The sequence below is a fragment of the Bombus affinis genome, chromosome 1, assembly GCF_024516045.1.
Source record: "Bombus affinis isolate iyBomAffi1 chromosome 1, iyBomAffi1.2, whole genome shotgun sequence".
Taxonomy (NCBI): Eukaryota; Metazoa; Arthropoda; class Insecta; order Hymenoptera; family Apidae; genus Bombus; species Bombus affinis.
In genome coordinates, this window is record NC_066344.1 from 2,863,982 (window position 1) to 4,017,414 (window position 1,153,433).

The 1,153,433-nt window shown below is 37.5% G+C and overlaps 25 protein-coding genes, 8 long non-coding RNA genes and 1 other non-coding gene across 95 annotated transcripts; 18 read left to right on the forward strand and 16 right to left on the reverse strand.

Annotated features, from left to right (window-relative positions):
• The first annotated feature begins 11,078 nt into the window (after positions 1-11,078).
• On the forward strand, positions 11,079-23,412 carry LOC126914226 (tyrosine 3-monooxygenase). 2 transcript variants are annotated; one of them, XM_050717905.1, is made up of 7 exons: positions 11,079-11,608; positions 17,831-17,942; positions 18,197-18,289; positions 18,428-18,487; positions 19,583-20,402; positions 21,258-21,621; positions 21,882-23,412. In XM_050717905.1, exons 1-7 carry the CDS (start codon positions 11,540-11,542, stop codon positions 22,044-22,046), a joined length of 1,683 nt encoding a protein of 560 aa, XP_050573862.1. In that variant the 5' UTR covers positions 11,079-11,539; the 3' UTR covers positions 22,047-23,412. The 2 variants fall into 2 exon arrangements, with proteins under 2 accessions (XP_050573862.1, XP_050573960.1); XM_050718003.1 differs by lacking the exons at positions 18,197-18,289; positions 18,428-18,487.
• Positions 23,413-23,485: 73 nt separating this feature from the next.
• LOC126915470 (uncharacterized) lies at positions 23,486-27,441 on the forward strand. 2 transcript variants are annotated; one of them, XM_050720216.1, is made up of 6 exons: positions 23,491-24,547; positions 25,075-25,327; positions 25,603-26,093; positions 26,183-26,397; positions 26,468-26,645; positions 26,763-27,441. In XM_050720216.1, the coding sequence occupies exons 3-6, from the start codon at positions 25,932-25,934 to the stop codon at positions 27,171-27,173; spliced, it is 966 nt and encodes a 321-aa protein (XP_050576173.1). In that variant the 5' UTR covers positions 23,491-24,547; positions 25,075-25,327; positions 25,603-25,931; the 3' UTR covers positions 27,174-27,441. The 2 variants fall into 2 exon arrangements, with proteins under 2 accessions (XP_050576257.1, XP_050576173.1); XM_050720300.1 differs by lacking the exons at positions 26,183-26,397; positions 26,468-26,645; positions 26,763-27,441 and having other exon boundaries at positions 23,486-24,375; positions 24,431-24,547; positions 25,603-26,084.
• Positions 27,442-27,765: 324 nt separating this feature from the next.
• On the forward strand, positions 27,766-34,915 carry LOC126915786 (ras-related and estrogen-regulated growth inhibitor). Of its 6 annotated transcripts, none has more exons than XM_050721001.1 (6): positions 28,053-28,251; positions 30,001-30,114; positions 32,977-33,033; positions 33,603-33,676; positions 33,796-34,062; positions 34,144-34,915. In XM_050721001.1, the coding sequence occupies exons 2-6, from the start codon at positions 30,018-30,020 to the stop codon at positions 34,297-34,299; spliced, it is 651 nt and encodes a 216-aa protein (XP_050576958.1). In that variant the 5' UTR covers positions 28,053-28,251; positions 30,001-30,017; the 3' UTR covers positions 34,300-34,915. The 6 variants fall into 6 exon arrangements, with proteins under 6 accessions (XP_050577233.1, XP_050577034.1, XP_050577137.1 ...); XM_050720832.1 differs by having other exon boundaries at positions 28,056-28,592; XM_050720926.1 differs by having other exon boundaries at positions 28,066-28,588.
• On the reverse strand, positions 34,522-37,274 carry LOC126915643 (general transcription factor IIE subunit 2). 2 transcript variants are annotated; one of them, XR_007710294.1, is made up of 5 exons: positions 37,082-37,274; positions 36,527-36,791; positions 35,483-35,692; positions 34,880-35,396; positions 34,522-34,805 (listed from the first exon to the last, which is right to left on the reverse strand). XR_007710294.1 is itself a non-coding variant. In XM_050720539.1 (4 exons), the coding sequence occupies exons 1-4, from the start codon at positions 37,141-37,143 to the stop codon at positions 35,076-35,078; spliced, it is 858 nt and encodes a 285-aa protein (XP_050576496.1). In that variant the 5' UTR covers positions 37,144-37,274; the 3' UTR covers positions 34,849-35,075. The 2 variants fall into 2 exon arrangements, 1 of the variants encoding a protein (XP_050576496.1); XM_050720539.1 differs by lacking the exon at positions 34,522-34,805 and having other exon boundaries at positions 34,849-35,396.
• Positions 37,275-39,224: 1,950 nt separating this feature from the next.
• On the forward strand, positions 39,225-375,023 carry LOC126925934 (glutamate receptor 1). 2 transcript variants are annotated; one of them, XM_050742915.1, is made up of 20 exons: positions 39,228-39,508; positions 206,213-206,365; positions 268,060-268,187; positions 272,161-272,290; positions 342,558-342,690; positions 344,358-344,478; positions 344,888-345,052; positions 351,327-351,542; positions 353,762-353,869; positions 354,213-354,326; positions 354,934-355,054; positions 355,504-355,598; positions 356,159-356,382; positions 357,925-358,137; positions 362,655-362,853; positions 363,243-363,487; positions 365,757-366,003; positions 366,498-366,572; positions 367,429-367,483; positions 370,276-375,023. In XM_050742915.1, exons 1-19 carry the CDS (start codon positions 39,286-39,288, stop codon positions 367,447-367,449), a joined length of 2,931 nt encoding a protein of 976 aa, XP_050598872.1. In that variant the 5' UTR covers positions 39,228-39,285; the 3' UTR covers positions 367,450-367,483; positions 370,276-375,023. The 2 variants fall into 2 exon arrangements, with proteins under 2 accessions (XP_050598242.1, XP_050598872.1); XM_050742285.1 differs by lacking the exon at positions 367,429-367,483 and having other exon boundaries at positions 39,225-39,508.
• On the forward strand, positions 279,452-298,055 carry LOC126915058 (facilitated trehalose transporter Tret1-like). 2 transcript variants are annotated; one of them, XM_050719428.1, is made up of 6 exons: positions 281,977-282,172; positions 282,245-282,408; positions 293,711-293,887; positions 294,002-294,370; positions 295,635-296,437; positions 297,838-298,055. In XM_050719428.1, exons 3-6 carry the CDS (start codon positions 293,836-293,838, stop codon positions 297,985-297,987), a joined length of 1,374 nt encoding a protein of 457 aa, XP_050575385.1. In that variant the 5' UTR covers positions 281,977-282,172; positions 282,245-282,408; positions 293,711-293,835; the 3' UTR covers positions 297,988-298,055. The 2 variants fall into 2 exon arrangements, with proteins under 2 accessions (XP_050575473.1, XP_050575385.1); XM_050719516.1 differs by lacking the exons at positions 281,977-282,172; positions 282,245-282,408 and adding an exon at positions 279,452-279,602.
• LOC126916161 (uncharacterized) lies at positions 297,970-516,047 on the reverse strand. Of its 5 annotated transcripts, XR_007710502.1 has the most exons (7): positions 515,916-516,047; positions 491,891-491,956; positions 455,034-455,105; positions 389,686-389,821; positions 387,491-387,714; positions 303,154-303,261; positions 302,564-302,695 (listed from the first exon to the last, which is right to left on the reverse strand). It is a non-coding gene; the product is annotated as an uncharacterized LOC126916161 (long non-coding RNA). The 5 variants fall into 5 exon arrangements; XR_007710484.1 differs by lacking the exon at positions 389,686-389,821; XR_007710500.1 differs by lacking the exons at positions 302,564-302,695; positions 303,154-303,261; positions 389,686-389,821 and adding an exon at positions 297,970-298,159.
• Positions 418,628-508,406, forward strand: LOC126914319 (gamma-aminobutyric acid receptor subunit beta). Of its 12 annotated transcripts, none has more exons than XM_050718223.1 (11): positions 418,628-420,050; positions 468,926-469,023; positions 478,941-479,008; positions 487,255-487,481; positions 489,032-489,114; positions 496,867-497,004; positions 498,213-498,350; positions 499,872-500,156; positions 500,368-500,516; positions 502,399-502,561; positions 503,014-508,406. In XM_050718223.1, the coding sequence occupies exons 1-11, from the start codon at positions 419,956-419,958 to the stop codon at positions 503,157-503,159; spliced, it is 1,590 nt and encodes a 529-aa protein (XP_050574180.1). In that variant the 5' UTR covers positions 418,628-419,955; the 3' UTR covers positions 503,160-508,406. The 12 variants fall into 12 exon arrangements, with proteins under 12 accessions (XP_050574180.1, XP_050574621.1, XP_050574764.1 ...); XM_050718134.1 differs by lacking the exon at positions 478,941-479,008 and adding an exon at positions 475,019-475,086 and having other exon boundaries at positions 418,629-420,050; XM_050718318.1 differs by lacking the exon at positions 478,941-479,008 and adding an exon at positions 475,019-475,086 and having other exon boundaries at positions 418,629-420,050; positions 502,417-502,561.
• Positions 516,048-518,451: 2,404 nt separating the features above from the next.
• LOC126914132 (heat shock protein 83-like) lies at positions 518,452-521,674 on the forward strand. The gene is made up of 3 exons (XM_050717657.1): positions 518,452-518,803; positions 518,979-519,097; positions 519,319-521,674. Exons 1-3 carry the CDS (start codon positions 518,654-518,656, stop codon positions 521,225-521,227), a joined length of 2,178 nt encoding a protein of 725 aa, XP_050573614.1. The 5' UTR covers positions 518,452-518,653; the 3' UTR covers positions 521,228-521,674.
• Positions 521,675-522,231: 557 nt separating this feature from the next.
• On the forward strand, positions 522,232-526,465 carry LOC126927054 (staphylococcal nuclease domain-containing protein 1). Its single transcript, XM_050743551.1, has 9 exons — positions 522,232-522,553; positions 523,032-523,153; positions 523,291-523,433; positions 523,520-524,014; positions 524,103-524,580; positions 524,657-525,287; positions 525,375-525,824; positions 525,925-526,128; positions 526,224-526,465. The coding sequence occupies exons 1-9, from the start codon at positions 522,491-522,493 to the stop codon at positions 526,326-526,328; spliced, it is 2,691 nt and encodes an 896-aa protein (XP_050599508.1). The 5' UTR covers positions 522,232-522,490; the 3' UTR covers positions 526,329-526,465.
• A 1,555-nt stretch (positions 526,466-528,020) lies between these two features.
• On the reverse strand, positions 528,021-529,999 carry LOC126915320 (methylosome protein 50-like). 3 transcript variants are annotated; one of them, XM_050720098.1, is made up of 6 exons: positions 529,851-529,999; positions 529,370-529,536; positions 528,916-529,249; positions 528,668-528,840; positions 528,382-528,574; positions 528,021-528,314 (listed from the first exon to the last, which is right to left on the reverse strand). In XM_050720098.1, the coding sequence occupies exons 2-6, from the start codon at positions 529,479-529,481 to the stop codon at positions 528,110-528,112; spliced, it is 1,017 nt and encodes a 338-aa protein (XP_050576055.1). In that variant the 5' UTR covers positions 529,482-529,536; positions 529,851-529,999; the 3' UTR covers positions 528,021-528,109. The 3 variants fall into 3 exon arrangements, with proteins under 3 accessions (XP_050576055.1, XP_050575970.1, XP_050575891.1); XM_050720013.1 differs by lacking the exon at positions 529,851-529,999 and adding an exon at positions 529,657-529,800; XM_050719934.1 differs by lacking the exon at positions 529,851-529,999 and adding an exon at positions 529,644-529,791.
• On the forward strand, positions 529,929-531,526 carry LOC126914849 (uncharacterized). Its single transcript, XM_050719245.1, has 2 exons — positions 529,929-530,159; positions 530,237-531,526. The coding sequence occupies exons 1-2, from the start codon at positions 529,929-529,931 to the stop codon at positions 531,497-531,499; spliced, it is 1,494 nt and encodes a 497-aa protein (XP_050575202.1). The 3' UTR covers positions 531,500-531,526.
• Positions 531,527-532,645: 1,119 nt separating this feature from the next.
• On the forward strand, positions 532,646-535,868 carry LOC126915724 (vesicle-associated membrane protein/synaptobrevin-binding protein). The gene is made up of 6 exons (XM_050720712.1): positions 532,646-532,912; positions 533,811-533,966; positions 534,112-534,218; positions 534,351-534,512; positions 534,595-534,696; positions 534,796-535,868. Exons 1-6 carry the CDS (start codon positions 532,855-532,857, stop codon positions 534,958-534,960), a joined length of 750 nt encoding a protein of 249 aa, XP_050576669.1. The 5' UTR covers positions 532,646-532,854; the 3' UTR covers positions 534,961-535,868.
• Positions 535,869-539,051: 3,183 nt separating this feature from the next.
• Positions 539,052-571,063, forward strand: LOC126927935 (glucose transporter type 1). 18 transcript variants are annotated; one of them, XM_050744301.1, is made up of 15 exons: positions 539,055-539,758; positions 547,897-548,239; positions 549,992-550,843; positions 555,386-555,578; positions 555,885-555,995; positions 556,507-556,602; positions 556,947-557,107; positions 557,293-557,652; positions 557,844-558,075; positions 558,234-558,446; positions 559,967-560,191; positions 560,559-560,698; positions 562,648-562,677; positions 566,199-566,296; positions 568,986-571,063. In XM_050744301.1, exons 3-15 carry the CDS (start codon positions 550,122-550,124, stop codon positions 569,087-569,089), a joined length of 2,685 nt encoding a protein of 894 aa, XP_050600258.1. In that variant the 5' UTR covers positions 539,055-539,758; positions 547,897-548,239; positions 549,992-550,121; the 3' UTR covers positions 569,090-571,063. The 18 variants fall into 18 exon arrangements, with proteins under 18 accessions (XP_050573165.1, XP_050600258.1, XP_050600511.1 ...); XM_050744063.1 differs by having other exon boundaries at positions 539,056-539,758; positions 550,114-550,843; XM_050744792.1 differs by lacking the exon at positions 568,986-571,063 and adding an exon at positions 566,662-567,113 and having other exon boundaries at positions 539,056-539,758; positions 550,114-550,843.
• Positions 542,745-545,177, reverse strand: LOC126916514 (uncharacterized). Its single transcript, XR_007710635.1, has 2 exons — positions 544,783-545,177; positions 542,745-544,649 (listed from the first exon to the last, which is right to left on the reverse strand). It is a non-coding gene; the product is annotated as an uncharacterized LOC126916514 (long non-coding RNA).
• Positions 571,064-573,243: 2,180 nt separating the features above from the next.
• Positions 573,244-574,919, reverse strand: LOC126915584 (mediator of RNA polymerase II transcription subunit 27). The gene is made up of 4 exons (XM_050720421.1): positions 574,572-574,919; positions 574,233-574,502; positions 573,825-574,125; positions 573,244-573,738 (listed from the first exon to the last, which is right to left on the reverse strand). Exons 1-4 carry the CDS (start codon positions 574,742-574,744, stop codon positions 573,604-573,606), a joined length of 879 nt encoding a protein of 292 aa, XP_050576378.1. The 5' UTR covers positions 574,745-574,919; the 3' UTR covers positions 573,244-573,603.
• A 734-nt stretch (positions 574,920-575,653) lies between these two features.
• On the forward strand, positions 575,654-579,612 carry LOC126915561 (protein VAC14 homolog). The gene is made up of 7 exons (XM_050720328.1): positions 575,654-576,286; positions 576,362-576,743; positions 576,811-577,384; positions 577,469-578,040; positions 578,120-578,238; positions 578,319-578,398; positions 578,460-579,612. The coding sequence occupies exons 1-7, from the start codon at positions 576,183-576,185 to the stop codon at positions 578,762-578,764; spliced, it is 2,136 nt and encodes a 711-aa protein (XP_050576285.1). The 5' UTR covers positions 575,654-576,182; the 3' UTR covers positions 578,765-579,612.
• LOC126915547 (inhibitor of nuclear factor kappa-B kinase subunit epsilon) lies at positions 578,995-582,420 on the reverse strand. 2 transcript variants are annotated; one of them, XM_050720309.1, is made up of 4 exons: positions 581,233-582,420; positions 579,960-581,133; positions 579,665-579,866; positions 578,995-579,560 (listed from the first exon to the last, which is right to left on the reverse strand). In XM_050720309.1, exons 1-4 carry the CDS (start codon positions 581,654-581,656, stop codon positions 579,123-579,125), a joined length of 2,238 nt encoding a protein of 745 aa, XP_050576266.1. In that variant the 5' UTR covers positions 581,657-582,420; the 3' UTR covers positions 578,995-579,122. The 2 variants fall into 2 exon arrangements, with proteins under 2 accessions (XP_050576266.1, XP_050576275.1); XM_050720318.1 differs by having other exon boundaries at positions 579,960-581,158; positions 581,233-581,368.
• Positions 582,421-583,337: 917 nt separating this feature from the next.
• On the forward strand, positions 583,338-594,585 carry LOC126915507 (alpha-1-macroglobulin-like). The gene is made up of 25 exons (XM_050720229.1): positions 583,338-583,632; positions 584,134-584,294; positions 585,708-585,949; positions 586,057-586,173; positions 586,413-586,579; positions 586,691-586,799; positions 587,093-587,326; positions 587,422-587,664; positions 587,805-588,130; positions 588,225-588,583; positions 588,658-588,794; positions 588,869-588,992; positions 589,427-589,547; positions 589,736-589,964; positions 590,454-590,659; positions 590,844-591,193; positions 591,351-591,583; positions 591,643-591,894; positions 592,033-592,422; positions 592,537-592,768; positions 592,851-593,023; positions 593,099-593,413; positions 593,557-593,614; positions 593,690-593,911; positions 594,040-594,585. Exons 1-25 carry the CDS (start codon positions 583,550-583,552, stop codon positions 594,240-594,242), a joined length of 5,286 nt encoding a protein of 1,761 aa, XP_050576186.1. The 5' UTR covers positions 583,338-583,549; the 3' UTR covers positions 594,243-594,585.
• On the reverse strand, positions 591,694-602,644 carry LOC126915535 (protein MTSS 2-like). Of its 3 annotated transcripts, XM_050720285.1 has the most exons (15): positions 602,034-602,643; positions 601,151-601,212; positions 600,870-600,943; positions 600,647-600,731; positions 600,475-600,566; positions 600,105-600,385; positions 599,720-600,019; positions 599,375-599,503; positions 599,087-599,240; positions 598,716-599,009; positions 598,507-598,646; positions 598,080-598,447; positions 595,560-597,989; positions 592,110-592,246; positions 591,694-591,887 (listed from the first exon to the last, which is right to left on the reverse strand). In XM_050720285.1, exons 1-13 carry the CDS (start codon positions 602,103-602,105, stop codon positions 597,335-597,337), a joined length of 2,706 nt encoding a protein of 901 aa, XP_050576242.1. In that variant the 5' UTR covers positions 602,106-602,643; the 3' UTR covers positions 591,694-591,887; positions 592,110-592,246; positions 595,560-597,334. The 3 variants fall into 3 exon arrangements, with proteins under 3 accessions (XP_050576242.1, XP_050576251.1, XP_050576261.1); XM_050720294.1 differs by lacking the exon at positions 591,694-591,887 and having other exon boundaries at positions 592,144-592,246; positions 599,087-599,156; positions 602,034-602,644; XM_050720304.1 differs by lacking the exons at positions 591,694-591,887; positions 599,375-599,503 and having other exon boundaries at positions 592,144-592,246; positions 602,034-602,642.
• Positions 602,645-602,679: 35 nt separating this feature from the next.
• LOC126915594 (uncharacterized) lies at positions 602,680-604,251 on the forward strand. Its single transcript, XM_050720416.1, has 5 exons — positions 602,680-603,036; positions 603,198-603,343; positions 603,520-603,676; positions 603,811-603,930; positions 604,007-604,251. The coding sequence occupies exons 1-5, from the start codon at positions 602,751-602,753 to the stop codon at positions 604,156-604,158; spliced, it is 861 nt and encodes a 286-aa protein (XP_050576373.1). The 5' UTR covers positions 602,680-602,750; the 3' UTR covers positions 604,159-604,251.
• A 118-nt stretch (positions 604,252-604,369) lies between these two features.
• On the forward strand, positions 604,370-607,176 carry LOC126915577 (bifunctional coenzyme A synthase). The gene is made up of 5 exons (XM_050720361.1): positions 604,370-605,360; positions 605,518-605,861; positions 605,918-606,172; positions 606,259-606,441; positions 606,543-607,176. The coding sequence occupies exons 1-5, from the start codon at positions 604,766-604,768 to the stop codon at positions 606,744-606,746; spliced, it is 1,581 nt and encodes a 526-aa protein (XP_050576318.1). The 5' UTR covers positions 604,370-604,765; the 3' UTR covers positions 606,747-607,176.
• On the reverse strand, positions 607,163-608,292 carry LOC126915602 (intraflagellar transport protein 22 homolog). 2 transcript variants are annotated; one of them, XM_050720439.1, is made up of 4 exons: positions 608,143-608,292; positions 607,778-607,947; positions 607,506-607,696; positions 607,163-607,411 (listed from the first exon to the last, which is right to left on the reverse strand). In XM_050720439.1, exons 1-4 carry the CDS (start codon positions 608,248-608,250, stop codon positions 607,242-607,244), a joined length of 639 nt encoding a protein of 212 aa, XP_050576396.1. In that variant the 5' UTR covers positions 608,251-608,292; the 3' UTR covers positions 607,163-607,241. The 2 variants fall into 2 exon arrangements, with proteins under 2 accessions (XP_050576396.1, XP_050576387.1); XM_050720430.1 differs by having other exon boundaries at positions 607,506-607,705.
• Positions 608,293-608,399: 107 nt separating this feature from the next.
• Positions 608,400-617,063, reverse strand: LOC126915582 (uncharacterized). 4 transcript variants are annotated; one of them, XM_050720384.1, is made up of 6 exons: positions 616,360-617,063; positions 615,264-615,310; positions 612,712-613,246; positions 612,207-612,376; positions 611,543-612,101; positions 608,400-611,391 (listed from the first exon to the last, which is right to left on the reverse strand). In XM_050720384.1, the coding sequence occupies exons 1-6, from the start codon at positions 616,397-616,399 to the stop codon at positions 611,279-611,281; spliced, it is 1,464 nt and encodes a 487-aa protein (XP_050576341.1). In that variant the 5' UTR covers positions 616,400-617,063; the 3' UTR covers positions 608,400-611,278. The 4 variants fall into 4 exon arrangements, with proteins under 4 accessions (XP_050576341.1, XP_050576330.1, XP_050576350.1 ...); XM_050720373.1 differs by having other exon boundaries at positions 612,712-613,348; positions 616,360-617,062; XM_050720393.1 differs by having other exon boundaries at positions 612,712-614,018; positions 616,360-617,060.
• Positions 617,064-617,803: 740 nt separating this feature from the next.
• On the reverse strand, positions 617,804-620,982 carry LOC126915566 (WW domain-binding protein 11). 2 transcript variants are annotated; one of them, XM_050720341.1, is made up of 8 exons: positions 620,655-620,982; positions 620,443-620,568; positions 620,254-620,347; positions 619,587-619,716; positions 619,358-619,529; positions 619,021-619,274; positions 618,395-618,935; positions 617,804-618,309 (listed from the first exon to the last, which is right to left on the reverse strand). In XM_050720341.1, exons 1-8 carry the CDS (start codon positions 620,716-620,718, stop codon positions 617,867-617,869), a joined length of 1,824 nt encoding a protein of 607 aa, XP_050576298.1. In that variant the 5' UTR covers positions 620,719-620,982; the 3' UTR covers positions 617,804-617,866. The 2 variants fall into 2 exon arrangements, with proteins under 2 accessions (XP_050576298.1, XP_050576308.1); XM_050720351.1 differs by lacking the exon at positions 619,587-619,716 and having other exon boundaries at positions 620,250-620,347; positions 620,655-620,978.
• Positions 620,983-621,081: 99 nt separating this feature from the next.
• On the forward strand, positions 621,082-626,817 carry LOC126915509 (probable ATP-dependent RNA helicase ddx42). Of its 5 annotated transcripts, none has more exons than XM_050720244.1 (7): positions 621,082-621,893; positions 622,070-622,271; positions 622,343-622,516; positions 622,601-622,802; positions 622,877-623,072; positions 623,345-623,430; positions 623,523-626,817. In XM_050720244.1, the coding sequence occupies exons 1-7, from the start codon at positions 621,864-621,866 to the stop codon at positions 626,356-626,358; spliced, it is 3,726 nt and encodes a 1,241-aa protein (XP_050576201.1). In that variant the 5' UTR covers positions 621,082-621,863; the 3' UTR covers positions 626,359-626,817. The 5 variants fall into 5 exon arrangements, with proteins under 5 accessions (XP_050576201.1, XP_050576211.1, XP_050576225.1 ...); XM_050720254.1 differs by having other exon boundaries at positions 621,083-621,751; positions 622,059-622,271; XM_050720268.1 differs by having other exon boundaries at positions 621,084-621,893; positions 622,059-622,271.
• Positions 623,803-632,101, reverse strand: LOC126915633 (uncharacterized). The gene is made up of 3 exons (XR_007710270.1): positions 631,996-632,101; positions 631,196-631,914; positions 623,803-623,941 (listed from the first exon to the last, which is right to left on the reverse strand). It is a non-coding gene; the product is annotated as an uncharacterized LOC126915633 (long non-coding RNA).
• On the forward strand, positions 627,163-949,858 carry LOC126915615 (UPF0489 protein C5orf22 homolog). 3 transcript variants are annotated; one of them, XM_050720449.1, is made up of 5 exons: positions 627,163-627,482; positions 627,704-627,849; positions 628,857-629,006; positions 865,226-865,329; positions 945,721-949,858. In XM_050720449.1, the coding sequence occupies exons 1-4, from the start codon at positions 627,420-627,422 to the stop codon at positions 865,227-865,229; spliced, it is 363 nt and encodes a 120-aa protein (XP_050576406.1). In that variant the 5' UTR covers positions 627,163-627,419; the 3' UTR covers positions 865,230-865,329; positions 945,721-949,858. The 3 variants fall into 3 exon arrangements, with proteins under 3 accessions (XP_050576406.1, XP_050576425.1, XP_050576415.1); XM_050720468.1 differs by lacking the exon at positions 865,226-865,329; XM_050720458.1 differs by lacking the exons at positions 865,226-865,329; positions 945,721-949,858 and adding an exon at positions 762,665-767,900.
• Positions 636,937-638,367, reverse strand: LOC126915629 (uncharacterized). Its single transcript, XR_007710269.1, has 2 exons — positions 638,144-638,367; positions 636,937-638,059 (listed from the first exon to the last, which is right to left on the reverse strand). It is a non-coding gene; the product is annotated as an uncharacterized LOC126915629 (long non-coding RNA).
• On the reverse strand, positions 831,407-842,826 carry LOC126915651 (uncharacterized). Of its 2 annotated transcripts, none has more exons than XR_007710284.1 (3): positions 842,733-842,826; positions 832,982-833,144; positions 831,407-832,373 (listed from the first exon to the last, which is right to left on the reverse strand). It is a non-coding gene; the product is annotated as an uncharacterized LOC126915651 (long non-coding RNA). The 2 variants fall into 2 exon arrangements; XR_007710283.1 differs by lacking the exon at positions 842,733-842,826 and adding an exon at positions 834,201-834,786.
• On the reverse strand, positions 871,329-873,930 carry LOC126915663 (uncharacterized). The gene is made up of 3 exons (XR_007710288.1): positions 873,627-873,930; positions 872,246-872,288; positions 871,329-872,125 (listed from the first exon to the last, which is right to left on the reverse strand). It is a non-coding gene; the product is annotated as an uncharacterized LOC126915663 (long non-coding RNA).
• Positions 949,859-961,101: 11,243 nt separating the features above from the next.
• LOC126922926 (5S ribosomal RNA) lies at positions 961,102-961,220 on the forward strand. The gene has a single exon (XR_007712999.1). It is a non-coding gene; the product is annotated as a 5S ribosomal RNA (ribosomal RNA).
• A 16,547-nt stretch (positions 961,221-977,767) lies between these two features.
• LOC126915655 (uncharacterized) lies at positions 977,768-985,183 on the reverse strand. Of its 2 annotated transcripts, XR_007710286.1 has the most exons (4): positions 984,542-985,183; positions 980,294-984,109; positions 979,870-979,967; positions 977,768-979,794 (listed from the first exon to the last, which is right to left on the reverse strand). It is a non-coding gene; the product is annotated as an uncharacterized LOC126915655 (long non-coding RNA). The 2 variants fall into 2 exon arrangements; XR_007710285.1 differs by having other exon boundaries at positions 979,870-984,109.
• A 92,183-nt stretch (positions 985,184-1,077,366) lies between these two features.
• On the reverse strand, positions 1,077,367-1,087,281 carry LOC126915638 (uncharacterized). 2 transcript variants are annotated; one of them, XR_007710273.1, is made up of 3 exons: positions 1,087,189-1,087,281; positions 1,082,017-1,082,174; positions 1,077,367-1,077,490 (listed from the first exon to the last, which is right to left on the reverse strand). It is a non-coding gene; the product is annotated as an uncharacterized LOC126915638 (long non-coding RNA). The 2 variants fall into 2 exon arrangements; XR_007710272.1 differs by having other exon boundaries at positions 1,077,408-1,077,493.
• Positions 1,087,282-1,153,433: the final 66,152 nt, after the last annotated feature.

A 1,153,433-nucleotide genomic window follows, 5' to 3' on the forward strand; every position in this document is an offset into this window, starting at 1 on the left:
GAAAACGAAAATTTCCATCTCAATTTGCTAGTTTCATCGTTCTCCTCGTTTTAGAAATTTCCTTTATTCCAAAATCTAAATGTATAAAATTCGAATAAAAAATTAAATAGAAAATTGTGTCGTCGTTTTCGAAAGAAGCAGATGAATAGATTCTCGAGCGAATTGAAACGGTGAAACAACAATTGTACAAGGTGCAAAGTGCTAGAACGACATCGGCGTGAAAAACACCCGGAATGAATCAACTGAGATTCGTGAGATCACAGATATCTAAATATAGCGCGATGAAAAAAGCGATGCAAATGTCGTCCGCGTACAGCAGCGAGATTTACTTTACTACATTTACTCGGTTGTTGACTCGCGACAACATTTTCCTTTACGCAAGAATTACAAAGAAACCAATACGACGACCTTCCGCAAAGCGAAATCACCGTGTTACACAAACACATTCTCCCGTCTTGGATGTGGTTTTCCCGGTGAAACGAATTAATTAGAATCTTACCATTCCGCTATCAAAATTCTGAGGATCGCGTTTATGTAAAACGCGTGATACGTAATTTTGAAACGCGATTCGTTGATCGTTTCTGAGAAACAAAGCGGCGGTAAAACATAAGAGAAAATGTAATTTCTTTAAAAATATTATAAAACTAAACAAAATTATTTTCATAAAACAAAAATTAGGAATGTAGCGCAACATCGTGTTGTCACGCAGCTGCTCGAGATCGCGTTTAAATTCGATCGTAATCGATTCGTAATCGAACCTTTCGACGGTACAAATATTTAACAAAATACACGATAAATTGTTTGTTTCTAACTTTTTTCGATAACTAAGCATAGTTTTCGACCAAATTCTCTCTTCTATTTGATCCTATCGCCCAGGTGTCCTCGCTTCCAGATTCGTACGCTTTTTCCTAAATTCATGAAATTAAAAGAAGAATCCAACCGCATAGTTAATCGTACGACGGTCGGTATTTTAAATTTCAGAATGCACGAATATGAGATTAATTAACAGCGCGTTGAATATAAAAATTGAAAAATAAAAAAGCAGACGCGTTTCTCTCGTTTTACCTGCAAACGTAAAAGAAAAACAGTCATTAACCTACGTAATTTTCCGCTACGATTTCGCATTGAAAGTTAATTTTTCTCGGAGAAGCACGGAATTTAGCGATAAAAAATCAGATGAAAAAACATTCGAGGCCGTGGTAGGCTTAACAAGACACAACGAAACGTAAAAATTCTTCATCTTCTTCGAACGATTTTCTTATTTACTCGTATTCTTCCGTCTCGGCGGATTCGAGGTACACCAAACAGGATACAGATAGATCTGTTGTTAAGTTACATCGATCTATAGTCGATCGCGTACAAAGAACAGCAAAAAGGAACAAATCGAACGGATTAGAAGAGAATCGATGAAAACGAAACCTAAGCGGAACCCTGTCGTAGCAGCGAAACGAATTCTTCGTTATAGACACCCCTCCTGCGGTGACGCAGGATCGCAAAACGATCTACCAGTCGCTGGATAATTGGTCCTTGAGTTTGGTTCCGGCCGAGGTCGAATTGCTTTCTGTTTCGCGGCGTTAATCGCCCCGCCCGGACGTGAGTAATCGTTCAGCAATCGGTGCATGTGTTACACGGTAGTCGACTGGCCACCATACAACCATCGATGTCTATTCCACGGATGAAAAGAGAGAGGTAGAGGCATTGAACTCACCCAGACCTCATTCGCTGAAAAAGTTTCGTTTCTTTTGTGGAAAAGCCCACGGGTAACCCGTTGCGGTGCTTCGTTTCACGCGATCGTTTCGTCCCGTAGTTTTCAGTCTTTTCCTCCCTTCCTTTCCTTCTTCCTTCTCTTCCGCGTGTTACCTTTTTGCTCGATCGATTCTTTCGCTTAATTTCTAGCGATTAGTTAAAAAGAAGAAAATAGAATCTAAGCGTAAAGGATTGTGTTTTAGACTAAACGTTATAGTGATAACTATGCTTTGAATATAATTATACAATTTCGCGTATTATATGCATCCTATGCGTCTTTGCACCACCTTACCTTTTTGTTCCATCGGTTCTTTGGCTTAATTTCTAGCGATTACTTAAAAAGAAGAAAATAGAAGCTAAGCGTAAAGAATTGTGTTTTAGACTAAACGTTATAGTGATAACTATGCTTTGAATATAATTATACAATTTCGCGTATTATATGCATCCTATGCGTCTTTGCACCACCTTACCTTTTTGTTCCATCGGTTCTTTGGCTTAATTTCTAGCGATTACTTAAAAAGAAGAAAATAGAAGCTAAGCGTAAAGGATTGTGTTTTAGACTAAACGTTATAGTAGTAACTATGCTTTGAATGTAATTATACAATTTCGCGTATTATATGCATTCTATGCGTCTTTGCGCCACCAAATTTTCCGCCAAAGTATAAAACGTCGCAATCTACCGACGGTAGTCGCTCTTCTTGTCAATTAAAGAAATTGTTTCACGAAGTAAATATCGTCGTAGATATAGTTTGGATGTTTTTCATATATTGCACATTTTTGCATATTACGTGTATTTTATAGATTCTTGCAGTTTCAGTATTTCCCGTAAATGGACAAAAATTCACAGTCTACCGATGACATCGCGCTACTAGTTAAGTAACCTGTTTCTTAAATATCATCGACGATTTGTTCCACGACCGAGTTTGATCTTTTATTTTCATCCTCCCTTCTAAGATCCGAACGAAATGGAACAACGTGCGTGACCGATGGGGCACGCGCGCGATGTCACGTATTCCCGACCTTGCGACTGAAACCTAGTAGAATTCCACGCGGAATGCAGTAGCAGTGATAACATTTCTGGTTCGCGTACGCGGGGGGCGGGACACTCGTTGCGATTTTTCTGCGGTTCCGCTTCGATTCGATTGCCGTCGACGCCGGGTTTCTTTGTGCGATCGTAAAAACAAGTCCTCTCTCTTTTCATTGGCATAGTTATCGATCGATCATCTGGTCGTTATTACGCATAAATATGTTATATATTATATTATGAACATAAATTGCAATTGAAACAGTTTATCCGCCACTGTGTCGACGCGCCGATATTAGCATCGATGTGTCGTACTTTGCTCGATAATCGCGAACCGCTGATAACGATTTATAAAACGTCCAATATCGATCGTTTAAATATCAAACGACGTTATCGTTATGCAGCGGTTAGCTTTACTCGTACGCGGCCGAGATTCGCGAATGCATGTTTAATACCAGCCACTTATGAATCCCGCCGGCTTACACACCCTCGATAATGAATATTAATATGCCAGGCATTAACAGGCAACGTTAAGTATGCCTAACGGATATTACTTGCGGACGAATACCAACAGATGCGTAATAAAAGATTTTATCCGATTAAAAGCGGTCGATTAAGAAACAAGCCGTTACCTATCACGAGTCTTGAAATCGTTTGGTGGCTGCAAACGCAGGCGTTCGTCGATATGTTTCACATTGTTTCGTACTTTGTGACGTATAGGTTCGTGCAAATGTCCCGATGAATTTTTTTATGAACGAACATAAGTTGTTTCGAATACGCTGTTACTTCTTAAGAAACACGATTACGTTACTTGTTATTATCTTTCTTACGTTCTATCGTTATTCGTATTATTCTTCCTAACTCTGTTATATGCAATTTCATTAAAAACTTGGCGATAGGATTTTTTTGTCTTTCGGTATGCACATTTACCTCTTCCTCGCCTCTTCTATTTTCTTCGAAGCTTCCATTCCTTTCTCGTCTTCTCCTACAGTTTTCGCAATTGCTTCTGTACCCTTATTTTTGTTCGCATTCCGCTATGACATATTTTAGATTCCCCCTTTCCATCTTCACATATCCTACGTACATGTCTTTTCCTCCATTCCTTTGCTGTGTTCATTACCTTTCATACTTTCCCATATCTGTACCTTGTTAATAAATTTCTGTGCTTGTTCTTCGTGTCGCCTTTCAACTACCTCGGTAACTGCTTCGTTCGAGACACTGGGCTCGAAAAACGTAGCGGCAAAGATTATTTGTCAGTGGAATGATAAGTTGACAAAGAACATTTGCCACCAAATAAAAGGGCCGATAAAGATAATTTTCCCGTAAGATAAAGCGTGGCAAGAATCACTTGCTGATATATGTGACATTTATTATGAAGTGGACTATATACAAACTGGGTGTGGGTGGTGTGAACGTTTCTGAATTGAAAACGGGCTAAGTATCAAGCAACTAGCGAAGAACTATCGATGCACGCTAACTCTAAACTATGCGAGATGAGAGTCGTTGATAGGAGAGTAACACGTGGATTGATTTTTTTATATATTTTGACCTTGCAATGATGGTGCTCGGTTTAATTGGTAAAACTTTCATCGTAAGTGATCACCTTCGCGTCACCGGTTCCCGAGGGTACGAAGCGAGCCGTGGAGGCCTGCACGGGAATTCCCCGTGTAGAAGTTAAAGAGAAGGAAAGCCCCAGATAGCTGTCACTGACGGAATAAGTTTTTTATGGTTTCATAAGCGTATTGGTATTAGGAAAGTTAAAATTTCTTATAAATATACTAATTATAATATACTATATATATACTAATAAATATAACCCTATATTATAATTACCCTTACCAGTATATAAATTTATACAGATATAAAGGTTTAAAGTTGTAAATGAATAAACGGATAAAAACAAATCGCGAACATGGGATCAACATAAGAAGAAATTCTGACTTGGTGTATAAAATTTTGTATATAATAAAACGTGCAGGATATCTGTGCGTAACACGAAAATTAATAAAAATACTCGATGCAAACTAAAATTAGAAGAATTACAAAGAAGTAGGCAGACATAAAAATTTCTATGTAGTACCATAGTGACGATATCTACGAAATTTATGATTCCTAATATATGATGAATTACTATTTCTTTAGCCTTATAAATGTACACCCCTACTAGTATATAAATTTATACAGATATAAACTTTTAAGGCTGTAAATGAATAAAAAGGTAAAAACATAAATCGCGAACATGGGGTCAACATAAGAAGAAATTCTGGCTTGGTGTATAAAATTTTGTATCCAATAAAACGTGCAGGATATTTGTGCGTAACACGAGAATTAATTAGAAGAATTAAAATTAGAAGAATTACAAAGAAGTAGGATATAAAGATTTCTATGTAGCACCATAGTGACGATATTTACGAAATATATGATTCTTAATATATAATGAATTGCTATTATATTATAAGATCGCTATTAAAGACCTGAAACTTTCTGCACAGAACTGTATGCGCGCGAGCCTCTTATCGAAAGTAATTTACAGGGTATAGGATAGCGCACGTATACCCTTCGAAGTAAAGTGGCGAACGTGTCGACTTATCGCATTAGCACGCTTTTCGCACGTGCGATTTAAATCAGACATCGTGCGTATATCACGGCTCGATGCGAGTGAATAATTACGCGTCTACGTCAAAGTCGTAGGTTGTTGTTCGTCGTAAGAATAATCGGCCATTTACCAAACGGGAATCACCGGTCCGTGTTGTCCCGAGCATTTTAATCTTTGATTCGATTGCGTCACGCGTTTACGTATTATACCTACTAGAAAAGTTTTCCCTGAAACTCGATTTTTCTATGTCTCCTAGAATCGAGCGAAAGAATTCTGCCACTTACACGTGAAAAGAAAGCGTCGTTAAAATGTCACTGAACGTGCAAATAGTTGGGTTCTACTATTTGCCTATCTGGTGTGGTCGAACACTTAAACTTAAAGATCGCAACGACGGATTTCGTCGTTCCTGAGTAAATTATCGATGGATCTTATAAACGAGACAGGCTCAACGAACGGTACTTCGATTGATTACATAACGAGGCGTGGAAATTAAGAGTTGGATACCAAATGGACGAGTTTATTACCGGCTTAATTACCATAACCGTGCCCCCGAGTTGCGTTTACAGTTCCAACGCGTTCAAGGCTCGCCTCTAGACGATCGATTTGCATTAGTAAACTAATTATCCGGATATTGTATAAGTTATTGCTTGCGTTGGATGATTATCCTACTAATAATACGATTGTAATCTCGTATCGCGTAAAGTGTATACAGTTTAAGTGTATTAGTCAACTACAATTAGCGGTTGAAAAATATCAGAAGGAACGCAGAGCGGAACTAGTTGCCGGCAAGCAAATAAATTGTATCTTGTGTTAAATCTTACGTATCCTTGAGCTTTTCTTGTATCGACGAAAAAAAAGGTTGTTTACGGAGTATCTTAGAAACTCCGCGGGATACGCGTACATTCGTATAAATTTTTATTTCGCTTCGATTGCTCGGTACAACTGCGCTACTTGGTGTTTTGTATTTAAATATCTTTTTCATCTTATTAGTTTTGAGCAAAAATACTGTCAAACGTTCTATTTTACGATACCATTGAAGTGATAAAAAGACTAAGTTAACACATTCGCTTCCACATGTGCGATGGTCTGAGATTAGTTTAGATTTAATTTTAGGTTGCATAATAAGCGAATACGTCTAACAGAGGTGGTTCATTAAAATAGAGATAACGCATCTTAGATAGATAAAAATATATTACGTGACAGAAGTAGAAGAAATGAAACACGATATGTGGCCTGCTTTTGAGAAATCAATTTACTTAAAAGGAAAGAGAAATTGAGATATTCGTTAAAGATCTCCGAATTATAAGACTAGATAATATTGCTGAAATGTACAGAGACTCGTTTGGAATTTGAAAGAAATCGATCGAATCTGGAGGAATGAAATATTTCGAGAATCTGGAGATCCTCTATCGTTAATTATCCTGTAATTGATTACATCTTGATAACATTTCTAACACACGTGCATACCAAAGATTTCGTGAGAGAAAGTTACTAGGAAAGAAGGATCGTATTGGATCGATAGATAGAAACGCAAACCCCTAAATTATCGACTTTGCCTCGTCTATTTCTTGCTAATTTCTTTCTAAAATCGGAAATACGCGACACGCGTTGCAATCTATCCGACGATTTCCCTTTCGTTTTTCCTACCTATGCGACAAGTAGGGCGACCTTAAACGCATTTCCGCGATCCTGCGTGGCACTTAACGTTTGCCGCGAGTTTCGTAGCGCAATGGCGAATTTCAAACATCGCTCAACCACCGCACGTTCGAGCCATACTTTTCGGGAAAAGCGCAACGAAACGTATCAAACTCTTTACATACCTGTGACGCTATATATCGATCAAAGTCTCTCGATTGTTTAAACGCGAAAAAAAGACAGAGGAAACTTTTGTACTTTCATTGGAAGCAATCAGTGTCTCGTTGCATTTACATTTTATATACACATCAACCGGTGGTAATCCCGAACGTCGTAATGAATCACATTGTAACAAAAAAAGAAAAAAAAATGTTAGTCATGTATCACGGGGAAGAATTTTATCTTCGCGAAACTATGCCATTTAATTGCAGCGTGATTCCTCTCAGGATGCCCTCCTGTTAGAGTCCCCTTATTTTTTGTTTACCCGCCTATAAGGAAAGTCTGTGATAAAAAGATTCGAGCAATGATGCACGTCACCGACACGACGATACATATCGAAGATAAGGAAAATAACGGAGAACCGGGCCTTGTTACTTCGCTTTAATAGGAAACAGGATCATTGCGACAGTGATACGATGACTGTTACTGCGCAAACGAGGCAGATTATATATTTGAATACACGTGTATATGTGTATATGAGAATATGTTTGAGGTGGGAAATTGCAGTCGCCAGATACGCCTGAACTTTTCGACGTGTTATTTATTTAACCGTGTTCACAAATGCCCGAGACTAATTGAAAATTGTCGGGATTACCTGGAAATGTTTAGAACACGGGAGGAATAGTCGTTAAGAACTATAACCAGAATTATTAGCTTCGGGACGTTTCCATACAAGTTGGCGACTGGCCACATGGAAATTTTTACAACCGTCCGTATGGAAACGGAGTAGTAGAAGGTCTTACATGCACCGTATTCACTAATGGTACTTTTCAAGCTTCATTTACTTTGTAAATCATTAATATGCACGTTAAGTAAGACATTACGAGTTGAATTTTATTTGAAAAGATATTTTAAAAATTACCATCGCGCGTATTTCACTCGTTACGTGTGGACAGCTCGAGGATACTGACATATAATAAAATACGTATATGTATTATCTTATGTTAATAATCATCGTACGACTGTGAATGGCACAATTCTTGCGTTGAAACGTCACATAAACGCACATGTGACATATTGGTGTTAGGCGCGCCGTAAATATTTTTATCTAAGAATTTTCTACCATCTATCCCAGATTCCTAATATTGAAACGTCTCGAATAATAAATATCTCGATAGTATGAGCGTTGTATTTCGTAAAGTCACAAGGTGCGCGTAATAAGTGAAAACACCTAAGTAATTAACATTTCTCGTTGAGAATCGTTTGCCACGATTCTCTCGTTGTTTCGTTATTATTCGTTTAAACATATCGATACTCTGTACATTTTGACATACGTGACACGTTCTTGTTAACGAATCTCTTCATTCACGGGGAACGTCGATTGTCTTAGGAAGTCGTATTTTTACGCAGATTGTTATATTCCAATGATGCAGGCAAGATTCGTGTAACGAAAAAAAAAAAAAAAAAAAAAATGAATATTAAGATTTCAAAGAGTAACGTTACCAAGTTCAATGTTAATTCTTACCATAATTTCTTAACAGTGTTTTATCAGAATTGAAATACGCGTGAAACAATGGGAGGACCGCTGCTGTAAACGTTCTATTGTATTGGCCCACAAATAGGAACCGAAAAGATCGTAACAACGTATGCTTCATAACTCGACACGTTGTATTTATAAACTTAACAAATTGACGTTCGTATGACACTGCGATAAGACATAAGAACACGAGAAGTGGCTATCAAAATCAGAATATAACGTAAACGATTCTGCAATTGCTTTGAGCGGTATACCTAAGCCAGAACTTTCCTAACAGGATCTTTCAGATTTTAGACCCCATACTTTAACGAACTCGAGAAATTGCAGGAAAGCGATAAGATGTCGCAAGCAGCAGGTTGCTTTGTTACGTTAGGTACTTAGCAAAATTTTCAAAGGGAAAATAATTTACGATCCGTCGTGTCATCTCGCTGCTATAGATAAATTTATAAATAGAAGGAAGTTGTTTCCTTCTTAAACCGAAAAAACGTAAAATGAAGTCGATCGATTCGTTGTCCGAGAGATTGAATTGTGCGAGACTTTCAAATCTCGTACGTAGAGGAGCATTGTTCCTTGAATATCGTTCCGTCTACCAGGATCGTGGAATACCTCGTTTACGCGTTCTCCTCCCATTGACGCAAGATTTATCTAATGGAAAAGAAAAAAGAGAGAAAAAAAGACAGCGATAGAAAAATGAAAAAATAGGTATGCGCGTACGTACGAATCGAACGTGCAGACCGGTTTATGGGACTCGGTAATTCGAGAACCGCTGGATTACGCGTCTTGTTGCCCTGACGCAGAGCAAGTGCCACTCCGTTTCCGTGCTCTTAGAGCGGCCTTGATGCATGAAAGTAAGATCTCGTCTCATTTAGAACACCACGACGATAGAATCAAGGCGCGTATGATCGCCGTATATGTATGCACGGTATCGTTGAGATCTATGCAATTTTATATTCTTAATGATCCTATTGCTATATAATGTATGGATCTTTAACGTTAGATAAGAAGAAGGTCACTCCGAAACTTCCGGCTTGTCGTTCTTCTAAAATCTAAAATCGATTCAAAACGAGAACAGAGGGAACAATATCCTAGTAACTTCGTTGTCGCACGATTTACATTAATACTCTCAAGCTTGTAATTCAGATAAGCAACTTAAATATTATAATGTTTTGGTTTGTGGTTAGCGATATGGAAGAGAATGTGCGACAACTGTCAAGTTTCGATCACGGCATTTCCTTGCTGGTTTCACCGGGAATCGGAATTCCCAGAATCACGTCACCGTGGAACAGGTGTTTAACGTAATGCAACGATACGATACTGTTCGATCGACGATCCGGATCGAGCGTGATTAACGTGTCGGCATAGTAAATCGATCGTGTGTTTTGATCGAACGACGCGACCGTGTGACTCGCGCACGACCGTCCACCACACAGGAAATCCAGGCAACTGGTCCTCCTTATCTTTCTCTTTCTATTCCACTCTTTCTACCAGCTGACAAGATCTCTTCGTTTACGAGGGGAATTCATGACGTGAATGGAACGAACCACCGTAGAGAATTCGCGACTGGGAGTTCCCAAATGCTTGAATCTCTTATGACTCGTGACGTGACAATGACGTACGTTGATCGTGCTGGCCACGCGGAAACGACCGTGGAAAATTTCCTGCTTGTTTCGAAGAAATGACATTTCGCAGAGAATATCCCAGCGCGCGCTATTTATAAAGTCGCTTTGCAGAGATTACTTTCCTGTTAATAGCCACGTTAATAGCACCGTTAATAGCACCTGTACAAACTAATTATCTATCAGCAATTATTCAGCAATTACACATCGTTTACAACAAAATCTTTATCCTATATCAGGTGTTTGAAAAATCCGCGAGAAACATCGCAATCTTGTTTCTCGTGACTCACACGACTCAAGACTCGACAAGAAACTTGTCTCGAGTTCTTTCTACGCGACGTACGAGGTAATTTAGCGACCAAAAAATCATAGGTCGTTCTGTCGAACACGAGCAGAGAGAATTGTATAAAAAAACCTCCGATGATTTGGCGATCGATGATTAACGATAGGAGAGAAAACGTTGTGTAGAAAAAATTACACAATTGTCGCGGGACTAAATCCGATGGATTGACAACAGAACTTGTCTTAGGGGTTAGCTTTGATAGGAAAGAACGAAGAGGAAGGGGAATGACGGTCGAACCACTTCGTGGTGTTCGAAAAGCTGGTCTGCGCGATCGGTGGAAGCGGCGATGCTGGCAATGCGAGGTCGCGGTGGTGGTGGTGGCGGCGGTGCTAGACCACCCGAAACGAGGGGTGGGGTGGGGGCACCCCTGACCCCGGCATTAGCCGGCGGTGAAGGGAGGCAACGTTTATATGCGGCAGCAATCCGCCCCGTAGGCGCATTCGCTCGTACGCTTCATCGAAAGCGGACTAAGACGAGAGAAACCCGTTGTTTTAACGTCACAGCGTCGTCGCCGTTGTTGTTGTCGTCGTTGCCGTCGAGTCAAATCAGACGAATCGAATCGAACCAAAGCCAAAAGGGAGAAGAAGTCGCAAGAGGCAAAAAAGAAAATAGAAAAGTTAGAGAGAAGTCTCTTGCGTCCAGAGAAGTTGCAGTGCGAAACGGTAGCCGGTTAGCCGAGTTATTCAGCTCTTTTTGGAAAAGAATAAGCCGTCGAGAAGAAGATTTCTTCGGTGGTCCGTGACTGCCTGTACGAAAAATAAATCATTGTTATCCCGGTGATCCATCGACTTCGTTCGATCAGACGGCAGTGAAAAGCTCCAGGTGTCGAGTAGCCGATCTTTGGGCTTGAAGAGTTTTCATTACGAAGAACAACACGGCGAATATGATGGCTGTCGCAGCAGCGCAGAAGAACCGCGAAATGTTTGCTATCAAGAAGTCTTACAGTATCGAGGTGAGTAGTTTGGTATTTAGAGTTTGAGATTGTGTTAGACAATGGAAACCGATCGCGGTGATTCTCATTGTAGAGGCAAAATTGGCACACGAATTTTAAACCAGCCCTGATCACGCGTAAATGTTTTTCACGATACGGTTAAAAAGTTGATTAGACGAATGATTATGTCAGGGTAAACGCGGAGTCGAGTGTTAAACGGAGTCGAATAGGATCGCGGGAAAGCGCGGGAACTTTGCCGCACGTTTAAACTGCCACGATTCTCGCGCGTTGTACCGTAATTGCGAGTACTCCGTTCTGCGTTCAATCGTTTCGCTTCTCCTGTTTCTTACAGTTAATGCAACGCACGACGAGTTTCCATCGACGATTCCTCGTTATTTTCGCGACTTTTTGTAAATTTCGTCGTTCTTTCGTTTTATTTCGACGAAACTCGTAAAAATTGAAACGAAACGTCTTCTGACGCGCAAGAAACGCGTTTAGTGATTGAACGTTCGAGATGTTCGTAACTTTCTTACAGAAGAATCCTCTTTCATCTTTGCCTACGTGACTTTCATGATAAACGTCCGGTATATTTCGTAACAGATAAAAAAAATAAACGAAAACCTATGTTCGTGTGAGTCGTGCATACACACGTATACGAACGCGACGCTCTTCGTCCGACCAAACAGCGCGAGTGAAATTCTCAAACTGGAAACGAAAAGGAGGCCCAAAAGTCTAGAGAAAGTACACGTGATCGATTATTGCGATGATCGAGCGGTAATCGATGATCTGGTTATTCAAAATTTGTTGCATTCTATTCTATTCGGAGAGCCGGAAGATCGTTACCGTTGCTATCGTCTTTTCCTACTAGCCGAACGTTCCGACGCGAGACGAAACTGTTACGATACACTGACTCATCGTCGTTGCAGATCAATCGCGGAAGTTTCAAATTAAGAATCACGCTGAGAGAGGAAAGAGGGGAAGACGTTGAAACAGGTGAAAACGACGTAAGATCAGAAATCGACGAGAGTCACGAGCAGCCAGTGTGCTTCGATCTTTCACTTTTCCATAGACCCGCCGATGAAACAAATACATACACGCGTGCATACGCTTTTCCCCTCGATCATTCAATTTCCATGGAAGAATTTTATACGTGTGGCATCATTTACATTTATCGGTAGAAGTTACAGTGGCGACAGAAATTATTCTATTTGTTACACCATTTACACGTTGATCGACTAAGTTGAAGCGTGTGAAGCTTCGTGCATCATTCGACGGTACTTCGATATGACTATAAAAATTTCATAGCGTAAAAATTTATTTGCAAGATAACGCATCGTTGGAAAAGAAGGATATGTACAAACACTTTTTGTAACCGCCGTATATCGTATAAGCAATCGTTGCTCGATTGTGTTGCATGTTAAATCGTTTGAACGAGACTATAAATCGTGTCGCACCGGTTCTATTAATTACGACTTCGTCTCTGGCGGTTCTTTAGCGAACGCGTAATTCCGTCGATTCCGCTTCGGAACGTCGTCAGGAAATCGCGTGTTCGCAAAGTTCGATCCTACGTATCCTGGCGTTCGGTAATGGCGCGTTACATTAGAACAGTCGCGCAATAACGACTTTCGATCGGAGCCTCTTCTCGAGGCCGTGCTTCTTTTTTCCATTCATAACAGTTACAGGAGCTCCGCCTCGGAACAGGTCATCCGAGAATTAGAATCACAAGGACGCGTCCCTGTGCGTTTTCTTCGCGCGCTTTTTTCTTTTTTCGAATCGCACGGTAACAAGGCTTAATTGGCATCCCGGCAAGGTCTGCGGCAAACTTTTTCATTCATACGTGTGCTTCATCATCAAGACGTCTGCCGTCAATTGTGATTTATTAGTTGCACGCACTGTCTTGTTCTAACGTAGCGTTCCGTTTGCGCAATCCTTCGGCTTTCGCATATTTTTCTTCCTTTTTGAAGGCTCCAATTCTCCAAGTCCATCGTTTCATCGTTTAATTCGACGCTTCATCGATCAGCGATTCTTTGTTCATCGTAAATAGAAAAATTCGAGTCGCGTTCGAGCTATATCGATCAACCATGAATCGAACATTCTTTTTCCCTTTACTTTGCTATTCGGGATATTTCATCTCTTTAAGCAATTTAAAATTAAAATAGCAAATTAAAAGTAGCAATCTCGTACTAAAGTAACGTTATCGTTACGTGTTCCGAGTTTTCCTTTTTCCAAGGAGCTTAACAATCGCTAACGAGTAACGCGTCAAGTAAACTAATAAGTTGATGGATCTGAAAATGTCAAACGTGGAGGAAGACAAGGAAAGCGAGGAAAAAGGTGAGACGCTGGCGCGAATAAATTACGAAAAAATGCAGTCGATCGGTTTAACTTCCGAGAAGCTGGTTTAGCGATCGTCCAACTATCGGGAATGAAAAACTGAACTTTTTAATCGATGACGTGAAATTCCTCGGTTCCGAATTTCACCAGCAAACACATACAGTTGACTCCCGTGTTTGACTCGTGAGCATTAATCCCTTACTTTCTCCGTGTAACTTTACGAGCTTGAACGCTTCTGCGCGAACCCGTGTCGATATACGAACAAGCAGTTAGGCAAACAGTTGGGCCCACTATCTGACGAAATTTTGGAAATCATGGTATCATGGATTTTCGTTATACAAGAATTTCATAAAGGTTTCGAAATCCTAACGGCATAAGAAACTTACGTTTTACTGGCGAATTGCATCTGTTGGTATACAATGAAACGTTGCATACGTAAGCGTATTTACGTATGCACCGTTGACGACAATGGGAAACAGCCACGACGACTCTGACTCACTCAAACGGAACTCTCGCACACGCCGGATCTAGTTACCAGATTGGATCCAGAATCCGCTATTCGCGCGCTCGTTCGATCGTTATCGATCGTGTTCGCGTCATTCTAACGGAGGGGTGAAAAATGACACGGCCTTCGTTGCGTTTCCTATTAAAACATTTCCAATGGCTATTTCATCGCCTATTACGTGGTCTCTCCGAGCTATAGCTTATTCATTTTTCGCTATTATTCATCTTCTTAGAGACCGTAACGAACATTCAGAAATTAATCGATCGGCTACTAAGTGCTAATCGCGTATTCTAATAAAAAAAGAAGAAAAGAAAGAAGAAGAAAATGGAAATGTTCAAAAAATAGAGTGGATCAGTTTGGCATTATCCTTCGAATTATTTAAATTGAACTCCTGTTCCTTACGTCCATTTGATACGTTGCGACGTATGTAACATAAAAAATCATTTCTTCATCTTCCAACAGAGAGAATAATATTCTGCTGGTACGTACAGACTCGTACATAAAAATTTCATTATTTTTGTAGATGAATTTAACGCGTCCCTCGTTCGCATGGATTTCTCGACGATGGTCGAATTTCTCGCATCCTTTCTCGATCCTTCGATCCGATTAATCTCGGTGGATTAATTAAATCGGTCAATTACGTGCATTAGCTAACAAGCTAGCTGTTGATCGACGCGCATACCGATCGATTTATTACAAAATCTCGTAATTAGTCATGTACACCCTCGATGAGTGACAGAAAAGTTAGCCGACCGCGCGGCAACATCGTATAATTGTATCGCGTTGCAAAATCGATCGACCTCGGCTCCCGCATGATAATTACGAATATGTCATATAAATATGAGAACGAAGTGATTGTAAGTCCAATGGTTACCGAGAGCCGCGGAGAGGCCCTGAACGCTGTTTTAAACTCCGTTATTCGCCTTTGGAGGCTCGTCACGCGTGCGACAACGCCTCTAATCGCTCATCGACGACATCGACGATCAATCGAGATACGTTTACGTGCATATGCATACATACACGTGCACACACGCGTAACAGACAGCGTGTATTAATGCCCGCTCGTTCATCTATTATGCTAATCGTTCTATTTAAATGTCTTGTTTTGCCCATTTCAATCATCGAGTCCGATTCCTGTTTGAAAAAATCATGCTAATGCGTCAAATGAATTATGCATATTGATCGCGTAACAATCCGCGGTGGTTGTCGTCCTGCAACGTTTTTCCACGTTCTTTTTTTCTTTTTTCCCCTTTTCGATTTATTTTTTACGCAATCGAAAATCTGTTTGTCCGAACGCCAATGATATTTACACGAATCTCTGCCTCTTGTTTATGCGATCGATTCGATGCGAAAACGAGTGCCTCCCTTTCTAAAAGGTTGCAATTATCCGTTCAGGGAGTTTCTTTGCTAAACCCTCGATCATTCATCCTCTTGATTATCACTGGAAATAACCATGACTTTATCGAAATGAATATAATTTCGAATTTGCACGGTCGGCCAACGTCGAAGAACTCGTTTCGTTGTTTAGCCGGTAACTACATTTCTATAATGCATAATAGGTGTTACGTGGACGAGTCCGTGTAAAGTAACTAATAGCGCTAAGCTGGTATGAAATGGTGAAATAATGATCGACCTTGGATGCATTTGTTATGCATCATTACGCGGCTGTATCGAGAAAAAACGCCAGTACTATGCGAATATCTCAATCAACCGCGAAACTCGTCGTTGGTTTCGCTTGAAACGCCGACTGAGTTTCTTGATTCGATCGACGTGCCATAAACTTCCTGCGAGATTTACAATTGATTTAAATTAGAGAATATCAGGCGAGCGAATAATAATACAAATAACGATACGAATAAATTAAGATATCGCTGCTTGGCTGAATCGTACGATTTTACCTCGTTCGTTTACTTCGTTCTTTTCTTCTCTTGTCAAATCCATTTACGAGATGTACTGTACGCGTGAAACAAAAAATAATCTATATTATAAAATGGCTCGAATAGAACTGTACGAACGAATATGAGTCACGATCGGGATAATTAACCACGTGGCACTGACTGAACGCAAGTGCAGACTTTACCTGACCGGTAAACGATCGTATTGGTCAAAGTCGGTCGCATTTTTTTCATTAGACCAAACGAGACAATATTTTTAAATCGGTTAATCATCGCGTGACGCATTCGTCCGATAGAGTCATCGGTCATTTATCCGATCCATCGTCCAAGTACTTGGCCCAGTTCGCGCGATGTGTTAGTAAGGGATTACTACATGTTTTCTGTAAACCGTGCCAACCGCTTTGTACGCTTGAAAAATAAAACTGGGTGCCACCTTGCGTGTGCCATTCGTGAAAAACGGTCGTTCTGAATTTGAATGACGCTGTTGCATCTGGCTTTGCAACGTCTAGGAATTTCTAACGAGCTTCTCGATCGGTCAATTCTCAATATTCCATTAAATCTCGTTAAATTGTCTTTTTATCCTTCTTTTTCTCTAGCAAAGTTTTTCCAACTCTTTGTAGTACTGTCAAAGAATTCCCTTTTTCAACTTCCTTTCGCCCGTAACAATGAGAAAATCGAATCGCAAGGATTAGTCGACGCGCGATCCTCTTTGAGGGCGCGAAACGCTTTGCGTCCTCTGTGCCAGGATTCGATCCTAATTTCCGATCCTTCACCGGCAGCCGGACGACCGCTGTGGGCGCTAATTTCCGCGTCCTCGAATCTTTATCAGAATTACCAACCGTGCTATCCGCTCTTTGAACGTCAGGAAAACTTTGATTCGTCGCGAACAGGCACTTGGAGCATCGAGATTTCACTTACCGATAGGATATCCGCCGTTTAAAAATGTAATTTAATCGCGATGCGTAGGCTGCGGATATCCACGTAAATTCATACTCTTTTGAATAGAATCGAAGAACTGGAATCTAAAGAGAGATTTCACTAATGAAATATTACGACGAATATCGTACTTCGGATACTTGCTACATTTATCCACTTTGTGCATTTTTCTATCTTTAAAATATTGTACGTTAAATTAATTTAGCACTCGTTGGTTTAGAATTATTTAAGAAGCTTATTTAAGAAGCAAGAGATTGTTATGGTAGATATCATAAAATAATTATTATTTATTATTTTTATTTCAAATTTTTAGATCTCATCGTCGACGGTCTTTACTTATATTACTTAATGATAATTATTCATCCTTTGTGAGCTCTTAAATTATTAAAATATACAGTAGTTAACTATCGAATTATCGATTCTCTACGATGTGACACACGACTCGCTCTCGTATATATGTACAGTATGCAACTAGTTAAATTTTCTATAAATGCACATAAGTAATATACGTTCTATGCTATGACACGTTGTAAAATACTCTTGATTAAATATTGAAATACCCTTTTGTTTATTTAGAACGGTTATCCAGCGAGACGACGATCTCTCGTGGACGATGCTCGTTTTGAAACTTTGGTTGTCAAGCAAACGAAGCAGAGCGTTCTCGAAGAAGCGCGTCAGCGAGCAAATGGTAAGTAACAGTCTGTTACTTTTAACATAATTTTTGTGCAGCTTAGGCAAACGAGCATGATCTTTTTCTAAATTTTTCTATTCAACGTTTCGTGTTGTTCGATGTTGCATTGCGTAATCGATGTTAAGACTATTTTCCGAATAGCTTCCTTTACTTCGTATTATGGCGAATATTTTTGATGTTACTTGGTTTCAACTTGTTTCGTAATAGCATCGGTGTTGCACGATAATTTTATTTGCTGTTGAAATCGATAGGCGAAGAGACTATCTGCCCAGATACGGAACGTTACGCTTCGTCCAGCGACGATGAACAGGTGGAAACATTGGCTTGTGCTGCTAAGGACGGAGGTTTGTATTTACGAGCCTTTTTACGAGTAAAAATTTCGATGCTTCGAGTTTCCTTTTTATCATCGAAGGGAAACACAAATACGAAGCGTCGATAGATGTAGCATGTTGCATGAGCACGCAATTATTTCTGACTTGCAGAGGCCAAAGCTGAGGTTTCGTCGGACAGCGATATTGGCAAACCAGAGGATTACGACAATGGTAAGTTTATGCGACATGTTTTTCGTCAGATCGCAGATAAAGGACTTTTAACGCGTTAAGGATACTTCTTACGAAATTAACTCTGAGCTTGGAAAAATTTCATTCCAGATAAAGATAAAAGATAAGAATCTAAAATAACGATTCGTTTCAATTACTTCGTAAATTTCTCTCGTAGAGTACGAGTAATCGGATGAATCGTTCGATCCATACTACGAGTAATTGAAATATAATAATTCCAAATAATCTGGTATTTAATATAAATAAATGTAATAAGAAAAAATACGTCATTCAAAGATCGAAGCATATCGTCCGCTTCATAAAGAATCGGAACGACCGGTAAAATTCTAGAAGATGCGATCGTTATTAGGGTGCACGAAGCGAATAGGCTAAATGGGGAGTGAAGCAGCTTCTATTGTAAATGGCATGTTCCTGACCAAAGAGAGTTGAACCAAGCGCTTTCCGACACTTGGCTGAATTACGGAGGCGACCTTTTTCCGCCTTTTCCCGACCATTTCTCCGGCGTCTCTACTTTTCTTCACTCTCTCATCACTTTTTCGAATCCGCTTTGTGCATTTAGAATCGTATTAGCCGGGGACCCCTTTCTCCCGTTTCTGAAACGCCTCCGTGCGTCCACGATAAATGTATAACAGAGTTATTTCTTTTTTACCGTCTCCATCTTTGCTCGGCCGAGTCCCGGCACGTTCGTGGGCGACAATAAGAGCTACTTTATTCTGTCCCTATTCCCCACCTCGCCAGCTGCAGCGTAACCCATATAAAAGTGGGAGACATTTCGCGGAAATGGACTTTGAATTGCCCGATTATTACTCAGTCCGGAGGAAATCACTTAGCGCCTCGAAATATCGCGTAAGAACCTCGGAGGAAGCACATTCAGTCTGAAATTTGATAACGCGAAATCTCTCTTACTTCGACGTATGCCTGTAGTTTCAAGAATTTTATTTCCAAGAAAGAAACGTCTGCCTTTCTTACGGTTTTTGCTCTCGAATTTGATAAAAAGGTTCAGCTCTCCTACTCGGTTAAGTGCTTCTACGATCTTAGGAATTCTGTTTGATACGAGCGATTTGTGGTTTTCCTTAGACGTTGGATTAACAGAAGAGGAAGTGGTACTCGCGAAGACGATAGCGGAATGTCCCGAAAGCGAGCACACCGTGCAAAAGGCAGCGCTTGTTTTGCGTTTGAGAGAAGGCATAGGCTCCTTGGCTAGAATCCTCAAGACGATCGAGAATTTCAAGGGAACCGTCACCCACGTTGAGACACGGCCATCGAAGAAGGAAGGACTCCAATTCGATGTTCTCGTGAAGATCGACATGACCAGGCAGTGTTTGTTGCAACTAATCAGGAACCTTCGTCAGAGTTCCGCGTTAGACGGCGTTACTCTGCTCGGGGATAATTCCGTCAGCATCAAAGATCCCTGGTTCCCAAGACACGCGTCCGAGCTCGACAACTGCAATCACTTGATGACCAAATACGAACCTGATCTTGACATGAACCATCCTGGATTCGCTGACAAGGAGTATCGTGCTCGCAGGAAGGTCATTGCGGAGATCGCTTTCGCGTACAAGTATGGTGACCCTATACCTAACATTCCTTACACCGAAACGGAGAACGAGACCTGGTCGCGTGTGTTCAACACGATCGTCGACCTGGTACCGAAACACGCTTGCGCGGAATATCGAAGAACCTTCAGGAAGCTGCAAGAAGAAAAGATCTTCGAATCGCATCGTATACCTCAGCTGCAGGAAGTCAGCGAATTCTTGAAGAAGAACACTGGATTTACTTTGAGACCTGCGGCTGGATTGCTCACGGCCAGGGACTTTTTGTCCAGCCTTGCATTCAGGGTCTTCCAGAGCACTCAATACATTCGTCATATCAAGACTCCTTACCACACCCCGGAACCGTAAGTATCTTTCTTCAGGATTTTTACACGTATTATATCTCCCCTAATTTGTATCGTCAATTTTTTGAAGCATTTTAAGGGACCAGTTTGTTTGTCTCGTTGTACTTTTTCTCCTTGTCTTATTCTCAATTTTGCTGTTCGCATTTTTAAGTTCATATTAGGAAGATTTTTTCATACGAAAGGACGCGAGAGCAATCGATACTGCGTTATGACGAGAGCGACATCCTGTTACACAGGGAACGATGATAATAGAATTACCGTACCTCTCTAAGCTCGTAATGGAGCTCTAATTGGCTTTTAACGACACGATGGCGTTGATAACTTAGTTTCACAGTTGCGAACTTGTTTCTCCACTGAAACGGTTCCCGCGTTCGTTATAATTTTCGATTTCCGTGCAAGTATATCGCGTGCATTGTCGTAAGAGAAATTTCAATCGACCACATTTCATACCGTCCGTTCGACCGTTCTTCTTTAAATCTTTGCACAAATTTCAAAAATATTCTCTTCTCTCGCCCGTGTCCTCATTTCATCCTCGTAGCGCATTTTCCATAATTGTAATATCGTAGAGTTCGTGTTACGTTCATAGACACCTCTCATAGATACATCGACTCTACTTGAACGTGAAATTTTAATTAATGAGATTATGCATCGTAATTAGTCGAGAGATGAAAGCCTATCCTCCATTTAGTTGCGCGAGAACTTTCACCGCCGCACTTTGTCCTCGTTCTCTTACTCGCTCATCGGTACTCGGTTAATTACCTTCGACATGAATAAGCGAAATGAAAGCAATAACGTCGCCGATATCGTCAAGACGTCTAATTGGAACAATTTTGTTAAATCTCTTTTAATTTGCAGAGATTGCATCCACGAGCTTTTGGGTCATATGCCACTGCTAGCCGATCCAAGCTTCGCTCAATTCTCTCAGGAAATCGGACTTGCCTCGCTTGGAGCCTCTGACGAAGAAATCGAAAAATTATCCACGATTTACTGGTTCACCGTTGAATTCGGTCTTTGCAAGGAAGGTTCCGAGGTGAAAGCTTACGGCGCTGGTCTTCTGTCTGCTTACGGAGAACTTCTTCACGCATTGAGCGACAAATGCGAGCACAGATCCTTCGATCCAAAGACCACCGCCGTTCAGAAGTATCAAGATCAAGAATATCAACCGATCTATTACGTGGCGGAAAGCTTCGAGGACGCCAAAGAGAAATTCCGTCGTTGGGTAAGTGTCGATCGATGCTAGAGACTTGAACGCGTGGTAGTAGCGCGTGTCCCAGCTATATATTGTACATATATATGTATTAGAGTGTTGGTTTCATGCGCAATGTCGTAAATGGTGTTACTATCTTTACTAAATTAAATTCTTTCGCAGGCGACTTTCGTTGAGCCTCGATTGAAACTTGGATTTCACGTTATGAATTAAAGAAACAATTTTTTATCACGGTGATTCACGAACTATAAGCTTTGATATTTTCGTTTTAGGTGTCCACCATGAGCCGACCCTTCGAAGTGAGGTACGATCCGCACACGCAACGCGTCGAAGTGTTGGACAGCGTGGATAGGTTGGAAAATATGATATCTCAGCTGAACACGGAAATGACCCATCTTACGAACGCTATCAACAAGCTGAAGAAATCCTTCGCGTAAAGACGAAGGGGTCTATGCCCGTGTAACAGGATACGATTATTTCGCGAATCATCGAGCTTCTCTCAATATTTCACTGTCTGTTTTCCTCTTTTCTTCTATTTTTTTTTTTCTTTTTTAGAAAAAGTCGCAGTCTTTCAGCCAGTTCGAAATTTGCTCGTTTAAGTTGCGAATCCTATTCTCGTTGTTGAGAATCGTTTCAAACGGGATGTACATAAAAGTGTCGTAATTTCTCTTTGTCTTTTTTCTTTTCGTTTCTATTGGAAGGACGTCGAGATCTCATTGACCTGGTGGTCTACGTCACGTCATTCGCATCATTGTTCGTCGTTTGCATTAAATCGTTCTCACTCTATGTATAAAGTCGTCCATCCGCGTAGTTGAATACACGTGCGCGTATCCAGGTCGTTCGAAGCGTGGACTCGGTATTTATGCACTCGTCGATCAAACGGATCACTCGTGTCTTACGTAACGCGAGTAGTTCGATAATCTTGTCGCGCTTCTCGTTTTATTTATCGAATTCGCGTTCTACGTCGTTCACGGGCCTGACGTTCTTACGAAAAAGTATTATTAGCGGATCTCTGTGTTTGTCAAAAACGGACCGAATTTGATACGCTTTGAACGTTCCACGCGTACATATTTCGTTATACGATATTCCTTATTTCGTTCCGATACACCTATTGTATTGTATTGTATTTTACTCTACTGTATTACAAATTATTATTATTATTAATTATTATATTAGTCGTAGAGTATTGCGTTGTCGCGTTTGAATTTGCTTCCTGCACCGCGACAGTACGCGATCAACGTGTCGTCGTCACTTGGATCAACTTTATTTCGAGACGACCAGTATTATAAAACAACGTAGATTCTTTATTTTAGATAGAGTTATTAACGAACATGTACCACATCTTGGGAAACATGCTTGTTCTCTACCGGTAAACGGTTAACGACCGTTCGTATCAGATCGTATAGATTTAACGCGAAACCTTAGTTGATACAATACGTTCAAGGATTTCTTTTATTTTTCCAGTCGGATTATAGGTTTCGAGAACAGAAAAATGAGAGAATAGCATCGTTTCTCGAGAAACTAGTTACTATTCACGAACACAACTTCAATAACGAAGTCACGGATCAGTGTTGCATTAGAGACGCACTATGTAGCGTGTAGTGCGAGCACTTGCTTGCGCACCTTGCACAGTTTCCCGTCGCTAACTCGTACCAAATACTTTTCCGCGTTCGTATCGATGCGCACGTCACTCTCGCGCTTGCTAAGCTGTAGAAAACTATTGGCGTGTCCGCTAGATTTCCTTTGTATTATATTGTAAAGTATTCAGAGCATAATAAAAGTATAAAATACGAATCTAAGAAATTATTTTCGTTCACGAATTCCGGATGATCGTTACATATTATCGATTTACTATTATTTTCTTCTTCGACAATCTCATTCCTTTTATTCTGATCCTTTTTTACTTATCATTTTTAACATATAACGGAAAAGATAAAACGCGAGAAACTTTGGGAATTCCATGTGCATTTCCATTTATTTAAGACAAAATTAGTACTCGTTCGACGAACGTTATCTCGTGAAGAGTTAAATCATCGCTTGTCTTATTACGTGCTGGCATGTCGCTTTTGGTTTGCCTCACTACGTCGCACGACGCATCGATCTGTTGTACCATACCGTAGCATATCTCAGCCCTTAATATAATTTTCAGATCAACAACATAGTACGAGTTCGTTTTACCGATAATACAACGCATCAAGTGTATTTGCTTCTCGCTAATGTAACGTTACTTCAGTTTTCTTTTCGTTCGATCCAAGTCATTGGAAGATAAGTCTCTCATATAAGTTTCTTAGATCATAAGTTTTACATGGCGTTACACGAGCAAAGGAAGGAGAAAATTGCGCTGAATAACCAACGTGTTAATATTATACGCTTTAATTCGATGCAAAAGCTACTTACGTTTCGTACGTGTCTGTTATAGCCGTGCCGATTCTACTTACAACGCTCTTCGTCTCGAAGATATCGCTTCGTATTTAAATACAGTATTTTTTCCCTTTCTTTTTTTTTTTTTTGTCGTTATTCACATGATCGAAGTGAAATTCGCTTCCTGATAATTCGCCTGGAGGCGAACGTCGCGTCAAAGAGGCTCGTTGCTATCTTCCGTCGTGACTTTGTTCTTTCTGAAAAATCATGGCGATTCCCACGTAAAGATCGGGTATCGGCCAACGAACGGCGAACCGGCAGTCCGGTTTTTAGAGATGAAGCTGTTGGCAGTGCTTGGCGCGCTCGTGATACAGTGCGCCGCGACAAAATCATGGAACAGCGACAGTAAGTGAAAGCGTTTGGTTCGATGATCGAAGTCACTTTCTTCTTTGCCCGTCAGATTATTCAGAGGAGACGTTCTTCGTGTTTGCCTGGATCGGTTACCTGAAACGTTTCTCTCTGATTGTGCTGATGCTGTCTGGTGTAGTTCTCTACTATATCCCGGAATCGCGACCACGTAAGTAAGAAAACAAGTTTAAAGTGAAAAGGAAGCTAGATGAAAGATTTATTTCCAGAAGCTCGACGATAATTTTATCTATTCCGATAAATCACTGTCACGCAGAATTCTAACGTGAAATCAGATGTTTATTTATAATGAGCGGTGGTTTTCGTTTAACGAATTACACTCGAGATAGATCAGAATCGTATTTAGCGAATACGGCAAGAAAAAAAAAAAAAAAAAAAAAAAAAACGCTACGCATGAAATTATACAAAATATCACAGTTAACGAATTGCTCGCGTCAAGACTACATTCTTTAGCAATAGAAATATCACTCACATCTTTCGATTGATACGATCGTGTACATATTTTTAGTCGTATGCGTTATACCGGATTTAATAGCAAATCCAACGATACGTATGTGTGTAGATATAGTAATGCCAGAAGTGTTTTAGTATTTAAAGCCTACATATACGTAAACATTTACTCTGAAGTTTTACGACTTCTTAGTAGATTTAAAAATTGTCAAAATATTTATATTTCAGACGCGCGCCGAATCTGCTACGCGTTGATCGATCTGACAGCGAATGGTTTGAAATCCGCTCTGAGTGCCCGGGAGAGTGAGTTCTTGTACGAGAAAATGAAATCCAAGTGCTCTCGCGGCCGATACGAGCCATCGTCGGTCATAGAAAAGTATCTTTCGCAAGAAATTCAAGATGACGACGAGACTTTCGAACGACTCCAAAGAAATTACGCTAAGAAGTCGAAAATCTTCATCGACGGGGACGATGTATCAGGGTTAGTATATATATAGAATTATTTTCCATCGTTTTACAAAACGGAGGAAAGTAATTGCAAAGATATCTTTCAGCAGAAAATAAATTCCTAACGATATGTTTATTCTAAATATGTTACTAAATACGTTATAGAAGCAAAGATAAGAAAGATAAAGTAATTGCTAAGATAAAGTAAGTAAAGAAAAAGATAAGAAAGTAATTGCAAAGATATCTTTCAGCAGAAAATAAATTCCTAACGATATGTTTATTCTAAATATGTTACTAAATACGTTATAGAAGCAAAGATAAGAAAAAAGGCAGCAAACTGTATAAGGACAGTCGACCATCGCGCCAACGTCTTCGTAACGTGATTAAACACGAGCCATCTATGGAAATCGCAAAACCTGTTTATTTTTACTCCGACAAAGTGAACGATGGCCAAAAATACCTGAAAACAAACGTGTCTGGTTCGAAACACTCTAACGGATCAGCAGTGGAGAACTACGCGCTTTTAATCAGGCAAGAGATACGATAAACCAGCACTAGCTTAACAATATAACGTTTCTCAAATTCTTTTATTTAATAATAAATTTATTGGTTGCAGCGGTAGTCCACAGCAACTGGCAATGTTCGATGAAAAATACGAAAAGGATGACATGGTGATCGTTGAAGATCCCTACGTGAGAGTGGATTACAGGGAATGTGGTACATCCACCGATAAACTGTCGTCGAAAGCGGAAGCTTCGAGTTCAGAACAAGAGGGTCCTACCAGAGATCATAACGAGCAGGTAATAGACTTGGCAATATAAAACACTTAGAAATTTCGCGTTTCTACGGAAGACGCGACAGATCGATTGATAAATTTTCATAAATATAGGAAGTAGAAACGTACGTGAAGGAAGTTGAATTTAATTCGACGTCGGAAGGCAATGGTTCACGGTACTCCGTTGATAAATCGTTGTATCGAACAAGCCAATATCAGTGCGGCGGTGAGTGTTGCGGGAGCAATGGGTGCTCCATATCATCGGCAAACTTGAGTAACAGAGCAAACGTTACATCCAACTCGTCGGTTGATGCAAAGAATGCTTTAAAGTAAATGACACACCGTACAACGTGACAAATGTTAATGAGAATATCGTGATTCCATAAAGTATCGTTTAAGATCGTCTCGAAGCATGGTGACTCCGAAACCGCAGAAAAAGGTTAAAGACAGCACGGAACATTTGTATACGATCGATTATACGAACTATAATTACGTAGATGATCGTCCTATGAAGCAAATCAATTCGAATAATAATCGCAAAGTAGATTTTCGCAAAGAGCACATAAATGGCTACGAAGTAGGTACACGAGTAATCGATCAATTCGGATCCTATCTATAATTATATATTTGCAGTATTTTGAGAACATTTTCTATTTTACTATTAGTAACTTCGTATTTTGGTTGTGTTTGTCAGAAACACGAAGAAAATGGACGCTCGCATGAAAATATACCAAACACTCGAAGAAAGAAGCCTAGAAACGAATCAACGCATTTCTGTTCTAACGACGGCTTTTACCTCACCGATCGAGAAGGGGAAGCGGACGACGAAAATTCTCAACACGGAGAACAAGTGACTAGGAAACACGATCTCGATGAGAAACCTCAAAGAGAAAATCCTTTGTGCGAGAAATGTTCGGACGACTCCGAAGTCTTCGATTACTACAATGACATTTACATGGAACCAAACTTAAATAGTAGGTTCAAGTACTCTTCTCTCGAGTTATTACCACTCAGAAATATAAGTTACTTGACCTTTACGCTGCGAAATTGCCGTATAAATTTCTATTTCTACTTTCGAGATACATATATCAATTTCGGAACATAAAAGAATTTTCCAATTTCTTTTTATCGTATTGCTCTTTCGCATTTTTTATATGACTAGGGTATATCGTCAATTTTCCTAGTAAAAGAGAATAAATTCTGTGAGAACGTGAATTAAAATCGAATTCTACGATAAATCACATTTATATCGGCGTCTGAATATGATCGAACATCGCGACATAAAAGCTACAAATGGAAAAAGAAATAGTAAGAATAGACGATATAAAGGTATTCCCCGATGAATATATTCGATGAACCAAATTATTTTAATGATACAGATCAATTTAAGCCAGCTCTGCTACGAGCAGTAAACTGGATCTTCGGCGGTTGTCCGGAAGCTAAGAGAAGAGCGGCTTTGGAGCGTGACAAGGTCGGAAAGGAAGAGAGCCAAGGGTTAACCGACGAGTGGCTCCTCTAGCCAAGGACGTTAAACCTGTCGTCGTGTGAAACGCAGACCGTCGGCAAAACCGATACTCTGCCGCATCAAATATTCGCAATCTCGTTAATAAGCAGATCGCGATCGCTCGATTTACGAACGATCGTAGAAATATCGTTTCTTCGTCGTGAAACTGTAATAAATTCGAAATATCGTTTCTTCGTTTATTTGTCTTATCTCGAACAGACGCGAAGTGCATAGCGTATGCTCGAAATAATAACCGAACGATCGTTCTGTTCCACGAACTCGTCGATTTACAAACAGATTTTCGTTCGATTCCCACGACGCATCCGGAAGTAGTCGGTCGTGAAAATATCTCGTCGACTCGTTTTACGAGACTGACCGTGGCACGTTCGTTAAGTCAATATTTATCACGATGCAGCGCCAATTGGTAAGCGAATCGTCGAACGTACAGAAAGCGGGCGAGTTTTTGAAACGCAAAACTTGCCGTTGGTGCGCGCTCTGGCTGCTGCCGGAAGTGGATATCGGCGCGTATATACGTGGCTTAAGAGCAATAAAGGAGGCCCGGACTCACGAGTCGCTAAAAGAGAATGGGGAGAGACAGTCGCGCGGAGACCAAGAGGCGCGTCGGATCACGCAACGGAACCGCGAAATTGTCAGGAAGCACGTGACTCGCTCGATATATGTACGTACAACGATACATTCGATCGAACGTTCCATTTTTCTTGTCGTTTCGAGAACGCGTGGATTTTCCAATATCGATCCCTTCCGCCCTGTTTCGCGCGATTAACCGTACCTCTGCTCCCTTCGCAACATCGTCTACGAAAAGGAAACTTCCAACGACTCGGATAGTAGGGACGAAAGTATCGTCGTGAGTTCACGTGCACGCTCGGCTCCTTTTTCCCTTCCGTTTAATACAAGAGCTCCAAGAGGGTCCGCGATGTCTGCCTGTCGTACGAGTTGATAGAAAGTGCGGCGAGGAATGCTGAAGGAACGGTACATCGGTGTGTTCTAGGCGACTGGTAAGTAAGTATGCGATGAAATAAAAATAACGCGGAGTTTTTAATAGTACGAGTTATTGGAAGACGCGTGCAATACGATCGGCCGATATCTTCATTCTTCATATGAAAATTATTTCCCTCTGTGTAATTCAAAAAAGAAAAAGAAAGAAGAAAAGAACGATCGAGTAGCTCGGAGATAAAATTGGTAAAATTTGATGAAATTTCTAACTCGAAGAAACCGTGTACAATATCAAACTTTAATAGGAGAAGCTCCGTATATTTCCAAATATTGAAAAATCTCACTGCTATCATGGAAGAACGTTATTACCACTTTTCTCTCCAACGAGTACGCATCTTATTTATATCGTAGTTTCTCGTATCCGTTTCATCTTTGGAAAGACGTATCACGATTACTTTTCCACCGAGCTCGTCAATTATAAAAGGATACATACGATAATTTATAAATATATACACGAGTAAGAAATTTAAATATAAATTGTCTTAATCTTAACGTATGATAAATCGTTTATCAGGCGTTCAGGCGCATGATACGTGACCAAAACACGGTCATGTCTAAGCCAGCGAACTGGTTGATCCGTAACGAGACTTACGTGCCGCGGTGGTACATTGTTAGACGCCGGAGTAAATTCCTTGAATTCCACGGGACATGTGCGAACTGTTCTATTAATGTACCCATCGTCTCTTCCCTTCTCTTTCCAGACGACGACGGCCGTACACGCACCTCGATTCCCGCTCTTTCCATCGCGTTCGTTTCTCCTTTCTTCCATCGCACCCCTCTTCCTCTTCTTTCACCCGTAGCCGACGGAACAGGAGAGCACGGCGTATTTAAACTTTCGTTCGAAGGGGAACACGAGGCGAATGCCTCGGCCGATCGTCGCAGATGGTGCCGTTTTGATTTCGATGAAAGAGACACGGGACACCCGGTAAATGGAACCGCGTGTACTATATCCGAGAACGTCCACCGGAGTCTTAAGATCGGAATGTACAAATTAGTGATGGGTAAACGAGAGTAAACAGTAATTTCGTCCCAGAAACATCAAAACTATCCTCGAATTTCTTCTCCTTATCTATCTTCGCGATTAGATTTGTTTATTCGTTGATACCGAACTGGTATTATTAACCGTTCGTACGCGAATTTACAAACTTGGACTGCGTGTTTTCCTTGGCAGACGGAATCCTCGTATACGGACTCACCTGTGCCGGTATTCCAATGTCTTATACGAAATTCAAAGGTGTCATCGACATGGAAACCAGCCAAGGAAAGATGTAATCGTGACAAATTTTTGCTTGGTCGCTGGCCACGCACACGCGATCTCGCGTCACGGAAACGCGCCCCGTCTGTTCTGCTCGTCCGCGACGCTTCTTCTGTCTTGCAATTTACGCGCTACATGGTTTTGTTACACTTTGTGCAGTGACAAATGCGCGGAGTATGACGTCAAATGCGATTAGAGGTATTCGGAGGAAGAAGAGTTCGCTATGCGAGGTAAAGGTGGCCGTGATTGGAGCGCCTGGAGTTGGAAAAAGCGGTGGGTACAACGCCTTATCACTAAACTGCGGATATTCCTACAGATTCATACTTTACAAACGCGATCAAAGGAACGAAATTTAAGCAGACATTTGTTTCGACTACTGGAAATTATAATAAAAGCGATACTTTGAATATCTCACATATTTTTGCGTATTACGCGCATTCTAGCAATCTCAAATTTCTCACGAATGCATAAAAATGCATAGTTTACTTATTCTTTTACATTCGTACTACATTCAGAAATATTCGCGCCGAGATCCGGCATTGTCTTCTGCTTGAGATCGAGAAATGGGCTACAACAATCGACGTTATTTATACTAATAGATGTTTTGATACATTCGAATACGTTTTGCTATACCAGATGCCAAGTTTCGCTGGGATAGTTATGTAAAATCCGCTTTTACTTTTAGCACTGTTACTTCGTTTTCATCGGCTGGCGTGTTAGAATTCGACCGCTTTCCTCGCATTTTCACTCGACTCGCTTTCAACGCGGGCACGCTAACACACGCGGTAGCGCTTAATTTTGCTATAATGGTAACGGGCGTGACATTAACCGTAATCCTTTGCATACAGCACCATGCAGGCGCGCTATTAGAAAGTGTTATATTAAATAGATCGTAAGGATATCCCAAGGAAAGAGCTGTTTCTCCACGTTTTCCTGCGATGCTATTTTCTGTGATTTATACTATTGTCACGTTGATTGTCTTCCTTTGACCTTTTGCCTTACAATCCCGAATCACACTTATGGCATGAATTATCGATTAAATTCAATGAAAGCGAGATTTACTATCGTATCGAAGATCAATCTTAACTCTGATCCTACTTCGAATTACAAGACTGTAAATTACTAGATTTCAGTTCACATTTCGTTCAGGACTGAATGTCTTTTAGACTTTGAGAAAAATTTATTTTTATCAATTATTAATGTAGATTAACGTAGAGAATAATATAACAATAGAGACATATATTTTCTGATATTTTTGTAAATGTTACGCAACGCACTAAAACACGAAGCCAATTTATTTTTTAATTAATTAATAATTTGTAACGTTAAGTACGAGTGGGTTAAAACAGAAAATAATCAACTAATGTGGAAACGTATTAGTTTGACTGTTTTATACTTGTTAATAGAAATAGATCTTTCTTCGCGAGATAAAGTAATTATCCGCTAGGAATTAAATTATTTCGATTAATATTCGTATAAAAACGATCGCTGAAAAGTATCTCAAGTACGATTGATTCAAGTACAAGTGCATGCGTCGCATATATCCACGCGATAGGTGTGTTTGTGTGCGTATGATAAACGTGGTTGGGACCCTGAAAGGAGCCAACCGCGTGTATTTTTGGTAATGGCACGTGTAAAGCATAGGTGAGTACATAATTGGTTGGGCCCCAGCAACTGTACATTTCAAACTGACCGCAAACCACGCTCGCGTCCTATTTATAAAGTTTTATTTCAAAATTTCCTTGAATCGCGTTTTATAAACGATTAAACCGCCCTGTCAATTCCTCGCGAATAAACGAGAGACCAATGGTTTGTATATCTCGGAACAACGATGATACTGTTTTCCCATACGATGTATACTTTCCATCGTATATACGTATTTTTAACTCGGCAAATAATTGCTCGGTTCGTTGAAAGACAGGGAACAAAGGCGATTCGTATAACGGAGTTGATCCGTGCAGAAAATTGGCACGAATAACCGGCGAACTTTTAATGATCCACACGAGGGAAAGCGCCGAAACGATGTTGGTCTAAGGACTCGAACATAAATACGCGGATTAGCAATAAATTTGTTTTCCACGAAATGTTCAGGTGGTCCTATCAATCATGAAATAAAGCACACCGTAGAGTCTTGGGTGAACGTTCAGGAACGTCAGTCTGTGGTCAGTTTTGCTATTTTAGCTACCTTTAAAACTCGAGTATTCTGTATGAAAAAATCAACCTTTCGGTTTTCACACTTTTCACGAATCAATGTTTCATCCCTGTGAATAAAAATTCGTCGCAACGCTTTCAAAAATTGATAGATCCATTCGATTGCTGGCTAGCCGACTCCAATTCGACCGCATTGTCTCAAATTTGCTCGAAGGAAACTTGTTCGCGGCGCTTATAAAGCAGGTCACTTTTCATTGAACTTAAGACGAAACACACCATGGTGACGTTTAACGCGTGTACAAGGTTTTGTGGCGCCGTGGCAGGTTCGAGTTCGAGGTAAAAATAGTGTGGTGTGCCTCGAAGCGGGTCACTAGGCTGTAGCTCTCGTTTCTCTCGATTGAATCACGATATGTCGGAACGCGTGCATCGTATCGAGCAAGATCGCGTACGTTCTTACAATATCAGGTGGAAAATAATTTCGATTGATCCAAAATGGAGGAAAGGTCGAGGGAACTGGAGGTCCGAATTTTCGGTTGTCTACATTTCCTATAAATCAAATATAAAATCAATAACCGAATATGGCTTACTACATTCTTCTTTTGTAAACGAATTAATTGTTTCTTACAATTACTTTACATTTAGAACAATTTTTATACATCAGATAGCAAAGGAATCGATGTAAATAGGACGTACGATTAAAGAAAGCATAGGTTGACAACTTTCTAACAAGCGTGTGCATGGAATTTGTATTGATGACATTTGTATTGATTTGTATTGATGGCGATCTAATAAGTGTCACGCTCGTGGATAAGCACGATAATAAAGAAAAGTTATACAAATACTAATAGAAACAGAACCGAACGCGGCTACTACTGTGTGTTCTAACAAATAATTACACAGAGTGATCCACGATCATTTCTAGATTACATAGAACAATAACGTTTCAACAACGTTTCAACAACGTGTATTGTTCTTAAATTCCAGCATTGACAGTGCGGTTTCTAACAAGGAGATACATCGGGGAATATGATCACCAGTCGGGTAAGGAACATCTCGCTTTACGAACTCGTGGCCAATAAGATGCGGTTACTCGATGCGGTATAAATTACGATGAAATGTGAATAGAGTGGACAATAGACCGATGAATTTTTTTGAAAAATTGCCAACAACCGGCGTGGCACCTCAGGGACCGCCTGTACTCTCCCTGCGCGTATCTCGGTCCTCGTCTGATCTAAATTTATCGAAAACGAATTTGACACTAGACAGGACTGGTACTAATGCGAGGTTGATACTCGAACAAAACTTGTTTTTTTGTACAAATACAGAGACGCGGACAGGATGAGCAAGCAGCTTCTCTGCGAGCACGTGTTCCCTCCGAGATCTAAAACTAGACTGGGCTGGAAAGATCTACTTAACGGTCGCGATAGCTACCTGATCTCTCTGTTGCAACGCGTTCTCGTGATGAAAATTTATTACACAATTTTTCTGTTGCCGCATCGAGGATGCTAATCGTTTCAAATCGTCTAACATTAATCGACACAAGTTATGGTTCGCGTTAAAAGAATCTTCCGATCGTTCTTTTCATTCTTGTCTTTTCTTCTTTTTTTCAGAAAACAGATATAAACACGAAGTGTTGGTCGACGGTGAACCGATCCTTTTCGAAATTTTGGACACCTGCCCGAAGGTAACGTATTTATCGATGATCGTAATGATCTATGTACATTTGCCGAGACGATTTCATTCATGATCGAAAGCAAATCAAATTCTTTCATGCTTTCCCTGCGTTCTATCTCGGCGTTACAGAGCGAAGATGAATTACCTTCCACGGAAACTGTTCAGTGGGCGGATGGATTACTTTTAGTCTATTCGATAACCGACAGGGGTTCTTTCAATTTCGTGAGAAAGGCGAAGGAAACGCTGGCGGTGGTTGATCCCGAAGCCACGATGCCCCTCGCTCTGGTCGGAAACAAAGCCGACATGGTTCATTTGCGGCAAGTTAGCACCGAAGAGGGAGAAATACTTGCGAAAGATTTTGAATGTTGGTTCAGTGAAGTGTCTGCCGCGGAACAGGTATGCTTCTAATCTTATTATTAGTTAGAAACAAAGTTCCGTACGTAAATTTTATTACGGAAGTGTAATATGGTTTCTTAGGTCACACAAGTTGCTGAATCTTTCCATGAACTGTGTCGAGAAGTTCTGGCAGCTAGGAGAAGGAATAAGCAATCTTTACTGGACAGAATGCTTGGTAGCAAAGCGACGCGTGCTTATTCACGAGGTAAAAGTGACTCGGCGCTTCCAAAAGATTAATACACGTGTAAAACCAGTTCATATCTACTTATATATATATATATAATATATTTATATATATATTGTTTTATAAAATTTATATATATGTAAATTTTATAAAAGAAATGTTTTAAAAAATTTATAATACAATCTTACGAATCAAAACTGAATGATACATAGCTTATCTATATATGTGTACTTGTTATTGAAAGTTTAATTACCAAAGATTTATGTAACATCGTGTAATGTTTTTTGACTTATATATATATATTATGTAAATCATATACAATACGTAAAGTTTAGAAGTTTCATATTATAATTTTGTCAACATGTAATGTAAGCACAGTTTTTTAATATACTCTCGTGTTTTTTTAATGGAAGAATTTATAGTTTTAATATCAATTAATGTATGTAAAAATTTGACGCAAGATATAAATATTTGAATCAAAATTTCACGTCCTATCTTGCTATAACATACATATGAAAATTGTATCTGTTCACTTTGCGAGGCTGATTACAAATGTAACCTACATGAGAATAGATTAGATAGATACGGAAACATGTAATATATATAATTGATCTATATTTATTTTGTACTTACAATGAAATTATGACAATAAATATTTCTTATTTATTATATCACTGTGATATGTAACACTAACATGTTAACTCCAAAATAGACAATTTCTCTTACATAATGATCGTAAAAAGTTATGATAATAAAACATTCTTATCTCTCTTTTAACACTTAGGTCATAGATTTAGTTTCTTTACAAAGTTTGAGGATCATTTTGTATTTATTTCGTATCATCGTACGTTTCTAAAACATCTGCTAAATGTTCGTTATCTCTTGGTTTTTTGAATTGTTTTCTCTTACTAACAGGTTTCTTTCGTTTAATCGGGGCTGGTTTTTTGGGACCATGATCTTGCATAGATCGTATTCCTTGTTTTTCTAAGTATTCATCGATTTTCTGATCATCCATTGCATCGACTGCAACGGCCCTCCACAACTTTTGAAATTCATCGTCTATTGGGAACTGTGCTGTTTTATCATTATAAAATACAATTTTTTTCTTGTCCAAGGGTCTTGTTATAAATAATATCTCATTTTGTAAACTCTAAAATTATTAAGTTCCTATTAAAATTGCTGACAAAACTGGTATACTGTAATCAATTATATCGGTATCATCACGGTTTTACATACCTTTAAATGTTTATCACAGTGTGGTAGACTTTCTTGTATATCTTCTAATAGTATTCCGCCAAGACCTTTTAAATCTTGTTGTTTTAATAACCTCAGTAAAGATTTTTTATCTTTAATTTTATACATAGCTTTGAATACAAATCTACCATCCGAAGTTACTTCTATCTTTGGGTTTTTAATGAGAGCTTCTGTTTGAAGCCATTGTTTTACCTAATGCGAGAATAGCATTGTATCTTTAAATTTTCACAAATTGTTTAACACGTTGACTGCCACGACACCCGTATTCAGGTCTCAGCGAAGTTTCCGGTAGGGCCGCGTAACCCATATTCGGGTGTCGTTTATTTGACTACTTGCGAAGGATTGTCGTAGGTATTTGAAAAGATATTCCAGAGGAAATAATAAAACTATTGAATTGTTATAGAAGTAATACAAAAATGGCTTATTAAAAAAATTATTTATAATGTAAAATTTTAAAGCATTCTATACATAGCTGAGGTTGATCGGGACAATTTGGACAATAAGTTGTTGTTTTCTTAAAATTCTTTTGTGTCTTTGTTCGGTCCATTCAACATCTTTTATTATGCTAACTCTGTCAAAGAGAAGGATTTTTTGTATTTTTAGACAACCCTAATAATTTTGTAGCTAGTAACTCTCTAAATATTCTAATATTTATATCCTTCCTTGTTGCAATTTTGTAAACCGTCAAAGTGTTTACAACAGAAATTCCCAGAAGGAGGAAATTCCCCAAATTTTCTGTACCATTTGATTCCTTTTCTAATTGTGGTGGCATAAGAAACCATTTGGTTGGAATAATCTATACCACATTTTTCTTCATTATATTCAACAACATCTAGTGGTTTTAACATTGCAAACAAATGAAACAAGAGATCATTCTTGAAACCACCATTTAAGCGACTCACATTACTAAAATATTGATGGGAGTACCTAACAGAGAACGCTTGGTACTATGGTACACATGGCCTGATGGAAATTTCATTAAAAACACAAGTAGCAGTCAACATGTTAATGCATTATTAAACTTACCTTGGATCCAACATCTAATTGATTTGTTTCATCCAAGATTTCTTCTAACGTTAAAGGGTGATCATCTCCTTCTTGATGCCTAGCTTTCATATGCTTTACTATTTTGGCTAACACACCAAATTTATATTGCGTACTGCCAGACATGGTTTTGTAGTTAACCATGTCTAGTTTGGGTCCACTAGACACGGAGGATAGTTTTGGCTTTTTTTTGAATGGCTCATCTCGTGTGGTATCTTTCTCCTGTTCCTTCTTCCTTTTCTCCACCCTATAAGAACAAAATTTATTGCCTACAATATTGAACCAAACAAACTACAATATTCTATCAAATTGTATATAAGTTATGTTTGAAATTTGTATCTATCTTTTTAATATCTTTTATCGTAATTTGTAATATTTTGCGATCTGGTTCGAATAATTCGTACATTTAAATTATTGCGTGAGCTTTACGACAAAATTTACGTACAGAACATTTTAAATTCAATATTTGCTTTAAACATAACATATACTTTCTACAAAAGTTGAGGTTAGAAAAGAAAATTCACAGATAATACTCACGATGGTGTTGTAAGAGCTTTTTTCTTAAAGAGCTCTCGCTCTCTAAGCAATGCTGGATCCATTGTATTACAAAATTTCAATTGCACAAATGTTAAAATCTGAAATCTCCGCTTACTTTACGAACTGTCACTTTTGTCACATTCTAGACGCATAATGAGTCATCTAACCATCTCATCCGTTTCATGTCCATAGCATGAAGTGAAACTATACTGCACATGCGCGTATTTGTTTTCGATAAATCGCTCCATAATTTCGATTATTCGATAATTTCGTTTCAATAGTTCAAATATCGAAATATGGCCGCACGAATAAAATTAAATGTCGCGGTGAAATGTGCGTGTGATCTGAAAAGTGAACAAAATAAACGAATATATTGGGGGGTCATCCGGAAAGTTTGTTCCAATTTACATTTCGATTCGATATACATTTACTGAACTGTATATTAGGTGCTATATTGTCCCACAACTTTTCTCCATCTTTCACGCAACTCGAATATTCAATCCTTCCAGAACCTTTCAGGTTTTTCGGTAAAAATCTTTTCAGTATGATCTTTCGTGTCGACGAAATTCCTTAAAAATCGGAACGAATTTTCCAGGCAACCCAATATATATATATATAAATTATGTGAACACAGTGAATTTAACTAAACCTATCAGCTCGCGGAGTTCCGAATTATTCAGTTTCGATAGTAATTTCGATGAATATGATACGTATTCTCGTTCTTCTACTATTTTCGTCTTTATCGAGACCTAACTGAACCGTCTACAATTCGTATATCAAATTCGACATCGATCGTCACAGTGAATTATGATTTTACGATTTTTTGCAAGTATGAACGTTTTACGTGCTATAAAGTGGACATAATTCGCCAAAGTATTTCCACGCTCTTTGACGCCTGCGACGTTTTGCGAGCGACACAGCCGGCTTCCTTCATTTCGCACTTTACGAACGTTGCGTCAAAAGGGCAAAGTAACCGCCGCTTTAAGAGCAGTTCCTTCCACGAGCTTAAAAAGATCCGACAGAAAGAACATATTGTTCTCATTGCGAAAGGTACTAACTTTTATATGAAGCAAAAATCGACATTTTCCTTTGTCACGTAACAGCGTGTTATTTTTACGTTTGATATTTGAATCTTATAAAATATATCCTGTATAAAATCTTTCACAATATGTTCTATATAAAATACTCGATTCTTGTAGAGTAGCTATAATATATATATATTTATTCAGATTTCATTCCGTTAGATGCGTAAAAAATTTCCCGCCAATTTTATAACCGCCATGTTTATATAAACGGGCGTAGAATTATCGGCAACATCGAATAGCCAACCCTTATTTTTCTTTGTTGTAAATGCGTAATTTGCATTCGTACAAAGACAGTAACTATTCCAAAGGCTATCGCAATCTAGTGCAGCGTAAACATTTCGCGGGCGTGGTGCAAGAAATCACAGTTAGTCTGTGGCGTGGCTGGATCGTAGCAATTGCGCGCAAACATCGTGATCGTGAACAGCGGTCGAGTGGAGGGGGTGGCTGGTAGTAGTGGTAGCAAAACAATTCGTTCGGTAACATAAACATCATTCCGAGCAGATTCGTAGCGTGTCACGATGTTTACATTCGATAACCCGCTCCATAACTTGTTATCACTTTCGCAGGAACGTTTGCCGTATTCCGTGTGTGTCCGCACGTTCCATCTTTTTTATTCGGTTCGTATGTACCGACAGAGCAACGTTGGTTCCTGCGCATCGGTATTCGCGATAGAAAGTAACAGGAAATGCCGTACGTAGGGAACGCGCGCGGTGCGCTAGGGTCGTAACATGCGCGTTAAGCGTGCGCTCCCGGTTCTCGCAGACGAATGATAGAGAAGGAGGGAAAAAGTAGTTACGGGAGTGAGAGGGTGAAAAGAGGGCGCGAGGTAGAGAGGGTGTATAACGGGGTTGGTTGGTGGAGATGGCACTGAGACCGGGATCTGTAGCAGGAGGAGAGCAGCAGAGGCCAGAGGAGGGAAGAAAGAGAGAGAAGACGTGGAGCGAAGGGTAGGGAAGAGAAGGGCGGTAGGGCTGGTTAAATGACGACTGGTCGTTGGCGCGGGGTGTCGCGGGGGGGGCACGAGAGCGTGGAAGAGAGGGATGCTGGGGCGGTTCAAGCGAGATCGAGTTCACGCCAACTGGAGTACGGCAGTTTGTGTCAGACCACGGAGCACGGAAGATGCTCCCGGTTGTTTACGGAACGGGTGGACCACCCTCGTCGCGGCGACGACGTCGCGCCACGATTTTTCTCGGTGTCGTGTCTTCCGCGCTTGGAAACACCAGGAACGTCGCGAGTTCTTCTTCGATCATCAGGCCGGCTTCCACTGCCACCATCATGACCACAGCTTTGGGCCTTTTAATGATCCTGCTGCCAGCAGCGTATCCGGACAAGATCTCCATCGGTGAGTGTAGCTATCGAGTGTTCTCTATCGAATTGTCCGAGTATTCCGTGGGCATGAAACACGCGTACGGGCGTCGTACGGCCAACGACAGAGGCACGTTGCGCGACATCGCTGGTCGAACGTTGTGCAACTGCTCCAACGGTTATGGAGGGTTGTTGCACTCGAGTCGACCCGTACGTGTCTATTCAACGCTGGCTGGAAGTAAATACTCCGCGTTCTTGATGTGCAGTTGCTACGGTCCGCGTGAAAGCTTTTGCACATGATTCTCTTTGACAACGTGAGAGGAGGTGAAAGGGGGAAGCAAGCGATGGCCGTGTAAATAACGTGTTTTTCATGCGATGAAAACGAACGAACGATCGTCGTCGTTCCCAGAATCCCCAGTGCTTCGAGTTTGATACGTTCGTTCGTTTGATCAACTGGTATGTTTGCTTTTCTGTTTTTATGAAAATACGCGTAATCGCAGCGAAGTAAACAATGCAGGTAGAGTTCGAGACGGAAGCTCGTAGTTCTGTTATTGTCCCCCGGTTTACATGCTATTTCTAGAAATAGTAAATAAAAATCAGTAGCGTTATGGCGGTTTGTCGTGATTATGGAAACATTCACCGTCGAGTCTTTTCGGTTGAATTCGTAACGAAGGGAAATACGTTCCATTTGAAATGTTTATAAATCGCATGTACGAACGTTCTAGTCGTGACGACGTGCTTGTTATGCTTCATCACGTAGAATTATATTGTTATATCTACACGTACGATTGTTCAGAAAACAATAATGAAAAGAACGTATAATAAATTATGAAACGTATTAAATTCGCATTACGTGCCCCTTTGTTAAGTAGCTTCATACATACGAAGTATTATTTCATCGCATGCTTTCGATTAAACATCGATTTCAGTAATACAAAGCAAAATTATTACTAATATAAATGTTACGATTTACGTTATTACTATTTGTTTTTTCCATTACGCTAAATTGGTATTTGCCTCTGTGTTTACGAGGGAATAGATTCGAGTAAACCATCTGATAGCGAAATCATGAAATGCAAACCCGTGATAGAATTGTACCGACTGATCAATCCATCATTGGTTACGTTTCTGGTTGAAATAACCACGATTAAAAAAATATACGCTATTTATCTCAAAATTATTGGTTGAACAAAATACTGAAAAGTTTCGAAATACTGAGCACGTTTCTCGAAACCTGCGGCGTTTATCCGATGTCATAACAGACATACAATTTGTTTCTTTAATTTCCTACGAACGAAAATCATCATGAATCGGTATATATCGATAATAATTCAATTATCAAATAGTATACATACACAAGTATCTACATAAATCGTTTCGGTACCATCAATTAAAATAATTTTCTCGAAATCGAAATCTTTACGTCAAAGTTTCAACTTAATTAAGCTGAGTTTAAAGTTATTTCATATAACGCTACAGCAACCCTAATATTAACTCTGCCACCGAATGACGCCATCGTACATATAGACGCTTGGGAGCGTAAGTTTGAACGACACGTTTGTGAGCACACAAAGTGCGCGTAATTAAACAAGGAAACGGGGAATACGTTAAAAAATATTCGCAATTGGAAATAGGGGGAAACATGATAAATCACATTTTTCGTTTTTGCAGTAGAACCGTAGAGCAGTAGTATGATACTTAACGCGTTAATTAATTCGATATTATCAATACTGTGTTTTTATTTGGTTTCCAGATTAAATATATTTATTTGTCATTTACTTGAACGCTTGAAGAATATTTATTATTTATTATTATTACAAAATTATATTGTTCATTTCGTAATAATATAAATGAAGACTTTGTAGATTTAATATTTAGTTTTAAGAGACGTGCGTTTGTGGATTTATCAGGTTACGCCTGTTTTTAATTTTTATATTGCCACACAGTGACAGTTTCAAGTATCCACCGTATTAACGCTTTATCGATCAAACATTTATCGCGAACAATGAAAATTTAATAAAACATTAACGTCTATCACACGTCATATTTTGTTTCCGTTACATTTATGCATCCTTAATAATACAATATGTATTTTTTCTGTTGACCAAGCACATCGGTCACACGTTCATTTATTTTGCAGTTAAAAATTAAATCGAGATTAATCTTAAAGCGTATATGTGCTGGTCAAGCGTACGCGTTAAAGAGACTTTTGTTATTATTCCTACATTATTGATTTAACATTATTCAAATTACATATTACGCGAAATCCTTCAGTCTTCGCAATATTCCATTATTAAAGCGTTAAAATTAGTCAGGTACCAATATCGAAATCAGGATATCAAAAAGATCAAAATACACGTCAACCAGACTCAAACTATACGAACTATTTCTCACCTATGGTCTTCAACTCTTATCTAGAGAGTATCCTTTCAAAAAGTTTCATTCCCCACAGAATTTCCCGGAAACATTCCTTCGTCTGTCCCTTACTCTACCTACTCTACTTACTCTACGTATTCTCTTCCTTCTTAATGCCAATAATTTCCCGGTGGGATTCAAAAATCGGTCATCAATGTCTCGCTCGAGGGAGAAGCGTGATATTCGGTTAAAAGCCTGCTAGATTACCGTCAATGCGCATCTCAGCTGCGTAACGCTAGAAGTTGTGGGAAATGACTATGGAGAGAAGGAAAGCGTCGCGGCCGCGGGTGAAAACTCCGTGGACAAGGGTAAGAAGGAGAAGAAGCGAGCGAGATGTCTCGCGCGAGGGTGGAAAGGGAACGGAGAAAGTGGACGCGAGAGTGAGACGAACAAATACAGAAACAGTGGTTGATGTAAGAGGGCGCCGAGCAAGGGGAGGAAAGAATGCGCGAGAGACAGAGAACTAGGAGGAGGAAGAGAGGAACGTTGAGCGAAGAGTGAATGATGAATGCCTATAGAAATGGCGGTGTCTTTCTTCCACTCGTGTAGGTATGTAGGTAGAGAACTACCGGCTAAGTCGACGAAAAGACGAGGAGGAGGTCGTGGCACGAGAGGTGGTGGTGACGTTGGAGGAGGATGAGGATAGTTGGAAGGTTCGTTGCCTTGCCAAGTTATACAGCGCACGGCGGCTTTCTTTGCTACTCGAAGGGCGCTCTCTACCACTTCACCACCACTCGCTCTGTATATTTTTACGGAATTATGCGAAAGACCGCGGCGAAAATATATCAACGGAACGCGTCATCGGTACTTGACCTCGCTTATGATACCCATCCTCGTCCCTCGTCCACCCCGATTCACCCGAGTCGCTCGTTGCAGGGAGTTTTAAGAGAGTTTTCAGCCGATTCCTGGTCGACGTCACGTCGCACGTACATTACGTATTCCGATATAAATCGCCGGATTAAAATACACTTGCGGTGGATTGTTGTCCACGCGGTCGCGCCACGCGTACTTCCACGGAACGCTGTTTCTTCCAGTCTATCGAAATACTTGGTATATTTGCTGAAAGAGACATGTAAGAGTCGTAAGTTCTGAAGAAATTCAATCGAGTATGTTATGAATCTTAAGATGCAAAAGTTGGTGATTGAAATGTACAATGTAAGATAAGTCGTCAATGGAAATAATTAGATTTCTTTATGATAAACATGATTTTCAAGTTTTATGCTGTAGAACATTTGTGTAAATGTAAATAGTTATATTTACGATCTGTATGATCTAACGATAATATGAAAATTATGTAATAGGTGCTGGTTTCGTGTTCTTTACGTATCTCCCGTTATATGTTCCAACTTGTTATTTTAATTCTCGAAACACGTACGTTCAAACTTCTCTAAATTTGACTCGTTGTATTTGTTCCATCAACATTACCTCCTTCTTTCGTGTAATAATTATAATTTCATTAATAGCACGGCGTTCTAATTATTAAGTAGCGCACGTTGCGTACACGTTGTCATCGCGTTATACACAGTGTCTTTATAAACAAAATTGTTTGCTGGGGATCATTAGCGTTCTCTGATATACTTTAAAATTCAGGGGAACGAGTTCGGTCGTCAAGGGAAAGCTTGACGCGTCGGGGGTTCGTTTTCACCTCGTGTAGAGTGCACTGTGGCGGAATCGCGGTCAAGGTTCAACGTATAGAAGAGTGGACTTTTTAAGCAGTAGAACTTAATTGCGAATTTTACTTACATCGTGTACGATGCTTTTACGCTGATGAACAAAGAAGACGCGAAAAAATTCCATTACACTCACTTTTCGTGGCAACCACCTCAGCGTTTTATCTTCCATACAACTTAAAAATTTTCAGTTACAAACCTATTTCGTTATCTTAACGTTCCGAGCTCGTTCGATTAGCGCCAGCTTTTTTCGACAGAGCTTTCCAATGAAATTAGTCGAAATTTTAACATTAAATCCTTCGTAAAACGCACGCTTTGTGAGATTTGTATTTTATTTGAAAATATAATGCACCTTCTTCGTACTTGTCTTGTCTATCCACTAAAGACGCTTATACGGCGGACAAAGGAATCATATAGCCGTATTTCCCCATTGTACGCAAAGATCCATACTACATCAATTTGTTCGCACAAAGTACGTACTATGAATACAAACACGACAATAATCCTGGCAAACATCATCCATAAAGCATTAAAAATCAACGAATTCTTTTTGACATTTCATTTACTTTGATCTTTAACATTTAATTTTCATATTATACATGCATATGGCACAAAGGTTACGGATGTAACACATAAATTACATTTTCTCTCCTGTATGCTACTATATACTTTAAAACTCTGTACGTTGTTAACCAATTCCACGTCAGAACTATCTTCGCATTTAACTTTAGCATTAAATATATGTCTTCGTCACCTTTCTGGATGCTTTAACGATATTAATAACTAATATCGGTTAAATTATGTTCACGTGGTAACTAAACTAATATTATTCGTTTCTTTTAAAAACATCGTACACTAATCACCCATTTTCAACAAGTTTATATCTTCAAATCTATCAGGTTGTTCCTTTCTTCCGCTGATTAATATTCAAATAGTTCTTCTTAGCCATCGAGCGACATAAAAGTGTCGTAATAATATACGCAGAATGAACAAAGATGAATCTTCATACAGTACGATAGTTTTGTGCACGGTACAAGTGCACGTTGTCTTCTATTCGAATCGATCTGCCTGATGAATGCAAGGAACTCGCGCTGTACTTCACAATAAATGCGAATTTCAGCCGGCATTAAACGAAAATTCCAAAAATTCAGCACCGAAGTAGTTGCGAGACACTGGCGTGAATTATATAGCGGTTCCTTCTCGAATCTCCGTGTCGACAAAATGGAATTAGAATGGCTATGGGGTGGTCGGGCGAAGTCTTTTGATTCGATGAGAACAGAAAATTTCTGTCTTCCAGCTGTGTTCATGCTGGCAACATCTGGCAAGTAGCATCTCGAACGACGCGAGCAAAGGTACGATGCCTTTGTAGAGGAAGGTAGCGGTACCTACCACTCAAGCGACCTACCGTCCGACTAATGCGATTAATAGCACGCCCGCTATCAGACAAGAGAGACAGGGCGATGTGCTTGTAGCTTCTGTATCGTCGTGTTCATCATTGAAGAATTTCCCACTCGCTGCTAGAACGCGCACGTTGCGACGAAATCGAATTTTACCGCGTTTCCCGGGCATTGGCTGGCGAAATGAGTGCTCGATCGAGGTGTCTGTGGAAAAAAGTATTTTCCTGCTACTTCGTCACGGTAACTCTATGCATATGTATATACCGTTATGGATTATTTTCGAGTTGCGAGATTTACCTATGAAATGGAAGATATTTTAACGTAATCCTTAATGAATCCTTGATACACGCGTCTCTTCCGAGATAACTACGTATCGAAAAAAAAATGATCGATTTTAGAATTGGTTTTCGACTATATCGTCTGTGTTTATAATGCTTTGATTTACGTTTCAGCGAAAGGAGATGCTACTTTTTATAAAGGTGAAAAGTATCATTTTTAATCGATGTAAAAGTATTACAACATAGGCGTGTGTATGATGAATTTTAAACCATTGAACAAAATATTTCAACATTGCTACTTAGAAACACTAACTTACTCTAGAAAATTACTCTTCCAAATTATTATTCCTTACGTATTAATTTCTATAACGAAAAAGTAGGAATTGTGTAAGGTATATGTATATTTATATGTACGTATCTACTATTTCAATATACCTTGCTAACTCTCCAACTCATCAAATAAATAAATCACTGGTAGAAATATATCCATGATGTGTCACGAATTCTTTAAGCTAAAGTTAAGATCTTTTTGTATATTACTATCGAAGCTTTTCTCAAAAAGTTGCGAAAGAAACTTATATTCGCGGGACGATTTCTGTTGTTTCGATTCATCAGACGAGTTCTAGCGGTACAAATACCATGAACGCGATTCGATTCCATACTGTTTATGAATCGGCACGGCGTTGTGCCTGACCTTTCCTCGCGAATTATACTAATTCGCGCACAGAGTAATCCGTACAAAAGGTTGGCATTCTGAACGGCGAATGTCTCGGGTACCGATAGCGTCCGAATGCCAATTTATTATTCACATAATCGGGCGCAATCGGACCGCGTTATTCGGCGGCCGTGTAATGCGAGACTGGCTCGGCTGTGTTTCTATAATTGATGCATTGGCTCCTCTATTAGAATGACAAAACCGCCGGCTCGTGTATGGCCATCGGCGCATATTCTGCCATGCTTGAACACGACGGCCAACCACGCGAGATATCTCCCTAAAGCGTGCTTTGCAATATCGTCTGTATTCCTGCGAAGTTACTCGCCATTAAAGCCACCGATCTGGAGAAATCCGCCATCCAAGTTCACGGAATTACCTACAATTCACGAGACACGTCTTTTTAATAAGATTCATTAATTGCCTCGTTGGGATTAAGTTCATCGCGGTCATTGAAATTGTTTACAATTTCGTTCAGTCAGTTACACTGCTACGACATTTGGAGATATAAAATTAATTGGATGTGTGTGACTAGACTGGATCGAGCGCAAGTCTGTATTTTACGAAATTGAAAGAAGCTCGGGCAATTATCATTTTTTCGAAGATAAAACAAAATTAGATGGCGGATTAGATTGCTTCGGAATACGTGGGTGTAGGTTCAAAGGTGAACTCGGTACACAGAAATAAAAAGAGACATAATTTTATTCTTGTAATTTTACACTTAAATTTGCAACATATCAACAGACAAGGACGAAGTGCTACGACAATTCAAATCACATATAATATCGAAAGGACTGAAACAACAACGAATTCAAATAATATTTGTCAACTTTGAATAACAAGCTATTAATTAAAAACATTTATCAATACAAAGCTTAATATTTCAATCGTACGTTTCTTTGAATCTTCCTCTTATATTTATATTTTATTTGAAATTCACGTTACGCGTTCGAATTACGCGTAATATCTTTTACGAAAACAGGGGGAAATGTTAATGAGAGCATTCAGCATATGTACTATCTCTTGTAACACCTCAACGACCATTTACAACGTATCAACAGGAATTCCGAGCGTCGCTACGTTACAAAGCTTATTCCAGATACGACCAACTTATTCCCGCCATCTATGAAACCTGCTCTTGCCCCCGTGCAAGAGTATAGCAGCTTTTTCGCCTGTGCCATATAATCTTCTATCTCGTATCTTTGATCAAACACACTCTACGATATACGTACATCAAGTAGACATCATTGATAAATTTCGTGTTATAAAATGTAACTTCTCCCCCGTTTCGTTGAGTAACAACTCGAAGAAGAGCGAACGTTAACGTATCTGTATGCAGAAGAGCGAAATATTTATGTGAGAGCATTTTAAACGTGTTTCGACGTTCCGCAGTGTCGTTTCTGCTGTGTGATCGTCAGTGTCAATGGAACGTATATCTGTATCGGAAAATAATGTTACCCTACCATTGCACACGAGCTTTGCCGTATCGCGGAGGCGGAATACACCTGCCATTACGAGCAACGTAGCAATAGTACGTAGAAGCATCAGACACGACCAAGAGTAATCCGATATTACCGAGCCGCTTTTCCACATAGAGATGGGTATGTCTTCGGTGGAAAGCATCCTGAGGGTTTTCAGCCGATGTCGTCTTGCTGTTACGAAAGATACGTTCAGTGATGTAGTTGTACGATAGGTCATACATACGTCTTGTCTCACGGTCACTGTTGTCTCGCAAAGTGGTATTACATTTTTTCTATCCATTTCCCGGCATAGCATACCTTTCGAGAGAGACGAAAAATTCTTCTTCTTCAATTTGATCGAGTGACGTAGTTGCGACGAATTTTTTGGAAAACGTCCATTGTACCACTTGGTAATTCAAGTTACCGTTCGTATTCGTTCTTCGTTGTTATGTCACGCGAGTGTTCTTTAATGGCCTTGAGCGATTAACGACGCGAGATCGTTTTGTTAATTGAGACGGCGAACAATTCGACGATCGACTATTTTATATTTCTACGTGCCCTGTTAAAACTCAAGACGAACGTCTGCGAAGGTGGAAGCGGTTTAAAAAATTTAAGGAAAGGGGCAAGAGGCAGAAAGATGATGGAAACAAATGGAGGGTAATTTCTTGATTTATTGAGGTAACTAGGTAGTAAATCTTTAGACGAAGCTCGAGCTGCTTCGTAGTTTTTATGTAAACGTATAGTCTTACGATATGTTCAATATACACTGCGTATAAATAGATTGCAAGAAAGAAGAACAATTAGAATTAAAAATACGAATGAGAACGATGATATTGAAATAGAATTCTAACGAAAGGGGTGAAATCGAAGGATAACTGGAATGTCCAAATGAAAGCATGTTTATCCTTCGACGTTTGGTTTACGAGATGACTTTTACATTATGCAGTGCGAACATCAAAGCAATCCTAATGTTACACGGCCGATGATTACACCTGGTACTAATCAAATAGGATTCTCAGTAGGCAAAGTGGCATGTACGTCGCCACTGTTTCCACATTAATTCGACCAGGGAATAACGTTATCTTCGACACTGACTCGCATACCATCCGCCGATATGTGTTTGTTTAACGCGTCGTTGCTCCAGTTGTATTTCTGACGCGTTGCATTGAAACCGTGTGACTCGCAATTCTGCATAAAATGCCCGTGTAACGTCGAATTAACGTTGCCCCGTTTCCTTACAACGTAAGAGCAACGTGAAGAAAGATGAAAAGAATCTAGAATTTTTCTATCTTGGATATTTATCTCGCGAAAGAGATACTTCGCTTTGATGTTTTCACCGAGAACAGCGCGGGTCGTTACGAAACTCAAGCACGCAGTTACGCGACTTTCCCAAAAAGAAACTGTTTTTAGTCGCCTTTGCGGCTGCGGCGTGTACGCCCGCGAAAAATTTTTACTCGAGATAAGCGTGACATCGTACGAGAAAAAGACAAACTGGACGAAACAGCTAAAAAAGAAGAATAAGGCGACACAAGATAGATAGATAGAGAGAGAGAGAGAGACAGACTTGCAGAGTGTTAAAAAAAGAAATGTCTGCGACCTTAAGGTCTTATAATATCCATCGAAAAAAATAAAAAGCTTGTAGTCAATGTAAATCACAAGAATGATACCTTGTATATAAAATCATTCTTATTTAAGAGTATTCGACGTTGTAAATGAGTTTTATTTTTATTCTTCTAGCTAAGTACTATAAGCTCGTTAGACATCTTTTTTTAAAATTCTTAATTATTAATGAATCAATGAAATAATATCCATATGATTCTTTCGTATACGGTACAAGCGTCATCTCGCGCTCAAGTCGATCTACTTGATGAGCGCAAGCAATTCGCGCTGTATTTAACGATACAGACGAATCTGAGGGAGCGTTGAACGAAAATCCGCAGGGTTCACGAAGTTGAATAATTCAGCGCTACTCGCGAGACACTAGTTGAATTATATAGCGATTCCTTCTCCAATCTTCACGTAGTCTCCCTTCTTTTTAACACTTTACATGTATGTATATGAAATTCACGAGTCGAAGTAAGAGGGTGTTCTTAGAAAATGATGCTTTAAGATCGTGCGATAACATCGTGTATCGACTGTCTGCGGAGCAGAGACAGGCTGGCTGCTACGAGGCAATGAAAAAAACGTGACGAAGGGGTGAATACTGAAGTAGAGAAACGGCGAATAGACGGACATAACGAGACATGGGGAGATAGATAAGTAGATAGACGTGTCGCAGCGAGGAAAGACGGAGAAGATAGCGAAATGGAGGAGGATGGTATAGGTGTAACTATATGAAGAAGAGATGGAAAGGGATAGAGATAGATATAAGACACGTTCGAGTCTTCCGAGGCAGAAACGGTGATTCTAAGAACGAAAGAGTAACGAAAAGAAATTGGAGAAGGGCTGAACAGGGATAGATATAGGGAGATAGAAGAGACGAAGTTAGAGTAGGATACAAGCAGAGAGATCGATGCTTGACTTCGTCGAGCTCGGATACTCTTCTCTCTATTCGACTTCCACAGCCAGCAGCTACGCCGTACAGCCATTTGCCAGCTTCTTCTTGGCCTGGAGATCCGGGACGGTTATTAAAACCTGCGTGGCTGAGCCGTTCGGTAACTGCCGCTGAGAACTTTTCCTTACTTTCGATTCTTTGGAATTTAATTAAAGTCGGGATAAGAAACGCAACCGGTCGGCTTCCGTCCGAAAGATTCTCCGATTTTTATACCAACATCCATTAAAAGATGTATCCGCGTTGGGCGCGCGATGAATCCTAAATAATATATAATAAGGTTTTGTTTGACGCGGATTAAAAGTTTCATTATTATAGACCAGGTTAATCTTAAGTTATTTTAGGTTCTTCTGACTTTTTAATGATATATGATGTTCCGCCTCTACTCTTTTTTGTGAAAATGAGGGATCTTTATATCTCGAAGGAATTAAAAAGAAGACGAGAAGAATGGAAAGAGGGTAAAAAGAGAAGGAAGGAAATGATCCACTTTTGCTCCTATTGATTCCAGAGTTCTGGAAATAAGACTTAATATCTTCTTTAACATAAGATTATTTCTACCATCTCACTGTAAATCTATTTCGTCAGAAATTTTACAGTAATAAGATACGTAAGCTATCCAACGCAATTATAAATAGCAATATTATACGATAAACATAATACGTTACAACGTTGGATATATTTTACATGTACAAAATTAATACAATAATTACGTTCTCCTAGAGCGACGCTAGCAAATTTATTATTCATCCCAATGGCATTTGACGTACGTATGATAACAGTGACCACAGGCAGATAAGAATATCGTCGGTATTCACCGCGTCTCGCATCGAACCACTTCTCGAAACTTAAGAAAATCCAACGTCCCAGTTGTAATTCTTCGCTTTGGTGACTCTGTTACGAGTTACCTCGTGGATTCACAGAACGACCAGAATCCCACTTGGCAGACCGCTGCGGTTTAAGAACTTGACAGGGGTGTGCCGTCTAGCCTATTTCTATATAGTAGCCTTGCGTGGTTCACCCTCTTCTTCGGCTCGCGATATTCCTATTTATATGTTGGGACACGCAAGGAACCTTCTTATACGCGTTCCCTTCCCTCGAGGGGAAGTCGAAGTATTGGAGTCGTCAAAGAATACAAGTTGACTTTGCAGCTTTTTCCACTCTTTCTTTATCCATAGCCGACCGTTCGATCCGACTTTTTGTCGCGAAACCCTCAAAAGGTGTAGCTTTTTAATATTAAACGCAGAGATTATGCAAAACTTGAAACATCTCTGTTCTTATATTCACCAGTCTTAGATTCAACGAGCAACGGTTTAGGTTAGGTTTAGGGAATTCAGTTGGCATCGTAACTTTTGTTGGGAAATCGTGAACGAGGTGAAACTGGAATAGTGTCCATTCGGCGACCTTTACTCTAGCGAAGATTATCTAAGATAATGGATGTCGTGGAGAGTAAATTCCATGGATGGCTCGAACTCGCCACCAAGAGATATTTCCTACGGTATTTTATCGCCTACTGTGCGTGATACGATGGCCCATTAATCCTGTTCTTGTTCGTCATTTTATCTCCGACGGCCCCTGTACGAATGTCCTCAGAGCCGGAAAGATGATAACAGGATCGTAGAAATAGTTTGTTACGTCGCGCTGTTACAAAGCGACGTGTAGGTGGCTGTACTAAGAGAAAATGGAATAGAATAGAGAAACATAGAGGCTCGTAGATCGCAGAACGTTTAACATTCCGTAGTCTTAATGCACCTCTTACGACGATAAAATTCATTGTGTATGATTTTGAACAATTTCGTTCGCGATTGATGCAAAATTGTAGAATTATTTACGTGTTTTTACGATTGCTTTATAGGCGTCTTTCTGCCTCTGAAATGTTTCCATTTCTTATTTATTCGCCACCTTTACCTCCGACCTTTCGTACAACTTCTATTCCAAGTTTACGAAGTAAATTTGGCATTTCGATTAAATCGAATAGCTATTTCGTTATATGATCGTGGGAATACAAATTTGATGTGACCAACTTTCAAATGGTAAGGATAAATTTGTAGAAAAACAGAGTCAGAGGTTAGGAAGAAGGAAGAGTGCATCACCACTGAAGATTTTAATTATGTCGCTTACATTACGCTCGAGTTAATGGATTGGTTGTCTTGAACGACAATGTGTCTGCAAATGTTTACGTAGTTTATTTGGAGCAAATGAAAGAGAATATGCAACAAGGGAAAGAATAAGTATACGAATATTAGAATCTATTAAATCCTTCGATATTGCGCATCGAATGGTATGAGATCTAGAATTTTGTATCTCTTTCATAAATAGTTTCATTTTACACTGCTTTTGAAGTTTATATCTTTAATACGGTAACGTACAGGTTTACTTAACATGAAAATGAAAATTCCTCTAATATAGATGCATTTAATGGCGGAGACATTTAGCGCAAATTTTCTAGCAAGACAACATTTCAGTATTTCCATTAAATTGTAATTCTAGTCACTTTTCTGATAATGTAGATGATTCAATGTAAGGTACATAGGTTAAAAGGAACGCTAGGATGAGGATGAGGCACAAGGATGGCAAGAAAGGTTCGGGTAGGAGATGTAGAGAAAATAAAGCGATAATTATAGGGAGACGCGGGTCCGGGAGAACGATTTTGCGTATGCGCTTACACGAATGCATGCGGGCTGTTTCGTGTTTCATGTTGTACGCTTCATGTTTTACGTATGTAATGGGAGGGTAACTCGCAAGTTACAGCCCCAAAGTTGACTCTGGTTTTGCCTTTAACGCCGGATTAGTGCGGCATCGCTGAGACTCATGGTGGCGTTTAATCATTTTCACTGCACACGGAATGTTGCGAATCGTGGAAATGTTGGGGATGTAGGGTAGCTGGTGACGAGAAAGCGATTCAGTATGAGAATGCAAAAGGGCGCCGAAGCTTTATCCGGCTTTTCTTTTGTACCACATGAAAATTTCATGCATTCGTTGTGTCTGCAGCCGAATTTTAACATCGTACAATCTACCTCTTTTCTCTTTCTTCGTTCTTTCACTTTTTTTGCTTTCGTCACGTCGTACTGTCCCCATTTCGAAAACGTTAACGTGCACTGTCGTTCTTAAACGTCTGAACACTTTGGTCGATTCGTAGAAACAATATAAGAATGTTACTAAAATGTAGGAATTGATGAATTAACAAATATCTGCTATTGTCTGTACTTATGCAATACGATATTGATATGTAATATGTATTCATACAATGCCATATAACATATTTCATGGAATCAACAAATATTATTAATGTACATCGCCTGAAATTTAAATTGTTTAATTACAATCGCGTCACTAGTATATTGAAATAAAATAATAAATTCGTTAAAGTATGTTAACGAATTTTAAATATCATTAGAACTAGACACGATAGTCTTTCCATCAATTCGGAAGATCTTTCCTATCTTATCAATGGTTTAATAACTAAACGAGAAGTATAATAGACGAACAACAATTTCTGTTTTATATTATTTTATTGAATGAGGTATGATCAATATCGTTCTATTTCTATTATTATGTTCGTGCATAATTCAATAAACTAATATAAAACAGAAAACATTGTGCTTCTATTATTTCCTTTCCTATAAAACGAAAGAAACATTTCGGACAACTTAATAAATTCCTTGAGTAATAAGACTCATTTTTTGTAAATTTAAGAGAAAAACAAGTATACCCGCAATTAAAAATATTACGAAAAATATTACGAAAAGAAAATAATTGTCAGCAGTCCATTTAAGTTGAACATAAAAGAAGTTATATATGTCAATGTCAATGTGAATGGCGTATACAAAGTTTATATGTGTATTATACATTGAAGTTTTCTTAAAAGTAGGTGTTCCAAGGCTTTTGAGTGGAAATGTACTTCTGAACGATAGCATAGATTTGCGTTACTTTGAAAAAAAGATACAGAAAAAAGTGTAAGGCAAATAGAAAAGATTAATGAATCTCGAGCTGGGATAGCCATTTCTATTTATACACATGCAAGATTTGGCGTTTAACTCGTACAAAGGCAAGAACCCGCTAACCGAACTCCGATTTCACGTTTGACGCTGGATTAGGGTGGCTTTGCGACTTGGCGTTTAATCATTTTCATTGCTGCCGCTGCTATTCAAAGAACGAAACGGAGCCACGATAAGAGGCAAAAGAGGTCGAGGCAGAATTTACTTTTAGGCTTGACGCTGGTAAGTTGCATGCGAGAGAAACGAGAAAGCGCTAAACCGAATTTTAACGATCCACTAAAAAGTATTTTCTACGTGCGTGCATTTAGTTAGCTTCACAGGTGAAATAGTTTCTTCGTAGATTCTTGAGAATTTTAATTAGAAAACCCTGCTCGTTTCGTTTGTCACTGAGATTCGAGGAATACAGAAGAGAAGCATCTGTTTCATTTTCTATTTTACATCACAGAGAGGAAATTTTTAAATTCAGTACGGTGCCAATCGATTCTATGTTATTAAAATCGACATTTTTTCTTACTTTTAGAATTAAATTTGTGTTTTTCCAGTCTTCAAAATTTTCGAAATATTTGTCGTCGTAATATCAAAGTACTATTCGTCTTAATAATCGAAGGTTACGGATGAAAAACGCGAGAAATCGTATTTGCTCGTATTTTGGAGCAAAGAAGAATTTTCAAATTCGATACGTTTTTAATCATTTTGAATGTTTAACAAATATCACGAAGATTAGAATTATTACAATATTCGCTTCTTACAAAACATCACGGATCTGATGCTTACTCACAAACGATTTATATCTTCGAACATATTACGTTATTCCTTTCTTCAACTATTTCGTATCAAAACACTTATATACAAAAATCAAAGAATTGGCAAGGGTCAACTGTTCATATTCTGTGCCACGTGGTCCTCGTAAAATTATACCTTTGATCGTCAATTAATCGGTTACTTTTAAGAATCACATCTGTGGACCACGTTTACATTTCACCGTATTAAAATCTGTCTCTTCAGGTATAAAACGCAAAGTGACATTAAAAAACAACAGAGATACACCTCTCATAGCTTTCTCTTGCGATCTCCGGTTATTTTACTTTTCTTCTTCCAACTCATTTACGTTCTCTTTTGGGAGGCGTCGTCTATTCCACAATTCGAAACCAGAGACAATTATTCTTGGAAAGTGGATCACCGGTATACGGTCGAGTGCACAATCGTGAGCGTTTATCAGATACGGTAATGCGAAGAAATTTCGACGATTATCCAAGTCGCTGTTCGAGTAATGCGAATTCATACGCGTAGTTTGCCTTATGAATCGCGAAGTAGGCCGTGTTATATTCAAAACGGGATGGGAATAACGGCGCTGCAGCCGAGCCAAGAACTGTTTTGGAATCTGTATCGAAGCAGGGCGCGTGGAAAATCGAGGCGAAGTGGAAAGAGTCGAAGTAACGTGGAAGTAGGTTCGAACGCGAGAAGGTGGCCAACTGATCGTGCCATGGAAAGGGGTACCGTGGATCCGGGAATTGTTTTGTATCGTACTAAAACCTGGGAAAGTTTCCCGTTGGCATGCATGTATGCTCCCGTTGAAAAGGGTGGAAGGCGGAAAAATCGTAAAAAGAAAAAGGACGAAACGATGGAAGGATGTGGAAAGTATTGAGAACGGGAAGGAACGTGGGCGCCAGTTCTCGACAAATTATATTGCCAAGCTTGTTTTTGCTTTTCAAATGTTCGAAGGAACGTGTTCGACAACGTTTTACCGTAAAAATGTGTCGCGGTATAAAACTTCTCGAATCGGCCGAATAATAGTGGCAAGCAGACGAGAAAAAGGATTCAACGATGTTAATCTTTGGAAGCTAGCGAGGAGAATTAGAGCTATGATAAGTATGTAGCGGCATATGAGTTAGAGGACAATTCGAGCCACGCTGTTGTTTTGCCTCAGAGTATCAAGTTTTTCAACGACCAGTATCGAGCAATCTACGGTTGACTCTGTATTTATAATTATTTTAAAATATATTTGGCGGTTTCAACATCGAGTAATCTCGTCTTTTAAACTACCACACGACCAAACATCCTCCACAAGTGAAATTCATGTTGCTACATACACAGTCTTCTTCTTCTTTCTTTCATTTTAAAAATCGAAGTTAGACAAGTGCAATTAAATGTTTTTACATTTTTCTGTTGGGAAGATTAGGCAATCACTCGTGTGGTTTTAAATTCGAATCGTTTTCTGAGAAACACCGTAGGACCTTCAAATCCTTAGACTTAGTTTCAGGGTCGCTAACTACTAGGCGAGGGCCAGGGTTGAGGCGTTAGGTTACGAATAGGCAAACAAGTTACCTTGGGATATGATTACCGTTGACAACTTGCAACAAGTCCTATCAACGCTAGTCATGCATATTTCTTAAAAAGTCTAACTAGCAATTACATGTTAGATTCGCTAAATATTCTTATTATACAACAGCCATTGTTACTATACATTTCAATAGATTATTTCAACAGAAGATTATTTACTAATTACTTGTTTTACCCGAAGAAACTCCGCTATAATTAATTTAAATGAAACGAATCAGTTTTCAAACGTCGAAACAGTGGGATTACGGAATATGATAAACGGTGTTTACGAATTGAAGAACATTGCCGACGCAAAAGGCAGGTTAGAGCGATTTCGTGGGTAAAACGAGGGAAAGAGAAAGAGGAAAACGGAGCGACGACAAATCCGAATGTTTATTTGGTCCAGAAATTTTCAGTCACGAGTCACAATGAATATTTTAATGACTTCCTGTGGATGCTCGCGCCTTGCAGCTAGTTGCAAAGTCGGCATCCGTGGAGTGGCATTGCGACTGTATGGAGGATGAGCCAGAGAGGGTTGGAAAGGAGCTGAGAAGAACAGACTGCAGCAGAAGGGAAGTCCTCGGTCTCTCCTTTCCTTGGAAATTATAATCGCGCCACTTACCGTGGCACGGCTCGTCCGTTGCTACGTTTCTCTTTTCCTCCCGTCTCATCTACCCTTAGCCTTCTCTTACTCTCACCCCTTTGCTTTACAGAACGTTGATTTCATTTTACGGTAATTGTGTTTACGGAACGACACGCGAGTTACAAGCCTTTGTAACTCCGTGGAATCGTCAAACTTTAGTTGCCTTCTTCGATGGAAGTTGCGGATGGTTCTCTTTTTCAAAGGGATCTCCGAATCGTTTTCATCTCTTCACATTTTGTTCCATCCTTTGATTTGTTTCGATTGAAAGGGATGATGATTCGCGCGATACGTCGTGTTGGTATTTGTTCGATAGTTGAAGATTGGTAAAACGGGCTACGAGAACAGGATGATCAAGCGTACGTACAAGATGTATAAAAATTGTATATTGCAACTATCGTATTCAAATTTTACGTTGTATCGTTAAAACGAATTTCAGAGTTGAGGGTAATTTTACGTCTACTTTTTAAAATAAATCAGCAGCGGGAAAATTAACGTTCTATGCGTTTCTTTTCTTTCGCGAAAGTAATTAACGGCTTTTGATATTCTTTTAAAGAAACGTGAACATTGCGCAACTATATGAATATAGAATATAGTTATATCGGTAGATCAATGTCTTCCCACTTTTTATCCCAGTTATCTTGCGCCTGGATGGATATCTATGCCAATGAACGAGCTACTTACTACTTCGTTATTGAACGAAGGATAAATGTCGTTTCTTATTCGACGTTTCGCTTTGACTTTTTATTAACGAAGGAGACATGCATCTCTCATTTTCTAAAGGAAACGATTTCGAGAGACGAGTAGAAATTTATTTCTGTGAAATGAAAGACGCACGTTCCGAACGGTTGTCGTACTCTCCCCCCTCCCTCTCAGTGTATTAAAAATGCTTTTAAAGCGAAAAACAGTAAAGTGCGTTATAAATTACTTTTCAAGCGTGAAAGAGTAGCTTTTACGTGAGAACATAGAAGTTCGTACTCGCTCTCGCATATTTCTATCCGACGATGTATAAATGCGTGACTCCCGCAATTTCAAACTCTTTCGATCAATAGCTCATATTATATAGCGTAGATCAACGATGCCGGAAGCTATGAGTAAAGATAAGTAAATGCAACGATTCGTATTTTGCCGAGAATCTTTAATAAATCATACATACCATTGGCTTCAGATTTGAAATCAGTGTTATTATAAAATTATAAAATCAATCTCCACGGTATTTTTGTTTCTCTCTTTTCTTTCAATTTTTTAATACGTTGAACGTAGATTCCCCTTCATATCCTATTTTCACGTAGGGAATTTAAATCTGATTTCCTCTGACAGAACGAAGCTTTATCGAAATTAGCATGAAAATCCACGTTACGTTTTAATTAACCTGAAAATGAAATATTTTTCAGCTTCTTTTGAAACACCCTCCCTTTGTATACCTCTGGTAGTATGCTCCGCACGGTATCGTTTAAGGATCGTAGCAGAATTCTCCAGATAGATGATCTGTTACCCTAGCGTCGCGACGCCTCGTTCAGGGCTTTCCAGTTATATTGAAAACGTCTGTCGTCTGAAGTAAAGTAAATCTAATCTCGATTCAGCTACCATAAAAGCTAGTGCGACATCTCATTTTACGATACGCTGGCTACATACGTTATATTCCACGTATGAAGTATGCATTTACACGGCCAGGCCCAGTTCCACTGTAAGATATATATTAAGCGGTCGGCTTATGGGTGTAGTAATATTCCATCCCCCGTGCTACCCACACGGCAAATCCTTAATCGAGTACTTCGACGATGCTGCATCGTCGCGATGTTAAGCCGGGACCGGAAATTTCGATCTATTTCGTTTTATGAATGACGCTCGTGAAATGGAAATTTCATCGTCTACCTTTCTTATCCGTGGCAAACGGATATATATAGAATGATTAATTAAAACGGGAGATTAAAAGAATTCCGTGTCGTCGATAAATGCTTGTCAGAATGCAGGTTTATCGTTGAACGGTAGAGCGAGGATGTGCGTCATTAAATTTATACAGCAGCATATTTAATTATCCATAGAGGAATGGAAAGCAAAAGTACATAAAATATCCGAATGAAAGTATTCGTTGCGGATTTCTTTGGATGTAACAAATCTCTAGTTACATTTTATTTCTCTAGTAATATCCGTAAAGGAATAATCTGCTAATCAGTTAAAGAGAAAAATCAAGGTATAAATTAAGGAAGACTAAGAATTTTAATAAAATTGCAAAGTTAATATTGGAAATAAGACGAACCGATAAAAAAATTAAATATATCAGCGGCAAAGAAAAAGGAAAGAAATAATTTTTCGTGCCTCCAGTTTATTCCGAAAAATTCAATTACACAAGACCGTCTATGCTCTAGGTTTAGGACATATTTTCCGTACCGTGTTGGTTAATTATCGTAGAAAACCCGATAGCACAACTCGATATCGTGGCTTTGCAGATATTAAATTCCTTTCGTGCATATTTCATCAGTTACGCAACGAGCTTGTTATACGTACACCATTACCTTGCTTCTGTTCACTTCGATTCCTTGTAATCAACTTTCTAATAAGACTCGCGGCGGTGTGTGATCGATCGCGACCCACGGCAAATTTAAGACAGATCTTTTTGTTTACAACAAGTTGCTTGTTACGAGAACTTTGTGATTAGATATATCGTGCCGTGCAGACCTTCATCAAGATGCGACAAGGTAGCTAGTCTGCGACATTATTGAATGATAATTTCTGATCATTCCCTTGGGAGAAATGTCTCTTGGCATCCTTGGTAACCATACAGCCCGACCTCGAAACAACGTCAGCATCCATTATGCCATGTATTCTCTCGGTTTCGTACGCGTTCTACTGTGCACGCTGAACACACTTAAATCTTTGGCGCATAGTTATGGTTTTGCACGCGAAATCGAATATATACGTTCTCTATTCCGTATCCCTTCCAACGATAATTGTAATTTCATTTTTGCTACGGTATATCACGAACAATCGATTTGCATTTCTCTCTCTTTCTATCCATTCTATTAATGTTAATATCGATATGCTACAATGGGATATTGTACGCTCCATTACCTTCTTCTTTCACCTATTTTTTTATAGTACTTCTCTTAGTATCTTTTCGTTATTTATGTATATTTTCTGGTGATTTTTTCCTACGGGAACATCGAGATTATTTAATAACAGGTTCGAGTAATTATTATTTCAAACTTGTATTCATTTGCATGGCAGGGATAGATTCAGTTTTCTTACGATTGATATAACGCTAACGATATTCTGACGATAAAGAGTAGACGTGATATTGTAGAGTTAAGTCGTGGTTCGTCTAACGTTGCTACATTTCTCGAATTTTTACGTTCTAATTTAAAAATAGATTCGATTTAGTATTAAAACCGTATGCTTAATCTTGCTACCTTCAAATTGTTATATCCCGAAAGAATTTTTAATGTTTCGAGGAAGACATTAGCATAAAATTGGAACGAAAAATCACGCGTATCAATAAGGATCGTTTCGTAATTTCTTTGAATTTAGGAAATCTTTTAGCGATTAGGAAACGCTACTCGACTAGAAGAAAAGACATAGCTCGGCTAAAAACAGTTAAACAGCATCGATTTGCATTTTCCGTATTCTCTATCGTTCTTTATGCTTGCTCTTCGAAAATGTATTTTCCGGTACAATTGCTGAAAGAGCTCGGCTCTTATTAGCATATAAACGAAAAGTATAGAGCCGTGCAGGGGGTTAAACATTGAACGGGTATACGTAGATGGTGCATGTACGTCGTTACTCCGAAATCTATCTGTAATGGCACCCCTGGCACGGAAATGACTCGAACGTGATATTATCGGTGATAATAGCCGGTGTTAGCGCGTTCAAAAATTAATATCCTGGTGAATTCACTAGCGTGCGCTCGTTACTGGAAAGTGAATGTAATCAACCGACCGACATAACGCAATTATCGTTCTGAGTCTTTATCATCTGATTAAAACTAGCTGCGCTGTTCTATGCTACGTTTATCTAATATCAAATTAATCGCGGGACATCGATTCCCTTAAAATAACCAATAAAGCGTGCCGATCGGTCACGAAACGAAGGGTGCATCGTATTTATTAATTACTTTTCGATAAATTTCAGCTACTCCTTGTTTCGTGTTAATTCTTTGATGTTAAAACCGGCAGAATTACCAGTAAGGTAGATGTATGTATTTCATGACAGAAAGATTTCAGGTACGCGATGAAAAGGGATTTTTACGTTTTTCTGTTAAATTCAGCCATTGTACGAGTATAACGTCGGTATTAGCTTTTTCTAGCGTTCACATAGTAATTACATTAAAATTACACATTTGAATTTGTATAAATCTCAAAATTAGATATAACGAATACACGAGGTTACGCACAATTTGCACAACGGTGATCTTTCTTCGTTTCTATGTGCGCGATATTAGAATAAACATTCGGAACGAATATATAAACCGTATCGTTATGTGGTAACTAAAAATTGGTAGATAGCAAACTTTTAACGCGTCTACCGAAATATCCAATTTTCTTTTTTGTTCCACTGACGAAAGTCGGTGCTTCGGAGGATGATGCTTTTGACGAAGAACAGGGTGTCGATAAAATTTTCCAGTCCTATAGAATACTTTACCTTCGACAAGCTGTGTATCAACCAGCTCTCGATCGAATATATCGAACTTGCGCTTTATCGAGCTTCCACGTTCCCTTCTGAGAATACAGATTTTGGAATGTGTGTTCGAGGAAAGTTCTTAAGAAAATACATTCCGAGCAATCGGTATCGGAGTACGAAGTCTGGTTCGAACTTTCACGACCACTCCACCTTAGTCGACCGACTAAGCAATCTTCTTGAAACTCTTCCTGATACCTCGAGAGAAACTCCTCCGCTTACAAAAGCTAAGAACACGTATGCATCTCTTGATCATATCATTCGATCAACGAACGCTAATGAAGTAACACGAAACTACGTATCAATAATCTCGTTTCGATATTTTAAGACCTAAAGACGAATGTTTAACAAATTGTAAGCTACTGTATATACATATATTATTTTAGGCTTTTGTTTAAAATGTATGATTTAAAATTTGCAACTTTTATCTATCTTGAATCTGTGTCATAATATTAGTGTTTCGAATAAATTCTGAATTTTCGAAGATCAAGAGAATCTTTCGAGATTTAGAAGGAATATGTAGATTTTAAACGATAACCTAATGACTATGCAGGTACTTTAGGAACATTTTTGAGATAGAAACGAGATTGTTAGAAAAGAATTACATACAAAACCATAATGAAGGCAAGAGTTAAATAACGAAGTTAATTGCATATTTCAAGTTTCGTACATTACGTAATAATGAAATAATTTAATTCGAAGAATAATTTCTCGAAGTTTATTTTACGGTCATCTTTTCGTACGTTACAATTTTTTATATTTTCTTGATTTTAGTTCAAATCTATATTTAAATTTTCATATTTAAGAAACTTACTATTTTCATAAATAGTGAAAAATTCTGATTTCGACCGCACAGTAAGAATATTTTCATTATCTCGTTAATATTTACAATATTTTCATTATTTTCTATCGTGTTATACCTCTTTATACAGAGTCGCAGTATTTTGCAACCTTTGCTACAATAAATCGGATTAAATGTTAATAACCCGTCGCTTTTATTTACCGATGGAATTTGTTTGTAAGAGAAAAAGAAGCAAGGAAACGGTACAATACGTTCGAACGTCAAATAGAATTCTCTTTGTCTTTGTCATTATTTTCCTTCTTTCTGAAGTTATTGTTTGAGTGTTGATTCAATACCACTCGATAAGAGAATCACGGCCGTAGATTGAAATAATAAATAAAAATCGGCCGAGTAAAGCTTCGATTGTTTCATACATGTTGTTTTACGATCAAACTTAATGCGCCAAGTAGTCAAAGATAAACATCCTACGAATGGAAGTTGAATCTGCTACTGACCTACTTAATTAATTGCTCAACTGGATCGAATCTCGGAAAATATTTATCCTGGTGTTGATCAGGAGCAAAAGACTCCGGGCATTCAAAACAAGAAAGTAGAATTAAAGTTCGCCAAGTTGTTTATGCTTTCACGGCTCTTCCAAGAGACACGGTTCTACACTTTGAAGTACGTTTTCATTTCCATGAAGATTTTTAACTCTCTTTAGTTTCTTTGTTTAAAATCCACGGTCGCTACGAGTATATTTTCAGAAATCCTTTAAATATCTGAAGAAGAAAGATACTTGTTTGCATTACGATTTCTAAAATATTGCTATCGCTATTACTGTGCGCCTGATCTTTCTTCTTTCCTTAACTTTTAAAGGCTGATGGTTTTACTCCATGCGAATTTCGTTTTAATATTAATGTTTCGTAACGATATCATCGCTATGTTATTATTCCTGATCACTTTCTGTAACTTTTAATTTAACATTATTCTTTAACTTTCCTATTCTACATACGATACTGAATAATATCGAATAGCAAAACATTTAATTTCGCTTCTTTGACTTTATTGATTTTTTAATTAAAACAAAACTGTTCTCTGCATCGAACTTCCACTCATGTAGTCTTAATTGATTAACGTTAGAACTGCCGTAGGCTAAAATGTAAAACTTGTATCAAATTAAAAACTAAAATGAGAGGTATGTAACAAAATACATAATATAAGAAAGAAATAGCACAAGTCTTTAATTTCACCAAGAATCCAAATTCGTAAAAAAAACGCTTCATTGTAAATCTATGAAATTTTAATGAAAAATTATTTTGGCTACTTTAGTAGCTCCAGTTTGAAATTTAGAAGGATTTATTCTGTTTCTCGTAGAACGCTTAGATTGGTTTCCATGCAACGTCGAGTTGACAAATAGGAAAAAATTTCGTGAATACCAAAAGATCGTTAAGAGAGAATATGGAGATGAGAAGAATGGAATGAGGGCGAAGGGAGGGCGGAAGGATGCAGATGACGTGAGGCCGTAGCTCTGCGAATTATAATTAAACTTAATTACGTAGCTCCGGTAGTTACCTAGAAATGCACGTGAGATTTTAAAGCAGAAATTACTCGATGTTCCTGTGAAAACTCTCGTCGCTCCGTCTTATCTCCAGCGATTCTAACGTCGACTGCCTACAAATTAAAGATAAACCGGTCCTACTTTTTAATTTTTCTGTTTTATTGCTTCGCCCGACAAAAGTTTCATGTCGTTTGATTCGTTCGCGTCTTCGTAACCGTGTCGCGTTGTTTGAAAGAGGAGCGAGGTATGGCGTATCTCTTTTACGGCATAATACAATACAAAGAGAAGCAAAAGCTACAAGGCTTGGTCGTAATAATTAGCGGCCATAGAAAATTAATGTAGCGTGGAATGCGAGAGAATGGTAAACTTTCGAGTACTTTGGAACAACGGCATCCCGCGTTATGGTAACATACAGCCACCAACTCGTTGTCGTTACTGATCATTAATAAGGACGACGAGTCTTGCTTCTTATGTTCCCTCCTATAAACATGTGACAGGTATGCCTGGCATCGACTTTCGAATTAATCCTTTAATGTCTTGTCGTTACGTCCTGTGATCGTTTATCACGCGAGACAAAAGGTAAATTCGAAACAACCAAATTCTTGGATAGCCACGTATCGACCAATATTAGTTTTATAACTGAATTCTACTACTTTCTTTCAGATATTTTTCTACCCAAATCATAGTACATAGCTACCAGTATTTCTATTGTTAAACAACTTTTTAAATTTAAAGATTTCTTTCTAGTGTAAATTTCATGTTAAAGATTCTCTTAAGATATTAATTTACGAAGAGAAACATCTCTTAATCATAGATTTCCATAATTACGGATTTATTTCGTTTCTTGCAAATGTAAATACGATGTAATTCACTTGAGATAAAAATAGAAGGATACAATGAAAGACGAAAGATCCATAAACAGAGAAATTAAGATATCCAGCACATGGAAGATCCAAGTAACGAATTAACAGGCTATGAATCTCTTTATCATAGTCTCTATGTCCTTATATCGTTTTAAATGTTCGAAGATTATAACAAGATTAAGTTTATATAGAGCAAGTGGATACAGTGCAAAGATACGAAGGTACCTGTGTATTTGACAATTTTATAATAAAATTATAGTTAATATTTAGTTAGTGGGTCAGAGAACCGGACATCCTTTTAAACGAGCGTATGTACCACGACGTCTAATTACGAGGATGGCTGTCATTCGAATCTCAGGTTATTTCAGTCCCTGACTAGAGAGGATGAAAGTAATTACCTGCCGTGCGAACGATTAATTAAGTAGCTGCCGGTGGATGCGCGAATTGTAGATGGCCAGGGTAAATTGGAGGACCGTTGACGTGTCCCGTTATGTACAGACCAGTATGTACAGCGGATATTCAGACCGTGCAGCATCGTCACGGTACGATAAAACACTTCATGACGTTCCGACCGGAAAATTTCACGATGAAAATTAATTTTGAATTCTGGCCAGGTCCGATCGCGAACACACAGTATCGATCGACGCCTCGCCTGATTTTTTTATCGTCCGACTCTAAAACGCCAAATGTGATATTACTTCTCGCTAAAAGAAACATAAGAAAAAAAAAAAGAAAGTAAAACTACGAATAAAAAATATATCTCTATGGTCCAGAATGGAAATACAATGGTCTAATAAGCGTAAGAGGCAACCGGAGGGAATACCAGGGGTACGAGTATTAAAAAATTCGTGTTAATTACGACTGTGTAAATGAAGAAGCCGGTGGTAATTACATGTTTGAAGAACGGGTCGCTTTGATACAGTCGCGTCCCGCTGTTGAATTTCTCAAAGAACATTCGCGTCGCCACCGCGACGCTTTATTACAGACCACCTTGGAAATTGTGCGTTCACGTGTGCGTGTATTTGACATAGATATGCAGGTACACGCACACTCTTCATATGCATTCGTCCGAACTGGAAGCTCGTCCACGTTGATGACACTACCGACAACGGGTTAATATAATCATTCCTGAGTGTGCCGACGGTATACGTGTCACGGCATGCAGCTGCACCTGGTCTTTCCTCTCTCTCTCTCTCTCTCTCTCCGCTTTCTCTGTGATCAACGTCATCTTCTCCTTGTACACACGATCGCAAGAGGAAAAGAGGAAAAGCGGAAGGAGGCGTGCGCTCGAAGGTGTAGCATCGTTGAAGTGGATACGTACGTACTTATGTGGGCATACGATCGTAGCTACGTGACTGACCTCATAACTACCATTGCTACTGGATACGCGTAGAGGACGAGTATCGCAGGATCAATAATAAAGCGTGTTGCTAAAGGATGTAACAACAAGCCGCCTCCGTTCTTGAACGAGGCAACTTCGCGTACTCATTCAACGCGTTACGCGATCTTACGCCGTGCAATTCTCCTTCGCTTCCTTCGAGTCGTTCGAATTTATCTTGGAATCGTTCGTTTAGTGCACTCTGCTATTCTTACGTGGTGAATAGTTGATCAGGCAGGAAGGAAAAGGATAATCAGGGAAGGAAGAACGTTTTATCGAAAGATTCTTAATCCTTAGTCTTTGGCTGATCTTTTTCCGGAGTAGAAACGTCAGCGTCGACTACCTGTTATTTTAGAATAGTACGTTTAAACCACAGCGTGGAAATATCGTGATTTATGTCGAGTAATTTGGTCTGGAATTTAAACGCGTTCAATTGTTTGGAGTTTAATTTGCAATTAAAGACTTGCTTGAAGCTTGAACATTGAATCTCGTTAAAAATACAAAATTCTCCTCGTTGTATCTTATCTTCAATTTGTACGCGATACAATAAAACGAAAGAACGAGGAACGTATGAATTATTTTCTGATCGCCAAGATTCCTTAAATGTCCGCTGCCAGATACAAGAAATACGTATTTTCAGTTTATCGTAAGCAATAAATTTCAATAACCACGTTGTGTATAACAATTGTTACGGTTTGACGTTTGTATTAGGTTGTCCGAAAAGTGTCTTTCTTTTACAGACACGTTTTTTACAACGACGCATCTTTATACAAACATGAAGCTCAATTTGTCGGACGTTGTGGTCTTTATTTTGATAGAACAAAATGGATCAGACGTAATTCGACAAAATAATATAAAACGGAAAATATTGTGCATCCATTATTTCCTCATAAAACGAAAGAAACTTTTCGGACGACTTAATAGTATGTAGTTTGTACGATATATACGCGTATATACTACTATATTCGTCACACTATGAAAAGGATGATCTGCGACTAAATATAATAAAACAAACAGTCGGTAGAATTAACTGAAACTGCTTTACTAACCAGAATATTAAAAAAAAAGAAACACTTTAGCTAAGTGTTCTGTTAAAATCTATGTTTTCCAAGCTTGAGCAGTATTGTCTGCCAGGGAAACGGTGAATTCTGTAGCGAAAGGGGGCGGTTATTCAATGCATGGCAGTCCTCGCGATAAACGACACAGCTAGGAAAAACGTTCGCATTGTTGATGTGGATAATTATTGCGGACATGATTAAACGCGAGAATAACTTAGCGCGCAAGTGTGCACGACGGCGGAAATGCCGCAGTTTGCACAGTAAATTGCACGATTTCGATATCTCGCGTTGGCGAGAGCAACCGGAGAATTAGTTGCGGAGATTCCAACGAAACCGTTTGTATATGCTTTGACCAAACTTGCCCGGTGGAATTTCACAATCTCTGGGATTGATCGATGTTTCGCCGCCAGTAAATTTCCGCTATATTTCTCGCTTTTTACAATCTTTATAAAATGAGCTACAACATGATCTGATCTACGTAGTTAGAATAATTTAAACGGAGATGGATCCTTAACTCGATATTTCGTAAACTAAACGTGCAGTATGTCGGTATTATTTTATAGAATGTTCTGATCGGACGTGTGTACGAGCTTCGCATTGTATCCATATATAATTTTAACAAAACTCAGGATTTTCACTGCTGATTCTTTTTTCGCGTGATCGAGTTAACGTTATTGATGAGATTTTACGAGCCACAAATTGCAAGTTATCGGTATTAATTGGTTTTCTTGTATAACAATAACGAGTTCGATTGTAAACAAAAATTTACAAGCGTATTTGTACAAATTTGTAAAATCGTAAAACTATAAACTTTTTGTAACTCACGTTAGTCACGTATAGATCGTACACTGACAAATATTTAACAAATTAGTTAGGTAATTGGTAAATTGTCGTGCAAAATTTTGTATACTTAAATTCGCAGGTTAATTCTAGAAATATAATGAACGTATGGTTAAACAGTTACACATTTTGGAAATAATATTTCGCTGCAATCATCAAGAATCATATCCAGTTCCCTCAAAATATTCAGGTTTGAAACGTTTTTAAAAATGAGAACCATCGTGCTTGGAATCACCCTACGTTATCTCAATTGTCAAATGATAAAATGATCCTTGCCTCTTGCACGAATTTAATTATATATATGGCACGAAACTCTGAAAACTACCAACGCGTTAGAGGATGAAACTCATCGGAGAGAAGGGCTTGGTCATCGCAATGCGCAACGAGAATAGTCGAGGTCAAACTTAATTGTAGTTAACGATCACAGATTAGTGTTTGGTCCCAAGGTAGCTACTAGATTATTATTAACGTGATGCTAGATACACATAATTGCCAGTGTAGTTCCAACTGCAATTGCAACTACTAATTTTGCTTGGAGGTGGATGATCTTGACGGAACATGTGTCTTAAGTCATCGCTAATGCAACGTTATGCTGTTACTGATAAGGTTAACAACACTACCTAATATATCTATATACAGCAAATTCTTCATCAGTCGAAGTCTCCGTATCGTGTTAAACTTCGCGACGTATCTATATAATACAATCTTGAGGTCTATCTTCAACTATATCGACTGTAACCTCGCTATTTCTTCATCGACTATAATACTCTCGTAGTATACCATTTGTCAATTCTTTATCGGATAAAACGGTATGAAACGAATCAGATATAGTTAACAATTTCGATTACCAAAATCTATCTTTCTTCTATCAGAGATATTTTCTTCAGCTTACCGTCAAATCAAGGAGGATTATTTATTTATTTTTCTGAACATTAATCACAATCAGATATGAAAATATCAATTTCACGTTTACTCATGGATGGCTATACGATTAATATTCAACGTTTCGAAAATAAACGACCTATTTTAATGAATTCATTTATTACACGGAGCGATGGTATGAATAACTGAGAATTTTAAGATAAACTTTATCATATAACGTTTATAGTCCTCGTGCTTCTCTGTATTTTAATTTAAAGTTGATTAGTAGCTTTCAAGACAATCTTGATGCCAGTTCGATGCCAGTTCTTCTACAGAATTGAATTTTATCATTGAAAGCTCGACCTCTCAACAACGTGTTATCGTAATAAAAGCTTAATACCTAGACGAATCATTCGTTGTGCAAACACACGGAAAATGATACATAAGTATTCCGTATTTGCCGAAAACGCATGAAGCATTCTAAGAGAGAGAAAATTGCATCCTTGGCGCATAAATATCCTTCACATAAATTATCTACATATGTACGTATATTCGGTTGCAACAGTATATGCTCTAGCTAGCAAGTATTAGGCTGTTCGAAAAGTGTCTTTCTTTTACAGACACGTCTTTTACAACGACGCATCTTTATACCTAATCTGTCGAACGTTGTAATCTTTATGTTGATAGAACAAAATGGATCCTACGTAATTCGATAAAATAATATAAAACGGAAAATGTTGTGCATCCACTATTTCCTTATAAAACGAAAGAAACTTTTCGGACGACCTAATATTAAAGGGAAGTACGAAGAACCTTGGAACGTTGTTCCTTATCCCTTAGAGTGCTATGGGCGCATATACGCGTCTGGCGAAAGCTATCGGTGTGGATTAAGGACACATATATGCGTTTTCTGTGAGTGCCCGGCATGGACTAAGGACGCATGTATGCGTTTGTCAATTTTTCCGAACACCCACGCAGAAGTAATACTATTACGTTTGTGTGAGATAAATATGAATGCATTCCTTAGTAACGGCAGTGAACAAATGCCAATAATGTCTCGTTATAACAGTTGTCTACCTGTTTCGCGCACAGTCGCATCTAATTATCAAGAAGAAAATGTGTTGTTTGTGTGAAAAATAAAAGAATGCAGAAAATGCGATGTCGGATTATATATCGATAATTGTTTTGAAATTTTGCACACACAACTGAATTATTAACTTGTGTTATATTTACTAAATTTAGTTTCCCAGTTTATTACCCAAATCCTAGTTTATTGCAAATTTCAATATTTATAATAAATAATTAATACCAAAAAATAACGCTCTTTAATCATTTAATCTCGTGCAAAAGAATTACTATAACTTATTACGTGTTGCGCTTTGAATATTCAATCAACAGAGTTCAGTCTAACGAAAAAGTATTCCGTCCACAGCGCTAGCCGCGCGCCGTTCGTACGGACCGCATAGGCCGCGAGTATTCAGCACTCTAAGGGTTATAGATTTCTCGATTTTTCCCATACGTGACAGATAATCGGCTGCTCGACACCAGTTGCATTCGGCAGAGCTAATACACAGGCGGATAGCGTTAAACTTCCCGTTGACAGAAACGCGTCTGAAATCTTGTCGCGTGAAACGTATCGCGGCTTGTAGAACGAGCGTGTCACGGGTAAACGTGTCTCGAGTCACTGGCAGCCAAGTATCGTGTATCACGGCATGCCGCATAGGGTGAAACCTCTACGCGCAGGATGATAACGCTGACTATTATTAATCTACGTAGGACCGCGCGGCAATCAATTACCCTATCTTATGCCGCCTCTACGTGTAACCAGGGCTCCCGGGCTTTCTCTTCCCCCGCAAAATGGTAACGCCGGCAAGTCTGTGGAACAATCTACCTATATACTAACGAGTTTCCAGGCGGACGTCGTGTATATCGGGAGTTAAGTTATCGGAGCGTGGTTGTGCACGGGCCTGCCGTGTCCGTGTGTGACCACCCCTTAAGTACATACAGGTGCCGTTTACCGTTGCGCCACGTAGCTTCTGTAGTTCCATCTATGAATTCACGTACTCGCAATTCCTACACGGATATATATCTATATATATGTATATACGTGCGTATCTGAAACACGAATGCACAGCCGAAGAACATCATTAAACCGTTCATACCGGAGCAATAATACCTTCTGAACGTGATATAAGATTGCTTCTACGTGGTTGGTCCAACGCTCTACTTGTGCATTTTAAATCGATGTATTAGGTTGCCGGAAAAATGTCTTTCTTTCGCAAACGTGTTTTTTTACAACAATGCACCTCATACAAACCAAGTCTGTGAAATATCGCGGTGTTTATCTCAACAGAACAAAATGGATCGTACGTAATTCGACAAAATAATATAAAAGAAAAAACGTCGTGCGTTTATTATTTCCTCATAAAACGAAAGAAACTTTTCGGACAACCTAATAATAAGATGCTATGGACAGAAGTTGTATTTATGCGGGTAATGACGTAAGTATATTTGCATACAGAAGGTTTAATGGCCATTTACTACGCTGATGATGTTCTGGTATCTCGAAACCTTATTAGACATTTGTGATATTATATCACGAATGATATAAGTATAACGATATGCCAGGGATGCGATCTTCTTATATAACTCCGTAACACTTAGTTACTTATTTCTATGTTTCTTTTAACAATTTTTGCACTTCCTAGTGAAGATGTTAGAAAATCATTCTGAATTCCTATTCTTTGGATATTTTTATTCTATGAAAACTTTTATAAAAGTTTTAAGTTTAAAGTCCCAAAGCTTACATTTACGGTAGTTAGGTAAACGCAGAATTTTGCTCGTTTGCATAAGGATTAATCCTTTGCTTGTTTCAGTTGCAGCTATACGTGAATACTGTCGTTGCAAATGAATTGAAAAATTTGCCACATTGTGGGCGAAGAATTCTTATTATCGCGAGTAGCTTATTTACGAGGTCCGATATCGTGATATCACGTGTAACACGTATGTACGAATGTATGTAAGAAGCGTTGTTTAGGTATATCGAGGCAGCAGAGCTTAGGTTGGCATTCTCGGGTTGACGCGTCAGGAGGATTGTCGATGGCAGTGTGGTTTACTTTATTTGATTCTTAAATGAAATACACTAATATCGTCGTTTCGCCATTTTCATGATTAATCGAGTCACTCGATCATGCGACCACGTAGTAATACTTGTAAACAAAGATGATCAATTTAAATATATTCGATGTTAGGAAATGTGGTTAGAGGTTTAAGATAATGGCATGATAATCTGTCTTTCGTTATTTAAATGTTCGAGAGCTATTGATTACCGGATTGTTTAAATGTAAATTTCAAAAGATTCGTCGATCCTACACAATATTCAAAATTGACAAGAACTGAACTGAACAAATTGTGCAAGAACTGTTAGTTAATATATCACTCAAACGAGATTCTAAAATTGTTAAATTTATGTAGATGCCAGAAAATTTATGTAGAAATCTTAAGCAACATGATAACGATACGTATGTGTTCTTCTTTATCCGAAAATTTCAAAGTCGATGACTAAATTTGTTTAAATGGTACACTGCAACACAATGGTGCAATGTAGATGAAGAAGCACGACGTTCATAAATTTTGCAAATTGTTCAACTTGTCGAAGATGGATCGAAACATCTCGTCGTAGAAAATTTCTATAGAAATTTAAGGTAACTTTAAGGTAATTTAATTTAAAATGATAACGTGTTCCATTTTCTTCGAACGTCCAAGGGTTGTTACCCGATAGATCGCTTAAACAGGGATTTCACGAATCGTCTATAGATTCTGCAAATTGTCAAGCTTGTTGAAAATCTACTTAAGTGCCTCGTGATAAAGACAAAGGATAGGTCGAAACCAAGGGACCGGTTCCTCGAATCGCGGATATAGGTAAACGATCGGGCTTTCGACGAAAGCAGAGGCGATCCGGCTAATCGGTGCGGACGTAAACGACTCCCGTTATCTCTCTCAATGCTTATCGATTTAGCGAATCGCACAAGCGGAATCCGTTTTGGATGACGCTATTTGTCAACAGCAAATGAGCCGATTACATGTGGCTGTGGAGGTATATATATATCCCTGTAACTGATATTTAATTAGAAACCGATCGTCGTTACTAAAATCGCCAGCCTGCAACCCTATGCAATCGAACGAAGAAATATTTTTAGAAAATCGAACGTTACATAATACGCAACGTTTGAACCATCGTCGAATGTCTGTCGAACTACTCTACGAAACGAGAAAATTTCAGCTGGTTTCCTATCGTTTCTCGCATCACAAGATGAAAAAACACGTATATATATCTGTCTCTCTCTCTTTTCTTTTTTTGCCGCGAATTTATTTTTCGACCCGAAGAATGCCGCTGTCGGGAATAATAGATTATACCGTACAAAATTCTCGTGGCCACGAAGGCATGCGCGTTCGCGGCCAACAGATGCAGACGAGCATGCCAGAAAAAAAGCTGTAACAATGAGTGCCATTTTGGCGTGCTTCGTGGCGTTTAGCGCCGTGTAAAAATGTTTGTTGATGCGTTTTGAACCTGTCGTTTACAGCGACACATTCCGTGGGTGAAAATTTTTAGACAGTTGGGGATTATAAATGGAAACGTTCTTGCGTTATTTTTATCGTCCTATCTTCGTACTAGATGCTCGTTTTGTTCGCTATGATTAATTAGTAGCTGTAATGGGCCAACGTTTGTTTCGTCGAAATGAACTGGTTCGCGTTTACTGAAAAAAGAGAAAAATACCCACTGCGATATTTCCTTTTTTCTTTATATTTTGTCGAGGATGATTCGTATTAAATTTACGTTTGATCCTACGGAAAGTCGAGGATAAGCCGCCTGTGGAATCGAGATGGCGATGCGCGAAGGGCGAAAACGGGGCAAGATGAATATTCCATGCTAAATCCGCGGTAGAATCACTGCAAAGAAATCCAAAGTCGAGTCGGGCAAAGGAGACGAAAATCGTAGTAACCCTTACTCGACCAGGATTTACCGCTTCTCTGGAAGTTCTGGCGATGGTTAACGTTCGTTCGAAAACGTCAATCTCTCCTTTCTATAACTTGCAATCGTCACACGTGGAAAATAATTCCACGTTACTATATTTTATCCCATCGATGATAGATTTTTATTGAACGTAAACAGCTTACGAATTTTTAAACCTGTACATTTATGATATATAAGATTATTTAATACAGAAAGTTGCTGCGTACTGAGTCATTTAACGCTCTATGCTTAAAGTCCGTTAGTTTCTATAATATAATTAAAATACTAATTTCACCATAAATGATCGTAGTATGTTCGTGTTTCATCAACGAAGAAAGAATATGCATCTCGAACAATCCCTCAAAGCACGAGCCTCAGATGTAACTTTGAAATTGGATATCGATGAAACAAGGTTTCTTAAAGAACTTCCTCATTTTGTTGTTTATTCCTTGTTAAGCTTGGAGCGCAGGGCTGCAAATAAAACGGGGAAGAGGGAAAAATATATAATTAAAAGTAAAAAGAAAACGAGGAATGGGGATGGCTTCATATTTTTTTCAACCGAGAAATTTCGCGGTTTCGTTTCTTTTGTAGATAATTTTAGGTCATGGAACAAGTCGGTATGCAAAGTCAGGCCAGCGACGATGCATCAGCCTACTTCCGCTCGAGTAAATACAACGTTAATTAACGCCGCGTCTGCTCGCATCTTCCTTTGCAAACCTTGCTGCATGGACTTACGACATAGTAAACGGACGTAATTCAAATGATTGTCTTACGAATGACTCGGCGAACGAGTCGGAGCCACCAACTATGAAGACAGTGCATTCCTCCTCTAGGTCTCCGCTTGGAAATTAAATTTTGATTTCTCGCTCGACAAGCTTTCAACCGTTATATTATACAGCATGTTAAAAACATTGACGATATTCACATGGTGTGATTCTAGACATCAAGGCAAAGAAGAAAGTTCATGTACAAAAATGTCGTTTCAGTCTTATTTATTAAGTTCTAAACAATTTATGGCTTGGAATATTAGAGATACGAATTGCTTGTCATAGGTCAATGAATCAGCAGACGAATCTTCCTCTCTGTTTCTCTTACGCTTCGTGTTTCTCACTCTGACCAAACAAACGACGATAGAATTTCCACAGTTACGTTTAATCTCGTTTATTTGTCTCAAAGTGAGAAACATCAGTTGTAAGCGTAATAAAACGTGTAATTGCAATAAGAAGAAAAATTTGTCAGCTGATTCACCGAGTTATCAGTGTACTTCTAACATAAAACTAGCTGGTTAAAAATAATATTTCCGATTATATATATATATATATAATTACATCATATAAGTATTATTCAGTTTTCAACGTTCTCTCTATGTATACTCGTGCTCTCCCTTCTCAAAGATGCTTTCTCAATCTTCCACGATGGAAATTTCGTCACGATCAAGATATAAGAGGAACATTCTTCGTGGAACGTAGAAATATTTAAAAAATTCAATGATCGCATCTGACCACCTAGAAGCAGTTTCTGTTTTTATGGCAAAAGGTGGACGTGTATACGTGATCCACATCTTCTTCGATCATAAAATGTGATTTCCAGAATCCGATGGTAAATAACATTTTTAAAGCCGATGCTGGAGTGTGTGCCTTCTCCTCTCTTTCTCTACTTATTCATGAGTTTTTCACTTATTCAGGAAGCGAGGGTCCGAGAAGAACGAAATTCTGGCGGCAGCGTCGGTCATACATCCACGATCGATGCGAGCGTAATATAAATCAAAAAACTAAACGGAGCTTGTATTTCAGATTTTTCTCGCGACCTACTCTCGAATACACCCTAATAGGAAAAATCGTTCACGTCGTCGTACGAGACGAGCGACGAAATATCAAAAAATGATGAAATCTTTGGACGGTTCGAGCGAAAGTAGAGAAAAATCTTACATTGTATACTTTCTTTGGACGTTTCGAAACCGCGAAACCTTTCCGAATAGTTTTCAGAACTTTTCTTTTCTTTCGCTATACGTATGTATAAGAGTCACGCGTCGTTTCGTTTACTTTCGTGTCGGAGTCGAAAAGTTGTGTAACGTTGTCTGGTTTAATGCTCTTTAGCTTTCGAAAGGAAAGGTTGTTTCTGATCGGCCGTCAACGCTTTCCGTCCTGTGTTTTTATCCTGGCTCGCTGTCAAGTTAATACGGATCGAAAAGTACGAAGAATGTTTTAGCAAATTTCATGTTGCAGTTAGTCGTCCAAACTTCTTGAACTTTAATCTGTTTTTACGTGTCTCGCCAACTATGCACTACGCTGCTCTGCTTCAACTTTTCCCTTTCCAAGCGACGACACTCACTATGGTTTTTTTGCTATTAAATAGTTGCTAAGTTAAAAATGTTCTTATTTAGTTTCTCTCTTATCGTATAATTGTATAAGAAGTTTCATATCGGTTTTAAGCCAATGACTCTTTGCCGATTAAAAGTAACGTAACTCGTGGTATGAAACGAAAATGGGAATTTCTCTAGGTATAAAATAACTAAGATTTTGCCTTTATTCTTGAATATACTGAAAAGAACACCCGATGTATATTTATTAATCGCAAACATACTAATAAATCGTGAAGGTGGATAAATAACAAATACCTGTAGAAGTTGTAAATTTCATAGTATTATAATCATTCGTTCTTCTTTCTGAAGCAAGTTTTATCCGATGCAAAGTTAAACATAAATTGTTTCTGTAACCTTCAAACGGTGATCGTTTGCTAAAATATTTTTTGTACAGTGTAGAAAGAAGACATTGAAAATTAGAAATATCACGTTCGATACGAAAGCTATGCTAATTTTAAAAATACTTCGCCTGATTCAACAACGTGCTACCGAAACATTTTCTGAAATTATAATTGAAGCTAGAAAAGATTTGAATTTATGAAACAGAAAACATAATTACTGTTTAGAATATTCAAACTCATCGTGAACAATGATAATGTTGCCGCGGTGTCAGCTGCTGGCAGATGTGCACGAGGACGTTGCACGTTCGACACGGGGCATTAAATATACGGTTTGCATAGAGAACCGCGTAAAATCAACAGATAGTGGCAATCGCTTTAAAGTACCTTAAAGTTCAGCATGGTTTAACTCGATTTCTCAAACGCAACGGTTACTTTTTCATCTAAACAGTTGTTAATTAACTAATTTGTTCCCATTAAACTTTTTTTAACATCCGCTTCCCCCCTTTAGCTATATTCTCTTTATATTTAATTTCATCATTTTCTGAATAGATTTTCGTACTTGTCAACACGAACATGTTATAGTATGTGGTATTCGAAATTTATACGGTAATTATGTTGAACGCAGTGTCGTTAATTATCAATTTTAAACGATACTCCGGTTATCGTTACCTCGTTGTTAAAGAACAGCAAATATGTTATTTATTTCTGTCGATGGAGATCGCTTTAGGTAAATTTCATTTGAACCTGGTGAGTGTTAATACAATTTTAGTTTGTTCAAATATTCATTTCCTAACAGATTTATCAACTAATTCTTTTTTCGAAATAAAACATTTCGATATAATCTCTTAACATACTTGCGGAACGATACGACCAGGAAAGTAGAAGTAAATTTTGTCAGAAAATTGATTTGAAGTAGGAAATACGTTGAGCTAGAGAATATTAATTATTCAACCATTTAACGATACGTACAATTTTTTTTCTACAGCTTAGCTAATAGACTTCTGCTTTTGAGAGACTTTCACAAACTATTATGCATGTGTATTATTTACTATCGTGCATCTTCTTGCCTGTTGATTTTTCTAGTAGGCCACTTTAAGTAGTCGTTACTTGCTCATTCTACTATGCAAAATTTCGAAACGTTACATGTGATTTGTACCTAGAAATGTACAAAATTAAAGTTGAAACTGAACATTGATACAAATATTATTGTATCGAACTGTAACCGATTTGCAACAGGCTCGTGATACGACGTCAGAGGATAGGGTTGACACACTTTCTTCGAATTATGACATTGAACCGTATTGAATAAAATCGTCTTCATATTCAAAATTCATTTTCGTAGATAGCCGACAACTGGAAATATTTTCCATATAACTGTTCTAGTAAACCAACGATATTAGTCGCGAACGTCTTTAACTCGAATATGGATCAGCCATAAGAGGTCTATGCGAATAGAAAGATCGTTAAAATATTTTCATTAGAGTAACCGAGTCGTCGTTAATACTGGCATAGTTGATACAGTGGCGAAGTTTGGGATAAAAGAATGACGACAACGACAACGACGACGACCTCTTTCCGCTGTGCAGGCCATTGCCTCTGTTTGCCATCACCTTATCACTGACTTTCCTGGAAGAAGAGTGCTCACCGCTCTCCCCTCTCCTATGTATACTCTCATCGGATATGTCGTGCTCCTGGATAACGGGACACCGATATAACTTAAAGCCAGACACCCCCTTCGAAAAGACGAATGCCAAGCCGTCGACTGGTCTTTTGCCCGGATTAAGGGGCTCCTTTTCTTTTCTTCCTTTCTCTTTTTCTCCCTGTTAGACTTTCACAGTCGACGACTGCCCGCACGGTGTCTCGGGGCATCGCTCGTAAACAAAGCCAGGATAAATTGACATCTCTCCATCCCGTCTTATTTACCACCCTATTCGTCGGTTTTCTCTTACCACTTTATTTCGAGTTGGTTCGACAGTCTAGAAAGCCCTCTTGCCGTTGTGGTAGCTTTCGCGGAGGGGATACGTCGAATAATCCGGCCAAGTCTAATGTTCGAACATCAAACTCGACTCTGGACTTTGGCCACGTTATCGACTGGCCAGTTAAACTCGGTTATCCATTATGCGATTCGACCTGTCACCAGAGACAATGGGAATCAGTTTATTGTGCGAGGATCGAGTATTCCGTTAATTGTAATAACTAGGAATGTAGAACGTTCGTTTTACGTTCGAATTATCTGTCATCTGTTTCTACCTTGAAGATCACAGCGAAGTGATAAGAGTCGTACTTTTTGTTTTTCACACAAAGGCCACGCGGCAGAAGATAGGATAATTTAATTGTTCTATTCACTTTCTGATTTTTACATAATTCTATAGGGTAGAAGAAATATTTTAATACGTTCTTCGAACGTTGCTTGTTTGTTGAATGGTTAGTTCTTGTTAAATCGTCGGATTGTTAGAGTTTTGTCGTGTTATTTTAATTTGATTGATATTAGTCTGCAAATGGAGAGACACGTTTGATGAACGAATTGAATTCTTGTTTTATAAAAGACAGGAAACGTAACTCATCGTTATCAAAAATTATCTCAAAAACTCAAAATTTGTTGAAAAATATTGACTCTCTGTTTTCTCGAAAACTATCTCGAAAGTTTATCGTATTCTAGGTATTAACTATGCCGTTAGTTTTTTTTTGAAATTCATGGATCCATCGCTGAAATACTTATTTTTGTACCGTGTAGGTTGTTTCTCTTCTTAGGTATGTTATATCGACCCACGTCGGTTCAACCATTAGATGATATTAAAATAAAAAAGTCGACAAAATTGTAAAAAGACTTCTCGTGTCTTTCCCCTGTAATCGTTATCTGTGGACATTTCCATGTGATTGTTATTGCTTAGAGAATAAAAAAAGGGAACGTTTACGACTGAAAGTTTTTGACGAGAGTCGGTTGGCGATAATATTATTCAGAGCCCTTCAAACGTGTATCTTAGATACGGACGGCGAAATGTTTAACAGTTTTCTTGGTGGAAAGTTAAAAGAAAAGAAACGAGCAGTGGAAATGCGTTGCCTTTGTTCTCTTTTGCATTCTTGGTACTTCCTTCTAGCGTACAGCCACTTGCGAAGAGCTTATTTAAAAGAGAAAGATAGCGAAACACAATGAAGGATAACGCATTGTCCACCGACGGGGTAGTTAAAACTTGTCTCATAATTACTCTCATTTAGCACCATCTACCTCCGGCTCCAGCCACTCTTAGCTTTCTTTCGCCGCTGTCGAGCACCAACTTACTAACGCTTCTGTTTATTATTTATTTGCACGTCATATTGCGTTATAATTGAATTATGTAATTAATTATTCTTTCGTGTGATACGTTCATCCATCTGCTCGCTAGTCACTCACTCGCGAGACTTCATTCTCTCTCTTCGTATATATATACTTTTATGTATTATATATTATAATTTCATAATTCTTGACTTCAATCCACGCTATAATACTTTACACGTGGTTCCTGTGACTCTGGATGATCCAAGCAAAGATCTGGGCCTTGGGATAAAAGAATTCTTGGATTCTGAGAGACTTTCCTGAGATTTTAGATTCTTTAAATACAAATATTGCATCGAGTAATACATTCGTTCGTCATCTACCAGTGTGTACGTTCCGAAAAAATGTAAAAATGTGGCTGTCTGAATTTTTGATACAAGATAGATAAGTATGTATTTATGGAGAAATGAAACAAGTTACTCTCCGATTAGATAGATTTTATTACACTCATCTAACAACGTGCGAACGAACCTCTAAACGAACATGAAAGAACTAGTTATGCCTTATTAAAAGAAAAAAGAATGTACACCCAAGGTAAAATGTAAAATTTGAAACAACAGCAATAGGGCGACGTCGCTCTAATACTTGGCTGTAATAAAATCTTGAATTAATAGTGTCCTGAGAGGCAAACAAGAAGTTGCGATCATAGAACATGTGTTCAGATCATACAGTCACGGCGTCAAAGCTCGTTCGGCATTGTGGATCTTAGTACGGTACATAGAGGTAGTAACAGCTGATATTGTGTCAACCGAGGATGGCAATACACAAGTCAGGATCGTTCGTAGGATCCAAGTTATACAGCCGAGGGATCTGGTCACAGTTAACATAAATACGGCAAAGTAAGTCGTCAGATCTCTCCCAGGTACGAGAGACCAACGCTCAAACTTGGATTTAGATAGATCGAAGTTTGTTTCTGAAGTAAAACGTCTTCACATAGTTAATATTTGCATTCGAAGGATCTAAAATGTTAGAAAACTCCGAGGTATCTAGAGTTCAGAAATTTTGTTATCCCAACTTCCAGACTCTTGTATTTAGAGTTAGAGAAATCATGTATAAAGTATTATAGCGTGGAATCAGGTCTGAGGCACCATTTTTGGGCTCAGTCCCAAGAATCATCTATGGTATGATCTTCCATGGTTCAAATGGTTCACAATCTTTAAATTTTCATTGTATAATTTCATATTTTATTTCGTATTGATCCGTGTTGCACGATTCCAGAGTGGCCACAGTCAGGATCGATCGCTCTCCTCGTCATAGAATTCCATATGATTCGATTTGCAAACATTCCTAAGTAATAACAAAGATTTGTGTAATGTATCCTCGCGATTATGTAAGAAAGATCCTATCAATGCATTCTTTGGAAATGAAAATCAATCTATCGTGCTACTATATCCCATCCATATGTACATCCGATCAGAATTCAAATTGTTCGGATCTTTCGACTCAAAACCAGGATCTTTCGAAACTGAAGTAACGTGAATCCTCAGCCCCTGGCGATCAAAGTTTATTTAGTTGGAAATCCAGTTTCGATCAAATATTCAATTTGGAAAACGAAAGGTTCGCCACCAAAACGTAACCGAGTAAATACAAACAGAAAGCGTCGGCGAAAGAGAAACTCAGTGTGCGGCAAGACTGTTATACACCGCATACCAGGCTTGTCTTCTTTTTCGTTTGATACGTTCCTGAGCCTCAAATATACCGTGAAAAAATATCAGTTTTCCACAAAGTAATCAGATTGCCGGATTTACAAACGATTGTATTCTGTGAATTCCGAAATAGAATTTACGAGAAGATTCGCCCGGCGTTTTAACTGGATAGTATTTAATACAGGAAATATTTAACACAAAAAGAGAGAGATAAGTTGTTTCACTGTGACGTGAACAGATTAAGCGACGTCGCGGCTGAATTACTCGTAAAATGAATCTCTCTGGCGGGCACCGGAGGTACGGGGGTGGTAAATAAAGTTTAGCAGCTAGCCGGTTTGACGCTGGTACGACGTTTATTCCGAAACTATTAAAGCCGAAGTTCAAACCAACTGGTTTGCGCAGCTGGTTATTGGACAGATGGCGGTATTATAATATGTGCTCGGAAATTGCTGCAAATATTGCAGCATCACATCCGAAAATTGTTAATTAATTTCCGAGAATGCTAATTGAAAGTACTATAAATAGATATCAGTTAGAAGCAGGCATTATTAAACGCGTAACACATTTATCGAATATTCATTTACTGATCCATACGTTGTTGTATATATAGATCATTAGTCGTAGATCAAGCAGGACCTACAATTTCTTTCAAAGGACCATTGAAATTGTCAAATATAACAACTAGAGTTTAACTTGTGAACACCTCAAAAGGAAAGATTTAGGCAACAGGAATTAGTACACGTAAGATATGAAAGTGCAAAGATTTCGTATATAATTTAATTGCTAAAATTAGAAGAAATGTAAAACATAATAAGTTGAAGTTTTGTATTTCAGTAATTTAGAATGCAACCAATTTAAACATCGCCAATCTATTTCCATGCTTTATTTTATAACGTAGATCGTTTTCTTATAACTCTTTGAACAAGCACTTACGAGCCTATGTTTATATGAAATAATTTTCTTCGTATTCAGTTGGCAACTAAGTGATTTCGGGTTTTGTCATTAGATGGTAATGGCAAAATCCGCAATCACTTAGTTGCCAAGCCAATAGTTCTGGAATGTGATAGTATTTACGGAAAAAGTCTATGTATAGAGATTGGTCATTTGAAATTGTGGCTGGCTACAGTATCTTGTTCGTTTCTTGAATTTTCCGTGTCGAAAGAAAAAGAACGACAGACGAGAGATTCAGTTTCTTCTAAATCAACGTCGATCTAAGCTCATCTCAATTTAGTAAGTGTGCCATTGTCGCCTTATCAGGTTCACGCTGCGGAACCAATTTTATCGACGACAAAGTAACAATTTACTCCTGCTGGCAATGTTCCTGGTACCGTGGTAGACTTCCGATGACCAGGTCAGCTAGTAAACGCTTCCGTTATCAACCCGGGTTTACGTGTCATAAGTTAAACGACCAGTCCCTTGGAAATTTGCTTTCCACGGTATTCGAATTCTGAGATATAACTGATCAACGTCAATATTGATTATAACCATATTTTGGTAACAAAGAATATAAGAAAAATATATGTCTCGAATAAATATCTTGCATTCGAAATGAAAAATTGAATAAGATCTGATTAAAGAGATTCCTGCCATATTTTTATATAGAATTATTTATATAAGTGTCGCCATATATATGTATACATATGTATGGTATTTTACACAACATTTTATAGTTGTGTATTTTTTCAATTTCCAAATTTTTTCTAGAATATTAACATCCAGTCGATTCGCTAGAAAAGAGACATACGTACGTATTTTAAAATGTAAAATGTGACTCTAAGGAGGAATCATTTTGTAGAATATCATTATAGAATAGATACTGTAAAATATGATAGATGAGAATATGGTTATTTCATCGAATAAAATTATATTAATAATAAGCACAATTGAAAAATTGTTCCAGCTTTAATAACATACAATGTATACAAGCAATACTTTTCTTTTTCTAACAGAGATCGTTGTCCAGCACAGATTGTTTCCTAAATTCTGGAAGATGAAACATTCGCTCGTCACCGATTGATCGAACGAATAATGTCCTTTTATTTCAAACTTACTTCTGGAGTATTTCTTAAACTCTTAAGAACTTATTTTCTCAAAATTGTACTTTTCCCAGTCATTGTCATTCTCGTAGCAAGCTGTGCTGTGTATATAAAAATTCGAGAAAGAATTTGCGAAAGAAGGACGAAAAAATAGACGGCTGCGACGTTGATGATAACTGATGCGCGCAGAAGAGCAACGATAATTTCTATTTCACCTCATCAACAGCTTTCTGATAAAGCCAACATCCCGGCTCTACGTCCTTCTCCATTCCATCGTTCGTTTGCGATTCTTGGTTCGCGTGCACCGGTACGCGGAATTTCCTGCCGTGCACTTTTCAATGAATACACGCACCTCTATATTCGAAAGATATGCATGTGGATGTATAGTATAGGAATATAGTAGGGGCGCCAGGCCCGCGGCGCTGCGAAATAGAAAATTGGCCCATCCATTTCTCGTAACACTTTTCCTGCCAAGCGGGATTGCCTGAACCGCGTTGAATAAATGCATGTATCTCGAAGGCATACCGTATTTCAGGCTGTTTCTTCGGGATCTACGTATTCTTCTTCGGTAGCCACGTATAGAAAGAATCGAGAAACAATGAATCAGTCCCACCAAGACCAAGACATCATCGATATGTATCCTTTCGTTTAATTGTTCTTTCAGAGCTTTCGGTTCGTTGGTCGAATGTATGGTGTAATAAGTACGATTAAATTTAATATAATGAAGGAAGAATTTCACCCGGAAGAGGAAAATCCATCATTTCTTTATCGTTGGATCGAGAGAAACGCGAGCGTTGATTCTTACGAGGTGGACGTTTCTTTTAAAAGAGATCGTGGTAATATCATGTATCTCAGTAGGTTTAGTTAGCCTACCAGGTTAAAAGAATCATTAGTTTCAAAGGGGTTGACACTCGCATTTTTGTTCAACTAATCATGGAAAACTGATAAATTCTTTTCGTCAGTGAAATTGTTTCTGCTGATAGTAGAGAGAAAAGTGGAACATAGAAGGTAAAATATTAAACGTAGAAAGCATAGTTCTTGTTAAATATTAATATGATACGTATATAAAAAATTAATGCAAAATATCCATTATAATAAGTCTACGAGAATGAAACGTATCTTTATTTATTTATTTATGTAGGTTCTATTTTTTTCAATTGCGCGTGAAAGTATGAGTTTTCATGAAGGTCTACAGCTTGGCTTACTTATTAGCTATTTGTTTGATCGAAGTTAGGTTGTTTAAACCTAAACGACTTCAAGTTAACGAACTTAACTAATCCAAGCACAAACTTAAAATTAAGCAATTTGACTAATCTGTACGACGAGGTGCTTTAGGATCTCTAACCAGAAGATTAATTATCTTTCTGTTCCTATTTCTCTCTGACACTCAGTTTATTGAGCTATTTGTGATCGATTGGTACATGGCGATAAGTTTCTTCGCTGTTTTCGAAGTTCGGTTATTTGGATATCGCGTTGCAAATTTATCATTCTTTATTCATTAATCACTCGGTGGTATTGTCAGGTCGATGTTACTCGCCAGGCAAATGGAACGTCGATTATCCGGACAAGTTGACCGATAACTTGACCTAGTAACATTGATAATAATCGTATCTGTTCCATAATTCCGGCAGTAATTGTTCTTATATCTCGAGTATTAGAATTTCATGTTACGGTATGTGGACGATTAGGAATTAGGGAATCGATGTCAGGATGATCGATGTCCGAATAACCCACGTTCCATTACCATATCTGTGTACCCGAAGACGATACGATACGTGCAAGTTACATCAATTTCTAATCATTTCTACCCTATACGTCAAAATATTGTGTGTATGTGATTATAACGATTCGATCATTAATAAGCTACAGTGAAACTCTAACTATAAGAGTGATATGGAGATCGAAATCCAGTCGTTGAAAACACTAAATCCTGACAGATGACTGATCGAGTAGACACAGCTAACTGGAGTTGATATACTGTACACATCAAACGATATGTTTTGTTAAACGCGTTGAAAGACATTGGTCACAGGCATCAGATTGGCGTCAGTGACGCCATATGGATCATCAATGCTGGAATTGAATCATATATCTAAAGTAAAGAAACTTCATATTTTTGATATTTCGAATAGTTTTAGCAATGCAACAACGATACAAGATACTAAATGCAAGATAAAATACCCAAAGAATTTTATTCTTGTACCAAGGTGTACGTACCTGCAATGTACATGCAGTAGCGTGTGAAATATGTTAATTTTTTTCGGTTAGGGTGAGTATGATTTTGCCTTTGATCGAAACAGGTTTATTAAACGTCGTACCATGTCATTGAGATGCGATATTTCTATACGCAACACTTTGACTGCCACGCCGAAATCACATGCTTCGCTCAGGACGTCACGGGGGTATTTTTATTATTCAAAGCATATAACTCTTCCCCAATGGACCGTTTATTTTATTGGTGGTCACGGGTGACCACCGTGGCACCTTGTTAATAGTTGATAGCGACATATTATTGTTATGGTATAGAGAGGATTTGGGAAAACAAATAGTTTAAATTTTATTTACAAATTATTCAGCTCTACATATACGTCACTCTCTGAAGGCGTCGACAACCTACTCGCTTGCTTGTTTGTTCTCTTCTGATGATTTTAATCACTTCCAACGACTTTTAATAACTTCTAACCGCTTTTAATCGCTTTCGTCTCAACTGAGACCCGGACGTTCTTCAACGCTCACATACACTTTCACACGTACAGTATAAACGTACCACATATTTAACAATTATAACAAGGCTTCGTTTATTTCAACAAACCATTCGCATTTGTTATTTCGTGGTAAGAAAAACGTCCAGAATATATTGTTGAGACGTGTAGAAGATATTGGTAAACAGTATTTGCTCATTCTATATATAATAGCAAGGTATGCTATTATATATGGCACACCTGGCACACTTTTAACTTCAATTATATGATTATAAAGCAGCATTTGTGATTATTTTCTAAGGTGTGTTTATAATAATATTCGTAGATTACCTTTCAAAGATGTGGATGCAAACACAAGATTTGTTTTCTTTTTTTTATTGATGTTCTAATAAAAATGTTTAATCGTTCAATGGGGCACTTTTTATTTCAAAGTATCTTCTACTTATCGGTTATATTCAAAATGCCCTAACTGTCAATTTTCATTCAATTTTTACAATTATAGGAAGTTTAAGCGCTCCGCTCATCAATGACCACCGTGGTGTCACAGGAGAAACCGTGGTCGGTCGTATATGACCAACGTGGCAGTCAAAGTGTTAACCCACTGAAGAGTTTCTCAGCGAGTTAGTCTAAAAGTTACCTCAAATATCCATCGTTGCCTGAATTCGAAAAATATCTGACTAGTATATACTCTTACTACTCGTCTCTCTGGTGAAACTTTCCATTCCTTTGCCGGTTCGTGATAAGAAACAGAGAGCCTTGTCCAACACTCGAGTTGTATGCCATAGAGAAGCGTTACAGGACACTGAGTTTGCAACTGTTTGCAAACATCTTGGTTGCGTTCGTTCGTGGAAAATCAGAGGAAGAAGTAAGAAAGTCGGTTCAAGACGTAGGAGAAAGTTTCTCTCATTATTCGAGACTCAACAAAATCCTCATTCCTGCAGTATTCACCTATACAGTGAACATGGTATAGATGAGTCAGACAAACTACTATTTCATAATGTCGTTAGCACGAAAACGTGTGGTAATCTCCTCGCTTCGGTTCGTCAGTTTAATCGATTTTACGTCTTACGAAATTTGTTCATTAACACAATTCTCTGAACTCTGTCTCTAATAGTTTCTCAGCTATTTCAGAATATATGTGCACGTTCCCCAACTTTGAGGACTGTTTTCATTCTGTACATGAGAATAATTGCCGAGAGAAAAAGGTCAAATATTTTTTATATAAAACTACTTTGCCTAGAAATTTCACAATCCACAATTAACACCTTTGTTATAAATAATTCAGTCGATATGTATCTTTTAGGTTATTGTACCGAATTGTTGTTTGAGCGTGAAACGCGAACCAAAAGAACACGAAATTTTGATAAAATATGTACAGAATACATTTACAAAATAATAATACGATACAATAATAATTCACGTGTAAAGTTTTAGAATATTAAATTATCTGTTAGCATCGTTGAAAATGAAAATCGAATGCACAGAAACTGTATTAACAATTGCAAAATCATTCCTGATAGTACAGTCTATTAAATGATATTTTTCAAATATTTCATTCGATGGCTCTTTTGCATTACAAACCAATTTAACCTGTTAGCGTTCGTCATAGATGTGGTACAATTAATATCCCCTGAGAATGTATTTCAGGGGATGGCGATTTATAGATGAAAGCTTTCAACGTTGCTCGTTTCTACCATGCAATTGTTTCCAATTGGTTGTAAATATATCTGACAACATTGATTTTATGTATTGCGTCGTTGCTACGGTAATGCTGATTTTTCCCAGTTTCTTGTTGAACGAAAATGGTAGAAACGCTTTGAAAATAAGCAAAATTACGGTTTACAACGACCGTTATTCTCCAGCAAGAATAATCAGCGAATTTGTGAAATTGTCAATACGTGCGACACTTGAAATTATACCAATGTAACCCAAGTACTTTGCAAAAGGCTTTCGAGTGTATACGTTTGTAACCTGTTGTCGAATAATAATGATATTCGACCAAGTTTAATGGCTTTGTTACGGCCGATTATATATCGACTTGCCAATTTTACTCGACGACCGCGATTACTCAAATTATCACGCGCGACACATCGAATACCATATAATCGATATACGATTTAACGACGTAAAAACAACAACAAAAAAAAAAAAAAACGAATAAAGGGAGTAGGAAATGGTCAGATCTCGGGTAACTTTTTCGACAAAAATACTCACGTAATATACATTATACATATATACACATAATATACTTAATATATATTACGTAGAAATTTTTAAATAAACCATCATTCTGTAGGCTTTAAGGAATTGTAAAAGCGTAATTATAGGAAATTTTATAAAAAAAGCAATGAAAGTGAGTGCACAGAGCAAAAAATTGGAAATCGATAACTTCAAATGATCGTAAGTTTGTAACAGATGCGTGGGACGCAAAAATTCAAGCGTTAGTTTGTAAATAAAAGTGCTTATTTAAATTACACGTAAAAGATAGCTTACGAGAATATTACTTTAGGATCCTGGAATATATATACTTTTATAGTCCTGCTGTATCTATTCGTAAAGCATTTTTTCATTACATCTGCGATAAATAATATGTACTTTTATAATTTCTTGAGATGTGTAAAAGTAGTGTCTCGTAAATACCTTTGATGCTACCCAAAATTTGATCGTTCTCTACCATCTTGCGTTATAGAAATGAAAATATCTTTAAGCAAGAAAATCGCGATGTGATGGAAACGAACCACAGAATCGGACGACCCGGTTAATTTTCCATAACGCGATATCGGCTCGAGTTTCTGATGGGTTGCGCATTATTCGGGTGCGATATACATTTGAAAATGTAGTATATCGTCGATGATGGATTCCGCGGCTTGATCAAGGGGCGACCAGGTAAATGCATATTTAATATGCCGGTGTCGAATGGATGCCTGGTCGAATAATTATTTTCTGCACGGAGCTGACTGACGTTTACCCGGTCAAATTACCGTTATTTGCGGCCGTACAGAGGTGAGGCCGATGAAATGTAGTAACCTGGACGAAAATTAGGTGATTTTAAGCGTGCCAGAACGGAGTCACGTTTGATGTATTGCATACACAACGAATTGTCAGTCGTATCAAAGGACGCAATTCGAAACCAAAATCACCAATTTCTGTGCGATTGTATCGACGTCCATTAAACTCGCAACAACGCGTCATGTTGCAAACCTATAACGACTCGCGAAAGTATTTAGAAACTTAGCATACAAAACTTTTATGTATATATATTTTATACATACATTGTATATAAATGATTGTACGTATTATATGAAATATTTGGAAATATCGTTGATACTCAGACACGACCGTCACGATTAATATAGTTAACATTTGAAAATCACAGGACAAGAACGTAATAAATCATATTCTCCATATTTTATAGAGGAACAATTATAAAATTTAATACCTTGTCGAATTTTATATTACCAATTTTTCTTGTTCTCATTTCAGTTTGATATTAAATGTACGTACATATATGTTATTTTCTCGAACATTTCAAAAATATTAGTTGCCATAGCGATATGCCCATTGATTTGTTAAATTTGGTAGATTTCAGTCGCTCTTGAAAGGCTCGTATCTTTCGAGTTACTGCACTTTTGCTTTTAAAATATTTTCTTCTAGCTTCTTGAAGTAGCGTCGAAATTAGAAAATCGACAAAATGAACTGTGGATATAATGTGCTTTTTCTCTGGCTGGTGCTTGTTTCGAATCAATCTCAAGATGCATATAGAGTTTATGTAACGATATCGTTGTGTTCAGTATATGAAGCTATGTACTGTGGACATATATTTGATAAAAAATCAGTATACAGCACAAATAGTCAGCTTAAACACACGATAAGTGTTTAATAAATAATTTGGTTGAGATACGTACTGGAACTTAACACTTTGTAACTTTTACGTACATTTGCAGATTTGTTTCAAACTTTAGGAACATAATCACGATAGTCGTGTCTCGTTACAGTGCCAATGACATTTCAGAATGTTTCGTACAACGTACATACTATATTCGTAAAAAGTTGGCGCAGAATTAAAAGTTTGTACGAATACTTTGCTGAGCTATATTGCATGTACATATCGTACCATGACATAAACCATGAGGTAAAGTCGAAACGAAAAAGGGTAAAAAGGATATGTAGCGAACGGGAAACAAAAACTTTCAACGAAGGCTCCATATATTTGTCTGCATGGAACTTTTAAAAGCTTTACCATTCGAGAGGTTGAAAGCCATTATCGACCAATACGTTATCGACACGAAAGTATAATCGGTCGATCGGAAAACTGACCCGGACTAGGCTGTAACGCGGTACTTCTTAATTCCAAATCCTTTCTCTCTTTTACTTTTCTCCTTCTTTTCTCCTCCATTTTCGTTCGTGCATCGTAGATAGCTTCGTTGATCTTTTTCTTCCTTCTTTGTTTCTCTTTCTTTCTCGCTGGATTCCGCTCTTATACACGCATCTAGCGTTCATCTATCGAGCGCAACCGGCACGAAAAGGCAGCTACCGGAGAACTTGTGTTCGACGAACCGGTAGCCTCGTCGAGTAAAGTAGAGTGCTCGGCCACGAATTTAAGTTCGATGTTCTTCGCGGAATGCTTTCCTTCTTTCCAGATGGACTGGGAGTCTGTTGTCTTGCTACTCCTACGTTTAAGCCGTCGTTACTGTTCGCTTCGTTTAAAGCTTCCGGAAAAATTGGATATCGTATAGGACGGTTTACCTCGATAAGTACGTTGCATTCTATTCAGGAAGCGAATAATAACAGGTGTTTTGTAAAACTCTCTCTCTCTTTTTTTTCCAAGGATTCTCTGATAGAACGAAGTGCTATTGATCCTACGCGTCAGCTTTTGTACGGAGGAAGGTTTGGAAGGAGACGCACGGACATCGTTAATCTGTTCGATTTCGGTTCGTTGATATCGTGCATTGTTAAAATATCGGAAACAATCGGACGATTTTATGTGCTACAGCTACTCGTCACTCCGTGTATTTTCTGTTTGCTTCCATAATCGTGCAAAGTTTTCGAGTGGCGATCAAAGAGGAATTTAAATCGACCTCATGAAACGCCACTCGAACTGGTAAATGGTTTATTTACAATTGACATAACGCACAACAGCGGCTTTGTGTATTCCGAGCGTCTTTCTTTTTTTTCTTTTGCGTTGTTGTTTCGACAGCCAGCCAAACGACCAACAGGGCTCGCCGCTGTTGGCTCGTTTCAAAGGAAGCGATAAATTTCTTTTTCGTTTTCTTGTAATCGCACGATTGCTCAGTCGGTGAATTTTTACGCTGAATTTATTGCATGGCCGACTTGGACAAGTACGATCGAACAGGTAAAAAAAAGCTCGTTCGCGAGCGCGGAATAATGAATTTTCAGAGGTTTGCCTACGGGTTTTGCGCGTTTCTACGAGTGGCTACTTCTCCAATAGTATCACCGATGAAAATTCATAATCGAGCAACGATCTCGCGAACGCGATACATTCGCGTTATTCTGGAAACTTGCTATTTCGTAAATAACGCGCCACTCGAGCGATCTATTCTCGGTAGATGTTACTATTTCTAATTGGATCATTAGAGGCTCTCGCGAAACGAACCGGTCATTGCGGTAGGAAAATAAACGGAAACGAGGATAGTCGCGTTTTATATCGCTTTGGCCGAATTTCATGGCGGACGGCAGGTACCCGACTCACGTAGAACGTATCAGGAAGCTTTATGCACGACGTACGGTTCGATGAGAATGAAATAAAACGGAACGTTTATGCTTAAGTATAAAACAGCAATTCTACTCTTCTGGGCGCGAGCGTGATTCGTTTTCTTAAACGCGAACAAGATAAAAGCAATGCCACTGTATCGTTCAACCCTGCAGCTATTTCTACAGTCGATTTGATTCGAAACGAAAATTGGATACCTATTTAACGCTAAAACTACCGACCAGGAACGAACGGCTAGATATATTGTATTTTGTAAATGTTTCTGATTAAATTGCTACAGTGAAAATAAATAGATACACGTGACTATGTTTTTGTCTTAATAAGGGTGAAGTATATTCCAAGTAACTACGAAGATTAAGACAATCTACATTTTTATTATGTGGATAGGTTTGAATTTTCTAAAGCTATGAGCGTTTTAGTTACAACGCTAAATATCTTTATATTGATTTTTATTACTATTGGGTGGGCAATTAAGTGATTGCGGATTTTGTCATTAGGTAGTATTGACAAAATCTGCAATCACTTGGTTACCAACCCAGTATTATGCGCGAGATAGATGGTAGATGTAAAAATACGTGTAATCTTATTTGACCCTTAACCTACGATTTACGTATGAGAATTTTGGGCCGAAAACGTAAACAAGCTCGCGCAGCCTTCGAGCCATTCGCACGACTTGTGTAGTACGATGTGTAGTACGTACTATGCCCGTAATATTTACGTTTGGTCCGATCATCGCACTGCGGGTTATGCCCGTAGTTGTAGGTTAAGGGTTTAAGGCACGACGATAATTGCTTGTTATTGCAGTACTGTCTTTAATTCTCAAATGCATAATGTTAATGTTAATGTCGAAGACATAAGTAAAATAGTGAACTGTCTACGCATAAGCAATTTTTCGTTTTATAATCCTTACGTGTTATAATTCTCAGAATCAGAATTATTCGTAGCTGTGAGCATTTTCTTTTATTACAAAACTGTACAAAACTACCCATGCAATCGATTTATCGTATTTATACAATAATTAGCTTTTAATTTATTTCTATACTCTATACACGTTGTAATAGCATAGATTTATTACATTAATATCATGTATTGTTATACTGTTTTATTTACATAATTCTAATTCTGACATTACGTTTATTCGGATAGTACATAAGGTTTAAAGAACAAGCAAGGAAGAATTCTATCGAACGAAACACGCAAAGATTGGAAGATTGAAAAAATAGAGAGTTTCCTGGCGTAGTAACGCGAGGTACTTACATTTCCCCTATTTGCCAAAAAGTGCTAATTTGTATATCGAACCCAAAAAAGCAACAAAACAGTAACAAAAAAGCAAACAAGAAACTGTCTTCTCTAGCAGCTTCGTCGCTAGTATATCTTCGTCGTTACCCTCGCGCGTATGCTCGCCGTCCTTTCTACGCATTTATGGTTCAGCCGTGCATTATTACACTATTATCGATTATGGGAAAAGAAGAAAGAAAAATGGAAAAACGAGAATTACTGCAAGAGAAAACGATGTTTTCGCGAAACCTTCTCCGTGCTTTCGTTCAGTTTGTCTGTTCATTCCATTCGCTGCTTCTTATATCATGTACGCGCAGAGTCACATTGTCAGCCATGGTAATTTGAATCGGAGAAATTTCCAGATTCAGCTGGTCATTGGATTATTTCCTCGCTCCATTGCGAACCGGAGGGAAACTGCATCGATTCGTTAAATAATTCCTCGCTATGGGGACAATTAATTTCGAGACACCGAGAACCTCGGAGCTCGTCGCTTTGTTTTGTTCGCTCGAACGGAACGGAAAGGAACGACAATTGGAATGCTTTCTTTAAGGAAGTAGAAACAATTCCATCTTTTCTCTTCTACCTTCTCCGTTTGTCTCTTTTTTCTCCTTTCTTTAAATAACGACGCTGGCAACTGGCAAAGAATTCATTGTAGAATTGGAGCGAAAACATTGCAAAGGCATAGAATATATTTTAGAGACGATGTCCTCTCGATTCTTAACGTGGTTAAGTGAATTCTACTGTTATTTTCGATCATTGTTTTTTATTGACGACTTATCAGCAACGTGTTATCTATCACAGAATTTCATAATTCACGCACAGACACAAAATTAGCAATATCAACACATTTTATTCGCAATTTCTTTCATTTAATTTGTATTACCGAATTATACTTCAAACATCAGCATTACGAAAGAGAATTCAGAGATTTTCCTCTGAATTTTATTCATCGCCAACACTATTCCTTCTTCCATCTATTTCTTACAATCCCATGGAATTTGAAAAGATTAAATTATTTACAGCTCTGTAATATATATATATAAACTATTTGGTCTAATGTCAGTCACCTTATGTGTATTATACTTGACAGTACGTTCTTCAACGTTACACGTTGCAAGTTTGACCGATGTTCGAACGCGAGTTCTTCCAACACGGGTACAGGAACAAAAATAGATGTCGCGGAAAATACAGTTGATCGGTGGCGACCTGATAAGTCGGACGAGTGTACCGTGTCCGATAATATCCATATTGAATTGAATAGGCTCGTCGGTACGTGGCGAATACAGTTCTGGCGCGTGACAGTGAACAGTGAATCCCTTTGGCGTAATTGAATGATGGCCAGTGAATGATATTAATGCACGAAGATTGGCACCAGGACACATTGGAATGGTCATGGATCTGTGGCGTGGTTCGGTGGCTTTCACAAAGCGTCCGCTCGTAATCCAGCATCCGGATTTCTCGGAAAGGGTAGAGAGTATATCATACGTACGACGAACCAGAGAGAATTATACACGGAACTCGACGTAGACGATCCGTCATTACATCTCTACAGTCGAATACCGGTCGATGATAGATGCTCGTCTCTGCACGAAGACAGTAGCCCGTGTCAGCGAACGAATTAACCGAAGTCGGTATGCAGAGCTTGCACGCAAGATTTCCAACGTGAGCTATGACTCGCCTGTTCGAATTACACGTTTGATGGATCTCTTACATTTCCTTCGCGAATCTCGTCGATATTAGTTCTTTCGTTACACGGGCATAAAATTCTGTAGGGTTTATCTATGTTCTAGCGAAGAATATTGTGAAACTTTTTATGAATATATTATATATTATTATTGAGATACGTATAATTTTCTGTGTTAGACTAGGTTAGCTGCGAAGTAGTAATACTTGTATGTGAATATCAGTGTGTGGAATTATATGTGTGCGCGGCGTCTTGAAAACAAATGAACGTGAACTTCAGCCTGGTTAACAGTCGGATATGGAAGAAATTGCTGAGACGCGTGCAAGTGTGTATCGATGAATATCTTTGAAATCGCTTATCAAATAAATATATAACTATTCTAATATGAACTGTAAGTGTAAATTTAGTGTTCCTATACCATTATTTCGGCCATTAAGATCTAGAATTCTCAACAGTTATATATCGGGTTAAGCGTTAGGTTTATGGGCGTGTGACGAATCTTCATTCGGATTAGCCATCGTTGTTGTACAATAGAGATTATATTTTCTGGTATGAATATTGATTTTTACAAAGTTTGACAAATAACCGTAGTGATTAAACACTCGAGATGTTAGTGATAATGTTCTTAAGTTCAATAACGAATCCGCGGTCAACGGGGTAACTCTTTGTTAAACGTAGAATATATTTTGAAGCACAAAGTAACATTTGCTGTGACGCTCGGTATAATAATGTACGTAAAGACGATGTGAAAACTCTCCAAGGTGATCGCAAGAATAAAAGACTGATGGGAATTTTCCTCTCCTTACGATCGCGTTTGTTCGTTGCATATTGCCCGGGGATATCAACAAAATTCCAGCCGCCGTTGCTAGGCAAACCGGCGTAGGGGGTCCTGCTCCTGCCCGAGGTTTGATTGTTAATACAAAGTGTGTATCACAATACTGGCACTTCTCTGTTAGATAAAAACGTTCATCTCGTGACCGTGGCTACATTCGGCGACCAATTGTGTCCTCTAGCCCAAGCCCATCGTCACAAATCTCGGGTAAACATAATAGGATTGAATCATAACAACTATTTCTACGTCCTATCATTTAAGTACAGCTATGATAAATAGTCTAGACTAAAGTATTAGGGATCTTCCCGAAAATTCCAAAAGAAAGGCCCCGATGTCCCCTCATCTCCGACATATATATAATACAAAAGATTTTGGGATTTCGTCAGCACCGTAACGAGACACGGCAATTATGGTTATATCGGTTAAATTTGAAACCAATCTTAAAATGTATATAGAAGTTACGAGATGTCTGAACAATCAAGTGTCCACTATATTAACGAATCACAATATTTAAGGAGACTGTCTTTGGTACTCATTGCATTAGATTGTCGGAAAAGTGTCTTTGTTTCGCAAACAGTGCATCTTCATACAAACGTGAAACCAAGTCTATGAAACGTCATGGCGTTTATCTCAGCAGAACAAAATGGATAGTACGTAATTCGATAAAATAATATAAAAGAAAAAACGTGCGTCTATTATTTCCTCATAAAACGAAAGAAACTTTTCAGACAACCTAATATGTTTAAGACATCTACCGATGATCTATCTATATATTAATCTTTTACCAAACGTACTCGTATAATCTTCCACTCTGGTTTTGACTCTAGATACATTGTCTGAAACTTTAAAATCTTTCCTTTCCTCGCAGTTTCGAGAGCTTTTTAACGGTTCGCGCCCTTTCTTCCATTACGTCCTCAACGCGCTATTTCCCAGAAGGGAAATAGTGTGATTTCGCTGTAGGGGTGGACCAGAGTTTGAATAATTCTATGAAAAGTTTTCCAGGATTTGTCTGATCACGGGAATTATTGGACGTTCATCGTCGTAATATTGTCACTTAAAGCTAAGAGGTTTACTTACGACATTGCAATTTGCTATTGATACGTATAAAATTGAAAGTACAAAGATACATATACTATAGTAAAATCGCAGAAATACTCATCAAGCTACATATCATCTAAATACAGGTGACAAAAGCAACGAATGTGAACTCTAAAAAGTAACTATCGTCACTGACCTATCGTCGTAAACCTTGAACATTTAACTCGTAGAAATGCAGCATTGCTAGAATCTGCACGCAAGTACTTTAGATTTCGATGAAATCAAACGATTAAGACCTCTGTTCGTAATCCAACAGAATCTAATTTTAATCCTATAACTGTGGCCATCGAGAATCGTTGCAGCGTATTGTCCTTCAGCGTTAAATCATCACGGTATTTAGCCAAATCCGTCGTTCTATTCCTTCAGCGAAACTAATACCATAGCACTACGTGCGCGCGTCCCATGGCATTTACGAACAGTTTAATAAGATCGGTTAGCCGCGTGGCCAAACGTGTTTCCGCACACGATACAAATTCCAGGCTGCACGTGGGATTAGAACTGATCCATCTACAGTCCGACTTAATGGTACGTGTGATTACGGGAGTATCCTGTCGGCTGATAGCTACTACCGGCAGACAGTTGCTCGCACCTACTGGTCCCGTGTATTCGATAATTGTCACCGGTAGTTTCGATGATCGGTGCCAATTATCGCGTATACGCGCTTGCAATACTGTTGGCGCGCCAACTTCGATCTCGATCGGACGAAATCGAGATTCGAGCGAGTATGATTCGAATCTGCGTCAACGACCAGCAGCGAAAAATAACTGTAGTAAAGTAAACGTTTCCATGTTGCGAGCGACGTAGCTAACTTGTTTCGATGCATAGAGGGATCGATAGAGCAATCTGCTTGATGCAGTTTGATGCTCGCGTAGATGCGTTCTCGCGTGGCCATCGAATCGACTCGATCCTGGCTTTTCGATGAAAAAAAAAAAAAAAACGTTCCGGAATCAACGATCGCGCACCAATGGCGGACCGTTGTTGATGACGAGCAGAAAGGTTTGGACGCGTACTGGCGTTCTTGATAGCGAAACAATTACACAGAACGCGTTTTAGTTTCGTTCGACTGTTTGGCTTTCCACGCGCATCCATATGGCTCGTTAACTCCGCTAATAGGAAAAATGCAATTTCTTCTATGTTTATCTTATAACGTTTAATCTAGTTGTCGGGGGAGCTTGTGGTATCCAGTGTTGCGGAAGATAGGTGGATCTAGTTGAAATCTTCGTTAGACGAAAATAATCGCGAATCTATTAAGATATTTTCCATTGCTGAAATATGCCTACCGCTCTTCGGAAGCTGCATACTTGCTGCGAATGAAATTCATTTGAACAGACCATTAGCCATTTCGTTTGTCTTCCAAAATTTTATCGAAACACATAAAATTAAAAAATGCAACGACTCTGTCAACAACGATATTTGAATAGACGCAACGTATGCGTCAATAGCACTTACCGTGTTTATACCGCCGCAAGTGCTTATACTTGTATATAGGTGCATCGATTTACCGAATCGTTCAAATTGTGCAAATTGTCATTATAGCGTTATCGAATAATGTTAGCCACATTATATTATACACGTAACATTATACACGTAAACTTATTGAAATTCAATCGTTCTATTCGATAGAATCAACCTGTAACGCATAATTAGCTTCTGCATGATACGACCAGTGAACAATATGTCGATAAACAAGTTTCATCGATTTCTGTGAATGTCGAGGGAAATAGGATACGCAGAAAATACGGGAACATCTCTCAAAGCTTTACGAAAAGTAATAGTAAGAGGAAATGATCCTGATTAATGAGCGTACACGTATATACGTATCATAATATATACATGAAACCGATTTTTGATCATACACGATGAATACGTATCATAACGTTGACGGATACGCGCACGGTACTTGACCGCGTTCGAATTGGTATTGATTTTAATAGCACGTCGATGGTCTGCATGCAAATGAACCGATACGAGGCATTTGGTCTCACAGATGTGTAAGGAGCGAATACTAATGTGTGTGCTATTGGTCTATGGTATCGGTGGTCATTGAATGCTAGGTAAATATTATTAACACGAAAGGACGAGGACGAAGGTTATTTTCCTACAATTTTTTAAATTAGCTCGAGTGCTATCTCTTGTTACGTACAAACTTAACTGTAACTTATACCGTCCAGTAATATTATACTATCTTTAACGCTAGAATTATTAAATTTATCAAAAGCTTTATTGCAATTATTAAGAATATCTACACAGCGGTACACAGTCTCTAAGTTTATTTTTTAAATTCCCAAGAACCTAGAACGATTGATATTTTTACTCGTCTTCGATATTCTTATTTCTATCTAAAATATACATTGCGTTAACTAAGCTTATTCCACATAGAAGGTACATTTCATTTATACTGTATCGCATATACTGTATGGAATAACAAGGATTAATTCAACGTACATTATCTTCGATAAAAATTTTGAGATTTTCTCAAAATGTATCGAAAGCTTTTTTCTGCTTGCAATTATTAAGAACATCTACACAGCGGTTCACAGAAATAGTCTTTAAATTTACTTTTTAAATTCCCAGGAACCTTGAACGATTAATATTTTTACTCGTCTTCGATATTCTTATTTCTATCTAAAATATACATTGCATTAACTAAGCTTATTCGATATAGAACGTACATTTTATTTATACCGTATCGGATATACTGTATGGAATAACAAAGATTAATTCAACATATATTATCATCGATAAGAATCTTCAGATTTATATCGTACAAAAATCTCGATCGTCTAAAGTCTTGAAAAATTAGCGCTATTCACGCAATTACCGTTAACTCTTATCGAGTTTGAAATATGATTATACATATCATACCCACCTCGTTCTCAGCCTATAATTTTAATCATAATGGTCGCTTCTACGCGGTATACTTAGACCGATATTAGAAACTAATTATTCTAGCGTTAATGTCACCGTGACACGGCAGAATTTGTCGTAAGGTAAGTGAAATTCCAGCTTTTACGGTGGCAACGCTTAGTTTCACTATGATATTCAACGTTTCTGCTTTACTATCTTACGCGTATATTAACGTATGAGTGGAATGCATCTGTGAATGCATTCTATTTACCGGATATTCCGCGCGCTACGTATAACATGGTATATGGTCAGATCGTGTGCTCGATATTGTGCTGTTGATGCTTGAAATGCAAGGAAGACGTTGCAGAGGCTTGGTGTCGGGTATCAACTGCGTTTGTCCGTGACATTGTTCAAGGTGCTTACGATTTTGGTTAACGCGTTCCCTTTCTTTTCGGTTTTTCCAGGTCTGTATAAATTTTCCTGGACCAACATCAAAAATCGATACCATCAGTTTGTTCTAAATATATCTTTATTTCGTTTCATTCTTGTTCTTCGTAGATAATTTTATGTAATATTTCTAATATTAATCGTTAGACCGTAAACCTTTTTAAACGTGGGTCTTTCATGTTCGATGTATCTTTCGGTAGATAATATTTGTTAAAAAAATCCAAAAAGATTCGTATAAAATCTTCAAACATTTTAAATTAACGTTATCATGAAACCTTTGTCAAATAACTCTTTTTAGCCGGGGGAAAAATGGTTTTCCACTTATTACCTCGAGAGAAACCAAACCCGGTCGAAATATCCCGGGCATGAAATACCCATCTTTACAGTTCAAAGTTTAATTATAATTGGATGGACTAAGTTATCTTTATTTTAACGTTTTATTTCCCGCGAATGAAATTGTTTCTATCGCAGATGATGATAGAAGATGGAAATCGTGCGAATACACAGAATATTTATTATACAGTATTATTCAAGGCTTAATAACTCAATTTTCTCGATGTATCTTACGAGTATTATTAAGCAGTAAATATTGTATAAACATATAATCTTCGAGTCTCGTTAAAAAATTATAATATAAATACGAAATGAAAATAAATGCTTCGATCTCCAATATCGTTGTATATCAAAGAAGAAAGATGTATCAAACAAGCATTAATACAATATGGCAACAATACGTTTCTCTAAATCTTCCACAAACGTTGTAGAACTATGATTTTTGCAAGGCGTCCGTCACATACTCCTCTTACTATGTCGCGCATTGTGCTACTTGATCCGAACGTAATTTCGAACCTCGTTACCTTCCAAATAATCCACGCTGAACCTGCTTTTCAATTCTTCTTCTTCCTTCGCCTATCCGTGTACTTTTCTCTTTCTTTCTTCCATCCACGGACGTACAAGCGTTCCCAGCCGAACCGTAAAAAAATCTGGAATTGTTGTTTTGGAGTTCAGCATACAAATCCTATCTCTGCTGATGCTCTTTTTCATGGAACGCGCGTATAGAATATTTGAGAGAGACACAAGGAACAGCAGGAACAGAAAAAGAGAGAGACTCTTTCGTTGTACTTGTGGTTCTCGTGTAGAAATTTCGTTCCATGCCTTTCCAGTGTACGTCCGGTTACCAACGTGTAGCGCGTACGTGTACGGTGTATGCACACTACAATCGCACGATACACGCACAGCCTGTGCGTAGATCGACTTTGGTCGCAACGCGTTCTCGGTGTACCGCTCACCGCCCGACAACCACGCAAACGTGGAAAATAGTTGCCAGGAATCCAGTGCACCCGTTGTCCTGGCCATGTACTCTCTTATATCCAGAATTCCCTGTATTCTATAATACGTCTGCGCACAAATTCGTCTAATTTTTTCTTTTTCCGCCGCTTCCATACCTCTATTTCCGGTCGACGAGGCGCGCGGCTCGTTGAAATAGGTTAATTATGAAAATCGTGAAAGCTCCTCTCTCTCCCTCTCCCTCTCTCTCTCTCTCTCTCTCCTTCTTCTTCTCTTCCACCCCTTAGTCACAGCCTCTACCGCTTCGCAAAAACGTGGAATTTCAAATTTTTGTTCCATCGTCTGTTTCTTCTCTTTTCGATCCTTTGTATGCCAAAGGATGGGCAGGGGGAGACGTAACGTTTTCTTGCGCGTTTGCGTTTTATAGTCGTTACAAGTTTTGACGTCAATGCGCTTAATGTAACCTGCATTGTTCCACGGGCTGTGCCGGGAAGATTCTGTTCCTCCAACGTTTGCCGCATAATCGTACATACCTACGTATGTACACGTTATGCCCACGTGTGCTTAGAGGATTTAAGCGCGCGTGCGCCTCCTACCCTGCGTCGTATTGTGGTTGTATCGTGTTCTCGGTGGACCGCTTGGCACCTGGACGGTATGCAGACACGGAAAATAGTTACCGCGAATTCGTTGGCCCTGGCCATTCTTTACAGCATGTTTTGGGTGCCCCGCGTTAATGCTTCCAACGAATGAAAGAATTTATAGTAAAAGGGAAAGATCATTTTTATGTATATTAGGATTTGAATCATCCTAAGTAGCTTCGTAAATTGAACGAAAATTGTGTGTTAATTGAATGAAATATTAGATTGTATTTATATGACAATCGTGATTGCGATATTTTTTTTTCTTTTTTTAGAAATTTGTCTAATAATATATCGTTGTGCAGTAGGTTTTGCTTAAGCCTCGTTTAACGTAGTCAAGTTACGAGTTACAAATTCACACGATTTCAAGTTAAACATGTTGTTTTGTGTAAATACGAATTATACATAGCTTTGTAAATTCATTCTATTCGTAAATGAATAAAAGTCTATAGGTTGCTAAAATATCGATTAATCAAGTAGTTGTTGCGTCTTTCGCAAGATTCGATCGCTAAAAAACGTGCAGGAAAGAAAATAAAGCTTCCGGATGCTTAATTATGGGAAATATCAGCTCGTTACACACGTGTATTTCGTGAATTTTCCAACTCAATTTTCTCAAAAACGAAATCTTAAACCAAAACGCTTTATTGTGCATTTTCAACTTGATTCTACAGATGGAGTAATCTTTTGTCGATTGACTATTCTTGTCTAGTTGAAATTAGGCAAATTCGCGCCTACATGACTATCGAACTTCATTTTCTAAAAGACAACCTCCGATGTAATTTTGCTATTCTGGAAATTTTATTTTACACCACAGAATTTTCTTGATTTTCTTTTCACGAATTTAGCTACGTATTCTATAGCTTTTGGAACTACCGGTTATTTAATTCTTATTTTTATAAACATTACATTCTTCCTGCGCATAAATCATGTCCTTCTTAAACTCGATAGAGCGTGATAATCCCAGTATATCATCGATTAATTAAAATTAAATTGCTATAAAGCTCTAATCAAAACACACGACCTTTGTTACATCCTATTCTAAACCGAATCAGCCATAAAACGAACTTACTGCAAATTCACGTTGGTCCTTCGTACGATCGTGGCTTTCAAGTGTCTGTACTAAGCAAATTAATGTCTGACCAACGAGCACCGTTGGAAACGATCAGCGGTTTCACGCGATGTGATCGTTACGCAATCCGTGTATTATTTCCGGGATATCGGGAATTTGCTGTACTCGATGCTGAACATGTCACGTCTCTTCTTGTTATGAAAACGCTGATAGTTTCTTCGATCCGGATCGGTGGTATAAACGTCACGGTGTGGCTCGTTCGTTTACCTTGGTCTGACTATTTTGGTCGCAGAAACGTACTAGGTCGTTCGAAAAGTTTCTTTCGCTTTGGAAGGAAATAATGGATACACAATATTTTCCGTTTTACCATCCATTTTGTTCTATCAAAATAAAGATCACAATGTTCGACAGATTAGATTTCATGTTTGTATAAAGAAGCATCGTTGTAAAAGACGTGTCTGGAAAAGAAAGAAAGACACTTTTCGGACAACCTAATACCTAAATACGTACAAGTATACTCGTAAATTCATTTCACATTTAAAATAAATATAATATAATTAATCGAAATTGTTAAATAATAAATTGGCTACAATTTTATACTTGAAAAGGCTAAGAATCTAGAACACGTAGTAAAAGATATTTTAAATATCTCGAATTACCAAGAATTATGAAAACTGTCCACCTCCTTTTTCTAAAAGGTTCCTAATACGTGTGAAAGAGACGCACATTTAAAATAAACACGATTAAAGGGAAAGGAATCGGCACAGAACCCCATTTTTAGGTCAAGATACGTCGACCTTCGGGCGATTCCTATGGCGATTACCTAAATCCGCTAACCAATAGCTTTCCTAATTTCCAGTCAAGGCCATTGCAGAAATTCTCTTTTTCATTTACCGGTATTGTTCGTGGCAGAAATCAACAGCCATTCCCGTGAATTTTTCGCGGTATAAATCGTTGCTGCGGAAAGCCAATATTATTCGGTGAAATTATAAAGCAGCATTGATTAAATAATCGATCGGCTGAGAGCGGGGGCAGAAGGGGAGGTTTATAAATCACGCGACACTGAATTCGCAACGATTGAATTAATAACAATCCGCGTTGCATTATCCACGCTACGCCTGTTAACGAGAACGTCTACGCGGTTTATTTGCAAAAACGAATTCCCACTCGCAATTACGTGATTTCTTAGTGCGCTTTGATTATCGCAGCGTACGAGTTTCCAAGCTACAAATATCATAAATGTTTCACAACATCTTTATCGTTGATACCACGGTAATAACAGAGGGAAGTTTCACTTCAAATTTACGTACGATATCTCTCACGGTATCGTCTTTACTTCCATCTCCATCTCTCTCTCTCTCTCTCTCTCTCTTTCTCTCTCCCTTTCTCTATTTTCCTACATTTTTCTTTCCGCTACGTTTTCCAATATCGCGTATCGAACGACAAGAATTCCTTTTAGTCGTTGTAAAATCGAAACGATGGCGCACACGTTCGAGGAACTCGAGCGCTCTTTTCATTTATTTACGTCCTTTTTGTCTCGTGCGCCGCTCCAGGCAAGCTCTAATCGAAACTATTTGCTCATTCCCCGCCTACAATGTCGTGCCGTGTTTAAAATTGTACGGGCTTAGAATTTCTAGCAACCGGATTCCCAAGTTTCTCCAATTTCAATTACGAAATAATTCTTTAGCTATTTTATCGAACGACAGTGCATAAAACTGCGGTTATACATCGCACTTTTGTCGTTTCTGTGCCTGTAATCTCAGAATTTGTATTGTACCATGCACTTCGATTAGGCTTCTTTTATCTGGCGATGCCGATCGACGTAACCATTGCGTTGCATCTAATATAAAGCAATAAAATGTTCGTCATAGACGCGTATGTGTGTCATAAAAAAGGAGACGCGCGTTGGAGAAATCGATAAGCCGCTGTTGCGGAAACGGGTTTCCTCTGGTAGTCGATGTCGTTGGAAATTCGTTCGAATGTCTGCTCCTTTATAGTTTACTTCTATGCCAATAACAAACGCAGACTTCGTAACAACGTGTAATTTATGTATTTGTAAGGAATATAATGTAATAGATAATAATGTTAATAGATACTAGGATACACACTGACCTCGTATAAAATAGTAAAATATAGTAGATTATGAGGAAAACAATTTCCTATTCGTATAATATGCATGATTTTAACAGTTCCAATAATTTCTCAGCGACTACACGGGTTTATCTAATTTTTCGTAACGATTCCACTGAACACGGCTGTACTTACGTATTCACGAATTTCCATGTTCGTTTCAGATAGCCCGGATTAAATAGCTTTCCATATTTACCGCGACATTACGAGGATAAAATTACCAATTACCGTGGGATTATTCGGTGGTGTGTTATCGACAGAAAATTAGTTTGCTCTTTCGCGGAGGTGGTAACGATGGCGTGGCCGATGACCACGCAACAAGGAGTCAAGGAAACGCTTATCGCCGAAACGGTGACGCGCGAAACAATGACGACGCGTACAACTATGCAGGCGCGTTACGATCGATCCCTCGGACCCAAGCTGAGTTGGGATAACGAAAAGTAGCAAGGAGGGGAAGGTTGCAGGATTTTCTGAATTTCCGCGGCATTTTCTCGCATTTCCTTGAAGCGTCAGCGAAGCTTTTCCTGCGCCAGCAGGTTTTCAGTCCGCGGAGCGAGCTCCATACAGGGATTCGGGTCAGCCACAGCCCAGCCGTACTATCGGTCTTTTGCTCTTTCTCTCTCTCTCTCTCTCTCTCTCTCTCTCGGTTCTTCCTCTCTTTGGCCGCGTTCCTTGTCTGTCTTGCTAATATTTGAACACAATTAATCCGAGCTTATGGCCGCTTGCTTTGCTCCATCCGCATTCGTTCATCCACTACATTGAAAGCACGGCTTATTACTGCAGATTTCATTCTCTAGCCCTTTTATTTTTCCTCTTTGACTTTTTGTTTCGACTTCAACAACTTCCACCGAAACCGCGTTGCTAGACGCAATTTTTTTTGCTTGAAAATATTTGAAGATTACAGAGGAAGAATACGATAAGTCGAGCGTTTTACAGGGCTCAGTAGGTTATCAATCAATCCCATGTTACTAAGATTGTCCTTTTATTTGGTTTCGGAGCTTAACGTGTATCGTATCGCGCTTTCCGTAATTTTTACAAAACTTTATCAACTTATAAGCTGTTTTTAAGATGTTTATATCTTTCGACTTAACAGATTATTTGCACTCTCAAATATGTCACATTGAAGCGCTATCTTCTAGTCACGAGATGACATCAAAATCGGAACATTAACAAAGATGCATCCGTCATATTGTTCTATCGCCATCCTCGACGAGAAATATCTCGTGATGATTCGTCGACTGCTATATTGTGCTTGTTACGTTCGATCAAAAGATGACGTGAACGGTGGTTGGTAATTACATCGCGCTAAGTTATTCAATGTGTAACAAGTTTATTCATAGAAAGCTGCGATTAATTATGAAAGTCCATTAAATTCTATCATTCGCTAAGAGCGATAGCCCATAGGTTGAAAGCGAATTGATGAATTTCAAATGGAATGAAAATCCTCTCCTTAGATTTAGCGATCGATGAATGCTGTTTCAGCAACGAAAATCGAAAAGTGTATTTCTTTCGTATTGAAGCCAAAGGATCGAATTAATTAATAAATCATACATTGAACGCGCGGTGATCGATAATGGAAATTTCGTTGAATGTCCATTTCCAGTACCGCTCATTTGAATATCGAGAATACCCTTCGAAGTTTGCTTAATTTCTCTAAGAGAATCGATACTATTTACCGAGTTTCACGTCGTTCTTTTCGATAACATAAAATCACGGAAGACATTGTAAAATTTCTCCGATTTTCATGACAGTACTCTGTAATGTATATTAAATTAAATTAATGCAAGTGCAAACTTTCAATACTTCGTTGTGTCTTTGCTAAAAATAAACGATCACGTGTATCTTTATTTTCATCAATTTTATATACAATAAACATCGTTGATTATGGAAATGAAATTTTCTCATTAGAGACCGTGCGTTTATTTAAAGATATCGTCATAACTCGGCTTACTTTTGTAGATGCTAACATCTCATCGCCTATCTATTAAAACAGAAAATACTATGTTGGCAACTAAGTGATTGCGGATTTTGTCAATATCGCCTAATGACAAAATCCACAATCACTTAGTTGCCAACCCAATACGCTCACTATTTATCAACACGTAAGTTCTTACTTCTGATTCTCTGATTAAATCGCATTCTATTGATGATCACGGGAGAACACTAAAGGTACATTTTTCTTCATCACTTTAATACCACTTTAGTACTGAAAGAGAATGTTTTAATATAAAATAGCTAAAAGATCCTATCAAGCCTAGAGACATGAAGCGTCGAAGAAGCCACGGATACAGCTATTAAGATAAACGATATTTTGATACGTATTATGACGAGCAATATTTCCAAAGTTATGAAGAGAATGAAGAAAGACACGTTTAACTGCGTATCAAGCTTTTACAATCATTACAGATAAATGTTACAAAATCAAAGGAAATAATAATTTTATTAATATAGAATTAACTGATGTAGGTGGACTGAATTTTAAAATTGCTGCTCTCTGAAAGATAAGAAATCTCACGTATCGTACCCTTCACATGTAATCTTCAAATAACCGAGTGTCCAAATAACTATAAGCAACAAAGTAGATATATTATTCGCGTGTTATAAACGACCGAGATCCTTTAATCACTTTCTCAATTTATTCCGATGGAAATCGAAACGTTTACCAGATTTCCGAGTCATCTTGCTGGCGGATACGGAAAATTCGCGAGAAACGGTGGATTCGTCGGCCGTTTTTCAACGTGAACGAAGTCGAGACGAAGCCATTGTCCGGTCGGCGGTGCGCATCCAGCCGAATCGGCGTTACCGAAAATATTTGAATGTGAATATAGCGTGGATGCATATCGCGATTCCGAAAATATAATTCAGAAACCATTTCAACAATGGGAAGGGTGCTGGTACCCGGCCGTTTTATCTGTTATGTAAATCGATGCAAAATAGTGGCGGTGTGCCGTGGTCTGACGCAGATGTGTACGCGGACCAGCCAGTCGTACGCCATTATGCTCGACATCTCGCAGCCTTTCGAGTTAAGATACGTACATCATTTTTGGTTTAACAGATCGGTTTGTTTGTATTCGTTCCGTAGCTGTAACGAACTATCGTGTCGATTTTATGATTTCGATATTTCTAGAAGTATCAAATGTCCTTGCGTTCTTGCGAACAGTATCAAAGAGCGTTTGTGCGTTGATGGTTTTGTTCTGATATCGATGCTCTCATTATACGAGTCCAAGTATTAGGTTGTCCGAAAAGTTTCTTTCGTTTTATGAGGAAATAATAGACGTACAATGTTTTTTCTTTTATATTGTCGAATTACGTACGATCCATTTTGTTCTATCGAAATAAACACCGCGACATTTCACAGACTTGGTTGCACGTTTATACGAAAGTGCACTGTTGTAAAAAACACGTTTGCGAAAGAAAGACACTTTTCGGACAACCTAATATAAAGTTTAACGCAATCGAAGGGTATTTCTATGGGATTCAAAAGAAAAGGAAAATTACGCACCCATATAACATTATATTATGTAAAAGCTAACGTAATTCTATATTACGTAGCGCTCATAATTACAACCATAAACATTTGTCTATGATTTTCTTCCTTTTTCACTTTTCTTTTATATGATCACTAAGTGATTCGTAGAAACATTTTGACATTTAGAAACGTAGCTGCAATATTCTGTTTCATGTTTTTAAAAGTAATACACAGAAGTAATATGACAATGAGAAGATTAATAAAAATATAGAATATATCTGTATCATCTGTATAGAGTAGAATTTTATTTGTATCGGTTGTATATAATGAATAATTATATTGACAAACATAGAACGTTTGTAAGAATCATTCGAGCAAATAGATTATCCTTGAAGACAATTTACGGAAGAGAAGAATTAAGAAGATTTATTTCCTCGCGCTTTAATGAATAATTTGGTTGTAGAATTTAAGATTTAACACGCTCCACAGTGCAGCATTTGAATCAGGATTCGGGACAAAGATTAAAAAATGCGTATAATATGAATGCCTGTATAGGTTTTCCTGAAACTTGATATCAGGATATTCTTCGAGGCGAAGAAAAGTCTGTTTATCAAGTCTGTGCTACTATTTTCCCTACTTCTCAGCACAGTTGAAATAACTTGAATATCTATTTCTTTGTTTAACCACACACGATGACGTTCGAGTAAATAGCGCCGATACCGAGAACAATGTTTACATTTTTTTGTAAGTGTAATGCAAAAATGATTTATCCTTCCTTCCGTTTCGTTAGATAGTGCGCTGACATTTACTAAAGAACTGAGTGTAACTCTAAATATTTTCTTGGAAGAAGCGTGGTCGGAAATCCGCTCATGAACCAAGTCGCGGTCACAAATGGATTTCACTAAAAAGAGCAACGAGTGTAACAGTTTGTAGCAGAGGAAGATTACATAGCAACGTAATACAACACCTTGTTGACACAGAGCGATCAAAATTACAGTATGGTTTGAACAGCTTTTTTGAAATTTCTTCCTGAAGACAGAAAGGAATTTTTAAATTGGACATTAAACTTACACATATCGTTGCCAAAATGTTCCATGTTTAACCTATAGAAAACACTGTTTAACAGAATTAACGAACAGAAATGTACAACGAATAACTGAATTAATTTTCAAACGATTAGGTTTCGACGTACAAACGATTTCTATAAGAACACATTTATATCGCTCTCTTACAGACTGATGATATCATCGAATAACAAGATCAGAATCGAAGAATAATTATTTCGATTTTTATTTATTCCGATTTCCACAGCACGCTGCACTGTTAGTTCGTTACGAAGATCGTCAAATATGCTCGTTTTCATCCAAGCGGTCGTACCTAACTTGGAATTGTACCTGAACTTGTTTTCCTTCCTACTTCACCCGATACAGACGCGATTTTACGAACGACGACCAGCTCGTTGGGAATATCGTATTTACCGATATTACGGTATCCCGTTAAAGAGAAAATGCGGAACTACTTTGACAATACGTAATAACATCGAGGAGGAAACAATGGCTGCCTTTATAGCAAAACGTATCGATGGCGGATAATGCAACACTCGACAGTATTTAGAATTTAACAAACGCCATTCGACCGATCCAGCTTCTCGATATTTAGCCTGGTAATTTGAACAAATAACGGTCTACGTTCGCTTGTCGGCATTGTGCTCGAACGTTTTAATGTATCGCATAATAGAGGGTTGATTTATTCGCGGTTCTGGCCGTGCAGCAAAAGTAGATCTTTAAAAATAGCTCTCGTTTCGTTTGTCGTTCGCAAGTGTTTCGCGATGAATATAGCTACAGGTGTCATGGTCCTCGATGAATTGTCAAGTCTGTTTTTGTTTCAGTTGTTTGTTTAACAGATCGGTTAACTCTACAAAACGAAAGAGACTTGACAAAGTCGTATAATATAAATAAGCGTCAATTAGATGCTTCGCCAGGTAAAATTTCAAAACGTGGATCACTTCGTTCTGTGAAAATGACTGGTATCAAACTATTTTTGTTTCTGCAATTACTAGAAACATGTAACTGCTTTCGATTATACTTTTATTGAGACATAAACATGGTTGCATATACTTTGTTATTTTCGTCATATCGCTTTAATTCTAAAGAAACGTGTACAATATATTTAGGTATACATTAAAACTGTATAGTGTTAATTGTATAATATAACGTGTAGCGTTATGTAGAGTTTGGATGTAATGACCATACAGCAATAGATCTGGAACATCACATTAGAGTATTATTTGAAATCCCCAAATCTATACATATCTTCATTTAATATGATAATATAATAGATAGTAATATGTACATAATTTCGATGGACGTAACGATGGGTCGATCATGACCAGTGATATTTTCCATTACATTTACAATATTATATTAGGATATTACTCGAAACTCTCGAATATCTCTACTGATTTAATACGACAATACGGATTTAATCGTAATATGATTCGATTGACCACGACTATAATAATTCCCATTACATTTGAAACATTAATTAACAATCCTCGAGTCTTTCATTTAATACACTTCTCATTTAATGCAGTGATATAGACCGTGATACAAAGTATGGACATCTATAAATAATAAATTTATTGCAACTTTGGTCGTATGTCCTATCGTATTTGAAATATCATATCGAGGCTACCTCCTTGTCGTCATTTATATTTAATATTAGGTTGTCCGAAAAGTTTCTTTCGTTTTATAAAATGATAATAGATGAGCAACAATTTCTGTTTTATATTATTTTATTGAATTAGGTATCACCCATTTCGTTATATTTCTATTATTACGTTCATACGTGCATAATTCAATAAACTAATATAAAACAAAAAACATTGTGCGTCTATTATTTCCTTATAAAACAAAAGAAACTTTCCGGACAACCTAATATCTTCGTTTTGAAATTTTCTAAATAAGAAACAGTTAAGCGTGATCGAGCGACGAAGAAATTGAGATACAAAAGATAAAAGCTGCATCATATTCGACGCACGAAATAACTGTTAATGGCAAAGTAGGTGTCTCGGTGGTAGACGTTCGATGGCGTCTACCGTCTCTACGACTGTCCATACTTTTTCGTTTTCCCATCTTCTGCTCGAAAATCGTAGCGAACAAACGAGAGCAACCTGGGGGTTGTGGCAATCAGGAAGGTTTTTCTACGATCTCGTTGATTCTCCTTTTCTTCCCTCCTACTTCTTCCTGCATTAGCTATTTCCTTTCTTTTCTTGCAGCAGCTGCAACCACGCAATCGTACAGTCCCGCACCTCCTTGTCCCATCGCTATCTGATGGCCCGTGCTAAATCGCCCATTACCCAATTGCCATGGTGTATGTACCGTACATATGTAGATACGCGTATGTAGTACTTCCACACACGTGTGATTTCAAATTGTGCGGGTGTACCAGATACGCGGAGGCGTTCGAATCTGCACGCTTCGATCTTTTCTATATTTTTCCCTTTTTGTTGTTATCGTCTGTGTACTAGGTACGCGTGCCTTAGATTAAATTGAGATTCGTCTATATATAGAGCGACCAATTTTAATCCATCACCTACCACTTCTTCAATTTTTAAATCGTTATTTTTCTGTAGATTTTCTTTAGATTTTCTATGATGTTCGATGAATTTAATAAAAATTCGTGGTGCACGTTAAATTTGATTCTGTGTATATACTTGCGTATATAATATTAATTCACTTATTAACTACTAGTTTCTATCTTCACGAATTTATTATATAATGCTGTAGATTTCTAAAAATAAATTTAAATGTTGTAGTAGTAGTAGTAGTAGTAGTAGTAGTATAGTAGTGTTCAAATATAGATTTTTATTTTGAGATCGTCGTATGAAATTTATAAAAATTGTATTCTATGCAATATCTGTCTATCTCGAAAATAAGAATCGCTGGGGTTGATACGTTAATCTGTACACACGTAATTTTTTTGTAAAACATACAGGACTGATATTCTTAGATTTTTTGGCAAGCATACTGAATTGAATTTCTTGAATTTCTTATGGGAAGCATACTGAATTAAGAAAGTTCGATAGAAGAGAAGTTGGAAACGTTATTAGAATTTCATGTGGATGCATGGAAAGTTGGTTGGCGGAGATGTTAAGCTTACTTTAAGATGGTCTTATTATTTTAAATAGAATCTATATTTTCCTTTTTAATGTGAGGGGAGGTAGAGACGAAACGAGTCTAACCGTGCTTTACATATTTTATTGAGAATTTCAAAATACGTTACATTCTGGATTCGTTTCATATTCTGACGCACCACACAGAATATTACATTTTCTAGTTGATAGAAATTTTTCAAGTAACTTACATATATATCATACTTCACAATTGAACGCACTTGTATTCTTCCCTTCAACAAATTATTAAAAAATATACAAATAACTTCAAAAGCTCGAACGTGTTTCTATATCAATTTTTCTTTCGCGAAACATCAACAACTCTTTCAATTTTCAATCTCATTCGATCCTTATACGTTCAATCCTAGTTACGCGCGAATGAGTCAAAAATTATTCGAAATTTATTTCTGAAATTCATCAGTGCACTGTCGTATGAAATGATAATATTCCAGCAAGTACTTGCAGTTCTTCGTACGATACGACTCAAAACGTAACACGGCGTATGTGTACGATACACGGAATGACTTTTGCCTTTCGCTCTTTTCACCTTTCTTTCTGCGTCTTCTCCTCTTCCTACCTTACTTTGAGCCTCTTTCAGTCTTCGTCACGCTATGGTGTTCGCGACGTCGCGTCGTGGACGTTCCACCGGTTCGACCGTATCGCTCCGCTTGTACCACGATGTCGTAAATTAAACTCTTTTTCTCTTTCCTCTTCCTTTTCTACAATCCCCGCTGTTTCTTAGCCGTTTTCACGGAGAAGTAGTTGTTCGATTGTGGTGTAACAAGGTTTTCGGATTACACACACGTCGCGTCGAACTCGTTTCGTTGGGAAAATCACGTAATCCATAAACCATGCACCTTTCTTCCTAATTAATTCTTAAGCTCTTCGTTTCATTACGATACGAACTAGTCGAGTAGCAGAATCTCAGTAATTTCGCGTCGGATATTAACGCCGCTATTCATGAAAATATTAATTACAGTATTTAACGCACGCAGTGATCATTCTGGTGGCCGCGAATTTCCCACATATTTTTCTGCCAACGTAGATTAACCAATAGGTACACGTTAATATCGTTAGAAAATTACAGACAAACTACAGACATTCCGATAATCGTGAAAATCCTTGCCCAATCCATCAACTGGAAATCAATTTTCATATTCATTCTAACGAATATATTTAAAAATCCAGAGAATTGGTATAATGTACAAAAATATATAAAATATTCGAGGTAGAATATTCGTCATAATTTCTTGCAGACAAAATAAATTACTAGGTACAAGCCATTTCTTTCAACCCAGTTCTATTCATAAAAATCTGAAATCGCATTAAACTTCACAGTCTAGTTATATCAAACATTTTTGTTACATGTTGGACTCTCTTTAATGCTTGGAACAGGTATATCATACTGAAAAATGTTAAACGTATATTAACACGAAGTATTGTGGTGAAAATATACGAGTGATCGGGAAAGCGATAATTCATTTGAAAATTTTCACGCGTTCGACAGTTTGTTATCCTAAATTATGGTCACTGCGAGTCGAAATGTGGGAACAACGTTGTTTGCGAAAGTGGTTGATATTTTCTTGCTGGACGATGGATTATTTCCGCGACGTTCTCACGTTACTCGATCTCCATCGGGACGAAACGTTCATTTCCAATCAAGTTATCACTGAGTAAATATTTGATGCCGTGTGTGTGGTGCACGATATTGTACTCTTGCACATTGTTCCGTGAACCGTCTGGGACTACGCTCGATTACAATGGCCCTTGGTTGTATTGGCTGTCGAAACTTTGATCGATCGTTACTTCGATGGATTTTGCGTTTCTCGGGTAATGGAGTTGCATTTCGAATGGACAGACGTACTTGAACATCGACTAGAATTATTGCGACTAACTACTTGCTCCAAAAATTTCAAAGCGTAACGCTGGCGCGCTGCATAGAAGGTTAATCCTGACGACGGAATTTCCTATGTCGATTGAATAGAGAAGAAAATGAAACGAAAAGGAAAAGATAGGAAGAAAAGTAGAAAGCAGAAGTAAACGAGAGAAAAAGAAACAGAAAGGAAGAGATAAGATGGGGAAAAAGAAGTTACGAGGTTGCAAAAATGTGGTGGCATTTAGAAAGATGGATATAACATAAGAATTAACAACCACCAAAACTCACTAGTTACACAATTACTTGACACGATGGATCAGATCCGCAGACTAAAAAGACATTACTCTTAAGATTTAAACATTAGATTCAGCTAGAATCAAACATACGATAATCACTTCTTATTCACGTTATGGTACCATGCCAGAATAATTTACTTATAATTCCCAATGAGAATTGATCTTAAAGCTTGTTTACATTAATTAGGATATCAATTATTATGATTATGAATTTTTATAAAACAATTTTTGGCCAAATTTCCCATCTATTTTTTCCTATTCTGTTCCATTTCTATATACGTATTTGGCTACTGCATTTTCATTTTCTATAATTTTGGTACAATTCGACGAAAAATAGCGAATACGCGATTAAATGCTATCGCATAGGCACAAGCGCGCAGTTCAAAACGCGCGCCGCTCATTTGAAAACTTTTCTCCAGATATTTATTACCGTCGATCAATTTATACGGCCGCCTTCCTGCCGTGATACGCAGCGACGAGAAAATTTTTGTCAGCCAGCAATCGGACAGAATACAGCGACGGCGGCGGTGGTGCTGGAAACTGTATATTACTTTGAACGAACCTCGCCGTTATTAGTCTCGATGACAAATCGCTGTTTACCGGCTACTTCTACGCGAACCGTACATACGCTCATCCTTCTCGGCTATCGCACCGATACGGAAAACGAGGCAACACGCTCATCATTTTCTCGCGAGTTTTCGTTTCTCGTCGAACGTCGTTGCTATAACGCGGTAGCGTTGATGTGGGTATACGGAAGAAATATGAGATCGTAGGAGGAATTCTTTTTGGCAATAATCTTGGTGAAAACTGTCCAAATATCAGCCTCGCGCGTGACGCAAATCGATACTGTTCTACACCAAGATGTTCGTGCTCAAGCCAGCTAGTATTAGGTCGTCCGAAAAGTATCTTTCGTTTTATAAGGAAACAATTGATGCGCAACATTTTTCGTTTTCATTGAGATATGTATAATTTTGTGTGCTAGATTAGATTGTCTAGATTAGATTGTAGATATGTCTCGAAAAACAGATGAATGTAACTGTTCCGTTGGCAGTGTGGTATGAAAGATGATGAGACAAAGAAAGTGCTGAGACGCGTGCAAATGTATATCGACGAAGATCCTGGAAATCGTTTATTAAATAAATCTAAAACTATTTTAATATGTATTTTAAGTGTAATCTCAGTGTTCCTTTACTTTTATTTTGGCAATTAAGATCCACAATTCTCAACAGTATCATTAATTCCTTTTTTAACATAAATATGTCTATCATCTTTCTGAAAAGATGATTGATTCTTTTTCTTTTCATTGTTTTTCTTGGGAAAACATTTTAAATTATGCTTTTCTGTAGCGATTTAAATGCAGAGGTTTCGTAGTGCGTTCTTATTTGCAGAGCACCTCAATATCATGGACTGTATTAATCTTTTTACTACGATATAGAAGCTATGCAGCAGCAAGTAATTTTACAACAAACAGAACGAATGCACATCCACACATTATTAGTAATCTTAGTGTTCCTCTACTTTTATTTCGACGATTAAGATCCACAATTCTCAATAGTTTTATATTATTTTATCGAAATACGTATGATCCATTTTGTTCTATTAAGATAAATATTACAAATTAGGTTTGACAAATTAGGTCGAATGTTTGTATAAAGATGCGTCGCTGTAAAAGACGTGTCTGTAAAAGAAAGGCACTTTACGGACAACCTAATATTATTAGTAGAATTTCACGAGTTATGAGTTTACGAGTTATCTGATACCTTTGGAACTGTATACTAATTATGTTACTAATTAAACTAATATTATTAGTAGAATTCTTACAACTAACGGATTACAAATTATCGATATCGATAAGTTTCATTGTATAAGAGTAATGGTTGGTAAGAAAACAATGGAATTTTATATAACACAAGACGAAAAATTGCGAGATTGTAAAAATGAAGTTTATAGATAACTTACAATCTGTAATTTTTAATTTGCTAATATCAATTGGCAAATTATTGTACGAGAAGACCTTCAAGTAGAATACGCGAACAAACTTGTGAATATAAGTAACTTGTTCAAACATTGAATTTTATTAATTTACTGATTGTGTAGCACTGATGTAACGAATTTACGAAACAGGCAGAAAGTGGAATTGATCAATTTCGCTTGGCTTCTGAAGGACTCATATATCGTTGTATAGAAGCATTCAAAGGTTTCCTCGTAAAGCAAGGAGAGAATACCTCGAGGAATGTTAATAACGTGGAGTCTACGTTAACGAAGAAGCCAGCAGTAGCGTAGTGGATCATTCAGAGGACGCACGAAATGAAATTAATTATAATTCTTTCCCGTTTAATTAGATTCGTAACTGGCGGAACGACGTAACTGTACAATTTCCTTCTGCTCTGTTTCGATAATTCGAAAATTGCCATTGCACGTCGTCCATGTAATGGCAAAATTGCAACGAGATAGCGGAAAAATATAATGAAATGGTTCGATTAGGAAGCGTTGTTGGTCGATTTTGGCATTCGAAGAAAACGAGAACGAAAGATATTCGGCGAACAGATCAAAGAGCTGCGAGGTGCAAAACGTAATATTCAGCATTCCGAAAAGTTTTCAGTTGATTAAAGCCAGTTAAAGTCCCGGACCCGGTTTTAAAAGGCCGTTGGAAGTTGCACCGACCCCGGTTATATCTCGGCAAAGAGTGGTTGGCAAACTCTTCGCAAACACCACGACCCGCTCCCGGCGTTATTCGGGTCGAATTTAATATTCGCTCATTATTCAAAATTAGCCTGACTTCCCTCGAGTCTCGCTGCTGTTCTACCAGCTAGTCGTTGGATGCTGAAAATCATGATTGTCAGAGATCCCTCGGGATGGCTCGAAGATGCGATGAAACGAAAGGAAGAAAAGAAACGATAGGGGTGAAATTAGCAAATCGATACGAGACACCGAAAATTGTCATAAGTCGATCGATTTGTTGGAAACTGTATATTGGATTAGCAACTAAGCGATTGCGGATTTTGTCATTAGGTGGTATTGATAATATCCGCAATCGCTTAGTTGCCAACCCAATAGTTTCGTAGATTTTAACGTTGTCGGTAGGTTCATCTTGCAAATTGTTATAGATCGATTCTCTCGGAGTTATTGAGTTTTACAAATTTTATCCCAGCTTGGATTTATCGTGGAAATTATTATTAGTCGATCGTAAGACGAATCGATCGATTCGTTTCAAGTTCCTGCGAGACTTTAGAAATTGTTTGGACTTGATGTAGTTCGTGGATTTTATCGTAGTTGATATATCGAAAATTGTTGTTAGGTGATCGTAAGACGGGTCGATTGATTTCTTGAGTTTTATTATAAGAGTGAAAGCGGTAAATCGATATCAGTAAATGGCAATTTCGAATTATCGTAAACCTATGGATTCGTTTGAATTTATTGCGATTTATGCGTTGGATCGTGGTTAAGGTTCGTCTTAAGTAACGCGATTTGTTAGTGCGAAAGTTTACCTTGGATGTACAATGTACGCTTTACAATGTACGCGGTGTTAATTAATATGTGTTTGCAAATATGTAATAAATAAAACGACAAGTGGAATAGTAGCTGCAAGGCATTATTTAAAGTACGATGTATTTACACAGTTTATTCAAAATCATTTACACAGTTACACCTTGCACGTGCAATTTTCTTGAAAGCTTTTCATTCGTGTTATATAAACGTAAGTAATTTTCTCTGTGACTAAATAGATTCTCTAAGGTAATTGAAAGCCGAGGATATGGACACCGAGTTAGGAGACACTTTAAACTAACTTAATTATTCAACCTTCATTTGACAGGCTGAAATACTGTGTCTACGTAAGGTTGGATTTTACCTTAATCAAAGAACCAGGAAGATAGACACATTTCTTGATTTACCTGTATCGTGGCAGACAAACTTACAAAAACTTTCTCTACACACGGAATCTAGAAATTCGTCTGCGAATATAAGTTGAGAATAAAATAAAAATAAAATAAAAATGAAATTTTTATTTAACGCGAGTGTGAACGTTTCTTCAGAATTGTGTAATTCGAATAAATTCGGTGCAGATTGGATATATATACTCTAAATGAGCGAGTCAACAGAGTTTGAGATATATTCTCGTTTGGGTATAATTCAGATGGATGTACTCTGAATTGAATGAAAAATACTCTCATAGAAGGTACACGTACAAGTAGCGAATGTGTTGAATCGTTTGAATAATCACACAGATATAATCAGTAGTTGTTAAATATTCATTTTCGAATAATACCGAGAACGAGAATTTTCCATCATTGAATCGCTTTATCTTTCATATTATCGAGTTAGAATATTTATATCAAACTCTACGTATACCAATCTTATCTTAACATATTTAGTTGTAATCTTCCACGATCCTATGTTTGCATAAATAATACATAGTATCGAATCTCTAAAACTAATTTCTACGATATTTCGATGCTACGTGATGTACGTCGTTCCAAAATTAAGCAATAAAAATCCCGCAAGAGTCCAACACTCGTAATAGAGCTTACATAAATCAAATGAAAATTCATTTTCTTTGCGTAGCGAACGTGAACGTGTAAAAAGAATAGAAGAAAGTAGGTTATCACGGGGAAAGAACGGAAAACGGTAGAAAAGGTAGAGATTCCGTGAATATACATATAGTTAGCCCTGATCGGGGCATTAGCATGCGCGGTGGCCGTTTTAGCCGATGATACGGTGGTATAGCCCGGCGTATCGTCCGATTATTTGCCAGGGGGTGCATACTCTGCCACGCTGAGTGCGGTTGATATTGCCTATGCGGAAAACGTGCCCTCGGGGAAGGGATACAGCGAAGTTAATACGATCGCCATACGAAGTACTACGGTGGAGAACGACGGAACCCGCTTTCGTGCTTGCACCTCGATGCTTCGGCTACGTTGAACAGAACTGCAGCACGACGCGACGAAGCTAAAATTAAACATCGATACTATTGTATAAAATCTGTTCGATTTCTATGTCGTTCTAGCTAATCAGAAAGACGTATTTAAATACAGTGGATTCATAAACTATAAATTAACGTCAATTTACTTGACTCTAAATGAAGAGCAAATCTTATACGTTGCTTGGATATGGCTCGACTCGTTATTTATTGTTGTTTCAAATGCTGTTCTTAATCTTTGAAATTGAAGACACTTTCGTAAATATCTAAGTATTTTATAGATTAAAATGAATTGCGATGTAGCATGTAGGAGATAATTGAATATAGCAACGATTCTACAGATAACTCGTATGTGTAGTGTTTTGACAAATAAATACTCGATATTGCAGGATGTATGTGTGCTGCATCGTGAAACACTCGATCTAAAACTTCCATATGCTACGAGTCCATATGCTTGTTCCACGAGAACGTGAGATGTACGAGGTTGTATTTCCGATACAACGCTGATTAATATGAAATTAGTTCATTTCCATACGACTCTCGCGAACGATTGACTGCTTTCGGGAAGGACTGCCATCGGAACGATATATGCGTCGTCTCAAGGAAAACTCACGCTACGATACGTGATTTGCTACAAGGGAGGCAGAAAAATCTCCGAATTCTCTTTGAAATCTCGGAAGTTTTTCCGATACTGAATGAACATAAACTAAATAACGCGAAGCTTATGTGGCGGCATTTGACGACGGAACTTTCCGACAGCTTCGCGACAAAAAGCGCTATACCTTCAATGCATAAGGCCGACATGCTTAATGTACCATCGATATCCTACGGTTCTTTCGCCGAATATTCGGAAGAATGCATACGCGGCAACCGTCGCGGACATCTAACAAACGCGTACGTAGTGAGGATATCAAGGGACAACAAAGAAAAGAATCCGTTTGGTTTCGAACAAAAGATTCATTCCGTTTCGAACAGCGAAGAGCGAAGGGTTTAGCGTAACAGCGAAGCGAACACATTCGAGAAGCGTGATCGTTAATTGCTGATCGTTGACCGTTGATCGTTGACTGTTAATTGTTCAATAAACTTTATTGTTGAGCATCGAGGGTATTTCTTGGGCACTTATACTCAACATCACCTCTACGCAAATATATCCACACGAGAAATGATCGCGTTCCTGGGCTGTAAGAAGATACCGCGAAAGTAAAAGAGACCAGCAAAGAAGACGACAGATATCCCATTATATTTCATATCGGTTGGAAAAGGCAGAGTATGGAAGCGGAGACGCGAGATTGCGGCAGAATCCAGCGAAATCGCATTCTGCCGCGACCGTATCGCGAGTCGAGGGAGAAAAAGCCGTGGAAGCTGTAGGTGGATGGAGAAGCAGAGGACTTCTCGGCTCGGCACGTCACGGCTACTTAGGGATTAATCCGGTATCGCTGATATCTCGTTGGAAGCTTGCGAAGGGCAGGTCAGCACCATAGAGAAGAACGATAAAAAAAGGAGAGAGAGAGAGAGAGAAAAAGAAAGGAAAGAAAGAAGCGACGATGAAATTACTTGGAGGTTCGTGGCTGAGAGGTTATGACGCAGAGTCATGGACGGACGAGGGAGAAAATTTTATCGGCGGTCAATCGGCTATATGGGATTATCCTGCGCGGTGATGTGTGCGAGTGTGTGTACACAGCGAACCGTAATCCAGTTGGGGTCGGCAGGATAGTTTGCCGATACACCCTCGTCTGGTATATATGTGTATGCGTTCGTCGTTTCTACGTAGGTCGCGTCTCTCAGTTTGGCCGCGTATAGTTGACAGGGCCAACAATGCGGAGTACAACCTGGCCGCAGCGTAAATCGCCTAAAATCCTTTCGGTCTTCCTGCCCCCACACCATCGTCTCCCTAATTCCGATGATTGTTCCGTTGGAATGGCCGTCTTGTGATTAATCGAACGCGCAAGCATCTACGCGCTGTCATTTGCACGATACATCGATTCGATCATCGTAACGTTATTTTTGTAACATTTGGACAGTGATATGATGAGAATTTAGGTTTGCTCATAGGAGTTTTACATATTATACGTATGATGATGATACGAGTTTACGATAATTCTTAATTCGGAGCGTGTCAATTCTTTCGAACGACTCTCTCAATCCTTCAATAATTTGCAGAAAAGTCTCTTCAACTCTCTGAATAATATTCTCTTACAAGATTTCACTTGCACTGGTTGCAGAAAGTATTTGCACACCATTGTGTTTATTATAACGTTTATATACCGATTAATTAAGTTCAATAGTACGTTGTGTTTCGAGTCATTTAGCAGCATTTTTCATACGATTACAAAAATTTGACGCTATGCAAATGAAAAGTAGAACAAAAGGTAGGCAAATACCTACGCACAACACACATTCCTAATCTGGTTTACGCGTGTCTTCTTCAAATCGTCTCTGACTTGATATTGGTATAAGCACAGCATGCTATTACGTTTGTACCACTAGCGTAAATATTCGCTCTACTCTTAGCCACGTGTCATTCGCGCGAATTCTCTCTTCCGCGATGTCAAAGACAATGAAGCGAAATCTGAATACCTATTGAAAGAGCAACGTTACAACGAAACGGACAGTTGTATGGAAACTCGTATACGCCGGGGTAGAAACTAAATTCCTTGAATTATTCCTAATTCAGGTTTTTGCTGTATTTCAACGTTTGCAGATCTTGTAACTTCATTAAACCGATGCAGGAAATTGGCTGAGCCGGCGAATTTTTGATCACTGCATAAACAACGTATAATCCCATCGCTGTTTCATCGTTACAGGATTTTCCAGAGGATTTTCGTTAACAAATGCTCTGTTCCTCCGCTACGAGTATTCATCGACCGCTAATTCATTCGATCGTATCGCTTCGCAACGAACAAAGAGGTGCATCGTATTAATGAAGCGGCGTCCACCGTGCTTACAATATCGGCGTAGCTCGTATATTCGTGCATTATCATTTTGCATTGTAATTTTGGAAATCGGATCGCGTTCCTTTTCGCCTGACTTGCTTTTCTAATGGAAACGCTTTTTCTGGCGCTGTGAAGATTCTCCAAGTCGACATCCCCTGGGGTATCATTAACGTTACCTCCCGCGAGCCAAGTCCACAAAGAGGGTTGCGTTATATTCGTCACAATTTAGGTCTTTCATCGCACAGATGTTCCTTCAGACGGTGAATTATTCGATCCCCTCTGATATACGTCTGATTATTTTCTTTCTGCACCTCGAAAATAGACCCAGATCCGCTTTCTTCCTTTTCCCTTGCCAGGGAACGCCGTCTATCGTTTTAACGATTACGTTCCTGTTGGAAGTCGCTGAATTCTGGCCACCTGGCCATCAAAGCGCGATAAATACGGAGACAAAGGTTTCGCGCGATCCACTTGCGGAAGTGCTTTGATCGACATCGGAAATGTAGAACGTGAATGAGACCGCGAGCGTGTTCAACGCGAATGTGCAACGAACCGATTAAGCCGAGGAAACGATGATCCTGTAAGTCGCACACACGTAGTAAAGCGCACGTTAATTCGTGATAAGTCGTGGGATTGTTACGCGTGGTCGTTTCACGATTTTTGAATAATTGTAGACTCGTAGCGGCACATGAGTCAATGGAAGATTTGAATCGGGAGAGACTCGTATTATTGTGCCTTGGAATATCAACGTTGTTTTCATTTGCTAGGTTCAAAGGTAAAAGAACTACGGACAAAATATTGTCGACATTATTTGTAATCGTCAACAGGAGTAACATTTGAACTTCTTGTTGAGAATTGTGGATATTAATTGCTGAAATAAAAGTAAAGGAACACTAAGGTTACACTTAGAATTCATATTACAATAGTTTTAGATTTATTTAATAAACGATGTCCAGGATTTTCGTCGATATACGTTTGCACGCATTCTCAGCACTCTGTTTATCTCAGCATCTTCGATACCACGCTGCCAACGGAACAGTTACATTCGTCTGTTTTTCGAGACACCGCGCACGCACATAATTCCACACACTCAAATTTAATACGTGTGTCACTACTATACGGCCAATCTAGTCTAGCACACAAAATTATACACATCTCAATACTTCTTGTAATAACATCGGTCGATACAAATAGACGAAAGTGCTCTCCAAAACAATGATTATAGCGAGTCATACAGTCGAATAGCGAGCGTAGAGTTGAACAGTAGCATCGAGCGAGCGACGATTACGACCGACATACACTATCTCTGTGCTTGTACTTAAAGTGATTTTAATATATACTGACCATTGCAATTTTATCACTAGTCATTTTAATAAATCAACACGTGTAATAAACCACCTGAAACTTGGTGAAAAATAATTATGGATGATGCACGTTAGAAATACCAGAAATTTGACGCGAAATTAATTCACTTCTTTGGCAGGAGCGGCGCGATGTTGTTCACGCACCGTTTTGAACGAGATACTTGACGTGTTTAATTTTTAATATATAAATTTCGATATTACATTCTTTCGCGAAAAAGAAGAATGCAAACGATTTTAGTTTGAAATTTATAGGATGCGCTACAGTTAGCATCCATTAGGTAATTTCTCTTCATTTACGTACTTGCAGGACGAAAGTGATTTTTACAAAATACTTGGCGTCTGAATGAAAAGCAACGCGCGCGAGGTACCTTCTTCGTAGCGTTGCCTGAACGACGTTGCTTAACGAAATATCTCGTCCGTAGAGGCACCCTTTAAATGCATCTTTTGCCAAGAAAAATTCCAGTTTCTCTTGGAAATAGTCTGTAAAATTGAAGCTGGCAACGAAGAAGCGACTTCCGTTACAGAGGTAGAGAAACGACAAAAAGTCTTCGCAAGTTTATCGATTCGACGAGCTCTTTCCATCCGATCGGTGAACGTACGAAATTTCCTTTCATCGTGTTTAATAAAGACCCCATTTTGATTGGTCGCCGTATATAAGAACAGCTATACAGTATCATCATGCATCGGCCGTCCGAACGACAGTTTGATTAATGAGCGGCAAAACTCGGTTCGATGCGGCTTTTAATTAAATCCCGTGAAAGAGATCGTTCACTTTGCTGCTTACTTTATCAGGATCGATAAGACTGATTTAGAACAAGGCAAGGGCATAGAAGCAAGCGAAGCAAGGAAGAAAAAGGGGACGAAAAGTTAGCTCGACGATGGTTGGGGAACGCGACGAAAGCTCGTGTAGACGCGAGAACAGAGCGAGCTTCGGCACGGCGGTTGCAAAATTTGATCCAGCGCTCGTCATCCTGAAAACATAATCAAACTTCATGGATAAGGGATCGCGGCTTGGGACCAGCGTTCTTTATTTTTGCCCTCCAGCGATTTCTTTCTACGCGAACACTCTTTCATCTTCTACTTTACTCGCTCATCCCTACTCGCAACGTGGACGAGAGTGGCGCGTGTCCGCTTGCTCCTCTTCTTCTACCGCCAGGCGTAAATTGGGACGTAAAAGATGAGGTCGACGCTTGATAACGTTATCTCGCGATAGAGAAACTTTTTATTTGTCTCCCTGTGTTTCTCGCCCTCGTTATCCACCTTAACTCATCGTGCTCCAAATTGTTTCTACTTGATAATTTCGTTTTACACATCTCCTTGTCCTTGAGCGACACGAAATATTTGTAGGGATAGAAGCAATGAAATATTTATAGGAACATGATGGTAAGATTCATGCGTTTTTGGCCGCAGAGAAGTGCGACATCTTTGTAGCGAATGTTTCTAACGATGTTGAGATGTCTATCGATGTTGAGATAAATGTCAAGTTGGTATGATCACTAGTTCCTACACGCAGAGTTGGTACGACTACTTGCCATTCTTTTCTGTTTTCCCCGTTCGCCACGTTTCTTTTATCCGAGTATGTGTGAAATGGCTGTACAAGGTGGTGAGATACAGAGCATACAAAACTAATCTGTGTGAATCAATTAAACATCAAACCCCAAACTTATTTAATAACAATTGATTTGTCGGGTCTTATTCACTTTACATACGTAGACGGTAATAGACTCATTGCTAATTAACAAGAACCATTTTTGTTATTTATCGTCGAAGCGGAAGAAAATTTGATAGATTTCCCGAACGCAGCGTAGAGTGTTAAAATTTGTCTATATTTCGCGCAACGTCTGCAACGTTAGAATCATCGAAGCAGTGAAAATGACCAACTCAAAATTTTGCATAAAAATTTTCCATTATATTTGGTAAGTTAAGTTCCTTTTTCTTTAGTTAAGTTTCTTAGCCGCATCAGGCTCTCCACGAAAAATTGTCCACGTTCTAGCGATCAGCCATGTATTGTATATTTGCTATAAACGTACATTATACTCATATTTTACACATATCGTTCGGAACTCTAAAAAATTACGACGTACTGTTTGTTTTCTATTTCCAATTTGCGAATTGATTTATTATTCGTCTCACAGCGAAATGAAGTGGCTGACGTTTTGTGCTCGAACATTGGTAAACTATTTCAAGTAGAATATTGCCATGTTGACACGGACAGAAAAATCATATTTATTTACTCGGAACAGAGAGGCAGCTTTATTTTTCCGACTTTCTTTCGCAAGCAGAAATTGAATCGCGAAAAACAGCATCAAGTCTTGCCACTGTTACGCGATAATAGTGGATCCCCCTTGTTTCTCTTCAGCGCAACGCTGTCGTTCGCGTCGTTTCCAGCGTGATGGAAAAACTCTTTCTTTTTCGTTCGTTGACGTTTTCTCTTTTCTTTCTTCTCTTTTGCCTCCCTCCGTCCCTTTTCTTCCCTTTTTTTGTCGTATTCTGGGATGACCTATATTCGCGCAAAGGTCTGAGTAGGTTTAACGGAACGCTTTCGGGTTGGGCTGGAACAAGCCAGGTGTAGCGAGCGGGATTTCTCGCCACAAATGGATGTAAATTGCGGAAATGAAAAAGCGATCGCACGTGAAGCTCCGGCTAAAGTATCGAACCAACGCTCCTTCTCTCTTGCGACATCTTCGCTACCTTAACGTGTCTCGATAACGAACCATTTTAAGCGAAATCGCGAGAAATTACCCTGTCGTCATTTTTCATAATCCCTGATATCTTTGAACTGCGTCATAAACTCGATGGAAAGTTAACGAGGTAAAAAGCAAGTAACAGGAAGATTGAAAATCCCGACCTATTCGAGTATCGTGAAATTTTTGTCAAAAGACTCACTCGTCTTGAAAGTTGATAAATTGAAAAAAGAGAAGAAGGGGGATAGAAAATTGAAAATTTCGATGTATTTGAACGTAGCGAAATTTCGGTCTGATGCGTTTGCAATTTTTCCTACGCTTTCGAATACCTACATCGTGACGTTCTCTGACGCAGTTGATGATTCCAGAGAAGTTCAACGACCGTGCTACAGTTCCCGCGAGAGTACCGAACACGATGTATTATTCTCGAGTGTCATACTCGAATCGTATACAGCGCCTCGTTTTTCCAACCAAACCACGTGTATAGGAGAAACGTCGACGAGGTGGTGTCGTTTGTTCTTTGTGTGATAACACACGGTGATACTCTCTGTCATAAAGGACGACTTTTGACGAGCCACCGGAAAGGATCAGCCACGTGGATGGTTCAGGCCGAAGGATCAACTTTATTGGCCTGGAGAACCGCGATTTATTCGGGTTACCCGTGGATCTATTCACTCGGTCAAACCAACTAAGGATCTTCGATACACAAAAGATTCGCTTCCCTATTTCGTACCCGTTGCATTTCATGCTTATTCGACCGCGAACTATTGTTCGATCGTGTCCTAGAGAGGGTGGATCGTATACCTATGGCGAGGGACTATCGTTCTCTTTTATTCGGTGGATCGACGATTCGTTCTCCAAAAAAACGATTGGCGAATTAAATCTGCAGATAGAATACCATACGATACCGGAGAAACCGTATACCTTCGATCGACTTTAACGTCACCTTTTGTACATTCGTCTTCCATATACAACTTCGATATACAACTGGCCATAAAACTTTACACATATCCATCGAATTTAGTCTGTTCGACTTATCGAGAGAAATTGAAAACGTAGTTTGTTACTAAGTTATGTATATTTATGCATTGGTATAATATCATTTATATGTATATTGCACCTGATTATACGTCGATAATATGATTTTGTATTTTCTCGATATTTGATATATTTTCGAAGGGAATTTAAGAAATATGAATTTAATAAATATTTAGGTTGTACAAAAGCTTCGAGATAGAATTATAACTTTAATTATCGCAGCGAAATTTATTTAATGATTAATCGTACTCCTGTTCATTGAATTCACATATCTGGACATGGATATCTATTATGCGAATGAAAAATAATAGGAGGGGATTGATTTCATTGTACGAACTATTTATCCTCGACGAATGCAGATAAATGAAATTCTATTGTATAATTCTATTGTATCAGGAATGATGAAACCTTTTATCAATTTTATCGATATCAAGAAAAAAACAGTTCGTCATTGATGTATGTGAGAAACCTATGATGATATTGTATGTACATAATAAAATAATAAATCAACGTGTGTATACATTTTCGTGGCATGTTTTTTCTCCTTAACAAACGTGCGACAAATTCCTTTCTTTGTTTAAAAATACGAGTTTAAGATACAATTAATGCGAGATTCGGTGTCATAAAGTTTCTGGAATTAACGCGTTTCAAATTTAAATTGTAAACTTTTGTCACTGACTGTAGTTCAGCAACCTTCGATCGAGCATTGCTCTCGTATGAACAATAAAAGTATCACGCATACTGGACATATATCACGCAGCAATGGAAATTCATAAATTGATCAAAAAACTTTCATTGATGCATTGATTATCGACAGGTGGCAATGATTGATTTAAACTGGAAAAATATTGCAGAATCCAAATCGAATTATATTTATACATTGGAAAATATTTATGCCATTAATCCCCAATGTTCTTTATTTCGCAATCGATAGATTTTTCAGACAAATAGAACAACAACGAAGATAAAAGATTCGAGGCTTTCACAGTCTGGATCATCAACGCTCAACGTTGTCGCACACAACACTGGTCGAGGCTTTCGGTTAGAAGCCGTGTCCAAAAAGCATTTCTTTCCGACGTTTCGCTAGCATTGTGGCATTGCACTGGGTATGTTTTTAGATCTCGAAGGATATAGCCGGAATGCTGGCGAAACGTCGGAAAGAAATTCCCTTTCGACACAGAGTTTACCCGAATTTCTCGAACGGTGTTGCGTAACACAACAGTATTAAGCGCGGATAGTAAAAATGAAGGAATTTCCTGCGGTTTTTAACAAATTTATAATAATACAACCAGACACCAAAACGACAGAATTTCAATAAGATCTACAAAATATTTCATTTATTGTTATATCTCGTTAACGTAGTATCTCGTTCAGTCCTCTTTAATATTCGCTCTTATACGGCATAAAAAGAACATTGTGGTTATCAATTTGAGAAAATGCATGGTTTCTGCATGTGTAAAAACCATGATAAATTAGAAGAGTGTATACGAGCGTTCGTATTGCGTAGAAAATAATAATATAACCAGACACCAAAACAACAGAATTTCAATTAAATCCACAAAATATTTCATTTATTGTTATATCTCATTAACGTAGTATCTCGTTCAGTCCTCTTTAATATTCGCTCTTAATATACGCATAAAAAGAACACTGTGGTTATCAATTTGAGAAAATGCGTGGTTTCTGCATGTGTAAAAACCATGATAAATTAGAAGAATGTATACAAGCGTTCGTATTGCGTAGAAAAAGCGCGAGCTTTGCCTTTTTCTCCATTTGCCAGAAATATACTCGAGTCGTACACCCTGCATAGCTTAATGATAATTCTTTCGAAGTGATCGTGGACCTTCTTCGATAGGTAGTTGATAGCTCTAAAAATACGCTGTTATTAGTAACAGGGTTGAAAGTTCGCAAAGGTTGATTACCCGTGTAGGTTTCTTTCATCCGTTTGAAAGAGCTCGTCAACCGGAAACTCAAAGGTGATGCGGTGAAACACGCCTTTTCCGAAGCAAGGGCAAACGAAAAGCGAGAGAAGAAGCCGTCGTCGCGTTTCTTTTTCTTCGCTCGACGCGACTAGTTTTGCGGTGACTTTCGGCAACAACGGCATTCATGGAAGTGTCAGCTGGAGATACATGGATCGGTCTCAACGTACACGTCGTTTCATGGATACGTCACGATTCGCCTGTGAACACAGGCCGTCCATTTTCATAAAAGTTGACGAGGAATGGTTGTTTTTACGCGTCGGGACGTGCCAGAGTTTCCGGTCTCGCGGCCACGTTCGTCTTCATCTTTGCCCGTTCATAAGATCCGCGAAAACTTCCGATTACGATCTGCTTCCGCGCGACTGCTTCTCTATGCCACGCTGTGTAACTATCTTCGGTTTTATGGTTTCACGCGATGCGCTTTTGGATAGTCGAACTGAAAGGCCACTTTAGCGATGATCGTTCTCTTTCATGACATATTGTAGACGTTTCTGACAAATGGCTGGCACCCTTTTCACGTTTCCTGTGTTGTCAATTATTCGAAGACTATAGAATTTGAAAAATCGAACATTTTTCTAAGTCATAGATTTATGGACGTTGTTCCAACTGTTCCACTTTCCATCGATATTGTTGGGTTCTAAGCGAGTAAAAAAAACTTTCCTAAAAAGTTCCATAAATTTATTGTATATCGCTTCTGCTGCTCCTATTTCGGTCGATATTATGTCATAGACAAGCACAATAATTTGGCTTATATTGGATTCGCGTCACGTTAGGGCAGGGTAGGATGTTTCGTTTTAATTTCAATTTATATGTTACACGAAGATGGAAAATGTCGCTGATGACATCTATCGCGTAAAGCACAGAATATAAACTAAAACGAGATGCTATGGAGTTAAATGACATAATTCCAGCCACTGTAAATCCTATATGATTTGAAGGTACACTAATAGAGTGTTAAATGCGATTCACAAATAGTTGCACGTATAAATTTGCGGTATTAAACACGTTACAATTTGTTAATTCAATTAGCATATTGTACGACAGTATATTCGTTCGAATACGTTGGACATATTTGAAACTGAAATTAAGTGGAAAATATATCGTCAAAGATAGAATGTACGAAACTTTCAACGAATTTGCGTTATATAAATTAAATTTTACTTCAAATAATATCACTACAAGAATTTAGTTTATACTTTGTTACACGTGTGAAAACGTGCGTGTAAGTAATTGCGGTGAGGTTTTAATGCAATGCGTTCATAATTGCGGTAAAGTTTTAAAATAAGTATTGAAATTTACGAAAATTTGCAGCGGTAGGTCGGTCGAGCAATGTTAACCAAGAAAATTTACTTCTTCTGTTCCGTTGGAGGTGTGTCTGGCTGCGAATGAATTTAAGCCACGAGAACGTTTCTCAACTGAAAGCATTTTCACCCGTTGTACTCGCTCGCCAACGCTTTTCCGGATTCTTGATTTTTCGCTCGGTCAGTGGTTCGCCATTAAGCAGTTGCTTTTCATCGCGCGACACTTCACGCGTAACTTTAGTTTAACTTGTGCCTGCGTTTACATTGCTAGAGGCAAAGGATGCGGAACGGAATAACAAGTCTCGGGTAATCGATCCACGGAACCGGTTTCTCCTCTTCAACTCGTCGCTCTAACTCTAAGAAACTAATTAAAGAACGAAATTGCATGCTTTTTTTTTTTTAAGAAGTTGGTAAAAGAATCTGGAAAACGCTAATTTTATTAATCTGTTACTGCTCGTTGTAGATAAGAAGCTTCCTCGCAAACAATTTGTTTCCCAAACTTTGCATCTTCTCGCGAATTTTTCGACTTTTAAATTAATCGCAGAGATCCATCGTAAGTAGATGATGCGAATACTTATGCGAATTAATATTTTTATAAACATTAAACGCAACGTAAACGGAAACTTGCTTTATCTATCACGTGTAACGAGTACTCTGTTTTACATATATCATATATTTTTCCATTTTACGTCCGTCCTACGCATCTTTATACTTTCAAATTCTCCATAAGTGCATAAAAATCCGCAATATAGTCAAAGGAATTTGAGAAAGAAGAAGCGAATTATCGCGACCAAAGAAATTTTATTCCCAAGAGACTTGATTTTAAAATCGGAATCGACAAAGTACCATCGTAAGCTTTATTTCCACGCCGATGTAGCGCGTCGCGTATCGCGCATAAAAATTCCCGGCTAACGTACGATGTAAACGGGCCTTTATGTCTGTCTTTGATAAAACGGCGACGCTTAGCGAATTGCAAAGTACGTAGATACGAAGCCGTCGAGGGCGGCAGCACGCCAACTCCTTAAACAAACATAAGCTTTTAAGCGTGAGCTCGCTTAAACTTGGCGCTACGGAGTTTTGGCCCAGTTAGGACCCTGGCCGGGACTTGCAAATTACAGCTACGGAACGCAACGTACGTTCGAAATGGACCGACCAAACGTCCCCTCTCTTTCCTTCAACCCTTCAGCTCTCCGTCTCTTCCCTTCGCGCTACCCTCTCCGATTCCATTTCTGTCCCTTCTCTTTCGTGGCCGACGTTCTGTCAGTTTACAGCGCCACTAGGTATACGTCGAGTACACGGACAAGACTTTAGTCCTATCGCACACAGTAGCCGGCTAAGCTAAGGCATTGTACACTTGTAATCTTGATATTATGGTTGATGATTACCGGATAGCCTTTAGAACTGTCACGATGTCGCACTTGACGAATTATGCGACACGGAGTATCGATTTTTAATTGCAATTGTTGCTCGCTTGCGTTCCTGCGAGGTTCCTGACTTTGTACTCTCGCTTGGAAGATAATCGTGGCGGGTATTTGTGGTTAATTCCTGATACGCAATGTCATTTCGATTTTTTGGAATTGTCCTTTTTTTCTTCCTTTTTTCTTAAAACTAGTTGAGAAGAATTAGTAGAGCTACAATTATATTATAGAGAAAGAAGGAGATATCTTTACCGTGCATTCCGTCGAATCGGCTGTTAAATGCATAATGGAAACGTTAAAAAGTTCGTACTTTCGCGAAGCAGTGGGAATTCAGGAAAAATTATCGGATTCGATAAAACGCGTATAAATTATTCCCGTTAAAAGCGAAGTCATAAAACAGGAAAAGAAAGGAAACGTTTTGTTGTACACATACCCACTAAAATCGAGTGGTAAATTTATTTCCCTCTGATATTTGCCCGTTTCTTACGTCTGCGACATACATATAACTCATAACTCTCAACATTTATTTCTCTCTTGAAAGAAAAGGAAATCACATTTTCCAAACCCTAAAATATTACCAACAAGCTGAAATGAAAATACGTGCTATTAATAGCTATATTTTCGTGTTAACTTAATGGCCATTTTTTAAAGAAGAAAAATAATTATTTTATAAAATTAGATAGTAGATGGGTGCTTAGATAATTTTATTTTTGTTGTTATTTCTATATTCAGAGGTAGGATTACAATAACTATTATTTTATTCTTTGGATAAGTCTACCACATCGTTCTGAACCGAAAAATCTTTATTGCACTTTCTTACATGGACTAGGAATAAAAAAGAAAAGAATATCTTAAACCTATCGATTAAATCTATCGATTGTATCTAGAACTATCTTCTAGTTACTGTAGAACTATCTTCTATCTACTGTAACTAGCGCATCTGCCTATGAATGGCGAGCACAAACTCACGTTGTCATTTTTAATACTTTTTTCTATTCTGTTTTGTTGAAGTAATTACTTCATCTTTACTTTTGTATATCCGTAACCTGAAGACCACTGTTACGAATCGAATAGAATTTAGCAAAAGAAAAAATTCGAAATAAGGAGAGGTGCATATTATCGTGCCCTTGAATATAAATTATGTTTTAGATTACAAGATCTAGAAACAAGAGAGCTATAAGTAAAAATTTTATTGCTGTTTCTCGTAGCCTTCAGCTAGAGCTACAATGTTAACTTTTTGGTAATGTGCTTTGCTATAAATATATGATCGTGCTCGTTATCATAGTTTCTTCTATCGTATTCTAACACTATAAGAGAGAGGATCTGGATCAGCATAAATTATACTTATTTCAATATATTTTTCTATTACAAATTCGTCCACTCGTTCGTCTATCAGTCAATCTGAACGTTATTTCAATAGCAACCTTTAAACGTTTCACGAACCAGTAAGAAGAACTAAAGAAAGCGAGTGGATAACGTGGACTTCATCTTCGCGGTGGATACTTTCATAAGGGGATGAACTATGGTTGATGTACGAGTATTTAATGATATCGACTGCAATGCGGAAGAAGACTAGGGAGTGCAGGATAGTGTAAACGACGAATCTTCGATGGTGGTCCTTGCCGGGTCGATTTCAATGGCAGTTTTATGGCGAATCAGATAAAAGCCACGACCCCACTTCTTGGGAGTTGCCACCATGGCGAATACGTTTGACGACTAGCCGCTTGTGATCGTTTTTGCCGTTTCTTCAACGACCGATTCCACCGAATCGCTTTATCCTCGTGTCGTTTTAAAGAACGCGTTATTCTACAACTCTTTTGATCCACGATTTTCTCGCAAGTTACACTTGAATTTTTTCCACAAATTTTTTACCCACTTTCGAAGTCTTATCTAATTTTGAAAGAAATATTTTCCTTCCAAAACTACTACTATTTTCGTCTACTCGTAAAATTGTCTCTTTGTAATTCGCCATTGGAAGAATAAAAAATACCGAGAAAAATAAATTACATTTTGTTATTTATTATTTTGACCAAAATTTATACATCTTTTTTACTTGTCAAAGCTGGTCGACTCGATGGTAGAAGACACGTGGAAATATCTGAAATTTTGGTACAAATAGTAGATCGGTCTAATGCATTCCAACGGTGACTATCGATCGAAACGGATGTTAGGGGTGAACGTCGACACGAGCGATACGACTCTTTAACGACAGTAACCCGAGGGCTCGTGTCGGAGTCTGAAAACTCTCTGGGGGATCATTAGAATACCACGTAATCGCGTGTGTCTATCACCTTCTGTGAGAATCGATGACCATACGAATGGAACGTAAATCGGACGTTGAAAGAGCGTCGAACGAAATCCAAGGAACAAAAGAATTGGAAAAGAATATCTGTTGGAAACTTCATAAATTGCACCTTATAAATTAACTTTATAAATTGGACTTTATAAATTAACTTTATAAGTTAGACAACTTTATCAAACTTTGTAAATAGAAAGATTTCGATGCTTTCTGCCAATGTTTATACAATTTCTTATTTTTATAAACGCAAGTAAAGAAATAAGATTTGAATCGTTCGAATTTTTTACAGGGGTGGAGCTTTCAAATTCAATAGGTTGTCGATCAAATGTCCATGCCATCGCAATTGTCTTTCTATTCGACTTTGAAAGCTAAACATGCGTCTGTCCAAACCCTTTAAAAAATGTTTCCTATCGTAATATTAAATATTATCGAAAATATTAACACATTTCAATTTTTCTAGGAGATTTCGTTAATCTATTAACTACGTTCAATAAATTTACATCTTTGGATCTAAGATTCTTTCCATCTTCAACTATATCGTATTATGTTCCTTTTTGATCATAAAGCGATTAATTTATTAACAACGAAAATCTACGTATGAACGTTGCTGCGATCCTCGTGTCACGAACATTCTCTACATTTTCGCGCACTTAGCTTCCATAAACGCATAAACATTAATTATTACGATAATCGTTTACAAATGCAAGATTCCTTCTCAATGTTCAAGCTTCTCCAATAGCATAATCGTTCTTCTTCGGTATATTACATGAAACGTGCGTCCACATAGCAATATTCTTGGAGATAAATTCCCGTAAAAGCCAAGTATGACCCAGGGAAAAGAAAAAAAAGAAAAGGAGCGTGTCAGGAAGAGATATGAAACGTCGTCTTGACACGACGCCCATGCCGGAAGTCGTAGAACTAGGAGGGTGACGCGATCATAAAATCATATCGTAAAATTCGAAGTAAAAGAAAGGCGTAACGACGCCCGACAATAAAGTATCGTTTGGGGGTGTCGTGCCTTGCATGCACGATGTCTATCGCGATAAAATGTCGGTGCTACCCTTTTAATGGGGCGTGTCGCTACCGAGAGAAAATCTGGTATTACCGGTCGACGCACTTATACTCCTTTGTTGACACAGCATACCCTCGGATCGTTCTAGCCGGTGTCTTAAAGTTGCAGCATAAATTTCCGTGGAAAAAGACTCGAGCGTGGTGATAATGGTGGTGCGCGATGACGGCGTGACAATAACACGGCTGTTATTGAGCAAACTATCGCGATCGAAGCGTTTCTCGGAGCTGGAAGAATCGCACCGGCTCACGCAACTCTCTGATATATGGTTTTTCGACGTAAGGTTGGATTTATTTGGTCCCTTAAGTATCACGTTTATTACCTGTACTGGTGGCAGGAGGTGTGCAGTTAGCGGAAGAAAATAAAGTAAAGCGCGAGCAGTTTCTCCTTTTAACGACGCGAGTCCTAGCTACCGTTGAATGCCTAAAATTTTTACGGCTTATGGTCGTAAGATATACTCCTGGCCGACGTTTACGAGCAGCCCTATCGATACTAATGCGACGGATTTCGCGTATTCTTGGGCCAGCACTCGTTAGAACGTCTACGGTGTTCGTGGTCGTTTGGGTGATAAGTTTCTGTTGTCGCACGATAAATCGGATAAAATGGTTTGAAAACGTTAGAACGTTGCCATTGGCGAATCCACGTTCTCGCGAAAGCGATGCCACTTCTGATCCGTGCGTTTCGCGACGCTATCGTTTTGGCAATCCCGTACGAGCAAAAGAAACGTATCCTTCCTCCTTTGACATTTGACAGCGACCACGATACAATAAACGTCGAAACTGTACTCGCCGATCACGGGTAGCTCAACTATTCTAGCATAAACCTTGACTACATCTAGGTTTATGGTAGATTTAATTGCTGCTAAGCTATTCCGAAACTCATAGGTGTAAACTATCTATAAACGTGCAACATTATTACCCGATGAAACTCTCGATGAATAGTTGACGCTCGGAACATTTATCGCGACATCCTTCTTCCACTATATTTACAGCAGTTACGTGACCTGACGAATGAAATATCTCAAGATCGAAATATGTACCTACATACACGCTCGTAAGAATCTATACGTGTATAGTTTGACGTATTCGTTAGAACGATAGTTGATCGGAACACGCGTCCGCTGTATGCATAACCTTAGCAGCCCTCGATATGGACGATAAACGAGCATGTAATTTCCATAGGTTATTTATGAATCAATAGGAATACTTGACGCACCAAGTATGAAATTCTTCGGAGAATGCCCGACGGCAGTCAATATTGCCTCTCTGGAAGTCGAAGGCATCTGCGGCGGCACTAGGTAGGTTTGAAGTTTCTCGGACCGGCATGGCAGCGGCAACGATTTACGAGGTCTCTGGGGTACCGACTATCTTTCCAGGAAGTAATACCTTTTTCTTGGTGCGAATACCAGATACCAGATACCAGATCCCGGATCCCGGTATATTTTCCATGCTTCTTCCGTCGTTCTATGTACCTCTACTCGCAGTTTCTCGGAGGTCTACTGACCCAAGAGGTACGAACGAACCAATCTTTCGGTACGGCGGATCCCCATAAATTCTTTCACGCAGATTCTCGCCGGAACACGCTACGAAATCATGGATTACGATGTCGGGCGTAACGCTTTCGCTTCCAACCATCCTCTTCTCGTTCCAACGTCCCTTTACCGCCCGCCCCCACTGACGTTTCAGCCCTGCCGAACGCCCGCGCCTCACTCCTCCACTATTGATTTCCATTCTCATTCGACGCCATTTAATACGGCCGAACAAAGAAGCCTCGACATCCGTCGATCGCATTTATTTCAAACGGTGCCCGATTTCATCTAATTCATTGTCCCGTCCGAAGTTCCGAAGGCCCTAGCTTCCATCGATATAAACCAAGCAGCTTTCTGTCTCTGCGCGTTAATCCCGCCGTCCGCGGAACCCAACTTTATCGACGAACACCCGCGCCCCGTCTCGCGGACTCTATTTTCTTGCGTCGATCCTGCCGAGTTCAAAGATCTTTTAACTTTCCCTTCGATCGACGCACGCTTTACCCCGCTCCATGGAACTTTAATATCTTCTCGAATTCTTCAACTCACTAGCCTTCTCTCTCTCTTTCTACTTTTCCCCAGAAACATTTTCGTAGACGTCATACATCTTCAGCAATGGACTACGTTTATGCGTATTACGTGCATTCTATGTACATTTCCACCTCCAAATTTCGCAGAAATACGCGAAAACCGTCAGTCTATCTCAAACGTGAGTTTCGATAAAACAGTTGATCGGTCGTTTAACTTTCCTTATAAATTTCCTAATAAATATTAACTTCTTTTTAAACTTATCTACATCGAGCGTATCTGTAACATCCATTTACGTCTACCCTAAACGTGCAAAGATGTAAAAAATGTGTCTCGTAGCTCTCGTTTCTCTTACCGAGAAAACGTCACAAGACGATTGCAGCTACGCATCTAGATATCCATCGCGCGGGAATTGTTCGCCAATTGCCAAGAAAAAAATTGCAACCATCGTGTACGTACATAGGTCGTAAATAGCGGAAGCATCGCGTTACTTCCGTCACGTGTATACCCGGCACACGTAGACCAAGGCTGGATTTTTAGCTTTCGGACATCTGTTCCGAGCTAAACTGGCACGGTCCTCTAATAGTTTTCGTTTCGACGATATTACCTACGAGCCAACATTCCCGAGATAAGAAGTTTATCCAACGCGACATTGGAGTTGGCTCTGCGAGACACTGTGCAAGGACACGATTCGTCAGAGAAACGAAGCAAGTGACACGAAGTAGACGCGGAAGACAAGAAAGGAGAAAGAAAGAGGTCGAGGTCAAGATGAGAAAGAGAAGAGGCTGTCGGTTGACGAAAGAGGATATAGAGAGGAGAAAGCACGACAATGGCAAGACGACTAAACTCAATTACAAAAGTTAGGGACTCGCAACTCTTCGAGTTTCTTTTCTCCTCTTTCAACCTATCTATCCCTTTCTCGCGCCACGAGTCCTTTTGCACTCGCGCTTCCGTCCATGTTGCGCTTCGAAGCTCGGCCTCTTTCTCTCTTCCAACGCAATTGCGTTTCAGCTCTTCTCATCCATCGGTCTGGTTCTTTGCACGCCGGTTTGCGCGCCTCCGCCACATCGTGCGTCTTTAATATGCAAGATGCGAACCGTAGACAATATGAGAGAGAAACGGCGTGCTTTCGACGTAGCGATGGAATGGTCGCGAGTTCCGCTGGGGATCGTTTCTGCGAGACGAATAAGGACGAGGCAGAGATGACAGGAACGAAAGGGGCGACGAGAAGACGAATGGAAAATGAAAGGAACAGCCGCGAGTGGAGGTGATCGTAGTGTGTACGAAACGGAGATGACAGTTCCATGCGTTTTCGGATAATGTATTTCCGGTGGATCTCGTTGTAGACGATTATTCGGAATGGCGAAATTTCTCGGTGAAAATTTCGTGGCTTTCATACAGCTTTCCCCGTATTTCATAGAGTTTCGTGTGATTTTGTCGTTACAAACTGAACTTGTTTACGCGATATGTATAAATTATAATTATGTAAATTGTGATTTAATGTTAAAGTTTGAAAGTTTCGTTATTAAATGAAAGAACGTAAGGTCCTAGTTGAGAATACAATTTCTCGCGTCAATTTTGATTCTTCCAACCACTGCAAGTTATCCCCGTCGTATCTCTCCATTTCTATCTCGTTCTCGCGTTATTTCCAATTTTAACTTTCGTCCTATAACGTGTGGATCAGCGAAAGACGTTATTCTTTTCGCTTTAAACGACGGAGGACGGTTAGCGAGAACGTTCGAAACTTGGACATTTCAGAAACTGTTAATTTTTCAACAGGGATGAAATTTTACAATCTATACGACATTTATTCCCAAGAGTTTCGTAATCGTCTTTTATATCGCGTTTACATCGCCCGATGGTTCCACATGGGCCCAAGCTGTAAAAGAGAATTCAGATGGGAAATATGATAAAATATTTTGTACGGTTCCCTTGGCCTGTTCGCGTCGCAAAAGGGACAATATAGAAGAAGCGTGCGAGAGGGTCAAATGAGAGACGAGGGTGAAAAGGATACGAGATAGAAATGGTTGCAGGTTTGTCATGTCCGGTGTGGAGATGACAGTTCCGTTCGTCTTAAAGTTTGTTGTCTTTTCTGTGTGCCAAGGGGTGGAATCGCTACGTGACGAAACTACGTTATACCGTCCCTTGTCGCGGTCGCGTTCGAAGGAAATGAGTTTCCCTCGAAGGGAACTTTCACGAAAAGCGGGCTACGCGTGTCTGCGGCCCGCGTGATTCGGTAATATCATTATCTTTATCGCGAATAAAGGAAACATTGCCGTCGATCATCGTAGCCTTCTTCTATAAGTCGTAAGATCACGCAGCGTGTTCGCTCGTTCGTTTTAGTCTTGAAAATTGTCCGCACGTTTCAACATCTGGCCTCGAAATCTCGAAACAAGCTGGAACTGTTTGCCCTTGCGGAACATCACCCTACGGGTAAAGATTTGCGGGTTGATTCAGTTATCGCGCGAAATTGAACGACTCCGTTTGGGTCGACCCTTTGCCACTAGCGAAATGATAGAGTGGCGTGAAACGTCCGTGGCGATGGTCGGATGAAATTGTCTTTCGGCTGGAGTATTTTGTTTCTGTATAAGAGGAACTAAAGATGTTGATTTGTAAGTCGCCTTCTTTGTAAACGCGTACAGTTGATGGCAAAATTTCTATCTCGTCGGATTTTGTCTCTTACGTGATACGAAAGTGATAACGAAGCGGGAAATTGTTCTCTATTTTTTCGCAGAATTTCATCCGGCTGTGATAACGCGAAGTATATCTAATTGCACGTGTTACAACACGAATGTCTTTTAAATAAAGTAAGATAGTGAAAAGCTTCTATTGCTGTAACATTATTCATAGAATTAATGGAATATGAAATATTTGTATATTTTTACACGAAACTGTTCCTAAAAAGTTCACTTGTTAACATCTTTTTGAAACTCGCTTATGTGTATGTACCTATAACGTGGTTAGATTATTATATTTCGTTTCATATATTCCACATGGGTGTGATATTAAAAACGTTACTGTAACTAAGAAAAATGAAGGGAATTTTTATTTAAAGATTGCAAAATTATCTAATTCTCTCGTAAAGACATCGATATTTTCGTAATCAATGATTGTAAACTTGTTATTCAAACGTCGTAGAAAAAATTTATCAAAATCGTGATAATTCCTCGACCGTTTGACATAGTTCCATGTTCGATCGTAAAACACGATAACGAAATGGCACATCACTGATCAAAATTCACAATATCGTCGATATTCCGTGTATTGCCTATAAATATCGTGTATCGAGAAGATTGGAAATGTCGACTGACTTTTCACGCCTCCCAGGAGACAGAGAGAAACTATTGCCTTTTATGCTCTTTCATTTAATTTTTGTTTGCCCGACTCGAGCTACAGTCGAAATCAATCCGAAAGATCACACGCGTCTGGAACGTGCAAATCGAATCTCAAACCGCAAGATGAAAACCAGTGACTAGTTGGTAAACGGAAATGCGATTAATTTTCGTTCGAGGAGGATGTTAAGCCTCGTTCAGATTAACCAAGTTGCCGGAATTCAAGTGACTCGAATTCGATCAACTTGCAACGTCGTGCCTAACGCGAACCTGTTATTTAATTGGCTTCAAATATTTATCGAAGTTTCTACGCTCGCTTCCATTAGGTAAATTACTCGACATCTAGTCGACTAAATTCAAATTATACGACAGAGTCGCGGATTTTTATGCAAATTTATACTTTTAAGAACATAACTCAAAAAAATAGAAGTTACAGAGTGATTCGTTTTATTAATTGTAAATACAAACGCCTGTACTTTACTTTATATATTTTCGTGTATTATATGCGTTTTGTGCACTTTGATATCTTCGAATTTTGCATCTACGAATAAACATCCGCGGTTTAGGTATGATTAACCTAAACCAAACCTTAGGATCGCCTATCGACTTTGTATATTGCAAATTAGATAGTGGCAAATTTCTCTTATTAATTTAAAGGATCGTCCACGCGTGTGTAAACGAATTTCAAATCGGATAAAATAAGGATAGCGATGACTATCGAGCTATTCATCGACACGTTCTCTGTTTTTGTGTGTTGTATAAAATTCTACCTACAACTCTGTTATCCGTTGTGCTTCTATTAAAATGACTTTACTGTGTTCTATTTGCTATTCTGTTAAACTCTGTTTGAAAACTCCGTCGGATTCTACGTGCTGAGGGTTTCTAAAACCTCGTGTACCATCTTCCATCACGCTTTCAGTTATATATACGCTGTTATATACGCTGTTATAGTTCTGCGAAGGAAACAAAAACCTTCTGCTACAGGGGTGAACAGTCTAATCAATCCTCTACAAGATTCCATAAGATTCAGATCTGATCACAGAGTTCATTAGGCAATTGTTCGTTGTGTACACGATTCTCAAGAAATTACGATCAATCTTAATCCCTTGGACGATGAAAAAATGTTTGCATAATTCGTTTAGGTATAATATGGTATAATATTAGAAGACCCTGGTCTTTCTATTTTGTAGTATCTTTTTATAAACTACTCACATTACTGAAGTACGATACAGGCGAAAATATTAGGTTGTCCGAAAAGTTGCTTTCGTTTTATGAAGAAATAATAGACTCGCAACATTTTCTGTTTTATATAAACACCGCGACATTTCACAGACTTGGTTTCACGTTTGTACGAAGGTGCACTGTTGTAAAAAAACACGTTTGCGAGAGAAAGACACTTTTCGGACAATCTAATCCAAAAGACAAAATGTACGCAGCGTAAAATCCAGTAATTAATTCATTCTCAAATTGGATAACATTTAAGAGTTAACGTCCGAATAGTAAAAAATGTAGATTCCAATTCTAAAAGAGAAAAATCGCCTATAAGCGTATCGTAAATCTTTCCTCAATCCGAAGCTGTAACAAAGCATTGGCTTTTATTTTTCACTCAGCTGGGAATCTTTTTCGAGATAAAATTCGAATTATTCAGGGCAAGTGTGAGAAAAACATAAACGTCCGTGCAAGCGAGGAGAGAGGAAACTGCTCGTAAGCTACGTTGGCCGTCGAGTTTCGTGAATGTCTAGGGGTAATTTGATCTAGTTGAAACGCTCTAACGTCGCCCCGAAACGCATCTACTTAGAGGCGAGATGGTTCTGGTTGTCGTACAAAGTGGTGGACACGCACGTTGCTTAGTGCTTCTCGTGGTTGTCTGCAGCATGAAGACGAGCACTACTGCGACGCGGTTAATTGCTACGTGGAGGAGGGAAAGCGACGAATGGCGGCGATATAGTTCTAGTACGCGAGCCACTGTACTCTTGGGAACGCAAACGACAGACGGTTACGGTTACAGAACCTGCTGTGCTATTAAAATGGAAAAATTATCGCGATAATCGTTCGTCAAATTTGTCTTCCTCTTCAAATTCGATCATCGTTTCGATCGCGATGACGGGATACGTGTGTTGTATCGATTATTTCTATCTTTGTCTCGCTTGAATATTTATCCTCTGCTATTTTCCATGCTGATAATTTCAATGATAAATGGAAAGCTGGAGGTTGCTGTTAATCTTAACGTCTTACGTAGACTGCGATACTTTTTTACAAGATTCCTATTTTATACATCCTTTTATCTTCTCTTGTTAGATGTACTACTCGAAACAATTATAAAATTGCTATTAAGAATAGATTCATTGCAGTCAAGTAAACAAATATTGTAGACTCTATAGATACTCGCAGGATATCATAATAAAGATTGACTTTATGAGAATCATTGAAAAAGATATGCATAAAATTAACTGAGAATATAACTGAACTGAACTGTCTACATTCAACCACTAGATCTGATATATTGGATTTTGTCATTAGGTGGTATTGACAAAATCCGCGATCACTTAGTTGGCAACCCAATATGTTCAAATAGACAGTAGCAAGTGGATTTGCCCGGCGCAGTCTTATCGTCGCGAATATTTCCATTCTCTCCACCTGCAGATTTAATAAGACAGCGAACTTTCTCTATTACCCTGCAATTTCCTGTATAATTTTTCCAAAGTTCCCCGCCGCTAATCGAAGATAATTTTCACGCTGTATCATCCTTGCGTGATACTTGATTCTCAAGGTGCAAATTAATCGCCTGTTACTTCTCTTTCTTCGACTTTATCTCAATCGTACTTTCCAAATTTCTCTCGTAATGATTCAAATGACGACGTTATCAGTTACTCGGCTCATCGTCTAGTCGATGATTGCTCTTAAACGAAATAGCCTACATAGAGATAGATGAACATAAACGCGTTTGTACCTTTGTGTCGTGAGCTTGTCCATACGGGACGACGTTTTTAATCGCGCGACGAACGGTGAGGTGGAAGCCTGAAAACCGGTCAAAGTGAATTTGCATTAATAGCTCGCACCGTCCATTAGCCTGCTAACTGAATTTTTGTTTCATTCTGCGAGCGGCGCGCGCGCGCGCGACGAACCGTCGTTTAACGAAGTCACAAAGCGAACAATGTTACGGACAGCCTCGCTTAATGGTTGATCAAGATTATATTTCACTATTACGTCGATTAATTACCGACACTAATATTCAATGATATACGTATACAATTTCGTGACGCGAATTACTCGCTGCTCTTTGATTCCATTAACAACTTAAATACATATTTACGTTTTCGAGCAAACGGTATTTCATTATGAGACCCGTGAAATATTTACCGTGTAGGAGACATAATTTGCCCTTTGATTTATTACACGGCGTTGAAAGTTTCGCGATGGATCGAACGATCCTTTGCAAGTCACGTGCTCGTAAGAGGGTGCGCGCTATTTAGAGACGCGCTTCCTTTACGAAACATTAAACTCAAACGCTCGGATTCACAAATTGTAAAGCCAATTGTGTTACACGTATAGTGAGTAATTTTAATAGAGTGCAACTTCGTTCCTACGAACGTAATTTATTTTATTTGTTTCTATTATTTTAATAATTTTAATTATTTCTATTTTAGTTAGTTACGTGTATGGTATTCTTAACTCCCTATAGGCAAGCATATTACTGTTCACGCTGTACATGTGCCTTTTTTAAAGTTTATAAATGGAGTTTTAAAGAATCTGAGAACGTTCTATAATGTATATCAATGTCCTTGCCACGTTACAAAAACGAAAGATCGTTAAATCAATAGATTGAAAATTTTCCGACAGAAGAAAAAGTCCAAAGGCAAAGGCTGAAAGCCAAGCGTGAAATTTCTGCTTATGACGCGTTAAAAATAATTTTTTGATGGTTGGCAATTAAGCGATTGCGAATTTTGTCAATAGCATATTCTTTTGTTTTGTCAACGTGTTCAAAGCACCTAACCTATATTGTTTTCTTGTTGTTTCGACTTCCACCTTTAATTTAGTAAAACAATTGTATCGATTAATTATTTAGTTTCGTTTTTATCCCAATTTAAAAATGGCAAAACAACACTTTGTTGCTAACCTATAGTTATTTATAACTGGTCCGTGTAATTTATCCTCGTATTTTGCACTTTTCACGGATACTTCGATGAAACACTCTTACAAAAAGAAATGTCGTTTAAACGCAAACTAAGAATCATGAAAAGAATTTCGATCCGCTAAGGATCCCAGGTAAGAAATGGGACGATATTTAGCGCTTTCAAAGTAAACTGAAAACTCAATCTGTTTAACCTGCAAATTAAGTAGTTGATCTTTGAATTCACGATCGGTAGATTCGCCGCTTCTTTTCTTTCACTTTCATTTAGTTCAGTGTAAAAAAAAAGAAAAGGAATGCCAGTGGTGGAGAAAAGTTGGCAAAGGTGTCGTGACAATTCGCGTGCAGAGTGTCCGGTTGCAAAACTTTTCTCGATGTTGGCCGTCGGCCTTCATGCAGCTCATCGAGAAGCTCGAAGCATTGTCGCCTCGACTCTGCTCCTCGTTCTCTTTTTTCAGATATTTTACACGAACACGTCGACTATCGTTGTCAATGCTTCCTCCCTTTGCGAAAGAAGCTTCTTAATTACCTCGATTCGACTTTCTCGCAACTCATTCGTCCGCTATTCCATTAATTAAAGTTCCTGCCCATTCTATTACGCGAAGCTTTGTTTCACATAATCTGTTATAATCTGTACGAACAAAGATAGCTCCTCGATTCGTGGTTTAATCCAGAAAACCATGTCATAGATCCTGGCGTGCTTGAGAATTTTGTCTCCACTGTGCGAGTAACCATTTATGCATTAAAAAATGTATTAAGGTATCAGCGCTTGGAATAGATATTTGATATTAGAATTGATATTTATTAGCATTTATTGGATATTTCCAGGAATTCAAATTTTTAGAATCACAGGTAGACAAAGAGAATCTCAGCAGAGATTTATTTCCCCTACCAAATATCGCTATAACGAATATTCTACTTTGAATATTTTATATACTTTAGCATATTACGTAAATTCCGTGTATCTTTGCATCTTCAAATTTCCCATAAAAATATCCATAGTCCAATAATTATTAATTGAAACTTCTTCAGATTTAATTCAGCTAATTTTCCTATTAAAAATTCAATTTCGTTTCTTTCCAGCTTCAACGAGCAAAAATTTCTGCAGTTATCAACATTGCAATTGTATCTTGGAAGAATTAGAATAAAATTGATGACATTCTGATGTCACTCATTCTGGAATTTGTCAACGTTGCAGAGTGTGGTTATCGTAGCGTTTTATGCGGCTACGTATTCTTCGAAGAAACGCTCGAAAAGTATCGAATAAGGGACTTCCTCTCGCAATCGTCATCAACGTGGCGTGTATCTTTCTTAAAGACTGCCTTAAAACAATAATGTCGCAGCGAAAGCTCACAAACTGAAAGAACTGAAGTGGCAGCGGATAGGGAATAAAACCAGTCGGCACGTCGTTTAGCTTCGTTCTTATAGTCTATGGATCCGATGTGCAGTCGAGTCGAACAGCTAATTCGAAACGTGAGACGACTGGGAATGTCGAAGCGATGTCGATTCCTCACGCGGCCATGCGAAAGAAAAGGCGTTTCGAGGGTAAAATAAAGAACGGCGTTCTTTTGGCGGGGACTAAAATATACCAACCACTTCTGAACTCTATTCTCGTAAAAGGGTGAATTAAACAACGGTGATATATTTCCTCGTTGAATCATTCGTATTTTCGATCAAGCGACTGGTTATCGTTCGATGTTGTTCGTATAAAATGTTGATTGTCTTTCATGAAATCAGTTACTTGTTTCCTTGGTGCGATAAAGTTGGAAATTTTATATGCAAGGTAGAAACTTGTTCTGACGCATAAAGCGTACTTGTTCCTTTCTCTTTGTATCATGTCGCTTAATTTGCAATTTGAAATTTGGATAAAATTCTGGCAGAATAAATGAAATAAAACCGTGGCAGAGCGTGACATAGAAGAAAAGAAATGATCGTTCATCGATCGGTATTTTGTTAATTCCTTTGTGTAATAAAATTGTTAAACACTTACATAATATACTTTTGTGCATTTATAATACGAATAAATTAATATAATTACAGAACGAATTACGGTTACAGCTAATAAAGGAAGTTGGCTGAAGTGTCTCGACAAACGTTTTATTTAAAATTAGAAGCTACTGGTGCTATATGAGTTTTACAGATATTTGATATGACCCATTATTTAATTTTCGTTAAAAAAATTTATCAAAGATAAACATTCAGACATTTTCCCTTTACTTTCGATGTGTTTCCATTGAACACAATTTATTCCTAGTATAGCACGTATATTCGAAGAATTGGTCAGCGTTTAGATTGAGAGTGCTATCCTACTTTTGGAAGTACGCATATATCTGGTACTCTCGTGACGCCAGGAAATGAACTTCGCCAGAGAATACAGTCTGTTGATACAAAGCAGCGTTCCGTGTGATTCCTTGCATGCTGGATTTGTTGACTTTCGACCGAGAATAATTTTACCTCTGCTGGCTGGACGATGAATAGCGACGGCGTATTTTTAGCATCGGAAAGAAAATACGTGTTCCTCTGACATGCGTCTAGGGAGAGAATCAAACTTTCACGGCAGGAGGATTTTGTATCGAGCAGTGGAAAGCTTGTTTTGTCGGTTAATTGCTTTTCTATGACGTTGGAATTCTCTCCAGATCATCCTTCGTATCATTTCATCAACTAACTCGATGAAGACGTTAGTCATTGTCATAATATCCGTCTAAGAGTAGACATTGAATGGAAATGTTCTGTTTAATGCAAATTTAATGAACGAAACATGTCTAAAATTTGAAAATATAATTATTTCAATTATGATACTAATTGCTTTTTAGTCGAATGCTTCCATAATCGTGGGATTGACAATCAACGAGGACAAACTAATTAGTAGATCGATTTTATTCGATTTCAATGTAAAAATAATATTACCTGACCCTAACAGAAACGATACAACTCGCTAGAAGACAAAATAAATACGAATATCATAGAAATAATGAATTAACTCGCTTTTCCATTTACATTCCCATAAATTAAGCTACTTCGATATTTCACTTTCTTAAAAACATAATATTACCAAGAAATACAATTTTCTAAAAGTCAGTCGAAAGGTACACAGTGTCAGTTTATTGGCCGCGTCGTCATCTGTGTAAGAGTCGTTGAACGTAGCTGGCCGAGCTAAGAATGTGAACCAGCCACAGCTACAATATTACACCGGGTGTGCAGTTTCTTCGGCTGACCGAGGTGGCTGGTAAATCTTAAAAGCGGCAGCAGCTGAATGTTCGCGATTGCGAGAACGCTGAAACCATACTTCATCCAGCAACTAAATAACCAAGTAAGCTACACTCCGTCGTTTGTGTCTACGTATACGAGTGAAACGTCGTGCTCACTCTCGATGCATTGTTTTTCCTTCACGCGTCGACGTGTACACGGTAATTCTACGTACAACGGAGAAGTCACTTGATTATTGAAGTTGGAGGAACAGATGGGAATAATGAGATGGGAGAGGAATCCAAAGGAAACGAAAGGGAATTGGCGAGGAATGTGCAAATGGAAGGATGTTTATTCATCGATGTTTGCTCTGCAAGGTGGTGCCTCTTGAGATCGGCACTCGGTGGGTGGCAGAGCTTCGTCTATGGCCATCGTGTTATGTTACTGTGCAACTGCAACGAATCAAGTATTTATCGATTTCATATAATCTTCTATCGAGTTTACTATGTAATATTGTACAGTTAGTAATAAGGAAAATAGCGTTAACGTATTCTTATATCATATCCTTCTCAATTAGTTTTCATTGGCAGATTTTATTTTTTTAATATTATGTCCGTGAAAGTAAATTGTATCGATGTATTATTTTGTAATTAATTTTTTGTAAGTAATTGATGTATTTATAAGATCGTAATAGATGAACATATTGCCTACTTCTCGATGACTTAAACAAAATATCGAAGAAAATATAAAAGAATAGTCATCGATATGCATAAATTTTTCTTCGAATCTTATATCGAAGTCGTTCTTAGAGCAACAAAGGTCTCTGCTTGTTGAAACAATAAAATGATCGATACATAAAGCTTCGAAAACTGCAATAGAGTCAATCCTTGCTGTGTTCTAATTTTCTAACATCATTATTCTAAACGCAATCATTGTAAAAGGTATCATACTAAGTGTAGCAATTGAAAATCTCTAAATGATCTGCCAACGACTTTGTGATCTTCTTTCAACGATCCAATTCGAATCTCTCGAACGAAATGGGTTATCGCTTTTTCTGCAGCAAATCCTGAGGGTTTTGATTCAGCCTCTATCTCTAAACAGCGTTGCAGCAGGACAAAATCCGTTTCTTTCGTAATAACCTGGCAATTTGCGCATTATACCACGCACATATGTTCGTCGAACAAGAGGAGAAGAAAAACGAGCTCGTACGTGAATGAAAAACGATCGAATTGAGAGCCTCGCATCGCATTTAAAGATCGCGTTCCTCGAAATATCGCGAGCAAGACGAGGAAACCTGTTTCTCATGAACGAATGCGTTGAACAGATGACGATGGCAAGGTAATGCCGACATTTTTGTCTTTATATTGTTCTTCTAATTACTATAAATTACTCAATACGTCAGACCAGATCCGCAGGCTAAAAACACACTATCCGTTAGATCTAAGCACTAGATTCAACTAGATATTTCTAATAAGTAATATTTACTTATTTATAATATTATTATTTATAAACTATACTTATCTATAATAAGATAATAAGTTTATTAACTTATTAGAAATAACTAGCCATGTTACTGCGCCACGCCAGAGAAACTTACTCAAAATTCTCAATGCGAGAATTGATCGTAAAATACTTGTAAATAAAAAAAATATTGTTCTTCGTCGCAACTGAATCATCGCTCTCAACGTCATAAATTTCAATTTCATTTGGACTTATTAGATGTCTACTGGATGTGTAGCCGCAAAAAGGTGGAATTATCTTAGAAACACAGGGTATATTTGGTAATATCTGTGGCCGATCTATAGATCCTTCAGACCTTAAAATTTAGAGCATTCGTGGATTCGAGCGAAGGCAAGTAAATTGAATCGTTAGTTATCGTTAGACTGGGTTTTTATATGGGAAAATACATAAAATATCTAAGGTATAGTACTTATTATAATATTTTCCGAGTGAAATAAATTCCTGACTGGGTCCGACTCTTTTAGCGGTGTTCGTAAAAATATGAATTTGCATAAATACCCACAGTCGAGCTACTACAGTGTTATTTTATTTTGAGACTGCCTACGATCGTCCACGAGTTTTCGTAGACCTACAAGGAGGTCATTTTTATTAACATAAAATGTGAAAAAATTTCATTGCGAAAATATATTTCACGTGAAGAATATTGAAAACTACTTTGTCATTGATTTATGTGTTAAGAAACTATTATATTGTTATATGCCATGTTATATGTATATATCTTATTTAAATACAAATTGCCTTTCTACAAAGTGTACGAGGGCTGTATATGCTTCGCGACTTACAAAGACTATTACAAGCGTATGTACGCTAACTCGATTGGGAATTACAATTGATTGTTTTCCCTACTAGAAATTTAACGTCAAAGTTAAACGTTTTTGATTAAACGACACGCTGATTGACAATGTCCTTTCGTCGTATCCTTGGCACGTCTTGAATTACGTGGAACGAAGGAGTACTCATGTTTGCGTAAATTGAGTAAGATGTAGCAACGGGTCGGAATTTCCCTCCAGCTCAACTTTGACCACTCTAACGTTACAAGTAAATACACTCGTGGGAAACTCTTGGTTTACAGCACTCTTGTTGTTGAGAATAGGAAACGGCGAAATCTATGTAAAACATTTAATTTCTCTTTTGAAAATGTTTTCGATATTTGCAGAATACTTGATAACTCCGATATGGATAAATACAGCGGTTCGCGAAAATATTTGAACAGTTAGCGTAGAAAACTTTTATATACTCGTGTTATATAAAATAGTTTGAAATTTCATTAGTATCGTAATAAAACAGATTTGTCCTGACTATATTGGTAAAAATTTGAAAACAGTGTATACAAATGGAAATATATGTAGAAGCTACAAAATATTTATTGCAATCGTATATTTAGTAAAAAATTAATACGTAGCATAAATGATTATCTAAAGCATATAATAACTGTTAAATATGATCTTATTGAATATAGAGGCTCATTAACATACCGAGTGATTGGTTGTTTAAATACTTTTGTGATCTCTGCGAAATACATATGTGTACCGAATATGTTGTAGTTTCTACGTATCCTTTCACATTTGTTTCAAATTTTGCCAATATAATCACGACAGTTAAATCTTTCTGCAGCGTCAATGAAATTTCTAAATGTTTCGTACGGTACACATAACGTGTTGCACATACTACAGTGAAGATTTCTACGAGGTCTTTGAATACCTCGCGATACACATAATGTATTCATACAAGATTCCTGTAAATATTCGTATACCTGACAACACGCAAAATATACTTGTAAAATGATTTGATAAAAATGTTAAAGCATTCGAATACTTTCATCAGCAACTGTAGAAACTATTCTTAAAAAGTAGCATTTCTGTCCGACGATATCGTAAATTGTACAGTTGATACTAGGACGACGCCAGTTAGGATCACTCGATTCTTCGAGAAAAGTCGTCACATCCCATCCATCTCGTGGTCACGCGTCTAACCTTAATATCGTAAGATTTAACCAGCGCGTAAGAACTAGAAGAATAAAGAAGAACTCGAAGGCGTCATGTATGCAGAATACGAGATGATGTTACGCGCTTAAAAAACGAGCTTCGCTTCGGTTGGTCGACGTCGTGACTCTCGCCGGTCTCGTTAAGGTCGTGGAAGAGCATCAGAATGATAAAGCGCGCGACCTTCCAGCGTCTATTCGACGATTTCCACGGAATTCCACCTCGTGCAATCCGGCACGCGTAATTTCCACGCGGTCACGGAAAATGTTCGCCTGTTTTTCACCGCGTTTATTTGGTCGTAAATATTCAAGCCCGTTCCCTCTTTCAACCTATGCATACAACATGTTCCAGAAAGTTGGAACCAATCTTCAAGAACATGTAATATTTATCGAAATAAGCGAAAAATTCTGAGTAAACGTGAGTCTAAATATCGTTAGTTTTCATTTACGAATAACACGAACAGCTTCGACTATAACGTTAAAGATTTTGCTTTCATGAATCGCAGATATCAAACTAACAATGCGTCCAATGCTATATATCAACGACTAAGACAGACTGGTATATCAAAGGGTATATCAAAGGGAATTTTTAAGACTGTGAAATGATAAAATCAGTTCGTACTTCAAATACGATAGAAACTATTTTGCAAAGAATTGAAACACCTGACACGTACTGTCGAAGAATGACAGTTCAAGAGGACACTGTTATCCATGTCACTGTATCGAGAATTGTACAATTGAGAATGATCGATCGTTGTCTCTTCATCGTATGAACCGTTAAAGGCCAAAATGGCTAACATGATTCCCTAAGATTTTAGTGTCAAAACACTCGTGGTTGATGCTTATCTCATATAATGTTCTCCACTCTTTGTTGCGTGAAGTTAACCAATTTGGCAAATGAGGAATTCATATAATTCTATTTTCTAAACGACTAAATACCTTTACTTACTTTAAATACTTTGACGAACACGTCTTACAATATCGTAATTAATGATATTTGCATTCATATTTGCATTTGTTAAGACCTCTTTCATTCTTTTTACGAGTACACTACGTACTCTTCAAGTTTGACACCCTGTACATCCTAGAACAGCTTGTATAACTCGTAATATACATATTGAAGGAGGGAAGACTCGACAGCGGCATAACAGCGTCGGAACACAAGGTCGTTGACGTTGGTATTTTAGCAGCATTTCGGGTTCTGTGCAAGAAGAGTAAGACTATCGGTAGCAGGCAAAAGGTTTTTCTAGCGCCTCATAGTTCCAGAATAATCGTCGAAACAAGAACTATTCGATGTATACGCGTCCGTGCGGCGAAGTTGGTGAAAGCAGCGGAGAGACCTCGAGGAGAAACACACAGTGGCAATTCCATAGGGCAGTTACCCTGGTCAGTATGGCATTGTCCGGCCGGTAGCCGCAATGCGACGTGTACCCCGCCTCCCTTCCACCGGTTTGCCGGCGTTTCTCTCTGTCGAAGTGGAAGTTTTCGGCCGGGTCGGTTGGTTGTTAGCGAAGTAACAAAACCCGCTAGGAATTCCACCGGTCTTCCTTTAACCCGAACCTTTCTGTGTCGTCTTGAGGCTATCGTTCTTTCCTCTCGTTTGTACATCGGTTTTCACTCCTGTTCTCTGAGTTTGGTATTTTCCTCTTTTTCCCTTTTTTTTCTTTCTTTTTGACATTCCAGACCTAATAGGCTATCACTGGTTTACGATGTTTGGAAGAAACGGAGTTTATAAAAATATGGAACTTCAAAATCGAAATTGTATTCAGTAGGGAAAAAACGATATAGGTTTAGAAAAGGTATGGGTTGCATATTCAAATGCACACGAGTTTATTCTACGAATATTAATTGGCTGTGAATTTATAGCAAGCCGCAAAAAGTGATATGATTTTGATCGATCCTCAGCTGGTTTTCGTTGATTTACTCGTACCACTGGAAAATGTTTCCCTGTTGCAGCGATCCCGTCAATTATTAGCACGCTGATTTCACTCGTGTTTACAAACTTGCTCTTCGCACACGTGTGCGCGTACAGCTAATGGCTAGGAGGCTTCGGCAAATGGGCGATAATCACAGCAAAAGGAAAGAACGAAACGTGGGAACCGGGAAATAATTAACAGAGGAGAGTGAAACAAAACGGCCAATACCGTGAGATGCTCGTATTATTCGCGATGAATGGAGAAGCCATACTGCAGCGATTTGGAAATATGCAAGCGGTTACGAGTGACAAAGAAGGGCGATGAAAAGGAGGAGAAACGCGGACGGGTTCCAATCAGGCGCGACAATGTGGCCGACGCGTGCGACGCGGCAAGATTCTCAATTCGTCAGAGCTGCGACGGTGTAAATGACACACGGTCGCGTACGTGTGCATGCGTGAAACGGCGTTACGTTTCAATTTTGCCGCGATGATGGATTCCTCGCGCGTCGACCGTCAGAAAGAAAAGAGTTTTGATTGGAAGCAGACGCGGCCAAGTCGCGCTCAAAGAATGCCTTTTGTTCGTTTCCGACATTGCCGGACAAATCCCCCGGAGATTTTTCCTGGCCCCCTCTTTCCTTCTCCATGTCCGTGCACTTTGCCTGGAAATTGCACAGCTGAACGAACGAACGGGATTACCATTGATATCGGTGCATATAGCGTCGAAAGGAGACCCACGACGGGGATGTCTGACGGTGTAGATCCCACCAGGATAAGAGGCTAAATGCCAGGAGACTTTTTGGTCCCGAAATCCCCCGTATACCCTGGTCTCAATAAGCGTCGTTCTCGACAGCGTGTCTCGAAACCGCGCGAGAAGAAAAACGATCCGTGGCAGGCGAGATGAAAGTCGGTTCGATTGAATCGTTGAGAGGAATGCCTGCATCGATAGCCCCCAATACCGCAACTCTCTCTCTCTCTCTCTCTCTCTCTCTCTCTCTCTCTCTCTCTCTCTCTCTGTATTCTTTGTGCTCAACACTGAAGATCCGCCAGCCAGCTTTTATTCTTTCGACCTTTCATCTCTCGAGATCGCCTCTTCTTGCCCATCAATATTTATCAATTATCCGCACCTCGATGGTGTCTCGAGCCAGGCTAACCATCGAATTGCAATTACTTCATCGAATTTCAAATGTTATCGACTCGAACGAGATTTCGGTTCTACGGAACATTCTTCGCTCGTTAGAGATTACGTTTGTATCGCGAGCAGAGCAAGGAATTGGCTGGATGATGTCTTTGGCATCGTTGAAGGATACAGCGTTAGGTCGTCGATGGTATATGAGACGGACGTCTATGCAGGTTCATATTTTTGAGGATATAATTAAAGAAGTGGAAATTATTTTACTTTTCAAGTACTCTGGAAAGCGCTATAGCTTTAGTATTTTATATGTTTTTCTACATTACGCGTATTTTGTGCAATTTTACACTTTCGAATTTCCTACAAATGCGTTATAATAATGTTGCTGTTGTTATACAGTTATATAACGTAATATAGTAGGTACGCGTGGGTTACAATATATTATGATCGTAAGTGATGCTCGTTATTCGTTATATTTGTACTTTGTAATATTATACAGTTATATGTATATACAACTTTGTGCTGGAAATTCCTGTAAATTATCTGGATGAATGATATTTATTCTCTGTACTGTTTATACTCGACATATATGTACAGATATAGCGTGAAAATAATTGAACAAATGATGATACGTAGCACGAATGAAATATCTAAACAACGTTAAGGTCTGGACAGTGAATAAATTCATAGTTAATTCATGGTTGCGTCAATAAAGAATATGCCTCTCGATCTTGTCTTCGTATCTCATTTATTTTCTTTAACGCGTAATACGAGATGAAAATTACAAGAGAGAAACACGATAAGCTCATTCTTCTTAATTTTCCGATTTTAACGTCGCTTTACGATCAAAGAGAAGAGTTTTGTTATGGCATAATAGAAAGTGTCTGTCAAGTCTAAAGACATACTCTTTTAAAAATACCTGATAAGTTGATGAAAGTTTATGAAAAATAAAATGATATAATTGTTAATACAAGCAATATTATTTATAGCGATATTTCAATATCTTCGGTATTCTAATATTACGGTAAACGATATTTTGAAAATCTTGAAAAGCACGAAATGATACAGTAGCTATAAAATCGAATATAGAAAATGTAATTTATAGCGTTCTTTTCCTGTAGTTTTCGTACGATTCGAGGTATAACAGTTTCGACATTAACGGAAAATCTCGTGTACGTTATCTTTATGGCAGCATAAAAAAATGGACTATTACACCATGACCAATTATTATACTATATTATCTATCACATTCATATTCCTTCCACTAGTCAGCTCTTCAGTTTTCCACAATACGTTCCCAAACGCAACAGCGTAAAAATTTTTCTGCAAAATTCAAGTTGTTTGACTCCCGGTGTATGAAAAAAAATGTACACGTCAGAAGTAACAAGGTTGGGACGAATGTCGGCTCAATCGAATTCTCTCGGGGAAACACATCATCCGGTCCGATACGTCGTTCCATGGCGGCCGCTGTTTTTCCCACAACAACATGAAAGCCACCTTACGCGTTTCCCTACCTTCTGTTCTTTTTCCGCACCGGCATCTTTTCTTTCTCGACTTTGCCCACCTCTTATGCCTCCAACCACCAACCCCTTGCTTCCTCTCTTTCATCCTTTCTTCCGTCTGCACTCGCTGTCGTCCCAAGTTCTTACCCCCTCTAGGTCTTCTTTTATTTCTTTCTTTCTTCCGGTTTCAGTTCTTTTTTGTCTCCATGGTATCCGGCCACCGACCGACATAAAACTTCATAAAGAGAGAGAGACGCCCTCGGGGAACTGTTCGCGCTCTAACAAATATTTTCAGATTGTAACTAGAGTCAGTCGCCACGGTTGCACGGCAGGACACATTATTAAAATTTACACAGGTGCAATATGGGGCTTATCAAGTGCAACTGGGAAAAACACAACGTCGCCAAATACTCGTCGTTTAATCTTCTTCCCCTCTTTTTCCTTTGCTTTTTCTTTCTTTTCTTGTTGCTGAGGATTGCAGCTCTTTGCGACGAATCGCTATGAGAATTGTTGTTTTCTTTACCTTTGTAGTTGGTAGTAGAATAGGCCTGGGCAGGATAGACATCCGTTCGCTTGCCACTGCAAACTCCAGCGTTCCTTTGCCATTATTTCTGGCAGGAAGCGTCGAAATTGTGAGTAGCTTCGAGAGAAGCGAGATTCTTGAGTGAAGGAATAGGAAAAGAAGATGAAAGAAAAGGTGTCTGCAGTGGTAAAGGAGTTTCTAGAGAATTTTTAGGTGTGAATTGTCTCGTATTTGTATCGTAGGATCAACGAATAAATTTGCCGTTATGTATTTTATTTGTTTTATTACTGCTACACTTTTACGACTATTCTACTGAGACGCGGAATGTTTATGGTTGCTCTGATGTTTCATAATTATTTTTCTCTGGTTTCATACTCTTTAAACATTTTCTGTACACGACGTACAATTCTGCCATGTGTCACTAAATCTCCAGTTAGCACGATCAATTCTAATCTCCAGGTGTATTCTTAAAATCACGTACTCACACTAACAAACGATAATCTTAAGCACTCATCTCGTGGGTACATGTAACACTCGTCATCCACTGTGTCTACAAGTCATTCTTTCCAGTAAAACGTATACGACACTATACTTGCTGAAGGAACAAGCGAATTTTAAACGTCATATAAAATTGTTTATACTCGTGTTATAATTAATAACAAATAGAAAATTCTTTCTTTTGGAACTTCACATACCGGTCATATTTAACTTACACTTATCACACGTTAAAATATCCTAAGGAATTTAATCTTATCCAATACCTTACTAATATCCAATACTTTCAGGGTGTTACTAATTTTTTCACGCATTTAAGAGTTCGGTGTTTTAATAAATAAATTTAGAATTCGATATGTGTCAATTACATTAGTCGAAGCTGTCTTCCTATTTCGTTTTGCAATTAAATGTCTGCTTTTACGAGTATTTTTCGTATTTAGAAATATCAGTTGTTCTTCGATTTATCCAAAGGTATTTTTTCACGCATTTAACAAAACCTATCCTCTTGCTAGATTTTCAAACGATCCTTCCAAGGATTACGAGCGCCGCGTGGCCGAGCAACGCCATTACGAAGCTTCGGTGTATTCCACGCGAGAATGGGAAGTTATTTTCGAAAGTTGCAGCCTCCGTTCCCTTTAGGTGCAGGTATCCGGTCCAGGGAATCGTTTCCAAGTGGCTTTAATTTTGTACGTGCTACTTGTTTCCGCGGGCTCGATGTCGCGTTGAGTTTCGTTGTTGGCGCGAGAAACGTGAATATCATGTTTAACGGAAACGCTGGTAAGAGCGTAAAAAAATGTTTTCTTTGTCGTCAAATACACTTTACTTTTGGAACGGTGCTTGCGCTAGCCGTTTTTTCGTACCATGGAGCAATAAAGCAGCGACGCGGCGTAAAACCATGCGCAGCCAGTAAACAGAAAGAAACACAAACGAAAGGAACCGTGGAGAATGGCGACGTTGCGGGAAATCTTGGAGGGTTTATCCTGCGGGCTTCCGGCGGCTGTTTTGGCGTTTCTTCACGGTAGCCGTCGTAAGCGAGAGAATAGTGTTTATGGCAACTACTGCGACGGTTATTTCGCGAAAAAAGAATCATGAAAGCGTTTACCTTCGAGCTTTTGGAAAATGCAGCCGACGAAAACGTTGATTTTCTGTTTAAAAAATAGTAATGTTAATATTAATGACGTTTCTATTTTGCGTGAAGAATGAATATGAATGGTGGAATACAATTATTATTACGAAATGGTATCGTTTTCTCTTTCCATTTAATTAGATTTTAGAAACGCGGTTCCCTTTACAAATATATTACTTTTACCGTAATTTTCTCTTACCGGAAGAATAAAGAAGAAGAAAATGAACGAATAAATTGTAGTTATAGTAGGAAATTTCTAAAATATATCCACTTAATCCGTGCCTAATTGCAATCTTTTTAAACTATTTATAGCAATAGCTGTGAAAAGTATTTTTCATATATATTCAATTTCAACAGATATTTCTTCTATGGTTTGGTTTGAGTGATTTGAAAGCGAGCAATATACGAAAAACAAATCTTTTTTTATAAACACTTTTTCGGAATCTTCAAATATCGCCTATATTTTCCTGCTTGAAAGCATACACGTTTAGCTACTGTAGCTTGTAGCGAGCGTTAAAACGCATTCAATCATGTCCAGAGTTTGGCCACTTTTTTGGTATCTAACGTGATATCAAGCTCATAAGTCAAGCATGATTGAATGCATTTTAACACCGCTGCGAAGAGCAATAGCAAGATAAATATATAGTTTCCAATAAAAAAGATACCGATAATTCGGGAAAATATTGGCTTTTCCGAAAAGTTCCTTTCGTTTTACAAGGAAATAATTGACGGACAATGTTTTTTGTTTTATATTAATTTATTGAATTATGCACGAATATAATAATAGAATACCTAATTCAATAAAATAATATAAAATAGAAATTGTTGTTCATCTATTATCATCTTATGAAGCGAAAGAAATTTTCCGCACAACCTAATATCTTAAAATAAATACTAAAAGGTAATTGAAGCTTCTTTTTCAAAGTTATACACAATTACGTCATAAATTGTATCACCGTAAATGGAGAAAATACTCAAACGCGTATTAAGCTTCCAACAAAGCGTTGTACCTTTTACCGGCCATAGAATGGTAACGGTAATGATAATAATTGTTCAATATCGTAATATCATGCCGGCTGACTTGATATCGCCGTACTATGCATCATTTGTATTTAGCGATATTCAGTTCGAAGAATTATACCTAAAATCAGAATTCAAACCAAACTTCGTTAAGGAGTATTACTTAATAAATCTAATTTAATTTTTATCGAATCGAAGCTATACTCGGAAAAAGGATCAGCGTTTTCCCACAGATTGCTCAGAAATTCCTACTTTTATCCGAAACCTCATCCGAAAACCATCGATCAGAGTAGCGACAGAAATATACCAAAACGTTTTGAACATTAAAAAATAAAAGCTACAAAACGGCCGCGAACGACCAACGAAAAGATGTTTAGTCGGTTGAACAAATCTTAGTCTCGTCGAAAATTTCGTCCAAAATTCTCCACCCTAAAACTCCACCAAAGCCTAAAAGCGAAGGAACAATTACAGGAATCATTACGTACAGGCTATAAACTAAAGAATTAAATCATCTAACGAGGAAGGGAAATTTATTTATTATTTAACCAACCGACATACAACACTGGGAAGAGCGATAGCCAGGGGGCGTTTAGAAAGGAACAGGGATATTTTCGCAACGACGATCGGTCTCTCGGCACAGAAAATAAGACGTAAATAATTAAAGACGTCGAAAAAAGAAAATCGCGGTCCGCGAACGGGAAATTTGCGCTCGTTCGTGTAAACGTTTTCGTCGTGAACTCTCAGACAAGTTCGGTCAGCCGTGAAGCGGACCAGTCTCCATCGGTAGTCCCGCTTTTCTTTGTAACTTTCGAAACAGTTCCCTCGTAAGCCGACAACTTTATCGCTCCCTCGTTCTAGTCGGCCGTCCTTGAGCCAGCGAACATAAAGAGCGGAGTCGTGCGTTACGCGTTTAAGGGTGGCAAAGGTCGTCGCGGGGGAAAGAATAAACGACTGAGCTACACACGGCAGGGTCGCTCGTATAGCCGACGGCTATAAAAATATAAGCACGGCCACCTAAAGCCAAGGACGACAGGAATATGCTTTTAGCTACCTTTTTGTCCGCAAGGTGAAACTTGCTCTTCTATGCTTCACGCTCGTTCGAACGATCGTCTCTTCGAACGACATAACTCGTCTCTCTTGTTCCGTTTTCATCGTTCGATTTAGTTGCGTGTTGTTCGATGGGGTAAGCGTGTTTTCATTTTATTTACCGCTTGATTTGCTACGTGTTAGATCGTCGATAGGTTGATCAGGTCGAAGGATATCTACTTTTGGATCGACCAGATCCAACGTGGCTTCAGGGACGTTGTCAGGGATGACGGGGGAAAATAACCGGGGAAATTAGGGTCGCATTCCATTTGCGTTCGTACAAGAAATCCTTGGTTTTATCGTGCAATTGGTCGATCGTTACAACGTTACACGGTCGAGTAAAACGTTCGTACGGTCGCGCGAGCGTGAAATATGAATATCACCGAGACAGGTAGCGAGTCCAGCAAATCGCGGGCCGTAGAATTCGCGCGAGGGAATTTTATGTCAGCTACAGATCACCGGATTGTCCGTGACGACGACGACGATGACACGGCGACGACAATGTAGCTTTATGACATGGCTCGGCGACACGAACGCGCCGGTGGAAGAGCCACCGAAATGTAGAAAAATGTAGCTGGCTTACGCAGCCAGCCAGTAGTCGGAAGCTTTTGAATTATCCACTATTTTCCGTCTGCGTGTATGCATTATGAAAACGTTCGTCTTGTTTCTCGCTTTGAGATCTCGCGATAAATTCTTCATTCGTCGAGGCTGTGGGGTTACGTCGAAGAGTAGGGGAAAAGAACAGGGGTGGGGAAAAAGGGACGAAAAAAAAATCGTCGCAGAGAGATTCGCGAAAGGGAAGGCAACCTGACCCGAGTCGTAGAAGTTAGGGGATGGATTTCAAGAGCGTTGTAAAAATAAATAAACGCCATTGTATTTTTACGCGTGACACGCTCGTATCGCCGTGACCATAACTCCGTCAATGTATTCCCTTGTTGCAGACCTCTATCCTCTGAATCGTTGTCCTTTCATCTTTACATCGTACACCCGTTTCCGTTTTACGGGTTTTATTGGCTTTCCATTCACCTGCACTTCAGAAGAGGATCCCTCGTTTTCCTTGTGCTCCGATTCGCCTCGTTACGCGATAGAAGCGCATCGTCGTCGAGGCGCTCCTTCTTCCGGCTCTTTCCACGGCGGCTTCGCGTTATTGTCCTTAATCGTATCCGAGACTTGCGACGCGAAACAACCTCACAGAGCTAACCAGCGCTGCGACCAGCGGCCCATTATCGTCGCGTGAACGCGTCTTCGTCGCGATTTTACTGCTAGCGAAATCATGAAAACGAGCTAGTCATGCTCGTTCGTTTTTCTTCCCTTTTTTTTTTTTTTTTCGTTCGTTGGTAACCCATTTCCTGGCCCAGAAGCCCGATTCAATTCGCCTCACTCGTTGCGCAATTACAATCAACGTAATGGCGTTCCTCCCGGTTCACCTTGTTTCGTCTTTCCACTTGGCCCGCTCTTTTTTGCCACGCGATCGCATTATTGCCCTGATTGCCGACCTCTGATTGTACACGTCGGGGGTACATTACGACTGGGTGAAAATTAAACGTTAAAAATGCTGTTCAATCGTAGACAGCGTTCATTGGTGAACGCTGGCTGATTCGATTTTGTTATCTTTGCTCGAACTCGACGGCATAATGAAAATTGACATTGGGTTTGTGCAACAAGATGTCGAAGACTCTGATCTTGCTGTTTCATGGCTCCTACGATCTTAAGGTTCGTGCATAATAATTCACTGGCTAGAGACTTCTGTTGCACAGTTTCTACAATTTTATTGATTTTTATAAGGAATGACGATTAGAGCTGGTTTATGATTTGTGAAATTTTCAAGTTGTATCCTATTTGTTCTATCGGCAAAGCTACTATCATTCGAGAGAATTTATTAGTATTTGATAACTTGAAATTTGTGATTTGACTGCTGATGTTAATTATATCGTGTGTGATAGTCTGAAGCTTCAGAATTATCCGCTCATTTCCATCGTTCTTCCTAGAATTATTTGAGGTCCAACTACTAAACACTCCGTTATCTTTCACTCACGCTCCATTTTCCTAAATATCGATCATTTTCTTTTATCCACGCTATCAAATTTAAGATAATCTGCCTCGTTGCCTCTTAGCTGCATCGCAACTATACGTCAACTATACGTAACAATGGAATCCACGTACCAATCGCTTTTAATAACACGGATGGACAAGCTTTCGTTGACTAGATGAAGTTTATTTATATCTAGCTTTAATGAAACTGTATAGTGGAAGATGTAATTAATTTTTCAGAATATGTATATTCAGAAATGCGATCCATTAACAAAATCGGCCGTTTCCCCTGCGAACTGGCACGGTCGGTCTCGACCAACGAGAACACGATTTCCGTGGACGTGGAATAACGTGTTGGCGAGGGAGATCGTATTTTCGACAGTGGATTACCCTTTCGAGGAGCTGCGTATTCGCTGGCGCACGCCCGACATCCGTACTATGAGTGTCTTAGCCGTGATCGCTCCATTTCCGGCTCCATCAGCGACGCCGATTCCGCTTGCCGCCGCTGTCTCGTTCATTGCTAATCCCCACCCCGCCATTAATAACAAGAACGAGACAAGATGGCCCGTTGGAACGACAGGACGAAACGCTAGCGGAAGGGAAACGCTTTTTCATTTGTTTGGCCTATCGTGAATACCCCTCCGTTTCCGTTTGACGGCCGCGTAGCAATTTGTTTTCAATGTTGCAAGAATTGTTAGGCGAAGTACTTTATGCATTTTTTTTTTTTTTTTTTTTTTTTTGAAGTAAATATAGTGCTTTGAAATATAGTACATATAAATTTTTGTGGCCTTTGACATAAGAGTTTGGTGTTTTAATAAACAAATTTAGAATTCAATATGCGTCAGTTACATCGTCGAAGCTGTCTTCCTATTTCGTTTTGCGATTAAATGTCTGCTTTTACGAGCATTTTTCATATCCACGAATATCAGTTGTTCTCCGATTTATCTAAACATTAGTTGTAAACTTAATTTTTTATAGAATTAGATCTTTATTTGCTTATAAGCAGGTCGTTTCAACTGTATGCTACATCAGGACACTCCCTTTTAGTCAGTAAATAACATAGAGATGAAGAAACGAATTAATATGAATATATAATCGAGTTTTCTTCTGTGGCCGTTATGATATATATTCTTATATACGTAGAATCGTGTAATTTTAGAAATTGGAGCTTTTTATGTTAGAATGTTACGAATATATGTTTATGCTGTTGGTGACAGCATAAAATACATATTGGAACGCTGAACATTATAAAGTGATCATGGAAACCGTGTTTAATTTTAACTGGAAATTTGTTGAATTATATTACTTCAAAATTCATATTGATTTGTGCAATTTATTAAAATATTTAATAACCGGCAGTGAAAAGAGATATATTTACATACATAAAATCATCAAACTGTAATTAATCCATAACATTTACATAAGGATCGTATATTATTTAATTTACAGGAATTATAATATACCTCTACAAGTATTACACGCACAAAGGAGCTTTTAACATTTTTCCTCGAATTAAACTAAAAGGAGAGCGCAAAAAAGTTTCGCTATTATGGCCATAACTTTAAAGCTAAATTAATTACAAAATAGAACAATGAATCTTTGAGTTACAAGACAAAGTAACCCGTGAGGAAATGAATGTTCGCGTCGTAAACGAACGAGAACGGGGATTCAGTATAATTGAAGGGGAAAGGGGGATCAGTAACGTTCATTCGTGCCGGTTCTCGCATTTTTTAACGCCTTCGTTCTCAATTATATCTGACGCGTCTCATCCTCGACAGTTTCCGAGATTACGCTCTTTTCTCTTTCTCTTCCTCTCTGTCTGCCTCTTTAGCCTCTTCTTACTCCTCCGTCCTTTCTCTATTCCTTTCAGAGGGTACGGCCGTGCTTGCTCCTCCCCGGAATTAATTTATTACGGCGCGCGGCTGGAACGTGCACCGGTGATGCTAACTCTGTTAATGGGTAACAATGTTTGCGGAACGCGCGTGGACAAAGAGAAAGAAAGAGAATAGGAAACGAGGGTACTGGTCGAACGAGTTTTTTTTTTTTACCCCAACTGACCCAATTAATTCGCCGAGAGTTGGTGCTGTTCGACCGCGGCAAATGCGTAAAAACTCAAAAATGTTCGCAGCTTGGCGAAACGTATTTGTCGAGGTATAGAATTGCCCTGCTTCAATCAGGTTGCTTATTCTTTCCTTTTCCAACTTTTCTCTTTGGTTACTCGTGAAACAATTTCGTGTATGGCAAGGTATGGTTATTTCGGCCAGCTAGGCTGTATTATCTCGAAATTCAATCTTGAGCTTCTCACGGAATAATCAAATTTCTTGTACGCATGTATGTATATTATCAGATACAATTGGTTAAATATTTCGTCATTTTTATATATATATACGTATCATTGCCATTGCCAATGTATATCGCGACTGTGGTGTCTGATAGAAATGTTAAAGAAATCTCACAATGTTTCGTACAACGTACATAATATGTTGGTAAAATGCTTCTACGAGTATCGGGCACGAGCAACTGAACGTGCTTTGTTTCACTGTTTATCGTGTCACTGTGAACCGGACAAATAGTCTATTTTCAAGCGACGATCGTGAAAAAATTGTTCATGGCCAAGTTTCTTGGCTTCGTCCAGATATTCTATTGCCGCAGATGATTCTGTCAAACCCCGTTTCCCATTCTGCAGCTTCTCTCGCAAATCACGCGGCCATTTAGATAGCATCTTCGTTCTCATCGACGCGATACGAATTCCCGTTTTATGGTGAGTTTGCAAAAACCGAGTTCCCAGAGAGTAATCGCATGCAAATTGACTTTGAAAGCTGGCACACGTTGCAAAGATTAAGGTTCGCGCGACTATACAGCATCTACTATGACCCGAGAGCAAATACTTTCGATGCGTACGAGGATATTCGTCAAACAGCGCATGTTGCGCCTTTTCGTGCACATTTTGCGGGCCGGTGTACGTGAATTCGAGCTCGTTTACGCGGCAAAATTGCGGAATATTTTGAGGTGAATCACCGTACGGTTACTCGTTGCTGTTAGAAAGTACCATAAGAATAGGGGTTTAATAAGCGAATGGGTACGTTGCCACGGGGCTCTGTATGAAATTTAATTAAGCAAACGCAACGTGGTTCTATATTACAGCAGTATTACAGCAGGGAGGCCGGGGAACGACGGGATTTTTAATATCAAATGCTACGAGAACGCTTTATCGAGCGCGAAACTAAGAAAACTCGTGAGGGACATAATCGTAAAAGAAAGAGGAGCTTCTCTAGGAAGGTATCGAGGTCGTTCTATGGAAATCCTCTCGTGCTTTCTTCTCTGCCGGCTAACGATAAAAAAATATCAAGATGTGCCCCTCTAGGACACGTACGTACATATGGTGTAACGCGATCACCGCAAGAATCGTCCGGACTTCCTTCCATAGTTTTGAAAGGGATGAAAATCGTGACGTACAGTTCGTTCGAGTTTGCCGGTAATTCGAATCAAACCAATCGACCAGAAAACAGAGAAACGTGGGAAACGTGGATAAGTGAGAGCACGGAACGGGTTGAAAGAGCTCACGAGAGAGAGAGAGAGAGAGAGAGAGAGAGGGAGTGAAAGAGAGAGGGGGAGAGAGACAGACGGTTGGTCCGAGGGGTGGAAATTTCAACGTCGTCACTGGTTTTATGTCATTCCCGCCATTCGGCGGCTTCCATTTCCAGCCTGGGCTACTAGAGCTCGTAATTCAAACACGACCCAGGAACGAATGCCGTCGTCGTCGTCGTCGTCGTCGTCGTCGACTTCCTCTCCCACATTCTCATCCCCTTTGGCTCGTAACTCACGCCGACTTGCTCCCTCTTTGGCGTCCGGTCTTCCTACAGACCTGTTCCCCCAACTCTTTCCTCGTCCCCCGACTCGATCCCACAGCAAACCGATAAATTCGATATTTGTTTCAACTTACGCCGCATTTCGTCGAACCTCACGCTCCCCTCCCCTCCTCCATCCGCCCCTGTACGCCTATAGACGTCCAGCGTCCCGACGTTCGGTTTCTGTTTTTCCCTAGGTCCTGGCTTGCTAGCTCACAACTCGAAGAAAATTGTTTTCCGTACAGGCAACGGAATTGGGCACGCCACACACGGCTCGCGTCAGACGCATGCCCCTTCCCGATGATGGACGCCTGCCATTACTCATTGAACGTATAAACGTAGATATATACGGTTCATATAATGCCCGGCTGTGCCGGAATTAAACGGTCGAGCTGCGCCAATACGTTCACGGCTGTAAGAAAAAATGCGTTGCCAAGAGAAAGAGGAAGAGAAGCTGGAAAAGGAGGACGAGAGACGATCGATGGCCTTTGTGTCGGATCGAGACGTGAGACGAGTATTGAGTTTGTTGGGTGATTAGTAGACTAATAGCTGGATGTCGATTGGAAAGATACTGCAAAGTGGCCTGATGGAGAGTAATTAAGGAATCGATGCCGAATAACGGTGTCGGTGTACACGAACGATACGCTTTACTTTGCAGTCACGTTAGTACAATATTTTGCTTTAGTAAAGTGTATATTTATATGATCGAGTTTGTGCGAGATGTAATTTCTTGTCACGCTTCTCTGTTTTTTTGTGTCTAAGAGAAATAGATATTACAGATACTAAGCTTGTATCGACTCGTGAAATCCATACGAATCAGTCTTGAATCGTATTAAACGTAAGAGCGTTGTGTAAGTAGAAGCGGTTCGCGTATAGTCAGACACATTTCTTCTCGATACAACGCGTACTTTATCTCCTTCCAATATTATGTGTTCTAAATGTACGTTAATCGAAGATTAATTACCATTAGATTAATTAATTAATTAAGAATATTTTGAGGATCTTCTCTTTTAAAAGAATCATATACATATATTTTCCGTTTCGATATTTTCGTTATTTCACAATATTTATAAGATCAGTGAAACAGTCGACATATACAATTTACTACTTTTAATCAAATACTGTCATTAGCTATTCTACTTAAAACTTGTACTATCAACGAGATTTTTAGAATTCTTGTAAAAGTAGCACATATTCCATTTTTTCTCAATCTGTTTGCTATCTAATTAACATTTCTAAGATCGGCGAAACATAGAGCGTACGTAGTTGGTGAAATATCACACAACAGAGCGGGAACAGTTCTTTGATTATGATTTTGCGAGCGTGCGTATCGCGAATGCAGAGAATTCAGCCGGTTTGAAGGAGAAAAAAAAAAGTATCTTGCGTGGCATCCGCCTCTCTGTGTGCACGTACGCGGCCTGTGCACAGGTCTAGAATGGAATTATTTGTTGGTTATTCACGTCGAGTGGAGGACGAATGGTTTTGACGTGAAAAACGAGAGAGCTTTTCTACTCTTCCCGCGACGCGTGACCGTGGTATTTTTAACGGGCGTAACGTGATATTTGTCGCGCTTAGACTTTTGCCTTCGTAAACTTTCCGCTTTCATTTCGATATTCTTTTTAAATTCGCCTATTCCACACTTGAAATATTTCTAAGAAATATTTCTATTACATTTATATTAAAACATTTATCGTATAACGCCATGGCATATGGAATGTAAATATACAATCGAACGTTAGCTGTTAAGCATTTACCAAGGTACTCATCCTTATGAAGTAGGTAAAAGTAACGTTATCAATGTAGATCGAAACATCAGCTTTTATCGCGGTAATAAAACTTTTTATTATTGCTTCCTGCCAGTGGATATACCATGAAACTTTATTCCAAGGACCGCATCAGTCTCGTCTGAAATCCGTCTCTTTATGGATGGGTACCCCTTTTCACGTGAAACTGGCGCTAAAAAGAATTATTTCTTGAAATACTTCCAACTTTCTAAGAATGCAGGCTTCACGCTTTAATATCCTCTTGTAGCTTTTAATGTTTATCAGGCTGTTGCTGAATTATTTATTATGAAATATTATTTATTATTATTATTTATTATTATTATGTTCTAAAGTACTTTCACCGTGTAATATATTATCATATTATATCAATAAATGTCAGCTACAAAATGGGAGATAGTAACAATGTTAATTACCGTAAGGTCTTTGACATTATACGCTCTGCTTGACATTGTTCTTCGTACACTGTGTGAGCCAACCATCAAACTGGTATACTATATGACTTCTCATCAAGGCGTGGTTGTTCATTTCGCCAGAATGAACATAAGCTCAATACGACTTTCTAAGAAATTCTGTTTTGAACGTTTAATTATAAAATAGAAGAAAAGTCAGAAAGGTATCGAATAATTTTCAAACAAATTTCTATATCGTCAACTGTTACTATGGCAAATGCAAAAAAGATATTTTGTTATCAAACAAATCAATTCAATATACGTACATCAGAATAAACGAATTAGTGTTGTACAGATGATTAGTTTAGTTTTTCAATGGCTTATTTGAACTTCTCAATGTCTTTTATTCTCAGATACACAGACACGTAATTAACATTCGAGTTCTCAAAGATCAAATTTCATCCCATTCGAGTTTGTTCATTAATTCAAGTAATCATTGTAAATTACAAGATAAAAGATCGTACGACAGTTTGGCCTGTTGTTCACTGATTTATAAAACTAATCAATATCGCTGTTTAGTAATGCATACTACGCTGACACATATAAAGTCGCTATAGACACATTGAATGAAAATCCGATAATTACGAGCAATTGCTCCGAAGTAACTGTAGTTAACAAGAATCTGTTTAGCTGTGAGCACGCGATTAACTGTATCCGTCTTCCAACCTGTCTTATACTTCATCCTCTCCTTTCGTGCTACTATAGGGCGTAGCTCTTATTGCACGAGCTTCTAAATGCTTCTAGCAACGCCCTGTTTCTAGACGTGCCTTCGCAATTCCGTTTCTGCTTGATGTTCCTGTCAAACGATAGGTAGGTACAAATCTTGCCAATATCCTCGGCTCATTCGCTTAAGCAGTCGATATGGTAGTGGCTAATTAACTCTGGGATCTGCGGTATCGCGATATGCCGCGAATTTGTCTGCAATTTGCCGGATGCCTCGTACGTGGCAAGTATGAAGATTAATGATACGATTATTCGACGGGAGAAGCTTTGATCTTCGAAATCTACGTAGATTGCATGTTACTGTGTTTTCAGTAAATATCAAAAATATTCAAGATTTTACCTTTTCGCCGGGTCATGTCCTCGTCAGAAATTTCCATCGATAATTTCTTTGCGGAATTTGAAATTAAAAAAATAAACGAAAATAGTTCTAGAAAATGAATTTCAGTTTCGGTTCTTCCAAATGGATATACGATATGATTTATTTTTAACAAAAGCAGAGAATTAATTTCTTTCCCTTTCGAGTACAGTAAAGCTATATTTATCGGCATACCATTGGTATGAAATCAATGAGGTTTTAATCAGTAGGTTATTAGTACATTAGTACACAAATTAACCGAGCTTCTGTCGATTCCATTTATTTATGTGTACGAGAATTCCAATTATTTCAACGAAAAATCAGTAAACTCCTATTATATAGATTGTAAATTAATTATCTTCATTGCAATGTTTATATATCCCTTTTAATCGTTTAAAAACTCGCTTTCAGTTCGATAATAAAAGAATTTAACGCGAAATCGTACAGCACCATAAATTTCCTTATTTATGTTGCAAATAAATCTTCGTGTTATCCGATTTCACACATGTCGACGTCCCAAGTCCTTGATTGTTAAACAGGTCGTAGGTTAGGGTGATCACGGGTATACGCACAGTGGGAAGCGATAATATTGTCCGTACATGATCTCGTGCTAGTAATTAGGTGCACGCGGTCTCGATACAGGCTTGGTTCGGCTGTTGTTTAGCGAGAGTCGTGATGTTATCCCTTCGATAGCATTGAACGGCCAAACTGAAGATCAGGTTCGTTCCCTTCAGCTTGCTACATACTCATCGAACGATACGTAACCGCCAGATGTTGCCAATATCCTTGGATCGCTTGCTGGAACAGCAAACATAGTAGCTAACTGGTTCGAGGCTACGGCTCGTGGAAGCTGCAAAGGAGCAGAGAACCAAGTTTCTCAGGCGTAACCTCGTAGTAGTCGAGAGATTTGCCGTGTGTACTGGTCGTAACCACCGCTGAATCGTTGCACAAAGGAGAAGTTCAACCGAAGTATACAGAAATTTTCTTAAAATCGTGAACATTCCTCCTTCCTTTCGTTCTCTTATAGTTTTCACGCTTGATTTCTATATAGCTACGTCGCAGTCTTCGACCATGTGCCAACTATCGTTAGCTGTTTGGCTGTATTTGAACGAGTATAATGCAAAAGAGTAATATCGTATATATTTGATAGTAACATAAAATCAAGAGAAAATACGTGGAATATTAAAATCCGACTCTCGAAAACAGCAGAGAAATCTGATTCGAGTCATAAACGTGGCGTAACTTTAATTATTCTTAACAACGGTATAACGAGTTCCCCTCTGTTATCGTAAAAATTAACGAAAGTAATTAACAACCCATTTAATCTGAACAATAATCCAGATATCGAGAAGTTTCATCGAATTTCGTTTGTAACTACGAATGGCTCGATGTTTTCACGATAACGATCGTCGATAATCGATAACCTATAGCTGTGAACAACGGTGACTTTATCTTTGGCTCGGCGTTCTTGTCGTCCTTGTGCGGCTGGATGCTACGTATAGCTCATCGGCCATGAAACGAGCTGCGCGTATCGGCGATGTATTTATACGTCGTGTCGATCGTGCACTACGTTGGAGCTTCTTCTTTCGCGAGAACGATCGCACGATAGGGAATAATCCCTGTGTACGTACATCGTGTAACACGTTGGTCGTGTTCTGTAGTCGCCTGCTACACAGCCAACGACAATATTTTGCTCGATACGCGAGCAACGTGTGTCTAACAATTTCCCAGTTGTTATCGTACTTCGTTAAAAGCTATCCATTAAGGAATTATTATTGAACGTAGATCAAGTTCCGTTTTTATTTCCATTGGATTCTGTTCTTTAAATAAAATCTAGTTCGAATATCTAGTAGTAAAATCCATCGTGGATCGGACATTCTATCGTCGATCATTTACAGTAGTCAAGTATTTTGTATTAAATACAAGTTTAAACTATTTATTTACTATTTATTTTCAAATTTTTATAATTCGATCGACTGTCTTCTATCGTAATAAAACATCAAACGATCAAGGAATTTTTAAAACGGTTAATTTTCTCTCTTTAAGATTAACTTGAAATTAATACCTTCCATCGTTGTAATCGTTAAAGCAATTTTTACAGTTTTAATTTTTAGTTACCGCTACTACTACAATTATCGTCGATATAGCTTGAAAAATCATCCAGTTCGTCTGAAACCCTTTTTCACTGTTCGTTCGGTACTTGTAACTAAGTTACAATTTCTCTTGACTGATGCACACAGCATACGAGATCTCTCGTACGCAGCCTCTTACAGTACTATACGAAATAAATTTTGTAAATTTACAAATTCCATCGTTCCATCAAGTACGCAATTAATATTTCATTCTCGAGAAGCAGATAACTTGCTTCAACAAGTTCGTTTATCCGAACAAGTTGACGCAAGTGACGCTAACTTGCAAGATCAATTTCAAAGAACTAATATTCGCAGTACCATTATTTTTCTCTACTTTCCAATTAACAAAGTCGATCAACGTATCATCTGAACGACTCGTATGTAGCGCGAACGTTTTTGAAATACCATTGAAAGGCACGTTATCCCATCCCATACTCCGCGAGAACAACGAAGGAACTATTAACGCTGCGACATTGTATTCGCCCACGACAAAGCATCGTAGATAGCATTTCGAACGCTAATAGACTGCTTCTCTATAGCAAAGTCTGCGAGGCATCGCCTACATCCTACAAAGACGAAATGCTCCAACGAAATTATTATTTATCTGAGAACGTTTCGCTAAATCGAGTGAAGTCAGAGGAACATATAGCTGACGAATGTTTCGGATCGACAAAATCGACGACAATTTTTCAAGAGAGTGTGCTCTACGTAACGTGGCGCCCGGCTTCTTCCCCTCGACGCGACTCCATGAAACATCGAGGCAGTGTCGTGGCGTGGGGTTCAGCGTACCCATCCGATATGGGTATCGAGTAGGCTGCCAGAGTTGCGCCGTAGTATCTTCGCAATCAGTAATTCGATACGCCAGAAAATCGTGTTCCGACGTCATCGTCGATCGAGCTTCACCGTTGCCCAATCTTCTCTCTGGTCAAGATTTGATTTTTCGATTTTCGTTCATCCTCTCGTCTCTCTTCTCCCCTACGCTCCTATCCTTCGACTTTCTTCTTTCACCGGCTCTTCCTTTTCCCTCCTTCTTTTTCCTGGCTCATCTCTGATCATGGTAGCTCGGTCGTCCAGGCCGTAATGGGCGTACCTTCGCTTCCTGGTCGAGAGTAAGTCAGAAAAGAGAGGAAAGTTGCACAGGTTCGTCGGTTCTCCCTTCTCTTCTTTCTTCCAACCTGTCTTTTCTTTTTTCCTCCTTTCAATTGGTCCAAGTTTTCGGACGAAACGACTTATTCCAGTCGATCCAATCTGTTCTATTCTACTTTCCCCCGTGTAACCGTGCCGTTGAGAATCCTTTGTCATGGACGCTCCACGTTGGATCTCTCGGTCGGATGCTGGACGGAATGCGATTTCTAGCCAGCCGTTTCCTTTTCGGTTTAATCGATCGATCTCTGCCTCGATGAATCCAAGCCGGTAATTAAGTCTTTGGAATTTTTTTCCAACGGGAAATTTCGCCCTTCTTAAGTAAAAGATCGAAGCCAGCGCGAAGTTCGTAATATGGAACAAAAGTTTCGTAGGGTTCTTTCGTGGTCTATTTTAACTACCTCTGGAATTCTACTTTTCCATCCTGACGATTCTTCTATCGAATCGTCCAATTGAATTTACGAGTCGATATAACGAGCCCAAACTAACCTACATCAACGATATTCAAGCAAATAGCGCTTGACATAATTCTGTTTGATTTAGTAGAGAAAGCTTCGGAAACCGAACTGATCAACTTCGTTTTTCGTTGTCAGGCGATTAATGTTCCATTCTCAAGAAACAGTGTCTTACTTCCAAAAATTCATTTATCGCAAGAAAATGACAGAGATAAGAGGAAAGTTCCAAGGAAATCAAAGAAGAGGTGTTTGTAATTGTCGTTCTTTCGTGCATCGTAATTTATGTGTCTTCTCTCTATTTATTACACTGTTTGCTATATTTATATTATTATTATATTATCGTAAGATCATCACAGCTTGGCTCAGTTCTTTTTTTATTATTTAATCTGTACTTTACAATTAATCCAGCTGGACATTTGGTAAATTTTTCTAACTTAATTGCTTAATAATATGTGGATGACTATCCCCACAGGGATACCATCTTCGAGTTTGACTATTTTATTTTTTTAGCGAGGTCAGTGGGGTGTTCTCTTTTTAATTTTCTTTCTATAAGAGTTTTGCTCGCTCCAGCAGCCAGCTGATTTGGATGCGTTGCCGTTCTTTCCTTGTATTTTTCTGCCTACCTGCCGATTTCTTCTTTGACCATTGGTATTTTTAAGTCTTTGCGTATATCCTCGTTTCTGACATACCATGGAGCGTTGACTATTGTTCTCAGTATCTTCGATCGTAGCAACTCTAATTTATTTATGCGGCTCATTGCTGCTGTCTCCCATAGCGGTACTCCGTACGTCCAAATTGGTTTTATTATCGTTTCGTAGATTTTTAGTTTATTTTCTATGCTGAGTTGAGAGTTTCGACTAGTTAGCCAGTACATCTGTCTTCTTTTTATCCGTATTTTGTCTATAATTGATTTAGTATTTTGTTTCCACGTAAGTTGTGTATCTAAGTGGAATCCTAGGTATTTAAATTGCCCTATTTGTGTTATGCGTGTGCCATTCAATTGGATATTTGGTGGTTTCCGTTTTCTTAGTGTAAATGTAATATGGTTGCATTTACTAGAGTTTGCTTTTATTTCTTTATCTTGTAACCATTTTTCTATTTTTGTGCTGTGCTCTCGCAGTAATGTGACTGCTTTTTCTAGATTAGCGTACCTGATTAGTACAGCCATATCGTCCGCGAATGTGACTCGTGTTTGTAAATCGTACGTTGCGACAGAAAAAAGACAGAAATAGAACTTTCGATAGTAAAATTCGTTGAATATACGACTTATCTTTTCTTATTTATATCGCTGTAGAAAATCGAACCAGGTCGAATCGTCCATGAAGGACCTAATTGGTCGGGTGATTCGGTTCAATCGTGATCTTGGTACGTACCTATTCCAACCTTCCTTTTACGATCCGCTGCCGATCTTAAAATCTTTCGGCTACCCTACCTAATGGACGTTTCATCTTTTCCACGACAGTCGGAACGAAGGAAGGGGAGAATAACTTCTTCCACTGTTCCCTCTTCTTGGCCATTATTCCTTTACCATTGGACAATGTCGTGGAATCGGGCCGACTTATTCCGCTCGATCCGTTCTATATAACCGCGTGTCGTTCCATCGTTGCTCGACCGTCCATCAAGGATCTCGTTTACCGGACCGGAGGAACACGTCAACCAAGATTGGATGAAGTCGTTAGCTACAGCCTTGTTCATAAGAGATGGCACACTTATCTCAAAACGAGATAAACTTGACAAATCATTAGAAACTTGGAACTTTTATCTATTATTATGTGGCTCGTCGATGTGGCTTACGAATATATCGTGTGCGTTGTACAAAACATTTGAAATTTTCGCTAGCGTTGCAACGAGATTCTACTATCGCAATTAATTTGGTGAAGTTTGAAAACGTATTAATGAGATCAGTTAAGTAATAAAAGAAAATGCTTTATCGAAGAGTTATAAAGGTACAAAGATTTCCGGGAAAGTTCTTCGAACTCGTTACACGGAATTGCAGACAGAAACAGACGCATTTACTACAATAGTATTTCTACGACAAAAGCCTGAAATCTTGAAATCTCGAACATTTCTTCAAACTGCCAAAACTACTAATGCAAATGTTTGAACGCTTGTAACTGCTCGATGAGACATTCTCGAAGGTGAATTTATATGAAAATTTTTCATCTCATTGACACGTAATCGCAGAGACCACAAAAGTATTTACATAATCAATTGTCCATTACGTTAATAAATCCAATATTCGGCGTGCTCTACTTTAATCCAACCCCATGTATTAACCTTCCATCTATTTAAACCTCGTCCCTGCTTTCCTCTACTTTGTCCAAAAATTAGGTAATCTTCGATAAATTCAGAGAAAGGCCAAGGCAACTGAAGGCAAGATGTTCTCATAAATAATTTCCATAAATTTTCTCCGCGTGGTTCGTATCATCACGAACGCATCGTACGAATACAAAAGCTTCCATTTAATTAATAACAATCTTTTTGACCAATTAATCTGAATTGATTATTCGAACCAAACCAGTAAACGTCGTAATAGTTCTGAACAGAGATGTATATCGTGCGATTCAATATCGCGGTGGCTAGGAGGATTTATATCAGGGGAAAATTGCGTTAGCAACAGCTGGCTCGCCGTATATACCTGGCTCTTAACGGCCACGAGATCCCGTTACGGTGTAAGACGTGTTAATAAAGCGACGGGGTCTCAAACGCCACGCGAACCCATCTTGTTCGGTAACGTTAACCGTCTTTCCTAGCTTACCTCGGTTTTCCTATCGACTATTTCGCCAGCGAGCAAGGCGAAACCTCCGGGGATCACTCGAGTGCCAAATTTTCTTTCGACGTGGAAACACGAGCGTTGCACGTTGCATCGATGGTTATCGAGTTGGAGCGTGGTTGAGGGCGATGGTGGTTGTTTGTTTGGCTGACGGTGCTCGGGGAAAATTTTGACGTTAACGCACCAGGGGAAATGGGCGGTCCGGTGGAAATGATAAAGTAGTTTGGTGAAATAATATTTGCTCGTGTAAGGATACACGGCTTCTTTAACGGTTTGTACATATTGATTTTCTGCAAGCATTCGCGCATTGTGTTTTTTAAAAGTTTCTCCATACAGTTTTGTAGGTAAATCTAAATAATCTACTAATAATGTACGTATACAGCTATAATGATCTGTCTGCCTTTAATAGTAATAATAATAATAATAATAATAATAGTAATAATAATAATGGATGCACGGAATCGCGTAAAAAGTGTATTTTCTAAATGAAACGAAGTATCGAAATACAGCACGTATATTGAAAAATTAGCCCAAAAAAGTTTTATCCCAAAACGATAGCTTGCAGAATTTATATTATCGAGAATCGCCTCGTATAAAACGAATAATGTCTTGTTCGTAAAATATTGTTCAATAATGTAGTATATTAGGTATAGTAATATAAGTAAAGCACAATGAAAACTAATATCTAATTACATATGTTTTCCATGATCGTAACAATTCAAGAAATATTTTTTCAAGATTTCATATATTTTCATTTCATTGTATTATATTTCATTATATTATATTTCATATATTTCATAAAATATATTTAATTGCAATCCTCTCTTCCATAAACAAATCACTTTTCTCCTATCGTAGGAGCATTTAAAACCCCTTGTTACAATAACCTATAATAGAGAACTCAGATTAAAGTCGGAGAAAGAAACCAGCTCGAATTTGCAACCTTATCTGCTCATAATCCACGTCCCCTTTCTATTCACGAGCATATCGTATAAACAGGATATCCAAAGAGCCTTTTAACCGTGTTTTCAAAAGAGGGCTGAATAGGAGCAAGACGAACATAACTTTGGTAATACCCTGATCGTCTCTGGCCAAACATATCTCGCCAAAGATAGAGTGGACTCTGGTTAATCTTGAGCTTTATTTGCTCTGCGATCTGATTTTGATTCACTCAGTGTGATGCTGTTATTATTATAGGGTGTTTATTTTCATACTTTCCGAAGGGTAGACAGATAGGGGTATAAAGTTTCAACGTCGGAGTAAAAATATAATTAGACATATTCAAGTATAAGTATATTAATTGATCATAATTAACAATGTGGAAAAGTATAGTGCTAGTAGGTTTGCTAACGGTATAATTTGTTTCAATATCGTTGACGTCAACACGAAATTAAGTATGTCAGTCTATATGCACGCAGTCACCATTCGTCACTCACTACCCTCGTTACGACGGTTCCAACGCTCCTTTTTCATGCTGACCACCCTCCTCGACGACGCTGACGACATTAACTTCTCAGCTAACGACTGCCTGTTAATTCGTCTTTCTCCCTTACGCATCCCTTTGTCTTCTCTCATAGTACGTGTTCCGCGACCATCCGCGGCCATGGTCATTATTGAGACGTGTATGATTTTGTGTGCTAGACTAGATTGATCGCGTAGTAGTGATGCATGTATGTGAATATGAGTGTACGTGTACGTGTGTGCGTGGCGTCTCGAAAACAAAGAAATGTAAACTGTTCAATTAACAGTCTGGTATGGAAGAAGGTGAGACAAGAAAAGTGCTGAGAAGCCTGTAAATCTGTATCGACGAATATCCTTGAAATCGATTATCAAATAAATCTATAACTATTTTAATATAAATTCTAAATGTAAACTTAGTGTTCCTTTACCATTATTTCGGCAATTAAGATCTAGAATTATCAACAATCAAATAGACCTTTTCTCGGCGCAACTATTCGACTGAAACATCGACGACACATTGATTGAAGTTTCCAGACCAGACTCTTTTGGCCTGTCGGCATTTAGGCTTCTTCGCAACATTGTTTATGGTACATCCGATATTTCTTAGGCAATCTGTTCACGATACTACAACAATATTTCTTTTTATTATTATTTAATTTGTACTTTACAATTTGTCCAGTTGGGCAATTTGGTAAATTTTTCTAACTTGTGGATGGCTACCCCCAGAGACCATCTTCGAGTTAGACTATTTTATTTCTTTAGTGAGATCAATGGGGTGTTTTCTTTTTAGTCTTCTTTTATGTGAGTTTTGCTCGCTTCAGCAGCCAGCTGGTTTGGACGTGTTGCTGTTCTTTCCTTGTATTTTTCTGCGTACCTGTCGATACTACGATAATGATCAGACATTTTACGCCACAAGGTGAAAAACAAGGAAACACAACTCGATATAGCTCATCGTAATTTAACATAACGCGAGATAATTTAACGATTACCTGAGAGAAATTTTTTCTTGAGAAAATTTGATTTGAGAAAAAGATAACGAATAACGATGTAAAATAGTTAATCATTTCAACTAATTTATTAATTTTATTTTAGAAATAACGCAAGGGACTTCAATTTATTTTATATCAAGATGGTTTAAAACTTTAAACGGTCATGCGCTCTTCGTTCACACACTGACGTCGAACACTCGGTCACCAACACGCGTTTCTAGTATTCGAAACTCAGTCGCTAGCAATAAATAATCGTGCAAATCGTTCGTTTTCGTAACAGAATTTTAAATATCGACAGGCTGTACGTTTCCTTCGCGATATTTCCTCGTAGTATACCTATCCCACTTTCATCGCGAATTTCCACAGGTTTCAGTCGCATCGCGGAAAACACGCAAGCTCATCCGGCAGAAAGAAGAAAAATAAGAAACGAGATAACAAACGCGCCGTAAAGAATAAAATTTATCTAGGACCGATATAACCGTCTAATTTCTCAACCGCGCTCTTTTTTCAGATTTCATAATAAGAGTTACGATTTCAATATTCCGGGAATACGGTTTTCACGGACTCGCGGCCAGATCCGCGCTAGCAGACGCCGTACAAAAAGATTTGAATTTATGGAAATCGCATCGAGAGCAAACGAGAGAAGAAAAAGAGAACAAAAACGAGACGGCGGTTGCTGCCACCATCGTAGACGCTTCTGTATTTACGAGCATCGACGAGCGAATTCCCCGCGAATCGTTTCCAACCTCGGTTACAAATTCTCCATTCGTTCGAATCGTCGATTCTTACGTGACGGTTTCGCGAAAATTCAAAAATTCAATGTCAGCTATCTTATCGTCTATCGACGATTAATCTACTAAAGCGAAGTAGACGTATAAACGACGAAAGAATCGTGGGAAGACGAGACGGAGAAACGAGGCAGATAACCCTGGCCTTTGTGGAAAGAAACATGTTACAGAGAAAGAGAAACGCGAAGAAAAGAGGGCAAGGTTTATCCCAACGGCAATATTTCTATTCCATCGGTGTCCTGTTAGAAGCTCGAGATTTTCACTCTCCCTTTTATTCCTGTTATTTCATATCACTCGCGCCCATCCACGTTTCTCTTTTCAACCTGAGATAGGACTGACATAATTTTCCGAGATAGGACCTTCTCCTGGCCCGAAGTCCCGCTTCCATCGTCCCCTGTCTTCCTCTCCAGAATCTGCCCTTCTTTCTCTACCATTCTCAACCTCACGGACCGTTCCAACCTCTTTTTTCTTTCCGCCCTCTTCCCCCGACCATCCGTCCGCCACCCTCTTTCGCCTGGTGAAAGCAAAAGGGTCGCGTAAGTCACTCGATTCGAGGATCAACGTTCTTTCTTTCCATCTTTTATCTCCTTCTCTTCTTTTTGTTCGTTCGTTCTTCTTCCACATTTTTTTTATCTCTACCTCCGTTCTCTTCTTCCTTTTCCTCCTTTCCATCCTTCCTTCCTTTTCACCTTTTCTTTCTGTTCGGTTACCATCACGATGGCACGGGTCAGATGATGTACGCCTTTGCGAGTTCATTATATCGTATTTGATAATCGTCGTCGTCGTCGTTGTCGTCGTCGGTGAAACAGGCCTCATTATTCCTTCATCGTGGCGCACTTTGTCATGGCCCGCGCGCAACGATTATTAAGAACGCGTTTATCGAGCTGGTGCGGTGGTTTCATGGCTGCGCCATGATATGATAATCACCCGCGTTCTTTCGCCTTTAACGACGTGGATCTGCGGTTGTTAATGGACCCTCGTATTGACTTGTTGATCGGGCTGTTGATATTGATCGTGTTTATCAGATGTCTGATCAAAGCCGGCCGTATTTACTGCGAAGGGTTCTTGCGACGATTTAATTCGATGCGCCTTGTTTTAATGTTAAATGTTAAACCCTCGATGTGATTTTTCTATGTGTGGGTCACTTGGAAGCCAGATTCACCAATTCTATTTTCTAAAATTCTCCATTAGCGTAATAATTAGTGTTTACTGTTTGAAAAATCAAAGAATTAATCTCGATAGAATCGATCGGCTCAGTTTATGTATAATTTGTGATAAAACATTTTGAAATTCTTAATTTATATGTTGTAATATCAGAAGAGAAAAACTATTTGAAAAATCTATTTTATATTTTGTATTTCGAAAATATAGTTCGTTCTACAAAATGATATAATATTACGAAAAATTTGAAGGCATTATATTTTTATATATATAATATAATATATGCAGCGCTTCTCTTAATAACTTTCTGCTGATTACAAGGTAGATTTTCTTGAAAAGCTTGCAGAATGTTTCTTTTAGAAAGGATTTCCTCGAAGCACTTATTGAAATTGGGTAAATCCTCGATGAACATTGAAGCGAAAAATTATATTTTTCAAATATGTACTTGACTTATATTTTAACTTATATTTTTAATTATTTTTATTTATATTTTTAAAACATGTAGGACTTTTTTGTCGGTATTTTTTATCGACTAATACCAGTTTTCTATTTAGCTACGTTTGATTTCCAATTAAAAGCTGTATTTTACAGCAGTACATGATAAATGATTCTCTTCAAATTTCAAACATATAATGTGTAACATAAAATCTGAAAACGCTACGAACTTTTCGAATAATCCAGCACTTATTGACAAAGCCATGAATTTGCTTCATCGCCATCAATATTCAAAATTAACACGTTGTCTGCTATCGTAGTGACAGTGACCACGTTGGTGGTCATCGGTGGCCCACGTTGTTAAATCATTTATTATGATCCGAAATAAGATAAATTTCACGGAGCGAAGAACTTTCAACAAAGTGAATAATTTGAGTGACATTGTCAGTAAAAAGGTATACAACTGTGATATAATATTTTACAGAAGTTCCATGTTATGATACGTTTCAATCCATTTCAAAATATATACTCGTACAAAATAAATAAATAAATAAAAATATATATAAACATACAATTCGCAATAGCAACTAACGTGTTAACAATCTAGTACGTACTATCGTAACATCAGCACCTGATCGTGTTTTTTGTGTATCGTGGCTGCAGCTAACGTTCATTAAATTAAAGAAACCTGTTTTGGTAATCAATCGGGAAAACAGGATACTAATTACCCACGGAAGAAGCAACCAAACAGCGATTAATTATCCCGGCGATTTAAATAATCGATGCACAAACAGCTACATGGCGAAATTACCTGATTCGTTACGCAATCGTTTAATTATCTCGATAAAAGCTGTTTCCGTAGCGCGAATTACATCGAAACAGGCGATCGCCTGGAACTTGGTCAAGCGTTTCCATGGAATGAAAGCGAGCTTGTATACCGCAACGTAACTTCGCTAAATTTACGTTCCGAACTAACTTCCTGTCGTTCAAGAACCTATTGAATAATGAAACGTTTCTTTCTCCTTGTGAAACACACGCGAGAACCGGCTTTGTCGCTAGAATCGCAGATCGACGATGCCTGCAACAGACGAACAGGCACGTTCTCGACGTTAAGTCACCTTTCCTGGTTGCCAACGGTGACAATCGACAGTAAAATTCCACGGAGAAACTTCCTCGGCTGTGCATATGTTCTCGATCGAACTACGCCAGAGGAAACTCCAGTGTTTCTTCTTCCTTCCTTCGTTTTTCTGCATCTGTCGGATAGAGGTTGGTTGTGACATGGTTTGTTAGATGTCTACTGGTTAAGACATAATCTTTTGGAAATGCACGTACGTTGTGACTAGACGGTTCCTGTAAACGTTTCGTATAGCAGTTCCTCGTCATCGAGAATCTCTGTTTCCTTGTTCGATTTCTTCTAGTTTCTTCTGTATTTCTCTTACAAATTTTCTGTATGCGCTTCTACAGAAATATTCAATGAACTTTGTTTACGTATGATCCTAAATAAAATATGTTTCAGTCGATCGGTGGAAAGGTAGTACGTATATCGAACATGAGAAGTATTACGTAGGAAAAAATATGAAATATTGAGAATACTATACCGAATGAACGAAGTCCGAAACTCGGTAAAATGCTATACACGAAAGCTTATTATTAGAAACCTCGAAATCATCATAAATATTTATCTTGTTAATAGAAAGAGATTGCCTCCTAATGTATATGACAATTTTTATTCGTAGTAATCTGCTAGATACTCGGTATACAGCAGTTAAAAAAGATGTTGCCACATATCCTTATTTTTCAACGAAGCGTTTCTTTGTCAGATTCTACGATTCATCTTTGAAGTATCAAACTGTTGTACTGAAATGAAGATACTAACAAACGCTACGAAGTTTAATATATTAGGTCATCTCATAAGTTCGTTCCGTTTTTTGAGCATTTATATATGTCAAGATTGTTTACATACCTTTCAGTTTCATGAAAAAATGTAATCCCCCTCTCGTTGTACAACTTCTTCCCATTTTTCAAGTACATTGGTCTCTTATCGCCGTATGTTTATAAATCGACACATGAAATGTATACACAAAAGTCGGGACGAACTTATGGGATGACCTAATACTTGATCCTAATTAACTAATACCTAAAGGATACAATATATATGTCAGAGACGTAGAGACATCGGGCCTTTCTTTGGGAAGATCCCCGATACTTGGGCTCGAGGTGACATAACTGGTCGCCGAACGTAGCCACGGTCACGGGATGAACGTTTTATCTAACGGAGGAAGTACCGATGTTGAGGGACACGCTGTATTAACAAACAAGCCCCGGCCAGGAGCAATGTCAGCTTTACGCGGGTCTGCCTAGTAACGGCGCTTGGAATTTTGTTGATATCCTCGATCAATATGTAATTGACAAATGTGACCGTATCAGTATTTTATTCTTGTGATCACTTTGGAGAGTTTACTGATATCGTCTTGGCAGTCAGTCAGAAAGTAACCGAGTGTCTGAGCTAACGTCTCTGTGTGTTACAAATTATATGATATTCTATTGTACAAATACGTTTCGTTATTGAACCCAAGAACATTGTCAGTAGCTTTCGTTAAACTTGTTAATTATTACGCGGCCAAAATTCTAACGAAAACCCGCCATATATAATAACATTCCAATAGCTTTTGCAACCTTTGTATGTTTCCACTTCGACGGTGGAAACGCCGCAGGCACGCCGCGCAAATTCGCAGCGTCAGAGCAGTTAGATTTTAAAGTGTAATATTCAATTCCACCGCTGTAAATCCGCGACTTCGCCTTCTACTTTCGTCTTCCGCGTTCCACCTTTTCTTTCCCATCCTTCCTCGGACCTTAACTCTTGGTAAGAACCGGGCGAGCTGACTTTTATCGGAAAGTGATATCGCTTGAGCCGCAGGCAGCGCGTTTTGAGGATGGAAAAAAGTAAGCCGCGGCGAGGGCGGAGGGATAGGGTCGGCTGAAAGTAGCTTAAAGAGAGTAGAAATACGCGGAACCGACGAAGCGCGATGTTACTTCGGACGAACGAGAGAAAAGAAGAAGGAAGAGTATAAAGAAAGTGGAAGAAGCAGAAGAAGAAAAAACTGGTAGAGGGGAGATGTTTGAAAAATACTTGATCGGTTTGGGACTACGCGGAGAACCTTTTAGAGCGAGGAAACCGATCGGCGTCACCCATCGGGACAGTTCCCCTTCTCGAAGAAGCCGGTGCTCGTCCTTGAGTCTTCGACGTCGTCTCCAACTCCTCCGTCTTCGTTGCTTCTATCCCATCCCTCTGGTTTCCGCTCGTATTTTCGAGCGTCGAGCAGCGTCGATCAGCCGTAGACCGTGGCGCTGAATGAGACGCGATTGTGCTGCCCAGCCACTGAATTCACCGACATGGAAAAGCCATTCTTCCGTGAAAAGAACCGAACTCGTTCACGTGGCCGCGGACCTCCATAGCGTAATCCACCGTATACCCGCATCCCAACACCAACACTTCGTGTGTTTCTTTGCGAATGTCCGCACTTACCGCCCCTCCTTTTTCTTTTGCTTTACTGCTGCAACGAGGACGAGACACTTTTCTCTTAAAGTTCGTCGATAATTGACAAGTACTGGAAGAAGGTTGATCAGTTAAGTGCGTTCTGTAATTCGATGTATTTTTATTCTACCACTTTATGATATTCTTCCGTGCGTATATATTTTGGTATCAGCATTATGCCATTGTATCGAAACCAAACGTTGAAATATTTTTAAGAGAACGCGAAGCTTCCATATGAGACACACAGAAGGCAATCCGATAAACCGCGCTAAGAAGTTCGCAGGAAATACGACTAGAGCTTAGAAACTAAATGATTAATACGAAAAGAGTGCGTTGGTTTTACTATAGCCAATAACGCCGTGAAAAGAAATTGCAATTTCTTCTTCCTGTACGTAGAGGACGAATTTGCCGCTTAAACGTTTCCATGAACTAACAGTATTATTAACGTTTTGCTTTCGTAACAATCGACAAATAGAAACGCACGAAGCAAGAATCGCGTCGGTGCAACGTTCCTAATAAATTCACTGCACATTCCGGTACAATCGTCAGGAGCATCGAGCACCGAAGCTCGATGTGCTGCAGAAATTCCATCAGAATTTTACAGCTCAGTGCGCAAGAATGCTTCGCGAATTAATTCCATTGTAAAATATAAAAGCTCAAAAAGATGGTCGATTTTTTACGCTGATTTTACTCCCCGTTGTCCACCATCAAAGATTCTTTTCTTGTTGCATCGATCTTCCTTCAAGGGCATCTTCTTCCGGCTAAGAACCGTAAGCATTCGCGAGTACATGCGCTCTTGCAAGTCGAAGGCCGTGCTCAAGTATCGAAACGGCAAAGACCGGCAAGCAATAAAGCCTTCTTTGCCTCACAGGCTATCTTCCGTTATTACAGAATGCTTTACGAACCCTCGAGACATTCTCATCTGCGGATTTCACAGAGTTCGAGGGCGAGAAACGTTGAAATGCCGCGTCCACGTGGTTTCGTTCGTATCAATTACGCGAGCACGTGTGTGTTCCCATGAATCTCTATTGCTGGCGATTTGTCGAGTTAATGGATCGATATATTCCCCTAGTTCGCTGCCGTGTGATCGGTGTAGTTTCCTTTTAACGACCGTTTGATACGATGTCTGAATGTCGCGCGATTTGTTTCGTTATATTTCTTCGTGCAGCGATAGAAGATTCTTCGGAAGCGTGCAACGTAATGAAATTTGGAGAAAATTCAAATTTGTCGAACAATTGGGATTCTTGATCTTCTGTCGTATTATTATTCAAGATTTTGATTTATGTCTCCTAATATACACGTGGATCATGCATTTATGAATAATTGTGTAAAGATATAGGAGGGATTCGGAAATACAAATATTTTCCTTTATTTAGCACACAACAGTGTGCAACACAAAAGACCTCGAAATCCTACTCGCAGGCACGCTTGTTGTCAACCGACTCTTCCAGATACTTTTAACGATTTACTATTGTCTTTTGTCCCAACTAAGGCCTGGACGCCCTCTGACGCTTACACACATATTCACATGTACAGTGTAAATGTATCGTGTTCCTAACAAATTGTTATACTGTTACTATAATACACAAGCTTGTATAATTCATTTCTTATGTACTCAATAATCTAACAATAAGATTTATTATACACATTGGAACATTTCGGATATTATTTTACTTATACTAATAATGTGTGGATGTGCATTCGTTCTGTTTGTTGCAAAATTACTTGCTGTTGCATAGCTTCTATATCGTAGTGAAAAGATTAATACAATTCATGATATTGAGGTGCTCTGCAGATAAGAACGCACTACGAAACCTCTGCATTTAAATCGCTGCAGAAAAGCATAATTTATGAAATGATATAATAAAAAATAATATTTTTTTATTTCCCAAGAAAAACAATGAAAAGAAAAAGAATCAATCATCTTTTCAGAAAGATGATAGACATATTTATGTTAAAAAAAGAATCAATGATACTCTTGAGAATTGTGGATCTTAATTGCTGAAATAAAAGTAAAGGAACACTAAGATTACACTTAAAATTTATATTAAAATAGTTTTAGATTTATTTAATAAATGATTTACAAGATTCTCGTCGATATACATTTGCACGCGTCTCGGTACTCTCTTTACCTCACCATCTTCTATACCACACTGCCAACGGAACAGTTACGTTCGTCTGTTTTTTAAGGCACCGCGCACACACATACTTCCACACACTCATATTCACATATGTGTGTCACTATTGCGCGGCCAATCTAGTCTAGTACACAAAATTATACATATCTCAATAGATACATATATATGTATACTGATATTAATATATATATATTAATGGGGAATTAAAGTGTAGGTATTCTCGTAATTTATTTAATTTCGTGGAGAATACACTATATGTATATATATAGTGTATAGTAGTGTATATAGTATTTAGTATAGTATAGTATTTAGAATTTACTTAATTTCGTGGAGAATATATATATTATGGTATAGTAGTGTATAGTATAGTGTATAATATAGTATAGTAGTGTATATAGTATATATATATAAATAGCGTATTCTCCACGAAATTAAATAAATTACGAGAACAACTACACATTAATTGCCCATTATACGTCGTACTCTGGTTCCCCTCTTTCCGTATCGATTGCAAGGTTGAATGCAAAGTTGGAATGTTTCGTTTATTCCTTTTGTCGTGTCTCGAAAGAAGCAAGTATTTCAGAGTTTACGAGTTTACCGAGAACGGTGTATTCACTGGAGGTTATTTATCTTGTTCGGGATACGTCTGAAGCTAAAAATCAACGGGATAAGGAATTCTACTTTCGAAGTGGAAGTTTAAAGCAACCCCCATAACCCGTATAATTAATTCAACCGGAGAAAACCGACAAACGAAACTCCATTGGTTGGAAAGGAATCCCACTACAGAGAATGCACCCCAATAAACGCCTAATTGCGTGAAACTTTCGCATAATACACTCTCGACACTCAAGTTCTCTATTTAACGTTTCACGAGACTGTTTATCGTGTTTCACGCGATCCCTCAACGTATATTCGTGGCTTTTAATCAGCGAAAACAATAGTAACCTGTCGTGCAAATGACCATCGGCTATTTTAAATATTACCAAGGACAAATAGACAGATTGTATTGTGGCAAACGAATCTGTTGATCCGCATACATAGATATTTGCTAGCAGCGAAGGAATATGCTAATTAGGCGTGAAACTAGCTGGAATTCGGAATTTCATCATGGAAATTCCTCTACGTCGTTCTGTTGCGTGTTCCGCGCTGTTACCAGCTTTGGAAGTCTTCGTTCGAGTAATTAAATAGCTTAATTCGATACGACAGTCCTACCTGTAATAAATTTGTCGAAATATTCCACTTCTTCGTTTACAAAATCATTCTGCGAATATAAAATTGTGATATAACAATAGTACATCGATAATTACACGGAAATGATGATAATTAAATTTGTATCTATCATGTTCGCTAGTTTTCATCGGTAACATTGGTGGCATTGATGGGATTTTATCGAGAATCGATCGTGTCAAAATCATCTCATCGAAATGATTGTATCAAAATCATTATCAATTTTGTAAAAAGAAGAAAAATAAAACAGAGGCAGAAGGAAATGTCTAAAGAGCCGAAAGAACGTTCGTGACTGCGTGTTTGAAATTATCGCGCGGAAAAAGAATAACAAAAATGACGCATATGACTATCTTTCGGTAGAAAAAAAGAACACAAAAGAATAGAAAAAAAGAGAGTAGGTAGTGCGCATACAAGGGTAAATGACTGAGAAGAATGCATGCCTTGGTTAATTACTGAAAAGTCAGAACTAGAGTGGAATGTTGAAAATACAATGTTGAGCCAGACAGAGCTTTTAATTGTGTAGTATACAATGCTATTCAGTAGATTGAAATGTCTACTTTATTCCATAATCCTATAGAGTAGGCTCGGTATACATCTGGTATATTATATTGTTTTTCATACATTTTCACTAAGTTTTAATCAACAGAGATCGCATCATTCGCTCGTTGTAAACATGACTCTGACACGCATACATTGTGATAAATACGTATAGCGACTACGTAAAATGTTCTGTTTATTACAACATTTATTAAAACATCGTGTTTATTATAGCACTTACATGCTATGTACTTAGTAAGGTCACGAGTATATTAAATCTCGTATAATTTAATAGTACTCTCATGTGACTAAAAAAAAAGATATACTTCAAAAGCGATCTCTAAAACCAGATGAAAAAAAATATTATTTATATTTTAACGATATTTTCCGCGATTATCGTACGCACAAGTTCCACAAGTAGTAACCTAATTACAACTCAAAGTTCCCATTGAATATCTAACAAATATCTCATCTTCGCGATGGACCCATAATTTCGAACAGATAATCCGAGTGCGCTCTTCGGTTTAACACATAAAACAACTGGGCAAGTGTTGCGCGAAAGGAGGATGAGGGGTGCGGGAGAGAACGTTGGCAAGGGTTGCAGGAGGAAGACGTCGACCAGGCTCGTCGAGGCGTATACAAAATTCATAATCTCACGGCGTTATAATGTTTGCCAGGATAGTGGGCGGTATAGAAAGTCCTAGTATGCATAAAGTGCGGTGATGGGGCGGTATACGAGCAGACCAAGCGGTAGGACGGGTTGATGCTGGCTGTGGGAAGGGAAATATTATGACTCGAAGCAGCAGGAGGCTGTAATGGATAGCCATGAGCGGCACTCGGCCCACCGAGCTGCATTCCCACTTTATAAATCACCACCTGTACTTACCTACTGAAAAATCGGCCGAAATGGCCCCGGCTACGCCGCCGCGGGAATAATCGGGCCCGACTGGCGAATTTTTTCGCAACATCATCCTTTCTTCTTTCCGTTCCAGCCGGCGTTCTATCCGGAACGCGATAATGGCGTAACAGGGCGAAAGGGAAACTTTTGTTCAATGAGCTTTCTTTTGGTAATGGTTTTCGGCTGGCGGCGTTCCCTTGCGAGGGATTAGGGAAAATGAAGCTGCGATTTTTGGTATTTTAGTCGGCAGTATGCCGGCACTCGGTTATTTCTTACAAAACATAATCTAGTTACGAAATTATAAATGAAGAGATCCAACAAGATTTTGTTCTTTATTAGAAAATGTTGTGTCACGATGAGATTTATCTTTGGAAGCTAGAGCTGTTTCAGAGATCATTCCCGGCAAGATTGGTTGTCAAGGTATAGACAAGGTAAAGGGAATTATTTCAAATTAATAGATTATAATTAATTCTACCAATTGTACATATATTTTATTGTAACATATCATTGGCAAATGTTAAGTAAACAATTCATACTTCATATTGTATGGAGATATCTGTTGATTGTAGGAAAGGATAGCGAGTACCGTTTGTGATATGCAATTTGTTTACAAATTCATATATTCCGGTAATATTCATGTATCGCCACTACAAATTGACCCAAGTGGTCATTTACGAGCAGCAGTGTACCGCGGGTAAAAGAGAACCTTCGTGGAAAATGAGGAAATAATACACATTACTTATCTCGAAAGTTTCAAAGTCTGGCGAGAGATGCGTTCAGAATTTAAATAGCCAAGGCGATGAAATTCATTATGCAAATAAAAAGTCCCCTTGTTTAAATTTCATGTGGAGATGTTTCCTTTTATCTTTTCTTTCTTTTTTTTTTTCTTCTTTTTTTACGTAGAAGTTACATTCCTGGTGCCGTTAGTGCTGTAAATCCAAACTCGGAAGTACATGCAAATGTAGGAAAGTTACACGCGCGCTTGCGTGATAAATCATTGTTAAAGTAGAGTATTTCCTTTTTTCTCCGGAGCCTCTATGCTCCTACATAAACAATCATAAATCATAGCCGTAAATGTAGTGACTAGTAAAAAGATGTCAGGTCATTACTTAAAAAGACACTTTGGCGATTTGTCATAATCGTTGAAAGACGGAGAGCCATTAATAACCGGTTGAAAATTTATTCATAAACCTCGCGTGTATACTAACAGATGCTTAATCTTTATAACTAATTTCCAACGAGAGCGATAACGCGGCCGAATAAACAGGAAATTCGCGGAGAAATTCGGACACAACTATAAGCCGTAGAACTGAACGTTCGGTTCGAGCGTTTTCAATGGCGTCTATCCCGCGGACCGATGCCGAAAACAAGCTTCCGGACGTAACTATTGGGAAATATTCCTTGGAGGAAGACGATAGTAGCGCCGTGAAAAATACAAGCAACGTGCACTTCAATCGTGCGTTCAGCCAGTTCAAGAAAATTTATGACTTGTTCGAGCACGCCAATAGAGTTCTACAACGAGGCAGTATATCAAACAGTTTGATAGGGTACATCAGTCTCGACGAGCACGCTCATGAGAGCCACCACCACTGATTCTTGATCGAACTTGTAGACGACCTGTTCCGAACTCATAGCTTTCCGGTCAACTGTCTACCGGGAATAGATGGATCGTCGTCAAACCACCTACTACTCTGGAATATAAATTCTGATCGTTGCCTTACCGTAGACACGCTTCGACCTAATACAATTCGATCGAAGTTATCCGTTTTTTTTTTTTTTTTTTTTTTATTTTCTTTTCGTGGCTCGTTCGTTCTTCAAACGATGTTTACGGGGACTTAGGGTGAGAGAAAAATCGACGTGATATTACGATTTGACGTTACGATTCGTTTCTCGGATTTATCTTTCGATATATCGATGCTTGATTTCGTCTCTGTTCTCCACGTGAATTTACGTTACGTCTCGCGATACGTTTTACACCACAGTTCTTAATATGAAAAAGAATATAGATTTACTTCGTTTTTATTATAAAATTGTATGGTAATTGGCTTTCATATGGAATCATGTGATAAATTGAAACGATTAATATCGTTTATATCGTATTAGGTTGTCCGAAAAGTGTCTTTCTTTTACAGATACGTCTTTTACAACGATGCATATTTATACAAACGTGGAACCTAATCTGTCGAACGTTGTGATCTTTATTTCGATAGAACAAAATGGATCATACGTAATTCGATAAAATAATATAAAACGGAAAATGTTTATTTTCCTTATAAAACGAAAGAAACTTTTCGGACGACCTAATACATTGGTTAGAGTTGTAAGTGCGTATTTCATGTAAAAATTATCTAATCGACCGAAGAAGTTGTTCGAATAATTGCGAAACATACAGTGTGCAATTTCTCTACTTCGATATGTGTAAAAATCAGAGCGTCGAGAATACTTTAGAGTCAACGCCTTTCGCGGAATATTTTATTCAAAATTCATGACCCTTTTCGAATCGAGATTAAGTGGCAAACTGTGGAATGTGAAATTTGTCTGAGAACTGACAAGTTTCCCAACGCCATATAATTACAATATTTATTTCTTCGCAGAGAAGATATCGATGGGAACGAACAAAAGGAAAGCAAAAAGAAAAAAATATATAAATAACAACTAGACGATAATTAGAAAAAGAGACCCAGTGAATAACAAATATGTTCATAAAACTCAATTTACATTTCTAATTCGTCTTTTTTCATATCATTATCAGACACTGTAATATTACCGTGATAATATTCTTGCGAATATTTTTTGTACTAGATACAAATACAAATACTCGCTATAACCAGTCACCTAATACAAAAATTTTACAATCCCAAATATCTATATAGTGAAATATATGCGACATTTGTAAATGATACACCTCACTTAATTTTACGAATAAAAATATTACCCTTGCGCATTACACGTCCAAGTTCCGTGCCATAATTTTCGGTTCTCTTTTGATTGATTCTATAATAGCAATTCTTCGGAAACCTAATTTTCAGCTGAGCCATAAGAATTTTAGCTACCAGGATATTTTGTTAAAAGCGAGTTTCGTAGGTGGTAAATGCGACGTGAAATGCGTTAACATGGAAGTTGGACTAATTCCTGGTGGCGGAACGTCGTTGAAGCGAGAAACGTCCAGCCAGAAGATTCAGGGACAATATAGAAAGAAACAGAAGGGACGTTATAGCAAGAATCGAATCGAGCACTTTTAACGGAGTCTCTACTCGTTCGAGTTCCCCTGTCCACTCGTAAATCTTTGAACAAAAGAGAGAAAAGACAGGATCTTCCGTCCACTGGAACCATTGCCATTATTCGAAAGAGCTTTTAAGGCAACCTGCCGTTTACATGATTAAGAATGTTCCTGCTTGGTCGCCTCTTACTTAGCGAGGACTTTCTTCCCCAGATTACGATGTTTAATCTCCTTTGCCGAAAGATAATTCCTCGCGTGTTACGTTCGCCACTTTGACTTGCGTGCGCTTAACGCTCCATGATGACCCGCTTTGCTTTAGTCAAGAGAAAACCACGCTTCTTGACCGAGAAATCTTTTCGCCCGATCTTTCTTCGTTTTTAAGAAGATGGAAGTTAAAGTCACGCTTAATACGAAAAATCCGTTTATTTTTAATTTAATTACAGTTAAATTCAGTATTTTAGAGCAACGAAATCATGGTGCAGGAAGGAATTCGTGTTTTCATAAATTCAACCAAAGAAATGGAACCTAAGTAGAGATTTCTTTAATCTGCTAAATATTATAACGAGGGAAACAGAAAGAGAGAGAGAGAGAGAGGGGAGAGAGAAGATTTAAATCCATTCTACATATTTGTGTATTGTAGAATATATGAATATAGTATACAGTATAGTATACAACAATTTACATATTTTTTAACATTTTATGTACATTCAGTGAATTCTTACATCTTTAAGTTCTTCACGAATATATAAATATCTATGATCTAGCGATTATATCTTGAAATTAGTCGATTACCAAATTATGTGTAAAGTTTCTATTTAACGTGGCACAAATTGTTGAAATTGAAATAAGAATAGCAGAAGTTAATTACGATTTACCGGGATACGAATACCATTATACCACTATGAATTCAGGAGATTTATAAATGAACAATTTTACATCGTAAAGTCTTTCCTTTGCTATCTTACTTAAACGTTTCTTAAGTTTTATCGAGCACGTGATTCTATTGGAACGTACGTTACGTCTGGATTGAAAGTCACGAAAAATTCGGCTAAAATTTGTATAGTCTACTCTTCGGTAATTCACCTTGTACACATTATACATAATAGAAATCCAATCGGAAGACACCGTGTTGAGTCATCAATTTGTAAAACATCAATTTGCCTCTCGTACCTAAAAAGTTTCTTAATAACTTCGTGAACTATTCGCTGAAAAACGAAACGAAAGTTTTGCAAGTGGATGAAGTTTTGTTGTTTAAAGTTAACAGTAACAGTAGCTCTATGCGCAAGCATTTCACGTACCGTAATACACCGCAACTTGTTATTCCATAATATGCCAACATGACTGTGCTAGCCTGATAGTTTACGAAAGTTATGTCTCGACAAAATTACCAGCGACCCGTCCATATGGTAATTAGGGGCGAATTGGCAGTGATTTCAAGGAAAGTAAAGGAAAAGTTGAGCTGCAACTTTGCGTGCGTGAAGCCTGTTATCTAATTATTCGATAAAGGGTAGGTAGACTTATCTTGATACGATATAGTGATTGAACGGCGCCTTCGCGCGATAATTTGTCGAGCAACAAGAGAAGTTGAACGACTGGTTGCTGGTAGACGGACGAGGAATTGCTTGGTATTACCCTAAATTGCAGGGAAGTATAAATGCCCGCTCGTAAACGCGACGAAGTCGAGATTAAGCAATATATTGTGCGTGATTGAAGTCGCCTGTATGTTAGAGAATGTGAAACTCGAAAGTTCGAGATGGATCAATTTGCGTACGAAACGCTGATTCTCTCGGAGAATGGCGATGCGGCAGGGATAGGTTGCGTATTAGTTTCGAAATTAAATATTCGTTATTGAAACGAAATTAAATATAAAAGTGATAGTTTCTTCGTTTCAGGACCAATGAATGTTACGATAGAATATTTGTATGAAGAGAATCAATAATTTAAAAAAGATACGATAAAAATTCTAGAAAATAAGAGAAAATATATCGTTGAGAAATATTTACGTTTCTTTAATATACGTTTCATAGAGAGCTGCGTTATTTATGAAAGAGTACAAAGATTTGGAATTCTTACCGATAATTACAGAATGAACAATATTGGAGAATCTTCTATATATGAATTTTAATCTGAACATTAATTAAGACCTGTTTACACTGACAAGTAATCAAACTTTTGAAGAAAGAAAGTACTCTATAATACTCAATTTTATAAATAGTCAAACAGAGTTGCCCTTATAAATGAACAATTTGGTTATATCAAGTCTTGTAAATCGAAGAGTTTCACATATCGTAAATGTAAATAAAATTCTTGCGTTCCACTCGCTTTAGAATTCCATCTAATAAGAATCTGCCTTTCGCAAACAAAATCTCGTTCATCCACTTTCTAAACATTTCCCCGATCCTATCAAATAAATCGAAACAGTCGAGAGACTGCGACGAAACCGTTCATTAAATCGTTTAATTGAATTATAACCAAGGAAAAAGCTCGTGGCAAACGAAAGGACAAGCCAGTGTCAGTTGATTTTCGAAGAAACGGATCAGCGGCTCGGATCTTCCTCTTCTTCTTCTTCCTCTTCCTCTTCTTCGCCAGTTTTCTTCCAAGGAAAAAGCTTTCGAAAATTATTCAGCCGTTCGTCTTCGAGTTTCTCCTGGTGGCTTTCGAGGGTGGCGAGGATCACCCGGTATTAACATAAAGTAGATTCAATATCTGCGGGCAAGAACTTAATTTAAATCCTTGGAACGTCTTAAGGGATACAATATCGGATCCAACGGGCGACAAGACGTCTCGCGGATAGTCTTGGTGCGGCCGCCAGTCAGTAGACTTCTCGAACGATATTGAGCACGGATTTAAATCGAGTTTGCTCGTTAGGTCATTGTCCTCGGATTGGATTTGTCATGGAACCGACTCGCTGATTAGCCAGGGTGTCGGGCAAAAGAGATTGCGCCGTTAACCTTATGAATCTCTGGCTCTCTCTGGTGTCCTTCGATTCCCCTGACGAATCGATTATCGCAAACGCGATAGACATAGAATTGTGTGACGTGCTGAACGCGCGGTAGTTTATTCCCTTGACACTCGTTAAACGAAGTGGAGAAATGTTCGGAGAATTTTTAAGTCGTTTAGGATATTTACGATGAAATTATACATGGTGTGTGCGTTTAACTACCTTGAAAAATATGCACAGTTGTGTTTGGACACACGGGAGAAGGAAAATGTTTCAGAGGAATGTTGTATATATTTGTGGGAAATTTATTGATACAGAAATGTATGGAAATATTTGTTACAGTATCCGATGTACATAAACAAAAATGTATTATTATATTCTTTATGTTCGTACGAGCTCGAAAATGTCACAAGTTTCTCGAATCTATAGGAAAGTCATAATCATATTTTAAAATAGAAATCTATATTTTATATCGGATATTTTTGTAATTAATATCGAAACATTTACCTATCGCCGTAGTTTATATATTTTAGAGTTATATATTTTTTGGCTGTATACAGGATGTTTAATCCTGCTTTCTATCGACTACATATAGCAAAACATGGTTTTCTATAAAAGAGAATAAAACGAAAATGGAGAATAATAGCGCGGTATCTGATCGGGCATTCTAAATATTTCAGAGTAGTACTTATAGCGAAATTTGTAAATATTCCATAAATCAAGGGATTGTGGAATTCTGTAATACCTTACAAAACATAATACCTGAGAAAACATATCTGTAATCTCTTCGTTCAAATTTCCGTAGCTCTAGTCATGTACGTGTACCTATATCCAGATGCGCCCAACATCCTGACTTCCGATCCTCTCGCAAAAGCTATCGATCAGCTGCAACTCCGTATCCTGTCGCGCTCCACTTTGTCAAAAATCTACTCTACTAAATTAAACACAAACATCTGCTTTTCTAAATGCCGGTACTACATTCTAAAAAAAATTATGAAAACGTCGTATAACAGTTACGCGAGTTTCATCGTAAAATATACGGCGAAAAATTTCTCTAATCGATAAATATCTGTTACGTAAAATTGACCAAAGTTCTATCCGTTTTTTTTCTTTTTTTTTTTTCGGAATGCGGTAGCTTTGTAACATTTAGCAAGGTCCGAGATACGGAATTCGGCGCACGAAACACAGCGAATCAAAAGCCTGACGTATTGCCCGGCGAGACGAACGAATTTCGCTGCATGAAACGACCACTAATTTCCACTATCGCGTCGAATATTAAACCACTTCCCTGAAACTGTTTCTATTCGACGCAACGTATTGCGTTTTATTTAAACATTCCGCGTAATTTCTACGTACCGTTGAAATCCCAGGGAAATTTTCCACCGGGGTGAACACTATTTGGACACTATATTCGCCGCTCGTGCTCGTACTTTCATGTTTAACGAGAAATTCTGTGTATACTCGTTTGCGAACACGCTTCGCGTGCTCGCGAACACACCGCCATAAACTCCATATCGACGCGATCGACGCCTGTGCGGACACCATAATAAAAGATAACGAATAAAGTTAATGGAAAACGCTGAAGCGAATCGCAGTAACCGAAACATAACGACATTGTCGATCGGTTCGGCGTCGTTCAGCTTGTAACGGCTATTATTCGAAATTTCCTCCATTTCGCTCTCTCCAGCACCGATAATTTCAAGCTTCGCCGATCAAACCTTCAGCCGTGGCCTCCCTTTTCCTTCAACGACGTCGATTCAGCTGAATCCCCATCGGTTCCTAGATTACTTAAACGTTACGTGTTTTGTATCGAAAGTCACGCTGTCCCTTTGTAATCGCTAGCTGAAACGTTCGCTAGCTTGTGGCATGAATACCACATCGGTGCAGACGTTCGTATTCGAAATTCTCGTTGTTAAGCACATCGTCGATTGATCGTCGTTTCGCCATTTTTCTTTCAGATGGTTCGATTTAATTTAGTTATGCGATTAGATCGAATTTAATTTGGTATGTTTATGGTATTAGGTTTATGGTATTAGGTATGTTTCTTTGAAATAGACTCGCGCAGGTGACTCTGACTAAGAACAGAGAGAACAGTGGGAAATACAGTGCTTCGCTATTGTGTTTCTCTGAATGTTTCATCGACAGAGGCTATTAAATATGTAAATACTATATAAATGAAAAGTTTGGAATCATTAAATGAAAATAAATTCGGAGAATTTAGTAAAATTTGAGTAAATTCTTCGATCAAAGGTCCGTCTATCAAAGTAAAGAAAATTAGCAATTTTATTCGTAGCATTAGCTTCAAATATAAAATCTTCTAATAATAACATTGACAGGAATTTGTACATAGATACAATTAGAAGAGTGATTGGAAAGTTTCTACTGGTAATACTTTCATGACGTGAACGTGAAACATATTCGAATTAACTCAGACAGACCCGAATTTTCATGGGATGTTTTTCAAAATAATATCGTTTTCCCTTCATTTCTGATTTCAATTAAATATATTGATTCCATCATTTATGACCAAACAGTGACCATCATCATCCGCCAGCAATTACCATCCCAAAGAATATTCAGCAATATAAATAGTATTAAATAAAGTCATGTAACGAAATTATTTGCTCGTCATTGACAGACGTATTTACATGGAACAAACGTTACTTCTATTTGCAATATAGATAAAAATCAATGAAAAATTTACAATATAAACAGAAATCTCATAACATAAACGTGACTGACTTAAAATTTGTATGATATCAAGTACCATGATACCGTTACTGTTATTGCTCCATTGACATTATGCTTTTTGCGACGATCATTGATTGTCCAACATCGTTAAACACTTCTCAACGTCGAAAATCGACATTGATCGTCGACATTGCGGCGTGCTAGAAAGGTTTCAAGGCGCAAAAAGCTAATACAAAGAGAGGAGCAAACGAACGTCGACGCTAACGAAATCAAGAGACGAGCGAGAAAGAAAGGGACACGCGAGGGGTTCGTCGAATTTTACGAATTCCAGGTGGATAGGGAAGGTCGGTTGATTCGGTCGGAATGGTCTAGGACAAAGCAACGACCAAGGACGATTTGTAAGAACGCGACGGAAGAACGCGGACAAAAAGGGGAGCTAAAATAAATTACAGGGCGAACAAACGATTAAGCGCGTGTACGAAGGGAAAAAGAGGTGGAGAGCAAAGAGAGAACAGAGACAAGATCAAACTTGCAAATGTTCGTGGAAGGAAAAGCTCGAAACTGACAATGTGTCTGACTGTCTGAAGGAGAAATTCTGAATATACCGGAATACTTGGAACTTGTAACAAATGAGCGAAAAAATTGGTCGTTCGACGTCGGTGGATAGGAGAGGAACGACGTTTGGAAACGAAGCGAGTACGAGGAAGAGAAAGACAGACAGAGACTGGGGGGTGCAAGAAGCGTAAAAGCGGCGGTTCCAGGCGAATACCGATGTCGGCGAGAGGTGCAACGCCGAAAAACGAGGTTCGCGGCCGAAAGAAAAATATGAAGGACGCGCGAAGAGGAAAAGGAGAAAAGGAATGACACGCGGCTGGAAAATTGGGAAGCGTGGAAGGAAGAAGGTTGAAGAAGGTTGAAAGAACAGGGTGGCTCGACAGGGGAGAAAAGGGGAATCGATGTGAGTGTGAGTGCATGGTGGGGAGGCTGGGCACCAATCAATAGACGCGCGGCGGCGCCCCACCTGTCAACGCTCCCTGAGATAAACACGGCCACCCAGATTGGTATTTAAAGGTGCTATTGTACTCGATACATACTTTTCACCTATTAGTTTCTAGAAATTTTCAGCGAACGGCCATCTATAAACTCGCGAATCTGTCAAGATGGATATTCGTCCATTTCGAACGTTTCGAATTTACAGGGTTGGTCGTTATTAAGGGGGTTGATCGTTGGCTCGATTGCTTTATCTTGGATTCGCCTGTGTTTGATTTAGGATAAGTCGAAGGTGAATATGATGTGGGAAATGTTATTATACGAGGGATGAATAGAAGAGGAGTTGAAGGGGTTACTTTAGGGTATGGTTACTTTAAGGAGGATTGAAAGGGTAAAGTTGGAGAGGGTGAACTCGGGCTTAAGTTAAGCGCACTGGAAACCTTCGGTCTTAACCTCTGTGATTCGAATTTTTAATTCTTCGTATTTTTATGCTTGCAGCTTGCAATTCTGATTTGGTTTTTACGGCAACGTACACTGCTTCTAAAATATCTCACGATATCTCTTACTTTTAATAGAACATTAATTTTTTACGTAGACCGTGAACTTTGAATTACATGGATTTTTCAATAAACTTGTTAATACATTAACTAGATTCTTTGTCGTGCAAAGTTTCACGTTCAAACATATTTCTTTATACATTTTAACGATTACTTAACATTCTCCATTTTCGAAGCTTATATATAATAATAATGAGCTTAAAATTTTTCAGTGGCTGTGTGTATGGAAAGAGAAATCAATTTTTACGGTTATTCGAGATACTAATATTTATCATAACTTCTTCTATTGTTCTTGGATTTCATAAAATAAATTGGCAAATCCGATATGTTATCGCGTATCAATCATACATGAACGGATCTAGAATGAAAACCAATAAAGGTTTTGATTTCATTTTCAATATTAAAGTGTAATCCATTCGAAGTCTCCTGTAACCGGTGGATACATGTAACATAATTTTTTGACATTCGTAATAGTTTAAAAAACAAACGATGAAAAATATTTGATGAGCTCTGTTTACTATTATTTGACGATAGTGATCGAACAAGAGTTGCCACAGCTTCTCACATTGACAAAATCTGAAACACATTAGATCATGAATGGTTGATTGCCTGTGCGCAACTTTATGGTCGCAGTTCATCAAACTTTTGGCAATTACACTATTAGAATCTTGTTTCACGAACAAGCACCAACGTCTTAGATATTGAACAATGTTTACGCCTCTGCTTGTATAAATTTCATCGTTCGCATACACGTGTGTTACTATCTACTTGCAAAACTTTCTACTTTCTAACTTTGTAATCTATCACTCTTTTTTCATTAATCTTTCAGTAATCTTTAACCATAAATAAATAGTTATTAACTATTTGATATCGTATTACAAACAATGAATCTGTTGATGGAGTATGGGAGTCATAATACACAGATAAAATTGCCATACGAAAACTCTAAGCATTGAATTACGATCAAATTAATTAAAAATAAAATGACTGTGTGAAAATACCAATTATTATATAAAAATAATCTGATTAAAAAAGTGAAATGTTGATAAGAAAATTTGTTATTGAGAGATACTCTAGTTAAAGTATAATTGAGGAACAATAACGGAAGAAAATTCTTTCTTTGATTATTAAAACACTTAAAAGATTGAAATCCTGTGATAAATATTTCTCGAATTATGTTTTACAATTTTGTAGAGAATCAAACTCAAAAGAAAATTGCAGGCAACGTACCGATTGATAAAATATGGGAAACTTAATAAAAAAATTAAATTGTCACTGACACTGGATACAGAAAAATAATTTAATTAATTAAACATGATACCGTGTAAAAATGTTAGTCATTGGAAAACAAGCAATTTAAGATATTATTTAGGAACAGTAATAAGCATAATATTTTTTCTTTAGTTATTATAAAAATTAAGAAGATAGATGTTGTAATAAATATTTCTTAAAATCACGTCTCTAGTTTTCTCTCTGTTAATATAAAATTAAGTCTCTAATTTTCTAGAAAACCTAATTTTAACAAAATTGCAAGATTGTTGTACATTACATATAAATGATAGAGATGCATTCGCGTTATCTTTCGATCGGCTACGTTTGGTAACCTCCGGCTGAATAATAATCTCGTTTCTTCTGATATGGTTTTACGAAGTTCCCCGAAGCGGCGTATCTGAAAAGGCAGAAACAGCGGTGCTCCGATAAGAGAACAGAGAGAAGCGTGTCGCGTTGATATCGCAAGTAGAAAAGACGGACGAGCAAGCAAGAAGTTCTTTCATTCTGTTCGCCTGCGTACCTTCGCACAAAGAAAGTAAGGAACGCTTTCTTCGCAACCTTGTTCTTACGATTTACACATTGCCACGAAATATTCAAGTTCTTTCGCCGCTAAGAACAAAAACAACGCGGAGATTGTTGCGAACACCTGTTGAAAGTATAATCGACCTTGTTTCTATGTTGATTTGAAACAATTTGCTACGCTAGATTTTAGAAAAATCGATATGTTGTTGGTTTTTTCGTGTCATCTCGCTTGACTGCTCAATTAGAACACCACATAATGCTTGTTTAGTTTGAGAACAGGAGTTCCAGTAACCTTCGATGTACCTGACTGAAAATAACGTTTCTGCAAGAGTTGAAAAGCTTGACCCTGATTGCTGCGATAATTAGTTCAGAAAATTGGACGATGATTTTTTTTTTTTAAGAAATATCGAAAAATAGGAGCAGAATTCTGGAAGAAATTATCACATTTCTATTTGAAGATTTTTATCTCTATTTAATGTCAATGTCGTATTTAAAATATATGAAATGTGAAATATTAAAAAGAAAGAAAAAGAAAGAAATGCTTTATTCCCATAGAAAGACCAAGCCATGTAGGATGAAATGCATCAGTCATTTATAAGTTTAGTTTTCAGGAGGGAAAATCAGATAGCATAAGATAGGAAGTAGAGATAACTCACTGAATGTTCCAATATGCCAATTTATCATAAAGCCATAAATTACCGAAATCATAGCTACCCTGACCTTCTCAAACTTCAGGCATATGTATATCTAGGTTCAAACATCTCGACGTCTGGCTTCTCTCCTGAAATCTATCGATCAGATACATCACGCGGACTCTCGTCTCGTCAAGAAGCATCCGCTATACTAAATACCGTGTTGTAAAGAAGTATCAAAGCATCGTCTAACATTTATAAAAATTTCGTCTCGATATATGAAAAGGTATAATGTAACGTATGTGTAAAATAGCATTTCTATTAAATAAGTTTAAGTATTTTGAAAATTTGAAACTTTTGATAATACACAATGTCTTATATCGTAATAGAAATGAGATTCGAGTAATTCAAGCTCTTAGTTTACAATGGACCACGTACACTGACACAAGCATCAAGATACCTATTTTCTGCATTCATTGGAAGAATCAAGTAAATTTTATCTTAATTGATATCTTGTACCACGAGACACGTATAATACAAAAACGAAATAACAGAATTATAAGAAATTTAAATAAATAAATAATAATTAGAAAATTATTTATCATGATAAATAAAATATATAGTGAAAGATAAAAGCATTCGATTAAACGTCAGTAAGTGTTCTACTACGTACGCAGCGTAGCTCCTTAATTTTTGCGCTGCTATAGTAAATAGAAACTTCGAACGAAATAAATAAAGATATTTGTCAGGTATACGAGAAAGGAATAGAATTTTCGAATATTCGGTGCTTCGAGTATTCCCTCGGCGTAGAACAACATTTGTTGGCTGATTTAATGGAGCTCGTGAGATTCGTTTCACGGTGATACGCGATTCTTTAAGGATTCGCCGGATTTGCAACGACAAGAAGAAATTGCGTAAAGTAGAAATAGCGTTGGTAGCGGAGGCGCGCCGCGGCGCGAAAGAAACGCGAGAGAGGCGAAATAAGAAAAATCCGTGAAACGATATTACGTAAGGTTACGGCGTGCACGATGGCATAGGGAGAGAGCATGCGAGAAGTTCTCTCATTTCGCGATGGAGAGGAGAAGCACTCGGAAGAAAGTCAAATTCAGCGTGGCGACTTTGAAAGTCGTAAAGAAAATCATTCCAATGTAACGTCTCGTTGCTTATGTTTGTTCACCAAGCTGGGAAAAACACACACGCTGCGTTTCTTTGGTTTGGCAAAATTTGTCCAAACTCTTTTTCTCTGTCTAAAAGTTGGAAAGAATATTCTGCCGGGCTATATGGAGCCGCCTTTGATGAACATAACGTTCGTTTAACCGTATACGGTATCGAAAAAATAAGAGAGCAGAAAAAATACTAGGGGAACGTGCGCCGAACTTGTTTAACTTTTGTTTACCGAAAAATCAATGCCTGTCGTGACAAATCGCTTGGAAGCTCGATGTTTGCCAACTGAAACGACCGGATATCATCGACCCATGATAATCGGGACGCGATGCTCGTTGAGAAATCTGCATTTTTTATCTTTTAAGCAAACTGTAGCGTTTTAAATTGATCGAAGAAATTCGAAAATAAAGATAGACGAGAGAGTTGGATAAGATAGAGTTCCTTCAGTCAGCAGGATATTTGAGCCAAGTTAAAAGTAGTTCGGTTGTGAACAATTTTTATGCGATTTACATTTGAAAATAAACTATTCGGCTTGTTATTAGTGGCGTGATATAAAGAGTGAAATATATCGAGTATATACGTCGACAGCGTGACAGTCATAATTTTTTTACGAGCGTATAACTTCTACTCATCGAAAAGTAACAAGTTGATGCGATTAATGTTAGTATTCTCAGTTACAATTATCATGATTCAGTAGCGTGTGTATATTACTTTACCTTTTTTTTTTATTTTATTAATTCTGGCATACTTTCTCGTTCACTCAAATAACGCTACACATCCAGGCTTATTCATATCATTCTCACGTTTTTGATATTATTCTTTCTAAGCTTAAGATGAATGGCGTCTCATAACATACAACTAGTTTGATTATTCCGTGAAAAGTTCAAGACTGAATTTTAAAATATCGAAACATAGATCACTCGAATAAATTTGCTTCACTATACCTACTTAAGTGAAATCATTAAACTTATCTATTATCTTATTAAGAGATATTGTAATCAGTGATTGAAGGGAATATCGATTGTATAGATAGTTTAGGGTAAACCGTTGGACAGGCGGTAGCATTAATATCGGTACGTATTACCGACTATTAACGGCGAATGGATCGACGTAATTACACGAGGGTCGTGGACCAGCAGTGGCTGAACAGACGTTGGCTCCTACCACTGTACCATATGTTAGCCACTAGCAAACGAAATTCTATGCTATCATATATCCGATACAGGTTACCACTGTCGGATTATTATACCGTATTTCATCAATAAACTGGATAATCAAATTTTCTGTGAACCTAAAAGATGATACCGCACCTTTTCTAAACATTTTCACTTTATTCGTAGGCGCGAAATTAGTGGTAGTTTTTTTAGTGGAATATTTTGTTACGTTACTTTTTACTAAATGTAAATTTATTTATAACGTCATTGTCGGATATTTATGTTTGAATATTAATAACGATTCTTGTAAGAAAATTGACGACGATAATTAATTGTATAGATTTCGGTTTTGTTAGCAGGATTTAGTAGAAATTTTTCTTCGATAAACGAATAAAAAATACGCATTGGAAATCCTACAATTCTTCGTTATATCGTTCTTTTCTCCTATAAATTCTCAGTTCAGCTTATCAAACACGAATGTATTGGTTAATCTATAGAAATTCTCGACCTGTTGAAATATTACGTTGTCCGAAAAGTTTCTTTCGTTTTATAAGGAAATAATAGACGCACAATGTTCTTTGTTTTATATTAGATTATTGAATTATGCACGAACATAATAATAGAAATATAACGAAGTGGATCATACGTAATTCAATAAAATAATGTAAAACAGAAATTGTTGTTCATCTGTTATTGTGAAACTTTTCAGACAACCTAATAATACTTAGAATACGATATAATCCTATAAGACAAATCATTAAGAGACAACATGTAGAGAAATTTTATTTACAAATTTTATTACAATTTCATTAAAATACGCCACATTTTGTGTTGCGATGAGCGTATATGATATGTGTATTATATTCTTAAGAAAATTATTTTGTACTTTTTTAAATGGTTACAGAGTAACATCAAGTACGTGCATGCATTCTTTTATAAATATTATATATTTACATTAATTGTGTGGTTAGTTAATAAAGTAACTAAAGTAATCGATATATATGTTTTCTAATTGCAGGTGCAATCTTCGAGCAAGGCACCGACGAAGTTCAGTCAGCCTTCAAATTTGCGATGTTCAACCATAACCAGAATACCACGACTCGGAAGTTTGAGTTGCAAGCTTTCGTAGACGTAATTAATACCGCAGATGCTTACAAACTGTCTCGTCTTAGTAAGTATGAACTTCATATATCGGTCAAATTGATGGATAATGTTTGTCGATAATTTCGTATTTAAAAGTCATACTGATCCAAGGCTTTCTTTTTTACCCATCAACAAAATAGAAAAACAACCATATTCGTACATTCATCGTATAAAAATCAATTACTTTTGACAAAAAGAAACAATCAGAAAATTATAGTCTGTTGAAATACGTTTATGAACGATGTTGCATTTATTTGTACGCAAAAATCGAAAACTACTCTACCTTTTTGCTATAAAGAATCTACATCACAGAGAAGAAAACGAGACTTTTAACCACAAATAAGTTAGTAGTGGCTTTGAAGTAGAGAATTATGCATATTTGTCCGAACATTAAATATATGACACTTCGTTCCTCGCTAGAAAAATTCTACCATCGTCGACATATATCTCTAATAGGAAACTTGGTTTCTAAACTTTACAATTCGATTGATAGCTAAAGAACGGGAATGTAACAGAAACTTATATACGATGACCAAACTAGAATTATGTTGCTACGAATCGCGTAACTTCTCTTTCCTTTTCAAACAAGAATTATTATCCAACTTCTTTAGAAACTGCCTTTGAGTTCGCAGAAAGACTGTTCGATAGATCTTAATAACACAATTTCCAAGAAAATCGTAGTAAAACACCAAAAACTCGCACGTTTTACTGGCAAACATTTATTTGGCTATAACAGGCCGAGTATCGAAAAGTAGAGCACGTTGTGGAATATCAGGAATCGATGTCATTTTGTTCGCGATATCTCTGGCGTATCAGAAATGTCGAATGATCAACACAATACTCAGACTCGTACGTGCCGGAAACGCGGCATCACGCTTGCTATTGAATTCGGCGCTGGTGGAAATCGTTGGTAGTGTGTGGTCCACGAAGTAACGTTTCGATGTCACGGCGGAGATACTAATCTCGTTCCTTCATCGAGACATCCCTATTTCTCGTCTTTGGAAGTCATGCACGTACGACACGGGGTTACATGTCCTTTCTTATCGCGTCGATCGTGAACAGGAAGCTTCCACGTGGATATTACATCGCTGATGCTTTTGATAACACGCATTGATACGCCACACAACAGATTGGCGCGTGAGGCGAGAGATATTCCGTATAGCGTTGTATCATTTTTTTAAATATTTAATTACAGTTTTCGAATATTCTACAACTTTTATATAAAGTAATTACTTTTAATTAGATGGATGGAGTTTCATTGGTTGATCGAATGTTAAGAGGAAACCGTAAATAATTTGATTAAATGGTAGAGCAAATCGCTTTGCAATTACTTGTGGGATATGACTTTTGCGAAATTAACAAATTGATTGCTTTTAAGGAAAATGAATTTTCAGGGATATAGTAATTATATTTTTCAGTGTAAAAAGTTAATTTCTTTTTTCCTAGTTTATTCTCACGCATGATTCCCAATTAAAAATTTGTTAAACGGTTTAAATAGTCCATTGATCACTTGATAGGTAACTATTAACTACACTATTAACGCGTAGTTGCTATATGTATACAATATTGCAGACACGAATTCGCAATCAGATAAGAATCTGTCACAGAGATTTTCTATATCGAAAAACCAAATCGCAGATTTTGATTAATCAATGTCAATCTCACCCTTGGCTTCATTAATTAACCGATTAATTAATTCTAATTATTATTATCCTATCACATAACTATCTTCATAATTTTAATTGAGTTATTTATATTTTCTGTTGATTGAGTCAATTAGTAATTTGATTAATAAGATCAGTAATTAGCGACAAATTTAGCCATTAAAAACAATAGGCACTCTAAAATCGATAGAAGAGATTGAAACTAAACTAGCAATCATCTTTCGGCTATGATAAAATGGTAGGGGCAGCCGATATCCAAGCTGAGCGTCCTAGTGCGAAATTGATTTGGAGCGTGGCGACGCCGTCGTCCCCGCCGATTCTACACAGACTCATTGTCCACTTTGTCCTGGAACGTGTAGATTTGAAACGCGAACGAGCTGGCCGGCCATCCGCAGGATCGTTTGATGCTCTCTAACCCGGGGGTGTCGGCCAATCGAGCCGCGTTGGAATTGCCTTTGAAGCTGATCGGCTTCGTTCTAAACCGTAAACGAATGGCCACCTGGGTACCAAAGATATCGGTGTCTTGTCATCGATGAAACCCTTATAAGTGTGTCCCTATAACGGCAAAGGAACACTAGCGTTCCAATTGTAACGTTAACGGCTTTTCATAATTCGCTTTCACCAAATTTCAATTACGTCGCTAATAGATCTGTTTGCAACGTACCGGTGTAACCATTATAGTATGCGTGTATGGTAAGTTGTAGGATATGAAATGTCCGTTTGAATGGTTCAGCTTTCCATCCAGATTATAATTAGTGGTACATTGTTTATCTGCGGTATGGTTTACATAAACGTGCAATGTCGATTTATGCTGTATGTTTTATGAATTGTTTGTTTAAAATAGAGTTGAGAGTTCTTCGGTATACCTTTTGCAATGAATTTGCATTTCCTATTTTTCTCTCCTGCGTTTTCTTAGGACTTTAATTAAACTCATTGTCAGTCAATTTAGTTTGTAAGTAAATTTGTAAAAATTTATTTGAAAAATAGTAAATTTAGAAATGAAAAACAATTTTGTCAGTGTTCATCTAGTGCTTTGATCGATAAATTTTATATTTATACGTAGTATGTTATATATTTTAATAAAAAGCAAAAACATATCCTTGTTTTAATTGAAGAAAATATTCCATACTTAATATCGTATACTTACTTGTTATCTCTCACTTTCTATATATACATATATACATGTGTATAATAACAGATATGCTTGTACTGCGCGGTGGATAGTTTTACTACCTTTCTCGAAAGTGTTTTAGTAATTTATTGTTTTAATCGCATAATACAGTGTAGCGAAAGATAAGTACGTAGTCGTATGGTTCTCTGAGGGTAGGTGGATATTAAAACGAAATAGTTTTATGTACTTCAGTTGCTACTACTCTCACGAGTTAAATTGCTTTCATTTTATTTCTAGCATCATAGAAACTGTTGGTACTCTAATATTATGCATATATGAATCGTGTAACTCGTATATCAAAAGCATACAGACAAGATTGCTTTGCATTATGAGATATTATATATGCGAGTATTAAAATACTGGAAACCTACGTATCTCATAAATTGTCATCGTATGTGAAACTATTAATTATTCTAGAAGCAAATATCGTTCGATCTATTGGACAAAAATTTGTTGCTAATTACCGACAATAAAAACGCATATTTTCTGACGGTTTTGTACAACGAAGACAATTTACCAAACTTCACATCAATTTTACCAAAAACAAACGTATACTGTTTAGTCAGGTGACAATCTGTTACGCTACAATGTTGCACATACACGACATGGACCGCAATAAGATTTAAATTCATACCATTCGAACAAAAGAAGAAAATATTGCATATAACGAATTTTATTAGATCGATTCATCGAATAATAATTTACACTCTTCTTCTACCTCACCTTACTTTTATTTTTCTCAAATATGTCGTTCCTGTTTTATCCTACATATGCAAATTCCATCTCTCCTATCTCAGTTTCACGATCATCCTACTTTTCGTCACCCACTAGCATGTCAAATTTGATGAAATATTCGAGGCACAGGGGCGGCATATCGGAACAGAGATTCGGTAATAGAATTCGTGGACAGTTAGCGGTGGTTTGGCCCCGAAGTAGCGAATATTTGGGCCAAGTCCAAGGGTCAGGCCGACCGTGCACCGCGTTACGGTACTTAGGAAAGCTCTGCTAATTGTATTAATGCTAGTTGGTTCGCCCGGATCAAGACCCCGTTGTTATAATCCCACGGTAAGCCATGTTGCTCTCCTGCCATATCTATCGTCGAGATGCGATCCATTTAAATGTTTGCATTCGCTGAATCATCGCCCGAACGATTTCCTTGGGGTCCACCAATGCGAAATGCATTTCTTCGTTCGAAAGTCTTGAAAGAATTGTTATATTTATTGAAAGTCGAGATAAAATGAGATAATTACTGAAGGATATTCTGTTATATTTATATTACATTTACAAGCCAGTGAAAAATATTTTGTTACATCGCGTAGAGTATTTGAATAGGACAAGTATGGATAATTTTATTAATAAACACATGTAGTTCAAAGTTTGTAATTTATACGAAATATTAAAATATTAAAATTATCAAGGTATGACAGATTTTATGTGTTTTTATTTTACAGTTACTCGAATCATTCGATTGCTTTTTGTATAATTAATCTTTAATTCCAATTTCCTTATCTTCTTATTTTTCATTTCATCGTTAAAATCTGGGCTGTACTTTAGAGTTTATCTGAATATTCGTTAATTTGAATATTTTTAATTTTAAAGAACTGCAATAGGCAAATATTAATTAATAATCGGTAATGGTATTTAAGGTAATACCTTTCATTCAAGGTAAACGCAGAGACTAATTTGCTTTAATCCTGTGTGTTACACGTAAGGTAGTAGTTTGTAAATGAAGCAATTTTCGTAATTTTAATTACTTTTATTAAATCTCTCAGGTAATCGTTGGGAGTTAGTTCAATTTTGCGCGATGCTAAATCTTATGCGTCAGACATGTTCAAAGTTTGATTACTAAAGATTTCGCCACGAAAAATTTTAGATTAAAAGGGACGAACTTAAACGAAGATTTCGTTTAGTTAACGTAACACGAGCTAATAGCGTTCGATATTTTTCTTTCGAACGTTTCAACATTGCACGAAGATAGAAACGAATTGTCCTATTTTTATAATTCAAACGTCGTATTTTCTAATTGAAAACTTTACATTTTTGGAAACACCAATTCTTTCTGAATGACCAGTGTATCAACAGGATAAAACAAATATCTGTTTCTCATCGTTTTCATGTAATACCAGGGTGACATACAATTTGTCGTCACGTTTCCTGGAGATTTGCATATAATATACTAAGAAAACAACAAACTTGTGTGTTGTTCTAAATAGCTTTCGAAATACAATTCCATCGCAATTTCGAGAAGTATAAATGATAAATGAACGACTGCACGAAACAATTCTGCAAGTTAAAATTGCATATACAAATTATTATATCGTGTAGTTTTGAATGATTATAAATTACCATCTTAAATTACCTACTGTCTATGCATTACTTTTTACATTTTCACCAGAAATTCTCATCTAATCCAGTAAACAATTTTAAAGAAGAAACCACACGGAGAAAATATTCGGTGCGTTTTATTGCTTATAAGCAGACTGCGAATATTTACGAAAATTTACAGCTTTACAAATATATCTAGAGAAATGGAATCAAAATCAAAACTTATCCTGTAAATATTATAACGAAAACCTTATTTTGGATATTTCGTATATTTCTGCGCGCTCTATCCACGATATACATTTTCGTGTCTCTAAATTTCTTGTAAATGCATAAACTTCCAGAGTGTAGTTGTAATTAATTCTAAAGCCAGTTCGACTCGTACTTTTCCACCCGGTGAATACTACTTTATCTCTTTCGGTGGCGCACGTACGTTATAAAGCAAATTTCCCCGCAGCACGGCGGCATGGGAAAAAATTATGCTGAACGGAAGACAGCGGCTGGACATAAGTCCTCATTTCCGTTGCTCGCGTCTCGTCCAACAAAACGTATTACGATAATGCGTTTTCCGTTATTGCGTGATCCCACGAACAGCATTTCGCATTATACAAATTCGTCTGAAGAATACCGATTTTTGTGAAAGGTTGAACGCGTTAGTATTGAATATATAACATGAATAAATATTGTTGAATCTGCTTAATTATAAAAAAAAAATTTCATTCGAAGCATAAACTAATCCATTGTATCTTCATCCGCAACCTAATATCGCATGATAAATTAAAGTTTTCTCGACGATCGTAATTCTTTATTCCTCAAGCCTGTAATTTCGCATGTACTTGTTAAGCGGTAATTAATTTGCAGGAATTCCCTTACTTTTATTGGAACCTGTTTAAAATTGTATATGACGAAATTGCTGCGGTAATTTTCAAATTGCAAAGGCACATTCAACGAAAGATAGCTTACGAAGGCTACTATTTCAAGGCTTCTATCGTCACCTAAACGAGAAACATATGAAATCAATTGCAATCGATTTAGCGACATGATTTGAGGAAATGTTGTCGTTTCTATGAAGCTGTCCCTGTTAAAATAATTTTTGATCGTAGATTTCCGTAGAATTCCAGTAAACGAAAGTAATGCCAGATATAAATACATTTGCCAGATGGTCATTGGTTCCTTATTTCGTAGACGCGATTGTGCTTTCAGTACATGACTTTCTATAGAACTGTTGTGCGTATCTACTAGTCTCCTCAACTATCGCTGTATGTTATTATTTCAAAATAAAAAAACAAAAAAAGTGTATCGATAACCGTACAAAATTCTCTTTGTACGCCTGAATTTCCAGAAAATAGCATTTTCGTCCCTTTGTGCGAGAAATCAATTGAAACGCATTCCCATTTTTCTGGCAGGTGACAATGGTTTGTCATTCTGCTCAAATTCAATGTAATACAAATGTGGAAGTTTCATTCTATGCGTAATCAATATTCTTTTGCATTATTTTCCACAAAAGTTTGTTATATTATATTGCTATCAGTATCTTTTACATCGCATAGCAACTCGCTGCGTGATAAAAATCTTGGCGGTTTTCGTAACGCCATTTAAGTAGAAATAATAAACTACCGTTTATGTTCTATCTTCTATAACAAAATTATCAGTAACACGTTACATTGTCTGATAAATATGATTTACTGAACTTACATAAGGATACATACCATTCATGTAATGTACTGCGAAAAAAATAAAACGAAAAAGGAGCAATGTAACTTATAAAACATACGCTTGCACGTCGGATCACCGCGCTACAACCAACATGATTACTCTGACGTACGCGTGTCCGTCAACCCGGCTTGAAGGGTTAATCACCTTTGATTTATCTGCAGGAGTCGTGAATAAATTCAGGAAGGTTAAAATTATTTCATCAACAGAGTTTTAAAAACTATTAGATCTATTAGAATCTTTCTATTTTTCCTTTTTGCCTTTCTAGCTTTCTGAGGAAGTTCCCCATAATAAAGTCATTATAAGCAGGTAACAAATATTAGTTGAGAAACTATTTCACCTTTTAGAGTCTCGTTCAAACATTAGAAGATTCTATACAACAAAATATAATAATAAACGTTATTGATAAATCGGTACAGAAACACTAGAAAGATATCAAGGAATCATAGACAATCAGAAGAATCATATTACGGAACAATAGAACACAATGGTTTCTTTCTATTTTTCTATTTTACTGATCAGACAAGATTTCATGAGAAAAATGTTCCACGTGCAAAATCAACTTTCACCAACAATTTCACTAAACTGGCTATTGATTATTCTGCATATTCTTAATTATCAAATTCTACACATATCCACATATAACTAAAAAACAATTATTATTTATTCTTACATACATTATATTGAAAACTATAATCGCTCTAAAATTGAGATAAATCTTTAACTTAGAATCGAATACGAAACCATTCGGTAAACTTAATAAAATTCTACCATCGAGTACGTACAATAAAGCGGTCGATCGGTCAGAAATCCTCCCTCTGTTAATATTTCTCTCGAATCGTTTTTGCTACTCAAAAATCTCGCGAGGTATATGGCGGTAAAGAGTAAAAAGTCACAGACACGGTTCAGTCGTTTGCACGAGTCAGACGATGAACGAGGGCCAAGGGAATCTTTCCACCGAAAAATCACATTCGTGAGCTCGAATACAGCCGAAGGATCGGCACGAGGGTAAGGAAGAGAGAAAGAAAGGAAAAAAGAGGTGATAGACGGAGAAAGAGCAGCAGAACGTAGCATGCTCGTCTTAGCGGAACGTAATAGCCATCTATCAACTTTCGGTGCATATCGTATAATATCCTGCAGGATCCTTTGGTTAGGGGGTTACCCCGCGGCTAGGGGTGGATGTAGAGTAGAAGTATGTATATAGGGTGCACAGACTTGCCAGCCAGCCAGCCAACCAGCCAGGAGCGGTATAAATCTGCCGTGGGGCTCCCACGAGTATTTCCCGCCTTTTTTCCTATATAGGGTGTCTTGCACCATAACTCGAGTTCTTCGATATCTCCTTTATTTTTAACTCTATTGGAAAATACTTAAGGCGTAAACCGCTTTTAAGTTAAATTTCGAAGGAACCCCCACCGTTTATGGTTTATTCATTAAAATTACTTTTTTTTCTAGATTGACATTTCCCCAAGAATCTTAAATACGACGATCTTTATCTTTCAATTTATTCGAGATTATTATACCGTTATATGCGATTCAAACTGGTTAGTTCCTAGAATTATTATACTCTACGAGTATCTTTATTTCTCGGTTTTTCAATATCACGGATACATTTTATGCAGCAAGTCATAAATTTGTTTCCTTGTTGTATTTTATACCGATTAAAATACAAATTTAAAATGCTTTTAGGCGAAGAGTTATAATACATCTATGAGATGGTTATGAATGTTACGAAGGTGATTAAATTTCAAGTAGCAGTTTATTCTTTTGACAATTAAATTTTCTTTTTATTCCACTATATTATATTATAGATTTTAAATTAAGCAACTTAAGCTTTAATTAGTCTTTGCAAACACGTGTAATATGTTCATAAACGTAACTTGGTACACACATTTAACGGCGGCAATATAACGTTCCGAAAGACATGATGAATCGACCAATTAGAGCTTTCACTGTTATGCCAGTAATAATTTCAGAAACAACGCAGTTCGTAAGTACTCGTTTTAGATAATGTATCCTCGATGAACGCTATTTTCAGCATTTATGGACATAGGCAATAGAAAGTTCATACAGTATCCTGGCACTGTATTGGAATTTGATCAGTAGCCTTTCGATATTCAAGGCCACGCTTGAATACATTTTAATACGCGTCACATGCAGTAGAAAAACCGATACGTGAAACGCCAATGAACTTTGCACTTGAATCATTGGCCTGTATTGTGCGCCTAAAAATATATGCCATACATAGATAATCATATTAAAATGATGTAGTAAGTATAAATAGGCGTATGCAATTATGTATCAAATTTAATGAGAAAAACAATATTGATTTTGCCCAAAATATCTACAGAGGCGAAAACAAATTTTCTAATTCCCGTTATTTTATTAAGTTTGTTAGTTTTATGAATTCCTTAAAAAATTTGTTAGTGAAAATTCATTCCTGACGAAAAGAATCTATTTCTAGGAAGCTTAGTTGTGTTAGAAAATTCATTTCGAGAAATTTGGTGGTATCGTGAGATTCATTTTTTTATTAAAATCATATCGTATAAATTTTTCAACACTATTAAAGACCAACGAAATATTCGAACGTTTGACTTTTGTCGAGACACCCTATGTACATTTCCATCGTTTCTCATCCGTTTCTCTCTAGCCATTCCCTTCTATTCTTGCGCGCACTTCGTCCTCTTCACCGCACTTTTACACTTTCTCTCTATTTCTTACCTTCTTTCTCTCTTTCTTCCTTTCATTCTTTCTCGTTGTCGCGCTTCTGGTCGCGTACTATCCGCCAGACGCGAGACGAATCTCGAGCTTCAATTCCCGCGCGATTTATCTCGGAGCAGACATTGGTCTACTGTCACCGCAACCGAGACGTTCGGTACAACAGCAAGCAACCACGCAGACAATACACCTCTTTGCCAAGCATCTTTCCCAGAACACGCGACCGTAGGATTATGACTTTTAGGTTTGGGAACAGCTGCTGACATTTCTACGTGGTTTGGGCAGATTTACTTGGCAGAAGATAGCGCGATGAGTGACGCCCACAGCGGAATTGTTGATTCTACTATGTTCAGGACTTTCGGTTACTTCTTGGATTTCGCTAACTTTGTTTCCTAATTTAGTTAGATCGCTTGAAATTTTCTTGAGATATTTTATAAATCATCCGTTGCTCGGCGTACTTTACATTTTTTACTTTACATTTTATATATATGTCGGAGATGAAAGGACATCGGCACCTTTCTTTTGGAATGTTTGGGAAGGTCCCCAATACTTTAGTCCAGACTTTTTATTATAGCTGTACTTAAATAATAAAACTGAGAAATAGTTGTTTATGATCTAATCCGAGTATGGGTGCCCGAGATTTCTGACAATGGGCCTGGGCTCAAAGGGTCGCTGAACGTGGCCATGTTCACGGGAGGGACGTGTACTTAACAGAGGAATAGAGTAATTATATAACTCTCCTTAAAAACAAAGATTGACCCGAGGGATACAGAGAGGTACGGGGCGGAGTATATAAAGGCAGTTCCACTTGGACTGAGATTCAGTCGGACAAGTTCTACTTGTACTGTACGTTGAGTCATACCAGAATCGTGGATCAAATCGCATTCGTCATCGCGTTGACCGTGGATTCGTTATCGAAAGTAAATTCATTGTCATCGACATCTCGATCATCCAATCGCCGTTATTACTTGTTACACTCTGTAATAATCACATTTGTATCAGTAAATATCATCTATAGTACGTCACAACGATGGCCAATTAACGTGAAGATTCATTATACGCCCCTAACTTTAATGATAATCTGACATATATATATTTTACTTTAAATATATATTTAAAAAATATATATATTTGTTACCTTACATTTATATGTACACATTGTAAAATATATTTATAATATGTATTTTTATAATAGTATTTCTCTAACTTGAACAATAAAAGATAATTTTCCACTTATTTGACATAATATATGCGTGGCATATCAGAGCTAGTGAAGCGAATTTTTGCATGTGGTCCTACTTAAATAATTAGGGACTGTAGATTCATCATTAAGTGAGCTATATAACATATGTTATTCTGAATACACAAGGGATACGAAAATACGTGGGTACAAATGATGAGTACAAACTGGGGTCATAAGAGGAACGAGAAACGTTGCTTTAAATATTTGTTCTGTTTGTCTTCGTTTCCAAATTGAGAAACAGATTTGTATTTTAATAATTTTCCCCGCAAACTGTGCTCTTGTAAATGACTTTGCCTGTATTTTATGCGCGATCTCATTGTCTATGCACATTTTCAGAATATTGTACGAAGCTTGGTAGATGTAGTACGTACTTCAGATCGAATCTGCATGGAGTTTCTTAGTAATTGTTAATCAATCAGAATTCGAATGTTATTTAATTTAATTTATATTTTATCGTTTATCACAGAAACCATCGGTGACATTTGTCATGTAAGACATAAGATACAAATATCACTTAAATACTCCAACTTCAAATTTAATCCTAGCTCCAGTTCTAATACCGATTGATGGCTAGAACAAAATTGATCGACCACATTTGGAGAAAATCGAAATTTACATCGATGCATTAGGTTGTCCGAAAAGTTTCTTTCGTTTTATGAGGAAATAATAGACGCATAACGTTTTTTATTTTCTATTATTTTGTCGAACTACGTACGATCCATTTTGTTCTGTTGACATAGACACCGCGACATTTCACAGACTTGGTTTCACGTTTGTATGAAGCTTATAAAAAACATTACAATCTAATAGTCCTTACACGAAACAAAATGACATACACACACATCATTAAGAACAAAAACGTAGTATACAAATAATTTTATATTTTTCTCATCCTGAAACAACGCTGTTCTATTCTATTCTATTTATATTATTCTAGATCTAGCGGTTATTCTAACTCTTCTAATGAGTGTGTCCTTCGATTTTCACGCGTGTGTATAAATATGTAAATCAGACACGAAAAATGCAAAAAGCAAACCGTCCTCGTTGACAGTGTGTGCTGTCGCTACCCTCAGTCTGTCATAACTCATAACAAATGTACGTCGCCGATAGTTGACAGCCAGTTTTCGAAAGTCGGAAAGTTGGCCAATTCCGATACGGTATTAAATTCTTTTCTCAGCGAGACATTTTCCATTAGTGTTGAGCCCCGCGGCACCGAGGGGCAACTATCATTTAATATTTGTTCCGAGCGAGTTGAAAGGGTTGCGAGGGTTGGAATTCGGTCGTTGTCACGCCGGGCCGGAGAAACGTTATTTGTTCGGAGCGTGGTAGCGAAGCTTCTGGTTAGCCGGGATCGTGTCATTTCCGATTGTCGTTTCTCACGAAAAGGACCGTTAACTGGTTAAAACAGCCAAAGTTATGCAACGTGGATTATACGGAAGTACCGCCGATGGCAGTCCAATTTTTGCTCCTAATTGACTCACAGTTTCGTTCCTTTTCACCTCGAAAAATTAAAGTTGTTGCGTTATACCGTCGACGTGAGCGGAACTTTTAATATAAATACATTGGAAACATAATTAAGGACCTGGTTAGATGTTTAAAAGAAATGGTGTAAAGATAAGACAGAGGGTTAAACACGAACTAAATCGCGTTAGGATAAAACGCAGGAGGTGAATTAATTATTTTGTTCGGACGGAGTATTGTAGTTTAATAATAATATGGAAATGGGAATTTGGTGTGTAACTATTTTGTACAGAGTGACGTTACCGTTTGTAACAGTATAAAACTGGAACAATCATCGGAGACAATGCATTCCTCGTTATATACGTACGAATGCTTTTGAATTGTTCGATGATTGGAAATTAGCCAGCATAAGACAACATTATTCAGCAATTTGTTCCTCATTAAATAGAAATTGAGCGGCAGATAGGTATATTTTGTTCAATTCCTTGCTAATTGGCGGTCGATCGAATAAATAAAATCGTTTTACGATCGCCCGATGAGATTATCTAATTATTGAAATATAGTAGACAGTTATAGTTACATGGATAGATAGATGAAATCCCTATAACGTTACTGCTACATTTTACGGTAATACGCTGGCTTTATTGCACATAAAACGGTGTTCAAGATTAAACAGAATAATAGTCGTGAAAATTATAAGGAATTACGAAGGACGAAGTACGAGGCTTTCAGGTAAATCGTATTCTTTTAAAAGAAATACGCCAATATTTCAGGAACATTGTAACACCAACAAGGATAAAATGACACGCTGATAGGACGTATCTAGCTTGTACACCGAATTTACGTTACTTTAATACCAATTGTGATCTCATATACGTAATATTATACGGAGGAATCTTTTTCATATAAGTTTCAAATATTTCAGATAAAATAGTATACATTTTTAATAAATTTTTCCAGAAACTTTAAAACATACAGGAAGACTAAATTATCTACAGGCTTTTAATGAAATAAAACGTCAATTATTATTTCTCTCTAGTTCACTGAGTATTCTCGTTTCGCACAAACTAACGATCCTTCCTTCGAAACTCATTATGAAGACTGCGCATAAACCGGAAAAGAAAAAAATACAGAAAATAAATGGGAGTAGAGGGGAAAAGAGCGGAAGAGGTCGAGATTACGCAAATCTCTGGCAGGAATCGGGCAACGAACGAACCCTCGACCGCGGAATCCGCGCTGATTGCGTGTCAGGCGTAAAACCGCGCGTATAGTCTCGTCAGCTGATTAGCCCAGCCTCGATTTAAAACTTTCCAATTAAGTCGCGAAACAGGGAGGCCGTTCGAAAAGTTCGTTCGCCGACTAGAAAAAGACTATCGTCCCTCTCGACGTGAAATCTCACCTACCCTCTTCCCTCAGGAGGATTACTTCCGATCGTTTGTACCTCTGGTTCGTTCGCGTTTCTTCGAGATTGCCCGGCGACCGACCAGCCAGCGTCGTCGATTAATTCTCCATCGAGTGGACTCGATAAATTCCGGACGCGTTCCAGCCACCTCGGTTAGTTACTCTGCTCTCAGTTACGATCACTCGTTACGTTTAGCGGCTCGTATTTTCCGAGAGCATCCAGCTACTATCGGAATACGGGCCGGGAATTTCTCATCCGACGATCACGTCACGGTGCACTTCAGAATTCATTTCGCGATCTCGCGCGAAACAAGCAAAATTTCTATGTTAAGGCTAGGTCTATTTGTGCATGTTACGCGCCATTCAACGGTCTTAGGATAGTTGCTAGGATATTTTTTTTTTTTATTTGGCAGAATTTTACAATCAATTCTCATTGAGAATTATAAGTAAATTATACGATAACTTGGATAATAAATGTTTATCGTATGTTTGATTCCAGAGTTGCTATATTTAGATCAAAATTGAACGGATTAAGTAATCGTAAAAATAGAGAATGTATGTGCATGTAATATCATTTAATTTGAGAATTTATATGACAAGGCAACTAAGCTGATGTATTAACAATTTTCTGACAAAGTTCACGTAATTTAAAGTTTATTATCTACATCAAATATTAGAGTTGTATTAACCCTTTTGCTTCGAGCGCCGTATATAGGCGGCGACCAATCCAAATGATGCATATACAAATGCTATCTATAGTCGGAACATTTTCTGTTGATTTTATTGACATATTGGATTAATCACTTCTTAAAGTTACTCATTGTTAAAACAACATCAAAACATCCAAACGATCGTATACTGTTTCGTGCTAAAAAATCTATTAAATCGATTGACAGTGTGAAACGATATTTCATATACGGTTCTTACAAGAATTATTGTTATTTAAGACTTAGGGAAACGTATAAACAGCAACCATGCACTCTGTGCGTATTTCTGGCGCGCGTTTCCGTTCATCAGTGACAGTACTTCGGCGGACTGGACCGCCGAAACGAAAAGGTTAAAAGTGAAAGGTGCCCTTAGGAATGAGCCTTAATAAAATCTTCAATATGATCTGCGATAAAATGTTTAGAATTTCGTATAATTAATTTCCTTTAAAACAGACGCGGTTAATAAGAATAAATTTCATTTTTCAATTATAACATCTACCTATATTTGTCCTAGGTATACTCTCTCGAGTTATATGTGTTATTTCAGGTAATTAAGATTGAAGGATTGTAATGGAAATGAATAAGTATACACGTGGTAATATATTTCTGATTCAACAAAAGATAAAATTAATAATATCGAAAGCACTTGAATGTTTGTAGTGAAATAAAAAATTTCTAACCTGTCAATTTTACGCGTTTTACTGATTAATTTGAAAATTCGTTGAAGTAAATAAACTTAACCCAATTAAATTCTTCGAGTCATTAACGATCTAATCGTGTTTTTCTATCGTAAGGAATGTATCTTCAGCTTATGAAAAATATGAACCACACGCGCCACAATTATTAAATTGCTTTGGTAAAACCGTTGATCACTTGTTACTTTGTAATTGCGATGTATCGAAATTGTGTACTTGGCCAACAATCTATAGCAGTGCAAGAAGTTCTTTGTTTATGGTATTTTAAGAACAGCGCAGGAGAAAATATAATTTATAAGTTAAACGAATAGAAATATACGAGGAAGTACTTTTTATTTGACCGATATCTTTGTTTCAAACTTAGTTCGACCTCGATGAAAGTTCACGAAGGTATCTTTTATCGGTCACCTGATGGTTTTCCACCGAGAGGCGTCGTCTTCCTCGGTTACTTACACTTGACTACAACGAACTTTACTTCGAGTCTATAAAGGTTTCAACTCTCCCACTGGAATCATCGCCTTTCTCGCGCTCCTTTCCTCGCAACAATTTGTTATTTATAGGCAAAATGTTTTTAGCGCGATCATTTATTCAGAACTAGCGAAGCTTTCGATGGCTTTAACGCATATCGTACAACGATATCAATCAAGAAAGAGAAAGTAAACTTTTAGACAACGAAATTTATTATTATCGTTTCCCATCGTTTGTCTCCTTTAACTGTTCGCGGGATTATTATTTGTGTTGTAATTTTTTAAGATATTTTACTTATTTAAAATTCGTCGTATTCTTTACAGCTAACGTTTACTATAAACTGATCACTGTTTGAGGATATATTTAATCTAGGTACATTTGAAAAATAAGGAAGATTTCGTGACGCAAAGATAAAAATCAAGAACCGCAAAACTACATTAGAAATTTTATTTTCAAGGAAAATCGATCGAGTCAATCCAAATTAATCTCTATATGCATCTTATCTTAACCATAGAATCTCCATCGTCTTATTTCTTCCACGATCTTCAGCATACGCTATATACTTAATTACTTCGCTACTTCTTCGCTCTATTATCGAAATACTTCTCAGTATATGCAAATCGAAGTTTCTCCACTTAACCGAGAAATCCACCCCGTGTCTCTGGAAGCCCCCCCTCCCCCAAGCTTTCAGGAACACAGTCCAACAAGGGCAATAATCAAAAGCCAATCACTCTGGCAAAATCGTAAATGAGACCTGAAAAAAGTGGAGCCGAGAAAAAAATAGGAAAAAAGATAGCAACTAGATCAAAGGAGAAAATCTGCGAATAATTGGATCGTTTGAAAGCACGCTCTTTGATCGTCGTATGCACGTTGAATAGCTGAATCGCGTTGGGTATTCACGTTCGTATATCCGATCGATACGTTCCTCTGGAAAATATCGATGACTTTATCGTGAAAAAATAGAGAGCGAGCGACTAAGAGAGAGAGAGAGAGAGAGAGAGAGAGAGAGAGAGAGAGAGAGAGAGAGAGAGAGAGAGAGAGAGAGAGAGAGAGGAGTCGCGTCGACGGAAATCCGATATGTTCGATGACGCGTAGGGTGGGTAGGTCGTCGTTCTTCGCGGATTTTCTCGTCAAAAAGAGTCGAGAGACGATCAGACGGGACTTGCTGACACCGGGAAACATCGTCTTGGTCGGAGATTAGCAAGAGGGCGAAACGTGCGAGTAACGACACCCACGAGACGACACCAGGCATCCGTGGAACGATCTCGTCGTCGTTGGAGGGGCACGCCTCTAAGTAATAAGAAATCGATAAGAGCCATGGATTGGATGCAGAAGGAAGGGAAAATCGGTCCCAAGTATCTTATCGCAACTTGACGGATGAACGGTCATTATTTCGTGGATGTGTTAGCGGAGCATAACCAGCCTCGATAACAAAATTCTTTAACAGGATACAGCTTCGAGGTAGAGAGCGTAGACAGGTCGATATTAACGATGAATTATTTTGATAAATCCGATCGATGATTTTGCACGGGAATTGTTCAATAAAGAAGTTCGAAGAGCAAGAGAAGCGTGCATATGGTTTAAAGATAGCGTCTAGAGGTCCTCGAGACGGCTATCTTGTAGAAACGCTCGACAATGGGTCCACTTGAAAGCAAGTTTTACGTATTTCCGCAGACGTTTTCTGAATGCAAATCAGCCAAGTTTGCCAGACGCAGTAATAAACTATTTAAGAAAGTTTCTTCCCGGAGAACGTTCAAACTATTGGTCTTCTTAATATTATTTTGATGATCGGTAAGTATAAGAACTTGATAACCATGATACTAATTAATATTGAATTAGGGAAATTTTACAGATATTTATCGTTTCGAGCGAGATACGGTTACAGTTAGGTTTTCAACAAACATCTTTTCCTTGGAAACTTCCTAGGAGATAAGTGTAGCTTTTTCATTAAATTAAACACGTTTTCAAAAGATACAATCAACATTACCGTGAATAAATGTAGACATTTTTCCCTTAGAAACTTCGTGCGAAGTACGTTTAGTTTTTTCATTAAATTAAGCGTGTTTTCAAAAGGTACAATCAACATTACCGTGAATAAATGTTGACCCAATGTACCAATTTCTCTCACGAATAACCATAGCTTGTTACGCGTTTATTGGAAAACTCACACAAGTTTTACTTTATTTAGCATTTTGCAATACAGAGTTATATAATGCAGGCGAAATAATGGATTTGTAATAACAAGATGAAAGGTTAAAAGGATTGAAAACCGTTCGATTTCTATCAAATACCAATTTTGTTCAGACACATCGGATGTTCTAATATTTAATATACGCGTACCCTGTATAATATACTTTCCTCGAGGAAATAACAAATAATTCTATTTTTTGAGCCTGAGAAATTCATCTCTGAGCAGAGATTACGAGTCGATGATTCGACAAATAACGAAGTTTTCGATGATTCGTCATAATTATGGCCTACAAAGACGCAGGCCACTGGCTACTGGTAAATCTTAAGTTTCCAAATGCGTCCCTCGGGACGATCCATCTTGGTCTGCACTCGCAGCAAAGTACGAAATGATTAATTTCGAAATCGAACTGTTTAAATCTGACTTCGTCGAGCGACTTTGTACAGGCAACCAAAGTCGAAGTTCAATTTTCGATCGGGTGCTTTGTAAATCGAATCGAAAAGGGACAAAAGAAAAAAGGGTAAAAGAGGAATGGAAAAAGAGGGAGGAAGTTCTCGCTTTTAAGGTGTACCGTATTCTTTTTTTCTTCTTTCTCGATGAACTTTCTTAATTCGGGCTCGGTTCAATGGACTAATTAATATTGATGATTAAAAAGTGCCCTCGCGGGTGATCAATTTTCATCGGTATTAATATTCGTCGTTTCGAACGGAACCAAAGCCCCCGGGCTTCGCTTTCTTCGCTCTTTGGCTTTAAGCGCGTCCTCGAATGTCGCTTAATTAAAATGGAACGTGAATTTTGATTAGACTTTGAAAGGGAAGGGATGCGATTACGATGACGTATAGCCGTGCGTGTTTCTTACCGGGCGTTCGTGTTACGTTTTATCTTTTTACTCCATTGGAATTCGTTAAATATTAGCGAGATGTATAGCCGAGGTATTAGTAAAGATTATTCACTGGGTATCGATAATTTACCGATACATTTTCTGATATCGAAAGTTGACTAAAAGAAAATGAAGATGTAATAACAGTCATTAAGTTATACATTATAAATTCGATAAAGAAGAGGAAGAAATAAAACGTGACACTCTAGTAAACCATTAATATTCTTCTGTTTGCTTTTGCTTGAGTTTTATGCGACCGATGTATTAATATCGTTTAATATATCATTCCACTGGCGAATAATTTGTCATCCCCCCGAAGAAAAAGGAATCGATGAACGAATTTCTACGAGGAGAGAGACCGCGTGAATGGCGTGACAAACAAGACGCGATACTCTTCAACGAAAAGAGGATTTCCAGCATTAACCGAGGTTATTAAGTCTTGCTTCTTTGTTGCACTCGACGTTCAGTTAGTCGAAGCAGGGGAAACCAGTAAAGTAACCGGCGTAATTCACTCCGTTTGATTTATTCGGCCCGATTTATCTCGTTTGCATATTTTTTGCTTTAGCCGAACGGTTCTGCGTTAAATCACGCGGCGATATCGCGCAGCAACTAACAACGCCCGAAGCGAATCCTTGAAAATCACGGCTCTCCACGCTAAAAAGTTTCGTTTGATATTCCGATGTATTAATACACCGAATACTAATGCATAGAAAGTTCAATACAAAAATAGATTTACGATGAAAAAGCAATTGATCACAACTGACTGTTTGAAAAACAATGACTAATCTGTATATTTCAATGACACTAATTTATAATCTCTAACGTATATATTTTACAACAAGGAAACATTTCATAAATATTAATAATTGCAAATCTAGAAGTTTTATTATGTACGGATGTTAGATTAATTATTTCTAAATTTAGCGCGATCAAAGAGTTAGTGAAGTATAAGTATAGCACGGTTCACTATTTGGTAGAAAATACGCGATTTTTATTAGCGTACACGAAACCGTCTAAAAATATCATAAAACATCGATAACTTTAACGGAATACATACGTTTGAAAAAAATAGTTAGAAATGAACTACCGCTTTTAGTAAACCATACACCGTTTCTGACAAAATATCTGAGCGATGTACCATAGATAAAACAGTGATAAAAATATTTTAGCGTAAAACGTCGGTGACAATAGCAATTTAACTAACGCAACGAGTTTCACTGAAGGCCTTTGCTTCAATTCTTTACTGGCAACACCGGCTCTGACTTTTAACACCGACACTTAACTCTGACACTTAACTCTGACACTCGACTCGAAACTAGTTCTTGTTTCAACTCTTGACTAACTAGCACACGCATTTTTGAGAACCATTTAAGTCTACACGCGCCTATTCTCTCTTTTGTTGATTCTCTTATCCTCTGATTAGACGTCGAAATCCATCCCATAAACTCGACATACTTTTACTAACAAATCATCAAACTAGCCGAATTATTATAAATATGAAATTATGAAATTATGTATATGATATATTATATGTATATTATATCTTCATATAGCGACTAGTTTCTATAGTAATTTTATTATTAAATATTGCTTTACTGTTAAATATTTTAATCCTCAAATTGTGCATTTTGACATCTATTGGGTTGGCAATTAAGTAATTGCGGATTTTGTCATTAGATGGTATTGATAAATGGTAATAGAAAGTCTTGTTCCATCGGTATATTTTCACAACGATACGAAAACTTGCATAGTAAATCGTCGAAAGTATCGGATCTAAGAGAGATTTCGCATCGCACATCACAAACGTCACAAGTTTTTCCGCTCAATGTGCCTATCTGTTATCAAAAGATTCTCGGGCTCGTGCATCTGAAACGTGACATAGCTCTGTACCTTTCGTTCGTACAATAATCCAAACACTCGGTACAAGCATCCTTTCATTCGCTCTCCCAACATTGTAAAATTTAGAATCTAAACCAAGTACATACACAGGAATTATTTGTACATTTGTGCAACAGTATGAAACTTCGTACTGCGAGTCTTTAAAAGTGTTGATCTAAGAATTGAAAGTTACCAAGACGTTCGTGTTACGAAACGTCGTAAGTTTTTTCATTCACTGCGGCCGTTATTCAAAAGTTTTCGCTCATATAATAATCTCAAGCACTTTGTATCTATCTCAAATACCCTTTTGTTCTTCTAACACGCTACAGTCTAGAACAAACATAATAAGTACCTGAAATGAAGTGCCCTGAAAGGAACGCGAGCTCGATCGGTTATTTCATATAGACCTAACGTAGTCATAAAAATATGTAGTGGCCAAAAGTGTCACACACGCAAATAAAACAGTAGCCATAACGACGTGTGACGATAAACGATAGATAGCAATACCACTTCGCCTCTCTGTTGTCCGCGACATATTTTCTCAGATCCGTGGCACTTAGGCACTCATCATTCTATACGTATGTAGTGGATTCGTAGAGGAGTGGTAAATAGGTAACGAGAACTTGTTGTTATGACTCTTCAAATATATTTGAAATAATTAAATAAATAAGTAATGTCGTGAGACGCTTGTACAAACGTATTCGCTAGACAGTGTATAATCGCTCGCAGATAACTCGTAGATGTTGATAAATACTGGGTATATATTTCTTCTTTTTTTTTTTTTTATTTGGTAGACTTTTACAATCAATTCTCATTGAGAATTATAAATAAATTATTTTGGCGTGGTTCTGTAACTTGGATTATAAGAGTTTATAGTATGTTTGATTCTAGTTGAATCTAATGCTTAAATCTAAATGATATTGTCTTTTTAGTTTGCGGATCTGATCCGCCGTGTCAAGTAATTGGGTAACTAATGGGTTTTGGTGGTTGTTAACTCTTGTATTATATCTGTTGCTGAATTTTGGTATTTCTTCTTTAACTGTGGGTATCTTAAGGTCGCGGTGTATCGTTTCGTTGGTAACGTAGCAAGGTGCATCTATTAAGGATCTTAGAGTTTTTGATTGGAATCGTTGGAGAATTTCTATGTTGGAATTACTCGCTGTTCCACATAGTTGAATCCCATAGGTCCAAACAGGTTTTAATATGGCTTTATATAGCATTGGGTATATACTGAACTCTTTCGGTCGCGTCCGTTTATTTATACTGGTCGGGGGAAAGTCGGAAAATTCAAGTTTAGCCTTGTTCGACGGTTGCACGCGACGGCGATATTGTTTTGCTCGGAGTTTATTTATTCTTACATTGCGTGTATTCTAACGATCTTGATACTCCGAGGCAAAATAACAACATGATTTGAATTGTCCTCTAATCATGTGCCGCTACACACATACATATCACACTGGCCCAAATATGTACTTTTCGCTGGTCCATTAAAATTCTGTCACTATCACAGAACGAATCACGATGTTGTCGGTTTATAACCGATTCCCAGTTAATCGCGCGATCGGAAGAATTTGCAATTTATAGCTAATCGCTAATAATAACGCAAGTCGACAAGGGCCTAGCGTCGGATAACCGATTTATGATTATAACGCGGCGAGAAAGTTAACGAGAAAAGCGGACCACCCGTTGGTCGCTACGTTGCAAACTCGTTTGTTAAACTTAAAATTGATCCCTTGGTCGTTCGACTAGCGAGAGGTGGGCCGAGGGGGCGACTGAGAGAAGAAGAAGGGAGAGAGAGAGAGAGGGGGGAGCGTTACATTAATTACAACGCGATCCCTGCGACAGCCGGAAGAGGATTTTCAGAGCGGGTTTCTCGACGCTAGAATTAAAGGGCACTTTGCCTGGAAACGCGGAGCCTTTGCACGAAACTTTAAATTTCTGCCGACGTCTTCGCCTTTGAAAGCGGGGCAGAACGTCAGCCGGACCGTTGCTTGAAAGATCAACCGTGAGTCAAAGAGCAAGCAGCTGTTAATTCGTTAATTCCCGTTTACGTCCCGACGATACAAAAGGGGAATACGGCATCAACATCGCTGCTTGGTGTTAGTTACATATAAGTATATGTATGTACAGGATGAAACGAGAAAAAAAAAACGAATTGAATAGTTTAGGTATGTGTATACATGTAATGTGAGTTGAGAGGAGCAAACTATCGTAGAGTCAGGAATTAATGTTTCAAAAGATATAACGACGCTGTTTTCCAATGACGCTGCTATGCAGACACTCGTAGTGTTTCTTGTATTGTTTTCACGGATAAAAGATGAGAAGTGGAAGAACACTATTTGAATGCTTGGATTCGAAATGATTCATTGTAAAATAGTACGGAAATTGCTTGACCATATCGTAAACATTGCAAAATTTAATCGAGTTAATAATTTCTTTTTATTTGGTAGACTTTTTACAATCAATTCTCATTGAGAATTATAAGTAAATTATTTTGGCGTGGTTTTGTAACTTGGATTATAAGAGTTTATAGTATGTTTGATTCTAGTTGAATGTAACGCTTCAATCTAAAGGGGAGTTAATAATTGAGTTAATATATTTGAAATTACATGAATCTTTCCTGTAGTGTCACTTGACCTCCAATCGTGTAAAGATATTTAGGTAAATGTGTAGATCAAAGCGTTAAAGTTCTGAAGTTCTCTTTATATTGATTTTTACTTAGCTCTCTTTCGACTAGAGCAATATTTCTAAAGTGTAATTTTTAATGGAAATATAACAATTTTATGTGAAAATGAATCATTAGATGGTGTTTCGGCAATAACTCGGTTTTAACAGTGAATTGTAGAAAATATTTGTTTACGTGATCAGCGTGGAATACCATGCGACAGAAATGAACATTTATATTGAGCTTTTCTTTTCTTATAACAGTTATCCTATGTATTTATTTTCAATTTAAATTTAATAATTTCACGAGATGTTGACTTAAAATATTTCTTGTTTACATGGAATTATTCCAATGCATTCTGTATTTTGTGTAAACAAGCAAATATAATTGAGGAGATGCGAAAAGTATCTTTTTCACGATTAATTTACACGGCTATATTAATGAGATATCTTTTTTCGTTTATTTTAACGTAAACTACTGTTTACCATATTATCCTGAATAAAACATATTTTGGTGGAGTATTCGACATTTGAAACTGCCAGAATATATTTAGTCTGAAATTCTTCAAAATTCGATCAAACCTTTTATACGATTCGTCGATACCACGATACCATTGTGCTTGCTGATCGCGCGATTTCCATTCAATTCGTCCCGATTATCGCCGATATTTACGAACTTTTTGTTTCATGTAGCTTATGGTAGTAAGTGTGAACAGCTCGTGATCGACCACTGTTTCAAATTGTGGTTACACAAGCTGCGTTTCCTTTTTGTCAGAACCACAGCGAGAAAATTGTTTCGATTACGATTCTTTGTTGGCTGTTAATTAATACGACACATTCGAAGAGAACAAAGCAGTTGACAATCAGTGTAGCTTTTTTATTTGTTTAAGGTTACAACAAAATGGGGCAGTAACTACAGTACTATAGAAAAAACCTATTGTCAGGTCATTTACTATAACGATCTCATAACAATAATTATTCACATCCTTAGAAAATATTTTTATATAGTTACATATGTAAGAAACTAATCTGCCCTTAAGATATTCCTTTTACGATGCTTTAATTTGTAATTTTTAATGATTGACATATTGTTTCGAAATATTGTAATAAATAAAATTTTGAACGAAGTGTCATGAAACAAATATATAGAACAATATAAAATACTAGTAAATATATTTATAATTATATTCACGTAAAAGAAACATTTCGCTTTCTCAGATGGTCTAATATTTTTAAATAATATTTTATGACGATATGATTGCAGGAAATAAAAGTAGAACTCTTGTTATGGAAATTAAAAATGTTTCTTAAATCACGTATATTAGACTATTGCTTGATGTTCGTTTACGTTGATTATAATTACGCGACGAAATAATGTGACACAAATTATTATTGAAGTTTCTTTATTTCGTACATCTCATTTTCATATTTATGCGTATACGAGTTGAAATTTTATATTTAATGATTAACTTGCTTCTCCTTCGAAATGAAAGTTTATGTTTCAAAAGCTCGAGATAATAATCTCATACCTTTTGTTTATGTTATAGTTTTGTGTGTTCCGTCTTTTAATTAATTTCTCGCCGCTCATAACGTTGTATAATTATGTTTTAAAAACGTATACGCGGAGAAAATTAAAGTAGCACACTTTTAACCGCTTATCGCAAAACAAAAAGCACAAAAAGAGTGGGAGAAAGAATTCACAAAACAAACGTAAGAAAAACGATCACGTTTCTTATGTTTTAATTAATCTTTTCTAGCACGCGGTAATTCTACTCTCAAAAACACGCGTGCATGAAGATTAAACTGACGGCTGACCGGCATAATTCGAGCAAGAACTTTTCTTTTCGCAACGATTTAATTAAAGTTCCCTCTGTTCAACGCTAGATAAGCATATACATGTATATCGCATTAAATTCGTTCTTACGCGTTATTTCAATATAACAATTTAACCATTTCTGCAAATTTAAGCATTTCCCTGAGTTTCCCCCGAAACATCGCCAACTTTCATATGGCTAACTTTTGTTTCAAAGGAACTATAGGCTGCGTTGTAACCGCAACGTAGTCGCGAAATTCCATCGAAACGCAATCCGTAAACAGAGAGAGGTGGAATCATTGCCTTAACATTGCCGAGCATCCCCTAACTTTCGTCTATCAGCCCCTAGATATTCGTTACATTATTCAAACTTATCTGCGTTCAGATATATACATATACATATAATAAATATATATACACAGCATATATGGCGAAAGTATTCGAACATTTGTAGATACCTTTTATGAATATATTACGTGTATTATGCGAAACATTTTGAAATTTCATTACAGTTATTATGACAGTCGACTGTCGTTATTATATATCAAGCGAGGGCTTGAAACAAATCTGAAAATATACTACGTAGAAATTACGAAGTATTTAATACAAGTATTACATTTCATAGAAGCCACAAAGGTATTTACGTAAGTTACTCGTTATATCAATTGACCTGAATATTTAATGGGGCTATATTTAGTACTTATTATGTGTTTAATATAGCTATTCATGTTGTAATTATCGTGGTAGATTTTTTTATCAAATATTGTTGAGAATTGTGGATCCTAATTGGCGAAATAAAAGTAAAGGAACACAAAGGTTACACTTATAATTCATATTAAAATAGTTTTAGATTTATTTAATAAACGTTTCAGCACTCTCTTTATCTCACCATCTTCCATACCACACTGCCAATGGAACAGATACATTCATCTGCTTTTCGAGACGCTATGCACGCACATAATTCTACACGCTCATATTCATATACGTGTGTCACTACTACGCGGCCAATCTAGTCTAGCATACAAAATTATACATATATCAATAAATATAAATAATTCTTTACTAGTTATATGTATCTTGTAATTTGTACATAGGTTTTCAGATTGGTTTCAAATTTTAAATATAATCGTGACAGTCGTGCCTCCTACAGTATCAATGAGATTTCAAAATGTTTTATATAACACATACAATATGGACATAAAAGAGTTTTTATAGAAAGTGTTCAAGTACCTTCACAGGTGCATACGGTATACGTACATATATAGATGGGTTCGTATTCGATTTACGAACCATTCGAATGTTATGCCCAGTCCTCCACTTCCCTGACGAAGATATTTTCACTTTATATGTTACAGTACAGCTTTTTTCCCCGTTAAACTCATTTATTTTAAAGTTCCTACACGTGTTTGATAGAATACGTTCTGGAATATTGTATCGCGAAGCACATAACGTTATTCGATTACTTCTTTCTGACTTTATGGCGCTCCTGCTATATACACAGGCGTGCAAAAGTCTTGCTATAAAAGGGCCATTTTTATTAGAACAAAATTTAATGCGTTCTGTACTCTTCTGCTGTTTTATTATATTGCTTTATATATTATCAAATAATATGTTATGTTCTGTTTAAATAAAAATGCCTCTTTTGTAATTTGTATAATGAATTTTGTGGATAATTGTACGCATCATAGATGGATGAGTTTCAGGGGACATTTACGTGCCATTTTGAAATTCTGCTTTTCCTTTGTCGATCCGTAACTTTTATAAAGAATAGTCGCTTGTATTCTAGTCACTAATATTCGCTAATTTTTTTATCCGTCCATTATTTTAATATAACACATTATGATAAACTCGAAGCATCATTATTCTCTACAAGTCAGCTCATTCTTTACGAGTAATACAGTCACGAATAAAAAGTCTGCGAATGTAGTTATTAATTTCTTTACCATTATACCAATTTAACATTAAGGGAAAAATGAAATTGGGGAAAAAAAGAGTTGGATAACGATTAATAAACGTAAACATACAATGTGATTATTTAAAGGATTATTTTACAATCATTTATAAATCACCAGTTCTTTGGTCATCTTGGCGTTACTTCAGAACATAGCAGACATTCTTAGCATTGGAAATGTAAAAAATATTCATTTTGCTGCCATCAATAATCGGTAATCCAAACGTCCAACTAACACGAAGCTAGCAAAACCAAAAAAAAAAACTGTCTGCAAAACACGGTACCGTTCACTGCTCAGCAAAAAATCTACCGATTAATACATCTTTCCAAACAATAATCCTCCAGTCCGTTTCAAATCCCAGAGAAACGTCGCTCGATTTACCAGTCTCCTTCCAACAGCCACGACCCAACCACCGACACAAATCCCTTTCATTTTACCCTTCGACCTTCGAGCCAATCACCCAATCGTAACCACCCAACTAATCAAACCCAAAGAGTCGCTCGCCCTTCTGCCTACGAACTCGTGTTTCCGACATCGATCTCAAGTAAAACGTGACACGCGTACCTACGCACGGTCTTCGAATTGACACTCGTCGATCTACAACCTAAGCTGTACCATATTTCAAAGGTATATTGCAGGTACTATTATATTAAATGTATTACACAGCCTACTGAGGAGACGATTTTTTATTCATTTTGGTGAATTTATTCATCTTGTTCGACTACAGAAGGATAAAAGATGGTTAATCCTCAATGTACATACTTTGTCCTTTTTTTGTAATTTTTAGCTGTACCTTCTCGAAAACGTGGTCAGATTTTTCTAATCTTTTCAAAATGTATATTTTTCTGTAGGTATGTGTGTGCATATCCGATGACCATGACACAGCACTGAGTTTGCTTTTCGCCTAATCAACTTTAGGTAACTTGTTCACGAGGGAGGTGTTGGTTGATGAATGATACGTACCAATGACACTAAGAACAGTTCTTCTCCGAACGATAAGAAGATTTCGAAGTGTCTTCAACTGTTATGACAAAATTTACAAATGATATGCACGCTGATTGGTTTTCACCGTGCGCAAGAAAATGACCGATGATTCGCTCGCTGCACTTTCGTGCGCTGGGAACGCGGGAGATCCGGACGAATTTAATTAGGCGAGGGTCACGGAAATTCTTTCGGATGGCACTCGATCGATCGGACCGTTACAGATAGCTAAATTACTCTTCGGTGTTAACGGCGTTTACGACACGTTCGATTATTAGGAAAACAACGGCCAGGGAGAATCAGAGTACTAGTAAAGTTCTAAGTGCTAAAGCTTCGACTCAAAACTAGCTTCTTAACTGTGAAAGAGCGCGTTGTAAAATTACTCGCGAAAATTATCATTCGTTCTTTCATTCGGATGAAACATCTTCGTTCGAATTCTTATAGAAGAAAAATTATCAACGTTTAAACGGTGTACTTCAGCACATTAGAGAATACTGACTTCTATATATCCACTGGTGTATTTAAATAACGTTTATCGGTACGTATTATACAAACAAATACAGAAACTCCAGCCGCGAGCGACGTCGAAATGGCGTTCTATTTATTCTGTTGATTTCGACTAGCCAAGCTGCTTGTAACTTGTAGGTTGATAAATAAAAAATAATTTTAAATAAAAAAATAAATTTAAATAAATAAAAATTTCCCTTCTCTCCATTTATTTTCTTCTTTTTTTTTCATATTTCGTTAAAAGCTTCCAAATGATAAACCTGTATAAATTTCGTCCATAATTTTACACAGAAAAATATGAAAATCGTCCGTGACTGGAAGATTAAGGAAGCCCAGAATTGAGTAATAGAAAATCATCAAAATTATACCTTTTCCCGCTCGGACAACCATCCTGAAACAGTGTGCGTTCTTTTACCCCAATGTTTCACGCGCTTCTTCTTCATCTGCCGCTCTCTTCCTTCGCTTTCCACTTCGCAGCTCTGGCCAGCCTTTTTACAGCTAGTCGTTAGGAACCGGACCGCAAATGTCTCCGCATGAATTCTAATGTCCGACCCTTACTTCATTGCCCCCGCTACCAGTGTTCCAGCCACGGTAATCCCGGCCAGTTTTCCTTGGCGAGGGGGCAAAGGGTTCAAACCAACCATTGCCTGCCTTCCTCCAACCCTCGAGTCGTCGTCGTTCACGTCGTCCATGGAATTTACGCAGGACCACGAAGCGCGAATTCCACGGAAGTCGTGTGAGACCAGAAAAGCGTTTTGCCCTGCATTTTCATAAGACGCTGTAGACTGGCTGTTAAGGCTAATTGTCCTTCTAATCTACGTTCTCGCTGCTATACACTAACGAGACGCCGGCAATTAGCGAGCTGTTCGATGCACCGATGCGTGGGCGTTCGACTGTGTTTCTTTTGCGCCAGAACCTCTCAACGAGACCATTTTACATTTCGCTTTTAAGACTTTTTCTTTGGTGGGAAGATTGCATTGGAATATTGGAATATCGCCGCGTGTATAGTCGAAAATATAGGTATAGTTGGAAATTAGATTATGCACTTAAATAGAGTACGTTGCAAAAAGACGTTGTTAAATAGATATATATATATATATATATATATATATATATATATAGTTGAATGTTTTTTGTTCATTTTAGAAATTGCGATGTATAAGTTTTAATGGTTTGAACGAGATATAAACGAAATATAAACTCTCGGAAATTAGATCAATTAATTGCATCTTGTGATTTTCCCAAGGTATACGAGATTGGTGTTGAAGTTCTATATATATAAAAAAAAAAAAAACAAATTGCATAGTTTTATAAATTTATTTATCTCGAGTAGATAACACATAGTATCGTAAATACCAAGGTGAATTTTGAAAAGAAGCAGATTGTGAAAACGGTAGATGATGAATTTTGGGGAAGAACTGTACATATAATAAGCTAAAAGTTCAATTGTTGAAAAATATTGCTGTAGTTGGAAATTTCTATATCTATAGATTATAGAAGTAGCTGCTTCTGACGTCTACGTTTGTGGTCCTTTTAATTATTATAAAAACGTTAGCAAACATTCGGACACAGGAGTACAATTTCCGTTCAATGTTGTTGCATAGGAAAAAAAACAACGATATTGCCACAAAAACTAACGATACAAGTTCCATATTTGACCTGCTGTCGATACCTGAAAACCCTGAAATTTGACAAATATTCCACGGTGTTTACAATTTTGGTATTATATAAGAACGTAAATTGCAAAATTTTAGTAACATTGCAAGTCACCTTTTCGAACGATTATAACGTGAAAGTCACAAAATCACGTCGAAATAACGCGTGTGGCTGAAAATGTCTGGAAATGGTCTTGAAAACCAAGTGTAAACCGAAGCAAGAGCTTCTGCAGTCTTTCTTTAAGATAATCTTCGTACCCGATGCTCATCTTCTCGTTTCTTATTTCCTTTTGCTCGTGTAAACGTCATAATTCAAAATTTAATCAACGTAACGCAGTCGAGAAACGAGAGTTTACCGACTGCGAATGAAATATTCTATTCCGAAGAATTCAGCCGGAACGTTCGCGAAATGGAATGACGGATAGTACATTTGTACAAAAAAATGAAAAAATAAATGTTACAAAAAAAAGGGGGGGAGGAAAATAGAGGAAAAGGACGGTATGGCGCTATTTACGCGCAGGATAAACAGCCGTTCGTCGTCGAGTCTGTTCGATAATTCCGTTTGACGAGCCAGGCGACTCGTTTTTTAACGAACCTGCGAACGACTCGTCGATAAAAATGACAGAACTTTATCAGAACACCGCGCGGCCATACTGTCGCTGGCTCGATAACGCGGCTCCGTTCCTGTTGCGCGATTTATGTCGGACTCGTTATCGGGCCGCGCGGATCGCGCATTTTGCGTCGTGAAAAATTGGAAAAAATTATTTCTGTCCGCTCTTCGATGAGAAGCTAAGCGGCCCATACGTCATGATATCTGGCGTATCGGTTTTCATACAATTGCGCTCCGATGTTTCGCGATCCATCGATGAATTACTTAGCAGCATCATTTGAGATTGATAACGAGAAGAGCATACTTTATAGGGGAAAAAGAAATTTTAGAATCGAAGAATCGAGGATAGATGAATTTGTCCAATTTTTAGAGAATATTCGAGAGAGGACAAGATTTTGGATGTTTTAATATGAAAATAATTTTAGTTACTTTAGAAAAAGAGTGGTCGAGTATGTAGCATTTTGCGTGAAAGTAGAAATACAAAATCATAAGGGACGTACTTTAATTGCTACTGTCCTTCGCGAGAAAAAGAAATAGGAACGTTGTATTTTTGTTGTATTCATATTTTTATGGACATTAAAAAAGTGCATCGAGACTTGCTTCGTACTAAATATTGTAACAAGTATCATAGTTTGGATATTTCATATATTTTTACATATTACGTATCTGTCTTTAATATTCTCATAAATGCTAAAAGATCAGGTTGGTCTGGTTGTTATTAGATATTATTAAAATATATGTATATATAACTGTTACCACGTTAATCGACATTTGAATCTCTGAGCATACAATATACCATTTTCTTCGATTGACATTGTTCGAAATTAGTACGAACAATTAGAATTATTTAATGGTATAGCATTCGAATTGAAGTTCTCGTATGTTTTGTTTTTCATAAATCAGGATTTTGATTTATACCATGTAATCGGTGCATTTATCTCTAGTAACTGCGAGGAAATAGCACGACAAGCGGAACAAATTGCGCTGTTATCTTTTAATCAGATCATTCTGCTACGATACGAAATACACATTCTTTAGGCTGCAAGAAAATTATTTTCTAATTATTTACTCTTTTCTATATTCGTATGAACTACCGTACAAAATTACGATTTTGAGATTACCAGATAAAAGTAAGCAAAGTGAATGAAGCACACAAAGAGCTCGTTTATTTCTCTTACCTGTAATTGTCAATCGATCACTTTTCCCTTGTCACTTTCGTCTTTTCCAATGAAGACGAATGTTTGGTTGAACGTAGCGAAAGTCACATATTAACGCTATCCACAATACTAAAATCACCAAATTGAAACCACCAAAAAAGAATTCTACACACTGTTAATATTATCGAATCATAATAAATAATACAGTTTATTCGAGAGTTGTATTTAAATTCGTCGTAGGATTCTTACTGAAAGGATAATGATCAAATTTGTACAGAAAATATTTTCTGTTCTAACAAATAACAAAACAACAAATAATTAATAATTATAATAAATATTAATAATTGTATAAACCCCAATATTTACGAAATAACCTAATAAACAAGACATAAAAAATACAGAAACAACGAATAATCGTAGAAACGACATCGAGAGAAAATACATCGCTATATATTTATTTTCACGTAATATATATTATACGTTTCGTAATAAACCAGCCATGAGATACTTACCCTCAAGGTCATCTTCGTTTATTCCAAAGTGTTGTCAGATCTGTACATATAACTCTGTGTAGAAATTAAGTGACGCGATTCCCTGTGAATAGGAATAACCGTCGAAGTTGCACGTCTATCCTGTCGACGAAAAGTTTTCGTTGAAATTTGGTCTTTCCGCGATGGAAAAGCGGCTACGTCCAAGTTTCCAACCGTACGGTCGAAGGGTCGTCGTTGACGCGCTTAGAAATGCGTTTCCAAGATAAACCTACTGGCGACACACCCACCTCTCGTTTGTTCAGTCGTAAAGTTGCTCGCAAGACGGAGGAATATTCGGGATCCTGATGCGCCGAAAATTTTCCAACCCTTTTACCGGATAAAAGATATTGAAAAAGCTGAAAGTTCGAAGAACTCTGTCAAATGCATGAAAAGTTGCAGCTTCCTTGCTTCCACCGCAACGTTTCTTTCGCGCGTTTTGTTTCCGTTTCCATTGTGCTTTGTGCCGAACAAGCAAGTTTCTTCTCCCCCGCTAACCTTTTGCTTGTCCGTTTACGCCCCTTTTCAGGCATTCACGTATGTCGACCGCTTTGTGGTCTTACTTTTTCTATGTCCATTTCCAGTTGCTCGTTCGATTGTTGGTTTTACACCGTGTTTTATTAATTCCGTCGTTCCTCGTTGTCGATTTCTCTTCTGTCGACCTGTTGAGTATTTGCGTGCATGTTACGCGTCGAACTTTTGCCGAGTAAACGCCAAGCAGTTGTTTGCTTTATATTTTATTTGACTTAAATAATCGTAAAGCGAATTAGAATGCGAATAGGAAGTGGATTTTTGCACGGCAAATTTACTAAAATGTCTTTAGTTTAGCGAAACTATCAGAGTTGTAAATTTAGTTTCGTTTCGAATGCATATGCAATATTGAACTGCGTGTAACGTTCTTGTAAATTGCAAAAACCTTTCACTTATTAAAAAATATTAATAAAATTGATATTTGTAGATTTTAATGTATCGCACGGAATCATTATTTTCTTCGATTGCCATGATATTTAGTAAAAGCCATTAAAATCTGTGTTAAAGATAATTTAATATAGAAGTTAAATTAGCGTGAAAGTCAGTTTCAACAGGTTTTCATTAAACGGCTAAAATTTTTTAATGAAATTCTAACATTTTGCCGGAGGCTATCAGAAACGAATTTGAAATTTTCTTGTACAATATTTGGCAATCTAATCTGGCTCTGTAGATTGTAGATGGCAACCACTCTGGATTATTAAATTCAAATAGCATGAATCCCTGAGCTCCAACAGCTAACCCAAGCAAAGAAAAACCTCTCTCTCTTTCTCCTGTTTACTATTTGCTCTTTGTATTTCTCTTTGTCAGCCTCTATCTCTCTCTCTCTCTCTTTCTAACAATTTCCAAGGCAATAAATAAATAGACTTATGAATCTACAAATAGATAATTCAATAAAAATTCCAACTTTCAATTTAATTAATTTATAGCTCAGAATGTACTATTTATTTTGTACAAATGATATATGTATATTAGAATTAATCAAAGATACGACTTAAAATTGAAACTATTAATTGTTTAATTTATCTAGATATTATTTGTAAAGATGTTCTGTCGAACAAAATATAGAAACACGAATCGGCCACCGAATTTACAATGTATTACGTAACATATGCACCAGGTTTCGAGTCGTTCATTTCAGTTGCTCGTGAGTTATGATATTCTTACACTTGCCAAACGAACACGCGTGTACATTACATGCAAGCAAGGCTTATGTACATCCCGACCATTAGGTTATTGCTACACTACAATTTCAACCCTATTCGCGTTCTCCCTACGACGACGCGACGTCTCGTAATTCACGAACCACCTACCGACCCCGAATTCGCTATTCCGCCATCGCCCTCCCCTTTCTTGCTGTTTCATGGCTGTTTTACGACGTCTCATGGAGTTAAAAATGGCTTAGAAATCTGTGCTCCATTCGAGTTTCTGTAGTTTCTATCTTGTTTGATTTCTAACGACCATTTTCTCCAGATTCTGCAGTACTGTGCAAAAGTTCTCTGTCAAGCAGAAATGGTTTGCTTTTATAAACGAACACGAACGTACTTACTTGACGCTACTTTAAATTTATCTTTACATCACAAGGAGTATTTGATTCGTAAGTAACTTAAAATATTAAATATAAAAACATTAAATTGATTAATAGAAATTATTATTATTATATGTGAACTCTTTCGAGATTAATTTTAGAGATCTTGTCAAATAATTTCTCAATAAGCTGTTCTCTTACCGTGATTTGTCTTTTTAACGTTTTGAACCATTTATTTTCATTTTTGATTCCGCTTTGTCGCACGACTCATTTTACGTGTAATTTATCAGCATTAATGAATCAGTAGGAAATCAAGAAGATCTTAATTTAATCGAAGGCTCTATTTATCAAAGTGTTCCGAGAAAATGAAGCAAACGAAGCTGTAATCCAGTAATATTATGAAAAGAATATTCAAAGATTCGTTTCTATGTCACATCATACGAAAATATTTCTCATTAAATGCCATTATGAAATCACTATCAGAAACGAGCGAAGACTTTTGCACGACGTTGAGTACATAGAATTGAAAACCGTTCGCCATTTGCCACTTCTCGTTTTATTTTCGCTGCCTTTCTTAAAACAGGTCGAAGACAAAATATACTCGTTTGCGTCTTTTTTCGTAATTGTTTCTTAAACCGTTTGAAAGCAACTGGCGACTTAAAAACCCAATCTTTAAGGAATAAAGGGAACAGAATCAGCTTTGTCCGTAAAATGTATCGCAATAAGCACGACAATCACTTGGAAATTACACGGAGTACATTCAAATCATCAACAAACACCGCCCACTCATAAAATTACTTTAAGAGCCGTTTCTTGTCAGATTTCAGTAGAAATAGAAGCGAATCCAGTTCTCAGAGCTGCGAGCAACGATTCAGACAAATTCCCCTCGTTTTTCTCCTCTTCCCTCTCTTTTCTCCCCCGTCCCGTACCTGCTGCGGCAAACACATTAAAGCTACCACTGGTACGAGATGAAATTCTGTTTCGTGGACACAACAAAGAAAAAAGGGAATCACGTACATATGTATCCGCGTGGAAGGGAGGTAAATATGAAATAGAAACGAGCAGTGGTATTTTTCGAGGACGAAAATGCCAAAAGGCTAATATAAAAGAGTAATTGGATTTTGTTAAATATCTCCGTAATTGCGATACTTGAGACCGTTACGATTTAATATGGTTGAAAATATTCCCATGGTTCGTGATGGGAAAAATCTGTCAGCAAGATAGTAATATGGGATATACATTTTGAATTTTGATTCAACAAATTTCAGATTATGGATTTGTAATGGAAATCTCGTGGATTTAGAAAACAAGAGAGAAACGATTTAGGGAGTTTTATGCGTGAAGCGTGCTGTATAAAATGTTGCGGACTTTGTGCAAGTTATGAATCTCTTCAGTTGTATTTCAAAGCAAGATAATAAAATAGAAAGAACGGTTTATTACTAACTTACTCTACGGTAATCACATGTTTAATAAAAGGAAATAAATATCTGAATTACGGTACGTATATTTCTTCGACATTTTCTAAAACTGATATTCTTTCACTTTGACAATTTTAAATAGCCTTTACGTTGACATCAATTTCATTCTTGGCATGTCAAAGGCGATTGAATTGCCTCTTGTTATTTTTTAATACATTTTTATGATCCACATAATTGTAGAAAATAGTCCACATTACAGTCACGTCTCGTGACTTAAATCTATTACTACCAACGCAGCATTTTACTTTTCAATATTTTATCATATTCGAAAAACAGAATTTATCGTACGTTTTGTAAAACACAGGTTTCGCTACTGTATATTGTCGTCGATATTCTGAAATTGTAGTTACAAGAGAAAGTTTCGTGGTTTCTAGATTTTTGAAAATCAGAAGATAAACCATCGTAAATCAATATCGGAGGGAAATACGATATTGGACAAATAACAGGATTGTTATGAAAATAAACAGCTATTATTGCGAGATCCTGCGAAACTTACAAATAATTTACAAAATAATAAATATCGTTGCTGTAGCTGCGTAATTCAAAATCGTGGCGTTCCATATTGCTACCCTATCCGATATTACTATCACCTTATCTATTTATCAGATTCCAGTCGTATCACATCGATTACAAAGGAATTAATCGAAAATACTCGTTGTCTTTTCCCTGTAATGACAAATTACTGGATCAACGCGCTTGTAAACATAATGCGCCGCGATCGATGAAACGACCATAATCCGAAATATTCTCCGATAATAATAATCCTGAAATTTAACAGAACAAATCCCGCCATTGGAAATAGGGGGATGGAAGGGGGAAATTTACGGTCCTGGCAACGATGGCTCAATATTTCGTTTATCCGTAATCGTTGCTGGACGACCGGTTTTTATCGATTTCGTTTACCATCGCGCAAAATGGCCGTTATATTTACGTTTTGTAATTCACTGTGGTTCATTCGACGTGGTAAAATTGGCACGGCAACCATCCTCGATATTTCATACAATCCGCGCTAATTCTTTATTTCATTTCATTCCTTGTTTTATGATCCTTTTTTTGTGTTGTAACGCTCTTTTTACACGTAATAGCTCGAGCGTTCGACATCTTTCCAAGCAACGATTGCTTTACGAACGCGATTAATTGATTGGAATAATTTCTAGGGTATAATAACTCGACTAAGTAATTTTTATACTGAAAATGATTTACTAAAGTCTAAGGCATATATTATTGAAATATCGAAAGGTATTAATGAAGTTGATTAAAGTTTTGTTTTGGTAATTTGTATAAAGCACAGGTGAGGTGTAGAGACAATTGAAGAAAACGAATCAGATATTCAGGTGAGCAAATGTTTATTTAATTTAGTATTCATTTACATTACATTTTTACATTTTACATTAGTTTACGCTACATATAATTTGTATAGTAGAATTGTATGAAATAAATTGCTGTTTATATCGTTAATTTACTTCCTACACAGAAAATATGATATTGTCATTCCACGAGAGAGATGAAACAATTGAAAGTTGTGATAATCTTTTTATTATTTACGTAATTATTTTATGTTTATTATTTAATTAACAAACAATTCGTCAGCAAGCACACTTTTCGTATCTTCAATGGACAATCTGAGTTGTTTATGTGGACGATTAATAAGATTCCATTTGTATTACAGCGATCGATCAAGGCGAATCTGAAAAAGCTTCCCATATATTAGGAGAATAAAAAAGAAAAAATATAAATTTACTTACTTCTGAAAATACTAACGTCGTGTGGGCAACCTGGGTCGTTCACGTTCTGGAAAAATTTCGATTTGCACCAAATTCACATTGGTCCCAAAGACCAGTCTCTCCTTCCCCGTTTCCCCCAAAGAAATCCAAAAGTGGAATTTCGCTTCTCTTCTCTGACTCAGATTCGGGAAATTGAACACCGTACTTTATTCCAACATTTTTCTTCTTCATTATTTAATTTGTATTTTACAATTTCTCCAGCTGGAAATTTGGTAAATTGTTCTAACTTATATTCCAACGCACATTTCGAATAACACGACGATAATAAATTAACCATACTCGGGCAGATAACTCAAGAGATGAGTATATTTCATAGAATTCGAAAGCCATTGTACCAAATAATAAAAATAAATAAAATTTAATTAATGATAATTATGCGACAATTATAGCGATATACGTCAATATATTATATCATATCGTATCATAAATATCATTATACATAGCTATATTATATCCCATTCGCAGAGAAAGAATCAACCGATTAAAAACTAGCGATCGACAAACGATAGTCTCGTCTCGGAATCGAGGCCAACGCGAATATATTGAATAAGAGTCTCGACTAATCCAGGTTGAAAATAATCGTTTGTTATCAGCGTTAAGGTCAGTGGTACGTGGGTGGGTGGCCGCTAATCAGGCTATGCTATAGAGAGGACGACGAACCAGCGAGAAGAAACGTGGGTAGTGAAAGAAATAGAGCGAGAAACGTTGGGTTTAAGGGGGTGAGAAGGAGGAGGACAGAATTGACCACGCGTGAAATAGAGGAACAAAGATAGGGGAAAAGGAAAAGACAGAGAGAAAGAGATAGAAACGTAGAGATAGAGGGGTGTGAGGATGGTCCTCCCAATAGGATTAACCCTCGTCCCGTTAATCCTTTTATTGGGGCGGCAAATCCTGCGACAGGTCACGAAAGAGGGTGTCTGCTAGACCCGGATTCGCGGCTGGATATCCAGCACGATAGAGACCGGGACACGAACCGAAGTATATCGAAATCGTTATCAGGCTCGATGGTCTAACGATTCCGATAACGGTCTAATAAAGGATCTACGTATGTCGAAAGGGTGGCGAAAATTTCGGATCTAGTCGTATAAGACTATTTAGCCGGACCGTTTGGTGATAATTCGAGTAATTGCCTGGATTCGTTCGATTCTATTTTGTCTTGGATGGTGTTTAACGGAGAAGCCAATAAGGAATAGGTTGGTAACGATTACGTTAAAATAGAAAAGGGAATAGTATGGGACGTAGGAGTTTTATTGAGCTCTCGTTTCAAAGAATAGAATAGCGCGTAATCTGAATTTCCTAAGGCGCGAACAGATACGTTTCTTATTATTTCTAGCTGGAAGCAAGTAACGCACATATTCTGGGAATAATATTATCTATGCAAAGATGATACACAAATTCTATAAGAAATTCTTTGGTTTTATAAGGAAATAATGGATGCACAACATTTTCCGTTTTATATTATTTTATCGAATTACGTATGATCCATTTTGTTTTATCGAAATAAAGATCACAACGTTCGACAGATTAGGTTTCATGTTTGTATAAAGGTGCATCGTTGTAAAAGACGTGTCTGTAAAAGAAAGACATTTTTCGGACAATTTAATATATCACAAACTATATTAATTATTGAAAGTTTCATTGCAAACTATCAAATGCTCTTTGATAGGAAAAAATATATCGACGTTGTAAGTGATAATTGTCTTAAAGCACTTATATAGCGCAAACAATAAAAATCGTACAGTAGATAAGGAAAGACGAAAGAAAATCATGTCTGTATATGAGTATGTTGAAGAAGTATTATCCAGGCATTTTCTCGGAAGTTTCTAATAATGACAGCGAAATAATTCTTCCAAAATCAAACGATTAAGCCCGATGTAGTCGATCAATCTGGCTTTCGTGTGGCTCACATTTGCAAGTCAAATGCTGTCATGCATAACTATCAAAATAAGAGGGTAATGTAGCATAGAATGGACCACCATTTCAGGCCACTAAAATACCAGGAAATATCGATTGCATCGTACGCATTGTCACGAAAGAAATGTCACAGGACCCGCAGCCGGTAAAAGGCTTTCCTTATCAAGCCCAGTGACCGTTTGAAAATTCTGCCGTACGGATCGAAGAATAAAGCAATTCCGTTTAAATTCGCGCCAAGCTTTTTCACCTCCGACTAACTGCATCGTTGCCAGCTTGGACATGAATATACATATATGTATAGATTGCATGTACATTCTTGGTCAAAAGTTCGGAGCATCCATTGCTTTTTAGACGAAAGAGACCTTTTCCTACATTTTTCTCAAAAATAAGCATATACTGTGATTATAATCTTTATTTTTAAATATAATCGATTACAATTTGAATTCCTATTTCCTTTAATATAAATTCCTCCCGATAAATTCCTTTTAATATAATAACGAATTCTATTCGTCAGATGAATCAAATCTTCATGAATGAAGGAACCTTCATGATTCATCTTGAATGAATTTACAGCATAAAGTTGATATTTTAAAAAATGATCTATATCTTGATTTATCGTCGAATGAGAATGAACTGGTCCTATGAAAATCTTTTTCATAATCTACACAATTTCATGATTTGATTCGATATAATTCTTCCACGATAAATAGTGTCTCGCTAAGGTATTTAAATGTTTAACACAGAAAATTTGTACGTATATATTGCACGTATTATATGAACAGTTCTGAAATTTTATTAGCACTGCATTCAGACACGACTGTCGCAGTTATACCAGTAAAATTTCGAACCAATCTGAAAATACTTTCAGGAATAATACGTGATGAATAACCACCCACTAGACACATATTAGATAGTAAGTATTAAAAACAGTCCCACTGACTATCAAAGCATATTAATATACCGGATAATTGACTATTTATATACTTTCGTGTACTTTGTCAAATATATAATATTTCCACTAAATATCTTCTAACTCTTCAGTACATTTTCATGCTTTTTTCAAACTCTACCAATATAAGCATGATAGTCTCGTCACAAAGTCAACGAAATTTCAAAAACGTTTCGTATAAAGTACATAAAATGTATATATGTATATGTATAGTGTATATAATAAAAATATTTTATAACTCTTTTACGTGTTGAAATACTTTCGTGATCCAGTGTATACTATAACAGTACAATAAACTGCACGTACTTGCATCTATACGCAGGTAGCCAGAACGAAACGACGAACATGCATTAGCGAGTATCGGAAACGGAAACGGGAACGACGGAGGCCTAAAACGCGATAAATAGGGATGGATAGAATACATCAACTTGGGTCAATGGTCGACTTAAGTAGTTGTATACCACTCGTACTGGCGTATGCACGAAGACGAAGGATAAGCTCGTTGGATCGCGATCAAAAGGAAGGGCATCGATCTCCATTTAAATGCGAACCCATGCTTCAAGTCAGGACGTGCCGCCTACCGATCAAACGACAAATTTTAGGCGGCCTTTGATGTCTGGCTGCGCGGCTGATTAAGTTGGACCCTTTCACGGTCAGATTCTTCGAGACGTGGCCAAATTGTCGAGACAGCGAACGAGACGAAAGGAAGTGTGAAAAAGCGACGAAGGAGATAGGGAAGAAAAAATGATGGTAGGAAATGATTGAAGGGAGAAAGATAAGGGATAAGAAGGGTTCTACGTTTTGTGTTTGAGAAAAGGGTTTATTTGTCGAGGCTGTTCTGAAGATTCCTTTAATGTATCGTATTAGCCAATTTCTTCGAAAATCAGATTTTCTAGCAACAGTTTCATGCTTTGCATTTGGAAACAAGATTTATTGATTCAGGATCGTTTGAAGACTTTTTTAATTTATTATGTTAGCAAATCTTTTAGAGAATTTCATCTTCTGGTGCTTATTATACCTTTCATAATTGAGATGGAAATTTAAAGATTTTTTTTAATTTATTGTAGGTATCAATTTATTTGAAAATTTGATCTTTAAGTTTCTATATTTTGTATTTAAGAAAGTTTAATTCATCGAGTATCGTATTGATCGTGTTGATAGTTTCGATGAATTTGTTCTATATTCTTTACATTAGAAAATATTGATAAAAATTGTTAAATTTTAGAATCATATTTAATTAGAAAAAAAGGAATTGTTATCGTGATATGTTAGTATCGATATGATTTGTATAAAAGAATGCGTAAGTTAATTTTAGTCTGAGATCGTTGAACGAGAAAAGACGTACAAAATTGCATTAGATCCAAAGAAGTGAAACTCCTGTTTTATCCTGTTAAAGGCAATGTCAAGTGTACTATTTGTTGCGGTTAATTCTATCGCTATCGCGTAATTCAACAAGCACAGTGATCGCAACAGTTATTCTGCATAATTTATTCGATTCTCGGCTATTCCTTTTATTCGCTGGCAGACTGTTCAAGCACGAACGAGACATCTCAAAATAAACTTCCGTTCGATGAACGAACCTTGAGAAGAGTATTTACGTAAAGTCGTTTCTCTAAATTATCAATGATGCGACAATCGTTTTACCTGGTATACTTGAAATGATACACAGTGTTAAAATCGAGCGGAAGATTCGCTATTATCAAGATTAAGAGCAGGTTATCAACAATCCACAAAATGTATTAAACAAGAGAAAAGAAACAAAAATGAAAGTAGAAGGGATAACGATTATTAAAAAAAAATTCATATTTCAAAACCAATTCAAAGCCCAAAAATCGGATTAAAAGTTTATTATCGAAACGTCGACGTGAAATTCGCAGATTTAAACTCAAATGCATCTATACGAAAATTTTCGTACAAAAAATTCCAAATTGTTGCGAAAATAAACGTTCGATAAACCAACACCATCACCGCAAACCTAAAAAAGGTTCGATCAATCCGTCTACATACAATCGTTTCTGCATACAATCAATTTTCCTTGCGATCAAATGCAGCAGCCCTCGCACGAACGAACTTACAAATCCAATCGTTTCGTCGGGTATTGAAAGAAACCGAATCCTGGCACCCTTCACGAGCTCAAGAAAGAAAGCAAGTAAGAAAGAAAATAAGGTAAAAAAGTGAGGAAAACTCGTGAGACAACATCGGTGACGAGAAACGACTAATGGCAGAAGGGTAGTAAAGGGAAAAAAAGGGACGCGAACATGGTTCGGCCTAACAAATAGAAAAGCGAAGAAATGGCCGTTCTTATCGTAACCGATAGGATCTTCAAATACATCTCCGACCGAATCGTTTGTCTCGAGCAAACGACGACACCTATGAGATCCTGATTTTCCTATTCCTCTTGTAATTAATCTTCTTTCGTGATTCTCACAACCGAGTCTTCGATCGTGTGTGTTGACCGTTTGCGCGGAACGATAAGTCCCTCTGGAGACTTTGACGCAGGGGTCGTTTCCAATATTTAGAAGGAACAAATTACTCGCGTCAGAATTAAAGCGTAACTTCGTTAGGATTTTTTTTTTTATGATTACGTATTGAGAATTTTCTTCGATTCAATATGACTACGATTATGGGAACTAGCTGTGTTTTGGATAATTGAATTTTTCAGTTCATTGAACGACTTCCATTTAACTACGTTCCACAGGTAAAATTATAATCTTTTACGTATTAGGTCATCCCATAAGTTTGTTCCGTTTTTCGAGCGGTTATATATGTTAAGATTGTTTACATACTTTTCAGTTTCATGAAAAAATGTAATCCCCCTCTCGTTGTACAACTTCTTCCCATTTTCCAAGTGCATTGGTCCCTTATCGCCGTATGTTTATAAATCGACACATGAAATGTATACACAAAAGTCGGCACGAACTTATGGGATGACCTAATATTACATATATTACATACATATATTTCAATTATCTTTGTCCTGCCAATCTTCTTGAGTTGCTAAATTGCATATATTTTTTAAAGTTATTAGTTTCTCGATCCGATGACTATTCTGATGCTGTGTGGAGATATCGTCTTTTTCAAAGTTTCACACTTTCGTTTTTTTTTTTTTTTATTATATATTTTGAGATATTTTATGTAGAAATATGCGTGATTATTGTATGAAATTTTATTGCATAAAACCAATCCGATTAAATTCATTATAGCCATCTTACATCACTGAACGAATATTCATAAAATAATAGAACATTACGTATTTACATTGATCAATAAAAAATTATTTCTTTGTCCTCGTGTATATGTGTGTGTGTGTGTTTTTTAATACAGCAAGCTTCTGATCCGTTAATTTGAACGTAAACATGATCTACGATATCGTGGTATTGCTACACGCTCCGGTAATTAATCTAACTTTTTCAAACTCCGAAACAACGTCCCCGGTGCTCGAGTAACAAACATTTGAAGTTGGAGCACCTGTTTACCAGCGTTGACGCCGGATTTTCCTGAAACTTCCCTGCTCGAGTATATACTCGAGGCTTTCTCTTCTCTCCATTCGTCTCTTTTTTAGTGTTTGCAACGCGAAATTCGAGTCAATAAATCAAACTACTTGATGGCTGATTAAATCGTGAAAAACATGGTCTTTTTTTACAAAACGGAAATAACGTTTACGACTGAACCACCAAACAGTGGAAACGTGTATAACGTTTAAAATTATTTCCTATAACTGTGAAGCTGCTGTTAATTACCTATAAATATTAATTACCTAAAAATTCTGAAGTATTAATGTATGAACAAATATGATCTTTTTCGTGAATTTCAACAATTTTTAAGTATGTTCCTCCCTCCAAACTGTTTACCTGTTATTCTCGTAGCTTTTAGTTGGAATTTTGTAAAATCTCGATTTTTGTTCAATTATTTCCCTGTATTTCGTACAGTCTGCTACTATCAAAATTATACAAAAAAGGCAAATTCAATATAACATCTATAATTAAGCATTAACATTTAAAAACGTAGGAAATTATAATAATTGATTTACGATTAACAATACAAGAGGAAAAAGCAAACATTCCAAAGCACATTTTAAAGGGAAGAATTTAGAAAACACTTTCATTTAGAATACATTTCGTACAGTCTGTTACTATCAAAATTATACAAAAAAGGCAAATTCAATATAACATCTAGAATTAAGCATTAACATTTAAAACCATAGGAAACTACAATAATTAATTTATGATTAACAATACCGAAAGAAGAAGCAAACATTCCAAAGCACATTTTAAAGGGAAGAATTTAGAAAAGGTAAAAGCAAGGTAAAAGCAAACATTTCTGGGTAAGATGAAATTTAATGGAAGATAACAATAAAAAGATGACGATAATAGAATTAGATCTCTATGGACAATGCACATTTTAATAAAGTAACTCGATGCAACGTGCAACATAGTTATGGAGAATTACGAAGCCACAACCGGACAACGTTTGGTGTTTGTTAATGGCGTCGCCGACATTTCAATTACACGATAACGCAACGAAAGCTTTTGTCGTTTACTTGCAAGTTAACGTTCGCTCATGAACGTTATAAAAGGTCGCGCAGCCATCGTCATCATAGTCTCTATGAAAAAGTATTTTAACAAGTACGGAGGAAAAAAAAAGAGCGGGAAGTAAAAAATGAGAAATGAAAAAAAAGGGAAGAGGAAACGTTTGTAAACTTAACTACACGGAGAATATTCATGAAATGTAACCGAGTTGAAAGAAACATAGCGGGCTATTTCAAATTTTAATCAGACCCCGTGCACGCGAAATAAATGTCGATAAACTGCATTTAGACTTCATTCCTTCGAACGAAACTCGCTCGAACTTGCTTCGAACCTTCTAACAGAACTTTCAGCTTGTTTTTTTAGCTTGCTATGATGTGGAATATTGAAAAGAAAAAGTTTCGTGACAACCTACATAATTTAATCGATTGAACTTTAACCACTTCTAAATCAGATTCGTAATTTCCAAAATTGATAAAACTCATTTATTACAAGTGGTATGTTCGCTTATCCTTTATTAAGCAAATAATACGTTTAACTATTAATCAAAGACAAGATCTGCGATATTGTATCGTAATCGTAAAAATCTGTAGAAAAGTTTACGAACATTTTAGTAGCTCGCCGATTTTATTCCACAAAGAGAAGGAGAAGAAAGGAATTCTATGTAGCAGACATCTTGAGGAGACGAAGATTCTCGCTCTAAGTCTCGGTTCTCGATCTAAGGTGGTTCGTTCGAGAACACATCTTCTCGCGAGCCAGGTGCTCAACATCTCCGTTTCGTCGTTTTGCCATCGGAAAGCTGTCAGACACAGGCAGTTTCTTATCGTGTCGGTGATCTTCCATAAAACAAGTCGGAAAAGGGCGGATGTTCACCGCCCGTTTTCTCCCCTATTGCCAGCTTCCGTTGGCAATCGAAGAGCTCCTTTTTTCCTCGCCTGTTCTCTTTCCTTTTCCCGATGGTTTCGCGGTTTGTTAAAAATGATCGCGATACGAGACAAATACGAGGGTGAAAACTTCTCGCGTCATCCGCGAGAGATTTCATCCCGGCCTTTCTTCTTTCTTTTTTTTTCGCGTCGTGCTAACTTTTCCGATCAAAGTGCAGATAAAGCGTGTCGAGGAAAAAGAAAATCTCACGGCGCTGTTATCTCCGGGGAAAACAGGCTGAAAATCAAAAAGGGTTGCGAGAGAACGTTAAGGCGAGCAATCTGGCGCTCTCGAAATTGTACAACACTCGGTATTGTTCTTCGCTGAAGTTTAATTGTGCAACTTGTTACGCGTATTGCACGCCGGGCTTGTGCAATTTTTATTACTGTACGAAAACACATTTCATAAATACACTGATACATTCATTGCGCTGTTTCAGGAATAATAGGTAACGTTCTATTTGACGAGTTATCGTAACGTTTTAATTATGCGTAGTCGATTTCCATTGGTAGAATGTTAAATATTTAAATCGTACTTTCGATTCGACTGTTCGAGTTGGAAATTCAACGATTTCAATTCGATCGACGTCAAAAGCGCTACTGAAACTGCTTCGAATATTCCATTATTTTTATTGCATTATTTATGGGGTACATAATAGAGATCGTTGTGCCATTACCAGTAATTAAAATACTTGTTCCTTCTTTATAAAATATAGCATACGTTAGTTAGTGTAATTACATTACAATATAATAGAATTAAATTATAATTACGTTTGTCTCTGATGATTGTCTAGAATATCGGTAAATTCAATTTAATTAGAAATATTATTTCATTTCGATACTTTCATTGAAAGTTAAATCGAACATATAGAATCATTTTCTTAAGAATCGAACGAGTGAGTGTCTCACCCCACAGACTAAAACACGTTTCTTCTATAAAATTTAACGAAAGAAATATATATTTATTTATATATCATGTGTCGTTTACTAGAAGCTAAATTAAATATATTGAATATACATAGGTACACATAGTAAAGTGGGATCATTTGAATCATTTAATCTTCAACATCTTAAAATTCTACTTTGAACTTCATACAAAATAATCAAACTTGTTATATATTATTGTTGAGAATTGTGGATCTTGATAGCCGAAATATTGTTATGGAAACATCAAATTTACACTTGGGATTAATATTAACGTAGACATATATTTATTTTATAAACGATTTCTAGAATATTCATCGATACACACTTGCACGCGTCTCAGTACTTTCTTCCATACCCGACCTTTAATCGACTGTTAATCGACTGAACTGTTTACATTCGTCTGTTTTTCACATACCTCCATACACTGATACCCACGTACAAATATCTCTACTACGCATTTAACCTAGTCCAGCACACAAAATTATACATATCTCAATAATTATGACACCATTAGTCTTGGATACAATAACGAAAGAATTAGAAAATATCCTGTACTTTATTTATAGCAAGAAAAATGAAAAACGAGAAAATAACTGAAATTTTATTATTGTTTATTATTTAGTAAAAGTATAACAAAGTTATTTGGATCAGCGAGAAGTTAGCAAATGTAAATAGGCGACACAACAACTTTAAAAAATAAGATAATATACACATGCTATTGAATAATGATTAAAAATTCTTCATAACCAATGTTCTGTCCGAAGGAACAACAACACAAGGATCGTCGATAATTTTATGACACCAAGTTTCGAAGACAAGAGACAATTTTTTTAATCGAGATATTAACAAGGTTTCTCTTAGCCATGATAACAGTGCTTGTAATTTTCTATGTCCATCGTGTCTCGATAGCCGAACCTGTCATAAACGCGATTACTTACGCGAAGCATAATTTAACTAATTATAACGAACCGATCTGTCGATATCACCAGGAGGAATTTCCACGACTATTACCTAAGCCTACGAAGTCTCGCGTTCGTCCACGTGTTGTTTGTTCGCTACCCGCCAAGGGTTGCTCGCAACTTGAGTGCACGGAAATGCGCTAGTAACATCTAACGAGCATACTGATTGAGTCTCCCATGCACATTTTTGGACTTCCGTCTGGGTCTTGACGAACTCTCGATCGAGTCGAGCAAGACAGAGAAAAATCAAAATCGATTTAGCTTTTGTACCAAATTTTCTGACCGCCAACGCTATATGACGGGTTATTTGTATTTTATTTGAGAATCGTCTCGAGAAGCAATTCTTTGGCGCTTCCGTCTCTTTACTCCAACCATCGATCCACGAGTTTCTCGAAGCTTCGCAGGATAGTTTCGGTGGCGCATCTTTTGCGGATAGTTGATCGTTTCGGGTCTGTTCCACTTGTTTGACTCAGCCACCTAATATTAATTTAACGAGCGACAGGTGCGGTGCATCGAGTGAACGAACACGGAATTTGACAAATTGTAAGACAAACTGCTTGACTAGAACGTCCTCCTTATTCTAATAACCCTAGCTTAATCTAATTCTTAAATTCATCGCTTCAAACCAAGTATGCAGGCCGCGATAAAACCTGCAATTTTGTCAAAGTCAGTACCCATTTCTCGTCACATTTCTGTGACGCAAGGTTGTTCGAGATGATAGGTATATGTATTCTTGTTGATAGAATGACCATCATTAATCACCAGCGCGTCGCCAAGTAGAAACAGACGCAACACCACAGACTCTCCCTTTCCCTTTTTCTCTCACCTTTGTCACTTCTTTCTTTTCTTGCTATCGACCGAAAGTCTAGGCGTCCATGACGATGAATTCTCCTGAATCTTGACGCTAATACGATTCCGCTCGCGTCTCGGCATGCTCGATCAAGCGACGAAGATGAAAGGGTTGGAAGTGGAAGTCTCACTTTGTGGAAAATCTCAAAAGAAGATCGACCAAAAAAAAAAGAAGGAAAAGGAGCAAAAAGAAAAACGAAGACAAGAGAGAGAGAGAGAAAAAGAGATATAGGGTCCGCCAGGGAAACTGGACGGTTCTCGGGAAATTCCATTGCGTTATTACGCGTCTTGTGCGCCACATATAGCGGAGAAAGAATAATGGCTGTTTCCTGCGCCGACTTCCAGCCCTTGCTCGAAATGAAAAATCCAGGGACACGCCGGTAGTTCCGGACATGCGCAGGAAATGAAGCAGCGAGCTTGATCTCCCGATTTTTTTCGCAATAATATCCAACTCAAGATAAATATCACGACTGGGAGCCTTAATCCGTGTTTGTGAGAGAAGTTGGTCTTTGCACGTTTTTCTTTTTTTTTATTTAGCCAAACCCGCGACCCGATGAAGTTAAAATCGAGAAAGGGAATTCTCGCAGAAACGATCTCTTAGGCTTGCGGCAGGAGTTCGCCTTGAGATTACCGTCTTTGATTTAAGAGATGTTGGATGATTTGCGGATTGCAAAGTTTCGTGGAAACACTTTTTTTTGCACGTGTATGAGTAGATAGAAAGTGCGGATTTATTTATTTTGATTTACGACGTTGCTAGGAGCGTAAGTTTGGTTAGCTGAGCGAATAAGGATGTATTTTTAGTTGTGACGATTAATGCTGATCGACCATAATTATCATCTACCTTCAGTTTCGTCAATTGTCTGCTCATATTAATTTTCCAGTGCCTCTAATAACTTCATTTTTGGTTTATTTATAACTACTAATATAAATTCTATTTTCATTGTTCTATAAGGATTGAGAGGGAATATGAAATATCTTTCCTACCGTATTAATTGATATCGATGTACAACGATTCTTAGAAATAGACGTGTCTTTATATAAATGAAAATGCGTATTTTTTATTCTAACATTTAGTTAATAAGAAAAATTGTTCGAAAACAACTTTTCACGCGATTTAAAAAAATCCTACAACGTATGATTTAACTATAAGTAGACTCTTCCCTATTTATAATTTTACTTTTCTTTGACAAATTTGTCATCTTTTTCGGCGATAAATTCTCTCAAATACTTTCCAAAGTATTTCGATTCTTATCTGTGTCTTTCGAACAAATTCCATAAAGATCGCAGTAAATAACAACAAGAGTGCAATATTCAGCGAATGAGACAAATACAGATGAACATTCCAGCCGGAATTCAACATTTCTTGCATAGATAAGGTTCGAAATTGTCTTACCGAGAGAAAGAAATTCAAAGTCCACATGAAATTAAGAGCAGTTATTATCTTCGAAATATTTCGTCACTTGATAGATATATTGGGTTGGCAACTAAGTGATTGCGGATTTTGTCATTACGTGGTAATGACATTATCACTTAGTTACCAACCCAATCTATACCTATTAAGAACACTAGAAATTTTACGCGCAATCCAATATCTACGCTAATAACGTTAATCCAATATCCTTTGCATCCAATAGTCATAAAAAATAATATTTCAACTGCAAATTGTTAACTCCTCTGCGGAGATTCCTGTCTAAACTGCATTTCCCTTCGATGTCTGTGCTTCTCCTAGCCCGGAAGCGCGTGTTCGCCTTCCGCCATAGGAGTGGCTGCGGAATTCTGAAAACATAATACACCTACACGATCACGTCGAGCTGATATTCACTTTGGCTCTCGTATATAACCGTTCATCGGTGAATTCTAGAAATCTGGCGGCCGAGCCACTGCAGTAACTTTGCTCGAGGCCGAGATAATCGGTAAATCGAGGAAACTTTCTCTATTGTGCGACGGTAAGTTCGCGGCGAGGAAGGGATCCCAGGAAACAGAGGCCCTGATAATTCTGATAAGAACGCCGTGTACAGGTGTTTGTATGTATGTGTACGTGTATGCACGTACGTATGTATGCGCACGTAGACCGTAGAGACGGCTGTTAAAGGACAAGTAGGAACACGCGTGATAGGACGAGTTAGCAACTTAAATGGCCCGTGAACCGTAGTTGGAATTACTTGTTGTCTAGTTGCTAAATATAATACGAGGGGACAATTCCAGATACGCGTCTATACTTGACGCTAAATTACGGTTTCGAGTGTCTTAGAAGACGGGAGTAGAACGCGCAACCAGCATCGTGTCGCTGCTGCCATCGCATTGTCGCGAATAATATTCGTTGAATTGAAGATCTAGTTGCGTTTACAGAAGCCTCTGGGCGAGGAAAGTTGGTGAGTTTTAGCCGAGATCTTGTATTTTATTGAATGTGAAAATACCTTGCTTTTGTTGAATTCTGTGTGTGTGGAACTTACAATGGCGATTACTAGACTGATGAGATTTACGAAAATTCATACTTTTATAAATATAAATGAAAAATGTTTTATATATAATTATCTCTATAATATAATTACGAAATTATTTCGCGAAGGTTTCTCATTTAACAAATTAAATACCAATCTCATGCCATTAACACACCTAATATCAAAGTATAGTCAATAACCATTTCAAACATCAAACCTTCATCAACTTTTATTTACCTTCTATTAAAGTAAACTTGGAAGAACTTACGTTTCGTTCGAATTTTAATTCACTCAATCTCCTCTGAAAACGTTTTCTATTCACAAAGCACGCTTTAATTTCCATACATAATTAGTGGTACCTCTTTCAACTTATTAATTATAAAATCTCTCATTCGACGAAAGAGAAACGGAAGAACGCGGTCAAATTCGTACGACTTCGTCGCACATCGAAAAAGACTTTTACTAACTTCTAACGTTTCATTAACCCATTTCCACATGCATGTCTCGTGCGTGATCAAGCTCGTTAGTATAGTCCCGTCAAGTGGGAATCATGTTTTTTTCCTCTCATTTCTTTTCCTTTTTTTCTTTTTTTTTTTTTTTTTTTTGTCATCAAGTAGTTCCGCGAGAATCGTCCGACTTTCTTCGTTCCGGGCCACTCGAGATCTCGCGGAGGGAGTTTGGTTACATTACGGACCGGGATGTTTGAAACTTTTCGAGTGAAAAATAATTCCTGCAATATTCGAGTCTTCCAGAAGAATTTCCTCGACGACGAGTAGCGAGCCGTTCCCGTTGACGGCCCCTGCGAGTTACGTCCCGACTTCTGGAAACTTTTTCGCGCGGGAATACCACGCGGGAATAGGGGTCAGACGGGGAAGAAAAGCTTCTTGAAATAATTAATAAGTACACTCGACGCTTCTATGACACGTGCAACTTCTTTGTTAACGGCTGAACCGAACGCTTACGAATGTATTCTCGAAAGAAAATTCTAGGTAAATTTCCACCTTTAGCTGTGGCTATAGAATATTTATAATAAAAAATGACGGTTTCTTGAATTTTCTGTTCTGATTTCGAGAAACAAATCTGGAATTATTCTATCTGGAAGAGAGGAATATTTAATAAAATTCTTAACATAGAACATATTCGTATTATTTCTCGACGGTTTGTTATAATCTTTTAATTATACCAGTTAAAAATATATCTGTTTGGTAAATGCTACAAGGTTCGGCAGAAGATATTTACACAGAAATAAAATATTAATATGTCGTTCTATTTACAAAAAATGAGGCAACAAATTTTTGTTCCTCCAGCAGTACATTCAAAATTCATTCTATTCGAAATGATTATTCTCCTGTTCTATTTTATTAAAAAATGACACGCATTTCGGATTTATAATTTTACAGAAAGCAGCTTGTAACAGTTATCACAAGGACCTTGTAGAAAAAAGGAGATGTACAAGAAAAAAGGACGGAATACTACTTTTTTAAATTTACTTTTTATATAGTCCATGGGGCATTCAATGACAAAATCTCCCAGTAGAAATCTTCTTGTTCGTTAGAATGTAAACTATCAAATCTACGTACTAAAACACTGTAGTATCGTAGTTTCAAAGCAGAATCGTAAAAGTGAAAGTACGGGACAGGGAGAAGGAACGAGGTCTATCGGTAAAACCCTCAGTAACGTAGGAAAGCCGCCATCGCATTTACCATATTTGGGCCTGGGTGAATGATGGGCTGCGTTGGTATATAAAATAGCGCGAATGAACGGTTATAGGTAGAGAAGGTGAAAGGGGATTTTTCTTCAATATAAAAGAGAGTTGTAAGTCGTCAGAGCTGTCGTACGTACTTCGGGACGTAATATTTGTCGTCATATATCAATTTTCTATTTTTTAAATATTTCGTATAATTTATTCAGTAAATATATTAAACGATATATATATCGTTTTGTGTTAATTGCGATATAATCACGATTATTTCGATGTTTTTTGAAGAATTCGCATTCAGTGAAAAAAAAAGTCTATTAAAGACTGAATCTACAACATCCTTACAAACGTCCGTTTTAATTACAATACGAAATTGTACTTCCGACGATAATCCGCTAATATTTATTACAATCAAGTTATTGATTTAATTTTAGTAATCACTGTATCATAATATCGTACACGTTTCAATTTTTCTTCCCTTTCTCCCACTGGACTTCTTCCTGTTTCCCTCGTTTCACTTCATCGCTTTCCATTTAACCATTAACTATTTTTCCTATTAACAAACAAATAAACAACTTCTAAAATCTGTTTCTTTAATCGAGAAACACAGATCTCCTTACTCAGAACTAAAGTGCGGATATTCATGGAAATTCGTATCTTTATGAATATAATTTGGGAAATGGAACCTAGAGAGGAACTTGTTTCAGCTACTAAATATCCATAATAAATACCACACTTCGAATATTTCATATATTTTTTGCCCGTTACGCGTATTCCGCGCATTTCTGAACCTCCAAATTTCTCACAAACGTATAAAACTATTACTCGTGACGTTTTTCCTCTGAGCCCTCTCATTTATCACTAGCACTAGTAACCAGCCTGCGGATATTTATGCAAATTCGTACTTTTATTGTAGTAATTACAGAAGTGGAATTTAGGGAGAGATTTATTTCATCCGCTAGATAATATAACATGTACGTACTTTATTTTAAATATTCTATAGAATTTTACATGCATTTTCCTTAGTTTTGAATTTTTCATGAATGCATGAAATGTCTATTAACAATCTATTAACACGCAATGAACCCACTGTTATCTGTCATTCGTATTTCGCGATATCGTTAAAGAAACGCGAATCACTTCGAAAATCTATTCCTTCCAAGGACATAACGAATATTCTCGTTTATCGACGTCAATTTGTTAGACGAAAGACGCGTTACAGCCCGAAGCGAAGGGTGTACATCGTGCGGTTGGCTGGTGGGTGAGGGTGTCATCTGCACGGATGGCAACACCTCCGTGTGTGCATAGGATGGAAACTTCGCTGGCATCATTAGTCTGTCCGAGGTCGGCAAGCAAGCGTAATCTATATAATAATAGACGTTAACTTGTTCGAACCAATACGAGGAGTCGATAATACCATGACCATCTGCTGCCTACTTTATCGCGAAACCCTTCTGCATACTTGTCGCAACTTTGGAATATGTATTTCGTAGGTTGGAAGGGAGAAACAGGTGTTCTTCGGTTATATGGTTGCTCGCATAATCGATGTTGTTTATTACCGGTGAGGGAAGGATACAGAAAGTTATGTTTCACGGCCACGTAAGACTATACTAAACAACTCCATCGAAGCTGGACATTATTAATTTTTGGAAAATTATATAGATCAATCGTGTACTCTGGTTATGACAAAATGCAGAAATTTGGATAAAACGAAGTCGATCGGTGTTGATTAGGAATTGTCCATTTCCTTGTGAAGAAAAGTACATTTCGTGTCGTATACGGCAATGAGCTAATACTGGACGTTGTTTCAGATTTTACGATTTTACGAAACGAACATGTCTTGTTTTTTTTATTCATATCGAAAATATTTAGTTCTGGCTTCTACAAATTTTGTAATTCTCATTTCAGCTTCTCGATAAAATGATGAAACACTAAAGTTTCTTCAGATATAGAGAAATATACTTCACCTTGTTGTACAAGAATTAAGAGTAACGACATTAAATATTCAATAGCATCTCTATTCGTTCGTTCCTCCTTTTAATTCGATTTTATCAAGTTTTATCAAGATTTTTAATCCTCTTATATTAACGGGATCAGGATCGAATTGAAAGTTAATAATCAAATCAATGTCAGTTAGATCAATCTAAGAAGATACAAAGTATCGGAGAAATATAATTTTAAATTCTGTTTGATGGTACTTTAAACCAATACATCGGTAGTTCGATCGCGCGGATCAAATAGGATATTTCCTAACATCTCCGAGTTTCAGAAACTGTGTACGTTGAAGTTTCGTAGGCTACTTAACGTACACAGGACCAAACGATCCGGAAGCGGAACTAGCGAAAACACCGAGCGAATTTGAGTCGGCTAAATACGGCTCGTAAATGTTCCGATAATTCGGCACAGTTGGTGGAACGGTGCGAAATCGTGCAACACAATCGATACACCTGCGGCGAACGAGCCGACACTCGATAAAACGGACAGAATGGTTTTCGAACTGCAAAACGCGAAAAGGAGAGGCCGCGGTGGCGATATGATATCGAGTAAAGCAACGATTCAAACGTTTGGAGCTTCGCCAATCCGAGTACGCGAACACACCGAGCAAAAGAATCGTCTACACGAGAGAGAAAGAGCGGAAAAAGAAATACTTTGTATAAGATGTGAAGGGAAAAAGAATACTTGTCATTTGAATGAATTAATAATTCAAAATTAATTTTGTTGGTGAATTTTTATATTTATATTGGCAGATGTTTGGTATGGTACGTAGCTATGGAAAAATTATGGAAAATTCTGTCATTCGTGAATTTAGCTGTTTGTAGGTAAACTGAATCGTGTACGTTCAAGTTGTAATTTTCAGTTATTGTACGGTTGCAGAAAATTTAATGAATCCATTATTACTAATTAATATCTCTTTTACGTTATACGATTATTTACATCGGTAAACATTTTTTAGTAGAAAAAGAACTTCAGAGAGAGTAAATCAAGGATGAAATTTGTAGGTGAAAAAAGATAACGACACGGTGCAGATTGTTCATTGATGGTTAACGCGTTTAACACGTTGTATAAACGTTGTATTAACATACGAGTGAGCCTTTCTTGTGTTTTGTGATCAGCACGCCTTTCTTTCTTGTCAAAGTTCAAAGTTGAAAGTTTATGTTAATCGGTATAGGTGTAAAAATAGATGCTTTAGATATAAAACCTGTTTTTATATTTATAAGAGCTTGACACTCTAAATGGATTTTATCGACCATGTTAAATATAAATAGAAAATACGTGAGGTTCTACGTGTAATTTAGATTTTGGAATATTTATCAAGGATAGTGAAGATACCGCCGTAAATAGAAAATTCACGTTATATATTTTTTGATGAATATTTCTGAGTGTTAGGAATCAAGAAGAAACACAGATCGATTGGAACAGGCGCGAAAGTTCGGTGACCAGTGTTTTTAAAAGAAGAAACCCACTTCCCTCCAATTACCGCGCTCGGGAACCCGTTTTCGTGTCTGCATAATTCATGAGCTTCGAAAGCGGGCCACCGTATAAATCCCAAAATTCCGATAGTTTGCCTCCCACAACGTTATTCGAATTCCATCGAAGAACTTAACGGAAGAAATTCCATCTTGTTTAATGAAAATGAGAAAAGAAAAAGATCGAAGGATAAGAATGTCAATGAGCAAGTCAATTTGCTAGACAATTTCCTTTGTTGGGAATCTCCTATAAGAATGGAAATTGAACCTTTGTTGTGAAATTGACAACCGACTAAGACAATCTGTTACATACGTACAATATATTTATAATAAATTTCGTTACGTATAAATTTCTTATCTTTTTTTACATGTTTTAGTTATCTCAAAGATAAAGCACGTCATATTTGCATTACAGAAATTAAAATCGATCTAAATGACATTGATGCTGATTAAAGTACGATCCGGTGTTCTGACGAACTGTCATTTTGTCGAATACGACAGATTAATTAAGCATACAGAGTATCATAAAATATATGGAGATTAATTATAGTCGATGAAAACAGTTCAGGTACAGAAATATCGTTTGAGACTTACTTTGAAGTTATAAACAATTTTATTTTACGCTAGGAGTATACTGGTATCAATGAATTAGCCGACGAATCATTCTTTTTATCCCACTCACGCATCATATTTCTCACTCTGGTAGAATGGACAAAATGCTATTCTGTCATTTGCTAAGTTCGTGAATCTGGGATGAAACTTTCTTCATCATTCTGATGCCTAGCATTAACGCTATAAATATTTCCCACGTGTTCTGTGACGTTCTACATAAATTCTTATGAATAACTACGTGCATTTCCATCTTCACGTGTTTCATTCGTCACAACATGCACCCGCTGTAACCACAGCATATCAGATTAAAACAAGTATGAAAAGAGCTGCAGAATGTTGAACTTTAACTATAACGAACCGCAAAAACAAAAAGAATTTTAACATAAAACAGGGGCAAAATATTTTCCTGCATTCTATTGATACAAAATGACACTTAAGGCGCATCGCACAACTAAAGAACGTAACCATCGAGAACCAAGATGAAAACCATCGCAAGCCGTTAGAAATAATAGAGTTTTTCAAAGAACGATATGAAAATGGCACGCAACGGGGGAGCCAATAAACTTGCTAAAAAATTAATTCTCGGATCGAACACGATCCTGAAACATCTTTCCTGTAATATTTTTTCTAACCCCGCAATTAGGCCGACGAGGTTCATGCCCGTCTGGGGGGCGGCCCTCATTAACTATTTCGTTGTTATCGTTATTGTGGCCGCGCCACAATTTCGGCAGAATTACGCGCAGCCTACTTTATTTTAATTATTCTTTTATGCGGACTGCTACGCGGTACCTTTCGCGGTCGCGCCAGTAGAAAAAGCAAAGGGACGCAAACGACCGTGGATGAGGAGATGTAGGCGAAAGAGGGGAATGCATGGGTGAGGGGTATGGGTGAAGAGGGTGGCGAGGTGGTCAGAAGGGGCGGACGGAAGGATAGGAGTACGAGAGAAAGGAAGAAAAACTGGCCGGCGGCGCAGCGACGCCTTTTATTTTTGTTACTCCACGGGCAGCGCCGCGTGTACGCTGCCGTTTCCAGCAGAATTCAGAGATCCGCGCGGCGCTGTGACCGGCATTTATTGCAGCCACCCCCAAGGGTGCATTTATATTCATAAGCATAATGGGGCATCGTGACGTATACGGTCGCGGCACGCTCGACTCTGTCCCTTCGCTCTTTCATCATTATTAATTCCACGGGGCCCCGTTGCGTCCCACGAATTCGTCTCTGCTTTCGCCTTCGCCACCTTCGACCTTCCAACCACATCCTATTGATCTCTAACTCGACCGACAGCACACGACTTTTGATAACGATTGCTAGAAAGTCACGATTTTTCATCATTTTTGTATTATTCGATTCTTCGCCTCTTTAAGTTTCTATATTCTTACGAATTTTTAATTAGAATATTACTCAGTTGTGTAGATTTTTTAAGTACAGTAACAGGCGTCAGATGGAAACGGTGTAGCCAAAACGAAGGCCACCGTCGAATCGTAAAAGTACGTACATTTATTATAGATAAGATTTGTGAGTATCGTAAGATGAAGCTACCCCTGGTACAAAACACAACAAAGTTATTGAAACATTTTACTTTTGCTATTTTTCTACATAATTAATAGTTTAGTTAGACGATTACGTGTCAAACTTAAAGTGGAGTGCTCTGTATAAGGACGATTCTATATGAAAAAATAAATTAATATATCAGTTGATATACGTAGTTAAGCGTTAAATAACGTTAGTCTGCGCAACGTCCGCTGGATTTTTCCTACTCAGGCAACCGTTCTAAAGCACTGCGCGGCATTAAGATTCCTGTAGCGACTCCGCATTTTTGCGCCTCTCTATTTACGATTTCACGGCGAACGACTCTCCACCCTGCGGTTTCTTCCTGATCTATTTGCACCTCGTCGCGCCACTTTACCGCCCCTCTAGCTTCGCTCTCCGATCTATCCCATGCTTGATTCGTCAGCTGGCGGACTTTGCGTTCATTAGCTTTTCAGCCCCCTGCTTCTGCCGTATAACGACGAGGAGAATCCTTCGCAACGAGAACCTTCTAATCGATATGCGATGCCGCGTGTTGCATGCAAGTCGTTGCGTCAAGTAAGCGAGAAGGATGCACGACCAAGCCTGCCTAGCAAATGGCCGACCTATTATCGGCTTTGCATACGTACCGACTCCTTTTTTCAAAAACACTGCCCCGAGAAGGAGACTACTTGATTCTGAGCACGTTTTGCTTTTGGTAGGGGCGTTGTACAGCTACCCCTCATCGCAAAGATACGAGAACAGACGTGTAGTGACTCGTGTAGGTTTGACGAGGTGGAAGTTGAATTTTAACGTGGGTAATGTGAAAAGGCAGATAATTGACGAAGTTAAAGACGTAACATGACGAGTTGAGAATCACGGTGGTGTATGTAAAAAGTTTACAAACTGCGGTTCTTCTCTTTAATACAGATATTACTTCCTCTTTGAAAGAGGGTACAGCTGAGACACGAAAGAGAACTTGGTAAATAGTCGATGAGAAGGTAATATAATTTTTAAATAGATAGCGTGAGAGGATCGATCGTAACCGATGATATCAAAGTAATATGACGAGCTAAGAATCATAATGGTGTAAGTAAAATATTTAAATACATAGTTATTCATATGTTTTACAGTCTTTAGAAGAATTATCCGCTTAATTCGGTAATGAAGTAAGTTAGAAGTTTAATACCCTGGCATGGTTTGTTAACTTTAAAGATTATGCGTAGGTTTTTTTACGATGGTAAAAGTAAAACATCGTTTTACGCAAAGTAGCAGTGGCCTGACTTTATATCACTATGACTTTTAGTCCGCGATATGGAGGTTGAGCTAGGATTAAAGAATGGAAATTATTAAAGCTTATAGTGGAGAAAAAATGTGTTGTTTCAAGGTACAGAAGTTAGGTACGGGAGGTTATTCACAAAGTTTGACGAGTTTACATGTTTGTATCTGTGTATTACAGAGTACATTACAGTATTAATTGGTTTTACGGTTTAAAACTAGCTCACTATTTAGGAAAATTTTCCATTTACGTTATACGAATGTCTCGTGGCTCTTAAATATGTATACATTATAAGTCGATCAGCTATTAATTGCTGTTGTTACACATATTCGCAGATTAATTTATTCGACGAACAAGTTTCTCTGAATATGTTTCTACATTTAATATCGGCAAAAAAATTCAAAAAGAATTCAGATTCCCGAATTAATGGAAATTAAAAATAAAAAATGAAGGGACAAAATTAAAAATTGCGAGCTAAGAGATAAAATGAAAAATATGAAATTAAAGATTAAACATGAGAAATTAGCGGCTGGAAATTGAAAATTAAAAATTAAAAATAAAGAACTGAAGATAGAAAATCATAAATTAAAGGTAGAGAAATAAATAAAGAATTGAAAATAAAAAATTATAAATTACAGATAGAGAATTAATAATTGAAAATTAACAATTGAGTAGAGGTAAAAAATTAAAAATTGAACATCGAAATAACGTTCTACCTCCAAAATACTTTTTTACTGTAACTAGCGTGATAGATGAGCAAAATTTTCATGTTAATGAGCTGTTACTCGCGTAATTCAACGCGAGCGCTCGTGAGCGCGTGCATTACGCGCGGCTGCAGGAAAACTCGCGCAGACAGCGAAGCGTTCGATGGAATTCTCTTCGCTTTGTTCGCGACCCGATAATGAAAAACAGAGTTATTGGACTTCTGGCTATGCTTTGACACCTTTGAATGGATATTACACGTTTGCCACTGGGCGAGGCAACGAGAAACGCAGCTTGCGAATGAAATTACGCGTGAAATGCCGACGCGGCTCGTTGAACTTTGTCGCATGATTTTCGTGCAATTCGCTTCGTTTACTCGTTCGTTATTCGGCCTGAGAGAGAGTATACCTAAATGGCGGTGATCATTCTTTTATGATAATTGACAAATTATAGCGTAGTACTTTCCTTTTATTACCGATGAAATTAATACTTTTATGATATTGTTTGTCTAGATTTACGTTTCAACATGTCCTATACATTATCCTGGAACAATCGCATAAGTAGTTATTAAAATTTTACGTCATATAAAATCATGAGAAATTATGCGTAACAATATATCATTTTAATTCTGAGAAATCGTTTAAAGACAATTACAAATAATTTCAAGAAATAATAATAGCTAACGATGTTTCTCACAATTACAAAAAGGATTGAAGTTTATAGTTATATCTCTAATATATGATAATTTTCAATTGCATCACTTTGCTATAATTTACAAATCGTTACTGCGATAATCAAGAAAATACCATTCTATCTGTACGAAGTCTTCGATACATATATATATATATGTATGTAAGAAATCGAGGAATGGAATTTTGTAGTTATTGATCTTAATTTACATTAATTTTGTGTTGCGTCATTTTTTAATAATTTCAAAATCGTTACCGCAGTGACAAAGAAAATTCCATTCCGTTCGTCCGAGCTCTTAAACATTCATAATACCCATGTGTATAATAGAAATGAAGAAATAGAGATTTATAGTTGGCTATTTATAGTTATCGTCTGTAATTTATATTAATCTTCAAATTGCATCTCTCTTCGATCATTTCTAAGTCGATACTGGTATGGTAAATGAAATTTCAAGTTCTGCGCGTGAAATGTTAAATACATGGAATAGAATTAAAATAAAAAATATTAATTACATTTCTTTTGATCGTTGTAAATTAATAATCGATGGATGTTGAAATTTTAACGAATCGTATATGCTTGTTTGTTGCAGTCTGCAGTCAGTTTAGCAGAGGGGTGTTCTCCATGTTGGGTGCCGTGAGTCCGGATTCATTCGACACCCTCCATTCTTATAGCAACACGTTTCAGATGCCTTTCGTGACGCCCTGGTTTCCCGAGAAGGTAAATAGCTTTCCCAGCCTGGCTAAATAAAAACTTATAATATCGCCGAAGGGAAAAACGCACCGATATTTATTCTTATCTTACCCACCCCTACGTCTCTGCTTATTTTCACTTATCGGCCTTCGACGCTTATTTTTATCGCTTTTCTCGAAGCTCAGCTGCATCGATAAAAAACTAACGCGAGCTTACGTTCAGCAAGTTTTATTAGCGAAAACGTCTTTCTTGCAACGTATAATTTGATCAGGATTTCCGATGAAAATGGAAGCGTTCTTTTTACAAGTAAATAGCGGAGACAGGGGAAATTGATAGATTAAATTCTCAGATTTAAATTACAATCCGGATTAATTGTTTGTTGAACGATTACTTTTTAATCTGTTAAACTCCCTTCGTTATCGACTCTTTAATACGAAAGAGGATTCAAAATATATCTCCAATCCGGAGTATTCTATTCCTATAATGCAAAGTATTTCTAACTCATTTGGGAATCAAAATTCTTTTTCCTCGATCATATAGAAATACCTACGTATCAAAAAACCACAGAGGAAAGTTATTTTTCGAATTTTGTCATTTATGACTTCCAGATTCAATTAAACAAACAATCGTCCAATTGATCAGTTTATTTTTAGTGAACTGAACTAGAAAAAAAAATTAAAAGACAATAAAACATTCCATCGCAAAAGGCAGAAAATATAATTCACTGATTATCAAAGGACAAACATGTGATTCACTACTGTGTCAAAGGAAAACGAAGGATACCTCTTATTTCAAATCACCAACAATCTCAACAACTTAATTCAACTCGATCCGTAATTTAATCGGCCAGTAGAAACTGTCCACCTTCCCAGGCAACCTTGTTAAACTTTTCCGTAACTACCATACGTACATACGTATATTCGTCGTCAGTTGAGCTGCGCCATATTCTCAGAAATTGCTGCGGGTTTATCCTCGAAGCGGTTACCCAGCAATCAGTCAAATTAATTTTGCTTTCGTTTCTCTTTCCTCTGGTACCTGGCGCAAACAAACGTATAAATATTACCGTGTACGAGGAAATTCGAATCAAAATCGATAGAGATTGATCGCGGTGGTCGATAATTATCAGTTCGCGGACAGAGCTTGCTCGATCGACGTACAACCGCTTTACATACACTTTCCTATACCTACCATAGCTTCATCCATAAATACATAAATATGTATGGAGTGTATACAAACATATTACAATTTGAATTTCGAAATGAATTGGTTCGGTCGAAAATTTATTCGCCACGTCGAATTGCAAACGGTGGGCGCATTTATCGGGTAGCGGTGTGGTAACGCCACTTGCAAAACTGATATCGTACGTCCATATTGGATGAATGGCGACCCCGTATATTCCAACCAGGATATAAGTGTGCGTTTTTATCCAGCCGTGTTTCGATACGTATGTACGTGCACGGTAAGTTCGCATGAGCACGCAACACGATCCGCGCAACGAATGTCCATGTCGTTTAAATGCTAATCGCGTGGTAATGCTAATTCGAAGTCCTCTCTTCTTTTTTCTTCTTCCTATCTATCCTTCCCACGCCACATTTCCCTTTCCCTACAGCGACTGGTCAATTACGGTTCGCGAGGAGGAAACGACCATTTATATAAGAGCAGATCTTTTACAATTTCTACCGATCCGTGCGGTACAGTGGCTCATGAAAGTATTTGGACATTCGTCATGGAAAACTTCTACGTGTACATTGTGAACGCCATATAAAATATTTCGAAACTTTATTGGCAATGTAATGAGACACGACTGTCACGATTAAATTGGTAAATTTTGAAAGCAATCTGAAATAATGGAATGTAATCTGCGGAATGGAATGGAATGTAATAATGAAATGAAATCTGAATATCCATATAGAAGCTACAAAATGTGAAGATGTAAACGTATATTTAGTGAAAAATTAGTATATAGCATGAATAGCTAATTATGATAAGTATTAGATACGATCTTACTGAATGTCGAAGTTGATTAATATATAATGGTCAGTCAGGTATTTAAATACACTTGTAATTTCTGAATTGAAATATAAATCGTCCAGAAGCCACGATTCAACTCCGGGAATTAAAAGATAAAGAGTAATAATGATGTTACAAACCACTATTTTTTAAATCTGTCTTAAAATTTACTATTATTGTAATTATGTCATTCTCTCGTGATTGATGAACTTACGCAGGTAAATAATTTGTTTCTTGCCAGTCAAATATTAATCATGTATTTATGTAATGAAATTAGAAAATTAATGAAAAGTAGAGTCGATTAGTTTACACCTTTTAACAGGTTCGTATATAGATCACCTTATATATAGATTTTCAGATTTATTTCAAACTTTATCAACATGAAAACGACAATCGAGTCTCATAGCGACGCTAATGAAAATTCAAAATGTTTCACATAATACGCATGATGCATTCATTAAAGATATCTACTAATGTTCGAATACTTCTGTGAACATTTGTATAATGCTAGTTTCTCCTGGTATCTTACAGAATGCGACATGTTCCTTGTTATTATATTGCTTCCTTCTTTTTCCGTCTCTTCGTAAGGGATTATTCTGTTACCGCAGATATTGGATGACGGAAAGTTGCTTCTGTAGTTAGCTCAGGAAACTTTAATGGCTAGCTATGGTCATTTTTACCGAGAGAAATCCGAAAGTGTTAGCCTGATTTTTTTATGAGACTTCGTGACGTGGTAGAGCTTGAAAAACTGAAACTAATGGCACACGGTTTTTGACAGTGGATTTTTTAATAGTTTATAAGATACGTACGAGTAGATGACGGTTTTGTAACTGTTCCATCGGATGAAGTTTCATTAAAAAATCATCTTGCAACCTCTCTTTGTCAATTGTGGGACGGCTTACGAAAAGAAGAAGAAGAAGTTACTAAATCTTATAACAACCTACACCATTTGTTACGTTTTTAAGTTACTTATGATTTTTAATGATTAAAAGTCATTGTGTTGTTTGAAATATATCTTTCCAAGAAGTATTTTTTATAAGATGTACGTACAATTTAAAATTTCGACAAAGATTTACACAATTATTCAGAGATATCTGGATACACACGTGTTTTTTGACAAAATGTATTTTAATTTACAAAATTACAGATGAAACATACTTTCACGACTTTTATCTTCATAATTATCATAGCAACGTGCAAGTGAATTAAATAGATTTCTAAAAACTAATATTTAATAATAAAACTAACATTTGCAATTGTCAAACCTACTACGATTACAATGTTTTTTAATTGTCAATTTTGTACATTTTTAAATTAAAAGCCAGATAAAAAAAGGTTCTTCTAACTCGACAGTAAGACTTTCGTTATTGATGGAAACAGTAATATTTAAATGCTAAATATATATAGTAAAGAGTAGAATATATTTCTATTTATTAAAATGTAATATAATTTTAACTCATAGCGTACCCCGAGTCCATAAAGAGATAGTAAGTTGCAATTCTGTTCATTGATTCCCCATCAGCTATAATCTTCGTTCCTTTTCAAATACTTCAAATACTGTTCTACAAATTAATATTACTACAAATCGACTTGTCATGAAGTGTCCAAATACTTACGAACATTCGTATGTGAAAAAGTTCCTTCTTCCTGAATGCAAAAAGAGGCACCAACGATCCCAAACGAAAGCGTAATTCGCTTAAATCAGCTGGTTACTTCGCAAGGGAGAAAGAAAGCTGGCGAAACGGTCCAATATTACGTAGCAAGGAGCTTTGAAACTGACCAACATTCGCGCCACGCTACAGCATCGTAAATATTTACGGTTACATTTGCACTGGCGGCTTTTCCGTCCTCGTCGTGCTCGCTCGGAAAAACTGCGCCGTTCAACAGTTCACCACGCGTCCCCGCAGTTTTCGGTTTTGTTCGTCCCCACGACCGAATAAAATCTGAAAGTCGAAAGCGTATACGTGAGTGTCGGTCCTACGTGTTTCAGGTTCTGACACCGTCCTCAGGTCTCTTGGATTTCGCCATAAGCATGCGTCCGGATTATCATCGCGCTATCATCGACACGGTGCGATATTACGGCTGGAAGAAAATCATCTACCTCTACGACTCCCACGATGGTAAGTCGCCGACCTTTCTCATGCATTTCTCATTTTACAACGCGCCCCTATAGGCCACACAGAGATCTTGCTCCTTGCATTGTATACGGATGTTTCTATTTTTATTTCACTCGCTAAGGATCCGGTCCCCGGTGACCGTGGTTCGGTCGATATAGCGAAAAATCGACAACGTTCGTTGGCCTAACGTCTGCATCGTAATCGCAGAATGGTAATGGACACGTTAGGAAACGAGAATTTCTTCATTCTTCTGGCTCTATCGTGAGACGTGTTTAAAGACGTGTCTGCTACGTTTTTTTGGATTATCGTTAACAAATTTCTTAAGACCGAGGAAAAGATGAAAGGATCGTTGCCGATCTACGTGATTTCGCCTCTTGAGCACGTGCTGAAGTTTTTCTTGAAGTGCTGGAAATATTTTTATTTGTTAAAAGTAAGAGTGAGATTAGAACACAAAAATTCGAGAACCAGATGGGTTGAATCGTGGGGTGGATTATGTTGCGCGTTAGTTGTGCGTGTTTGGTTCGAGTTTGAGGTCTTAGACTTGTACTAAGTAGAATAGTATGTTGTAAGTTTGATTAAGCTGACTATGTTTCTTGTTACGCAGTACTCTTTTAATTTCTGTTATCAATTGGGTGTTGACGATATTTGACATATAATTCGTATTCACAATTTAAGCGCTATCGACGAAGTAAATAATAAATAAATGTTTACTTCATTCATTTATATTGATGTGCATAGGGCATGTGATATTGCAAAAGTATACAGAATATTCAGAAGTACAGAAGTACGTGCTGCAGTATGCAATTACAAGAGATGAAACAAATATTTAATTAAGTTTCGTTCTTTAGGGTTTTTTCTACAAGTATAAATTTATATAAATATCCGCAGTATTTTTCTGGTTTCAACCACTGGACACTCTAAACTTCCGAGTCTTCAAAGGAAGCGTAAAGGAAAGCAGAGATATGGAAGTTCGAGCACTTGTGAATTTAAATATTCTGAAGGATATCCCCACGGGGCTTGAATTAAAATATTTGAATGATGTTTTAAAAATTTTTTTTTAGGGCAGTGAAAAAATCATAATAAATTAAACAGGTTTGGATAAGTTTCTTTGAAGTTTCTGGAAACATATAGTTGCACATATATGTACATGTATATGCGCATAATTTAAAGTTATGTCAGGATGAACAAATAAGTTAGTTAAATTCGTTTTTATGCAGTTTAAATAAAAATTAATTTTTGTTAGTCTCGTTGGTCATTATCTTGCTATAAGTTTTGCTACACATAAATTCTAAAACATAGGAAATCAGAAGAAACTTCAAGAACGTTATCATTCCAAACAAAATAATTCGACATTTTCTATTTCATGTAAATCGAAGGTTCCTTCACAGAATTTAAAATTGCGATTTATTCATAGAAAGAGAGTTACAATTTGCATGTATAATCACTACACTGTATGTGATAAAAGTAACGGAAGGTTAATCTTTTCCTCGTTTAGTACGTTTCTTATCCTTATATCTCTAATGTCAAACGAATAAGTCACGAATAAATTTAACAAAAACTGAAATGTTTATTACCGCCGTGAATATCAGATGGCCAGGGCCGATCTTCAACGCTTGCACGGAAAGGAAATGCATTTGCATGCTTAACTACGACACTGTGTTAATTTTAATTTCATACCGACACGGTCTAGTAGTTGGTAAAAATGAAATTTTTCATCTCCATCGTGATTCCGTATGCAAACGAAAATGTGGGCGACATTGAGTCTCGACGAGCGTGCTAGAAACCATGACACAGTATAATCTGTGGTATTTTTCACCGTTTATGCGACCTAATATTCTCGCAAGGAGTACGCCTGTATAAATATCGAGTCGATATAAAAATTCTCCAATGACATTGAGCTCTAATTATTTCAATATTCAACGTGAAAACGTTTAATGGAAACCTTGCGATGCTATTTTCATCAAGGATACCAATCCCCCCCCCCCTAAAGATCACGCGCGTAACTGATAATAATTGCTACTTACAACGTTCGCGTACTATTTTATTAATCGTTAAAATAAAATCTTGGAAGATAAATTAAATAAGTGATTAGTTTTCATAATGCTATCAATGTTCAAGAAACGATATGTACGAGATCAGCCTCTGATATTGAATTATTTATCGTTTTCTAGTCTAGTCAAAAATGAAGAACTTGGCACAGAATATTCTATTTCGATTTTAATGTGCTTTATTGTGTTGTATTTCCTGAAATAAATGAAAATTATTATTCGTATGAAACATAGAAAATGGAGTAGATCTAATAATCTCCAACTATTGTATTACATTGAGCATTGTTACAATGAAGCGAAAAACCTTTTCCTATTTATTATTATCGATCATTTCTGTATCATTGGACCGGCATTTCTAATCTTTCAAATTACTAATTATAAATTCCGATATTCGTCGATTTGATTTTACCTGAGAGATTCGAACTACGATCTAAGAGACAACGTTGCTTATGGAATTATTAATAGTTTACTGCAGTTTAATTTATTTCAAAGTCACTTTAATATTCTTCCTGGACGATCCATAAAACAATCACTTTAGACAGAACGCAAGACGTGCAATTATTCGACAAGGAAAATGTAAAATCGTGAAATGTAAAAACAATCGCAGTTTTGCCAACACCGGTTGCCACGCTATGCTTGAAATGCAATTGTGCTGCACGAGATTACTGTCTGTAGGTTCGAGGAAATAATTTGGCCTCGAAGGTCGAATCAGGTGAATACTTACGCGCACTCAAGGTGACGTTTTTCCTCTTACTTTCGCCATTTGCGTAAGCCGTTGATATCGCGATTTTGTTACGGCGTAATTCCTCTATAATGATCATATCTCTCTATTAACATATACATCAACCTTTATGTTAACGATTACGCGTATTTTCAACGACGTAGTTAAAAGTTTCGCGAATTCGCCATGTACACGATACTTGCGTCAATGCACGGAGTTACGACGTCCAAAGGTTCGAGAATTTCTCTCGGCACGTGACAGTAAATAAGTAGGATAATTGTTTAATAAATTGACATTTATTAATGCCGAGGGATTGCAACGAATGCTAAAGCATTGCTATTGAAATTATAATAAAATACTTGATAAAGTATTCGGATGTATTTAAGTCACTGTGTCAGATATTAATATTACTGTAATCATTATAATTAATAAAAATACTTATTGCAATTTATAACATTAACATATTATTGGAAATTTATCTGCATTTTATGTTTTACATATCGTGTATATTCCAAATTACGCATTCGCTTTATTAATAATATTAATAAGAAATTAAATCAATTACATCGATCAGGAAGGAGTACTTTTATAATACATTTTGATTCTTTATGATTTACGATGTGAAAATTAGTTCTACTTTTCACCAATAATGGGGAAATAAATTATTTAAACACCAATTATACCGCTCGATTACCACTAATAAATCAACAGGCAAATTGTCTTCCATGTTTTCTCAATGATTATTACATCTCCTCGACGAGTTCCTAACCCGATTACCTTCAAATGATGGCAATCGCGTGTAATCACTAGATTTGCCTTTAAATCTTATACAACCGGCGCGACGCTTCGTCCAATACTCTTTATCACTTCTATTCATGCTTGATTCCAGATAATACGAATGATGAGTGCGTCCTATCATCATCTCGATTTAAATTGTCAACATTCGTTCGGTCAACGAGTAATTATCCTTAATGCCATTTGTATGTTCTTAAATTTATCAAATTATACCATATTTACATGAATTATCACACATACAAGATGGATCAAGAAAGGATAAATTAATTGTTTTCTATAGAGTTCTTGAAGACATCTATTCCAATTTTCTCTCAAATTAACGAATGGAGCAGGGGAAATAGTTTTGAATATCTTTAATAGCGAATAAATAATTTTCAACCTAAAACACTGTTACAATGATGTCTTTCCCATGATTTTCTTGAAAAAGACAGGTTTAGTTATAACACCGTAATTGCAAAAAGTAAAAAAGAGAACGTTTCACGTAAATGTTATTAACCCTTGATGTATAAATTATTTAATCGTCAGTTGTCTGCTTTTTTCTACCTATTACATGAAAAATAATTTCAAATAAATTACACGAGCATGATATGTAGGTAATTTGCTAATTACGTATAATAGAATCTTGTCAGAATTATTTACGAACGAAATGAAACTTACATTGCTGTGCGATGAAATTTTCAACGCGTGTATAACTCTACGATCCGTATTGTTTAAATTTTCGTTACAAGCTTAGATTTCAATTATTTCCAAAAACGATCTTTACTATTTTCTTCTTGCGACCAGTCTCAATTCTTCCAAATCTTTTTCACGCATCATCTAATAAACTAATCCTTTTAACTGCCCAGAAGAATTCAATTTTAAGAAAGTTACTTTGTTTTAAAGGATATTGGAATATTAACGTGGCCGTCTGTATATGAACAAATTCACGTGTGTATGATTAAATGGCTTAGAATGAAACGGACGATCTCGAGAAAGGAATCACCACAAAAGCGCTCTAATCCTTGCAGGCGATCGAAACGTTAACTCTTGTGAAGGGGGCGAGAATTTAATTACTTAATGAAGCTAGCGGAACGGTCGTTCAACCGAAACTATTAATCACCAACTGCCTGCCTCGTGACCGTTCCGTGCCTTACCGGTTTCCGTTTCGTTATAACTCGGTCACGCGCCCGTTGTGCTAAATTATTTAGGATTCCCAGCAATTGCTCTTCTTCCACCATCGAACGATAAGAACGACCATCGCGCAAACCCCACTGGGGTTTAATTACCGAATGCAAATGTAAATATACTTTAGGGACCATCGCGTGGCCTTTGTACGCAATGGTTTCTCTCTCTCTCTCTCTCCCTCTCTGTCTGTCTGTCTGTTTGTATGGCGGACATCCTTTACAGTTCGCCCTTTACCCTCGATTTCAGGTTGCATAACGTTGTACGATGCGATCTTACCCGATTAGTGCTACAATGTTAACAGAAAGAGGTAACAGCAGGAAATTGTGTACGTGAATTGGGAAGCTTTAGCCTAGATTTATTGCTCCTTTATGCGTCTAGTGCAACGTTTTTTCCCCAAATATCTGTTTACCGAGTGATAGGTCTGGATTAACGATTTGGGATATGTAAATGTTGTAAATTAGAGGCGGGTTAACTGTTTGCGATTCTACGTCTAATTGTGGTATAATTCTGTCAATTTGTTAATATAATGTAGTTAGCATAGGGACGAATAAATAGTAATTGCAAAATAATGATAATGCTTGTTAACAGTGTACATTGGGAAGAGAATATTACTGTGTTTATTAAATTAGGTGTATAATGACAATATAATTTTCTTCTTAAAATATATATATTATTTATAGTTAGTGGATATATGACTTATGGATACGGTATTTTTTCAATCTGTATATATAAAATAAGTATATGTATTTGTTTGAGTTCTAACTTAATTTTGAGTATAAGAGGAAACTGTAAAATGTAAAAAAGTAAGTTTGTTACTCGAGACAACGTGTAGTATTTTAATCTACTATTAAAGAAATAATATTCGATTTAACTGTATTCCTTGTAATGTGTATTTTACGTTTTAATTAAACATTGATAAAGAAAATTACGAGTTTTGCAATCGCAATTGCTACCAACAAAACACGTTATACAGTGTGCAGTATAATAATTAAAAATGAACACACGTATATTCCCAGATTACCTTTTTAATAGAAGTATCTAATTGTTTATGTTACTCCATAACATACAAAAATACAGCTTAATTATGAACAATTTTCAGAAACAGGTTAATGAGTGCGACCTATTTGGAATAAAATATCAAATTTAACTGGGATTACCAATTGTTTATGCAATATCGTTGAAATTTCACTTTCAGATGTTTAACGATTTTATTAGCATAGATTATCACGAATCGTTACGTTCTTGCGTGCAGTTAACAGCTTTCAGAAATGTTCCCATTTCGTATTTTTTCCATTCAAATGAGATACTAATATGCATATATCTAAGTACATGTAGTGCAACAATCGATAAATCGATCTAATCGAGTATTTAATAATATTCACGATCTCACTTACGACAAGCTTGCACAATCAAACTAATTTACACGTTTCTCTTATTCCATGCAAACTTGTGACTTATTGCTATCACGGACACGTGACTCTAGCACGTCGTATACGCTAATATTGAACAATTGTTTAAAATATTCCACGTTTATTAGATAATAATATAAAATTGGATAAAACATTTCAATGAATCATTTACATTTAACGCAGACAAAAAAATGTTTAAAAATAAACTCCTTATCGCAAAATTCCTAATTAGCTCGTAGAATTTCTTGCAATTTCTTTTCCTTATAATTTCCAGGTCCTTCAGAAATTCTTTGAAGGATAAAGTCTGTTCCTTATAACTGCTAACTAAACAAATTTTCATAAACCAAATCTTTCCTTCGACATTTCCATCTGGTCCAAACAAATCTTTTTCGCAGAATTCTCAATTCGCCGAAAATACGTTTATTAATTTATCACAGAGGAATACCCCGGACATATCTATCAACATTCGTCTCCACTACAACCACGACTCGATTTATACAAATTTCTTTACAGCCATCGCAATTGTCAAACATACCACTTGGACGGCCATTCACCCTGTCAAAGCAATAGAACCACGTCTCAAAGGCTGTCTCAGAGTGTTTGGAAATGCATTTCTGCTTGGTCAGTTTGGCGTCGCGAGTTTCGCTTTTTCTTATTGGAACCGCCTTCTGACTCGGCGAGGCTTCCCATTTCTTTTCGCGTTGACAGCTATCGTCCTTGTATCGCCAAATTTCTTAAAGGTTACGATACCGTTGCATGTCTTCGTCTCTTCAACCTAAAGATCTTATCGTAGTTGTCGATTCAAAAAGTCCCAAATATTTCCTTGTAACTCAGTTGCTGCAAAAACGTCGTAAGAAATTTCTCATTTCTTTTGGTTTCGGCAAGTTTCGAACGTTCGCTAATTTACGAAACTCGTTTCTGTCGTGGTCTAACCGTCAGGAATTGGTGCGTTCAAGGCCATCGAGTTAGAGAACCCTTGGTTACGCTCGGTCCGCTTTTTCTCTTCGCTTTGTTCAAGACGAGGGAACGTGTTTGGAAAGGATCAGAAAGAGTACAAACAGCGTTCGCGATCCATGTAAAAATACTTCGTGCTCCGTGTGCTGTACAAATTTCGCAAACTAATACCCTGACATTTTTATTTCGCCTGGCAAATGGCGTTGACCTGTCGGGATTAAACAGTGAGTTTAAATATCTGTTGGACTGATTATTTCGACAGAGTCGTTCAGATCGATATCAATACGGTTTTTCATCATCCGTGAACAGAAGAGAAGTGTGCATTTCCATCGAACGAAACGGAGAGACACGGAGAAACACGTGTTTCGTATTTGCCACATCAAATACGCGACTCGAATAAAAGTTTATTTTTCCCACTGCCTCATTGTACCATTCCGGTGTAATTACATGCGAAATTTGTGTAAATATTTTTTTTCCTTGATGCAGAAGCGCGTTAAATAATAGCCGGAAATGAATGATGCGCGTTGTGATTCGATCATAATGGGAATATTAATTCAATTAAAATAACAGCGAGTCTGGCCAGTTGTTTGACTATCAAATCGTTGTAGAAGTGCAACGGAAACGAGAGGAAATCAATCAACACGGGGAAAACATGTAACAACGATTCCCATATTCGATGTTCGTATTTCCCATTTTATATCGATAGTGAAATTGCACGGGTGTTCCGCCTTTAATAACTTTTGCTCGAACGGAATCGTTTGTTTAACAATGCCTCGATGTTTTTAATGAAAACGTGCGAGAGCGTGCGTTCAATTGGATCAATTAGAAACATCGTTATGCGTAACGTCGTGCGAGATTCGAATGGATCGGATATTATCGAATTTCTTCCTTTAGAGCGTTTTATTGCGGTTCAATAAATTTGGCGAAATGAATTGTCGTATGAGGTTTATGTTTGGAATAATCCTATACAGGGACAGTAAGCTTCAAAAGCTCCGGGTATTTGGTTAATTGGCTGCAGCATTGAATCAATAGCGTAAAAGCTGGTTCAATAATTTTATATCGTTCCTTTTTGCTTGTTATTAGCCAGTTTCTTCGTTAATACGAGTTATATTTATTGTAAATATATGTAGATCAAGTGAAATAAACGTATATTACGTGTTATAGTACATCGTTGGCTATACTTGTTAAATATTCATTCATATATATTTACGTATATATTATATTTTTCTATAAATTCATTCAACAATTTTTTGACGATCCTGCAATCACTCTGCAATGACTCTGCAACGACTCATTGACGATTCTACCACTTGTTACTACGTTTCTCTGGTATCTGTCTCACGGCATTCCACGATGATTCTACGATAACTGTTTGACGATACGCATCATATCGATGTCACATATTATACAATTTTTTCTACTGCAATCTCAAATATTTTATACCTGTCGTCATAAGCCTAAATCTTCACGCTATTCACCCGTATTCATGGAAATCGCTATTTCGTTTTCTTTCATTCACTGTCGATGTTCAAGCACTCGTCGCTCGACGATTCACTGCATCCGCAGATCATTCCACGCAGCTTCTATAATTACAAACTTCTTCATATCGGATTACCGGATATACGTGTGTTGAATTCCAATTATTAATTCCGAGACCTCAACTTTCGGTATTCAATAGGCTAATTATAATTACAAAAGTGTTTCTGTTCAGAATAAACAAACGAATGCAAGAATTCCCAGGGAATTCCCGATTTCGAATAATCGGTTTTTATCTTTATTTCCACGCGATCGGCACCCGCATTACTCGCAATTAAACTCACGGGAGGAAGAACGATGCAGGCCAAGTCCATGGAACTGACCGCGGGGCTCTCGAGTGGAAAACGACTTTTCTTTTAAATCAACCAACGAGGAAAATCCTCGTGAAACCGCGAACTTGATGGTTTACCTCGGTTCCTTCTTCCTCGTTGCGCTCGTCAATCCTGATCGATTTCAACTTTCGTCGTGATCGACTCGCAATCGGAAAAGACGATTCTTTAACCCATTAAGGACCAAGTAATACAATAACACGCGTAAACGCAACGTTATAATTAAATAAATTTTAATTATTATCGTGTAAAGCGAACATTACAATTAAACAAATTTTATATTTTATACTTTCTCGATGTCTGTCAGATGATGTATTCGTGTTTTTCCGGATTTCGATCACTTTTTATTCCGACGTTTCGTAAATATTCCAGTTCGTTTCTTCAGGGCGGGAAATTTCAGCTACGAAACAGCGAAACAAAGCGTAACGTTAAAAACATAATCGAAACATGAGAAACGACAAACGCATGAACGTAAATAGAGTATGTTATTGTTTCGTCAAGTTAATGAAAAACGTATTATAAAAAGCGATACGTTGAAAGAAACAAGACAGACGAAAACAATCCTCACATTTCAATCTTCTCTATTAATTAGCCGCGACGCATATCCAAAATGTCAAGTCTAAGTATCCCTTTTACGTTTATGTTGTGGGAAAGAACAGGAAAATAATTAGCCGCGTTGGAGCGTGTCGTCACAGTTTATAAAAGCGGACGAGAGTGGGATTGGAACAAAATCGAGCCGTGAGTTTTACGTGTCTAGGCGTCTACGTATCGTTGTCGAGTTCAGTTTCCTTCTTCGTCGTCTTCGAGAATGAGATCGACGCTGACTCGCGTCGACGGCGTTCGATCGCTTCCCGAGATCCGCGCGCGTGTCGATCGCGTGCTTCCACTTTTTTGACGGAAGAAATCATTGAGCCATTGGGAACAAGAAGGTGCAAGACTGGCAACAAGCGAAGAAGGAAATTCTTTTTTCATTCAATTTTCTTTCCATTTGTATTTATTAGAAACGGCAGAGTTTTTCGAGAAAAATTGTGCGCGACGATCGAAAATTCAGAATCTCAAGTGAAAGGAAGTTTATGGAAAAGGAGAAGATACTTTGCTTGGAATCATCAGACTTTCTAAGAAAAAGTATCCTGAGCGACCTTGGATTTAACCACGTTTTAACAGGGTAATTTAATTTCTACAACGTTTCGATGCGGTTTACAAATATCGTATAAATAGAACGTTGGTAATTAACCGCGAGATGTCTTGTTTACGTAGTGTTGTATCAAATAGACAGAGTATATGTACAATATAATGACTTCACATAATTGAGATCGTTGGATTACAGGTGTATCACAACAGTTTGTGTTATATTCATTAATATTAGAATACTTCATTTTAATTTTAATTTCTATTGTATCCTGTAATTTGTATTCTGCGTTTCGCGTGATATGGCCTACAATATATATATATAAAGATATATACTACGATTATAATAACAAATAAATATAATAGTATGAACTACAAATTCAAATTAATTCGTACAAGCTGCATTTAATATAACTACAAATTAATATTGATCGATCTAATTCCAATGTAATCAAAATTGTTGTGATCATTGATAATCTAATGGACGAAGTTCAGGGTTAAATGGTTCCATTGGAAGTTGTCAGACAGTTTATAAGCAAAAACTGTTCCGCATGAACAAACTTTCGAGTATATTATCAAAATTGACGATTCGATTCAATAAAAGCGTGTGCTATTGCTTTGACGATATATGTATAATATTGTAAGTATATATGTAGAATCTCTGTTTACACAATCGCGCCACAGGGTGATCCGTAATTAAATATCTATTTTATTAGATTATTTATTACGACGATAACGTTATAGTGTACATATATTGAATGTATTATAAAATACGGGTACAGAAAAAGTGTCCTGCGTGCAGGCGTAATTGGAAAGTATCCAAAGGAACATTTATCCCACTTGACCTTGAATCTTGATAATTCTCATTACGACTTTAACCTGTTTCACTGGTTTCCCTCAGTTACTATCGAGATTGTATATCTTGTAACTTAATCTCACTATCCACTTTCATAATCTTAAATGAATCATAGTCTTTACAATAGTAGAACCATTCGACGTATTGTTATTTTCAATTCCTGTGTTCTAAAGATAACAATTATCCGATTAACCAGAATCCTTTGTTTCTCTTGATGGTAAAAGAATGTCTACGGATCATGTTTTCTTTCCAATTTCGCGCAATACATTTTTATTATAAACAGTAAATGTGTGAAAATGTCTATCTTTTATTAACCAAATGCTTGTTAATTTTAATGATATTATTTCATCCCATCATCCCATCAGATAATTTGTACGATTAAATAAAACTCGAATTTTTAAGCATCGGGCTTCTAGCAAATAACATTTCTAGCAAAAATTATTCGGAAGCTTCAAAAGGATAAAATCAATCTAGTAGTCTGTTCACAAAGGTCGGCAGTGTTGTTACAATCGTAAAAGCTCAATTAGCGGTACGCGTGCTTACCCATTGCATAAATGACAGATAATGTTATCAAGTAATTCATTCAGCCATAAACACTTGGGTTACGGTCTTAATAAACAAAGACCTTCGATTTTCTCAGTCTTATTCTGTGCCAGAAAACTTAACAAGGTCGATATTACTCGCTTTTAAATACATAATGGAACTGTGATAAAAATTAGTTACAATTTTTCTCTATGCGGGTTTACTAACACTTCATGCAATTATCAGCATGTGTCACTGCCTGTACATATGCACAATGACGAAATAGGTAATACCGTAAGAATTCATATGTCGCAGTTGCCTCTTGCGCTAATTTAACGGCTGTTGATTATTTTCTAACATTCCACAAGAAAATAGTTAACCTTTAACGTAAGCTTCGAGTGAAATAGTTAGGCTATGCGTGTTTTCATTGCAATGATATACAAAGGATTCGAGTAACAAACATCGACTAACTAATGCAGTTAAATATACAATATGCTAAATATAAAATACATTATAGGGGAAAATAAGGTATAACGGAGCAGATGAATAAAATTGAACGTCAATGTTTCTCTTAGATAAGAGATACGAACGAATTGTTGTCGTATGATATGAGACTGAACGTCCTTACAATAGTTCGTGATCGACCATCGACCAGTACACACGTTATTTCTCGACTGACAGACTCGAAGAAATTTTTGATGTGGATATTTTGATTTTGTGTTGATTTCTCTGTCATCTTTTAAAACCTGTATTTTGAAAATTTAGAACAATAAACACAACATTGAATTCTGTAGCCCTTACGTTGTATTTTGACGTTTTATCTGGTTCTTTATACCACGTTGAAGTGTAAATATTAAATGTTATGAGACAAAAGGGAACATTTTGGTAGTAAATGAGATAAGTGAGGTATAACGTCTGTACATATATTTATAGGAGAGATTAGAAATGTTTCCTGGTACTTATTATTCTTTTTTGCAATTAGTAGATCGTGAAATAAAATTGTAATTGCTGTCCTAGTTTCCCGGGAAATTGACACGATTCGTGAAATGTCAAGGGTGGGCCCATGAGGCTTGCACCGGCGCTCGGTAAGAAGATGACGTATTTATTTCTGAACTTTGTTCGTGAAATAACAAAACTGAAACATATGTTTATATATATTGACATATATTATATAAATAAATAATTTTGAATTCATATGAATAAAGATTTTGCAGTTTTAAATCTACCACTTGAACGAAGCGAATATTTCTAGACTTTACTAAATCTTATTTTCTTTCTTTAATAATCTAAGGCCTACTTAAAGCTTCTATTGAAACCCTATGCTTTTATCGCCTTTCGATTTTTTATTATCACAATCCAAAGTTACCTAAGCGTTCCATTATGTCCCACTTGTCTGTGTATATTTTTTGAAAAATCAAAAAAGAAAACATTTGTTTATTTCTATAAAATAAATCTAGGAAAATAGATCAAGGAAATGTCCCAAACATTGTGTGCACAAATAATAGTGCAACGCAAGATTTTGTTCGAAATTAATTTTTCAAGAATAATACAATTCAAAGAAATAAATGCTACAAAGACCTTTACGTAAAGAATCAGCAAAATATATTCTGTGTGCAGAGAAATTTGATGATTAAATGTTTGAAAAGTAAAAAGTTGAGGACAATAGACACTCGAAAAATTGTGCACTAACTTACATGGCACACCAGTGTAGCGTTATTGCTCGTCGTACCATCGACAAAGGTAATTTATCCTATCGATGAAATTAGATTTCAACAACCGAGGAGGATACAAATGTGTTACGTGACAATGCAGAAATTGTGAACGATTTCATTATCGAAATCATTGAGTTTCATCTATTGTTTTAAGTGGAGTGATTTTACAAAATCGACAACCGTAAAAAGGAGCTAATGAAATACCAAGATAGAATGATAGATACTTCGACGTCGAATAAAAGACAGTGACTATTGTTGTCAGCAATCGTATCATCGGTAATCGGACTTCGTTATTTATACCGTTGCGAATCAGCGTTTTTGTTATCGACGAAATCCAACTTGTCGCGATCACTCTCGATCGACGAGTTATCGTTACACTGATCACAGTGACGTAATTGGAACCGCAAATCCCGGTTACATTTAACTAATTGCGATTTCGTGATTACTCGTCACAACACCGCGAAACGGTAACCGCGTTGCTTTCATCTTTGTCGTTAATTCTCTGTGGTTTTCCAATCAATCATTGCACATTTTTTCGCGTAATGTAGGTTAAACAACGTGTTTCTTTCTGGTAATTTAATTCTATTATTAAACCTTGCGATAAAGACCTAGTGAGATCTTTAAGTTATTATTATTATTGGCGGCAGTATCTTTCTTATCGTTTTGTTGTTCTTTGTGTTAAAAATAGCTTTCGAAGGAGTATATTTTTTAATTAAGATGCCTTTAAACTTGTCTTAGAATTTATCTTGTTAAATAAATTCAACTGTTCGAAAGAAACCTCGTCTTCTTTATTCCTTTAGTAATTTTCACTTTAAGAATCTTCAATTATCTTTTTTTTTTTTTTTATTAGAACTACCTTTATGAATACATATCTTGTTTAAAATGCTTTCAATCTTATTTTCAAATTGTTACGAAATTCAATACTTTGTAAAATTCTGTATCTATTATAATTAAATTTATGTAAAATCAGTGATATTAAATTACAAGAGTTGAAGATCGTTGAATATATCATAGAAGAGAATCTCTCGTAATATAATCCACCATACAGGTAATAAAGGAATGGCCGTAAATATCACGGTGATCATGTTTTCCAGAATTGAACCGCGCTTTTACACGCGACGAACTCCGCGAAAATCCATGTAACGAATGAACGAATAACGAAGGTAATTTAAGGTTTGCATACCGTATCAAATTTCCCTATGTATCCATACCATACTCAACGGAAAGTTTGCTTCCATAACAAGATACACGTAGGTTTCGTGTACGTGGAAACAATTTACTTGGAACGTTCGGAAAATGGAACATGATATTTTAAATAAATCGTCGACGAAGTTTCTTACCATATTTCATAACCATAATAGGTATATATCACAAACTAGTAGATACATCAGATTTTTCCTCTTGTAATAATAATATTTCTTTCCATTTATAGCTTCGTCCATAACTCATCTAATGCTTGTTAACTTTAAAGGAAAATGTTCATTAAGATAAATTCCTAATATGATTTTAAAAATAGTATAATTTAGAATTCTAGAAAAGTATAATATAATTGAATTTTTAGAACGGTATAATTTAGTTTTCCTTATAATGCAAAAATTTAATAAGCTTCATTTTCGTTTCGTAAATATACCATTGACTTATTCTTTATGGGTGTGTGCGTAATTCTAGTCCACTTGATGCAGAATTTTAATAATAAAATTTGTTAATAATAAAGCTAAGAAAGAAACACAAGAAAGGTTACAAATTTTCGTTTGCTCAAGCTTTTACAGAAAATTTTCTTCTTCTAATCATAAAGCTAACCAAGATACCCGATATATATGGTATTAATTAATTAAAAATAACAAATAATAAATATTTTAGTGTCTTTAGTTATTTTACAATCATCGATACAATTGTTGGTTATATTTTGAAAAATTATGATTGAAATTCATACATCTACATATATTTTTGCAATCTAGTACTTACACGAACAAAACAATTTTAACGTACACATATGTAGGGTGCAATTTTGGAAATGGATTCAGCGATAATATTTTAAATTCATCAAAAATGATGTTCAATAAGAGAACTTAAATTAAAGGTAGACAAATATGAATATAGACTTCGTATGTTGTATCCATTTTCGATTTTTTTCTTCGATTCCAACATGCACGTTGTGGTATGCAATACATAGTAGTGTGCTATAGATTGCAAAATACGAAAAGAACTCTCAAACACTTCATTCGTCATGTAGACAAGCATATGCTTCATTCGCGAAGCGCCTGATCGGAATAGTTAAGACTCGACTGACTTACAGTATCGAAATTCCAACGTTTATGGTTTATGGTTTTCAACGGCGATGAAAAGCGAAAGGGAAGCCAGACCCGAGAGAGTTCATTGTTGGTGAAACGTGCGAATGAAAATTACTCGAAACGAAAACACAAGACACATCCGAGGCTCGGATGTAACTTCGTTTTCGATTGCCCGATTTATTAATCGACAGCCGTACACTTTTCTACGCGCGAAGAACTCTGGACAATAATTCGTGCATTCGTCTGTGCTGAATTTTCTTTCGTAAGCTAAGTATTCACCGTTGGAAAAACAGCGTCGTAAATTATATAGGAGCTACGACGACGGTAGAAACTTCCTCGGAAAAATACAATCTTTCAGGATTGCATTTTTCCAGCGGGAAAGGGGGACGGAGATTTCTGCTGGCGGGAAAAAAAGGTATAGGTTATTTTGTGAAATGCGGAGGATAAAACGCGGATTATTTGTGCTTATGCGAATCGTTCCTAAAATACCGAGATTAATCTGCATCACTGCAACTGTGTTGTAACTGTTAACTGAGTATATTCGCTTCCTCTTATTTTAGTATCAAGTATTGTATCGTATAGATGTTTGAACAAATGTTTCGAGAAAAGATAGCTATATAAATATAATATAAATATATATTCTGTACATTTATTATTATTTACATAGAGTGAGAGTCAAAGTACAAAAATGTGATTTGTATAATATTGATTTACCTGTTCTTACTTATGTCTTTTTTACTATTAATTTGTATTCCTACGTACGTTATATCTGTTCAATCGATTATATCTTCATATCTTTCCAATGCTACTGTATGAGCAAAGGTGTCAAAGAAATTGTTATATAAACATAATAAATTGTACACTCTGTGCATACGACTATTGTACTATACGTATACAATGAGAAAAAGCGAGTATACACCTTATAAAAATGAAGTTCCTATGATATTCATTTACTTACAGACTCCTACCTATGTTCTTTCCTACTAATTTCTATTACTGCATACTTTATGCTTTCCTAATGAATTTTTAATTTACGTAACATATGTATAAATTTCTTTTGTGTGTGTATATAAAAGCTTGTTAAAAAATATTTTTGTCATTCACATTTTTGACTCTCGCTGTATCTCTGTATGTATAATTGTATGTCTGCTCAGTTTGATTCCGGTCCTTCTGGAGCGTCTGACCTTCTGAAGTTACAAGTAAATGGAAGAAATCTGTTGTATGTAAATAGTTGGAAAAGAGAAAGAGGACGGACAGAGCACTTAATTATTCCTATATTATACGAACAAAAGTAGAAACCAATTTTCGTGGAACTTTTTTACACATGCATATAAATGAATATACACTATTAACAATGTCGATAGCAATTACAATGATAAAAGACACTCGATTATCCTATTTGAAGAAGAATTCAAATTTAAACGCATCTCGATTAAAACAAATGATTGCAGGCTTTAATTACAGGTTCATAAATCGTAAAGATGGAATTTTTCCCCACAAATATACCTATGTGTAAATAATCTGAAGGAATAGATTGTATATACTGAATATAAACATTCGCGAGGTGGAAAGAATTCGCATAGAATTGTTTAATTCTTTTAGAACTCTCAGAAAAAGTTAATAGTAAATCATAGTGAAATAAATTAAACACACGATGTTTACGAATAATAAATTTTCATATTTTGAAAACTCTATTACAGTTTATGTAACAACGAAGGATAGATACTATAACAAGATTCTTGGAAAACACCGTCTAGATCATCTGCTTAAACTCACATTGCTAACAGTTTGCCATTATGCAACAACAGGAAGATACATTATCCGTGTTAAGAATCGGTATAATTATATCCGTTTTCTATAAAAATTGCGTAACGGTGGCGCGTCAATGCGCTTATTATCATAACTAGATATTTTTTTCGTGCGCCCTTCGTTCAGCTGTAAGTAAGAAACGCGTCGTAGGTCCAATTAAATATCGATCTTTTATCATAATCCTCTGAATCTTCACATACCCTCGGAAATCGTTAAAAATGAAACGAAATAAAAAGTCTAAGTTATCAGTTCAAAGCTGATACGATTTTGTAAAATTCTTCGATTCATAGTAATTAATAAACTGTGCGTTATTATGCAGCTTTATATTTTCATTCGTATTAAGAACAAATATGGTATCTCGCCAGTAATTTGTTTCACCTGATAAATATTATAATAGGGATTTTCATTTCAATATTTTACGCATTCTGCCATATTATGCGCATTTTTATATCTTCAAATTTCGCATAAATGCGTAAGTATTCACAGTCTAGTAATTAAAAATAAAGATACAAATAAATAAATAAGAAGAAGAGAGGGAAAGTTTATTGAAAACCAGAATATGTTTTGAAAAATAAATAGATTATTGTTCTTCCATACACGATGAAAGTACAGTAATCCCTTCACCATGGAAATTCACTGATAAGTGAACGACGCTCGGACGCGTCGGCGCGCCATAATTATCGCAATTATGATTTAATTGTGCGACAATGATAATGGACAGAATTCACGTGATAATAATAACAGACGGAATAATAGAATAAACAACGACGAGACTGCATTATCAAGCAAAAGAAATGACAAATGGACAGATCAAAGATTTATATCGGAGAAAATGTTTGTGAACGTACGGGCAAAAGTGTAATTAAGTCCCCTTTTCGGCCCAGTAATTGAAGTACAATATCGAAATGAATTCAGAATATTATTCAGAATATTGAAAGCGCCTGAAACACGAGGAATCGACGATAATATCGATAATATGTAATATAATAAAATGATCGTATTATTTACCAACAGGAATGATCATCGACAGGGGTGAATGTTAGCGATGTTGTTTAATATATTTAAAAAATGATCAACTAATTAATTATTGGAAATAAATGTATACAACGATACAATAATAATATTCCACGCGCTATAGTGTTTGAATATTAAGAACCAACATTAGGAATAAATCAATAGACAAAAGAAATAAATTTAATAAACAACTGCTTCTATATCCGAAAATTGTACATATATATCTAATATGAATTATTATAACTTTTTGATTTACATCTTACGTTTAAATCGGTGTTACACGTAATACGCGTAATCACATAATCTAAAAGTACGTGCCAACTGGGATTTACGCCGTAGGCGCTGAACGTATTAAACGACTCAACTCATTTAGTTTTCATCCCTTGATAACAGATGTACCATAACGTCGGTCATAAAGCCCCAGTCTACGACGTAACGGAGTTTCAAAACGCGCCTAGCGTGCGGGCGTAAGTGAATTTTATGCGAATTTTGTGTGCAACTGTGGTCGAACTGTCGAGGTAAATTAAAGAATTACAGGATAAAAACTGTTTGCGATATGACAGCACGATTTTCTTTTCCGTTATTTTACCGCATCTACGAAAGTGATAAGTTATCGACGTACGTACTTGTGCGTACAACGATAATCGGTTTGACGATAATCATCGCTGACACAGTGTGTAAAGATAATGTCGTATAAAGTCACGTGGCACGTAATGATCGTGTTGTATGCAAGAACATCAGCTTGAGAGAGAAGCTCGTCTTTATTGCATGCTTTTGTCGCATAACGGCTTCCAAGATGAGATTAAATAACGCAGTTATATCAAGTTATTTGAAGTCGTAAACGCATAATACAGTTATCTCGAAGTTACATTGACGAGATGAGCATAAATCCTGACGAATGTCAACGCGTTAAACACTGTGGAGTACTATCCGAGTTTGTGATAATGCTGCTACTATTACGTATCATCCAACATCCTGTGGATTAACTGTTTTAAATATGGATCGTTATTAGATTTGAACACAGATAATATTTGATTAAAGTTAACAAGAGTATGTATAAATTTTTCTATATTGACAACTACGCGTCAAATGTTTGATATCTTAAAATTCTTCTAAACCGTATCGAATAGTTATTGTTCACAGTTTCATTCGTTTTGACAATATTATATTGATAGAATTTTTACCCTTTTAAAAAATGTACAAATGTGACTTCTTTCGTCCTTACAAGTTTTACAAATTACTTCTTGCACTATTTGGAATATTCATCGCTCGAGAATATTATTTACAGACTTTAATTTATCTTTAAATAATGCAACACCTTATCGTACGTATCGCGTCTATTACACCGAGACTCATTTCCTCATAAATTAATTGCCGTATTATTTCGACTACTCATCGTTCACAACCATTGTACAAAAGCATCCATTCATTTTTACAGTAGATCTTATCGTTACTATACTAAGCAATCGATTATATTGAAACTTAGAAATTCTTATTTTGCGTTAATCACGCCAAAGCTCTAAGCTCGTTATTCTACCAAAATATATCTCTAAAAGAACGCAATCTTTCTCGTTTCCTTCTTGTCCGAATTACGTCCCCTCTTAATTGAATCGAGACACTAATGATTAATTGAATTAACAGGGTAAAAGTAGGTAAATGAAAAGTAAACCGAGAAAATAAGCAGCAGCGGTGATAAATTCGAGTCGTGAAGGATTTAGGGTGAGAACCGCGTTTCCCGTGTCCTAATGGCACGTCGGCCATAAAGCGTCGACTCGTAACACAGGATCGAAGGTTACAAAGCGAAAACAACTGGCTCGAAACGGGGGAGGACAAGCGTGCAAAGCCGTTTCCATGCTCGCAAGCGCGGCCTTATTGCAGCCCTGGCTACGGGATACGTATCACGGGATCCTGTTAGTATCTTAGTTGGCTTTATTTCCGTTATCTCTGCGCCAAGCTAAACCAGAATCGCCGCGCTGTTCCGACACGTACTACCTGTTTACGACTGTTCGCCGCGTTCCACGGAGGACCAAGATTTCCTCGTATGACAGAACTTGGGCGGATCAACCGTTTGAAAACGGTTTCGAATTGAATAATATTGGCCAAAGTTGTCGTAGGAGATATAGAAAGGAAAGAAACGTTTTGGCAACAAATTTTAACATTGTCACGTTAATGCGATTTGGATCGCTACATGATTTGTTGTGTGAAAGCTTAATCTTTCTGCGGAATTCTATTTCCTTTTTCTTTAAGTATTGTTATATTTTTTTTAACAGCTCGACACGCGTCTATTTTGTGATATCCTGCGATAATCTTTTTTTGCAAATTGTATTTTATAATTCCTAAGCTATTATAATCGCTAACGACAGAAATCAACCCGCGTGAAAGTGTTAAGATATCAAAATGGTAGATAATGTCGATCGTTTTGATTTTAGGGCCGAATATTCTCAAATTTCTAAGCCATTCAGTATTCTACAAGCATAAATTCGAAGAACTCGACATGAAAATAATTTTTGAGAACCAATTTAACTTTGAATCTGAAGTGTAATTGCTTTTGTAATCTTTTTGAAACTAATCTTGTTAAAGTTCGACCGCTACAGTAACCTTAATTATTTAAAATCTTTTTGTGTCCTGTCTGAAAAAATTGAAAACTAATATAATATTGGAAAAACTAATATAACAATCGAATGATTCTATCTTTCTCTATCTATGGATTAACTGAGTATGCTCATTTGTTCTTGCTTTTCGACATAGAATTGCTGGCATAGTGGGATTCTCTACATATTTTTCTACAAAACTTCTGCTCCTGAAACTATCATCAATCCCTTAGAAATGCTTGAGATCATTTTCCGCCCCCAATTACACTCATTGTTTGAATCATAATGAAACCCATTTTCTTATCTAAAATATTTAAATATTTGCCCGATAAGAGAGATATTGAATTCTTTACTAGAGTTCTTATAGTAACAATAATATTATAATAATTCAGGTGTCTATAGAAACGAATATATTTTTTCAGAAGCTTTAAATTTTTACTGATAACTCACTATTACGATATCGACTTGTAAGCGCGGATTTAAAGAAATTTATTTAATCAAAGATTTTAACTAATCTCTATCCTAACAAAATTAATTCGAAAAGTTCCACAGCATATTTACCTCACAAACCAATGAAACAGACTGCACAACTCACACACCAGTATCTACTCCAATAATTCTCTCGTTCTTCAACTTTCAAACCGTCCGACTATAAAATCTGAAGGCTCAATGACAACCATGGAGCGTGGGATATTACGACAGATGTTTATTGGAATCGTTTGTAAGTAGTACTTGATCAAAAATCAAACCAGCATCGTAAATCATTGACCTGAATAGGAGAATCGATTGAAAAAAGAAGCGGCTGAATATTTTCAAATTATTCATCGTCGCATAGGCAACCTTCTGATCATCGATAGTGGATTGAACGAAGGATGGAGCACTCCTATTATACCAAAATTCGACCAGGACGATCCTTTGAAAGTATCCAGCGACAAAGTGGTTTGGATAGTGAATTTGATGTACGTCGGTGTTGGTCTTGGCTCAGTCGTGCCGTTTCTTTTGATGGACAGAATCGGTCGCAAAGGAACGCTACTGTTCGCCACGATACCAAAGATTGCCAGCTGGATTTTAATCGGTTTGGCAGCTACTGTTCCACAGCTTTACTGTGGTAGAATACTTGCTGGCATTGGATGTGGGATAACGTACGCTGTGATGCCTATGTACTTGGGCGAAGTTAGCAGCAAAAGGACTCGTGGGCCGTTAGGTAGTACTAATTTTTATTTTCTTATTTTTTATTTATACAGTATGAGATCGTTACAGACGTAATAGTCGAATTTTTATTGAAATGTTCGACGTCTATAATTTCATTGAAAATCGCACGAATCATGGTATAATCTTAGTTCAAGCTAGCCGTCGCTATATTTATGACAGAAAGTGTTGATTCATTACTTGGACAATCTTCTATTTTATAACTTCTGTTATGATAAAACGGTTGATGATAAACCTGCAAACACCTGTTATATCGCAATCGTCTAGTTTCAAGCGTTAAAACGAAACGTTATGACATATTCAATTATTAACTTGTGAAAAACTTTAGAAATTTCTGAAATCGATCATCTCATATGTATCCTGCAACCTATTTTGTTTTCTATCTTTTGTTGCTTATCTACGATTACTCTTTCATGAAGTTATTTCGATATTAAGTTATAAGTAAAAGTATGACTTTGAAAGATGTTACGTTAAAACAATCTACCATTGGTATGAAAAAGTTACATCAGAAAATAGTATATAACAAATAACATTATCAGTAATATTCAAGGAAAGATCTGAACTGTACGTCATAAATATTTTACGGTGAATTACGTCTTCCTTAACATTATCTCCAATGAAATTATAGACTATATTCTATGATATATACTTTTATTTTTATCACATTCAATTCACTCCTTATCCCTTTGGTTTGGTGTTTAGGTACATCGTTATGAAATTTCAAAACCTCTTTTCAATGCATAATGTATTCAAGTTTACATAGAACTTTAATATATTAGCATAGGCAAACTTCGAATAATAAGGTTAATTGGTCTCACGTTATTAAGGGTCGTGTTATACAAATATTATTACACAAGCATTACTATAGTAATAATATACATGTATTACGTGATGATTATTTATTTGTTATTAACAATACTGTATTATCCGTTAATCTTACCAAAAACGCTAAATATTCCTAAGAATAGCGAAAAAGGAGAATTTCATAGAACCCGTAACAAACATCGCGTTACGCGATGATCGCTTGTACAGAATTCTTACACCATTGATTGTACGGTTAATCAAAAAGGGAGCAATCTTTTATACCATTAATCAAAAATTTCCCCTCCCAAAGATCTATCACTCCTGTTCCTAAAATCTAAACCTAAAGCCAACAATGTAACCACGATTAATCTCCCAAATCCCTTAACACTGTCCGAATCCCATAAAATAAACCGATCTCTTAGATGATCCAAAAGATAAGCAAACTTGTCGTCCAGGTACTCTGATGGCTGTGCTTCTAAACACGGGGATGATGCTAGCGTACGCGATCGGCTTATGGGTGTCTCGTTTCACGATGTCCATGATCTCGGTCTCGATACCCTTAATATTCCTCTTGACGTTTGTCTGGTTACCGGAAAGCTCCGTGTTCCTCACGAAGAAGAACAAACTAATATCCGCGGAGAGGACGTTGAAATGGGCGTTAGGAAAGGACGACGTGATGGAGGAACTGGAAGAAATCAAACGGATCGTGGCGACCGAAGATCACAGCCCCGATAGAACGCTGGGAAGATCATTGCAGGAGATGTTCACTAGGCGTGAGAATCGTCGTGCTTTTCGTATCGCTGTGATTGTCATGAGCGCGTTGACGTTAACGGGGGCAGCTCCTTTGCTCGCTTATCAATCGTTCATATTCGAGGAAGCTGGCTTCGAGGTCGCAACGAACATTAGCATCGTGATCACTGGATGTGCAATTGTATTAGCTGGAAGCGTGTGCGTGTTGCTGGTGAGGATGGCCGGCAAGAGATTGCTGTTGCTGATCTCAACGCCCATCTGTGTGGTGTCCTTGACGATGATGGGAATCTTCTTCGGGCTCCTGACGAGCGACCACGACGTCTCCAAGCTACGATGGATACCCAGCGTGTTCCTTGTGATTTATGTGCTTGGGTACGGACTCGCGCTGAACCCGATCCCGTTGGCCTACGTAGGCGAGATCTTTCACATAGACGTGAAGGTACCCGCCGCCATATTCTGCTCAGTTTATTACGCCATCGCTACCACCACCATGGTAAAATTCTATCAGGTAGGTATTTGAGAGATACGGTAATCATCGTTGCTTAATTATTGAAACGGCGATCAGGTGATGGACTTTTGATTCGATTTGAGTAAAGACTTTGGATTGCCGTAAGAATAAAATTATTCGGTATTAATCGAACATGATGGTGTTTCACTTCAATTGAATGTTTTCTTGGAAATAGAGCCGGAATGCGTTTTCTTATTCATTAACGAAGTATAGGGATTCACGTATAAACGAAACGTTTAAATTAAGGAAAAAAGAAGCGGGAAAAAATGATTAGAATGTTTACACGATTTTAAAATATACTTGTTAACGATAAAAAATAGCTATTTTAAGATTATTGACATGTTTTACATATTAACATCTATTTTTTGCATTGTATAGTATCAGATTCAGTTTTTGAAACCATATAAACTTTTAATTATTTTTTCCTGTCTTCGATAATGGAAGAAGTAACGTAGATATTCAATTTCGACGAGATACACTGTTTAATTGTACATATCAAATATCATTCTTTTCTCTTTTTTTTTTACAATAGAATAGAAACATTTTTATTTTGCGATTGTTTTGCAATTCTCATTTTTCTTTTTTTCTTTTTGCAAATAGGACGAGAATATCTTTGTTAGTTACGAATGGAAGAATATATTGGCGTAGATTAAATACTATCCTTCTATTTCTATTTTTATCTCTATTTTCGCGGTAGAAGCGTCTTTTTATCACCATGGAATGTAAATTTATATGCAAACGAAACATTAGCCAGCTTCTTTGTTTTTATTTTATCGGTTCTTTTTATTAGCGTATGGCAAAAACTTGAATGTAAACTAAATATTATCCTCGTTTAGTTTTATTTTCCCGAGGTTCCCGAGATATGTAATTGGGGAAAATCCCATATCAGTAGCTATTTGTTCCGAATAGTAATCGGTTTTTACACTTTCGATGTTTCAGACACAATAGCAAAATTGAAACTTTTATCGAGCAAGAGATACCGTTGGTCGTAGAAATACTCGACTACGTTATATATTGAATATATTATACGTAAAAATTATTTTATTAATTATAAATCTATCATTAATAAATATTTATTACTTTACATTGCAGTAATGATATAATTTTTTTCAAAAGAAAATGTGTGTTAAGTACGTGAATGCTTATACGTACCTAGTACAAATATGAAGCACGTGAATGATATTTCTGTAACGAACTGTAATTCCATAATCTAAAAACATGCGTTTCGTAACGCATCGATGGAACGCAAAAACGACGAAGAATTTATAAAATATTTTTCTAACGATTTTTCCTTCCTTCGTTATTGCATACCAGAGAAGATCATCGTCGTGTATCCGCATAACTTACGTGCATGTAATAGACTCGTGCAAACTCGAATAATTATTTCGCCTTATTCGTAGGTGCTGCAAGAATCGTACGGAACGTATATGCCAATATTGGTGTTCGCTGTGATTACTTTACTTATATGGTTACTAATTTATCGATACGTGCCAGAGACCGAAGGGAAGACCTTGGAGGAAATACAAATAGAATTACGAAGAAAATATTGACAATTTTTATTGACTCGATTCAGCGTTGTAAATTATTTAATAAAGGATATATAACACTCTTAAATAAACGTAGTGGATACTTCGTTTTTCTTACTTTGTAGCCTTACTTTGTTGAACTATGAGTTTGATATACGTATGTACGATATAAGGTAGAATAGATGTTAGAGTTTCCCTGTAACATGAAAAGTCTAATATTAAATCGAGTCGAGATTTGAATATTTAAAGGACATTATTAGTTCATCTGGAGATGTTCTAACTTTAATCAGAGTTTCAACAATGTTCAATGTATAATAATCTCGTCTTTGAAACTTGTGAATTAACATGCAATGGCAACGTATTGTTGGATTAGAGAGCTAGTTTTCTGCTAATTAAACTCTTCCCGCATGATATCCAACTATACGTCTAATTCACTACAGAAGCAAGTTTCCCTATAAATAACGAAATTTATTCCATTAGATTCTCGCATTTATTACATTGCATATATTGACATTGTATATTGTATATTTTATATATTGGATATATTATGGATAAATTATATATTGGATATATTGATTATACTGAAAGTACTTTCCGATACTCTTCAATACAATTAATAATTGTTTTAATAAGCACCATTCGAATCTTTATTCATGAAAATTCTACATTTCTATTAATTTATTTTCTCAACATGAAATCTTTGCTTTTAAATATTTGAAAACAGCATTATTCCATAATTGTTATATATAATTTGTAGCTTCTCACTGCCAATTAGTCCAATAAGAATTGTGTATATGCATGTGTGTATGTATGTATATACATTGCAACTAACTTCTTCAAGTACAGTAACACACTATCAACTGTTCTATACGTTACATCGAAACTACATAAATTTTCAAGTATTTATTACATGTAACGTCATCGTACAAATTAATACTCTTAAACTTCGTTTCGCTATTTCCAACATTCTTAGTCTTTCTCTTAATTTATAGGAATAGAAGGAATCCCTTTAAAAGTCAATTAAATGCCATTTAATCTTTGGAGAAAGCTAACTACAGCACTGAAACAACGCGTTATTCCTATTGAAATCTACATTTAAAAATTTCTAATCGCGACAGCTGTATAATCCCATAAAACCCACGCAAGCCAAAAATTCGACCGGCCACAAAATCCAAAAAATTCAAACAGCCCGCTATAGATTAAATACCTAGCGTGGTCCAAAAGTATGACGAAGAACGCATAGAATGCAAACCGATTACGTAAACAGCGTGGTGAACGTGATCATGGAAATTCGCGAGAGGCGGAAGGTGAAAAACGAAGACGAAGGGAGGAAAAAAAACGATGAAGGGGTGGCCGGTGATCAATACCGACGTGCTCTTGATTCCCCCGGAATCAGGCACGACGGAGAGGGCAAACTGTAATTTCGACAAATTACACTGGAAACTGCGTCAGAGGTTGGGGGCGGCGGGTGGGGCGGGAAAGCTTAGAAGAGGACCGTGCGACTTGTTTGATCGCGAAGTTCGCTATCTGCAAAGAGAATCGTTAAGCAGCGATATCACGGACGCCGAGGCGTTCTCGCACGTTTCCCTCTTTCTCTTTCCTCTCCTGGCTAAACTATTTGAGTTTCCGTTTAAAAAACGCGCGTGCCGCGTAACCGAACTGTGCTCGAAACGCGGCGCAGCAAGCTTTCTCGTTCCGTGTTTATTTAGAGTGGGCCGCAGAGGATTTGTTTGCGTTCGCCGCGTCATACGAAATTTTCCCGGGTCAGTGTACACACTTTACCACCGGTTTAGCGAACTTTGACAATCTTTTTGCCTTTTTTCCCCTCTCTTTTGTTTTTTCCATTTTGTAGTTTTTCTTTCTTCCTTTTCTGTCCCCCTTTTGTTTTCGTTCCGGGCTTCGCCTGTTGGCTTACAATTAGACTAGCTCGGACAATTCCAGCGTGTTGTCAAAGTATCGTAGAACGTTTCGTTGAATGGCGAACGACCACGCAATTGGCCGTAGTTTAGAAACTTTCTTCGAGTTGCCGCAGTTGTGAATTTAGTTGAGCCTGAAAGGGTTTGCGGGTTATATCGGTACGCGAAATGTGTTTGCATGGAATGCAGATATCCTTTTTTCTTTTTTTGTAGAAAATTCGCTCGAGATGCTTGGTCGAGTACTACGAAACGCGAAGATTTCTAGTTGCACATTTGTATCAGTATTTACTAATATTTCATTACATCTTATGGTTTCTCTATGGTATTTTTTTATACAATTTATTTGAAGAAAAAAGTTACGTCCTTTAAAATAAAAGTTGAGTTATTGTTACAGTCGTTGAAAGGATAATTATTCGAAGCAGCGTGAAATCGAAACAGACATCGGAACGAGCAAAAGAAAGAACAAGTGAACGAGTGTACAAGGCGATATTCTGTTCAACCAAAATTTTTTTATTTCGTCGCGCTTACGCGAGACCCGGTGCACGATGCTTAAGCAGAGTGCAAACAAATACAGTTTGCAGGTGTAAATAAAATCGTTTCGGTTCTCACTTGGTCGAAACTATGCAGCGATTCGTACAAAACTGAAATTACTGTAGCGGATATTAAAATCTACGCATTACTCCTCCGGTGAAAATTACCGGCTTCCTGTTTATTTTATCTCGAAAGTTACTGCACATCGTAATAGGGCAAATATTTTCACGGAAATGTGAAACCGGGCTCAAAGAAATTATGCGTAATTATAAGTAATTATATGTAAATTCGTGATAACCAAAACACTGTTCCGTGCTGTTTAAATATTTCGATGAAAAATATTCATTTTTAAATATCTACAAATAAAAATATGGAACGATACTAATTCTATAATATGATATAGTATTTTTATAATGTCATAGTAGACGTATAACAATCGTAGCACCATTTTCTTTATTATTTTCTCAAATATCTGAAAAGTCAAATTTGTTGTCAGTTTTATAATATCATAGTGCAGTAGTAAATGTTTAAAAACCAAAAACTATTCTTTCCTGTATTCTATATCAATACAATCTCTTCAAAAATCGAGAAAAATACAGATACATAACAATTTAAATTTTCTAACACGATAATTCTTTCTCGCAACAGTTGTTCTTTTACCTAATCTTAGGTATTCTTCTATAATACAATACTTTTATAATGAAATAATGCACATCTAACTGTTAAACATTGCTTATTCGTTTATTTTCCATTAATTCAATAATTCCAAAGTTTTCAAATATCTAAAAATACAAATATGCAAAAACGTTAATCTCATAATATGGTAACTTTGTTCTGCAATTATTCTTTTTCATTTCAATAATGTAACAAGGAAACTTTGATCTAGAAAAGTGTGAAAAAACGATACAAAGCAAGTTTATTAAAATTTCGCGTGAAATTCCACTCCTTTCACCACAAAAATTCCGCTTTCGTGTTACTCGCAGCGTTCCTGGCATTGGCCAGCTAGTTCTCCAAAATTCCATCACACCACACAATATTTCTCGCAATCAAAGTCCACACTTCCTCGATCATCGCTTTTCCACGTCCTTTATCTAACGTGATAACAAAGGATCGCTACGGTATCCTGGTTTTTATAAACTTCAGTGCAGACGATGAGCCGCAGCTTCGGTGCAGGCAATCCGAGCCTCGAAAATATTCAAATACACCGTGCGATGAAACACAAATAACCGTCAGTGAAAGGAAATTCAAAATATAGGTATAAATAACAGTTCAAACAATACACTTCGCTTCACAATATGCAGTCTAAACTCTGAAATAACTTAATTTAAGTTTTAATAGATCGATAATGTCTTCTGGTAAGTATTTTACAGAGAAAATATCAAGGATTATTACATTCAAGTGAATTTTTTGTATCTGGAATTATTATTATTCTTCATCTTCTATCATCTATCATTTATCCTTTGGTGTTTATTAAATTACTTGCTGAAAAATTTACCTCGCACAAATCATCGTGTAACAAACATTACAGATAACGCACATGATATATTTCACGTCAGACTACAAAAGTAACAGAAACTTGAGAAAGAATCAGAGTCATATTCAAATTATTTAATGAAACATCGTATCATGCGTTATAACGTTAATGGAAAATGTTATGTATACAAAAATTATTATTATTATTATTACTATTATTATTATCAATAATAAGAAGTAACAGGGGACATCCATTCTATAGACTTCTATAAAAAGGAAAAAGACAAATACAAACAGTAGAACGTGAAAATATATTGTTTCAAATAAATACAAGAATAGTATGTATCAATCATTCGTCGTCTCATCGTGTTTATTGACAAATCGCTCTTATGGTCATTAATTTGTCACGCATAAATTCGATAGTTCGTGAAATATTGACACGTAAATTATGACGTGAGTTACTAAATTGTGTACGAATAAATTGATACGAAAGAAACAATGTATTTCTACATCAACAACTACGAGAAACGTTCAAGCGTAAAATACGTGAAAACCGAGTGAATATTTCACCAAGTTTACCATTCTTTTTTCAACGACAGGAATATTCACGGAAGATTAAAGACAGCGCCGATTTTTTAGTTTTCATAGTTTTTCGGTTTAACCTAAATTTACACGCGACAGTCTAACAGGTGTACTTCTTCCGGATAATCAGAATCGTAACAGCGAATTTTACAACATAACGTTCGATAAACATATGGTTGACCATTTCCTGAAACTGTCAATTTCTGGCAAGTCCACTTACGCAGAAGTCACTGCAACAGAGTACCAAATCATTTCAAACGGAGAAACACAAGCACTTATGGTGCTAGACTAGCAATGCTGGTTCACTCTGTGCGATTTACCATGTACACCAATGCCAAAGCGTTACTCTACACCGAGCTGTATATGAAACTCATCCTTCTGTGTTTATATGTGTACAGATACGTATACATACATATCATGCGTGTACGTCTTACGTATTCCTGAACACTTATATGTACCTATATAGCCGTTATGCGTTTGTCGTGGCATGTGTTACGTATGCAAGTGCTAATGCGTTTCTGTGCTCGTGAATCGGCCTCACACGTGTTTCGAATACGTGTGTCGGTTAACGTAGGTGCGCGCGAGCTCACGGGATCAAGATTGATAGGGTACAAATCGCAACACGTACGGAGCATCCACTTAGCAGTGCATTATCCAGATGAGAATGTGTACAGGTTGGATCTCTTACCTAATGCAACGGTTGCAATCCTGATAATAGCAACCACTTGTCCACAGGAGGAACAGACTTGAATCGACTAATCGGCAATTCCGATCATTCCATGACGAACAATTCTGGCTTCAAAAAAGAAAAAAAGCACCATTAAGCAACACTGATATAATTGAGAGTATTCTATCAATACGAACGTAAGATACCAATTGATTCCTCATGGCAGAATGAAGATGTTCTGTGAATATTTTTTGTATTTAGTAATTGCTTTTATGATATAAAGTGGAGTAATAAACAGGTGATGTCAATGATACAGTTCTAACATGGAATAATAAGTAAAAAATCGCTACGATGTAATATAAAGTGGAATAATAAGTAAATCTGGCGACGATTCTGTCTTCAAACTGAACGAAACACCGGCATAATTGATATTGCGCTATCAATATGAAACGCGAATACTGTAAAACATGAATTAGTTCGACGGGAGGAAATAAAGATTAATATTTCTTGCAGCGTATGATTAATTTTATGATATAAAGTGGAATAATAAGTAGAAGATGTCAACGATATAATATAAAACGGAACAAAAAGTAGAATATGTCAATGATCGGTGGCACACCGCGAAATCAGTAGAAAATGCCCGCGCTATGTCAGACAATGTCTCAGCCGCATGGAGAGTGACCGTGTCATGTTAGACGAAGTAGAAGTAGCCTTGACGGAATTTACACAGGAGGAATAGGACCTTGTCGACGATTTTGCCCAGTACATGAAACACAAATGGCCCAGCCTGGATCAAATATACTCATAACCAAACGCAATTTCGTAGAATTGGTGAATCGTTCATGCTCGATATATTATGTAGAAAACAGAGGAAAAGTCTACAAAGTTGTTCTATATAGATTAACTATTACGTACAATTTGTCCTTTATTTGTGAGTATTAAGTAATTTTCTAATCCATAAAACTCAGAAGTTTGACATTTTATAGTTAATTATTTGCCTTTTAAGGTATTTAAATTATAAAATAAAAAAATGCAACTATGTTACAAAGATTCTTTTTTTGATTTACTCGTCCATGGAATATATATTTATCTAAGCAATTTCCTTATGACAAATAAGCTTACGAGAGAAAATAATTTGTTTTTTAATGAAATTGAATACTAATCGTGTATCCGTACAGTGAAATTAAGAAATCTTTAAACGCAAAGTTGATCAATTTAGCTCTCGCGAGATTCATATTCTGCTAGCTTCAACTCCAGACGAACAATTCTGTACAAAATTTCGCGTAAATTGGTGGAAACAAGTTGTAGGTTAATCGTACTACAAATGAAGATAAATATACCAGGGAAACCCGTATATTTTTGTTTTCTACAGCTTTTGTAAATATCCAGAGTGAAACGGACAAGGGAAGAGAAAACGAATGGAAAGAGGAAAAATAATGCAATTCGAGAGACCTAAAGAGGCATGTTAGCGCTGGAAATCTGTGGTATACAGTTTGAAATCGATTGTTGGTATCTGCACACGATTTCGTGTTCAATGAAAAACGCATTTCGTGTTTATTAAAAAGAGATAATAAAAACTGGTCGGTCGAGAACAAAAGCGTTCGGAAATTTATTTCGTCTGATAAAAGGGATCCAGTTTACAAAGCCATTATATTGTAAAAGTTGGCGAACCCGCGAATATCGCAGATGCTTTTAACCCGATGTTAAAATAATAAAAGTTGTGATTAAATAATTCCTCCTAAAAGTTCTTGTTAATCAATCAGCTACATTGTGAAAAATACATGAACAATGATCCTATTACGAAAAATCACAATACCTCTTTATTTTTCCGAGATCGTGTAAAAATATCCAATCTTTTCAAACAGCGTAGCCTGAGAAAAACTGAATCATTAAATATATTGTAGTAGCATAAATTTCACATCTCAAGTGTCATATATAAACATTACTATTAACGTAATATATTAAAGTAACATAGTATACTCGATACAAGAAATGCAAGAAGCCTTGACGATACAAAAAATTATTCTCTAAAAAAAAAAAAAAAAAAGGAAAAAAGAAATTAAAAAATTGGAAAATTAAAAATATTCAGTAATCTCCCATATATCATATATCATATTTTTGTTCCTACATAGTTAAATGAGATTAAACGATAAAACGAGAATTCTAAGACCTTAAACGCAATATTCTAATGCATCGTTTTACGTAATTAATCGTATACATTTTTTCCTTAATATCGTCAAAGTGATGATCGAATATTATAATCCAGCAAGGTAGAAAATAATTCATCGACGAATTCCTCTTCTTTAGTCGTCTCGACGTGTAAACAGATCGCGCGATCCCATCCATTTCAGCGTGTCGAGCGTAAGCCGGTAATTGCGGTTGATTCATCACTACGATCGTTCTTCATTATCGCCGAAATTGTCCTAGAGAAGTTTAAATGATCCACACCGCTGAACTTCGGCTGCCATAGTGGCACACTGGCTTCGCGAATTTGTCACGTGTGTCGAAAGAAAATTGCATTCATTCGAAACGATGGGAATCGTATTTGCAGTAAAATATATCATATTCAAGCGAATGCTACGTATTGGCTGTTAAATGGTTTACACGCTTAATTCATTACCGCTACAGGTTTATGCTTGTAACTGTTAAACTGCTCATGATTATACAGAATTTGTATTTCTATAAATATAAAAAAAGTGGATCTTAAACGAAAATTTGTTTAATCATTAAATATCATAGCAGGTATTTAACTCTGAATGTTTCGTATATTTTCGCATATTATATGTATATTATGCGCGTTTTTACACTCCCAAATGTATAAACATTCGCAGTTTAGTAGTTATTATTTTCTTCTTACTTTTAAGATATTTTATCCATTTTAAGCTTCTAAAGGTTTTAAATTTTATTATTTATTGGATAATCTAATAAATGTGAAAATGTAAAAAAGAATTCTGTACATGCTAAGGAAAATGCAATGTAAATAAGAATACCATTATCACAGATTGAAATTAATATTCAAGAGTACCATATTTCGCAAGTATCAATATTGTTTGATATATAATATTTATACTATACACTGTTCTGACAACTGAGTACTTGAAATGATATATACTATTTTTATCTAATTTATCGAAACAATATTTTTATTGATTCGGTAAATAACCAATAAAGCGAAATTTTGCGTCTCGTTGTTTTAAGTTACATTTTTCAACACATTATGATTAATATTTGTAACAATTACCCTTCCAAAAATATATTCAGATTGTGTATTAAAATACGTTTATTTACGAATTCGAAATAATTCGAACGAAGATCCAATTATTTATTATATTGATATTTTTGTCATAACTTTGTCATAATTTTAATCATAAAACATTCTAATACCGGGATAAAAATGAGACACCCTGTATATTTCAAAAATGTCGATCCAAAGAATTTTAATTAATATTATATAAAAGAGCTCACGGGGAAAATGAGGAATGTAGATTTTAATGAATTTTGAGTTTAACATTTTCTCGTATGCTCCTGTATGTGCTCTTTATCATTACAACCATGTCGTTGAACCAGTAACGTGAATTAAAATTCTCAAAGTTTTACAGCAATTATAAAAATTGAGCTGTACAACGTACTTTTCATTTTTCACAGTTTAGTATGTTACATATCATTTAAAATTACAGGTAAAAGTAGAAAATCATACAGAATAAGACGACGAGCAAAAAGTTTTACTTTCATAAAATATCTACGAGAAAATGCGAAATCGTGACATCAGTTGAAAATTAAACTTTCATTTTTTAAAGAATGCTAAACCTCGATATCCTCCCTTTTTCTCGTGAACTAAAAGGTATTATTTCTAATAGTAAATTGTAATAATAAATTGGATAAATTATTCGGAAACATACGAGTGTGATTTATTCGCAAGTATCGAATGCTGTTAACCAGCAAAATGCTCAACACGATCGCTTTTTCATCCTTTATACCAAGCTGTCGCGTCGGTCGCGGTTTCAGTGGACGCGATCGTTTCACACGCGGCTCGATAAATCCCGCGGAAATAAAAAGCAGAGAAAACCCGAGCGACAAAGCGTTGCTCACGACAAGGGAAACACGTTGATGGCGAATTATTCACTGCGGAAGATCAAACAAAATCTTGCAAGAGCGTCTCACGCTCTTCTGCCTCGTGTCTGCCAGGACAGAAGGTCGTGCCTGTCCCTTTCAGCATCGCGAACAAGGTTCACAAGGTTCGGATGTAAAATCGGTCGGGTTCATGCTTTATAGCTCAAGGGTAACCGTCGTTATCGATGCGACAGGAAGAAAGCGTCATCACGGATATGTTTCTAAAGCAGTGAATGCATCGAAGAAAGAAATGAAAGAGATTGTGAAGTTGTCTAGAGAAATCAAATTTGATACGTCACGCTTAAACTGGGGATATTAAAATATATAAATTTATATTTTTATAAACATAATTTAAAAAAGGAATTTAAATAGAAAATCTAGAGAAATCAAATTTGACATGTCACACGTAGACTGGGGATATTAAAATATGTAAATTTATATTTTTATAAACATAATTTAAAAAAAGAAATTTAAATAGAAAATCTAGAGAAATCAAATTTGACGTGTCACACGTAGACTGGGGATATTCAAATATGTAAATTTATATTTTTATAAACATAATTTAAAAAAGGAATTTAAATAGAAAATAAGTTTCCTTTATAGGTAGATGTTATAATCAATAGTTTCTTATCTCGTATATCTTTGACAGACATTCTGGTGCATGGATTTTCTTACGAAATATAAACATAATAAACGTGACGCATAAACATTCTAGCAGTCTAGTTGTATATTTATATATACAAACTTTTATGAGAGCAGCTTTGAAAAGATGACAAATTCGATATTAAATAAAATTAGAATTAAGTACATTAAAGATAATTATAAATATAAAAAGTTCATTGCGAGGAAACACGAAATAGGATCACTAAACAATACAACAACAAATAATATCAGAAATACCATGCAATCTTCTTTTAGATTCAAACTTATGGTACACGTACATTATTGACGACGCGAATTTAATTTTTCACCCAGGTCGTTCAATTCTCGGGACGTAACGCAATAATCAAATATTGTGTCGTGTGCAACATACGAACGAAGTGTAAACTAGCGATATAAACAACCAATTCAAAAATGTAGAAAAGCAACTGGAGAATGTCAACAGACTTGAATGAAAATATTAAATAAACAATACTAATATATATATATATATATAAACAAGCAAACAAACTGTAATTTATCTAAAGAAAGAAAGACGTAAGATTCAAGTTTCCCTATAAATTCTTAAAACCCACAATAATGGGAAGAAAATCGTATCAAAAGAACATTGAATTGATTTTAGGGTAGCGTAGCTTTCAGCCAGCTATGAAATGAAATTGATACGACTTATATAGAACTCGTAAAATAAGTATAATCCAATCGTCGTCGGTGACCGGTTGAATCAATAAAAAAATAACATTGAAGATCGTTGATGGAACAAACTTTACTCGTTTCGGTGTGTCTGTAATCGTTTATTGCTGGCTACGTTGGCAAAAAGCTGGCGATCCGTAGCGCTCATAAGAGGAAACGACGACTGGATAAAAGAAAGAAGAAAAGAGAGAAGGAAAACTGTGTGACGTTGGAACGCGTAGACGCGTACGGAAAAGCGGGAAAAGAAAATGGAAACGGAAAAATACGGGATAGACGCGAATAAGGAAAAGTTCTATCGTGGAAAATGGATTGCAGCAATTACGGCGTGGTATCGAATTTCACTTGTCGGACCGTGAGATAGCAGTGTGCGGCCGTGCATGTCTACGTCCAATGAAATTACCAAGCGATTCTTGCCTGGAAATGGAAAAAAATTGAATATTTCCTCGCCTCCTTCGAGGACCCTGTTCGTTGATTACGTGGGTTCCAGGTCGCGGCTTCTTCGCGGAACGTGACTTTCGAATAAGGGAAAGATGTTGGAGATAATTTAAAAAAAAAAAAAAAAAAAGGAAAATATATCAGATGTCGACGGTAATAGGATTGAATCTGTATAGAAGATAGAAAGGAAGGGTTCTTTCAGGAAATTGCAGTTTCTAGTAATCTTGTCTGTGTCGAGTATAAGGTACTGTGATTGGACGATCGTGAAGCAGAGTATGGTTAACACTTTCTTTTGTAATAAGAGCTTGGTAGAAACTTTGCGATAAGATAAACATTACTCCAAAGAAGCACAAACATCGTTCTGTTTCTCTCAAGGAATTTTACGATCGCATTGCACAAATGTGGTTGGCAGCCATGATAATGATAAAATGAGTTTGCTTTCGGAAATTAGATTTTGTTATGGTACGTGGAATACTTGGTAGGAGATATTTTTAATATTACTCTACGATATCGAAATTTTCATTTAAAGTTTCTCATCATTCTGTTTGTTGAAGTTTGTAATCATCTTCAGCGCACGAAAATGTCCGCTGTAGCTGAATCCTTTTTACAAATTGAAAATTTGATACGTTTCTACAATTCGATACATTTATATTATACTTAGCCTCTGCGTGGTTCGTACAATACGTCTTTATAGAAAATAAATCCAATAATAAATATTGATTCTTATTCTTATGTATGCAAAACCGCGAAAACCGATGCAAGTGAAAAGTGACAGTAATAGCCGGACAATCGAAACTTCGGGTATGAAAGATACTTTCGCATTCGTTGACAAACTTTCTACAGGTCAGCTGAATATACCTTACTGCTTTAAATATTCCATCGATATCCACATAAATCATAGAGAACAGTCAGCATCAAAAGGGTTAATCATAAAGTAGAAATCATAGAATCTTATCGATAATAGCCGAGGTTATAGGCCAATGTGAAAAGCACAGGGTCATGTAAATCGATATTGACGGGACGTCAAACTCTCGGCCAAGTTTCAAGTCGTAAGACTTGATCTGAACGACCCTGGAGACGTAAGTAATACTGACTATCCCCGTGTCATGAGGTCAGACATCAATGACTCTGGGGACGTAAGTATTAACATCGGTGAAACTCAATGGCGATGACTCAGGAGAACCAGATACCATAAAATTATCGAGGTCACGACATAACGCGAAGTCGTAAGATTCAATATTTATGATCTATCGAAGTGTAAAGCTTCTATCGATTTTACAACTGGAAAATCAATGGTAATTTACGCATATGTTATGTTTGCTACGGATGCCGAATAGATCTCAAAGTAGAATAAGACAGTCCCTCTCAGATCAGTAACATTGATTTCATCAAGCAGTTAATCAAGCACTGTTTGATCGATCTTGGATTTATGATGGACTGTAGATTTTTATGAATTTACGCGAAGACAGAACGCACGTAACAAGCAAATATATAATATTTAGTAGAGAAAACAATTTTCCTTCTATACTATATGTTTTTAATTATTTTCATAAAATTATGAAATTGTATGAATATATATAAATAATTCTATAAATAAGTCTATAAATAATTCTATAAATAATTCTCGAAAACCTGCTAAATTTTACCTGAAATATGATTAATTAATAAAAAAAAAAAATTGACAAAGTCTTGAGAAAAATAATCTTGAAGCTATCCAATAAATGTAAAAACGTAAAACAAACGGTGCAGATCATTCAATATAATTCTGATTCTATAAAAATGTATTACCTTTTAATTTTGTATAAACTTGATTATGAACTTTTCCAACGAGTTAATAATTAATATATTCCCGAACTTGAAGGTAAATGACGAGATTCTGAAATCACTCGTGTCAGATTTGTTATCGTAAGAATATTTCATGTCGAATTCCAAGACTCGAGTGTCATGTGGAATGAGACTCGCTAATTAAGGGGCAGTCACACGGAGTTTCAGAACCGACAGAGTCATTGGTAGCAGGCTTTGCAAATGAGAAGCGGCTCGTAACGAATTGCACTGCTTTAATTGGTATCGAGTTTCGGTATTCAATTATTTACGTGGACTCGCTGTGATCTTTAATGAATAGTTTTTATCCTGCAGCCAGCCGCATCGTTGCTGTTCTAACTAAAATTCTTTTTTAAAAAAGACATAATCGATATACTGTACATTTGTAACCATTTAAGATATAAAGAACTAAAGAAAAGAAACAAAATTTATATGAAATGATACATTTCATAAGAAGAAACACGAGTTTTTACCCATTTATTTTACGAAATATCAGTCGTATTTTTAAAAACGAACCGTTGTAAATTTTGTGCATTTTTCTGGAAACTTATCGATTGAAAGTGCCAGCAAGAAATCAGAATTATTTAAAAAAAAAAAATCATTCAACGCTTCGCTTCGATATTCTTTCTCTTAAGAATCTTATCGATTAGGTGGTACAAATCAAAGTCCTTTCAGGCTTAGATATCCTCGATAAAACAATGTTGAATCTATCGAGATCAGATTTACTTATCTTCTTGAGCAAAGGTAATCGTCTGTCAGAGAATACGAAGCCGGTAAAAGTCCCCGGAAAGCCATTGGGGAACGAGAAAAGGAGCGAACGAAAAACCTAGGGAATGAAGGAAGAGCAAAATCGAAGTCGGCATTAAAGTAATCTTTGGGTGTTGAAACGCTCCGATTGATCTTCGTCGATGTATCTGTACATTACCAGATACTTTCTCGTTTCATTCGAATATAGAAATATGAACGGAGAACTAAAATTAAACAACAGGATGTAAGGAATTTGTATAATTCACGGAAATAACAATATTTTTCAATTTCGAAGATAAACACACCGACGAAAACACGTGGCACGTTCCGCGTCGCTATATATTAACGTTACTGTGCAGGATAGAGAATAAAATTGCCAATGTCTGGCCCAATAATTCAAAAACAGCGCGGTGCTTAGCGACAAATTTCGCCTGGTGCTTGCAATTAGAAAAGTTTATCCCCGTTTTCCAGTGAATCTTTTATCGGCTGGTAATCGTTATCGTTTCGGGCGTTGAAGCGCTTAAAATTGTTGCAAAATATTACTGGAAAATTGAAGTATGTATCGTCGCTGTCGTGTCGACTAGCTGGCATACGTTGCGTGCACGCACGATCACAAATAAATAATACAACGTATTTCACTCTGACACGAGACAAATTGTTTTCGGGACGAAAATACATTGAGTGCATAAAAATTGACAGAACGGAGGCGAACGCGTGAATAAATATGAAAAGCCAAAAAAACAAAAAGAGGAAACGAAGAAAGATAAATAAATGAAAATAGAATGAAGAGAGGAGAGAGAAAGGAAAAATGATATTTTCAATGCGTATCGTTTCGACGAGAGATTACTCGCGAACAGAGCGCCGATGCACAGCTAAAAATTGTAAATTACATTTTTAACTATTTCATGTTTTTGCCGTTTAATATACGCAGCAACAAGAATGCCAGTTGAAATTTATTCTGCTACTCGATCAAGCGAACACTGTAGCTAATTTTATTGAAAAATTCTACATATTGTACATGCAATTTTTTCCGTCACGTTATTTGACATGTTTCGCAAAAAGATTTTTTTCAAAAAATGATTTCGTTTAATCTGTCTCAATGAAAGGTGTTTACGTCATTCGATAATTCATTTCAAAAGAGGAAAACATTTTTAGCATTAAATTGCTGTTATTGTTCACGATAAATAACGAGAACGACGTCCGTTGAAAGGAGAGCATTTTATTACAAAATACTTGCGAAGTTCACCGAATGAAACGAATTATCAAGCGATTTCTGGAAATATATTTTAATAAAATACACGCTTTCAAATAAATATTTGTAACCGAAATATGCATCGATACATTTTTTTGTAATTATATAGATTTATTGATTTCAGTTTTATAAACATCTGATATTTTTGCCATTTTCAAATAAATTCGCCAAGTTTTCTGTAATATTCATAGAGAAAAATGGTGCGATATGAAAGAACTAAAATGTTATTGGTTTCAGAAAAAACTAGTAGCAAAAAGAACGCTTTGAACCCTTTTGAACGAAATAGTGCGCAAACAGAAACAATTGTTGAATATTTTTTTACTTTAATTTTTAACAGTGTATTGTAAATTTAACTTCAGTTCCTGCACATGTTTTCAAGATTTATCGTTCATTTCTTCCATCAAAACATGTGTTAAAATGACCGAAACAAAAATATTTATTACGTGGCAACCTAGTAGAGTTGATCAAACCGTTCTAAAAAAATTCTACCTATACTATTTCAGTATTATTTATTAATTTTCTAGTAAAAAAAGATAATTAGATTCAGCATTAGCGATATTAGAGTATATTTTGTTAAAATGCCTCACTGTCATCATTTACCAGTCACGTGTTCTCTATAGAAGTGCGATTATTCTATGTGAACGCTGGAACACAAAATTAATAATCCAAGCAATTTAATAATCGCTGGTGTAGTTCCCCGGAACAAACTCGATTCCCGCGAGATACGATCGATTCGTATCTGTCGAGCCATGTATCTGCAGGACCACGTTTTGAATACCCACATACTGGCACACATACTATTTCGTGTCTGTCTGTTAAAAATTTCTCCGAATTCTGTTACAGTTTTTAACAAAGAGATATAAAAATCAGCTCCGCGTATCCAATCAAGCCAACGTATCTTCTACTCTGCCAATTTGGAATGAAATCCATTTAATTTCGAATTTCGGAAATGTACCTAACGCGATCACGAACTAGATGTCGTAGGTTTCTGGTTAACATAACATTTTCCTCGTGCTGTTCCAAAAATCTCTTGTAGAAATTCTTTTCTAAATATCATTTTATCGTATAAATGTTTATAAGGTAATATTAAAGATAATTCTTTAAATAGGAGTTCGATCTTTAACTCGTATTAAAGAATTGAATATATTGAATCTTAAATTAATATTACGAAAGTAAAATTTTGTGTTATAGTATGAAACAAACGTAATAAGTACAGAATGTAGCGGTGATTATATACGTTTGAACGTATATAACTTTGAAGATGAATTTTAAGTCACATTTAATTTCTGTGTTATGTTAATATAATTTCTGTGCAATGATTGATTTAATTGGGAAAAAAGAGAAGAATCTTTTGTACCAAAGATTTTCTAAAGGAAGGTAGTAATGTCGAAACAAGTTTGTGAAAGATATGACAAAAACTATAGAGAAAGAAAACAGTAGTGGAAACAAGTTGAAAGAGTGTTCAGTTCATGCTTTGCGAAATAACTGTTATGGTATTTAAAAAATTCTAAGATTAAATCAAATTAGTTTACTATTTCAAATGGGCAAAATCATAAACTACAAGATGTCATTTAACATTACGCTAGATACTAATAGAAAAAGGCACGTGTTCACCAATTTTTGCCATAGCATATAAAAGAGGACACTTGGCTATTGATTAGTGCAAAATGGAAACAGCCAAGCACAAAAGGAAAATAGTCGGCGGATTCGTATGCCGACGCAGCAAGAAGCTAATGAAAATTCGATCATCCGGCAATAAAGTGAACGGGAGCATGGCCCGGAACAGGAATCGGGTTCCGTGTACCTTCCGGGTTCGATCGATATCAGGAATAGAGTCCGCAAATCGGCAGAGACGACAAATACCGGTAAGCGAAACAAGAATTTCAATTTGCGTCATGTACGTGGTGAGCATTCCGAGCGACGAAAAATTCCTGGCCTCGGACAAATCCTCTGGAACTGGTACCTGACCGGCTTGGAACACCTACTTCCGGTGTGGACTCGCGCGTCTTATCGTCGAAAATACGCCGGCTATTCCATCGCGTTCCATTTCCACCATAAGACGTCTTGCAGCCAACTGTTCTCGTAAGTTGCGCGATGATCGAGGGTGTTGCTTCGCCGACGAATTTCACGAATTCGAGCTACGAACGAGTCGTCTCGTTCCTCTGCTTCCCGTTCGCGATTCCATTCGGTCAATATGCTCGATTACGCTCGGTCACGTCTAAATCGCGACGCTACTCGCGCGCAAATTGAACGTGCAACGCGAGCGGCACAAGCGAACATTACTTTGGAACATGACAACGTCGTGGATTGATATCTGGAACGTTTACGTCATGGCTGAGTTAGGCCAAGTCTGCCACGGTTCTAACGATTTCTGCCACGCACAAGGGTTCGTATGGCTGGAGTCTAGTCCTAGGCTTGTTAAATGTTTAACGCAGAGCTAATGGATAATCCGGCCTGATGGATAATCTTGGCTTTAAGCCGCACTTTGTCTTAGCCTAATTTTGGATCCTGATTACTTCAGACATCGTCCTAATGACGAATACAAATTCAATTTTATTGATAATGAAGTCTGATGTAATGGAAATTTAATACGTTGTTGTAGGAAAGGCTCGGTTTGGATGGTTAGTTTTGTTGGAATTATTTTTGAGGAGATTGCAACTTTTGGCTAGGAATGTATTAGGTTGTCCGAAATGTTTCTCTCGTTTCATATGGAAATAATAGACGCACGATGTCTTTTGTTTTATATTAGTTTATTGAATTATGCACGAACGTAATAATAGAAATAGAACGAAATGGATCATGTAATTCAATAAAATAATATAAAACAGAAATTGTTGTTTATCTATTATCACCTTATGAAACGAAAGAAACTTTTCGGACAACCTAATACAAAATATACTCAGATACGTTGTACGCGTACGCGTATAAAGGACGTTTGGTCTGTATAAATTAAATCTGATTGATAATGAAATTTGATGCAATGTAAAGGAACGTTATTTTAAGAAAGAATCGAATTGAATGAATCGAATGATTTGTTACGTTGGAATTACGTTTAGAAGAGGAGATTGCAATCGTTCAGTAGAAATAGACGAAGTATACTCAGACGTATCGTACACATACAACGTTGAGGACGTTTAGTCTAAGCAAACTTATATCAAAGAAAATATTTGATCTAAGGAATTATGCCAAAGAAAATATTTCATCTAAAGCAACGTTATATCGGAGAATGCATTTGGTTTAAGCAACTTGCGCGGAAGAAGACATTTGAGCGAAATTTAAATCTACGATTTCGGTGACCATTCTTATTGTATCAACAATTTCATTTACCTTATTAAATTAAAAGTAATACAGATAACACAGCCACAGTTCTGTTACGTTCTCGCCTTGATCCTGCTGGATAAAATGTAATTTGAAATATTTTTACATTTTAGAATCAGAGCTGGCTGCTTGGTCGCTGTTGTTATTTCAAGCTTTCCACTAATGAGAAAGACAAAAAATACGACCTAATAAAGGCGACTTTTTAATTTGAAAGCAGAATTTATTATTCATTTTATTTATGAAGTAGAATAACACAGATGCGCATGTTTGGACAACCACGCTTGTTTCGTCCAGTTTAAAGCATTTATTTTCTTGAAAGCCAACGCATTTTTTTTTAACATTAATTATCCACGAAAACTAATGACGACAAACAGAATAACTGTTGATGATATTTCATCTTAAAAAGAGATTCTTAAGATTTGCAATTTTCGAACTCAAAGTATATGGGATTTGTTAGATTTAATTAGATTCGATGCGATTTCTTTGTGAAATAGATATCTTTGACATTTGTAACGTGAGCTTTATTTTGCAATAACAATAACTCTCGAATTTCCTCTTAAAATATTATGAAACACGATAGTATGTGTTTCATAATTATCAAACACATACTATTATGTTTCATAATATTTGAAACGCATACTACGGTGATCTCTATGAAATATACATTTGCAGTAAATATGTATTTTACAGTTTCTGTATGTGTGTTTTTTTTCAGACTTGTTTCAAATTTTATCGATATAATCGCGATAGTCGAGTGTCATAACTAGACTGCATTTGTATGCATTTATGGAAAATTTAAACGCACGAAAAAAAAAAACACAAAATGCATAGTGTGCAAAAATATAAAAAAAAATATTCAAAGTGAACTACTTACGATAAAACCAAATGGATAGAATAAATATTTACGTAGGGTTCAGTTCTTTAGTTGTGTCGAGAAAAATATGAAATTTCATAAAAATCCGTGGTCTACTCGTAACAAACATCAAGATGAAAGTTTGAAATTTCAAAATACATATTACGTGTAATATATTCGTAAAATATATATATTCTAACGCTTGTAGGAGCCTGTGTATTTATACAGAATCTGGATCTAGTGCTTCCACCAAAGCGTAGATATTCCTGCAAGCCGCACACGTTACCCACAATCTGTCCAATTTTACGCCAGAACAACTTTCAAAATCAACGAAATAAAATTCAACGACGAACACACGCAGCCTCATAAACAAAAACCAATCTGAAATTTGGAAAACGTTCTACTGGATCGACGAGGCGAGTATAATTTACGAGCAGACCGCGGTTCGCATCTAGAGGTGTTCGACCCCTCGATCGAGCCACATCTTGCTGGCACTGGCCGCACACGGGAGATGTTTATGTCCATTTGAATTCCAATTAATGGCACGTCGAGGACACTTTGGAACGCGTGACATATCGCGGCGCATTGTTCCGTCGCCGGCGTCGCCGAACAGAAATGCTGCTTCGACTCTGACCGTTCGAGAGGTTCCTGTGGGATCGATCGATAAAGAGATAGAGAGAAAAAAGATCGAAAAGAAATGGGAAACGTTGGAGAAACGTGGGATTCCCTTTTCATGAGGTCACAGTGATTCTTTTTTTTTTTTCTTTCCCCATTATTTCGCGTTTCCGTGAAAGCACGAGGCTCTTTCATCAAAGCGGCGAGATGCAATATTTTATGGATACCTGGGCCATCGTATGCCGCAACACGTCCGATATTCCGACCCTCCGGCTAACAACTAACTGGCAACTTTTTTAATTACGGTATTTGTTACTTGTCCTGGATTCGAGATTGTATTGCTCACCTACGGTATCGATGATAATCGAAAACTATTGTATGACTGTGAATTTGAAACTGAATAGTGGCTGAATAGTGACCAGATTTCGAAGACTGGTTGAACTCTAATAAATCCGAGTTCGACTATTTCAGTCGAACGATGGTTGGTCAAAAGCTCATGTGGTATTAGTTATACAAAGGTTACAGGGGATGAAAACAATAAGTTACGTTTTTCATTTTTTTACGGAGAAGCACTTTGAAAATTGGATATGTTTTTGATTCATTCCATGTTACTCAAATTGTCCTTTTTATTATGGTTACAAAGCAAAGGATGTATTTTTCCACGCTATAAATTTAAAAATATTGTTTGTCATAATGTCAAACCTACGATCACGCACGTACGAACGAATCTTACATTTACATATTAGCCAAAATACACACGTTTAATAAACCATTCTGCCGACGAAGGACTAATTACCGAAACCCAATTAATTTATCGGGAACCTAGAATGAAGTTTCGAAGTACGTTTAGCACATTTTGGGGGGAGAAAGCAAATTTTAAGTTACACTGTTCCACAAGTCTCAAACATCTATTCTTGTTTTCAATACAGTAATTTGATTACATCCACTTTCGATAGAATATCTGTGTATACTAAAACCATCGACAGAAATTGTAGAACCATGCTTAACTTTAAATCAAAAATGTGCTATAGACTCTTGTTCGAGATTTTCATTCAATTTGAAGATATTTCAACTCCATCGACAAAAATTCCACGTTACCTATCAGCGTTCGAAAAAAGGAAAAAAGAAACGATAAAAAGAGCGGATCAAAATTCACGCTACTTTTACCATTCGTAAAATATCCGGGGACAAAAACGTAGCGCGGAGTATACGAGGACGGGTAAAAGTGTGCCAGGATGAAAAATTTCCGGCGTGGATTCCCGTCGTTGGGCGCCGGTGGAGCGCGTGTTCGCATCAGTCTCGCTTCGTGGCGGACAATTTAAGGCGGGCGATATTAAAAGGATATTAATGTCTGCTAATTAATTCAGCTTTTTTCCGGCGTCGATTCGCGCCACGGCGGTTCCTAACGCCGAGAATCGTCGCGACGCGTTTTCCTGTGATCGTGAAGCACGTGCACACCAAGCTGAACAGGGAAATGTTGAAAGGAGACAAAGTGTTCGCGCGTATATAGAAGAAATTAGCCGCGACTCTCTGCGCGTTTTCTCCTCGGAAATTCAACGAAACGCGGCGTCGACGAGCGAACAAACCGTGCTGAAGCACTCTTCCTCGCCGAGTGGCACTGGCGACCACCAACTCTTTCGATCGTGGTCACTACGGTAATCGAGCGGAAGAGCCGTAGAGAAAAATTGTCGTCCGGTCGATTTTCCACGAGCATTTTGTTCGGAGAAATTTTATCATAGCGTTTCTATCGCGAGGCGTTCCCCTCTGGCATGCACTCGCATTTAGATTTGCATTTGCACTCATATTCGCAGGAATCGATGCTTCGTTCGATGATCCTTCCTTGTGAAGCGAATTATAATTGTCGTTGCGTTCATTTTCTGACGACGATTAAAACAGGAAGGATTTTTATTTTTCCACTTATGACAAAAAATTTGACGTATAAAATCTACAAGCTGCTTTAATATTACGCAGGTAGTATTTTAAGCTAATACACGATAAAAATGAAATGAATTTCGATCTGACGAATTTTCTATACTCTAACGATAAATTATCATTGTAAGAGTGGTTTGATGTTAATGAGATTATATTGATAAAACTGAGTACTTCGAATATAGTTCTATAGTCTGAGTCGCTGATAAACCAACTTTGTGGTTGATGCGACGTAAAATAAGTAAATAAGGAGAAAGCTGGTAAGGTAAGGTCGATGAAACTATAGGAATTTTTATTTCTGTAATAATTTGCAAGAGATATATCCTCTCTGAAACATTGCACGGTCAGCCAATGTATAATTTACTAATTACCAATATTTGTATAACCGACAATACGAGCTTTTGTTTTCTGAACATTTCTGCGATCGATTGGAGCGTAAGATAAATTCATTCTGTTCTTATACGTATATATATATTACGTATATTGTTAGAATATTATACAATATATTATACAATAAATATAAACACTGGCCGAATTTATGTTTCAACCACAGTTGTGCTAATTAGGTTACACTGTAATTTAATTACACTGTACTTTAATTACATGGTGATACAGTTACATTGTAATTACTAATTACTATAATCACGAGTATAGTCAAAATATAATCTCACTGAATTACAGCTCAGAATTTTGAAGAAGTGACATAAATGTCTAAATTTATGAATAATATCACGTTCGTCACCGATAGGATTTTCTTCTGTTTAACACCTTTAAGTGGTTTTTTGCTCCTCTTATTACAACTTAATTCGTAACTCTGAGTCAGGTACGCGGTAACTTCAATTACGCATTGCATGAGAGATATGAATTACGAATTACAATCTAATGCGATACGACGTAACTGAATTACTTCGTGATTATAATTCGAGGAGTAAGTCATTTGCAATTCTGCACAACTCGAGTTACAACTCAATATATTTTGATATCTACATACGTGATAAAGTAACCAACACATCAATTACGAGTCAAAGGTGATGTGGCCATCGAATAAATAAGTTAAATATTAGAATAGTACTTGGTTCTGTATCCTTAGGGATTTAAAGATAAAGTTTGCATTTTTTATGATCTGTATAATTATAAATGCAGGTGGAGCTCCTGCTACGTTGATTTTTTTTCTTTTCGCAAAGACTGGTTAATAATTTGGTTAATTGGATAAAATAACCAACGCATCAATTACGAATCAAAGGCGATGTGGCCATTGAATAAATAAGTTGAATATTAGAATAGTATTTGGTTCTGTATGGTTAGAGATTGAAAGATAAATTTTGCATTTTTTATGATCTGTATAATTATAAATGCAGGTGGAGCTCCTGCTACGTTGATTTTTTTTCTTTTCGCAAAGACTGGTTAATAATTTGGTTAATTGGATAAAATAATCAACGCATCAATTACGAATCAAAGGCGATGTGGCCATTGAATAAATAAGTTGAATATTAGAATAGTATTTGGTTCTGTATGGTTAGAGATTGAAAGATAAATTTTGCATTTTGTATGATCTGCATAATTATAAATGCAGGTGGGATGCATGTAGAGCTCCTGCTACGTTGATTTTTTTTTCTTTTTGTAAAGACTGGTTAATAATTTGGTTAATTGGATAAAATAACCAACATATCAATTACGAGTAAAAGGCGATGTGGCCATCGAATAAATAAGTTGAATATTAGAATAGTATTTGGTTCTGTATGCTTAGAGATTGAAAGATAAATTTTGCATTTTGTATGATCCGCATAATTATAAATGCAGGTGGGATGCATGTAGAGCTCCTGCTACGTTGATTTTTTTTTCTTTTTGCAACGATTGGTTTGCTTTACGAGTGTTTTTATCGGATGTTTTCCACACGTCATTTGGCTTGCATTTTACATAATGGTGCCAGTAGCAGCGTGGGCGTGACCAAAATCAACGATTCAGCGGTTTCGTTTGTTTTTCGGGCAGTCAGCCAGATACCCTGTAATCGATCTTATTAAAGAATCATTAATGAGAATTTTGTCGACAAGTGCCGCGATCGACAACTAATATTTGCGATGGTGATGCATTTTATGGAATATTTCGAGAAATCTGAGTAATGAACGCTTAAAATAGAATAGGTACCTTTTATACGCATATCATTTTCAAATTATATTAACAATGTTACGATACTCAACCATCATTATCGTATTGATAAAATTTCAAACTACTATAGAGTACGATAAAATTATAACAACTTCACGTTTCACGGATTCTCCTTTATTTTTAATAACTTTAACAATTTTATTTTGCATACCTTTAATTAGATTTTGCCGCATTTTGTTACTTTCGTATCTTATACCTCAAGAAGAATTGGAAATTTCAAAGAAGCGTTATAGTTACGAGACACAGGCTGCAGCAGAATGAGAAGACGTTTGTGTAGAATAAAAAACACTGTAATAAGAAACAATTCATACGAGAAATGGATCATAATACCCCTTCAACAATTCTTTTAAATAATACTCTGTCAAATTCATATAAATCGCGACATGATGGTCGGCCAAACGGCGGTCGGAAGTAAAATTAATTTCGCGGGGCAAATGATCCCGGACGACGTATGGGAATATTCTATTTACTTTCATGAGCGACACTAAGCGGCAGACAATACTAGTCGCGCCATGACGGCGTTTAACTCAGGCTTAACAGGGCTTTAACCTTTGCACCTCCCTTTACCCGTGAGCCCTGAAAATGGTTGGCGCAGATATCCAAGTCGATCCACTGTTTCAATTCATTCGCACGTGACCATTACGTCGTTTCAACCCTCTTCTGTTTGCCCTGCTTTGCCTCCTTCTCGTTGCCCTAACAATGCGACACGGGCTGCCACGTTTCCACGTAAAATTCACCCTTGTCGCCGATCCGCGAACGCGACATCCGGTTATAACATCCTATGCTGAATTTTGAGCGCGAACGCTGCGTAAAATGACGTAGTTCGTAAACGTTACCAACCTGCCTCGTTCGATCTCAAAATATCACGATCTCGACGTTATTAGGGAGGGTGTTTTAGAGTTGCGAGCAAGATACAGGGAGGTATGAATGAATTATTGTTTGTAGTCTATATATAGTTCAGTACTTCGTATTACAAGCAAGCTGCGAATGTTAATAGATTTGTGGAAAATTTAACACGTTGACTTCTAACGTGATCATCGATGACCGACGTTACCGAATATTTCAGAGTGGACTAATGGACTAACATTTTTTTAACAATGTCAGAATAACTTGAATATCATTGTCAGATAAAAAACGCGCAAATGGAATAATAACGTTTTGTAGAACTTAAATGTTATCGTACAGTATATTTCGATCTATCGTAGTTTCCATGGTTGAATATAAGTGTAAAATTCATGTGGCAGTCAGCGTGAAAATGGACAGTGTGCATGATGTACAAAATTATATAGAACATCCAAAGTATAGCATATGTCGTAATTAATAGACGAAACAAATCTTTTCTTCGATTTCATTTCTCTATTTGTTTTCATAAAAATACGAATTCGAGCAAATATCCCTAGGATTCTTATGAGTATTGGGGTTTAAGATAGATATTGTGCTATGACATATGATAGGTACGATGAATTTGAACGATTCATATTTCAATAAACCTTAATTTTCTCTTCCATGCATGATTTTAATGTCTTATCGTTTACATATATAATATAAATATACCTTTTTTAAGGTTTAATGAAATATGAATCGTTAAAATTCAGAGGTCATCAGTTTTAAGGTGATAAAAATATTTGGTGGAAGAAAAGGTTCGGAAAATTTATGTAACGAAGTCACAATAGAAACATATCGTATACGTCAAACATTTTTCGCGCCGCTACTTTCCTCATTGTCAGAGTTAAATATTTGCCTCAGAGAATATAAAAGGTATGTAATAATAAAACAATAATTTTTGCTTTATTTCAGTTTGCAAATAAATTGACATACTTAAACTTTTATAATAAGTAACGTAGAAGATATTTGGTTATTCCGTTTGCATTTATCTTTTAAATATTTAAACGTCGTGTTAATAAATATTTTATCGACTTTTTGAGTGAATGATTATTTAAAAGACTTTTCTACATTACATTTTTATCCTCTTCCCTTCGTTTTATTTATTTATTCTTATTTCTTGCTCCCCTTCTGGTTTACTTTCCATTGAAATATCATCCATTTTGAATCCTACAAATTAACGTTGAACTTTCCTACATTTTCGTAAGGCTCTCCGAATGCTAAAATGCCTGCAGCAGCTTTTACGGAATATTATCCAAGTTTAAACTCGTAAAAAAGTTACGAGGAATATTTCAATGATTCATAACGCGAAATAACGAAGTTCTAACACTTTTGTTATAATACTTATTAGCATGCAACGCTCATACATTTTTAATATTTTAATTTATAACAATTGCATATGGAACTACCCTAACTTCGAACTTTAAAGTTTATACATATACATTAACGTAGCACTACTATTATTAACGTCTTCATTACCTTGATACCGTAAACGATAAAAAAGAGTATGCTATAAAGTATACTGTTGTAAATACAAAGGTATGCCAATACTTTTTGTAGCCACCCTAAAGCAGAATTAACGAACGACTTACTGAATTTTAAAACTATTAGGTTGTCCGAAATGTTTCTTTCGTTTTATGAGGAAGTAATAGACGCACAACGTTTTTTATTTCCTATTATTTTGTCGAATTACGTACGATGTACTTTGTTCTGTTGAGGAAAACACCGCGACATTTCACAGACTTGGTTTCACGTTTGTATGAAGGTGCATTGTCGTAAAATACACGTTTGCGGAAGAAAGACAACCTAATACCATATTTAACTAATAATACTAATATCTAAAGCTACTGTAGTATCATGGACAGATTGAAATAATAAGAAATATCGGGTGAACTATAAACAATGTTGCGAGAAAGCCTAAGTGCTGACAGGCCAAGAGGATCTGGAAACTTCAATGAACCGATCGGCCCTTCAGTCGAATAGTTGCGCGGAAAAAAGGTCTATGTGACCATGGCCGCGGAACACGTACGTGGTGGGGCTATGAGGAAAGACAAAGGGATGTTTAAGGGAGAAAGACGAATTAACAGTCAGTCGTAAGTTGAGAAGTCAGAAAGTATGGTCAGCGTTGTGAGAGAATGTTGTCAGCGTTGTCGAGGAGGGTGGTCCGCGTAAAAGAGAGCATTGGTGACGAGAGTTGTAAATTAACTATATAGTTGTCTTAGTTATAGCACATTATTGTATTTAGTTCACGTCAAATAACCATCGTTTTCTGTCATTCTAAATAAATAAAAAAAATCCTATATTGCTATATGTGTAAAATTACGCATATAAAAGGTGCAAAATATCTTCCTCTTTCTCTGAAACTATTCTACTTGTACGATCTCACTCACCGTTCATAGACAATATTCGGTGACGCTTGCCACCCGATTTCGGTGTTGCGGCATTTCCTGCCGATCTTGGATCCCGATTCAGAGATTAACGCGGTCGCGCGCCGGATTATTCACCGCAGAGCACGAACCGCGGACATCGATATTTTTTCCCGCAAGAGATCGTTCGCAAGCCGACAACCGCGCGTTCTGATTACAGCTCGTCGTGTTCCAGGCCAGCCCTAATTACTATCCGGTCAGTAATTCGAACCTTCCATTCACCTAAACGCCCATTGTACGCGCGTTAAAGCGGATACGAAAACTGATTACAGATATACCAGCCTGCTGAGAAATTCTTGCGCGATCGATCGATAGATTTTAGGCCCCGATTCGCAATAGTAGATCGTATCGTTTCCAACGGTGAAAACGACCGGCCAAACCGGAAATAGCTGGGTGACTGGGTTGGGATAAACGCTGTCCCGATTATGATCGTCATGCACGGTTATTCACTGTGTGGTGGCGATCGAATATCTGGATTTAGAGTACAGTGAAAATTGGCAGATAGAGTTTCAGGCGAATGTCTGGCTTGAATGGTGTCGAATGTGTTCGTAAAAATGGTGATTATTTCGTTGAATAATTTCCCCTTATACTGAAGTTTTACTAATTTTATCTAACTGTATAATAGTACTAAGTTGGGTAAAAAAATAAGTGCGTTATAGGACCTGTTTATTGCCTATTTTTCGTAATGATTTGTGTATTAACCGGTTTATACATCGCGAGTCACACGACTGAAACGATTCGTGTCACTTTTTTAATTGATGTTAGGGGAAAATATGAGAGGAAAAGATAAGAGAACTATATTTTTACGACCACGTTTATTTCGCAAGTGCGATAACTTGCATTGTTCTTTTTAATGTAAAAATGTAAGCAAAGTAAAAATGTTCGAACGTAGAATGAAAATTTAATTTAAGCGTTAAGGCAACATGGTCAAAAATTGATTGATTTAGACGATGCTTTAACTTTACTTTTGTAAAATGGCGTAACTTGGTCCTGAGGAATTGTTTCACATAACCATAAATAATAGAGATATTAAGGTATTCCTATTTAAATGCTCGGCTCTGTATTATACATAAATGACCATAATTAAAGAGGTATAACGAAAACAAGTAACTGTATACGAACATCATCTTATCTTAAAACTTTAATAATAAAGCATAATGAACATCCTAACCAAAATTTACATTGTCCGTTGAGAACAGTATTTAACATCTTACGTCAAATAATCATATTGTAATGTACAATATAAACGTTAAACACGCTGTGGCGCTCGTAAAAAGTTCATACGTAAAATCTTTTAATAAATACGTTATATCGTATTTAATAATTGTTATCTATGAACCAGTCTGTGTAATATTTAGTGAAAAATGCTTCGTTGATCAAGTGTTAATAAAAGTTAATATCAATTTTCACAAAAATATCTGCATGTTATCAGTAAGCAATTTTTAGTCATTTTGCACGATATGCGATTAAAGGAATAAAAACTAACGCGATAAATTTAATTTTACTACTTTTGCATTCATCGAATATATTCACGAAAGAATAAAGAAGGAAATTTATAATTTTACAATATTAATTATCACGAAATACAATACCGATGATCACTCGGATAAAACAATGATTCTTCTAAAATCTGAGAGTTGTGATTTTTATAAATTTGGTGATTTCAGCATTAACCATTGCGGAAAGTGATAATTACTCAAGAGACAAAACACCTGACGCAAAAAAAGTTAATCATTAACCAAAAGCTCAGTTATTCCATCCTCTGTGTTTCTCTGACTTCAACCGAGCGTTGATTAAACAGTCTCGCTGATATAAGGCAGGCGACAAAAGCGGAACGTGTTTTTACGCGAGGAAGTTGCAGGCTTTAAAGCGCGTAATAACAGAAGCGGAACAGTAATAAGCTCGGTTGTCCGCGCGCCTGTTGTTTCATGGTGTTCAGATGAACGCCATGCGACACCTGCTGCCTCTGCTCGTCTTTATCGCACGGCAACGGCTTGCCAAGATCGATTATGTCCTCCGTGCGAGATATTTGCGCGAAAACACTTCATACTTTGAGGATAAATTGAGCTCCCTCTCTCTCTCTCTCTCTCGACTAAATAGACTTTTTGATGTACAAAGAGCATTTAGGTGGAAATTGCAGTTAAGTAAATAAATACATTATAGCAAGTATAATTCTTTAGTGACTATAATGCGTTAGAAAATTCTTTATACAGATTTTTAGTAGTTATACACGTTATCGGTGGTGGTTATATACTATCGACATTAAAAATAGTATAATTTTCTAAGGATAATCTAAGACGAAAATAAGCAATACTTCTTTGATAATAATATAATAATAATAATTTCCTTTTAGAATTCCTGTATGGTATATAATTGAAATAATGATGAGTAATAGAAGTTCGATTAAGTTCAATATTGCCATTTATTGCGTTCATCGAGTGCTGTTAATAATAAACTTTCGGAAGAAAATAGATATAGCTAAAAGTCATAAAAATCATTAAGAAAATATCTACACAATAAAATGTCATTAGGGAATTGTTTACAAGAAGCTTGAAGTACACCATCGTCAGATTATCTAGAAATGGATTATTTTAAAAACTTTTCTACAAAATCTACAAAATAAATTCCCAACTTGCAAAAATGAACAAATTCTTGAAGGACGTTAACACTTCCAGTTTTTTCGTAAGTACGCGGATATATATATATTTTTTTATAAGTAAACATTCTTGTAATAAAAACGTGTGATTCAATAGCAAACGAAAGAGAAATGAACAAAAGGAAAATCTGAGATTGAAAAAAAAAAGAAACATCCTATAGAAGAAAATTTTGTACTTTCGGTATTAAGTCAGCCCTACGAATTAATTAACAAAGTTGTTTCTTCTCATACCTTGAAAGACAAAGTATCTCTGACTCTTCCGAAGCACAAAGTTTAACCACCAATAAAGTCTCAACAATCCGCGCAAAAGTAAAACTTTCTTCGGCAACTTCTTTTCGTCACGAACCTCTTTTCCACTTAGCAATGGCGTTTTTACGATTTTCGTGAAATCACTGGGACGACGATGCGACTCTGTTTGTCTTGGTAAATAGGACACGAAAAATGAACGTAGGAAAAAGCGAGAACATTGTCTTAAGCGAGCCGGCGTGACACGAAGGATTAGATTTATATGTCCCCGTGGTTGGCTTCGTTATGAAACGTATTTTCATTACGTAACTCGCGTATCCGCTTTCTCGTTAAAAAACAGCGCCGGTTCTCAAGGATGACCTTTCTAATCCCGCGCCTCACCGGTGGGAAAAACACGCGAAAGCTTTTTCGTTTTATGCCACCGTTGGTTCTTGTTGGGACGCGAGTAATAATTATTCCTCCGACCAGTTTTTGGTCACCATTTAAACGTTAAATGAAAAGGAAACTTTCGCTTTAATACGTTTCATAGATCACATCGTTAATTTGCCAAAGAAACTTCGTTGCGTTTTCCTTTCGCAAATTATAGATACCAAATAAATCGCACAAATTGGATATATTTTGACAAATCGAAATAAATAATCGTTTGTTGAATATATGCATTTAAATTATAATTAAATAGATGAAGAGAAAGTTTGATTATCAAGAGACTAAATATGAACAGCGTTAAAATAATCTTGAAGTGACAGTAGCGATGGTAAATGTAGATCAGACAGAATCTCTTTTCTGTTATTGACTATTGCCAATATAATAGGACGATGAGGTCGCAAAATAAAACAGAAAGAAATATATTAATTTAATTTTTAAAAAAAGAAGGTACAGCTAGTTCGATATAAATATCATACTCAATAAAAGAATAACTTCACTCGCAATTCCATGCATGATCGCATTATTCACTTCGACAAGTTGATGTGAATAATTGCTTGCTGGATCTTTGTATTGAGACAGTAATTGGATAGACAGAAGAGAAACTTAACTACCGGGAAACTTGGCGTGAACAGTATCAAGTAAGACGTTCTTATAGAGTGGCAGTGGAAACGATGGCTGTTGGTCAGACAGACTTGTCATCTCCGATATCGTGGAAAAACGAGGTTCTAAAATGGTTAACGAGCAAATAAAGTTATAAATAAATAGAACATAAATATTTCATAATGTAATAATTACGAGAATACGAGATAACTTTCATTCTCAATTTCACACAATTACTGTGGCCACTGTACATTTATAATTATCCACAAGTTTTTAAATCTCAAAAGAAGATATGTAGCTTTCTGTATTTTACTTGACATAATAAATTATTCTGCAGCGATTATTTTTTCATATATGACAAAGATGTATTTAAGAAAAATATTGAAAGAAAGAAACTTTGGTATTATCAGTGTGACGAGCCAGTAGAACATGTTCTGAATCGACAGACTGCTCTTTAATCGTTTCGATATTTATGTTATTTTTCTGTTAAGCGTAATCACAGTGTGTTTGCCATTATTTATCAACAACATTCACAATAATATATTTTACATATATCCCACACCAATATATACCAATCTCTTCTAAAAAATCCAGACTTAATATCATCCCACCTCTAATCAACAATTCAAATCTGTCCACCTCTTCCTCTGAAAAAGTGCTTCCTACCAAAAACAACGAACTCAAATCAATTTGCATTCTCAGCCAGAACGAAAATTTGGTCCCTCGGTACAGAACAAACCGCAATCCGCTTTAAGGCCATGCTCGAGCAGGATTCAACATTGGTCAAGACGAAAACGAAAAGGCGTTCGTTCAATCTGACGGGAAAATTTGCCAGCGGAGCAGTACCACCGTCTATCGCGTTTGTTCTTCGCAGACGACGCGACAACGAGACGCAATGAGACAAAAGTCTCGGGACAAAAATTCTCAAGACCTCTCGCTCGCCTAATATTCCATCCTTAAGACGGCTGGTTGCGCCAGCTTCTGGCGAGATTACGAAGAGAATGAGGCATTTCGCGATTGCCCCAGGGACGATTACCAAGACACGGAGCGCTGCTAATCAGTCCTCCACCCTTGTGTTATTACGGCTCATCCGGGATCGTCGAGTCGTTTTCGGGACGCGGGTTTCCTTCAGTGACACAGCCGCTTAATTCGAACCGGGGAATTATCGTACTAGCTTAGCAGTTAATCGGAGCCACGCGGTATTAGTCCATTGAATAGCGTGGTCGTTAGCCTGGTATGTCGATTATCGACACCGTTACTAATGCTATTATTGGCCTCTTACCTCGCCGAGCATCCTCTGGGGGGCGAGTCCTCGCCGCGCCGAGGCGTCGCGCCATGTTTCAATTGAATTCGCGGCCGTCTCGTCAAACACGATGACAGTGCAATCAATAATAATCATTGCAGCTTGGTAGCTTATATACCAGGGACAGACGTTAGCGAAGTTGAGGCATTTCCAGAAGGATTTGTATTTAGGATTTATTGAGATTTACGATTCGTTTCAACGAGCACGTTGAAAATATGGCTCTGAGTCGCACTCTCTATACGCGTGGTCGTCTCGACGTCTTTGACCAGGAAGAAGGAAGCGTAGGCGGTCGCAAATAGCTGTTGTTAGCCGGCTAGAGAGAGATGAGAGGGAGTGAACAAAATTGGGCCAATATTTCGACGATGACTCGCTCTCTGTACCTTCGAGACATTCGCATAACTATTGAATAATCACCAGCGCGTACAAAATGTTTTTTAAGATTCTAAAGATTTAAGTTTAGGTTTTTTAAAAATTTGATGATTTATATTGAGAATTGTTTGATACTTTTAACGTTCACGTTTAGATTATTTAAAATTGTTTTATAGTGTTAAGGATTTTAATGTTGTTAAAGATACGTCAAATAGAATTTATACAGAATGTTAGGTGTATCTATAATTTGATTGTCTTTTATTATAATGCTGTGTTATGTTGTAACATGTTATAAATAGTCTACAACAACCTGAAGAGCAGAAAGACGATGTTATATGGATTGGAAAACTCTGCCGATTCTAAGGATCCTCAGGAGTTTCGAACATTCACACACCTCAAAGAGTATCGTCAGCTTTATCGACCAGTGGAATTCTTAGAACTCGAAAAGTCACTGAACCTCTAAGATTCTTCAGCCGTAGGACACTCGCAAATAGGATACCTCCAAATGTTCCCGGAATCTCCCAATTCTCTATAATCTCCGACTTACGATACCAACGGAACCTTCGCACTCTTTAAGATGTTTTAATATCCTTAGATCCGTGAAACTTCCACGACATCCACCGCGGTTTTAAAATTTTAATGAAATTTTGTCGCGACGAATGAAACGACAAACGATGACAAATATACCTGTTGAGAATTATGGATCTTAATTGCCAAAATAAATATATAGAAACACTTAGATTATACTTAGAATTGATATCAAAATAGTCTCAGATTTACTTGATATGTGATTTACAAGATATTCGTCGATACACATTTGCACGCGTCTCAGCACTCTCTTTGTCTCAGCGTCTTCTTTACCACACTACCAACGGAACAGCTGCATTCTGCTGTGCACGCACATACTCCCACACACTCACACTCATATATATGTGTCACTACTACGTGACTATTCTAGCGTGGCACACAAAATTACACATATTTCAACAATACCATTAAAACAAATTAACGCGTAAATAAATATAATCAAAGATTCAAGCGACTCTTACAACAATTTTTCGATTCACACTCGACTCTAACAAGTCTCGATATTATTTCAATCGATCAGTCGGTTGACCCTAGCTGACTCCGCAATTTTATAAAATTGAAACAAATCAAAGTATTTATAATAATATCGTAATAAACTATCGCTTAGTCCTTAATGGGCCAATTACTCAACACGAAACAATGAAAATCTTACAAAACTATTTATATCAACACGAAAGTTTCTTAAATCGAGTTAACATTCCGAAACACAGTCTCGCATCGATTATTTTCGCGCAAGTTGGTGTACAATAGTTTCAGAAGACACTCGAGAAAGATTAAAACTCATTGGGACTTTCCTATCGTTTAATAAATTCGGCACGCGAAGCAAATAGAATATCGATCTTCGGCAACGCGTGCAAACGCGGTGTCGAAGTTTCCCAACGGCGACTATTAACGAGCGGGCAGAAATAGCGGCGGAAACCAATATAGGGTGGGAAGTTTACGATAGCCGGCTACCGAACCGGCGAATTCGTCGATCACGAACTCGCGCCAATAAAACAGTTCACGCCACGAACGTTATGATCATCGTTCCACTCGACACGCGTTATTCCACGCGCACACTGCAGTTTCTGTATCTGTTCGCTTTTATTGTTACAACCTACGCGTGGTTTCCGCGACTCTAACCTATTATTCAATCGATAATTCAATTTCCCCTGTTACGGATGCTTTTTATTTTGCTTTAGAAAACCGCAGATCTATGGTTTATCTATAGCATTCGAATGCCATGTGTAAAAACCTGTGAAAAAGTTCAAATATTCCAGGGAATTTTATTTTAATTTCATTGTTCCTTCTGCTTTTTTTCTTATTTTCCTATTTTGTAGTTCAATGAATGTGATTAGTATCGTGACTGATACGATACATAAAATGAGACAATGTAATATTATCGTTTTCAATGGTAAAGCACATAACAGAATATCCGATTTGTTTGAAGGTTGCTATTTCAGTTCGTGTGACACGAGTCTCATAAAATATTAAATCTAGTTAGCCATCCACATACTCTAATCCGCATGTTCACGCTCGTGCCTGAATAAGTCAATAATTAGCGTGTAATTCATTTCATAGTGTATATAGAAGTCGATGATATTAAGATTATAATATGCGTTCCATTTCTCTCTTCCCATTAATCGAGTCACAGCTTACTTGACGCTTCAACTGAACATTTGTATCGTGTATTTTGTATATACATATAACTGTAGATATAGGCAATGTTTTCCCTATATATCATTATACTTTAAACGATTATCAGATCAAAATATTTATTACTGAATAGATAATTTTTATTTAATTCCCTTTTAAAGAAGATTATTTGGATTATGAGAAATCCTATATCAGTATATTGTACAAGTAAAAAATTATATAATAAATATAGTTACTGGCAGTGGATCTAAAGGAATATAAATTAAATATTTTTTTAGAACAAAATAAATCCTATGTGTTTGGTATGAAATAAATAAAAAAGATAGGATGCTGGTATAAAACTTGGAATATTCTCGAAATCAAACTACAGACCAAGCAATCCGATTCATTGTGACTGCTAGCAACAAGGTGAACGGCCAAACGAGTAAAAAACGAGAGAAAAGTCAACGTCGATATAAGATCGTTCCGCGAGAACGTTCGCGCAGAAAATGTTGTTTCACGAGGACGTTTCGCAAGGAAATTCTGCTTGACGCAAACTTTTAGAGGGGAATTTCTCTTGAACGTAAACCTCTCGCGGAAGGTTCGCTCGCAAGAAATTTCACTCGACGCGAATCTTCGCGGGCAAATTTCGCTGTCCGTAAATCGTCGCAAGAAAATTTCGTTGCTGGTGATCCATCGCGAAGAAAATTCTACTTAACGGTGTTCCTTGATAGAAAATGTCGTTTAGCGTTGTTGTTTAAAAGGAAATTTTACGTAACTTCAGCTTTCATGGAAAAATCCTATTTGCCGTTACTTTTCGTCAGACACTTCTATTCGAAATTATTTTACACGACGAAAATTCTGTTTGACGACAATCTCTGCAAAGTAATTTTATTTATCGCTACCTTCGTTCAAACAATTTTATTAAATTGATTTTTACAAAATCCTTTTTTAAAGATTCCGCTACGGACCATCCATCACGGAGAACATTCTACTTAGTAGTGTTCCCTGATAGAAAATGTCATTCAACGTTGTTGTTTAAAAGGAAGTTTCACGTGGAAAAATTTTAGTTTTTGTAGAAAGATTCTACGACATTTATATCGTTTACGCGTTCTGTTAAAAAATTTGTTTGAAATTATTTTATGCCACAAAAATCCAATCTAATGCTAGTTTATAATAACAAAATTTTACGATCCGCCTTCAAAAATTCTACTAATAGATTGATTTTCGTTTCTATATTATTATATGAATTAGTACTATATTTTACTACATAATATAGTACATAGTTGTGATATATTATTACAGAAACTACTATTTTAATTATCTTCTAGCAAAATAAATTTGTACTATACCACAAACAAACAAATATCCAATTTTTTTGCGATCAACTAAAACAAATAAGTACACACGTAACATTATTTTTGGTGGAAAAATCCTGCTCAACTCGCGCAACTTGCCAATCTCACCCAAGAAAATTACACCGGCACAATGTTGTACGCAAAAAAATTCCCCAAAATAAATTTGTACTATACCACAAACAAACAAATATCCAATTTTTTTGCGATCAACTAAAACAAATAAGTACACACGTAACATTATTTTTGGTGGAAAAATCCTGCTCAGCTCACGCAACTTACCAATTTCACCCAAGAAAATTACACCGGCACAGTGTTGTATGCAAAAAGATTGCCCACCTTCGTAGAAGCATCCTACGAGAAAGATAAACAAACTTCGTGCTTACCACGAAAAATCCTATTTTAACACTATCCCTGGCAACAAATTCTCCGTTTCTCTCACTGTTCATCAGAAATTCCACTTAACTCCATTCTTCGCTAGAAATTCCACTCGACGTCCATATTTCGCTCGAAAATTTACTTAGCTGGAACCACGCTGTCGCGAGAGAAATTTCTTAGTTCGCGATTCTTCGCGGGTAAACAATTCCTCTCTTTCCCTTTCTCTCTCCTTTTCTGCTTGGAAACACTCGGAGAGAAGATTCACTTGGCGGCAGCCATAGAGGATTTTCGGGCCCGGGGTCGTTGTCTTCCTTAACAAGACGTCCTCTCTCCTTTAAAGCCGAGGTAACGAGGCTTACCGCAGATAGAATCGGGCGGCAGTCGATGCCATGGACCATCGCGCGTCTCTCTGGCTTCGTCGTCTATTTCGACGTTAGTTTCCGGCAGTCACGATGGCATTTCCGTCTCCAAGTACACGCCACGAGAAACCACAGACCTCTCGTATGAGGCGGCAGACAGGATTGTTCGCATACCGAAGCTGACATGCCGTATGCGTTCATCCGTACTGCATCCACGTGGATCGTTGATCGTTGGATTCTCACGCTCGTAAACGCTCTGCGTATATTGGTTTGCAGATAAAAATAAGTGGGCAGGTAATATGAATGGAGTTTCGTTCTATACAGCGGCGGACAAGAGGAAGCTTGAATGTAAATGGTACAAGAAATATTGGTAATTTTATAAAATAGAATTATATCTGATAGGAGCAATGAAGAAATAAGATATACGCTACAGAATGGCTGACTGTTGGCAGTATGATAATATATTTACACAAATATCACACGTATGTGCATATACGCAGATAGATTACTTAGCAACCTTAAACTTTCTTTCGTTCATTACTGTACGCCTTGTTTACATAAAAATATAAATATTAATTTCAACTATTTATTAACTAAAATATGTATATGTAAGGATATATAATGAATAAAACTTAAGAATATAAAACTAGTACAAGTTGTACTATTTCCACTACCTATCCACTTAATTTTATGCTCGACTGTATTATCCTTAACCGATGATCATCTTGCGCGATGATTAAATGGAGCAAAAAGAAATGATGGTGAGTGGAGAATATTTCTGTCGATCGTATCAGTTCATGCCAATGTTCGGGCAGTATTGGAACTATTCCATTTACATTTCATGTTTCTCATTTTTAAGAAACAAGTAATAATAAAATTACGACAATATTTGACAATAATTTGAGAAATACGGGATATGAGTAGGAAAATAGTTTCGCCAGCTAATTCACTGATCTACGCAGCTATTGGCGAACTTCTAACGTAATAAATATTATCTATAGATCGCATCAATGATCAGTTTTTTCTAAATCAAATTCATGATATATTTACAAATCGTAACTGCGGTAATTTGTGTCGTTAATGTAATGCGGATGTCCGAGGCAATTTTAATTACTCAATTACCCAATTTAATTTTAATTGCCCAATTAAAACGTTATTACATCATACTTCAGGCAGAAGCTACAGAATTCCAAAATATTTATGTTTTAATTATCTGTTACTAATTAATCGAGAATTTTCTACAAAATTTAATATGAATTTCCCTTAATATCTAATACTTGGAATAAGCTAATTCAAATTATTAGGGCGCTTCACTAGTCTCAAGTACGTTAGTTTCGAAATTAATTGAATTACCTAAGGCAGTGTTTACGATCAAAAAATTCTCAAAAAGAATAAAGTAATTACACGTAATTAAAAAAATATGTATAGGATATCGTGACTTTAATAATGATATGATGAAAGATACTTCTTTATCGCGATACTCGTGTACATTCGAGGGCGTAATAACGAAAACAAAGCACTGGAATCGAATTATCACATTCGAGTACCTGTGATTATTCAATTACCGACCAACAGCGATCTCGAAGCATCGTACAAATCCTTGGAGACACTTCGTGAGTCAATTCGCAACTGGGAGAACAATAAAACCGGTTGTGCCATTTCGTGCTTCATTAATTCCACTGTTTTGATCGTTGTCCCTTCGTTCCTTTTATTTTCTTATTAATTGAATATTTGCATACCGCCCACTCCATTTCGTTCTTCGTTGAATTCCCTTCTACGCTTTCATAAACGCTAGGATAATTTCTTGGCAATAAGTAAGCAACGATGAGCTCTAATTAACAGCTATTTGTACATTATCGAATAGATCTTTGAGAATAATAAATCGTCTGATCATAAACCGAACAAGGAGAATTTAAGTAAGAAAAGTAAAATGAGAGTTCGAAATCTCTCGGAAGTTAGCTTTCGAATCTTTAAACATAGCCAATAATATGCATTTTAGAAGAGTAGCGAGGAAAGGAAGGAAAAATGAAATATGAAAAAAGGAAACAAGGAAAGTTGGAAAAAGTGGAAAGTGTCAAATAGAAAATAAGGAGAAAATTGGAGAAGGAAAAAGATGAAAAAGAAGGAATGCGAATGTGAAAGAAGTATAAAGTAGAAAACTTTAGAAGAAAAGAAGAAAAAGATACGATAGAGAGGAAGCAATTCGAAGAAATCCAGCGAGTATTTTCGAACTGAAAACACGGCAGCACATTCTATAGCCTATTTCGAAATGAGATTCCACAGATGCTTTGTTTCTTCCACTAATTTATCTATTGCTGCGTCGTTGTTGCTTTGGTCAGACCCGATCGCTTGACAAACGCTTGCTTTTAGCGTAATTTCCTCGGCAACAGACTGCTGATAATGGAACAGGCTATGGAACTGCTGGGGTTTCTGCGAAGCATCTAACTGAACAAGTAAAACGGCAAAGAACGCCGACAGAAGAGAAAATATTTTACTAAATGATAATATATTCTAAAAAATATTGTACGTTTTAGACGAATTTGATAAGTAAACGGAGAATATACAACAGCATAATTAATACGGAAAAATCTTCTAAGGCATTAACGCATTAATGCATAATAGATGAGTACACAGGTCAACAAAAAAATATAATAATAACAACATCTAATTAGAGCCTTTTATCACCCCGTACCATTAGCATTGTTAGATAGTTCGATAATAACTAGAAATAAAACTGACCAAAGATTCGCATTATTTTCTGAAACATCCTATCAATAGAACTTTGATTTCTTCTTCTGAATTCAATAACGTAGGTTTGAAAGATTTCGTGAAAAAGGAAGAATTTCTCAATGGTCATATACATATCTAAAATATGTTGATATAGGAAAGTTTATATGTATATCTTAATATGCGTGTAAGTATATACATATTTATCATATTGCACAACACAACGACTTAATCTTCTCCTCCCTTTTCTTTTACAATTCTAATTATTTAATTTTCTCAGAACTTGCTCAAGGTTAATTAAAATCTGCCTCACGTACTTATATTACGTATACAGTGGCGGACAAAAGAAAGTTTATAAGACAAGAAATATGAAAAGACACTATAATTTTAATTAACGAAATGAATTTATATTTGATAAAGCAATGGAGAAAAAATATGTACTACAGAATAGATGACTATTATTAATGTGGTAACAATTTTTTTTAGCACGGAAGTTGCTAAAATTTATAATGTAACAATTTTAAACTTTCTGTTGTGCTCCGCTGTATATGTTCCATGCCATAAACTCTCTCTCTCTCTCTCTCTCTTTCTCTCTCCCTTTTTCTCTTTCTACTAATTTAAATAAATTTTGTAGACATTCCCAGAATCATATCTCGAGTCCCGACTTCAAACACATTCGTGAAATGCCTTGGAAATTCGCGCAAGCACACTAACATGAAATTTCCAATTCTACTAATTTGTTGCTGAAAAGCAATTAGTTGGCCGAAATCAGACGAAAGCCATTGAATCGGTCACGTGTCGCCGCATAGACATCATCGGCTTAGTTGCGCGTGTCACTAAAGCCTGCGAACATTCACAATTGACGTCATACGGCTTTCTGTGAACCGTGGTCGACATCCATGTTGACAACGCGTCGTTAATTAGCCACCCTTATAATCATTACACCGATCGATTCGCGTTTCAGAGCGTATTGAACCGCAAAAGGTGATCGTGAATCCCCCACCGCAACCTTCGTGTAATTAATTTCAACGAATTTCGCGCAACGATATCATCATTAGTTGAATGGCAACAATTTTTCCAATTGCCCTGTTGCTGGTACTGCAGCATATTCGAGGTTTTGGAAATTAAGAGATTAGAATCTCCTATCGTAGATATTTACAAAATTACCATTTAATTAATGGCGATGTTTGTCGGATTTCCTTGTTAATTAAAAGATTCAAATTTTTAAACTTAAATTACTTACTTATTTATTTATTTAGATCTTTTTAGTTACATCAACTCATTTGAGTCGTTGGCAAGCATATTACTCCACGTAACTCTAAATTACTTGTGTATACAATTAAAATCACGTATCGCGAATATACCGTTATTCCATGATAGTAAATTTTGTCAGATTTATTTAATATTCTCGTGCGACAAATTAAATAAAAATTCATGTGAGAATTCTCGTGCGACAAATTGTATAAAGTCATCGCTTAATACTAATCCGTACATCTTTTCGCAACAAATTACAAAAATTAAATGTCAATACCATCGTAGTCTGCGCAAATTGTGGCCAAAGTATTATTTGGATTACCATCTCGGTGTGTAAAAAAATGTCTATAAAAATGCTGCTTTTAAAAGTATAAACCAATCCCCGGGAAATCCGTTAGATCGGTTTTCTCTGACCATACAAACCTAACACCATCTCTTTTGCTTTAATCACCGATCTATGAAACGGTCCATCACGTTCTCCAACGAGCGTACGACGAGATTCCGCGCTGTCCGCGTTCCACGCGGAAATAAAACGCGACACTCACGGCTAGACGGTTCGAAACGCGATCATAAAGGATTAACTATAGAGTCGCGGCTGCTTAATTGCTCGTGAAATGACAGCAACCGCGGAAAACTGAGTCACGTCTCGTGCACCGAATAAAAAATAAAAGTTTACCGGAAATGGTAAACTGATTAGCCTCGAAGAGCAAGCACGCTTATGTCGTACTGCAAATGAACGTCGACGCTTCAAACACGCTCCTGCGATCAGCCTGGCTCGTTGAGTTGGCTGGTTGAGTTGACTGGTTAACTCGCACTACAAAAGGGTAAGAACGTATGCGAGACCTTGACGCTAGGAAAAACGATCGTATAATTAGTAGAAGTAATTTACAGTTGGGAACAAAAATCAATGGACAGCTTATTTATGCGAGAATTTAAATACTAATTTCAATTATTTGCTGAATAATTTACGTATTATAAGGCTATATAGTAAATAAGACTTAAGTATGATACTACCTGTCCACTTATTTTTGTCCTCGACTGTATTCCCCAAAAATATGCGAATATTAATGTAATGTTACGACCAGACATTGATTTACTTAAAGTAAACAATATAGTAAATATTACGAATTGTTTATACAATTATATGTACCATTCTTGTACTTTTGTTGACAACATTCTGTAACAATGTAAATGCAAACGATGTAGCATACAACTAGACATTTTTTGGGCGAATAAAATTCTAATGCTAACTCGTTAACCAGGTTATAGCCAGAAACTCTTATAATCGCGAAATTAAAAATTGACGGAAACGAATCAATCTTAGATCAATTTTAATGTTTGCAGATATAGATATAATATAACTTACTATTGCTAGAATTGGAGCGAAATATTAAATAGTAGGTAGAAAAAAAAAAGAAATTGTTATATCCAAGAGAATGAGTATTGGCAGGTCCAACAGGTTAAAGATCGTATAATGTGCAAATATTAAAGTTTCTCACTGCTTGAAGAGAGAAGCATGACAGCTGAAAGTCTATAATCCTGTTTACAACACTTCTTGACATCAAGATCAGTTTAATATCCCTCCGGGCGATACACTGCTATTAAAAAGAAAGCAGAATGTTTAACGTGTTTGTAGGACATAAAAAATGCAGCGATGAAACTCCAGTAGCCAAAGTACCAAATTTGTTGCGCTACGACTTATGACGGAGTTAATAATTATAAATAAATAAATAATAAAACCATAATTTCTATGCTTATCGTTGAACGATAGTACTCGCAAGCGAAGCGGAAGTGAGCATCGAGATCGCATGATTCGCAGAAACGAGCCGCGTGATTTTCAACGCGGACATTATCGGCGCAAGAAACGGGACAGGAAGAAGCCACCATAGGACGGCGATGTTCACGTTACTCGTTGAAACGCGCCGTTCTTTTATAACGCGCCACCGGGCATACACGTGCACGGCGCTCGTTAACGCGACCATCAGTTTCACGCAGCGTACTGCAAAAAAGCAGGACGACAACGCAAAACGTGGCCGACTCTCGGCTGTTGACTTTTCCGGGCCCCTCTTTTTCGCTCCCACCACCGATCCACCCTAGCCAGTTGTCCGTTCTTTTATTTCTGATTTTTCAATTTCTATCCCTTTCGCATTACGCTCTCACCCGTATCCGCGGTTACGAACCACTCGATCCTTTCATGGCGAACGATTGTTCCACTTCCCGAAAGCGATTCTCTCAGCAAACAGAAAGACCGTTTAATATCTGCTTCCGCAAAACAGAACGGATGAATGCGAGTGGACTTTTGATTGCAGCTGCGAAAGATTTTCGAAAGATCCTGGGATTCTGGCGAGTCTGCTGGATTCCGCTATGAATTGCAATAGGAATTTGTTCGATAAGTATGAAGTAGTATGCTATGATACTGCAAGAATGGGAATTTAGGGCGATTTCGTGCGGGCGGTTGAGTTTTCAGCGTTGAGGATATTTCGACAATTATTATAGAAATCTTTTATGCGTATATTGTGCGCATTATATGTATAAAACGTATTGAAATTTATATTGATAGAATTGTAAAACAATGTGCAAATGTATATTGAAGTAAGAGTATATTTACTGCATACGTATATTTAGTAAGAAAATAGTATGAACAGCCATCTCAAACATACAATATATGTGAGGTTGTCACGATCGGCACCCTTCAAATTCGATGGACCGATGATGGAGACAAAGATGTGGCGGCCTTGGCGACAATGTATATCGCCGAAGTGCCCAATGAGTCATCGATATCCCAACGGTCCTTCCACCTTCCACATTCTAGAAGCGTGGCAACGGTCACGTACACCTACAGGGTAATGGGGATATTGAGAGATTTTTTTTTATATTTATTTCTCATTATTCACAATTTATCCATTTTGGACATTAGGTCGAATTTTTTAGCAGTTATATTAACATGTTGGTGGCTACCCCCAGCGAGGTACCATCCTCGCGTTTGCTAGGTTATATCCTTTGTGAGGTCTGCTGGGTGCTTCCTTTTTAGCCTTCTGTTATATTGAGAGGTGGCAAACAAAAAATTTATCATCTTTATTTATTTATCATCTTTAAATTAAACGTAAGAAACACAGATAAAAAAAACCTATAACCGTATTTTAAAATATTATCGTTTAAAGCATTACTGGTGGACATGTAGATATACGAATTGATTCTTGAACAGATAGAGCTTTCTTAATGTTAAACTTAATATTCAAACTTAAATATTTCTCATAAGTTTTGCAGAAATCCCGTAATCTACTTACTAGAAATTATCCAAAGTATCGATAAACGTTTCAGCACGTGTCAACTCACAGATGATTAGAAAAAGCAGGCGATGAAATTTTCGGATGAACGCATCAGACGAATCGCGTCATCTGATTACGAGATTAGAGGTGGTTCCGCTACAATCACCGCGGAACATTTCGTCCTCGACGGGCACCGCAGACCAAACACAGTGTCTGCCAATGAATTACGGCCGATGTGATGCGCAATCGTGCACGCATAATTTTCGGAAAACGCGAATAGTATAATGCATAATGACGAGTGGCGAACCGCGCGAACGACCGGCCATAGAGAATTTTCACATTTGCACTGCTGACGGTAAATCTCTTGCTTGTTCCAGGACTGCTCAGGCTGCAGCAGATCTACCAGGGCCTGAAACCAGGCAACGAATCGTTTCAAGTAGAAACAGTGAAAAGAATACAAAATATGTCCGAGGCGATCGATTTTCTGCGCAGTTTGGAAGAATTGAATAGGTGAGTTTTGGAATTTCATTTTCGATAAAATTTTGTTGAAAATTAGATATGTTTGGAGATTGGATAAGTTCCACGTTAAAATATAGAGCATCGAATATAACGAATGATATTTTAAACGATTTTTCGGCTTCGTTAAGGGATTTAACGAATGAATGGTTGCGTACATGAAGCTCGAAAATTAATATTTACGTTGAAATAGAACGCAGAATGTAATAATAAAAATTGTTGGGAATAATAAACGTAGCTTTGCTCGCGGGGCTGATTCATTCGTTGAATAACAAATTATTTTACAATTTTACTCTAAAAGCGCTATTTATGTCATTACGGCCAATGAAAGATTCAATTGCAGTTCAAAACGAAGGTAACGATTGCATATAAAAATATAACTATGCATATAACTATGCATAATAAAAATCACGAACTTTATTCCTTCGGAAATAATTATTTTATTTGGCAAATTTGCCGAGAATAAAAATTTAGTAAATCGTGAAACATACAGAATTTGCAAGAATATTCTATGAATGTAGGATATTTCGGTCGTTTTCTTACGAAACACAGTGCTGTATGAAAGAATAGTCAAAATCATTTTATCTACCAAGTTTGATCAATAATAAAAATTTAATACGTCACAAAAGGTATAACACGTGGACATTCTGTAAATCTATGATGCTTGTGATTTTTTACGATATAGAGGGAAAAAATATAGGCTCTCTGCAATCGTTGGCGCATTAGTATAGCTTTATTTTTCGAGCAGTAAAATCTGGCCGCATTTGGACAGGCTGACGGATCACGCTTTTGTGCGAGTAGGAGCGGTCACCGCGTATCTCGGCCGCAATTTACCACTGGCCACGCATTTGCACGGGCCAGGTAATCAACAACCAGCCTGACAATGAGCCCGAATCGAATGAACGTTCCCGTTACCAAAAACAAAACGTAACAATTTCGGATCGTTGCAGGCAAACGGCTCGTTGTACAGCGACTTTATCGTTGGAGGAACGACGCGGCTGGAATTATGTAAATTCATTACGGGTCCACAGGGTTGTTAGAACCTGTTCCGTAGCAGAGAAGTCGTGAAATATTTCACGAAATGGGGACGACAACGAATGCTCCTTGTTTAATTGTGATACTCACTTAAATGTGATACTATAAGCGAAATGAAAACGCGAAGGATATTCTATGAATAAATATATATATATCGTTTAAAAATTGAAAAATTTGCATAGTAAATCCTTTGGAATATAATAAAATCGTTTGGATGCGGTATTTATATGTTTAAACAATTGTGTAAGAAGATTATATTAATAAATCTTTCGAGATACGATAAAATTATTTGGATATGGTATCAAAATATGTATTTCGTTTAAATGGTAATTTATTTTGTTAACATATTAATAACGTTTCATTAAATCGCATTAAGACATTTCCATATATTTCAACGGATTTGTAGCACTCTATCAAAGTAGATTAAAGTATTTTAATATTTATCCAAGATATTATTTGAATTATTTTATTGACAGTTCTCGCGACTTTAATATCGTTCCCCTTGAAACTTTTAAAGATTACTCAAAGTGCCATCAACGTTACATCAGGATCACTCAAAGTCAATAGGAAACTCAATTTAGCTGTTACAGCAAGATTAAATAATAAACGATGTAAACTCTTTACAGATGGAGTAACAAGTACGTGATACTCGATTGTCCTACGGACATGGCGAAAGATATCGTGGTGAGCCACGTGAGGGATGTTGCACTTGGGAAAAGAACGTACCATTATTTATTAAGTGGATTGGTGAGTATTCGCCTTATGATTAAATAATGCAATAAAAGCGATGATCATTTTGAGCCATCGTATAATAATGAAAATACATATTTCGTTTCTGAGTTATAATTTATATATAAGTTATAATTTTTAATTTAAAAAGAAATCTTCCAGAAACGTAGAAGACTTTACAGTTCAATCAAAACTACTATGACGTCCGCACTTTTATTCGTGGTTTTATCTCACCAATCAGATAGATTCTGTACCGACACGATGGCTCGAGTAATTTCAAATAAACGAACACGCTTCTAGCACACGAATACAAAACCAACCCTTTTATTTCTATGGACGCGCAAGTAGAAATGCGGGAACACTCGACTGATTGCGAGCTTTGTGTCTTTTATACGATGTTGCAAACACGTTGTTTTCGTAAAATCAGATAATGGACGACCGATGGGAGAGCGAAGTGATCGAGTACGGCGCCATCAACATTACCGGGTTTCGAATCGTGGATGCTACGCGACCCTATGTCAAAGATTTCCTAGCTGGTTGGCATCGTCTCGACCCAGCTACGTCTCAAGGAGCTGGCCGCGAATCCATTTCTGTACGTATAGTACTCGTTCTTTCCTTACGACTATTTCGTATCACCCATACAATCTGGAAGTTAACGATACAAACCAGAACATCCTTATTTCTAAGGATTATCATATTTCCTTTGCACTGTGTTATCAGGTCGTCCGAAAAGTTTCTTTCGTTTTATAGGGAAATAATGGATGCGCAACATTTTCCGTTTTATATTATTTTATAAAATTAAATTTTGTTCTATCAAACTAAAGACCACAACGTTCGACAGATTAGGTTTCGACAGATTAGGTTTGTATAAAGATGCGTTGTTGTAAAAGACGTGTCTGTAAAAGAAAGACACTTTCCGGACAACCTAATATTTACAAATTAGAAATTTGTAAGTAAACTCGTACATTCGTAAACCCAATTAAACAAATGGAATTCACAAATGGAATATCGAACATCTATGTAATTGACGTTTAAGTGGTGGACGTTTCTTATTCAACACGATAGATGTATCGTAATCTTATTCGTAAGACCAAAGGCTGGAGATTTGAAAGACCACTCTGTACCGAAATTGTATATTTTTCTATTGCACATATTTTTAAAAAGTTGTCTCGTTTCTTGTGGTAAAACGATCTTTCCTTTTCTTTGAAAATCAAATATTATCCCTAGTTTCTAGTACCCCCAATAGTCTTGAACGCTCTCGGCAGTACCTGTCAAGCTGTAGTCGTCTTTCCAAGAGGGAGTCGCCTATTCGAGTTCCATATGGGCTGTCGAGTACCATCAAGTACTCCAATTTTCTACCCTAAGCGAACCAGTCTACTCCGGTTTCCGACTTGTTTTCGGATACTTAGCACGGTCAAGTGGACGCGATTGCACGTAAAAGGGACATTTCGAGTCGCCTGAAAAGAAAATCAAACTGAAGATCCGTAACCCGAGTAACCTGACTCTTTGTCAGACAAAAGAAACCAGGTCTGAATCAAATTAATGTTGGATAAGTCTAAAATACTATACATGGTAATTTATATTGCTTTCATCGAGCAATAAATTTTGAAGAATTACCGAATAAAACTTAATAAAAGATGCAGGAAGATTAAGATGCAGAAAGAAAGAGTATAAAGCGTGTTTAAAATGATGTCTTTTAGCAATTTGATTGAATTTTGTTGATTCTGTGAATTTTATTATTTAGTGTTATATTATTCGGTGGTTGAAACAAATGTTTCATCACAATCAAATCACAAAATCATCTGTTAATTACTTCAAATGTAAAAAGAAATGGTTGTAATAGTTACATAAGCTTCTTTATTAAAAACTTAATAAATATACAGAATTTTTAATATTATGAAAACTAATATTTTTAAAATATTCAAGAGGGTGAAAAAATACACATTTAATATAAATAAATTTAATAAATATAGGATTGATTGACAGCATATTGAATTTAAAGATTTCTCCTCTATAAAAAAAAAAAAAAAAAAAAAAAATGAAAAAACGTGAGTTGCATGGCTCCTTCGCGATCTTCCGTCGAAAAAAGATGTAAACTAATGTAATTTAAAAAAAATTTCGTCGGATAGTATTACACAAAACTACAAATAAAAATAGGGAAAAGTTGAAGTGTTGAACAGAAAATTACATTAAATTACACGAAAGCGTTAGAGAACGCTTTGAAATATCGTACGAATATTGTACAACATCGAATATCACGTAACTTCGTAGACGATCTAAAATTCACAATAACAGCGAATGGTAGCTATGAATCATTTTTACCTTTCTAGCACTATCGAAGTATGTTACCAAGTCCATTGAAATCATGCAACAATATTTACACAAGGCTATCAAACATTTTCAGCACTTTCAGCAATGTTATACAATATCGAAAATCGATAGACACGCCCTTATATGTTTTTTCCTTCGCAACAATATTGCTAAGTGCTCCGTCGATTCGCAATAACATAGCATAAGAATGTTAGGGTAGGATACGATTGAGCCAGAAAGATATTTGACCGAAGTAATTTGCAGGTAATTTGCCTTGTAATTCGTCAAATTCGGTTATGAACAATTTTTAAGTTTGCAGTTCCGGTCGATTTTCATCCGACGTTTCTGCAACTCGACTTATATGTTGTCATATTGCGTTTACTTTAACGATGATTCGGGATCCATCTAACAACTGTAGATCCCACGTGTCTCTGACGGTATAAAAATCATTGTTACTCGCTCTGTGTATACGCACTGAGACATTAGAGTACCACGGTCTTAGTGTCGAAAACAGAGAATGTGTTATTTAATTAGCGATAAAAAGCTCGCAGGTTGCAAGCCATACGAATTGCAATAACAATAAAGAAAGGAATAAATTTTTAAGTAACCTACATTTAAAAACAGACCAGACTCGTCGTTAGCGAAGTAAAACAAACAGTAAAATACATATTCGTATATCGTATACTTACACTGACAGCTCGACAACTATAGTTCTCTAGGAGAATTCTCAATTTCTACTTGTTGAAAGGAGAAATGTTTGTCCAATGTTGCTATCTTCACTTATAATTGTCATAATTCAACAACGTGTGTAGGTTACTTTCTTTCTGCAAGTTATTTTGTTACTTAATTTATTAGTTTCTATATCATACCTTGACTCAACTATAGAGTTGTTCCCGTTTGTGGTATCTTTCCTTGTTGGACCTAAAGTACACGATATTTTCTCATGTTTTCGTTATTATATTAAAAACTAATGATACCTCATAATATACATATATATATAATGAATTTGATTATTCGAGACAAAGTTCAAGACTGAATTTTAAGACGTCTAATCTTGGGTGACTTAAATATCTTATTACTTTACTATATAAATTATTCCAAGATGTTGGGATAGTGTTACACAACGTAACGATGAATTTCATTCGACCATAACCGTTACCTCAAACCGGTATCAACCCTCGCACGTCCATCGTAGAATTTTACTGCGATCTATCAAGGAGTCATAATCTCACCGAAACGATCGATGGTTATCACGATCTTGAGTAACGTTGCTACTTCCGTAGTTTTGGAATAGATTCGATCCATAAGATCCGAATATAATGGTACGTGAGAGCGCTCAAACACTTCGAGGAACTTTTCATCAATATTCTATGTGTGTTGTACAAAACACTTCAAAATTTAATTAACGCGAAATTTAATTAGACGAAGCAATCGTGAGCATATTGGTAAAAGTTGGAAGAGATCTGAAAATATATCTAGAACAGTACAATAATAAATAAATAATAGTACAATATTAGTAACCTACAATATATATATTTATGGTCAATTTCTTTAATCGTGCGCATATGAAAATGAATCTGCATAAAAATCCGCAATCTAGCAATGAGTCATTACAGAACGCATAAAGTTCCAAAGTTTCGTACGACGTACATGTTTTCTTTTTAATTATTATTATTTAATTTGTTCTTTAATTCTAACTTAATTGCTAAATAACATGTGGGTGGCTACCACCAGCGGGATACCATCTTCCAGTTGGCTATTTTATTTCTTTAGCGAGGTCAATGGGGTGTTTTCTTTTTGGTCTTCTTTGCTCGCCTCAGCAGCCAGCTGGTTTCGATGTGTTGCCGTTCTTTCCTTGTATTTTTGCGTACCTGCTGATTTCATCTTTAACCGCTGATATTACGTACATATTATACAAATGAAAATTTCCTATAGTAGATGTTCAAACATTTTCGTGAGCCACTGTAACTTGAAAGACTGTGTGCGACCCAACGCGCCGATTATCCTGATCGATCCTCGTGCAATTTCTGTCCACGGTTTCCCAACTTTGGCCACGTGCCCGATGTGTCCCCGTACTCGTGAATCTGCGTACGTCCCGCGAGAACTATAAACGATTTTCTCGGTTCCCAGAGTCAGCTTAACCGCGCCGTCCGGAAACGACCACGAAGAAACTTCCCTTCGCCCTCCGGTAATCGTGTCCACGCGATCATTTCAATTATTACGACGATTAACAGAGGACTTGGATTGCCAAATCGAGTCTGGTACGTTTGCTTGTCTCCTGTAACAATGACGAATGGCCAGTTGACGAGGATCGATTGGATGTTTTGAAACTGGCCAGGTTTTGCGCTTGATAAAATGGATTTTGATAGGGGAACTCGATGTGACAGGTGGAATTATAAATTGGTAATTTGTTTGATTGCGTATAGAATGGCGGGAATAATTATAGAATTCGAGCAACTTTTAATACGTTTTGCAGATTGGAAAAAAAATCCTAGGAAGTAATATGATTTGATTAAGAGTCATTTTTCCACGTACATCCTAAGGAAATTATAAATTATCTATTGTGTATCCATTCGAAAGAACTGTGACTAAATATACATTTTTTTTTCTTTATTATTTAATTTATATTTTACGATTTGTCCAGCTGGACATTTGGCAAATTTTTCTAACTTAATTGCTAAATAACATGTGGATGGTTAAACAAATAACAGATATCCCCAGCGGGATACCATCTTCGAGTTTGACTATTTTATTTCTTTAGTGAGATTAGTGGGGTGTTTCCTTCTTAGTCTTCTTTCTATGAGAGTTTTGCTCGCTTGAGCAGCCAGCTGATTTGGATGTGTTGCCGTTCTTTCCTTGACTAAATATAAATCTATATAAATTATATGATTATATTAATATAATTATGTATATATGTAATATCACCAGGAAATAATAACACAGTCCTTTAGAGACTCTAAACGATTTGCACGATTCAAACCATTATATTAATACTTTTTAATATTGTATAGTTAGATGAGATAAAGAGCAGAAAAATAGAAGCAGTGTTTTAAGAAACAAGTGACTTTTTCATGATATACTGCGAGCATTACAGTTAAGAAAATCCTAAGTCACGGAGAAGGAATTTTATATCGCTTTTAATGCATACATGATAAACTTTTAGTATATCGATGTTGCATGTATATCAGGTTACACTCTGTGAGAAAACTCTCTTTAGATTCACGATACTTACTTCTCGAGCCGCGTTTAAAAGCAAGCTTCATGTATAATTCATACCGCTATTTATAGCGACTGTATCTCTAACTGGAAAAGAAAACAGCCCTATAAAGGTCATTGCAATTACCATGATTTCTTTCTTACTTTAATCACTTTAAAACCGCAAAATACCCTTCTCAATTTTATTATATACACATACACAAATAACGCACCGTGTAATCCAACATTAGATATTATTGAGAATTGTGGATTTTAATCGCCGAAATAAAAGTAAAGGAACACTAAGGTTACACTTAGAATTCATATAAAAATAGTTTTAGATTTATTTACCTCTTTGTCTCACCATCTTCTATACCCTTGAAAATTAATGAAAATAAATCCTGTCATATAATCTTCACGCTGCGAAAACAAACCTGCCCACAGGTGACCATAAATGATATTCCAATTCCAAACAAAAAGTCAGTCAGATATCTAGGCATAATTCTGGACAAAAAAATGACATGGAAACGACACATCGTAGACAAACCCAAACAACTTGAATCAAAATTAAAAAACTTCTACTGGCTCATTGGCAGGAGCTTCAACTTAATCGTGCAGAGTAAAATAATGCTATATAAAAGCCATGTTTGGACCTATGGGAACCAACTATGGGGAACAGCGAGTAATTGCAACATAGAAATTCTTCAACGATTCCAATTAAAAACTCTAAGATCCTTAATAGATGCACCTTGGTATGTTACCAACGAAACGATACACCACAACCTTAAGATACCCACAGTTAAAGAAGAAGTATCAAAATTCAGCAACAGATATAATACAAGAGTTGACGACCACCAAAACCCATTAGTTACACAATTACTTGACACGGCGGATCAGATCCGCAGACTAAAAAGACAATATCCTTTAGATTTAAGCATCAGATTCAACTAGAAACAAACATACGATAAACACATATTATTCAAGGTAAATTATCACGCCAGAATAATTTACTTATAATTCTCAATGTGAATTGATTGTAAAATTCTTCCAAATAAATAAAGAATCTTCTACACCACACTGTCAACGGAACAGTTACATTCGTCTGTTTTTCGCGACGCTGTGCATGCACATACTTCCATACATTCATATTCACGTACGTGTGTCACTACTACGTGGCTAATCTAGTCTAGCACACAAAATTATACATATATCAATAAATATATTAAATTTTATAAAATATCTTGAAATACCATATGACGAAACAACGTTAGAAAAGTGAATTTCATTTGTGAAATGTTAGACACATCCTATGTTACCCCAAGTTACGATGTTACGATGTTCTACGATTTTCTTCGCGTTAGGCGCAAGCTGCGCTGATGTACGACGCCGTATTCGTCCTCGTCGAGGCGTTCAACAAGTTTCTGAGAAAAAAGCCGGATAGAAGCAACGTGAGGCGAACAGGGATTCCTGGCGGCAGTCAAATTACCAATGGCACCAGGGCACTGGATTGCAATAACAGTCGGGGCTGGGTGACGCCATTTGAATATGGCGATAAAATTTCCAAGAATCTGAGAAAAGTAAGTAGACGCTAACTTCTTTTTCCACAAAGCCCAAAAATTGTTTTAAAAATAGATATCATGTAGTATAGTGAATCTAACCTTTGTCTTTGCTTTTACAGCTGAGTATAGTAACTAGATAGTTACTATAAAATCACGGCTCATTGCCAGCTGCAACATAAAAATTCCATTACTAATTATATGTTTCATTCGCTGTTCAAACATCCATTTTGATTTTCAAGTCTCACCTTCTATTTGCTGTATTGAGTATTTAAGTTGTATATTATACGCCATGGCATTCACACAGACAGAATTTATTTCAAACTATCGTTCAGACATCTTAATATTAGAAAATTCAGTTTGTAATAACGAAACGCACATTTTATTTAAAAACCAACTTTGTTATCCACAAGTACATACATCGTACCAAACATGTTATGCAACGTTTACAAAAATACAATAGTCTAAAACGTAAACTACTCAGTTAGAAATTAACACACCGTCGTATTGGGCAAAATTATTGCCACAAGTGCAAGTTACCGTGAAATCTGTTTTACAAAAAAAAAAAAAAAAAAAAGAAGAGAGAGAAAAAAAGAAATAATTCATCATTCACAACCAACTACTTTTCTCACATATACGAGGTCAGATATAATATAGGAAGCACACACAAAACTTTTTCCAGGTTGTGATTAATTATTATATGATTTACCGAGATGCAGTTGGAAAAATTTATAAACCGATCACTCCTGCTATAAGAATTTCGTAATCGTTCAATTTTGGTACCAAATGCACAAACTGGGAATCTATTTATGTTTCATGAATTCTTCATGAACAGCTTTTACGACATGATCGTTTATTCGCTACGCGTACATCTAATATTGGCACATATTTCCAACGAACGCGGTATTCATATTAAAAACATGACAAGACTACGCAGCTCTGTCGAAATGATTCATTCGGAAATTCTTGAAGCGCGGACAGAAACGCAGAAATAGTCAATATATTTGAAATACCGGTGGCAACCGAAATTACCAAGGACCCTTGCCGACGTTTCTCTGCCATTGACAGTAATTGGCGGTTATTCTGACTCTAACGGCATTCCTACGTCCACGTCAGATCGTCCCCCTTCGTTCTATATACGTACGTATACAGTTACACCGGAAATGGCGTCCCTATATCTGCACCTCTGCTCCTCTTCATCAATTTATCGTCTGACAAGATCAAGAAATTCCTCTTAGGCGAAAGAAATTTTTCCAAATTGACAATCATCGATAAAAATTTGCGTATGACAGTAGCGTATAATCAACGATTTCAGAAAAATAAATGTAATTTTCGTAAAGTGTCGTACCTGTTAGTCGTGTTTGTATTTATACAAGTCAAGTTGTATTTGACTCGAAATCACTTCAATTCAAATAACATGAATTTAAGTAAATATCTGATGAAGAATATTTAATATAGCATATATTTTAAAGTTAATTTAGTTTAAGAAATGGAGATATTTCGAAGAATTTCAGCTTCACGTGAAGTGTGAAAGGATATTTTAAGTTTAGTAAGTAACCGATACACACTGATAAAGTGCGATTGAGTAGCTTGGTTTTAAGTCGTTTGAGGCACGTAAATTGACTAATTTGAACGAAGCTTAGAAAGCTCAAAGAAAGTTCACAAGTGCTGTATTGGGAAAAATAATAGAGAAATTTGAATTTATTTTGCTTCCATCTCATTTTGTAAATGTTTATGCTACCAGAGATGAAGATACTTTCTGTTGTGTTTTAGTGTTTGTTGATCGCTTATTAACTTCTTCGCCCTTCCACTACAATCCTCTGTAAAATTCTGATATTTTCTCAACAATGACAACGAACGATAAACAAATATTTTCGAATTTTACTAGATGATTATAAAACAAGCATACGCTATCGTGATATTCGCAGCACGGAAGTATAAAAGAGAAGTGGGTCATGACATACTAAAATCTTGCTTATATGAAACTACACTTTGACTGAAAAATAGTCAAGTTACTAAATACGATATATCTCCATTTTAATCGTTTCATATATAATTGACAAAAAGCTGATATATTATTTTTAAAAATATCAATAAAATATAAATAAGATATATCTTATCGAAAAAGTGCTACATTTGGTTTTAGACAACGTAATCTCCGCAAACACGTGCCACTGTGTATTTAAAAACCATAAAAACAGAGCTGCAAAATGTAAAACTCACGCGTGTTTAACTTTCAGGTGGAAATCGAGGGACTAACTGGGGAGATCCGCTTCAACGATGACGGTCGCAGGCACAATTACACCCTCCACGTCGTCGAGATGACGGTCAACAGCGCCATGGTCAAAGTAAATATTTTTTTCACCCAACGAACACGAGCCGCATGCCTCCACCTCCAGGGACCGAGGCCAAAATGTAATCGGACAGTTTCGAAATTTTACAACGTAAAAAAAAAAAGAGAAAAAAAACATCGAAATTGTCGCGTGGAAAAACTCGACAATACCAATCCCTTTTAATTCCTCGTTTTATGTTGTTTGCTGTTTGACGAAGTCTACGGTCCGATGACTTTACGCAGCAATGTTGACTATCGGTGACTATCGACCGACATGGACGCGAACATCGCTGTACGAACTTCATAGAGATAGCGACGTGGCTGGAAAGCTATTAACCGTTCACGATTTACCTTTCAAGGTAGCTGAATGGACAGACGAGGCTGGATTCCAGGCCATCGCCGCGAAATACATTCGACTTCGACCGCATACCGAAATTGAGAAGAATAAGACCTACATTGTCACTACTATTGTGGTAAGACATTATGTTACGGTGTTTCTAAACACTCAAAAACCGATGGACACGTAATATTTTCGCTTAAAAGCGGTAAAACAATTTTTTAAATTTTTAAATTTTAAATTTTCACAATGACCAGATGACGTATTAATGATTCTTTGGGTTTCAATCGTATTGTTAGTACGTTGTGTTTTGTTTAAAATTGCACTTGTTCAAGCCAGACTCGAAGCGTCTACGAAATATCGGAATAGGGCGTAACATGCTAATAACACGACTGAAGCCCAGTAACTCACAAATATGTCATTGTTATGCTTTACTACAAAAGGGGAAAAAGTTATAGGATCTGTAAAACAATGTAAGAAATACCATTTAATTTAATACTCCATAAGATACAAAATGCAGCTAATGCATAAAATGCTAATGTATTGGTAATTTGTAATTTAAAATTGACAATCTATATCAAATATTGAAGTTTTATCCTAAGATCTTTTAGGGTGAGTGTAAATTTACATATGTATGTGTAAATGAAATGGATATAAATTGAATATCTGAATCGAGTATTGGTTCAATAAATCTGTATCAACTAAATTGTCCTATTTATTTATATTACTTTTTAATGCCACAGGAGGAACCGTACATAATGAAGAAGAAATCAGACACTGGGGAGATATTGACTGGCAATGATAGTTACGAGGGCTACTGCAAGGATCTAGCTGATCTTATAGCTAAGAAATTGGGAATATCGTGTAAGTATTTTATTTTCAATGTACATGCTATTACACGATTTTCAAAGTTTATATCTTTATGTATTTTGTACAAGATAAAAAGTAATTAAACTGAACTAAATTAAATTACAAGAATGTCTTGTCCTCCTATTTATTCTCTCGAGTTATTGGCAATTGTTACACGATAACTGAAGCTCATCCAATCGAACTATAAATGCTCGTACATATGACTATCATTGATATATCAATTTTATGAAAAATAGAAATAAAATTAAAAAAGAGGATGTTACACAAGAAGCCCCTGGTTACCCCGCCCTTAGAGGTTCAAGAACCTTCTTCTGGCCCACTATTCATCCAAATTGAAATCGAACACTCAAAAAATTACCATTACTTTAACAATAATTTCACAACTTGTAAAATATCGATAATAAATTTAATATACATATATACATTAAATTTCCCTTTTCTAGATGAGTTACGAATAGTTAAAGACGGTAAATACGGAATGGAAAATCCAGACGTTCCCGGTGGTTGGGACGGCATGGTCGGCGAGCTGATTCGGAAAGTAAGTTCCAAAGAAGTCAATGAATACATTTCATCGCGATCTAGATGCGTTTTTCACAATAATACACTTTGGATGTCGGTGTATTGGGGCGGACTAAACGATTTCGTGTAACTACGCGAAAGATTGTACTATTGATCGAGGTCCAACGAAACGAACGTTCAACGAACTGTTTTATCTTTGGGCAGAAAGTACGAGGCTTTTCCACCAGATGCCACGAGCTTGCAAGCTCTTTGATCTTGTCTGCTGTATTTTCAGCTACATCTGGTGGACGAACTTCGAAAGAATGAAATGGGAACGCGAGAGCTGTTTATTCGCATTTGACGAAAATGATTCCATAATGAAACATTTAGTGTATTATTATTATTATCAAAGAGTTATATCAATATAGTTTATACTAAATTGTTGAATAATTCTTCAAATAACAAGCATATTGCTTGGACGACGTATTTTATTGTAAAACTGAAAAGTGTTGTAAATTTTACCTTTTGTAATATTGTTTATTGTTATCTTCCTGTTTTATAATGTAAATTGTTTTATTAACAGTTGTACTATATTTTTAGGAAGCAGACATTGCCATTGCTCCAATGACAATCACTTCTGAACGTGAACGAGTGATCGATTTTAGTAAACCTTTCATGTCACTGGGTATTAGTATCATGATCAAGAAGCCCATCAAACAGAAACCTGGTGTGTTCAGCTTCTTGAATCCGCTGAGCAAAGAGATCTGGGTCTGCGTTATCTTCTCCTACATCGGTGTATCCATCGTTCTTTTTACCGTGTCCAGGTAAATGCGATTTTTCCGGAACTGTTCGCTTCTTTCGACGGATACACGGTTAAGTAGATACGGTCGGTATATGCTCAGACATACGGCAATACGTATGTTCCATGCGTTTAATGTTTCTTTTATTATGAAGCACACTTAATACTTTTCAAATTCGATTTAAACATAGTATTTTGATTAACAATAGAGAAGTTCCTCAATATTTTCAATACGATAACTGAATATTTTACAAGTGAATTTCTGTGAAATATTGAAAATTTCTAACTTTCTTTCGTTATATATTGCATCGTGTATTGCGCTCGTATGATAAAGCAATGATAACGCGTGTAATATTTTATATAAAAATATTTGCTATTGCTATAACTACTTCCAAAAGGCAATTTTTTTTTTAATTAAGTAAATAAACGAAATTCAGGGAAAACTACAAGTATATATAGTAGCAAGGATTATACATTTTTATTTTCGTTCATACGTATGTTTATATATTCTATCCTCCAATATATATAACACGTATCCCTGCATTGTAAATGAAGGAAAAGGGAAGCTAGGCCTTAGAGCTAGAGAAAGCAGTAATTTATTGTCACAGAAATTCCCGTATTCGTGATTGATCGACACATTCAATGCCACACACAAACCACACGACATTAGCTTCCCTTTAGCCTTTCCCTGTCCATGGCTAATTACACAACAGCTTGTTTACCTCTTCGCCACAGTTATGGACTCTCGACAATTATACGTGCATTTATCACGATTCGCCCCTGCTTTTATTTCAATTCTTTTCTTGTTATTTATCGTTCCTTATCTCACGTGACTTTCCCAAATACGATTTTAAACGATCACGAGAATACGATCGCAATCTCGATGAAAAACCGATAAAACCTAAACAATTGAAAGTTTAATTACCGAATAGCGGATACCTTGATCAATCATTGTTTTTCTCTTGAGTTCCTGATTAATTAGCCAAGAAAAATATGGCCAGAGGGACTTCAGATTTTCTTTTGATGATTAAATTTTATCTTCTTTAATAAACGTTTTTCTTAAACCTCAACTCGTATTGTTGGGTCATACGTGACTACTGTAGATTAGCTTAGGTCAGATAATTTTAAGGTATTTTATATTTTGTGTTTTATGTGTTCTATATTTTATATGATAAAGATCACTGGTATCGGTAGTGAGATCATTTATTGTATAAAATAAGAATCCTAATATTAGCTGACCTAACATACGTTATTGGAGTAATCCAGTGATAGAGGCAATACCTATGACACGATAATTTCAATTCACGATTAACCCAAATCTTTAGTCGTAAAATTAATTTCCTTAAAAGAAATTTACAATTTAAATCAAACAAAGCTTTTAAAAGAGCTAAGAGTCAAAAAGATTCAAAAGTAAGAAATCTTCAAATTCAAACAGCTCACGGAATATCAAATCCATTATTCAATCTATTTATTCTACATGCAAAATATTAAATCCTAATCGTCTGTCTTAAAAAACATAAACGTAATACATAAAGGATTCGTCATTAATTTCACACGTTCTCCACAGATTCTCCCCATACGAATGGAGAGTACTGACTCTAAGCACCGGTGGGGATCCCACAATGGGTACAAGGAACGATCCCACGCTACAACATCCACACGGATCGCAAGGATCTCCCCACATTCCAACCTCGAGCATGGCGAACGATTTCAGTATCATCAACAGCCTTTGGTTCGCATTAGCCGCCTTCATGCAGCAAGGCTGTGACATATCACCCAGGTATTCGTTCATTTCCTCCTTTGCAACGATCATCCTCTGAGCCTCGTGGTAACGTGAATTGCTATCAAATGCAGGTGCTTTGTAAAAATGAATTACCTTAATCTCGGTCAATTATCAAGCTTTCTTTTTACGTCGCGCTCGAGTCCTCTTATCAGTCAGATGGTGCTATCCTGGGAGCTTCTAGAACTACTCTTATCTCGAAACGTTGAGTAAAAGCAAGCTGAACATCTTTTATCAGTATCCGGATAGCGATCGAAGCGCACGTGGAGAAAGGTTTGAAAAATGTTTGCCTGGTCGTTTAGCGGAACAACGCAACGATAGGAAGCGTTGCGTGTTACGAGGGAAAAGATAGCTAGTTTCTTTCTCCACTAATTATAGCTACTTTCACCCTGCGTCCTGTTTCCATTTCCGCGGTACAAGCAAATGGGGTGAAGTGCATAAAGTACACGGCGCACACAGAAGAATGGTTGTCTTTTAGTTGGAACAGGTCAACCGCGTTCTCTGCTAATGAGATGAATTGGATAAGATTCTAAAGGTTCGTCGCCCTGAACTCGCTTAAAGTCAACTGGTTAAACACTTCGCGGTTCTTTTTTTGTTTTCATAAGAACAGCGATTCCTTTAAAAGAGATTATTTCTGCATAATTAACAAGTTTCGATCGAAGATACGATAAATTGCGAAGGATCTAATAGGCGCTCTTATAAACACCTCACGATGATGTATTGTTTTACTGTATGATTGTGATTAACTGTGTTGAATAATGTATCGAACCTAATACATACTTATTCTCCTAATACGAACCCAATACCTAGTTCTCATTTAGACATCGATTAATATACCAAAGGAATTTTTATAAAAGTGTGTCCTACTAAAAAGAACCTTTCTATTTCATCGGAGACGTGTTCATAATAAACAATAATTATTATATTCTATACGTTATTTTGCTTACTTTTCAAAACCATTTCATCGAAGCGCATAAGAATAAAAATGCGATAGCTACGATATAAAAAGTATTATTTATCGTTAAAAAATTGCATGGAGGCAACGTGTGCGTCAATAGCAGCGATTACGTTAAAGAGGAAAACAGATATTTCGTATGTAACGACCTAATACAGGTTTAAGATGTCCTTCAACGCATGATCTCCATCGCCAACCGGTAGCAGATAGCTGAGCGATGATAACCTTTAGGAGGGTGATTTACTGGGTTCGCCACCCGGGGGTTAAGGTGCAGGGTAATTACTGTTGCAAATTCCTTCGTTTAAATTACAACTGCGTGCCAGGTAAACGGCGATTATAAACCGCGTGGCCAGAATTATCAGAATATAATCGGATTACATTTCGTAGTCTCGTGCCGGGCGTAATTTAGAACGGCTCTCTCGCAATCAGCGCCGTGATTAGGCCTCCTAGGCTATTTGAGGGTGGCTCATTTGAATGAGCGTGCCGTTTCGTAGCCGCGGCTCGAAAATTCCATTAGCGACACGCTTTGCCGCCAACCGAGGCCGTATGTGCTACAGTGCCTATAAAAAGTATTCGAACGTTTATCATAAAATTCTTTTATATGCGTTGTACGAAACTTTTTGAAATTTCATTAGCACTATAACGAAACACGACTATCATGATTATAATAGTAAAGCTTAAAGTCGATGTAGAAGTTAAGTTACCAGACATTTGTTGCAAATATATTTGTAGTGAAAACTTGTACACATAATTAGTGTTAAAGATGATCTCATTAAATATCGTGGCTTACCAATATTGTAAGTAATCAAACGTTCAAATATTTTGCTGATTTTAGCGAAATATGCGCTTTCAATAGATATCTTGTAACTTTTAAATATATTTTCAGATTTGTTTAAAAATTTACCAATATAATCGTGATAACCGTATCGTATTACGATGATAATGAGATTTCAAAATATTTTCTGCAATATATACAGAAGAAGTTTCTATGATTTTTCGAATACTTTCGTGAGTCACTGTACACTGGCTACAAAAAGTATTTACATACCCTTATTTTCCAATAAGGCGCCTTTTTTATCAAGTTCAAATGTAAATGAAAGTACTACTAAATCATAGGAAATTTAATAGGGTTGGATTTAATTAATTAGTATGTAGATGTGATAATAACAACAATGATATGCAAATACCTTTCATAGCCATTGTACATATGTATATATGTATGTATGTATGTACGTGTCCGATCCAATTCGAGCCCCTTTTTCCCCGCCTTTATATCCTTCTTCCCACGCATGGAACATTGATCAACTGACCTACGATCGCGGATAATACATTTCATGCCGAGCCAAGTTCTCGCCTTCTTTTTGCATAAATGTCCATGTGATTTTACCGCATTTTTACCCGGTTTTCGTGTACGACGAATAATTGACGTGTTTCTTCTGCTCGTAGAACGTGTCGAGATTATGCAGAGTTATACGGTTATTCTTGGATTACGATCAGATATCTTTTATCGCTTATTAACTATAGAAATATGTATAGATTTTTAAATATTTTTTAAAGAAATAAATAATGCAATTTAAGATTAATTTTACTTAAACGCTTGTTAAAATACGCTGTTACATATGAACCTCTCAAAGGTAAAATTTATCAAGACCACTTTTTATAAAGTTATCATTATTCAGACACGTAATTAGTATTTGGCATCCTAAAGGAGAAATCTTATTTTCATAAATTTATTTATTTTATATATTATTTATACATTATTTAAAGAGGTGGCATAAATAGTTGTAGGTTCCAAGGAAAATTTAATGAAATAATATTCATCGTTCTTCTTTGCATTTTACTTTACAACGTTGCTTCTGTACGATTAGTATACATATATATACAACATCTAACGTGACAAGTTCACGATAAAGAACATGTCACTTGCCAAAACATTTATGTTATATAATTTTGGTATATTTTAACATAGACACGAATATAACGAAACTCTTCGAATTGGCATAATCATGCAATAATTTTAAAGTGCCTTCACATTAAAATGCCTTAGAAAATATAGCATAACTTAAAAGAATTTCCCAAACGATGTAATATTGTCAAATATCAAATATCACAAAAATCAATAGTATCTTTTTCACTAATTTTCACTACATGAATTTTCATTTATTCGTTTCAACCTACGTAAAATTATCAAACGTGTAATGTATTTTACGGAACACTGAAACGTAACAAAACGTAATACACTTTCGACATGCGCTAATCCTTCCTAAGTCCCTCGAACGGGATATATCGTTCGTTTTAAAACAAACAGGAGCTCGAAATTGCGAAGGATGAAACCGTTCGCAACTGAAAGTCTCGTAAATCTTTGGAGGAGCGATCGCGACGTTTTCGCGGGCCGTTTCAGTCGCTTCGGAACTGGGTCTCGATTAATTTCCATTCCACCATGCCAACCCATCGCGAGGTAGCCTCCTTGATTAATGGTTTAAATATTCGCGCAGCGCCCATATGAATTGTAAATTTCGCGGAACCTTCTGTCCCCCGCCTCCGCCGCCTCTCGTTCCGCTTCTTCCGCGATACGACTTGTGATTCCGCCGTGGACACCATGTAAAGCTTCGTTATTAAATATCGTCACATCTACTGGACGAAAAGTGTAATCACATTGAAAAGCTGCCCTCGAGGAAGAAGAAGAAAGAGAATAAAAGTTACAACTTTGTGGGGATTTTGTTCTTACACTTGGTAAGAAGTTGAGAAAACTAATAAGAAAAGGGGTGCAAAACGTTTACTGCTGAGCAATTGTAAGTTTAGGTTTGCATCGTTCGAAGGTGGGAATGTGCAATTTGAGAGAGAGAGGATAATAATTATTAATGTTACATTATTATGTATGATATTACTATGTTATTATATATAATATATGCACATTATAAATGCGCTATAATATATAGTGGTGTTTGCTACGTTCTTTAGAAATGATGTCCGAGAGGGGTGATTATTGAGATGTTTGATAAGATTGCAGCTTAATGCTTAATGCTCGCTTTACAATATGATAATTTTTACCGACGTAGATCACTTGGTTTCTCGGTAGATAAACAATAATCATATGCTCTGGTCTGTAGATTATAAATTTCTTTCTTACAATTTCATAACTTTTCATCAAATGTGATAGTCAGATAATTTGTCAAATTAAAATTCCATTTGTTTTATTACCAAGTTTTGTTGTTGAGGTTATACAAAGATAGTCATTAGTATTGGTAACTTGCAACTTGTAATATATTAAAGTTTAAATGAACAAGACGACTGGCACTAAAACTTTGTACTTTATAATTAGCGAAGGTGATCAGTTCGACTACTCGATGGCTAATTTAGTAGAAGCTTCGTGGTTTAGAATGAAACAAACAATTTTAGAATTTTTACTAGAATGATAAAGTGAATTTTTCAAGGAAAAAAACATATTTTATATATCCGTCAACTTTAAATAGACTGCTCTATAATTTCTTAGTATGTTAATTCTCTTATTTGCAAGTAATTACCAATTAATATTCAGCACTCGTAAAATCACATTTAACAGGTCGATATCAGGACGAATCGTCGGCAGCGTCTGGTGGTTCTTTACCCTGATCCTAATCTCCTCCTACACTGCCAACTTAGCCGCGTTTCTAACCGTCGAGAGGATGGTCGCGCCGATTAACTCGCCGGAAGACCTGGCCTCGCAAACGGAAGTGCAATACGGCACACTATCTCACGGATCTACTTGGGACTTTTTTCGAGTAAGTTCGTCTCAGATTTAACGAAGTAAATACAGTAAAATATTAGGTTGTAACATAGGATATATATGATTTTTAACCATCTTTAATCATTTTTGTTTCATCGATCGTAAATCTAAAAAAACATTCGTTTATACAAAAGATCTTTTATATAAACATTCGTTTATACTAAAGATCTTCGCTCTTTAGTACACTGGAGATTAGAATCTAGTTTTAAAATGACAAAATTATTCGTTAAAAACACAAGATTTAGGACACTGGTACAAAATTTCATATGTTACGACCTAATATGTTAAAGCTACATTAAAATAATATATTATTTTAAATGCGCAATTAAAAAGTACATAAACGTAATTAAAACTTCTATGAAAGACTATTTTCTTTTTTCATAGAAATCGCAGATTAATCTCTACAGCAAAATGTGGGAGTTCATGAACTCACGGAAACACGTGTTTGTAAAAACGTACGACGAGGGTATACGAAGAGTGAGGACCAGCAAAGGAAAATACGCTCTCCTGATCGAAAGTCCGAAGAACGAGTACATAAACGAGAGGGAACCCTGCGATACAATGAAGGTCGGCAGAAATCTGGATGCCAAAGGCTTTGGAGTAGCAACGCCGTTGGGATCTCCTCTCAAGTAAACTTTACCGCTTTATTGTACTGTTTGCTTTTAATTTACCTCATTCTATGTAATTACGTTTGCAAACTCGCTCTATATCCTTTGATCAATAATTTGTCGACTGTCAGATTTTGTTTTCTCATGTACTCGTGTACATTGCAAGTGCAGGCTTGACTCAAAGTATCATAAAATTGAAACATGTCTGATGATAATATTCATGGAGGTAAAAAAGGTTCAAGTATGTCTCTATACGTACCATAGGAATATCTGATATGTTCAGAACTGCGTAGCTATCGTGTGCTGCACGTTAAACTTTTCATTCGAAGCACTGAAGTTTTCAGTGTATAAAGACGAGTAGGTAATAGCATGCAACACTAGTGGTACACGTAGCTTCGATATAAATTACGCGAAAATAAGGTAATATTCGACGTATTAGAGGATTAATAATAATCTTTATGGAAAAAGTCGAAAATGAAAATATTAGGTTGTCCGAAAAGTGTCTTTCTCTTACAGACACGTCCTTTACAACGATGCATCTTTATACAAACATGAAACCTAGTCTGTCGAACGTTGTGATCTTTATTTTGATGGAACAAAATGGATCATACGTAATTCGATAAAATAATATAAAACGGAAAATGTGCATCCATTATTTCCTTATAAAAGGAAAGAAACTTTTCGGACGACCTAATAAGTATAGGAAATACAGTATGCTGAGAAATATTCCCAATTATAAGTTGTTGTTGTTAACCCGTTATTAATGGCAAAATATGGGACGGTAGAACGTATCATGATAACTTTTACAATTACTGCAACGATAACTGCATTATTATAATCCTTTTGACATCACTGATCCTATGATCTAATCTCATTGTAAATTTGGACCTGCATATTTTCTTTGAAAAATTATATTTAACCTATAGTATCTATATTATATTAAGCTATATTTTTAAAATTGAATACGTTACAATTATTATTCGTTATTAAAAGAAAGATTTCATTCAAAAGAGTTAAACCAGAAATTTCACACGATAATGAGGAATCGACTAAAGCATCATCTCGTCGCTCAGTAACACAAACAGACGAGATTTAAAGAGCAACGTGCTCGACACGGTAAATACGAAAAGTTTCGAGCCTTCGATAATTCTCGACAAAGCCACTCACGATGCATTCGAGCAAGTGTAACGCACGAATTGAATGGAAGGACAGGTTCGACCTATTTCTTCCATACGAAAGCATAATTAACGAGGTTTTTTAGCGATCAGGAAGAGGCGAAGCATCTGCTCCTCTAACCCGCCCCTTTCGTGGTTCTTTGAAATTCCGTCGCCCCGGGTCTGTGCCTCCCTTTCGAAACACGCCACGTCGTTCCACACAATTAGCATAGAAAAACTCGTACACCCATTTTTCCGTATCATTACCGCTTAAGGGACGAGTCGACCCACTCTGCTCTCTCGTCTCGACTAACCAATTCAATCTCGTCGAGGCTTCACCCCCTCGTCCGGGGAACATTCAATTTGTAATTCAACGAATATACGAACATCGATTTTATTACATTTGTTTGCGGTACAATCGGCTTTCTCCCTCTGATATCTTCTATGTATTTTTTCCCTATACGCTTTCTCCTTCTTCAGTCATTAATCTACTTTCCGTGGACTTCATCTAAAAAGTTGTTGAATGTCGTTTTACAAACTGGCTATAAAACCTTCTTTTCTTCTTTCACGTTGTATATTTTATAAATTAATGTAACATTTTCGCTTACTGACATACGCTTCGATTATTTATAATAAGCAACGTTATTCTCATAAAAAGATATCGGATTTTATACAGCCGTGTTTTTTAAACAGCGAATCCGTTAATATAAGTACAGTTCACAAATCTCAGTGAGCAATTTTTTCCAGTATTTTCTCGCATAATATTGTTCCCGCGAATATGGATGACGGATAATAGAATTCGTTTAGGGTGTCGATGAGTATAACGATAGAATGAAGGGTTATTCTTAAGAACATATTGTTGGATCAGCTTGAATATGCGCAGATTTGATTGTATGTGATAAGAATGTGTCGTATGTGCGACGTCTTTAAGAATAATCGAGAGAATCATCCGGGAAGTCAGAGGAACTGTGTTTTAAAAAATCGAATCGTACTGAGTGAAAGTCATCATCGCTATTGTATTATTATTATTTTATATTTAATAAGTAGAAACCTGGCTACAGTTCAGTATTCCTGCAATATCATATTTATTGTATTTTCTGTAATATTATTCTTTTCTAATATTCGACACGTTACAGAGATCCCATAAATTTGGCGGTGCTATCGTTGAAAGAAAACGGAGAATTGACGAAACTGGTGAATCGATGGTGGTACGACAGAACAGAATGCAGGCACGGGGACAAGCAAGATGCTTCTAGAAACGAATTATCTCTCAGCAACGTGGCGGGAATATTTTACATCCTCATCGGTGGTCTGCTTTTAGCCCTGGCAGTCGCGCTGCTAGAATTCTGTTACAAATCACATACGGAAGCTACCAGAGCAAAGGTAACGAGCTGGCACCACTGCGGAATAAAACTTTCTTCAATACTAATCTCAAACTGTGCAACTTACACTTTCGTTCGTAAGTCACGGAGCACTTGGTCGTTTCAAACATACGCTTTAATAAAATCTTCGAAACGCAATATAATTTGGTTCTTCTTACGATACACGCAATTAATAAGTATGAATTTTATTTTCTAATTACCAGACGGCGGATACTTAAACTTTCCTAAATAGAAATTTGTTTCGTCCACCAAATATTATAATCAGCTTTACTTTGGATATTTTACCATGAATATTTTAACGCATAAACGTATAAAAATCCGCAGCCTAATAATTACAATATCTTCTATCACTTGCGAACGATAGCGTAAAAATTGTATCTAATGTTTCTCCTTGCAAACAAACGAGTATCAATCAGCGACCGATTTTATTCGATCGCGCATCATCAGGAAACGAAGAAAGAAAAATTCTATTTATCGAAACTCACAATTTTCCAGATCCCATTGTCGGACGCGATGAAGGCGAAAGCTCGATTGACGATCGGTGGTGGTCGAGATTTCGACAATGGCCGGGTAAGTAGCCTGACGAATCTACACTTCTAGATCCTTGTTATCGATCGCACGCGTACAACGCGGTTAGAGTAACGAGCTCGTAGAATCGTGTTGGCAACGGACAAGCAAGGAAACGGACTGAAACGTTCCACCTATGTTTCTTCGTTACTCGATGAAATAAAGCTTGAGAAACATATTTGCAACTCGGCGTACTTTACCATCGTAGAAGAAGCTATATATTTTATATTCAGGAACGTTTTCATCCTGTTTCCTCTGTTTCGAACCAACGATCTCGATGTATCGTGTAACATACGTCGGTAACATGGCGGCATCGGGCTGCATTATGCATATCCGTGTAATACAAGAACCTATAATACATATGTATACATAGAAGCATATAATAGAGTACGTTTGGCATGCAGTTAGCAGCGTGTATACGTTCGACGTGTATATTGTGATCGAAAGACGGTCGAGTATCGAGAATTTCAAACAGAGGTGTGGTTCTCGAAGGCTGTTTCGAAGACACGATCGACCCAAGGGCGATAATCGATCGTTGTCGATATGTATGTCGTATATAAATAGATACGAGATTATATACATATATATAAATAAATATTATATATACATTTATATAGGTAGATATATATATATATAATATATATATATATTATATATATATTATATATATACATACGTACATGCGTGCGATGTGCGGCTGGCTGGATGTGTTGCGCTCTTTTCTACTCTTTTTCTCTCACTCTTCTTCTTCTTCTTCTTCTTCTTCTGTCTCTCTCTCTCTCTTTGTACTCGATGGATGCAGGAGACGTAATTTTTGCTCGTTTTGCGCGTTTCGTTCTACTTTTGTTTTTGTCTCTAGTGGTACGGACTGCAGAGTTAGACGGAGGATGCATGCGCCTTTCCCGGGACCATATGTGAGTACTCTCTAGCCCTTAATTTTAAATCCCCATCGTAAGGTTTACGTCTCTCGTTTGCTGTACCTATCTATATTCACTCTTCCAAGTTTCCTTTCTGCTTCTCGTGTACATCATCTTACGTAGCTTTCTTCATTCTCGTTCATTTCGTTCTCTTTCATCTTTATAATAGAGATTTCGATATTAAATTGGTGAATCACCAGCGGTATACTGTGTCTGTAAACTTTATTAAACTTGATCAAAGTCGTAGATATTCGATTTTTATTCAAAACTTTTCACAAACACGGCTCACTTTCTCACACTTTCTTACGCCACTGTTCTCGATCGTCTATCTCGAAGCAATTTCTAAGTAGATTAATTAATTAAATAAATTTCTATACTTCTCTATATGGATGCACGATATCATCACGGAAACCGAGCAAAGTAAATTCGAATAAGAGGATTACTAAAATTCCGAATTGTGTAATTTGAAGCTTAAATCGTCAAATAGTTTGGATAGCGTAAATCGACCAGATGTTTGCATTTCTCTGCGATATAAGTACACACAGGCGTCCTTCTACCTCCTGCTTTCGTTCCACGGCTCTTCCTTCACTTTCTACAGCTTTGGTTATCATGAAAACGCTGGCTTATAATCGCGAACTGAGCATGGCTTGTAGCGACGTTTTTAGAGGATCGTGCGAATGAAACGTGACTTGATCGAATGGCATGCAGCTTTGAAAATGCTTGTACGTTGGACTGCGTTTACACTGCTACTGTTGCGCGCACGATATATTAAAGACGGATCGTAAAGCTGTACATTAAGTTACAAATATCGTAAACCGTCGATAGCAACGTTCACAGATTGCCAATGTCGAATCATATTTTTGGAACGATCGATATTCGATTCTATGCGTTTCAAAAGAAACGCTTTATGTTGCATTGAATTTCACGAATTTACGAATATCTGCGTTCAGTTTGACAAAACGAAGAATGCTATATCGTTCCACAAACCTATATCGACAAATTTTTGCCCTTTTGTAGCATTTTTCTCAAACAATATGTGTCGAGCGCGGTTTCCTTTTTTTTTTTTTTTTATTCCGCTTCAAACGCTTTAAACGCTGCAAATGGAATTTTCAGTAGCAGTGTAAACAAACCTTTGAACGGAACTATGCATCGAATGACAACTCACCTTCATAGAGACGTTACTCTCGCGCCAAACGGGCGATAGAATGAATTCTTTCTCTTTCACTTCTCTACTCTTCCGGAGCAAGTACGTTTCACAAAAGGCAGGACGGTAGAACGACGACCGAGAAGAATTTTATGCACCGTTCGCGAAACACGCTTTTTTTTAACGAACGGGAAGTCGTTTGTAACATCGCGATTCACGGCACGATTACTTTTTACCATTCTCGCGCAATACACGCGACCACGTAATTCCCACACAAGCCTGGATGGTAATTATCTGCAGACTGTGGATGTTTATGCGGATGAAACGTGTACAACTGTACAAAAAACTGTGTAAAATGTGTGTAAATGTATAATTACAAAATTCCGAAGAGAATCTCAATAGGTAAAATTCGAATAATTCGACAAAGATGAGTATTTCGATAGCGTTAAATATCATTGCAGTAAATTCGTTGGTCTTATTCTGGAAACTTGTTTCGGATGAAAAATACAATTCGTTATTTTGAGATTACAAACCGTTTGACGCTTGTAAAAAATACTGTATCTGAGAATTGAAAAATTGCATCGTACAATTGTATTCTTTATCTATACGACAGTGACAGTTCTAGGTTTATAAACAGCGTACATGAAAAATATTATAATTCATTCAAGTGTTGCAGAATTAAAGAATGGTTCGTGTATAACATGCTAACAGTGGCATAGATAATTTTCCCATTTTTCATTCCAGTTGAAAAATAGATATCTCAAAACAGGTTTAAAGATAAGATTGAAATAAGATTAAAGATCCTATAACATTTATTTGAAAAGGAAATGCAATCTGCTTTTGAGATGTTCGTCTGAGGAAAAAGGACGTACAGCGAAGTCTGAGATAAACTTGTAATTTTCATTACAAACAGAATTTCAGATGTCAACTTTGAATCTATTATCCTATCATTATCCTCCCATTGTAAATAACATTATTTTCACAAAGCAAAGTGAATGAGAAATTTCAATCTCCCTCGTGCAAACGGTACATACTGTTATTTGTACTTTTAAATCGAAGCCATGTTTTAATGTATAATATTAATCCTTGCAGAAAGAAATTTCAGATTTCCATTATAAAGCTACGTGATATCTGTTCGATCTTTCTACTATTTAATGAAATTATTCCGTAGCATGAAACATTAGAGCATGACTTTAACCGAGACATATTGAGGACTAAATATGTAGTAACACAATGCGTAAAAGTTGCCTAAATAGAAAATTATTGGAAGAACCTGTTAAAAATTATTTTATCAATGTATGAAAGATAAATATATTGAAATAAAAGATTAGAATTTTTAAGATGTTCGACAAAATGTTGCTTATGTATATTTTTCAATATATAAAAACCGGTCAAAATAATATCTTAAATCATAAAATCATTCTTCTTAGACTTATATTCTTCATTATCACACCCAATTTCCTGTTCAAGTAAAACTCTCTGACAGCTTAAACCCTCGCCTAACTCAAGTCAATTCACAGTCCCAGCAGCATAAACATCCGCAGTTCACTCGCCACGAAGAGCACCGTTCACACGAAAAATCGCCCCTATCCAGCCCCATGTAGAAACCACCGTAGGCCTAACGCGCGAACCATTGGATTTCCAGTACTACGCTCCGGCAAACGCGATTGGCAATACCGAGGGCGACCAGGTACACAGCAATACGCATACCCAGGTGTAAATTACCCGGAGGAGAGCCCAGGCGAGTCGCCCGCCATCTCCCTGCCCACGCCTCCACCGCCGCCGTTGATGGCGGCCCTGCCTCCACCGCCGCCGCCGCCGCCCAGAAGACCGCCTCGAAGAAGCGTCACCTTCGCGGAATCGCCGCCGAAGAGCCCGAAAAAGTCGAGGTTCTCGCCTTTCCTGCGTAGGCCGAGCATCACGATGCTAGACGTCGCGGTGCCCTGGACACCGGCTTCGCCGCGCGTCTGGGCTGGTCGTCTCGGCGACTACAAACCCGAATACATCACGTAAAAACGAAAACAAGGAAATAAATCACAGCACGAGCATAGAAGCTCTCCTGTCCTGTGGGCTGGTCATAGATCGTTAAAATTTCGATCGTCCGACAGCCTGGCACAAAGATCCAAAGATCCAATAATCCCGAGCAACGCGTTTGCCGCAAATCGAATATCCGCGACGCTCGATTTCTCGAGCGCTTCCCTCGATCGTTGTTAGTTCCGTGTTCCAAAGAAGCTCGAAGGAGTTGGAATTTCGAGCGTCGATCACGAGAACGATTCGTCTGTTTGTTCAAGTTCCTCGAATCGTACTGCCACACACACACACACACACACACACACACACACACACACACACACATACACACACGTGATTTGAGATCGTCGATGACGTGTACCGAGTCCTTTCGGAATGATTCGTTCTTGCGAACAGGAACTAAACGAGTCCGAGGAATCGCTCGAGAGGAACGCAGAGGAGCCGTGTGTCACGACTGATCGACGAAGATTCTTGGTATCCATATTTGTTTCTGTTAGACGAGACGAACGATGGTTTTGCGACAGGAATCTTCGTGGACAGCCGTGTTTGTACATTGTATATATTACGTTGTAATCGAATCGAACGAGACGAATCAAATGGTGTAGAGAAAAGAAGAGAAGGACAACGCGTACGACCGGCTACCGGCGACGAGAACAGGTCGCGAAATTCGATAGTAGAATTCGATGGTCCTGGGATGGGTGCATGTGCAACCAGCAACTCGAACTAACACATTCAACTGCCATTTCCGTGAGAGAGCCCTGTATACACGCGAGACACGAACGCGTGCACGTACGTATATGTATACATTATATTTCGCGAGGGAAGATACGCGGATCGACCGAGAGAACGAAAGAACTTAAGCTGGAGAAACGATGAAACGCGTGAGAGGAGAATTCTGAAAGAGGTGACTGCGGATGAGATTCTGGCAGGCATCGAACGAAGAAGAAGGAAGAGGAATAAAAAGGAAGAAAGAAACTGAAGAGGTTTGAGAAAACTGTGTGGAAAAAGAGAATACAGGTCGACCGCGACGTAACACTACTATTATTATTATCATTATTCTGATTACTATTATCGCGACAGCTAAGTTTTTATTACGGATTACGGTTCGTTACAGATCGTTGTACACCGGTGCAAACTATTTTGTGGATCTCGCGAGAATGGATAATTCGTTGCGTAAAGAAATAAAGAAAGAAAAGAAATAAAAAAAAAAAGAGAAGAGAGGAAGAAGAGAAAAAGAAACAACACTGGAGCCGCGATGCGTTTTTTAACTGACGAGAACGGTGTATAATCACATCGATGCGTGGGTACTGCGTGTGTGATAAATAATATATATATAAATATAAATATATATATATATATACAAATATAAATATAAATATACATACGTATAGACGTTTATCGAGAGATGTGAGATGAAAGCGTAGGAGAAAATGTGTCAGAGAATGCGTGATGAAAGCGTATGTGAAGAACATAGGATTAAACGATAATCGTGTAAACGCATTATTAAGTACCTATCACTGCCAGTTCGCGCCGATCCGAGCCGAGAGAGGACGAAGGACAATTTTTCTTTTGTCGATGGACACAGACTTTTTACACGCTGCCGTTTTCAGGCCCCGTTTTCACGCCGCAAAACGAACAGGTTTCCTTGCGTTGTCGGATCGCCGTGATCTGGCTCGAAGAACGACGTTTACGGCCAAGGTTTTTCGTGCCAAAAGACGATATCTCTCCCGATAACGATAACGTCCAGTGCTACGCTGTTACGAAAGAAGAGGCTGGGGTAGAAGAAGACCTCTGACGCAAGGTATAAAACAAACTTGAAATATACACATATATCGTTGGTCAAGAAGAGAACACGAGAGGAGAATAGAATACATAAAAAGAACGATGCTCTATTAGTGAAAATGTTTGAATCGTTTGGATATTATTTCTTGGAAATATTCGTCGAAAATGAATTTTCTATTTCTACAAACACGCGTGCTTCTTTTAAATCGAATAAACAGTTTTTGTAATTGGAAGCAATTTTCAAACAATTTGCTATGTAAAACACTGTGTTCGAGAGTTTTCTTTCGTTGATACTCTTTCATATTAATACGATAAATTCCACGATTCTAAAGGTGTATCAAGAGCGACAAAGCAAAAACGCGCATGTACATATTTTTTTAAAGGTGATATAGATACCCTTTTAAAATTATGGATATTCCTTTTTTCGAAGCGAAGATTAACAAAATCAAAAAACACTGCTTCCTCGAAAAATATTGCGACTAGCGAGAGAATAATACGTCAGTAGTATAAAGTAAAAATCAAAAGCTCGAGGATGTCCACGTTGAAACGTAAAGTGCAGGCCGCCTGCAGCGTTTTTAAACCGTTCTGATCGATCGAAATCAAAATTAAAAATCAGAATCAAACTGTGTCAGACAAGCGTCGATTGTTACTCGAGTGTCATCGTAGCACTGAACTGAACAAAGGGAGAGAGGTCGCGGAGCAAAATTGCATGTTGCGACGTATAAAACTATTTTTCTGGAACGCACTCTAACTATCCCGCCGAGAAACTTCGGTTCACATTTATTTACCGAAACAAACTGCCATAAACCGACGATTATCGAAGAACGAAAGAAAAAAAGAATACTCGTCAATTGTTCGTGAACCTTGGTGACTCTTCGTTTCTTCCACCACGAATTTTTTCTATTTCACGATTCCCCATAGATCCATAAAAAAAAAAAAAAGAAAAGGAAAGAGAAACGAGAATCGAGCCGACAGTCGAGCAAGTTTTATACGTGGCAGCGACGAGATCGATCTACCTATCATATCGCCAGATTTTCTTATTACGACTAATTGTTATCTATCAGCGGTTTAAATAACGATAGATAATGCGTATATCGGGTATTAAGCCGTTTACGTAACGATGGTAACACACGATGAACACGGTGATGCATTTATCGGAGCATCAGAACGGTGCGGAAGAGAAACTCGAGTCATCTTGATCGAAGGCCGCACGTTCTCACGACTTTACCCAGCGTGATCCATTTGATCAATGTACAATTTACAGGGCAAGCGTTATATACGTCTTTACAAAGAGGATAAAGTTACGAACGATTCGAGCGAAGTCAGATATTTAAATGGGCGTTGGAAATGGAATGAATGCGAATCGTCGGAGTAACTTATTCTTGATAGTAGCATGGCGCCAAATTCAAATATAAACGCGACGGTATTTTTGTTTCCTCCGTCGTTGTGGTCGTTAACGTTTTCATGTTGATGTTCGTCGGCACTTTTTCTATCCCTCGACAAACTCACCGATACGAAGCGGAACGAAAATAAAAATGAACAATGTAACAGTCCCCGTATACCGTCCCGGCGTCGTTTCGAGACAACTCACCTGTTTTCACCTGTTCTTCCTGTTCACCTTCTACGCTTTTCTTTTTTTGTGCGTGGAATTATCGAAATGAAGAAGAAGAAGAAGAAGATAAAGCTTGAAAAACTTTCAGGATATTCTACGACGGATGGTTGTAAATATTGTTCTCCTCCGAAAACATCAGCAACCTGATTTTTCCACCGTATGAAGGAATTTCTAATTTTGTAAACAATAAAATGGAAGAGCATTACCAAAAGAAATGTCATAGTGACTGACGTTTTTTCAATGCTATGTTTGACGAGAACAGTCGAAACTGACAAAAACAGAGTTACTTTGGAAGTATTTGCGGAGATTCAGTAGAATAGGTCAACGCATGATCAGACAAGATTTCTATTTCTTTATTCATCCTTCCTTCTCTGTTTATCTTTTTATATTTGAAATAATTCTTATAGCATCTTACGCTGAATGACTGTAAATGCTTCCTTATTCACGTAGAATAAATAAATAAATAATTTTTTTTAATTAATTAGATACATAGATACCGTTGATCGAAAGCGATTAAAACGAATATTTGGTGAATAGTATTTATAAAAATCCAGTAGAATATCCCAATGTCCGATCAGACGATGCGTTACTAGCTGTAAAAGAAGGAAGCGCGCAAAGAGGCCGGAAAGAATAAAAGCGAAACTCGAAACTCGTTCGAAAAAAGAGCAATTACGTAGAAAATAATGTGGAAGGAGATCACGCGACGAAAGTCGAACGAATTTCAAAACGAAACATGAGAACGAGCAAGCAAAATTATGAGGGAAAAATAAAGAGAAATAAGAAATAAAATAGCGTCTTCCAGTTTGCGCTTTCACCGATCGCTGCATAAGAATTACGCTTGTACCTTCGATTCGAGTATCCTTCGTCATCTCCCGTACCATTCCGTGGCATGATACGATCGATTCCCTTGTAAACCGTTGTATACCAATCAAATTTGTCACAATACAGGATCGTTTATTTAAATGTAACCTGCTATGTGATTCGATCCGACCCCTACCCAATTGCGTCACAGGTAAGTGAATCATTAATTGGTAATTTATATTTCAATCTGTACGCGAAATTGTCTCCTTTATTACGAACAAAATTACAAACACGAGAATATAAAAATAATTGAAAACGGGACAAAACGTAGGAAAGAAAAAATTGATTGAAAGTTGTGAATATAATCTGAAAAATTGGACAGTTTGGAAAATAAAGATTTTCCCGGGATAGGAATTTATTTTTTACGCGATTGGCCACGGTTTGCGTAGCAGCTAGATATTCGGTTATTGCAAATTGTCCGACCGCAGTGCGGAAGCGCGCACAATGATTTATGAAGGGAGTCGTCAGAAATCCTCGCGTACTTCTGCACTTTTGTATCTAAAGGTAGATACACTCCACCACCATTGGACATCGTATAAACCGCGCGCCATGCGAAATTTCGATGAGCAAAACGTGAATAGAAATTTGCCTACGAACGTGGCGTTGAAAGTATATAACGTTATAAAAAGTAACGACCAAGCGGAACAACGGGCTATACCGGACAAATTAACATATAATGAATAATAAAGTGGTAGAAAATCTGCTTTTACGGTAAGTACAAAGTAAAAACCGTTTTACCGGACGATAAAGAAATATTCTCCATTAGACTAAGTACGAAAATTGAGGTAAATTGCTGTTTAGTTACGCGATAAAAAAAAAAAAAGGAAAGACCTTCCAAGGGGAAATATTTACGTCCAATGCTCTTTTCGGAATAGTAGGCGTTACTTTTTTAACGAACGACGTTTGTTCGATGTAGTTTTCAGCTTTCAGAGCTTCTTTCTTTCTCCCCCTCCTTTTTTTTTACTATCTCGAGGCTAGAAAGGTCTCTCTTGTATTAAATAACAGGATGTTCCTTTAAAGTTGGATCTGTTGCGATTCAGGCAACGTACAAAGCGGTATTCAGCGAAAAAGAGTAGAACGAGACTTTAAAAATTGTATCTTGAGGCGGAATACGTAAACAGAATGGTAGACGCGAAGAAACAAGGACAAGTATATAAATATTTCTACGACGCGGTGTAAGTGTTACGCTTCACCCTTTAACTCGACTCGGTAATTATTTTTAAAGGGGAAACGTCGATACGCGGTGTCGTTACCAGGCTTTCTTCTAAAAATAATCAAATTCCGCAAGCTCCTATCGTTTCCAGCCTCTCATTCCTTCGCAAAGAAACATTCTCCGTAGAACGTTCGAGACGTTTTGCTTTCATCTCTCCTCATTAAATACTCGACGTCTGTCTTGAATAATGTCTAAAGAATAACACACATCTGCTATTTTATCGTCAGACGGTTCTATTTGTTTTTAATATCCATCATATACAGAGCATCGAGAATGAATTTGCTGGAACTAGATCACGTCTAAAGGAACGAAGATTGTTGAGAATTTTGGATCTTAATAGCCGAAATAATGGTATAGGAACGCTAAATTTACACTTGGAATTTATATTAGAATAATTATATATTTGTTTGTTAAACGATTTCAAAGATATTCATCGATACACACTTGCACGCGTCTCAGCATTTTCTTCCATATCCGACTGGTAACCGACTGAACCGTTTACATTCCTTTGTTTTCGAGACGCCGCGCGCACACATACTTCCACACACTGATATTCACATACATGTATCACTACTACGCAGCTAATCTAGTCTAGCACATAAAATTATAGATATCTCAATAAAGATAAGAAAAGAATCTGTAAACGCAGTGACAATCAACGAAGGAGCATCTACAGTCCGTCTGTAAATCATTAATTACCTAAAATCTGTACACAAGCACCGTGATCAAGGCAATGTAAACAGCAGCCACATCTCTCGATCATCTCCCATCATACTCAATTCCACGAACGTACCACGTTAATTTAGCTAATGCAGACTAATACGACCGATACAGTCAAAGGCAACCAACCTGCTGTGTACCGAGCGTCGCTGAAGAGCTATTTGCGTCAAAGTCTGGCAGAAGGAGCGTTAGAACACAAACACAAGATGCCGCTGCTCTTTCTCTCTCTCCCTCTCTCTCTCTCTCTCTTTCTCTCTCACTTTCTCTCTCGCTTTCCTTTTACCACCGAAACCGAAACATCAGATAGTAGAACACGTGACACGTAGATCAGATACGAAATAACGATGAGACGAAGGTACAAGGAAAATTTCTCGAAAGAACGTTCGAAATGGAGATCACGCGAGACCACGGCCACGTGCGGCGTACTAATTTCACCTATCGGACCTGGATTTACCTGGAACGAGGGATGACCATCGCGAGACTCGTGCTCGTAAAGGTTCTTCCCCGCTGTGTCGTCTGTTCCGCGGCTCATTTGCATTCGAATTATTTCAGCCAAATGGCAGGTGATCGATGGATCCCGCTGTCCTTTCCTTTCCCTCCCGCTCGTACTCTCCGCCGCTATCCATGGCGAGCGTAGCTGAATTCGAACGACTCGCTTCTGCCTCATTCACATGCTAACGACGAAGCGGCACCGCGATCGATGCGAGCCAATCACAGGACGAGACGCGCCGCTCCAGATGTATTATATACACCAACTATGATGAGCTTGTCGATAAACATTAATCATGATAATTTAAACGAACTTCCTACGGAAGCGGCAGAACGCGTATCGATCCCGACTCGTCTACCTGGTGAAAACGCGACGGCCAAGCCAGCCAAGCTGCCGGGGCTTGAATTTAAATCGGTCGAATTTTTACGGGCACCTAGCGCGTTGGAATTCGGAAGTGGGGCTGCGGAGGAACGAGTTTATCGCGCTGGAATGTAGCAAGAGTGGTTTGAGGTAGGCGCCGGTTGGAATGACCCGATCATTCTCACCTTATATTTCACGATTTGCAGAAACGATTGTGTTGCGGTTAGATCGCGTATGCTTATGGGAATTCATATTTTTATAAATATCAAGTGTGAAAACAAGTTTATGGGTGTTTGCTTGGAACGTCGAGTTTTATTACTGTTGCATAAGATTTACGCAATCAAGGGGTAACTTGTCTATCTTACTTTTTCTCCTTAATATATATCTGTCATCAAACAATACAAACAAATGTACTTTTTGCAATCTTCGAAGAATTTCCATAATATTCTTCGAAATGTATACGGTAGCGAAAGACGAGCGAATTTATTATTTAACTCGGTACAATAAAAGAAATGAAATTAGATAAGCAAAAAGGTTTTTCGTGGGTCAAATTTTCGAACGAGTACTGTACCTTGGATGTTTCGTATAGTTTTGTATGTTCGGTGGATTCTGTGCATCCTTGCGTCTATCTCAGTTTGCTAGAAGTTCATAAACGCCGTAGTTTAGTCAGAGTATTCAGATAATCGTTTGACCTAATATCTTTATGCGACTTCATACTTTCGCGAATATAATCAAATAAATAGAATTCAAGCAGCGAATTGTTTCATCCGTTAGATATTATGAGAAATTCGGGTATTTAAGTGTTTTTCGGTGTTTGTGCATTCTGCGCGTTTCTGCACTTATAAATTTCCCATGAATGCATAAACAATTACAGTGGTTGATGTTCAAATTATGTTGGATTTAGGATCGTTGGTATCGTATGAAGGTAATGAGAAGTCCGGAGGAAAGGAATTGTAGGATGCTATGGATGATAACGATGCTTACTTCTGTGAATAAGACATAATAAGAGAGTTCTTTTGTGCCATAGTCCTTTAGTTATACTAAATAACAATAATCCTATTTCCTTTCAAAATATGGTCTTCCGTTTCCAGCTATTTTATTAGGTCAAATATTATTATTTCTATTCTGTTCCATATGAAGGATTCTCCCTCGCACTCTATTTTAGGAATTTATATTCTTGTTCTCGTCTATTTCTATTTTATCTTTCAATCTTGTTGCTTTGAAATATATAACGTTTCTTTCCAATTCTATCGAATGACAAGAACACTGAAGTTACAAAATATTTATCATCCAATACATATATATAATAAAATATTTATCAAATCGCGGACCAAGAGAGTAGCTCCAGATAAATCTAAACGATCGCGAAAAGACAAAGATCGAACTCGATGGACGTATACGGAATTGAATGGAAAGGGCAAGAACGTTACGCAGCAAATTTAGAAGATCCGCCTATCGAGCTGACACGATCATCTAGAATTATCGCGCCGGTTTATCGATAGTCTGGCCGTTCAAGATGAATCGTTCTTCCTCTTATCTACATCTCAATATAGCCACCTCGTAAAATCTACGGCATGTCCCGCAATAGCACCATAAACAAAATTCTTTCTCTGCGCCCAACTGTCCAGTTACAAACGGATCTTCTTCTTCTTCTTCTTCTTCTTCTCCTTCTTCTTCTTCTTCTTCTTCTTCGTTCTCAGATATAACTTCGCAACAAGTACGTACCTCGCTAGAAAGGAAAAGTAATTCTACAAAAGATTTGGTTGTCAGCGTCTGAACGAAGAGTCACGCGTGACCTCGTGAAACGATCTCATGCAACGAGTTTCTATCGGCAAGCAGCGATCCCGTGGAGGCCTAGAACGAGGAAGAGGATGCGGGAGACGAGTAACCCGGGCCTCTCTTTAGTTGTGTCTGTTGATCGGGCGTCGTTCGAGCCGCCGCCTCCCGCGGTCGACGCCGGCGCAGGCCGCTTGTTTATATCGTTGCCTCGTCAGAGGGAAACACGCTGCTCAGGCTACGTGAAACGAACGGAGATGGTACGAGAGTAAGAGAGCGCGAAACTAGAGAATAACGAAGAGCGACGGAGTGGAAGAGAGACTGTGACGCAGCAGAAGCCGCGGGAATAACGAAGAGAATACGGTACGAGGGTGACAAGGACGCAGAAGCGGGTTGATCGAGTGCAACGGAGAAAGGGAAGAAACGAAGAGTCGAGAATTCTACGCGGGGAATAGTAGATTCGCAGGCAGGAGGGAGAAAGAGGGAAAGAGAAACGCGAAGAGGAGATCCCTGGTGGGGAATGGAATGGATGCTAAATATAGACAGGGTTGCCAGGTTGCAGAAACAGCCGCCGCCCCTTTGAGTACTGGGACGGGTTAGTTCAGCCCGAAGGGGTAACGTGGAGAATCGTGGGTCGCGGAGGGCGGAGGAGGGAGCAGAAGGGCGGCAAGGTCGCGTCATTGATCGAGGGTGGAAGGGGTGGCGGTATGACGCTCCTAGTGACGTCATAGCTCTCTACAACCCCCTCGAACTACCCGCAGGCGCCCTCTCTTTCACCAGCTCTCCGCGCCAGGCCCGTTTGTTGCCTCGCCCTGATACACCTTATTCTCCTACCCTCTTCCCCCAATCCTCCTTTCAGCCCCTCGTGTCCTCTCTCCACCGAACTCTATCGGTGGCCTATACCCACCCATCCCATCCGGCCACCCTCTCCCGCCGCATCATCTTCGCTTTGCTTCGCTTTGACTCGCGCTTTTTTTGGTACGCTTTACTTAGCGCGCTACGTCGTTGTTCGACGCGTTGCTCTCTTTTTTTCCCGACGCCCTTACTGAATTTCCAGCTTCCCCTTCGCGATGTCCTCGGTCTTCTGCCACCACCTCGCAACGGCACCGTAGGGCGAGGATAATTTCGGCCGAATATGGAGCACCTCGAACGAGCAGAGGGTGCCTTCGCGGGAATCATACCACGGCGGTCGCCCTCAAGATCGATTAATCTCCATTACAAACTGTTCTAACTGCGTGCCATGGTTTTGTCGTCGATTCTAATTACCCCTCGTTAGCGGGCGCACCCCCTCCCTCCTTCAGCTGGGTTCTTTTCGCGACAGGAAAAAACATCGGGGAGAATCGATGATTCAGTTGATACCGTAAGTGAATAGAGACGATGCTTGGGTTGGACGATTCAGAAGCTCTGGCTCGTAGATCCAACAGGAACAAGAAGGGACTCTTCAACCGTTGGGAATCGTTCATACAGTGACACAAAGAAAAAGGGAGCGAAGCAAAAACCATAGTACAAGGACGAGTGCTCTCGAGCAGAGCCCGATATGTTTCTCCGGGAGAAAAAATATTCTCTTCGGTATCATCGACAGCGGCGGTGGCATGGTGAATGGGGAAACGTTGCGATAAAAAAACCATGCTCGAGTAGCTGGCGGTAAAACGCAGAGACACGGAGAAGAGGCGCGGATGAATTCTTGTCAGGAGAGAGGAGAGAACAGAGAGGGGCAGGGCAAGAGTGGATAGCGTGGGGACCGAATAAAAAGTACGGAGAGCGTGTTAGTCGTGATCCGACAAGCCGTGCGTGTTCTGCAGCTTTTCGGCCGACAGTTTGGATCCCAGCAGACCCGCGCCAGCTCTCCCGTTCCTAGGCATGACGGGTATAAATTATGCCGCTGGCCTATTTACATGGCTGCCATCCTGGCCAACTCGACCCGGTCGCTCTTCATAGCAGAGATACCTACTTACGTACATACGTACGTGTGTGGTCCTCTGCATTCGGCTCGCTCGATCGTCGTGAGTGAAGAAGGGAGGGGGGAGGGGGCTAAAACCGATTCACGGCCAACCAGAAAAATTCTGGAAACCGCGCGACAGGACGGACGTCCTACTAAATGCGAAGAACGTGGTCATGACGCGGCTGCCTGACAACCGTGCTTCCACCTGTGCAACGTGAAACTTTATTTCGGCTAAGATACGAGGTGCGATGGTCGTGGTCGAAGACGATCAAAAATTCCCTTCAGACGAATTCTGCTAGTTCGTGGTTTTCTGTATTTTCTTATGATTCGCGAATAATAGCAATAGGAAGATTAAAAAGTGGTGGAATATAAAGTAGCAGAAGTAATAAAAACAAAGTAATTTAAGAATTCGAAAAAGGATGACGACTGACAAAATTTGCATAGTAATTCTAGGAACGGTATAGTAATTCATCTGGTAATTCTTAGCATTTGAATTCCATTAAAAAAATATTCTTTCTTAATTCTTGGGATATTGTAAGTATGATAGAGAGATATAAATATTCATACAGAGTATAGAACCGTATGTGTGTGATATAGATTACTATAATGCATAATCATGTTTACGTTTTAAATATCGTCCTGTCTAGTAAGTAGATCGCGAAAGATTGAAGATTTGAATTAACCAATTTGAATTAACGAAGCTTGTGATAAAATGCAAGCTTCCAGCCGAACATAATATCTTTTTAAAATATGATAAATTCTGTTTAAAACAGTACAAGATTATTTTGATGGAACGTGATGTTTGATTTGATAAATGATCATGATTTGAACGTAATATTCCTTGAACTTGTATATCACATTTTATAGGATCATTTATGAAGATGTTTGAACGCGAAACGATTAACTGTAGTGTATAGAAAATTTTTATAAAAATAGTATTATTTTGTTTGCCATTGATCAGATATTTCTCGTGTGATATACGTTTGCTTAAAATAAAAAAATAATATGGTTTTCTCAGAATCATACAAATCGTATGAACATCGTGTAAACATTAGCGAGATGTCAAAATAAAATTTCACGTACTCGTACTCATATAATAGATTATATGCAAACGAGCTTTTTCCCTTGTCCCATATCAACATATATGCAAGAAAAGTGTGTAGATCATAAATTCTCTGGTCTCAGAGGGTGAGCAAAAAGATCTTATGAATTTTTAACAATAAGTGACAGTGATATGTGCTCCGAGCTTTTGAGCGTCGGTAAACAGTAAGAAACGCGCGAAAACAAAGTAGCTCCGAAAATAAAAATCGATTCTCGTTGAACTCAAGAAGACACGAACAGATTACAACACGTGCAACCGAAACAAATCACAGAAAAGTAGAATAAAACAAATCTTATCGTTACTTTCGTTTTATCAACATTTTATCAACATTTGAGAGCTATTCTATTGATTTCTATTATATTTATAAAGTTACTATAATTATGTCGTCAATCGTATTTAATTAAAGAAATTATCTTTACAAACACGTTATCGTTATCACGCTACTTTAACGAAAATCCGTTTCATAAAAACTCAATAGCTTACGTGAGATACATTTTAGAAAAGGTCAACAAATTAACTTTAAAAGGCGAGAGATCCACCATCGTCGTCTCTTATTTCTTAGTCAGAATTACTCACGCTCATTTCCATGAAACTTCCTCTTTCGTCAGCTCTGGTATTAAAATATTACCAGGTGAACACTGGAAAAGCGAGCGACGCTCAAAAAGGGACGACTTCGCTGAACGGCGAACGTCACTTGCCGGCGCAGTTATCTCGTTAAGGAAAGGGCCATGGCCGGGAAAGGGAAGAGGAATGAAAGAAAAACAGGTAAGGATAGAGTAAAAAATTGGTGAAAACAGGGGAGAACGTTCCGATGGCGTTTAACAGCCCTGAGGCGCGACGATTTTTTTCAAAATATTTGCTTTCAATTCTGAAGGATCGGCGCATCGAGTGCAATTTGCGATTTTCAAGCGCTCGTCCCGCGAGCTTTAGTTTCAAACGAGAAAAGAAAGGGCGTGGACGATGAAAGAAACGACGAAGAAGGACAGAGGAAACGGCGAAGAGAGAAAGGACGGTGGGAATGAAAAGAGAGAAAAAAGGGAGCGAGGAAACGCGAAAGAAAAGCGAGAAAAATAGACGGAGGCGGGATGTATCCGCGCATTCCATTTTCCGTGTCTTTCTTTTCTGCCTCTGCGCCAGCCAGACAAAGGTCCTTCCGGAACTCCCAGCCAGGTATTCTCCGGACCAATTAGAAACGGGGTGTCAAATGGAAACTTCGAATGAATAACCACTTTCCTCGGGGATGAGGAAGAATTATATTCTCGCCTCGTATCGAAAACGAAACTGTGTTGCGATAAATACGTCGGTCGACTGATCGCATTGTAATCGTTAATCGTCTCGATTGAACGACTGCGACGATTCTTCCGTTCTAGGGTTCAAAAGGGGGAAAAAACAACAGAAGTATCGAGAGACGAACGCCGTGAAAGAGAGACAATCGACTTTTCGTGCAAAAGCAAAATGATCCACGAAACTGGGTTACGAGACACGTAGATCCTATTTCCTGGCGTGTCCCATTGTGAGGAGCAAAAACTGGCAAGAAAATGCTGCCACTTCGATCTTCCACTTCTCTAACGATACTTTGAATCGTTCGCGCCCAGCGTCTTCTTATTCGCGTGCTTCCGATCTCCGGCTCGTTAAATATAGTCCACGATCGCCGAAACGGAGCGACTATTTCTCTGCGGGTGAACAATGGCCGCGACATGATTGATCGATCGACAAAAGAAAATTTCGAGAAAATTTGAACGCGGAACAAGTAGAGAGAGAATTTGAAATTTTTGGTTATTCTTCTTCGAGTTAACACAGGAAATTGAATATCGACGTGAAAGATTCGTTCGCTTATACGTTGCACATGTTATACGAGCTTGGTGAATTTAAATAGTTTCATTGAGAACGTAGAAGAAAAAAAAAGCAAGAAATTATTGCACGGAAAATCAAAGTGCAGTCAGCTGCTTTAATTACGGGGCATTCCAAAAATTATTCCCATTTCTCGTTCACTGTGTATAAAATCACGTTTATTCCTCGAATTCACTGACTTCGCCTACACAATTCATCTGGAATAGAAAACCCGAACCTACGCGATCTTTTATTCCAGACACTTGTTATTCGCACCCACGCTTTCGCGGAACATTCACCTCTACGGGAAACAAAAGTTGCTGCTGCATTATAAGCTGTATTCGATATATAAGCTGAAAATTCGAGCGAATATAAAACAGAGACAATCTTCGAGACATAACCTGCTGTATTTTATTTGGAACCGGACCAAAGCATACATAAAATAACTAATAAAAATAGTCAATAACGAAACAATTTTACACGATCGAACAATTAATCGTAACAGTCGAGTTCCATTACAGTACCAATAAAAGTCCAAAATTTTCAATATAACACACATAACGCAATTCTATAAAAGATGTCTACGAATTTTCCAATACTTTCTATTTACCATAAATTTGCAAATCATTTTTTTTTTTTTAGAAAGCTTCTCGATTCTATCGCCAAATTTTACCAGGGAGATCGTCTATTGTAATAGAAATAATAATAAACGAACCACGATCTGAATCGTATCAAAGCGATTAAGGTGAAAAATAAAGTTTACAACGTTTCGTGCAAGCGTCCGAAATTGGATCGATGAGAACGCCGTCTTAAATGGTCGTTGAAATATGTAAATTGATAAACGGGCCGCTTTAAATTTGTCAAATCGTGTTTCCTCGGCATTCGATTGGCCGGAAACCGATCCTGGATCGTTAGGACCAGTTCCCGGGGACGGAGATATGGTTGGCTTGATCACTGCCACTTGGCTCAATGAATTAATTACAGTTAATTGGCAATTACCACCTTGCACCGCCTCGCGACCCTGATAGGTTGGCGCAGTGACGCTGCGGAGGAAAATATATTTTCTTCGTAATGCGATCCTGCGCCCCGGTGTTCCGCGTTTTCTGGCCCCGAATTGATTTAATAAACGCTTAACATCATCCTCCCCTCGCTCTTCTATCGCCCTGCCGCTCTCTTTTTCTCCCTCAATTTATTGGATTGACAAGTTATTAATTCGACAACGAGTAAACCGTGCTGAAGTTATTTCTGTAACAAGCTTTATTTATAATTACTTTTATCGATATGATCGCTTAATATAAAGTTTCATCGATGGAGATGACGATGAGAGACTAGTTACCCGAGAAGAAATGAAAATCTTGTGTGTACGGGGTGAATGGCGTAATTTACCATAGTTCTCTTTGTTAGCAGCGAAGTGATACTACTTTTCCACTTTTCCACTTTTTTATTTTCTTTCTTCGATGTTGTCCTCTATCGCTCGATACCGGACGCAAGCGGCTCCATAAAGGCCAATTGAACTGATTTTTTAATTAGAGCGATATCTTTCGAGATCTATGCAATTTCCACGACACAATTTTTAATTTAACCGCTAGCACTCGAGGTGACCCGTCAGTTGAAAAAAAAAAGTAGAAACTCGAAAATATTCATTTGATAATATTTTCTTAATTAAGTGAAACCAATTAACTTTCGTTTAGTATGGCTTTCCTCATTCTCGTGACGTCTGGTTATATCAAACACGGACCATTAAACACAACATTTAAATGGGAAAGGAAAATAAATTTCGTACCAGGTTGAAAACAACTCTCAGTACAAATTATCATGTGCTAAAAAAAGAAAAAGGAGGAAAAAAATAAGACAAAATGAAAATTACAAGAAACCTAAGAAATATACACTTATTTTATTATCCAACGAGATATATTAAACGAATTATTTAAAAAATACTTTGGACAAATTATCGTTGAGAAAGGATATTGAAATTGCGACTCATTAAGACCAAAGATATTTTTTAATCTACCGATCCAACAGGGATGATGTAGTAAAAAAAGGAACAGTCACTCACTGTATATCAATCATGTTACCCATGTCACCCATTACAATAACGGTAAAATTCCGTTTATATGAATTTGATGAGAGATAATTTACACAATTCCAGTTCATGTAAAATGAATTTACGTTCAAATAAATACTAAAGACGAAAATTCGACTGAAATAAACGCAGTTCATATAAACGGAATTATACTGTATTTTTTTTTTATATTATATTAGATTAATCGTATCTTTATTAACACAATTTAAAAAATGCAACCTGAATAAAGATTTGTTTCGCGTACTAAATATTAATGACGTGTGTTTTACTTTATTTTGTATTCTTCTTGTGTATTTCTTTCCAAACATTCTACTTATTACGACTCGCTTCTGCATAAAGTCAGTTAAACTTTAATCGTTTTACAACCGATAATTTAGCATTCCGCAATCTACGTAACATTTTCTTTTTATTACCACAAAATAGATTTGTTCGTTAATAAATAATTAAACCCAACGAATAACACCCAATAAAGCTAGTCGTTCTCTTTCAAAAATACTCGACGAAGGAAAGTCATCTCAAAACAATTCCAAATGTCTCAAAAACGAAAAGCTCTCGGTGTCGAGATCGGAACGAGCCCGAGTCGACGATAAAACGATTTCACGGGGCTATGAAAAGTTGGAAAGAAGATGTAAAAAGGTAACCGCGAGGAGACAGAGAAAGGGATAGAAGTAAAAGAGAGGATTCGAAAGGTGAGTAGACGAGATACTCATTAAGAAATACCTACGACGGGACATATTCAAAGGGCGATGGTTTGTCACGTCATTAGGCCGCAGCCTAATTTACTTTTTCCCGCGTTTCGTTTCACTTGCCTTTCCTCGTCGGCGTCGTGCCGGCCTGGACGCGAATCTAAATTAAATCCGTGGCTGAAAAGCATGCCTGTATACATAAGGATCCCGACACTCGAGGACACATGAATGAAGAGAAGGACCAGCTCGCGCGTTTTCGCATTCACCGTCACGCGGCCACGTGTACGTGTGCGGAGGTCGCGCGCGCAACGCCACGTAACGTCGCCGATTCAGCGACGCCAAGGAGGCATGAATAAGCGGTATTATACTTACGAAGGTAACACGTTCGCTGTGCGTTAACGCCTCGACGGAAAAGTCGTCACGAGCCCCCTGACGATGTAACGAACGCTCGTGATACCCACGTGTGCACCTACTCGCTGTAACCACGTCCATTTCCGTTTCCGTTTATTCGGCGATGAAGCTTTACCGGTCGTTTGTCGCTTTCTCTTTGTAGTCGAAGAATTTTTACGTTTCATGAAATCCATTGGAAACATGGGCTGGAAGAAAGAAAATAGAAAATGTAGAGATTATCCTGTAACCGATGATGCAATCAGAAACGGATGGATTTACGTGAAAACTGAGATTGAAAATATAGAATAACATTTTTTGATACGAGACAGTGTTTATGAAAAAATCGAATTTAAATATCTGATTTCAGTGCGCTCGGATTTTGCATATGGATTGAGATTACATAAAATCGATCGTGCATTTTAAAGAAATTGTTATTGCAAAATTGTGTTCGTAAAAATGTTAGTCGATACGAAGAGCATAATTACGAGTTGAACAAAATGGAAAACATTTTTAATCGTTCTAAAGTAATGAATTTTATCTTACGCGAGTATTAGTGCTATTCTATCGAATATTTCCCATTGCTCGGTGTGATAAGTACAAACTTAGACACGAGATAAGTAGACATAGACAAGTGTATACTAGGCAAATACTTGAAGTCAATTCGCTAGAAAATATATGTATCAAAAAATATAAAATCGTATGTTTGAGTTAATTTTAAGTCGTCTAGTTTAAGTAATTGTATGATCAAGCAGTAAGACGTAAGTTCTAAGTAGTACAAGTATAGCAACGTCGGACGATACTGCTTTAAGTAGTTCGAATCTATCAGTATCAGACGATGTGTAAGATTTACAACTCCTAATGGTTTATAAATGCTTTAAGTAGCATAGATCAAACAATTGAAAAGTTATTGAGATCAATTTCAATTTTAAATAGGTAGTATAAATCTACCAATGCAACGTGCAATTACATAACAAGCTTGTCCTATTCTCTTTGTAGGATTAAATGCAATTTCCAATTTTCTGATTATCTTCTACGAAACGATACTCCGCATAATTAACGTAACACGATATTATCATCTCTTAGCCATTTTCTATACATTTCCAGAAACTATACATCGCTACCACTTTCTCGTTCCGCACTATATCCTTTCCATGTGTAACAACGTATCCGACCGTCAGGATTAGAGTCAACACGATCTAAAGCAGCTTATCAACGTGATTAACGCAAAACCGAGAGTGAGAGAGGCTTTGGGAATCGAGGGTGATCGTTAATTAATAGGCTTGTGAAATTCGGCGGCGATCTTACGAGCTGCTTGCCAATGAACGAACCGAACGAAGGAACGAACGTCGCCCGAGAAATTAATCAAACATCAAACCCCATAAATTTCGCGAGCCCTCCATCGCATATTAAATACGATAAAGTCCGTTGGTGGCTAAGCTATCCAGGCGGTTGTAACGTGTTTAATTAATGTAGCCGGTAAAGTCGACGCGTCGAAATGAACACACGTAACCGATGTGCTCGCAATTAACGGAATTATGCTTGCCGGTGTCTGATACTCCATTAACAGAATCGATCAATCGTAATGGCGGTGAAGTGGCCCGCTCCAAGGCCATCTTATCCCATGTTAGGAGCTCACAAGGGTTAAGCACCGGAATTATGGTGGCGGTGATAATTAACCGTGAGGTTTCGAGGTACCAGCTATCGAGTATTAATTAATTATACGCACGCCTGGTCCCCATTTTCATTACATCGATATTTCGATTGTATATTCGCCTAAATTCTCGGGGATACATCCCGAATAGTCGTTAGATATCCGAGATAAATAGATTTCACGGTGAAGAACGTATACCGTAAAAGGAATTTCGGAGATGATTCTGACGAAACCGTGGGCGACCAGATTTATTCGAACCGATGAGCATTTCTTATGCGTTTTGATTAAAAGCATTGGCTTGCTAAGCCGATATCTGTCAGACGTTAATACTTTAAACTGGCTGATACTTGATATTTTACCCTATCTAATTCATATTCAACTAGCTACAATCTACAGCTGTGCATAATTTGATTACAGCGATTTCAGTTTTCCTACGCGAACTATAGGAGCACGATTTACAAGTGAAAATAAAAACGATATTATACATGCATAAAATCTTACTATAAAGTTATAAGTAAATATTTACCTTTTTCTTATTTTTATTTATAGACGATGCTTGTGTAGTTTGGCCAGAAAAATTCAAAATAACCCGTATTGTCATTATTTTGTATCCAATGATTTCTCTATGCTCGTGCATTTCTTTCTCCAATATGTTTTATATCCTACAAGAGACAGGAATAAGATAAATAGATCTTGTGGACAGCTCTTGTATTTTTCGGTTTATATAGCAAAACAATGTTTTCTTTCGTTTCTTTTCAACTTACAATACATGATATTATTCGCCAAAATAATTTCCATTTATTCAAAAATATTCTCTCAAATTATATATATATATATATATATGTATCATTTTGTAAAATTCGATCGCTTCTTTTATAAAGAATTATGTTAAATAATTTTGTAAAAGCATTGCCAACATGCTCTATGTTGTGTTTAAGATTCGTTCAACTCAAATAATGCAATGCATCCTACGACAAGGGTAAAAGATCAACCTCGGTGAGAATATACGCTGAAATGATTTCTAGTTGCGCGCGTGAAGTTGTCGGAAAGATAGATACGCGATGTAAACACGCACTGTGTACATAAACTGTAATGAAATTTAAGGGAGCTCTGTATGATGTGTAACGAGATTTTGGGGGTGCAGCGCAACCGAAGTGAAGCTACTAGATCAGCGAGTTATTATTGCATTAGATGAAGAGTTGATGTTGGTACGCAAACTTGCATAGTAGCTGTTTTAGCTGAAAGTTTGTTGCTCTTGAAATCGTTTATTAAATTTACAATCGAGGATTTAACTGCCAACTAAGTATGAAAAACGATTATCGATGGAAATGAAATTAATCAGAAATTCATAAAAGATAAAACAATATGACAATATAATGTTCAACGAACGTCAAATAATATTATAATGTAATATTCAACGACGATCAAGGCAAAGTACAGGTCAGCGCAAGAGAAATGTCTTGATATTACGTACACGACCACACGCTTCTTAATATTCCTATTTGGTGACGGCTATTAGGCGAGTAAATAATCGTGCGAACTCTCGCGTTTCCATTTCTCTCGTGCTACGCGAAATTGTGCGGTAAAATGGCATCGTTCCAGCTCATTGCGTTGAGTTATACGTCGTTGGATCGAAGATACGAGTCCTTACCAAGTGTTACAAAATTAAATAATCATACGGAGCTGATATGTGACGAACGTTCCGTAAAGAGATCATGGAATTTTAACGTTTTCTATAAATATAACAAACAACAAAACATGATACGATATCATCGAACGTCTTAAAAATACTATAAACGCACATTTATAGCAACTTGATACAGAGGAAGCGAACAAACGAGAAATAATTGAATGATTTGCCAAGAATCTCCGTAAGTTGCACCAAAGAGTTTAATTTAACAACGACCGCAGTTCCAACGGATAGTTAGAGTTGTTAAGCCGGAATGGCGAAAAGGTTTCGCTTCTGTCACCGTCTCAAGGACTTACGAGATTATCATCAGCGTTCTTTGCTGCAACACGGAAAAACATAACCGTAACGAATCAAAAGGCATAAATCGGTAATGTTCCTTTTCATTCGACAAACCGGATTCGCGTGTAGACGACGATGATTTTCCACGCAAACCCCCCAGAAGGATATGCGTCAACCGTTAACGAAGTTTTAATTAATTTTACGTCAGAAGGCTTTTTCTGCTTTAGCTCTTCAAAACAGAAGAAAGGTGTATGTGCAATGACGGGTCAAGGCTTAAGAAACTTTCTTTATTTTTCCTGGCGAGAGAAAAGATCAAACTTCCTAGAGACGCCAAGCTAAGAATACTTCAAACATTCCTCCGTCAATTGTTTCAACTTTCGGATAATCGAAAACTTTGAAACGCCGCTAGATAGGTGTAAACATAAATGAGCAGAAAATGACAGGAACTGATAAAATTTCTTAGTAAGTAAAATATAACGCGCAAGAATAAACCATAATCTGCATAATAATAGGCGACGCGATGTATACTACTCGTATTACGGAATACGCGTTCTTTAAACATGCATGCATATTTGAGTGCACGCGAGTATAAATTAAAATAATTAGCCATGAAACAGACGGATACATAAATGCACATAGCACGTACAGAATGTAGGCAAATGACTCATACGAATAATACGAAAATCTACATTAGCACGATTACGTTAACGCGAACTTCTAAAATTGTTGTGACAACGTCCGAGTCAGACCTCGCTAGGTAAAACTCAGATTCGTTGAATTTTATTGGAACCGTGCTGTTATCCACTTCGTTAGTGTCAACATGAACATTTATGACTTGGATGAAATTTCGCAATCTGAATGGAACTATTTTGAAATTATCATGCCGAATTAATAAGACACCAGAATCATGAAACCCAAGTAACGACATATTAAAATCTTAAAAGTCGAATATTGGTATTGTAAAATTGGGGGTTCGTGCCATGATACATTAATGTCATGGGACTCAAATAACGAGATAATGGAGTCATGGGACTCTAAGATGCTATGCTAGAGTCGTTAGAGCAAGATGGTGACACAATAGAGGCAAGGGACCTATATAATAAAATACAGGAGTTATGGAACTTTGATGACATTCTGGATTTAGGATTGACTAGCAAGTTCCGCGTTCTCTTAGAAATACTTTTATGTATTTGCTACTATTATGAAAATTATGAAATATTATGAAAATTACATTCCTTTTTGAAGCACATGGCAGTAACGCTTTCTATTTTAATTTGCCTGTTTTATTATTCAAAAGACAGCTTACCATATCAATTTTATAAAATAGACGACATGTTTTGTTGAACATTTAATCTTCACAAAACATAATTCTTAATAAGATCTTTCAATTCTACACAGTATCACGACTATACAACATTTTTATTATCTTGACATTGGGCAAATAGTATGTAGACACGTTGGTGTACCAATAAATTTGAAAATGTACACAGAAGTTACAGAATATTTATTATCACTTTACAAAGATCTATTGTCATTATTATATCTCTACAGAGACGATTATTCATGTTGTAGAGAATACTTTTGTGACTTTTACGAAATGTACGTACTCTATAAATATCTTCTAACTTTTACGTATATCTTCAGATTTGTTCGTTGACTTTAACAACATAATACTGATAATCCCATTAGACAGCTAATAAAGTTTCAAAATCTTTTACATAACAAAGTAGTATATCTACATACATTACATTATATTATATTATATTAATATTATATATTACATCACAGATATATTATGTCTTCTAACTTTTACGTATATCTTCAGATGTGTCTCTGACTTTAATAACATAATCCTGATAATCCCATTAGAAAGCTAATAAAGTTTCAAAATGTTTTACATAACTAAACAAACATTATGTTATATTACATTGCAGATATATTATGTCTTCTAACCTTTACGTATATCTTCAGATGTGTCTCTGACTTTAACAACATAATCCTGATAATCCCATTAGACGACTATTAAAGTCTCAAAATGTTTTACATAACAAAGTAGTATATCTACATACATTATATTATATTACATTACATTTTATTAATATTATATACTATATTACAGATATGTTATTATTATATCCATAAAATGTCTGCTATAATTTTACATTGATGTTTCGATCTCACGAAAAGATTATATTTGTTACTCCTATCTACCCCTATCGTCGTAGTAGCTGAAATCTTGTATAATATTAGGAATGGGATCTTGAATCTTTGGATACCGTGATAATACGCAAACCTGCGTATACGTCGAACAAAACCCCAAAGTTTCGATTGACTCTAGAAAGTCGCCTGCAGCTATGGGATCGAACTAAACCGCTGTTGCCTAGATTCGAAAGGGTGGCCGAGGGGGATAAATGAGAAGGAAGGAAAACGCGGAGGAAGCTTAAATCAATTCGGTGCATTCGCGCTGGAATACCCAGCAGGTATATTATGTACCTATTATCGGGAAAGCCAATCCACCGAATATCGTGGGCTTCGCGTATGGTGCAGGAAGCTCGATTTCCCCAATCGAGTACCAGTTAGTTAACTGCGTCCCTTCTATGTCTCAGCTTGCGTTTGTAAACCTGATCAACCGGAGGATATTGTGAGCTGAATTCTCAGTTTACTTTCGTTCGCCAGATATTTGATTGGATCTTTGATCCAGTTACAATAAAAGTATCCAAACTTTTGTTGAAGTAAAAGAGCACAGACGTTTCAATTATAGTTGAATATTTGTAATCCCGTTGTTGGAATGTTGTTATATTTTGAAACATATTTTGAAACAGGAAACATTTCAGCAGTTACATCCCAAAATAGCATCGGGTCCGAATTGTGAAGTCGAATATTAGATCGTCGTATAATTAATATGGATTTTCTAAGAATCCAATTATAAACAGCGGAATAGAGAAAAAAGAATTTAGTTCATGATTAATGATTAATTACCAATATTTATGTAGATATTTATTTCTCTTACAGTTAAAACTCACACTCTGACGTATCATTGAATTTTATATCAATTAATTTATTCTTGGTAGTTTCTAAAATCTAAAAATAATTTATATAAGTTTAACGAAGAATCAAGGTCATTACAAATAAAAAGATTATCTATTAAATCTTTTATTTGATTGTTTCTAAAATAACGAATAACATGAAATTAATAATAAATTATAACTGGTTAAAGCTAACATTGCCGGTAAGGATCCTTAATAAAACTATTTTTCTCTACTCGTATCAAATTTTAACGGATTTCACGCTTTCAGGCTAACATTTGCATTTAACGTATATGAATATAAATATATATAGAAAAAACCGTCATACATATGAAATAACCTTATGCGACACAAGAACCCAAGAAAATATCGGACGGAAAATAAACTTTGAAACGTAGCTTGGAAAACGAGGGAAATCCAAGCGCACGAGGTGAGGAAAATCTCATCTGGTTGAAAAATCCTCACGTGTGTGTCGAGCGTTGCGATTTCAACGACGTCGCAGGAGATTCGATAACCGATTCAGAATCGTGACGAGGGGACGCGAGCCACGATCGCCATAAAAGTGAACGACGAGTATCACGGTTGTGATACAGAATCGCGACGCGACGAAGGGGAAACGCAGCAGAGACGTAGGAAAACAGACGGTCCCATCGAAAAATCCCGGAGTGGCTCGTTGACGAGAGCAGCGGAAAGTAGTCGCAGGTCGGCGCCACGTTGCACCGGTTGAATAATAAATACCAGGAGCGGGCACTGCGACCCCGAGAGTGGTCACAGATGCGCTAGGCTTAGGATGCACTTTACTGCAGTGCAGTGTCGCCGCGTTCCACGGCCATGTACGCCGCGTCCTCCTATATAATGCAACGTATGTGCCGTAAACCTGCTCCTAAGTATCCTCCGCGGCGCTACCTTTTCCTCGTGACGAGGCCGTTTCGATTCCACTCGTGTCGTACATCTTTCCCAGTATTTTCGCGGTTCTGTCTAAGGTTCGTAATCTCACCTTTACCGCAAATGCGTCAATTTTGCTTGTGAATGACGATAGTGCTTGCTCTGTAGATTGCCAACGCTCGAACTCGCCCTGTAGTAAATAGTTGGTGCAGTGGTACCGAAACTTTTTTCGTGCCCTTAGCGTATCAGAATTTTTTCATAGAGCATGAAATCAGGAGGTAGTTCTACTTAATAATTGTAGTAGGAGTTGGTTAAGTTAAGGAAACGTACGATGCGCGTATCTGAAATTGGGAAATCGTTTATGTAAAATGTGTTAAATAAATACAATGGCTGACGAAAGTATCTGAACATTCTTCATAAAAGATTGTCCATATTATGCACGTTGTATAAAATATTTGGAAGTTTCATTGATACTGTAACGGGCCACGACTGTTATATGGGTCGAATTTGAAACCAATCTGAAAATGTTCATAGAAAGCACAAGATATTTAAATTGAGAATGAGTGAAACTGTATATTTCTATGTCGTGGGGATTGCTTTGGAATAGAATTGAGGTCGAAAGTTTTCCGTTGGTCCAAAGATTGAAATTCTCCGAGATTGTTATATCAAAAGCTAGATAACCGGCAGGATACGTGAGAAATATTTGCCTGAGGGAAGAAGAACAGAACTTAATTATGAATATCGAAGTGGAATCAGACTAATAGCTTCCCGATTAAAAAATTGCGGTAACGAACAGTCGGAGTTTAATTTCCTACGGAGTACAGTCCAAGAAAAATAGTTTGTTGTTAAAAGTTCAGAGGTAAAAATATCGAAGAATTGCGCCGGCGGTAAATTTAGAATGAGTTCTACTACATAGACAGAGTTAGATCGATTCCGGTATGGTATCTTGGATAATCTGAAAAGTTTCTTGGATTCGGAGTCTCTTAAACTGGAAAACTTATCCGAGTCGACACAGGGAAAGTTCTACTGATTACCTGCTGATTAGACGCAAACTTGGGAATTTCATTCGCGTTGCATGCAATTTAGTAACAATCATCGATAACACAAGACACACGCAGCGTTATTACAATCGTCAAATGTTAGTTGTCATTTTTCGAAACAATTAGCCCTACATGGATAACTAATTTCTTTGTCAGCTACTTCATAAAGAAATGCCGATCTTCTTCTTCGTATAGTTTACCTCTGGCAAATCGATTAAACCAATCATAATCCCCCAGCAGTCATATTGAACACAGATTTCCCGTGATTCTACTCGCACAGCAGAAAAGAGAGCAAACAATCCGAAGAAAAGCCATAAAGTGTAATAGCTTGGTTACGACACGTTCCTAGTGGCACACCCATGCCACACCGCTCCCATTTCTAATAAAACAGCGATTTTCCAAACGAGAATGGCGTAACGTGTTAATTAACATGCGATTAATAATTTCCGTTTCAAGGAAAATAAATATTTCCCCAGCGATTCAGCTCCAAGTGAAACAATTATATTTCCACGTATACGTGTCCGGATACTCTGATCGATTTCTTCGTAACAATGTACGAATTCGACAAAATGTACAAAATTAACGATTAAAAGAAATACTAGGTTTTTATTGAACGAACAGATTATAAATACAAGTCGTCCATTAAAAAATGTATGGTTTTACATATGGTTATTTGAATTTAAGACAACTACATATCTTTCTAAGTTAAAATTTTCTACATATCTTTCTGAGTTAAAACAAATCTTCTTTATTTGATTTATAATTTAGAAATGAAATAATCTGAAGATAAAAAGCTACTCAAGTAATAAAATAATTCCAACGATGTAACAATTTTGTGTCAGAAATTATGGACACCAATTTTACCATTATACATCAACGCTTAAATATTAATTTTATCACGTCATAATATCCTACTATACCTTTTATTCTACTACTCTACTATAGTACGCTGTAACAATTGTTTTACCCGTAATTTCATAATCGATAGTAATAAGTTCGACTCTCTGAAAAATAATTAACCATCGACATATTTCTGAACGGTAATGTAAATATCTCATTAACGAGGGATGATAGCAATATTTAAAAAATTCCTAGTATCTTGATCTCCCTTTGCGTCTACCTTATACATAATTTTATTATCAATAACGATAAACTACGCCGTGTGAAAAAATACTGAAATATCCAGATATTTCTGAACGGTACTGTGAATATTTCATTAGCAAAAAACGGTATTAATATTAAAAAATTCTTAATACTTTGGCCTTCCTTATACGTCTACCTTACTTACACATCATTAACCAATAATAATAAATTACATTCTGTCCAAAATGATTAAATATCCACATATTTCTGAACGGTACTGTAAATATTTAATTGGCAAAAAATCCTATTTAATATTAAAAAATGTCTATTTCTTTGAAATCCACCCTACAGTCTACAAATATCTTTTTCGGTGTAATGAAAGCTTCGCTTCTTAACTTAACCGCTGTAGGCCATCGGCAGCTTACGGTAGTACGAAACGTGTTAGTCGTCGGTGGAGGATTTTAACCAACAATTAAGCAAATCCCCACGACTCTCTCGTAGCACACTCTGGCGTGGCGGCATTTTCTTTCCAAGCAACAACCAAAAGTTGAGTACGAGCAAACGCGACGGCAGGAGAAAAAAAGAGAAGAAAGTGGCATGCACAACACCATGAGGGAGGTGTGCCAAAGCGGAAAGGGTGGCGCGCGGGGTTCAAGAGAACTCCAACGGCTTGGGACGAGGAACGCCAATGAAATAACGTAACTGAGTACGTACGTGCGACGGATAGAAGTCAAATGGAAAATGAGAGTCACGCGATGCCACGTCGCACTGCACCACGCAGCGGTTAGGCGCGTACGTTTCTTACGTGTGTGTACACTGTGCACGTGCTCGTCAATCCGTTGCTACTTCTTCGCATACCACCGCAAGGGATAACAGGACTCGACGCTCCGCGATTATATTCACGTCGAAACTACTCGGAATTTATGGAAATTCGACAAACAAATTTTTAGGTATCTCTGGGCAATTATTTATGACTGATATCATTGGCGAATTATATATCGCAAGTTATATACTTCTGTGGTACAATTTTACGATTCGAAATTAAATTGCAGATCAATTTCAAAGTCAAATAGAATATTCAACAGCCCTTATAATTTCTAAAATTTGCTCCTAAAACTTTATTTATTTCATTAACAAACTCGCCAGTAAGTGAATTTCTTAGTACCGAGAACTTGTAACTTGTGCAATACTGTTATCTCAATTATTCAAAAAGGTTTTGGTATCCGTGGTACTGATAAATTTCTACGATTTTCAACGATAAATTTCAACAACTTCTTGAATCTTATAATGTAACAGATTTAAAATATAGGAAAAAATGTATAGGAAGAAGGGGAATTTAACTTTTCGAGGTCTTACAGAAGGGAATTTCTTCTTAAGTTTTAGTTCGGCAGGATATTTTATGTATAAAAAATAATTAGGGTAATGATACAGTCCATAATAGTGCAGGGAATTATACATATGTGACTGTGTATAAAAGATAATAATTAGGGTAATGATTCAGTTCATAATAACACAAGGTGTATTCACTATTTCAAACTTGCAATATTTCGCGGAACTAAAATATTAATTCTAAATGAGCAACCTATCTCTGATAGGTAAAGAAGATTGAATTTTGTTTTTCACTTTTGAATCGAATTTAAATATGTCTCTTCGAATCCCCAACTACGTGTACAATGTACTCTTCCGTTTGAAAAAACGTTCATTAACTTTAATAAAACTCTTGTAGCTGTTGTATACGCTGAGTTTAAACTATATCAACTTCTTAGCAAAATTCTTAACGTATCAATATCGCATAAAAAACCATTTTTTTTTTATTTTTTCAACGATTAGACTTACAAAAAGATATAGCAACTAACTTAACATCTATGTACCCATGTCACGAAATTGAAACATCATTAGAACGCTATTTCTACAATCTTTAAAGAAATTTAAAATACTTTACGAGATATCTTCGAATCGTTCTAAATAATGTCCTAAGTTCTTATGAATTTCAATAGTTTAATGTTTTCTTACTCTCGCTTGATCCTATCGAGTTACAATTTCACTACGAAATAATACATGGAAAATAATCGAACAGAAAGCAGATGAATTAATTGAAGTTGAAATATCACTTCACGTTCTCGTGTCTTGCCTCAGTCTCTTAAAATTCTGCAAGGTTTGCAATTTTATCATGGCAGCGGTAGAATTTTCGTCTACAACAGCCAAGCACCAATCAAGAATAAGGTCTACATTCGTATAATATTTTTTTACGCCAGATTACCTCCTAAACAACCTCTCGAAGTTTTATACACTCGCTGGGAAACACCGTGCGTAATTCAGGTTTTTGACAGTTCGCGAGCTCGAAAAAACAAAAAAAAAGCAAATATACGGTAGCTTTTATTTGGAACGAGGCAAGTCTTCACAATAACAAAAGGTAGTTACATGGATGTTTTGATATCACATAGACCGAGGTGAACGATGAACTCGCGCGAACCGGATAGTTTTTATTGCCGCCTCGTTCCGACCGTAGCAATAAAGATAAATAAAATAAATTCAAGCGTGCGATTATTATTCGAGCAAGTCGGCCTTTTTTCCCGTCGCGATGAGAAATTGCTGAACCCCCTTTTTCCCCGGCTGCCATGAGTAGCGCGCATTTTATCGCGGTATCAGGTTAAATCGTACAATTGCCTGAGTATTAAATTAAAGGAGGAAAGAAAGAGAAAGAGAACGCGATGGACGAACAAAACGATCACGAAATATCGCGATTTCGATGAACGATCAAACACAGCGCTCGATTTACATACCGAATTTATATAAACCGAAACGTCTCTGAAATATCGTACGCAACGTCACGATCGTACGATTAACGTAACAACGAATAACGGGACAGCTAAATTCGACCCTCCCTATCGAACAGTAACAATCTATAATATATATATGTGACAATTTATACGTGTATCGAAAGATATACTCGAACGATTCCATCTCTGTCAGCTCTGTCCCAAGCGAAATACGCAAGACGACGTAACGCGCTAATACCTTGATTAAATCCCATTGAAGGTATAGAATGTAACGTGTCCCGCGGAGGCGGAATTTCACCGTGCAGAATTTAGTTGCCTGCTGGTTACAATACGCGGGGCGGTTGTTCGTGTACGTACACGGCCGCAAGGTAATCCGATGGCATTTTCGTGGAAGCTAACTTCGCGACAGGTAAGAAGCTTAAAACGCTCTCTCTAGCCCTCTGTGCAAAGCGTCGCGACACGAGCAACACGAATACGTTTTGACGAGTTTCGTGCACGGATATCACGCGATAAGCATCGTCGAATCACTGTCGGCTGCAGCTAAAAGTAGATCTACCCGGTCGTCTACAGTATCGAACGATAGAAGAAAAAGGAGCAAAAAGAAGATCCTTAAAGTGGAAGACCGGGCTCGATCGGTCTGAGTAATTGTCTTCCTTCGATCGATCGATCGATCGAGCATTCGTTATCGCATTTCTCTCTATTTAATTATCGTTCGACCAACGGCTTCCTTCTCTCCACTCTCGCGCAACTTACCTCTAATAATGATCACTTACCAATACTTTCCATTTAATGCCCGCAATTACCGAGCTTCCATGCTATTCCTCTCTCTCTCTCTCTCTCTCTCTCTCTCTCTCTCTCTCTCTCTCTCTCTCGTCCTTTCCTCCTTCTATCACTTCGAACGATTACGTAGCACATACAGAGCGCATTTCATGAATTTTCGATACATTAATTATGCATGTTGCTACACTGGCCTATTAAGGTCAGATTTCGACAATAAATTTTAGCAACCCTCTTGCCAAACTTCTTTTAGTCTGTATCAGAGACTCTCGAACGCCGCCGGTTGCTGATCGACCAGTTCAGTTCGCTTAGCGATCGCTGAAACGGTTAAGATCGTTCGAGCAAACGAAGGTCGAATGGTTGAAGACGAAATGCTGGAGAGGGAGGACAGAAGAGAAGGAGGAAAGGGGGTGAGAGGGAGGCGAAACGAAAGGTAGATGCGGGACAAGGGGGTGGGTTACCTTATCGGACGAGCCGCCGAGCCGTGAAATCGATAGCTCGATACTTTGCGCCGTCGCGCGCGGCCTCGTTCCGGCGTGAAATCCTTCTAACGAGTTTCCGCGTTTTCTGAAGCCACCCCAGCACTCATGCCCTACCCTTCTCGCCGGTCCTCCGCGATCTATCACTAACCACCTTCGATACTTTTTCGAGCAATCCATTTCTCCGACTTCTCTGAACGGCACTACGTTCCTTTTCGCAGCTTCTCGGGTGAGTCCTTGCACCATCCGCGCCGTACTTCTCGCGCTTTGCGCTACTTCCGTGTTGAACAACGTATGTGATTCGTAGCGGGGTAGTAAATCTCAAGGAGAAGTTGCAATTGTACGATGGTTTCTCCAGGTAAGAGTTAATTCTTAGGATTAAATATTTATCGCACAGGTTGTAAGCGAGATGCGTTTTTATTGTTGTTGCGTTATTGAAAGAAAATAAATTTTTATATTTTCCTATTCGTGAATTCTATACGGTTAAAGAACTTCCAAGGTAAAACGCAAGGATATCAATATTTCAAACGTTGCGATAGAGAAATCAACGACTGGGGATACTACGTCTTACTTATTGCACAGTTATACTACTGAAAGCTCTGCATAGGTATACATTGCTATACAGAATGTCTTAACAAGCGATGATTCCTCGTATAAATTTGAATTGAAAGCGTAGAATAACGTTTTTGGATATGATATCGAACTCCATTTGCGAGAAAAACAATTTTGAAGGTCTATCCGGTACACGTGTACTGGCTGTAAGTTTTCAGTTTACAAAGCTACTCGACGTATTTATAAACATGGATAACGTCATGATCATTATTACACTATCGATTCGTACAAACCATCCCATGCTTTTGTATTTGACTGAAATAATCTCATAAATAGGGATAAGACTAATTTACTCTAAAAAATTAATTCCATCATGGTTAATAGCTAAACAAGATAACTAGTATTTATTATAACTGATAGAAGCGATGTGTCAATTAAGCTTTACGTCCGCTGCTTCTAAGTGTATTTTCGTACTGTTAAATATATCGAAACTCTACTTCAACTTCATTCGTTAAATATTCGGAAACCCGTACGGTAGCGCGAAAATTACTTCCAAATATTCGAAATACTTTATCGGATATCTAATCGTTTGCGCTAACATCTACCCAATAATCTGCACAGTTTGGTTTACCGAATAAAAATAGAAGAGTAAAGCATCTGAACGTCCACGAGTTATACTTTCCACCTTGCAATTATTTTCCATGAGTTCAGCATCGTAGAGCTCGTTAGCAAGCGTTTTTCCCTGCTGCAAGCTAGATTTCTTAATTGAGCTTTGAGAAAAAGGTCGGAAATTGCTATCTGGTTTTCAATTTCCTGTTATCAACTTCCTTCTCCTGTCGAACTCCGTCCCCTCTCGCTTAACCAAGAGACGGGGGAATGAATTATACGCGATAATCGAGCAAAATCTCGATTGTCTAGAGAATTGCAAGTATCCATTTCCGATAGTTACATCGAGGAGGACTTTGAAGTGGCGCGGCAAGAAGCACGCTACCTGTCGAGCGAGCACTTGTCGATAAGGAATCGCGATAAGACGACCGATAAGCTGGCGCCAATTGCGACTGGACGTTTCGTGAATCCCACAACCCCTTGCAGAAGCACGCATTACAACTCCGAATAGAAACCAGATTCCCAACGGTAACGAGGAAAGTGTTAGCTTTTCTCGAAGAAAATTCCTGCTGCAAGTATCAATGGTTACGCTTGTTCAAAAGGGCGTTTATGACAAGCACTTGCGATAAAGTAAATATCATTCGAGTAGAAAGACAGAGTAAAGAAATAAATAAATACAAGTACGGGCCATATGGACTTGGAAATTTTTAAGTTTACCAAAAAACAAAAACCAAAAGAAAATATGTACATTTGTCGTTAGTAAATGATAAAAAGAACACTTCTTAGCACCACAAATACTCGGCTCCGATAGGGTTAGAGGACAGGTTTACTACTCTTTTAGAAATACCGATATTTAGATATCCATAGAGTTAAATATTATATCCGAAAGAATTATTATTGTAATATTATTAGAATATAAGATTAACAACAAAGGAACATCGTTTTATTCTAATATTAAGATTGGAATTACCTAACATTGATTTAGGCGACGAAGTCTTGCTGAGGTAATCGTTAGATCGTGCACCCTAACTTGAGGCTTAGCGTTAGGAAATCTCAATAGGATACGGCACGATGGTGCCTTACTGTCTCCCTCAAAGTACAGATAAAGTTACACCTCGATTCAATTGCAACGTGCAACGTGATTCTAAATGCAAAAGAAACAAAGCCAAACCTAATCGATAAATAATTCGAGAAACTAATCTAAACCAAATTCACATGAGAAGAAGAGGCAAAGAGTAAATTGCACGAGACTGTACTGATTAAGTCTGTAAGATCGAACATACGATAACCGAGATCCTGCAAATCTTAGTGGTCTCTAATCAAGTTCTATAACCTTAAGATGACTTCAGGGAATCCCATTGATCCCAAGATGACGTTAACCGAACCTTACTCCGCTAGAATTGCTCTAGACATCGAACGAGTCACAAGTTAGAGACCGTTGCAACTCTATCGTGAGTGAAATTTTCAAGACTCGAGTCCTTCGAGACTGTTCAAGATTTTCGTTCTCATTGAATATTTGTGACGTCGCTTTAGGGATCCTTTCGGACTAAAATCGTTCGAATCTAACTTCTCCAGTTTAAAATTATACCAACAGAGTGGATTGAGTTTGTGGTGATCCTGCTCGATCCCTTGAGTCTCGAATGGTTTTAGCCAAAACTGTTGGTTCCGTGATAACACTAACTCTATTAAACGAGTTATAGCCAGAGATAATCGAAACCGACGATATTAGGATTACAACAGTCGACTCTTGTATTAATGTAAATACTAATCATATACTTAAACGATACATGTACTCAAATAGTAGTTTAAATGAAAGTTCACTGCTAATGAAACTTGGTTCACTGGTATTCGCTTAAATTCCAATAGAATTTCACCTAAATTCAAACGACCCAGCTTCGCCGCGCCTCGCTAACTCATTGTCAGCGCCTCGAGCTTAGTATAACATAAAGCTATTGGCGAAAACAACGAATAGATATAGCGAGATTGGACGAGAAATATCGTGACCTTTTTGTTCGTTCTCGTTAGATTTATCGTGTGTTCTTGCCCACGGCTTAGAGATATTCCTAGAACGCTAGGAATATTTCTAAATCCTTCCTAAATCGCTATACGATATAGATAAAAATTGCTTTACAAATATCAGCATAACGAGCTTAGTGTAGCGCACTACCAAAGCGATTGACAAAGACAATAGTTATAAGGAGAATAGGCGAGAAATAATCGTATATTTCCAGTCTGTTCCGATTATGTAGATTTATTCATTTTTCTTATCCAAGAACTTAAGAGTATTCCTGGAACAAAATCGCTGCCTGTACAAAAATTACAATGCAAGCCCCCAATTCATTGGAATTTAAACGAGTACCGTTATACATACATATGGCGAGCTAAAAATTGCGGCAGTATAAGTCAAGATTTTGAGAATTTGAATTTAATCGCACGTTTCTCAATTCTTACAACTATCGTCCTTGTAGTTGTATAATTAATGAATTTATAAATTAACTCCTCTAATTTTATTCACTTCTAATAACATGATTTTCCTCGTGATGCGTTTTCACGGCTTCGGAAGATATAACAAATTTTATACAATAATAAACGTACTTTACGCAAGATAACAATAAACTGACTTAATCTGTGATCGATGATTCTCCATCGGTCATATGTACACAGCCAATTATTGTACGACCCCATATTGCGAACTAAATCGAAGCAAGTCAATGTGGCTGATATTTGATGTTTCAAAATCATGAAAACCACCATTAAAGATGCTTAAATCAGGTATCCAATATCAACGAGTACTGAAACGCAATACCAGCAAGCTTCGAGTTGTGAAACTCGAGAAGCGAGACCGATTTCCCGATAACTTCTATTGTAGTCGTTAATACCGGCTACTTGCAATTTGTAAGATAACCTCGGTAAACGTATCTCGTTACCATCAGCGAAAAGAAACAATCGCCGTTCCTCGATCCTCGTTGAGAGCACGAGTAACACATTTCCCTGGCCTGTCGAACGAAATTTTCCCGACCACCCTCTGGTATTTAGGGTGCGCGCCGCGCTAACTTTAATCGCATTCGACGCCGCGACTCGAGGTCAATTCCGGTCGAGGGTAAACCGTGCAAATAACAGGAAGTTAGTTAGTGGCCGTGCGGCTTTCGAGCGGCCTTCGAGCAGCCGCACTATAAACGCGAGCATAAATACGTCCGGATGTATCCGATGCGAGTTAGAGTCCGGCAATAGATCCACGAGATGCAACAGCAACAACAATCCGGCTCTGTTCGTGTCCATGTAACGTATACCTAACGCGTATGTAACGTGATATAGTGCTTGCTATATACAGGGTGCCTGGTAACTGGTGATACAGCTAAGGTAGGGGTGATTCCTCGTGAAAAGGTGGATGGAAAACGTGGAATAATTATTTTTGCATATGAGACTTGGTCGTCGAGAAAAAGCGTTTCGGAAATCTATTCAACGCGCGTATACTTATTCTAAGTTTCAATTTAATACATTTCTATTTCTGTATTTCTTTTTTTATTTATTTGTTTCTTATCATCGCTTATTATTTATTATACTTTCTACCAATATAGCTTTTCTGTTGTATTTGATTTGGATGATTTCGTAAATAAATATGTATCGCTTAAAACGAACTTAAAAAATTTTTTTAATAAAAACTATTGAAGATATCAAACACCATATTGCGCACAATTGTGTCTCTTAAGTTATACAACCCTTGTAGCATACTATTTGTATCTCTTAATTCTTGTAAAATAAAAACAGTGTTTACTTTTAATTCTTCGACACACCTGTTATCCGTAAAATATACCTCCGATTTAATAAAACGTCGTTAACGAAAACTCGTCGCGTGGAAACATAGTACACGTGTACCGAGTAGATTCTTTAAATCGTCTTTCTTCAACGAGAAACCTCATACGCAAAACCTTTATCCTACGTTTTCGACTGTTGGGTCACCCTGTATGGGCACGTGTATGTGTACGTACATACATCTACGTAGAAGATGGTCGATGATAGTGTTGATGCACCCTTAGCTCTTTCATCCTTTTTTCCGCCTCGTTGTTGTACCGACTCGGAAGAAGGAGAACGGAAGGAGAGGAAGACGGACAGAGTGGAAGAAAGGACATAGAGAAAAGGAAAGAGAGGGGAAGGAGAGAAAAGCAGAAAGTTGGCTGGATGCCAAGCCTGTTGAGCGCCACGCCCTGGGGAAAGAAAAGCAAACGAAAAGGGGATGGGCTCGGAGGCTGGAAAATCATCGCTGCGATTCGAGCCAGGTGCCGATCGGCCGACCGTCCGACCGACCGCTATATAGATATATACTCGGTCGACCAGGCCTTGTCGTTGCCTGTTGCATTCTCTGTGCTGAATACTTCCGCTCTAGGCGCGTCCAGAGGCTTTCCTTAGCATGTAGATGTAGCCGGATACTCGTCTTTCCCCCGATAAAACGCCAGCCAGTTTTCCGCGTTTTCTCTGCCGCGAGTTTAGCGCGCCCGGCAAATTAGGATGTAACCTGGCGCCTGTGCGGCCATTAAATGCCAGTCAGGAAAGAATAAAGCGGTGTAAACACTGTTTTCTTCTCCTTTTTTTCTCGTTTGTTTCTCTTCCTACTTTTTCTATTTTTCTTTTTCTTCTTTTTTACTATTTTTTCTTTTTTTTTGGACATACACGCGTTACGTTACATTATCGTCGTAATGTACGAGTTTCAACGAGAGAAGGGAAGGAGGCGGCGGACTTTATTCGTTGTTTAAAGCGTGGAACGTAACACGAGCGTTATTATCGTAAAGTGTCTTTTTTAAGTGAGATAATTTGGAAAGAAGCTTCGAGATGCTGTTGGTTTACGGAGAAGAATACTAGCAACGGTGGCGTTAGTTTAATGCAGAGTTTGTCGCGGCTGAATTTTTCATCCTATACAACGTCCCCTCTTTCTATTCCGCGTTTATTCGTTTTTCTTTCAAAGGTATACGAACAGGAAGGGACCAAGAAAGAAAGAAGAATCGCGTTGCCGCCTTATTCGCTCGCTGTCCCTTTAAAAATGAAGAAGTTGCCAACGATTGTACGCAAAATAACCGAGTTGCAAATTTTAGACATCAAGGTGAATTAGCGACTCGATGGTGCATTCTAATTTCTCTATCCTTCTTAAGGTGGCATTAATTCTTAAGTGGTCCCATGACTGTAGTAAATACTGATGGTAGTTTCTAGCAATAAATACTGCATAAAACACAAGTCCGTAAGCTTCCCACTAGGAGGATTCATTTAATCTCTCTGTAACTGTTTAATACTTAAAAAATCATCCCAGGGGAGCGTGTGCCGAGGATTAACCAGAAAAAGTCGTTCGAAATTGACACAGAGTAAATTATTTTCAATTTTAACGAAGGGAGTGAAAGATAAATACAGCGGTAATGAATGACTCGATTAACATATTGTCGTTTGCAATTTCTTTCGGTCGGCTTTTATCATTAAATACTGTTATTTAACGTCATAGTTGTGAAAGAAAATTCCAGCAGCTCGCTTGAAAATAGAGAGAAACAGAGAGACTATGTTTTTTTAAACCAAAGAAATCTTTTTTATTTTTCTGAATTTTATAGATTGTTATCCTACTACGGTTTCCGCGCCTATCTTCTGATAATTATTTATATTTCTCAACAATATCGATTTCTCGCAACTTTTGCGCATTAATTCGCCGTTTGATCCTCGATAGGTCAACATGCTTAGCAAACGCATTTATTCTGAAAAATTGATCGTTCCAAATATGTTGTAGAACGAATACGAATGTGTTATCTACTCATTTATCGGTTGTTTGCATAATGGATAATAGAACGACGACAAGGTCTGCACCTACACAGGTAGGATCTAGATAGGATCTCGACTACGTCTGACTGCCACCGATTTTATCCAACCTCGTGTTCGCGGTAAACGATAAGACTTCCGGTCATTACAAGGATTTTGCTATCCAGGAAAACGCGAACACAGCCGAACTTCTCTTCCTCGAGTAGACAGCAACCACCGTCTTTCGAGCGAGCAACCCTCGTGCATGGTGGCTGTAATAACAATTTATCGCGGGAAATAATCACGAACCGCGTCGGCTGAAACAAATGAAACCGCGTGGATTAGGAAATCGCAAAAAGGAAACGCTACGTCGCGCGTCCCGCGAAATATCGCGCTCCTTTTCTACACGGCCCTGAAAATTTATTATATGTTCGCGTTTCTCCAACGTATTACTCATTTCACGGCTCATAAGCGTCAGGGAGTCATAAACTGGCGAGTATCGATTGAAAAACTTGAAAAATTTCTGGCGGCAGAACGTTTGGTAAATAGAAAGAAAGGAATATAGAATAAATATAGAGGATAATAAATATCGGAGAATAAAGTGGAACGTAAATAAATCGAGACAAAGGAGCACAGAAGCGAAAAGAAACACAGATGAAATAACACGGTGCGAAGATGTAAAATAAAAGACAAATGCGGGAAACGCAGTGTAAAATGTAAAAATACGGTTTTTGTTGAATTTTTGTTAAATAGAACGGATGGAGAATAAATTTAATTGAACCCGTTCTTGATGTTAGACACTCGACGTTGAATTATTTCTACGGTTTCAATAAAGCGCTTTAATTAGTGATTCACGATTATTCCGGTGCCTTCGCGGAGTTAAATTGGACAATCTTATTTATGAGGAACACGGATTCCTGGAGAACCAGAGACGCCTCGAAACGCCGGTGAACCGTGTCGCGTGATATTACGAAGTCAAGTTAGGGACCATGAAACGAAGGATAGCAATTGTACATGAACGATCTAGCTATCGGTGGGACGATACCGAACCCAGATCCGAGTCAAAATGACAGATACGTTTCAAAGTTTGCCGTGGATTCGGACGAAACGAGAAGGGACAAAACATCGGAGCGATCGCGTCTCGATTTGAACTATCGGTATCGATAAGCAAGGCACGATAGTCGAAAATTGAGGAAATCGATAAGGAACTCTGATTGTTCCGATGCGAATTGAAATTCGACGATATTCGTTTCAACGAAAATTTATTACGAAGATTTTCTTAACTGTAAAATCCTTGTGGTACTGTTAATTGAAAGAAGGTAAGAAAAGTAAGATAGATGAAAGAAAAGGAAAGGAAAAGAAATGCATTTCATCGTGAGTCTACCAAAGGTCTTGCCAATAAGACGCTTAGAGTCCAGAATACCAGAGACCAAGTTAGAGAATATGTATACCACTACCGCTCATAATTATTCAAACAACATCGATAGTCGATGCACATTTCTTGAATAATTTAAATTCAATACACGTACAATTTCTACAATCAAAACAATTTTTACTACTCCAATAAGAAACTGTATGTGTTAACAAAAGTAAGGAATCTTTACTTGGCTTTCGTGGCAGAAACGAAGTAAATAATACAAAGTGTATCGAAGAATTATGAGTGCTACCAGATGTATGAAAAAAGATAATTGGACAAGATGTTTTACTACATATGTTTTTAGCGACGAGCGAGGGCCATCATCTTAAAGATTATACAAATAAACAAAAATAAATTTAGGTTCAATTACGACAATGTCAAAGAAAAAAAACAGAGAGGGTGTTATACAAGAAACAGACGGCGCCGCAAATCACGGTAATCATCCTTACAAACTCGACGCCTTACCCAACCGCAGTTACGAGTGTAGAAAAACTGCTTAACGAACCAAAAATACTCGGTGTCAAACGCTAGCCTACAATAAACCCCAAACCAAACCACCGCTCGAGCCGAAAAAATCCCATGCAAATACCAACAATCCTCGCCTCTGTGTAATCGACCTAACCCTCCCTCTAAAAAAAAAAAAAAAAAAAAAAGAAAAAATAGCAGAATGATACAGGGATGGTATCAATCGCATGAAAAACTCAAAGACGTAATCTAGTTGGAAAATACACTTCAATCTATCGTACTAACAATAAAACAACTAAGTCCTTCTTTGCTTCTCTTAAGCTCGCATCTGTCTCAAAGCACTCAGAACAAAACGAAGAGGAAAGAAAGGAAGCAAACCCAAGGGGATGATGAAGCATAAGGCCACCATTACGATGGATGTGTGTTGCGAAGAATGAAATATCTGCAGACCGAAATACGTATACTCGTGAGAATCTATATACACTGCCGGCTTTAAGTATCACGACATCTACCGGTTAGATTTACTGGAAAACTCTAACAAAGTTTCACTTTGCCTGATATTATACGTTATAGGACACACGTGTTTCGAGTGAAGCAACCGATTTCTAATAAAATAACGAGAGAATCGAAATTGAGGAAAGCAATGTATAGCGGTGAATTTATGCTAAATATCGATAGATATCTCAATGTGTACTTATGGTCGACGGTGTACGTATTTGTTTGCTCCGATTCCTATCCTTCGGAACGTGCTATAATCAAGCTGTAAGAGGAGTATATTAGCGAAGAACGCGTGGGATAGCGAGAAGACTTCCGCGTACGGGCAATTCAACTTGGTCTCCGTGGTCGGTGTATCATTTCGAGCCGGTGCGGTCCGTAGAGAGCAACGAGCGGAATCGAGTCGAGGCGGGACGAGGCGAGCAACGTTGGCGTGTACGGCGACGAGGAGAGAGCGCGCCTCGTTCCGGCGCGCAACGTTGGCCAAGATCAATAGACGGGCCACGAGCCATCATCCCAGGCGACAGAGAACCCGCTGGTTTTGATCTCTCGCGCAAGCGCCCCCCGTCCGCGTCGTTCCTCCGCGTCGGCTGCCGCTCCGTTAATAACGGCCATGGTACCGGCTATAATGATAACGTCATCAGAGAAATTCGACCAGGGCCAGGAATTCTGCGTGCATATGTACGTACTATTCACGCTCGGTCACGCACATTCGCCAAAACGTCGCCAATACGAAAGGGGCGGTTTGCTTGGACGAGAAGCTGGATCGTAGATCTCGAGGCTGAGGTTTGCAGGGAGAGAAGGACGGTTGGCCAAATCCAGAGGGTTTACTGATACGTTCGATCGGTCGCGTTAATTTGATTTAGTAATTCGGTTTGTTTGGGAGGCGCACGGATGATTTGGGACGAGCGTGTGTACGCGGTGTGCCGGATGATGTTCGGTGATTTAAGGGGCTCAGGTTGGAGGAGGAGCAATCGTGGCAAGAAATACGAGAGGCGTTGTTTTTTGCTTCGGGGTATTTCACTTTGTAGGGCGAGGATGAAGGGGATAATTATTAAGAAACATTTACAGCGGCTACAAATATGCCAGGTAGTTTTATTTTCCAATTAAATTCTATGCATTTCATTTTGTATAATGTGACATTTTTGTAGTTACGTGAACGTACTATTAAACCATAGGAAATTTAATATACTCGAACTTAATTAATTCGCATGTAAATGCTATTATAGGCGCAACGTTCTGCTAACACGTTTCATTGTTCCTGTAACTCCAATTTCACTTTCTATTTTGATCGAGTTATTTACGTTACTGAATTTTTCAAACTCGCTGGTCTCTACGTTGGTAACAAATTTTTCCATGAATATTTCAAAGCAACAGAAATGGATATAATTATAAAATCAATAGTATTGTAAAATTTAAAAACGATCGTAGAGCGTGTTAATTCTCTTTGAACAAAATACGTGGTCTAAGAGACCAAAGATATCCTCAGCATGCTATTTATTTCGTCATCGTATTTTTCAAACGAAAGTATAGATTATGCCCCAAATAAACCAACATTTCGAGTTCTGAGAAACTGGCGGACGATATAAAAGATAAAAGTAAACGAAACATTCTGGCCACGAATTAATTATTTCGTGGGAATTCCGAGGTTGTGTGTGTGTTTTAGAGTGACGGTTGGAACGACGTGGTTATAATCGAAACAACTGTATCCCAGCTGGGCCATTAGAGGGGATGAAAATAACGCGTGAGTCTGACCACTGACCTATGCTACTTACGAGGGATTCTCTCTCTCTCTCTCTCTCTCTCTCTCTCCCCCTCCCTTTTTCTCTCTATCCTCGATACCCTAAGGCCAGGGCTAGAGGCAAATGCTCTTAATATGTGCCAATTTATTTCGGTTCTGTCGTTAACCTCGTGACAATTTTGCACGTGTGACGAAAGTTTAATTTATGCCACCGGCAACTGCACGGACATATGAATATTATCGTAACCAAAATGGGCGAACGTGACGTTTCGTTGATATTAACACGAAACGGAGATAAATATCGAATACTGCTTAATGTGCCTTGAAACGTTTCTCGGTATAACAACCCACGATATGATTACATCGAAACACGTACTTTTTACACGTGTACTTGTACGAAAAGATAGATCCAGTCGTAATGTCGCGAGTTGTTCCAGATCGCGAATGAAATCACACTCCGTATGTATAAATAACATTGTTAGAAGACAAATGCGCCGGCCAGGAGATACGTATCGAGAGTAAGCAAAATTATTCTGTTTTCGAGTATGCACAGACAACGTAAACCGCCGCTTGCGTAAGTTCCCTTATCCTCTACTATGAAAATATTCAAGAAATACATTGCGCGAAGCATTAACCTTAGCCATATTGTACCGACATAAATCATCGTCGATTACAACTAAATAATCGATCAAAACGAAACCGTAGGAAACACAAGTAGGTAAAACGAAGGGAAGCAAAGCGGGAAGATTCACGGTAAAACGCCGAAAGACAAACTCGACGCGTTTATAACTCGCAAAATTACACGCGTTTGTTCGTGACGCGTGGAAATCTCAGCTCGACAACGTAGATGCGAAAGACAGGGGTGGAAATCGGAGAAGCAGACAGGCAAATAGAGAAACAAACAAACCGGTAGAGGAAAAGACAGAAAGGGCGTGAAAGTAGTACTTGCACGTGTCGCTTTGTGATGAATGCCGAAGCGGAATTCACGAGTGCGGGTGTAAGACGAAGGTTCGAGGGAAGAACATGCTCCGCGCTTTCGCGCACCCGCCACCTCAAGTACAATGACACGTACAATATACACGTCCGTATTGACGAACACGTCAACTCGACGATCGTTTCTAGATCGAAAATAATTTTGCCCTGATCCTTACGCTTTTCATACGACCGATTAACTTTAGAATCGCGATGGTAACGTCAATGTTGTACCCTAACAAAGAACATGTACGAGTTTCACGACTCGTCGTGACTACCTCCAATTTACTCGAGATGCACGATCGTCTAAGACGCAGCAGCCCCTCTTCTTTTAATTAAACGTTAGTCTCTTAATTAGAGGCGGTATTTTATATTTGATACTCCGTGTTTCATTCCGTCCCGCTTGTTACGAGCACTGGTCGACAAAAGGGACGACGTCGCGCAGTCCGCATCGCTAATTAGAAATCTTTGTCCATAATTTTTGTCTGCGATTAAGGTAATCGGCCGGGACAACGAGGTCAACGACGAAGACAGTATCAGCTCGGCCCGCCATACAGCAGTACGATCGCGTCGAATGACACCACAATGAGGCGTCTCGCCACGAAACGCCGCGTCCTTAATTAAAACAACCGCGCGTCCACGCTCGATTCTGCCTTTCTTTCGGCAATTTTCTCCCATCGAATCAATTTTCCGCAGTTAACGAGCATCTTCTCGGCCACGCTTTCTATACCTTTAAACAGAGACACGTATATATAGACGCGCGTGTATAGACGCTGCGCGTGAAGATTGCAAAGAAAAGAAAAAAAGAAAAGAAGAGATACTTCGTATACACGTGTTCGCGAAGAACACGCGTCGCGTTAAGCCTCGACACAGTTGGTCCGTGAGGCTCGCTGTACAGGTTCAATTTTAAATGGAACGCGCTGGAGGTACGGCGACGTACACGCTGGATGCGGTTATTAACGCGGATAGAGGCTGCTGTTCTACCTTTTAATTAGCTGGCATCCCCGTGGACGCGTTAAGAAGGAAATAACGTGCTGGACGTGGCCTGTCGGCCGACAGGAGCAGACGCTCCTGTCAAACGTGTCCGAATGAGAATGTAGAACGCGGGGAAGAGGGGTGATCGATCGTGTGTCTCTGGAGCTTTACATTTCGATACCGTTTCTATCCGTCCGGCCCCGATAAGCACCGGAGCGGATCTTTATTTCGAATAAAATCCAATTTTCCAAACTGCTGGAATAAAGAAATTTATCGAGCCGCGTCCTCTCGACGCCGTCCTCAAATATTTTTCTATCGTTCGACGACAGACGCTGGTCGGAATCCTTCCGTACAGAGAACCGCGCCGTTTCGTCCTTTTTCCGCTTCCTTCCATCCTCTTCTCTCTACTCGTGAGATCAAATAGAGGAAGAATCTTAACCAACGTCGAACGAAATCTCTCTCTTCTTCCCTTTCTTCTACTTCTTTTTCCTCCTCCTCCTCCTCCTCCTTTTCTTTTTTCCTCTCTTCTATCGAGTTTTAAATGTACACCCGGAAACGAAGCTGCCACGAAAGAAAGATCCGATCGGACGGGGGCGAGGAAGGCGAGTCCTACGAATTCGATGAATCGAGGAATTTACCGAGACCCCGCCGGGACACTCGAGGATTATTTTCATCCCCGGAAATTCGACTGCCGCTCTGCAAGCTCCTTTTCTTCCTTCTTCTTTTCCTCGTCGTTTGCCTCTAGCCTCCCAACATCCATACCCTCCACCTCCTTCATCTTTTTTTTTCTCTACCCTTACACGCTCCTAGTTTCTGCCAAAGCTTCTCCTTCACGACGATCACAATTATATTCCGAGTCGACCCGCCACGGGTAAATATGTACCGAGACGCGAGCGCGACGAGATACAAAAGCGTTTCCCCTGCTATAATCCGCGTTTATGAAAGAGAAACAAAACGCTGAAGGAAATTAAAGTAGACTTCAGTAACGGTGGCAGTGAGACGGCGGCTAGCGAAAGGGGTGGGAAAGAACGTTCAATCAGGTGGCTGAAATTAGAGCGAGCGCTTCTTAGAAAATATCAAAATAGCGTGGCTAACCGAGTGACTCGGAGTAGACAACGACCGACCATATCGATGACGTACAGAAATGTGGGCAAGAGAGCCGGCTGATGCAGGGGAAAAATATTCTTTGTACGTATTAAGCGGTTCAAGCGACTCGTGATAGAAGCTTTTCAGATCCGCGAACTCGCATCCATGCGAAATAAAATCGCCGCCGACTCGTAATAACTCGCCGTGGCCAATATACACCGGAGAAGGTCGACGATCGTTCGAGACCACCCAAAGATACTTTCGAATATTCTCTCGTTCTCTATTCAACCCGTTGATCCAACCTCTTGACCGATTCGTTTCACCGGAACATCCCACGGTATCGGTTTCGAAATGACCACTTGCTCCCGGCGTGATTCGATCGAATGGAAAACTCGATTACACGCGTGTCAAACGCAATATTTGTAACGCAACACGTGTGATGCTTCGCATGATATTTCGTCAATTCTGTCTGTGTGTTCGTAACAATATGTGTGTTCGTAACAATACCGGCTTTCGAGTAAAAATTGACCAACGGTTTGCCGAAGTTTCACTGACCGAATTCATTAAACGCGCGAAAGTAACGGAAAGAGGTAACCAGACCGATGGAAACAGAGAGACGAATACAAAGAAGGATAGAGGAAGAGCCCTTGAAAAGGTATTCCAGTTTCGAGGATCGCGGCAGGGATCGATCCCGTCGATATGCAACGAAGATTCGACAATGGGTTCTCGAGTTACCGCGAAATGCCACCGTTAAACCGTCGAACGAACTTTTGCGCGAGCAATAGTTCGAGAACCGTAATATCGACTCTGTTCCCCTCTGTCTCTGTCCTCGTTCGGACAACCAACGCTCGCCCTCTGACCTCTCTCTCATTCGCGGCTCACTTCCTGCACATTCAGCCGTGCGAATGCACCGGGCGAAACCTTGCGCTCGGTTAATTCGCGAACACTACCGATACCAAGCACCCTTCCTGTTAAAATCGCAACTGAAATTCTTGTTTCGGTGTCCACATCGTGTATGTCGTTATCGTGTATGCCGGCATCCTCCTTTGTAATCAATGGCAAGCACGGAAAAGTGTCCCTCAAAGCTCGAACGCTCTCTGACGAGGCTCCTACATACATATAGATGTGCTTAACCTGATAGATTGCTAACTACGCTTGGTGGTGGTTCGTTTACTTTCATGGCCATAGTAGACGACTCATTTGATGCTACCTTACGCTTCGTGACACGATGTAATGGAAAATAAAATACAATTTTGATGGATCGAATAATTTAATATGCGCAGAATCTTTGTTTTTTCACTTTTCTTTTTCCTTTTTTTTGGAGTATGCAACGTCGAAAACGAATCTCTCGTTTAATTCAAATTTTTGTTTATTGTGGTCGCAAAATTGATATAACTTGAGGATAAAAAAGTAAATGGAAAGCGACGAAAACGATGAGTTAATCTTCTAGGAAGAAATCGATCGTAACTCTTTAGACTTCGAAAGTCACGTGTTTCGTCGCGACAAGATTTCCGCGCCCTTATTTCTACATTTTTATGAACTGTGTATACCGGGCACGAGACATCGAAAACCAATGCCGTACTAACATCACCCTAAAATTCAGACTACGTTACAGGCCACGCGTTCGCGGTGTATTCAGACATTCCTATACGAAATCTTAAGGCAGCATCGTGTGTCGCATCCCGTTTTCAGCAGTAGCACGCTCTGCGGTAGAAAGAGGCCAATAAAACTTGCCCCGTATACTCCCTCGTTTTATCCTCGCCATTCTATTGTACGCAAGGAACAAAACCAGAGCTACATCAACGATATCCTTTTGAAATCGAAAAATATATTCGAAAAAAAAGGCTGAATAACACGGTGCGCTTTTAAACCTTCGATCGGAGGAACAAACAAAAATTAGCAACTCGATAATCGAGACAGGGTGAGAAACCATCGATAAAGAAATCCCACGAAGAACGCACATTGTGCGTATATCTCGATATCGGGAATAAAATAAAAAATGGGAAAAAAGATAGAGGAAGAAAAATTGGAAAAGCGGAAAAAGCTTTCGACGAATCGGGCACCCACAAAGACAGGCTTTCACGAGCAATTGCATCGAAAGGTTTCGAACGGGATACCTGACGGTTTGCGTGGTCGGTTTGAGTACGCAGGTGTGCACGCGCAGACGCGCGTTTGCACTGCGTATTCAATGTTTGTCCCGCAAGCACAGAAAGAAGGAAAAAGAGTGCTTTCGATTCAGAATCACGCGGTCGGAAAGAATGTGCATCTGGTCGGCCTGCGACGATTCCAATTACTCTGCTTCACTAGCCAGCACGCAAGAGAGGCGCGGATTTTCTTACGCGAACGTGTGCACGTGCATATGTACATACGTTCTTTCCCTTTTGTCGGCCTGTGTATTTCGTCTTTGTGACGTAAACCGGTGTTTAACGATACACGCGCTGAATGAACCTCGGCCAACCCCGTCCTCTGTACAGGCAACCGGCAGATATGCAAAGTTCAAAATTAAACACGGAACAACTTCCTTTGTTGGAACGAAAGATTCTCAGATGCTGGTATATAATAGACGTGAATTTTAGATACAGTTGGAAGAAGAATGTTTCTTATCTTTCCATGTCGTTGACACAAGTGGTTAAGAATCCATAAATTCGCGTGAAATAGGAAATTACAAGAAAGAATAATCGGTAAGTGTCTTGATCTGGCCAGGCGCGAAAGGGGCGACTAATTTATAAGAGTCGTTAACTTCGGTTTGTACTAGAAGAATCAAAATTTTCCATGCCCTAGAAAAAGAACGACAAAGTAAACATTTATCGCGTAGGAACCGGTATAACTAAAACATTCCACGAATCTCGAAAGCGAGCGAAACTGTATAGAATCGAGTCAGTAGTTCAAGACCGCGGGCTAAACGTCCGATTCTCGACAACCGAGGAAAGAAAGAACACGAATCGAGGGGGACGGAAGGAAACGAAAGGAAATAAAGAATTATTCTCGTTGTCATCCATTACGAAGCCTTGAAACAGCGAATCAAAGAAAACCACGGGTAAATTCCAACGAGAGGAAAATACGCTCGCAGGAAAGAAGCTTGGAGTGAAATAGGCAGTCAGGAAAGTAGTCGACGGAGGTGAAAAGCATCCTGGGTGGTTTCGAAGCAGCCAGATACGGGAGAACTAATCAGGGACGAAAGAGCAAGGCAAGGTAAGCAGGGGAACAAGCAGGCAGGCAGGTAAGGCAGGTAGACAGGCAAAGCAGGTAGGCGAAGCAAGCAGGCAGGCGAAACAGGCAGTCAGGCAGAGATAGGCAGGGAAGCAGGCAGGAAGAGAGGAAGGAAGAGCGCTTGCGCGCTGGTACGGCCGGGCTAGACGCGAGAGCCGCCACTCCCGAGCGCGTAGCGGTGTAGCGCGGGTGCTGACCGAGTGTCCCCGTGAGAAGAGCGAGAGAGAGTGCGAGAGCGAGCGAGCGAGCGAGAGTGCGAGAGCGAACGAGAGCGAGGAGAGTGGAGAAGAGAGAAGAATGTCCATCGTGGAAGGAAGGATCCCTAGGAAGCGGAGCCTGCGGCAGGACATCTTCTACGATCAGGCGGCTCCGTGCTTGTAGGACGAAAAGAACGGAAGAGAGGGTTCTCTTCGAAGAGGATCTCGCCGCTATCTCCCTCCTCCACCACACAAGCCCCTTGATCGTTCCCTGTTCCCCAGATAACGTTGGTCCTCGTCCTTCTTTCCCAGGTGAACGAAAACGGAGGAACGAGAGGCTCGTCTCGTCTCGCCGACAAAATTGAACCAGAAGGTGTAAGCTGTCAGAGGAGAGAACGCTCGCGGAAGTAAAAAGCAGTGCGTTTGGAAGGAAAGCATCGCGCGATTTAGTGAACAGAGGAAAGCATCGTACTCGTGAAACCTGCGTCGCAGGGTTGGAAATAGAAGGCGCGTTAATAATATCGTGAAAATCGACCCGGGGACTATGATGTATGCGTTAAATCAGTGAGCCACAAAGATAACGAACGCTGGTGTGACACTGGTACACGATAATCGCACGTACTCTGCGAAGCTTCGAAACGAAAAGAGAACGATACAGATCGAGGGAAAGAAAAAGAGAGAGGAAAGTTGTTATATACGTTGGAGAAAGTAGGAAAGGAAAGATCTCGTTGTGATCTAGTGGCGAGTGACAAAGAGGAGAGAGACTACTACTCTCCGCGCGAGAGCTCGAGGAGCACCGGTCTCTCGAGGCTCGGCCGCGAGCAAGAGATCGTGTGAGGTGATTGGATTTCGAGCTGCGATACACAGTGTTTCCGAGGAAACGTCGAACGCGAGTGTCAGTGAAGCCAAGACATCTGGGTGAAATTCAAGTAGTAGCTGACTTTACTAAGCAGACCAGGCTAAACCGTGAATAAAGAGGAAAAAGTACAAGGAAAACGGAGAGAGCGAAAAGCGGACGGAGAGAGCAAGACGGAGGTAGGAGGGCGGGGCGGGTGGGTGGGAGGTAGGGTGGGAGGAGGAGGAAGGAGGGAGGGTGAGACGCGGACGGCACGCAGAGAGGCGCCGGGTCAACGCGCCAGGTAACAACGCCTCAGGACATCCGCTGACGTCCTCGTCGACGTCCTTGTCGTTGTCCTCGTCGTCATCGTGAACGGCAACGCGCCGTGCTTCTCCTCGAACGTGGACATCCCGTCTTGTTCCACGGATAATACGATGTCCTTCCGCGCCGCCTCCTGGAGCTTCGCCCTCCTCGCGGCCACGGTCGCGTTGCTGCCCGCCACGCATCGTGCTCCGTTCGCGCAAGCCGCGTAAGTACAATTTCTTCCCTGTCTTTTTATTCCTCGCTCGATGTATCGCGTTTCCGTTTCCTTCGAGGTTAATCCGATTTTATCGCAAACGACACGTTCGCGAAGCAAGTAATCGTCGAATCGCCTAAAAAAGAAAGATTCTAGTCGATCCGATGGTTTTACCATCCAACGTGATTCTATTTCTAACAGCGTCTCGCTGCTCGAACGAGGCAGCCAAATAGAACGTGTAATCGCGTAAGATCGGTAAATGCACCGGTATCCGTGCGTAATCTGAAAACCCGGACGTGATGTCAGACCACCAAAAGTAGAGACGCGTAATTTGCGAGGGTAGAAACGTAGCCGAGCACGTCTAAATCGATAGACGCTGAAACTGTTGGCGGACTTGCCGCGTGTATGCGAAGGTCTCTTTGAACTTTACGCTGTGTTCCGTTCGAAGTTGATGTACACCCACCTCCGCGGTGAGACAGTCACGCGCTCACATTAGGCGAACTCACGAACTCGAGTCTCCGACAAACTCTCCGAGAATAATTCTCTCTCTTGTCGTGACCTCGAACGGACGCCGAGTCGAAGTTAATCGACGAAGCCTAATGTGCCTAGAATACCACACGCTGGCAATCGATAGACTTGCAGCTGATTCTACGGCGCGAGCTAGGTGCAAGGATTTAATTAATGATCCATAATCCTATATCTCGATTACGTGTTTCGCCTGCGGTGAGCCGTGCATGCACACCCATCGAGGCACGCGAAATTGGTCGATAAACGGCTATAATGGGCGCGATAGAAGGGCGAGAAAAACAATCACCTCGTTTGAGTTACGCGCGCGTTACGTTGCGATCGCATTTTCGACCATCTGATTCTACATACGATTTCAAGTCCACGTGCAAGCGTGTATACGCGAAACATCTATCTTTGACACGGTACCGTCGACAATACGAAGCTGCGAGGTTGTACAGTGTACAACCTTCTCCGGTGTCTGCATGTACGTTCGTGATTGCATGTAAATGAGCGGAAACATGCAGGCTACGTTGCATGCCCAGACATACGACACACCAGCCGGGCGCACACGCTCTTTCAATGATCACAATGACGCCACCCCTCGTGACTTCAAGACGCCTTGTCGTCGTCTCGCGCCTTAATAGTCGCGACGCGTTCGCTGTTACGTTAAAAAATTCATTTGTCGAGCAATTATTACGTCGTCCGATCGTAGCAGCTGCTCTCTAATTAGGCTACGTTTAGTTTTCGTCTTAAACGTGCCTCTTCTGTTTCAACGCGAAAAACTTCTCCCCCGATCGTTTATCTCCTATGTATCTTTCCTAAAGTTCATCTTTCGACTTTCCGTGCCTCTCTCTGACTCGACATTTATTTACCTATACTACTTCAACGATTCTATCACGACTCGCAATTCATAAAAAGCCAACAAAGTAATTTAACGAATGACAAAAACACGACTAGAGAACTTGTTACTTGATAATTATCAGAAACTGATAATATCAGAAACAAAATTACTGAATTTGTACGGTATAACGCTAGAAAGGGAACGAGAGAGGGGATTGTATAGGATCAAAGGTCTCGTAAAGGCAAACATGCTGGCTTTATAACGTTTAATAACCGAATGGAATATACATTTGGTTAATAAATACACGATCGTGTGTGTGCGACGCAGGAAGGTTTAGTCGGTACACAGCCAGTGTCTCGAGAGTGACAGCAGTACCGTGAGAACAATGGCGAAGCTGAAATTAGTTGTACCGGCTCATCCCTTCTCGCATTAACGCGCGATCCAGTTGCCTCGTATATGTGTAATCCGCAAACGTTTCTGTAACCCGAGCGCCTGATATCGAGCGCTATTTTCCGACAATGTTTAACACGTTTACTTATCAACCGCCGCTTCAGTGACAGCTTAATCGATTACAATAATAGAGATAGTTTTCAAAATGCACCATCATCGATAGTGACGCGGTGTTTTACAGCGAGGTCACTTTTTTCTCAATTTTCCTCGGTGAAAGGTATTGTTCATAAATTGTTGTTACGAATAGAGAATGTAGGTTATAAGTCTGAAATCTCAAGAGATAAAAGAGAATAAAAAAGATGTGATTAATCGACTCGATGTCGTTTGATAGAAGAGGCAAATTAATTTTACCGTAGAATAACAGTAACACTATCGATAAAGAACGAACGCTGCTACGAACAGTAACACTGAATCAAGGATTCTAGTTATATAATACGCGTTACAAAGGAGCGAGTTAACATTCAAGCGGAAACGTTATCTAATACATTGTATAATTTTTGATTTACGAGGCTTTATCCGATCCCGGAATTGGATCCAAAGGATCCGTAATACAAACATTGCGTCAGAGAGAAAAATTAAAGAACGGAAAAAGGTCAGACAGATAGGAAACGATACCCTTTAAAGAAACGTCGAAATTTCTCAGGAAGAAAACTAAAGCCTCGAAGGGAAAGACATGGCTTTATCCAACGAAACGGCGCTCATCTAATTACGTTGCAATCCTATTTCCATCGTGTATACGTAGCGCATCGAACTGTTTACAGAAAATCGTATCAACAAAATCCTCGTTCAATCCGCAACGATATTAACCTTAGCGAGGAAGGCGGTCCGTGGGCCGCTCGCAACAATTTTGGCCGAGACTACGATCTAATCCAGGAAGAGGATGGCAAGAGGGTAGTTAGGTATAGTCGAAGGGATTATCAATATTTACGCTCTTCCAGCAAGCTCACAGCTCGGGTCGTTCCACCTGTTTTCTCCTCGAGGGCCGTGCCTCTCTGTAGCCTCCTCCAAACCCCTAAGAGTACCAACCGCGGACGTTCTGTAGTGTGGTATCGGTGATCGCAGTAGAGCTCTCGAGCAAGAGGGTGCTCCCGACGTGGCAGAGCTCCAAATCCTCCTACGTTGCCACCCTCTCGCACCGCTGTCGTTACCACCACTCTCTTCGACCCACCGCCAACCGATTCCTGGTCCACCGACACATATCAACCCTCTTTTTCTTATCGAAGAGAACGTTCCTTTTCTTTCTATCTTCCTTACTTCGTTTCCTCCACATCGATGATTCTATTTTTATCCGGCTACAGCTCACACCCCCGTATCTTATTCTCCCTTTTTTCGGTCACCCGGACCAAGCTCGACCCGGAATCGTACTCTTGCCACCATCTTCATTGACGTTTTCTTCTTCTCTTTCATGGTCCAAGCCCAGCTTCGTGAATATGCCGGTCGTAGATCCATAAGGGCGGACAGCCACCGTTCTTCCATAGTCGAGTAGTACGTCCCCGATTTCATGATTGAAACGGGTCTGAAATGGGTTCCACGTACACAAGGAATATGAAACAACGTTTCTTCGAGCGGTACGGGGCTTCGGGCTAAGCGGACGTTCGTTTTCTCCCTCTGCCTCTCTCTTTCTCTCTCTTCCTCTATCTATCTATCTATCTATCTCTATCTTTCACTCCTCCATCTCTTTGACATTTGAGGTCGCTGTTTTGAGTGTTTTTCTTCGCGTCTTCTTTTCATCTGAACGAAATCTACTATATTCGTGCGAGAAATTTATGATCATGAAATATACATACGTCGAGACGCATATAAATCCTGTAATGTTGCTTCAATTTAAAAAATTGTGTAAAAATCGATGCAACAGTGAGAGGAAGAATATAAACGATGGTTAAATTGAACGCTCGAAATGACGAAAGATTCTCGTGAAACGAGCTAGCATCCGTAAAGACCACGGTTGCTCCGAATGGTCGCGACAAAGCGGGACTCCAGAGCGGAGAAGTGTCGAAGAAAGATCAGAAGGTCTGTGATCTTGGAGCACCGCTCACGACGTATAATGACGATGTCGTTAACCGCGACGCGTCATCTTTCCCCTGGACGGTTCCGTGAAAGCGAATCTCGTGGGCGGAAGGGCGCGTGCTGCAGGACTAACAGGAATTGAAAACGCTACGGATACTCGTGCGGTCGCGAATGGTCGTGTTTTTGCCGTGAAAGCCGGCAGAATCGTCTACCACGGAAACGAGAGAAAACGTGCCAAGTCATTCGGCTTGGTCTGACCCACTTTTCGCGGAAGCGTAAAACGCGCGCACTTTGCGACGACGATCCGACGAAACTGATTCTCCTTTCTCCCCCTGTGCTTCTATATAGTTACACAGCTGCCTCGCGTTTTTTTTTTCTCTCCTTCCACTTTTCCTCCCTTTTTCCCTCCTTTTTTTATCTCTGTTCCCCTCTTTTTTCTTCCCTTTTTTTTTGATAGACACAATGAATGACGGTTGAAGAGCATAACTCCTGAAAAGAAATCCCAATTTCGTGGCGCGGGTTCCCAAGCCCGGCTTCTGCCCGAAGCCTCGCAAGCCTCGACTTTGTAATTCTGCGATACTTCCTGGACTCGGCGAACCACGTACTTGTAAATTGCTTAAGCTATTTGCTACAGACATTCTTTGAAATACTCTTCTACAGTTTCGTTAGGTGGTAGATATAGACATTTCTCTTATTTCTTTTCTAACTTTAAACTGTTCAGAAGCCATACCACTGATCAGCCCTGCAAATTCAAGTGGTAAAAAAGTAATAGCGTTAGAAATATTATTTATTCAGATTTTCCTTGAAATTTTGGATTATCTATGGCATTTTGTTGTGTCGAGTATTTTTATGCTCGAATATAATAATTGCAGAGTTTATCATTTATTCAGCTGTGAGATAAATGTATTAAGTAGCAGCATATGAAATGTGCGAATTTATTTTTCGCTAAATTCTAGACGATATACGTAACGTTTATAAGAATCGTAGAAAAGAAAAGACAATGCCGAACTCCAAAATAATGTACAAGACGTATACAAAAATATTTATTGAAAACAGAGAAGCTTTACAAAATTTGTTTAAGAATATCAGATATTTCATATCTACGGTATTCCATTATTGTTCGTATCGTCAATTATATTCTACGATATTCTTTGAATTAATGGTACCTTTTCATCATAAAATAACGACAATTAGCACGGTATTAAGAATGTTAACAAACAGTACAGGTAAGTTTAACGGTTCGAGTTCTCTGTCATGCCTTTTGAGCAGCTGCTTAGCTATGCACATCAAGATGTAATTAGAAGTACGGATAATTATTCGCGAGTTCAAACAATTATACGTAGTAATTTACGAGGAGCAAATTTACTAGTCGACATTCACAAAGAAAATGTTTAGCGAGCGTAAGGCATCTTCGCTTAAACAAAGATGAGGAAAAGTAGCGAGTTGTGTTTTTAAAGCTCTCGAAACGTTCACGTTGCAGTAAAAATAAAGATGAAAAATAAAGAGAGCAGGCATTGTCAAACCGTTGATTAAAAATTCGCATAATTACGCGTGGCAATAAAACAATGGCAAACAGAAATCGAAGCAGTACGCGGGGTATTTTCGAGCGTATGCAGTCTCTAGCCAACAACTGAAAATCAGTGGGCTGCTGTTAATTATCAACGACACTAATGAATACGATTCGATTGCGATATTGCAGCTCGCGGGAAATCCGCGCAAATTTGATAATTCACGTGGGATAACATGGCCGCGTCATGTAGATCGTCCAATAGCTGTCGCTTTTAAAACATTTAAAACGCGGTGTGCAAACGCGTTTAAATCTCGCCGACTAATTGACTAGACGATTACCTGTTAATCGTTCTGTTTGAAATAACTGAAACGCGGCCCAGTGTATATATATGGAGCGCCAGACCTAGGAGCAAATTAATGAACCGTAATAACTTCACGATATTCTATCGAACGCAAAATATCGACCATCTCGATAAGAGCCGAACTTGAAAAGAGAAACAAATCAAAGCACCGAAGAAACAAAGTTTCTAGTAACGCGACGATTAATATCGAATGAGAATGGAAACACACGGGAGAGAAAGTTGGCGCGAACAGAGAACATTGTTTGTGGAAGGGTGAGAAGAACTGACTGGACGACAAACGAATGCATATTTAATAGTAAACGATTATTAATGCGCGCTTACGAGAGATGATTGATGAAACTATACACAGAGCCGGCTGGGGTTGGGCTTTTAATGATTTCCGGCCGTCATACACGAGCCGCGATTATCGTGAAATTTCCGTTCGGCTTGATGCGATAATGCTTTTCATGGAAGGGGCGGGGGAAAGGAACTCGAAAGAATCGTTACAAAAAAAAATGGACAAAACATGCAAACGAGAACGATAGAGATGGAATGGGGCGGGGTGAAAACAATGGAAACACTTGCAAATATTGCGACCGACCTTCGTATTGTGCAAGAACCGTTTGAAGAATTAATTAGAAGCGACCAAACGACACTCGTGTACGTCGGTGAAAAGCCGAGTTGCTGAATGCGCCGTTTACAATGCGCGTTATTAACCCTCCGACTTCATTTATTTAGACGCTGTTAATTATGGTTATAAAACAATAGCGGTGAACGCGAGGGTAACGCGCAACTCGCTTATTATTACCCCGCTTACGGATTACGCTCACAGGTATCCGTTACATTTTGCTGACTGAATAGCTGCTACTTTTTATCGCTAACTAACGTTTCTCGGCTTGGAATTAATACATAAGGCTTGTCGAGGTAGACGATTCTTAACCTGGATATTCCCTTTATTCGTATACGAACCGAAAGATATCTGTAATATTATAATGCAAATACGACGGAGATCAAAATTCACGGTTAGAACACCAGGGAGAAAGGTAACATCGTTCGAGATTTAACCGACGTGGAAAAAACATGAGAATTCAGGATCCAGATCAATGAACGAACCTTCCTAGTTACGTGGAAATCAAATATTCTTCAGTCACTGCAATATCCGGCGTACTGCGGTTCAATCGAATCCGACCTAGGTCTGACTACGCGTTGGCCTATACCACTGCCGCCGCAAATTACATATTCCACGAGACGAGGATCTCCAGGAAATCATCGCTAGAGATCGATGCTAATCATTCCATCCGCCATCCGATTCGAACATAACGTCTTTCCAGCTTTACTTAATTATTCAATAGTTCCTAGTCCTCATCCTTCTAACCTAATGAGGTTTCGTATTCATTTCCAGCGAGCCTATCATTCTACCAGCTCTCAACAGGATCGTTGGTACTTGTGGCAATCGTGGAAATTAAGGATAATCAAGTGAATTTCATTCCTGCGTACATTTATCCAATTTGCAATCACCTTTTCGTTCAATATATTATTATTAATACGTTATATGTTATTACCGCGAACCTTTGAACAAAGTTTGTCTTTCCACTTCATCTTTCTGAACTACCATCGACCAAGTATCAATATACGAAGTACCTAGATAAAAACAAAACTTTCTCATTGTCAATTACCAAGTTGTCGCCTCGAGTGATCAATTAGCAAAATTATAAGGAATTTTTCAGTAACTTTTAACGTGAATCTTATAGCCAATGGACTACAGATTTTTTGCAAATTTGCAATTTAAATGGACATTTGTTTCACTAAATATTATAAAATACGACAGAGCTCCGTTTATATAAAATTGTTGAGGAATAAGTAATTTGTATATAAATAATTTGTATCGTTCGTGTGATGGCAGCTCGCTTATTCTAAATTCTATCTACGATTTCTTGTTCATGTAGGTATTACAGTAAAAGTTCACGTTCAGATAGGCAGCTTCGACCAGCAGGAGTTTGTTTAATCAGGCATTTACTAAAATTTCGTTCACATAGATGTAGTTCATATACGCGAAGACCTGTTACAAATTATTTTAGATATTTTGTACATCTTTACATACGATGGTTACAGGGAAAATATTTGATAAGTGTAATTCTGTTGATTTCCTGAGCTTCGCGTTATCTAGTAGTTAAAGGAATATATTTTAATATAATACAATAGAAAATAAGAACAATCTATTGGACCCAAAGATATCGTTTTGGCGATAGATAAATTCATAAAGTTTTGCAAAAAATCTAACAAAATACCTATTAGGTTGTCCGAAAAGTTGCTTTCGTTTCATAAGGTGATAATAGATGAACAATTTCTATTTTATTTTATTTTATTGAATTAGGTATGATCTATTTCGTTATATTTCTTTATTATATCCGTGAATAATTCAACAAACTAATATAAAACAAAAAACATTGTGCGTCTATTATTTCCTTATAAAACGAAAGAAACTTAATAATATCCAAGATGAAATAATCAATACTTTAAAAATCGATATTTCTTGCGTATGATTTTCCAAAGGAACTGCAGAAACAAATCGAACAGAATCGGTATTATCTGGTAATACGTGAGTGGATTAAAAATTACTATCAGAAAATATTTTGACAAAGTTTGACATTCCCCTGTGATCTTCATATTCCGTAAGTTTTATAAACGTACAAACATCCGTGGTCTAATTACCGACAAACGAAATCTCAAACGAAAACTATCCTCTTGACGTACCAATAATAAAATCTGCCGCCCTAATCTTCGCAAGTACTCCCACTTCGCTTCTAAAACTTTCGCCTCGCACTCTGTTCTTTCTAAAACTTCCGGCCATCGTACACTGATCTCCCTTAGGAACTCACTGGCGTCTGCAGCAAAGCGTATACACTCGGTGTACCGGCTGCATGTTGTGTCTCTAATACACGAGAACACGCTCTCGAAACCTTAACTTTCGAAACACGAGACCGCCCCTCGTCGTTCTTGAAAAACTCTCTCTCGCCACGAAAAGTCGACACGATCGACTTTACCGCAGCGCGAATTATATAAAAACCGCGAAACGTATCGGTCAGAGTTGTTAACAGCCGAGTTAAGTACAAGGTACAATGGAGGGTCGAGTGGTCACGCGATTCAAAGACTTTCCCGACCGCTTCTGAATTTTCGTTTCGCGACCCTCGAGCTCGTAAATTCGTGCACAACGCCGGGTGTCACGATTAATATGCGGTCGTTCTCTCCCGCAAGCAAACCAGCAACCATGTCGTGACGATGTCCATACTTTTCCTATTATTTTCAAGTTAATGCGGTGGTTCTGCGGCATATACAGGTCGAGAAATTAGCCGAACTATTTAGCAGTCACCCTGCAAGTCTCGATCTTTGCTTACTCGCGATTCAGTCGCGAACTGGAAACGACACGCAGTTTCTTACAGTTTCTAAGTAATTGCAACGCAATGTCGAGACACGGTGTTATAGCTACGCTCGATGAAAATATTATAACGCAGAATTCTACGTTTCCCTTTTATGTTAATTGGAATCGTTTCCTTGAGTCGAGAGAATAATGCATATATTTTAATACGTTTAATCTCAGCCGTCGTTAGAGAGCAAAGTGTAAGGATATAAAGTTAAAGTAAACTTTTAAGTTTAACTCTTAATAACAAAATTTTTCTCTTCGTTTATCCCAAACTATTTATGCCCTTTTAACGCGCCCATTGTCGGTCACATTTTCATTATCTATTTTATATGAGAAACTCACTGGAAATGGATTTCTTTTTTTTTTTTTTTTGCAAAAAACGAGATAAGCAGGGGATAAAGTAATCGCATGCAAAGTTTGTCTACAGAATTTTGCTATGAATTTTCAAGGTTTTAACACGTGTAATAAAGCGTTTTAATATTTCGAAGCATACAAAACTTCAGCCACGATCTTTTCTCAAATTAAAATAACTTGTGCCACCTCTCTCCGCACGCCTCGTATATTAAATAATAATTTTCATACAAAATCTGTTTCTCCATCGAAAAACTTAACATACGTCCTTCGCGCGAATTATTCTACAAACTTTTTTCTCCAACTTTCATAATTTTTCATTTGCATTCCGCATACGAATCGGTATGAAACGCGAAATTATGCGTCAACCAGTATCCCTAACGTATGTAGTAAAGGCGTTAAGTCAAAGCCACTCTACGATAATCACCTCGGCTATTTAAAACTTCATCGTCAACTAACTATACTCTAAATCAAAGCCAGTAGTATTATCAACCCCTGAAAACGAACTTCTTATGACGCGATGTTCACGGCAGCGAAAATCGCTCGGAAACAACGACGTCTGGCTGCAGATAAGTACGTTCGTCGCAGACGGAACGAGTGCATACGGTGCATTCGTTCCTGGCGGACGCAGAGAGACGACACGGGGTCGAGGAAGAGGAAAGAAGAGGGGAAGAAAGGAACAGAGAGTCGGCATGAAGTGAAACGTTGGTCGCGGGCTGCTGGCCGCGACGAGGGTGGGGTTGGCGGTCGCAGGAGGTCGAAGGGGGTTGACGGAGGTTGTGGGTGGTCGGAGGCGAACGGGGGTTCCTCGCGTGCAGCCTTGACATGGGCCAGGAAATCAATGGGACCTCCAACACCAACGCAAACTCGGTCAGTCGAGCCGTGCACACGGCCCATGCCTATAATTCGCAGTCGCACGCGGGAATGTTCGGTATCGTCGACGAACGATCGATCGTCGGATCCAATCGAGAAACGCCTCTTTTCGTACGGTCCGTTTTCCCCGCTTTTATTTCCCGATTAGAAACCTCGGTAGAGGGGTAAAAAGCATAGGAAGGGAAAGAGGAGGACAGGAAGAGAAAGAGAGAGAGGATGGAAGGCGATGCGAAGTGCCGACACTGCTTCTAACGTCGCTCCCGAAGATCGTGACCTCGATGAAACGTTCATTATTCGGTACACGCCAGTCGATTATCGAGAACGCCGGATGCGCGCCGTTTCTTTGCTGGGCGGACCTAGCGAGGAATAGGGCGAGTCGTTGTCTCACTCGATGTCGAGTGAGGACGCGGGTTTTTCGATCGCGGTGATCAGCGTTGATGATGAATATGATTAGGTTGGTTGGGGGAAACATGAAAAAGCGATGATGATGGAACGAAGAAATATCGACGGAGGGAAAATATCGAACGTTAGGAACGAATAGTTAAAAAAAGGAGGTAGTAGGGTGTATGAACGATAGGTGTTTGAAAAATGATATTACAAATTGAATTGAATGAAACTTGACCATCGTTTGGAACGTTCAGAGTGGACGTATAAGGTGGATACAGTTTGAAGAACGACGCTAGATGTAGTGTTTGTAATTTGATTCTATCGACCAGCCTGAAGATTGAATTTCTTGTTGTGAAAGGGCAGGAGGGAGAAAAAACTGGTTAACGCAGTTATCGTAGAAAGGTAAGCTGTAATAGATCGATTCGCGAGCACACCTCGCGGTCGAGATCTCGATACAATGTCCATTGCAACGTCTGTCCCGATGACGACAGCGATACCGATAGCTGGGAAATGAAACGACGCGACGTTTCGAAGGAAACGTCAAACGGTTGAATAAGGACACACCGATCAGAAATGGAAACAGCGGCAACTTTCTTCAGACTTTCGAAATCTATTATCGACCTTCTGACTTCGCGTAATCTCTATATTTTCATTCATCAACGATATCATTTCAGAAACGCGGTGTAATAGACGTATACGAGCTTCGACAATTTTTATTCGTTATTCTCTTACGGAATTATTTTTGTGCTTCTACACGTATCTGATTGTGAGTTTATTCTTAAATTAAATACATAAACTCCTTATCTACCGATCATTTTTTTAATTTCTTCTAACGTTATCCGAATATTTTCATGCGCATAGAATAATTATTTTCACGGGGGATATAAAGAATAAAATTATTGCGATAATTTTAAATCTTTTGCGAAGAATAAAAAAATTATAAAGAATAAAATTATAGAATGGCTTACTCTTCTTGGTACTCTACGTTACAATCGTTCCGTGTAGTCAATCAAAGCTTACTCGAGTCGATCATGGCTTACGTGTATTATTCGATTAGTATGCTAATTTACTATATCGATAGGATATTTTATTAATCATAGATTTGATAAAGAACTGCCTAAACCGCATCGAGAACCATTTCACAGAAAATAAAAGGTAATCGAAGTCAGTTTCCAACGTAATCCGCAACCAAAGCTATACATATATCCGAGTAAAAGAACCTTGACGAGAGCGCGGCCAGGGCTGCCAATCAATGGCGAGGACATCACCCTCGGCGACTAACATCTACGTCCTTGATCGTCCGTTCGTCGCCACTGCTAAAATGGCTATTCTTCTAAACAATTGCAACACCGAGGACAAGCAACTTTTAAACCTTATTTATCGTACACTTGGCGTTCCATTGCATTTTATACATTTCCACGTTTAATGAAATATCGCTTAACCTTGTCAACCTTACATCAAAATTGTTTTTTATATCGAAATTTATTATTCATAAGTCAAACTGTACTTGCATTTTCACACAGCTAATGTTACTACAATGTTCATTTAATTGGCCTTAATTGAGTTCACTAAATCAGGGTACCATACTGTAATTCTTAGCATCGTGTAAATCGTGGAACGATTTTTATCCATAACGTAGCTATTTTGTTCTAAAAATATACTCGAGTTCCTTGATAAGAAAAAAGAATAGATGTAACAAGAACGAATGAGAAAGCCAGTGCCTCTCGCTGGCTCTGGCTACAGTCATTCACCGTTTTTGTCAATAGATTAAAGTTACACCGAGAGCGAGATATTTCGCGTCGAGCCATTTGAATTTATATGAAACCACTCTGTTGGAATTTAAGCGAGCCGCTACCGCGCTTCCCGACCATAAAATGGTCCGTGACTAAATTTTGAAAAATATTAAAGACTCCTAAAAACATCGTTAATGATTATCAACCATCGTCTACTCGTCCCGGTCGCGATAATCCTTCCAAAAAGATAAAAAACTAATTATTTTCGTGAAACGTGCTAAGGGATCGGGGACAGAAAAGGATTAATCACGATGAAAAACATTAGAGTTGCAAAAAAAAAAGACGTTCACCGACTAAAAAGTGGCAGAACTATGCTTCTTCTTTTTCTTTTTCTTTTTTTTTTTCAATTCAGCATAGCAATAGGATCAGAAGCAGCAGGGCATATGTAGGCGATTGAGCGTGTGCGTGTACCGGAGCATTCGGCCAGCGTAATGTGTGCGCCTGAGTACGAGTGTAATAAAAGAGCTTTCTGGGTCGCATTAAGGTAATGCTTCCATGGCGCGGCTAGGTGCGAGCGAGGCCCAGCTTGAAAGTTAGGCGAAATGGTGGAACAACGAGAGCCGTCGTACTTTTTGGCGGTATCAAAAGGGCAAGTCGCGCGATTTGTGTCTCCTTGGCGCCACCTTTCCATTTACTTCGCCTGAAAATACTCCAAGCAACGAAGAAACAAGACTACGAGCTGTTCGTACGTGCAACGAGTATTTGAATACTTATCATAAAATACTTGTACGTTCATATCGTACATATTATATAAAACTAAATTTCAAACTAAATTTTCAAACTAAAATTTCATCGGCACCGTAATGCGACAGAACTGTCGTTATATCGATAAAATTAGAAATTCATTTTAGAAATGTATATAGAGATTGCAAGATGTTAATCGTAAACGTATATTTAGTAAAAACAGAATTAGCAAGCAGCATGAATAGCCATTTTAAGCGCATTGTAAATGTTAAATACGGTCCACTGAATATTAAGGTTCATTAATGTAACGAATGATCAATTGTTTAAATACTTTTGCGATCGTTGCGACGTGTATACTTGTATTAAATATTGTAATTTCTATATAAATTTCCGGATTTATCGCAAATTTTACCGACACGATCCTGACATTCGAGTTTCGCGACAGCGTTAATAAAATTTCAAAATGTTTCATACGTCACAGATAATATATATTCGTAAAATAAGCGCTTTCGCGAGCTCACGTATATACAAATTCTATGTACAGACTGTACGAAATAAAGAAATGCAGGAATAGTCCCATAAATTCGTTGCCGATAATGTTTGTCTCTTGATGACTGTTTGAAAGATCGAGGTTGATGGTTCTCTTCGTGCAATCGTTTGTATTCGAAAATAGATGGAATCTGTCTGAAAAGATGGATACGTTTAGCGAAAAAGAATTTCTCAAGCTGACCCGTTAATTAATCGGAAGCCAATGACGCGGCTGATAAATTATGATCTGCTTATCGATCGATCGTCCTCCAGCGCAGCCGGTATTGTCTCTTGCTTTCTTCCACTTGGTTTTTCTTTACCGTTTCCTGGACGGACTGCAATTCAACCCTGAGACACTGATCACTGGAACATGCTATAAATATAATAATGAATCGAACGGTGCAACTGGAAGCGTCATTGACTAGACACACGATACTCGGCAGCGACACGGCTAACTTCGCGAAATCGATTACGTCTATGTCAGGGTCACTCGTTCCCTTGCCTATGGAACGCGCTCTACGACTTTTTCCCAGCTACGAAACCGTCGCTGTTAACGAAATAACAATGTATTCTACACCTGACGTTTCTCGTTCTTCGTCCCTCGTGGCTCGATCGACAAGACGCACTCGTGTTCCACGAGTTTCCATTCAACGAGACCTCGCCGTCCTATAAAATTTCATTCACGCCGTTCGTATCTTGATTCTAACTACGCCAACCTTTCGTTTTACAAAGAACGAGCTCGATCTTTACCGTGATGATCTTCTCTCGTAAAAAGAAAAAAAGGTAGAAATTTTCCCGAAAAACTGCCGGTTCCAGCGCGATAATTAAGCGCCGGTGAAAAAACCGTCCGCGTTTCGAGTAATTTTTTGTCGCCGTCTGACCGAAAAAAGCGCCAGCCTGCTGCAAGCTAAAGAACATCCTGTCGAATAAATTGGAGACAGAAGAAGAAAGGGAAAGGGGAGAGCACGAGAGGCCCTCCTTTTCGGCCGAGCATTACCGAGACGGTTGGTCTGACGGTGGTCGAAGCAATCCCCTAATTGGATAAAACTCAACGGCAACCCGGTAACTGGTAATTTCCCTGCAGCAACGTAATTACTGGCCCGTATTTACGCAGAGGGCTGCGCGCGGACCAAGGCGGCGCGGCGGTGGCGGCGGCTGCGCTCGCGCTCACCGCTCCTCTGCTGTATAGCCAGGTGGAAAAAAAAAGGCAAGAACACATACGGAAAGAGAAAGAGGGAGAGGAAGAAAGAGAGAAAGAGAAAGAGGGAGGACGCGCGCGCGGCAACGGCAAACCCTTGCACAGAGTGTATAAAAAGCCATCGCAATCTCGTGGTATAGTGGCACGCTAATGGGGCACTGATATAATTAACTGCTATACCTACGCTCTTATCGAGCCCTAGCAACGTTGCTGCCGTCGCCACCGCCGCTGCATACCTTGAATAAAAATAGCACTAATCCGATATATAACGGGTAACGCTTTGATATCGGTGCACCCCCTCTTCCCCCTTCTCCCTACCTTTAAGACCGTGCAACTTACACACACGCGACCACGTCATTTTCTTCGACTTCCCTTCTCCAACGTCTTGCGTCAATGCGCAACCTGTGCTTTTCCGTTTCGCCTTCCTTCTCGTTCGAGCAACGTTTCCCGCGTCGGGATCGAACGGTCATGGCGAAAGGGAAAAACGAGGGAAACGGTTTGTTTTGGCGTCGCGTTCCGCCAATCGGACGACCAGAGGACGCACGAGCGAAACCTTGAAACACACGGAATGGAACGGTCCGATGAAAGCACGCGAACGCGACTGAAACGACATTGCAACACGTTAAAGGGATTGATTTTTATATATACGTGTAGATACGTATGGATACGCGTAGATCGAACGCGAATACAAAATTTTACAGGTACATTTGCGAACATTCGAAAGATAGAATTTCGAATAAGACCAGGAACGACGAGAGTCCCAAAGGCGTGATGCTCGACGACAGCGAATTGAAAGAATTCAGGGCGTCGTCGCAGTGATTACGGGCTTAACGGTGGAACTTAAATCCGTACAGCCCTCGAGAGAGAAACCTGTAACCTTAAAGATAAACCGAGCCTTTGGCCCAGACCTTTGAGACCTCATTATGAAACGCAAAATGGATTTTAGACTCGATGACCCACTTGTCCGCGGAACCTCATTTAAGAATACCGTCGTGCTCGTTTTAGAAGCTTTCCGATCTATTGTGCGACTGAAACGTATGAAAAATTGTGAAATACCGGATGATCGTGTTTACGCGATCGAAACGACGAATTTTAGCCAAAAAGGAAGATCGACGTCCCGAAATAGACCGTCCATAAAATTCAATCGCAAATGAAATTTAATGTCACGTTATTTAATCCATTGACTGTCGCGTGGGCCGTTTGGTTGCGGCTAATTTTCAGCTGTACACTGGCAGCTACTTCGAAAATGTCCCCGTTTAATTGGAGCGCACTGTTTTCGGCCGACTGGGAAGCAATGTTCATTATAAACGAACACGAGAACGACCCGTTAACAACCAGTGGGGTTGAGGGTGAAAAGAGGAGGGTGGTATATCGTGTCTTGCAAATTACACGAATAAACAGCCGTCAAAATTGATGTTCATTATAATGAGCAATGTGACCGAAGACATCAATTGCGTTTAACGATCGGGCAATCGCTAAACTTGGCGAATTAACCGTTAATTAAAATACCGTGTTGCCGAGTACGCGTTTCGAAGTCTACATATACTTTTGCTGCGGCTCTATGCGAGTATTTTCGCGCGTTTTCACGCACAAATTAACCCATGATTGGCGCGATATAATCAAAACTAACCGCATTATTGCATCGAAATATCGTACGATAATACGTAGCGCCAGCCTTCTATAATTTTCATACAAACTCGTCCGAGTTGCGCCAATGGTGAAATTTACTAAAAAGTTGGAAATGGTTCGTTGACCACTTCTTGTTACGAATTTGCAGTATATACAGGGTTCCAGAACTGCAAATCGATCGGGCAAGAAATGATAGGAAATTATGAAAAGAGAAATTTTTCTAATCTCAGGTTATTTTCGGTAACGAAGCTCTAAAAATATAGATTTTATAGTTTTGGATAAGAAATTGCATACTATTTGTCGTTAACCTTTCAATACGAATTTTTAAAACTTCACTACAAAAAGCAAAATTGAATATGTGGATAACTGCAAACAGTTTCCACTGAATCGAAGAAAAGACAAATCGAGATTGTACACTTACTCTAAAAAAAAAAATTCCACCATCGTCTGCACGGACAATCGCTATATTTCTAATACATCTGAGATAATATTACATTCTTTCGTCTCTATCTTGTTATAACTAAATAATCTTTGAATATTTAATTTCCCCGATTATATAAAAACCCTGTCCCCTTTTGAAGCAACAAAAAAAATACTTTCAATAGATTTCAAATAAAATAAACGCGTATTTAACCCACCTGTTCAATCATCGTACGAATCGGATATATCTCATCTCATCGACTCCATTGAAATTAAGCGAATCCGCGTGCATTGTAACGTGCTTGCTTACACAGCGTTCGCCTGATCGGTTGCCCTTCGACCCGGTGCTTTCCTTCGATTGACCGCGTTACATTTCGCCACGAGATTGCGTATACCATCGAATCGACTGGTGCACCTTGAATAGAAACGGCAAGGCACCGGCACGCAGACCTTACTCTTCTTATCTCCTATTGTGGCCGCGTTATCGGGCGCACGTGAACCTCTCATTGTAAATTTTCCTTTCGACTCACGAACTGTGCTTTAATTAACACGCAACATCGGTCGTGCGCAGTCCATTCTAACGACATAGCGATTCCAAATACGCCTCTTACTTCCTGGATATCCAAATACAATAGTGTCAAAGTGGTCTCCACTTCTAAGAAAACTCTATGTCTGGTCTTTTTAGTTTTCTCAAGCACTGAAGCCATCGACAGCGTATAGACAATAGATTGGGACGAGAGCAGACCATAGACAGTAGACAGGATCAACCTCTCCGAAACCAAATAGACTAACGAACTGTCCTGTTTTTGCGACCAGATTTTCAGGACAGAGATAGAAAGAGAAAAACAATATCGTATATAAGCACCGCTCTACAGCGACTCAAATTTAAGTTACAATTGCAAACCTAAAAAATGTAATTCCGGCACACAAAATATTGCATGGCTATGTCGTACCGTCACGTGTCGGTACTTTTGCCTGAACCACCCCACAGCCGAATTCATTGTTTATTATGGAAAACACACGCATGTAATACACGAATACTGGTCAATAAACGCTATAAAGGAAAGAAAAAAAAGATAGTAGACAGGCGACGATGGCTTCGGGGTTTTCAGTTACAGGGTAACTGATTATAAAAAAATTATATTCCTACTTGTACTTACACTTCTGTATTAAAATATATTTTCTACTTTACAATTTATCCACACGTTCCTCTGTTCATACATCTAATAACCTCAACGACTAGAATCGCCTATAAAGCGGAAGATACAGTGATTGCTGAAAATATTTGTAAATATTCTCATTTTCCATTGAAACGTTCTTTCATCGGACTTCGCATTTCATTTTCATAATATTAATTCTCGTAACCACGTGAAAGTACTACCAAATGATACGAAGATTCGTATACTTGAACTTGATCAATTAGTCTGTAAATACTGCAATAGATACAACGTTGTTGCCAATACTTTTTGCAGGCGCTATACGTTTCACCTTTTACGAATTTAGTGTTGTACGGGACTCACTTGTACTCTAACTCGTTTGCTTTCTGGTCCTGTTAAATCAGCTTCAAATTGAAGATTGGTGTTTCTTCAGTACGCTATGTCACATATACAGTCGCTACAGAAAGTATTTGCGCACCATTGTATTTATTATGGCATCTATGTATTAATTACTTGCATCCAATTGCATTAAATCTTAGAAAAATTTGACGTGGAAGCAAAATCAAAGTAGAAGCTCGTAAAAACGCTTCGTTGGAAAACAAGGCTATGTACAAATACTTTTGGGGCCGCTGTATAAAATCTGGAATATAGTAAAACTCTATTTACCGAAACTTGTCGAAGGATAAGCAGCTTATATGTATAATTAAAGTTCATAATATAGTACGTATATAATACCTCACCAATTTTCCTCATTACCTATTATTTTTCTTCCGTACATGTAATAAGAGGTCGCGTGCAGATAAGTGAATCCAAACAGCAAAAGTTCTGCTAATCGAGCATTAACGAAAATTTCGCTCCAATAAATGGAGTTTAGATAGACGGAGTTCTACGGAGTATCCAAATAGTAAGAACTTATCGAGTACTCGGGTCTCAATCGAGTGGATAACCAAGTACTCGAAATATCTTCAGATTCCAGCGATAAACGAAAGCATTTAAAATACCATAAAAAAAAGCGTTATAAAAATCGGATAAACGTTTCCGACGATTCTCGTTGAAGGAGGTAGGGAAGCAGATGTGTATATGACGAAACGCGGAGATTTAGATGCGTCGGATAATTCGAAAGTTTCGGCCATTAAATTACCAACTTCATGAAACTCGGATGAAATCTGTGTCCGGCCGAAGCTCGTTCTCCTCGAGTTTTGCGTAACGTTGTTAATTCCTCGTCTAGTCTCGTTGGATAGCCGAGCTTCGTGTCGGACACGTCCTGGATTAATCCGGGAATCGGTAGTTTTTGCACGTTGCTGCTGAGATGGCCCCGAGAGTATTCGCGAAATTCTGTATTCGTGTGCGTCGCGAATTAACCATTCGCAGTAGGTTTTGTTTTTGAAGATATATATGTATTATTATTATTATTATTATTATGTCTTTTAAACACCCCATTAGGATCAACGTATGTGGCAAAGGAAAACGATTCGTACGAGGATAAATACGCTAAACAAAAGATAAAAATACGATCAAATCGTGGAGCAAATTAGAATAATAATAAATATATATGTAATTTAATTTTCTGGTTTTCTTCACGATTTGGTATCGCATTTTTATCTTTCGTTTAGCGTATTTGTCTTCGTACGAATTGCTTTCCTTTGCCACATACGTCTAGCCTAATGGGCTGTTTGAAAGACATGTTGGTGATCCGAATACGTTTTTAATCTCTTTCTAAGAATTGTGAACGAATAACGCAAGAATTAAGGGATGTAATCACAAACAGCTCAGACGCTAATTACGATATAGATCGTTCGTTAAAATGGTAAAAAACATCCAATTTTTCGAGAGTACTTTGTTGAAATTTCCATTCACGAATTAAGGAAATAGATTTTAACGCGTATGCAAAGTACTATCCTAACCAATTACGGCTAGCCAAGGAAGATAATCGTTGTTAGTCAATTAATTTCTAGAAATTTGCCATAAAATTTTACAGCTACGCTCTCCGCATTTCGTCTAAAGATAGTAAATATAACACTAGTTGTTTTAGCTTACTTCTTGCAATCGATCAAAATACAAAGTTTTCATAACAATTTAATTGGTTTTATATACTTTCGCAGTTATTTAAACAGTGTATACCTTGTATGGCAAAAATAATAAATAACATTTAAACAGGTTTTTGCATGTTTCCAGTTCCGCATTAAATTATATATGATCATTTTCACGATGAAATTCGTTCGAGTTAATTAAGAGAAGCGACAATCCTTGACGTTTCGACTTGGGATAGAACGATGCGACCGTTGAAAATAATATGGAAGTATATGGAAGTAATAACGGAGAAAATTGTCGTTAATCCGTACTAATTGACAGCGACGATAATTCGAACGAAAATCCGCACGAACAATGTTGAAATTCGTTTCTGTATGTGAGACGGAACTTATGATCCTGCGGAGCTGTCATACTATATCTGCACTTAAATTTGCACGATAACGCTTCGTACATTACGCGAATAACTACAAACAGCAAGTCGATGCGATCATGCTGTGTCAACATACTTTGCACTTCTGTGTTACTGTTGATCGATCTAAATATTTAATGTCCCTAACGTTCCCTCCTATGCATAATCTTCCCGAGTAATCAATTACGACCAATGAAAGACACCTATTTATATAACTAACTGTAACGTGTAAGTTATTCAAACTCATGGATTAAAAGGTTCAAACAATTTGAAGAAATATGAGGTTAAAAGTAGAGAACAGTTGTACGTTTATGTGCTAATTCTTGACTAAAATTGCATGGAATTAATTTGTTATAATTTACAAACGTATGAAGTATGAAATTATTGTATTATACAAAATGTAATTTACTTTTGTTGAATCTTAAGCGAAATTTAAGAATAATCAATAAGAAATATGTCACCAATGATCGGAGAAATCATAAATCATTATACTGCAGAAATCGAAAGAGCAAAAGATTGCGAAATTGATCTTAGTATCGCAAAGTCTTTTTCACGACCTTTGGATTCATTAATACAATTACTAAATAGAATTTAAGTACTTGAAAATTTAGGTAAGACAAGTTATCTAATTGGTTAATACAAAACAAACTATCGTTAAATAAAATCGTTAAAACAAAATATCGAGTCTACTCGAATCGAGACTGTCAAATGTCTACCAAAACATCCCCTAAAATTGGGGAAACATCCTTTCAGTAAAAATCTAAAATTCTAAACCAAACTATGAAAAAATCCCCGACAACTAAACGAACGCTTCCAAAAAAAAAAAAAAAAAAAAAAAAAAAAAAAAAAAAAAAAAAAAAAACTAAATCTTTCCAACATATAAAAATAACGATGTCCTTTTGCTAATCAGTCGAAACAAAAATTCGTATCTGTTTCATTTAAACCTGCATCAAAAACTCCGCTGAAAATAAACAAAAATTCTAACAAAAAACGAATCCAAATTCTCCAGGGTACAGGAACAAATCCAAATCGTTCTCGGTCATACAGCCATCAGAAAATAAATGTCGTCCATAAAAAAAAAATCCATCAAATATCGTTGGAAAATTGCTAAACACTAACGAGCAACGGCCAGGGTAAGAGAGAAGTAAAATCCGGCCCGGTAACTAAAAGCCATTTTCATCGACTGTCCGAGGCTTGTGTAACGCGGTTAATTCCTCATCCACGTCAGCTAACCGGAGAACGAGTTCGCGCGGACGGCAGCTAGGAACAGTGAAATCAAAGTAATCCGGCAGCCGGTCGCTTCTGCACGTTGGAGAGGATCCATTCTGTCTCTTTCCCCTTTCTCACTCCCTCCCTCTCTCTCTCTTTCTCTTTCTCTCTTACTCTATCCCGACACATCGACGAACAACAACCGGTGCATACAGTGGTCCGTGTTGGTTAGCCGTAGTAGACGGAAGCACGAGGTGCGCGATTACATCGGCGGCAGCATTATCGGAAAGTGCATTACCAGCCGCGTCGATCGCAATTCCTATGCGCGATTTCCAGCGGCCGCCAGTTCGGCCGACGCTCCTTGATCGATGCTCAACGATTGGACGAGGATTACCAAGCTGCCGATTATAAAGGCAGAACTCAGGATTTCGCCTGTAATTACTCGTACCCAGCCGATTTTGCCTAACGGTAAAACAAGACCGAATTTTGAGCAACGTTTTCCATCGGTGACGACGATAGAGTTAATTTTCTGGTGTTCCAGAATTTCGGTATTAACCATTTAACACTAATATCGTGGAGTCAGTCAAAAGAACGAATGGGATCATCTTACTAAAAATAATATAATTTTGGCAATTGGCGAAAATACGCAAGTATTTTTTTTTTTTTTTTTTTTTATATAATATTAACGTTTACTTTTATCGGGAAAATATCGCGGTTACATAGAGCGGCTACGGAAAGCGTTTGCACAGCACTGTGTTTGTTATAATATTTACGTGGTAATTAATCAAATCTTATATTATAGTGAATTAAATTTCGTATCATTTGACAGTGCTTTCATACGAATATACAGATTCGACGCTGTGGAATTGAAACGTAGAATCTGATAAAGAAGCGCTTCATTAAAATAGGGAATAGAGAAATAAGGGCATGTGCGCATAGCTTTTGTAGCCACGGTACGGAATCTATTAACTTTTGTCACGAATAATATTAGTATCTTAGAGATAGAAATTTCTCATATTTACACGAATACATACTGTACTCGTAATATAGTAGATACGCGATATATTTGTTGGAAGAGGAGGGAAAGTTTAATCAAGGTGTAATTATCAAAGCGAGTGAATAGACCGGAAGAGATTCGTACAGTATGTCCATTTTAAGGTATATGACACGAAAAATACGTCACTGTGCAGGAGAAGGTAATCTTCGAGGATAGAAGGTAGCGAACGCGTTGTTTATTAATGTGGACCTTAATTTCGAGAGAAGGAAGATCCTGGTTAAAGCGAAATTATCCGGTACAATGAATAAGAAAAAGATTCTTCTCCGTTTTAAATTATGACTTTGGAACAAGATAAATTGAAAGATAACTTGATAACTTGAGCATACGTACCTTACGAGCTAGAAGATTGTTATAAATGCGAACGAAAGATAAGGAACAAGCATATATCACGGGAAATAATTTAGAATTCTATTTTAGAATCATGGTTATGCGTGCGTGCGTGAATTTAGTTGATGTATGAAATAATAAAAGGATAATAGCGAACAGATGGTGGGAAAGAGTTATGGTATTGTAATATTCATAGCGACAGAATGAAACACGGTACTTTAATATGCAAGGAAGAAGAATGAGTATGTCCGCGTATCTGATGAAAAAGAATTAATTTCATTCTAGATACATCCGCGCAAGACAATATTCAGACAAGAATCGCCATTCTACAATGGACAGGAATCATCCAAAATTGAATCACCTTGACATAATGGAATTGTAAATTAAAGTATCAACTAGTGATACTGATTAATGCAGTAACATGTAGCCGATTACAGTATTCCGTCCCTTTCGATATAAACGAGCTAAGGCTAAATGTACTTCGTGCATCCCTCGCTGAAATTTTCGGCTATAATCTTCGCAATCAATCAATCATCTGTCAATTTACTCACTGAAACGATTAAACATATGTACAACGTACATACTGCTACATGATTTTATGATTTCGCTATATTTTTTCTACTTACCAGCGTTTGTTATGTCGTTAAAAAATATGAAACAATTTACATAAACATCATCTACATACGTACGATGATCGATCGTGAACTAGGATTTGCAATTAATGCTTTACCGTTACATTACAACGATGTTTGATGAAAATTAATCAAGATGTTATTTTTACATCGTTTATTTAATATTATCCGATTTACATATCGAACATTTGAGATACCTTTGTATCGTATTTACACATTCCAATGCGATTGGTTCGCATAGAACGTCAATCGATGTACGCGTTCATTAAAGTGTTCATAAAAAGCGTTCTTTCATGTGTGCGTTATTGAAAATTAATCGACTTGTCAGGAGAGACGAGAAGAGAAGCATCGATCGTCAGACTTTACGAAATAATGGATAAAACTACATATTTTTCACGATTCTGATTAACCTTAATAAATCTAATAAATCTTCTTTCAACCCTTACAAATACTAGAATATTTGAAACGACTTTAGAAGAATGCCTCTTGATTGAATACCTACGACAGACAGTGTTCACCCACGCTGTCATCAGTAGTCGTTCTCTCGAATTCTGCTTCAAGTCGGCCTATACGACTACCTAACTACTGCCGATGTTTTTAGGGATTCCCTACCAGCTCTAACTACTTCCGCGAACAACAGCCATCCCGAATTAGTGGTAGGAAATAATCTATCACTCTGGGGGTTTCACGTCGGCAATAGCTTCTTATGGCACACTCTACCGTGATGAAATTGAGACTTGTATAAAAACAGGCAAGCAATCTTACCGCAGAGGGGATAGTGGGAGTTCTAGCAAGATGGAACATCAACCCCCTGAAGAAAAAATAATTCCGGCGATAAAACGGACATGACAAGGGCATCGGGAAAAAAATTTCAACAATTTTTACTGCTGAAATTATGTTTCATTATGCTGTTTTTATAGCGACGAAGAAACATTAGAAAAGGAAAATAAAAGGGAAGAAATACTGGCAATGAAAATAATAAGCGACGCTGTAAAAAAGAAAAAAGTAGGAAAAATCAGAACAGGTGGGGAAGTAAAGGTTTTACAGAAAAAGGTGTGGAAAAAGTATTTCAGGCTGTAAAATAACCTTCTACAAGTTTCTAGAACGTCTTGGAATCCTAGTGGCACATATTCCAGAAATAAAAAAAATTTATGTGCCACTATGGAAATGTAACGTGATACACACGAATTATACACGGCCGTTAGTGTTATACGCTATAACCTAAAGAGATCAACGTTAAAGACCGAATGGACATAGACTGACAATGTTCCTATGGCGAAATTAAGACCGCACGATAGCCCTGTCGATGTGTAATATAACGAATGGAGGATAGCTGAATAGAGAAGGAATAGGCAAAAGCGAATCTAAAGTGGCCGTTATCGTGAACGCAGATCTTCATTGCGTGTTAGAACAACCATATAGGTAAGCTGCTGGCAATTGCGGGGCTATGCTTATCGGAAGTGGCCTGATACACACCGCTTTGCCTTTTCTTCTCTACACTTGACCTGCCCTATCGGGAACGACAGAAATAAATTACAAACGTTTCCATGTCACTATAGAACGAAGCTTTCGCGCTACTTCGCGATCAAGTCGTTTTATAATTCTCTTTTGTTACTTCTTCGAGTATTTTCTTGCGTTAATTTCCTTCAAAATTGAGATTATTTTTAGACCATAAGAAAATATCCTTTTTTTGTCAATTCTCAACTATTTCTTTTACACGAAAATCATAACGTATTAAAATTAGAAATAGTTTTAAAGAAAGCAAATATACAGTAACACCTCGATTATCAGATTAACGGAACGATCGATTATCGGAACATCGATTAGCGAAAAATTTGCAAATGGTCCTCTACAAGAAAAATTAGAAAACGAGAATAGAAAGCGAAATAAATTAGCACAATTTTTATCCAACGGCTTTCGTTTCTCTTCGCAAAACGATATTTATAAAATAGTTTGAAACAAATGGTCTGTCCTCGTATGAAAACGCAATTGTGCCACGATTGATTCGGATAATCAAAGTTGTAACGTATTCATCATTTATGCAATCGATTTAATTGACGATCGCTTACCTATCTCGTGTATTATTAAACTGTATTTAATTGATAATTTGTCTGAATTAAATAGCGCAGAATATCGACTACGAACAAATTAACGACATTTGAATATTTTAGCAAAACGTAATAAGAACGACGGCATTCTTTCTAGTCTGATATCGTATCAAGAAGAATGGAACCAATTTGAGAAGAAACGACGGAAGTTTGGCTGTTCGTCCAGCGCGTGAAAACGAAGGCAAGGCTGAACGATCGTTCGAGTCGATTTCATTTTGTACATCCTGGCACGAACGCGGGTAGCTTCGCGTTTCCAGGAGCCGAACTCGTGATTGGCAGATCGAAGTAAGCCGCGTTCATGTCAGGGGAAACACGATAAAGCGTAACTTTATGACAAGGTCTTGGTACGCCATTCGCGTGGAACTGCAGTTCGCAAATCGTTCGAACTTTGTAAGACGGGTTTCGACGACGCGACGCCGCGAACGAACACTGTGCATCGATGCATCGGGGGCTATGGTTGTGTGGTCGTGTTCCACAAATAACCGAGGAACGCTCGTTAATTAATATTCATTCACGCGGGCGAAGAAACAACGTGTGTATTAGTTAATTAAGTATTACACGGAACGACCGTGTTCTGTTCGTGGAAACACGCGGCTAGCTGCGATATAACGGAAACTTGGAAATTCTCTAACAAGTCATTATACGCAATCTTTTAGGATTATATACTATATGTTGTATGAAATATTTTTAAAACTACGTAAACTACGCTGAAAAATCGAATCGTTTCCTGACAATACGATATCGTTCGTAATTATTTCATTAACTTCGTAATCGACGTATGATTTATCGTTAGATCGCAGAATTTAAAATATACACGTGACATACAAAAATGTATGAAATATTTAAAATAAAACGCTGAGGTCTCTTATACAATTTAATATCATTAATGGCATACGTAAATCAATTGATCATTCTCTTTTAGAAAAGAACTTGTTAATTCTTTCTAATTCAATGATATTTTTAACTGGTGAATTTCTATGCGAGAAAACCTTGGCTGTAATACGCAGAGGGTGTTTATGGTACTTAGCAGTACAAATCTCCGGCTTTAGTTTGTTCGATCGTACACAGAAAAATACGAATTTGCATAAAAATTCACAGTCCAATTACCACCGTAACAACGTAGCAACAAAAACTGCTAAAGTTGCCATTAAAGAACGATCGTAGGAAATGAAAAACTTGGAAACGATATTATCGACATAGAGAATCAGAGAAAACGGAGCGAAGGGGAAAAAATGATAGCGTGCCACAGCTGCATTTCTTCGGGCAAAAACCGAAGCCGAAATGAAAAATGTTATTTGCCAAGATTACAGTAGCACGTATATACGATGCATAATCCCGCGTCGGGTCGAAATCGCGCAATTTCTCCTTTCTAGCTATGTAGCCACTTATTAGAGGCCCTCGGATGATTTGCATGCTGCAAGAGAGGCGCAGTCCCGATTTACTGCTTATTGCTTATCGATCGCGAGCTCACGCTTTACCAATTCCCGTCAAAATCATCGTGATTTCGCGTGCACGCTCTATTTTACGAAGACCCATACGTCATTATCGTCGATAACAGTTGTCCGCCTTTATCCTGCTTCTTCTAAGCCCGGCCGCGCATCTCCAACACCATTAAATCACGCTATAATTACAACTACGGACCGATCGACCAGACTTATCGTTAGTCGGCACCCTGGTTCTCACGGCCGTTGATAAAATTCCGCTCGCCGTGTGTTTAGAATTTACAGCTTTGCTTGCAGATGCTCCGCCAGATAACTGATTAATGCCTGTCGAACAAACTTTTAAACAACTGCGATTCGTGATATTTCAAGGCGAGGATATTTCAAAAATACGACCAGTTCTTTCAAAGTCGAGTATTTCCCTCGAGAAAATTCCTGGGTATATTGAGCGTTACGAATTATTATCACGAAAGATTTACAAACAGTCAGTCGCTGTTAATAAGATCATTGCTTCCTTTGTGTTTCCAAACACACAATTCGCCGATCGTTATTTTTAAGACACAGATGTGATAAATAGAAATACCGACGAGTACCGACTAGCATATCTAAATAAAATGCAATTTTTCTTCGTCTCTTTCCTATCGTTCGTAGAATAAAGAAATCAGAGGGAACTGATCCAGACGTCGGACGATAACTCAAAGAACTCAAAGACGAATGCTACAAACGAAGCCATCAGAAACGTGACACAAGTTCCGCGATATTTCACTCAACCATATATCGTCTGAACTACTCATAAATCTACGTCGCAACACAATTACAAAACGAACCTAACGTTCTCCACCCTTGTTGACTACATCAAGCCCGTTATGTCTGTAAATTACAGACTGGAAACGTAACTTCAACGGTGAAAATGATCAAGAAGCATCGAGGCATGCAACGATGCCTGTCATCGTAAAAAGGAAAAAGCATTTTAAGGTTTCCAAGCGTGAAACGATACAACCTGGATTTATGGCGTTTCATCTAGCTTCCTTGGAGCAGCGTGAAACGCGTAAACGACTGTATAAACTCGGTCGACCGGCATTTCTAACGTAAGAACCGGGCGGCTGGCTAATCTAGCCGGTTATAGTCTCCAAGCTGTGAACGAGGCTGGACTTTAATAACGGAGCTACGCCCTGCTGGCTACGAGGGACCAGTGTAAGACGTAAGAATAACGACTCGTTGCATTCGACTGGCATGTCCATTAGATAATGGTAAACGCCCTGCAGCGTGCTCGTTGCACCCACCATCGTTGTTGCATCGAGCTGCGAGCCTATGTTGGTCAGGCGACACTCGAACGATCTTTCTTGTTCGCGTCGTTATCGCTGTGAACGCCCGGAATGTACCTCTTTCGCGTTCGTTTCGCACAGGTGAAATTGACTTCGATTTAGACAAGTAGTTTTATAGGAATCAGCGAAATTATGGCCCGCTATTTACGAGTCGTCGCTTCATAGAAACGTAAGCGTAGTCTGTTAGACGGGGCGATACGTCTATGCCGGTGTTCAGTCTACGGAACGTACAGTAAAGCAAGATGCATTTTGTGTTATCGTTAAAATGTCGAGCGATAAGGAAGACGCTTTCGTTCTGTGTCGCTACATTTCTTTATGGCTGCAACGTATGTCTTGCTACTGGCGATGTTAACGCCAATTGTCGCGACGAAAACGATTCGTTGCTGTTTCGCGAACAGGAAAATGTTTTGGAAATAAAGTACCTATTATTTGCTAGACGGAACATATCTCTATTTAGATTCTATTCCATTAGTTACGTTTATAAAAATATGAAATTGCAAGACAGTATCGCGTTTTTATATTTAAATCACCGTAAATTGATCAGAAACGTAAATTGAATTATATAGAAAGATTTTGCCCGCTATACGCGTGAAAATATTGAATTAAGAGAATCTAAGGGAGGATCATTGAGTTCAAGATATTTGCACGATTGGTAACAGAAACGTTCGTCAGGTGTCATTTCCAAACAGCTCCGGAGAAAAGAAACGGAACGGATTGTTGAATCTTCGCGAGAACGATAATTACTCTTTCCACCCTACGTAAAGCAAACAAACTTTGCAGCGAGCAAAGACGGAAAGGCAAACTGGCCCACTGTTCCCGCCACATCGAAGCGTCGATCATCAAAGATTGTTTCATCGAACCGACATTGCTGGTCGCCCCGCGTCTTCAGTATCATCGATCTTGGTTAATTATACGAGCCATAGAAGCGACCTTTAGTAGCTTCAACACGTACACTGCATATGACACAGATCCGAGTACTTTTCTGTTATTTGTACTCTTCTCTTATAATTAAAATATCCAAATCTACCATTTCGAAATTGAACGAAACAGAAGTTTTATTATTTTCTATGTGCCATCTTCATTTTCTTTTTTTTTTTTTTTTGTTCGCGATTGTTGTGAATTGTGAATCTTAATTGCCGAAATAATAGTAAAGGAACCCTAAGGTTACGCTTAGAATTCATATTAAAATAGTTTTAGATTTATTTAATAAACGATTTCCAGGATCTTCGTCGATATACATTTGCACGTGTCTCGACACTCTCTTTGTCTCACCATGTTCCATACCACACTGCAAATGGAACAGTTACATTCATCTGTTTTTCGAGACGCCGCGCACACACATACTTCCACACACTCATATTCACATACGTGTCACTACTACGCGGCCAATCTAGTCTAGCGCACAAAATTATACACATCTCAATAGCGATATATAGTCATTGCTTTCTATTGAGATATGACTACACTAGATTAGCCGCGTAGTAGTGACACACATATAGAGTATGAATGTGCGGGAGTATGTGCGTCTCGTAAAACAGAAGAATGCAACTGTTCCGTTGGTAGTGTGGTAAAGAAGACGCTGAGACAAAGAGAGTGCTGAGACGCGTGCAAATGTGTATCGACGAATATCTTGTAAATCACATATCAAATAAATCTGAAACTATTTTGATATCAATTCTAAGTGTAATCTAAGTGTTCCTATACATTTATTTCGGGGATTAAGATTCACAATTCTCGACGCTTTCTAACAACTTGTTCAGTTGTATAAATTTGCTCAAAAGGTAACAAGGCGCAAGATATTTCAAACGTTCCCAAAAGCGGAGCAGTAGTTTTAGAAACATCGGAATCGAAGCGCAACAAATTCAAACCGCCTATAAATACCTTCAGGCAAAATCGAACACCGGTTTAGAAGCACTTACCAGAAATATACCATTTATTTAGAATCGCTTCTCTGTATTATTTTTAAATTGAGATTAACATTTATGGGGATTCCGTTCGTTATCCATAACTCGGTATAATTTTCTCAAATTTCTTGCAAGAATTCGATAAAAGTTTCCGACTATCGCCATTCGATTACCAATTGGAAGCAGTTCGATCTATTGAAATATCAAAGTTTTGATACTGAGCTTCAAAGCCAGCTGATAAACTGCTCGAATGCATAAGTATAATAAGAATGGATCATTTACATCTTACGAGTACTATTCTACGAAATGAATCTTTCTATGAAGTGAATTTTGGATACTTAATTTTCATTCAAATTTATAAGTAAATATTGAATTGCATTACTATTTATATAACGCTACTTGGATAACGAAAATTGGATCAGTAACAGACGTGTTTATAAACCGATTCGCACGGCGGGATACATCCTATGACCAACGTAACTCCTCAACATAGTAATTCGCGTTTAACGCGGAAAAACGACTAGGTTCATCGTCGAACGACACGTACGCCGTGCCCGCAGGGGGTAGCTATGCATTTTTAAAGCTACCCCGAGAAATACATAGTAGCCGTTCCTTGGCCCACCGTCTAATAGCCGTCTTTAAACGAGTCGACCTGGCTGAGAAACGATGCAGAGAAGGTTTCAGAAGAGAGGTGGAAGTCGTGTACAAGTTCCGATTCCGACGTTCGTACGGTCTAGGCCAAGGGATGCTTATCTAAATTCCCAGGCACATCGCGTGCTCCCCGGATAAGCCGACCACGAATCGTAATAAGGACAACGAGAATTTACTTGCAGCGAAATACGAGACGGCGCCGTCGACTCGGCCGAGAAACTTTTATGAGAAAACCTACCCCCGATGGCCCCTACGCCTCCGCCACCGCCACCACCGCGATATAGAAGAGTTATTCCTTGAAATTCGTCCGGCGACTTTCTTCGCGCGTTCTCGATCCCCGCAGATCCTTTCTCGTTGGCCTCTAGCCTCGACGTAACGGAATTTCCACCCCTTTCACGATGTTCCAAGAGAAATTTAATTTCAAGGGATATTCCGATAAATATCGAAACGGAGAAAGCTTTTGTACGATGATAAAAGTATCAACACACCATTGAATCGAAAATCGACGTGAATACAGGATTCAGAGGGCATAAAGCAACAAGAGAGATTAATAAAAGAAAACTTTGCGCATAGAACGAAGAAAAGGACGAAGGAACGCGCTGCGGGGAAACTATGACAATTACGTGTCTACCGAAAATGGTTCAACCATAAGGGGGACTCTTTTTCTCTGCCGTATTCCGCGGACAATGCGAGATTTTTTAAGCAGCAGCCGTAACAATGATCATAGCAATAACACGACGAAGATGTTCTTTGCTGTTTTGAACGAAAAACTTCTTATCTACGAGAGTTCTTGGGAACATCGCGTGTCCCGCAGATAAGCCGACCATGGAGTTGCAATAAAGACAATGAGAAGTTAGTTCCCGACTAACCGGCCCGGCGTTGCCCCCGAGTGTCGTTGTCGTCGTGGCCGTCGTTCTTGTTGTTGTAGTCATTGTCGACGACCGTTGTATCTTCGATCTTGGTTAATCGTTCGCGTTCGTGATCGTGAAACGCGTCACGGCTAAAAAGGCCAACGAGTAGCAATAAGGACAGCAAGAACAGTGTCTTTGTTGTCTCGTTGCGTATCTGCGATCTCTCTTATTCATGTGGACTGGCGCAGTCTCGTTATTTACGTCCATCACTGCGAACACGGCCACGGTCAAGAGTGCGACGAATGGCGATAAAGAGCCGGCTGTCATCCCCATTGACGAGCTTGTAATCGCGTACGATTTCGATTTCGAGCCAACTAGTTCGTTCAGGTATAAAAATTGCGATCCGTTTCGTTCGTTTCGTCGACAACAAAGAGAATCGATCATAAATCGAGAAACTTCGCAATTTACAATCGTATCTCGAATAGAAAGAAACGAAGAAGAGTTTCGAGAAAATAGCAAATTAAAAGAAGATCTAACGTGTGTAAGATAGAATGGCGCAACCAAGTCTGAGAGTGCAGGATTAACGCAAATCCCGTAGGAAAAGAACGACGTGTCGTGCAAGAGGGGGAAAAAGCAAAACACGGACCGACACGACTCAAACGCGTCCCGTTTTCCGCGATCTTAATTTTATGTTTGATAGCATGCGCGCGCGTTTATCACGCGCCAAACCAGCGTCCCGTGGATTCCATCGTAAAACACATAAGTCGGTCGACCCGTATGCGCGTGATCGTATCTGGAACCATGATCCTGAAACGATCCAACGTGAAAGACGTTGCCAACGTCGCTGGTACGGTGTAAGCAGGCCAGAGACTCTCGAGACTTCGAGTCGAGATTTTCGACTCGTACTCGTCGTCTAAAACGCGCATGCCAAGCATGGAGAATAAAATAAACGAAGCGCGCGAGGGGGTCAGATTGAACGGAGAGAAAGAGAAAGGCGCAGTATTCCTCGTTGAATAATATATGCGCTTGCCAAGAGGCTGCAGGATAAATGTAGTCGTATTTGCACAACAATTTCCAGCGTGTAGCTCTTGTACCGTCGGTCCGTTTGCCGAGGGAGGAGGTCGACGTTTAATGAGCCGTGTCTCACCCTCGCCCTCACCCTCGCCCTCGTTCTCATTCTGGTCCTCGTCTTCGTTACATCGCGGCAATCGTTTGACGTATACAACCCCGTCGTTCGTCCTTCTATGCGGACGAGCAGGACCGTTAGTATGGCTGGACACAACCGACGAATTCACGCGAAACAAAATTGAGATCAAGCGATCGTCCAACGTCGAGAGATTTGTCGAAGGGGATGCTCCGGGATTTTTTCGCCCTGGCTTTTTCTAACGGATGCTATCCTCGTAGTTTTACGCGGTATAAAACGGGATTCTCGTAGCAAAGAACGTTCCTAATTTCGCTGACATACGAGTTAGTTTCGTAAAAGTGGTTTCTCGTTTAAATGTAGAAGAAGATTTGGAGAAAGGAGTGGCACGGCAGAGATTTCAATGGCTTAATGAGCGAAGATTCTTTGGAAATGATAGTAGGGTTGTTAGATAATTCTTGCGGATTCTTCGTTAAAAACAGCGTTTCACGATGAAAAAAATTGCTGAAGTACGACTCGCTATATGTATTTCAATAATTAAAAAACTTGTTTGGTGTTGTTAGAGCGATGCTTCCACTTTCCTAACAAGAAACCCAAGAATATCCCTGCGGCAAACCCAATACCTAAATGAGATTCTTGAGACTTTCACGGGCCAGGTGTTTGCAATTGAATCTATTAGAAGCTTCCGGATCTAAACCGTGCCCTTTAGGGAAATAATCCCGAGGCTCCGTTGCGGCTGGCTTTATCAGAGATCTTAAGATTCGCGGATATTCTGAGAAGAAACAATTTAGAAACCCGTGGTAATTTCGTTTGCAAATTTTTCCCAAATTCTTCTTACAATCTTTTCTCTCCGATTATCGTATTTATAAAATTATAAATTTTTAAGTGAAAGAATTTTAAGGAATTAGTTCTTAAAGTGCTGGAAATTCGAGCTCAAGCGGTTATTGACGTTTAAACTCGGACGTTGGATTCGATGATCTTGTTACGGAAATTAAGAATACAGAAAACATCTGCAGTACCAACTCTGCAGTATTCACTCGTGAATTTTTTAGAAATCCTCGTAGAATGCTTCTTTGGATTTCTTCAATTATTTACAAACATATAAATATTTTTACTTCTTTTATATTCCGAAAATGCTTGAAATGTTAATCGAACAAGCGATTCAACTAAACGTAATATTCATCGTAATATACGCGAAACTAAAAATTCGGAAAATATATCCAATACCGCTACATTTTTAAAAATCTCTTTAGAACATTTGTCTTAAATCTATATCTATAGAATATCAAAATTTCAAATAAGAGAGTCGGTAGAAACTTCGATTGAAATGTCGATTCAAGCGTTCGTTAACGCTGCAACACGTAACTGGAGGCAGATGTTCGATTCCATGAACTATAACATGAAGCACGGCACCAGCTGAACATTCTGAAAGTATCATCGAACGAATTAAAGAAACGCCACGACGGCAAAATCCGTTTCGAAAGCTCTTTCTCGTCTTTTCTCTGTCGACGTTCCGCCCATATTTACAAACCAAACACACGAACTTTCGCGCGGAAAGCACGTTTCAAATGTTTTCCTCCGTTGAAACGTTCCGTCTTTCAGTGAAAACGATGGCGCACAACGGGACGCCGCTGGAAAATGTTATTTTTTCGGGTTAATTTGAAGTCAGACGATAATGGCCGAAGACAAAAAGAGGGGATGAAACGAGAACACAGACAAGACTGATAGCGACTTAAGCGCCGCCAGGGTCGCTCGTCTAATAGGGCTTCTTCGTCTTTCTTATCGTCCGTCGACGCCCGCAACAGTGTCGCTTACCTAAATACCGGACGTGGTTGCCTCGAAAGCGACGACGCTCTCACACCGCGATGGTCCTCTCCTTAAGCCGGCCTGAAACAAGAAACACGGATGAAAGGAAGATTAACCGAGCGCTACCTACCGTTCGTTTCAGCCCACAAACAATCACACAAAGGAACACAGACAAATTTAGACGCATGCGAAACAAATAGATTAAGTTTTTCAGTGATCCAGAACTGAAAGCCTCTGTCGCTGTCGTCCGATTTCTCTTCTGTCGTGAACGCCCACTCGCCAATGCCACGATTTCTTCGCTCACAAACGATAAACGTCGAGTGGATCAAGGAATTTTCCTTGATCCGTTTTCTTCGTCGCGTTTCGCTATGTCTTTCAAAGTAACGGAAGCACACACCTCCGAGTGCATTTAAATTACTCGAATCCGCGTTCTTTAATTACAGACCACCTTGACAACATCGCTTCGAAACGGGATAAGAAGAATAGGCGAAAAATTTCACGATCCGCGTGAACCCGTTTAAAAAAAACAGGCTTGCTCGTCGGGCCATGTTAAAAGTTCTCTAATTCGTTATGTCGCGAGGCAGCCGTCTGGCTTTTGTCGAAACGCGCAAACACAGCCTATGGGTTGGGCAACTTTCCACCGACGTTCACGCCCGCTTTTCCAAACTTTTACGTTGTTTCACGGTGAAATCACGATTCGTTGAGAATCAGTGATCTCTGACTGGGCGAAAAGAGAATAGGCCGCAAGAGGGACGAAGGGAATGAGAACGGACACGAAAAAAAAAAAAGAAATAGCCGAGGGAGGAGCACGGGAAATTAACGCACACGGTGGTTGAAGGCAGCGCGTGTGTCTATCCTTGTAACGGTGTGCCTGTATTTATATGCGTGCAAAGTTGGCCAGGGGATGCCTTCGCATCGTGCACGCGGCTGTTTTCGCAAGCTTGAACCAAATACGTACACAGCCAAGGGGTTAACCGAGCGCGTATCCCCTGCTATCGTCATAACCCACATAGAGGGCGTCACACCGACGGGGTAGAGAAAAGGGAGCGAGGGCGAGAGGGGCGGCCGGTGACGTCAAATTCGCGCACACAGTCTCACACAGATGCGTCGATAAGCTTTGCTGGATGCTGCATTCCCCTTGCCTCTTCTCACCCTCTCCCCCCTTTTTCTATCCTAACTACCGAACTATGACGTAAACCGTTTTGCGAACGGTTTTCCATTTATCTTCGCTCTCTTAATTTCCTCCGGAAAAATCGAAAGCCGCGCTCGGCCCCGAACTCGGGCTGCAACCCCCCGCACCGTAACATCCCCTGCTCTTCCTCCTCCTCCCCCCACCCCTTGAGTGTAATACATTTCTGCGTCAAAGTGTCAACTCGACGTTGGATTCGCGCTGAAAACGCGGCCGGATTTTCGAACCAGGTTCGAGCATCTGTTTCGTTGTACCGTTAATTCGACGAAGCCGAGATACGGGGCTTGAATTCGTAATCGCACATCGTTGTTTCGTAGTTGAATAGGTAGGGATAGAGAGATTTATTCGTTGAAAACGTGACGTACCGTGAAAATTTGTTGTAACAAATTGAAATATATACACGTGGCTCACCGATGTGAAGATAAATCGTTCCTAGAACACGTCTATCCCTAACTCGATTTTAGTTGGTTACGATTTAGGGAGCACAGAGCGTATCATATTCGTATAACTCTGGATTAACCCTCTCAACCGTTCATCTGCAATTCAGGATTATCCTAATGTATTCAAACGGGAAGCACAAATGACGGGTACCGACGGAAAGGCAGTTGAAAATGGTCGGAATAAACGTATTACTACGTGCATTAATTATACTTCCGTGCGATGTTGAACGAGAGAGGTGTATTATACACCTTACGCGGAACCGGTTCACATTCGGCGTTTAATTACCGCGGGATCCAATCTTGGTTGGCCGACAACGCGAGTAATTCACCGGGCGCCTTTATTAAAACGAATAACGCCGAATGTGTACAGGAAGTGATGCGTTCCAGGGGAACAGTAACCGTTTTAATTGAATTTTAAAACGGCCACGGAACCGCTTTGGCGATATTCCAAACAGCTTTCTACATCTCCGACTTTCGGCCAATTGTCTTCCGTTCGATTAAAAATCAACGGAAATAGCCGAGAGTATTGTTGAACGCATCGTTTAACAGGAAACAATGCTCCACTCTCTTATGGAATCTTTGGAAACGTTAAAAATGGCCACGTCATCGAACGCGAAGATTTTACGTACAACGAAACGTAGACGAAGATGTGGCTCTTGAAATCTTACGATTAGCGAACTCTTGTTAAAACAAACTCGATGCTTTTAGCAAAAATTTCGAAAATTCAAATATTCGTTCTATACGAGGTTTGATACATCGCGATCATTTGTCTATGAAGCTGTCGTATATACTTTTGCTGCTCAAAATTAGTCACGATGCTTTTCACGCTACTTCAAAACCATTGGAGGATTACCTTTTTTTATACCGGGGCCCATAAATACGTGGTAAACGAGGTAACAGCGTATTAAATATAGTTTCATTACCAGGTAACCGGTGAAAAATATATCTTTGTTTTAATCACCGCTCGCTTCAGTCACTTTTTTAAGCCACTTTAGTGTCTTAATACCGACATCCTACGTTTCTATGGAAAAACAAAACTTGCCATCGCGAGCGCTTAAATCCATAAAGACAACGTTAATATGAAATATCCTTCGATACGATGAATTTTAGAAACTCTGAAATTCGCCGAACGTTAAACTCGCCAGCCATAACTGAACAGGGAAATATCTACTCGCTTTACGAATAGTAGATTAATAACAAGTAAAAAATAAGGAGAACATTCTTGAAACTTCCAAACTATCTTCCTCCGTTTGTTAAATACAAAACTTTCCACCGTCCGTGTCGTGATAAAAAAATTACTTACAAATTAGAATTACGAATTTTGGAAGCCTCTAAATTTACCAAAAATTACACTCGTCGTCTGTAACTAATTTAAAAAAAGGCCTTTTGCAAACAAATTGCGGATAAGCGAAAAGATAAGGAAAAAAGAGGGATTCTTAAAACTCTGGAACCATCATTTACACATTTTTTAACGCACAAAAAACGTTTTCCTTTGGCGCACGCGGTTAATCCCTCGTACATGATCGATCCCTCGTGAACGTTATGTGAGATTTTCGCGCACCAATGCCGTCGAAAGCGACGAAGGATGAAAGGATTCGCGAGCACGAAAAGAGGTAGGAGGACACCATGCTCATTTGGACAGTGACAAATGGATTTAACGATGGATGACGCGTTCCAACGTTAAATGTATCCGGTCGTGTTCAAATCCAACTGCTTGTATCGGCAACCGGCTCCATTTCGAATTTTTTCGCAGGCTGTTTTTTTTTTCTCTCTCTCTTCGCTATCTGCACGACCATCCGTGAACACGTTTTTCCGATCCCATTACGCGCGTTATTTATTACCGGTCGCCGCGTGAAAATAGCACCGCACGACGTCAATGAAAGCGTCGTCTGATAATTATGTGGCAACGGGGAGAGGCAGAGGCAGAGGCAGAGGGACAGAACAGGGGGTTGATGGGGAGACCAGCCGCGGACGTTGAGAAACGATCAACGTGTGTATACGCATAACAGCGGGGGAATATTTCGATTTATTCGATCGCTGGAAAATCACGAATATCTATGAGCGTGTTGCGTAAAAAACAGTTTGCCAGAAATAGTCTAGATTTAAAAATTATTATCTGTGCAGCTGTGGTAAACAGAGTTCTCGATGTCGTTGATAAAACAGTGGATTAGATAACATTTCTAGGTAAAAACATACTGAATTTATACAGAGGACGCGGTATGAATTTGTTGCCACGATATCCGATTTGGTTCCAGCAATTGAACAAGGAAGTGTTTCAGACGAATATTCATCGCGCAGTGGGCAAAGTAAAGGGAATCTTTGCAAATAGCTTTCCTCCTAAATAACACCCATCTCTCAATTTTTAAACGACATTGTATATCTTTTTGTATTCTTAATGTTGAAGTGGTCACCGCTTCTACGAAAACTCTACATCTGGTCTTTTTAGTTTTCTCAAGCGCTGAAGCCATCGACAGCATATAGACAGAAGACTAACATGAAGGCAGACCATAAACAATAGACAGGCGACGTTGGCTTCGGGGTTTTTCAGTTACAAGGTAACACTGCTAGCGTGCGGATCTGGACCAGCTCAAATTGTATTCCTACTTATTATTACACTTCTCTATTGAATATATATATATTGTACCTTACACTTTATCCACGCGGTTTCTCTCTTTATACATATAATAACCTCAACACTTAAACTGCAACCGAATCGGTTTCGTCGTACAATTCGAACGTGTGAACAGAAAAATGTACAGTGTCATTTAGGAAATTCTTCATGGAAGGCAGATACTTTCGAACGTACTTTGCTTTTAAAACATTTTCATATGCAACAATCCTATCAACTTTGTATAAGAAATTATCCATAAAAAGAGCCAAACTATAATCGTTGCTACTTGCAATGGTAAAATAAACATGACGCAAGACACTAGAGAAAGGACCGACATTCGAGATACGTCGTTTCAACAATTTCTCGAGTCCCGCTAAAAATACAGAACATTTCCGTCGGTTCTCGTAAAACCTAGCAAACAGCCGCAGCAATGAATTCGCTAAGAGCTTGTAAATAAAACACGCGCTCAGCCAATGCTTCTACCGCGCGCTACACCCTCGTCCCTTTTTGCGCTATGCTCGCTGCCAGGAATATTAACCGACGGGCAAAAGATAGAAATTTAATCAGCACTCGCGTTCATTAGCATGAGGTAACGGCGAACTAATTCTGACTCGTACAACCGGACAGAGAAATATGGGGGGCAAACTGAGAGAGAAGGCCGACGGTGGGAAATTTGTTGGCGGAGCGGCGATAAAAAGCGCACACGCGACACTGGCCGGAAGGATGCGTCCGCGCACTTACCGGCTTCCTGGCTGTGGTCGAGCGTGTAAATCGGTGCCGAAATTAGCGTAAATCACACTGCAAAGCGTTTTCGTTCGCGCACACACGCCTCTTCTCTCGGTTATGTACAGCGTCCGGTGACCAGAATATAACCCGGTTTTTCGTTCGTGCCCACGTCGGCTCGCTTATCATGAATAATTCATAACCGATACCCAGTGACGTTGGCTGTTTGGCAAAGGAATAAAGAGAAGGGACCACGATGGTCGGAGAGGATGGGTAAAGGGGAGAGTGGAAAGAATTGGTGCAGACGAGAACAACGGAGAACCGGAGAATCCTAGGCGAGACGATGATCGATAGCTAGAAGGACCAACAGACGACGTCTTGTAGCCGATAACTTCTTAATTGCGAGAAGAGATCTTGACAAAGGCCGCGGGGCTTCGCCCGTGCAGCAACACTTGCGCAACTTGTAGGTGTTGCCGAAACTTGCAACGACGATTGTTCGGCGTTCTACGACGGTGATGTAATTGAACAGGCGGATAAACAAAGACCATTGATTAAAATACAGCGAGGATTATTCGAGTCGCAGGAACTTCAACAACTTAAAATTCAATCTTGAACTTTCCACGGAGTAATCAAATTTATTGTATATGAGGAAAGTTCAGAAGCCACAATCGAAAAATACAGGAACGCGATGATGTTACGAACACTGCTTTTTACATTTATCTTGGCATACGCTGGTATTTACGTGTACTTCTTGCAATAAATCAACTTATAGTAGCGAGTCATTTTTTTTTCTTGAGAAATGAAAGTGTACTTTTCTAATGAAATTAGGGAATTAACAGTAAGAGAAGTTTTCGAAAGGTAACGTAATAAAGAAAGAACGAGGAAATATCGTGTACTGTAGGTCCAACAAAAGACAATACGAAAAACGAGAAAATGATTCCTGATAATTATATGATAAGATTATTTACACAAAATCTAATGAAACAAATAACAAAAGAAGATCCGGAAATAAAGTAATATATACGCGGTACCGAAGTACGACAATTACACGGTGACAATATTAACTGACAATGAGAATATTAACATTCAACAAACAATTTCCTTTTGACGAGTAAAAGTCATATTCTCGTAGAAGAAGAACTGTCCAATGTAAGTACACGATATATCTCACTGTTTATCGCGCCATTGTTTTCAAATATAAGTCGCCTAAAACTCGTTCGCAATCGAATTTAATAAATTACAAGGTAAGAGACTTGGCTTCGTCCAAACGTCCTTCCGACTCAAATAACCCTATCTTATTGTACGTCGACAAAGTGAAAATGGGAAACACTTGTCTTCCATCGGCAAGCAGAGTATTTCAAGAGAATAAAAAAGGCAGTTGTATTTAAGTAATAAGAAAATAAAAAAGCATGGTATATGTCCTGTAAGACGCATGGATCGTTAAAGCGGGGTCGTTTTATCGAGATACGCGCGGCGTGGTCGAGAAAATGGATTGCGCAGAAATTCCCCTCTCAAAAATTATGGTATTAAACAGAAGTTAAAGGAGGGTATCGCGGGGCGAACGTACGAAAGAAATCGGCCACGAGAGGCTGTGCATTTTACTGTCTTGGACGATAAAGCTGGTTGTACCAGGCCGAGCACAAATCAAATCGAGAAGAGGTATGAGGGGATTTCGTAGAACGATCGAGTAGAAAGAAACTGTTGGATACACTGCTAGCCACGTATGCTATATGTTTTGCGGCCACTCTTGATCTGCCTCCTTTTTCATCCTGTTTCTTGGCAAGCAAAGGGAAACCCGGAAGGAACAACGAATGGAAGATAAAGCTGTCGCAACGTGCAAGTTCTGGAAAAGTATTCCACGAATAAAAGAAGAACGTAAGTTAACGCAAGAGATTCGAAACCGAAGGAAAAGAAAGCAAAATGAGAACGACTGCAACCAGACGGAAAACGAAATAAGAAATAGCGCGACTAGTCGAAGGTACACGGAAAGAAAAAAAAAGGCACTGCGTTTGAGAAGGGAAAAACGTTGAAACTGGAAGCCTGATATTTTTTCGATACTTAAAAAACCACAATTCGATGCGTGCCTTTACTTCCAACTGAAACGACCTACGCACTTCGAAGGAACGTAATTGCGAAACCGCGATATCCGGTAGATACCATTTTAAGCTGATAGAGCATGACTGGTACAACCACGAAATCATGAAACTCGAATAACGCTACCCGGAACTCGAGAATTCCTCCGGAATTACTGGAATTATTGCAGCTGAAGTTATTTCGAACCTAATAGATCGGGATAGGATCTGCGTTAGCTTCAACTTGCCAGACCCGGCTAGGATCATACTGAATTCATAGAACCTGATTAGTATTACCACGACCCTTGAAAACCTCGCATCGGATCGCGTTCGATTGAATTGGTATTGAATCAAATCAAACAGATAGAGTTCAAATCACTCTCGAGATGGCGGATCTAGCTGGGATCATCCTAAATACACCATATACAATTGATACCATGCTAGTGCAGATTGAGATGATTCTGGATTCGTTACCTGTCGTTACGTGGTTAGATTCATCGCGGATCGGGCTAACATAGTGTTAAGTTCATTAAATCACGATCCTTGGATCCTGGTGAGTTTGGATGGATTCTACGCGTCCGAGTTTGTTGAATTTGAATCGTCATGATTCTCAGATTCTAATTACGTTTAATCGAATTATGCAATCACGAGGTCAACAAATTTAAGTTCTTATCAAGTAACGATATTATTACAATGTATTAACAGGCACCGTGGACGAATACATTTCATAGTTAGTCTAACAATCTTGCGTCGATTTCTAATTCGTCGATTTACTCGTTTTGTTACCGAACTTGTTACTAATAATTATTACGAAACAAAACTACTTTATTGATACTAACAACGATACGACCAACGACTAATGTCCAAAAGTCGCATGAATTTTGATTCCTATTTCTATAAGATTTCAGACCTCGCTTTGAGGTGAGCCAAGATGATAAAAATGGGCGATATAAAGACATTCGTTGGTAGCTTTGTCACTCCATTTCATCGAAAATGGAAACGAATGATATTCAATCATAACTTCCCCTGCTTTCATCTAAGACATATAGCGATTTCGTTCTTAGAACTTCTCTATCTGTTTCCCGTGGCATTTCTGTTATGTGGCTACGACGCATTTGGAACCTACGACGTGTACACAGGCGCTATCCACGCGCAGATGCTCTGACACCCGCCGACAGTATCATACCTTGCAAAATGTCAGATCATCGACTAACCTCGCCGTTCACGGTCCGACGCCTTCTAGATTGACATTGACACGGGTAACTTTCTTATTTGAACTTCTTTCTCCTCTTTTTACAAGAAAAATTATTAACGCTGTGAACGAAATACTCGAATAAGTGCCGTATCTAGTATATTAAAACGCATACAGACACGTCGTTTTTTACATTGTAAATTAATAAATTAGTATCGTACAGTAAAGAAAATTTCCAAACTTGTAATTTAGAATATATTTTAAAGCGCGATAACTTTCTAAACCTACAGTGTCTATTCAAATTGTATAAATCACCGAAATTCTTCTCGCGAAAGTTTAATTATAACACTGACTTAGTGCAATACATCTAAAAAATAACAGGATCTTTATATCATTTCCGACATCATTGAGATCTACCACAACATAGAGTTTCGTTACAAATGAAGGTATACGCGCCGTTGAAGAAATTACCATTAACTTGTATCTTTTCAAATTTGCGCCGCTTATTGCGTTATTTATATACAACGTCATTTGTATAACAAACCTTTGGTCTTAGAAACTCTTCGTCTCAACGATACGACAAAAATATCTTCAAACGATTCAGGATGCATCGATAGCACGAACGCGCGAAACAGCTGAAGTAGACGGTAAGACGCTGGCGATAAACGAGCGCGAGTAATTATTCAAAAAAGCGAGGGACGTTGGCGGCAAGAGAAAGATGGGCGACCGAGTGACATTTCTGAAGGGAGTTCGCAAAAGGCTGCTTGCCAGGCCTGTACGCGTTTCACGCGCGGCAGGGAACACGCTTTGGTCTCCCCGGATGAGACCAGTCGCTCATCCCGACGGAGGTCTTCCCGAATATTTCAAGCGATCGAAAATGTCATCCGCCGAGGACACTCTGCCCTTTTCCTGTCTCCGCTAACAACGAGAGACTACGGATCGCTCGAGTCGATGTTGATTAAAGGGACCTGTAGGCGGTGTCTCCTCTGAAGCGAGAACGCCGTAGGAAAAAAGAGGCTGCCTAGGATGAAAACCATCCGTCAAAGAATCGCCGGCTAAAATTTAAATAAATTCGTACCGCTCCTTCGCCATGCGCATCAGTGAAATACCTGTGCCACGACCACGTTTTATATAAAGAGAAACTTGCCGGCGGCGCGCAGGCGAATTAATCACACGTGACTCCGCGCCGCGAACTCCGTAGCGCATTTAATCCGCCGGAATTTACCGTGCTTCGAAGTTTACGGCACTTTGGCACTTTCTGTGCAATTAACGTCGCCTCCAGCGTACTGTTTCTCCACCGGCGATATTTCTTCCTTTTTTTTTCCTTTTCTTTTCCTTCCTTTCTCTATAATTCCGATACTAACGAGAGGAAATTACGCGTAATTTCGATCCTTTTAAACGTCTGGCGGCGATGAACAACGATTATATACGTGCATTATGAGAATCTACAATCCTTTCGCCAGATACGATCCCCAAACGATTATGACGTATTTGTATTCTCCGCGCGCGAGGTGTTCATTAGTAGGGACGCAACAACGCTCTGATGAGAGTACCGAAATTATACCATCTCCCGGTAATTTAATATAAATGAATCGAGGCTTTCGCCGTGTGTTATCCAGCGAAACAAGAGGCTACCAGCACTCTGACGCAGAATGTGTATCTACACGTTCGTAACAGCGTCGGCGATATTCGCACCCTTGTTCTAAGAGCGGGTATCTGCGTCTAATCGATACACCTAACCTCTGACCTATTATCGCAAACCGCTAGTAAGTTCTTCGTAGATATCGTTGCGCAAGATTTAGTTCACAGCGGCTTCTGGGAGTTGTTCGATAAATCGTCCAGCTCCCCTTCCTCTAGGTACATACGTACGGTCAAAGGCACTTCCGCTCGGTGCACTCGTCAGCCAGCTCTTTTAAAAATAGTAGAACGCCAACCGGCACGCGGCGTTCCACCCAGATTTCTCTCTCTCTCTCTCTCTCTCTCTCTCTCTCTCTCCCCTCTTTCTCTCTCGCGCCATGATGTAGAAAATGGTTACCGTTCTGTTGTTTGATCGAAAAATCTCGCATATAGAATGTCAGGGGAAATGATGCATCGAGGACACTTTTATACGATAGTCGGATATTCCGTCGATGGATCGTCAGCGTTGTCACGCGCGGGCTAAGCCAGAACATGAAAAGAACATCCTAATACCGTGGAACGATTTTCATGAAATTTACTCAACGCGTACGATCAAGGAAACGTTATTGGAGTTGACGAGTTTGCATGACGATGGAAATATTTAAAAACGTCGAAATATAATTTTAGAGAACGTAGCGTGAATAGTGCGTAAAAATGGAAAATTTAGATAGAAATGTGAGAAGGGGAATTCAGAAATTTAGAAGGAACCTACGGGGCTTTTTTGAAGTTTTAGCAGATTCGAAAGTCTGAGAAAATTCGTGGGTTTTAAAGGTTTCAAGAGATTACCATAACTCTGGCCATCCTGACAAGTTGATCCCGAAGGTTTCAGAGGATATTACGAGCATTGACGAATTCAGAACTATCGAGAGATTTTGGAAATACTGAAAACATTAAGTTCGGAGAATTTCACACAATTTAGATAATTCTAGTTCATGAACTTCCGGTGTTCTGTAGTTTCTAAAAGATAGAAGGATCTTACGAATATGCTAAAGTCCAGGGGTTTCAAAGATTCGTCGTGTGTCGAGCGTTGAAAAATTGTAAAATTCGAGAAACCTCCGAACGAGAAATTCCAGAGATATGTAAAATCTTCTAAATCTTCTCGAATCCCTAGGACTTGGCTATCTGGAAAACCGCAAGTGTAATTGAAGTACTATTTCCTAAACTGTTAAAAACAGTGGAACTCAGTGATACGTTTAGAACCGTTGGAACTCCTGTATTCCTTAGAGACATCGAGGATCTCTAAAACGCTAGAATACCTCGTGAAACTTCCGGAATCGCCAGAACTCTCGAAACTTCCAAAATTCCCGCAATCGTCGAATCAATCAGAGTCCTTCGACTCTCATTCTCAGCTGCTCCTTTAAACTTTCTCCACTTACAGTCGATACGTTACCGATACTTATCAATATGTAAAATCGCTTATGCGATGAAACGAATCAAAACTAACTATATAAAATTCGCTGTTAACATTAGAACTATACGTGATTAAACTGTAACTTTGATATTAAAGAAAACAATATGAAAAGTACATGAAAGGATACATAATACAAATCAAAGAACAAATCTTTGTCCATGTACGTACTTTACAAAAGTTCATTCGATAATAATCAATGCTTGTTACTACCGTGACACGTCTATAAAATTTCTATGAAAGATTACCGATCAGTGATTTTCACTCTGATAGTTTTAACGTTAAAAATCAAACAGTGGAATAATATGTAAAAATTGCATTGGTAAAATATTATTAAAAAACGTAGATATATATAAAATAATAAATACCTTACAGAATCCTGACAGATAAGTTACAGATCCAAAAGGAAATAAATAATACAAGAAGAAGTTTGCATGATCTAAAAAAGAACAGTTTATCATTCAGAATCCATAATCTACGTTTCCATAAGGATAAAGTCAAGAACAATGGTTTCAATGGAACAAGAATTGAAACTGAAATGTCGCGTTGGCGCAACGTTGGTCCTTAATAGATTAACAGATGAAAGACTATAAGACGATATCTTAGGTCGTCCGAAAAGCTTTCGTTTTATAAAGAAATAATGGATGCACAATATTTTCCGATTTATCCATTTGATCCATTTTGTTCTATCAAAATAAAGATCACGACGTTCGATAGATTAGATTTCATGTTTGTATAAAGATGCGTCGTTGTAAAACACGTGTCTGTAAAAGAAAGACACTTTTCGGACAACCCAGTAAGATAGACATAGACGTAGAACGTCGAATTCTAGAGGCATTCTATCTACAAATACGGTAACTACGCAAACTGCAATCGGGAGCAAGGCATCGATTAACAGTGAAAGGAAGGTCGCTCGAATTTCCACGATACCACCGAACTGATCTGTGATAATTGAAGCCCGCGCAAAGCCTCGGTACCGCCCACTATTGTCGCATCAGTAAGTTAACTTTATCACGCGTACGGTCATTTATTCCACCGCGTATCTCGATCGAGCTACCTTTCACACCTTGGCAAAGATCACAACCACATAGCAAAGCGGCTAAAACGATATCGTTTCAGCCGCCGTTGAACGGTCTCTATCAAATGATCAAACCAAACGTCTAATTACGGATTTCGATCCGCAGCGATACTAAAACATTTTTTGTAAGAATAGAGTAAGTTTCCCTTTCTTTTCCATTTTTTTGTTTTTTCTCTTTTTTCGTTAAAATGGAGTATCTTCGATGGAATTCATTGACTCGAAACCGATTGATTGGCTCATCGAGCCCATATCTGCTGACCCGTTAAGTCAAACGCAGACGTTCTGCATTTTACGTGTCTAAGCTAACGTATAAGTTTCATCGTGCACGACTACGTTACACAAACCGTTACAATGTCTCTCCACTCGGAGGAAATCTCTGGGAAACGTAAGATAAGAGGGGAACGATAAATTACCCGCTATTGGAGAAACCTCGGATATTAAAAAGCTATTAAGCGTTGGATATTAAAGAGGTATCTGTTTTCTGTCTTTCTTTTTTGTATGCCTTTGAAAATAATTATTGGAAGAAAATGGAAGTACCGTACGGCAGAAATTTAATCGCCGGAATTAAAATTGAATTGAATTTCTTTCTCGTATTAATTAGGTTAGTATGTAAGAGCGTAATGTAACATTTAATGGATATCGTGAATTTTAAAAGGATTAAGAATACCAATGTCCTTTAACCTTCTTCTTTCGATATTATAAAAGTAGTAAAGAAAAATAGGACGATGTACGACAAGTACGCGTATGGATCATGTCATCGAACAAAATATAGAGCAGAGAGAATATTTCATTGACAAACTCCGTTTTGCGCATCGACTCTGAAATATAATTATCTCTTGCCGTTTCGCGTCATTGGCCATTTAAACGCGTTAGCCGCTTGTAAGCGTCAAAAGCATATTTTTCGTTTAACCGGGCAAGCGCGGTTGATCCACGAGAATCAGCCACCACACGCTCGTTTCTTTGACACACAATTCTGTTTAACGTTATATACAGATGCGGTTGGCGGACTAAACAGTTGCTTGTTGATGCATAAAAATTCGAGCGTTTATAAGAGAAAAGGAGCAAAAAAAAAAAGTAGGAACAAGGGGGGAAGGTAACAAAAAATAAACAACTCGAGCTACTCGGGACGCTCGTTTCACCGTGTACGAGGAAGAAAGAAATACGAAAGAAAAAAAGAAGTTGCTGTCCTAAATTTATAGTCGCATCGCTCTTTCATAATTAAAACGCAGTACGCGCGGAAAGTACGCGTACAGAGGGCTCTAAAATTCTTTTTTAAACTTCACCATAGCGGATGAAACTTTAATATCCTCAACGTGGCTTAAACATCAGACTTTGTACCCATTCCCCTTCTGTATCGTAACTCGCGGCACGTCAGTCATATTAAAAGTATTCGCCGGCCTGTGTTGTATACGCTGGTCTCGTGCCACCAGTTTCATACCGCTCCAGAACTACTTTACTGGTGTGCCGGTGGCGCAAGTTTTCTCAAAATCGTTATCCTCTTTATATTGCAGAACCGGCGGTGGCAGTATGCTGAATGACGTCAACATCTCCGCGATATTGGACTCGTTCTCCGTCAGTTACGATAAAAGAGTAAGGCCGAACTACGGAGGTGAGTAGAGGATACGACGTCTTTTTTTTCTCTCCTGCCTATCGATAGTCTGATCATTCGACCACTCTCTGTGGTAGCGTCGATATATCGTGCGCAAAACCGCAATCACTGGAACGACAACCGACGCGACTAACGCTGCCGCCAGACTAATTATCGTTGCCCCGACTAACGAACCTAACAACCATCCATAGATAAATCAGGTTTTGCCTACGATGTTCGATTACTTTCGCATATACCTGCTTAATCGTCGCATTTCTGATAGTCGTTGCACGGACTGGGCGTACCGAGAGTTTGTTCCGCAGCGAACAAAGTATCGGCATTGAAAATTAATATATCACGCGTCTCTCTTACTATATAAAAAGAATGTTCGAAAGTTCGAACGAAAAGCTCGATGCTTTCAAGACGCGATGAATTACGAAACTTGCGCTTGGTTCGCTGCGAACATCGAACGAAGATTGCAACGTGTGCTTGGATCCAAATGGAATGAAGTTCGCGATGAAAGTGGCTAGATAGCGATGCTGAAACGTGGCTTTCATAACGAACCACCCGAACACGCAGATGTCGCGAAGGGAGAGGGGAAAAACGAGCGGCGAAAGAATAAAGTTAAAATCGATCAAGATCGAGAATCGGCCCGCAAAATAAGAGAAGCACGATTTTAACGATTGGAACGTGAGCGCGCGCGAACCAACCAACTCCGTGAAAACGCTGTGATAACGAACGAGCACCGTCCGGAGACGTTGATCGGTACGTGACAAAGGGATAAAAGCACGACGACAACACGGAAGGGATAGAGAAACGCTTGGGGAAATATTTTTGACGCCGTTTACTCTTTCGTCACGGATGATACAGAAAAGAATATTCCGGACAATGGGGAGAAACCTCTCGTGGGCGTGTACTTTGGCCGTGTGGTGAAAAATCTCAGCTAGATACGAATACGGAAGGATGAAAAATTCCCCATTCGTGGTTCGCTTTCTTTACGTCAGTCATTTATTTACCCACTGATAAACAATTTCGAGCAAGCTACTTTTGATAAGCGTGATATTTCTCAGAGAGATTAATGATACGTTTTATTCAAAAAGAATCGTACGTGTATTTTATATATCGGTGAATTAGAATTCGATCGAATCATCTCGTTTCCACGGAATTTTTATGGCTACGTATTTAGAATTATAAAATGGAATATTATCATGAACAGTATCAGAAACTAATCATACGGTTATAGATTAGTTTCATTCCATCCGTGAACGATGCTTCCGCCTTTCTAAATATCGAAATGATCGTATGAAGTCTATCGTCCCAAAATCTCACTTTAAAAATTACACACTGATATTCTTATCGTTCTTATCGTTTAAATATCTTTTAAGAGGTGAAAAAATGTGAACAAACTGCTACTAACCTGCGAACTTTGTCATTTCAGTTTTATGCTAAAGCTTCTTCGCAAACATTAAATGTCTTTCCGTTTGTTAAAAAAAAATTGCGAAATTGCGATAGGAAACTCGAAAAGAACAGGATCAAATTAATTAAGTAACGAAAAGATTAACAAGCGAAGAAAAATACGTCTCTATCGACTTGCCGTGAACGTAAATCGTTCTAAAAGAAAGTTACTCGGTTTGGTAAACCCATCGCCGGGACAGGGGATGCCAGCTGGCGTCCAAGAAACCGATAGGTGAAATTTGTTTACGTTGGAAGTGAATGGAACCGGTGGCGTTCGAGCCCCATAAACCGAATCCGCCGTTTTCAATTCCCGCGATAAAGTCGAATTTTCGGCCAGCTCCATAGAGGCAGGGCGGGGCTGGAGCGCTTCGATAAAACTTGGATCGATGCTGGGACGCGGCACGGGTTGCCACGGGTTACCGTTAACGGCATCTCTCTACTCCAGCCACGTTCCGCCACACAGTTCTTCACCTTCGATTACAATTTCAACATTCATTCCGTCAGTCGGCCGTCATCTCTCTGTCACTATATACCGCTGCGGTCCGTTCTCGAATTTCCGCTTCGGTCTCGCGATCCTCCTCGTGGTAATCCAGTCACCACGTGTCATACTCGAGAAATATGTGAAAAGTTTCCATAGATATATAAACGAAGATGATTTATTACGCGATTCTATAGATAATTCGTTAAATCCGAATCTTAGATTAGACTTGTTGAGATTGTATTAGAATTCGGAACGAGATATTAATCAGCGTTCGAGACAGTCACTGAAAAGTAGCTGATCGATCTTAGCTGGTCGCGATTAGATCGAAAATAAGAGAACTCCTTGTTAGATATTGAAGAGAATCGTGATTCGATCGGTATTCGGATCAGCCGAACAATTAACACTCGAGTTAGTTAGGCAATCGCTGGTCAACCGAAATCGCTTCAACCGAGAAGCAATTAGTTCCCACGTAGAATTAAGGCCCCTAGCAATTATTCACGGTTATCTCGGTTGATTTAGACGTTGTTTGCTAAACAAACCGATAAAATATAGCTGTGTCCAACCGAGTTACTTTTGTCATATTTCGATAATAACGTGAGGTATTTCAAACTTGAGAATCGAATTTAAAAACTTCACAGATACCTCGTTTGTTTTGCACGATGCTCGTCAAACAGACTAATAAAACAGAGGCGAGTCACGCAAATCACGTTCACGATGTTTCGAGAATATCGCAAAGTATTTGGAAGCTGAGAATTGAATTTAGGGTCCGCGTCGTCGTACGAGAAAGAGACGAAGAAAAAAGATCTTGGCGGCGAAATCGCGACTAACGAGATAGTGGGAGGGAATTCTGGCGGAAAATTTCGGTACGGTTTAACCCGCGAACGTGTCCAGAGCAGGAGAAAACAGTAAACAGCAACACGCTTTATTTATTCGCCACTGCTTCGGAACGTGTGCATTCATTTTCATTCCTGGGCTGATCCTGTGCTGGGACAGTTCCAGGAGCGACTCCTGACGCTGGCCGCGAGCCACGGTGACCCACGGAGGCATGCCACAATTGCGGTTTCTTGCTCTTTTCCCGCGGGAGACAATGCCGGAGAATTGCAGACTCCGAAAAGTGTGCCGACCGCGCGAATTACTCCGTGAAATAGCTCCCTATCGGTTCTCTTGTTTTGCCTCGAGACGATCGATTTTCTTGAGCTACTTTTAGAACCGCGCACAGGCCCCCTTCGAGATCCCCGATTCACCCGTTGAATATTCGACGAATGTATTCCCAGTAAATTACCCAAGGGAACAGGAAGAAGAGAAAGAAATATAAAAATGCGACAAACGTCGCAGATTGATCTGTGCGCGGAGCCAAATGGCAAACACGCGTCGTAAATAAGAGACCGATCGCGGAATTTCATTCGAGGCTCGTCTCGTTCGCTTTTTCTCGTCGTGGGTCGCTTCGATATTTCGCGTCCGATAGAATGCATTACATTCACGCGTTTCGAATTTATCGCTGTTCTGGCAAAAATGCCTATAAATCCCGAAGAGAATTTTCAATAGCCCCCTTATTTTTAGCGCGTTCGCCAAAGCCCGTGGTCGTCTCGAACCGTATCGGCTTCCCGTGGACGTCTCGAATCGTATCGGTTTCCCGCGGCCATGCCGAGCCCAATCGTCGATCTCTGCGCGGCTGGATGCGAGCGGCTCGAGCCTTCCAGACAGTCTGGATTTACTGGGTCCGTGGAATACGAGGTTTTAACATTTAAAATTTAAATGGCCACAGCTTTTTCTCGGACATTACGGACGGGCAAACGGGATATCTTGCATCCAGCATGGAATAAATAGACATCCCCGTGGCTGTATTCGAGTAACCGGCTTTCATTCGATATTCTCCGTAGCACGGTTAAATTTCCAGCATACGATTCTCTTTCATTCCGCTCAAAGTTTACGTAAAAATGACAAAGCACGTGACGAGGAAACACGATGTGCGGATATATGTTTGCGTCTTTTTCTTTTTTCGTTCTTCTTGCTTGGCTTTCTCGAACGTCGCTACGAGGCTCGCGTATATTAGCGAGCAAACAATTCGATCGATGGTTGGCTACGTAATTCGATATAGTTCAAGGACTCTGGTGCAACGATGCGCCCTTGGGTGTTCGTTAAACCGCTGATCGATGGAGGGCGTAAAGATTCGTTGTTAGCTGTAACAATGTTGCGACACGAGTATCTTCCACGAAACGGTGTATCGGCTACGGGAATACTCGGTTTCAAAGAGACTTAATAAGGGTAGGATATTGAGACGTTGAGAGGCTGATACCGAATACTGACGATTTAGGGGCGATAACGAATATAGATAGGTAATAAGATAGGCTACGATAGGATATATGCTGTCAAGGATAGCAATATCATACTCTAAAGTAAATTCTCTATTGTTTGAAAAAGGACCGACAGTGGAGAAACTCTTAAAGACGTAGGGAAAACTAGATCTCATTGTCAAGTGGAAACAATTTCGAAAATAAACCTTGAGACTGGCGTAGGAAAGGAAGAAATACATTTTTACGCTAAGACGAGATCTTTTACTAATATTTGCTAGATAAATTTGTTTGTCGTTAGAATAAAATTAAAGTAAAAAATTTATCCAGAGAATGGAAGAATTAATTTTTACGCTATTCCGGTTCGTATCGTTTGTTGTTGGAGTAAAATTATTCGAAGAAATGCAAAGAAATTATCCTTCCTGTGAAGAAAACGTGGCGTATTCAAATATAATTGTAAAAGGGTTCCAGACAATAAAATAAAGCAAAGCGTGTAGAACGATGAGGTTGATATTTTTCGTTGGAAATTCGTTTCCACCGATGTCTGTCGTGTTTGCATTTTTTCCATCTGTCTCTTGTTTTTTTTTTCTTTTTTTCTTTTTTTTAAACACGTTCTCATGGGCGATTGGCTTGGAAGGGTAAGCCATACCAACGCATTTCAATTAACCTGATACCACGTACGTTCGTTGCGTTTTGCAACGTGTACGCCGACCCGTCATTGTGAAATATGTGTCCCATATGGGACGTTCACTGGCTATAGGGTTTTAAAAACATCCCAGAAATGGAAATGAAGATATATCGAAGCAGCGCACGATGCCGCTGGCAGAGCCGTTGTTTACGAGTCAACTTTATCGCGAAAATGCCTGCCCTCGTGTTTCTCTCCCTTGGCCAACCTTCCCGACTCTTATTTTTCACTTCGTTCCCTCGAACTTTTCCAACAACCACCGTCTTCCACAGTTCTAATGAAATTCTTACGTCCTCTTCGTAAAATCACTCGATGCTCAGACTCCGACTTACACATCTGCGATAATACTCGAACAATTTCGTTCATTTCGATATTTGGATACTAAATGTACGTATATATTAAATTATTACCTGCGCGTTAAACTGTCAAAGTTTGAATCGAATCTCGCGAATTTCTCCACAAAGTTTACCCCGTAAACTGTAACGTGGAACGAGAATGATATCGACAAACGCGTAGAAAGAATATTTGATGTTTTCGGAAAGTTTTAGCTGGGGCGATTCTTAGGCGTAAAGAGAGAAAGAATCGGTTAGATTGCTAAAAAAAAAGATCTTATATTTGTAAGAGGACAGGGCTAACAATCGAGCCGTGCAATCAATAGGTTCTTTCTCTTTGAAAGCTATTATTCCGGCCATAAAAGACATGGAAATTCGATCAACGTTTCAGCATCGCGTTCAGAGTATCAACGAAGCTCTAAAGAGATAACCAAGCACACGTATCAAGAAACGATGATCCTAGTGGTCCTCTAATCGAGAGTAATTACCACTTTCAGCGATCCATCCGACGTAGCGATACCACTCAATACCCATGACATTCCACACTCACAGTAAAAAAAATTATTCACGAAATGAAACGAAAAAAAAAAAAGAAAAAAGCCAAAAAAAAAAAGTATACCATACATACATACGTATTTAGATACTGTAACGAGAATGATAAGAATAATAACTTAACAATCAGTGAACAAAAAAAAAAGCCATAGTCACCCCATCGTGTAACTTGTCCGCGGCCGGAAACGGCCGACTCAGTCTGACTAACCTTCGATTTCAGGTCCTCCTGTCGAGGTGGGCGTCACCATGTACGTCTTGAGTATCAGCTCGCTATCCGAAGTGAAAATGGTACTATACCTCTAGGTCTTACTCAGTCATTAACGCTGAAAATCGATTACTAATCATTTCGATCGTTCGATTAAAACATCCCCCACCCCATTTGCCCGAGCAACCACTTCTCTTTTTAGTGCCCGTGTATTTGAAACGACGATTGCCGCCAATCGTTACAGCCACGATCTTTCATGTACATATACCGACACACGATGCACAGATACACGAAACGAATAAACAGTCACGTATATGAATACGAACACACAGCCACACAATAAAAGGAATTGCTCTTTGAAACGTAACACGAAACAACGGACATACGAATGCACACTGGCAAACACTTACATTGGATGCATGCACGCGCACAGGAATGCATAGATTCTCCCTGAAACTCTCCGTCTTTCGTTTCCTTGTCGCTGGCATAACCTTCACCAAAAGGTTCGACCATACTCTCTGCTCGCATCTTTCTTTTACGTGTTCGTGGAACCTGGAAATACTTCGATGATTCGAAACGGCCCGGGATATTCCAGCGAATATCGAAAGACGAAGATCGAGCCGCGCTTCGAAGTTTTAAATACAATTTTCCGGATTGCTTCTCCGATTGGAAATCGCCCTATCGTGCAATAACGTCGTAGCCGTGATCGATCAAGCTGCGAGACGTGCAAGAGATAATCGATTAATTGCAGTCCGACCAGAGGAAATTCGTAGGTTTAATCTGGTTCTATCGCAGAGGGAAAAGGAGGAGTCGAATCCCCGAGGTCTCGGATAGGGCGAACCATCCGTCGCCCATTCGTTCGCTCAACCGCTCGCTCGTTCGTACGTGTCGAAGGCCGATTGGCGCTCTGTCGATGAAATTAGTTCGGTTGCCGTGCACAGAACCGCATCGCCTCGAGCTGTGTGCTCCTTTGATCTACTCTACGTTTCGTGAGAACGCCTGGAACCGCCGCGACAATCGTGTAACACGATTACGATCAGACGATCGTTGTTCAAGCGCGTCTTCCAACCAGCTCGATGTCCAATTCCTTGACACGATGCACCGAAACGCCAATCGACGCTAAGAAATTCTAATTACAAACCTCGAGGTCGTTTTGTTTAATTTGCATCGGCACGAAGGTTCTCGTTTGTACGATATATAGGACGATAGGTGAATCGATTTCTACGAAAAAATTAAAATTAACTTTCCGTTTTTTTTATCGAAATAAATATTTCCGCTTCTAAACAGGATTTTTTCTTGCATATTTTGTTATTAGGTTTGCCAAGCAGAGCCTGGCAGATAGTTGTTAAGCTTACGTTCGTTCTTTTTTTTTTTTTTTCAACCGTTATTTACTTTCCCGAATTTTTTATTTCTTTCTTTTTTAATTCATTTGTTCCATACACAGAGACGCGTGTTGATTTTATCATACTGAGGAACTAAAATACATAACGGCAGAATTGTTGCGTTTTCCCCAGTTTGCAAACAATCGAGTATCATTCTCGTTCGTCCGGTTCGAATTGCAGTACCAAAGTAAACAAGGTACGATACAAATTTAACTAGCTTTTCATGTTTGAACAATCGAGCCATATTCTGATTTTTACGATTAATGCAAACGAGTACAACCCAAGCGGAATAATGTACGCGATAAATAGAATCAAGTAGTACAGGTAAACGATTCGAACTACGGCCATGACTTACCACCGCAACTTCGTTAATGAAGAGGCGAGCCTAACCTGTCTTTATGGTCAAGAGGTGTGATCAGCTTGATACTGTGCATTAAATCAGCCTGGTTACCATAGTAGCGACTCGTGTTAATGTTAGAATTATTGTGCGCGTGCATGGAACACGCCGACACACGAAATACACGAAACACTCTCGTGGCAAGAAGTCACGAATAGAAACACGACAGAAACACCGAACCAAAAATGGACAAAGTACTATTTCGCGTGTGTGAAACGATGAAAGTGCTCGCAATCACCAAGTAGGCTACACTCAGAAAAAAGAAAAGGATCGAATTCTAATCGTAGATAGAAGTCGGCTCGTGATACCTTAGTAGTCTGGGCCCGTGAATCGTAGTCCGGTTGGATGGTTTGTATCTGTATTACACGCATAGTTCCTAGAAGGCACAGAACGTTCTATCTTTTTTTATTTCACTCTTCCTTCTCGTCGAATCTCTGGTGACCAATTTGTCAGTACTATACTGTTTTTTGCATACATATATACACATTCTAAACGGCCTGAATCGTTCTGATCTTACGTTTTTCCGAGTGTAGACCAAGTTATTACTCACTGTCTCCTGCTTGTTACTTTTCTAGCCTTTAAGCTGTCTGAAGCGTGGTCTGCTCTTGTAAGGAAATGACAAAAAAAAAATACGAACGAACACTTTTGTTTCCTCTCTATGTAGAAGAATAGTATCTTGTTCAATTTTGGATATATATATTATATATATATATAAATATATTACATACGCACGAACCGTCCCGTTTAGACCATTTTTTAGACGCTAGCTGCTATGCCGCGGTTGCTAAGATGGGCTGCCCGCCTGCCACCACTTACAATTATTATTATTCTATATTTTATTCCACCCGATTAAACCCCTGTTGCCCCCTTTTGCCCCCAGCCGCCGCCGCCGCCGCCCGCCCGCCCGCCCACCCCCCGAAAACCCCGCCCATCACCACCGTTCACTATCACACTTTCTACCTTCACCCCCTGTGTCTGACACCGCACGTATCACACGTTCGTTCTCAAACACGAATGACCCCGATTTTTCCACGTCTCGAACGACGTCCACACGTCCGTCCGATAGCTGATTTGTCAAAGCAAAAAATAAGTTAAGAGAAAAGACAAAAAGAATAAGAGGAAAGAGATGCAAAGAGACGATATATAGCTATTACAATTACACGCGACTAAGATTCGTCCGGGATCGACGATCGCAGTGACAATGACAGCGAATGTTTACGAGTATCGTTCGTTTCTTAACTCGAGGGTGAAAGACGAGTAAAAGAGACAGCGAAAGGAAAGAGACGAACGATAGAGTTGTAACTGGAAAATAGTTAAATAACGAACTTTGAAGGTCTGAAATGAGAAGGAATCGACATATCGCTCGGGGGGATGGACAGGTAAACGACAGGATTAAAACGATGGAGACAAAAAGAAAAAGAAAGACAACAACCGGAGATAAAAACAGTTCCGGATACGTTCAAGATATACGAAGTAGAGACACGCGTATAGCTGGCGCGATATAATTAGAGTGACTCGGTTAACAGCACCGCAAAACAAGAAACGGAAAATGTATAAAAGGAAAAAGTAACGAGAATAAACCAAAAAAAAAAAAAGAAAGAGAAGTGACAAAGAGTATAAAAGGAAATGAAACAAAAGACGATAGTCGAGCAAGGTAAAGTCACCTTGCTTAAACACGTGACTGTGATGGGTGTGTATATATATATATATAATAAGGATTATATATATATAACGAGTCAAGTGTGTGTGAATAATTCTTCTAGCTTGGAAAACAACGTGGCCGACGAGTGCTGTTGATTTGGTTCCGTGCAGGGTGCGAGCTCTCTTCGACTTGTACGCTTGCATTGTACCCCTAATTCGCGATTTTTTCGCGCTAACGTTTGTCCTAGAGCAGTTAGTATTATCATATCGATAGTCAAATATTGTTCGAATGTTTGTAAATAATATTCAACGACTATTCTATTCTATTCTAAAGAGAATGTCTCTACTTTGAGCATTAAACGAATCCGTTCTATTCGCTTTTTTCATCTTCCGTGAATCAGGGGTAACACACGAACTTAACCGTTATCTACGTACAATGTACCTGTCACATGTACGGTAACTTAGAAACTAGCGGATAATCAGAGCGACCAAGGCCGGATGGTTTTGTTGATTGCAGGTCCACCAGTGGAGGTTGGCGTCACCATGTATGTCCTCAGCATCAGCTCCGTGTCCGAAGTGTTGATGGTACAGTTTGCATTCTCAAACTCATACAGAACTCACATCGACAGCCGTTCGTTCATTTCTTTCTGACCCTTCCCCTTCGTTCGTGCGTGTACCGACGCGTGTACCCTCTTTTCTTTCACACTGTTCATGGAAAACTCGACTATTCACCGTGAGAGCGATCGCGGCGAATTGAATCGTCGCACATACGATACGATCCATCGATCGTTCCTCCACGCAAACGATCAATCGGGGTCGATCGATCGTATCGATACCACGCGATACCAAACGCGTCGTCCGAACGAACCAGCTTTTCGAGCGCGTCGTTCATCCAACTATGCCGCTTGTTTCCGATTGTTTGTTTCACGATTATCCGATCCGCATGTGTGTACGTGTGTACAAACGTTCTGGCGCAAATATCAATACGCTCGCGTTCCACGTGAAATTCAACGAAAGAACAACACGGGACAACGCGAGACGGATTAATAAATATTCGTCCATGAATATTCATCGTTCGTTAGCATTGTTCGAATCCGGTCGCGAAATCTTAGTGTTCACCGATTGGGACCGATGTCGCGTAAAGTTCGTCGTATAGAATGAGATCGGTCGCGGCGCATACACGCGTGTATCTATACGTCTCTGTTCGCGTACACAGAAGCCTAAACCGAAGTATTTCATACACGCATCGAAATCTCGAGGAATTCTCGACGGGTGACTGGAGAAACGTGCACCAAGAGACACATAGGCATCGCGGCTCGCGATATTTATGTTGGCAGCAAGGGGCATATTGGCACGTACACGTACACATTTGCATACAGATGCATATACTGTCTACCACTCACACGAAACAGAGACACACATAGAGAAAAGGAGAGATACATACGATGCATACATACGTATAAAAACATACGTACACACACTCACACACCCTACACGGATGGCCTACTAACCTACGTTTTTATAGCTCGTCACAGCTGTTTGGTTGGCTGAACTGTTACAAGGGAACCTTGCTACGTTCCACAGTCTTCGCAAGATATATTCTTGTCTACTTCGTTTATGGTTTATGGTTGACTCGTTTAATTCGATTTGCGATGTTCTTGTTGCATGGCCCTACCCGCAGTGCTCGAATCAGCGACGAGAGCTCGATCAGCAACGAAAACCAGCCGCGAACAATGGGAAACATATAGCACCCTCGGACAAAAAAGTCAGAAAAATACGTTCCACTATACACGCCAATCTGCTCTAACGCTTTTTACGGTTCTCTCGCGCAATATCGTTTTCTACCAATTCGTTTTATCGCTTAGAAAGGATTTACGAATCGAAGGGTAAAAGCAAACGAACGATATACTGCAGGTTATCCGTTCGAGTGGCAAAAAACGTCGCGTCCAATAAACATCCGCGACGTTATCAAAATTTTCGCGAATTTTTCCTCGTCTCTAAGCCGAGAGTTTAAGTACGATTGCTCTGAGCGAGGTTGAAAAGCGAACGAATCGCGATTCGAGTGCTGCAGGCCGCACATACGTTGAGGCACGCATATATACGCGTAGACTTACACGTATTTTTGCAATTTCTAGATGTATACGTATATAAGCGTGTATACAGCGTTACGTATGGTATATATATCTATATATATATTTTCTTTCTCAATATTTAAGATACGTACATAGCGTAATCATATAACGTATTGTGTATTGCGTATACTCCTGTAGTATTCAAAAGGTATCTGTTCCGGTGTCTGCAATCAGTTTCAAACTGGCACGAAACTGGATCCATTTCCGTCCGCCACAGTTTCAGGCTCCATACTTTTTTCCATCTTTATCGATCGATATCGAAACTTCAATTTTGTGGATTATATTTTTTGTCAGTTTTGTTTAGTCGTGACTTATGGACAAATGACAAATACTACGAGAAAAGCGAAGAATAAAGTTTTGCAAGTTGCGGACGATACAATCTGCCGGTTTGTCGAACGAACTCATAAATCGAAAAGAGATCATCGACGCTCGATCGTGATCCAGAATGCGAGTTTGGAGCTGAATGTACGAGACTGGACCCCAGGTGTTGAGCCCTGTGCGGAAACCAAATCAAGTCGACACTGTCACCTGGGACGTGACTCGCGATTTTTATACCCGTTGGCGAGCCTTCACTGTATATTCCTTTTTACCCGACCCTCTTTCCCCTTATCCGTCGGTTCTTCCGTTCTCAAATCTTCCTCCGTACCAATTTAAGCAAGGAGTGCAGTCCATCGTCGGTGATCGTCTAATCGGAAACTTGTTCCCTCTTCGGAAACTCGTCGAACAACTACCAAAGTAGCCAATTTTCCTATCAATTTTCCCTCCTTTATATTTCTCACCCGTTGTAGGCGCATCAGTGAGAAATTTCGCGCCGAACGATGCTGCACGAAGGCTCCTTCTTTCCTCGCCCTTTACTCTCGTAGATTCTGGACATCGCGTTTGTCAGACGGACGTCTCGGGTACCACGACGGAGACACGCAAAGAGGAGCGGAAATAGTGGCAAAAGAGAGAGTCCGTGAAACAATCGAACGAGAAAGACCATGTTCCTGAATTCCTGCTTCCTTCTGGCCAGCCGACGAACGCATAGAATATCAAAAAAAAAAAAAAAAAAAAAAAGAGAAAAGAGTATATAGCTTGTGCAACGTTGCGACTACGAATCGAGACTATACGAAATAATGTGTCTATAGATATCTATACATATATATATATTTCACATATATATATTTATATTATATTATGGATATAATACGACACCTATATTGAGCTGTATCATTGTCAGTGTGTGCAGTACGCTTCTGGTAGCTATGAATCACTATGATGCCGTACACATTCTAATTATTATTAATATTCAAGTATGTGTGTGCGTGCGCTTGTACAATCATACACGTGCACATGTTAATATCCACGCAGGTGTATCGCATCGAGATTATGTGCACGCGTACACACAGACTGGCCACTCGTCGAGGCGCAGAAAGCACAATGTGAAATACACGTTGAGCCAACCAGTGTTCTCGTACGAGCCTCTCTTGCCTTCCATCATTCGTCGCACACACTCTGCTGTTGCGTTTTTCCTTCGTTCTCTTCTTTTTTCCGTTCTTTTCTTCGTCTCTTTTCTTTTTTCTTCAGTTTCGATTCGCTTGCAAGCTTCTGCTTTTGAAACTGCTTCTTTCTATGTATGTAACAGCTTCGTTACATAGCCGCTAGTTGTTTCGTACTCCTCGTTCTTGTCCTTCTTTTCTATCTCGATGTTCGTAGGCAAACGCTTACCTGCGCTACTTGCCTGCCCGCGAACTCTCTTCTCTTGCCAAGGAAAAGTTGCGAAGTGTCCTTAGAAACACTCGACAAAGCGCGACCGACGTTCTTTGCATCGTTACGATGCTACTCGAAGAACGTGATTCCGAATTATATACCACTGTGCCAGTCGAGAACGAAATATTTCTTGTAGGCGTAACGCGGTCGGACAGGATCAACGAGGTCTTGAAGAATACGCGGAACATACATTTCCCGCACACATCGTTCGATAACATTAGGAGGAACAGTCAAACGGTTCGAAGATTCGTAAAATCGATGGGTAACGAGCGTCAAAATGCATAATACGACAAATTAGACGTCCAGTGCGCATCACGACACGACTGCACTGCGCCTGGAGGAACGCCAAACGAAGCAAAGCTCGCTGCCATGACAACTTCCGCCCGAAGTGACATCAACACCACATTACAACGGAGTTACTTTCGAGCCCACTTTAATTAAACTTGCATTCACAGATTCGCGTTCGCATCAGAAACTACTTATGACCACTAGGTAGACAATACCCAATTATATTAACAACCAGCAACTTTGCGCGCGTTCAATCGCGAAAGACGCAATATCATTTGAAACTGAAGACTCGTTGAAAAGTAGACGATGCCAGATATCGAAACGTAGCATACGTTGTTGCGATCGAGCACCACTTCAAGGATCCACTTTCCACGGAAATGAAAAAACCTCGTGTATACAATTGCAAAAAGTTGTTTACATGTTAAACATTGCATACATATTGTTCATTGAAAATGTTCACATATTTACATCACGGTTCGCTGTTCCGTAAGATAATCTAATATCGATACGTTGTTCTATCGCTTGGAAAGTTACGATTTATATTTAATATGTTATAAATGATGACGATGACTATGTACTAAGTTTTAATTTTATATTGTATGCGTGTATAGTATTAGTTTAGAAAGTAAAAAAGGTGATTTAGTTCGTTGACTTGGTAAGTAAGTAAATAAGTAGCAAAAAGTAAAGCTCTCATGCTCGATAAACAGGGTCGTTCGACTAATATCAAACGAAACAGTACGGTGGAATGGACTTCTCTATTTATTCCATTTTTATTATTTTCGTCTCCCAACTCCATCCTTGAAGCGGTATCCAAGCATCGCAATAGCATAAATCCGCACATTTATCCGGCATAAAACTTTCCGCGCTTGAAAACGTCACAAAAATATCGCGGCAACGTATACAGCGTCGATGACGGCGGTAAGCGTCGCCTCGGGTTGAAATCTTTCCAACATAGCTAGAGTGAGTGTCAGCCGTTATTGGAGCTGTAAAATGTCCAAGTTCGTTCCTAAAGTTTCCTGAATTTCTCTCTCTCTCTCTCTTTCTCCCTCTCTCTCCCTCTATCTATCTATCTATCTCTCTATCTCTCTATCTTTCTATCTATCTACCTATCTGCCTATCTACCTATCTATCTATCCTCTATCTCTCTCTCACTCTCTCCTCTCTTCCAACAAAATTTCACACCTATAACGGTTGCGAAAATTTCAGTGCAACGTTTGTAATAGTCGTAAACTTTTCGATAAAGCGTACAACGGGACAAGAGAACGCGAACCTACGAATTTATGGCGACAATTGTTATTTTATCGGTTGCACGATCCCGCAATTTTTTTCCTCTTCCTCTGTCACTGAACTCGTATCCTAAATCAAAACTTTCCCGACAATTTTTTCCTGCACGCATAAAAGTCATTTTCACATCCTCGCAAGCGAACCAATTACGAAATAAAGTAGAAGGGTGTCTACACGCGTGCATCGCACGCGTATAAACGCGTCGAGCGAAATAACGGAAACATCACCTCGAACAAGCTGGACTACATAATCGGAACACCGTGTTTATGCAACATGCGATTATGATCTCACGTGCAAGATGTATGGCGCAAACGCACGTGAAAGATATTTCATTCCACGCTCAATTGTGTACGGCATTTTTGGTGCGCTTCGGCAACTGACGATTTAACGAAGGAAAATTTTCGACACGAAAATAATTCAACATAAGTATTGATATACTGATCCAGAAGTTGATCAGAATTTCGTTATATCCGCTACGAGTAAGAATCTAATCGATCTCAAGGATATATCATATTTCGAAGATGATCGTTACATTGGACCGAGTGTTGAAACAAAATGATATAATTGATCAAATTTCACACTAAAGTTCCAACAACTTTCAGATCCTGCTGCATATCGTTGCTACTGTTATCAAGTTCGAAGTTCGATTAGACATAAGTATTTATAATTAGACTTAAGATTCTCTCTTCGCAAGTACGGTATAGGCAATGCATGTTGCTTCGATAGCGTTTCGTAGCATGCTGCACGTACTAGTAGTGTTGCCCAAGTAATAATAGTCTATATATGGAATACATATAATCACCATATACACGGTCCATGCACCTTACCGCTTTCGCGTGTACACACGAATTACCCTCGCGTCGTGGAACTCCCCAACTGAGATCGACCACGTCGACAGAGATCGGATGCGAGTGAACCGTATACCGAGCGATACAGCTCGGCTTCAACCTGTATAATTTCCATTTCTATAGAATTATCTTATCGTCGAAACTTCGAAATAAGTGTCGAAATTTCAGCAATAGAGTACGACACGTAACCAGTAATTGACTGTTCACGCTCAAAGATCTCGAATTATTAAAAAGGACCTGGTATACAGTGGCGGACAAAAGAAAGTTTACGAAATAAGAAATATACAAAGACACCGTAATTTTACAAAATGAATTGCTATTTAACAAGAGCAACGAATAAATATAATATGTGGTGAAAGACGTTTAGTATAAGGTTTATTAAAATTCATAGTGCATTAATTTTAAACTTTCCTATGTCCGTCACTGTATTTAAATCGTTAAAATTAAAAACAAAAGCTTTTTGTTTCTGCAGCTTCGCGTTTCTTGCGTTTTAAGAATCTCGGAATATTTGATTTTCAAAATTCTAAAATTGCTGGAAGACTTTTAACTTGCTAAACGGGATGCAAACGTGATTTATAGCACGATCGATATACGCCTTACTTGTCTTTAATAAGTGAACTTTTAATAGCGTCTTCGTTAAATGGTGAAACTTTAACCGTGTTTAAATGTGTTCCCTTGTAATTACGTCTCAATAATAATAGACTAATCGAGAAACTTTGATCTCGAATAATAAATCTAGCCATCGGAATCGGCTGATTACGCTCCAACTATTCGCACGGCCACTTAAACTTTCTTCTTGGAACAAATTACTCGCCTCGTAAGTGGAAATATACGACGAATAGCACGCTACAACGTCTGATGAATTCACGATGGACTCGCGCGAAATCACTTCTCTTTTTTTTCTTCCTTCTCTTCGCCCGATGAATCGAACCAAGTAATCAAAGTTTAACGGAAGAACCTTGAATATTTCAAGACGCGTAACTCCTTTCCGTGAGAATCTATTCCTAGTCCTCTTAAATTACAGTAGTTACGTTCGACGGCCGTCTATTAAAACGGCGGTACTTTTAAATATTAAATCTATTCACTCTGCGAACCGCTTCACATAAAATCGCGCCCATTCAATCGCGCCCCGATTTCTTCGTCATGCGTAAAATTTTTGATTGAGCGTTTCACGATCTTCCGTTCACTTGAACTCGAATAACCAACCCGTGAAATCATTTGTTGCGAGTGAAAATCGTTCAATTTTATGCGATGTTTTAACCGCTCTCTGGATTCGATGCATTTGTGCAGAAATTGTATATAAATATGCGTTGGTTAATACCATCGACAAATATAACATCAACTATCGAATACGAAACTATAGCTTCGTGATACAGAGAAAATAAAAATAATTTCATCTCGATTCCAAAATTAAAACGTACGACGTTAAAAATTTTCGCGGGACAACTTGCGACAACTTTCACGAAAGACTGGTGTCTTGGCTTGCTTTAGCTACCAGCGTGAGATCAGAACAAAACACTGAAGGAGAGCGTCGATAAGGTTACGCGAGTGTTCAAGTAGGCGATTTAGCGCGTTACGATAACCACGACACGTGGTAACCAGTACGGAGAAGTCGTCAGCAACAATCGACCAGAGTTTCCAGCTACCTGTCGACGTTTGCGATCTCAGTTCTGCGTTTCCTCTCCCATCGATCGATCGCTCGAGCCCCTGTCTCCTACAATCGCGCCGCTTCACGTTTTCGTTTCTCCGTGTTACGTCTCGCTGTTTCCCCTAACCGTTTGAACCCTCCGTCAATTTCGCGTACAACCGTATCTCTCTTACTTTCCGTTTGTCTTTCTCGCGATGTCTCCATTCCCGTGGAAAGACGCTGAACCTTCCTTCCGTCACAAACTACCCCGCCTCGCAAACAAACAAAGAGAATACGATACACGCGAGAAAAACGAGGAATAACGTGTAATATAATCGCGTTCTCTCGTCAAATAGAATGACGAATATTTCTTTTCGCGATACGTTCATAGATATTCGCGTAGACGCGTTTTAATGACAATACGAACAGCCTTCTCGTATTCGTCGACAGATAAACCGCATGTTTCGAACGTGCAACGTATCAAATAAATCAGAGAATTTAATCGATGCAAATCTATTTATTCGTATAAAGTGGGATGAGAGGCGCGTCAGATAGAAGACTCCGCGTTATCCCGTCGCGATATCGGTTTGCATTCGCTCTCTTCCTCACGTATCCGGCGAAACTATGTTATTTTTAACGAAGGCATTGTCGCGTAAATGCTGTTAGTCTGTACGAACGTGTCACGTTGCATTGTTCGGACCCGATGCTTTGGCGTCCATTGTAATTCCCAGACGATCGTGTCGATCGAAAATACGATTCTCGCGGCGTTTTACGATCCGAAATTCGACCACGGAATTACTTACTTTTACGTTCTTCCACGCTCGTTCTCGCGTGTCGTATCGCACCACGATTATTTACGACTCTAATGAAAGCACTCGCGTGTGTATGTGTGTCTCATGCCAGGACTTCACGCTGGATTTTTACTTCCGGCAATTCTGGACGGACCCGCGGCTGGCGTTCAAGAAACGAGCGGGCGTCGAGACGCTCAGCGTCGGCTCGGAGTTCATCAAGAACATTTGGGTACCCGACACGTTCTTCGTCAACGAGAAGCAGTCGTACTTTCACATCGCTACCACCAGCAACGAGTTCATTCGTATTCATCATTCGGGAAGCATTACACGTAGTATACGGTGAGTGACAACGATTATTTCATTTCTAATTATAAAATAAGAATAGTCTCATTTATAAGTTACTAATTATAGAACAGATGCAAGGATACATATTTTATCCTTTGCAATTCTTTGGTGCCTGTACTGAAACGTTAATCCGTTCACGATTAATTGTACATTGTATCTTAGTAAGCTATCGGTTAAATAAACGATAGATGTATTTATTTTCGGCAAAACTAATCACAAGTTTTAGGTTGTTATGTCTTCTTCATTATTTCTTTCGAAAGACCTGATTCTATTATTAATAATTGAAGCCACATCGACCGACTCCATAAAACGAGAAATAGAAGAATGCAATGATTTTACAAATACTGTTCCTTAAATGTATCTTAGAATTATTCGTGTCACCTGTTCGTAACGAAGGTAGGAAATTATTTGTTTCTTGAGAATTAAATATTAATCGCGTGCCTTTGTAACGAAATTAATTAACAAGAAGTGGATCGATTTGGTTTCTAAAAGGATCAATCAAGAGAATGCAATTTTTTTCACAGGCTCCAAAAGAATTCTGTCCTAAAAGGATTAACGACGTGAAAATTTGTTTTGACATATAAACAAAATTGGGAGAAAGTTCGCTTGCAATTTTATCTTTCTCGAAACGAAATTTTTGGTTCTCAAAAACTTCACTCCAAAAGCGTGTTGAAATTGCTATATCGCATGTAAAATTCTCAGTGTGCAAAGGATCAAGTCTGATAAAAAGACGATTTCGATGTTAATGCCAGCTTTAATTTGTAATTAAAATGGTTGAAAAGTATCCTCGACAAAGTATCCTCCAATTTCTCTGAACACAAGACGCAGCAGTATTTCGTAGCACGACGTCGGCAAAAGTCGGCGAACCCCTAAACGAAGAAGACTTTCCAAGTAATGGAATATATTTTCTAGCGTGAGGAGGAGCCCGCGATAAAACTGCCACGTTCAGACGCGATTTTAACCCCGTTTCGATACCCCGTACCATTCAAGAACCGTCTAAACATTGGAGAAAGCAGTCGTACCAACGACGACAAATTTTCTCCCGAGGATCGGTCGTCATCGTTTCCATCCCCTTCTTCATTCGACACTACGTCGTATTATCCCCCATATCCATTCCCCTCTAAAACAACGTCAAGTGTTCTGGTATTAACGGCGCTGCTATATTCACGCGATCCATGCATACCTAACTTTCCCGTGCGCACCCTTTCGTTGCTTTATATTACATTGCCTTCCGGATCTAGAAACTCAAGGCCGACCGAACGTAGGCGGAAAAGCGAAAAACACCAAGAGAAATTGATCGGAATGGGTATCGATGTGTATATTTGGACATAGATTGTCTATGGTTGAACGAATATTATAACGATAACCGTTGCTTGAAATTGGCAATAGTACGAGAGATTTGTACAAATTTCTTCTAGCGGACCTGAAGTTGGTCCTCCAGCAACGATATCGATGTATGAATTTTTAATGTCGAGCAAACGTTTGATCGTAATTTTCGTTTATCACGTTCCATAAATTCAAAGTAATGTTTGCGTTTGTTACAGTTTAACGATCACGGCATCGTGTCCAATGAATCTGCAATACTTTCCGATGGACCGGCAACTCTGCCATATCGAGATCGAGAGCTGTAAGTACGCACGTGCGCGTGTATAAATGCATACATAACTGAACCGAAGTGACGATCTCAGAAAAGTTCGACACCCTCGCCTCTGTCCACTGTCACACAGACACGCTACATACGTTACATGGAAACATACGATTCGAATTTATCATCGGAGCATTAACAGTGTCGATCTTGCGAACGGCAATCGACGTTACCTGTATATTTCAAATATCGTTCTGAAAATTTCGTTTGCTAATTTCCACTCGTTATATACTCGGTCTCGATGAAAGTTAAAAACATTTTATCGCGATGAAGTTGAAGTTAAAAGACGTTTTGAATCGGATGAAGGGAGTCGATTGCCGTTGATTAAACGCGACTCAACTGTACATCGCTTTCAAACCCTTTTTCAGATAAGCTCAGAAAGACGCTTCTGTCGTGTACATTTGCGTCAAACGTAACAGGAAAAAGAACAGATTATGAAAAAAACGAAACCTAAGGGAACCTCGTATGTTCTACTTTTACACGCTCATACGAAATCTCGTTACCCGACACCTTACAGCCCACCCCCTTCAACGCGACCTCCCCCGCTCTCTCTCTCTCTCTCTCTCTCTTTTTCCGCCTCCCACCCTTTCCCCGAATCCATGATAATCTCTTCTCTTCCTTTTTCTACTCTGTCTTCTCCTCTCTAGCTATCTATCTATCTGTCTGTCTGTCTGTCCATCACTCGCCACTTTACACGCTCACTAACACGAATCAGTCACACGATCCGCGGCATCGTCGTGGATCACTTTCATTCACTCGGTCCACTCACTCACTCGCTCACTCACCCGCTCTCGCTCACTCTTATTGGGTTTTCTATACCATTCACGATGACTGTTTTACCTACGTGACATCGTGAACTTGCCGAGGCAGACGCGTGCTTTCGTTTGAAAATTCCACCGATGGGCGAATCGAACAAAGGAAAAAAGAAAAGAAGAGGAAAAAGAAAACAAACAACGTAAAGAAACTTTACACCGAAGGGGATGATGTTTCAGAGTTTAATAATCGATCGAATGGATATCCTCGAGAAAACTTTTATCCGAAAATTTGTCTTAACGCGTTCAACGGGGCACGTAAAATCGAAGGGAGCCCCTGGTGAAGATCAATTTTTCTATAACGCGTATCCATTTATCCAAACATCGTTCGCAAGAAAGTATAAAATTCCGATGATCGTACGTACGTTCGCGTCTTGCACGTTGAATGCGTTACATAGGATTGGACGTAATTAACTGCCTTTTGAACGGATCAGGATCCTGGAATAGTTGCAAGGTTCGCCTATTTCGATCGTTTCGAGTCGAATCACGCGTGTGGCTCGGCAACGAGGCACAGTGTGCGAACAACAAGAGCACCTTGACGAGAAGCGTGTTCGCAATAGCCGAGACGGCCGTCTCGATCGGGTCGCTCGCTGTATACGCAATCAACCCTGACGTTGACTTCAGCACGAAAACGAGTCGACGACATACGGCTCGATTAGACGTGCCGCTGCGTTTAGGCTGCTAATAGTGTTACGAGAACGCATAGAGAACGAAAGGTCTCGCAAATCGAGAAACAAGCTAACGCCCCTGGTAACACACCAGTGTACGGTGGCACGTACGGGAAAGCTAACCCAACCACCTTGCGTGGGTGTAGATGTGCGGCTGCGAATTCCTCTTTGTGTGTATGTATAAACGCGCGAATGGCCTGTGAGCGTGTGCGTATTATCACGAGCTCGCGCCGATTATCACTGCTGCAAATTGCACGCGATTATTGGGTGTGTGAAACCGAAAGAGGATGCCCGGATGCTCACCCTCTCTCTCTCTCTCTCTCTCTCTCTCTCTCTCTCTCTCTCTCTCTTTCTCTCCTTTATTCGATCGAAGGGTTTCTTTCAATCATTCTAATAGCGAATCAATTCGAACGAACGAATTTTTCTCGTTCCACTTCGATCGAAGCATCGTATCTCGTTCGAGAGAGGGCTAGCTCGCGGTAAAAAACAATTAATTAGCCTTCGAAAATCGGTGATGGTCGAAAAGCGGGCAAACCGCCGCCTCGTTAGAAATATTTATCGTAAACAAGTTATTAACTCGTTAACGATAATCGGCCCAGCAGTCTGATCATTTAGTAGCCATTAAATCATTGCCCCTGTATCAATAAGTTCGGTAATTGTACCGTATAATCCTGTAGCCAGCTATTCGCCTCAGTTCTCGATAACGATACAATATGTATTATCGATGGTCGGATAAGCAAATAAATGATAAAACGAACGCACCTGGTAACCAACCAGCTAAATTACAACGATCGTTTCGCGTAACGATTCTATCCGACGATTGTATAAGGATTGAAACGAGGAGAAACAAAGAAAAAAAAGAAACAAAAAGGAGTCGTGAAACGCATCCGGTGCCTTTGATTATACCAGAAGTCTAGCGGAGATTGGTAATCTATACGGGGACAATGGAAAAAGTTTCGGCCTAACTCGTTCCGGCTAAGAGATCTATATTAAAACTCAGTCGTTTGCAGGATACGACGAAAGGCCGCCGGAAGTCGGACGCTCGAGATATCAAAGTAACTTGACCAAGTTCGTTGATTAGTTTCGCGGAGTAGAAAGCCGGATCGTGCCGTCGTCCTTAATTGCTCCAGCTTCGTCCCCGGCGAAATTATTACTGTCGTTAGAAGTATTTCTGTTCCGATCTGTCGCGGCCCATGCGCCATTCCCACCTACCGCCCATTCCGCTTCCTCGCGAAATGGTAATTAATAACGATTAATATCAAGGCTGATACTACTTACGTAAATGGACGAAGCATCAATCGTCGATTCCAGCCAGCTCGAAACATTCGGCAAACATTCCGCTTCCTAGAAAACGATATAAAAGCGCGCTCTTAGTAATACCGTAATGGAGGAAATGCGTGCAAACGCAACGCGAATAGATTCCAATCTAACTATAAACGACGAGTAATTACAGAAAATTGTTCGACGACTTTCAACGCTACTCGTTTCCAGAATATTTCCATCGGTCGCTAATGTTCTCGCGTAATTTATTTTAATTAATACAACTTTATTCGTCCGACCAAATCCACGTTTTAATTCGGTCTAATTAAAACAATGCTCGCTTAATTATCGATCGAAATGTACTCTCCGTTACCCCGAAAATTCAGGATCGTCGTTATTCGTATTTAACGAGTTACGTAATATTTTCGCCGTAACTATTTTGATTCGTGGAAAATAATGAATCCATTGTAGCCCTACGCTGAATGGACACGGAGGAAGGATATTAATTAAATTTTTTCAAACGCGATTCATTGGCATCGTTATTTTTAATCCCGTTATCGGTCGATGTAACACGCCCACTCGTTATTGTCGCGATTTATCGAGCCGGCATAGGTCATCAACGACAAACTTGGTCAAGCCCGAGAATTCATTTGCGAGCCCGAGTGAAAAAATAAACGACGTCCTTTGTTATCGAACCAGTTTGTGATGTTTGGCCTGCTACGTGGCGCATTAACGTTATTGTACTACCGCGTTTTCCAATATAATCGCGTTTCGGCGTTACACGATGTTGCCATCGTCGACGAAAGCGGACGTGCAATTTGCAGTAACTCCAAACGACAGGTAGTGAGCTCGATCACGCAGAAGTACGGTCAACCGTTGATCCACCGTTGGTGGATATCGAGCTGACCGACGTTTACGCAGCAAGGGCAGACGCATTTCGTGGTGGTTTGTAGACTTTAAAAAAAAAAGGGGGTAAATATTTAAAGAGTAAAAAGCACATATCGAAAAGAAAAAAAAAAGTTGAGAATGTAAAGAGATTATCCTCGTCGAGAATAATTCGAGGACAAGTACGAGTTTCCGCATCTTCGATCGCAATCTGCGTGACATAACCGTACATAACCGTAAAACGTATTTACGAGCATCCTCCGAAGGGTCTCCACTGTACCAATTTACCACAATTGTGAACTATCACGTCGGTCTTAGCAAACTTTAGTGTAATTTCTCCGCAACCGCATACGGCGAATGTCTCGCTACCGTGTCGAGTTTCTGCTCGATCGGGAATACGCGCAGAGAATATCGACTCAGAACGAAGGTATTCAAAGATATCGATGTAAAAAATCGAAAACAAAAAAAAAGATGCGAAAAAGTAAATAGGAAAAAAAAACGAGGAAAAATTTACGACACGATATCAAACGACGGAGAAATCGCACAAAAATTGAGGAAACCATAGAGCACACGCACAGCTGTATATATCAGACAATTTTTCGAACAAAACGATCAAAACATATTATAACTTTGGCTCCGACGACGAAATGTCTTTACGAACGTGTGCTACATGAATACACTAAAAGTCACCACTTTGCCACTGTCACAAAACCACCACCACCACTTGACCATCACTATCACAAAACCAAGCCCCCGGCCCCCTCTAAAAAGCCTCCGACATATAGCACTGAGCCTCGTGTCCGGGGACGTAGTAAAGGGCCGACGACGGCCAGCCCCGAAGGAGGCTAAACACAGAAAACGACGTGTCGACTACGGTGCGACCGAATTAAAACGCATTGTGCATCTAGCCCAGCGCATGTAAGAACGAAACGACTGCAGCATTTTAGCCACGACGTGACGTGCCGTGGCCCCGTTCTCGGTATGCCTATACATATTCATTTTTTCGAATATCTAGTTACGATATATCGACCTTGGAAAACCGATTTTCTCTTATTTTGTTAATATTCCAAAAACTGGTACCCAATTCCCCCGGCCACTTTTGCGTATGCTATTAATCATACTTATAGAACCGTAGTTTGATGATACTTCGTCCTAGATGAAAGTCGGCATGCCTTTGGCACGAAAATATTTTGTTCCGCTCTCTTAACCCAGGACCGAATTTTCGACTGCGCAACTTTAGTCGGCATCGAGTTTTTGCTTCCTGTTATTTATACTTGTGCGTGCCTTTAACGATCCGTTGAATGCGCCGCTTTGGGTATCGTCGGTAATCTACCATGTATTCACCGGAGAACGACCGGTTCTCGTTGCTTAAGCGAAGCATTTAGAATCTAAATATTTTTTTCCACCAGATCGTAGTAAAACGACTATCTCCCTGAAATTGATTTCAATATCGTTATAACGGATCTTGATCTATCTCTTTTTAATTCTACGAATTATCCGCAATGGAATATCAAACTTGGGCAAAGTTCTTGAAAAAGTTCAAACAGATAAAAATTCGATTTAAATCTTTTACTTTGAACGATACATTTCGCTAGTATGCTATCGCGATTTGAATAATTCGCTCGTCTCGTTTCAAAAGAAATAGTTGCCGCGGCGGGTACGGCCGATCGTTAAAGTAAAAAAATTGATCGACTGAATTCGATCCAGGCTAAATGGGATCCGATAATAGCATACTTTGCGAACGCGAATATTGCAAACGACCATTCCAACGGGAGTAAAAAGAAGTTAAATTCCGTGTTCAGAATTCGTGTCACTGGTAAAGCACAAAGCATGCGGCATCGGGCATGACGTACAAAATTACGTGGCACGAAGCATGCGATTGTATATGCTGATGCATGTATACGTGCGCGTGCGTGTGTGCGTGTGTGTGTGTGTGTGTGTGTGTGTGTGTGTGTATACATATATATTTTGTGTGTTTATATGTGCGAAGGGAACGGGCGCGCGCGCGCCTATCCGCCAAGTCCAACCACGTATTTTCCAAATCCCGCACAACCACCGCATGCCGAGGCACGAAACTTTTTTTCTTCGCTTCTCCATATCTACTTTATACACTTTCCACTTATCGTCTTATATAACCTAAACTTGGTACCACCACTACGATCCTATACGGTTCTCTTTGCTAATGTTGCCGCAACCCTCCTTTTCTTACGGTATTTCGCCAGTCACTCTGGCCTCTCCTTTTTCCCCTCCGCACCCCTTCAACCCAGTAATGCTTAACGTTGCCCCAATCCAGGAAATTTTTTTTTTTTTTAGAGAAGAAAAAGAAAAAAGACGTAACCTGTCCATTTGTAATCGGTTTACGCGTATTGCTACATTTATAATGTACGCTATATTGCTATATGCGGCGAACATCGGCGAACAGAGTATTCTTTTACCGTTTCTGAAAAACATTTTTTGCAAACGTCAGATATGGATGCACATAGAGGGTAGTAACTATATTTTATACCGATTAATGTTTCGTTAAAATGTAGAGAAATAATGTAAACGTTTTGCGTTTTGTAAAATACGACATATTTTGTATTATATGATGTATATTTTACGCTTTTTATCGGGCGCGTTGACGGGTACGTGAAATATGAGAAAATTAAAGCAAAAGTGCGGAGGAGAAATATTTTAAAAAATAAAAGCGACGAAGGGGAATTTCGTTTTGAAAAAGCGGGAACGAGATGAAAAGACGACGTAAATAGGAGAAACCGGTAAATCGTTTTAACCAGGTAGAGGAAAAAGGGGGGAGAAGGAAGACACGAAGAAAAGATCGATAGTTTAAAATTAGCGGAACTCTTGCGACAATTAAATTACACGGTTTCTTGCTGAAGGCAGCCGGTTGAATGTTAACGAGGCTAGCTCGTGCATCGGGAAACATCGGAATCAGGCTGGCAATCGACACACGCCAGAGTCGCGAACATTGTACAGATAAATCTGCCGAGCGGCAAAGCATTCGCCAGGCGGAATTACAGAGAGGCATTTACCGGCCGAAAATGAGCAAACGGAACAGAGAACGGCGATAGTATTTCCGTGTTCCAAAAACAAAAGCAGTTAATCTCGAATACTCGGTCGTAGATCGCTTAATCCACGTTTCGCCGATGTTCGCGCAATGTGGCCGACGCCGCGATGGAATGCCACTTTGGTGCCTGGAATGCGGTGTAACGATCGTAATCACCTAAGATTCAGTTACGGAGGAATGTTTCTCGGGCCGGTATGTGCACGCTCGAGGCCGCGCCGAGGAATTAGAGGAACATAAATAGGTGCGAATTCCGATCGATCGCGGAAAATTCGCCGTCGATCGCGAACGGATACGTTTTGTGTCAGTGTAATTAAAACGCACGATCTGTCCCCGCGTTCCATCAATTATTCCAACATAGACATTCGTCTATAGTTCGGTTATTATTTTCGAGAGATACAACTCGTTCCTCGTGGCCTCGATAGCTCGTACCATACTCGAAAGGATTTTTGCGAGAACTATTATGGACGTATGGAAAGTAAATCGCCGAAACGATAGCATCGACGGATAAACGCAAGAGTTTACGAGAACTCGACGACGATTAAAAAGCGGATGATGCTGCATACGGGGGACTTTTTCTACGTCCATAAGAGACGATTATAAACGCTGCACACGCGCAACGGTTCAAAGTATTGTCGTTTTCGATCGCGTCTGATAATCGGCCGAATTGACTCAGTCACTCCGGCCGACGATTATTTCAACGCCTAGCTCGATTATGCCAACGATTTTTGCAGCGCAGAAACGCACCTTAAGCCGATCTATACCTACGTAGAATAGAATAGAACGAGAGAGATAAAATTGTACAAAAGCGTTGGATAATGGATAATGTAAATATAGCGATAGACGCCGTGTAGAAGCGGTTTAGGGTGCTAGATACAATGTTTTGCTTCTATCTACGTCCTTACCCTCTATCGCCCAACCTGCCCAGTTTAACCTTGTGACACCTCTGTTCTCCTGAAAAGTCCTCTTAATACCTACCACACAAAACTTGAGTGTCTAATTATTGTATGTTAGAGCGAAGATATTTGTGTTCTTGTTCTCCCGGCAGTTGGATACACAATGCGCGATATTCGGTACAAATGGAACGCCGGCCTACAGTCGGTCGGCATCTCGAACGAGGTGGAACTACCGCAGTTTCGCGTGCTCGGTCACAGGCAACGACATTCAACCATACACCTATCTACAGGTAGATATCCCCCTCTTATTAGTTCTTCCTTCTGAACTTCGTCCAAAAGGCTCGCGCAGATGATTAAATAATTATTGACTTATTGTAACATAATTGTCACACGCGTGTACACGCCGTTATATACAGTACGATATGTGTGAAGCGTTGTTTTCTTTTCTTTTTATAATTCTTATTTTTCTTGTACATGTATATAGTTTGACATTTTCTTTTCTTTGTTTTTAATGTATATTTCTTTTCTTTTCTTTTCCTGTTTATTGACTCGCACCGATATGCACCGATCACCGTTTCGCCTTCTATCGCGAACACAATCGATCGTTCCGATCAAGGAAGAGCTTACCCGTTAGGACGAAACCGTCCCCGGGGCTAACTCATTCGACCAACCGACCGATCGACTAATCAATCGACTTCATCGATCTTTAAATCCACGGAACAAAGGACGAAGACGAACTCTCCCAGTTCATACGAATCCATCGTTTCCGACTTAATCCTCTATCACGGGTCGGAAGTGGACGACGTACTTATTTCACTTACGATCGATCGTACAATCTTATCGTCAGTTTTTCTATGGTAACTATACCGTATGGTAACTATCTCGATACCGTGATTCGAAAGAAGAAAATAATACCGAGTCAACTTCCGACGAATCATCCACAACATCAAATCAAACCGACACGACGGGCTCTCAGCAAAATCCAAAGAAAAAAAGAACCGTACGACATTACCGTCATCTTTTTTTCTCGATCGTCTCCGTCGATCGAAAAGATCGCACGAATCAACTACGAGACCACCACACCAAAGAAAATGAACAAACAAACGAACAGCTAATAAATTCCGCTTGCACGTCCTCCTGCGCTCGTGTTCGATCTTTATTGTCCCCCCGTTAAATGGTTCTCTCGTGAGAAACGCAAAGAATAAGAACGAATGGATGGGACAGATAGATAGAGGAAAGAACGGAGAATAGAACAAAGAGAAAAGAATGGAACGAATAAAGCGAAACACGCACAGATTGAAAGAGAAACAAATAGAGAAAAATTAAACGTTAATCAAACACGTGTGTGTAATAAGAAAGAGAGGGAAATAAAGAGAGCGGACTTGTTGGGGTTTTGACGGGGGTGCGAGGTAAGTGGAGGCCCCCTCGGAGCTGAAACGCGTTTGAGGGCTTCCGCGAAGGTACGTACCAACCGCGGGGGGTCTCTCTATTTTTTCAGTCGGATACACGATGAGGGACATCCGGTACAAGTGGAACGAGGGCCCGAACAGCGTCGGTGTCAGCAACGAGGTCTCCCTGCCTCAGTTCAAGGTCCTTGGTCATCGTCAACGAGCCATGGAGATTAGTCTAACTACCGGTAACGTATGAATAGAACCCCACCCCCACCAACAACCAAAAAAAAAAAAAATTAATAATTCAACCCTCGCTTTTAACGGTATGGGTAAGGTGGAGAGACACGTTTGCGCTATCCGATGTCCGCAACCACGATGTCGCTCGCAGCAACGTTACTCTACGTTGATCAATCGTCGATCGATCGATATCTCTCTCTTTCTCGCGATCTGCGGCCCTCTATGCAGATACACCACGTTGCTGGATGTGAAATCCTTAGGCTCGTTTCGTCGTTGCTTTTCATCGTCGTCGCGATTCCTAGAGATTTTACGTATTTTACGTATAGTGATTTCTAGTGATTTCTACTGTTACGAATAATTCCTAGAGATTTTGATCGCGTATTCTTAACGAGTCCAAATGTTTCTAACGACCGCGATGATCTATTCCTAACGATTGCTAGTGAATGTTAGTAAATTTTATTATTCCTCATAATGCCTAGCGATTTCGATTATTTCCGGTAAATTTCCAGTGATTTCAATTATTCCTGATAATTGCCAGTATCTGAACGTACGCTTCGATCGTTACATTTGCATCACGTACAAAAGTATAGAATGTTTTTGATACGGTGTGATGTAACAATCACATGTTGAAAGTATCAACGAGAAGATACCTTAATAAAGTTTTTTACGTCAGTAACGATCTTCCGACGAGTCCCATGTCGAAAGTGTGCTTCTTCATTAAGGCTCGAGTTAATATCCTTTGGTCGGAAGACAAGCGGTGTAATCGTCGTTCGCGTCGGTACCGACGCATCACGCGAGTAATCTCGCCGCAAGATACGTCATCGTTACTCTCTTCCGCGCAGCATCCCTTCTTTGAAGTTCCATCTACTCGGAGCTAACGACTGAGCTCATAACCGTGGGATCCGAGCAGCAATCAGACCTTCCGAGCAAATCCCATTTTCATCCCGTGAACGTCGTTGATTCTTCTTGCGATTCGTAACGGAGAAGACGTAAAGCGAGAAGGGCTATAAACCGACGAGAATTCGCTGGGCGAAAAGAAGCAGCGAGGCAACAACTCGATTTTCTATCTACGCCGATTCCTCGTTCCGTCTTTTCCGCCTCGCTGCCGACCCCGCATAAACCTCTTTTCCTCGAGCACACGCGACATCCTCTTGTATTCTCGAGCACACGCAACAGATCTATCAACGCCGCGAAAACTTTGCTTAACATCTTGCGACGCGTATCTGTCTGACGTAACGAAGGGGAACGACGAGATGCAGAGAAAAAGAAGTGAAAGAAAGACAAGAGGAAAGGGAAGAACGTCTCTCCTTGCCTTTCGTAGCCGATATGCATCGTAAAGAAGGCAAAGGGGAAAACGAAAAGAGAAAGAGAGAGATATCGATTCTAAATAGAGAAGGGAAGTATAAAAATCAAAAGGGGCCAGAGTGAAAGAGAGACATGATAAAAGTAACGACAACTAAAGAATAGAAAGAGACATTTCATGGCGCCTCTCCGTCCCCCTATCCTAACTGTCGATCTTTTCATCGTAGGAAATTATTCGCGGCTGGCCTGCGAGATCCAGTTCGTACGGTCGATGGGCTACTACCTGATTCAAATCTACATTCCTTCGGGCTTGATCGTCATTATCTCGTGGGTGAGCTTTTGGCTGAACCGTAATGCGACCCCCGCTCGGGTGGCCCTCGGAGTAACCACTGTGCTCACCATGACCACCCTTATGTCATCGACTAACGCGGCGTTACCGAAAATCTCCTATGTCAAGTCCATCGACGTTTACCTAGGAACGTGTTTCGTCATGGTGTTTGCCTCGTTGCTCGGTGAGTACTCTTACGTGCTCTTCTATAATACCTATGTACAAATATTGTTCGTTCTTTATCGTTTATCTTAATCTTCGTATCTGGGAAATTTTATACCGCGTAACGATTTCTCCGTAACAAAGGGAAATTCTCTAGCGTACAAGTTCTCTCAGTAATTGTATATATATATGTATCTTGTTTTATTATTTGCGTGGGATCTCTGTCTTTGCAGAATACGCGACGGTGGGTTATATGGCAAAGAGGATTCAAATGAGAAAGAATCGGTTCCAAAAAATCGCAGAAAGTATGAAGACAGCGAGGGAGAATCCAGGACCACCTGGAGTACCTGGTGATCACGGAGATCACGCGCCTAAGCAAACTGTGAGTGTAACATCGACCAATCTGTCGCGCCCCATTCATCTTTCTTTCCGATTAGAATGTTTCTGTTGCTGTCGACATCCCATACGCGTTATGCCTTTAGCCATGTAAATAGTTCGATCGAATTGATCGAATTGAAAAAAGAAGCAATTTCTAGCTGCGCAGTAGAATAGCGTTATTATTACTAGCAATCATGTTAGTGCTGCCACGTTACTTTTGCTAGTCCAGCATTGCCCTTTTATCGTCGTATACCATCAATTATTTTCGCTACTTTTTCGCAAGTTTCAAGTTTTAACGTGTCATGACACGACACTTTCGACCACGAGGATCAACCGTATAGTTTGTTCACGATAACCAGAGGTTCGATCCTCGCCGTACACCAACATGAAAAACAGAGGGACGAAAAAGCGAAATATTTTTTTTGTCGTTCGAAAAACGAGTGAGCCGCGAAAGGTCAAAAGCTAAAAGGTTCTGTGAAAAGAATTCCCATTCGGTCGCGTTACGCCGGTCGGTGGTGGCGGTTCGTGTTCGGACATGCGATGCACTATAAATTTTCTTTTAATCTCGGGGATTGTGAAACGAGAACGAAAAATATTAAAGGGAACGCGGGAGGAGGGGAAAGCCAGGGGAGAAACGACAGACAGAAAGAAGACTGGAAAGAAGGCGGTGCCGTCGGATGGATTGCATTGCGGTATCGCGCGTAAAACGTCGCCAGGATAAGGCAGTTTAATTAATTTTGAACTGGATTAATTACTCGCTCTTTGACACGCCGTGCGGGCCGCACCGCGCGCGATATAAACAAGAACGCTTCGTGTCGCACGGCTCATTTCATCGGCCGGTTTTGCAGCTTCGGAAAAGAAAAAAAAATAGCACGCGGCAAAGAGAAAAGGAGCGAGGGGCGTTAATGAAAATGACACATAGATAAAAGCACAACGACGTTGCCCCGATGTCTTTCTCTCTGTTTTCTACTTTCAAACGTGATTAAACGCGGACACGAAGCTTGCATTAACGCGGAAACCGCTTCGTACGTCCGCTAGAATTCCATTACACTTCGAGCCACAGATTGAACGTAAATGAACGGTGGGAAATAAAGAAGTCGCGTAGATCTTAAAGTCAGGTGAGTCGCTTGATAGATTTGCGATCTACAGTGACTCGTGAAAGTATTTTAATACTTACCATGGAAAACTTTTGCGTATATATAGACTGTATGTGTTAGGTGAACACTATAATATATCGTATATAAAACATCTTAAAATTTAGCTGTATAATAAGACTCGACTGTCGTGATTATACTGTCAAAATGTAAAACCAAACCGAAAATATACGTAAGAATTACAAGATATTTACTCATAGACATATATCTAAACAAAAATTAATCCACTACGTGAATACCCATTTTAATCGTACATTAAGTGTTAAATATGATCCGATTGAATATTACGATTTATTAATATAGCGGATCATTGGCTGTTTAAATACTTGTATAATCTCTGCGAAATATACATATACTATATATTTGTAATCGTGCAAATGCGTAAATGTACTCAATACATAGTTGTACCGAATATTTTGCAATTTCTATATATATTTTCAAATTTGTTTCAAACATTACCAACATAATCATGATAGTCGGGTCTTGTTACAATGCTAATGAAATCTAAGAATGTTTCATACTATGAATATACTAAATGTATTCACAAAAGATTTCTAGAAGTATACAAATACTTTTATGAGTCACTGTAGAATGTGAAATTACGGGAGAGAAAGAATAAAATATCGTAGAACTCGCGTTTGTCCATCCTCAATGTCGCATGCCAATCTACCAAAGTAAGGGGTTCTCCTCGAAAAAGGACACCCCACGCCGAACTGCCGTGTCTCTTGTAAGTGGTCCCGTGTTGTCCAGGAGGTGCGGTTCAAGGTGCACGACCCGAAGGCACACAGCAAAGGTGGAACGCTCGAAAATACCATAAACGGACGAGCCGATGAGGAGGTAGCGCCGGCGCCGCAACATCTTATTCATCCTGGCAAGGATATCAGCAAGCTCTACGGTACGATCAAATATTCTCTATCTCTCAAATTATTGGCTTATATCGAGATTTTCCTTTTGTACTCCTTTTACGAGGCATTAAAAAGGCATTAAAAAGAAGTGAAGTTAAAATATCTGATAGGTTATCTATTCTTAAACTTTTAAGCTGAATTAGCAGTAATAAGTATAGAAAATCCTCAAAACCAGATTTGAATAATTGCATAGCGAATTACATAGAAGAATGTCTCATAGTCGTAAACTAACTCTATTCAAGCCTTTTCCCACCCACACAGTCAATGGTAAAATTATTCTCCGGCAAGAAGTAAGACACCAATGTATTCAAAGAAAAATATATTTACATCTATACCACGATAATCGCTTTCTTTAAGAAAAAAAAAATACATAATATGAACATACATATATATGATTTGTCCGTTAAAACAATTTAACGCATAGATGAATTTTTCTTGTCAGGTATGACGCCATCGGATATCGATAAATATTCCCGCATCGTGTTTCCTGTATGTTTCGTCTGTTTCAACCTGATGTACTGGATCATCTACCTGCACATCAGCGACGTCGTGGCGGACGATCTGGTGCTTCTCGAGGAGGCGAAATAAACGAAGAGAACGCGACGATCGCGCGTGTACGATGGACGAAACGTGCGGTCAAAGACAGATACGAAAGTATTGGGAACAGGGGGTAAAATCGATTCGCAGCAGAAACTACGAAATAGGTCTAAAAATATTGAAAAAAAAATCAATGTCCCGCCAGGACTAAAAGTCCTAAGAGTGCGACGGACTAAAAATAACGTTGTGATTACTTCGATACGAAGGGAGATAGATAAACTGTACAAGCTAGATCGACATTGGCATCCTGGATCGACGAATAGAACTAGAAAAAGAAGAACGAAGAAGTTCGAAGCGAGAACGACTAAGGAAACGTATATAGAGATCGAGGTTAGCGATTGTTAATGGCTAACTTGACCGCGAACACTGTTTCGATGTGAAATGGAAAGTGTCCAGACCAAAGACGTCGACGAAGAGGTAACAAACGAGCCGGGTGCCTCTGTGCTTCGATCGAGTAAGAGATAGAGACAGCCGCTGGTCAGACCGGTCGGATGACTAAAACGCGCTGTGACTACTTCGTGACATTCCAATCGTAGCGCGCTGATCGTAAATCTCCCTGCGCCTGCGACGTGATCTTCGATTTTACGCTGACTCTCGTTCCCATGTTTAATCGCGACGACGACGCGAGCGTATATTATCCACGATACGCGAAAGATTGAAAGTGGAAAACTTGCGATCGCCGGCAGAGAACGAAAACAAAAAAAAGGAAAAGAAATTCGAACGAAATAGAAAAACAGAGAACAGTAAAGAAAAAACAAATTCAAAAACTAAAACTGCGAATCCACGAACGTGCATACCTTAAACATTGCCAGTCTAGGTACCTAGATCTTTAAAAAAGATGAAGAGAATACCTTCGATATAAACACTTGTCAATTTAGCCACCATTATATACATACATATATACATACATATAAATAAATATATATATATATATACATAGTAAAAAAAAATTAACTAAACGTAAGGGAGAACACAAAATAAAAGGCCGTCAGTTCGAGACCGACGAATCGAGACGAAGCCGATGGAAAACGAGAAATTCTAAGAACGAGTCGATCGAGAATTCAACGATCGTCGCTCGAATGGCGCTCGAGTATACATGTGATTGAGCAGAACGACGAAGAATCGCGTGAATCTGCGTGTGCGAGACCGCGTGACTGTGTGTGTGCACGCGCGCCACTGTCCTACGTGTACAAGTGCGTGCCTTCGTGTGTGTCTGCGTGCGTGCCTATACATGTGTGTATATGTACGTGCGTATGTGCGAGCGTGCGTGCGTACGTGTATGCGTGCGTGTGTGTTACTCTACGAGCGCCAGCGCACGTGCACGAAAGAATAAAGAGTCGAGGAGAAAAGGTTTTTGTTTCGAACGAAGACAAAAAACGGTTCACTACCGGAGACTGGTGCGACTTAATCCGTTAAGTAAGTACGTTTTAAGTATCAACGTATGTAAGGAGACATACGTGTGCATGTGCCGCGTAAACGTACCTGCGTTACGTACGTACGCGCATGCACATTAGGTAATTACGTGCAGACACACGTACACGACTATCCGCGCGTCGACAACACACGAGGTAACGGATCCTCGAGAAGCGTCCTCGCGATGAAATACGATCGATCCTTCGTCTGTATCGAGCCAGAAGAAAGATGGATCGCGACGAATCGCAAAGCATCCCGATGGACGCGGCCAGATCGACGAGCGGAGCGAGCAACAATTTCAACGCGAGTCGCATCATTTCGAGGTAGAGCTGTTTTCTCGAATGTCTTTTTTATTGCCACGAACGTTATGTGTGTCCGTTTCATTTTATACCACTTTTTTACCATTTATAGAACTCGTCGGACGAAGCGACTTTTATATTTCCGTCACTTCTATGATCGCGATCCTCCCTCGGAATCGTGTAACTTCCGTGGAATCGTCGCGGCGCGCAACCCTGTACGTGTTCGTGTACGTGGCTCAACGGGGAGTAACTTTTTAGCTCGTACTACTACGTAGCCGCGAAAAAAACTGTTATACGTAGAGATCTACTCCCAGAACGTACGATTAGGTCGGACGTAAGAGTTATTCCAATTTTTCGTGAAATTGCAAAACACGAGGTTGGGAGGGGCCAGCCAAGGAAGAGTCCGCAAATTGAACGCGAGCCGCTCCAGGCTGCGCAGTAAGCTTTTTTCCTCCCGTCGTTTTAGCGTTGAAACAGAACACGAAAAGAAAAAGAGAAGCGCACCGCGATCAAACGAAATCAAACAGCTTTTTTCTGTTTAGTGGCACGCAGGCGTAGAGAAACGCTTTCGCGAAAACGATTTAAAATACGTCCTCGCTGAAGAATGCGGTAGAGAGGACAGAAGAGAAGAGAAGCGAGAGAGCGACGCGAGAATCTCGAGGAAAGAGAAAAGAGAAAAGAGTAAAAAACATCTCCCTTGAATCGTCCTTCTTTTAATGGTTCTTCTTAGTCGCGCGTCACTCTGCAACGAGTTATTCCCAACCGTAACCGTAAACGCAACGTAAATGCTCTTGTTTCCCATTCGAAATACTTGTGACGTCCTATCGAGCAAAACGACAAACGAAATTGTAAGCGAAGAACGGTGTCGCGATGGTTCGTGCGACGCCGTGCATAAAGCACATCCGAGAAAACGAGCAGCGATCGCATTTATCCTCGCGCGTGGATTAGTTTTACCGTCGAACACATGTACACCGCGGCGCGGTCCTTCCGTGGAGAGGCCCTTGGTCTTCCCCGGTAGCTGTTCCGTCGGTACGTTTTTGCTGAGTTAATTAACGCCAATTGTATGCCGTTCTACTTCCGTCTTTTGGATACTCCATGCTGTATGCTCGCATTTTTCCATCCACCATCTCTCCTACTCGCTGTGTGCGACCGCGCGCGTTCACGGACACGGACCTTACCACATCCGCGAATGCCAGAGTCGCGCACACGAACGAGAATCATCTTGATTCCCCAAGTGCATATACGCATACGTACGTACGTACATGTAACACACTTCTGCTTTCCTGTCTCTCCTTTTCATTTCATCCCTCACCCCTCTTTCTCTCTGTCTCTTCTGTCTCTTCCAACGTGGTTTGCTGGCTGCAGACTGGGTCGTGGAAGCTTGCCATTCAGGATATCGACCAGCTGACACGCCCAACCCGCCCACCACCCTCTATTCTTCTCTTTCCTTCTCACTGTCTATGCCTGCCTCTCTTTCGCTCAAATTCTTTCCCTGTCTTTCGCGTCTGTCCCTCGATCTCTCCGTTTCCTTCTTTTTCCCGAGCGCTCTCCGCCGCTCTTCTCTACAATCGCCAAACAGTCCGTTTGCCAGACGCTCTTGCTCATTGTGCATTTAATAAGGAGCTTCTTGCCTTGGTACTCTGCGAGAATTCTTTATAAAAGTAGGTAATCTTGCTCGAGGATCTCCTTGGTCGCCATCCCCCTCGAATATACGGAAGAAGTGGCCGAGGGAAGTTCGTGTTTGGCCGTCCCGTTCCACCACCCTCCAAAAACCCGTGCAACTTACGAGAGAACGAATGCCCCTTGATTAACCTCGCCACCACCGTCGTTGTTATCGGCGCGTTGCATCGCGCGTTTGCTTGTTATTACGTCGAACGATCGAACGATACACCGTTGAAGGGGCGACGCTCTTTCGATCTATGTCGATCGGGCGAGAAAACGATAGTCGAAGCGGTAATACGCACCTAAAGGAGATGAAGGCAAAAGGGTCGATCGATTCTGGCAGCGAGGTGGGACGGGACGTAAATTAACATTCTTAACCCTCGTTCGTCTCTTCGTTCTGCACGTATTATGATGATAATTGTAAGTAATATCGACGATACTTCCACGTCCGCCCCAACGGAAGCATTATTACGCAATTTATATATAATTGTACATCTGTTATCTACTTGGAGTCTCTATTATAGCGAAAAAGAAAGAGAAAAGGAACTAGCGTTTCATCGTTGTGATATATTCTACAGTGTCTATATGCATTTATTCATACGTATATCACGTATGCATTCATGCATACCCACGTGTTTGTACGTATGTACGTTATATACGTGTGCCTATTGTTTACGTTGAATCTATGAAGCCGTGTGTGCGCGTGTACACGAGGAACTGGCACGTCCACGAAGGTGACGAGGGTAAGGAGCTCTTCCGTAGCGAGCGAACTATAATAGGCAGTTAGGCTAAGCTACAAGCGAATTATACCGATAGAACGAAGGAAAAGACCTTTCTCGATAAATCGTTTCGTTTTTCTCATCTTTTTCTCCATTTTATTTCTGCCGCCATCAACTACAAATTAGATAATAATCCAAGTGCACGAACAGAACACCGAGGAAACGAAACTCTAATAATACGGAAAAGTCGGAAGACCGATTCGGTGAATCACGACGGATCGCAATCGTGTACACTCGAACATTTCCTGTCCATTTCTGCGCGAAATGATTACGTGTGCGTGTATATATATATATATACATATACATATATATATATATATATAAGCTTATTCGATACGTTTCGGCGGAAAGTAAACGCGCGTGAAGGCGGAAACGCAATAGATACGTTCCAAGCGGAAAAAGATAGAGAAATCTCATATAGGATGTAACTCATACCTCGTACGTATATATTCACACACCTAGACACACGCACACACATCTACCTACACAAACATATATAAATATATATAATCTATATTTTCGAAAGTTCATTCGAGGAATGTTTCTCTCACCGTTTAGATCTCGAGCACCCTCGAAACACCAGGTTACGTCGAAAACACGATTGGATAACGATTGGCAAGCGAACAAACGTCGATTCGCGACAAAGCGTCGAAACGATAACGCTTGGAACTTTCTTAACGTTTCTCTTCCCCGACGGCGCCACGCGTGAGAAAACAGAGGGGAATAAAGTTAAAAAAAAAGGAGAAAGAAATTCTTAATCCGCGATATAACGTCATCACGAACAAGCTGACGCACGTGTTAAAACGTGCCTTGAAAATCGCGCGCCAGTTCCTCCGAACCGACCACGGTCAATTATTATTATTACTATGATTATTATTGCTATTATTATTATTATTATTATTATTATTATTATTATTATTATTATTATTATGATTATTGATACTATTATACTAATATATATATATATATTATATACATAAACGTTTTAAGGATGAAAAATAAGAAATTTACGACGATCTCTGTCCTCTGGCAGGATAAAAGGCAAAAGAACAAAAAAAAAAAAAGACGAGATGAAGAAAAGAAAATGAATAAGAAAAAAGGTGAAGACTCGAGTTACCGACGGTCACCTACGTATATATATAGATATAAATATTACCACGTAATTATATTACCGAAATGAAACGATATCGTTTAATTACCGGTGAGCACCATCGACGCGCGCGCAGGCATCTCGGCATTTAAACGAGACGAAACAAATGAAAAAGAAAGGATGAAACCAAAACATTAAAAAAAAAAAAAAGAGAAAAATAATGAAAATAGGGAGAAAGAGAGGAAACCTATTAATACTATACAAATCGATCATCTTGTAAATACGAGTTTTATACAGAGCGATTGTATTCGTTAAAGAAAAAAAAAAAAACAAAGAGTACCTACTGCGAAGTAATATATACATATTATATATATATATATATACATATATATATACATATTATATATATATAAATATATATACGCAAATGTAGTGCACACGAGAATGTGACTGTTCGCACATATTTAGGTAAATCACTTTTAAAGTATAGGGAGAAAAAAAAAGCAGAAGAAGTAGACTGGAAGCACGTCGGGGACCGAAGTGAGTACGTACGTTCGTTCGTTCGTTCGGTAATGAGTGATTAACTGGAAAAAATGTTGTTAAATTAGTGTGAGAGGGAGGAAGACAAAGAGAAAGAGAGAGAGAGAGAGAGAGAGTATTTAAGTATTTCAAATAAAAAAGAAAAAAAAAAAGAAAACGTAGCGAATGATTGATGCGCGGCGGGCGAGAGTATTTTCCAAAATCGACGAATCGATCGAGAATCGTGCACCAAACAACGTAGACGACCATACGATCACAATATTCGAATTAGTTTACGATTTTCACGATTTTTCACGTCTACCCTAGAGAAATTCGTTGAGATATCGAACGAACGTGCAGGATCGAAACGATTCTAACGCTAACGATTCGAAAATAGAACCAAATCAATTACTACTCGATTTTATACGATCGTTCGAGCATCCTTGAGCCCTATCACGAAGTTCGGGAAACGCATAATTGCTCAAAACGAAACTCCTCGATCGGCGTACGCTTCGGTGTGCGCAGATTCTCATTTCGAGTCAACGTTGTTTATTCGCGTGTAACAGCAGAACGCAAAGAATCTTGCTCTTGATCTCGTTTCTCATTTTTTGAGGATACTCTACGGAATATACACACAGAGAGAAGAAAATGTTCCTATCGAGAGCGTAAAGTATTTTCTACGATAGATCGACCAAGTGGGATGAAGGTTTTTTCGTCGGCACGATTCGATATCGTGGTCGATGGTCGTCCTCGTCGATGCACCGATATCGTAAATGAACAAGAAATCAAGCCACGGGCGTGCACACGACAAGACCATGTGAGTTCAAATCGCGTTGTAACGAAAACTGCCAACTTCATATTGCAATATACGTTTTAGTCAATCGTGGCGATGCACGGGGGGGAAAAATAAAAATAATAAACCAGTCGACGAAACAAAGGAATTAGAGAAAAACAAGCACTAAGCGACTAAGGAATTGGAAAATCTGCCTGAACGGGTGTTAAACTCCTCGAGACCTATTTTCGGTTCGACGATCGATCGATAGCAGGAGAATACTCGGAGCAACGTTTCTCCCGTTGTATTTTCGTTGCACCCAGTTCGATTTCACGACGAACGATCCGCGGTTCGCTGCACCGCCGCTTTGCTGTTCGCGTCGACGCACGGGACGAAACGCGCGCAAGCTCAACGATCTCGCGAAACACGGCGAACATTTCGATCAACTCGAATATAGCGATGTATCTTCGAACGGATAAACCGTGTTCAACGTGTTTTGTAACCTGTATCCGTTCCCTTAGGTTTCGTAGCCGAACAAAAGAACAAAACAATTTGTATCATCCTGCTCAAAATAAAATTAACACCGCCGGGTTGCGAATATATACCATTGGGCGTGTCTGACTACACATACAAACGTATGAATTGATTTGGCAGCCAACCTTTTTGATTTAGGGAAATTGCAAAGTAGAGGAAAAGAAAGAAAGTGACGGAGAAGAATCGAATCGAAAGAGATACATACGTTCGGAGTAACTCGTTGCTCAAATCTCGGTTTTTAAGCGAAACACCGATGTTAATGTGAACATTTCGTTTCGATGTTGCTCGTAGCATATTAAAACAGATGAAAAAAAAGGAAAATAAAATAACAAACATGTGAACTTTGATCAATGGATACGAATAAGATGGTTTACGTTGGACTCGAACAACTATCGAATATTTATAATTTAATTTAGCCTCCCGTTGCTTTCATACCATGCTGTGTGTTTATTAGCGAACGAGATTCTTCAGACTTTCATGACCCCGCTTTTTTGCAGTTTATATTGTTCGAGGCTCCAGCGGGTGTAAATCATTTTTACGATCTTAATGGATCTGCTTTAACGCCGTCGCGAGTACGACCGAGTTTATTCTCCAGGACAGCTTGCATTCTTTAAGCAAATTAACTTTTTACGATCCAGCGTCACGTATGGCGTGACGGTTAAACCGTACGTCGAGTTGATAAACGTTTTTCAAACGAAAAATTGTTAGTCCGTTGATTAAATAATAAAACGAAAGGTCCAGTCAATTTAATACACTTAACATGGTGTACTATATTTTTCATCGAGAAAGATATAAATGGAAAAGTCGAGGATGATATTGAGAAAGTTGTATATACTTTGGATTCCAGTATTTCGGTACAAGTTACACGAAACTTCTCGCGCTATTTTCCAAGTGGAAACGATTCACACTTTGAAACCTCGAACAATATTAGCAGGCGTCGGGCGTAAATATACGCGAGCGTATTCGGCGAGAACGGTGTATTTCTGTTCTCGGGTCTGATCAACGAGAAAGCATGTCCCGCTTCGTATTACGCAAGTTTGCAATTTCGTTCGCGTAGCTGCCAGAATCGTCCGGGATTTGGCACGTTTCTACGTTCGTAAACCGTTTGAAAACTTCGAAACCCCTTCGAATCGGAGCTGTCCAACCCGCGTTACATACAGCGAAGAAAAATAAACGAGTTGTTCCAAGAGTATACTAAACCGGAGCCGTGCGGAACGTCTTCGATCGGATGGCGAACGACCGCGAATGTAAAAGATGCGGAATTCAACGGCCGAAGATCGGATACAGTGATCGTGCTCATGGACGACCGAAGGAAGAAGAACGAAAGTACGACGAGGTATCACGCGACGGACTGTCTCGACGAGAGTATCAAATTCTAAAATGTATTTAATAACACACACTAATTGCATTATGTTGTAGAAACGTATTCTACGGTCGTTAACGATAAGAAGAACAATGTAGATACACGCAGTCAACACATTCACATATACATATACGTACACGATGTATAAGCAAAAACGAACACATACACACATAAAGAATAATACTTATATACATGCATACACGCAGTACATAACACGATACAATATACAGGTACACACGAAGCATACCCCGTAGGTTGGGTGATTACCATCTCGATGCGATTATACATATATATAATTAATTATAAATATATATATAAATATAAATATATACATATACCAGCACTCGGTAGATATAGGTACACCCATACGTTTACCTATACTACCTTAAGAAAGAAAATTAAATAAAATTAAACAAAAGGAAAACACATCTACGTGGCTGTAACGCGCCGATTCTACGAAAAAAATAAAGGGATAGCGCGACGAGAGACGAAAAGAGAAGGATGGGCTAGGGAAAGAGAGGAGAGAGAAGAAAAAGGACGCGCGAGAATGGACACTGTTGCATTTTGCACGACAGGGGCGTATATAGCAGTGCGAACATACATACATACATAACACACAATAGCGTAGACTTAATAGAATCCGTGAGAGTGTGGCTGATTTAATCGGGAGAGCGTGATTCGTCCGTGAAAGAATGTCCGCGTGTACACTATTGCATACGTGGTACGTGCGTGAGTATCTCCGTGGTCTGTATTTTATTGCGGAAGTTCCTGTTCCTCGAGAATTAACGAGAAGACATTTAGACGAAGACGATGATAACGACGATGCAAGTAGCCGAGAGCGGATGACAAAGTCGAGCCGTGAGAGTCACCGAGTTTTTGTAGATCATTAAAGAACAAAAAGAAAAAAAAATAAGAAAAAAAATATACCGATTGCGCGGGTGCCTCGATATCTGCCCGATTGTTCGATCTTTTTCCTGCGTTTCGTTCGAGAAGAGTCGAGAATCTCGTTTTGCAACCACGACCACGAAAAACATTTTTGTCCGCATGAGAAACGAAATAGAATCGATTGGCGAATGTGATATACCTATATTTCCTTTTCAGATTAGAGAAACGACGAGAAACAATATAGAGAATATAAAGAAAAAAAAAAAAAAAAAAAAAAAAGAAAGAACGGGCAGATTACGGTACGCCCTTAATATATGATTAGCCGTGCGCCATTAAAGAAAGCGTTTTTTGTAATATCCGAATAAAATGCATGGTCGACGACAACGTATATAAATATCAGCTCAATTACCATGATCGTCCCACAGAAAGGCGACTGTCCGCTGAAGAATAACCAATCCCACCCCGTCAACGAATGGCTATTGGAGAACGCGCGTGCATAGACAAAAATTTATCCTCGTAATCACGAATCTATAGATTACGCGGTACAAACGAAAATTCTATCGACGAGAAGGCAAAGTCTAGGCTATCTTTAACGCTCACCGAATGCCAAATAGAAAATTGTTCGTTATACGAGAGAAACGAGAGCGATTTATATAACCTACCAAAAGACCAAAGAATACACGAAAGGCGAAACTCAATGAAAGCAACGTTCAGTCTTTGATACTTTCCAAACCTAACATCTTTTCGTTACTCGCGTTCTCTTCTTCTATTTTTGTTCCTTGTTTTTAACGCTATTCTGGTAATATTACGCTCGATCCTCTTTGTTGCGCAACAACATGAGCAAACGCTAAACCGCGCCCGTCGTGTTACGCGAATCGCGTAAATCGAATTACAGCGTCTCTCGACCGATCTCACTCGCGATATTTTCAACGAGCATCTTGACAACTGGAACAACCGAAGCTAGCTTTCTTTGTAACAGGCCAATACCTCGAAACCTATCCCCTCTCCCATTTAGCAATGTCTGTCAATTACGAATAAAATTTTATCTGGTTTTCGATATAAATTACCGAGAGACGATATTCAATGGAAAGATAGCCAATCTTCGTTCCATCGTTTTGCAAGAATTCAAGACGCTCTTCTTGCAAAACAGTTTACATTCGTAGTCGAATGAATTCATGACTGGTAGAATTGAAACGATCCACTATTACACCGTAACGATGGTATACCGACTCCTTGGGTAATGTAATGAAATTGCGAAAAATTTAAAGTGAATAATCTAAAGGATAATTATCCACGAAATTTCCTGAGTTTCTATCTTTTGTATCGGATACAAAAATAAAAATATTAAATCTAAGATAAGATATATATATGGAATGAAATTTATAGTACGACGTTTGACCACTTTTCCGAGTCTCTCTCCACTTGCGACGTCAAAGGGCTAAAAATTTGAATAAATAAATTTTTACTTCGATACGTCGTGAACTGTAACGTGCTACAAAGTAAAATTATCAATTATTGGAAATATTGATTTTGTTCGATAAATATCAAATTAAAGTTATTTTTCAATTAAATAGCGGATATTTCATTCTGCCAGTGGAAGATTAATTTCCGTTCGCAGCGTTTCGTCGTACACCGTGCTTCACCTTCGTCCACTGCAGCAATATTTTCGCGTTCTCATCGATAGCTACGCGTTTCTTCTCATCATTCGTAGTTCACGATCGTGAAACTGACATCCAACGAGCGCGATTCGAGGCGAAACGATTACATTGTAAATAAATCAGATGATATTAAAAAACTCAAAGAGAGAAGGGAAAAAGAGAAAGAGAGAGAGAGAGAGAGAGAGAGAGAGGAAAGAGTGAGAGAGATTCATAAATGAGAGAATACGAATGCGAGAGAAAATGTGAGGGAGAAAATGCAGATGCGATAGGGGAAAAAGAGAGAATGTACATATATGAGCGTGTGTATTAATAAATTATAATACGCAATCGCGTATTAAATGCGTTAGAATCGAAGAATCGCTCGTGCTAACTGCCGAGAAAAGGACATATTAAGGGACGCAAGCGTGCCCTCGCGTTCGTGTGTCGTTTAACTAAAAAGGGATTTAAGAAATATATTATATATATATATAGGAAGGATAGAAAAAATGAGATGGTCAAAAGAAAAGATAAAAAAGGAGTAAATAAAACAGAGGCTCTCCTAGTTACTTGCTCATTGAAATAATATTCTAAATAACGTTCGTAACGGAACAAAAGTCTAGATATGCATCAGTATAATGAAAGATAATTTTACGTACGTATAAGTAAGATTCACGCGCGCGCGGCTACAGTCATGCGCGCGCATACACGCGCCATTTCTTTACTTTTCAAACTATGGGTCTTTCGAACCCAATCTTACCAGTGATCCATATCGATCTCGAAACTTCGCGACTTGTTCCGTGAAATCCGTAGAATATATCGAAAGGTTGTAATATTTTAACGATATTTTCGAGTAATAGCTACTGTTACAAAGGAAAACGAAAAGAGAGATACGATCCTTCCCTCCCTTTATTAATATTTATAAGTTCATGCTTCCTAGCGAAAAAATATTGATATAGTAACGGTGGAACTTCGACTTAATCGAGTAGTAGAAATTGTTAAAAGATTATAAATATCGAAAGTAGACCGTAGAATCACTTTGCAACATTGGTGCTTTTTATATATATATATATATATATAAAAGAAATATATATATATATAAATATATATATAACGAAAAGAAATAAAACGTTTCTAGATTCCGCACTGAAACATAACCCATACTATTTCCAACGATTAAACACGGTATACATTTTTTATTCAGTGTAGCGAGTACTCGATAAATCAGAAGGATTTAATTGAGAACTGTATTTATGACGCAATTAATTTCATGAAATTGCATAATTGTTTGTAAATCCATTAAAGATGAAAAAATAGTTTTCATTTTAAAAATATACACAAAATTGTTCATAGAAAGTTTTTAATTGCGTTCGTATAAATATAGGGGAATATCGGGAAAAAGTGTGGTGTCGTGCGCGTGCCTGTTCGCCGCTGTGCGTTCACGAAGGATCACGATTTCTATATATTCAGATCGATCGCTGTAAGCCGTACAATTTACAGTGAACATGTACGGCCTGTGAACAATTACAAGCTTGTAGCGAAAAAAGAAACAAACAAAAAAATATATACCAACAGAAAAAGAAAAGAGATGCACTCGAAATCACTTGGAGCATAACCATCTTTAAATGATGGCGAACATAACATACATTGTTACGTAAACGAGTATAACGGAAGAAAAAAAATCGTATCGTTGCATGACCGATATACCTAAATGAAACTATTACTACGCGATACGACGTTATTATGTAAAAGTTTTTATTGCGTGAGTAAAATTATGTTATGGATGAAAATGTGTACCTTGTAAATAATAAATCTCGTCCTCTTCTTCGTGCATCGAACACACTACCGACCAAACAATGTCCTTTCACGCACGTTTCGATCAGAATTCGACAATGATCGCCTTTCTTACATCCTCAACGATCACTCGCGATATCTATAAGAAAACTTTTAACTATCAATTCTATTTGCTCGCTGATTGGTTAGAGCACATCTTTGTATAAAAGAATTTAATTATTTAACGAAAAAGATAGAAAAATTAAACGCATGATTTGAACGCGTTATACGTCATTTGCAACTGACATCATGAAGCTTATCCTTCGCAGTCACGTGATCGTAAAATCTTGTACCTAACGAAGGTATTTACGTTACGTAGCAAATAAGTATTTATTCCTACCGGTAGATGGCAAACTGATTTGAGGCCGATAAAATCGTCACATCGGAAACGCCTGTTATTAAGAGTTGATTTCATTTTATTTCGTCAATAAAGCATATTTTATCTCTAAATACATATGTCTTTTATTTATTGAACTTCTTTTCAAAAATTTCAAATAGATAAACATCTTTAATGCTTTAGACTTTTCCAGAAGCTGTGTCCCTTCTAATCAATACTTCCGCAAACGATATTTTAGGAATGTGTAAATGCTATCATATAAAATTAAACTTTTAAATTGAATTAATGTTGTATGTAAAGTATGTATATGTAAGTCTTTATAACATAAAGATAATACACAAACTACAGAAATATATGTACATATTCATATTTAATACATATGTATGTTATACACCTACACATCTTGAACAAACTGGAACTCCAATCGAATGTGAATTTCAAAACGATTGTTTGAAAAATGTTTAAGTAACCATTCTGTTAATGCGTGTCTTTTAGCATTGAAACTACGTAAATACTGTTTTAAGTTCGAAAATAAGGAATTAAAGCCTACCTTTAATAAGCTAAACCTAACCTTCTTTAACTTTTTCTGCAGCATTCTCTAAACAAAAGTACGTGAACTGCAGTTACGTCAATTTTTTCATCTACATAATCATTTACTATCATCTTACAGATGAAAGACACAGATACTACAGCCTTGCTTTTGTTCATTTTATGTTGCTTTCATAAAATAAAATTAAGGTTAAGGACATTCATTTGAACGTTCTTGTACTTTGTATTCATTATCTCTACGCATATGCAATTTTATTATTTATATGGTGTCGACAATGGAAATATAATATTCAGGACACTAAGATATACGTTACGTTGCCGCGGTTTTGTATTTTTCGCTATATTGTCATTTCTAGTAAAATCTGATAAACATTTTCTAGTATTCGTACTATGTTTACCTTTCATTGTAATATATTTTCCTTCTTCTACGGAATATTTTAAACATGAGATTTTATTGATTGCACAGAATAAGTTCTATTAGAATTGTCTTTACAAAACTAGTGCAAAAATAAAAGTTAGATACATTGTTGTCACGCGAATACCGCTTCTGATACGGTTCTGCGAACAGAAATCATTGATCGTGCTGTGTCTAACAACCTTATGTTCACCTTCTTAACTTATAAAAACAGACCATTGTTTCAACAAGATATATCATAATACTCTACTTAGGATAATAAAAATATTGATTTATGCTCGCTTTAAAGCATAATAAAATCACTCACTTTGTTTTCGAATAATATTATTGATAAATAATTTCAGACATTCTAGAATAATTTGTTTATAATATATTGCAATATTTTGAAAACAACAATAATTAGCAGTTTAAGAGAAAGAAATATTAACTAATTAATAACTAACTAACAATTGTGCCAAAACAATAACAAATAAGACAAAACTACAATCCATATAAAAATTTTGGACGAACCTTGCTTATGTAAAATGACCAGACTTTTATAAAAATAATATTGTATATGCAATACAAAATGGTACAGAAACCACTCAACACAGTTATATAAAATAATTACTATGATTGCAATATTGAATATCAGTATCGTAATTTTAGCTTTTTATGACAATTATTAAGACTATTTTTGCACGAGATAAATATCTATATGTTTCAACGAGTACTTTATGAAAAATACAATTCAGAGTTTTAAAAAAAATGATATCAGACATAATAAAAAAATATCATAAACATGAAAAAATGTTACGTACACAACATCAAGCAGCGTTATACTCGTGTTTAATGTATATATGTATGTAAGCGTTATTGTGCAAAATTTTGATATTTGTCGCATGAGCCTCCCTCAATTTCCAGCACCGAGGTATCGCGATGTTTCTAGACATATGTATCCATGTCGTCATTTCCACTACTACGTAACTGCGTTCAAAAGGGATTACTCTTGTTATAATCTTCACCAGAACCATTCTTAATATTATATGCTAAATATATTTAAAATTAATATTATGGATTTTAAAAACGTTTTCTCAAAAATATTCTACGAAAAATTGTCTGCAAATATTGATTATAACAGCTTACATGATAGAATGTTCTAGAAAACGGGCGAGCTTCCGGCAGGTGCCTTCTAGAATTTTCAAAGCTCAATAAAAGCGGCCGCTGCGCGCTAGTATTGAATACTCTGAAAAGTGACGGCGAGCGAAGCGGATCTCCGAGAGCGATATAAAGCGATATTTCCTTTGCGATTATATTCGTACGATATAATCATAAATACAACGTTAGTGTGAAACAAGCTGTTCCTGATTAATTTCTGTGTGTCGATATTTGATTATACGTAACTAAATACAGTGAGAAAAGATGCCAGAAGACGTCACCATGGTTGGTGCCGGCGAGGTTGAAACCTTCGCCTTTCAGGCTGAAATTGCACAATTGATGAGCTTAATTATTAACACCTTCTATTCAAACAAAGAAATTTTCATTCGAGAATTGATTTCGAACGCATCTGATGTAAGTAAAATTTATTTTAATATTGTATTACATCACTGAAATCCTTCACGTTAAATAGCTAGAATTCTTTGGATTAAATAATTTCAACCAAATTTTAGAGTTTAAAATGTTAAAATTACAAATTTTATGTCGTTTCGTAAAAATTTCTAAGTAATTTTTTATTTTTTTTATGCAGGCGTTGGACAAAATCCGTTATGAATCTCTCACAGATCCATCCAAATTGGACACATGCAAAGAGCTATTTATCAAAATCGTTCCCAATAAAAATGAACGTACCTTGACTATCCTTGATTCGTAAGTATTAGTTTTTGTGATTAGTAAGTATAAATTTTTTTCATATATCGAAATTTTAATTCGTTTCATTTATTCTATCAATCATGTATTTTCTTAATTTATTAAGAAGATATGAATTATTTTAACTACTTGATGTAAAATCAGTACAAAAGATATAAACCTGCACAAATCTAATTTATGTTAAAAATAGAAAATGAATAAAGAAATTTTCTTTCTTACAGTGGTATTGGTATGACAAAAGCTGATTTAGTCAACAACTTGGGTACCATTGCTAGGTCTGGTACAAAGGCATTTATGGAAGCTCTTCAGGCTGGTGCAGATATTTCTATGATTGGTCAATTTGGTGTGGGTTTCTACTCTGCTTACCTTGTAGCAGATAAAGTTATTGTCATCTCTAAACATAATGATGATGAACAATATGTTTGGGAGTCTTCCGCTGGTGGTTCCTTCACGGTCCGTCCTGACAGTGGAGAGCCAATTGGAAGAGGTACCAAAATTATCTTGCACATCAAAGAAGATCAAACTGAATACTTGGAGGAATCCAAAATCAAAGAAATTGTCAAGAAACATTCTCAATTTATTGGCTACCCGATTAAACTTGTTGTTGAGAAAGAAAGAGACAAAGAACTAAGCGAAGATGAAGAAGAGGAGGAAGAAGAGAAGAAAGAAGGAGAGGCTGAAGATACCAGCAAGCCTAAAATTGAAGAGGTTGGAGAAGATGAAGATGAAGATAAACCTAAAGATGAGAAGAAGAAGAAAAAGAAGACCATTAAAGAGAAGTACACCGAAGATGAAGAACTAAACAAGACAAAACCAATCTGGACCAGAAACCCAGACGACATCTCACAAGAAGAGTATGGCGAATTTTATAAAAGTTTAACCAATGATTGGGAAGATCATTTGGCTGTCAAACACTTCTCGGTAGAAGGTCAATTGGAATTCCGGGCGTTGCTCTTCATTCCACGACGTGCACCGTTTGACCTTTTCGAGAATAAGAAGAGAAAGAATAACATCAAATTGTATGTACGCAGAGTTTTTATTATGGATAACTGCGAAGATCTTATCCCAGAATACCTTAACTTCATCAAAGGTGTTGTGGACAGTGAAGATCTTCCATTGAATATTTCCCGTGAGATGTTACAACAAAACAAAATCCTCAAAGTCATCAGGAAGAATCTTGTCAAAAAATGTCTAGAACTTTTCGAAGAATTGTCTGAAGATAAAGAGAGCTACAAAAAATGCTATGAACAATTTAGTAAGAATATAAAATTAGGTATTCACGAAGATAGTCAGAATAGGAAGAAACTCTCAGAATTGCTTAGATATCACACATCTGCATCTGGAGATGAAATGTGCTCATTAAAGGACTATGTTGGAAGAATGAAGGAAAATCAGAAACACATCTATTATATCACTGGTGAAAGCAGGGAGCAAGTAGCCAATAGTTCGTTTGTAGAAAGAGTTAAGAAGCGTGGTTTTGAAGTAGTGTACATGACAGAACCCATTGATGAATATGTTGTCCAACAACTGAAAGAGTTTGATGGCAAACAGTTGGTATCTGTAACAAAAGAAGGCTTGGAACTTCCAGAGGATGAGGAAGAGAAGAAGAAGCGCGAAGAAGACAAAGCTAAATTCGAGAATCTCTGCAAAGTTATGAAAGACATCTTAGACAAGAAAGTAGAAAAAGTTGTAGTATCCAACAGATTAGTCGATTCTCCATGCTGTATCGTTACATCGCAGTATGGATGGACTGCAAATATGGAAAGAATCATGAAAGCTCAAGCCCTCCGAGATGCATCCACTATGGGATACATGGCAGCCAAGAAGCATTTAGAAATCAATCCAGATCATCCAATCATGGAGAATTTGAGGCAAAAGGCTGAAGCAGACAAGCATGACAAATCTGTAAAGGATTTGGTCATGCTTCTGTTCGAAACAGCACTTCTCTCTTCTGGTTTTGCTCTCGAAGACCCACAAGTACATGCATCCAGAATATACAGGATGATCAAACTTGGTCTTGGTTTTGATGATGATGATACACCAAACGTAGAGGATGAGAAGATGGACACAGAAGTTCCTCCATTGGAAGATGACACAGAAGAAGCATCTAGAATGGAAGAAGTAGATTAAGACTTTTAATGTTTAAAATTACTTAACTAAATCCAAAGACTTCTAGGATGTAGAAAGACTGTTACAAATTAATTTTACTTAAGTATTGAAACTTTTTTTTGTCTTTCTATATGTAACAGAATGAAGTGTCATGCCTAATTAAGTATTGCATAGTGCTAATTAATATCTATTTATTTGAAAAATATGACAAAGTAGAAGTTCCCTGCATTCCGCTAATAGCGCTTTTCAAATCAAGCCTGGCACTTGATTCTGTCTCCAAATTCTTTTTTATGATGTCATTTTCATGCGTCAGCATTATCATTTTATTTTTTTTTTTTTGCATTGTACATCGTTACGATTTCATTTCGCACTTTCATCATTCCATATTGAAATCGTCATGTAGTCTGATAAAAGGTTAAAACCGTTATAAACAATTGTGTGTGTAATAAAACAACCTTACACATTAAAGTAACCAGTGTATTTTCTAAATTCCCATAATTTTATTTTAATTAAAAATTTTGAGCACAATTCGCAAAATTCAAAAACTTTAAATAAATGATTATATATATTTATTAAATTCCTTTACTTCCTAATAGAAATCAACTTTTAAGTTATCAGTAAAATTGAGAATAATGCGATAAAAATCTTTTCATGTTGAAATTTATAAGGATAAGTACATATTTTGAAATATGACATCACAATGCGTCGACCATGCTTATCGATTATAAGTGCATTCACCGCACATGGTGAATGGATTCATCGACCGCCTATAAATATACATAACTTTTTTAATGCAATAGGTTATAATGAATACAATAGATTAATGTAAACAATATTAAAGAGAAAAAATTGTATTCAAATCCATCTTGAACAATAAAATCGTATAAATAATAAATAATTATATATGTACTTGTTCACAGGTTAATTATAACTTTTATAATATTGATACTTTTTTCTACCGATTGAATTATCGGTGTAGGTTGACCGATAGAGCGCGACACTGGAGATTGTCGAAGTGTTGCGTGTTGCCACATCACCACCAAATCAAACGTCTTGGACGATGTTTCTGTGTAGATTGCGCTCGTGCCGACTCCATCACAATACGTGGAAAGCGTGAGTTTCTCGACTCCGATTCAACATGTCAAATTTTTCTTGAATTTCTAACGAATATTCACAAGAAAAGCAAAAACCAACGCGTAGATAGCTTTTTGTTTACCGAATAGCTTTTCCAGCTTGGCGTAGACTGAGAAATTATAAATTTTTTCGTGGTGCATAACGTGGTAAATGAACGACACGATGAGCGCACCCCAGGGGCAAGTGAAATCAAGAAACGGAGTAGTAAAACAGGTAAAGTATTAAAAATCCTACGGCAATCTGTTCGCTAAAGAATTTCTTACTCAAATGTAAATACGATTTATGTGCTTACTGTCATGTATAACCTCATATTTTGACATGTATGTGGTCGTCTACGATATTGTTGGTGCAAATAATCAGTACCGACAACATATGGTCGTTACATGGAAGGAATTTCGTTTTATTTGCTATTTCCCTTTAATAGCGGATTATTAATTGTTATTTGAACGTCTGACATGCCGTTAAAACATTATATACTTGTTAAAGAAATACCTTGTACTTATTTATTATGTATTTTGTTTTATACCACTGTAAACCGAACAATCTACAGTAGAGCTTACTTTTAATTTTCTAGACTTCTATGAAAAATATAATATTATATTATAATGTATTACCATTATACATACTAGTACGCTGAAAATTAAAAATAGGTCTAATTATATATTTTTAATGTGAAATTTTATATTTGAAGGTTATTTCGGGGGATACCATTGTTATTCGTGGTCAGCCTATGGGTGGCCCTCCTCCAGAAGTTACTATTACTCTTTGTAATATTACTGCTCCAAAATTAGAACGGTGGAAAGGAAATGATAGGTATATTTAATCTTTCATTTTATTTTGTCTACTTTGATTAGTTTGTTAAGTTATTTACTGATATATATATATATATATATATATATATATATATATATATATATATATATATATTACAAAGTCTTTTTTGTTTTCAGTATGGATGAAAGTAAAGATGAACCATATGCTTGGGAAGCTAGAGAATTTTTACGTAAGAAACTCATTGGTCAAGATGTATCTTTTATTACAGAAAAATCAATGAATACAAACAGAACATATGGTATTGTGTTATTAGGAAAAGGTACATTTTACACAAATTCTTTTATTAATTATGTATTATATAAAATTGATTAAAGAATGGTTTATTTAACTTTCTAATAATAATAGATAGAAATGCAGAGAATGTAATTGAAACATTAGTATCCGAGGGTTTGGTAACTGTAAAAAGAGATACCAGAAATCCTAGTCCTGAACAAACCCGATTAATTGAACTAGAAAATGCAGCTAAAGCAGCAAAGAAAGGGAAATGGTCGGAGTCGCCAAGTTCTGAACATATACGCGATGTAAAATGGACTGCTGATGATCCTCGCAAATTGGTTGAAAAATTTGGAAAGAAGCCAGTAAAGGCTATTATTGAATTTGTGTTTGATGGATCTACAGTGAAAGCACTTTTATTACCTGATTTTTACAACATAGTATTAATGATATCGGGTGTTCGTTGTCCTGGATGGCCAAATGGAAGACGTGAATATTCAGTAGGTGATCCGTATGCAGATGAAGCAAGATATTTTGTAGAATCCCGCCTTCTACATAGAGATGTTGAAATAGTACTTGAATCTGTTAACAATAACAATTTCATTGGCAGCATTCTTCATCCAAAGGGTTGGTAGTTCAGAACAAATTATGTAAATCAAGTCTTTTATGATTACATATTTGAATAAGCAATCATAAACTTTTTTATATTCAACAGGTAATATTGCCGAAATTTTATTGAGTGAAGGTTTTGCTAAATGTCAGGATTGGTCAATTAATAATAGCAGATCTGGTGCAGAGAAACTTTATCTTGCGGAAAAAGCTGCAAAAGAAGCACGTTTACGTTTATGGAAAGATTACAAACCATCAGGTCCACAAATAGAATTTACCGGTACTATTGTTGAAATTGTCAATGCAGATGCACTTATAATTAGGACACAAAATGGAGAAAACAAAAAAGTGTTTTTAAGCAGTATTCGACCACCGTCCAGAGAAAAAAAATTTAATGAGGAGCCAAATAACGCGACTAAAAAAGATTTCAAACCTCTTTATGATATTCCATGGATGTTAGAAGCACGTGAATTTTTACGTGAGAAATTTATTAGGAAAAACGTAAAAATCGTGGTTGACTATACTCAACCTGCTAGAGACAATTTCCCAGAAAAATTATGTTGCACTGTTACTTGCGGTAAAACGTATGTTATAACAAAACTTAATTGTTTTTCACTTATCTTCATTAAAATGTTTTATATAACACAAATATTGCTTTAGGAACATTGCTGAGGCTTTAGTTGCACGAGGTCTGGCAAGAGTTATCAAGTACAGACAAAATGACGATCAACGTTCTTCTCATTACAACTTGTTACAAGTTGCAGAAAGCAAGGCAGAAAAATCTCAACATGGTTTACACGCAAAGAAGGATATTCCTGTACATAGATTAGTAGACCTTTCTAATGATCCATCAAAGGCAAAGGCATTTTTAACATCGCTTAAACGAGCGCAGGGCATTAAAGCTGTGGTTGAATTTGTTACGAGTGGTTCGCGTCTAAAATTATTTTTGCCAAAAGAAGATCAACTCATTACGTTTGTTTTGGCTGGTATAAGAACTCCACGATGTCAAAGATCATTGCCAGGTGGTGGTATTGTTAAAGCAGATGAATATGGTGAGAAAGCATTAGCCTTCACTAGAGAACATTGTTTCCAAAGGGATGTAGAAATAAAAATTGAAAGTACAGAAACTAAAGGAAGTGGATTTATTGGATGGTTAACTGTAAATGATATCAATATGTCTGTTACTCTTGTTGAAGAAGGTCTCGCAGAAGTAGTTACGTTCCCCGATTTCGGAGAATTAACAAGAACGCTTAAAGCTGCAGAAGAACGTGCCAAAACAAAGAAATTAAACGTATGTAGATTCAAATATTACTTAAACGTTAATTAATAACTGTAATAATTGTAATAATCTGAAAAAATAATCTTTTGTGTATTACAGATGTGGAAGAACTATGTAGAAGTGCAAGTTGAAAATGAAAAGAACGAAGGCGATAAAGAAATTGTTGAAAGAAAAATTGACTATCAAGAAGTAGTACTTTCTGAAGTTACTGAAGATCTTCACTTTTATTCGCAAAGTGTTGATCAACGTAGTATGTTGGAAAATTTACTTTTGCAATTGCGTCAAGAATTAGCATCCAATCCACCACTCCCGGGTGCTTATAAACCCATTAGAGGTGAATTAGCAGTTGCCAAATTTACTGGCGATGATGAGTGGTATCGCGTTAAAATAGAGAAGGTTTCTGGTACAAATGTCAGTGTATTTTATGTCGATTATGGTAACAGAGAAGTAATTAATGTCACAAGAGTTGCGGATTTACCGTCAAGATTTGCTAATGATAAACCCTATGCTCACGAACATGTTCTCGCGTGTGTTGCACTTCCAAACGACGTAAGTATTTTTATAAAGAAATACGGTTTAATTAATAAATGTTTTATTTTTAAAATTAAAAATGGATTTGTTGTAATTTTCTGTTTATAACTATTCATAGAATGATGACAAAAAAGCGGCAGTTGAAATATTTAAAGAAGACGTCATGGATAAAATTTTATTATTGAATACAGAATTTAAGCTAAATAATATTACTGCTGTAACTTTAGTTAATTCTTCTACTAATGATGATATTGCGAAAGGACTTATTTCTGATGGGTTATTACTCGTTCAGAACCAACGCGATAGAAGACTTACTAAATTGGTAAATTAATATTTACGTACTTTTATATTTACATATGTATATCAGTACTTTGCGGTAGATGCATGAAATAATTTTTATGTATTAATTCGCTGTAGATTGAGGAATATAAGAAAGCAGAAGAAGATGCAAAACATAATCGACGTAATATTTGGAGATACGGTGACATACGAGCAGACGACGAAAAAGAATTTGGATTGTAAAGAACTAAATGCTCAAGGAAGGACTGGTTAAAAAGTGATCAATACAGGGAAAAAGACATGTTACGAACTGCATAATAATTGTGTAAGAACCCATTACATAGATTAACGAAAAATAATAAATGTCCATATGAGAGTTATATGTTGCATTGATTATGATGCAGTTATACTTCATTGCATAAAAATATGAATTGTACATAACAATTTCATTAATTCTTGTAATTTTTAAACGAAACAGTGATATAATATATTGCATAATATATTGTCATCAATCATTGTTTGTATTTCAATGTAAAGTTCTGTTCTGAACTTCAAGAATTTCATGGTTAACTGTTTTAAAATTTTCACAATTTATGTGCAATTTATTTTTAATCATGTGCATTATAATTGTGAAAAATCATTTCTTTTTCTTTCTACAAATTTACATTACATTTAAAGTCATATGAAAATGGTATGAATGAATATAAAATCCATAATTGTATATTTTGTCAAACATACTCATTTAAGTATGTAAGAATTTATATTAAGAAAGTATATTATATTTTGATTAAAAATAGATCATTGGTCAAATAATTTCACTATTATACGTAATATATTACATATATATACAAAAATTTTCACCTGGTAATATGAAAAGATAAACCATTATTTTATATCTACTTTGTTTCATAATTATATTTTTACTTTTCTTGAGATTGAAATCAGAATTACTTTCCTTAATTTTTCATAGATTTGCTTTTTTATAAACATTAAAAACAAAATATTTGTTAAATAATTTGTTCACTCTTCTATTTGCCTGATATAATAAAAAGCTATTCTCATTACTTTTTTCATTAATGGAATGAATTATTTTGGATATAAAATTAAAAGAATTATTTCTTTTCATGAATATTGATGCAATTTACATATAAATATACAATTTGAAATAATATTTCGTAAATAAAAAGTTAAATTACTTTGAGTATAAGTTTGTGAAAAATGAGGGAAATATTGAAAAAACTTTTCAATAAATTTTGTATGAATATTCAGCTTAAAAGATTATGTAATCATCGTATCTTTAATAATTTCAGATATAGAGTTATGCCTATTTTATTTTATAACCGAATATTTATAAATTTATTGGTGCGAACAAGCTTGATTTAATATCTGAACATTGTAATAATTAATATAAATATATCATTGAAATACATGGTCAGGCAAGGAAGAGAGCAATATATACTAGATACGTATATTTACATATAAAATTTAAAAGTGAAAAATTAAGAACCTTTTAAATATGAATGTAATATCAGTTATATAATTTAAAGATTTGATTGATTTGTAATTATTTTATAGTGACACATGTTACATATATGTGTACTGCAAATAAACTATGAAACATTTTTATTTATATTGCTATTATTTTTTACATTAATAATAATTTTCTGATTTCAGTATCTTTATTCTTTAAATGCATTTTTTATTTTAATTTAATGCGGATACACAAATAATTTCTATGTTTAAATAAAATTTTGTATTTGATACTTTATATAAACTGTATTACTTTTAAATGTTCTGCTGTTTTATTATAAAGAGATATACAAATACTATAAAGAACAGTTATATAACTACAAATAATTTGTAGGAATATAAATATGAACAATATAGAGGATTAACTATATGGAATGAAAGTGAAATAAATTAAATATACCTATATACCATAATCTAAAAATCTATTTTTATGTATAGAAACGCAAAAGTAGTATATGAGGTAAAACAATTTAAATCATAGTCATATTAATAAGTTATACATTGTTTTGGAACTTTGTTGGTTTAACATGTTTTAACACTACATCATCCCAAGAGCAAGAATATAAATGGCGATCAAACCATGTAAGACCACGTACGAAATCAGTGTGACGATCATCTCTGTATATTAATGAAAGTTGATTGTTTGCATCAAGCATTTCTACAGAAACATCATCACAGCATACTGCTAACTCTTTCACCCTGTTATGTAATAATATTATGTAATTTATTATACTGATAAAATTTGTAATTTGTCAGTTTATATTACCTTCCTGAATCTGGATTAAATACGAGTTTATGTATTGGTCTAGAAGATGCAATTGATTTTGATAATAGTTTTAGACCTCCCTTTCTGATATCAACTATTATAACCTCTGCACCATCAGTACCAATGGCTACAATATTTGGTTTATTGGGGCTCCAACATATTGCAGTTAAACCAATATTTTTCTTCAGAATACCTAACAAATAAAAGATTAGATTTAAATAACATTTATAACAACACTAAATGTTATATACAAGTGTCTGTGTTATATATGTATATGAATACATGCTTTGGGCTGGTCTTGCTAGCCTTATATCCCACATTAATGCTTCACAATCATACGATGTTGACGCAAATTCTGTGTTACTTCCAGGTTTAACATCAACACAAGTGATTAAATCTGTATGAGCAAAACTAAATGAACATGTTGCCATTAACTCTGATATGTCCCATATTTTTATACTGTAAAATAGTTATAATTCTTTATTACAAATATTTAAAATGCCTTTTAATATAAGAAACTTAAATTAGTTTTACCAACAATCCATCCCTCCTGAAACTACATGACCCTTATCAGCAAATGCAGACAAAGTTAACAGACAACTATCATGTAAAGTGGCATAACCTGCACATTTCAATTCTTTTGAATCATCAGACTTTGTAGATAGATCAAAAACTTGCAAGGTTCCACTATCTTGGCCAATTACAAATTTATCGTGCTGTAAGAAAACACCATCGCAAACACCACTCTCTGTTTTTGCATAGCGGAAGGCTTTATCCCTATCAAAGTCTTTAATATCATTGTAATACCAGACAGCACCATTCCAATAGCGATCTGTTAGGTTACTTGCTCCAAGAATAGCACTTTTTTCTGCAAAATAAAGAAACGTTTACGTATTAAATAATATTTGTATAACAAACATAAATCTATTTACAAATAAATATACAATCTTTGTAACCACTTCCACATAAAAAATTTAAATTATATTACCATTGTATATATTGATAAACTGCAAGTGTTTATAAGAAAGAGGTAGTCTATCTGTTATTGTCATGTTTCTATAAACATCGGTATTTAAATTGGGCGATGTTAAAACATCCATAATAAATTAATTTTCAAAATTAATAATGCTAACAATGCCGAACTTAATTGATATACTGTAACATAAATTATAGCAGATAGTTATTTGTATCCAACTGTTAAAGCTATGCTATAAATCATTGTAGATCACATATACAAATTAAATAGCACGTAAAAGGCGTACAATATTTATTAACCTGTATACTTTTATATTATAGGTCGTTGTATGCGATCAACTGCGGTCGTAATACATGTGAAAAGGTATGGGCATGCAATGAGGGAAACGTGACGAATATAAAGTCAAAAATATTTACGTAGCTTGAGGATAGCTTGAGGATATGTTTCGCGCATGCGTGATACGTATATGTACATAGGTATACTTACTACTTACATTTTGTCAATGCTCAGATTGTATCGTGTTTACACCTCGCCCGTTAGAAAGTGATTTTTTATTGCAAAATACGAAGAAATGGTATTTTATTGTGTAATTTCTGGTTGCAAAACCAACCGCCCTGGTGGTTTAAAGTTGCCGCTTTTTTCGGTACCGAAAGATATCGTACGTAGACAAAGTTGGGAAACTGCACTTGGTATAAAAAATTTGGAGTCCTCGAAGCATCGTGTATGTGAAAAACATTTTCCTCCAGAAAATGTGATACGATGTACAGAACACAGGGATGCGTCTGGAAATTTAATTGCTAAGGTATGTATAAATTAAATTTATTCTCATTCTTAAAGTAAACTCATATCCAAAATATTTTTTAATTATTTTTGTTCTAGGTACCACTTCGAACTTTTCGACTTTCTGAAAATGCAATTCCATCTCTTTCTCCGAATGGTAATATGGATGAAAAGGAAAATGTTGAAGAACTTGATAATCCTGTTCATGAAAACACATCTGAGAATGTTCTGAATGATACTATAAATCAGATTTTTGATAGTACAATTCATGACCATGGTTACACACACAATATAGTTGCAATGGATATAAAAGAAGAAGTAATGATCGATTCATCAGAAGAAGAAAATATTCAATGTGCAGATCAAGAAGAAGAAAATATTCAGTGCACAGATCAAGAAGAGGAAAATATTCAGTGCGCAGATCAAGAAGAAGAAGAAGAAAATATGTTTACACAGTTATGTGAAAATATTAATTTCTTTCAACTACCAAAAGATTGGACTGTACATATTCCTTCTAATAAAAATAGCGTAACTTTTTTAGAAATTGAAATCAATTTAACCAATGATAATTACAATGCTTGTCTAGTAAAAAGAAGTATTATAATAAAAGATAATATGGACATTGTATATATAGCATTGGAAAAAACTATATCTTCAGAAAAACTTAATCTTCCAAATAAATTTCACAATTTTGAAGAATTGAGGATAATACTAAATCATTTTTCTAATATGTTATTTTGTTCTGGGATAGCTGACATTGATGGTGTAAACCTAGTAAAACATACAATTGGATATACTGATTGTCATGATAAATTAAGGCATAAGAAGTGTCATATATTAACTTTATTTGAAAAATGTGAAATGTGTGAAAAAGTGAGGAGAACTGTTAGACAAAAAAGACGTCGTATGTCTAAAAGAAATATGGGTGAGGAAATTACTGATTTTACAAACACAGATGTTTTACATATCTGGAAGAAGAAGTTTGACGCACAAAGAAGTGCACTTTTCCGTGCAAAAAAAACAATTAGAACACTTCAAGCTCGTATTAACGAAATGAAGGTAGATTTAAGTAACATAGATATGCAAACTGTACTTAAAAAATGCAGAGATCACCAAATTCCAGATATACAGATGACGTTAATTGAACAAATTATAGCATCTGCAAAGTTGAAAAGTGTAAAAGGTCAACGATATAGTGGAGATTGGATGATGCTATGCACTTTAATGTACATTCGTTCTCCTGAAGGGTATGGACATTTACAAAAGTTGAATATATTGCCTTTGCCCTGTGCAAGAACTGTTCGTCGATGTTTATCTCTTGTAGAAACAAAGTGTGGTCTAGATAATAAGTTTTTCGAATAAAAGTCTATATGTTCGTTATAGAAAAAATTTAATTATTTAAGAATTTCACCTTTAATTTATCTGTTATTTCGTCTGCTTATGACAATAATCTCTTGCAACATAAAGTTTCTTGTTTATATTTTCTTACCATTATTAAATTTGTAATTTTTTATCTTTTTAACTTAAACTTTTAATTTAAAAGATGACATTTTGTTTTACAGATTTTATTGTTTGGATTTATTATAATTATTTTAATAATAAAAACTTAATTAAAAAAAAGTATCTGTAAATTTTATAGTTAATTTTAATTACTCAAAATAAATCAGAATTTTTTTGCGCAAATGTGAAATGCGTCCTCAAGCTGACGCCATATGGAATTTTTGACTTCACTCGCACGCTTTGATCTATGTTACTCTATGCTTTCGGTATACGATCTGTCATACGACTGTATTTGCGATATCACTTGTTTCGGGATGCATAAAATCATTATCGCTTTCGTATCATTTTCAATGTTACCGATTCAGCATAGAACAAGATTACGACACTAGTAGTGGTCAAAATTAAAACTAAGTATGACTATGAAATTACAATATGCTTTATATCGTTTGAGATACATGTAGCTGTATTTTGTGCATGTATTTTGAAAATGTTTGGAAATATATACGAATATGATTAATTCTTAGTGAGTTATACAAAGGTATATACGATTAGTAAGTACTAGCGACACTTCAAATTAATAATATGCAAATTTATAAATATAAAAAATCTGCATATTCTAATAATTATTACTTACTAGAAATAAAAGATTCATTTCTATATAAATAAAAAAGACAAATATGGGTGTTATCTTAAGATTAGCTTAGTTTCAAAGACGAGGATAAATTACTTATACATTAAATCACCTAGTAATATTCTTTAAATACAATAACTAATAATAATAAGGATTTATCATTTTGTTTGATGTAATAAAGATCGGCATCGATTAAACAGAATCGGTTTGATCCCGGTGATTAGGAAATAGTTCCTACCGACGATGCTCTGGAATTCTGTTTATGTAGCGCGTCTTTTCGGCATTCCGAGTTTCGGGATGTGCAGAAGTAGCGAATATGATTACCGCGGTAACGTCTGTCCGTGACGTAACGGCTATACTCTTGATAATTTCCGTCGTGACGCATGCGTATTCGATTCGGAGCAAAAATCAGAATTAGTCCAACGGAATCCCGGAAAGTAGCGAGAGTGCGAGACACGGCGGTGCCGCTGTATAAAATCATAAGGAGCGTTGATTAACCTGTCAAGACGTGGTATCGTATCGTTATTTACGCGGTCAAAGGTGTTGCGGGTAATCGTTCGTAGGATTCGGTCGGCTTCCAGACAGGATGGGGAAGCCTGAGCAAATTTTAATTATCGAACCGCGAAGTGAACTGCGATTCAAGGGTACGCTTTAAACGACGACTCATTCACTTATATTCGGATTTTATTTGCACATTTCCTCCTTACTTTCACTCCTTCCCCGAGTTTTGTTCAATCCATGACTGGCAGGCGCTTTGTTGGTTAGTTAACACGAGCTGCACACGGTGCGCTACGTTGTCAAGATGACGTAAGGTTGACTCCACTAGCCAATTTTATTGTATTTTCATTTATAACCAAATAGGATTACGTACGACGACCCAGCAAAAATCATTGGCCTTTTCAGTTGTACCTAACCCTATTCGTCGTACGTCATTCGCTGTCAAAGCTAAGTGCAGTCACGAAGTCACGATTCAATTCTCAGCCTCCCCTCTCACTTCTCTTTTCCTCTAACTGATATACAGTCAGCATATTCGACGAGTTATAATCCTATGCATTTATTTTTCCTACTACATTTAATTTGTTTCTATGCTTTCCTAGGCTTTTATTCAATAAAATATAGATTTTTCATATTTATGTAAACGGCATATATGGACGTCTATTTGGCAGGCAAATTTGTTTGCGTTCAACGCAAATTTAAGAATTCGTACACATTGTAAAAATGTTCGGAAGAACATTGTTTACAATACAATAAACATTTTTTGTTGAATGATATTTATGAAAGGATTGGTAATTTATATAGTGTAGTTTTGTAAGTGGAATATGAATATATAAACAAAATATGGAAATGTTGTTTATAATTACATGTATTATTACAATTATATCATTTTAGTACTTTGGAGTGCATAAAAGAACGCGATATAGATAATAATATGACTGATGCATATATTTTGCAAAAGCAGTTATGATTACTTTTTGTTTATATAATCTTTGAATAAAAGAAGTAATAAAAATAATGTTAAACATTTCTTATGTTATATTTTAGGTCCTTTCCTAGAAAGAACAGTCACATCATATATAAAATTAACTAATCCATCGAATCAGAAAGTTTATTTTAAAATAAAAACAACTGCCCCAAAGAGGTATTGTGTACGGCCAAATTGTGGGTATCTTAAACCAAAGGAAATTTCACAAATAGCTGGTTAGTATTAATTTGCAAATCAAATTTACATATTACGATTGATTTATTATATAACCACAACAATTGTTAATACGGATCTTTACTAAAGTTCAAATTATTTTTATTTATGAAGAAAATGTAATTCATTATGTATTATATTTTTCAGTGACTCTTCAACCATTCGATTTTGATCCAGCAGAAAAAAATAAACACAAATTCATGGTGCAAGCTTTAGTAGCTCAAGATAATGATGATGAAGAAAATCCTGACATGGTATGTAATATATAGTTAATGTTATTATAGTTAATAGTTTAATATTAGAAAATATTCATTTCTATTGGTTGTTATTTGCGTTAGTCTTATTCTTGCCTTGTGTGAATTATAACATCTAATTTTGTTTCAAAGTGGAAAGGCATAGATCCAGAACAATTGATGGAATCCAAGCTAAAATGTGTATTTGAAAATCCAGTAATTAAAACTTTGGCATTTGAAGCAGTTAAATCAGAAGCTACTACAGATAATGGTAAAAATAAAGGAGTTGGTGATTTTGTTAAGTCATCGCCAAAGGTAATAATTAATATCACTTTTATTTTTAATGCTCCCTTACTATCGCTTATTATATAAGTAAGTGATATGTTTATTTTATCAGGTCCCTGGAGAAACAGAGGAAAAATTGATAAAAGCAGCACAAGAAGTTAATCAGCTTAGGGAAGAAGAGAGTGCCCTTAGGCAGGAAAACCTCCAATTGAAAGTAAATAATTGAAAAATATATTTGGCGTAAATTAAGTAAACAGATCAATAATTTAGTAAGAACATACTAATTAAAAAACATACTAATTTTTATTTGTAGGAGGATTTGTTGCAATTACGAAATGCCCTGTTGGTTAACGAGGCTACATTAGCCACCAAAAATTTTAACTCGCAGAACAGTAGCGAATCGTCACCACCGGTTACCAGCATCCTTATTGCTGTTGTCATGGTCATACTGGGATATGTGCTGGGAAAAATGATCTGAGCAGCCATTACTTTACCGCATAACTTGGCACATCCCCTCTTCCCCTGTGTTTCTTAGCCTGCCCCCCTGCTACCATATACCACGTACTGATCGCAGAGGTTGAAAACAGTCATCGTATTACACGATTGTTCATAATAAATACTATAAACATGAACGGATAGTGGTTTACAATAATAGAATTATTCGCTGCAGGAGTGTGCTTCTATTTTGGTAAAGCGACCAAATTCGAAATCCTTTTTTAAGAAATAAATACTATACTCGGATGGTGTAGATGCGGGAGATCCTGTGGATAAATTTTGTTATTGTTACGTATCAGAAAGTACCATTAGTTTAAGTAGAAAATTATAAATAAAAACTAAATACTATATATCTTCATGTTTATATATTACTTCTGTTCTCACATTTCTTATAAAAGGATTCTCGCTTTACAAATTCGCTTGCGGCTGTGTCTTTGAAACCATGTTGCCACTAACTAAATTATATATGGGACACGAAAATTTATGAAATATAATTCTTTTAAACGAATACATTCAATTAGAAAAAGAAGAATTCAATTGTTTCAAGAATTGTGGTGTATCGTTAACGTAAAATGGAAAAAGACAGGATGAATTCGAATACTCTTTTTTTGACATTCTAACAGTACTTAACAATCACACAATGTAAGATTGTACATAATGTATTTTAAGATAATATATTAATGTCTAACGTATATAGTCAGGAAGGGGAGGGGGGCTGGCTGATCAGTAGTGGTTCATGATTCAGAATTTGGATATGCTGGCTCTATCCATCAGCAATGGAATATCATTTAAGGAGTTGATGCATTAAAGTTTTGGACGCTTCAGTGTATTTTTATTTCTTTATGTTTATCTTATAAAAATTCGAAATAAAGATATCTCGGATGTCACATATGATGAAAGTTTTATATTTTAAACCTTTCTGCTGGTAATTGTGTTTTTGAGTAATTTGAAGTGGTGCATGGTATACATTGATATGGTACCGCCTAAAAATGTCATCACGAATCATATAAATTTAGCTATATAGATGTGTGTATAATGTATATATACATATGTACACACACATTTATATAGTGGCAAACAGTTTGTTAGATCGTCACATCACAAGTAATATCGAACACATCAGAATTAATTATTACGGGTGTGTGTATATCTATGCACTCACATACAAATATACATACGTATACATATATATAATACTCATATATCTGTGCCTTAGAAATAGAGACAGTAATATAACATATTTGTGTTTCACTAAAATTCCATTGTTCTAATATTTCCTGACTCTATAAGGTCTTTCCAATTCTTTTCGATAGCGAACATTTGTTTTTTTAATTGTAAAATAGGGATAAACTATAATTACATTGTCAAGCGTAAATATTTAAACTTTTATTATTTATAGACGGTATTATTTATAATTTCGAAGTATATGTGTGTGTATAAAAAACTATATATATATATATATATATAGTTCTTTCATCATTCTTCGAGTTTCTGATTGAGAAGTTACTATTGAGAAGTTTTTTTTCAGATATTTAAAAAAGAAAAATAAATGAATTATCAGTAACTGGTAGAATGATGGTGTATGTTTAATATAGCGCAAATTAAGTTTAACAGGATACAACGATTTTTTTAGATAAAAATTGTCGCATCATTTCATCCTTTTACACATCCTTACAGATTACGAAGCGTAATCATTATAAAATTCTCTCTGTTATATTCTCGTGTTTATAATATAATTAAATAACGATCGTCCGGTGTATCGTCTAAGGTACAGGTATAAATTGCTTTTTCTGTACGAATATACGAGGTACGTAAGAAAATGGTTTGAGAATTCTCCTCCGGTCAGATGCGTTGCAGCTTTCTCGAACGAGCAACTTCCTAAGTTCCTGTTAAATATGTTATTTAAGATGATAAATACATAAAACCACGCTACTATACACCAGCATAAGCTGGAGTTTCGTCCAAGAGAGGAATTTTTTCCACACGATTATTCCATTTATCGCTTGAATTCTTAATCCATTATGGAGTGTCTCACGATCAATGTTACTACGTTATTATCACTGTTGTAGAGAAGATATAACGATACATAGAATTATGATATTAATAATACGATTCGGGAACGAAACGAACAGATCGTCATTGTGTATATATAAAAAAAAAAAAAAAAAAAAAAAGAACAAAATAAAATATGGCTGAACTTGTAAAAGTTAGAAAACAGTCACAATTGGATAAATATTATATATACGTATACCTAAACGACAATTTCCGATAAAAATAATTGTTCCAAACGAATGTAACATTCGATTTTCTTACTATACATGTTCAATAAAATTGCGTTAAACAAGTTCAAGTAATGATGTACTTGTACTTTAAATATCGTCGATCAATTACGACGAGGGTTACTCGATATCGCATAATGTTAGACCAACATAAATATAGTTTCGAATCGATCGGGTACGCGAGATAATTTTATAGATGAATTTTAAACCCTTCATTCCCGAAAAATAGATACGCGAACCAAAGTAGAGTAGGTCAACTTATAATCAGACTACCTTCTCGGGTGCACATGCACTCGCATACTTTCTCCCTGCGCGACCATCGAACGGAAAAAGAGAGGTGAAAGAGGGTAGCGGGGAGAAGAAGGTGGAAAAAGATATCTCAGCCGAGAAACGTAAAGATCGTTAATCGACCAATTTGCAAATTTTACTCTACTTCGTGATTATCCGAGTATCTTTACCTAGCATAACGAGAAAGCAAATTGCAGCTCCATACTTATTTGACTGAACGACGATATCTATAAATATATAGACGTAATAACGCCATATCTCTATACGTCAAGATAGGAAATTGTAAAGATCAGCGTAAACGCTACATCATTTTTGTATACATAAGAATATTCGACGCTCGTCATTCCGTTATCTCTGTGTGCATCGTATGAACATACGCGCGTTTTTTCTTCCGCGATAACACCTAAGTCTAAGACGGAAATAATTCTCACCGTAATGTTGCTAAAAGCGAAATTCCTAGTACGCTATCGTCGCCTAAGATAAAACGGAACATGAAAAAGATTGGTCGAGCGGAACTTGAAGAATAAAATTCGTTCACTGGACACGTGACTTTCTTTAATGGAGCTCGTCAAACGACACTCACCATAGCGAGACGTTCGACTGCGAACTAAGGTCGGACAGGAGGACTTGGTCGGCCTGAACGTGCAGATAAATCAGGATCGGGGAAAAGGGAGGTGGATGGCAGAGAGTGGAGCGGCGGATACAGCGCAGAGCAGCCTGATCAGGGTGGCGGCGGCAGTAGCGACTGGCTATTGATTTCAAGGGCTTCCTTAACCCCCCGCTTTGCCGCTGAGTACCCGACAGCTTCAGGTCACCCCAAAGGGCTCTTGGTGCCCGCGACTAAAACAATTCCATACGTTTACTCCCACTACTGGTCCACCTATTCTATACCTTTCGTCCGGCCAGGTAACCCGTATGCGACTCGCGCAAGCCTTTCTTCCTCTTCCTGTCTTCAATTTCCTTGTCTTCTATGGAGTTGGAATAAAGGAAACATCGTTTAAACGAGCAACTAGATTCTTCTAAAACGATGGGCAAACGTTCAAAGGAAGAAGAAACGCGTCAAGACTCGGTCGAACGTCAAATTTGAAGATAAAGCGTGCAGATGGAAAGACAAAGACAGATAGAAAGATCGATTACCCTGTATTAGATTAGAATTCTTTCAAAGGCTACTCGATTATATTTCGCGTATCCGTGAGACGCGATTTGAACGAAAAACTAATAGAGGCGATCTGCCTTCGATCGTAAACCGTCGGACCAAGCGAAAATAGGAAGGAAGGGAGGAAGAAAGCGAAACGATATACGATAGGAGAACACGCACGAATTAAAGGCGTTCTTCAAAATTTCGCGGTTAAGTGGCCGTTCGGTGGTAAAACGGGACGGAGATAGGTGCGGGGGTGTATCAGGAAGCGACAGTGCACGGAGTCGGAAGAGAACGGAGAAACGAAGAAGAGAGGGAAAAAGAGTAGGGATAACGTGGGGATCCTGGGTAGGCGAGCACCCGTGGTGGTTACGGTACTGTGCGAGTCGGGCCGAGCGCAGACGGATCGCGGGGTGAGCCGTCGCTCGGCATACGTCGAACTAGGTGCCCCGCGTTGGGGCGTCTCCTGCCATCGAGCATCGGTGTCGTGCAGTCGATCGGGGGACGACCACCGCCTTCTTCGAAGTCACTGTTAGTTCCAGATCGTATCGGACTGGATTGGAACGGAACGGTCCCGCCTGTTCACCCGTTAATTCCCCATCGGTGTGTCAGCGCAGACACGGCGACGACGATGAGACTACGACGATGGTACTCGTGGTAGCGCGGCCACAGTGCGTCGTGGCCAGTGCGGGCGTCGGCATCGTCGTCGGTTGTGCACGCGATCGGACGAACAAGGAGATGGTGTCCCCGGATCGTTCGGAGGAAAGTGACTTGGTTGCTAACGCTACTACTGTCAGTGCCGCGTCCGCGTACAACGTCCTCGACGTCGTCGTAGCCGCTGCCATCGCCACCGCCGCCGCCACCACCAGCGTTGTCCTCGCCACCGCCACCGCTGCCGTTACTATCGCTGCCGTCGTTACCGCTACCGCCACCGTCAACGCTGCCGTATCCACCATCGCCAGTCTCGCCACTGCCAATACCGTCGTTTTCGACGCCACGAGCACGATTGCTCTTGCTGCCAACCAGGCTTCCAGCGCGACTCTTCAGACGGTCTAACCACCCCCATATCCCAAATGGTGAGTGTCCATCGAAACGTTTCCATTTTCTACGGTACTTTTTCCTTTCTTTCGCGAGTCGAGCTAGCTCAGCTCGAGACTTTCCTTTCCTCCTTCGAAACCACCCTTTCTTTCTTCGGTGCGCTTGTCCTTTCCTACGGGGGAGGAACGTACGGATAGATTCACGTTTGAGCGAGATAGAACTAGGAAGACGGAAGAGGGAGAGAATGAGACGGAGAATGGAAATAAAATATGCAGACAGAAATCGAGGCGCAGGGAGAGAAAGAGAGAGTGCGAATGCTGTGTTGTATATGCGAGGAGAAGGAGCACGGGGAGGGGGAGAGAGAGAGAGAGAGAGAGAGAGAGAGAGAGAAAAAGAGAGAGAGAGAAAGAGAGAGAGAAAAAGAGAGAGAGAGAGAGATGAAGAACGTCACACGAAAGGGTGGAAGGAGGGAGGGGATGACGATCAAGGATAAAAGGAAAGAAGCGCGAACGATATAAAAGATTTTATTTGTCTGTCGACGTTTCGCGTATGCCGTTAGAATAGGATTTCTCGTCCTGTGTTCTACGCGATCGTCGTGTCCCGGCGACTCGACTCCACATAACCTCCGTCAATCGATAATACAAGACGACGGCACCCGCGGCGCTCGGCAAGATCGGCCTAGGAACGAACACAACCCGCGTTCCTGAGTCGAGCTACCCTATCGATGAGCGTCGTCGATATTTCTACCCTTTCTCTACCTGACATTCTAGTAGCACCTGGCCTTCACCGATTGCTCGTTCGATTTAAACGTTCACGCGATGAGAAGCGTCGAAAGTTGGTACGAATGCAATCCATTTGTTCGTTTTGTTGGGCGGTGAACGACGATGTTCTCCCTGTGCCCTCCGACTGTCCACGCACAGGCACAGGATATATCCTGTTCCTCGTTGGTTCGTGGCACGGTCTCAACCTCGCCCATGTTAATTGGCGAGGATCGATTTTCCTAGAAACGATTACACGGCCGCGGCCTCACGGTCGTTCAATCGCACGTTCGGGGCCCAGGTTTCCCGTTAAAGTCGAAGCGAATACCTCGGAAACACGGGGTTAACTGGTTGCTGAGGCAAAGCTGTAAGAGACGAAGTATCGTTGGTTAGGAACGAAGCTAACGAAGATCTGGCGTGGCGACGACATCTCGTTCGTACACCTGACCGCGTCGTTACCTTTCGAACGCCATTTGCGTGCCGAAATGTAATAAAACGCGTTTTTTACCCCGTACAGAATGCGCGAATGCGCCGCCGGCGATATACGCGCATACTTGCATATATCTATATACGTATATGCACGTATATAGTTGGGTATACGTATAACGCGTTGCGCGAAGCGGATGAATGAATGCTGTGAATAAAAGTAAGTAGGTTAACGAGAACGAGATCGTCCGTTCCGAAAAACGCGATCTCTCCGTCTCGTTTTTCCTTCGCGTTCCTTCCGCGCTCTTCTTCGAATCGTTACCGTAAACCGTGGCTCGTGATTTCGAAACTGGACCTATCATCGAGACGTTATCTTCGAGACGAAATCTCTCATAGGCCGGGCTGTTAAAACGAGTCGAACGTTGGCCACTTGGACGCGAACGTAAAGGTACATTTTCTCCGATTCTTCTGTATACACGATCGCAAACTGCGCCCCATTGTCGTATTGTTATCTACACGCGAGCTATAATACTGCCAGGCCGGGGAAATAATCATACGTATCTAGTTTCTGGTTCGAATCAATGTTTGCAATTGTGCTACTTGGAAATATACGGGCCTCCGTGGAAGCGTTTTACGCGGTGGCACGAAATCGGTAGAAAAGAACGCCTTCGCCTATCGGTTTTAACTTCTTTTCTCATTATTAGATAACGATCGGAACTGTAAGGCATGCCTTCCTTTCGCCGCTAGTTTCAACCGACCGTGTACCCGTTTCTCCAATCGTCGTTCGTTTATATAGATACTTGGATCTTTCATCGAATTCGACGGATCGATGTCTTTCGAGCGTCACCGCAGTGAATTCCAATATCGCGTTTCCGTTCTTGTTGAGGTTTTTAAACTCTCTGTACGCCCGATAAAAAACTCTTCCTTCTGTATCTACTTTTGTCGAACCTTTACGTATATATATACATATATTCGATGGTGTTACGCCGCGACAAAACTATGCATTCGTGCGTCATCGGTTTGGAGTTGCGCTATGGGATCGCTGAATGGAAATTGTTCTGAAAAAGTTAAGTACTACGTGAATTAGTAACGATTCACGACAGACATTAGAGGCACAACTTTCATTTAGCAACCTACGTTCTAAGAAGTTCTTTAATTCAGTAAAGTACGTAAAAGAAGTAATTACGTAAAGAAAAAAAAACTGTCAAGTTTTTAGATCTGTCGTTACTTTTTATACAACTAAGCTAACGTAATATGCGGTCAAATATTCTAACGCGACACGTCGATCATTCTTACCTACAAAAAGAAAAGAAAAAAGCTTCTTAAATTCAACGATAACGAATGTTTTCAATTTTGAGCGCACAATGTCTAACGGGCCGAGACAGAATAGCAAAATATACCATTTATCTCTTGCTTTTTCTTCATCGATAAAAGCACACATAACGTGTGCATACGTGTACATAGTTATGCTACATGCATAGGCAAAGTGCATATTCCTTACGTGCATATGCATATCCGAGCGCGCGTAGTATACACGGACTGCTTTTAGCGCGCTAAGTGCACGATGCGCATACGATAAAGCGTGTGTACTTTTCTGATTAATTTAAGGTAACGTTCCCATCTTTCGAGAACGTAAGGCGTAATTCATCTTGTAGCTGTGTCGAGCCGAAGAAAACACCGTGGCGAAGACAGAAAATGCAACTAACAATCGGCGATTAATTTCGGAACACACCAACGGACGATTAAGACTTGCGTTGTTGCGAAATATATATCGAATTAAGACGATTCGAGTCATGGGATTTGTTATCGAGATAGAACAAGAGAAGATAAAATTCTAAAATTCCTTCCTTGTAAATTAGTTTGTTTTATTTACTCATCGATACATACGTGTACATACGTACAACGATACCTTAATGTCGTAACTTTCAAACAGACATTAATCATCGTTGGATATGTCCATTAATAAATCTCGCTCTCAACCGTAGTCGAAAAGTTGCTACTAAAAAGAAGTTGAAGATTCACGGAAGAAGCGTAACTTGACGAGCGTACGTTCGTGACCTACTTCTCTCTTTCACGTTTGCTTGATCGATTACACCTGTACAGATATATATGTATACGTTTTTTTTCTGAAAGTAAAAATTTTTATTTCCACGACTACCATCGTCCATTCTCATATTTTCAGCTAATCCCCTGTTTCACTACAGCCGAAATTAACATTCCTATCTTATCTCCGTCGAGCTTAATGACGATTTTCCTTGCCTCGTTATTTCCCACTATTATCGCTAATCGCAATTTCCACACGCTGTGCGGTTTAATGCGCGACTAGATGCTCTACCGACTATTTCGTTCCTTTTCCTTTTCATCATACGTTCGATGGAAATCAAACGAAACGTACATACCCGGTCTCTCGACAAACGGCTTAACGTTTTCGGATTTACGTATATGGCGATGACGATATTACGTGTACAGATACATACGTATAGATATAGCGTATAGTGCAAATCTCCCGAAGGACCTGTTGGCGATGTGCCAATCCTAAATGCACCCTCGCGTCGTCTTGGTCGCAATGCCAACGTCCATGGTGCAGAAATGAGAAAAGCTTGGCTCCTGCCGTTTCGCCAAGCGCATCTCATTGATCCATTTAGATCACAAGCATCCGGAGACGTAAGTATGTGTGTCATCGCGAACGTCAGATATCACCAGATAATCGAGAGTTTTCGTAGGACCGGGTTTAGTATTTTCTACCAATCTCGACTCGATCTCGCCCTTAAAATCGTTGAACGAGAAGCGTGAAATTTTTTTTTTATTCGACCAGATTGATGTTACAGAGTTACGAGAGCGTAAATATCATCACGCATAATCCGCTATGTGTCATTTTCCAACAGAGATTTCTGGAGGCCAGCGCAGCGTAAATACCGCGAATGTAGGTTGTGCACCTGTTACTCGTTGAAACCGTTTAACAACAAACCTTATTTGGAAATTTTAACGCAACTTTCAGCCGGTTATATGCTTTTTAGATATAGAACGTCGCGTTATTACACTGCGAGCAGTCGCGAGTGGAAATTTCGTTCGGTACGTTCCACCGTCAGTACTGCTTTCCTAGTTTTCTCTGGTAGAACCGCGGAACGCGATAAATTTATTAGAATTGTGTTACTTTTGTTCAGAGTGGTTGTAGAATCTTGTATTTATTTTCCGATACGATTGTATCAAAGATTTCGATTAAGGAGGTTTAATTATTCGTCGTTTGTACACTATCCTAAATTTTATAAGCTACTTTCGCAAGTACTTGTTCGTTATTCGTATGTATTTTCATGTTTACGCGACTGGTAATGCATCTACGTTGATATACTTTTATTAATTTTCTATATGACTGGAATTTTCTTTGGTCACGAGAAACAGGAATATTATGTAGTCGACCGCAGTTTCCTGCTTTGATTTCATGATTATAGACCAATGATTGTTATACATACTAATTTACTACTAATATTATGATAATTATAGAATACATAAAGTAAGTAAGAGTAATAAAGCGATAATAAAATAAGATTTAAAGCATATAGATAATATAAATATGTACATGTTCCAAGGTGCACGAAGATTACATTCTTTATATAACTACTGCAATGTAATAAAGACGTACTAATAACACCTATCGATAATAACGATAACTTCTTCCACATTCCTACCGTTCGATTCATTTTGTCGTTATTTACTTTTGGATTGTAAAAGCGAGTTCAGAACGCACCTGAAAAAATAGATAAAGAAATTACCGTACTATCCCCGCGATGATACGTCAGCGAACAAGATCGCATTGTTATTGGGTAGCAATAAATTTACGTAATTTCATGGACGGTCCGGTATGACTCGCGATACGTTACCTTTACTACCGATAAATTTCGCATTTCGTTGGACGGTGAAAAATGTCGAGTGACATCATTCTCCATTTCGCATCGAACTTTTTGCAACACGTACATACAAACACGAGAAAAACAACCACCCCGAAGGAACTAGGAAACGCGACAAACTCCGCGAACTCGATATTTCTTCGTTGAACGAAGATCTATCGATCTCCGGCGACAAACATTACAGTTAAAAAGAAGTTGGGAAAAGAAAAGAGAGAAAGAAAGATTCACGCGCGTTCCGTATCTCGGTGTCGCTGGTGTTTAATCTCTCACGGTAGATGCGGACAGCTAAGGTACGGTGGAGTACAGAAGTACACAAGGAACTGGTTATAAAACTCGTTGAAAAACTGGACAACACGACAGACACGTAACAGACTGTGAACAATGACGGATAGATTCCCTCGACAGATGGAACAAGGACGGTGAACGAAAGCGATCTGACGGAGAAACAAGCGTCAGAGGAGGGGAGAAAGTCTTTGGATTTCGTTTAATCTTCGACGCGATACACAGAACGTATGCGTTAGTAGTACGCGACTCGTCGGCTAGTACTGTCGTTCCTTTCCGTTCGCTCGTCGCTACGTAAAGCGGTATCTGTTTGCCCTTGTATTACTTGAAAATATTTCAAGAACGTCGTGTTTTGTGACGAGAATGCTGGTGAACGTTACCGATTTCAACGTCATCGAGGAACTAGATACAGTCGAGATTTTCGATACAAGGTGAGCGATTGAATGTTGCATACTGAAAGTACGATAGCATCGAGATCGTTGCACATCGTTCGAAAGGCCATGGATTTTGACAGAGAAGTTGTCTGGGTCGGTATATATACACAGAAAGAGAAAGTTAAAGGATTTCAGTGATCTTTCATTTAGGGTCGTTTATCTAAATTTTACTGTACATTAGCTATTATTGTCGTTAATATTCGGACACTCTTTAAAACACAGTGACTTTTTTAAGGTTTGATCGAACGAGTTGAGCTTGTTCGAGAAGTTAGAATTGGTTTACTAAATTAGTTACCAAAAAAAAAATGTTGGAAAAAGTACGATTGGTAGGAGTCACGAGAAGAACAAGTAAAAGTTACTTTTTACAATTTATCTCAATCTGTAATGAAAATTTAAACAATACATTTCGTAGATTTACGGGCTCATCGATCATATACACGTCGAAAGTTTTATTGAAATCGACCGAAACAAAAACAAGCGACGAACAGGCATCGAAAGATGTAAGAATCTTAAGATTTATTACAATTAGGGGAAAGTTGTGGGAAACTGTGATTTCGTCAGTTTTAACGTTTTCTAGGTCGTAGCAACGTTAACCGATTCTGAGCATATATATAACTGTTATAAATCTACAAAACGTATTATTTGAATCGTCGTTGCAGGCTTGCATAAGAAATTCGTAAAAAGTGAATTTTACTATATTTTTCGCAATTCTGACCAATCGCGATGTGTTGAAAATTTGTTGTTCGCGCGTTAACTAGCAAACCAATTCCTCTAACATTTGGAAAACAGCTCGAATCGTCTCATCTATTTTAAAAAAGTTTTCCTGTTTTTAAAGAGCGTCTGAATATTAACGAGCATGACTGTACCTACGTACGTATAGACATCGATCCTGGACGAATGAAAAGTCAAACGTGTCCCTGATTTATCTCTTAATTATTCCGTTACTTTGTTTACGTTCATCGAGTTATTTATATATCGTTGATGTATCGACCCATAATAAATATACATAGATCCGTGTTGGTTGTTTCCATAGAAATCAATATAAGTGGATCGGACCAAACTCGTGCCAAACTATAATTATAACGCTTTGATATCTTTACACGAAACGACGAAATCAATTATTTTTACTTTATTCGTTTACCTTGCTCGTTTAATTTCATTATCGGAAGAGAGGAACTTTGCCAATTAGCAAGCGGAATTATGTCGTTATCGCATAGAGGCAATTTAAACACGCGTTCGACGTGATTGCCAGTCAGAACGCCATCGAGGAAGAATCACTGCTATTCCGTTCACCGGCTATCAAACGCATTCCACGCGTGTCCATTACACGAATTTATGTCGAGTCGATTTTACACATCGTCTCGGTACGTCCGAGTTCTAGGACGACGTGCCGTGAGAATTCCGACTCGGTGCCCCGAGTCGCCAAGCAAGGTCATATTGGAAATTACACTTGCAGTCTGTAATTATACATTACTCGGCCGTGTTTACGACCGCCTTTGTGCGGAGACGCATTCACGGTTTCTACAACAAGCGTGCTATCCTTTGCCTGGTATTCAGGCAATTTCACCACTCGCATTCTTTTCATTCGTATACCAGCGACGAATGGACGCTACAAAAACCGTGGTCGATCAAAGGGGGAACAATTATCGTCAACTGAATGCTTCTTCTTCTTATTCTTTCCCTCGATTCACCATGTTTTTCATTTCTTTCTCTCTGTTATTTGTTTCCTTGGTTTTTTTTTCGCCTTAGAGCCGACGAAACTGCAAGATGATTTTCCTTGAGATCGGTCAGGTAAAGAAGAATATTACGCAATTTCATCGGAAAATAGTTTGATGCATAGCCGTGGATTAAACGCTATTTGTTACGCGTCTCATGGTAGATAACGATATATCTTTAGAATGTACAGCCGAGGATGCTTACGTTTCACTGTAATGCAATATTCCAAGCTCGAATTCGATTTGAATTCGTCCTCGTCAATCTATCGTATAGTTCTCCTTTTACGACGGATTTTGTTATAGATATTATCTTCGTAGAATCTTAGATATTTTATATATTGCTCGGAACAATTGAAGGATCGTTTTCCATCTTACTTTGATTTTTCCAGCCACTCTTTGTGCCTGTACAATTCTTTCTAATTGTATGAAAAATTATCTTTATTACAATGCCGCATGAATAATACACGAACCGATCGAGTACATAGAATTTACATTCATTGTGCCGTTCCATTAAAATTTTCATTCTTTCCGCTTAGCTGATGTAACAGTAGCGTTCATAGTAACGATCCTCTATTGTCCGGAGCAAAACACGGTTACATTTTATCGTCTAAAAATGATTGCCGATACTACTACATCTGTTTTCTTTGTTTTCACAGGTTCACTTAGTGTATACCGCCGTCTTATAGTGAGTCGAAAACAATTCACGATCAGAGGAAGGACGTGGCTCTTCGGTACTCGCGATACGTCAGTGATCGTATCGCGGTGGAAATCCCACTGATTCCTACGTTTACGTCCGTATCGTTCGCGTTTTACCTCTTCTACCTTTCTTTGATCACGTGGTCGAGACGTTAATCGACCTGTTAGAGAAACGGCGATTGTCTCTGCCAAATTGCAGGAATCCCGAGTGGCGAGTGGTCTCGCGACTCGAAATCGAGACACGAGAAACGTCGTGGCGTGATAATATCATCGTCGAGCACGATGGCTTGCGAATTGTCTAAGGTGAGTCGAGAATGTTAACAGGAAAATGAAAAATAAAAAGAAAAAAGAATAAAAGAGAATAAATACACATCATTGTTCATAGTTCGTGCACGTAAGCGCTTGCCAATTTATCGGCAGTAATATTTCATAGCCAGCTAATTGTTTCGTAATTACCGAGTATAACCTATTACTCCTACTTCTCGAGATTACGAGATTACCCGTTGTGAGATTACGGTGTTAATTGATCGAGGCGAGATGCGATTCAATGATTCCGTAATCGGTTGCACCAAGCCAGAATATAAGGATGTTGCATACTTGTCATGCGGCTATGTGCAATTTCCTTCGCTTCTAGAATTTCTGTATCACTAAACGCTTCGAAGTGCAGCGCACGACTTCATCGGCGACTCGACTCTCCCCCTCATATTTATTTACATCTTTTATTTTTACCTTCGTGTTTGATAAATTATGCGAAACGAATTATACAGAATGATTCTCGATACTCGAAACGATAAGTACGGTTTTCGAACGATTAACGAAAAAAATGATTATTGCCAAGATTCGAACGTTGTTCGATCCGTATTTTGGCCGTGATATCTTTCCAACGTGCGATTTTCGCGAAGCATGGTCGAACGCTATTATTCAGAAGAATGGAAGGAATTCGTGTTGTTTCGGTCGTGGTATTTCGCGTCGGACGAAAGCTGGAATATATTTAACGACGGTAAACGATATTAATAATGCTCGTTACTGTGCTACTTTAATTGTCGTCGTAAGACGAGCCAGTGCGATGCATGCAGGAAGCTCGGCTTAATTACTGCAGCACGATCTTGCAGTAACTGGCTCATCGTTTCCAATTTCACGTGCGCATCGGCTGGAATGAAAATTCATAAGCTTCGTTTCGCTCTAATCGATCGTTCGAAAGTTATGTTGAAATTTCTTCGAAATTTCACGTTTCACGTCGTTCGACCATGTAACGCTCCAGAGCAGGACTTCGTTTTGATCGAATGGCGAAAGTAGCGGTCGATTTTCCCTATTCCCCATTAACGTTTCTCTATTTCTCTTTAAACGGCTGCACTTTCGCGGTAATATTCGCTGTCAGTGAACAGGAAAGTTGCTCGGGCTTGGCATTATGTACATTTCTAACAAACCGTGAGCAACTTTGCGTGAATTAATCATCGTGCTTCCTCGTTCTGGCTGCTGTCAGACTTTCAACGAATTGACGCGAGAATCGTTCTGATTAATTTGCCATGAAACAGTTATGGACTTGTACGGTTTGACTGCACGTCAAGCCGAATCATCAGGAAACACGGTAACATGGAATCACGCGTACAAGCGTTCATCGTCGTCTTTTTTTTTTATTCGTGGTCAGACGTTCTTTTAGCTCCCTTCCTTCTTTGCAGTTGTGTAATTTTATCGAATCCATTTCCTGCGTGGCTGAATGACATTACCACTTGCGCATTTGTATCCACGCTTCTAACGTGGCGTGCCACGTAGCAAAAAACCAAGCAAAGAAAGATCAAAGGCTGCTTTCACGATATCGCAATCACGATACAATTACGATAAAAAGCGATCGCAGAGATATTTATTTAGGAAAAAAAAAGACGGAACTATAACACGTTAAGCTCACCGCAAAATCGCTGCTGTGCAAAGTCTAGACGAAGCTTATCAATCGATTTAGAATCATCATAATGTAACGCAAAAACACACGAAATAACGAAACCAACGAAACAAGAAAACGACAAAACAAAAAAGAAATTTATCGCTCGTTGCTCTTAGTATTCCTCGGATATGCAGCATCGGGTGGTCTTTAGTCAACACAGCCGAGGAAGACGTTGAAGGGGAGGATGATGTCGATGTTGTATAAATTCTTCTCTCTGTGTCTGTGTCCTGGCGTGTAGCTCAAACGATGGCCGATTCACGCGGCTTCAAGCCAATAAACCAGTTGTGGCAGAGCGCGGCAGTGTCGACGGACCCGGATTCGGAGTGCCTCTACGAAGAAATCTCGGGCCTTTCGGGGTCCCAGGATACGGAACCAGGGCCGGCTGGTGCCGCCGTCGGGGAGGAGGAGGAGGAGGAGGGGGAAGAGGAGGAGGAGGAAGAGGAGGAAAGAGGAAGGCTCGATTTTGGTGCACAGGTCGGCGGTAGCAGCTGGTGGAGGCAAAGCAAAGGAAGCGAAAGAATCGCCGCCAGCAGCAACGCCGGCACGGCCGGACGTAAAAGTAGCAAAAGTGTTGGAACTAGCGCGAGATCGCGCAGCAGATCGGCCGATCGGCCATCGAGCGGACGTCAGGACATCATCAGGGTGGAGGAGAAGCAGTATGCCTCACGAAGAAGTTACGTGGAGCCCGGTACAGGCGCCGTACTGCCGCCTCCTGTTACCGGTCTCAAGCTGACCAGGGGGCGTCCGACCAGCACCGTCGCCCGATATTTGCACTCGGCCTCCACCAACACCGGTCACTATCACCATCATCATCACGGGTCGCACGGACAGTATCCACCGGGCAATATCGGTAGGCCGACGACTAGGCGACATCAACATCATCACTCAAGTCGCGGCACGTTCAGTAATGAGACGCAGGAAGAGGTACAGGAGGACGATGAAGCCACTCTACGGGAGTTGCTTGTAAGGTACGTTTCCCCGACGTACCCACCATACATATCTCTCTCTTATACTTATATACCTTAACGTTTTCTGTGAGACACCTCCACGCGTCTTTTCGATTTTATATATTTTATATAGTATTATCGTACAATGATAACGCGGCTCTCTTCTTTATACCACGTACTACTACCAATTGTCGAATAGTACGAGCTTCGCGATCAGAGTTCGGACCTCGAGCGACACTGTTATCACGGAAAAGGGAGAGTTTACGTTTCAAAATAAAATTATACACGATGTACAAATGATTTGTCGAAGACGTTGTCACATGGGCGTCGCCACCGACGTCTCTGAGAATTATCTGGATTGTTTGGATGTACCGGCCGAGATCATTTACGTATCTGACACTGGCGATCGTCTTCCGGTCCATCGATCATTCGGTCTGACCGATCTGTTTCTCCTTCTTTTTGTTTCTTTTTTTTTTTTTTCCTTGACGAGACGCGAACTTGTACATGTTCGAACAATGTGAAGGGATCTCTTTCTTTTCCGGTTTTCAAACGAAACGAAGAAATTCGTTCGATTCGCGAAACGACATTTAAAGGAAAGTACAATCTGTTATTTGTTAAGATTCGATCGTGAACTTTTAATCTTGGCGAATCCCGCGGGCGACGAATATCTCGAAACATTTTTATCATCTGATTTCATAGTTTAGCGCCTCTCTTCTTAGGATCCTGTATTGACATTCCGTAGTGATCTCTCTTTAGGCTCTTATATAGAATTATTATGTTCTTTGTTTCTTCAGCGATTAAAACGTAGTTGAATTAATCTTAGCAACCCTGCGTTTAAGTAAGTCGTTGCGACCGTGGTTAACCCCTTAATCTACAGTATCGTGTGAGAGACGTGGTACGTCGATCGGGCCAAACATGACCAACACGTGTGAGAGACGTGGTACGTCGATGTTATTGATTTATTATTTACTCGAAGATAATAAATCTTTCTTGTTCAATGATCAATCGATAGTAATTATTTATCAAACGTCTAGCAAAATAAAATTAGTTGTACCTATTGTACCTTGATTTGCACAATTGCCAAACCGTTCAGCCAAACCGTGAAATGGCTCGACGTGTGACCGACCTTGTTGTTGTTTATGGCACGCGCTATTGGAAATTAAATCGTAAGGTAAGGGGTTAATCGAACTTCGTCAACTTTTTCAAATATTATTCCTTCTATTTTAAATAAGAGTCTTTCGAAGTAACTTTAGCTTAGTGCCACGGCAGTTCAGTAGAACAACGTATATAAGCTCTTAAGACTTGCATACCAATTAAGAGAACACTTCTCGCTCTCTATTATTCGCCCCGAAGTACCCGAATCGATAGCACTTACTTATCGATCATAAACTCTCTCGTAGACAAGAATTACTATCCAACGAACCTTTTCCATGGACATTGTTCTTTTCAATGTCCAACAATACTTGCGATATTCTCTAAACGCATCCAGGTAATTCCCGGCCTAAGTGGCGGTGCCTCGTTCACCTGAATTAACGATTGAACGGAGAGTACACGATAGAGAATTAGCAAAAGAAAAGAAAGAGAAAAAGCAAAATGCCAAAATGAAAAGAAGCAAACGAAATAAAAGAAATATAGAATGAATTAAGATAAAAGAAACAGACGTTTTCCCTGCTTATCGTTTTACATAGACTCTTTATGTATCAGAGAATGCAATGCAAGGCTTTGTGCCGTGCCATTTATCATTTATACATAAATCACACTCGCTCTAGTCCTGTACTTGTACATACTACACACCCTTGATCATAAACAGTAATATCGAGACACCGGTAATACGTTGTTATACGGTTTTACATGAAACTCTTTTGGCTGCGGCGCTCGCAGGCTTACCACTGATTGCTCATGTTCCATTCGATGTCATGTCACTTTTCTCGAAGTCAGGTACACAAATAAGTGCGCAAACAGCACCCAAGACGATAACGGAGAATATCGAAAACGGGACAAAGGGAAATAGATGCGGCCAGCGAATGCACAAGGCAAAACGCGACTAGTTTGTGTGAAACACACGCACAGTATATAGTATGTGTATGAGCGTTTCTCACCGATCATTGTTTAAACCACGTTGTTCTGTGTGAATGCACTATAATGGAATTCACGCTCGAAAACGAACAAGAGAAATTCGTTGGTGATCAGAGGAAGGAGAAAACAGCTTTACCACCGACACGTGTACAACATAGATATACATGTATATGTTTTTCATATAGACGCGACAGATACAATCATTTCCTTGGCATCGTTCTAATCGATACACTCTCATATATCGTTACTTCGATGTGCCACCTTTGTGACTTATTTGTGTGCGTGTCTCCTGTTGTTTATCACTTTATCATGAGATCATGCTAATTTTTGTCAATTATTTTGCCGATCGATATCGTTTCGCATAAAAAGTGATGGGCCCAATTCAAATTGCAAGCTCGCTTGTGGACGCGGGCGACTAGGCAGGGGTGAGTAAGCTGGCGGCGCGTCGCATGGCGATGCGTGAGAAAAAGAACGAAAAAGAACAACAAAAAAAAAAAAAAAAAATAGAAATTAAAAAATTTACGAAAAAAAAAGACGAAATGTCTTCGCACGTGACGAACCTGTCCTTTAGAAGAATTGGACGTCACGTGACTAATTCGAGCGAATATACCATTATATGACATGATTTTGACTGAACCACGACTGTGTTTCCAAACTAGGTAAAGTTTTACAGAGTGAGATAAGAGGCAGGGGCGGGCGTCGTCGGCCTTTAAACCCCCCGCCACACGTTACCCCTCCACCTTTGGTTGTGGACCCACTTGACAACAAGCTGTGCAATCGTTCAGAGTCAATTGATTGGATTTGGTGGATAATCCAACGTACGTACATATGTCGTGAACAAAGCAAAGAACAAATAGATCTGTGAGAATAAGACGAAATACTGAATCAAGAGGAGTGAGTGGGGAGGCATAGAGGCTACTGTAGTTTCGGAACACAGCCATGGTCTCCCTACCTCCCAGGTACATGGCAACATCATCACTGCTCTTTCTTTCTCTCTATCTCTATCTATTTCTCTTTTTCTACCTGTCTATTTACTTATCTAATTAATTATTTTCTTTAATCCCTCTTTTCTATTATCCTGTCTGTACCTTTTGATCCTTCTGTACAAGTATGTTTCGTTTTCTTTCTTTGTGTTTTCACTTTATCATCCGGGTCATACATTTTCTCTCTACTTCCACTAAGGCTCATGTGTTCATTCATTTTTCACTATTCACTTGTCACTCGACGTGCCTTGCGTAAATTTTCTCTCTTTTTTCACTCTGTCATATACTCACGTACACACATACTGTCTCTCTCTTTCTCTCTCTCTCTCTCCTTCTCTCTCTTTCTTTCTTTCTTTTTCTTCTTTAGTTTCGTCCCTGATTAAAAGATCACCTTTCTGCTTGGCTGTGCACATCGATCGATAAGTTTGCTAAAATCTCCTTCGATCGAGAGATTTCTGATCATTCATCATGATCCGTGCGTATATATTATTTATTCATTGTCTACATGCAACGTTCGAATTGAAAGCGTGCATCGAATCATATTTTTCTTATCCACTTGCACATTCCCGCATCGTGCCAGTAGAGTAATCACGCTTCGCGTGTGCCGAAGCTCTCTCGCGTTCATGGGGAAAACGATCGTGATATCGAGAAGAAAAGAAAAATATAACAAGGAACAAAGGATGATCGTTTTTTACTGCAAAATTTTGATGAATCATTTGAAACATGCGGGAGCGTACTTTACACTTCAACGGGGACTCTAGTTTCCATCTCTCACTTTCACAAACTTCCATCTAATGTGCACAGCTCCAATAACTATGTAATATATATAATGCATATATATATATATATTAAAAAGAATATATATATATATATTTAAATATATATATGTCACCGTAGTGTTTCTCACCTTGACACTCACCTACACACAGTTTAGACGTGCTTTTAGTGGCGTTTGTACGTTGTGCTATTTTTCAATTTAATATATTTCTATGTTCGTATATACATAAACAGAATATGATATATTAAATACATATATATGTGTCTGTATATCTCTGTTTACACGCTACTCGTATACCCCCAACGTTTCCTTAGCTGCCGAGCTACCGCTGGCTCGCTGAGATTTAAAGCACGAGAGAAGAACATGGTGTACCTGATTACACCACGATAGAAATAGTATCTTGTCTTTTTCCCCAATCATAATCAAAATCACATTATCTCCTCGCGTATACGTAGATTAAAAGGAACGAAATAGAAAAGTAAAAAAGAAAAAAAAAGTAAAGAAATAGAAGTAAAAAAGAGAGAAAGAGCGAACACACCCCGGTATAGTAAGCGTACGCTATTGAAGGCTCGGCAGTTTCCGCGCGGAGGTAGTTGGACTTCTTGTTTAGGGGACTAGGCATAGTTAGCCTTGATCGTGTCTAGTGTGTCAATGTGCTCGACAATGTCGATTTATTTTCCCGGGCGAGCCAGCGAGATTCACGTGAGGGTATGTGTGTGTGGGCAGTCTGCAGAAACAGGTCAGCGTTATGAGTATGAACTTGAGTGCCAAGCTGGACGAGCTGCAGCGGGGTGACCGCCAGCTGGAGACCACCGTCGCCCTCTGCGAGATCCGCACGCAGCTGCAGGAACTCACCAAGAGCGTAGAGTCTTGCCAGAGCGAGGTCAGCGAGGTCAAACGGGACATGGTCGCGATCAAGGTACTGTTGGTCTCTACGTTCAACGAGATATCGCTTTCGCGCTCCGAAATTTACCAATTAGTGATCAAACACGACGAATGTCGATCGACTTTTCTATCCTAGTTATTGAAGAAAAACAGAGAAAAAGATATAGCGAGAAAAAAGAATTTGTCAGTTGTTTCGTTCTACGTACACCTATACGTCATGCTTCCTTTAGAAAAAAAATGACTTCTCTTAAAAAAGGATATTTTGTCCTAAATCGTGCTAATGTACGGGCGTATTAAGATACGCAGATTTCTAAATCGTATTTCCTAATATGTTACGCAGCACGAACTAGATACGGTACAGCAGGTGAAAGAAGAAATAGAGGAATTACGAGAATACGTGGATCGACTAGAAGAACATTCTCATCGACGGAAACTTAGGCTTTTGGAGCAGGTGACGCTTGATCTCTGACGATCGAAAAAGATTCTTATTTCTTGGTTGTGCAATTTTATGTTTCGTACCAAAAGAAACTTGCTACCGCTTTTGATGACTGTTTATTTGTACCGATCGATTTGCATCGTTATTATCGTTATATCGATTATATTTGGTTACTTGCGTAATGTACATATTGTGTTATGATTATTCTGTTTGATTTTTCTTTTATGCGTTTGTTTGTACCTATGCACGATAACTATCTGTTGTAGCGTATGATTTTATATAGCAGAGCGATAAATTATTATTTAATAAACCATTATGACGTTGTTCGGCGCAGTTTTATTTCACCTCTCATTATTATTTCTACCCCACTCGCTTGTTATATGATTTTCGTTTCCGCTAGAATGCGCGTTCATCGATTATTTTATTTGAAGCGTGTTTGTACCGTTGGATTGAACTTTCAATCGAAAAAAAAGAAATAATTTCCATAGAAATCTCCGAAATTTAATACTTTATTCGATGCTTTCAGGGGCTAACACTTTTCCTGTCGTATGCAATACTGGCAGCAGTTTTAGGAATGTTGCAGTTTGGATACAACACTGGAGTTATTAATGCGCCGGAAGTGGTATGTTCTTCCTTTTTCTAGTTTCCATTTGCTGTGTTTATATTATTATATTCCAGTTATAAATAGGATCGATTTAAATATATTCATTCCTCATTCATAAATACTTAACACGTTCACTATCAACGTCACGCACACATATAGACAGTTCAAAAGACAAATGTCAAACAATTATTGTTTATTGTTAAAAGTATATTATACTATATTACACATTGTACAAAAATACAAGAGACAAAGTACGATGTATTATAGACTTGTTGTTCCAATCCAATATGGTAGAAAACGTGTTAACGAATACTGAGAAAAAGAACTTAACGTTCCTATAAAATGTGATTTATTCGTTTCAGAATATTGAAAATTTTATGAAAGACGTGTACAAGGATAGGTATGGGGAGGATATTTCAGACGATTCCGTGAAGAAATTATATTCCGTGGCCGTAAGCATATTTGCGATTGGTGGTATGCTAGGTGGTTTTAGCGGAGGGATAATTGCCAACAGATTTGGCAGGTTTGTACTATTACTGTAGCAATTTCGTTTACGTGTAATTTCGCTAGGGCTTCCTACGCGCCAGACGTATCGATATTAAAAATCCGCATCGTGCAAACGTGTATCTTGCGATCAGGTAATCGGATGATCCGATCGTTTATTGTATCACTCATCTATATATTTTCTTTCTTTCCATTCGCTGACAGAAAGGGGGGCTTACTGCTAAACAACGTGCTGGGCATCGTGGGGGCGTGCCTGATGGGTTGTACAAAGATTGCTCACTCGTACGAAATGTTATTCTTTGGACGGTTCATCATCGGTGTCAATTGTGGCTTAAACACCTCGCTGGTTCCCATGTACATATCGGAGATAGCACCACTGAACCTGAGAGGCGGCCTAGGCACGGTGAACCAGCTCGCTGTTACGGTGGGCCTCCTGGTCTCCCAGGTGCTGGGCATCGAGCAAATCCTTGGAACAAACGAGGGTTGGCCTGTTCTCTTAGGACTAGCTATCTGCCCTGCCATTCTACAGTTATTGCTGCTTCCAGTTTGTCCCGAATCTCCAAGGTAGAGACCATCGATCGTGTAGATAAAGAAAAATCTTCCCAAAACTATCGCTATGGCTTTTAGTAGATACTAGACGATAGAGTTTTTGTAATATGTACCTACTTGAGTGGTTTGTACAAGACGATCTCTGTTCCCTGCTTTTCTTTCCTCGCCGACGATTACAGCTTCTCTCTTTTGATCCTCTGCTCTAGATATTTGCTCATTACCAAACAGTGGGAGGAAGAAGCCCGTAAAGCTTTGAGAAGGTTGAGAGCCAGTAACCAAGTAGAAGAGGATATCGAAGAAATGAGAGCCGAAGAACGAGCTCAGCAAGCTGAGTCTAGAATATCGATGACAGAGCTCATATGTAGCCCGACTTTGAGAGCGCCTCTCGTTATTGGTGTGGTCATGCAACTTTCCCAACAGCTTTCAGGCATTAACGCTGTAAGTATCGTCGTCTATAAATTTCATATACGTTACTGTCTCCATAAGCGAAGTTTCGAATTCAACCGATGAACTTGCGCCGTGTTTCACTTCCACAACATGGTCCATTCACGAAAGTGGATGTAATGGCACGTGAAATTGCCCTCTCTGTGTTTCAGGTGTTTTACTATTCGACAAATTTGTTCACTAGTTCTGGTTTGACAGAGGAGAGTGCCAAGTTTGCAACCATTGGCATAGGTGCCATTATGGTTCTAATGACGTTAGGATCCATCCCGCTTATGGATAGGACAGGAAGGCGTACACTACACTTATACGGTCTTGGTGGCATGTTTATCTTTTCAATATTCATCACAATTTCTTTTCTCATAAAGGTAAGTTCAAATTTTAGGACGTCTTCGCTTTAATTATGCTACGTACTGTAATATCGATGTTAATTAAGTAAATGTTACGTCTTTCACCACAGAGTATCTATTCCCTGATAGATCACGCGTATTGTCGTGTAAATCGATAATGATAATACATAGTATCTTTTGCGATTAAATTATTCGAGCGACAAGAGTCGAGTAGAAAATATTAATCGGCTTTCGCTAAAAGCTAAAGAGAAATAAATTGCCATTGACAAAGGTTATTTCGTCGAACGTAGAAAGTTGATGAAAATCGAGATCTCTTAGAACGTTAATTACGCCACAGAGAACGTGGATTGTATATAGCTGTCTCTCTTTGTGCTTTGTCACTTCATGCACCTTGGCGAAAGGTGTATCTAACACTTTGTTCACAGCTGGAGTGCAGCACTGCATCGACAGTGAGAATTATCACCACTTTACGTATATAAATATGCATTCGAGATACTCATTTTTATTTCTCCCGACCATTCATGTAATTTGTAAGGTCTATCCTAAATCCTGCATGTTATTTTTTAATTTGCGTTATAGAAATTACTAATATTCTGTGTATCGACACATAACGAATTCATCCTTGATAAAATAACAAGATTATCATTCATTTCTAATTACATAAATACAAATGTGTTTGAAAAAAAGAACGAAAATCTTTAAAAAAATATCGATGTGTCGAATACCTAGGATGCATGCGTTTTATTTTATTTGCTTAGGCTTAAGTAACTATGCTTCTTACAAATCCTGTCCCGCTCCTTGCCCCATCCTCTCCCTTTTTCACAAACGGCCTCTTTCGTGACTGCCTGGAGGAGACATTTACTCCCTTTATTATTATTCTATATTTCGGCTCAAACCTGTCACCCTCTTGCGCATAATTAAATCAACTATAATAACGTTAATATACCAAACACAACTACGCAATTAATTACGATGATGAGATTAAATTTCATTTCTCTGTACGCTAAACGTGTGTAGCACTTTTGCTTCTTTCGCAACGCTATTCCGATGTGTATTACAATTCGTGTAAAGCAAACAGTGTAAGTCATACGCAGAAGCTACAAAGAGTTCGTCAGACTTTAACGTCGATCAACGACCTAATACGATAACGGTAGATATATCTATATATACGTGTATGTATATTTATTCGAGCGTAAACGTTGTATGTCTGGCGCGTATTTATTCTCATACATTTAGGTTCTCCGAGGTCTATAAGCTACGTGTCCTGGTTACTCCTTAGGTATATAAAAATGGCCAGTCATATCGCTTGAACGCTTGAAACAGAAAGATGTTACTGTACATAATAACAGAGCACGTTATACGCATTGTCGCAATCGCATTATCGCCTTAAACACAGGGTTGAGCTGCACAATTTGCATGCAGGTTTATTACATTTCAGTTCTATTCGTTGAGTTTCGTAGGTCTTACGATTTTTGTTCTTCTGAGAGAGACTCCTCCGGCTGCTCAGGAAAGAAGAACACGATTCTACTGCCTGATAGGAGTTTTTCGGTTATGTGCAGGAAATGATTGACTGGATGTCTTATCTGTCGGTCGTGTCGACGCTCAGTTTCGTGGTATTCTTTGCTGTCGGGCCTGGCTCCATCCCGTGGATGATCACAGCTGAACTATTCTCGCAAGGTCCTAGACCTGCGGCCATGTCTATCGCGGTTCTTGTCAATTGGATGGCTAATTTTTTGGTTGGCATCGGTTTTCCAAGTATGAAGGTAAGATATTCTTTAAATTTTAGCGACGTCCAATTCGAGACAAATAAATTCTACGGGATTTCGTGTTTTCGAGTGTTTTAACTTTAATCCAACAGTGGTTGAAACGTTAAATATTTTATTTTTATATGGATAAAGCAAAAGAATAAATCAAAACATTTTTTACATCTGTACGATAACTATATTTATTGTACGTAAGAAATAAAATGTTTAGTTATAGTTTATTAGGATAATAACACGTAAACTGTTACTTTGTTAGAAACGCCGTTCGAGGATTAAGGAAACATAGACAAAAGACAGTGTTTCAAGCGGAAAGAAACGATTGACATTTGTTAGTTTTACGTTAACCCCTTGTTTTAATGTGTTACAGACTAGCCTTGAAAACTACACGTTCCTACCATTCAGTGCATTCCTAGCCATCTTCTGGATCTTCACATACAAGAAGGTACCTGAGACCAAGAATAAAACGTTCGAAGAAATTCTAGCTTTATTCAGGCATGGTAACGACAGGTACGCAATAAATAAGCCACTTAATACCGTTCCTAATACGTATAGCAAATCATTAGATAGATAATCTTCAGTTCTCAAGCCCTTTTTATTTCGGTGATTTCCGTCGATCTCTTTCTTATTATACGTATACGTATCGTTCTATACGTACGATGGTTCTATCAGAAGACAGCTTGTTCATTTTTGTTCGCTCCTCGCTTTTCATTTGTTGTCACGGGGCGTGAAGAGATATCCAACTAACGGAAGACTTTGTATTCACGTTTTATAACATGTGTCGATCCGTTAACGATAAACGCGAAAAGAATTATTACCTTTCCTCTCGGAAAAGAACGATCGTATCCCGTCGATGCATGATATACTGTTATCATATCCGTCCGCACGTCCGCCCGTCTGTAATTTACGGCGAATCATCAAGCGTATACGTAACACGTGAATTCTTAATTGTTATTCGAATCAAATGGAAAGTGTAGAAAATGAAAGGAAAATTCGAATTAATTCTTGCGAATAAAAACCGGAAGGCTAGAAAGTGCACGACTTCGACTCGATTCGGCAATCGATATCATATTTATACGTTCATCGTGCGAAGATTAATAACGATTAAAAACGATTAATCGAATAGAGAGTATAACGATCACGAAATATCCGTTTGATGAGGGGGGAAAAAAGGAAAATACGAGTGCAGCAATTATCTTGGAATAAATCGAATCACGCATATAATATTGCACAGTAATACACTATATCGAACACTTAATAATCTGTAAGAGCTTCTTTTAATCAACAATAACGCAGTACTATCGACTTCATTATTATTGTTGTGTTGTCGTTATTATTACTATTATGTTATTATTATATCGAACATACAACAACACAATTTCCCTAGTACTACTTTCAATACATTGTGTAGATGAGACATGACGTTACAAATGCGTTACCCTATAGTAAAACAGGGACGTACTATCAATTTGGTAGGATACTAATGTCACACTACACGTACATGCGTGTATCGCTGCCTAATCGAGGCTATAATACGGATTCAACTGTGATAAAAGTTCGTTCGATTTTCTCGAGGGAAATAAATTTCGAGATCAGTATATCAGTTGACTCGTATACGTACTAGTAAGCTCGTTAATTGTATCTTCGGAATAAGAGTAAAACTAAATAATATTTTCGCGAAGATTGCGATTAGAATCGTGAACAGCGTTAACGTTTATAGGTTTCGAGATTAAATATCTAAAAGCTCGTTATTGGGAACAGAGATTTGAAATTCGATCACATACAAGACGAGATTTTAACTTCGTATCGTAACGTAGAAAATTATTAGCAGCAAATAATTGAGATTATAATATGTGTATAATATCATGAAAACGTTCATGGTGATTGTCGCATGGTTGTATAGTAACAATTTATTGTTCATACCGTATCATAGTAGTATTTGCCAATAAAATTTTCGGCATTGACGTTACATCGAACAAAGTCTTTCTTGTAATATACAGAAGGTACAACATTGTTTTCGTAGATTCACGTGTTCTCTGTTTAATAGGTAATAGTTTCGTTCGACTATAAATACCATCTATCTGATGACTTCTTTTTCGTTGTTGTCGCATACGCGATTAAAATAAACGAGCCGAACTAATTGCCGAAGCTACGATCGTTTGTTTTACCTTCAACCTTGTGATTTATTTGAAGTTTCCGTAATTATTATAGGTATTCATTTGTAAGACGTGCTCAGCTTGAAGCTTTATAGTCTTATCGTTACGTATTCCCCAAGGCCAAATGGATATTATTATATTTATTTGTTTAGCATATTGTACATGTATTATTTCAATAAATCGTTATTTAATGATTCTGATAAATTCTTTAAGTTCTGAAACTTCCGTACTCTGTTTTCTTTTATACGATGACGAATTATGTTTTACATATCGTAATTGTGCTTTCTATGTTATTTGGAGCAGGAGCAGCTTGCGGGACAGCAGACTTTATGGGTGAGTCACGCAAAACATTCCCTGTTACTGTGGTGGCTTTATTACGATATACCATATGAATTTCTAAAGATTATTTAAATGCATGACAAACAATTATCAAAGACACCACTAGTCGTCTTTAAAAGAAAGGATTATTTTTTAGCGATCATTCATCCATTTTCTTTTTTTTTTCTTTTTTTACTTTTTCATTCCCGCCAAGCCATTCGAATCTATTCGCATAAATATTTCTCTATATATTACTATTTGCTCTAACATTTCTATTTATACGAAGGTGAAACTTTGATGTGTGTCGAATTCGATCTGAATTTATCGTTCGATCATTGCTTCTGCAAGCGAAAAATAATCCTGTCCCTGCCTATTTTAAGTGACTACCATTAACTTCGGTCTAACAGCCTGGCATGTTGAAACATCTTTACTTACTATCAACTCATGTGAGTTTCCATCTCATGCGCTACCTAAGTCAGGCTAATTAATCGTAATAAAGGAGAGAACATAGATTGCATGAATAACTCGTTTACGACAAATTGTAATTTTTCGTTTTTCTTTTGCGAAGATACATTTCACAGTTTCTAATAGTTCTTCAGGGCTATTATGTGATTAATACAAAAAAAAAAAAAAAAAAAAAAAAAAAAAAATAGAAGAATGCTTTTAGCGATCTTGCGAGAATATAAAAAGAAAAAGAGAAAAGAAAGTGCAATTCCTAACGATTCGCTGGTAAGGTTTGCTATAACATAACAGCCCCGACCACTTGATTCCCTCCTGGAGCCTTGTATTTTACAGCATGCTCCTTTTTAGTCTACCAATACCCGATAAATGTTCGACGACAGATCAGTCTTGGAATAATTTTCATGTCGATAGTTGGCACGAGTTTATGGCGCTGTACTGTGCGATTGCATGTTAGTGCTTATATTACTGTTTGGCGTACAAATTCATTTCTGAGTTATATACAAAGTGATATAGATATATTTTACTTCGATAGGCAAACGCAGCAAGAGCCGCTTTGCATATTATTCCATCATCGTTCGCGCAAAACGAAAAAAAAAGAAAATTTTGTTGAAGTAATAAGTAACAATGAAAATGAATAAAAGGAAAGAAAAGGGAAATGTTAACGCGAAGCGTGAAAGCAATTTTGCGTTCAAGTTCCCTTATCTGATCAGTGCAGCTCTTGATAAACTCGCAAGCTACGCAATTATTTATTTTCTTCTTCTCTTTTTTTCTTTTTTACTTTTATTCCATTTGTTTCTTTATTATGAATTACGCTAACACAAGGTTTTGCCGAAACATTCGATGAATCGTTAACAGCTTCTATATATATACATATACATATGAATGAACTCTAATCGATAGTCGGTCTATGGTTGCTTATGATTTAGTGGAATTTTATTAAATTTGTTCGTTTATAACAACCGTACGCTAGTTGATAAACGACATAGAAATAGTATAAAAAGCCATTTTCTTCTTATCTTTTATGATCGAATGAGTGCTACTTATCAATTTATTATTGTGTATGTTTGACTTTTACTGTGCCAGTAAACGCATTTATGTCATCGATATTTTGTATCTATATTTATATACTGCTTAGGTAAATTATGGTAAATGGCAAAAGGTATAACACGAAGAAATTTCGATTTATCAATACGATTGTTCACCATGTTTTTTCAATCGTAACGAATATACAGTTTGGAACATTATGCATTGGAAAGTTTTGAACAACAAACTGTATATATCTAGCTCGTTAATAAAATGATATCGATGATTCTTGTTAAGAAAAAACCAGTCTCTAACGATTGACGCGAGACTGGTTTTAACGACGCTAGGAATCACTTGTCCTCAAAACTCAAAATAAATATGCAGAACAAACTCTTTCTTTTTTTTTTCTTCTCGCTTCTTTGAAATATCTCTGCCGGAAAATTCTATATTCTATTAATCATTCGCACGACAAAAATAGATAGCACGACTTAAGTCTCACGAAGTAGAACGGGCTACTTCGTATCGAACTGGTCGGACGACAGTCGATGAGGCTGTTGTTGCGTGTGATAACTCGATACGAGTGTACTTCGAAATTGCGAGGGTGCTTGGGTATTTGGGAATCTTGAACGAACCCCCTTTTTTTCATTCTTCCAACGTAAGATGCGTAATGCGTTTGTATGTCTTTTTTTCTTTTTTTTTTTTTAATAAATAGCTTCCTTGTACGTACGGTGCGAAACTAGGATTTCTCTCTCAAAATCGAACACAAAAACGATTCGAGGCTCGTTGGCCATGTAACATTATTATATTGCAGGGAAGAGGAGCTCGCCACTAACTCTAGCAAGGAGACCGTCCTATCTGACGCCACCACTGCCAACCATACCCATGCTACTGACAAACCATAAAAATATAAAAAAAAAAAAACTGATAATTGAGAACGATTTTAATCGAATAATCGAAGGTCACTATAGATTCTCGTAACCGGTCAATCTAATGGAATAATTGTTATCGGCAACGATTTAGCATACTCGTAGCACACAAACTGCTATAAGATATCATTGTATCACTGACTTACACACACATTTAAGACTAAAAAGAAAACTTTTTGGAACACTCGTTACTAGCATATATTATATTAATGAACGAATATTTCGGCATCACCGATAAAATCGTATACATATACATATACATATATATATATATATATACACATATATTCTATGTTGTAAAATAAATCTGTTTGTTTATTTAATTACCGGTTTCAGTTCTCTTCCACTCGTACATACGACCTCGACGTGGAATTTTTTTTTTATCGTTGGTCAAACTTTTTGACCTAATTTTCGTTTACCTTGCAGGGGAAGTCAATTAAGAATATTCGTCACGCTGAGGAGATCGAAATGTCTCATGCAGCGTGCGTTTTTTTGTCTTTCGTTTCTCGATGATTAGCAAACGATCCCGCGGACACCCGTTCCATTCGATTCGAGAGTAAATAATAATATCGAAGTTGGATAATTATGCAGACGATAAGTACATGTGTTTGAAGTCTACTACACAGGCCAGTGAACCACTGTAATCCTACAAGGCTAGAAACTGTGAAATGAATTATCATTTCTTGAGACGAGAAAGAAAACACGAACGTACGCGCAGATCGGAACTAGATAAACGAACGAGAATAGGCAAAATTAAAGTTCGACTAATGGTAGCTTTGCAAGTGTATTATTGTGTAGCGTGCCACAGAACAAAAATGAAATACATAATGAATTATCGTAATAGTAAATAATAAGCGGAATTACGTCATAAACCTTGAAATTTTCAAATTCAAATCCAGGTCAATTAGGATAAAATAAACTAAAAAAAAAAAAAAGCCGGATATGTAACTTACGTTGACAAGTTGTTGATAAGACGCGATGTACTGTTTTCTCGTAATTCTACGACGTCGGTGCATGTTGAATCGATGCCCTTGACGAAGATCTGGAATGTAATAAGAGAAGGAAAGATTCAATAGACATGTATGAAGAAGCGGAAACTTGGACAAGTCGCGTGATGTTTTGCAGGAGCATGCTAAACTGTGTGAATGCATTAGAGGGACACATACCGCCAGCAGAGAGTGCAGCCCTGATGGTGGCCGAGGAGAAGCCACATCCTGATTCATGTAAGGCTTAAAAACCTGACCAAGATCGTCCACAATCATCTGTCACCAATATAGTCATTTCCGTCTTTATACGACAAACAATTCTTTCAATTTTCTTTCCGATAATCGACAGATACGAATCGCGATACGAATATGATATTACGTGTTTCATTATAAAATTCATTATAAGATAAAACTATGTCCAATCCAAGTTATTTTATGTTTTTTTTCAAAGAATTGTTTGTTACTTGTCGCTTATTCCATCTACCTGTCATTGTGCATGTCATAATGCCATCTATGTATGTTGGTAAATTTTGTTTATTTGTAGTTTCATTGTGATACATTCGTTTTAAATTTATTTGCGACTATTATTTTTCTGCTTTCAGTATGATTCAAAAGTGCAGAGGAATCAAAGTGCTGATTATATGAAATCAAAATTACATTGCTGCTTCGCTACTACAAGACATACAAGTGGTCCTAGCAGAGAACAATATCACACTACCTATATTTTCGTGTTGACAATAGCAATTTAGAGGAGTACAATCGAGTATAATTCCGTTGTAAATGAGACAAGAAGCTATTTTAATCACAATCAACCACCGATCACAGATGTATTATACATATTTAAGACGTTAGACGTCGAAAATTTAACAACATCGGTATCTTTTGTAAATGCTCATTCCTCGACTGTTCGTTTCTAATTATTCACCTTTTATTATTCTATGGTAAGGAATTTTCACTAGAAATTTACGATCTCGTAAATCAGAGCAACTGTGTCTCGTAAATTACTTGAAATGCAATTTATTATTACGCGACGTTCTTTTCTTCTTAGGGGGGGGGGGGAAAGATCGTTACTATCTCGAAATTTTAATTGTCTCAAGTTCATTTTCACTTTACGTAACTAAATACTTGCATTTCATCGGTCATAGTTCTATTTTAGCTTTTCATTACTCACACTGCTTCAGCCAAACACTCACACCATTACACTCGATTAAAAGTTGAATACAGTTGAATATACTTTCATTTGCATATAGAGCTTATATTCCTGACCTCGCCACACATATGTGAATATAAATGATAGGTGTTGTAAATATTAAGGAATATTGTGAATAGAAGTAGACACGTACTTACTTTATCGTAATCCTTTTTTTTTTTTATCATAGTTCGATAAAACTCTCAGCATTATGAGCTCTATGATTTATATACATATATATATATATGTATGTATATATGTCTCTCTTCTGTCATCTGTGTGCAGTATGATAATCTGTTGTCCTATTATATATCTGATTCTAGTCAATTCTAAGTATTCCTATGATTCTTATAAATAACATTAGTAGATATATTGGCTTCATTTCCATTCTAAGAGTATACATGCGCTATTGACACTGGCCTTTGTAGTAGTTTAAATGGAGGTAGGCCATTAAGGATTCTTACATTAACACATATGGTCTCCACAGATCGATTTATCGATTTGTAAATGTAAAGGCATAAAATGAACGAGGAGTCATATGAATGTTAAACTTACAAGATTTTAAAACAAATTATATATATCACATTATCATTATTTTTTATATGAAACTGTAAGACCGACTTTTTCAATACTACCGCAGTTGGAGCATGTGTGGCGTAATGGGCATGTCCGCATGAATGTAATTTACTTCATTTAGATTAAAAACAAAAAAAAAAAAGAAAAAAGAAAACTCTGAATGGTAAATATTAATCTTCCGTATTTTTATTTCGAAATTTTCTCATCCTTGAGCTTATTTACATGATAAAATGCTAAAAGATAATTACATCGTAGAAGTCGCAGTTTGCCTATTGATCATGTAGACAAAAATTTAACTAAAACAAGTAACGTAATACAGTTATTAAATCTTCCAAACGTCATCACTCTGGTGGATACAGATAACGTTTGAATGGAATATTCGTAACATACAAATTAATATTCATGAGCATATCACATAAATATCTGTAACTATAATATTGTGTTTTTCAGGTATTTTTTAACATACTTCAGGATTAAGAAATAATTGAGTGAAAAATATTAATCATTGAAGATAAAATTATTTTTCAATATTTTTCTAGCAAAGAAATATCTTTATGTCATATTTCCAGGATGCTGACGACAAGAAATTTTTTTAAATCTGTAAAAATAATAATACATAATTCAAGTATAAAAAAGTTTTACTTTTCTGAAAAATCTGAGTATATTCTCTTAAATAAAATACAGAAACATGTTTGCCATGTTTTAAATACGCAAGACGTTACTTCTTATAGACAAACTAATTTTCTACTAATCATTATAGAAAAATATTCAAACATATAATATGTACATAAATATATCAAGGCCACTTTAATCTAAGTGTATATTATACAAATACTAAAAAGGATAGCAAGTATTTGCAATCATAAAAAAAGAACATAGTAATAAAATTTGAATCTCGGTAACAGGATTACTTCATCTTAATATAAATCAAAAGCATTTAACAAACGATTTAATGCCTGAGTATGCAAACGGCCCGAAGGTACATTGCTAAGAAACAGCTCGATATCCTTTAACAGTTTCTTTCTACAAAGAATCGTAGAGGCTTGCTATTTGTCGTCTATCTAAATTGAAACGGTTTGGTAGATGAATGCCAAGAGTAGTGTAACAAGTATTGCAAACGCGCATGGAAAAAATGTGCATCTGATTAATGTTGGTGAACAGTTGTGTTTGCAGCTGGATCAGAGCGATCTTCCGGCGCACCCGCTCAACCGGAGAGACCACCGCCCCCGCTTCCCCCGCCACGCTTTCCGAACAGCGGTGTCTGACAATGGGAAACAGCTCCTCTTAATATTGGTAATCTAGTGATCATGAACGCGTCAATCCCACTGCCGCTACTGCTCACCACCAACAGTCTCACATTGGAGAATCAACTATACGAAATCATCACGGAGAGGAGCAAGGCCTGCGCGGCTTTCTTGCGGAACAGTTTACGTCGAGCAGTGAACGCGACCACTATCAGTTGGAGTGTCGCGGAGAATTTCGAGAGTAACGTATCGTGCAATCATGCCTGATTCGATGGACGAAGAGGTTGAAAATGTGGATCACCTGTTGATTGTATTCGAATATCGAATAAAATGAAGTCGATCGCGAACGTTTAAGCGAGGAGCTCAAACGACCGATTTAGTTCGGTCTCGAGCATGCTCGCACGTGAGGTAACCTCTAAGAATGAATATATCTAGATACAAGATCGAAACGTTTTTGGTTTCGCGGAATTTGCCAATTGCAATTTACCGAACAGGATAGAACAATAGTAAGTGCAAATAGGTGGTTGAGACATCGAAAAGACTCGACGATGATTTGGGGATTTTTCGATACGATTTTGGTAGGCGAATCAACCGCAGCGTTCGATATGAGACGTAACAATCTTTCCCACGTGAAACGTAGGGAAAAATTAGATAAAGGACGAGGTAATGAAAATCCTCGAAAAAGAACCTAACAAAATGTTGCGAAAGTGATTGTGCCTAGACATACGTTTGAAAGATAGAAAATGAAAAGAAAAGAAAATAGAAAACGCGTAAGTTGGATCGTGATCACTAAAAAGCATTTGAACTTCGTGCGACATCGAAGAATATAGAACATATAATTGCTAGATGCGACGAATCGTTTAACGAAACCCCAGAGGAAAAGAAGGTGTATATCTATATATATACTTCACTTTTATATCGTTAATTTCATAGGTTTTATTGGAATTATATGTCATTTTATATCACTGTCGTCTTTGCACTGTAATATGGTTATGTGTTACGTGTTTGTTGATAAATTAAATTCGATAAATTTTACGGCTGAAGTTAGGAACAAATTTCGGATCTGGAATCGACCAAATTATTATTCAGTCAGCATTAAACCAAAACACGGACTCTGTCTATCACTTTAACAGTCGCAGTGTTTAAAGACGTTAACTAAGATAACGTTGTATGTCGTTATACGGTGCCTCATAAAAACAACATTTATAAGTCGATCAATCATTTTATCTTATAAAAGTACGAGGATATAGTGGTACAAACGAACGGGTGTTGGTTATTGCGATAGTAAGTTTTGAATTATGCGCATGCGCAGTTTTATTTCGATAGTCAGTTGTTTTAAAACTAGACAGATAACACCGACACAAACCTTTTTACGAGTTAAGATTAGTCTTAATATGAAGCAAAAAATGAATTACAAATTAAGCTTTGACTAACAAATGTCAAATCATTATGGAATGTCAAACCCTTTCGTTTGGACTAGAAAATATTCTATAAAACGTACATTTAGAGGCATGCCTTTTCTTACTACCTTTTGTCGTTAATATTTTACACCAAAATGCACTTCATTTGATGTCATGCAAATTCTTTGGGAAAAACTTCCCCTATATGTATATAGATGTATATACTGTATACTTCTATGGTACTTACCATGTCGTTGCATAAGAAGATGTATGATAATCCTATACTATCCGATATAGTATATTTAATTCCCTATTCAAAATAGCGTTACACGAAAATTAATTACATCGTTCGAGCGATATATCTATTCGATGCCGATACACACAAACGTTTCAACCGATCGCTTTAATCGAACTGAGATGAACATTGACCGGATGCACTGTATACTGTTTCAAGCGCCATCTTTTTGTTAAAGAACAAACAACACTTAAAATTTCATTCACTCAAAGATTACATTGGACATTAGATATATCTTATACAATAACATAAAATGATATGATTTTTACAGAGAAATTAAAGCATTATTTTAAACTGTTACAGCTTTTTATTTATTTTCATGATTATACGTAACATCGATTGGAAAGTGTAAACAGATCGGATTACTTTCAGTTCTTACACACAAATTAGGTTCAGAGATAGAGTAATAAGCACCAAAGAATACACTGACACCATCGGTAAATTCTCTTTCGCGCTAGCTTATAAATAAATTAAACAATCTCTCAAATCGGTTTGCTATTTAAATATCGCGTTATAATCGCGATACAGTACCTAGAATAGAATGAAAAATGAATAAATAAATAAATAACATCGTGCGCAGTAAATCGTATGCTATAATTTAATGAAAAAAAAAAACAAAATAAAGGGAAAAATTTTAATTATAAGCTGTCCAAATCATACAGAATCAGTGAGAAAGGCAATAAAGCTATTGAACTGAAAATATGCTAAAGTAGATTTCCTTGCATTAGAGTATTATCAGAATTCCATTATTGATTATGGATACTTAGGCTAGAGATATACAAACATATATACATAGCTACTAGTTTATAGTAGCACATTGTAACGGGCTAATGATAACGATCGCAAACTTCGTTAATATCATACATGTATGTTGAACAAAAATGAACTGTACGTTTCCCACTCGTGTTATGGATGTACGATAATCGTGGACCGAGTGCTGGTAGCATATCCATTTTTTAAAATCATTACAAGCTTAAAGACGATAATTATACATAACTGTAGTTGCAATTACTTCAACTCAAACTAACTATGCATCTGAACGATGAGATCGATGAGTCGAATTCAGAAAAAGCTCTGTATTGTGTTAGAAAAATTATTTTAAGACAAACAAAGGATTTACTTTTCGTGTCTTAAAATTTGTTAAACTATATGTAAATTAGTAAGAGAAATTATCCGAGATTATTAGATGTGGATTAACTACGTTTATAAAATTTTTATCTCTCATGATTCTTTTTGTTATCCTGTTGAGAAAAGGCATGCTGTGATATATATTCATTGAACATTTCGAAGCAAACACAAAATTATCTACATCTAAAAAGAAACAAAGATAATCTATGAACGATTTTTCTACTTTCGCCACAATGAAAATTATAATTAATGTCATTAGATAAATATAACGATGAGATGCAGTTATGCCATATATATACATATGAATTTTGCAAAACACGAGACATTTCTCTTGTTTTCGAAGGTCTAAAGTCTAAAGTAATTTGTAGGTGTTCAAAGTGCTTTCAAAAAAAGAACAAAAAAAATACACTTCCTCGTATCAGAAAATTAATTTCACTATAATTCATCCACACGTAACGATATAATAAATAAATGGTTTCTAAAACTGTAATATTATGAATATGCATATAAATATATATATATATATACATATATATATACATATATATGTACGGCAACCTTTATGCGAGGACCTATCCGTACTCGACATGACTTTGATAACAAAATCAGTTATGATTGCATATATAGTTTTGAGTCAATGATATGATACTAAATTCACCGAGTATTGCAACGTTTATAGAGCCTTAAAGAAAGATAAAAAAAATTGGAACAGTCCAACAAAGTGATCAGAATAACGATTTGTAAAATAAGTTCACTGCCACTTTAACGACTTGTGCTCCACGGAGAGCGCCAATATTCCAAATGTGAATGTGTACAGTTATGTGAAAAGTACTTATAACTTAATTATATTTACATAATATTAATTAGAGTTATGTAAAACTAAATAGCATGTAATAATATTAAGAACGATATACATATGTAGGGTACAGATAAAAGAAAAAACCATCGATTGCAAAACTATTATATTCCAGACAAGAAAAAGATTATGCCTGCTCATTTGTATATTATACGTAAATCTTAACACAGAAAAGTTTCTCTGGTAGAAATTCTACTTATTGGCGTGATTCTTCTTTCTAAATATTTATTTCATAAAAAAGGTTATATCTTTTTAGTTTATTTCATTTTAATTAAAATATATATTCGGTCATAGATATTTGGAAAAAAAGTTAATATTTCGTTTAAAAAAGATAAATTTCTCTTCAATGGCCTGCAAATAACTTCTTATCTTCAAATTTGTTAAAATACTACATGTTAATTTTATATTTATGAAGCATTATATAGATATCTCTTTTTTGAGGAGAAACCATTTCATATTTTCTGGAAAGACATTTTAATTATTTTCAATTCATGCAATGTTGCTTTGAGTTTGTATTACTAAAAAAGATACAAACATATAATATTGCAAACATGGTTTTATTTGCAATTGTATATATGCGTAGCAATTGTCTATAATATTTTAATTACATACTTATGATTAATGTATTTAAGCTGAACAGATAAATTTAAGTGGGAAGATCATATACAACATCTTTTAAAATCTACAAATAAAAATATTTACTAAGTAATATCGGTGTTTTTAATTATTTAGTTAGAGGGATGTATATAAGAAAAAACAAATATTCTTTTTTCGATATAATTAAATATATTTCATAAAAAAAATAAAAATATCATGTACAATATCAGTTTTAGAATTTGGAATTTTTTCTGAATATTTATGGTTTACATTCTTGATGATAGGATTCCAATGTTCGAAAATCCCTCCATGTTGGAGGTAAAGCACTGTGTAAATGTAAACCACAACGTTTACATGGATCACTAAATAGATTATTTAAACTATGGAACCAAGTCTGTAAAAATAATAATACGAATTAAATAAATTAAATTTTATATCTGTTATATTATTCAAATCCTATTATCCTTATTACTTCCTTACCATAAATGATCGGACAGCTAATTCAGGTAATGTAGGAGAATAAAAATGTAACATAGCAGCGTGAGCATTTTCCGTTACTTTTCTAAAAACTTTGTGTCTGGACTCTGTCCATAAATCCATAGGTTCTCCATAACCTTTAACTACTACCCATTCAATCATTAAACCTTTAAATGCTATGACTCCTTTTAAAACATGTCCCAGGGTAACATGTAATACTACATTTGATGCAAATGGTCGAGATACAGATACTGTCATATCATTAAAAAGTCTATCAAATGTGGCTATTAATGAATCAACTTGTCTATAAAGGAAATAAAATATATATCAATAATCTTATTAATATTAACTCATAAGTTATAATTTAAACTATGCTACTTATAACTATGTCATTGAAATAATTTAACTTACTGTTGAGGAACATTATGATTACTCGTTTGGATTCGACCTCTTTTTGCTCTGCTAGTAGTATTATAAGATCTTTTCAGAGAATTCTGGCTAAGTATTACTTGAGCAACATTGCTATATTCATGAACTTTGTCCGTCCACTTGTAACTATTTACTAATGTACTATACAATGCTTGTCTTTCTTGTGTTGTTTCTTGACTAAGATATGTAGTACTTGCTAAATTAAATGGCCCTGGTGGTGGATTTAAACTGCTTACAGCTTGTTCAACATCTCTAAATACAAAAAAAGAATGTTTAGTACGATATGATTTTATGATAAGTGTATTGTTAGAAATTTAATACCTTAGGTTGACATTGACTGTTGTTAAAAGTTCTTGCAATTCAAGCAAATATTTATTTTCTTTATTTTCTTCTCCATGATCAGCGCGTAGTCCATTTCCTAAAGAATCAAAGACTTGGCCAACACTTGAGCGTAATACCTTAATTGCTGTCAGTGCAGTCTGTAGCTGTTCCATTTTTATCGTTATTAATATCTGTTAGTATACATCATATGCTAGTATTTATAATAGAGCAGTCTTTCACGTTTCTTCTTTCAATGTACATATAAAATTGAAAAAAGATATGTAAAGAGCATAATGCCTTCTCCCGTTATTAAATCATCTTCCACTAATAACAATACTAGATTCGTAAAACACTAGGTTTCTCAGAACATTACGCCACGAACAAGATACCTCATAGATCTAACACTCAACTATTTGTCATGATCATGGTCATGGAAATCATGCGTTTATTTTTATATACACAGTTTGGAAAATCCGTAAAAGGGATAAGGCTTTTAATGTCGAAAGTTATGCTTTACAAATTGGCCACTATAGAACGCGACCGAGAAGTTAGGATTCTGTATTTAATGGTATTTTGGAAGACATTAAAGGCATTGAAAATAAAGAATATGAACTAAACCAATGAGCTTGCTGAATGACTAAACTAAACTACTTTTCATAATTTTTCACCATTTATTTGAAGTACGTACATATACAATATTTCATTTGGTAAAGAAAAATATTTATGTATATTATATAATATTTATTAAATTATATTTATTAAATTATATATTATATAATATTTATTAAACATTAGTTAAATACAAAATAATAATAATATAAGCATAATAATCATATATGCAAGACAAAAGTTTCTATTATCATTATCGTGGCGCCGTTTTTTCCTCCCATCCTCACTACTACTCAGTCCGTCATGAATCGTGCACTAAAAAATTGCACTAAAAAAAGAGAAAAGGAGGCAGAGACGACTCAAGCTATCTTTATACGATGGTATTACACAAAGAATTCTAACTTTTCGATTAAAGCGCCTTACTGTGGACAAATTGACTAAAACTGTCCGGTCATTAAGAGTCTTATCCCCACAACAGAAGTTTCCAGATCTATATATATGACCGTGGCCATATCAGTCTTTAGAAAATTTTGATTATCTTCAGATGCAATGTAAATATTTCAAGATTAAATGATGGGATCGGTATTAAAGTCTTTAAATTTATGGTTTATTCGCGCTTTATAAGAATATTGAAAAATAAATATAGTGTCATGTTTTAAAAAATACCTATAACCTTGAAATTTTGCAAAAAAAAAAAAAAAAACAGCCATGAGAAAAATCTATTTTCACCATTATGTGTGCCCTTGAAATGGTGTAACTTTGCCTTGAAAAGATCTTTTATATAACAATAAATAAAGCAAATGTTTAGATGATCCCATTTATCCGGTCCACTTTGTATATGATATACATACATTTACGTATTGTACGTATTGTATACGCACACATGCGCTGGTAGAAATGATATTAAGTGAAAATTTGACATCGGAATAATACGGACTCAGCTGTCACTTTCTTGAATAATTTTAATGTATAGTTTTGTAATTTAAAACGTGACATTAAAAGATGATGTCCGAAAGAGATTATGCACCACTTAGTGCTGCTTGTGTACGTTCTCTTAATGATAAACTTTATGAAAAACGAAAAGCAGCTGCTTTAGAAATAGAAAAGTAAGGTTATATTTCTTGTTTATTTATTTATAATATTATTTATTCTTGACATTTATTAATAATATTTTATTCCAGAATGGTAAAAGAATTTGCTGCACACAATAATACCATTCAAATAAAACGATTATTAAAAGTATTAGGCCAAGATCTTGCTACATCACAAAATCCGCATACACGAAAAGGTGGTTTAATAGGTCTTGCAGCAATAGCAGTAGGATTGGGAAAAGACACTGGTCAATATATAGAAGATTTAATTCACCCTATCCTAGCTTGTTTCTGTGATTCTGATTTACGTGTAAGATATTATGCTTGTGAAAGCTTATACAATGTTGTGAAAGTAGCAAGAGGTGATGTATTGCCACAATTTACAGATATTTTTGCAGCACTTAGTAAATTAGCTTGTGACTCAGAACAAAGTGTAAAAAATGCTACCGAGTTACTTGATAGACTAATGAAGGTAATTGAAAATTGTGGAATACACAGCATATATAATATAAAATTATTTATCTTAAATACTATTTCAGGATATTGTAACTGAGAGTGGTCTATTTGATCTAGTTGGATTTATGCCTTTATTACGAGAACGCATTTATACTAAAAATCCATTTGGTAGGCAGTTTGTAATAGCTTGGGTGTCTGTCTTAGATGCTGTTCCCAACATGGATTTTATCATATTTTTGCCTGAAATTCTTGATGGTTTATTTAGAATATTAGAGGATCCAATGCCAGAAATTAAGAAAGTTACAGACACAGTTCTGGGTGAATTTTTAAGAAGTATAAAGGCTAATCCTGGAAGGGTAGATTTTCCAGGAATGATAAATATCTTAATTACACATGCCCAAAGTACAGATGAATTATTACAATTAACAGCAATTACATGGATTAAGGAATTTGTGCAATTATCAGGTCCACTTATGCTTCCTTATATGTCTGGTATTCTTGTAGCAGTATTACCATGTTTAGCATATGATGGAGATACTAGAAAAAGTATTAAAGAAACTGCAACACAAGTGAATATGAACTTGATGAAATTAATAACTATGGAAAATAAAGAACTTGTACATAATGCTAGTGAAACTGGTGCTCAAACTCAAAAAGGTAAAATTATATCTTCTTAAAATCTTCTAAAAAGTTGTAAAATACTTAAAGAATGATCATAATAAAAAAAATTGATTTTTTCAGATTCTAGTCAAACGTATTCCCTAGCTGAAAGTTTAGATTTATCTAGTGTTGTTGAAGTGTTAACAAAACACTTAATGTATATATCAGTCCAAACAAAAGTTGCTGTTTTAAGATGGATTCATCATTTGTTCATAAACATTCCACATAAAATGTTTGATCATATCGAAAATTTGTTCCCAATTTTAATGAAGTCTTTAAGTGATAATTCAGATGAAGTGGTGCAACAAACATTAGTTGTAATGGCTGAAATAATTAGCTCAAAATCACCTGAAGCAGCAATTCCAGATTCAAATGCAGAAATGCAAAACAAATATTTTACAAAATTTATTGTAAATTTATTAAGGGTATTTTCAACAGACAGACATTTATTAGAAGAAAGAGGAGCTTTTATTATTAGAGAATTATGCGTATTATTAAGTGCTGAAGATATTTATAAAACATTAGCAAAAATATTGTTGGAGGAACCAAATTTAAATTTTGCATGTACAATGATACAAACTTTAAACGTTATACTATTAACAAGTTCAGAATTATTTGATTTGCGCAATAAACTTAAAGATTTAGATTCTGTAGTGAGTATACTTCAAATACTATTTATATATTTAAATGTTTTATATATTTATATGTTTTAAACTATATGTATTCTTATAGGAAAGTTGCGAATTGTTCAAATGTTTATATGTATCCTGGTGTCACAATCCTGTTGCAACTGTAGCACTATGCCTTTTATCGCAACATTATGAACATGCATGTAATATTATTCGATCATTGTATCCTTTATTATCGTATTATATCAAATTTTAAAATTAATTTTTTCTAATCTAATATTTCTTAATTAAAAATGAATTAGCGAAAATATAGAAGTAACTGTCGAATTTCTTACTGAAATAGATAAATTGGTACAACTGATCGAGTCTCCAATATTTACTTGTAAGTATATTGAATTATTGTGGTACTTAAATTATATTTACAGAAAAATAATGCATTTTAGATTTGAGATTACAACTTTTAGAAAGGGAAGAAAATGATGCTTTAGTATATGCACTTTATGGTCTGCTTATGATTCTTCCTCAAAGTGAAGCATATGCAACTTTACAAAGACGTTTAGCAGCAATTCCACCAACAACAAAATCTATACCAAAAACAGTATCGAGGCCAAAACCATTTAAAGATACATTTAATTTCTCTGAATTATTGAAACATTTTCACACTACTCAAGAACAACATAAAGAACAAAAACGTAAACAGCGATTAACAAATTTAACAGAAAGAAATACAAGTCATGCAGACATATAAATAACATTTTTATAATATTAAATTTTAAATAATTATAAATAATAATTTATGTGAAAGTAAACTTGTGTATATGTATATATACACAGATGGATACATACTTTTAAACTTTGTTATTGTATGAATAACTTGTCAAAAGAAATTTACACACTTTTATGATATTTTCTTTTTATTACAAAATTACGATATATTATCAAAATAAATTGTTTTTTCATAATATTTAATATATACAGTTAACTTTACAATTAATATTTATTGGCTTTGTACATATAGATACATCAAAACGATAAATAGAATAAATGTATTGGTATTTACAGTCTTTTCCTCATTAAAAAAATAATAAAATTTATGAAACATTTTGCTAGAGTGATGTATACTCTGAATCATCTGTATCATCTAGACTATCAAGTTTTGATATACGATCAAGTTGATCTATAAGTAAATCATTTTTATATAGAATCATTGCAATTCGTTCCTGCATGACACACATGTTCTTCCATTTTTTTGTACTTTCTTGAGCGGGTAAATTAGTTTTTTCAATAGTTCTTAATTTCTCCGGAAATGTGTCTATTAAATGTAAGAAATTCTCATAACGTTCCTTGCTTTCATGGGACAAGCGATAAGAATACGTTTCTAATATATGTTCATAATTATCTACATCTTTGTCTAAGATTTGAATTTGTAGGAAAACCGTTTGTGCCATTTTATACCAATCAGCAACACATTCAGATCGGCTTATCATAGATGGTACACAAAATGTTTCAAGAAGATTCTTTATTCTTTGTCCCGTTGATGTAACCTGAGAATAAGTGAAGAAAGATTAAAAATAAATATTGGTTTTCTTTTTATAATGCTCTACTTTCTTGCCTACATGATATGAAGATATCTATATTGAAAAAATACCTTTATTCGTTCTAGAACATGAAACTGTTCATCATTGTATGTGAGACCACGAGTAGCTCTGTCTCTTAATAAATGTTGCCAACCATCTCGTAAACGGTCAACTAAAGTTGATGCCTTTTGGCTTGCTTTGTTGGCCCATGGACACCACAATCCACGAATAATATTGTCCCATTCTCCACGCAGACTACCTTCCTTCATGTACCTATATTTGAAATAATAAAACCAATTTTATTCAAATGGAATAAATCATTCTTATTAGACAAACCAAGAGAGAATGCTAACAAATATTAATCACCTCTGATGAAGCTGGACTACTGCAGGTGCTAATTCAGTCAAAAGCTCTTTACTTTTCAAATCCAATTCTTTTTTCCAATTCTTCATTTCTAAAGTGTTTTGACTTCCAAGCTTTCTAGAAATTTGCCAAGCGAGATTTTCACTTCTTTCTATTGCTATAACTGTATCTTCTATAGCTTTTGTAAAATCTTTGGAATGTTGACATTTTTCTAATAATCTTGTGAGTTCTGTTGAGACAAGTCCACTGAAAGCTTCGATCGCATCCTGTGACAGTTTACTACACAATACTAGTTTGTCGATTCTTCTTTTGCAAACATAGCCTACAGAACAAGCTACTTTTGCTTGACTAGCATCATTTTCAACAGACACTAAATTTGCAAATACTGGGAATTTAGGTAATTCTGAATCCACAGGTAAATCAACATTATTGTTTTCTTTAGAAAATAACATTAATGGTTTGCTCTCAGATGTATTTGGATAACCTTTTCCAGGAGTACATTCTTCAACAATATTTGTTAAAAATGTATCTCCAAAAAGAATTATCTGAGCATGAGGTGCAATATCAGTTTGATCTTGTATATGTACTTGAAGCGCTGTCAACTTTTCTTCAAGATGCAGGAAGACTTTTATGAGACTTCCTTTATGCATGTTAAATATGTGTATACGTTTTCTGCAAAGAGTATCAGTTACTTCTGAAAAGAATCGTTCAAAACTCCACATTTTTTGGGGATCAACCTCTAGTAAACCAGCTAATAATGGAGTTACAATTTTTTTTAAACCAATACTCAGCTGACAGTTTTGTGGTAATTCTCTACTCCATTCGATAGGTCCACTTTCAGAAGTTTGTACACCAGATATAACACCAGATGCTTTTTTTGTAATAATATAAAACATTGTTTCTTTATTCCTACGACCACCAAACGGTCTAAATGGTAAATTTCCTGTAGCTACATGATACAATGTCACACCTATGGACCATAAGTCTACAGTTGCTCCAAAGGTTTTGCCAACAGGTTTACGTAAGACTGCACGTTCGTATATATCTGGATGTAAATATTCCTCCGTACCATACAAAGATACAAATTGCTGATCTTCTTGCAATTCTCTGGCAGCACCAAAATCAGTAAGTTTATAAATCGTACTACCATCATCAGCAATGAATTTCATTATATTACCTATAAGAACAGCAATGATTTATGACTTTTTTAAACAGATAGATATATCATATTTTTCAAACTTATATGTTTATATTTTTATATTATATAATTTCCTACCTGGTTTTAAATCTCTATGTACTAAATTATTATCGCGTAAATGTTTCATTCCAGCAGTTAAATGTTCCAAGACTAATAAAAATTCGCTCTCTGCTAGCCCATAAGTATTTTCTGGATCGTCTAAGATGTTGAAGAGACTGCCTCCAGTACAAAGCTCCATAACAATTACTGTACCACGTCCATCTTGCTCTTCTTCGATTGCTAACAGTTGAACGATATTTTCATGATTTACTTTTTTAAGGACTTCAAATTCCCGCATTTGTACATCATGTGGCCGCATATGACTGAGCTGATTGAACGTTTTAACCGCGACGGGTTCCCCGTTGTTTTTATTCACACCTTGAAAAACTGCACCAGTAGCACCTTTCCCAAGAACGCTAGTTGTACACCATACAAAATTTGTTGATCCACGTAAAAAAGACATTTTTAAACTTTTCGGAGCGTATACAAAATTTGTGAGTTTGGAAATTTGACAAGCAGTTTAACCTATTTTATGATTGATAAATTTTAAAACTACAATTCTCCCATACGTATTTATTATACATCTGTAAGCTTTCTACTTCTCAGAATTACTCTTAATCGTTTCATAACACGTTACATAAAAATTTATGCGAATGATTAATAATGCACTCTTGTCAGTGACCACCAACTTTCGAATAAAGTACATATGTATCGGTACAATTGTACAACTTGTTATTCAGTGTGTACAGGAGCGTAACAGTACTTCGAGATCCTCGGCCTTTCATGCAGTGACAGATAGTAATAAATAATGATTCTTATTAAAAGTATATAATGTTTAGCGAGATCTATATTATGTTATCCATCAAATTCGTATAACAGTAAAAGTGCATAAAAATTAATAACACAAAAAATTAAATGGTTTCGTGTATTATATCGCGTGACATAAATAATGTATATATACAAAGATGGAAAGAAGAATCATAAAACGTTACACGGGTAAAGGAGCTATTGCTGTCTATCGTCCGCTGTCATGCGAGTCACGCGTTGTTATATTGTTTTATTTGTATGGGTGGCATTTTCGGCCAATACGCGTGTTTAACTCTACGGTCTGTCAAAAACAGCCAATCAGATCAGTATTCTTTCCAGAAAACTTCTTTTCATTTCTGCTACGTATGTGACTGTCATCAAAGTAAAGGCGTTTTTAAAGATTTCAAGGTTACTTCTATTTCTTTATTAAATTATATATTTTTTATACATCAATCGATGCGTTCTTTATCCTCTATGAAAACATACTGTGGTGTTTGTATACAAAAGAGATTAACTTAAAAGATATTTTAACCACAAGTTAACGAAACTTTTCATACGAAGGACAAGGGAAACATAAACTGGTTCTGCTTTTCTTTGTCTTTTATACGATAGATTGTATAAAATTAAAGTTAAAGTATCTTTTAGACGAATCGTTTAGACCCTATACTTTTATCAGTTGCGATATACAATCTGTATAGAGATACACCCTCTGAAATTTCCTCTCTGATTTTATATGATTAAATAAGTTGAATGAAAATCCATAATAAACCCCGATAACTTTTATGACAACATAGGGTTATTGAGAAGAAGATACGCAATGCACGATGTAAACATTAAATCATTGCAACATTATTAATGTCGAATTAAGAATATTGGATTAAGAAATATGAATCGCAAGAAACAGAGTTTAGATGAACTCGTCCGTATATATTTCTCAGCTATATAATTTAATTATCAGCAATTAAACAAGAAGAATGTCCTGCGAAATATAATATTACTTGTGACAAAGTTATTACAGTTCTTTATTAAGTATATTTCAATAATTTTATAATTATTCAAATTAGTACAAAAAATTATTATACTTTGTCCTTTGTCGTAGATATCTTATAATTTTGTTAGATCAAACACCAAATTATACAGTTTCTGAAATGCACAGAAAATTCTTTTATTATAATACTCCTTAGCTCTATCAACAATTTCATGTTTCATTGCACGTTAAAGCTTGATAAGTGACATGGGAGAAAATTGAACGTACGTCGTACGTGTTCTATTCGGTATTAGCAAAACGCTTAACCCTTCTCCTTACAGATTCAGGGGGTTAATAAGAGGGACCGAACGAATATCGTGCTTTCAGTCTGCGTACGGCGCAGAGCTACGTACATATATTAACGCATTGTTAAACGTTCTTTGCGTCTTTATCGTACAGGAAACGATACTTGCCATTTAATGGACGAACAAGCTAGGTCTTGAATAAGCGTTAAGCATGTTCGCGAATATAGTTTGTCGAAACTAAATGTTAGAAACAGTGTGACTATACGAGATACGTACGATGGGTAAATTGGTGTTTTTGGTGCTGTTTGTTTATTCCGTGGGAATTTCACGCTACTGCGAAACTACGTCGACTCCAAATCGGTAATTGTAGCCGATTAAATTCTATGAATTCAAATTCGAGATAAAGATCAGATTATCGATCACGACAATGTCTCGATGGACGTGTTAGACGTCGATAATTTTACGAGAAGAATATGCCGTCTTGAAGTACTAACTAATTGCGCGTATAATTTTCGTAAAGACTAGATAATACATAGAGGAAAGATAGGAAGAAGATAGATAGAATATAAATAAAGTATAAATGAAAAACATATTTAATATATAATATTCAGGAGAAAAATTGTGGTATTGTTTGATAGGATCTCCAAGCTCGATTTCTAAAAAGATATCAACTTTCTTACTTAGTTACGATATTTGGTAATACACAGTGGTATGCCGATAATCTTTAACGTATATAAATTCGATCGATGTAATATTACGTCGTTGAACATACGTATGCGCTGCAGAGGTTGCAGAACGAGACGAAAAATTAAGTTTGTAGCATATTATTTTGCATTTGTGCTAGCTCTATTTTGTTTTTAGGGGATATGTGTTTATGGCACCGAAAAGATTATTAGCCGGCGAAACCGAAAGCGGCTGTTTGTCTTTACATAATTTGGAACTACCGGCTCATGTTCTTCTCGAGCTAGTGCCCACCATAGAAAATCAAGTATTGGCTCGTACTAGCGCCGTTGTAAAAACAGGTAAATACACTTGTAATTGAAAGAAGAACTGCAAACCAAAGAATATCGCAGGAGTAACGATAACCTCCGAAGAATTACGTGCACGCCATTACTAGTTACTGAAAAGATTCTTGCCATACGAAGGAACGAAGTTCAATTTTTAAAATTTTAAATTAACAATTATTAAAAGATTATTCACGCGTTACATCGTTAGTTGTCTCGATAGATGTTTGTAATTTGTATATATACCCGTCTTTATTGTACTGCGAGAATAAATTCACAGTTCTTTGAGATACAATCTAGACCTTTGACATCACATTGTGTATGTACATTATACATATTGTGTATGTGCTCAAGATCATCGGTATCATTTCGATAAGCGACCTCCGTCAATGGCATACATAAACTATATATGAAATTTGCAAGACGTATCTCATCAATTTATATTAATTTATACGAATTTATATTATTTATTAATTTAATAAAATGTTGACGAATCGTTAATATAGAAATACCATTGCGTTAAATGATTACTGATTTTGATTTTAAACTTTAGACACGCAATTCTTCAATTAAAATTACTGTTAATGAATTTTACTCGATTTTGCGTAATCTTTGTTACGATAACGAGTAAACATAAAATTATCAAGATGCAAGAGTGCTTAGGTGTACAGTAACATAGAAGATAAAGATGTTACTAATAAAGATCGTTCCAAATTCTACGCTTTTACTGCTTAAGGGGAAAGACGATATTCGAAAGAATGTTTCAATGTTAAAAGAATATTTTGAACAACTGGTTATTTTGTAGTTAATTTACGATCGTCTAGCTACGCGAAAAAATGAAGTAGGAACTAGAAAATAATCAAAGTTTCGACTTTTAAGAAATTCTTGTCCTATCCTCTTGCTTTTCATTTTCTCCCTTATCTCTGTAGATGTTTTCATCTCGTATCGGACTCTTTAAACAAATCGTAAATTGAAATTGTCGCTTCCTGCGGGGGGACTGAATTGGCCGATTCCCTCTCTCGAGAGGAAATAAGCAATCGCTAGAATATATACATGAGAAACCCGTTTATATTATTATATACGGGATGAACAAATTTAATCCTATTATTATCGAGAAAACTTTAGTATCAAATGTTTTTTAAAGCTCGTATGGGCAACCGTAGGAACAACGATTATCTAAATGCACGTGTAATTAAGCAGCTAATTGTTTGTAGCCTTTCTTGGTATAGCAATTTAACGATTAAGGGTATTCTTTCGCGCGAATGCATTTATGTCGGACGAAGACGATCGCTTCGATGTTGCAAGCTAACATGGAAAATAACATTTTCAAGCTTAATATTAAAAATGATAAGCACCAGTTCAATCCTAAACTTTCTTTCTTGATGTTATCTACGAATTATATATATATCAATGACTGTTTCCCTTTTTTAGGTACAGAAACATGCCTGCACTTAACAGTACCGCAGACTGTTTCCAGAAGCGCAAGTCTCCGATTAAAAATCAAATTCGACAAGTATCCCGATTACGTCGTGGTATCGGAATCAACCGTAGAGATCGAGGATGATTCTTTGATCACCTTCGTAGAAACCGATAAACCGACCTACAAGCCCGGCCAAGACGTTAAAATCAGAATTCTTATGCTTATGCGTGATTTAAAACCGTCGCAAAAATCGGTGAGAAATTACTTCGTTTCAAATTTTTCGTTAGATTTCTATTGCTTGCCCGAAGTTATCGTTTCATCGTTACTTTGGATATGTTTTGAAATTTTCGTTGCTCGCAGATTCCAGAAGTATGGATCGAAAATCCATCGTTAGTGAGAGTAGCGCAATGGACGAACGTAAGCACGGAGAACGGGATGGCTCAGTTGACGTTTCCTTTGTCTCCGGAACCAACCTTGGTAAAATCGAAACGTCTATGGAGAAAATAATTAAATGCAATCAAGTTAAAGAGAAAGTTAGAAAGAACCGAATACTTCGAATCAAAAGATAGAAAGAACAGATCGACTAAACGAGAAAATAATTGTTTCAAAGACTAAAGACAAGTTGCTATTTTGTTAGATAAGAAAAATAAGAATATGATGGTTTTCTCTATGCTTAAATAATTTTATATAAACCCTACGTGTAATTTATGTAACAGGGAACGTGGAACATACAAGTAATGAAAGAAAGAGAGTATTCTAACTTGATTCACACTACTCAATTTGAAGTAGAGAAATACGTTCTGCCAAAATTTCAAATAACCATCAATTCGCCAAAATATATTCTTGCGGATGTGGAGAACGTGACTTGGAACATCTGTGTCAAGTATTGTTATCGTATCTTTACTATAAAATTTCAAATATTATGAACAACGTTGCTAAGCTATTACATTAATACCTAAATCGTATTATATATTAAAATTAAATAACATTACAGATATAGTTACGGCAAACCTGTGAAAGGTAATCTATTGCTGAAGTTAACTCCGCAAACACCAAGTTGGAGAAGATTGCCCAATCTTCCGGCGATACGTTACGAAACGGAAGTACGTATATACGAACCGTTTAATGCGAAAGTGGTGTGAGTCAAAAATTGCTGGTTACCGAATAACGAGGAACAGAGTAAGAGTTCCATAAGGACGATTGTCTTAAGGCTTATTCTGCCATTCACCGAGAAACTAACGAATATATACCTGTTCTCGAGATTTGCAGCTAAAGCAAACAGGCAAAAGATCGACGTATACCACTTTTGCATCAAACGGGTCATACATTTCTTCTATCGTATTCATTTTGATTATCGAAGTGGAAAGGTATATCAAAGACGAAATAAATATTTTAGCTCGATAAACCGGATGGTTGCACCGAATTTGTTCTTTCTGGGACGGTTCTTGGTTTGGCGCATTGGAAAATGGATCCGAACAATATCGTTCTCATAGCTGAATTCACAGAAGCCGGAACTGGTGTAGTAGAAACTACGATTAGTAGAACCGTGGTGATGCACGAAGCACTGAAATTAGAATACGAGAATTATACACCTAAATACTTCAAGTTCGGTTTACCTTATCATGGAAAAGTGAATTTTTATCTCATGCTTATGTTACTCGAATATAATTTTTAATCTGTCTGTGGTAATAATTACCTTATTTAAATCGTATCTTTTTATGATAGTTACGAGTTTTGCGACACGACGACACGCCTGCTCCGAACGAAAAAATTCAAATTTGCCTAAAAGTACGTGGAAAAATCGAATGGGAGAAAGATGTTGTAGAATGTCGTGATTTTATGTCATCCCCTGATGGTTTCGTCGATTTTGTCGTACCACCGCAACATAAAAATATCGTTTTGTTAAGCTTTGTCGCCACCGCCGTTGATTATCCGACAACTTATTATCCACCAGACCAACGTTGGAAAGTAAGTAACATTAATAGTAACTTATTAATATTGCTACTAACTATCGTTAAATACTTATCAATCCTAATAACTTCTTATGTTTATAAACAGTCAGACTTTAATTTCTCATAAATGTTGGTCTCATATACGATTTATTTCAGGTTTTCATGAATCAACCATCAGCATCTACCACCGTGAATCCTTGGTATTCTCCGTCCGATAGTTACTTAACGGTAGCTCGGGGAAATCAACCGATCACGTGTGGCGAAAAGTATTCCTTTAACGTTATGTATACGACACCACCTAACATGAGTGAATCCATCTCTTTCCATTATTCGATCAATTCCAAGGGAGGTATTTTAATATACGGACACGTAAAGCACAAACCTAATCGGGATACGGTGTTGAATTATTTTGAATTTCACAATTTATTGGGTTCTATTGAATCTTTTGCTAACAAAACGGAGCAGACAGCTATAGTACACAGGTAAATTTTTCTAATATTTTTATACTATTATTTCTAAATTGTGTCATCGATAATTCGTTAGCTTTCAACTAAAAAATATATATATATTTTTTAGATTCCCATTAAGCGTTAAAGTAACGCCAAGCATGGCTCCAGTTTCGGAATTGCTACTTTATTACGTACGATCAGATGGTGAAATTGTCGCAACAACTTACACGATAGAAGTTGGCCACTGTTTTGAGAACAAAGTAAAAACCGCATGGCATACTGATGTTCAAACACCAGGATCGGCGACTCAGTATCACGTCGAAGCTGCTCCTGGATCGCTTTGTGGAATCTCTGCGGTAGATAAATCGACCCTATTTTTGGGTAAATCGAAATCCAATCTGATCAGTGCCACTCAAACGTTCGACCAATTGAGAAGATTTCATCCAACTCCAGAGCCACATTTTCTATCGGCAATTCATTGCAAATGTACGTCTTTGAATTATTTATAACTTTGATATTATTATTGACGTAATTTGTAATATTAAATTTGAATCGTGCAGCAATGGCATCAGAAGGGACGAACGAAGAGATCAATCATTTTCCAGGATTTACCGAATTGCGAAAGAGGAGAAACACGAAATACAACGTAATATACAACAAAAGGGTTAACTATGTGGACGCTGTACAAGCTTTTGTCGTAAGATTTTTTGCGTATGCGTTCATCCCTTTAACCTCCAGACACTCTAAACGATTCGATCTTGATTTTCATAGGACTTTGGAGTGATTGTAATGAGCGATCTCGTATTACAAACACGACCATGCCCGTGGATGTACATGGAACACACAGACATGTTTCTTGCCTCCCATGTGTCTTCTTTCAAGTCCTTCCATTCTGGCGAGTCTTTGTTAATCTTTCTTATTACTAACGAATTTAATCTCGTGTAACGAAGTACGAAAGGTACGCAATGCCATCGTTTCCCTTCAGTTTTTTACGAACATAAAGATTTCAGTTTCAAAAGATAGAATCAGTTTTTAAAAAATTCCATTTACTTGGCATGTGTAACGTGTGTGCAAATAAAAGAAAAGAAATGGAATGTAAGCTTGTACGAATCGATGAGATATACATATATGTATATTTACAGAACTAGAATAAACGAAAGACGTTCTTCGATCGTTCGTTCAAGCTGACGATTGCAAAGAAAACCTATGCATTCGCAAAACTAGTGGAATTTAAATTCAAAGTTTCACGCTCCATGCTTGCAAAACTTCTTTATGGTAGAAAGCGACTAAGTATAAAAACAATGAAATTTTTAACTTGTCCAATAACAGATGCTGTTGCTGCTGCGGCCATGGATCCAGGAGTAGAATATGTTGACCAAAATCCGGCTCAGACGGCTACACTTAGATCATATTTTCCTGAAACATGGTTGTGGGAATTGGTGCCTACTGGGTATGATTGAAATATATTTTCAATATGAAAATATATTGTAATACATAAAATTTTAAAAGCGTATTAAATATTTCAAGAGTGCCAACAATCTTTCTTATATGTGTTGTGATAAATACGTTATTTGTTGATCACAATCAAGATTCGATCAGATTTATTATTATAACTATATATTTAATTATTTTTCATAGAAAAGAGGGCAAAGTAACGATAGAACGTACACTTCCACACACCATCACCGATTGGGTTGGATATACAACATGTATTTCGCCGGTTCACGGTCTTGGAATAGCCCCTCCGACCACTATAACAGCGTTCCAATTGTTCTTCCTGGATTATAGTTTACCGTACAGCATAAAACGTGGAGAAATAATGCGTTTCAAAGTGTCCCTTTTCAATTACATGCATCACAGTTTACCTGTAAGTGCATCGTTATAAGTTCCTGTATAACACAGTGGCGGATCCAGAAGCCTTTCTGAGGTAACAAAAGGTGTAAAAGTACATATATAAGTACATTTTTGAACCTTATTTTACAAGATATAAATCTGCTTGTAATTTTTATTTTAATATTTTTATCTTGTACCATATCTAACTAGTTTTTCAAACTGTGACATAATATTTTTATATTTTATTAGTCTTGGGGAGAGGACAGACGACCGCGCTACTGCCTTCAATCCTTTTGAATCTGCCACTGTTATAACAAATAAATTTTTAAGTACTAAAAGATATGAATTCTCTTATGCGTGAAATTTCGTATTTTTAAATATACTTTCTAATAGACTGGTTTTAGACGTACGCCGTCTACCGAAATTACATTTTATCTCAAATAATTTTCTCAACTCCAAAATCCATGTAACACGAAATTCGTATCCATGTATTTAATAATTTGTTTCGCTTATTAATACACAGGTAAAAATTAAAATGGAAGAGGTAGAAGGAATTGATTTGCATTCGTCGAATTCGATCGCCTCGTTCTGTGTAAAACCACGAGACAGTATTGTCTATCAGTACATTTTGAAACCACGAGTAATCGGAGAAGTTAACGTAACGGTTGCCGCTTTCATAGACACTGATTTTCCTGAACCATGCGGACCAGAAACTGTGGTATTTACGCGGTAATTAAGAATAAATAAATAGCTCGTACAGTAAAATAGTAAAACAAAAAAAAAGAAATTTCCTAATAGAAAGTAAGAATAAATTTTAACGATACAAAAAAATAAGAAATAGAAATTAATAATAAACAAATAACTAATCTATTCATATTTAAGGAACGTAATGTCTGATCTATTCATGTTTAAGGGACGTAATCATGAAACCGATTCTAATTCTACCCGAAGGTTTCCCCATGGAAGAAACGAAATCTACGTTGATTTGCCCGATGGATTTCAGCGATGATTCCGCGTTCATGTGGGAATTGACATTGCCTGAAGATGCGGTACCGGATAGCGGGAGAGCGTATTTAAATTTGATAGGAGACATCTTAGGTCCGGCACTCGAAAATTTAGATAAACTCGTACAATTACCAAAAGGTTGCGGTGAACAAAATATGGTACTGTTTGTTCCAAATATTCACGTGATTAAATATCTGGATGTGATCGGAATCGATAACCCTGAACTTCGTGCGAAAGCGATTAGGAATATGGAAAAAGGTATCGTTACATATTTTTCAGAAAGAGGAATATTTTTTAGCAGAAACAATTAATGTACTTGATTGAAATTTGTTTTATAAAATTGAAAGAAAAACCTTCCATTTTTTATTGATCAGTTAAGACAGTATTAACCGTTTTTATTATATATTGAACTTAGGATACCAGAGAGAGCTAACGTACAGACATGTGGATGGTTCTTATTCTGCGTTTGGAAGTAGTGAAAGCTCTATATGGCTGACTGCATTCGTATTAAAATCATTTGCTCAGGCTGCAACCTTGATTCATATCGACGAACAGGATCTTAAGCTATCTGTTAGCTGGATCACATCGCAACAATTGGAAAATGGTTGTTTCCCCGTAATAGGCACTGTGTTTCACAAACAGATGAAGGTTCGCCAAATTTTCAACTGTTCGAATGTCTCAATAAATTGCAACAAGTTTTACTTTAGGGCGGCCTTGAAGAATACGATGGCTCGTCATCGGGAATAACAGCATACATCCTAATTTCTTTGCTCGAATCTGGCGTTCCTTTGTCATCGTCTGTTGTTAATAATGCCCAGAGTTGTTTGGAAAAGGGAACAGCTAGTGGTCACAATAATCTACACACTACGGTTCTCACTACATACGCGTTAGCATTATTGGGGGATCCAAAGGCCAATTCCAGCATGACGTCTTTGATGAATCTCGCTACACGCTACAAAGTGAGAATGAACATATATAATCGATCAGGAAATATATCTTATCTCTAAATTTTCTTTCTTTTTTATTTGATACTTAGTTAAAATATATCTATAATTACGATTTTATTATTCTTAATACTTGATCCTTTTACGTTATAGAATCTAGTTTGGTGGGAGGATAAAACTAAGCCTTCGATCGGTCTAAGCATCGAAATGACTGCATATGTCATTCTTACCTTACTGAAATTAGGTGATGGACATTTGATTGAAGCCTTGAAAGCCGTTCGCTGGATATCAAAGCAAAGAAACGCCGAAGGTGGATTTACGTCCACTCAAGACACGGTCGTTGGACTGGAGGCTCTTACGAAATATGCTATGACTGTACAACATAGAAATATCGATTTGTCTGTTCTTGTCACTGCTAAGGAAGTGGATTATGTCTACAAATTGCATAACGAAAATCGTATGGTTCTTAAGCAAATTCGTTTATCTGTTTTACCAACTATCGTAGAAATATTTGCTCAAGGCAAAGGATGTGTTTTAGTACAGGTAAAGTAAATGTCTTTATCTTTATTCAGGAATACAGGAACTTTTGTAGGAATTCTGTAAATAATTATTTACTTTTTCGTTACAAATTATATAGACATTGCGTTTCAATTTTAGAGCAATCTTAAATACAATGTCCCGCATAGTACCGGTTCGGATGCTTTTGATCTTTCGGTAAGAGCTCGTTCCGTTAGTCATGGAAACGAATGCTCGTTACAAGAAATTACAATCTGTGCTCGATATAAGCTGGCAGATGAGGAAAGTAACATGGCTTTGCTAGAAATTGGAATGATAAGTGGTTACGTGCCTGATCGAGCGAGTCTTCACTTGTTATTAGATCCATCTTCAAGTAAATTCACTCTCTTTCCTATTACAAATCGAATTAACGGATAATAATACGATATTAATTGAGAACTATTCATAAATTACAGAAGTTAAACGATTCGAGGAAGACCAAGATACTATGACGATTTATTTTGATAAATTAACTGGACAAAATACTTGCGTCTCGTTTAGAATAATACAGGAGTATTTTGTCGATCATCTTAAGCCAGCAAACGTGAGGCTTTACGATTACTATCAGCAAGAGCTTACTGTATCCACTGTAAGTTCAGACGATTTCTATTCAATTTTAATTAGAAAAAGAAAATGTAACGATTGATAGAATAAATGCTTTCAGAATTACACAATCGCTTCAATTTGTAGCAGCGCGGAACCAGTCGATGAACAAACAACGCCAAATCAACTATCTACTATGAAGCAATACAAAGAATTTAATACCAGTCCGGTGAATTCCTCTTTCTTCGTCGTCAATCATGAACTAGCAGTGCCAGATGGAATAGAAGGACCAATTCCAGTTTATATGAAACCGGATGCCTATGATAAAACAGAAATGGCTATCACTACCAATGGATCACCTGATTTAACACCGACATTTGCAACGGAAGACCAAACTGTATCAACTATACAAATAGAGAATGAAGAACCTGTACAGGTATTTATATACATTTCAAACTTTTATAATCGTTCCAAACGATTTGCCAATAATTAATCAAATAAAATTTGTCAAACAACGAAAAATTGAATGAAGAAAATAAAAAGATTCGTCGAACTATCGATAGAGACAATTTCTTACAGGTGGAGCCAGATATTGAAATAAAGAACACTACGTCAATCACCGAGACGAATATTCCGTGTAAGTAAAATGTATTTTATAATCTACAACAGTTACACGTACAATTATTGTTTCTCAAGTTACATGTTACTTTAGTGCCAATGGGAGTAAACCAATCTTGTCCCGTATGTATGGAGTTACCATCAAACATTAGCGATGTTTATTGTTCGGCAAGTAGCGCGGTTAAAGTAGCAATCAGACGACTTCGCAAAGTGAGATTGCTGCTGGACTTACATCCATCCCGAGAAGTTCAACGTCTTCGTGCCACGGTCGAGTTCACTTTAAGCCCAAATTGCTCCTGTTTACAGTTAGATAACCGTACGTAACGTTTCATCGTACTAAGAGACGGGGTACACATTTATAAGTTAAACCACCATACCTCGATACACATAACACCTACACCGTTTTACAATGTATATTCAGTATAAAAAAATATGTTCTTGCAGCTGGAAGTTTTGCATTAATCATAAACAAGGATAACGACTTTCTTGCATCCGGGGATCAGAAGCAAACACTGAACGATTCGTTTCATATATATGGTTTACCAATGGTAAGCGGTATGCCTTGCAAATTGGCCGAGGCACGAGCCTTTTGTTTCAATGAAGAGAACATACAATGCACGTACGAAGATCCCTCGGTTTACGGTTAGATTTAGTATATCTATCTTAATGTGTTTTATGCGCAAAATGTTTGAAACCGATTGTGTAAATTTCGATTACAAGGATATAACACTGTATGTTCTGTTTCCTTTTTTAACTGAACTAATTTCGCGCAGGGTATATACATGAATCTACTCTTTTCATTTTCTGTTTTTTTTTTTTTTTATCTACAAATATATCAGTTACATAATATGTAAGTAATCATAGGATAAGCTATAGTCCACGTGAAAACATAAACGAACATCATCGTCGCAATTAGTTATATATGTATCAGGGAATGGAAAGTTCCTCTTTTTTTATATATATTGTGAATAAAGTTTTCAGTATAGTAAATTGATTAATTTATTCCTTCGTAATTATATATATATATATATATGTATATTGACAAGTGAACACGCAAAAAAGCGAATATCGGTTTGTTGTTTGTTATACTTTTATTTATTTATTCTTTGTATCTGATCTGCTACTGAAATAATTATTACAAATTAACAATCACCTCTCGAACATTTTACTACATTAAATATTATTTTATTACAGCAGATTTTACGGTTATCTATTTTATTATTACGGCTCTTTTTATTTATCATACTAAGTGTTTGTCATTTAATGCTGATGGAATTGAAACATTTTCTCTTTCTTTCTTTTTGCACAGCTACAGAGCATATTTGTTATAAAGCTATCGATCTTTCTTCTCTTCTTTCTTTCTTCGTCCTTCTTTTTTTTTTATTGTTATTTATGTAATTTCCTATGTTCGACTTCAGCATTAAATACCAAATCGCATTATCACTGGAAATGTGTTAGCTATTTATCCACATTTGTAAACGATAAAATGCTTGCTCGAAATAAATAAGACTATTTGCACTGTTCGCTAGAGAAACTACCCGTAGCGACGCTTCACTAAAGTAAAATGCAAAACCTAACACCTGCATCAGGAATGAAAGGAACGATTTTTGAATGTCTATAAATTGGCAGTAGTGTTTTCAGTTCAGTCGGCGTCGTTCCCAAACATTTCAATTATACTCTATTCAATAGATATTTTTTGCTTGTAGTTAGTACATCACCGTTTATCCGTACGAATAAACAACACGGTACATGTAGTAGATATTATAGAATCCTATTCGCAAATGGTCACTTAAGAAAAAACGAGACGAATACGATTAATAATACTTTGTTACACTGGGATCATAATTTTCATCAGTTAGTTAAATATGCGCAGAGGTATACATTCACCAAAAATGATGTATTAACGCACTAGTAATTTTCTCGCCGATCTGAGATACATATATACGTTTACTTTTAATATTTACCGATATTGGAACAGCATTGCCCAGGCAGAACACAAGTACTGTGACGAAATGTTGACTCAATATTTACGAGAATATTGGTCGAACACGTTGGCAGTAAATACTCGAGTAAATAGTAAATGCACATATCTCAACAGCTCTCCTAACTTCGTAGATATCGATATTATAAAACAGTATTGTACAATACTTACCCTAATGTCAAAAAACACAGTGATACAAAAACTCGGATATGTAGAATCAATATGCAAGAGACAGACATTGCAATCGCGAAGTATTCTAAATACAGATCCATGGTATTCCGAAATATGGATACGTTTTAAAACTAGGACTAAGTGGTTATCATCAGTTTGCTAGAAAAGTGATCCACAGTTAATAAAAATAAAATAGAATCTTTGAAATAGAAGATTACTAATTATTGAACAATTTAGTAATTATTTACCAATTTAATAATTTTGTTGTAATTTAACCAATAATCCTTAGATTTCTAAAATTTTTTATAAAATATTATTCATATATATCGTTTACTATTAAAAAAAACAGTTGGGGAATTTTTACAAACATATCGAAATTAAGGATTTTTTAAAAGTGTCACTTCTCCAGCAAGAAGGCGGTATGTGTAAAAGACAATTGGTATAATCTAAAGAAATCTACACTAAGTTAATACAAAAACTTTCAAGTGTAGTAAAATTAACTTACGAATTGTTCAAACAAAAAAAAATAATGCAGTAATACTGTAGTCTGGAAAATACAATATTATTGTATATCGATATTGAATAAATATTAAAGATATAAATCTCGATGGAATCGGGCCAATATAAAAACTAATTCTAAAATTAAGTTCTACCTGGGCAGTAATACTCACATACATTTACGTTCAATTTTGTCATACCAAACAGTATTATATTGGTTGACAAATGCTACTATTAGAACCTGTGCTCGCATGGAACACGATACTGAGTAGGAAATAAAAATAGTCTGAAATAAAAATGACAATTGTGTTTGTGCGCTTCATACAGGAAAATGAAAGACAGAAAATACAGGTAAAATTAATCACTACATGTAAAATAATAATACATTAAGACACGAGCTCTATATTAAATTATATATGCAGATTTTGTATTTCTTCTTTAAATTAAAATATAAAGTATTAAATTGCTACTAAAATATGATTCAGTCAGTCAGGTTTTCCATAGTACTGGCAAGCATCAGGCATTAGTATCAAACATCAACTTAAGTTAAAACTTAAAGTTGCAATAATATGTAAATATACTACTTTAGTTTATAAATATATTATTTAAATCTTATTATTTTAAATTATAAAGTACGTGTACGATATAATAAAATTGGGCTCTCTAATTAAACAAGACACGTCGTTTTATCTTTGCACTGAATTAATATATATGTATATATTATATATATTATGACACGCATTGCGAAATATAAATTAAAGATGGATTTAATATAGAGCTTGCCTTTCTTACATAATTTTAATCAAACTAAACACGATATTAACGAATTCAGGTAAAAAATTTGCTTTACTCTTTGAATTTTACGTCAGTGCACCGAAATGCAAAGAAGTCAGTCTAACTGATCATCAATTACCAAATGTACGTTCGTAAAGGTACATATATACGCGTGACAAGCGCAATTTTATTTGGCGATGTAAACACGTTATTGTTTAGACTTGATAATGCGTGTTGCGATTGTTACAACAGTCGCAAATATCAGATGCATCAGAAATAACAAAGGAACTTGTACGAACATCCGTATTATAATACTCAATAAATTTTAGGTGCTGAACGATCGTTAATGGGACCACTGGTTTTCCTTAAAGAGGTACCTTTTCGTATTTGATCCATGAGAGAATCCCTGACTTGTAAAGGATCCATAATGGGTACACGATTACCCATTATGCGTCTTACGCTTGCGGATCTACTCGTTGTATTATTTCCTTGCAAGTTTTGTTGTTGTTGCGCTAATTTAGCATTCAAAGTCTCGAGAAAACCAGATGGTGTTTTAGAATTTTTGCTTATCTGCTGTTCAATGGAGTGCTTTCTGGTAGATTTGGGACTACTATTCGTATTGTTACCACTTGTGGCATTATTACCTGTACTGTTAATGAGCTTAGCACTGAGAACCGCCATAAAACTTTGGCCAACCCCTCCCGGACCTTGCCCTTGAATATTTACACCTGTATTGACAGTAGTTATTTGTGTAGTATTTGAATTACGTTCTTGAGAAGCTGAACGAATGGCTGCACATGAACGTTCAACAGATGATCGAGTTACTTGCAACACAGCATTATGCGGTAATGTAGCAGACGCATTGTTATGCGATTGTGCTTGTCCTGTAGCTTTCCGTAAAAGAGATGGACTAGCAGGTGTATGACGTAACTCTGTAAGAGTCCTTACTGTTTCCGACACTGAGATAGATCTGCAATATAGAATATATATTACATTACAGTAGCGTTTTACGTGACATTGAAACCTTTCATAATAGAGATGAAAAAGAATTATATTCTACCGTTGAGGAGTCGGACTAGCTGTAGGTGAAGAACCTTCTAACAAAAACGCTGGCGGGGGAGGAAGATTTTCAGTTTCGTCGCAAGTATTATCAGTGCGTTCATCGTTAGAACCTCCTGAAGGATTATTGAATGTGGCAGTTATAATAGTAGACGTTCGTCTTGTTGGTGGTGGAGGTTTATTCACTTGCTGCATCGATCCTCTACGGACCGTTAAAGTAGATACAGCACCAGGTACATTCCATGCATTCTCACTTGGATTATGGAGTGAATGAGAATGCGGTATAGTAGTTTGACTTCCATATCCACTGCTAGATTCAATACTAGATTCTGATGTTTGACTTCCACCATCTTTTTCCGTAATTTCAGTCTAAAAATATATTTAGCTAAGCACTTATAGTTACAAAATGTCAAATGTTGTTGCCTTACCTTTTCAGTTCCTGGTGCTGATAATGAAGCAGGAGGTGGTGGTAAAGGTAACTGCATCTCTTGAGCGCGGCTTGCAGCTAAATTTGCTAATTCGTGCATGTTCACATACATTGGTTGCTGGAGTTGATGAGTTGCTAATTCTGTATTATATCGTAATATTATATGTTATTTTCTAAACATTAACATAATTCATAAAGATTAATAGAGACCTTTTGCTAAATGTGCTGGAAGTGGTAACTTAGGTTTCCCTCTAGGACTTCCAGGAGGTTCACTTTTTATTGGAACTGTTGGTCGCTCTAAACTGGAACATCTGTTTGGTATAGGAGGGCGATGACTACCATTATTTCTACGCAATTGTACTCTGGATGCTTGTTGATTAGAGGAAGAACATGAAGAGGAAGAAGAAACTGGAGAAGCGGGTTGACTATGACAACAGCCACTATTATCTGGAGCTTGGAATGTGTAGACACTGAGTGCTGGTCTTTGATGGCCTTTTTCATAAGCTACAAGAATAAGTGTAATATTATAAATAAATTATACGTTATTCTTTACCATATATTTTAATTAATAATTTTCTTACCAGAAGAGATCGTGTGCGGCCGTTCGTTGATTGTGTTTTGATTTTGCCTATCATACTGAACTGATGTCTCCTGCAAGTCAGGCCAAGTAGCAGTAGTTACAGGTCTTGTAGTACAACCAGTATTTTGATTAGTTTGAGAAGACACATTTGATACCTACAACAACATAGTTTAACTTCAAAAACGTAAAAAAGACATACACCTGAAAGGATGAATATGAAATCTATTGAATATTGCAAATAAAAAGGAAAAATATGAAGTGGCAAGCAACTAGTGTCTAACAACCTTACCTGATGTTCAGAGATTGGTTGTGTGTATAACGTGTCCTGAGAAGTGAAGCCAGAGTCACGGGAACTACCATTTACCAAGTGGCGTAGTGTCATCATACCGTTGATGCTGGAGGGCCTGACACCGACAGACTACAACGAGTACAACATCGACTACCACATACACACTAAGCCGATGCCAAGTGGCATTCATGCTATGATCCATAAGCAACTACTTGCTTAAAATACGGCTAGTGCATAAATAGTGAAACTAATATGCCATGCACAAATGATTGACATTCTTAGTATAATAACGAAGCAGAACGAAAAGGATGTAATATCGGTTGTTTATGCTACCGTAATTTTCACCTGAGAAAGTGATCTGTGCCAAGGGTGTCCAGATGGACTTGGATGACTTTTACAAGAACCACTGCTGCTACTAGTCAAAGAACTAATTGAACACATTGAACTTTTTCTTGACCCAAGTGACAGAGATGGACTTGAGGGCGGCGTAGCAAGTGACCATTGTGTTACATCGCAACCTTTTATATCTGTTATCACTTGCTCTGATGCAGGAGGTAAATGATGTGGAGAGGCTGCATGTCGTTGTAATTGATCAGAAACCTCTTGTAAGTGTGTCAGTTCCATTAGCATTGCAATTTCTTCATCCTATGTTTGTTTTTTACATGTTGTTAATAGTGTTATTTGAAATTAAATTATTAATTACCCGGTTATTATAACTGATGTTACTAACAAGTACTGGTTTCAAAAATCTGGCAAGAAGACAATATCTGCCCCTTTCTTCGAGTAAAGCCGCGCGAACGGCTTTTCTTTCCGTTTCTTCTAAACTTAACCGTTTTTCTTGAACAACAGCAGCTGAAGATTCTAGCATTCGATTCAATTCAATATCACCTGATAATGTTCCATGCCCTTGTGACTGTCCTTGTAAATGATGACCCTTTCGTGCTTTTTTCTTTTGCAGACGTAATGTATCAGTAGATCGCTTTCTTAATTCTGCTTTTGCTTTTTTATATTCTGAAATTAACAGAATTTGAATATATATTTCAACATTTCAATAAATATATTTCAACATTTTCAGATATGTTACCATTAAATATACTAACCTTTAGCATGTTCTTTATCTAAATTTATTAAAGATTTTTTCCAATCTTCTAATTTTTCTTGAAGGGGCAACACCAAGCAATCCATAATAGCACTAATAAAAAAATAGGTAAATAAAAAATACTTATTTAACAAATAAATATTAAAAATTATTAAAGTTTAATGAAAACTTACCTAGTAAATGATTTCATACGTGTTTCTACTGCTTTATGTCTAAGACATATCCGGGTTAAAGCAGTTCCAATTTCTTTTGTTGCACCTTAATTACAAATATTTTATTGGACTAAGAGTTAAAATTTAAAAGTATTTCATAAAAAATTAAAAAAGAAAGTATGACACAAACAAATATTGATATATGATTGTTTATAATAAACATAGAAAATAAGACATAATTCACCTCTCGCATTAGTTGCAGCATCAGCAATTTTTTGAAAGGTTTCAAGATATGCAGAAATAGCTAAAATAGCAGCCCTAAAAAAATTTTTAATGTAATTAGAGATATTATATTATTGTAAAGTAAATTTTACAATACATCTGTAATTAAAATACAAGCTTGCAGTAAATTTTATTTTTATGTTTTATGCACAATATAATTAGTATTACTATTGAATACAAAAGTCAAATCTTAAGTTTACTAATAAAATAAATATTAAACTGTAATCAAAATATAATTATTACCTTAGACAAGAATGTAATTTGGTTGCTTTTGAAATTAAATCTTCCCATAATGGTGCTCCATTCTAAAAACAAATTTTTATAACATTTTCTTATTTGCAAAATAAGAAATATATAAATAATTTATATATATACGATTTTTATACATTGTACAAATACATATTATTACATTTGATGTAGATACTTTTATGTTATCATAAAAATACAACACATTTAATAGGGTAATGCAATCACATACGCCTACCTATCTTTTCTGATTAGATAATTTTATGAACTAGGAAGCTACCTGAAGAAGAAAATTGAATTGTTACATAGCTGCAATATTACATGCATTTTTTGTGGCTGTTTAATAAAATTAAATAACACTTTATAAAAAATTTATATATGAAATTTATTAAATAGGATTATTTTATATAATTTACTTTGTTATAAATATTATTCGACGCTATATTCGTTGTTTACTAGTTCCATCAAGTAAAAAGAATATATACATTTATTATCTTGGAAATATGAAAAAATATTTCGGAGCAGTATTATAGAACTAGAACAAGTGTAAATTAGCTATCGTCCTCGTTTTATCGCATTAAAGTATCTCAATGGTTTCGAAGAGTAGTTTCCAGAATTAGGACAATGGAACCATATTTTTAAAAAGTACCATAAGAAGAAATAACTGAAGGAATATGTTGCCTCTTCGGTCATAATGATTTCATAATATTTACGAAATATGTATATGTATTAAGAACAGTTGCATCGACAACGCGCCTTGGCCTGCATCGTTACTTGTGCAAAGGTAGAAAAGCGTACAAAAAACAATGAACAGGAAAAAACGCGGTCGCGCTCAAGCAAAATAAATATCGAATATTGTCACACCATTAACGTTACTTACCTTCATGTCAGTTATAATCTGTTGAAAGAGGCCACCCAAAGCACTGCACTCTCTCTCAATTGTTGCATCCATCTTTGACTATCCGAAATTTTTTCCTTACTTGGCCCCAATAAAGTTCTTCCACATTAGAATCGTAGAATAGTTTCACTTTTTGTTATCCATATAGATATATACAAAATTTCCACAAGAATATCGGCGATTTGTAAGATTCGCCATTTTCGTAACAAGACACAAGTTTGAAGTAACACAGGGAAATACAACTGAGTGTATTTACCTACACTGAACCTCTTATATATCTGTATCACGAATGATTTCGAATAAAACAATTTGGAAATCGAATAATCACTGCGTTATTTTCACAAATATTTTCCAACGATGTGCAATCATAACACTGATTAGTTTTGCCAAGGAAAATTGTAAACACTAGCGGACGGGTATCTCAACACAACGCACTCATTCTGACGAGCAAGTATGGCTAGCTCTCGCGTCTGCGTCGATTCTGTTTTCGTTGCAATACCTGAATATCCGTGCCCCCTACGGCGACCCCGTTTCACAACTTCAAATTGAGGATTCGGGGTATATCTAATCGTTACTCAGGGTAACGGCTCTCTCTACCCCTTAGACTTTAGACAATCACTTCCGGAGTGTCGACTACTTATTGAAAGAGGACATCCTGCATCATTGCTCGCTTATTCTGATTGGTTATTCAGAGCAGTTATGGGGAAATGTTTGCCACATGTAGATTCCTATCTGCTGTTCTTGTTCCTAAATCGTACGATTAAAAGGGGTTTCTCGATTCGAATATTGACACGAAACACAAGTGAAATTGGAAATAATTTAAAAGAAACAGAAACTATGAGCCTCATATTAAAATATAACGAATCATTTTACGATATCTTACTTAAATATTTTACAACGTTAAGTGAAATTACAAACATTTTTAAATTTATTGCCACTATTGGATTTATCGTAGTTGTTTCTTTTATACTCAATTACATTCACGGTACATACATTTTGAAATTTCAAACTTCTGATAGCTAATAATTGCATGTAAATTAAAATCTTAATAATTCAGACCTTTTTATATATTATATTCAGCTCTGTATATAGATTATAGGTAAAAAGAATGTTTTTAATATATTAAATTTTGCGTTTGAATTGCAGATTATCGTTCTAAAAGAATCACGAATGAATCGAAATACAACTTATTAGAATTACAAAAGTTTAACACGTATAATCAAGTAATTGCCAGACATCAAAGTATTATCAGTCATAAAGAAATGTTAAATGCTTTGGAATATGCGACTGATGTAAATTGCTTACCTATTAAATATCGTTATATAATATGAATTATACTATAAAATATTAGATATAAAATTCTGTATTAAAAATATTTCTAAACTTATTTATTCAGTTCTTATTATTAACTTTATTTTATGATGTGTCATATTATAAAATATATACAATTATATGTATTATTTCTTAGAAATGTTATGAAAAATTTTATGCGTTAAAATGCATTGATATAATAGTAAATTGTCCACAATTGGTAAATGTAAAATCTCTACCTTATGGTTTAACACCATTCCACCGTGTCTGTTTCCAAGGTCATAAATGTTTAATTGCTTTTATGTTAGCAAAGGGTATGTATAAAATAGAATAATAACACAAAACAAAATTACACATAATTATATATATTTATTACACAAAATTATACATGATATAATTAAATATTATAATACATGTAGGTCTCTTTCATTTCTAAATTTGCATATAGGTGCTGACCCTTCCCTTGTCACAACAACAGGAGAGAATGCTTTATGTATGGCTATTTATTATTTTCTTAATAATCCAGTGGACGATGACTTTTCTTGTCTTGAAATGATTGCAAAAACTGGTTAGTTATTACGAAAACTTAATTTATTTTAGCAACATATTTGGTATTTTAAACATAATATTTTCTACTTTTATAGGATGTGGATTTGGCTTTGAAGACAAATGGTACAATAACTTATTAGAAATGGCATTTAATAATAATCATATAAAATTAGTACAATGGTTAATTTTACATCACAAACTCTCCTCACACAAGTCCTTGCGTTGTTTTTCTACACCACCAATATGAAGGAATTATAAATGTAATTAAATATTATGTATATATATATTAATCATTATTTTTACTCATTTATGTATATGATATATAAAATGTAAGTTATGATATGATATGATATAAATTACAAATATAAGTTAAAATATAGGTTATGAATAAAAAATGCAATATTTTGATTAATATCTGTTAATGTTAATTAATTACTTAATGTTTTTTCACTAGAAATTCTTATTACTTTCAAAAATTATAAATATGTACTATTATTATTTGTAACAAACCCAATAATAAACTAAAAATTGAACGACAAAATTAAAAAAACTGATAGTAACAGGTTTAACCATTTGTAATTAGGTGTATATACTAATACTTTATATATTATTGCGTGTATATGCGTGGCAACTATGTGAAGACAACGAATATCATAACGCAGTTATATTCTTGATGATAAGAGAATTTTTTAATATGTTACAAGTAGTCGATATGCAAAAGTTTAATATAATAAAACACGCATGAGCATAGCTCATGCCCGACAATGAGCATAGCCCATGCTCAGACAATATACGTTACATTTCAAATAAGATATCATCAAAAGATAAGGTTAAAGTTTTAGAAATTCTGTTACATGATGGCAAATACCGGTTTATTAGTTTTAACAAATCCTACAAAAGTGATGAAATTATTACCGATGATAAAAAAACACGTATTAAAAACTTTATATATCCAATATTTTCCAGAAAAGAATATATTTCTCTCTGGTAATCAAATGATTACAAATCCTCAGTGGCGAATAAGTCGTTACGCTCAAATCGTTACCGATATTTATATCAATACATCTACTATATTTTCTCCACTTGATGTTCGAGTGTTACTTACAAGTATGAAAAATCCTAATATATCAGTAATAAATACTAAAAAACCTGTGGAAATAGTTATTTTTGATAAAGCTTGTAGTAAAAGAGAAGCTGACACATTCATTCAAGATTATTTAGCAAACACTTCTATGGGTTGTAGTTTTATTAATTTTACCGATGATCTAAAATCAGGAAAGTTAGATAGTGTAACATCTTGTGTTAATGAAGAAAAAACTTACAAGAATGTAATACTTGGTGGTACATTTGATCGAATACATAATGGACATAAAATATTGTTAAGTGAAGCTGCATTGCGTTGTACAGAGAAACTTACAGTTGGTGTAACTGATACAAATATGTTGTCTGGTAAGAATATACAGATAAATGTAAATTGTAAGAAATGTAATTTATATATTACTGATTAATAAATTATTACAGAATCTCATAAATGAAAAGTTTTTTTATAAATTAAATCTTGCATAATCCTTAATATTTTAACTAATTTATTGAATTAAATTTTCAGCAAAATTATTGTGGGAACTGATAGAACCTTGCTCTATAAGAATTTTAAATCTCAAAGACTTTCTAGAAGACATAGATCCAACTATAACATATGAAGTTATGGCCATAAATGATATGTACGGACCAACTAAATATGATTCAACATTTGAGATGTTAGTAGTTAGCGAAGAAACAAAACGTGGTGGAGATAAAGTGAATGAAATGCGTGAGAAAAATAATTTAAACAAATTAGACATTCATGTTGTGAAATTAATAAATGATGAGAATCATAAAAAACATGAAGAAAGTAAAGTCAGTTCTAGTAATCAAAGAATACGATTATTGGGAACGAAATTTAAAGCTCCTGTATGTATTATACTAAATTGTATTATACAAAGATTTTAATCGTATTAACTTTTTAGGAAATAGGGAATAAGCCTTTAAAACCTTATATTATTGGCCTGACTGGTGGTATAGCAAGTGGAAAATCATCTGTAGCTGAGAAACTACAAAAATTGGGTGCCGCACTTGTCAATTGTGATAAAATAGCACATGATTTATATTTACCTGGTAAAAAGTGTTTTGATATGATAGTTGAAAATTTTGGTCCCACTATTTTGAAACCTGATGGATCTATTGACAGAAGAGCACTTGGAAATATAGTATTTAATGATCAAGTAAGTTTTTATTTATTTCATATTATTACTAGTACCTAATATCGATATTTTTGGGCTTATATTTAAAAATATAAATCTATTTATAGACTCAATTAAGCAAGCTAAATAAGATCGTTTGGCCCATAATTTTAGAAGAAGCAAAGAAACAAATATATGATTTCAACACAAAAGGATTTGATGTAATTGTAATGGAAGCTGCTGTTTTAATTCAAGCTAAATGGCAACATGAATGTCATGAAATCTGGACATGCATTATTCCACAAGAAGAGGTGAACTTTTAATTTATAGATTAAATTTTATAGATTAATATTTCATGTTAGAGTACCTTTTGTTAATCAAATTTAGAACTTCTTTGTTCTTCTATTCATAGGCTATACGACGAATAGTAGAAAGAAACGGATTAACCGAAGCTGATGCAAAAGTAAGAATTCAAGCTCAACCAAGTAATGTAGAACAAATCAAAGAAGCAAATGTTGTAATATGTAGTTTATGGAGTCATAACATTACCGAAGAACAAGTGCAGAGGGCATGGAACGAATCAATGACATTTTTAACCAATCAAGCAAAAAGTTAACAGAAATTATGTTAGTATAAAATCGCAAATATCTATTAAAGTCCTTATTATTTGTTTGTATAAAATATAATTCTTAATAAGTTGTGCTAATTCTAAATTATATTTGAGTAAATTTGAAACATAGTTTTTCCCATATTAATTGAAATCATTAATATGTCTTTAATCATAAAAAATATTTGTATGAGAGAATAAGATTAGTTTTAAGAAATAAAAATTTGGGGAGAGGAAGTATAATTATATTATTACAATGTGTACATATCGCGCAAACAAAATAATATTATATAATAAATCTATACTTTTATAAACAATACATAATATTTACGTGTAAGTATACTATAATTATAATGCACGGAATGTGAAGGTACATAAATATTTTGTAAAAAGATAATAATTGATTTTCTTGCAATAAAATGTTCATGTTAAAAATAAATTTTTGAATATAATTCCTAAAAACAGATGATAAAAATTTATTATGCCATATAATATTGAATAATATTATTTTGCAAACAATATGTTTTCATTTAAAATATTTTTATCTCCTTGATTTGTATAATGATGCATTTTATTAAGTATTGTACTTATGAATGATGCAAAATCTGCTTTTAACTTACTTCCACCACTTTCTATATTACATTTAACATGGGATACTTTCATAAATGTTGAAGCTGTTTATATAAAATAGAAAATTATAATAAAATAAAAATATATAATTTTTTGTGAATATTACGATTATTAATATTATAAGTCATAGGTACTCACAAATAATTTTTGATATTTCTGGATTTCTTTTTTCTGGGTCATAACAGAAAATTGCACATCTATCTGGATCTAATTTTGTTTGATCAATAAAATAATCATATAGTTGTTGAATTTCTTTCAAACATTCATTTGATTTTTCATTATATACAAGTATAACACCATGCACATCTTTTCTTATAGCTGGCCAACAACTTTCAAATCTGAAATATTTTTACAGCACATCATATATATTATATTATTTTTTAAATAAATAAAGTACTGTTTATATATACTTATAATCTCCACTACAGTCCCATAATTCAACATCTTTTGCGATATGCTTATTATTCACATTTATGTTTTGTACTTCGAATTCTAATATTCGAACACCTTTAGTTGGATGATAATCATAGGGTATTTCCGTAGCATCGGCAAGAAAATTAGATATCGTTGTTTTACCACTCTAAAAAATATTTTTTAAATAATTGAAATTTTAGAATTAACTCAATTTGTATTTTTGTATACATTATAGATATACATATTGATTACAAATTCTATTTAATACTACTTTTACATATAGTATGTGAAACAACCAATGCAATAAATTCGTGCATAATAAAACAGTAATCACATAAAGATTATACAACCGAAATATTACCCTAATAGGTCCTATAACAATTATCTTTAGTGGTTGCATATTGTATGTGTACTTTAATTTTGTGCAGACACTGTACTTGAACTTAAGTGTTTGGAAAATTGTCGCCATAACAACTACTTATATTTATAAACTCTATAATTTAATCAGCTTTCTAATAACAAATAAAACATTTATATTTAAATATAAAAATTTATATTTCGTTGAAAATGGAAGAGAATTTGTATTTTAATGCGTAACAAATATTGACAAACATAAAATTTATTTATACATGTCAATTTATTATGATACATAAATATATCATTTGAATACAATACAATGAGAAACATTAGATACAAAATAAGGATATATTACATATTAACCGTTTTAGTGCCAAGGGTTTTTAAAAATCTGTATCAGATTGTGCCATGCAGCGCGATAGCGCTTCGAATTGACGATCGTGACTAAACATCGCGACACAGTTCACCACAGTACGTGAACAGCGCGTAGCGCTAAAACGGTTAAAATACAATTTTCTTAAAGAAAACAGATTTTCTGGAAAAATGCAATTTGAATTACACTTTCTTGTTAATCATATATTTACAAACACCTTTACATTATTATCATGACTATTATCAGTAAAATTCTTAAGTAGAATTTGATTACACATGAACTATTAATAAAAAATTACATAGTTATGTAATACAAAAATGTGAAAGTAAAAGCAAAATAAAATAATAATGTAATTTGATCAAATTACATAATAAAAGAAATTTATTGATAATTCTAATAAATTCTACTTGCTATGCAAAGTATATAAGAAAGAATATTTCTACAAATCTCGTATTTTCGTTATTGTAAACGAAGAGACTGAAGAAATGGATTGTATTCCAGAGCCTTCCATCAGAGGCGACGCGCAAGCCGACTTCGGGAGGAAAAAAGCATGAATCACGTGACAGAAGGAATTATCTAAAAAGAGAAGGTGCTTTTGCTATCTTTATCCATTTAAAATCTGCATTTAATAACGTGTTTAGGGAACAATTGTAGATAATAATGAAAGGAAAAGAATTAAGAAAGATTTGGTAAAAAGAATAAAAGAAATATATGAAATAATAGACGAGAAATACAGCCAAAGTAAAAAGCGGTCGCAAAAGGGAGAGTGTTAGGGGTACTGTCTCTTGAGCACGATGTTGTTTGTGATTTAATATCGTTTATGAAAGAAGAATCGAAGAAGGGACAAGTAGGAAGACTTGTAACTCGTAATAAGAAAAAACAATTTTGATCATTGGATTATGCCAATGGAATGAAAAACAGTTGAAGGAGTAATAGTTTTCAAATATTGCAGATATTTTTAGTAAAAATGAGAAAATATAAAATAGCTGACAGAATTGATAAAGAAGGGTAACTGAACACTTAGCCAACCGAATAAGGAGATCTCCCCTCTGTAAAGTACATTGCTGCGTAACGGAACGGGATCTCCCTTTCTGATTTTTGCAACGCGTTTCCTTTTTTTTTTATTATCAGTTATTGTTTACCTGGAATTGTTCCCAATTAATTGCACTTTTTCTGCTTTTATAAAGTACAGTATATAATAAAATACACCAACTTAGTGGTGTAAAAATTAATTAAAAAATTACGCTATCAGTTATGACTAAATAAAATTATAATCGAACGATACCACATTGTAAAAGAATATTAAAATACATTATGAATTTTTAACTTCACGTTCAAGTCATGTTATTTATCTTTAGTTATCTTTAATGTTTTTAATTTTATCTATATTTTCTTATGCTTTTAATATATACTTATAATTTGATGTTTCGTATAAACAATATGTGAAATCGTTAAATAAAATCATTACCGCAAAATATAATTGACCATTTAAATAATTTTTAGACTTCTTTACTTTTTAAATAACAAATATTAGTCCTCGATACTTGGAAAAATGTGCGGTGGACAGCGTATAGGTTGGCTTGTCCGAGCGAGGCTAAGTGTTAACAGTAGGATAAGGCTAAGGAATTGGAGAAAAACTGTTCTTGAATTGTTCTTGAATGATTATATGGAAAGAATAAGTTTATTAGATAATTTAATAAAGAGTGTAATACCATATGGAGCAAAAAATTGAGGATAGAAGGAAAGAGATGAATTAAGAAGAATACAATTAATACCTAAAGTGAACTTTGGGATTAGACGGGCGGATTACATAACATTAGAAGGGATCAAAAATTAAAAGATGAAAGTATGTTTGGGTTTTAAAACCATCAAATATGAAATAAAGGCAGAAGAGGTAACAAGAAGAACTTTAGCCAAGGAAGTATTAAAAGAGAAAAAGAAGGAAACAAAAACTTCCAAATGTCAAAATAAGTAAAGAGAGATACTTAAGAAGATTTGAATATAGTCAGGAAAGATTGGAGTATTTAAGTACAAACAAGAAAAAATGCATTCTTAGAAAATGTATGAGAATGTATAACTTCAAGAAGAATTGTTCTTAAATTTAGTAGGATAATAAATTCTAAATTTGACTGTAGATATAAAGATTTGAAAATAGATGGAATACCAAAGCACTTAGGTTAATAAAGGGATTAAAGGAACCCAATAAGATTGATACTTAGAATGAGATGCGGAAATTTGGAAGAATAAAATACGTAGGTTTTGATATGATGAGAAACATAGAATATATATGGGCGGCGGTTGAAAGAAGGGAAGATTTGAGATCTTAACCCAATAGAAGTTCAAAAGAACAGGATAGAGAATAGAGAATAGAGAAAGGAAGAAAAGAATAGAGATATATGAAGACAAGAGTAAGAAAGTGCAACGGAGCAAGATAATAGAAAATAGTCTTAGACTTAGTTCAACTTTTTGTTTAGTTGAATTTTAGTTCTGTAAGTCAAACAACTAAGGCCGTTTTCAAGGCCGTTGGATCGAAAAATAAGATATACTAAAAATAATGTATAAATGAATTCTACATGTTTATATATTTAAACATTTTTCCTCATTGCAATTCTCGAATTTTTCGAATGTCTTTTGTAATATGCTACAATTCACGCAATATATGAATTAAAGCAATCAAAGTAAAATGAGTAATAGTATGAATAATACTATAATGAAATAGTATTATATCATAATATATTACAAAAATTAATGATGTTTGTATGATGTTTTAAATTATTGGTTGGTCCATTACTGATGAAGCTTCATCTGGATAATTTAAACCATACAAAGTAAAGAGTGCAGATTTTGCTGCTATTTTCTTGGCATCCTTTTTGTTCTTTGCTGTAACATACATTTATTTTTAATCCAACATAAAAGAAACATATAAAATAAAATCATTAATTTGCAATTTGCTATAATATGTAACACATTTTTTATATTGATGTATGAAATAAAGATATAAATGCTTAAACTAAAATAGAAATCACATTACCTGTTCCTGAATACTCAATACCATCAATATCAACAGCAAGAGTAAACATTGTATTTGGTGGATTACCAATTCGATTAAGTTCTACATACGTTAAACCTGGTCTCATTTGATTTAATAACATTACAGGGTGTATGTTTACTGCATTAAGTGGAAGTTCTTTCTGAACTGGAGTTTTTTGAACATGAGAAATCTCTCTTTTAATTCCTTTAACAGGTGACGGTAATCCTGGTCTTGGAACTGGAACTGATGTTCCTTGATTATGCCATTCAAGGAAAAGTTTATACAATGCAAAACTAGCCAAAGAGCTCCATGGAATTTCATCACTTTCATCAACAGTAGTATCCATTGATGTTACACCTTCTTCATTATTTTCCTCTTTTAGTATAATAGATGAATCCATAGATTGAACTGATTGTCCATCTGATTCAGCATCAATACGTGCTTTCATAGATGCTGCCGTCATTTTTTCAAGTAATAATGCTTTCAATGCATTTTCAGCAGCATTTTGACGAGCAAGTGGTTTAGATAATCCTTGTCCAACATAAGTTTTACCATCAAGCTATTTTTAATAAAAAAAATTATTTTAGGATTTTAGTATTTATAATGTATAAACACAGATAAATGAGTGCGTGCGTGCGTGCGTACACTAAATTATTCTAAATACCTCTGCATGAACGAGATACAAGGAGTTTGGCATAGGTCCTTGAGTTTCAGGAAATGTGAACTGGACTCCAGGTTTCATTTCATTTAGTACCATAATTGCATTCTTGGGTTGCAATGTCTTTCGTAGACGTTGATTCAAACGAAGTCGTTTCAGTCTTTTATTTATTCTAACTGAAGGTATAAACTTTATGTAATTTATTAAACAAGAGTATATTTTATTAATTTTTTCCATATATATATATCAGTATATCAATATTCACAATGATTATAAATATGCAATAGCTCAATAGTAATCTATTAGAGCACATAGCAATAGTTTCAATCTTCAAATTTGCGCAGTGGATTATCATCATTATGTATATGTTTCTATATTTAAATAATTTATACAATATAAATTTCAAAATTATTTCAAATGTAGTTAAAAAGTACGTTTTAAATAAACTTATAAAAAAAAAAAAAAAAACAGGACTAAAAACTGCTTCTTAATGATTATTTTAAATACTTACATCCAGATGCTTTACGCCTCCATCTTTGATGTTGTTCTTCTATTTTATTATCTGTATCTTCAGGCACTTGATTTTCATTCTTTACTTCAGATGTGCTATTACTTGTTGGAGGTATTGGATTAGAGTTAGTTGTTAAGGGAGATGTTGGAGTAGGAACTAATGGTTGAGAAGATGAAACAGGATTATTTTGCATAGCAATTGCACTTTGTTGCTGATTATAGAGAGGTAGTTTTAAAATTGGTTTCAACCGGAGTATTTGAGGTTGAAATTGTGATTGTGATTGTGTTTGAGGCTGTGGCTGAGATTGTTGTTGGGACTGTGATTGAGGCTGTGGTTGAGCTTGGCTTTGAGGAGAATTGGCAATAGATTGTTGTGGTTGTTTAATTTGCTGTGGCAATTGTTGTTGCTGTTGTTGTGGTTTCCCTTGTAGATTCTTTACTGCTACTTGTTGCATTTGTGGTTGCTGAGATTTACTATGTTGCAAATTCCTTGCTGCTACCTGTTGCATTTGTGGTTGTTGTTGCTGCTGCTGCTGCTGTGGTTTAAATGGTTGTGCATTTTGTGAACTTCCTTGTTTGTAATTACTTTGTTGATTTGGAAGAGGTTGTGTTGCTTGAAAACTGGCTTGCTGATTGTACTGCAAAACATAGGGTGGGTCGCCGCTACACAAGGAACCTGTACGGTTGTGCTATCCCACCAAGGTCTAGCATCGCATATGCATTTGAAAGCAGTCTAATGCTACTCCCATAACTCATACCAGCCAAATTATTTCTGTGGCCTATATTTCCTTATGTATAACTGAACTGAGTTTACATAAAATAGAAAATAGAAAAAAGGAGAGTAAAAGGAGAGTAAGAAGAAGAATAAAGATTTTCAAGCCTAAGTAAAAGTTTCATTACTATATGCTTTATATCAATAATAAATATAATTTTGTAATATGTTGTGTATGAAATTTGCTCATGTTTATGAAAACAAACACTTAAGCTAATTGTGAAATAAAATTTAATAAATAATGGAGATTTAAAAGAACAGAAAACTTACATGTGCCATTTTTATATTTTGTAACTATTAAATCATAATATTTCAGAGAAATCTACATATGTAGTACCAAGACAAGTTTATTTTTAGTTTGTACCTAAAGCATAATTACTAAAAGTGACAAACAGTTTAGCCTAAAATGTTACGTAAACATCAGTTCAGTATGTTATTAAAAATATGGCCTATGGCAAGCTATGCTATGGGGGTAACTGACGAACTAGCCCCTGGCTGAATAGACCTCCTCGGTATTGTTGTATAGCTACTAGTTCCTGCATTGCAGGGGAGGGGAAAGTAGGGACCACTAATTAGTACATGCAAATGGATGAAATATTGAAAACAACAAATGGAAATATTGAAAACAATAATTACACATTCTAATTATGATGAATTCAAAATATTCCATTCTCTCTCTCTCTCTCTCACACATACAATTTTTTTTCCTTTATATTAATATGACATAAAATAAAAAAATAATATGCTGTATAAATGCTGTTATATGTTATGAAAGATAATGATCTTAATAATATTTCTAAAAAAGTAGATTAGAAAAAAAGTAATTTAAAAATATTCAATTTAAAAAAGAATTTAAATTTTACATGTTAATATATATTTTTTGGATAAAAACGGGGTGATTCATTTGAATTAACCAATTTCACTCTTGTTTTTATTTTATTGTTACTTGTATTATTATTTAGATTTCATAACTCTATTCATAGTATGATTGAACAAAATTATCAGATATTGAGTATATTAAAAAGTACTAAATGTATTTATTTTAAGTATCAAAAGAATGATCAATAACGTTATACAGATATTTATTCTTATATTTATGAATCATTTTGTCATAAATTTCTAGTATATATACATCAAATGATATTAGTGAATATCATTGTATTGTATATCTAATGTAGTTTAGTATTTGTACTACATTAATATAAAAAATACTTCCATATTATTTTTATATTGGAAATATTTTTGTGTATATACATATGTATAAGTTTAAGAAATGCAAATGTGTATTTTATATTTTGTAAAAACAAAAAATACATTTTTAAATAATATTAATTTAAATTACTTAAGATATTGGATATTAGTACTTGACATCATATTTTTTCATTGTATTATGTATAAAATTAAATATATCATATTTTTAACATCTTTAGTACATTTAAGTAATTTAAATCAATAAATAAATTAAATATAATTATAGAAAAATAAAACAATTTTAAGATTTGGAATACTTAGATAACAAATATTGAGTGTATATGTGTTTTGCATCTTTTGATATATAAATTTCTAAATTACTTAAACAGATTTTATCGATTGATATAATGAAATGTGTCATTTATTTATTTACATATTACATACTATGTATGTTTTTATACTATATGTAATTATATGAATCATTTACTTGGCAAATTATTGTTTTCAAAAATATATATATACATATGCTTCTCTTATACTTTTTAAGTTAAAGTTATGCAATAAAACTATTCTTAAAATAGCAAACTTACAGTGCTTTGACCTTGATATGGCACATTTGGATTACTTTGGTTTCTCACTGGAAACATAATTAATGAAATTATTGGTATCTTCTGTTGAAAGCAATGATAATAAAATCAAGGAAAACACATTCACGGCTTTATAATAAATACAGTAAGTCTCAAAATTATTTACACATACAGAAGGTTATAGAAATATGAAAAATGAAATGATAATAAAAGGACGTTCAGCACTCTTTATTTAAAAAATATGATATTTAGTCTTTGAATTATGAATATTATATAAAGGGCAATGAAATTATTAGTATAGTTGTTGACAAGACAAAATATAACAATTCCTTGCACTTATTCAGGTTATAAAATTAATGACACACATGTAACATTCTATGAAAAACAATTAAAGTACCCAAATACTGCCTTATAAATTCAGTATAAGATATTATAACAATCAATTAATATCCAACTTGGGAAGGTGATAAAACAAAAAGGATATCTCACAAAATAAAAATTCTAATTATTATTATAAAAAATTATTAAGCTTAACATGTGTTGCTAATTTTGTGATCCTAATTAATTCTTGGAATTGTTTTGCATTATTTTTTCATAACCACAAATAATAATTTTGTTTTTTTCCATAGATTTCTTAGTTAAAAGACTAGAAAACTATATTTTTTAAATAAAAAGTGCTGAGAATATTTTTATCATCTTTTTATTTTTCGTATTCCTGTTAAGTTCCTGTATGTGCCAATAATTTCGTGACTAACTATGTATACAATTTTTACATTATTCAAGTTCAAATTAACATGTTAAACGAAAAAGTTATTTTTCATATACAAGCATATTTAAAAAAATCAAAATAAATTATAAAAATTATTTTAGAACATTATTGTTAGCATCATTAAGGAAGTATAACGTAAAATTATGTCAAAATATTCATTGTAGAACGCCATTCTTTATAAACCGGTATATAGGTATTGATTTTCTTCTACTACAGCCATTTACATACCTTCAACTATTATAAATAATGAACAAAAAAATATATCCACTACATTAAAATATCAAGGGAAACAATTACAAATTTACTGTAAAATTATTTAAAGCTACTTACTATTGGGATAGCCTTGGCTTTGTCTATTTCTTGGATACATGTTTTGAGTTCAAGTTAAATCACTTCAAATATAATTAGTTTCAGGACATAAAAATACTTTTTTACAATACATTTAACTCTGGAACGTAGGGTAGAATTAATTTTTATGAAACACTAATAATATTTAAATACTTTTACAACGTATTCACAAAACTAAGGAACGACTTCCTATCTCGTTACAGAGAAGTAGGAAACAGGGTTGCCGTAACCACTGTTGCCAGTTGCCAGGCGAATTCTCTCACGAGGGAATAATACATGGTGTCACATTAACTCCACTGCCACTCTATACTATGTCATTTATATTATGTGACATGAATTATGTTCTATGTGATGTAAATTAATTACAGTCAAATATTTTTTTAGTAAAAAGATTTGTATGGTATTTTTTTTTAAGAAAGTAAATAATAATTTACTTAATATAAGTCACATATTTTCATTGAAATTCTTTAAAAAAATACGTTGCCTAACTTAATCATAACAATGTAAAACAAAAAACAGTCGTTATTTGTCTCTTCACCTACATTTGTTGATAGTACGATTCATCACATCGCTAGTTCAGTAATTATACTACTTTCCCTTTATTCCCTTGACCTGGTAACGATGATCACGATCATATAAACAGGTCTCGATATTCACACATACTGAAGTCTAGGGAAAACCGCCTTAAAATTGAGTCACGATTAGTTATGGAAAATCAACATGGAAAGTAAGAAAGTTCTTGATTTACGCATGTGTGATACGCTATGAATGCTAAGTAAATACAGAGACGCTCTACTTATCTCTGTCTCGAAAGAACACAGACTTTGTTAATTGTCCATGTTGGTTTTTCATGATTAGACACGACTCAATTTTCGGGCAGTTTTCCCTAGCGAATGTCGAGACTTGTTTATATGATCATGCTTAACTAAAAGTTAGGAAATGACGTTTACTATTATCGGAAATAGCAAGGAAAAGTCTGTCATATTGATCATTAAGCGCATGCCTTAATAATAGTCCGCGATATCATAATTTTAATGAAAACAAATTTTTACAACATCATTGTCTACTATATTAATTCGTTAAAATTAAATAATAGAACAAATTTTCATTATGTATTGCGCAAAAAACAATTTTTTATAAATTTAAGTAGAAAAAGTACAAGTTCTTGTTGATATTGTAATATTAAATGCAAAATTTGAACAGCTTTTAATTACTAATTGTTAAAATTAATTACTAGAAAGTACAATATTCAATAAAACATCTTTTTGGTCGAAATATTTTAGCTACGCTTATGAACAAATTCAGTTCATATAAATTTACGCATAAATAAAGACACTTGAAATTCATAAATTTTAAGAACTAAAAATTAAAAAATATGCCTATATTATAATAATAATAATATATTATAGTAATAATAATCGCAATGTATTCTTCAAGATTTAATTTTTTGCTATTCAAGTCAAGTTCTATTATACACAGTATTACAAATTTAAAGTAATCCTTCCATTTCTTGCATAAACTGCATATATGCGTCATCTTTTGTTTTAGGTTGAGTAGTTCGTATTGGTTGCGTTTCTGGTATTCTTTCTGAAAGTCTTGACAAAATACTTGGTTTCTTTTTATCATCCCTTTTCACACGAAGAGAGGTAGGTAAAAATCTTGTAACATCAGCTGCTAAATTCCTAATTTGTGGTTTTGCTTCGATAGTTGTAGTGCTTTTACCATCTTTATCTTTTCGATTAATTAATTGTGGTGCAGCAGAAAGTACATTAGGTGTTTTAGGTTGTGATCCTGTTGCAGATTGTGTCTGCATTTGAGGATTTCCTATATTTGTCATATTTGATAGATTTGGCATTTGCATTTGTGGAGGAGGTATTCTTGGCATACTTGGTGGACCAGGTCTCAACATCCTTGGCATTCCTGGTGGTGGGCCTATAATCATAAACAAAGTAATGATTATCAATTTATTCATTACCTTTATATTGACAAATCATTAAATAATGCGTATTATCCTTACCAGGAGGTAATCGAAGTCCAATACGGGGCGGTGGGGGTGGCGGCATCCTTAAATGTAAAGGTGGTGGTGGAGGTCTATACATTAAAGGAGGAGGCGGTAATCCCATAGGGGGCATTGTGTGTGGTTGTGTATGTTGAGAATGAGAATGTGATGTATGTTGATTATGGTTTGATGAATGGTCTGATGCTCCTGGAGGTTCTAGATCTTCTTCTTCTGTTTTATTATTACCAGATTTATTATTAGACTTTGAATTAGATTCATTTTCTGCTTCCAATAGTGACAATCGAGCATTTAAATCTTGAGCTCGTTCAGTTTCCCGCTTTTTATGGACAACTTCCATTTCACGCATAAACTGATCAATATCTTGCCCTGCCATAGCTAACATTTTCTGTTGTAGAGTAGTTGGTTTTACTTTAGCTATGTCTCTTTCTTTTTCCTTCTCTTTGTCGCCGTCCTTATCTTTACCATCTGATTCTTGTTTATTATCTTCTTTGTCATCCGCAAATCGAATTGTTCTCGATTTTGGTACTGGTTCTTTAGTCTATAAATAATTTCATGATTACATAATATTCATATTTCTAAAGTAATAATGTATTAACTGATTTTGAACAAATTTAAATACTAACCTTCTCAGACGTATCTTCATCCTCACTTGATAGATCAGCAGGTGGAAAAGGTGGGACACCGGGTGATTCTTTATTAGGTGCTAGTGTAGGTATAGAAGGGGATGTTGCATATGCACTTGTTTTCTTTAAAATACTTGGTGGTATTGGTATGTTCATAAGGGGATGATGCTGTGGTATGTAATGTGGATGAGGCGGATACATATGTGCTGGTGGTTGTGGCATATCCGGTAAAGGTATTTGTGAAGTTAAAGAACCTAAAACAGAAATAAGATATGTACATGAAATGAATGAAATTGTAAATAATACCATAATAATAAACACCAGAATAAGTAAATACCTGAGTACATTCGAGATATGTCATTAGCAGCTGATGGTAATGGAATTTCATCAACTTGTACTTGTTGTGCATGTCTTACAGCTTCAAAATAAGAAACAAGATCTATTCTTCTACGTTCATATTGTATCAATTGTTCTTTTAACTCTGCCCACTTTTCCTGATCATCCTTTGCCTATAAAGAAACAAAAATAAATATGTAAGTAATATTTTACAATATGTTAACTATCACCATTGATTTAACACGTTCGTCGCCCAGCGTGATTCGGCTAAGTTTCCTGCGGAGCTCAAATCCGATTGCCGGTACGCAGAACGTAAATAGTGCGACAAGCGGGAATTCATTGATTATCGCCTTCGATTCATTGTAAAGAAAAGATTATTTAATTCTGAAATGGAGAAAGCGATAAGCTTTCCAGCTAAAGTATTCCAAGGGATCTCATGGCAGATATCTCAGATCTTTCATTTAGTCGAGAAGCATACTTGTGAGACGTACATCAGTGATTTTTGCATCCTCAAAATGTTCAGTAAACAGTGTGAAAATATATTTGAAAGTAAGGAGAGTAGTGATGACGGAGTCTACAATTATTGTTCGAAGTGCCCAAAATCACCCCAAATGTGTTTGGAATGCTTTAACAAATACCATGTGATATAGAATAATATATTATCCAGAATATAAATTAATAAAAAGTATGGTATAATGTGATTTTAATATTTTTATGTTGTATATCCTATATATAATATCGTATATTTAATTAACTCGAACAAGAAGGGAGTCGCCATACCTTGGTGACTGGGCCCCACGGAAGTATACCCGTCACATAGATATGTGCGACATGGCGATGAACGTGTTAATCATACCAATAATTTTTAAAGAAAATTTACAAAAAGTACTTACATACATTTTTAAGACACGATCTAAGGTTTCCTTCAATTTCTTTCGTTTGTCTTTCAATACTTTCTCATTAAGTGGCGGTGGCTGCATGACATTATATTCTAAAAATTGAAAATTGAAAACAATTATATTATTATTATAGTATTATAAAATTAATAATGTTAACTATTCATAAACTATCAAATATTTTACTAACCCATTTGATCTATTTTTTCCATTTCTTCAATAATCTGAGCAGGATCTTTGCCCTTTAAAACAGCAGCACGTACTAACTGTCTTTGTTTTTTATTTTTCTTTAATTCTTTTTTACGCGCCTCCTTACCTGTAACAAATTTGTAAGTAATAAGTTATAATAATTAGTAAATTTATGACTTTTAAGTAAATTGCTTTGTTATATTATCTACTTACGTGCTTGATCAGTAGGATTCATATATTTCCCACTTTTTGTGGTATTTATTGAACGGCGACCCATGTTCTTTCACTTAAGAAAACTGCTTAAGATGTAAATTTATATTGTATTTTCACAATTTTTATATTAAATAAATTAATATTTATATTTATCGTAACTATAAGGTCGCCATTCATGCTGTACGTAGACTGTATACTGAATATATCCGTAGTTTGTCCAACAAAATGGAGCAGTAAATGTAAACATGTGTGTACGTCCACTATCGAACACTGCATGAACTAGCTAGCTGGTGCCAAATTCAAATTGTAAACTAGCGTAGCCGAAGTAATGAACAGAGAAAATTTATCTATGTAAATATTGATTAATTGTCAAATTATCTATCAGTGATAATTATAATCATTTTCTAATTTACATATTTATCTAAATTATCATAACATATCATAATATCAAATAAATCGTTCGCTCTGCTATATGATAAACTTCAATAGGAACAATTATTATTGATATTAATTAATAAAAATTTTTCTTATCGAACCATAAGCAAATTGCGTTTGTTATGTAAAATACGAAGATATAAATAGACCAAATAACGAGAGAAAGGGAGGAATATTGTAAAGCTAATCCCGACATCTGGGCGTTATCCAAAAAGCATGGAAATCATACTAGATTAAAGATTTCTCAATCTGTAATTAGTTTATTAAAATATAGTTATTTGTATTAAGTTTAATTCATTTAAATTTGGATTTTTTTGTAATTTTGCATGTCTCCTGTATGTTATTTTTTATACTATTTGTTAATTATCAAGTTTGTTTATCCAAAACTTCTAAGCACGACTAGAGTACTTTAGCAACAACCCAATCTGAAATTCTTCACGCAGCAAAGAAAATTTGATTACAGCTGCAGTAATAAAATTTTGTTTAAATTTATTGTCTTGTTTCAATGGATAAACTATACCAGAGAGGAAATTTCCTCTCTGACTATATTGAAGTTTTCACGGTTTGTCCAGTTTACATAAAGTGATTGGAGAATGGATTAACTTGAGTAATAGATAGGAAAGTAATATTGGTACATCAAAACAGTCTCTATAAAATGTCATGTAGGTATATTTTTGTATGACGACCCAACAAAATTTGTAACCTTGTTTTTATCACAAGTAAAAGTCGACGCGCTAAGAATTATATGTGATTATTCAGTTATATCCTTTAGATATGCCTCTAGTAATACATAAAATATTAACAGTGAAGTATATTCATTTAATATATATATTATATTTATGTGATTAAACAAAATGATATAGTATTAGAAAAATAATTCTAATCTGATTTAAGCAGGTTAATACTATACTAATATCTACGTAATTTCGTTTAAATAATAAAACTAAATTTCAAACAATATTTTTATAGTTATGTTACAGGAGAAAATAGAGAAAATGTCTCATATTATTGCACATGATATTGACAAAAAGCCACGGACAAAGGATATTAAAGTACAAGAAGATATTACATTTTATCAAATGGGATTTTCCCAAAAAATTTTGGATGGATTATCTCTTTGTGGTTTCCAAAGACCTTCACCCATACAATTAAAAGCAATTCCTTTAGGAAGATGTGGTTTTGGTATATAATATTTTCTATTTTGTATCTGTATATTTTAAGCTATAAGTTATTAATGTATATGTTAACTACAGACTTAATAGTACGTGCCAAATCAGGAACTGGTAAAACTTTAGTGTTTTGTATAATATCACTTGAAATGATTGATATAGATATATCGTCTGTACAAGTATTAGTATTAGCACCTACTAGAGAAATTGCTGTACAAATTGCACAAGTTTTTTCATCTGTAGCTTGTGAAATAGAAGGTAAATATTTTTTTAAATTTAGTTAAATTTATTTGTTTGATGATTAATTGGAGTTATGAAATAAAATTATTTTTTTAATTTCAGGTTTAAAAGTTGAAGTATTTATAGGAGGAACAGCTATAGAAAGTGATAAAAAGAAATTGAATAATTGTCACATAGCTGTTGGTGCTCCAGGTAGAATTAGACATTTAATTGATAAAGAATTCTTAAAAGTTGAAAATGTTAGATTATTTATTCTTGATGAAGCAGACAAATTAATGGAAACCAGTTTTCAGAAAGACATTAAGTTCGTATAATAATGAAATATATTATTGACATTATTAAAGAAGTAAAAGTATTATTCACAATAAAAATTTTCAGTTATATCTTTTCAAAATTACCACTAAGGAAACAAGTTATAGCATCAAGTGCCACTTATCCGGGAGATTTGGAAATATTTTTACAGGCATATATGTGCTCTCCTGTTTTAGCATCTCCAGATAACAATGAACCAATACTTGTTGGACTCACGCAGTTCATAACAGTTGTTCCTTCTCATCCAAATGTTATGAAACAGGTTTGATTTAATTTTCTTGTTTTGTATAATCATACAAATATCAAACTAGTTCATAAGTTCATGTCCATTTTCATTGCACTTACTATAAAAACACATAGTGCATAAATTATTATAAAAATATTGATAAGGAATCGCACTAAATAATGGTAAATATATTGTAAATTCATTTTCATATCCTTTTATTGTTTTATTACAATTAAAAATATGCACGAACTTATGGACTTGATTTACTATATTAAATGTTATAAAATTATTTTAATACTAAATTTTAGGTTCAAATAAAAGTAGACGAATTAATAAAGATATTTAACAAAATTCCATTCAAACAAAGTTTAGTTTTTTCGAATTATCAATCAAGGTAAGTATATTTTTATAATTTCTTTTATTTACACTTTTTCAAATAATTAAGCACCATGCATATATATACTTAAAATACACTGTCTTTTACAGAGCCCAATCTGTGTGTAACAAAATTAGTGCTATGGGTTTTAAAGCAACCTTTTTTGCTGGAAATCAAGATATGAATAAAAGACTTGAGGCCATTAATAAATTAAAGACTTTTAAATGTAAAATAATGGTAACAACTGATTTAACTGCAAGAGGTATAGATGCAGATAATGTAAATTTAGTTGTAAACCTTGATTTACCCATAGATGCACCAACATATTTGCATAGAATAGGAAGAGCTGGACGTTATGGATCTTATGGTCTATCTATAACAATAATTGCAGAAAATGAGTTAGAAACATTACAAAAATTATTAATGTCCATTGGAGGTCCAAATTTTTATGTATTGAAACTTCCTTTTGATTATCCAGATGATATTTGGAATACTTCTAATACAAAATTTGAGAAACTTTACGCAAAATCTGAAAAAGACGAAAATCAATTTGACATTAAACCTATCACTACAGCTATTAATGATTTATCTATGAATACTGCTAATATAGAAGTACAGAATAATATAGAGTCAAAAGTTAATGAAACAACAGATAATATAAATAAAGAAGTTATAGAAAATGTGGAAGAAGTAAAAAATAATATAATGGATTTTTCCTGTTTAAGAAACATGCCTAATTTACAAAATAAAATAAAAGTTAATTCTTTGTTTGTACCATGTATTAATCTGATAGATGAATCTCAATGCATTAAAAAGAAGAAGAAAGAGACTACAATCATGTCGTACAGTGTGTCTAAGCCCAAAATTATACATAGTTTTACATTGAATGCCGCAATCAATAATTCTTCCAGCTGGCAGAAATACAATGAAAATGTGGTATTTGAAGTTGATTTATCAGATTTACAAGAAGATGATTTATCAAATTCTAATATTGATATGATTATTGAATTCACAAAATATAATTTTCAAAGTAAAAATGCAGAAAAATCTTCTTTTCATCATAATTACGTGAATATTGATGTACATTCTGAAGATACCATTTCTAGAAGTACTGTACATAATGAAATGCAGAAACAAGACCTAGAACAGAAAATTCAGAAAAAGAGTGATGTAACTGCTGATACTCTGATAACTATCTCAAATAATATTCAAAATAAGACAGATGTTTCCATTTTAGAAGAATTGAATTCTCATCTCACAGAATATATGAAAAGTTCTAATACATTTTGTGATGAATTATGTTCAAACAACGAGGAAATATTATTGAAACAGGCATTTATTTGGAAAAACAAACTTGATTTTGAAATTAAATTATTAAATAATGTAATGGAAGTCATGAAAGAATCTATACAAAAGTTCATATATCAGAAACACGTTGAAATGCTGAAAATATTTTATAGAGTACAAAAGAAAGCTCTCTTATGTGTTTATCCAGAAATACGAAATGACGATGAAGTAAATGATACTTATTTATATTTTAGAACTTCTGTAGACGAAAATGTACTAGAACTATATAAAGAAATAGAAAATTTCAAAAGTTCCCATCGGAAATGTGGAGAAAATTTTAATGCATATTTTCCATATCCTGTTGAATTAGATTCATATATGCCAAATCTTATGATCTCCAACACAGACAGAGAAGATTATCTCAATGCATTACGATATTTATATTCAAATCCTTATCCTAGGGAACATTTATTGCAAATAGCAAGTTTTGTGACATTCATTGATGAGCCTAAAAAGTATGATTTAATACAAAAATTAAAAAGTTTAAACAACTCTTCAGTTAATGAATTGTTAACAGTAATACAAAGTGAATTATCTAAGAAGGAATCAAATAAAAATGAAAGTAAAGAACAGGAAGACAAATTATTAGAACATTTTGATAGTACAAATCGAGGTGAAAACGTTATTAATTCAAAGGTTGATATTTTACATAAGACACTAGATAATATTGGAAATATGACTAGTCAAGAAGAGAACGTCTCTCTAAGTGATAATAAATGCGATAAAATGAGTAATAACTATAGTTTTGACAATTCTATATCAACTGATTTAGGTTTGGATGATCTTTTTAAAATACAAAAAGTTGCACGTCATGAAAATTGTAACTTGACTAGTAGTACATCAAGTATATTTTCTAGTGAAAGTGATACCGTTAAGGAACATAGATTGAATGGAAAAGTAAATACGAAAAATAAATTTCGTAGACGGAAAAAGATTCAGAAACAAGGAGATAATACTGCTAAAGAACAATTTATTATCAGATCATCTGATAGTACTGATACGTATGAAAAACAATATACGTCACAAACGCAATCAGATTTGTCATCTAGATCAATGACAGATCGGTTAAATTCGTCTTTTGTAGAAACAAATTTAAGCAGAAAAAATAGTCAGAATATTCAAGATATATTTAATTGTCAAGAGTCTTACGTAGATAATGAACCACAAAGTTCTGTTTCTATTCCTAGAATTAGTGAACATCGAAAGAATAATTCATGTAATTTTTTTCCTACACCTTTAACAAAAAATGTTTCACAGAGACATTTAGATAATGAAGTTACAACTGAGAAAACCAATATTTGTAATTTACATCAACAAAAATCAAAGAATCCTGTAAATTCACAATATTACGCTCCTTTTTATAATTATATGCCTAATGTTCCTTATAATCAAGTAGAAGATTATATGTATATGCCAGGACATTTGTCCAGGAATATATTTTCAGAGAATATATATCATTTTCCTCATTCATCAAGTGATAACCTTAATGAAGTTGAAATTGACCAATTTTTATCATCATTAAGAGAGGAAACAAATCGATTGCATTTAGAACTTTATAAATCAGAAATGCTCCGTAACGCAATGAAAAATTATAATTAAAATTAATAAGATAAAACAATATTATCAACTTATTATCAACATCTGTTGTATATGTGAGGCACGCATGCAATACACGTCTGTATGTGTACGTATTGTATGCGTGGTTAATCAAATTGTGGACTGCGTAATTAAATTTTTTGATAATAAATCTGTGATGAATTAATGGAAAATCATTCTTAAATTAGAAATATATTGTACAAAACACTCAGAATGAACTATGTTTATATTATCCTAATAATTGTGGGACGGTATTCGTGTGCAACTCATTTAACATTTGCTAATCCTTGTTTATCAATTGATATATCGTTAATTTCAATAGAAATCACGATAATATCTTATAAAATGTAAAACTTGTTGATTATAAAAATAATATATTTATAATTATTACTTTCGAAAAATGTTTTATAACTTGTATATAATTATGTTGTTTTACAATAAATATTTGAAATACATACTGAATTAACTGTTTGATATGTTGTACATAAAAGTATTCGTGTGCGTTTTTTTTCATTTAATATAAATTAATGTTTTTAAAATTTATAATCTCTACATAAAAAACAATTCATCATTCTTCGCGATAAATTAATTTAAATAACATTTGTATAATTCAACAAAATTATGTTTCTCTTGCAAACTTGAAATTTATTATTACTGATCTTAAATTATACAAAAGAAATAATATGTAATATGTAATGTTCACAGTACAAAAAATATTAAGTAATTTTATTTATTCGAATGTCATATAGTGATTGTGAGTTAGAGGGATCAGGTTTCTAAGGCGTTTCTTCAAAGGGAACGAGAAGAAAAAAGCCACCTTACGAAACTCGTCTCGTGAGAATTTGGGGTACGCGCTTGTTGTGTCCGTCCTTTATTCGCAAAATAATCGTTTGAGCAGCCCGCCTAGTATATACTTCAGTCGGTTACCACGTGCTTTCGCGTGAAGGAGTCTCTTAATCGTGTTCGTGGATGTCGTATGGTGTTAATTATTAAATATTTCATAATTATCTTTTTTTGTAGATTACGTGCGTTCGTTCGTATACGTTTAGTGCTTGAAAAGAAATATGTCATTCTCTAGGAAATACTTTAAACGGATCCCGATTTATGCGGTAGAGAGCCACAATGAGGTGAGTTTATAAATGACTAACGTCTTCCTAGTTTGTTTACATCGCAACTTATTCTGTCCAAATTTCCTTGTTAGCACACCAGAGGCGCTACAAGCGTTTCAACTACCAATGACGAATTGGTCACGTGATCAAAGGCGTTGGAAATTAAAATCGTGCGATGTTAAATTTAAACTATGGTACAAAATTCGAATTTTTTGTAAAATTTTGCATTGTTTTATTAGGTGCTACCATTCATTTATCGGTGTTTGGGATCGAAACACCTTCCGTTCGAAGGAAACGCGTTCGTGCATTTAGATTCGCATCCTGACATGCTTATACCGAAAACGATGTTGGCGAACACTGTATGGGATAAAAATCAATTGTTTAGGTATTTTAGATTTTTTATTGTTACTGATAATAAGCTTTATTTTATTATTGAACAGAAGCTGTTAAGAAAATTTAATTACTTGTTAAATATACTCTTATATATATTCATTATAACGAACCTATTTTTTATTCTTTTTATTATTAATATTTGCATATTTTCCGCATTTAATGTATTATATCTTAATATATAAATAAGGTAAATATGCATAAAAGCGGAGCTACCCTCATTTCGATAATTTTTTAATGCGTTCTTAAGGTCACTATCTTGAAGATTTTAATGATAATGGTAAATCGAATGTGTGGAAATAACCTCGTTCTGAAAAAAATTTAATCTAACAAACTCATTTCTGATTAAATTAAAATTAGATGTCGGCTAGATTAGATTTTGTTGTTAATTTTATTGTATTTTGTTGTCGTTCGTTGTTATCAGTAATCGAAATTAATGTAGAATATTTGGATACAACGATATGTTCTGTACTAATTTTGAGTCATCTTCTCTTGAGTTCTTTTTCGATCTCAGTAAGAAATGTAAACAATTAAGGAATCTGGTTAATTACATTATATTAAATGCAAATAATGTGTGGAAAATTATATACTTTTGAGTAAACTCTATTTTGATAATAACTCTTTCATAAAGCGACCCCAATTAAAACCTTCACAACACTACTCGGGATGATGACAACATATATATTAAAAGATTGTCGAAATTAGGGATAGGTCTTTTTTTTATAAATATTTATCATAAAAAAATATAAACAAATACATCCAAAAATATTTTGGAAGACGTATCGCGTTAAACAGTTTAAATATAAAAAGAAGATCGAGTAGGACGCTATATTAAAAAAAATCTGCACGTAGGAGGGACGAGGACATTTTCAATTTCAATAATTTTGAAAAATGGGTTCGTAAAATCATTCTTGAAATTAATTTTTACATTTAAAAAATTATCTTTTTATTTTTAAATTTTAATCATTTATGAGATATTAAATTACATATTTTCATCAATAGTGAAATTAGCATCGAAAATTGGATGTTGCCTGCTGCATATGCCGGTCACTTTAAGCACCTGATCTGGGTCAAACCACCGTGGGCGAATCAAATGGTCGATGGCGTGACAACCTTCTTCATCGGCAAGCATAAGGACAACGGATCAATAAGGTAAGTTCTCATCGCATTATTTTATTTTTATTGCATGTCAAACTACACCGTGGTTGTAAATGCACCATGAAAAACTTTGACGCTATAATGGATGTTAATCGTTACGTTGCATTTCTACATTGTGCAAATACATGAGTGCAAGCAATATATGTGCAATGATCATGTAATTCATATTTTTATCGATATCTGTACATTATATCACATGATAGTAGAAAATAAGCATTTTCGGATATTGAAATATGTAACTTGTGGACAGCCTTTAAAACTAATGGTATTTATAATTATAAATGATAAAGATATGAAAACTTTTAATAAAATTATTAACCGTCCATAGGAAAATTGCATGGTTGACGAGCCAGGTAAAATTTCATCCTTGGATTTCTGTTCTTTATAAAAACTCTTTTCTTACTTGCAAATATCTTTTTAACATTTGATAGCGAAGATATTGATAATTGTTCCAGAATCTTTTCAGGTTTTTCGAAAACTTAGAATAATGAAAAAAAGTAGGCTTAGATAATAATATAAATTATCTAGTTATGGACGGTTAATAAAGAAAAATGGAACTGAAAAGGAGAAAGTGAGACGTTTTGATAATTTAACACGATATTTTTATTTTACAACGTGTAAAATAAGAATAACTATAGATCCATGACGAATCGTAAATTATATTTTCTGAAGGCGTGCCAGTTTGATTTTTTAATTACATTGTGCATGTGTCGTCTGATGCGTTTAGGATAACATGCGAAGCCATTCGTACATTGCGCAGAGATTAAGTTTCAGATAAAACAGACATTCACGATGCGCTCATCGTTTGGACCGAGAATTATTTTTCACTTCGTAAAAGCGAGCGAGGGTTAAGTGCCTGCTCTTGTGCCGATTAACATATATGAACATGCCACTTCGTATACATTTAGGATAGCTGTAGCATAATATTACATGTGTCCTTTCGTACCGAGACAAGCATCAGAAAATTGTCGACAGGTGGTACCAGTTTTGTTACCAAACGTTGCATCTTATTATCGCGTTGCGTGATCTCAGTTTACGTGATAACTTGTTGTCGAATAGTGAAACGGTATAATTAATTAAAACATTATAATCAACGCTGTACAAGTGTGTAAAATGAATCTGTTACCGGTGATAGAAAACAATGAATGTAAAAAATTTCATTTTGACTGAGATATCGTATTTATTGAACGAATCATACTAGTGTTGTATATTAGTATTCTTTGGTTGAGTTTTCAAGGAACTAATTTCTTTAAAATTTCTTTAAAATACAGAAACTGTTTCTATACAAATCTAGGTTAGGTTAGTAATAGTCAGTAGTTAACGTTAAAATGCTGTGAATGAGAACGATAAAATTTAAGATGTATATTAAACGATTTCGTATTACATTTAAATTATATATATTGTCGTTTTAGAGAAAGTTGTTTTAACATTTTTCATGCTCGATTAATTATCGTAGATATTCATTACGGCAATATTGTTGCAATATCGGGCAAGTATTAGATTTGATTATTTTTATGACAGAAGTTACATAATTATTAACTGAAACACGTTCAATGAAACAAGGGTGTGACGCAGCGACGAAAGACATAACAGAACGGTAATGCACATAAAATACTATAAGGTTTGAGAATGATTCATGAAGTATGTGTATAGTGGTTTTATTGTTCTGTCGTGGTTCTTTGTGCGCGCGTTATTCAACGATATGAATGATTGCTTCTCTGTTATGAACATGAGGTCTAATGCAGATATTTAAACTCGTATGTTACATCTATAAAGACGTAACATCGTATTTTATAACTTGATCACGGTGTAATTATATTCTGACCATAACGCGATACGTTCAATTAGCTGGGTAATTTCGTTTTAAATTACTACGACTAACACGACCATCTAAATCAATGGTAACGGGCTTGTCAGCTCCTACGTGATATATCTTGATTTAAATCCTGATCACTGACCTTTTACGAATATGACACTCAAAAGTGTATTGTACATAGTATTACTCATCAACTTTGATAAGCATTTAATAAATTTCGAAATATTTGACATATATTTGGTAAATTAGTCGGTACTTTCAATCCCGTCCTTTTTAATTTCTCCTTTTTAATTACTGTCCATTTTTTTTTGTAATTTTAATTTCATTGTATGTAAATGATCGAATATAATGTTGTTGTATTACTTACATTGATCGATACATTTCTCCGGAAGAGAAATCGAAATATTACTTTCACAGATTCACATAAACAAAAATATATTTCCATCCGCTTCCTGGATACATTAAACTTGTTATAAATGTTATAAAAGGCCTTGTTTTTTATATTCCGCACGCGATATCCTGATGTAATCAAATTTTCAAGCAACGAACCCGCAAAATCTGATATATCGATTCTTTATCCATACACCTATGATCTCGTCGCGAAAATAAGTATCGACTTGAATCGATTCTGGTGAACACCGCGAAAGTCTTGAATATCGGTTTACATGGTTCGCTGAAGGTGGTAGACACGCGTCGCGATGAAAAGTCGTCACAGTCGGTTAATCTACGATGGAAGGGGTAAAACTTGGTTGACAAGATACGAGGGTGAGCGCGGGGCTGACCGAGGAGTGGTAAAAGGAAAAAGGCAGGTAAAGTAGCAAAGGGAAGCCGACACGGTGCGCCGTGGCGATATCTGCCAAGAAACTGGTGGCCGTGATGTAGCGCTCCGCTGGGACTTGAGTTATGTTTCTCGAATTACCGTGGATATATGTCCGTGTACCGTGAGTGAAGCACGCGAATTATGCCGTTGTCAAGACTTCTCCGTGCTCTCCGTGTGCTTCCATTCATTCCTTATCCGATGAATATTTTGATTACGTCGATTCCGTTGCCCCCTGTGACTATCTGGAATTCTAGCTGGCTATCCACCTAGATTGGAACAGACGTTCGCAATTTTAACGTTTTAAATACTTGTCAGACGCTTAACGATTCGAGGAATCGGGTACATACAATTAAACCGACCGCAAAATTATTTCTCGTCTTCTCATTCTCGTTATCTCCGAGCGATGAGTATCTTGGTCGTAGCTATTCTCGATTTATAGTCCGGTGTATAAACAAAATGAAATATTTTCATATTTTAACGTATATATATACTTTAGACTTGCCACGTGGAAATGGTAATCTTTTTAATTTTTATGTTCGAACCTACATACATATACATGCATATATATACTTCTATGGGACAATTTGCGTATTTTATACATTTGATCGAGTTGGCGAGGAGAACTGTCGAGCATAAGCTGGCAGAGAGGAAAAGTTTATATCTGATAGTTTTATATGAAACAAGAAAAGTTCACCCTTGATTAGACTTTAAACGCGTAAAACGTGTAGTAGCGTCTTGGATCATTAACTGTACGTGTAACCATTAAAGTGAATTACGACGGATACAATAATTTGCCAGTTACTGATAATTGCCTTCTCGTATGATCAGGATACCGTGGGTAGAATATCTTCTTGATAAAATCTAAAATACGACGGCATCGACCGCTTTTCGTCGAAGTTATATATATGTAATCGCGCGTACCCACGCGCAGGTGTCGATCGAAAGCGGATCGATTTGCATTGACGATCCACTGGATGCACGATTTTCTAACTTTTTCGATGCTCTGAATGTATTTTCTTTTTTTTTCGATGATTTACATCACTGGATACGGCATTTGATAGGGCATTATCTCAACACGATCAAGAATGATACCATTATTAAGATAAACTAGGATGAACATTTTTTTTTACTGGAACATTTTTTCTACTAATTACTGGAATCGCTAGCTCGCCGCAGACTCGATGAATTTGGCTGTACGTTGGATATCTATTTCTATTTCGACTTTGTAAGTATTATTTAAATTATTCTTCGATCAAACGCAATTTTAATTATTCGGATTAAAGGGTGGAATTTAAATTGTATATCGTATATTGTTATTTGGTAAAATGAGATTTACACATCTTCGATGGTAGAAAGAAATTTTTCTCAAGCTCCACGTGTTTCCGTTTTCCATTCGCCTTGATTCGCCGGTGACTCTCTTTTTCGTTGTCGTCAAGGAAAGGCTCAAGAAGCTTGGTTGTGGGGGGATCGCGACAATGGACAATGGCGCAATAATCTACAATAGAGATCCGCTTGGAGATTCCGTGTCGAATGAATAGGGTCCCTAGGACAATCATCTCGTAAACTCGGTTTCTTTGCACGCCCCTCCTCTATCGTTTCGCGGCGTGTGTTCTTTCGTTCCATATTTCACGTTTTGTAGTTCAGCGGACGCAAGAATCACCTACTTATGCGAAGTTGTTCTAACTAAGGAAGTTCCCTCCCTGTGTTCCATCGTGGGCAACGTGACCTACGCTACTTCGCGTCTGCTTACCGTAGTTCGATCACCCAGCCAGTTGCTTTCGTTGTTCGATGCCGATAATGAAAAGCATGCGTAGCATCTAGCTAACAAATTACGCTAATTTACAGAACACCGAGCGTTTTTCGTTCTACCGGGGAAAGTTTAATTTAACTTGTTTGGGCTATTACGCGTAATCGTTTTCTTCGATCGCGCGCGTTACAACACGCGAGATTTTCTCTGAACAAACGCTATCAAACCTCTCTTAGAGAGATTCCAGGCTATCTTCAGATAACGATACTCCTTGGGAATTCGCGGAATGTGATTCGCACGAAAACGCTTACGTAATTGGGACCTTTCTGTTCTTTTACGTCCGGTACCGTGACCACAGAGATTTCAAGCATTCCTCGAATTTCTGGAAAAACAGCACCGATGTCACGGAATACGCGATCGGCCTAATGTGTCCCCATACCTAGTACATAGGAGTAAATACCTGCCGTGACTGAGAGACCTCGCGTCTCGGTTCTTTGAATACCGGTATGGTAGAAGCACGTCGAGATTTTCACTCGGTGTCTTAATCGCATAACTTGTTCTCGGTAATGCAAGCGAGGCTTATATTTCCTGCCTTTTTTCACAGGCAACGTTTATCAACACATTAGAAACGCGAGCTGGAGGAAAGTTCACGGGTTGTAGAGCACAAATTGCTCTACGCTTCGAAGTTTGAACGACTGTCTTTGTCGAACTCCTCAACGAAACATTGACCGCTGCATTATTTACAAATTGCGTCTGTTATGCGAATAATTATTTACGGAAGCGTTCAAATTCACGCGTGAAATTGCCTCTAATTAAATTTTCCACCCTTTTCTTCTGATTGTTGCTCGAATATTTATCGCGCCAGTGTCTTTACGATACGCGTTTTAGAATACTCGCGTGGAATTTCAATTTTTCTTCCCTCGAAGAATGTGAATATCGGTCGTACATTCTTACATGATATTACGATAAGTTGAAGTTAGGAACTTTCATTTTCTAGCGTTTTTCATAGTGCTTTTTAAACTTTAGCGCGCTAATAAACTTTTTCATAAATGTTTGAAGAAAGAGAGTTCGATCTATTCTTTATTAAGTTAGTAAAATTCTGTAACTTCATTTTCGTATAAATCTCTAATGTGTCGAACTATGGTAACTCGATCGAGGATTTCATATAAAAAACGATCTTTCAAAATTTCTATCTTTTATCATAATAGCGAAAAGATACTCCAGCATCTCTAATTTCTATTCGATACATTTCGATTACTTTGAACAAAATATTCATCGCTACATTTTACGTAATTTCTGTGAATGTATCTGTATTTATATCGCAGAAGGATCACGTACCTAGGTATGTAGGTCACGAAGTTGTGAATCTCGCGATAAAAGTTTTTATATAGTCGGTTAATTTTCATTTGACCGTAAGCTAACGCGTAGATTACTTTTTATCATTTTTAATGATTAGTGTATCATCGTTATTATCTAAATTATTGAAAAGTTTCACAGTGATCGTCTTGTTCGAACTCCATTATAAAGAAATCGAAAAAATACGATGCTTTAAAAAAATTCATTCTCTTCGATTAAAAATAGTAGATACTTTCATGTATATTGAAATATTTTAAATAACAAAGTCCCTAGCTATACAAAGCTTACGCATTGAAAAAATCGAATTAATTCTATCGTGTCTGCCATCCGTCGTGCTTACGTACCCCTGTACATAAACCCGGTGAATTAAATTTCATTATATCGCGCTTTTCGAATAACAATAAACGCAGCTGCTAATTGAAATCCCTTTCGTCGATTCTCTTTTGTACGCTTTGCTCGTCGATCTTATCCAATTTTTACGTCCGTGGTCGTTGCGAAAGCGAACGTCGAACATTTTTACAGCTGACGCGAGAAGCTATCGGTTTCAGCGAAGGTCGCGTGCAATTAACATAAACGCTTCGTGCAACCTGAAGGCGTGACGTCGCAGATCCGAGTCGATAACGCATCGTGACTGCATCAGGCTACATCTGCACGTGCATCGCGTGTACCGCGCGGTGAATTTGTTCCGTGAGGTCGCGGGATTCCTAGGTGAACGCTAGAGAGACTGGTGTCGTCCAATTGGTAGCCTTGATTTCTATGGCATCCAATGGTCGACGATGGTACACTTTCCAGGAAGAGGTGGCCCAACTATCGCCGCGCCGCCAGAGTAGGAGGACAGAGGTTGCCCGAGGTGGGAGAAATTCTAGTGGATGGTGAACGCAATCGTCAGCCATCGAGACTCTTTTTTCCTATTGCCATTACGCGCATTGTATATCGTCATTGACCACTGCCAAAGTAGAATAGGTATTAGGTATAATTTTTCGTTTTTCCATTGTTTTCTACGACGCCTCAATATAGGTTTGCATGTTAGAATTGTACGTTAAAAATGTACATCTGTTAACAGGGTAAAGGATAATTCTATGGGTAGTTATGAGCGTGTGTTATTGAATAATTCTCGTCGTAGATTTACGAGAGGTATTATCTCAGTACTCCGTTATCTTAATATCTTCTCCTGGTATCTTAATTTTCAAAGTTGGCTTCTATTAGCTACAGATTCTATTTCAATTTCTTTTTATCATTCCGAGCTACTAATTTCACGGTCACTAGAGATCCCTTCTATCCAGTCGTCTTCCACGATGTAACGCAGTACGCGTTGTCGAGTTTCGAGGAAGTTATCGCTCATTTACGAATAGAAATGAATTCACCGTGGATTCGATCAGCTTACGATCGTGGTATCCCTATCTGATGGCTTATCGCGATCCAATTATTTCCCGTAGCGGTTACTATCTGATTCCATGGTGCGGTCGATCCATCATCATTAATGCCGGTGAATGAAAGCGTACAAGTATATTTTGAGGAATGGAAGGGCAATAGGTCGGGGCAATAGAAACACCTATACCCCAGGTGCAGCAGGTCCGGTGTAATCGGCGCGAAGAAATAAAAGGGTGTTGGTTTAAAGAGTGGTGCACGAGGTGATGGCAGGTCAGGGCCGAGAAGGTAGCACAGGAACGTGTCTCAAGTCGCAGGAGCGTGGGCGCCAGTTGGCATATCACGATCGTCGTCAGGTTGCTCTACACATATCGCCGGTTCTTGGTGAAAAGAACAAAAGGGGCCGCCACCGACGTGGACCAATCGCGAGCATGGTCTCGGCACGATTCGACCCCGAGGAATTAGTAGCATCGACCTCGCAAGGGGATCGGTTCCTAGGGATCTCGATCCTCCTACTCCTCCCTTCTCCGTCGTGGTCGCTCGTTGCTTCTTCCCCGTCGATTGATTCGTCGTGGTTGCCTCCTAATTGATCGTTAGCCGCGTAACACCAAGGCGGCTACGTGGTTGCCTGGAAATGTTCCCGATCGGTTCTCGAACAAGAGCTCGCACACAGGGATCGATCCGTACGTGGGATCTTGGAACGTTTCTCGGTGGTAGTTACGTGCGAACTCGCGGTTAATTGCGATTGCACGATATGATTGAGGACGAGAGATCTGTAGAGGATTTGTAGAGGATTGTAATATAGAATAACGAGAACTTGCTGTTGCAACCTGTTAAATATATTCAAAAGAATTAAATAAATTAATAAGTATAAATACGCTTGCACAAACGTATTTGCCAAGACATTGTATAACTGCTCGCTGATAACTCGCACATATACAATGATTCACTCGCGATCGCGTCCGTTTATTTATACTGGTTGGGGGAGGGGGGGGGGAGCCGGAAAATTTAAATTTGTCTTTATTCGACGGTTGCACGTAGCAGCGACATTGTTTTACCCGGAGTTTATTTATTATTACATTACGTGTATCCTAAAGATCTTGATAGTCCGAGACAAAACAACAACGTGATTTGAATTGTCCTCTACTAATGTGCCGCTACATCACCCCTTACCAGTGATAACGTTTTTATTAAGTTATATTTATAAAATTATTTACACTATTTTCTCCTTGGTCATCGCTATTTTAAAAGTTGCCGATACATCCTGTGTCCGACAATTTACGATTCTTAACGGAAACTTGCCTGAAACCAGTCGGGAAATCGGACTCTTCGCTCAGGCCGCGTAACGTACCTATTCCTGGTGTTTTCTTCCGTCGTTCGGTTATTGTTATTTGCACCGCTTTCATCGCGGGTATTCGATTTTTGCTACGTTTACGTTCCTGCGAATTGCTCTTTTAACAGTGCACCTCGCGATTTTCCGTTGTTCCGCTTTTTTTAGATTTTCGGGTTCTGCAGCGGGAACATTTTTCCTTTGACTTCGCAGAAACCCTCATAGCTTTAAAGTCATAATTTTTAAATTGTCCTACCCGCTTATCATTTTTCGTCCGCTCCGCGTGATGAGCTCCGCCGATCAACTGGTCAAAGAAAGTTTCCGAATCTCTGGGAACTTTCTTCTTCATCTGCGATGAGTTCAATTATGAGTAAATCGTGTTCACCTGTATATCCTTGGGATGAGGTCGAAGAAGCTCGGCCAGAAGCGCTTTTTCTGTTGTCTGATAAATATATCAGTTGGAATATACGCGTCTTGTTGAATACTTCGGTGTATATCTGATAGGCTGGTATTTTTGGCAAAAATGTTTCTTGTATTAATCTTATAGCTTCCGGCCGGTTGTAAACGTTTTCTCTTACTCCGGTTCACAATGTAGAGCACTTGTAGAGGACTGTAATATAGAATAACGATAACTTGCTGTTGCAACCCGTTAAATATATTTAAAAGAATTAAATAAATTAATAAATATAAATACGCTTGCACAAACGTATTCGCCAAGACATTGTATAACTGCTCGCTGATAAGTCGCACATAATGATCGACAATTTGTAGATGCTCGGTATACACTGATTCGCTCGCGATCGCGTCCGTTTATTTATACCGGTTGGGGAAGAGCCGGAAAATTTAAATTTGTCTTTGTTCGACGGTTGCACGTAGAAGCGACATTATTTTGCCCGGAGTTTATTTATTATTACATTACGTGTATCCTAACGATCTTGATACTCCGAGGCAAAACAACAACATGATTTGAATTGTCCTTTACTCATGTGCCGTTACAGATCCTATCGCGACACGCGTGCGTATGCGCGCGAACAAATAAATCTTTTGTCTAAACACTCTGCTAGACTTGAATAGCGTCGGCGATATTAGGAAGGCGAGATGTTCGAGCGTTGCTTCTAATTGATTCTACGATTGGCATACGAATGGGTAGAGCGTTACACGCGCGTCGTGGAATGTCTGCGCGTCGTAGAATGTCTACGCATCGTTGGACATTCAGAATGGCAAAGTTGTGACAAAGGTCGAGTTTGTTCGTTGCACTTCATGGTCCGGTTTCGTTGGAATTTAGCGGGTACGCGGCCGTACTTAGGCTGTCTGTCTCGTTGCGAGATCACGGTTGAAAAACTTGACTGGAAAGAAAACTTTGCCGCGGTAACTTGAATGACAATTAGAGCAGGATCGGATGGAATTTAGGCCGCCTGGTCCGATCAGGCACGCACGCTTAGCCGGAAGCCTATTAAGCTGGAATTTCATAATGGGGGAGTGCCTGTTGACTATAGTTTCGATGGGTTATGCAACTTTCGCTCGTTACGGCGAACAATCGGCTTTCCTTCCGACGCGTATCTGGATTATCCATTCATCCGTGTTTTGTTACAATTAAAACATCGTAAACGCAATTTTACGCGTTTTATATTTTTCTTAGTGTTTCAACGTAGCGCTTAGACGATAGAAGAAATTGAATATAAAAAAGGTAGAAAATCCAACCTGATTTCCCTATTTTCAATTTTAATTAGGATTAAATAAAATGTGCTTTTCTATCAGCCTTCGCGAAAAAACGAAACGAGCGAACACGTCAGAATCTTTCGTATTGAATTATACGTGTATGGAAACGAGCGAGAAGTTGATTTCAAAATGCAACAAATAATTATGCATAATCAACGTTGGTGGATGTGTGCGTACGAGAGAAAGGGGAGTCCGATGTCTGATTTCTTCGAGTCCAGAGCAGATGTTTGTTAAGTAGAGTGCCGTATACGATACACGTAACTTTGGTAAATGTAATTCCAAGAAATTCCAAGATACGTTTAACGCGAACAATAATGCATAAGGTCTCGTTGCCATGAGCATTGCGCGACCGGGGCCTCGCGTTTCCTCCCCCAATTACATTCGATTCTTGGTATTACATACGTTCGCATGACTCGTTTTTAGATTCCTCAACAGAGATACGTGTATTGCCGGGAGGTCCGATCTGGATGATGATGATTATGATGATGATGATGAAGATGATGATGATGGAGATGGTGATGGAAATTGCGATCGTGACGGACGGTAAATACGTACATCTGTCCCTGAATCCCGAAGTGTAGTGTGTAGAATTAAGTTGTGTTTACGGTGTGAATGATACCTTAGCAACTATAAAGGATACTGGCATATACCCGAAAAAAGTGCTACGCGAAATAAGCAGCTGGTGTAATTGCAGTTACGGAAAGGATATAATTGCGATGGGAAATACCATACAGCGTGTTACGTTACGGGCCATATATACGGCTTGCGAAATTTTTCATCTTTACGCGTGTTTCTCCTTCAGTTTCTCAACTCGAAGTTTCAAAGCTAAAAACCGATAATGTCTAGAGAAGAAATTTCGTTATTTTGTTGCTTCGTTACAGTTTCACTCGCTCGTAACGCACGAAATCCGTAAACTTATCGTAAAACACGCTCAAGTATCGCGTTACGTTGCGTATTTCTATATTTTTCGTTTCAAACGTTAACGGCAGACGTGAATGTCTCCTAGCGAACAATCCGAGGAACAAACATTCGTCTTGCCCGTACCAGTTTCGTAGTCCGTGATGTAATAAGATCGAATATTTTAAGACATCGATCAAACCGTGCTATCGTTTCCTGTTTAATATTTCTTTTGCGAGAAAAGAGCGAAATAAAAGAAAGGAATTCCATCGTTTATCGATGCATACGTGCAGTCTCGATTATCCGTATCAGTCCGGTGCATTCAAAGCCGAGCTATACGCAATTGAAATACGAAGACAGCTGTATTGCATTTACCGTCAATAGAGCCGCGCTAGTATTATGGCAGATCAAAATCATACAGAGAACCGTATTCACGTATATCGCTCGACCGGCTGTGTGTTTCGCAGACCTCTGAATGATTACGGGTAATGCCCGACCGATTTCATACTCGATATCCGATAAAAAATAAGAGCAAAATATCTCACGTGGCTTGTCTGGACACCGGCGATTCGTTGAATGCACGCTCGAGAATGTCACGTTACAACGAGTTTACTATCTGACTTCGAACGAGGTCGCCTTGTCAGAAGCAGCCTTGCAAGGCTGATACCGCGTCAACCTCGTACCTACGCGGAGAGAACGGTTATTTTAGCCCGCCTTTAGAAAAATTGCTTCCCACTAGAGCAGCACGCGAGACTAGCGCGAACAGGAGAGAGAGAAAATGTATGGCATTCGAATTGCGGCTGCGCTCGCGAACGCACAATGTTCGAAGGAGGCCGGACAACCCTGCGTTTTTATATTTCTTCGCGTAGTATGGAGCAACGTATATCGATGGTTCTCGTTCACGCTCATGCGGTTACCAATAGTCACGATCGGTCCATATTTAAATACCAGACGGCCGTATTAGACCTCGACTCTATTATTTCATCAACCAGATGCGTAATAAAACTGGCTGTCGAGTAGTAACAGCTTGGAACTGAAATGCACCGTTGTGCAATCTCGTTGTTCCTCTTGGTACATCATAAATCTGAAAGCCCAGCTGTTCGTAGTCTATCAGAAGTAATCGTTTCGATTTTACACGCGATACCGAACAAAACTGTTCGTTACTATCAAATTCTCTGTCAGTAGGCACACAATCGTACGTCTCGACTTTCTTATATCGTACAATACGTATTACCTGTATCGGAGCAACGTCATTCCTGAAAAAGCATCTTGTTCGAATCGACCACTTCATATTTTTCTCTGGCGTTATATTTACACAGGGAATCGATGTTTCCACCGGATCTAAAAGGGGTTTTCAGCTATAGCGAGCCACGTTCCTCGGTGACGAAATTATACGGCGGATTATCTGGTCGCCTCGTTGTCGGCACGGCACTGAAAGCGAACGTACGCTTGGTTTTTGATCTTACCGCGACGATTTGTACCCGCGATCCACGTAAGAAGTACGTGCCCCGTTCTCTTGGCCTGGCGAAGGGGAAGTGTCCTCTCTCTTCCTATCTCTCTTTCCACCGCTTTTTCTCCGTTCCACGAGAAGAGAAGAGAAAAGAAGAGAAGAGAAGCGGAGGGAAGAGAAGAGAAGAGAAGAGAAGAGGAGTCCGTGGGTAAGATCCGCTGCCGTCTCTCAACAGTTGACAAATAGTCGTCGTGGTCTTTTCCACGTATAGAGTGTACGCGCAGCCTTCTGGTGCGCGGTTATACGCGGCCTGGCTCCCGCCATGGGCTTTCGCGATTTCTTTTTCACCCTCGTGCGTTTCACCATGCGCATAATTGCCGGTGGGTGTCTCGCGTGAAATGCAGCTGCGCGCATGCACATTCAGACGTCTGTCAAGACACCGGGGACGTTCGTGCGTAGGCAGCCGATGCCACGACGCCGGGGATAAGATCGGCCCCGAGGCCCGGTGATCCTACCGTTTTTTCTTTCTTCTTTTTCCTCTTCTTCTCTTTTCCTTTCTTTTCTCGATCTCCGATCGGATCGCAGGAAGAAAGATACCGGCCGAATTGTAAATTCATAATTTCCTCGAGTATCGCGTTTCTTCTTAACTCCTTCCGTAATCAGTCCAAACTCAAGAGAATTTCGTAAGCGTGTCGCCACGAATTATAGCCACCTCGTGTGTCATCGTGCGTCGCGTTACAGTATTCGATGTTTCTTCGTTTTCTTTCCCTCGTGTCGGGGTGGCTTCTGTGAATATAAATGAATTTCTTATGAAGGGCGAAGATAAGATTCATCGTGATAAGTACGTTGGTGGATATCGGTTTATCGTTTTCGATGATATCGTTTCTTACGATGTTTATCTGTAATATCGTGACACGCTATGCGTGTCCTGTTAAAAAATGCGTTTCGGTATTGGTATCCTTGCGTCTGAGTTTGCGTGTAGTCCTCTACTTTATTCGATAAAGTCTGTACCAAGGTATGCTACGTGTAGCTCCTAGCTACGTTTTCAGATTTTATCAATTCGTTCGTAGAAATGTTTCAATACATAAAACTTAAATGATATAATTTTATGATTCTTCTATTGACTATACTTACTAAGGATTGCCGCTAAGTACAAGAGAGATCAAGTGATGTATTGTCATCAATGATTGGCGCACATCGTACTCAATAAAGATTGCAAGATTGCATTCAATAAGGATTGCTCTATCTTATTAAAGAATAATCGACTTGGGCTCGAAAATACCGTACAACAGTTGTCCGTAACCAAGAGCTATTCTACATTAAGCAGCATTATTAGATAATGGGTGACTGTGCACTGTGTACTTTTCAACAGAGGTTATTATTAATTCCTGTGTCTTCAATTTTTACGAGTGTTGGAATTTTGCCTTATACTACTCCAATTACTCCTTGGATGGCGTATATTGTATGGTTAATCAGTAGCCATTGATCGTCATTCTGAAATTTATGTGATCGTTATTACTACGTGAGTACCACTACGTTTCTACGATTTCTCTTCTGATCAGTATTGGGAAATAATTTATCAGCCCACGAGCTTTCCTTCGGCAATACCATTAATAAATTATACTTCTCAGAATATCTCACTGTGCCAGTAATGAAAATGATATGTGATTTCTCTGTATGTACGATCCTCCTTTTCGAACGCGCTGTTAAGAGGCCAACCATTCGCAAGATTTATTCATTAATGTTTGCTACAAAGATGTACAAGAAGCAAGAGCACATCGTTGATAGAGCGAAGGTGTCATAATTCATCAGACTATATCCGGGTGTTTAGATTTGGCGTAAGGCATGTAGTCGACGGTGGTGGTACTTGGTGCGCACTAACTCGGCTATACGATAAATTCCGGCTGGCTTTGGATGACGTATAGCCGTCCTCTCGTTGCGAGTGTATTAGGCCATGTTGTAAATCTCGAGTTCTTTCTGGCGTTGCACGTGAAATAAGGGGAAAACTGCAACGTGTTAGCAAAAGGAACAGCGTCGGGTATGAGACGCACGCAAGAAAACAAAAATGAGTTAACGAAAGGGGGAACAGAGATGAAAAGAGAAAATGTAAAGGAGAGAGAGAGAGTTTCGTCTAGCGCAAAGCTCTTCGAGCAAAGGATGATAGATCGGTAGCTTATTCGGTGACTTTCTATAACAATCTCGTAATTTTGGGGCTGCGTAATTTTACAAGCAACGAGTCTGTGCACAAAAGTACGAGATTCATAACGCTGTCATTGCGAAGTGGCTTCCCGTTTTTCCCTTTACCAATGGACAAGCTTCGTAATGTTCTCTGGTGAGATTCCATGAAATCTCTGTAGAAGTTTAGAGTGAATCCATTAGCGGGTGACAGCACGCGAAATTAAACGTGCCGAGAGTTAACACTATTAGGATATACGAGAAGATTTATATTTTTGTGGTCGACTTGGTTTTCACGTTCCTATCAGGCAAAATGATCGTTTGATTTATCGAAAAGTGTGAAATCGCTTGAACGACTTGGTCTATGTATCATTTCGTTTCTTCATCTTCGCGTGGATAGCAAAGCTTTGTGCTATTTTTAAAAATACTATTGTTCCTCGTTCATAGATTGCAACTATTTGCGAGCATTCACATTTTTATAAATAATAACTAATGGAGATTCGTCCCACCCTTCCTATATAAAATATAGATATTACAATGAGCGCTCTACTTTGCATATTTTATGTACCCTTACATATTATTACACGTTTTATATATTTTTGCATTTCCATATGTATAATAATTATCTATTTGTTAAACGGTAGACAGATTACCTTCAGAATTCCTTTAATAATCCGGACAATTATATTTAAATTTTTGAATTTTTAAGGTTCTACTTGATCTAAGATCCATTAAATCAACTCGCTTGAATTAAAGATTTTATAAATGCAACGACCAGGGTAACGATTGTTATAATTAGCGTTGGAACTATATGAAATTCGAATCTTATATTAATTTGTATACGAAGAAACTTGAGTCTTGGAATTAACTTTGGTTTTAGAATACGTGTTGAACCTAATCCCATCCTTATGTCTGTAACGCGAGCTACGTTTAGAATGACGAAGTTGACACAAGGTATTTTCTCTAATCTTTCACCGTAAGATTCATTCCAGCTTGTGTCTTCTGCGCATATGCTCCCTATTTAGTTCGTAATTAATTATGAAAGATGCGTGTAATATTTGTTTCTGCGCAAGACTTAGGTATATTGTACGTTTAGAGGGGACAAGTCTTTAAAGTCTAAACTTACATGCTATTCATCAATTGATATTATTAGAACTATCGCCAACACTGTCGCATATGCGTTGCACACGACACTTTGATTTGACCCTTTGTAATCTAGTCTCGACATACAGGAATCAGTCGCACGGCATTCTATCGCAAACCTTTTACTTGTTTTAAGTAGACCGGTTTCTACGTTGTGCTCATACTGAAAGCAAGGAACATTTGATGTAATATATGCACATTTTCATACATTATAGTACGCGTTAGGATCGTTGCATAAATTAGCCCAAAGTTGGTTTACTTAAGAATAAGTTGAATATTTAAGCGTGAAAAATGTCAAAGCGCTGTATCGGAATATATAATTATTTTATAACGTACCATTTATACACTTCTTTTAACACTCTTATAAGACATTTATCGAACTTTTTGTTCAGCATCTGAAATAACATGTGACATCGTGTTTACTGATTAATGACGACACGCTTTAACTCTTCATGCTGGTCATTTATATATGCATATATGTATCTATGGTGTCGCGTGTCATTCATATACTTCGACCCCTGTCAACGGCTATATTTCATCCCCAATATTTATTACTTGTTTATTTATAATATGAATTTTGAATTATTCCCCGAAACATCGATCTGTCGTACTCGGGATTGAAATTACATTAGTGTCCGTGTAACCGACTACGGGAATATTGTTAGGATGATCGATTTATCGGTGATTTATATGTTTGCTTGGTTGCACGGCTCTCTTCGGCTGATACCTGGTTAAATATACACTTCAAACGAAGGACAATAATTCTTCATCAAACGCGAACGAAATTATCTGGATCCCGTTTCAACCGCGCAAATTTGGATGCTAATATTTCCCAGATGTCACGACGCTCATATATCGTTTCCTAGAAACGAGATGCGCAGCGTTGGTTGGCATTCCTTGGCTCTCGCAGCGAAAGGTTGCTCTCTGAGTTATTGCCGGCGCATCGATCCGAGTTTTCACTTGAAACTTCACCGGCTAAGCGGGGACGGATACCTTCGCCATTCCGTTGCTCGCGAGCGCTGTCCTGGTTGTTTATTATGCGTTTGTCTTACTTACGCACCGACCGCGATTTATTACCCGGGTACACCTAAGTTTTCTGTGAACTACCCCGAGACCTCTCTCGCTCGTAAATGCTGACGAGCCCGCCAGCTTCGACCACGAACGTATTTGGAATCGCTAGGCAGGTTGTAAGAAGAGAAAATTGCTCATTGTTCCAGATTTGATCTTTTCTTGCTACATTGAACAGACTGCTACTTTCGACGCCAAATACGTATAGTCGCTTCGCGGGCGAACTGACGTTTCCGATAGACTCTTCGCTTTCTTTTTCAACGGAGTCCTTTAAACATTTCTTTTTAGTATTTTTCGTCACACAGTAGAAAGTTTAGATTAAGTTTATTATGATTTCTTCCTTTCTTTATTTCATTGACCGTAGAAGGAACATTTCCTATCGAACTTACACCAACGTACAGTCGAATGTACAGAGCAGATAAATGAATGATAAATAGACTCCGTCAAGAAGAAGCTATCAGTCAGCCTTCCTATTAATTTCTGATCAACAGGAGATCGGTTGTTCGATGCTTGTCATTTGCAACCAAGTGTCATGTTCGATGATTAGATCGACACGTTCAGCGTGTATTCAATCACCTCTGGAAATCACGAAACAACGATTATCTGATCCTTTGGCATCGACACAACGTGATTCTATTAAATTTTAATTTTCAATACTGGACGCGATTGGAATAACGTCGGTTATCGGATCTGTTGATCCAACGATCCGCGACCTTTTATCGGCTTCCGCTTTTGAAGCGACTTCGAGGTAGTTGGTGGAGATCGTGTGCTTGTCAGAAAGGGAAAGAACAGAAACCGGGAGAATCGCGCTTCTTCTCCGCTTTGTTCGTTTCCCCGGATCGGTCTTCGTCGACCGGTAAACCTCGCGTTTCCCTGATAGCGTATCGTAATTAACGACTAATTACCGTCGACTCGTTATTTAATAGAGTTGGAGCCTTTTCTCGGGATTCACCTCGCGCTGGATCAACTGGTTCAACTTCACGAGCGCTCCGGTTAGCGTTAATTAGTCGCGCTCGTTTCGACCTTCGGTGTACCTTGTTAATTATCGTCCAAACGATCTTCCGGATCTATTCAACCTTCCTGCCTGCTTCTCGGAAGGATCCTAGAGAACCAGAGAAGACAAGATCGTGGCGGACGTGCGCCGGGACATATTTATTTCTGCCGGTGCCGATTCAATTCTTTTCTCCCACGGTAACGCTGCTCCGTTTCTATTTTCGCGGCACAGCCACCAGTTTAACACCGGCGTTAATCGTCAGCGCTGGCAATTAAACATTGACGTATCGCCCCTGCCGTTGAATGCGAGAATCGATCAGACCGAGCTGTAACGAGCTTCTCCCCTTCTGAAGATATTTCGCCGATGCATGAGAGACGGTCGATGAGAATAGCGCTATTGTCGTTACACACTCGTCCGTGTGTAGCGATGAACTTGCGCAATAGGCAGTAATTATGACAAAAATTAGTCTTTTTCTTCACGTTCGAGGATGGTTTTGACAATTTTTGATTGAAAGCAATTTATAGATTGTATCGTTGTTATTAGCTAATACTTGGGAGTGCAAGCACATAAGGCATTAGATGGGAATAAGAGGCAAGAGATAAGAATGTGTAAAGATGATTTATGACGAATATCCGATATCTATGGTTCTATGGGTGCGCCAGAAATAAGACGTTTCTAGAAATTACAGAAATAAAAATTTTAGGGAATATCTTAGGATAAACTTTATAACTGGAATAACGAAAGACGTGTGAAATGAAAGAAGGGAAACGCAATACGGAGAAGGTTAATGGTATGAAAGAGGAATAGAATATTAAGCAAATAGAAAAGAAACAATGATAACGATATTGTTATAGATCGTCAATTGAAAAAAGATGTTTAAGTAGATCATGTAAAAGATAGAGCGATAGCTTGGAAACAGAACGAACCAAGAATATTCGCGAAGAAAATAGATTTGAACCTAGAAAGAAGTAGAAGAACGTATTCTTGAAAGATTTTTTTGGCTAACGATCGTTGACCATAAGAAAACAAAGATATTTCGAAGAATAGGTGATAGAAATAATGTTCGAAACATAAATACTAAGCGTAGTTTACAAGTTTTACTTTTATATTCTCGAATAAGTACACGAATAGCATCGTGAAAGCTTCGAATGGATTTCACACTGTAAAATAAACATTTATAAGGTTGATCGAAGAAGCAATTATATGTAGCTAGAACACCTTGTAAAACGAGTAATATTTAATCTATCATCTCGCATAAACTTCACCGAACGACATTCGTCTTTTCTGTTAGCCAACCACGCACTGTTTTTTAGCGAAGTTCGAACATATCCGGTTGCATGGACGTTCAGCTTATTATTCTTCCTTCTTGGAAGAGCCGCATGGTTATGTGAAGTTTAGAAAGAAGATCTAGAAGAGCTGCCCTAGCTAGGCGAATACGTGGGCGAATGTATACCGAAGATGGGTTGAAGAAGTGAATCGGCGGGGCCTAGGCAAACAATTCAACTTATCTTATGAATCAACGTTTGATCCCTGGGAACGAGTTGTTCATTGAACAGCCGTTTCTTGTGCCTCTGGTAGTCAGGTTATTTGAAAAAACAGGAACGTTACTTGAGAAAGCAAACGACCGCGTGGTTAGCGAGTGGGTGCTAAACTATCTGCGACATGAGTATTCGATTAACCTCGTGAACTCTGTCTAACGCCCGGAAAAAACGAGGAATATCTTCTTCTTATTTGAATTTCGCTTTCTAACGTCGATGTTTTGGTGCGTTCGTGATAATTAGCGTCGTGGTTAGTTTACTGTTTTATTATTCCATTCGGTTGGTCTTGGTTGCATCACGTACAGTTTACGATCGTCTACAAACTTTACGCTCGAACCTTACGAAAGAAATAGTTTTTCGTGTCCTTCGTTTGTAATTTATTAATTGAGTATTATCCAGCCAAGCTTAACTATTAAAATAATCGTCCGACCAGTGAAAGGGAAATCCATCGATCAAATCAGTAGACGGTAGAATTAACACGTTCATTGCCACTTGGAGTTGTTCATGATAGGGAAACTTTCATTGGGTGAAAAAAAAGTAATCTTTGTTACAGCTGTTTATGTGGCTTTCTTTATATAATTAAATCAATATTTACTTAAACTATAGTTCGATTTAAAGTATCATCGCCGCGCGTTTAACACCATTTATCGTCCGCTTCTTTCTAAACACAGAACGTGTTGGCCATCCACTTGACGTTCTTCTCTGCGAATAGGTAAGCATTTGAAAGTACGTGATCTAACTATCATTTTCGACTTCGCAGGTTTCTATACGTTTCTAATCCTATTTGACAGCTATACTCCTAATAATCGTTTCCTCAAAGGCAGGCTCGTTCGATGTGTAAAAACTAAGGCAATTCCTTTTAATGCCGCAGCATAGTAACGGATGTAGTTCTTCTACAACGTACGCTCTTGTCATTAGTGTGTTTTCAATGAAAATTAGACGCGACTCAATCTGTATTCGAACCTTCCGTTAAAGGGACAGAGTCGGCATTACTTTAAATGAAGCGACAAGAAAAACTCTGCCATCTGTCGCAGCCTGCGAACAAAAAGGATAGCCGTTGCTCCTTTGACTGTCATCGACTTTTTCCACGTGGAAGACCGGCGGTTTTTCTCTGTCGGGTCCTACTGTACGCTGTCAAACCATATTCGATTCCGAACGAGTTCGTCTCGTTTCTTCGGCACATTAGCCTTTTCCGCGGTCTCGAGTTTGTTTTTCCGTCGCCACGGAATCGCACGGAACTTGCTGCTGATTATATAAACGAGCTAGATCGCTGTCACTGTGGTACAGCCATTCGAATTGATCGGAAGTTGACGAATCGGCCTTTGCCTTTTCCAGAACATCGCCGTGTTATCGTGCACGCAACCATTCCACCTGGTAATTAATTAACGAAAAATCACGTTAATCGATCGACACACGCATGTACGGTGTCGACTTGCTTTCCTTATACAAGAAATCTCATCGATCGAAACTCGTTGCAATCGCTACACAGGTTCGCGAAAGTATTCGAACGCTTGTAGACATTCGTTATATACATTCATGGATATAGTATGTGTGTTGTACGAAACATTTTGAAATTTCATTGGCAGAGTTATCAGTTCTGATTACCGTTATTACGTTGATTAAATTTTAAACTTTAACAAATCATGATTCGTTGAAAGTAGTGGTTTGTTTTAGAGATTTTCCATAGATACGAACTTCGGTTTCAACAATTTATTGCCTCGATAGTAAGCTCGATATTCAATTGGCATTCGATTTTATAATTTGAAAATAAAGGCGGGATTGGAATCTAAACGAATATCAATTACTATCGAACGTAAGGGTATGGCAAGCAGTAGCAATAAACACCGTTACATAGTAATACAATATTGCTTAAATTCTTCAAAATCTCTCGTTCGAGATACAAAGTGAAAAATATATCCGATAAAAAACTTTTTCACATCGCTGTAAGTAGAGCCTGCCTTCGTTATAGTTAATTGCCAATTCACACCACAAGCGTAAGTCGATATCCCAGGACAAGAAGTTAAAACTATCCATAATCGATGATAAAATTCCGACACGGTGAATTTAAGCGCAAAATCGCGTGGCGTGATCATTCGGTGGAATGTTTTCGCGTTTCGTTCTCTTTGTTGCTGCAACCAAGGAAAAGTAAAAGAAGGATAGGGGGAGGAGTTGAGTCGGTGGTTTTTTATCGATGCAGCTCGCAAATAACGAAGCCGGTATAATTGGTATTCCTTCGCGGTGCCGGGTCTTTGCAGGTTTCGAACAAAAGGTGTGATGAAAAAAATATCATAACGACGATCGGTTCTTCTTTTTCGCGTCTCGAGACCGATAGTTGCCACCTGTCGGAGGTTCTCGCCGTTCTGTCCGAGACACGAACAGACAGAAAACATTGCGATAAAAGCGCCGCGCCAAATACGGTCGAGTCGTCCGGGACATAAAGCTTGTTTTGAGGAATCATTAGAGGTGAAATAAAATGCGGTACGCTCCCTGCGCTACCGTGTCCGGTTGGAACAGGCACGTATATAGCCTTATGGCATCGGTACCTTCCACGGCTGTCGAGGGACAAACGTGTCCCTTGCCGGCGCAGACATGAAGTAAATACGACATCCGGCCCACGGTGACTTACAATTTCATCCAACATATCGGAAAATTAATTACGAATTTTCATTAGACGCGTTACGATATTCGTATCGGAGAGTTCAGATAAGAGAAATACGGTAAGCCCGATTTCGTTGATTTCTTGGCTTTTAAAACAAGTATCTAAACTTTTATGTCACCCGGAGGCTACGCTGTTTTACGAAAATATGGTTTACGCTAACCGTGGAAAATTTTTATATATTACGTTTACATATTACACGCGTGTAAAGTTTTTGAATATTAAAAGACATTCGACGCGCGTTCATTTTTATAAAAATAAATTCTCCAGATAGATACGGTTGTTACGTAGCATTTCCTGTATTTAGATATCTTCTTCCTTTTTAAGTACACCAGACTCGTTTTCCGCTTTAAATGTGATTCGATTTCGCCTGAAATAATCGGAGAATATAGAAACTTGCGGTTTTTATTTCACGCAAATTGCAATTTTGCTTTAGTAAAGGAAAAAGAAATAATAGAAACTTTGGCTGTCGGCTGTTTGTCATTTCGTATCTATATAGCAGATGACGTTAATTAGATATAATTAGATAGCAGAGGGTATCGGCTGGCGAACCGTTCGAATTCGAGCGTGAGTAACGGTTGTCACGATTGTTATCGATCGCGGTATCTTTGGGGTAAAACAGGTCACACGTGTATAGCATCGGCGATCGTCCTCAAGATCGTTAACGGTTCGAACGAGCGAGTTTTGTCAACTGCCTCTTACCGTATACGAGCGTGCTTGTAACGTAAACATACAATTAATGTAAATCACATTCTTTCCAAGATCGATCTTGATGTCATGCTTATCATACTTCAACGTGGAGACAATTAAAAATTTTTGGGTCATCGAGTTTATGTTTTATCGTTTACTGTAATCTCCGGATGGATTTAACGAATAAATAAATAACGTGTTCAAAGTTATCTTTTAAATGCTTTACTTCTTTTCTTTTTATCGAAGAAGGGGAATTTGTGACCTCCCATCTACTTGTTAACCTTAGGATACAAATACTTTATGCGAATTTTCTTGAAAATTTTACTTTTACAGCTACAATATCGTACATTTAATCTTCCTGTGAAAGCTTCAAATCTCTTTTAATCAAACATATTATTTTCGACAAACGAAGGTCTTATTATTCATAAAAATTACCAACATTCGTATTCTAGGGTTAAGAAAATTTTCTTACGCCAGTGTTAAATGATAATTATTCTTATATTATCCACACGATGATAATTTAAGTAACCTTATTATTAGCGCTTTTAATTATTAACTAATCTCTGTTAATTTGAATATCCTCCACGTATGTTTGATAATGTCGCAATATATTAAAATGATAAAAAAGCGCAAGACAATCTTTTACACAAAATACTATCGGTATCACACCGTTTTTCTTAGATACGACAAACCTGAATTTTCTTTCGTTACAAAAATTCTGAAAATATCCATAACAATTATTAAACATACTTCTTCTTACAATCCGTGTAATATCGGTAAACGTCTAAAAGCGCCGATATAACGCAAGTAACACTATTATCGAAAGGAGAATAAAAAATCGATCGAGTGGACTCATCACCTGTCGCTTTTTTCCAACGACTTCGTCAAAGGGCGCAAAGAGAAATTGCCAATGCGGTACGAACCAATGCGCGCGTGTTGTTTTCCGAACGGAGCTCATTGTTTCGCGGTGTTGTTCGCAGCAACGAAAAATCAGTTGATCGTGCCATAAAATCACGTTGGCATTTATTGCGGCGCGTCTTGCCCTCGCTGTACTCAGTCCATTTGTAAAACAAATGCAAACTCGTTCCTGGGCTCGTTGCCGCCTAAGGTTGCCGCTCGTTGTCGCTCGTATGTCCCTTTCACAATCGGTAACTTGCAAAAATAGGAAGAATATATATATATACACAGTTTACGATTATCTACAAATCGTGTGGCCGTTAAAGGAAAAAGTCATTCCTTCTTCTTCCTCACCTGTGACCTATGGTGAAGAAATTATCTTGCATATATGAAGATATCACATCGTATTGATGTTACGTGGAATGAGAAGTCGATTCGATTCTGTGATGGTTATCTTTGGTGTAACTTCTTTTTCGAAAGGTTTGATCAAATGGTAGGATATTATCGTAAAAGTTGAGCAAGCAAATTTTTCTCTTTACGGAAGATGAATTTTGAGTTTCAAACGTTTACGGTTGGAGAAAATTAATATTTTTATATAAATATCTTTGGTTCGATTAATTGACTAATCATAGCTTCAAAATTTGTTTGGGTCATTATCATATGGTAGATATTTGGTTAATTTGTTCTGTAAGAAGAATAACAAAGAAAACTTAATACTAATAAGTTCGTTTACAAATAAATAGTTACATATTTATAAATTTCTACCAATAAAATTATTTTACCCTATAGAGGTAATTATTATAGTACTACGAACAAGAAACGCAGGAATCTAATACGTGAGAAGCTTAATTGGTCACACAATTGCTTGACAAATAACCTATTAATCCAATAATACTCTAAGTAGTATAGTATAGTAATTTTCATGTATCTCAAGATCCTCGATAGCTCGAGTACTCAATTTGTAGAATAATTAGCCGTGGAACAAAAGACGCGAACTAAAATTCCAATTTGTACAACAATCTGATAGGTTGACTCTCCTTTCCATCGAGTAATTGAACGATCATGCAAAAATGTATGTCGGAGCTGCGATCTTTGATCTACGAAAGTGTTCGCGTCAGCGTGATCGTGATTGAGTCGATAGAACGAAAGTTCAGGCGAACGTGTTCATTTGCGGCTCCTCGTGTGTTAACACGGATTTTCACGATCTACATTATTCAAAATCACAAGCAGACCTCTTTTTTTCTTGGTTTAACTCTGGATACCGGCCGACTCGGTACTAGTTCCCAGCACGAGACGGCCATTTATTATGGGAGACAAAGGTTACGCTCGCGGGCCGACAATGGTTGTAAGTGCGCGCTTCCAATGGCCGTCGAAGACAATGCCTGAAGTCGGTTTAATGTCAGAAGGGCGAACGATGCATAATTTATTAAGTTGATCCTCGTTTCGCGCCGCGGCTTCAGCGTCATCCGCAGCTGCTTATCTTTCTCCCTTTAACGAGACAGTTTCTTACCAGAAATGAATATTGCTTCGTCTTGACATTCATATTATTCCGTATCTTTGATATGATCAATTGGTAATGAATTTCAACGCGTTCCAGATTGTAAACTTTTATGTTTCGAGGTATAAAAATTAATGTCCTGGTTTAAGGTACTCTCATTTTACACAGATTATTTTAATTCATGCAAATATATAATCGATTTCGGGTAATACGTACAGTGTACCGAGTCTGTTATAAAATTAGAATGCATATTAACGAATTTGCTGATGTTAAGAATGAGAAGATGTTGTTCGAGCGTTTTCTTTATAATTTTTTGCCAATTGAACGCGGAAGCTTGAAACGCGTTCATCTTCTTGCACCCTTTGCAGTACTTTTCGATTTTAAAGAAGGAACGAAGGTGACAAGATTACGACTGAATAAATGTAAATAAAAGTATGTTATATGCGTTATTTATAAAACGACGATGAAAAAGACATAACGATAATATCGTTAGGGTAAAGCGAACAATAGCACTGTTACTAAAAGTTGCTGTATATTCCCAAAAAGCATCAGTGAAATTGAAAAGATTCAACTCTCAGAAAATTCGCATTTAAACTTTGGCCGGTGTTCTTATCGATGTTTCTCGCTGACGGTGAATAAAGACTCGACTATGTATCGTTTTTAATCTAACCAGCCGAACCAAGTAACAAGTTTGCGCTGCAATTATTACTTCCTGCATGGAAGTAGGTCGTAAATGCGTATTCGCAGAATTTTCACCGACGTCGGAGGGGTGAAATTAATTAACGAATCGTCAAATCGGATGCGGAAGATTGACTGGTTATCGGCTTAATACTTCAGAAGGGTGGTGAAAAAAATTGCCTTCAAAGGAACGATGGTCGCAAAACTGGAACCGAGCTGGGTCCGCAAATTAATTAAGGTGCTCACAATTAACAGTAATGAAAGCGAATGTTTCAACTACCTCGTTTTTAAGAATCCGGCTCCTGCCGGGCACGTTCCTTAATCGCAATTAACCGACTGCGAAAGTAATTAAGATCGAGGACCGTCGCCACCGAGTGTAGAAATGAAGAAAAGGTTTGGTCGTGACAAAAAAAAATACGCGGGGGAAAAAGTGAATAAGACGACCGTCCGCAGGAACCCTGTAATTAAGGTGTCTTAATTGGACGCTTTCGCCTGCCAATTATCTTTGTGATTCACTCGAGGAATATTGCGCCTGTTAACCCTATCATTGGAATTAGGTCATTTCTGATTCAACGAATAAGTAACGAATAGCTCAAGTATCGTGCAGAGGGAAGGATGCTCGATACCTGGTATCTTCATCGTTTTCGTTTGAATTCTCGTTCGCCGCGACATTGATATCTTCACTACATCGAATTGGGAATTACAGGTAAATTATACTATCTGTTGAAGGTGATAAAGTTGATTATTTTTCGCAAGATATATTTTAATTATCGATAAAACCAACCGGTATGATTTTTATTTCTGTACGAATGTATAATTGATTTGCTAGAGTCAATTTGAGATAATAAAATCGATATCTCGTTACCTACTAAACTCCGTATCCTTCGATTCTTTATTCTCTGAAATCAAATTAAGCAAGGTCTTCGAAACTGATAGAAGAACTTCGAATGTTAATGAAAACAGCGATACTTAAGTAGTAAATGTTTTTGAGCGATAGTGTGTATAAAGGAATGTAAATTTTATACTTGCGATAATAATCTGTAGAAATATTTATATCTTGTTAGTCGAAGAATTCAACTTTTTAATCATTGCTGTCAATTACGGTTCTCCCGTTATAGATATTTGAAAAATGTAGTTTTGCTGAGAATTATCATAAAATTACAAACGCTAGGGAAAATTTCTGCGTGCAATTAACCGTTGAAAATACGTAGATTGAAATTCTGTGAAGATGTCTCGGTAAGAGTTTCAGATAAATGGGGAAGGCGAGTAATGTGTTAGTGATATTTTATTCTAAGTACATTTATACGATATGTACTTACACAGCTAGAATGTCAATGTTATATCTGGCGATATTTACCAGGCGCGTTATAACTATCAGATAAATTTATCCTACCTGCAATTACATCACCGAAGGTACACGATTCGACCATCCCCGTGTTCATAAAACACGCCTGCTAATCGTTATATTCGCTCTTTTCGGGACGAGTTCCGCCTTAATTGCAAGGGTTGGTGGTCAATTTGCTTTAGGTGCGGGAAAGCAGCTGAGTCTTTCGCATTCTGCCGCTAAACGCTTTCGTGTTTCCTACGTGATGGTTGTGCATTTCAGATATTTTATGTGGCTGCTTGTCTTTTGTAAATTCGCCACTTCCATTACATATTTTTTCAAACATTTATTCTTAAAAGCCGAGGCAAAAGATTCAAGTTATTCGTTAGAAAAAGTTTAATAGATTCGTTTAGAGTTATTCCTTAACCAGACTTTTCCATAGTCGTAAAATTAAAAGTTAGGAGAGACGAATCAACTTCGGGTAGGTTGATTCGATCGATCCTTTTAAATACAAATAACGATAGAATCTTTAATAACAGTAGAATTCTGTTTTTAACAGAAACGTAACTTCAAGTATAGAGGATTCACAAATAAGGAAACTCCATATTTGAAAAGTGAAGTATCGACTTATGTAACTTGTCTTCCTCAACTAATACTTTTTATTAATTACAAAGTTTAAATACACGTTCTTAAGTTGAATTTATCGAAAGACTTTGAATTAAAATACGTAGGATCCTCTAAAGTACACAAGATTATCCTCGTTAATTTTTAGTGTACCGAAAAGATCGAATAAATGAAAAGCTAGAAACGAATAAAATTATAAGCGACATAAAATTGTATCTTTGTATAATTTAGATATTTAAGTTGCATTGGTTTACCTATACGTCTGAATTCAATGTCACTGATTCTTTCTCGAATACCGTCTCCATCTACGAATTTTTATGAACCGGATAACCATTATCATCGAACGAATCTCATCCTGGGAGGATCCTTTTCTTCTTCTGCCTTCTATCACCTGCATCTGTTTCTTCTGGCGAACAAAAAGAGGGCGGAGGTAGCGAGGAAACGATATTTTTGGTGAAGCAGAGCCCGTCATCGCGATTACCGCGTAGGTCGTTCAACCTCTCCGAGAGGAAAGACAAAGCGCATGACAAGTCGTGCAAAGCGAAAAACGAGAATTTCGCACGCCTAAACGTTCTGGTCCCTAATTAAACGATAAACGATGGCACTGGGCGACCGGATATACCGTGGATCCGGTGTCGGAGGCAGCGTCCAGATAAATCCCCGCGCCGACATTGAGATTTGCATTCTTTTATTACACCGGACACGCCAGACAAAGCATAAACGTCGTATCGACTAGCAGACTTCGTTACACGTCAGAGTTATGGCTTCCTTCCTAAATATCTTCGTTTCTTTTTTCTGAATGATCTTATCGTTCTAGTTGTATCTCATTTGCCTCGGTAATGCGTGCTCGATCGCTTTTATCGTTCTTTTTATGATATTATAATTTAATACATAGTCGACCAATCTCTTTTGTTTTCTTTTTCTTTCTTTATTTAAGCTTTCAAATCTTTTACGGATTTATTCGCTATACGTTATAAATATAGATAAACATTTAAACTTATGTTTTGCTGTTACAGTCTTTGAGAAACGACAAGACACAATTGCACGCAAGTACATTTCGTTCGACGAGTAAAACGGTCATACTCGGGGGTAGTTGTAACTTGAGTTTCAGAAGTTGTAAAATTACTCTCTTTCTTTAAGTCGGTGTCTTGATAGCCACGTGTACATGAGCATTTCGGGCCGGTAATTATGCGAACTCGAGCGAGAGACGCAGCAAGACTGTAACGATCGGCTCTGCAGCGAATCATCGTAACGATCGATTCGCGAAGGAGCTTTTTATTTAAAAACTAAGATTCTCACTGATTACTATAGAAATTTTGAAAGAAGTTCTTTCCTTTTTTTAAATCTACTTCGATAACTGTACTCTTGGAACTGTTATAGTCACGGTTTTCTTAAACGTTTCGCGCGAGTTTGGCAAAGGAACGGAAGGGGATCTAGCAGAAACTAATACTTAGAATTCTAAATAGCTAGTTATGATTTCAAGAATATAGGAATTAGTCGTTACGTTGGTTATCGGGCTTTGAAAACTTTCATGTACACTGCGAGAATCCGAGAGGATGATGTTGTTAACCTTTCTCGTCCTGCCGAGTTTTTCCATTCGGAGGTTTCTTTTGAAGGTTACGACACAGATTTTTCTGATTTTGCTTCTTCCTAGCTTTTTACAGTAACTCGCTACTTTGTCCTATCTTTAACGTTAAATTCTTGGCTCTTCTCATAACTGTGATCAATGCTAAATTTAATCCTAAACCGGGAATATATCTATTAGGTTGTCCGAAAAGTGTCTTTCTTTTACAGACACGTTTTTTACAACGACACATCTTTATACAAACCTAATCTGAAAGCTAATCTGTCGAGCGTTGTGATCTTTATTTTGATAGAACAAGATGGATCATACGTAATTCCATAAAATAATATAAAACAGAAAATATTGCGCATCCAATATTTCCTTATAAAACGAAAGAAACTTTTCGGACGACCTAATGTATTGTTCTAGTTGTATCGTTATCTGTAAAAACTGGCTGATATTTCACAAAATTCATAGAAACTTTTAGAATGTGAGCGGACATATATATTATAGTTAGATCGTTCTAAGATCTCAACAGAGAATAGACACATTTAACATCACTTAAATCAAGTGTCTCCACAAAATCAATTTTCAGCCATTTCCAGTTATATTGTTCTTTTTATTTATAATACTTAACGTCAAGTATTTTGTTCTTATCAATATCTTCTAATTATATATAGCTGCCCGAGATAAAGCCTGGGACGAAAATTAAATTAAAGAGTTTCGTTCCAAGTACTTTTCTATATTTACAGTCATTTAAGTTTCCAAATATTTATAGACGATAGTATTCAAATATTTATAGAAGATAGTATTCAAATACTTATGCACGTTTCGTTACACACGATCTTAATTGCGTCTTCTGTTGTTTTTTTACTTTCATAAGAGAATCTCCGAACAATCCTCTGTACACGATAGCTATCTGAATTCATTACGGCCTATAAAATACGAGATTAATTGCAGCGATAGTTTTTTTGCCTTTTGTTCACGAAACGCTGGACATCCTTGTCGCGTCCTATTTATCGTTTGTGCGAACCACCGCTGAGATATCGAATCGGACGAATATGATCGTACACTTCCGTTCATAAGTACTAGAACACCTGCTGGTTTTATATGAAATATATCAATTGATCTAAAGTATCAAGGAAACAATTACTCGATCAAAATTTTTTTTCATTTTCGATCCGTTTCTAAATTTCGACCGATTGTTGTACATGGCGAAAATTAGTTAAAATTATTTGCAAGAATAACATTTATGATAAGTTATGGCAATTAACCCTCGATTGGCGTCGTCGAATTACAAATGATTCTAGTAATTTATGTTATTCTATTTATGTTAGATTATAAAATTTAGAGTATTTCGTTTCATTCTGAGATGGCGCTATTCTATTTATGATCCAGGTTGAAGATGTCTTTCGGCTGGTACACCTGCCTTTTAGGATCTTATTCCGCGATATCAGATTGACTTGGTACAATACCACTAATTAATTGTTAATATATCGAACGGAGGCGTGTGTGGTAGATGGAAGTTGTAGATAGTCGAATAATATTTTGTTGATACGATCTCAAGCAGAAATGAAAGTCGTTAATATTTGACAACAGTTTGTTTCAGATAAGGCTCCTTGTATAGGGCTTGCATATTTTGTTCCGATTGTGTATGTTTCTTTGTGAGTTTGCAATTATTGATACGACTAAGGAGAATCGAAGAAAGCGGGTCAAACGTGGAATTTACTAAATTTAATTGAAATTTCCGATATTAATTCCGGAACTTGATCTTTCCGATCGATCTTTTCCATTTTCATGACGAATCTATCTTGTTGTGAACTTCTTGCGCTAATTGAGCTAAACGAGCTTGAAAAGCGTCAGATTTTACTTTTAATAGGAGAAAACGAGATTGAATAACATTAGTAGGAATTACGCGAATTCCTTAAAATTTAGAATTAGAAGAAGCTTAGCTGTGAATCGCTTTAGTTCCCCGCTATGAATTTTAAACAGAATTATGGTTAGCGTTAGCTAGAGATAAAAGTTACGAATGCCAGTTCATACTTTCGAAGTTTCTAGCATTGTGAATTTATTGCGCACTGAATCTAAAAAAGATTATTTCAATGGTACGAGTTTTATATCTTTTTTGGCCTTAAGACCGAGTGTAATTTTTATTATTTCTCATCTTTACTCGTCCGACGACTGAATTAACAATATAAACCAACTTGTTAGTTCTACCACTGACATGGTATATTCTTGCAATTTACTCGTTTGTTCCTACATTCTATGTATCATTCTCGACATCATTTTACGCGGATTAAGCTTTCCAACAGTCTGTTCATACGTCCATCGTTCCTTGATCTTTTCATATTCTTACATCCATGCTCTGTTGCCTTTTTTGCCACTCTCCTGTCTTCGGTATACATCGCAGGTAATTGTAGAAACTAGCGATTTCAATTAAGCTTGTATTGTATTTAATTCTATACGCGTTACATAATAATAAAAAAAAGAATTTTACAATTCGCGCTTCAATCGATTTTCAACGGTTATGCTTAATCAGGCGTGTCTAAAGAGATTTCTTATAACATTTTTAGAAAATTGTAGGTATATTACGAGAGTCAATCTTTCCTCGGGTCTTAGATACGACACTGAGATAGCCTGTAAAATTTCATACGACACGTATCTTCCTCAAACGCTGTTGGATTAGAGCAATCATTAATGTAAAATTACCGAATGAAGTTCAACGTATTTGCCTGCCTGAAAGGATTATGGACTGAGAATTCTTATTTATTTATTGTTGAGGTTGACTGATAGACGAACGAATGGATGAATTTGTAATAGGAAAATATATTGAAATAAATAAAGGTATAAGTATATTATTATTTATTTTTTGCTGTTGTATATTATTATATATATATTATATTATTAGTATATTTAATAATATACAATATAATATATTATTATTTAATGTTGAGGTTGACTGATAGAAGAACGAGTGAATGAATTTATAATGGAAAAATATATTGAAATAAATAAAGGTATAAGTATAAGTATACGATACAATAGAATCGATAGGGAGCACGTTCACATATTATTTAATAAAAGGAGATTGTCAAAAAAGTTAACCTTATAGCTCTAGCTAAAGGTTACAAGGAATATAAATAGAAATCCATTTATTAATTCCTTTATTCCTAAACCTTGTAACCCAAAACAATTTATATTCCAAGGCACAATAATGGACCTCTCCTTGTTTATAATATTTCTACGTAATAGCGTCTGCAGGTCACGGATATACATAAATAAAGATGTAGAGTTTTTTTTCAAACAATTACTTCAATATTTATAGACGATGAAAATAAGATATATAGGAAAATAGGAATGAAGTTTCCAACAAAATTCCACTTTGCCTCCTCTTCATTTGTCGAACGAAATTTTATTTTAACGTTCGATTGATTCCGCTTATTCAACTCTATACAAACTCCTGTTACGCGAACGAAAAATAACAACATGCACGTAACAGTAAAAACTGTTGTGCTCTTATAACGCGATCTGTTATAATCCATTTGTAAAGTGTCATTGAACGAGTTCAAGCAAACGGAGTTCTACGATATTTCCGAGGCAAGAAAGATTTTCAACAAGCAAAACGTCGTACCATATACACGAAACCTCGTTAGATAGATAGATTAAAGTTATCAGGGATCTGCGAAGAAAACACGAGAGCGGAATAAGACGAAGCATTTACGAGGGCCCCGCGCAAGTATCGATCTTCATAGATCGAGGCAAGGTAGATGATAAGAAGAGGGGTAGGGAGGACGTTGGAAGAAACAGCAATTTATCGAGAAGAGCTGGTGGCTCTAATATACCTTAATAGATATCCTATCGGCTGATTAGGGTACTTCACGGTTGCTAGCGCAACCCTAAATGCCGTAGCCGCAGCCACGGCCCTCGGAACTGAAAGTCGGCGGATGCGTACTATTAGAGGCCCGACGTACCGTTTTACTGCGCAGTAAATGCAGGTATAAGGCGCGACTTTTAAATTCACTTACACCGCGCCGCGGCTCGGAATTAAAACGCGAACTTTATTGCACTCGACCGGTTCTCTCTGTCTCGCTTTGCAACTTGCACCGTTTAGCTTGCGGCCGAAACAGAAGAGTTGCTCGTAGATGGTAGTAGCGGCAGCTGGTGGAAAACGAGAAGAGTATCGGCTTCTGTAGATACTTCGGGGGATGATTTGCGTGGCGAGGACCATGCGATGGATGTCCAATGCTCGGCTCGCAAATGGACTCCGATGATGGACAGATTGTAACCATTTTCTTGCTGAAACGTTACTTACAATTATGCCTCGGAGCTGGGTAACTCGATGTATATTCTTCGAACCTCTGAGTTTTGTTAATCCGTGGCTTGTGATTTGAACAAACAGCCGGCTATTGGTTGTCGGTCGTTTCGAAAGGATTTAGAGACTTTTAGCAGATCGTTAGTTTCGTAGTTCTATCGTGTAATCTTCAGATACATGTAAAGTGTTCCGAGGAAAGTTCTAGGTACAAAATATTATTCTTGCAAATTAGATAAGCGTACTGTAACTTCTGACGAGGACAATTAAATTATGTTTGTCTTTTTATTTTTGAAGAACCACGTCTTATAGATATTGTCGAGTAACAAACATTGGTTTTCAACGAGATTTCGTCTTAGTCGTTTTAAATGATAACATTTAGAATTATTTTCGTTCGTGTACGAACGACTTACTTTAACTCGTTACTATATTCTTTACCGGATTGATAATTTTCTTATCGAAACATTTTCTTTCGAGAATATATGTGTTTCTATAAATTTTGCTGCGACACGACAAAAGTATCGAATAGAAGGTTACATTCTAGGGATGATAATAAAAAATTTTCATCTTGATACCAGACACATTTATGTACCTTTTATCTTGAAACACCGATATACAAGATTCTAATGTTAACTCTCACTACTCGTACAACGCTGAACCAAAGCGAACGAACCAACACGAGAGAACGAGGTCCCTTTTGCTCGTGTAGGAGCACGTGTAATCACGTAACTGTCTCTGCCAGAGAAAGGGCAATGTAGTCTTATGTTGCCAATTATCGTTCAACGCGAACGTTCGAAAACGTAGTTAGCCGGGGAAGCAGGCTATTGAATGCGTACAACATAACACGCGAGAATTATGAAGAACGAGAAGAAAATGGTAACAGCTTATTTAAATACAGCTTTATCGCGGTCTCCGTTGATCGTAAATTTTAGGATTCCATATTCTTCCGGTTTCACAAGCGGCGCGAAATGAATTTATGAATACGCGTGGGCAATACATTACGGCCACGTCTAATAAATATCAAGCCTCTTCATTTACCTGTCCGAGCAATATGCTTTCTGGCGAGATACCGGCCGACCATCGGTCTTAGAACAATGGCGGGAACGCGGAGCCGCGCGTGTTACGCAAATGCTCGGGCAAATTTCGCAATTCGTACTACGCTCGTATTTGTGGGATTTGTGGGTGGAGTTGCATCGAGATGTTTTCTACGCTTGACGAGAAAATGGCAGATCCGTATCGTGATCGCGGAACGAGCAGAAACGGGGCAGTTTCGTTTCTTACTTACGAGACACGGTTTTACCAGATCGTACAAAACGTCGCAACGCGGCCCTCGTACGAAATAATATGCCCCTCGCTTCTCCTCTCGCCCACGGTCTTTATTTTTCAGCGTTAACATCAATCTGCCATTCGCTTGGCAATGCCAGCTACGTGGGCGATGCCATTCTGTACTATTCGTGTACTATTGGCGCCGCAATGTCGTTGACTCTGTTGATTTTAGCGTTTATGCTCTGGACAATTAGGGACAACTTGTACGATCATCTAATGGAGATGGAGGTTTTGAAAGACCTTTAGAATTAGTCACTGTACCCATCCTGATTGGTTCTAGTATTAATATTAGCTGAATGTATCGATAGCCTCATCACTATAGTTTAGAAATTCAGAAATGTTTAGGAGTGCATTTAGAAAGTCGTAACGGGTGTTCTCTTTCCCTCCGATTAATTTGTATCGAACTCTATACCGAAGTCCATTGGGAAACTTATCTTCATGGTTTGTTAATTTTAACTGCAACGAAATTAAGGAAGAAATGGTATCCATCAGAGAGGTCGTGATTTGCGTATGCAGATCATAAAAGCAAACGAGGTTACATTTTTATATTCTACTTTCGTCTAATGCCTTCCTGCGTAGCTTTTACACCTACGATATCGCATTCCACGTGTTTTTTTTCCAGTGCATTCATCTTTTCAAAACGTTTCTTAGGATCGTGATGTCGTTGATCCTAACATTACGACATTTTTCCGTGATTTAATGCTTCTAATGACAACGTCGGAAGAACCATTCAAACTCCATATGAGACGCCATAGCGTTCTTATTATTCTTCAACGTCCACATCATGAAACGCGATTATTCTTCGTCTTACAGCAACTTACTTGTCGGTGGACAAATAGTTTATGTAATTGGTACGTACGTAATAAAAGTTCATTAATTCTTTCTATTGTCTACGATTTTCGTTCGTATAATCACGCTCAAATACGTAAATTTAATCAGAGAGAAAGTTTATTTAATCGAGCACTGATTACAATTTGCTTCGAACAAATAGAATTCATGTAAACGAAGTTTTACTCTTCTCGAATGAATAAACATTCCGAGTTTCGTATTTCGAATACTCGATGCGCGATACGTACCTCACCTGTGAAAATCAATTGAACGTTACGACGAGTCTACCTGCTGAGTGGAAATGTCACAATAAACGGCCTTTGATTCAGTTCCATTCGTCGGTAGACGGAGATCTTCATTGACGGTGAACGATTCGACGATACTCGTGCGGTAAGGAAGGGCGTAACAAAGACGTAACGACAGCGGAAATAACAGGAAGTCGTATGAAACAGCGTTTTCCTAAATGGTGGCCATAAGCTCGCGAAAACTAATAGCGTAGGCAGATAAACGTTGCGCTCGTTTTATTATCGAGATAACTCGCTTCACGAGAGCTGTAAGTGGACTTGATGTAAGAAACTTTGTTGCACAAGCGACGATTTTTTCACTTTCCTGCACGGGTAGTGGTAATGCCATTCCATTATCAAAACAGCTGACCATATATAGACGATACGATGATGCAGGTTGACTTTCGATAGACCGCAATCGAATGACTGTGTGAAGCCATGCGTTGATTAGAAATCTCTAGGAGAAGTAATATCGTGATATCGAATACGGATGAGTAACTTTCGTGATGTAGATTTTTCTAAACAGAATAAAACGAAATTTTGAATTGGTTCGCTGTCGATTAAAATGATCATCTGCTGGAATAATTGCCCCGAAACATTTGAACAAAATTGTTTTACGTGTATTTTATATCTATTTATTTACCTATCGATTAACACGTATATTCTTAATAGGATGTACGTTTTGAAACAGGTGATACATAGTTGTTCATACGTGGTCGAAACAATTAATACTAGAACTACCGATAGTTAACACGAAGCTATTTTTACCAAAACCAGTCAAAATGACTGGTCTTTAAAGAATATGTAATAATAGAATATTTTTATATTTATTTATTTATTACTTTCTTACAGAAAGAATTCCATGTTATGTAGTAGATCTTTGGTATTATTAACCATCTGGGATCCCTAAATGAGGGTTGACACATTTATAAAATTGTAGAACCAGTCATTTTGACTGCTGTGGTATTTTTAGTTGTGGCATCTAGCGATCTTGCGATCGGTCCGGAATTTTCCTGATAACTGATATCATCATATTGAATGATACGCGGTAAAAATTGTAAGAACGTGTGGGAAGTTGTACAAAACGAGGAAATTGGTTAATTGGGGTTCGATAAACAGATTGCAGGATTCTTTTACACTTTGACAAGTACCAGTCATTTTCACTGTTATTGGTATAAGTAGCATAATACAAAATTATTTTGAGTTTGTATACATAAAAAATAAAATAAAATTCATTATATTATCCTTTAGTTGCAAAAGTCATTACATCATTGCGGGGGAAAAATATAACACGAAGTAGGAATTTTAAAATAAAATTGTAAAACTAGTCAATTTGACTGGTGTGGTAGTTCTAGTGTTAAAGTGCTAACAATTTATTACAAGTTTCTAATAATTCCAAAGGAATTTCATCTATTATCGCTTCTGTTGTCTATGTTGTACGAAATTCGACGTGATTCCCTACGAGCAAATCTACTTTTCATTCGTTTCGAAATCTCGATTAGCTGCTATCGTATATTACAAGGTATATTTGCACGCTAAGAACGAAATATCATTTATTATAAATAATACAAGAAGAAGACTTAGCCGAGAGTTTAGCCAGATATATGAAAATGTAAAGATGGAATCTTTATGGGTTGATTTTCGTTGTACATGATGGAACATCGAAGCGGTATACCTTCTGAAATGAAGCAACATCGTAAAACAGTTTTCCTGGAAATTATTCCAAAGTTTCGCCCGCAGGTAAGAAGATCGTCTCCCGTCGATCAGGTTCTCGTCATTCAAATTCAGGATGTGCCGCGTCAAACGGGTAGATAGACTTACTTCCAGAGTAATTACTTGCATGTCCGCGCTGTAATATAGCCGTAGTTCGTTACACGGCACTGGGAGGCATGCTTACGTTGAATTTAGTAGCTAATTTCAAGTTAGCCGATATGGTCGAAAACCACAGTGTGTATAGATTATGGTTTCATTAAGTAAAAGGCAGAGGCAAAATAAGTTGGGGGATTACATGCCGAGCTTGCCGATCAATTTTTTATGAAAGCGTAGGTACTCCCGCTCGCCTGCCAGTTCTTTCTCGATCATGTAATCATCCCGTGGATACATAATCAATAATCGATACTATAGGCGGCGAAATCATTCGAACCTTCCAGCTTGGGGCAGCGCAATGATCGATAAAGCCGCCCACGCAATGAAAGAACGCCCTCGTGCTCTCTTCCATGATTCCGCTGACGTGCGCTTTCCATGCGAAAGTTTTTCATTGTATACCACCGATGCCGGGTATCCGTGAATGCATCACCGTATCCATCAGGATGGGTTGCTATCGGTCGCTCGTCACGTTTTATTGCAGCCTGCCGGTAGCCAATGTAGAACATTGATTTGCAAACTCGCCTCGAGATGGGCACACCTATAGTTGCCACATACACCACGCCACCGGTACACAGAGTACAGGGTAGTTCATTTATCTTGATCAGTACCAGTAACTTTTACGTAAAATGCTATAAAGAATGTTTCACGTTGAAGTTACCTCGGCCGTGCCGCGTACGTAATGGCTTGTCCAAGTTTTTTTACGAGCTTCATCGCATGCTCGTCAATATTTTTCGTGAAATATCACTTACCGATGATCTTCCCAGCGAGTTTTACGAGCTTCGTCTTTCGCATCTTCGTACGTGTATACTTAGGCTCTTCTTAGCATGAACGTTTCTCGTCTGACAAGATTTTTGATATTTCCAAGTTTCATGTAAAATAAGAGGGTTTTTTTCCATTTTTGAAGAGCTAACTAGAGAACGAAGTTTTTCGATCAGATTACGATCACGAGCGGTTCTTCGATAATAATTTTTCCACCCTAAGGAAGAATTTTTTTTGAGTCGCGATGCAACAACGAAATCGTTCGATTATGATTATGTGTGTTTTTTTTTATAAATAATTGTCGAGACGTTTGGAAGAAAAAATTTGTTGTGCGAAGGAAAAGTCCGTCTCTCTTAGAGAAGAACGAAACTATTCGATTAGGTTACGATTATGTGTGTGTATCTGTTCCAAAAGTAGAATTTATTTTCGTTTTAACGGTCGAGTAGAAAATTCTACGATCCCCGATCGATATGACGATCATACGATTACGCGTGATCAAGTATCAGACAAAATGACAATCTTCGATGAATTTTTTTCATGCAGAGTAAGACCGATACGAATTTCTCGATGTCGAAACAGTCTTCTATGAATTCTACTTGTGTGGCAAGACGAGATCGTGCGCACACAGAGTACGAATTAGCTATTTGCTACGGTATCGCGTTCCTTCGGCACTTTAACCTCCTCATTCTTTTACCTGCCAGGCATACACAAGTTCTTGCCCCAGAAATCACAGTACTTTAGTCCTGCCAGGTTTATATTATCGAAATTGCTAGTGAATGTTTTACTGCAATCAGATACTGACAATTTCATACCTCGCGAAACCTGGTATGACACAATACTATGAAGCGAACGTTGATGATTATAGTCGGAATAAAACGAACTGTAGTACAATTATTCTAAAGTGTATAGCACTCTCTTCTCTTATTGACTCGAACATGTTTGTTTTCATAAGACAGACAAAGACAAACAAAATATCGTTTGCATATTTATATAACGCGATTGGTTTCATAGAAACTAATTTACATTAAGCATAAATTGCTATTGCAACGTATGTTTGTCTTGTTGCTTTTCTTATATATCTACCACTAATCTTAATTAGGTCAGCAAGCTTTCATTAACCTTTTATTAACACAGTCAAAGAGAAGGCTACGGTTACATACAACACTATAAATTTTATACGTATCGTATGTAACGCAATTATCGATATGTGTTTTCCATTAAAAGGTAAATTTATGTATTTTTCTTATCGGATACCAGAAATACAAGAAATCTTGACGATAATATTACCTACTTTCTAAATCGTTCGTTTTGAATTCCTCGTCATTTTAACACACTGTTATAGTATTAAACTAGGAAATAGATATTTTGTCTATCTATAATTGTATTAGTAAATCAGCAATTTTTCGTTCAAACATTACATAGCCACCGAAAACGCCAACAAACGTACAACGATATTGACTCGCTCGATCCAGATAATCTTAATCGGTACGGTTGTCTCACGAATCAATGCTATCGGTTTTCCTAATGGCCCGTATCGGTCTTGGAAAACGTTCCAGCTCGGTGAAACAGGTGATGCCTCTGAAAGCTGGTCGAGCGAGGTCCGGTGCAAATCCTCAATGCGTAAGACTCCTACGCACGACTCGCGCGGAACATTATCCCTGGAACTCTTTTCGTAGCGGTGACGAAGAATAGGTAGCACAAAGAATAAGAAGTGGACGTGGCAGCGTCACGGAATAAAGGAGGAAGCGTAGAGGGTAGCGCGAGCAAAAGGAAGTGGTATGGAACAAAGAACAAAAGTGGGCGAATTCCCGCTCGCTCGAGATAAAGAGGAGGATCTGGTAGGTGGACGAGAGAATAAGGAGAAGCAGAAGACGAAGAAGAAGAAGAAGAAGAAGAAGAAGAAGAAAAAGAAGAAGAAGAAGGCTGGTGCCTGCCTTGGTCCGGGAGATATTCGCCGACTAATTGAATTTACGAGCTCGCCGAGCAACCGGCGTGGGTCGTGCCGGTCTTTGGACCAGATTCAGTGTCGAAACACCGCCATTAGTGGCTGCTACGCCTGATTCCTCCAGTATTCCACGACGATAATCGTAAGTTCCGCGATCATACGGCAAACAGCCGAAAACTTCGTCTCTTCGCGTATACGTGACCGTGATATTTGATACGATACCAGGTGTTCGCCATTGGTGCCATTATGCTCCTGTTGTTGTATTTCTCTGTGCTTCTACCGGCGACCTAGTCGCCATACCGATCTGCGTTCACGTTTGCGGCCGACCACGGCACTCGTATAACACACGTCGCGGATTTTGTTAGGAAGGAATCGTCGCATCTAATGCCGTTCTCATTTTCGTGAGAGGTTTCTTAGATGATTTTATTGCTTGCTACGCGTGATGGTGACCACGAGATTGGCAAGTGAAATAGGATGTTCGTTGTATTCTCTCAGTGGTCTTCTTTACGATTTTGTGTTCTCGTCGTGGTGAAGTTAATTCGAAGATAATTTTACTTTCATCCTTATTTTCTTTATTTAACAATACATTGAAAAATTTAAGGACGTTTTTGTGGCGGTTTGTTTTAGTCGAACGTTATGAAGAACAGGAAAGGAAGAATTCGGTTTGAAATTCGACTTTACGTGCTTGCTCCGTTAGCATGGTTCGAGTGAATCTTTTTTCTCGATCTTTACCTCCTTTTTTTACGATACGTAACTTGGTCGGAGTCCGGTCGCTGAACAGATCGATTCAATGGAAAGGAACCGGTCTCTGTTTGTTCGTGAACTCGCACCGACAACCGGTATAACTAACCTCCCTTAACAGTCAACGTGTGAGAGCGCAAAGTCGAAGAAAAAAGGTGCTATAGGCCACTAACGCTCGCCTCCACACCTGGGCGTTCCTAATCTATTTTTGCAGGAATATTTCTTTTTCCAACTAGGTGAAGATACTTTGAAAAATATACTTTGAAAACAAAACCTCCAATATATTATTTACGTATATTCAAGATGTATCTCTTCTACCCTGCCTGTAATGTGTTATGCAAATTCTGTTCGACGAATAATTACTTTTCAAATATTCCAAGTTCCGCTTAATCTCAAACATTTCTTTACTCGAATCGTTCAAACGTCTCTAAAATTCCAACTAGAGTGTCTATAGAGAATATCTACGTATCCTTATTTTCCAATGAAGTGTTTCTTCATCGACCTCTGCGTTTCATTTTCAAACAAACTTCTCGTCGTCATCAAATTCCTGTGATCGTATAAAAATATTATTAAACGATACGAAAAATTAATCAGTATAAGTTGTAATAAGTACGACAATGTGCAAATACTTTTTGCAAGCACCGTGTACCTGTGAAATATTTTCCATTTCTTCCGTATCAGACAAGCTTTCCAAAAATACTAATTCTTGGAATGGAAATAAGGACAAATGTATACTATGGTAGACTATTGAAAGAAAGACATCCCGAAGCAGTTCTTTTCATCTCGGTGATTTCGTAAAAAATTCAGCAGGACGCAACGCGCCGTGGCCCCCTTTAAGGGAGAAACGTTTCATCCATTTTTTCTGCAACCGGCTCGCCCCATCCCACCCTGAGAAAGATGTCCAGATTGTGTCCGACTCGTTCTTAACGAGCGTGTACAAACAAAATTGCTGTTCCGGTAATGGCTACGGTTCCGTGGTAGTTGCCGAGCGTGGCGCGGTTTCGAGGATGGTTATACACCGTGCACGAGACTGTAAAAGGTAAAGGAAGAAGAAAGTGGTGAAAGCTCGCGCTGCGCGGAGGCGTTTGTCGAATAAATGCCGACGCTTTTAGCACTTTTCTCCGAGCGGCTCAAAGCCTGCATCTTTCTCTTTCTCTTTCTCTCTCTGCCCCCTCTCTTCCTTTTTTCTCTTTTTCAATCCCTGTCTTTCTTTCTGCTTTTTTTTTCTTTCACCTTTCGTTCCTTTTTTCCGTTCGTTCTCTTTTTAACCGCGCGACTCTTGGAATCGCAACGTGGCGCGTTTCGGGGACCGGTGTATACACTTTTTCTCCCCTTTCCCTTTTCTCTTTCTGCTTTTGTCGAGCTTTCCCGGCATTAAAACCGCGGCGCGACTTCTCCGTGCGTTTCACAAAAACGTATCCGCGGTTGTTAAACGCTCGCGTTAACGTTAATAACGATAATGGACTCGCGAGATTAAGAGCGGAGAAAAGAGGAGAAGGAGAGAGAAGGAGGAGGAATAGAGGAGAGAAAAGAAAGGAGAAGGAAAAATAGGGAAGAGTAAGATGCCGAACGAGAGACCGACTACGCACGGCTCTCCTCGTGTGTTTCCATCGGTGTTGCATAATTAGAGAAAACGTCATTACGCCACCAATTACCAGAGCTTTCGGCCTACCACGAAAATTAATTAACGCGCGGTGAATGCGAGAAGCAGAAAACTCGTTACGTCCTTTGTGTTACGTCGGAGGTCTCGCGTGGACGCGTCGATGAATACGTGTGATTTGCGTGTGAAAAGACGAGAGGCAGAGGCATAGATGGCTGATCTCTAGAATGTTGAGCGAGGTATTCGACCAGAACTTGCATCGTTTCTCTTCCGTCGTTCGTCATCGATCGCTTCCATGTCAGAATCACAAACGACACGTTCGAGTCTAGAAAAAGGAGAAGAAGAAAGAAATTTTCTTCTGTGGCGCGAGTTTCAAGTTTTCTGCGAGAATTCGATATACATAATCGAGTCAAAGGATCCTGGCCGAACAAAGGCCTCTTTGTATCGCAAAGCATCGAACTTCTGTTACTCGTTTAATGGCTAACTGTGAATTTACAAGCACGCGAATAATAGTGGTAGTCTATGAAATGCGAGCTCCAAGGCGTACGACAGATGCACTATTCAAGATTTCAAGAGATCTCGAGCATTCGAAGCTCTTTATAAACAAGAGGTTTCAGAGGTAACGATCCCTTTATACGTAGCGGATATTCAAAGGAGCTTGACCAGATATCGACGCGCGTTCAAAGGAAGAAATAAAGAGAAAAGTACCATTCGAAAGTGCTCCATGGCAAAGGTAAATATCCGTGAAAAAGAAATCACTGCATAGTTTTCAATGGTCAACAATTAGCGTGGCGAACTGTTTCCGACGTGCACGCCTTGTAAATGTTCGTTTATTCACACCAGAAGAAACTCGGTTTCTTTTGATCTTCAAACGGCTTCTTCATACACCTACGTACTCGCATTGATACGCGTACAAAGATTTAAAAGGAGTCTATAGGAATCATTTTCTAACTAACCGGAGATACAGAAAATTTGTTCATACGTGACTACGCTTTGGAAAAAAGATGGACTTGAACATTTTCACGATAGACGTGCATTTAAATCTCGACCAAACTGAAGATTTTTCTGCGTGCTATTCTTTTCTAAATAAATCGATTTTAATTAATCTACCTATAGATCTTTCAACCTCGATCTTTCCAAAACTTGAAATTCGTATTAATATTCGTGAAATCGCGTAAGAGTTATAACGAATCTATCGGCTATTTCTCAATACGCGCGATCGGAAATACTATTTTGAAAATAAAAACAGACCAATCTTCGCCCCTTTTCCATCCACGATTCCACTCTGAAACAAAGTTCCGTTGAAGTATTAAGGATCAAGAGCAGTGTAGTTCACCGCTTTACATGCTGCAAAACATAGTCTCGCAGCAATGGCGACTATTTTTACACGTTCGTTGCATATAAGGTCCTGGCAAGCGAGTTGGCGCGCAAGACATGTTCAAGATGTACATACGAACGCGAAATCCAGACGTGCCGAGGGTCGAGATGATATCAACATGAGTTGGCGCCAACCTTCGGTTTACGACATATTGCTTCCTGCTGACTGTTAATACATGAATCATACAGAGAAGCACGACACCAACGTGACGGCGACGAATCGTCCTAGTTGTCGTGCAACGATCCCTCTTATCCGGCCGTAAAGTTTCCTGAAAACGTCTTACACGATTTTTCGCTTCGCGAGAAGAGAAACAAACTACGATGAGATTGCTCGACAGACGATCGTCTCGACCATGATCCCACGAATCGGATCTAAACGTCTCGCGCGCGTGTTGGTTCGCGTGTTAGACGCGCGGTTTTCTTTCGTCGGTCTGCTTTCCTCCTTTCTTCGTGGGCGTAAATGCAGATGATATCGGGATTTTTAATTACGCTCCTTGTAATCAAAGTCTCGGACGACTTTTTCGTATACGAATCGCTACACTGTATCAAGGGTTTGAATAAATTTAAGCTTGGACGTTCGACTTCTCTTCTTACGGCGGATAAAAAGCACAGAATTGCGATGTTTGAGAAAGCAGAAAGTTGAAATTTCTGCTTTATCAAGGTTCGATTGCTTATCAAATAATTCCGTGTAATTCTTAGAAAGAAGATCTACGACGCATAATCGTGTAAGTCGTTCGTTTCGTCCTTCCCTTTGATCTTTTTACGAAATCGCAGTTCCGCTGCGTTTCTGCCGCGGTATTCTTCGCGTAACTGGAAGAATATCCCGTTGGAAGTTGGGAATAATTGGATCGGTACAATTAGGGAATACACCCTTTCCCGAGCCTCTTTCTATGCTTTTTCTGGATCCTGCTGGTTCTTTGTCTCATTGGTTCAGTCAGCATCGGCGAAAAGGGACACTTCTGCCCTCCTCCTAATGGAATCGGATGCTTCTTGTTCCGAATGTGCTGGCTCAGCAATGTCAATAAAATTTAACAAGCTTCCCATTTACCATTTGCGGAATCTTCAGCGCGCGCTTTGCGTTTTCTTTCCTTCTTTCCTTCCTCTGTTCAAAGGATAATCGCTTTTATCGTCTCGCTTCTCTTCGTCTCCGCGTACCTTTCCATCGACGTTCTCTCCGGTACAGGCTACTTCCTGTTTCGCCGTTTCTTTTCCGTTCTTATCTGGCATCGCGAACGATGATACTGTTATTTCAGAAATTCTTCGCCGGATATTATCGCGGAAGAAAAGAGAAATTGCCGTGCAAAGCGGCAACAAAGACGCGTTTCTGGCATTAAATGATGTTTCCGTCAACAGCCACCGACGTTGTACCTTATATCTCGCGAGGAGGTATGGCCTAACGAACCACACCGCAGCCAGTTAGCTACGTTCAACAGTTTTTCGTCTTTATAATTCCAGCGGAAAATTTATTATGTTCGTATTTAATTTTCGCATCTTTTCCCCTCCGTGCGAATTCCGCCTCCGTTCGGACGCTAAAACAAGGACGAGTAATACGACGACAGTGAACCACCTGTACTCACCGGAGGTAATTAATCTGCCTGTTTTTAGTAAGCAGCGATGCAATTATCTCGTTGCGATCTTGTCGACGTTGTTTCCATTTTTGCGAGAAATATAGTCCAGAACAAAGAAGCTTATGCACATACGTATACTTCAGAAAGAACAGTCCGAAGTAGCGCTTAAACGCGTGTCAGCTCGGAGTCTCGAGTTTCTGCTTCCAATTGTTTACATATTTCATTCATTTCTACGTCGTTACTTCTGCGAATATCACTGCTAATATTTCACCATATCTCCGCTTTAATAAATTCCGAATGTTTTCACGTTTAAGCCAATAGCGGATTAGTCTTCCGTAATTGCTTTTAAATTGTAGAAGAATACGTATGTACTTAGGAGGCCTGTAAATTCTCAGTACATCATACACCGTAAGAGACGTAAAGTCGTTGAACGATTACCTCCATAGTCATTTCCCCGAAGCCTCTGTTGATTCTCAATGCAGCCCGTATGTCGAGAGTGCGCGTTATCCGCGACGCGACGAAAGAACATCCTGGCGTTCATTTCGGCCACGTTGCATACAAGTTGCAGACGTGTCGTGTTGTTCGCGTGTATGTACACGCGTACCATCCGCATGTTTCCTACCAGTTCGCTCCTTTCGCGTCCGAAGAAACGCGAGGAAACGCTCGATTCGGCGATCGCTGTTCGCGGATCCGCTCGCGAAACCAGTTTCTCTGCCTCTGACGCTCAATCTTCTTAGAGTCTCCTAATATTCAGCCGTGTCTGCCCCCATCCAATTATCGATCCGTCAAAAGCATCCTCTGAGAAACGGCGAATAGCTTTACTTCTCTGTCATTCCATTCGATTTCTCTCGTTCCTTCGTCGATCGTCGGGAAATCGATGGTCCAACGAATCGATTCCAGTTGTCCTTGTTCCGGCGGAAAAATGCGGTTTTACGTCTCGTTTGCTCGTGCTGAATCGATTGAAGAATTTACGGTAGCCGATGTTTAAAGTGCGAGTTCCGGATGAATAAAATAAATGAAATAAAAATGAAGTTGCTCGAAGTGGTTCTATAAGTGAGTCTTTCTGTCCTCTCTTTATCTCTTTCTTTCCGCTGCATAATGGACACGCGAGGAAAGAATTGGCGAAAGAAACGGTGTAACGGCTGTGTGTTTTCGCGAAGTAACGCTCGATAATCGAGGCTCTGTGAAGCCAAAATGACGATGCCAAATATTGTTTTTTAACATTTACCTTCGGAATTCACGATTATTTCTGTTATCTCGCTGCGACCGACAGTTTTATGAAAATACCCAATTTACTTTTTTCAACGCTGATGAATATTATTTATATATATATAGTAGAGAAATACAGAACTCTATGGTGTCGTTCAATTTGTCTCCTGAAAAGTTCGATTATCGAGTGGAACTTCGATACGTATCCGAGTATCCGAATGAAAATCTGTGCGCGATAAGAAAATTTGCAAAAGAAGATAATGTTATCTGTAAACTGTAAGTGTAGAATCCGCAGTCCTTTGATTCGATTCGAAAGGAATAAGCATTCCGTGTGTGCACCAATCAACACTTTCGTCCTTCCTAACGGCCAATTAGCCGGAATAGTGGTATTATGCATTGAACGGGGGGAGGGGAAAAAAGCTTAATACGTTTATTCACGCACAACACACGGTTACCGGCGCTGGGTACCGTAATTCTCACTTGGCATTTTGATGAACCACAGAGATATGTATTCCGGGGCATTTTTCCCTATGCAGTTTCTTGCCTCGCCGCGCCACCGTGTATTGATCGGAATAGACACATTAATCATTCGCGTCCCTCAAAGAAACCAATCAACGGCGCTTGTTGCGCGTGGTTTCAATTAAACATGGTAAATTACAGCGTGCTTCATTTACAATTAACCGTGCTTCTTAAGGTCGGTTGCCGGCGACTGAGTTACACATACGCAATCAACGTTCATAATCACGGGCGCACAGTTGCCGTATCCCCTTAATGAGCTTTGCGTACTGTTACTCCATCAACTTCTCATCGTAATTGTAAATGGGTCCTTAATTTTCTCGAACCGCTGTTGTACTCTTGCTTGTTACTCTCTGTGTTAACAAGAATTTTTTTGTTATAAGCACACCGTGTAGCTTGCCGTTTTCCGCGCGTACGTTTCCCCGCGGTTAACGTCTGACTATCGACGTCCGTACTCCCTTCGTCGATGTATGCGTTAATTCATTGTCCATCGTGGTTACCTCGACGTTATTAAGCTAATCAATCCACAGTCAATCTACATTATGGTATCTCGCGTTTCCATCTTCGCGTTTTAATACAAAGATCGTAACAGCTATTATTCTTCCTAACAACGATTCCAAAGACTCTTAACTTTCGAGTCAATTTAATCCAGTAATATCCCATCTTGCTTCAAAATCGTCGAAATTATTGAAAAATAAACGTACGATGGTTACAAATGGAAATAAGAATACCATAGGTACGAGAAAAACACAAGTTCGTCTCTGTCGATTATCCGATTTTTGTGTCATTTGGCGGCTGAAAGATATTTTGATACGGCGTAGTCGAAGAAGAGAATAACCTGGTAAGTTCAAAGATACGAGCTTAATAACATTTCTTTATCCCTTGCGTTAATTCAATTCGATTAGATCGTATGACCGATGTTGTCGATATACTTTAAACGTTCAACACGTTGACGAAAACACGTATACAGTTTCAAGATTAAGGGAAAAAATAATTTTGACGTATAATTGACAATGTACCGAGTCTTCTGAATCTACTCGCTTGCGAAAGATAGGGAACGTGACTTATCCTGTCTCTCCCCTGCAGTCTTCGTACATAGTTATATATCGACGAATCGTTTCTCCCGTAGTTTCTATGTTTTTCCATTGATTTCTTAGTTCGTCAAGGAAGAATCGTGACTGCGGATCATTGGAAGGAGCAGGAAAAGACGATGGATAAGAAAACCTGTAGGAAAACCGCAAAGAGGAATCATCCGGTGTGACAAAGAAATATCGAAACTGAACGGCGATCCAGCGAATCGAGTGGTCGACGGTGTACAATACTCGGTCTAACCGTTTCCTTCCCTTCTCCTAAGCGTATCCAATAAAGGTATTATTTCCTTTTTTATCCGCGACATGTTCCATTAAGCTCGAAACTTTCTTTCTTACCGCATCGATAAGGAGGCAGAGTGCATCGGGGACCTCGGATACCGAGCACGTAAGTACCCAGGTACTCATCGGCACGTACGTGAGCGTATGTTGGCACGTACGTGCCGTTAAGAAACTTCCTTTCCCGGATTGCTGGCCTGCTGTCACGTGCAAACCATCCGGCCAACATTGTTACATTCTTTCGTCGAGTCTTTCGCCGAATCCGCGGCTCCTCGAACTCTTCGTCGAAGAATATATCCGTCCGCGGAGAGAAATCGGTACGTGTTCGTGATTTTATCGGGTCAGCCGGAGGAAAAAAGAAGTTCGGAGTAGAAGAATTCTCGACCGTGGCACGAGCAGATACGCCGGTTAGATGGCGCGCCGCGAAATCCACCGATCCTTCGCGATTCTGATCCTTCTTCTCTGCTTGCCGCCTCTTCTTTCTCTTAAACGCCGCGAAATATTCGAAATTATCTTGTTATCGATCGCAGAAAACATTATCCGCGTAATATTCGTATGCTCGATAAGCACGCTATCGAATACACTTGGCAGAACGCGACTCGCCGTTTAATCATAATTATTATAGGCGTGTACCGTACGAAGCCGTGTATGTTTGGACAGGGGAAATTTTATTGTTGCATAGATGTTATCTCGTTCGTTGCAACGCGGAGGTAACGAATTAACCGATTGGTTGCGTTCGAGGAATTGCATTCATTCCAGTGTTTTTCTTCTTGATGAATTAATCTCTACTCGAATTAACAGTTTTATAGCGTATGATGGATATATCGCGAGAAGCCCTGAGATTGCTATTAGCAATGGCGATATTTCATTCGAAAGTAGTTGCAGATATTTCTCCGAACGAAGCTAATTGAATTTTTCCAAGTTTGCGGCCACGAGGCCAAGGAGATATCGCTTTCGAAAACGGATTCTAATTACCTACGTATCTCGTCGAATCGATGCACTCGGTTAGACGAACGAAACATCGGTACGACGCAACATCTACAAGCGTTTGCTTACGCAAGCTCGTCGAGAGTGAAAGGGTGTTTTAAAAACTTCATTTGGTTACAGTTTAACGAATATCCGCCAAGTATCCAATTTTTGTTGACCGCGGAATTTCGCGTCATAAAAATTCCACGAGCTCGTTATATCTTGGCGAATCGACCATTACGCGTAAAAAATTACCGTAATAAATGTAATCGTAAATCAGTAATTTCGTCCGGGAAGAAAGCACTGACCTGCCGAAGTCATTAATCTACGGGCGCTGATTAAACAAATTGCTGCGAGGCGCGAGGCGTCGATGACCGGCTACCTTCTAGTCGCAAGGTGTTCGAGCATGATTTGCGCGGGCTGATCGATCGGTTAGTGCTCGATTAAAAAAGAGAGCTGCGTCATCGAGATAAGTGGGGCTACCTTATAATGAGAGGGCGCACTTTAGACGTCGATAGGTGTCGTGGTACCGTTCCTCTCGATAGCCTATCGGACCATTTTCAGATATGGAGATACGTCGCGACCAGCAATAAGCCAACGCAACGTGTAATTTAATGATAGCCCGTTCTAATTAATCGTACTTGTACTTCTGTCCGGTTGGTTGATTTAATATCGCGTTACAGCATCCGAAAATAGACGGTGCTTTGGAAGTTACTCTTCAATCATTTGCTTCTCGTTCCTAAGATATTTTAAAATTCGTAGTTTAAAATTCGGTGTCTATATTAAGTCTAGAGAGAGACAATTTGTCGAACGCTTGAACATTTCAATCACGAGGGAAATTTTCCTCGTCCCTGAAGCTTGGAATTCTTGAAGCAATTTTCTTCGGCTATGTCTAGCGTCTATGTCATTTACCGACCAACGCGCCCACTATTCGATAATATATTCACCTTTTCTCTTGCTTTAAATGCAAATCGGTGTCGTGGTGGCACACGTCCGCTTTCATCGAAACGGAGAAACGTTATCGTTTTCACAATTTCTCGCATTCGCGAGGACTTCCTACATTCCGTCGGTAGAGTTTCTCTAGTTGCGGACCACACAACGGCCGGGATAATAATTCCTGTATTGGATAATAGGTCGATTTAGCAAAAGGACCTGCCATCCGAGCAACGCCGCCACAATAGCGTAATAGGTAAAGCGATACAAAATGATAACGCGGAGCAGGCTGCAATAATTTTGCCTTCCTCTTATAGTAGCGTAACTGCGTGCCGTTTATTACTATCGTCTCGCTTATCTTAACAAACTAAACAGAGAGAGAAAGAAGGAGAGAGGGAGAGAGAAAAAGAAAGATAGGAGAGAAGCCTAGTAGACTTATCGTTTCTAAAACGCTGGCTACTACAATAGCAAAGATCCTATCAGTCTTTCAACCGAGACGAACTTTTTCCTCGATGGTGGAAGCAGTTATGCCGAATCAATCCTTCTCGATCGGAAAATCTTTTATCCGTGTGAATTTATGCGCGATTGCGATTATCGTTGCATTCCCAGACAGCCAGCAGCGAATAAGATACTCGTATTTGCGTCAATCGAATTTTTGTTCACTGTACCAGGCGATAATGTATTTAGGGGCAGTTTGTATTTTAATCAATCGATGTTTTCATCGCATGTTGATCGACCACGTGTATACTTCGCGTTATGCGCGCGATACGAATCTCGGTTCAAATGGAATTCCGATATTTTCTAGGCGTTTATGGCGGTAAATTGCTATCTATGAATATTCTGTTTGAGAATCGACGATTGAATGAAAGTGTTCGGCTAGCGATTAAGTGTCTCGTGGCGCTCGATCATGGATAATTCGTGTCTTGGCCGTATAACGTGCAGTCAGGAAAGTTGCGAGCTATGTAGAAGGAAAGTCAGTGAATTTATCGTAAATTGTGAGGTATAATTTTTGAATGTAAATTTAAAAATGTAATTTGATTGCACGATGTGATTTGATTTTCTGTCGTAAAAATATAAAACAGCGTTCGATGAGTCGGTGATAACGTATTTGGTGATCATTAATTCGAGTTTCTAGCGATATTTAAACGCTAATTTAATTATTTCGAAATTCTGTTATTCAATCGTGTTTAATGCGTAAACGATGGTCATCGCGTGCGTGTCCTTTAGGCCTAAATTTCACGGCCGTCGGTAATCATTCGGGAGCCTATCATGTGCCTTTAAAACGTTATTTTTAACGATAATGTTCAGAAAAATTCCGTATAGTAATTTCACAATCTTTTTTATTGCCTAACATTTTTCTACGAACTTTAAGATTCCTCCATCGATTCGTTGATCTTGAAATATTACTACGATAATATAACTTTAAATATTTCTGTACACCATAGTTATAATATATTTATATATTTTGTATACTATAGTTGTTCAATTTGCGTAGGTATAATAAAGAAAATATGTTGCAAAAATAATTTTTGCAAGGGCATCGTAAAAAAGCGAACGAACACAAAGTGCCTCCTAAAAATGTTAGATCGGTTAATCGGAAGTGAAGTAACAAGACTTTACGCCACGTTGTTGCGTTTTCCAGCGACGAGGCAACGATTCGGCGATATTTCGTGTTTTATGAAACGCATGAACGATAAATAAAGATTATGTACATGTCGTTTATGACCGTACCGACGAGATTCTTCCCGCGCAAGATGTTCATAATGCATTTACGACGAAACTAAGGCGGTACGGTATTGGAGACAAAAATAACCAATTTCTTTGGTAGATAAACTTTATTTATTTATCGGTGGATAAACCAAACTGCAATAAATCAGCCGGTATTATTCGTAATTTACCAACAGTTGCGCCTTTCAGGCTATTTATACGAATTTCTAACTGATAAAATTGCTTGCTTTATGCTTTGATGTTGATATTCGAATATGACAATCACGCTATGAAATAAGCTCGTATAAAGATGATATTAATTAACAGCGGTTTTCACGTGATTTGAAAGTTTTTACGTCTCTATTAATACCTCGACGATAGCGTCGCAGTTAAATGGTTCTGTCGTCTAAGTTAAATTTCATGGATTCTCCGAGAATTTGGCATAGCGAATGTCAAGTGTAGGATATTTTATATCTCGTATTATTTCCATTATAGTTTGCGAAAGGAATATACAGAGGTTGTAAAATCAACAGGGGTTCGGGAATTCATTCAAAGATTTATATCACGATTATTATTTCGCGAAACAAAAGATTTGATAGACTTACGAAGAGTTGAGATGTTACTTAAAGCTGCATGACGCGTCACGATGTGCAATTTCGTGTCATTATCGCGATATCGATCTTTTATTCGATAATATTATCCCTGGTCTACGTTCTTCTCTTTTATTTCCGCCATATCGTCCTTTATTTTCATCCTTATGCGTTATATGTATAGTTAAGCATTCGTGAATCATTTTCGATTATTTCGTTTCATCGTATATTTACTTTACCGTACAAGTTAGAGATAATACCAATTAAACTCTGGCTCGGCTTTATAATAAAAATGTCGCAGCAATAAAGAATGTACATATTTAAACAATTTTATGTTATATATAATTTGAAAATGAAATTTGATATACACCTCCGTTGAAAATTCTAATTCGTTAACAAGCAACTGCTTTTTGATAAAATTCTATTATTTAGATCACCAACTCTATGCTATATTTACTTCTAAATAAAATTGCTAATACATCAACAACGTCTACTTCTACGTACGCGTTAAAAATAAAGTAACATTGCTGCGTATCTCGACGATTATATCGATGAATTTTTTCTACATTCCTAAGAGACGATAGCTATTATCCTAAAATTCTAAAACTCAGACGTATACGATTAACTTTCTACTGCAAGATGCGCAAAGATCAAAAGTTCGATACAATGAATGTACAGTGTCCCGATTTCTATTCGTTCGATTCTACGACTTTTGTACGTACATTAATTAATAACATCGTTCATATTACGTTCACCAATTGTACAACTCTGAAAGAAGCAACACTGCGTCACAGCGAATACCAGGATAAACCGATTCAGTTGTTAGTACCTATCTGGAAGAGAGAACGGAGCTGACAAATTGCCAGATCAAATTCAAGACACAACACCATGTTGTCGCAATTGATTCGGTCTCGCGAGCAGAGCGATCGATGCGTGCACGCGACTCATTGAAGAAGCCCGGTCGGGATCGTTCAGGTGGCTTGTACACACCGTGGCTTATGTTTGTTCAGGTACGTTCCTACCGACTCACCATTGGTATCATTACTCGAAGCGGTAGGTGGGCCAACGGAAAGCACGGCCGTGGCTACTTCCATTTGGCGTATAACTCAACGAGAGAGCCAATCCATCACGATGAATGCAATCAGCAGCTGTTCCATCTCTCGGTCTCGGTATAGTCGTACCTATAGCGGCAGTCTGGTGGTTTTTAGTAGGTACGTAGCCGGCGTCGTTATCGATATCATTACAAGAGCCGTAGGTGGTCGATGCGACCATCTAGATCTAGGAATCAAACGACGGGAACTCTCTTCGCCTCCTTTTCTTGCGATCGGTCTTGCAGCCTCGCGCAATCCATCATCTCATGCAGATGCATGCAATCATCGGTTGCCCTGGCGTACGCGCGGGTCCTTCTCTCTTATTTCCTTCCCTCTTGTTGCCGTCTCTCTGGTATCGAATGGTACCCATTTCGTGCATCCCGCTTCGACCATTTTCAAATCGTCTCATTTCCGTTTCATAACGACATCAAGAGCCTCGGTTTCTCGTTGTTGCCGACGTATAGACGAGAGCAGCAGGTTCTTCTGTTGCGCGCTGTCTTGTTATACCCGGAAGGTTTCACGATTACGAAACGAACGGAACACGCGATTCCATCGTAGAATTATCGAGCGTACTCGTATATTTTTACGACCTTCGCGGTGTGTCTGTATAATTTCGAGTTACATAGGTCTGGCCAGGTACGACCAAACGAGTACTATGTTCTATGTTCGTTTCGTTGAATCCTGCGTGTGTACCTCTGGCGTTTAAACGAACGTGTCCCGTTTAATGGTTCCTCGGTTTATCCTCGGTTTTCTCGGCTCTTCGATAATTCCACGGTTGGCACATCACCGCGCCGGTTGCTAAAGGTTCCCGGTGCACGCCGATCGTGAGAGATGCCGGGTATCCACGGCTAGATAAAGCAATAAAGCGGTAGCGGCCGAGAGCAAATTTCAGGCGAGAGCCGTGTTTATCTCGCGTTAGCTCGCTCCACGTGAATTTCCTCTTCCTTACTACACACAAGGAGGTTGTTGTCACGCGAAATCGTTCGCCGTAGCTGGATCGTAGCCGAGGTAGCGAGCTGCCTCGGAAGAGGATTGCCTTGAGAGTTTTGCATGCGGGGGTACAGGAACCGGGAACCAGGAACCAGGAACCGACCAGGCAACGGAGACCGGCTTGACTGGTCTCCTGGCTCCCTTCCATGTAGGTGTACCGTGTGCAGGTACACGTAATACATCAACCGGTCGAAATACATGTGCTCGGGCTTCGCTTACGTAATCCGTTGGGAGTGGCGTGTACCACCTATTCGATCTCGGCTTGTGGACGATATTATTTCACAGAAAAGATTCCTGCTGTTGCATACTTTTTCATTACCGTAACAAACTTGTACGTTGCCGTTCGGTTCGTTAAAACCGGTCCGTGGTACACGTGGCCTCCCGACGATTGCACCGGGACGAATATTACGTTATATTGGGTTGCTCGGTTTCAAGCGGAATTTTAAGCGAATTTAAGCAAATCGTTTTACTAAATAACGTGCAAATTGTACGATCGATAATTACTAACGCTATAGTTTCTCATCGTGCGGTATCTTTGTGATTTCGTTATTATTGCGCGTCTCATATATTCATAAATCGATATCAACATCGTATTACGTAGCATTGTAACAGTTGAGAATTTCGATATTACATATTACATTACAATAATAATGATAGACTGCGTTTTAGGGTTGAACATAGCAATTTAGCTATAGTATTTCTTTTCCGTCGGATCTATGATTTCGCGGCACCGGACAAATCACCATTATTTGTCATTGATGAACCAGCTTCGCGACCGTTTGTCGAAAAACTTTCCATTTATTTTCGATGGTGAGTTATTTCAAAGTAATTATCGCAAACCTTTAGCATCTTGCTATTAAAGTTTTACAAAGTTCGGGATAAACGATCGTCGGGAACGATGTAACGAACAGGGTTGAATATTATTATACACGAAATCGAACGCTATTTCCTTGAAAAATGACGTTTTGTTTGGTGAATAATCTTGGATTTTCTCTTTGGTTTCGTTGAGTTTGACGGTTAACTAGGAATAGTACTTAATTCAGTGTTTCGTTATTTATTCTTACAATTTAGCCAGACAGGTGATAAAATTTAACATCGATCGTGAAATTACGCTAGAAACTTTTGCAACAATCTAATATGCACGTGCGATCGTGCGTGTAAATATTTATAAAAACGTAGTTGGTTGCACCTGAAACAAATCATTCGCGATTTAATATATCGGTTGTAGTTACAGTTTGTGCGTTTTATGGGAGTTTTGAGAGGGCATTGTGGAAGTCAATTTAAACAGCATGTCTGTACAGCATGTTTGCATACGTGAATATTCGCCTCATTTCCGTCTTCTAGCGTCGCCTCACTTCCGCCTAGAACAGGTAATTGTAGATACCGAATAAGTCATTGATAGTAACGGAATAGTTACTTTGCTTTCGTAGTTGTTTAAGCGTTTACGATTCGATGAATTTATCGGAAAGGAGTTGTGTTCACACGTGGATACTATCTAATATGCCTGTAATATATTTCCAGAGTAGCCTCGCAGGAATAAGAAACGTAATGACCTTCGTTAATTTGTTAACTCGGAAAGATCGTTATCGACTCGTATGTTTTTCTTATACGTACAAGCCACAGTGATATCGTTGCAACGATAATCAGCATGTAGCTTTCCATTTTAAAATTAAAATAACGACACACCGTTGACGCTTTATTATCGATCTCGTCGAATATTTAACGAATACCGTCTTTATATCGTTGTTGCTATACGAATAACATTTTTAGAATAAGACACAGATGCAACATCTCTTAGTTTCATATATCTGTGAAAAGATTTTTATTTCGCGTCACGCTGAAAGTTTATTCGTACGAGATTGAAAAGTCGAAGACGCGGAGTTTGTTGAGGAATTTACATTTAGAACCTGTATCCCTTATTACCACTGTTACAGGTAATTTAAGCCGCAATATCGCGTTATTACTTTTAATAAGATTGTTTAATGTTCATAAGATAATGCTTACAAGGCGCTATTATGAGCGTAATTGTGCATAAGCCTTGCTACGCATTACCGCGTTATTTCGCGGAATTACATTCATATATCATACCGAGAGAACTTATAGAGACCAGTTAACGGTACGATTCTATGCGCTGCTTGATAAATGAAGAACAGAACATCTAATTATCTTAAAAGCTGACTGCTTTCACGAAGCAAGTCAGGTGTGAAGATTATTTTTTTCCAGCCGTTTGAAACCATTAATTCATATTTTTTCCCTTTTTTTTTTCTTAAATACATTCTAGAATTATCTATACATACAGGTGTTTCGTTATTAAATCAATTATATAGTTTATTATTGATTATAACGAAGAACTATGTCGAAATTTTACATTCGTTTCGATCAGAGCTCAGAGTTTGATCGATTAACTGCACAAATGCTTTTGTAACGTAGAGCAACATCTCCAGAAAATTTGAATCCAACTTCGGTCTCGTTTTTCTCACATTTGTAACATCCAAAGAGTACAGATACAATATATAAATCTCGCGTCTTGTCGAATCTAGTTTCGCAAACTATTCGGGTTAACACGAACAAATATTGCGCGAAGAAAAAGTTATAAAATAATTCCGTTTGTTTCGATTATTTTATCCTCGATGTAAAAAGATTCCGCAGATACGTATGTTATTTGTTTGAAAATATCTAAAGTAATTAACTGTGTGACTACGGTGTAACAATATGCATCCTTGGCCGGCCGTAATCGGCTTCTTTTCGAACAAAAAGACCTTTTCGCGTGTCAAAAGGTAACTGCGACGTCGTACGTACGCGAATTTATCGCCTTCCCGCACACACCGCACTTGTAGGTGCCATAAAGTAGGTCATATATCTTTGCTACCGCATAGTATGCTGATCCCGAAGTCCTTTTTGCCAGGGCTCTTTTATGATTTATCGTCCTTTGGAAGTACCGACACGCTAATTAACCTGCGTCTTACCTGTGTTTTTGTACCGATAGAAGTCACGTGAGCATAAATGCCGGAGTTTTCAGATAAAAAGTATCAAGCTCGCGACAGGTACTAATAACTTCGGCAGGTAGAGCAGGTTTACTCGTTCTTGCTTATTTTCCCCGCTTTTATCGCCCCCTTTTGTGGATTTTCACCGATGGTCGTTCTTCGCCTCGTAATAACTGGCAATTTAATTTTATTATTAAGAAACAGAGTGCACTGTATACATCGTTAAAAATTAACTGCCTTCCGAAAACATACGTTTGATATTTCGTACGAAAAGTTTGCTAATTATTAATATTCGGAGATTTTCCATTAACCAGGAAAAAAGTGGCATTGAAATAATTTTGGTATTCTATCTTTTACGTTTCTCGAGAACAATGCTACTAATTGTTGATTTCGTTTCTAATACACGAAGATTTTCGTTCGATAAACCGGCAGTCGACGCTTGGCTTATCGCTTGGCTCATGAATAAAACATGGATATTCATATTGGAAGAAATGAAATACAGATGGACAGGTGTGCTGGAGCTGACCGTGCCTCTCGCTTATCTTAATTGACAATTAAGTTTTGAGTCGCGTGCATCGGTTAATGACACGCCTACTCAAGAGTCGTCATCGTTGTCAACTAAAAGTAAAGCTTCGATGTTGTTTCGTTTCTATATTCTGGATGGATCAATTAGTCTGGTATACGATTAATCGAGACGCTATGTACGTCGTTGGCCATAAATAGACACATACTTAATTGCTACTTTTATTGGAATCTTCTAAATTCTATTTTCTTTAATATCGCATGTTATAACGATCGAATGAGATAACGATTTTTAATTAAAAAAGAACCAAAGAATTGAAACGAACAAAGAACATTTTGTTTATACTAAATATATAAAGCGTGTTCTAAAATAGAGATATTTATTAATACTGACAAATTGCATGTTGAGACTTGTAAAATTTGACGGATAATATCAGTTCGATTGTACGAGAGTCTGCAGCGAATATCCATGAACTTTTTATCTCTATTCGCTGTTTCATTGTTGTAATTAGCTTCGTAAGTGGTTCACGTGTGCTTGGTTATTTTTGTCGTTGTAAAAGCCAGGAGCAAAGAGACGCATAACGATGTCGCACGACACGCCGCGTTGCACGCGTTCGTATTTACAAGTTAGAAATGAGCAATTGTGAAATGGAAGTTTTTATGCGCGTCTGCATATGCATGAGAGACTATTTGCATGCTAATGAGTTACTTTTTAATTACATCTGCGGCTGGATCCGAGAACGGTTTACGTTCTCTAGAGCATAGTTGCCGTTCTTTTTTTCTCTCTATTTTCAACAATACATTGCTAATTTATGTTAATGCGGCGTGGAAAATTAAAATGTGAAGGGTATGGTGGGAATGGTACAAGTTTTCAAGAACTTTGTACAAATATGCTGCACGGTTTTTAGTTTGTGCATGTTCATTTTATCTTTACGTGAAGTATAATCGCTCGAAAATAAAGAGGGACGAGTAGAAATTGAAAAATATACGTTATGACATGTAGGGGACATCGTTATTGAAATTTTCGCTTTTTCACTGTCTATGAAAATACGAATTCGCGTAAACATCCGCGATCTAGCAATCGGTAAACGTCTTTTACGGTTCTGCCGAACAAACTACTATAGCGACCTTTAACGCGAGTAGATCTACTACCTGTGCAATAATAGCAACGTATATTTGTCACGGTACATTCTTTCGCTCGACGTACTCTTATAGCAGATATTACCGGAAAATTGTTCGACCAACGTTTTCGAACGGGGGCGCGTAAAATGTCTGCTATGTTTCGAAGTATCTCGATACAGGACCGTTTCCGTAGGACGTCGTCGAGGACGTGTACGAACGACTCGTTTCGACAAGATGTCACATGCTAATTAAATTCGTGTCAAATATTTCATCAGCGGAAGGAATGTGTTTTGTTCGGATATTTGCAAGTAGATGTATAACGGTGATATTTCTCGCATACAAATTGCTCCGATCAGCCGGAAGATCGTAAAAGGCACCGGCAGCTACGGAAATTTGAATTTTAACCGGGCTACGCGATCTACCGACGAATCGAGTGTCCGTAGATCGTGACATTCACGGGCTGTCTACGGTTTCCATTATTCAGGCCAGTATTATTATTACGTAGACGGCTCGTTATGCTGCTCAAAACGTGCGTCACCAAAGAAACTTCTGCTTTTTTCTCCCTGGACGGGCGTTCCTTTCTTTGTGCTCTTCGTCCTTCTTTCTCCGTTCCCTCTTTACCTACCGCGATTCAAAGGTGTCGTGCTTAAAAGGAAGCGAAGAGTTGTCTTGAGGATCTCCTTACAATTCCTTCTACTCTTCTTTTTCTCTTTGACTCTCCTCTCTCCATCTCTCCCTCTCTCTCTCTCTCTCTCTCTCTCTCTTTGCCAGATTCCTCGGGCGTGTACCGAGAAATTCAATTCAAGAAAGAATGTTCATTAAATTTTATACGCGCGCCAAGGCGGCATAAAAGTCGCGTGCCGATGTCAAACATCTTCCACCGGCGTTCTCGACTTGGTCGTTCAACGGCCGGGTATTTGCATATTTCGCCCGTTCCGGGTTCTCCAAAAGGACGATATTCCTTTCTCCGTGAAAATCTTTCGCCATCCTACCTTTTATATTATAGAAAGAACCTCCGAAGACAGCGAACTTCAACGACGTGCATCTTAATTGGAAAAAAAGCTCGAAACATCTCAGTTCGGCCGAGCTTCCGAGAAAGGAATAAAAATTCCAACGAGAAGTTCTGCAAGAGAGAAAGAGCGAGAGAGAGAGAGAGAGAGAGAGAGAGAGAGAGAGAGAGAGACGGATTCGTGCGCGGCAACGAGCTCAGTCAAGTGTGCCCGCACGTCGATACTGTACCCTCTGCATAATCCACCCTTGCTCCTCTACACCCTCGATGCGGCGGCCTTAAAGGAGGTGCTTTTCAAGGTTATCCAGCTGCCTTCTTCCCCATCCCAGTCGAAGAAGCAGCCGAGTGTCCTCCTCTCTGGCAGAGGGTTTCCAGGCAGTAGTTGCCATGCCAACCAGACCAGCTTTTCCCACTCATCGTGCTCCCCCACGTTCTCCGTCCTTCTTCCGCCTTTTCGTTCTCTCATCGTCTTCTCTTTCGTGTTTCACCCCTGCGTTCCTTCCTAATGGAGGGATCGAGGGTGGCAAGTGCGCCCGTCGGAAGATCTTCAAAAGGAAGAAAACGCGATTTCACGAGCGCCATTCGTTCGGCTCCGAAACGCTAGGTGGTGGAGAAAGACGAGGCAGCGAGAAAGAGACAAAGAGAGAGTCTGTGGGAGCTTCGTCTGCCGCTACAGGGATGAGGGGTAGCAGGCAGGGATGGGTCGTCGTCGTCGCCGGTGGCTACAGGGGTCGAAGGTAGGGTGGAAGAATACTCGTTTAGAATCGAAACGAGGTAGGACGGGCGTTGCCATGCCGACGAATTATCATTTTCGCCTCCATGCACCCCAAAAAGGGAGTCGCACCCTCTCCAGCGCGTACCTGACTCCGCCCCTCGTGTCCCGGTATGGATTTTTCTCGGTCGCCCGTCCACTTGAGAGCGGCGCGACGCCCGAATTTTTTCCCCCCGTGCACGAGAGGATCTCTACCTCTTCCCCGTCGTTGTTTTCAAGGCCCCTTCCCCCCTCCCCCTTCTCTCTCTCTGCTCACCCCATGAACCCCCATTCTCTGTTCCTTCGTCGAGTGCGCCTAGCGACGACCTTTTGTCGCCGGTTTTTCGCCTCTCTTTTGTCGTTACGGATGGTTGGCACGGCGACGTCACTGTCGACGCCGTGCCAACTCGTCGTCGACGGCGTCGGCGTTGGCGACGCGACGCCTGAAACCCCGTGTCCGCGGCCGGGATTTCAAGGGTTCCAGCTGCTCGGCTGATCTTTCGACGGCGCCAAGATCGTAATTCAAGATGAATCTTAAGCAGCCGCGACGAAATACCGAGCCCCGTCGAGGAAAACTTGTCGTTCTGTTATCGATGGGGACGGCGCGAGAGACTCGGCGATCTCAGCGATCGCTGAATGTATTTAGAGACGCTTCTTTCTTCTTGCTCTTGTTTCTCGTTTCTTGCCGAGCTGTTGGAAAGATGAATCGGGCGTGGTAAATAATATGCTAATGGAAGATGTAGTGGGTTTCATCGAACGAGAGTTTTCCAATATATTTGAATAATCGGTATCTATGATTTAATCTTATCGAGATTAACGCAGCACACGTACAAGGTAGCTTTTAGAAGGATCGCTAAATCGTTATAACTTTTTTAATACCAGCGAGATTCATCGGAATGTATCATCCCACGATAAATGCAACTACGTATTTCGTTTTAAAAATTATTTCTTAATTCTTTGGCGTTATTGTATTATCGTAGTTGCTGTTGGAAAAAATATATCTCGGAAAGATTAAGGACAATTAATTTGTCACTCGAGCCGCTGCATGTTCAAAGCGTACCTATCGTATTCGTTAATTTACAAGGACTAGAATGAGTTAATTTTTAATTTCGAGCCACGAAGGTCTTCTTGATTATGAGACCACTCGATGGAAAGGTCAATTTTCTCTACAAATCTTTATGAGGTATTTCATCACCTATCCACTCCGTTCGACAACGACAAAAGGTACTTACACGGTTCTCCAATTACCGCGCGAAATCACTCATCGAACGAGATGCTAGTATATTTATAAAAAAAATGCGACAGATGGATTATTATCAGGGACATACAAATTTTCGTCTGGTTTGTTCTACTCGCACGAAAATGCAATGAGAATCGAAGTCGAGACTTTCCGGCTGAGTCCACAGAGATAATTAAGTGCGTTAGGGTCTCGAAACGCGCCAGTTGGAAGAATGGTTTTACAGAAGAATGACTAAGTTTCTCTCTTTCTACCTCTTCTTTCTTTTTTTTTTTTTTTAATTTCTGGAGGGAAATCCCGGCGGTACCGGCGAATTTCTATTCCGCGTCAGTAAAACCGGCTTCGATTACGGCTAATTAATGAATGTTCTAACGAGTGCTCGTGTCTGGAACGGGTGGCTTGGCGAAAGGGGCAGCCGAGTGTTCTCGAGTTAATTTCTATGGGGATTTGAACGGATCGATATGAGCTTTCCTGTGCTTGTACGTGCGCAGACCGATTCAGACGAGTGGTGGACCCGTCTGCCCCCGTAACCACGCAACGAGTGTCCGTGAAACGTTCCCCAAAAAGAGGGATTTGTAAAAGCAAAACGTGCAAAAAGAACATGGAGAAAGCACGGTATTAAAAAAAAAAAGAAAAAGAGGCTAGCAGGAGTTGCGTTAACACGACGCAAAGGATAATTATACACTTTATCGCGAGTTATCGTAGCGAGAATCTGGCCGGAATGCCGGCTACTCGTAATTGAAACTACCGACGCCCACGTAGTGTAGATGATTTACAGCGAGGCGCGTTTCGAAAATTCGCGGGTTACGTTTCGGTTCTACCCCGCATACAACAAAGTTTCTCGAGCGGTTTCCTCTCCTCGTTCGCCAACTAACTTACGATCTACCGGCGTATAAATTTAATTAATTCGTTCCGCTTCAGTCGTTCATCGTAGCCGGTTGCGAAGCCATAGATCCGTTTACGGCCGAGGTCGAACAACGTAAATCGCACGAAACAGTGGAGCACGATACGAATTCGTTGGTTCGCCGCGCGCACGAGCTCCATCGAACCGGACGCGTGTAGCTATACGTATACGTAGATATTACGTAGGCGAAGTCGAGTTACCATGCTAAATACACGCATTCCGGTCTCCTTCTCTCGTTCGTCCCTCGGACGTTCGTTCAGACCGTTCGCCGAAAGATCGACGCGTCCCACCGGTGTTACGAGATCACCAGCCGTCATCCCGATCACCAAGGATCCTCTAGAGTCCCGTGTGCACCTAAAACACACTCGCGATACGCTCGCACACTTGCTAACCTTACGAAGTACGCATAGACGTATACGTATAGATGGCCAACACGGTGGAACACGAGTGGCGCTCGTAGGGTCGAGGGTTCTTGCACGGTATACGCCATGCCCCATGGGGTTTCTGGCCACTGTGGATATTCTCGCCTCCGCCCTCGGCAAAAGCAGCCCCTAGGATCCTTGACACGGGCTTGTAGGAAACGACGCTGGTATAGCGGGGGAGTGGATGACACGGGTCAGGATGGATAGCGGGGAGAGGTGGTGGTGACAGCGTCGGAAGAAGGGTAGGACGAGGAGATGACGGCCATGTTGCGAAGGGTGTGCCCGGGGGTGTAGCCAGTAGGCCAGTCACCATGACAACCTCGTTCTACCCCGACCGACCGGAAGCGAAGAGGTACGAGGCGGTGCTGTTCAGCCGCCAACCGGAAGTCGTTTTAACCGGAAACCGCGCGCGGTGGCAGCGGGAGCCGAAAGAAGAAACGACCAGGCTGTGGGACGAGAGAAGAGCAGAGGAGCGAGGAGGCGAAGAGAGGGAGAGAAAAGGGAGGTAGCATGGTCGACTGGCAAAAAATGAGGAAGAAAGATGCGATCCCCTGTTGATATACCTACGGTCGTACGCACCCTACCGTGACGCCGGATGATCGATGACGATGTCGGCCACGCATGCACACCGACGAGGACGCGACTGTTTCCATGTGGTTATATTTGAAACTCTCCGCGTACCGACGAACCCCGACTTTTCCATGTGCGTTATACTCGCAGCAGCGCACCGAGTCGCGATGCTGTCTCCTTTGTTGCCGGGTGTATACCGCGCATACACCGTGCGTGCACGCGGTGCATCGCGTTTTCCTTCCTACAGGCCGCGCTCATTCGGCAGGTTTAATCATAGGTTTTGTATAAGTGCATTAGCGTGTAACTGCTCGACGCAAATGTGCGTCTTCTATAGGGACGAGGCATGGGTGTGCTCGAACGCGCCTGGCCTCCGGCGTCGGGATTCGTACCGTTCTTCTTCTCGCGATTGATACCATTCTTCTGTTCCCGGCAACGGTTTACCGTACATGGAACGCGCGGTTCGTTGAATGTTAGCAACTTTCGATTCAAATTTATGCGTTGTCATGCTGCCTGGTGCTATAATTCGATTACTTTACCTGTAACGTAATCGTTTCGTATATTACGCCACGGTATGTTCCAAAAGCTGCGTACAGAATGTTTCTAAGTCGGTTGCCCAGATACGATTTTATTCGAACGACACATTTCTCAGTATAATCTATCTTTGCTGGATTATTATAATTGCACGATCTTCGTTAACGTATTCCACGTTGAATCGGTTTAGTCTAAAATATGCTAAATGGTTAATTGCTCTTTTAAAGTGTAAAAACTACGAGCTAGTTAATACCCTTTTGATGTAAATCGTAGCTGTATTTGCCAGTTATCCGCCCCTTTCTCAGCGAACAAAGACTACGCGCTGTAAATTCTTGCACCATGGTTTACCCGTATCTTATTTCTATAGACACGTTACCTCGCATTTTATTCGTCGTATTGTTTTCCTTATTATCGGGTATATGTGAACCGCGCGTTAGATTCGAAGATCGTTGCGAGCTTAGAATGCGAATTGTCGTGGAAAGATTCCGTGAAATAATTCATGACTCTCGTGCACGTTATGGTGTGTTTGCACTGCTGCGTTCAGATTTTAAGAAGAAAGTACAACGATCTTGCGCGGAAGATTTCAAGTTGACTTTACTCGTACAGGGAGCGACGAATTTTACCAACCTTTCCATATTAATCTAACATCGATGCGTGCAAAATAATATTTAATCGGCCTGAAAATAGTACAATGGTACGTAAAGTCACCATAAAAGATTACAACGGAATTTTATCTTAAAAAAATGTAAATGCATGGCTTAACGATAATATCACGATCGATAATTCGTATCGCGTATTCTAAACAAATTTTTCGCGAAAAACCTCGCACCCTATAAATACGCATATGTATTGGGATGTCCGAAAAGTATTTTTCTTTCGCAAACGTGTTTTTTACAACAGTGCACCTTCGTACAAACGCGAAACCGAGTCTGCAAAATGTCGCGGTGTTTATCTCAACAAAATGAATCGTACGTAATTCGACAAAATAATATAAAACAAACAGCGTCTATTATTTCCTCATAAAACGAAAGAAACTTTTCGGACAACCTAATACGTACGTACATATCGTATCAGCAAGCATAGCCAACTCTCGTTATCAAAATCAATAACGAATATTTGAATTCTTCTTGGAAAAAACATTTCGATCGTACAAAGAACACGTAGCGAATATTCTAAAGGAATTTAGACGAAAACCATGGAACAATGTAAACGCACCCTAACGGTATCACTCGCGGAGCGAGAGATGTCAGATTACCGGAATATTCCAGCGGCGCGCACGATCCAAGCGAAGTCGAACTTAACGATGACTTACGATCGGCTTAAGTGTCAATGCTGGTCGCGTCTTGGAGCTGTGGAAAAGGTGCCTCTTCCTGTCTCCCACCGATAAGTGTCGGGCCAAAGGAGCGTCGTTCGCTCGATCCTCGTTGTTTCCTCTCGGCGCGGTAAATTTCACGGAATTTCTTCGTCTTCTTACCGCGGCACGCGGTAAATATCCTTTCTCTATGCCGAGACACCAGGGATACGCGCCGTATCTCGAATTCTAACGGTACGTTGCGCCAGCACGCAACACGCTGCACGTGCACCGACCGCCATACGTATATACGCCGCTAAATTATTTTACAGCTCGTAAAGTTCCAACCGCGAATACATCGGACTAGCGCTAACAAGAGAGTCGCATCTATCAAGATAATAACGATTACGATCGGTGCGCGCTCGGTAACGCGGTTGAGCGCTTGCGGATGGAATGGCGGTCCACCGAACCAAAGATCAACGGAGATTAAAGCTCGGTTCGAGGTGTTTCCTCTCTTTGGAATCGGTCATGCGGGATAATTTCGTAGAATTGCTAAGAATCGTCGGGTATTTTCCTGGATACCGCGTGCATGATAACGTAGCGCATGAATTTTACGTATTTTTGTGCCGGACGATGGCTATAGAGCGCACAGATTCGCGAAAGTATTCCGACACTCGTAAAAACCTTTTATGAATATATTTATCGCGCGTGTTGCACGAAATATTTTGGAATTTTTTATGACGCTCCGCTATCACGACCGTGTTGCTGAAGTTTGATACCGATCCGAGAAATAAAATATTTAGTAGAAGTATATATTTCGCGGAACCGTTTAAACTGTTAATTCTCCATTATATTAGGTAATAAACCTCGACACTCAGTGAGATACTTAACGCTTATTACGTGCTTAAGATGGTTATTTATGCTCTATACTTACTGTCTTTTTCTACTAAATACAACGCTTGCGATAAATATCCTGTAATTTCCATATACGTTTCCAGATCACAAATTTTACCGATATAATCGTAACAGTCTCATTACGATGCTAATAGAACCTCAAAATGTCTTATATACCGTATGAACGTAAAAATTTTCTATGCCAAGTGTTCAGATATTCTCGTGAGCCAATGTATTTCGAAGAAGTATCTTCGTGTCGAACGAACATAGGTATCGTTAAGTTGCGAATGTACTGTAATATTCCAGTCAATTAAGAGAGCCAATCGTATTTTTGACATTTTCAGTGTTTCGTTAAGACGAAAGATAATACGTTATGTATGTTATGTATCTTCCTGCCTCGTCGTTATTATATTTATATCTATATTCGTGTTAGTGCAGCTTCAGCTTTAGTCTCTTAACTGTAATTTTAATTTAATCGTAGTTAGCGGTATATTTATTGGCAGACGTTTTTCAAACTTCGGTGTGTGTATATGGATGCATGCGGGTGCCTGACGAACCTTGTGTTTTCTGGCGCGTTTTTCATTCCTCGTTATACTTTGTAATTCTACGTGGATGTTAACATTAGGAGGACCAAAGAGAATACCGCGTGTAATACTAATCAGAAGACGATACGGGTATTGTATGGAGGAATGCGCGTCATTAAGGAATATTGTAAAGCAAGTTCGTTCTATGGCCTGTTGAGAGCTGGAATTACAATAAACATCGTAGTAGGCGTATGTTAATATCGTACTGAAGATAATGCGTTACTATGGTATTTCTGTCGGTATATCAACGTTTATTAGCGATATTAGATTTTTTACTTTTAATTGAATGAGAATCTCTCTCTCTCTCTCTCTGTTCTGTCTTTATTCTCACCATAATATATGGTTAAAGTATTGAATGCGAGGCAATATTCCGTTGAGAAAATCATTAAACCAGTGTATTAATTTTCTCACTAGGTCACTATTATCATATTTTCTCGTCTATATTGTATTTTGCCACGAGTGGAAGATCCTTTTCTTCCATTGAAGCGCATGTTTTTAGTCATAAATGAATTCCACGATCTCGGAGGAAACGTTCTCGCTCGCATTTGTTTCGGGACGCTTAAGAAAGATCAAAGAACAGAATTCCTCGTAATAAGCCGGTGATATTGCGCATTCATTTTCAGTTGGTATTCTGCTATTAACATACTTTCTTCTCGACCGCTTTTTTTTCTACAGTTAAAAGAATATAATTGAGTTGTCAATGCGAATCTTTGTTCCTAAGCGTCTGGTTTATTTGATATCAATAAATTTCGTTTCACCGAATATTTTTCTAAACCCATATACGTATGGTACTAGAAATGTTACACATTTAAATATATATAATTATATTTAGCTCGTTCTAGGATTCTTAGAACTTCCTTTTATAATCCAAAGTATCGTTAAATTACTCGTCGTAGATATAAGATGGAGAAATTATTTCAGAATATTCGATACGATTAGGAAAATAATCTAGAGGCTGTTTTACATATCGTCATTGCATTGCAATCGCGTTTACGCGAAGAATATTATAGAATATGGAAAAATGATATGAAATTAGTTTCATCTATACCTCATCTTCGCTTAGTTTTAACAAGTGGATATCTTTTTTTGTCTACGACCAATTATCACCAAGTGTGTCTATAAATTTATCCTTTATCAGTCAAGTATACCATTGCATGAAATAACTTTACTTGCCATTTTCGGCTGAATTTTTTCACCAACAATTACATCCTACCGTTTAGTATCGTATTTTGCGAGACACCCTGTATTACTAGTTAGACGATCTTATCCTACGGTATGGAAGCTCGATTCGAAATGCTGTACGGTTCGTGTGTGTGGAAAAAGCGCGCGGCAAAGTTGAAACACGCGAGAGAGCGAAGGCTCGTGTTTACACGAAGTATAACACCGGCGTGGCCGCGAGAAACTTTAATAGCAGTAATTTCTGCCAGGTTCTGCTGTTATTGGCAATAACGAAGGCTAGTTCTTCTTGTTGGTATAACTTATAAAATTCACGGGGGCAACCGTCCTTTTCTTAAACGATGGGGAATCGTTTCTTTACGCTTTCGCGGCGAGCACGCGCGTCTCTCTCCTATTCCGTTTCAACATTCTCGTCGACGTTATTCTTCGCGTTTCTCCCTTTTCTCTCTTTCCCTTTTTTCCTTCCCTTCTTTCTTGCGCGACGCGGTCAGCCTTTCAAGAAATATTGCTTTCCCGTCGCATAATTCTAGAACGGCATTGTGCATGAAAGTTGCATTCAACTCTACTTCGCGGCAATTCCTCGTGGCCGGTAATTAAGTCGTAAAAACCGAGAGCATATAATTATTAAATTAAGTAACACAGTCGTACCCTCTCCCCTTTCTACTTTTTCCCCCTTTCTTTTCTCTCTCTCTCTCTCTGCTGCTTCTATTTTTCTCTCCCTCTTTTGCACCCTCTCCCTTTTGCACATCCCGCCTCCCCAACATTGGGCGCACGAATAGAAAGACCTACCCCTTGGCACAAAATCGAAACGAAGGGCGCAGAAAAAGCGGTGAGGCAGCAGGGTTTTTCGAGGTGGTACCCGATCGATCGGGCACGCCCAGTCGGCCATTTTCGTAGCAATTAACGAATTCGTAATTAATTAATGCACCCTCTATCCCTCCTCCCTTTTCTACCATGTTCCCCTTGCCCCATGGCTGTCTGTCCATGCAGTTCCCTTTCATGCGTACACGGGGAAAAAAAGTTTTACGCGTACCACAGTGCTTTGGTGCGTTCCACGGATACATACATATGTACGTACGTACATACATATACACATACATGCATACGCTGAGTATATAAGCATCGCTGTCTGTGTATTCGAGCACGCAGTCGTCGAGTTGAACGAGTGTTCTCGTTCGTGCAATGGATCGACTTGTGTATCGCGACTCAGGGGCCCGAGACCATCCAACGATCCGGCGTAAATTAAATTTTAATTAACGCTGGTCGCGAGTAATCGAGCCGTCGAGATCGAAACGGGAATGCGAAACATCGTGCCTGTAAATGGAACGCAGCGGAACGTGAAGCGCGTTGCGTCTTACTGAATTTTCCGCCGATCGCAGCCCGTGGATTCCGGCATCGCTTTTAAAACTTTCATCATATTCGAATATTTGCATGCCTTTTCTCCAATTACGCGAGCTATCCTAATGCCGTTTCTACTCTTACGGAATATTAAATTACGCGATGGTAAACTCGGTTAATCGACGTTACTTACGATAGTACGGACAATACATAATTTGATAATGCAGAATTTGCTATCGAAATCTCTACGAGTAGAATTTTTTTAATAGACTTAAGGTCGGCGTTGAATTTCTTATTGCAAGTTATAGACACAGGTAGTAAAATTTGAAATAATGGAAATAACTATGGGAACAGGAAATGTTCGATGCAGCGTAAGACCGCGATCGTAGTCAGGATTACGTATGCAAACTGATTATTCCTGGCTCGAGAAGCGTTAAAAGCTTGGTGTAATAAAACGTTACTATGCAAGTGTGGTAGACATACATAGAGTGGTCATTTTGTAATGAAATGTATACTAATTTAGTCCTGATTTATCTGATTTGTTTTGATCTTAATTAACGTAGTCAACGATGGCTCGATGAAACCAGAGAGGATACGATCGATGAATATCTTTATTTTCTTCGAAACAAATGAAGTGTTAAAGTTTTAATCGAGCAACGTGGCGTCTCCGTCACTCACGCAGGCAAATTTGATCAATTTGGTGTGTGCAGCAGAACCTTGCACAGAAAAAGGGAAAATAGATACAGATAAGTGAAACATTTCGCGATTATCTATAACTGTGCAATCGCGCAATTGCATATCACGGTCCGATTTGTCTTTCCAATAAGCTGCGTGGCATGTCAGATCGTTCGATACGATTTTGTATTTGGAAGACCTTCGCTTCCGTTCACTTTCCGACGCGAGAGCAAATAAATTAATTACCGTCACGCGGCCAATTAATCAGCATGCGTGACACAATATTTCTTTCGCAAAGCGCGCGCTTTGGATAACGAATTTCCGTGGGGCACGAAGCGAGAAGAGACCGGGAAGAAAGAGAAGGGAATAGACAAGGTACGAAGCTTAATCAGAAACCTGTAGTAGCCGGCTATGCAAAAATCCCTTTCTCATTCCGCGAATCGCAATAAGTCTCGTTTGATTCTTGTTCTGCAATTAGTCGCAACAGGCAACTTCCGTTCGATTATTTTCTGCTTTGATCAGCATACACGCTTGTCCAATTATCCGGCCAACGAGAAAGAACGAGCCTTGGCCCTTAACGAGCGATTCATACGTCTTTGGAAAACTGATTTGGATGAGATTCTTCCTAATGATAATATTTCTTATGGGAATTATTATGGCAAAATTGTGCAGTCTTCAAATATTTTTGAGATATTGATATTTTCAACGTTGGAACATTGGCTACTCGTATATTCAACCAAGAGTTTTAAATACTAATTAATAAAAATACGAATTCACAGGGAATAGAATGGAGTCAAGATTAATTAGTTACGTTGTGTTAACGTTTATGGATACGTGTATTTAATTATACTTTTGTCTGAATTATCTGTTCATGTATATTATATTCTATCGTTTAGATACATCAGGTTGTCCGAAAAGTTTCTTTCGTTTTATAAGGAAATAATACACGCGCAATGTTTTTTGTTTTATATTAGTTTATCGAATTATGCACGAACATAATAATAGAAATAGAGCGAAATGGATCGTGCCTAATTTAATAAAACAATGTAAAACAGAAATTGTTCGTTTATCATCACCTTATGAAAGGAAAGAAACTTTCGGACAACCTTATAGATCAAGTACGCTGCAACACGAAATCTCGGTGTTTGAATTAATTTATTTAATTAATTTACAAATCGTAACACCTAATCTACAACGATAGCCTATAGAAATAGTAAAATTCTGGAAACCTAGAAATTCTAGATATTTCTGAAATTCTAGATATTTCTCAAAAACAAATCTTTGCAAACTGAAAACCATTGTTCTGGATATTTATCATACGGACTATTTATTTGATTTCTTTCTACACGCAATCGCCATTTCCATTGCATCACCAGCTTTAGTATTATAGTACGTATAATACAATTATAAGAAACGAGGAACGCGTATCTGTGTAGCAGATACATATTCGCGAATTAACAATGCAATTAGAGCTTATACGACCCGGAATCTTTATCACGTACATTGGATGGTCGCGAGTGCCAATTCGTTTCGTTTGATTCAATTTCCAAGGACTGCGCATCATCTGGACGGTCGGTACAAGAATGTACGTTCTGCACGGAATAAATCATTTGGGTTCGTTTGTTCAATTAAAATGTAAATCGAGAGTTGCTTCGGTGCACGCGCGTGTTCCACGGGCATATACGTTGCTCGCTCGTGGCGTTGGCCGTGTTAAACGTCGCCACGGCTTGATCGATGATAGCGTTGCTCCCCTAACGGAGAGAGAGATCTTTCTTTTTCAACAAATCGATTTTCTGCCGTTCGATCTTATCGCGCCCGCACTGACGCCGATCTTTACGCGCATTCCCCGGGTGCAACTTGTTATTAGATGTCGAATGCCTGCGACAGCTCCAGCGTTCCTTTTAATATCGGTAATTTTCTCATTAAAATTTAATCGTTCCTATTGGCTGCTTGGTTTCCTGTTCGGCCACGTTTTGCAATCGTATCGACGTTTAATGGACCAGACAAGTGGACGTATAACTGAAACAACGGCTGAAACTACAGGCAAAGCCTGCCAGCAGATAAATGTATGCTGATTGAAAACAATTAAGAGAAAAATGGCAGGTGTTTAGGACGCATATTCAACTGGATACTATCTTTTTTGAACCGAACGTTTAAATTGGATAAATAACAAGGTTTCTGCTATGAATGGTTCTGAATGCAAAGGTGGATGTTTGACGAGATATATGACAGGCAGATCGTTATCGCCAAAGCATATTTATGATTGAAAAAAATAAAATTACCTACTTATTAGGACGTGGCCTATAGCTGTGTGCATATTTTCGTGCTTGTACGTTTCCGTTAACGTAGATTGTGTAGAAATATCTACTTATGATTACAAGTATCATTTTTCTTTTATTCTATTTTAATCCGTTAAATTATATGTATAAAGTTAAGATATTACAAACTTTCTCTGGAATATAGTTTATAGCCCGAGTATGGTAAATTTCGTTCCTTCGATTAAGCTAATGAGTCGGTTTCTCAATTCTAAATAAATCGAAGATATGGAATGGATCGTCGAACACAAGATTGAAATTTAAATATTCGGAATACCATAACTTTTTAGCTGCCTATTACCTTAATCAAATAGATAAATCTAACAGATTTCATGTAATTGGCGACTTCTTGTTCGAACGGAAATGATTCTGCGTTTTACAACGCGAATATAAACGACATCGAAGTATCAAAGAATTTAACAACTTTCGTGAAGGCAAATCGATAGACTCAGAGACGACAATGATCAGTTATGAGTCGTAAATTAAGAAGAAAAGAAAGTAACGACAATACAAGCATTCTCATGTTGAAATTCGCGATTATTTACGCGAGATGTACAGATTTTTTTAGAAGTTCAATAGCAGTTATATTTCTGGGACGAGAAATCGAAAAATTCGGAAAAACAGAGTTAACCGGTTTAGCTTCTGTGAGGTTCGTATAACGTATTTAGCGAAAACGACGATATTAGCAGTTTATTTACAATGGTTACAAAATGTATCGCTGTATAAACTTATTTCTTAACCCCTTGCACTCCGAATTTTATTTCAATTTCGTTACCGGCAGCTCCCAATGCTTTTAAGCGTTTTATTCGAAATTTACTTCAACTAAAAAATAAGACAATTTAAATAAATAAAGGAAGAAACAAATTCACTTAAATACCAGCTTTATTTATTTTATTTTGTAATTTTTAAGTGTATGATATATCTTGAAACAATTTCCAGGATGCGATCCTGATTTTCTTTCGCACGTTTCACAGAAATAGGTGGACACAAAGGAATATCGGGTGGGTCTCGACAAAGGAGCTCCTGAGACAAACACTGACGTTGAGTCACACTCGACATAGGAGTGCAAAGGGTTAAATCTCGCTGATCCCATGAAAATACCAAATTTGAAATTTACTATACCTGGACCTAGTTAATTGCATAATAAAGACGATGGTGTCCCGATCTCCTTTACAGCCGTTGTACGACAGACCCCTCGTGACAGTTACCTTGACGACGACTAATATCAAAGCAACGAAACAAATGCTAATCAATCGATTATTATTTTATCCGAACGCGATCTAAAAGACAACCGCCTTTGCGGTTGCGCCGTCACGTCGTCGCTTTTGTCGTGGCTTATATATTACGTTACCAATATACGGGCACAGTATCTGTCTCGTATCGACTGGCACGAGAGGTATGCGGATACGTTGTAGCAGACCTGAATATTTGGCACGGCTAATAATTGTTGTCTATAGCGTGGTATCGTTCGATATCGTTCGTCCTTGAAGAATTTTCCTTTTTCGATCGTAAATTTCGCGAGAATGTGGAGAAACGTCCATTCTGCTTTTGGTTCGTTGGCGATTAAGATAAGAGCGAGAAAAGTCGCGGCTCGCTGAGCGTTTACTATTCTCGCTTAGGCCGCCGCGCTCGCGGTTCGATTTATGGCGAATTATCTTACGGGAAGTAAGACTCGCTTTGCCTCGTGGAACGCCCTGGCAGGTTGGGTCCTGTAATCTTTGTAGAATTTATGAATATTTTGGTTTCCTTTAGATTCGATTTACTATATTGTTTGATCGCTGATAAAGATTCGTTGAAGTAGTAGGTGTTTCTACGTAGTCGCGGATAAAATCAAAGCTACGCGTTTCTCGAGCTGATTTATTTTAATATAACGCGAAAGGAAGATTTTTCCAACGTCGACGAAGCTGATGGTAAGAATAATATTTATGGAGACGATTGTATTATTTTCGAGAATTATCGAAATAAATTTGTTGTTGTTGAACGAGCGCTTAAATGATCGATTGGAAGAATCGGACAAAGTATTAATATTCCAAGAATATTTCGATTGCGTTTCTTCTTCCATCGTTTCTCGAAGCCATAAATCCATCTTCTCGTTGCGTCTTCTTCGACGTTCTTACTTTCTATGTGATAATTTATCGCTTCGATTAAGAATAGCAGAAACTTGCCTCCGTCTTGAATAAAACCAAGCCAACTGCTACCAAAAGATCGTTTCGCCCAGCCATTAAATGCATCCTCGTCGCAACACCTTGATCCCTCTTTCGCACTCTTATATCCCTTGGCGAAATATGAAGAGCCTCGATCTCTTCAAGCGACTCGTCGCTGAAAATATCAATCGACGAAGAATTAGACAGCCTCGCCCGTTCAAGAGGCACGGAATTATGGTGTTCCCGTACGGACAAGTGGACGAGTTGTACAGTTAGGCCGGCTGGACAGTTAAAGGCTTAGCAGTAATTCAAATAAACGAGAGGGTCTACGAACGGATCAGACCGTCTGCCGGCGATCCTTACGATTCCTCACTTCCTGAAGTGACCAACCTTTCGTGGGCTCGTTCAAAGGTGGCTGGCAGGCGGACCTCGACCCCAATGATTATAACTCTCGTCCACCTTGTGCAACCTCTTCCCTCTGCTCTCTGCGTCTATTGAGAACCGTGATTCTCGTTCTCTCCATCCCCTTCTCCTCCCTGTTCACCGAGCGGTTTCTCTATTCCCCGGGTCTCTCCCTCCCCTTGCTCTCGACCATAATGCCGGCTGGTGTGTATGTATGCAACGTGGCAGCTCGACGAGCGAAAGATAGAAAGAGACGGTGTTCACCAATAAATGAAGTCCCTACAGAGAACCTTTAATTAAGGCGGACTCGTCGAACACGTGGACTTGCCTCCTCGTGTCGCAGAGGGCACGCGTTCCACGACCTTCCTCGTATCCGCGTTATCCGCACCTAGTCGCATCCTTCACTGTTCGTTTACAAGTGCAACGAGATAATGAAATAGCCAGGCCAGGCTGGAATTCCACAGCGAGCGCTGAAACATGAAGATCATCGTTCAGATATTGATCACATGCTGCTTCCTCCTTCTTCTACCGAGGCCATCGCCATCAACCAGCTCCCGAGAGACCGGCTTCGGAGAGATTGATTTTTTTTCCAGGCGAAATGGGCCTGTTAACGAGTTGCGAAGAGAGGAACGAGAGAAACGGCGAACTTCAGAGGCTCGATCATCGATTCTCGGGAAATTAGAGCGAAATTAACGCACGAAATGGATTTGCTATGTGCGTCCCGCTCCATATACGAATCGATTTGCCGATGATCCATCCCGCGAATCCTCTATTTCTACGTTGTCGAGTGTTTTGTCGAGGTTCAAGGTGGATCGATTCGCGTGGAACGCGGCAGTTTGGATTTACGAGAGATTGTTCGAACGGGGAAAAGTCGTGGCTAATATATTATGCAAATCGTTGTGTTCTTACAACCGTGCTCCGCATCGTTATAGGAATTACGAGAAAAATACGTACGTTTAATTGACGCGCTTAGTTATTAATATTTAATTAGCAGCGGAATACGCTGTTCATAGCTTCGAGCGATTCTTCAGTCTGTTTACTTTTAAAGGAAAATTATGAAGATACTCGGGTCTAACAGCTGCGAGACACGCTAGGCTTTTACGGTACTCTCGTACGATCGATCAAACGCCTGTGATCTTCTCATTCGCGAAAAAGTAATTCTGACATTGCCCCGCGAAAGTTTGTGTACATACGATAGAAAATTTGCATATTCGTATTTTACGCGTTATACGAAACATTTTGAAATCTTATTATTATCGCAATGAGACACGACTGTTGTGATTACATTGGTCAAATTTATAACCAATCTGAGAGTCTACGTAGAAATTACGAGACATCTATCGCCATATATGTTCAGTAAAAAATTATAGTAGTTGGCCGTTTCTATCTAAATATATCTAAATTTTCATATTTATTTCAAACTTTACCACTAAAATCGCCACGGTCGAGTCTTGTGTCAATGAAGTTTCAAAATGTTTCGTAGAACACTCATATCATATTCGTGGAAAATTCCAACGATCGTTCGAATACTTTTATTACATTTTATACACCGTCTTTGTCGGATGCCGCGTTAAAGTTTTAATTATTACGAGTAACTCGCAAACATCGCCTTTTTAATTTTAATATTCGTAAAGAGACCGACTTTTCAGGTCCTTTTTCTATCTTTTTGCAGTCCTAAGAGGGTGATCGATCGAGATTATCGCAAGTTTCTGTAATGACTTTTAGGCATGCCACGTTATTATATCATATTCCGAGGCAGTCGCCACGTTGATCGCTGTTTCGTATCTCGTTTATGCGAAATCGAGTTCGGTACGAAACGCCCGATCAATTTATACTCGCGAGCTTAATCGAGATTCACGCGTGGCAGCGACCATTAAAGTTAACAACGACCTCGTATCGTTTTATTTTGCTCTGTTGCAACTCTATACGTTTTATTTTTCCTTTAGTCAGTAATCGACTCGATACAGAGGTAAAAAAGGGTTTTATGAAAGTTCCAATTGTAAATATAACATAATTTTCCTCCACTCTGTGTAGTTTCTTTACATACGGATCCTAATCATAATTCTCGCAGTGATCTGAGATTGTTATATTTTTCTTTTGGTTAAATCAATTTTACGTCTGACCGATGCTCACTTGTTTTCCTTGCTTTTATGGATGTTAGTTTCATTTTCTATTTTCTAACGTGTTACATCTTTATTCTATATTTCCTTACAACTACTTTATTATTCTTAACTCTCGCTTAAAATACAGATTATTTTATATATGCACTAAACTTTTATATATACTATTTCCTAGAAGATTTCGAATTTAACCGTACGATATATTTTAATCCTTTTATCGGTATAAAAAGTAAAACGTCATTTATCTCTCATTCAGTTGTCGCTTGTAATATGCTCGTAACACGTCATTCCTTTGTATCAGCACGTAAACGGAAAGAGTACCATAGCATAGAAGATATTTCAATTTTATCACTCATACTGCGACATTTGTCTGCGCCAGTCAACATTAAAAAATCAGCTCCACTTTAATCGGCTTAATCAAACGTTTCGTGGTCACGAACGAAAGATTGCGATCGCGACTCTTCCTTCTTCTTGCTGTTTGCTTAAGCGTTTGTCGCGATTAATTACTGCCTAACAAGTATTCGCCGACGAGTGCGATTCTTCTGACCGATAACAGTCGAACATCTAATCAACCATATCCAACGATACTAAAGAACGACCGAGAAAAATAAAAATAAAAAGAAAAAACATCCAACGGTAATTCCAAATCTTTTTCCTGTCGTCGATTTCTACACGCGTACCTATTCCCTCCTCAAAGTTTCGCAACGTTTTATTTCATTCGTATTTTATCTTAATGGTTACATCGACCATAAGGTATATCGAGAAAACGCAAAAACATTCACGTTTACAGCGATTCCCCGATAACTTAATTAGCACGTGGCTTCACTATTTGACGCTTATTGAATAGTATTAAACGCTAGCAATACTTACGATACAACGTATTTAGAATCATGCATTTCCCTTCTATAATTCAAGACGTTGCTTCGCATAGGATAGACGTAAGACGCGTAGATAACGTCGTAAATAACGAACGGAGATACGATAAATTTTGGTAGCGGTGAAGATATTCTCTCGGTTAATTGGGAATTACGATTGTTCGAACGATCGTTCGACTAAAGTTTCGTAAATCATCGATATCACAATATGTTCGCAAGCATAGGGTGGCGTTTACCTTTTCCCGACGGCCCAGCTAATAATATGGGCAAGTCACGTTACTACGATGTGTGAGTACATTCTCATTAATTGGATTCCTGAATCAGGGTCGCGAGGTCGTACACGATCAATTTGTTAGGGACAGCCCATGCCCCTTATTGGCTGTTTTATTATTGTTAATTAATTGCCAGGACGCGATGGCTTCATTGCTGGTGTTTCTTCAATTTATGGCTGGCGATCGGTGTCGCGATGACGGATCGTCGTCGTAAATCGCGCCATTACCGCGAATTTTCATCCACGAGGAGGGATAATTAGCCATAAATTGTCATACTTTTATGTCGGGGGTGGATCTTTTTGATCGTCGCTATTTTGTAGGTTCATTCGATATTAAGTTATTAAGTTATCGGTTTCGTTTAGAATTTATAGCGGTATCCCCCGCCGATCTTTATCTTTTTAATGTGTATAGTACTCTATTCTATAGATTCCTACAGGTATACCATCATCTTGTAGTATATAGTAGCAATAATATATCGATAGGAAACATCTACGAATTACATATATATCTTAATAGTTATCTTTCTGCAGTTACGATAAAGATAGAAATGCACATTTCTACTTATGGTCTTTCAAAGAACTATAATTATATTCGAGATAATCGTCGAAGGTGATTTTACAGGTAATTTAGACGTTGTTCTATTTCGCATATCTTTTTACAATTTGGAATACTGTAACTCACGGTATGAAACTTACAGTCTGCGAGTGATTGTTTCACGTGAAACGCAAGTGGTCTTCGTCTTTAACATTTTCACATCTAACGAATTTTAATCTTAAAAAAAAATTTTCTTTACTCGACGTACCTTAGATCGAACGTCTCGTAATTTTATTTTATTACGTTATTATATTTCTCAATATTTTAGCAATAATTTAATCATATTATTGTGCCTTGGAGTGTCAACGTTGTTTTGGTTTGCTAGGTTCAAAGGCAAACGAACTCATCAAAGTAATCGTCAACCGCAGTTACATTTGAACTTTTTACAATACCACCGGTCGACGCAAATGAACGAACGTACTCTCTAGGACGAATCATTATAGCGAGTCACACAGTCGAATAGCGAGCGTAGAGTTGAACAGTAACATTGAGCGAGCGACGATTACGACCGGCATACGCTATCTCTGTACTTATATTTAACGTGATTTTAGTATACACTGGCTATTAAAATTTTATCACTCGTCTCTTTAATAAACCAACGCGTATAATAATACACCTCAAAAAGCCCATTTGTACCTCGAGCAAGTTCCAAAAGCCATAAACTTTTCCGCTCTATGAAAGAAGCGTGATCTTGGCGCGAAAAGAAAACAGAAGACACGAAGACGAGTCGCGAGAGAAATAAGATTCGTTAGCTTAATCAGTTGAGAGTATGAAAAGCTTAAGACGGCGATGCACGACCTATCAACCGGACGAAACACGCCATTGCCTTTATCGTCGACGCACCGCGTGCCTCAAGATTAATGCTGCTTTGCTGTTTAGATCGTAAGTTGGAATTGGCCACCGACACACCGGTGGAATATCCGTGCGTTTCTCGCGTGAAAGCGCGATCGCAACAATAATTTATATACTGTAGGATAAAGTTGGCCGACGTTGGGAACAGATGCGATGGTTTTTGGTAGCTTTGTGCTCATTGATAGAGCCATTGTGTTCTTCAATGAGTTTGATTTGAATCGAGGTCTGGTAGATTCTTTAAAGGTCTATCCGGTGTTGGTCGATGATTTTTATTCGAATCGAAGCCTGGTAGATTTAAAGGTCGAGTTTAATCCCTTAATGATGGAGGAGCTTCACCTTTAGAAGCATCGTATACAGGTAAAGATTCTGCAAGAGAAATACCATAAAAGTTACGCTTCGGGAAAATATTATACTTCATTAGACGTGACGTAGATGAATAGTAAGTTATGTAGGAAAATAACTCGAAAGAAAAAGCGTTTGCAAGATTTTCTCTTGACATATGGTTAAAATTTCAAAGTGTGTTAATACTTTAAATTAGCATTAGTCGTCGTTAATCCATCTTTGTTACGAGTTCCATTCGAAAATTCAAGTATATACAGTAGAACGATGGCTACAGTGAAATCCCTGATTCTAAATCGCAGATCGATAATAAAACTTTCAAGGGAGATAATATTGTTACTTTTTGTATAAATTTCGATCGTGCCTCGATAAATAAATAGCGTATTGCGATTCGTTTAGGAATGAAATAGAAATTGCCTAGTGGAATAATTCAACGTGTTCATCCTTCGAAGATAAAATCGCCCACATTACAACATCGAACCTACAGCAGCGTTGTAATTTCCGTTATTCTCGTAACATGCTTGCAAAATTCTCTTCAAAATATTATATTTACTGCCACGCATCCGCTGTTCCTAGCAGTCAGATCCCGCATCCTCTAGCAACACGGACGAACAAACTGGTTACCATTTTATGGTAAACTTACGTTACGTAGAAAATCATAAAAAATAACTTGTGCACAAACGACGTACACCACCTCTTCGATGCGTTAACGATCATTTTTCGCGGGGGCAAACAGTTACAGCGGACTCCATTAGATAACTTGCCTAAGCACTCGATTGTCCATGCTCGAAAACGATATCCGTGTTATTGTTGGCACAGAGACGCGATACGCGTTACGTCTCGCAAGATATTTCCATGGTCGGTCGCAACTTTCGTCGAATCGTACGAATGCACGTCGCTGGAATCGCGGAAATTCCGCAAAAAGACACACGAGCGCGGTTAGTTGAGCGTAGGTATTCGAAGGTTGGTTCGCGTGGCGAAACGTATGCCAACGACGTTCCGTAATGGCGGCCGCCTCGGATCGCGAATTATCGTAAAACGCGAAAACGCCGCGGCTGTTTATGATATTAGTCCACATTGACTGAGAAAATTACTATTGGCTGTAAACCCGCCTCGGTTCTTACGGTTCCTTTACGACGAGACTTTACGCTTCGGCCGAGCAAAGCTTCGTACGACCAGCATCGCGAATGTTTCTTCGACTAACGATAGCTCGGCTGCGAAGGCAGATAAGGGAAGATTTTTCAGTGTTTGGTCGAAGATCGACTAGCTACGATATCCTTAGAATGTCACTTTACCGCGATACATTCGGCGTGTAAGAGAAAAGTTGGGGAATTTAAATGCACGCGCACATGGTAAAAGTGGGAATGTCGTTGGAAGATATAGAGAAATTTGCCAATCTGTAAATTGGAAGGAAACCGGGAAATTCCACGTTGCTTATTGAGTTTCTTAGATTCTGTCTAGATATGATTTAGCTTAATTATTTCACCTGAACTGCACTGAAGAGAAATTTTATTTTGCTGTCGGATAGAAGATAACTTTAACAGAATCTGGCAAATGGGAGAGAACCGTGGAATTCTGAAACATAAGTTCATTAACAAGTGAGTCTATATCTTCATTGATCGCTGGCAGAGAATAGTATTATACTTGAAAATTGCAACGATATCTTTCTTTTGCTGCAGCAAAATATTCCACTCATTAACCGGTCGTAACAAATCATCGCAATGTACGTCATCTAATTTCGTAAGAAATGTTATCAAAAGTAAAAATGTATACTTACGCTTTTTGTGACGATCTATTTGTAATATCGTTGCGCGCAAATGGATAAATCGCACAGTTTGACTTTAGCGTCTTAATCTTGAATAAAGGTTTGGACGTTTAAAAAATGATATTTCTAATCGAACTTACGTTTTAAATCATCGATAAAACATTTTAATGAACGCATGTAAAATCCCCATGAAGCTGTAGCGTTCCTCAATTAGCAACTTTCCTCTTATATATATCAGAAAAAAGTTCTTAGATTCTAGTTCAACTAAACAGTTATTCGTATTTTAAATCGGATCAAGCTACTCAAATATCAATCATTTCTCCGCTACCATAATTGTTTCTCATAAATCAGTCGGTGTATAGAAAACTCGATCACAACCGGCGAAATTTCTCCTGTCTACGATTAATTTCTTGTCATCGTACCAACTTATATCTGTACGACCATTACGATGATAACTGCCACGAGTTTGATTGATACCGGATGATTGTAAAAGGCTCATTAGAATACGCAGAAACTTTAGATCGTTCCATTTACATTTGACAAAGACTTATTTCCAATACATAGCAAAACGGAATCGATTGAAATTTTGTTGATCTAAAAATTGGATGTATATATAGCGAAATATGGTTAAACATTTTTACTTATTATAATTATTTACTGGGATTCGCTTTAGCCTGGTATTTGTCATAGAAGATATGTAGAATTTTATTGCAACGATTAACGTTGTTTTAATTCCAACTTAATTAGAAATGAGAAGTTCAGTGTGGAAAGGTAATACACGCAAATATACTTTTTCCCCCCAAAATGAGAATAAATATAGAAAATATGAAAAAAGTTACGACACGCGACATCGTATTTATTCAGTGATGTTCTTTATTTGATTTTATTTTTTAACGAATTCCCAAATCTTTGCGACTATGTATAGCAATATATTTTAATATTTAGAAAGTTATCTGTAGATTCTGCTATTAAGGTTTATCTCTCGTTCGCAATTTTTTCAGCTTAAACACGTTTATCATTTTACCTCCAGCCCTCCTTCAATCATTCTCGCGTTAAATTAAAATTATCCGAACAATATGCATGGATTTTTGAAATTATTCAGATAGTTATCAAGAATAATAAGCAACGTGAACTTAGTAGCAACTGGTTCGACAAGCCTGCAAAGTAGATAGATATCTTATCATATTAACGATATTCAGGATAGCCACCTTGGTGGCTGTAAACGTAGGTACCAATAAAACACACTGCACGGTCGACCACAAAATTAGTATCTACTATTTCCAATTTATGGACCGTGGCATGGCTAACTTATCACTATTACCAATGCGCCCATATATCAGGGGCCCTGGCTACGACGCAATCTGCATTGTATATCCGCATTGTACAGCGACAGAAACCGCATTGTAAAATATTCGCCAGCGGTCTGTGTTACACCGAGCAACGTTCTACTTTTCTCCACGGATAATAAAGATATCGAGACCGCGGACGTTCCGTTTCCTTGGTTCCAGTTTTCTCGTCCCCGTTGTTCCTAACACGACCTGGATGTAACGTAGGAAACGTACCTCGTGGACGCAGCTACGTTCGTTTCATCTTTTACGAAACCTACGGGGGCGATTATAATCGTGGTAATAATATTTTTGATCGCAGGTGATCGAACCAGGAATTTTCTTTGTTGCTGCTAATTTCCGCTCGTAAACGTTTCGGCTGATTTACCTACTTTCGTGGCGACGCGACGGCCAGTGGCCGTTCGTTTTTCTCTTAATCGCGCGCTATTCTCTTTTCCTTTATTTTTCTCTTATCCTCTATTTCCTATTTTCTATTTTGCCGGTTTCGTAGGAGTTGCAGCCGCGTGTAATTGTACGTTGATTAAACGAATCCTAATGATTCGAGTCGTTTCGTTTTAAATGGATGGCGGAAAGTAATTGGTTCGTACATTGATAAATTCGCGCTTTTATACCATTGGACATTTCGAGATAAGAAATTACTAAATTTGAAGAGGAAATGTAAGTATTTAAATTTATTAATAATAAATAAAGAAATCGTCGAGTTTATGGTAAAGCTGCGCATCTGATTCGTGTTTCGTTCCATGCTTCTGTCATTTTTATCTTCACGTACGAACGTAGGAATATTAACGACAAGCAGGTGTGACCACTGTGATTGAAAACGAATAACGCTAGTCCGTAGTCCGCCAAACCCAACAGCTTGTCGACGTTAATTACACGACTTTGAAGATCGAGGGTAAAATCGACGAGAATATTCGGAGGCAAAACTGACCACGACCGGACCGTTGCCTGAATGAAACGAAATTGGATAAAATAAAATCGACATCGATGCGACCAAATCCGTCGAGTCTGGGGCTACGTTGCGACGCATTATCATAATTAATTTTGAAGCTGGCTACGAATTGAAAAGAGCGTCGAGGCCAGTCGTCTATTCATTAATACCTATTATGCAAACGGTTCGGCCCGATTCATTCGCGTAACGAGCGTCCATTGTTTGCCGATCATTGTGTCCTCGGCCTCGTCCGATGGTACAATTGCCACTGTGCTTCGAAAGTTCGGGTATCATTTCTCTATTCGCCCTTCTCCGCGTCTCTGTCGCCTTTATATGTCATGACCGTCCAACTCGACCTTCGAACTCGATCTAATTCGAGTTCACCGGCTATTTCCTTTTTTGTTATTCCCTTTTTTAATTCACAGTATATCGAAAATTGTGGCCAACCGAAAGGTACGTTTCGCTCTCTTTGGAATATTATTCGCGATGTTCGTAGTTGTTCCACGAATTATTTCCTACGGTTACTTTCAAATTTGATATCAAAGTTTTCTCTCTGCGAATTTTGTCCCAAGCGACCAAATTTTCTCGCGTAAAAATGAACGACAAGAAAGTGTAGACTAATATTTGTTCCAATAAAGCAAGGTTCCGTTTGTGAAAAAATCAAATTCGTATGTACATCGAAAGTGTGAGCATTTCTTGGTGTTAATATCGCGACAAGTATTGATAATTTATTTGTTAGTGGTTTTAATTTACTATATTCGTATTGTCGAGCGAATTGTTGAAAAACGTTCTTGTAAGCAAATCCTTGCCCTAGACAGTCGTGAGATTATACGCTACTTGCTTTTGTTCTACTTCGATAATTCTGGTATTATTATCGAAGTTTTATTACTAAGCTGTATTATTTCTTCTTATGACAAATTAAGCTTGGGTATTCATTTTTGAAATTCAATATCTAATAAGAAATCCACGACATCGTATTCAACTAATAGATAAATTCATATCTCTCTATAACTCGTTCAGGAGATTTTCCAAATAAATTTTATCTCATCTTCTCAACTTACGTTTCCTGAAAGAATCGTCTTCGACTTATCTTACATTCCAGCACAGCAATGTTACGGACAATCCAATCCTTTTACTAGCCATTTTCGATCAACCCAAACCAAATTAATTTTCCTTTTAATTTACGCTTCTGTTTACGATTTGTTGACTTCTCGTATAAGCTGTGCAAGTGTGAAAGCAGTGGCAATAAAAAGCGTTTATTTCATGAGTGCCACGTGGTTGACAGTTCCACGCACTGAACTCGGAAAATACTTTAGCAAACCTGTAAACGAATTGATAAACCCGATCTCGCTTGTTCCACTGTTATTATGGCGCTACTGAAACGTTCGCATAACGGCCTCTTAAAAACCTACGCTATCGCTATGCCAGTGTTTAATTGTCGTCTTATTACCGTGCTCTTGGTTATTTTATTGATAAGAACGTTTACGATTCAGACGTTGGACCGTTCAGCTTAAAAATGTGCAACTTTGAAATAGTCGCTGTAAATCGAAACATTTTCTAGCCTTTTTTAGCTTCGATCGCGTAATTGTCTTGTAAATTAACTTCTTCGATTAATCTTTAATATATTAGACATATTACTCGAGATATTGCTTTGTGAATTTATTTTAAAATACCAGGCAATGGTCGGCTTTTCATGTTACACTATTTCAATTATATTTCTATGTTACTGACTTAATTATCTTTCCATGTTATTTATTTCGTATTTTTACGTAGCAGTAGGATCGACTTTCGTAAGAATTAAATTTTTCTAACACCGCAATACCTTAATCTGAATTTTCGCTATACCAACGCTGTGATAAAATAGAATTACGCACATTTTGAAATATAGAAAATTATTGCGTGTTGCGACTTCTTAATTGCTCGCATTACGTTCGTCATATTTAATACGTCTACACTGTATATTTTATTAATATCGTTACTGGTAGGTTTTAGGCATTTTTCCAATTATTTATGAGCAAATGTTAACAGCTGTTTATTATGCATCTATTAACTACGCTGCAGCTAGGCTTCGGCTGCGCTCATTTTCTAACTTTTTCTCTAAATAACAGAAATCGGTTTGCAGGTGTCGGATACTCGTTAAGCGAAAGGCTCGTTGAAAAAGTCGCGAGGCATACGATACCTGTGTAGTATGTTCATGCCTTGGGTTAACCCAATAAATTATTATGATTAATTATTGTAATAAATTGTCATGTTTTTTAATTAGCCAGTTTGGCGTGTCTGCAATTTTATCGCGTCGTAATGTTGTTGTGTAGTTGAGTCGATGTTTATAGGAGCGTTCTGTAAATTTCTTGCGTAACGAATCAACATCCGCTATTTTCTGGCGTGAACGTGGCTTAATAACTTGTCGTTGCTGTTCCATTTTATGGGATTTTATTTTTAACCGACGCGACAGGCGGAAGCATTCTTTGCGATCGGTCGGCAATGTAAACGAATTAATAAGCGCGCACCGTTCGTCAATTTCTGGTCGACTAGGATGGAATTCGTGTTGCCTAATCGTGAAAAGGCCAGCAGCTTTCGATTTCGATTCCAGTATCGTTCGTATCGGTCGGTCCTTATTGACGCGAACAGACGTATGGAAATGGCATTTATTTGAGCCAGTTTAGAAAAGATTAAGGACGTATATTAATGGTGTTCTATTTGCTCGTTTGCTGCTTTAAAACTGCTTCATAAAATAAGATTTTCGAGGACAAGCGATAATAAGAGAAGTTTGTATAGGTAGCCGTACGTTGTAAAGGATTTCGGTTTACTGTCACAACGGATTTTAGTATTTTAATCCGATTGTTTATTTAGAGATTGCATTTAGTATATCGTATATAGTGGAAAATATCTATTTAAATGCAGGTTTGTCAGAATGGTTCGTGTTCATCGATGGTTTATCGATTTTTAAATATCCATAGGTCGAATGTTTTCATAGATGCTTCGTGCATTCATTTATCTCATCAGACGATACGCAGTTCGCAAATTGCAAAGAATAGAAATACTTTATAAGATACTGTAGAGTTCATAAATGACTGCTTTCTCTGAAATATGACGCTGATTGGAAATGTTTGATGTTGACTGATCGGTTAAATGACAATCTAAGAATAAGTCGATAAAAGATTGTTAGGCGATTCTTTTATTTATCGTTTCGATACAGTGCGAAACATTTCATTGCGATCTTCTATCCCACTTCAACATTTTCCCAAAACTTCTCGTGTTCTTAGAACGTGGTAGTTTCAATGGTAAGGAAAACTTGTTTTTATCACACGGTTGATTTCCAAATGCCGAACCTACGTTATTTCCACGATGCAGCATGTTGAATCTGTTAGTAGATGGCAGAGACGAGAACAAAGTGAAAGGATGAGTAAACCTTGTGTCCTTGCCTTTTGGAACGAGATCGTTTCGCGAGTAGATTGGCAAGCCAGGCTGCTTGATAGACACGATTATTGCGATCGATAATCGTCTAGTTGATCGTGATTCGTTGTTGTATATACATCGTTCACGGTGGCGGTCGAAGCGGCTTTCTTTCGGCGCGATGTTAACTGGCTTTCTGAATCGCAGCTCAGAGAGGAGGAAATTATTCTTGGAGCGTGGTTCGAGTGGCGGAGCGTCGTTAAAGTCTCGCAAGAAAATGCTAAATAGGTCTTTGAACCGGTATAAACGAGCTCTAAGAGATCCGATAACAGTCCTCGACTGCGAGCCGTGAAGTGGACGCGCGGATGCGAGAAATCGTCTCGTTGCCGTGCACTTTTTACTTTCATCTTTGAGTGGACGATCCTATGGAAAAAGTCGCACCGAGCCGGCATGCATTATAAAACGCCGCGCTTCAAAGCGGCCATTTGCATTCGCCGCATCTTTCCACAATGTCAACGGCTTCTGTCAATTACTTTAACGAAGTCACGCTGGACGTTCCTTTGCGGAATGGAAATCGAACGTTTTTCATCGAGTCTCGTGCTCGGTCTGATCTCGCCGCGAATTTGTCCATTTAATTCGTTTAACCAACCCATTAACCGAAGAAGATGAATTGCCTCGTCACCCGGATCGCCGGTATTTTTTGCCGACGTGATAATTTATTTACTCGAGTTCTCTCGCTTCTTTAACCTGTTAACCGAGTTGTTTCTTAATCAGGAACATCTGTAGCCACGGAGTTGAAAGTTTAACAAGGACAAATGAATTTCAACTTGCTTGATTTTAATTCTCGCAGATGTAAACACAACGTAATCCATTTTTAATAGAAATTCATCGATGCGCGAAGAAACAAGGCCTCCTAAATGAAGATATCGTATACTTGAAAGATAGGAAATTCGATTAAAAACCAGTAGGTAATTAAAGATATGAATACGGTATCGTGTTTATGTCGCAATCAATTTAACATCGTAAAATTTCTGATTAACGTCGTAATCTCGTATCGCGTACTGCAAGCAGTAGTTTCCCTTAGTCAGGTAGAAATTAACGAATGTGAAGTATTTCGAAACGGAGAAACCGCATTTACATAATTTTTAATTCAAGCAATTTAACTAAGTTCTCTGCTTGGCATCGAATATTATTTGATTTTTTATTGGAACATAAAAATTGATAAGAAAACTTTTTATCATCTTTTTCACTGCAATTTTGTAGAATTAAACGTCAGAAGAAATGGTCAATGTTTTCTATATTAAAAGTACTGTTTATGAATTTCTTAAAGAACGAGCCAACTATTTGAGTCTGCGTAGGATCGAACGTTTATTTGTATTCGTTTTAATAAATTTTAACTCGAAATAAGTGTCGTCTAATTGTTCAACAAACCTGTCTCCAAAGATGAACAACTTCCTCGACGTTTCTGCGTCGTATAAATACAGGATGGAGTAAAATCTCTTCAAAGTTCGCTCGAAGACCGTTAACCGAGAATATGGGATTCCGCTGTAACAACTTTTCAACTTAATTTACGGTCCTAAACGTAAGTTTCTCTGAAAATGTCGCGGTTGAAACAATTCTTTGGTACAAACGAAGCGAGTATTCTCAGAATCATTTGAAATTAGTGCTTTTAACGCAACACAGGGTACATTGGACCATCGCTTTTATTTCATTGGTATTTCGATATTAAACAAATCGTAATCATTTTATTATTATAAATATACTTTGCAAAAATTCTAATTTCCTCTGAAATGCAAAGGATAATCCCTATATAATCACGAATGACAAATCGTATCATCGTATCTACTATTGCACTGCTTAATCCTGTTACAACCCTAATGTATTTTCTTTTCTTTCTTTTTCCAAATTTCCCACTCTTTACAGACAGGGGCCAGGTTGAAAAATTTTGCGGGGCCTCAATACACATTGAAATCCTATACTTAAATTGTACAACGAGGAATTATTTATTTACAAATCCAAGTAATATTTTTTCGCATCCATATTTCGCTTTCAAGGGACCAAAAATTCAATGAAAGTAGAAAATCTATAATCATGCGTGACTTTTGCAAAAAGCTATCGATGTAGCTTAATTTCTCTAAAAAGTACATTTTTCTGAAAGCGCCTGGATCCTTTTATCTAAAGTAGTTTCCAGGATATAAGGACTTTATGCAGTTACACTGAACTTTGACTATTTTTGTCACCCCTTTAAACTGAATCATCGCTACTAAAAACATGTCTTGCGTCTGTTAATGGTATCATCATTCTGTAAAAAGTTAATCGAAATTGGTATTTTTAATTGAGTAATTTTCGTAGACCGCTGGGCTTCTCAAAACGCGGGTCCGGGTTCCGGCGAACGCGTTGAACCTGTCTTGCACCGGCCCTGTTTACAGAAATATTTACGTCGAAATTACTATCGATGCGAAGAAGATCGATCCTTTTTTTATAAAAATGCAAACTACAAATAAAAGTGCTATTGGTTCAAGGAAACCTCGAAGACGAAGAAGAATAGTAAGGTCAAAGTGGTGGTGATTCGTCGAGCATTCTTGTTCGTAAGAAGGAGTTATTCCCGAGGCTGACTCGTGACATCGAATGTCGAGTATTTCAAAGTACGCCAACATAGGTAGTCGGACATATTTTATCTTACTTTATTTATTCACGTTCAGTGACATACAGGTGTCGTAAAGTCAGCAGCGTTTTAATGGACGGTATCTTATGTGCGATTATTAAATAACATCCTGTAATTAATATTCAACGGTCCAACGATATTATTGCAGGATATTTTACCTCGTTAGATTTTATGCGTCTGATATGTGGTTCGTAAAAATAGTAACTGTTGATATTAAAACGGAACATGTGGTCATTTGGTGTCCTCGAGCAAAGTAATATTTCTTTTAAAAGAAATAATGCCAATGAAAAATGTTCCGTCGGTGTACTATCGAAAACACGTATGTATGTAGAAACTGATTATTTGAGAAACTGGCATCGAGGGCCTCGCTTCAGATGTCACCGAGCAATTAGTAACTTAGCACTTAGAAAATTGATAATTACAGAATCAAAGAGAATCGTGAAATTCTATCGTAGCTGTAAGTATAAATATTATACATTTATTGTAACATATACGCACACACAAATGCGGTGTGCCGATTATATTTGCATCGATTTGGACTTTGCATGCAATTAAAGATGGCAGATATGATATAGGGTTAAGGAATTTTGTATAAAATTTGCTTAATTAAACGTACACGTGTTCGACGTTGTTTCCATAAGGTATTTTTTTATCATATTTGCAAGACACTTTTTGTATTATCTTATTCTCTGTATAATTTTATTTATAACGATCATTATCCTTAAATATATATGTGTATCCACGTCCATGAGGGTTATTCCACGTATATTTCGTTTTCTCATAGTCGAGTATATACGGTTAAATATTTTGTGTGATTTTATAGTATAATAAAAGCTCGTTCGTCGCGTACGCGTGCATTTTACTTACTTTGTTGGCTGTCTAACTGCTGCCACGATTCTCTGTTTCTACTGACGTAACATCTCGTTTTATCATCTATAATAACGTTTATACGTAGCGGAATAGTTCGGTGAAATTATGGTTGTCCGTCGAAAGCCACACAGTGATGAAACTCCTCGATAACGATTTTATATACGCTGTAAATTCAGCATTCCGGGCTGGCATTATCGATTTTCTTTTGATTTTTCTTAAGACCGGAGGTCGCCTGCCCTGTTCGTAAAACTTGTATCAACGTTCGAGTTAAGCGGAGATGGTCGACAACTGGCAAGTTTCATCGAATAAAATTTTTATATCGAGTGCCTGTTATACATTCGCGTGAATTTATTTGTTTGGTAGCTGAATATTCTTCGATATATTGAGATTGACAGATGTTTAGTACATATTTGAATAATACGTTGTATACATACGTACATACATATAAATATGATAAATAATCGTTCCACTTTCAAGATATTCCACGATATTCCACGATATATAACGTTCTAATTTGAATACGCGTCCCAACAGAAAAGTACTAAAACGTGTACCCCACAAATCACCGACGTTCCAAATTGTCATTCGTCTCGTTATACATCGCGTAAAACGTTAGAAATTCCCATAAAGTGCTCGTGATATTATCGATAGCTCTTTTGAAACTCCGTTGCAAATCGTCGAATCCCTCGATCGAGAAGCGTGGAACGAAAGACGAAGAAGAAGAAGAAAAAGAAAAAAAAGTACAGCTTTAACGATTCACCGTGAACGCGTAGCTGAGAAGACTGTCAGGAAATAAATTCCTGCTAACTTGTCCATGCAAGTGGGCGCTAGGGCCGGGCATCGGTACAAAACGCGGCGCGTCTCGAGGGGGAACAATAGGGCCGGCTAGAAATCGCTCATTGTGCCCGCGAACCGGCAAAAATAATCACGTGAAAGACTGCGAGGACGGACGGAAGGACGGACAATGAACGGGCACGTATTGCTCGGCTGCCACTCGTGCTTCGCAAACGGTTTCCTGGACTCAAACGCTCGTTCGTTTCGCATTTGTGCTCTTACGGCTCTGCCATTCTCCCTTTCTAACTCAAGTTCCTGTCACGGTGGGCGAGTTTCTTGCGAAAAGAAAGAAATAACAAAAAGAAGAACGCACACACACGCGTGCAGGGACATACATATGTAAAAAAGAGAGGAATAGAAGGAAGCGAAAATTGTTTCACCGGTTTATCAGTAAAAGGGATGCAGATGTTGGTGATTTTTGCGGAGGAAGTAGCTTGAGAATCGAGCTAAGTAAGTGGAATGAGAATGTCTGTCTCTCGAGTTAAAATGATAGTTGATGGCGGTATAGTGCGCTCGTTAAGGCGAACATTTTAGACGTTCGGTGAATTTTTTCTTTGCACGAAGAGCGTTTACATATAGCTCGATCTTGTCCGAAGAAGAAAAACGATTATAATTTTATGGTGTAAAAAATATCGTGTTTTTTAAATTCATTAAATTACTTTATAACTGATCTGTAATGTATCTTGTTTTATTAAATAATATCTAGTATACGGTACTACTAAAAAGATAACAAATTATTGCAATTAATTTACAAATTATTGACAATATGCTTGCAAGAATTTGCCTGTGGTAGATATATTTGTCCTCGTACGAGCGATGTCCTGACGAGGGACGTCCTCGGTGTTTCAGAACAGAGACAAATACCTTAGATGAAATCATTCAGTCACAAAGAAGGTGTGATTGCTAGAAAATTTTATCCGAGATTGAAAAAGCGTAGATATTCTCCTGCACTTGGTATTTCTATAACGAGGAACTATTTTCTTCGTCTAAGATATGTGCCATTTTACGCAAAATTCATAATTTGATATCTTTATCGATACCCGTAATTACTATCATTTTGATTCTATCACTGCAGCCAGAAGAGAATTCAATATACTCTCTAATCACAATGTCGTAAAATATTAACACGTTCTTGCATTACAAACTGCATTTATCTAAACGATCTCTCGAAACATTTCGCACATATCCATCCATATCGCTGTATCTCAGTAAAATAAACGGTCCTGCGCTAATCAAAAGCCAATTAAGATGCAGCACGAAATTTTCCATCCACCCAAATGTATCTCATCGGATTTTTCCGACTGATAACATAATTACATTCTCCATTTCCGTTGTTTAATGCATCCTAATTATTGGTTCAACGTTATCCTGGCGATTCGTTTTGCTCTTGATCGAATGCACCCAGAGATATTAATTATCGCTAACGTTCTTATTAAACTATCGGCAATCTACGAACCACGCATCAGACACTCCGGATAATTTTTTCGCCAGGATAATAGAACGGGTTCAGCCGGCCCGTCGCATCGGTTCCAACCAATCAAGTTACGTCTGTACGCGACGGGATGATCGGTTCCCCGATCGATTTCATCCTCATGGTCTAACGTATATTCGCTTCGATCGAGGAATGACTGTAACGACGCACGTAATTACTTAATGGACGCAATTAGGAATGGTAATCAAGAGTCTCGCTTCGATTGCTAGAGATTCGATTTCTTTGCCCCTTTCCCCGAGGCTAGTTTGATCTCTTTCTTGATTACAGCCGTCACCTAAATTGGATTACGCATTTTAAACGCGTCAAGGATTTTCATCTCTCCTCCTCTTTCTTGGTGCATCGATACTCCATCAATCGGTCTTTGCTGACGCGTTCAATAACTGGATGAGATATGCTCGTTCCTCCTCTCCTAATTGCGACGTAAATCATCTCTTGGAGAATGACTGGTGGAAGACTTCTGAAGAGTCTATGCATTTTCGTTTCGTTTTCTTCTCTTACCGAATGAGCTGGTAGCCTGCAAATTGTCATGTTAGCTTAAAAACTGGACTATCGTGTTATGGCTACGGGGCTAATTGCGATTTGAAACGGTTTTGTTTTCTTTGAAGGCTTATCGACTACTCGCGAGCGTGATTGATGACGAAAAAGTATTGTACGAGATTAACACGCTACTAATAAGTATAATAACTATATTGATTTATCGAACTTGTTGTATTGGTATTGCTATATATCGTTTGTCTTTGATTATTTCTTCTTCTTTTGTTCTTTTTTCCTTTTTTTCAGTTTTTTTTCTTTCTTCAGAAGGAAGATCTACGTTCTTTTTCGGCTAAACAGCGAACGATACGTTCGTATTCGAACGCTTACCAATTCATTCATGGTTTAACTAATAGATCGTGAATTGTTCTGCGTTTATGGGAAATTTCAAGACGCAAACGTTCCTACATTGCATAGAATTGCGTATAATGTTAAAAATTACGACGTGAAAATTTAACGTGTAAATAAAACAACGACGATAGCAGAAGAATATAGCGGAAGATCAGAGTACGTGGATAAAGTAAGAGTAGTAGCTCGAAGAAAAGCATACATACTTACCCCAATACGTCTTGTAAATCATAATAAAGATCTCGTTTTGATCTGTTCGTAAACTTGCGTACACGCAATTAATCACGTAAGATACGTTCTCCTCGTACACTTCTGACTCGATTAATCTCTTTCTTTAGACATTAAGCATTTACGGTTGGATCTTTTTGCAACGAAGCAAACTACACGTCAAGAAACCGAGTCTTTTTCAAAGAAACATGACAACTCGCGATAACCGATCTCTCGAGCTACCGATGAAATTCTTCTGTCGAAAAACATCAAGAAAGAAAGGAAAAACGAAACGCACACGGTGACGGAGAATGTAGTTCTTGTTAATCTTCGTCCGTGTAAGTCGATACGAAAAAACGTCGATTCTGAAAACGATTCGAGAAAGAGAGATAGAGAGCGAGAGAGATAGAGAGAGAGAGAGAGAGAGAGAGAGAGAGAGAGAGGAGCAAGACGGTGATTTTTCAGAAACGCAGCATGGCGCCGTGGCACACGCATTTGTCATAATCGCCGAAGAAAGCGGGACAAGTTGCTTCCTCGATCAACGAGATTCCACGGTCGGTTCGTATTTCAAATTCGCGGGGGATCTACAAGAATCTAGCAGTCGTGGAAAGTCGTGAGGTATGCCGTTCGCATGCTTTTCGATAGATCGCCGCGATCGATAGCAAGTAGAAAATCGTGACGTTGCGAAACCGCGACCGATGCTTGATCCGCGTCAATGCAAAGTCCGAGTATCCGTCTTTTCTTCTTCCCCTTCTTCTTCTTCTTTCTCCTTCGATTTTTCCTTTCTACTTCTTCTTTTCTCGCGTGTTCCTTTCGAAGATCATCGATAGAAAGCCGAACAACACGTGATGCGCACACAAACGAGAAGAAAAGAGAGAGCGAGATCGTTTTACAGCTGGAAAGGGGTAGCGACAGACGACGTGCAAGTCACGACTTCTGTTTGCCGGAGAAGGCTCCGATGATTAGAATCTTTCGGTATTTCTATCGATCCAACGGGCCACCGCGTGGCTCTGTGGCAATATTCGCTCCTTCATCTAAGTACTTGCCGTCTAAACGCTCTTCTGAGTTATATCGTTTTAACTCTCTCGCTTCTTACCTGCCTCCTCGTTCTTCACGAGCATTTTACGATCCATCGAGATTTCTCAACAACGGTCCGATGCTCCGTGATTATGATTTAACCCGGGTGCACGACTTTGGTGCTCGGCGAAACGGTCTCCGGATAACAAAGTAACGGGATTTTGAGAATTTCAGTGGCGATACTGTTACGGGCGAATTTTTGTGAAATATTTTAGGAAACCGTGGCTATCCGGAAACTTCTACCAGTGCAAGAAATTTCAATTACGTGGAGTCTCTCATAGGGTGACGAATACACACAGGATAAATGGAAATTTTGACGAATATTTATATAAACTTATAGTTACGCAGAATTTCCTATAGAATCAAGAATTTACGGAATAAATGGAGATCTCTGTTGTAAGATCACGATCAAAAATACATTTTCACGGGTACGCTGGGATACGAAGATCTTTATAAAGAGTCAGAACGATTAAAGAGATAGTAATTTTTATAGGAATACTATGTTCGAGAAATGTTTGTAGAAAAATGATTATAATGATTAACTTGTGTAACGAAACAGCTACATAGAAATTTCAATCGTCGTATGCTATTGTAAAATTTATATTTGCGAATTTCTTACAATTTGTTAACAAGGTCATTCGTAGATTATAATTTCCCACGGGAAAGAAACTTTTTTACGTACCTCCTGCAATTTTATTTCATTTTCTAATTTTAACAAATATCCATTTCTGTCCCTGTTCTCGTATACTCAATTATGTCGACGATCTGCGCTAATCAATTCGATTCCCGTAGCCGACATTGATTTATTCCGGTTTATGGCTTCCGCAATCGGAATTGCCATCTGTATATCTGCGCCAGAGCAATCAACGGTAGTTTCTTTCGAGATACCGAGGAATTCGGTATCGAACATCTATTCTTGCGTGTAAAATCGATGATTTTAGCATAGAGTGATAGGAACACTGCAGGAAAAATAAGGACCTAGCTTCGTAAGAGGATTAATTTGCTTAGTTTGTTGCTTTATTTAACTACGACAACGTTCCTTCTAACTATCGTATATTTTATGTGTCGTTAGAATTAAATGGGAGCACCTTATAGTTTCTTCGATTAAACATAATATTAACTGGGACGAAATGTTTTATTTTATTCCTTTGTGTATTAGATTTTATCGCTTTTGTAATTAATATCAATTGATATCTTTGATAGAGAAGCTCTCATTCAGAAAGATCGTATTTACTTGAGAAAATGAAACGTGTTTCAAGTATAATTTATATATTAGATAAGGGTAAACGGGATTTCCATTTAAGATTTAACTTAACCTTTTTATCACTACGACTACTTACTTGAAAATGGTCACCAAGTGTTATAAAAATGATCACCAACAAGATAAACGATATTTATCCTTTTATGTTTCGGAACCACTTGTTAACAGGAAGTCATTCGATTTGCATATCAATATAATATTTGTACTTTATTTATTCGGTGAATCGATATCTAACTATCTTGTCACATAATTTTCTTAACGCTTTATCTACCGCTCATGACTAAGATTACCAGCCACTAAAGAAGTACCGTCTCGGTTTTCACTTTCGCCAGGGAATGTGTTAAGTTGTCCGAAAAGTGTCTCTCTTGTACAGGCCCGTCTTTTACAACGATGTATCTTTATAAAAACGTGAAACCTAATCAGTCGAACGTTGTGATCTTTATTTTGATAGAACAAAATGGATCGCACGTAATTGGATAAAATGATATAAAACGGAAAACGTGCATTCACTAATTTCCTTATAAAACGAAAGAAACTTTTCGGACGACCAAATATGTACCCATTTGTACTATAATTAATCTTTATAACTTCAAAACCAAGATGCGAGGGATTACCCGTTATATCGGCCAGATTTTTTTCCCTTGCAAAACAGTGTAATTCTATTGTCGTTTACGATTGTCAGAATGCCACTGTTGTATTTATTTTACGTAACACAGCTGCTTATAAATCGATATTTGTATAATGCTTTCGAATAACTGCTGCAATCTGGCAAATTATCTGAACAAAACTCTCTCTTTCTCCGCTATCTCGATCCATCGTAAACGATGAAAATTGCGAGACTTTTGTAAGTAAATAATAAAAGTAAGTAATAAAATGCGAAGGTTTTCCGGTCGATAAGCGTTGGCATAGAAAAGTCTGATAATAAGCTTGCGGTGGATAAAGCGTTAAGCAAAACGACGAGATACTGACAAAACGGGCAAAGAATATCTATCTTCTTCCGCTTGAATTTATTTCTTGATACATCAACACCTGATTATCTTGTCGCACAATTGATTCAAAATAAGCCCACGAACAATAACGATAGAATTCGTTTGATCGGTTTTAACAAGTAACGGTATTTGCCCTTTCGAATTCATCGATCTCCGATAAAAGTCACATTGACACGTTTGGAATCGGCTAGTAGTAAGCTCGCAGCAAGAATTCAATCGTGGCCAGTCGCTCGTTAAAGTAGTCTGTCAGATTCGATCTGACGGTTTGTGACGCTTCGACTGAATAAACATAGTAGCGCTAATCGGAACGCGTTGAGTATCGAAGACTGTCGAGATCGAGTTAGAGATGACGGCTAGGAATGCATCAGCTTGAATAACAAAATTCTCCGTGGACAGTGATGGATAATGCGTCTGGTTGACAGCGCTCCGTGCCAAGACGTCTTTCTAATTAAAAGAAAAAACAAGACCATCGTGTTGTTGTTGAAACTGTCCATTCGTATCCAACGATGACTAAACGTTTTCACTTTGCTCTACGTCTTGCTCTACGATCACGTTCTAAACATTTTACAGGCAATATTTTTCTGAGCTTTTTGAATCGTTTCTGAGTGATTTCTAGTACAAATATTATATCAGCGGTGTTTTTAAACGATAATTCCAGAGAATAATTCTTTTATTATCGTACAGCTGTGTTGCAACGTTTTACGGAATACTTTTTCGAATTCTTCAGCAATGGGAAAATATTTATTTTAAAGACGTCGTTAGAGTCCTTAGAGCGCCAGTAAAAGATTGTATTTCAAAATATCGTAGAAAATGATAAATTACCTCGTGGAACATTCCTTTAGATAGAGCGTGTTAAAAAGTTATGTTTCGAAATATTATGGTAAATCGTTAAAATATCGTACAAAATAAAATATAAAAAATTGTATTTTAGAATGTTACAAAAAACATTGAATCGTGTTGCAGTACATTTTGTCAGATACTTTATCTATAATCGATTTTCCAGTATTCTTTATATATAAATTCCACCACATGCATAAGCAAAACGATATCAACTTTTGCTGTGATTTCTAAAAATCACCAAGCATTTCCATGCAAATTCTATTCGTTTCTTACGCTTTTCCCATTTCATTCGCGTTTCACCACAACCATCGGGATCCAGAATTTTTCCAGCTTCGTATCCTATCCCGTTGTTGCTCAACCTTTGCATAATCCCGAGATACGGCCGCTCGATGATCTACACGGCGAACATCGTACGGAACGTCCATTATTTACTGTTTCGTAAGGTGCAAGCGTGTAAGTGGTTTCGTCGATCTCGATTGTTGTCGCGATAGTGGCGGTTCGCGAACGGCGGACACGGTCGACGTGAAAATCGCCACTGCATCTCGAGGATTTGTTCGACTCTCTGACGAGGATTTGTCGATACGATGTCCTTATCGAATCGCATCCGGCTATAGAGAGACGAAGGCTACTTTACAATTAATTCTCTGATAAATTCTGTCTAAACGTCCGAATGAAACTTCCTGGATTAATCGATGATAAAATCCAGATAGTGCACGTTGTAGTCTGAACGGTAGAGTTTCTGTATTAGGAACTAGTCACATAGGACACATTTTACTTTATCGTAGCTTCTACTTACCTACGTTTTATTATTGTTTGTTGCTTCAACGTAGTTTTAGCGTAGTGTTTTTTTCGTATAAATTCCCATCTTTTTTTCAACTTAGATAGTGTTTGCTTTTAAATAAATTAAAAGAGTCGAGGGAAGATGAATCGTTGGATGAATTAGAAATGTTAAAGGTATAAAAAGAATACATACTTTCGTGTATTTATTAGGTTGTCCGAAAAGTTTCTTTCGTTTTATGAGGAAGTAATTATTTTGTCGAATTACGTACGATCCATTTTGTTCTGTTGAGATAAACACCGCGACGTCTCACAGACATGGTTTCACGTTTGTACGAAGGTGCATTATTGTAAAAAATACGTTTGCGAAAGAAAGACATTTTTCCGACAACCTAATATTTTTAGACGTTCAACGTGTCTAGTCGAAGTGATCGATCTTGAAAAAGTACTTATTTGCTAGATTTATCTTTTACAAGCTTTTCAGTCTTCAATATGACGACTTTATACGAGCATTCATTATTTTCACTGCAAACCTTTATTAAAGCAATTACAAGTTTCTCTTTGTAACCGTATCGAGTATAGTCGGCTTTCATATTCATACATGAAATACGATCGCCTGATAAATTCACCCTCGATTGAATCTGTCCCATTCGATCTATTCCGCGCGAACGCACAGGCGCTATCAGCCAAAGGTTTCGAACCTCTATCAAAAATCTAAAAAAAAGTCGGTTTAAAATTCTGCTATATCAAAAAGACGCTTTCACGAAAAATTCTATCGAACCGAAGAATATTATTATCGATACTCGTAGCATTCGAACTGACAATAAAATTAACAAATCGTTCAGCGTCTATACTATCGGAAATGTAATCCCAAATTTTTCACCATTTTTTTTTTCTGAAAGATACGCACGAGAAAAGAAAATAATAAAATCCAAGATCAAAAACAAAAAGGCAGCAACAAAGTGTAAGATCGAGATGCTCTTGCGTTGGTTGGTTGCAGGCTGATGGCGTGTTCTCGTTTTCACGAGGAGCCAGGTGTGGGAGTGACCGAGTGGAGATAGTTGGTTCGATAAGGCGATCGATCGGTCGGACAATACCGCTATGGGATCGATGAAATCGTAAGGGGCCCTATCGGCGATCGTTTATGAGATAGATGACCCGAATCGTTAAGGGCTTCTGTTCCTCGTGCGCACGCGAAACGCACGCGCCCCGATCGAGCCACGCGATTACTTCGCACCGGTACTCGCGCGGCCTCGCGTGTAATTTTCACTGCGACCAGGTTCCAGATAGCAATTTCGCGGCATGTCAGATACGATCGACGATAGATCGCGACATCAGAAAGAAAAAAACGACGGTAATTGACGATGTTACACGCGTATCGATATTATTTGTGTCACAAGTCGAACGCTCTTTGTACAGCCAACGCGCGCGTATATATTTCATTTCGAATATCAGTTTGCTCGAAACCTTTTATTCCGGTACGTATGGTACGCTGGGCAATTTCAGTGAATGTTATTGTAGAGGAGAAAGAACAATAGTAATCGATGTTTATGTGCATTGATGTTATATACGCGTTACGAGATGATTGTCTTTTTGGAGCAGATATTATTTCGAATCGAAAATATCGTTGTATTTTAATGTAGTATGTTGCCCCGGTACGACACAGGCAATAACTTTGCTACATATTATCGCAGAGATAAATAAACGATAGTAATTTAAGAATCTTATTTGATACGAGATAATTTATTATCGTGGTACGTGTTGTAACGAGTAGTTTTGGTACACGGATAGATCGTCGTGCAGAAAGTATGGCATACAATATGTGTTTTTCTCTTCGAATATCTTTGCAGATTTTCTATATTCGTTTATTCAATTAGTATAATTTTTTGATATATTTTATAAGTTATATATTTTCATAATGCCCAATAATATATTTTTTTATCGAGATCTTTATATCCTTGTCGGTAGTACGCACTTACAAGTATCAAACACTGAAATTCATTCACGCGATTTACGAACGCTGTCATATGATAAAATGATGTTATTAAAAATATTATCGCTTAAGTTTAAAGTACCGAGACGATAAATACCTTTCAATATATTCTCCACTAAATAAGCTGGTCATTTGGCAATTGGCTACGCAAGTAAAAATCGGTAACGTGAAATTTAAAAGTGAAACTCAACAAAATCTCTTCAAACAAAATACGAAAACTAGATATCGTTACGAATAGCATAATAAAAATTGTTCGATTCGTTGCTCAAAGGTATGTAGGAGCATGTACGAGTATGTAAGGACGCGCGTTCTTACTAAAAGCTACATACGCCAACCGTCACACGCCCATATAACGATTTTACAAACGATAGCCTATATTATCTCCATCTAACATTCGATTCACGTATAAAAACCGCTGGCTGAAAACGTGTCTGAATCCATAGAAACCAGTAAGAGAGGAGGAAGTCTGGCTCGTGTGTGTGTAAATGCAGGCGAAACGATTAAAGGAAGTAAATGGTACAGCCCTTGTTCGCAAGGGAAGCCAGAATGTTGTACACCGGGCACGCGATAACGATAAGGTGGAATAAATCGCCCGACAGAAAGAAAGGAGAGGCCGTAGAGAAATAAGGAAAACGTAGGTTGCAGCGGATGGAGGAGGGACTCACAATTAACGGGTTTTCGATTGGCCGACTGTTCGTTCGATACCGGCGATCGAATTGGTGTTGTATGTTACGAAGGAACTTAGGAATTCCGATAACGCATACACCGGTATGCAGGCCGTATGCCAAAACGCCTGCAGCGTGTGCACGCTGCGATCGCCGTGACCTACGGAATTTATATTTTCTTTGGCGAACGTTCAATGGACACCGGCGATGCTAGCGGCGGCAATCAGCGGCGAACGGTTGCGACCAGATTCGAATCGACGTGATCTCACGGCTCGAACAATGTCGGTGGTTGTTTGTTCCTTGTTAACAGACCAGATGAAATCTCTTGATTTAGCTTTTCTTCGATTGTTTGCGCGGTTAATATCCTTGTAATACTTTTCTACCTTTTTCGATCTCTTCGAATTTCTTGTTGTCTTTATCGTTCTATCGTGTACGTTGTACGAAACATTTTCAAATTTCATTGGCACCGTAACGAGGCTCGGCAATCGCGATTGTATCGATAAAGCTTGAAAGCAATACGAAGGTACGTTTGGAAATTGCAAGATATTAGGTCATCCCATAAGTTCGTGCCGTTTTTCGAGCGGTTATATATGTTAAGATTGTTTACATACCTTTCAGTTTCATGAAAAAATGTAATCCGCCTCTCGTTGTACAACTTCTTCCCATTTTTTGTGGTAGGACCATTATTCCGTCTCGATAAAAGTTCTCTTGTTTTTCTTCGAAATATGAAATGTATACACAAAAGTTGGCATGAACTTATGGGATGACCTAATATTTAGTATGTATGAATATATACATATTTTTCAGAGAGCGAAAATTAGCAATTATCCATATTGATAAACCTTAGTATTCAGTGAGGTTTAACACTCATATGCTTAAGATGGTTACTTATACCGTACATACACTAATTTTTTAATGTTACAAACATCTTGCAATTTCTATATACATTTTCACATCGTTTTTAAACTAAGCCATTATAATTACAACATCGTGTCTCGTTACAATATTAACGAAATTTCAAAAATTGTTATCCATCGAATAGTGTTTTCTTTTGTGTTCTTGTTCTTTTTCAGTTCATAATTATCTTAATGTCGGTATAAGTCATTAAAAGTGTACCTATAACGAGTGATCGTCGTGTGTGATGAAATTTTGCAACGAATTTAATTCTTCGTATCCCTGGAAGTATTGAAAAACCGTTGCCTTAAAGAATAGCTAAAGGTACGAAAATTTAAAGAACAGACGAATGGTGTAGAAAATAAAGAAGAGAAATTTCAATGAAATTTAATTCAAATTCGAAATTAAAATAGAAACTTTACATTTTTCAACGTACAATATTTTTGTACGTTAAATTGAATGCGAACCATCGTTTAAATGTAACTTGTATACAAATTCAATTTAAATGGAATCGTTTAAACGTAAAAATCCAACACGAGCGTACCGAATTTTCACTCTTTGTTTCGAATCATAAATTTCTGTTGATTTGTATTGCTAACAAGGTATCTTTGCACGGTAGCACAATGTTGTCGGAATTACTTAGCATGGTTGAACAATAAACAAGTGTTTGAATGTACACGTATAAAGTACAGCCGCGTGGACGTAAGAATACGTTGCTTGCGTGGGTTTTCGTGCTCCAATGTGCTTTTGATGTTGCCTGAATAGAATGTTCGTCGACGGATTACTCGTATCAGCCTACGATCGTTACTTCGCCATCCTTTCATCCACGAACGACTTTTGATCCTTATTTCGCAGTTACGCATCGTTTCTCCGATATTTTGCATAGCAACGTGACTCATTCTATCTCGTTCGCTCTCGCAAATCGGGAACGAAACTATTCCGAGGATCAAGTCATGGCACACACGATTTTTTAATGGAAAACTCCAGATATATATTAACTTACGAAACCTGTGAAATTCAGTATACAGGATCACACAGAAGACTAATTCAAACGATTCTAGTAGTTTGATTTTCGATCATTTGTATTAGCGCAAAACTCATACAATTTGTAGAAAATGAACTTGGTCAGTTCGGCTTCCGAGTTGCTCATATTCCATTAGGCATTTTAACGAGTGAAATTTATATAATAATTTGAAAGATGTACTTACTAACTACCGTACTGGTTGCTTAATTACTAATAACAGTTAGTATTGAAAATAAAACTCGGTTTACATGCACAGATTCGAAAGCAAGTACTCATTATTTTACTATACGAACGCATCAGTAATATACCTAGGTAATTAAATGTGAATTTTGTATTCAATTCTCGTCACGATAATTTTCAAATAACATAGCACTAACTACTATCTAATTACAGTATTCGTGTTTGAACGAAAGGAAAGACTATAAGCGTGGACGTGAAATTTGATTCTTAATTTCATAAAAATATCCAAACAACTTGACTCTTATTACCAATCATAATTCTCTATCCTTCGCAATAGTAGAAATAAACCACGAAAATCGTAGAAATGCCAGAGCGTATGTTCACGTTTTGAAACTTAACGACTGTCCGTGAAACTATAGCCGCGTTTACCCGCGAGCGTATTCAATTCACGTAATTTCTGTCCGTTCTTCGTAACGTTCACGCACCTGTAAATGTTAAGAAACTCCGTTTGCTTTCAACAAGCGACATATACATGCACTTTCCCAACAGTACAGCGATACCATGTTCGCAGTACATCTTCGTCTTCGTTTTCGAGCCACGACTTATTGCCATAAGCGCCCGCGTACATCTAGGGCCACTTAAATCAGGCAGGTGCGTGGTGCATAATAAATTGTCGAGTGTCCCCGGACGCCAAGTATTTCATATATACGTTTCAATGACAAAGTAAACTGACGAATTCAAATCGTGTCAGGAGGGGAAAAATAATTTACGAGCGAGCGAAGAAATGCGAGCGGAATGGCGCCAATGTTTCCTGTGGAATTCGTTATTCAGAGAGAAGGAATTCCACGCGGAAATGACCGTTTCTGATAAAAACGAACGATTTTTCTCCTTTCTTCGTGTCACAGAACGTTAGGAATGTTTGTTAAAACGTTATTAATACAGCACCTTTCAAAAGCGTAATACTGTAGCATAAAGTGATCATAAAGTTTTTCGTATCTTTTTTCTCTGCTTTTATGTACTTTCTTTTCGTACAGTCATTTCATTGTTGTAGCGTAAAGAGGTATATGCGAGTAGTTAAGTTTTAGTAGTGTTCATTTCATTAGGTAAGAAATGAGAGACGCATAAATTCACTGTATGCCACGATATTTTGAATTCATTGTAGTACATGAAATATTCTTGTTCGTATGATATATTGTTTATGTATATCTAATGATTTATGGGAACATTGTAATGTAAATTTGGACTCTATCATTGATCTGGATTACAGTAGCATTTAATTCCATGCACTCTCTTCATTCCTCGTATATTAACTCTTGTCTATCTCTTATTTTTATTATAGCGAATAGATAAATAGTTACAAATTTGCGAGTTATCTTATTGAAAATACTATTTCTTTCATACATTTGTATTGTGCCAAACTAACATATCAGACTTCTCAACTTTTTAACGAATGAAACCTACGACCTTAAATTCTTGAAACAGGTCAATTCCAAATTATTTCAAGATAGTGACGATTCTTTATCAACGAGTTCAAAAATGCTTATAATTTACCATAGCCAAGTCAAGGTTCATTATAAAATTATATTGCAGCTGTTGGCCGGTCCTGACACAAAAAAGTCTTCGGGGTACAAAGAGTTTATCCCAATCACAAAATTCTGCCTAATTTAAAAATACCTAAATGATATCTCTTGTAATTAATTGCAATAACACGCGATACTGTAAAACTTTCATTCTGTTGAAAATCTTCGTTGATCTGAGGAAACCGGGAGCTAAACTTGTGAACAGAACTGTACGTGATTCTGTAAGAAACTGCGATCGTGTGGCAAGAGAATAACGAGACAGAATTCAAGTAAAGAAGTTTCACGAGAACGTGGTTCAATAAGAGGTCACGAATGCTAACACGAGCATCAAAGTCACATGTAGATCGTGTCACTGGTAATCCCGCGTAGAGTTACGAGTCAGTTCTATTATATGGACTTAGCTATTCGACTTTAAGATGGATGATCGTCGAATGGATTCTGTCATTGTCGTCAGACGATATCGAAAATCGTCGCCTGGTGAATCTTGATATGAACCGATTTTTCGAAACGGCGAACAATAGATTCGCCTCGAATCTACGCTGCGAAACATTTCCTGCACATAAATTCACGACCTTCGTGCGATTTCCATTCAATGAAATCGTCGCTCTCCAGTTGTACCGTATTCCTATAAATCAATCACTTTTTCTATTACCACCAGTGCATTTACGCGCGACTGTAAAACTTCCAACGAAGTTGATCTCAAACGAGTCTCCAACTATGCTACAGTATACTGTCGACAACTCTGTTCGTCACGAATATATCGATATATTGTTGCATTTGTTCGAACGACTACGCGATAGTATACGAAGGAGCTTAGAAACTTCGTCCTTTTATTATTTATGATTAATTTTGTTTGTTTCGAAACTGTGTTTTGCTGTTTTCGTGCAATCATTTAGAAGATTGGCATTAAGATTTTTTTTGACGTTTTATTCGTCGATAACCTTGTTAAAATTGGCTCACCGCGTGACAGAAGAGCGTTGTTTCTGAAAATATTTTCCACATGCCCTACGATAACTTAATACTCGTAACTATGGTAATAAAATGTAATAAATGAGCATCTGCATACAGGGAGGAACAAAATGGTAATACGTAAAAAGAATCATGATTATCAACGTTCATCGCGTGTTAGTTTTATTTACACTCGGTATTTTTAAGCGGACACGTGCATCTCGATGTTCATAGTTATTATCTTATTCTATATTTGCATCTCTCGTCTTTTTAATTGCTCAACGGTGCAGAAACCGTGTAACAATATTCACCGTAGTCTGTAAACTGTTTGAAAATGGTGATAATGTTCGTTGAAAGAAAGAAACTTTTCTTATCCTACAGGTAGATACCTATTAAAGAAAATGAAGTACATACTATCATAAGATCGTAGGGAGAAGATCACGTAGATTGTAGGGAACAAAGTGGCAGATATAGAAATTTTTGAAATTTAACAATGTACAAACAAATGGTTATTAAAAATCAACATTTATCGTAAATATTTGCTTGTTTCAACGAATATTGTATATTTTCAAATCATAGAAAATTGGCGAAAAAGTTTCCTCTAAGCGCAAATTAATTTCTTTGAACAACTTATTACGATACACTATCTACGATTTACGATCAATAAATAAATCTCCATTACGATAAATATCTCTATAAAATTTTTTTATGGCCTTCTTTCAGCATTGTACATAATCACGACTGATTGTTAATTCAGTAACACAGTCAGACGCAACAATTCCTCTAAAATAATGTCCGCAATTTAAATCATCGATAAGAGAGAAATTTTTTTGTTTCTATCGTTTTGCCGATCTCGTCGAACGTGGTGCTGCAGGCAATCGCTGAAATATGTTAGATAAATCAGTTTAGTATAGCAAAGAAAAACGTGATGCGATTTTGCGCCAAGTAGCACCATCAGATAAATTTCTTACAACCCTTAATTAGGGAAATGCTACAAGCTGTTATTTCCTCTTCTTTTTTCTTCTTTCTTTTTATATAAGCACACAGTGACCAAAGGCGTTGTTGCACAATTGTGTGCAATTTGAAACGCATTTGTAACATCGCCACTGAAAATGAGATGACTATATGTAATAGTAATTGGATCAGCGGGTTTATCGTCTGACTGTGCAACCCGTTGCACTGATTACATCGTAGAGTTCCGCTCTTTACCTTTCTATCTTCCTTTATCCGCCTTCGTTCTACGATTCTGTTCACGATGTTTCTTCGATAAAACGTGAACTTCATTCCGTTACGGTGAACGCGTCTCGTTACACATGATATTTATTTATTTGGTGATTGCAACTCGCTCCAAACTAAATAGCATTTAGTTTTTTATTTAAAAAAAAGGCGGACGCGCGCGTTTCCGGAAACGTACGTTATACCTGAGATAATTGCACGTATTACGCATGAAATGTATAAAACCTTAGGGACAAAAGTAAATTTTCTTGGAAGTGAACTTCTTTCCTTCTTCTTTTCTGCAAAATCGTGTGCATAAGCGGTAGATGGGTAAGATAGCGTTTCGTCGGTACAGTGCTCACGAGTGCTCGTAAAAATTAATAACCGAAACATCGGCGTTATAGACGTTACGAGAACGGCGTGAACTCGCTGCTATCGTTCTCCTTGACCTCGCCTATTGTCTTATTGGTTTTTACTTGAGAAAGAGCTTAGGGTGAGTGAGATTGCAAAACAGTTTTCTTTCCAAGAGAGAAACACGGTCGCTACTGTAACGTAATTTTTGAAATTTAACGATGTAGAAACAAATGGTTGTTAAAAATCAACGTTTATTATAAATATTTGCTTGTTTCAACGAATATTGTATATTTTTAAATCGTAGAAAATTGGGGACAAGTTTCCTCTAAGCGCAAATTAATTTCTTCGAGTAACTTATTACGATACACTCGAAAAGTATTCTGCATATTTTCCTTTTTTAATTCCTTCTTTTATTTCTCATTTTTTAATATTTATAGTCACATGAGAGTACACTTGAATGAATAAATGTAACTGAATATAATATATAAATATAAATACATAAGTAAATGTAAATTAATTTAATAAATGATACGCGAATATTTTTCGTCTTCGTTGTATATAAAATACGTTGACGTTTGTTTGGAAATAAATATTGGGAGGTTGTGAAAAAGAGATCGAAAGTTTAATTATTGTTTGAATAATTGCTTCGTCCTATGGAAAACTTTACACGAGATTTCTTTGCAAAAAGTTTGAAAGAAGTTTGTCGACGACGATTCGTTGACGATTAAACTTTGACTAGTGATGTAACGAACATTAATTTGAGAAGTAGAATAAAGATGAAATGAAATTTGTTTGCTCGTTTTGGCCAGCCTTAATCTAATTATTCGATCAGCTACCGGCGAGGAAACTGCTTGGAACAACGAAGATGAATAAACAGAGTTTGTTAATATATTCGCCGAAAATTAAATGGTGGGCGACGATGCAACGAAAATTGGGTGTAAAAGAAAAGTGAAATTCTTTTGCGTGTTTTTGAATGGCCTTAATTCAATTGCCCGATCAGATAATATCGGGGGAGACGGGCACGATCGGTGCGAGATCCTGAGATTATAATTTAAAAAGGAGAAACGTAATTCGAATCAATTAAGGCGAAGAGCTACATATACATATATATTTCTACATGTACGCGATGTTAATTATATTTTTTCGAACAGTCTTAAGCCAAGTGAAATATAAAATGTAAATACGTTTGTTTATAAATAGCCACGCATTCCTCGGTTAATTCGATTATATTTTATAATTCTTAATTGATATCGAGTTAATAATATCCGTTCGTTGATTTGTAATGGAAATATCATGGTGAATTAACCTCAGCTCGCGGAATACTTAAACCGCGTGCTTCTATTTAACGAAATCCTACACCGTATCGAAAACGGACGATCAATTAATTCGATCTTACACACAAGGGGAGCACTGTGTCAGATGGAATATTATAAGTTTCAATAAGTAGGAGAGAATCGGCGGTACTCGTTTTGTCGCTTTAAGACGTGACTTTTAAACGGATTTAACAATTTATATATTTCATTCTCTTATCAATTAGCAATTTCCATTTTATTACAGTATATCGTTGTTTAAAGTATCGTTAAACGTTACACGTATACTTTTTAAATTTCAAACATAGAGCACTGAAAACTCTTGTTTCGACGATAATTAATGTTACATCTAATTTGCCTTATTTTATCTTCCTTTCTTAAAGCGGTATTTCGTGTTGATATTCAAGTTATTAATTACGACAATTACAGTAAACGGTAGGTCAGAAAATCCGTCTTAGCTTTTTGGAACTTTAGCAGTTGCCGTGTGCAGAAATTACTCGACACGATCGCTTCATCGCAAAAACACAACCTTAAAACCGCACGATCTCATAAAATTTAACAACACCATTATCAATTACCTGGTCGCGTCAAACAACAAATAGCGCTTCCACGAAGGGAGCAAACTATATGCCGAACAAATTTTCCATTGTATCACCTTCGTACAAGAAGTTCGACAATCAAGAAAGAAGATCAAACATTGTCACGTACGTTACGTTGAAGATTTCAGAGCAGTGCAATTAAATCCGGCGTTTCTTCATCGCCCCTGGCGCTCATGGACGTCATAAAAATTAATAACTGAGACCATCAGCGGACCAAGAGGCACAGGCCAACACACGTGCATCACCACCGGTGCACCGGTCATCCTGATGATCTTGACGCTGCTGGTTTTCGCGGCACGTTCGAGAAGATAAACTGCCCTGCCATTATGGGCGACGAAGCGTTTATCACATGGATACTACTTTGTAAGGGAGGAGCCGCAGATAGGAATGTAATATAGTCGATTGCAACCTGTTTCAGTGTAGGTATCCCTCTTTCACTTCGTGGAAATGTTCATGAGTTTTGTTCAACATACGATGCAGACGAGTGATGATTAATTCAATACATGTATTTATTCTTAGTATATTTCTTCATTATAAATTATGAAATTTTTCTTTTTCTAAATTGCTTAGCTATTATAAATCTTCTCTCTCTTTTTTTAAACATCTGTATTACATTTACAACTGGCTCTATCGAGCCAACCAGCAAACATAAATCTTAATCTCTTTATTTTGTATACGAGCAAATTATGAATATTCTTTTTGTTCTAAATTATTCGGCTATTTCGAGATTTCATTTCTTTGTTATGCGTATAAATCAACGTACGTGAAAATTCTTTTCTCTTTATCTTTTAAATTCTTCATTAAATCTTATTACCGAGTTGATGCAATTTGAACTCGGACACGGGTTCTATGTTCCCTGACTTTTATGTTTCATAATCAAAGAATTTTCTGAAAGAAGACAATGTTGAATGTTTTAATTCCAATTTTTCTGGGAGTAGCTACGTTTCAATCGACAATTACAATGGTATAATTAAAGAATTTTGCACATTTTGTATTTACAAAATAAATACAAGTAATGTCAACTATTTGACTATAGCAAGTATACTTGTGACCAATAGTAATGAGAAGTCCGAAAGCCATGTTATTGACTCTACAAATGAAGAAGTACATTATTTTTTAAGCTTATAGTCTTCCAATAAACGGCTTACAGAAGTAAGTTATTTATTTCTTGAAAATTATAAATAGAAATTAATAAAATTACTTAATGAAATTAAGAAATTAACAAAAAGTGCAGTTGGATTTGCAATTTGGATTCTGAGAGACTCATATTTTCACAGACTTTTCTTTCAGATAGCTTTTCAATTTCTTTGATAAAGTATGCTAAAGTATATTATGGAATTATTTTACTAGTATGCTTAGCAGTTACAAAAATGACTTTCTCGTCCGAATCACATTACTCGGTTCTAATTGCGGATTTTAGTTGTAAATCAATTTCCTCCAAAACTATGCTCAAGAAAGGGACCGTGCGTTTGATATCTAAACGTGGTGGTTGATCGATCAATCCGTGGTATTATCAAGTATTGCGGATTAAAGTTAGTTACGGTTCCTCCGATGTAATAACGCGAGCGTAGCCTGTTTAGCCGATACGCGTGACGAAGCATGAAGCCATGTCGTGAATATGGTTTCGTTTAATCTTCAATTCTAACGCCTTACGCGAAGTGGTAATGCTGATATTTGTTATTTTGTTGGTTATTACACTTCAAAGATATCTTTCAAGATTAATATAAAAAAGACAGAAAGGATATCAAATTTTGTTGCTGTTGCAATTACTAGAAATATGCAAAAAGATGCTAACGTTCATTTTCATTGAGACAGAAAATGGATTATGTGCGTTATCTATCTACTTCAATTTATTCTCATTATAGAATTTTAATTTTGGTCATCTATGGTCTTATTGTATCGGTGATTGGAAATATCAAATAATTAATTTGTTATCTGAATTGCTTCCTAATCAAAATCTTGTTTTAATTATAGGATTAGAGTGTAATGAAGCTAAATCAATTTCTTTTGACTGTCATAGAACGACGCGAATGCTATAATGTGTTTTTAATTACAAGATAATGAATCGTCAGGAAAAGAACAAAGTAGAGAACCTAGAGTAATTATTGTGTCTAAGATATTGGTAGCGTAGATAAGGAGCTAACTCGTTAACAAATTACACTTAATCATTAACACATTATAATTAACTCGTTAACACATTATAGATAATTCTCTGTTAACTTGTTTTGTAGTCGACAGGTTGAGGCATTATTTTTCACAAGTAACCGTGTATTAAACTTTAATTATTTTGTTGCTCACGACTTATAAATGATAGTATAAATTATAAAGGAAAATAGACTAGTGCGCAACAATGTGATGTTTATTTGATTCATTTATGAAACTTTTTTAATGATAATTAAAAAATCTGATAGTGATAATATCTGATAAAGATAGTAAATAATAATTAATCAGCGATCTTCATCTTTTTAATTGGAATATTTCGGAAAATTGTTCAGTGAAGTTTGATTTCTGTTATTAATAATCACAGCAGAGACTGTTCTTTAATTAAAGTGTTATGATTTATCTGAAGCTTTTTATCTCGATACTTAATAAGTTAATTTAATCTATATATCATATATCATATATACCGATATGAAGCACGATAGAAAATTTTTCTTTAATCACAACCATATATTTGAAATACGTGTAATCATTTTTTTTACATATATTTATCGTTATGAACATATTTAAGCAACCGTTTCTTACTACATACAGTATAAAATACGATAAACTTTACAATCGTGTGTATTCGCTAAATTTATGCTGTATCGTGGAAAACGCAGTTTATAACCTTAATTGCAATTAATATAATAATTTCAACCTCCTATATCATGTCAAACGAAGAAACTCTGATCGTAAAATGAAAAATAATAACACGAACAAACATAATTACCATAAATGAAGTGGCCAACTACTTCAATTTATCATTAGTACAGTATCATTGGGCAAAATCATCTGATATTATGCGTAATGAGTGCGTCTATATATATGTATATATATATATATATATATTTAACGCCACCCACGTTTTCCTTCCGTCGATTTTTCTGAAATCGTTCGAGTATAAAGTACCCTTATCACGACAACTATTTACAGTGCATCGGAGCAATACGTGCTTCTACTTACATCGTATGCTCTCAAATTTCTGTGGATCGCGTGTTATAAAAATTGCAACTGCGAAGGTGTGTTTCAGGAAAGCTGTAGCAAGTTCTGTAATTTAATCCTTCTTATCCGCTGTACTTCGTCGTTTGTATCGGCTGAATAGGTCCGCAGGTTAGGTTATCGTGTAAGCAACCGAGATGCGACGAAGTTGCCCTGGAACAACCTGGTCAACCGTGTACTAAGTTTAACTTTTTAGTATATGCTACAGACAGTGAATAATGTTATTATTTCTAGGAAAAGTTAGATTTAGTAGACGATTGGCCAGGTCGTTTTACTGCAACTTCGTCGCAACTCGGTATATTATCTTTTCGGTCGATATATATTTATAATTTATAAAAATTGCAACGATTTCTTTCGAAGAATTTTTAGAGTAGAATGTTTCAGGGTCTCTTGAGATAATTTGGCAATCGACATTTTCTCAGTCTCACTCTTACAAAGGATTTGAAAAGAGAAAATTGTTATCGTAAGGGACAATTGTAGTTTTCTTTCTTGGAAATAATTCTCTATATTCTTATTTTTATCAGTTGCAAAGTTTACATCGTCGAACTACAATTACAATTGCATTTTGGATTATTTGTAAGTCCACCGCGAGTAAAAGTGATAAGCAATTTATAGAAATAATATTAATAATCCTTACGCGCTTCTTCGTACTCTGTTCTATTCTTAGGTGAATTCTCCTCATTCTCTATATTTCACTATCGTATCGTTTCCTTACAATACCGATCATATATTTAGAAAATCCGCATAAAATGGTAATCGGAAGAAAATTTTAAATCGGTACCAGCGCTCTTTATGTCGGTAACTAGCTCATTCTTTACGTTGATAACAATCATCTACTCCGAGGTATATATTATATTCACTTATCAAGCTCCTCTTATCAGGTATAATTCCATTTCATAAAATTATAGCGTCTTGCCGTTCTAAACTTTCCTTTATCCATTACCGTATGCTCTTTATTGATAGGCAAAGGTACGATTTACGTAAAAGTCAAATATCAATATATTCACCGATATCCGTTTCTTGCTATCGGCTAGACCTAGACATCTAACGATTCGAAGTTACAATTATGCTGGTATAATTAACGATAATGGAACGTACTCGCTAAAATGTAGCGCGTTAAGTGGCCGCGAAGACAAAAAGTTTCCCATGGTGAGCAGTTGGTTTTTTCAGTCGTTGGCCAGATACATAGTTAGAAACACTTCCACTTCCTTCGGCTGACAATGGAAGGCTTTCAGCCTTCCGGATAATTCGCGTCACGACAAGCAATTAAGGTGTAACCTACGTGCAGCATAGCTTCTAATTATCCCGCTCTCGCTTCGCTAACACTGCCACTTTTACACTCGGTATGTCAACTCGACACCGTTTTATCGCAATGGATAAGAACAGGATCACGAGATACTTCGAAGATTGCGTTTCGCTGCGAGGTATCGAGTTTCAGGGCTGTATCAGAAATTTCATTATCTGTTAATTGCTCTACTGAAAGCTGCGAAGAATGGAATAATTTTCACTTGGCGCAACGTATCTGATAGTGGCACGGAAGAAAAATACAAATCTCACCAGGAGTTGATGTAATAAAGAATAGCGAGCTCTTAATAACACGATTGCTAACCGTAGTCCTGTATGTCGTAAACCAGCGTTTTCCAACCTTTCCGCTATCTTCTTTTCTAATGGTCGAACGATCTGTGATTTCCTCTCGTATTAACATGAAAGGTATCTCTAATGGCGCAAAGGAAACACACTTTCGTTAGAATTATAGATTTGCAATCTACTACTATAAATACACTGTACATAAATAATATGATTATAACAGCGCGATAAATAAACATATATTGTTATTGTAATATATTTTTATCTTGCTAAAAGTCAAGATTAATTTTACCATGAACATCTACATGTTTTCAATAACTATAGGAACGAAGCATCTAAAATTCGTCGTTTCGACGAGCTTGGTATTTTTAATGTTAAAAATAGATACTTTCAGAATAGATTTAATCTAACATTTAATTAATTTAGTAATAAAGAACCGCGTATGCACGAACACGGCGGGCCTCTAGTATTTTTCAAGTATCAGCCGTGGTAGATCTCGAGTCACCTCTTTTCAATTATCACCCAGTAGAATATTATGAAGCATATCTTGAAATAAACAACCACTAGACATAATTTTCTCTTTACAAGAAAAATCTTATATAAAAATGATTATAAGCAAAAATAATTGCGACGAACCCGTCGAAAATATTTTACGACCTTCTTGTGGTCGCAACCGAGAGCTTGAGAATCTGGGTTCTAAACGATCAGCATTTTAGCATCGGATAAATCGTTTATGGGCTATTCACATACGTCGATACGTTCGACGTGTTTCTGATTATATGGATGGCGTGTAATAAATTGTTCTTTTATTTTCATATTTTCATGATGTCATACGACTCATGCGTTTATGAGTGTCAGGTGCTTATTGAATCGAAGAATATGAAATATTTATACGATTGTAGAATATTGCGCAAAAGTAAGTACTTCTTTTGCTATATTTAGGCCCACTGTCCACGAAGCGCCGTTTCATAGACGCTTATTAGACGCTTTGGTGCTAACAGTAACTACGTTTCCACGCAGCGGTTATTGTGAAATAATGTGCACCTGCCCACGATACAGCAACGAGTCGTTTTCGTCGCTACGCGTTCTCGTCATGACGACTGGCGCTAACGTTGCCATTAGCGAGGCGTACGTTGCAGCCATAAACGACTGTAGCGAAACATCATCGCCCGGCGTTTTAATAATGAGAGAAAATGTATCCTTCACCGTACGCTTCGTCGTAGACTATGTACACCGGTGTAAACGTATCGTCGCATCTAATAGACTGTGCTTGCGTTTCTACGAAGCAACGCATCGTGGACAATGGGCCTTATACGACTGTATCCGATACTTAAAGGTACAAGATTATTTGAAAATGTCCTACTCTCTGGATTAATATTCACGAAATGGAATTTAAAGGCAGATATTTGAAATCTTATATCCACGTACCTATCTCAACTACCTAAGTATCTAATGCAACGAATTTAATTAACAGGAATTCTAAGTTCAACTTTGCGTTAGCATTCGTTCCACAAACGTTCTACCAACGACACTTTAACGATAATTAAAGAAAATAATTTTGAATATTCACAATGGAGCGTAAACGAAGTATCGACAGTTACGAGCGAAACGCAAACCATCAGGATGTTGTATTCTATCAACAGTTCCTTAACATCGGAGTCGATGACTCTGAATTTCTGCTACTCATCATCGTCTCTCGTTAGAATAATGCAAAAGTTACACGCTATCTTCGCCATCTAACGCCAGCGTGTTTATGTGTGCCATGAGTTAATAACGTTTCATTACCCTTTGTAGCAAGATGATTAATCATGGAATTAGTTAGCTATTAAAATGTTCCTCGGCCTCGTTAATGACCGTAGAATTATTAGGTGCAACGCCGTGGCGAATTTAATGCGCGTTTTCTCCGTTGTTTCCCTTTCTCACAGCCCCTGCTTCTCACATGTAGGGGGAAGATCGACGCGTTTCATCGATTTACCAATTACCAGTAAATTATATATCTCGCCGTATCGTATAAGCCGAGCTAGAAAACTGGCTGCGTTCTAATGAGGCAAAAGCCTCGCGCTTCGAATCATCAAACCCGATCTTTGCGAGCAGTGTTGATTTACTTCATTTATCCTAATGGATCGTAGGTGAAACGCGTGTGTTCGTTTAACTTTTACGTCGTACACCTTAACGCCTGTAATTACGATGCGTTGCATTGTGGCCAGTTCAATCATAATATAGCTGTGCACAAAGAAGTCGTTAGTCGATTGCAGAGCGTTATTTTCCCAATGTGCAACGGTGTAATTTGGATTAAACCCTTTTGCGATGCTTTGTAAATTTCGACGAAGGGAAATTCAGGAAGAAGAAAGTCATTTGCATTGGCTGTAGAAAATATAAGAAGACTTCCATCCGGTTTCCGACGTAACATATCTTAATAATTGCGATTAGAGTGACAAGTTGAATATGCAGTTTATGTTGGGTAGTATAATATTACGTCTATGTATGAATATACCATAAAACCTTAAAATTTCTTCAAGCAATAAATAAAACGATAAATCTCTTTCTAAATTAACCACTTTAAGAAGGAGAGGGAAGAACTTTCTTCTAACAGTGTCAAAGACCATGCCTTCTGATAGTTTGAAAACTTGTCGTATAAATAAAAATACGATTCGTTCAAGAAAACACCAACTCTTCGCTACATTCAACAATTATCATTGGACTGGGAGCATGAAGACAAATGACAGCTTCATCCAATGATTCGTGAAGTAAATACTTAAGTTTTAAAAGCATTTTCTTGCCTCTATGCATACGGCCCATTGGGAAATAGTTCGAGTTCAACGATTATCTTCTGCCGACCAGAGTATTTTCCCGGCCAGCACGCGAGAATTAATTGAGCGGGTAACATCTCTGTAAGTGATCGGGTTAGGCGATTCTCGTTTATTCTCTCTTATCTACCAAGAAAATAAAGAAGACAGCATTCCTATAGAAAACAGAACGATGGTTACGTTTTCGAAACGTTGCGTTAATATAAATAGAGAAAAAATTGACTTACAGCACTTTTGTATTAAACGGCTCAATTTATAGCGTGTGAAGTCGCGCGAATGTCCTTTGCTAGTCGTTGCTATATCGAATCATAAGCATTCCAGAGCATAATTGCGGTTCTTAAACGGTCGTAAAAGGTGTTTAGAGAGCGATAAAGCCCGGGGCCAAACGACGAGAGAACCGGAATCACGCGGTGGCCAATCCTTTAACCATATGCGATTCAGGTAGGCAGGCCGTGTTTTATTGTTATTTTATTAATCGATGCTGTCTGGTTATTGAGTAGGCAGCTGGTACATACACGGTTGTTCGTAGGTAGCGAATAAAACAGCGCGTGCAATGCATGATTACCTGCCTACGTGTACGCCTCTTGTCAGCGCGTTAGACAAACCAGTACCGCAAGCTTGGCTCCATGATTTTCGATTTGGTGGAATTTCGATTCTATGGACACCGTTTATAGAGTTAGGCGTTCGATTATCATCGCTAAGTTTTCATTTTATTCCGTTACATCGTCCTCTCGTTATCGATATCCAATGAAACGTCGTTTGCTATTTGTCAAAAATGTTTCGTTTTTTATTTGTCTAATTTTTTAATTTCGATTTAATATGTATGTGTTAGGTATAAATTTTAAAATGATTAACCGAGTGACGAGCGAATTACAACTGGTAATTCGGATCGAGAATATTCGTGATAGTGAAATTATTTCGTTAATATGTTGTCTTTTAAGTAGTATTTGATTGTTCCAGGAATCAAGTGATAAGTTAATTTCATGTTTCAATTATTCGAGTAATTGAACTTGTTTCGAACAGATATGTTATCGGACATTTTTCTTTGACAATTCAATCGTAACTTAATAACTTTAGAGGATCGACATAGTATAAAACAGATGGTTCGGTTAGAAGATCAAAAGATATAAATAAAAATATATAGGATAAGTATATAAAAACGCAGTATGAACGAGTATCTTTTCCAGCTTCTTTTAAGAGCAACGACGATTTTACAGCATAAATAAGCGAGAAAATAGTATTTCGGAGTCGGTAGGTGCATATTTTTAGTCACATAATATATAGAATTTAAAGAAAGCGCGTTTACGAACGTATAATTAATATCGATAAAATACGAAATTTATGGGAAACTTGTTTGAATATATCGCAATTAGTTGGAGAGTTGATAGTGATTTATATCCGTTGCTATTCTTTGCACGTTGTTATGAAATGAAGTACCGTTAACGATGAGAAATTTTCTTCGTCCATTCACTGTTATAAATTTGTCGAACATTTCCATCCGTTTGATATGCGCGCATTTGATTAAGATTCGATTTTTTTGTAGATTAATATGCCTACTCGTTTGCGAATTTGTAAATGTCGATAATAAAGTTCTGCAAAGCATAATAAATCTTGAATACTTTATTCATTTATTCCTTCTTAATGTCGGTGCTGTTTCTATATATAAGGCTCGTAATCTATGATCAAAGATTCATTCACCTAAGCGAAAAATGGTATAAAGTGCTATTTTTAAATTGTGAAAGTACATTATTTTTTATGCGTTCAGAAGATCCATAATTCATGATTAAGCGTTTATTCATGCAAGAAAAAAGTGATAAGCGATATTATTTTTAAATTCTAAGGATATACGAGTATCTGCGAGTGTTGTTACGCAAATAAAATCTATAACCCATGGATAAAAGAAAAAATGAAGGTAACATTTAAGAAATTTTTCTTGAAACGAATGTCTTGTAATTGGACTTATTTTCCACTTCTCCCTATCAAGGAAAAGCTTAAAACGAAAAAGATGCAAATTTTTAATATCCAGAAACCGTACTATTTCTCTGCATAAATGAATCAACGAGCCAATCAAAATTTATTTCTTCATCCAACGGAAAAACGATTTGACGTAACCTAATTTATACGTCAAAATTCAAAGGGTGGAAATTTAACTTTAATTCGTCAATGAGGAAGAATTTTTCGTTGTCTATCGTTATCAAACTACAAATTAAGATCAAAAGTAAAAACAATATCCGAAATCTGCGTTATGTTCGATGTGTCCGTTAAAAAATCTCGTATCGTCCGTCACTTTTCATTGATCTTTACTCACACATTATTCCTTGATCATCGTCATCGCCGCGCCTTGTGCACCGAGTGTAAATACACTCGAACGATCATGGACAACCACGTATATCCTTGAAAGTCGGTCTGTTCTTAATGTCGCTCCGGTTTTTCGACCCTTTGCGCGCTCTTTCTCTTTCGCAAACTTGCGCAGATCTTTTTCGTCCCGTTCACCGGAGGGCGATCGATAATGTTCGTAAAACGGGAAACGAGCCTTTCACAGAGGAAACTCCGGCCAAGCAAATAAAATGGATTTCAGGTAATTCATGTTTCCGCTATTGCCTCGGTCCCGGTGTGCCCGGCGAGCGGACGAGGTAAATTGCGACAGGGAAACGATTCGAAGGTAAACGCGGTAAAAATCGCGATAGAGTCGTAAACTACGAAACGCCGTGTTCGCGTCGCCTATGTTCACCGTAATTAATCATCGTTTCGACCAAGGTGGTCTGAAATTAATGCCGTTCGGGATATTACACTTGTCTGATCCGTACGATTCCCTGCTATCGAGTTATTGGATATTTTACGGAATATTTTATAATAATGAATTTTAAATAAAGCAGTTTATTGGATGCTTAGTTTTTTACGAGTATTGCAATATTAAGAATTCAAGGCAATTGTGATATGAGAAATTGAATATGTTAATAAGAATCTTTTAAATTGAAAGGGAGGAAAAGAAAGTCGAAGGAAACTGAAAAAAGTTAACCTACAACTAGATGATCAGGCCAAACGTAAATATTACGAGCATAGCCCGTAGTATATAATCGTTTTCGGTGCAAAATTCTCGAACGTAAATCGTAGGTTAAGGGGTTAATCGTGTGAAATAAAAATGCGTAAATATCAACTTTTTAATATTATTGAATTATGTTAATTATTCGACAATTTTTTGTTCGTCTCTAAATTTTCATTGAAGCTAATAATATTTTGTGCGGGATTTCGTTGCTCGAACGATTCTTTTTTCTAATAAGACCTGTTAAACTTTATTTTTTTACATTTTATTCTTGTGCTTGACGCCTCAACCAAGTAATTCAGAAATGTGGACGCTTTAGAATTTTGGTACAATTATTATTGCGCTTAATTATCGTTGAACTATTATTGGGCATGCTATTGATATATCTTACTCTTATTATATGTATATATATAACGTATATTTTATTTCAAGTTCGATCATTCATACGTTCAAAATCCAACTTAAATCTTCCTCAATAATTTGCTACAAAAATGAAGAAAATTCCGACGGTGACCAAAATGATTTTCCTTCGACCGTGCTGGCGATTCCTCGCACTATACAACGTTTCAAACTTGCCGATCATCGGCTCGTCCCTACCACGTACAATACAGCATGCGTAACGGTACAAAACGGTAAATGCATGTTTGTGAAATACACGTCTGTAATATCCCGAATGAAAGATAATTTACGGCAGGTAGGGATATCTCGCCGCTTTTATTGCGAATCTTTCGCCGGCCGCGCATCCAACTTACAATGTTCGCGTTTGCCATTGTGTGTCATTTCTCCTCGCGGAGAATGGATTATGTAAATACGCTTTTGAAGGATTGTAGGCAACGGCTGGTCGATAAATCACTGGTAAATCATAAACGAGCGCGTGTGCTCTCGCTATATGGAAATCCGCGAGAAGGAGAAGCGAATCCCTCTTTTGTCTACTTACGTGTCGAGAGGTGAATTTCAATGGACGGGATAATGAGAACGATTCATCATAATTTTATGCGTGGATACGAAGGGAGAAAGTTGTATTCGACGGCACGTGATACATATATCTCGGCGTCGATAACGGATTGCTCGATTTCGATCGATCGTTGAAAATTGCTGCCAGTAAGATGAGTAGGTATCATTAGATGTCGATCGATCGTTTCGTAAGTTCTATATTTTTCAACGAAGCATTGTTTCCCATTCAGTCACGTCTACGCCGTGTTTCAGTTTATTTCCTTAATTAAGTTTCAATAATTGATAGACATAAACTTTATGGAGATGAACGAAGTGGTAAGAAAATAACGATTCACAGATTGGATCAAGATCATCGGTAACACTATGCTTTACGAATTTCATAAGGAAGATCAAGGTATTTCAAGATGAATATTTACAGTGCATTCTCTTATTACACGTATGACGGACAATCAATTACAGTTTTAATCTTGCTGTTTCGAGTAATTAACGTTAGAACTATTTAAATGATGCACACGCGTCTCGGAAGAAGAACTTGCTTACTTTTCAATTTCACATTCGACTTGTATTGCCCATTCATATATAGTAAATCATTTGAGAATATATTTGTTCGTTGGTGACATCTAGAAATTGTATAGCATACGTATCTTAGTTGCAAAGGAGCGAAGGAAATTTAATTTAGGATAAAGTTTCTTACGTTGTAACAATTTGTTACGATACATATATATCTGTCTCATAAACTTGCTTCAATTTTACGATACGAGCGTGCAATAATTACAAGTGTCTGCCACGTTTAATCCTGTATCGTATTCAATTTGTACACCGTTTGCGAAAATGTTCACGCAAGATCCGTTACGTTAACATTTTCCCATGGAACTTAATCACTCCGTTCATGCGAACAAATAGATCAATATAGGGAAAAATAATCGCTACATACCGTGTACGTGCTATAGAGCAGAAAAACTCCTGTTACGTTGAAATAATGCGTCGAAAGCGTGTAATAAAATTCCAGTACCGGGTGATTCATTGCGAATACATATTCATTGGCACGTTTAAACCCTCTCGCCAATATCTCACTCGCTATTTCTCACAATCAAGCATATCAACGGCGCACATATCTCACGCAACAACATCCACGCATGAGACCTGCCCGCTTTCAATTACTCGCGATTTCATTACGATTTGCAATCGAACTCCTCCTAAGCCCGCCGGTAATCGTACTTTGTGCACGAAACGACGGCCATAAATCCGCCACGCGGGTTTCTCTCCGCTACAATTACGGGAACGTTCCTTTGGAAAAATGATCTGGTTCGAAGTGATAAGAGGAAGGGGAAGAAGGAAAAAGAAAATAAAAGAAAAGAGAAAAGAGGTAGAAAAAAAAAAATTACTGGATCGAGGCGCTTTAAGTTAAACGTGGCAATTACCAGCGCGGCGGTTCGACAGTGACATAAACGCAAAACGCGGTATCAACGTGGAATCGATAAATTACACGCGGACACGAAACCGAATAATACGAAACGAACGCGGTCGTGAAATCGCGTTCTACCTTGGTCTCTCTCGATACGTATTCGCGTCAGAACTTTCGACGAGCGGCGGAGCCGCGTTACAATCGTTAACTTCAATTTCCTCCGGCAGTGGTACAAACAGTAAATAGCCCCGGCTGCTTGCCATTTACCCGCCATGAATTAGAAACACTGGCTTTTCAGGTTGCGTCCATTCAAACCGGCCCAGCCGTGCGCACACGAGAACGCGATATGTTGAAATTCCTGGCAACTTCTTTCTTCAAGCGCGATTCTTCTTGCGAGACGAGCGCTGGATTTACTTAGATTCGTTTTATTGCCTGTTCAGCAGTCTAGGTGACTCTTTCTCTTTTTTTCGAGCAGAGTTTTTCTAATTTCTGTCGGAGAGGAGAAGATCGAGAATTTTTTTTGTAAATGGACAAGGTTATTTTTTTATTAGCGCAATCGGATGTTAAGTTCTGTATACAGGATTAGGAATTGAACAATAGACCAGCTGATGTGAATTAGTATTTTATTTTAGATATGTTATAATATATTATAATATAATATATTATATTAAAAGTGTTGATTTTATTTACTGCTCCTCGTGCCACAATTTTTCAAATACAAAATTAACAAATTTTTCCAAGAAGTTGAGATTAGTTTTCGAGAAGAATTCTTGTAGTTATCGTCCCGGGGAGGATTATTTTCTTACTGGATCAATTCGAATCGATCGATTCCTGATTTCTTGAATTAAAAATTGTATAGAAATCTTGAAAGGCTTTTTTTAGCGATGTTTATCACGATTCGCAATAATATTTCAAGCAGCTTGAAATTGTTTCCAAGCAGAAGGACGTTTACTTGTTGATATAAATGCGACTAAAAAAAATTAATACTTAATAAAAATCAAACATGGTGCATTTTTCCACCGGTATCCTCAATCACCAAAAACCTATTTACAAGTTACATTTTTTGCTCAATTTCAGACCCCCGTGCTTCTGTTTTCAAACGCTTTATACCCTGTAATTTCAAACCTGTAAAACACACGCAACGATACTTAACCGGCAGCGATACGTACAAAAATTCTCAAAACTTAATTCCCTGCTTTAATGGCACGATAAATCTCGCCGGGCTACCTCGCAAAATATATTTCTCTATAAGAAACGTCCGGATTTCGGAAACGTTAAGACGAGAAATAAAATTTACGACGTCCTCGCGTGTTCGTCGAGATCTCGGAGCGTACGATTCCCGTTGAAAGCTCGCTACCTTCGTCGAGACAAGGTGAGAAAAAGGCGTGGACCTTGGATAAAACGTACTAGCGGCGCAATCGAACAATAAACAAATTATTTTACAACCTCGGGATTTCATTATTTAGCAATATCTCGGGACCAGTTAATGGCCATCTTAATATCGTCGACGTCCGCGTGAATGTTCCGCGTAAAACGAGCAACCGCCCATGGAATTTCGCGTGTGCAAATGTAGTCAACGATCCCATGATCCTACCTCTCCAGAATACAACATTTTATTCTACTCTTCTGCAGTCTTCATTTTATTTCATATTATTTTTCATTTTTATCCTCCAGTTAGCGTTCTGCACCGGAGATCTCACGAAGCAAACGTTCTTTTTCCATTCTTCGTTATATTCCTCTTCTTTTCTCTTTCTTTTTCATCTTCGACCATTTAACGTTCTGCAATGCGGTATCTCACGAAGCAAAGTTTACTTTATTCTAATTTTTTGCTTAGTTTTCTTCTTTTATCAACCGCGTAACGTTCTTCACCCGAAAGATCTTGCGGCGAGAAATTTCCCTTCTCTTTTTTCATTCTTTTTATCGTTCGTTTAGCGTACTGCATTGGGAACATTCATAAAGCAAAATTTCTTTTTTTTTTTTACCCTCATCGTTATTTTACTCGTTTTATATTATCGTACATTTGCCGTTTTGCAGCAGGAAATTTTACGAAGCAAAATTTCAAGGGGCAATTTCATTTCTCGTCTGCCTAATGATGCGCGAATGAAAATCACGAATACGGTACGATGATTCGGTCTTATTAAATTCGACGAGAGATTGAGAAGCTAGATTGCAGTTAGGTTCGTGGATCGTATGGTGGATCGTAGAGCCACGACCCCTATAGGGAAATATGCATCCATTATTGCGTGACGAAAGGTTAGAGGTTGCTTCGAGGCTTATCTTTCGAATTGCTTCTATTGCTTGCGATCTTGTCTTACGATCGTTCACGGTAATAAAAAGCAATGGTTGATTAGGTGTGTATATGCAGAGGGATAATTCACGTGCGTACTGTGAACGTTAAATGGATAATCTGCAAACTGTAGGGGAAGTAGCGGTGATATACGGAATTTAAGGAGCTGGAGAATCCATTAGTTAACCAGGTGCAAAGTGATTTACTTGCATTCTAAACGCAACATATAACAAAACAAACTAAACAAATTTGACAATATTTTATTCGCGTTGTGCAGTAACGATCTTGCGGAGGAAATAAAAGATCTTTTTATTGTTCGTGTTAGATTTGCTCTAATTTAGAGGCAAATTTTTCGTCTATCGTAGGTTTAAAAATTATACGATACATTGTTAAAGAAAGATCGAAAACCTGTGAAAGTAAATGTATTAGGTTGTCCGAAAAGTTTCTTTCGTTTTATAAAGAAATAATAGACGCACGATGTTTTTCGTTTTATATTAGTTTATTGAATTATGCACGAACATAATAATAGAAATAGAAATAATATAAAACAAAACCTTATGAAACGAAATGTAAGGGAATGTTAATGTAATAAGCGAAATAGTTCAATTCGTATGGTATCGTTCGTGATAAAAGAAATTTTGATCAAATGGCAGGATACGATGTAGAAAAAGTTTTCTTGTTTGTAAATATATAATATATGATTTCGATTTGTTGAAATAATTACTTCAAGAAAAACTCTACATCTTTACTTTTGTATATCCTGAAAATCTGGAAATTTAGAGAAACAAAAAATGCGAAATAAGGAGAGGTTCGTATTATTGTGCCCGTGAATATAAATTATGTTTTGGGCCACAAGGTCTAGAAGCAAAAGAGCTATAAATAAATTTCTATTGCTGTTTCTTGTAGCCTTCAGCTAGAGCTACAAGGTTAACGTTTTGGTAATGTCCTTTGCTATAAATATATGAACGTGCTCCCCATCATAGCTTCTTCTATTGTATCGTAACATTATAAGAGTGAAGGTCTGAATCAGCATACACTATACTTATACTTATACCTTTATTTATTTCAACATATTTTTCTATTACAAATTCATCCACTCGTTATTCCATTAGTCAACCTCAACACGATTTATCTTTCAACAGCTGAACTTTAAAAATACAAGTTTTTCGATAAAATGTTGAGTACAAAAACTTACGATCGTGAGATATACAAATTTTGTGAATAAAAAGATTCATTAAAGAAATTCTTCGATTATTATCCTCGGAAACTTCCCATTCTTTAAAAACATTCATTTTTATATAGTAATAATAGCTTGGCGTACATGTTGCACCTTATTCGTGTATATATACTTCTCGCATACGTAATGTACGTATAATTATAACGATATCTTTGATATCAAAACGATAAATCACGTTTATAAAAAGGAAACATACTAACAAACTCTCTGATCTGTTAACGATAACTTCAATAAATACAGTCTCCAACTACCGATCCAATAATTCTTGTCAATAAATTTCCAATGCTCCATTTTTATCTTTGCACGAACGTGGACGCGAACGTTCGTCCGCTCGGATTGACCAGCAGATAATGTCATTTATACTTTTTCGTTGTATAATAAAATATCGATTTCGTTCTAGTTGACGGTGGCTCGAAATAGTTTGGAAAACGGCGGTCGTTCCGAAGATATATCTGCGATAAGTGGCCATTCGTTTCAGGCCAGGTGATATAACGTGCGTGCCATTATATCTCGAAAAACTCGCCACGATCATTTTGCCACCCTGCGCGCGGATTTTCGTCATCGTCGTGTTATGACACTGGTCGGCACCTGTACTTACGCTCGGCCGTTTTCCACGGCTAAACGAATGGATACCGATCCGGTTTGTCCTTATTAGAAAAAGTTCGTACAATAATTGACATGTTTCTAAACGAGAGAAATGCAAATTTCTGGTATTTACGCTAGGAATATCGTTCGTTAGCGTAGAATAAATATCTTGGTTAGTCATTTTATTAATCATTTTATTGGGCCTGATACGACGTCCTGTTCGATTTAGATATCAAACCCATGATCTCGTTTATGGAGAAACGCGGCTGCTATTGCGAGATTATCGTTCTGTCTATTTTAAATCCCAGATTGGGCATAAAATGGCCACAATGTTGAAATTAATCGAAGATCGAATTACGTGAAACGAGATAAAAGTGGCATTCTGTGAACTTGGATTCGGTTCATTGGTTCGATTAGAAAACTGACTAGATATTACGATTAATTGATTTGGTGGAAATTATGTTATTTTGTAATATTTATATTTAATTCTAAACGTAAAGGCGAATTTAATTCACTTTAGTTTGGCAGAAGTTTCATGTTACGCAAGAAAAATATTATATTAAGGTATTTAATTACAGGGAATTATACGTTGTTTTTAGTTTTTGACTCGATCTAACATATTTAAGAAATGAATACAAGAACGTAAATCTCTGCTTTGAGTTTCATTTTAAATACTTACGCGATATCAGAAGCATATGAGATACAGAACATGTTAATAATCGATGCTCGTAGATAAATTCCTTTCTTCGGTGCGAGATACATCAATTATAATTCTTAATTTTGAAAAGTAACAGATCCGATCTATCGTTACTATAAGTAAAATACTTGTTAGCGGTACAGTATTATTAACTAGCAAAAGAGAAACAAAAATTCTGAATATACAGGCGTGCTTCCTTCAAATCAACTGGATGTTGTAGAGGTATAATTACATAGATACGTATATTGAGTAGTACATTTGCGAGACAATAGTATAGAAAGCAGATTGAATTTAATTTGTTCCACTTTAATGGAGTTGATGAGAAATAAATGCTCCGTAACCAGGTCTTCGTACACAGAGTAAAAGCTATTAATTCCTGCAATTCGCTAAATGGACTTCCATTTAGAAAGAGTACAGTAAAATTAAATTACTCTATCTTTTTACCAACAAATTAGTCGTTCTCCTTAAGAAACTTTCACGTCCTAATGATTTCATTCGATAATTTAAAATCACCAATCGTACGAACTATTAGCACATAGGTTTTTTTGAAAATTCATTATAACCGACTACTGCAGGAAATTAACAAATTACCAGCTAATTCGAGTCGAGCAACTAAGTCGAGTCAGCTAATTCTTCCACATGGAATCCAGTTTAATATTCGAAAATTAATATACTCGAGCGTTCAGCAAATTCGCCAGTTATTATCCAATAAAACAAGTCGAACGGCATTCTCCGAACGTACAACGAACTCGAAACATCCCACGATGAGAAATCTCATTTCGTGTTTATCGATCCAAGTAGTAGTTAACTAGTTTAAACGGAACACGTCGATGGGATCGACCAGGTTTTCCTATGGAACAATAAGATGTTGAATAGCCGCAAGGTGAAACAGATAAACCCGTATGCGCACCCATATAGAAATAGACCTAACGATTACGTAATTCGTGCACACAGTGTCCACACAGGTGCCTGGCCATTTACTCGCGCCTTACCCTCGCGCAAAATCCCCGGCCCCGATCGTAAAAACTTAACTGGCGTTTATATTTTACGTTTACGAGTTGAAATTGCGCCAGTCCGCCTATACGGTTATCGCGCATATTAAACTGGTTCGACGCCCTGACGCGCGGATTATACTACCGAAATAGTCGATCCGCTAATGAGTTACGAGACCCGGAATCTCGTTGCGTTTCACGCTTGTTACACGCTCGCGTTCGAACCTAACCCGCAAGGATAACTCGCTTTTATCTTCTCTTTTTTCTCTCTTTTCTTCTTTTCTTATTTCCGTAAGTCCGCAATTACGGATACAGGCAGGCGGGCAGGTATTATATTTAGAAGGAATTTATCCGAAGAAATGGAAACACGTTCCGTAATGTGTTGAATTCGTGATATTGCAGTTACTTGTAAAGGAATAATTTAGGATCTTCGAGGGAAAAATTAGAATCTTTTGATACGGATCGTTAATTTTCCAAGATCGAGCTATTAAAGATTGCGGAGTTATTTTAAACGTATTATTTGTGATTCTTAAGGGAAAAATCTGAATTCTTATCGATACACGTCGCTAGTTTTCCCAGATCTGAATTATAAAGTTCCTAGCTGTTGGTAATTTCATTGCAGAGTTATTTTTAGTGTACCGTCCGCGATTTGCGAAGGGAAAAAATCAGAAGTTCGTGATACGTGTCGATGATTTTCTGCCATCTAACTGATAAATTTCTTGATTGTTGGTAATCTCATCGTAGAGCTGTTCTAACGAGATTATTTGGAATTTTCAAGGAAAAAGGCAGAATCTTTTTCAGCGCTTCGTTAAGTTTCTGAAACTGAACTAGTAAACTGCTCGATCGTTGGTAGTCTCATTTTAGGGTTATTTTAAAGGTATTATTTGTATGTTCGAAGAAAGGAGCAGATCTAGATATCTACGGGCCATTAGTTTTCTCAGATAAATTATTAAGTTATTGATTATTTTATCACAAATTTATTTTAGTGGGATTTTATAGATTTTTCAAGCAAAATGATCCAAGTTTTCGATGCATATTGGTAATTTTCCAAAATCCAGAAGATAATCCTTCTAGTTATTAATTATTCTATTACACAATTTCGTTTATATTTAACGTTATAAGAACACTGCAAAATTTGATAACTGCGATCGAAGATGATTAAAATTCTAAAGTAACTATAGAACGTATGTTATTTATTTCAAAATTATACCGAGCATTACTTCTATAAAATATCTTATCAAAAATCAATTAAAAGAAATACCGAATACTATATCGGAAAAAATTCTACTAGATTTTCTTGACATTCAACATGCACAGTTAATATAGAAAACAGTCATCACAGTATTTTAGACGCGAGATACGAAAAATTAATTGAGTAGCGATATCATTCATGTTATCCGTTTTACTAAAAAATTCTTTTCCATAACCGGTAATTTATTCATATATATTTGGAACTTAAAAAGCAAGAAAAAGGAAGAGCGAAAACTTGATCGATCGTTAAAACAAATTTACGCCGCGCGTTCGCTTTTTCCCCGCCGGTCCGATTTACATAACTAATCACGAGCGGCGAGATCTTAAAAATAATCGAACGAACCAATGCCGATAACGAGAAGGATTTCTGGTTCGCCAGAAGCAAGTTGCTCGTGTCGATTAAACATAGGAAAAAACACATGCCCGCTAATAAACGAGCACCGGAAACAAGTGTCACAATAATGGCAAACAACATATGTACTTCGTGATCATTAGCGACTACTTCGTACAGTCGATTCATCACAGAAACCGATTTCCTCTAGAAACGACGAAAAAGAAAAACCAAAGGGAAATAGGAAGAAAGAAGCACGAAAAAGAGAGACGTTCTTCGAATTAATTAGCATAGTCCATACTTGACCTCTGGCGAGAATTGAAATTCGTTTACCGACCTTTATTCTGGACACGGATATCTGTTTCTTCGGATTTAATCACCGCAATTTCGTACGATTACTTTGTACGATTATTATTAATCCCCTCGATCGATGTTCACGAAAGAAAAAAATCCACGCGGATGATTTACTCGCGCGAATCGCGCGACCTAACTCGTTGCTGTATTAAATAGCTGACGAGTCGTGGCCGTGAACCACACACGGTATACACGGCGGTTACTTCTTGCTAACTCGCGTTGCATCGAGTCATCGATTTTTCTCGTTAGCCGGCTTATGACGCTTGTCGGCTCCAGGGAAATTAATTAATTATCTACCGGTGATTAATTTGTGCGCGAACACGTTGTTATTTTGTGTCGCAGCGGGATATCCATTTCGGTGAACAGCTCGGTTCCCTTAACACGCTAAGAATTATGGCGTGAACGAGCCTTCGTCCAGGCGAGAGAAATCGATCGTCCCTCTTCCGTTGACAGCCAGAAAAGTTCGCATAAAATCCGGGAAATATCTTATTTCACTTGTACATAAGAAGCCAGAATTTTAACGATCGCTCACGATCGTATCTCTTTACTTATACTTAATAACGTTCAGGTATCTGCAAATTAAGTTGAAGTAATAAGCGTTGTGAATGTTGCTCGGGGTGGACGGCGATAAACGATATGATATTTTAATTAATACATATATCCCGCGTTTGTGATCTGTGTACACTTGAGAAAGTTTATAGTTTGACCGGAGATTTTTGAAGTTTGCTAGCAAGTTATTCGAGCTGTAATTGAATACTCATTGGTAATTGAGTATCGAAGTGACTATGCGAAGTTACTGAGATGGTAGGTAGCTCTTCTTCGTTAGAGGAACTTCATAAATCTTCGCATTTGAAATTTCAAACCAATACTGAGCATTCTTTATTTGAAATTTACAGTTTGAAATTCTATAGATAAGATATCCTTTGTCAATATAATTTACATTCTTATTTCCATCGAATAAAAATTCATTACCTGAGCTACGTGGAATTCTAAAACGATCTATCGTCTAATCCCTTGCACGATAATTTTCATCTTCTTATTTCATCAGCACAAATCGCTTTCGAGCGTCATAAACATCATTCCGGTGATACTTTTAACGTAGTTTCGACGTTATGTAATTTTAATATTCGACGCAAATGCTGACTTTATTTCGTAATGTAGATTATTTCGTAATATATTATAGTTTATTTCGTAGTATAAAATCGTGCTGCACATTTTAATTCGACCGAGTAACTTATCAGTAAACGATAAAATCAATCCGGAATATCGTATCTACGTTCTAACGATCATTTTGCCCAAAACGAGCAAATGACCAAACAAGCGTACGTCTGACTAAAAATTCCAAATCATTTTTGCATCTTCGATTCCTTGAAACTTTACCGGGGATCGTTCGCCAGTAGAAAGTGACGTCAATCGTCGGACAGGCTCTCTTGTACATTTGTTCATATATTTTCTTTATTATTTTCGGATGATACGATGTCGTATACAACATCAAACGTTAGAAGTCGTACGACGGTCTATTGATTTACGATACATGTGTGCACGCTGTGCTTTCTCAAACCAACTGTTTTGTTCCTTTTTTGTTTCAGGTAAGCGCAAGGTGAAACTACGCACAGTACAAAGTCGCTTCTTAGCGGAGGGGACGACAATTCCGTGGAAGGCCATTTATGGGATTGTCCATTACTGGTAGCAGGTGACTGCCATGCGGCTACCTCAATGACTATCCATCAAGCGTTTGGAAATATGTGGGTCAGCCGTGAAGTTAATCCTCGATGATCGGGAAGAGTGATAAATTAAGCGCAAAGTTATGGCGCCCACCTTTGACACCACGCACCATTTATTGTTCCATTAACGTAACTATAGCCGTGTCGCGAATAGAAAGCGCTTTGAATAACTCGGTTCAAATGTCCCATATTAAATTAGTTTCCTTTGTAACGTCCGTTGCACAATTCATTGGCAGCTTATGGAATTCTAACAGGACCTATCCACAGGATTATTATTCACGCGTATGATTTATCGATACGTCTTTGGTTCGATGTTGGTAATTGAACCGTGGCGATAAATATCGGCCATGTTTTTATGGTGGTCCTACCATTTATTCTCAATTAATACAGATGAGCCGTATTAATTATTTAGCGCAAGGCCTCGCTAATAATTTAATTATGGAAGGATCGTTTTTTTTTTATTACTCCATCGGAATAAATTTCTTCGTCATTTTTTCAAGATTGTTTAATCACGTTTTTCGATATCAAGATTATTACGAGACGCGCAATTCCGATTAATTTTTCAACAAATTTTTTTTTAACAGTTCTTCTTTTTTCCCGGTTACTGCTGTAAGTCCTTGGTAGCGGGCTCCCTTCCTTTTTGACGATGACTCAACTACAATATCTTCCGTGTGATGTTTACAGAATTTTTTATTTCCCTATTATATTACGATGACTATTATAAATTCTATAAAATATCGTCGAAGAAGAAGTCGAAAGTTAGGGGCCTTCCGAAGTGTATTTTATGATTTTCTGAAAGTGTCTAAATATGAAAATTGAAGGTAAGGTGTTACTGATAGGTGATGGATAAGTTAAAGGAGAAAACGTGGCAATTTTATTAATGAAAATACGCAACGAATAATACAGGTATTCGTAATGGACAGGAAGATTGCTGTAACGCATACTTATAAATAACCAACTTCCACCGGTAGATAATTATGTACGTTTTTATAAGTCGCGTCGTACATTGCGAGCGAACACTGGTATGAAAAATCGATGCAGTCGTACCCTTTGCGGTTAATTTCATTTCTCAACTCTGGGGGCAATTTGCATGGTGCGGCAATATTTTATAAATTTTCATAAGTCTCGCGTTTCATTAACCCTACGGCCTGGATTTAAATGACTCTTAAACGATGCAACGTACAAACACTCATAAATCACGTTCTGTGTTTCCAGTTGGTCGAAAAAAATTCACGTCGTAGCCACTTTCACGAGGTTTCAGATATTCGTGTTTCTTTAAACGATACAACAATTTCTGTGCCAAAAATTCACGATTTAACAGGATAGCTCGGGATAAATCAACGTTCCACCTTGTAGTCTAATTCGGTAAGTTTCTATCTACGAAATTGTTATTCCGTGAAATTCTCCTTCTCCTAAGTTTTCTTCTGGTGCTCTCATTTTTCCGATCCTAAAACGTGTTTCATTTTCTCTGCTTTTACTCCTGGAATAACTGAAACACATCGCGAAATAAACAAAAGTTACTGAAATATTCTAAGACTGATCAAGAATCCAACGACTTTGTCCTAACTTTTCTAATCCTTTTGCATTTGGATGGATTTTTGTCTATTTATGAAAATTCGAAGGATGTGAAAACTTAATAAGCCAAACAAATTCCTGTTTAGATTTCGTTTCTTTAGCCACATTCGTAAAACACATTCGCGTAAATTCATAAATCTGCGTATCGCGGAAAGATTCTCATTCAATCGCACTCGCCCGAACCTAAATCTATTTTCCTCGATACTTACTTTTCCTACCCCATTTCGTCTCTCAATATCGAGCCTCTTCCATACTCTCTTTCTTCTTACCTTTATACGCGATCGTTATCTTTATTCGATCGTTAGAGATTCTCGCGAAACGGACCGCGTTGCAACATTTCCATCTCTCCTACGCGCGCGCGTAACTCGAGGGAAGATCAGCAAACGGGATAACGCGAGATCGGTATCAGAGGCTGCCGCGCATTCCGCCAGCCTGTTACAAGCATTGGGACATCGGAAACACCGCCTTTAACCCGAGTCTGCGCTCGCTGGAATCCGTCCAGCTATAGAGACGAGACAACCGGGTCGCGCTACGAATACGGAATCCGTTGTTTCCGTATTATATTTCGCCATTAAATTGTGATGGTGTCTGCTCTTTAACAGCGGCGTACGCAGGAGAAAAACTTATTCGTGAACCGAGATACGAATAGTCGAATTAGGAACGGAAAGGTTGGTTAACGAGCGTAAAAATCATCGAACTGCTTGAAAACCGCGCGCCCTCGTCTCTTTGTACACATGCCGGTACTTTCGTTCGTCTATTTACGTCGCAGTTATTTATCTTTACTACTACCTGTCTCCGGAGCGTACAGTGTTACGCGCGTAACTGCACGTATCAGCGTTGAATCCCAATTGCTTCTCCGTTTCAGTTTTTGTCGGAGAAAATTGTGAGACGTAGTTTGGTGAGATTGATTGGTTGCAGGATAGGAGATTTCGGTCTTGTTCTTTTATTTGCCACGTTTCTTGGATCTCTGTAGGTGCTGCGTTGATGTTACTTTGGATTGTAGGGGCGAAAGATCGGTGTAAATTGTTAGTTCTTAATTGTGCGCTGCGTATGTTGTTTCAGAAACCTGTTAATACCTTGCGGAATAAAATAGAATGAAATAATAAAAATAACTGGTAGAAAAAAATAGTGTGGAATTTAATATTGATTTTCCTTTAAGGAATACAGGATTTAACTCGGAGTATAATTCAAATTATCTTAATACAACGAATGACAACGAGTGATATTTTAATACAGATTGTAATAAGAATCAAGCTATCTGAGGTAGCAGTAAGAAGAGATTTTTCCATTCTACTTAAACGATGTGTGATTCCGTTCGTGCCAATAACACAAATTTTGCCATCCTTCGCGATTCTTTAATTTAAATACATAAATTTAAAACATTCAATCGAGATTTACATATATGGGTTTGAAATATAAATTGAAATTTCCATATGTAAATTAAAGAGTTGCATTCCATATGAGATTTTCTACGCGGAATTCAATCCAATTTTAATATCGTAAAACATCAGCGCTGCTAATTTCGCAGTTTGGTATCTGCAGATTAATTTTCAGAACACTTTTATGAAAAGTATAACGAACGAGATAACTGCACATAGCCGTATCATAAATATTAATCAAAATATTTGGTATTTATAAAATGTTTATTTTTGACAAAAATTACTCCACATAAAAACGCTATATAGGATATAAAATATTACTTGTTCGAAGAAACACATCACATCCTATGAAAATGTACAGCATAGAAGTTGCAAAGCGCGAAGTCCCAAAAATAGCAGTGGAAGATTAGTATACGCTATGAATAGCCATCTGAAACCTACCAATAACAAGCGTTAAAATATGGCCTGTGTAAAATATACTTACATTAAATATACTTATATCAAATGTCATGTAACTTCTATATATAGATTTCCAGATTTGTTTCAAATATTATCAATACAATCGTGATGGACGAGTCTCGTAAAAGTGCTAAGAAAATTTCTAAATGTCTGACACAACACACGTAATATTCAAATAACACATTCAAAGAAGGTATTTACAAGTGTTCTTTACTTTCACGCGCCTATGTTTCGATAAGTATGGACGAAAACGTTAGGAACGCGCCGAATCTCGTAACTCTCTGACATATACGTAATTTTCATTTGAGATAGAAGAGATATTTTGAAATAACTCGCAAGGAACAACCGTCGGATTTCATTTTCAACGAGCTCACGCTGCGACCGGATTACAGACGTGCAATATAAATAATAAAATGCGTAATTACCGTTAGATTTTCAGACGGTCTGCCGTACTCTGGAAAATAAACGTATTAGACAGCTGGCTGGAAGATTTAGAAGTCTGGTTCACCGGTCGAAGAAGCGGAGGAACAGTCTTTATACGGTCACCCTTAAATCCGTTAAATGTCCGACCGTTTCTCGCGCTCTTTCGGTCTCGAATTTGCGTATCTTGTACGTAACCGTGATTTACCGCTCCCTCGGTCCTCCCACTTTCTGAATTCCCTAGAACTCGCATAGAGAACGTACCTACTCGGAGAATGTAACGGTCGAGTAACCATTCTCGTTGACTTTTTATTCGTTTTATGACGTTTTCGACGTTAATGGATGGCCTCTTTGATGGATTCATGGAGGAGTAAGTGGAATAAGATGAGAGGTTTTACGGACGGATATGTGAACGGTCTATTGTTTCCAAGATGACGATTGTGCGTGGTACTTTATGTGTAGCTAAAGATTTATTTATTTGTCGCAAGAGTAGATACGTAGCTGAAGGTTTATTTCACGTAGTTATTTGGCTGAGATATCGATTGTGAGTCAGAATCTTGCGACGAGTTTGTAGGAACACTATATTTATGACAGTGAATCCTTTCTTTTTATAGGTAGGGTGTATAGGGAATCGAATATAAGTATGTGGATTGTACATAATAAAAAGGAGTGGTTCTTTTGTATAGCTAATAACGGACAAAATATATAAGACAAATTTTTCAAATTAATCGTAAAACAGATTGAAATATATGTAGAATGAATCTTCTATAGAATATCTATGATATGTAGAACACGTGAGATTTTATTAACAGCACTTCATTTCATCTGTGCTCTTTCGTAAATTTTCTAAAAGGAACAGTTGTACAAAACAGATTCATTCGATATTCTTTCTTAATCTTCACGTCAACGATCTTTCACTTCTTTAATATTCATCTTTTTCCAACGAATGACCATTTGTTTGTGCATATTTTAAATATTAAACTAGCTTGTACAAAGCACTATTACGGTACAGAACCATCAACGACTGAAGTACAATTTGTATCAAACAAATCAAAAGGAAAGATGTACGAAGAGACACGTTTCACGGAATATCACTCAAATCCACAAAATCCAGATTACTAGGCTATAAAATTTCTATGGAAAATCATTCTGACCTTCCTACATTAAAAACATTTTATTTTCCACGCTAACCTCATTCGAAGGAGAGGATTAAATTCTTATTTGCTCTCTCCAGCTCGCGGAACCTACCTGAACGTCGATATCTCTCGAATAAGTCACAACCGCGAAAGGCCAAACGTCGGAAAGATGATATTCGGGTTTTCGAAACGCGTTCTCGTCTAGTCGGTTAGGATTTCGTAAAAATATTTGACCATCGTATGAAAAACGATCGAACGTAACTCGTACACGTAGTTGTGAGAAAGAAGTTTCAGTCTGAGATTTGCGAGGATACGCAAAAATAGCAAATCCGTGGATGGTGTCGAGTAACTTCTCGCTTGGATAAACTCACTTCCTCCGTATAAATTGACTTTCTCGTTAGGGTAGGGATGTCCGCGGGTCTTCATATATATTTTCGTCAATATAAATACGCGTATGGTGCACGGTAAATAATATCTCTAGCGGGATGAGAGATGCTCGTAGCCACGAGCGTCCGATGAAAGATATAGCGTTCGCTTGACTGCGACTGATATCGAGGATTCTCAATGATAGCTCATGGATTTCGTATTACGCTGAGTACGGAAATACGTGTTATTTATGGAATGAGTTACAGATTCTAGGAGTTGGCTGGTTTTGCGTTCCGCTATTTGCTGCTTGGATTTATTTATTTATCGTGTTTACAGGATTTTTCATTATTTCATAAATGGTGTCTCTACGTTTTATACACACAGATGACGGTATATCATGGTAGATGATTTGTTATGCGCGTTTTCCGTTGGAGCGGCTGTTAGTGACGGATATTGATATCTTATTTTATGATAGTTGGTCAGCGTTCATTTATTTTATGTCATAAATCATATTTAAATATGACGATATTATTATTAGTAAGACGCGAGATTGCGAGTGCGTACTTTCTTGTGGCAGACTTTCAGGTTCTAAATTAATTAATATTTTATAATTCCATGCTGCAAATATTTAGAATAGATTTTATCATCATCTTAAAATAATTGAAAGAAGAAAGCGATCATTGTCATAGCACGATAATAGATTCGATTGTATGTAAACTAGTCTTCGTTGAATCGAAATATAGAAAAAACGCCTCGTCTTCTCTATAATTGCAATATGAATGTAAAAGGAAATGTGTGGATTTAAACTCGGGAGTTTAACCGAATCATTTATAACGCAAACGTAACGCGAAACGAATATAAGATATTAAATCCATGAAGGTATCCAACTGTACGAAATATATTGCAACTTCTAAAAGAAGTAATACAATATTAATTGCATCAGAAAATTATCATAAAGATTCCCATGGAGATCCACTGAATATGCTTTATTAATTGCATCCACGCATTACGAACTTGCAAATCGTTTTTCTTTGAATCGAACGCTTACAAACCCCCAGAAGAAGAAGAAGAAATTCCTCATCTCCGTCCCCGTCTTCGTAATACCGTCAATTACGTTATTTTCTGCACAACCTACTTACACTCTGATTAATGGAAAACAACGCCAGAATCCAGTTATCCGAGGCTTGTCATTAATAAGTATGTTAATTTTTACGATCTCGCGTCCAATAAAAAATTAACTTCCTTCTCCTCAGCTTCGCTACCTCGAAAATCTTAATCATATCATTTTAATTCCCCCCGTGTAACTTACAGGTGAATTTGGTGATCGATTCGAGATTATATCCGTAATAAGCGGATAAATTCCGTATTGACAGAATCGCATGAAACAAACTCGTTATCCTCGTTTTTCGATACTCGTACGACGAATCGCGAACGATCGTTCATCGATGTTATTTTGCTGCACCGAAAATCGTTTTCACCTGGATGTGTACTACACGCGGATCGGTGTCGAACTTGCCAGCGATTTCACCGGGTCGATTCGCCTCCTTAATTAATTATGTACGCGTACGTGTTTCGAGAAATACGGCTGCGAGGTGAGAATCGAGGGTAATTGGAGTTCAAGCGATGTCGCGATCCCGATGAAATTATTATATCGACGGGAAACGGGCCATCGAGACGCAATTCGTACACGTCGGTCGATGAATTTATTTTCGTTATATCTCGGCATTTGTATCGATCGGGTCAACTTTCACCCGTGGGAAACCGCGCTATCGTGTTCAGCTTTTTCTTTTTGTGTACAAATTGATAAATATAACGCGTATGAGGATTCATTTGGTGGAATTTAGTGGAATTCTTGCGCGAATGTCTTCGTATTTTATCGACGATTTCGATTAATTCCTCTGTTAGTTTCTTATGTGGAATTAGTGTGTTATTTACTTTCTTTTCGTAGAACGTTGCAGTAGCTATACAAATATTATTTTTTACCTTTATATAATCGTGAAGTCACTGTTACTATTATACTTTGTGTAATAAAGTTTGTATATGAAGATTTTTTCTTGAGTACAGGAAGAAAGGAGAAGGAAGAAACAAGAGAGAAAATGCGGTTCGACTCATCCTCTCATTAATATGACAAAATATTATTTTTCTAATTATCAGATTACTACTATTTCGCGAATTAAATAAATTTAATCGTCTCTAGACACTGGCGAAACGCTGAACGTTAAAGTATCTTCCAATCAATGGAAAACGATAGTAACGAGATTGCGTCGATACAAATACAAATCTATTCGTTTATCTTTCAAAACGACCAAAAAATCAAAGATTCGATTAATTGCTAAAAATTGAAAAGTATACGTACGTATTGCGTACTTATGCTATATCATTTTACGCGCCTTGTAAACGAATAGCTAGAAAGGCTCGTACTCGAATCTAATAATTTATACTTTGACGTTACACCAGGGAAAAGTTAGCCAAAGAAACAGTAGTGGATAAATATTTTTCCACGACAGGGAGAAATAATTCTCGCGGTATCTGTTGCGTGTAATTTCATCGGAAACGTTACTTCACGTTCGAAGGCAAGAAAGATCTAGCGGCGGCATAAATCTTCATATCGATGTTATACGTGTAGGCCATTGTGAGCCAATAGGCGACAAGTAATAAGTTATTTTCACGACCATGCTTGCAATTGTAAACGCGGACAGAAATTTATGACCGACGAGAGAACAAAAGTTTCCCCGGATATTTGATTGGAATGTCTTGTCCCCGCTGGTCACACCACGCGGTACACACATTCGATCGCAGTTTTATTAGCAGCGATAACTTTTACAATTCTCTGGCGACATCTAACAAGAATGCAAGATTCTCTTATGAAATGCGTGTAAAGCAGCATCGAACGATGTGTACACACTTATAGCTTACGATCTTTGTTATAGGATTGCGAGCCTCCAATGGAGAAATTTATTTAATTAATGGAGTAGTCTCCGAGTTTCTTAGAAATACGTGTCTGGTGTATCGATTTCAATAGCGAACGATTGATCGAGGATCGACGTTGCCTCACCGCGACCTATTATTTGCAATTCCATTCCATCAATTTATATTACCGTTTCCTCGCATTCTGCTCTTAAAATGGAATTTTAAGGATTAGTTCAATATTTGTTTCGTCGCTATTTCTTCTATCTGGATTTCACAATTTTATGAAATTTACAGAAATTGAAATATTTCTAACTTTGTGACAAACTATCGTTTAAATGGGTTAAGTAGCTATTAGTACGATCCTTGCTGCGAAGAAATTAAAGTTTGTGGCAGTATTTTGGCAAAACTTTTGAATATCATATTAGAACGCAGGGATTGTTTGAAGAAAAATTGGTGGATATCGTTGAATTCTTAGTGTTTTTAAACTACTATCCTTAAATTCGCGTCCCAGGAATTAAAAGAAGCATCTTGCTTTACTTAATACTATATTACACATGTGCAAAACGTTACTCTTAAATTTCCTAATTTACGGAGAAGTCTCCGAAGATAAAGGCACTTTCTAATTTTCTTACTAATTTAACGGAAGCATTGGTTACGTTCCAAATAATCATAGTCTCCAGTGATCTGCCGTATGATCCGAGCAATAGTTTTTTTATTGGAATCATCTTTCTCGGAGTTGTTAATACGTTTAAAATAAACGATTCGCCATTTAATGACACGGAAGAAATACGAGCCGTGATTCCTCGTAAATGCATAGCGATGCAACCGATATAAGTTGTTCACTGGGAATAATGCGTTCGCCAAACCATAATCATCAAAAACACACACACAAACTAAATAACACGATTTGAAACGATTAAAATCTGCATATCGGCGAAAAAAAGTGACACTGCAGCGTCTCAAAAAATCCACAAAGCTCTGCACGCCAATTCGAATCGGCAATGCAAATATCAGCAAAAAAAATGTATTATTTCTCGGAAACAAAAAATCTTTAAGCTGTTTAACATACGCGGGTCCTGTATCCGATCCAAATCGACGCGATGGGCAGTCCTGGTACTGACAGTGCGCAAGAAATATAGTCGTAGCTATAGGATTATGCGAGGCATAATGACTACACGTGAAACCAGGTATCACCGCAGGTAGAATACGTCGTTCGGTTAATTGCACGTAATTATCGTTGCAAGGATCGCTATCAAAGACGAAAAAATATCGAAAGATAAAGAAGAAAGATGAGTCTTAAAAAAAAAAAAAGAGAGAAGCCAACGTCCAGGTGAAAGGAGAAGAAACTGGCTACCGAAATGATCTCGATCTGACGGTCAGACTGTTGTTACCGACGTAGAGTCTATTGAATTATTATGCTCTTTTTGCTCGAGAGACACGAGGAGCGGATTCAATGGGAGGCAGCGAGAGAAACGCGAGAATTCTAGCGAGGAGATAATTAAGGGTGACGAATGGAAGGATCTTAAATGGATGTTTAGTGTGTGTCGAGCGGCTGGCACTGGCAGAGATACCGCGGACAGCAGGCGATGAGAAATCGCTGCAAATTGCGAGGAGCGATCGGTATTTGTTCGCTTTGCCGGTCGCCATTCTTGGCTTCTGCTCTCTACCGTTGCTTTGCTTTAAAAGTGTTCATCTTCGTAGCTGCTGGACAACGACAGGAACGAGGCTTGCCTCATTTCCAGCCTATTATCGCGTCTCGCTTGTCTTCCTTATTTTGTGCTATTCCACGTGTTTCAATTGCACTTCGACGCGATCGCTTCGAAAGCGGTTCTTCTTCGACCAAAGTATCGACTGTTTCTCACGAGAAGCTCTTAAGGCGCTTACAGAGTACCCAGAGGAATGGTGTGTACGTCAAAAATAAGAGTTTATATATAAAGAAAGAGATAATGGTAGATGTACGAGACGTGTTTTGGTTTCAAGGAAGAGGAAACGTTTTAGTGGAATTTTAGTTTCCAGCGAATCGTGTTCAAGTGGAGAGAAATAGCGGCTATAAATTTGTGGCACTTCGGCTCTTTCTTAGACATTGAAGGCTACTTGTTTTTAAAGCGACGTGGTTGTACCTTTATCGACTATTTCCAACTACTATCGGATCTATATGACAAGAGGGAAGTACGTTGGAAAGACAATCACGTTTAGAAAATACTTTAAATTTCTCTATTTTTCGATCACGATATTAAGATTGATTAGTTAACAGCGACTTAAGTGTAACAGCGAAATGGAAATATATTAATTTCTTGGCAATCTCAACTTACATAGATTACAATTATACGATTGAACGTAGTTGAAGATCGATCAAATGTTACCTCGCGTGTTATTTTAGTGCTGATGTTTATGACAGCAGTAGTTAAAGGTTAAGGAATATATCTGTTAATTTCGACCAGTATCTTAGAGACACCCTATGTGCTCTCGACATTTCAACCAATTTTCCATAATCCTACCTGTCAACAAGAAACGTCAATTTGAAGGATATACACATGTACATAATGGGAACGTTTCACGCGAGGATCGTGCCAGGATGGCAGCTGCACTGCCACGCAACAGGGCGATTTTCCAGCGAGAAAGAAACGAAAACAGAATAATGAAACAGAGAAATTAGAAGCGGCGGTGAAATTATTGAGCTCTTTCCCTTTGAGGCATCGTTCTTCGAAACTTTATACGTAGCCAACCGCTAAAAGCGATCGCGTGTCACCTTCACATGCCGTGTACGCAAAGAGAAAGAGCGCGATATCGTTGGATTCACTTGAGAAGCAACCTTAATGATCCGAGGCACCGCGGTTGATTTACGCACTGCAGCACACGGTACAACAGCTTTGTCTTCCGGGATTGGCTCGTTAATAAAATTTTCTGTAATAGAGGGCTTCGTCATGTTGGCCCGCCGGCGGAACTCGCCTGTTTTATTATTGAAAACCGCCATAAAGCCAGATAACATTCCGTATGCATTCTATTCTAACACTGGCCGGGGACAGTGGTTACGTGGAACTAGAGGCTGAGCAAGTACAAGGGAATACGAAGAGTAAGGAGAGAGAGAGAGAGAGAGAGAGAGAGAGAAAGAGTGTATGTGTGTGTGTGTGTGTGTGTACGAAAGAGGAAGAATGGACATGGCCGCAGGGTCATCGGTGAGAAACGATAAGACAAAGCATGCGCCTGCGGCAACATCGATGCTGGAATTTTAAATTTGTCGCACATGAATGGATGGATGCATCGATGGGCGCATCGATCGGTGCGAAAGCTGTTAATCGATCGCCTCTGCCAATTCGGCCGAAGATCGATCGTGTAAATCGATGGTCCACGGCGATTGGAAATCCTGGGATACCTGGGCGAACGACGCACTGGTATTGGAACGATTTGTTCGACGAATTTTTGTTTCTACGTTTTTTTTCTTCCTTTCTGTATGTCTTCTTCTTCTTCTTCTTCTTCTTCTTCTGCCTTTTTCTTCGTTATGTTTTGTCGATACTTTTTGCGGTTCGTTAAGAACATAGATGTTCTTTAAATCTGATCGTAGAATTAAAGTTTCAAGAAATTCGCGTGAAAGACGTTTAGAACGTGTTACAGGACGTTTATAGGATGTTTATTTAATGTTTATGTTCGGTTTCGCTTGACAGTAATGTTTTTGTGAATTTAGTGCCGTATTAGATTTTAAGTGTTGTAACATTGTAGGGAGGCGGAATTTTATACGTTGGATAGCGGTTTAATGGCTGCTGATTAAGCTTAAGAAGCATGGAAGAAAACATTTATTAATGGCTTGTGTAAATTTTTTCTTCTCCTTCTTTGACTTCTTCTTCGTCGTCTTCTTCATCTCCTTCTTGTACTCCTCCTTGTATTTCTTCTTATACTTACAAGGTACTTCATTTTATTTCACGAGAGAAATTATTCAACGTAATTAGTTGAAATTAAACAAGAACATGATCGCAGCATTGGCCGATAATTTATACACCAACACAGTTGTTCCATGACTAACAGGAATTAATACTACAAGCAATACTGGCTTCAATCGATAAAACGTATAATTATTTAATAATTTCTTCCTTCCTAGATTATTTCTCAGTTCCTTCTTAACGTCGTTTAATAATTTATCTATTTACGCAATTTATTTACAAACCGTCTTTGAAATGCACATTAAATTATCGAATATAAAACAATCTTTCTAACAGTTGCTTTCGTCAAAACGATTAGAACGATGCATTATAAATAAACTAATATTAGGAATTCCTAACTTCGAGGTTATATATTATTCATACCTTTAAAAATCCATAGAAAATTCTCATAAGCAATAAGAGAATCTCAATAGTTACGTTCATCAAAAACAATCGAGACGATAAACAAGAAATATACCAAATATCGAGATCTATCAGTAACAAGATTGAAAAAAATCTTCTCGGTATTTATCTCCATGGAAACAATTCTGCACAGCAATAAACGAAAAAACGGAGTAAACGTTGAAATTCCCTAACAGCGAAGTTACTCAGCGGGTGCACGTTGCTCAAAGGCGACCAAAGTTTCATAAATATTATACAGCGAGGTCCGATGTCCCGTCTTAGATAAAAGCGAGCTGATATAAAAAAAGGAACGGTGTATACATCGGTCCTATTAAAAGCGTATAAAAATCCCAAGACACTCGGGGCCGCGTAACGAGACGATGCCTGGAGAGAACGTGTCTCTCATTTTTTCCACGATTCGAGAGGTTCGGTATGGGGTGCACGTGGCGCCTCGTTAAGGGGTTAACCTACGACGTGCTACCGTGTAGAAGCGTGGAATGCGGATCGTCGTCCACGGCAGCTGCGACGGCAGCATTTTACGACGATAAAGGGACACTTTTTCTCTCCTTCGCTTTTTTTTCTCTCTCTTCTTCCTCCTTTTTTTTTCTCCCATAAGAGCCAGCCCTTTTTCGCGCGTTAACGCGAAATCAAGCAACCAGAAGACTCGGTTACGTACAACGACTGCGGGAACGGTTTTTCAACGTTATCGCCCGGTAATATCGAATGCTAATTCACGTCGTGTTACATATACGAGTGACTCCTGCATCCTCCAGGTGCAGTTTCTCCGTTAATGCGCCGCCGAATAAACGTCGATGGAAAGTGGAAGACAAATATGGAGCAGTTGGAAATGTCCAGGTAGACGGCCACTATTATCGTTACCCCTCAATTATTCATTTCGTTAACAACTTTATCTGGCCCGAGTTAGTATTTCACGCACGAATCGCACCAGTGTAATTCCTTGCTCCGCTTAAGCGTTACAAAGTTATTGATTAATTTACTTGCGCCAAATGAGTGTACGCGCCTTTCGATCGCTCGATATTTGTAGGATGCTTCGGCATTGTTATCTGCAATTCCATAGACTCGCGTTAGGAAGAGAAGGAACAGATCGATGCGGAACGGAATGATCGGAAGTACGTGTATGCGAGGTCATTCTGCGAAATGAACAGATTACGTGGCTTAATCTGAGAAAATAAGCAATATAAAGTCTTTTAAGAATAAATTTAGCCATTGTTTCCACGTTAAATTAAAAAGTTTGATCGTTGTATGTCACCAAAGAAAAGAATCTAAAGGTCTTAAATCCATGAAATTTTCAGATTATTAAAAGATCCAAAATTGTAAATTTACATACTTAAAACTTGTTAGATGAGTAACAAAGACCGTTTTAATGGCAAATGTAATATTTTTCGCGATCCTTATATGAAATTTTAATTTTCTTCAAAAGGACACTGCATTATTTTACATACGTAATGCGTATCAATATATCACTGGTAGCAAGATATAATTTTTATAAAATGTGCCAGTCGTCCGAAACTTTCTCGTCCATGAAATATAGTCATTATAAAATATACATATGATATACGTGTAAATATTATATAAGAAAGATAATACAAATTAAAATATCAAAGAAGTGGAGCAAAATTGAAATAAAAATTCCAACGCGCACATGGTGGTCGAACAACGTGCGCATGTTACGGAACTGCGACGCAAAAAATTTCACTCGAAAAACTACCTGAACAACTGTCACACCTTATAATATAACACCAGACTCGTAAGAATATACGAAAAAGTCCAAGACTCGCCTATCATAATCATCTCTGCCCACCCTATCAAACGACACCGAAGTCGAACACGGCTACCCCGGAGATCCCAATCTCGATCGATGCTGCGCGACACCTGCACGACCAAAATTCTACCTACATTGTCCATTCACGGGCATCGATACTACCGAACTATTCCAACTTCCGGGCGACTGGTTGACACGGGCTACTCATCCGGCGACTAGAATCGCTTAATAACGGCCGCGTATCAAGCGAACCATACGAACAATCGGCGTATCTCCGCTCAAGATCTTCGTTCACACAGCCGGCGATCAAATATTTATAGTTGGCTGGCCCTTATACGAGGGCCAGGGTCTTTTTTATCTCGCGCCACGTATGGAGGAGAGACACACGGAAGGTCGAAAGTCTCCTCCGTGAATCGAATACGATAGGTATCGTCGGTTTCGACGTAATTAAAGCAACAAATTCTCACAGCCGCGTTGGCGCCCAACGTTCGGGCTTTTCGTATCGTACGGTGATCGGTCTTTCTGATGAATCGCCACAGGTGCGTGTCCTTCTCGATATGGAGCTGTGAGTGTAAGAATAATTATGAAACTGAATGTTGTGTAAGCTGGTCACAAAATTACGGTATTATGTGCTGGATTCCGAATGATAGGATTCAGTACGACGCTTAAAACGCTTACCTGAGGACAGGTTTGCTTCGGGTTGACTGCGCCTTAGAAGGTTTGTAGCAAAGTATCGATATTTTTGTTTAGAGGTTGAGAGAGGTTTAGAGCTTGTGGCTATGAGAATTGATTTATGTCGTATTTCTGAAGAAGAACGTTTACTAATCGATGGATCTACTATTTTTTAGGCAATCGTAAAAATAAATATTAAGATAGAATAAGATAGAGTCAGAAGATAGTGTACGTGAAATTTGGTTATTGTCTGGAAATGTCACATCTACAGATCGAATTATACGTTTAGTGTTCCGTGATGGATAGGGTTACCGGGACTCTCTTGCGCGATAATTTTTCCCTTTAGAAAGTTATCCATTGTATGGAAATTTGTCAGTAGGTGCTGACAGTTTGTAACTTACGACTTGTGAAATTTCGTTCATAACACTGGTTGAGTCAGGTAGGAGTACTTAGACGTTATGGTTGGACAATTCTGGAATCGTAATTAAATTTGGGGCTGTGTGGCGAATTGACAAAAAGCTCGGTTAAAGTTGTTTCGTCCGATTGAAGTAAATCATTAATTTATAGGTTGTACAGAAGAAAAATAAATTATTAATTTAAATATTAAATGAGACTTTAATAATACTTTTACCGAGATGGAAGCAGTTCAAAATAATATGCTAATTAACTTACTGGAAATAGAAATCAAATCTCGTAAAATTCGCCTATCAACTCTGATCCTCTATAAAGTAATTTATTCTGTATTGAAGCAATGTTTCGTAATTATTGGATAAACGGCGACGACCCAATTAACACTAACGCTCGGTTCTCGGTCCTTTTGCTCGTCGATGCGTACCGAAAGACCGAGACTTAACGAGCGCCTCGCCACCGATTCCTATTTGGAGAACGGATTGCTTGTTCATGGTGGTGCTCGCTGCTGGCAGTACTGGTTTCTGTCTCTTGTGTCGATGGAAAAGGCTCAAGTGGAAGAATCCGTTTCGAACGACTTGTTTCGTAATGGCGCACGGCGGCATGGTAAAGGGATTTTGAACATTTTAATTGGGTTCATTGGAAGATTCGTGGAATAGCTTCTTTAATTATGCTGATTGATAGCGTATGGGCGAGATTCACTGATATTGCTTATCCCTTAGTACGTTTTAAATTTTACTGTATCCAAAAATAGTGGAGTATTCCGTAATACATTTGTCTTTGCTACGAGCAAAGAAGACGATGACTCAAGTCTAACAAAGACAGCGGTAATATGAATTAAATAACAATTGTTATTTCTTAAGATTTATATCTTATTGACCGTTTCATTGATTTAACGAATTTACTTTTTTAAATTCAATTTACTTCTTTTTAACGCGTGTATAAAGCGAGTTACTTAAAATTTCCATTTCATCGTACACGTTACAATAAATCAAACGAATCCGACTGAAAAAATCTTAGGGAAAGAATAAGGTACTTTTGCGGTCGCTTAATATCTGTTACGAGTAATTTTACGAAAGTATTCATATTTTTGGAAATATAATTAGCAAATTGTTTTACCTACCAAATATAGTAGAGAACACTATACTTTGAAAATCCTATATATCTCTTCGAGTCGCGTGCATTCCGCGCAATTTTCCACCTTCAAGTTTCCTATAGATACGTCAAAATCCGCAGTCCAATCGCGAGAAACGTTGGAATCTCTAAACAGAGGATAAAAACAGAAGGCGGAAGCAGGGAATATTCCAAGCAATCATTCAGAACGATTCAGAAGAAAAAACTGATCGAAGATTCGAAAAATAGTCCACCTGAAGAAGGTACCGTCTAGGAAACGAACCAGGCTCACCTTTTTTACGGCCGATTGAGCAGCGGTCGTTGCAGATGATCCATGAAACCCTCGACCGATTCCGTTTTTCTTCGCGGTTGTCAGCTTTCAATTGCACCTCTGTGCATCTGGATTGCCCTCGAATCTTCGGCATCGATTTTCTTAGACTATAATTAAAGAATCATTTCCGCTCGACACCAGCACGGAAATTGCTAGCGCGACGACTTTAATCGATCGTGCCGATTAAAGTAATCGCCTCGATATCGGACATCGAATGTCCACGATCGAGATCTTGGAAGTGAAGGTTGGGTGGAAACGTGGCCGGTAATTTGACGTGGCAAAAGGCAAAGCTGATCGAGCGGGTCACATTAGCAAACTGGTGTCGACAGCGGCGACATCGATCTACGATCAAAAACGGATGATTTCTATTTAAAAAAAAACGTCGTTTCCACGCCCATCGGTTTCTCGCAGATGTTTCTGTTTGCGATCGGACGGAAGGAACCGCGTTGACAGGGTACACGGTAACTTACACAGCGACAATGATTAAATATTGCAATCAAGATGGTTCGGTTTAGTCCACTGTCAGATCCTCGCATCGAGATTAACTTGACACATGTACAGCATAATGCTAAATGGATGTTATGAAATTCACGATATCGGGCAGGTTCAAGTTAACGATCGAATATTGTGTAAATTAGTGTTCAATTGTATATTTTTTCTTCCAGTTAAAAGACTCGCAAACGTAATAATATCGGAGCAATAGTCGATAGAAATTTTTAATTAGACGACTGCTGGGTTAATTCCTAAATCAAAGTAAAAGATACTGAACGAAACTTGTTAATAAAATATTCGTATTGTAATATTTAAAGGCTGAAACGATTCTCCGTTTAGGCTGCGTTTCTACGTTCGTAAAAATATAAACCTGTATAAATATTATTTTTTGCCCTTCCTTCCACTAATCTGTAGTATAAAGCGTTACTTCGAACATCGTAGGATCAGAATTTATAGGGATGTTTTAATGAAATGTTATCCTCGCGGCTCCATGATCATTGTTAATCGATAAAACGCGTATTTGATCGTCACATGGCATCACGAAATTAAAAAAAATCATATTTTGCCGTTCAGCCACTTGTCTTATAAAAACTGCTCGCCGAACCTTCCACGCTTTCCAGCCAAAGAAAGAAATTAATATTCTTTTACTTGCATGGCAAAAAGTTAATCGATACGTATTTATTATCATTTTTTTCTCATTTGTAGATTTAATATGCAGGCTACATTGGTTCGGAATCACCCTGTATGCATAATACATATGCAAACGTGTTTGAAATATGCGTGCGCGTTGACACGAAGCGGCTCGCGAACAGGAAGGAGGATAATGACAGTGTTCGCGTTCGCTCGATCACGGGTAGTCACGGTTTTCGAGAAAAAACATTTCGTTGGCGGAGAAATAATCGCGCGGGAATACACGACCGGCCTCAGGTGCCCCCATAATGAGTGGTCCTCGCGACACGCCGTAAATTTTCAGTGTCAATACACGATGCACCTGGTAGCCGAGGCAAACTTAACGAGATCGTTTCGACGTTTCTTTCATTTCGTCTGGTGAATCCTTATTATTATTGGTTCTCGCACGGAAATTCAAGACGTCGTATTTATTCATGTCGCGATCTCGAAATACATAGGAATTATCATGAAACTGTTTTATGAATTCTTCTTTGATCGTTGTGTGTTTATAGGGGTGTGTCGAATTATTCGAAACGAATCGATCGACAGTTTCTTTGCAGCAGGTATTCGAAGCTCTTTCTCGACTTGTTTGTCAGATGCAGGGTAGGAATTGGTATTCTCTTTTCATGAACTTTTATATCGAATTTTTATACCGCGATCTTTCTATCGTGTTCGTTTTACGAATCGTTCATGATTTTTCTGCTGTGTTTCATTTTGATGCGAAATTTTGGCGCGGCACGAGAGGCGTAGAGTAAACGATTCTTGTTTCAGTTTGTTTCAAGAATTCTTATTTCATACAGTTTCACGGTTTAACGAGATACTTTAGATTAATCTCCTAATTAATATACGATGTAATATTTTGTGCGAATAAATTCATATACGAATCTTTCTTTCTCAAGCTACCGTCAAGTTCAAGCTTTTGTTCTTCTCTTCTGAAACTTTATATTTTCCACGAACACTCTTTGTGAAATATAAATTCATCGTGAGCTATATATATAATTAGAGGATAAAATAAAATAATTTAGGGCATAAAAAATCGAAAGGATGGAGGAATGGTTGAAGAAGGAAAGAGGAAAGAGCGGTAGGAAGAAACAGAAAAAGAAGAAGAAAAAGATGTTGGAAGAAATATCAAAGATTAAAAGGTGCAATAAGCAAACGGTTGGCTGGCGGAAATGATAATTTTAAAATAGGAATAACTTCTAACGTAGGCTATTAATACGTACGAACGATGTTAATGGTAGCGTAAGAATAAATTGTGAAAGGATAAATCAGAAGATCGGATAAGGAAATGTATGACTAAACAAAATTGTACGCGAGTATAATTTTCTGGTAGCAAAGTCGAAGCAAAATAAATTATTATTATTATTGTTATTACTATGTATAGTTACGGATATTCAATCTTAATCACAAAAACACAAGGATACCAAACTATATAGCTACTAATTATACAAATTTCCAGTCAGAAAACATAATTCATTACGTAGAAAAGTTCTTACCAAACATGCTCTGAACGAACATCCATCTGGGCCGCAATTAAACCAGGAACTCGTAAAAAGAGTATCCCCTTTTAAAGCAAAAATATATTCGCAGGCCATATTCGTCTTTCACGAATGAAGTCATTAGCCAATCAGACTTGAGGCTGGCCAAAAACGGTGCAGGCTTAAAATTCACAGTCGGTCGTTGCGATAATTACTATCCGCGTGTTTTTTTTGTGCCGGAGGAAACAGGTCGGGGCTTCCAGAATTCGTCGACCGAAACCTTCCTCGTTGAGGTTAGGGGTCGACTATTAAATTGTTAATCCTCCGTTTAAACGTCGAAATTACGGTCTGTATTCAACGTTGCACGCGGAATATATAATTCAACGGAATTGCGCCACCCACGGTTAACAATCTTAACATCATAATTCAAAGAATGGGTCGTTTGGCTCGTGAACGTTATACTTTTAATATTTCATAGGTTGGCCCGCACGAAACCTTAATTGCGTAATTATTCTTAATCGGACGTGTCTTTTTCTCTTCGCATGTTGATGGAATTTGAGTCTCGCAATTTGTCTACGATGCGTACAAGCAGTACCAGACCAGCAGCGAATTTTAATATGTTACAAATAAATCAAAATATAATAAATGAAGTAAAGAGCACAGGAAAGAAGGTATGATATGTGTTCATTTATTTGTTTTAATTTTATGACTTTGATGCTACATGAGGGGATTTATTAAATATAAAGATACAAGCTTTTCCAAGATAGCTGATATATCTACGAAATTTTGTAACAAATTAATAATAGCACAACGTTATAGACTAAGTCGTTATAGACTAAAGTAAAAAGAACGAAACTGGTAATATTGTATGAAAATAAATACTGGTAAAAGTGTATAAAATTGATTAACATCGAATTGAATTTTAAGATTGTCTTTAGAAACCTAATATAACGTAACGTAATAACAAAAAACAATAATCAGGAATATCTAATTTCCAGAACAGTGGTACGTTGCCACTTAAATCAACGAAATTCCTTCAAAGATAACGTTAAGGAACCTATATATAAAATTCCAAATCATTTTCTCTCTAAAATTTAGATTCTACCATCTTCAGACCATTGAACTGTTAAATTTCATTTATAGACCATGGTGCAATGTCCCTTCCTTAAACGTCGTTCTAGAAGGACTTCGCAGAAGGGCGTGACGATGAACCCGTCATTTCCGGTGACCGAGCATTACGTTTTATCTGGCGTATTTTTCTCTTGTGTAACTGGCTCCAAAGTCTGTCCACCAGAGTGATGTTTCCTTGATTATAGTCGGTCGCTGCCGTGGTCAGCACGAAAGATAAATCGTTTGCAATCGAAACTAAGGCCCAGGGCGATCGTGATCATCACCTGAAATATCCAGTCTCCGGCCTGATTGCGATTCTCATTATCCCGAGCTACGTCTGACAAGATTACGTTATGTAGGTACGCTACTTTTTACTCCCTTCGATGCAGCCAGCTACTATTGCGTCTGATTCGTCAAAACAGCAATTAATCTCTCTTTTTCCGATTCGTAATGCGGATCGGGATATTTGTTACTTTGAGCTTTTCGATATGGTAAATGGTATCGATATCGATATCGATTCTTCATAGAACAGGACATTATAATTAAGAAAGCGAAACATGTAGCTATTACGTTCTGAACGATGATGAATAGTTTTCTGAGTATCGTTCTCATTCGTACGTTCATAGTTGGGGTATTTGAAGTTTGCATTGACAGATGTTGTAGACATGTTATTTCCAGCTATTTGAATCTTAACAAGCTCATATTTTTCTCTTATTCGGAACGCGCGATAATATCGCGATATTATTCATATAGAGCGAAGCTCTTGGACTATTTCTATTTATGAACTTACGATTATCGAAGAATTTGTATTTATCTCACTCTGAATGGCTTCTTTTTCATAATCAACGATTACGATCAAATACGCTGTATTAAATATTATTTACAAATTACAAGCTACAATTTGTATAATTAATAATATTATACGCATTTCTATTGTATATTTTCTCTTTCCGAGTGTAGAATAATTTCATCACGTATTACACTACATGCGTCATAAAAACGGATCTAATTTCCATGTAATTTATCAAAGATTATTTCACGCTTTTAACCACTATATCATTCTGTCTACGTACGTCAACTTTTTCCCCTTACAGAAATCCCGTACAACGAAACGAATCGGATTTCTCGAAACAAGAAACGAATCGGTCTAAACACGAATGCGAGACGTGTCAAAAGATTAATCACTTTTATATCCCGGGTTGGTCGATTTTTAAAGGTCCCATTAAATTTACACAGATAATATCTACGCTTTTCGTGACAGGTTCATACGTTGAAACGGTTAGACGATATGCAACGATCGCACGTCAACACTTCGTGGAGCAGCAGGCGAATATATCTGATCGCGGTTTATGATTAATACTGTCTTAGTTTGCGTACGTTTGACCACAAGATCGTCGCTGTTGATAAATTAGCGGAAATAACGTACCGTGCTGAAGTTTCATTTCTTCGAGTCTCGTTGCCACATACGAGCGATGAAACCCGAGTCAATCCTGCGAAACTTGGAGATACCATCGGGCAATGCATATAAGTTTCATTCGAGTATCGCGAAAAATACGGACCAGAGTGCCGTGTAATCTGCTATCTTCATTCAACGTGGAGAACGTCGGAGGATCCTTGATGATCTAATAGACGTCCATAGTAGGATGAGTGAAACTTTACTCTCAGTTTCTCGCTTTATTAATTAACGAGTCATTTTAGAAACATTAGACGTTTGGTGATTAAGTTGAACGAGGTTTGTTGAGAGTTTGGTGGCAAGTTATGTGGTCTAACAAGGGTAGATCGTCGTGGTTTTATGATTTGACGTTAACAGGTTTCTATAATATGACAGATGATAATTTGATTCTTTAGAATTCCTCTAGTAGATGTTTCCTTGGTTTTTATCTTCTTTGTGTATGTTAGATGTTTGAAATAATAAATTTTAATAAACGACAAATTGGTTGGTTGAAAAAAACGGACTTGCCTCTTCGATAATAATTTTCAAACACGAAAGTTGATTGTTTCATAGCTTATTTTTCATGAATTTATCATTCGCATTTTTTGGAATATGATATTCTTTACAAACACCAGCCTCTATTTAGTATTTTCAGTGTCTCGTATAGATGTACTGAATTTTCTTCAAACATTTTTCAAAGATTTTCTTCGTCCAAGTATCTTAATATCCGAATGTCTGAAATACAAATCTAATCGATCGTACTAATTTATATTACTGTATATACATACGCGTACTTCATCTGGACTAATCAACAAAATGCATGGGAAAGGAAATATGCGAAGACGCAAAACGATCCGGAATAATACGTCATACAGTTCGTTCTCGGTAATCATCTTTCAGTTGTATCGACTTTGCGAACGATATCGTGAAATTATCATAACTGGAGGACGTGCAGTTAGCGCACGACGAATCATCTCGTTGAAAGTGTAGACTTAATTCGTACTTGTCGAGGTGTAGCCGACTATAAATCATGTATTCTCTAGTCATGCAAATGGAAACAAACCTGAATATTCCTGACTAATATTGATACTATAAGATTCATAGCTTTAAATAAATAAATAAATAAATAAATAAATATGTATATATTTGTCTCTATAACTCAACATAGTGGCAGAATGCAATTGGTATACATCGTTAGTTTTCCAAAAAGATGATACGACTGACAAGATTAAATTTTGTAGGAAGTAGGTCTGAAATAGGAAGTTCTAACTGGAAATCATTATTTGTCATTATTAATCATTCTAGACAAAGTTTCTTTTTCTGTTACAAATTAGTTAGTAGTGGGATTGGAATTTGCAAGAATTAACGAATTAAGTATTATATATTGACGCGTACAATTTTTTGACAAATTAATTGGAAAATTAGCAAAGCTTCTAAAATTCTGAATCTGGTTGCTGAAATCATTTATATCACATAGAATACATCAAACGAGAGACTAACAAACATAATGGAAAATCTAATAATTTTTATGGAGAAAAATATATCGAGAAAATTGAAAAAGGTCTGAGGGTGTATAAGTCTGCAGAATATACGTAATAGTAAGAAAAAAAGAAAAAAAAATGGTAGATATTCAAAGTTGAATATCATAATGTTTAGCAGATGAAACGAACTATGATCGCGTTTCTTTAGTCGCATAATTCATAAAACTATCAAACTGCATAAACATCCGTATTCTATTCATAATCCATGGTCCCACAAAAGATAATAATAACGAAGATTCTAGTAAATTCCTAATGATTTTTCGGGCTTATCCCACTTACTATAAATATCTTAATATTCACGAAACAAAACGTAGTTACGTACATAATGAAAATTATGTATACTTCCATACTGCAGAACAAATAATTACATTTGAAACGCGCCTCGATATACGGTACTTACGACAATAAAAATAATTTCATTTCCAAACGCCCGTAGACGTTTGCAATAGTCCTAGTCGATAGGTACACGGCTTATTCGTTTCGTCGTTTCTCGAGTCCAGGTGAAGCGTGGGAGTAGAGCGAACACGCGTTTCCTCTGCGTGTTTCATTTGCGTATCCCGTCGTAAAGCCAAACGCTTATTAACTCGATAAGCAAACGTGTGCCTCTAATGATCCGCGGACGAGCAAATAGGAGGCACGCTTCGCTAGTCTCTCACCACTTCCCACGATTTTCCTTCGCTTTTACAAACGATTCAACCTTGCCCTCCTCTTGTCGTATACCGCGCGTGGGTTTCGCCGTCTTTTTCCGTCTACGGGTCGATCGTATCGCGCGGGACCATTTTCGTTTGTTAGAAGCTGTTGGGAGTTGGGAGCGGTCGTACGCTGGTACTAAATCTCGCGGACATTTCACTAGAAGATCGTTAATATGATTAAACTAGTCAGCTTGTTTGTGGAAATTGTGAATTAGCGAAGGAGTGGTAGATATAGTTTTCTGTTTTAGGTTGGGGATAACGGGAATCAGGTTTGGACGATGGGCTGGAGAACGTTCGATTCGCCTACCTTCTGTCTGATGTATTAGATTCGAGTGGTTGGAGACAGTGATAGACTCGTTCGATTAGAAGATATTAAAAGGTTAGTTAGGATTAGCGAAGGAGTGGTGTGGTTTCCTGTTTTAGGCTAGAAGCAATGGGAATCAGGATAATAAGTCGGAGAACGATGAGAGTTGATTCGCGTGCCTACTTTCGTTTTAGATTGAATTTTAGATTGTGCGAGTGAAGAAATAATCTGATGTGTTCGAGCGTCGAAACGAATCTATCTTCGGTCGAGCTCAGATTGCTCGCGCTTCCCTTTGTTTATTCACGATGCATGAGAATTAGTGGCGAATATATTATTTTCTAAGCACGAGTATTCGTGACCATCGTTCGCATCGTTTTGACATTATTTAATTATTTAAAGAACGCGAGCATGAAAGAATACATTTTGAGAAAACTGATTATTTCTGCCGTCGATACTCTACTCGACAAATCTCTACTTGAAAACAGCCTTCCTTCGTGATCGTGTTACAAACTTTTCCACCGAAGATCTCACGCGTTCTCTCACAAGTTTTGAGTCTAAACAGCCTTTAAATACTTCATCGTCAAACCTTCAGCTCGTTGATCACGCAATACGCTTTATGTTTGCCAAAGACAGATGAAACTTCTCGCCAGTTTCGAGTGTGTTCTATCGTAATCCTCGAATGACCGTATTTAACAGTAATCGTGGAAAATTTATCCGCGGGAAACGTCTATAAAAACCAGCGACTGTTCGACCGATATTTGATGAATCTGGCGTTTCCCTCGAACAGGGTGTTAAAGGAGTAAACGAGGCATTTATAGTCCGAGTAACGTCGACGGAAAGTCCCGGTTTGGTCGAACTCGCGGCCCTCGTAATAGCGACACGGTAGTCATCCTCCTTAACTTAAATCACGTCCGCATGCACGCGACTCACCGGGTCTCGTCGTCGTTCGCAACAAGCAGCTCCTTAGCCGAGCATAATGGCGCAATAAATTACGCCACTTTGCGAACGCAGTTAAAGCCACTATTATACGCCAGTGCCATAACTAGCCGGAAGAAACAAAAATGATCGTGTATCAGCGTCGAGCCCGGTAAAAATGACGGTTTCGACGCGTCACCTTTCGATTCCCCCGACATTGTGCCACGGGACTCGTGACCACGTTGTCAATAGCGTCTGGTTTTACGATGAATTAATCACAGTTAAACGAGGTTTAAGAAGAATCACCTATACACATTTTTAGTAAATTTATGGGTATATTAGCGTAGAGTATGGGTAGGGCAGGGATCGTAACGATAGTAATTGTAAATTATCTCAGCGGTTATAAATTTGTTGGTTTAATTGAAGACACGGTAGATGTTAATGGCTACTTGGTTTTAGAAGCGTCAAAGTACTTTATTTGTAGCGAAATATTTTTAGTAGATTTATAGACATGTTGGAATATAGATGATGATAGTTACATATACAGGTACATATGATTGGAATTTATTTTATGAAATCACCTACAGTATTTTGATGATCGTATATGACCTGTTGGTTTAATTAAAGAATCCTCTTTCTTGAATTTCTTTTTCATGAATATCCTTGCGATATAACTAATGAAATAGCTCCTAGAAAATTGATTAATCGTCATTCCATAGACGTTTATTTATACAAATACGGAATACCTTCCACTGAATATCCAGCACATTATCGTATCCTTTGACACAGATCATAGGATCTGATTTATTAAAGCTATTGATTTCAATCAACCAATTGAACAACTTTAATGAAGGAAAACATCACTAGATCGACAAAGAACGAAGATACACAATTCTACGTAGAAATTAAATATTTACGTTGCCAAATAAGAAAATAAACGAGCAAATGCATCTTCTTTCTTCTCCCCTTACATTCATCCGATATTCACCGAAGTAACTTCAATTTCGTTTCATTCGCCTGTATAACCACTGCAGCCCTAAATAGCAATTAGGAAAAGATTGCGGCCGAAAAGGTAGTTACGGTTCGTTTAGAGTGTCTCTTGTAGCGAAAGCAATCAGAAGAAGGAGAAGTCCTTGGATGGGTGCAAATAATGGCGCGACATATTACGCCATTTTGTAAAAGAGGGGCCTTGAAGAGCGTGAGCTCACAATGCAACGCTGGCTCGCGTATTTCTCTCTCTTCTCCCCCTCTCTTTCTTTCGCTGCTGTTCGTCTTCTAGTCTCCATATCCTCGCCATGTGGGTGCGGCAGGTAATGTCGTAAATGGGTTGAGTCGAGCTTAAGAAACTGCGCTTGGGATAAGCATCGATGCATCAGAGAAGATGACTTCATTCGCGCTCGCCTCTTTATAGTAGCTGTGGCTTTCTTCGAGTTCGTCCCATGATAAGTGGCCACAAGAATGATAACGATAATGAGAACGACGACGACGATGACGACGTCGACCACGACTTCGCCGCTATTATTTCTCCGTGTGTAACCTACCGCGAGTCTCGTTACGCACTGAGAACACGCGTTCGTTGTTCTGTGGATATGCCGATCGTTGATTCTGCTTCCACGACGATACTCGTCGTTGCTTTGTTACGTTTTTTTTTTCAGTTCGTTGATTACACGACAGTTCGTGGATGAAGAAGAATAGAGCAAGTTGAATAAAATAAGTAGAGTAGGATAAGTAGAATAGGTCAAGCAGAATAGGATCAGTAGAATAACAGTACTAGCGTAAGACAAAAGGAGAGATTGTTAAGTCAGGTTTTGTTGCCAGGTTTAGGGAATTGTCTTCGTTTCCTTGGTAGATATTTCTGTTTTTGGATATTCTCAGTTTCGGTTAAAACGAAAAATTTGTGATTCTAATTCTGTGTATCTCGAATTTTAGAAATTTGATTGGTATACTTAGGTATATACGGGAAATTGTTAATTACAGATATCTCGGTTTTGGTAATCGTAATTTGTTGATATCTAAACATTGCTCTGAGCATCTTCGAAGCTTTTTTAATTGTATGTATCAATAACTTGTTACTTCGTTCTCGTTATTCTTCATTTTCGTTGCTTTAAATTCGGTGTATTTTTAATTCTAAATATCGTTGATCGCTCTATTAGCTAGAAGTCGTCATTCAAATATATTGAATACGATAAGATCGAATAAAAATTTCGGAGAAAAAGTTGAAATTTATGTAGAATTTATGAAAGCTTAAATTAGAGATAGATCACAGTGAGATTATATTTATTGAATAGTTCGAAACAACTGGGGCTATTGCGTGTATATAGAATATTTTACACCGCCAGAAGGCTAGTGCACGAACTACGACGAAAGGAATATCAGTATGTACTCTCTTAGCAAATTACAGTTGTATTCTTTTCAGAGTCCGTATCAATAGCCCATTGTTTTAGGTTATCTAGATAATAGTACTCTATTGTTGATAAATTGCTCTATTGCTTACAATACTGCGTACTACCTTCTATACACTATCGTTACACGACTTTTCAACTTTTTTACTCGCCACTTTTTCTTTTACCCGTTAACCTCTACCTATTTGAATCAATTACTATATACGAAGTGTATACCGATTATACCTCTGTCCATTCGAATCAATTACCATATAGAAAATGTGCGCATCTACCTTACAATTACTCAATAATACTGACATAAACGTATCATAAAAATAATTTCAAACGCGGCAGCCAACGTGAGATAACTGATTCATCTTTCAACATGAACATCCATTTCACCGCAATTTCTCAATTTCTTGAGAAATACTACCACTTACCTGGTAGATGTACATTCGATCTTTTTTTTAATTTATAAATCATTTGAATAATTGTCCCGAGTAAATATTTTTCAATGCAGGTACGATATTTTATTATGATTAATTATTCTTAATGTTAATGGTTATATACAAGTACGATATTTTCCTTAGAAGAATGAAGAATAACGTTATTATCTTCCCCTGTCATTACCTAATCCGAAGTTTCTGTAATCATGAAACCTATTGAATAAATGACAGCTACAAGCTATTAAGGGCATATACATTTCACATTCAGTCGATTTCAATTCTTCCGAATATAATTATAGATAGTGATCTGACTTGTTTTCGTTAGAAATGAAGAGACGTATTAAGAAATAAGCGACGCATAAATAAAGAAATTATTACATCGAATCGATTGAAAAGCCAAGCGACCATTTTTGTCTGTTTAACGTATTAAACAATTAATTAAATATTCAAGTAGCCACGGCCCCGAGAAAACCCTTTGCGTCGTTCGTAATCGCGAAACGTCTGTTAATTTAACCTCTGCAACTTAAATTTACCCGCGGAACACCTTTCGGCGCCGTAATTATACCTGGACAATGGCAGTCAGTGAGAATACAGCGCGTTTCGGACGAGAAAGGAGATGATTGTTCGTGTTGTGGTGAAATCGTGACAAAAGTTAACCTCGTGCAATAATTATAAACCATTCAACGTGCACAGTAGAACGGAAACAATAACCCTGCTAACGTAATTTGTCTCGCGCAAGTTACCGTGTTCTACACGAATCCTTCCATAATTTCCATAAATTCATCCGCCTCGATCCTATCGAAGGTGTCGTTTCTTCGTCGACGATGTTTAATCGGCCGGATGCGTTCGACTGTGTTGAACGACCATCGTTGTCTGGATACGCATTACCGTGATTACAATTTCGCTGAGTGAGTTACAAGAGTCGCTGGTAGTTGGCCAGGCTAGGCACCAAGGGTGGAACCGAATGAACGTACATATTCTCGCTTCGTGCCATCGAAAGGATTACGTATTGCGTTTTTCTATCTCTGTTTTTCTATCTGCGAAAAAGAGAAGGACAGAAATGAGAATGAAAGAAAATGAAAGAGAGAAAAAGAGAGAGAGAGAGAGAGAGAGAGAGAGAGAGAGAGAGTGGTAGACGCATAGAAAAAGGGGAACGTAGAGAGGGAGAAACGAAGAAAGCGAAGGGGTGAACGAGCCAATCCGGAGGAAGCAGTTTGTATGAAGTACAGGGTACGAGGATGGGGAATGGGGACAAAGTGAGCCTGATGTACAGGGAGAGGTGTCGATGAGAGAAAAGGTAATTAGAAAGGCGAGGAAACGAGCGGCAGTGTTTATTGTTTTTTCGACAAAACCCGTCCGTGACGCGTGACACGGTTGTCGAAACGCGAATAAGAGAGGAGCGACGACCCGCTGGTAATTCTCGTGACAATCGATGCTCGTTCGCGCGTCACGAGCTTCATGGTCGACGTACACCAGACAAAGCATCTACCGAAAACAAGCGAGTTCCGACTTCGTTGCCTCGCAGATTGCCGCGTGTCCGCCATTTTGGGCTCAAACGTGCGAACCTGCAAATGGCCGAATTAGATAGGTTGCTGATCGAGATTGATAGGGTGGTGGTATTTTCTAGGGGCAGATGGCAGGTAGTTTTATCGTTTAGTTAAATCTTGTCGAATGCTGCGAAACGAAGTGGTGGAAAGGGCAGCTTAATGTTGGAGTTAATTGCAGACTTTGTGCGTTCGACGCAATTGTTCGTATTTCCATTTATTCGATGTTGAGCAAGTCAGTGAAAAGATCTGATTTATTTTGGAAGTACACTGTGTGCTTGCAAGTGTTAGGACAGCAGTAACTAGTTAAGGACAGAATGTAGACTAATATTTGTTGACTGATATTTAGCATCTTACGAATTGCAAATTTCTTGTACGTTCGACGCAATTCTTTGTATTTCCATTTATTCGATGTTGAGCAAATCAGTGAAAAGATCTGATTTATTTTGGAAGTACACTGTGTGCTTGCAAGTGTTAGGACAGCAGTAGCTAGTTAAGGACAGAATGTAGACTAATATTTGTTGACTGGTATTTAGCATCTTACGAGTTGTAAATTTCTTGTACGTTCGAACTAGGTATCTGAATCAGAAGCATTAAATGATTTATTTCGAACAGACGTAAAATATCAACGTGTATTGATTGAAAGAATCAGCAGCATTGAAACACGTAAACTAAAATTGCTTCTTGCTACGAGATCGATGTCTACCGCGAAGATAATCACGATCGAGACAACGCGCGTATTCCACTTCTGATCCGTAAACTCGTCTTGCCTTATCTTACAAATTTCCTATCTTTCCATTCGTCGTAAATGTCCAAAATGCAGATGTTTAATAGATACGAAAAACGTAGATATTTCGTTCATTTTATCTATCGTTTAACCGCCCTGCTATCACAGACGAGATATCTCGCAACGTATTAAGATATCCCGTGTATTTATTTCTTAGAACGGGATAGCTCGTCCGTGGCGTCGTACAATATTGTTTCGCGAGATATCTCGTCCGCGATTGCGAAGCGGTCAAAGAATGAGACTGAACGTTCGAGTTAATTACCCTGAATCCGCGTCGCTATTTTCTTCTTTCATTCTAACGGAGACGCATCGGCGTAAAACGTTGTTACCGACTTTTAATTGCTCGCTACGCAAACGCGAAACGCGACGATTTTTCGTCTCGTTAAACCTGTTGCGATCCACGCGACATGTTAAATAGCTGCAACCAAGTGTATATTTAGGTGCACGCGGCGCCGCGCGTTTAATTACCGTCACTGATAAATTCGTTGCTCTCGTGCATTTCGGTCTCCGCGGAAGGTAATGACCATTAACCCTTATGGTGCACCCTGGTGTGTACGATACAACCATCTCTACGTTTCGCTCTTTTTTATACTTTCATATTTATAGCGAATAGATAGTCGTTTATTCGGATTCCTAACTGCGTGTACCGCGCAAGAGGGAAGATAGTTGGAGTAATAGAGATTTACCGATTTCTATCTCTATAAATAATTTCTTAGTTGCGCTGGAGGATTTCTAATAACAGGTGAATGCAAAACTATGCTCAAAGAGTTGTACGTAACTGTTTCGTTTTTGCTTGGTCGCTTATTAACACCGACGTAATTATTCTTCGAGTGGTTGCTATACGAACAGGTTGCTAGGAAATAATATTATAGGTACTGTAATTGAATAAAATACCTAAATATGTTAACGAGGAAGAGTAGAATTTATTCTATTCCCGGGAAGATAATAAAGTACTCAATTTTTATTTTAATTAAAAGTTATACGAATAAATTACAAAATATTTAATACAAGTCTATATATTTCGCGTAGATTATAAAACATTAATAGATCAGTTGAACAATCATTATTTATTATATTAATAAACCTTAATATTCAATGAGCTTGCGTTTATTGAACATGGCTACGCCAATTTTGTACTAAATATAAACATGTTTGCAATAAATACATCGTCATTTGTACATGCGTATTCAGAAACATGCATATTACAAATTTAACCAGTCGTGTCTCGTTGCGACGTTAGTGAAATTACAAAATGTTTTATATAACACAATCATATGAACGTGATAGTGTTCTATGTTAAGTATTCAAATACTTCTGTGACACCTGGAGACACCTTTTTCACGAAGCTTCTTAAGAAGATAGGAGGTAAAAGATAAAAGTAAGTACGTAAATTTAAAAGAAAGACTCTCGTTAAACTTCTCCTCGAACGCAAACTTGAAATGTCTCGTCGAATTCGGGCAAAATCGTCAGTTTTTAATGACAGGTGGCCAAAAAGAAAAGGAAATAGTTTCTTGGTTCGCGATCATTCTCCTATTGTTGTTCGTTTTTTCCCGCGTTGATTGCCCCCGCGTTACAAATTGTTTCACGCCTCTATTACTATTTCAAGATACGTCTGCCGATAATGGTCAAGAAGACCGTAGAATAAAGGTCTGCTTTATAATTCAGCGCGATCCTGGCTTTCGGCTTGGCTACGCGCGGCGCGTTCTTAAGTAATTCCTCGCGTATCTACGCGTCCCTAAACGCTCATTAACTCTTTCGTGACCGATATGCTGCTACGCCTTCGCCTCGGCTCGAGTTCAATTTCTTTCGCCTAATATTTCATGCTTATTATAAGTGGAGATTCTTTAACCATTATTCGATGCATCTTCTTTTGTTTTAATTATAATTTACAACTTAAAACAGTTTAATCTAAAATTTAAATGATTTAAATTGTTTCTCAGATCCTCGCCTAATTATGGATATGCTTATTATCACGTTGCATTTGCATTTATGATAAAATCTCCTTGCACTACGCTTTTAATTATGTATTTCTATTCTGTAAGAATGTAATTATATATATTATTTCTTTATTTTGCATTTTCCTTTTCTACCCGGAATTATACTTTTCAAATTGTGATAATTAATGGAAATCTAGGATAACAATGGATTTATATAAATTGCGAAATGAAGTGGAATTAGTTACTCACGCCAGGGTGGAAATACGAACTACGCCGTGTCTCGGAGATGTTATCAACGTCAATTGTATCGCAATTAAAATTCAGTCAGCCGATTCGTTTGATGCTAACAAGTGTCTAATAAAGTATGAACCAGATCAAGATTAGGAAATTAATTCCTGAATCTAGACAAATTTAGATAAATTTAGACAATATACTATGCGCAGATTGAATAGAAGCTATAAGCCACTTCTTCGTGTGATGTACGATTCATTATAATTACAAATCCAGTATCACGATACACGTATATAAAATGGCAAGACCTCCATGAAGATATCAAATTATATCTCTTTTTAAGTAACCGTAGATACGTGTAAAATTGAACAAGAGACGTATTAAATTCCTTAAATCAGACCGTAGAGACAAGTAGAATTACACGAGAAACATGACTTTTGTCATGGTTCCATAACTTCGTGATTCAAATCTTCAGATACACATCTTCTGTAATATAATCTCAGACAAACTTAGCGCGATTATATGATACGATGAATATTCTGTTAAAAAAGATTGAAATAAAATATAGTACGTATAATGCATAGTGTTCTTTTCGTTTGGATAAAGATCGTATTTATTACAAACCTCTCAATTCGTTTATTCTGTCAGATTCCAGTGCCTACAGTCTGATTTCAAGTATGGAACATTTCTTCTATTAAAAAGTTTCCTCTCAACTGCTACGTAAATGTAAGAAAAGTGACAAGTAACAGAAATATCGTATCGAAGATCAAAACGATTGACTTGTTTCCTTTCAAAGGACAACAACTACGAAATTTTTCTAATCATTTTGGCATTAAAATCAGCGACTAAAATCAGTTAACATTAGCAAAATTAATGTTTTTGCTATAATCTTAGGCGTCCATTAATCAGTTCTGTTGCACGGAATAGAGCGCAAATTCTCGCAATTACCAAGACAATAGTCGGTACTGTATCTCTTTGTAACCGTTTGCAAGTCGTTGGTCGGTCTGTTAGTGGTTCTTCTTCCCGGTCGCCTCTATGCGTATCTCGCGCAATTAAGCTCGTTGTCTTGCCACGTCCATTTCCATATTTTCTTTCCCATTGCGTGCCTCCGGTTCCAAGAAAAGGGCGTCGCGCCGCCGATCCATGGGAGCGGCGAGAGACGCCGCAACGAAACTGCTCGCGAATCGTTTCTTGTTTGCGCGTTTAATGAGCTATCACGATGGCCGCAGGGACTCGCGGAATAAATTAGTCCGTGCTCGATGCCCGTTGAACGGTTTCTACCGCGTGCTCAACCGCTCTTAGATCACCTTTCAGATAGCTTAACGTCCCGCTAGTCGCGCGTTCGCGCCCCCGTAAAAACCACTCTACCGCTCCTTTGCTTTTTCTCCTGGGGCGGGGGGTGGGGGGGTTGGAGAGTCCGTTTGATTCGATAGACACGCGGACTCTGAGGAGGTTTCGCGTGATGCTCGAACTGAACCACTGAGGATCACAGTGGCGGATGAGAAAATGTTGGAAAGTGCGAATAAAGAAACTTATTGTATATTATGTAGCCTCGTTAAGATACGGAAAGAGCGTTATAGAAGTTCGATATATCACGTAAGTGATATTCGAGTTATTATATTTTGTATGATTCGTTGTATTGCTATGAATATTTCGAGATTTTTAAGCTTCGTAAAATTGTACGATCTAAATGGAAGAAGAAGTATTGGAATTTTGTTTCATAGCCATAGTGTTGAAAAATGGAATTCGATAAAATAGCTTAATTAAAAAGGAAACGTAAAAAAAATATTGCGTTACAATAGCAACAGATTTTAATGGAATAGTAACACGTTGAAGAAATGCGAGAACGGTAAGATTGTTGGAGATTGTTCAAACAATTTGTTCAGCTTTCTGTTAAGTGTATAAAGATTGTTGCTTATTCGTGTAAGGTGAACAAATTTGTGAAAATGAGAAACCTTCTGTTAGTAAGTTTATCGAAGAATTAAGCAGTTAATTAATCGATTACACGTTCGATATTCGAGAAACCTCGACTAGAATATTTTGTCATTTTAAAGAAACAATGGATTGTAAGACGTTGAAGAAATAATACATTGGTCAGATAGGTTGTTTTAATTTTAATAAATTCAGGAATCAGAGTCACATTGTCAGAGACCTTTGACGAAGAAGAAATCAAGAAATGAAAATACAAATTACATTAAAACATGAATGTTTCATTATCTTTATCATTATTTGCTGAATCTTTCTACAGCATGAATCTTTCAATCATAGCTTTCTCCAAAATATTCTACGCTATATTGCAGGTTCGTTGTTTCCCAGTTGTGTGTATGTGTATTACATGCGAGTAATATGCAATTATCTACCATTTGAAAGTAGGCAATTTTACGTATGAAATTTCAAAAAAGCAATGTATCATTAACAGAGTAGATAAACAAAACGATAAAACCGATTGCATAGTAATTTAATCACCTACTATTTTAGTACGCCTATCTTTCTATGAAATTCTATATAGCCATAAAAGTCATAAAACTCCCCTTAAACTATGTAATCCTTGTTCCAGGTACTTAACACCTTATTTCCCAATAATATCCGGGACACTCGTTGCGCGATTCCATAATCGATAAGATAATTCATAATAATTTACCACATTTTTCGTCGCCTCGACCACAACGTGTTGACTCGTGTAACGAGCCTCATTAAGCCAGTCTCAGCTAAACGACCCTCCTCTCTCCCTCCAAAAGAAACGAAGAGAACGAAATGAGAAAAAAAAAGCCATCAGGAGCGGGATTAAGAAGAAGAGAAACAGGATCGTGAGCGTTTTATACGGTGTTAAGGTCTTTCATTAAACGAATAGTTGCGCGTATTATGCGTGCGCGCAATTAACGTTCATTAGACACGGGGGAGCATCGAGAGGGGCCAGAGAATGCGCGGAATTGCGTTAACGAAGAAGAAACAGAGGATCAGGGAAACTGTAAATAAAATATAAGGAGGTCGGAGTAAATTGTTCGCTGGAACGTATCCTCGGAATGCAGAAATCTTTACCTTTGCCAAGAAACCCTTAACCACATAGCGGATTATCACGCGCACACACCTCCTTCGATCATTCTTCTCTTCTCTCTGTACCTTGGTCGAACGGTGTAGATGCTTTAATCGTCGGCCATACATTGTTGTTTTTTTCCTCTATTCTTACGGAGAAACTGCCGAGGATATTCTACGAATTGCCCGTTTCTGGATAACAGATATTCCCAGAAAGAGGAGAAAATGAAACACTGTGTCATCTTATTTTTGTCCATTATTTGTGTTCCTGTAAATTTGATGATGTAAGTGGTCTTGGCATAATTTGTCGTATAGTAGGAAATTTGGAAAGTACAAATTGCGAAATATGAATTTGCTTCGTCGAATAATTGGTAAGTGAAAATAATTTATTACGAAACATTTGATGTCGTTAGAGGTTTATAATATTTATACATACGTGTATATACGCGTATAGAAGCATATTCGTGCAATTTGCAGCTGAAATTTTATAGATAAAAATTTTCAGTAGATGTTTTTATACACGTTATCGAATATTAAAAAAATTATTAAGTTCGAATATTAAGAAAAATTTTAATACTTCGAGAATGTCTTTGGACCAAGTGACAGCGAGAAATTACATACGTGAAAGATTCTTTCGTATTTCTCTCAAATTGACAATATTTTTTAATGTTACGAAAAGAAGATTAGGTAAAAAATAATGCAAAACGCTTACTACAATTATTAAATTATCATATTAAAATACAAATTAGATATAGAAACAGAAAATCTTCGAAATCTCTCCCCTCCTACAATGATCGTTGCTTTGTTCCACTCACTTCTTCTATCTAAGAGCGTAATAAGGTCGAATTAATAAAATTCCATTGCACGATATAAATTTCAATAATTAATATCCAAAAGAAGCAAACGTCATTAAATTTCATGAAACATAGAGTTCACGTTCACTCAAGAGACGGATCTATACTTCTTGTCTTTATTGCTCTTCATTAAATCTAACCTTTCCCGACGGTTGCGAGCATCGTACACATTCTTCCTTTGTGAATGTAACCTTTCGATCGTCGATCATTCCGAGGAAAGATCCGCGTAGAATCGTCGCTGAAAGTCGACGGATAAAACGCTCTGTAATAAAGAAAAGAGTAGACGAAAGTGGACAGAGAAGGTTATCACCTTCTCGCGAAGTTTCTACGTTATCAAACTCCATTAAGATCATTTCGTAGCCACTTGTTTCACATGATCACTCGGCGAACACACGCTAGTTGTATCTCATTTTCTCTCTATCGTGCTTTATACATAAGAGCTTCTCTTTACTGGCCATCTGAAACACACTTTCTTTCTTCCCTGTAATTTCCCAATAATTCGTGTCTTGTTTCACGCTATAAATTAATTTAACTTTTATAATGATGACATTATTATCTCTATCTCTTGGAAGATTTTCATTGCGGTATAAATCAATGATAGGCTTTTCAGATAGGCTTTCAATGTTTGTAAATCAAATTGTCATTTGATTTGTAAATTCTATAACATATATCTACTTTATAAGAAATATGAATTTAAGAGATATTATTGTTTTATACGCAATTTAAGAAGAGTTAGTGTTTTGTTAGTTATAGATAGTGGTTTTCCCGACTATAAAACGCAAGGTATATATAACATATTACGGTACATTTATCGATCATTTTATACGCTTCACTGAGATTCATAGATACTTCAACCGAGATTCTCTTCCACTTTAAAAAGATGTAAAACAATTCTTCCCATTGCAAGTTTAAATGAATATTCGTGTGTAAATAATCTGCATTTAAATTAAAAATATGTATTTTATCTATGCATTATTTTGTAACCTACATAAAACCAGAACGTCGATAATTTTAATAAACCCATTCTAATTTTAAAAATCCATTTAGCAATTAATTCGTCATTGAAGATTAATGGTACACAAAGTAGCACGTTATCGTTCAATATTTGTCCAAATGTGGTAAATGCTATGATATCAAATATGTCGTTTACCTTACTCTTCGATATAAAGAAAAGTATTTTAAATCCTGTTATCGTCTTATAAAGCCTCGATTTAGTATAGTTACGCCACTGATTAAAGCGTTTAACGACTCGACACGCCGTGTAATAATACGAAATCGTAGAATAACCTACGGAACAATGTAATAAATATCGCGATGCATCAAAATCCAGTGTTATTCACGTTCGTGGAACGAAATGAAGTAGAAGGGAACGTTCCATCAATCGCTATCACGATCAGTGATTACAAATTCTTAATTCTCACCGGGTAGCGGGTAGAAACTGACAAGCGGAAGTGACACGACGAGGAATCGAGGGACATCGTGGTGGATGGAAGAAGGCGAACCGTGAACAGATACGCACACCATCGAGGATGTAATCTATTCATATTCTGTATATTAATAATTTTGCAATACAGTGACGTAAGAATATTAGTAGGAGGAATTGTGCAGATTATGAAAATCATGGATATATCGCTATGAAGGTTTTATAGAAGTAAAAGAGTAGTGTAATGCTAATCGGATTTTTTATCTTGATGGTATGTGTAAAGGTAGAATTTATCTCTAAAGAGAATCTTTAAAACCGTGTGCTTAAATTAAATATTAAATTATATAAGTGTTCTGATAGGAAGAAAAATAGTAAGTAAATAATAGTATATCTATATATAATATTAATGATTTATTGTTCTTATTCTAGTTTCATCTAGTTATACATTTCACATGTGATAAGTGATAGTGAAGTATGATTCGTATCATTGACAACTAATTTAGCATAAAATATCGCTGAAAGTATCTTTAAGAGAATAGTATTTTCAAATAAGTTCTTAACATCGAACATATTGTCCCAAGTGTAAATTTTCTAACTTATATAGTGTCCAAAATTTTGTCTAAAAGCAATAGCATAAAATCGTAATAACCTACCTCTAAATTACACTTTTTATAAAATAGTAAATCACGAAGACGCATCCAAATCAATTTCTACATTCCCAAATTCAATTTTACTTCCCTTGAAAATCATCGTTAACCTTATGACATTCTTTCTGCCATTTTCGATCCAATTATGTTTTTCTAACGTTAAAGAGCATCTTCACGCACAGTTTGAACGAAATCTGAAAAATATCTTATCGATATTCACGGCTCGTCGATTCGATTTAATTAGTTTCTAACGCCTACGACCTTAAATATTTTCTTACGACATCAGGAATTTTTGCTTACCAAAATGAGATCATGGTCGAGGTTTAAAAATTCGAGGATCGTATCAGGGTTAAGCATACCTTTCACAATCTTTCACACACACGACATCGTCCTTGCGGAGCGATCTGCAGGATCTTGCCGCAGGTGGTTCTCTTGCATCGAGATGAAAGAAGATGTCACTGTGTTAGGCTGGTGCTTAAGGTTCGAGCATAATAAACGTCTCGTAACACGCGAGAGTCGATAGATTCCAGTGTTTGTTCGTCACGCAGGAATGATGTAAACTAGGATTCCAGCGTGTAGTTTATAGCTCGATACAACATGACGACATTAACTTGGAGGCACGGTATTAGCATAATACGAGAAAACACATTGTTGTCCTACCTAGGGAAAAAAGAAATTGCGAACGAAGTTAATTGGCATTTTGCAATCGTGCAACGCTAAACACGAGCCTACGTCGTGGGGGAGAAATAACGGCGACAGTTTGATTAGGATAGCGTAATCGAAAAAGGTGGATATCTCTGGAAATTGGTGTCAATTGTCATTTGAGAAAAATGTCATAAAACGGAGTCCGTTTATCGTTGTTTCATTTTCAAGAAAAAGTTATAGACTGTTCGAAGGAATTAATCGATGGAGACTTCGTGCATAGTGAGATTGCATTGAATGTAATTCGTGGAGAATTATGATCGGATAAGTTAGAGGTATACGTTGGGTATATGTTGCTTTATAGCAATGTATGTTGTAACGTTGATTGGTCGTAATGGTCATTGTTTATCGATTATTTAGCCGCCGAAATAAAGTTTAAAATTGTTTGTGACTCGAATTTTAAATAAATTGAAAACTAGTTCCAGTTGAAGAAGTTTAAGATAATCAAAGTTGCGAAGTAATGCAGGTCTTTTACCTCGCATCTCGTCACGGTCTATTAAGGGTGCGTTACGTTTTATAACTCACGTTTACGAATCGTCCGCGTTACACGCTACACTTTATATTTATTCGAAGGCGAGCCGTTTCAGAAACTGTTTGAAAATATTTACGTGCATTTACGAATAGCAAGGCTGAAATCCACTCGCTAACAATGACTGTCTCGCGATTTGACTTGCTAATACGCTGCTGCTTCGAAACCATAATACATTTACGCCACGGTAAACTGACGCGCTATTACCCCGGATCATAATCGTCGGTGCAATATTTTCTAAATTGCATATGCGTACGCGTGTTCACGCTCTCGCCCTGTTAATATCAAGAAATCGTGCGTAATACAGCTTCATGCTCGTATTACCTTTTGATATTTCTATCTTTGATTCACGAGAAAGTTATTAACGGTTAAAGATCTGTTCTGTTATTTATCGATGTTGCGTGATTGTTGGAAATTACTCCTCGTTTATTTCCTTTCCTATATTACTATACTTTGTTCCGATCTTTTTTGTTTCTTATCTTAGTTGCATTTTCTTCTAGAAATTCGTTTCAAGTTAATGAACATATGCCAAGAAAACGAGAAACGTTATGTACTCTTACAGGAATGAACATTTTTCATATTTTAGACAAATCAACAATTAATCTGCCCATGCATTTACAAAACAACAATCTATTCGGATACAACGCTTAATTCCACTACAGCCGGTCTGTTTAACTCATTTTAGTCCGCTGACTAAGATTTTATTTAATTTAGTTTGTTCAATTGCTATTAAAATATACACAAAACAGGAAATATTACATTTTCTGGATGTTTAAATTCCCAAGAATCATCGACTTTATACTTACAATACTAGAACAATTTCATAGTAGATATTAAAAATCTATATAAATTTACCTGTAACAAAGGAGGAGTTAATAAAAAAACAAATTTATACTACTTCGTATACATTCGATTCGAGACAATTCATAGCGTAAGATCATTTTGAAAGGAGCAGAGTTCCTGTGCACGTGCACGTGCACGACCAACGCGCGAAATCGTCGGTACCTGTAAAAGCGAGCGCGTGGGCTGTGACAAACGAGGCTTGAATTGGGAGCCACGGATAGCAAAGCTCGATTGCGTGCCAGGAATCGATTATACATGGTATCGGCTGTAAATTCGTTGCAATCGTTGGATAAATCATTGTGGTGCGAACTTTACACCCGTGTGTGTAAACAAGTCCTCATTGTTGCGATGGACGTTCTACTTAAGGCGAAGTCGATTGCTCTGCGTGTAGCTAACTTTTCGAGATGTTTCCAAAGTTTAGAATCTAAAGCTTCCGGGTTAGGGTAGGTACACGTGTAACGAAGATCTTGATAATTACGTTATTATTATTTGATAATTAAGTATATGATATTTTTCAAATATTAAATAAAGAAAAGAAACTATACACTTTCATATAAACAACGTATTTTTATTTCTACAAAATAGAGACACATGTAATTTTTAATCGTCAGATACCCACTGGTATTCGTTTGTTGTATTCGTGATCGTTCTCTGAATTATATTGAAAATGAAACGATAGATGCAACATCCTTAGAAATTAAATTTCGACGCTGAAGAATGCGTTAAACATCTATGGAATTTCTTTCTACGTCTAATATAACAAAACATTTTGAAATTGTCGAGTTTTACTTTCTACGTGACCACAGAAAAATAATTTAATGTACAAAAGAGAACTGAGGAATAATATTGAAGCATTTGAATTATAGTATATAAAAGTCATGAAATAAGAAATAATTTATTATGTAATAGGTAGCTATTCGTCATTCTGTCTTATTCGTTTATATCGATAGTTATCGTTGGTATGTTGATAGTGCTGTTATATTGAGATACATTATGCAGTAATACATTTAAATACGTTATACGCGTCATATATCTTATTAATTAAAAGGAATATCGTTATATTGCCAAATAGTAACATTACGCATTTAATTGTAAATTTTGTTTATATTGAAACTATCCATTTCTTCTCGAAGTACTTTACTTTATGCGTTAAGATTAAGGTCAGGATTGGGATTTATAGCGATAAAGACACATAATGACAGTATTGCTATTTGTTCAATATTTAACTCCTTACATTGAATTTAGTTACTGCTCGTTGGAATATCGTAACTAGTATCAGAGTATTACACGTGATCTATACTCAGGAGCCTTTGATTTCATGCATTAGGATTAAAGTCAAGATGGAAATTAAAATTTATATCGGCGTAGAACGACTTTGTTGATATTTATGTTATCTAATTCTTTAGATTGAAGATAGCTATTACTTGTTAGTAAATTGCATTTCCCAAACGAAGTACATAACATATCGAAACCTTATACTCGTATGACCCGTACTCAATAAATTTTGGTTTTATACGTTGAGATTCAGGTCAGGATTAGAATTAGAATGAATAACGGCAAGCAACCATGGTGCTGATATCTGTTTGCTATTTGATCGTTTACGTTAAACTTAGTTATTGCATACTGTAGCAAGAGACGAATATTGAAACGTTACGTACATAGATATAGCCTGTGCTCAAGAAACTTTGATTTTATGTGTTGAGACTAAGTCTAGAAGCGTAGATAGAATTAATCCAACGTTATAGCGTTGATCTTCGTTTACTTCAATATTAGCTATTCTAATGTTACATCTAAAGCGCGCTTCTGACATTAAAATATAAATTAAAAACAAAGTATTGTAGAATAGAAAAATTTCTGCAACGGAGCTATCGTAGGGTTTCTTCGCAGATGATTTGTATATCAAAAAAATTCTTCAGCTGGAAGGGGAAATATTCAGAACCTCCGCGAGATACTAAATTTATACGTCCATTATTTTGTCCATGTCTAATAATAATGAACTCATCTAAGAAAATGATGCGAACATTCTGATTATTCGCGAAGGCCAATAATAAAAAGATCGTAAATATGTTCTGTCTTTGTAATCTTCGTATCTGTCCTTCGACCATTTGAATAATCGCTAAGATAACAAAACGTGATAGAAGAGAGATGTATTTATGACATGAATTTCAATATACAATATACATAGCTGTTCGCGTGCATACATTTCTCACATGACTTTTCTTATCTTTTCTAAGAACATTTATAATTGACTCTTATATGACGCATTTCTAGATGAAAAATGCTCAAGTGTACGACATAGTCTGAATATTAATATCTTGTTCCTTTTACGATTTGTTTATACGATTATACGATTAATTTCTACGAAATTTTCCTCCTAAACGCTGAATCCATGAAACTGACATTTAATTCCCCTTTGAATATTTAATTTTTTATCCATTTATATGCCATGTGTACATACATATTAAACGACGAAAGGGTTAATAATTTGTTATCCGTACCATCAAAATAGCGTTACGAAAGAAATCTAAAGTACACGATGAATGAACCGTAACGGGTAAAGAACGAAGAATTAAATGAAAAGCAGAAAGGGAAGAAACAGGGCGGCGTGGCGTTGTTACGGCTTCGTTCTCACTGTCCATGAACAACGAAGCTTCGCGTATCGCCCGGGTTAATTGACGCGTTCTTGTCAGTTACACCAGGGCGGCTTCTAATTACGTTCTTCCCATTGGCTTCTCCCGCGAGGCTTGGCCGCTGCATTTCGTTGCGTTTGCTGAACGCTTTACGCGCCGTAAAACCGAACGAGCCGCGGTGTTCTTGCCGCCTTTACGATCCTAATTTTGATCACGGATCATTCTTACGCGCTGCGTCTCGTCGCCTGAAAACTCGCTACGCCTCCAGGCTTCTGCAAGCGGCGCGATTAAATTGCCCGTGAAATTTTCAGGCTGTTCGAGGTTGTCGTGATTTCCGTAACGTTGTTACGGAGACGGCTATGAAAAATAGATCATTGTTTTTGGTGTTTCACGGCAGGTTACGTTGTTTCATACAGTTCACCGCCGGCGAATTTTCAAGCGAAGGAGATGGATTTTTGTTGGTAAATGTAAACTGAAAAGTGATAGAGATACAGCGATAATCTTCCAAGGAAAATTAAATTGTCTAGTTTATCAGCGAGGACTATGAAGAATGGATCATTGTTTTTTTTAACGTTTCACGGAAGGGTAGGTTGTTTCGAACGGTTCTCAAGCGAAAGAGGATGGATTGTTGTTAGTAAGTGGAAAGTGGAAAGCGGTAAAGATAAAGAGATAACTTTGAGGGGAAAATTAAATAGCGTGATTGATTTATATGGATTTGTAATAAAGGATAGAACGTAGTAACGTAACGTATAATTTAGTATAACGGTAGCATGATGACTTACGTTAGTTTTATTGGAAGCTCGTATTGAAATGATGTTCATTAAGTAGAATAATCTCAAATTGGTGTAAGCAGGAATTTTTGATAACCTGTTGACTAAAATAAATTCCTCAACGCGGATCCTTAACAATTTACATTAAAAACAAGGTGCTTTCTAATAATCTAACGTTAGACATTGTTTCAATTTTATCAATACGTGTTTTAACCAATTTTTACATTGTCACGAACGAAAGAGTACTTTTGTCTTAAAATTTTCCCAATATTCTTATTTCATCTTCTTATCAAAAGTACCTTGAGAAAGTCTTATTTTGATTAATATTATTTAATATTATTTTAATAAATACTAGTCTAGCTATTATCATAATTATGCTGTTATTATAATTTCACTTTGCTTTTGATTTTGATAGTTGCTTTTTCCTCTTCTTTCCGAATAAAAAGAAAACGTACAAATATTTAACGTCCGAGCAAATTCCATGCGTTAAGGATGATTATCAAATATTCAAATATAGTGTGGCTCTTTGTCGAACGCACGGACGTATAAATTGTAGTGATTTTTAACTCTCGCGGGCCGCTTCTTTCGTCCTCAGCATGATTTTCAAGCCGACGAATCACCTGGTATAATATGCTCGCTCGTAAACTTTTAAACGGGCGCATTTATACTCGTACCTTCTGCCCCGGTCGATTTAAACATTTGAATATATTCGAAGGCAGAATAATATGCGGCGTGTCTCGAAATTGGGACTCGTTGTGCTGCACTCGTAATTACAGAAAGTAACGCGAACTCCTCTAAATTATAGGAAGCCTGTGCCGTTAACTTTAGCTTTTAATCTTTTTGTAATTATTGCTTTACCATCGATTGCTATTGATTGAATTATTCTTAGTAATTGGTTGGTTGCACCAATCTGTAGAATTCTATTTCATAGTCTATCAGATATCATTTGATCTGTCGCTATTAGAATATGAAAAAATAATATTGCATTTATGAAGAATGATAACTCGTTTAAGTAGTTTGATTTTTAACTGATCGATAGAAAAATGAAGAAATAAATCGTCAATATTTTTATATCTTATATGAGGGAATTTATATCTTGACTGATCTGAATAGTTTTTCAAAATTATTCCTTTTTTATTTAAAGAATCTTGTTTTATCTAGAATCTTCACAATTTAATATACCAGAGACACGCATAGCTGGAGTGGCGCTTTATTATAAAATAATACGACGCTATTTTTTGCTGTCGAGTTTTTTTATAGAAATATAGCCAACAATTTGCAGTTTAAAATCCTTGTTCAACGATCGAGTGACATTGAAAAAAGGCAGTCGATTCGAAACCCAAGGAAGGACAGGAACCTTCCACACATGGCAAGTGTAAGATGGTCGCGATGATCGCGTATCAGGCTTATCACGGAAACTACTACCTTATCGTCAGAGGACGAAAAGGGAAGGAATTCGAGCTTTCACTGTTTCCCTCCCTTCTTATTTGGCGCTGAGCTCGTTGCACATCGCTTAGCAGGTGGTTCCCTCTGCGGCAAAATATCGTACTTGCGTTGGTCCTGGCTGCGTATCCTGGAATATCCTTTTATCCCTTCTTCCCTTAAGTACGATCGATTTTTGTTTAAATTAAAATAATACTATACTCGTGAAACAATGGAACGATAAACTAAGACAAATGTCCGGCAGTTCAACCATAAAATAGAAATTGAAGTAGAAAGAATTATTTTGAAAATTAACGATCCTTGCTCGAAGGATATCCAAAAAAGAAATCTTCTTTTCCATCAGGATCCCTGTCCTGTTGGCTGTTAATTCATTTCAGAATCGAAAGAATTCTCCACAGCACTGATTTTCTCTTTTGTCTTCATCCTTTAAATTCACTAGCTTCTAGCAAAGGATGAATGAATAGAAAAGAAAAAGGACAAGCTGGAATTCAACCATGAACTATGTAACGCTGGTAATTCGAGAAGTACGCGTCGTGGGATGCTGCACTGTTACTTAATGACCATTAGTGTATGTACAACCCACAATACCTAAATACTTCCTCCTATATGATAAAATGATTATCATACCAGTTACAGCTCAAGTTTTGTATTAGGTCGTCCGAAAAGTTTCTTCTTCTTCTTTTATCGAATTACGTATGATCCATTTTGTTCTATCAAACTGAAGATCACAACGTTCGATTAGGTTTCATGTTTGTATAAGGATGCGTTGTTGTAAAAGACGAACAACCTAATAGAATTTAAATAGATTCTCATGGAACACACGCTGCAATTTCTAAGCGGCTACAACCGCGTTGTTCTTTTATTTGTTGTAAAACATACAAAGCCGTGGATGTATTTTCTCCACGGACTCGTTTCCTCTGTTCTCACTGCTAATTATGAAATTGCTAAAATTATCATTCTATATATCGCATAGAAAAAAGTGGAATAGTTTTCCATTCATCTATCAGAAGACGAACAGAATTTTCCAGCGGAGTTGCTAAGACCTACGTTAAAGAAGGGTTGAAAAATAGCATCCTGCAACGCATTAGGCAAATACGACAGGTGTTCGAACGCAAAAATCGAAATACCACCCTTTCCGATACTCTTTCTTCACGATTCGTTAATCGACATCCTGACAGTATATTCCGCCAGGATACATCTAGTGGTTCTAACGCGAAAAGGCACTTGAAAGAGGCTAACCGCAGAGCTGCAACGGTTGCACTCGGTATACGCATACGCACAAGCTTCCTTTGTTTAATTACAATACGCCAGCGTACGGAGCGCGTAGACAGGGTAATTATTGGTTACAATGAACGGGACCAGGGTTGCTCGTTGTGCTTTCTCTCCTTTTCTTTTTTCTTCTTCTTTTTGTTCTAGTCGGCCAGCAACATTTGGTGGACGTCGGTTGCGCGTGTGCACACACGCTCGTACACGCGACAACGGTTCACGTATCGTTATGTGCCAGCTATTGTGGCTATTACATCGCCATTAATGGCACTTCACAATGTAATTTGCAGGCCCGCGCCTTTCCTCTCCGACCTCTTTGCTTCGCCCGCTCTTTCCCTCCTCTTTTCCCAGTCTACCTTGCTCTCTCTTTCTCCCTCTTCGCTTCTCTTTCGCCTTTCCTGTCTGATTTTCAAGCATCAATCCAGTCATTTTCTGACCGGGGAGGGGAAAAAGAGTTCTTCGATTAACCGTCCTACAGTCGATATCTGTTAGTTCCAGTTGCATATGTATGGAGTGGTTCGTGGGATGACGGGGGAAGAGCAATGAAATGTTAAAAATGTGAAATATTCGCTAACGTAGTCGGTATTCTATTGAAATACGCGATTGGTTTACATCTGTTTTTGTGATGTGGTTTTGTGAGTTTAACGAATAACAGCGAGTTATATAATAATTGAATATTAAAAAAGTAACGTAGAAACAATGTTCAAAGCTTCATGGTTGTATCCTAAAATTTTCGTATCGATATATCGATCAATTCGAAAGACACAGTTCGTACGAACATTGCAAAGTTCCAATAGAACCGTTTGACGAAGTTTTAATTTTTATATTACCTAAGCATTCGTCTTTTAATCAAATTTCTCAATTTTAATTTATTGTAATAGGAAACTTATATTCTATATACGTAAGAGGACTTCTATTTTTCAAATAATGTTCAAAGCATCATTCTGTAAATAATACATGGATCGTAATAACGCGTGGATCATGATAATTATTAAAAGAACAGTTTGTGGTTTTTTTATCGAAAGCAAAGCAGAATAGATGTCATTTGTTTCTGTAATGTGATAATCTATTTATGCAAAAGCGTTGCTTACGTGGTGAATATTTTAAGAATCATAAATACCAAAGCGACTAAATTACGCTGCTGGAGATTAGCATACACGCGTCTGCCTTTCGTCTGTGCGCGTTTCATGCGACCAAGCGTGTCGTTATCATTGTCTTCGCAACGCAAACTGCGGCTGCGGAACCATTAACGCGCATATGCTTATCATGCGTTTCCGCTCGTGCGCTCGTATGTTCGTACGTTCACGTACACGTATGAGCCAGTCCATGGAATACGGAATAACCTTGTATATTTTTCAGTTTCATTTAGATTTACATCGTTTTCCGTTTTTCCTCGCCTTTGTATATTTTTCGTAATTATCAAACGTCCAAGTTTACACGTGCAAGAATTAATTCGACTACTTAATTAACTAGAGTAGAACGAATGTAATAACGTAATGAAAATGCCTAGATATTTTTCGTTTGTTTTTCGGTAGTGTTAACTTTTGCAATCTTAGTCCGTTGAATAACTTAGTATACCTATTTGTATTATTGGAAATTTTTACATAGACAAAGAACATATCTTTCGATCTACGTCAAAAATCTAAACAGTTTTACAGTTTTCACGTAGATTAATTATTTATAAGTTGTCGCGTAATTATTAACTATCGTGTTCGTTAATATTTTTCATTCATCGTTATTTAGATCGAATAAAAGTTTGCCATAAAACCGTATCTTATAATCTTGTATGTTATAACTGTATCGTATAAACGTTCTTCTATTTAGCCAGCGTATAATATAAAAATGCAGCTTCTACGAACTCGCATTGACTTTCTCTTACACCGTACCATTACGCGACAGAATTTTCATTTCTTCGGAGACAAAGATCATTACACGTTCGTTGTTATCGGACAAACGACAATTCACCAATTGTCCTCGTTTACCTATCATCTTTCGATTCGTAAATTCGCGAGTTCGCTTTAATGAATAAAATGTTGTTCCCCTAAACGGAGCGCTACTATAATTCAGCTGAACGCATCCACGTCACTCGGAAATCAACTCTCAACGATATCCAGGAATCGTGTTCTCGAGAAATCACAATTTTCGGCCGACCTTTCGTTTCTGAAATTGTCGGTTGCGATCGATCCATCGAAGGGGGACAATAGGTAGCGCCGGTGGTTCAGTGACACCGAATCACGGTCCGCTACCCTCGAAAAAACGGGTAATTTCAATGGAAGAAACTTATCCCTTTTGGCTTTAAGTGCGAGCTTCGACATAAACTCGGCACGACACGCGAATAAACTCGCCGCTCGTAACCGAAGGCGAGCGAACACGGAGCCGCCACTTAAGCGGATACTGAAACACTGGCCCTAGGGCTGCTTCCGCCTAACGATCGCCCTCCGACGTTCAATTGCCACCGTCGATTCGACGAAAAAATCCGATTCACACAGACCCCGCCATTGTCAATTTATGTGATCCTTCACGGTGGTTTCGTACCTTTTTCTTCTTCTTCTCCTTTTTTCCCTCCTTCCTCCTGCTTTCAAAGCTACGTTTTCCTTTTTTGTCGTTTGCTGGAGGGATCTAGTCGCGGCACAGGGAATCCATGTTTTAGTTTAGTTTAGAATTACCGTGCATGAAACACTAGTATCCTGTGTTGCCTCCTAACCCTGTGGGATCGCGTTCCTTTTTGTTCTAGAGGCATATTCTTCATGAGAAATGCGAGCGTTAATGTTCGTATATAATGGTCACGCTTTTGAAAGAGTCTTTCTTATGGAGATCGGAATTGTTGATTCTTCGCTTGTGATTAGCGAGACTGGTCTTCTGTTGCGTATAACGAGCTGTTTGTACTTGGTAGTGGGAAGCTTCTGTGAGAATATTCTTTTAGGTAATACGTCTATGTTTATCCTTTCTAATTTGATCGATTGATCTTAATCTAAGGAATCTTTCTTAATTTTGGGTGTTTTTGTCGCTAATCTGGTTTCTAATTTTGCAGAGAAATTAAATATTTTTATGATACATTTTCTTATATTCGCCAGATCAAATTAACACGAACTTGGATCTTTTGTCCAAGATGTAGACGTCTGTTGCGTAATTCTAAATGTAGATTCATGGTCGTTCAAATCACGAATTATACATTATAACGTCAAGATACTAATCGACTATTTATCAAAGCAACGAAGAATGCAATCTACGATCTATTTACATAAAAAACCTTAGACAACTACTTGCCTCGTCAGTCAGTTACCATCGTACCTTCGAAAATCTGTGCAAAACGATTCTACATCGAAACTCAACTTTAAAACTCAGCCGAAGCCTCTGTATGTCGAACTAAAAATCACAACGATGCGGGTTAAGATGCCGAATTTAATCGGGCGTTTCCTCTTCGGCTTTCAAATTAACCAATTATGTAATTAGTTGACTAATCGATCACTATAATAAACAGAGAACTCTCTTTTAAAATTAGTCATAGGTTTCGCTTGCATCGTTACGATTCCCTGTCCTGCAAATAAATTCCTATAAAAATAAAAAACTACCCCAACTCTAGCATCCAAAAATCCTCCTAAATCAAAGTAAAACCAGAAACGAAGCTCGTGTACGACCAAAAATCCGAAAATACGAAAGGGCATCGTTAAAAAGAAGTTGAGGAGCGCGGCCGTAACAATCTACGAGCAGGGGCGAGGGGAGTAAAAACAGAGTGAAAAGAGAAACGGAGAGGAGAATAGGAAGAAAGGGGATAACAGACGCAGAGAGGACTGTTTATCTTGCTACCAGCTGTACGTATCGGTCAATATGTGCCCAGCCTCTGTGTACACAGACTGCATACGTAGGTACATAGGTTCCTACCTCTTCCTCCGGGCGTGATAGCGATGCTGGTGAAGGAGGAAGGGGTTGGGAGGGGCCGAGGGTGGTTGCTTGTGGACTGCACATTACGTAGCGCATTATGCGCGTACACAGGGAGCCTTATCTGCGCGGCCACGTCCGGGTAATTTAGTTCGGCACTCCTCACGACGATGCTTCTTCTTTTTCTTCGATCGTTGCTGCTGCTGTTGTTGTTGTCGCAGCCGCTTGTCCGTCCCTCGATCTCCCGTTTCCAATCTCTCGATGCTTTATTCGACCTATTTGGAGAAAAATGTTCGGGAGATCGAATTGGGCGAAGATCTTCACTGGAGATGTACGCGGTGCAAAGCTTCTCAGAGGTTGCCAGCGATGGCGAAAGTCAAACACGAATAAAATAAAAATGCGCAAGCACATGTATATATATATTTTTTTTTAACAAGAGGGTGGTATTAGGACAGGTGCTGTATTTTCTTCAACGCCGAGAAACGCCAACAACAAGCACATAAGCGATGAAAGAAATATTATTCAACTTGATGTCCTATACGGCGAAACAATTATTTTTTTTTTTTTAATTATTTATTAGAATATTTACAATCAATTCTCGTTGAGAATTTTCAGTAACTTAGTTTGGCGTGATATAATGACATGGATTATAATAGTTTTATACTGTTGGTTCTAGTAGAAACTAAGGATTTAATCTAGAGGGTATTTTCTTTTTAGTCTGCGGATCTGGTCCGTCGTGTCCAGTAGTTGGGTGACTAGTGGGTTGTGGTGGTTGTTGACTCTTGTGTTATATCTGCTTCTGGACTTGTGTATTTCATCTTTGACTGTAGGTATCATGAGGTCACGGTGGATTGTTTCGTTGGTAACATACCAGGGTGCATTTAATAGGGATCTTAGCGTTTTCGATTGGAAGCGTTGGAGAAACAATTATGTAGCGAATGTACAAGATGAACAAATGGGATAGTGTGACATCAGGGAAGGACGTGGCGGCGTGAGGGGTGATTGTTTATTAGCGTTGTCAAGATATGTTAACGTTGTCAAAGAATGTTGCGAGCGTTACCAAGGGATGTTAGAGAAAAAGTGAGCGTGGAAAACGTTGTAACGAGAGTTGAGAGAGACAGAGTCGAATTTATCGTTGTCGAGTGAAGATCCTTGCGTTGTTGTGTCGTAGAAGTAGTGAGTAACGAATACGTGAAACAGGGTATTATATTCGATTTCGTGTGAGTGCAAACGATATTGATATGAATCATACTGTTACCTACAAACTAATAATATAACATTCCTACACAAATGTATTGAAGGATGCGTATAATTTAGAATCCGCAATCTGTAGGCATCTGTAGGCAACATTGGAAGGCAATGAATAGTATAGTTAGAACGAATATTGTTGGTTGGAATAAAGATATTTTTGACGAGAACAATATGGAATTTTAGAGGTAGAGTAGGCGTCTTTTTAACATCGTACGTGTGAATCCTGTGGCTCATTATATCGAGTCACAAATCGCGGTATGGATAGTGGCACAAAGGCTATTTTGTCAAAGGCCATTTAAGTCTCGCTATCATTGCATGTGCCATAGAGTCCAGTCCAAGAATTCACGACAGTTTAACGCGTGTAATCTAAAGAACTGCGTAAAACGTTATTATTGTTTACAAACATTTGGTCGATGGAAAGAAATCGAAGAGTTTGCAACAATAAAAAGATAGCTCCTCATTTTTAATTGAACATATAATACATAATTCTATTTATTGAAAGATATCATATTCAAAAATTCTATATTCAACGATGCAAAAGTTTATGCCACAAGTATCAATCAGCTACAAATTCATAGCACGTTCGAAGAATTGATCCGATTTTGACGGATTCCGAGTATGTTTGTATTAAGTTTGTGGACGAATCAGTGGAAACCGGAGTTGTCTTTTCATCGCATCATCAAATAATTAAATTATATTCGTCGATCGGTAATAGAAACGTCAGGAAGTAAAAATTAATACGCGTTTCTATGATTGCACACGTTCCCACACAAGTAGCCGGAAGGACGATGTAGCAATGGCCGGCGATCCAACCATCTTTGTCCGATTCGGAGAAGGATAATCGAGGCTCGCGATACGAATGACTTGCATGGAGCAGCTGGAAACGTGCATTGTACACGGTTGCGTAACAAAGGGACCAAGAGAGAAGATAGACGCTTCGCGATTCGATTGATTTTTGGATGAAGCTGCAGTTGCATTGTCACGCTGCTGTTGCGCGTTCCAATTACGCGCTTCTCGATAGTCCGAATTGTAATTAGCTCCGTTTCCAACTGCACCATTCCTTTGTCCACCGATTTCATCGGCGACTTCGAAAAAGATAAATGATTCGAGTATAAATCTGTGAACATGGACATAGACCGGTCATATATATCATAGTCGTATATATATTGATTTTTATGAGTTTTTTAATTCGGAGAATGCTTGATGTATTCGCTGATTGCGTAAATTTGTTGGCACATAGAACAGTTTTAATTGATGATACACATGAAAGAAGAATTTAGCATTCGTTTGAATATTGTACGTGACTAATTAGTATGCAAAATTAATATTAAGTAAGCTATTGGGTGAATCAAGATGAGTGCATATCAAATGAATGATTGTTAAATTGCAAATTCGTTATTACCGGTTTATGCATCTGTAAGAAATGTGAAAATACAAAAATTTACACGAAAATATATCAAATATTGCTATTTCTTCAATGGTGTTCACGAAAATATAAACTTGCATAAACATCCGTAGTCATTATTGTTAACAAAGTATTTTAGCAAGAAAAAGAAAAGAACATATCACAACCGCGTCACATTTTCTCACATATTAATTTCGATAAGTAATCGCGAAGATTTAACAGAACTTCTCAGAAAGGAGAAAAAGCAAAAAGATATAAAAGAGCACCGTATGTATCAATTTTTTCGCATTTTTACTAAACACAAGTTTGGATGAACGATCACGAACGGACGACGTTGATGATTTGCAGGTTCGACGGATCGTGTAACGCGTGTATACGCGTCGTTTAACGAGGCGCAAGTAGCCAGCAGGGTGGCACTATAATTACGATTTCCGATCGAGATATCGATTACGGTTACAATGGCAATTTAATCGAGCCGCGCTATCTTTAGAGAAGCCACCGGACGAGCCAACTTTAGAGGAGCCCCTTCTGTAACTGCTAGGTGTAATGTTAAACATTTGCATTTTCACAGGGAGGACGCGAGTAACGCTTATCAATCGGCGGACGGAAAATTACGCCCGTCGTTGCCGTGCAAGATGGCATTGTAATTAGGCCGATGCCTGATTAAGATGTCGATTGTGCGTTACCTCTCTGTAACGATCGGCAACACGAGAACCGGGTTCCGGGATAGATCGTGTACGCATCTAGATCAGTTCGTTCAATATGCGTACGCTATCGTCAAACTGTTAATACTTTCGTCAACTTATACTAATAGTATCTGAACGTTGCTAATTTTGTACGAAGCAATTTATAAGAAGCATTAAGCCTTGAATATGATTTTTGGGATTTGATAAAATATTTTGAAATTACCAATTTATATCGAAGCAGCCTGAAAGTTTGGAATTACCGCTTTAGTCGTATCTGTACTGAATTTCTTGTTAATTTTGTTCACTTCTTATTAATGCTAATTTCGCTATTGATATTGGTATTAAAAATATTAGTGGTAGGTAGGTACTTGTCTTTACTTTGGTAGATTTTCTGTCGAAGAATTTTCTCAGGTAACGGAATTGCAAAGGAAAATTTTCTTTGAATTCTTTGATATATTATACTTTTGCTATACTTTTGATCAAACCTGTTGTAGAGTATATGACACAAGATCATAGAAACAATTTTAAGAATTACAAATACCAGTTTTATTATTGATTATTGACTTTAGAAAATTAATTTAACCCTGTCATAGGTAATATTTTATTACACCTTAATATATCGGAAAGAGAAGAAAATTACTGCGGTTTGATGTGTCCATAATTTCGCAATTAAAATTCATCTTGTCAATAATGAGCATGTGCTTGAATATTTTTGAACGACAGCGTATGTATGGAAGCGTGAAACTTTAATGGAAAATAAGTACATATTTAGCAGAGGAAATTCACCAGGCGATATTGTAATTACGTCGATGTTCAATCGAGATATCTGACAAACACGAATGTTGCAAGAAAATTGAAGTAAAACGTGGACATTGTGAAAAATTATTTTTCGGAGGTTTCTTTAAATATCTTCATGATCGACTCTTCATCTCATCGATCCTGATTTACCGTTTCGTACGTATCATCTGAATTTCGATATATCCGCTAATCAGCAAATCAGAAAATCCTTAAAAATCCTGACATATTCCATCAAAGAAATTCTTTTAACTTTGACCGTCAAACTGCATTAACCATCGCACCAGTAATAATAAATATAATTATGGCGAGTATCTAATGAACCATCAAGGATTTCTAACAGTCTGTCTGAATCTTTACTTTCCTATGATCCATCTAATACAAAATAAAATGAATTAATATAAAATAAAATAAATTATTCTACCCTTCCTCCATCGCATTTCGTATGAAATTTTTCTTTATCTTTTTTTCTTTCTTGGAAATTGGATCATTGGCTATTTGGACTCTTCGATTAATCATGCTTTAACTATGAAAAATAGCGGACCTATAACGAATATTAGATCACCTAAGTCAGGGGTCATAAATGTATCAACAACGATATTGGTTACTCTTATCATGATTAATTTAATGCAGATTTAATCGAACTATTCGGCAATCGTACGAGGATTTAGAAACGTAAGATTAGAATCGTTGGGCAAAAGAAACCTTTCGGCGAGATGATTTCGTCGAACGAGGAGATACGTTCAATGGCAGTCGCATCTGCGCGGCGTTTAGTCTGGGAATCTTCGAAACGAATTTCTATAATTCGACGTCACCTGCACTTCCATGCCTATACAGAGACAAATTATCTCGAGAGCAGGTGTCCCCACTTCGTTGGGTGTGTACGGAAATTAATACGTATGCCGCACGCAAACAAAACTGATTGCATTGTAAGTAACGCTTCGTTCGAACAATGTAATTAAGTCCACCAGGACAGAAAGAAGAAAAAGAAACGAGAGAAGAAAAGGAACGGATAAGAGCCAAACAGGAAAAGAAGAAAAACAAACAGTGAGGAAAAAAGATGTGCAGAAAAATTCGTATGGAATTGGTACGACACGTGTTCAATGCTTTGTTGCGCAATTGAATTGATAGATATTACTAGCAAAATTTTGCAAGTTACAATTTACCTGGGGTCAGCACCAATACGATAAACTCCCTCGTGTAACAGTTTGATAATAAAATAAGGAAAATTTAACAAGTGAATTAGAAAGTACGAACCAGCTGATCGTCCTGTTTGACGTGAAATTATAAAATTTCAGAAACTATTTGCGCAAAAGTCAATCCGCTGATGTTATTACTTAATAAATTATTCCTTGTATAAGGAGGAAAAATCAGACGAATGAGGACAATTTTTACGAATTTGCGAACAAAAATATTATGGTAAACAATTTTTAAAAAATTAAGTATTCGTTGTCTGGTGAGCCTCGATACACCTGAAATTTTGTATATCTTCCAAGAATAGTGTAATTTTTCTAAATATAATTTTTGTAGTCGCGAGAATCAGAGTGAGAAATGTCAAAATAATGGCAAAATAAAATTATCTTAACGATCGTTAATAAGAATGATAGGCACGTTACAAACATCTGAGTCGAAGCAAAATCGTGTCTATCGATGATTGATGAGTAAATGACTATCATCATTGTCACTTCCAGTTTGCATGAGTTTGTGATATTTAGGTCGCAACAGGTGTCCAAAAGTTCCTCCTTCTATAATAATACAAGCTTTCATTCGTGAAAATAACGACAGACCAACTTTTTCGATCATTCTTGGCGTTTTTAAGGTAATCTGAATACGCTCTTAAAGCTCATCTTCGCTCTCTGCACCTGTTATAATTTAAACCTTCTGAAAATTATGTTGAATAATAATCGATAATGATGACAGTCATCTTTTATGAACCTGAATAAAGTTCATCACGAACTTCTTAACGAATCCTTAATTCCTTCACCGTGTAGTATAAAAAAACACTGTGAAACGTGATATTGCAAGTTTCGGTCTCAAATTGTTCGATATACAATATAATTATTCAAATTTATCAGATATAAACAGCTGAAGTCACGCATCTTTTGTCACGCTATAGCTGCTATAGCGATCAACATTTTAACGGTGAAAACCGATCATTTTGTAATATTCGTCATTTTCTCTTGCGTTATGAAAGGCTTAATTAACTATTTTTATAGCTTCACGTATCTAAAAAAATGTTCCATCTATTTACTTGTTCAACGCGTCTCATCAACAGGTAATTGCAAATGTTTATGCATTTCTAGAAAAGTCAAAGGTGCAGAAATGCGCAGGAGCCACGTAATACTAAACGTTACGTAAAATATCGAAAATACAGTATCTAGTCGTTATAATATTTAGCAAACGAAAGAAATCTCTGTGAAAATTTCATTTCTCTAGTTATAAAAATACGAAGACCACACGGGAAAACATGATAAGTCTATACTTGTCGATTTTCTGGTTTCCATATCACTTAGACGTGAAGAAAAGAAAGTATTTTAATATGACTTGCAATTAGTTGAAAAAAATAACGATTTGCTATGTGCAAAAATGTGTTGCCTTTTAAAACTAGGCAGTAAATCAAAGATTTTCTGTAAAAAATCGTCAAAAGAAATAACATTATTTCTTAAATATTGAATAAATGGATAGATAGACAGCAATACTTAATTCCTAAATAATAATAAAAAAAAAATAACCGTAGTTTAGTATGTATTATGTGAGTATGTATTAAAATTGCACTCCTGTAAAGGAGAAAGTGTAATTTCTCGTGTTTCTACCCTGTAGTTTCAGTATGAATTTGCATAAACATCTACAATCTCCTCGTCAATTTGGTATTAATCATTAAATATACTTACGTACAATAAACCGAGGGAAGTAAAATAAAAAAAAAAGCAATCTGTGGAATAATAAAAGATTGTCAATGATCAGGACACAGGAAAACGCGAAACGCACGCGTCAAAGTATTGGCCCGTTAATTGGAAACCGTCCATGATCATTATTGCCAGCGTTACTGCGCGCTAGTGAATCCGTACGCGCCGCAAACAATGAGCTTTTTAAATGAAATTTCAGTCACACGCGCGAGCGAATCGCGAATTAATGCACGGAAAGAAACGTAATTACCGTGTGTTCGCGAGTATGCGTGTGGATATGTAACGTGGTGGTATTACCATCGTCGAGCATTATAAGGGAGCGTCATTATAATTACTCTTCATTACCGTTTTATCTTCTCTTTTCTATTTTTTCTTTCTTTTTTCCTTTTTTTTTCTTTTTTTTTTTTTACCTTTGCAGTCGGCCAACAGAGAGGCGTTTTACAGTGAAAATTCATTAAACGCAATCGCGATGTAAGCGAACATTTATCGTCCGGATCGATAATTAACTGGCCGCGAGGTGTTTTCGTAAAAACCTTTCTGTTCGTTGCGTTGATCATTTTTATCAGCGTGCTTGATTTCCACTTTTTCCTCGAACTAAAATTAAGGGATTTGGGGAGCTACATTTTTCTGTGATAATGTAGCTTTCGAGATTTCACGCGCTAAACCGTGTTTATTAACAGTATTTAATTAGCCGCTGTAGCACTGTTGGATTTATAATGTTCTATTCATTGTCAGCGTATGTGGTTAATTTAAAATCCTTTCGTCAAATTTATAAAAGTATCGTATGTTTCTTCGTCCGAGATAAAGCACTGAATTTTCCAAAATAAAATGTTCTGATATATAAATATAAAATACGTGATATAATATTGAGTAAATAAAACAACGACGTTATAAACAAGTAACGTAACAATGTTGTTGTCTCGATATACGGAAAACAGAAGGAAAGAAGTTATTTTACAGGCAGAACAAAGTGGAAGAAATAAAATAAAAAATAGAATAAGAAAAAAGTAGAAATAGTATAACGAGTAAATATAATATAGATGGCTCGTAGTACTGAATTCTCTGAATCAAGATTTACACACGTGTCAATCCTAGTAACTTAATATTTCTCCGACTATCGTTGCAATTTTTTGTATTTGCTTTTTCTGCGTTGAGTTTCCACCGCTAATCTCGCACAGGTAGTAACCCCTTTTAACCGACAATGAGCAGCGTACTTCACATTTATTCCTGCAAGTTGTATTCGTGCGTGCCGCTGTGAACGTCGTAGTTTTTAACTCACAGTGTCATGCAAATGCTGACTGGCCTACGTACGCATCCGCGTCCCGATTTAAATCTGAAAAGTTCTCCTTTTCGTGCCTCCGCTCGAAGAGAAGTTAGCATGAGAAAAGGGGCGTGCTCGTTTCGGAAAGGGCCAAAGAGAAAGAGAGCCTCTTGCCAAAAGGTGCTCGAGAATTCTTTGGTTAGAATTACGTGGAACTTTCGCTTCTATTAGGTCACTGCTGGGATCGTCAATGGTTCGAGAACTGTGCGAGGAATTTAAGTTTAACTGGAGGCGTTAGTCATTAAAATTTTCTTCGTTTCAAAATAAGAAACGTTTCTTTTACGTTATCCATGCGAATAACATTCATTCGATATCTATATCAGTTAGATTTTCACTTCGTATTTGTTATCTAATATTTATTTGAGTTGGCGTTCGTACGATACACCCTTTTAATTTTATTTTATTTTCCTACCTTTGTATTATTCGTATATTTTATCAGCACAGAATTGCAGCAACATCGCATTGTTTATTGTCATCCGTTTCAAATCGTTCATTTTATTTACGACGAAAAGATACTAATGGGTTTCGACTCTTTCCTGCCATTTGATTTTCTTAACATTTCCCTTTTGAATGGTAAAAGAATAACGTGTCACATCTATTGCTTTAGCAGACACGCTATTAATAATTAGACGAGGGAACTTACGGAAGCAGTATACCTAACATTTGGTCTTAAAATTCGAATTATTTTAAACGTTATATTGGTTTGTTCGTAAAAAGACGTATAACGTCAATGTCTTTCAAGGAATATTAACCCTGGCAAACGGTTAAAGAGGAAACGGAGGAAAAACTTTGAAGGTAGAAATAAAACGAAACGAGCATCTGGAAACCGGTTTCCTCTTCTCTCTTTGCAGCTCGAACTGGGTGATAATCGAGAGTGTCGCATGTTGATTTGCAAAGCACCGTGAAAGGTTGAAACTGACTGAAACGACTGGTATGAAATGTGAATGACATGTGGATGCCATGACTTCATTATTCGAATGTTACGTACTCGTACGCGCGGAGAGCGTAATTATATGTAGCATCTCATTAAATCCAAGAAGGTAGCCATAATATGTACTGTACGTATAATGCAAACTCGCGAGTATAATTCCTGCTTTAATAAGCTGCCGTCATTGCGACGATTAAGGAAATTAAATTTCTAGAAAGAAAGCTTGGCCGGAACGTCGTACCATTCTTTTTACCAACTAAGCAAACATTCATTCATATTTTGATTCAGTTCAACTATTGTTGCGTTATTATTGTTTAGCCAGATAATTGGGTTTCTGAAAGGGTAACCACTCATACACTCACATACTTGTATTTCTCTGTAGAACTGCATTTACCTTAACTTGTCGAGGGACAAACAGTTTGCACAATTGGAGTTCGCTCATTTTCCCCTCTACTCGTTATTTTTCGTTCGCATAGCCAGACATTATCTCGTTCCGACAAGTGGATTCGATCGGCAGAAGTTGAGTTAATCCAGTGCTAACTAAAATTTTGTTCCAGATAAACGACCTTCTACCGTATAAACGGTTCGATGCTACCTCATTTAGGTCCAAATCAATTTGGCAGTAGAATTTTCTCTCGTCAATGTGCCGTATAAAATGTTCGAAGCTTGTAATTAGATTCCAACTGGCTGGTAATATACTCTGGTCGCTAGTTTCAACTTCTCTTAAATCGGCGAGTCAGTCCGGAAGTGTTTGGGGTCAGCCGTTGAAAGAGAAGCGCAACCGAGAAACCGAGGAACAGCGAGCATCCACGGCGGCTCGTGATTAATATAAATGTAGCAACTAACGAACCGTAACGACGTTGATGGCTGACAGGCGGAAACAGAATTTTCTGCGTGTATCCTAACGTGCCCCATTGTCTGTGACATTCCCGCGCTTCAGGTATATACTCTATAACACTGGCGCGCATGCACCACCCTGAATCACGTTGCGTCCCCAATGAGCGTATACGCGGCTTGTCACGCGTATAATACCGCAACTTTAGCATTAATGTCTCACCGGAGCCAGGTATGTGTCCTCGCATAATTAGCGCCGGCTTTTTATGCACCGTGCTGGAAAACGGTCGACGAAACTCGATGGCGTTCCACCTCGGGGGTTGATCGTTTCTCTCTTTCCCTCTCGATGGGACGAATCGTTGGTTCTAAAGGAGAAACCCCGTGTTTCCCTCACCCTTTCTTTCCTAATTTGCATGTCGAGAGAAAAAAATATGCCCGGTGGTAGAGGCATATTTTTTGGTTAGAAACTTTCTCAGGCTCTTCTTCTCGGGGCTCTTTTCCAAGCGGTTAGGTTAGGAGACACGATCAGGGTAAAAGATACGCGAGGTCGGTTTTAATTTTTCTATGGCGGAGAGTGAGACGGAAAGAGGAAGGCAGGACTTGTTTCGAGATTTACGAATATGCTGAATAATTGTGATTTGTGAGACGAGCAGTTGGAAGCACGGTTGCAGAGGTCGTAAGGCTAATGGAACCTGGTGTATTATGTTTTTGTAACGGTGGGATTACAGCAATGGTCCGTTTCTTTGGTTGACTGTGTTCAAGTTTTGAAGACACGACGCGATGTGTTATACTTTTTTGCGTTATATATCATATTCTGTATATTGTATTTTATACAGTATGTTATAATGGAAGTATCAAGCGCTGATATAAAATAGGTACTCTGAAACGGTACACAAATACCGTTGTTTTGCAGGATATTGCAGATGATCTGCAGTAACAGTACACATGGATGTTACTAAAATATGTAAATTAATGGCAAATAAACGACCAAACGCGGTATTTGTCATTTTCGTGGACAATTACAAATTATGATTGATATTATGTATGAATTGACGTACTTTGAAATCAACAGCCTGATCATTGATTTATCTGTCTGCTGATATTAGGTAAGCTGGAATTAATCATACCGTATGATATCGGTTCTAGAAACGTATCTTATATACCTGATCTATAACTTAGGAATAAAACAATCTGAATATAATGCAGTGTATAAAGATCAAAACAGTTCATTGAATTTGACATTTATATCTTAGCACACAATAGCTTTCGGGAATTAATTTTATCGTATCGTGACATTCTATGATTTATCTGTGATCTTGCAATGAAATTAAATCGACTCTGAAATTGAACAAATGCCTGCATATTTTTGAACGCTAATATGTATACACATGTATCAATCATACGAATCCGTACTTGTTAAACCTTCCATCGTCCGAAGGTACATACTTTACCACGAGTTCGCAAGAGATTTATATCGAGAAAATGAAATGTAGAAATTAATACGCGCAATATACATGCAGATATGCTTTGTTATTACAGCTACTGCGTATACGACTAAATGTTGCGACTAGAATCGAGGTAGAAGCGAAACTATTCTTCATACGGAGTACGAAGAAAGAGAAACGTGTTAGACGTGTTTGGGTAAGAAAAAAAAAAAAAAGAAAACATCATTCCATCGAATGTAATGTATCTCCCAATTACTTCGCCCGATCAATCATTTCAATCACGCAATCTATCGATCAAATAATACTGTCTTCCACGTGAAAGAATCAAACGACCAAAACGAGAGCCACGATATATGGATATGTAAGAGTCGAATCCCGGCCTCTATCCTGTGTCAGAGCAGATCCCATGCAGCGATTACGTCACCAGAAACCGCGCATTCACCGTTTGCAAAGAGAATTTTAAAGACATCCCTCGTGATCGCCGATTACTATCGTTGCATCGTAATATCGCTCTCTCATTATACCTATTACCGCGATCGATGCCTGGCAATCGATCATGGATCATTAGATCGCGCCCCGTCGATCGCGACCGAGCCTACAAATCCGTTCTTCAATGCATATACCTTAGGTACTTGAGAAGGTGCGATGCAGGAGGCGCGTTTTTATAAAAACGACTAAAAGATAAGGGGGAAAAATTATGTAAGAAAACGAGAAATAATCAATCTTCTGTTCGATGAATCTGGTACTTTAAATAAATTGGCATTTTTTCCTTTGTTCGTCCAAGGTACGCTTATTCGAAGATTACGTACGAGCAACGTTTGCTGAATGTCGATTTTATCTTCTCGTTCAAATTCTGATTAGCCAGATCGAGTTATTTTAAATCTTTTTCTAATACGTTTTCTTGCGAATACTTTAGCCCCATGACGAGAAATGAATATTGAAGAAATGAATTTTAAGAATTAAGCGATGCAGTGTTTAATTCGTTTGCTCCTGGAGCTTTTAATTTACTTAATGACATGCAAAGTGTATATTTTTTTTAATTCCTTTCTTATACGTAAAAATCTGCGAAGTTATTGCTCCGTATCTAAGTAAATGTGTATCTGTGGGTATGTTATAAAAATTGCCACGCTATAATTACCAAGTAACGTTTATTAAGCTGGATATTTTCATATACAACCATTCTTACAAATTGTATTTTCACAATCATTTAAAATTACAAAAAGAAGAAAAAACAGAAAGAAAAATCGCAAGATCGACTTTAATAAACTCATCTCTATCTTTCACACTTTGTTGCTAGGAAATACCAATTATTTGAAAAAGATACCTATTTTACGATACTTTATTTCTATTATCTTATTATCTTCTATTACGTACCTGTTCGTTTCCGCAACTATCAGCCACAGACTTTTTGAGAACACGTTAACTTCTGAGAAATCTGCCCCGTTCCTCCCAGTGTAAAGTCGTTGTCCGACAATGAGACTCGCGACACAACAATCGGCCCTTCGAGCAAACATAGAAACGAGCCTGGTGCTTTCAATTCGCCCAATGAAATATACGATTACCACGCAAAGGTCGAGTGGGGATCAATAGATCACGACGATCGAGAGCATTGGGACATACTGAATGGGATATCGACGTCGTTTCGATTTAGAAAGAGGGGAACCGACGCAGGTTCTACACTGGCGTGTACGAGCTGTGGGGCACGTTAAACCCCAAGGGCGGGTTCCTTGCAACCCCTTCTCAGGTTGTCCAGGTGGAAGGCACAGTCGAAGATCGGCCACTCGATCAGTTTTCTGCCGGTCTGCCGCGAATCTCCTCGCCTTTCGTCTTTCGCGAGTTTTATTCACTTTATACGATTATTTTATATTTTCTAATCTCGTCACAGTGTAATATATTTAGAATGGTAGAGCTCGAACTATGAGAAGATCAGTTTAAAAAATACTCGTTTGTTTTATTGTGACACTAGATACAAAAGATAAGTTAAAGTTATAAGTAATAGATTTTTAATAATTATATTGCGTATAATAGGATACCGGGGATAAGATACAATTTATAATTTCGTATTATACTGTGGAAATGTCAATGGTACAGATATTGCGTGAATTATTATTTGATAAAATCAAAGTGTTCGGGTGATTTTTAATGTTCGAGACTAATAAATCATACAGTGTGTGTTTGGATTTTAGCGAATGTTTCTCCAACTACGAAACTCTTTTTCCCACTCTTTTTCTTATAAATCGTTTTTCTGTGAATCTTCATAATTTTAACTTCGAACAATCCGATATAAGCTTCATCCGTTTAACAACTTTATCATTTTGCATTTCTTTCCTAAAGAATGGGAGATGAAAATTTTCCTCGCTAATTAGTGATAGTGCGTGTCTTTGTAAAGTGTGTGGAAATCAAAATATGCGTACTAGAAAGCTTCAAAATGTGCAAGATATGACACACAACTTAAACACGAATTTTAAAAAAACTCCTGTCTAATTTTTCAACGCTGTAACATAAAGCAAAACAAGATTTATCTTATGGCAAGAAAAAGATATTGTCGTAAAATACAAAGAAAAACAATAGGAAGAATATAGAAGAAACTAAAACTCGATTCAAGTTTCAACGTTACCAGTTACAGAGACGTCGATGGAATTCAGTCGAATCGGAGAAAAAGAATTGAATTCCCATTCAATCCGTTCCGTGATTTCTGTTCGCGTTCGTAGAAGGTGTTCGAGGTATCGCCGACACCGGTACTTACCGTTCGATCGCTTATCGATCGGCGTAAATAGACGTGGATTAGCCTTAACGAGCTCCTAAGCAAATAAACCGACACTGCCGGTCAGCACCGGGAAAAGCCTTACTCGGTGAGGATTGAGTTACTAACTGAACGCCAGGATCAACCTGGTCGGGCATGGCGAACCTTAGACAAGGAATAAGAACGACCTTCCTTCGTTCTCGAAACGCGGAAGAGGCAGCGGTCATCTCATAGTAAATCGTGAACTGGTTTTGCATAAGACGAAAACGAAACGTGGATTCGTGTCTGTTTTGTATTTCTTTTATTGTGAAATACGATTACTATAATTGAGAAGACACTAGTTTAACGATATTTCCAGGATTTCAATCTTGTGATTTTATGATGATTTATTAATCGATAGCGTAGAGCGTAAGCGATTAGAGCAAACTAGATTGGATTTCAGTTAGATTATACATACTGTAAAACAGAAACGTTGTATAATATTTTTCTAGTACAAATATTCGTGAAATTTACATCGTTTGCCAGATTTTTGTTTTCCAGATTAAAGATTCCAGAGTTTTGTTTGCCAGATTAAAGTTAAAGTTACGAATGTTTGTGTGCTGGGGTTAATTTCAGGGTATTTAATTCTAATTTGTTTGTTTCTAAACTACACATCTTATGCAAACTATCTGTCTATGAGCATAGAGTACAAGATAAAATACAGAAAAGTGGAAATTTGAGAACACTTTCACTCTATCAACGAAACAAACAACTTTCTGTATTTAGTATCCAAAATCAACCTTTGTAAATGAAACTAAGAGCTAAATAAAAACGAATTTTTATTAAATTTAGATGAATTTTTTGTCACTTGCCTTTAGAAACTAAAGTCATGCTATAAAATACACAGAATATTAGTTCCAAAATGATTCAGCTCAAAGTAACCCACAATTCCACTAAATTAAAATTAACAGATTCACGAATTTACCAAATCTGACGAATTTATCAAGTACATAAACAAGCTAACCACTGACAAGATAAACCCATAAAGAATCCCGACTTCTTATCTCACGAAATCCGATCCAAGGAATCAAACGATTAAACGAATCGAACGACGAGCACGAAAACACATTAAAATCTCCGGAGGAAAGGAAGGCGACGATAGAAAAGTGGAAAAAGAGGGATTCGAAGAAAGCCATGAAAACGGACCGTGGGGACCGTGGTAACTGGGCAAAATTAAATCTCCATTAGGCGGGACGTATGAATTATGAAGACGCGAGGTGGAGCCGAGCAGAAAGGAAGAAGAAACTTCGCCTTAGCAGGGGTGGAGAAGCGGTAGATAATGATACACGTGATTTCTTTACGTATTCTCATCCTGTGAAAGCTCGCACAGACTCCGGTAGAGCAAAGTTTTCGAAAAATACAGCAAGAACCTTCTGAACTGTCCGCGAAGCGGTGAGTGTATAGAAGCTGTGGTACAACTGGTTGCATAATTAGCGAATGATTGATGAGATGAAAGCTATGAGTTGCTTGTGAGATGGCAAGACTTTAGGCTCGCAAGGATGCTTGCAAAAGAGCGGAATGTTTCGTTTGTGAACGAGGTTGGATATCATGGACGACAGGCGTTTATGCATGCTTTGTTAGGTTATTGACAGTAACCTGTAGCTAAATGCAAGGCACGTACACCAAGTACGTGTTAGCTACTTTGTGCAGTCAGTTCCTGAATAGGAGAAACAAAGTGGCAAATGTTAAAGAATCGTGCTTTGCAGTTGATGCGAGCGGGATTGTACGTGGGTTGCGAGTAGAAAAAAGATACGTTGAATTTAAAGTTGTTCAAAGAAATGAATTATTAATATCAGTTCGAGCAAAAACGAAAGAATATATCGAGTTATTATTTTAAGCAAAAAATTTCAATTTAATTTTCTGCATATTTTTAAATGTTACATTGAGAATGCTAGATTTTTTTCTTCTATCGTGTTGCACATTCGGTGAATTAACACGTGATTCAATTTTCTTTGAATGTTTCATGTGTACATATTCGAAAATAAGTGGCGAATGATTAGTATCCAAAGATCCTTAAAACACAAGTTTAATAGAGTGATGTTACTTCATCGTAACAGTACATAGAATATGTTTAACAATGAACGAGGAGCAAACTGATTCGTTGGAATTTTTTACAATATAATTTGTCAACTTTCACAATGTTTTGGTATATTTTTATGATTACTTAGTTTCTATAAGGATTATTTTGTCTTGGCATTAGCTAATAAACGAAGCCATTAATTTCTCACGTAATCAGGATTCTCTTAATCGTAGAAAATTAATTATTACATCAGGATTTTATCAGAAATAAATCCTCTCTTAATCTTCTAAATTTATACACAATTGAACCTAAGAAACGTAACCTAATTTTGTGTGAATTTTTCTCAGAAATGTAGTTATACCGCTCCATTTGTTCGCATCAAGATTCTACATTATAATGCACAATACGGATCATTGAATGCAATCTCGCGGTCTTCGTAATCCATCGTGACGCAACCCACGCACGTCGTAACGGAGCTAGGCCGCTCGAAAAGTGCGAATTTCGCTTTATTCCCCGTGCCTTTTGGCCTGTATATCGAGCTATAGTTTTCAATCTTGAACCGCTGCCTACGTATGCTCGTACGTGTCAACTCGAGCGAACGAGCTTTCAACCTTTTACACATGTGACGGCAAAGCGTGCCGCAAAATGCGCGCGTGGGCGTAAGTTTGCAATTTGATCCCGCCGTGCGATTTGTTGCTACATTCTCCGTAGAAGTAAATCGCGAAACTGCTTCGTTCTTGCACAACAACCATCTCTTATGAAAGTCGATCCAATGGAGATTTTTGACATTAATTTAGTATACATCTTTTAAAAGAAAGGACGAGACTTTGGATATACATATTCTTCGTCTGCATTCCTGTTTTTCAAAAGGTCTTGTACTCTCTGCTGAATATAAAGAAGGTTTGAAGGTTAATTCAGACACATTTGTTGTCATAGGGTTTGTAAGGGCATTTTTGTATCTTTTTCGCAATTTTTAACAACGTTTTTCATATTTTAACACTATTTCCTAAGTAGACAGTCGAAATAATAAATGAATAGAGGCGTGTAATACGAAGATTGAATTAATATGTATAATTTAAATATGATACAGAGTGTTAAATTATTTGGTGAATATCGTGAAAAGATATTTGGAGATATTTAGGTTGATACAGAACGTACTTTTTGAAATTAATGTTAAAAAATTTAATATTTAGTATACCAGATATATATATATATACACACACATATATATAATCGTATATTTTTATTCCAATAATGAAATTTAACGTTTTAAACGAATGTTCTACCAATTTTCGAAATTTATTGCTGCTGTTATTTAATGGAAAATGTTTTTAATGTGATTGGATACAGGCAGCAAAGTTCATACGTATGAAATCGATACTTATTTGCCACCGAGATACGATACGTAATAATTTCAATATTGGTCGTTTGTGGCCTGTTTGATATATTTTTGGTGACAAGAAGATGAAAATATATTCATTTAGCGAGCAAATTTATTTTGATACATATGAAAATGTTCTTCCAATTGAACGAATAATTAAAGTATTCTCTAGAATTCGTCGTGAAAATCCAAATGAAAAGTATATAGATATGTGTACGAAATCAATTTGGAACGAATAGCTTTTTATTATTTGAATGCGACAGCTCTTTTGTGTAACATTTTAATTGACGGAGAAAATAAAGCTTCCGTGTTTTCGTCTGATACTTTTCCTCTAAAATATGGTTTTTATTAATGTCAATATTAATTATTTCCTGAAAGCGTTCGCATTAATTATTCCCCGATGGTACCTCGTGTTCGTATTGAAAAAAATTTTAATTGCAGATATTGTTAAAATGCATGTTTTAATTCATTCAATACACATTCAACGCATTTTCCAAAAAATACAAATATCTCACGTCCATATTGTAAAATTATTGTTGTTGCTAACGTAGCATAAACACATTTTACATAGTTATTCGACAGTAAATTTATTAAAAAGAAATGCATATGTCCATTTTAGCGAAGAATTTGATGAATATGTATTTTATAATGTAATGGTAGATAGATATATCTTCTCAGTTTAATTTCATTAAACAATACAGTGTTGTTGCATATTTTACATTTTCTTTAGCCTTTCATGAAATTTCATTTCCATCGGCAGCGCATCAATACTAATTTATAACCATAAACTCTGCGCATATATCTATACAGTACTGTGGTCTGTTCTTTTACTACAATTTCAATTGCTTTTGATCAAATTTTGTTGCATATTTATAATTGCCGACGCGTTATTAATTTATAGAATCAACGAGATTTTAAACGTCAATCGAAACCCTTAGACCACATAAATGCCACGCTCGTCCTTCGTTTTGAACCTAAAAAGGAAAACTATTTGTATTAAAATTATTACTGGCTATCAAATTTTATAATTCATAAACAAATAACTCCCAAATCTATACAACCATCTTAACTATCTAAACGTAAGTAAACTTTGAAGTTTGACTAAATCGTATATACGACATAACGTCATATGTATTATACTTTTAATAGCAATTATCTACGTCCAATTTATATCCAAAACTCATATCCAACACAAAAGTACTCAACTCTACAAATTCAAAATCCTCTCACTTATTCCATAAAACATTTGTTTCATCTCTTGTTATCCATTCAAGGGAAAGGAAAAAGAAATTCGAACAAACTTTGATAAACCCATCGACCATCATCCAATACGCAACGCGTAATGATTTCGTTACTTAATTATTATCTGATTCACTTTATCCTTATAATCAGTGCAGTACTTTCGATTCGGAATTTGTTCCCTTTTTCTCAAAATTAAGCGTGTGGGCACACGTGGAATGTGCCCGTTGGTACACGCACGTGCGTTCGCGTGCAATTTATCACGCGAGATCGAGAGATGGCCCGAGGCAGCATCGTCGACGAGATAACGAGGAGAATTCCGTTTCATGGAAATCTTAGGTACCTTTATGGTGGCCGTTCGTCTGTACGCGAAGACGCCATGTTTCGCCACGAGGATCCCGTAGGAGAGGCGCAACGAGAAATATCATTTCAACCGTGCTTCCTCGCCGCTGTACGCTCCGATGAGTTAGTTTTCCGAGAGATACCGGGAATTTTGCATTGCCACGCTGCTTCGAGAAAGTTGCATTGTTAATGCGAAAATACGTTGTACTTGAGAATTAAAACTTCTTACTTGAAGCGAGAAACAGTTGCTTTAGGAATTTTTTCTATGTTACAGTATTGCTTTCTAGATATGGCAGTTTGTCTTATTCTTATTGCGAGATTACGTTCATCAAGAAAGTTATTAGTAAGAACGTTGATTCACAGGAATTTAGATTTAGAATTTAAGATAATCGAAAGGATGAATGTGCAGAGAAGAAATGCAACGAGAGAACTCGTGAAGTTACATTATTCATACTATTGGTATTGAGCTGTAGACAGAGGTGAAATTACTTTGAAAACGAGAGTCATATATTTCTTTCACGATTCTATCCTATTCGATTACTATAAACAGAGTAAAATACCACTGAATTTCTTGATTTCCAAGAAACGTCTAATTTTAACCTTAAAGGTGGTATTTTTTCATATTTTCCTCGAACGATGCCACAAAATATGAAAATAAGCAACAAATGTTGAATGCTCTAGAACGAAGTTTAACCAATTTAATTATTACCAATTATTATAATCGTGATTTGCTTTTTATACTACTTATCCAATAATTAACGATGCCTGAATGCATATTTGTCGGTCATTTGTGAAACGAATACCATAGAAAGAATCATTTAGAGTACTATAAGGTAGTCGACGAAATTGAGAATGCAATAAACGAAAGGTTAGAGAAATTAACACGTTCCTATTTTACTACGGTACAAAGTGGCAACCTCGTGCTTGAATCAAGAATGAATGTCTCGTGCACGTTTCAGCTACATTGTACACAAAACTCGATAGCTACTTGGTGAATGCGTGGGCGACAACCAGTTTACCGTATAATATTTAAGAGCAAAGAATTTGTCAACGACCTGAATTGTTTAAATGATTTATGAGCCACAGTTCAGACCTTGATTATACGGTCCGAATGAACTATTGTCTCTTACAGCATAAACAAGCTTTAAGGTCACTCTTGAATAATATTACAGAGTATTCAATTGTAGGGAGTACGCTTTAGATTCACCTGAATTAGTTACCTGCTTTATCGTTCAACATTAATTCCGCTGTTTGCTTCGAATAAAAATATATCCAATAACACTAGCGAAATAGAAAAACGATACAAATCACATTTTTAATAGTTATTAATACGATATAAATGTAATTAACTGCACGAGGATAGACATAAAGATTTCCTTTAATTTATTGTCCAAATTATATAGATGTAAGATGGTGTCAAAATGTTAAAAAGTCTGCCTAATTGCTATTAAAATTCCTTTTAATTTTCATTGTAAATTTATTTATATAATATCTTCATTTTATAGACTACTTTTCGTATTTCACAGGTTATGAAACGCTATTAATACAAAACACCTTCGGTATAGCAATTTTGTTTTATTTAGAATTTATGGAACGAAGATTAGATCGTGTTTAAACAATCGATTCACAGTTTTTCAATTTTTACAGAGCCATATGTTCCCTTTATGAAACCACACAAAGGTTTACACAATTGCTTTGTAAAACCTTTCAAAGTCTTCAATCGTCGCGTATTACTTCTCATTCGTTATACGGCATGAAAAGTCTAGAAAAAAATCATAACGAATATAAAATACGATATTAAAATTTTCAATCGCTGCACACGAATCTTCACTCTCGTATATTGTTACCATTCCATTACAGACGTAACTTTCGTAATTACGAACAAAATGACCAAAGAAATTGTCCGCGTTCTGCGAAAATATATCGTAACGAGTAAAATGCAGCTATCAAAAACGCAGCGGTGTTTTCTTTCCAAAGTGACTGAACAAATTCTCGACGCTCCAACAAATTAACACAACGAACAAAATATTATTTCACCGAAATCTTCCACTGCCCATTGCAACGTTTCATCTCGCAGTTCCCACGCACGATCGTTAAAGCGTAATCCCTCGAAGAAACGACCAAAAGGACATAACGAGAAAAAGTTCTCGAGAATCCGAAAAAAAAGAACGAAGGTAACAAGCGAAACAGTAAAATAGGGAAGCGCTTAGCAGAACAAGCACTCGGTGTGTCTTTAGAAACATGGCAGTACGTAGTCCGGCGCGAGACGCATCAAGCACGAGGGTACTCGTTAGGCATTGTGATACGTTCTCTCGCGTGTCCGCCGGTTCGTCGAGAGGAACGGTGAGACACATACAGATAGAGAGACGTCGGCCAACAGAGAGAGAAGCAAAGTGTACCGGGTACAACGCGGAGATTTGTTTTTAAGCTTCGTTAAATGGCCGCTGCTTTTTGCAGCCGTGCTCGAGAAAGATTACCAAGCATGCAACTCGCGACTGGCGACTCGGTAACAAGGACTCCCCTTGTATGCGCCACACGAGTCGCCGTGCTGAACGTCTCAATCGTTCGTTCACGAGGACCACGCGGAGGAATGTCTAACGATTTGATTCTAGCTACGAGAACGAGGAGGAGTACGGATCGCCGAGCAGAAGCACGTCCAACGATACGGACGTTTCTTGCGATTCGTTTATCGAACGTCTTCCGTAATGATACTCTTTGCTTCGATAGCAGCTTCTTTTCGTCTTTCGAGAACAATGAGACGCGTTCTTGCGGCTTCGCGTTATCGGTGCTTTAGCGTTGACGAGGTTGGTGGTTCGAAGATCTCGTTACGTTTTAGAAACGTGTGTTGTTGTACAGTGGCTACGAAACCTTTCATTTTCGTGGGATTCAATTTTTCCGATCACTTTAATACGCTTGTACTCGAGGCTAATTAATTAATATGTAAATCTTAGAAGAAATATAAGGCCGTACCGATAGTTTTTGCAGCTACTTTATTATTGCAGTTGGGCGCTTGGTTGGATATTTGAGAGAATTTTGTGCTGCAATCTTAAAACGGAATTTCATTCATTTAAGCTCATCAGGAGATAAATATAATTAAAGTTCAAATGAGCAGATGCCAAGAGCAGGAGTTCGTGTAATCAAAAGTTGACTGAAATTTTGTTACGATTGGAAGAGTTCAGATATGTATAATTCTATTATACCCTGAAAGTTAAACGAGTTAATACAGGGTATCTCATATTAATTTATTCACGAGCCTGTGAAATTTTCAAGTAACTTTTCAAGTAAGTAGCTTATTCCGAGACGATCTCACTGCGAACTACGATATGTTAATCTATTAAAGTCGTCCAAGTACTTACGAGTTCTTCGAATATAAGTTCGCACGTGTAAGAAAATTTCAAAAAACGATTCGGAAAAGGCAGGAAAATTAATAACGTGAAACTTGAGGATAAAACTCACCGTGTCTAACGGTATTATGGAATAAGATCTTGACGATGAAGCGCAAGAATTGAAAATTATTTATCGTCAACTGTGTAGTGGAGGGTAGCAAATTTATTTTTCGTTGTAATAGTGTGTACTATTTAGCGTGTTATTAGGAACTATAAATTAATATGTTAGTTCTTTTTTTACTAATCAATTCCTCGTAATTATCTTTTCTATGAAAATACGCGATATGGATATATTTTAATAACAATTTCCTAGTTGTGAAGCATAGATTTTGCATACTTAGAAGTTTTCCATTAATAGTTACATACATAAACGTTATTAGCATCGCTGAATAATTTACGTCTAGACGCAAAAGTTACTTCTTACAACCACCATTAGAATGCAATTGACGGATAAAACATTTTCTAATAATAAAACTATGCGCGTACTAAAGAATGCGAATTATCTCTTGGAAAAGGAGATCTTCCTTCCACTGTAGCTCAAGTATACTTTTACGACTACTTTAATTTCAACGCACTCTAATAATTTGTAATTATTCACCGATGATACCAATTTCATCGGAGCAAAGCAAAACCGATTATCATATATTCCCGACAAACTACGGAATTCTTCGTAAAACCATGTGGCAAAAAAGCGGTTGACAGCATCTATTTAGCGTGCCATAACGTCTATCTGATGTGTCCTTTGCGTTTATCGAATGTTTCTGCGAACAGATCCGTTCTCGTCCAATTTTCTTCAGTTGCACAACATATCAATCGCAACCTTGTTGCCACGATCCTCGAACGTTCGCAACGCGACGATCCGTGGAACCCGCTTATTCGGTCTAATTTATCCGTGGACAGACAGAGAAAGAGAAAGGGAGAGCGAATGGCGAAGATGCGTATGACGCGTAATCGTGGCCACGATTTACCAAACGAATCGATCTCGCTGAATAATTCATGCTCGTCTCTCGCGGTCCAACGTCTTGATCCACGATAAATGAACTTTTTTTGCTCGACTCGCCGCACAGAACGATAATGATCCGTAATCTCGATAATAACGGCCGACAGTGGCGGGAATGGTAATTTCTCGTGGCATTGACAGAGGGTAATCTTAAAAGCTCAAACGGGAGAGGATCGACGAGTCGTTGACCGTAAATCGTTGCATGGCGAAGAAAGAAAGCATCTCGAAGGATTTGAACTTTCTTCTTTCTCTTCTTTTTCCTTCTCTCGTTTCTTTCGCTCTCTTCTGTTTTCTTTTGTTTTTATTTTCCCGCTGCAAGATATCGGGACTGCGTTTGGTCCATTTAAGACAGCCATTCCAGGAAATATCGCTGATATTTCGAGGAACGGGTTCGTCGACTACCGCGTCATTGTTTGGATCGTTACACGCGTTGGCCATTCTCGTTTCTCCCGTTTGTCTGTCGGTCGATCCCTTTCCTCCATGGATAGTCGCTGTATTGTGCAGTCGCGTTTATGATTATTGATTCTGTGCGCTCCAAGTACGGAAATTTTTTGTTTTTCCAATTTTACAGAGAATTTGATAACGTTGGATTGTCGAGTTGGGCTTGGAATTTGATGTCGCTGTTTGTTAACAATTATGGCTGATGATGAAATGGATACCAATGGTCGTTATTGTAATTCATGAATATGCTTTAGGCGAATTACAAATTGTTTAGATATCGATTCGTTGAAATTTTAATTCTGGCATATTAATAATTCTTCGCGCATGTAATTGTAATTATTGGTGTGGTTATCGATGCAAATAGACGAAACAGAAAATGGTTGAAATTCTGAATAAAAATATCCTTGAAAGTATTATGTTAAATCGTAATATGATGATCCCCGTAGTACAAAAGCAACAGAAGAGTAAAAGTACCGAGGAAAATTAGAGAAAATAATATAAAATTACTCTGAATTACTGTCCGAAAATTACGATTGTGTTTTAAACTGTTATAAAAATATCGTGAACGCAAAATAACATTCTTCAGCTTTAAAATATTACCATCAAGTATACGTATGCCAAGGTGTTTAACCGCTGTTTATTGAAACCGGACTCGATGAAATGGAGTTTCAGATCGAACAAAAACAGGGAGATGCGGATGATGGGTGAAGAGGAAGAAAAAGTAGTGGGTAAATTGTAATTTTGTTAAATCATAGGAATCGAGTTCACTGGCTACCGTTTTGAAACCGGTTGAAATTCTTTGTAGAGAGCCGGAGAACCTAGTTCCTAGACGAGTTATCGGCACAATTTTACAAAATAGCTACTGTAAAGTGGTTCGCCCACGATCATTTAGTATCACCTTCTTAGAAGCCAACGTGTATTTCCTTAAATTTATTTATTTCAAAAATTCCATGTATCAATAAATCAGTTTCAAGAGATCGCCGTTGTTTAATTTTAAATTACGTATATGTGATAATTAATTGTATTTACTGTTATTTATTCGACATCGATATTAGTTTATTGTAGCTGTTGGCAATATTTACTTTTCAGTTTGTTAATTTTCTGATATATTAATTTTTAACAATATTTTCCCTTATATCTTTCGTTGCAATGTTGTAAATTATTTGACAAATTTATTAATTTATCGTTCGTGAAATATACAGTGTATACTCACAATGTATTTAGTATACGTTTAGCGACAGAAACTCATTTTCAGAGTCAATCATTTTTTAATAGTGTTATTGTAAATCATTAAATCGGTTTACAATCAGGTTTAAGATCGTGACTTGTTATGAATAGATACCATAAGATAAGCTATTTCTATCGATTATACGTTCTTACTGCGGAAACAGACTCATTTCCGCTGCTGTCACATTCTATTAAACACGTATCTGAATCTTGCAATACTTTCCTCGATTCTTAATTTGTAAGTTCTTAATACTTAATTCATACGTTCTCAATTTAACAATTCTTTAATTCAAGATTCATCTCTTTCGAATTTATTAATTTCATTTTATTTAAATTTACGTCTCAATGAGATTAATTCTGAAGCCTCGCAAATTAATTTTTCCGACTTCACAAACTAATTCTACGCAATCTTTACATTGTAAAACACGAATTAATTTAAAAAGATAATACAATTTCTCGTTTGAGGAAAGATCAGTCTGCAGACGTACGAAGCAACATTCTGTACGCTCGGTTTCAGCTTATTGTTTCCATCTGCAAAGACAATAATTACGCGCATTCGTATTTGTTTCCCTCCGTATGGTCTGCATGCCTGTTGATTTATACACGTCTATATAATTTCTTACAGTTGAACGAGAAACAAGAATTACACCGATTATTACAGAGTTCTCGTATAATAACGGGAAACGATCACTTCCATTCGCATTCGTCATAACGCAACGCGACGTTTCCTCGCCATTTCTGTTATCGTCGTTGCTTCTTCTTTCTCATTCGTTTCGTTTCCTTACGAAAATTGTATATTGTCGTTTATTCTAGAAATTTAGGACTCGAGGGGTTAACAGGTCTCGATCGACCTAACCATTTTTTTTCTTCGCGCAGTGCTACGTAGCTTCTTGTAATTTTAATGAAAAAGCAAGCACACGAAGGCACGTTTTATGGCAATTTGCTTTCTTTTGTGAGTCGGTGTGTCGTTGAACGTTGCGGTGGCAAGACCGTATGGAAATTGCGAATTTCCTGTGTAATCACGTGCTACATTAAATCATTCCAGTCCTACTTGTTGCACTATTATGTTAACGATCACGGCCAATTCTTTCCCCCGTTCCCATGTCGAGCAAGCCTAAAATTTCGACTGACGAGCGATCATGATTGCGTAGGCTTTGAGAATGCATTATCTCTTCCTGTTACTATGATGTGGTAATCGAAAGACAATTTCGCGACGTTTATTGCCGTCATTGCATGGATTAGAAGCAATTTGTATGCAATTTCTGTGCATTAGAAGCAATTTGGCTTTGATTTGGAAAACGAATTTTGAAATTTGGTTTCATATTGTCTTTTGCATTCTTGCAGCATTATTATAAGATTATGTTGTAAGAAACATGAAGACATAAAGTCTCAGTTTTTCTTGCAATTCGTGCGGCTAAAATATTTTAGTTTATTTTATTCTTGATGTATTCGTATCTCGCGTACAATGTCTATTTTTGATATTTTTTGCAGGCTTTATTGAAATGTATTATATCCAATAAAAGGAATATTCTCTTCCGTATAACAGCTTTGTCTTGAATATATTAAAAAGATACGACAGACCATATTAATATTTATACGATATTCTCTCTTATCGTTCGAAGGAAGATATTATTGTTTATGATAAATCAATTGCTTTTTCAAGTTGTAACACAGAAACCAAAGTATTTACGTATTCCGTTTGAAATTTCAAGATACGCTTCAACCGCAAGAAGCAGATTTCGAAACCGTAGAGCTCATCTTTACAGATACGATGGTTCTATTATTAACTTATTCTTTGAAAACGATACACTTGTACCACTTTCTCTTATTACGTTATTCTATCCAGTTTCTATCTTTATGTCAATTGATTAACTCCGATTGGTTCCAATAAATTCAATTCAAAATCTTATCATTTGAGTTTTAAGTAAATAAAATTAATATGAAATTGTTACAAATTGTTAAATACAACTCTTTAAATTTCCTTCTCTGTATCTTTTAATATAATACTAATAACTAATTTTTTAGATAACGTTTTTTAACAACATAAGATCCAAACAAACACTAGAACCATAACTTCAAACACGTAGACTAAGACGCTACAACAAATTCATTTATTTTTCTGACAATGGTGATATTTTTTCTTACTGAGCCTAAAGCATGCAATATTTTCTCATTTTATCGTCGTTATATTAAAATCTAATCCGTGTCGCGTAATGTAACTACAACAAATTGTATTATTCTGTGCGAAGTCTAAGGTAGAATTTTAATACGTTAAGGTTTAGCTGTCTGAAATAATTCTACGACAACTCGATAACTTGCAGTGCGTCTTACAAGCGAATATTTTTCGAATATCCCTTATAGTTGATTTGATCGTGCTCCTTCGATAAAGATCCTGCGCGTGCTCGCGCGAACAATCGACGACCCGGTTACATTGCACGCGACACGAGCGTGATTCACGTAACCCACTATTTTGTAACCTGTTTGGTACAGGTCCCGCATCCTCTCGTGCTCATTGTGCCCCGGTAAACTTATCGTCGCGCCACACAATCACGCCACACACGAAGAGAGAAGCAAGTTCATTTTTATTTTTTCGTCGGCCGGCACACGAGCGACCAACCGATCGATTCGCTTCGAATATCTCTTCTTTCTCTCCTTTCAGTTTCTTCCATTCGTGCGTTCTACCTCTCGACGTTATCGTCTCTTCAGTTTTTACCATGGCATGGAATTTTTTAGTGGCAGGTGTTTTGGGCGAAAAAGTTGGAGGGTGGAAACGTGGAATAACGAGAGGTTGTCTTTCTGACAGACAGGTTTCTGTATTCCTTTTGTAGAATGTTCTGGGAAAACGGAAGTTGTGTGTGACTGTAAGAATGCGTTTTCGTCATACATTATCGACCAGAAGTTTGGTATCGTTACGCGTTGCATTCGATTAAAATTGAAAAGAGTTAAAAAAAAAAAAGGAATTAAATTAGAATTTTATCTGAGGAAACACATTGACGAGAAATTGGATCGAAGTGAAAGATATTTGTATTGGTATTTGTAGTATTACATCATAAGTGATTCAAGATAGAGACAACTGGAAAAGTATCTTCACATTTTTGGCTGATTGTGTATATATTGGTGATGATCGGTGAGAATATAGGCAGGCCACAGTGACTTAATGATATGAAAAGGTAGGAGAGGTACTCTAGCGATGATTTTATTTCACTTTGCTTGTTGTTATCGTCGTTAGATGCTACAATTATTTTAATATTTTATCGAAGAGTATGAAAAAGCCCACCTAAGAATATGAAAACGTCGCATGAATTATATGACTCAGAAATCCGTTTTTATTTACTTATTCCATACGAAGGCAATAGATTCAAATTGACAAAGAATATTTTTTATATAATGTCATAAATATTAGCAAATCTATCTTAAATTTAGAAATTTATAAGATAATATTACATATTTGGCATTAAAATCACAGAAACTAGAATCTTCGTTATTTTCATTAGCTATAAAAGTTTGATGTATTATAATATGTTTGAATAGATATTATTAAGTGAAAAGTTATTTCCTTTCTGCACGCTCCATTTTCCTATACAACTGTCTTGACCATTGTTAATTACACAATAATCAGGATATTGTGGCATTGTTTGAAATTTACTGTTCGTTCTCGATTCTTTAAATATTCGACATTCTGACGAAGCAATCCGTACCTTGATCCTTGAGTTGAAGGGTCGAAGCCACAGTGATTCAGTTGTTTCTTGCCTCCGTGATCAGTTGATTCTTACCAAACCGGTCTTGCAACGGGTCCTGGATCCATCGGCGAGGATGTAAAGGAGTGGGTTACGGCAAGAAAAGAAAATAAGTATCCTCGAACTTCGTTTGACGTCATGGAGGTCAATATCACCTGACTGAATCAGAACCGGGTGCATTTCGTCATCGTCCTGTACAAAAAGATTAATTTTCCATTCAAATCTTTTAAAATAAAATATCATTTTCTTTTTAATACTATGTAGTAGAGGTGCTTCTTCATTTGAAGTCTTTGAAGGTAACAATACTCGATCAGCAGTATACTACAATAATCAAAATAGTATTGGAAATTTTATTAATTAGAATTACTTCCTTTTTAGATCATTTTAAGGTACTTAGTGCGTGTTAGTTTATCACAAAGTATTTAATGAATTCAAATTAATCGTAGGTCGTATTTTCCAACAATATCGGTAGTGCCGTTAATATGTTCAGGTAAGACAATATGTGTCCGAAATATTTGGAATATAATTCTTACATTCGATGATGAATATCTGATCTTCGAATAATGAACATAATAGTTTATAATCCGAATGTTTCTCGACTTTCAAAGACAGAGCACGATTTACTTTCAAATTGTACACGAAATTCCACCTTATTTCACCGTGGTCGTCTGTCTAAACGTACCAGGGAAACGTCATTCCACGTTAATTCTCATCCTTTATTTAATTTAAACGTTCAAAAGCTGAGATTGACCCACATATAACGCATTCCCAAATAACATTTCAACTTCCATTTTACTTCTCGTTATTTATCCTCACAAACGTATTACAAGAACCGCCGCATCCACTAACATAATACAAATCCTATTTCAACCTACATAAATCAAAATTTCCAGCCAACCATTCTCGGCTACCACGCAGACCGAGTAATTCCAAGGATAATTCGAAAATCATCCCATGCGTACAGCAGGGTGGGCGCGTCATCATGGAGGGCGCATGTTTCGTCCACAATCATCACGGAGGCGATCGATAGCGGCATGATGGCGCGCGATTCCAAATTATCGGATCGTTCCACGTGCAGACTGGTCCTTTGATCCGAGACTCGTTATGCCGGCAAGTTCGTTGTCCTACTTTCAACCCTCTCTTCGCCTGTGAATCTCTTCTGGTCTGGCCCTTACCCTGCTGATCCTCGACAACAGAGTATCATAAAGGGATGGGAGAGAGAAATGGACAGAGATAGAGGGCGGAAAAGAGGAAGAGGGAACCGGTAGAGCGAAGGGGTGAGTGGAACCACCCCCGCGATCAATACGGTAATGACGCCCCCGTTCCCGCGATGTTACTATGCTAAGCGTTTCGCTGTTTTATACCCGCGAATATGCCGCACTCTCGGAATCTTCGAGCTCTTTGAACTCGATTCATCGTGCGCTGCCTTTATCGAGTCATCTCCTCGTCTTTTGCAGCTTCTTCTTTTCGTAGCGAAGTCAATGGCGTCGATACGCCCTTTTCAATGTCGCTTTTCCACGATATTCCAGCGTCGAGTTTGATGTTTAAATCGTTGTTTGAAGTTTGTATATGGAAACGTGGCCGATTAATTAAACTTGGGACACCGTATCGTTTACATGTGTAAAGCGAGTAAAGAAGAGGCGTTTGATTTTTTTTTCACGCCGTTTACATTATTTATGGCACGAATTGGCCTGTGAGAAGAGTCAACGATCCGAAAGATTCTAATCGAGAGAAGTGGAGAGCTTATTGTGCATCGCGGTTCTCCGGCGTTGCGGAATTTTAATGGATCTGTGGCTGATTGTTTGCTTGTTGCTCGAGTCGTTTAATAGTAGGAAAATCGTCAAAGAGACTTGTACGATTAACGTAGAATTTTTGTATGTTGTCTTAATTTTAGGTTGATTAAGTTGGAATCAATCGGCGATAGGGTAGTTAAGTGTTATCCATTTCTAAATGATAAATCTTATGGAAGCATCGCGTTGTAACGTATGTTCAATTATTTGTAGGTAATTGTAAGTAATGTTTATTTCATGTTCTTTGAAATGAAACTTTTGCTTCCTTGTCCTTTTCAAGTGTTACCTATGTGCATACTTTCAATGTTGCAAACATATTTAAATGGACAATACCAAGTTGTACTTGCATTTTATTGGCTTTAGTAAAATTCGTTTTTCCTCCGACACTTCTCCTACTTATAACTAGAGAAAAGCTATAATCGGCCTCGATTAAATGCTCTACCTTATACGTGCACATCTATGAACGTTATCTGTTATCTGTTCAAACTCTGGTTTTTGAAAAGCATCAAAAAATATTATTTCATTAAATACTTGCTATTTTCTTTCTATATAGTGTATACAAATGTTAGGAGAATTGCTCAAAGTCTAGTGTGTAAAAGATACGACGAAATATTATTTCGTTTGATAAGCACTTTCTATTTCTACTCTATAGAGAATGGAGTTATCTTCTACGAGAAAGAAATAGACACGCGTTTATGAAATACACTATCAATTTTCCTGAAAGCTAAATACAGTTCAAAATTCATGCTCTAGCCGAAGCATCTACAACTTTCTTGAAAACTTTGTCAGCATCCGCTAAAACTTTCGATAAGGATGTGCTTACATCAGACAGCGATACGTGAAAAAATCATACTTGTTGTTACATAGCTACATCGTTCACCGCTGAAGGGTTAAACGGTTGAAATTCGTGGAAAACAGGGTCATGAAGCTCGCGTCAAGAAGTTGGAGAGACGTTCGCCTCTCGAAATTACGTTTCGCCTCGGAGGACATATCGCTCGTTCTCCACGATCCACACACCGTACTGGAACGCGAGCGCGCTGCCAACGAAATTCCAGCGTAATTTCCATAGCTTTCGGCGGGGCAGGTGATATTTTATCTGCGGTTACGTGGATGGAGCAGCGGGAGAACGTCACGCGAGCTTCATCCCCGGCAAATTGGCCTCGGTAAAAATGCGCCGCCTGATCAACATCTACAACGAGCCGGTGTTAATGCCCCCGGCCCACCTTCGAACTTCCCGTTCGAACCTCGTCGTTCGGTTACGTCGCCACTGCCGCCGTTGCGAACGATAAAGCGTCTCCTTTTTACAGCCAATGAGGCGAAAAATTGCTGACCTCCTCTCCCTCGGCGCACCCCTCACACGATTTTCCAATAACTCGTTTACTATCGGGCCGCCACCCTCCTGGCGCGCGCGTTTCGGTCTGGGTCTGTTCGAAAGTCTCATCACGTCATCGACCCTTCGATCGACCACACTATGCTGACTCTATGTATATAGCATCAGGTCGAGCAAAATGTTTTCTTCGTGTATTTTTGGCTGATGGTTTAAAATTAGAAAATTATTTGAAGAAATCGAAGAATTCCTAACGGGGTCGTCGCAAGTAGAGATTTTTATAATTATGAAATGAAAAATTAAGAGAGACGAATCAATTTCGCTTAGGTTGGTTGTAGTCTTTGTAAACGTAATTTTAAGCAAGTGACGCGCTACGTACGAAGATGAGATGTTTTTAATCTATAGAAAAATGCAAATAAAAATATGCAAATAAAATAGCTTATCGAGATGAAAAAATGTATCGGAATGATAGATACTACGTGGGAGTCTGTTACGAAAATTAGAAATGCAGGAAGAAGATTTTATAAATTACAGAAATCTATTATCTTGTACTTATTGAAACAATTATATTTGATGGACATATTTATATCTCAAATCCTACCTAGTTAATTACTCTTTCTCGAAGCCTCTGTACAAAAATAGTCACCAAAGAAAACGAATAAAAAATTAACGAAAGAAAGAAATAACGACTTCGACATTCCTATATCTACAATAAAATTTAAAATGTGGTTGACGCTCTAATAATTCCTAACCACCCTTTCGCCAAAAACCGTAGACTCTAAACAGCGTCAAAACCAAATACACTCGTGCCAGCAACCTTCACCAAACTCCCAGCTTTAATTTCCCCGTGAGTCTCCTGGTTTCATCGAACCGGAAGGTCACGGTCGCGAGTAACTAGCTCGAAGTAGGTCTGGAGCACGCTCGTTGTTGCGACAGAGACCATTCAGCTCCGCTCTCCATCCACCGTTCATCGAGTACACGGTAGACAGAGACAGTGTCGGTAGTTCCAGTTAATTTTCTGCCGGCTCACCTTCATGGAGCCGGCGGCGTCGCGCGTAGAAAGCACATCGTGGGCTGCGAGCGGGGCAACGAGGGGGTGGTCCGAGGGGGTAGAGGACGAAGGGTGATTAGCGTGGTCCGCATGCGCGGTGGTGGCGGCAGCAGCCAGCAGCTAAGACCACGGGCGACCCGAAGCCCCCTTTTCGTTTTGGGGGGGATGACCGAGGAAACGGGCCGCGACGAAAGGGGGGAGGGTAGGCGCAGGGGGAGGAGGCGGGCGGTGTCGACGGGGGTAGAGGAGGAGGAAGCAAATTAATACGGGCGAGCAAGAGGGTCCAGCTAACGAACGAACCGACGCCAAGTCTAGTACCGACCAGCGCCGCGACGCCTTGCAATCCTCTCTCTCCCTGTGTCTCACCCCGTCGTCGTCGTCATCGTCGTCTCGTGGCGCACAACAGGAATCTTCGATTCGTTGTTTCGCAACGTGCCGCTGCTGATTACCATCGGATCATCGTCACACGGTGATGTCGTCACGATGCGATCGTTTTGCCCCTGGAATGCTGGAACATGGAAGTAGGATGGGACGCGTGAACACCGTAGTGAGAGCGTACAGTGTGCACGGGCCATAATAGATCAATCGCATAGGCGGGGGAAGAGTTTCACGGGGACACGGTGAAGTGTGAACGTAGCTTTAAGCTTGACACGGAACGGTGATACCGTGACAGTGACGGATGTCGATGGGTTTTGGCGTTTCTTGGTTTTTCGTTGGTTTCGCTACCAGTTAGATTGGGTGTGCAAGAGGAGGCTGACTCGGCTTTTTGCAAACGAGCTTCTGGCTCGTGGAGATGGCGTTTTGTGAATCTTCGGCGTTTGGGTGGAAACGATCGTTTCTTTGTTGCCGTGACACGTTCTTCGAATGGATCGTTGTCTTTTGTCAGCGAGTTTTGCGAATCGTTATTTAATCGTAAGAATTATCGTTTATGTCCGATACGGTTTCAAGTATGGTCGAGGATTATCAGTTGCTGGTTGTGTGTATTTTATCGTTCAACAAACATACGTGACTGGCACGTGCTGTCAAAATAAGAAAACCAACAGATTCTTACGCTTTTTAGTACGAAAAATACTAGACTGTTCTAGTATTTTAAGAAATATTAATAGCTTTGTGGAATTTCTAGGATTTAAAAGATATTCTTGAAAGGCATACATTTTAAAAATATTTCGAAGCAAAAGATATCGTCATAAATTATCAACGCGCTTTTTAATTTACTTTAATATTCGGAGACGTAACCAGTGACCTTTCTTCATCTTGAAAAATTCGTGAAACGCGTGCAGAATGGCAAAGAACGCGTGCGGCTGGTTCGGGCCAGCAAGGCGACCGATTAACTCGCTGTTAATTAGTCGATCCCTTGCTTCGATAGCGTGATTAACACCCGTCTGCCCTTTCCAGTGGCTTAGCCCCGCCCCGTACAATGTATTTCCTTCTTCGAGCACCGCCATTTTGCCAGTTTACACCTCCCAAGATCGTAATCGAAGCTAATTTCCGCGTGGTCACACGAAAATTCTCACTGCGTCCAACAAAGGAGAGAGAGAGGAAGAGGAACAAAGAACAACGATGATCGTACGATTATTCTTTCAATGTTATCCGTTCGTCGCAACATTGTTATTCTATCATTGGTATTCTCTCGTCGCAACATTGTTATCCTTTTTTAATTTGCATATCCATGCGCGACTTACTTTTCCCATCTGATACTTGCTGATGCATTCTAACTAGCCCTAATAATATAAGGGCCCTGTTTACATTTATTTATTTCAAGTTATGTAAACTTATGTCTTTCTCTTTCGAGGGAAAGGTTTTTTCTTCTTTCTCTATTAGCAAATCTCTTGTTGTGTATTTTTTTTATTTCCATTCGATCTTTTCCCTCTGTAAAAATATAAAACTCCGCATTCCTGTAATTATAATTCATCGATAGTCTGATAGGTATAGACGTGGTTAAGTTTACTCGTGATCTGCTTAATGCAATATCTATAAAAGAGCTGCATTTTTAGAGAAACTTTGTCCAAATGAGATATTAATTTGGTATTACAGAAATATTAATGACACGACTCGATATTTAGAGACCTAGCAGTATAGCTCTGTAATTCATAAAAATGTTCACTGAAGACCTACTTTTTCCAATCTTCTATTAATCAAGAAATTGTTTAATCGATCACGTATAAAACTCTCTGCCCCTTTGCTTCCTATTCCACCTTTCAACCCACATTTCATTCAGAATCTTTCACTTTCTCAAACAAATATCTTCCCTTCTCGATCTCCTCTCGCCACTTCGTATCTCCAAACTCCTCTGCATCATCTTCCAATATTGATCTTCATCAAACCACGTCGATTAAACCGATCCACGTCCTACCACACCATCTCGACCCACCTTGAACCATCGCGAACTCACTAGAAAGCATATGACCTGAGCCATCGTGGCGAAGGAAACTGGCGATTTTTCCATGGCAGCGAACGAAATCACGAAACGCCCGGAGAAACGCGTATTCTTTCAGACGTTCAAACGTCTCGGACCAGCACTTTGTTCCTCTCGAGCTGACAGAATCGAAGAAGAAGCGAGCGGAGCGAGGCGGCCTCTCAGGAGAAAGCCAGTCGGCCCTACAGTCTCATTTTAATTAAACGAAATTCCGCGTGCAACAAAGGGCGGCAAGCCAGCCGGATAATTCGAAAGGGCAGATACGTGCTTCCTGGTTGGTCGGGTTTATAGAGGCGAGTGGCAGCAGTGGCTGCTGCGATGGTGGTGGCGTCTGCGAAGGAGGAGGGTGACGGAGGATGGAACCGGTTCTAGCTTTTCCCCGGGGTAACTAGGTGGTGAAGAGGGACGCAGATAGTGGCGAGGAGGGAACGAGATGGACAGAGACGACGGGAACCTGGCGAAAGAGGGCGAAAAAGGGAGAGGCAGAAAGAAAAGGAGGAAAGAGAGCGCGAGGGAGGATGGAGCGAGAAAGAGGGTTGAGAGTGGGATCGATAAAGGGAGTGTCGGCATGAGAATGGGGCAGAAGGAACACAAGGGTGGCCCTTACCCTAAACGAGCACCTTAAGCGGCTAAACGTGACGTAAGAAATTTGCCGGTGACTAGCAAACAATTGATCAACCTGAAACTTTAGCTGTCGAAGTTTGCGTTTAATTGGTCGCATTTCTTCGATTCCACGGCCTGTTTTGGCTTAGGTGATTAGGTTGTAGGATTGGGAATGTAGGATTCGTTGAGAGATTTGTGGAGATGCATACTGCGTTTATTCGTAATTGGCATGCGAAGAAGTACGAGATTGGGGCGGCTTGAGTTTAGGCAACTTTGTTTCCTCGCGGATGAAGAAGTTTTTGGTAGAAGTTTCAGACTCTTTATTAGGAAATTATCTATTTTAAAATTGGAATTTCATTGTACTTGCCGGAATAGTTGGAACGATGTTAGGAAGTGAAAATTACGCAGGATTTTCTATCTTGATGTTAGAAAGTTAAGTTTAGAGTTAAGTATCGTTGGATAAGTATTTGTTTATTTCTGTCGCTCAAGAAGTCGGATTATAAATGCGAACTTTTAATTCATATCGTAATAAACTGCGATAAAATTCATTTCTTGGATAAGATCTAATAAAATATTGCAACTTCTCATTACATACCGACGTATTTTACTACAAATTTGATAGCATGAAATTACTTAGAATAATACAATTTAAAGTTACTAATTACATATGTCATTCTTCTACCAGACAAACTTCTTCCTTTCTTTTAATTAAAAAAAAATCCATTTACGATCGATATCGCAAACCATTAAGGACCACAGTTGCGTTTATCATTAATTAATGCGTATCATATGCAATTTCTCTCGATCAATTTATATTATCGAAATCTGCATTTTAACACCGTAGCTATAAAAGAGAATGCCAACGATTCGCTCGATATTCCCTTCGTCGCTATTTCTTTTATATAAACCCCATAATATTTTTATGAAATTTAGAGAAGTTGAAGAATTTGCAACATTACGACAAACTATTTTTTAATTCTTTAGTAGGTTATTGTCCAACATCTCAAGTAAATAAGGTAGGAATAAGAAAGCTTATCCCCCGAGTTAATCAAACCAACTATCCCTGTCTGTCTCGCGGCTGAAACATATTCGAGTATAAAATCACACGAGCCTTTGTTTGTCTCCGTTTCATACTTAGGTTTTACAATCCGGATTCCTTGCTTTCGCAACGTTTCTACGAGGGAAGCATTCCACGCGTTTTACAGCGGCTCGCGCGGTTTATTGCGTTTTCTCGTCGCTTTTATTCGCCGCGAATATGATTGCACGACGCGATGGCCAAACTAAACTTTGTTGCGAGGACGTTATTGCGAGACCAACGATTAGGTACTCAGTTCATCTTTAACGCAATCTTTCCCTCGATCTCGGCGAATACCGCGTGTAATTTTCATAGCTGTTCCGACGCGATCACCGCCATGATTACGGTTACATCATCATAGGATCCTTCGACCATTAAACGGTCCCGCTATTCATTAATGTCTTTTAAATAAATTTATTGTACTATAAAACCGGTCAACCGCTTTCCACGCATAAATCTGTTCGTTCCGACGCAGTTTCCCAGAGTATACCGCCTCGAAACCTTTTATGTAACGCCGTCACGATGTTACCATGCGTTCTGCACTTTCGCATTCTTAGAAGTGAATGTTGCTTACGGTTTCGGCCATAGACAATGTTTCAGTGGTACGAGTCAGTTAAGCGCTTTTTTCTTGCGAGTTATGAAATTCGCAGAGGTTTAGAAAATAAGGAAGCGTTACTGTACAATTGTGGGAAATTGTCGGAGACGTTTTACATTGATTATCGTAACGATTCAACTCTCCAATTTACATTGCTCGATACATGACGCAATATGCGAATTTGTTAATTTCTATTTCTTCTTCGTACAAAATGATTTCAATTGCCTATTTTGAAACATGTACGAGGTAACATATTTCCTCTTATAGTTATTATAAATTACAAGTTGCTTTGCTATATTTCATCGATCAGTGCACAGTAGTAAAATTTAATCAATTCTTATAACATAAAAATGAATGAAACGATACTAACAGCAGTAAAAAGTCATAATTTCAATATTATCGAGTATGTAATCTATTTATACAATGTCCTTAAGAAAGTATCTATCGACACTAGTATATTCCAAATGTATATAAAAATTCAAATATTAGGGAATATACTTTGATCAAAGAAATGGCACTATCTATATATTTAATAATACTATAATTTGTAACTGATGACGTATCTGAAGAAATATGACTGTGATAAATAGATATGATAAAATTGTGCAATTTTGCCTGAATGATATTGCTTAAAAATCCTAAAATTTCCTCGCCAAGAGGGTTAAATTAAATCGAACGACGATCCCGTCGTGCAAGAGCCACGGTATTCGACGAGTTATATAAAACAAGGGAAGTTCGGCGAGAGACAGGATAATCCTTGCAACCGGATTATTCGGGATTTTTCTTGACTGTAGGGTAAAAAGAGACGAGGAGGAGGCGAGTCGGTAGTTCCTCGGAGGAGGTTCCGTCTTCCTGCCAACCCCTGCTTGATATATTGCTCGCTCATACTCTCTTTTCCTTCTTTTATTCTTTTCTATCCTCCATTCGTTACATTATACGTCCAGCGTGTAGAACGACAGCTTCGAGGAGCACGCGCACTCCACTCTGTGCGCTATCTACTCTGTTCACACCTGTGGAAAAAAGTTTCTCTTTGATGAAATTGAAATATGGTCGCCTCTGGACGTAAAGATGTTCTAATCCAATCATATGTCTATGTGCCAATATAATCGTTTCAATATATTGGTAATATTAATTGCAGTGATTTAGCGAGATATTTAATAGTAACACGAAACGAAGAATAATTATAATATTTTATCAATGGTATCATTTTAAGAGCCATTTATCTGTTCCTATTTGTTTAAAGAACTTTTCTTACTTTTGTAATTCCTTATACATCACCAAGCCCATACCTATGAGCATAATTGATGGTGACAAAATGACGTTGAAGAAAACATGTCTAAGAATCATATCTTATAACCATAGGCGATGTTAAAACATTGGTTCTTTAAAGATATTTTATTTAATCTTCGTTAACTAAAATGTGTGTGTAAAATATACGTTGGTATCTAACAAGATTGTCACATATATCATCTTCGCGTAAAAAGCTATTAATCTAATCAATTATTTATCGACAATCCAACAAATCTCTATGTCTTATAAGCTAATTTTAACACTAGTATTTTTAAAATATTTCTTAGAAATTCTGTTATAAAACGTCTCTGTTATATTGCTTTTTTTCTCTAATTTTCATATAAATGCTCTGCAATATAATATATAACGTATTATATATATGTAATATTATGTAATAGATATAAGAACGTTCATGCCTCTTCATATTTAGCTAACAAACACTGCACGTGTTTTGTCAGTTCCACGTTCACGTATATATACAGTTTACCACAAGTATCTTCATCAAAGACACAGTTTCTTCCCGGAGATTCTACGTACACAACGACGAAGAGGGAGACTCCTCAGACGTATCCTCTCTCGGTTTATAATATCATACACCGTCTCCGAAATAATGCTTCCAGCAGCTCGTGCTCCCGGCGCTGTGACCTGCTCTCCTCGTCTTCCTCATCTATCAACAGTTTTCTTTTCCCTCCGCCCCTTCCGCAGCGGCGCGCGCTTTTCCGGCCAAGATTTATGAAATGGTACTTTGTACAGTTCCATTTTAGCGTACGCCTCGATTTACTCGCCCCAGGGTGAACTCGAGCGTCGTCTTATTCCGGAACTTTCTACGAGAACATAGAACGACGTCATGCTTCTACAACGACGTTCAGAGATTGAAGATTTCACAGAGAATGTAGCTAGTGATGCTTGTTTTACCAAGTTGGTTAATGTAATTGCTATTCCATGGGATTTAGACGATTTCCAATGCAATCAGATAATTGATTGAAATGTTGTGAATAGACTGCGAATGTTTGTTCATTTAGAAGAAATTCATGGACAAGGAAGTTTCTAGAATATGCAACAATATACGAGTGGAAAAAATTCATTTTCCTTTTTATGATATTCACAAAAGTTGAGAGAATTATAATTGTCACTTTATCTTTGTTTTTAATTCTCTTCAATATTTACGAGAATTTATATATAATGGGGTATTTCAAAACTAATATGAAGTATATAAATAATTAGTATATGAATGTACAAGTGACAGAAAGATTATCAATGTTTTATGATTTAATTTTACTGAAATTAAATATTATCATCTTTACTACTGATATTAACTGTAACCGCTGTATTAAAAATATTCTTTTCTAAATATTAAAAATATCATCTGATTATTTAATAATAAAATTACTCTACAATTATAAAATAAACGAAATAAAATAAGTGCAAATGAGCATTTCTAGTCATGTTCTAAAGAACATATAACATCGTACTTGGTATGTAATTATTTTCTACGAATTCCCTAAAATTGAACAATTAAAGACAAGGTAAACTTAATAAGACAATGAAAAGCAAATTAGAACCCATGAAGAAACGAAAAAAAGACAAACCAAAGCCGATATAAAGGATGCGTGCGCATAATATGCGTGGCACGCATGTCAGTGCAAGAGCGAATAGGGGTTGGTCGAGAAGAAAAAGGGATCTCACGTAAAACTTTTTCCGTACGTGTGGATACGTGGAACGGCTTTCAATTCGGCGAAGAGATTCACTCTGCACGGCGGCCTGTTAGACGCGATTTCAGCGCACCCTCTTGCCACACCCAGACCCACCCCCTTGGAAGTCGCATCCATCAAGGCGGAATCTCGATTTCCAAATCCACCCCGGTCGCGACTGCTTTGCCTTTCCGCTCTTGTTCAGCCGTTTCTTCTTCCTTCTTCAAGAATGCCACGGATCGCGTGACCTGCCGTCTAAACGGGCTCGCCTTGTAGCAGAATGTTGCAACGCGACGATCACGTTTCGCGTTTACTGCCTACCCAATGGAATTCTATCGCTCGGGGATGCTTTTATCGCGATGATCATGCGAATACAGTTCTTCCATGTATCTTTGTCTGGATTTCTGAGTTACGTCACAGATTTACATACACTTAGGACTAATTTTATTATACCATTTCCATGCAAGTTTCAATTAATACACACGAAGCGAATATTCCACGCGTTAGTAGTCAGCTTCTCAGCTGCGAACATTTCTTTTCAATTAGTATACCCGTATCTTGTTGTCTCTGTAGTTTTGTAACAACCCTCGATCGAAATAATGTCTTGATTATACACACGCGTGACTTCTTACCAACTCGGCAACACTAATATACCGTAGCCACGATAAATCACTCGATTCAAATTTCGTCGACACATATCGTCCGAAACGTAGATTGTGTGAGCGTGCGAGTCGCGTCACCGTGCGTCCACGCGAACAGTGGCGCGCCATTAATTCACGCTTGTGCACGGCTGAAAAATACGAAACGCGGCATAAAAGTATGCGCGCTCCGAGACGCGTGCAAAGTATCACGCGGCGGCAGGTGCGTGATCACCGGGTAACGCTTTATCAAACACGTTTTTCTCTAGCCCGCCCGTACGGCCATATACACGCGTCGTACAGCAACGAAACGAACCGCGCCGTCACATTGTCGGACTCGCGGCTTCTCTGTGACATATTTTTACATAAAATTAATTAAGTCGACGCGGCCTCGACTCGTAAATAATCGTGACCCAGCACGTTGAATTTATTCCCGAAGCTTTTCGTGCGCCATTTGTAAAACACCGCGAACCGACCGAAACACGACGCGGAATAAAATATGAATTTGCCCGCGTCTTGATCGCATCTTTCTAAAAGCTGCGAAGAAAAAGGTTGATGGTGGGTGGTCGGGGTGAATATAATCGGGGTCGAATCGAGGAAAGGATTAAGCGGGCGGAAATTCCTGAATTTATTATCCTTGGAAATTTAAAATAGATCGTCGACCTGTACTCGGCGAAAATAGTTTTCTCCGGGCCACGAGAACCGTCTCATTTACACTGGTTCGTCAACGTGTCTTACCATAGGCAACTTTTATGTTCGTATTGAACGTATTATACAAAACATTTGGAAGTTTTATTAGGGCTGTAACGAGACGCGATTATATCGACAAAATTCGAAACGAATCTGAAAATGTACATAGAAATTACAGAATATTTGTTGCAGGCATACATTTGGCATATAATAAATATTAAATATGACCCATTGAATATTCGAATTTGTTATTGACTGTTCAAATGCTTGTATGACCTCTGCAAAATGTATATCTGTACTAAATATTTTTTAATTACTATACGTATTTTCAGATTTCTTTCAAACTTGATCAACATGATCGTGATAGTCTTGCAACAAGGCTAATAAAACTTTTCACGCAATACACATAATATATTAATAAAGGACGTCTACGAGCGTTCGAATATTTTCGTAACCTCGTATATTCCCTTCCGTGTGACTTGTGTCGTCGGATAACTGCTCTTTCTCATTTCTTTCCTCTCTTTTCATCGTTTCTTTTTCTTAGTCGTTTTTAAATGCTGCTTTTCACCTTCAACTCTCCACCTGTCGTCTTTTGAGACGGTGAAACGTTGCAGGTTAAACGACCAGGACATTCTTCCGGCTAGCGATAAAGCACCGTTTTCTGGCTCGCATACGCGATTTTATCGAGGCGAGATCGCGACGAATTCTCACTGGTCAGAAACTCGTTTCGAGCGTTCGTTCACCTATGAATTCGCGACTGTAAGAACAAAGTCTACGCAGTCGTGAATAGGTTCCGGATATTGGTTGATAATATATTGCTTGTGATACGTACAAATTGCACCTGTCCATCTCGCAGAGATGAAATATCGACGGCATGGTGATTAATTGAATTTTTCGCCGGATCAGTTGTTTTGCTCGCGCGGAAAAATTTGTATGCACCGATATCAAGCGACTGCGTCTCGATTTTTGTACACGCGATCGATCGAATTCAGTTTGTTTACATCGTGTTTTTTTTTATGTGCTGTAAGTGGTAATAATGATTAATGACCGTTGTCTAATCATTATTCTTTGATATCAGTACTCATTTATGTAGTGCATAACCATTTTTCGTATCTTTATTATCATTGTAAAAGCACGACATGAAAGAATATTGATAGTATGAAATATTATTATATTAATAATATTGATAGTATGATATGAAACGTTTTGAAAATTAACACTCTTTTTACATTCGCTGTTAGGTATACCCGAGTAATTAAAATACTCGTGTGATTCGAATTGAAAGGATATTCGAGTTTGCTTCGTTTCGTTGAATTAATTACAGTGCAATTAATACGTTAAGTAACACACGATAAAATAACGTGTAAAAATTGCATAAATACGATGTTATTAAGAAATATAAATAAAGTAATTTACATATTGTTTTATCAAGGTGCAATGCAAGAAACGTATTGATATAATAGATACGTTGCAGAAGCGCGTTATATAAATCAGATATATACAAAAAGATATTCGTGATGTAAAAAATATCATTTTCTCATAAATGCTTAAATTTCCACAAACATCATAGAAGATAAAAAATAAACAAATAAATTGTAGGATTTAGATAAAAGATGCAATAATAACGAAAAATTAATAAATAAAGTTCCAAATGACGTTAAGCAACCGTCGCATAGCTCCTAAATGGATTAGTCGGACTTTTATGTATCTAGGATTTACTTACGCAATTATATTTCGAGCTCGACAATCCTAAATCACACTTGTATCCTCAACTTAGTGTTTAACGTCCCGGTTCGTCTTGGCTCAAGTGGATGGATATAGTCGTTTACGATTCCTTTCATCCGGCGCGTCAGGATAGAAAACGATGATTCACGATCATCTAAAATCTAACATACGGAGAACCGGACGTGGTTTCGTAAATCTCGCAGGTGGACAAAGTGGCACGTTTGGACCAGAAATAGATCAAAGCATCTTGAACGAGTTCACGTCGCAGATGCACGCACGATATTCGCCCTCATTCATCTATATTTATTACATTGCGGTAGACTGGCTGTCGCCTGTGCTTAATGACGGAAGTACTGTGAAACTGAAACGTTTGTCACATCGAAGATGTTCGTAGATTTTACGAATTCGAATTGTCAGTTTCACTGCAGACAGTCCTTTGAGAAATATTTCATATGTGCAGAAATAAACTGATACTTAATACATGTGATACTTGTTGTCAAGTTACAAAGTACATCATTTTGCCGTGTTTCTTATTTCAACTAAGATGAATGTTTATCTTTGGCATCACGATATAAGAAGAACTTATCTTTCCTTACTTTAATTTTATGTGAAAAACAGATATTTTGTATGTATGTTTTCTGTGTCACTTATTTCCTACTTATTAACATAAAAGCAAGATCAGTATAAATAGTATGTTGACTAAACAGTTGCGAAAGTTATTTCTTATATATTTTTTTATACTCCATATAATATTTAATTAATAATTAATACTTCGTAGTCAAAATTCCTTATTACGTACTAACAAATATGTAACATTAAACGAAAATTTCCTAAGAATTTGACAATTTTGACACCAAAATTAACCTTCCATTTTTCTTAAACAATTAATCTCGATTTCTTATATAGCTTACCTTTTGAATGATTCAAATTGCCATTATAATTCCTCATTAGGAATTTTAACCAGCCTACCGTAGTCTTAACTTTCAATTGCGAAAAATCTCTTCACAAAAATTTGAACTACTCTAACATATATATTAAAAATAAGGGAAAAAATGCTTAAAAACCGAACTCGTCCAGAATCATGTCCCAGTTCCTACCTCGGAACCTTTCCCTGATTTCCCCAACCAGATAAGGGGCCGGACTCGTTAACGATTCGGTGTCCAGAATCGCAGCGGTGGAGCGTGGAAGAAAAGGAGGCTTCTGACGAGGTAATTATCGGGCCGTCTCCGGGGGCAGCTTGCGATCGCTGCACGCGCGCGCGAGCGGGTCCGCGCGGACGTATCCTTACGCGCGGCTACCAACGACCGCCACAAATTACAGTTTTCGAGCTGGAACGATCGGGCCCCGGCTTTGCATAAAAAATTATACGCCGTTTCGGAAGTAGGCCGCTTCCGGTCTCCTTGACGAACTATCCCACTCACGATGGATCCGCCTTTACGGCTGCACGCGCTCGTGTTCGCGTTACCGAACAATTTTCGTGTGTCTCTCCGGTTTTTCAAAGTGATGGAACTGACCGATAACGTACCATGACTAACCGGTTTTCCCTCGTTTTTTCACTTCCTTCGTAATTAACGTCGGAAAGACACGAATGCTCTGCAACTGTTCCCTGCGTCATGGGCTTTGAGAAATCGCGAAACGTCGTAATGATTAGTTGATTGCGGATGCTTATGCATTTATAAGAAACTTAAAGGTGCAAAAATACGCAGAAACGTTATTCACTTTTTCGAATACGTTTAGTGAGTAACGCTACGATATCGATTCAGCTACAAGCTGCCATGTTCTATTTTTGGTGAACAAAGAACTGAAGAGCTTCCTCAATGAAAAACTATACAAATTGAATTTCTTTTTCGTATTTTCATATAGCGTTTCGTCTTTTAAATCTACCGTACTTTTTTCTGGAAAGGAATATTGCTCGATTGAAGCAACTTTGCAATACCGAATGATTCTCAGGTACAAATTTGTTTTTTGGATAACTTTTATTTTGTGTAGACTATGGAGATGAGGTGTTGCTAGTTTACGCAAGTGCAAGCAGCGAATGTAAAAGAATTTGAGTTTGTTTTATAGGTTTCGCTATTGTTAGGTAATCTACAAAAAGGTTGTGCGATATGTGAAAGCAGAAGATCGTGAGAAACGTAAAGGATATGTAAGAATTTGATTTATTCCTTAATTTGTTTGGCTATCGTTGACAGGATGATGATAGTTTAAAGAAATAAAGAAGATGAAAGAATGATGTTATCGATGAAGATAGAGCATTCCTTTCATTTATGGTATATTTATATTATTCGCACTTCAAAAGAATTTATTGGCAACAGACATGGATATTTTTCCCTTTACGAAACTCAGGATCTTGATCAATACATTTCTTTATAATGAACCGGCAATTTATGTATGTTTTATCTGATCAATATATCACTTACAGAAATTTATGAGTATCACAAGTTCTTTAATATAAATTGCTCAATTAACAACAAAAATGAGACCGACTCTCGGTAATATGACATATACTAAATTATTCCGTTCGTGTACAGGCTGAAGCTAAAAAATATAAATAAAAATGGCGAGTATCGTTTCCTCGAACCATTTCCATGATTCTATAAAACTTATTCATCGACACCGGTACTTTGGTTGCATTAAAGAGTGCTTGTAACGTATGATCTCATTGCAGAACTTGTTTAATTCGAAGTCACATCTTCTGGAACATGATTACTGTGGAACCGCGCCCCCTTTTACATTTTGTACTTCAACCGCGGTTCAGCCGATGTATAACAATAAATTGTTAGTCATAAAATTGTTAGTTTGCACGTAATTAAAGGGTATGAAGTGCAGTACACCTAAAATATTACGCTCAGTTTATGTCCTTTCGAGCGTTCTTTATTAAGGTTGCGACTTGATTGTACATATTTCCTTCGATAGCTATACAGTTCGGTGTTCGATGAAATATGTTCTGGTTCGACCCACGTAGAAACGATTAAGCCAGATGCAAATCTCTGTAAAAATGAGCAGCAATAGCTATCAGCAATCGGGAAGTTATGAACAAAAATTGCTGCTGTTGTCGTAAAAGCCATCCTAAGTATCATTTTTACTTTGTACAATGTATTAATATTTGAAATATATTATACGGTAAGGAGGACTTTGATTGAAACTTTTATGCATTTTTTGTATGCACAAGAGAGACGCGTGTGTATCTTAATGATACATCGATTATTTATATCGTACTATTTGACAATTTCTAACCTTTTGTTTATTATTTGCAAAAGATTTGCAAAAGATTTGCGTAAGATAATTAGTTTATGATAATTATTTTACGATAAACGTACGTGAAATAATTAATCATTCAATGGAATGTTTATTTTTTTTCTACGAAGACATGATTTATACATGCAATAACAATAATGTCAACCTTCGAGTAACATAATTTTCTCCACAGCATAATTCTGTGATAATACGGTTGAGCAACTCAAAGAATATTAAACGAGGACCTACACATTATGTGACGTCTATGGTGCCTAATAATACATAAAACGTTTTTATTACTCCGTAAAAAACATACAAAAGACGATATAAAATGCAGTACTCGTTTTGCCCGCTATTAAATTTGCCCAACGCCATAGCAGAGCGTACAAAAATCACTGACATTTATAATTACGTTGCGTTATACACGATCGACAGAAGTTTAAATTCACCACACGTGACCCATAAATATTTTAAATCGACCAGAAAGGAAGAGAGGGAGAGGAGAGCAGAAGACACGATATCTACCTATTGCTATTTTTGGTGAATACAATGCCTCTTCTGATAATAAACGTAAATCCGTATATTATCGTATCAATTTGTAACGCACTTCTTTTTCGTTTGTAAGCTGCGCAATATTTCAAAGAAATCAACCTACCTCCGCCGTGTTATACGAAAATTACGTATGAATTCAAGGACCAAAAAGATAAATCGAAGCGCCAAAAGAAGAAAAGGAAAAAAGATAAGGAAAAAAGGACGGAAGATATCGGAACAATTTTCTAATAGCGTCATTAAAAGTACAGCGTACAAGTGGCCATGCTATCGATTAAATGGTGAATTAAGGCGAGGATCGGTGTGCTCAAATAACACGGTGCACCGGCATCGTTCCTCCTATCCTGTCGCATTTCCAATAAGAAGACGAAGACGGCACAGGTACGCCTATGTCGATCGTTTGCAACCCGTTCTCTGGCGCTCGCATTTACAACCTCGCATAAATCTGCAACGAAGTTTCGCCGCTACGTTCGTTCGCGCCCCTCTATTTCTGCATCGTGGAAACGACACTTTACGACTGCCGAACCAATTTGTTTTCCGTCCCGTCCGCGTCTCAACGACAAAGAAGGAACAGTTTGTCCGGCAACGATATTCATTAACGTCGTTTGGTACGTCCTTCGCCAAACACGAGCCGATAATATTGATGACGATTCCATTCAATTAATTCTGTCTCGTTTCCCTATTATAAATTTCCATCTGGTGGTTACGCGCCACTAATGTCGCCGCCATCTCGCGCGCGAATCATGCGTCGGGATTTACAATGGTACTCACGAACCGAATGGATTACCGGTAATACCATTCCGATGTTCAGCCGGGAATTATAAATTGTTGTCAAAGGGACGCGTTACTTGGATGTTCAATTTTGAATTTTGATACGTCGGGTCGGTACGCGATTATTTCGGCTTGGCTGCAGTCCGAGGTATTTTCAATGTGGTAAGGTTGTATTGCAATTTGTTTGGCATAGTTGAATGGTTGAGTTTTGATACGTCGGTGAGTTTCGGTGGTTTTGTCGGAATCGAAGGAACTTTTAATATTTTGTTAGTGGTACTGTAATTCGTTTGAAATTATTCAGAAGTTGAAATAATAAATAACGTAGGTGCCAGAGGCGAAGATTTTCAATTTGGACGTTTATATCGTTTATCACTTGAACGCTCGTCTTTCAACGTTTTCTGTCTTTATAGATAGAAAATATATAGTGAAAATATATCGTCGTATTTACTATAGCTGGTGTTTACGTATTAGTTAATTAGGTGGAAGTATATTAAATTTACTTGCATACAAAAAAATGTGGTACTATGAAAATGAAATGCTAGAATCTGATAAAACAACGCTTCATCGAAAAATGAGAATATTACGTATCCTGCATTCATAATTATAATTAAACTGTTATGATAAAAACAGATAACTATATATAATTATATTTCAATCTCGATAAAGGTGAACATAAATATTTATTAAAAATACCTTGTATATTCTTGCTACTTAATTAAGTACCAATCGTTTGTTTCATAATTCTTTGCGTTAAAATAACATGCTTCATACATACTTCTTACATAATAAAGAAGATAAAACAATCATTACACGAATGAAGTATCCTATCTGTTCGTCGTAAACTTTTCGAAAACCTCCACAAAAGGATGTAAAGTCGTTAAAGTATCCATTAACCCGTCACCCCGGAACAACTTCTCGCCTAGTAATCACTTTCATTGTATCAAAACTTCTTCTCCAACCTATTCGCGCCAAAATTTTATTCCTCTCATATTCTCGCACGCCTTAACTAGGCAAGAATCCGCACGATCGATATATTACCATGGTTGGCGCGATCGTAAACGAGCGTGGCCGATAAATTGTTAGACGTCCCGCCGACAATGTCGTCGTTATCGTGGAACTCTAATTTAAACGCTATTAACCTTTGCTCGTTCGACTTAACGATGACAGCCGGGCATGAGGATACGGACGGGGCCCGTGACAGTGATCGAGCCTGCGCAGGAAACACCTTTCGATAGATATCGAGTGTTAACGAAGTCAATAGGGCAATGCCTGTCCTGAACGGGGACAGGACAATAACCGATGTACCGTCCGTCTGTTCGCCTCGTTGACCGGTTGCGTCCTCGAATGGGGATGGCCGATGTCAGCGTAAGGAGCAGGTGCGACCGTGACTTGCCTTCTCCCCTACGTTCATGTACGTGTAATTACGCTTGCGCGTATCTCTATGTGGCCCTGCGTACACCCCCGTTCATAAGTATTATCATATTTGCCGTATATCATCAGCTTTAAATATTATTAGTCGATATTATGCGGAGTTTTATGTATTTATGGGAAACGTATAGATACAACAACGCGCAGGGTGCATATGTATTATGGTATCGTTCTAACACAAGACTCTTAGAAATCAACTCGGCCAATTCTACTGTTTGTTCAGTTTTTAAATTCATTGCATATCTATCAGGTTACATCGTACTCCATCGGAAGATGGTATAATTAGATTCTAAGGAAAATTAAAGAAAGAAAAAGAAAAAACAGCGCTCGTAACATCGTCGCTTTTCTGTGCTTTTCAACTGACGAAGTTGATCAGTGTAATTTCTGAATGGCTCGTACAATGTAATATTCTTTTTTCTAATTTTGTGTATCTTTTTATTAAGTTTTCTATGCCAGTTTTATGGAACTCGTATGCTAACAATTCTCTTTGCTTTAAACGTAGCTGTTAGAAGTGCCAGGTTGCTTATGGGATGACCTAATAAATTAAAGACATATTGAAATAGATATTATAAAAAATATCTAGACATATTCTATTTAAAATTAATCGTTTCTCCTTTATTATGACGCAACTTTATAATTTAATTCGATACAATTCCTTTGCGATATAATTACTGGCAAACTCACAACAATTGTATAAATATGATAAATATCTTGTTTAAGGAGAATGAAATGTATTAAACGGATATTGAAAATTCTAAAAAAATGTGGTAAACGATCATCATTGTTATGAGCCCTCTAATTATAATACCTTGTATCAAGTCAGGATGTCTGTTAATATGTACTTATGAACGGGGGTGTACACTTGTACTATAACATCGCACGTGCTCTAAGCTCGTCTAACTCGCCATCCGCTGCTTGTAACGACAAGACAACGTTGCGATACGTGTGTACATACCGGGGCCATGTATGCGAACGGTACGATGTAATGTACGGGGTGGCTTAGCCTACGTGTATCGTGGTTGGCTGAATTCTGTGTAATACGGCTTTGCCTGCGTAATTGTGAATTTTTGAGAGGGCGGATCGTGAGAAATATGGTTTGGAATGTATAATTGAGTATTTTCGGAAGTCTCGTTTCAGAGAAACGTGGGCTGTGTAATTGTGTTTATGAAAGGGGTGCTTTGCGAAGTATGGGTTTAAACGTGCGATTGTGGAACTTTACCGAGAACTGGGACAGGATGTAGATTGTAGGGAAGCTGTCTGGTAGATTTGATGTTGCGTATGCATATGTGTTTAAAATAACTTAAGTAGTAGCGTCATTTATATTAGCGTAGGAAATGCGAGGAGGAAATTTGTTTCGATTAAATCCTTTATTGTGTATTGTATATCATATTTTCAATTAGATAATTCACCAATTGCGAATAATACAACGATTAATTTGCAGGAAATTTAAGGAATTAATCTGTTTAATTAATCCACCTCGTACTTTTTAATATTCTATTGCGAATTATACACCTAATTGTATATCGTATTTTTAATCAAATTGCAAATGATCTAATGACAATCTCTTTTATTTGGTTTCAGGTAAGATTACGGAATGTAATTAAACTGGATTCTTCCGATTCGACGGGACTTGTGTAATGGAAATGGACTTTATGTTCCATGCTACAGAATGTAAATGCCTTCGTGTACGTTTCTTTTGAAATATTTATACACATAATCATTATACATAATGTTTAATCGTTTAATTAAAGTACGCCGTGATGTTTATTCATTTGGTCACACGTCATTTATCTCGCATCATAATGAAATATAATACATAATGTAAATTACAAAATGAATCTTTTATATGTTAGATCTATCATTTAGTACAGAAGTATTCTTATTTCCATTATCTTTTATTTACATAACCGGTACTCTTTTGCTCAATCGAGTTCTAACTGTACAGTGTTTATTCAATTTCTGTTCACCCAGTAAACTGGAGTGGTTCGCTTGAAATTACATAAGGCACAGTTAAGTGACTGAAATGCAGAGAAGCAATTAGTATCTTGCGCAAAGGAGCCGCGCATTGATTCAGAACGATTTTCCACGGTTTCGTTGGCAGAATTTAGTGGAACGGCGCCTTACTGCGTGCATCGGGTAATAGGTGCTCGTTCCGAAAATATTTTCATCACCAGTTATACACGTTTAATTCAACAATTAGCGAACAGTTATACGAAACCATTTATTGACCTAAATGCTCAGGCGTTCGTACGTTATCATTTTACGTTCGAATCTAACTGTACCATCAATAGACAGAGTATTTCCGCATGAGGTACCATGTATAACATTTGACTTTTATTTATTCTCACGGAAAATAAGTGGCATCTAAATACAGTAATCTTGCATATTTCCAACTAGCATTAAAATAGTTTATACTTTAAGAGATAAGTGTACCAGTATTTCGTCTCTCTTTTATTTTATCTCTTTGTTAATGTATCAAGGAATTATCGAGAGATGTTAGGATTTCAAGCTGCCTTTTTCCAAAATTTTTGAAATTGTATGAAACACGTGTCTAACGATTCTACATTTTTCACCGACGGTGAATATACGTTCATTTTCATTTTTTTATCTAAAACTCTTCTACAGATAATACGTTAGCCTACGTTATCGACTAAAAGTTTGAAATCTCTTTCGCCTATATCAATTTTAATCGTGACTCGATATGTCCCTGAAATTTGTTAACTCTATAGAACATGCGCTTAATGATTCCAAACTTTGTTCGAAAGACGATATTCGTTCCTTCATGTTCCATAATCTATCACGAATGTAAAATGGTTCATAACTATTTATTATTAAACTTATACACGAAACGCTTAGAGTTCGCACACGATACTCTTTAGCATAAAATTCATGAATTCGTTCTCCCGTCATAAATACCCGAAACTATTCGATTCGTTTCTCCAACATTTCCTAATAAACCTGGGAATAATTCACGAGACCGATTAATAACGGACTTCATTTAAGCAGTTTAGACATTCACGTGGTTACACGGCGAAATTAATACTCGCCCATCCCCCGGAGACCCAAATGATACTCCGCAACATAAATTATTAATTACATGTACACAGACAGACGCGCAAAAACAGCTCGGTATAACTCGTGCACGCGTAAAGAATGACGCGAAACAGAGGGCCAGAAACGTATAAAGAGGGATGTTGTCAGACGGATTGAACATCTTCGTTCGGTGGTTGCAGCGGCTAGACTTATTCACAATGGTATGCATATATCATTTATGCATGACGCGCAGGTACGGGTTAGTATGCGTACGCGTATACGCGTGTGATAGTGGATGCATCCATCTGCATATCCAGCATAGCGAGTATCGTATTATGGTCACTCCCCCGCACGGCGTGCAACGTTTTTCCTTTCATTTTGGCCTCGTTCCATATATTTTCGCGTTGCTTTACATATTAAACAAGTGGGCTATTAAATATGTTAAGACAGCCGGCTACATAATCTGAGCTGCGAGTATCGAGTACGGATGATTTATTAGAATCGTAGTGATTTTATCGAGAATTAATACCGCGGCTAATAGAAATCATGTGATTAAATTATCAGAATAAGAGGAACGATATTGCAAGCTATAGAAAAATTTGTGCTTAACGAAATCATGGCGCACGTCGAATATTAAGATATCGTTCATGCATACTTATCAATGTATGAGAAAATATGACAATATGCCAAGCTATTGAAACCTGTTCTTGTGTGCTAAAGATCTTATTAAATGGTAAGATTTGTTGGTTGCCTAATAGGGCATGATGTAAAAATATGGAAAAATGTGGAAAATGGAATTATTAATATATGCAAAAATCAAATATTTTTATTAATTAAAATTTAAATTACTTAGTTGCTTATAGACGCTTTGGTGTTTCTTTTGGACTTGTGGGATTTTATGTCTCTTAATTATAGTATCACGTTATGGTCTCATCTATTACTGGATGCTATTAACACCTGGTTGAATCTTGTTATATATGTTGATGAAAAGTCAAGTGCTATTATAATTAATTAGTTTTGAGTTGGGGTTTTAAGTCCAGAAATTACGCGCTTGTTTTATATAATAGTCTTATCGTTTTCCTTGTCTTTTTTCGTATCTATTATACTTCTCCAGTTTTGTATCCATTATACTTCTAGTACTGTACTTCCGTATCTATTGTACTCCTAGACTTTTATGCGTATTGGTTGTAAGCTGTTGAAAGTGCCATAAAAGTGGTATCTGTACTTTCAATTTAAATTTTCGATATCTTTTTATTCTCAGTCTTTTATTTCTTGTTATATCGTTTAGGCTTAGTTAATTCTACCGAAATCTAATGAAACAGCTATTTACTCATTTAGATAGCCATATGATTATCTAACATTAATTTATCCTCTGAATGTAGAGCCCCGTGACGCACTACATTATTACGAATTAATCAGATCATTTAGATTAACAATCGGTACACGGTGAATTAATTTTAGTCCAATCAATTATTATTCTTGCAAATTTACATGCAATATAATGTATGTCTAATAGATAGTAATGATGCATAGAGTACAGAGTATCAGTGAATAAACCATTAATGGGATTCATTGATATTCAGCTAGATGACGAGTTAACTCTTCCTGCCTGGTCAAGAACTTTAATGGTTTCCTCCAGATAAAAGTCAAATTATATAGTAAAAAAAAAAAAAACAAAAATTAAAAGTAATTTTATACATATACACTAGCTTGTTAATTTAACCCTAAATACGACGAAAGTATTCGAACACCTTTTATGGATACGTATGTGTATTATACGAAACATTTTAAAATTTCATTATACGATACGACTATCATAACCATATTGGTAAAATTTGAAATCGATCTGAAAATGTAGAAAAGTATCTAAGCAGTCAACTATCCATTAAATTAATAATCCTCAATATTCAGTGGGACCATATTTAACGCTTATTAATATATACTTAACACAGCTATTGTATATTTATCTTTGTACCAAGCGTATATTTGCAATAAATATTTTTTAATCTTCATATACATTTCCAAATTGGTTTCAAATGTTGTCAACATAATCACAACAGTCGTGTCTCATTACATTACTAATGAAATTTCAAAATACTTTCTACAACATATACGATACGAACATACAGATTTTCCAACTACGAATACTTTCTTGAGCCAGTACATATTTTATCATTATCATAACTTTTGTCATACTACTTACTGTCTGGTGTACCGATCTCACACCAGTCAGTCAATTCTAAGCCGCAAGGGAAATCTTGACGTCTCCTAAAATCGTAAAAATGCAACAAACGAACAGAAACCATAAGCAGATAAAACTCTATGTATAACATACTTAAATATAAAATATAGGCGGATCGTTATAATGTTACGAAATTAGTATATATTTCCGCAAATACCAACCAGACAGTTCGAAGTTAAAGGTGTGTCCAAAGCGATATCCATGAATTTAGCCGACGAGAGAGGCGATCGATTCGATTCGAAAGGGGTTCGTCCACCTTCCACCTGGAGGACATCTCGAACTGAATCGTTCCCGGTGGATTTATGCGCGGCGTTGCTCGCGGAAACACGCGTCCCTTATCTTCTTTAATTCATTAACCCGCTCGCCGCACCGCACCACGCGGCCATTACGAACTCCCGCAACGCCTCCATTAGTGCGTATATTCACGTCAGTCTTTACACCGCATTTACAAGTCACGACACGCGGGGTTAACGTTATGCAACGACCCAGCCGATCCCTCTCTCTCTCTCTCTCTCTTTTTCCTTGTCTCTCTCCGTTCGTATCTCTCTACGCGTATACGTCAGTGCGCGTACCGCACTAATTCTCACACTAATTCTCGCACTAATTTACCCATGATCCGGATACGCATTCGCATGCATCAAACCGTACACCATGCGCTTGTACCAACACGTACGAGGCCTTGTATCCCGTTCGTACACTGTATGAATACAATACGCGGCAATACGTGTGCATTATGCACGTATACATGTACAGGGTAATTCAACAGGAACAGAACACCTATATATCTTCGTTACGTTTATTCGATCTACGGTGATTTTAATCTGAAATCGAGATTCTGTGATTTCAAAACTTCGTCGTTCGATAATATTTAAAGATAAAGTTTGCGGTAATATAATATTGAATAACAATTATGTGAGAGGAGAATTTATTCTTTGTCCTTTCTAACGATACAAATAATCGTTTTCTGTCCCTTTTCTTTTTCAACATTTAGGGACTTTATGAATATAAAATAATCTGTTTCACCGTCGCTTTAAACTTACGTTGTCGTAATTTCATTTGTATCTTTTATTATTAGAACTTGTCTTTTCGTAGGTTATTATAAGGCACTGCCATAAGTTTTTAATTCTACTATCGCTACTAGTATAAGATAGAGTATTTAAATAAGAAATACGATATAAGACGAGTAGGTAATGTGAGGAGAGTAACTGAAACGATTCCTGTAATAGAGAGTAAAAACCGCGTGAATGACTTAATTCGCGAAATTAGTTAAAAAATAACGAAAACGAGTGTTAAGACGAGGACAACGTATCGTTGTAAATTTTTCCATTCTCTATCTTACTTTTCGCTACGAACCTTGAACTTTTATATTTCAATTTTCATGTTAACGAATAAAAAATATCTGTGATGCTTTAAAAAGACGTTTGACATAAAATTGAAACGAAAATGTGCATGGCGCAATAATAATTTATCCATTTTGTTGGAATTAAAGGTATTTCTTAATGTTAGAAAAATATAATTGAGACGAAAATATAAACGAAAGGACGAGACGCGATTAAAAAATGCATATGCTATCCTATTTTCATTATTCTTTGATAAAAGAAATTACTATTTGAATCGTTGTAATCTCTTATCGATCCACCCTATATACAGGATATTCGCATAATACGTGCATGTTCAGAGTACGCGGATCGCCAGAAGGATAATTTCGATCCTCTTGAACGCGATCATGTGCGTTTCTATTGGTCTGCTCTACTGGGTGGTATCTTCGTCACGAGCATCTTTCTGTCACTTTAATATCTCGCTTGTATTTGCATCATGCGAGTATACATAGTTATCGTAGATCGTAAAAGATACATCGCGTGTCTAGTTCGTAGAGGATGATAATCGATGTCTCAGAATTTACGAGCTTTAACAACGTCGCCTTGTCCATATGATCGAAGTACCATCACGTTGAGATTATCGGGATCGTCAACCGATGATCGTCGTCGGATGAAAGTGGTTTCGATGAATGTTCCTTTTGCATTTTAACCGGTTCTCTTTTTTTCTTCGTACATCGTGATCGCGAAGCTTCTTTTTCTTCATTGTAACCGACGTGCTTCTTTTAGTTACATCGATATACCAAAATAGATCGTAATTATACAGATTATAGATCGATAACATCTTGGTAGATAGGAAGTAATGCTACTCGACAACATTCTAGAATAATTTACATATTGGTATAAAGATCGAATTTATTTTACTTAGAATGTTGAAACATCTCTTTGCTACAAGAGTAACGTTGTCGTAAGAATAAAGTGTTCAGTTCGTACAAACGTAAAATTGATCGTAAGGATATCAGACCATTGTAGCTATTCCATGTGCATCATATGTAAAATTATGTTATCAGTAAAGAAGAGAAAATGTGTCGAATTCTGTCCTCAACAACTGCGTTGCAGATATCGATGACAGAGTATTCTTTACTTCCATATAATTTTTTACAAAAAGGTTTTCTTTAAGAGTATTATTATTTAGATAGCGGAATTCGCGTATACACACAGTATAACACGTATACTTTATATACTTTTCTACGTTATATGCACTCTGGATTTTTGCAATTTCATTAAATTTATCACAAACTCCTAATAATCCACAGTCTATTAATCAAACAATAGCAATCATTGAGGCAACATTCTCTCGGAATCTTCTTTGACGTTTCTCGAGCAGAAAACCTAAGGCATCGAGCATTCATACATTCCTTTCTTAATTCATCAACAATTTGCCCGGAGCGTGCAAGTCGCGTGGAAATTATTCATCGATGGCTTCCACCCTCTGTATTGCGGTACCGCGTGTCATTTTCTATGCATACGAGGCTTAGTCTGGTGCGTGTGTGTGCGAATAAGCCTGCGGATTCACGGCTGCATGTAGTCTGTAGATAGAGAAGGGAGAGATACGCTCGTCCACGATATTGTTGTCTTCCGATTACATCGGACAATAGGTCCATTTCCGGAAGTGGAGCGGAAATTGTGCCTCCCAGCGTGACAGAGATGGCGTACGCAGACACGTTCGGGGACGTCTTCGAGAGAAATGCAATTTCGGCCACCACCAAGGAGGAAGCCGGAAATTGAACGGATCCATTGTATATGATCGGTACGCGATCCGTTGTGCTTTTAGAAATTTAAGTAGCAGCTTGGTTCAATTGTGGTTCTTTTTGGATTAAAGAATTAGGGCTAGGATTTGAGAAAAGAAATTAAATAAAAATGAATAGGAATTGTGTACGGTAAAGATAGTGTGGAGGAACGAATGAGGATTGTTTAAAAAAAATAAATAGAAACAGTACGTATACCTACGTAGGTTTAAAAGAATTTCGATGATCTTCCATCTTGTGTTTCTCTATAAAAGATGAGAAAAATATCCTACAAATTATTATAAGATAAGATATCCATTTGAAGATATCCATTTGATCTAAGTTAATTCTCCAATAACTTATCGATAATAGATATTTAGAAACTTGAAGCCTAAAAATCTTTAAATGAAATCTTTTTAAAGCGTTAGAAATTTTGTAAGTGTACTGTTAATTTCTTTCTTATAAACATAATTAATATTTATTTATCGTTTGTTAGATTATCGATAGATCAAATATTTGAGGTCGAATTACTTTTCCTTTACGATATGATAAGTTAATCCAATCGAACTTTTAAAAGGATCGAAAGGAAAGAGACTAAATACGTAAATGTCAGTGAAGCTGGTAGTTACTCGTAACGTTAGCTTTCTTGCCACAAGGTGCTGATTATGCGAATAACTGAAGGAAATAACTTCATTCGATAAATTAGTAATAGTATGGCTGTTCCACCATACTGCTATCATTAGGATAGAAATTTTTGATTACGTCAACGTCTATTGATCTTAGGACTTGATTAACTAGTGTCTACATTCTAGACGTCCAAATAACTAATGATACAGTCATTTATCAAAATCACTTATAATTATTGTTCTCTCGAACTTCGCATAAAAATTATTTTAAAAATGTGAATAATTAAAAACTTGTATAGTATTCAATACAGTTGAAAGGTCTTATTAATGATCATGCAAATCATGAGAATCATACAAATTGAGATTTTCCAGAAATTAAAATTTTATTCCTAATGAAAGATTTTAAAAATAAATTTTATTTTATACTTAAACGAATATTTATTACCCTCGAACAACAAAATATGTAAAAATTCCAGTTCAAATGACTCAAACTTCTTAAAATTTCTCTATCAAAGGAACCTCTACTTTCTTGATCTTATACCAAAACACGATAAGTATTGGCAAGATCTCATTTCCAACTAAAGTTTGTAAAATTCACCTGGTATCTCAGTATACATATAGTTACTACCAATAAAAAGTATGAATTTTTTCAAAATCTATTCATTAATGTACTTCCTAGATCGTACAGCTATCCAACACAGTGCTATTGACAATATTTTATATTAGATTATCGAGTTATCAAAATGTCATTGCCAATAAAAATTTTCAAGCGTATCTCTTATCTTGTATTTTAGTATATTATCATCCACAAAAGGGGACAACAAATGTATTAAAATTCGATACAAATTATATACTTGACTTTCTCGAAGTTTCTTCGTTGGTAAATCGTTTCTTCTAGATTTGGTACTGAAAGATAGTAACCACTGTCGATATTCTAATCTAAATAGCGGAACGTTTAAACAGCGCCTCGAAACTTACCCGGATACGTCGACGAAGCAATCCAAGCCAAACACCGAGTGATGTTTCATCATTATCGCGACGTTCTTAACGAACCACGAAGAAAGTTTCTCGCCTGAAAGGGCGAATCCTGTTCGAAGCATCTCCGCGTCCGACATTAAGTCACGGCTACGAATGTGACGAACTGTTAAACAGCGAGGGCCTTTATTCTCGCGGCGTGGCGTCGCGACACGCGCGGAATGTGGTTTTTTTTTTCTCGCGACGCGAAAGAGAGACAAAAGGCCTCGCCTGGCGGTGGCAAGCAACGGCCCTCCGAAGGTGTGCATAATTTATTCTCATAAACTCGGAAGCTCGCGTGGCCTTTAAATGAAATAAAGACATCGCCGGTGTCTTTTCAGCGGGGCATGCATGCGCTTATGAGCACATAAGCGCATAAACCCGCACGACCATCGCCGCGTGCCATTTATTAGCAATTGTAATGAAACGCCTGTTGCAACGATAATTTAGAGTTCTTCTTGCAACAGTGTAAGCCATTAAGTACGCCACTCGTTCCTTTTTTTCTTTTTCTTCTTTTTTTTTACTCCTCTCTCTCTCTCTCTCTCTCTCTCTCTTTTTCTCTCTCTCTTATCCTGTTTGCTGTATAGTCGAACCTCGGTAACTCGAAAACCTCTGCAAGTTTCTTCGTTCTCTTTCATCCCGCTGTGAAAACTTCTATAAATCGAAATATAAAGTTACTTTACATTGAATAATTTGCTACGTGATTAGATATGTTATTTTACCTGTTTAATTCGATCTTGAAAAGAAAAATCTAATCTCCGCGATTTATCTCTGCATGTCAAAGTTTGTACAACGCTCTAACTCTATCTTCGATGAATACCCTTATGGAAGCAAATCATTTATTTCTCTAACATTGAATATGGTACACTTACGTCCATACGAGGAGAGTAAGGAACTAATAAACAGTGGAGTTGATCAGTTTGACTTCCGAGACGTTGAAATTTTGTCTTATCAGAGAAGCTTGATAAGATAGAACCTCCGTAACTCGAAGATTTTTAAATTCTACTTACCAAGGTTCGACAGTATTTTGCCTGTCTCCTTATCTCTCTCTGGCACGAAGTTCGTTTCGATTCTTGTGTGGCCGTGTTTACAGGCCACGGCGCCCAACCAACACCAACGGACCGTCTAATGGCAGTGCAAATAGTTTCTATTGAATCAGTGGAATCTCGTCGCGGCCATCTTGCTTAGAATTTCCTGCGTGCCCTCTTGCGCGGTGCTATCTCGTGCGCACGAAGGTGCCTTCAAAAGCGCAAATTTCCTGCCCGCCTATTTGCCATCCCATTAAAGCCAATGAAGGCGCGTCCTCTTATTTTGCCATGAAACTGTCTGGCCTATCTCGCTGCTCGCGAGCCTGTGTACTGACCGGAGGAGCAAAGACCTTTGTACACGCGTTTCGTAACGATTGTTTGGTAGACGCGTGCGTTACTTAGGCATATTGATTTTTTTCTACTTGAAAAATATAATATGCGTAACAGTTATATTTGTAATAGTTGAGAATATTTCGAATTAATCATGGTGGTCAATTTTGGAAGAAATAATAGATTTTTATTTGAAAAATTTGTGCTTTGCATTAAACGATTGTTTGTTGAACGCTTGCATGTTTCGCGAAAAATATAATATTGTACGAATTTTCGATAGCTTAGCGATATTTAAGATTTATTGCTAAATTATTTTTAAGATTGCTGATTCATTTGCGTAGAGATTGTTTAGAAACATCGACTTTTTTTAAGCGTATTTGTGTGTGAGATTTACTAGAATACTAAACCGTGGTAGAAACAGTTTTCTTTTATTGTACAAATTTGTGGTATAAATCGAATGACATATTCTTGATTCAGCAGTGAAATCTCAAGTGATATCGGTCCGTCCCTGCTCGGACAAAAATGTGTTCCAATATCGTAAACTTAATTTCACCGATTTCTCGGTTATTTTATAACTCTATTTATAGTTTTTATGTTCTTAGTATCATATTCTAAAGACACATGAATTCGATGGAGTATAATTTTCAAAATCTCTCCATTTATCGCTTGGTACCATAACTCGTCTGTCTGTGTAATTAATATATAATTTAATTTCTCGTTATCTGATATCTGTGATATGAGCTTCCAATTTATTATCTTAATTTAATATTTAATTTTACTAACCTTGAGCAAGAAACAAGAAACTTGGCTATAAAGCAGAGCAATTTGTGTTTATCGTATTTCCTCATACTTCACTCGCTTCATTATCTTCAATAATAATTATCAGTTTGTTTTAACGGTAATAGCGTTCCTGTACCCCGTGTCTTGACAACGTTCAACGACTTTCATTTCAGTAATCGGCTCGAGCAATTAATGCTTCACGGGGATCGTTGACAAGAAATTTGCAGCCTCGATTACCAATTCAATTCGCTGTAAAGCGAAATCACAGCTAATTTATAACTATATCATGTTCTTAATCTGACTTCCAGCTTCAATTATCCAATTTCGTTCCTAGAATCTGTTCCGCTTTCGAGAACAGATTATAACACCCGCGATATAAAACGAGCGTAATTTACTCGCGTATCGGTTAACTAACACATTGTTTTTCGAGACCATTCGAGTATTATAATTTTCTCGTATCGAATCAACTGTTTATACGAGTAAATAAAAAGGATCGAAGTAGAACGAAATATTTAAAAAATACTCACGGGGCTAATCGATGTCCATCGCTGCACGTAACATCGTCTACGGTAATTAAACATGGAAGGAATTTGTAGATCTGTTTAATTAATGGTACACGTCTGCAAGGTTCTTAATGACCGCATCCGCAAGGTTCATAGAACACGAGGGTGGCCCGTCCTCGTTCGTTTTTCTTGGTAGCAAGGAGATCGAGTATAATTTGAAGCAACGCCACGTCTTTTACTGTATCTAGTTTTAATAACGTCACGTTGTGAAATATAATAATTGGTGTATTATAATTCACCTGTGAGACGTGAGTGAACATTGCTGGACCGCTTGCTCTTCTTCTACGATCTCTACTTCCGGGATCTTCTCGCCATGGCATTTTAATTGACACCGAGTGAAGATAGTTTCCACGTATTAAAGTAAAGCACGGCTGGTTTAAATTTGGATTTTGCTTTTATCGTTTACTTTAATATTTTACGTTGACTCTTTTCTATTCTTATTAAATTGTCGAGAGTTGGACTTCTGAATGAGTAGTAATAGTAGAATAAGTAGAATAAGTATGTCTGCGTAACAGAATTTTCTACTTATATTTTGTTGATTTATTGAAGGTTCGTTAATTAAGATTCCGTGCGTATTAACGAAACCTAATATTCGTTTAATTCTTAGATTATTTTATTTAATTAAAAAAGATTTAATTTTTATTGACTTTATTATATACATTCATTGGAGTTTGGGTTTTCTATCAAGGTCTGCATCGCTATTTGTATCATTCCGTATGTATATATCTTTTCGTATCATTTATTATAATAACAACACTGTCATAGTGTAAAGATTCATAAACAAAAATAATTCAATATAGATTTATTATTTTATGTTCCGACAATTACACCTCATTAACATTCTATGAATTGTAACATAATACTTATGTGTTTACATATTTCATAGCAATAAACTATTGTACTATTTATTATTTATTATGTTTAAATTGACATTTTGTTATATGTAATGAACTATTTAATCATAAAATGGTTAAGTAAAGGAGCAAGTGTTATTTAATATGTTGACGAAAATATTCACTGAAAGCACCAACTAGGGACACAAAGCTATTTCAAGAGATGACAGTGAGCTGTTTACCACAATCTACTGGATTCAACTGCTCGTTATAATTGCGGTTGTTATGTTGCTCAGAGAATCATATTAGACCATTAATTAGCTGGACATTGGATAGAACATAGTTAAATTAGCAGTAGAATGTTAATTATTGCATCCCAATGGTCTCATCTGTTGCACAGGTTTGCAATAATTTATAGCCACGCAGCAACTTAATCTCGCGAGATTAGTGACTAAGCTGCCCTACAGGGTAGCTCGAAAAGTTTTACTTGTTATATGTTACGAACTAAAGATAAATTGCTAGAAACAAGTACTGATCGAAGCTCTTGCAGGATTTAACGTTATCATCCATAGTGTTTCAGCTCCTTTCCTTACCACGTTTATGTAACATTTAACAAATGGTATATACTTATATATTAAAATACGTGGTATATAGTTAAATTAACTAAAATCTCGTTTAATTAAAACCCACATAGATTTTATACAGTCTCAAATTTACTAGTAATTTCATTTCTTTTTCTAATCTCCCTGAATATGTTATCTTGCAGTTCATTATATATATCCTTTGTTACAACACAAATTATGAATAACTTGTTAGATTATGAACCGATGAAAAACTGCGTACAAATTCTTTAATCTCCCTTGTAATTTTCTTCTTTCCTTGTTATAAATCCCACACACGAGCAATTCGTAAAATGCTTATAACGTGAAGTTCTCGAAACTCGGGATGCTAAATTTACATTGAATAATTTTTATCCCAGAATTAACACCCGATAATACGAAAAGACATAATACGATACCAATAAATCCACAAACATTTCGCTAACATTCCTAGTGAAAGCACCAAATATATGATAATAACACGGTAGAAAGTAATATTAGCAACGGCAAATGCAAATCAAAGTTACACCATGGGTATTGCCATAGACGATTTACGATGAAGCTGTCCCTATAGCTTCGTTTCACGCGTTCCAACGAGATTGGTGGCCAGTTAGTATTTCATTACCGTCTGTTCAGTGACCTTCGAAGCGCGACTTCAGATGGACGACCGAAGCGGGCCCCTATGGCGCATCCGGTCGTGTCTTTGGTCTCTCCGCTGTCAAAGCTATCTTCCCTCCTCTGTCTGCCGATTAGCGTGCCGTGCGAGCAATAAATTGCCTCGAACAAGCTGTCGGTTGGTCAAGCCAGGCCTGCAACCAGGATGCAGCCGAGCATACGTCGCCATTATGCGTGCATGTGCGCGCGCGAACCGCATAGGATTGCGTCAAATGTAAACAAGTCTCGTACGCTCTCCCAGTATCGTCGATAATTGGCGTAATCACCTGTAAACAGCTAGTTTATCCTGTCATTATGGATTTACCAGCGCGCAGACGGTTAATGAATAGCGCTGCGCAGCCTGCACCGCGGATTCATCCTCCTCTCACCTTTCTACCTTCCATAGTTCGCTCTCTTCTTTTTTTCCCCCATTTACGATCTTTTATTTTGATCTGGCAGGTTATTTTTCTCGTAGGCGATTCATTTGCACCCGTGATCACGTATCCTGCTGCTGTTTAGCTGGAAATTTATTGGCATTGTCTCGAATCGATGCGTTGCGAGCTACGATCGATCGCATCCATCGCGCATCGCATGGTCGAACCTTCTTTACCGCTTCTGTATCCTTGACTGGCTTCTTTATCCTTTGAGTATAAAGTCCCTTTTGGATGGTCTGTCGTATGATTAATGTGTCTTTGCGAGTTGTAGTTTCGATAGGCTGTTTGATTAATATGATGATTTTAGGTCTAGATGATGCTTATAAAGAGAATTAAGATTTTGTGGTTAACCTGTGACAAGGCTGCGAAAGGTTTGGTAGCTGTTGGAGAATTTGGCAAGTTCTGTGGTAAAGATATGGAAACTTTTTATTATTAGTGAAGTCAAAATGACGGGGTTGATTGCGAAAGCTTCTGTAAGTTTCAGTGTTTTCTATTTGTTCCTTATTTGTGTATAAATTCTTTCGTTCGCTGATAAATGATATTCCTCTCATCTATGTAATTTTGTAGATTTGTAGATATTGTAGAGAAAAATTTCAAACATTTGATACAACGAGTGGTTGTATGGCTCAAGTATTAATCAGTATTCGAAAGTTTGTTCAGCTTTCTTAATGCTTCGAACAGTAAAAATATTACGTTCGAATATAAATAACCTCGTTTACCTCGCGAGGTCTAAATAAAAATAATGAATTATTCTATACAAAACGACGGCATCAACTTCCCACTTTCGATAAAACAACTCATCTAAAAGATAGTGTTTTAGGTTCAATTATATCGATATTACCAATCTGTGCAGAGATCTATGATCTAAGTAACAAAACCATCAACTTCCCAATAAACGAGAAAAATATTTATCTAAAAGATAGCGTTCCAAGTTCAATTATAGCAACATTATCAGTCTACTATATGCAGTGGCCGGAAGTGGAACGGCCTGGTACGGCAGCTCTTAAGAGAAATCGGAATGACATCGCCGAAAGGACGCGCTGAATTTTAATCGGAAATTCCACATGAAACCGTAGATTCCGGAGAAGGGCCGCCCTTTTAAGACGATCGTAGGTAACCTCAGCTCAGACCCACGAGGCCCGATGGCTGACTTACATGGGAGAGAGGCAACCGGCCGCCCCTCCGGTTTCATTGCGCCACTGCGTTTGATTCGAAACCTGCGTAAGATTAAATTTAATCGAAATTGCCGTCTTGAATTTCTTTCGCAGACCACACGGATGTAATGTAATCTCATACTTCGGTCGAATCCTTCTCGCTTCTTCTTCCTCCCTCGGACCATCCTTGCTCTATATTCGTTCGCCTTCATGCTTTGCCTCCTTTCATTACGTTCTTCCTTTTCTCTGTCAGCAGAGAATAAGAACACGGTCACAAGGAATTACGCTTCTAATCGAATTTTTTATTGTACCATATTTTGCTCTGTATATGTACAGGTACATGGAAGAATTTTTAAATTGGTTTGTCTAAATTCTGTAAGGTTGAGATTTTTGGATAAAGAAGGTTAGCGTGACATTTTGTTGTAAGTCTATGTATATTTGGTATTACTTTACAGCTACGTATGGAATTATTATCGTCAGAACTAACTATAGTAAATGACTAATTCATCATTTTACAGAGAAATTTTATAGATTTACAACGTTACAGTTTTGGGAATTCGAATAATTGTTTTAGATAAAGTATATGGATACACACTTGCTTTTATTCTTGACTTATTTATTTTGCATTGTTTATCTTTTATTCCAATATCTTTGTTAAATATCTTTGTTAACGCTAAGTTTTATTACTTCAGTCGTTGGTAGTTCTAACGTTGAATAGGCGGTAGTCATAGAAATTCCTTGGAAAACTTTCGTTAATAGCAGCGATTAATATTGGAAGAGAAAAAGTGACATATTCGCAAATAAAAGAGCTATTCACCTAAATTTTCAGTAGCTCCGATCATCTTCGAAAAATTATTCCTATATCATAATTAATGTGGTATTATACATTATTAAATATAGTAAATAATATTTTTGCTTTCAAACAAAATTTTCAATTTTATACCTCCACTCTTAATCAAACTCATCGACTTAATATTCTCGTTTTCAATCGAATTATTCTTAATCCACCTCTTCGTTTTAAAAGTAACCATCCAAGTAACTGTGTAAAATGTTCTCCAAAGAAAAATGTATCCCTTTTTATTCCATTACAACCCTCAGGAAATAATACCATGTAAATGAAATCGTTTATAAAAAAGACAAAAGCGTAAAATCTTCGGATATATTTCTAATTATTGGCTGTGCGGCGCATAGAAATGTCCATTTTTCTCCATTCGAATGATATGGAAACGTCGAGAAGAGCAAACTAAATCATACCGTATTCATATTGCAAACACCGACAAGTGCTTTCGTCGGAGCCTGTACATTAATCCAGCTCCGCGTAATTATTGATTGCATAGTGGCATACGGGGGTTCAATAAATGTTGCCGTCTCTCGTAGGCACATGCACGTGCACGTGCACGTATATACGTGGAATACATTGGTATGGAAGCTCATCCCGACGCAGTCGTGCGCGCACATGTACACCGTGTGCACGTCTATTGTATAACGGACGTAGAAACGAAGCTGGCTGTTATCCGGGGTTGATTGGCCGCGGTGAACCCTTGCGATGGAATATACGTTCGATGAAACGGGAGGATGGAGGAAGTAAAGAGCAAAAGCCGCGAAAGAAGAAAAATTCTGCAGGTGTAATCTTTTATAAATGTTGGCAAATTTGCAACATTCTTTTGGTCGAATTAATTATATTTGAATGAGATTAGTTGTCGGGTTGAGTGTGTTTAATTCTATTTATTATCACTGTGAGACCTATTGCGTTAATTGGATTAAAGAAAGAGATTTTAGATTAGTCATTGAGATTATTATTTTGCTTTTTTATTTTCCAGGAGACCTTTATCTATATAAAATCATAATATGACAATGAAAATTGTTCATGCTAATATTTAGTATTATATGTTTTTATTTTTCTAGCTGTTAATTTCACGAGTAAGTGTAAATCATTTTAGAGTATATAATAAAGCTTAATATTCCACCAATCGCAATAATTGAATCAAATGAACATACACGCACACACGCTATATATTCACTGACATAGACGTAGTATAAAAAAAGAAAGGATTAAAGGGAGCAATAAAATAACGAGATCTTATAACTCGTACATTTTTTTCATCTTTCGCTGCTACTTCAAATTTAATGGAGATTTTTCATATAAATGTCACGGTGTTTGGTTTGATAGAAAATTAAATTATCATTTGCGAAGCATCTGAATCATCCCACTATCCAAGGAGAAGCTTAAAAAAGAAAGAAGCGAATAAACGAAGCAAAACCCCGAAACTGAATGAAAATCATGTACACAACACACAGCTCACCGTTGGAATGTAAATGAATAGGGCGCGTTTCCATCAGGAACCCAACCGGATTCGTGCACGCGATTAAGTCAACGCGACGTCACGTTAAAGTATCAGAGTGGAATTCTGCGTTCCGACAACTGGAAATCCGATCACACCTTACCGTGTTGCGTACGAGAAGAAGGAAAGCAACGTTGGTTGTTAAGAAGTCGAATAAGAGAAGGGGAAGAGGGTAGACGAACGGTTCGCTGGACATGCTACTGGTGAACGGATTCTTCAAAGACGACTACGTGTTCCTCTCGAGTCACTCTTGGCGAGGGGCAAAGGACTTGGCCGTTGCACCCCACTCTATATTAAGAATTTACGCAAGGTTGCACGATGATGCGAGTCGATGAGATACGATGAACGGTTGTGCGCGGGTTAATGCTTGCCTTATGTTTGCGTAGCTCGCGAATCGTTTTATTCGCGACGACTAAGTTTTCCGCGTTTGCTAAACCGGTCCTGATCTCGATCGGAAGTTTCAATGGTTCTCGTTCCTGCCTATCTTTCTCAACTTTTACCGCATCTTTTTGCGAAAAATGTTCTTTCACGAGATCGGTGTAATTAATGGTGAAAAAATAAAATGAAGATTCGCTTGGATTTTATATTGCGATAGGGTGTGCTGTATCTGAACTCTCGTAACTCAGCATCAGAATGTTTTACGGAAGAAAAATATGATATGTTATTATTTTATTCTAATATAACACGATTGAAAACGAAAACAACCGGTTACGTCCGAAGATCTAACTGAAGGAAAAGAAAAATAAAGAAATAAGTTATTTAATGTTGACTATGTTTGACTATGTTTTAACTGAACCATATTCGCTGTAGATTATCCATAGTATTAGTCGCAATATGTAACTTGATTAAAGAACGTGTTGAAAATTAGAGATTTTGTTTAATTTTGTTGATTCAGCTATCGAGTACAATAAATACAGTAAATGATAATTTTTGATTTGATTAAAAACATCAAAGGAGAAGCTATTACTTTACGTTTTGGAGTTGTTTCTTCATATAAAAAGCTTACACATTAATTTGCATTAGCATTCATCAAACATTAATAACAAGAATCACCCTTAAGGTGTTGTTACCAATTAATCCTATTCCATGAGTAACAATACGTACTCCGCGTGAGCCGTAATAATTGCAAAAAGCTCAACATCCACGCGTCGGTATTTTAACTAAACGATTAACGTTTTCATCAAATTTAATGCATTAATCCAACATGATCGATTCAATAAGCAACGCGAAATTGCGGCTATATTCGAAGACGTAGAAAAATTGAATGGTTGACGAGAAGGAGAGAGAGAAAAACAGAGACACAGCACGATGAAACGGCAATTTTTAGCGCGTAACTGTATCATCTTCGAGACTTGTACAAATTGTATACGACGAAGAGGTGGAAGTGACGTTGTTTTATGCAGATGAAACGTGCACTTCATCTTCGTCACAAAGTTAGAATTTTGTCGTGCGACAAGTACCGCGAGCCTGGGTCTACACCTGTGTGCCGATAGGATCTTCCCGAGCGATTAAGTTTTATCTAAAATCATTAAACTCGCATAACGCGATCGCGTTATCGCGGAAACGTGCGGAACAAGAACGAACGCAAAAGGAACAGCCGCGTGCCCGCGTTCCCTCCAAGATCGAAATCTTAATACCGGTTCATATGTGAAAGTTGAATTGAAATTTCGTTGTACGTTGTAATTTCCGTGAGATTTATTGACCTGTCTATAGCAATGCACTAGCCAGGAGAAACAGTGCTTTGGTATTTAATTAACGCCAGCTCAGGGGTTGGAATATTTATTTTCAGGCGGTGCGTGGCTAATGGCGGATTAGCGGTCACGCTGTTGTATTATTCTTGAGAATGAAAAATGTAAAGATCGGATAGCCATTTTTTTCTTTTTTTTTTTTTTTTAATGACCGGACTGCGGATATTTATGGGCAATTTGAAGGTGCAAAAGTGCATACAATGCATATAGTATGTAAGGATATATGTATAAAATATTGAAAATAGAGTACTTATTACAGTATTTGGTGCGTGAAACAAATTTACATTCCATTTGTTTAGTTATGTTCGTAAAAATATGAAAATGTATATTTATGACAAGTATTATTTACTAGGTAGCGATGAAGTGGTTTTTTGATTGTTTTCAGGCGTAATTTTTTGCAGTTGTAAGATATCTATAAATAATTTAAAAAGTCACACGATTATTATAAAATGAGGATATTATTCGTTATTAAGGTTAATTCTATTTACGTAATGCATTCAATGTAACGATCATTTACATCGCGATATTTTCATAATTGGTGCATTAATGATTATATTTTCTTACATTATGCAATACATCCTGTTCTTTTAGAGTATAAACGCCTCTACAAGAAGCAATTAAAGACTATTAAATGGAAATTAAAGATCTGCGCTTTTCATGCAAACATCTTGTATTATAATCTAGTTACGAAAGTGCACCGAAGATTAGGTCAAAGCGGTATGTATTATAATATTATTTTAATACAAATGTTATCTTCAAATCTTCAAAATATCATGCTATAGAAACATTTCGTTTATTTACATTTCGTGGACAACAATTACCACACAGGTACCTATTTTTCCAATTTCATTAAAAGTACATAAGACACAAATCTTCTCTTTCGAAGAATTCGTCCTATGCTTCGTCAAACAAATTTCCAAAACTACACACTTGCCACGTTCTTACCAAACTCTTTCTCCTTCTCCTTCCACGATGTCCTGAAAAAAAGAAAGGAAAGGAGGAAGTGTTATCTTCAAATCTTCAAAACATCATGCTACAGAAACGTTTCGTTTATTTACATTTCGTGGACAACAATTACCACACAGGTACCTATTTTTCCAATTTCATTAAAAGTACATAAGACACAAATCTTCTCTTTCGAAGAATTCGTCCTATGCTTCGTCAAACAAATTTCCAAAACTACACACTTGCCACGTTCTTACCAAACTCTTTCTCCTTCTCCTTCCACGATGTCCTGAAAAAAAAGAAAGAAAAGGAGGACAGAAAAAAATGTAAATCTGCAGCGTGGTACGGAGCAAGAGTTTCGATTTAGAAGTTGGTCCCGGAACGATGAATCCTCTGAAGGCGAGGACGAAGCTCTTGAAATCCGAATGGAAGCGCGGCTCGCGCGTCGAGGATCTATATTGAGGATCTACAGCGGGTTGCATAACAATGCCGGGCAATGTTACCTTCATGCATAAGTATCTATGCAAACCCAATAGCGATCCTGAAGAGGCAGGACGCGCGGCGAGATAATATTTTCATATGAATACAAATGGCCCTCGCTTGGTCTCTTTTTATCCTATGGTCGCCTATGGTACTGTCCTGTTCCCCGCCATGGCAACGTATCCACAGGGTCGCGAATGCTTTTCGTCGTAACGGCTGCCTCGACTATTTCCTCCGCCAAGAAGTTGCGGAATCGTTTTACTTTCTACCAGGGCCCCCGCTAAAAGGAAGTTTCTGCCGCGGGAATAATGTTCCCTTCGTTTCAGCGTTTAGGCGAACGCGCCGGCGTAAATCTCGGTCCGCGAGACGCTGCTTCCGGAAATGCACGCTCTGAACGCGTTGAAACACGCTCTTTCGTGACTTTCTTTCCTATTATTTCGCCGTTTCTTCTTCCTTCGTTTTCTTTTCGTTTCTTTTTTCTTTCCCCTTTCCTTTTTTCGCAGTGGAAGGAAATTGTTACGTTTGCTGAATTGTTTGCGGTGATCGTTGAGTTGATCAATATTCGACCAATTATTTACTTCGTGTTGTATAACTTGCAAGTGGACGCTCCTTGGAAAATCAAATTGTTGCCAGACACAAGTCCCGGATTTAATTTTGAACGAAACTTTCAACATTTTTAGCTTTATTGGGAATAATATTCAAATACTGTGTTCTATTTAATCTTTTGTAGTATCTACAGAATCAACATGTACATCTTGAATGTAGTAATATAAAGTTATTAAAGATCGTAAATTCTGAACGACGTGACGTACAACATAAAACGATACATGGACAGGTACATTTGCGAATTTGCCTATTACGTAATTGGTTGACGACTATTACTACGACTGGCTTTATCAGTGCATCCGTCACATGACTTTATGCTATCATAATTGCAACAAACTTACAATTCCATTTCATAAAAATCTTCGCCTTATTTTTTAATCTTTCGCGTTTCACTATAATGCACGTAGGCTAATTTCTCGATCAAAATTCCGTGAGACATTCTCAACCACATAAAAGGCCATACAACCACACGAGTTACTTAGAAGATGTGAATTCAAAGGAGCAAGGATCTCGATTCGAATAGCAATTATCACGAATCGAAACAACCAAGCGTCTCTAATCAATTCGAATGTACATCGATACATTTGTAAGCGACATAACGCAGCAATATAAATGAAACGATTACACGAAGGTCTGAACGTTCGACGCTCGCAACGTGTTACCTTCATTCATAATTCACCATCGAAATTGCTATATTAAGTCGGAATTGGTTTGTCGAGTCGACGCTACGATCCATTAATTCCCGTGTAATCGCGCGCTGTTTCTCGATCTAAATTGATCTTGGTAAGGTTGCCATTCAGGCGGGATAACCGTTTTATATCGACGCACCGACACCGTAAATCATATTCACTCGCGGACAGTTTGCACAACAAGCGAACGTTATCCTTCTTTTTTCTAATCTTTTTTCCTTTCTTCTTTCGTTCTCGTCGCAAGTATGCATATTTGTGTTCACATGCATATGCATGTATAATATAAACCAGTGGACGGTCGATACACGAGCGATAAGTGTGCAATAAATTGTCCCCGCTCTTTTGTTTGTACGCATTACGCCGCGACAGAGACCGTAATTATCTCACTGTCAATTATTTTCATCAGTAACGATGTAGAAATTCTAATGATCGACGAACTGGTTTTGTGTCGTTTAATGCCTGGCAGTCTTGTGAAACCAACGATGCAGATTAATGTTTCCTTCTCGTGCTCGTTTCTGCACGCCCTCGCTGTCCTTCAGGTCTTAATAATTACCAGTTGTCAATTACCGGGGCCGTGTCTCGTAGCGTAATCTCGTTTATCGCGCGCACAGTAAACGCGCAGGGAATCGTTCGCGAATCGATGAACCGAAAGTCGATGATTTCGGTGTCGAAGGGAAACGTTTCAACCCATAAGACTAGTTAGCAGTCTTATCGCCGGTATTCGATCGTCGGAATCTCCAAGTCCATTAAAATTCTCAAAAATCTCCAAACTGATCAAAACCATCCAAGAACGCAATATCCGAAGCCTCCGAAACCTCCAGTTTGATCAAAATTCTCAAATATCTCCAGATTATTCATTTCATTCAGTTCATCCTAAATATCGAAATCTTCGTTCTTAACCATCAGTGTCCAATTGATCGAACCTTCAAATCGAGTAATACCTCTGAATTCCTAAATCGAGTAAAATCCTGAAAAGCTTCCAATTCATCAAAATCCCCTAAATATCCACTTCAAATATCATCCAATTAGAACCATCGTCTACAATTGCTACAAGGTGGATCTTTCGCATCACCAATTCCGAGAACTCGTCATTTCCAGTAACGCATTACGGTGTTCTCCGAAGAATCGTCGAAAAGTGGGATAGCCCACAGAGTCGGTGTGGGAAAGGTCAGGAATGGTATTGTGTTTCAGCTGTGTTTCGTGCAAAGAAGGCCGCGGAAAGTTGGTTCGGTGTTTTCTGCGGTCTTACCGGTGGATCGCTGTAATGAAGGTGGTAAGGAGGCAGTTGGAGGCTTCTTCGTGTCGATTGTAGCGGGCTTTCCGAGAAACGATGGCGGACAACGGAACCGGAGAGACAGGCAACGATGAGGCAGAGAAGCAGTCGGTAAATAAATATTCTCAGGCACGTATAACGAGATGTAAACGAAGAGTAAGGCGGAAGATACGAGGTAAATCTGGCCTGGGCGAATTACTAAGGCGAAAATCACGGTTCGGCTACGTGTTTAGAGAGCGTCGGGTAGACTCTGCACGCTGAATAAGCTGATTCTGAGTGCAACAAATTTCTGGTTACCTCTGGTTCTAGATCTATCTTTCTCGCTGTTCTCGTATCGCGTGTCGTTAATGAAATTTCGTTAACGTGGTCGCCGGTGACTTGTCTTGATAACGTTCGATAACTGCTAGGTTTGATCCACGATCAGGAGTTTAGCGTAGGTAAGTGTTTTGGGAAGATTTTGTAGAGGTATGTTTAATGGCGCGTAAGTAGTCGGAGTAAGTTCAGTGCTGTAGTTCAACGTTAGAATCGTCGACTTGTAAAGAATAAAAGGAACAATCTTTGGATTGTGCAAAAAAGAGTAGAACGGAAGATGTGGGAAGAATCATGTGCAGGAAGTGCGATAAGTGCGAGAAGAAAAAGAAATGCAAGAAATCACTCGAATCTTCAAGAATGTACTGTTGCAGGTCTTATGAAATTTTTATGAAAAATCACAAATTTCTATTCTCATGTGACAAAATTGTTTTGTTTATGGATAATGTTATAGGATTGATGGTTAACTGTTCATATAACGAGGATTATTTCTTTATCAATTTTTTATTTCTCCTATGTATTTATAGTTCAGATAGTAATTTTCTTAATAATAATTATTTATATAATAGCTAACAGGTAATAACAGATTTTCAATTTTCCATTGCTCATAGAAATGTTCAAGAAATACAACTATATTCTAAAAATATTCTACAGAATACACCACTCGCGTAACTCAGTTAACAGCCGGTAAACTTTATATGCAAATATCAAGAATGTTACTAAGAGCAACGCAACTAAAATTGCTCGTTAAAGTTGCACAGCGAAGTTGATTCATTTTCACAGAAGTTTCATAACGCTTCTTACAAGAATTACAAATCTCTACATTCGCAAAATATCCAACTCACTTATTATAAACTTGCCTTAAAGAAATATTCCTTCGCTCTTCTAAACGGCCATTAAGTTACGAAATAATCTGTAGACCACGAATTTTTATGCATTTCTATATTCTTATGAACATATATAAAGAAACGAAGTTTAAATAGTTTCATATACCAAACATTATAATAAATACCATTTTTTTCGATATTTTATATATTTTATGTATTCCTGTGTATTATAATTATTGTGTACATTTTTGTGCCTTCAAGTTTTGCAAAAATGTATAAATATCCGCGGTCTAATAATCAGATAACGCGGTGATTAACGGTATAAAAAGGTTTGCAAGAAGTTAAAAACAATTCCCACGAACGAATTAAATTTTGCACCGAATCGATCGATCGTGGCGGAATTTTTATAAGGAGGGGGGAGGGGGAGGGTGCCTCTGAAACGCGATCGTGAGAATGCAACGCGTACAAGGAACGAATTTTATTCCCTTGGATACAGGTAGTGACAAGACGAAAGCCATTAACAAGAGGCTCCGCGTTCTTTTCCTACTTCCTCGACAACGTCGCCGTTCCAGACGTCGATTTCTTGCGGCCTCTGAATTAACTAGAAGGCATTTAGCGCTCCGGCTAATTGCTAGCAAGTATTCCCTTCACGGTGCACCGAACGTTTAATCGATTCGAAGGAATCGCGCTCTCGATCGCGAGTTGTTCATTGTCCGCGCGTCTTTTCGCTCCATTTTCGAACTGATGCTAAATTGGATTTAATTGATTTCGCCAGCTCTGATACCGCGCTCCTATATCCAATCTGATTCTTTTCGCCGGAAATGTGGAATTTAATTGTTTCTACCAAGAAAGAACTTTCGTCGTATCGTAATTTTCTGACTGTAGAAATCGAAAATAGGAACTCGAATAGGTATATTTTAAAGAAACTAATATAGAAATATCGATTGGATTATTTCTATATCTATTACGAAATTATCGGAGATTTGTATAATTGTGGAGTAATAATTAACAGGACTATTAATCGTAGAGTACAATTATTTGCAAATTTCAAATTTTTAAAAGAACATAGGTGTTTTTCTGTATATTTAAAATAATAATAGATTTTTCCTCGGTGATCGTTTCTAAGGTGCGGAAAATTATGGATAAATGAAATTTTAATACTCTCTAACAAAGAAATATATTTAACGTTTACTTTACAAATGTCTGTCGAAAAAGGAAAAAGAAAAATCAATAGAAATATATATACGTACTGCACTATTAAAGGGAAGAGGTCTTTTTCTATCTAGGATATTAATAAAAAATATATTTGTCCTTTTTCTTTTGCTAAAAGTATATTGCTTTCTGTAACAGTTAAAAAAACCGCCAACAGTGAATTACAGAAATATATAAACAATACTGAACATTATATTTCTTCGGCGATAATACTCGAAGGACTATTTAATGGCAAATTTCGTCGCATCTAGCAGAAGCTGCGAGGGGCATAGGAAGGTCGTGTACCTTTATCATCGTAAGTCATTGCATCGCGAGATCAAAGAAATGATAAATAGGTTCTGTTCTCTTCGGTCCTTTGAACGAGAAATTTCTTGTATTATCGTTTGGATCTTCTCGAGAAAGATCGTGCGTTCGAGCGAGATATGTGCTGAGGGATGTTCGCGTACCCTTTGATCTTCGATAAAATAATACGATTTAATATCGTGCTTTTACGTTTCATTCGAACGTATATAAATATATCGATCGATGACTTTGGTTTTAGGTAATGCTCGAAATTAATTACAGATATTCATATATCGTGTGTAAGTTGAAATTTTACACGTCAGCGAAGCGTGTCTTTGGAATTGCATAGGACTGAATTTACATTGAAAGTAATTTGTAAAATATTAAAATTTATGTTTCAGTGGAAATCAGTGTTCGATATCAGAATCAGATATATACATTTTCGAACGAATTATGTATTTTGTGGAATTCTACTTTCCTAAATTTGCTTAGTCGCAGTCTATTAACAATAGTTATTTAATTCACTTTTAAAACCAATTTTATCAATTCTAGAGTTAAGTAAAATTTTCGCCCGCACAAAAATCAGCCATCGATAAATTTGATAAATATACCTGTTATTTTAAATATACTAAACTTACCCATTCTGCCTGTTATTAATAAAATACGAAATCATATTTCAATCTTCGTAATTTATACAAAAATTAATCAAAACGCTAGATATTATATTTCTATATTTAAGCTGTCTTACCTAAAAACAACTAAAACCAAACAAGACCAACGAAGAATGAAAAAAAGAACGAAAAACCAAGAGAAATAAGTGATATGAACCGAGGAGTTGGTGAGTCCCAGCTCGTCGAATCTCCTAGATTCTTTGAGCTCGGAGGAATGGGAACGAGGGCTGAAACGGGGGTTCGGTGGAAGCTTTAAATCCAATCCCGCCACGCGGATTAATAAAAGGATTCACGGAGTTTAGGTCGCTCTTATTACTTCGACTTTCTTCGGCCTTTAGAGGAAACGAGAAAGAAAGAAAGAAAGAGGGAAAGGGGAAGGTCTTAGCCCTCGGCCTCTCTTTATCCGTCAATATTAGTAACGGTGCTGTGTACCACATTTAAGGACGTGTTTACAAGACCTTCGTGCCTGTCCTTCGCTGCACAAAGCTGAAAGTTACATTATTAAAGCGATATTAGCCGCGGGTATTGGAGAGGGGGATGATACGCGAGGAATTTAAATGTATTTTCGATAATGTAAAAGATTCCTGGGCAACTTTTAATTACGAGACTCCACAGTTCTTTTTGTTTTCATTTTTCCCGTTTATTTTGAAATAACCCGGATGACAAGGGACGGTTTTACCCTAGAACAATAACTTTTATCGAGAACCTATTGAAAGGTTAATGGATGGTTATTATTATTAGATCTATTTTATTAAAATATTTTTTATCTCTTCTCGTCTCTGAATTACGTACGATGATCGATAGTCTAATTATTCAGTTACTCCTAACGTTCCTAACTTTTTTTAAAATACTCGTTAATTAAGGATCTAAGGAATTAAGGATCGTTGAGAGATTGTCGAAGGGTCATCAGGATCGTGTCACTGCAAGACAAAGAGATGGTATTATTGTTATTCAAGATTATCAAAATTATCTGAAAATCATCGACTCCATAGGGAAATAATTTGTAGTTACGCGCACTTGTTAAAGAAACACATTTGTTGCAGCGATTGCTATTCGACAAGAAGTGACCTAATTTTTTCAATAACGTATATGCTCAAAGCGAGTAGTAAAAAGTTCATAACCACGTTTAGAATATTCCAATAATTCGCAATATCCTTCCCTGCACACGAACATGAATATTAAATTTTACTTCGCTTTCTTCTACATCAATAGAAACTTGAATAATTCCATTAAACCTACCAAGCTTTACTTCGCTTCTAAGACTTTCTCATTCTTTGTGACTGTCTTTTTGCACATTTAAAATAATAAATATCATAAGACGATAATCAACGGATATACCGATACGATTCACCTGCATTTCAACGTCTTTTTAGTTCATCGAGAAGATAGATAGGCTACGCAACAATTTATGTATACATATACTTAAATATTTTTTCTCGTCATTTTTACCGCGATAAGCATCCTGATGTTAGCTAGTCTTTATTCACAATGCCAATATAATTGCGGCTCACAGGTGAAATCTGATATAAGTTCACGGCGCAAAAACCACAGGACAAGTATATTTTAATGTTTCCCTGTTATTATATCATTTTTAAAAGATGCTATTAAGATCTATCAGCTTAATGGTTATTTCAAACATAATTGCGGGTTGCTTCAACCATTCAATCATAGAGTCCATAATTTTAATTACAGATCTGCGCGTACGGTTTAAGGTTTTAACTGTTGCATCTGAAAAATATAAGATGTAACAGTCACGTATCGATAAATATTGCTGCGAGTGTTGGATATAGGGATTATACTGATTTTTAATTTAATTTTCAAGCTCGTTCTTTTGTTTAATATCTACTATGCGTTTTCTATGGAAAATGAAACATTTTCTACGTTGTTATTATATTGGCTCTAGCTTTATTTTGCGTGGTCACATTCATACTTTTATGATATATTAGAGTATAAAATATAAATTTTATTTCCTTTATATTTCTAATTGTAAATTCATACTTTTCAGATATGAAAATTCACATCTCATATTTTTATTTTTAGATTAGAAAATATACGTAACTTTTGCTAGAAAATATTTTTAAAAAGTTCAATTATTCGTACGATTACTTAGGAAAAAATATATTTGCTGGTCTCATTAACTTTTGACTTTCAATTAAGTTACTTTAAAAGACAAGAATTATAAATATAAGAGAAAGAAAATAATATCTTTTTTGGACGAAGTATTTTAGTTCAACTATACAAACGCTGTTGCAACTATTCTACAGCCTCCAATTTATTTTTAATTATGTATACTACATTTTAAAATGCTACATTCATTAAATTAAGTTTCAAATAAAGTCACTCACTAGAAATTCTCGTAAGGAGTCGTTTTAATTAATCTGGCCGCTTTATGCTCTATTCATTTTACGTTTCTTGCTTATTTTTGGCCTCGCTCCGCAAAATCCGTGGAATTCATATTTTTCGTAACTCTCCGGCTTCACGATGATTGATAGTTACTCGTTCTCGAGTATGGGAAACAGGTTTCAAGATTGATTAGCTCAAGTTTAAATGTGGCAAGTAATGGAGTGATTAAGGAAGGAACGAAGGTGCAGCCAGGTGGCAGATAAGAGATTTCTTACGGCCAAGATGCAGAAAATATCTAACACTTCTGTTATAAATAAAGACAACGTATAATTATCGTATTCGAGCTATAAAAAGTGTTAATGAGACATCGCAGCACCAATTTGGGATAACAAAGATTTCCATGTGAACTGACTGGTTGTCTTACAATATGAATTCTTCTCTTGCCTCCTCTCTTCTAACTAAAATCATCAAAAAACGAAACACTTTGATTTATTCTATTGACTCCAAAAATCACAAAAAAAAAAAAAAAAGAGAGAGAAAACACTCGTCTACTCTATTGATTCAATATGACTAAATCAAAATGAAGTGTGAAACGATGTTGTAAATTTAAATCAAAATGCATAGGTCCTATCAATTTGGATTTATAAAGTTCTTGCTTATTGACGTAACCAGCAACTGCACTAAAACACTGATGAGCTATAAGAAAGTAAAATAATCTGATAATTCGCTAATTGAGAAATCCCAAAATTAAATTCACTGCCGCCCATTATTATCATTTTCTAAGCATCGAAACGACGAAGATACGGGACAAGAGCATTGCTCAGTGATCCGTAGGAAGTTAGATCTCGCAAAAGCCAGGCTGGCCAACGGTAGCATCGTGACTCACGACATTCTTCTGCCACGAAACAACGATAAACGGCCGTGTCCTAGCTCTCTACCAAACTTCTCCGGACGAGGAAACTCCGTGCATTCTTATTGTACCTCCTTCTTCCGCTTCTCGTCGCACAAAAACCATACGGTCTGGCGAGCATGTCTGGTGGGCAGCGAGTAGGCGCCAGGGTCCACCCCTTTCCGCAGCCCCAACCGGTGCAGTCTTGGCCCGTTTCACTCCCGTCCCTCTTCTATCCCCCTTTCTCCATGCTCGTTAGAGCGAAAACGTTCTCCATTAACGCCTCTTCTTCCTTTTTTCCTCCTTTTGTCAGTTGGCAGACGCGGCCGCGCCAAAGCGATATTAAAAACTGCCGCGCGCGCGTTCTAGCTTCGCTCGCTCGCTCACTGTAATAAAGCTAACTGCTTTTCTCGCGCGAACAAGGAATACGTGTAGGTAATCGTCGATGTTACGGCACGCTGATCATCTCCTCCTTCTTCTTCAACCGTCTCCAGTAGTTTGGGATTTTTGTCTATTTTAACGAAGCTTGCGATATGATTCGATTTTTACTTTAGCGTTTTATAGGTTTAAGGTTTCTCTTAATTATCTATTTTAGTATTAGAAGAATTTTTGGACGCGTAGGTCGTGAAGATTTGTTTAAAGTTTGTCGTTAAGTTGGCTGTGGGTGATTCGAGAAGCTGACGAGTTGAGAAATTTAATTGTGGTTATTAATATTTTCTGGAGTCAAACGGAAGAATCGTGAGAGGATTTATTGGGAACTCTAACGCTAACCTTAATCGCTAAGCTAACACTTTATTTCGGAGGATTTATTGGATTTCAGTGTGGTTTGATGAATTCGTGTATCGTTGTATGTGGCAATTCTTCTATCTTTCAATTTCAAATTTTTATTAATCAAAACAGAGGTTAAAACAGTCTTTTGTCTATTTTTCATAAGTTATATTGCACTTGAGGTAGCTCTGGGACTTCGTGAAAAGCGGTTTCACGATCCTTCGTATCTTTCGCCTACTATTTTTTACTCTCAGAGAACGGATTAAGAAAATCTTCTTCCAGTTCCTCTTCTTATTTCAATTTCAAATAATCCAAGAATATTTGTATTTCATCTTTTGTGCTGTATTCTCATTATCTTCTGAAGAAGATGTCTCCGAAGAGAAAAACAAGGAAGGAAGAGAGTGAAGAAAAGAACGAACGAAGAGGAGGGAAGGGATTCTTTTACTTCCGTCGATTGGAAATTTTCAACAGGATTGAGCTGGATCAATTTATACGAACAAAGAAAAAACAAAAGACACATTTTCGAGGCGTTAGAAAAGATTCTATTGATTACTCAAAAAGTTAAAAATCAACAATTATAGATGCTGCTGTAATAAAGAGACAGCTCCATTTTTCAGTAATTTGAACAAACCAACTCAGTTCCCATGAAAATCAAATCACATTTTCAAACGTGCTGAAAACTCACCCAGTCAACTAATTTTCGCAGTGATAAGCTTTCGGAGTTTTGAATATGAAGATCATGGGCAAAAACCATGATAAGTAATTTTAAAATTCAATAATCAATCCCATGTCACTGAAAACTTTTTATTTCATTGTGGAATTTGTTAAACATTCCAAAAATGATTCTTCTCTCGATTGTTTATAAAATTGTTATAAATTACTAGCTATCTCTAGAAACCTAATATTCGTGAATTTAATACGTTGTTCGAGTTACGTGGAAATTAAGAAATTAATAAAAATGGACTTCTCGTGTTCTTCGCGTGTGCTCGTTATGAAACCTACAACTTTCTTTCTCTTCAAATAATTGTAATTTAAACATTGGAGCTGCTGCCTCTATATTACTGCAAATTCGTACCTAAGTTAAGGTAGGATTATTTGTGCTAGGAGGATATTTGAATCAAGTTGAGTAATTTGCCTTGGAATCTGCCAAATCCGGTCATGAACAATTTTTAAGCGATCTACGTTTGAAAACAGACTATTTAAATGGTTATTGGTGGCGTGGTAGATAGAGAAATATATCATGCGTATGATCATAGAGAGTTCTACGTTTCCTTCGTAGTTTTTCACGAGAATATAATTTCTATCTATTAATAGGAAATAAATTCGTTCGATATTAATATTCTCAGTCGCAACAATGGGAGATCAATAGTGTGTATATATTGCTGTATTTCTGAATGTTAATTCCATGTGTATTTTATTAGTTACCAACTCAATAATAGCCCCTCGCTGACTCAAATAACCCGATAAAATCGTTCAATACATTTTCTTCGCGATATTTTTCCAGACCTAAGATACACGTTTTTTCGTCACTGTATGAAAAGAAAAAAAACTAATGGTGTCTCGTAATACTGTACAACATGTTCGATCATTCCGTGCAAAGTTCAAGATTGAATTTTACTATGTCGAAGCTCGACCAAACGAAACGATAGTAAGGCAAGTCTTACTATTTACGTGTGTCTCATTTCCATCCAAATTCCAGCTCCATATTCCCCTCTGAAGAAACGTGGCGTCGTTCTCCAGCGTAAAAACTTATACTCGCGTCACAAAGGACGGTTAGTTCGCGAGCAATTTATTGCCGTGTACGCAGGCTACACGTTGTCTGTCGCATAAAACGACGGATCGAAGGAGGGCGAGGAACGGCGCCGCGAGAAATTGTCTCTTCTCCTGTGCCGTCCTCTTTCTACGAAGCGAGAGCACGGCGGAAGCATCCGGTCGAAGCAAGAGATAGGAAGAAAGGATACCAGAGAACGAAGGGTAGGATAGGGATGCGGGAGAGGAGGAGGAGGCTACTTTCAGGCAGCGGAAGAACCGCGTCGCGAACAGTGGCGGATATAGAGTGGCGGAAAGGCAAGGACTCTATTGCTTCGTCATATAAGAACGAAAAAGAGGAGCAAGGACGACGAAGTGTGCGTGTCGTGCTTTGATATCCAGCTTGGCACAAAGAATTGTCGCTCCGTGCGTAATATAATTGCATGGATAGGTTAGCTTTCTTGTATCTGGAAGAAAAGGGTGGATGGAGTGGCTGTAAATAGGGGAGAATGGGAAATTGACAGAGTTGGTTTTCTAAGTATCGAATCATTTTTTAGATCATTTCTCTTTCATTTTTTTCTCCCTATTAATTTGTCATTATTGTAATCGATTGTTTTATATGTTTGGCAACGATTAGGCATTGGATGGTTTTATTATATGTATAATTATAGATATTACTTAATATTGCTATTTTTTGTTGCGCAGGTATCAATTAAATTAAATAAACAAACAAGCAATTCTCTTCAATGCCTTACGAATCAACAATTTATATTAACAAATTAACAAGCAATATTTCACAATGCTCAACGATTGAACGATTTAGCCGTTTTGTTTTAGATGTTGGTTTGTGTATTCTTACAGCTCATAGTATTTGTTATAAATAATGTATAGGTATTTTCAAGGTATTGATTTATATTCATTTCGCTAAAAATCCTTCATTTTCTATCAATACCTTCCAAGTGTATTTTCGTCTTTAAGAAACTGGAGGACTTTAATGAACGAATTTTTATATACGTATTATTGGAATTAACAACATTTGTTACCAATAATATGAATATTCCCATAAGGTATCGCACGACTGATTTCCGTTATTTTATTCAAAATTCTGAATTTTCTATTATCACCATACGATTACAGCAATACAGCACTTCCTATCTATTTCGGCCAATATTACCACGTACGAATAAATAGTTATACAGAAATCGTTTCGAACATACATTTTATTGTCTGCTTCTGTTCAAATAAATTATAAATAAAGAGATACAACGCAATACGATCATTGCCCTATACCATACCATCATCGTGAAAGAAATAAGCCAACCAATGTACCTATAAATCTACGCAGAACATTTACAACCCCTGTTATCTTCCAACCCTTTCATAATCAACCGCTTTTCTCGTCGGAGGAGGTACACGTAGAGGAGAGAGAATCTTCACGCAACTTTTCGCAGAATTGCAGGGAAAGCAGCGTGTCTTACGACGTTTCGGACGAAAGAAAATTCCAGACAGAGTGTGCCATTGAATTGGAGTCACAGAGAGGAACGAGACGGCGTTTCGCCGGTCCACGTGTCCCTTTGTCGACCGGACAACGAATAAGACTGGCCGGGTAGAGAGGTGTCGTTATCGTCGTCGAGCTTTTAAATGAAAGTGCTCGGTTGAAAATTCCGCGCGCGAGCATCGGGAAACGTTTTAATCGGCCGCCGCTCGAAGAAACGCGGGACCGTTTAAAGTGATTGTCGCTCCGGACCAGAGTCTTCTTCTTCTTCTTCCTCCTCCTCTTTTGCCGGGCAGAGCGCGACGCTATGAAATGAGTTTCTTGAGCGTCGCTTGAAATCGGTACCGGCGCTTCAGGGAATTTTGTTCGACAGAATTTTTGCTGTAATTGAGATGGAAGTCGTTGACTTTCCCTCCCTTTTTCCCTTTACCTTGCCGTTCTTCCTCTTTTGCAGCGTCGCACCGCGTCATTCAAATTGACGCTTCCACAGAGGCGCTTGCACGCGAGCCTATGAGCCGTTTTGTCTTTGCGCGTCTAATTTGCGCTAGCTGCGCCGTTGGATTTTTCGACTTTTCGACGATGGTCGAACGAAAATTGCTGTTTAGACGCGGTTGAAAGTCGCTTTTGAAGCTACTTACTCGGGAAGTGATGGTTTTGAGGTTTGTTTATTCATTTTGGTATCGTGTTGGTAAATTTTAGTAGAAGCAAAGCGCAGCTTCGAGATTGGAATAAAATTAAACGTAGTGTTAAGGAATGTAATTTGATATTTGATCGAATCGAGAGAGAAAACGTGGTTATATCGAAATTTTTAGAAAAGCTTGTATTAAGAAAAATGTCATGGATTTAACACGATCGGAAGTTTACTGATTATACGGGGTGCTGCTTCTTCTAAAACGTATTATTTTGCAATTGTCTAATCTTTGCAATTGATTAATTTGAAGAATAATTGACGGTAAAATGTACATATACCGGAACTATTCGAAAGTCTCTGTACATACTACCACTTTTATGAAAAACTCAACTCACAACTCAATATAAAAGACAAAAATCTATAATGATTGCAAGAACCTACATAGAACTTTATTTTCCAAAGTACTTCTTACCAGCCTTTATACGTTATTTCATCTTTATAGCGTCAAATTTCTGTAGTCATACTAAGATACCACAAATAATAATATAATAAGATAATACAAAATGATATTTAAAAAAAATTCTTTTTAATTAATCAGCATATAATATATATAGCGTATAATAAATATAGCGATATGCAAATATCATTTTAGCCACAGTCAACAACACATTAATAAAGCTTAAATCCACTTGAAGCTCAAAGCTTCAAGTATCAAAAGTCGGTTATTTTCCATTAACAAAAGAGAACTACGATAGGTACTCTCATCTATTAAAAGAAGTTTTTCCTGGAAACGGAAGGGAAATCGATGATCCGTAGGTATTTTTCCGATATTCACGATGGTATGTCAGTCGCAAAATATAATAATTTCACTTCGACAGTGTGGTAGGTTTACGCGGGTAGGGTGTGCAGGCTCGTATTCACGGCGACGTGGTTCGAGCCCCGTGTATTTAAATACATCGGGAAAGATGGAAATGTATTTAGACGACAGCTCCTCTGAAAGGAAAATAATTTGACATATTTTAAAAGTTGGAATACCGCTCGAACTTCTAAAGCCGCCCTCGGCTTCCTCGCTTCCCGGGGCTCAGCGAAGGGTGGCACATGGCGACGAGGTCGCGGCAAGGGGTGGCCACGGCTCCAGCACGATGGTGCCAAGTAATTTTAAAACGATTTTTACCGAAAGAAGTTCGGATTAATTGAAGGCTTACCGAAACCTGAACGACCCTTTCTCGATTCTCGTGCTGCGATTAGCTTCGTTATGATCGTTCTATTAATTTTATATACGAGAAATCGGGATTTTGGGAAGGCCATGTCGGAGTCTCGAAGATGTGGCACAGTTTTAAGCAAGTGGTTTAAAGAGACTGCGGTTAAGGTCGACTCAGACATAGGAAATGATATTTTCCAATGTTGCAAGACGTTTTTTGATAACCTGAGTGGTTAGGACGTATAAAATGAATTTTTTAAGTCAATTAATATTAACATATTCTTTGACGTTTCTTGCGAAATAATTAAACGTTGTGTTGAAATTTACGATTAACGAATTTAATTATTTGTAAATAACGAAACAAGCTCTTAACAATAGGTACCAATTATATTACAATTTATCACGCGCATATCATTGCGATGAAATGAGACATGACGATATTAAATGGAACTTATTAAGAATAATCTATATTACATATTAAATACTTGTTCGATAGTTAAATTGTTTGGAATTAAAATCCAGATTCTTCGCACAATCATCCATAACAGAACTTACCCCATAACCTCGAAATCTCCCAGGAACTTCGCATCGAGCGAACTCCACCGCTAAAGACACTCAAATTATCCAGCCTTCGTTTTCACCCCCTACCCCTACTCAGGCACCAGCCCAACAAATACCGCTGTTCTCCATCATCACCTCTCAGTGAGACAAACGCTCAGCTAACTGCACAACAAAGGCGCACCAGCAGCCTCGAGAGTGTCTAAAAGAAGCCAGACCGACACCGCGACCAATGAAGAAAAAAAGAAAACGAAAAAAAACCAATCGTCGTCGCGAGTAAAAAGAGAAACAAGAAACGGGGAAAAAGACAGAGGGAAAAGAAAAACAGAAGAAAAGAATTTCCATCGGCAGTGCCCGAGCAACAGCCGCGTTTAGATGAAGAAGGTACCGTCGAGATGGTGAACGGGGTGGGTGGCATGGTGGAGGGAGGAAGCGCGGTTACCGTGGCTTTATCCTCATTCCGGCAGGGGCGTAAAAATAACGAACGAACTGTCTAGGTGAGCGCTTTCGCGGGTGCGGCCCGGGGCTATGGGAATCGGTTGTGCAGCCCAACCACCCCCTCCTCCGAGTCAGCCCACCCCCCGAAGCCGTGTACGCGGCCCGGCATGAATATTGCCAATTTACGGGTGGAGGAACGTACGGTTCTCACCTAACCTCGCTCCGTTCCTCCGTTCCTCCGCTACTATGCTTGCCATGTTCTCTCTCTTTCTCTCTCGTTTTCTCCTCTAGTCCCATCGCAGATCCCGGCCAGCATCACCCCCCAGTCCTCTTCTCTCCTTTTGCACCCCCTTTTTCTCGTTTCGTGCCTCTGTGCCGTGCACATTCCCTCTTTCTCCCTGGGAGAAAAGAGCGAAGGAGCGAGAGGAAAAAGCGGAGGCACAAGCCGCGTAGAGAAGGAGAAGCGAGTGGAGTTGAGTCGAGTCGAGCGAGCAGGCGAACGCTTGACGCGATATTGGAAAATGGCGTCGATGTGTGCGCGCGGAGGGTACGCGGTAAAGAGAGAGAGTAGGTGGAGGGTGGTTTCACCCCCTCCTCCCTGACGTTCTTCCCGTTCTTTCTCTCTTTCTGCTATCCGCGACTCGGCGTCCCGCTCTCTTTTCCACCCTCCGCTACCACCGCGAAGGGGGAGGGGTGGGTAGTGGGGAAAAATAAAATAAATTGCTCAACATATCCAATAAGGTGGCAGAGCCGTTGCCCGGGCGACGCCGACTCACTACTCTCCTCTATGCTTTCCAGAGAGAACCGAGAGATGTTCTTTCCCTCCCCATTCCCCTTAGTCGTCGTTCTACTCTTTACCCTCTTTCTTTTTCGTTCGACCACGCCGTTCGCACGACTCTCTCTCTCTCTCTCTTCTCGTTCTCCTATCTGTTTCTCCTTCGCTCTCTTTATACTCTTCGTTTCCATTTCTACTGCAGCCGCTGCTCCTCTTACTACCACCGGTCCCGCTTCTTCTAGTCCGTTCTTCCTCTCGATTGTTCGTCTTCCTTCTACGTCGAGGACCTCTCTGTGTCGTGCCATAACCTGCCGTCGAGTTCGACCACGTCGGAGAAGATCGAAACTAGAAAAGAAACGAATCGCAGCATAGGACTTACGTGATACTGTGTTCTCTTTCTTTCCTTTACGTACTTTATACTCGTGTCTTTTGCTTTTGCATTCCCTCTTATTCTTCTTCCTCTCCTTCTTCTTCGTCCTCTTCTTCTCCTTCTCCCTGTTCCTCTACATCCTCCTCCCCTCTCTCTTCCTACCTATCGTGTCTTCCAGTTCCACCGTCTGCGACGCAACCAGAACCACCCTTCTTCCTCCGCTTCCGTTCCGCCGATCGTTTTTTTCGGCACCACCGCATAATACGCGCGCGATAGCGAGCTATTGGATCGCCGGGACCTCCCTGTCGATATTACCATACATATAGGACGGCCTCTGTTACAACCCTCCCTTCTTCCTGCATCGAGATTCGCCCCGAGATTTATCTGGCTTACGTGCACGTACAGGTGGCTTCGTTCTTCCAACGATTGCTGAAAGAAGGAAGGAAGAACAGAAGCTCGCCCTTTTGGAATAATCGATGCGCGTTCCGAGGAAGCCTCCAGCGGACCAGCTATCGGCAAATCGTTACCAGACGATGCTGGAAAGCTTTCGTGGCCGCGATTGCGTTACGAACGCGAGCAATTCGCGACACTTTTCTTCTTCTTCCTCCTCTTCTTCTTCTTCTGTCTCTTCTTCTTCTTTCAACTCTTTTTGCGGCGCATCTTGTTCTGCCGCAAGCGGAATCTTAACGTAGAATATGCACGGAATTTTAAGCTGATTTTACGAGCACAAGTTTTTGAGATTATTCGGTAGTAAAGGTTTTGTTTGGAGCTTGTTGAGTGCTTGTTCCGAGGCAGGGAAAGGGTTGAAAAGTTTGGGAGTGGGCTCTGCTTACTGAAATTATTAGCACGGATAATAAGTTTCGTTGGAAGCTTCCTCCTTTGGGGTTGTGAAACAGTTATCTCTTTTGTCTTTGTGAGTTTCGAGGATGTAGATTTTTACTTGAGATATTTAAAGAAATTCTTCATTTATTTACGATGTAAAATATTCAAAGTGTTCTATATTACGAATAATAGATTTTTTATTTTACTCAAACGTCTAGGAATTCTTAAATACTTAAATACGGATGAGTATGAAGTACAGGAGTAATAACAATATTCGAGTATATTGTCGATAAAATATACGACAAGAAGCAACGGACAAAAGTGAATTTAAATATTAAAGGAATAAAAAGATCAAATTACAGATTCGATATTAACAGAGCTATTAGTTTTTAATCTCTGTGATATCAAAAAGACAAGGAAAAAATACGCGATCGCCAATGTACGAACGTGAACGAAGGCCTACGCTTGAAGAACTCGAAGAAAAGAGGAAAATGGAACGGCTACCGTCTAACAAGGTGCACGCCTATCTGCCCGGATCACCTTCTCGTTTCGAGGTAATTAAAAACAATGAATACAAGCCAAGCAAACGGTGGAAATAATTACACGTGGCGTGGCACAAACTACAATAACGACGCGACCATAATTCTCGGGTCGTTTGCCGTCCGATATTCGGACAACTTAACGATCTTGTCGTTTCTTCGACATCCTATCATTTGCCTCGTCTGCCGGTTAATTATCAATCAAGGTGTCCGACACGGAGCGTTCTCCACGGAAGCGTTGTCGCATGCCCTGTACGAAATCGCGCTGTCATGGTGGAAACAAGGCTAAGTCTTTTATTTTCGTGACGATAGATCAGAAGTTTGCGAATTCATCAGGACCTACATTAATCGTATATGTAATTATAAATAAAATATGTTGTAAGAGATAGAATGAAAATTAAAGAAGAAAAAATAATGTCGAAAGAATTCGATGAAATTGGAATTGGGGATCTCCTGTACAATTAAATTTATATTATTAATGATATTTTACAAGTTATACAAATATTAATACGTACTAACGTAAATATTATAAATATAGATATGTTTTAAATGCAGTATCTTTACATAGCAATAACCATTTTTATATAATAAAATGAATTGAATTATGTAACTAAATTTTACAAATTGTAAGTTGTGTGGCTATTTTATTCGATGAGAAATTATAACGCCGTAAAGGGAGTATAAAATACTGTAAATTGCAACTGATCGAATTACTAATATTTCTAATTGGCAAATCGTTGTGTAAAGGGATGCTGGAAGTGAAATAAATGACAGGAACTTTGAAAATATTGTGCTAATTTATGATTTTGGTGTAATTAAATTGCTTTTGTGGGAAGCTGTAGAAGGGTTTTCTAGAAAACTCGTTGACATATATATATTATTTATTATTAATGGTAACTTTTAAAGATAAAGGTTAATTACTTCAGTTGGAGGGTTCATTCATGATTTATGGGTAGATCCCTTTGTTGGATGCTTTGGAAAGCAAAGCTTCAGTTAGGCTCGATAATTTAAAGAACATCGAAACGAACACTGGTATTATTACAAAATAATAATTAGGTATGTATATGTAGATTGCTATGCCCACTTAAAAAGCAATTACACTTTAGTGGATATTTCGTATGTAAATTAACAGTTGTATAATATGGTCTAGCACTGCTGCATTATGTTTAACGAAGATAGCAGTAAATATGCATTAAAACCGTTGATCACAAGAAAGAATTTTAACAAAATGAAATGGATGAGTCCAGCGAATATGTTAACATTGAAACGAATACAAAATTGCTGGAAATATCCTTAAGAGCCAATGGCCAAGAACGTAACTATACATTTCTTACAGAAGCCAATTAAACCGATCGACTGCAACAAGATTAATCGTTGAAGGATTAATCGTATTAAGATCAAGAGAAGAAAATTGAGTTGAACGATTCCGTTTCTAAGTGGCTTTTATATTTGTTATTATTATTATCTTCAATTTGTCCTGGAATTTCTGATTATTTATACCCACTATATGCTTGTCAGAAAGAAAATGAAAATACTTTCTTTGTTTTCTGAGATATTGGATAATAATTATACACTTGTATAATGAAATACAACAATTCGCGAAGAGTGAAGTGAATCAGTTTAATCTCGGAGAGGCTCATAAACATAAGACAAAACATTTCAAAATTTTATAAAATCATTCCTCTGCTTAATAACCATCTTAAAGTAATTAAGCATTGAACCAACGTACGCTAAACGAAAGCAAGAAAAGAAGAATTTTACCGCTATGAAGCAAATTACCTGTATTAGCTCACTGCCACGCCAATAAAGAATACGTGGCATAAAAGTGAAGGCAACGAAAAGAAATGATTTCGGGTGAATAAAGAAGAAGGTGGTTGTAAGATGGACGAGGCGAGGCCGATTACGAAATTTCCATGGAATTTCTCGACGGTAGCTGACGCGCGCGCGGGCGCGTGTTCACGGCGCGGCATAACGATAATGCATGCTCGTATGCTGATAGACACGTGGGTGGGTTGGAGGGGCGATGGGTGGAGGCGCCTCGGAGCCGGTGCACGAGTCGAGAGATATCTCTCATTATGCATTCCTTTCAGGCGGCCGTCATTATTTTACATATTGCAGGAGGAGGCGTACCGACTGCCTTTGCCAATTTTTCCAACCGGGCAAAAAGGAACGGCCGGCAATTTGGCCGCAGCATGTGCACACGCATCACCGTATATGGCTCTAACAGTAATTCAACCGTTCGCGTTACGATCGCGTTTCCTTCCTACCGGTCGCAATTAAAACTCTGAGAAAATCGTCGTTAGCCTTTGCACGTGAGCTAACGAACCAACACCATCGACGGATCCTTGCATCTTCGCTTGGTAGATGGAAAGATGTTCGAGCTGCCGCCATGAGATTTTCATAAAGCGATCAAGTTTATTATTCTACTCGCTGCGTTGCTGTGAAATAAGACGTTTTAAGATTCGTAAAACGAGAAAAGAGGAGAAAGATATAGGGAGTGTAGGTTATTTAGGATGTTTTATGTTTGGATGAATGAATAGATTAGGAGTAAAGGGTGAGACAGGATGCAGGATACTAAAGACTGTTCGGTTGGTTGATACTTGTAAGATTCTTTTACAAATTTAGGGATATTATTACGATTCTTTTAAATAATGGTTTTTAGATAAATACAGATTCAAAGTCTATATCTTCTTTTCAAATTAATTGTTCAATCACTTTTTAAATTTTAGCGTCCTGGAAATACTTTAAAATATCATCTTCGGTATAAAATATTTATCTATTTATAGTATATATATATTATACTAAATTGTAATGTACTAGATTATACTATATAGAATATATATAATAGTATATTGTGCTGTATAAAGAATTTTGGAATATCTAAAATAAAGCTGGTAGAGAAAAAGAGGTGAAGTAATACAAGGCATTAAGGATTAAAGAACTTATTATTAAAACGAAGAAGATAATTGCCTGCATTTGACACATAATTATTAATCGAGAGGAAATGTACGTATGTTTTTTGTATTATGAGAAACTTAATACTATTCGAATAAAATATGTAGTTTTGTTACTTGTCATATATGCAACTATAAAGGTGTTTAAAAAACTTGAAGCAATTTTAAAGCGTTCGAAACGTAGTGTATAATTAATAGCGCACATTCTAAGGCTCGTAAACCATCCGAAGGCAAGAGCCTGCTAGAAAGAGCGCTTGTTGCACCGCTCGAACACCTGTGCAAACAGCGCGTAATAGTGTGAAGTGCGCGGCAAAGTGTCATAACCGCGAGCAGGCTGATACGTGAAAATCTTACTTCCTGTACTATTTCGTACTTATAAAATCATCAACTATTGCAACTTTCTTACTACATCAAAAAAAAAAAAAAAACAAATCAAATAACTCTATCGATCTACCGAAGAAGTAACATAAAAATATCTTAGAAGAAAAAGACGCACGAACTTAAGTTAAGTAAAAAGGAGAAATCTAAAAAAATCAATTTACCCAGAAACCAATGCAGAATGGCATCAAGAAAGGCATGCAAGAAAGTATTCTTGCTTCTGAGATGTCTATCTCAAGTTGCGATAGAAAGGTAAAAAGGGAACTTGCTCGACACCTTTCGGCAACACGTATCCACGTCGATGAGGAGGCACGTCGCGACGTGGAACGCGAATTCGAGGCAGATTAGTATGGCGGTGGGGACGCAGAATGCAACGCCCGTGAAAAAAGAAAACTGCGACCGTTCGAGTAAGGGTAGCCCCCAAACCACGCCTCGTACGTGAGGCATGCGTTCAAGATACTAGCTCGGATAAAGAATGCTTGCTTCCGATTGGTCTCTGCCCACCCACCCCCTCAAACACCCCTCGATACACGCGTGTGGCTGCACACACATACACACGCACGATCTTACCCCCGTCAAGCGATACGTGTGTGCTATAAAACTTGTACGATTTCTCTCCGTGGCTTGCTTTTGCACGGAATTCCCGGTAGCTAAGCTACCAACGTATATACATATAGCCACGTGAACATATATGTGCAGATGCATTTCCAAATAACGTACGGCAAACGATGTCTTTGCCTCTTCTTCGCGGTTGTTTCTTCTCTCATGGCGAGGAAAACCATTCCGCGAAGCCGGCCAACTACGACCTCCTTTTCTTCGCGGAATCTTCGTACGTGGCCAAGGGAAGTCGTACGTGTGTAATCTGCGCAAGTCAGCCACCCTAGTGTGTTAGACTCCACCCTGGCAATCAATCAAATACACCCTGTGCCCCGCGCACCGTCTACGGCACAGCCAACCGAGGCGACGTTCCATCGCCGAAAGATAAACCCTCCACGGAGGAAACTCTGGTGGGTGGCACTATGATGGAAGAAAGAAATTCGAATCTGATTGATTATCCGATCTTGCGAGTTCTGCGGATCTTGCTGAATTTCTTTTTCCTTTTTCTTTCGGAGAACTTTTAGGTACGAGATGTACGGTAAATTGGTTGAGGATAGTTGTTAGGATTTTGATTTGTAGTAGTTTGGGGGTTGGTTGATTGGAGAATAGTTAAACATTAATATTATAATGTAAGTTCCCTTGGACGATGAATAATAATTTATGTAACAGAAGTTTATTGACTTTCTTTCTAATATGTGATTTCCCAGTCATTATAATGACAGTATGTTTTCAGATTGTATATCCAATGGCCAGAGGTACATTATGAGAGTGTCGTTATTCTAACTGATAAGATTATAGAGTAATGTCGCTATTTCAAAGCTGTTGCAAATCTTCTTGCATAGTAAGTAATAGATATAAACGATATTTAATCCGTAAAAACGCAGAGACCATTGTCTAAGTTTTAAAACAAACAAAAATTGCTGGATGTTAAATGGTCGAGTTATTAATAATCCTCCATCTCAAGTCGAATTTCTTAAAAGATTTACTTTTCCCAGTTGAATCACTCTTCTACTAAACCAACTACATCAATATTCCGGAATTAAACAGATTTCGTTTCCCCATTGAACCGCCGTCTCAGAAGAATAATTCAGTCGAAACTGAGAAGAATTATAACCGAGTGTCAAGATCCTCGATCTTTTATGAAATCTCATCCGAGGCATCCTTCGGACGCAACAGAATTTAGGCTCGCGAGATCCGCTTGAGCAAGCGTTTCCTCGAGTGGGCCAATCGAAGATGGTCGTTTTCGCAGGGGGTACAAAGTCGCCGTCTCACCTGGGGGCGAACCACTCGAGCCACGGCTCCAGCGAGATGGAGGCGAGAAGGAGGGCAAAGAAAAAAAAGAAAATAAAGAAAAAAGAAAGGAAGAAAGCGAGGGTACAAGTGGCCAGGTAGAGTCTCGCCGTTGAAGCGGTCGAGTGGCGTCGAGTGTAGAAGCAGAGTGGCCGAAGGCACACAGGCCCTGGCCCTCCTCTCATCCGTCTCGAGCTGAAAATCGATAGCTGGAAAAAGGGTTAAAATCCACCCCTGCCGCGAAAGAACCTGACTCAGGGGTGGACTGGCTCGGCTGGAGGCAGTTTAAAGAGGGAGAATGAGAGAGAAAAGGGACGAAAAGAGAGGAACGAAAAGAGTCGGAAGAGGTTGAGGCGGCGCGACCTCGGTGAAACGAGATTTACATACCTAGGCGTGGTGCTGCCTACTCTTTCAGGGAGCCCCTTGTTAGCCGAAACTTGCCTCGTCTGCGCGATCCCGCGCTCCTGGCTTTTACCGCGCTCAAACATCGCCGGTCGTTAGCAGGGAAAAACTCGCCGGGAATAGAAGTTCCTCGAGCAGTCCGTGTCCGAGTGAGACGGGTTGAAATTTTGGCGGATTTTGTTATGGAATGCTTCCTTTTGTCTCGCGGCAACTTCGATCGAGATTAGTTTAGCTGCGATTGCACATTTTTCGTTCATTGATTTATGTACTTTCCTTGGCGCCTCGAAAACCGATTTTTATATACGTTCGAAATCGGGTTATCTTGGGATTCGTTCTTAAGAGATTAATTTATAATACAGCGGTGTTGCAATCTGTGTTTTGAAGGTTTGAAGGGTTTCAGCTTTTGAGTATATATCTAAGAATTCTTTAAGTAGCTTAGTTAAAGTATCGGAGCGGCACAACAGGCTATATGAATATATTCATAAATATTGGTTGAGATATGATAGAGGTGTGAGGAAGTTTCGGAAGATTTTGTGTCGATAGGAATGAAGGGGTGACTTGGCGAATTAGTTGAATATCACTTTGCGTGTAAAGGAAAAATGCTATACATTCTTGTATATGAATAATCCGCATTGTTACACATATTTCTATTGAATAAATGTTGTTGGATATAAAGATAATAAGACCGAAGGATAAAACTCACGAATTAATAATTTTTTTGAGACATGTACGCAAGCATGAAAGGTTTCATGCGCGATAATCACGCAGAAAATTAAAATTTACAAAATGCATATTAGATACATATTATGCCAAACACAACATTCTAATGATTAAATAACTATCATAAGAAAAAGGTAATTGGTTTAAACAACTTACATATTTTAAAAACATAACGGTTCTTCTAAAGTGAAGCTATCAAGAGATGTAAACTCGTTTCAGTGTAGTGAAAAAAAAAGATAAAAAATAAAAAAAATAAAGGTATTTATGCCATAAATAATGTGAAAACCGACATTTATTACCTTCTTAACAGGATTGGAAAATAGATTCGAGGATTTCGTTTGTTCGAAAATTCAGAACAGATTTTCTATCGTCGTCGGACAAGAAAATAGAAGAGCGAAATAGAATAAGGACGCCGGGCACGAAGACAGCGTGCACGGGTCGGAAGTTCGCGGAAAATTGGAAAATAATAAATTGCCAAACTACTTTAAAGAAATTAGCGAGGTCCGCTCGGATGTTCCCTCGGTGGAATTTTTTTCCGCCATAGCCTGCGTAAACTTTCGTTCTCGTTGATATTGATTAATTTGCTTAAAAAGTTCCTGGCCTACCGCCGTTCTTCGTCTTACTCTTTCACTCGTTCTCTTGTCTCTCTTTCTCCTACTTTTTTTTTCTATCCTATCGTTCCCTCCTTTCACTTTCTCTTCATGATTTCATATTTTTTTCTCTTTTGAATGAAATCGCAGTTTGAGATAAGAGAAAAATATTATTTCATGCTTCGCATTATTATAGTTATCAGTGTAAAATATGTCAAACAATGAAAAGTTTCTGATCACTTCTAAATTTCTACAGTTAAATTTGTGCAATTTGGTTAATCACAATTCCCATTAAATTTTTAATCCGCCAGAGGTGAAATTTTATCTGGTCGAAATTAAATCGTACGAAATTTCAGCCTTGGTGACCATGATGTTCATCTTCGATAGACTTTTAAACAATTCGTATTAATTTCAAAATTACTAATCGTACAAAAATATTTGACAAATTGCTAATTTTGTCAAAAACATGAAACAACTGGTATCTAATATTTAGAATAAACTTCAAATTTTTCACTACTCGGTTAATTATTCCTTAAAAATGTTCTGTAAGAACATCTGATTCTATACGAAGAGCATTGGTTTAAGAATCTTTTAAAAAATTCTCAATTTCTTAAAAATCATTAAAAAAATTCAGCTCTTAAAAAAGAATTTGTAAATTAATAGTAAATTTTCATAATGTTATTTAAAGTTTCATAACGGTGAAGTGTATACAGAGAGAAATTTTTCTCTCCGAGATCACGTTTTAATTTCGAATAATAGCAGAGACGAGGTACAGAAGTCTTATGTCTGGTTTGTGATAATGAGTGGGCAATTTCTGATCATCGCCTTCTTCCTCTTTCTCCTTTTTCATCGTACCACGTGTTTTCCATTGAGAAGGAAGGACGCGATCGACTTATGGTAATACTCGAGTAAAAATACACCTACCCAGCTATTGTTCCATGCTTGCTGGGATTTATTCGCGCGTGCTAAGCACAAAGGTAAACCAAAGAATAAGGAAGAGAGTGAAAGTTGCCGCCGGTTCCTTTCGTTTCTATTACGGTGAAATTGTTCGACGCCGTTTTAAATTAATTAAGTCATTCGTTCTTAATCCATTCAAATGTATCGTTCAAGTTTCTAATATAATTCATTTATCTTGATTCTTTTTTCGATTAATGTATCAAGATAATGAAGAGAGGTGTATGAATTCTTAGAGAAATTAACATTTAACGAGTTTCTCTCGCTCAATGTTGTTCTTTCAATTCTAATTTCAGTGCGCGAAAATAATAAGAATATGCACGAGGTAATATGATTTTATTGTATAGACTGTTTTATTTCTCTTAATTTAGAAAAATAGTGAATTTTAGTGACTAAAAGTGGGCTGTGATACTTCCCAAAGTTATTATATAAAAGTATTAAATCGGTCCATAAGCGTGTATTTTTATTACTATAACGAAACAATAAAAATATAAATCGCATTGTATACTGTTATTATACAAAATAAAAATTATTTTATCTCACAATTCTTTGCTATCTTAATAACAGCTAATTCCCTTTGTTTTGTCCCAGAATTTGGTCGATCGTGATTGGGAAACGAAAGGAATAAATAAATTTAACCTAATTACAATTAACATGAATTCAATTTGTTCGATCTTCAGTCAAAGAAAATAAATATCAAACATGATATTGATACAAGTTTGGTTATTAACATACGTATACCTTTTCATATTTCACCATACTTAAAATAACAACATTTTCACTCAACACTGTAAGCATTGTCAGTTTCTTATCACCAGATCGACCAACTTCATATTCGCTACATTCGCCACAGAACAAAGTATTTCACAAAATACGATTGTTTTATACTCCGCATGAAAGAATTCGGGAAATCCCGTCAGGAGTTCATATTCAGCAAAAAGAAGTTCAAACGTTACCATTCACAGTTCACAAAAGAAATCTCTGAGAATTCGTTGTTGGAATCCTCTGTTAATTCCACGTTCAACCCGGTCTATATTAAGTGCATAAGCCGAAGAAGAAAGAAGAAATGACGGAAGACGAAAAGAGCAGAAACATAATTACAGCGGTATGTGGCTACTATTCTCCGGCGAAACGCCGGCGTGGCCATAATTTAATACGCATTTTCAGTGTCATTAAACGCGAGGCATCGCGATTGTACGAAATGGCATCGCGCGATAAGTCACGAATTAACGTATCGTTAAATAGTAATGATGTCGCGTCGCATCAGGACGAGCGGTTACGTTCTTCGTCCGAGTGCGCAGCCTTTCATTTCGTGGCCATTTTAAATGCACGCTTCATCGCTTAACCTCAACCCCCTCCGGACGATTTGTGTCCGACCCTAAACGGTTAAGCGATCAGCATGAGGAAACCGCTCTCTGGTGCTCGATGAATCGGAACCTTTCTCGTTGGATCCGCGTGACATATGCTCGGCGAGCGTGAAAACAGGTCCGCGTGCGCGCGTGCGAGCAGAACCGGACGCACGGCGACCCTTTAACGAGGCGACAACAAGAAAAAGACGCGTTTCGAACGGTCGAGCGCGATAATTGCTCCAGAAAACAATTAGTACGGCCTACCAATTAATTCTTCGGAATATTCGTTTCTTTTACGCTTTCAGAGCTTCTTCTCTATGGTTTAGTTCATGAATTCATTTTCTGTCAACTGCATGGCTGAAATGGTAGTCGTTTAAAGGGTGTTATATGGGAGCCTGCTCTTTTTTGTCCATCATTTGCGTTAGTAATCTATTGCACATAATAATTTCTCTCTTTCTCTTTCTTTGGATCTACTGCGTTTTTATGCGTAAAATTTGCAAGGATTAAAACCGAGTTTATAGGATCTAATTTCTCTTCTTTGACTTTTAATTCTTTATAGAAGTTTTTGGTTAAAGAATGACTCAATTAACACGATATTACTACTTATCGTTATAGTTTCTCGTTATGTTATTTTTCAATATTATTTCATCTTCCAACGGTGGCACATTGTGGATTTATTTTTTAATATCGATATTTTGAGTTTATACTTTCAGCTGAGGAAACGAGAGACTACGAATTAAGAGACTTAATTCAAGAATTAATATTTCCGAAGAAAAGCTGATGAAGTTATTAACAAGTTTGTGTACACGAACTTTTCTTACTTGATGAAATCACGCAATACGGCGTTCGTACGAAGCTACAGACAACGTATCCTGCGAGTAGCTGCGAGTCTGTTTCTCCGTAATTACAACTCTAATAAACAAACGCGCGACGTATCTCGTCTGTGCCATCGTAACGATATCGTGCCGAGGGTATATCTCGGCAATGGTTACAAGGCGGTTAAAAATCTGTTCAACGAGTCTCATGCCAGATGAAATATGCTATCGAAGCAAACAAGTGCGAAGCAAGAGCCGCAGCGTCCCTCGTACGTTATTCGGAGCCAAATTTCTTCGATCCACTCGACCTTGGCCATGAAGAAATGAACCGGGAACCGACCAATTCACCGAGCCAAAGACTCGTTACTCCGTTCCACGGAATGGCTCGAATTACCTGGCAAGTTGGACCGCTGGTAAATGACCTTAGCTGGTTGAACAACTCGAGCCCCCGAGAGAGCGTTGGTGACAGCAGAGCCGAATCCGCGGTCCTCGTGTAAAGTTAACGAGGCAAACTTTCGCATGAATACGAAAGTGGGCCGACTCGTGGATGTGCGTCGTCCATTTATATTTAAGGCGCGGCTACGACCGCTAGATTGCATGGTTATGGCTCGTGTTCCCGCAGGACAAGCCTCAGTTACGTTTGATTAAGGAACGATCGTGGTTTAAGGTGATTCGATGCGATAGGGAATTTTCGAGTTATTTGGTATTGGTTAAGTTAAGGAATTAGAGTGGGTTTAGGATTGATTTAAATATATCTGGGTGTTGAATTGTTTCGAGTAAGGAAACGTTTAAGATACCCTTAAATTTTGTGTTAATATTTTATTGAATATTTTATACTTAGTGATATTTTTGCTGCGACTGCCGCGACTTTGTTTTCATCGAATTGCTGTTGTTTCATCGTATGATTTATATGCGCTTAAAAAAAGGATATTGTATCGCAGCTGTAATTATACATTGTCATTCATCGAGTTTTGACATTTATTTATTTAAGTAATGATTAATAACGAAGCTTGGTGTAAATGTATTTCTGCTGAAAGAATTCTATGTATTTTATAATTCTCGTTATTATGTCCATGCGATATCCATTTCATAATTTCGTAATTCCAGAGAGAGAAAATCAAGTTTTAGCAACAGTGACAATGTTAAAGAATTATTCTCCTTCAAAGTATAAAATTATAAAATTTCAAATTTTGGCTTTGGTATTCATGAAAGGATGACAATTGAAGAACTTGATTTACAACTCAGTTGAAAACGTACAGTTCAACATGTTCACTGCGTACATCTCGGGTTTGAATCAACATGTCGCGACATATACCTGCATGCAACTAATCTTACCAATTCGTATGTGGGACGCAAAATGAAAATTCCGAAATTTCAGAAGACTTCGATGATAATTCACGTCGAGCATATATATATACGTAAAATTTTATCACATAGAAACAGATTTTGTATAAAAATTATTTCTTAATATATACCATGGACGATGAAAATCCGATCAGCATACTACTAAGTACGCATCGTACGGATATAGATGAATTATAAATGACGGTGCATTACTTTGTTCGCCTAAATAATGTGTTGGAGAATATCGATCGTAAATCAATTTAAATTGGTAGCCAAACAACCAAATTCATTTACAGATCATTCGTTTTCATGTTCTACTTATTTTAAAGTTATATAAATGTTATTCATAGTCATTTGTATGCCACTTAAAGCTTAATTAAAACGATTCTCTATTCATTAAAATGAATTAACTAGTACTTCAACATATTACCACTATGTACAAAAGAAAATTTTAAAGATACTAATAATTATTGAATTTCGAACAATCTCAAACTCTTCTCATATCGCGCTTTTAATAATTCTTCTTAATCGATTCTTACCGTTCCGCGACCGTACCAATCGATGCAGCAAAATACTTGCGTTCTGCCCAGCGTCGGGACATTCTACAATACGGCCATTACTCAAAGGTGAACTCTAACGCGTCACCGTAACGCGAGTATTCTCACCTGCGCGGGTCCGTGTTACCGCGGTATACCTCCGTGAAACATAATATTAAAACGGAGTGTCATTAATTATCACGAGAAACGATCGCGGCGCGCATTAACGAGTGCACGTCGCGATATTCATCTTAATTGCGTGGCCGTGGTGTTCCTCTCCGACCCAAGCAAACGGTCGCGATCAAACAATTTAATTAGAAAATCACCGCGAGACACGTAGTTGTAACACGCGCCGTGCTCTCTGCTAGCTGAGTAACGTTTAATTAATTATCAACCGGCTTCGAGGTACGCTCGGCGCGGCCCGCTTACGAATTTCCATGCTGTTGCCTCGCGCAAGCATCGAACCGCTATTTATTCGAGCAGTAAAACCGCTCGCCTTGCTCGTTGCGCCCGTAAAAGCCCGGCACGTATTTTCTTTTCGTCGGTGAACACGTGCGCGCACCCACACACCTTTTAAAATTCTATCTGTGTATGCGTGCACGTGGACCTGGTAGCAGATAGGAAACGCTCGTGATCGCGCCTGTGCGTGTGACAAAGGACAGAGAAAGGGTAGCGTGTGCGGCTCGTATTGACGCCCACATACGCGCATGCGCCCCTTAGCCACCCTTACGAGCACCCTCGCGAACCCACACACACGATCCGCTCGCACACGCGAGCTACCTCGTCGCGTGTGCTCTCTGTTCCTCGCAGTTTTCTTTCCGCGGCGCGGACATCACCCCGCCCACCGATGCTTTTCCAAGTTTTTCATTTCATGCCCGCCGCTTTCCGTTCTGTCAGCCTGGCTGAAGCTGACAACGAGGTTTCGCGCAAGGAAATTTTCGTTCTTCGCTTTGGTTTACGTTGCCACGATGGCAATTCTGCATACATTTTTTCAAATGTCTTGCTATCGTAATAACTGTTGGGTTCTCTTCTTTTCGGCATAGTATGGCACCTTTGACATTTAATGAAATGGAAATGGGGGATGAATTTTATTTCCTTTTTATTCGAAATTTGTTAATTAGTTGATCCTCGAGAGTCGATACATTTTGAAATCTTGAGGCGTTGTTTGTGGACTACTTAGGTTTTCACCTTAAGTTAAAACAATTTCAGATGTGAATTTTACATGTCTCTTTATTGCTTTATTTCTTTGTATGATGACACTTATGATACGTATAAATTATGATTTCAATTTGAAGACGATAGTTTCTAGGTGAATATACAAGTTGACAGTTTAGTTACAAGATTCTAGTTTTACTTCCAATTTTTCAGATTAAATAATAATAAGTACAAATTGTAAGTACACAATACTGAGATATTTTATATCGAGCAAGATGTTATAAATTACAATAGTGAATTGTTGTTGAACTAACTATTAAGAAATTATAAAGCAAACGGTTAAATACTGGCAGTATAAATAGCATGGAACACATACGTACTTAGCATTATCGATTTCGACTAACAATAAGCTAAACCAACGAGGATCCTGTACATAAATCACGAAAATAATAACATAATCACCCTTCTAATTTATATCACAGCCTTCGAAATCCTTGCTATCTATTCTAGCTTTTAAAACAGAAAAATATCTCTCCCTCTCAACTCGTGCTTATCTATCACTATACAATTTCATCTTAAACATTTCACGTGCGCCCACTTCAGCTAAAAGACACGCGACTTAAACGAAAAGATCTTGCAGCCTGAAGAAGAAGAAAGGAAGGTGGTAGGGGTGACGGAGAAAAGTGAAACGAGACTGGCGAGTTGGCCAGTGAACAGGATTTCTCGAGTCGTCCCGATTCAAGGAGTTGGCCCGTTTCCCTCTGGAACCGCGATAACCGCGACTTCGTTCTCATTTAGACGACGAATTAAGATAAAAGAGGAGCAAAGTCGGAGGATTCGCCGTCAAATAGTCGACGGGTTCGTCGTCTGGTGGAACGGGATAGGGAAGCTTCTGAAAGGCAGGAGGTCGAAGGTAGACGCTCCCCCTAACAAGATTAATTTGTTTTATATGCGACCGCGCCACCGCCACTCTGTAGAAACATGAAAGTAACTCCTGGCAGATTGCGAGAGGCGTTTCATCCCGCCGTTCCATCCCTTACCCCTCGTCAGCTTTTGCCGCCCCTCTTCGTCACGGTGTTCATCCTTTCTACGGAAAGATCACCGCATCTCGGGACGTAGAACTCTGAAATTCACGCGCTCTACTGTCCGCTTCGCCACTACGATTGTTGCTGAACTTTTGGGTGTTTTTTAAGACGAAGTTGAGTGAACCAGATAGATTGCTGGATTTTTCTTTAATAATTTACAAGTTACAGAAATATACAGAATATGTATAATGCGTAAAAATATATATAAAATATTATACCAAAGAATAATAATATCGAATAATACGGAAATATTATATATAATTTATATTCATGAATTTAGAGTATCGTAATTTGTCAAAAATGGTGTTCGACATACTGCCTGCCATTGTAAATAATCTGCTTCGTGAGCGTGACTTTGTATTGTAAGAGTCGAGGGAGAGAAAATCTTCGCTAAACGAATGAAAATATTCAGTGTCCAAGTAGAATAGTCATAAGAAGCATTAGCATTTATTTTTCATGAAGAATTCTGATAGAATTCTTGCAACTACTAGAAGATACCGTTACCTTCGCAGTACTTACGTGGAAATAATAATAACTGAAATCAGTAGTACCAAGCTTAATTCATTCAGACACCTCGTCCCACAAATGCAAAGCACCAACTTTAAGCAGAAATCAGCTTTTGCATTTTCCATTTCTACCGTCCCAAGGTAGAAAGGCTTCTACCTCGATTTCGAAGAGTATCATCCAAGTCAAAGGATCGTGTGCCGATAGGACGGCGTGTATACAAGCGGGGCGTCGTTGCCCCGAAAAAAATCGTTTCGTTGGAACAAATCGGGAGGAAGGCAACTCGTTGAAATGCACGGCATTCGAAGCGTCAAAGGGAAGGCAGAGGCTGGTGCACAGCAATTCCGTCTCGAGTGCGTTTACGCCGATGCGTCCTATCTCCCTCGGTTTCGTTTTCTCTCTCCTTCTCTTCGCCTTGGCTACAACAGCCGCAGCTATTATTTTTCATCGGTGTTGGTACCTGGTCCCTTCTGTACGTATATTAACGTAGATACGACGAAACGAACGAAAGAGGAAGAGGAAGGACGAACGAGAAAAAGTACCGGGCGAGCAAAGGGGACGAAACGAAGGGAAGGAGGCTGATATAGGGAAGAGGAAAGAACAACGAGAGAAAGAGAGGCAAGACGAACGAGGCGTAGGGAGGCTGAGAGGGGCCTGCAAGAGGAAAGGATAGGCGGGGGTGGCTCGTGGAGCCGTTCGTGTTTTATCTCCGGGTGAGTCCGCCGAAGTCGGGGTGGAAAAAAGGGGGTAAAGGGTTAGGGAACTGAAGAGCAGTAGACTCGGAAGGGTTGGGTCGGTTGGTTGGCTGGCTGGCTGGCTGGCTGGCATTGATCTGCACTGCTCCCAGCCGCCCCGTGTGTCGGCTTTTCTTAGTACAGTCTCTCCTCCGCCACCCCCTTCTCTCCTTCACCACCACCCTTGCTTCCATAACCTCCACTTCTTTTCCCTCTTCTTTTTCCCTCTGTAAGCTACTACCACCAGTGTCGCGTTATACTACTACCTTCGGAGCGCCACGTACAACCCAGAGATAGAGATAGATAGATAAAGAGAGAGAAAGAGAGAACTGAACCAGCCAAGCCAACCGGAGCCAGCCAGCCAGCCACCAGCTTCTCTCCACTACAATCTCCCATCGCTCTTTTCATCATGCCCTCTTCTCTACACTGGCTTCTTTCTTCTTTCACGCTTGGCCCGCATACAGAACCGACCCCGAGACTCCTCTCAAGGGCGCCTCCCTATCCGTCTTTGTCTCTTCTTTATGAATCTACGCTATTTTTGTCCTTGTCACTGCTTTGCTTTGTTTCTTCCTGCTATCTTGCTATCTTGCTGTCTTATCCTTCGTCTTCTTCTTCTTGATCCTGTTCTCGCTCTTCGGTTGCATTTGAACAGGAATCACGAAGAGCTGTCTCGTTCTTGCCTCCAAGAAAACCTAGTTTTTGTTCTTTCATCGAGAAGTTGATTGCGAAAGGTACTGACGAGCCACGATTTGCTTTTCAACATAGTGACGTATAATTAGAGAGTATCTTTCTTGCGATGGTCGAATGGACTTGATAGTTTGGTTTATATTCGACATGCTAATTGCAAGGGTACTAGGGGTTAGATAGAAGTATCTCGGAAGAAGAAGTTGAAGAGGCAACGAGTCCTCGGATGCTTTGAATCTCTCTTTCTAGCTTTTCCTCGCGGAACTCGAGGCTCGAACAACGTTTCGGAATTAACTTAACGATCCTTTATCAGCCCGTGGCCATAATTTCTCCCGCTCAGACTGCTCCGTTAGCCTGTCTGAAATTGATCACTGAACTTGAAAACCAGTGTCTGAAGTTTCGCTTTAATACCCAGTGTTGCTACAGGTGTAGGTGGATCGCCCCTTCTCTTTCTATCTTCTTCCGTCTCTTTCTGAAAGAGCATTGTCGAAGGCTTATACACGTCGCCTTTATAACTTTTTCAGCTCGTTCCTGAACGTGGATGTTTCGTGCGATCGTTTTGTTCACGTGTCTATTTTAGAATTTCGGAAATAATAAGTAGCTTAGTTCGTTACGACTAATTTATTTTATCGGTTCAAAATAATTGTCGAAGATGTTTCGAATTTTTATAAGTACTACCCTTTGGTTTATTTATATTTATCTTTAGTTTACAAAAGCTTACTCCCTTCCCTTTGGAAGTGATTAAGGAATATTACTACTAGCTACCTGATTAGTTACATCATAAAATGCGAGGAAAATATATTATTGCAATAGTTTCAATATTTCAGAGCAAAAGTTTAAAGAGCAGATTAATTTGAATACGATGTAATTCAACATTCACACCCACAAACACATATCGTTTCTAATGAAATGTAACTAGATTTTACAACCCTTTTGGATATCAAACTTTCACTATAAACGTAAAATACTTTTAAACTTCTCACGTATATCAAACTACCACTTAACATCGTTATCTTTTTGATCAACAGAATCCTCAAAATCATCGTAATCTTAATTAACTTACTTCGTGACGTGCCCGGAAAAGAAATTCTTAGTTATATCCTCTAACGAATGGAAGAATTCCAATTTCCATAAAATACACCAAACGTTCGTTTCACCTCAATTACATACGATAAATCACCTCGACCTAACTTTTCAACATAAATATATCCAACATACACGAAAGTTCCCTAACTAGCTAACTAAGCTATCCTCTAACTAGCAATCAATACAAAAGAGTACTTATTTGGTCGTGAAACTTAACCAACGCAGCTTCCACTGACATTGTTGCTTAACCTACGACACGGTGTCACGTCAGAATCGTCTATGGTTCGGCAACATTTCCGTATCGAAGTTGGACGATCGAGACAGGCCCGCGCGGATTCCTTGGGGACTTTTCTCCTCGTTCCACGATTAGGCCTTGGCGATAAGGCTAACGAGCATCAAACTGACGATAAACCGTTCGACGGTGCTCATTAACGTGTGTTGTCTCTCGTCGTAAGTTTCAGGTGTCTTCGTACATCTTCGTGATATCGTTGATGCCGAGAAGTCAGGTCCGCAAGATCGTGATAACGCTGAAATACACCGTTTTCGGCGGGGCTCTATAATTCGTATTCGCCGATCAAACGATGAAACCTATCTCTTTCGCACGTTTCAACCGACTTGCCTGCTGAATTTCTCTTTCTTGCGTCGATTTTGATCTGCGCCGATTTCTATCTGAGCTTTAGCGTTGCGTGTTCCTGCAGTTATTCGCAGGAGACAGAGCGCAATGAAGAGGTAGATCGATTGAGTGTAATGTATTACGGTTAGTGGAAATGTGTTGGACGACTTTGGTATATGAAATGGAGAAGTTTATTGAAAGTTACGTTGTACTTTTCTGTGAGTCAGAGGGATATTGGAGCTTGTGATCTGAAGAAACGAGTCGCCGAGAAGCGAGAAAGAATAAAAAGCTAATTAAAAAAGAATGTCAATCTATTAAAGATATGTGGAGAATGCAAAATGATACACTTGGAATGTAAATCGATGTGTTTCAAAACTCGTTGAGAATATAAAAGAAATAGGACACGTTTGCGATAAAAAAATTGTCGTATTAATTTTCAATGTTGTAAAAATGTCAATTTTTACATTATACGAAACTTTATCTTAAAACACATATACATAGCTAAATGTCTAGAATAAAGATGAGATCGTATATTAATATTTGTTATATTGTACTAAAAAGAATAAATTTCTATATTACTGCCAGAACTGCGCTTTAAACACATACAGTGCACGTATAAACGAAAGCATTTGTTCCGAGTTACCGTCAACGCGTATTTTCTTCGAAAACCCGAAACTCCAACTCATTAATTTTCCACGAAACTTGCCTCTCTCGTTCGCGCCATTCCACTTTAATCTTCGCAAACAACGATTCTCCTTCTCCCCTGCTTTGCGCTCTGTTCTCTGTTTACGCGGCCATCCTCCATTCAGTCGTTCCCAAGGGCTGCACACAGAGCCTCAATAAGGCTTTGTAGACGGAAGATTGCAACAACTTCAATATTCAGGGGTCAAGTGACCGAGAGAAATAGCGATTGCTAAAGACTGACCTCCGTGACGCGAACCAGAGGGGGTTGAGAATGGGATGGGGAGCAGTTCAGTAATCTCTCGCTATTACCTTACATCACGGATTTATCGAACTTGAATGAAGACAGGGTCAGGAGCAAGCTCCTTAAGGGATAATGGCTTATCTCGATCCCGCCTCGAGACAAGAAAGGGGCTGAAAATTTATCAGATCGAAATCTGCCGTCTGATCTTTCCGTTCGCGGTCGGTCCAGTTCGTTGAGGATACAATGCCTGATGGTTTTTTAATGTTCGTTTCCTGTTGACGATAGGAGAACCAGTTTTCAGCTTTCCACCCACGTCGTCTGGACGTTTCACGCACGTGCGAATCACGTCGATATTTCTTATTGTACTCGACAATGTATTTTTTCTGTCCTTTCTTACTTTTCTTGTTTCTATATTGTAAAGAAAATTTTTATTGTATTCGACGTGTTTTCTGTTTACCTCTTTACCTTTCTTGGTTTAATATTGCGAAAAAAATAAAAGTGACCTTGTTGTTAATGTTCCCGCAAATGTAAACTTAAAATGTACATTTAAATAAACATGTTCTTTTGTTCGATGTTACGGATGGGATGTGCTTCGGAGATATTTTCTATTTTAGTTTCTTTCGACGTGGCATTGTGCGTCAGGTGACAATTGAAAATATTTCTTTCTTTTTTGTTTTATTCTTTCTTCATATTGTAGTTGGAATGGAAATTGGAGATATTTATATATTGCTTTTTTCCCTATCGTCGATATCTGTTTCTCTTCTTCTTTTATTTTATATTTTGCGAACCTATCTTTCGTTCTATTTTCTTCTCTTTATTTCTTGCTACGTTATGGTACGTGAGATAAAAATTGAAAAAGTTTGGAAAATTCCGAAGTAACGATGCTCCAACTCTTGGAAAATTGAGAATGTTAGAGAAAAATCTGTGGAATTTAAAAAGAATGAAACGTTAAATATCGTATTCGTCTAACGTAATACATAGATACCTCTCGAGGATAAGGATTATAAGGTTGTAGTAATAAATAGGCGTTCGTGAGGAATCTTACGTTTCTTTAGGTAGCTTGTACAAGAAATTGCTTCCCGTTTATCTATTACATGGAATGTCGATGTAAATGATCATAGTAAATCTCATCAACAGCGGTGTAACGTTTCTACAATATTGCATGACATATATCAAACTGCAAGTTATTTTCAGACTAGATATAGTTGTTTCGAAAATAAGTCGACGTTCTCTGATTATATTGATTTGTAAATAAATATATATTACGATCGTATAATAATAAGAATTGTATGCTAAAATGTATAATTTTTGTTGTAATAATTGGTCAACATGATCTACACTCCTGAATATCGAGTATTCCAAAGGCTTTTTATTATGTTTGGTAATTCGAAAATGATGGTATTCTTACTCTCTTCTTTTTGGGGGGTATTTTAGTCCCTCGTATGAATACCATTAAATTCAATACAATCACATTATACGATATAAGCTGCTAAGAAGATTTCTTTTTTACACAGATACGTAAATATCATTTTTATATGATCTTTGTTTCCAGCTGTCCTCTCAATCATATTATACGATCGCATTAAATATATAAAATATAACTTCTGCTATCTTTGAACCAGCTATCGAATATAAATGAAATATTCCACGCTAATTACAATCTCATGTTTTCTGTTTGTTGTATTATTTCTTTCCTATCAATAAACCAAATTTTTGAGATGCGTAATGTTTCCCCAAATACCTTAACATGGGTCGCATTTCCAAAATCAAGCAATGTCATATTAATAATTAAAAGATTTGAGAAATGTATAGACTAATTATTAGACCACGAATCTCCATACGTATGTATATTTTCGACAAGTTTGAGGATGTAAAAATTATACTCGTATATTGTATATTATATACTATGTATTATATATGTACAATTGTATACAAGTATAATATATAAAAATCTATAAAATCTTCAAAGTAAATGTTCAATTCGACCTTATTATGTATCTTTATACAATTTTTGCCTTCTTTGATCATGATTCATAAACATCCAGTCTTCTAATTACACTATATCCATTAAAGTTTCTTAAACGAACTATTCTACGACGAGAGAATTAGGTATAGAGTGTATGGTATATATGTATCTCGAAACACAATCGTATCAAATCGTCTGTCCCCGAGTGGACGAGTGTTCTCGAGTGCCTTCGAGTGCGTGTATTATTGGAATCCGATCCTAAATCCTATAATTGCCGACAATACTTGTTCGTAATGGCTGGCCTCTACTCGTGGCAATTTGTTCGTGCTTGAATTCTGGCACGGGCGCGCTGAAGCCACCGCAAACTGTGACCTGCAAGCGGCCGTGCTTATGGGAAACTATTCCCCATAGGAAATCCAATGATCGCGCGGTGGCTGCTCGCAATTTGCAAACTGCCGGCGAAACATCGCCTCGAAGGATCGTTTTACGATTCGCGACCATTTTCAAACGTTCTTTCGTACGAGATTAAATGGCAAAGGGAGGAAAGATTTGTCGATCGTTATGATACACCGCGCTGTTTTCGTTCTTTTGAGTTTTGTCGGAGAAACAACGTTTGGGGGCGCGTTATGAATATTTTAATAATTCCCAAACGGTGGGCATATTGGATTTACGAAGAAAAAGTTGTCGGATTTTACTGATTCAGAATCGAGGATTTGGATAGTATTTGTTCCTCAGCTGTATTTCTAGAATTACGGATGACCATAAAAGTATTTGATCATTTGTGTAAAATTATGGAAAAATAAAGAGGAGAGTGTAAAAGATTATTTATATATTTTTGGTAAATATTTATTATTTTAGATTAGTTTGGAATCAAAGTAGAAAATATCGGATATTATTGCAACTAATTGTATACTTATAAATTTTGTTCATGTGAATCGAGGACTTGGAGAACTTGGAATTGGATAAAAATCCGATTTGGATAGAAAGTTTCTACGTATATTCTTGTACTGATATTTTGTAGAAATATTTAACGTGAAACTCGATGCAGTTTTATTTGGAAATGGACTACGAATAATTCTATGTATTAAGCTTAACAATAATTCCATATCCATACAGTTATTTTTTAATTGTTCTCGTCTAATGAAAAATATTAAACATCGAACAGCCTGATTTTCCAATAAAGAAGTTGATCAATGGATTATTAAATTAGAAATTGTGCCTGGAAAAAATAAATTTCATTTCATGAAGGCGCGAGATAATGGAGAACGATACGAGTAAATAAAGGGTAGCATGCATGTCGGTATCTGAATTAAACAAATTGACCGAGCTGAATATTTCCTGGCATACGGTCTAAACGGTAAAAGTACTCAGCTGTGAATGTCCCGACCTTTGACCGCGAAGGGTTAAGCCTAATTTCCACCGACCGAGAACACGAGTGGGTTAATTCCCATTTGAACTATATTGAGTCATCAAGTGTAATTCCCGCGTATCCTGCCTATACCGGTCGAGATCGTGTTCTACTCTGGCAAACTGTTTCGACGACCATTCTTCAAGGTCAAGGACCAATCGCGTTTTCGATATCTTTCATGAAATTTGATTAAGAGAAGTTAAAATTCATTTAAAGTAGAGTGCGCATAGGCTAGCGATATTATTTCATGATGGAAATTAAAATTTTATTTAAGTGTGAAATCGATTAGAAGCAGATGTTTCTGAGAAATGAAAAAGAATCAAAATGTACAATTGAGGAATCTAAAATAAATCTAGTAAAAATGGAATCTCAATGGCATTATTTGCAAATGTATTTCATATGCAGGGATAATGAAAATTATAAGAAAAAATAATATTCAAATGTTGAATAAAACATTCAACGGATTAGAGACGATGGAAATTCGACGAAGTAATAAAAATTATACTTTAAATCTATGTAATTAGTACACATTAATAATTTCTTTTAAATGACGCTTTAACCATCGAATTTTGAGCAAAGATACGAGAATATTTAGAGAACCGGAATGCTTGACACCTGGAAAGACACGAGCCGTAGCTATATCATAGCCTGGTGCTTTCCTCGATTTTATTTCGTGTTTGGCTCGAAGTTTTAAGTACCCGTGTAAATTTGCCCTGGAAGAGGAAGGACTCGCATCGGGCACGTGTGTATATACCTTGTCACATTTTCTAACGACGTTAGCTCGCGTGTAAACGGACCTTCAGCAAACACGACCGTCAAACAGTCGCAGCCAGGCACGAAACTGTTGTACGATGGCCAAACACTGTGTTTGTTCTTTTACGTTTCGGCTGCTATCGAATTATAAATTTTATGGAGTTTCGGATCATCAGAAGGCACGTCAAGTACAAGTAATTTCTTTCTGATAATAATTATAAATATTCCATTAAAAATGTTTAATATATTATCGTATACGTTTGTCGTAATTACAGAAGCAAGAATCTTGAAATTACATCTACAAACTGATATATTGTTCAAAGAATAATTTCTTAAATTCTGCAAACGTTATTTAAATACTTCAGTCATACTAAAACAGTAAACTGTTATTTAATAATTTAGAATTCTAAATTTAATTTTAGATAAAAGCAATATTTTCTACAAGTTTATCACAGAATTTATCATTCCTCTGTGCTTTCATTGTTCTGCCATAGTCTGTTTTGGTATCGACCATTGCAATATCTATCCTTATACAAAAATTTAACACATACCTGTATATATATATCTCTCAAAGTAGAAATTTAATTTTCGAAGCTAGAATAATAAAAGACACGAACATAGATGAAAATAGAGAGACGGAGAAAAGAAAGGAAGAGTCATTTCAGATTAATCCGGTGTATCGAAGGAACGGTACACGTGGCATGACTCGAAAATTCTAGACGACTGTCTTCCCACGCGTATATCTTAACCCTTATCCGTATCGAACCTCTCTGGCTCAACCCTTTCGCTCCCTTTGCTTTCGAGATCCCTCGCGTCCCTCGGGCATTCCATAAAATCTACATACGAAAAGGAGGAGTGCTTTCCCATGTCCCTATCTCGCGGACACCAGGCGGCCTATCCATCCGAAGAAACCTAATCTCTTCACCCTGTACACGGGAAATTCCAGAGGAGAACGTTAGTCACGCGATATTCAAATCCTTCATGGTTTACATTCGAAAGTTACACGCGACACGTTGACATTCTGTCGGAATTTTAGCTTACGATATCGTTCGTCGCTATTTCGTGCTATTAAATCTTGATTTCAAATAGTTGAATTAAGGAAGGAAAATGAAGGACAAGGTAAAACCGCGATTTTTAGAATGAATATACGTAGGAAAGTTGTAGGGCTGTTTAGGGGTTGATTTCTAATTAAATATTATACCTTGGGAATTCTTAATCTCACGCGAAGTTTGTCATGCTTTCTTTTCACAGAATTCTTACATGTAACAAACGTATTTGTTCATTGCGAACTGACTGTGACGTGTATTTATGGTTTTACATTTTATATCGATCCATTAATAAAACTTATAATCGGTGACTTAAATGAGCTATGAAAACATAGAATTTATAAAATCGTAAATAAATAGCTTTTTAAAAAATTCTTTTATCAGAGATAAACTTTTAATCTTAACGTTTATCAAAAGATCGATACATAGTTAACTTAAAACTTTCTACAATGTGCTAACTCTACTCTTTTCCTTCATCCACGCAATCATCCATCACAAACCAAACGTCTCCAAGACCGTATAACCCAGTCGCAGTATACAATTCAACGGTTGTACATTCATCGGTGGAAAAAAAGACACACAAAAAAAAGAAAAGAAAAGCAGAGAAACATACGATAAAAAATTTAGAACGAAATCGACGGCAGTAGCGTGCCAACTGGGCGCGACATCTGCATGCAGATGCATCTCGATCGTTCTCACGTTACTCAGGTGGCGAGTGACTTTCCGAATAAATTACCGCCGCCGAGAATCAAGAGTCCCTGAAACATTTATAGACACCCTGTTGTGTACACGGACACACATCGAGGATAATGGGCCTACCTGGTCCTCTTCAACCCCTTTTCCGCCTCTTTGCTCTGCCGGCTGCACGAGCGGACCCCACTTTATGCTCGTTATGCCATTATTTCCCGAGTCAGTTTATTACCATCGACCTGTGTCATCCTTTATGCAGAATAATTTGATATCCTGTGCTTCAAAGAGTAGGTATAACGCCGCTTCTCCACCCATGTTTTGTTCTTTCGTTTTTGTCCTACCACCGTTGGATATCTTTCCTGTTCCTTCCGGTTTGAAATCGACCACGCGACAAAATGACAGTTATTCCTTCGTAGATTACTGTATGATTATGTTACCATTATAATTTTTTGGTAATTATTACTAGCTTTTATAGTTTCGAATAGCATCGTCTTGATGATTTATTATAATAAGTAGGTTGAGAATAAATTTAACGATGGATGTACTTGTTATAGGCTGGCTATATCCGTCATATGTCGAATTTTACTTTTTTCTTCTAAAGAGAATAGTAATTTTTATTTGCGTCGGTTAAGAAGTATGGGATCGTTCATTCTTAGGTTTGACATTCTTACTTGATGTGTCTCAGGGGATTGATTTTTACAATCTTCTTTTTACTCGTTTCAACTGTCATTTGTTTTGCTAATTATATTCGTATACGATTTATTGGCAAAAATTTCGCGACATAACAAACGCGACAGACTTTCATATTAACTTTAATATTTGAATCATTCTTCTTCATCCAGTTTCTGCGAAAACTAATAAAGATCTTGTTTATCTGGCTGATAAATCGCGGTATTATATTTGAATCATTAACATTTATGCATTTGCGGGAAATGTTGGAATGTGCGAAAAGCCACACGGTGCACAAATATGCAAAGACATCTAAAATATTCAAGCTCCACTGCAACGTTTAATAGATGATATAAATGTCCAATTTGGCTATCATCCCCTTAGTTACATTCACGGAAATATAAAATTCCACCAACACTCACGACCTACATATACGACACAACCTTAGTATCCTAATACCTGTTCCATAAACTTATCTACTTTAGAAAAACTTCCAACCCATGCAACAAAGAAAAAATCCTCTCCGTAGTCCACTCTCACTCGAACTATCAAGTATCAGGTTAAAGAGAGAAATTACCGAGAAGGAGGGAAATGGGGCAAATTAAGGACAAGGTGGGTACAAGTCGTCGGCGGTGTAGCTGAATGACGACCGGGGGTACAAACGACTTCTTGTTGTTCGGCAAAACAGAAATGGCGGCAAGGAAGGACAGTGGAAAGATGAGGACACGAAGATTCCATTAAGGGGTAACCGGCGGTAATGAATGGAGGACACCGCCTCCCCCTTGTGCCACCTCGGAGACCACCAACCCCTGGATTTCTCCGTCAGTTTCTCTTTCTTCTTCTCTCGTTTCAACTCAACGTATCTCCATCGGAGGTTCCTCGTCGCTCTTCCGCTTCCCTTTCCCGGTTTCCGTCTTCGTCGTGACCACGTGGTCGCGATCCGGGCTCCTTCGTCTTGCCGCTTTTACTACGCGCCCAAGCGGTTCGAGGGGGCAGAAGGGACGTAATTTTCCTCTCGGTAAAAAATACTCTCGTTTAACTTTTCCCCGCTCATTATTCCCTACCGCCCTGACCTAACCCGACCTGACCCCGAAGGCGGCTTTCTTTAATAACCCAGAAGGAAAGAGAACGAACTCTCCGGGTCCGTTCCGAGCGACGAGGAAGGATAGAAACAAGAAGATCTGACGGGATGAGAGAGTGAGAGGGGAAGGGCGTTGAATGGTTTGAGAGGAAGAGAGAGGGAGAAGGTAGAGAGCAACGCCAAGGGCAATCCTTGGATGCTAATTTGTAACTGGGCTACTTCCGGGACAGTGGTTCCCCGTCACGCGAAACTTTATCTGGCCGTCGCTCGGAAACTACCAACCACTTGGACTTACACTTGGACTTGGATTTCAACTTCGGCTTTCCACCGATGATACTTGTTTCGACGAAGAATTGGCAAAGTTTTTGTTTTGGCGGTAATCGTTCTCTTTTGAAAGCTTTTGTATTGAACGTTTAAGGAAGCTCGATCGACTTTAGAGAAAATAACAGTTTGCATAAGATAGCTGAAAGGTTGTCGTAAAAATGTAATATTGTAATCGTACAATAGTCGTAGTTTGCCTCTTTTCAACCCCTATAAATTAAAAGAGTTATAACTACATACATTTCTTTCAAATAGTAAGGAGTATTTTATATACTGAATATTAATATAAAATTATACATTAAATATTGAACAGTATGGAATGTTTCTTTGTTTAAAGATATCGCCATGTTATTCCATCAGCTTTTTTCCCAGCGTTTTAATCATAATTTCTTCATTATGTCTCCCACTTTTTATTCACAAAAATTCCACAAAAAGTACACACCGTCGCCTAAAGAAAGAAGCAAACACCTTTATAATGTCCAATTACATATTTGGCACGCCTTACATGTACACGTTCAATTTTTTATTTTTTTATTTTTTTTATTTTTATTTTTTTTTCCAACAATGCAATCTTTCGAACTTGGAAACTAATATCAAGCCATAGATTTAGTAGAATGTCGTCAACGCGATTTTACGCGACGGAAATTACTTCTTGACGAGGGAGAGAACTGTTTCTTGTCGACAGGAATAGCGTTGCAAGAGGATCGTTAATAAGGTGACGGTATAATCCGAAGGATGAGCACCTTGAAAGATCCCGCCGTGGCACGGAGGGGGATGGTTTTCCTTGCATCGGCAATTAGCCTCATCCCTCTGGATACCCTTCGTTCTATCCTGCCGGTTATAGCGACCAACCCCATCCATGGCATTTAATTACCTTGCCAACCCCAGGCTAGCAGCCTCGGGGCCAAGGTCACGAGCCATTCAACTCTCCGTATTCCTCAGCCCACGGGGCACACTGACCGAATTTACCCTTAAGCCCCGCTTCCGAGTTTCGATTATTTCTCGCTGGTTTATTATCGCGTTCCTTCGTAACACGACCCTGTTTCTGTAACGCTCCGCTTCATTCTATAAAACGTGCCTTTCTGAACAGTAGTAATGTGATATCATTTTTAGCAGCGTTATTTTTAGCGTTCTTTTTTCCTTTCTAATCACGTAACATTTTTTATGAAAAATCATTTAACCGTTTCATGGAATTTTATGCTTGCTTTTTTTTTAAATTGTTACTTATAAGATATTTTTTGTTAAATCGTGCAAATAGTTATTAAGTCTTTTTATTTTAAAAGTTTAATTCTTTTATTATATGATTTCTTTATTTTTCAGTTTTGCTAGAGTCTTTCGCCGAGATGAATCTATTTTTCGCAAGTTTTTCGCTTTTAATAATATATTTACAATTTAGAAAACTATATCTTTCTTCCTCGTTTAATATTAGTTTTGTATATTATGTCTTAAACTTAATCTGATTATATGTATAGTTCTCAATTTAACTACATACTAATCGATCACATTTATTATAAGTACAAGACTTTTCCAACTATTAATGAACAAACCATGTTCAACAAACACACACCTAATCCATGTTCATTCCTTTCAATTGATAACCTCCCTTTCGTTTCATTTATGGAAGCTATCTAAACTACTTAAACTATTTAAACATTATCGTGCCAAAAATTCAACGCTCCTCTCTTCCTAGAATGTCTTTCTCACAGCTCATGATTCCGGAAACATAACCAATTTCGATTCACACGCGTTTTCCAATTATCATTCAATAAATTCCAGCTGAAATCTCATATGTTTCACTTTCCACTCATTCATGAAATTGTCTTCCCTTTCCGACCGCCTTTCACCTTCTTCATCCTACGCTAACCCAAACAAAAAGCAACATCTACCGATCGATCGAAGAGCCTGGAACGAGTTTCATACGTAACTTCCTCCTCTGATAAAATTGGAAACGACTGCGACGACGAAAAGACGTTTCTCGTATATCATTCGTCTCTTTTTCATCATTGTGACGAAGGATCGCGTGCACAGCCGTCATAATCTATAAATCACCGTAGGCCTCGATCCTTTATAGGTTATAGAGGAGAAACGCTTTTCCCCTTGCCTCGCCTGGCGAACCGATAACCAGCGCAACCCCGTGAACGTCTCTCGCGATCCCCAAGTTTTTATTTATTCGCTAGTCGAGCTAACGAACGAGATGCTAGCCATTGTACGGCCGCGCGACATCCTTTTTACGATCGATTTGCAGAGACGCCATTTTCGCTTATACCGGCAACCTGCAATCCCATAAATCAGCCGCCCTCTTTCTCCTTCTCCCATCCGCCTTCGTAACCCTGTCGATTCTTCGCGTACGATCCGGCCAGTCTATATCTAGCGCCAGTTATCCTGATGTTCCTCCTCCTTTCCTTTTTCTTTTCCCTGTCTCTCTTTCTCCCTCCGCCCCTTTTTGTGTTCGTTCTCGTGCCGTTTTACAGAAATAACGCCGTAGACAGCGATATTTCTTAGGTTCGAGAGCGCCGGAAACCTTTTTAGGGAAAGCTCGAAACGGACAAGCCACCCGAGAGGGTAATTTATTCGTCGGTATTGTTTTCGCCGCTGGATCTATTTAAGACGATCCGATTTCGCTGGGTATTCTTGTTAAAGGAGAAGGCTCTTTCCTCTTCGCTCTCTTTGCAGGTTCTTCAACTTGGTATTCTTAGCGGAGGGTTAGTGTAGATTACAGGATTCTGGGTTTTAAACGTTGATATGGATGCGGATTAGTAAGGGAGAATTTATTCGCACAAGATATTTCACTGGACCAATTAATCGAAAAGCGGAAAGTTTGGAAAATATTCAATTGAAGCAATTAATGATCATTCTCTATGATTAAATAAATAGAGCTAAAAGATGCTCAGAGCTAGGAAATATTTAATCGAATTATTTAACCGATAAAAAGAAGTTCCAGCTTCTGTCTAGTTTAATTGATATGCACCTTGTGACTATCAATATTAATAATATCAGCAACACAAAATCATACATCAGTACCTTGTATATTTTTCTACATACCTCTAAGACGATTACACTCACGTCAGACAAAATCTCCTACAAAATACCATATCCATATTACACCCAGATCCAAAATATCAAATTCCTCGAATCACATCAAACTAAGTTTCTTTAGAAGCTTCCACCAAGCTTGCAAATCTATCCACCTTGTTCCCATCTTTCCCATTACAATCATCCACCGACCGAAACAGAAAGCCTATCTGATAGAGCATCGAACCGTCTCCGCGAAGACGCCATTTTTTCGAGGTGAAAGAAGAAGAAATCCGTACGCAGAAGCGGCGTACGTGCTCTCACGCACGCGGCTGCTGCTTACGTGGCGATGGGGTGGTAGCTGCGAGGGTGGCGAGACGAAGGAGGAGGTCTCGCTCGTAGGACGCCGACGAGGAGGTGGAATATATGCGTGGAGACGCGCACACACGTAGAAAGGGGGTGGGTCGGGTGCACCCCGGGCGCCCCCGAGCTGCGCAGAAGTTCCTTCCTTCCGCTTGATCGACATCGATTCCAAGATGGCGGCGGAGTGGCAGCGGTGCGCCCACGGCATACATATCGGCCCATTCTAGCAGCCACCCCGCCCTTACGGGGGAGCCCTGTTCGCTTTCACGGCCCACCCCCTTTCCGCCACCCACGGACCGATCCGCTCTCTCTCGTCCATCGAGCCGCGCGATGGGGTGAGTTCCACTCGTTCCATGGGACGACGGGGTAACGGGGCGAGAGGCGGGGAAACAGGAGCTGTAGTCGGCTCACGAGATGTCCGGGCCGATATCGGAATCGCATTAGGACGCCGCGCCACTTTCGCCCCCGGGAACACCGAACCACCCCTTCTACGCTCCTGTCTATCGCTCTCTGTCCCTCGATTTCACGTGTTTTCTTTCTTTCTTTCTTTCTTCCTTCCTTCGTTCGCCTGCCTCGCCTGCCGGCTTGCTTGCTTGCTTTGCCCAGGTTCCTCCGTTTTCTACGGCAGCCTCTTTTTTTCCTGTTCCTGCTCTTTTCTCTGCCTCCATTCGGCGCCCCTGAAATATTCCAGATTTCGCGACCACGCCTGCCGTTGCCTTTTCGTGAGATGATTTTGCGTGCAGAAAGGTGAGATAAGCAGAGGTGCGATTTCAATGAAATTTGAGAGAAGAGTTTTAGAATTTGTTGATGAGGGTCGTTGGTTGGATGGGTTGGCAAGAATTTTTATCGAGAAGATATTGTGTACGAAGCTTGCGATGGTGTAGGAATAAAAGTATGGAATGTTACGCTCGTTAAATGGAAGTTAGTCTAAAGTCACCAAGATTTACAAATCGATAATATTATTATAGTATATATCAATTTCTAAAAATAATTATTCGAATAAATTTTATTTTATTTGTCACTGTTTCGTGCAGAATATCGTTTGAAAATAACGTGCTGCGTTATAACCGAATACGTTTCTGTATCCGTCTTAGTTTTACAGTTCTCTACTATTCATCTAAAAATTACATTGAGTAGTTCTATTCGAACGATCGTTTTTAGTATAAAACATCGATTTTGAGACTCCAATTAACACGAATTCCACAAAATGTAATTGAAAAAACTCCTCTGAGTAACAGGAAGAGTAGCCATCGACCTCACCCCTTTCCATCCTTCTGGAAGCCAATGTCCTGACCCAGACCCAGCGCGAGAACTATTACGTTTACCCTGCGTATCGGGCACGTAGCGGCGCGTGGGCGGCGATAAGAGTTCGCCTGCAGCGAATAATTAGGAAATCCGGTGTTCGCGCGCCGGAATAAACGTCCGTTCAGCAAACAATCTTATCGACACGGTCCACGCGGCTCGTTAAGAAGTCTCTCCAGAATTTCGTATGCTCACGCTCGAGAGGCCATCCGGTAAAAAAGTCCCTTCTTAACCGAACCCTAATGAAAAACGAAGAAGACGAGGAAGACGAGGAAGAATCTAGAACGAAGCAAAAAAGGGACTGACTCGGAAAAGTAAAGCCGATTATGATCCTATGGCGGACTCGAAATTTCGCCTCGCCCTCGGCCTTTCTCCCGGAATCCTCTATCATTCCTTCGCGCATTTTTCCTTGCTAACAGCAGCGTCGAAGAACGATGTACGAGCCGGTGAAAAATTCGCCGTTGCCCCACCGCCGGTAATCCCTGAAATAATGGCACGGGCCACGCTCGATAAATCCGGAAACGTGGCTGCTACTCGCGAGCGTCCCGTAGGAGGGACCTCGGCCGGATATATTTTCCTACGGACGACGTGCACGCGTGCGTGTTTCGTACGTGTGCCAGGACGCGTTTACGTGGCTAGAAGAAGAAGCTGGATGGTTGGAAGGGGGAGGCGGGGGTGGAGCTGGCCGCGCGAACGCACGCACACAACGGAGGAACGCAACGGGGAAAGAAGCGAAGATTGATCTGCCTGGCCGCGTACCTCGCCGATACGCGTTTTATTCGTTCCTCCTGCTATTTTCCCCTCCACCACCTACACCTTTCCCTGCGAAGCTACGCTCCGTTTTCCACGGAGCGGGGAAAACGGATGAAGGGTAGACGCTTCTTGGAAAAAGGGCGCTGGATAATCGTGTAAAGCGCTACACCTGTGGGTTGTTTCAAATGGAAACATGTATTTTTCAGTCTCCTTTTTCGACGGTTTTTGAGGTTTGCGTGGCTGGTATTTTCTTTGGTAATGGATGGTTGGAAAGAATAATAAAGTAGGGGGAACTTGATAATGAAACTTAATTATATTATTTCCATTTTTGGAAAGCGTTTTTATTTACCTATAATTGTTGGATATTGGTTATGTCAATGGCTTTCGAACGAGTATTCCATGAAATGTTTGAATGTCATTTGTCACTGAAAAGTATTTAACGGATAATATGTGGTAATTTTATTCAAGCTATGGGGTAAAAGTGATACGCGAAATATGGATAAATATAAATGCTGAAACATATAGATAATAAGCTATTGTTTGGTGGAGTGACATTCTTAATAAACTACAATTTCTTATAATGAATAATCTACAAGTACTTCTTAGATAATTTTGTTCTTCAAATCTTTAATGTGTTTTCCACTATATCATGCTATGAATATATACAATCTACACTTTGTCAAAAATATACCTCAACTTCTTATTTAACTTGCAATCTTCGTTCGTCTCATTTGGGGAACTGTTTAGACAAACCGCTGCATTATGTCAACTAAACTAACATTAAAAATAGGTAGATCCACATTACGTAAAATTTCGTGTACATGATTTTTCTCCATCTATAAAATTGCAATATTTATACCACATTGATTCGCAGAATATGTAAAGTCAAAATGAGTTACCTAATATTTTATGAACCAGAAGGGATCGTTAATCGAGTCGAAGGGCAACGACGATCCGCGTTCGGGATATTTAACGCGGAATTGAATTCGTTTGTAACGAGGAGGAGAAGAAGAACACGAGGGTGGCGGTGCTTACGAGAAATTATTGTTCGCGGAATGGAAAGAAAGTGGAGGGCGGAGGGCCGAATTTCCACGCGACATTACGCGATGATCGAGTCATGAAAATCGCCGGTTCGAGCGGCGATTATTCAAACGAAACCTCTAACAAGATTCCCGCCAATCAGCCGCCGTAATGATCCTCGACCGTCAAAGAAGAGATCCTTTTCCCTGCTCGCCTCGGAACGATCTGCAGGGAATAAAACGGAGGGAAAGGGTTTTTTCGCCGTCTTTTCGTTCCGCGCGTAGAAAATCACGTTCCTCGGCTACCGACGTTTGAGTTTTACCGCTCTCTTTTTTCTTTCATCAAGAAAAGATTTTACGTCGAACGTATTCCTGAAATTTTTGCTCTCGATGATCGTTTCTTACGTTAATTTCGATCGAGCTCCAGAAATCGGTTTTATCGAAGGATACTTGATTCTGGGATTTCTAGAATTTCCACTTCGTTTTAGTGACATGTAATCGTTGTTTTAGGATAGGAAAATCTTCAAAATATTATGCTTGTCATAGAATGTTATTCTGCTATTTTCATATCCTATTATGATCCTTGTTTCAATAAACAAAAAGACTTTTAATATACTTTGACAAAAACTTGACACGAGAAATATGGCCCAAGGATTCTTTGATATTTTCTTCAAACTCGAGGATTTTTTTTACCGATATAATCGGAAAGTGTCCCGTACAACGTAACAGGATTCAGTTCATAATTTATCATTAGACATTTTATACTTTAACAAACAATAAAATACATTAACTAAATGGCGAAATTCTGATGATTGGAGACATCCTACGTTTCTGTAAAACGCATTTTAAGTTTCACATTTTCTAACAGATAGGTGTCATTCTCCGAATTGCACTCCATGGAAACTAACAAATCCAAGATTCTCATACAAAACTATACGACAGTAGAATATAAGCCGCTTAGACAAATGGTGCTCAATTAACAATAATATATGCTGCGCTTATACTCCGTCGAATTAACAAACCAATAATTCTTAACGAAAAATCCTATTACGTCGTTGAAAGCTGCTTACAGTACGTACTTAAACAACAAAATTATACAAGAGCGGAAACAGCGAAGAAGGAGGCGAATGAATTTCAAAAATTCCATCGTCGACGTCTTCCGCGTCGCCTCTTCCATTTCCTCCGGTTCGTTCCTCTTCTTTTTCCCTTTCCGCGGTCTCGCTCGCGACTCTCACCCCGTTTTACCCGGGCGATCGCAAATTTATTCCGTCGAGTAGGCGACGGCGTCGGGCGGAATCGCAGTACTTTATACTCGTCGAGAATCGATAGACAGCCGCGCACGGATATGGAAGCACTATATTTTCCCTCGTCGCACCTCCTGGCCGTTCTCCTGGGCCCTCTTGTCAATAAAGCGAGCACTTTCCTGGCACGGAGTTTCATTATTTCTTTGCTCGCGCCACGACTTCCATCTCCGCCTCCTATTCGTCGTTCCACTCTTTCGTCGTGGCGATCGCGCCCATCCCCTTTTTCGTATCCCTTTCTGACCTTTCGAGAACAACGGGCAAGTTGGTTAGTATTTCGTTGACCTACTGGCAACGGGCCGTATCAGACGAGCAGGAAGAGAATAACGAGGCAAATGCTACTCCGTATTCGAGAACGAGGATAGATGCGCTTTTATGAAATGATTGCTGGGATTGAGGTTGGGCGAAGAAAACCTAGGGATGTTGTGTTTTCTCTTTGATGCAGATTGAGAGACACTTGAAAGGAAACAGGCTCGATAAAGGGTACAGTTTTGAGAGCTGAAGCTTTGTTGTTCTTGCATCGAGCTCGATGATCGGTGTATTGGTTGTTCTTTATGAAAGAGGGTATTTTTATTTCGACTTGAGGCTGGCTTGTTGGTCGCTGGTGTTGGGAATGTAGTACAGCTTTGTGAAGGAAATTTGTGAAACTTTGTCGTTTAGCAGTCGAAGTTGGAAGGGAAAAGAACGAAGATTTGCAAATTTGCGTCTTTGATATTTATATTTGTACAAGTGGATGTGAAATAAATCGCAATTACTTGGTGCAATTAATGTTCGAATATATAATCGTTGAGAGATACCGATGGAAAATAACCAACTTTATATCTTCGATCTTGGATCTGAATGTTCTGAAATAAATTGCATAGTCATGTAGTTCAGAGATCTAGAAATTTTAGAATAGCTCCAAGTATCGTCGTTCCATGGTCACTTAAAACGTAATCTCCCTTTACAATGCAAACAATTTCCCATCGAAATTGAAATATACAGGAGAAATAAATTCATATTTCCCTTTCGACGCTATTTCAACATAGCAGACTCGCTTTAAGAAATAATCACGATACTATCATCAAGATCGCAACGCTACCCTTTTTCTCAAGCAAATTCACTCCACCAAATCAAAACTCCGTTCCCCTTTTACCATTACTTCACCCCTAAAACCTCAGCAAAGATCCTCCACGATTTTCGACCCTGTCTAAAACCACAAGCGGAAGACGTTGCCTCCGCTGACGAACCCTCTGCGGTGGTTAAAACAGAGTCGGTCTTTCAAGGGTGGTAAAATTTTTCGGGACTGGCCCAAGTAGTCTGAAACAGGGCTGCGGGGTAGATTGGCGAAGCAACTTTTGGAATCCTCTTGGCATCGTTGGGTTGAGAAACGTTCTCCGGAGTAAAACGGGACTCGATGTCGCTGGCGACGCCGACGAAGAGGGTTGGGAAAGATTTAGAAGGTGGTGGCGAGGTGCCGTAGAGGAGGAATGGGTTGGGGATGGCTGAGTCGGAATCAAAGGAGTCAAAAGAGCTTTTCCAGGCTTCTCCCTCGGCCGGCTAGATTGAACTTCTTTTCCGCTCAGGAGTTTTCCTATTACTCCGAATTTCCAGCCGCGGCAAAGCTTGGCGAACGCGCGTACCACATACACACACGTACACTCATATATACACGTAGACTGTTGTGAAACGCGAGTTGGCTCTGTGCGTGTGGCTAAAAGTTCGCCAGGCCGTGTTACGAGAGTGGTTTACCGAGCTGCCAGCCGGTCGTATCGCGAAGGAAATTTCTTTTCATCGACGAACGCCTACGCCGATGGCGAAGAGATTGAATTTATTAGAAATACGCGGCCACGGGAATGTACCGCAGCCAGACTGCAAAATTCTTCGCGGGGAAATGATCGATCTGTTTTGTAAATGCCTAATTGGTGTATCGTCGTGGGATTGGTTTTACGTTGCTTCAGCAACCGAACGTTGGGGTTTGTTTTTTGAGGATATTTAAGTATACAAAAGTAGGTGCATAGGATACTCGAAAATTTCTTTTTTTTAATAAACGAAAAGTTTGGGGATTTTTTTATCCCGTATCTTTGATTTTTACGCGTATTAGAAACTTTTATTTAGAATTTTTATCGCATAGTTGGTTCGGTGCTTGTTGGAAGTAATTGCTCGTTTAGAAATCATTACGTATGTTGAAAGGAAAGGGAATTTCGTAGTTTTCAATTTTGTCTCTTTGGCTTTCGTGTGAGAATTTTTGTACTATAATTGTTTATTGGATGTAATTGAATATTTTTGTGTATGTTGATATTAATGAAAGATTTGATCATTTTCAGATTTGCCTTTTTCACGTCCATATTTATGTTGGAAATTATACACTATCGTATTAAAAAGTTCTTAATTTACAATTTTATTTGATTATAGTTGCGCGGTAATATTTTTGTTCCTGTTGTGTGTTTTAGGACTCGAGTTATCATTTTCTCCGAATCACACTTTGGAAATTGTGCAAAATATTCACGAAATTGTATTTGATTCTGAAATGGCAGATACAAATTTTTGTTCGAGAAAACGTTGAACCTTATTGTTTCTAGCACGAGGAAAGTTATATAGCTTTGGATCGAAACTATTCATTGGTACATTTCATGCGGAATTCTTTATTAAAAGAAATGCCAGCGAGGCTTATCAAACTTGAATCAATTTAAACTTCCAAAGAGTTAGGTAAAAACTTCCTGAAACATATTACCAGGTTGAAGAAACCTTTGTGCGCAGTCAGTCTCTTGTTTAACCTGTACGAGTTTCACTCATGCAAAACTTAAAACAGCTAAAATTAAGGTTTTTTCTTAGATTTCTCTAAAATAATATTATACAAATTTTAGTGCCTTACACCTCTATTTAAGAACTTGCAAATCAATTTACAACTATAGACAAGAGTATCAATTAATAAACTTCATTAAATTTACTGGACAAAATCGATTTCTTATCAATTTCTAAATTCCATTAAACCGATATAGTTTACATTATTCTTTACTAATTGCTGGATATCCTACGACTTTATTCAACAATTTATAAGTTTAACTTACGCGTATAAGAAATATCATCTCTAAAAGTAATAATTCTAAAACGGTGTAAAAAATGTCAATTATTACTTTGGTGAAATAAAATGTTTGCTCGTCGTGATAATCATGAAATCGAACGTTTAGCGTAAATGACCCTGACGCTTTAAAGAATTACTGGGAGCAAGGTGGATAAATGAAGGAACTGAACGTCGTGTTGAGGGCATCTCATTAGTACCTCCACTTTAAAGCGACGTTTCATCACCCCTCCGACCTCTCTCACCCTTCACTGAGCCGCCTAAGTAAAAATCAATAATTCCTTTATCGTACAAATTAACGTTAAGCATATTCCACCCTCGTATACAGGCTCTACAGGCAACGTTACACCGTTTCCTGCCTTCGTATCCTGCATAATATCACCAGCTGCGTCCCTGCAGTCTTGACAGTCCCTCTGACTTCTTCTCCAGTCCTCCTTCTTACGCTTTCTTCCACACAAATTACTGTTTCGGAATCCTGGTTCTTGTAAATGCACGTATTCTCTATTTTTAACAGTATGGAAAGGAAATATAAATATTTCATTTTTTGTAGTTTATGGAAGCTTATTTTAGGCTTGTTTTGTGAAAGATAGTTTCTACACAGGAACATTCTTTTGAACAAAATAACGAAATTGTGTACCAAAATTACGTTAGAATGGTAACGAGATTGTTAATAGATTATGACATTATAGAGCTTACATAAGATTAGTATATCGCAATATATTATTATTGTGTGTATAATACGATAGATGTAGTTAGACGAGTTTTAATCACTGATGATAAATATTATATTTTTGAGCTATCGTACGATAACAATATAATCATATTAGACGCTCGTAGTAATGGAAATATTAAAAGAAGTGTCTATATTTTTTAAGAAACTAACAGATAATACAGTTTTTGAAATACATTGTTTTCTACGTTAACGTAATATTAACAATCATCCAAAACTAATTGTGACACACGACTCTCGGCTAAAATTTATAAACAAAATATTCCGCCCATATCGATATTGAAAAGAATGAGTTAGCGGACAGTATGGTTAAAGAAATAATTATCTTACACTTGAAAATGACGACCAACTTCGTTCTCGAAATAAAATTGAAGACGCAAGATTATCGGAACATGTTTACAATTACATTTCAGTGAGTTATACGCTTGCCAGCTATCACAGTTGAACAAAAATATTTCAACACGTCTCAAACTGTTGGAATTTTCGTGCAAAGGGAAACATCCAGAGGAATATTTATTTGAGACTGTTAAAACACACGGAAATTTCATAAACTGATACATCGTCGGGGAATTAACTCGATCAGTTGGCGGTGGTGTCGGTGGTTTGCGTGCCGACGTTGGCTGAAGGAAGGTCGTTAAATAATTTCAGAGCGCGGTAATTAATGGCAAACGCTTTGTTATCGCGTCGAGCGTGAAACAACGCGCGCACTGCCGCGTGCTGCACGGCCGACTCAAGACGATGTCATATTTATTTCGTTAATCTCTCACCCCCGGCGCTCCGTTTCCCGCCACCGAACCCTCCCCGCTACGCTATCGTTCGCCATAATGGCGGACGATAAAGAAGAGAAACGCTTATCGGAATTAACAAGCCGATAACGCGGCCCCGTAATTTTTTACTACGGGAAAGAAATACGATTTCGTGCAGTCGCCGCGTTCCGAGATTAAGATATTCCGCGGTGAAATTGAATAGTTTCTAGCCGTTTGAATACCGTCGTTCTTATTTCGGAAGGAAGCTTACTATTTCGTGTGTACGTTCTGTTTGAAAAGTAATAGCTGGTTAAAGGATATAACTTAATAACAAGTTAACATTATATGTTGGATAAGATGGTGGCAAGCTAATTACTTTATATCGGTGAAATGATGTTGAGAGAAATACTAGAAATTTTGCGGCGAAATAATACGGTCACTGGAAAGAGTATAATTACATTTTCATTGATTAGTTGCTTTTAACAATACTTTCTATCCGAAACTGAATATTTTTGTATAAAATATCTAAAAATGGAAAAATCTTGTTAAAGTTAACTACAGATATAAATCGTTAATGCGATTAATATATTTTAATGTCTTACCTACTTTATTGTTATAACGAGCAATGTCTTTTTAATCAAATAGAAAGATAATTTTAGTAACGTAAGATTAATTGGCAATTAATTAACAACAAGATACAGAACTTTAAATCTGCTGCAATATAAAAAATGGAAAATGTGATTTATCGTGTTCTTCCCCTATAGGGGAATATATGTTTGTGTTGAGAAGACGTTGAAGAAGCATTGGAATCATATGTACAATATATCATGGAGAGTGCTATATCTGGTACAGATACATTATCTTCATATATTAACCGATAAAAATAGTATCAGAACAACTGTTACGCACTTCGCGTATGAAATTTGTTAAATAATATAAGTTAGTAAGTAGTATCGGAGGTGTGTTCTAAAATAACAATCGAAAGCAATGACCTGGATAACTCGCTTATCTCTAATTATTCAACTAGTTCAACTAGTTTTTCGATTTTCAATTTCTTAAATAGTTTCTCATATTTCTCCTATTGTTTATTAAATATATCAATGCTAAAGATAATTACAATATTTCCGCAGTAAAAGCTTCTCCACCATCTTATTGCCACCGCGATTAACAGATCTCCAGTTTGCGTACGTATCTTGCAACATAAGACTTAATAAAACACGGCGAACGACACGAATACTAAACAAGATTTCAAAGAGGAGATATTTCACACAAAAAGGCCTTTATAACCTTTAACTTTCATACCATACGATATCTTTTTACAACCATTCGTAAAACGGTCAAATTCGATGAACTGCGCTGCTCAGACTGAATAAACACATTCCGTTTATGCATCCGTACATTTTTCATCGCAAACACAAGCCTACATAACAGTGATACTCTTATACCGTGGTATCGCGTTCTCCACTATCGCGAATCATAATCAGCAAGCTGGGCAAATTAATTTGTCCGCGTCGGACGTATAATTAGATGGCCGGGAAAGCGGGACTCGCGTTCGATTCATTAAGTCGATCGTAATGGTGATCGACGACAGACGGATATCCAACATTATGCTCGTATTATCGAGCTTATTTCCAACGTGGACGCGGTAGACGGGGGACGTAGCGGACGAGGAGACGTCCGGGCGTAAAATTCCACCCACTCGTCACGGCCTGACGAATAACAAGAGATTCAGGACGATAACGTTTTAACTGCCGACTAACACACTACGCGACCGTGGATTATCGGGGCCTTATCGGTCGACATTACGGACCTGGACGTGGAGAGAACGAATGGCCCACCCTGCCATAATGCGTTCCTTTCAGGTTGTGTGGATGTACGTACACGTGTGTATCTGTGTGAGTACCTGTTGTAGATTAGGATAACGAAGGCAACGTTGCGAGGTTCCAGCAGGTCGTCACAGGTTCTTCAACCCCCCCAAATAGCGTAGTTCGTTCTTTGTGTGTTTTAGTTACCTTGTGATTTAGTTGGATGGACTGGTGATATTAGAGAATAGAGTTTCGTTTTGGATCGAGTTTGTTACTTGATTTGGAAATAGATCAGTTTCAGTTTTACATAATCTTTAATTTTACTGTCTAGATTGATAGATGTGATTCGATTAATTAACATCGGGGAACAGATTTTTATTCGGTTGTTACTCGATAGAGTTTCAAGCTCAATTTCTTAAAAAAATAATTGATTTATTTCTGTAGGATTATTTAAGGCAAACGGATCACACGAATCACTTTTCCGTACTTGTTAATTCACGGAACTGATTAATATGGCTTCTGGACAGTCAATGTAAGATCGATTTATTTCGATTTATCGTATAATGAAGTTATCGTGATACCGTATCAGATTTTAATTTGACGGCGATTAACAGAATCGCAAAATAATAGGAAAATTTATTAATAGAGAGATTCATCGAACGAATCTTGAAGATATTTTCTATATTTCACTGGTCTTACCACATATTTAAATTATACAAAAGATACATATACTTTATTCCCAGATAATCACTATCAGCTTATCTATATCGTTCCAAGCTATGAAATAACCGAACAAACACGTATATCACGAGAGATCTTCCCTATCGTCATTCTATCCATTCTATCTCGCCTATCACACCATGTCAAATAGTCACTCTTTTTTTATTATCAACTCGACACGTACCTTTCAAATCTTAGAACTCAAATCAAATATATTAAATTCTCCTACTAAAGGAAAGCTTGAATTTTTTCTGTTCCAGGTAAGACTCTTCGATTGACCAGAACCAGGCCATCCATTGAGTTCGCCGATCTCACGAAGTTCCCTTGGCTCGTCTGATCCTTGTCAGCCTTGTGACCTTGGCTTGCTAGCTAAGAGGTTTACCTTGGTAAACCCTGATATCTCGGCATACCACTCGGGGTCTCGGTCGAGGGATTAAGACAGGGTTGTTCGGTGAGACGACAGAGGGCCGGTGGAATCGGCGCGAACAAGCTAGAACGCGAGAGACTGAGAGTGAAAGCGAGATAAAAGCAGGGTAGTAGCCAAGAGAAAGGGAAAAGAGACTGTAACCGTACGCCCGTATAATTGATTGAGTCTAATGAGTTAAAGGGGATACCATGGTATCGGGGTTGGAGGAATTAAAGAGTTCTGGGTCATGAAGGCGACAACCCTCGGGACAGAGAGAAAGTGCGGAAACTTAGGTACTCACGCCCCTCCTCCACTCTGGTCCTGGCTTTCTCTATTGCTTCGCCCCTCGCGAGAACCGCCACGAGGGCGCTGATTGTAAATTAGTTAAAGGAGATGCTTCATTAGAATCAGCTGATTCTTAGATTTTAACCGACAACAGAATGGAATATTCTGGAAGTATCGAGGGGGTGATGGATTGATCGAGAATTACGTACTTGGTTTCGTACGATTTACTTCCTTCTGAGGTTTTGCTGAAGATTAACGAGGCTGTATATATACTGTATATATACTGAGGCTGTTTTTAATTCTTATGCATTTTCCTTTTCTTACGAGATTTTTCGAGTCGCCCTTGTGGTAAAAATTATAGTTTCGATTTTCGGTGAAAGAAGGTTATATTCGCAATAGAGGTTAGTTTAAATGCAGTCTCAGTATTTTAACAGAAGATAATTCATAGGAGGTTCCTGGAACACTCTTGTCATACGCGTAGGATGGTCAGCGTGGAGTTTTAGTCGGTAAGAGTCCGACACTACTCTGCTGCTACCGATTATTAGCAGCAGCGGAGTGTCCATGAGGATTTCTCCACGCGCAAAAATAAAAGTCTCAGTATTTTAGACCGATGATTATTAAATGGAAATTACACGCCCAAAAGATTCATATACAAAAGTTTGTGACATTTTCAGATTTACTCGATCATTCTTCTTAATACTTTACACTCATTTTTTTACTACTTTACGTATCGGACAAGAGTAATAATCAAGTTTGACAATGACCAGTTAATTGATTTTCTCCGATTAACAGATCATAAAGATTCTAAATGAGATTAAAAAATGGGTAATGTTGGGAAAATTAGATTGAAAGAAGCTGTAGATTAGCTTTCGTCTAATTATAAGCATCGCTGGAAGTTAACCAGTAACGATTTAATTCGTCTTCTCAGACTAACACGTTGACAGGTGCATTTTTACATTTACCTTGGTATTGCAGAAGATAACGCAGTAACATTCCCAAGAATACGTCGCACACATATTTCCATACACTTGTCGCTAATTACCGAGATTACAGTTGTTCAATCCTCTCCGTGGTATTTGCATTCCTCCGCCAAAACGATACGAGCAAATTATCAAAAATACTCGGCGGCCGGGTCCGATGCAATCTCATTCTATCTGCGCGATATTACTTTTCGGTCGCCGCGAAACAGTATCTCGAGGACGTCTTGGCGTCGCGTCGCTGGCTTTTCAATTTGCCCCTGTGGAGAAAAAAGGAGGCCGCGAACAAGGAAGCGTCCTCCGGTTGGAGAGGAGATGGGCCAAGAGAGAAGGCGGGCAAGAAAGAAGGCAAACCGCACACGAGAGCCGCCACGGTATCTTCCACATCCCCCAGGGAAATTATTGACAGTCAGCGAGGAAATGACGTCGTAAATACCACGTCGGAGGTCCCCGAACCCTCTGGCCTCTACTCGCCGACCTCCCCTTCTACCAGGCGCCACCTTCTTGTGCTTCTTCTCGCGTAATCCCGTTCCCCTTTTGTTTTCTTCGCGCCTCAATCTAACCTTCCTTCCTCCCTACGCGATCCGCTCTACAATTGATTCGATACGTTACTTCTTTCTAAGCATATTTTTTACTCGGACTAATCAACTGAACGCGTTTCGCCTGTTTGACGCTTTATCTTTTCGGCTACCGGAGTTACGGACTTGGTGATTTCGACGTTTATCGCGAGGAGTTTCGAAGTAATAGACGAAAAAGAGAGTTTCAACGATAAAGAGGTTTTTGTAAGTTGGACTTGGTGCGATGATATAAAGGCTTCTGATATCGAATTGCTCGATTTGTCTTGGAATAATATCTTGTACACTGATCAGACAATCGATTTTTTACCGCTTTCACTAGAAATTCCAAATATCGGTTTTTCTAAAGCTTCTCACGTGCTACGAAACACTTTACCCGCGCGATGGCTATTAACCTGTTAGACGTGTTGTTATACATTGGAAAAGACGAAAGGGAAGGAAGAAGACGACAGATATAATAATATTACATAAATATTAAAAATAAATTCCTGTCTCTTTACCTTATTCCATCTTTGATTATTTCTCGCTTCTATTTAGCTTTCTGTTTCCGTTTCGCCCGATTTTTCAAACTGCGCGACTAAAGGAGAAAGGGCTGGCTTCCCTATTTGTCACGAAAACGTCGTCATATCCAACTGAAACAGGCACGCCTTTCGTAACTGCGTTTCAGAAAACATTTTCGCCGTATAAAACGCGTTTTTGATGGAAGTGGGTAGAACGAAACCAACAGGGTAGAATTACAACATCTCGTGCGAACTGTATAGTACGTGAAGTATGCACGAAGTACTGAAGTATGATTTCATGTCAGGATAATTGCTACGAGTGTTGCGTAAAATTGACAGGTTCCTCTAGTATGATTGAGGTAGAAATAGGAGTGTATGTGACAGGTGTTGCAGGTGGTTCCAACGGAAAAATTTGACATAAGGGAACGATTGCGGTTGAAGTATGATTTTATGAATCTGCAGAAACTTATAATTATTAGATTTAGTTTTGTATTTTAAAACTCTTTACTTTACAAATTATTAGATTTTTTTCTGTACTTTGTTCTCTTTTTTTTTATATGAACAGGAATATTATATAAATTTATTATTTAACTATATTGTTTAACAATTATTCCTCTATATATAATTAATTAATGACTCCTATAGAAGGAATACAAATCTTGAAACTGTTACTTTTACAGAGAATTGACCAAATTAGATAAATGATATTTGCAGCAATATTAAGATAAAGCGTCGATAATAATAATCGAGAAATTTCATAATTTTAAGAAATCGTGACAATTTATTATCCTTAGAAAAAGCATTGCAACTTTCATTAGTAATTTCATTTTTGTTAGAATCATCGTTAGAGGAAAGATAAGAGGAAAAACACTCAGTTGTTGAAAGCATCGTTTCTAAGAATTTTGTATGTGTACTCGTTATTCGAGTATTCTTGGCAATGTTTCGCAACCCCCGTTTTTTCTCAAGGTTCTCCAAAAATTTCTGTAAAAAGGAAGCGAAAGAGATTCCTACGTGCATGCATTTAACCGAGTGAAAGGGGCCGTTTCAAAAGACCAAAGGCGGCCAAGTTGAAACGCCCATTATTTGGCTGAAATGAGTATACAGACTGTTTCCGGTTTCGTTTACGGAAACGGCATGCACGCGGACATATACCGTGGAAAAAATTGAGATCCCCTTGTTTGTCGTAACGTCGTCGAACCGCGCCCAAGTGAGAGGATGTTATCTTTTTAACAGTCCGGGGAAAGTGAATTAAACGTTTCGAAACTCGACCACCGAATAATTTTACTTGCGGTCTCGAGGTTTTGTGTATATTCGAGATATCGTGTACAAATAAAAAGAATGTGGTTTCGCTCGGCGTTTTGTCCATGGAAGCCATTTTAGTGAAAGAAGTTCTCAAATACTAATTGTTGAGAGTATAATTCCTTGTAATTCTAATTTAATTTAATTTAGATTTAATTTCATTATTCGTAAAATTTGGCTTTCATCTATTCAATTTTGAAATCTTCGAGCATAACATTTTTTTAATGAAATTAACAGTTTTGCAGAACAATACTTCAGAGTGTAATTTCACATAATTTCAATTCGATTTACTTTAATAGCGTAGGATTTTTTAATTTCTACGAATCGAACTTTACAATTCGTTTACAAAAAGAAAATAGATTACGAATATGGAAGTTAGACCGAAGTTTAGATATTTAAAGATACTGGAAAACTGCATTTATTTAGGAAGGAATATAAGAATTGTATGAAAAATTTCTTATTTATAATTTTAACATAGAAGCATTTTGATATATTATGTGATTTTCCAAATTATAATCAAACAGCACAAAGTTTTCATAATTTCTTGTAAATTAAAAATTCTATGGCTGCAAATTTCAAAGATCAACGATATTCCTTTAATAGGTAACCGTCTAATCGTAAAAAAATATTTTACTTCAGAAAGATACATAGTTAAAGATTATAAAATTTTGCTCTTTCATTAAAGCAAAACGATTCGTAAACATAATTAAAAAAAGATATCGCTCGTCGGCTAAAAGTACTGTGAAATCTGTATATTACCAAGGTTGATTATCCTGTAAAAGTCTCTCTGGTTAAAAACCGACGTAAAACTTGGAAAATTCTGCTCTTCAGCAAAAAAGTCCAATATCATTTAACGATGCTGCGTGTTGCATGGCCGAAGAAGCAAGGTATTTTAACAGCTGAGATGTTGTGTTCTCGTGTTTTGCCGCCGTGTCGTTTAAAACGAGGATCCGGCTGGAGAAACAAACAATAAAGAACCCTTTCGTTGCGCCAGTTTCTCGTAGTTGCTCATCGTTATGACCGTTTTAACGCTTTTTATCATTTCCCTGCTGTCTCTCGCGTCGCTTTAACAAAAACTCTTAACGCTCGCGTGACGTAAAATGATTTTGTGAAAGTGTGTTACCGAAGCAATTAATGACATGATACACTGTAGTCGAAGTGAGAAAAAAGCTACTATATCGTACGTTGAACGAAAATGTTAAAACATAAATTTTATATAACTTTTAGTATAAAATACAGACTTAGAATATACATTTTTGCTATCCTGTTAAATATATTTGTGAACTATGTAGATAAATTTTTGCGACTATTTATTAATATTTATTTATGGATAAGAAAACAAGGTTAGAAAGTTTCTAAAGCTTGGAACAAATTTTTTCGCAGGAATAGTTAATTTTATAGATAGGATTGAATTATTTAATAGCTTTGACAGTGTTAAGTGTCGTATCTTCCTTAAGCCTCGGTTATATGTAAATAGTGTGAAATTTCAAGTGGTATTTTAATGTTATTTTAAACAATTTATTAGATATATCAGTTTTTACACAGTTATGATTTTACAATTGTATATAAAAGTAATATTAGGGTTATTTTTTCAAATCGTGCAACGATGTCAGAGTTTCTAGGAGAAACGTTTATTTCTGTAAATGCGTACCATATGTGTGTTGCATCATGCCACTGCAAGTAGTACCAGGAGAAGCTATTACTCTACGGTAAACTGTGAACAATTGCAATCTAAACAACTGCATAAGCTATTCGTAATAACAGTTAACGTTTCCACGAAGCATATTTCATTCACCAAGACCTTGATTGCTTTGAGATTTACGCTTTGTTTTCTATCTGTCCATAAACGCAGCTGCATACTTACTCAGATCAATTACTTTCATCTATTCTTGGACCTTTACAAAAATTCGATTCTTCGATTCTTCGCATAGATATAACTGAATTATTTCCGCGGTATAGTATTTACACGAAATAAAACGACCACGATAAATGTGTAGGAGGTAATACACCAGCCGTCAATTGTCCGATCGAAATTTTCAAACGAAAAGAGAATTACAAAGTGGAATATTAAGAACAGCAAGTTTTAACAAAAATCAAATAGTACAGAAATACAATTTTCAAGAACTACCATCGATATCCTCGCGTGATCATTGAGATTAACATCCAAATTTCATCCTCTGTTTAAGATTTAAAGAATCAAAATTTTCAGACGAAAAGAGAATTACAAAATGAAATATTAAGAACAACAAGTTTTAACAAAAATCAAATAATACAGAAATACAAGTAATTTTCAAGAACTGCCATCGATATCCTCGCGTGATCATTGAGATTAACATCCAAATTTCATCCTCTGTTTAAGATTTAAAGCGAATAGATAGGTTAATCAAATTTTGGAATTATATCTTTATTTCTCCTTCGTTCCTTATTTCCTAAATGTAAGAATAATGTCAAGTACGAATAGCGCTATTGAAAAGCTCGAAATACTTTCAAAAATGATATTACAATTCTATCGTTCTTCCTAAGTGTGAAACCTCAGTTTTTATTATTATACAAACCTGTCCAACCATCAACGTGCATACAACCACGATAAAATGCAATTTCATACGTAATCTTACGTAATCCATAAAGAAGAAGGATCAAGGCGTGCGTAAAAATGGCCACGTGTAAGAAGTCTGAAACTCGTTGCCGTAATGTTTTCATCGGGAATATTGCAGCCGATGCCGCCGGCCACCCCCGTATCCATACCTTATCCCGAGTTTCTCTACCGCGTGGCGGAGAACGAACGCATTATTCGCGGAAACGATCCTTCCTTTCGCCTCGCGGCCACGAAGAAAAGGGCCGAGTTCTCTCGCGGCGAAAAACCAGCTAGAAGAAGACGCGACGCGAGGAAAAACGGCCAAGAGAGGATTACGGTGATGTAGGCGATGCTATTGGTTGAACGAGGAGGGAAGCGTATCTCTGGCGTGGAAACGGAACAAAGAGGAACGGAACGAGGGACGAAGGCGGCGGAAAGGACAGAGACGGAAAAACGGGATCCGCCGGCTAAGGGTAGTTATTATAATAAATTTGTCGGGGATTTAAGAAGCGGAAACAATTCAGAACTGCGAGTGACTCTAAGGATGTGCTTATCGTTGCTTTTATTCAAATGGGAGTGGAAGGCGACGAGCTGCGCCGGATGCGACCTGCATCTCCGACTCGCTTTTTCTGCTTCTATCCCCACCTACTATCTTTTCTCTGTTTTCAGTCGCTTCTGTTCGCCTTCCTCTTCCTCGTGCCGGAGAGATGGGAAAAGCGTTTTCAAAGTGGAAGAAGTGCTTCTGCTTGCGGAGAGAAATCGAATGTGGAGTTTTTTACGGACGTTGATTAGGCGTTGCATGGAAATATTACGTTTGGAAAGTTTATAGAGAAATTTCAGTAGGATTTGAAGAAAGCATATTTTTGTAGAATTTATATTTTTTAAAGTAAATTACGTATCGTTTCTTTTCAGCGGAAGCACAATTTATTCAAACTTAACTTAAAGGTTGAGAATTCGTTAATACATATTCTTAAGAAGCTAATCCTTTCCAAAGGTTTTTGATAGAACTTACCAATTATCAAAAATGCTGCAAATCTTCCGATTAACCGAGTAATTGATTTTAGATTAGTTCAGAATAGGAGACGTTCGTTTAATGATTGTTATTTATTGGGATAGAGCAAGCATAGTTACCGAGAGATTTAAATTATTAATACATGGAAAGTGAAATGCTAGAAACATTCTTTGCTACAGAATCATGACGCATTTCTTGTTCTTTTCAAGTTTGTCCCAATTTTATTAAATACATGTATTTCCTCATTCACTTTACACTAACGCAGGAACTAAATCTCTTCATTATGAAAGACTCATTCGAATATAGCTACGCCAATTGTAAAATCCTGCACGTATATTCCCTACATTAATTTACAGTTTCTTACTATCTGGCAGATATGCATAGCAATAGATGAACAGCAACGTTAGCTTTTAAATAATCGTACAAAACACCTAACCACTTATTTTCTTCCATATTCGTAAGAACCATCTCCATCTGCCTACCAAGAATTCTTTTAATCTCAAAAATGCTAAAAGTCGAGAAACGTTAAATCTCGCCGCGCACGTACGACACGTAATTAACACGGAGCTTCGAACCAATAAACTCTACCAGCTAAAAGCTACTATTTGCGCGTGTGTTCCGTCGATAAGCCGAAAAACAAGGCGAAGGTCCGCGATACAAAGCGCGCTTTTGATCGTCACATTAACGACGGCCTCACGTGAGGATAAAGGCCAATGAAACGAGGGACGTTAAAGTTTAAACACGGCTGACACCGGGCCAAGCGGAAAGAAGGACCACGAACGAGTGATCTCTGAGGACCACCGTGATCACGACCCTGTTTACGAGCTTCTTCGGTCATTAACAAGCGTGGCGACGTTTCAGAGGAGGGAGAAGAGGGCTGAAGGAGGATCGCGAGGGTGGCTGTCGAGATAAAAACGGGTCGTTTCACTGGAAAGGAAAGGAAGGGAAAAGAAAGGGATAAAGAAGGTCGAAACGGAGGACGATAGAGAGAGATAGATGGACTAGTGGGGAGTGAAGCAAAAATCGTAACGAGGAACGAGTTCGCGAATGGGAACGGAATCGAGCTGTGGAGAGAGGCTTCGAAATTTCAGGCCGTGCTTTTTATCTTTTTCAGCGTAGCTGATATAGTTTAGGGCCGCAATAAACGTGGGACCTGGGCCGCATCGATTTACGGCTTAATTAAACGCACCAAGTCCCCGAGACAGCAACGAAAAATCGTCGAAACGTAGCTGCTTCCTTAAAGTTCCTTAAATACGAGCCACCCGTTGCCAGACCACGGACGCGTTTATGGCCGCGCGGTTATTCGTCGCTTTCTTTTTCTATTCTTCACCGCCGATAAACTGCCCTTTCGGTTTGAATTCGCTTTAGATCGCGGAAGAAATTTTTCTCGTCTGTTTCCATACCGTATTTTATCGCTATTTTATCTTTCTTCTTTTTTTTTTTGTTTCTTTCTAATGGATTTATTTCAGGTTTTATGAGGCGGATTTGGATATTTCGAGTCATATTGAGATGTTAAATAATAGCGTAAAATATTGATTCCGTTGCTAATTGGATCATATGGAAGCACGGCTGATTACATACATCGGAATAAATTATATTTGATTTTTTAAATAATATGATAGTGCTGAAGTTTGGAAATTTATAGAAAATGGAATCTTCAGGAGTCAGTTTGACTTCTGAAGTACAGAGAGTTTTAGGGTAAGAACAGTGGCGAATTACTCCAGAAAACATTTTAGGCAAAAGCTATCTTTCGCAATCCATCCGTACTATTATCGAAGATGTACACAGCCAATAAGCACTTCATCAGCTTGTATTTCTACTTTATTATTTTTTTATTATGTTGTTTACTATTTTACATCAAAAACATAAAAATATAAGAACCAAGAACACGATAAAATTAAAAAAGAAAACAATGTTCACCCAAGTACCTTAGCTTTACTTTAATTTCCTTAAATCGCGTCAGCACATAAAAGTGGCGACAGATAACAAAGAAGAATCTTTTAAAATTCCAACGACACTTAAAAACAGTATTAAAAAAGAAATTATTGTAAATTTGAGATGGTCTAGTCGAAACATTGACGAACGTTGAACGTGGATCGTTGAAGGTGCAACGATTGGTCGTTTAAACGATCGAACGTTACGAGGAAACAACGATTAGGTGGGCATCTCTGTTGGGCTTCTTTCGCGAGGCTGCGCTTGTTTTCGTGCGGGCTCGCGTTCGATTTTTATTGCAGCCGCTTTACGAGGCCTCTGCGTATCTCCCCGAACGGCTGTAAAATAAATTACTAATTCGGCGAAATTGCACGCGAAATTATTCTCCGATTAACGCAGCTCGCGCGAATCGTTCGTACCTTTGGCTGATTAATGTCGCGCCATAAATTCTATCCCGGGCCCGTACGATCACGTTTTTGTCTCCGAATCCGGGAATATGGGATTTCCGTCCTTTTTTCTCGTATTTATTCTTTCCTCCTCTTTATTTTCGTTCTCGTCCTGATTTTTTTATTCTGCTACTTCAGCTCCGTATGCTCCCCCGTCCTTCTTTTGCTCGTTTTTTAAAATCAATTTAAGGAAACACGCGCGGTGTACGATTACGCTCGTTCGTTATTTTCGTTCCTTGGGATACTGCAGAAGGCCCTTTTCTTTCCGGTAAGCCTCGTCCTGACCACGCCGCCCGTAAAATCTTTATGCACGGATATGTGTGCACACAGGGTGTCACGAAAGAAAGCAGTTGATTTCAGGCACTAAAATACCGGACTTTTGGCGAAATGAGATTCGAATACATTCTTCGGGTAATTGGAGGCTTGTTTACTAAAGCGATTTCACTGCGTGTCGAAACAGTACTCATGTTTGGATATGAAGTTTTATGTAATCGGCTAAATATAGCAAATATACTTTAATGTTAAAGTTACTTGTCTGAATTATTGATAGTGATACGTATATGTTACTTCTGATTACATCGAACGATGTGTTTTACAAGATGCGAAGTGTTGTCTAAATATTCCTATAATTCTGCTATAACTTTTTCAATAAAAATGAGCGACATTTAAATTGTAAATGAGTCAAGAATTAGCTATCATCCCTCTTTATCTTGTCTTATATATTACGATATAACAGTATTAATTATACTACAATGTAAACCACTACCAGTTATTAAGATGAATTCGTATTTAATTTAGAATGTGTTATTTTATTTTGTTTCATGGAATGTTTATATCAGTAGTTTCGTTGAAATTATTTTTCTACATAACATTACTTGTTCGTAGCGAGAAATTATAAAATTAACAAGAAAACAGGAACATACAATACGATTTGTCATTTGTATTTCGAAAATTACATTTGTCATATAATAATTCCCAATGAACAACACATATTTTCACTTACAATCCTTCCACGAAGAATCATGTTTTCAGTCTAATAAAGACTCCATAAACTACATCCAGTGTTCTTTCGTTTGGCGCCACCCTGTGTACACAGATACTTCTATACACACGAGTGGACCGCATCTCGCGGTGGGTTTTTCGTATTATCCCAGGCGACATAATATGGGGGTTTATCTCGTGGAATCATGGTGGCTTAGCGGGGTGGTTTCTTCCCTCGTAGCGACCGCAACCTCCTCGAAGGCAAATCCTCCTTGCAGAAGACAACGTCGCGGCCCCTTGGACCTTCGGGCCACGTATATATTTTTCCCCGTGTACGCGTCTCCAATTTCTCGTTCCACCCTTCCTTGTTGCGACGACGCCGGATTTCGCGTGTCCTTCCAACAACTTGACAAGACCGCCAGCTCCTGAGGGTCATACCGAAAAAATATTACCACTAAACCGACGAAAGATATGGAGAGAGCGAGCTCCTGGTTTCTGATGCTTTGGAGAAACAAGAACAATGGAGTATTTTAAGAGATGAAAACGGTATAATCTTTCACTATGAGTTTTGTATTCTGCTAATGGAAAATGTATTCCGATTAATGCTCGTTCTAGAATAATTCTTGTCTTTTGTTTCGTTTTTAGCACACTCATTTCAATATCAATATTTATTCAATTATTTCATAATATTTTTGTATGTTTAAAGTATTTTAAGAAAATTTTCTGGATACGAAAAATCGAAACATATTTAATTGCAATATTAAAATATTTAAAAACACTTAAATATTTAATTCTAAAATAGGAGTAAATAGTAGGAAAACTCCACTAAATATGATTTATTTCTTAATCAATTCTATTTTGGAAACAAATTTTTAAATCATTGAAGTGTTGTTAATCTTCCCGCATATCTTCGTCACGTTGCTGTAAAGAAATGAATGATCGAAAGAGGATAAAGAAAAGTTTTGTAACATGGCCAAATACAAGACACAATGCCATTGAGTGATAGTACCATCGTGGAAATTCCACGAAGGGAAATATTAGGGTGCAGAATCGCGAATACACAAGCTAAGAGGGATGACCCTGGGGGAAGGTTAGTCGGTGTTATTGATTCTAATGATATTTTCGCGCCAAGGGCGACAGCAGAATGTAATTGATATCCCATAAGACGGGAAACGTTTATGCGTTCTTCTTTCCATCAATATCCATCCTATTTTTGTCAAAAATCATTTCCTCTTTGTTTTCACATAAAATGCTGAAACTTTAATCCATATTAAATATGAATTTTGTCTAGTATTTATTGTTTTCATTATGTTATATGTTAATTTCAGAAGAAAAATATATTAATATATATAACTTATAAATTGCAATGGCACTTGATTATCACAATTTATAATAAGAAACGTATATAAATTGAAGACAATACCATGAGTTCTCTTTATTCTTTTTTAAAGTTCCATGCAATGTTGATTTTTATAATTAATTCGTTATGATACGAAAAACAGTGTTATCGTATAATTTCTCATATTTTTAACGTTATCTAATAAAACGTTCAATAAACGTTTAATTAAACAACGTTTTAATAAAATAGTTATACACTTTTCCTTAAATAACGCTTTACTCTTGTTATTATCTGTAACGCTGACTCCGGTGAAATTTATACGAATTAATGAGAAGCTTCAGATACTCCGTATATCGCATAATATATTAGTATAACTATTAATAACAATCTGATCATATTTCAGTTATATGTTAATAGAAAAGTTTCTATTTATCTATAAAACCATGCTGACCCCAAAAATTTGTTTAACCTACACACCAGCTATTTGTTACCAATGACCATTTATTTTGGCAAATTGTTACACGCTTCCAATAATATAATCCTTGCTTCCAGTAAATCACGGCGCAGCAACGCGTTCTTCTGCACCGTCGGTATAATAACTTTCTTTGACAGGGCAAATTGTACCTTCAGTTTCAGCCTGGAAAATAGAGCCATACGTCTTCATAGCCCGGGTAATGGGGTAATGGTACACGCGGAGAACGAACAGCATTCCGCTTCGAAGAAAATACAGAGCCCCGCGTAACCGTCTAGATTATCTGCTTCTGTAAAATATTGAATTTTCACGTGGAATATACGCGCGAATAAGCGACGATCCGCGTGTGCACGCCGCGGAAAGCTCTCCTCGCTGTCTCTCCGACAGCATTTAATGGGCGCAATTCAATTGTGCGGCACGGATCGAATAAACAAGTCCAACGAGCATTAAATAACCGGCCCTATTTGGCGTAGCGAATTGTTGCTGCCAAGTTAGGAACGCTACGTAAGGTTACACCGCCTCGCGCATACTAGGAATAACGAACGTTCCCGGACTCCGAAAGGGATCCACGATTGGCGTGCTTAAATCCGTGATTGTGAGCTGCTTTCCGTGACTTTCGAACGTGTACGAAGATTTAGTTGAAGCTGAATTAGAGTGATGGAAGGATAGGGTTGATGGCGTGTTCGCGATGTACAGCTTGTTACATACGCTCCTAAAATATATTTTTCGCTATACGTATTGTATAGCTTAACTGATTCGTTTTTATCGAAGTTGATATTTGATAAGAAAGTTCAATATTGGATAAAGTACAGCGAGATGCCTAGTTTTGTACATATATACAGTGATATTTGAAACTATAGTCTCGTAGCTGCTATCAGGATGTGATATTAAAAATATGCATTAGATATAGGTATTCCATTGAAAAGATAAATTCTATTTTGATTTCTATTTGTATTACTCTTTCTAATCATTGTGGACTCATCTACGTCCAATGCTGTCACTTTCCATTTCTGAATACTCTGAATACTCTACTACTGAACTCTATTCATTCACGAATAAAAGAAAAGTTATTATCGTCGCTCGAAAATTACACCAATTTATATTTTATCAATATATATCATATATATTCACCAATTTCGCATTATCCTTACTGAAATCATCGGTCAAATCGCTATTTCTCTAAACGCACACAGATCTAACACCATTAACACGTACGCTCGACGAAAATCCCAATAATTCCTTTCTTGTCCCGCTATCGTATAGTCTTCGATCGTCAGGTTGGCAAGAAATCGGCGAATAAATCTACCGGTTAAATGAGCCGCCCTATTTGGCCTTGCAAATTGTCAGCGTTCGCGTAGGAACGGGAAACAAGGTGCAAGGAATGATATCCGCTCCCGCAGGCTAGGTACAACGGCTATTAATCCGATCCTCCAGGCGGCTACATAAATGGCCGACGTTCTATCCAACGACGTTTCTATGGACGTGCGGTAAACCATACCGCGTCATAGTCGTCTTTGCCACTGGAGTTTTTATTTTTCTCGAATTGATGCAGTGGCCGCCTGTGTCGCACATTGTCGAGCTGGAACCACCGCTTTGTATGCATATGTAAACGCGGTTTACTCGTAGAAATTGCCGACCATTGTACCAGGTGTCAGCCGAGGCGCGCGTGGATATTTTTTTAGGTTAGGAAGCCCGCGTTTCACACGCACGAGTGTTATGTTTCTCCTGATCGAGCTTACGTGGAAACTATAAGAATTTGTTTTAGGAGAAACGGAATTCTAACTATGGTCACAACGATCAAATTTGTATACCTGGATTATTAATTTATGATCTATTCAATTGGCTTCTTCTTGGATCTTCTCGCTAGATCGTTTTACTGAACCATTCGACTAAATTTTCGTGTTGACGCACCATCGGTTACTAAATTACTCGACTAAATTACTGGGCGCGTCTGAATTGGTGTTTAAAGATAATTCAAAGTCCAGTGGTAACCTTTCACAAGATCAAAGTACAAATATGTAGCGTGTCCAATTAGGCCACCCTAAGAGGATCACGTATCCTCAAGTAGGCCCTGACTGTTTTCTCTTCGACGTGCGCTCAGTTGCGACTCAGGCGTCTTATCGAAAGCTATAACTGTTAACGTTCAGTTATAACAAAGATTATTATCTGCGGTTGATATGTGAATGATGGTTCTTTGGTATCCCCCATATGGATCGTCATTCGGTGATATGGTCCAATGATGATACGGTGATACGGTAAATGTGAGATTTTCAACCAATAATGACAGTTTCTATCTTCGCGATTGTATAAAGGAAGATGGACCTATAAATACGTTTTTATTTGGGGAAAGATGTGAACTAATTTCCACTGCTTAGAATCAGCAAAGGGAGAGGTATATTCACGTATCAACTCTAACTGCTGATCTTAATCTGGGTTTCGCGACGTCTAATTTAAGAAAATGTTTATTCAACTTCTTTTATTCTTGGAGTTCATAAGGAAAGAAATAGATGGATTGTGAAAGAAATCATAAAATTATTGAAATAAACTGGCATTGAAATTATTCTTCTTTTTTTTGATATATAAGATGGCTGAAACGAGGGTGAATGTTATTTGAATTGGGAGAAGATATTTGTTTCAAGGTAGGAGAAATTGGTATAAGCAAAAAGTATATTTTTAGTGTTTGAATATTGATTTTAGATACATAGTAGGTGAGAAATATTTTATTCTTCACTTTTTATTTCTAATAAAGATTGTGAAAAGATTATTATGATTTTCTATATCTTTTATTAAAAAATACGTAAATAATTATAAAGAAATAGAGGTAATACTCTTGACCGTTACAGCCAACGGCCATACCACACAAGGTCCACTGGTTCTCGTCTGATCACCAAAGTTAAGTTGTGTTGGGCATGGATAGTACTTGGATGGGTGACCGCTTGGGAATTCCATGTGCTGTTGGCTTTTTTTTTAGTCTTTCTTATATTTTCTATATTATTCCAAGATGATTCTTCCATTAAATTTTAATAACTACGAATTTTTAATATTAATTCTTGATAATTTTTTACATTTTCCATATTACGTATACTCCGCGCATTTCTCATCTTTAAATTTCCTATAAATGCATAACCCAATCCACCTATTAGTTACCAATCTTGAGAACTAGAATCCATCTCCTCGACATGTCAAAAAGATATTTTCTCAGAATTCGAGCTTGAATTCTTCGAATCTATCGAGTTCACTGAACAATGAGACACAAATGAGATCGTCTCGCACTTATCAAACTTCGCAATAATTCGCCACGCAATTAAAGACAACCTTCGACAATCTAACATCTCGATCGCGTTAGTTCGACGAAAATGGTGATCGCAGAAGATCATCGGGATCGATAGTCGAAGTTGGTAGAGGTGTTGAAACGAGTTATGACGAATCGATCCATTAAGGGCAGCGACCATTGGAATAGGGAGCTGCCAGATGACGATGATGATGACGATGGTGAAAGCTTCGGATGATAGCGGCACGGCACCACGCCGTGCCCCGCAGGATACCACCTCGATATCCCGTTGAGAGCAAACGGTTGGAATAATTCGTAGGCTTTTTCGACTCTTGTTCTCGAGCGGGGGCGTACTGACACCTCTCTTTTACTTAGGTCGATCCTTCCCAACTCGTGGGAGTCGCTCGAAAATACACTAACGTTCGACGTTTCTCCTTTTTCCTTTGCCTATTCGTATAAAAATGGATACTCCTGTGAAACATGTTTCGCGAAGTCGTTTTATTGGTCTGTGTTTCTAATGATTATTGTCATGGTTAACTGTGCTTTCTTATATGGTTGTGTAAAGAATATGTTCTGCACAAGGAAATAGTGGTGAATTTTTTTATTATAATGAATTTCGAGTGATCGCTTTGCCGATTATGAAAGTTTTGAGGTAGGTTTTTTAGAGTTATTTTAATTGTTAGTTAATGGACGATATTGTTAGGAAGCGTAGGTTATTTTGTTAGATTATATTTTCATATCGTATTATGCTGTGTTATATTAAATTTGTTTTGTTTCAGTTCATTTTTTCTTATGCTTGATAAAGTTGCGACGTTATTTTCTTCATTTTTTATTCTTCTCATTTTTTCTTCATTTCATAAGTATACATGTATATCATTGTATTTTATTATATGAAAATACAATATGGTGGTTGTACACGTATATAAATATACCAGAAAATATTTTATCGCGTATAATTGCACGTATCGTAACAGCTTGTTAATAAGATTTTCGTAAAATCTATTCATGACACGCACACGTGACACATACTTATACAACATATTTGCTTATACAAGATCATTAATTCTTCACGTACCTTATTGATCTACTTATTGCAGTTATTGATATTCTACAGTTTCTCGATTAATTCCTAAGTATTTCAAATAAATCGTTCTTATGAATTTATCTATATATATGTGTGTCACAATTAACGCAAATTATTTCCGTTATATTTTAAATTAGTACAGAATTATAAAATTATCAAATTTTAATCTATTTTTCCCTCTTTCGTTGTCTACGTATGACATCAAATAGCCAACTGCATTTTTATTCACAAATACAGTACGGGGCAATTATCGAAGGAAATATAAACGTTCCTTGACGTGCGTAAGTACTCCTTTCCAATTCACAATCTATTTTCATATTATTACGCTCGCGGTAACATTCAACCACGAGTTCAATTACTCCGTGAACGCGCTCATCGAACACGAGTAATAACAAGGAGAGCGACTTTAATTTTTGATCGCGCACCGTAATTTTCCCCTATCACCTTTTGCATTCTCGTAACACATTCCTCTCCCTGCACTTGTATCAGCTTTCCTTCGTTAATGATATCCCTAATTGCCGATGCAGAGAGGTACCGCTGTCATCTGTTTGTTAATATCGTTCCATCATCTGTCGTGTATTTTTCCTTCCTTTCTTTATTTCGATCTTTCTTTTTTTCTCCATTTCGAACTGTTTTCTTTTGTCGCTGTTTGACAGCGTAATTACAGTAATACGTGCGTGCACGATGACGTCGGCGATGATGATGATGATGATGATGATGATGATGATGAAAACGTTATCAAGGAAGTTATTGAAATAATTATATTTTCATAAAAGTTACTTCGACAGTCTCCGAACGGTTGGTGCAACAGGCTCGATGAACGAACCAGTCAAGTCTGCAATTTATGCTACACAGATTTTTGTTCGATTCAACGACGTAATGATTCCGCGTTGATGCTAGGCTTACGCTTTTGCACTCTTCGTTTTGTAGTAGTTAATTCAACGTTAGATATATGCGAGGTATTCGCCTTTCTATTAGGATGGACTTCAACAAGATTTGAATATGACGTTAGATGGCTAAGTAGATACTCCTTAGTAATTATTAGAGTTCGATTATGTGGTTTGAAGGAAAATAAAATCGTTTTGTATAAATATACAAATGTGATACAATCGTTGGTACAATGATCGTATTAAAGAGAAATTAATTAGGAATTAATTAGGAATTAATTAGGAATTAATTAGGAATTAGCAATTATCTCTGACCGTCTGTTATAAGTTATAAAATTATAAAAAGTAGCGAACGTAAAGCATGGAAAAGTTTATGTTAATTACAGTACGCCCTTAATATTCTTTCATGTAATATCACACCGTGGGACAACGTTACACTAACGCTATGCGAGTGTTAATTGTTAATGTATAATATGCATGTGTGTTTAGCTATTTATCTATTTGCACATTGTTTTAATTATTTACTATCTTTTTACTTTTCAAATATTCGGAGTTATTGGATTTTCCTACAAATATAAGAAAAATGATACGTTTCGTTATTCTTCTCATAAAAATTAAGTTCAAAACTAGTCATCTCTCATAGCGTTAAGAATGGGTAATGAGTAACATTAACAAAATATGTTTATAAAGTGAAATATTTAATCTTCACTGAGACAATCTCAGTGAGACTTACTAATTGCAAATATGCTGTTCAATTAAAACTTCTAAATTTATTTAATCCACATAAATAAATTAGCCCACGATATCGCCAACCGCGTTAGATACTTATACTTGTCAAATAATTTCTAATTTTCAACGACACAAAAAACGTTAAGATGATCGGGTTTATGATTCAGGCCTCGGAGAAGGTTATTTTTGATAACGCATTAATTAATATTTTTATGCTGTAGTCGACCATTCAAGTCAGGAGCCTAAAAATTATTTTATGGCCGAGAAGGGTCTGCATTTCTGATGGCCATGTGAACTGTTAGGACCTGGCATCTGCACACTTAACAGCGATAGACGTATCGTAAACTCATGACACCGTGCACGAACAATTCGTGGACATGGGATCTGCTGACTTGACTGCTCCTCCTTGGCGCTAGTCCTTTCACGTTTGGCGTTGACCTGCGTCACCATTTTACTAATCTGCCAGTCATTATATTATACGGGACGTTCTTAAAAGCACAATCTAGATTTTCAGATGTTCATTGATTTATTATAAGTGCCATCATTTATCGTAATTTGATGTAAATTAATGCGAGGATTAGTTTGATGCATTTCATTTAAATATAATTACTGACTACTATATTCGACATTTTATATGCGTCAATTACATGTATATATTATCCTTATGTTACAATTTATTATTAGAACAATACACACCTATTATAGGTGATATATACATACAACTGAGGCAAAACATTATACCATAATCACTCTTTAATTGAAGATTTCCAAAACTGGAGAGACTGAATAATACTAATTAAAGGTCACAGATGGAAACAGTGATAAGTAATATTGCTCATGTTTCATAGAAAAGCAATTTTACAATTCCACTTGTTGTCAATCAATTTTACATCGATATTATTGTTCCCTTTGTTCTTAAGGTTAAATATATGTTTTTATCATTTCCTTGGACATTTAAGGAATATTAATAACGTTAGTTATATAGACTAACGTTAATTAAATTAAATTAATACTATTCGTTTCTTACAAAACATTTATCGCATATTTTCAAAAAGCCTATATTTTCGATTCTATGATTCCCAACTATTTCATATCAAAATACATCCTTTTGGCTACCGACTAAAACAAAAGTTAAAAAATCGACAAAGGTGGATTCCTATCGTATCTTTGCCGCATGATCTTCGATCAAAGTTCCACGATATCAGAGATCGTTATCCTATAGAAAGATCCACTACCTTTCAACACAAACTCATTCGCCGTACAAAACAACCTACATCAGAAATTACACAACGAAAGATGTAATATGCATCGAGTCAAACCACCGGCACTGTCCCACGACGAAGTGGAAGAGGATCGTGGAACACCTCAGAAACCACGCCATCCTAAATCCATTGAAACGCCCAGTCAGGCGACGTCTCTTAAAAGGGAACGTTTCGTTCCCGTTTTCTCGACAGTTTCCGACGGGATCGGTATTTACGGCGTCGTAGCATCGGTCCCGGTCACGTGGCCTATCCTGCGGCGCGGCTTTCTCTACGTCGTAGCCGACGATGCGTCAGGTGGTTCTGTTCTCCGTTTCCCACGGACTTCAGCCTTTATTATATCATTCGATCACAATGCACACCGAAACGTCTCCTTGGTGGATCGAGCGTGGAGAAGCGACGCACCTGCAGCCGGCTGCAGAACTCGGCTTGCGCCATGCAATAATATTAACAACGGAGAGAGAGAGAAAGAGAGAGAATACACACAGAATGTGGCAGCCGTGTACACCAACGTTACCACCGGCGCGGCGTGTGCATCGAACGACGTATAGGTACGTGTCTCGTCGCGATTCTTCCTCGTGATAGATGCACCGCGATTCAGGTCAGTTTCTGTTTCGAAAGAACGGAGAAAGGTGTTTTGAGAGGCAGAGGGGAACAGGTCTCGACGAACAGTAATAACGGTGAAACGGTGATACTGTTCTGGTGACAGTCTGTTTCCAGCATGAGCTCATTGAGTTACATCGCCGCAGATGGAAGGATATGATCAACCCTTTCCGGTTGCAGCAGGTTTTCAAGGAGCTGACTGGTTCTCAGGGTTTAAGATTCTGAGGGGAAGGGAGGAATATTGAAATAACGATGTCGCGTGATTTTGATACCTATGTTCTGATATGATATTTTATTTATTATTTACAAGAAGAAGTTGTATTCCTAGAAAATAAACAATTTATATCGTTCAATTTATATCGAATATCCAGATCCATGGGTACATGCATAGATAGATAATGTAAAAGCATACATACCTATGCGTATAAAAAGACACCCTAGTTTATTAAAATTCACGAAGAAAAATATCGATTAAAATTTGTTTGTCGTTGGTCTAGAACTTAACAAGCAAACCAAACGAAATTTTGCAAGTGCCGTTTCAAAAATATTGTAACAAATATACAAGAATCAATCACCACGTAGGAAACTCCAACTCTGCATCATACTGGAGACCACCACCCGTACTCCAGGAAGAAAAATTCTAAATTCTTATTTTCCACCGAACCGCCATAAATCTCAACGAGCCATCCACCTCTGGGTCTCACATTTCCAGCCCTTCCTCTTCTTGTACGTCCATCGTTCGCCATCAATTTCCTATTCATCCTGCCAACAGAAAACTCCTTGGTTAAAAATCGTGCAGGTTCTCAAGCACGATAATTTTCCGTCGAACCAGCGACACCGGTCTCGGCGTCCACACGACAAGGAAAAAAAAAGAGCTCGCGTCATTAGGCGGACCTCGCGATGCATAGGATCGCGAAAATCATGAGGAAGTTGCCGGATAAATCTCTCCGTGCGGCCTTGGGGGATCGTTTTGTAACGTGAGACCGACGCGGCCACGGCGTGTTCACCCTTCGTCGGCAATTTATCAACTTCTTGCGATAGACCGCATTAATAATGGGATTTATCGGCCGATATCGATCGATCCTCCGCGACCGGGTAAACCTATATCATCGTGATCTGGAACCGGTTGCTCCTGGACTCGTCGGAGCTGTACAACGATACCGTGAGCTAGGAATTTATCACACGCGATCCTGATCGCGCGGCCATTTGTCACCGTGACCTAGCTCGATTTGGCCGGCCGCAAAACTGCGATCGACGATCGCGTTGTAGATCGACTATTACCGGGTAACGTGCATGGAAATGATTCTTTGCCTATCGGGCTTTTCAGCCTGCGATTGTTGCTTGCTATCGATGATTTTGATTGTCGAGCTTTGGAATTGTTAGACTTCGAGTGACGCAACCATATGGTACTGGTACGTGTATGACCATCGATGTCGATCGTTTGGAAAGTATCGTGTAAAGTGAATTGAGTGCAAGTTGTATGGTTGGTTCTCGGGGAATGAAATTTTTGAGTAATTCTGGGCTTGAATGATCTCGCAATATATATAATTAATATAAATTGATGGGGAGGGAATAACGAAGTGTAAAATGAGTTTCTTTAAAGCAAACATTTCTGAGTAGTTGTGAACATTTCGTTGCTTGATTCGATGGAAAAAAGCAGTAAAATAATATATTATCTTACTAGGAAAGCCAATAATATATCTCGCAATATATATAATTAATAAAAATTGATGGGGAGGGAATAACGAAGTGTAAAATGAGTTTCTTTAAAGCAAACATTTCTGAGTAGTTGTGAACATTTCGTTGCTTGATTCGATGGAAAAAAGCAGTAAAATAATATATTATCTTACTAGGAAAGCCAATAATATACTTGGTAATATACAACCTTTAGTAATGAATGTAACAAGTACTAAAAGTTCAGGTCAATTTGCCACAAATTGGCTGTTTAAGAAATTCCTCCTTTCTCTATAATTGGGTAGTAGTCGAGGATAGAGTTGAGGATTTTGGTGATGTGAGATAGAATCTCATAAATTTTGTACTCCTATGATCGTGAAGAGTATAGTATAGCGATCAAATTGTACGAATATTCGTCACTGCAAGGAAGAGAATGTTGTGTTATCTATGATTGTTTCGCAGCTGAAAGGAAAGATCTATATTAATATGTATCACGAAAAAGACACATGTTCAAAGAAATTACGTGTATCGACGTTATCTCGCGAGATGTAAAAACCGCGAGGAGGAAAAAATAATAGTAAAAAATTACCATCGTACACGCAATTAGAATGCAACAAGACGAATGAGCGTACGAATTAATGACTAAAACCGACTTCGTGTTTCATTACGCTCGTATCAATTATATTTCCTCATCTACGTCTCCATTTGCGATCGGTGCCCGTAAAGATCTGCACAGAGAAAGTAACATTAGTTTCCGCAACGCTTATCCTTCGCTCGTTTGTCAATAATCATCGATCAAAATCCCTGTGAAACGTATGACGTAGGGTCATCAAACGTTAAATTATAAATATCCTACCGGAATTCTCATCGAGCGTGCAGGATCGACGTGGAGAGACGCGTTCATAATTAGAAACGAAGCAAAACGAAAGTTATACATCTAGCAAACCTCCTTCGAACTGTATACTCATGATTTCGTAATCGTTGAATTAATTGAAACGTCAATTTCGCGATTACTGTGCGGGAGCTACGATACTTATGAGCGCTCGAATTGCGATGGATGCAATAGATGAGATGGAAGAGTCAATTAATGGCAACGTGTCGTTGAGAAAATGCGATTTGTCTCATCGAAGCAACCGTTTTCCTTTCTCCGCGCGCTCCGACGTCTCTGTGCATTCATCATAAAACTGTTGCGGTCATTAGTTACGTAGATATGTTTCTCTTACGATGCGTGTGCGTTACGTAAAAGTTAAAGAATGGCCGCTCGTAAACTAGAAGGTTTCATCGGGAACTTTAGAAATTAGATTGCATCCGAGGCAATCGTCGCTGGTGGAATGGAATTTTATGGGTAATTTCGTTCCTTTGAAAATACCTATCTGTTTTTTTGCTTGCCAACAAATAGAAAGTAAAAGAAAATATATCTCGAGGTTATGATTCTTTACACGTATATAAATATATTTATTCGTATTTATAATATATTTATAAATATGAGTATAAATTTTGTATCTAAGAACGTTTTCGACAGATCGCGTTAGATTAGTTGTAACGTTGCAAGACAAATTACTATCAACTTATCACGAATATTATATATTCTTTTTCCTTGACTGTTTATTTTTTATCGTCTCAGGAGTCTTTCAACATTTTAGATCAGATTCTTCACGGATCATTAATGTTCTTTGAAAATGCCATTTGTCACTTTGTCGTAAACTATCTCGTACTGTCTGACTATTAGTCATTCTACCTTCCATATCGAACTTTAATCTCTAACATTCTTCAATTAAGGATCAATGTACCGACCATTAAATTTACCATTAATGCTACTTTTATGTTTCCTCTACTATCAATTTCTAGTACTCTAAATTATTCCAACATAACAAAAATATTAAGCATATTATATTAAGTTTTGGTACAACGTCTGCCATGTTACTAAATTCTCAAGTTTTGAAATATATCACGTGTACTATTTTAATTGTCCTCTGCGCAAACTTTATTTTGCAATAAAGAACTTGACGAATTTGTTATTTCTTCTTAACCCCTTGGTAGCAATGAAATACTTTTTTTACTACATAACAACGTTTCGATTGCTATAGAATAAATGATTACGATTTATTTAATTCCTTTTAATCTGTGCAATATAATATTAATTCACTGTAATCGAAACATACATTTATCAAAGATTATTCTCAACTAAATATTATAAAATTAAATAGTCGTCACAATTACGACCATCGATTTAATTTAAAGTGAATGGTTAATAAATGCAAATTTAACATTATTCTATTACAACTGCGATACACATTTATTGTATTATATCGTCAAAGATTATTCCCAGTCAAATATCACGAAATTAAATAAACGCAGATAACAGACGTCGATTAAATGCCAAGCCAAGTGATTAACAAACCCACTAAAGATCCAAAAACAATTTGTCATTAATTTGTCGCTAGAACGTTATCTTTCACCATGCGCTTTCCAAATGTACGCCGAATCGGTTACTGGTTATGATTTCGCAGGCAAAAAAGGTAGCTTCGGACGATTGAACGATTCTCCACGCGTTTCATTAATCAAACCGTAGAAACCACGACGTCGACAAACGGCAGTCGTCATGCGAAATCCACCGCAGCCTCTCGATAACCCGTGGTAATGGTCCGATCGAGGTGAAATCGCCGATTCGAAGGAAGATGACGATCCATTGATGAACGTGTTCCGTCCGAAGCTGTTCTCGTTCTCGCGCGTAACTGCGCTTCGGAATAGGGTCATGTCCGTGTGACCGCGAGAAATTTCAATAATAACCGTGCGTGGCCATTTTCAGTGGCAATTTCGCGTTATGCAAACGACAGAGAGGAAGAGGGGGAGAGAGGAAGAGAGCCAACCGCTGCGTGTATATCACGCTACAAAGCCAGAACGATACTCAAGTGTCGATTTATGCGAATCGAAACGTCGTAACTCGGTCACGAATACGTTTTGCTCTCTGCGAACCGTTAAAAATGACGCGACTCGAATCTTTGAATATTTCATTTTACTTCCGCAATGAGATTGTTTTTTTTTTTTTATCGTTGAAAGCGTGTACGAAAGTTTTAATTTATATTTAGGGATGTTTTTTTCTTAAGGAAATCGAAGATTGAATCGATTTCTCCCGAAGATCGAAAGTATGGGGAGATATTGGTAGCTTGGTGTGTTTCGTACGTTTAACGAAATTAATATATTTTTTAAAAAAGCTTTCGAATTTTGTTATTTTTTGAGATTTTAAATATCGTAAAATCGTAATACCTTGGCTTCGTTTATTTCTAGAATAAAATATATGTTGAACGTAAGGGAAATCTGGAAACGTTCGAAATAATTGAAAACGATTCTTCTAATGCTTTATGATTTCCTATGTATTGAAAGATTTATTGTAAGAAAATACGCAAACATCGACCAAATACACCTGAGAGATCTGAAACACTATAGATCTTCAGCATTTTACTATTTTACCTAAGAAATTTAAAAATTTACTCTTGCAAACTCATTCATTCGTTAAATAAAAAATCTAAATCACTGCAAACAATATTGTTTCATTGTTTGTGCGTCTATGAAATCTTTGAAAAAACGAGGAACAAAATTTCCCATATTCGAAGTATTTTAAATCTTTGCCTCTATGTGTGCAACGAAACATTGAAATTTTATACGCAATTGATATCCAGTAGTTTGATATCCATAATTGATATCCGATAACCTTGTAGTTTAGAATTAAATTCAGAGTAGGTACAGTTACAATTTTCTTTCGTTGAATTTGATCCATAATCCGCATCACGAATATTAATTCAGTAGGATATTCGATCCGATATTATAAAACCATGAGTTACAGGATATAAAATATCAAAAATTTCCCTAATAAAACTTATGAATTTATCGAATCATAGTTAGACAGGGAATATTTATATATTTATGGGATATTTGCTGGCGAAGATCAGGCGAGTGCACATAAGAATGCACATAATACAAAATCTGGCCGAATAACAACGAGGTAATTCCTTTTGAAACAATGAAAAGAAAATATTGGACAAAAAAAATTTTCAGTTTTCATTCGAAAAATTTTTAAACTCGATGTTTTCGAAAACCGAGGCTCGAACGAAAAAATCTTATTCTATACTTTCTCCTTACTTTTTCGCAAGAAATCAACTGAATGTCGTCTGTATATTCGACCGGATCGTGTGTATACAAAATATCTAAAGCAATGTGCATTATAAAGAAATAAAAAGAAACGTGATTCCCACTTTAGAAAGGATCACGAGGACTACTTTTCTCGCGTCATGTGGGCCAGCTTCGCCTTTCCCACACTTAATATCCTCGTTTCTCTTCTCTTCATCTCCTACGGTCGCCGCGTTCCTCAGCTTTTGCTACCCTGCAATTTTTCTGCGGGCCCCACGCCAGGTTAATTCTAGGGCAGCCAAAATGCATCCTCGCGGAATCGTACGAGGCTATGTAGTCGTACCGTGGGCCTCTCGTGTGTCTGTAAACAATTAAACTACACAACTTCTGCCCGACCTCTTCGAACGGTCTTCGTCTTTGAAGATGAAGTTGCAGCGCGGTACTGCCAATGGAAATAACTGTACCGCGATGTATACGCGAAAAAGGCGCGGTAAACAACTCCAGCTGCAAGAGTTGCTGCCTCGTAAATTGTCCAGGCAGGGTTTTACGACTTGGTCTAATGTTGGTGTTCCACCTGAAGGGAATTATTCTGTTTTTCAATTGTTGCTGACGTTATCATGGGATCGCTGCCGACAAGAAGCTTGCTAGATGCAAGTGTCTTGGTTGAACCTTACGGTTTGTCTGGTTTATATACACAATCTAATAACGGAATAATGAATCAGAATCATATAATAACAGAATTATCACGTGTTTTAAAAAAGTAGCTATTCCACTAAAAAAATTAAATTCAGATAGAAAAAATCTGACGAAAATAACAAAGATTCTACCGAATTTCTGACTTTGATATTCTTTATTTGGATAAATATTTCGTTATATTCTAAATCGTACTGCTTGTCTTAAATACCAAAAGGAATAATTTATTACAATTTCCTATCCCTTGTCAATTCTATTCTACGGTCTATCAAACAATTCTTTAGAAAATTAATACGAGAAGGAAAATTAATGCGAGAGGACAATCGAAAGATTCCTAACCACCTGAAAACATGACAAATTTCTGGAAATAGCGGGTCACTTTTACCAACAATTCTTCAAGATTCTTCGATGGAGCGCGTTCCAGCTGCGATGAATTTCGCGTTGAAGAATCGTACGCGTCATCGAACGAAATAAGCACGTGATAGCCTTGGATTTGAACTGACAGAGGTGCGCGGTAATGTCGGAAGAGCTACAGGGGGAGAGTTAAAGATCATCGTTGAATATCGCGCACGTCATGGATTTTACTGGAGGCGTTTATGTACCTTTGGATAGGTGCGTCGTGTAAAGCGGTCGAGGGATCGTCACGGATATCTGTTAAGCGTGGAACCGATTCGTACGGCTTGAAAACCTAACTTCGCAACTTCGTTTGGAAAAGAACAAAGAGAAAGGCTCGAACACGTATAGATTTTATCGGCGTCGATCGAAGTTCTTCACGCCTGATAGAGTACATGTACTTGCACGATAAGAAGCTGATATATTCAGCTATACGTTGTACGACATCGTGTCTATTTATTTATTTATTGGCGGGGAAACTGTTGCGGAAGTCTCTCTCTTGCAGAAAAATTCGACCGAGAAGATTTAATTCCATGCGAAATAGTTAATTTTTTCTGTAATTCTTTTTTAAATTTGCAATACACTCTTTGGTATACAAAGATCATGGTCTTTATAATATACGGAAGACAAATAATAACAATTACCATTATCCGTCAACGCAAAAAGGAAAACACGAATCTGAAAAGAAAAAGAAAAATATCAGACATTATTACACCTGAAATCTCATTGTTATTTACCGTGATACTCATTCAAATATCACTTTCTTTCTTATACAGTACAATACTATTTACAACATCCTTCATCCTATTCTTAGCGCCTTTCTCGAACGATTTTTAACATTATACTCTGAAAGGTGTACCATTCGCGCTGAATGGACAGTATCCTTTTCGAAAGAAAGCAAAAGGACGAAGGGTGGCTCATTGTGGGAAGGAGACGATGCGTGGAAGTTGTGCCATGAGCAACGAGAGTAAATGGATCCTTGAGAAAGGAGGTGGACACTTTCGTGGGCCTCTCATTTCGGGATCCGTTCGTGCGGAACAACTAAGTGGACTTTGCGGCTCCGTTAGTCGATACTGGTCACCATTTAAATGCGGCAAGGGTGTTTTGTACGACGCTCCTTATCGGGCAATTTCTTGCAAAATATCGCAGTTTCATTGATCTTTCTTTCAAATTTCGATGATTACATGTATTTATGTGGTCTTTTATTTCGACAGAAAAGCTACCATTTTCCACAGGTATCAATTTTATATCGCCCGATGTATTATTATATTCAGTTTACACATTCCAAATGAACTGCGAGGCAAGTATTTTTCTTGAAAGCTGTGAGATTAATTATTCCCTTGTCGAGATCAGTTTATTTTTATTTCTGTGAAATACCTGCTTATTTGATTGAGATTAAATGGTGCATGTTCGTTGACGACGGATTTGTGCGAAAAGTTCGATTCGAAAGTCTTGTCTTCCTTCTCCTCCTTGGTAAATTATTTTCTTGTTCTTTTGTCCACTTGAGAAGTAAATTTCATTTTTGCTTTTCTTTCTTTTTACGAGAAATAATGTTACGATAAACGCTGGAAATTGCCAACGACAAATAGTGTTTTAGTAGAATCAAGATAAAATTAATCATAGAGATCAGAGAAGAATAAAGGAGTTAATGGAAATTCTAAAGGATATATGAAAATATTCATATATGTGTTTGTACATTCTCATCACGAAGGGCGTTGCTGACGATATAATTGATGACGCGTTCGATGACGCGACGAGAATACTCTTTCTTCTCTTCGTTGATTCATTTCAGATAAAGGGACAGGTATATCGTTAATTCGGTTATTCGGGCATACAGCTCAATTATTCCAAGTCTGGCTCGTGAAAAGGGTTCGATCGATGCTGGATTATCGATCGATCGACTACCGTGAGTCGGTATAAATCGTTCTCGATTTTTGCTCGAAACCTTCGCACCATCTTGCCTCCCTTATCTTTCGCTCTGAGCAACATCGAGCGGTTGTTTCATCTTAATGATCTTTGATCGCGATCTATTCATATGTAAATGAGCAGGTAGATCAAAAATGTGTATTAAATTTATAACATCATATTATATCACAGTGGCCACGATCAACGTTATCCCATTTTCTTTATCACGATCCTATCAATTTTGTTGCTATTAATGAATATAAATGGTGGGGAAATATATTGTTTTGAGAAATTTTTTTTACGAAAATAATTGGTTTTATAAAGTCATTTGTGTTTCCTGTACACTGTGGTCACAATGTAATTAAAGGCGAAGTTCCAATCTGTAATAAATTATTTTTATACTGAATTTTAGGGCAGTAGTATAGATGTGCACAAAATTGATGTTGTTGATAAAATTTTTTGCCAAAATAATCGGTGTGATTGGGCCATTTATCTTGAATCTTTTATACCCTGTTATTAGCGATCGTAGTGAAGTTCCGATCAGTAATAAACTTTTTTACACACAGTTTTTATTTAGTCCTGCTGATACTACAAAAAGTTAATTCTATTGACAAAATTAATCGAAAATATCTAAAGTTAGGAAGAATTCTCTCCTACCTACAAGATCGAAAAATATATTTTTTAACGTATGAATGTAAATTGCAATATTCTAAATTAATAGCAATTCATATATTCCTGTTTTTAACAATATAATTCTACGAGTTCTTAAGTCGTCGCTGATATTTCAAATAAAAGAGAATACGTGCAGTATTCGCACAAAATTCCACAATCTCTCGAAAACTCACCTCGTCAAGCAAATTAAATAAAATAATCAAAGACTCCCGATCTGAAAATAGAATCCTCGCTAGTCCAGTTGGTTAAACAAAAATCTTTTAACCCTTTGAAAGCACGTTGCTTTTTTACCAGTCAAAATATCTCGTTGACACAGCACGATGCTGATCGGAGTGTATTTCTTGGCAGACTAGCGAAACCGTCGAAAATCATGCGACACGCTCGTAATAAAGGGACTACTGTCGTAGGTACCAATGTTTTATTAACCCGGACAGCCTTAGGAGGTCCATGTGTAACCAGAAACCGACCGCTGCTCGCCCCAGGACATCTAATTCGTTTCCCCCCTCCTACGTCCAGGTAAAATAATATTCGGCTGCACGTGTTATGTGAACACGACGCCTTCATGAAAATCTAGGACCTGGTATTAGATTCCTTCGTGACTAGGTGCTGATGAAATTTCAAAAAAGTTATAACGAACCGCGAAAAAGGAAGAATTACTTAACAAAAGAAGGAAGAAATATGCAGCGTGGACGAAAGGATAAAGAAGGAGGTGTAGAGTGGTACGGTCGTCTTGCAAAGGACCAAACTACCGTAGATCTTATTACTAGATCGTTCTTTAACGATCCTATTACTAGTTCGAGCGTCGTCTACCTGGCAGGTACAGAGTATAAATCATCGAGTTCCGTCTCGTCGTTATTGGACCAATTTGCTTAAAAATGTACATTAATGAAAAGATTACATCAACGACAAGCATCGATCGAAAGATACTCGTTTACAAGACGATTTTCGAGGTCCGCGAACGATGGAATTTTAATTGCTGTCATTTCACGAGGCGACGTCGTGTCATCATCCTACGGGAGACACTGATAAAAATACGGATGATGTCCGTTGGAGACATCAAGCTGGACACGCCACGGAACATCCTATCCGATGCATCTCTTGGTCATGAATTCGATATAAGGGGAATGCGATAAAGTGAACGATAAAAAGACGGAATGTCGTTCGAGGAGGAAACGTGTTGTCGTTTAGGGCAGAAAATACCAGGCGATTCGCGAAATGCTACGACCAGAATGTATAATAAAAGCTGTTGACAGTAATCCCAGATTGTAACGCAAATTAAACGCCGGGTACCACGAAGCGCCTTCGTTTTATACTTTTTCACGATTTAATTAGTCGGTTCTTCTATTTGTACCTGTGGAATGTGGTTTTCTAGTTGCCGAAAAATTGTCTGAGAAACGAGCGAGCTGGATCTTTTAAAAGAACATCGAAGCAAACCTTATTGCGCGATCGAAATATTTTGTTCGCTTCTTCTGCGTCTGCCCCGTCTTATCGTTGGTTTGAAAAATTGAAGAAACGTAACAAACGTGAAGAGATATAGAAGACACAATAAATTTTAACAAGCGTAAAAAATGTTAAAAAAGATAGAGGAATATCGAAAAATGTTGACAATATTGATCAAACGCGAATCTCGCTAATAAAGGAAAATCCCAGTCGAACGAATAAAACCACCTACGAGATTCGATCTTTTTAAAAGAACAGACACAAGAATTTGCCCAAATAATAGTAAGAAAAATCTCGGAAATCACGTTGTTAAATATACTGCTACATTGCCGATACTAAAAACCTTTAACGCGGTTACCAAGCATCGTAAAAACAGTCTGTTCCATAAACGAAACAATTCCCATTTTCAACTTACAAGATTTTAATACGAATAGTACCACAAATCTTTCCGCGAATATTTACCGCCAATCAATCCATACCTATGGCTCGCCCCTGAAATTTCCATTCAGCCATATCTCATCGAAACACCATACAGCCAGCAAATAATCATTTCCAGGCATCCGTACGTGTCGCGGACAGCAGACAATACCGGTCGATCCGTCGAATAGCCAGCGATTTTCTAGCCGTTGAATTAAAATTCCAAAATTTCGGACGATTCGCGCTCGAATTTCAGCTGGTATTTCACAATGGCGTGACACAGAGCCGACCGCGTGGCTTTCATCCAGCCTGTGTGATTGATAGCAACCACCCCTCCTCCCCTACTCCCCTCTCTTCCAAACTTTCATCCAGCCCCTCTCGTTTCTCTCTTTTCACTCGTGCAACCCTTGTCATAGCTTTTCACCCATAGCGCTGCTCCTTCGCCAGTAATCAACGACAGTCCAACCACTCCATTGCGGATCGCACAAAGGCACTGCCGGATCATTGTCCTTTGAAATGGATACGGACCAGGAATTCCAGGCTTCTCCTCGAACCAACGGAATGCTTCTTGTTCTGGTAGACACTATCTCTCCTCGGGATACTCTTATCGGGACGATAAACGGGGAAGCACGTGTATAGATGGGAAGGGAATCGTCGATCGATGAAACGATCCTGCGTAAAATCCTGGCCGATGGAAATATTCAGATCGATGGACGGGTAGATGGATTTTTGCGGAACTGCAGCGAAGAGTTTCGAACGATTCTGTGTGAAAGGAATTTACGATGAGTTCCGGATTGGACGAGTGTTTCAGCGTTTTCCAGATTTCAGATTAATGATTACACGGAAGTGTTTCATTTTGATACACGATGCGACTTTCATGGATTTTATCGATAGTTGATTGTTAACTTTATCGAGGAATTTTAGGCCTGTTTCGTTGTTTTCATCGGGGCCTCTGTGTGTATGAAATTGTTTGAATAGGATTGATTTTGATATCGTCCTTTGGATTGTTAGATTTACTGTAGCTTCTTAATTTGTTTAGAAACTTCCCTATCAAATATCGTTGATTAGTTTATTGGAGATATTTTCAAGAGATTTAAATAGATTTGAGTTTGCTTTGCGATGGATTTGTTGGGTTCCATCGATAGTTGTTTATTAATTTGTTGCTAATTTTTCGAGGTATTATTGATGTTTCAGTGAATTTGAAACTTACAACTACGTTATTTCTTCGTTTCGCAAAATTCGCCTGCCATAACTAGCTTGCAATATTTTAACTTTGCTAACTCTTCTGTCAGAAAATTTTTAAATACACGTAGATAGAAAAATTCGTTGAAGTGAAGATAAATCCTGAATTCTATTATTTCTACGTATCAATATCTGTTTCACGCCACGACAAATTACGACAGACAGATACAGACTCAAAAGACACGTTTCGAATATTCCCTTCGCTCGATTCTACGTAAATATTGAACAAAAGCGCGAAGAAAAATGTCTCTAAAATTAACTTAACACACACATGTGTAACTAATTGCGCCCTCGACCCTCGATCTAAATTTCGATCCTCGGTCTCAATTAAAAGCTCTTTAACTTAACTTCTAAAATCTCCAACAAATTGCTCTGCGCACCAAAGGAAAGTGTAATAAAAACAATTCGCTAGAAAAAACAATCCCTCACCTTGCACGGTAACGTCAGCTAAAAAAAGGCGTCTGCACGGTAGTCGATGGTAACCTATAGTCGATTCCTGGTTCGAGCAAACATTATCTTAACTCCCAGCTCGGTGTAGTCGTTGGCGCACGTGGGTAAACATCCTATCCCTCGAAGCATCGAAGAACACACTGCGACACTTGGCCGCGTTTCCTTTCACCATTCTCCAAAGCTGCCACTATTCATTGGTAATTTCCCGTGGTTCCAGGCCAGGGGAAAGCGATGGCAATCGATTGAAAATCCCGACGAAACGGAGATTATCGCGACGAGAAAAATCCTGGAACTGGGCACCGCGGCGGCTGCATTAGCGCTTAAACTGTTTTATCAGGCATCGTTGATCGAGATCAACCGATAGGGTATGAATATGTAAATGACGGGGTGGCTGGATCTCGGAGCCAAGACTACGAGAACGCTTCTTAACCATTCCGTGATCCTGCACCGCGGATCCGCTCGCTCTTTCTGTTTTCGCCGCCGCAAACCGACCGCCCCGGGCTTCACGGCTCCGCGAAATTGCGCGAAGATTATCGGCACCAGGAATATTGGCGAGTATCCCGGCTATCGATCTCCGTTTCTCGATTCGTGACTCGAAACGGTACCGGTATCGAGCGGTTACAGAGGCTCTTAACGCCGTTTACTCGTAAGTCTTCTCAGAGTGTTTTGAATAGACAAGTCGTGAGACCTACGAATATCATTCATATTTTAAACTCATGAAAGATTAGTGTTCACGATTCCATTCATTGCTAGTGGTACGTACGTTGTGTAGATTCAATTATTTAATTCTGCTCTTCTTCTACGTTTCTTATCGACGTTTGCATAGCTTCCGGATGTCCTCTTTGTAAATTTTAAAGTACTCTATTTATGAAAAGCGTAAAATACATAGAAGTTACTAAAACACAGATAAATATATTTCATGCTGGAATCAAATATCGAAACACTATCTTTGGTATCATTAACCATATTCCAATGATACTTATTCAATTATACATCTACGTTTTCGGGTTAAATTGAGTTATATCGAGCCACAGCGAGGTTAAGCAATTCCGCTGTCGTAATTGTTGCATTTTAGTTGTCGTACCATTCGATGAGAATAATTTAGCGATGGATATATGCAATAAGAAATAACGTGACAACGAAAACAACGAATTCGAGCCATCGAACGTATATAAACATCTACTCACACCAGTATCTTTCCTCGTAGCTCTCCAAGTCTTTAGCCTCAAAAAAGACTCATCGTCGTGCAATTGGCAACCAAATTCCCAGGAAGAAGACTGTCGAAACCCGCGGGCCTCGATTGCACGTTTCAAGGAACCACTGCCCGTAGGCCTTGAGTAATCCAACACCCAGACGACGTCCTTCTCTTTATTTCGTCGCTCGATCCATCCTTTTTCCTTCTTTTCTCTTATTCATCTTCTCGATCTTCCTTTACCCATCGTCGTGTTCGCCTTCGTCTTCGTCAAAGACCTCCCCTAGACGGGGCATCTAGTATCACCGACCAAAAAGAAACGAACCCCACGCTGAGTCTCATCGTACGGGCTCTCCAGCCACAAAAATAGGTTGCTTCCTTCCGCTACCTTGCGACCGCGTATTTTTTTCACACTGGTACCCACGGAACGTGCTTTAGCTGCAACAGAATGTCTCCGTTTTATCAGACTCGTCTTTACCTGTTTAATTAGTCAGTTTCCTCATTTATATTTACACTGCGGATTTTTATGCAAATTCGTATTTTTGAAAACGTAAAAGAGCATGTAGAACCTTGGTAAAAAATTGTTTTACGTACCAAGTGTTACAGAAAACACTATACTGTGGATGTTTTATATATTTTTTCATATTATGCGCGCTCTGCATTCTATGAAATTTTGCACTTTCGAATTTCCTGTAAACGAATCAAAATTTCCAGTCTATTTACATTCGTAGAACGCGATCTTTGTGATTATTAGAAAGTTGTCTGAGAAATGAGTGAATTTGATAGTTCGATCTTACAGTGTAATTGAAATATTATTTTCTTCTTGTTCCACTTGTTTCGTATTATTATTCGCTTGAGAAAATATAAGAAGCATGACAAATGAAAATCACAGGAATAGTATATCGGTACATTTTTGTTGTTTTTTATTCTAACAACTAACACTTTATTTTTATTACTAAAGTCACTTTATGCGTAACAAGGAATATTTTAATATACTTATTAATTAAAGGGACTATAAAATCCAGAAATATAAACCATCTGGAAATAACCGATAAATCTACGAAGTTTTGTAAATTTTGACAAATCAGTGACATAATATTACACAAAGATATATATATATATATTTGAAACTAAAATCAAATAAAAAATGAGAAATTGCCAGTGTAAAATTCATTAACAACGCATGTTGAATTTTAAGACCGTTTCTCTGTGAAATATGAAAAATATAACTTATTACCAGATTTTTAAATATTAAAAATTTTTATCAAATATAAAATAAGCTAATTCCATTCACTACCTTACGACGACGTACTCTTTTTCATTTTGGTACCTATGGGACGCCCATTGAGTGTCCAATAGGCTATGGGGACTCCTCTGGTCCACGCGGCGCAAAATCGTAAAGTCAAAGAAATATTAGACACCCTGGCTACCACGCGACTTATATTTAACGACCGGCTTAATTAATTAAACATCCCCAACCGAGGTCGCCATCGTTGCTGCTGCCGCGCCGCTCCGTTTCTTCGTGGCACTGATAATTGGCTCAAGCCTACGTCGCTGCGTTCGATCCGATCGTTAAGCTCTTTGATCTGGAACCGATAACGTTTCACCCCGCTGCTTTTGATTTATCGCGGTCCTCGTTACTCCGATCCGGTTTCTTCATATTTTTACGGCCATTATTTGATCATTGAACGGTAGCCACGGTTTATTTTTGGGACTACTATTTGCACGTATATAGTTAGTTTGTCCGAATTTATTTTATAGGGATTGGGATTCTTTGTGAGAGAAATCAGGGACGGGATCGAGCGTTTGTAATTAACGCGCCGATTAGGATAGTTTGGTAAATTTGCAGAGATATTTTGTATCTCTTATTACTCTTTGCAACGGTTTGTATTTTCCATTATTGATCGTATTTATTAGACCGATGAATTTTGGTTTCAGAATTACTGTTGTTTAATAAGTTAAAACACCTATTTCATAAGACACAAGCTGGGGTTATAATTATATCCACGTTGAATGTTTTCGTTCTTTGTAATGTCATGAGAAAATATTAAACACAAATATCGTTCATTTCTATATCTACTCCTACTTTTTCACATCGAATACCGTATTATTCTAATGGTAATGTTGTTCAGCTAGCTATCACCGAAGCACTAATTATATAATTCCTATTAAACTCGACTAATATCCAGAAACCTGAAATTACATAACGTCTAAAAAGTTCCGCGACGCATCTCAGACTTCCTAGTAGCCGCGAAGAACGTCAACAACCATCATTACATACCGCGTGAAGAGAATGCCTCGAGTGGCTCGCGGCTGGAGCTTAAAGAATTCGTCTGAAACTGACGATTCGTCAGAATCGGTTCACGGTTCGCTTAAATACGTGGAATCGCGTGATCAAAGACCACGCAAAGGCATTAAAGTGGACAATTAAAGCGTCACGCGTTCGCGAAATTTCAGTCTTGAACGACGCCGAGCGGTCGAAGGTGGAGCAAGAAAAGGAGAGAAGGAAGAGTGGTGGAAAGATCGAGGCGGTGGCGAGGCACGTACTGCTCGCGTGTGGTCCATCAATCACGGCGTGTTCCCGGCGACAGGTGGACACCGGGGTCGATGGAGAGGCCACATAATTGGGAGAATAGTGCCGGTTTGCTGGTTGGCCGGACGCACGGTCATTTATCTTGTCGCGATCGACCGGCCATCGACGGTTCGCCTCGATTCGAGTTAACGCCCGTGAAATCGTGCGTCGCTCGCTGCCACGGAAAATCTCGTCGCACCCCTCTAATCGATACCGGATACTATTTTCCTCTTGTTACGCGGCCGTTTTACCAGCTGTCTCGCGGATCAAAGCTCCGGACCCAGCGGCCCGATGAAAGCGTGAAGCTACGATGTTACGGGACCTGTCCCAGTCGGCCCGTTTAAAGATTCCTTGATTTTTACACCCTTTTAGTCACTTTGAATTTTTTTTTTTTTTTTTTTAATGAATACACTGCAAGCGTTCATGCAATTTTATGTTTTCACTAACATATTGTTAAAGTATGCGGAATTGCACATACTTGCATATAATTGCATAGAATTGTACGGTACGTCAATTATGTTATCGTCGGGAATATTCTTGCGATAATAATTTGGTATTATTTATCATTTTTATTTAACACAGTAAAGCAATTTAATGTTATTATTTATTTCATAGTATGTTTAATTAAGTAATTTATCTTTAAACTATAGTCTCGAAATCAAAGAAGCAATTTCTCATGTCATCTGTATAATCACGATGAATGTAAATACCTCTATGTATTTATAATATACTTGCCAAGGATGCGTTGATCATTTTCGAAAACATTTCAAATGCGATTAGACGACAGGTTTAACGCGTGTATAACGAAGACTCATTAGCCGAGGAAAAGCCTTAGACCTTCTCCGACGAATGCTAAATAGCGTTTATAAATACATAATTACAGTGATTGAAGCAGAAAGCTTTACAGGCGTTGTTGGCACGTTTCAATTAACGAACAGGTGTTAATCATTATTATTCACAACAGCAGGGCATTCTCGTGCTATTTGACCTCGTTCTCGAAATTTTTTGGACGTATTTAGAAATTTATATTCACTATCTTTTTGCGTTAATCGCGTGTATTTTTCTTGCCTTTCGTAATGATCGTTCTTCAAGATTTTCTATCCAATCGCAAGTAAATCGTACAAAATAATTATTAACTCTTTATATCGTTCATTTTCTTTGAATTAAGTAGCTCTTCGAGTTGTAGATATATATATATTTTCAACAATCAACACATTGAAAACTTTAGATCGAGCAATTCTGCAAAGAAACACATTAATTTATATCGATTTAAATTATTAATCCAATTATCAGATATCGAATATTTATCCATTTATTATAAGTATAAATGTGCTAAAATATATGAAATAAATATAACATGCAGGAATATCCAATTAATACTTCTATAGTACTCGTTAACATATTTAACTAAGTAGAACTTATTGCTTATTTTCAACTTCTTTAACTATACTTGTAAAGGTATGAATTTGCATATACATTTGTAGTTTAATTTCGCAATCATCACTCCCCAAAAAAGTAATTCTGTGCAATCGATATTTATAAAAATTGTAAATACAACTGAACGATTAAACAATTTTTTTAAAAAAGTTGGACGGATCTTGACTGTTTATCATTATTCATAATTATAATTATGTTTATCACTTATATCAATAGTTATAAATCTTAATTTACCTAAGCATCCACGATCTAGCGTTTACCACGCCAATATCTTCATTTAGGAATGAATGGCTCTTGGGAATGTTACTTGTGCTACTTTACATCGATCTTATCAATCCACTCCTGCACAAATAAAAAATCTCCTCATAAAACCGCCGGTTCGACATTCTCCTTAAACATCCTCCTAAAATAAACCGACGAAACGATACCATTGCAATAAACTATCAAATCTCTGCTATTTTCACCAACGCCTCCATCCCATCTCTTTCTATCATCAACATTTTCCCAGCAATACGTCAACGCGTATTCTTCGATGATCTAAAAATCGTGTTACTTATCAGTCGACTAAAAGTGGCCCGATATGGCGAAACACGCTTCCTCTTTTGAATACTCGCCGCAAAACCGATCAACTGAGCAACGACGACATTATTTCTCGATGTTCCATCACGGCAAAGGTTTTATCGACCAGACGATAACGGCGTGGCCACCGAAAAATGCGACGAAACGACGGGGCCGATAAAACGGACGCCCTATTTTCTGGATAACGTCGCATTAACGACCTTTAGTCGAGCGCACACGCACCGCTATTAACGCTATCACCAGCGCAGTTACCGCTGTGGATAAGTAGCTGCTTGATGCACTTCGAGCAGAGTTGCATCTGCGACTGCCGATCTGCTCGCTGGTTAATTGCACGCGTATAAATAAACCTCTTTATTTACACGCCTGTGCCAAGATTGGTCTCTCTCTTTCCATTTATCTTCGTGTTTCTTTCAGTGTTCCTTTGATATTTCCCTTCCTTGTTTTGAGCGTGGTTCCTCTTCTCCTTTGAAGGAGACGAGGAAGATAATTAAAGGCAGTCGCATTAATTGCGTCGATCGAACGGCGTCGTTGGAGATTGAAATTTTGGGGTAGCTTCGATAGCGGTGGCTCGTGTAAGTAGCCGTGTCACAGCATCGTATTTTCACGAGCGAACGAGTTTTAATTGATAAACAACTGTCACATGGCTCGGAAGATTGGATACGGCGGAATTAATAGCGAATCTTGGCTAGTAAATCGTTTCGATGTTGCGTTGAGTGGCGTAATAAATTAAATCATCGAGAGGTGATGAGATAGATGTCTTGGTATATTGCGTCCTGTTTTGAGATCCTGCACGATCAAACAGATTATGCCTTATGGCTAATGATATTTCATTTGGAAGCAGTTATATTAATCGCTGTTTCAATAAATTAGAAATCGTAGAAAAAGAGAAATTGTTGATCTTGTATTAAATATTTCTTCGCACCTAGATATATTTTATATTGTACGACTTTTATAGAAGCTTAATATTCTCTGATATAATTTTCTTTAAGGGAACTTATCGTTCCTTTTCTTTTTTTTTGTGTGTGTGTAAATCTTTTTAGATAAATTAGTTATTGCTCTTGACTTCATACGTTGTGTCATTTCATAACTAATCCAGAATACGGAGATTTTTAAGCTTACCTTAGAATTTACTTATCTAATGAAATTAAGAAATTAATAAAAGTGATCAGTTCAGTTCCTGACGAGCTCATAAAATGAAGATTTTTCTAATGCGAAAACACATTGAGATAATTGTAATCACGTTTTAATAATACGTTAAGCAATCCCGTATACGTTTTTTCATTTTCAACGATTGCATGACCACGTTCCACGACTTTATACCTTTGAATATACAGAAACCAACCAACCAAACAAGGAACCAAACCATCACGATATAATCACACAGTGTTCAAACAGAAAATTTTTCCAGAATCGCAACTTTCGTTTCGCAAGGTCCCAAAAAATTTTAAAGCACTGTATAGATTTGTAATCGACGTTGTCACGTTAATTCGATCACCTTTTAATCGAATTCCTGGGATGCCTGTCTCGCTGGTCAGCCGGGCTTTGATCGAATATAAAATTTCCTCCGGCAAATACAGAGCTTTTTCAATCACTGGGACGAGGGAGAGCAACGTTCGGCGTGATCTGTCACCGATACATGGCGCGGTTCGCTTCCGTCGAATTCCCTAACAAACTTTGTCAATTACGCCGGACTGTAAACTGTCAGTCCCGTGTACCCATCTTAATTGAACGGCCACGACCGACCCGGCCACCGCTAAATTTATGCCGTAAATAACGATCCGACCGTAAAATCCGAATAGTATATTGCGTAGGTTGTAATAATTTATTTTCCGAAATGTTTAGTTTACCTGGTTGTAGGTGGAATCGAACGCAACGTCGAAAGTACGGTTCGATACGAAACGATCTAACATTGTCTGCATGATGATTAACTACAGTCAGTCACGAAGGTTTACGTACAGTACTCGTCGAATTTTATGTATCTAATTTACCAAAGAAAACTAAAAACTAGAGATTATTTATGTTTACGTATTATAGATACGATTGTTATTAATTTATCTCTAAGAAGAATTAAAGAAAATTCAATTTATAGCAATTTTGGGGTAAAATCACATTACGAATTGTAATATTTTTAATTTTTTCGACGCCAAAAGTCAGGACGAAGTAGGAGGACGTTATCGATGCTTACGTAGCGAACAAGGGGGAACCTACAGGATGTGAATATAATATTAAGTCTACTATTTTTATAATTTCATGTAAATATAACAGACGCATACTGAATTTTTCTAACATCGTATTTTATGTCTTTTCACTTTTTTTTTTTTTTTTTGATAAAGATAAAAGTGAACAAATCGTATTAAAAGTTTAACAATACGGGTCTTAGTGTGTCAACAAAATTCGTAGGCTAAAGATTTTACTTAAACTTTTGCGTAGACTTTCGCGACTGACTGTATACAAGACAAATATAAGATTGGAAGAATGAATGACTTTTTACATCTTGATATTATTAGTTTTCAACATGTATCGTTGTCTCGTACGAAAGCGTATAATATTTTAGATTTAAGTTAGAACACTTCATTTTAGGATATTAATTTTAATTTGTGCTCTCTACTCTATGAAGTAACTAAAATAGAGCTAGTAAGATCAGGGATAGGGCAAGATCGGTGATTTGTATGCGAAATACGTAATTTTATACGGTCGATCAAAAAGATCGAACTCATCTATCGATGGTCAGTTAATAAAAATCCTGGAGTATTCCCGGGAGTGAAATAAAATTATCGACAAGCACGACAAAAATTGAAACATGGTTCCAATTTGCTCGCACAGTACCGCCCAGTATCTATAGTTCATTTTAACGACGAACATTCTCGTCTGTTCAAAATTCATCGAGTTCAATTATGTTACAATGGACCAAAGGTTTTCTACGGTATTGAAATTCACAGTTTGAATTTTATATCCCGAAGAAAATAAAGCAGTAACTTTAAAGCATTAAAAAGCACTAAACTATCACCGTTAACTCCTTTATAATTAATCCTAATGTCATTTCTCAACCATATCAATTCTATTTTGAATACTCGAATTACACAATACAGTTAAATTTAAAAAATATAACAAACTATCTAAACCTAATTATTCTAATACAACGCTTCAACCTTTCTTTTTAATCCTATTTCTAATGCTCGCGTTATACAACGTGGCAAAGCACACCCCAAAAAGTAAATCAAAATCACCAACTCTTTTATAATTAATCATTCTAAAGCAATTTTTCAATTAATTCCCTGTTTGTTGTAACGCACGATCAGCCTAATATTTCTCATCGTCCGATAACACAAAGCGCATAAACCCCAAAGATACATTCAGCATCTGAACGAACCTACGTTTCTGCCCGTTCCCCATTCGTCGCGAATCTTTTCCACCGTTTTCCCTCGCTCTTACCTTTATCATTTTGCCGCGGCATTGTGTCAGCTTCTTTGCGAGGGGAATCGGTCTTTTTTAGCTGGTTCGCGAGCCCTCGAGAGACACGCGTAAGTCGTATCGACGAAACGCAACAATGGCGCCGCGAGATTTCGCTCGGAATCGTATCAATCGCTGTCGTGGCACAATCGTTTCTCGACATGTTACCTGCTCTACGCGAGCCCGTTCTTCTCATTGTCGTCGAGGGGTGAGGAAAAGGCATTCACAATGGGACCCCATTGATACGCCATCGATACCTGTGGAGCACGCCGATTCACGTTCCCGTGCTCGTGCATCGTTTACGTGCCTCTATAGTCTGCATCTCAAAGGGCCACCGCGAGAAAATAGAAACGGGCTGACATCGATGCCTGTTAACCACTTATTCATATACCGTGCAGCAATGCTTTTGGTATTAGGTTTTAGGGGACGGTGTATAAATGGCGATATTTCGGCGATTAATGTGTTTACTTGTGGTATGGTAAATCAATTTGGACGAAGGTTGGGTTCGAGGATGCAGATAGGAAGGTTAAAGATCGGCAAATGCGATTGATCTTCGTATATTTTTCCTATAAACGTTACTAGTATGTGATATACTATATTGTAGGATCTTTACTACAATTAGTTTATTTACAATAAATGGATTGAACAGATTTTGGTTAAACAGGAAACGATGGTTATTTAACATGAGCTAATCACAATAACGTACTATAATTAAGACAACTGGATAGTTAATTTGCAACTCTCGTCGGAGTCAACACGGATCGTTGGATCCTTTCTCACGCGAATTACACTCTCTCGACAATGCTAGCAACACTATCTCGACAACGCAATTCGCACTCCCTGACTTCTCAACTCACAATGACTGTTAATTCAGTTTTGTCCCTTAACAACCTCTTGTCTTTTGTCTTAGCCCCACGTCTTTTGTCTTAGTCGCACCACGCACATGTTCCGCAAGCGTTTGTTTATAACTCGCCCGACACCCCCCAGAGCCCCTCGTCCACGATACAACAATATTGATGTACTATTGATACATTTATTATTTTTGAAGCATTATTTTCACATTTGAAAATGTGATCTTTAGATGATTACGATAAAAAAGATCACTTGTAAATTAGAACGTAAATTTTTGCATATTCTGTGTAGCGTGATAAGAAGATGTTATTACATGATCGATTTTAATTTTACAATAAGAAATTCTAACAAGAAATGTATATGATGTACCAAAACATTAAATCGAGATTACTTGGAAACTTAAAGAGCGTAGTGAATTAGTTGTCCAGGAATTAAATATGATTCTAATTCCTAATTGATGCACTATTCTTTATAACAGTATGAAGTTTAAATATATAGATCAGAGATAAAACTTTGTCTTTCAAATATGCGATCTGGGATTCCACTTGAACGAACCAATTTGACAATGAAATTGAATAAAATTATTGTTATTAATGAATTGTTATTGCTTTCATAATTGTGTCCTAAGCATCCACTCTCCTTTACATCTCATACTTCATCTATTTTACTGGTTTTATTCAATGTACATTATTTTGTTACATTTTTAACATAATAACCACCTCCCTCTTTCTCTGCTTATTCGTTAGCGTCATGTTACGGTTTCAGGAAATTATTAAAAACAGAATTCACTCGTATAATCAATAATTTAATCATAATTTCATTATGCACCGTTTCTATTCAAGATGTACAGAGATATTCGCAAGAACATTGAATTTTATCAATTTTATCAGACTCACCCCCAAATTACTTTAATTTATAAAAACAGTTCGAACGGTTGCGCGTCGTCAGAATCGATCAACCCTTTCCCTCTTGCCAACATCGAAACTCGCGAATGAATATTTCATCCCTGCGCGCGATTACATTTCAAACGGACTCGGCTGCTTGTACAAGTGTCTCGCTCGTTGGCCGCATTAAAAAATGCGTTTCCTGCTCGCAGCGCGATTTCCCATTGCGAGAAACATCCATTAAAGCTGGTCCATTGTATCAAACAATGCTCGTTCCCGTTTATGCCGCCATCGAACACGCGCAAACAACTACGAGTGCCCGCAAACATCCCCTGCTGTACGAGCAGGTAGCATCTCGGTCGAGGAGAGAGGAAGAATAGAGAGGAGAGAGATGTGGCATCGATACATGGGACCCTTCCTAATCGATTAATATCAATGCAATAAACGTCAATGAATATCCAAGGGATACATTGACTTTGCTATCCCGCGCAGAAAAATATACACCTCTTTATTCTGTGAAAACACGCGACATACCCTCTTGGTGTGTTTCCTCTTGTTCGAAGTGGTGATATAAATCTCAACCCTAAGCTTCCTACTCGATAGGGAACTCTATAGTTGTTGATGGAGGTTGTTGGAAGCGTCGATGTCTCCTTGATTGGATTTTGGAAGGATAACTGTTTGGAATAAAGGTAAAGTGGAATAGTATGAAGATGGGTGATTAGGGGTAGTAAAATGTAATTTCTCTGGCAGAAATATTCATAAATTGTAATTCATACTTGTAATTTAATTTGTAAAATAGCGATGTATTTTGATATCGATGGATTTCAAGTTTAATACAATAGGACACGTTTATGTGTATATGTACTTTTCTAAATTTGAGGAATTTAGTTTTATATGTTTAATATGTAAATTTATTAAATGTTGTACTTGAATGATCAATGGTATAATATCAATGGTACAACATAAATATTTCAAAATTCCAGTTGACTTTAGAACTTTGCTGATGTCCCACCTGCTACATGCACATATATATATATCACTGTTCGCAAATAATCCACGCACTTTTACTCCGTTTTATTAAACGATTTATCAAAATGTTTCATTTTTATAGTAACCACGATAAATTTCTAACGTTTTCTAATATCATGTAAATCACATAAACGCTAGGATCTTTCATGTAATCACAATGACAAATATTTAGAAGGATCTTTTTCATCTAACTTGCAATTCAATCGATTTGTCAACATGGATTGAACATTTTTCAAGAGAATCGAGGAATAATACCAGAACCGGAAATATCATCGACAATGCATCAATTGTGTCATTAATTATGTTTGAGAATAACTTGCATAAAATTTGAAGAATATACATACGATGTTGATCCCAGTCGTTAAATTATTTTCGACCTTACTCCTTCTTATTTTTCTAATTCCAACTCATGCTCGCTCATAAATGTATATGTAATTTGTATATGTAATGTGTATGTAATTTTACGAACTAATACTTGATCTTAATACTTAAATGAATTATTTTACGATAACGCAAAAGAGCGACGCGATTCACGGACACCGCATTCGTCATAATAATAGGAACGATCGAAACGTTTGGGAAACGAAGGAGGAGCGCTTTTATCGTGAATTAATACCGTAGCAATCGTCTGCTTGAAACGTAAGGGTTCAATATCTTTATTGTCAGCTCGAAAGCTTCTCGAGCGGATGTACTATTAAGCGAGACTCTACGGAATGAAGTACGATAAAAGAAGCATAAAAAGCTGAAGGACATGGAAGCCTGATACATTTCAGAGGCATTAAAACGTTCGACGCTACCTTCGGTGTAATGTATTCTTAAATGCACCCAGATTTAAAAATAGATTTCCGCTACGTGCATATTAAATTCCTACGTACCGCGAATGATTAATGTTCGATGCGTAAGTAACTTCATGGAAATAGATTAATCCGAGACTCTTAGTTTATATATTTCATGGAAAAAATGGATCAAGTATTAAGTATCATATCTTTATATTTTTTAATGTAAGTTACTTCTTTTAATTTTAGATAAACGATATTTTGTATATATTTTATACGTATACTCGTATGTTCTTGAAATCGCGTTTTATTTATAATAATGACGTCTGCAGAAATGACAGTCATGTCTTTGTAACATACGTCGTCAGTTTACTAAGGGAGCGACATGTTTAAAAAATCTTCGCTTTTATAAATTATCAGATAGAATTATACTATTTAATAAGAGCAATGCCATAATCCAAAGTAAATCGCAATCCTTTTCGTGTTAATAATAAACAATATACACGATCGGTATTTTATTAGAGAGTTTCAAAATTCAAAACCTATTGACCAAACTATGAAAAAAGGGAAAATTTGTTTATTGCTAAGCGGTAGTATAATTAATAATTTTCTATTTCAGGCTGGTTGATCTTGAAGTAATTACATAGTCATATTATGTATGTCATCGTTCCAGCAAAAGCGACGATGTACAAATTTAATAATGAAGCTTTTCTAAATAGTTATGAACATTTTTAACGTTTCATTATTATTATTACCAACATTTATAAGTATTTTCGTTGAGTATTTGCAAACTATTTCATCTAGTTTTGGTACTTCAACCTCGAATTCCACCCTTAGATAAGAATTACATAATTGTGATCACTTCTTTATGATCAAGCTCTCACAGACGCTCGTTTTCCAATTAAATCCGAGGAATCGTTGAAGAACTACTCAAGCAAGATCCTAAAATACCTTTCCCTTTGACTCAATACTTCTTTAACCAACATTCACGATTCTTTCTTACGCTACCTACAATAGCCTCTTAGCTACAAAAACGGTACACGTATACAATTTCCTATCACAGCTGGGCTCGAATCGCAATTCATTTAAGATTACGAAAAGAACGGATAAAGATTCATCGTCTGGCATATGGGCCCAATTTCATTTAATTTACCGGCGTGAAAGAAAATTGCTTCCTACTTTTTACTACGCGCATCTACACAAATTATGTTTAATCTGCAATTACGTGAAGGCATCCGCGGTAAGCTCGGTACGATAAGAAAATGGACTCTCCGTGAACCGATCCGCCAACGCAAATTTTAAAACCGCGTTTCAACCAGTCTTCGTCAAGTCGCCGAATAGATAAGACGTTCTTTAATACCACCAGTCACTTATATACGTATATACAGCTATCACCAGTGTAGTTCAAACATAAGTTAAACATACAAACATAAGTATACACAAAACGACCATTAGAGTTGTCGAGATGCGAGTCCCATGTTTGTGCATCTAGAACAGCATAGAAACCGAACCAGAAATTCCACCGATACAGCTAAACGTCTGAAAACTGGGAACAACTTACACCTGGCAGAATCTGTCGGACGCTATAGGACTATAAACGATGACAACGACCAAATGACCAGAAATAAGCCAACGAACTCTGTGCAAAACCCAGTTATAAGGAAAAGAAGGAAAATTTATTCACACGCAGACGCAATAGATACCATCACAGATGCACATACATACAATCAGAAACAGGAACAAAAGATATACTCATAAGTAACATAGACAGTGTCTTGTCAGTACCGGACGACATTCAAACTGTCACCACTGGCACTATCGAAATAGCAAATCCATTTTCTCTCTCCGTACAGGCACAAATTATTGAACCACTGATAGGATTAATGGAGCAACAAATAATTAATGAAATTGTAAGATAATTAAAAAACGGCCAAGTAAAAATACAGCTAAAATGTAATGAGAACATTACAGAAAAATAGTGAATCCGTGAAAAGGCAGAAATGTAAATTTTCACATCTGTCAACTTAAAACAGATCGAAGTTACGAAGTAATACTCCGAGGAATTTGTCCAAGAGCGAACACAAATAAAATCGCTGAAGAATGAGAATCACTCTGACAAGACAAGAAATGACATAGTCAAACGCGACATCAAGCGACCGTTACCTCTTTTTGCCATCGAACTTGAAGCAAATAATGTCAATAAAGACATATATATATAACACAGAAAAACAAACAGGGACAGGTTTAGATCACTGATTAGTAAAAAACTAAATTGTAAAATCCTATAAAAAAAGAAAACCTGAACACATTGGAAACGCAATGGACTCTCTGACACGAATAATCCAAGAATCAGCTTGGTCATCCATCTCCTCCATCGTTAAAAATCAAACCGGTCTATCATACCCAGATTATATTTTACAAAAAAATAGAACAAAAAAGAAAAGCAATATCACAATGACAACGGTATAAAACAAGAGAGAATGAAATATAGCTAAATGCACTTACGAAAGAAGTTAAAAAAAACCATACAAGAACATTGCAATAAAGAGTTTAGCAAATCTGTCTTCAACTTGACAGCAGACGGAAGATCACAAATTATTCATTACGCGAGGTATCGAAAAGATTAAAAAGGCCAATAGCGCTGACACCAGCAATAAGAAAAGGAGACAAGTTCTTGAGCAGAGACTTCTCTGGAACAAGCCTCGACATTTGCAGAATATCTACATCAGATCTCTCAATCAGACGTTATGACAACAGGAGCAATAATAACAACAAGTGACATCATCGACAACGAGGGACCGGGCAGTAAAATACGCAGTACTACGAAAAGAAAAACAAAACGACTAATTTCAACAATCAAAACTAATAAAACCCCGGGATCTGACTTAACCAGCGGAGAAATAATTAAAGAACTTCCAGACAAGGCTATCAGAATGATCACAATAATGTTCATACGCCATACTCAAAGCATATTACTTTCCAAGCACATAGAAACTGCCTAAAATAACAATGCTGTCGAAATCAAATAGAAACATTCACGAATTCTTCTCGTACAGACTCGTTTCTATCCTACCAATATTATCTTTATCCTTCTGGAATTAATATTAGATTGCCAGCTTGGATTTAGAGAAAAGTAGTCCACAACAGAACAGGCTCGCAGATTAATTGACAAAATTATGATTACTCTGGAAAGTCAGAAATACTACATACATCTGTTTTTAGACACAGAAAACATGTTCGACAAAGTTTAGCACGAAGGTTAACTGAAAACCATGAAACAGCATTTCTCAGATGCAATTTGCCAACTACTAAAATCTTACCTAAATAGCAGAACATTCTACGTAAAAGTAAAAGATTCGCACTCGGATATACAAGTAATAAACGCTGGAATACTGCAAGAAAGTATACTGAGTCCAGTACTTTGCACTTTATACACAGCAGACATCCCAACAACGCCAAACACTACAACATGCACATTCGCAGATGACACCGGAATAATAGCAATACATAAAGATCCACAGGAAGCAGTTAAGATCTTACAAAGCCACGTAAGTTCGCTGGGAAGATGGTTGGTAGAGCATAGAATAGAAGGTCAACTATAACAAACGTAATTGTTTCTTTCATCCTCCGTAAAAGAGACGCTCTAAAAATCACACTCCACAACAACGAAATACCACAAATAAAAATCTCTCAAACTAACTTCGATACAGCACATACACAGAATAGTACAATAAGTAAGAATCAAAAGGAAAGATATATATCAAATATAGAAAACAGGCTATTAATCTATAAAGTCATAATAAAACCAATATGGACGTATAGCATCTAATTGCGGAGTATAGCGGCTGAAAGTTACATCGTCAAAATAGAAGCTATGCGATCAATCGTACTTCGTACCATAGTAAACGCATCTTGATACGTACGAAATGAAAAGCTACGTAAAAATTGTCAAATGCCCGCTGTAAATGAGAAAATCCAGCGAATATTCGATAGATAAAAAAGAAGAACGATAAACCATCCAAACGCATCAGCCAATTCATTGTACACCGTCAGTATCCGTTAGAAGATTGAAAGAGAAGCAGTCGCAGGACCTAACGACGCAAGATCAAATATAAATACATTCTTGTAACATCCAATGAAGATATAATCCAATGACATTAACAGCCAATTAAACGTTACCTTTAACAGCTAAAACAAACAGCCTAATGTTCTATGGAGTACATTTCAGGAATCTGCTAGGAATTATTTGAAAGGAAAAAGAAGAAGAAAGAAAAGAGAACGTCTCAACTAGCTTCCTCTTTCTTTTTCATTTTATCTTCATCGCGAGTACCGTGCTCGTAACCTTATCGCAAGCACGTTTTGCTCTGTTTGAAAATAAATATCATTTCGTTAACTTATTCATCCTTTCTTTCCTCTTCCCTTTTTCTTTCTTTCTGTGTTATTATCTTAATGACCAGGCGTATCTGGTGCTTTCTATCGAACCGTGAATTACGTCAGTCGATACGCTAACATTGATGTCACATATAATGCACGATAACAGGGACGGAGAGAAAGAAAGGGGGAAATTAGTTTGCTATTTTGTAACACATTCTGGCAGGTTGACATGCCCATCCGCCTTTAACGCGAGCAGAATCACGGTCGTTTTGTCATACCGGCAAAGTTATAGACATAAACTTCAGAAAATGACGGTCTCTCCTTCTCCAAGTTTGCACACGAGTTTATACCGCCGATTTGATGGCCTTGCAAACCGTTATTCAGCTGCATTTTACATACGATTAAATGGCTCCCTTCGACTCGTGTTAGTGAGATAATGATTCCTAATTAACATAATATCGCGCTTGATAGTTTGTTGTATATTATACTTCCTTCTTGGAACTGTGATACTTGGTAGTATTACCTGGAGATACAGGTACGCGATGTGCTATCCGAATTAATAAAGGAACAGTTATTGTTTCAATTATGTCTTCAAAAATCATGTAAAATGGATTTTTCAATTAAGCGGTGATGCATATAGTATGTCGCTCCTTTGAAGTTTGATAGCACGCATTAAGCTTTGCTCTAATGGGAATGGTCAAACACGCTAAAAAAGAAGAAACTTCTTATGAATCACGTAAGGATGCATAATGAAAATATCAGAACCTTCATTTTCAGCATCATGAATAATCAAAATATTGATTACTTTGTGACAGTTTAAATTTGTAAAAAGTGGCATGGAAGTGACGGAAAACATAAGCATTTAAGAGGAAGGCTAATGATACCATGCGCTCCATTAAGATAATTTTTAATGCATGAATTATTTTTTTTGTTAATTTTAAAATTGTAACAGGTCCATTCTAAAAAATTCTAAAGTCGGTTATTCTTATAAATGGTAATGAGGCTAATTAGAAACTAATTGAAAAAATGCATTAATTCGTATGGAAATTGCTTTAATTAAATAAATATAATGTTTTATAAAGAAACTAGAACTAGTTGAAGCTTTGTTTTTCAGAATAACATTTCATATACATCAACTGAATTCCGAAAGTTAAAATTAATTCTATAGTTCATTCTGAAAATCGTCAATTTCTTGATCTGTTGTAAAATGTAAAATTTCCTGTCATATAAAATTTAGTTTCCTTTCTGTTATTTATTTATTTATTCAGCATAAACGTCAAAAATGTTTTACCGTCAGATGTAATGGAAAGCGAAAAGCAAAAAGCGGATGGGGTATCTTTTCTTTTCGTTCGTTGAAATTGACAGGGAAAAAAGGCACGTCGAGTATAAGTATTCAAACCGAAGTCAGGTAAGACTTAAAGCGGAATCGCGTAAGAATAGTGAAGAACCTTTTTAACTTGAATGGGCTCTATTATACTATTGTGGAGGGGCTCGAAAGTACCGATGAGGTGGTGCTTCTCGATGGAGTCTCGATCAGACGTCGAGAGTTTCATTTCAACACTCGAACCTCCGGCGTAGGATCGATTCGAAACAATCGTTTCTTCAAACATCTTACAACCGATTTGCGGAATAATACCCGCCGGGCTTTGGCTTCTCTGATACTTGTATCCGCTCCATTCAATACTGGGTGTTCGATTATGAAACTCTTATCATTTAATCGTTCGTTTACCTTTCTACCGTAGTTAAATAATTATTCTTGAAATTATTTATATCTTGTGATTTTTATTTTTCTTAGTTACGCGCATGAAACTTAATTAGTTATGAATGGAATATACGAGACAATAGATATTTAACATTGTCATACAATTTCCAATTCTACGAGTCAAAATAAAAGTATGTTACATTACGCATCGCTATCATCATATCACAAAACTGGAACTTCTTGTTCTTTTGTAATATATATATTTATTTATTTGCCAAATTAGTGAAACTCTTGCGTAATTTATTTACTACATTGGCACTGTCTATCTGTGTTCATCAACTCTGAACAAAATCGTTATTACGATGTCATTGCTATACCTTGTAAGTGCTAAAATACCCAGGTCTGTATCCTCAATTGATAAGCAGAATAATTCTCATATTCGTGTTACAAACGAAATATTTTTAATTTCAATGCAGACATAAAATCTTCCAATACAACACAAGAGAAATTAAGAGCCAATTCTATACTTTCCAAAATGTATCTCCGCATTTAAATCGAATCGAAACTCTAAAACATGTAAATTTCTCTCACGTTCCTTTACACGAAGATAACGAAAACAAACGCTCTTAGTTAAAATCTAATTATTTTTCTGCGGAAACTAAAAAATCCTACCAGAACACCCAGTATATTAGCGTAGACACATCTAGCCACAGAGAAACCGTTCTCGATATCAGTCGCAACGGCATTGTCAGTCGGAATGGACGAAGCTTTCGAGGACCTCTCCATTCTTCAACCCGCCCCTCCCCTTTCGCTATCCAGGATCCTTTCTTCAAGTGGAACCGTCTTTTCTTTTCCCTCGTTCCATCCATTTCTCTTTGGCCACCTGCGCTGCATTTCGGTCCAGCTTCGCCTTTTGCCCCACATCCTGCTCCATTAATCCGCCCTATTAGAGGGACCAGATATCGGTCAGTTCCACAGGGGGCCAGGAGTGTGCACAATGGACGCCGTTTATCCGAACGACCGATTTTTTCCAACCTCTTCAAGCCACAAGTGCCTTTTACTGCGACTTCCACGCGCGTTCCCATTCACGTGGCGAAGCTTTGAGGATTCCAATAGGTACACGATCCTCCTCGTGTGTTTCTTGATGGAAGTCGATGGAATCGAGTAGGGATTAGCTTTTGGAGATGCATCATCCGCGTCAATGTCGTACCACGTAGCGATAATTCTTTGTTCTATAAAGGATAAAGAAGTTTGAGAAGCGAGTGAGTTTTTGATGGTTCAGAGGTTTTGTTGTGGTTACTTTGTGGTTAAAGTCGAGAGGATTTATGAGTAAGTTAAGAAATCGTTTATGGGGTGATTTAATGTGCTAAAATATACTATATACAAGGCATAAAGTATTTATTGTAATATCTTGGAGGTAAAATAAATTTCTATCTAGGTTTCATTTTTTTAATTGTATCTGAGAAAATATGAATTTTAACAACATTCATATTCATCATTTAGCATCATTTGCTGTTACTAAACTATTTCAGCAGTACTTGTAATCTCTAATCTATATTTCATTCTTCCTCTTTAGTATCGGAATTGCTCTTCGACTTAAATTATGAAAGAGCGGTTTCTTTTGATAAAAGAAATTTTTTGTTTGCTTTCCAGTTTATGTTTAGTGATACTAGGCAATAACATTTAATTATAAACTAATAATTCCACTGTCAAAAATCTGTGGAAAAGCAAATCTTAATAGCATTGTCTCGCAACATCACAGAGATACCTTGAACCGGAGAACCTTAACCTAAAAATACAGCGCCAAACCAGCTGTCGATTTCATAATTCCAAAAATGTCTCAAATTCTTGATCATCCACAGAATTCAAATATACTGCAAATTAATTTTTATTTAATTAGGTGAAATCGCGCGAAATATCTCAAACAGTTATTACAACCCTTCTTCAGGAAGAATTCTTTCGGTCGCGGAAGAAAGATCGGCAAGAGGCGTTCATCGTTGACCGGCGTTAAAGGAATTTTTAATTCGATACCGATGAGACTTCGCTTTCCAAGAACAACGAGTTCGGGGCCCAGTTTGGCGCCGGTTTAGTCCGGGACGGTCAGCCGGCCGGTTTTTAACCCGTTTGGCCAGTTTTCATGACATTAGTCTGTTACCGGTTTCGTAATATATGCCGCTCCTTCCCACTGAGTTCCGTATACGATGATAATGTTTAACAGATCACGGCTAAGGAGAAAAAAAGAGAAAGGAGAGAACAGAAGAGAGAAAAAAATGGAGTAAGAGAGGAAGAGCCGACAGAAGGCATTTTACATCGGAGAAAGTACACGATGTCGTTGGACTATCTTCAATCTCTTCACTGATAACTTTGACTAGAGGAATCTATTTGAATATACGGTACCTTCGATCCTGTGACTATTCTTAGTGCGTCATATTTCATTCGAGATTTCCTCCGTTTGAAACGGAGTTTCCATTTGCGATGGTTCCGTTCCTACAGTATCGTTCGTTTACAGTTCCATTCGCTGAGATTCCATTTGAGATTTCTCTCCTCGCTGTACTTTTCTTTGTAATAATTTTGCTTCACGATGATGACTATCCTCTGGCTGTTGTTTCCTCGTACTTGATTGAACAGTCACAGTCATTCGAAGTCATTTACAGAAGTTTCGTTTAAAGTTTCAAATCGTTTGCGATAATTGCATTTAGAATTCTTTCACGTGATATAATCACATCTGCAGCCACTGGATTAAGGGTTACAGTATTTGTAAGGATTCTGGCTGTAACTATATTTTTAATTATTGGAATTATAATAGATTTATTTAGAAATATTACAATGCTTCTATACAAATAAGTACAGTTGTTCGACTAATACATAGAACTTACCACACGACTTACAGAAATTCATGGATAATAAACTATTTCAAGATTGCTAAATGTGGTTATTTCACTTATGATCAATTCATTTAAAATAGTTGCAATTACAGTTGATTAGTTTATAGTTAAATCGTTTATAGAGTCGTTTCATTTACCAGAATTCCGTTTCAGCTCGTTCTATATCCGGTCATTCTACTTACGGCTATTCCGTTTACAGCAATTCTACTTGTATACGTTAATAGTCATGTCACGACAATCCCAATTCATTCTTATCCGTAATTATTGTACTTTAGGTCGTCGATTAATTGTTATGCGATTTCTAATCACTTTATTTGCAATAACTTCTTCTTAGGTTATTCGTTTTTTTATAATGTCATTTTCGATTCGGTTTCTTATCTGCGAACGTTTCATAAAAGAAGCAAATTATATATCCTACGTGTAATTGTTCTATGTGCACTCGTTCTAATCTCTACAATTCCATTTTCATCAACAGGTTTACTTAAAGTAGATCTATCATCCTAAGTCTGCTCACAGATTTCCGTAGTTAATTTTCTTTCATTTCTACTTGCAATAATTTCATTTGCATCGATAATTATACCCTTTATTACTGCATACTTATTTGGTAAAATATTTAATAATTGATAATGCTCACGCCTTAGTATAATTGTCTGTAACAATTTTCAGTGATTAGAATTTCGTATTATCTGAGTGCCCCTTTGTATATTAGTCAATAAATTATAAACTAGTTTTAAGAGATTCGCTAACAAGGGAAGTTTCCCAGATGAGTAATTAATTTTAAAAAGGTAACTGTTACAAGTTATGGTACTCTATCTCCTAATAACTGAAATGAGTGCCATCCACTTGGAAAATTTGATATCGGCTAGAGAAATGGCGTCGAAGTTTGCCATAAACAGCACTGAAAATGGCAAACCAAGTTATTAAAATATCAGTCTTCGCACAACTTTAGCTATTCTTACTCTTCAAACTTTCAAATCATTCTGATTCTACTTGTTAATCAAAATGCCTTCGCAATTGTATTAAAAATCCAGTTTGCTCAATCATCACATCCATTCTAATTGATTGACCAAATTCAATTACTTTTAATAATCAATCAAATATGCGAATAAATTAATAACTAACCACGTGATGTAATTAGTTTCATAGTACAACAAAATATATCTCTGTCTATAGTAACATAAATTTAAATTACCGTGACATGATGTGATTCTAATTTTATCGGAGGAGAGAAAAATCATCGCAAATTAATTATTTCAGCTCGACCAAATATACAAATAAATTAATTACTAATATCGTTATGTAATTGTTCTTACGTAACTGTAAAATATATCCTTCTCTACAATAATATACTTTTACATTGCAAAAAATTTAAAAAAACAGCAACGTATGCACACCGAAAACATATAAAGTGATTAAAAGATTGCATTTGATAATTCGTGTGAATGATTACAGACCAGTCATTTCAGTTCTCGTAATAATTCCCCCGTCAATGGTACCAATACTTAACGAACACGTCTTTCACTGATGAGGCTTGTTAATTCATCCAGCCGAGGAAGATTAATCACTGAGGCAACAAGTCACACGCGTTAATTGTACCAGTGCCGAAAGACACGGCCGGTGGATTCCATTAAAATTCTTTTTATACGTCGAATCGGCCGATCTAATTACTCGGTCCCGATCGAATCGTGCTTAATTAAGAGATTCCACCGGAATCGGGCACCGAAACGGAAGAGCCTCTTTAATTTCGTCGTGGTTGCGTCTTTCGGTTCGTTTATCGCGCACGATATTGCCCTCGTTATTTCACCGTCATCGCGATTCAACAACACGATTTATCCGGCTTTTATCGCTTCACGCTGTCCCCCCATTCGCACGCTAGTTTCTCAGCCAACTTTAGATCGTTTGCAGCCCTCTAATATCTAAACTCCACCTTGTTTTCTGGCTTTCCTGTTACCACTTCATTAAACCAATTAATTTACTATACAATTCCTACCTATAGTAAACGTTGTTTTCAACGATTGAAGACTATCGTTTCTCGAATGAAGTATAGTACGTACGCGTTAGATCACCTGCCGCTGTCATGCGAAACGTAATAATAAATTAAAGACAAGGAATCAATAATCGATCAAGCGTCTCGAAAAGTCATATCGCAAAAATTTGGAGAAAATATTTAAAAGACTAACAAAGATACATCACATCATTTTCAATTACCATGTACGTATATCTTGATCTAATCTACAACCCATTTGAGCCAGATTTATATAAAGTGCTTATAATCCATAATTGGATATTGCAATATTATTTGAAATTTTCAATATATTTCAATGCATTCCCAAACAACGGTTACAAGCATTTAAATGATCGTTGTACTACATAACATCTGTATGCAATCAACGTTAACTCTTTTGTCTGACCATAAATGTATATACTACTTAAAAGTTTCCGCGAATAATGATAAGTAGATTTCAGCACAGTCACGATTAAACCACACATACAATCTGATCACTGTATTGCGCGTTCATGAAGACTGTAATAGACCGACATTAATACTATTACGTATACTATGAATATAATATTTGAGATTATTTATTAATATTTAATATAAAGAATATTCGATATTAATACTTAGTATTTAATTCAAACTAATTAAAATAAGTATAGAGCTCATTATAATTTTTACTAAGCGTTCTTCAATCGAGTTTATAAAAAATAAATATGCGTAAACGTGCGGATTGTACCGATTATCAATCGGCGCAATTACCAAGACAGAGTTGCAAACTGCCGTTTGACCGCTTTCGTTTCATCGGCTCGCGCCGATCACCCAGCAACCGGAAGTCGATATCGAGTCGTTCACGGCTGCAATCAGCCGAAAGCTATGCATCGGAACCCGGTGATAATTAAATTGATCACGTGACCCTGATTGCAGCTGGCAAAAGGGGTTCCAACTGGTTTCTTGATCGTTGTAAATCTAGTTTCGACGCAAATGCAACATGCCCCCGTTCCACAACCTCCGTTTTCCTGTCTACGTGTTCCGCTTTAAATAGCCGCGTGCGCGAGCGCGCAATCGCACGGATTATCGATGTGCTTTATTTTCGACGGAATCACGATGGGAGCGGCTTAAGGTGCCTTGTAAACAGCTCGTACGGCTGATTAAGAGGGAAAGATTTCTTGTAACGTTTCTGTTTGCGTGACAGCAATTTCCTTCGAAAGAGGAAACTGCGTCTCGAATCCATTTAGCTGTTTTTAACCACCGGCCATTCTAGTTCTTCTTGCCTGATTCACTTCGATTACACTGTACTTCGACCATTCTTCGATTTTTCATCGGATAAATTGAAAGTCCGATTTTTCGTCCCACTGCCCTGCGAAACGTGTATTCAAAAACACGAAGTTTTAGTTAACAGGCGGAGAAGTTTGGTTTTTTACTATCGATTCTTGCCACGACAATTTTTAGCTGCAGTGTGATCGGTTAATTTAGATTTTTATTCGACTTTACGCGTATGAAAATGTGCCATTTTTATATTTAATAATTGAAAATTCCTTTTACTTTTAGACATTATTTTATGTTGGTAGAATACGGATAGAGTGTTTCTTTTTCGCTAAATAAGATGTGATAGGACAGCTTAATAATGTTTAGTTAAAAATACACTATTTCGTTAGTATAACGTTCAAGTCGGAAGTTTTATCTTTCAACACAATTTTGCATTAAGCACTATTTAACCACTGTTTTATATTAAACGTTGATATACATAGTTTTATAGTTTTATCATACAGTTTTATTACTATCATAATGAAGCTTATCACGTACAACGATTATCAAAACTTGCTGAACAAATTTTATTTCTGTTTCAAAATTTAAATCGTACATTAACAAAATCCTTATAGTAAATTTCATAACATTGTTTATTGTCTATCTTCTGGTGTAGAAAACAAGTATCATTAACAGGAAACTTAAAATAAAAGAATGATACGTCTATTAGTATCGCCTTCTATTAATCTATTAGTCTATTAGTCTTCGTCTATTAGTATACGACTTTGGTAACAGAATCAGCGGACTCATATTTGACTCATAGACGGACATGATTCAAATTATCGAACGTGATTCCATTACACTGTTACGTATAAAGAAAATACTAAAAAACTTAGAACGCTATCTAATACGAAGGATACATCAAACGAAAGATCATGAATCGGCATTTAATTTTATGTAAGTCATATCGTTGATTACTTCTAAACGATACTATACGACGAATTTATTATTAACTCGGGCGAAGAATTTAAATGAAAAATCTGAAGTTGCGTTCGATCACCAGAACCACAAAATTCTCACTCACCGCACGATTCCAAATTTCCAACCAAACACCCTATAACACGTCCTAAGCAACACTGAACCACAGCGAATAGCATAATCTTCGATTCTCGTGGTTAACACTGAAAATTCCTCTGCTACGTCTCACGCTACCAGTCGCTTGGAAGAAAATTCGGTGACCTTTTTCCCCAGCGCCGTTATCCAGAGAATGTAGCCTCGCAGACAGAACATAGTGTGTTTCGTATGGGCGTGGGACCTCTTCGTGGTTCGTGGCGGGGTCGTTAATTATGGAACGCCATGGGTTACGTTTCAATGGATGATTGATGAACGCCCGGCGATCCTCATCTAACCTCCTCCCCAGAAGAGCAACGGAGGAAGAGAGAGGAAGGGAGATGGTTGAAAAGAACGAACGAACGTAACGAAACGAAAGGGTATAGAGGAGAGAAAGAGGATCCAGCCGGAGGTACCACTCTGGAAACAGGTTTCTGATTGTTCAGAGAAGCCAGCATCCTCGGTTTCTCCGCTCCCGGAACACGATCGCGAAGAGCTGGCTACTCTTCGAGCATTACTACTTACCTGCTCGTCTCTGTTCGTTGTTCCTTGTCGATTTGACGAAGTGTTACGGTTCAATCGATTTACAATCCGCATGAAAACGATCGCCAACCCGTGAGGATGAAACTGCCTTCGTGTTTGAAGAGCTTGTCGATTTTATCGATTCTCCGCTTTAAGAGTTGTCGGTGGCTTCCGTTAGATTATTAAAAGCCAACGGAACATATTCTATATATATATGTACATACGTGTTTCAGTTCTCGTTTAAAGTTGTTTCCCTTTATTTTTCTTCCCTCTGTTAATGAAGTTATTAATATCGGTGATGCGAACTCGGAAGGGATTTTGGTTGGATGTCGGTAGCTTCTGTTAAATTATTACAACCAAACGGACATACTTTTCGTGTTTCAATTCTAATTAAAAATTTCTTCTTACTGTCTTCCTTCCTTTACTTTTCATTTTTTTTTTTTTTTCTGTTAATGACCTCGTTAATCTAGCGATGCGAGATGAGAAGCGATCTATGTTTCGATTTCGTTGGAATAGATACCTTGGCGGCGCTATTGATGTTTATAAGATCGTTCGATTGTGAAAGGGAAACTAAAATTCATTTAGATGTTGGGTTCGTTGTTCGTATAAAAGATGTCAATCATTTTTCGTAGATCAAAGAAGCGAGATAGCGATGGCAAGGGTAGATAGGATTTCTTTCCTTGGATTATCTACTTTCTCGACGTTAATCTTCGTATGATTGATTCCTTTGCGGATCGTTGAACAGTAGTATATCTTTTCCAAATCTAATTTTTCCTTTGATTTTATTTCGTTATAAAGAATGGAAGATTATTCGTTACACAATTTTCAGAAACTCTTAGGTCTAAAAATTTCACTATATTTTATCGATATATACATATCATAGGAATGACGATCACGATGATAATGATGATTATGATGATGATGATGGCAATGGTGATCGTAATAACGTCGATGGTGTCGGTGATGTGACGAAGATGTCGATCGCAAATAAACGTCAGCTCATTCTACCGCTTCATTTCGGCGAACTTATTTTGATGGCTAGTTATTAGAACCGATTAAAAGCCAATTACCGGTGGCGTATTGGCATCGGTTTCGCGTACCAGTGATGTTTAAAAAAAAAAACTAACGCCGTTGCATCCTGTTAAGCGTTCTGAAATTGCCTTTCGTTAAGCGTAATTCATCGATCGGGTACCGATCATAGGAATACCAAGGCAATTTTGGTAAAAAAATACATCGATCGAAGGTTGTTTCTCCGAAAATTGTCCTCGCATTATTTTGAGGTAATCCGTACAAATTTGACGAGATTCTTCTTAATGGGTGTTTCATGGCTCGATTTTAGTCGATTCGGGGCAATTTTGGGGTTGTGCGAGTTTTTAAGTACTTTCTTGACTAAATTACCTTATTTAAGTTGCTTTCTATTTTCCATTTTTGTAAAGCAATGCTTTCTTAATACGTTTATGATCCATCAGAAATTTCGTCCTTATTTATGCATTAATTTATTTCATAATTTAAAGAACGTTTCAGATGTATTCTTTGTAAAGACAATAATATATATGAGATGGATATTAAACGTGTTTGTTTATTAAACAGACGAGTGATAAAATTGTAACAGTCAGTGTATATTAAAATTACTTTAAATACAAGTACAGAGATAGCGTATGCCGGTCGTAATCGTCCCTCGCCCAATGCTACTGTTCAACACTACGCTCGCTATTCGACTATATAACTTACTATAACGATCCGCTATATTGACTCGTAGAGAGCACACGTTCGTCTATTTATAACTACAATTGTTATTATAAAAAGTCCAAATGTAACTCCGGTTGACGATTACAAATAACAGCGATAATATTTTGTCCGGAGTTCGTTTACCTTTGAACCTAGCAAACCAAAACAATGTTGGCACTCCAAGGCACAACAATATGAGTCTCTTCCGATTAGAATATTGCATTGAGTCATGTGTCACTATATATATATATATATATATATATATATATATTAGGTCGTCTGGAAAGCTTCTTTCGTTTTATAAGGAAATAATGGATGCACAACATTTTGTATTATTTTATCGAATTACGTATGATCCATTTTGTTCTATCAAAATAAAGATCACAAGGTTCGACAGATTAAATGAATTTGTATAAAGATGCATCGTTGTAAAAGACGGGTCTGTAAAAGAAAGACAATTTTCGGACAAATATGCTAAATAACAAAGGTCATTTATTAACAAGATGTCCCACTTTCCTATATTAGTCCCATATTAATAATAATACATATAACATCCTAGCGTAGAAATAATAGTAATATACGACCGGTACACGTACATAAGTCTCTTATTATTTTGTTACTTCTCACGCATACATACAAATGAATGCTCTATGTTGGAGATATAAATGAAATAATAGTTACAGATACGAATTCCAAATTATAACTTCATGAATAAAGCAGAAACTTTATAAATAATAAAATTCAACGTTTCATAAATAAAATGCAAACATAAACAATAAAATTCATCAACATCATAAATAAAATGCAAACATGAACAATAGGTTTTAAAACTCCATAAAACTCACACATTCGTTTCACATTTTACTAAGTAAATGGAATAATTGCTTTTGCCTCTGATAACTCGATTACGCGAAGAGGATTCGGAGCGAACGATGGCACCGAATCGCGCGACCAATCGTAGACCAGGCGAACGCGCGACCACGAAAAATGTCGTCGTCCGTACGTGTCGGCACGTCCGCCTCGATCACCTCGAAGATAACGCCGGTGCTTTTCTTGTTCATCCGTGGGATCGCGCAAAACTTGCACGTGTGCTTGTCCGCCGTGTCCTCGCCGCCGACGAACAGCTTCGGGACGGAACACCGAGCGGAACAAGAAAGCGGGGGACGCGAGAAAAGCATCCGAATGAATTACCGGCAAAGACGTGACATCTTGGCGAAACAGCGCTAGCGCAGATCGCGAACCTGTACATCTCGTACTTCTCTTCTCTTGGATAGAAAATACACAGCTAGCCATAGGTACTAGGACACCTATTAATATTTCGCATTTAATTTTAATTCGAATGGTATTTCAGTCAAGAAGAACTCATGATATTAAGATTTATGTAAATTGATAGCGACAAACGGATAATAAAGAGGATAAAAAGTATTTAATAAGAAATGGCAGTAGCGTGGGAGTAGTAAATTAAACGATATATTTTGCGTAACATATTCCATCGTGGTGCACTTTGCAGATGAGGCAATACGCTGTGTTAGTATAGAAAATATATGTTCGTTCTATATTCATCGAGATATGTTGTCATGCTAAAGTAATAATACTTGTTATGATTTCTTAAGGTAAAATCAATGCGAGAAATCGTAGAAATTTAAAGGATGGACTTCTCGGGAAATTTAGTTACAATCGATGGAAACAATTGCCATGATACGCTTGAAATCATCGGATAATATCGGATACTGGTGACCATAATTTTCTAGAAGTTACGAGTATATGAATTATGCATCGCACGACATTTACAGGAAGATGATTTATAGCGAAGATAACTACATAGACCCATCGAACGATAGAGCGTGGCAAAAGTGGTATAAGGGCACGATATTAATTCATGCAAGGTATTAATTAAACATTGCTCTATCGAAAATAGAATTCCTGTTCTGTATTTATAGTGAACGGTATAAAGGTCGTTTAATCCTCGAAGCAATGACTGAACTATTGAAAAACTATAAAACAGTGCTATAGAATTATTTATAGTTATAGAAACTTCTTCTGCTTTTGAGATAAAAATATAGAAAAAATTATACTCTTTCTGTTTTGATCTCTCGTGTTCTTGTACGCATAAACTATTTGCATTTAACATTCCAATTCATATTAAAAAATTATATAATTGTAAACAAAGTAACATAAGAGAAAGTTTTATAATCAAAATAATGAAGATCTTGTAACAATTAAATTCTTTAACAAAATTTGTCAATACTTTTAAAACGGAATTTAAGAAGCATCACATAAGAAAATTCACAGAAATGACAGTTCTAAAACGTTTTACGATGAATCATCCAGCAAGACCTTCGCGAAAAATCTGCATAACACACAAGATACGAAAACCCAGGAATTTTGTAACTAAGACGCTCGTTAATATCAAAAACCAAACACCTCGAGATCCACCTCAGTATCTGAGCAAACGAAATCTGCATCACGTATAGATCTCCAACGCCAAATTTCCTTTACGCTCGTCCTACAATCGCAAATCTAACATTCCACAGCGTAAACTCTTTCTTCCTCTTCACCCGCTAAACGAGTCAGCTCGAACATCGAGTCGTCAGAAATCTGCATAACGTACAAGATACATTAACCAAAGAATTTGAAAAAGAAAAGAGAAAGATGAAAACGCCTGATGGTCCACATATCTAAACAAACTTACACCACGTATGGTCCTGCAACACCAAACTTCAACACCAATGTAACACATCTTACAATCGCAAAACTAACATTCCACGACGCGAATTCTTTCCTCTTCGCCCACTAAATGAGTCAGTAAAGCGTCTACTTCACGGAGCGCGTCCAGTCGGCGCGTCGTCGACAAAAGCGAATTAATGAAAGCGGCCGGGCAGCCGTGGGTCGATTCAACTTACCGACACGATGGACTTAACAATGGGAAGAATCCGGCATTCAACGCGGAAGCCCATTAATTACACGATGAAAACCGCGTAATTATTGTTGCATTAGCGAAGGTATACAAGGGAGAATGTTAAGTTTGCGTCGTCCCTTTGGATGTTCGGTATAAGGGACGATGGCGAGGGCGAAAATACTCGTGCGAAGTTTCTAAGAAGCTCGAAATCCGATCAGAGGCAGCGCAACTGACAAGAAACAACCGGGGCCTGTGGTCGATGATCGGCCGCTGGATCTCACCGAAGCTGTCCCCGATGGAATTCGATCTCGCGGTCAGGATCGAGGATTTTCGTGAAGCGAGGCAACCCCGTTCATCGATTGCTCCTCGATCGATCGTCGATTCATCTTGCGTCCATCTTCGCCTTTTTGTCCTTTTCTTCTTCTCCGATGTTCTCTTTGCTCCTCCTTCTTCATCCTTCTCCACCTTCTTCTCTTCCTACTCCTCCTCTTTCATCGGTCTCTGCCTCTTAACGACACCTCTTCTCTCACCCTATCGAGTTTCTTCCTTTTCTCCCTTTCTGTGCCTCCGGTTTTCGTCTCTTTTCACGAAGTCTAAGGTTCGATGTTCGCGCTTCTTCGCTGTGTCTCTCCTCGATATCCGAACCCGCGCCTCGTCACCTTCTATACCTTCCCTTTTTTACCTTCCAGCTTGGCCGTTTTCGCTCGTTGTTCCTCCCAGTGCCGACCTCCTCGTTGCCCTGATCGTAAATAGCGGCGGGAACTCGAGTAAGAAGTTCGAGTCTCGCGGTCCCCTCGAACGCCACCGTCATTTTTGTCTCTCCTCTCGGTATAGCCTGTTCTCTTACGTTGATCCTAATACTTACTGCCCTCGCGAACATGCGATTCCATTGCACCGGTTCAACTCAAGTTCCAGGAGCTTGAAAGTATTTAGGGGACAAATCTGGGAACAGTTTCGATGGTATTATTGCTTGGACATTTGATTCGTTGGGGCGGGAGAATCTTATGGATGCTGCAAGATATTCCTTTTCTCGACGTAAAAAGTCATTGTTCGCAGGAGAATATTTTTTGGGCAGGATTTTGGATATCTTATAAGCAGTTCACCCATCCTTATTTTTGAGTAGAAAACACAGGGAGAAGATATCAAGGATTTTTAAGGATTTTTTTAAAAGGACTTAGTCAAAAAAAGATTTAGTCAAAGAAGATATAATTTCCTCTTGCTTTATAAATATAAATCTTCGAAATCAACCATTTCTTAATTTTCAGTTGTTGTCACTGAATCGTATATCACTCGCAATAATTCAGGGATTAATTTACTCAATTTCAGAGTGAACTTTAGAATACTGTATTAAATTTTGTAATCCACAATTTTTTTATTTTATACTACAATGATAATATATTGATACATGTATATCAATATACGTAATACGATGATAATATATGTCCATCAAAATAGTATTTGTCACATATAAAATATGGAATACACAAATTAAAATTCTCTCCGAAACTTTCTAAAATTACGTAATTTGACACCAATCTAATCCAAATTTATGATCCAATAATATCAATTGGAAATGGTTAATTCTCGTTATCCACCGAATATCGACATTCGAATTCACTATCGATTATCTATATTCCTTCGATATTTAATATTTTTATTTACAAAAAAAAAAAAAAAAAGAAAAAAAAATATCGAAAGGAAAATTGTCAATTCCATTGGCAATAGAACGTCTGAACGAGAGCAACGGTATCACCGAGAATATCGGGAACGAACTGAGGGAAGAACGTTCACCCTTTCGCTTTCGCGCTGCGATCCTCGATTCTTTTTTCCTTCAAGGTCGTCGTTTTTTCCTCGGTCCGTTTCGGAACGCTGAACCGAACGTCGGCCGTGCAAATGGCAGAAACGTGGGCCGCTCGCCTCTCGTTCGTTGCTTCACGTGCAGTCTATTACTCAACGTCGCCGGCGTAATTAGCATAATAATATCTGTAACTCGCGGTTGCACCGCTAACTAATTACCGGTATATTAATCAAGGTATTCGACGCTGGAGCCAGGCCAATCCCGCCTATCCGAGATGTCAATCCAATTTATCTGTGCTGCATTAGAATGTCAACCGAGAGCGGGACACGTCCGACGTTATAGATCTCTTCATAGATCCAAGAGAATCAACGATTTTCCACTGTCAGCCTGGACAAATGAAACGCCAGAAATCGTTGACTTTCGCCTCGTGCACGGAGAAAGAGATAGAAAGAGGGAAAAGGGAACACTCTCGCTAATTGGAATATAAAGTCGTATTTCCTGGACTGGTCGACGATATTGTTCGACTAGTATTATTTAGGTGCTCTTCATATAAAGATTAACTTCAGTTAACACTACGATGATCTTTGTATTTTTATGTTGCAAATTCATACTCTTCTCGATGAATGAAAAAACATTTGGTGCTTTAATAAATATGAAAATTGAACTATTGGAATACAAAATCGCATTTTTTGATATATTATTTGAACATTTTCTATTTTACACAATTTTCATGTCTCGGTCTTGCTCTTATTTCAATGAACAGAATGACGTTTCAACAAATATTTTAGCGTAAATTTAAAATAGTACGATATGTTGGGAAGAGGAGATTCTTTTGACGAATGGAAGCACCGTATGCTACGATGAACACATTCGCAACTTGTAATTTCTTGATAATTATATCTTGTATTTGAAGTAAAGAAAAAGGATCTATTCAACTACGAATCCTGGAATGAGATTTTTATGATCCTTCATAGGTTAAACTGCTGCTATACATCTTCCTGCAATCTTAATATATGTGGTAAATATGTCGTAACTTTTCTTTTCTACCGTAACGATAACTCGCTACAACTTACAAGAACGTGTAATTTTACGTCAGCGGTTGAATGTTGCGAGTATGAGAAAAATGAATACTCTTGCTTTCATCGTTCTCTAAAAGATATTTTCCTTTCCTTTTAATAGTTCTCGTATAGAAATGAGAGCATTTTTATATACAGATTTCTATTGTATAACAGAGAGTCTTCTACGTGATTTGTTTACAAATGAATCTGTTATACAATAGAAATCTGTATATAAAGATGCCAATTAATCAATTTCCCATCAACAAGAGATACTTAGTAATTTTTAAGTTTGAGCATTGGACCATTTCTAAAACAGATATGTTAAACGTTAGAGGTGATAGTTTAAAAATTGATCACAAAACTGAGGGAAAGAAATAATAAGATTTCCCAATATATTAAGCAAATACTGAGGCAAATAAAATGACATATTGTGTACATAGCTTTGTTCCCACTTATAATTTTATAACGTGGACGATGGTACAATAAGCTATCTTTCATGGTGTCGTATAAAATTGCAGATGAATTTTACCAACACTCTATGTCTTGTAGTTAGATATGTCTCTGTTCGCATTGTAAAAATTACGCAACGTAAATCAGCGTAAATCGAGTTAGATAATTCTTCGTAAGCTGGTGTGTCGACGTCTAGGCAACATGCCAGAGATTTTCGACAGTGTCGTTCGCAACGTCTCTAGGAAAAGCGTTGTGCCACGTCGCGGATGACGTTGAAGGGAATAAATATAGGGTAATTTTGATGTATTGGTATGCAGACGTATTTCTGAAGGAAAGGAGATAAAGATAACTCTGCTTGATACATATAGGAACACTGGGTAGCTCTGTTAACGGAGAAATATTTTGTAGAATACTGTAGTGCATTCTTTGCTTATTTTTGTTCCGGTTATTTATAAACCATGTACAACTCTTTATTATTTTGACTTTCTGATAAAATTCAAATACGAAACTGGGCGTTACGTTAGTAAAATCACTTTTTTAAATTATTTTCATTTTAATTTTAATTATTTCTATGATAAGAGAATAGAGTCACAGTATTACAGGGATTCTGTATATAAATATAATGTAGAGATTTTCATATGATGTTAAGGAACTATTTATAAAATATATTCCATAAACAATATTTCTATAAAATTGTTCTTCTAATATTATCTGGATTCATTTTATATTATTTACTTATAAAAAAAATTCTACTATTATTACAAATACATAAAGTGCTATTTTATATATTTAATTGAAAAAGCTTTCCTCCATATAACCCAATATCATTTAAATCATGTTTTGTAATTTAAAAAGATTCTACTCGTCTTATTTCATTTATTATGGCACACTGAAGGCACTTACTATTACCATATCTACCATACAGGGAACATGTTAATTAGAGAAACACTCATGAAATGTGATAAATGCGAATATAATTGCTTCCCGTGAGAATGGATCGCCTGAAACTATTTTTAACCAGGAAATTACAGAATCGAAGATACATTTCGACATCAAAGCAGGCAATCCTTTGTTTCCCTTTTAAACACGATTCTATATTCTTGAACGAAGCTGACATACTTGCGGGAACGTCGCTGGCACGCCTGCGAAACGCTTTTACGAACTCCGATCTCTGTCGAGTGATTAGCATCTCAGGGACTCGCGGACTGATTGGTATGAGGGGAGTGCAATTTGGTTGAGAGAAAGAAGAACGCGAAAGCCACGAGGTGAATAACCGACAGATATGAAGAATTACTTTGATCTCGTTGTTCTATTAATTTTAGCAACACCTCTTTCTGGGAGGAAAATACGAATGAAAGAAAATAGTTGATATTAGTCAATTAAAGGTTACAAATTGTAGAATGTTTTTATTTTCTCCAGCTGGCATTTCTATGTTCAATTATACCAAAACAACGTTTACGCAGTATTCTGTCATGTTGTTGAAATATTCGCTTGGAGATATCTTATTTCGAATTGTATTTTGAAACATTTCGTTCAAATTAATCAAGTTACTTGAATTCAAGTTGTTTGAGTTCAATTGCATATTGTTCGAGCGGATATTAATTTTCTTTTAATTATAATTCCGACATAATGAAGCTATTATTATTATAAAATATGAACACAAAGATTAAAAAACATACACGCGTTTATATATTGGGGACCAATAATAGCAAGTGTAAAATTGGAAGTAGAATTAGATAATTTAACAATTATTGTGTTTTTCAAGTTAAGAAACAGTTGAAAATACGTTAACATTATTCGGAACTCCACAGCATGTTCCAAATCAATCGAAACAGGTTCATATTAACAAAGTGATTGAAATTATTTAAAGTCGAATGAACATTAACGAGGATAAGAGTAAAATTTTAAAGAATATTTATTTGCGATAGTTTCAACGAAACTCAAATTATAGTATAAACTAATGATTAACATCTTTAATGTTAATAACATTGAAAGGAAGACTTTGAATTTAATCCGAATAATTCTGAGATAATGTAAGATAATTCAATAATTCTTCGTAAGGTTTATTGAACGGCTCATTGAACTGTAGAATTCGATATTAACGACCCAGGATCATGAAATTGAACCCAATGACTATAGGGTCATGAAATTCGATGTCAATGATTTTGCAGTGACGGAACATAGTATATTGGTGATCTTCGAAACGCGAAATTCGATATTGGCCGCTCTAGGGAATTGTGAAGTTCTATTTCGACGATTGTTGACTGATGAGATTTGATATTGACGATCCAGAAATGATGTAATTCAATATCATCTACCGTAATTGAAGATTATGATTCTACTATCCATCCAAAATCAACTACAGGATTATTCTTATCAATATGTGATTTTTCATTACATCGCTAGTGACTTTTTTTAATAACTCTTCATACTTTCTAAATCTATCGTGTGTCTTCTAACAATATCTTCGATAATTTCTTAATATTTTCCCTTAATTTCTTGACGATCTACTTTTAGTGACTTTTTGATAATTTCTTGATAATCTTCTAATGAATTTTCTATATTTTTTTAAATAATATTTTTAACCATCTTCTTATCTATTTTATAATATGTTCTCGTACTTTTACAAGTTACATCTTCAGTGATATATCGATTACATTTTCAAACACATTTTTACACGTTCTTATTATATAGCAAAACTACGTTTGTTGGGATGAAATTTTAGTTAAAGTTCGATTAAACGATGCTCTGCCAATTAAATCCACTTATCTGGAGTCAAACTCCTGTTGTACGAACGAAGGATCATAAATAACAGGGAAAATCAGTGAACTCCTATTATATGGATTATTGGTTCTCCGGTTGATTCAAATATATAATAAAGATAATGCGGTCCGTGCACCAACTAAGATCAAGAAAATAGGAAAACAGGCAAAGAAAGAACGGAACAACATGTCGTATTACCGCTAATTTGGCTCGCATCGACAAGCAAGACTCGTGAAGAAACTCTGTCAGCCGCCGAAGCACGAAGAATCCCCCGAAGTAAATTACGTCGAAGGTTGCTTGATTCCCCATGCGTCCCAACGGGCAGACCCGAGAGCCAAATAGGAGCATCAAGAGAATCAACGAGTTGGATGATTAATTTAAAGATATGCTCCGGGAAGCCCTTGGCAATTAATTCAATTACTATCAAATCATAGCTTTCAACGGAACCAGCGGATTCACTGGCGAACGGAAAGAAAAATGAAGCAAAGTGGCGGAAGTCTGGATGATTAGTTAGTCTTCGTTTGCCTGGATTTCCTGCCGTGTTTACATTCTTGCGTATGATGGAGATCCCCGTTCCCATGAAGGAAATCCGTGCCCGTTATTCCAAGCGAAACTTCCAGAAGGTGAAGTTGTTACACCGCCCCGTCTCGGCTTGGAAACGTTTTCGTTTTCTCGTTACCTCGTCCCATCGTTCCTTCGACTTCATCAAATCAACGATGACGAGAACTCATTTGCTACCGAAGCGCAAGCACGTGCAGTCATCGCCTCGCTTGCTGCGTCCTCGTCCTCCTCTTCCTCCTTCTGCTCATTTTGTTATTTCACTTGGTTGGAAAATGACGCTGTTCTTGCGTACAGCTCACTAGATTCAATCACGAGTCGTTGGCTTGATCGGCCTCTATTTTCTCGGATCGTTTATATTAGTCCTCTTCATCGCGTTCGGCGCCTCGTTAAACCTGTATGTTCTCGTTGCGGAAAGAAAAATGGTGGCCAACCCGTTCACCAGCGTATAGATGATTATTATCGGTGCTTGGTTTTGTTATCTCGCACTTTCCTTAGATTTTTCTTTTACTCGGGAAAAGATATATTTTTTTGTAGATTAAGGATAGCGAAGATAGTAATTTCCTGCGAAAAAGAAACATGAAACGTTCAAGCATATTTTGTATCAGAGTTGCATCTTTCAAGTATACTTGAGCATTTTCAAGTGTGTATTGTTTCGTGTGTGTACGTATTTGAAAATTAATCCGCTTATTGCCTAAATCAGTCAACTACACGAAAGAAAGAGCAGAGAAACTTGACGAAATTATACAAATGGAACGAACGTCCATCGAGTACTTTGCTATTACAATTCCAAAAGTTTCAAAAATTGGAATTATCCAGTTTAGTCTATAAACTGAATAAACACTCCTGTGTCTTCGTGAAACATTACACGACATCGTATGCCAAAAAGTAATTTCGTTCTTAAATTTCCGAATCTGTATCCCTATTCGAAAAATATTTAGAAATCTGATTTAAAAAACGATCTTATAATATAATAGAGATATTAACAAGCACCTCAAAATCTATTCATATTTGTAAAAAGTTTCAAATAATAAAAAATTTAGGCGCGGACGTATACTTTGTCTGTGAAATATGACAAAATATAATAAACGATATATCAGTGAATATCTCTTTTAGGTATGAAAAGGCGTAACATATTACTTTCAGAGATTGAGTATCTCTTTTAAGTATTCTATTTCGTAAAGAAACGACGTTTGACTATACCAAGACGAAGATATCTGTCTTCCGTACACAACGTGTCAACGTATCGGCTCAGAGAGTCAGTATCCGCTTGATTCTAGTCATGCGACATACAAATGTCCACGATGAGAGAACCAAGGGCTCTCTCTGTTAGAGAGCTTCTCGGTGAAGCGGAGAATGTTCGCGTGAGGCAATGTACCATGAAGATGTTCGCACCCCGAATTCGTCATTGGCCGTGTAACGAGAGTTTTTCCAGCGTCACCCGAGTCGGTGGCGACGGACCGACAGAACACTGTCGGCTGTTGGCCAGTTTTGTCACGGTAATATGGCATATTAGTCACAGCTTAATGACGAAAATAAGAGGCGACTCGCAGCCGGTAGTGCGATTTGGCCGCGACGGGGACGGCTAAACGATAATCACTGCCATAAAGTATCGAGATTCTTCACGCGCGTACACACGCTATACCATTAAGGTTATTCCTAGAGACGCATTTGCTGAAACGAGTAATAAGCGTTCCGCTGGCAGGTCTACCAACCAACAATAGTCGGCCTTTCCGCCAAGGAAAGCAGTTGCCAACACTTTTCACTGTAATCGAAAAATTTCAAGTTGCAGTTATTAACATATCATTAGGAAAAAAAGGGCAACTCCTCGTTCATCGCTGATTCTAGCGTTCGAAGAACACGGAGCAGCTTGAGATCGACTCGTTGTAGGAAAGTTAGCCTCCGTGGTTGTGAAATTTTACACGGGACGTTTTATGGCAAAGAAAAATTTTGTCTAGGGAACAGTGCCTCGGAGACCTCAAGATAATCTTTGTATTTTTTAATGAAGCTATATATACGTTCTCGTTAGGCAGGTACGTAGCCCATTCCGAGACGAATTCATTAAATTCTTCTATAATACGTTGATCTTCGAAGATCACTCTTTGCCATTCAAAATTTATCCTCGTCAAATATTCTAGAAATTGTTCCTCGTCGTCCGTATTCGAAGAAACGACTTGTATATCGATGCAAGGATTTACTCTACCCTTAATAATAATTCATCCATCCTCTCGAGAGTTGTACATCTAACTTGTATTTAACACGTGCTTTGTTTGATATGTATGTTATACACTTATAATATATTATGTGCGTTCTGTACGTGTTTACGCATTTGAATTTCCCATAAGTGCATAAATATCCGTAGTGTATTTATGAATATATGCGCTTCAGTCATTTTATTCGTTAGGAACCGCGTTCACTGTGATCATAAACTTACTTATTATTAGATAACTGCACCGACGTAAATCATGCGTTAATAGCAGCGAATGTATCAACTTAGCTCTGCGAAGAACACTGCGTATGTATTTCTAAATCAACTGTACCAGAAAATTCTTCCGAAAGTTGATTTTGCGAGTGGTCAGGAAAGAAGAGGAACTGTTCGCCCCTGAACGAACGGTGAGGCAATCAAAGGAACAAAAGTGCGGCGCGTTCCACGGTGGCGCCCAGGAGGCAGAGCGGGTTCGGTCAATTAATTCCGCTCGTGCAAGTAGTTCATCAAGTTCGCCGGTCGAATGTTTATACGAGCCGACAGCGGCGGCTAACGAAGACGCCGGCACGCCGTGGTCCTTTTGTTCATTTTTTTCTTTTTCCCTGGGGTGTGTCCTCTGACCCGAACCCTGTGGCACCTACGAGCCCGAGCACTGACAGTTGGTCGGTATAAATAGAGAGGCCGAAAATACCATGAGCTTCAGCGGCCATTCTCCGCAACGAGTTCGCAGCCCGTGGCAGAATCTGAGGCGAATACGAGACGTAGAAGAAGGACAGTGCTCGATGGAACGAGACAATGCGTGCCGCGGACAATTATATGCGGCGAATGCATGCCTTGCTGTGACATTGCGCCAAAAAGGAGGAAGAAAGATGGAGAATGGTCCCTGCGACGGCGAAAGATGGCAAAGAACACGGACCAGCTACGCTGCACGAAAAAGGAGAACGTACAAAGGGGATGACTTGGCGCCAGTATTATCTTGGCTCAAGCGAATTCTGACGGGACATTGAGACACTGGCTTCATAGCTGGCCATAGTGACTTGGTATGCTTTGTGAAACAAGCTGGTCGATTATGGGGGTGGTTAGCGTACCGGAGGGGAGGGTATTTTCACTGTTCGCAGATTGTAGTTTTGAACCGTGACGAAACTGGATGTGCATTTAGGAGGATTTTGATTGAAGATTATATTTACTATAATCATTTTTATAGTTTTATGATATCTTGATTAAATCACCGCGTAGTTATCTGGTTAAATGGTTAAGTACACATTTCGAATTAAGAAGGTAAAATTTTACTCCGAACGTAATCACGGAATTGTAGATAAATGTTATATCATTTGTACGTTTTGAAATGTGGAAATGATATTTGTGAATAATTTACCTATGTCATCTTGCCAAAGAAATTAGAGGCGAATATTTATGGCTGTTAAATAATTAAAAAACTAGGGAATTAATTTATAGAGAACTCTTGGTTCTCGCATTAGCACGGTTTCATATCTCGCTTTTCAGTTACCTTGAATTTACCTTTAATTAAATATTACTTCCTAGTTTCGCCATTTACTCGCTCGATCATGCGGTAACTTCGAACAGCAACGTTATTCCACACGCATCGCGAGTTTATACCAAACCTCTTCACCTCGAAACTTCAGAAACTTCCTCTGAATTCGCAGATGCATTTCACTCAAAGTCAATCTTCATACCGCGGATACCAGCGTAATTTCCTCCGAATCATGTACATCTGTTCTGGTTCGCCTAACTAATCGAAAGTTCATGCACCCCTTTGGAACGATGTTTACAGTCATGCAATTATTCCCAGGCTTAATATCCACGGAATGAGTGAACAATTTTCGTTCCGATCGATCACGAGAGATCACGAACGATCTAACGAATGACTCACCGTCCTCTGGACCATGAAGACTTCCGCGTTGCATTTCCTAGCTTCAAGGCCGCACGAATCGGCGATCGGTCGTCTTTGCTGGCTCATTGCAGTGCATGAAAGGTAGACAGCAGGAATACATACGTGTTCTGTATGAGCGCGAATCACGCGATGCCAAGCTAATATCGAAAATTATCCAAGCTATCTGAAGGTAACGAATGCGGTATTACAGGTGTTACCAGTAATCATTAGTAGTTTCGTACTTTTCTATCTCTAACATTCGCGTACCAAAGAGGATTACGTTGCCTTTAAGAAAGAATGGTCGACGCGAGAAGAAAAGGAAAGAAAGCCGACAGTCCGTTTTGCCGAATCGTTTATTGGATTATGCGCTAGAATCTTGTAATTGATTAGAGAAATTTTTGTTGCGGATCACGTTATGAACTGATAAACGGAAGGTCTGGATTATAATGAGTGATTTATGTATGAAATTGGATTTGAAGTATGGCGATGTAGTTAGCAATTTGTCAACAGATTGGAGAATATCACAGTGATTTTTATGGATATGAAATCTTCTTTGATTACTAAATTTCTTTAGACATATGTTGGTGATGAAACGAGGGAAATGTTTGAGTGCAGAATAAAGTTTTAAGATAACAGTTTCTACTTGATTTTATGGAAATAATTTCAAATTAAGTAAATTGATCAAATTAAGAGTTAAGAATCATCGTGACTTGATCCTAAATTTGAAGCAACTATTCTAGTTTGCTTTGCTGAACGATGAGAAAATCTGATTATCAACAGAAAAGGTCCAGGATTGTCCTAAAAATAAGAAAGAACATCGTCACTGCATCGAGCCACATTAACACGATAAGATCCATGTCACGTTGACTAAATTTTATCAAAGTCTATTTTCTATCATCGTTTTTAAAGTAACTCTAAATCCACTTTTATCTTTTAAATTTCACTTAGCTCAAATCAAACAATTGTAATTAAACTATTCTATATTCTTAGCTTAACTAGACCGTAATAGCTTAATCTGTTAACAGTAAATTTAGAATTTCATTTTCATTTCGTACCATCTTTAACACAGATCTTCTCAAATTTTCTTTTACGATATTCTTCAAAGTGTCATTTTCCACTTGAGATGTAAATTAAATGTATTAATTTTCAATGTACTCGATATTACTATATCCAAAATATAATAAGAGTATATAAACTTCTGTATTGCTATTTATTATTCGTTTATTATTCTAATTACTCAGACACAAGGGAATGACATTAAACGTCAGTAACGTTGCTAAAGATCGTGAAATAGGCACAAAAATAATCTTATAACAATTATTTTGGATTAATTATTCTATCAGTTAGTTTTACCAAAAGCAATAATAAACCATTTTCATGCTAAATCATATATTACACTATTAGCTACCAAGCTCCACATTCGATCAACTCAAACTCGTCGAAACCTGTTTCTTACTATTATTCATAAACCATTCTCAAATCCATCTTCATCTTCTAAATTTCTCTACCCATCCATCATTCGCATCAATCCTGAGGCACCGAACTTAAATCAACGATCGAACATCGCCAGGTAGTATTCGCGAGTTATTACGTCAGCTGGTTGGAAGACGCACTAAAAATGTCACTTGGCCAACGACCGGTTCCTCGTTACTTCGAAAAGCGAAATTAGCTCGGGTCCAATTAGCGTTGGTCTCCTCTCCGTGGCTGGTTCCTGCATTCAGTGGCTTGTTCAGCCTCGACTTCGTCCTTTAGCCCCGCGGCCGCTTATTATCTTGACGTCGGCGCGTTATATGGTCTGCGCCGATTAACAAAACTCTCGCGGCTGTCACCGCCGGCCTTTTCGCGAGTACCGGCCATACACGTGTCCCTTGTTTGCAGACACTGTCCGTTTACACGTGTTTTCAATTTGTCACTACCGAAATACGATGGCCTCGTCTCCCCGCGACATCCTCGCGATCGTTTTGCAATTAAATCGCCACGCCGTTCCGTTGAACGACGGGAATCGTTTGCACGGTCACAGAGAGATTGTCGTGAACTATGCGCCCGGTGGATTTATCGGAGTCTTCGTGTTACTCTTGTTTGAAGTTACCGTACAGCTCCGCTTACTGCAACGAAATTTTATTCAGTGCCCGATTAACTGAAATTTCGCCGATTGTATCTGCTTATGCGAACGTGAACTTCTGTTATGTGAACGTAAAATAATAGGCTGTGGAGGAAATAAAAGAATTCTCGTTTTACAGGAACTCCAGTTATATAAATTGTTTCTCCGCTGACGAGTTCGGACAAACGAAATTGTACTGTATGCGATGAACGGTGGTAGTCATTACAGTCGTGCCAGACGCAAAAGTTTCTGGCTACATACACATTTTACTTCGTATTCGAAAAAAGATATCTAATAGAGTTTTAAATGATACGGGGAAGAATAATGCGGCAAGTAGAAATGCAGCAAATAAATATCGCTATACATATAGTTATATGATATTAGATGAAATTTTGTAAAACATTGCTTTTGAAATATAAAGTGAAAAATCTATCTGCTCGGAAACTTTTGCACGTTACTGTATGCGAATCAAATTGTGGGAAAAATTGGTTTCATGTGATGAGATAATTTCGATGCGGTAGCTATTTTGTAAGTTGAAGTTTGAGAAGGAAGTTTTGATATGTTTCATGGCAATTGTTACATAAGCTTTCTGGAAGGATATTTTCTGGAAAGATATGAATTAGTATTTAAAAGTAAATATATAACAATCAAAGAAAGAGTCTAGGAAAATTTACACTGCTTGATGCATTAGTAAACACTAATCTACGTGTGAAGATACTTTTATCTAATTTATAAAATATAATTACTACACTACGTAACTAAAATATTCGTCTAATATTTAACACGCATATGTCGAAAAGTTTCAAGACATTTAGATTAATGAATGCATGGCTGCAGTAAAATTACACATATATTTAAAAATGGCGAAGGATTTGTCTAGAAAAGTATTTAGGTTAATGAACGTGCATTAATCAAACACACGAGTACATATTTCTAGAGGAAAATTCAGTACAAAATATCACCTAACTAGAATTTATATAATGCATTATACATAATTAAAGATTTCACCCTATATTTAACGTACATATATCAAATGATTGCAAAATATGCACTAGAAAATTATTTAGGTTAATGAAAAAAGCGACGCAATGCAGCGGAAATAGAAGAAAGACACGGACAAATGCACGCGCTTAATTTGCCTTGTGTACGCTGCTCAGGCGGCACTAAATCCTAAGTTGTCTGTCGGGAATATCTTTTCGTGTTCCCGGCCTGTTTCTTACATTACTTACTAATTTCTTAATTAATAGTAATCACGACGCTTCCACCGTAACAACGACCGTTTGTTTTTCGTTTCTCACGCGAACTGTGAATTTCCACTCGATCATCGCTGATTACCATTATCCACGAATCCACGAACGTTCATTCGTAACTCGGTAAAATCGTGTCGCTATTAATTATGTACCGCTATTCCTTGTCCCGCCCTTTATCTTTCTCCAGGAAATTACAATTTTATCTCGTCCTTCTGCTTGCTTTGCATATAGAGGATGTAAGATAATGTTCGCTATATGATTTATTGGATATGAATATAAAATACTGATAATAATAATTGCACTGGTTGTACGTAAAGACATTTGTAGACGATGTTTAGAAGAATCCTAATCTAGTGGTATCATCCTTCTGTTATAGTGTGAATTATGCCAATCTAACATTGGGAATAATAAAGTTGCAAATATCGACATTTGAATGGAAAAATTAAGATGCAGTTCATTGTAATTAAATATTTATGTGTGCAAATTCTGAACCTTTTGATCAAAATTGAAATCGACGTAAGCATAGGCAAGTGTTATATATATATGGATCGTTGCAAAGGGATTTATTTTTCCACTTTAATTTATTTATGATATTTATTCCAGTCAACGTGGTCAAAATTAATATTAGAACATAGAAATTTATGCAACGAATGAATGAAATTTATTTATTTATTTATAAGAGAAAATTCTTTAATACATAATACAAAAATTACGTAAAAAAGAAGAAGAAAAATAGCAGTAGGGACTGAGTTACGATATAAATGCCGTAATAAGTACAGTGTTGTACAAATACTTCCTGTAGCCATTGTATATCGAATATATCTTCTCCTTCGATCCCCAATCGGTTATTATCGATTCCTTCAGAATGCGCAATTTATACCACGATAAAAATCGACAGCCAAAAAAACGGAGTTACATCGGCACCGGTCGAGGAAGAATTAAATTGATGATTTCGCATGTGAATCGTAATCTGGATGAAATGGAAGGAACCCGTGAAAAATGCGATCGTGTGTACTGTAACGCGGGGCCTAAAATTTCTCGACGCAACGCGAACAGCGAGTGGAAGGGCCAAGCGTTGAACCGTTGGCACAACTCGTCCCATTGTACGCTAAATTACGGCCAATTTACAGGAATTTTTGTACCTCGTCGTAAATGAGGCCAAATCAGACGGGTCCAGGCGGCGCGGTGGCTGTTGAACCCGTCCCAACAGCGGCTACTTGGCAGCCAACCAGCCTGCTGGCCAAAACGACCATTTCAAAAATCCAGATCACGTGGACGATTGGACGTGTACAAATAATCACGGGACGGGACGAATCGCGAGACCACGATCGTCTGGAAATTAATGCGTGCGTACTAATGCTCGCGCAATTCGCGCCAGTAAAATTTCAACTGCTGACTGACGCAAATGATGTCCGTGTTTTTCTGAAAAGAAACTGTAGCTATATTTTATTCTTATATTTCGTGAGTATATTTTATTTTAATATACGTCGGTGTTTTTTGAGTCATCATGCGGGAAGAATCTTTATTTGATTCTTTGGATTAAGGCTAATTGAATTAGTGTGAATTCACTATGTACGTATATATTTCTTTGAACGGTTAATTAAATTGATTGATTTATTACTATTTCCAAAAACTAATTATTCGAGGTAAAGTTTTCGTAGGATTGTGGCATTTTTGTCGTTAGGGCGTCTTTGAAGTTATTGTGTACTTAAAAATTCTAATTTATCGTAGCAAAGAGAAGGATGGAAATATTGACGTAATTAGGGATATTCTATTATTGTAAGTATTTTAAAAGTAATTAAAAATACACTGATAAAGATTGAGTAATATTCTACGAAGGTATTCTACTATTCTATTGTTACAAAAGGAAGGAAGAATAATGGATAATCGTTTACTAATTTTGTATTCTCACACAATAATGGTAGAAAATGATGTTTGAACTGTTACTTCTCTAGTCGTTTGTTATTACGATAACTAGAAATCCTAGATTATACCAGGCTAAACTTTCGATCCGTGGGTCGTCCAGGATTAGGTTCACCACCCAACCTAACTCCGTGGTCGTCCAAATTTAGGTTTTACAACCCTGGAATAGGTCGTTGTAAATAGTTTCACAACATTGATGTCGTCTAGTCTAGTCTTAGATGTCCTCATCTCTAAGAATAGGTTGTTTTCGATTTAAATTCTAAAATCATCCACATGGAAGTTCCTTGATCCTGCATAGACTCGCTATAGAATCGTAAGATGTTCTGTATAGTGTCTTCACTGGATAAATCAGAGCGTAAGGCACAGAGAGACCTCTCTTGACGTAACAACTGCTCCTCCTAATTTTTAACATCACGAAATTTACGAAGAATTTTATCAAGATGACATATACTCTTACAATTCCATACTTTCAAGTATAATTCCTTCTAGCTTACACCCAACGACCTTCTAACAACTATTTTTAACCACCACTTTCTTTTAATTTCATTCTTAAAATAGATAAAAAATACAATAGAATAAAAGTAAAAAATCAACCTCGAAAATATGTCCACGTCATATCACCACTATTTGCATCATATTAAAATAACGTCCGCTATAATATGAATCAACGTGTTCCTAAAGATCTTTCCTACAACTCGTACATAATATCATGCGAATACCATTGCATCAGTTGCGCAAGGCATTAATAATGCAACGTAAAAATAAGCAGACACAGTAGTAAGTGAGTACTTATTTACCAGAATAGGTAATAAGTGGATCGTCAGGTATCGTGTTGAATCTCGCAATCAAGAATAAGATCCAACGTTTTGACGACGCGCAGTTTTCATTGGAGATAAGGGTCAACAGCCGCGGACGAGATTATCCGCACATCAAGAACGGGAGTGGACCCCGCACAGTTTCAAGATATCATCAATTTCCCGTCTAGGTTATTCAACGGTCGGGTGTGTATCTCTGGCGAACGACCGAAACGATAAGCACGACGAACATCCTGCGGCCTGAATAATTCCGCCTCTTGACGGAACGCGCGAAATTGCTCGCGTCGATGCGCACCGAATAGTTTCTTCATAATAAGCTGGCTCGTAATTTCCCCTCAATTAGCGGTTGGCGACGAGTCACCGAGTCAACGTTGCTTCCCTTTGCTCTCTTTTTCCCTCTGCTCGGCTTAATATCTCTGCCATCGTGGAATTGCGCGTATGTGTCACCGATGAAGCGCAAAGAAAATACGATGCTTGGTAACTATAGTGTAGGTAGAATATGCCACATATGTATATCGTTGGTTACTAGATTTAAATTGCCGATATTTATGCAAATACAGTGAAGCCTCGATAACTCCAACCTCTATATGACTACAATTTTGCTCATTCCCTTCTGCTCCGCTGCGAAAACCTCTGAAACTGAAATGAAACTCGCTTCAACTCGAATTATTTGCCATATGTCCGGATGCATTATTTTACCTCTGTAACTCGAATTTAGAATAGCCAGACCTCTGTAAGTCGAACTTCTATCACCATTGACTTTGCAGCTGAAAGTGTGTCTATAACTATGCCATGTGTCACGAGACGTGAAAAACCGATCATTCCGTATAGCCTTCTTTCTTCCAACTGTTAGAAATGTCTGAAATAACGTAAGACGACACAAGGCGTATCCCAGCTTCTTCGTTCTTCGACCACGTGTACGTTCATGGAATCGTTTTTCGTTGGCATAATTGTCACTGTTCCTCGCGTTTTTAATTTTTGTTTAACGTTGAATAAAATGAGTTCTGAGAAGAAGCTTAAAATACTTTTTGAAAAGCTGAATATAGTTCTGCCTTCGTACAGAGCTTCCGTGCACCGAATTTTAGTTTGTTAAATCTCTTCTACTCCAGACTCCATGCCACGAGACGTATGGCTTGTACGAATATAGGTTTTCGCATTTACAAATTTTAGCTTGGCAAAATCCAGTTACATGAAAATCAACTCCGATCGCACGGACGATAAACAACGAAGGAAGAGAGAACTAGTGGATTCCTATTATCCGACTGATCCAGTTAGCCAACGCGTCTTGTCCTCCGATCCTGTCGGATAAATGGAGTTTTACTGTAGAACTTGAGCAGCAATTTATTTTTACTACTAAACAAAGCGATACTATAAATTTTGAATACCTTATATAGTTTCACATATTGTTCGCATTCTGTGCCGTTTCATAAATATTTTTAAATTCGTTACAAATACATAAGACTCTCGCTTTAATGATTACTGGTCGTGTAATTTAAGTTGCTACACAAATTACGTCCTTCTTGGTTAAAATTTCTTATTTAGTATTTTTTTCCACCAACTTCGAAAAATGACACTATCCGCGATCTTTTCATATGCATTTTATGAACTATTCGATTAATCAAGAACTTGGAAATATCTTATAAAAGTAAAAACTTGAATAATATTGAATAAAAATGATCATAAGTCTGAAGAATTCTATTAATTTTAATTAATAAAAAATAACTTCATAAAACTTATGATACTACAGTTTATTTTCTAGTCATTTTATAAACCCACTCGATTAATCAAAGTATTCGTAGTTCCTTATAAGAAGCAGAAATAATATTAATTAAAATTCTGTCCGTCTTGATTCGTAATAAAAACTTTATAGAATAACGTTACAATATATTTTGTACCCGCTCATTTTATAAACTCGCCCGATTAATCGGAGGTTTTCGAGTCACGTTTCAGCAAGTTAAAAAAAGCTTCCATCGGTATAAAATAAAATTCTATCGATGTATACAAGATACTTCTGATTCCATCGGGGACTCGATACGTGTCGGAGGAATGTCTTGAGTACGGCGGTCTTTCTTGGACCGTTTGTAACTCACTGTCACGAAGATTTAGTAAAGCCATTCACCGGCTCAGGAGACTACCGGACATTGATGGAAATGATGACGCGATGAATATCGTTTTACCGCTTTAATTTAGGACGCACTAAATTTTGGTTTGTAAATCAGATCTTAACAGGGCACGCGGCCCGCTTTGAGCGGCGCGAGATTTGTCGAGTGCCACGGACGTACCAACGAGGCTTTATCGGCCATTTCGGTCTCGAGCAAAATGTTCGAATGCTAATTGAATTGCAAACCACGTCAAGGAAACGTTTCGCGATTTATTTTTCGCCCTGTACGTTTTTCTCTTCGCTTTAATGCAGACCTCGACCGGGTGAATGCCACTTCCGTGTGTTGGTCGCGTTAATTCGTCAATAGCGAAAAAATTCCACTTAGATGATTCGATGGTAATGGCGCTCTTAAATTATGGGATCGTTTTTATCGAGTATGTTATTATAATTTTTATCTTTATTTCTTTTTAAGAATTGTAAATGTATTTCATGTTGATTTGATAGTGGTAGATCTGTGGTAGTATAGAATTTTGATCAAATAATTTATTACAGATAACGTTTTAAGTATATGTAAAACTTCTTCTAAAATTTAATTAATAGCTTTTAAATTTTGAAAATTTCATCGCTCTACCATGGTACCCTTCTTTACGTAAGATTCTTCGAACTGTTTTTTTTCAGGTATATATTTTTTAATTCTTCTTGATTCTTCTTAATTCTTTGATACTTAAACATTTTTTTATATTAGTTCCTGAATTTGATTTGATTTGTCTGCAAATAAATCTATCATCGATGTCGAATAATAATATTTTTCTCCCACGTCCAAGTGTATTACGAAATATTCCTTTTTACCTATACTTATTTATAATTTTTTGCACGGTGGGATGAGTTCTGTCAACAATTCTGTCCACTCTGCAAACAGATTTTCCTACAAAATGCAATTATACAATTAATATTTGCGTTGAAAGGTTTCAGTCTTTTCTCTTACTAGCCATTTTCTGCAGAATCATACAAAATTTCGTTTTTCTTTATTCAACAACTGATCGAGTCCAAGCCACGTTACAGTCTATCATTAAAGCGAAAGACTATTCGACAAAATATTAATATTTATTCATTCATATAGTATATACAGGGTGTTTGGTAACTGGTGGTACAAGCGGAAAGGGGGTGATTCTACGCGAAAAAAGAAGTCGAAAATATAGAATAAAAATTTGTCGTTTAAAGATTTGTTTTCGAGAAAATCGACTTTGAATTTTCGAATTTTTTGCTGTATGTAGACACGATGGTCGACTAATTGGTACTGATAGTGGATAGCGATAAAAGTCGGATAGTAAGTTAATAGGCAGGAAAACACTTCGATCACATTGGAAATGTTTATCAACATAACGTCAATCGAGACAACGATCTACAGTGAGATCCGTTATAACGAGACGCGATAAAGTGCACGCGCACCGAGCGAAAATTCAAAGTCGATTTTCTCGAAAACAAATCCTCAAACGAAAAATTTTTATTCTATGTTTTCAACTTCTTTTTTCGCGTAGAATCATCCCCTTTCCGCTTGTACTACCAGTTACCAACCACCCTGTATATCAATGTGTACTCTCAATTTTGTGTCAGTAAAGTACCATTTCTTTTGCATCTTCAGTTAAATGTAAACAAATACTTTAGATTATTTAAAACTTTTTTACCAATTATCTGTCATAATACACGAATGAGGTATATATTGCCCGTTTACTCTTGAACGTGTGTGTCTACATTCATTTCGTCGCCAATCTTCATTACCAACCTAGGTATATGCTGATGTATATTTCTTCATGTCACTTCATTCACATTTTCCTCACTTCGCCTCGTTCTCTTCATTGGTACAAACAATAACGCTACAAACCTACATTTAATCTACATTAATTACGTGCTGACTAACATACCTACTACTGTTTCTACTTGTACATTTTATTTTACACTTATGTCTTGTTCTCTTTTTTTAAATTGTCCTTCTTAACAGGAAGATCGAGCGAAGATCGTTTCAAAATTACATGTTTCTCGGGAAGTTGAAGTACAGCCTGCAGGTATCTGCTACAGATACGCTCCGGCACTTGTTGTTACACTTCGCACGAGGAAATCTAATCGTCCGTGACCGTGGAAAATGTATTACAAATTTACATCCAGACGAGGCCCCATAAATCTAATCAGCCTGCGATAAGTAATAATAATTAATGATTTACAGGTTGCATGGACAATTAAAAAATTGTATTTATCCTCCACGATAAATCACAATTTACCGTTCTCATGAAATATTATTCATACCGTTATTGACCGATCTCTCTATCAACCGTAGCTCGTCTTGATCGCTATGATCGATCGCGATTCAGCATGATCGAATTTTCCAATTTCATTGGAAATTCCATGGTAGTGTCACGCGATAAACGAAAGATAATAAGATCTTGTTCTAATTTGAAATTAAAACAACTACGCTGCTGCTCATAGGAATCTAGACACGTTGATCAACTTGTAACAGGAATATGCGAATTTTTATAAAAACGTTCGAATTAATGGCGAGTTAATAATTAGAAGAAGCACTTTCTACCTTTCTTTTTTACTATTTGTTACTATTATTATTATTTAATATTTAAACACGATTGGACGTGGCATTAACTCTGCAAACATTTTTAATTGTTCAGAAGAATCTCTTTAATCCAACTTTTAATTTAGAAATTGAAGAATTTGTAGATAAAGAGAATTAATGAATCACATAGGGAAATAAATGCTTCTAAAAATCAAAAAACCAAAGCCAGTTCTCTTATTGTCCGTTAAACATTCTGTACTGCATATTTGTCGATAATTTTCTGATTAAAATACATCTCATCAAAAATGAATAAGTGTCCTGATACGTTTGATCGGTAATGCATATATTTAGCATGCAACGTAGAGATGAATTATCTTATTCAAATTGTAGATTATCATTTTTCAAAATACCCTGATAACATAGTTCACCGCAAAGCTACCCCAATAGTCATAAAGGTAAAATGGCAAAAAATGATTTAAAGACACGATACATATGCTATCAATAAAATATTCATTCTATAAAGATATATCATCCTTAAATAATCCTTAAATTTCGCTACGAATTTCACGATCGCGAATTTTCGCAAATAAATCAGCACTTTAGTACGATTGATCGAAGTGATGCGGTATCTTTAACAAACTACCAGCTCGTCTTGCCGCTAATACTCCGTGAAACGCGTGGTGTGCCACCGTGGCCAGTGAATTAAAGAGTGAAATATGTTAATGGAGTTCTCGAACAGGGGAACGCGGCACCGACCGGATGGTATCTTGATTAAGGTGTCTGCTAGACGTTAGTCACTCTGCTAGCCACGCGGATGGTCCGCGAAAATCTAATTTTCGTCAGGACGCTCGTGCCGCTCGCGTGCCAAAAGAAACCAACCTTTCAATCTTTCACGCCTGGATGGGAACGCATCCGGTGATATTGCGACCACGATGATGAAACTTTTGATGATGGTGCTTGCTCGAAAATCTTGTCCGTGCAAAGATGGTAGATCTTTTTAAAGATTTTATATCTGAAGCTACGTTTGTGTGGAGATTCGTTTGGATGTAATACTATTTTGAATGTATATATATAAATAAACAGATTTAAATATCCATTTTTGTTAATTAACTAGCGTGAATGTTACTACTCATTCTACTACAAAAATAATCAGCTATTCAAGTACAGCAGGAATGAAATGATCATAACAAAATATAAAAATGATGAAAGAAGCAAATGCGTATATTTCTTTGAGATAATTTATGTGTTTATCGTTATCGAAACAATCGGTTTATTTTAATTTCACTCTGTATCAACGATGTCTTAAATTTAACATTAAAACTATCAGAATGATGAAATTGATCAATTCGCAATTTTTCATAGTAAATTTTATAGATTTAGATCAGTACATTTTCGTGGAACTCGAATGATCTTTTGTAAAATATATGCAGAACTCCTTGTTCTTTTCTTCGTAATAATTTTCATTTTGATTTCTTCGATACGATTTTCGGACTATAGTTATCCCTGCTACGGTTCTAGTGTTCCAGAGTTAATAAGTACACCGACAAAAATATTCTCTAGTGTGGCAGTAATTCAATTCTGCCAAAAGGAAGTTGAAAACCACATAGAAATTGCAATTTGCACTTTTATTGGACAGGTTCGTTTAATTGTTTCCACATCGTGGGAACGCCAGACTCTTTCGCTATGCAAAATCACCCGTGTTGTTTCTCTCCTTCGTTCATACCGCGCTATACTCGACATATCGTACATACGTGGTACATATATACGTTCATATTCTCATATCAACGAGATACGATTTTTCTATGGCAAATAAAAACCTATGGTATTTTAATTGAACCGTAAATGGCTGACGTTTCTTCGACTTATACCATTATACACGAGATGGAATATATCGGGTCATTGAAGGCAATTTGTCCTTCGAACCGGTGCGCGTTCTCTGCCTGCTAATTGGCAGCGTATGAGAGACACTGAAGACACTCTTCGTTATCGCTCGCTAATTGAAAATTCTTCGCCACGTTACACGGTAACGTACGCGAAAGGGCAATAGCTGAAAGAATCCAGTGTTGTTTACTCGAAACACCGGAAACAACGAGGACCGATGAATTCCAATAATCAACGTGAAACGCTCTACAAATATCCAGAATAAGATGATACAGCAAGAATCCTGATTCGATTGGCTACAGACGGTAGATCTCTTTCTGTTGAGTGTAGCTAATTTACCGTTAATTATTTTCTGCTGAGATTTCTACCTATCACCGTTCGAACTATTTAAAAAATTGTATTGATATACCAAACGTACAGATATTTAAATTCCAAAATTGTTACTTAAATCGTTGATAATATAGCATTACGTATGTTTTAATTAACAAAATCGTAAATTAAAATTTCTTAACATTGAAAGCGTTACTTGTGCGTTCAGGAACTTAGGTATTTTAAGCTACGTTATCGCTCGTGGAGTGCCAAAGCACCACGCTCGCGTTTATAAATCCATAATTTAATAGCTTGAAAGTGACGGATTGTTTAAAATTGAACAGGAACTTTAACGAAATAAGCTTTAAGCAAATAACTATATTTTAACAATTTAATTACAAGCGAAGAAAACTTTTAAACTGTTGCAACTTTCGCGTTACGAAATACGCCTGGTCACCGAGCTCAGCGTTACAACTTTTATCTTCCCTATCTTTGTTTTGTCCGTCTATGCCCTCGAATTTCACATAACAAAATGCAATTTATTTATTGCCCAATAAGAAAAATTGTTATCGACTAATACCAATAAAATTTGATTTGATTGGAGCTTTAGCGTAGAGAAAATCGAGCGATTTATACCTTGACAACGTTCTTTCCTACGGCAACAAAAGCAAATAAGCAAATTGCAAGGTGATTGTAGTTATCGCCGATAACAATCTTGACACTTAATCAATAAATCTGTGATGAAATTCCTTTGTTCGTTGCATCGGCCACGTTGCTCTACGATTCATTTCTACCGCGCCAAGAAGCTAAGGTGCGAGCTAAAGGTAATTTCACATGACTAACGGTATTAAGGTAGTATTACAATCAGGTTCACGCGGTAGCTTAACAAAAGCTAACAAATATCTAGTGGAAAAGAAATTCGTGTCACTCGATCCTTTCGAAGATTCGAATAAATCTTAGGTACATTGCCCATTCGTCAATCAATGACGACAAAGTGCGACGAATGTAAAGAAAGGCTAAAACGCCAGCATATTGATGAAAGATTAGATTAATTAAAAATTGTTTATTGCCTTTTCATAGCCTTTTATCATGTATTTCTCAATGTTATTTACTTAATATATTTAGTAAATATAATATTCCAAATTGGCTCAAAATATCACATTGACAGAAGCTAAGGAACGAGTGGTTTATTCGAAATAAGACATAGCAAGAAATTTAATGAAACTAACGTTGCAGTTAAAATTTGAATTTAATTATCGTTTAAGGTAACTGCAATTTTATATGGACTTTCTTTAAAAAGATATTTTTCCTAAAACTAGTTCTATAAATTTATAGTACGTACTACAGTCTGTATCTCCTTCAACTCGAACGCTTCAATTTCATTTTTCTCGATCATTCATACTATTCCGTTGGTTGAATTTAATGAATGAAAAGTTATAGATATTAATGTGTTGAAAACGGATAGAACGCGTACAAATTATTTTCAAATTACAGAAAATTATAGAGAACGGAAAATTGTTCATTGGGTTTAATTAAAAGATGGATCTAACGAAAGAAACAGACTTTAGACGTTGAGATAAATCTACTCGATTATCATAGTCTTCAATTTATGGTGCCTGCCGATATATATCTACGATACCTGTAACTATCGGCGAGCTTCGAGTAATTGGGATACAATATCGACGACCTGGAGTACTGAAATCATGGGATCCAGTACTGACAACGCTTGTGTAATTGGTGTTCGATAATTGACGACTTTCAAGTGACTAGAACTCGATAACGAGCCACGAGTCATGGAGCTCGATATTGACGACTTGGAGATCACGGAATCCAGCATCGAAGATTCCCGTGTAGTTGCGATTTGTTAGAACCAACTTTTAAATCGTTACCGCCGATCCTGAAATTGTGGTGTTATTTGTAACCTTTCAGATTAATTGTTGCTTCAGCTTGGAAACTTTCAAATCGTGGAATTTAACAGTGAACTTCCTAATTTTATAACGCTGAGGCTATCCAATCTATCAAAGTAACGGGTTTCACATTTCGATTATTAAAACTGGTGCTTTTGGTCAAATTAATGTTGGCTTTTATCGAAATAGAAATTAATTACGTTTTTTATATACTTTTAATTATAGTCGTCTATGTATAATAGGCAAATGCTCTTGCTAAATTTATTACAGACCTTTATTGAACTAGAAATACGATGATGTGTATCTATTTTATTTTTGATAAAATTTATTAAATTTCGTTATATAAAATTATTATTGGTAAAATGAATACTGACTTTTATTGAAATAAAAACGTGATTATATGATATCTGCCTTATTGCCATTATATTATTTCAATTACACAACATAGTTGGATATACTTTCGCCTACATTTCACCGAACATTTGCTAGTTTTAAGCATAAGCATCAATAAAATCGATTTGTGGTAAAATCAAGAAAATATAGTATAATTTAGTTTTTCTTATGTTACACGCTGTTAATAAATATCAATTTCATTTTATAATTACTGCATCTACCTATGTTTCTCTTAAGCGTACTAACAATTTATGGACGACAGTGTATATTATTATACATCGATAGCATCAGCATCAAATTCTATAAATATCGATTATCTCTATGTATGTAATCAGTATGTTGTGCGACAAACCATTTTTAAGTTATGAGAAGTGTGTCACTTAAAAGTCCCAGAAACATTGTCAAAATTGTGATTGTTTTATGTTTCACTCGATTATCTCAACTTCTATTCGTTTCATTTCCATATGAACAGACGCCGTGAGAAAGTGGATACTAAAATTTCACTTAGCATATAAGTTTCTGTGTTTCCCCGGTCTCTAAGTAAAACCAGGATTATACCGACATGAACGCCGCTAGTTCCTCTTTAAGTTGCTTTATTTCTCACTAATGCATGCTCTAATCAAAGTTCCCAGCAGCCAGTTCGCGAGTATATTCCGCTACTTCGCGTAAACCATTAATCCCAGCCACTTTATACAACTGTTACGTTCTCCAGTTTCCCAGCCAATTCCTCGATAGCAAAAAACATATAAAATCACTCAAGATTATCGATTCTTTTCCAATATGAACAGATCTTAATGTCAAACGAGCAAATATCTGTATCTCTATAACTACTCAGTTTTACAATCTGTTAGCTTAGAGTAGCTTGATGCGACAGACCGTGTGAAATTGATTGACCGCGAGATCTTGAAAGATTTTATAAAATTCAAACGTAAATGCAACTTGAAACATATTAGTTTATAATTTGAAACATTCGGATATCTCAAGTTTGAATATTCTTTAACCCAACAAGTTCTTATTATTTAATGTAATTGGAAAATTTTTTATTCGTGGAATCTAGAAGTTGGATTAAACAAATTAAAAGTTACAATTGGAATAATAAGAAGTGTCCTAGACACACGAATTTCATTATAAATTATTGCTGTGTGATATACAAAATTATTTCACATATTTATTTTAAACTCGAATTATTTGCTAGAATCGTTTGAACTTGTAATGGGCTATGGATCCTTCTACATTCGCCTATATTGTTATATAGTAGATATTCCAACAACAAAGTTCCACCAAAATTTTCAAACACCAGAATATGTCATTAATACACTTTACTAATTCACGCGACTCATTAACTCCAACCACTTGCTCTAACAAACTGCTCGGCACCGAACAAAGTTATCCATTGCCAATAGACCAGGCCAATGCTTCTACCATCTGAACAATTACGGCATCGATCCCACCTGGTATTTTATCTTTTCTTAAAACTTACAGTTAGACTATAGATGTTCCTACGTTTATGGGAAACGTAGAAGTGTAAAAATTTGCAGAACGTATACGATATACGAAAATATGGAAACTATCTAATATACCGAAAATATTCAAAATCATCAAAGCATCTAGAGGATGAAACGTTCCATTTAGCTTCCATTTCTTAAAACATGAATTTGCATAAATTTGTGCAATTTACTAATAGCAATGGATCGAGGTGGACAAATCAAAAGTCTACGGAATGCAATAATTATTTAAAAACATCCAAAGTATCCAAAATATTGAAAGTCGTTAGAATATTTAGAGGGTGAGACATTTCATTTAAATTTCATTTCTTTACACGTGTTCCTTGAAATATAAATTCGCGTAGATATCTCCAGTTTACTTATTACGATGAATCGCGCGGAAACGATTATCTGCACAAATCGAGAGAATTTCTCAACGAACGATTCGACCGTCTATGCGAATTATCCTCGAATAATAATCATACTCCTCAGCAATGGTTCACTGCGTGAACAGTAGCGCGCGTTCGTTTACGCCGATGAGTATCCACGATCAAGTTTACGATGTTCCCATTGGCAAGTTTTTCGAGCGAGCATTTCGAATTCCATCGAGTTCGGGACGTCTCGAAGACAGCTGTAGCTCAGCCTTTCGTTGACCGTTAAATCCTCGGCGTCGCGGCTGTTCGACCGATGATTTGTCAATCGGCCGATTAAAGAGACGGCAGGATGCTAGTTCGAAGATCACGCCACCGATAGAGATCCACCATTGAAAATATTCTATCGCTATTTAGCCGCAATAATGAAATCCGTCGGTGGCCGCGTGCTCGTAAAATCCACGCGGGTCACACGAACTGCGTAACGTAAGTTCGTTTACTATGAATCCTGTTTGACGTTTGATTCATCGCGCGCGTACTCTGGCTGTCGGTAGATGAGTATACACGGGTGAAACCGTGGATCGAATAAATCATGCTTATCAGAAAAAATGGTAATAGTTTTATTTGGCACGGCAGAGTTTACAACGTACGTATATGGATGTGCGATATAACAAGAACTCATTTTCTATTTAGCAGAGTTTAGCTGTGGTGTTTGTTACGGATGTAGGAATAATACAAGTAGCACATTCTTTCATATTACTTGTTCTAAACGGGCAGAATTTTATTCTAAATTCTAGGTTAGTTATAGCTGAGAATCTCAATGACAGGCTCGTGAAAGCATCCAAGAACTTGTGAAAAATTATTCCAAACATATTATACGCGTTGTACAAAAGATTTTATATAATATACAACATGATACAAGCTTATTTACTTCTCAAAAAATTGGATTTCTTAGTCGTCGTGTTATTAGAGATTTTGTGTCAATGAAATTCTATCCTGGTTTTTAATCGTTCATATTTAATTAGTTATATAAAAACAGGCACATTAAAATGTATTACGTACTATTAATCGTTAACTTAATTCAACAACTTCCAGACTGAATTGCATAAAACGCATAGAAACGAGCATCGTAATGTTTACGAAAGAGCAATAAACTAGTTCATTTGTGTATTACCTAATCACGTATTGAACTTGAGCTTAATATCGATCGCAATCACGAGTATCGGTATTTGTCTTTGTGTTATAAAATCGATAAAACGTCTATTATCCGTGGCATCCCTGGCATTCGGAGCTCATTAAAACCACAGTCGCACAATGACATTTAAATAAAACGGTTTTCCTTTCACCAGGAAAACACGATTGCCTTGGAAAGGAAAGTTCAATATGCAAAGGGTTAATTCGCTCGTTAGCATCGCGTCCTTTTTCTCGACGCTATCTCTTTAATTGTCCGTGCGCTTTTCGGCTCCTTTCTCAGAAACTTGTAACTTTCCCAACGATTAATCTCGACATTTCTCTTTTCCTTTTTTCAGTTTATTATTTTTTCTTTTGCATCTTCCTGGTTAAATCGACCCTACGGTTTGCTAATGTCTTTTTTATTTACTTTATTTTTTATTTCCTCGCTACTTTTCATCGTTAATTGAGTTCTTCCATACGTTGTTGAAGACGTAGTTATAAAGAAAGTGGAAGTTCGTCTTTTCTCTTTCTTTAAATACAATAAAAATATGATAATTGTACGATAGTATTGAAAAATCTGTTGAACAACCTTAGGAAGCTTGAGGATAATTTTGGTTGCTACAGAGGATTATTCGGAGACTGTGGAAATTTATGAATTTATAATTAATTTGAAATAAATTAATACCAAAATAGAGAGTTTATTGTCATTTAGATTTAAAAGACGAGACAAATCTCTATGTAGTAAATTACTGCTTTAATTGTTTCCACGTGATATGAATTTCATGAATATTTGCATAATCTTGTTACATTGCCTTTCAAAAGTTTATCTGCTTCTAACTCTAGTTTTCTTTGAACAACCTACTTACACGAAATAATATAAAGTAACGTACATTGTTTTCATGAAACTTCATTTCTAAGTGTATTTCGATATTATGAGTATATTACTCGAAAAGGAAATAAATCTTCGAATAAAATCTATCTTTGAAATATATTTATTACTTTCAAGTATTATCTACATTACTTCGATTGCTTTTAAACATCGAAACCATGACACTTGCTATAACGTTGATATCAAATTGATGAAATAAATCTCTGTTTAAGTACCCTATCTCTATTTACGTTCACAAGAATAAAAAAATGTGAATTTGCATAAATATCAGCAACCTAATTACCAACAACATATTCATTTTCATATTTTATTCATTGCCTAAAACGACTAGTTAACAAGCTTGCTTATTTACAAAATATTCTATTCTCTTCATTACCAGTGATTTATGCAATCGACTCTGTCGCAAGGAAATACTTGTCGACTGTATAAAACGACAAGCTGGCTTCATCTGGCCGACTTGAATCGGATTAAATCAGTTTCATAAACACACGTCGTGCCTGTGGCTACCGCGTTCTCCATATGCAGGCAATATCATTATTTTTCGTGTAGGTTGTTGATGATTAAGGATCCGGTGTAATCTAAGAACAGAACTCGCAAATCCTGTAAATGAGCCCGAAGACATCACCTTCTGCAGCCAGTTCTAATTAACATAGTTGTAACTGGTGCACGTTGGCGGTGAGTTATAGCCGAAACGAGATGAATAATAATATTCAAATGATTAAAACACGTTCTCATTTCTTCTTCAGAGTTTCGATGAATGTGTTTCTACATACGTGGTTTTTTAATCGTTCCGCTTCATGTTTATGTGTATTCTCTTTTCTTCTTTGAACGATATATAATATTAGTTTTCTGTGTAATTATGTCATCACATGGTGAACGTTCTTGAAAAGTCAACGATAAGGATGTCTGTTATAAAACTGGATGATTTCGAGCAAAGTTGATCTGAAGTTATTAACGAGGACGTTGGTTCCGTGTAGTTAATTAAATTCTGTAGTTCGTACACGATCGCTGTAAATGATAATTTATATGATCCGTTTATGTGTTACTGGAAATATCAGTAGTTATATATTTCGGAATTATATACATTACGAAGATTATTATATTAAGTTCGTTATATTTATATTTTTATAACGTAATTTGCATGCGTGTTACAATAGTGATCAATTAACTTATGTTTTAAACAATTATTATTCAAGTTAGAAATGATGATCATTGTAGTAGTAGCATGTCTTTATTCTTCTTAAATTTAAATTTTTATCCCTTTCGCAACTTTGTAAATTTTAAATCTGAAATATAGCTACCTAAAAATTGTTATTATGCAAAAGAAATCTAAATCTAAGAATTGTTTACATTTAAATTTACAGTCCACAGCATTGGCATAATACAGTAGAATGTATTATTGCATTTAACGTAGTATAGTTTACGTATACATAATCGTAGCGAAAATATATATAATTATGGAAATATTTCATTGAAATTATTTACAAAACCGACAATTTACACAGAAACCAAAGTTGAAGAGGTACAAATACACGCAATCCTCCTAAATATTCATCTCATTCCAATATTGTTCTTCCAAACATCGTTTCTCAGAAAAGCTCGTGCAGCTTAAGATCCACAAATCATTTCCACAAAACACCATGGCGACGTTTATGCTGTCCCTTGCGCAGGGACCGTACTCTCGTCGTGAAACATTATGCTCAAAGTATACAGAGATGTATAGGTCTTTTAATGCAAAGATTCTTCACGCAACAATTAAGAAGATCTGTGGACGAGTAAATTCTTTATCACCAGCGACTCGGATATGAGGAAAGTTCTGCGGTTGGCTCGAGCATACGGGAAACTTTTAAGCTCCCATCAGGTATCCGTCGTCCATTTAGGGATGAGATTTCTGGATTATAACTTTCAAGCCACGCGGCTATTAATTCTGTCACGTAATTAATATCTGGCCGATAAAACCAGCGTGAAACTAATCAGTGAACTTCGTCGAGGGAACCTGGTTTAAGTTTGTCAATAATTATCGATGAGGCGGATCGGAATGAGACTTAGTCAGTGGAATTTGAAAATATTAAACATATCTGTTATTAGCGTAGACTACGTTCTGTTAATGAAACGAAGTAAATATTTAATAAATAATTAGATTTTTATATTTGATAACTTTTTAAGATGTTTGTAGATTTAATTCAGTTTGATTGAAATTAAACAAATTGAAACCTAGGAAACCTATCGATTTTCCTCAGTTACGTTTTTAATTTATCAATAATTTAAATTTATAAATCATATATACGTAATACATGTAGCGAATCTTTAAACTTTTAATCTTTAATCTTTAAACTTTAAACTAAATTACATATATACGAATTTCTTTAATAACAAACCCAGATAACTTACGCACGAGCTTATAAAGAAACTTCCAAAGGGACTAAAAATTATATCTCGACAAGATTTCCTTGAAATAATTATAATTTTCAATAACCATAGGTAGCAATCCTAAAGCTGATACATTTCTCCTACGTCGCATCAGAAATCAATTTTCATCCCTACCACCTACTGAACAATAATTCTTATACATAGATCAACGACCGACCAACAAAGCATCGATACAAAAAAGCTCTTCGAGTATCTAACATTCCATTTTACGAGGACGGCTCCAAAAAACTTAAAGAACCATTACAAAGCGCGTTCCACTTCACACTAAACGTCCACCCTTCACCGGAACACTTCATCCTTCACGCAGTACTTTCATGCACTCCACGATACTTTTTTCTGTCCCGACAAAAGGTCCTGTCAAGTCTTCTAGTGTACTTGAAGCGGCTCGGAATCGTTGCACGTATTCGTCACGAAGCAGCCACGAACGAAGACGAAGGAATTAGCGGTCAAAGCGGTTGATTTACTCGCACGACACGTTCCACGTGGTAGAAACAGGAGACGTGGACGACAGGACGCGATCCCATAAGGCTAGACGCGAGCTCGAGCTAGATTAGATCGTTTAATGGCAGGTGAAATCGCGCGAGCCCGCAACGTCGTTAATATTAATTGGTCGCGTTTCACGGGGATTTACATTCTGTTCTGTGATCAGGAAATCGTTGTCGGGACACGCAGAAATAATCGTCACGTATTGTCAACGACGTATTGCTTCTCAGGTATGTTTGCCGTGGGCCGCGGATCGTGGCAATAGGTACGCGTGCCGGAAGTCCAGGTACCCCGTTTTGAATCCTGATTATTCCGTGCCCGTTTTATTTCGTGCCTGTACCGTGTATATTGGTAGATCGTTGCGGCTTGATTAGCTTCTCATTGGAAATCTATTTGCTAATTCATGCGATGCCACTTACAACGAATAAAGATGCTTGATAAATGAGATTGTCTGTTTGGCGGTGCGGTAGAGTAGGTAAAGATTTCTTGTTTTAATATGTAGGTTAATTAAGTAATTTATCTAGTATATATACATTACATGCTAGGTTAGTTAAGTCTATTTATTTATAGGACCTTTTCTATATGTAAATTTTTGATGCGTTAAATGGTATTTTCAAATACAGATATAAATACGTTATAAATATTTAGTTGCAATTATTATTATTGCGCCCAACGTATTACTCGTATTATTTATCTTATACTTCTATAATAATTCGAGAAATTTAAAGGTTATATATGAATTTGTTGAAGAAGAGATGAGTTCAAGATAGTAAAATGAAATCACAGTATCCTAGCAGAGTATCGTAGACAATGTAACTTAAACTTCGTACATTTTACTATGACAAATGAATCTTCCAAGACTTATGATGGAATTATACGTACATAGAAGGCTTACGTTACAATATAAATCAACGTTAAAATTAAATTACCCTTACTTTGGACGACTATTCACGATACTGATCATAAATAACATAAAAATTCATTCAATTTATTTAACGAGGTACTAATCGTAAAAAACGCATTCAATATTAAACACGCGCTGATATCTGGAACAGCACTTCCTCCAGCTAAATTGCATAACGATCGACGAATGAAAATAAAGAATATCGCACGAAGTCTTTTTCTATACGCCGTGTTACAAAGCCATAAGTAAAAAACTTTGTATAATATTCTTCTCTTGCTTTTACTTGCAGAATAAATTTCTGTAGCGTGGCCAGGACATTTCACAGAGTTGCTTCCACGTTTCTATGAAGTTGCACTGTTGTAGAAAATACGTTTGCGAAAGAAAGACACTTTTCGGACAACCTAATACATTACCGGTTGTTCTATAGCAATGTTAAAAGAACCAATTCATCCCAGAGGATCATCATAAGCAAGGTACATGGGAATAGGCGATATGTGCGCGATTATGCGAATCCACGGCATTGCAGCCGCGGATAGAGAAGCTCGAACTGTTCTAAGGACGAATGTATTATTGCGCTACGAATGATACGGCGCGGGTGGTGTGTTACCTTTAATGATAAAGCCGTTGTTGTACGTGCCTGTTGCTAGCGGCTGCATATGTTAAACAACGTTGTATTAGCATATCCGTCGGAGTTCGGCGCCGTTCTGTTCGTGATACGAAGCCAGCGCTGCGCTTCTCGAGGGCACAGAAACGAGTAATTGAGAATTCGACCGATCGCAACGATCACAGTTCCGCGAACCATCGTATATAGCCTAACTTTCTAACGTTCCCCTGTATCAAACGGCAAAGGGACCGATGCCAGAGGTATTTTGCCAATGACGATCTCGAAATATAGAATAGCGCAGAGATGTTTGTTCCCTAATACTGTTGAGCAGCGGACAGGCTAGTTCTATCGGATGTCTGAAGACATAAAAGAGTCTCGCGTAGAGAATGGATCGGAGTTACAGGTTGATAGATTGTAATGTTTCCGTGAGGAAATTTTGAGGATAGAGGCTCGGCGATGGTTGATAGTGGAGTTAATTTGTGAGACGGTATGCCGGAAGTGTGGATGGATCTAAAGAATAGTTGGAAGAGGTTATTGTTGGATATGGTTGGTGACTTGATAGTGAAGTTTCATGTTAAGCAATTGGAAATTATATCTTATTTGGTGTCTTAGACGTATCACACATAGCCTACGAGTACTAAAACTTCCTTATTTTTGATTATTTGGTTGTTGAAGTTCTAATTGTTTTATATTGAGATAACATTACACGTAATAACATTTAATTTCACGGTGAATTCATAACTCAAAGTGTTTAATAAAATCAGCGAAAAACAGATACGTGTAGAACGATGTTCTGAACGTTCGATTTATGCAGCATGAATAGCTCTCAACGCATCTACAGTGTTGTAAGATTCGCTGGTGTTTCTAAAACACGAATGCATGCGAGCACTTGGTTGGTCAAAGAGTTCTCACTAGCAACGGCTTCTTGTTTCTATAAATTACGCTTCTCATACGCGGTGTATCGTCGTAATAGATATAATACACGCATTAACAAGCAGACCAGCCGGCATATGGGAAAGATTTCCATGCGGTTCTGTTGCACTGAATAAGCTCGTTTGTTCGATAAACTGCGCGGGTTGCTTGAAAACGTTCGATCAGCGCCTGGTCGGACTATTAATTAAAAGCGGTTGGGTCTCACTTCGTTAAGAGCATCCGATGCGTCATAAAGGCGCGCACACGCAAGGAAAAAAGGAAAATCGTGACCTCAGGGACGAGGAGGACACGATGCAAATAACCGCGGAAACCACTGCCTGGGATCGTCTTGTTAACGCCCTGACTTATGGCTCGTTCACGCTACCCGTTAGTACGGGGTTTTGATGCCAATGCGCGAGACTAGATTCGATCTATGCTGAATACAGCTAGTGTAGTTACGATGTACAAGATTAATTCGTATTCATAACTTAATTTCGAAAATCAAACGTGAAATTCAAATTTATAGAATCATATTTAAAAATTCATACCTAAGAATTTCGATTGAACGATGCCTGTTTGGAGATCGAAATTTTAAAATTCATGCAGGAAAATTAAATTTAAAAATTCGTCTTTAGAAATTCATACTTTTGAATTCAAATACGAAGTCAATTTGATAAGTTTGACTACTTCTGACAAGTCAGACTACTTCTGTTCCACGCTTTATTACATGTATATCAGAGAAATGAATATGTCGAAATATCAGTAGATTGATTTTCGAACCTGGTTCTTGCCGAATTATTATAAATTCAGAATACTTCAACATGACGAATCGTGTCCTTCGTTTCTATATATACTCCTTTGCATTTCAATTCATCTTAAAATTCTAATAAAACGAGATTCGAATTACAGCTGGAAGAAGGCGTGCTGTCACGCGCGATTCCTGCGTGTACGTACTAAACACGTGATAGACGTCGAGGAGGAATAACAGGCGACTCGCGTTTTCGGCCCGATCGAAAGTTCAAAGCGAAGCGACCCAAGAATCCGCATAACGATCATCGTACCGTCATTCCTCGCGAGCGTATGCGTGCTTGCGATTATGCACGCGAATTCGTGGAACGCCAGTGAAACAAAGAGGATCGTTTGCTTTGACGTGGTTTACTTTTGTTTACGTTGCCACGGAACGAGATTGATGAGTTTAGAAGAAGTATGTACTTGGTGTACTTGTTGAAATTAATTTGATCTAAAGGATTTTCTGTTTGATAGCGAAAGAGGAATGCAGATTATTGAAAAAATGTTGATCGAATATCGCAACCAGCTTTTCCAAAAGTTACAAAACTCAACCTATAATTTCCATTAAGTTTCTAATAACCTATCAGCAATTTTTTAATCTGTTTATTTAAATTATAAAGTAATGTACTATTTCGATTTTACTATATTTTAGATTTGTTCATTTTTACAAGTCGACATTTGAAATTACTTATATAAAGAGCAAACAACAACGTTAAATACACGTGTCATTAATATTTCATAATTTACTTACGTATGTTTTTTAATACTCGAATTCTTCTTTACACTTTCGCAATTTGATGTCTGAATCCTGTTTATAGACATACGTAAGTATTTCGAACCGAGAAAATGACAGTGACATGACATACTCGACAGAACGTTCTATTTCTCAATACGAGAGCCCGTATGTTTCTTATATTATAGATTCGTTTCACTTTCAGAATTCTTTTCTTATACCTGTTCCAGACATTCTACTCTCTCTATTACGCGACACAAATATCTATTAATAGTATTGTATATTCAGTCTCTGCACCGATTTTTTTCGTACTCTTCAAGAATAAAGCTTGGGCAAAAGATTTTGGTTAATAAAAAAATAAATTTCACCGTCAACTAATTTTTTTTATGAATATCGTCCATGTTTAATTTCTCATTGCGCTCATTTTCTATAATTGGGTGACTATCTATTGAACCCCCTACATCCTCAGTTGTATTATTTCTGATCTTTATCACTGTCTTCGATCTAAATACTGCAAGACTGTTCGAATAACGCGTGTATAAATATTCCCTACAATCGTCGAAGCATAAGTGCGTACATAAAGTTCTAAGAAATAAATATTTTCAAATATCTTCGGAAAGTTTTGAACCTTGAAACCTAAACATATTTAACGTACAAAAGTATTTCGATAAAAACGGTACTTTAAAGTACCGTAAGAACGTAAAAGATGAAAATTAAACCTATTTATACTTTCAAAATACAGTGTTTGCTTTCTTTTATCAACTTCTAATATTCCTGACTTAATCTCGTGTTCATATTTAAGCCATAAAAAAGACCTTGTGACGTGACATTTACGAAGTTTGATTAACGTAATCTACGAGGAAATGGAAAAATAAAGTGTCTCGTGATCCGACCACGGCGTTCGTTCGGCTTGCTAAACACGAGATATCACGCGAGCCGTACGTAACGCGTTAAGATGACTGAAGTGCCGGTGGATGTGGAGTGTTTGAAGAAGGTTCTTCTAGAAATAGAGTTCAGCTGTTCAAATTGAGCGAAGAAATGACTATTTCATGGTCCAGATGCTTGGTTAAAGACCCTCTTTCTCTCTTGATCGAACAACCTGCACGTTCAGCCAGAGGTCCTCAGAAGTTTTCTTGGTGTAAGTTGTTCCCCTCATTCAGACTTGATTAATGCGTTGGTATTGATGTATCTTCGGTGCTCGCGATGAAACACAGTGCCAGGCGAAACGGAGCGGATCATTTTTCAAAACAGCGTGATTTGCAACTGGCAGCTACAATTTCAGCTTGTCACTCGGTAAATTCGTAAGCATATCTGACGTGTTTCTTGCAACAGGATTTCTGATTGGAACCACGTCACGAGCGATTTTAAGCGACGTCTTAAGTCTCTGAATGCCTCGCACATAGAATGTTGCACCGCGAGAATGCAATTATCAGACGGTGAAAAAAAAAGAACGCGTTTCTTATACATATTCATGAAGACATTAGCATTCTGTAGATAGCAATTCTTTTTTTCTGCGATTTTATTTTTTTCACTTTTGCTGTGTGATACTGTCCTTAGCAACCTTTTCAAGCGCGCACGAAACTAATTTATATGTGAAAAATATCCCGTTTACTTACCGTTCGATAAATCGTTGTTTGTTTCACGTTCAATTTACAAACTTTACTTTTACGATAGGTTATACAGGATTAAAAAGGATATAAGGATAAAGAGTATATACATGTATAAAATGCAATGGAAGATAATAAGGAAGAGTATACGTATTAAAATGATTTTTTAAAACTATTAGTTATCTTCAGAAATTATCTTTGGAAACTACAGACACAAATGTATGCGAGTGTGTATGAGTGTAAAAATCAAACTATAAAACAATAAAAATCAGTAGAATTTACTTTTCAGTATCTTGAATTTCGTAGAAATTAATACATTAGCATACGAACACCAGGAAGGAAAAAACGATAAGCCAATATTTATTAATTTTATAATATCGATGTCCCTTGGCTAGAAGAAAGTATTTCAACAGTCGAAGGAGACAGCAACTTGTTAAGCCCAAAATCTTTTAAAAAATAACTTTGGCGAACTTCCAAAAAGTGGAAAAAGTACGTGCATGTTGAATTCGAAAACTCAGTAAGAACGTGTTTCCGATAATATGCGGTTGGTTGAAAGTATATTAAACTTTGGAGCTAAAGAACTAAAAATAATTGAATTACAATATATCTTATATTTTTTTCCTCTAATGAGCACATATCGCTAAAGATGCAAGAAAATAGCATTACTTATCCCCAACATCCACTGCCTATCCACTCTTTGCCTAATCTACAAACCGTATCCGAATGTTTGTGCATGTTGCGATATCTCAGTCACAAGCGGCATGCAGGTAGCAAAGAAAACATCGCGGGGCCACCAAGAGTGTTGCAGGTGCAACAAACGTGGTTGAGGTTGACTTATTGAAAACCTCCGGCCGGTTTCCGGTTCCGATGAAATCATCGATACAGTGACCAATGGCGGCGCGCCTTCTGCAGAACTTAACCTTCTGGATAGTGTGAGAAGATAACGCTTGTACGCGCCAGTGAATTCGCGTGTGGGAATCGCGAGGGCGTAGCTACACCCTGGATTTCTTCTGTCGAACGCACCGACCGCATGTTCCAGGAAGACAGAAGGGAGAAAAAGTCGCTAGGCGTTTCTCGGCTAGAGAAAGTTCGACGAAACGACCGGCTGCGTGTACGGCTGAAGGGAAAAAGGAAAAGAATGCTGGCATCCTCGATGTTCGAGTTGTTACTCGATGGAGGAAGTAAACCTAACCGCATGGGTTCGACGAGGCGCTGGAGTAAGAGATTTTGTGATGGAAGACTCTATAGAAACGTGTAGTCGTGGATTATATTTAAGAATTTGAGGACAAAAGTAGAGTGAACTATATTTGTTCTACGTATGTGTAGGTTTATTGCGTTAATGAATAAAATGTATCAATCGGTAACTGGATTTTATCAGATTAGCAATTTTTATTTTCGTGGTAATTTGGAAAATATTCATTAGGAAATAGGTATCGTGTGTATTAGCATCTGTTAACCTATGTATAATACACTTCACTAGTGTGTAAATAATAAAGTAATAAATATAGCACAAAGAATAGTACCTTCTTTTTTATTATTTTAATTATCATACCAAATCAAATAGAGTAATATAAATAACATAGTGAAATAAGATGTAACACTTAACATTTTTACGCGGCGAGTTATTCGACTTCTTGAGTATTGAGTTTAGTTGACGTTTGCTGTCGATACATTATTTTTGAATTTAATAGAGCTTCCTTTTTTGAAAATAAAAATGGGAGATGCTTGAGGAGCTTCTTGGAAAAAGGAAGACAAAATAGCCAATTGTCTATTATTAAATATTAGTTACGTTTTTGATAATTATAATAGCTATCATAAATTTCGTCCTTTTTGTATCTACAAAATAAGTGGAACTTTTATGAAATAATCTTATTATTAAACTAGAAAATATATTTTCCCTATAAATATATTTGTCGTAAATCTATAAGTCCTTGTCTTTTATATTTTTTACAGGCATTCTGTGGATTTCTGACGTTTTCTAGCTGCCAATTTGATCGAAGGTACAAGAGAAAGTGATTATGGAGTGATAAAGTTTTATTCAATTTCTCACCTGAAAAACTCCATATGGTTATACAAACGAATAAAAAAGTCTGTCGATTTACATAAAGATCAGACAACGATTCAAAGATCATATAAATGTCAGAAGTTATTATATAAAAAATTCTTTATATATTTAGAAAGTACACCATAAAAGAGAATTTTGTAATACCCATGTAACATACTCGACTTTCACCATGTAATTATCTTCAGCTTTCTATGTTTATGTCGCATACGACATAGTGCTTTGACAAAAATCACTAACAGCCTTGCCAGCCTTATTATCATACTATACCCATTTACTTACTCATTTAATAACACATAAACCATACATATAACAATAGTAATAAAACACTACATAACAAAAAACAAATAATACATTTCCGCCATTGATTTGTAAATATAATCGAATCATCGTTAGGCGACCTAAAAAATCGTTATAAAATTCTTAAAAAAGTCAAAACTAATGTATTTTTATAGACGCGATATTTTATTTAAAGCAGTGCTACATTTTGAAATACAGTTTTACTGTATCTTCAATGAAAATTAATTACCCAAACTACTGTCATTTATACCCCATACTCTAACATCAATTAAGTCCGAACAATCGAATACTGTATCACTTCCTCTAAGATACACAACTATACGCTGTTTCCTCAGCCTACAAACAAACTCTACACACATATTCAACCCAGCAAAAAAGAATTAAAAGGAGTCAATTCACAGCTGTTGCTCGTAAGAAGATCAGCTAGTAGACGAACTATACTACGCAGGGGTAAAGGGAAAGCAGGAAGAAATCGTAGAAGTCCCTTCCTCCTGCGCCTCCTCGAGGCTCTAAACGTTTGTACGCGCGCGTGTACCGGTGCAGATACAGCAGGACGCGGTTGAAGAAAAATTTGTTGGGTGTTCCTCGTTCGGCCTAGACCAGGGAAGTGGCGCCGTGGCAAAGGATGGATGAGTGTTCAACGGAGATAGAAGGTGAAAAAAGTCGTAGGTGTTTCTTCCTTCCAACCACCCTGCTCGAAGCAACGGCTCCGTAGGTTGTTGAACAAGGACTCTCTTTCTCTCTCGAGGAAATAAGTAAGAGAAAGAGAAGAGAAGAGAAGAGAGAGGGAGCCATAAGCACGAGCAGCTACAAGGTACACGGCACCACGTAGCGAGGATTAATGATTCGCGTCCGCGACGTCGTTACGAAGCGAGAAAGCATTTTCCATTTTTTTCTTACGCCGCCCTCAGCGTACGCCCCTCTCCTCCTAGCGATTACGCTGCTCCAGGAAGATCGGGTATATACCCGCTCGACTTGTTCGAGAGGATCGCACCCGGGATGCTGGATACTCGGTACTCGGTGGTGGTGACACGTTACTGACACGCATGATACGGGCACGCATCCTCGCGTGCCATCAACCGTTTATCCGTCATATAATCGGCAAATCTCTCGATCTAGATGGTTAATTTATCCGCTCTCGATACATTACTATGTATAACATGAGAAGGATTTCCGGGAGCCAGGATGCAGTTTTTGATGAGATTTATCAAAACTGGTCAGATATGATATGCAGCAATTGCTTAATCCCTTGGCGTGCGATTTAATTGAGATCAGCTCATCATTGGTATACCTTGTATACGATATCATTATCGTTATATGTATACATTGACGTCATTTGAAACCAAGAGGTTATAAATATTATCAGGATGAGTCAGATTCGCTATTTGAAACGGAAGCATTAAGCTCTTTAGACATGTTTTAAAATATTCTAATGAATTGTTGGACTTTGTTGGTTGTATTAATTTCGTCAAGTTAAAGTTACCTTCTTAGCGTTAGTGTTATTTTATGTTTTCAATTATTTTTTGTTTTTTTTTTGGGTTCCTTGTTTGCCAAATTAATTCGGTATATCATCAAACATCATAGAATATTTGATTCTTCGCGTTACTTAAATATAATTTCATATGGGATTAGAGTGAAATAATTTACATTTCAAATTGTAATAACTTCGAAATTGGTAGTTTTATGGTAGTACTTTAATTAATACTTTTCTATAGGAGATGAAAAATTTGCTCGACTATATTCAATTTAACAAAAAGGATATGTCACATACTGTAGCACAAAGGCGCATGAAATGAATACAAGTATGTGATTAATTCTGTATCGTTTAATTTCATATTTCAACATTTTTTCCATTTATAACCGTTTCAAAGATATCACTGGTCCCAGTCTCATGGAATAATCTACCTCTGTTCGCCATAAATAATATCATATTATGAAAAATCTCATCTCTTTAACAAAAAATTCTAAAACAAAAGTTAATCTCTCAAAGTGGTGATCGTCGAATATTCTGCCAGAGTTGCCATAATTTTATCTATACACGCCCGATAACCGTGTCCACGATGTCATAATAACGCGATGCGGAGACCAGAAACGCGACGACCGCGTAATTTCACGGCGATATTTACTCGACCGAAATTGCACGCGGCTGAGCCACGTGGCCAGTCTATCCGAAACTGTCGACAAACTGTAATATTACGTATCACGGTTGCAACGTAGTCGTGCAATTATGACCGCAGCAAGCTGGTTACAACTGATTGCCTCTGTGCGTACCGTGTTACGCCGCATCGTTCCCGATAAAGTGGTTCGAACCGTTCGAAAATTAGTGCACCTCTCTGGCTGACCGATTCCGTAAATAGTAGCTTTTACAGGCAAACAGGTGCCACGATATTCATTAATATTCATCAGCCAATCGCAATGAATCGCCTTCGGAATCGAGTTCCACGATTTCTGCGACTTCTACGACCGTGTACGTTCTTCGTGCTATCATTACGATTCGTTTCGCGAGAAAGAGACACAGAAAGTATCAGAGACCGAATCGTCAATCACCGGCTCGATTACGCAGTTCACCGATTCGTTTCCTCTGCTGTTTTATTTTCTTTTTTTTTTTACATATTCCTTTCTTTCTTTTCCTTTTTCCTTCTCGTATAGAGCTATACAAACCGTGCTAGAAACGAGATAACAGGCGTTCGATTAGTATTCTAATCTACGGTTCGAATTTAGGCCTGCCACCTGTTCCCAGGCTCGCTGCCGCAACAGGATGTTCTAGCGAACGGGTTTTCAAGCCAGCCAGTGAGTTTTGTGAAACTCGATACGCGTTTGATGAATGTTTACTCCTGTTACGTTTGATGCGTGAAGAAAGTCCGACGATTTTCTATCGACATTATTTAAAACGAAGAAGCGTAACTCATAGAATATACGAGATAGGTCGAACTTTTGAATAGAATTATTACAACTAACATCGTGAAGATAGACTCGAGAATTTCTAACGTCGAGTTAGATTGAAAACCCCTGGCCTAGAGCATCGAACCAGATTTTTCTCCCCTTGACTTACAACGTGAATCGAATCCCTTTAGGGTTGCCTATATCCTTTCTCTAGGGTCTTCTCCTACACCGCAAGCTGCTACGAGGAATGTAATTAGCCGGGGCTGGTTTTATAGAACACGGATTCACCAAACTATTTCTCACGGGTCTCCCACGTTGTTTCTTCGAAAGACAACGTCCAACGTCCACGGGAGAAGGAGAACTCTAAGCGAGATCTTTCGCGATCTTCGCGAGAGAACGACCTATTACGGCCAGGAAATGAAACGTCGGGATATTTATCATCGCGAGCACACTATTCTCTGCTTTTTCCTCTCTTCTTCGTCTTCTTCATTTTTCTTCGTTTCCTTTTTTCCCCTTTTTCTTTTTCTGTAAACTTTTCTTCGCGACGAGAACGCGGAAAGCGAGCGAAGGAAATAAAGTTTGGATTATCCAGAGAAGGTTCGAATGGAATTTATCGATGACACGCGCGCGGAATTTTACTCGACGATGCGGAAATCGGGATCTTGCACGGAATGCGAACGACGTTGCTGTCGTTCGAGGTTGAAAATGGAGCTTGTGCTTGAATAACGATGTTCAAGGATTGTTTCACAAATGGTCGTTGCTGTTAGAATTACTATTTTGCGGTTTCAAGTGGTTCTCTCCAGTTTTGTGTTTTTAAATGAACACCATACGAGACAATATTGACAGCGATTGGAATTTATTGATTACATTACTGAAACCTTTTTGAAATTATATTAATTGGATCAAATGTTTTTGTATTTTACAGGTATTGCAAACATGAATATAGAATACTTCACCTACTAATCTTTTCAATTTACAAAACCATCAAATTCATATACATACGTGCGCTTCGTTCAACTTTCTCAACCTCACGCATAACTGCCGTCAGTTGCACTTGGAAAAAGTTTTGATTTTCCAATTTTGTAATTCTCATTTCGACATCCAAAAGTACATTGTTCTAAGAAAAACTCTCATGTGGAATTAAAACGAAAAATCATGTTTATTAATAACGCTTCTTCAACGATGGAATGTATTCCATACGAGGCAACGGATTTATGTACAGTTTCTGTAGCCAGGTATATAGAGAAGTGCCGTGATAGAAACAATTGCGCGCCAATAACTTTCGTAGCCGTCGTTATGCTTCTATCCGAATAAAAGTCGATATAAATTTTCTCAAACACGCCTGTGCGTACCCTTTCGACAACTATAACAAAAATAAATTTCTACGATCTTTCACTTTTACGAGTTTTATAATAATCTGCATTGCTAATAACCGATCGGCTCGCATTTCGTTGATACCTGAAACTGGAAGAACCAGCCGATTATTAGGATTTTTCTGTCGCGATACTTTACACACGCGAGTCGTGTCAGGTTCTTCGCAATTATTTTCAATAAAATCGTCGCTCGTAGAAAAGAATCGTTTAATAGACACGATCGCGAGATTTATCAGGCTACTTTGGTCCACGTTTAACGAGCGGAGAAACAGGGATCCGCTGATCGAGAAGGAAGAGCCTCGCGTAACAGGTGCCAGAACCACAGAGAGATTCTTATTGCTGGCCGATCGATATTAATCAATGATCCAACGAGATGCAGCTGGCCCGTGAGCATAAACGTCAGTCGTTTCAGTTGTAAAATCGCGGATTTATATCTTCTGCCCGTCCTCTGCAAGGACTTTACTTATGTATTCCTTCTCTTCGTTCTCTGCTACCGAAACTCTCTCCTCTTCTTCACTCTCCTACCTTCCCCTCTCTCGTTGAGTCACGTTTTCTGCTTGTCTTATTCCGTTTATTCGATGCCCGCCTTTTTCTCAGCTGAGCCGCGCCGAGTCAAGGATTGACGTCGAATATTTTATGCATGTAACGGGAAACAGGTATGTACGAGCCTTCGATACTTTCGTAGGCGAGAGATACAACGGCTCTCTCTCTCTCTCTCTCTCTTTTTGCCAGCCGTTTCCACCTATCGGAGCTAAAATAGACTCCTGAAATCGCCGGAATTCTAGGAACGAGACAGAGATTGCCGAACATGTCGTTTTGTTTTCAATGGATGTGTTGTGATTCGTGGTGTGGAATTCTATCGGTGATACTGAGTTCTATTTTTGGAATGCACGGTGAACGTTGCTTTAATTAATTTATAGCGTGTTCGACATGTTAGACAAGCTTTCTTTGTTGATGTTTAGATTTGTATTTAATTAGTTAATCGGGAAAATGAGTAGCCTCTTTGTATGGGGATTGTTTTATTTGTACACCTATTTCTTAACAGGCTGTATCGTAATTTTCGTTAAGAATCACGTATGTCATATTTATAATCGATCTACGCGAAAGTGAAATTATTCTATCTTTATTAACCTTGAATTTTAGAATTATAGAAGTTTCTGTAGAAGTAACACGAGTTTTCTTTTTTAGGCATTTTTGCCATTCTTTGCAAAGAAGAATACTTATCCGTGTTTCAACACTATTGATACTTTTCTTTTGGTGACATAATCTTTGAGAATAGTACAAAGTTTCATTTACAAGAGAAGAATTCTTATAACTTTCACGACACTGGCCTTTCTGTCGTTTCAAAATAGAATGAGCTAAAAAATTCTTAATTCGAATGAATTCGATTATGCTGTGTCGTTTGTACTGTTTTTATTACAGTTTCTATGATTTTGAATGAATGTAATGTGTGTTTTCTAGTGGTATTTTATACTTTATTCAATTTTTACTACGGCTATTTGATAGGCATTTTTAAATAATTTATAAATAATTCGCTGTTTAACGTAAAGCGTAAAAAATCCTTCTTGTACGTTTGATGATAAAAAACTGTTAGATCCCCGAATACAACCGATTTACAAATTTGTAAATATTCTTTGAGAGATTTTCCTCCGTGTGTCAATATTTTTCCAAGCAAAAAACCGAGGCACGAAATCCCGTGGCCAGAAAAAATAATTTCGACGTTCGAAGTTTCGTCGTACAAACACGCCTCGAAAGAGACGAAAAGTTCAATATTAACTCATTAACGCGTCGACAAAGCGTCCCATAAACGCGCAAACATCGTTCGGCAAATATTTTTGCCAAAAGTCAACGGCTAACCTGCGGATGCGCGCAAACAGAACTGGAATTCGTCTCAGAGAGAAACCAGGAATGAGAAGAGAAAAAAAAAGAAACAAGAAAAAGAGCAGGGAAGTAGAAAGTAAAAGGAACGGCCACGAAAAGTAAAAAGCTACGAAACGATCGCGGTCTCGCAATCGAACGTTGATCGATTAAATCTTAGCCGCAGGCGAATAATGATCGTTTGACACCATATTAATTAATTAGCATCTGAAACGAAAATCTTGTCTTTGGCGCCAAGCTGTCACGTGTTCTCTTCTGTTACACGGTCCAATGATTTCTTATTGATTCACACCCGGGAAAACTCGTTTGCAGTGTATGCGATCCGTAGAGTGTGCCGTGAATAGTAATAACAGGCAACAATGAACAGTTTTCCGCTCGCGTCGCCCACGAAGACCACTGTTTGCCGCTCTGAAACACATTCGTGTCAAGGAAGGTAATTGCGACACGTTGTTACCGTTTGTTCCATCGGCCTGCATCGATGGAAAGGCTGTCCTCTTAGGGCCCGATCCAATCACGATGTGTCATGCTGTCTCTTGGTTGAAACCTGTTCTTGTTACTGATATTGTGATTATCGTAATTGAACGGGAACGAAGTTCAGTTAATAGGGATTTCAGTGGAAACGATCGTAATTAGGGTTCTAAGTTTGTGTCGCGGTAATATTTAGGTGTTTTAAAGAGATTCGTGACGATTGGAACCAAATCATGGTAGCTATACACGTATGTATCTGTACGTATGTTAAACTGAATTATTAAGAACGTACATATGTGAAATTGCTTTCCCTTTAACCCGAAGAGACATTTCTTAGATTATTGGATCGAACTTAAATGTACAATTTAAAAGAATCAAGCTTTCGAGATAGGTATAGGATACACCTGTATATCAAGGAATCATCATACCCTGTTTCGTTTTTAAGTTCCTTTTGAGGGTTTATATAAATACAAGAATGACGGTGAAAATATCGAACCTCATCCTTGTTCTTTAAAAATACGGACCACAGTAAATTATACTTCGTTTTAATCTAGCTCGACAAACTGATCAAACATTATCAGCTACTTTTACGACGAGTCAAACAGAAGTTGTTCTTTTTTGCGATTTAGAGACATTTTTCGAACCTTCGTAAAATCCCTTTCTTATTCCTTTAAATTTCGATCAACATCTCGAATGGTCTTTATTTGTAACAAACGACTTTAATAAAAATTTCATTCTTAATAGATTAAACTGTAGAAATCTGCGATGCATACTTCCAACACCTGCTATCCATGCAGCAACGATACCAGTCCCTACGTAATTCCATAATTTATACTCCGGCTTACCAAAAATTCGCCTTTCGAAATACTTCGCGTGTTAAACTTCCTCGAAACTTGGATTCTTCGAAGCCAACCGGCTCGACCAGGTAACTTTTCAGCCCAACTTCTCTTCCTCTCGGGCGAAGTCTCATTACTTCGGGACGTTATCTTCGCGGTAGCAATCGAATCGCCGAAAACGTCGAACTTCAATTACCATGACACGCAACGCTTGTAATCTGGTATCCGGCCCGCCGTATAAATAGTCCACGGTCTTGCTGCAACGTGATTCGAAAGGGATGCTCGGTCCGCTAATAAATACGCGCCAATAGAGCGTGGCTCTACAAAAAACCAACGGCCGCTAAGAGTTATCATCCTCTTTGGCCGTGGTCGGTTGCCAGCGGACAATAAATGTCTGGTCGGTCGGTATCTCGAATTATTAAGGAATAATGACGCCATTTGTAACCGGCATGAGGACCTGGCTAGAGAATCCCTTGACCGAGGCGGAAAACGAGGGAGAAAAGGAGAGGCGCAGCGCAGATGCGTTGGAGGAAACGCGTGTTGAAGGGATCCAGAAGGTTGAAGGGTGGAGGAGGGCAGAGAAGACAGAAAGCACAGCGATATTATTACTGATTGAAATTCTTCGTGGCCGGAGTTGACTTGCCGCGCGCACCGGCAGATTGCGCGATCAGTTTACCTTCTTCTCGTGGCAGTGCGCCAAGCAATCCTTTTTTTTTCTTTCTTCTTTTTAACTTGTTCGTCCGCTGTACTCCTCTTGTTTCTCTGCTCTTCTCCGCGTTGGATGCATCGGCCTGTCCCGCGAGCTGCCCTCCAAAGACCAGCTCGGTTCGCGACCCTGGAGCGCACACTGCGCGCTCGACACCTGTTGTTTGCGGGCCACGCTAAAGATTTACATAAAGGATGCAGGCTAGCGAATTTTGTCACGTAGATGGCGTGTATGACTAGATTGCGAAGGTTTGTGCGTTTTATATTAAAGATGCAAAAATAGTGTACAGGCTCCTGGAAGTATCCAGACACCTGTAGATACCTTTTATGAATACAGTACGTGGGTTATACGAAACATTTTGAAATTTCATTAGCGCTGTTATGAAACTCGATTATCGTAATTATGTTGGCGTAGTTTGAAACTTTTGAAAATATGTGTAGAAATTACGAGATATTTGGTAGAAGCATATATTTCGCAGATATTATACGTTAACAAGTATCTCGATATTAGGCGAGCTTATATTTAATGCTTATTAATGCTAATTTAATGCTAATTTTTTATTTAATATACAATATCAAATGTACAATAAACATCTCGTAAATTCTATATACGCTTACAGATTCGACCATTTCCAGATTATCGATAAGAATCTTTTCGTATCTTGTGCAGATTTCAGATATTTCATAACGTCGAGAAAATACAGTATTTACACGTTGTTGTGTCAATATTATGTCTTTATCTGTATTTTACATCTGTAAAAGATAACACCTGAAGAACAGATCAGTAGGGATCATCTTTATCTTTCCACATCTCGATGCGGTTTCTCTTTCCACGCACGTCACAGACACCAGCATGCTCACAAGGAATAAATTGCATATTTATCGATGACTATAATTACGCCACGTTCGACATCTACGTTACGCCTGCCAGTTACGTCAACGTTTCCAGTGGGACTGTGATTTCCTGTTAATTGCACGAACGACGCTCGCTTCCGTCGTTGCATTGGTAGCGCGGCATAGTAACGTCCTCTATTTCTGTTCCTTTATCTTAGCCGTCCATCTTCAACAAGAGATGAGACTCGTTTTCATTCAATCCTAGTCGATGATCCTCCTGTTTGCATCGGATGACGCAGTCACAGCGTGAAGGTCGCATTTTTAAGCAACTGCATCATCCTGTTGACACTATTTGTTTGTCGATGGTTAAGAACAATACCGGCTTATTTTTACTTTTCCATATACTTCTCCGCGATTTGTTTGAGGAGACATTTGGCAGATTATTGAAACAGTTAAGATTGATAGCATGAGGTTGGCGTTATCTTCATTGAAACGTCGTTATAAGTTATGCAGAGCTTAAGTTTATTATTATTATATCTATACATAGTAAAATTATAGTAGTAGTTTCATAATGGAATCGCATGGTTTCCTCTTTAATTTCGTAGTGATATAAGCTTCGTACACTTTTGCTGTTAGCCTGTGTCACAGCAGTTCGGTCTCTGCTCATTTCTCATCGATATCGTTGCTCTTTGCATCGCTGTTGTTTCGAACCTGGACAAAAATAGCACAGAGAAATTACTGCTCGATCATCAAAGTGCTGTAAATTTATATGCATTTATGGAAAATTTAATGGAATCTTGGTGCAAAAAAGCACAGAATTCGAACAATTCTCTGTCTAAGTTGCATTTTCCAAATTACATTCATAAATGACGAATTTACACACGTTGAAAGAAATGGTGTATGGTGTTTTTATTAGTTTCGATTCTACGCGAGAATAGATCATGAAATTTGTAACAACGGTAGATAGGGCAGCATCATAATTTCATGGAAGACGCTAGAAATTCTAAAGCGAACGATGTACGTAGTCTGTTCGCTTTAGATCGTTGCTGTTCTTCTTCGCAACGCTGTTATTTCTATTCGAAATGAAAATAGACTGGGAAATTTCTAATAACGAATGATAACAGTGATAGTCTAAAAATATGAGGAGTTATGAAGTTCTTTGCAACGCTATTGTTTCTATTCTAAACGAAAATGGACCATACAATTTCCGACGATGAAGAATAACAAAGATAAGAAGACAGGAGGAAGTTTGAAGCGATCGATTCGCTCTGTTTGTCTTGCATCACTGCTATTCTCCTTTGTAACATTGTTATTTCGATTCTACATGAAAATACACCATGAAATTTCTAATGGCGAAAGATAACAGCGATAATTTGAGAGCACAAGGAATTCTCAAGCTATCGATTTGATCTGCTCGTTTCAGATTGCTATCGCTTTTCTTTGCACCTCCGTTGTTTCGATCCTGAATGCAACTGGGCATAGAAAATTATCCACCAAGAATTTAGATTTATTTCCGATCCTGCCACTTTACTAGCTCCTCAGCTATCAGATTCAAAAGATCGGTATTCCAATACTGTTAAATATAGAGCGGTTAATAAGAACAATTATCGACAGATATATATAGTACACGTAAATAAAAATATCGATTGCATCAACGATTTGCATGTACGAATAAGATACGAATAATTATAGCAATAAATATCAAGTTATCACATAATAATTACCAAGTTATCAATTATAGTGTCCAAACCTATTTGCTCTATTCCGCTTGAAATCTTTTAAAACCTGTTTAACCAGAATTGCTGGATTATGTACAAAATTCTATTGCAGTATTTTCATTATAACTCAGCCTACTTCTAAATTAATTCAACCTTATTTCAACCAACTACTGTGATCATGTACTTTGCTATACGCTAACGGTTAGAGTTTCCTTCGATTGATAATCACTTGTATCAGTCACTATCGCTTCTTTACAACCACGCAGCGACTACTTCCAATTACTATCGTCTGAATTTTTCTCTAATTCTAATCGAATTAATGTTACCTTACGAAAGGAAGTAGATGGTGCGATCGAATACGTTGCAACGCCGTTGTAGCCATTCTTCGATCGTAACGGCGGTAGACGCAGCGCCCGGATGCTCAAAGATCGATCTATATGTCGAACAGCCACCATAAACAATCTTTCACGCATGTTCTGCGCAGCGTATAAATGATAAAACAATTCCATAGCCGAACTAATAATACGTGTTCGATACAGAAATTGATCCATAAAGCCTCACGACCGTCTTTACCGCGTACGGAAGATTATTAAGCACCGCTTAAAATTATTAAACGCCAAGAAGAAAGACCATCGAACGAATTCTCGGCCGTTATCATTTGCTCGCGCCATCGTGGCTGGCACCGAGTGCGTTCGAACGTTTATAAATCCAATCGTGCACTCCAGGAGATATTCTTGCCTCCTTGTGTTCGTCTCCGTACGCGCACCGCCACCACAGAAAATTGATGCGACGCAATTTAGATTCGATTTGTAGCCGGTGCGTGTATCGCGGTTAATCCGATCGACGGAGTCCTGGTTTAATGTTAATTAAATAGGAGAGAAAAACGAACCGAACGGCCACACACGAGTCATAATCGCTTGCTTGCCCCCGCGGTCGCGCCCGTCCCCTGATGAACTCGAAGATTACTTACATCGGCGCCACCCACTTGCTCCTCGCAACTATAAGACGCTGTGTTAAGAGTCTTCGCGTTGTCGCTTCTTCCGGTATGTACACTCTTAGTCATAAGTCACTGGGTACTTGATACTTTTATTAGAGGCTAAGAATGTTCGTGTAACTTTCACAGTGTCGAAACGACGACATGTTTTGTTATTGGCTTAAAGCATTTGATCGTTGTTACATTTGATAATATTTTTCAACATTTAACGATTGTTAGTTTGTATACTGATTTTAAAAAGATCACGTTAAAAAGGTCTGTTAATCTAATTGACAGGAATTTTCTCAATTAAATGGCTTTAAATCGATTGAATCCTAAATTAATTAACTGCACTTTTTTAAATCCCCCAACTTCATCATCTAAGTAGATGATTAACGTTCAATTTTTAACAAACAGATAGCTTGCCTGCATAGATTCATTTGTGATACAAATAACAGTGAATTCTTACATAAATGTAACAAAAATTATGTTTCTAATGTTCTTCTCTATTTTCCAATTTATATAAGTAATTCGCATCCAATATATGTTTGATATGAAACACTAAACTAAACAGAACTAAACTCGGACAAAATCTCTTCGTCAATGAAATTTCTTCCAAACGAATCTGTCTCAAAATCGACCAAATGATACAATTAAAAATCAACGAGTTACCGAAAATCGTCCACAAAACTCATCTCCTTATGATTTCTAGATAACGAAATTGTCGAAATCGTGAGACGTGCGCCGGTAACTTGGCTGTGATAATGAGACGAAATCGCGAGAGCAGGAAATAGCCGGTGATTGTTGAGGTACACAGCTTCGAGGGTACACGGAGAAAGGTGTTTGCGGACAACCTTGGTGGGCCCCGAAGAACGGGGGCCCCGCATTGTTGGTAGGTGTACCGCCTGTCGCTGGCCTCTGATTCATTGCCGCGCCTTGCAATTCATCATTCTACTTCTCGTGTCCTAGCGTCGTTCTGCCCTTTCTTCTTCCCTATTCTTCCTCCGTGCTTCTCTTTTCTTCTTTCTTGTTCTTTCCAACGGGCAATCCGCTGCTGGCACCAATGGTAATCACCGGTTACTTTTTCGTGAAACATTTCATTTTCTTAATTATTCAAATGTTAGATAACATCGTCGAACGTGAAAGTACTGAGTGGAAAATAATGTGTATAATTATTTGTTACTTTATTCTACTTTCTTTTTTATTTTGTTATTGGAAGATGTGTACGCCGTAATATACTTTTAAATGGCGGGTTGAATGGAAATGTTGTGCAGATGCATCTCTTTTCAAAAGAAGAGATAAATACAGGAAACGGTAAGTGAGACGTTTGATTGTACAGAGGATCTTCTGCAAATTTCCAAACCTTTATGAATATTTATTTACGCATAGTAATATGCTTTGATGTTTGACTATAGTATGCTTTGATGTTTAATTTTAGCTACACTTATTTTCCCACTTGTACTACTTCTCCTCCGACTTTCTCAAATAGAACTCTTAATTTATCATGTGGACGTTTTATATACGTATCTCGAGAGGTTCACATTTAGCAATCGAGTCCAGGATCGAAGAATTACGTTTGATTGTTCATATATTATGTAAACCGCTTGAAATTACAACATATTTATATGAATGACGATGTATGATATTATTGACTTATTGTTTGTAGAATTGATATTACCTTGAATATATTAGCTATATGTTATTCAATGATAATTAAGGAGTTGTCACGATATTTTACGGTATTTTGAAGATACAATACCTTGAAAGCCAGAATAAAATAGATATCTGCAACTCTGAGACAATAAATCTTCGTTTCAACGTAATCCGAGAATTTCTACCCAAAGCAAACGTCGATTTACGATACTTTTACTGTCAACCATTCCGTATGGAGGGAAAACTTCTTCATTAACTTCTCCCACGTGCAAGTTCCACCAGGTATTTTGTCATTAACGACGATCGGTCGAGACAAATGCAGGAGATTCCAAAGGTAAATGCACGCTGTGAAATCTCGCGAGAGAGAGAGAGAGAGAGAGAGAGAGAGAGAGAGAGAGAGAGAGAGAGAGAGAGAGGAGGGGGAGGAAAGAAGAAAAACAGAATTCTTTATCATGATATGAGAAGACTAATAACGAGAGGCAGAAGAGGATCGTAAAATCGAATAAGGTTGGGATCGTGCGTCGATCGCCGAAGTTGACCGGCCTAGCTCTTCTACGCAAAAAGATAAAAACTGGCAAAATTAACGAGGAGGTCGTAATATGTCGGTAACAGCGTGCAATTAGAATGTGATTAAATGGTGGCGAGATAACAGCGAACGAAGGTAACCTTAACGGTATAACGGGGACCAGTGGAGTGGAGAGTGGTTTCTCGTTGAATTTCTTGGATTCATGATCGAGATAGGAGGTGCACAGCCTCGTGGACGTTCATTCCTTTTCGTGGATCCCTTTAACTGATAACGATCCATCGTGAGGTCCCTCGGGGTTCCTGCTCGTACTATGCCTAGGTATCTTTGAAATCGCGAAAAGTGCGATTCGTTACGATTGCTGAACTACCGTCTACTAAATGCTGTAATTACCATCGTTTAATGGCCCATCGAGGTAAATATACGTCTCACGGCGCGGGGAAAGGTCATACATATCTCATAGCGCGATTAGCCGCGGCTGTGAATAAATCTGTGCATCGAGAAGGGAAAAAAAGCGGCGAAACCGGCGTCAGGAGAGGTTGGAATGCGTCTTTCGAATATACGTGCGAACCATTAAGGAGTTACAACGGTATAGATCGTATCTGGCCGGCATTTAGGATCTGGTTACGTTCAAAGACAGTTTTACAGGGAACGATAAGCTGATACGTAAAGAAGGTAGAGTTTATTCTCGACGCGGAATGAAATCGTTGTTACTCGAATGATAGGTTCCGTGCTGGATCATTGCGTTCCGTGTGTATTATTTGTCTAATCGATGTACTTGCGGGTTCTTTGATAAATTTATTTTCTCTACACTGTAATTGTTGCTTTAATACGTGAAAGTTTGGAAAAGTTCAAAGTTAAAGCAATGCAACTTCGGTGTATATTATTTTCTGTATTATGCACTTATACTACCATTCGAATGTGTTAGGACGTCCCCTATCGTGAATGAAACCTTGGCATTTGATGTAAATTTGATGTAAATGTAAAGCACATATGTTTTAGTAAAATCACTAGTGCAATTTTGTCGGATAAATAATATTTGCTTAGCTTTTTCAATTTTTGTATCTAATGTAAGAATTGCTGTAAGACTTTTGAACGGGGGCATGTGTCGAGAAACAACAATGACTTTAATTTTTCATGTGAGAGGTAAAAATATTATTTTACAGTAGTAGGGTAAGAATTTTTAGCGAATGTAGAGTAAAACATATACATTCTTCGGTATCATTCGCTCTCGTTAGAAATAAAAATAACGACCAGTCGATTTATTTTATACCAACCACATATCAAACTGGGTGTCCTTTATTAAAATTTTCCCTTAGTAGTCATCTCCGCAATCTTTCCCGGTCGCGTTATTTTTTCGCAGACACAAAAAGTTGGGAAAACTTTTACGAAAGCTATGCTTCGCACCACAGCAGAACCGAGGATTAAGCAGCGGAAACTTCGTGAGCATGGATTAAAACTGCTAAAATTAATTCGCGTAATTGCGGTGGAAGCGATGCTGCTTGGCTGCACCCAAATCTTTAGTTTTCTGGAATCGAAGGGATTTCCTCTTGGCTAGCTACAAGAATGTTCCAACAGGAATTACAGGAATGTAAGTTTCAAATGTACTGAAGTAGCTACAAGTTTGAAAGTATATCGTTGGATTAACCATATCTTTTAAGCCTTTGTTTGAATCGCCAGCTAATTTGCTGCAGTACGTTGTAGTATTTTGTTACGAACTATACAAGTTGTATCGTGTGCTTTCGAAGAATTTTAGTACCATATGTATAATAGCATATATATACCTGTATTTATAAAAATATTACGATTGGCAATATGTAGGATAAAATTCCTCCTCATTTATCATTTATCTACATCTGTTATACTTCACTTCATTTTTATCGTTAAAGCTAAATAAGGATACCTTGCTTTATTATCGACACATAAGGTTTTTGATTAGAATAATGAACGGTGGTGTGATTGTATCGTTACAATCTGGTTAAAACTGTACGCGTTTAAAATTTAAATTATTCAAGCAATATCGAAATCGTATGAATAATTATGAGCGATAGCGTGCATAATATATTATTTTAATCTGAATTTCATAATTTTTCTTTTTTAATCTTCTTCTGCAGTTAATGTTAGGGAATAAGTGTGAATCTATATTTTCAGTGTATTTACAATGTATGTATCAGTAAGATATTTTGAACATTATTAATTATTAAAATCTAAAATTTATCTGTGACATATTTTGAACTTTATTAATTTAAGATATCAAATTTATCACAATGCTGTCTATAGTTTCTCGGCAATTCTTGTCGATTATATTCTGATACGTGTTTCCATCTCTTTCTTAACTCTTACTTTTTACAAAACAATTTCAAGCTTCACCAATAACATACGTAATTTAAAATACGTACAGATAATTCTCAGATGCAACTAATACACTAATTTCTTTGTAACTACTAATTAATACCTCGAGCAATCGCGAAGTGCAATTTCAAAATAATGAATATTAAAATAATATCTTATACAAGGTTTCCGTCTGGTTCGTCTTTACGGTAATCACGTTGAATTCTTTATTACATTAAACCAAGCGAACGAGCTCCTCCTTTCCGGTTTTTGTCCTCCTCAGCTGACGACGCTCGAGGAGTCTCTACGACTTGGGTAAACTCCTATCTGTCGCTTCGCATTAATTAATTAACGTTCTCTTAATTGAATCACTCCGCGAAACAACGTCGCATTAACTCAATCGTCCCTCGCGGATACTCTCACTCAAGTGAGCCGACGACATTTCATTTGCTTTTCACTCATGATTCCTTACCAGTTGTTTCCATTCCGGGAGAGCGTCGAGTGGATTTTCATTAGAGACGAGTGTCGTACCTTCGTATACACCTCGATTAGATTCGAGACAATGCACAGTGCGCCATTTGAGTGATGATTCGAGACAAAAATCAAAATTCTCTGGCCATGTTCGCCACGTTTGCAGATCAGGTTCGCACGTTCGCGGACTAGGTTCGCATATTTGCAAGCTACGTTCTCATGATCCACAGTGTGGTATTTGAATAATGATTCGAGACAATGATAATGTGCAGTTTTCTTGAAACTCGATATCAGGGGATTCGACGTGGGTAAAAGTGTGTTTGTCAAATCCTTGCTAGTACTATTCCTTGCTCTTACTATTCCTGGCATAGTTTAATTATCTTGAATATTTATTTCTTCGTATAACCACACAGGATAACGTTCAAGTAAATAACACCGATATCGGGAACAATTTTTCCATTTGTCGTAAGAGCCACTCAAAAATCGTTTATAATTAATTTTCTATCGATTGATATTGTATTTTGCATATTTCATATATTATCATGATGATATCGAATAATAAAATCAAAATTAAACGACGATTATTTCGATTTTTGTCCACTTCATGCCACTGTGTGCAGCGTTTAAAATTTTACTGACAAACGCGGTAAAGCAAAAATTTCACATTCGAAATTTGTAAAGGAAATGGAAATTGTATGAAAATTTTCAAACGGAAAAATTATAAGTAAAGATATGTATATATACGTATACATTGATTTGTACTGTGAAAATTAGATGTCGAATTTAGGTATGACTTATTTATTTGAACATTTACTATAAAAAATTTTATGATTATATCACGTATTTTATACAAAATAGTTCTAAATTTGTAATGAGACGCGACTATCGACAATATATCGGTAAAATTTGAAACCAATGCGAAATTGTACATGGAAGTTACGAGATATTTATTATCGCATACAAAAATATTTCAACGATCAATTATCCGGTGTATAATATTAATAAGCCTCAACAGATTTAATAAGATGATCTTTATATTATTTAAAACGATTATTCAGCTGTATTCAACGCACGTACATACGTTTGCAGTAAATGTGTTTTAGTTTCTGTACATTACCGAATTTTTTATCAATATAATCATGACGATCGTGCCTCCTTAGAAAAATTTTACAAAATTCACGTATATTCTATTATAAAAATACAAGACACTTCTAATTTTTCTATATAAAAATATTCCTCTTATTGTTACCATTATCGTCATAACGTACAATTACACTACAAATACAACTAAATTTAACTTCAATTCCACGGTGATATCGAAACACATGTTTCGTTCAACAAAATTGAAAGAACACCACAATATGAAAATCGACGTTGTTCTCGAGAAAATTTCTAGAAAATCGCCTTACAGCTCGCGAAAGCCACTGCCACGGCGGCGAAGCGAAATCACATTACGCGGAAACGGGTGACGTTTCTCTCCAAGAAGCAACGTCAACAACCGGTAAGAAAAACCGTCGCCGTCTCAACGATCATTCCACGACTCCGACAAGTCGGTACGACCGTCCTCGGCAACATTTTGCAATTTGTATCTATCCGTTGCTCGCCCTCGAAGAATCTGCGAAAGAAAGCATCAAGGGGAGAAACGAAAGCAAAAGGCTAGAAACCGAGCCGAGAGACGACTGTTCGCAGGAGAGAGGTGAAGATGCGCGCGAAACATGAATTATTCCTGGCGACGTGCTGTCCAGAAACCGCGGGGATCCTGTTTCCCACGATTCATAACGCGTTATCAATAATTAATCGCGTTTGAGGAACACAAAAGCTCGGCGAGGACAAGGCCAGAAACCGACGCGGTTGTTTCTCGCACAAAGACGAGAGAAACCGCGTTCTACGGGAACCTTCAGGTTGTGTGGAAGCGCAAAGGCGATCTTATTCCTGGAAAATCAACTTCCCCGTAGTCACTCCCATAAATCTCCGCCGATGACAGATCAGTATGCGATCCTCGTTATCGATGCGCGCGCCGATTTTGCCGATACACGCGTCTCAGACGAGCTGGACTTTCGATCCTTTCGAGAGATTCTGTCGTTGCTTGAGAGACCCGATCGCGAACGTGGAATAATGTTTGGTGAAGATGTTTAGCGATTGTTCCGGCACGACGAGCATTCATTTGCAGAAAACGATCGGCGCTTCGCGTAAATGCGAGTGCCGGTCGCTCGTGTGAAATTTAACCCTTCGTGGTCTGGTATGTCTGTCCTCAGCTACCGAAACGTTTTTACTCTTCAAGTTGTATTCGTAGTCACCGAAGCAAGGAATCAGCCCTAGTAAATAGGATCTTTAAGAAAACTTTACGAGTTAGCGTGGTTAGAAAATTTCGCCCCTTAAAATATTTAGCAAGAGATAGCTTTATATAGCAAAAAGAAAGTTAGGAAAAAAACGGATACCGTGAAATGTAAAGTAACGACGATGAATTTTATTTTCATTCTTCGGATGTCTCCTCTTATTACAGTAAGTTCGATAATCGTATTTCGTCATAATGCTACTGAGATTACAAAATCTTTCGTACAACACATACATTAATATATTCATAGAAGATTTTCTAAACGCTCGAATACTTCATGAGCTAATGTAAATACGTGAGGTATACTGATCTGAGTTTAGTTTCGGAAAAGCGATCGATTTCAATGATTCGTATTCGATGAAGATCGGTATAACGGGAGATGTTGCTGTGGATTTACCTGGTTGGAGGATTGCGGCGAGCGTGGGTGTTGAATAAATAGTTTCGTCGTTGCGTACTGCGTGAATATTTGCGGATATTGTAAACACGATGATATGATGTTTTGCAACATTGTAAGAGGATGTTGCTGTATGTGGAACAACATTGCTGATATTTAATAAATGATTCTATTTCATGGGGATTTATGGTAGCAGGAATGTTGCGAGAGAACCTTTTAAAGATAGGAGTCGATGTTGAGAAAAGGTGAGATAATGTCAAGGAAAGATGTTTAACAGGCAATTTCACTTATGTAATAATATTAAACTAAACGTGTATGGTATGTAACTAAGTGTCGAGGATGAGTATAACTGAATAAATAAGGTGCGCTAAGAAACAGTTACTAAATCAGTTATGACTAAAAAGATATGAAATGGAGAAAGAATTCTTGTTTATTACTAACGTAAATTATTATGTAGCTTCTGCCGTTCAACATTATCGTAGACTTCTAACGAAGAATCAATTTACGATTATGTCCGTTTATTTATATTTCACGTAGCTATTTTAAAAGCGCTTTCTTAACTCTGATCTCAAATCTTCCTTAAAATTCATTCAGCGGTATTTTACAGTATGAGATCTATTCTCTTTCAACCTCCATTGTCGACTGTAGGTATTTTATTTATCTATAAACACAGATACTAATTCATCATAAATAATTTTGTGCCTATTAATACGAGATAACAAAGTAAATTCGAAACGTTAACGTAGATACTTTTCACCTGTGTCCTTTGAAATATAAATAAATAAAACGATATTTCTTCCCCGTATTATTTAATCATCCATATAAATAGATTATTTTTAATAAATTATGATACTTCAATATTATCAGAAATATTTTAATATAAATCTTTTTCTGTTGCAGGTAAAAGCTCCGGAAGTACAATAAGGAAAAATCATGAAAGTTCGTATAATAATCTTGTTATTTGATCGGCGTAGATTATACATTACAGATAGAAATTGATATGCAGATTCTCTCCCATCGATTCTAAACTAGTTTCTCGGCATTCCGGATATTTATAAACACGTGCATACTCAAAATAACGACATTTAATAAAAACATCTCATAAAATATACTGCAGTCGCAACAACAAGACATACGGTAAGCACGGATCAGGCTCGGTAAATCTTGACGAATTGCCGGATTACTACACTATTCTTTTTTTCATAAATTCTCCAAAAAATTGATGTTGAATATGCTTCAGTGCATAACGTTTACCACACGATCTTTACGAGCTTACCTCAGGCTTTAAATCCCCCCCCCAAAACTCACTTCCTTTCTTAAAATGAAACCAAGTATAGAATCACATTCGTACACACACAGACAATTTGAATATAAAATCACAATAGATTTCGAAACAGATTCCAAAGACACGTTCGCTCTTTTCCTTGAAATAAAATGAGAACAAATCAGGATTGTATGCGCATACAGAAAACTGAATATGAAACGAAAATATATTGCTATTTTGTGGCTATTTGTAAAAGTTTCGTTTGTAAATGTTTCGCTATTGTACGTCACGGGCTGAGCTGCAAAATATTCGCGCTAAACGAGAAAGGTATCATAAGCGTTCGCCGCTTATCGCAGAACGGAATTGTTAACCGGTGCTGACTCGACGCGAGAATCGGCCGTCGATTGGCCGACGCGTTTTTCGCGCATAAATTACCGGTTACCGCGCGCGCCTCGGATAACAAATTTTCAGCACGCTGCACGCGCTCGAATTTTTCCAAGCGCGTTTATCTCGCCGCGAACGATCCCATGATATATTTATGTACCCTGGCCGATGTGTATTTATACGCGGTTCCAGGGGAGCTGCGCGGAGGTTCCCAGGAAAGCAGCTTCACGGAAGCTCGAGCTATTCAACGAAAGGTTATACCCCATGTTTGAACTTCGAACCATGCTAACGAAAAATATCGAGTGAAAAAGCAATTTTTTGAGGTGTCCTTTATAGATTTTCATTTTATGTAGTTTGTAGATTTTCTATGTGTTTCTGGTAATTCTTTATAATTTTAAATAATATTCTTTTCGTAGTAATAAAAATAAGTAGAATTTGTTGCGTCTGATTGTACTGAGTGTAAAAATTACATCGGTCTAGATCTACTGACTGACTATAAAAAGCCAGTAGAACTTGTTTGTTTGGTGACATAAAATTATTTTTTTTTACATAATGTCATAATGCCAATCCCCTCATTGAACGAAGACAAACTGCTATCGACACTGATGCCTATTTTTAGACATTTTATGATATCCAGTGAATAACATCATAAACATTCGAAGATTACACGAAAAAGGCACGATAGGCATATTTTTATCTGACTTTTTTATTCTAGTGTCAATAATTTTTATTGTTCTGTAGAAGCCAAAGATATAACTGTTGGAATAAACTTAAAGTAACGTTACAGTAAAGACGACCATTTTGATAACACGAGATTAATTAACAACGTAGTTAATTCATAATCATCTAGATGCAGAATACTGAAGTATACGTATATTGGTAATTTTAGTCGATCGTCGTTAATTTGTGCAGATTTCTTAAGTTTTATAGGAGAATATTAGAGAATCTTCCTATGTATGACTCTTTCTCTTAATTCCATGTAAGTGTTGCACCTACACCACAAATGTTTTTGATTATTGAATTTTTTTTATTATTTAATAGATATAGAAATTATGGATCGTGTATTATACATGATCATGCATAGTGTCGAAGAAACTGATCAAAGAAAATTGTGGAATATAATACTACAGGATATTAAAGTATTCTTCCTGCGCAGCTTTCATATGAAAATGTTTAATTTTCTCTCGATCCATTACCATGACACCGTCGAAAACACAAGAAACTTCTTACCTTAAAATTCACCACTCTTTCGCTCTAACCAATCTTCTCTACCTTGATTGTATAAAATCGCGGTCCGCGAGCCGTTCCATCTTCCACGGGTCCAAAATTACAATTACGCGGTCCCCCCATCCGCCACCCAATAAATAACACGTCGGCTCGCCTCGACCCGATGTAAATCTTGTCGATCGTTAAATCACGCACCGGCGAGATTACGCTTTCGCGAGGATCCCGCGTAATGATCTCTCATTGCTGATATTTCATCGCGTTAAGTACAGCCGGACGTTTATCGCCCGCACGGCCGAACCATTCGCGCGGTGGTCCGTTAATTTCGTTACGAAAATATTCCAGCATCCGACGGGAAATTGCCGGTTCGCGAATAGAGACGCTAGAGACGCTCGTTTCCACGGGAGGGATCGCGATTATTGGCATTCGGCCGGGCGCGTCTCATACCGCGCGTCTGTTTACGAAAATGTCCCTTTCCACGGTTGTTTGACTTCCGGTTGATCAATGGCCGCGCGCATTTTCCACCGGAGCTCGTTAGCTGCATCGGTTCATGCACTTAGAAGGGTATATTTATGGAGAAACGGCGCATCGCCGCGAAAATATGATCGCGCCAGCCGAGTGTTGTTGAATCGACCGCTGCCGGTTTATTGATGTTCCGCGTGCCGTATACTCGCGCGTAAAATGCGCACCGGAACGCGTAACAGCCGATGCTTACAAGATGTCGCGCGTCTGTTACGTGTCAGAGTAATTCCTTCGTAACTGTTCGTTCCTTGGGTTTTTGTTCCTGTCGTACGACTGAGTGAAATAAATGGAGGGCTGAAAATCATTCCGCGTAAAGTGCAAGTAAAAAAAAAAAAAAAAAGGAAGGTTTGAGAAGTTTCATTTAGTCGTATGTTTCGCCTATCGAAATTACCATCTATCTGGTTTCGTATTTAATAAATACGTGTTATAATTGTATACTCTGGCGCGATATGTTTTCATAAGAGGAATATTTCGCTGTAATGATGAATATTATTTTGTAAAAATTAGCAGGGGAATAAGTAACACGGAGTATTTAGCCGAGGAATAACTAACTGGCTTTTTAAAATGCTAAAAATACCCACTACCTTTATATGGTTAAGAAGAATCATATTCGAGGAATACTTAATGCTTTATGCCGATAACATCTTCATATAAATATATGCAACATGTATGAATTTAAATTACGCTTTGATAAGAACCAGCAGTTTACAATGTATCACAAAGTTAATTAAATTTGCAAATAAAAAAATTTTTAATACATAATATGTAAGTATCATGACTAGCGCTGCTTTTGAAAACACACGTTATTAAAATGGAGTTTAATATCTGAAACAGTAATTACGTGGAAAGGTAGGTCACTCGCCCAACGTCGCTCACACTTCTAATTAAAATAACCCAGCATCGCGTGCATTTCATTTCATAATGTCCATAAAAATATGCATTCGCAATTCACTTAAACGTTACATTGTACACGAGTCTCCTTTTACAAAAACATCACCTTTCGCGGTTGACATGGTCAGGCAAAAATATCATGAGGCGCGTATTAACATTGCCGTGGAACACGAAACGTTTAACGATGATAGATACACGAGCATAAACGGGCCAGTCAACTTGCAATGCACATTAACCACGTTAGTAATTACCATGAAGTGTCGTGTATTTCAGTTGATTGCACTGGCATGCAGGATTGTACGGAGATGCAGCGACAGAATAATAATTATATTTTCATCCATTGACCGCTGGGAATAATTAAAAAGTCATATCGGTCACTGCTTCGAGCTATGGATCACCGTTAAGGAAATAAAAGGGATGCACTACGTTCGTTTGTAACGCGAATGGTGTCCCTGTTCATCGGAGTAATTATCAAAATTAGTCGATTGCCATTAAAGATGTACCCGTTTCTAAACGCTTGTTATGGTTCATGCTATTAAAGTGAATATAGTGTAATTTGTTTGATACATCGATGCAACTCTATACGCACTAATACAATAGGTGTTCAGTGATGATAAGATTAAATGACTTACGCTTTATGACTGCGATTAGTTTATTCTTGCAGTATATTGAAGAAGTTTCAATACCTTTGTTTGTATAATCGTTAAGGGTAGGAGTGGCAAAGCGATTTAAAGTTATACGACGAGGAATTTTTGAAGCAGATATTAAGCTTTTAGTCGAGGTAATTTCTATTTTTCCTCCGTTAAATTTCTTTCTTTCTTTCTTTTCAATGTCATTCGTAATTCAATTTGAATTCAATTCTTAAACTTTTTACATTCGATAAGCAACGTTGTACTTACTTTAAAGGGTTATCTGCTAGCGTGCCAATTTTCCAGCGACCATATGATGCAGGATATTTGAATCAAGAAAGACGATAGACGCGTCAACAAAAGGAACTTTAATTCTTTCCTCGTTAAATTCTGAAATCTCATCTTGAAACCTATGAAGAGACAAGCTCTGTTCTATCGTTCGTAACTTGTGTCTATGTTACTCGAACGGAAGCCTCCGATTGGATGACGAGGCGTTTTAATAACGCTCGATATCCTCGCTGGAATACGATACACGTCAGCTCTGAGCGGCCGTAATAACTGCAAAACGGGATCGCGGGTACCGATTACGTTCAAATTGCCTGCAAACATTTAATATCGGCAGTGCACACCGCGGCGCGGTAAAAGCGTATCAGCCTCGCGGAAATCGACGATTCTGCGAGAGACGGTGACAGGATCAACGGATGCATCGTCGACAGGATCTCATGCACGTACGTGCACTGTGCTGCCCTATCCACGCTATATCTCTATTTCTCTTTCTCTCGTTGCAAAGGCGTGTACACAGCGGTATAATTAGCGATTCGTGCATTTTATTCCCCTAATTACGAGTACATAGAACGCACGCGAATGTTTACACTCGTCTGGTATTACGTTATTCGGGGTAATTACAGGGTGCACGCCATTCCCCATGCATAAATGATGCGACCAGTAGGGATGGTCGGCGAATAAAAGCGATTGCTGCTGCTTGTTTGATCGAGGATGAACGAAAGACTCGTTGTTTCATCTGAATAGAGCAGATTTTCGAGAGGCATACTGATTTCGGGGAGAATGTTTCTGGCGGTGAATGGGGTTTAGGTTTTTCATGTTTATTTGATAATTGCACGAGTATTCAAATAATATAATGGACGTGTATGTATGTACTTGATCGAGTGAAATATACTTACAGATTTGCGTTAATTTTCATTGCTGACAATTTAATCATTCTTTTTATAACGTGGAAGATAAATCGATTAATAAGTTTCTGGTTAGACCTAAAATTCGATGTTAGTAAAATTTCCATATATTTTCAATTGACCGATGCCCGATAGTTACCGCTATTAACCAATGATATATTTTTACGCAACATCTTTCAAGATATTCAAATTATTTTCAAACACCTCGACGGAATGATACCAAAAGTACATAATACCATATACTACGATCAACTACCTAAACCTAACAACAGCAAAAATAGTCAGCAAATTTCTACAATTCCTAAGCTCGTATTCTTTTCTTATTCCTCCTCTTACCAGACTCAACCAAAGTATCTAAATCCTCAATTTCTAAAAAGCAGTAAATTCATCCACCATCGAACCGTATCTTCTTCGAATCAACCGCTAAAAGCACATACCACGGTATTCCGTTAAAGCCATCAAGAAATGGCAAAAGCCCTGTCTGTCGGCAGACAAATTCATCCTGGCGGGGCATCTCTCTCTCTCTCTTTCTGACAAAACTTCGAAATTACAAGACACACGCTCGTCGCGCAATAATCAGTGCGTACACGGCATACATTACATTCTCGCGTTCCAAGCTGGACACGAGCGCGAGCGCGAACTTAAATGCACGCGCGTGTCCAGTCAGCAAGCAGCCCGGCCGTAATGGCCGATGATTGCCCTTTATTACAGCAACGGTCAAAGCACGGCCCGGAATCCGGTCCACACGGCCCGTACGCGGGCCGAACGCGAACGACGGATTCGTCGGTCCATGAGGATGTGCCTGTTGGTTCTCTACTCGTTATCCGAGGCGTGCGTGTGCCTTCGCTCGAACGCACGCTCTTTTCGACGAAATCAGTCAGCGACACGCGAACCACTCGTTCTAGGGCTCGCGAATGCTCCTCGATGATCGTTTCGAGGAAAAGGCGTTGGTCCTTGGACGATACCTGCTGAATAGATAGAAGCTTTTGATTAATTGGTTTCTTAATGAAACTACGTGAATTGAAAAAGGTAAAAACTGATTTGAATGAAGATTAAGTAGAGAATCGGTGGTAAGGTACCGTTTGGTAAGATTTTGGAATGTGTATATAGTTGGAATCTTTAAAAAAGGTGTTCAAATGGAGTAGATCTCAGAGACGAAGATCACAGATGAGAACGAAAGATGTTTTGCCAATTTTGGTATTTATACTTGGTATTGTTTGTTACTTGAGTACCGTAACTCTGTTGAATAATTTTCGTTCGATTTTGTTACGTTTATTATGTTTGTAAATTAGAGCAGTTAAAGGATTTATCTCACGATAGCCTTGAAAGCTAAAGCAAATTCTTCTACATAGTACTTATAATTTTTATCGTGGAATATTTCATAGAATTTATATTCTTCGCTACCAAAGAAATTGTTTTGCTCTTTTTGTAGCCCCTTGCATCATTTGCCCTTTTAATTGCTCAGATGTAAAAGTGAGATACGGTCTTTTTTTATATGCCTGAGAAATTTAGAATTATTCTTCGGAGAATTTTTTCATTTTTTGACATTTTATCAGTTTGATTAGTCTGAGATCACGACGATAGACTAATGTTAGATAGCAGCCGGACAAGTTAAAAAATTTATGTATTCTTAAATGTTTGAAATCGTGAGGCAGTAAATATGAAATAGTTATTACACGATAGAGAGGCGAGTAAAATTAAGCAATAGTTTTGTAGGGACCTACAAAACGAATTAAGATAAATAGAATTCTAAAATTCAACAAATCCATAATTCATCTACTCCCACTTAATAAACGTCTCCATTGTGTCTTCGTTAAGACAAGAATTATATGAGAAATAAACTATAATACATCGCCATGACACATATACATCACAAACCAAATGTAACACTCATAGCACATATATACACGCAATAACATGTGTATCTCGAAATTGCTCACTCTTTTTATAATCTAAATTACGATCTCAACTTCGATTTCCATGTCTTATCACGCACACGCAAAGAAACCGACAAAACTACCACGACACCATCGAGTGTAATTTTCGTGTCTACATTGTATATGGTCAACTATATACTTTGCGCGGACTTATTTTAATAAAAAGTAACAGGTTAGGTAGTGTAATAACGAGTCACCAAAACAGGAGCGAAAAGAACGCACGATCCAGTACATTTTTCTTCGAAGGGCTGATCGCGTGGAATCGTCAGTTAGCAAAGGATTGATCATCCTCGATCTTCTCCACTATAATTTCGCCGGGTATCGATTGATTCGCGTCAATACCGATTTCAATCACTTTTAAATTTGTAACAAGAATTTTTTAATCATCTGAGAACACGCGACGAAGCGGCTATTGCAGAAGATCGACTGTATATTTTGGTTGCAAGATTCCAAGCTGAACATTGCAAAAAATATACCATAGAAGCTTCTCTTCTACATTGATCAAGTACGAGTGTTTCTCACGCATTCTTGCGTCTGCGAGTGTGTTTATGTAAATAAGAGTTTTTAATCAGAGGCTATCTCGGGAAATCTGTAATGCCTGATGAAACATACGGTATCGTGTAATTGATACCAAAATCTGCACGAATTACATGCAGGCTTTGAGGATGTTAGCTCATTAAATTTAATCAACATTGAATTTAACAGAGTGATTACCGGGATTTTGTTATTTATTGCCTGACGAGGCTCAGCCTAAATAACTGGAAGTTGAAATTGCTGTTATAACGTAAAGCGCCTACTTTCGGCTGTCAATTAGAATCTTTAAAATTTCATCGCACACAGCAGTAGGGAACAGCCAAACGTTTTCACAAAAGTAGAATTAAGTGGTAGACGATCGTATAAATTTTGTACGAGAATTTTTAATAGTTATATCTAAAACGAAATAATGCTAGTGTATCTATCCTTATTGAGACAATTATAGTTATAAAAATTTGTTTAATTAAATCATTTTAAATTGCGTCCAATTTAATAATTTCTGCAAAAATGAAAAACAAAGTGCCCTGGTGCAAATTCTCATACTAGTGCTATATAGCTTCGTTCATAAGTATTGTTACACCTGCTAGTCTTGTACAGAACATGATAATGATAATTGATCCAAAGAAATAATTGACCACTTAGAATTTTGTGATTGTATGACAGAGATTGGCAATCGAAAATACATGATACGAAATCGTGAAAACTATTTGCAAGATTTTAGAATAAAATAATGGATTAACAATTACATGTTGGTGTCTATGGAGTTCTCTGGTCTAAACATCGTTAAAAAAATCTAAGACGAACTAAGTAACCTAGAGCCTAAGTCTGATTTATAGAGTCGTTTACAATGTGCAACTAAATAACTAAAACATAATTAAATATCTAATACAGATATACTAAATAAGGACCTAATAATACAAATAATGGTCCAAAGATACGACGCACACAAATAAAGGAGACACCTAACTTTATTATATCAAGTTGTCCCAAAAGTTCCTTTCGTTTTATAAGGAAGTAGTAGATTCACAACATTTTTTGTTTTACATTATTTTATTGAATTACGTTTGATCCATTTTATTTTATTACCACAAAATGGATCATACATAAATCCATAAAATAATATAAAATAGAAAATGTTGTGTATCTATTATTTTACTTATGAAACGAAAGAAACGTATTTTACTTATGAAACGTAAGTAATATTTTTATTACGGTGTTGAATATTGAATTTTTTTTACAGTTTAAGCTTTCAGACAATGATTAATAGCCCTTAAATATTATTTCGAATTTATTAAATTTTTTTATACGTTCCAATACTCATTAACAGCGCTGTATTTAATTCCATTAATTTTATTTTTATATATAAACCATCCTTTCAATACAAGTAAGAAAAAAATGTAATACAACACGCGTTCAATGAATTTTCATCTCTTGTGAGAAGTTGAATGTAAATCGAGAGAATGGAGGATACATCGCGGCGTTCCACGACGTCTCCGTCGCAACAAGTGCAATGTACACGCAAGGTGGACCGACTGGCAAGTTTCCAGGCCGTTTTCGTGCAACGACCGTGATATCGTTCCCATAATTTTGACCATCCTCCGTGACTATCCGTTCGTTCTTTCGTAGTTCGAACCATTCGCTCGACCACGTCTCTTAAATTGATTATCACTAGCACAGCTTCCAAAGTTTTGGCTTATTGAAAATCTATTTGTGACATTTACATTTTTTGTTGGTTTTATGGCAATAAGCAAGAGAGTTTTTCGTTCCGAGTCTGTTAAAGATTTTTCTGTACCTTTTGATTTATGCAGTTGACCAATGTCGCTTCTAAACAACTCTTACATTTATTTGGAGCTAGAAAAATCGAAATACTTTAAAGCTGAAGGCTAGAGATTCTTTTCGTTACAGAGGAGTGTGAATTATGACATTTGCTTCAAAATATCACATTTTGAAATTAAGAGAAAGAGACGTTTAAATGAGTGTTTCAAGTGAGATTACGAAGAGAGTAAATTATTTCATATCAATGGGTGTAAATTCGTTAGTCGGCAATTTAAAAACAGATACAGTAACTCGTCGAAATATTTGAAAATGTATAGAACTTTTCATGCATATACGAAGCGCATTATATCAACCATTTTGAAATTTCATTAGTTTGCAATACGAACGTTTCCAACGTAATCACGACAGTACCAATAAAATTCCAAAATGTTTTTTTTATAATGTACATACGCTATACCCTATAAAACATTTCTATGATAAACGTTGAAATACTTTTGCAAGCCATTATGTACAAAAATATATCTACAGAACTTTACCTCTAAAATAACCCATCACGATTTTTCGAATGAGACCCAGATATAACTGAGCATTAAATACGATCATCGCTTGGAGCGAACAATTATACGACTTTCTTACTTTTCCTTTACTCGATGCAATAACCTGGTTTCTCAGACCACAACACCGAACCCGCAGTTTCTCCAAATATTTCATCTGAACCACGCCAATCGATACATTCGTACGAACCTTTACACATTCGCACACGTGTACCAAAAAAGACAAAAAAAAGGAAGAAAGAAAAAAAAACGAAAGAAAGAAGAATGGAACGAAAAAGAAGCAATCATTCTCTCCATAAAATCGCGGGCACGATCGGTGCTGATCTGTAATGCAGCTGGCCGAAACGAAATCGAGTCCCAAAAATGGTATCCGTATCGACATCGATATCGCGATCGGGCGCGAGTAATCGCGATCGCTTTATCGGTCGGACGATATTAACAAGCGGGAATCTGACCAGCAGCTTTGGCAATGAAAGATGGGAACGGGGCTTTCTGGAGGCTGCAGAGAAGCAAGAAAAGGAAGAAGGACAACAGAGTTGGCAAGAAGGAAAAGAAGCGAGGAACGTATCGCTGAAAGCGAGCGAGAGGAGCTCGAGACGAAGAGGCAGAGGCATGCCTGGCCCGCCTCGCGCTTGCTACTCTCCGCAGCCAGGTTCAACGACACGCCTTGCCTTCTTTGTAGTAAACAACCTGGCGTAGACTCGCTCGTTGCCTTCTAGCGCGAGTATAGTGGTTCTCAGTCGATCTTCTCTCCGCCTTGCTTAATTAGCAACCACACCGGCCAAGAGTGACGTTCGGGCTTCTGCTCGTTTCTCGCAGATTCTTCTTACGTTGGAGAGTTACAGCTTCTGGAATGGGATGTTTCTGAGATACGCTTGGGATACTTGCGAATTACACCGAGAAGTTTAATACAAGCGCTACCGGCCATAAGCATCACCTGGTGATATTTAATACAAATTAAGCGTCTTCCACTGCTTTTATCCTCTACTTATTTTACTATAAATGTGTTCCTGTTAATCTAAAATACCAAATAGAGTAAAACTCTTTGCAATTTTCTAATAAATGCAACGGCGTAGATGTCTTGGTAATTATGACTGGTAATGTATACAAGTTTGTTCATAAGTTATTGTACACTTGCTAAATTCATATGTCGGTATAACGTTTCTTAAGAACTTGCGATTATCGAGAGCTATAACGTGAAAGTTGGACCAGAGGAGTCGAAATGAAAAATGAAAGAAAGTAAGATTCGAGACGTATATTTTAGAAAATATCATACACGTGTCAAGAAATGAATCGTGTTATGAAATTTCTGTAGGAAATTGCGAACTGTTCGTTCTGACCATTCCGGTAGCTGAGCATTGATTTGCAATAAAATCTTCAAAATATACGATAACTTTGTTTGTAATGCAAATGATTAAAAAGTGGCAATTTTATCTTGCAATTAAAATGTTCTTTTATCCCTATCCTAAATGTATTAATATAGATGTCTAGAAGCATATGGTCAATTTTTAGTGAAACTTTTTGTAATTAATTATGTTATTGGTATTTGATAATTTCTGATAAAATCTGTATTTTTATTTACATAGTTATTTTTTATTTATTATTTTATTTACGTATCTTGAAATATGTATTTATATTTGGAATTTTATAATTCAAACGTACTGTATCTTAAAAATTAATATTCTATAACTACTCGGAAAAGTAATCAAACACGCATGATAATGATAATGCAGAAACACATATACGTATACATATAATATTTCAATCTCTTTCAACAACAAGAACTGAGGTCAAAGTAAAGATCCCAAAATATACATGACAAGTATTAATTTTTATTATCCATACCAAATAGTGAACCTCGCAAGACCTTAATAAATTTAATAGTAAATTTCTTCTTAATTATAAAATTCCAAACATCTTAAATTTTACGTTGTCTATGAAAAACTACCACATTTCATCGTTAATACAGATTACAATAAGCTACACTCACTTTGTATTCCACACGTAATTTAATTTTCTCCTCAGAGCTCTACGTGTGCGAACAGTTGCGTATGTTTTAAGCCGAACAATAACCAGTATTGACCAGACGTGATATCCCTGGCAATGCAGCTTGTAATTAAAAAGACGCGAGAAGCGTCGCGTTGCCGAGGCACGGCTCGCCATCGATCATTTCACAGCCGACTAACAGGACAACTATTTTCTATGGCGTGTTTACTATAATGAGGCCAGGCGATCGCGCAACGACTCGCGGCTCCGAGAGCAGGCCAGGTCTTCCTTCCTTACGGCCAAATTACAAGGGAGAAGGGATTAAGAAGGCTCGTGTCCGTGGTTTCACCAGTTACATTCACGAGGCGTGTAGTTTAAATCGGTCCTCGCCCCGTGGGAATTGCGGTGTACGCGACACTTTTTCTCTTCCTTCTAACCTCTTCCACCTTCTCTCCTCCTTCTCCCCTTTATTTTTCTCAGCATTGTGACTCGGTCGCCGACGCAATCGCAGCGATTCTCAAGTTCATCCGTGCGATATCCCATGGACCTATCGTTATGGTTGGTCTGTTGACAAGTTCCATCTTTTATTCTGGAATTTCTATGATAAAAGTGAGATTGAAGATTAATAAGGACAAGATTATTTTGGATAGATCGACTTTGATCCGGTTAAGATATAAATGACGACGACACGATTAGTTTCAGTGGAAACGAAACAACGCATTAGCAAATAGGGAAATGCGTGGAGACTGTGAGTGTTGACGGAAAAATTCCATGTACTTTTGCATTATACGCACATTCCGTACACTTTTGTATTCTTAAAATTTACGATCTACCTATATAGAAATAGATCTATGTTAAATCGATATATTTATCCACAAACAGAGAAATTATTACGTGGAGAAGTTTGGAAATCCAAATGAAGAGCTATTAATTTTTTCCGATACTTGTGTTGTCATAATTGTTTTTGTTACTTAAATGTTGCAATATACGAAAAATGTAAAAATATTAAATCGGATTTAGTGATTTTTAAGTTGCAAACCGAGATTAAATTTTATAGCGAATTCGATTCGTTTCTACATTTAGATCCTGATCTACGTTTGCGAGTGTTACTCGATGTTGCAAGGCAAAGGAGTTAATTAATTAAGGAGGCGTGTTTGTCTCCCCATGAAGAGACATTGTGGATTGGATAATCGATCAGGACAATCTACGCCCATGGAAGCCTGGCGTTTCGATAGTTAGCAAGCTCCGAAAACCACCCCTTTCGCGTTTCCGACTACTCCTCTGTTTCTGTGTATTCCCAATAGATCCTTTTAATAGTTAAGGATATCCTAATCTTTTTAACGTCACGATAAATACTTTAATATAATAACTTTTGTATACAATAAAATCATTTTTTATTCCTACGTCATAATAAACAATAAAACGGTATGACTAATCTCATTTCATAAAAGAATCTTTCCAACCAATGCAATTTACTAAAAGTTTCCAACATCTCTGTTGAAGATACGTGTTGTATATTAAAATGAGTTATAAATCAAAAGAATAGCTCCTCCGTATGAAAAACCTAATCGCGCGCAAATTCTCGATCATCCTATAAATATTATCGAATAATAATCAGCAGATGTATTTTCTGAATTTAAATTATTTTTTCCTATCTAAAATTTGATCAAAGTTACCTAATCAAGAATAATAACCTAATTGTTTGACGTTCAATGTTCAGAGTTCAGAATCCCTTTCTATCTGTCGTTAATAATCAGTTATCAATTAATCCGTCTCCGAAGAGAACCATAAATAGCAGCTGGTGCTTATTATACTATGCAATATGTAGCTACGCAACATTTCATTCATCTTAATCTGATGGAACGCCCGTAAATTTGGCTAAGGAGGCGCTAAGACGACTTTGGTAATATGTAGCTAAGAGCAACGTTGAAAGGTATACGAATGGAATATTGAATATACGATTCAAAGTGTATACTTAGTTGCTCCTAATCGCGAATGCTACCGGCGCTTTTATGGAGCTTGGCAGCCAGTATTCGTAACATCTGTTACTCAAGTGTCGAGTTAATGCGGTGTTGTGTTACAAGAACAAGGAACATTGTATTTGAACAACATCGAGATAGCTGGAAGGGTGCTGTTGTGGTGTAGATGATGATCGCATTTGTTATATTTCATCTTCGCAATGAATCGTAGATGTTGCTGTTGCACGATGTGCACAATGTGATTCTACAACAGCGCGAGACACGTTGAAAAACGACGAAAAGCTTCAGTAGACACAATCTGTACAGTTTCAACGTAGAATTATGCACACAACTACTATGCAGCTTCGGTGTGATTGATGCTAGGGAGTAGAATGCATGTATTTGGTATTTTTAAATGTATTTTTAAATCTTGACGATATGATTATATTTTATATTTTGAAGGAAGTGTGGATTTACATCGAAGCGTCAATATATTTGTACTTTTACTGATTCGAACGGGAGATACACGGAATCTATCAAATTGGTCGGTTTCAACAAGATTTTAATCATTCGATTTCTGAAACGTTAGATAACAATCGTGAGTGGTTTTTATAGTGTAGCATGTAATTGATACTATAGCATTTCTATTACCTCTATTACTTCTATTATTATTCTATACTTCTATTATTATATGTTGTTCCCTATGATCATGACAGAAATGGATCTTTTTAATGGATCTTATATGCGAAAAAGTTCTGTGCTTTAACTTTCTGTGGTAATAAAAATGTAGATGCTCTTCTACATCTTGATATAACTTTCATAATATTTATATTAATGACAAAATATTATGCTTTGTAGCTAACATTTTAGAAATATCTACGGATCTCGATGTAATCGTATAATTCTCATTCCAGGGGAAACGAAGCACCTAATGAATATAGAATATTTCACAACTAACTATACCATGACTAAAAGCATCGATAACACAGTAAATAACACAGTCGGAAATACCGTTGACACATTTATTGCAGAGAATTTCATTGAACCGCCGTTGTCATGCCTTGCCCATAAAACGTAGATACTTATCAGTCATGATTTACAGTCGTTAATTTACTCTTGGCCATTAATTGCCAAGTGCAATTGGATGAAACGGACAATGTTTCTCTTAATCGTCTACCTAGCGACAAGTTCCATTACAAACCGGCCAATATTGTTCATTTAAGAGACATGAAATCTTCTGTACTGTGCAAAATACGAAAATCATGGTACGCGATCGTTGATATAGCCCCATAAATCATGATGTCGTCTGTGGCATCTGTTGCTCAAGTATGCAGCCACGATTACCCCGTAATGCAAGGGTGAACCAACGTACAATTACACAATAGCAAGTTCCTCGAATCTGCTCGTCAAAGAGCGTGTACCTTAAGCCAGGGATGTACTGGCAAAATAAGGTAGACTATTCTATGCTATGCTAAATTTAAAGATATTCGCTTCAATGCGTGCATATCTATAATATCATTTCCAAAAGCAAAACTTAAACTACGATTTGTTTTAGGTTTGGATAAGCTAAATTGTATTAAGTTTTACTTTTTGATTGAAACAATTCCGTATGTAAAGTCAGAGACAAAAATAAACAGATAGGTAATGAAAATATGTAAATATATCGATATTTATGTTAATTTCATGTATATAGCATGATTACACAAAAATGTAAATATCAATTTTAATTATGTATTAAATAATCTATGTACTATAAGAATATATATAATAGATAAAACTTAAGTTCCAATACTAATACGATTAAATTGTATTCATACGTATTTCCATTATTTGTCCATTAATTCTTGTCGCCGACTCTATGTACCGAAGCAAATAGTTTTTAACTTAGCATAGCATAGAACAGTGTAACTTAGCCTACCTTTCCGGTGGATCCTCGCCATAATTCATAGTCTACAACAATGTTGCTGGTTTTCTGTCCGTTTGCCAATGCAGATCGCTATCTAACTGCCACTTATTGGTAGCTGAAGGCACTTCGTTCGAGCGTGCAAAATCGAAGAAATCGTAGGGCTACAGTTTAGTTGCGATATTAAACGACGTCCTCTTTATTAAGCCGATATGGAAGCTGATAAGGCGATAGGAGGGGCTCAGTTAGAACCTGCATAGGTAGAAGGGAAGCTATACATCACACTGAAGGCTTCGGGAACAGTAATGACTAAATTGCGAACTTCCAGTGCGCCTGCACTTTCGTGCCTTGATTCGGTCTGGCATTTTTACGCGGAAGGGACACCGTGTGCCCGGGCTGCATTACATTTTGCCGACGACTATACAGTGACATCAGTAGACAATTTTCGTCACTGATCGTTGACTCGTGATTGTAGATCACATCGAAAATTATAGGAAAATCATTTTAATTCGATTGAAGTATAAGTACACGAAGTAGAAGAAATTTAAAGGTATTGAAAGAATAATGATGATGATAACAGTAAAATTACGACGATATACTTATGGGCAAAAGGATGTTACGAATACACATAATAGATAGAAATAATAATTTAGTTGATTTCTAGGTAAATCTGACTACTTCTTATTCCCCTCTTAATTTCAATAATAACGCAAACTATCTTTTTTTAATGTTAACTTAAAATCTAATTCCAATATGGATTTTCAATGGTAGTTTCAAGACTCATTGCAACGCCCATTAAAATACAAATTCCGATACCTAATAATCGAGCCGATCAATTCTATGTTTCAAAGACTTCTTCATTTTTATATTCGATACATAACTAGTTTTTAATTTTTCCAATTGTAACATTGATTTCGATATCGAATAATTCCACCAAATTTTATATTCTAGACACATATCCATGGAGAAACCGAGCCTCGCACGAACGCTGCAACAGAATTATGTCGATTGAATATTTAACAGGCTGAAACATCATGTTAATATTATTTAATATTGTTGTCAATTGTCCACATAAACTTTTTCATTTGCCTCAGCACGAATACAAAGGAAGAGGCCGGGGCTCGTCCGAAAGCAGCGCTGTGCGCGATTCCGTCAGTCGATCGCGCGAACTTAATTAGAATTTATGAAGAGAGCACGCCGCGACCGTACAAACACAGCGATATCATTTATGCAGAGGCGCGACGTACCGCGGGGCGCAATTAATATAAATGATGGATTATTGCTCGGCTCACTCGACAATGTCGGATGCGTGTCGCATGAGAGACGCGCGCTCGCATACACATCTGTTTAGCCATCATGTACGTACGTAGAATCTGTCTAAAAATTGCAAGCGACCTCGGTCGGATGTGTTCGTTTAAAATATGTACGGTCGAGACTCGTTCAATTTTTTTTTTCACGCAATTTTTTAACCATTCGGTTGCGTTCACAGCTTTTACCATTTATCGATTGCATGAAATTGCACTTTACATTCCTTTCTCGAAAGTAACGACTCGGACGTCGTGATTATTCGTTTTTTAATGTAGTGCGTGAGATATTCAACTAGATACAATATTCGGAATCTCGTACCTTAAATATTCTTTTTATTGATTGTTTGGGTTATTAGTAGATACGATGAGTAAGCAGTGACTCGATTGAAATCATACGTTGAGTTATATAACTTTAGGAGGAAGATCAGCTTCTTTTGAAAATCTTGGCAGTGGAGATATTTGGTTTGAGTATTTTACGTTATCTTGCATGGAAAAGGAATTATAGTAATTTGTATAATTATAGTGGTTTTATATTTATTATAGTGATTTATTTTAGACATAATGTCACGTAATGCTGCAAACAATACGGGTAGATCTATTTTGTGTAGTCTATCTTGTTTTTGAAGTTTGAAACTGAATCCTGTCTAGAGAGAAGGATCAAGGACCTCTTGATTACTTTTATAAAAATTATATCATTCACAATTGGCAATCGTAGAAGATTTGTTGATTTTAATCTCTTGTTACAGTAATCCTTTGTTTGCAGTTTCATCTACGAAATGAAATATATTTTGTGCGTTTATCGCCAGAAATGTAAGAAACTTGTTTGATAAAGGAATACTTAATACACTGTGAAAGAATTACCGAAGAATGCGATGTAATTGCGTTAGAATTGTATTATAAGTAGGAAGTTATGCTAGAACCATTATAGGATAATTATAAATAATTTAAGAACGTAATTTGAACATTTTTCAAAAAATAGTGGAATCGAAGAACATCACTTGAGAAATAATTTGAGGTTGAGAGTTTGCGATATATTGAAGTTAATTAATACGCTAGGCGAGAGTAAAATAGAGAATTCTTATAAATATTCTTATTCGTGTCTTTCTCGTGAAATTAACTATGGAATAAAATTGAATTCGTGCTTCTTCATTTTAATTAGTTGAATCATTAGTTTATCAGATTTCTTACACGGAGAATTATATATACATATTATCTTGGTAACGAGACTATGTTAAAACGATTTTAACAGCTGATGTAGTCCCCTTACGGATTGATAAAGATATAAAAAGGAGGAATACTCGACGTGTTTCTTTATCGGCAGTCTATTTTTTGCCGATTTAGAGAATGAAAAATGAGCGCAACACACGAAATGTTGCAGGTGGTGGCGTGAGAACTGTATCAGAGGATGGCTCGGAAATTTTTGCTTGTTCTTCACGCGTGTTTATTTATTCATCAATGCGTGGAAAAAAATTTTGTTTCCCCTTTTGAAATGGAAGACTCCAGCTGTGATACTCTGTAGTACTGTAGCACGGTTAATTACGATTTATGACCAACTTCGTATTTTTATATAAAATTTAGTAAATAATTGAATAACAGAATTATGTTCGTATTTATTTATTTATTTTATTTATTATCGCAAAATTAGATTTATATTTCACATTGTTAATCATATTATCAACATTGACATGTGTTGTATTTTCTCATCAAAGCGTGCGTAAATAAAGAAAATACTTTTGAAGGAACTTCGTAACTTTAGTAAATACTTGACACTTGTTTACGTATCCTTTTTCTCTCATCGTTACCTCGTTAAGGACTGAGCAGTAAAATGACGCATAGAAATTTCGTAAACGTGATGTTATTAAAAAACATAAATATAGAGTAGTTTATATATCGTACGTAATATCCAACATTAAATAAAAACCAGATATAACTAATCTTTACTTGCATTTCTGTTCTTTCAACTTTCTCAGGAGTCAGTCAAGGCTAACTAGAACCTGACTCGTGCATGCATCTTTCACGATATTTATCCTTGCACCCGCACATTCTCTCCCTCTCACCCTCTCCCTATACCTCTTTATCCCTCTCACTTAATTCAGGAAAATTCAGTCTGTAGCAATCTCAATGCTCGCATTTACAATGAGAGCGTGCACTTGTTGTCGAAACGAAAGTGGAATATACATACGATCATGCAAGAATTTTCATGCGTACGATTGAACATTTTCTTGAAATTTTTTTACACAACTCTCCTAAATTATTTTTCACCGTTAAATTTCTATGTTCTGCCAATGATTACGCCTTTTTTAATAATGATAATTCGATAGCGATAACGATAATTAACGCGCTTTCAAAATGCGTATTGCGTCAGTGTAACATTAGTCGCTAAAGGGTTAAGGACGATGATCGATAAAAGGTCTCCGTAGCCAGCTGCAGGTGCAGAAAGATAATAAGGCAAAGTACCGAGGATCTCTCACGCCTCGATCGTCCGCCTTTTTTCTCTCGCCGACTTTCTCTCGCTGTTGCACGAAACCGAACTACGTGTTACCTGGAAATGCGCGATCCTCTTTTCGCGAATCGACGATCCTGAGCCGATCGCGCCATTGTTTACTATTTATTCCAATATACGAGCAGGGAGGCGAAACAAGCATCGCGTCACGCGAACCTCGCGCCTTCTGTAACTTCGAGGTTTATGATCGTGCATCGTGGTTCATTAACACGATTCTCCAGGATGTACGCGGGCTTCTGGGATGGCCATACCTTTTGATCGAACTGGAAACGACGAAATAGATTTATCACAGTCGACTAACCTTTCGATACTGGGCTCTTTTATCCTTTACAAATGTTGCAGGAGGATTTTGCTACTTGAAGAGTTTGATGATATTTTTTCAAACCTTGTTTGTTTGATTTCGATCGTTCTTTCAAAAGCTTTATTTTGTCGCTAATTGTAAAACAAGAAATCAATCGAAGAAGCTTGAGAAGCTGATGTACTTTTCATCATTTCGTCAAGAAAGCGACAAATTTTAGGATTTTCGCTTGTTTCGTAAAAAATGATTAGGATGAAATGGTCAAAAGTGAGAAAAGTTGTGAAACTTCACGATTATTAGGATTTTTATCCAAGGAAGAAAATTGTAGATGAAACAGAAATACTTTGCTGACTTTCTGTTCTTTGAATGGATTCTTTGACAGCAAAAGATGAATCAACTCTGACTCACATAGATTTTTCACGTCTACTATCCTTTAATTTGTATTCTCATATTATTCTGTCGATTTATATCGATTTGAGGAAAAGCAAATTTTTCTGAAAATCAACTTGAAATAGGAGATTATTAAAATTCATCAATGTAACGATAAAGAATTACTAATGCTTTTACTGTGTGACGTGTTTGTCGTGATATTCTTAGAAACTACTCGTTCAGTTTGATTGATATGCTGGAAGCGTAAATAATAAGGATAAAGAAAATGTTCATAAGTATACAGTAGCATAGTTTATCGTAGTTGCTAACTGAATGTACTTGTTTCGATCAGCCTATTGATCGACACACAGCAGCAATGAAGTTGGAAGTTAAGAATACAAACTCGATAGTAAATGATCTATCAGATATGATTCAATTGAATCCTGAAATTGACTTAGGCAAATACAACGAAAACTACATACGAGTGAAAGAATATAGCTACTGTGAACTGCGTTAAGATCGAGGTTATTGGAGAATTCTTTTCTTCTCCTCGTTTCAACGTTCATTGAAATAAAATGCAATTAACTACACGTATTTAAATAAATAGATATTGCGTCCGTGTAATAGTTCTGTCCATAATTTCAAATTTATTAGCTACTCAATAATAATTAATAATTAACAAATTAAGTAACATTCAATCAATTATCATCAGACTACGAATTTTTTAAGCAAATATTATACTTTTACGAACACGACTAAAATAATGAAACTTAAATACAGATTCACGTTTCATCATTTTGTATAAATATATATTTGCATATGAAAAATATTCTGCGCATTTATACATTTAAATATCCCATAAATACTATCAATTAACGTCTAAACCAACATGTACCATGGAAAAATCCATCTGCCCATATAATCATCCCATAACTCTAATACCAGCTTCTATCTAAAATAATGAAACTTAAACATAGATTCACGTTTCATTATTTTGTATAAATATATATTTGCATATGAAAAATATTCTGCACATTTATGCATTTAAATATCCCATAAATACTTTCAATCAACGTCTAAATCTACATGTACCATGGAAAAATCCATCTGTTCATATAGTCATGCCATAATTCTAATACCAGTTTCTATCTGAAACCACTCTGACACTTAATCCAAATCAAAACACACCCCAAGTACCCATCTACTTCACTTATACAGCGTATTACTATCATCTCACGGAACTTCGTTCCATCCACCGATATCCCGTGCTCGAAACCGCCTCCGCAATTAATCCCATCGTGCGTCGCCGATGCAACCGCGGCGCTTACGAAGCGGCGCACTCTCGTAAAAGCGTTGGCAAGTAGGGTGCAGAGAGGGAATTGGCAATATCTGGCCGGCATAAAATTCATCGTCGTAGAGGCAGCACGGTAATTGTGTGCCGGTCGCTTGCTCGGTGTTGACTGGCTACGTCACGCCATCATTTCCAGCGCGTACTTTTAATACTACAATACGATATTGAAAGGTCGCGCGAGCGCGAAAACAAAGCGTGGCGGTTTTAAAAAAAATATCGTCTCCGTCGTGTATACGACGGTTGCCCGGCTCCTTTCATTCGCCACATGTCGAGGCGGTATACAGCGAGAGTAAGTAGAATAGAAAGAGAAGGCGACAGTAAAAGGGAGAGAAAGAAACAAGAAGATAGAGAGAAAGAGAGAGAGTAAAAGAGGAAGAACGGTGTTCCACAGCCGGCGCCCTCGTCGTCCGTCTCGTTTCACGAGATACAGAACAATAGGGCCAGGCCATTTCGACAATCCCGTCACGCGGTCGTCGCGAGATAGAATCGCGGGGAAAAAAATTTTTTTAGCGGCAACCCTCGCCTCTGCTGGACGAAGCGGGTGAGACCGTTCGTGGGGACGACGTTGGTCAGAACAGAGAAAGAATATCTACGGCTAACGTGTAACGACGAGGACCACGGTACTCCGGGGCCTCCGTTCTTCTCTCGTCGGCCCTCGCCACCGAGGAGCAAGCCACCCCTTTTGTACGGCGAGAAAGAGGGTGTGTCGTTGTATACAGCCGCGCCCTTGATAGCCGGAGAGATTGAAAATAATAACGGTCGCAAAAAGCGCGCCGCTCGAGTAAGGCGGGGAGGGAAAGAGTGCAGAAGAAAAAAAACGTGCGCGTCCGTACTTTTTAATCCGCGCGCGGGGAACGCTCGCGGTCGTGATATGCAGATTTCACGAGCTACCTTTTCCTCGTCCCGCACGCGTGTCCCCTGCATTTGCCCTTCTTTTCTCTCTTCCTATTTTTCTATCTTTTTCCTTCTCTCTCTTCTCTCTCTCTCTCTCTCTCTCGCTCTATTCTTTTTTCCTTCTTTTTTTTTTTGTCAGTTCGTTCATCCCTGTCGCAGCCGCTCGCTCGCTTTATCCCGCTTCACATCGCGCGATCACCTCGGTTCCGACACTAAATCAATCGACCGTTATCCTGGACAGTCAAATGGTAATATCGGTGAATAATCGCGCCTCGACAATTCGTACTGCAAGCAATCCGATCGTCAATGGATGGAAGTGACTTTCGCCAGAGGATGTTGTCGATTGATTCGCGCTTTCGATCTGTGAATATGGAGCACGGTGGTTGATGACGGGTGTTTTTTAGGGGGAACAGGGCTTGAATTCGTACAGATCGGACGGATGTTTCTGTGGTGACTGAAGTGATTGTGCACAGAGTGGTTCTAGGATGATTGTACGTGGACCAGAGATGAATTGCGATGAATTGCAATTTAAAAGTCTCGGGATATTCAAGTCTACGAGTTTTATTTGACAGAGATAGCTTTAATCTTATAACAGCGATGTCGAGATTTAAATGTTAATTTTCTTAGACGTATCATGAACGGTATTTGAATATAATAATACGTTATTTTGGAGATGTAATTTATTAACGCGAAAGATAAAATAAGACTAATTGTCGTTTTTGCTAATTTTGGTAGTTCATAAGGCGTTTTTCCCCGAATGTTACTTCGTAGTATTAACTTGTTCCATTGGACTGTATTGATCACACAAAAGTTCGTTTTTCTCCAATTAAAACCAAGAAACATAACAACTTCAGTTCCTACGTTGAATATTTTGTACTCGCGTCGAACAACGAATTCCTCAGTTTTTTTTTTTTTTTTTGAGTATTTGGTTAGTCCATTTTTCCTCTCAATGCCTCGTATAATATTTTTGAATTTGCCTCGTTTAATTTAAGTAAATGGAACATTTTTCCGCGTCTCAAAGACTACGATTATTAATGAACCGTAAATATAATATAATGTAGCACATTAATCATCGTGCGTTATAAATCGTGTGTCTTTTTTTCGTTATTCATACGTCTACTATATCGTGTCACGTGCTTAGTAAAGAACTTCACGCTGATGAAGAAAGATCGTCGGTGCTACCATTAAATATTTTCGAGTGGAACGAAAGTATCGAGAAACGTTTTCGTTGATAGTAATACCAGGAACCGGTATTTCGCGCGAGTAACGAGAGGACTCCGGCGTTCGGATTTAATAACGAGTCGCGGATCATCGGTGTTAAAATATCATTTTCGCTCGAGCAACTTCGTTTCTTTCTATTTCAGTTAGCTCTTTCGATTACCGGCTTGTCTCTGTAAATTCGTTCAACCGATGTAACAGGTTGTTCTTTAATGCATGGCCGGTACTTTAGACAAACGCGACCTCTTTGAACCGGCCTTTTCGAATTATAGCATGTTCTTCGTGTTTCATTAACGGTCTCCTTCCATAAACCAGTTTCTTCGTTGAATTTTATAGCTTCTTGAATATTCTTAAGTATAAATTCTCAAATATATGAGTATAAAATCACAATGTTTTACGTAATTTACGTACTGGCCTAGAGTGAATATTTCTTCCTTTGTAGTAATTTCGTGCAGCTAATAATAAAGTAAATTGGGATATTCGTATTTTGTACGTGAAAATTAATTTTTCATACGTCTATTATGCATCAATTTTAAGTATGTGAAGTAATTCGACGACTTGTTCAAATGGAATTTTTAATCTTCACTTAAATTATATGACATCTCTTTAAAATCTTCGCAAGTAAGATATAATATTTGTATTTGAAATATTTATATAATATAGTTACAAGTGATTTATATGTCTAAGAAATTTAAAAAAACGTAATAAACGTAACATACCTAATATAATATTACGTGTAATAAGCATCTGGGTCATTACATGATAAAACTACAATTTTGTCATCGTTATAATAATCCAAGTTTCTGTCTTTTAATAATATTGGAATAATTGTGATAATGAATAGTTCTATCTTATCTGCTAGTACTAAAAACGATTAAATATAAAATTCCATTTAGAATACGAATAGAAATAAATTTTTATCAAATTTATTTCCATAGAAAGAAAGAAACGGAAACTGTATGATGTAAAAGTATGAATGTTGCAGAAATATTCGCGATTACATATGCGTATATCCGTATTCAAAATTCTCGAACGATTTCTTCAGAATACTTCTTAATCTACACATTTCAGATTGAACTAAAAAACCGTATTTGATGATAATTTTCTTTCCTTCTTACGCATAAGTGAAACAAAATTCTATTTGCACGACGTTAACACCATAAATATCGCCAATGATACTTAAATAGTCACGTACCTTCATCATCGCGTTACAATACAAACGTATGTACCTTAAGCGAAAGCGGCCTCGATATCAATGAAACCATCTACGCGAGTCGATCGCGGGCTTTTAATTTAAATTTCAGTCAAGCTCGCAAACGCGTAAAGTGTTTCGGCAAAGCGTATTACGTTGCGTTCCATTAATAAATATGATATATCGCCGGCGCGCCTTCAGGCATCAACGATGAATCGCTCATCCGTATTTATCGTGGAGACGTGTAACGCCTTGAATTCCAATAAGCTTCCACGCCGTGGAAACAATATAACGTGGTATTATCATTCGTTACCAATTTTCTCGTTTTCGTCGAGCAGCGATGCGAAAACGCGCCGATTTTCGTCTCATCGATACTCCACAAATCGTATGAGATTCCTCTCGATTCGTCAGAAATTCGCACGAATGAAAGCTACCGTCGAAGACGCAAGATTAAGTTCCTGAGCAGTTGGAAAATTCGACGAAACTTGACGATTCTCAGACCGGTTTCAAATTTTATTAATATAATCTCGACACATTGTTCTAATTTATTTTAATTTACTGCGTATGTTATACGTGTTATGCACTGTTATTTGTACATACGAAACACTATCATTATGACCGCGTGTTATATTAATCAGAATTAATTTTCACGGAACGATCGTTAATGTATTCCAATAATACGATATAATCGAACGAAATATTCGAAAAGTCAAAATGGCAGGGAAATATTTTCGCGAACCGGTGTGTATAAAATCCTGATACATGTAAAATCCAAGTGTAAAATAATATCCTCGCATCTTCCACGATGCGGATCCTCCGAAGTGCTCTTAGACCGAGTCCTAAATTTCACCTCGGATCCTCCGCGTGGCGTTCACGCGGCCGCCAGCCAGCAACGGTAGAGAAAGGGAAAGAGAATTTAATTCGAACCATGGTCCCGGGGTTATATAAGCAAACAGACAATGGTTGTTATTGTTTGAGCGGGATGAAAAGGACGGACGGGACAGCTGTGAACGTGGATATACACGGCGTGGCCGTGACTGACTGCAGGGACCGTATTTCTGGAGCAAAAACCATGCTGCCGGTCCAAGAAGCTGGCCGTAGCATGTGCATTCGCATGCACACGCGCTGGTTCGCGCGTAGGACCCGCATATTCAGCGAGATGAGCCAGCACAATGACAGCTTTCACGAGGAACCGACGTTCGTCGATGCGATGAAAGCGACAGCGCGGCGGGTCTGCCTTCTCCCGTCCTCCAATCCCCTCGTTAGAGCTGATGTTTTACTTAAGCCGCGTCTACACGCGTGTTCAACAATTAAGTTGATTTTCTTGCCACCGAGAGAGAAGACTTGGCATTCGAAGCTCGCTTGTATTTTCAGAAACAGCCGATTTGGTTGCTCGAAGGTTTGGTTGATGATGTCATGTGGCATTATGAGGCATATTTTAGTTAGCGATAATTAAACTGTGGATTTTTGTGATCATTCTTTTACGAATAGAAGTAAAAAATAGTATCTAAATAGCGATTTGTTTCATTTATTACGTATTCTAACAAGTATTCCACCTTGAACATTTTTCTATAGTTTTGCACGTTATGCGTATCTTTATCTTTGCACCAAATTTCCTCTAAATGGATAAAAACTCGTAGTTTAGTGATAACGTCAGGGCGAAACTATAGGGTTGTTGATAATTCTACGAAATTTTAATATTGTCCCCAGAGGTATAAACAAGGAAAGACTATGGCTCTAAATATTATATGTATAGCAGACGTCCGATATCATCAAATATTCGAACCATGTTTGTCCGTGCTCCTCGTAACAAATAGAGATGTTTGCGATAAAAAAGAGGCAATTTCATTGGTACGATAAAATGTCGAAATGCTTAACTATTGAACGATCTCGTTCGAATGAAATATGCAAAAGTAAAAAAATAAATGTTCGCACATTCAATAACTTGTGAAATATTGTACGGACAAATAATGGAATGCGTTTGTCGAAATTGGCAAAATGAGAGTCACTGACGAAACGAGCAACGACCTATTGGTGAACGCGACGAAAACATCGGGTTTCCAGTGAGTGGATTAATAACCGGATGGCGCTGGTTCGTTCGAAATATTGCCAGTGCACCCTTCCTTTGCCCTTCGACCCCCTACGACTCATTTTTTTATCACGCCGTGGATCGTTTGTCTCAATAAACAACGTCTCATTGCGCGTATCGCTGGCAAAACAGACCCTACTATTTTCGACCCGAATCCGTTCCATCGCTTCTTTTTTCGCGAAGTGTCTTATGGAAGAACCGAAATGGGGTTGCGTTACAATTTCATGCGTTACGCTCCTATCGTTATTAATGGTGTACATATGAAACATCTCAAAACAGTTGATCTTCATTTTTCGTTCGCTCTTCTAGAAAAAAAATGAATATCTTGAAAATTCATATAGAAGCTTGGTAAATAAATAGACGCATTAAAATGTAAACTAGAAAAATGACCATGAAGATAACTGGGAATATATCGTTTAGTGAAAATTCAGATTCTATAAAAGATGATGACATTGAGAAATATTTTCGTACTTCATTATTAATTACATGGTCGGTAGCATACTACATTTCACTTTACGAATAGTATTATTTCAATTCAAAAAGGCGGTAATTGCTCGTTCTAACGACCGCCACTTTGAGCAGATCATCTAATTAACGTAAGTCTCCTAACTACTTCAGGTCACCGATCTTCTAATTACACCAAGCGGTTAAATACTCCAATACTGTCAATTAACTATTAAAACCCATGCTTCATTCGCTCTTCTACAAATCTTCTGTTTAATAAGTTATTAAACATAACCAAGTTATTATTAATAACCAGTCAAATGCATTGTATTTCTCGTGTCGCCAATTCTCAGTTTTGTAATGATTACTTCAATTAACTTTTCTATACCTATATGATGAGATTCAATTCGACAAATTCTTGATTACGAACGTTACAACGATGTTTGTTGCGTTCGCTATCGCGATCGCTTAATGGTATTTTATGAACGTAATGTGCATACGCGAAGATTCATGGTCGGTCGGTTTCGAGCGGATTCGAGCGTCGATGCACATGGCCCGAGCCTGTGCCTGACGTAATTTGTCCCGTGCGCAAAAATTCGAGTTACGAATGCGCGAGACGATGCAACGAATGAGTGGGATGAAGGAAGAGGACCCCTACATAACGAGTACCCCCTAATGAATGCTGCAGCATCGTTTTTGTTCCGAACGCGGTTTCTTGTACATGTTTTCTGCTCGCTTTTATGGATCCTCATGTGCGGCCGAATTCTCGAAAAATTATGTTCGGAACGTTCCGTCATGCAAATCGATGGGCACAGCTCTGTGATTATAAAAGAAACATCTTTTTTTTTTACTATTAAAACACCTAATGTACATATGGAATTTCGGTTAATGACGTATTCGATTTATTTCTTGCAAATTATTTTACGAGATATTTAGTGGTGCACATTAATTTGTAAACGAATTAATGGAACGTATGTGTTTGATACAGCGTGGAGGAAGAATTAAAGTGGTCGTAGTATGCAGGAAGTTACGTGGTAATGATTCAATTGAAAAAGAAAATGACAGTTGTTTATAAAACGTAATCTAATAAAGTCATAGTGCAACGTGTGATTAAAAAAAATTCGTTATTTGATATCTTTAAATTTATACTTGATTTAGTTATAAATCGTTAATCGATTGAAATCTGCCCTATGCTTCTGTTTAATCATATTATTATATATCGTTTATTTCACATTTTTACATCTCGTTTTAAAATAACAATACGTAATTTATTTTAAATTTATTTTTTACGAAGATGAAACAACCCTTATTTTAGAGACTTCGAAAAATCTTGCTAAAAAAATTTTCCATCGCAAGAGAATCTAATTTAATTTATAGAAATCGCAAGAATCTAATGTAAAAATAATATAGAAATTTAGTTAAGTTCGTTCTCCCTCATAAGCAACGTGTAACATATTCGACGTCTCTTCGCAACTCGTTCCATTCGCATTTCGATCGAAACCGCATCCCGATTATTTACGGCCCGGCCGATAAACAGCGTAGTCGAGCAATATTAATTAATTAACAAGTGTAATGATCACTGCGGCAGTCGATAAAAATATCTTGGACGAGCAGCGAACGGACCAGTGTACGCATGGAAGATTGGATCGACGTTTTAATGACTGGAATACATCGGACGATGAGGATAGCGCGTTCCGGCTCGCCAAACAATTTGATTTGCATAAAACATTCCTATCGACCCTAGCCCCCGTGCTCCCGTTATCCTGTGGACCATGCCCTCGACGCTCGTAAAAACGTCGAAAATTCACCTGGACGACGACGCTGGACCGTGTAATTTCGAATCCGTGTCACGACGAAACAACCAACAACTCGATTCAGTCTATATGTCCACTGAAAGCTATTCCTTGAATCTTTGATGATTCAACAAATCGGTTGGCGATCGTCATCCGGACGTGAACGAATTGGAAAATATCGTATTCAGTTGAATTTCAACGAGTGATTCGTGTTGGTCGTCAAATGGGAGTTCGTTTGATGGAATAGGATTGGTAAGAGGCGGTTGAATTCTATCTGTTTTTAGTCCTGGTGACAGTGAAAGTGTCGTGTAACTCTTAATTAACAGTTGAATGCTTGATGACTCATGAAAGTTGTAGAAGAGAAGTGTTATGTGACGGGGTTTTGGTATTATTAATGTCACTTCTATTTGTACATTAGATTCGAATTATAATTGCGATTTTATTTATTTAGTATATCTAATTTGTTTAAAAAATTCCATACTGACCATAATCTTTCTTACTTATATATTTTATTTTCGTTATTTTTGTCCATGTAGATAGTAGTTTTTGTATCTCAAGGCCAACTAATAAAATGCCATTCGTATAATATTACTTACTATTAAAAGGACGATTAAAAGAATTTTTCAATCATAAAATTCTCCTTGTTAAATGGTATAATTTTATTGAATCATTCTATAAAAAAAAAAAAAAAAAAAAAACACTGCACTTCTATGTTAATTTCTGCAGATATTAGATGTCTCTTTCCTATTAAATCTCCAACATATACTTTACACAAAATCTTACGAGCAAATAAATATAAACAGGTATAACTCTGAACTCTCTGAATTCCTGGATTGACGAGGAGTCTTGGAAGCATAGAGAATCGCGCAAACGAAAGGCTCATAAACGGGTTACCAGCTTGTATTCGGTCGATGTCGGACGACAGACGACAGACGACAGGACCCCCGGCGGCAGCAACAGCAGCAATTCTCCTTGCTGAAGGGTCCTCGTCCGCGGATCTCGGAGCCGAGCCACCCTTGAGCACGACTCGCTTCTCTCTTCGTAGACCCCTTGTCTCATGGCGTCTACGTTTCACGTAGGCAGCCCAGGCCCCTTTAAGCATATAAATTATTAGAGCCGTTTTAAGGGCCACTTGGAATCCGCCATTGTTACCAGCCAGTATATACTTATATGCCCGTAGGAGAAACGTCCGTATCCTACACCTAAGACGTGGAGAACTAATTCCAGGAACCCACTCGAAGACGTACTCAACGACTCTGCACCTTCACGACCTGGCCTACAACCATCATGCATTCGCGACCTTTGATTCGTTGCTACTTGTCCAGATCTTACGACAGACATTGGAATTCATTTTCTAATCGTATTTTATTGCTTTGTATATTACCTTTCATTATATTTTATTATGGACATTTTTATTGTATTTTATCGTTCTTTGGATTGCGCTGTACGTTCTTTAAATTGTTGTTTGCCGTGTAAATAGTCTTTGGGATATTATTTCTAATTTCATTTCTAATTTGATTTATTATTTTTAATTTATCTTATTGCTTCAAAACACTTGTATCGCTCTGTGTTTACTGTGTACAATTATGTACTATTGGCACACTGAGTATGTACTGTACATGAATGTATCTATATGAAGGAAAAAAGATACATCATAGAAGGTATGTTAGGTAAAATAGGAAAAGAAAGAGTTAGTACTTCTACAGGTATTTATAAATGTGGAAATGTAATTGAGGACTCGAGTATTTAATTGATTTCGAGGAGAACTATCCATAGCTTATCGTTAAATCTTATACATGTATGTTTGCATGTTACGTGCATTATGTGTATCTATATTCATGTATGTTTGTTGTATATATGTGTTATATCTGTATTAATTCTGTTTTACGTTAAATTCCTTATACTTTCTAATTGTAGATATTTTAAGAAGTTTGATTGATTTCATTTTACCCAACAAATATCTAATATCTGTTACGTAGTATATCCATATTAATTTTAATTTATCTCAAACCTTTCATATTTTCTAATTGCAAGTATCATTTTAAAAATTTCGATCAATTTCAATGGAATTGCTCTTTACTTTCCGCCGAATCTCTCAGAGGCTTATTCGAAAACTTATAACTTATAAACTTATAAAACTTATAAAGTTCGTTCGAGAATTCACTCGAAAACACTCTGTTCGTTTCTTGCATCTGTGAAAATAGCTACAACGATATTGTGGCGATGTTTCTCGATAAAGCGATGTTTGGAGCATTTTTTCCAGGAATGATTTATATATACTGTTTTGTTACGAATCTCCACACTTTTATGAGTATTTGTATCTACGTATAATAGTATGCTTCACTTTTGAGAACCATACAAATCGTCATACAGATCATGGATAATTTTCTTAAATTGGAGATTTCGTAATTGCCAAATCATTCAAGAGTCCTAACATTTCTGGACATTAAAATCTAGACAAATAATTTAAAGAACAAAGTAAATCAAAATTACACATAACTTCTTAATCGTGTAATTGATTAAAATGAATAAAATGAAACTACCACAAAAGGTCTTCGTTACACTAAGAACATATCAACGAATATCCCTGATCTGTCACGAGTTCAGATATCTTTTCGATTTAAGAGCAAAACAAATGTAGAGTGACAAATTTGACGATGAAGCAGCGAGAGATCGTTGTCGGTCTCGAGTTCGTGTAGTCGTGCAGGACGAAAGAAACACAAATGCGTAGGAGCCATAGCGTCGACAGGATGCCCCGGGAACGACTCCGTACTCGAAGGCACACGCCGCAATCATAATTAATTACAACGAAGACAGGCGTAATAATAGATTCGGTCCGCTGACAGACCCTTCACGCAGAAAATCTTCACAGAAAGAAAGCTCGCCGTTGGTGGTATCTCTCGACTCTCGCTGAATCGAGAGTCACCCAGGGATCGAAGACAGCGTGCAATAGCCACGTGTCGCCAGCTAACAGCGTGAATTTCTATCGTAAATTTTGTTAGAACTCCGAGAGACTCGGAATTTATTTTATGAATAACTGTTACGTTTGTTTTATGAATAACTGGATCTGATTAACATATGTACATCGTGACTGAAATTAGTCGGAATTTTTCCTGTTAAATTGGCCATTTGTATAGGAAAAATAGGAAACGGTTATCTTAACGCGTAATTGAAATCTTGAGGCATTTTGTAAATGTCGAGGAGAGAGTATTCATATTGGAAATGGTTTATAATATTGGTTTCGATATTTGTGAGCTTTTTGTACGAGTACGTTTCGTATGGGCAGGAATATTGATATTTGCTATTCTGTCTGTAATAATTCATATATTTTTGTAGTATACATAGGAATGTAAATATTTTTGTTGGAACGTAGAGTTGTTATGTAGAGGATAAAAATATATCCAGTTTCACGCAATGAAAATATTGTATCAACATATAAGAATTTCTTGTAATTTTCATGTTCCATCCAAGTTTTAATCTTTAAGATTATAATTCTCATTTAGTTGTTCATAATCTTTGTGTCTCGCATACATTTTTTAAGACCGTAATTCTTCTAATTGATCAAGAAAAAAAATTCATAAAATGAATTTCGTACAAATATTGCCAAATCTAACACTTGTACTTGCACCTAGTATTATAACTTAATTTTTATTTGCGGAGCATAATTATTTTTTAAATTTCATAAAAGTGGATATACAATACATATACGAACGAACAGGCATTAAGGCAGTCATTGTTATATAATATATTTAGAAAAAAACAAAATTTTCCAATTATCTGTCACAAGTACAGATACAACGCCAAAAGAAGCAACTGAAAATCACATATTTATGTGCCAATATACATATCTCACCGTTCAATATACATATTTCATGGTCACCGTACAGAAACGAGGATCGAAAAGCAATTCCATATTTTCTCAAGTTCATTGCTTTGCTCTGTTATCGTTGCTTGCCATTGCACCCGCAACAATTTCTCGACTTTCAAAAATGTATATACACCGGAGCAGCATAAAGTATGTAGGTTTAGGATTCACGAGCATATCGGTTAATAGCTGATCAGAACCACGAATTAATTTACGAACGCTGGCGTGGTTTCTTGGTGATTTTATAGCAAGTCGCTAAGTGCTTTAATTAACCTGGAACGAGGTGAACGTACTGGCGGAACCTGATCACTTTTTCGTGTTTTACCTTCCTCATTGCATAATGTAAAGCGTATAGATACGAAATAATTAATGGGATTTTTTTCGAAAGTTTTAATATAAATTTGATAATAGTATCGATTAAGAGTGTTAATAATATGAAATAATAAGATAGATAAGTTTAGATAACTTGCTAGAAATTCTTTACTCAACGCTGACGAGAGAAAAAGGAAATAGGATATCTAATCCATTTATTAGCGAAATTTTACGATAGTATTTAATTACATGAATTGTCGATTCAATCTATCTATCTAAATGCCAAATGCAAGCGTTTATTATCTATAATATGAACGATAATCGTATATACCGGAGGAAACCAATAAACTTCTCTGTTATGAACACCAGTTACTGCACATGCATTATCTATCTCCTAACGTGTTCGATTAGTTTTACTGTACTTCTTTCTTCTACTCAAATCCCTCTGTCCTTTTTTACTTTCGACAATATATTCGAGTCTTGAAACCCATAAAGCCGACTAATTATAACACGAACCATCACCCAGAGACTCCGATAATTTGTCACTCATTATCGGATCGCGATCCCGCGCAATTTTTCTTCGTCCCGTAATTAGCCATCGTTTCGGGACTCTTCATCAGGAAAAATCCTCCTCATCGGTCCGCGATCGGCATCGAGGTTGAGCCGTTTCGATTTCGTTACGCTTTGCCCAAAACGATCGATACCGGTCGATCAACGCTCGTCTAACCTTGGTGCCGATCCGCCGGCGGTCAATTTACATTTCGTCAACGCCGGCTGTCGTTAGGCAGATGCGAGCGCAAATTGGACGGTCCCGATGTTGTGTCCCCCTTTTTCTTCAGATCACCTGCCTCCCTACGTGCAATTACGGCCGATTTCATCGGGCTTTTGGAAGTGTCGCGCGATCACGGAACGATACTTCGGCTTGAACGTGTTCAAGCGTTCGACGCACGCCGCCTGGATACGGGAAGCGGCTTCCACGATCGGTTGGCATCGACGAATTGCTCGTGATTCCCGGTACCACGGCTGAAAGAACTTGAAACCATCATCGCTGTAATTTATCACCATTACCCGAAATTGACCGCGACACACGAGGCATCGGATCGCGTTTTAATTCTTGCGCGACGCGCACGCTTCTTGCATCGGCAATTTTCACGCCGACGGTATTCGCCTTACCACGCGGTGTAATAATCGCCCCATCTGTGCCAGCTCGCGTTCGAGATGAGATGTTCCTCATGAGCAATTTCGCTGATGGCCTTTTTCAAAATATTCTTATAGGCTTGGCGCTGTTTTTTTTTTTTTTTTAGCGAACAGTTATTTTGTATATTCGCAAATTACACGTTGTTTTACTAGTAAGTGTCTACACCGTGGTCTCTGCAGTAATGGAATTGGGACATGGTGCAGGATAATTTGGTAATTGATAATATTGCTGAGTCGACAAATTATTGGGTCTGGATCTTAGATTTCTTTTTTAGAATTTTGTAATCCTTTGCTAAACGGTAGTAATTTGAACTTCCTTCAGATTTCTTCTTCGACTGTTTGTTAGTGTCAAAATTGGATACTCCGTAAGAGCAAGTGCACTTTGACAGCTTTAATCCTGAATATTCTAACGTCAATATCATCGTCGTTATAATAATAATCGTTCTGGTCTTGTATTATTTCAAAAATACGAAGATCGTTTCCATCGATTAAATTGAACAAATACAATTTTTCACGCGAAGAATTCTTTCGATTTTTGAAAACTCAAACGCTTCAACCCCAAGTTAAATACTTAAAATGAACCAATGAACAGTATATCTGCGATCATAACTAAATCAACATACGTACATCAAAAAATGAAAACATTTACCCATTATCAATTTTAACAAACGAGTATTATAATTTTTAAATACACACTTCCCCTATTATTTTCGATCGTAATATCAATCCTAAATACCTTGCCGATACACTCAACCAATTTTTATAAGCAATTTTTATTTTTCAATTATATTAATTTGCACTATCTCCTTACACGATATCTCGTCGAAGCGGCAGTCATACTCACGTACAAGCGATGTCATAGAACGACATGGTGATTTTAAATCGTCTTGGGAGCGCTAGTAGCACAGGAAGTCTGGTCGAACGAAGAAAATGTCCTTGTTAGCGGGCCAATCTTTATCGAATCATTGTAATTAGAGGTCATTGAATTTCATGAGGGGGCCGTGTACCAACATTTCGCCGAGGGTAGTCGAGTTGACGTCGGTTCCACGATCTGACAGGATTGACGACGCCGGAAATTTGGAGATTATCGTTGATCGAGCAGTTTCGTATTATGTATGTGAACAACATGCTGGTCATAATAATAATGGCACCTAGTTTCGTGCGTGTTAACGTCTGTGGCAAATAACAGCGGCACGAAGGTGCCACGATGATTGAATATTTTTTTCTAATACCGATGCTATCGGTGACAACGTTCATTTCGTTGAAATCAATTTCTTGTCCGCGTATCATCTCATTCTATGGCTCGACTTTTTAATATTTAATACGTAAATTGATTATGTACAAGATGCTAATAAATAAGAGGAGTACAAAATTCTCGGTTAATGTTAAAGCTATAGTTAACGCGTTTCAGCAAAGTGTACATTCTGATAATCTACAAAATTGAAATGGATAAATTTCACGTTAGTGATCAATGTTCAATGATCAATTGCAAAGTCAGTTAAAACCAGATCATTAGAAAAATTATGGTAAATATTCCTTAAGCCAACTAAGCATGAATCTTTCTTCGATCTAAGGGATAAAATATGCGGGAAAAATTCAGAGAAATATGAGGGGAAAAGTATCCAACATCAACGCTCGTAAAAAAATGCGCGTTATGCTCGCTTTAATAAGGCAACCCTTCAACTTTGATTTAAGTTTGAAAATAATATCTTTCTTTCTGTGAGTACACTCGCGTTACCATTGCGACGCCCACAGAATCTCGACACAGTGTCGACGCGTTGCGACAGTAAAACATATTTTAGTGTTCACCACAGACTCTTCATCGTAAATAATTCTGGCTGACAGTTTACGGGTACGTATAAATATCAATAATTGCTGTCAGAAGGCGTGTTGCTCTGTGTGCAGTACTTGGTCCATTTCTGACCGATGCTTTTTACACGAACCAAGCTCGTGAATGCCACTCGTTCGAGAAATTGAATTGTCACGTGTGCTGCAAAACAAATCCATATAACTTGTTACAATTCGAAACATATACATTTAAATATCGTCCACGATTTCCTGTCTATTATTTCAGATATTTAACTATATACCTTGTATTTAATATATAAGATGTTTATAGTCTATCAACAAATGTTTCTTTAATGAAAAATAAACAGTGCGAAATTTTCAATTAATAATGAGCGTAACTTTTTGAAATTTCTGTTTGTCTTTGAGATAAAAATATTGAAAAATAATTTTATATGTGATATTGTATTAGGTTGTCCGAAAAGTGTCTTTCTTTTACAGACACGTCTTTTACAACAACGCATCTTTATAAAACCATGAAACCCTCATCTGTCAAACGTTGTGATTTTTATCTTGATAAAACAAAATTGATCATACGTAATTCGATAAAATAATATAAAACGAAAAATGTGCATCCATTGTTTCCTTATAAAACGAAAGAAACTTTCCGGACGACCTGATAGTAATACAAAAATATATCGTAAGAAATAAAATTAATTTTTGGGAATCTGTGGCAATATATTTGAATTAGTAAATGATTAGCGCATAGAATATATGCAATACAAATGGTAGGCATTTTTTATTCAACGAATCCAATTTTGTCAAAACGATGTGGTCGCTTATAATTATACATTCTTATTCTACTGTCTTATTCCACTTATTGAACAGACAACAGGGATAAACCTCTATACACTATAATTAGACAATGGAATTAGAGTTCAAAGTAGGCAATATCCTTCTCTTTACTGATTACTGTAATATTAGTCTTAATCGATCTTAATTACTCGATCTTAATTCTCAGAGTGTAATTTCGTTCATGATAACGTCAACTTTCCAGCTCTTTCAAATACAAAATCTAAAGAATGTTTCAACATTAACATGACAAATTTTCTTCTTTAAGAGCAGCTTTTCTTACACCTTTATTAATCATAAAGAAGGAAGGTTTACTACTTTCTACAAAATACCTGTATATTTATCGACCATACAGTGGTATGAAAATTATGGAATAGAACAGATACAAAAATTATTTCACTATACCGAAAAGAGTTAAGACTCCATTGCCTAATTAATTTCCTCATCAAATTTTTCGAATTGATAAAGAAACTAACAGTTTCCACTTGCATCTTTTCCGCAACAAGAATGTGAAGTGATCCAATTAACCAAAAGCGAGCAGCCCTAGTTTCCCAATTGGCCACTAGCCGTCGAGAACCGGTGTAAATGGTGTCCGTGTGAAACGCTGATCCCTCGTGAGACGTCAGTTCCGATAGCCCTTTCTCTGAGTAATATCCCACGTATATACATATTTTACCATAGGCGGACGCGCGTTGCCGCCGCGGCGTTTACGTGCTACGGCCTAACCACACCCAGGGCCTCTAAGCGCCCGTAAATATCCACGCTCGCGGTGAAACTATCTCTCGGAAATCCGAAGGAGCTGGAGCACAGCGCGCGCGTTGCGTCCGCTTGGTCCTGTGAAAGCGCTTAGGCGCGGACGATCGGACCACCAACGCTCGCAAAAACTTAATCGTCGTGGCTTCGACGCGGGAACGGCCGCGATATACCCGGCGTCCCGGCGCGATAAACTTTAAGGTGAGCGTGATTTATCGCGCGTACGCCCTTATAATGCTAACATATTTCCGATGCACTAAACCGAACTACCGCGCCACGGACGTGAAACGAAAACGTTGGACTTTCGATGTAGAAAGAGGAACGAAGTGAGAGGGAGAAGAAAGGAGAGAGGGGAGGGAAAAAAGCGGAGCCACGATTTATAGCGAGCACGATCGAGATTAGTAACAACATTTTGCCGGATGCAACAACCCTGCCGTCCACTCGTGTGCTGCCGGTTATTACGTTTACCACCGGCGACAAACGAGACACCGGAATTTATGGAACGCGTTTTTGACGTTTCCTTTGAATCGAACTGAAAGTTCTCGAGAGGTTCGCTTTCTATGAGAAATCTTCGCATTTCGTGATAAGAGGCTGAATATGGTTTCGTCTATTGGTTTCTGTATGGCGTGATCTCGTGTGCTTTATGGAGATGTGGAGGATGTCGATGCATACTGGGTGCTTTGAAATATTGTAGTTCTTGTGGAATTTTAAGGGACACGAGGGGTGGTAATGCGGTAATACAGGGGATAATGGTATTTTCTGAATGTTTCCTATTTCGTACGCGGATATTTGGAGAGGAATTTGGGTCTTCTAAATTTAATATTAAAATTATCCACCTTTAATACGTATGACGTGATATGATTATGATACATGTTATGAAAATAAGTTTACATATAAGTTTCTAATCAGTTTTGTATCATCTACGACAATCGATCTTGCTGAAGGTATTTCTGTTTTCTATTTTTCTATTTTCTTCTCTAAACAAAATATTCGAAATCTACCATATTGGTGAGTTTGGTAGTTCATATTTGTTAACTTGAAACTGGTTATCATAGGGGTGGTAGATGATTAGGAAAACATTTGATCGAGTTTAGGATAGGTCACTTAATTTTTATTTAATGTTAATTCATATTCTATATCTTTCGTGATAAATATCATTAATGGTCTTTATCGTAAAAAATATAAAATATAAATTAAAAGGATGCTTGACTCAAGCTGTTGCTCATTATTTACGATTCAACGTTATCTATTCTACCTGCAAATAATATTACTCAAACATAATTTTCCTATTTTCCTCTAAATGTTGCTCGTTGTTTGCAAGTGCAACAGGAAGTTCGCAATATTCAAAAAGTTTCTCCGAAGAAAGAACAGATAACCGAATTGAAACATTGTACCTGTAGAGTTACAAATTTGTCAGGTAAGCTACGATGTTGTTGATTAAGTTGTAAATGAGGCATATATTATTATGGTCCGCACAGTTTTTATACTTTTGATTTACGAAGCTTCTTTCTACAAGAGGAATCCATTCCGCGAGATGCAATGAAATACGAGCTTCATAAAAAGCAGAATTGCGAAGCGGGCGTGATTTATGCGATGGACACTTCACAATAGAAGGGACCATTTGCAATTACAATGTCTGAGCCGCGTATTTTCGTTAATGCATCGTAACACGGAAAAATAATCACCCCTTCTCGCGGTCCGCGTAAATTAATCCACCGTAAAATCCGGATCTGAAAATGGCACAAGGTATTCTCAGACTGGCTACCTCCTGAAACATAAATTCCTACCTCGATAAAGAAACCGGCTACCGTTCGATAATTGCTTTTTATAGTCAATAACATAATAGGTAGCAATAGAGATTATATTACCTACATATATAATAGTATGATCTTTGGAATTATAATATAAGCAGAAATTCATCTTGTATAAATAAGAATTTCATATGATCGTTGAAGTAACATAGACTACAAGAAGTAAAGTACATTATTATGTTATGCTTGGACCACATAAAGGCATTTAGAAAAATATTGACTGTCATAAAATTAATCATCTGATGATTTTTTGCAAACCATCGTAGATTAAGTGATAACAAAATCTACACATTATAATACAATACACTCACCATTACAATACGATTACAATACCAGTACAATAGCTATGGAAATAATAAGCAAAACAATTGGACTATACATTTTTATGCATTTATGGGAAATTTGATGGTGCAAAAATGCATAAATATACCGCATGAAATGCGTGAACCAATTGGGTTCCATTTAGATTCCATTCTTAAATTATATTCATAAAAATGACAAATAATAACAACCTCTTCATAGAGTCTTAGATTCCTTTGATAAAAGAAATAAATGCAGAAACAAACGAGAAGGTTCGCTGAAAGAATGCCCGAAGAAAACACTGGTAAATGTCCAGGTCGCACGAAATCGACAGGGAAGCTTTTACATGCACGCGACCGGGATCATCGTCCGAGTGGAAGTTAACTTGCGCTCCAGACGCCTCCTCCTTGGCTCTGGTCGTTCACCGTGCCGCAAAAAACTGAGGCCATCCATCTCGAGTCCGGACAGCGCCCTTACGAATTCCAGGGACGTACGTGCCGTATAATTAGAACGTAAAAATTTACATTGCTCGCGAGAAATCGCGACCGGATTCCCTTCTTTAAACTATCCTTTGTCAACGAGAAAAGAAAGAGAGAGAGAGAGAGAGAGAAAGAGAAAAAAGGAAACGATATGAGGCGTGGAAAAAAAGAAATCGGAAAATAATAATCGACCTAGAGAGCGAAGGGGAGTTGAACGTCGAGAGACGAAGAGGAAGAGGAAGAGGAAGAAACGAGAGGTACGTTGCCTTCTCTTCGAGTGACTCAACGGGGGTTCCCTTGGAGTATTTTGAAAATTCCAGCTAACAGCCACGTAAGTTAGGTTTCTAATTGAAACGTAAAAATTTAATACACGACACTCGTGACACCGTCGTCACGGTGCCTGTTTTGACCGCGTGTAATATGCACACGCGTAGTTATAAAACACTGACGACCAACCGCTCGTAAAATCGTCGTCCATTTCAAAGTCCCGGTTATGAGATGCATTCTGCTTAAGAACTAGCCGTGGACTATAGATGAGTTCATAATGAGTGGCTATGCACTGTGAAAAAATCGTGACAGATGAATAATTTAGTTAAACGTGTGTTATTTCGATTTCTTGTTGGTTCGCATGAATTGTCGATGATATTATAGATGTTAGGTGGAGGTATGGAAACGCGTTAAATTTTTTTGTGACACAGGAGGCAAAAAGATCACCTAAAGTCTCTTGCACGTTAAACTATCTACTAATAACATTTTATCACTTTTAATAGCATCGGTTGAATTAGTGCTATTAGTATACTTTAGAGCTATTCGTAGGAAAAGGGTAGTTGTTTTATATTAGAAATTTATTCACCGAGTAAAGTCTCGTATTTATTTAATGTATATTTTAATATGCAAATGTGACGACCTACTATAATTTATAAAATTTACATGTCAGGATTTATTCGTTTTATTGTCTTCGTTGTGTAGGAAAATTTACTAATAAGTGCGTACTGGTAACTTACCTTTGATACACGTATAAAATTGTGATATATTTTTCTTCGTCGATTTTCGTTTACGCCAGTGAAGCATATTCTCTGTAATTAAAAAACGGAATATTTCTTCGCAAGTTTGGTACGAAATGACGAAGCTTCAAAGTGCAATAATTACATAAACGTTAAATGCATGATGTTGCAATAAAATGATTAATGATAAAATATCTTGAAATGGCAAATTTATGTGCAGGAAAAATCATTATACGTACAAAATCGTAGAAAAATAATAACTAAAAGAATTCATTTCACATCTTTTTACCACGAAAAATATCGTAGTTTGTTTCCAAAATGTAATGAATTACAAAAGGAGGCAATAGTTATGAATAATTAGGACAATCAACTTATATTGATAATAAATTAATAAGCCAAGAAATCATCTATTTGTACACAAACTCTCAATTTGTTCACTTACATTTATTTTAAATTAAATTAACATGTGAAATATGTATACGTGTATTGAAACACAGTGTGCAACATTATGCACATGTTACATTAGGAGAAATAGACATATTACCAAATGGCAATATGTCACCATGCGTTTAAGGATCACAGTTCGATATTGTCCTGTTGTCGTACTTACCTTTCTGTAAAAAAGAATCTTACGAAAATTACCTGTACTTAGCGTACAACGATCTTTCGTAAATAAATCTGTAAACAGGTTAATCTCGTTAAATGTGATTGGATAAGAAAATATATTGAGTTACTTTGCAATGCTAATTCGAATTCCATTAACTTCGCGTGTACCGTTCGCATGAATCCTTGGCGATAAGAGAAATTTTACGATCAATTTCGACATAAATAGAGATCCCTCGAGGAAATTAATTACTCATAGTTCACAGCGTCTTGGTTTGGGTATTGGTACAAAGCGTTAATCACGGGGTATATTAATGGCTGCGGAAAACACGTGGAGCGTGATCGCAATGAGCACCGTCTTCATGGTTTGTTGAATTTCGGCAGCGTTAGTAAAGTGTCTGCCTTTCAGCCTTAATTTAAGCCGGGCGAGCAGAAAATAGTGTACTGGAGCCAAGTCTGGAGCACAGCGAGGATGATACAACGCTGTGACTCCTTTTTTGCTCCGAGAATTGTTGGCCAACGACTGCATTGTAAGGCTGTGCATTGTCGTGCCGCGAGATGACGGGAAAAACGCGTTCACAGTCACTGGGCAGTACGTACATTAAAAAGTGAAAATAATCCTAGAGTTTTTAAATTTTACGTAGAAAAATTTAGTATAGAGATAATATTGAGAAAGTGCAGTCTTTCAACGATCTGATACATAATGCTCGTGACTAAATAACGACTATTGCATCTGTGTGTGAAAAATTGTACAGAGGGTAGTAATAGTTCCAAGTATAAGAAAGTATAAATATATAATAAATTTGTAGTACGAGTAAACATATTCAAAATATTTAACGAGATAAAAATTCTAAATTTTGAATCCTAAACTTGTAACTTTTTATTCCAAGTCTCTGAACTTTTATTTCTTATCTTAAATTTCTTCGTATATTGAATCTTTAAACTTCTTAAATATTTCGGCTGTTAAATATTCAAGGTTGTCAAATGTTAATTATAAGCGTAATTATTCTCGTATAGAATGTACCTAAACGTATACCTTTTCATTAATTTATACTGCATCTGCGCTCCAGCTCTGATTACAATAAGTAAAAGAAGAAAGATAACAAGCGATATAAACAGTATACACCACGGAAATCATTAACATACTACTCTGAATTCGAAGAGCCATTCCAGAAAGGTGTTAGATCCGCGAACCATGTCAAGATCTGAGATACCTTACAAATCTAACTTATGTACAACTGCCTGCGTGTTAGATCGGAATCTTGTTGATTATCTTCCATCGAAAAATCAGTCGAATCTGCATGGACTATCATTGACTACAAAATCGAATGATCTATCAGAAGGTTCCCGGATGCTAGTTATCGCATGCAAAAGGACGAAGAGGGAAGATCCTGCGTCTGGCAAAAACTCCCCTCTGAAGTTCGAACGTCTTTTCGTCTGCTTAACTCGAAGTCAATCTCTCTGCGTGGAAGGAAGAAGAGGGAAAGTAGCTGGTGGAATCGGTTTTACGAGCGCACGATAAATTATGATCTGTCAAAACAGGACTACCAACCACTCGGCACGTCGACCGTTTCGCCTGGTACCAGGTCGACGATGCAGGTGCAATAGACGCTTCGTCCGTTGCCGGTTTTTAATTTCGCCTTTCGCAACGTTGGTTGTTTCCCGTTGCTGTGCCGTTTCGAAATCACCCTCCATCGCGTTCTACGATCATGTACGAAATGTTTAACGAAACATCCGAGCGATATCTACTAAAATTTAATTGCCGACAAGCGACCTGCCTTATTAACAAACTGACAAACGGTGGTCCGCGCTGTATCTATCGAACAGGTTTGTCTTGTGTCTGTAAGGATGAGAATTCGTGTACACGAGTGATTGAGAACCGAAAGAATGTTTATACAGCGACGAGTAAGAAACGATTCCGAGAATATATAAAGTAGAACTCCATTTACTGGAACAAAATTTTAATTAGTCTCTGATCCATTAATCTGAACGCCAGCTCTTAAACGGAAAACGGTACATAGCGGGGAAAATTGGCGATTGGCTATGATACGAAGTCGAATTATGTAGTCCGTTTGTCCCGCGACGATTCAGATAAGTGTAATCTATGAGAATCGTCTGTGTGGTATAAAGCACGGCTCTAATCTTCTCTAATTGTTAAGTTAATACTTGCACAAGAAAATCGTACGAATATTCTACACGTTCCTGATAGCTAAAGTGTAACGAGGTCCTGCTATTCTTATTATAATTCTTGTTAAGATTAAATATATATATAATTTACAGTAGATTTCTTAAATTTACCTCTTAAATTGAAGTAAAATTAAATTAAATTTCTTAAATTTAAATTTAATTCTATGGCTCAGTCAATTGTATGCAAATTCATCAACAATCACCGATCTATCACGTCCATATCGTTCTCTCCAATTAGTTTATGAAGCTTCACGAAAGCTTATCAATTATCGCGTAATAACGCAGAACGGATTAATTCGAAGACTCGGTATCGCGAAACGTGGTTACTTTTCGTCGATGAACGACTTTTAAATCGTCACATCCGAATGCACGTCCGCTCGAGATGTTTCCAATCTGTTCGGTGTTTACGATACCAGACAGGCTGAAACGCGGAATCTGTCAATAATTACGGTTCATCATGCTGTTGCATCGTAATTCATAATCGGTATTCAATTAGCGTAGCTGCTTGATTATAGGCCATAGATCGGTGCTTGGGTAAATCCGGGCTGTGTGCCTTTGAGGGATTTGTGCGTTGAGGGATTTTCGACTCTCTGATTTCACTCATAAACAGCCAAGGATGATTATTTGCGGTATCCGCGAAACATTTGTCGAAGACATTCAACGAATTAACTGCGGTGAATTGGTGATTTATGCCCTTGCACGGATTACGATGTACTTTATCATCGTTACGACGATGAAGATGCTTGGACGAGCGTCGATTCAATTTTACGCCTCGGTTAATTGATCTATGTAAATCTTGAACCTCTTCCTTATCTTCCGTATGGTTAATGAAACGTATATCAGAACGATAGAAGATTACTTTGAAAGAGAAATTTTGTATAATCCGTTAATTTCGTGCAAATCCTAATGTGAAGACTGTAAAATTTACAATTGAAGAGATAGCCGCGATATGGATGCAGCTCCCTTTTCCAATAATTTGACCAAACCAATGAAACCCAATTGATAATCGAATACTTTCTCAAGTATGCTATGAATTCATAGACGATTAGTATTCGTACTAATAAACATTTGCTCTTTCGGATATAAAACCTACACCTTTCTTCCTCTTCCATTCTCAATGGCAACGTTCGACGATAAGATGTTCTATTAAAATGAATTTGTTCGGGCAATTATCTTACATTAGTATTTATACGATACGATTGGAATAACGCCCAACTTTCATCGGATCATGGCAGAAATGTTTGTTTCTTTCCTGTCGGGCCAATGACAGGAGAGAAAAAAGAGAAAAGGGGAATCGTGATTCGACGGTTACGGTTGGCGGCGAATCGAAACAGCGCGGTACAGCGCCAGGTCCCATCGACGTTCTAATCATCACGCACTGATTCCCGGTTTAATTCGCGGGTGACGCGTAGTAGGCGTTACACGAGTCAGCAACAGCTACCAGTTCCACCAGCCGGCCAGGAATCCTGGTCATGGTTAATCGTTAATTAGCACGACGTGTTTTATGGCGTCGCGCGTTCTGGTCGGCTTTCGCCTCGTCATTTGATTTCTGTAGAAGATTGGCCGATCGAATGATCACCGGATGCCAATCGACAGGATATCCTGCTTGCTAAATTAGCCAGTTTCCCGTGGACGCCGATTATCCGCTAAAATCGAAGTTATTGGCATCGCGGTTTAACCGTGTGCTAATTGTCGCTACATGTTGCTTTTGTCGAATATTGATCTAATTATCGGCGAAGGTATGTCTTGTTTAATCGATGAATTTAATAGTCCTGTTTGTTTCACTTAATTAGAAAATCCTACATTTCATAGTTAGAAGGAAATTGTTGAAATGAAGAGGAGAATGTCAGCTTATATTTCTTTAAAAGACTGTTTCCAGTAGGATATAGAGAAGGAAAGCAAGTTTTGCTAATGAATTATCTCTGGATCTGACGCGAAGATCTTTATCCGATATTCTGTTACCAAGTTTCTATATTTCTTTCGAAAATAATTTTCATAGATTTATTTCAACAAAAGCCTGATCCATTTCCTAGGATTCAAGACAGAGCACCATACACGTATATATTTTATCATTTATTTACATCAATCGTCCAACATTTTCGATTTAGAGTCTCAACAAATTTGCAAAGCTTATGTATTCAAGTGAAAGTACATACGTATCTTGTGATTAGGATATGAAAATTGTGATTAGGAAAACTGATTAGGATATGAAAACTGACGGCGTGACCTGCGCACGACGTATTATACTTCATCTTACTACCACATGTCGACTAAATTCTCTCGCATTAATCCACTTAGGTTTCACGCGAAACTAGAACGATCTAGGCGCGAAATATCGATCGAGATATCGCGCTCGTGTATGAGCGTAGCAGAACCATTGGACCACTAAACGACGAGAAGGAAGTTAAATCACGACTGCCGACAAGTCGTTATTAACAGACTATTCTGTCAAATATTTTCTCCACGCCGAGATATTACGTGGCGTGCGATTACATTTACGTAACTCACTAGCTGCGTAGTCACGGCACGATAATTTCTTACGAGAAAACGTGCAAACTTCGTTTCACCGACCTCGAAATATTAGCATTGGACACCGTTGCCGTGATAACTCGCGAAGAACGATGGTATTCCGAGCATGTGTTGCCATCGAAGTTCCTCTTCCTATACTCGTTTTCCGGCGGTCCAATATTGGCTGACAAGCCAATATCTGTTCTTTCACCTTCATTCTACAGATAATCCCGTTAAATTGCAAATTAGTACACGTCCACACCTACGTATCGTTTGTTACGAAGCTTTTTTCGAAATTGATCCGTGCAATTTGTTGTCGACTTTAGTGCCACGATAGCTAGATAATATTGTCTGGTCTATGTAAAGGCGGCTAAGGATTGGCTTCGTATCTTGCGACAGCGTATGGTATTATTTTAAGATAATTGTTGCGAAAGTGCACGGATTTATAGATAACTCTGTAACTATATAGTCAGAAAATATATAGTCAGTAACTATATAGTCAGTCAGAAAATGAAAAATTCGGGTTACCAATACAATATACAGTTTGTAAAAGTGGTTCAAAATGTATATTGTAATATTTTGTCATTAATTTATGCGTAGCTGTATTTAGAATTTTTATATACCACAGATTGAGAAATATAGAAATAGAAATGTTATCGTGAGTTTAATCACATTTTTCTTTATGCGTATCGTATGATGTATCGAACAGTACCAAACATAGGTACATGAGTGTTTAATCGTGATACAAAAATTTCTCCATACATTTTATTCCCATTATCCTAACAGTATTACTATATTATATTATATTATTATGAATTGAACGACTAATAATAATATAATAACTAATAACAACTAACATTATTATTGTATTAGATTAATAATAATGTTGGGCTAATATCACTTTAAATCTTAACTAATTACGTGAATATTACTAAGTTTCTACTTATCATAGTTATTAAGTATAGTGAGTATCGTGCGTCTTATTAACATTCGCGTATATTTAACACTTGTTACATGCCTAGATGGCCAGTATGCTTAAAATTTCTATTCGTGCTACATAATAATGTTTTACCAGACATATGTATATACGTGCAATAAATGTCTTCTAATCTCCTTATACATTTTCAGATTGGTTTCAAATTTTACCAATGTATTCGTTACGCTCGTATCTCGTTACAGTGCTAATAGAATTTCACTATATTTTATTTTGCATAATGCATACAATGTGGACACGAAAGTTTTCCGCGGCAAGTGTGAAAATACTTTCACGAGTCGGTGTAATAACTTGGATAGTTAAGTGCTAGATGATGTTAGTCCGCGTACTCGTCCCATGGCTTTTTCGCGGTCGAAACGGACGGCTGTTTTAATACACAGTGCATCTCCATCGTCCAACAATCGCCTTACCCTTGTGTGCGATAATTCTGTTTCTCGTCAGAGGCCACGATCCCTCGGTTGGGCGATAAATTCCGTACGCGGCGTACATAATGAAAAAAAAAAAAAAAGTAACAGGAACCAGCCGATGTCTATGCGTATCCGCGTTGATCCGCGAGCGGACTTTATTGAGTATCGCCACGAAGCTTTTGCACGGTCATAAATTGTTGGAAAAAACGATCGTGCGCCAAGAGTTATCTGCGTGAAACGCACCTAGCAAATAGCGTAGTGAACTCAAGTACCAAGAGAGGAATAGAAGAGAGAAAGCGGGAGAGAGAGGGCGGAGGGCTGTAGAATATCAGATAAGTCGAAATGAATTGCCCAGCGCAAAGTCACCGATTGTCAGAGATCTCATTGCCGATTGCAACGAGCTTTCAGTGTTCGAGCTCGCGCATTTGATACCGTGCCGGCACGCAACGTTTTACGAGGCTGCTGCACACAACGTTCGACCCGTGGACGTTACGATTCTGAAATCTGAAATCGACGAACAATATGCTGTTGGTACAGTACATTGTTGGATAAGGCGCGACAACGTCGCTCTTTTGCGACATTGGGCGAGACCAAACGAAGGAAAAGACGCGTGGCCTTTGAAGAGGGTAGTTGAGGAAAGATGTTGGTATTAATTGTATGAAAATCTTTCTGAATGGCCATCTATAGAACATTTTGGTCAAAGTTGAATTAACTATGGTTATAATTCCCCTTGATCGATTTAGAATACACAAAAGTTGCAGATATTTCGTTGGAGGCCGACGTAATGTTGTAGCAAAGAAGAAACGCATTAAGTGAAACTTGAGGAACAATCTAATTTAAAAACTTTTTTTTCTAAAGTGCACTAAATTTGCTTTAGATCCTCATCTGAGCTTTCCATTCAATCGAGTTAGATGATTATTGATGGTAGTAGGTTGTATTTTATGTAGGTTAAATGATCGAGTAGCTTTGTGGTCTAGTTTTATTTCCATCTGCTTAGTATCGTTAGATAAAATGCATTAGTATCATTTCTTTGCGATATTGAAACGAAGGAGGTCACTGTCGCATTGAAAATGACACATAATCTTCCAAGAAAGTGTTGAGAGAAAATGTACCATTAACGGTTGAAGTAATGACAACTAAGTAATTATATATATATAGTCTTGTTTTATTTTCATTTACCTAGTGTCATAGGATAAAATAAAATAATTTCGTTCACTCGCGACATTATATGGACGAATTTTCTCCTTTTGCTGGAAGTGATACATAGTCTTCGAAAAGAATATTAAGAAAACACGTTGATAATAGTTGGATGATTTCACGATGGTAATTTGTATTTTTATGTGTTGGAAAAATTGTCAGTAAACAATTCATAAGGATTCATAGCCTTACGTTACTATCATCTAATGGTGAGGGTTGAAAAATTGTCTGTTATATAAATTCTTATACAAATAATGATTATTCTCCGTTAAAAACTTGTCGTTATATTATGTACAGAAAGTTAAACGACACGAAAGAGAAATTATCGGCTTTTATATCTTAATAAGAGGAAGCGTTTAATTTTATTGAAATCCCACAAATGACGATAAAATAAATTGTATTTTTCTTGATAGCAAGATTAATTATATCGCATAATGTAATATACATTACATCCAAAACCGGTAGCTTAATTTTCGAAGACTAATAATTATTACATCAATTTATAATATCTACTTAATTTAACGATATAAAATGACGCTTTTTAACCTCGTGCCAAATAAAAGACGCTTATAACACCTTTCGATACAACGTACAGATACGAATAACCTTCCACGAGGAAAAGAAACTCGTGCACATCTGTTCAACCACAGTTTTAAATAACAATTTTCTCTTCCAGTTCATATTAAGTAACGTACACACCTCCACCTGGTAACCGATCCAATTCCTATACGTTCCCATTGCATCTTATATCCGGAAGCTTCGATAATCTTTAACTGCCATCGGCACTTGTAATGACGCCGATTAACGAGTTCAAGTGGCAGCAGCCTTGCAACACAGTTCTTCGTGGTAAATGTTACGACTGCAGCAATTACCACGTATCGTTGCTCGTAATTACAACCTAACGACGATCGGTTCAGTGACTTTTTCAAAATCGTTTCCTTTGGATGTTTCCAAAGTAATGGTGCAACGCGAAAGGAAGAAAAGCTACACGAAAAAATAAATCGAAAATGGATGTAGAGAGTGTGAAACTTTATTTTCAAGTAAAGTACGTGATCTCATTTTCTGTCTGACGTATTATCGCGATGCTGGTATCGCTATTCAGATACGTTAAATTATTAAAGTATTTTTTACTCAACAACTTTTTTTATTAAAAGAAAAATCGTTAAAGGAATTAGTGTAAAAATAACTGAGAATAACCCCAATTTTCTTTGCCAACGTGATCGTGTCCTATGGACTTTTTCTACAGTATTTCCTCTTTTTATGTGTTCGAATGGAAGAAGGATTTTATCCTTGAGCTTGTGTTCTTCTTGCGGTACACAAAACACATAACACGGATTCGTAAGTTAAAATCCATCGATGTTGAGTCTGAAGCTCACGGTGAACAAATATTTATTATAATCTACTAAGAATATTGGTACTTTAACGTAGTACCATTTAAATGACTGTACTCTAGAAATATCCTGCTTTCTACCTTCCGAATGATTGATTGTGAGTCGCTATTTATATTCCATTTCTTAAGCAGAGGTATCGTTGCTTTGTAGTTTCACCGCATCTACTCTTCCAATCTCTAATTTTTATCAAGTCCTCAAAATATCTCTTGAAACTTTCCATCGAGAATCATCTTCAATCGCTGAACTAATATAATTACGGTGACTGTCTAATGCACCATAAAAATTCTCTAAATTCACCCAATTGAATAGCGTGATTTATGAATTACAGTAGCGTGTACAAATACAAATGCACATGCAAATATGTATAAATATGAGCCTTCAGTTTTTATCTAAAAATGAAACTTCGTACGCAAAAATATCATTATTGAGATATGTATAATTTTATGTGCTAGACTAGGTTAGCTGCGTAGTAGTAATACTAATAGTATGTGAATATCACTGTGTGGAAGTATGTGTGCGTCTCGAAAACAAATGAATGTAAAATGTTCAGTCGGTTAACAGTCGGGTATGGAAGAAAGTGCTGAGACGCAGTGCTGAGAAGTGTGTATCGATGAATATCTTTGAAATCGCTTATCAAATAAATGTATAACTATTCTAATATAAATTCTAAGTGTAAATTTAGTGTTCCTATACCATTATTTCGGCTACCAAGATCCAAAATTCTCAACAATCATCATACGTTTTCGACTTACGTTTTCATGTAGAATGTAGGTTCCATTCTTTCAGAAATATCCTGTATATGATAAAGTTTGGCACATTATGAATTTGTAATGAACTATAGTTGAAATATGAAACTAAAAGGTGTCCCAGCGTGGAAAACGGCACGTAAGGAGACTACAATGCCACCGGTACAGGATATTTCGTTTGGTGAAACGCAAACAATGAAACGATCGCCGCGGCAGCGACTCTGGCTATCAGATAAGGGGCAAGGACTTTATTACTCCACGTTATGAATCGGCCCTCCCGCGAAAAATAAACAATAGACACGCGTGTACGCTCGCGAAAGGTTATCACCGCTGTTGGAACACAATACGAGACATCAGATAAGATCCACGGCTGTATAGACGCTATGCTGCCGTATGATCCCTGATTATCATACATCTCATCGTAGATTTGCCATCTTCATCGAGAATCAGCGTACGGATTCCTTTCTCAAGAACTTTTCTCAATGAAAAGTATTCTGTTTGTTGTTCGAGGCGTATTCGTGGAACTTGATGAGCTTAACGATTAAGTGTTACACGGTCCATCGTTTATTAATTCTCTATAAGGTATGTTGTATGGTTAAAAGATTTATTTTTAAAGATTTATAGATTTTTCATATTTGTCGTCCAAGCGATTGCGTCATGGCATGGTTATTTTGTGCAGCATAATTTTGTCAAAGTGTTGGTAATTGGTGATACATCAATACTATAGAAGATTGTAATAATGACAAATAATTTTTTAAAAAATTTAAAAAAAAATAAAATTGCAGTAAGGAATTGACATAATAAGAATAGTTGTAGATCATAAATGTTTTAAGAATTTAATGTAACATATCAAACAAAATTGTCACGCAAATTGCGCGACGCACAAACGTCATTCATGAGTAATTAATTTATTCTTACGATTTCTATTTTCACGATTTTCATGTTGATAAACGTTTGGAACTGTAAAATTTACTTTTAATTTAAAAAACATTTACGATCGATAATTACGCCAGTAATTTAACCGGGATCCTAAATTTCCACATAATCACCAAGCTAGAAGAAAATTGAATTCAACTGCCCGCGTGCGAAACGTTCAATCGTCTATGAATAAATCAAGCAAGTTTGATTAAATCAAAATAATTTCCGAACTGTGAATACACCGTTCGATTAATTCCAAATCAAACGCCCGGCCTTCCCAGCGGAAATGAATAATGAATGCATGCAACATTCGATGCATCTTCTGTCCATGAGAGATTATTATCGTTACGAGAGTACAATACATGGATATCTGATAAAATTCTCGTTACGTGGGCGAGGTCCATGATATTTGATTATTTATATGTATGTCTTATCGAAAATTTACTGCCTTTCTGCATTCGTCGTATTCTTTTATGAACAAATAGGTAAACCAACCGATCCATCATGATCTATTCGCTCGAAGAAATTTATTGAACGTAGTAAATATTCTTCTGTTGTGCAGTTAATTTGAAACAAAACAGAAGAGAGAAAAGCAGTAGCATGACAGAAATAAATTAATCAATATCGTTAATGGATGGTAAAAATATAAAACAAGAATTATACAAATATTATAATCGCAAGTAATATAATTTTATTTAATAAATAAATTCCAATGCTTTGCAATAACAATGTGTTGTCGCAATAATAATAAATTAATTAATATTACTTGCGGATAGTGTAAATACGAAAAAAGAATTGTGTAAATACTATGATCACAATATTATTTTATTTATAATAAATTCCGACGCTTTATTATAACAATACATCATTCGAGGTAGAAATAAAGGATTTCATCAAAGAAATGAAGATACAAATGAAAATTATTTTTTAAAAACTACATTATATTATGGCCGAATAATTTAATATCCATGTTATTTGTCTGTCTGTTCAAAAAAGCAAAGCCGCGATTGACAGACTCATTATTTGGTCATTTGCAAATTTTCCTCAGGCAAATTTCAATTAAAATTTTTCGTCGACCGTTCGAAAACGAATGGCTTCCAATTCACGAGACACGCGTGCCTTCGGCGCTATTCCATTGCATCATTTTGAGGAATTATTTCGCACTATTACATGAAAAATTCAACGGTAACAGGGGAAACCGCGTTTGCAAAAACCATTTTCGTTTACCATTACCATACCATTAACATTTTTCAATTGTACACACATCGCGCAGATACGTTCAATACGTTCAAACGATAATTACGGTTATTGCTTTCTGCGAAATAATTAATTACGTTTTTCTGAAAATCGTAAGCTTGAAATATGTCGTGAAATTGGTCGTTTAAAAAATGATTGTGATTTTAAATGTGAATATGAAGCATTATACGTAGTAATACGACAAATTTTACCCGCGAACAAAGTCGTAATATCCGAATTTTTCACTCTTTAACCCATCAATTTTCCAAGTTTCGAGGTTTCAATTTTTCAAACTTCCAAACTTCCGACTCTCCAAATTTTCGAACTTTCCACGTTTCAATTTCCAAATTGCGAAGATTTCAATTTTCTGTCAAATTTCTTCATTTTCAAATCTGCAAATTCGCCGTACATTAAAATTAGAATGTTCTAAGTATCGATACTCTATCTCTCTTTCGTCGTCTAATTTTCACTGCTCTTTTATTTCACAATTTTCAACTTTTACTGTTAATACCTAAACTCATAGGAAAACACCAAGCAACGATACTCAGAAGGCTGATTGATATCGCAGAATAATAGTTCCCCATTTACAAGACTATATTTATAAAAGAAAAAGAAACAGCGTACTTCCCACTCACATATCCATAACATTTTCATCAAACGATCCTAATCCGAGATCTCGACAACGACGTGGCTAATTTCTGATTTCCATGTTTCCTGTTTCGTTCGAATCTCGATCGTTCGGTGTCGAAAGCCGTTTTCGATAACCGTGAGAGATCTGCTAGCAAGGTTTCCTATCTAATTACGAGACTTCCACGAACAATCGTGTGAAACGAATGCATTGAAAACACAACGGGTTTACGTCACGGTGACATTAAGAAGATATATACGTGCCAGCCGAGAGAGTCAACGCGATCGAATCGCATTATGCATTGAATCATTCAAATGTTTCTCCCTCTTTCTCCAGCTAATTATATTTTCTACCTTCTCGCTGGCCCCTTCTGGCAGAAAATGCCGCGAGAAATCGTAACGAACCGTGACCCGCGTCCGTGCATCGCTAGTGATCCATCACTATCCGCGATGATCACGGAGTTATGCGAAGGACGTTGCTTTACCATTAGACAGACCATCGCATATATGTACGTGTGTTTTCTGTTACTCTATCTCATTTGGTCATCGAGATTTAACCGGATTCGCGATACGAGGATGTGCTTTCGCAATCCTATCGTACGTAATAATTGTATATACTACTTTAAAAATTGGCATAAAATTATATAGTTATACATCGTATAATTGGCTTTTTTTCTTTCTATATTTTTCATTCGCGAAAGGGTAATTTTTATGATTATGGAATTTCATGTAATAATATTGGAAAATGGTGGACAATATAATTTTATGATTTATATCGTCTGTTTATTTATAGACATTCTTATAAGCTGTTATTTCAAAGATTTTAAAGATACGAAGATAGGTCGTAGAATACGGCGAGGACTGCGCCTTTAGATTTAACCGCTGTAAGCAACTTGGTTATTCACGATTAAAGAATTTATTTTAATATCTTAAATATGTGATTAGGTATGTTGGACATTTTAGATTACTAAGATATATGAGTGAAAATTGCTAAAGCTGATTATCTAATAATCGAATGTAAAAGTATAGTCGACGTCTCGCAACAGTCACGTGAAATAGTAATTTTGTTTCTTTCGCATTTAATTTTGTCTTGCAAACTGTCATCAAAAAAATTGGCAGCTAATTAGTAGAGAAAAGTTAGTCCTTTCAAATTCTGAAATCATCATGGAATCATAATGAGATGCAAGAATTACTACAACCTATTTACACATTTGAAACTGAATTTATATTACTTCTACGAATATTTCACTTTCTTTTCTCACCTGAATACGCGTCTTACTTTCTCGTATCTACAATTTTTACGTACACATATTGACAAATTATACATTAGTAAATTAAGATAAATTGTATCTTAGATATTTACAAAAATTACGAAAATAACTTCAATGATATTAAATCGTCCAGACGCACGAATTAGACGAAATCTTCCTAGATCCTACGCCGTAGATCCTCTTACTCGTTGTCGTCGTAATACAGGGAAAAAGGAGAGAAAGCTCGGTTAGTTCACGGTCGTGGTCTTTCTCGAGTCCCGTTCAAGGTAAAACTCTCGATGGAAAAATCGGGAAAGAGAACGGCTGAAAGTCGACGGTAATTGCGATACTAGCGATTCTTTACCTCAATTAACCTTTTGGGCCAGCCTTCACTGATTTTCCGTGTATCCCTCGACCTTAGAAGTCCCGTGAGCCCCGTAATCTTCGCTCATCGTGATTACGTGTTAATTTATTGCCCGATAGGTGAAATCAACGCGAAATCATTCGTGTTTGACAAATATATATGTACTCTACTGCTAAAAAGTATTCGAACCTTTGATTATTTATTACAGAACGTAATTTGATCGTGACATTACCAGAATTTGCAATTAACGAATAGTACAATGAAACTGATTTTTAGCAACTAATATACGATTGGAAAATTGGTGTAAGCGTTTAATTATCAATTCTGATATTTAGAGAAAGGGGCGGGGATTTCTAGATCGTATTCGACGTTGTATGAGTTAGGATAAGATAGTTCAGGAACTTTAGAAAAACAAGAAACGTCATTTTTACATTAACGAAAATAATTAAATGAAATGTGCATATACATCTCAACTTACTCTCTGCTCTGTTGAATTTCTTTATTTCGGAAGCTCCTATCTTTTAATGTGTCCTTTTATTTCGATTAAAACTAAGTTACATTATACTTATATCTACGAGGACTAGAGCAACCCAACTAAAATTGACTTGTCTATCAATTCTATTAATTTATTTCTATCATCTATTTATTCGTTTTTGCCGATCCATATATTTTTTCACGATACACAACTGGAACAGTTTAATTCTAGTTTAACAACAATTTACAATCGCTGTACGTCGCGATACTGCCTCCTTAAATTCTTAATGTCATAATTATTAAATATTCCGATTAAGAGACAACGCTGTTAAAATTTCTCCAACAACCAAATTTCCACGGAGGGGTGGACTGAATCGCAAAGGGTTAACGCACGCTGCAAAAAACGACAATTTCTATTTTCGATGGTACCAAGTAAGAGGAAAACGGAAGAGCCTTGGGCGGAATCATTTCGCAGCGTAGCGGTATCCCGTGATACCCTAGCGTTTGATTTATATCGCGTGTTTATGCGAGCATTCGCGCAACTCCGAACGACAGGATAAAGGGACGAGGAAAAGGGATACCTTCGCTGCCTACTCTGCCATTGTCCGATGATTTACGCCAGTCCTATTATCGTACGAAGATTTCTGGCAACGTTGTCTCCGTTCCTCGTCGAGTAGAGAAACCAACGAGAAACCAAGCACCAGAACGGGACGAACACGAAGAAGCGAAAGAAGATGAGAAGGTAGACGAGGACGAAGAAGAAGAAGAAGAAGAAGAAGAAGAGCGAGGGCCCACGGTAAAATCGCTGCGAGAAAGCACGCCGCTACGGGGCCGACTTGTTGAGTGATTATGACTTTAAATGGACTCTAAAGAGGTCCTAATGGCGTAATTATACGGAGCAGGCTTCATGGAAATTACGTTTAAATGCGTCCGCGGAACGCCTTCTGGTTTTCACGACGTTTTCACTCGGCTTGCAGCTGCCCCTTTGACTTTTGCATTCTTCATGACTCCTGCTTCCTTCTTTTTCTCCTGTTTCTCTTATTTTCGTACTCGTTTGACCTTTCGCCGTGAATTCCAAGTATTTGGGTATGTTGAGACTTAATCTGGAAGTAGGTTAAAATTTTTAAAGGCTGCGCCTCAAGACCTTTTTGCTCCATTGGCAGCTGCCTTCCCGTGACTTTCGTTTCCTCCTTCTTCTTCTAATTTTTTTTTCTTCTATTTTTAGCTTCTTTTCTTTTGTTTGGTATTTTGAGATTTAGCTTGGAGATAGGTTGAAATTTTGTCGGAATTCAGACATATAGTTCAGCGTTTGCACGACGTTTTCGTTCGGTTCACAGTCGATCTTTGCATTTCTCGCCTCGCTTTCTTCTTTTTGCAAACCTTTCTTACGTTTTCTTTTCATTTTCGCTCCTGTCTGGTCTTTTGGACGAATTTTATGTATTTTGGTTTATCGAGACTTGGCTTAGAGATGAGTCGAGGTTTTGCGATCGAAGATTATGCAGAATGTTTGAAGAATGGGGTTCACAGGGTTATGGGGATGCGTAATGCTCGGTAAAGGGGACCAAAAATGACGATTTCTCACTCTGACAGAGTTGATTTGTGGAGATTGAAGAGTATTATGCAGTTTTATGCCCCGCAACTTTTTCTCGATGCTCCGTATGCTCGACCGTGAGTGTTTTCCATTTATTTATGTCGCTCTTTATGTGACAGACAATCTGTTTTTATTATTGAATGTTACGGTATACGAACGTGTAATGTTAAGTCAGGAAGGTATATTTATTAAGAATGTCGCACTAAGACAGGACTAGATGTAATATAATTGAAAAAAAAGAATATCCTATAAATAAATTATGTTCATCGCGATATTAAAGATCGACGAAGAAACCTATTCTCTGATTACAAATAAATAATTACTAAAATATCGAACATTTCTCACACCATCGTCGAATTAATTGTTTCCCAGAGATAACATTTACTAAAATTCTACATACGAAACATAAATAAACAATCAAACATTAGAAGCATCTTAAAACCACAGCGACATGCCGGTTAATTTGTATCTTTCATTAAAAATCACGCGATGTATCCCCCTCCGCTATCAACGCGAACAAATTGTTCCTGTACACGTGTTCCTCGTGATTCGAACTCGCTCGTCCACAACGAGGCAACGACAAAACATACCAGGAGAGAAGAAAAGCGTAGGAAAAAATAGCTCGTCGAGGGGGTACGCTCACGGTGAAACGTATTACCACGTGGCGATAGGCATCCCGTTGAAGAGCACGCGCGTGGAACAAAGAAACGGTTGGGGCCGGGAAAACGTTGGAAAATAGCGCGATCTCTTTCATTTCGGTTTTAATGTAGGAAGGTGAAAATGAAAATCGGCAAAATGAAAATGGCCGGCGAATGGGGTGGTGAAAAAACGAGTGGCCCTAGTCGAGTCACGAAGATCGATAGATAAAACGGGTGGAAAAGCGCGCACGAGACCGAACCGCCACTACCGAATTATTCGAAGAGAGATAGACACGAGAGGGCACGAGAGACGAGGACGAAAAAGACAGAGAGAAGCTCTCGAAGGGATGCAAGAGCGAGCTGTTGGTTAATTGGTGCCGCTAATTAGTGGCGAGGCGTCGTCTCGAAAGCTCATTCTCGTACACCTGTACGTTTATACGGTGCAACAAACGAACGAAATTTCCACGTGCACCCAAGTGTGTGTATGTTGGTGTAACACAGAGGCAACGGAAGCAGGTATTACCGCATTCGTAAACGAGCATTCGAAAACGTTGTTCCACCGCTATGGATTCGAGGGTAATTAGTCATTCGAACGTTTCTCGACTGGTCGTCTTTCACTCTGCTCGGCCTCGTCCCGCCTCGCCACACGGGCGTCGCGATGGGACGACGGCCGAGTAATTAGGTTTGCGCAGTCCATTGGTGAAAAGAAAGGAAAAGGGAATAAAGGAGGGCAAAAAGGAATGGCAATGGGAGAGGGACGAGAAGAATCTGGCCCCGCGACACTGTGCTCGCGCATGTTCTGCGACGTTCGCTTTATCGTCGATCCATCGTCATCCGTGATTAATTAGTATTAATTAATTAACAGAGGCCGCGCACGGTCAGCTTCGACCGGGCCGCAGTATGCAAATGCATCGCGCCACCATCTTCCCTGGCCGGTTCAATTATTTAAAAACGCTGATGGAACGAGACGCTCGGGTAACACGTCGACAAATCTCTGTACTCTTCTCCCGACTGTTGACTCGTTCGCTTGGTTTTTTCCCTTTTAGCTTTTGGGTTTGAATTCTTGAACTCAGACTTTGGTTTAATTAATTTCTAGGAAGAACACGGATTAATTGGAGGAAATAAAACTAAAATATCACTGTTCGTAGTAGGATAATAGATGAATATGTATGAGCTGTTGATGTCAGTATATATACTTATGCACATCTTTTACGTGTTGCTAATCGTAATATGTAAATTGAAAAGTAATTTTTGACAGTGGAATTTTTGATTAGTTGTCATATGCATATTTCAAGAGATATTGCTTCATCGTTAGTGCAGGAATATTCGCGTGTCTAAAATTTGATGTTCGAATTAACGATACGTGCTATTTAGCGAGTGATGAAGGTATGACAAATTGGTATTGATATGATGAGCCTAAATGAGATTCGAGTCTGTTTGCGGAAGTAATGTTTATCCTGAGTTTTAATTGACAGACTTTATACATCGAAAGGAACCCAACTTCTGTACCTGCTTTCAACATGTTCTTAATGATGTATAAATGTATATGTAGCATATCCTCTTATACTCCTGTTATTCTTCCGTTATCTTGAAGGTATCCAAAACTATATTCAGTTTAAAAATAAAATATTTTCTTTGCAAAAAAAAATCGGAACCTTCTACCGCTGTTTACGCGTAAAATTCGAAACGCTGCAATTTTATATAATTATATAATATAATGTAACTGTATATAACGTAACTACAAAAAGTAGAAGAATTTTATACAGAAAGTATATATAATATGATATACCTACTTGTAGCTGTATATATGGTACATATGTATAATATAAATAATGTACATTTAAACGTATAATACATAGAATTTTAATATGGAAAAGATGTATTTCTACGTGACCAATATGAAATGTATAAAAAATGATGAAAGACAAAACTCTCATGCATCGTTGCGCTAACAGCGAAGAATGTAACGTTACAATAACAGATTTAAAAGAAATATAGCTATTTCCATTGTTGCAGTTATACGCGTAGCATTAAAATATTAGAAAAACCGAATGAAACGATTCATCTACAGTTGCACTGGAAACGGGATAACTAAGAAAACTACGTACGTGCAAGCGAAAGAAGACCGATAAGCGGCGAATATGACTCGGTCTTGAAACCATAGGTAGACAAAGCGGCCTTTTCCATTCAGCGAGATACGAGCGTGCAGCCGCGTGTGTCGGTCAGGTATTGGCCAATTGCGCGGCTGAATCGCGCACAGAGGGACGTTTGATTTAACGGAAGTCGATTAGTAGCGACCAGATGAATCACGATTGCCGGCCAGAAACAACACGCGTTGCTTGAAAGCAAATGTATGTTAGCTGACCGATCGGTCGGCGGCCAAGGGGTTTTCTTCGCGAGCGTGGCGAAGAAGGAAAAGAAGGCAGAAAAGTAAGCAACCACGCTGCTCGACAATCGGCCGCGAACCAACTGAGTCATCGTCGCTCACGAACTCGCCTCGATTTAATATATTTATCACGATGTCGAGCAAAGGTCGACCTGCCGACAAAGTATGTATAGGCGACAAGGCAATCGCGATCGTCGAATCCCAGCAATTTCGCTGTCTCGTAGATCGAAGGCATTTCGATCGTGCCAAGCTGGAAATGCGTCTCTCAGGGGACGTGGATAGTATACTTTGCGTATGAAATAATGATACGTAGCGCAGGTGTTTGATGGGCTGCAGTAGAGAGGTTTTAAAAATTCGTCAGTGGTAAGGATAGGATGATTAGTGGTTGATCGAGATGGATTCAATTCTGAAGCAACATGCGATATTAAGGTGGTTGAAATTAGGATACAAATTAGAAATGATGAAATTTTGAAAAAAATGTGACCAGGCTATAATAACTCGCACTTCGTAATTCATAAATAATAATTCACGAAGTTTCGTGATATAAAAATAGATTGTGTATTAAATTTATTTTATATAGCCGCTATAAATGGAATCTACTGTAATAAAAATTCGATCACACACAGCGATGAATATGTCAACCGAAACTAATTCTTCTGTGTAAATTATGGAGAAGTTAACTAAAGATTTAGGTATCGAAATGTTCAGAGTATTAAAGCCAAATTTCACCTTCGCATTGTGACAAATGAATTCTTTTTATATTAGGTAGATACACGTTGGGAACATTTTAAGCTTTAAAGCGCTATATCTTGATACAAGCTTACGTATAGTGCAAACGTATTATCTTCTAGAAAAAAAATGATATTTATTTTGGAACGCTAGGACCGAGGAAACATTTACTTTCATACTTTTCATGTTTCTTTGTTTAAAAAATTAGAAGATTCATTTATTTCGGTAGGAGTCGTTGAGATGGAAGAAACAGAGAGGCGATATTGAAAGGAACGATGTCTGTTTCACTTAGGACTTATTAGTAGAGCCGTCACTAAGACTGTCTATCAGATACGTATCCCAGACACGGAAACATTTATTAGGAAAGGCGATCTATTCGAATGGAGCGGTGGTTAGCTATGGAACTCACAGGAAACTGCGATTTTGTAATAACGATGGAAACTCTCTAATGGCAACGGCAGCCACAGAATTAGCGATAATATGCAGATGGTCTAGCACCCGGATTAATAGAATAGTCATGCGTCGAGCAGAAGGTATATACCAACTTCGAATCCTAATTTGCACATCTATCGGACCTGCGCGTCTTTTGTTGCACTTGAAATTCTATATCATACGACACTTTAACGATAATACTTTATCGATACGTTTGATAGAGAAATTTTTGACAGACTTTTTCAATAAAATCTGAACATGACATTAGGATACGTAATCCTAGAAAAATAACGATAGCACCGAATTTTGACACTTTGATTCTTTTAAATTATTTCTTTAACTCTTCCAAGTTCTCTACCCAAGTGATATCGTTTTAAAGACTCCCAAAACCAAAAATCTGCCAATGAAATTAAAAAAAATTACATTATTTAAACGACTGAGTAATTTATATTTTCCATTTCAAGCCGATCTTTTGAGTAATCCGACGATACAATCCCATAGAGATGCATATTCGATTATGAAAATCAGAATATTAAAAGACGGTCTTGTTCTCACGCTGAACCGTTAATTGAACGCCGATATCATGAAGACCAGGTGACAAGATTCTTGGAAAGCGGCCACGTGGCGTCGATCCGCCAGAAGGCAGAAATTCATCTTCGTCCTTTTCCTTCCCCCTTGCTTCTCGCTAAGACTCGGGTATTATTAAATATGCTGTAACGATTCTGTTGAATTATGAGCTACAAGCCGCGAATTGGAAGCGTGTGATCTATCGACGGTAAATAAAGAGGTATTCGATTCGAAGGAGGTTGAACAACGATATCGCGATCGATGATCTGCTATATCCAGGTGCCTCGGCTAACCAGAACGGACCGCGCGTTCAGTTTCTTTTAAATATCAAGCGCGCAGCCTCGCATCGCGTCGGTGGGAGCGAGTCTCGCGCGAGTTGTTAGCAGCAGCCTCTGGACTTGTGTCTGGCTGCCTATTGTAATTCTGTTCCTCTCTTGCGCACCCCTGGCACCAGTAACTGGACGTTTAACGAACATTAAGATAACGATTGAAAATATAGATACCGTGGGAGCGAGAGTACGCTGCCACGTACACCAAGCTCGTGGATACTGTGTACGTTTGCCTGAGATCACTTGTTTGCTCGGCTACGGAGTCGTTCGTTTCGAAGATACAACTCTAGATTTTGAACAGAGAATAGTACGAGTAATGATGTTAACGAGTCACGGTTGCGGCGTGATCCTTTTTTCCACGACCGCTTAGAAAGCTGTTCTTCGGGAATTCGTGCGAGGAATATGTGGCATTTCGAAGCTGACGTGTCGTGAATGAACACGCTGAAGTAAGATTAGTGGAGTTTGCTTCGTGCCGTTGTTATATATGAGATTTTTTTCTCATCTTAATGAGCAGGGTTGATGATTAATGTCTGGTTGCATGCGATTATACTGTACGATGTATCGATTAGATTTTGTCGATGATAAAAGCGGGGCCGAGTAACCTGGAGTTTGACTCGGTAAGAATTTTGTATCGGAATGTGTAACATTTTTCTCGTTAGTTTAGAAAGAGCATTCTGCGTGATCAATGTAAAGACCAATTTAATATTTTCGTGTTTTATACAAAGGTATATTCTTTTATAATATTCTTTTATGCAGAAGATTCTTTGCGAAGAACTTCACAATATATTTTCAAGATTCTTGTTTAATGGATCAGTTCCAAACATTCCTTTCGAATATTACACCCTTTCTCATTTTGTACAAAAAGTTCGTCCAAAAGAACTTCATAATAAAAGTTCAGGATTCTTGTTTTATAGCTCAGTTTCCAATATTGAAGTTCTTCTACAACACTATACTCCTTATTTTCCTCGTTTTATAGAAGGAATTCTTTCAAAGGATATTCATAACACAAGTCTAATATTCCAATTTTATCTCTCAATCTTCAAGTTTCTGTTTAATTATATCTTTTTTCCATTTGTACAAAAAAATTCCTTTAAAGGACCTTCGTAATAAAATCGTGTTATGTCTGAGATTTTAATATTTCAATTTCCTTCGATATTATATACTTTTCATTTTTTAATAACATATGTATGTGATTTCTCTCGCGGTTATATTCTCTAACAACTTCTATCTCCATATATCCGTACGTACTTAATACGTTCTCAATGTACTCAAGCATCCAACTAGGAATAACATTTTTCTAAACAGAAATCACCGTTTCATTATCTAATAAAAATTCGCAATAAATAATTTCTCCTCTAATCGGAACTTATTGTCAGAAATCGTCGAAAAGGTTAGGAACTTTTCGAACAACCCAAAGCATAGATCGAACATATAACAGGTGTACCTCATTATTTAACTAGAAATATCTAATTTTTATATTCGCAAGTAGACTCCATGCATTCACCTCTTGGTAGTTTATTTAACTATATTTTATGGTAGGACATAAATACGTATAAATTCTTTCACTAACACTATCCTAAGAGATAATATATTAGATAGCACATTTTTCGTAAATTTAAAGAAAAGAATCTCAGCTTATTAAGAAGCTAATTCTATTAGACTCTCCTCAAGCGATTAAAAAAATTATTAAAAAACCAAAAAGGTATCGCAAATTGCAAATGATGCTAATTCATTGACCAGTTACTCACTCAGTGTACAGTATGTATATTCAGCAAATTTCGACTTTTCTTCCAACATCAGCAGTGTTCATTTCCATCGTGGAGTTTCTGGAATGGAATCACGCACGCGAGAAACACGCGTCGCGTGCCGAACGAGGCTCGCAGTGATGAAGACAACTTTCAAGCGGCACGCGGAGGAAAATAACGCGAGAGCCTTTTACGCGTGGAATAGAGATCTTCGATTGAAAAGAGAAGTCACGGTGTGTCGAACGGATCGCGATCGATGATCTCCTTTTTCGGGTGCCTCCTCGAGGCCAGAATAACACGTGTTCCTCTTAACTCCATCCATAGATCTCTTTGCTTCTTCGTATACCTGTATGAGCGTACGAGCTAATTTGCATATTATAACGATATCGATATAGCGGCACGTTAATACCGCTGTCGTTGCGCTCGCCGTATAAGCGAAGGCACACCTGCGCTCGCGTTCGCGCGGCCCTCCGGCATCCGGTGATTGTCCGCTCCCCGTCTTTCTTCGTTTCTCTCCGAAGCGAGCCTCCCTTTTTCCATCGTCTCATCCGATTCTTGTATGTTTCCCTTTTAACGATCGAGGAAGGCATGCCCGATCGTCACGCTTCTCTGACTTCGTCGCGATTGCGTTTTGGACCGTGTTATGGTCTGTGCTATGGGATAGCTAGGATGGATGAAGACAGCGAGGAATATTATTTTATTCTTCCGACTACAATAGCGCGAAGTTCGTGCTACGTCTATCTCGTATAATCGAACAGCTTATAATAGAAATGATTTTTGTACGAGTTTCTTTTTCCTGGAAAAAAAAGGATGATATAGAATGTTTAATTTCTGTTTTATATTTATGTATACGTTATTCATTATATGTCTGTATTTTTCAACTTTTTCTTTAACAAATAATTCATCGATATAATCGATGTAGACGTATCTGTGATTGTATTGGAGAACTGCGTTTATTTAAATCATGTTGTGAAATTTGAATAAAATTTTTGCAGAATCGTTAGATACTTTTATAGAAAAAGTAATAAGATAATCTTTGTTGATTATTGAAGATACAAAGTACATGTGTCGTGATGATGGAAAATTAAGTTCAATCATATGTTGTACCAGCGGCGTTCAAATATTGCTCGGCCTTTGTTCTTGAAAGAATTAACATATTCCACGCGTTGCAAAATTGTGATTAATCGTCGCTCATAATTCTTTCCTGTCAGACGGATACTTGTTTTAAGAAACAACGTTTATTTTCGTATCTCTCATTTTTCATAGTATGCGTACAGTTTACCCACAACTTTTCAATATTAAGGTATCTGTCGGTAGTTTTCTACGACTAAAGTAGGGTTAGATTTAATAAGGATGAATTTATTGATATTAAAAGTATTAAAAATTATGAAAAGGTAACAAAATGTATTGTGATAATGTAAATCTTCTTAGTAAAGAGGCGTTTCCTTCTCACTGTCGGCATTGAATTATAATTACAAAGAAGGAAAAACTCAATAAAAAGTTTCGTCACGTTTCTGTTGTCTCTATCTTATGAAATTTATGCAGGTTAAAGATGAGGGTAGCTAATGAATATTTTCTTACTGTGGCGCCACAACTTTGTCTCCACATGAATTTGTATGTCTATTCATCTGGATATCATAGACGGAAGTTGAGATTATTTATAATTCATTGGTTCGATCGTACGTCTGACAAGAAAATTAAAGATTCCTTAGTTTCCACCCCTTTTGTTGGATACTTTGTTAGAAATGTACATACTAATCTCTTCGAATTTTTCATCAGAAATTTATCACGTTTCTATTGAATCGAGGATTTCGATATTTTTTTTTCCTTTTTTTTTTTGTAAGAATTATTTGTTCTTTGTAATAAAGAAACGTTGATTTAAATAAAAAATTATAAGAAAGCAAAGAAACCAAAATGATCGTTACAGTAGACTGTTGTTAGATATATGAAGCTTATCTTTTAACTTCTATTGCGTTAAAAATTATAGAAAGCAATCAGTGAATACGTAGGATATAATTTAGTTTGCATAAGCCTGGACTAGATCTTTAGGATATGTAACACGGCGAGTACCTGTTGCAGTAGATTAAATTCTCAGGATACGTAGACCGGATATGTAACTTGCCAAATACGTATTAGATCTCTTCGATTCGATTTGCGCGAATATATATGTAGCCGGAGATTCAATTACAAAGTCAATCACGAATGTCATTTAAGTAATCGTCTTAACGCTGTGTTCATTACCGTGACTTACGTCAGATTCCTTGGAATTATACATATTCACGAATGAGTATAATTAGACATAGTTTTTGACGATACAAAGACAGACGGTTTCTACTGACAAGTCAGGTTTAACAATTTTGATTTTCTTGTAGATTAATAATATTCGCGCAAAAGATGTCAGCATGCGAAGATTACGAATGATATAGTCTCTGAATATTTTTGTGTAATAACATACAGTCATCGCATAGAAGCTTCATAGAACTTTCACAAAGTATACAAGCACTTTCCCAAATGACTATAAACACGCACTTTGTAAACGAAATAATTCCAGTTAATTAATTTCCATTACTTACATATATATTTACATTGATCAATCGATGAAAAAATCTGTAACAACTAAAAGGTAATATTTCCCTTCGTTATCTTGTGTTTTATTTCAAGTAACAGCAGATTCTACTTTAACCTCGTTCTTTAATCAGAAATTCTATAGTTATTCTATAAGTAGAAATGAATTACCAAGCGTAAGATATAATTTGTTTTTAATAAAAATAAAATGACACATCAAAAGAGAGGAGATTTCCAAATAAACAAAGCTATTACGTTCAATAAATTAACAATTCGAATAAGTTAAATCGTATTCCACGATCAATAAGCGAACGATACTTAAAACGAATACTAAAAGAAGAAGACCGATATATCAGCGATATAATAACATTAAACTCTTGATCAATTTTACTATATAACTTTCCTACGTTTCTTGCACTGGCTATACGTCGGTAACCAATAAAAAAAAAAAAAAAAAAAACCATCGATTCGACGATTACGCGTAAAAATCGTATCGATACCAGTACCCTTAACATCATCGACGCTTCCTAAATATCGTTCTCAGCGGGTCGTCGATCAGGGTGGCTTCGCAGGAGCCCGAGAGCCGAGGGTTGGTTAACCAGCCTCTTTCCTATTTGGCTGATCGCAGCGGGTGACCCGTGCGAACCAACAAAAGCCAAAATTGCGGAGCATTAGTCAAACATCGCCACGCCGTAAACCAAAACCAACCACGGGGTCTCTCTCCCCATCGTGGTTTCTCTGTTGTCGTCTTGTTCTTTCGTTCGATTCGTTCAAAGAGTCGTTCGTTCTCCTTTTCGCTCTCGTTGATGTTCGATTGCCAACGATACGCCGGTTCGTCCGTTAGAAACGGATCAGAATCTGACCACCTGGTGGCAGCAAGAGGCTACGGATGAAGCCATCAATAACCGGCGATCGACCAGAGCCCTCGGCTTCCATATACATCTTGTATATGCGTATTACGATCGTATGAAACGCATCTGGAACTTGCAAATGTAAATTATCGCCGACGTTGCAAAGAAATCGGAGGAGAAAGGGAGAGAAAAAGAATTAACGGGTAATGGGAGTAAGTTGCGTTGGGAATGATGGAGAAGAAAGAAATTGGTTACGTTCCTGTAGAGAGCTAATGCTTCATTTTAGAGCTTAGATGGTAATTTAGAATAGTAACCTTGAAAATTTTGAGGATCGAGTCTTAAAACTTCGAAAACTCGAGACATACTTTTGGTTTGCTAAGAGAATGATACGATTGAAAAATACGTGTATTTTTTAGGAAATTGGTTTGGAATAAAAAGTTATTGATTATATACTTAATTATTTAACTATGAAGAAATTGATTTTCCTTCGTACTTTAGTTAATGGTCTTTAGGTTTCGATGGTCTCCGATAAAATATCATTTGTCTGTTGCCTTTATTACAAATTTATTAAAAATTTTTATTTGGAAAAAAGGATTGGAGCTCTATTTTGAATCGTAACGTTGCTCTTATCGAAACATAATTTTATAGCATAATTTTCCATCCTAATAAATGTCTCACATTTAAAATTCGCTTCTATAAATATTTGCAAATTACAATTTTTACCAAATCGATATGATGTCATTACCAGATGACGTTATTACATTACCAGTTTGCCAGCTGTGAGATATATCTAATCGCGATGAAGTTTGGCGAAAGACTGTTTTTCAGTTAATTATTATTTCCAGTTAGAAGGAATCACTCATTTTCTTTTTCTTTTCGAGTAAAGCTAACATCTGTGTTCGCAATGATATTGTCTTTCTCTTTCATCTATCGTAAAGTGTAGTATTCTTCAGTTGGGCAGTAGTCAGAAGTCCTATAAATCTTGCGGCAAACTGCGTTCTGATGGGCTTTAACGACTTACTCGCTGCTTTCAATGCTGTTCTGTGTCATAAATTTCTGGCAATCTGGACGAATGAGTTTGCGACGAATGGCAGGAGGAAGTGTGAAAGCTTGTTTAGGACGAGCACTTTGTGACTATTGGCTGGCACGAGAATATTAGTAGAATCGATTAAAGAAATTTATCTACGACAGGAGGAAATTCTAAACTGTTATGTCAACCTTAAGTCTCAGAGAACTCGAACGTAAAACATTTAAATTGACAGTTGTGATTAATAATCATTTCATTATCCGAAGATGCAAAGCATCAAGAGCAGCGATTCTGTTCGAAATTTTCTTTGCTATTATAACTCGAATCAATTAATTGTCAAAAATATTGTATGATATATCTACGTAAAAATTCGATCAATGTTACAAAATTTCTTGGCACTATCCAAAACAATAACTTTCGTTACTCGAAATACTGTACCTTATTGTTAATCGCAGAAGATGAGTTAATATCATATTTACATTTGCAAGAACTAATTCGACTATACTGAATTTTAATACCAGGATTATAGAAGTTTCTGATTAAGAAACGTTCCGATTAACTTAACTTCTGCACTATATCTCCTATCATCCATCGACAACGCAAGTAGACTGTAATTCGTCAAAAATGACTTAATATCGTCAGATATTCGAAACACGTTAAAAATCGTGAAACACCATCGAACCAACAAATTTCTCTTAGAAATGAACGCTGTTGGATTTTTTCGTGCTACGAGCCGGACACGTGCTGATTCGTGTGTACGGCTGTGGCCGATATTAGCCGGCCAATTTGTGCTTTACATTGTTCACGAGCGTCACGAGCAGGTAATTAACGTGTGTCAAGGCGTGGGTCGGAATATCATTAGCGGCAACGAGTCTCTATGAATTAGAATAAATCCAAGTGGTGTCGGGCGGGTGCGCGGGCCAAACGTTTTATCGCGAAAAAGTGAAAGATTTATTTGAATTCCAGCGACACGGATCCAGAGATAAGCTAGATCTATCCTTTGGCGTCAAACGTTCCGACTTCTTTTATCGGTGCGTGTAAAACACGGTTTCTTCGCATCTGACTCATTGTCATGCTAATTATGCATTCGCTTTGGAATCTCACGATAAATACTTACCTTCGACGATAATTAGTTGCCAGAAAAAAATCATCATCTAAAACCGAGAAATGCGTAGAGAAGTGTTGTTCGTGATTCTTTCTTCTTTTTTTTTCTTTTCTTTTATTCCTTCTAGCGTTGCCTTTTTTCCCTTCCTTTCTCCCTTTCTCTCTAAAGCGGAGAACGGATAGTTGAAGTCGTAAATTATGTTTAATAGCGCTGGAAACGTTGAACGTTAGCGGATAACGGTAGGTTTGAGGTGTGCAAGGACAACGTTCTTATTAATTGTACGACACGAAGGTGTTTACGCGCACCGTTAATTTATTAGATTGTTGCGGGTGATTAATGTATCATTGCGATTCGACGGAGTCGTCACGGTGTTCGTATGGTGATGCGTGAATATCACGCGAATATGTACGTACGTTACGTCTTATGTATATTTAATTTTTGATCAACAAGAAGGTTTAGACGACGTTCTCCAGTTGTAAACCAGGAATCAGCAGATTTATCGACATACATATAGGTATTTGTGTCTAATTTCGTATCGCCCATTAATGCCACGAAGAATATTTTTATTCGTTGCATAAGATATCGATTGCGTTGAATTATAGTAATTGGTATGAAAGCCAGTTAAATCTTTCTCGGTTGGATTACACTTTATATCCTTCGACCTAATCCGATAGCTTTCGAGGCTCTGAAAAGCCTGATGTATATCAGATTTAATAGAAGAACTGTGCGATACTTTACATACTGCTTCGCGATTTAATCCGATCAACTGGACGATAAATTTTATCATTTTCATAAAATTCAAAATCATAAAGGCACGAATAACGACTGAATAAGTTCATCAATTACGCAATGTGACTTCTTCAAAAGCCAAACTGATCCACTCCACTTTTCCTTCATTTCTCCCTTTCGCTATATACAGATTAACGGCAAATTCTCAAAAAGCAATGACTTCTACGAGTTCATTTATCGCAAGAAGATTAAATAGACAATAGAAAATTCTACAGTTTTAAAAAACGCCGATTCTAATTTATTTCTCAATTTATAGAGATGGCTGTTACGTTTGTCGTTAGTAATAAGATCAAGTATGTTGCATGTATGTATATACGAAACTAAGTATACACCCCTGGTTTAATATAAATCAATATTGATCGATGTAAAAATATTTTATATTTAAATTGCATATGTATTCAAGGGATTGAAAACCAACGCGTGTGATACAAATCCTTTGAAGATATATAAAATAAAACATCGCTTCTAATGAATAATAATCTGATTCCACAAAGTAAATATTTTGTACGAAAATAGATTCGTATTCGAGAAATATGTTGCTCATCACACTTTAGTCTTCTTCCATACACGCAAAACATCCAACAAAAACCAAGCAGCCAATTACCAATTGACAATTACCAATCACCTTACAATCAGACGTCTGGAGAGAAAAAAGCAGATAAGTTGCAGAAACTATTTGCTTTACAAGCCGCTGCGTAATTACGTTGACAAAAGAAGCGTTGCTACAACGGGTCGATTATTACCGATCACGTGTCGATTGAAAAACGTCGCGTTCTCGCGTCCGTTTTACACGGCCTGGTCGGAATTATGCAACAATTTATGAACACGAGTGCGTGACGCATTCACAGCGAAGTAAGCAATCATCCAATTAAGTTTTTTGGAAATTCTGACGTTTGGAGACTTTAGTCCGATGCAACTTGCCCCGTAGACGTTGAAATCCAAGCACGTATGTACCCGCGTCGCATTACCATACTTGTCACCGGCTCGTCGCATTATATTCGGCCGGTGCGCCAAGTTTTCCCTACTTGGCGACTTCCGGTGTAGCCGACGAACTCATGTCCCTTCCTAACAGGGCTGTCAGTGGTGCTCTGCAAATTTAATTCGTGCCGATCATGACCCCTGATAACGTCGTTCCACTTAGGGGCCGCGGACCTGTCTGAAAACTGGCCGACTGATTCGCGATCAGACGAAAAAACATTTTCGTCCATTTTGTGCCGATGCGTTCCACGGATGCCTGGCCGAGGAATTATCTTGATGATAGTGCGCCGAGTTTCATGGTTGTACGGTTGCTTTGAAGAATGGTTGCCCGCGTAGGAATGCGGATGGGAGTATCGCTCTCCTTTTTCGGGTACTGGCTTCTCGAATATTGAGCTCCAAGTATGGCTAAAATTATAAAAAGAAACGCGGTATGCGATGATATTTTGTTCCTGTGCAGTAGCCGCCGTTGGTTGGAAATTTTGTTTTACGAAATACATTTTTGTGTAGGCAGAATTGAGATTAGGTTGAAGTTTCTGTCAAAATTATTTGATTGTCAGTGTTTCACCCTTTGCTTTATAGTATTGCAAATATGTATTTTGTTCTCTTGGAGTACTCGTCGTTGGTTGGAAATTTTGTTTTACGAATTAATTTTCGTGTAAACAATATTAAGATTAGGTAGACGTTTCTGTAAGAAGAATTTAATGACGACTGTTTAATCTCCTGTTTTACGGTATTGATAAATAATTGCGATAGACTATAGTCTTCAAATTTCCTTTCAATTCATGACAGTGAAGATTATTAGACTCAAGTTGGAGGAATACTATCTTACGATCAGTGATCTTTGTATCAGCCAAGATTGATTGATTAATTCAACCTATCGGAGGACGAGCAGTTCATACAACTTCCTGTTATCTATGATCTTTCGTTCATATAGTAGGAATTCACGTCTACATATGCAAATTCAACAAGCTACAACTTCGTTTAAAGAAATAGAGTTCATATAAAATAAATACTATCAAATAAACTTTAACGTGGGTAGCCTAAAAGAAATCTCAAAACACAAGGGATTAACTTAAGTGAAAGTGATTATTAATGAATTATTTTCTTCGTAAACAGTTCAATCGACCGATTATCAAAGTGTTCATTACGGAGATGTTAGTCGTTCGTAAGAAAATGTAACGATCGATCGCACGTTCTTGGTTAAACACCCTGGTGATGTGATTCCACGAAGAACTAATGCTGTCGAACTTTCCTGGTGTGCTTCATTTCACGCTAACGAAGCCTTTTACTCAGAACTCCTGACCTCCGGCGCAGCGACGTGGTCGCCCTAACACATCCGGTAATCCGATTAACGGCTCGTTTCCGATTTTATATTTACTATCGTATGTTTTTCTCCACGTTCTCGGTCGGTATCGACATTCAGATCCATTACTGTCTTTATAAACTCCATTATAAAATTTTTTTATCCATTACTAAGCTTACTTGAAATTATTCTATGTGCGAGGACTTCAGTATCTGCAGACAATTAACCAAAGGGGAACTATACACGTTATATTAAAATTTAATTACTTAAATAATATATCTTTTTCTACGATTATTCACGTTATACAAAACTATTCTTAATTATTCTCTATCGTTATCACTTATCGTTAATAAATGTCTATTGGGATATGTGTAATTTTGTGTGCTACACTAAATTAGCCGCGTGGTAGTGATACATATATGAGTATGAATGTGTGGGAGTATGTGCGTACACAGCGTTTCGTAAAACAAATGAATGCAACTGTTCCATTGGTAGTGTAGTATAGAAGATGGTGAGACAAAGAGAATGTTGAGACGCGTGCAAACGTGTAAAGACGAAGATCTTGTAAATCACATATTAAATAAATCTGAAACTAATTTGATATCAATTCTAAGTGTAATCTAAGTGTTCGTATACATTTATTTCGGCGATTAAGATCCACGATTCTCAACAATGTCAACCAAATCATTCAATATCATTTAAACCACGAAATTTTCAAAACTATAATTATCAATCTTACAAAAATACTTGTAACTGTTTACGCAATTAAAGCACGATTATATTGTGTGTGCTTATCGCGCGTCATTAATAACTAAATATCGTATCGAGTCATCAAAAACCACCTAAATCTCAACCTTATAAACTTACCGCTAGCATTAGTCACGTAATCCATCATCACGACTTATCAAATATCATTAGTCGAATTACCCAAGATCATACCGATCTACCAACGTACGGTAATCACCCCTAAAAAATTCTTAACGGTAGCCACATTACTAATCCGTCAGTATCACTTATCAAGCGTCATTAATAAACTATCCATTATCAAATAGTTCAAGAATCATTTAAATTCCAAGCTTACAAACCTATTTCTAACGTTAGGCACATGACTAATTTATCATCTTGACTTGTCAAGCATCATTAACACTACAGAATAGTTCGAATACACTTTATAAATTTAAAACTGCATTTGTGAGGATTTAAATGGTCTTTCATATAATATTTATATATATATAAAAGCTTAACTTTCACCTTGTACTATATAGCTTTCTTTACCTTCCACTCAAATTTATTTGATACTAACTTTATACTTCATCCATTAATAATTCTACGGTTAAATCAGCTCATCGACACTCACGTGAATTCTAACTTACTACAATTTACAATTTACAAAAGATTTCAAAGCTCAAGTTCATCAATCAAATCAATTTTCGCAAAATTTACTGTAACCGCTCCTAAAGAATTCCAAAAGTTAACATAATCTGTTCGTAATTAAATTACAAATAATAATTGAATCAATGGATTTTCAGGAATTTTTAACGACCGTTTTGTAAATATACGAATGAAAGTCTGTCTCCCTGGTTGCAGTATCGTACACATATATCTTTTTTTACGTACCTTTTTCTTTGTCCCCGCATTAATCAAATCATCTGAACTCACCTAAATTCCAACCTCCTAAAGCCCACAATAACCATCCTAAAAAGTGTCTAAAATTATCCACACGACTAATCCATCAGCACTTATCATGCCTCATCAACAAACCATCCATTACCAGAACGTCCAAAGAGATCACCTGGAATTCCGCCTACGCAAAGGTCTGACAAGGTGTGCCCGGTTCGTCAAAACGTTGACGACTATCGCACCGGTGTGCGCCGGTTGATCCGGTGAGCGGCTCGGCTGCAATGTTTTATCCTAATGAGAACAACAGTCGCGTCCGATACGAGGCTCCTGGGAATCGGTGGCTAGGACTGATGAAGATGGAGGCAGCGGAGGCAGGCAAGTTGAGGCGAAAGGGGTCGTTAAACTCGCTGGAGCGAGCGAAAGAGCGCTTTACCTCTGTGAATAGAGCGAAAGAGAGATGGGCTCGTTGGACGGGTCGCGCACGACACCGGACAGTGGCCGATACACTAATTTAATTAGCAGGAAATGAACGCGCCGCCTGACCAGGATCTATGCGGCCGCGTAGGACACGTGCGTGTGCAACGGCATTAAATGCGTGGACACGTTTCACGGGAGACTGGAAAGGGACAGGAAGGGAGAGGCCGCCGAAGGTATTGCCCGATCTTATTCCGTTTGCATAAGCCGGTCGATCCTGTCTCCTCGCCCTGTCTCTCATTTTCTCTCTTTGCGATAGCATCTGCGGAATCAACGATAATGAGATACGGACGAAATTGGAATAGGATGCGTTACGGTGAAAGAGCTTCACGCTCTTGTCACGACACTGCCATTGTCTCTCCCTTTTAGGTAGTGATAATGACTGCGTTTCGTTCGTATCTGATGTTCGTTCACGGTTCTTCTTTCGGGGTATTGGAAAAATGAAAAGTTGGTTATATCGAGGGGGATTTTCTGAGGGAAACCGTGTTTGCTCGAAGAGAAATTTTTGATCTTTCTTGTATGGGCGTAGTTTTTACGAATTGTGAATTTACATGTTGTATTTCCAAAAAAAAAGGTTCACTGATGTTTCTAGATTAAGTTTGTGTCCCATTAATATTAATGGAATATTTTTTGAACAAGTTTACTCGTTTGATATATCCGGATATCGATTACTCAACATTGAAGGTCTTTACGTAGTAGAAGTCTGACAATTTTTCGTTCCTTGTTGTAAACCTTGTTGCTTGAAATTACAATTTCTGATACAGACGTATATAAAAAATACGCGCATTCATCACATTTGAAATTCTAGTATCATTCGTTAAGACACATTCCATTTATTACCAGTATTTTGAATCGCATATTTTGTCAGAAGATTTAAAAGTAAAGAGTATATTTAATATAACTTTATTATACAATAATAGGATCTGATCTATAGCTCGTAATTTTGACCGATCTTTTGGTACTTGAGAACAATTTAACAACGTAACAGGATCCCCAGAATTATCCGAAGAAACAATAAATTGGTAGTAATACACCAGTTATTGATTATCCATTTTATAAAGAAGAGAAAGGAAGATATGGTATCGAATACAGTTTTAATAAAACCCAATAAATTCTGAGATAAATTGAAAGAAGTATATTTTCACGATATGCGACCCTGGGTCACTGCATCAGCGAGCTTAATGCTTTAATTTAAGACCTCGCTATATCATGGGAACTACTGTGCAAGTAAATAGGTCTGTATATGATACCGTGAAGATATGGAAATGAGCAATGATTTAAACTATCGATGACTGTATTTTCAAGATATACGATATAACATAAAATAAAAGAATACAAAACTTCTGGCTTCAGTTGAAATATAACTGTATCTTGCAGATTAATAATTCTCTCAATCTAACACAATTCTTCAAATAGTTGAAAATTCTTTTAATTTAACAACCAATATTGTTTTCTTTTGCCTGTGTCATTCTTTATTCCTCTTTGTTAATTTTTATACAATTTTGCAAGCTCGAGCTGCTCTTGTCATCTCTCGCAAATATTCTCATAAATTCTGACTTTCTTAACTATATATATCGGATTGTCCGAATAGTTTTTTTCGTTTTATGAGGAAATAATAGACGCACGTCATAATAGACGTTTTTTCTTTTATATTATTTTGCCGGATTACGTACGATCCATTTTGTTCTGTTGAGATATACACCGTGACATTTCACAGACTTGGTTTCACGTTTGTATAAAAGTACACTGTTGTAAAAAACACGTTTGCGAAAGAAAGACACTTTCGGGACAACCTAATACAACGCTCCAAAAGAAATCTTCAACTATTGAACCACGACCAGATCGTAGATCGTAGTGAATTAGTGTCCGATCAATTGAAAGTTATATAAAATATCAATTTGTATTGAACGTTGAAGTGACCTATAAAATATATATGTTGATCAAAAATGTAGTTCAAAGTACCATTACGAATACTCAGAAAAAATAGAATTATACATATGTATATGCAATCCTTATGGCACGAAACGGTTTATTTTGACGTAATTAATCGGTAGCTATCAGTTTGGCCAGAATATGGCAGTCAACTTGGCTGGTCCTCAATAAAATGATGATATCGTTATCTACGATCAACAGGAAGGAATTACTCAAGAGGATGACAGTATGGTAGACGTTGAACGGCGAGGTTACTATTATATTTATTAAGGCTACATCGAGATCGAAGATCCGATAGGTATAAAGGGTGAAGTGTTGTATCAGACAGTGATAGACGAAGAAACAAAGAGAAGGCAAAAGCCAGAGGCTGCTCGTATATCGTGTCTTATGATCATGAAACCTCTTCGATCACGTTTCCTTTCCCGTACTCGATCTTTTCCCGATACGACCTATCGATCGATAGATTTTTCTTCGCTCTTGACCGTACACCTGCGTTTCTGACGTGTGTGCTGGACGAAGCCCGGTAATTCTACACCGTTACGCTGAAATATATATCAATAGCTATTAAGTAATTTTATCTTCGAACAGCGATTGTTTAAAATGAATATTTTACATTAATATCGTTAAACGCGAATGTAGTTGATATTAATTTTTACAACGAGATATATACAAGGCGAATTAATCTTCATCGCAGAATAAGAAATTTAATGTTTTACGTATTAAATATTGGACAAAATAATTTCGATAAAGTAACAATTAAAAACTGATTAAATATAGTAGAGAAAAGTTTATTAATAAAGCAGAAATAGTATCTTTGTTAACAGAATATTATGTTACTATATGTATTAAAAATTATGATATTACTTTATCGTAAGCAAATGTTAACTCTTGAACATGTTTGATTTCAGGTACATTTTAAACGAGTTCAGTGCCATTGGTCGTAAACAAAAACCGTAGAAGTCAAACCGAAGCATTTCTGCCCTCCAATTGTTTTAATTTCGTAATTGTAAGATTTGTAGAGCACCGACGAAGGTTAGTTCCGTTTCGGATTTCCATTCGGTAACATCGCGTTAGGTCGCAGTTTTCTCTTTGCCTGTGTTAAATACGCACGATTTAGTATTCGATCGTCGTACTAAAGTAGTTAATTTTACAATCGACGTGTCTCCTGTTTCAACGAAACAATGAGAATCGAGCTCCTGCGGTCTCCGGTTAAAGGTAGGAAAAACAAATCTATTCGATATATAGATATCCTGTTTTAAGCTAATACGTAGTATCTTCTGCGTATTTTCATAAATACCAGTTCGTTTAATTAACCCTCTGTAACACTTTATCACGATACATATTCATTTTACCTAATATACATTTACATAATACCTTACATATATATAATTTACATAATACCTAAGATTAATGTTATCTGTCTGTTATTAGAGAATTTTATGTTATTAGTATACCCCTATATTAATACCAAACGATCTATATGTAAATATAATTGTACGTTCTTAAGCTCTCAAGTTTTAGATCATAGAAAATTGTAACTGATTATCTTCTTTTTTTTTTAATATATCAGTAAATAGAATTCTGGCTATAGAGGGTTAATGATCAGACGACTTTTTACGTCTAATTACTTTTTGATTATCTACTGTTGAATCGTAATTGTAATTTACACAATACCAAATATCTACACTGTTTTACATTTACGTTTGCTCCATTAAACCGTATAGGAAACGTTCATAATCATACTCGAAGCATATTATATAGTACGGCATCTGAAACGCATGTCCGTTTCTTAGAAACATTGAAATTTTGCCCCATGTCTTTACAGTCGTACGTAATATCACAAAACCCATGGTCTTGTATCCAACTTGAAATTATTTTACGCTACCAAAGCTCTGCTAAATAAATATAATTAAATCTAATGTCATAATAATAACACATAATGCCAATAGGCATACCTAATAACTACAATCAAATCGCGTTTAACATTCGAACGCACTAAATTGCTGCAAAAAGATTAATCGTCAAGTCTATCATACTGGCAGGCAGAACGTCAGGCAACGTGTTAAGTCTTCGAACTTGATTTTCTCGTAAATTTGGCCGTCGTACGACAAAATTTCATTCTATTCGTTTTCGACTAGTAGTTGTTCGCTAGGAACGTAGTACGATTACTGTGACGTCCTGAATAACAAAGTTTCGCCCCTGCCGACGTATCGTCGCCATTCTCAAGCAACGAGCGAGCGAAGGCACATATAAGGAACAGACGCGAGACGAAACGGAAGCCACGAAGAGGCGATGGTTTCCCATTAAGGGGAGGCGAAACACGGCGGTCTCGTTCGCGGAAAAACTATAAAGACGATAGTCGAATGGTAATTGAATGAACGATTACGCGCGATAGTTAGGGCGAATAAATTGCCGGGATAATCGTCAGCGTAAGAAGCCGCGACTAAAGTGAAATACGCGTGGCGGTGTTGGCGAACGCGATAAAGGAGTGAACCATAGGAGGAGAGGAGAGGAGAGACAGTCATACCCTCGAGGTATGTTCCTCGCGAAAAACACGCGAGTAATAACGTCTATACCTGCGGAAGAAACGCGTTATGCCACTTTAGAACTAATTCGTGAGAAGTCGTAAAACGCACCTACGACTGTGTATCGGTCTTCCTCTGGTTTAATGATATGATCATTCGAATATTCATTCAATATAATTTTAATATCTCGCACGAGCGTTTATCGTTATTTGATACGTTTTCAAATTGCACATTGTGGGATTTCTTTTTGACAGTGTGTGAAAGGGTTTTGATATTATTGAAAGCTGATAGGTAAATTTGGAATTCGTAATTACCCCTCGTGAGGCTACGCGACTTGGACATTTTTCTGTGATTTAGATATCCGTATTTTTTACATTTATGTAACTATATTTTATTTTATTTACGTGTCAGTATTGTATCGTTGATTTTCGTAGTATATTATTATATTAAAGATTTTAATATAGGCGTTAATGACATTAATAAAATAATTTCAATATCACGAATTCAAAATATTATTAACATTATATAAGACAGTGGTGGAGTATCTTAATAACAGGATTAAATCCGTATACGTCGAGGCAGATGATTTTTTAAAAGTGATTTCAGAGATCGTAATTTATTTGATAACACGGAAGAACGTTTTTTCGTTCGTGGAAAACATCGATATAGATATATTTTCTATGGATTTTAGAAGTCGGCGAAAACAATCCTTGTACTGATACATTTTATATAGTTTATTTACATTAATAATTATTAGTAATTATTAATAATTATAGTTAATGTGATGTTGGAAATCTACTTCTCGATTATAATACAGAGTAGAAATTATTTCATGACTCGATGGCTCGGAATCTCCAATACATTCGGTATTCTACTCCTTATACAAATCAAATTAAAATACAATTTATAAAAAGTCTCAGAAAAACTGAAAAATGACTCCGCTAGACTTTTAAACTTAGCAATTTCCATACTCGCTCCTGTAAATCTTCCAATCCCCCTTTTATTATTAATTATGACCAAAAAAAAGCAATTCCACAGATCCTATCTCGACCAACACTCACGTCGTAAATATTTCTTATTTAAAATTCACTGCTCGTATAAATTTTGACCCTCGAGTATAACATCAGAAGCAAAATTACCGTCTCATTGTTACGTTCCTGATCATCTTCGCTGCCATCAATTTCCCATTAAAAACACAACAAACACACCTACCATTACGAGGTTTCGTCTCGCGTATACGCCACGAATTCCTGCGGTACACACGCGAACTGAATTATTCCAATAATTCGAAACCTCGCTTCGTTGAAACGGCCGAGAGTGAAGTAACGTTGGCCGTGGTCAAAGTGAAATATAAATACCGGAAGTAACCGAGCAAATACCACGATAGCAGGGAAAAGGGAAAGAAGCGGGGAGGAGGAGAGAGCGTGTCTATCGCTGCGTGTCGGAAACGCGTGTTGTCGCGCAAAAAGCTGGATCGCGGAGATTCTATCGGGGGCTCTATTGGAACGGATGCGAATATTAAAACGGGACTTGTGCGGACGAGCTTAGGAAAGAGAGAGAGGAACGTTTATATTCGTGTTACAGGGAGGCTTGATGCAGGTAGTCATTAGGCTACGGTTTCGCCTCGGCGCGGCGTTCCCGCGGAATCCCCGAGTGCTCGGTGTTTTCGTGTTTTTGCATCGGCCGAGCGATAAGCGTGTGCACGCCTGTTGAAAAAAAGAAAACTCGATTGCCGTTGCACGTATATGGAATCTGTAATTCGTCCGCTACTCTGTGATTCGAAAGCGCGTTTCACGGGCTAAGAAGCGATTTCGAAGTCGCGCGTTAACCTCTCGCGAGCTATTACGTCCGAGAGATCGATTCGGTGGTCTGCTCGTTTTACTTCGATCCCGCGAGATAGGTACTTGAACTCTGCGGAGATACGCGTGTACGTGTAGCAAGGAGAGAGAGAGAGAT

Excerpts from the sequence above, each read along its gene's own strand:
- LOC126915058 (XM_050719516.1), top strand. The coding sequence starts at position 293,836 with ATGACAACCATGGAGCGTGGGATATTACGACAGATGTTTATTGGAATC. Across the intron at positions 293,888-294,001 it reads GATGTTTATTGGAATCGTTT|GCAACCTTCTGATCATCGAT; the intron begins GTAAGTAGTACT and ends ATCGTCGCATAG. Across the intron at positions 294,371-295,634 it reads AAGGACTCGTGGGCCGTTAG|GTACTCTGATGGCTGTGCTT; the intron begins GTAGTACTAATT and ends CTTGTCGTCCAG.
- LOC126915535 (XM_050720285.1), bottom strand. The coding sequence starts at position 602,105 with ATGGATGCAACAATTGAGAGAGAGTGCAGTGCTTTGGGTGGCCTCTTT. Across the intron at positions 600,386-600,474 it reads AGATAAAGAACATGCTAAAG|AATATAAAAAAGCAAAAGCA; the intron begins GTTAGTATATTT and ends TGTTAATTTCAG. Across the intron at positions 599,241-599,374 it reads AACCAATCTCTGAACATCAG|GTATCAAATGTGTCTTCTCA; the intron begins GTAAGGTTGTTA and ends ATGTTGTTGTAG.
- LOC126915594 (XM_050720416.1), top strand. The coding sequence starts at position 602,751 with ATGGGGAAATGTTTGCCACATGTAGATTCCTATCTGCTGTTCTTGTTC. Across the intron at positions 603,344-603,519 it reads CTTTGGAATATGCGACTGAT|AAATGTTATGAAAAATTTTA; the intron begins GTAAATTGCTTA and ends ATTATTTCTTAG. Across the intron at positions 603,677-603,810 it reads TGCTTTTATGTTAGCAAAGG|GTGCTGACCCTTCCCTTGTC; the intron begins GTATGTATAAAA and ends ATTTGCATATAG.
- LOC126915786 (XM_050720832.1), top strand. Across the intron at positions 30,115-32,976 it reads GCCTGGAGTTGGAAAAAGCG|CATTGACAGTGCGGTTTCTA; the intron begins GTGGGTACAACG and ends CTTAAATTCCAG. Across the intron at positions 33,677-33,795 it reads TTTTGGACACCTGCCCGAAG|AGCGAAGATGAATTACCTTC; the intron begins GTAACGTATTTA and ends TCGGCGTTACAG.
- LOC126914849 (XM_050719245.1), top strand. The coding sequence starts at position 529,929 with ATGGTATTTTATTGTGTAATTTCTGGTTGCAAAACCAACCGCCCTGGT. Across the intron at positions 530,160-530,236 it reads CTGGAAATTTAATTGCTAAG|GTACCACTTCGAACTTTTCG; the intron begins GTATGTATAAAT and ends TTTTTGTTCTAG.
- LOC126915566 (XM_050720341.1), bottom strand. The coding sequence starts at position 620,718 with ATGGGTCGCCGTTCAATAAATACCACAAAAAGTGGGAAATATATGAAT. Across the intron at positions 620,348-620,442 it reads GGAAAAAATAGATCAAATGG|AATATAATGTCATGCAGCCA; the intron begins GTTAGTAAAATA and ends TTCAATTTTTAG. Across the intron at positions 618,936-619,020 it reads ATGAAGATACGTCTGAGAAG|ACTAAAGAACCAGTACCAAA; the intron begins GTTAGTATTTAA and ends AATTATTTATAG.
- LOC126915582 (XM_050720373.1), bottom strand. The coding sequence starts at position 616,399 with ATGTATCCAAGAAATAGACAAAGCCAAGGCTATCCCAATA. Across the intron at positions 613,349-615,263 it reads CATATCAAGGTCAAAGCACT|TACAATCAGCAAGCCAGTTT; the intron begins GTAAGTTTGCTA and ends TATGTTTTGCAG. Across the intron at positions 612,377-612,711 it reads GAGGCGTAAAGCATCTGGAT|TTAGAATAAATAAAAGACTG; the intron begins GTAAGTATTTAA and ends TTATACCTTCAG.
- LOC126915509 (XM_050720244.1), top strand. The coding sequence starts at position 621,864 with ATGCCTCTAGTAATACATAAAATATTAACA. Across the intron at positions 623,073-623,344 it reads ATCCAAATGTTATGAAACAG|GTTCAAATAAAAGTAGACGA; the intron begins GTTTGATTTAAT and ends ACTAAATTTTAG. Across the intron at positions 623,431-623,522 it reads TTTTCGAATTATCAATCAAG|AGCCCAATCTGTGTGTAACA; the intron begins GTAAGTATATTT and ends TGTCTTTTACAG.
- LOC126915643 (XM_050720539.1), bottom strand. The coding sequence starts at position 37,143 with ATGGATCCAGCATTGCTTAGAGAGCGAGAGCTCTTTAAGAAAAAAGCT. Across the intron at positions 36,792-37,081 it reads AAAGCTCTTACAACACCATC|GGTGGAGAAAAGGAAGAAGG; the intron begins GTGAGTATTATC and ends TTGTTCTTATAG. Across the intron at positions 35,397-35,482 it reads ACTGTGATAAACATTTAAAG|AGTTTACAAAATGAGATATT; the intron begins GTATGTAAAACC and ends TAATAATTTTAG.
- LOC126915547 (XM_050720309.1), bottom strand. The coding sequence starts at position 581,656 with ATGTCTTTTTTACGTGGATCAACAAATTTTGTATGGTGTACAACTAGC. Across the intron at positions 579,867-579,959 it reads GTAGTCCAGCTTCATCAGAG|GTACATGAAGGAAGGTAGTC; the intron begins GTGATTAATATT and ends TTTCAAATATAG. Across the intron at positions 579,561-579,664 it reads ATGTTCTAGAACGAATAAAG|GTTACATCAACGGGACAAAG; the intron begins GTATTTTTTCAA and ends ACTTATTCTCAG.
- LOC126915561 (XM_050720328.1), top strand. The coding sequence starts at position 576,183 with ATGATGTCCGAAAGAGATTATGCACCACTTAGTGCTGCTTGTGTACGT. Across the intron at positions 576,744-576,810 it reads TACTTGATAGACTAATGAAG|GATATTGTAACTGAGAGTGG; the intron begins GTAATTGAAAAT and ends ATACTATTTCAG. Across the intron at positions 578,399-578,459 it reads CGAGTCTCCAATATTTACTT|ATTTGAGATTACAACTTTTA; the intron begins GTAAGTATATTG and ends AATGCATTTTAG.
- LOC126915615 (XM_050720449.1), top strand. The coding sequence starts at position 627,420 with ATGTCATTCTCTAGGAAATACTTTAAACGGATCCCGATTTATGCGGTA. Across the intron at positions 627,483-627,703 it reads CGGTAGAGAGCCACAATGAG|GTGCTACCATTCATTTATCG; the intron begins GTGAGTTTATAA and ends TTGTTTTATTAG. Across the intron at positions 627,850-628,856 it reads GATAAAAATCAATTGTTTAG|TGAAATTAGCATCGAAAATT; the intron begins GTATTTTAGATT and ends TTTCATCAATAG.
- LOC126915602 (XM_050720430.1), bottom strand. The coding sequence starts at position 608,250 with ATGGCGACAATTTTCCAAACACTTAAGTTCAAGTACAGTGTCTGCACA. Across the intron at positions 607,948-608,142 it reads TTGTTATAGGACCTATTAGG|AGTGGTAAAACAACGATATC; the intron begins GTAATATTTCGG and ends AATATTTTTTAG. Across the intron at positions 607,412-607,505 it reads AGAAATATCAAAAATTATTT|CTTCAACATTTATGAAAGTA; the intron begins GTGAGTACCTAT and ends TTATATAAACAG.
- LOC126925934 (XM_050742285.1), top strand. The coding sequence starts at position 39,286 with ATGCTCCCGGTTGTTTACGGAACGGGTGGACCACCCTCGTCGCGGCGA. Across the intron at positions 358,138-362,654 it reads GGCTGTGACATATCACCCAG|GTCGATATCAGGACGAATCG; the intron begins GTATTCGTTCAT and ends CACATTTAACAG. Across the intron at positions 366,573-370,275 it reads GAGATTTCGACAATGGCCGG|TACTACGCTCCGGCAAACGC; the intron begins GTAAGTAGCCTG and ends TTGGATTTCCAG.
- LOC126914226 (XM_050717905.1), top strand. The coding sequence starts at position 11,540 with ATGATGGCTGTCGCAGCAGCGCAGAAGAACCGCGAAATGTTTGCTATC. Across the intron at positions 11,609-17,830 it reads AGAAGTCTTACAGTATCGAG|AACGGTTATCCAGCGAGACG; the intron begins GTGAGTAGTTTG and ends TTGTTTATTTAG. Across the intron at positions 21,622-21,881 it reads AAGAGAAATTCCGTCGTTGG|GTGTCCACCATGAGCCGACC; the intron begins GTAAGTGTCGAT and ends TTTTCGTTTTAG.
- LOC126915724 (XM_050720712.1), top strand. The coding sequence starts at position 532,855 with ATGGGGAAGCCTGAGCAAATTTTAATTATCGAACCGCGAAGTGAACTG. Across the intron at positions 534,513-534,594 it reads TTGTTAAGTCATCGCCAAAG|GTCCCTGGAGAAACAGAGGA; the intron begins GTAATAATTAAT and ends TTATTTTATCAG. Across the intron at positions 534,697-534,795 it reads AGGAAAACCTCCAATTGAAA|GAGGATTTGTTGCAATTACG; the intron begins GTAAATAATTGA and ends TTTTATTTGTAG.
- LOC126927054 (XM_050743551.1), top strand. The coding sequence starts at position 522,491 with ATGAACGACACGATGAGCGCACCCCAGGGGCAAGTGAAATCAAGAAAC. Across the intron at positions 523,434-523,519 it reads TATTGTGTTATTAGGAAAAG|ATAGAAATGCAGAGAATGTA; the intron begins GTACATTTTACA and ends TAATAATAATAG. Across the intron at positions 525,288-525,374 it reads CCAAAACAAAGAAATTAAAC|ATGTGGAAGAACTATGTAGA; the intron begins GTATGTAGATTC and ends TGTGTATTACAG.
- LOC126914319 (XM_050718223.1), top strand. The coding sequence starts at position 419,956 with ATGTCCTTCCGCGCCGCCTCCTGGAGCTTCGCCCTCCTCGCGGCCACG. Across the intron at positions 498,351-499,871 it reads GGAGATTAGTCTAACTACCG|GAAATTATTCGCGGCTGGCC; the intron begins GTAACGTATGAA and ends TTTTCATCGTAG. Across the intron at positions 500,157-500,367 it reads GGTGTTTGCCTCGTTGCTCG|AATACGCGACGGTGGGTTAT; the intron begins GTGAGTACTCTT and ends CTGTCTTTGCAG.
- LOC126915577 (XM_050720361.1), top strand. The coding sequence starts at position 604,766 with ATGATGGCAAATACCGGTTTATTAGTTTTAACAAATCCTACAAAAGTG. Across the intron at positions 606,173-606,258 it reads ATATAGTATTTAATGATCAA|ACTCAATTAAGCAAGCTAAA; the intron begins GTAAGTTTTTAT and ends ATCTATTTATAG. Across the intron at positions 606,442-606,542 it reads GCATTATTCCACAAGAAGAG|GCTATACGACGAATAGTAGA; the intron begins GTGAACTTTTAA and ends TTCTATTCATAG.
- LOC126915507 (XM_050720229.1), top strand. The coding sequence starts at position 583,550 with ATGGGTAAATTGGTGTTTTTGGTGCTGTTTGTTTATTCCGTGGGAATT. Across the intron at positions 586,800-587,092 it reads CGATACGTTACGAAACGGAA|CTCGATAAACCGGATGGTTG; the intron begins GTACGTATATAC and ends TAAATATTTTAG. Across the intron at positions 588,131-588,224 it reads CAGACAGCTATAGTACACAG|ATTCCCATTAAGCGTTAAAG; the intron begins GTAAATTTTTCT and ends TATATTTTTTAG.
- LOC126927935 (XM_050744301.1), top strand. The coding sequence starts at position 550,122 with ATGGCCGATTCACGCGGCTTCAAGCCAATAAACCAGTTGTGGCAGAGC. Across the intron at positions 557,108-557,292 it reads ATTGCCAACAGATTTGGCAG|AAAGGGGGGCTTACTGCTAA; the intron begins GTTTGTACTATT and ends ATTCGCTGACAG. Across the intron at positions 560,699-562,647 it reads TTCAGGCATGGTAACGACAG|GAGCAGCTTGCGGGACAGCA; the intron begins GTACGCAATAAA and ends TATTTGGAGCAG.
- LOC126915320 (XM_050720098.1), bottom strand. The coding sequence starts at position 529,481 with ATGGATGTTTTAACATCGCCCAATTTAAATACCGATGTTTATAGAAAC. Across the intron at positions 529,250-529,369 it reads GTTTATCAATATATACAATG|AAAAAAGTGCTATTCTTGGA; the intron begins GTAATATAATTT and ends TTTATTTTGCAG. Across the intron at positions 528,575-528,667 it reads GCTAGCAAGACCAGCCCAAA|GTATTCTGAAGAAAAATATT; the intron begins GCATGTATTCAT and ends TTTATTTGTTAG.
- LOC126914132 (XM_050717657.1), top strand. The coding sequence starts at position 518,654 with ATGCCAGAAGACGTCACCATGGTTGGTGCCGGCGAGGTTGAAACCTTC. Across the intron at positions 518,804-518,978 it reads TGATTTCGAACGCATCTGAT|GCGTTGGACAAAATCCGTTA; the intron begins GTAAGTAAAATT and ends TTTTTTATGCAG. Across the intron at positions 519,098-519,318 it reads ACCTTGACTATCCTTGATTC|TGGTATTGGTATGACAAAAG; the intron begins GTAAGTATTAGT and ends TCTTTCTTACAG.
- LOC126915584 (XM_050720421.1), bottom strand. The coding sequence starts at position 574,744 with ATGGAACAGCTACAGACTGCACTGACAGCAATTAAGGTATTACGCTCA. Across the intron at positions 574,503-574,571 it reads ACAGTCAATGTCAACCTAAG|AGATGTTGAACAAGCTGTAA; the intron begins GTATTAAATTTC and ends TTTTGTATTTAG. Across the intron at positions 573,739-573,824 it reads TAGCTGTCCGATCATTTATG|ACTTGGTTCCATAGTTTAAA; the intron begins GTAAGGAAGTAA and ends TTATTTTTACAG.
- LOC126915470 (XM_050720216.1), top strand. The coding sequence starts at position 25,932 with ATGTTCGATGAAAAATACGAAAAGGATGACATGGTGATCGTTGAAGAT. Across the intron at positions 26,398-26,467 it reads GATGCAAAGAATGCTTTAAA|ATCGTCTCGAAGCATGGTGA; the intron begins GTAAATGACACA and ends GTATCGTTTAAG. Across the intron at positions 26,646-26,762 it reads AGCACATAAATGGCTACGAA|AAACACGAAGAAAATGGACG; the intron begins GTAGGTACACGA and ends TGTGTTTGTCAG.